The sequence below is a fragment of the Tympanuchus pallidicinctus genome, unplaced genomic scaffold (genome assembly GCF_026119805.1).
Source record: "Tympanuchus pallidicinctus isolate F22 unplaced genomic scaffold, pur_lepc_1.0 scaffold24, whole genome shotgun sequence".
NCBI lineage: Eukaryota > Metazoa > Chordata > Aves > Galliformes > Phasianidae > Tympanuchus > Tympanuchus pallidicinctus.
In genome coordinates, this window is record NW_026294741.1 from 3137793 (window position 1) to 4243149 (window position 1105357).

The window sequence follows — 1105357 nt, forward strand, 5'->3', positions numbered from 1 at the left end:
CAAATGCTGCTCAGCCAAACCCATGCCCAGCTGAACCCGCAGCCGCTCCCTTCTGCAGCCTCCCCCGATGCCGGTTGGCTCCGCAAACAGCGCTGCTGTAGCCCATCCAGCACGGAGACGTTGCACAAGCTATTGCACAAATCTCAGCTGTAAACAGTCTGCCGGGGAAAGGAATGACAAGAGCATCTGGCAATACTTGCGTGCAGGAGGCATTATGTGGGAGAAAAACAGGCTGAGCTGCATGGAGCCCTCGCACTGATACATGGAAAGGAGCTGGGTTTGCACTCACAAGGACACAAGCAGGGAAAGTGGGAACTTTCCCTATAGGAGAATCACCTGATGGAAACATGCTTGCCTTGCTCCTGTTAGCATCCCTGCACAGAGGTGAGACAAACTCTGCCACATGCCACACTGTCTGAAAGTCCAACAAAAATGAGATAAGGAGTTAATGCTACTGCAACTCGGGTAAAAGTCTTTGAACTCTCAGAGTGGGGTAATACATTGTGCCCTGGGAAGCACTGATGCAACTCACCCTCTGCAATCAGCACACCCCCAGGGGGATGCTTGCAAGATCAGGGAGGCTGTTACCTACCTCTCTTTTCCACCATGGCCGTATTCCAGTCTGCTCTTCTGCATGTAGAATTCTCACCCTCCAGCCTGAGCATTTCCATTCCACTTGGCATCAGACGTAGCAGGCAAACGTCCCTCTTCTCATCTCATCCAGGTTTGTCTTGTGCCATGCTTTTGCAGAAACTTGGTCTTAAGGCTCCTCTGTATTGGCAGGAAAGAGCAGAAGTGTGATGCCATTCTTTAGTCCTTGCCAGGGCCATCATTTAGCCAGTTATGGTCAGAAGACAAGCTGAGAGCGTTCTCTCAGCATTGCAAAATATCAGTGGAGCCTCCCTGGAGCAGCTGGGTGAGATGCATGGATTTCAGAGAAGCCTGAGGTCTGGAGCGAGATGGAAGAAACCCTGCAGGCAGCACCCAGCGCAACGCGTGGTCTGCAGCGCGCTCCTCACGCCTTGGAGCTGACAGCATCTTCTATTTTTATTCAGTCACTAAGAAACAATAAAGGAGGGAACTATTTATGGAGAAAGTAATTAACTCCAGAAGAATCAGAAGGTAAGCAGTGCTGGGGGCTGCCTAATCCGTAGGGCTTTATGTAAAGCAGCAGAAGACATTTTACTGAGAAACCGAAGCTTCAGACCCTCCCCCCCTCCCCCCTTCCTCCCTCCACTGCAGCAGCCTCCTGCTCCTTCTTCTCTCCTGGAGTCAATTATAGCAAGGCACCACGGTGACAGACTCCTACCCCGCGCTAGGCTTGGACAACATGTCTTTGTGCTGCTCCTTGCCCTGCTCACAAAGCACTCAGCGGAGCCTGGTGAAGAAGGAATTTCGTTTAGAAGATAAGCTATGCAGTATCTCGTTTCAAGAGTCCACAGAATGACACAGCTAATCAATAAATGTTTCATTAGCTCATGCAAGTGTGCTGACACAACCAAGCAAAGCTGGCAATGCTCAACTTCTGCTTAAATATCTGCCTAGTCCACGCACAGCTCCAAGTGTTGTACAGAAAGTGACAAAATCCACAGCCAGAGGCACAAGACAGGCAGACATAGAAACCCAAATAGCACTCCATCAGAAAAAGCAGCTACAGAAGATTAACAACAGGGAGAAGCTTTAAGCAACCTCCGAGAATAAATGCAGCTCAGTTCATTTATGGCATTGCTTGTTTGTGTAAGCTGTTGCTGATCTCACAGTTGCAAGAACAAGATACTTTCTAGTACAAAGCCATGGTCTGTGGGCTGCATTGTAGACATAGCTGGGGCGTGGAAAATGTGAAAGGGACACAAAGAAACAATGAAACTGATTGGCACAAAGACTGCAACAGGACTCAACAGCACCACTGGCATTTAGTTTGCTTTCAGCCGGAGAGGAGGGGGGAGCCAGCAACATACAAAAGGCTTTTCAAAAGGTGTTTGTCCAAAGCACCATTGCCAATAGTTCGTCAGACTGGGCTCCAAGTGATTCCGAGGTGTTACTAAGATATACTTCACTGATCTGCAGAAAGGAGGAGCTAAGTGTGCACCTATTAAAGAGCCAGAGTCAAGGCTGTGGCTCGAGTTGGGCAGGGAAGTGCAGGGCATCACGGGCAGTGAAAAAAGGCAGCAGCAAGCAGGGTTCAGAGCAGATGAAAGAAAAAGTCAAAGGATCACAGTTAAGAACAAACAAACAAACAAACAAAAACAGGAGAGGAAGCAGGAGTCAAAAAAGACAAGTCACAGGCCAGCCTGGCTGAATTTTAAAGCCACAACATGATGCAAGCAGCTGCAATCAGCTTTCCTTGATCTACTTCTCCTTTCAGTGCAGTTGGGCTGCACACTGCACAGTGTTGTGACATCAGGATCACAACAATGACTGCCTCTGGACCCATAGGTGACAATGGAAATACCTTGATGTTGCTGTACAAGAGTGGCAAGAGCAATGCCAGCCTCAGGACCAACAGCTCACATGAAAAACATTTCTTAAAGTAATGTATTAGCTGCAAGTTAAATTAACTAGATTTTATCCTCTCTCTCAGAAGAAGGACTGAGAAATTCAACTGCTTCCATATAAAAAGTAGTAAATGTCAGAACCCAAATACATTTTAGATCCCTAAGTTGACATTATACACTATGGAGAAAGTGAATATGTGGAAGTACAGAAGAATATGTTGCTCCTGTGTAGATGCTAAGGTTGAACAAGGAAAGCACCGCACCAAGTATCTCCTTTCCAATTCTAGCTTCCAAGAGGCTGAAAGAAAAATACTTGGTAGAAAAAAAAAGCACTTGCTGTTCAGTATGGAGAGCTGAAGACAGAGGGCAGCTTCAGGATCTTAGTGGAATGAGTTTGTGCAGAAAGACAGGCCATGAGCATTGGTCTCCCCATGAAGGCAGCAAGAGAACACAGCCCTTCTCAGCCTGTAGTCTCATCCTGTGCACCTGTAGTCTTACTGGCAGGAATGGAAGAACGAAGCTTGAATCCTGAGGGTAGAAAGAACACCAACAGAAAACTGAGTTTCTGGGACAAGCAGCCTATCTCCCAGGCATGACTTTGCTCTGTTCCTCAATTCACGTTCAGACAAATCATTAGCATTCCCTGCTGTTTTCCCAAAGCAACCGAAAACAGAACTGGGGACACCTTGTCCCAGAGCTCTCCAGACATAATGAAACACATTGCCCCATCCAGCCCCGATGCTGAGGTAAGAGAAGATTCAGTGATTGATTTAACACCACTGATCTTTGTCACAGAGAAACACAAACTCATTTTTACCATAGAAACACTTCTAGTGTCAGTATTTATTTTACCTTAATATACATTTATACAGGCCATAATAAAAAGGCTATTACACAACAGTTCAGTGAGTTATTACCTAATTTCAAGAATAATGCATGCAATTACAAAGGAGAGGTAGAAACACTGTATTAAAGACCTAAAAATACAAACATTATATAAACAAACACTTTCAAATTAACTGTTGGAATTTCATACAGATAAATAAGGTAAAAAGTACATTACTCTGTCAAAGAAAAGGAAACACATGGTTATCCGAACACTGAAAGAATATTTTGATGTGTAAGCCCTGTACAACTTTGTCAAATAGTTCAGACCACTGTGTTTAAGAGGATTAAAATGATTTTGTCCTGGAGAATGGTTTATTCAAGTATTCGAGCAGTTGAGTAACAAAAAAGTCCCAGAAATGAATTACAGGAACCATTTCCAGAGAAGCTGATCTGCCTAAATGCTTTGCAAATCACTGTCCTGATAATCTCATGGGATGCTTGAAATGATAATGCCTATAAGGCTAAATGAAGCTTCCCACCTCTCCCTCAAAATGCACACAAAGTAATCCTGATTTTTCACACACACACACAATGTAGATACTCTACATCAATTAATCAGCATCTCAAACTCCAACATTACTTTGTTTTCGTGTGGTTCCTCGCAGAACCTCCCAGTTTACAGTATTTCTTGTAATACTGCCCAAGAAACAAAACTAGAGAGTCGTTACACCCCTAGAGACTGCAGGCATTAATGCACATAATTGCATGCACAAAAGATGCAACCAAATCTATATAAAAAGCAAACAACCAGCAACTCAACATTGCTATTACTGTAAAAGTTCAGAGCAGTAGTTACTCAAGTATTAGACAAATAGGTATAAAATGGAAAGGTTCACATGAATACAAGTTTTTACAGTTTGTTTGAAAGTCTTCTAGAAGCTACATTTGAAATTCTGAAAAGAATTTTATGTACACGAAATTCAGCCAAGTCCATTGTGCCTTCTCTCTTTTATTTTTTTTTAGTATAGTTCTTCAAAAATGAATATACAGTTGATTTAGTAAATTAGTGCAAAATAAAGTGTTTTGGAAGAAGATCTTCAGATCGTATCCACATCAACTGAAAACCCACTGGGGTTTTGCACAGATGGAGCTCAGTTTCTTCCATTACCATTTTCCCCCATGTAAAAGAGCTTTCTCATCATCCCTTCATATGACAAGCTGAGCCAACACACCAGCTCAGCTACAAGCCAGCTTAGCCCCAAAAGCTTCAACCAGCTCTTGCACATGGTTAAGGTTTCCCAAATTCACTTGGCCACATCATACTGACAACTTAAAAACATTTTCACAAACGTTTGATGGAGCCTTCTGAGGGAAACATCTTTATGTACCTGATGCAGAAGGATCCACTCTCTACAGACCTCATGAGGAAAAAAAAAAAACCCTGATCATTCAAGTCAAAGCACGTGTACAAGGATCAGTTTGAAATGTGAAGACGGATTCTTTTTAATCCTGTTGCTAGGAAGAAAAAAGGAGCTGCTGGATCTGTAAGGCAGGTTTTCTACAAATGTACTTTTGGAATTTCTCCTCTTTGAATAAGCTGCTGCTTCTTTGGTAGTCACCACAGAAATGTAAGAATCACTTTCCACGTGGGGCAGAACGAGGACAACAATGAAACCGTAGTGAAAAAAGTGCATTATCACTGATGTGGTCCCTTATGCTCACACCATCTGGTCCTTGGGATATTTCTACTGCTCATATACAGCCACTGTGCTGTAGCAGAGTGCAGAAAGCCTTCGCTCAATGCTAGATTTATCTGAAAACAGAATGATAAAATAATCACAAATTCAGTGTTATTTCATAATTCCATTTCATTTTCAATAATTCAGCTTAAACTTACACTTGTGCACATTTTCTATATCTGCAGGGTCTTGCAGTATTTTAGTCAGTCCTTCCAGCAGCAAGGCTGCCTTGTGGTATCGATATGTAATATCTTCAGTTTGCTGAAACATCTCATCTAGAGCTGCCGACTGAACCTAGAACCATTCAGCAGATTGTTACATAAATTGCTTTAGGCAAATACTGAAATGACAAATTCAAAATGGATCACATTACAGTGTCATCACAGACTATTTTTAAGCCTTAAATAAAATGATCTGCTTTTATGACAGTAAGACAACAAAACCTGAGAGAACAGAGCCCACATGCAGTATTAGCAAAGGAGATTCTGCAAAGTTGTAAAAGTACTTCTTGATCTTGTGGTTATATATGTTAGAACACACTTTGAAATTGTGACAGCATATGAATACTTGTGCTTGTTCTATTACCTACATTCTCTTGTAAAGAAGACAAATCAATTGTGCAAGATCACACCATTGTCAGGGTTAAGCACAACATTTGCCAGTACTTTTTGTGTGATGCCTGTATTAAAAAAAGACTTAACTCCTTTTTTAGATGAAGTATTCTCTAAACTCACTGCATCTGCTTCATGGCAGGTAGAAAGTTTCTTGATCACACACACACACACAAATCCTTTTACATGTTTGCTACTGTTTTTGCTTTGCAGGGACAAGACAAACGTTCCTTAAACTGACTTGGTAGATTGAGGAAGCTACTCCTGTTGTTTCTGTGCTTCATTAAGCCTCATTGGATGATGATGCATCCACAGAGGGTACGCTTTAAGGGACTGCGTGGCTTTGTTTCCTAGTGTTTATGTACCAAATGTGCTGATGTAGAGGAAAGGTCCCTGAGGAACAGAATCTGCCAGGAACTTTAGCCACAGTTAAGGGAGGGCAAGAAGGAAAGTGAAAGACTAACAAAAATAACCACAAAGAGCAATCTGGAAACATGCATTCTATTTTGTGATTACGTCAGAGCAGTATGTGAGAAAAGGAAGCAATGTACTATTAATCTCAACATCCTATTATTTTGGTAAAAGGAGTCACTTACCATTTCTACAGCACAACTGTAGATGAGTTTCTCTGCAGTTACACTGTTGATTTCATCAATGAACCTTTGCTTGTCCGAAAAGAAACGATTCAGCTTTTCAGTCAGTTTCTTGCACATACCAATACAGAATTTGTATCTCTCATTGAGGCTTTTCACAACTGGAAAAAAAAAAATTGAAAGAAATTATTAAAAGAAATGCCCAAGCCAAAAGCATCGTTTGAGTTCAGCTTGTTTAAGCACTAGGCAAAGTTCATCTGTTTAAACTTATCACAACATTTATTTAGTCTGCCATTTCTATTAATGAAGAATATATCACAAACCATTTCCTTTTCAAGTTAATAACTGTCCATTTCTTAACAGTTGCAAGCTGTGTCTTTGTTTACTACCAGAATTGTGCAACTGTACATATCCCACAATGCTCTTGTATAGAAGAAAAACAAAAATGATGCAACTTAAGCTTTTTGAGTGATGTATCACTGAAGAAAATTCTCAAGCAAAGCACACGAGGTTATGCTGCACCAACCTTGCTTAACAGCAGTGGATGGGTTCAGTTTCCCCGATTTGACCTGTGCTTTGGCAAGATGCAGAGAAGATGCCAGTAACTGGGCTGCTTTCATATATAACACAAGCTGCTCTACTTGTCTGGAGGGAAATAAGAATAATTATGTATTAAAAAAACCCTTCCTCCTCGAACACATTCAAACTTCAGGCAGTCTCCATTCTTTATCTTTATCCTACACAGGACTCAGCAGCAGAAAAGGAAGACGTTGAAAATGCAACTTCACCTCTCCGTCCCCTCCACAAACCCCCTGTCACTGGTTGAGAGTACATCTGCTTTAATGTAGGCATTTTTAAAAGGAACACTTCTCTGCGTTGGCCGACTGCTTGAAGTCAATGCTGTACCACAAACAACTGGGTATATTTTTCTTGCAGTGTCATTTCCTATGCCCATGGAATTCTCACAGCTGTGAAAAGCAAACACACTTTGCAGGGTGTACATACTACATCCCTTTTTTTTTTTTCCAGGAAGAAGGCAGGAAATGGAACTGCCCTTTCCGACCACTTCAAATTTCTCCTGTCTCTCCTTGTTTTTGAGTTTGCTTTAGGGCTGACTGGCTACACTGATTTAAGGTCAAGGTTGAACACGACTTTCCTCTTTTCAGCCTTCACTTCAGTGCAGCTGTTTCAGCCTGGTCAGCAGGACCACAGAGGGCTCAGATCTTCAAATGAGATGGTACTTGTATTTCCAGATTCAGAAGTGAACTACACTGCACCACAAACCTGCAAATCCTCATCACTTCCCCCACTTTTGTGGTAGATCAGAAAACAGTTTTCTTCATTATATGCTAGCAAATGTATCCTTTGCTATATACTTCTAATGTGCTTTCAGTTGCTCAAAGTGCATTCCTACAAAATCAATAGCTCCAATGAAAATGAAGGCACAGTTTGTCCAAATGCATTTTTTGCCTATCTGACATTCACTAATTCTTCTGCTACTTTTTGATCACACACTTACCCCCACTCTTTGCTTAGTTGGCTGATCTGATCAACAACTACGCTCTCTTGGATTTGGTACAGTGACACTGCAGAAGTACACAGGTCTGGGTTTCCTCCCCGTAATGCTGTCAGATCCAGAACACACTCTGTGAATGTCAGCATCATGTTTAGATGACGCAGGGTATCTGTATGTTCTCTCTGTCAAAAGGAAACGAGACAGCAGTTTAACCATTCTAAGTCATAAGGCAAGTAAGTATACTTAGAACTCTTTTTAACCACTTGAGGTTCTTTTGGTATGTTAATTCTATGCAGAAATAACAGTCAGCAGTAGAGATTTCAGAATCAAATGAGTCCAAAACAATCAACAGATACTAATTTGTTCTTTCTTTGTTAATGATTTCAAGACACTGTAGCTTATACTTCAGAGTCTTTCAAAAAAGCCAGAGAAACTGGGACATGGAGTTCTGTGTTTCTTGAAACTCGAGCAACTAAGAAAATCACAAGTGGGATGTATTACTTGTTATTATATTATCAGCAACCCAGAAGTATGCTCAGCATTTGTGTGAGAAGCCAGAAGGAACATTTGGCTTTTATTAAACAACAGACTTGATACCTATAAGAGAACTGATCTGCAGCTTCTTTCTTATCTGCTTCACTCTACAGTTAGATCTAGAATTATATTGTACTGAAAAGTGTCTGTTGCCAAATTTTCCACTTAAACCAAACAAATTGGAGCCAACAACTCACTGTTTACTGACATCTAAAACAGACACTACATTGTTCAAAAAAAAATCAACCTGCAAAACAAAACAAATGCATCTCAGCAATATTTATTGTCTTCTCATGAGCAGTGCAGGTCTAAATACATTTTAAACTCTGTCTGTGGGAAGAATGCAGCGTATTGTCAAACATTCATATTATAAAATACGGATGTGGTAAGAACCCAAACACTTTCCAGCAAGATGTGAATGAGAAAATAGAACAGCGATCTGCCCTAAGAAATTTATAGATCAAGGAGAGCATCCTGGTGGAACACCACACCAAAGTGTGTTTTCAAAGCAACATTCCACCACTCAAAAAAAAAAATAAAAATGAAAAACAGAACACTCTTCCCACAAGTAGGATGCAACGTCATCTGTGAGGAAGCAGTTAGGAACAACGCCCAGAGGGACATTGCTTCTGTCAGCACCCACATCCAGAGACTTGGCATTAAAACAGAGGCCTCTTTGGAAGGCTGTGGTGAACAAAAGCAGTCATGCTCCTTTGGTTACCTATTAAAATACAAGAAATGCCAGGAATAACTACCAAAGAGAAATAGTCACAATTGACACAGGAGTATTTTCCAGATTTTAAAGAGGAGTATCTGAGATAAAGAAGCAGCAGCTACCAAGCACACTGAGCAGTCGTGTTTTTACCACGTCTCTGTTTTATCAGCATTTTATATTATAAAACATTAAATTGTTTTTCTATACCTCCATTAAAGTTTCCTCAGGCAATTCAGGAGCTTCAAAAGTGATAAAGCCCTCTAAGCTGGGAGGCGAAGTACCATAAGGCATGTACTTCAGACTTGGAGCTGCCTCGGCTCCCGGAGGAGAAGAACCCATATAAATACCAGGAGGCGAGCCCATATATACACGGCCACTAGTAGAGCAGAGAGACCCTCCAGAACTGTTTGATCCAACTACAAGGAAAAATAACACACACACATTCAGTCCAAGAGGTTGTTCCACCTTGCAGCTCTGGGGCTGCAGATGATAGCAAATGACAAATCAGTAGGCACCACAGATTCGCTCTTCGGAGGCTCTCTTCGTTGTTCCTTGCATCACTCTGTAGAGAATGCAAGGGCTACGCTTTATAACGTACAGAGATGATTTATAAAATGGATTCTGGAATATCAGCTGTCAAGGATTCCAAGGCAGGCAGTCCGATAGTACAAAGGTTTTCTTACAATTTATGAAAGCACACTGCTGCAAATATAGAGTCCTGCTCATCCTGAGCGGATTCCGGCCTCTACCTTGAGATCTTTGCTATTTGACAATATAGCCAACATGCTGAGATGAAGTCAGCTCACACATCTTTCATCTTGCTTCTACTATAACGTACTGCAGTGGGCAAAAATGCAGAATCAGAAGTCTTATAATTTCTCTCCACTTTTGCCATAAATGTGGTTAAAACATCCCTAGAGGGGAGCAAAACAGCGCACTCAAGATGTTACGCACTGCGGCATGGTAAACTGGTGCCTCTGGCCCTCTTTTTAGGAGACAAAAGGCAGAAGAAATTTAAGGTGCATCTCAGCTTTTGCAGAGTGCTTTTTGTTTTTTTGCCTGGCCCAGAGGACCCACTGCGCAAGGCAGTAAGCAGGTTACTGCCCCCAGGAGATGGGCAAGTCTGAACACCGTTCGACAACAGCCATCAGCAGGAGGACTTACCTGAGGTGGTTCTTGTTCTGAGGACCATATGGGTGCAGGTAGGAGGGGTGGCACTGCTTGGAGGGGACCCAACAGTAAACATGACAGCCCGAGAACTTGCCCCACTTCCCATGGAAGGAGGTGCCACTGCGATGCCATAGGCCCCTGCTGGGGCTGGAAGAGAAGATTTCCAGAAATTAGTCCCTATTACATGCAATCACATAGGTCAGCAATTATATACAGAAAACTGGAGTTCTGCAAGACAACATATGTTGATGTACCAAGACTTGTACCAGTAAGGAGTTCTGACAGCAAATAAAACAAGCTGAGTGACATCAGTCCTGTAGCAAAAGCTGCAACAGAAAAAATCTAAAGACAGGTTTGGCTGGCCTAAAGACTAGCCCTGTCAGCAGAACTTCTTACATCAAACCCAGATCTCCTGTTGGCCATCTGTGGCAAGGTATTAGCTGTTTGTGGGGAGGAAGAAGAAGGTAAAAAAGTAAAGAAAAAAGAACCAGAATTACATAAGCTGACTTTCAGATGAAAACAAGTTGGAATTAGGAAGTGAAACAGTGAAACAGCCACAAATGTACTGAAAAAACAAAACCTCTAGCCACTCCAGGAAGCAGCAGTATTTCTTATTTATCACAGAAATTGATGCTTTCTTGTCTCACTTATTTTAAAAATTGTATTAAAGAACATATCTCCTTAAGGAAAATAATAATAAAAAAAGCTTAAGTGTCTCAACCAACAACTGAAGTTGGAAGCAGAACTCTATCTGGTTGGCTGAAAAAAGCTATAGTACATATGGACCCCTTAAACACATCCATCTGTTCCTTACCTGTATCCATTGGTCGCTCTGTATTCAGGCTGTCTGTACTGCCTTGGTATAACTGGCCACCGAGGGCAGTCTTTACCTGTTGATCTGAGAGCTTCCCAGTACTAACAGATCTAGACAGAAAAAAAACACACACATTCAATAAAAATTTAGGGTAAAATGTTCCTAATTTGCAGTAGATTCTTAATATTTGTTACAGAGAAGCTTTCAACACAAGTACAAAATGACTGGAAACCTCACTGTTCATCATGGACATATTGAGACAGAGCTAACTATAGATGAACCCTTTCATCTTAAAAATGAATACTGCCAATTTTGCCATCTAGGTGTTCGAAGCAAAATCAAACAAGCTTCAGAGAGTCGGTGAGACTTGCACAGTCAGATAATCAAAACAAAAAGGAACTAGATAACAACACCAGACAACAACACAAAGTGCTTCAGGAAGTCTCTGCCACGTTTATACACAGTACAAAAAGCTTGTTGTACATACTAAGTATCAGCATCTCCTCACAGCTCATTTTTTGCATGCTCCACCCCTCCAAATGGCTGTGTGCAATGTACATTCTTCTGTCAAATTATTTACTCAGCTTTCCAGGTCATAAATACTGCAGGGCCTACCTGCCAAACGTAGCTTTACTGTGCTGCTCTCCTGCATGCTTGTCACCTCCTTGTGTTGAGTGAAAGTGTGCAAAATCCCTTGGTTCAGTGATGTCTTTAGGCTGCAAAGGAGCATCTACAGATCCCTGGCGATTTGCCAGGGCCAGCAAATTTGAGGATGCTTGTGTTTTAGGTATTTTGAAGGGAGCTGTTGCCTTAAAGAATAAAAAAAAATAATAAAAAAAAATATAGAAATATTAGAAATAAACAAGACCAACAACAAGAAACACAAGATTTGCACCTCAAGATATTCTTGGGAATGGTTTCAGACAACGTGTTACCACTTCATATTTTGCAAACAGTGCTAAACTCAACCTACCTTAGTAGGAGAACCAATGATTGTTGGTAAAGGAGTTTTGAACAGCCAGTCTGAACTCCTCGGTGATGACCCCATGTGCTTGGTGGGTGATGTTCCCAGGCTACCTGGCCTACTTGGTTGTGGAGAATGACTGTATCCATACCCAGCATAGGATGGGCACACTGGGTCTGAATGTTGCTTTCTGAGCTTCTGCTTGTTCTGGTAAATATCCGTGAGAGTAGGTGCACTTTGCAACCTAGCTCCCATCAGAAGTGACTGTGGAGACTGAGATGGTGGTATTGGAGAACCTGTAGGGATGCAAAGCAGTGAAAAAGATTTCTACGTGCAGTGCTTGGAAATGTATCAACGAAACTCAAAACACTAGAGAGCATCATTAATCTGAAAGGAGATAAGGATGCACTACTGAGATACATGTTTGATTATCAGCTCACTAAATGGCAAACAGGATGGATTTATCCTGTTGACTATACGGGCTGAGGCTACATACACTTGATGAGATGACACTCACATTCAAGCTGCCAAAGAGGCAAGATTGCAGGGTGACAGCTGTACTGGCAGCTGCACTACTTCTGGCAACCTACTCCAAGACATATAAAGTGGTTGGATTGAGCAGGAATGGCATAACCAATGCTAAAATTTCAAGCACAGCCACCAGGACTCTAAACTGAAAGGAGGTTTTCAAGTATTGGAATTGCATTCTTGTAAACAGCATGTGAATACAAAGTTGTGTGTTAATGACTTGTTTTGTTTGTAATAATTTGATCTGCAGACACAAAAGGCTGCTCCCCTCACAGTTTCTGTGAGAAAAGTAGGTATTAAAAAACAAAAACCTTAAGAAACAAGTTATTCAAATGAAACATTTTAGGATCATTACTTAGGGCAGCCATTTATTTTTAAGTTGTCAGATGTTTTTCAAAAGCTCATTATGTACAAAGAAAGTCCACACTTCAGTATGAATGCAAAGTTTCTCGTAAAGCAAATTGAAATGGAAGAGCTGTAATCTGCAAGCAGAGGACTGTAAGGAAACACTCCTATGAACATCTCACCTACCCAAAAGGTTCTCTTCCACTTTCAATATAAAAAATCCAATATTTGATTTAAATTGTATCTGCCATGTGGTATTTTTAAGTTTCAAGAAGAGGAACAGTGCAGTTTCAAACAATACTTAAGACTTCAGCCCTGTGGCCACAGCTTTCCAGATAAAATGTATACCTCTGTAGCCCCAAAGAACAAAGTGCTAAAAATCCCATTTGCCTTAAAAAGAAATGGCAAAGCTTACACTATTCTATTTGTTCCTAGGCTGTACCATGACTTAGTATGCAAAATTCTCAGCAGCTGGCCAAGGCAATTTTCCAAGATTGTTCTTCAAGCATATATTTGTGAAGTGGAGCCAATGTCCAACTTCTTGCAGTTTGCTCAGTAAAGTGCCCAGCTGCTAAGCCACATTCTGCAACCTTCTTAAGCTTATGCTCTTGGTAGTTAGACTTTGAATACAAGCCATTTCATTTTGATTGCATTCCTCTCCATTTAAACAATGTGCTTTAGAACAGACCTTCTGCCTGGAGCTCCAGCAGAGTATTCCAGTCTACTCTTCACTAAATCCCCTAAATTCTATACTCATGAAATTTCAACTCCATTGAAATCAGCCTGCTTGTCTGTCCCACAGCACTAAATTCAGCTTTATTTCAAAAAGCAGCCTTAAATTTCCCTGGTTGCTGTTCTGGTCTCATTCCCACCACTGGGTAGGCTTCTGAATTCAAACTCTCCTCTGCTACCACTGGCAGCAGCAAAGGGTAACTCAATTAGTTCAGAAGCTGCATTAAGACAGACATCTTCAGTCCCTAGAAAATCTCTGTACAGATGATCTCACTTCACCCTGAAGCAAAGTCAATTTACCCATTTAAATGCTGAAAAGCAGACATGCTGCCATTTGTGGTATTTTACAAGCAGAAATAACACTGCAGTCACTGGAAATTAAGAAACAATAAAATCAAATAGGAATAGATTGCAGGAAACAGACAGAGAAATGAAACATTAAATACTCCTAGAGCCACAAAACAGTGCTATCCCAAAAAGACGGAACAAAAGAGCTCACACAGCTTTGTTTTCCCTTCATTTTCTCCTCAGCTTTTTTATTTTTCTTTTAAAATAAAAGAGACTATTTCAAATCTGAGGCTTTACTCATTCCTAGTCTTTTGTTGAGATTGCGAGCAGCATAACAGTTATGAGGGACATTTTTAAGACATCATAAAACTTACTTAATGTCCAGATAGCTGAAATATAAACTCCAAGAAATGAAGGTTATTACCTCCAGAGAATTTTGGGAAGCATTAAAGCAGGAAAAATAACACACATTGTAGTTTAAACACTTCCCTAAAAGGTCAAAATAAAGAGTGTAGCTGGTATTCTGGACAAAGAAGAGCTTGCATCTAAGTTGTGTGTACAGTAACAAATACTCTGCCACCCCTGCTGCCGCCTCCTGGTGCACTGGAACAATTTATGACTTGCAAAGCTTACTGAAAGCTTAGCAATATTAACATCAGATTCCTGGCAATTCCCTAAGAGAGTGATGAGAACATGCCACACACCGCACACTGGTAGTTCTTCCCTTTTTTGAGTGCTGGCATGAAAACGCTGGTCTATCAAAATCAGATTCTGAGAAACGTGTTCAGACCATTCATTATAATCTCATCTATCCCATTTCATCCCTTGTTAAAGACAGGTGTTAGAGTTGCTATTCAACTTGGGTAAAAAAACAAAACAACAAACTTCTGATTGTGTAGGCAATTAAATACGGAGAAACAAGTCCTGACACAGCCAAACCCAGGCTAAGTTTCCACAGAATCTCAGTGCACAGCTTACCAAATGCCTCCCATTAGCCCACACTAATGTAATGCTGCCCCTCCTCTTTCATGAAACTGTGGAAGGTTTAATCAAAACTGTACTGGTTGTGTTATTGTCCAAAGTCTCTCACCTGAGAAGTTTCTGCTCCTGGACTCATGACCTTGAAGCTGTCCGCAACAACAGTGGCTGAGCTGCTCAGGTATAGTTCCAACTAAGTAAATAAAATCAAAATGTGAATTTATGCTTTACTCTTCACCTACTTATTTCTTCAAGGAGTGGGTGATCAAACACGGGAATGGGCTGCATAGGGAAGTGGCAGAGCCCCAACCGTGGAGATGTTTAAGAAACATGTGGATGTGATCAGGTAGGTCAGGCCGACGTTGGATTCTACTATCTTGAAAGTCTTTCCCAATCTACGTGATTCTATGATCTATTTGGGCAAATTTCAGTTGAAGTTTTAAACAGGAATTTGTTTTCTGAATTACTGCTTCAGCTAAATCCTTGCTAATTACTGAGAATGAGTAAGAATTAGAACTGGAGCTTACCTAGTGGTGAAGGAGAATATGGCCTCGAAGATCCCGTGGATAACCTGCGCCCAACACCCTGCACAGCATCAGCTGGTATTGGAGAACAGGAGCCCATCTTCATGAAGCCCATTGGGCTGGTATTGGAGCGTCTGACAACCCCAGCTCTGGAAAAAGAAAAAGGAAAAAAAAAGAGAAAGAAAAGAAAATAGTTGTTTAACACACTACAGTTACCAGTTACAGTAACCATGCAACTGTGGTTTCTTGAGATAAGATTCTGAATTCCCATAGGAGTACAATGATCAATTAAAAAAAAACAAAAACCAACAAACAACTCTGATATTTAAACAGAATTGTGAAGTTGAGGCTTATTAAACTAATAAGTCTCTCATTTTGAAAACAAGATACAATTCCCTTTGTCCACACCGAGGGTTTGGAACCTAAGGAAACCTAAGTCACAGCAGCCTGTCTGTTAACTGTAGAAATTCTAAATAGTTCTTAGTAAATGGATCCCTGCTGTTCAGACATTACATTAAATTTTACTACTGAGTGAAACACATTGACATACATGTTTGTTTTTATGGTAGGAAAAGGAAGGAATTTACAATAAAAATTACCATAATGTTTTAAGTATTAGACTTGGAATAAAGCTCAGCCACTGACAACAAATATTTTACAGAAAGGCACTTCCTCAAGTGCAGAAACAACTGCAAAATCAGATCTTGAAGACAAAAATTAAAAAAAGGAAGGAACTGTGTTTTTGTAAAGAACTCCAGAGTTCTAAGCAGTCTGTTTCTGAGTCTTTGACCTTTACCACCCCAATCCTGTTGATTGCAAGGCACAGAATAAATCCAGCACACTGGAGCTTTGTATTAAGACAAGCTAGTTAATTAGCATGCAAAAAAAATTGATTCCTTGATATTTGACAAAACAATGCACCCAACTCATCACTGCATGTGTGAAAACAGAACCTAACTTATTACTGACTTTCTAGTTCATGATGTAACACTGCATATTACACAAAGAGAAATCAAAAAGAGCAAAGCTTCATCTTTTTATTCTCTTGCATTGCATTTGAGCAAAGGAACAAGATCATCTTGTTTTACTGAAAAATGTCAACTGCCCATTCAACAATCTTGAGATTGTGAAGGACTATTATTTCTCATTAAAATGCCTCTCTATTATGGGGCTGTGTCAAAAAAAAATAAAAAGACATCAATAAGAAAGCACAGATATCTGTTAGGGTACAAATACTACCAGAACCAAGAAAAAGGAGTCTGAAAACTCACCTCGGTGATCCGTGGGGGTTTGACACGGGGCTGGCAGTAGAGGAGAGGTTCTGTTCTATACGCTGGTAATTCCGTAGCTGAGTAGGAACTGGGATAGGTGCTGTTTCGCTGCGAGGGGATACAGAAGGCTGGCAATGCCTGAAGTTGGAAGGTGCAAAGAGAGGAGATGAACAGAGGTAGGCAGATCTTTCACTGAATTGTACCATCCTCAAAATTTCAAGAAAATCTGGGAAGTGGAAAATCTGATCCCATGCTCCATGCACGCAGCATATCTTCACCTGTCCTGGTCTAGCTCTGGCACTCTGCAGAAGGCTGAGATCTGTTTGTTACTAACTGCCTCTCTTACACAGGCTGGAAGTGCTGTACACTTCGTTATGCATCACAGCAATCTACAGATCCCTTCACCTTCCTGTCAATCCGCCTGCTCTGTTTACAACGCTTCAAAATAGCGTTCTAGGAAAACCCACTGCACTAAGAACAGGAAGTTCAGCAGCAGGGCTGGAATGTGTACAAAAGCCACTAAAGCGCCGAGATATCCCATGAGACAGAGTGAACTTGCAAAAGGAAAACATGTTATGTAACCAAGCCCTGACAAAACGACCAAAACCACACACCTGAACATTAATCCACAGACGCAAACTGCAGATTAGTATTACCCAAGTTCAACTATGTGTCAGTGACCTGGCTCACCTCAGTGTACTGCCAGATAAGGGAACGAAACCACCACAGTGTAATCAGTTACCAACACTTTTAAAAGAGCTAGACAAAAAGGATTTCAAACTCAAGGACTTTTTGGAAGATAATCAGCTTGGTATCTGGCCCTTTATTGATCAACACTTCAGAGAAGAGACAGGCAAAGATTAGAGATTCTCAGAGGAGATGTGAAAAAAGTTCTACCACGAGCTCTAGAAAACAAGCAGTTACACCACTACGTGGATACAGCTGAACAGAACTGTGGATTTATGACTCCGTCACACTCCCTTTGCAACTCTGAAAACGAAATACAACTTCCTCATACACACAGTTCTCCCTTAGCAAAAGAACACAATTTGTCCTTTTATCGCCACCCAGTTCCCAGATATTGAGTTATCTGAAAGCCAGCTTTAATAGATCTGAATAAATCTGTACCAACACTTTTTTGCAGCCTCACAAGTACCACTGATTTTAAATCCTTGCTCACTGAGTGTCTCAGCATAGAGAATAAAAGTAGGAATTAACCACAGAGGAATGAACTGCCTCCACTTATCCTGCCTGGAGCCTGAGAAGCATCACAGCTTCCTCCACTTGCCATAAAGCAGCTTAATTATGGGTGCAATTCATATAGTTTCATCAGCTAATCAGAAAAATTCACTGTTTCACAGGGCATAACAACATTCTGAAAACAATGACACACTAGGAAAGAACGTTTCACAGCAAAAAATAACCAAAACCCAAAGCATCTGGTAGATATAAGATGCACACACTGCTGCCTTGAGATGACGCCCCAAGCAGTCAGTCTGCATTTATTCAACCAATAACTCAAACTGTTGTAGTACAACCACTGAAAATGTGACCAGTAGGCACCTGTTCTCTAACCACAAACCATTTAGCTCTTTACTTAGTAACATACAGAAAATAAAACTGGCATGTTTTCATAAAAGCTGTAATTCTAGAAACTGTGATGAGGAACAACTTAAAAAATTACAATGCATTTTTTTTGTAAACGGTCAATCCAGAGCAAACGGATCTTCACAACCAAACAATTCAGACTTTTTGCCCTTAAACACACAACGTAAGACCACGGCTTCATTGACAACCCCTGTCAGCAGTTTTTTCACAAACTGCAAAAAGATCAGCACAAAGTAGCAAACTTTTCTTGTGACAAGCATTTCTAAACAAATAATGCTGACTTGCGGCTCCGTAGTTCCAGTGTAAGCCAAAAATACACCCAGCATAAGAGCTTTATTCCCCATTTAGTCACTCACTCTCTATTTTGTACTGAAAACATGAAATTTATTACTTGGTCAAATGACTAATCTACATCTTCTGTTTACTGTTTACCTTTACATAAATAGCTAAAGATCAGAATCAAGTTTCCAATATAATCCATGAAAGATATTAAGCACTACTGATAAAATTCATTTTGAGCTATTAGAAACTTGGTCTGCAAGTTTCAAGTTTCAATGAGGCAGAAAAGGCCCTTGTTAATAGCCCTGCTGATTAAAAAGCTGCAATACATGTTACATGTAGCTTCTTTGGTATCTTGCAAGCCACAAATGTGAAATTCACAGTAACTGCTTTCACAGAAGCCATCTCTCTGCAAGCAATTAGAAGACACAAGACAGTCTATGCATGAGACAGAAACCATTGCAAAACGGGCTTTAAATTCCTCTTTTCTCACAACTACTTCTCGAAAAGTAAACTACGTTGAACATCTTGACTCAGTAAACAAGGAACATGTCGTGCTTCATCACACAAAAAGAATTAATTCTGTTTCTGAAGTTTCTGTCTTTAGACAGTTCAAGCTATAATCAGCCACAATAAAGCTCACTTTCCTCAAGAAAATCTTTTTGGGGTGAATCTGAACCAGAAGTCAGCTGTGGAGCCATCAGCCACTACATTGCATTAAGTATAGCCATTTCAATTCAGTTTCCTATAGTTATTCACAATAAAAACAAACTAATCAAACATACAACAAAGAACCCTTTTTTTAAAAAGGCAATACTAAGCCTCCATCACACACCTGTTAGTTGTACCAGAAGCAGTACTTCGAGAAGAGGTTGAGGATGGTTTCTGTACAGTTCCTGAGCTTCCAGAAATAGTTAATGGTGACTGCCTGTGAAAACAAGAAACGCTGTCAAACAGGCTGTTCTTCACATCAGAGAAACTACCTGCTTTGCAGCAAAGCTTTCTGGATTTAAGCTGTTGACGCATTCATATTAAATTCAACTTGCTGTATTAATCTTCAAGAAAGTTCACTCACAGCTATGTAAATCCATCAAATGCCAAAAAGCCCAGCAACATCTTCTACAGCTACAGTACCCGTTTTAGAACATGAGACTTTTTTTGGATGAAGCTCAGCACACCTACCCTCCACACATCAAGAACTCGCTCGAAGCCCGCCTGCCAGCTGCTCCCAATGGCATATCATCTACAGCAAAAAGAAGAACACACTGAAAACCCACATCATGAGGCAGAATCTTAAAAAACAAATAACTCTCCAGTATTACTGATATAAGAATAAAAATCTCTGACAAACTTCTGTAAATATATACAAGTTTTCTACAAGTTGTTTTGCATAAGAAAATGCCTCAGATGTGACCTACAAAAATGCTCTACTGCCAAAGTCCAACACTGCCCATGACTTAAAATGGCCACAATTTAAAATCTTGGCATATCTGGTCACTCAGTTGCAGATAAAAATGTCCCATATGGACATGGACAAATACCAAATAGCCTTCCTTCAAAAAGTAAACAAAAGTGAATAAATTAGATCCAATGTGAACTGAGACATATTTAGAGAAAAGAGAGACAAACAATAGCAAGACGAAGATACGTTATCAGTGATAAACGTTTTAAAATGTAAAAATAGAGAAGGTTCTTACATGAGTGGTCTGAAGAGATGTTGTGTGGGACAAGAACAAAGTCATCTGTGTCACAGGAAGAGTTCTTGCTACTGGTACTGGCAGAGTCCTTAGACACTTGAAGATAGTTTGGAGGACCCAAAGGAGGGGAAGACAAGTTTTCTTCTTGAATATGCTGCATGTCTGGAAGAGACTGAAGCAGGGAGGGAGGAGTAAGAAACCTCTGCTACAAATCTATTGATTCATAAGGTAAAATTGCTCTTTTCGGAATAAAGCCTCTGAAGTAGGAATTATCACCACCATAGGCCAAATAAACAAAAGAAGTTCACATTCTGGATCACGTTTTAAGTCTTTAGAACAACAAACAACAACAACAAAAAAAACACCCATAAAGTAAACAAGAAACAAGACAGAACCAAAACATTAACAATTTTTCTAGAAAAAGATAGTGGTTTACTTGAGAGCTATTCTGTGTCCAAGAATTTACAGAGCTAATTCTTGGCCAAACATTACAGAAAATATTTTCTAGAGATTGTTTTGTAAAAGGGGGAACTTACTGGAGGAGAAGCAAAACGGCAGGAAGGTGAGCTGCCACAGGAACTGCCAGAGACTGAGCCTGCATATGTGGGCACTGGTACGGGACAGGCTAAAAGAGGAAAACCCAAACAAAAACGTGGGTTTTGCATTCTGAAAGCCTGAATTGCAAATAAACTCATTTCCTCAATACTTTTCATCCATAAACTTTCATATGAATGTATAAACACCACGTATCCTTAAACACACATGGGTTTTAAGTTAAGTTGAAATGTGAAAGGAATGAGAGTCGTGTGTCAGCACAGCATAGTACTGAAAAAGATTCAACTCTGAGGCTCACAGTAGAATGTAAAAGCCAGACTTAAGAAAACATCTCAGGAATACGGCAGATTTTAATTCCCCTCCAGGCCCCAACATTCATTTACAAAAATAAATGAAAAACCAAAACTACTTACATTTTTTGACTGTTGAAATCTGATCTAGGAAAGGGTGGTTGAAAAATGCTTCTGTAGAACAAGAAACAACCACCATTGAGAATTCATGTACAAATGACACAATTTGTAGACTGTAATGCAGATAGTGGTAAATGGTTGCCTTCCCAGAATCAATATTTCATAGCCAGAGGATGAAAAGCTTTCAACAGATTAAAGCCTTCCATGCTACATGTTGGTACAGCATTTGGAAAGGAAATGAAATTAATTTAATAACTTCCAATAACAGCCAGCAGGACAAATCAGATACAATCACTAAAGGACATTTTGTAACTGAACGTAAGGTTCATGTACACAAGAGGAATTCCAACACTCGTAACAAATTATGTTTGCTATGTACAATATGGCACAAATTTGGTTTTGATTTGCTCTTCAAAACGAAGAACATCTTTCACATCAAACACTGAAAGTATTTTCACTTCTGCCTTTCCCAAAAAACGACGCTTATTTTTGAAATTATTTAATGCTACTCCTTCAGTGGCTGAAGATCACAACAGACCAGCAGCCATTCTCCTTCCAAATTCCCTATGGAAGAACAGAAACCTGTGCAGTTGGCTCATTTTAAAGCAGAGGTAAACACCATTTTCCTGAACAATTTCATTAGCTAACTTGTTATTGTTCTAACAATAGAAATGTTTGCTTTTGTTGTAAATGGATTCTCTGAGATGGATGAGTTAGCATAACCAGTTGACCAACAGTTCACACGGAAACTTCTAAAACATGAGACCTTAGTGAGGGAGAATTGATGGTGAGTGGAACCTAACTGCTGAACTTTGTGAGCTTTAATGTTCTAAAAGCTGAGGAAAAACAACACTGTTCATTAGACCTAAGCAAATAACAAGGGAGAAAAAGAAAGAAAGAAAAAAAACCAAACAAGCCAACACCTCAAAGAAAACCCTTTGGTCTGCACTCTCCTCCCTTCAACAACACTTTCTTCCACAAACTGGTAGGGGAGAGAGGCTAGCAGTAACACCAGAACAATGTAATGATTAACACGAGGATCAGGTGTTCTGAGCTTTTCTACAACACCTGCTGTTCTTCTTGATATCACTAAAAGATAAGCAAGATTTCCAATGCTATTTTTCACTTGAACAACAGGCAACAGGGCTCAGTTATACGCTCTCCCTTTCACTCCCCTTGCTAAGCACATTCCAGAGCAGCCCCTTTGAGGCCCTTCAAGCGACTCAGCCAAGGGAAACATGACTTTCCTCACTACCATTCTGCTTTCTGTTTTTCTTTCTTAGCACAAACGCGTTCTCATACTGCCATAACGTTACAGTGAATTTCCCAGGTTTGAAGAAACTGTGGAGATCAGCATGCCGAGAGCGCAGGTGGAATCCATCACTCAAAATCCACATTTGTGACGTATTAATTCTTCCTTCCAAATTTAAAAGCTGGCATCTGAATACTGTCAGAGTCATCCGGGATATCTTGACCAAATACTCTTGAGTTTTTTTCCTATATCTAATTTCTAACAGTATATATACTGTTATATATATACTAGTACATAACAGTAATATATAGCATTTATATCATGTTACTTAAGTTACATCTACACAAAAAACCACGCCTGATTAAAAAAGCAGCAACATCTTCATTACTCCAGAATCGGTGCTTTTAATTTCAAATTATTTGCCAAAGTTTGACATTTTTAGAGCAAAACATATCAGCAATTGGCAAGTTTAAAACGATGCAATCAGGAAAGGCTTGAAGTAGACATCCTAGATACCTTTCAAACCCTCCTTTCTCCTCAGCCTATTGAACATAGTCTTCTCACAGCCACACAAGGACCACAAGTGAACGAGACACTTTGTGCATTTCAGTACTGCAACAAAACCAAGCTTGCATGCTTAACTAAACAGCAACGTGAACCTCTGTGAGCAGAAATGAAACTGAGCACATCTCAGGGTTGTAATTCACCCAAGGATCTCAGCACCATGAGACCTAATAGTAAAGGGAAGGAGAGAGGTCTGCCTCATCTACAAAGAGCCTGAAGAGATTTGAAGTTTAGGCTCCCTCTCACCATCCCACAGATTAAATGTGAAGTATCTTGTACCTTGTTGCTAAAACAAATCTCCATATAAAACACATTGTTTTATATCAAGTTAATTTTATTCAGCTAAATGCTTAAGATTAACATTTCCTGGGATTTGGGATAAAACTGCAATTAAAAAGTTGTGCAAATTAATTTAAACAATTACCATGAAAAACATAACATATAGCATCTGTCTGATTTTGGATAAAATATTAAAAGCAGCAAAAATGACTGACACCAAAATTTAAGATATACCAGTAAACGGAAGGAAGGGAGGCCACAACTGTATTTCACTTCTCAACAACAAAGTAATAATTTATATGCTTCATTCAATACTGTCAGTCATTAACTAACAATGTTTATTTGTTGTTGTTGAGGGTTTTTGCTTGTTTCTTTTATTACAATCCTCTTTTATGGTAACACGGAAGAAAAATACACTTCATTTTTTCATGTTACAGCCTGTAGACAAAAGGTGAGGACAATTGCTTTGGTCACATGTATACAACTAACATGTCAAAACAAGAGGGCAAAAGGAAAAGTTACGTACCAAAGTCCATCCTGTCTTTTTGGTTTCTCTGAAGCAAACCCAACAGCAGGTCAGCCAAGTAAGTTGATGTTTCTCGAGGTATGCTGCATACAAAAGGAATTTAACCATGCATTAACTTTCACACATATATTAATAATGTATAATGCATTAAAAATGTCTGGAAGTGTTCTACCACGTCCCCAGATTTTCACTACATAACCTTAGTACAGGATACTCAACTCAGCAATGTAGTGAAGGTAAGACACTATGAGAGTCACTGCTGTCATACTGCTTCCTTATCAAGACAGCAACAGAATATTTGTATGCATCCCAGGCATTCTCAAAGAGGAAAAAGTGTTCAATCAACAAACATAAGCGACAGGAAAATCATGGTGACATACCTAGGAATCAAATTCCTGTTCTTTTCATAAAACATTCTCAGATCTTGAGGACTATTGGCCTGTCAAATAAAAATGCATATTAGTTATAGTTCAGTTTGGCAGAGAAAGTATCTTCTGTGCCTATGCACACATACACCAAGCACAGCACTGATTTCAGTACTGAGTGTCCTGCATTTGCCCTAGATTGAACACAAAACACAAGTACAAGCAATTTCTCCCTTTGGTATCCTCAGGCTATCTGGCCTTTCAAGCATCAGCATTCAAACATCCCTATTTAACTCTGTTTTCCTTTCATGCCTGGAAGGAAAAGCTCTGGGAATTTCCATGATACTGTAAAGAGTAAAAGAAAGAGGGAAACAGAAATAAAAGTGTTACCTGAAAAGGTGGTTTTCCAACAAGACACTGATAAATCACAGTCCCTATACTCCACAGATCTGCTTTAGCATCGTAGTGTTGAGACATAATCACTTCAGGGGCCTGGAAAGTACAGGAAGATCTCAGAAGGCAAAGCAAAAGACAAAACCACAACAATATGAATTACACAATACTTCTGTCAGAGTGGTATTAAGAGATCAGCTTTTTGTAAAGAGTAAAATATTTAATTTAAAATATTTAATAGGAAATGAAAGGATTTTAGTCTGCATCATTACTTGAAAGGTAATTATATTACACTACCTAAGATGAAAGTTACGTATCAGAAACATAAAACTAGGAACGCTGATGTTCTAAAGAAAGAAGTTAATGATCTGCATGTATGGGAACACAAAGTAAGCAGTATTTACTTGGTTGATGCAGTCCTTCTTGTAGATAAATAAGCAAGGATTTCACAAGGAATACCATCATCACCATTTCACACATAAAAAACAAGACAAGGGAAAACAAAGTGATTTTCCCGTGACCACACAATATAGGAGTGGCAGTGCAAAGACAGATATCTTAGTGCTGAAATAAATACCACCACTTAGCAAAAAACAATGGCAAGCAACTCCAAATTGTTTATTAGAAAGGAAAAAGGGGGTGGGGGAAGCATAGAGAACACCTTAAGAGAAAAGGGAACAGCACTAAAAACACTCAGTGCCTCCCTCATTTCTTTTTATTTTAACAATCATGATCTCTAAACCACAGGAAAAAGGGGAACTAGTAAAAGTATGGAATGGAAAGCTACAATACTGTCCTTAATGATTCCAAGTAACCTCAGGCATTTGCCAATCTGCCAGCAGTCAACTATTTTGTTCTGGCAGTAGAACGTTTAAGCTTCAAATTGAGAAATGCACTCACTCACCATATACATTGGGGAACCACACAGAGTTGCAGCCATCATGTTGCTATGCAGATAACGAGCAAAACCAAAGTCAGCTGTGGAAAGAAACACATTTGTCAACAAAAAGAAAGACAATTTTCAAATTTTTTGTAATCTAGAGATCATCTTTTATCGAAATCTGCTACAATTATCAGTGAGAGAGCTAAAAACAGGTACAATCCATCTTCATGGAACAGCAAAAGCTATGTTAAACACTGAAAGAATAATGTACTATCTTCCAAATAGCAAGAGAAGAAAGCAGCAGTGGCATCATTTGTAGAAATTGCTGCTCAGCCATCTCCCCAGCTGCAGAACATGCTGTCTGGCATCAGTAAGAAAGGATTAAAGTCAGTTTCTAAAGATAAATGGTTCATTAAGAGTGATGAGCATACTGTATGCTTCAGTGACATCACAGCAGGAAGAAGTTCTAGAAATTAAGCTTCAGATGCCTGAATTTTCTACATAGAGAACAGTATCTGAAGTTATTAAGCAAGAGCAGTAAAATAAACTTTGTTTCTTCTGTGGTGTTCAGAAGATGGGCTGAGTTGGAACAGACCTCAGACTTTGGTTAAAAAAAAAAGAAGCATTAAGAAGAAACATGCCAAAACCAAAGTCTTTTTATATGGACACATAACAGAGAGAGCAATGAGAGACTGAAACTCCCAAGTTCCTCATAAATTGCAGCTTGGCAGCATCTTTAAAACTAACAGCTCTCCTCAGTTACAATGCTGAACCTCCTCCTGTCACAAAATAGGTTATAAGCTACATGTCTAAAACTTTTCAAAAACTCTTGGGAAGGTCTACAACAGGAAAGCCCAGGTAGAATTGTGCTTAGAGCCTTGCAAGCAGTTTTGAAATGGACTAAAGGCTACTCAGCATTTCAAAGTTGACAAATGTGCCTAGTTAATACAGTTAGTACCAGAAACATCAGCTTTTCAGCAACAGCCTTTTTCTGCTGACCCAAAAGGACTTTATGACTCAAGATTTATTTTTTTTTTCACACTGGAAATCCACATCACAGCATTAAGCTGATCATTCTGGACTATGTCCTGATTAACATCAATTTAACATATAACACAGCCAATACAGCCTCTGTGTTTTAAGTACAAAGAGGCTCTCTGAGCAAGGAAACCACCAAATAGTGATGATTTACCTTCACACCAGAGTAAAGTGCACTTACCTATTTTGATGCGTATGCCACTGACACTTGACTTCCTACGGCTGGCATAAGACAATAAAATGTTCTGTGGTTTAAGATCCCTGTGAATGATTCCTTTACTGTGCAGGATACGCATAGCAGCTGCAATCTGCTGGAGGAACACTCGGATGGTGTCTTCACTGAGAGTTCCTTTAGCTGAAAATAACAGAAACGAGAGCAAATGACAAAAGAAGTATTTGGTCAATAAAAAAACCAAACTTCATAGTGATCAACTGTGAAAACAATTCAGACGATCAAATTATAGTGGATTTTATTCAAAATAATCCAATTTCCAGGTTTTTTCTACAAAGACTTGTGTTCTACATAACACATCCATCTCCATAGTTTCACATCAGTTACTGTAGTCTGGATTACCTGCTTTTACAGTAGTTTATTCAACCCAGCAGCATAATAGTTCTACAATATCTTAACCACTATTAAATCCTAAACTCTCTAGAAGGCAAAGAACCACAGGAGTCAGGAACATTAAAGAACCCTTCCAGTTTGCAACATTAAGTTTATCTGAAATCACATCACAGCCTGAAGCTGAAAACCCAGTTTTTCCTTCAACAAATTGTTATGGGGATGCAGAAAGCAGTCCACTCACAAATTTAATCCATGACAAAATTTGTTTTGAGGGGAAAAGCTAGGATGCACTTTTCAATGTCACTTCAGAAGGTTTTAGCTCAAGCTGCAGTATGAGAAAGCACTGGATGCAGGAGCTGGATGAGTCTTTCCAAGGATTTTAATGGGAAGTGAATTAAGCTTTTAATATACACAGTTACCATAACAATGGCTGTTCACAAAAAAGATTCCTTCAACATACTGCAGATATGAGGCAAGCAGAAGAATATTTTTGTCAGAAAAAATCTGGAGATTAACATAGCTGCTTAAAATTTTCTTTGTAATAAGGATTAGTTTGAAGGGTGAGAAAGAAAGCAGATGGAATCAAACGCAGGGACCAGTTTCAAATGTGATTCCAGAAACAGACTCGTCACATTTTTTCAGCATGTTGCTTATATGGATCTCTCTCATTTACAAATATGGGAATGTCACATTCAGTTCATAAATAGCAGCAAGAAGCATTTTTTGTTTGTGCATTATTTTACTCGCTTTCATTGCAAGTTTAATGGTGTTTATTTTAAATTATGAGTGACAAAAAGGACAAAGCAACCGCAGTTTGCAATTCTGGTTTAACACGCATGATTGGAGCTTTGCTATTCTGAAGCTCTTGTCTTCCTACCTCCATAAGAGCTAAGACCAAGCAGGCATCACAAAATGCGTTCAAGTACCTTGAAGATCAACCAGAAAGTTGTAATATACAGGAGCTGTACTTTCTTTCCAATTATGTTTCTGAGGAGAGAGGAAAAGCAGGAAGGACAGCCCCAAAATTTCTAGAAATCCACATTCTATCTTAAAAAAAATAATCTCTGAATGCAACATTCCCAGCATTGGTTCCAAACCAGTCCTACAAGCAGCTAATATGGAACTGATTAGTGCATTCAGTTAATCTAATAAAGAGGGTACTCTAAAACAAAAAAATAAATCACAGTAGGGAGAACAGGCACTGTAGAATTACAGCCATTTCATAAACAGGAAAATTTTTAAATCACAAGCAAAGAACTCAGAGAAATGTCAGTGGATCACACAAATACAGAATGTAAACACGTAATGCAAGAGCTTCCTAATAAGGTAACACAGTAAACAATTACCTTGTAAGTAATCTGCCAGATCCCCACCATTGCAGTACTGTTAAAAAAGAAAGATTTTTACTCAAAACACAAGCTCTGAAATCCTCTGTGTTAATTTCTACTTTGTAATCTTTCCTCTGCAGTTAGAAGACCCTTCCCAGCCGTTTAATTTTGTTTTCTCAACTATTTGTAATTATCAGTTTGAGGTGTAATGCTTCATCAATGCTTACAGTATCATAGAACATAAAAGAATAATTTATGGTACAAACACTGCTGATAAGCTCAGCACTGCCCAGAAAATTAATAAGCTTGTTTTCAGAATTACCTGTTATTTTGCAGCAAAGAAGGATTTTTTTTTTTCTTCCCCAAAAAAGTATTTAAAAATTAACCAGAAAGAAACACGTATACAAACACATACCTCCATTACCAAAAAGACAGAGCTGGGCATTTCCTAAAACAGAAGAAAGGCCATTTAAGAATGTGACGAGGCAGCCCTCAATGCCTGCATTAACCAAGTATAAGAGCATCATAAAGTAAAATAATCTTTCACATTTCCCTTCGATTTCATCTGCTTCGTGCTTTCCCTATCAAGGTGTCTTCTACATGAAAAGCCCCAACAAGTGAGTATACCTTTATTGTCACACATCACTGAAACCAATCCGTAACGGGGCAGTAATATTTCTGAGTATGTTTGTGATGCAGTGTGAGCAAGACAAACAGCTGCAAAAACCGCTTTTCTACAGGAGGACTTCCAGGGTTACGTCCCCTCCTTCTGGGTAAAACAAGCTCTGCCATCTGAACAGCTGAAGGTCATGCAGAAATCACAGCACAGTTGTGCCTGGCATAGAGTGATTCCCAATTGCTATTCTGTAGGATGCTCCTACCAGGATTCATGCATGCTCTGTAAAATATCTCCCTCGATGAGTCACAGGCAGAAGCATGCCCATGTCACAGACCTAAATGCTTTATGGAAAGCTGTGATTTGATATTGCAGTCCTATTGAGATTTTCCAAAGCACTGACCTCCTTTGACCCATCTGCAACCTGAATTCCCTCTCATAACTGAGGAAGAGTTACTAAAAGACAAAAGAGCTAACATCTACTGCAAATTACACACTCCACAGAACGCAGTAAGAACCTCTGTATCGAGGTCTGACTGTAGCTAGAATAATCCTTTTCTTAAACAAGCATTATTTTGTGTGAAGAGCTTTTGTCAATAATAAACATGACGGTTTCTAGTTTCTCATGTCATTTCGTTGTGCCTACAAAGCTGGAGACGTTCAGAGATCTTAGATAAAGTAAAACCATTTCTCCCCTCTTCGGAGCTAACGAGTTTAAGCAGTTTGAGATGAATCAGACATTTTAAGGTTAATTTGAGATTATAGGAGACTGCCTCATTTCTGGAAGCATTAAGTTCAGCCATTCTCATCTGCGTTGGAGAAAGCCTCTGGAGGATTTTCCCAGCTCAGAACATTCAAGCACTTTGCAGATTTGTTTACATTTTGAAATTAGCTTCAAAGAAAGCAAGTTTCTAGGAATGTTAGGCAAATCTGGTGGGAATGAAGGGTGAGCTCCAACTAATATAGAATACTAAAGCAGCAGCAGATCACATTTCATCAATTCCTTATTTTTCAATGTTTCTCTAATAGCTGTGGCCAACATGAACCATAATTTGAAATCCTATAAAAGCCTCAAAACCTAAGTGCATTTTGTCAGGAAGGTCATATTTTAGAGGGGAAAAAAAACCCAAAAGCCAACACCCACCACAAAAAACCCTACCCACCCTGTAAATTACTGAAAATACATTCATCCTATGCAGCAATTTCTTCCAAGACAGAAGCCCACAATCTTTCAGGAACTCCAAGGATTCCAAAAAGCAATCCACATCTGGAATCACAGCTTCCAAATTGTCTGCTAGCATTACTAGCATTATTTAAACCAATTCCAAATGACTTTCATCAGTTTGTCCAGCAAAGGCTGGTCTTGAGTTGAAAAAAAAAAAAGGAAGAAGCCAGGACACCTGCATGCACTGCCATCTCCAACATACTGCTACTGCTCTAAGCTTGACACATAGACATCATGAGAAGAAATTCACCGTTTGCAGATGCTTTGAAATCTCTGACACAGAGCTGATACCAAGAAAACAGAAGGCTATCACCACTCATTAACCTCCCTCCTAACTGATCACAGCTGATACTCTGAGATCCTAATTCACCAAACCAAAAATTCTGGCAAGCTGAGGACCACTTCACTTAAAGGGCAACTGTGATGTGTAAAAGAATAACACGGCTAAGAAGCATGGAAATTGTCTGCTCTCCAGTGACAAGAAGAAAGCTCAGCTATTGGATTTCCACCCAAACATAGCAATGCCATGAATCAGAAATAGATGTTCCACAGCGTCAGTGCTTCAGCTACACAACACACTGCACAAAACCAACAGCTTAAAGCAGTATGTAATGCTCAGCTCATGACAGACGTTTATTCATCTCAGAACTAAGAGAATGTGTTTTCTGGACTCTCTTGGAAACAAAGTCCCTTCAGACAAAGCTGCTCCCTTCAGAAACAAGGGGCTGATGAGCTGTCACAGCAGCCCTCACCTCCCCTTCCTCTCCAGCACTAACTCTTACCCACACATACTTTTCAATATCCCACCAATGAAGCTTTTGTTCAAAATGGCTGAAGTTGTTTATCCCTTCACAGTTGCTCCCATTTCAGATCACTGCTGCTGGCCAGCCTGACTGGGAACGTGGTCTCCATTCTCACAGGGCAATTCTGCAGATGCATTTTTCTCCTCTGAATTACTTCGCTGAAAAATAAAGCTCACACTATCATCATTCTCCAGAAGAACAATTTCTGTTGACTTGCTAAGCAAAGAAAAGTGCTCAAAAAGGAAAAGATTAGCAAACCACCACATTTCAGATGTAACATTCAGGAATAGAGCTGACCTAGCAAGCTATTTTAAACTGTTTCTTGAAACAGATAGCAAAGCTTTCAAAAATTTACATCTATATACAGATCATAAAATTACTGCAACTGGAGCTGCTCTGGCAAATACTTCTACCTAGAAAAATAATCAAGTAAAACAAATGTATGTTGTGTTGAAACAATTATGGAACATTTTTTCCTCAGCATATCTCGCTTTATTTATTTAAATTTTTCATGACAAAAAACTACTTTTGCTCCCTCTTATTCTGAATCCAGATTTTATTTCAACTTGCAAGTAAAAAGATAGAGAAGCTTAATAGGAAACAACAGGTAAGACTACTAGAAAAAAATGAAGAGGCAACATATTTGCCAAAAGTTGCTGTGTTTTAATCCCACACTTCCCACAGTTCTCTCAGGGGATGTGAAGTTCCAACCCAAATCACAGGTTCAGTGCAGTAGTTCCACTTAAAAGACATTAATTGAAAGAGAAGTCAAAACATTCATGGTTACTTGTGACAGCTGCTGCTAGAACTCCAGCACACTGGCAGAAACATACCCTCAATTGCTTTTTGGTTAGAAAGCCCTCCTCTAGAAGAAGATAAAAGTCTGCAATGAGCGTTTAGTGAGCTGCAGGAGGAGGAGCTGTGCTAGGACAGTTACTGTGGTTTCGCTCCAAGGTTGTGGATTCCATTTAATTGCAGTTTATGATCCCAGTCCCAAGGGAGCAAGAGTTCACCTGACAGCTCGTGCACTGCTGCTAGCTGATTTCCTGACATTATCTTGTGCTGTAGTAGCTTTATTTATTTATTGGTCAGGGAGACACTCCTCATTTTTTGGAGCATTAAATACAATTGGCAAAGGTTCCAATGATTTAGTGAAAATGGACTGGTCCAGATCCTTAAGATTATTTCAGTGTGTTACAGATACTCTCATGCTGCTCTGCAAGTACACTGCAGCAGCAGTTTCTAACATGTTCTGCTCCTACAACTGAACATGTTGTTGCTTCTGACTAAATGTGTAATCTCAGACTACAAAACGTGCACCTGTAGGATTCACAGTTTGCATGCTGCCAATTGTTCACATAAAAGAGCAATCAGCCACAGGAAATGCACCACAATGGCAGTGTCATTCATTTCCTAGTATGTGAAATGCTGTACCTCACTAACAAGCAAGGGAGATGGTGAAAGTAAATTGTGTTTGGTCAAAGCAAATGCTAATTGGCTATCCCTAACCTTCAGCACCCGTGCTACTGTTGTTCCTGGCCATCCAATGATCTTATTGTCAGCCTTTCACTTTGCACCACTTGCTAAGTGAAAGGTATGGAAAAGTATTTCAAAACCTTCACATTTTCTAAAGGACATATTTGGCCTTTAAGTCTGAAAACATTTGTCACCTGGCAGGGAAGAATAAACACAGAAAAATGGTTGGGATAATATTTTGTTTGTTTGTTTGTTTGTTTTCCATATGCAGTTAAGGATGGATACTGATAAATAAAAAAACTAAGAAAAAAAATAACATTGAGGCATAAGTAATGATAGTTCAGAACCAGCTCTGCTGACAGGCAATACGAGTTGTGGCACACCAAGATCAAGAAGATGCTCCAGAACATTTGAAGCAACTGCCTCAGGAACCACGCAATGATACCACCAGACCAGCTGGAGCCGCTGAGCAAACAGGAGTCCTTAACGACACCGATAAAGAGCAGGTGGAGATAGGCACCATTCCATCCACCAGCATCCCTGGTAAGAAACCTTGGGCACCTGTATGTGGGGAAAGGCTGAGCTATAGGTACCAAGGCATTGCTGGCTTGGCTCCCATTTGCTTTCACTGCCTTCAGAGACAGAAGCAGCTGCAGCTGTTTTGTCCTCTCTGCGCCAACAAACTGAGACAAGAAACAATCTCTGTTCAGACACCGTTTCCAATAACAAACTAGAAATTAGCTCTTGCTACACTACTGTTCAAATAGCAAACTTCAGACTCCATACAGTGAAGATTAATTCATTCTTCTAAAAAACTATCCCTGAGATACATCACAGGCTTTCACTCTGATGGCTGACATTCTAAAGAGTTCTGAATTAAATTATTTGCTAAAACAGGCACTGTCTGGCACCATGTGAGATTAGCTCTACTCAGCATGCACTCGGGATCATGAACTGCAAAAAAAGCCCATAAATTCATGAGCTAAATATAGCACATTCCAAATAACTTACTGACACCTTCCTGCTGCTGTATCATACTTTATCCATGGATCTCAATGCACTTCATACCGGTGAGTTAAAGGTTATTTTAGACTCTTTTTGTTTTTGAGAAACAGGGCTCCATTTCCCCAATTAATATGATCCAATGTTCTTTGTTCTTCTTCTGCAGGATGAATGATATCTCATAGGAAAAAGAACTTCATTTTAATGCCATTTTTATACCACTTCAGCAATTCTGGAGGCTTTTTCTTCAAAGAAAGAATACCAACTCTTGCCCAAAAAGATAAGTAAAAAATGTCTCAAGAGCTTCTGTCTTGCAATGCATCTACTGCATGAGCACTGCGCTTCACAAAATAAGTAATTCCACCTTTAGCAGTGAGCTGCATGTGTTTATTTTTCAAAGATCTACTACAGCAACATATCTGCCTCTCATAAGTGGAAAGCTCATACTTAAGTATCTGCACAAACACTCTCAGCCTTAGAACCACGCATCTCCAGACTGCCTCGTGCAGATCCCCAGATTTCTGCCATGGCACAAACTGCAATATGCTCTGCTTACATAAAATGCTTAACTGCAGGTCAAACCTATCAGCACTGCATGTACCCACCTTAGGGAAATCAAGGACAATTACTGTGCTGGCACCAGAACAAGAGATTTTAATGCTGACCAATACATATACAACACTAATGGTGTACTAATTCATCTGGGGGTGGCTCCAGATGAATGGTTATTTCCAGTAATGGAAATGGCTCCATACATACTAAGGAATGTATCAGAGTGGTGTTCATACCTAGGATGAAGCAACAGCAGCATAAAATGTTCACGCACTGTTGTCTGAAAGACTGTAACAGTTGCCTGAATACCTCAAGTCTCACCTTATTGTATTTTGTCCACGTTCACAACACTACGACAAACAAAAAGGGCAGCACATGCTAGGACATGAAACACTGAGGAAAATTTGTAGGTGTAACAACCCACCAGCCATGTGAATGCCTTGCACAGTGCTCGTTCTTGCTGTGTTATAAGTCAAAGTAATCATATAAGTTAATGATGTATAATATTTCACAAACCAAGCCCCGTGCAGAAAGACTTATTTGTGCAAGCGTCACACTCTCTTGACCATGTTTTGCAAAGTAATTTCTTCTGTAGAAGTAGCATCATACTGCTTTATGTTTGCCATGAATCTATTCAAAATATATCCAAGATATGAGAGTTCTTCCTTTCATTTTGCTGTAACTGTTGTTTTTATTGAAGTGCAATGGTCAGTGACAAGCAGGAACATCCCCTTCTCAACAGGCGAATACAGGGCCAAACACTCACAAGGGAGTGTCACTCTGAGGGTGTCGTTTCCTGTGGCAGAGCAGTAAAGGCATGAAAGTTGTTTCTAAAACACTTTTAGGTAAATAAACAAAAACATAGATTTGTCTTCTCTTCCCTTGTGGGTGTCGTGTATGGAAATCAAAATTAGCAAGAGCTTCTGCAGAGCTAGAAGATGTTAAATCATCAAAACAAAAGCATCTAACCAGCTACCTTCAGATTGAGCTGCAAAGCTTAATAAGCATTCTTCGCATATAAACAACCATAAATGATAAATCCAAACTTCAGCTGCTTACTCACACACCACCACTCTCAGTCAACAACTCCAGTTTCTTTGAAGATGTTCATATGTACTAAATTTAGGGTGCTGAGACACTGTTTCCATTTAGCATTACTCAGGAAGGCCTGATCTCTTCAAGAGTGCACTTTCCCCTCAGCTGTATCATTCCAAAGGCAGAGTTCTGAAGTCAAGACTCAGAAAAGAGTCCAAATGGGAAGTTCTGAAGCATAGTCTGCCACCACATGAATCCACTTCTTTGAATCACAGGTCAGCAGAAGTTAATTCATGTCCTACAGCACTGTACACAGTAAAACCTGACAATGCCAAGCATATATCCCACAAACACAGTTTTCTGCAGCTACACAAGACACTTATCTACATATAAGCTGAAAATCTTTTAGGATGCAAACATGTAAGGACAGAAAATGGTGAAGAACATGGAAGTGTCTATTTTGCATTGCTTTAACTGTGCAGTGCCCCGAGGGTGGTTCTTAATAATTTTATTCATAAATGTATTTCTGTATTTAAGATGAGAATCAAGCCCAGGAGATAAACGTATGGTTCAAATAGAACAAAGAGCTGCACACCACATCATCTCATATTTAGCTTTACTCAGCGCTCGCAAGCCTCACAATATGAGAAATGTACTTCCTGCTAATAGAATACACTGCCCTGTGCAGGCTAGAAAAGTAACTCCTTCACTTCGTCAGACAGAACCTGGGAATAAAAAGATGGTGCAAAGTCATAGAATCATAGAATCACCAAGGTTGGAAAAGACCTAAAAGATCACCCAGTCCAACCGTTCACCTATTCCCAACAGCTCCCACTAAACCATGTCCCTCAACACAACATCCAGCAGTCACCTCATTCTTATTTCACCTACTTGAAAAGATTCAAATATCTGCTTGACTTTTACACTTTGTGCCATCCATTTGAACACAATTTAAGTAACAGCAATGTATACGTGCATAGTAATGATCTCCTGCTTCCTTCAGCTTCCCCTCACCATGACAAAGGGCTGTAAAATACATCTCTTCATCTTTGAGACATCTCCACAGCAGTAGAGATGGTTTTCTACAACAGCCTCTTAAGCTATGTTGACTTCTCAGTGTCACTTACCTCATCCTTTCAGATCAGCTCCTACTAGTACACTTTCCTTCGGGTGCGTTCAGTCGCCAGCCATGAACACCTCCTTCCCAGTTAAAGTACAGAACCAAGCAAACAATGCTAATTCAGGAGAACAGCCACAGCCACTGATCCAGCTCCCTGCCCAGGCAGCTGATGCTTTTTCACTGCACGCAGGACCAGACTACACAAACAGCCCTTTGCAGAGATAAGCAGGCTCCCACTTGCCCCTGCTGCCTGGAAGCAAACCAGATTTCTCACAGCTATCCCAACGGATAAGCAGAGTCAATATAAAACAAGCATGTAATGTGCAGAATACGACAGAGCCCCCCTGCCACTGCTAGGGAACTGGATTTCCTTTTCTAAATATCAAAGTGACAACAGTCACAAGAAAATACATGACCACTTAAAAATATTTTACTATATACATGCTTTGTATTTGCATAAATAAAATTAATGAAGAAAAAAAAATCAAGACGTATTTTACCTGGACATCATAGAGAGCTACAATGTTCTCGTGCTGAAGTTCCTGTAGAAAAAAATATTTGTGTTATGGAAATAGCCTGCTCTTGTTTTAAATGTAATATGCCAGGTAATGCTCAAAGAGTTTTACATCTGATGATCAAAATCTTTAGACTGTACTCACAGCAATAGGAAGTCACACTATATATTCAAAGGTCAAATACCATTTTCTTTACCAAATTCATTTTCTCTGTGTTGTTATAGAAGTAATACAGCACTAAATCCTTCAATGACTGCTGAATTTATAGTCTAACACATTTCTTCCCTATGGGAGTAACCAACTATGTTATTTTCAAGCCAACCTCTTATTTTACAATAAATGCAATTCAAGCCCAATAACACCAAATACAACTTGCATGTGATTATTTGAAACTGCTTAAAACAAAAGTATGTCTCCTTGCTAAGCACTTGCAGCATATGAATACACCCAACACTACTATTTCTAGCATATAACATATGAACTAGAACATACATACTAGCATATAGAATAGAACGCACCTCAAGAAGCTTAGAAACAGCACAAATGTTGAAATCAGCACTGATTATTGCTGCAAAGCTATGTAAAATGAGATGTAGTGAAGTTCAGAGAATGGAAAATGACAGAAGAACACCTAAGGAGATGTTTCCATGAAACAGAATTTTACAACTAAATGATGTTCTGTTTTATTTTCCTCATTAGTGCCACACTGAACTTTTAAGTCAGTTAACTCTGAACGGGAAGGCTGCCCCAGGAATCACATTCAGTACACCGCTTTCAGTTCTCAAGGCATCTCTGATTGAAAATAAAAGATAAAGAATGATAGAAGACCTCTGCTATAACGTCTGTTACAGGGACTGTCTGGGAAAGATGTGACACTACCCATCCTGAAGGACAAACCTTTCTGTATGTGCAATAAGTGGAGCACAGATCCTGATTCTACAGCAATCTTCCCCTTGTAATAAAAACATGCCCTCAACGTGATGCCATTTCCAAAACTGAAGAACTCTTTTTCTTGGCCCCTTTAATTCTGGATTTTGTTTGAAGCAAATAAAAGATGCAAAAGGTAAAGCAGCAATTACAGTGATACCACTCCTGACCCAAAATGAACTGCATCAAAAGTCTCTTTTCCTTTTCAAGCAAAGCAGCTTTAAAAATCACTGCAATTAACATACCTTTAAGATTTTAATTTCTTTTCCAAGTAGGATTTGTGATTTTGACAAGTTCTTTTTGTTAATGCTCTTTATGGCTACTTCCCAATCAGTTTTCTGCAAGCAAACAAACAGAAAATTATTATCAGCTTTCATTTTTTACTTTATCCACTAACAAGAAGCTAGCAAAGCACTCAAGAAACAGCAAGATCATCCCTACCCTACCACCACTGATCACTCCATCACATGACACCACCAAGAACTATTTCATTCCACGGTAGTTCAGGCAGCTATTAAGATCCAGCTGCTGCCAGACTGCATTTTCATGAGTTCAAAAGCACTTATAAAAAAAAAAGATTACAATATAAATAATCACATCCCGTTTGTCCTTCAGTCCCCTCCCAATGACGAAGTTTCTTCTATTCTTTAAGGACTTCCCAGCTTCATCCTTCCTGATCTCCACAGCTGAAAACTACACAAGCACTTGGTTTTTGAGTAGAAATACTGCCTGCTTACTGCCTATAAACAGAATCATTAAGGTTGGAAAAGACCTCTAAGATCCACTCCAACTGTCAGTGCCCTGAACCATGCTGCTATGTACCACATCTACACATCTCATGACCACCCGCAGGGACAGCGAGTCCTCCACCTCTCTGGGCAGCACATTCCAGTGCCTGACCACTCTTTCTAAGAAGAAATGTTTCCTAATATCCAACCTGAACTTATTTGTAATGCTTATTTACGTGTAAGGTATAAACCATCTCTGTTAAGCTTCGAAGTTTCTCATGTTTTCTGTTCATGCTGTGCCCATAGGAGCTGCAAGCACTCTCCCAATGCTCCAAAAGGCTCCAAGTGGAGGTTTGCTTTGTGGAAGCACAGCGTTTGAGGTGCCAAGCCCAGCGTAAACTCACACAGCACCAAGAAACCACCACCTATCTATGAATACCCAGCAGGAAACCGGACCCATCTGAATTCCAGGGATCCTCAGCCCAACCCAAAGGAGACACTTTCCCATCAGATCCCTTCCTTATATAAACACGACCTCCTGACAAACAAAGGGCTCAGCCTCCCCGCAGCTGCACCTCTCTGCTCGTCCGAGGAGCGGCCCAACAGCTGAGCACACAGCCAGGCTGCCCTATCTCCTTATGAATACACATAACCGTACTCACAGAGCAGCTCGCCGCAGGCCCGGCCCCACCGCATCCCCCAGCTGCACACCGAGGCCCGGGGCTGCTTCCACAAGGTTGTGTAACCGCCCCATCGCCGTTTACCTTACGGTGGCGACCTTTGAAGACCACAGCGAAGGCTCCGTGTCCTATCAGGTCCTTCTTGCTGTACTCAAAATCCCCCACCACCTCCATCCTCCCTCGGGGGTGGGCATGAAGCCCCGGGATGGGAAGGGGAAACAAAAGGAATCGGCTTTTTCCTCCGGCAGAGGCACTACGGCCGCCTCCTCAGGGCAGCGGGCGAAGCGGTGGGAGCCCGCCCGGCTCCTGGCGGCCCCCGGACAGCGGGGCAGCTCCTCTCATCGCGCGGGGGCGGCCGCGCACCCCCGTGCCGAAGGGGCCGCTGCGGGGCGTCTCCGAGGCGAGGGGCTCCGTCTGGCATGGGGAGGGCGGAGATGAAGGGAGGGAGGCTCTCGAGGTCGCGAGGTGAGGCACGCCTGCTGTCTCAGGGCCCGCTCAGCCGCCCCGCGCCCTGCCGCCGCCCGCCCCCATCGCCCCGATCAGGGCTGCGGGTCCCCTCAGGGAGCGAGCCCGGCAGCATGCAGCGGGGCGGGGGCAGGCGCGGCTCGCGGCTCCGGGGCTGTCGCCGCCTCACCCTCGCGGAAGGGAAGCTGCCGATCGGAGTCTCTCAGGCCGCCGCCGCTCCCTCGCGGCGCCTACAGGCCCCGGCTCCGACTGCCCGCACCTCCGCGCCGCCGCGCGCCTTTTCTAGACCGCATCGCGCAGGCTCGGGCGCTCGGCTCCTTCCGCCGGCGGCAAAGAGTGCCTCACCCCGCGTAACCCGGCGGGAAGCTCTCCGCCGCCATCGCCTCACGGCTCCGGGGGATCGCACACCTCTATCCTTACACCGGCTCCTGCGGTAGCCAGGGTGGAGGCCAAACTCGAGTTCCAATCCCCTCCCCGAGCACGGAAAGGGCTTTTAATACCGCTTACGTTTTCCTTCGGCCGCTTTAGCCCCACCTGCGGCAGGACGAAGCTGAGGGGCCGGTGGGAGAGGAGCAGGGTTCTGTGAGGGAGGACGGCAGTTAGGAGCACGGCCCTGCTGCCTCGGGAAGCCACGCTGCGCCAGGCCTAACCCAGGGAGCTTAAACGGAGAGGGAAAATGCTAATAAACGTAAATGCTGTCAGGCAGAGACACTCCTCAGGTTGCTCGCTCCTTTTACAGCCGCAGGTTTTCCTCACAGCACTTTTAGCCTTGGGCCGCTTAGAGAAACACGTTCAAATATTAAAAACCACCACCAGCACACACCAGTCACACCGAACCTTTGACCTTCACCTCCATCTCCACGTAACTATGCTCCTTTGCTTCCATTCCTCTCTGCTTTCACTTCCTTTCCCTCTATGTTGTCCTCTGTGCCACCTCAGCATCCAGCTTTCACGTGTATGAGCCGTTTCAGGCCTCCCAGATATCCCCACCCGCCCCGATCCTGCTGGCACTCTGGTCTCTATGCAATGATTAACCCTCCTGGCCACATGCAGTGCCTTGGGTTTTGCTGTGGTACATTTGGCTGCACTCGGTTACAGGCACCGCACAGTGCACTTTGTGATCCTGCAGGGTCAGAGCTCAGCATTCCCATGACATAAAGTCCGTGCTCAGTGCTGCTAGATGGAAATAGTGACCGAGCAGAGTTATGCAGTTATTTCACGGAATCATAGAATGGCCTATTTTGAAAAGGACAGCAGTGATCATCTGGTTTCAACCCCCCTGCTATGTGCAGGGTTGCTGGCCACCAGACTAGGCTGCCCAGAGCCACATCCAGCCTGGCCTTGAATGCCTCCAGGGATGGGGCATCCACTTCTCTCATTATTCACTTTGCTTACTGTAACTCAAAACCAAGAACTATGGGAGTGGTGTCAAAATCTCCACAGTTAAAGACTTCTCTAGACACAACGGTCCTGGATAAAAAAAATATTGAGCAAAAGATACTTAAGTGAATATTGACAGCTTTATGAAGGACATTTAGAGCTCTAAATGTTATATAGAGGCATCAGAGGGATCATAAGACTCTATTTTTGCCATAGAGAAGTAAAGGGCTTTAACAAACCCTCAAGACCAAATCCCACTTTAATTTTCTGAAGTTCTCAGCAAGATTCCTTTGTGGCACTAACCTAACAAACAAATAAACAAAAAGTGAAGCTGACCAAGTAATTTCAGCTGCTCAGAACATCACTGTGGAAGGAATAAATGAGATGTAAAAATATTCCAAGTTAATCATAAATTAAGTTGTTGGTAGTAACACAAAACTTTCTAGCATGTATTCACAATTCCCCTTTAAAACCAGTAAAAAAAAAAACCCACAAGTCTCAATGTGTTAAATATCCTGACTCAGAAAATGATTTCCTTCAGAACTGGCTGTTCTCTGCCATTCACTGATTCTCACATTCAGTATCAGTTCTCCCAGTATCAGCACACGTCTTCACCTCAAAGTCTAACTCACGAGTTGCATTTTTTATGAAACATCACAAAAATTATAGAAAGACCCCTTTTGACCTGAGAAAGCCACTGTAGGAATTTCTAAGCCACCCACTCTGCATTACATTTCAAAAATGAGGCACATCTCCCTTTGATAGCAGCATGTCTGCCGTCCTTTTGTCCTCATAATCAGGCTGGAGCCCTGGAGCAGGTTTGTTTCAGCACAGCAAGGACAAAACAGCGAGGAGCAGCAAGGAGGTTTGACTGGAATAATAAACTACATTGGCGTAGCATTGAGATTTGAACAGGATCTGAAGGGCTGTGAGATTTGCATACAGGTCACTCATTTGAACTGGATCTTCGATTAGTCTCTGGGAGAGTTTCTAGGTGTCAACATCTCTGGTGCTATCAGACTACAGCAAACCTATTTACAAACAGCACCTTCACTTGCTTTTGCTGCTGAAAGAGGACGTGGAGCCAACTGTAATTGCTCACCTCTCCTAAAGGGAGCTTAATTACTGGAGATGCTGGGAGAGCGGCACACAATAACCCGCAGGGATCGCACTGCTCCTCCCTCCCCCATGGAATACACACAGATATTCACCATTTAGCACTAATAGGCGGCAGCAGCCCTGCAGCACTCAGAGGGATGCACTGTTCTGCTCTGACAAGCCATGCAGCAGGACAATAAATTATCCGCTGCACTCAAAAAGCATGGCCAGGCAATGGGCACCAGCACTGTGGTCAGACAGACCACAGCGATTCTTCAAAAGCACAAAGAGCTGCATGCTGAGTTTATTTCTTTAATATCGTACTGTGTGATAGCAGGAGCACAATTATACAGCCCACCAGATTGCTGCAGCTCAGCAAGGACAACCAGCTTACAGGGTCAAGGAAAAGAAAATATTAAATAACATTGCTGGACATGCATTTGCAGCTCTTCCCTGGCTGCAATACATTGATTTGACCAAATTAGCCCCTCAGATGCGGGCTGGGACTTCACAAGTGGCAAAGATCTGGGAGGGAGATAGCACCTTCCAAGTTGCTTGTCTGAATACACAAGGGAAACTGTGAGCAACTCCTGCCAGATGAAAGCACTATCCAGAAATCACTGTTCTGAGTTTCCATACCTCCTTTTACCCTTAAAAGCACTAATGATCTTTACTGTAAGCCCTTTTCTGCCACACATCAAAAACAGCCATTTCTGAGAGAGAAACACTACCTGAATGGTGCCCAGGCTGTCCCAACAAGAAGCAGAGGACTGCCTTTCCTAACATACTATAAAGATGATGCTGATTTTCTTCCTGTTCCAAAGATTATTTATTTATTTATTTTGCATCTCTCCCCAGGCAATCATTATGCACATGATGCCACATGGAAATTAAATTACTGATCTGGGACAATAATCAAGATATCAGCTGAGTCGAGGAGAACATGAACATGTAGTCGGGAGGAAACAGGAACTGAGGAGCACAACTCGCACACCAGCATTCCTGCCTGGGTAAGCAGAACACACAGCCCTGAAAACAACTTTCAGAAGGATGTTCAAGGCCCCACTTATCTAAATCTACATCCAAGAGATAGGATCCCATTGCCCATCCTACTCCACACAGCTCTAACCCAGGCAGCCTACTTCACTCCAGGTGCTTCGCTGTTTTCTTCTCTCCTTCCTTCCCTCCAGCACACCTAGGACATCAATCAAAACAGGTAAATCTTTCTCAGAGGACTGGCATGCTTCCCAGTCCTTATCACCACTGTCCTCCTGTTGGGGATTTCAAACAATATTAACGGTGGCATAAGCTGAGCTATCACAGCTTTTAAAGGAGAAAGTGTCAGAGGGCTCTGTGGGAAGAAGCACTGTGTCAGCTAGATGTGCTTGAAACTATTCTTACAGCATCAGTGAAAAATAATGTCCTTCTGGTAAGCACATGTGGGTGGTATAATTAACAAGAAACCTGGGCAAAACTGGAGCGAAGTACAGGAAATTCACTATGTGCCACTATCATATGGTGTTTGAAAGCTTCAGGTATTACAGTATGTTTTTTCTAAGTGTAACCAGGTGGATCTCTGAGCAGATACAAAGCAAAGAGCTCAAGCCTACATTCTAGATTTGTCCTTCAACAAAAAGTAATGTCTTCCCCATTAACAACACTACTAACACAAACCTGCAACTGCAATTCTAAAAATTAGCTAATTAAAGCTCTAGTCATCAAAGGAGCAAGAGTGACCAAGTGCTACTTTGTGACCTGCCAGAAAGGAGCTGCCCTGAAGGGAAAGGCAGCAGCTGTTTCCCAGCACGTAAGAGAAGTCAGTAAACTGCAGAGCAAAGCCCAGGAAATCTTGCTTTCAAACAAAACTGGGAGGAGTGTTATGGGATTGCTTGGGAATGCAGCTGGAAATGGGCCAGCACTTAGAATGCATGAAGGCTGGTACTGTATAAATGATAGAAATAGGAGCAGCTGCTTAGATAGGAAAATACTGTTTGGTCTACATGTGAATTCATCACATGGTATTATTCAAAATCTACCCACTATTAGTTTGGCTATAGCATATTTTGGTGTAAACTTGCAGGCCCTCTCTTTTTTCAAGAGTTCTCATTTTGCTTTGGAAAAGCTTTTTGCAGTACCACTGAGGAGGTGAATTTTAGTCAGGCTCTGTTTTGTGCCAAATATCATAGAATTGGACTCTGAAAGGATGGCAGGAACTAACCTAGGTCAGGAGCACGGCCAGGGGGCAAAGCAATGCCTTTGGTTTGGAGGGGAGGACAAGGGAGCAGTCAAACACAACCAAGCCTCTCCCTGCAGGCAGAAACATCTCCCCCAAGTTGGATAAATCACCACTTCTAACACAAAACACATTGTGGATCTGTGGGGCGTAGCAACCTTGTACAGCTCTTTGCAAGAGGAGGCAGAGAACAATGCTCTTTCCACAGAATGAGTAGCAGAAGGTACCACTTTCAGCAAGTCAACACAGGGGACAAAGACGGAGCTGACCTCAAAAAGAAGAGTTGTTTCCCCTATGAAACTGCATAACAGACTTCTTGGCAGTGATAGGAGCTCTGCCAGCCACAAGCATGCTCCCCTCCTTCCAAAGGGCACATTAGTCCGGATGGGGCAGAGTTGTCAGCTACAGTTTTACATCACCCTCTGCCTTAACCTTTACCTTAGCAAGTTCTGAAGGGTTTTGTTTACACAGATGGACACAACATGGCCTTCATTTCCAGTGAGAATCTGCTAGAGGAAGCATACGAGTGAAAGAACAGGTACAGAATATTGAGTTCTTCCATAAGATAGAGCCAAATGATAGAACAAAAGGAACCACAACTCATGTTTTCAGTCATACTAAAGATGCAGCATTTTGTTCCAGTCTTTTGCTGACCTGAACACTTGCAGAGATGTAAACAGTCATGACTGCAAAATCCTCTCTTAATTATCCAAAGCAATCCTGTCAGCAGGAATAAAGTTCTAAAATGCATTTTCTACAACTGGGAAACAAACTCCTGAGCCGCATAATCGCTGGGTATCAACCACAGTATGAGAGCTATGCAGAATGTTTTGGTCTTCACGCTAACTTGCTGCAATGAAATCTGACAGTATATTCTCTAATACATTCTCTACTCTCTATTAATCATATCCCAATTTTCACTGAATTGCCTTATAAAAAGGCTCACAAACAAGCTTACAAATGTATTACTGATAGTGTGAATTCCTTTCACCCATTGGGCAAATAAATACACTTGGGAAATTCCAGAGAGCCAACTCCGTGCAACATAAGTTTTGTCATTTACTGAGACAGCCCCAGCCCCACCATCAAGCTCGTATCCAGGACAAGGGCCATACAAAACTCAACATGCTGCTCCACCTTTCCCACTCCCCTCCCCTTCTTTACTTCCTCAAGTCAGAAGTGGAAGGGAAATGAGCGCCCTATTCAAAAGCACAAGCGATTCATTTTTGCATTTTCAGGAGCCATTGAGACCTGAAAACTCTATGCAGCTCTTGCAGCAGTTTGAAGCTGATGCCTGTTGCACTCAGGCCTGAATGGATGGGCAAATGAGTTAGCTGCAGTGGATGTGGAGAATCACTGTCAGATAATGCTTGGCACAGCTCACGAGTAAATGGGCCGTGTGAAAAGGCAAAACCTTACTGGAATAACGAGAAGCCCTGAGACCATGTTCTCAGCAGATCTTTGTCCCAGGCATGCAGCCGAGCACAATTCTGCACTGTAATGATGTGGTGTATTTTTCTCCTCTTCTCCCTCTCCAAAGGTCACACAAGGACAACCCTTTCTGTTCCCACTAAAAGCCTTCTTGCATGCAGGATTCTTCACATGGGAAGGAAGAGCGTGACAAGTCCCCACCCCTATGCTTTTCCTTTTCAAAGGGTGAGGCCACTACAAGGAGGCTGAAATTTCAATAAAAAGGAGGCTGAGATGGAGGCAGATGAGATTTCCTTCTTGTAATGCTCAGAGGAAAAGGATCCTGCAAAGCACAGCTCTTACTAAGAACAGAAATTAAAATTTCCTTAAATAAATATAAGGAAAGAATCCATGAGGGATAGCAGCTGACAGGAACAATGAGACATGCCCAGGTCAGCCCCTGTCGTCCATCGCCTTGCAGATCTCCCAGGCAGATCGAGTCGATGGGCAGGCCAGCTTAGGACAGGACTGGTGGCTTCGTGTCGCTGCTATCGGCGCCATCTGCAGACAGAAAGAGTTGTCAAGTCTCTGCGGCTTTGAAGAACACATGGAGTGGCTGCGAGCTCCCCTATAGAGGGACCAAAGGTTACTTACATCCGTAAACACTTATCCTTCCCTCCACTCGCTACCCTCTGTCCATCTGGGCTCCAATCTGTTGCAAAAACCTAGCGTAAAGAGAGACCCAGTTAGTCCTGCCTCCTGGAAAGAACAGCCATCCCCATTTCCAATACCACAGCTTGGCTGAACACTCACCTCATCTGCATGGCCAGGAAGATCAATGGCCAGTTTCTTTGTCTCAGCATTCCAGACCTTCAGCGTGCTGTCGCTGCTCCCACTCACCAGCAAGCGGCTGTCGGCTGACCAGGCGATCTGATACACGGCTGAGACGTGTCCTCTCAGTGATGTCAGGTACCTGAGGCAGAGGTGGCACGACCAGGCAGTCAGAGGAGCAGGCACCCACGTTTGTCTCAAACCCACTGTTGTGCTGCCTTTGTGCTTTTTCATCATAGAATCATCGTTTTCTACCTGCAGTCAAGCCCTGCCATAGGATATCTAGCACGCTCCATTCCTGCACACACACAGCAGCCAATACAGAATCCACTCAGTATGTCTTAAATCCCTCCCATATTGGTTCAGACCCTTCTAGGGGACAGGCTTTCACTTCAGTTCCTCCACCACCAGCAGGCAATGCTGCAGCCTCACTGTACAGGTGTGTCCTTCCTCTCTCAAGCTCAATAGGAACATGTCTAGGCTTAGAAAGACCACTAAATCACTGACACAAAACCAGAGATCACAGGTACAAAGATAGAACGATGGAAGGACTGCCGCTCCATAAAGCTAACCAATACTCTGTCAGGAGGTTAAAAGCTGGATTGCAGGGGCATCCAAACACCAACAGCATCACTCAGAGCTACACAAATTTCCATCATCCAGAACAAGCTGTTCCCTGGCACAGGCACTGTTTAAACTGGGTCACTCTACAGTGTGCAACGTGCACATGTCTTCAGGAGAGCAGTCAAGTGGAACATCCCACCCCAATACAGCCATGCCTGCCCCGGAGAACCATCCCTGCAGCAGACAGCATGTGCCACTTGGGTGCAGTGCTGTGGCTGGGTAAAAGCAGCACCACATACATCCAGCAAGCAAGACCGTGCAAAACATGAGGAGGCAGACAAGGGATCTATCAGAGGCAGAGAGTGATAGCAGTAGAGCAAAGAGGCAGAATATCTTTAAGATGCTGAATACACCAGGGAGCTGCTGACAGTGACAATGGGGTGCTGCTGATCTCTGCATAATCTGTGCATCACACACAGACCCAAACACCACCTCTGTAACAGAACAAAAAAAAAAAACTCACTTTCCTGTCCTGCCCTCCCAGAGCTTTATTGATTTGTCAAAGGAAGCACTGGCTATTATCCGGGTGTCTGGTGAGAAGAGGACTTGGTTAATCAATGCCTGGTGACCTGTCATTCTCTCCAGTGGCTTCTTATCTTCTGCTGGCCTCCAAAGAAACAGCGTGAAATCATCTGAACCTGAGACGAGCCTTTCTGGTCCCTGGCCCTGAGAAAGGGATGAAAGAACTCAAATTTTGTACAAGCCAGCTGTGGAATGTTTAGAAACACACCCAGTGTTGGGGTCAACAGCCAACTGTGCATGTTTACTGCTTCCACCAGCACCAGTGTTATAAACCAAGCAAGGATAAACTTTGTAATGGGACTTACCCTGACTTTATCATACCTCTGCTGTGCCTTGTCCTTCAGTTCTGCCACTGGAAAAGGAAAAGGGAGGAGGGTAAGAAGAGAGACTGGAAACTGTTGGAAGAAAAGCAACTTCAGCTTTCAGGAAAAGCAAGTTCAGCTCATGGCAGCACTAAGAAGAGACATCAGGTTTCCCCGTCATCTCCTCCACATTCCAACATAAGGCTGCACTTACAGGAGCCACTCATATCCTGTGGGTTAATGGTGGCTTCAGCAGGTTCAAAGGCACCAGTGCGAAGAACGTAATCAGTGCTAAGGGCCATGGTGTTCACCCAGTGAGCGTGGCCTTGCAAGGTGCGGCACAGGATGCCCTAGAAACAAAACCACCCCACTTAGAGAGGGAAAGGCAAGACAGACAGACAGACAACTATAAACAGGAAGAGCAGGCGAAGTTGCATCCAGCCCCCTTTGTTGGCAGCTTGTCGGGCTACCTGCCCCACTTACATCCTGGCTTCTCCACACTTTGATAGTTCTGTCCTGGGAGGAGGAGTAGAGCAAGCCGTCGCCTCCCCACTTCACACAAGTCACCGACTGCGTGTGGCCCGTGAGGATTTTGTCACACCTGCCCATCTGCGTGTCCCAGATGCGGATGCTGCCATCCTTGGAAGCACTGGCCAGGTAGCGGCACTCTGGGTTTCTGAGCAAAAAAAAGACAAAATGCATTCGCACAGTGCACGCATCTCCTCCACAAGATCCCCAGCATCAGCCCCAGAAGTCAATAAAAGACAACTTTCTCTTTTGGGTTAAGACCAGAGGGAGGCCAGGAAGTGGGCTACAGACAGCCAGATTCCGCAGGTAGAGGAACAGCAGGCAGATGCATTCTTCCAAACCAACTATTGGGCTGCACCCAGGAAGCACTGATCCAGTATAAACCCGGCTCCTGTGTCTTGAGTAATTGCTCTGTTATTACAGGAGGCAGCTTTAGTCCATTGACTTATGAGGGAACCACAAACTGGCACCCTTCCTGGGCAAGGAGACTTCCTTCAGCAGCACAGACCACCAGAAACAAAGCCATGTATAATATCCCCTATCTACACCATACTTTGTGTCTGGCAGGAGATGTGCTGGCCCGCAATCCAAGTGATGCAGAGCTGAAAAGTCCATCCTCACAGTTCAGGAAGAGCAAGCTGGACACTGCTGGAAGCTGCTGGCCAGCAGCCAGTGAGAACAGGGGAACAAATGGTCCCCAGTCCTTTGCACAGCATTTTTATCAACACCTTTTTAATGACTCGCTCCAAAACCAGCAACAGTTCCCACACCTCCTTGGGGCAGTGACTCCTATAATCACTGGCACTTTGGCCCCAGTAGGAAAGAGACACTCACTGCCTCCTGCTGCATCACAGCCTCAGGAGTGGGAGCTGCCAGAGCACCAGCTTTGTTTCTCCTTAGCTGGCTGCTGACAACAAACTGTCCCCAAAGGAGAAGCAAAACTGAACAGCACAGCACTATGCCAAGCAGTCAGGAGATGCAGTAACAAGTGACAGCACCACTGCATCGATGGCATGAGGGGCTGAGGAAGAACTCAACCCATCCTTTTGTGCAGGAACTGAGCACAGAGTACAGCCAGCTGGAGACAGGGAAGTCAAGCCCTGGCAGGGGCATCTCCTTCATCTCCATTTCCTGATCCTCCTTCATAATCAGTTTTTGCAAATCCAATTGTTTGCTGGAATTTCCTACTGGCAAATTCAATTTACAGGACTCTGCTCTAACAGGACCCTTCTCCCCTTCCTCCCCACCCTTTTTTTCCCCCTTTCATTGCTATAATTTCTTGTATTATTGGCTACAACTATCCCCCTCCACTCATCCCTCCCAGACAAAGCTTTAGCTGATTGGGATAAGGAGCTTGCACAGTTAATCAGCACCCATGACAAACAGATGAATCGGGATGCAGGACGTCAGAAAGAGAACGCTTTGCAAAAGCTTAGCTCAGGCTCCACGTCCACAGGCTTTCCTGCTTCCAGTGGACAGTTTCTGTAGCACTATGAAAACATCAAGCAGTTTCCATCAACAGGTCTCACTTTTATAGGAGGGTGAGGAAATCCGAAGCACAACTCAACAGCAAGCAGCAGCTGGGACTCCAGAGCTGGATGCATTTTTCCTGCCCCACCTTGTGAGCCACTTCTTCTGAACACACTCTCTCTGCACACCATAACAGGACAAAGGCAAACAAGAGGAATGCCCTAAAGATCAAGCTCATCTTTGCTGTAAAGTAAAGGGGAAGGAAGGAAGGCTGGGCTGGCCCCTCACTTACATGTGGAGCGGCTCCCAGCACAGACACGTGATCCATTTGGAATGGCCAGTGAGAACGCGGCCGATCTGATTGCCTGTGGCTGGGTCCCAGAGAAATATCTGCCCAAGAGAGGAAGCAAGAGGGTTGTGTCAGGCCACACGTCACGTGAATCCCAGGCATGGTTTGGGCTCCATTTAGAAACGATAGGTATCCTCAGCCTTGTGGGGGTTTACAGAGCAGAAAGGGAGGGGAGCAGGAGAGCTGGATGCCTTTGCTGATCTCAGCTGCAATCAGCTGACATCTCAAAGCATGAGACCTGGTTGCCTCCCTCTTCACTTCAGATGCTGCCGCTACAAAAATATCTGCCCCAGCCCAAAAGCAATCCAGCTCTCCAGAAAGCCAGCCTGAGCCTTACAGCCTGTGCCAGAGAGTCGGTGAATGTTTGCAGAGCATGATGAAAGCCAGAGCGGGCTAAATGCTACTTATTATCGGATTCTGTGGGTGGGACACATGCTGGTTTTCTGGTGCTTTTTTGCTCTCTCTGTAAATGCTCATCAAAAGAGCCAAGGCATTAGTCATATGCTGCAAGAAACTCGGAGAAACAACGAAAACAGAACAAGCAGCTCCCTGGGTTAGAGTAAAGCCAGAACCTGCTTGTTTCTTTGGACTCATATCACAGCGGCCTCACAGGGCAGCTGCTCAGACACGGAGCCCAGGTCAGCAGCACTCAGCAGCTCTGCAGCTGCTGTCCTCTCTCCCAGGCTGTTCAGAAGTCAGAGCAAGCCAACGTCCTGCTGCAGATTAGCAAGTTACTGACTTGCTTTTAATTGTGCCCACTTGCTCCTGCTTCCCAAGACATTTCTGGAAGCATGTCTAGCACACAAGTTTTGCCCAATAACTGGGGCAGGGCTCCCCCAGCATTCCTGTAAGAGGGAATTTGGCTGTGTCTGAACAGGAGCACTGCGAAACAAGCTGCTGCTGCCTGTCTGGGTCACACACAAAACCACACTGGCTCGTCCAAGCGATACCCCTTCTTGCTCCAGACATCTCCCTCGTGATGGAACTGTCTGCCAAGGACCACGTCTAGATCCTGGATGCTTTCCTGTACAGAGGGAAAAGTGTCTGCCACAAGACAGCAGGGCTCTCACAGCGAGACTTCTGCAAAGGCAACAGAGTGCTGCCTGGCACAGCTGAGTCACAGGCCAGTTCAAAGACACCACATGCTCCCACTGTGACGTGCCAACATGCAAAGCTTCTCCAGGACACTGGGAATCCTGCCCTGAACAACTAGACACCTGCTTGTCCCAGCTGCTAGAGAAAACAACAAGTCTTCATTGCTAATACCCTGGAGCCCACTTAATAGGTTGTATGGCTGTGGAGGGTCTCCTGGGCTGACCAATCCAGACCCTCTGCCAGGGTACTAATGGACCTACCTGGCTGTTTTTGCAGCCTGAGGCCAGCTTCTTGCCATCAGGTGACCAGGCGATGCTGAGCACCCAGTGCCTGTGACCTGGGAGAAAGAGCACAAGCAGGTTTGTGAGCAGAGAGCTGCACCCACCTGTCCCCAACATCCCAGGATGCAGCAGCCACAGCAGTGGGACGAGAGCGGGGCAAACCCTTTACGTTGCTCCTGGCCAGACCTTCTTCCTCTTTTTCCTCAACTCAGTGCAAAAGAGCTGCTCCATTCCCCAGAAGGCAGTCCCAGCCCACACAGCACAGGAGGCCTGTCCTGTTCGAGTGGGACGGGGGGGAGCTGCCCTCCCAGGACACCCTGCACCCACCTTTGGCTGTGAACTGCGGCGTCTCTGTGCTGAGGTCCCAGAAGCGGACTGTTGTATCCCCAGAGCCGCTCGCCAGGTACCTGGGACAGGAGGGACAGCAGGATCAGCACGGGGCCCCGATGGCTGCTCCATGGAGACGTGTCCCACCCACAGCCGGAGCCTCGTACTTTCCCGTGGGGCTGAAGGCGACGGAGATGACGGCCTCGGTGTGTCCCTCCAGGGAGCTGGTGCAGCGTGTCACCGCCCGCACCCTGAACACGGCCTGCGGCTGGTAGATGATGTCGAGAACCTTCTCTGTCTCCACTGCTTGCCCTGCCAAGGTCTTCTCCAGCGAAACGACGATCTCGGCATCGTGGAAGAAGAAGGCCAAAGGCACCGGCTCATCCTGGAGATGAAATTGCAGGAGAGTGGCAGGGGGCGGCTCCAGGCACCAGGAGCTAAGTTCGCCTCGGACCCGGCAGCCTCACCTGCTGCAGGAGGGCGTTGCACACCAGTTGCAGCTTATCCGGGGTGATGCTGACAGGCACGTCGAAGGGGGAGCCCAGCGGCTCGCCGGCCTCATCGCGGAACTGGATCAGGAGCCGCTCCACGTCCTCTGTAGGCTCCATGCTCTGCGGGACAGCGGATTCAGGGCCAGTACGGAGCGGCCCCGCAGTGCTCGGCCCCAGGCAGGGACGGCCCCCGGCGGGGAGATGAGCCGCTGCGGGGGAGCCTCGCGGTGGAGGCACCGGCAGAGACCCACGCAGGAGGCCGGAGGAGCCCCGCAGGAGACTCCATAGCAGTCAGGAGACCGCGGGACGCCTCAGCCCCTGCCATCCCGTACAGCCCCGCCCCACTCCAGGCTCTGCGCGCGGACGCAGCCCCTCCGACCCAGCTCCGGTCCCGTCCCTCCCCCCGCCGGGTACCGCTGCCGGCCCCGCTCACCGCGGCCATGTGCCCGTGCGACCCACGTGGGCCGGAAGCGGCCGCTCTGCGCGGGGCGGGGAGTGCGGGAGGCGCTGGGCGCGGCGCTGCTGCCCCCTCGTGGCTGGCGGTGGGAACCGCGAGTTCGGGACGGCCCGAAGCGTTCCACCGAAACGCTGTTTAGCTGGGCTGGAGAAAGACTCAACCCTGCTATGCAAACCCGTCATGAAGCGAGCAATAAATTCCGTGTTGCTCGTCTCGTCTGCAGCGCAGCTGCTGAAAGAATACGTGATCAGGGCCCAAACTTGGGGCCTGTAATCTGTAAACGTGCTCTGCTAGGAGAGCAAAGTAGCTGCTGAGGTCTGAATGTGGCCAAAGTAGGAAAAAGAAATAACGGTGGTGAACACAAAGCAAGTTGCTGTTCAGGTTTCCGCACAAGCCAGAGCCATGCACGTGCAGTTCAGCACTGCACGATGTCCATCTGCACCTTTCCCTACATGTGATCACACAGCCCAGCCTTGTGAGCAACCTCAGTTCCCGTTGCACAAATCACACCTTAAGCTAAGGAAGGAATCCTTCAGTACTTCACACTACAGCGGGTTCAGAGCTACCAGTGCTCCCTAATGCGCAGAGCAGCCAGAACTCGGCCTTCCCAGACTTGGGTTTTCTCCATCAGCTCTCCACACATCAGAGACATCAGGCATGGCAGCAGTGAGACACCCAACACAGCCCTACTCCCCCCTCCCCAATTCAGAAACTTGTTTAAGATTTATAGGCATCATCCCTAATTCGGTGTCATCCATTACAAGATTAAGAAATGCTTGCAAACGTAAAGGGCAAACATGACAACATTTTACCCCTTTTATGAACCTCCCCGACCTACATTAAAAAAAAACAACATCTAAATTCAAATCCCATCAAAACAGAAAATTGACATAAATTTCAATATTTATATATTTTAAATCAAAACACAATTAAATATAGTATGCTTTAAGTACATGAATACTTGGGCATGAGAGAAATAAGTGGTGGTACATAGTACCAAAAACCTATACACAGCCTTTTTGCCTTTTCTTTTTTATATAGACAATACAGTGTCTCTCTATACAATCAAATATTGCAACAGAATAACACTTGCTAGTCAATCAAAATATCTGGAACACTGGAGATGATTTGAGTTCTTTTGCAAAGTGATTTTTTGCACAAGTTCAAGAAAAAAGAAAGCAATCATGAGTAAAATAAGAAACCCAAAGTAGAAGTGTTGTATGCTAAAAGTGCAGCGATGTAACAGAGTTACACACAGTGCCTTTGATACTCTGTAAAAATCAATTCGCTGGGAGAAATGGAGGTGCTGCCTCAAGCTGTGGCTTTACTTAAAGGTTTTGTATGTTGCAAGTATTGACAGTGTGAGGAAAAAGGCAGTCAGAGGTCATTAAAGTTATTTTCCTTTGTAAACCAAACATCTGGAATTAGATACTATGTTGTTTGAGGACAACAAGCTATGCAGAATGGCAGTAACACATGGCAGCAATTGCTTTGTTCCTCGCTCAGGGGATGGAAAGAAAAAAAAAAGGAGCAGTCTAGCGGGTAGAATCTCCTTCAAACATGGTGTGCATCCACAGCCGAGGCTCAGAGCAGAGGGGAGCGCAAGCAGATTTAAGTCTGCTCGAGTCTGCTGTGTTAGAAGCAGGAGATGAATGTAAGTGTGCCATTGTCAGAGCTTGACAAGAAGAGTTACACCGTCCAGGCCTTGCTCCTCATCATTCTACGCTGCCTTCAAAGTTAATGCAGTTATGAAGTAAAATACATTTATCTTACAGTTGAATACTCGTCTATTTCAAGTAAGGAAAATTAAAAACTTAGAGATTTTTAGGTCATTCACTGCCAAATGAATTCACCATTTCAGGTTTGCTCCTCCAATGGCCAACGTCAGGGACACTTTCCATGGCCTCTGCAGTCACGTGTCACAAAATCACTGGCTGCAGAACTAGAAACTACAGCAAAACTCTCCCCTCCTTGTTGCGGCTTGTGTCCCCTTCCAGATATTTTGCTAGGAGTCTTTTTGAGACAGGGTCAAGTATTTGTGAAGCTGATCACAGTTTTTCAGTGACACGTTCAGCAATGATCTCTTCATCTCTAAAAACCATCATGCTAAATGCCACATACAACAGGAAAAAGTGTTTCTTCACGCTCTACAGTGGAGGTACAGGATTGCTTCTTTTTAATTCTTCCTTATAAACGAGGGAGTTATCAGCAGTTGGAGTAACAGTGCTTTGTTTTTATTGGCTGTGTTAAAGAATCCACCAAATGGGAAAGTTCACTCATTCTCAAAGCAGAAAACCAGGTTTCCTGTTCTGGTATTCTTAAAAATCATAGCTGGAAAAGGAAGAGCAGGGTTAGAGTTCATCATACCCTAAAACACACACAGCAGTCACTCAATAGAGAGACATTTCGTGCTCACTGATGTTAAAGCCAGGTATGCTTACGAGTTTGGGAAAGAAAGAAAAGCTACTCTCAGTCTTCAGCTTACAGAAACATGCTTAACTGAATCGAGAACATGTGCAGCCACTTGACATTTCCCAGTATTGTGCTGAGTGACCTTTTCATCTGGTCAGACTGGAATTATGTGATTTGCAGCCAAGCTGTTAGGTGAAATTATTGTGCAAGTCATTTAAACAGAACTGCTGCAGAAAAATCAAAAGTCACATAGTGAAGCTATGGGCCAGCGATTGGAGCCCAGTCTGTAGGCACCAACATGCATCAAACACCAACATGCAACACTAAACTGCTTGTCAACACGGCTGCAGACTCACACAGAGCCGCTGAAGACATGTTACAAAACTCCTACAGCACTGTACGCAGGCTGAAAGGAGTCCAGCACTCGGTTCTTCACACCATACAAGTCTGAACTCCTGGCAGCGTGCATTCAGAGGCACCAGGAAAGCAAGCAAGAGCTCTGCTCCTCCCACACCTTGGCTCAGGCCAGTTGGAGGCGTGCATCCTTCCACCTCTTACCTTTGTGCCCTTCTCTGCGCGCTGCTCGCAGTGTGCCTGCTGCATGACATCATTGACTATCATCTTCGCTATCCGCCAGGCCATCTCTTCTTGAGCCTGCCATGGAAAAACATCCCAAACACATGGAATTGTTAAATGAGAATACAGCATTCTCAGCATCATTCACGTTCTCAACCTCAGACACGCAGTTAACATTCACAACACGGTGACTTGTAAGCAGATCTTCCCTTGATGCAAATGGACTTGGCTTCCACACACTGCATTCAATCCAACTAATAGGAATATTTACTGCTTAATACAATTTGGTGAATTTTTTATACTTCTCCAAACCCCTCCAGAGGGGAGAAATGCAGCCTGTAACCCGTGTACAGAGATCACAGCAAAAAGCAAAAAACATGAGCGCTGCCACTCCTACTAAAGACATTGTAATAAAACCCTGTTGACTGTAAGCACATTGTTAATGTTATCAGTTAAACCATCAAGCGCTGGTGGGGGGACAAAAAGAACCCCACACCATCTCACAGGTGTGAGGTATTTGGTACACAGCCTGAGAGTTCTGACTGCTGTTATCAGAGACAGTCAGAGAAACAGCCAGGATTAAGAACCTGAACACTTCACTTCCCTAATCTGGACTGTGAAGTGTGCCACGAGGAGCAGACAGAAGAGGACACACCTCATCCGTGTTTCCTTGAACCCACTTCTTCATTGCTTGTGAAAACATGGACCCTAGTTGAGACAAAAAAAAGAGCTGTATTAGCAAGCTCTGTGGCACATCCTTATTGGAGCTACTTCCCCTACATTTCTGAATGGCCTGCGCTGCTGGTGGCAGAGAACACCAGAGAGGCATGAAAGACGGGAACAGAGGGAGCCATGGTTCTCTTGGCAGCAAGTCCAAATCATTTGTTTTTACCAGAAAGCAGAGTTGAAAAGCAGAATTAACAGCAGATCCTAAAGTGGAAGGGAAGCATGCGGTGAGCTGAGGTTCTTTTTCATTTTGAGACCAAACCTTTGAAGGTTTGATCAGCTCAGCTGCAAGAGGCTTTCAGCCCTGCCACGTTCCATGGAGAGCTCCAGCTCCACCGGGCTGCTCTACTCCCAGCTGGATGAGAGAAGCAGGACTTGGCTAGAGAACATGGCTGGAGATGAGCTTTGCCTCAGAACAGGACAATTCCCTAAGCATCTCCGTTTGGCACTAAACAGAGCTGGACAGAGTCGAGAATCATCTTGACTGAAGTAAGGAAAAGTTCTGTGGATGTTTACTGACACTGAAAGCAAACCTTTTGATTTTTTGACATCAGGCTCCGGCTCAGATTCTCTGATAAACTGCCCCAGGTCACTGACTCGTCCAAATGTCATCTTCCTGAAGAGAGAAGGAAGAATGGAACCACACAGTTTCCAAGAGAACTTCAGCACAGGGAAAGTCACCCACCAGGAAAACAGAAGAGATCAGTACTATACAGACCCGTGTCAGAAAATTTGGCATTTTACCAGTTACCACCATTTCCACCTAAAATTGACACAGGGGGAAAAAAAATCTCCCTTCCTGCATATCTGAACATAAGAGTCTATAGTTAAAATTATTCTAGAAACTTGAAGTAGGCAAATACTTCTGTGACTCAATCCTATCAGCAGGCAGTGCCAGCAAGTGCTCTACAGAATTATAAAACATTACGAAGGAGAAAACAGCTTACAGTACTTAAGGGAACAGAAGAGTGGTAAGGAATAGAAAAGCAAAGTAGCTACAGAAACAAATTTCTGCATGAGACCCACAGGGCAAAAGAGATTTATAATGACAGCTTAAACAGAAAAACAGCAGTGCAACCTACTAATGAAGCACAAGCCTTTCTCTTTTATGGAAGCAGGGAGAAATCAGAGCTCTACATTACAGCATCAAATGCATTTTATTTTCCTGTTGAAATCCAAATAGGAGCTGCTTTGCTGTATTTTGACTCCAAGAGGAGTAACAGCTGGAGGAAATCCTAATGCAAGTATTTCTGGCTGCCATTCTGGCCAGAGCAATGTTCACTACAACACTGGTGTTCAAACACACTAACTACAGAAATTTACTTTCAGACACTAAGATATACTGAGACTGCAACATTTTGTATCTTTGTGCATTCTCAGTGCAGAAGGACATGGCAAAAATGAGAAAGACATGAAACACATGCTAGGAAGAACGAGACACTGAACCTTACCCTGCATACGTTCGTTGATATAAAGATTCTGGATCCAGACTCGCAGCATCTACAATTATTGCTTCATCAAAATTTTTCAGGATTTTAACATTAGCCTTTTTGACATTGGACTAGAAACAAGAATTCTCAGCATTAGTGCCCAGTGCTAACAACTAGTAGCTTCTTAACACTTAATTACTACTTCAGAGCTTTTACACCGAGGTAAACCTCCAGACATCTCTATACAAGCACAACAGAATTAGAGAGCATCTCCACTAAGGTGAGCTCCTCATGCAGCACAACACTGTTTATAAACAGAGGATGATATTTACACAGAGCCACCAGGCACAACGTGCAGGTCAGCACACACATACAGATAGCAGGCTGCTAGCTAAGCATTATCAGCCCAACAGATCTGCGTGTGCATGGCCATTATTTGTTTGCTTCACTCATCCCTCTCACGTCCTTGGAGAGCAACTCCCCAACACTGTGCTTCCCCAGAAACAGAGAACAATATTTATCTTTTGGTCTGGAGCACTTATATGAGATTATGAAAAAAAAAAAATAAGGAAACATTCGAGCACCAGCAGGGAGAACACAAATGCACAGCAATCTACAAGCACTGAAAGCACCTCAGCTCAGAACAAACACTACAGCAGCTGCCTGGCAAGCTGCAAGCTTTCCTGCTGGTCTGTGTAAGTGCTGTTCGTTACGCAGAAACATGCAGAGCACTGGAGATTCTCCTACTCAGATAAGTAAGAATGTACAGCACAAAGCATTCCCTAAACCTTCCAAGCAAGTCAGTTGCAAGCAGTTTCTCCTCCTCTTTCTATCAGGCAGCAGGATAATTCAAGAACACAGATTTTGCTCCCATTTCACCAGGAAGGACAAAATTAGTGAAAGCAGAAGTGCTGCTTCCAGGTTGCAGGAAACACAGCATGTCAGGATTGCTGGTCTACATACCACATTAAGCCCCCTGGTAGCACTGCAGCATTCAGTAAAAGCAATTCAGCAGAAGCAGATCCTGCTTGGCTTTTCTGCTCTCAGCTGGGCCTGCACTTGCAAGCTGGCCTGGTTACAGATAAACTGGAATCTGCTCATCTTTTCCCTTGCCCACATTTGAATTACGAAAAGCTAGAATTTTTGGAACAGAGAACCCCTGGTCGAAGGGTTTCCCTGATGTTATTTGGATGGTTGCAGAATGGGATGTGCTCCACTGCCTGTGTCTTAAGTCAGGCCCACAGAGGAACATGGTTCTCAGGAAGCAGCACCCCAAAAGGTAATACCAAAAGATGCTGACCCCCAACCAGGGCACTGCACAGGGCAGACACCTTTCCTATGTCACTGAGATGTGCACTGCGTAAAGCCAACAGAAACCAAGGCACGTTCTTGTTTCTACACAGTGCTGCAAAGGGAGAAGCACACAGCTCCAGTTATGGCTGATCAACTATCAGGGTGCCCTGCCCAGCAATGCCAACATGACTGCAGCATTCACCAGAAAGGAATCAAAACAGCTCCTACCTGGGAGGCAGAGCCATCCGAGCCCCCTATGGAATCACTGTCCGGAGAGCCACCAGGCCCTTGAATACTCAGTGCAATGTTTCCTCCTGGAAATTCATCTCCTCGAACTGAATGGATAAGATCATTCAAGTATTTGTAATAAAGGTTGCTGGACAAGAAACCAGGCAAAAAAACCTGAGAGACAGAAGAAGTCCTCTTTAATCAAGGCTGTCCTGCACAATTCCCATAGGTCTCTTGTAGAACAGAAGGGACACACGAACACCTCAGCCCTAGTGTGGGTGGCACACGCGTTCCCACAAGGAATTAAGCTGGATTAGCTACTGCGTTACTTTCAGTTCTGCTGCAAAATGAAACAAATTGCTAGACAGTAACCAGAGCCCCACAACCAGGAACTGAAACTCAGACTTTTTTTTTCCCCTCGGGAAAGGCCTGAGCACCCAGCAGGCTCACAGCCATTTTGCTACAATGCTCAAAACCACACCTTGCCATCTTTTCAAGTCAGGCTGGAGAAAACATGCTAGCAAACTTCACTAATACTGCTGTATTACCTATGCAAACAGGAAGTCATTAAAACAACAGGACGAGGCAAAGATGCTAAAAGGAATGCCTGACACTGCAGAAATCTCCCCATCATCTCTACTAACTGCCAAAACCTGTCTGAAGGAGGTGTCTCACCGTCTCCATGGTGGTCCAGGCCTGCCGTAGGGGAGTAGTGAAACAGTTAGGGAGAGGCCCACCTTCCCTGCAGATGTTGGATTCAATCTCTAACCTCACAGAGTCATCAAACCCAAGAGGATGCGTGGCTTGAAGGGAGAAGTACCTGCAGCACCAGACAGGAGAAGACAACACGAAAGGGTTTGCAAAGTTTTGCCAATGCTGAATACCTGCCCCTTTTCCACCAGAGGCCTTTAACGCCACTGCAGCCACTAGATGGTGCTGGCTTCAAAACGCATGCACAGCTCCTATCAACTAAGGGCAGGGAGGAAAAAAAGTCTCCAGCTCACAAAACAGCTTTGATAAAGCCTTTCCCTGAAGGTAGGGATAGAACAAACAAAGCACAGTGTGATCATCAGTGAGCAGAGCCTGACACACAGCTCTGTAACAGAGAAACAGGAATGAAGCAGAAAATATCCATAACTGTGAAGCAGCATTTGCTCATTAAAAACTGAGTTTGTTAATGAAGGGGGGGGAGGAAAGGGGTGGAAGCAACACAAGCAAGTTCTTTCCTTCTTCAACTTTTACTTCATATTAGAATAGGTTGCCAGCAAGCTTCTGATAACAAGCCTCACAATTAGGCTTCCAGAAGCAGTTCTTATGTCCATCCTCCAGCAGCACTAAGCTGAAACCCAAAATAAAGAAGTAACACTACTGAAGTCTGGACATTTCCTTAAAAATAAAAAATCTTTTGGAACATTAAAAACAAGCTCTGTGTTGCTTTTACTATGTATGGTGAAAGCACTTATAGTCCACGAGTAATGGCTAAGAGAATCGGAAAGTTAGATTCTTCTGCACTTACACATCTGCTTTAGCAATCAAGTCCTTAGAATTCTGTTTGTTGTTTAAAGAACAAAGTCTTTACAAGGATTTTCTCCTCGTGTATGAGGAAAACTCTGGGTTTTTGTGCACACACACAGAAGCCATCTAAATAACATTACAGCAAAGCAGTGCACAGCTGCAGAGCACCGTCTGCAAATTAAAAGCTCCTCTCTCACTGTGCAACACAGAAGTATAAGGACAAAACCAGAGCTTCAGAAAGGTAATTGTTGAACTCCCTCACTTGTCATATAAAATCATGGCGTCATTCTGTGCCTCTTGCCCATCATACTGGCCTTTTTTGGCAGCAAGTTGAGACTGGAAGTTATCTGCTGCCAACCAGAACTGCAATACATTGACTGCATCTTCCTTCTCCATGTACTAGAAGGGAAAATTAAAAAACAAAGTTTCAGCAAGCAACTACAATTAACACAAACCCATCCCATCCCACTGCTTGTTTGTGCTGTATGACAGACAGACAAGAATCTGTTTTCATGCTATGCTGGTACAGGACCACACAACAATCATTCAACCTATCACTTCAGCCCAGTGCCCTCTTCAAGTATTAAAACCAGAATTTATCTACATTTAATGCTCTCCAAGTCACTGCTTCATAGGACAAGATTAAGAAGTCCACATCAGAGCTCCTACAAAGCACAGTCACACAGAAGTGGTCACTGAACTGAAGATACAAATACTTGTTCTACAATACAGCATAAAGGTTTGGATGTGAAATTGCTCTACACATGGACAAGAACAGCCCAATCCATTTCAACTACACTTAAACATAAGCCAGGGAAATGATACACCTCATCTCTCTGGTTATATTTAAGGTGTCTGTATTGCAGCTTTCAAGGAACGAGTTATTCTCTATCAAATGGAAAGGGACAAGAAATACAAGCCCAAAACCTAACACCCACCTCAGAGAAGTAGAACAGAGCTGATTCACAGAAAAGTATGTCAGCCAGATAAACAGTCCCACTGGTCAGCACCTCGATCTGGTATTTACAGAAATGATGACTTCGCAGAAACTCACTAAAGTGCCTGCAGGCAGAGCAACAATTTGTTATTAAGGGTCAACAGCATTAAATGCACTTTGTGAACCAGTTCCCTCTTGCCCCAGAAGCCTTCAGTCAGACAGAAACAGCACAGGGTACACAAACAACGTGAGAACAACACACAGAGTGCAGTAATATCACACAAACACAACTTCAGCAAGCAATCCCAAGAGCAGATTTGCAGGCAGAGATCTGAACACAGTTACAAGTGCACCATACAATGTTTTAAGTCTTGATAAGCATTTTTAATGGGACCACCTTTTGCAAAGGACAACGCACACCACTTACTCTTGTTCCATTGCATTAAACACTATGGACTGTGCTGTAACAAAGCAGTTAGGATCCACTTGTCCATCTTCCCCACAGATTTTTGCTGTAAAGAAAGAACAGCTTAGTTGTAACGCACAGTTGGTTTACTGGCTTGAAAGATGGGCAATGGCTAGTTCATGAAATACTGCACTTCAAACCTGCTGGAATCAGCTGGCCCTGACCATACAAAAAGGCCTTTCAAGAGACACTGGCACTACTTTCTGAAGATTCCAGAAATAGATCATTACGTGGAAGCTCTAAAATTAATAAGCAGAATGCAGTCTTACCAACTATGTCATTTCTCATCGCTTCTGTAACAGGTATTGGTTTAGCAGCATCTGGAGAAATATATTTGGTAAAAGTACTAACTGCATCCCGTTCTATACCTACAAGAAAGAAACACAGGATCAAACTGTATTACCAGCACATGTCTAAAAAGGAGTGAACGACAAACAAACACCTGCTCTTCAGAAAAGCGAGCATCTGACCAGCAGTGACAGCCTCCTTCCCACGAAGCTTTCAGCTCCTTACTCCACACTTTGCTATCAGCAAGCTGCTGTGGCTGTGCTGTCTCCAGCCAGGCCACAACAAAGCTAGCACAGACCTTCTAGTGAGGAGGACCGCAGCAGTGTAGCTCCAAATTCCCTACCACCAAACAGAAGAGGGCCCTTATCCTCAGCTGCTCCCCTCAGCCCCAGCAGTCACACCTCTGCTTTCTAGAGCATCACTGTTTGCTTAAGATGCTTTGGGGCTGAGGTTATGTATTCTGAAGGGATATGACAAGTAACTATGTGAGAAAGGCAAACAGTAAGAGAAAGGGATGCAACACAAGGAAACAGTTGAGCAAACAAAAGGAACCACTATGAAGAAAGGAGTGTTTCCTTTTTGACTGCAGACTTGCATAAAATGAAGGAGGACTGAGTAGATGCAGAGTAAAGAAACAGGTTACTGTGCATGTAGCTTACTATGAAAAATAAGTATTTCAAGGGCATCCTTACTTCCAGTAGCCTCTGAAGAGGTGGACTCCAAATGAGAATAATCAGTTACAAGGGAAGGAACTCTATCAAATAAATCCAAGAATAAGAACAGTACGTTCCATACAACATTCCTACAAGTCTTTTCTAATGAACACGTAGGTACTAATGCTTTTGTAACCAACTTTATGTTACACAGGATATTTACCTTCCATGGAAAGTTCATCATCAGTTCTCAGCCCCACTCTCCAAATTTCCTACAATTCTCTTAAGTCATGGAGTGGGATGAGTGAGGAAACACCAGACAGTGCAACGTTCATCTTTGTTTCTTATGGCCACACGCAGAGGATCAGAGTATGTAATGATTTTTCAGCAGCACATTTATTTTTAAACAACCAGTAAAAATACACAGCGCTTACATTGACTATCAGCTGACACAGCCACTTACTGACATACAAAATGATTTCCCTCCTCACAGCATCACACCACGCTTATTAAGACGAGATGAGCACCCAGACAGCTCATCTTGCACATTCCCCACCTTTTTCAAAACAGAGAACACGCACCACTTACTTTTCATTAGTTTTCCTGACAAGTCTTTCAGTGCAGATGAGGGACTGTTTCTATTTGATACTGTAAGCTTGGAAGATTCTTGATGGTCAGCTGGAACAGAATGTGTCCCTGTCTCGGATTTTCTTAGACAAAGGACGCTGGTATCGTCGCTCTCCTGACCTGAGAGCACGTGGTTCCGGCTGTTGCAAGTTCTGTCGTTCTTGTCTGGAGTCACTGATCTGGTCCTGAGCAGATGGACAGTGCTAGCATCCTCCAGTCTCTCCTCAAGCAACCCAGGGGGAGAAGAAGATGCAATTTCCTGCTGCTTTGAGGGCGACACCGGCTCCGCCAGCGAACTCTGCTTAACTGTGTTCAGGCTGTGTGCTCTTATACGGGACCACGTCGTGGAGTGAAAGCTCTCAGCCTCTAACCAAAACTTAACCAAGTGTTCCATCCTGCGCAGTTCCATAAACTGGATAAAATAAGGGAGGGCTACACTGTCCTGCAGAACTTGTTCAAGGGTCTTCGAAAGGCTTGATTTGGTCTCTTGGGCCTGATAATTCAGACACGATCTGCCTAAAGAAAAACAGCACAGGAATGACTCCATACTGTGCCACAGACGTTTGTATTCAATATAAAAATACAGGCAGCAAAGAGATGATTCTATCTGATGGTCCACAAGGCAAAGGCACCTCTTGTAAGAGAAACCAAACAGTCAATGAACTTACTGCCTGCTCAAAATCCTTCCAGGCTAACACAGACACCACTGAAATGGCTGAGAAATGTTTCAGTTACCTACTCTGCTTGATTGAAAACCAACAGATAAGGAGCACACCAGTAACGTGCAAAAGGAAAAAGAAAAGAAATTGCTGACAGTCCTGAAGAACAAATGAAGCCTTACCTAAGTCTCCAAAATGAGCAGCTTCCATGTGACTTGGCTGCTTCTTAAGGGCAGCTGTCCGACTGCTAGAAAAAGAGTCCATGTTGGCAGAGATGGCATTAATTGCCACATGGCTTGGTCCTGCAGCCTCCAGCAAGGCATGATTTCTAGTGCTTCTTTGAGGGGAATGTACAGGTACTGGAGCTGGAATTAAGACAGCAGTGATTAAAAGAAAAGGACCCTACCACCATTTCTATGCATTATCCAACATGAAGCACTCCCAGAATAAACCAGAGGGGCTGCAAGAGTATAGCATCCCTCAGTTCTTTTAAAACATGGCTGCCTACTTGAGCCAAAAGAGCACAAAAAATTCCCTCATACAAAACTCAAACACATTAAAAGCATCAACTAATTATTGCTTGGTGACAGAGCTGGAAAAAAGCAGCGTGGCACAGCGAGGCCAGTTTCAAAAGCTCATGGGAAGCTGCATTTCATTAGCATGTCAGGCAAGGACATCTCACACCTCTCCTGTTAAAAATAAGCGAGTCAGATGACACACTATCTCAGCACTACTTCATCGTGATGCACCTCATCAAGGTGTCAGGGAAGTTGGTGTTCTTGACTTTCATGCTGCATCACTTTATTTTTATTCCCCATTTGGTGACGTGAGATGACAGGAGCTGACGATTTCACACTTATACAGCACTGTGACAGATCACTTGAAGCAGCAGAACAGGAGGACTAAAACATCCATTACAAACACTTTAGGCGAGGTTGTTCTAAATCTAAGCATCAAAATTGCAAAGGACACAACAAATAAGCAAGGAACTTCACAAGGAATTCAGCTTAGAAAAGGAGCAGCCGCTCCTTGCAAGGTGACTGAGTTTTGTGATTACTCTGCCTTGAAGCTCACATCTGACTTAATTTCATATTTCTAGATACAGCAGATTGGCTGGGAAAGAGCGGAGCTACGAGCACTGAAGAACAGAACCAAGTAGGGTCCATTCTGTGTTTAAGGCTTAGACCACGTTTTGCTCAGTTGTAAGGAAGTCCTCCCAGCAGTAAAACAAAAGTGGCAGATGACAGTAAAGATCTGATGCTATAAATGAAATAAATATTGATCTTACTTTTAATTGCTTTCACATCTGTGGTCTTTTCTTGATCTTTGCCTTTCACTGTAAAACATGAAGGGAAACATTACTGCTATTTTGAGTGACAAAAGGCATCCACCAGAGAACGAACGTGACATTTCTAACTTCAGCAAGTATCAAAGGAAGATGCAAGCCATCACCTTGTTCAAACGGATCTTAAATCTGCACATCTCAGAACTGATGGCTTTCCAAAGCTGTTGTGCTGCTTTAATTTCCAAAGCAAATCCTTCTCATTCATAAACTAAGTCTAACGAAACACACGACATTAGGATGATGATCTGGAAAGGTGCTGCCCAAGTGATTGAAGCAAGGCTAGGTTCAAGGTTACTTCAATAAACAGCACTGATGGGAAAGGATGGGACAGATGTTTTTTAAGAGCAGTGCACCAGCAGGTGCTCTCTGAGCCACAAGTCATGCCTGGAAAGAAAAGGAGAGCAGCAGTGTGTGCAGAGCCAGGGCCAGGCCAAGTTAACACCCAGCTCATCCCTGAGCACTGATTCTGGACACCTCCCAGACAGATCTGTGAGTAGTAACTGACTCCAATCAAACATTTACATTATAAAACATGAGGAGATTTTTTAAAAAATGCTTCCAACTTCGACTGAAGTGTTTTAAATATTTTAAAGGGAACCATCAGCTCTGGTTACATAACGGGCTGCACGGCCGCACCACCACTGCCGGCCTGCATGGGGAGCGGGCAGGGCAGGATGGAGCCCTCAGGGAGGTTTAAGTCGGTGGTTTCCACATTCCCAGACACAGAAAGGTTTCAGCTGCAGCCACAAGACATGGATTCCTTTAAACTGACCTCCTACAGCCAAATCCAACCTGGACACAAGCAGTGACAACAACCAGCTTTTACATAACCCCATGCGTACTGATGTGAGGGAGAGACATCACTAAGAAATCCACATTTCACATGTCTGAAATAACACTGAGCCACAACACAGACAAGGCAACCCGCATGCGGCGTTACCAACTTCCTCTCTCTTTAAGGACACAAAGAGTTCACTCATCAAATTGAACCTTAACTTCTGACAATGATTCCCACATTTCAGCAGAGGAGTCCTCCACGTGCCCACCTTCCTCTGCTCATTCCTTCCCACCAGCCACTCGGCTCCTCCCTCATTCCCCACACACTGCTGCTAATACAAACTCCTGGGTCACACTGCCAACCTCTCTGTGCACACGCTGCTATCATTTCATTCAGAAAAAAAACCACCTGTTTTCATTTATACCCCACACTGTATCCTCTTAAAGAACAGGAGTCCAGCACAATGACAGCGGAGCTTTTGTCCAGTTTTGGCCTGCGGGTCTGCAGTTTTATCATAAGCATTTATTTGCTGCTGCTCCCCCAGCTGCAGTTTGAGCTCTTATCTAAAGTACCTTTAATGCAGATAAACAAAACAATATCAATCCACATACAACCTGGATGAAAGCTCAATCATTTCCTGCCTTTAACAGTGCCTCCCTGGGTCATTCAGCTCCTGTTGTGCTTCTGAGGCCAGAGATTCTTCCACTAAAGCACGGCGCAGACACTATCATGCACTGCAGTGCTTCTTTGGTGAGAAAGTCCTCATGGAAACCGAGGCTGTTTGATGGTTCAGCACAGGAGGGCCCTTCAGTCCCTCACATCAGCCACCCCACCCCCCCACGGCAGGCGCAGCAGAAGCAGCTTGGAGCAGTTTGCTTACGGACAACACAGACGTTTAGATCTGCAGCTCCACTTCAATACGCAGACAGCTCCAAAAGGATGACGGCACTCACAAAACCCGCAGCGGTTCACAACTGCTAAAATGACCCGAAGCGCGTTACTGCAACCCCGCGTTTCTGGAGCCCTGCTCGACCTGCATCGTGTAACACCCGCAAAACAACTCACGGGACCCTGCGGCGCCGATTCCCGTCGTCGTTACAAAGACCTCAGCACAGCTCGGTTCCTCTTTCCGCCGGAGCTTCGGCCGCAAAGCGCAGCGCCGCGTCCCCAACAGCGCCGCACGGAGCAGCGAGGCGCCAGCGGCGCTCCGCCCAGCAGCGCCGGGAATGGCGAAGCCGCACCTCGGAGAGCCCCGCGCGGCCCGACCCAACCCCGGCCGCTCCCTCAGCTCCGCGCAGTGCCCGGGCCGCGGCCAGGAGAGCGGCACTCGAGGTTGCCCGCCCGCCTGCCCCCCCGCGGCCCTCCCCTACCTTTCCGCCTGAAGAAGGACATGGTGCCGGGGAGGGGGCAAAGCGGCCGCCGGGAGGGAGAGAGGAAGGGGCGGGGGGACGCGGGCAGCGAGCCGGGCTCCCTATGAATGAGGCGCCTTCCCCCGCCCGCCGCCGCCTCTCCCTCCGCCTCTTCCTCCCGCGGAGGCGCCAGCGGCCGCCATGTTGTCAACAACCGCCCCGCTCCCTCTTCCGGCCGGCGGTGCGCGGAGCCTGTCGGGATGCGGCCGCTCCCCCCCGCCCTCGGGCGGCCGGCCAATCCGCGGCGCGGGGCGGCCATCTTAGAAGAGGGCACGGAGCGGGGCGGCCATCTTAGAAGAGGGCAACGCGCGGGGCGTCGAAGCGCGGCGCCATCTTGGGAGAGGGCGGAGCGCGGCCCGGCCGGGCGGGGAATGCAACCGGGCGACTCGGAAAGGCCGGATCACCGAGGTGCGGCCTCAGAATGCCCTCTTTGGCCGCGAGGAACGGGGCGGAGGAGCCCGCGTCCTTCATAGAAATCCCGAGTTGTCCGCCATGCGCTGAGCTGGGAAGGGCTCCGTCTGTGTTCAGCCGCACCGGCGGTTCTAACGCTGGGGGGCGCTGTGCGGTGCTGTGCTGTGGGTCACGTGGGTCCTGCGGTGCCGCCAGCCCGGCTCTCGCTAATTAACACTCATTAATTGCATAAGAGCTGTGCGGGGACCTGCGCGGCGCTGCCGGCTCTCAGGCAGGAGGCACAGCTCGGCAGCGCTCTGCAGCTTGTTCGCTTTGAATGTTATTTCTGCTAACTGGTGCTCTTTGATACGGCTCTGTGCGTGCCCAGAGGCCAGCTCGAGGAAGGTGATTTGCATAATGAGCCGAATTATTTAATTAGTGCGTAACCGGAGAGGTTGGTAATAAAGTCAAATATCCAGCAGGTGAACAATCAGAAGGAACGGGGTGAATCACAGAGGGGAGGTGAAATGAACATCTGTCAGCATTGGAACCCAGAGCTGCACCCCAGCCTGACCTCCAGCACCCCCAGGGCAACGCACAGCTGCCAGCTCTGCCCGTGCTGCAGTGCTGAGGGGCTCCAGGCCTGCGGGTCACCAGGAGGTTTTCACTGTGTTTGCTGGGGTTGAGGCAGGATGTGCTGCATTGCAGAATCACGTGCTGGCTGAGCTGCCGCTGCTGGTGAACATCCTATGGAAGCCTGATCCTTTTTTTGACACGTCTTCCTCCTATTGCCGGGCCCGTGGGTCACCACTAACACAGTTGTGTGGTGGTGGAAGTGAGCAAGCAAGCTTTCTAAACAAACAGCTTTGGTTTGGATGTTTCTGTTCAGTCAGCCCGGACCCTTCCATGCTGGGACACGCAGTCCCAGGAGGCTGCGCTGCCAGCTGTGAGGTGGCTGTTTTGCCATCAGGAAGGCAGGGCTGGAAGGGACCCGGCCAGCTGGCACCGTGCTGTTGGGAGGGTAAACTGTAGGCATCCCCCATCACACCTGATGAAGAAGACCTTTTATTTTGCAATTAACTTTCAAGCGGCGGCTCCTTTTCCAACAGACTAATCCAAAATCTGTCAAAGGCCTCGGGATAATTCAATTATCTTTTTATCAGATCCTAGATAATTGATGAAACCTCGAGCTACAAGCATGTTTGGCATGAATTACATTTACTGGACTGAAATTATCTCCCCCTTTTGGGAATGTGCAGAAAGGCTGAAGCTCCAATCCACGGTTCATCTTTCAGCCTCAGACCCTGGAGATTGGAACGGGGAACATGAGAAGCATCAGGTTATGGAGTTTGTAACAGAACATGACAGATTAATTAACGGAGTAATCAGTTGAAATATGACTTCAGGACATAGGTTGGCCAACATCAGAGCTGTTCGAGGACACCTCCCTAAATTAAACTATTCAAAGGAAAATAGAAAGGTATCATTGCTTGGTAATATTTCCCTCTCTATAGCTTGCAAACTAAACAAGCTTTTGTACATGAAAAGATTTACGTGGGATGTGCTTGTTTGGACAGAATTAATAAAGCAGAACAAGACTTTGTTGATAGCTTGGTGTCTTTGACTCACAGATAATTAATCACAGGGAACTGCCCAGCTCAATTACAGCACTCAAAAACCACATGTATAACAAACCGTGTTTTGGGCTTTTTCCAGTTCTCACAAGAGAACAGAATGAATGAGAACCGAAGGGACAGAACAGACACTCGTTTACTTACACGCATTTACGTGGTGTTGGGATTCCATCTCATACGTCGATTTCTCACTACTTTGGGAACGCTGTAACAGAAATGGATATGAATGGATTTCAAAGGAAGGCAATTATCCCACGTAGGAAACCAAAGTGATTCCATTCAAACATTGCAGTCCCTCCTCGTCTCCTGCCGCTCAGCGTGTGGCTGAGCAGGAAGGCCTGCTGCAGGTGGGGGACTGGCACAAGTGAGGGCTGGGGGGCGGCTGTCTGACACGTCAGGGGCAAAACGTGAACGTGGGAGCGCAGTGCAGAACTGTGTGAAACACAACACGGCAGTCCCAGCAGGATGGCTGCACCCAGGGCGTCTGAAAGCGCGCACAGCGTTTTTCAATGCGAGGAAAGGACACATCCCCGTGCAGCAAGACATCCCCAGAAGCAGCGCAGCGCTTGCATCCCCGATGCTCCGTCTGAGGGCTCGGCAGCGAAGCGCTGCTCGTTCCGCGCTCCTCTTCGGGGCGCTCCCAGCGCGCACCGCGAGAGGGAGCGCGGCCCTCGGCTGCTGCGTGCGGTACCGGAACGCTGCGGGCTGCCCGGTGGGCACCGAACCCACGAGCCCAGATCTGAAGGGAAAGATCTTCTTTTCCTTTTCTTCTCCCTTCCCTTCCCTTCCCTTTCCCTTTCCCTTCCCTTCCCTTTCCCTTTCCCTTTCCCTTTCCCTTCCCTTCCCTTTCCCTTTCCCTTTCCCTTTCCCTTTCCCTTCCCTTCCCTTTCCCTTTCCCTTTCCCTTTCCCTTCCCTTCCCTTTCCCTTTCCCTTTCCCTTTCCCTTTCCCTTTCCCTTTCCCTTTCCCTTTCCCTTCCCTTCCCTTCCCTTTCCCTTCCCTTCCCTTCCCTTCCCTTTCCCTTCCCTTCCCTTCCCTTCCCTTCCCACAAAAATCTGTCCTGGTACCCTCATCTCTGCTTCATCTCAGTGGGCAATAACACCCTGAAGCATGTTTGAAAATACTGGGGCAGAATAAACGATTTTATGCCGTGTTTACAAAGGGCTCTGCCCGCTTGGGGGCAGCTGGGGGCTCCTTTGGGGCGATGAGAGCAGTCAGATCTGCGGGACGCGAGCACTGATGCTCAGCGCGTACTGCGGGGCAGAACCAAACCTGCCCGATCCGTGAAGTTTCACGGTGACTGCTAAAATCAACCCGTCAGCGCTGGGAGGCGCACCGTTTGGATTCAAAGCCCCAGTTCCCGGCGATCATTCTGCGTTTCACGCGCTGTAGGGAAAGCCACACGATGCAATGGTAACGCTATCCCTGCTCCGGGACCCGGACCCGTGCTGTGGACGTCCGGAAGGCTCATCGGGTGTGCGCACCGTGCGTGCGTTCCAGAATCCCTTCACGATGCGCCCCCAGATGAGCTGTGCAGGGTCACGGAGCAGGGACCCCCCCCTCTCGCTCCCCGGGAAGGCGCAGCCCCGGAGCCGCAGCGCTTTCGGAGCTGAAAATAACGCCACAAACGGCAACTCTTTGCGGAGCCGTTCCGCACGCGGAGAGCCGCTAGCTGCGGCGACGAAACGCCGTAACCCCTCCGAACGTGCGCGCAGGTGACGGGGCGCCGCTCGCCCCGCGGGACTCCCCTCCCCACCCCGCCCGCCGCGGGTGTCGCAACCGCGCCCGGCCTCAGCCGCGCCCCGTTCGGGGGGGGAGCGACGCGCAGACGGCGCGCAGGGGGCGCGGGCAGCGCTGCCGGCCCCGCGCCCGGCCCCGGCGGCCGCTCCGCGCCGCGGCGGCTGCGCGGCCGCGCTGCGGCGCAGCCGATGCTGTCGGTGCCGGTGCCGGTGGCGGGCGCGGGGGCGGCGCGAGGCACGGGCTCCCTGCCCCGCCGGCGCACCATGTGCAGCGGCGTCGGCTGCTTCTGGGCGCTGCTCTCCGCGGGGCTCCTGGCCGCCTGCGCCGCCGCCTTCCTCTCCCCGGCCTGGCTGCTGCCGCCCGGGAGAGCCGCCGCCGGCTTCGGCTTGCTGTGGCGGTGCTCCGGCCCGCCTCGCGGCTGCCACGGCTCCGCCGGTCCCGGCGGCTTCGGAGACATCCCCTCCGGCTCCTGGCAGGTGAGCGCCTCCGCCCCGCCGCACCCCGCCGTCCTTCCTCGGGCTCCCCGGTGTTCTCCCGTCACCTCCCCGACACGCTCCCGCCCAGCCCCGGGTTCTCCAGCGTCCTTTCCGTCATCCTTTCTGCGTCCCCCCAGACTTGCCCCAGGCTCCCCGGTATCTCTCATTCCTTCTCCTCGCCGCTTTAATTTCCCACCGTCATCATCTGACCATCCTCTGTTCTGATCCAGACTCCCCAGCATCCTGTCCCCCGGACCTGCCTTAGCATCCCAGTGCTGCCACTAGCATCCCGGCATCACCTTCAGACCCTTAGCTTCCCCTGTGCATCCTTGCATCTCCCGTGCTGCTCCCAACCACCCCTCCATCCCCCGCATCCCCGTCTCCTGTCCCCAAGCACGCTCAGGATGCTCTCCGTGGTGGAGATGCTCGGCTGTGCTCGGGGCAGCGCACGGAAATCTGCCGGGCGCCTCGGTGCGGGTTGGGGGCAGTGCCGGCGCGGTGCACATCTCGGCCGCGGTCCCGGCGTATCCTGGCTGCCGCGTCCCTCATCTCCCGACCTGCCCGGCTGAGCTGCTGCACCTCGTATGGGAGGGAGTCAGGACACAACAACAGGGTTTGGTGCTTCCAGGGTTTGATGCTTCCTGCTGAGGCTCTGAGCATTGCTTGTTGCTCGAGGTTGCTAACCACAACACGCGGATCCACCAACCGGTTCTGGATGTGGGGACTGCTGCTGTTCCTCTGCCTGTCCAACCCCTTCTGGTGGGTTTGGGAGAAGGAGGCCAAGGTCCCTCCGCTTGCCCCGTTGGCTGTAGGGTCGTGTGGTGTCCCGGTGTGACAAAGAGCTGCCTGCCCCTTTCTGTGTGCTCAGGGACCATCAGCACACAAAGCTCAGCGCTGCTGATACAGGCTGTTTGCCCCTCTGCCCTTTCATCCTCTTTTCCTTTCCTTTTATTCCAGCCTTCTCACTCAGAGGTTTTTGCTGCTGCCCCAAGCAGCAAGTTTGGTTCACCCCAGTTTGCAGTGCTGTGGAAATCCCACAGCAGGGGTGAAATCCCCATGGTTGTGGCACAATGTGTGTCAGTAGCTGAATTCCTCAGCTGCTGTGAAGCTGTGCTGTTCTGCCTCCAAGGACTCCAGGTCTGCGTGCGATGCTTAAATCCTGTCACAGTCCTTAAAATTGTCATTAAAAACAAATGTTATGAATTGTGAAGAAAAGAACCGGCTGCTTACAATCCCTCCTACTTATATAAAAACATGCAAAAATGCCATTGTTTCCATAAGTTGGCCTTTGTTCAGATGTTTTTGCAAACGTCATTCAGATAAACACTTCCGAGCAATAACAAACTTTCAAGATAAGGACGGAGCTCAGCAGTGACTCATTGGAATAAGCATCAGCTCCATGCAGCCTCAGCCATCACACAGCCTCACAGCCAGGCAGTGATGGAGCACAGGGCCCCGAGCACCCCAGGTTGGGGCGAGCAATGCTGTGGTACCGAGTGGAATTTGTAGGGGATTTTGGTGATGCATCTTTGTCGCCTTTTATTAATGCCTCACAAATATCGATGAACTACAAGCAGTGCTGTCTGTTGCAGGGAAAAGTGCTCCCCCTCCAGCTTTGTGGCACGGTGAGGGTGAGAATACCTCCAGTGGTGGCTGCTTGGTGGTGTGTGGTATAACAAAACATCTCTGGCAGTTTGGCTCAGGCAGGCTGTGGCATTGGCTCCCTCGTGTGAGTGCCTGCATGTTGGTGCCCAGCAGAGCTGCGAGCTCTGGCTGTGAGATCAAGCAGGAGATTCTTCTTTGGGGAATCTGTGGCTCTCTTTTTCTTTGCTTTCAGAACTTGTGACATCCATTTCCATCCTTTTAAGCAATCCTGCGGGCAGCTCCTTTAAGTGAAAGCCAAGATCCTCATGCGGAGGAGAATCTAGGAGCTTTTGATAGCAACCACCAGCCCTTTGATGGAGTGGCAGAGCCTGGCAGGAAGGGTTTGAAGCTGCGGCTATGGGGAGTGAAGCAAGCAAAGCTGACAGTGGGTTCAGGAGCTTCCAGTGCAGAGCTGGTGGCACGCCTGGGGGGATGCTGAGAGCACACCTGGGAGCATGGCCACCTGCAGTGCATAGGGTGGCAGCAACTCACAGCTGGGATGTGATTCAGTGATGTCCATCTCTGGGCAGTGAGATTCTTTTTGTCTCCTGTGTCACACCATCCCCTGCTCAAATGTGCTGATGTGATGAAGGGGTGGGGGAGCGTTCAGCCCTGTGACTGATGGTTGATGCCAGTTGTGTGTTTGCACTTGGGGGATTATGGTAATCATGCTACAAATGATGCTTTGAATCATGTCTAGAGGTTAATTAACATGCCTTTTTTCTCTTAAGAGGGCCTTCATGTCTGCTTAGGGTTGCTGGCTTTTTTCTGCTGCCTTTTATAATTACTTTGCAGCTTTCTAACGTCTCGGGCACCTTTAATTAACCCTCTCAGCGCTCAGGCTGCGGGGCTGTTGTGCCCACTCCAACACCAGAGATGCTGTTGATGACACCGTGGCAGCTCACACAGGATGAGACCTTTCAGGGGCTGATGGAAACCAGAAGGGGGGGCCGGTGGGAGCCAGGCGAGGAGGTGGCACAGCGCAGGGACCAATGCTGATGTGCACAAACCATTGATGGAAAGGAGGATCTGTGGGAGCACTCTGAGCTGTTGGACGCTGTGAGGTTCAGGCACTGACTGCTCTCTGCAGCCCAACTGGTAGAGCCAGGGAAAACAGGCAAGCTTTGGAGCCCTGGGCTGCTTCCCCAAATCTCACTGTGTTTCTTTTTTTGTGCTGGATCTGCGCTTGCAGATGTGAGTGTAGTTTTTTTTTCTTTCAGTGGGATCATTTGGCTCATGTGCTCCTTTGTCAGTGCTGCACTTCAGAAGCCAGTGCTGCTTCCTTTCAAATTTCTATTTTTATTTTTCCACATAGTCTCCAATTATTTTCAGGCTTTGCCAAGCACATAATCTAAAATAACAGGAGCTGATCAGCCCATGATATTCAAGTTGAAAACACACTGACCATTTGTTTATGAAGCCAGCGAGTGCCCTGCTGGAACACTGTACAAAATAACCCACTTAGGATGAGGTGAAGGCTTTGCACAGCCCAGTGAGTCCTCAGGGTGGGTATTTCCTGGGTTTTCATCCATAGCAGGGTTCAAAAGATTCAGGGAAGCCCATTGAAAATGCACAGAACAACTGCTTTCCCTTCTATTAGAAGATGCTGAAAGGCTGAACGTGCCTTTACTTTCTCGTTCAGCTCAGGCACTGGATTCCTCATGTGCTCTTAGGTTATCCTCAGCTGAGAAATGGCTTCTCATGACAATGATGAGCAGCTCATCTTGGTTCACCTGCCTACAGCCCTTGGGACAAACAAACCCAGGGGGCCCAGGGCCTCACACTTAGGGAAGGGCTTCACCCGGGCACACTGGGTGTGTTTGGGCCAAACATTGCTCCTGGCCTTTGTGAGACACAGAGCAGAGTCAGGTACAGGATAGCAGTGACATGGCAGGACACCGATGGCATGGCATTCCCTCCATTGCCCTTGAGGCTGCAGTGCCTCTGCCTTTGGGCTCCTCTCCCACAAATTCGTATGGAGAAGCAGATGGGAGAGCTGGGAGACCTGCAGGGCGTTCCTGGCCCCAGAAAAAGAGCTTGGCTTTGCTGCCAGTGCTGGAAAAGAGCTTATCCCAAGGAAAGATAATGACTGAGTGAGAGTGAGAAGGTCTGATTCAGTACCCAGCAACAGTGCACCGCTTGCTGCCTAATTAAAATTTCATTAAGTTGGTTCACATCCCTTGATAGAGGTCACAGGCACACCATTGATGTGCTAATGTCTTACTTTTCCCCTTTTTTCCCCCTCTTTCACTACTATCCATCATCCTCTTAGATAAAGCAGTGCCATTAGGAGCTACTTTCCAGTGTCCCCAGATGCAATGGCACTGGAAGAGAGACAGCCACAATTCATCAGACTTATTATCTGTCTTTTACTCTCTCTAATTAAAATAACGTGCTTTTTTTTTTTTTTTTTTCCTTTTCGTTTTTCTTCAGTCAGCTTGAGCATTAAACTTTCTGGTGCTTGTGTTGAAAACTCTGGTTAATTTACAAGTGAGAAGGTTACCTGAAAGGCCAGGATCGTTTTAGCTGTAGCTGTCAGGGGTTATTGCTGAATTTTGAGTGCGAGCAGCTGAGTCAGGGTTGGTGAGCAGAATCCCGTGTTCAGACAGCTCCCATCCACCAAAGCCTTCAGTCGAAGAGAAAGAAAAGAGGAATGGAGACTCATTGCTTCCTCTGTCCCCGTGCCTCAGCACACCCCCCAGCACAGACCACTCTTAGACACCGGCCACCCCCAGCAGCATTCTGCCCCGAGCCCCGTGCGACTGCAGGGCCGGTTTAGGGAGGTTGGACCGGCTCCCACACCCCCATTGGATGACAGCAGGCACTGCCAGTGCTGCTGGGAAGGGAGCAGCATCCGCATAGGAGCGGGATGGAGACGGAATATCAAATAGGAAGGAGAAAGCTCTCAGATGGTGCTAAAAGGAAGGTAATTGCTGGGGAGGAGAAGATGAGGACGTGTGGGATCCTCTTCCTGGCTGCCACTTTAATGCCGACCAGATGGCGGATGTTTGTTTCTGTGACTCGTGTGGGGGAAATATGAACAAGCTGTGAGCCTCGATCCTCCCACCTCTGGGCACGCAGCTTCCTGCAGTGACAGATGTCTCTTCCTTGTGCCCAGGTGGACATTCGTGGTTCCCTACCAAGATCTCCTCTCACACCTTTGCCCAAAGTAAAGGCACTGCTGTTTCAGGACAGGGCAGCCTCACCTGCTTTGGTTTGGATGGAGAGTGGGGATTTCACAGCAAAACTCACAGAAACTTCTGGGAGGAGCGACAGACCTCGTGGCCACGTGGTGCTGATGGCAGTGACTCTTACAGGATGCAGGAGCATGCAGATCCCTCCGGGATGGACAGAAGGCTGCTTTGCTGCCCCATTGCTGCTGCTGCCCTGCAGAGAGACACCAGCCTGAGCATTTGCAGTGGATTCCCCCAACCTCCTTCCTTTGTTCTCCAACAGCAGTGGCGATGCCTCCTCCACCCAGCAGCACCTCAAGCCCCACAGTAGAGCTGGGCCCAGCTGCCAACATTTGCAACCACCGCCCAGCATCCTTCTTTCCTTTTCTAAGTTAGCCCCTGCCTTCCTTTCCTAATTATTATCTGTATTTACATTCTGCCCTCCTTTCAAAGATGCTTGAGCACTTCAGCACGACTGTGACCTTACCTTCAGCCTGCTGCTGCAAACTGTGGCCCCATCGGAGATGACAGCTCTCAGGATGGTCAAGCTGCAATTAATAAATAGCATTAATGAACAAACGCATGGCACGGCATATCCCAGCACACAGGGCATGATGGCAGGAGCTCTGCCCAGCTTCCCTCTCAGCAGGAAAGATCCAACGCAAAGGACAGAGCTGTTTATCTCTGTCAAGCCAAAGACTGGATCCCATTTCTCAGCACCAACACACTGGAATTTGTTCTCTCCTTTTGCCCTTTTCACTTTAAGATGCAAAGATCACGGATGCTGGTTTCACAAGATGAGCTAACTGTATTTTAAACTTTTCATTGAGGACATTAAGTGATTCTCCCTGGGTGGCTGTTGTGTGACATTTTAATTTTGTCTTTTTTGGTGAATGAAATGGCGTCCTCAGCCGCTTTATCGCTCAGTGAACGGCACAGCTACAGCACGCGTCAGATCTGTAAAATATGAAAATAACGGGTAGGGGATCGCTGTTAATCAGAATTTACTACGCTACACAACGACATATTTACAGTCCCACCAGGGGCCTATTCATTTGTTTGGGGATAAACAATTAATCTCCCTGGGAGTGGGAGCAGAACATCCGACGTGGCTTTATGTATCCCAGGGTGAGGCAGCCGCAGAGCACGAGGCTCTGCTCCTCCACGGCCAGCCCTGCGGTGGGAGCTGAGATTTCTGCTGTGACAAATGGGCTTTTCCTGCTGCTGCCTGCGCTGGCCCTGGTGCACGGTGTTTGTTTTCCCTGCTTCCCATCTATTTTTGGTTTTCAGCCTTCATGTCCTGTTTCCTGCATCCTCTCCTTTCCTCTCAAAACACAGCAGACACGGAGAGCAGAGAGGGCTGTGCAGCAGGGGGGAGAGGCATTTCAGCTGCTATGCTTTGGTACCTTTGCTCTGTGAACTCTTTCCAGCTTAGGGCTGAATTTCCTTAGGAAGCAGCTGTTGATCTGCAGCTGTGATTCCAGCACCAGGCAGGAGCACTTGGGTTCCTTTCCCAGACAAGCACCTGCAAAGGGAACAACAAAAGCAGAAGTTCTATTTCACAAGAATGTATCCGGAATTATGGGTGGTAACACCAGCACGTTGGAGAAAGAAGCTCACAGCCTGTGTTTTAGCAGCTCTAAATATCACACATCAGCAACTTGCAGCGGGGCTGCTCACAACCTGCCCTGAAACTCCCTCTGCCTTTCCCATTTGCCACCCATTTTGGGGCAGCTGCAGCGCTGCGATCACTTGAACCACACTGCAAAACCACTCTGTTCTTTTACACCCTCTGCCCCAAGGAGGTCAGCATCCCTCACCCTTCAGTGTCAGACTGCTCACCATTTACCCGTGCCTCCTGCCCTCTTGAGTTTCAACATGCTCGTTCAAAGCATGACCTTAATCCCTTTTGCAAAGGGATTGGATGGATTGGGTGATTTTTTGGCCCCTCACTGGATCCACAGGTGATCAACCTGTACAAACCCCAGTGGCGGCACCTGAACCAGACCTGGCTCCTGTTTCAGTACAGCACACACCCGCACGGACCCAATTTGTGCCTTTTCTGCCGGCACAGGAAAATACTTTGTGCCTTTGCACCTTTCTGTGCAGATCAGCAGCCACAGCAGCTCGTAGATTGCTTCCAGCAGGAGCTGCAAGTTTTTAGGGGAGCTGTGCCAACATAATTATGAACATAGATCATTAAAAACAATGCGCTTCACACAGGAGAGAAGCAGGCCTGCTTCACAAGACCCCTTTCTGCTGAAAAATTCATCGCTCTAAATAATTAATGGTCCCTGCAAAGGAGGGTGGTTTGCATGTTATTGGGTGAAGGATGAAATTCAGGCACCGGTCAGAACAGTCCTATTTTGTTGAGTCTGCATTCCTTCACAGCTCTGCTGCCCTCTGGGTGCTCCTGGGGTGAGCGCAGGGCCAGCAGCCAGCTATGGCCACATGGTCCCCAAAGCAGCACTCTGTCACTGTGGGTCTCCAAAGGCTCTGGAGAGGAGCAGGTTGCACCGCCGCTGCCTAAACACCCTCCCCATTTCTTTTAGTAGCTGTATCTTGCACTGCTGTGTCATTTCCATCACATGACAGGAATTAATTTATTGCTAGGACAGCATTTGCATTGCATTTGTGATGTAAAAATAGCTCATAAAGAACATGCTGATTTTTAATCGCTGCACAGCACTGGGGAAAGCACTGTCAGTGGGGTGATGCCTGGCAGCATCCTTACCAGAGCCTCCTTGCCTCTGTGGCATGGCACAGCCAATCTAGGCTGTGAAATAACAGGACTTGGTGTCCCAGCAGCAGTGCTAGGAGCCAGTGCTGCCAGGAGCTGAGTGCTGGAGGCACCTGCCATAGATCCTCTCACCTCAACCACACCATGCTGACACGTGTCCTTGATGCTACAGGGGCCACCTTGCTGCCAGCACCATCCTGGTGACAGAGGCAGAAATGCCACCTGCAGTGGGGGCAGAAAATGCAGCAGTTCTGTGCTGCTATCAGGCACCTGTATGCAAGGTTTTTTTTTTTGCTGCAATTTAGTGCTTTTCCTAGTTTTAGGTCCTGATGCCACTTGCACGTAACAACCAGAATATGAAATAGCAGAACTGGGCAGTGGCTGGGACAGGCTGTGGGCCATGCTGCCTCCCCTTTCCCCATCCAGAGAACGCTGCTAACCAGGCACTCCCCTGGCCATCAGCAACACCACACAGCACAAATGGGGTTGAATACCAGCCCTAAAGATCCAAGTTCTGTTGCAGAAGCAGCTAAATCAAAGTCCAGAGAATGTTTTGGTGGGGCCAGCTGCCATTAAACCTTTGCAACAATGGGTTCCCCACTAAGGAGCATCAGCTGGCAAAACACCTTCTCATCGCTGGGCTCACAGGGGCAGGCACCGTCACGAGATTTGTTTCAGCTCTCAGTGGAGGCACTGACATGCATTGCAGGCACCTAATAGCACTTCTATTAGTGACGTAGCCCTTCATGCATGTAACACATTTGCCATTATCACCATCATCTGAATGCTAATAACCACTGGGACCAGGTGATGAGTGAACCACGGGCTCACAATTCAGTGGTGAATTTGAGCAGCAGGAAGAAGGAGAACTGGGAGAAGCACCCACACAGAGCCTCCACTTCTTACTCCAAGATAGGAGAAAGGGAATTGGTGGGGAGGTGCTGTGGGGATGGCAGGGAACCCCCTTGCTGACTGTCCTGTGTGTCCTTCCAGACGAGCGCCGTGCTGTGTGCGGGAGGCTGTGCCCTGCTGGCCCTCAGCTCGCTGCTGGCCATCGTCGCCATCCTGCTGCCCAGTGGAGCCTGTGAGAGGAAAGTCTGCACTCTGGCCGGCTACATGCAGACAGCAGCAGGCAAGTGATGGGGGCTTTGCTCTTTGGGGTGGAAGGACAGGGCTTCCCCAACAGCAAGAGGTGCCTGCAAACACTAGCCAGTGCTGGGAGGGAAGCAAACCGACCTTCTCTTTACCAACTGCTTACTGCATGCGTGCTTATAAAGTCTGTTAGAAATTGCCTCTGTGTAAGAGAACCTGGGCTGCAGGTCCTGCTCACTGCCCTCTGTACAGACTCCTGTGTAGGAGTCCATGATGAGCAGCAGAGAGCAGGCTGCCACTGCACCTCCTAGGGTACTATCAGTGCCAACTGGGACGTCTGCCATCCCACTTGTGCAAATCTTCGTGGTTAAAACTCTGGACAAACTCCTTCCATAAGCCTTACACCCAAGATGGGCCATGTCCTGCACTACTCACGCCTGCTGAACTGGATGTGACCCATGCTGGGAATACAAAGCACCCACCTTATGTCTGTGCCTGAGAATAACTCCTTTCCTTGGAGAATCCTTGAGCCTGCCAGGCTTCGTTATCAGCCCCACAACATTCAAGCTGCTTTTGGAGGAAATCCTGTTAGGCGCCGTCTCTGCTGCGACTCATCCCCCAGCAGCCGATTGGGGAACAGATGGAGGGGCCTTCAGTGATGGCTGCTGGAGCTCAGCCACACTGTGGGCAAGCAGAGGCAGCTGCTCGCACCCCTCCCCATCATCCCATCACTGGTGACCAACACATCCCTTAGAGGCCACAGTGTAGGGGTTCCCATCACCTCCCCATGTCTCCTGGGTGTAGGATGGGGGAGGTCTCAGCCCCAGCCACGATACTGATCACCTGGCAGCTGGCTCAAGAGGCCCTGCAGGTGATCTCCATGTGGGACAGAGAAGGGGTCATCCTACACCACTTTTGCCCAAAGGAATTGGATCTGCAATGGGAGAGACAAGCAGGGGCAAAACAAGGGATGAGGAAGCAACCCTGAAAAGGAAGCTGACTGTGTCAGATAAATACAGATAAGGCACTCTGGGGGGGTTTGGTTGTATTGAACAGGCTGTAAATAAACTGTAGGCTCTAAGCATTATTGACAAATGAAAATTTACTGGGTACGTTCAAGCAAGCTAATGGGCTACTTTAAGCCCTGGTGGTGCCTTGCTAAGCATTTTGTATTGTGCTTTTTAATTTCGGTTCACTGCGGATTAATTCCTATTCAGAGTGAGGCAGCCCTGAGTCAACAGAATTAAGTGGTTTAATGTATTTGGATTCAGAAACGCCGTCCCCTTCTCTGCTGTAATTTTTCTCCCTGTTCCCCCCGCCTCTCTCCAGAAGGAAGCTCTTCATTAGAAATCAGCTGCAGCCCAGCAAGCAGTTGGGTGACAAGCAAGGGAAGCTCCTCCCCAAAAATCACATTATCTCAGAGCACAGCAGTTATTTGAAGATAGATGAATTTGCATGGCAGAGAAGGAAAGCAGAATAAGAGCAGTTTTCTGGCAGTACTGGCTCTGCTGGTGTAAAATCCCTGTGAGATGCCAACAGCAGTGGGACAGAGAATGGGGCCGTGTTTCTCCCAATTCCCCAGATTTTCCTTCAGCACAATAGGCCCCACAGGTGCCATCCTGTCTGCCTTTAGTTATTCCCCCTGAAATCAGAATTTTGCTCCCATTTCCTAGATGCATTGGGCCAGGAACACAGAATCTGCCACGGAGTGCCTGAGCAGAGGCACCAGCAGAGCCAAATGAGTCCCACAGAACCCTGAGCCATGCTCACATCAACCCAACTGCAGACAGCAGCACAAAGCACATCCTGAGAGCAGCCCACAGCACAGGGCAGTGGGGCTCAGGCTTCATTTTCAGTGCTTTCCTGCTAGTTTTAGAGAGCCAGCTTTGCCAGCTCCAGATGGAAGGAAGGTAGAAACTTCACGCACACAGAGCCGAGCATTAACTGCAGACACAGGCATGCCATCAAGGGTCAAAGTGAGGCTAATTGCCACCATTCACTGAACACGTGACTCCTGATGCTTGGTACACACTCCATAAAAACAAAACAAAATAGAACAACAACAAAAAAAAATCCACATCCTTGCAAATATTAAGAGGATGATCCTTAATGAAAGAGCAAACGAGGAGCAGAGCAACAGAAAGAGGAATATTTGCTCAGCTCTCATCCTTCATGCAAAGACAAAGCTGCCTATGTGAGATTAGAGACATGGCTTACTCACCAAGCATAGTGCCATCTCACTAAAATTAAATTTCTGTTGTAGCACTTCACCTCCAGCCCAAATTGCAGCATCCTTAGGAGCTGGGTAGCTACCTGGCCCCATTTATATATGAGGTCAGCAGGGTGGCTCCAACTCCCCAGCTGCAGCCCATCATTGCTAGTAGAGAGGGAGAGCAAATGAGTGCACAGCTGAAATCCTGTCCTGGTCCCTTATCAGCTAAAGCCTCTTTGCTGGCATTTTAAAAGTAGAGGTTAATTCCAGGGGGAAGTGTCTTTTAAGATGAAGTTGTAATGGAAGGACTGGGGGCTGCCAGCTTCATTCACCAGCCATGTCCTGAGGAGCTCCCAGTCTGAGAATCCACACAGTTCCCAGCAGCGTTGCCACATCAGGGTTGAAGATTAGAGCCCTGTGCCACTGCAGATTGGCTGTGGCTCTCCATTTCTATCCACACCACAAGCAGGTTTTGCTCTGATGAACACAGCCTGTTGTCAGTGCCAAAAGCTCAGGTCCTTGAGCTGCAGAGTGGTGCAAGACCCCCTCAGAAATATTCCTACATCATTGCTGGGGGAAAATCCCAAAGCACACCTCCCCAGTGCTGTGGGGAATGAGGCTGGGCCAAGTAAAACCTATGAAACAGCAAATCCATCACCTTTCTGCATTTGGGGCTTGTGGGACTAAGGAAAGGATTATGGGTCTGCTACTGGATTAAGTTCCTGGCAGTCTGCTCTGGGACCAAAGCAGATTGCATCTGCTGCTTAGGAAAAGCAACAGATCTTTGTAGATGAATGTGGGGACCAGCAGCCTCTACCCAGATCTCATTCTGCTACCCTCTGCCCTAAAAGCTTGATGAGAGCCCGACTGCTGCTGCTTGGGAACTCTTCATCCTATGCTTTCCAAGCAAAGATCTCCTGCTTTGCAGGAGAGGCTGATCTGCTGGGGGTTGGTGCCTGGCTGCACCCCCACTTGCTCACCTCTAATATTGCCTGCTGTCACGGGTTGGCCTGGTTTCCATGATGAAGAGCCAAAGGGACCCATGGATCCATGCCCCGGGAAGCAGGGGGGGAGCAAAAAAGGGAAAAGGTAGGAAGATGGGCCTCAAACAAGCTAAAGGAAAAAAAGCTTACTGAATGTAGTAGCAGAACGTGAGATAATACAATATAATACAGTAAGATTGAAATGGAAGCAAATCAAATAAAATGTGAAACAGAGAATTTCTGAAACTGAAGTCCTTACTCTAATGCTGTAGGCTGAGCAGCCAGGGAGTAGAGAGGGCAGTTCTGTGACTCCCAGCCTGTTTTATCTTTCCCTCCAAATGGAAAATGGGAACAGAAAAATGAAGTCTTCTGGGGGCTTTACTTCGTTCTTCTCTGCTGAGAACAGGTGACCAGAAATCATTAAGTTCGACAATTAATGCTGCAGTTCCTTGGATTATTGACAATCTAGGGAGCTGCAGCACGAACTCTTTAACTCCCAGCACACTACAGGATGTTATGGTGTGGAGTACTGATGTAAACCCCTGAAGCCATGACACCTGCCCAGCATGGCAGGAGGGGGCTGTAGAGCTCCACACCTCAGTGAGGGCACAGGCAGGATTGAGTACGAGCAAAGCCTTTGGGGAGAGTTTTGCTTTCACCCCACGCTGCTCTCTGCCTAATCCCACCACCATCAGCTAACTGCTCAAGACAAGCCAAACGCTGAGGGCAGATGATCCTGACCTGCCTGTGCCTTTCTAAGGCTCTTGTAGTTTCAAAGAGCCATTTCCCAGCATCGCTACGACAGAATCAGGGCAGTCATGAGACTCACAAGACAGGCAAAAGCCCCTAGTTATGCAATTCCCTTACTTAACCTCATTTAAATCCCAAGTTTTATGGCAGTGCTGAGAGCTTCTTCCTGCAAAATCTGATTGCATTTGCAGCTGAAGTCCCTCTTGCTGACGGAAGCAGAGCAGTGGCACCTTTGGGATCGATGATGCCCTGTTTTTCCCAGCTTGTGCAGAATGGCAAACAGCACCGACCTCCACATCCCTATTGATTTCTCAGATTAGTATCGATCAGCCTGGTGACATATAGGTAATGTGTAATTAGTGACTTAGATAACAATAGTACCAAGGTGGTGTATGGGTACTCCAACCTCTGCTAGCATCTCCAGGGTGGCAGCAAATAGAGAGACATGGCTGCCTGCTAATTGCTGATCTACTATTAAAACCAAAGATCCTTCGTTCCCTGCTGCCCTCAATACCACACAAAGTGTTTTTGGAGCACTGTCTGATGGGGCTACTGGGCAGTGGGAACATGCCCACTGCTTCCAGGGTGCCAGCAATGTCACAGCAGCACCTCTTTGAGGAGATATCAAGGGAGCAAGCAGCTGTCCAGGCAGGGGATGGGTTGGGACTGGGGGATCAAAGCGGCAAGCAATGCTAAAAATGCTCAGGGCTAAAAATATTCAAGAAGACAAGAGTCACCAACCACACAGACTTTCCCACCCTGCTCCCACGCAACCCAGCCCAGGCCTGACGCCTCTGGTTTCCTGATGGACATTTTGGCATCCGTGGCAGCCTGGGAGCCCCATCCTGTTGACACTGAGGGTTGTGTATCAGCAGACAGCCCTGGGATTAGGAGGAGGAACTTGGTGGTGGCAGCATAGGGGAGCAGCACCCCAGTGTCCTGGCATTGTCCAGGCAGCAGTTTCAAATCTGAACTGAGAGATCCAGCTCCTGCGTCCCAAGGACAGCTCTTCTGTTTTCCCTTGTCTTTCTCTGGAAAGAGCAGTGCTCTCATGACACTGGAAGTAATTAATGGCAGGGTTCTTGCCATTGCTCAGGTCCCCATTGCCAGTTTCACGCTCTCCACATTTCACATTTTGTCCTTGCGATAGTGACAGTAACCAAAAACACTGGACATGCTGGTTCCTTCCCTGCACAAGGCTTTTCCCCCTGCTTGCTTTAATTACATTAGTGATGTTGAAGAAATGCCTGTGGCACATTATTATTCAGCCAGCAAGCTCCTGCTGATTCCTGCCACAACTGATAAAACCTGTGGGCAGGGCCCCATGCTACTATGCTGAGCCCCAGTACTGCAATGCAGCCATGTGCTGCTTCACTCTGGTTCCGGTGTCACTCACACCTGACATAGCCCTGCTCATCTATTTTCATTCACACTGATGCAATTCTTCAGTTTACTGGTTTTTGGTGGGTTTTTTTTGCCAAGTTGCTCCAACATTCAGTTAGCTAAAAGCAGGCTATGAAGCCCAGGAACCCCCTGCACAGCAGCGCAGTTGGAACAAGTGATCCTTGAGGTCCCTTCCAACCCAAGCCATTCTGTCAGCCTAAGACTCCACCTTCTTGCTCATATTCCCACCATCATGGGCCTGAGGATGGCAGGTCCTGAAGCAAGATCAGCACTGAGCCCTGCAGCAGTGCTGGGCACTGGTGCCAAAGCATGGATGATGTAGGTTCATGAATCTGTGTTTTTAAAGATGGGGTGAAGTGCCACATTATAAACTATTGGCTTTTCTTCCATCTCCATTCCAACTGGTGCCACCCAGGAGGACAACCTTGCCAGGTCTCCAGTTCGATGAGCAATGAAAGTGGGACCACAAACATTGACTTGCCTTCGGCTTTTCACTGAAGGAAATTTGTGTCTGCTGTGAGTCCTTTCTCCACGCTCTCTTCGGTGTGTGCACTCAAGTGACAAATCATTTTGGTTTGAGAGCTGTTTCATTATTTTACTTTCAAAACTTGAAATTTTCAGAGCCAGGCCATTAAACTTAGCAGTAAAAGAGAGAGGGCCCGGCAGCTTTCCTTATGGCCAGGCTCCCTGCCACAGGGTAAGGCTGGGTTGGCCTTCCCCGGGGTGTACGCTCAATTCACACAAGGTGCTGAGCTGCTGAAGGAGAAGGGATCAGATCCTGGCTGTGCTGTACAGCAGTTGGTTCCTATCCCAGCCTTGTGAGGTAAGACAGGGCTTCATTTCCATCTGATGCCTGGACAGCTTCTTTGCTTAGATCTCAAACTCTGGTTTGGTTTTCTGCAAGGTATAGTTTTGCCATTTGGCACACAGATGCTTACACGGTGCCTCTGTCCTCCCTTAGGGCTGGGGATACAGCAGCAGCAGTGTGCATGGGCTGGTGCTGGGAGCAGCGTATTTCTCAATAGCCTCATTTAGAGAATAAACCAGCCATGTCCTTTCATTGGTTTCTTGGAGAGGAGCAATACATTTCCAGTGGCATCAGTGACAGAAGCAATATCCTTTCATTGCTATCATTGGAAAAGAGCAGTTTCATGCTGTAAGAAAGACTAGTTCACTTGTACAAGACGTATTTTCTATTCCCTTAAACCTGGGGAAATGTTTGTCATATTAATATGTGGTAGAATAGCTTCTCTTTCAATAGATCTCCTAGGGATTTGAGCTTAGACCAGTTATTGCACTTGAATGCAGTAACTGTACTTAAAGTGTATGTTTTGTTAAAAATAACAGTGCTTTGTAATAAGTGGAAACAACAAATAACCAGCCTGACTGGGGCTCCAAAAGTACCTCTGTGAGCACCGTGCCAGACATGTTTCAGGTGGGAAAATCCATGCTTCAGTTTCTGAGGGAATTTGACTTTTGCTTTTCCCCCTGACTTTGACTCACATCTGTATCTCCTGTTGCTGGGAAGATGGACACAGACCCTCAGGGCCACCCTAATATCCTTGCTGAATGAATGGAGGTCCTAGCTGAGTTTCCTGCATCTCAAAGCAATTGTGCAGAGGCCACATCATTTTTCTTGACTCATTTGCTGGACTGAACATCAAGTGTAAAACAGGAAAAAACCATTCTCATCCTCTCTGAGGCTAACAGGATGCTTGAGAACAGCACGGGCTGTTTGCAGTTTGGTTTGCTCAGGAGAAGAATGCATTAATTTTAGGGAGCCTTTGTCAACCTGGGCATCCAACTCTCCTTTTCTATCCATGTTGAAGTATTTGGCCTTTCAGTGTGGTGTTCTAAACTGATGTTAGCACCACAGAAGACAGTCTCTAGTCTTCGTGTCAGACAAATGTTTGCTGGGCTGTGGGATTCTGGCTGTAATTTAACAGGGGGGCAGAGATCAGTGTACAGAGGAACAGCGTGTAGCAATGAGAGCAGCACGTACGTGCATTTACCAGCAGCAACATGCTGCCCCAAAACGTGAAGGCTGATATCAGATTAGAGTGAAGCCCTCAAATGCTTCAAAATCTGTTTTCCTGAGATTAGATGGAACTCATGCTATCTGTAGATCTGTCTGGGAAGTCATTACCAGCCCTGGTAGCTCTTACTGTACAGCGGAGAAGTGCTGGCTAGACTTGGTGAGAAAGGTGATAAATCTGAGCTGCAGCTGCTCCGTGTCCTTTGTGTCGCAAATTGCCCAGGCAGTTGGAAATGGCCGCGTTAATGCATCAGTCAGTCCTGCTTTGAGAGGAGGCATGCACAGAGATAGGATTTCCCTAAGAAAGGAGCTGGGGAGAGCTGACAAATGGGTATGTCTAATAGCTACAGCCCTGACTGGCCTGCAGCACAGTTCTGGCTGTGTGGGTCAGACCCTTTGGTGGGACATGAGATGTTTCAGTGCTGCCTCGCTTGCTCTAGATGAACATTTGGCTGCAGCATCCTGAGCTCCGTGACCTGGGCTGCTGGGTGACTGGGCAGCCAGCTCTAAGAGCAAATGTGTGAGTGGTGGCTGTGGGCCAGGTCCAGCTTCCTTTTTGCACAGTGTGATAATGCAGGTAGGTCTGGCAGAGGTCTCCATCTGTGCTGGGCACGTAGCGCAGCTCCCAAGTGAGTGATGTTTGGAAGCATTTTGCTCTGCCTTCCAATCTGAAATGCATAAGCTGTAGGACAGCAGAAGTGTCTGTAGTGGGGGAATTACACAGAAGGCTCCAGCAAGATTACTTTTTTGTATCTTTTAAAGTCTCCTTTATTTTTTTGTGCCCCTCATGAGTTATATACTGGGCATTTTAGATGGAACAAGTCGGTAGATTTTTGCCCTGAACTAATCTCATCTGATCTTCCTAAGGCAGCATGTAAGGGATGCAAGCCTGCAACTCCCCCAGTGGCTGGGATAAGCAGGATTTTGCTCCCAGTTGGGCAGCAATCGCTGAACTGCAGAAGCTGTTATGCGCATTGACCTGGAGGGGCAAGATTGGCACCCTGTTCCACTGAGGATCATCTTCATGTTGATGGTTTAGTCTTGTTTCTTTGATTTTCACCTCCCACCCTGATAACGCCAACTGGAGAGCCAGGCTCTGGCTAGCGATTGGAAAGCAATTGGACTGGCTGTGCTGGTCAGCTCTTCTCATCCCAGCCAGAACATTTGTGATGCTCTGCAGGAAGATTGCTCCTGGACCACAGCCCTACTCCAGCAAGGCTTTGTTCGTTTGCCTAACCAGAAAGTTAAAACATAAATAAGCCTTGGGGTTTGGGAACTGCAGTTGGCCCAGGGGATGCACAGGACACAGCAGCAGGAGCTGGCCCTTACTGGTGGCTGAGGAAATGTGACATTGTGTTTCCCCACCCAGCCGTGACCTTGGCAGAGCCTGTAAAATGAACAGCCCCTGTTGCCTCCTGATAGGGGCATAAAAATATAATTACTTGAAGAGTGACTTACAATTCAGTGAAACAAGGACCTTCTCCTTTTTGATTGAATTACGCAGCAGTATTCCTAGAAGACTGGGAGCAGATGGTGAGCTCTGGCCAGGCATTTAACAGCCTGAGTTACTGCTGTGTGGAGCGGATGGAGCCGAGCATGGCTGCACTGTGCTGCTCCTGCCTTTCTGCTTGCCTTGGGCCACTGTCATGGTGCATTCCACGTGAAGAGAGAGGTTGGAGGATGGGGCAGGATGGTTTGCAGCAATGGATGGAGATGTGGAGCGAGTCTTGTAGCAGAAGGCCTCATTTTGCAGCAGTGATATACAGCTCATGTAGCAGCAAAGAGGCAAAAACTCCGTTTCTGTAAACTCAGTCAGAGTGTGAGCTGCTGTGGTCCCAGGCAGGCACATTTTGAGCAAGACAGTAAAATCAGATCAACTATCAGCAGCTTGTTGTGTTATCAGCTGTGTGTGCTGTGCATTTTATGAGGCAACTTCCTCATCCCACTGTTGAGGTTGCAGCAATCGTGCATCCCCACACAGCTGGGGCAAACCGCAGCTTTTATGAGCTCCCCAAAATCAAAGACCCTTTCTGTTTAAAGAGAAATTAACCATTCTCTCCCTTCCTTATTCTTCTTTTAAATGGCACAACAGCCAGCTGACTGCTAGGTGAGATGCAAACCTTGTTGCTGAGTTGCACCTACCTCATTGTCTTTTTTGATTATTTTTACCAAATAAGCAAATGTTCTTTTGGAGCTCTGTAGTCCTTATTGAGGAAGACTCATTTTCTGCTGCCGTGATCTCTTTGTTGCAGGTGGGTGATGTATGAAAAGGAATTGCAAATAGCTGTTTACAGCAAGCAAAGTCACGGAACAGCCCACTTTAATTTCTGCTATCTGTCGGAAACCATTGTTGGCGGTGGTCAAAATTAATTAAGCAGGAAGGAAGAGAGCTGGGAGGCACTGTGCATCCAGTTCTGACATTGAAATATTAATGGTGAGCTAATCAAGAAAGACTATGAATAGCTAATCAGCTTACAGTTTGCATTTTTAGTGATGCGGTGAACTTCTGGGCAACAAACAGCCCTTCACAGGAGCGCTGGAGCGGAGTCAGCCTGCCTGCTGCCTGATCACTCAATTTGGAAACGAACAAAGAGCTCGTGCCTTTTGCATCTCGTGCCTTTTGCATCTCGCTGCCCTGCTGCTGCTGGGTGGTGATGCCTGCATTCCTCCCTGGGTCAGGGAGTCCAGCCGCAGTGCTCCCAGCGCTGCATTCCTTCCTCCCAAGTGCCAGGGGGTTCAGCTCCTCCTGGACAGAGCTGCAGCATCTGTCCACCAACAGATCCTGTGCAAAATACCTCAGCCTTGAATGTGGGAGCTCGTCCTCTCACTCCGTGCCCTGTGTTGAATGCATGTGGGAGAAGCAGCCTGTGTTCCTGCATCTCCTGTCTGTGTGACTGCCATTTCTAAGTTGCTTCCAGGCTGGTTGGGGGATACAGAAGGTGATGATTGTGAAGAAAACAATGAAGAAATGATTCCATGACAAATTTGAGCTGACTCTGACCAAAGTCAGAACAGTAAATGTCACCCTTGTGTGCCAGGAGGCACCAAGCAGCATTTCTCCCTTCAACATCAGCATAACGAGGGCCATGGCTTTGGAGATCTGTACTGCCATGTTTCTCCAAACACTTCCCTCCTCTGTCCGCTTGGAAATTGGATTTTGTGGGCTGAGCAGTTTGTGTGCAGAAGATAGCAGCAAGACTGATAAGCAGGAACCTGTTTACACGCTCACAGCTAATGCTGCAAGGGGACTGCTGGGATTATTTTTTTAACACTCTCTCAAAAGTAATCCTTGGGGCTGAAGGTCTCATTGCTGCTTAACAGGGAGAAATCTGAACAGGGCAGTTTTAAGGGGTAACAAATACGGGATTGGCTTCATGTGAAGCAGAAGGACAAAGGCAATAAGTGAATGGCAAATGATAAGGCTTTAGAATCGAGCAGCAAGTGATAAGGAACAACATACCTACATTCCCTTGTGTGAGGCAGTATTTCACATGTTGCCAAATTAATAGGAATGACCCCAAGTGTAGAAAGGAGTCTTGGCACGTCTCTCTCACAACAGAGGGGACGTTCTGGGAAAGGAAAATAGAGAGCAGATGGTGTCAGTTAAGCACAGCATGAAGATCCCAGCGATGTCCAGGGGTGTGCTGGAGCCTGGCTCTGCCCGACCCCCTCCCACAGGACGCAGGGAATTCCCCCGCTGCAGTGGGTGGGTGCCACAATATTCAGCTGCAGCTCCTGGGGACTGGCAGCTGGGTGAGAGGATGGGATGGCTTCATCTGGAACACGCTTCTCTGTTGCTCCAATGTAGCCCAAATCTGTCAGCCTTTAGGCTTCTTGTGAAGGTCATCTGCAAGCAACGTTAATTATCTCAAGCAAAGCAGCAGGCCTGTGCCATGAACCCACGAACCAAGCTTTGCCTTGTGCTTTGGCTGCATAGCTGCACATGAGCTACAGCAAATTATGGGTGCGTGAAGGCGTACATTAAATCTGCAGATATAAACAGGTCCTACTGGCATGTACCTGAAGCACGGAGTGGGAAACACATTTTTTACAGATGATTCATTCAGTTGTCATGAAAATACTCTTCCAGCCAAAAGGTGGTATTATCTTTCCTTTCCGCTGTTTAATTTTCTTTAATCTGCCCTTGACATTTATTGAAAAGAGTGTTTTGCACACAGCAAAGCCAAAGATTCCAAGATCTGCTGTGCCAGGAAGCAGAGCTGCCGGTCCCAGCACTGCGGTGAGGCTGAGCCATCCTTGGCATGCAAATCCCCACAAGAGAACGTTGCAGCTTCTCATGTGGATCCAAGGAGTCCAAACACGATGAGCCAAACCAGCTGCTGAAAGCAAATCCAGTGGAGGCTGTGACCCTGTGAGACACCTCCCTGTGTGCTGAGTGGCCCCAAACGCCAAAACTGAAGAAGTGTAAGAGAACCCATGAAAACTTATGGGCTCATTTTGCATAGGCAGAGGTAACAAACTGACACAGGTTAATTTATAGCTCTGTTGTATGCTGATTGCAAAGCACACATTTCCAGCTAGGAGCCATTAGTAAATCACTTTCCCATCAGTTCTCTTGGCATACAAAAGAAATTTCTCTCTCCATGACATTTAAAAAAAATAATCCTAGTAAGTTATACTCTCTGTGACTTTATAGCATAAAAGAAGACTAAAATCTATAGCCTCAACCTTTAACAAATGTACAGTAATGCGCTAACAAATTTGCTTCGAACAGCTGCTATCTTGGTACCAACCGGCACGAAGGAGGGAAATAATTGGCTTGTTTTCAGATAATTACCATAATTGTTGTGACACCATTTGGATCACATCTAACTGCATTCCTGCTGCAAGTTATAATTTAATAACTGGCAGAATTTAGACTGACAGTAAAGGTAAAGTCAGCATATGGTGAGGAAATGGGCACACACCTCTCAGGTTCACTAGTGCAGGCTCTGCTGCTCTCGCTGTGATCTCACTGCTTTTCTTTAGCCCTTGACTGGCTCATGTCTTTGTTCCATTTCTGATGCTTGACCAGATGCTTGACCATCTTTTGGCCCTTTTGCACCTTTTGATTGGAGATAAATCACTTGGGTTCGGTCCTACCCAAATGACTATTTTCTTCAGGCACTGAGTATTTTTAGCTGTCCTAGTTCTGCTGGGGGCCTATCAGAGCTTTGCTCTAAAAGTGGATTAAGCCACGGTCAGGTGCTTACAGACAGCAGCCAAATGCCTTTCTCGAGGTTGAACCCAGACCCTGCAGAGCAGGACTTGCTCCCTCAGTCCCAGGAGCAGCGGCAGAGGGGCAGCAGAGCGTGCTGAGCTCAGCATGATGCGATGGATAGACCTTGCCCCCTTCGTGTCTTCTTATTCTTGCTGCTTGTGGCCAGTGTGAAGGGAACTCAGCATCTCCTGTATTTCCAGTCCTGACAGCTGCCCGGCTGGTCCCAGGAGCAGGGGGCTGCAAGGTAAGGCTGGGAGGTGGTTGAGACAACCACAGAATGGCAAGAGAAATGAGCTAGGCATTTTTTGCCAGCAGCTACAAAATAGAGCAGAGCACTGAGCTAGTGCCTTGCAGGGTTTGTATGGGTACCAGGAGCTTTCCTGCAGAACCTGCCTTGCTTTGAGTACATCCATGGCCTTGCCCACCTCTATTTCCACTTTGCAGAGCAGAGGCTAAGACACCTGAAAGCAATATTGACTGAACCCATAGAGAGGTGTCTCTGGAGCTTTTCCAGTCCCAAATGAGAGCAACTCTTCAAGTGCATTTATTTATTTTGTTTTACACCCTTTCTGCTCCTTGTGGCTCTTCAGCTTTCCCCAGGCTGAGCCCAGACAACTCTGTCATACAGCACAGAGAGAGGGGATATGCAGACCTGCAGGGTGAGCAGGGTTAATGTCCATCACCAGGGCAATGCAGCATTCCCATCTTTCCACTCGCACCAGGGCTGTGCTCTGCTATGGCCTCAGTAGAACCAGGACCTCCATCTTCCAGGTTTGTTTGTTGTTTTTTTTTGCGAGTCCCAGTGGGTGAGATGATTTTTGATGCACTAGCTGTAGGTCTGAGATGCAGCCTCAGCTCATCACACGCTGGAGAGAACTTTGGCACAGAGCAGACAAAGCGCTCATCATCTCTAATAAACCCATCTGCCAAGCTGAGGCTGTCCCAGCCTCTAGTGTCTTGGCACACGTGCAGCGCTCACACAGAGGGAAAGGAAGGTGGATGACTGAAAAGCAAATCCCTTCTCTGTTTCCCTGGCTCAGGGAGGTGCTCTCTGGGGTGGTTGTTTGGAAGGAGAAGGAGCACACACTGGACCAGATCTGTGAGATGGGGGCTTTGTGCCTGGGAGCAGCTGGCTGGTCCCACACATCCCATCTCCCAGCCCCTCACAGAAACTGCAGGGTAACTGTTTCCTCGCTGTTTTCCCTTCCCCTCTGTGATTTATTGCTGCCAGGAGGCTGTGCGTGTGGAGGTGGCATAAATCTCACCAAAAAGAGAGAAGGAAATTTGCATTCATTCCCTTTCTGGCTTATTGAATGCAGCTTTCCAGTTCACTGCTGAAATCCTGAGCAGGCTTGGGGCGGGAGGGCCAGACACTTGCTTTGGTATTAAGCATGGCTAAAGCTGGGCTTGCTGCCCTGCCAAAGGAAGCTCCCATGACCAGCAACTCCCACATTCAACAGTTATACCTACATTGATTGAAATCCACTGCTATTTTCAAAAAACAGAGGATGAACAAAGAGAACATTGGCAATTATTGTCTCTGGGATTACATTTTCACTGGAAGCCCATCAGTGTTTTCTTTAGCCAAGAACAGACTGGCTACAAGGCAAACCAAGAACTGTAAGAGAGGAAGGAGGAAGAACAGTGGACATAACATATTAATCAGCAGCAAAAGTTGGAGGCTGTCTGCACACCTCTGCTTCTGCACGGGCTGATGGCTGCAAATAGCACACTGAAGCAATGGAGGAAGTAAAGAATTAATTACAGTTCCGAGACCCAATCTCACTTCCAGCCACAGACAGCATTTATTAAGATCTCACTGAGGCAGGAAGATTGAACAAGGGACTCAGGGGACTGTGAAGGGGAAAAGAATTAATCAGTTTGTCTCAGGAGACTGGAGAAGTCAGATTAAATAAAAACTGGAAGAGAAATGAAGGGTGGAAAAAGATGTTTGGAAACCTGGACCTATTTGAAGAAGAAACTGGAGGCACAGCTGGGAGGACCCTCAGGCTCTGTTCCTCCACGATGGAAGCTGGGGAGTTTTGAGGAGAAAGGCTGAAAATTTGTCTCCAATCCTTGAATAGGTATGGAAATCTCACATTTAGGGCTCTTGCTATTTCTGCCTGGCAGAAGGAAGCCGTGTAACATGGCTTTAGTTTTCCCACTTCTGATCCTTGCTCCAGTGCAACACAAAGGTGCTGGGTCCCCCATGCCCTAACACCACTGGGACTGGGAATCATTTCCCATCCTGACTGAAGTTCCACAGTAGTGAAGTGTGGTCAGGAAGGGGAACTGAACCCGGATTTGTCCAAACCCCCACATGTACCAAACCAACACTCTATAAGGAAAATCTTTGTATCTGCCTATTGTCAGCCCACTGTTTTCCATCACGATAACATTCAATTATTTCTCTTCTAAAGCATACGACTCCTTTCCTCCTCTTTTGTGTCATGGCTTTTCTGCCTGTCCTCCTGGGAAAGGTCACTGGGCTTCGGCATGCCTGGTGTGTAATGAGCTGTGACAAACACTGCCGATGGTGACCAGTGCTGAGGTCAAAGGGTTCTACTGAGTGTTGAAATAAACGTCCCACGGAGGGACCCTGCTTCTGGTGGAGAACGGGCATCCATTGCCAAGCTCCTTCTGCTCACCTCAGTGGCAGAAACTTCACGTGAGCTAGAGGAGATGCCTTTGGCTTATTCTTCCCCCTTGAAAATCCCAAGTCTGACGTAGAGCCATAAATAAAAGCCTCTTGTGCAATTAAGCAGTGAACAGGGGAGCACGTTTCCTTAAGTTTCTGTATACAGAAAAGCATTCCTAGTTCTGTGACATATCCAGAAATATGCTCTTTTGAGAAAGTCCTTATGGAACGCTAAGTGCATTACACAGAGGATGGCTTTTTTGAACCCCAGAAGCACTGAATCAGAAGAGAGGCACCAAAGCCCTTCTTGGTTACTGGCTGCAACCAGAACACTTTCCCAATATGACTGCTATTTAGAAAGTTTCTGACTTGCATCCATTTCTTTAGCAGAAGGCTGCTGGAAGCATGGCTCTGTGCCCATTTCTCTTTAGTAAGCCTCCAAGTTACAGGAATTTACTGGTTATAGTAAAACACAGAACTTTTTAGTCTCTTTTCCTTACAACCTGCTATCTAAACAGCTGAACTGACCCTTAAAACACAAGAAAGCTTCAGAGCAGAATGTTTTATTTTTGTGTTACGGCAAAGAGAAGTCAGAAGAGGTACGTTATGCTGATTCTGTAATGGTATTTCCTAGCAAAACCACTAAATACTGTTTGGTTTGTTAGCAGGAGCTTAATATGTGAGAATCGTAAGGGGGAGGGATGTACATTGTGTTTAACCTAGACCTTCAAAACCAGAAATACCTACAAAAATCTCTCTCATCCACCTATCAGGAAACATTACGTTTTGCAGCAGTTTTACATTTGTCCAGTCTAGTTTTAAGTCTATCAGTAAGCCAAAGGACAGAGTGTTTATCACAAGGTAAGGTTATGTGGCACATATGCCATTTTAAAGCCTGTGGGACAGTAAAAACTTCATCAGGAAAAACCCCAGAAACTGCTGTGTTATGATTTTCATGAAAATCACCATAGATTGTGTTGTGTTTCTCATGTTTTGGCTGTTTCGAGCAAGAAAGATAGGGAAGAGCAGCCATCAATTAAAGAAATAAGACTGCACGAGCAGGAGCAACTTCAACAAATTGTTTAAGGTCACTGACTCATCTCACAGATGCAGAATAACGAAAGCATCCAAAAGATGTTTTGACAAGATGTGACCACATTATAGCTAATGGGTTTTGAAACCTGGCACTCGTGCACTGCGCACGCATCTTAGTGCAAATAATCTATCTGTGCCATCCGAGCTCCTTGGTGCCCAGCAGGGGCACAGCAGTGACTCTGAGCACTGCTGCTCAGCTGAGCAGCGTTAGCTCCTGCCCTTCCCAGCAGAACTGACCTCAGTTTTCAGGTGAACAAAACAGCAGGGCGCAGCTGCAGGCAAGGCTTTGAGGGGGAAGGAAAAAAAAAAGAGTTTGTTTCCCAGTGCACACGTTATTTTTCAAACAAGAATGAGAACTGAAACGGGAAAGCAGACAGTCTCCTTCAGAAAACGAATGGAAAGGATGTTCACAAAAAAGCCCAGACATTGCTTATATTTTCTTTACCATGAGATTTGAAAGCCAGGGCTGGAAGAGCCTCCCTCAGCCACCTCTGCCTCCCAGAGACGGCACAGTTCCAATCATACAGAGCCAATTGCACCCATCAGTTTTTTTTTTCTCCAGTCAATGCTTTCCAGCAGTGCCTCCCATGAACCAAGATGTCCATGACCATTAACCAGCCCAGAAAAGACAAATAAAAGTCTTCCCATAGCTTCCCAGTTGGGTTTTTCAGTCATGGTGGTGAAAAACCCAGTGCATCTCTCTTGATTCCCCCTGAGTTATTGATGGATCTCCAAATTAGATGAACAGACTCGGGCAGGCTCAGAAGTCTAGCTAGGCTCGTTACTTTAAAGAAACACTAATTGCTGCTTCTACAGTCTAAAAAAGTGCCTTTGCTCTGCAGCAGCTTCAGTTAAGCAGCGCTAATTGCTAAAGCTAATTAAATTGCTGTTGCTCCTAGAAACTGGTTCAGGGCAAGTTGCAAACATGAAGAGCAGCAGCCAAGCTGCCACAGCCTGGCTGGTGTGAGCTGTGGGGGCATGAGGAAGCTAAAGGCACTGCCCTGTGCTTGGTGCTGCCTGTGCTCTGCATCCCAGCCATAGCCACCCACTTGACAGGAAATGGCCAGAGAGATGGCAGATTTCTGGACAAGACTTGAAGACAAGAGAAGTTACAGAAGATGCAGCATTTCGCCTCAGGGAAAGAAACTTCCAATGCCTTTTTGACTGTACATCCCACATCTGTTTTTATCTCCAAAATTCCCAGCTGAAAAGTGGTACTACGCTAATTAAACCACCAGAACTTTCTGATCTCTTTCTGAAAAACAGGGTCACTGTTAGCTCGAAGCACTCGGAGGTTAGAGCAGCCCCAGCAGCCTGGTGTAATTGCTCCAAAGGGGTTACATGTTGCCAGGCTCCTTGGGAACCACTGCTTTGGGACTGGAGGCAGGAACAGCCCTGCTGCAAAAAAACAGCCCCAAAATGGCACCAAAGCACCAGTGGCCCAAAAAGGCATCCCAGGAGAGCTGCAGGAGAAGAAATTGGTCTTCAGCTTGGCTGTGCTCCTCACTGCTCTCTTCCTTGAGACAGAAGAGGAAAACAAAGAGGGCCACGCTATAGGTTATTGCTCTGGAGAGGACCTTCCAGGATCCTGCTTAGGGATCATGCAGTGAAATATCTCAAATCCAATTAACATCTGAGTTAAGGGACTAGAGTGAAATAAAGGGCAGCGAGTCTCCGAGACTCTATTTACATGATTTATTAGAGTATAGCTGTCTGCAGGAGCAGGAGACAGCCGTTATGTTTAATTTATGAGGACACAAAGGGGGAAAGGGCTCAGCTACAAAGCTGTTGGGGGTTCCTACCCCAGCAGTGCAAAAACTGCTGCTCACAGGACTAAGCTGCAGGGTCGGGTTTGGCAGATCTGTGAATGGAAAAGCACCACTCATTTCCTCTGACTGGATTCAAGGTTTGTGCAGAGGGAAGAGACAAATCTTGGAGATTGAAAAGGGAAAAAGATAGATGAATTCTCACTCTTTCAACAGAACTACCAGCAAGGGGCAATGCACACAGTGGAAGTTTTCACAGCAAGAGTGAAGGTGGTGAAACGTGAGTCCTCTCATCTGTTTCTTACTGAAACTTCCCATTTTGAGCATCTTCCAGGCCAGAAAAGCTCTGAGCTGACAGCCTTGGAACAGCTCCACCATTTGATGTTTGTGTGTTGGTAGAGAAAGCACAGAAGGATTTGCAGTGACGGATGAAATCTGCAGTCCTTCTAACACACTAGTTAAAGTGATTTTGCCTCTTGAAAGCCAAACTATAAGGTTTCTATCAAAGAGATTTTTGATACCAGGAAACTAAGGATTGTGAGAAAAATAAGGCATCCATAGTTTTCTCACATTGCAATCAGTATTCACATGAAATAGCTGCCTTCCCTGTCCTGCATAGCAATGCACCATGATCAGACCAGCTGCTGTTTAATACAATAGCAGGGAAACAGAACCACAAATAACCCAACTGCCTACAACCGGCTGTTCTCAAGAAGAGCATGGGGTTATTTTGCTTTGTTTTGTGTTGTTCTTCATTTTTACACTTCAGCACTGTTCTCAATATCTATTATGAGAGGTGCCAACGTCCTGTTGTATCACTGCTGCTAAACTGGATGCTCCAGAGCCTAATTAGGTTTATTATTTATTGCTAGAGCAGCCTTGGATTTGGCAAATCTCCTCCCAGCAAGACTGTGTTCAGTTCTAGCATATGTTGTTTGGATCCATAATATGAACTTGAAAGCTAAAAGTACTTTTTCTAATAGGTAGATATGAGCCTTCTTCCAAATCTCGACAGGAGGCAGCAGCTCTCCAAGAGGGTCTCCTTTTTCTGTTAAGCGTTTCTCTTAAGGGTTCAGTGAGAAGCAATACTGACAGAGCAAAAGGATCAGAAATCAGCCCTACAGTCACAGTTCGTAGCCTCTGCTCCCAAAACCTCTGTAGCCACTCTTTGTGCCTTATTCACGCAGTCTGATCTCTCACACAAAAAAAGGGGGCATCCCTTACTTCTTTCCAAAAACTGAGTTAGATAACTTTTTTTTTTTTAATTCTAAGTATAGTTCAAGTATAACTTGCAGAGTAAGAGCCACCCATTCCAAATGAAAAAAATCAGGTTGCTCCAGTTTTTTCCTGCCAGTTTGAGAGCCAGTGGCATTGACAGACTGCTTGTAAAGTGAACTTTAAGTGGGACCAATTTTAACAGAGTCATTTGTGCATCTTTCTACCTGAAGCGCAGTCAGACGGGCGCATCCAAGCTCTGTTGCTCCCAAGTGACTTCTAACACAGCCCAGAGGGACCTGAAACAGAACGCAAGAAGAAAACGAAGCTGTATGAGGAGCTCTTGGCAATTGCTCTTGCTGTCAGAAATGCTGTGATTTCTCATGTCCCAGTTTAGCGAGCACAAGAGAAATGGCAGAAAACGTGGTTTGAAATGAAAGGCAAGAAAAATGCTGCATAAATGCATCAGTAGTTAAGCCTTTGCCACAGAAAGCCTATGTGTTATTTTCCCAGCCATATTTCATCCAGTACCCAGGTTTAAGACAATAAGCTACTGCTCATATCATGCAAGCTCTTTTTAATAAGAGGCCCATGCCTTCCTTGATGGAGCTTTGGCATAGACCCCACTTACAGCTCCACCATCTGAAGTATTGCACCTTTTTTGCTTTTAAGAAGACAGCAGCACACAATGCTAGCCCTAAAACAGAGCAGAGCTGGGCATGGTCAGCTCTTGCAAGGGTGGTAATGTTGCAGAAGGGAGAATTCAGCCTCTCAGAACACAGGGCTGTACTTGGAATTAATCCCATATCTCCTGAGCCACAGACGGTGCTGTGCTGACCACTCCTTATTAGAAAGGGTCATTTTTCTCATTTCCTTCATTCATATTCACAGTGGCAAGGGAGATGATGCATGCAAATGTACTTAAGAGCTTTCAATGACATTCCCATGAGCACTACTGTAGTGGCTGTTGCAAACAGGTGCCAAATCCCTCCCCCCCCCCACAAAAAAGGGCACAACTTGAAATACAGAATACAGCACAGAAAGCAATTCATTCAAATTCCTCCACAGCTCCCTCCCCTTTACTGGCCCTTTCAGTGGAGTTCCTGTAGGCTTTGATGGACCCATATGGGGTGCTGCTCTCTAAGCATGGCTCCTGGGGTGCAGGGTAGCAGTGCTCCTGTCCTACATAAGGAGCTGCCCAACCAACCTATGTGAGTAATTCTGCCAAGCAAGGAAGCATTAGAAGCAAGAGGGCTCCATTGGCTCCTTTTTAAGAGCTTAATTTAGGTACGGATACCATTTTTATCATTCTGCTTTAGGACAAACTCAGTGGTTGGCACTGCTGGGTGACTTGCAGTCACGCCTCCGTACCTCTATGGCCGTGCACAGCACTGGAAACCTGTATCAGCTTCTCTCAGTGGCTTCACACCCCCAGCACTCACAGCTTGCTCCTGGGGGGCTCCAAGGGGTGCCTGCATGGCCCCTGGTTCTCATCCTTTATTAAAAACTCCCCCTCGCCCTACCAACAAACTCATTTTTAAAAACTGTGTCAGCTGCAGGGATGCAGATGGTCGCATTTGCATCAAACAACTTTTAAATTATCATTCAAATTAAATTAAATCGAAAATGCAATGAGCTGTTCCTGTAGATCTAGGCACACAAAGATGAGTTAATGAAGGTCACGTTTGTTACCAGTGAAGAGCATTTAAACTGTATCATGCCTAGCATGGTACACCACTAGGGTAAGGTGCTTTTCTAAATAAGGACAATTTGTTCTTGAAGGCCTGGTGCAGAATGGCTCCCTGCCCCCCAGAAAGGACTGGTCTTTGGGACCTTTGTGGTTAAGACAGGGAGGAGCAGTGCCTGGCTCTGGGGAGCACTGGCAAAACGTGTTGGCCAAGTGGTGCAAGGCCTGCAGCATCAGTCAAGGCAATGCAGTCCCACCTCCTGGTCTGAATGCAAAGCCAGGCATGTCTGGAAAACCCTGTAACACAGCTGAGGGGTGCATCTTCAAACGAGAGAGCTGTAATTTTGCAGCCATACAACCAGAGGCACGCAGGGCACAATTGCCTCGTTTACACTCACATTTTGCCTTGTGCTGCGTTTGTAGTCATCTGTGACAAACTGCCCTGTAAGGGCTTTTGTGACATCCGTCATCTTCACAGCTCTCTGTTGTCACAACCATGTCATACAAATTAACCATACCATTTCCATGCGCTGAGATGAAAAATGAAACCTGTTTGGCTTGTAAGTGGCAGAGTCTCCCTGCTGAGGCTTCCCCCGTTCTGCTGCTGCTGCTCTGGCACTGGTTTTGGCCTTGAAAAGACACTGTGCAAGCACAGGAACTGGGCAGCAGACCAAGTGACCCAAGTCCAGACAGCCATAACCTAATTAAGTCAATGCCAAACAGAAAATTACAGTCACTGCTCTTCCCCTCTCCTTTCCGTGACCACTGCACATCACCTACAACTGCCTCAGGCCACATCACGCATTTTTTCCTGTGAAACAAATTTTTTCTTAGTACAAGGGGAAAAAAAAAAATAGTAAAATCACATACCAAATGCTCCTTAGCAACAAAGCTCTTGTTCTCACACATTCTCTGTTCCAAACTCAGGTGTGAAGTCAGATGCTGGGAGATCAGAGAAACCCGTGAAACGGAGAGTAATAACTGGCAAGGTTTTTGGCATGGGGAGACAGTTTTTGCAAGCAAAGGCTTAAAAGCTGCAGGTCTGCATCAGTGGCAGCCTGCTCTCTCACAAGAAAAGAAAAAAAAAAAAGCTAACACCTGCCATCAAAAGGGCCTAATGTACTTGCTTTAATTAGTTGCTGAGGTTTTAGTATATCCAACACAGCTGCTTGAAAATGGCTGAGTGCATCTGAAAGCTTGGAAAGCGAATGTTAGAAAATCCACCCAGCTCAAAGGGCTGCGTTGCTGACATGTTGCGGCTGAAGCAGCCCGACCACAGCTGAATGCACTCGATAATCCCTTGCAACAAGAAGCACCAGGTTCAGTTGCTGAGCTGAGGCAACAGGATAAGTGGGTTAACCCCATCCCCTAAGTATGCTGCTGGGAGATAGTGATGTGCCTTGGCATGCTCAGTGTAAAGTATTGCTCAGATGTTTTCCTAAACGCTCGTAACAGTTGTAAATCTGAGGAAAGCCCTTTTGATCTCAGTGGGTGATGGTGGAATTTGTATCAGCACGACTGAGAACAAAATTTATACCTGAATGTTCTACTTGGAGAAAGCACCTCCAAGGGCATCCAAGAAATTGCAACAACTAGACTTAAAATCTTTTATGCAATCCATTCCTGAGATACAGATGATAGTAGGAAAACAAAACAAGACAAGCTGATTAGAAAGCAAGCCTGAAAGCTGCCTTACAAATGATAGGCTCAGTGGTGAATGGTGATTTGCTCTCTGATTTGTAAACTAATTTATTTATCAACAGTTGAAATTCAAAGATTTTGTAGAAATCACAAGGTTATAGATAAATAACCAGAAGGAAAAGATTAATGCTGCTGCCTGGATCCAACAAAGGAATTTTAGCCTTTGTCTTGTTTTTGGTCACTGCAGAACAGCTCTCCATCTAACACCAGCCACCCTCTCGGAACGGCTGCAGACTTCCAGCTTCAGTTTCTGCAATCCCTCCTCACCGGCCACAGGGGGCTGAGTCAAATGGCCCTGATCAAGGAGCTCAGGGCTCTGTAGGGTTTTGTGGTGCTGTGGTACGTGATGAGCCTATGGCACGGACACAGCTCAGTCACTAACCCCTGAAAATTCAGTGACTTCTCCAAAGGCTTTAGGTCTTGTCACTGAGTTCTTTTGCACAGCAACAAAGTGCCTTGACGCCATCAGTTCACTTTCTCCCAGGAATCTCTATGGGGAGGAAATTTTTCCTCTTTAGATGTTCCATTAGAAACTGCTGATGCAGAATCCATCAAATCCATTAAAAGTCCATTAAGTCTGTAATGCTGCTTTTTGTTTCCCTGTGCTATCTGAAGAATTTGGAAGGCCACAAGCTGCATGTTGCCTGTGGCAAATTAACCTGTGCTGGATGGATATGCCTTATGGCCACAATATCCTGTATGCAATATGAGCGTATGGCTTTAAAAGCTGAGAGAGCACAGGGCACTGTTACTGTACCTGGATTGCTAGGCCAGTGCCTTTGGGTTCTGTTACACAAAAATGATAGCAGTGCAAGACAGACAAGGATTGAAGAGCAAAATACGCTGTGCCATTGTGCATCTGAGCAGTTTTGAGTGTGAAGCATTTGCTCTTTAGTGAGTTGTGAACTGTTTGTTCTCCCATTCCCTGTTGTCAACAAAGAACACTTGATTCATAACCGTATATATAATAAAATATATTGAGCATCAATATATAATGAGCATCAATGGTACTGGATGCAAAAACTTCCTTGTACATTAGTCCAAATAAAAAATTACATAGCATTAATGTCCCAGACCATTTTATAAACTTGTATTAAAACATCAATTTCAAGAGATAAGCAAAGGATAATTTCAGCTAAAATCATGAAATAGCTATTTCTAAAATAAAACAAGGCACAGTGATCCTGTGCAACCTAGAATGACCGGGGGCTTTAGGCAGAGCAAATTTTGGTCAGGACGCAGGAACAAGCTTTGTAAAGTAGCATCAAACCAAATGAAGGGTCTAAGCCAAGGCTGTCCAAGCCAGCAACGGGCAGTGATGATATTTCAGTGAAACCTCGTGGCACCTTGCTGGGAATTGGTGGTGTTGTATAAACACACAGCAACTCGGAAACTTGCAGCAGCAGGCAGATAGACCTGCTGTGACACACAGGTCCGACGCTGAGCCGGTGAGATGCTTGTCTGAATTTACAGCCTCCTGGGAAATTTGTTTGGGTTTGGTTAACTTGACTTTTAAATGCAGGCATCTGATGGAAGGAAACTTCCTTGAATGACAAGTCTGATGTAGTTGAACAAAACCATTTTTGAAATGCGGAGCTCCAAACATGATTCAAATGCAGGTTTTCCAATGTATGTTTCATCAAGGCCAGCCATAAGCAATCCTTTTAGAACACTTCCTTTGAAGGCTGGCTGTTTATCTGGATTCAGTGAATGGAGGTTTGGTGAAAGAGGGTGTCAAACAGGTCAAGAGGCGAGACAGACACTGTGCCCTGGAAATCCAAGCCTTTATTATCTGGTCTCCCTGGGATTTCCTTTCCTACATAGAAAAATGTGTGGTAATGCCATAGCAACAACAAAGGAACAAACATAGCAGGACACGTCTCTGCTGTTTAAGGCTTAGCAGGTTGGATTTTGTAAATGACTGCATTTCCACAAGAGTTATTTTGCTGAGAGTGGTATAAACAATGAAAATGTGAACCAAAGGCACAAGAAATAAGGACAAACAGCTTTCCGTCTTCTCTTTAAGGATCTGTCTGTGAAGCAAAACAAGCCCTATAAATATTAAAGACAAGCTGAAAAATTTGTGTTTTACTTCTAAACTGATTCCTCACCCTCATCTCACATCAAACTTATGAAAGAAGCATCCTTAATGCTCATGATGAACCCCTCACCCTGCATGTGCCAGCAAAGCTGCCTGCAGCCCCATCTGTTCTCCACTGGCCAGTTCCCATAGACAAATCAACAGCCTGATTGCTATGTGAAGGGGCATTGCTTAATGGTTCAGGAGGACATCTGGAGTGCCAGTGGAGGGTCACAAAACTGGAAGCTGCCTCTATGGAAATGGAGGAAAACCTCCCATATAAAACCTCCCAGTGCATAACTTGCAGGTTGGGCAGCTACCTGGGAGCAAAGCCCCTCTCTCAGATGGTTCTATAGATGCCAGTGGGACACATGGGAATTGTAAGCTGCTTTTTTATTCCTATGGATTTGGATCTGTTATTTCACAAGAATGCATGACTCGCACTTTTGAAGCCTCTGCCAATGGTAGATCAGCATGATTAATCAAAACCAGGTTATGATCGTGACACAGGTCTGTCAGTTAGCAGCCCCAGAGGAAAATTTTTGCAGCCCTCCGCTAACCTCGAAGATCCTTGACATGAAACACGAGGCTTCTGGAGTTGTTTCATGACCGTGTTTGTAACCTTCCTTTCACAAGCCATTATTCTTCACACAGTGAGCCCAGATAACAGGGCCCAGCAGCACCTGTCACACAAGAGGTCTTGGCTTGAAACTTCCAGTTTAGCTGTCTTATTTCAAGACAGCTCTTTATCAGAGGGGACCAAAGTCATGCCAAGATAAGACATAAGACGAGTGTGTGGAAGAAGGAAAAAAATCTCTGCAATTTTCAGGAAGAATGGCAAACTGCATTTCATAGTTGCTCAGTTTTTGATGGAGTAAATTCAAGATTACATCCCAGTGCTTTCATTTGCAAACCTGCTTTACATACTTGTCACGAATTCTGCAGAACAGTACCTCTGACTTCAACCTCTGCCCACTCGCTCTGATCTGCCCCAGAACCTCAGTTAGTCATCAGATACAGTGTTGTAATAACTGCTTTGTAGTTTCTCTTGGCTCACTCCCTAAGGGAGGGCAACGAGGATCTACAATTCTCTGTTGTGCAGAGGGGACGAGTGCTTGGTGTCTTCCCTGCACCAGGCCCTTCAATCATCTTCTTTGAAGCCTAAATCTCAGTTCATTCGGGCTCTCATCGTGGAAGAATGCCAGTGTTTAATCTGTACTTACCTTGTGTCACACTGCCTCTGACTTTGCTTGAAAAAGGTTCCCTTGAAAAGGGTAGCTGAAGTTGGATGGTAGCCAGAGCCCATCAGAATGCTAATGGCAAGAGGTCCTAACATGGCTGGATAATTAATGGGAACAAATGACTGACAAACTCACAGAAAGGGTTTCCTTCGGATTCTCCTTTACAGAAAGCAACAACTGCAGTAATGGTACAGATTCTCTAACAGCTCAGTGCATGATAAAATTGTTTCATAGGCATAAAAAGAAATATCATGAGATTAAGACTTAACAGATTGAAAACATCTGGGTTTTGAAAATGGATTGGTGAGATGGCCAGCTTTTGCAGGGCTCTGTGGGGTTATTTCCCCCTTCAGAGTAATCTACTCGACTACAGAGAAAGTATTTTTCTGACCTGCCAGCAGAGACAATATTAACAGATTCTAATTCTTTAGTCAGCAGAACAATAAGGCGAATGCGTCCCGGGATTGAGTAGAAGGGAGCCTTTATGATCCTCCAGCATCCCTTTAAATTCTCCTTCTGTCACTTGTAACAAAACAGGCACTTTTTGGTATGGAAAACACATGGCACACAAAGAAAAAGGAAAAATAAGCCTGCCACCTTTAAATGCAAAGCCGCATTCAGATTTATGGGGTTATGGCTAAGAAACAGAATAACAGCAGATATCTTTTTATGGGTGATTGGGAGAAAGTAAATGCATTTCATGCTATAACACAATGGTTTGCGATCGCAAAGAGATAATAGATGGCCTTTTTTTTTTTTCATTTAAATGTCATTCTCAAATGGAATACGTGGGAGGAGCCACCGACTTGATGGTGGTAAATGATCTGATCACAGATGAATAATAATAATTGTGCATTGGCGATGATCAGTGCCAGCTTGATAGATAGCTCAGATTTGACCTGTAATATTTGGCATCAGACCTCATTTCTATGCATCCAGCTTCGTGCCTTCTATCTTTATTACCCAGTGCATTTTCTTTTCTGAGAGCAGTCTGATTGCTACTAATCTTCTAGCCTGTAACCTAATGCTCTCTCCCTAAATGAAGTCCCCATATTGTTGATAAAGAGTCATTGTGTTCGCTTATCTCCCTCCTCTCCAGAAGTGATAGCAGGAAATCTGACTTCTCAATTAACCTGTGCTGAATTAGAATCTTTATGATCCAATTGGTTACGTGATTTTTTTCTAATCTGTGCTGCCTGAAACTCGGTAAGAGTTAGGGCTTGTGTGTCTCACCAGAGCCTCTCTCTGTGTCAGACTGCTGTGGGGTACACAAATGAGAAGCCATTTTTCTGTCATTCTTACAAATTGCTTCTCCATCAGAAATTTTATAAGGAGGAATGAAGATAGCGCTGCACTGCAGGTAAAGTGACAGAAACAAGATCATCCACACCGTGAAAAAACGCTGGATGTTTTACAGATAAAGCAAACAAAGGTGAATATAGCATGGATCTACCTATGAGACAGACCCTCCACAAATGAATTAAAATGATTATTTTAAATTCATTTTTCGGGGATGAAATAGTACACCCTGATGTGCAAGAATGAAGACATTCAGACCTCAGCTTGGAGAAGGGAAGGCTCTGGGGAGACCTTGTTGCAGCCTTCCAGTACTTGAATCTTACAAGCAGGAGCAGGACTGACTTTTTACATGGTCTAATAGCGATAGGACAGGGAGGAAAAGCTTTAAACTAAAAAAGGGGAGTTCAGGTTAGGTGTTGGGAAGAAACTGTTTACTCACAGGGTGGTGAGGCACTGGCACAGCCTGCCCAGAGGTGGGTGCTCCGTCTCTGGAGGTATTTGAGATGGTTTAGATGGAGCCCTGGGCAGCCTGATCAGGTGGCTGGCAGCCCTGCTCATGGCAGGGGAGCTGGAACTGGTGCAAATGTGGGAGCTCTCCTGAGCTCTGCCCCACTGCAGCTGCATGGGCTCCCTGGTGTACAGGCATCCTTCTGCTCCCAGGACTGCCTTATCAGATGAGATCTGCTGTTGGACACCATCTTCCTGCTGTCTTTGAGTTCAAGTAGGGCTTAAGCTGGAGGCATTAGGCTTGATCTAATTCCTCGGCAAGAAGTTTAATTACAGAATGTGTAATTAGAGACTGTATTTAAGATCATCAAAATGTCTCCTACATTAAAAAGCATATCAATTTCATTAAAATATGGATACCTAAGAAAAAAAGATTTGGAGGCTAAATGGAACCTCTCATTACGGCTTCATTTCCTTGATGCTGTTTGAGTTTTGACAGGAAGGGTAACAGCAGAAGATAAATACATTTTCATTTAAGATTCCACCTGTAATCATCCACTGCAGGAAGATTCGGGCTGAATAATAACATTGCTTTGTGATGTTTTGTAGGCAGTTTTGATTGTAGGGGAAAATTCAAACTAATCTTTACGTGTAGCACACAGATCTCTCCATCAGGAGTTCATTCACCCTGAATCCCACATGGAAGATGTCCTGTAAAACCCCAGCTCAGAAGCGCTTATTTTTATAAAAATATTCCTCTGCTGAAGATTTCAGAAAATTTCAGCAAATGCTTTCTCTTCCATCCAGTATTTGCACTTCCCCTGTTAGGTTCTGTTTAAATTCACATTGTTTTAGGGCCATCTTGTAATGTTTGCGCAGTATTTCAAAGCCTCTCCCAGTAAAAAGGCATTAAGGTAATCTATGACCCTATAAATACAGGGCTTTTTTAAGAAAGTCTGTGAGTCATTTTGCTGTAATGACAGCAGGCCTCATTAAACAGCTGCATGATTGGGGACACCTGAAATGCTGGCATGCCTGCATTTTGTAACAGCCCCAAATGTCACCCCTGGGAACGCAGCAGCAACAGGGATGCGGGATTCAAATTTGACTTTGCAGAAAGGAGCAAGGAGTGGTTTGTGCACTCAGTCATCCTGCTGTGAAGTTGTCCAAAAAAAGTAGCAAGTGCAATTCAGTGGTGGTGGATTTACTGATAGCTGTGTGCTCCAGCTACTCAGCAAAATAACTCGCTAGGAAAAAAGTGGTAGGAATGTAAGAACAGGAGACAACGATGTTGAAATGGAGCTTGTTGTATATATAGTTGAGAAATCAAGCACGAGAGGATCATGTAAGAGGCTGATGGAACGCAATCGAGCACTTGTTCAATCAGGAAACGTTCAGCTCTTCAGTCGTACGGAGGCAATGCATTCGAGTCAGGGCCTCCAGGTGGGAGGTTAACTTTGTAATTTGGCACTGGGCAATCTGGACCGTGAATTTGTCTGCAATGCATGGCACAAGGGCTGAGGGCTCTGATCCTCCATGGGTCACTGAACACAGGTAAGGGTAAAATATCATTCCCGCAGCCCTTCACTAAGTGTGTGCAGAATACCAGGCTTCCAGAACGTTGAATTAAAGCTGTAAATTTCAACTGTCAAAGCCGAAAGATGTTGGACCAGGCAGCGTGTACCTTTATGACATTTTCTTATTACAAGCACTGAGATGCAATTGCTCACATGGGGCCTTAAATCAAATCGTGGGTGGAAGTTGTGACAGAAACACCCCAGCTCCCTGCCTTACCGCAGGCACCGGCAAAATATGTGCAATTAACTGCATGGCCAAGGAGTAGAAAATGGCTGTGCTTTGCTTTTGGATGGATTTCACCATCCCAAGTTTAACAAAGCACTCGTGTCTGACCAGTTGCAATATGGCCATTGATTTGTATTTTCCACAGTGCACAGCAGTCCTCGATAGCTGTTTCCCAGTCAAAGGAGTTTTCTTGGGTTTTGTTGTTAATTGCTCCGCTCTTTCCTTCTTTGTAGTCCATCAAACGTACTTCTGTCTGTAGATCTAGTAATTGTATGCTCTCGTTTTTATGCAGGGCTAATAGACCACCCAAGGCTTTGTGTAAATTAGTTAATGTTTTTTTCCTGCAAAGCTGGTGCTTTTCCTGTACGATGGTGACAGGTGCAAAATGTTCCTTGCAAAAAGCATATGGCAAATTATTGAAGAATAGCAAATACTTATGGGTTTTTGAAAGATGGGATTAAAGAAGCGTGTTCTAAATGGCATCTATGGGCACAGTGATGATTCTGTAGTTCTTCAGGAGCCAGAAATGCCTTAAAATTGCTGCTGCAAAAGCAGATACCTCAGTGGGAAAAAATGTTATAGGGAACATAGAGGGAAAATAATAATAATTTTGAAAGGTGCTTAAGCCAAAGTGGGCATGGCTGCGTTAGGCAAACAGGCTGAAAAGCAGCACAGATCAGTGTCTGTCTTGCATTAAAAAGCAAAACTGTGTGGAGCAGAGCTTGTAGGCCAGCCAAAGAAAAACAGAGGATTGTGCAGGGGAAGATAAGCTGTTAGTACTTTGTCTCTGTGGTTTCTAAAATGCCTCTGCTGTTGTTGAATGTTAATCTGCTCGTCACATTGCAAGAGAATCCCGGCTCTCTCTGTAGATATCTGGGGGCAAAACTGGCCTAACAAGGTCAGTGGCAACACTTCTGACGGCTGGGTATGGCCAGGGTTTCATTCCAACCCTTAAACTGCTTTTATTTCCTGTAAATAATCCCTGCTAGAGCTGAAAAACATTTTAAAATGAGGTTTTATTCCTGAGTGCGTGGCTACAAGGCATTAATAAATCGGTAGCCAAACTAAATAACTGCTGTTTTCCACTCAGGTTTCAGCCTTTCCATTTATTTCTGTTTTTCCACTTTCTGACGCTGTTTTGAAAACAGCTCAAAAATCCACATTTTCTGGCAGTTCTGAGATGCTCTCAGGAGGGGAACACGTGCTCCTCTCCCCGCCGAAGGATCCCTGCTGTGTGCCCAGGCAGTGCTGAAGCCACAAGCAAAGCTTTTCTTGTTGTTGTTGTTTTTTTGTTCAGCTTTGGTTCCCTCCACTTTCTGCTGATCCCACAAAATCGAAAAAGCGAGTGGAAAAAAGCTGAAAGATCCCATCCCATTTTCTCCAATTTAAAGTACTAACTGTCATCTTATGTAAAAGCCTGAGGTAAGCCTCAAAGTTGGATCTCTTACACGCCAATTTCCTTGAAGAGTTATTGGATCACATTTTCATAGGGGCTTCTTCTGCATACAAGTATTTCATTGCATCTGTTTTTCCCAGTGACTTGGAATTCATCTATCTGAGAAAGATATTTCCATGATTGAGCTTCCAAACGTTCAGATGAAAGCACAATGCATCTGCTTTTAGTTTGTTCTTGCTGTATTTGATTTGCAAATGAACACAAGAGAAATACAGAGAGGTGCACAGAGGTGGCATGGAGTTACCAGCAAATACCAGGTAGCAAACTTCTAGGTGGCAAAACCTGTGCCAGATCACAACATCAGTAAGACTGAAAGAGTGTAGAAAGGGCTGCAGTCAGCGGGCATGGAGGATTTCCTGAGTACTAAAAATCTGATGAAAAGTCCTTCAAATGTTCTGACTTGTTCCCAAGTCCCTCACACTGCAATCAGATTCTGCAGCGGGGACCTTATGTCATCCCCTGAACAGTATCTCTAAGCAAGCAGCAGTGATTTCCTACTTTGGAAGCTGGCTCTCATGCATTTATAGTTTCTGAAATGAATGTGAGGCCTCTTTATGCCTTAACGAGACAAAACCCTAAAGGAATTCGGATGGAGAACAAGTGCTGTTATGTCCCAGTGCTGTGCTGAAGCTTCTCTTCTTTGCGGGGAAAACAGTTAAATGAATGGAAACTTTTGGCCCCCGATGGCTGCAGTTTGCACTTAGGATTCATCATTTGCCCTTCCTCGATGCACATCACTCCTGGCAGAACAGATGAGTATTGCCCTGATTAATCAGTAGTCCTCAGGGAGCTGCTCTTTCTGCACATACATTATGATCATTCAGAAGCCATACTGTCCTGTGCCTCCTGCATCACATGCTTGCTTGCATATGGCAAATGCAAAATAAATTGTGCAAAATTTACTGTCTTTATTAGAAACATTTCTCTATTTCTCATTCAGTTGCAGTGTTATTTGGTATCCTGAGATGACAAACGATGTAGTTACTTTTTCTGTGCTTCCCCATAAATGTTATTAACTCAACATTTACATGCAGGAAGATGGAGATGCAGTGGAGTTATTTTTGTCATCCCTGCAGGAAGTGCCTTCCTGGGGTGTCTCTCCCTGCAGTGTTGGGTGGTTGGCAGTGTCACTGCAGATGCCTGCAGCAAAGTGGGCTCCCAGCTCTCAGTAGGGTGGCAGGGAGCTGAGCAGGAACAGCTGCCTGAGGCTAAGATCTGCTCACCAACTAGAGTTGGGAAAACCCAGCTGCATCTCAGGTGATCGTCCCAGCAGCATCTTTACTCCCCCACTGACACACTGCAACCTCCAGCACAGATTCACAGGAGGGTCTCCCAAACTCCCACTGTTCCTGGCTCAGCTAGTCCTGTCCACCTGAATCTAACACAGGACAGTTTAGGTTGGCAACATCCTTGGCAAGACAAGCATAGCTTGAGCCTAGCCCAGGCAGAAGAGCAGGATAAAGGACAGAGCCCTTGCTATATCACAAAGAATAGCTTTCACTTTGCAAGCAAATTACTGGCTGAATCACATTCGACAGACTCCATAGTAATTGCTGTATGAGAAGCACTTGGGTTTAGAAGGCACGTCTGCGTGCTTGGCTGACAATTAGATGGCTGACAATTAGATGGCTCATCCCATCCAAGGAAGCATCTCACCCTTGCATGGTACTGGGTACATAATTAAACAGCAAATGAGAAAGATCCACCTTCTAGTAGTGAAACTGCCTGATTGTGGTACTGCAAATGGCTTGTGCTACTGCAAGATAGATTATTTGCTTTAGAAAAACAGCATATATCACCCTTCTGCCAAGAACCTGATCGCTTCTGAAGAGGAGCTGTTGTACCACAGAGCGCACAGAGCATTCTTTCTTTCTCTTCCTCCACTTCCAAGCTCAGGTTTGAATGGAAAGGACTCAGGTCTGCAGGGTGGACAGGCACATTTCAGCAGGCTCTAATGGGGAAGACAGTGCAAGGCTGTCTTCTGTGTCCTGGGCTGAGACCGGTGGAGGGAAAGGGGGCAAAGGGCTGGCTAGCAGCTGGGCCTTTGCTTTGCTGTGTCTAACATGTGAGCATCACTGTTTTGTGCTGCCAACAGTTATTACTCGCTGAGACAGAGCTGGCATGGGGCTGCACAGGAAAGCAGATTAAATGCTGCCTGCATCTCCTCTGCAATCACAGAGCTCGAGTGCCCCAGCCACCCTGAGCTCTGTGGGGCACTTGGAGACAAAATGAAAGGAAATGGGAAACCACAGCTCCATTATTTCAAAGCAGATTGCACAGAAGTTCGTCTGCTGCTAGACGAAGAGCTCTGCTCCTTCCCAGCTGACCTGAGACCTCTGCTCATCTGCAATCATTTTCTGTTTCAGGAAAATGAACAGAACCAAATCTGCTGACTGAGAGAAACTTCCACAGATTTCATCTCATGGAAGTCTTTCCATTAATGTCTTTCTCACATGAAAGAGAATTTGGCTGTCAGATATCGTTCCCTGCTGGGCTGATATTGATTTCTTTTTTTAAAGATAAAAATACGTGATGCAGTGCTATTGAAAAATTAGAAAAACCAATCAACCTGGAACTCAGCATAATAGGCCATTTGATAAATGCTAACTAAAGGCTGTGTGTAAGGGATGAGGAATGAGGCTTTTTTATTACAAGCTTAAGATTGAGCTTAAAAACTGGCTTCACTTCCCTGACCTCGCAGCCTGGAGGGCACTGCATCTCTGGCACTCCACGTGTTAACAGGGTCATCTGCTCTCCCAGGAGAAACTCAGAATTCATACCTGGAGTTGCAGCAGATAAAAAAGAAGAAAGAGACTGATTTGCTGCTTCTTTGCATATAAATGTATTCAGACAGATTTCCAATGCACATGGCCCTCTGTGATCAGGATCTTAAGTAGTTTATTTATTAAGAAAGAATAGTGCTTGTTTATTTAAGAGTTTCATCTCTCTTTAAAAAACAAAGTCTAGAAAACAAATACATTTCAGTGTCAGAAGATCCATGGCAGCGCCATTCCCTGTATTAAGAAAACAAAGGTAATAATACAGATGTCCTTGAGAGCAACTGTTTCTAACAGAGATAAGATGGTGATTAATGGGAAGTTTGTTCTTGCCAGGGGTGGCTATCAAGTATGAGTAAATAAATGGGATGGTTCCATTCTTGCAGTCTACCCACCATAAATATTATTACTCTGGTAATAGGAAGATGCAATACTGCTGGCCATTCAGAGGTTCAAGATTCTGAAAGCATCCTTGCCCCTTAGGTTATTCTCTTGATGCCATCATTTACTATGATGCCACAGGAGAAATAAATGGTGTGGCAACCAATTTAATTTAGTTTTCAAACGATTTCTAGAATATGATATTATTATCTGATGGTGTCACTGCACCTTATAAACGTTGTCTGAAGATCTTAACCTTAAGAAATGGAACAGCCTTTATGAGGCTGGATTTTAAACATGATAAAGTGTTAAAAATAAATAAATACAGGTTATGTCCCCTCTGATTTTAAGAGATCTGCTTGTAGGCAGTGGTACAAGTTCTGCAGCAGCTCACCTCCTTCCTAAGCACTCGGTGGGATGCAGAGTGCTGCCAGGAGCCTCCTGCAGTCCTCCTTTGCACGTGTCTGAAGTCACTTGCAAAAGAGAGAGGATTTTCAATGCTGTCTTAAGTGGAGATAGAAAAAACCTCCCTCCACAAAGACGATCAGTCGTCCCCATGGTTTATTTATGGATTTTGCATTTCACGGTCCAAATACATGAACTAAGTTATTCTGTCAAAAAATGTAAATGGTGATCATTTGTTAGCTGCACCACTTGAGTAATTGCATCCAACTGTAATAAAGTTATTGAAGGGATTTATTAACCTGATGAAGTAACTCATTAAATCCTTCAAACACATTAATGAAGGAGGAAGCATGGGTCCTTTTGTTACGACTGAAGATGGGAAATTGTGGAACAGAGCCTACTTGATAAAGATGATCAGATATCCCAAATCAGCTTTATTTAGCTAGCCATTTTCAGGCTTTCTATCACTACTGTGGATTTTTCCATTAATTTTCTAACCTAAAGGCCCATTGACTGAAGGGAGGACAGGTCAGAGTGCAACACGCTGCCAGGCTTGTCTGAGGATCAGGCTGCTTTCAGTGAATTAGCAGCTGTGCTCTCATTTCCCACCTCCAGAGTACCTAGGGTTAAGCTACAGCTGATTCTTTTTACAACATTTTAAAGGTTAGCAAAACCACTGCTTGGGTACAAGTGGCACTTTTCCAGTTGGCAGAATTAAAAACCTTCCAAGCACACAGGTAGCGTTCAAAGTTGGAGGTGCAGCTATAACCAACTTCAGTAGGATGTATCCAACCAGACGGCTGTGTGACACCTGGGCTGTAAAAAGAGGGGAGCTCTGGAGAAGACAGCTATTCCCAGCATTACTGGTGGCACTGCTGGTTGGTGGTGAGTTGGAATCAGTAGCGTGAAATGGGGGCTGTTACTGAACTGTTCTTTATGATCAGGTGGCAGTACGTGTGTATCTGCTGAGTGATGACATCCACAGGACTACAGAGTGTCTGAGAAACAGGGAACTCTGCTTTCAACCCCCTGTCAAAGAGTTTTTGTTAGAAGATATGAAAACATGTAATTTGCGTCTCCCTGGTAATTCTTGTGTCCTGGGGAAATGGAAGCTGGTCATTGTTGCATAAATCAATTAGAAGAAGCATGTAGGATGCCTTTTTTGTTTTAAGCATGTATTTTTCATGGTCGCATCCCAGATAAAATGCTGTTCTGTCAGGGATTCTAATCACCTTTCAGCCATTTATGTAAAATGCCTGTCTCTGAAAGAGGTAATGAATGCAATATCCCTGAGGCTTGAAGACTGTTGGGATGCCAAGTGTGCCTGTAACGATGTGAGATGTGGGCATTGCTCTCAGGCATGAGCCTGACTCAGCTCTGCACAGCACATCTCAGCAGTGCAGGAGACAAGATACAGAATGTGCAAAGCTAAAATAAATTCACTGTAAAACGCCTTTAAAATAAGGTCACCTCTGATGTAAGGCTAGTATTTAACAGCTAGCAGCTTCATTAGGGATCTGTTTTCATGAGTGTCTGAGAGTCTTGGAAGGGGCGAAAAACGTGATTTAAAACAGACACGTGAGGGGAGCAGGTTGGGAAGAGAAGGGAGCAAATGTGTCATGTCAAATTGTGACATCTCAGGTGATCTACACATCACTGCCTGTCTTTTGGACCTCAGCCCCTGCTCTAAATAGCTATTTAAGAACTTGGAATTGACAGCCAGAGCAAGAGCAAAGACCTACTGTAGGCTGGGCAGAATCTCCCCTTTCCAAGTAGGCTGATTCCTCTGCAGAGACAATAATGCTGCATGGAGACATGTCAGCTCCTTCACTCAGGCTAATACTGCTCTTGCTAGGGAACATATTGCATGGTGAATTGAAGCTGCATTTGTTCTTAGCCAAAGGATCACAACAAGAAGCATTAATTAAATTTTCAGTTATCAATTTCATTCCCTATCTGTGCTGGAGAGCATGCTAGTTCTGGCAGGGATAGGTTAATTAAGAAAAGAAGCAAGGCATTTGCCACCTTTATTTCTATTAGTAGAACAGGAACCGAGCAGCTAAGCAATGTGCATTGCTTAGAAAATGTGTACCATATTATGTTTACCTAAAACAGAGCAATTGAAATCTGCATTTTTATTAGCACTTTTTAATTGTTGAATAAAATGTAACAGAGAGAAGGGAATACAGGCACACTGAAGTACAAAACATTCTGAATGTGCTGCTGTCATCTAAAGGCTCCAGCACTGATTTAATATTATTTTACTGCTCTGTTTCTATGTTTGGTGTTCTGAAAGAGATGGAGCGAGCATGACTTACATGATTTCCAATAAAATAAATAGAAAATATATACAATTATTGAAGAAATAAAATAGTGAAAAATTGTAATGGCTTCCAAACAAGAGTGCATCTGATGGCCCCCACTTCTTCAATTCCTGAGTCTTTTAAAATTTTGTTTAACTGTCTGCTATCCTGAGAAACATTTGCTCTTGTCTCCCCCTTCTACAGTCCACTAAATAGGCTGTATATCTTCTAACCTTGCAGGTGACAAAATGCACTCCTTCACTGTAGTCCACACAGCGCCAGATCATTTCAGCCTTTCTGAGTAAATGACATGCAACTCTATAACTGCATGATTAGGCCCATAGATTACCAGATTACAACCATAAATCTTCCCCATAGCTACCACTCGCTTGGCAGAAATAGTGAAGTACCATCATTTGTTCTCATGTAGAAAACATGCTGTGAAATGCAACCTCAAAGGTCACCAGGATGGCATTTCCTTTTGTGGCCCTCAATAAACTTGTAGCTAATGCAGCAATTACCAAGCCCAATTACCCCTGTGCAGCCTTCAGAGGATTTCTTTTCTGAAGTCTGGGTAGCTGGATTCCACTTTTTTCAGTTATAATGTGGGGTAGATTCAGCTGTCTGCACAATTGCTAGACATTTCTGGAACAGGCTATTTGTGCACTGAGGGCCTGGCTGAATGAGGAGGCTGTGCCACCAAAATGGGAGCAGGGTGTTTGAGCAATACTAATGAGATGTGTGCAAAAAGGTGTGCGGGCACTCATTTCAGCTTTAGTTTTATTTAAATAACCTCTTCCTTCCTATTCCACCTGGGCTGAATCCAGATAAACTGTAGTAACATTGAGCATCTTTTTCTACATGCGTGTCTCCCAGTAGTGTTGTGTATATATACATAGATAGAAACACAAGTTACTGGACCTAATGCACTACCTTGGCAGTTGTACTCACATACTCAGCATTTAATTAAACAGTCTGAGGCACTGTACAAACTGGCACATCTCCTTTGTTAGCTAAGACAGGGTTTTGACAAGCTACATAGCTTTCTTTATATCCACATTCATTTTATAGCCACTAAGTGCTAACCTGTGAGTTGTACCATTTAGGAAAAAAAAAAACACCAGAAAAGGAAGTGATACAATCTTCTGCATATCTGGCAACAGTCTGAGACTGATGCATATTCTTTACAACATGTTTGACTGAAAGGAAGCCAATGGAATAGTTCTTATAAGAGGAGAAGAGCTGAAGTGCAGTATGTTAAGGTGGTTGTATCCTTGTTACCACTTCCAGCTCTTTGTTCGGGGAAAGATAGCTGGATTTTCATCCCACGTGTATGAATGCTATTATCCCTTTTCCCAGCTCTCCATTTTGCTTTCTTTGGGGGGAATAATTGCTAGGGCTGCTTTCAAGAGTTTGAATTATGGGAACCTCACCTGCACCTGCTAGTTCCATAAAGGAGAAGGCTCTGTAATGAGGGCCCCTGTTTGTCTCACTGCCCAGAATGATTCGTTTCCATACCAGTAGGATTTTATCTGCTTCAGTTTTATCTTTGACAGGTCACCTCCCTCGCCATGTTATCTGTACTTAAATGACATTTAAAATGGTGCCTGCTGATTTTAGACATATATCAGTTCTTTATCAAATCTACTCCTCCTTGCCCTGATTCTGTTTGCACACTTAGGTGCAGCTATTATCACAGAGAACAACAGCTGTGACCTTGGATCTTATTTAGCATTGTCTTTAGGCTTCCAGTTGTTGGAAGAGACTTACATGTATCTCCTTTTCATAGGGGGGAACTTGCAAAATATCCTACATGTAGTGGCCCTTCAGGCATGCTACAAAAATACTTGCTTGGGAAGAATGCTGGAAATTATGAAGTGCAGTGTAGCCAGTGCAGTAGGAAAAGAGATGATGCTTTTGAAGATCTCTGGCTGAGTTCTGGTTAAAGGGTTTTCTCAGCACTGCTCAGATATTAGCTGTATTTCTGGCTCTGTGTTTAGGGTGTCTGTGGCTTTGAATCAGCATCTGCTTTCTCATTTAAAATCATATTAGTAAAATCAAATAAATGTAAGGAAAAGCTTAAGAGGAGCTAATAAAATGATTAGAGAACATTGTATAAGCTCAAGGAAATGTTATTCAAAGTCAATTGAGTGTGTGTAAGAAGAACTGCCAGCTTTAAGGAGAGAGAAAATGGATTATATGTGAGAGGAAACTTCTTGATGAGATGAGTGAGAAAACTGCTTTGGTAGATTAAACTTTGTCAATAAAAATGTTCCAAGAATAGATAAGACTGTAAAGTAATCTGTAATTGGTCTGGAAGAACACTTGCTGGCCTACAATTCAGCCTTAATTCTCATGATTGCCTGAGATATCCCACACTCCTGCAATTAATCCCTCATAGCCACAAGAGTCAGGAATATAATGTGCTCCTAAAATACGCAATTTAAATTTCTAAAACCAAATAATCTTCTTACAGCAGGTAACTTCAGCAAGATAATTCAAGCACAGCATATTTTACTACTGGTAACCATTACTACTATTACACATCATTTAAGCACATTAACAAACACAATAAAACAAACCCATCTCCCCTCCATCGCTCTTTTTTGGTCTCTGTAATATTTGTGGACCATCTCAAGGTTTTGATCCCAAGCTGTTTTCAGTTTAAACATAAGAATGGTAGGATGCACCTCAGTTTAGCCAAGTTTTCACGCTCCTGCCTCACAGTACAGAAAATGGTTCAGCTGTTTGTTTCCTACGCTGAAAACTCAGCAGTGCTGGGGAAAGAAGTGGGAATGGAAATAGCCATTTTCTGTGCATGGTATTTGAGATGGTTGTACATTGGTGCCCTCTGCACATACTTGAGAGAACTGCATCACTTTGGTTTGGGTTAAAACGAACAGGAAAGTACATTGTGATTGGTTTAAATACTTGAACAGTATTTCAAGAACTCAATGGAATAAATAAACCTGAGCAACGATAGAAAGTTGTAATTAATTATATTTTTAAATAGTAGCAAATGCTGCTTTCCCCTGAGTATCGGTGACCAATTATTACCGTCACCAATTTGCAACTTTTTAGAGTAAATGCTCTGTTTTCCATAAAAAGAGGAGCCCTCCTTCCTAATAATAACGCTTTCCTGATATTTAAAGCTACTCTATTTAGAAATTCAGGTATCAGCTTTTTTAAAAAGGTGGGAAACAACATTGTGTTTACCTTTGGGTCTGCAGGGGAGCAAGAGCACAGCCCAGGGGTACTGTGTGGGCTGGCAAACCTGCCAGAGGAGAACTGCCAGTTGCCATCTGACTGTAGGACACCAGTGAAGTAAAGATGAGAGAAGAAGGGGGTGAGACTGGAACTCTTTGTCAGGGCAGAAGATAAAAAAGTAGATTTTAGAAGCGACTTACGGTTGAATTGATGCACGTGGACTTGACTGTGAAGTGCCCTGCATTCAGCAGTGGCTGTGAGTTAACAGGTGAGATCACAGCTGATGGTGTCCTAGCAATAACAAATCCCACTTATCAGATACTAAAACAACAATTAAAAGTGCATGTTTTTAGCACGACCCAGGAGGTCATGGGACATGAGTGTCAACAGTCTGAGGAGCCCAACGACCAGTCAAGCCTCGTTAAAAAAAGCAATCCAACTATCCATGTTAGCAGCAAGGCCACTCCAAACTGCTTCTTACTGCAGAAAAGGCCCCAATCTGTTGTCTTGCTTTCTCATCATCGTTTGTGACAGTGAGGTTACACTACACATCACAGTAATACAAACTCACTGCTGTATTCTGACACCTTCTAAAGGGTTGTTTGTTGCTGGAAAATCGTGCAGAGGTGTAAGTGCTCGATGAGTAGCCTAAATGGAGCCCCACTGCTTCTTTGTGTGTTCTCCCAGCTAACTGCACTGCTGATGGACAGCACTATTAAGCCGTCATTAGCACCACGTCTGAAAGCTTGGCTTCTGCTGATAATAACAGGCTATTCAATATCTGGAGCCTTTGTAAGAAAGAGGGCACCTAAATGAGAATAATGAGGTCATTCTGTGACATGCCTGAGGATATGAAACCATGGGTAACTTCTTAGCCCGTTTGATATGTGAACACATTACATTCAACTGTGACAGATTATTTCTAGCATTCAAAACAAAACAACAACAAAAAAGCTTCTTCCATTAAATCAGACTATAAAACATGAGCACCAAGTGGTAATCAAAACACTGGCATGGCTGTAAAGCACAACCTTCAAAATATTAATTCTGTGTAACCCAACCAAAAAGAAAACATTCCTATGGACAGATACAAGAAGTAGAGCAAGGGGTTGAGATACGATCAGAAAAACAGCTAAGCTTAACAGCACAGTTTGAAGGGATTTCATGGTAAAAAGATTGCTTACAATTGTGCATAATGACTTGGAGCTGAACGAGATGTGTGGACCATTTTGACTTTGAGAAGATGAATCAACTGAAATAACTGAAATGTTATTTTCAGACCTGCTTCTTGCTTAGAGCATGGAGCTACAGACCACTAGGTCTGAGGACTGACTGCTTTAGTCTGTAGCTCTGTTCAGAGGTTTAACACTCAAACTTTACAATGCCAGGAGGAACATTCTAACCTTTCTGTTTATTCTCCAAGGTGACTTTTTCCATTTCTCTCCATTTCTCTCAGAGTTTTCCTGGGTGTGCAAGAATCACACAAATGACGGGCTGTGCTGCTGAGCAAAGGAAGAGTGCTGGCCCTTAGCTCTTCTTTTGGGAAAGCCCAGTAATCTTTGCTAGACAAAACATTCCTGCATGACTAGTTTAGTCTAACACATATGCAGTTAAGGTAGATCTGGATCATACAATCCAGTTTTTTGCATTTAGCTTCAGTTTCTGTATGCAGAGAAACACAGCTGCTGGGAATTGTGCTGTGCTCCACATCTCGTGCTCCCTGGCGTGCCCAAGGTGCTGCGTGTGCTGGGGAGGACCTTGCATGTAGAACTGTCAACTTCTGCACCTTAAGCCTGGAAAGAGGGGAAGGCCACAGTGTTCTTTCCTTGTGAACCTCTGAGAAGTTAGCGTTCACAAAGAGCTTAAAGGGAAAGAGCGGAGATGGGAAGGAGTGCGGGTGAACACCTTGCTCTCAGAGAGCTCCTCTGACCAGCAGGCAGTTTCTCTTTGTTCCTGAGTTACCCTGGAGGAAAACAGACGTGCAAGTTTGCTTCTGTTCCAGTTTCTCTCCTTTGAACTTCTGTTTTCTTGGTCTTATTATTTCTTGTGTTTTTTGTTTGTTTTATTTTCTTACAAGGGATTAACTGTTAACTCAGCCATTACCATCATTCTTGAGTTACTAACAATTCACCCAGGATTTGAATAAATGTGGGAATAAGGACTGCCTCGTAATATCCGATGCATAAAATAAACCTTTCTAAAAGTAGGCTATAGATTATAGATATAGCACTAGTTCAATAGCAAAAGCAAAACAAAACAAACCCCCATAAAATGAACAATATTTCTCAGTGTTCTTTCCGACAAGAGCTACATAGAGGGGCTGGGGTGACACAGCTCTTCGTATCAGCCTACCTCAGCACCTCTTGACTGGCAAGGTGGACAAAGACAGACTCTGAGCACTGTGCCTGGTGCCCTTTAGTGTATCTGCATCACCTGTGCCTTGGGCAGTCCTATTTTCAAAGCAGAAAAAATAGTTCTGCTCTTTATTAATTGCACAACATACATTTAAACAACACGCATTCATTAAAGACTAAGATCTGTGAAGCTCTATTAAAAGCTAACAGATAATCCAGACAGAGTAATTGCAGGAGGCAAGCCTGGCTTTCAAACTTCGGGAAGCAGCTTAAGTTTTCATTGTATTTTAGACATATTTCCTCATTATACCTGGATTAATCTGCTGGTGTGTTTGGCTTGAAAGAGATTTCCTCCAACTCTGTGCCTTTCTACTGAAACTTCACATTCCTACAGCATATCTTTATCCCCTGTTTTTATCCCCCGAGCTGTCAAATGAGATAATAAGGCAGCCTTCAGCCTTAATTTGTTAAAAAATCAAAAGCCAAATAAAAAGATTATGTTGCATTATATTGCATTGTATATTGAGTTCGCAGTGCTGAGCATAATGACAAAGTGTTACATTATCAGAACATCATCAGCAGAATCTGCAAAACTACATTTAATCTCTTTAACTGAATGTTGTTACTTGGCAGAACAAAGTCACTGTTTGTCTCACGCCCCAAAAATGCTATTGAGAAGAAAATAAGCAGCTCTGCAGTCTGCAAGTTTAGGAACTCTTCTCCTTTACATCTGAATCATCTCACTTTTTAAACGGCTGTATGATGTGCACCACAGCATTCCAGACATTATGTAATGAGCAGCAGTTCTCATGCAAAAAAATCCCAGCGCTAACTTGCTGCCGCGTTATGACACTACTGTTCATCAGAGATAATTATGAAAAATGTTCTGACAATCAGGAGTATTTTTAAGCTATAACTTTTCCCACTGCTTTAAATGTTACGCATTTGCCTTTCTAAAACAAAGAATTCTTTCAAAGGAATTAAAAGCTCTGTAGTAACAGTGGTTTCTTTTCTCCTCTCCAGTGTTCATTATGGCTTCTGGGCTTTTGGTTTACCCTTTTGGTTTCAACTCTGCTACTGTGAAGAGATTCTGTGAGAATTCAGACATCTACTATGCAGGAGACTGCCAGATTGGATGGGGGTATATGCTGGCAATTGTGGGGGTCATGTTGTCTGTCTTTTTACCATTCTTTGCAAAATATGCACCAAAAGAGCACATATCTCCGACTCCAATACCTACTATTTTATAGTATTTTATTACTGTGTAAGAACAGAACATTCCTGTCTACGGGCAACGGGCAGCAGTTATTATAGCACTTCCATTTAGCTGTATTGCTAAAGAGAAAAAAAGAAAAAAAAAAAAAAAAAAAAAGGAGATGGGGAGAGAAGGTCAGATTCACAAAGACCAAAAGTGCATTGATAGTCTTCCGTACACACGAGTAGCGAACGCTCTGGAATTAAACTAAGATGAATCAGCAGCCTTTGTGCTGCTCCGAACACAGCCTTAGCAAAAGTTGGTGTCAGTTTATCCTCAGAACATCTGTCTACCTCCCAGGCTGTTTCTTTTGTGTCTCAAAACCTTAAGACTTTTAAAAAGTTTCAATCCACTTTTTATATATTACTAAATGTGAAAGCTTTTATGAACCCACTAATTTTAAAACCAATAACAATATTTTGTTATAATTATTTTGGTTAATTAAAAAAAAAAAAAAAAGCCTACTAGTAGCCATGGCCTACAATTAAGCCTGATAACTAAAAGTGTATACCAGAACAATTTTCTTTTTAATCTCTATGTATTAGTAGCACCTCCATATTGTCAGTTGTCAGGACACATTCATCCTGATCTAATCCTCCAGATTTACAGTCGTGTTCACGAAGATAACAGAGAGAGATGTAACTGCTTCCAAAGGCTCATGATGATGTAACAGGTTAAGAAAGTATTTTTTTTTCCCATGTTTCTTCAATTCTTATTTTAAGTGGAATCTTGCAGAATGATTTGAACTATGACAACTGCAGATTTGCTGTTGCTGCTCTTTAAGGCAGTAAACAACAACCTGTGCTTACAAGTGTGTGCCCTGTGGCCCTTATGTGTAGTGGCAACGCAAGCCAGAATTGACCAGATTGTAGCATATCCAATCCTTTTAAGATCCTGCTGTTGTAATATGTTTAGATGGGAAGTGTTACTGCATCCTATGAAGAAGAAGAACCTGATTCCACGTCAGAAGTAGCACATGGCCGTAGTTCGTGGGCTTGTGTGTGCAATTCATCTGATCTCCTCAGTAGCATTGGATTCATTACTATCAAAGACTGAAATAAGTGCACTTGATTCCTTAAGGAAGGGAAACATTGGGTTCTAAGCTCCCCCCACTGTTCTGTGTTTCATTTAAAATAATTTGAATTCTAATATTTTATTTTCTATTATTTATTAACAGGCACGTAGATTATATTTAATTCAGAGCCGTATGTCTCAGTTTGCATTTTGGCACAACCTAAGTGATCAAGTCCATTACTCTTCATTTATCTGAGCCCAACTAATTCCAGAAGTTAGTGCTGCTTTTATGTTGTTTTTTTATGGAACGTGTACATGAAGGAACAGACAGAGACATGTTGAGGATGTATAACAAATGCAAACAGACAGAACAATCACTGTGTAATTTTAATACGTCAGAGACTCCTACAGTCTGGTTTACATTCCTCACGCTTCTGAACATCAATGGACTGTTGCATTGTTTTCCAAAATAATGATCTGCTGTTACGTTTTCATGCACTCCAAAAGCAAATTCTGCACACTAAGTTTTATCACTGACCTTTGGAAACACAGATTTCGCAGTGGAATTAAGGACACTGAGAATTAGAGAAAGAGCATTGTGTGTTTTTGCTCTCAGTGAATAAGAGATGACATCCTCCAGATACCTAACGAAGTAGCTTAAAGGAATGTCAAAATTAAGCAGAATTGATTTCCATCATTTCTGTATAGTAGCACGCTTCCCTGTAACATCCTTTAAACGAATAGCTAAAATTGACAATTTTTGTATAAAAGTCAGAAAAGTGAGGAATAACGACCAACAAGTAAAAAGGAAATGATAACCACAAAGTAGAGAGAGAGAGACAGAGATGCAGGCTTTTCTTTCCTAACCAACCTGTGCCTTTACTCTAGAACCATTAGACAAGACAGGATCAATATGGTTAAAAAGAATCAACAACTGAAACGTGTAATGTGTATAAACTGTATTATGTAGGGTTTTTTCTGTTTTGTGTAACGTTTAAGACTGTCACTTAATGTTCCACTAGAAAAGTGATTTGTTAGTGTGCAAAAAAAAAAAAAAATTGCAAGGACCTAAAATCCACAAGCAAAATTTTGTGTTTTTCTTAACATCCACACCATACCTGCTGAGCACAGCCAATCAGCTCCTGTCATTGCTTGTTAACTTTCACATGTGCAGAACTAGAACCTTCATTCAACCACAATCTGAGGACTGCAGCACTGTGTGGTGTTGAACACACACACACACACACACACACACACACACACACACACACACACACACACGCTCTCTTGCAATTCTGGCCCCACAGCTCAAACCTCCCTCATAATTTCAACGTACTGTTTTAATGGAGTTCTACAATTCACAACGCTGCTGTACCAAATCTTTTACTTCTTTAAACTCAGCCTTTTTTGTTGTGAGCGCTGTCAGGCTCTGTTTCCTTCCATGAACCCAACTACTGCCTCCATTTGGAAATTTTGTTGTTTTACCATACATTAAGGAAATGAAGCATAAGTACAGGACCCCTACAACTGGACAGGCAAAACTTTCCTTGAAACATCCATGCTCAGAACCAGCTTAGCACAGAAGACAGAGATAAGGCAAGGGATTCTTAGCACAGTTAGGAAAGCATATGCTTTAGCTCCTTAACTGACAGCTTCAGTAGGGTGTTGCTAACAATCCATATGCTAACACTGACAGATCACTTTTTAAAATAAAGACTGTCTGCGAGTTGAACTGTGTAAAGCATTTTCTTGTTAAAAGTCAAACAATTTATGGGATCAGGTTCAAGTTTTATTCTAAATATATAATTTTCTAAGTGTAACTAAAAGCTGTATTTTCCATTAATGTGTTTCTGCATTGACTAGCTGGCTCCTTTTTAGAATATTAACTGTTTTCTGTATTTGACTTGTTGGATACAATACTTCAATTATTTTAAATGTGAAATTTCCAATTGCCAACACTGTATAATAAAAAAATTTGAAAAAAAAAAAAAAATCACTGTTCACTGTTTTCTTAACATCTCTCTCTTTTTTTATTAAAAAAAAAAATTCCAACAAATTTGGTACAAGGTGTTGAAGTAAGGGGAGAAGGAAATAGAAACAACAGGAATAAGTGTGAGAGTAGATGTTTGAAGGCAAAGACACAAACATGCATGTGGACCGTCCCTCACAGGATGTTCCTATGGCAAAGGCAAGGAAGTTCTGTGCTCAAGTAATTATTTTCCAACTTCCTGCGTGTCCTTAAACAACGTTCCCACAGCTACAGGGCATGCTGCTCTTTTAAACAAGTGTCTTAATGATCCGCTGTTTTTAAAGAGGAGTACAACTAGTGGTGTAGCAAAGGGAACCACGTGAATACCTACTGTGTACAGCTGTATCCTGTGAAATCCTTCTGCAGTGCCTGTTATGTGCCTTTCTGGAAGAGCTCTTACACATGCTGTTGCTATTCAAAGGAAACTGAAGCAGGATACACCATCTTACTTTCTAGCAGAGAGCAATTTTAATGAAATCACACAAAGAACTTTGTTGATGTTTGATCACTACTGAACTTTGACCAAACACTCACCACAGTCAACATTCTGAAACAGGTACTGAAGGTATTTCTAATAGCTGAAGGTAAGAAGCAATGGCAGTGTGAATTAGTTTTGACAGTATCCTTTTTCTGAGACACCTGAACTACTGTCAAAGTCAAATTTGTGTGGCCAAGTATTACAGAAATCAGAAACATAAAATTTCACTCTCAGCAAATTGTTTGTAAAGGTCTAAACTGATTGCTTGTGGGCATAGAAACAAACAAAAACCCACCACACCAAAAGGGGAAAATAAAATGTACAGTAGGTAGCACGTATAGGCAGTGTGGCATGGAGGCGAGAAGGTAAGAGAAGGGTTTGATCCCCTTAGGGATGCTCAAAACATGTTTGAGAATTCCTCAGGCTTAGGCCATCTCTAAAAAGGAGGCACTGTTTTCATTCTCGTTAGCCACCTGTGGCTCAGCCTCATTTCTCCTCCTCGTGCCTCAATGGAAGGAAGTTTCACTATTAAGTCTTTTCTTCAGTGACTGGGAGAGATAAGAGGCCACTAATCAGCCTGGTCTGCTGTTAAGGATGCATACACTGGGGTAACAGACAAAAGGGATACGAGTGGGGCACTCCCTGCAGTTCTCACTGATCCATGGATTTTTTTGTTTGTTTTTAAATAAAACTCATTGAACAGTCCATTCCAAAAAAATAGAATTTGCCTCACTCTAGTTAAGCAGGAACAGTTCATATAAATAAGTTACGTTCATATAAACAACTTCAACATTTTAATTCAGAATTTCTCCAGTAAAATCCAATGAACTACATAACAAATGCTGTTATCGCACAGATAGCCAGAGAAAATACACTGTGAGAGTAATAGTGGAAACAAAATGCTGTCCTTAGCATTTGTTGATAACAGAGTATATTTTCAATTATTTAGTCACATTTTTCAGCATTAGTTTGAGTGAATGAATTTTATACAACCTTTACATTTAAATTTCATTCATTGTTTTTACGTAGGCTGTCATCTCAACATCTGCAATTTTAACAAATTCTTGAAAAGTGTTTTGTTCTGGAACAGTTGCTGGTCTTACAGAGACACACTTGAAAATGTTCTTTTTTGTGTCATAGTTTCCCATGCATCTGAGCACACGGCCTCTAATGAGTCTTGGAAGCTCGCGATCCTTCAGCAAAAATGCAACAAATAAAGACATTCCATCACCTTTCTAACATGGAGGCTTTCCAAATGCCTGATTGCTGCTTATTAGTGCATTTCTGGAAGTTGTATCAAACACTGAAGGAATTTACATAATTTTTTTTTTCTTTTTGCTATTATCAACAACTTACGAGCTGAACTGAACTGAAAGCCCAACCTGCATCTTCAATATTTTTGGTGAAACTGAAGTCTGAGGGTGCCCAAATAGCAGCTGCATTATTGCTCTACACCAGCCTGGGTACAATAATGTATAAACACCCAGTCTTCCTTTTACAACACTATTTTCTGTTTTCTCAGAACACCACATTATTAGCTTCCTAAAGGCACAGCATGCAGTGGTGTCTTTGTCATGTACATACATGGAATACTTACAATTTCATAAAAAACACACGGCAGGCTCTCCTTTCCATCTCTCAAAAGAAAATTCTTGGCTCCGTACGCTCCAGATGTGACTGCAGAATCAAGGGTGCCTACAGCATGTAACAAAACCAAGGCACGATGTAAACATCAGAGCTGTACTAAATATGATATCAAGACATCATGATAACATTTCCTTCACAAAAGCACAACGGTGTATCAATCAGCATCAGTTTCCTGTCACAACCTGCTGACAGCCCTGGAAGTTCCAGTATGTTATGGGCTTCTAATACTCTTCTAATAGTAAAACTGGATTTAAAATCTGCCTAACTGGAGTGACAAAATGTCATAACAGTCACTGTAAAGGGGTTATTCCCTTGTTAGCCAGAGCAGAACACAGTTCTCTAAGTTATATTGATCCTCATGTGCCAATCAACGTTAAACATTACGAATATCTTGGCTGTGTCACAATAACAGTTTGCTGAGATGTCATTACACTGTATTTTTATTCATCTTAATTTAATGGGCTTAGTCATTTCTGTTGTCTTTTACCACGCTCATTTCTCAGATAACATCAGTTAGCGTGCCAAGTGAAACCACACTAAGTTACTTTCCATGGGAAGCCCCCCACGCTTACCTAAAACTTCAAATAATATTGGAGTTTTGTAAGTGTATTGGCTCCAGTGCTTCATGCTTTCAATGACTGCAGATACGATTCGCAAAGAATTCCTTTTTTCTTTAAGCTTTAATTGAAATGAAGAAACATCCTTTTGGAGGAAGACGAAAACTTGAGTTAGAGATACGCACTCGAAGACTTGCAAAAGCACGTAGGTGTTCAGTAGTATTATATATCCCATATTTAAAGTATTTGTTCAGACTCTGCACATGACCCCCAGCCAATTTATATGATCATGATGAGGACTGGAGGCCATTAAAATATGAAAATCTCAGCTCTACATTTTTAGAAACTTAAGGGTTTGTTAAGGCAGCCGAGACTGATAGAAACATCATCTGTCCACAATTCTCTTTAAAGTTTTCTTCACTGCATCTTCCTTTTTTGACTTCATAAATTTACCTGACTTTTGGCTTCTGGAACGCAATCAAATTGCTTTTCATTCGTGCTATTTTGCTGACTATTGCAGTTCAATTTATATGGCAGACCATAATCCTGCAGATTTCCTGACGCAGTGTTAGGTTTCACTGGCCACTGTCCTTTAGTGGAACGCGTTTGGCTGGTTTCTGTTGTTTTGATGTGCTGAGATGAATTGGAGCTATCAGGTACTTTCTGCTGCTGAACAGGTTTCCAATTATTTGAACGGTTCTCAAACTTTTGAGTAGTTCCACTACCAGATATTGAACCTGTTCTGTTACTTGCAGGGGTGCACTCATTTCTGTTCCAAATTTTAGTACTGGGAGTCTTCTCTTCTGCCCTGCAGTGTGATGCAAGATAAATTCAGTACCACAGTATCCACCCTGAACACTCAAATAAGCAACCACAGCGTACAAAAGCAGTATTGTTTTAGATTTAAAAATCTGATGCCTCTTTAGATTCAAAGAACATACAATTAAATTTAGCCATTACAGGGCAACCATTACACACTTGCTTAAATCCTTCTGAATTAGGCTTAGGTACACTGGAATTGATGCCCCATTTCAGTTCTTTTTGGCTCATAAGCAGAACGTAATTATTAAGGACAGCAGTGAATACCTGGAAATTAAAAGGGTGTTCCAGAATGCTGCTAGAATATACAGTGAGATGTACTCTCACATAAGAATAACGTTGGTTAAAGATAATAAAATTAAAGTTTTTACTTACCTGTGGTCATACAAGTTTCTTCCAGCTTTGACTAAATTAGGCCTTAGTGCATTGGGTGATTTCACAGGGGAAGGAGCCATGTGATCATCTGCTCTGTTTTCAAAGATAAGTTAAAAAAATCAGTGACACAGTAGCAGCTTTACTTTCAGGCAGGCGTACAGTTCACAGTTTGTGAAGCAAATTGATAGTGCCCAAATAAGAACAGATCTAGAACAAGTGGTACAACATACATACCCATTGTCTGCTGCTTTCTGTAGCTCATCGACTTCTGGGTTTGCAGCTCCCCAGCCTGATTCCCAAAAGACAAAAGATTGAGTATGGATACAAAGTGAAAAGATTGAAAGGTACCAAGTCTGCTTAGGGCTCCTGCCCTACGTAATGTTCCACAGATAGTCCCAGCAGGAGGGAGGAACAAAAGGGGAAAAAAAGAAAGGAATGTGTTTTTTGGTATCTGTAATTATAAGTCAACTTCTAGCAAGTAGACTGCTTTTCTAGATGGTGCTTTCTTACTAGCACAGACACGTTTTTGTCACAAGAAAAACAATGATTGAATACTGCATCATTCTTTCCAAGTACAATTTGAAGAACAGAAGTTCTCTTCTCAGTTACAAGAAAGACATCTTGTAAGTGTTTCTTCTTGTAATACTGGGCTTGAATTTTGATTGAAATCAACTGAAAACAAAAGGTCAGAAATCCAAGAGACTATTTAAATGCCAATGCTACTTCATTCTGTAGCACACAAAGCTTCGACCTCCCTCCAGGCATGAAGGAAAAAAAGCTCAATTGTATTGCGCAGAAAGAAACTTCCTGGAGGACAAGTTTTAAACAATGGGCTTCTCATAAATAAATATAAAGGATGCATATAGTTCTTGATAAGGACAATATCTTGTTTAATACAAGAATAAAATTAATATTTAGTTGGATATAGAGCCATCAAAAATAGACACATCTTAATTACCCAGTGATGAGGAAGAAAAGTCATGAGTCACAGAACTGGAAGCCGGCTCGTTCTTAAGGGGATTTGAGGTGAGGGGCTGCCTGGGTCTCTTTTTCTGGTTGAAGAGAGGCACAGGCAAACAACCTAAAATTAAAATTCACACGATAACACCACACCAGCACTAGGAGCACATGCAGCCTACACTTAATGTATGTAAATAGCGATTATCTGACAATTGTTTTACTTACATTACCCATGGGAATTGTAGTTCATAAGCACGTAGCATAGCGTAGCCCAGTCACTGCCTCACAGGGCTGAGCCCTTCATCCTGCAAATTAGTCTGTGAGCTATACGTATCACTGCATTGCCAGCCCCGTGCCTCCAAAACTTTACACTGTGCCGTAATAACATAGAAATCCGTACAAGTCCACTTGGGAAATGGGCTCCAGGATATGAGCGCAACGATGAATAAGCTGTAAGTGCAAAAGAATGGATAATACCTGCTGTGCTGCGGCTTGAAGCATCAGCTGAACTCCTTTTCATGGCTGTGCTGTGCTTCAATAGCCTACGCTTTTTTGGTTCTCCTCCGTATTCACTGTATGAAAGGTAGGTAAAGGGAAAGTGAGCTAATTAACGCTGTAAACACATTCAAATTACATGCAACTTTACGGCAGTTTGTCTCAGCGCTTTGTTTAACCTGTCCATGCATCACTTCAGACAAACCTAAAACGCGTGAGGATCTGTGCTGAATTTAACGGGCTCACAGGGATCCCAAGCACTCAATTAGCAGATCGATAGCCCACAACATTCAGCATTGAAGCAAAAGTCACATGCCCTAAGATCTTGGCGGGCAATAACAACACTGAATTTGCTGCTGAATTTAAAAGCACACTCAAATGCAAGGAATCAGTTTAGCCTTTAATTCTGCGGCGCACATTAACTGCACTGTGACAACTGCAGCAGCTCCCAGCTCCTCGCTGCCACCTGATTTGTGATTGAAATGCACTGCAAGTGCTATTAAGCCTCATGGATGTTAGCAAATAACACACTTGTAAAATGAAACCTCTCACACCTGACGCCACAGCCCTTGAAGCCAATTTTTGCATGGCATAAGATCCCTTTTCTGCGTGGCTTTATTTTTCTTCCTCTTGAAAGTGAGCAGAGCACAGCCCTGAGCTAAAACATGCGAGGGAAAGTAAAACAAAAAGTAAGCAACAGGCGACACAAGGCTAAACCTGCACACCGCTTCACACGCAGCAGCACCCTCACCTACAAACCAGACCGCCTTCCCACACACTGAAGGGACAGGAGCGAGCAGCAGCCCGCCAAAAATAACGGCTCAACCCGCCCCACCCTCACTCAGGTGCGAGGTCAGAAAAGGGCGGGAAGGGCGGGACGCGCCCTGCGCTGCAGCCGCCGGTGGCCGTGAGAGGGCGCCAGTGAGCAGCGCGGGCAGGAGCTCATCGACCCCTGGGGAGCGGCTGCGGGGCTTCATGAGGTGTTACGGCAGCGTCCGATGGGCTTCCATGTTGAATTGTAGCTTGTTTATTAACAATTAATTCCTAAATCGCTAGCTTTAGAAAACTCCTTCTGAGTTTTTAGGCCAGGTCACTTGAGCAGGAAGGAGAGAATAATAAAAAACTGTGCCCTGTGTGGTGCTGCCATTAACAAGCTTTATATTTTCCACTTCTCGGCGATAAACTAAGTCAAAGCGTTCACTGCAAACAAAGCAGTTAACAAAATCAGTGCTGAATTCTTAATAAACCAAATATGTTCCTGCATAATTAAGCATTGGCTGAGCACAGGAAAACGGGAATGGTTCCCAGCGTGCAGAAAAGGGAAAACATTTCTGCATCTGTGCCACGTGCTCCCGTGATGCGCTGGCAGCCCAGGGGTTAAACGCTGTCCGCAAGTTACTTTGCTCCAAGGGTATAAAAGGAGCCTCCATCGCTTTGGTTCCAAACCTCGTGTTTGAAATGCACTGTGTCTGCCCTAGCAGAGCGCTCAGGAGACAAACTGCTTGCATGCTAAGTGAGGTAAGTGCACGGCGCTGTCTCTGCTTTGGCTTTTTGTGAGGAACGACCAGCCATCCCTGCTGGCAGTGCAGGATAGCGATAGTTTACTCTTCAAACTGCTGCGGTGTTTGAATTCAACAGAGCACGACGCGGAGCACGGGCTGCTCCTTCTGCACGTGGCACCGCTGCTGAAGGACTGGGGTCAGAGGGCGGTGCAGACTGTCTGCTGCTGTACAACGCAGCTCTGCTGCTTTCTTTAATACGTTACTTGCTGTGACTGAATAGCTGACAGCCTAAAGTACAACAGGAGCACAGCTGACTTAAGTGAATACTCCACCTGTTAACTCACTGTGAGGTTTAGCAAGTCCTGGGCATAGGTTGCAATGTAGAGAGCAGCATTTGTAGGAAAAGTGTTCCTGGCAGAATTTTGGTGGATGAAGCCTATGTCTGGCTCTGTTTTTATGCACATGGGATCTATCAGACTGGTTGTGAGGCCCTCCACAGACCCTCACCAAACACCGTCACTGGGGTATATTCTTATTGTTCAATAAATGTTCCTTATTCTCTTACAGTGTAACATTTTTATGTTAATACTGTGTGCTGGACACCAATTTGGAACTATTCTGTCATTAATGTCAGTCAAACTGTTTGCTTTTTAATCTGAACATTTCAGTCCTCACAACAGAAGTTATGGCTGCTGTTTAGCTTGAGTTTCCATTCTGAAAACCCATCGGAACGCTTTGTGAAATGGCAGAAGTCCTCAGCTAAGTTTCTTTCAGGGAAGGACACAACTTTTGTCCCACTGTGATCTGCTTTGATTTCCCTTGTTTCGTAAGGGGCTGCAGAAATGAGAAGGGTCCCTATTCAGTTGTTCCGATGTCACAGAGGTCTGTGTTAGCAGATCCCAAGGCACATCTAGAGCCAGGAACGCTAGGTAAATTGTAGCCATGCTGCACTTTAATTTCAGCTGTCGTTCCTTCCAAACACCTTTCTGACAGTCTGAAACAAAGGTCATACAAGACAGCCTGCTTTGAGGAACTCAGCTGTTCGTGTTTTTTAGATGACAGCACTTCGTGTCTCGGCATTATCAGCTGATCTCTGATCTAGAACAAAGATAGGATTCACATTTTACTGTTTTCACTCACTTTAAATCATTCTGCTCATACGTACGGTAAGGTTTTTGTGACTTAAAGTGCACACGAACAGACTTGTCACAGCGAGTTTGCGAGTTTTTTCAGACTTTCATTAGCAGAGTGTTTACCTGTCTCTCATATATTAATAGAGAACGCCTGGAGAAGTTAATTTTTGAATTGTGTAACAGTACAGAAACAGAGTGGGAGGATTACTAAATATGGGAAATGAAGGGAGGGCTCCTGGGGAGGGAGGAGAGTCGGACCAGCAACGCCCCGCCTTGCAACCGGAATCTGAAACTTAGAGAAATGTTAATTCTCCTTCATTCCTGTCTGACCTAAGCAGACATAAAGAATTTCCTATTAAAAGAAATATATATTTCTTTTTCAGAGATACGAGCTTTACTTCACTGTTGTTTTCTTTTGATTTCAGCAATTCTTAAAGCTGCTGAAAAGCATGACTTCCTGTTGTGTTGTTCCAAAACCTCCAGTGAGAAGGGTTGCTATCTTTGGAGGAACTCATGGCAATGAGTTATCAGGGATATTTTTGGTCAAGCACTGGCAAGAGAATGGAGCTGAGATTCAAAGAGCAGGAATGGAAGTGAAACCATTTCTCACCAACCCAAGAGCTGTGAAGAAGTGTACTAGATACATTGACTGTGATCTGAACCGTGTTTTTGACCCTGATAATCTTGGGTAAGAATAGTTGTACTTTCTGTTGTTTTAATTTTCTGTTTTTTAAAACTGCCAGGAACTTCCTTTCCAGACTAAAACACTGATGCAGGTTCCACTTCTGTGTTATCCAGGCAGTCACATAACTGAAATTACTGACCTTTTACCCAAAAAGAACAAATTGCGTGTGCTGTTTCGTTTTAAAACTTGCTGGTAGAACGAGCCTCAAGCCAACACATAACACCTAAACAGAGTATTTTAAATCTGTATGAGGATAGCTGTGCTTGTGTAAACCTAAGCTGCTGTTTGGAGTTGCAAAGTCGCTATTTCTCATGCCTTCTTGTGCAATTCAGCCTTGGAGCTCTTCTGAATGCAGTTATGAAATATGAAAACACAAAGCAATTTAGAAGTAGACTTCAGTATATAAAAGGTGACAAGCAAGGTGGGAAGTGTATTTAATTATGGTCATATAGGATAGAAGACAAACACTTGAAATTATAAGCTAGAAATAAAGCGTTCTATGGCAAAATGGCAAAATTCAATAATTTATCTGTCTCCTTATTTTAGCAGAAATGAAATCTATAATTGCTGTACAGTGGTAATTGAGCTTACTTTTTAATGGGATTTTCTGTTTCTCTGCTTTTGAGACATCTATGCCGGAGGTGTACGTTGTTGTGTGAAACGTTTTTTAATGACTGGTACAGCTGCAAGCTGAGAGGGTAATTAAGTATGAGAAAAGCCTTAATTGTAAAAGTGAATATTACTGAGAGAAGTAGGTGTCACATTTATTTTGTAATCACGGTTATTCTTACCCTGAATGCCTTCTCACCTGGCTTTTCATCTAACAGTTTTGTCCTTGGATATTATATGTAAGGTGGACAGACTTTAATGCAGAAGCGTTAAGACCATTCTTTCATGGCTTACTTACGTGTTCCCTCTACGGACAGGAAGCCAATGATCTCAGACCATTTCTGACATGCCAGTACAGGCTGGTCTGGTGCCTGAGACTGAAAGCATTAAAACTTCAGAGGAAGGCATTTGAGGTGGCAAAATCTTCTCTAAGGTTCAAGAGAATCAATAGACTGTAAGAAAATCTCAGCAGAACATGAGAATGTGTGTTATGAAAGAGCTTGTAAATGAGGTCCAAGGTAAAAGGGCACGAACCCGTATCAGAATACCGCTGAGCTCAGGCTTGGAGGTGGCTGAAGTTGTTGATAAATGCTGAGTTAGTTTTCTGCGCTGGGGGAAATGCTGAGATGCACGTACTAGGAGTAAATGCAAATAAATAAGAGAAGTACAAAGCCTACTGCAAAAATCAGGTTAAAAAAACGTAATGCCTTTCTGCACAAGATACATAGCTGTGAGACTGCTTCCCACTAACAATCATTTGTTTGTTCAAGCACAAACATCGCGTTTTAAGCCAGGTAATGTAATAGGCAGTGATGGAAATAAAGTGAAAGAAAAGGATGTCGATATTTTGTTGAATGTAAAGTCATGAAATGAGTTGATTGATTTGTTTGTACTAATATTAACAGACAGACAGTGGTGGAAGATATTCCATATGAAGTGAGAAGGGCTCAGGAAATCAACCATATATTTGGTCCAAAAGGTAGTGATGATGCCTATGACCTTATTTTTGACCTTCACAACACCACTGCTAACATGGGTGGTACCCTTATTCTTGAGAACTCCAGGGATGACTTTACAATTCAAATGTGTCATTATATCAAGGTAAAACTACTTTAAATGAACTATTAAAACAGATTACTGTTTGCAGTGTATGACTATATATTATGTCATTTCTTCAAATATTCTATTTTTTATTCAGCAAAACTGTTGCAAATATATAATCACCGATGCTTTTTTAAAATCAGAGGTAATTAATAACTTGATTATCACATCAGGTAATTCAGATCTCAACTCATCATAGTCTTCATGTATCAAAATGACTGTAGTAAGATTGATGGGCAGGGAACAATGCTTAGAATAACATCTGTGAAAATAAATGTAGTTTAATCTGCTTCCACACTGATCTGTCAGGAACTGGGATAAATTTGGGTCACGCATGCTAAATAGTTAGACATCAATTTTATGAAATAAGGACATGGAAAAAGTAACGGAATTAAGTAATGACAAATGTTCCCTTCATCACTATTTATAGGAACAGCAAAGTGTCTTTGAATCCTGTTTGACTCTGCTGTTCCTGGAGCTGATAAATAATGGCAGAGTGAGGTTTGCAGAAAATGAGCAATTGGAAAAGAGATCTGCAATGGGAAGCTCTGTCAAAAGAAAGAAAACAAAAAAGAGGCGGAAAAAGAAAAGGCTGAATTCCCAATCTCTGTCCACACGAGATAATCTAAACATAGCAACAACAAGAAAAAAGATCTGCCTAGAAATCTGCTTTTAAGGGATTTAGATTATAAATTCTGGAGCACCATTGAGTAGTTTCCTCTTCCTGTTAGCAATTTAGGAACAGAACTGGGTTCATTTATATTAGGAGACAGCAAAGCTCATTGGATCGTGCCTGGCAAGAGTTAATGGAAAGGAGACCAACAAACAGAGCTTTGTGCGTTTTCTAAAGATGTCCTACTTCTTTGAGCACCATGAAGTAAAGGCAACATATTGAACACATTGTGTAAATCACTTCTGCATCAGTAGTCTTTTTGTGGCGCAACATTTTGAAATATTTGCATAACAAAACCATTTTAAAACAATCTCCACAGAATGCTTTGGCTCCAGAGCGCGTTCCTGTTCTGCTGATTGAACATCCCAACTTGAAATATGCAACAACCCGATCTGTAGCAAAACATCCTGTTGGTAAATATGAAAGATAAACAGCATTTCTGATCTATCAGCAATTATCTAAAAACACGTCTGTTTGCAGATCACTTCATTACGTTTTGCCGAGTGCTCTGATCACTAATTGCTGTTTGTTTGACAATGCATTTCCAGAATCATATGTTTACGATTTTCTCATCTAAAGAGCACTGATCTGTCACTTGGCACACAAAGCATTGGATGCTAGCCAGGAAGGGGAGTAGAAAATATGTAGGAAAGGAGAAAATGACGTTGTGCATGAAAGTTGTCAACGTTTACATTTGTAGAAACAAAACCATAATCACAGGCAGGGAGAAAAAAAACCAAACATTTGCTTTTCGTGAGTTCTCTAAAACACATCGTGGAAAGAAAAGATGAGAAAAGGAGTAAGGGAAAAGAGCAAACAGAGTGACTCACATCCTGGTAGCACGCTCAAAAATGGTTATGTGGTTCTTTGAACTGATCCTTACTCATGAGCCACATTTCTGTTTGCCTTCCAAATAACAGATCTGCAGATTAAAATCTGTCTGAACGATAACACTCAGACACAGTCAGACATGTATTCGTCCTGTGCAATCTAAGCGTGATGTATTACAGCTCTCTTAATAATCTCCCTCCATCTACGAACAGGTGTGGAGGTGGGGCCTCAGCCACAAGGTGTTGTTAGAGCTGATATTTTGGACAAAATGAGGAAGATTGTCAAACACGGCCTTGATTTTGTTCACCTTTTTAACGAAGGTACAGTAAGTACTGCAGGCTCCCTGCCTCACGTCAGTGCGTTGTTTCTTCCAGAGGCAGGTTGTTCTGCAGCTCTCTGCTGCTTACCTGGTAGCACTGCGGGGATGCAGGGGTGGGCAGCTCTCCAGATCACCCAGCTGTGGCGTAAGGAGGTCACAACAATTCCTGCCATGGCTTCTGTAGGCAGCTCTGAGGATGTTACTCAAAAGCTCCATCAGGGCACTTGATTTTCAAATTGCTTCGAGAGCCAGAAATAGCAGCTCACTGTTTCTGTGGTAGTACTGAGGACACTGCACACACAAATTAAAAGTACGCCTTATATGGCTGCAGTGCATTATTTCAAATTACAGTCAAGAAATTTTGTAAGATATCAATTTTATCTGCGCGGTATCAAAGATTGACAAAAATAGGTGCTGGAAATTCTTTAGGATTACATTTGCCAGTAAGTTCTGTTTGGATGTAGAAGGAAAAGAATTCAGCTGTGTGTGCCAGAATCTGTGCTGGAATGGTAAAGATTAAACAGCACCAGCACCATCCACGTTGCACAGCAGCACCAAACACAGCTGCTGCTGCCTTACTCATCTGCAGAATAAATCTTCCTAAGTATACAGAGAAAAGCCATATCCAGCACCACCAATCTCACTGAGATCAGGTTTCAAATGCAACAAAAGGCAATACATGACAAGATCACCTTTCTACAGCTGGGATTCTAGGGAAAGAAAGATGTGCATCTGCACATTTTTATGGTGTATGAGCTGATCACCAGCATGTAAATGTTGACAGTGTACAACCTAATCATTTAAGCTATTCTACAGTGAATTAGGAATGCGTTGTGCTTTCTAACAAGCAGTTGTTCATTCTAATATTAAATTGCATTTATTCTTTCTAGGAAAAGAATTTCCACCATGTACAATTGAGGTTTATAAAATAATGGAGAAAGTAGATTATCCCAGGAATAAAAATGATGAAATTATTGCTATTATTCACCCTAAGCTGCAGGTAAATCTTATACTAGCTGCCATCTACACCATTTTTAAGTGCTCCTGTGTTGCTTCTGCCACATTATAGTATATAGTGAATAAGATATTTATAATGAGACTATTGCTAATGGGTTTACCAAATACTTCAGACCTTCCCCATAGGAAGCTCCATCACTGAGGTCATTCAGTATTTCAGGAACTGATTTGGGAATCACTGAACGTGAAATCATGTTTGAATCTAAAACTGAAGACAGCAGGATAGCTTATATTCTAAAATATATTTCTAATTCTGAATTCTGATGTGAAAGTCTGATTTCAATTAATTGTGAGCGTATGCATTTTCCTTTTAGTTCAACTTCACCAGTGAATTCTACACAAGCCTGAAAATGAGTGCCAAAATCCTGAAATTAAGTAATGAAAATTAAAAGCAATGATTTTAAAAGCTTTTGCCATAAACTACAGGGAAAATAATTATTGAGCATACATTTAGAAATCTCCTTTAGAACGTTTTTGAGGAAAAAATGAAAGTAAATGTGCTTATTTATTTTCTTTATCTAAGGATCAAGATTGGCAGCCACTGAACAATGGTGATCCTCTATTTTTGACTCTTGATGGAGAAGTAATTGCATATAAAGGGGACTGCACAGTCTATCCAACATTTATTAATGAAGCTGCGTATTATGAAAAGAAGCAAGCCTTTGTAAGCACAGTTACCGTGGAGCTCACTGCAGAACTCATCAGATCTCAGCCGTAGATCAGAACGCCTCGTAAAGCTCGCGACAGATTTTCCGTACAGGAAGTGATTTCTGCCAGTATCATCCAGTGGTGGTTCGCAGGCTTAATAAATTCAGAATCTAATTTAAAAATGTAATTTAATTAACATTTTGAGAACTTGTAATGTGAAATATATTGTAATAAGACAGCATCATAATGCTAATTATGGCTTCTGTTTACTTGTTTTAATAGACCACTATAGATACAAAGATTATTTTTATGAAGTTTGATAGTTCGTGCTGTATAAAAGGATTAAACAACGTACCACATATGCTGATGAGTAGCAATAAAGCATCTATCCAGAATCACATGGAAAGTAAAACTTTAAATGATACAAAAATGACAACATTTTAACTTGGTAAGCAGAAACATCCAGTAATCAACCATTCATAAATTAATTGTTCAGCTGAGCCATATAAAATGTGAGACAAAGGAAACCAGAAGGAAACAGAGAGGGGATGTGTATGTTATTAATGCCTGCTGCCCAGAAGTGGACGCCTTAGGGTTTGTTGTGGTTTTGTGCTTAAGAAGGATCATCTAAGAACATGATTTCCAAGGAAGAAGTACACTAAAATAAATTATGTTTAAATTGAAATTATTACAAGATTAATTCAACTGCTCCCGATTTGTCTTTTAAAGACAAAAAGGGTTGAATTTAAGAAGATTCCAGTAGTCTGAAAGATACTGAAGCCACATTCTGGGGAAAAAAAAAAAAGAAAAGTGCATATCCAGTGACTAAATTCAGAAAGCACTCAATAATTCGTTGTTTGCTGAAAGACTCATCGTCCACATAACCCACCACAAATATCTACTTTGAAGAGTACTGAGCCAAAATCTTTTCTGCTTCCTTTGTGTAACTCTATAGCAATAAAGTAAAGATACAGGACAGAAGGAGATGCTTACTGAATTACATGTTTTATTTCTTTATATTCAGATAAATATTGAATAAAAACTTGAAGATTGATCTGCTGCAGTCCTTATAGTGTTCTTGATAGAAGCCTTGAGATAAGAGATGCTTGGATGAGTGTTCTGGCAGGACTCTGTGGCAGGAAGCAGGGGATTTTCTCACAGAACGACGTTCAGATAAAATGACCCCTGCCTCCTTCCTCTGTTTTATCACATAGCTTTGTACCTGAACGTGGTTAAGGAACATTCCTTACATTTTTTTGTGCCTTCTCTGTTTATGGCTTTGCCTACAGAGCACCTCAGTACAGTACAGAGACATCTGACCCTGTTTTCAGTGACAAGTCCATCCGTAGCAATGTGGAATACAGTGCAGACCGGTTTTCTTCCTGGTTCCTGAGTAGATGTGATGAGGTATTTTTTTGGTACAAAAACTGGCACTTAAAGAGTCCAAGCAGAATGGTGTAGTCCTACAGCAATGTTCTTTGTTGGGAGTTCCAATGCAAATTTAACCAGCAGAGATGAAAGATTCCAGGAAGAAAGGAATTTTTCTTCTCATACTCACACATCCTACTAAGAAGGACAAACTCTTGACACTCATGAACGTCCTTCCTCTATAATTCCTAAGCACTGTAAGAAAAGTAACTGAAGATTTCAGTTTGATCCCATCCATCCGGGCCATGCATGGTAGCAAACACAGGACAGGGCATCTGCAGAAGATGAGTTGGTAGAGAACCGTGTTCACCATCCCTGCAAACTGCTTTGCACTGTCCTTTCTGCTGCAGAGTTCACTCAGGCTCTCTTCTGTGTTAAGAAAGTCTTTGGGGTCAGTTTGCGCACTTCAGGCTTAGCTGTAAGAATTCAATGCAATTCACATTATCATCCAAACACAGAACTGAAGTTACCTGAGCGTTTCCTAAGGAGCACCTTTAAAACAGGCACCAGAGGAACACACACACGAAGAAAACCCAGGACAAGGAAGATGCATTAATTGAAATCTGAAGGTACACAGAGCAAATTTTGTAATACATACAGAAATAAAATTGAAAACAACAACAACAAAATTTATGTTAGTAGGCCATCACAAGTAATGAAATAAGGAGTGCTACAGAAATGCGTTACACAGTCCTCAGAATAAAAACAAATAAATAAAACTAAAAGTCTGCCATTGCACTGTATTTCACTTATTTTCTTTCTGTGGGAAGAAATTCTGATTTCTAATTTTCCTGAAGTAGTTGAATGTAGAAATTAATTAAACCTGAAATATTCTAACACAGTAGTTCTTACACAACAAGATGCACAAGTGTGGAAAAGCCACGTAGCAATTGGAAAAACAAAAACACTGACTTAGAAAAAGCCTCAGAAATATTCTCCATCATGAATTATGTTTCTGCCCCATCATTTTATGGGAAGTCATTTGCATGAATAATGAATAAAAATCAGTGAAGTGCACATTACACTGCAGGCATCACACACAGGAAGACAGCTCAGGAGACCCACAGAGGCAGTTTGACACAGAGGCTTTCTGCAGCTTGCAGGATAAGCCCCCAATAACACTGACAAGCAAAACAAAAAGTTGCAAATGTTCTCAGAACGTCGCTATTTCAAAATCACAGACTTCATTTTGCAGACCTATTGAAATGCCTTTCTTTTCTCTACCACAAGAGGTTTTTTCAGTATACAAAATATCGCCCAGGAGTTAAGGATTCCAAAACAACAGACAGCAGATCAGGACCCCACAGATCTTAATTTTCCACAAAAGGAAGAAGCATCTCACGTTTGACACTTCTTCCAGCAGTCTAGAGTCACGTTCCAGCAGGCACACCAACTTGGACAGCAGCAGTTTTCAAGCTTAAAACTGAACCAGAGCAATAATCCATTTTACTGTAGCTTAGCTGCCCTGATTAAATGGGTTCCAGTCACCAGACCACAGCACTGAACGTTTGTGCTCCAGCTGGCTACAGCTGTCCAAAATAACAAAAAACCTTCCAACATCAGCCGCTGATGCTCTTAACTTTCCAAACATCTACATATCAAACACAGAACAACTAAAGAGAAGTTTCAGGCAAATCATCCATTTCTTCAAACGTATTCAAGGTGTTTTTGCTATTAGTTCTTGAATTATCTTGAACTTTGCTTGGATCTGCAAGAAAATGCATTATAAACAAAACAGGATATGGTAGAAACTGTATTTGTGAGATCGAGCTTTTGCACACCTGCTTCATGTTAAAAAACACACATTTATTTAAACAGCAAGTTGTCAGTTTGCTACCATATCTGATACTGAACGTTTTCTTACTGCCTCTCTTCTTTATAGCCGAAACAATTCTACTCCACAGTACAAACACTAATGGACTAAAGAGCAGACTTCAAAACACATCTCAGATCCTCACATGCCCCGTGTAAACTCTGACGCCTGCTGCTAGAAGGACATCTGACTCCTCTGAGTTCACTCAGGTCTCTGTGACACTTCCAATACTCTCAGCAAATGGCTGTCTTGAATTTCCTGGTTAACATTCACGAGGGGCAATTTGTCATCCAACACACATCCCAAACAAACAGGAATGTTGTAGGGCTGAAATACAGCAAGCTACACTTTTGTTAGGTAGAATCGGTCTGATTTGTTGCCACACCTTGCAATGCCATATGTAACGACTCAAGGAGTAAATCAATGTACTTTGCAATACCTTTTCCAGAACAAAATATGCTGTCTGTTAAGAAGTTATTCAGCCTTATGCCAATCAAGTGCCATAAGAGAATGTAAAATTTAGATCAAGAATAACTGCTTAGAGAAAAATAAATCAGCTACACCCACCATGTTTCAGTGCTGAGGAATAAATAATGAGAGTTGTGGCCAAACCTCTCTCCAAATGGTTTCAGACCCCTACCACGTTAGCCATGAGTTTCCCTAGCAGTAAGTGGAGCAGTTGTATATCTAGGTTATGTGCATTCACATTCTTAAAGGCAGAAAATTACACCAAAGGATTTCTAAGGAAAAGGGGTTCCATAAATAAGGTGGTGTGAAGCTGAGCAGTACCTGCTGGCCCTGGATCTTCATTAATAAACGAAACGTGTGTTTTCCACTCAGTCCATCTCACTTCATTAATCCTGTTTACATTGCACATAAATTGAGTCATTAGTGTACCTTATCTCCCAGCTACACAGTTGCACTTCCCCTTTTATTTTCTCACTCCTTGGGATTGCCACAGTTTGCCATCAGCATCTGCCCTTCTAGTACTGAAAAGCACTGCAGTGAGTGCCTTGAGCAGCATTACGTATCATATGCAGATGGGAACAGCACTCAGATCATTCTGCAGTTTCACACATTATGAGTACAGTCTCACATTACATATAAGAGTATTTTTCATTAAACAACACAACAACATTATCTTCAATATGATAATCACATCAATTAGCAGTCAATTCTAAACATAGTTTCTTTTAAGCTAACATTTGAGGTGATTATGATAAAAATGACATCCCCTGCAATAAGAGCTTGTACTTATATCTCAAAATCTGTTTTCTTATTAAAAATTGTTAACACAAAAAACCTTTTCTGTTAAAAGCAGGAAATAATCTGCCAAAATATACAAAATATTTTAAAGAGTCTTTTGAGGAGAAATAACCTTGAAGAGGCACATAGAACAGAATAGCACAGAATTCAGAGCTTACCTTAGGCAGAGCCTTGTGTCGTTTTCAGCCACTTTACACCGCTCTCCCAGTTGGAATTTTTTCCTCAAAGATTTTGGTAAGAATTTTTCAAATTCCAAAATGGTTCTGGCTCTCTATGAACAAGGAATAGTAACAGGAAAGAGGTTAACCATACTGAGAATGTTCTGACTTTGTAGCATACACGGAGTTATGGCATATCCTTCATCCACCATCCACGATCAACAGAGACAGAAACAGAAGTAAATAACATGCTGCAGATTTCTCAGTCAGACTATGAAACGCCTTCCTGGTGACACATCCAGGAGAATTCAAGTCACAAAGGTACGTAGGGACAGTCCATGAGGTTGAAAATCTGACACATAAGATTGGCTCTAGGATAGCTGTTAATTGTGAAGTTATTGGGATACTCTTACATTAAACCTACAGATTTTCATTATTTGTACATACATGCAAATAGAGATTCTCACTGTTAACACCCATCCCCTTCTATCAATGTGATAAGTGACAAAAGCTGCAGCTTGGAAGACCTGACCAATGCTTCTATACTTCATTAAGCAAGCTAACCACAAACAAACCTGGAGTTTCCAGATGTGCTCACTCTCTTTAGAAATATCTTCCACTGTTTCTCCCATTAATGCAATCAGCATGTTCAAGAGAAGAACAAAAGTCAACACAACGTAAGTTATGAGGAGCAGAAGAAACAGCACAGGATACTTGGAATTTTGCTGGATCTCCAGATCACCCAGACCTAAGGTGAGCTTAAAAAGATCCATCAGAACAGGTCCCAGACTGCTGTTGGAATGGCATTCACCACCATTTTGGCAAGTTTCAATCAATGCAGCAAGAGCTGAGAAAAAAGCACGAGACAATTTTTATCACAATAATGCTTCATGTATACATTGCATTTTAATCTAAAGAATTCAAGATGCACTGCATAATAAAGAGCTACAGCTACCCAGCAACGTACACAGCAGCAGCTGGACGACAGGAAACCAAGAGGAAGCAGAAAGAGCCCACATCCAAATGAAACTGCAAGCAATTGAGCAAGAGCCAAATTACTTATCTGTTCAGATAGTCTCTAGGCAGAGTTTAAATCTCTAAACAGGGCTTTTTAATTTCCAGAAGAAACCCCAACATGAGCTCTCATCATGATAACAGGGTTCTTAGTCATAAGAAGGCCAAAATTTTTACTCACACAGAGCATCAGTGCTTTTCTCCAGTGATATTTACCTACGCCAAATCCCAGCAAAAACACGATATAGACAACTAAAAATTTTATCACATCGTTCAGGATGACCTAAAAAGTAAATAGAATATTTATCAGGAATCAAAATTGAGAACTAGTTTTACGCTTATATATCTGCAGGGATACAGGTGTGATGCACACTGCAGCACCAGATCGTTCCCATTAAGCACAGCGATCGCAGCCTCCATGGGAAGCCCAGAGGAAACGTAGGTCTGAGGTTTTTTTCTAACCTTGTGAATGAGAGCCTGATCAGTTGTGTACTTCAAGAGAGACAGTAAGTGCACAGCACAGGTGTTACAGTATGTGATGCAATTAAATAGAACTCTTTTAGATGAAAAAGGCCGACAAACGACTCGTATATTTGATAAAATAAAATCTCGACCTTTAAGATATAAGCTAATTTCTGCTATTGAAGTTATAGGGTAGATTTTATATATTATACTTCAGCAGAATTAAAAAAATAAGAAAATTCGATATGAATTACACACGTGAGTTGCTGCACGTGCTTCATTAGGATTCTACAGATCAGCAAGCACCAGGTAAAAAAATAAAATGAAATACTTGCCTTTTGAATCATAACACTGTAAATTCCCATGGACTGGAAACCTCTGGTGAAATAGAGCATATTAGCCCATCCCAGGGCCATTGCCAAAACAAGACACACGAGGTGTTCTTTGTAGGAAAACAAGTACAAAAAGACAGAGAAGATCACAAGCATAGCTTGTATAAAACTGTTAAAAAAAACACATGTATGTAAAAGGGAAATTACTAGCACAAAACCAATAGCATCATGGAAAAATATGTCAACAACTGCTCCTTAGGCTTCAACTCTACTTTCATACTGCTTTCCATTTTCCCCTATGAACATAACCAAAATAATTTAACAATAAAGTAAGTGAGTTAAAATCTAGGTATGTTAACATATAATGGCTATCCTTATTGAAGCTTACTTTGAATAAACTCTTCTCCCCTGGACAGCAGTTCAATGATTTTGCTAACAGAGATATTTGGAATCAGTAGAGTTTCCATGAGCCTCTCTGCAAGGAGAACACAGAGAACACGCAGTGCATTCTCACAGGATGCAGACCAGACTCTGGCAGCACAAGACTGATATTAGAATGGCTGTAGAGTTCAGCTGCCTGTTTTTATTGGTGTATGATCTTATTCTAGAAAGGAGAGGAAACCCCCAGCTGTACGCTGTGTTTTCTTCCAGGAACAGTTGAAAATTAGATTTAGTTTATTAACCAGGTTTCTTAAATGTATTTGTCTATACACAGCATGGAGAGATGAAGCACGTCAAAGAGATAAAAGACAGTACTGCACTTTGTGAAAAACAGTACACATCAACTCCCAGTATTATTATCGACCAGTGAAAGCATTCCCATGTGCTAAGGAAAAGTGCATGGAAGATTACATCCATCTCTCTGAAAACTGATAATCTAAAGAAAATTGTGCATCTGCTCAAGGAATCATTCCCTGCAACCATGGATTAGATACATAGTGTATAAAATATATGCATGACAGACTTACAATGCAAAGTGGAACCACGCATCAGAAAGAATTGACTGCAGGTCTGAGGGCCTAAGCAGAAAGATGGCTACACTCTACATCATGAGATAAAGAAAAAACACAGAAATGGAAGTGAGAGAAAGCAGGGGTCAAGATCAGTCTTCCAAAATCATGCATCTGAAGTTAATCCTCTGTAGAAATCTCTCTTTGTATCTGTTTATTATTTAAAAGTCTCACCTCTTTTATGGCTAAAAATATGGCTCCTAACATAACCATCACCTGTCCTGATAACTGCAGCCATCCCACACCACGTGTCAGAGCCAGTGGATAAGGTGGAGCCTGCAAGACAAAGCCAACATGAAAGACTGAGTGCCATATCTGAAGGGTAAAAGGCAAAGGAAGTGGAAGCCTCATGCATGTAGCTCTCTGGTAACCAATTTAACTTTCTGTCTTTGTGTTATGCAGCTTTTGCAAGTAACTTCTACAGCTCTTCCTTCTAGATAAGAAATCTTGATATGCGAGAGCCTGGTCTCAGTACAGGCTGATGTTCTGATACATGTTGGGGCACTTTTTGTTTTTTATTTGCCAGCATTTTAAAAATAAACCAGAAAATACTATTGCATTTTAAAGCAGTAAAACTTGTTAGAGTTAAATGACTGCACTCACTTCATTTTCATTAGGCCTGTGGTAGGAAACTAATGTCAGAGTTACGTTGTACAGAAAATAAAAGCAACATGACATAAAAAGCATGTGGCGTGCAAATTTCTTCCATTTCATTCGCAGGAGTGAATTAAGAGGCTCCAATGTCAGCATTTCGTGGCGATTCTGTAGAAAGAAGAAAACAATCTACTAAGATTTGAAATTTCCACTTGTAGGAAAACTGAGATAATGTGTGCATTTTATGAATGGGCAACTTACACCAATATTTGTGTTGTAGACAATAATTTCCAATACTGAATTGTCTGCAGTGGTATCGAGTTCTGTCAAATCATAAAGAGAAGACTGGACGGGACCATAAGCCCAGTCTGTGAATTTTCTTGACAGGCTTCTGTTGGGTTTATCTCTTATCTCTCTGCTGAGGATGTATTTCAGAACCTAAAACATGAGCAGAATCATTGGTTACCAAGTGCATTCTTCAGGGAACTGAGAAAGTATACAAATACACTTGTCAAAACCAATACCTTTCAGTTCCCATCTCTGTTAGAGTAGTGTAATTTAATGCATTCATAACTCTGTCATTAAGTAAGTGCTGCTAGAGATCACAAACTTCTCATAAATAAATACAGTGTTCTTAATGTCTCTGGACTTTCTGTCAAAGAGAGATTTTTCTGAAGAATGAAAGCACAATTTTCCAGGTGTTCACATTTATAACTTGATCAATTACTCTCTAAATCATCACACTGTCATCTCATTACCACATACACACAGATGATCTATGAGGAACAAATGCAACAGCAGCATAACAGAGCAGTTCTGGAAAGTCTTCTAAAATGACTTGAAGATTTTGTATTGTCTAAGAGTAGTTTTGTACTAAATGCAATATTTCTGAGTTTCTGTACAACAGAAAGGTTTGAAAGGCTGTTCTTAATAGTATATATATTTTTTCCACAGAGAGAGGTTCTTAGAGGAAAACCTTGGAGGGTAGGAGAAGCATTGCTTACATTTTGAACCCTATTAGCTCAGTGGTATACTGGTATAATAGTGGTATACAGAACAGCACAGCAAGCATGGAGAACTACATCCTAGAGCACTAACGTCTGAGGACATGGTTGGTCTTGATGCTTTCTCCATACTTAAATTCTCTTAGACACTACTGAAATAATACCCACCTCTAACTTCCCAGTTTTTGCAGCTAATTGTAGTGGTGTCAAACCCTCCTTGTTCTTCACTTTTTCCAAATTTCTGTCTTTGCTTTTCAACAAAATGGTATCATACATTCTGATTACAAAGTCGTTCTGAGTTTTAAAGTCCTCTGCAACAGTAACTAATGCATGAAGGATATTGTTTCCTCTGGAATCCTGAGAAGCAATGTTGGTCCTGGTGTTGTCCATTAACAGCTCAATTATATCTGGTTGATTGGTACATGCAGCTAAAGCCAGTGCAGTTTCACCTACGAAATTGTAACATGCAACATGTGTTCATGTCTTATTACAAGCAATCAAACTGTTGTTATAGGAATGACTGTATTAATTATCTTCATATTTAAAAGCATGTATCAATATAGATTATTCTTAGTTTAGCTCTTGGTTTAGAAAAACTGAATTTGCACAAAAACATTTGGAGAAAATCTTCAGATTCAAGTTTGTGTCACTTCATTTGCCATTCAGCATTTAACAATTGTCTTACAAATATATCTGAGTGTTAATAATACACTGGACTCCAGCAAATCTCTCTATAAGAGGTACTGTGCCATTTTTCTGTCTTGTGATACAACTTTCTTAGTCTAGGTTCAGTGACAGCAATGATCCACACTTGCCTGCTTTCTATGCTGTCTTACTTGTCTGGGTATTCCTTCCTAACAGTTGCAGAAATCCCATTTCTACTTACCAAAATAAAAGCCTTCATGTTTATGTTTGGGATTAAAGAAAATACCCTGGGCGTGAGCATTGACATCAGCTCCTTTTTCTATGAGAGTTTGAGTGATTTCAAACTGTCTTCTTTCAATGGCAATATTTAGAGCTGTCTGGCCTGAAACAGCAGACACAGGTATTTAGTGTGAAATCTTACAGTGTTATGATTACTGATGGCATATTTAGCTGCATGCTTCAAAATGGGACCAGATGGCAGTACCTTTATATGCCTCTTCTGTGTATGCTGCATTGATGAACCTCTCCAAAATACCATTTTCTTCTGCAAAGGATAGTAGTATGTTCACTATCTCGTTTGTGTTGTTGTTTATGTTCAGTAGAGCTTTCATCAGACAAGTTTTCCCAGTATCTGAAGCTGTGAATTTTTTCATTAGATAATCTGAAAGAGTAAATTTTGGGATTAGATCACGTCAGGCATCATTAAGTTAATGGAAAACAGCTTGAATCTTTTATTTGGAGCAGAGCCTGAGGAATACATATGAAAAGAAATGGTTTGGTAAACAGTTACCCAGTCACTCTATGTTTGAGCTATGTGTACTTTGTGAGATGACACAGAGATGTGGTAGTGGTTAATAAGACAGCCAGTCTGCTTGCTTTCTTTCCCAGCTATCCCACCAACACAGTAACTCCAGACAAATCCTAATTCTCTTCTTTTCTTCTCTGCCTGCTCTACCGTGCCACACACATCACAGACAGCGACTATGCCACAACCAGACTGACTGTAGCAAGGACAGAGACATCAGCTTTGAGTCTTGTACTGCAGAAGCTAGCTCAGGTATGGCTGTGGGAATACAGTGCATTAGATCCCCAGGGTAACATAAATAAGAGACAAATACTCCCCAGTGTTGCATCAGAGGCAGCAAGAAAGCAGCTGATTGAATATGCTTTCATTTAGAAATAAGAAATGACATCCATTTGATTGCAAACAAATGACTTCAGATTTACACACGACTGGCTGCTGCACTGAGGTATTTCCTAGCAGAATACACATGCACTGCCAGAAGAGGTAAGAGTCTTCCTTCAGACAAGTCCACAGCTCACCTGGCACTGTCATGTTTGTGCAAACATTTGATCTCTCCTTCAGCTCTGCGAGCAGTCCTTGCAATTCTTCAATATTCCCCTCAGATACTGCCCGAAACAGGTATTTCTTCAGCTTCTTCCGGGCTCCTGTCTGCTCAGGTCCTTGTGCTATGTTTGCACTGAATGATCAAAAATAATATTGGAATTGCTGAGTCAGTTTACTTTATTTTCTACATACGAGGAAAAAGAAATACAATTACTTGCACCAGACTACAGTGACTTGCCCCGTTCCCATACAGGTGTCCCAGTATGGATCTCTCCATATATTTCTGTACATTACTTATTTGCTAGGAAAATGCTGTTGAAAAGCAAAACTTAGAGTTATTTCTGAGTTTAATTACTGAGTATTCAGAAAGGCATACACGCCTCATTTCTGGGCACAATTGGTAATACCTACCCTACTATAGCTTTCATGTGTAGAAAATGCTTTAAGAAATACTTCCCATCTCCACTCACCAACAACAGTCTGCATTAGGGCTATATTCAGTCACATCATCCTGAAGAGACTGTGGGGAATCCATGTCTTCCCCATTTGCAGACGCACTGCAGAAATGAGAAAAGCACAACTGCTAAGACAGGAAGATATTGGAAGACATTTTGGCAAAGCGCATGAAGAACCAGTCAGTGCTAGGATTGTCTGTTTCCAAAGGAGTGACAAAAAGGAAGAGATCCACAGGATTTTATTACATTTAAAAAATGCTGAGGAAAGCAGCCTGTTTTGTGTTTTTCTACATTATTTCATTTGAGATCTTGAACCTGTGGGAGTTTTTTCTTCGGTGTTTGTTTAACACTTTTTGTGCAACATCTTCAGTGTTGCACCATGAGACGTACAGTCTGCCTTCTCACATACTTAATTTGTCATCTGCCACAAAACAAGTGTTAAAGCAGTAATCTTGCATGTATTGCACACAGTGAATGTGATTGAAAGATTTACTACACAGTACACTGTAGGCAACTCAAGAACATCTTGCAGCTGACTGGAATGGAAATTTCAGCTAAAAGAAAGTAAAGCCTGGGCCCTCTATGCATATTTAGGTAATAAATTTAAAGGACTTCAGTGGCATTGGTATTTTGTAATTTCTGTATGCCACTTCTAGACATTTCTAAAAACAAATCTGACATAGGAGTTGATTGACTGTCATTTTTCTCACTTGTATTTTTGTTTTCTATGGGATTTGGATATGATGAACTCTCACAGGTTAATAACTTAGGGAGCCTGGAGTATTAGTTATTGACAAGGTGGATGTACGGACAGAATGCAAGGATTCAACACTGCTCTGCAGATATTTATTTGAAACAAAGCTAGAAGCTCAGAGTACATTCTTATTCAGCCCATCACTTCTCTGCAGAAAATCCAGGGACAAAGTGCATGTGTGTCTCGTGCAGGTTTGTTCCTGAATGAGAAGGAAAAATCTGGGTACCTTTCCTCTGATACAGCAATACAACTGTCAACAATTCCAGAAAGCTGACCAGTCACCTATTAGACACAAAGACATTTAGTAATTCTGAGCTTATTCTAGATTTGATTATTATTTCCCTAATTCATAATTCTGGCTTTCAGTACCATTCCAGTTTTTAAATATCTGGTGCATTCTACCCACTCATAATTTTTCTCTACTCATTCAGCATAAATAACTGCTTTAAATATCTCAGACTCAACATTTTCATGTTGGTTTGTTGTTAATGAAAAACAGAGCTGGGAATATTGCTAAATTAAGCTGTTGTTTTCACATCAGAAAATTGGGTGCATGGAGTTTGTCCTCATCTGTCACAAATAGCATATGCTTAGAAAGGAAAAGATAGAATTGATTTAAAATTTATTCAGTGTATTCAGTGTAAATGACAGCATTAAATAATCCAGCAACAATTGACCTCCAACAGAGTTCTGTCTTTCAAGTGATCAAAATCTATGTAAAACCATTTGAAACTTTAGCTCAAAGGAGGAAGAAGGAGTAGCTGCTGAAAATGAAATAGATATACTTGCAGTATGACTCTTGTATATGCACTGATAACTTACCATGGGCGAATATTCGAATCCATTGGTTTTGAAAACACAGGGGGAGATGTATTATTTGGAGTTGCATTGCCTTCAAAACCCTCGATCTCCAGAAAAAAATGTGAACTGTTGAACATATTGCATTGAAAAGTTATTAGCAAAAACATCAAATTCAACCACAAGATACAGAATTCACTACATGTAAGTACCTGGAACAACACTGACAATTAATATTTTCTGGCATCATACCTGTCTAATAGGATGGTGTCTACTTTTCCCTGGAAGTATCCCAGCCTCTACCATCAGTTAAGCACTTCCATGTTGGCAGGTGGGCAAAAGATCCCAAGATATTTTTAGAAAGCACAACATCAGATCCTGACATGTCTGAACATCAACACCAGCACCTAAAAGGAGCCTCACATCGGGCTTCTGTGCCCACAGCTGAACACAGCACCACCAGACACTTACAAACAGCCAGACACATATGCATAAGCACTCACACATACATGTGCTTCTTCATCTACTACATTTAGTCCCTCTTTCTCCAGCCAGTAGCTATCATTCCAAACTCATCAGCAGTGATGAACAGCGATCCAAGCGTTAATTTCACTGTGTATAACTGCTCAAACTTCATGACCTTTTAACATTTGAGACGTGTCAGCAGAGCATCCCTGAAATTACCTCGGCGTGGGGCACTTGTCAGAGTACAGGAAAAGCCTGGACAGAAGGAGGACCACTGCTATCATTTCTACCACACACGCCACACTCACAGCTGCTGTGATTCACCGTTGTTTCACTTAACTTGGATCTTAACTTGGCAGAAAGGCTATGGAGTGAAAATGCCAAGGATTCATGCTGCTTTGTGCGTTCCCCGACTATGATGTGCAGGATCTGTCCCAACAGGTAAAAGCTGTCAGAGGCTACAGTGCATTTCCAGAAAGCCAGAAGTGCTGCTCTTCAGGCTTAGCTGGCCTGCCTCAGCTGCTCACCCCAGGAGCGGCGTGCCACGGGTTGATATCTGTGACAGCACTGCATTCATGTGGAAGATTCTGGCATGCGATAGCAGTACAGCAGCTATGAAGTGGTGCCTGTTTTGGAAGCCAACACACTTAGCCTATACCAACGTGTGGGTTTTCTGGGAATACCATGGGGCAAAAACCAAAATCCACCATGCAAAGCAAGGGGACAACTGCCAGAAATACCCAGGTGCTTACGTGGCCATGGTGCACGCTGTCAGCAGCACTGCCCACAAACATAATCAGGTTCTGACAACGCTGGCAGTGCTCCTCCCATCCTGTCCCTTGGTTTTCCTGTACACGTACTGTTAGCACGCTCAGACACCGGGGCCTTCAGGAATGGGAAGTCGCACTGTCTTCAAGTACATATTGCCAATACATTTGTCAACGTGAGAAATGCTACCCATGGAGGTGCACCAGGTGCTCAGTGGCACCATATGCCAGAAGGAAACGTTCTGAACCTATAGAAGTACAGCAGCTTAGAAACATGTAATTAATAGAACACGTTAAACCACTGCATTAAAATTCATGTGATCTTCGCTCCTTATATTACAGGAATGTTGTTGGCCACACCCTGAGCTCTTGGTTGAGAGATGGCAAACCCCCAGGGTTACTGTTACTGATACCACAAAACAGAATAGGAGACAGGAGATTAAGTAATTAAGTGTAGTACTTGTCAGTATTTGTTTTAACTATAAGATCTTCCATGGAATTGCCCCTTTTTGGAGTACTGGCTGAGTTCTTCATACACCCCATGGAGCCCTTCTACAAGCAAAGTGTGATGATTTGAACACAGAGTTTCTCTTTTTGCATTTAATATTGGAAGGAGAAATTGGGCCAACCAGGCAGTGGGTTTCAAATACCTTGTGACAGCATTTCTGTAGAAAGTGATTCCTTGGATTATTAAGAAATCATAAATGTTAGAACAGCCACAATTGCCTGGGCCTTCACATGTTGCCCTAATAGCTAGTAATTAGCCAGAGTGAAAAGTTTATGAATTAAATTCATCCTCGGTCTACAGTAACATAAGTGATTTCAATAACACACAGTATCAGGGATGAATTACTGCTTTTATTACAGTATTCACATTAAATTAAAACCCTCAATCTTTGTATTAATTCCTTACCATAAAATATGAATGAAAGGGAATATTTTATGTTATAAAATAAAATAGGTAAGAAATCTCATTAATCAGAATCATGAAAAATTTAATGAACGTGGGTTTCTGTTTGTAATAAGGATATCCCAAACCTCCTGCCCTACCAGCTCTCATTCTTTAATTCCACCTCTGCCTCCCCACAACCTGCTATATTTCCTTCTGATGCTGTTTGCAATGTTCCTTTTTTCCAGGCCAGCATCTTTCCTACAAAGCCTGGTGCGTCCTGCCGCGTCATGGCTTTAAAAAGACCACTTTACCTTCTCCAGCTGAAATGCTGATCATCATCAGACCAAATTCTTGTAAGCTCATAAAGGTATATAAAGTGGATGCAGAGCAGCTTTAACAGACCAGTGCTCACATCTGATGTCTCTAGGATAGAGTGTTTTTCCTATTAGGGTGAACACATACGTCTCTCTAAACAGAATACTCTTCCACCTACAAACACCATAAGCCCTCCATTTTTTGAAAGCATCTTCTTTTATCTGGTCTATCTCATTCACATATGCAGCATGAATAAAGATATTAGTGATACTGCATTCCAAATATCTACTAGAAGAGATTAAAAGGGAGATACAACGTCCTACCTTTTCTTTGTGGGAGTGCCCTCAGTTGGTTTCTTCTCTTGCTGATTTGAAGGGGGTGCACCAGGTGGATTTGTTTTCTTGCCCATTAGTGGAACAGCTTCTTTGTTATCTTTAATCATGTTTCTGCAGTGAGTAGAATCGTGGTTACTTAACAGTTCAAGAAAGTATGGGGACCAAATTACCCACTTACAATTTATTCACAGGTAATCATACAACTCTTGATCTTCTTATCAAAGTTTCTCAATTTTCAGTTATTAGGCACACACATGTCATTTTATGTGTCAAGGCAGGAGGGTTATGCTCAAGATTGTTTAAATTCTAAGAAAGGGTCATTAAGAGTGATACCATAAATCCAGCAGAACTGTAACTTCAGGTATGTGCCTAAGTTAAACTGAAGCGAGTTCATCAATCACAAGAACAGTAGCTCTGAACAGTGTCCAGCCTGATCTCAGCTAAACAAATGATCACAGGGGTGACATCAAGGACCTTTGTGTGCTGGTGACATTTGTCAGCATTTCAGAAGGAAAAAAAGAATAAGCCATGGCTCTGCTGCATGGGAATCACCAACATTGTGCCACACAAAAAGATGTTAATGCATGTTATCTGCCTAAAAACCCTCACAACACAAATTCTGTCAGTAATAATAATAATCTTCCAATTTCTCAACATAATACTCGCAGGCATGATTTTAAATGACAACAACAACCTGAAAGCAAGAAGGTGGATTTAGGATCCACCTAAATTAGGATCCACAATTAATGTAAAATCAATTGAATGTAGAAACAGTAAGTTTTACAAGGTCATGGATCCATTCCCAAGCAGACTGGGGAAGTCCCTCCGTACCCAAGGACAAACTAAACAGATCTGAACAACATGTACTGCACTTTTTTCCCCTCCTACATCCACTTTTCTTAATGTGACAAAAGTACATACAGATTTTCTACTCTGTCTCAACATATAGAAGGCAGATTGTGAAGCAGGTCTGAAAAGACCTGACAACAGGGATGAAAAAGAGGGCAGGCATATCACAGCCTTCACTTGAATGTGTTGGGCGATGTGATACTTGACATAAATCACATCCAAGGGGACTAGAATGAGATGGAGACGGGCATCAAACAGCTTTACAAAGTAAGTGATTTTAGAGGAAGGGAGTTGTTGGAAACAGACCAATAGGTCAAAAAATATGTCAGCAAAAGGAGTTTTGATTTGAGAAAAACACAGTTGGTACATGTGTGAAAGTTAGAGGGTCACAGAGTGGTCACAGAGCCAGAAAAAGCAAAGGCTAAGGTTAAAATCTGTAAAGCACACAATGGACGCAGGGAAGAGCTTTTAATTTGTGAGCAATGCTGGAGCTGTTGCACATTTCTGCATGGGACATCCACAGGGGGAGTATGTCAAAAGCCCCACCTGCAGGCAATTGTCACTGCAGACATTTTAGCACTGTCTTGAGAGCAGGAAACATTTAGGAGAGGTGAAAGTAATCAAAGATAACACTGAACTTTCAGTCTGTGATGGAACACTGTCGAACCACCAGTGATTTAAGGGAAGAGTTTGAAGAGGAAAAAGAGGAACGGTTCACTTCTGTATATTTTTGTCATTTAATATACTGCTTTCAAAGCCACATCTAAGATCTGATGGAGACTATTTCAGACAAGATGTCAGAGTCTGCACAAGTAAAAAACTGCAGGCATAACAGTAACCTCCCACAGTGCTGAAGTAGTGTCTGCTCCTCATTTTTAATCACTATTAATTGCAAGCCCAGATGAAAATTAAGCCCAGGCTTTTGACTGTATCACTTACTGAACTCAGTTCTTATTTTAGGTACATTCATACAAATGTCATGAGAATAAATGGAGCTTTTTTAGGCTTATCAGCTTCTTCCTCCCTCTGTCTTGTTAGTTTAATGACTAACTGCTTTCATCATCACCTTCCCGTGCACTATCATTTTATGTAATCTATGACATACAGAGAAAAATATTGGAACAGTCTGGAGAATGCAAAATCATAATTATTGCAGTCCATGTAACCTGATATGGAGTGTCATCTTTAGTTGTAACTATTTTTGAGTCTCATTATCTATTTAATTGTTACTTACCTGCCATCAGAGAGGTCCCTTATTTGAAGTGGGCCGTGAGACAAAAATACTGTGTTGATTTATAGTATTAAGAATTACTTTGGAGGAGATTCTGAGGACACTGTGGATGTAGTATCTCACCTCCAGCGTGACAGGGAGAAGAGAGACGTGCCTTTGTCTGTAATGGTGAATGGGACTTCACCACTTTTACAGAGTGAAGCATTTCACACAATATCACAGACCCACCTTTCACTTATCTGAGAAAAATCATACATACTCATACCTCAGCAGATCAGTGACACCATAAACATTTATCTGGGGGACTGTCATGGGACAAAGGTCTTCTCTTCTCCCTTAGGGGCAGAGCAGAGGTGGTGACCACCGAGAGATGTTTCATTCACGGGATCCTTTGAACACCCACAGCTGATTCTTACCAACTCATAAAACAATCCTTTCCCCCAGAGGAAAGATGATAAAAATTCCATTTTACTTTTGTGCATTATTTATGGCACATATATCCAATCAGTAGAAAGTCACACTTGATAGGAAGAGTTTACTCTTCCTGTAAGATTTTCAATCTTTTGACGGGCTGTGGTGGACATCAGACACTATGGAAATGTCATTTTTTTCTTGGGGAGAAGCTACATTATTTTACTACAAAAGTTTTTCCTACCCAAAATATTAAAAGTCTCTGTGAAAAGCAATGTCTTTCAGTGAGGAAAATGCTTTAAAATTATTCTCCTGCTTATCTCCAAATTGAACAAAAAGAGGATGTTTTAGAGAGTTGAAATAAAGGCTACTCTACCATGCCAGCTATTCTGCCTCTGACAGTTACTACAGTGAGTGAATCTCTCAGTAGAAGGTAAAAATATTTTTAACTTCAGCCTGTATGCCAGTATATTTTGGATCGCCTCAGCACAGAAATCAGAAAGTGTCACAGTGCATTAAGCAGAGAAATATAAATGAAATAAGCTGTATCTTAATTTCTGAATGCCTCTAAGTCAGTGTGGCACACCTTGGGAGAAAGACAGATTAATAAATTAGAAAAATGGCAACAACCACAACAGCATTCTCCAGTTGAAAGCCAGGCTTAGTGAGGATAGTTTAGAAGATTTCATTCTCTGGAAAAGCATCACACCTACTCCAAACACCCACAGAGCTCTTACAGAACTTACCCTGTTTACAAAACCTGCATGGCAGAGTAGAGAAGGCGCCTCCGAGTTGTACGAATGAAGCTCAGATTTGGGGCCCACTGATGTTTCGACAACGTCCAACAGAAGGAATCTTCCAAATGAGTAAAACTATATTCAGGGTCAAAATGATTCTAAAAATGCACAAACCCCCTTCTTCAGTCATCAGGTTTGCTTGGCTGTTGGAAAGCACAGATAAGTACGGCACTGGAGCGCTGAAGCCTTACAGGGTTTCTTACATCTGAAATTAGGAAGCAGAGAGAAACTTGCTAGACAACAAACTCTTTACTTCACAGCTGCCAAAGTGGGATGACACACACGCAATAATTATATACTAAATTATTACTAAAGCTGAGTCGCTCACGGATGACTTAATGGTAGCAGTAGAATATCTAAAATGATCACAGCACTCTGCAGTTTACATTCTGTATTCAGAAGAAAATGGTTATGCACACACATTTAGGTTGTAAATGACATCCCTTTATGTCGTGCTTAGTTTATTATACATTATGGAACTATTGAGAGAGCACAAAGCAAAAATGAGAAAGCAATCGTGATAAGTGCTCCAGAAAGCAAATATTTTTGCTATTTCTAAGAAAAAAAATAGAAATGGGTTCAGAAAATCTGCTTTCATAGCAATAACGTGAGTGAAAACATGGCGGGTGTGTTTAGATCTTTCCCTATCTGCACGTTTTCTGATGAATGTGTACCCTCAGGGTCTGTGAGGATACAACACGCCTGTGTTTCACAGAAACAGCACTGATGTGACTTCTCACTATGGAGAATTCTCACTACAGGGAATGGTGTTTTCCAGCTCTGCTGGTTTTGAGCTGTTAAGCAGTGGTTGCTGCACACTTCTTTTTTGGGACATGCCAGAAAAGGAACCATAAGTTCTGCTCTCCCTACAGAGTCTTTCAGTTACCAGTGTTAAAGGTGCACTTAAAACCTGCATGTCCTTGCAATGAAACCTAAAAGACAAACTCAGAACTCGCCTTTCCTTCACTTGATTAATAAATGGGATTTAAGAGGAATAATGCAGGTTGGAAAAACAAAAATATTTCTCCACTGTAAAAAAAGGGAAGAAAGAGTAATGTTTGAGGAAGCTGGAAATGAAAACATAAAATACCTTCAAGATGTTCAGATTTAGAACAGGCAATCGAACCTGAACAGAATGACTCTAAAATACATCTGCAAACTGTAAGTGAACTCCACTTGTTCAAGCAGATCTCTTTAAAGAACAGGACTGCTGGGTTTTATCTTTGCATCACATCGCGGTCAGCCCTTTGGTGTGAAATACCAGGAATGTTACGTTGTTTCTGGTAATGAATCAGCTTCCACAGAACAGCACAGAGAAAAGGTTCATGCCTACACCAGTTCCATTTGGCATTAGGAGAGCGTGGTTGGATGAGCCAAGCACACATCCAGCTCTGCCTGACACAAACTGATGATGATATATTCCAACCCGATGATGATATACTCCAAACCCTGCACTGGGCAAAGCTGTTCACACCTTGTCAAATGACTGCCTAAGCTAATATGCTGCAGTCTAGAGTCAGTTGCTTTGATGGTCTCCTAGCTGCTGATCCAACCACTCAAGAACTGAATAATGGCATTTAATCTTGCCTGGAAGAACACTGGCTTTGTTCTCCACACTAACTACAAGAAACTGTTTAATTGCAGTCACTCTGAGGCTGGAGTATTGCATGTGAAAATAGGCAAAGTTAGATTAAATCTGGGTGAAGGTGCATTTAAGGACTCTTGCTTTAACTCTCCTAAAAACCACTGTAGAAAAGCAATTAAATTCCTTTGCAAAGAAGGCAGAATAAGTTCAGCAGCAAGCTGTACTTTGAACTTAGAAAGCAGCTGTATCTGAAAGTACTGGGTACTTAGCAGCACACAGGACCTATCAGTGTGGTCTATTTACAATGTTGTGGCACTTAGCCAAAAAGAAAAACAGGGACAAGCAAGAGCCAGAGCCTTGTATCAAATCTGACTATGAAAAAAGAGAAGATTGTGAGAGCTCTAACAATTCACATGCCCAAGAATTACACTTCATCTTGCCTGATACGTGTTAACAGCATCTCCCTCCATTATGAGGTCACTAAGTTGCCAGTGTGGCCTTTTCTGTGCAATTGTTTTAGAAGATTTAGATTTAGAAAACATGTGGACAGATTATTTCTGGCTAGTCTTCCTGAAAATGGGTAAAAACACCACGTGCTGCACATGGGTGTTGTGAGCCTGAACAGAGCTGCTCTGAGGGCAGACCCAAGAGTCAGGAAATAAGAAGCAGAACTACAGTAAGTCACATCTGTGCAACCATTTTCTTATAGTTTTCATCATTAATGCACTCAGCCTTTAAGTTCCCAGACCTGTTCCACTCAGATTTCTTACAAGCCATGGAGAATTTTGCATCATGGCTGTGCAGACCACTTTACAGAGCTTCACATCAGCTACCAGCTGTCTCACTTACTTAAAGAAACTCCATAAAGACACTCCATTAAAAACCAGACATGCATCTCCTATGAAAAATGACTTGAAAACATTAGCTTTGGAAGGCGTGCACAGCACCAACAAGCAGCAGATGCCCTATCTGGCATTCATTATCTTGTTTTTCTAGCAACAGCTAGACTCTAGAAACTAAACTGAACAAGATGAAGGAAGCCCCAGATGGGAGGGATTGGGGATTTGGAGATTCGCCATCTGACATCAGCAAACTGCATTTTCTGTTCTGCTGACGTGATCTGAGTCAAACCTGCATTAAGAAATTGTTCTGATTTCACATTTAATTCTGTGAATCGCAGTGCTCCACCTGGTAATCAGTGGGAGGAAAAGCCATTCTCTAAAAAACATTCGTAACATTAAGAGGCAACAGCATGGGTAATTGTAGATTGCTTATTGTCAGTATTCCATTCCCTGATGTCCTCAGAAGTTTAAGTATTACAGCGCTGTGCACAGCAACTACCAGCAGCAGCCCAGTTTCCCCGAGCACAGCATTTCATTGATTCTCTCATGATTTTATGGAAAAAATGCACCTGAATTCCCTTTGTTTCTTGGAAAAGGATTCAGCACTACCGGTCTGTTGTGGGAAGGCTCCACAAGGTATCCCACAGACTATGCTTTTAGGAGAATGTATGTGCATTTAATGCTGAAGAACCACATGAAGAGCACTTCTGTAGTGTATGCTAAAAAGGGGAAGATACTATCACTTTCCCATAGATTTTCCAGCTAACTTTTAACCAGATGAAGAGACAGAAACGAGTAATAGGAAAGACACAACAGCATGGTCACACTGCTACTCTAAACAGAACTCAGACCAACTCGAACCAACATGTAACACTTCACTGAGAACTTTCAAAGCAAAAACTTGACTTGGCTGCTCCGAACCTCAGAGTCCCAATTAGGTCAAGGTTGATCTCCAGCTATTTCAGAATGAGTTTGTACCCTCAGTCAATCTTAGTGGTGGTGCATGATTTCTGGTAACACTAAACAGCACTGGGGAATTAAGCAATATGAAAATGCCTCAAGGAATACACTGTGAACAAAGCACGCCCCACCTATATGCTACAGTTTTTTTACTCCAGTCTGTTCTGCTGCTGCTTGACTCAAGTAGCCTTCAGGGGCTCACCACCAAAGCTGACGAGGAACAGAAATGTTATAATAATTTTAGGCTGAACTGTTGTTTGGCTGTTTGATGCTTCAGTCAAAGGAGCATCAAAACTCCTCATTTAAAAGAGAGTATTTTAATTGGTTTCACTCGTCTAAGTCTGGGGAACAGTTCTTTCCCCCTCCAAAGATCTAGTTAAAGCTGTATAAAGATAATACGAAGGGGAACAAAAATTCACCCACTCTCAGGTCTTCCACTGAGAGCTAAACCTCACCTCACCTGTAGCACTTCTATCAGGTGCTCACTGACGACAACAAAGCAAAGTCCCTGCAGGCCCCTTTCACTTACTGTCAAGCTGTTCCTGGGAAATAAGTGAAGAAGAATTCAAGGAGAACATTGAACAATTGAAATAAACTTCAAAAATAAGAGAGCTAAAACATGCATGTGCCATGTTGCTGCAATCAGGATGGCACAGCATGTATTTGTATACATGAGCTGAATCTTGAATCTTCTAGTGTTTCCAAAGGGAATTCTCTAAGCAGATACACATCACACGTGCCCCATGGATAGATCATCTTTCCAGGATACATTTTCCTGTCTCAATTTCAACCACTATTCTCATTAAAATATCTTTTATTATGCAGATTTTGTCCCCTTTGTGAGTGCTTCCATTTTCTGTCATACAGACCCTAGCTAAGATAGAGATGTTCCATTTGTCATTGCAAATCAGTCTCTTGAGAACCCTCTGTCCATTTCCAGCCCTAAATTTCACTATTCTGAATCTTGCTGCTAATGAGGGACATTGGCTTTCCTGTGTCTTTCTCTACATCAATTAAACGTTCCTGACTTTCAAAAACTGAGGACACAATCCCTTTTCCCTGGGTGGTTCATTATCCACTCTCCTTTGGAATAAGAGGAATTGTCTCTGAGCTACACCTACTATACCACCTTGGAGAGAAATGACTTCCACTTGATGACATTGCTTAAAACTGCTCTTACTGGCTGAGTGAGTAGGACACACTTCTTCCCAGTTCCTGTCACTGGGAGTTGCTCTCCTTGGCTGCTCCACAGTGGGCTGACATGGCAATTCCAGGTGACATGACCTTTCATGTCAACATTCAGGTGACTAAACTGTTCAGGAAGGCTGATTAAAACAATGACAGACAAGTACAATTTTGGTTGATGATGGACTCTGAAAACCTCAGTGATTTTGTAAATATTCATGTCTCTTCATACCCTCTCATTGCCAGCATATTGAAACAGGAAGCATTACTAATAGTGATGTAGCTCTGCCACAGTATCACAAACACACCAGAAAGGCAGAAGTCTCATGAGATCATTTGGATGATTTCCCTTCCTTCCCAAAAAAATAGTGTACTCTCCACCATCTATCCTGAAGCTTTTTGTACAGTTTAACATCTGATGAAATTGGGTCCATATTTTCTCCGTGGAAACTATTCCAGAGTCAGAAGTAATCCCAGTCTGCATGGTGTGGGTGATGGGAAGCACTTCAGAGCTCTGTAACCACATCATAAGACCCAGAGTGCTCACGCTGTATATGGCAGCATTGATTAAGACATATTCCTTCCAGGCCTTAGTACATCTTTGCCTATTGCCTAGTGGAGCAAGAAAGACTCATAAGTACCTTCATTCTCACAGATGTTTGCCACAGAAGGACAGTGGCATTACCTGGCTTTTGGCAAAGAGAAATGCAATCCTGCATGATGAATGTGATTGGGGGCAGTAGAGTAGGACAGCGGTGTCAGAGGAAGAAGGGTTTTCGTGGGGCAAGTCAGCTATGGGACTGGGTAGGATCTGTGCACACAGCGTGGGGGCCCTCTGGTGGGCTGTGCAGGCTCCCATGGAGCCCACCAAAAACTGACAATGCGCTGCCTGAGAAGGGATTAACGTTGGTGTTTAATTAGGACAAGTGGGATGCGGGCTACAATGCCAGCTGCTGCAGAGGGCACAATAAGTACATAATACAGGTTATGTGGCTCCACATTTTTCAGGTAATTTATATACTTTCCTCAAATAATTCAGAAATCATTGGAATTTGAAAGATGCAGCAGCTTATGTGACTGACTAAGCATAAGTTGCATCTCAGGTATGGCAGTGCTGTAGCATACTCAGATCAACGTTTGGCTTTTACACATGTTAATCAGTCCATTTTCAATTCCCAGTAAAGTGAAGCCCAACTCACCTTAGATGAACTCACTTCTTGCTGTCTCCCATCATACGCACATTTACACTCATTATTTACACTTACTGCTAATTACAGTCACTCACAGACAGATGAGGTGAGCACATCAACTCCATTTCCTTTGTTTTTGAGCCAGCATAGAGCTGAACCTCCACCCCAAAAATAGAAATAAAGACTGATTTATTGTAAAGCCATGCTTCTTGTCAGCCAGTGGAATTGTCTAGCAGTACCAACAGCAGTGTCTGGTCCTAGCAAAGCTGTTCTTAAAGAGCAAACACTTCCTGACAAGCCACCCCTCTTTCCTGGGGGTTAGTCACAGCCCTCCACTAAGGCTTTGTGCTCCTTGTCTCTTCAGAAGCAGCGTGTCCCCTGTAGGCATTCCATCCAGTCTGCCTTAACAGAGATGCACCTTCATTTTCAAAGCACTTCTGTGCATTTAGATGGAATGAAGATGAAGGAAGAAAACTGTGGCAGAGCCATGGTTAGCTTACTCTAAATAAATGTGACACCAGGTTAGAGACCCTGCTAAGCTATATTGCCCCAGCTGTGGGAAACAAACTCTTGCCTGCAGCAGTAACTAAGTGGTGATATAGCTAGAAATTCTGATAGGTTAGTAATAACTTACTTGAGAAAAATGAAAATTTTCTTTTTTTGCTTCCAAAAGAGGGCTAAGGGTTTAAAAAAAAAAAAAAAAGCAACCAAAAGACCACCAGCATCACTCTATCCCACAAACACATGACATATACATTTTCATTATATAGATGAGTGTTTTCACTCTGCATTTCAATTTCTTTTTTATTAACAAGTCCCCTGCACTCCCTGTAATCTTGCTGGAGCAGAAAAGGACAGGAAGGCACAGACCAACCTTCTGTTTAGGTTACCCACGGAAGTGAATAAATCCTTCTGGTAGGCACTTGATATAAATCAAGGTGGAATTTAACCACTAAGAGTAGGTCTCCACACAGGCAGATAATTATGACAAATGGATCCCTCACAGAGAATACAGAAACTTCATAAATGCTTTCCAGCTACATTACGTTCCCTGTGTGCATTGAAGAATAAATTTGTTTTGGCACATAAAGGCATGGAGACAATGACCTCTGTTTTTCTGGTTGGCCCCTTTCTATATTTATTATTAATGGCTGGAGTTTCACTGCCTCAGCCTGTCTTGTTTACTTAGCTGCACTTGTTTCACATACAGACGGTCTCTTAGTATATTCAGTAAGGAGCATAAGGAAGTCTTGACTGGAACCTCTAGAAACTGCTAACAGGAGTTCAGAGATACACCTTGAGAATAGTATGACATTCAACATCCCTACTTTGAACACCTTTTGTAGTCTCCCTAATCGTGAGATTCAAAGCTTGTTTACATTTTGATTTTTGTTAAATAATTATTTCGAATTCTTTGGCAAGTTTCTGTGGCTGTATTCTGAAAAACTCTATGAAAAAAATAGCATTTGTCCTGGGTGTGTCCTGAGTGATTTGATTAACAGAAGGATCAAGAATTAACAGCCCTCTAGATGGTGCTACTATTTCAAATAAGCTGGATGCTTGCAAACTTCACTGAAGTCTATCTACAGTAGCCTATGGGAAACCAGCACTGAGAGAAGTCCTGACCTCAGTAAAAGAACGAACAATAGAAACAACATAGAGTTCATCTGGCAGTGTTAGCAGCAGAGAAAAGTCTGTCAGTAAACACAATTGTTTCTTTTTAAGAGCAGTGAATGCCTCCATTTTGCACTGCTGCAGAAAAAAAATTTAGATGTACTGATGAAAATTACCTTTCAAAGGCTGGCACAACTTTCTCTCTGAATTCCAATGTTCTCAATAATTTGCTACTCATCTATCTAGCATAGCACTTCAGAACAGATGCACTTTGAACACAGCCACAGAAACAACACACAAGCTCAAACTGAAACTTGTTGGCTTAAGGATACTTGTATATTCATTCTGTATTTGCATATTACAGGCTGTTATGTATATATATGTGTTTCAGTGATACACAGAAAGGAAAGAAGGTAATTTACCTTTTCTTGCCCATCACAGCTGCACAGGTCCAGCACTGGGTCAGATCTTTATCACAGATTTTCTCATCCTTCCTTTCTGACCAGCTACTTTCCTTTCATTGCTGTTAAAGTCAAGAACAAAAAAAACTTTGATTTCAAAATAATTACTGTTATTCATTATTATACATCTGACCTTTGAAACATACAGTCTATATAGCCACTCTCTCTTACTTTATGCAAAGTTCACCTGTTATCTAAATAAATGTCAATTTTGGGATCTCGTTAAGCCTTCAGCCTCAGTAACAGTAACTGTATATTCTGGAGTTTACTCAGACTCTGTAAGAGAAACATTTCGTTCATTTTGACTACCCAACCTTTACAATTTCACAGTGTATTTGTTCTTGTGTTATGAGAAAGGCTAACCACATCTTTAGATGATTCATTACTTACCATTCTTTCACTGTGTCCCCATTTATCTCCTTTCCAAGAAACATTCTTCACAGCAACCTACCTTTGGTCTCTTGGTAATTTTTACTGCTCTTATCCATTTCCATTATAACACAGCTAGTGGGTTTTCAAGGCTGGAAAGTCAGGAAATCAGGGCCTGTCGCTGCTCAGACAAACACTTGTTAAAAGAATCTAAAAGCAGACATAGGTGGCAAGTGATAACCTTTTCTCTATAGGCCTTTTTGTTATTTTCATATTATCAATGGAATATTCACCTTTACTGGCCACTTGCACCAATCTGCAAAACTTAGTGAAGGACCTGTAAGCTAAGGATGAGAATGTCAGCTCAGACCTCAAAAATGCATGAGAGCACTTACAAAGAGTAAAAGAAGTGAAGAATGGGAAAAAATCTGCAGCAAAAAAGAGCTCACTACCTTACTGACAGCTCTGAATTGTAGGAAATTCTCAGTGTATTTAATGTAAAGCAAAGCAAAAGAAAGCAAACCCACGCCACACTATAAGAATTGTCTAACACTTTGTAAGTCAGTCTACATGCAAATATCTAGCCAAGTAAATAAAAACCAAGCAGTAAGTACCTACTTTCTTTCAGATTTGTATTAAAAATAACCATGAAGACATGAGTTTAAACAACAAGTAGTTTATTCAGGATACTTAATGAATCCTTGCACACAGTCATTTCCTAACTTCTTTGGTCTTTTTCCATAAATCCCTCTTCTTCTGAAGGAAGTGTTTTAATTGTCCTCCTTGTAAGAACCAACCCAAACAATTAGCCTTCTTCTTAAAAACAAAAGAAAATCAGACTGACTTTGGAAGAGATTCCTTCAACGTCTCACAATCCTCTGGCTCATAATAAGGTTCCAAAATAGGTTTTAGTTTGATTTCTTCTGGAAGTTTTTGTGTTTCCTCTCTCCTGCTTCCATCTCTTAAAAGCGGAACCAAAGTTTTCCAGTTTTTCCCTGAAACTAAAAAGGAAAAAAATGGTTAATTTCTTCTCCACACAAACAGAAATATACAAGTAGTTTGAACAGGAAGCTGATGGAAGAAAGAAGCAGGAAGAAAGGGCTTAGTGGAATTTTTTCCACATTCTGTTTTCCATACTTCAGCTGGCAAGCGCAGCAGATTGTCTTAGAGTTAAACAACTCTGTGCTGGATGCTGGACTTCCAAGGAAGCTTCCTGAAGAAGCCATACTTGTGGCCTCCAAAGTAACTTTTTGGCTATGTGGTTGCCAGCATACACTGTCACAAGCCTTCAGGATTTGCACATATTATCTGCCTTATAAAATCAACAGTCAGAATGCTGAATCCATAGTGCTTTTCTTCCAGAGAATAAAACTGCTATGCGAATAATAAGCCCACAGAGTCCTCTACATTTTGTTGTTGATTGAAAAAGACATAAACTTAGCTTCTATCATTATACTTAAATGTATAAACAGACTGCCCTCTAACAAACAATCTGTACTGCTTCTATCATTAGCATCTAGGTCCCTGAAACCCTCACCTCTACCAGGCTTAATAGAGTAACTGGGATTTCGTTTGAGGTCCCCAGAGCACCCAGGATCTTCGTTGATTATGCCCAAATTAGTATTCCACGTGGACCAGTTCACTTCATCAACTCTGGGGAAAGAACAACAAAAAGAATATCTATTCTAAGCATTAAGAGAGAAACCCAGGATGAGTTTATATCACCTACTGCCAACTCTCAAGCCAAAGGTCTGACCCAGAAAATAGATCAAATTGACTACTGTAGTATGGCACTTGTTGGAGGAGAGCTCCAAGGGGACAGTTCTTCTTCCCATTATCCATTATCAAATACTTAATGCTGTTTGTCTATAAAAGATTGCTCATTTGATATACAAGCAGGTTACCTAAAGCACCATCTGTAATCATCTTGGCCATCAGGTGTGATCCCCACCAAGACTTGCTTTCCAGATCGGAACGAGCGCCTCAAACAGTTCAAGTAGCTGTTTTCAATATCCAAGATTGTGATGGCTCTCTAACAGGGAAAACAAAGCAGACCACTAAGAACCTGCTGTTCTGAATTCTGCCTTTAATTAGAAAAATAAATCTTGAACTTTTATTGTTATCACCACCTTAAAGCATGCATCAGACCCATCCATGAAACATCACCTCTGTTAGCACGACATTTAAATTCTCCACAACCTCCATCTTGGATAGCCTCACAGAACCAAGATACCTGGAGTTTCCAGATGCTCTTGCTCTCCTGTGCAATTTTGCTCACAGTTTCTCCCATCAGTGCAATAAGCATATTGAGCAGGAGGATGTACGTAAGGATGACATAGAGAACCAGAAGGATGACAAACACGGACTTGAACCTGTAGTTCTCTGTAAACTCCAGGTCTCCCATCCCAATAGTGAACTTGAAGAGTTCCAAGCAGGTATAATACAGACTGTTATAGGATGTGCGGCCTCGCTTTGTATGGCTGCATCGGGCATATTCAGAGCTATTTGTGTCCTGCCCCTCATTGTCATCTTCAATTAAAGTCACCACAGCTGTAGCAAAAGAAGAATCACATAGAAGATGAAAATATAATTTGAGAACATAAATCTATTGCAAGCAATAAAAATGAGCATGAAAGTATCAGATAAGACAAAATATTTTCATGGCACCTCGTCCCCAATGAAATTGCTCTATAAAATAGTCCCCCATAACTGTCACGTTTCAGTAAGTGTTGTCTCAGGTTTGTCTACGTAGAACAGGATGATTGTTTATCCATTCAGCTTTGTTAAGCAGTCTGAGACCCAGGCATGAAAAGCAGTCATACACATAGCTGTTATTCTGAAAAGACTTTTGTAACAAGATTGATTTGTTAGTTTTTCTTTGAAAACAAAAATTCTAATTCAACTGAAAAATACAATTTTCTGAGATTCTTAGAGATAACAAAAAAAAAAACAAACAAAAACAACTCCAAGTTTGATATTACCTGTGGAAAATCCCAAGAGGAATACTAGATAGACAAACATGAAGCGACATAAGTCTCTTAGGATCATCTGTAACATAGAAATGGAACATTTTTCTATTGCAAAACCTTGAACATAAACTGTAACAAAAGTTGGTCGAAAATATTCCTTCAGTTCCAGAAGGCAACTGCTGTGAAGTGGCTGCTCATGCATTAAACTGTTGTTCATCCTGCCAAGATGATCAACTTTAATACAGAAAACATTTTCCTCTGTTATTCAAGCAATAGTTTACACATGTGTGCAAGACACACACTTAACAAATAGTTTCGTCTTTGTGAGTATAAATCACATTAAGATAATTGCCTCTTTCTTCCCCTCTTGGACTAGCTGGCTACATCATACAGAGGTTTAGTAGCAGTTACTGCCTCCCACTTAACTGCTCTGTTTGGTAACATGCAAACTATTCTTAAGGAAATTTCCAGCTGGCAGAAAGTCCTGCTATTTCACACCAGATGAGCTCTCTAATGTTCTCAGTCAACATAGACACACCTATGTCAATCCAACTGTAGAGTTACTTCAAAGCACAACAGTAACAGAAGGTATTGACTGCTATAAAATGCATGGATGTGGAACAGGTGCTTTTTTCTATGACTTAAAAAGTCTATCTCTTTGCTCAGAAAATCAAAGTTGAGTGTGGTTGTCTGACGGGCTTTCCAACGACATCACGAAAGCACCTGGTGACTCCACTCCTAGAAACCCAGGCACTGGTGGCAGTTTCCTCTTGTGAGCACTCTGCTGGCTTCACCACCCCCTCACTGTACTGACCTTTGCAATCATGACAGAGTAAATGCCCATCTGCTGGAAGCCACGGGTGTAGTATAGCATGTTAGCCCAGCCCAGAGCCAAGGAGAAGACCATGGAAGCCACATACAGTTCCTGGCCACAGAAGTACAGCACCACAGAGCTCAGGAGGAGCAAAGAGTGAACAAAGCTGAAAGACAAGTATGTTCTGAATCCAGAGTGCTGAGACAGTCATAGGTGGTATGAACACAGGAGAAACATGAGATATACAGCATACTAAATGCACAGAAGCCTTGGCAGACCCCTCCTTTCTTTTCCATTCATTCTTTTCCTTCTCCAGTCCTACAGTTTCCTTTGCAAGCTCTTCAGTTTCCCCACATACAAACTTTCATATACTCTTGCTCTTCATTCTGACTGAAGGGAATAAAAGTCCTTGATGACATTCATTTCTATAACACATCCTATCCTTCCACAGACACATGAAATTGCCCATTTTAGCTGCACCTCCTCTAAGAAAACAAAGGGCCCAAATGAAAGTTTCCCTCTGGAATGGGAGGTTGTCTGCACAACCAGTGCACATACTGCACTGCAAGTCCAACTTGGAGATCTATTCCTAACTCAGCTGCATGATGCAGTCACTACATTTCTAAATGCTTAATCTGCTTTACCTCCACATTACTGATCCAGACACACTTGTTTAAGTGCTACAATAGCCACTGGCAAGTATTTTGTAAGGTGTCTACCAATTAGAAGTGGTTTAAGCCAAAGCAACAGATCTCACAGTCACCCGCTTCATGCTGAGATACAATCACAGACACAGGCACTTACAAAAGAACTTCACTGTAACTGTCAACTATCAGTGTCTTCAATGATGGGCGCCTCTGCACAAAATACTGTATCTGAAAGAAAGAAAGAAAAAAAACAGAATGAAGACTAACTTTGCATCCAAGGAGAGAGTAAATATCCCAAGTGAATACATCAGCTAAGCATTGGTTTCTATACCAGGGAGCTGGTACCCATCCAACATCTGGCAAGAACAGTTAAAAGAACACTGTTGCAAGGGAGACACTTTGGTAACACAACATTCCCCTTACATCTTGGGCCTCACCTCTTTTGGTGACTCCAGTCTATTCAGCTACTGGTCTGAGGATCTGTGAATCACTGTATATTCCCCATTGGTTGCCAAGAGGAAGGTGACTGACTTTGAACTAGGACAGCTAAATTTAAATGCAGGTTTGGCTACTTGCAATACTCCATTCTTACATTTTGGCCAACATAACTGTTTAGATGCTCATTGACTTCTTAGGTCTCTCTTTGCACAATAGATAAAACTGTACCTTAGACAAAGGGCTTGTTAGCAACCTGATATCTTCTGACCAGGGCAAAGAAAAAGCTTTGCAGCTCTAGATTAAAACATGGATTATCTTGGCAATGAATTCAAAAGGCAGGTTTGGTTCTCACTTGCACTTACAGCAAAAAAGAAAAGTTTCAAGTATCTTACCCCTCTGAAAAAAAAATACAGTCCTCCCAGTACGCTCAGTATCTCTCCAGTCACTCGAAAATATTCCCCAGTGCTGTGACCAAAAGTGAAGGGAGGCTGTGTAAAACAGAACACAGAGATATTCAGCAGAACTAGAGATAGGAAAGACCTGTCCTTGCCAGTAGCTGAAAACAATTACATTTCTGAGATAAGAAGCTAAATTTCTGAATGTGCTGCACCAAGGGTGCAAAGTCTTGCCTGAAAAGCAAGTGAGATCAAAGTCTCCCTCCCACCTTCAGGACAGGAAGAAAACTGACATTAGGAGCACACATGCAAATGGGAGGCTGCTCTGGGATATCACGCACTGAGAGTGACAACATACATTTTCCCCCTTCTGCACAGGTCTGTAGTAGGCAGCCGTAGTCAGGATGCTGATATGAATTGCATATACGAAGAAGTTGAAGTAAAATAAGTGCTTGACAAACCGGTCCCACTTGTCTTGCAGCAGCCTGTTAAGGGGTTCTACCAGCAGCATCTCGTGACGATTCTGAGTGGAAAGATAAAGAGGAGAACCTTGACAGGTTCCGTATGCACTGGGCTTTAAAAATAGCAAGTGATGCTCAATTTTAGCAAATGCCTCCTCTAATACAAGTTGTTGTTTTACAGAAATGACACAAAAGATGTACTGTGTAGAACACAAAGCTCTTCTCCAGCAGTCCCCAGTCTGCAAATAAACATCAAGGAAGTACATACTTACTGGTGTTTCACTACTGTAGGCAATAATTTCAAGCACTGAATTTTTCTCACATGTGTCTATGCAGGACAGGTCATAAAGAGATGAGTGGACAGGTCCATAAGCCCATTCAGTGAACTTCCTTGACAAGTGTCTGCACTCAGGATCTTTGATCTCTCGTCTGAGGATGTAAGCGAAAATCTAATTGAAAAGAACAACACAACCAGCATTTCAGTGCTGACAGTTCTAGTTCCTCAGTATCTTCATAACAGATGAATACTTTTATTTAGATTAACACAGTTTAACCATGCTGAAGTTAATTCACTGGACTGGACTGAAAGAGATTGAAGTCTGAATTAAAAAAAATTAATTTTCTCACTGTATGCTGGTGGATGGAAAACGCGGATGTAGAATAAAGTTCATTTCATTACTTTCTACTACATACAATTTGCAATTATCCATGTTTCAAACCTACCAGAGAAATACAGAGATATTTGTTATACATCTGAGTATACAGTCATGATGAATGGAGACTGTCAGATGGTGAGTTCCATCCATCAATCAAAAGTACAGGCCTCTTGTTCAGAAGATAGCAGAAACCCACTTTCTGTTTCCACCTGGGCTGTCTTATATACTGCTAGTATGTATGTAGTGCCACCTGGGCAGATGCATGCATGCACACACACTTCTCAAAGGCATTAAGCACTGTGCAGTTTTGCATGTTGGACTGCAATATTAATTTCTGTTAATAGAAAGGACTTAGCAATAAGCAGTGATAAAATCTATCCTGCGTAAATGTTCCACCTGTACTCTGCATCACATAACACAGTAAAGGACAGCTGGACACATTTGCTCACCTACCCCTATCTTCCCTGTTTTGGCTGCCAATGTTAATGGAGTCAGCCCTTTTTTGTTGGTGAGTTCTTCCAACTTCAGGATAGGATTTATTTTGGCACCAAGGATCAATATGTTATTGTACATCTTGGTAACAAACTTGGTATTATCCTTAGTGTTATCTGCAATCTCCACCAGAGTATGCAGGACCATATTGCCCATGGAGTCCTCAGCAGCAATATCAGCAGCCTGGTAGGGGTTCTCAAGGAGGAATTTCACAATGCAGAGCTGATTGGTGCAGGCAGCCAGAGACAGGGGCAGCTCTCCTATGGATAAGAAATGAGTGGTCAGAATGCCTAGTACACATGCATAAACAGAAAAGAGACCACATTATTTTCAGCTTTCACTGTGAGAAGAGGACGATTTCTCTGTTTAACTCTTGGGATTCAAACAGCTATCATATTTTCTTCAGCTTAACTGCACTAGAGAAACATGGCTGCTCACAAAAACACAAAATAAAGGGTGGTGGAAGGTTACAATCTCTCAAAAAAGAAGTGCTCAAAAAATAAAAGGATGGAGACAGCAAGCTGGCAATGAACATCATCAACTACTGTGTTTCTTTATGAACTCATATTTGGGAAGTAAATATCTGGAATAAGACATGGATCAAACCATTTATGACTTTCAAGCCTCCAGTCTCAAATAAACAGGATTATTTAACATCTTTCAGTTGGGATAATGCTAGGATAACTCATTCAATCAAGCTCATAATGTGCTTAATCCTACCAAAATAAAAACCAGGTTTCCCTTTGATTTTCCTGAAGAACTCCCCACATGCTCTTGCATGAACATCTGCTCCATTCTGGACCAAGAGTTTAACCAGGTACATGTTCCTTCTCTCAATGGCAATGTGGAGTGCAGTCTGGCCTACAGAGACAGAAAGAAATCTTCAACTTTTAACACAAACTGAGAGCAGCACAATTCATTCAGCTTCACATTAGATGGTGGAACTGAGAGATCTGTAGACTTACAAAACTGTAGAATTAAACAAAAAAAGATGGCACAAACTGCAAATGGAAGCCCCTGGAACTTGCTGTTAAATCACTCTGTCACAAAGGGTGGAATATTGCACCTGCCTAATAAGACAGATCTAGCATGAATGCACTGGTTGTTAATCACACACTGCAACTTTGGGGCACTCCCTCCTCAAGCATGACACCTCACACAGAAGACTGAGAGCCCTGCTTAGCCCTATTTCCAGTCTTATCAGCAAGAGTATTCACTATTTCAACTGTATTCTCTGTTTTCTTACCCTTGTAGTAGTTGTCAGTATATTCTGCATTCACAAACTCTTTCAGAGTTCCCGTTTTCTTTGCAATATCCAGCAGCAAGGGAATGGTATCATTTTTCCCATCATGTAGATTCAGCATGGCTTTCAGTAAGCAGGTTTTCCCAGTTTCTGGTTCTATAATGAACAAAATTACAGCTACACAGAAATGTCTAGGAACTCATCATCTACTCCCAAGCATGCAAGAATTAATGTGGTTCTTTTGAAAAGACAAGAAAATCCAGCCAAAGTTCCACAGAAAACATCAATTTTCTGCATTCTCCCATGCCTTGCAATCAATGGACTGCCTAATCAGTAGGAACTACAGGCTATCAGAGGAACTCTCTACAGCTAGTTTACATTTAACAATGCTGTTTTGTGCAGGAAGTTTTTATTCCCCCCACCCTGTTACCCGTCTCTGGAGTAGTCTTGGAAGAAGACAAGGGCATCTTTAGGTATGTGCCATTATGTGATACCTTTGAATTCATCATCTGTGAGATGCTTCAAGGTCCTGTTAAGATAGAGCAGCAGGTCATCCAGGTCCTTTGTGTTGCCTTGGGCTACAGCATCAAAGATCCTTCTGCGGTCATAAAATTTGAAAGCTTTTTCAGAGCAGCCTGTGATGGAATCTGTTGACAGGAGCCTAACAGGGTAAATTTTAGTTACTGAAACCAGGCATTTAGCAGGCTTTTTATAAACTACCACACAACTATTTTTCATCTGCTTGTGTAAAATAGCAAGTACAATGATGAGCACAGATGGATCTCCAAAATGTACAAGATTAATAACATCTGATAGCAACTGTTCTGATAAAATTAGGAGTTTGCTGCTGAAATGTTGAAAGCAAGACTTCACGTTGCATTGAAGTACAGCAGTCTAACTGCAGGTGTGGGATCCAGGCAGTACCAGGTTCTTATTCTGAGCAATGTCCATTTACTGAGCAGTTTCAAGTGTGCAAACTAAATCTTATCATTAAGATTCATGGGCTGGATTTTTAGAGATGCGAAGTGATGAGAGCTAGTATCAATTTCAAGCAAAATACTCCTTTAGGCACCAAAAATAGCAAAACTGAGAAGACAGGCACGCAAATGTGCAGACAGTAAATACTGCTCTAAGTAGCACAGCCTACGACTGCCAAAATGTACTCATTTCAACCACATTTTAAAAGGCAAACTTACTTGTGAAGTTTCCCCCTCTCCATATTGGCATGAAATTTGATGACAGAAGGTGCCATCAGGTGATCCATCTGGTAAAAGGAATCCATTGGAGCCATGTCTTTGTCACTATCCCCCATCACAAATCGTCCACGTCTTGCAAAGATATTGCTTCTGGATGGCTGCACCTTGCTGCTGAATGTACCCTGCAGGTTGTCAGGTGCTTCCAATGCAGAGTCTTCCCCATCCGTGTGTTCATCTGTCACTTCAGATTCTTCTATGTCAGAACTGCCAAATTTCTTCATCTTCTCAAGAATGGAAGACATGATGAACATGCAGCCTGCAACAAACCACACAAACACTTCAGGTCAGCATTTCAGAGTGCCACAAGTCCCTTTTTGTCTAGGATTGTGCTCCAGAAACAGCCAGGATTTAATTGATTTGTCTCATCTCAGAAATGAAACAGGACACATATTCACTATGCTTAGAGTTCAGGCAGTTTAGTAGGTTGATATCCCTATGCTGTTTTGTTTTTTTTTTTACTGTCTCCACTGCCCCATTCATTTCAGAATAAAGAAAGCAAACCAGAGTGTACCTGAGCTTGCCAGCCACCTCACTGCAAACTCAGTCACTTCTGCTTAAAATCCAATGTCTGTCAAGGCCTGAACTTCAGACCACAAATAATCTCTGCATTTATGTTCTGCTTTCTAACTGATTTGTGCCACAATATATTTTCAGGAGTACATCAAGCCTGTGATAAAAGCCTGATATCTTGTGCTGTAATCATATCTTAATGATCTTGAGCAGAGAGGGCTTCCTGTTTTTGGAAGGGTATCACTTAGTGGCTTTACCAGGGTTACAGCAGTGCTAGATGAAAACTGGGGCTTGTAGCTCTTGTGACATTGGTGTCGCCTCAAACACAAATTAGGAAATAGAAAAGTTTACCGCAGATAAAAGATGACTGTAAGACCACAGGTTTGATCTTGTCTGATTTACAACCACAAAGAGCTTGACACAAGTTAACAAATATGCCATACTAAAGGTAGAACAGGGATTTTGTCTTTCTTATCAAACTGCTTTGACCAATGAAATGTTAGTGTTCACATCACTGAATGTGAAATACTCTGGAAATCCAGTGGAGACAGGAATACATCGTACCAGAGCTACTGCATAGCTGGCTTTAAGAGGGAACTGGATAGCTTTAGAATCAAATTCTACAATTCTAGATTGCTACAAAATCTTACAGCTATGAACATAAGCATTACAAAATCTTCAAAAGGCTTTCAATTATACACCAATACCAGTCATTAACAATTATCTCTGTACATTCAGTTTGAATTCAACATAAATAAGCTTTAAGGCTGTTTCTCTTCATGAAAATCTTCTGAGGGATCATCTGCAAACCTACAACGCACAGTAAAGCTGCACTGTAACTCATGCATGGCATGAGATAATATTTACACTAAGAATCACTTACTTTTTTCCTTTCCAAGCAGGATGGGAAAGAGACTTGTCAGGCATTTGCATTTCCTACCATTTTCTATAACATACATGGAAATAAAACATCAATTTGCACATTTAGGGTAACTGGAAGCAAAACAGCAAAGTACAGATGAAACACTAAAGACTGCAATTCAAATTGCTGAGTCTTCTGGGCTCACCTTTCAAGTTTTCTGTGTTCCTGTGCCCAATCACCCTGAAAGAATAACCGTTTTTTGTTAACTGTTCTGTAAGTAAGAAGTTCTCTATAGAAAAATATTCTCCCTTGGAACATGATACCAGAAGTACAGAAGAACAAGCACAGTAAGTAAAAAGTTACAAACATACTTTTATAAAAAAAAAAAAAGGAAAAAAATATAGTAGGAATACAGACATGTATGATTCTTAATTTTAGTCTCACTTAAATCAACGTGAATCAAGCCAAAAGCATCAGGGAGATGGCTATGCAAAATGGAATCATGTAATTTACACAGAATATCTATAACATTAGAATAAGCAGAACAGCCTTAATCTTGTCTTCCTGCCAATTTACTCAAACCTGTCTCAGTTACTGCATGTGCTTCTATTTCCAATGCCCACTGTCAGTATCTCTGATAATGCAGACAAAGCTGCATTTCCTTTTCAGTTTGAATTTGGAAAAAAAAAAAAAAAACAACATTCAAATTCTATAGAAATATTCTTGAAAGAAATATACATCTCCTGGAAAAACACGTAACCCACCTAACTCTTGAAGCCCATGTGATTAAAGCTTGATCCGATAAACAAGGAAGCACTTTTTTACAATGTCTAACTGAATCACAACTTAAATAATAGAGTGCTTACAAATAACTAGCAAGCATACTACTCAAATACATGTACAGAACTTACGAATGTTGCAAAAAAATCCTGTCTTCTGCAAAATAGTCTCAGTAAACGTCCTCTGTTCTACAGGAATTTGGTGCCAGAGATTCCTCCTCCTAGGTGCCTGGGCTGCAAAGACTTCAGAGTTTGCTTCTCCACTCCATTTGTCTATGTTCCTTCTATCGTTCAATCGTTCTATGTGCAGATGATTTTAATTTTTTTTAGAATCAAGGGAAGTTCAGTAGAAGAGGGAATAGAGTAATAAAACCATTAAGAACAGTTCTGGAACCAGAAGCATCAGTAGCTTCTATTCCCAGGAGTTCAGCAAAGCTCTTTACAAGAATCACAGCAAGTTGCTGTTGTTTTTCCCCCACTAATTGCATTTAGTAATGGATATTCTTCTACAGATTTCCTCTTCGTAAATACACTCAAGCTTGCAAAAAGCCCAAACCATCAAACAGCAATTGTTCCTGCAGCTCACAGCTTCATTTCACTTCACAAAACTTTGTAAAATATGCCACAGCTTTTCTCTGAGATTATTCATCTTTCTGGGCCCTCTTGAGTGGCTGCAGCAAAGCCCCATAGAGTATTTCACATACAAGCTGATTCTGAAGAGAGTGGAGGGAGAACCCAACTGAAAGTCCTACAGACATTCTATCATTCCACATTCCTATTATGCTTTATTTAAATAACACATATGGAACAGTAAGTTTTCAAATAGTGTTGTCATCAGGAAAACAACAGCAATAGCAACAGAACAATTGAATCAAAAATGGATCTAATACCCTTAGAAATGAAGAACTGTGTCAAATATTGCTAAATGTACCACTCATATAAGATCTTTCCATCAGACCAGCCTAGAGAGTTTTTCCAGGTTAAGTCACTAGGCTGTAGCTGTCAGGCCAGAAAAAACCTCCAGTTCCAGCTCTGGAGCTATGGAGCTAGATAATTAAATTATTGAATGAAATTAGAGAGCATAAGAGATCTTTCTAGTCCTACCATCTATCCATATATAAAAGAATAACATATTTGTCTATTCAACAGCAAACTAATTACACTACTTAAAATACCCTGTGGAATCATATACAAATAAAATATAATGCCTGTGCATTAATACATAAATACAGATTACCAATAAACCAGGTTCTTGGCTGGTCATTCTGGAACTTCGCTGAGCTAAGCATCTGCTTCAGCATTATGATTAACTCCTTCATTATTTTCAGCGCAGAGCTTAGTAAGAAAACTACATGGAGGTCTCCCTTAGTCTCCAGCTTCCTGCTTTTGCTAAGTGTTCCTTCTCCCACTTCCAGCATCAACTCTTCTCAGTTTTGCCGTGTTCTCATGTGTGCACTTTGGGAGCTCTCTGGCATTTTCTGAGCATTGATGTCGCCCCATCAGCCTACTTGATTTCTGTTTCCTGTGAAGATGTTTCTTCTTTCTTACCAGCAGCCACTCCATTACTTTCTGCAATAGTTGTCAGTGACATATTCTACCTCCACAGGGACCTTCTTGTAGGTCTTTTCCAACTTTGGTGTTTCTGTGATTCTGCTCATCAGAATGTGCTAAAGCTGATCAAAAGCAGGAGTAACAAACAAGAAGGAATTTATTCCCTTTTATTGGGTGTGCATCCCACAGCTTTGGTGGCTTGGTGCCACCAAGCTTCTTAAATAAGATTGAGATCCTCCTCTGTTGTCATGCTGTATGTATACTACGAAAGACCCTGAGAATAAAAAGTCTCTAATGAAAGCATCATGTTAAGTTGCTTGTTTCTCCCAGTCCTCCCAGACACACTTCCTACCAGGAAAAGAAGCCTTGCATGAAGTATCATTTTACGGAGAAAGTTAATGGCTCTTTCCTAGTGACTCAGTCAAATTTAATGTGATGATTACTTATTTCACAAGCAGGAATTACAGAACAAGGAAATGGAGGACCCTGTGCACACACAAACAGACATTAAATGCAAGCTGTTTTTTTTCAATGTAATGAGTGAGATGGCAGGCTGAACGCAACTCCAGAGAAAGCAAGGAAGTGAAAGGAAACACTGAACAGCCGAGAACAAAAATAATAATAATTAAAAAAAGATGACGCATCTCAGGCCATTCCAAACAGTAATTTATTTTCCCTGGAACATCACCATGGCAGCCCCCACAGCAGCATCAACATCTTTCCCATAAACCACAGGGAACGGAAAAATCCTTTCCACTTCCTGCCTCAGCACCTCATTCCTGGCAAGAGCGCTGCCGCTCCCCAGAACTCTCCGCACTCCTGTCTCCAGCAGGCGCTGCACTGGCAGCATGGAACAGAGGTTTTCAATGAGGCCCCTGCACACAGCTCTGGTTACGTGGCCCAGGGAGAGCTCAGAGGCAGCAATGCTGGTCACTGAAGCCAACCGCTCAGGAGTGTGTCTCTCTCCAAATATGGTTGGGTGGACTGAGAGATGGCTGTCGTTTTGGTCCAAGGCTGCTTTGATTATCTTTGCATAGATGGCAGACTCTTGAATCTGAAATCCTGCAGATCAGAAATGTCACGTTATTATTCTGAAGAGGTTTAGTATACGTTACACGTGGAGACTTAAAATGAATATTGAGTTATTTGTTCAGAAAAATGCTGTATGCCTTCTTCCTTTGCATCAAAGGTCATTGTTTTTCCAGGATTATGAACTCAGTTCTCTCAATCCAAACTTATCTACTATCTGTCATACCAGAAAACCTTTTCTGATTGAAGAAATGGCTGTTTCTAGTAATACACCATCTGTCTCTGCCTACACTGTGCAAAGTCACAGAAAACAGCACCTCTTAAAGGCAATAATGGCAGACTTCACACACAACTCAGCCACTGAAGTTGAAATGCTGAGTTCACTTCAAGAACTCACTGAAAGAATTATTTCAGAGCTCATTTCTGCACTGTGGAACCCAGGAGATTATAAAAAATAAACAACAACAATGAAAACCAAAACACCACAATCATAAACGCCACATTTAAAGCACTTAGATGATAAATATGAGTTTAAATCTTAAAATCCATCAGACTGCTCTAAAATACGCATTAAAAGCAACAGACAAAAATCAAGGGACTCTTTTGGACTGCAGCCACACAAACTCAGAGGCTGTTCTAGAATTTATTGACCTTTCCTTTAAAAAAAACAACTTGCAAAAAACATTCTCTTCTGTTCTTAAAACAAAAGAAACCCCCAAATCTAGAGGCAGTGTGAATGTTGAGCCCAAAGATGACTGTCCAAACACATTCACTAGCTTCCAAAGGAAATTCCAGACACTGAGGAAGCATGATCAGGCCTACATCCTTGTTCCTTATACGGTATGACAAAACAGCCCTGAGCTTGCTCCGTTACCATAGCTTCCCTTTACCGTGATCAACCACAATTGTAAGTCTTAATTACCCTTAAATTAACTTACCTAGCTCTTCTGTCCACCGTGCCACCATGTTCACAAATGTTGCTAGCACATTGCCCCCATTAAGTGATGCTGCCACTGCCAAGTAGTCACCATCAAAGTAAGGAAAGTAAGTGACAGCTGAGGAAGGATCCGGTGTCTCCGGAGGCTGGAAACCCGAGGGCATTGAGATAGTCAGCTGAGCAGAGGTGCTGATATTGAGAACTAGAGAAAAAAAGAAAAAATTCAGTGTTTCCAGTCCTACTCTGAAGGAGGACAATGAGAAAACCAAGCAAGATATCAAAACGATCGTACCTGCATCAGTTCTTTCAGTCAGACAGGAATAAACGGAGCACTGAAAGTCTCCCAGAGCAATTCCCACTTTTGTTCCCTTGGGTATTCCATGCCATGCACTGATTGTCCTGCCTGCAATACTGCCAGGGTCTCCCACCTCTGGAAGCAAGTGAACAGGAAAGCCAGACTTTTTCAATCTGCAATCAGAACAATATCATTGCAGGAAAAAAATATAATTGCTGGATTTGCAGATGCTTTCATCTGTTTAAAAAGCTCAGTCCAGTTCCAGTTCAACAGGTTGAGTGAAGAAGAATAGTCTGGAAGAACAAATAGCTTTTCTTTATATACAATCTGATTACCTGAGATGATGAAGCAATACCTGTATAAAAAGTCAGACAGACAAGCAGTTCCACAGTCAAGGGACAATTATAAAAATTCAGCTTTAAATTCTTCAACTTCAACAAATTCAACAAATTCTTCAGAATTTTGAGCTGTCATGCAGTTAGTGGTTCAAAACCAAATCACAAAGAGTTAAGTCCAACAAACTCCTTATGCAAATAAACTGCAAGGCACACTATATTGCTACAGCAAAAACAGGAGGTTAGTGGGAGTTCAGCATGCCAACTGCAAGTTTCTGACACTCTTCCAAGGTATTAGGCACTAATTTACCTTCAGGAGAAGATCTTGGAATCCTGGCCTAACCTAAGCCCTGAAATACACACAGCCTTATGGCTTTGCCCTGAAAGAGCAAATCAGAAAAAATAAATAAATAAAACCAGTTTCCTGCAAGACATCCCATAGCCCCTAGAAAACTGTAACTATTATCAACAATAAATCTCAGCAGTTACAAGGGAGCTCTGTTGAAAGAAGTTGCCATTATTAACAGTATTTTATCATCACAGCCTTAGATGCAGCATTCACTTCTTCATCCTATCCCACCATCACACAACAGAAAGAGAGAACAAGTCTGATAAATCTCTCAGCTATGCTGTCTTAGGTATTTCTAAAAATACAGTGCCATAAAATACATAATTTTATATAACATAGACACAGACACCATACAGAACAAGAGAAAACCCAACAGTCCTTCAGTACAAGCCACACCACAAGTAAGATCACTCTACTTGTAACACATTCATACTTAGAGCCCAAAATGGTGTTCACTTTACCTGACACAAAGCACGAAACCCACTGATTGACCTTAGCACTTACATGTCAGTATTCCAGCTTTTGTTTCTGGAATTAAAATATCCCCAGCTGGCGGCATTCTGGACAGACATGAGTGGCTTCTTCAAGTCACACAACATGGCAACCACATAGTCATGGATAGTACCAGCTGCATCGTAAGACTTCAGAAAGTCTGGACTTTTAAACAAAACATTTTAAAAAGAAAATCAGCAAAGGGAGCTTTTAGACCTTGGAAGCAAGGTTATGTCCAGTGCTACAGGAACTTCAGATGTATGCAGTCCCATCTCCTAAAAACAAAACAGTAATCTCAGTATCTCAGTGATTAAATTGGATTTGGTGGGCTGTTATTGTTTTCTGTTAGTTCGTTTTTGCTTGTTTGCTGTTGTGCAGGTTTTTAATTGGATTTGTTTTCCAAGCTCTTACCACAGCAGCAACACTGCTGGTATTTCCTCATGGAAGATAGAGACAGTGGCACGAGCCATCCAGGTTTGAAGGAACAATACAGCAAAACATACAAGGAAGATAATAATTATTTGTACAAGAATGTCACATTCCAGAGCATTCGAGAAAAACAAGTGAATTCTTGCAGTTGCTATAAGATTCACAAACTACACAAATGAATATGTACCAAGTAGTGAAACAGAACGGGAACAAATCAAAGACTGGGCTAGTGAGTTGCACGGCTCTAAAGCAAGATCATGTCACATCCCAGGTATCTACTGAACACATGTTGACTGAAAACAACATCTAATAGATATGTCTCTATTTAGCCTCAACTTATGGATGAGGAAGACATCATCTCTGAGAAATGTAGCCTCCTGCAGATGAAACTGAAGACCAAATCCTTCTGGTGCAATGTTGTAAGTGAAAAACTGCATCCTCTGCAAAAATGCCACAATAAAGCAGAGCATCAGTAACACTTCATAAGAATCGTGGTGTCTAAAGAAGGAAGGAACTGAAATTAATTTAGGGATTGTTTCTTTAACATCTGGCAGCAACCAGCCAAATCAACTCTGTTACTGTTTTAGGCACGTTTGTACTTTCCACAGTGTGCACAACCAAAGTTAGTGTTCAAGCTATTTCAGTAGACTTTCTTTGAGCAGTAGGCTGGACTATAATTATTTTATTTCTATGTAGTCAAAATTTTTTCCTTTCATTAAAAAGATCTGCAATATTCTTAATGAGGTCAGAAAGACTTGCATGCTGAGTTGCACAGTTTATATTAAAATCTGCCATTACAAATACTCTCTGAGTACTTAATATTATGATTAGAAGCCCCTGAGCTCATAGTTGTATTAACATACTACAGGAATACTAATTGTCATATAAATTCAAGATGAGAAACCGTAAGTGAAACAGCCTAACACAGATGCCCTTTTGAGAAACAACATACCTTTTCTTTAAATACCAGTAGATGGTGGCACAGCCAAATCCTGTAGCCAAGCTGATATGTGACTGTGGCAGAGGAAGAGAAGAGAGGAAGGCAGGACTGCAGCGGCCATCTTGCCAAGTAACCAGATGACTGACTTCCTCTGGCTCAAAGATAGGGCCAGTACCTCCCTCCGTCCACTTGCAACCTGAAACATAACAGTGTTTGAGAAGTCCAGTAATTACCAGCAGTGCATTCACTGCCTGGCATTCTTTACTTCCAGATCCTCTGAGTTTGTCAAATACAATGGGGAAAAAAAAGCAGAAACAGTGAGGTCACCCCAATAGCGATTATAATCAAATTAATTAGTCACAGTTTCCGTCCTACATAACATCATAATTCCAATCATCCTCAAATAATTTTGCATTTCTGCTGAGAGGTAAGAAGCAGATATGACAGCTCTCAGATACAAGAGCTGAACTGCCACATCGTGACTGAAGAGCACAGTATTTGTATGATGGACAGTGCACAGTTTCATCCATCTTTTGAGTCAGTGCAATTGCAAACCTAGTTCTACATGTATTAGGCAATGGACTGCAAAGTACCAAAGAACCTCCCTATCCAGAGAAGGATTTAATTCAGTTTTATCAGTCTAGCACTTTTTAATTTTTCCAACAGAGATCACTACACCTTTCGTTAAGCTGTCAGATGTTTCTATGCAAAGGCATCAGTTCAATTATGGCAACTTCTCATGGCTGCACAGAGCCTTCTCAGCAACGTCTGCATTGGTCCAGTGCAGTGTGCTGCTTCCTGCTCCCCATGAGCACTCCTAAGGCAGATTACAGACACCTCAGAGCAGCAAATCAAGCAGAGGCTGAGCTCCAGCACTGGCCTCTGTAATGTCTGCTAGTAGCATGCTCCACAGCACAGCTTCAGCCTCTGCCAACTACTGCTCTCCCAGATAATGCTGGGCTACAACGTGGGGTCAGGACAGGCCACATGCTGTATTCAGTTGGCCCTGTAACCAAAGCAGCTTTTTTGGTTTTGTTGTTGGTGTGGCAGGAGGCTTTCAAGTTGTGCAGTGCCACTTCTCCTTCAGGTCACAGAAGAGACCTGGCTGCTTAACTGACCAGCAAAATATGATTTAAAAGGTTTCTTGGGTTGGATATAGGGCTTTGAAAGTATACACACAGAGTAAAAAGCAGCCATGAAAGGTGGGAAATATTACAGGAAACATGACAAGCAAATGGATGCCTTTTCTTGCTGTCTTAATTCCCTGTTCTATCAGATCTGTTTGAAACAATTTTCAAAATGCTCAGTTCTAAATGGATCCAAAGAAATATTATTAACCATAAATCTAACCCTAAAGGATGCTATTAAAAATCTAATTTGTATCCCAAAGTGCATGAATTCACTTAGTCTACTCAAACAAATGGGAGCAAACATCCTCTTTCACAAGATATAAATGAAACAAAAGTAGCATGTGGCTTTAGGAAATAAAATATTAACCAATATCACACAAAAATCTGTGCCTATCAGTCTATCACAAACCCAAGAGGTTTTGTTATACAGCCCTTGGGACAGCTGGAAAGCAAGCAACAGCTCCTTCAGTCCATCAGCCTTTGGATTTTTTTTCTTTGCAATCATTTTAGTATTTAAAGTAAAACTGCAACCAGTAATGAATAGCACTGTGTCTCCTTAAGCAATTAAAACTGGCAACTTTTGATAGCCAGTGACCAGCACTTTTGGAAAATTTCTTCTGCAATTTACAATAAATCTCTGCTTATCTCCTATTACTGATTTTCAGTTTTTCCTCTTACTGTGCTGCCAAGCAGCATTTCAAATTAGCATAGCAATATTCCCTGTTGGATAGCTACTGCTGTGCATAACCTAACATACAGACCAAGTATAGCTTGCTTTCCAAGGCACACACAGAAGCGTTAATACTGCTTCTGCAGTAGAAGTATTGAGGTACTGAACAAGTAGGTAAGTGTTGCTCTTTTTAATGCCATTCCCCTCATAAAAAAAGTAATCCATGTGGTCCAGAAGTTCTTCCAAACAGCAGCAGACCATACAGGTAGCATATGATGGACAAACAATTAACAATTCACATATAGGCAATTCCACCTTCACATTTATAACTGCACTCGCTCCACAGGGATCTCACATAAACCCTCCAAACAATCTGTGTGAACAATGTGGTTATTTATAGGCAGCAGCTGAAATGACAGTAATTAAAGCAAAATCCCCACAGAAGATGATGAACATGCAGTAGTTTCTTACAGATCACTTCAGCGCTCAGAATTTGTTTTCTGCATCATAATACTCTACACAGGAATGCCGAAAAATTAATGTTACCTTGATCTCTTTTCCAAAACACAATCCCATGCATTTGCCCTGTAATGCCAATGTGACTGACTCTTTGAAGCTGTTGCTGAGGTAGAGCAGCAAGGCATTCATTCAGGGCTCTTATTATCCTCCCGCTGTCCTGCTCCATACCCTGTAATCATGAAACATTACACTGAGCACAGAGCCATTAGGACTCACTCACTGTATTTATTAAACAAGGCTACTCTAGTCAGAAGCAAAGAACAGAATTCATTTAGCTTAATAGCACGCATTAGAATAATATTCACTACTAAATTGAAAGAAAGAATACAAAATGAACCACAAAACCCCAAAACCAATACTAGCGAATTGAGAATGAGATAACAGCATCTTACACTGAAAGCCAAATATTTCTTAATTTCTTAAGACATAATACTCAAATATACCTTTTTTTTTAATAAAAAAAAAGTCATGAAGACTCAGATTACTTTGACAGATCAGAATGGAGATTGCAAGCCAAAGTACTTAAATACAGCCTACATACACAGATGTGTGCTCTTGTATGTATATAAACTTCTAGCTGTGAAAACGTAGGTGTAGGGAAAAAGGTTGGCCTGTTTGATATCTGCTTAGAAATGAGCCCTTGGAAGCACAATGCTAGCCTAGAGAATGCTGATACTTTATGTTCATGTTTGTGATTCATGCTTTATTTGATTGACCAACACAACAGAAATAAAGCCTTTTAACAGGTGTTTATGCTTTTGGTTATTTCCATGGGGAATTTCCAGTTAGAATTCCATCTCACATTGAAGTGCAAAATACCTTCCCAGTTGGCAAGTGCTTGTTGTTTGCTGACTGGCATCAAAGACAAGGTGATGATTAACAGAACAGGTTTAGGTTGTCTTGTGACACCTGGGACTACAGCAAAAGCGGAATCAGACTTTCTGCAGGCCTGCAGAGTCTCCGTAGTGAAAACTGAGCTTGAGATACCATTTCAGATGTGTGAGAGGCTCAAGTAGAGGCAAATCATTTACCTCTATGGTGCTACTTAAGGAATGTTCTCAGCAGCTGCCTCCATTTTGAACAAAAAGAGGGAATAAGTTCTTGAAGAATTACACCGAATGTACTATTCTCATTGTAACCTGACCACTTCAGTACTTAACCAGCAGTTTGTGTCCTTCTTAAAATAGCTTTACTCGGCTTTCTTGAAGACCAAGCAAAGAACATATTAATTCTAATTTCAGATACCCAAAAAACATGCAGCAACCATCTGTCACTCCAGGCACAATAATAATAATTAAAAAAATAATAATCCAGGAAAGCCACCAGAGTCCCCATAAACCAGTAACACAACCCAGCCACTACAAGGCAGCCATCCTGGAACCACCAGCAGCACTTCCAGCCCTTACCTGCAGTCCAGCTTCCACACTGCTGGTGTAGGCCTGCGTCTCTCTGGAGCAGCTCTCTGCCACCACCTGCCCTTGCTCTGTCCCCACCAGCAGGGCAGCCTTCACGGAGGTTGTGCCCAGGTCTATGCCCAGCACGCAGACAGAATCAGGCCCACCCTCCATGGCTGCTGGCAGACGGGACTGCGTTCACCTCGCCCACCACACACCAGCCTACAAAGTTCCTGGGCACCACGCAGCGTGCTGAGCCCTCACAGCGCTGAGGGAACAGCCTGGACCCTGCCCTCAGGACTCTGGCCAAACATGTCTCACCCTCACAGCGCCGGGGTGCTACCTCCATCTTGAGCGTGACAAAACGCCCCTTTCCCCAGCCCTCCCCAGCACCCTGCGCATCATTAAGCGAAGCACCAACACACAGCCCGAGCAGCCAGCGCACCCTTCGACCAGCCGCTCTCCCCCCCGCAGCCCTGCGCCCGCTTCGCTCGGACGCGCCCAAGATGGCGCCCGGGAGCAGCCACAGCGTGACACCGCGCGGCGGAGCGTGAGGCGAGGAGGCGATAGGCAATCGCCTCACGTGAGGAGTTGAAAAGGGAAGAGCCGGGCTGCGTGGGACAGAGCTGCGGCGCTAGAAGGAGGTATGTGGGCTTTATCGGGTGCTGCTACCCAGGTATAATGCACCCTAAAGCGTGGGATGGCTCCACTTCACCGCGCCCCTAAGGGGAGGGCGGCGAGGACTACAAGTCCCAGCGTGCGCCGCGCGGCTACGGGAGGGCGGGCTGCGGGGGTGCAGTGGCTGCTGAGATTTGTAGTTCCGGGAGGGGGGGGGCGGCTGAGTGGCGGGAGCAAGGTGAGCGCTGCGTGAGGAGGGGGAGGCACCTCTAGGGCCGTCTGGCAGACGGGGACTGACAGAGTAATGCCTTTTTGGGCTGGGATGGGGCTGTTTTAGAGCTGCGAATGGGCTGGTGCCCTCCCAAAGTTTGTAGGGTCTGAACAGAGCCTTTTTTTTTTTTTTTTTCTCGTGCAGCTCATCCACCATGAGGATGAGACAGCTTTTCCCTCCTGTTCTGCTCCTCGCACTTGTGCTGCTGGGGCACGGCGGTCAGTGCTCGGCTGTCCCTGCTCGGACCCAGAGAGGTGGGTGAGGGGGCTCAGAGGCATCCCCCCAACTCACACATCAGGGGAGACCTCACCTCCCTCAGCTCTGCTTCCACACCAACCTTTGACTTTGCACGCTGTGCTGAGGCGGTGTTCTCACACACAGACCGCTATCGCAGGACACTTGCCATATACTTCAAGAGTCACGCTTGGATCTCGCTTGAACATCTGGTTACCTCGTGCACCTCAAGCAGTAATTTTAAACTAAATTTTAAACGCTATACCTACCAAGTTACTGGGATCACATCACAAGCAGTGTCAGTTTAAAGTACTGTATTGCTTCCTCTTGTGAACTTTTGCTGCAATTCAAATATTTAGATTGCTTCTTTGTGACATGTTCGATGGTTATTTAGTTTTCCTTTTAAGTTGTTTAGTCTCCTTGAAGTACTGACTTATTTTTTTTATTTATTCTAATATTACCCTGCAAATAGTAATGGACAATTTTCTTTTCCCCCCTCAGATGGAGTCACTGTACTCTCTGTCCCTGAAGTGGTTTTGTTAGAAAATGGGAGTTCAACAAATGTCACGATATCTCTGAGGTAAAATGATGAATTGAAACTTTGTTTTGTAGGTGTTTGTTTTTTTTTTTAAATGAAACTGGGAGGAAAAAGAAGGTAGAACTTCACCATAGATAGAAACTTCCCTACAGACTTAGTTAAGTGCGCATATAGAGAACCTGATCTGAGTGTGACTGGCCACTTCTAGACCATCACATCACTAAGTACTACTTTGGACCAAGATAGAGCCACAGCATCTGAAATATAGTTGGTCTCCAGCAATATCCTATACCATTTGTATGGAAAATTGAGCAGAAGATATTTCATACTGTCTACCTTGTATTAGCTGATTGAACTACCTTCCATATGTAGAGTTCCTCCACTTCTTAAATGGTGCTGAAGAGAAAGTTGCGTTTCTTAGAAGGATCACAAAATTTCACCAAAAAATTTCACCATTTCAAAGAAATGCAATGACTCCAGATTAGGGACTGAGGCACCCAGTCTCACTGTTCAGTACAATGCATTTTGTAGCTGTGTTTTTGCTATCTTGGGCCTCTCCCAGGAAAGGAGTGTTAAATACTTACACTTAAAGATTCCAAAGGGCAGAGGTGTATGTGAAGGGAATAGCCAGGTGATAGTGTAGTAAGTGTGATGAAGAGGAAAGTAGCAAAACTGGGTGCAACAGTTTGGAACTCTTATTTCTGCAAAGAAGCATGTAGCAATTTTGTTCACAGACAGCTACAGGCATTTGAACCTTATGATACAGAGTGTACTGCTGTGCAGTCAGACCTCCTGGACAAAGGCTTAGAGGAGTTCTTGGGTAAAGCTGTTCAGAACTATTTTACTTTTTTATCTTATATCACTACTGTAATTTCTGCTTATTATTACCTCAGTACTGTCTATCCTTTGTGCCTCTCATAGTCCCCAAAATCCTACCATTGAGCTTGTTATTCCCCTTCAGGTAATGGTTTTGCTATGCTATTTGTGTGGAACAGAGGCAAAATGTGGTCATGTAACTGTTCAGTGCCTGTCACTAGTTCAGATGAAAATCAGTACAGTGCTCACAGATGTAGAGTTGCTGTCCTTTTGAGTATTAAGTAGGTACTGTTATGTACAGGCTGTTTGTTATGTTCATTGCAGCTCTGAGGAATTAGCAGATACAAAGATTGTTTCAGGGCTGTGAGAGTGAACTCAGGCACCAGTCTAACTTGGCTCTTCCATCTATACAGGGCTCCATTAAATGAGACATTGGTGATAACTCTCAATATTACACATTCATCAAAACCCGGCACCATTATTGAGCTACCAGATGAAGTAAGTGATAGAATGGACTTATGACTCTAGGCAAAAGCCTGTTGCTGGTATGGTGCAACTTTCCTCATTCTTTCCTCCACTTTGCCTTGCAGATTCAGCTGCCTGCAGGTCACACTAAGGCAGGCTTTCAAGTGAAAGCAGATGATGTTGGACAAGTAACAGTTTATCTTTATACCAGTAATTCCAACTTAACTGGGTGAGAAACTGATTTTTAGTTCTGCTCACTATACTGCTTCACAGTATCCTTCACAGAATCCTCTCCCTGTAGCTAACTGGACATGGACAATACATAGTTGGGAAGATGTAGTGACTCTCCAGCAACCCTCAAGGTAGTCAGACAAATATGAGCTATGGGAACTGGAGTGGTATAATATTGATATTTTGGACTTTTACCAAGGTGACTGTGAGCACTTATGGCTTTTTAGTCTGCTCTTAATAACCTACCCCCAAAGTCTCAAAAATACATGTTCTGATCCAGGAAATGTTTGTCAATGCCTAGCAGGAAACTACACTTAGTGTGCAGAGCTTGCTCTGCAGTGCTAATGCTGTATGTCCACGTAATCATAAGGAGATGCAGGTGTTCTGCTCCCTGGTTATGGGAGCCCTCTGTTCACAGATTCTGGTCCTCTCTACCAGGAAAACAATCTAGCAAAAGGGAAGAAACTGGATTCTAGTTCCATGTTGCCCAGATGCTGCTTATCAACAGGATAGTCCTGTGTTAGTTCCTCATTTTACTTCTCCTTTTAAGACTTGCAGTAAAAGCAGAGATAACCACATTCAAAAAGCAATCAACAGGCCAGGCATGATCATGGGGCTTTGCTGGCAGAGCATGAAAAGTGAAACTGCTCTTGCATAACAGACCTTGTGCTTAGACTGTGGAAACCATAGGCACAAAATAGCCTTTTTGAAGATTTCTATGTAGAATAGAAAGAAAAAGGCTGAGGATAGGAGTAGGACGTACCCTAAATATAACAGGAAGACTAAATAAAGGGGGAAAAACTTCAAGGAAGTTATTTCTGAATCTTTGTTTTGTCTCAATGCCTGGACTCTGCTTGCTTTTCTTCTATGAGCAGAACAAGGCAGAAGTCTGTGAAATAAAGTATGAGCAGGCAAATTAACCTTTGTTTGTATTAACCTTCAGACCTAGGATTCAATTTCAAGTGATTCATAGCATCATAATGAAATATGCTGATGAGGTGATTGGATGGATCTATTTCCTTGCTTGGTCTATCTCCTTCTATCCTCAACTGTTTGAGAACTGGCGACGAAAAAGGTAAGGAAACGTAAGATGCATTTGCAGGTCCCTTAAGCACTTCTGAAAATCGTGTTCCGAGGTTCAGGGACAATCTTTGTTCTTGGGAATTATGCACGAAAAGATTGGAGGCAGGAAGAGAAGCAGAATAAAGTTTGGGCCTGAATTTATGCAGCACCAGTGAGCTTTTACAGATGTAGATCAGAAGAAATTCTGATTCTGAAGTTTGCCACCCAGTATTAACTCCTGATAGAGGAGGGCTTCCATGTTTCCTGTGATGTCACGTTGCATGTATCATCTGGCCAAGGCACTTGTGCTGACACCCTTAAAATTTACTTCCCTTGTGAGCTTCTTACTAGACAGCAATTTGTAGTGTTATCATTAGATTAGCTCCCTTTAAACAAAATGACTGCAAGTAGGAAAACTGTAGCATGAAAACTGAAGCAATCACTCTGGCAAAGACGCACTGCTGCTTCTGTGGATTTAGACTGGCATGATTTTTATCAGGCTGGCTGAGCCCATGAAGAAGTAAAGTTAGACAGCAACAAGCTTGGCAGTGAGAGCAGTTGTGAATGCCAGTGTGTGGCATACGAAAGGATACTTCACCTTACTACTCAATGAACTCAGCATCATGTCATCACAACACCTACAGCTTTGGATTTCAACAAAAAGGAAAAAAAAAATTGCCTATCTGGCTGTATGTTCTAGGGATAAGTAATCCCTTAAGTTTAATCATATTTTTCTCCTTCTCTAGTGTTGTTGGACTAAGCTTTGACTATATAGCACTAAACCTTACTGGCTTCATAGCATACAGTGTGTTTAACGTTGGACTCTTCTGGATTCCCTTAATTAAGGTAATCATTATTCTCTTTACTATTTTTCAGGAGTGGAGGTATCTACATAAGGGATTTATGACACTTAGCTAGTTTTGGTTTCTCTTGCACTTAGGAAGAATTCTTACTCAGTTACCCCAGTGGCGTGAACCCTGTGGCTATCAATGATGTTTTCTTCAGTCTTCATGCAGTAGCTCTAACACTGCTCACCATTATCCAGTGCTGTATTTATGAGGTAAGACTCAACGCTGGACTGCTTGGGTCGCTCTAGCAGAGCTCCCTCTGCTGGACTCACCCTACCAGCCTACTGAAGTCATCTATCTTCCCTCCCTTTCAGTGGCCTTTACAGTCCAGCAGCCGTATCTTTTGAGTTAGCCACTCCTGCAAGCTTTGCTACTTCAGCCTCCTGAACATTCTGAGCTTACAAGTAAACTCTTTAAAGACCCAAAATAACTAAAGCAAATAGGCAAGTTATAAAGTTTCCATGTCAATCTCTAGTCAGCACATAGATCATAGTTCTACACAGTACAAATACTCACACATTTTGATTCTTTACCTTTCAGAGTGTTCTTTGCACTAGGAAATTCCCTGCAATTGACTTCCCCCAGCTCCACCTAAAATAGCTGCAGAGGCCCGTTTATAATTCTCACCACTTCTCAGGTGACACTGATCACTAACACTCAGGTGGCCATTGTAAAAGCTCTGATCTGAACAGGTGATTTGCTTTACCTAGTAACTGTGTTTTGAGGTGCTTCCTCTGGTGATGCTAAACCTGAAGCTGTAACAGCTGTTTATCACTGTTGTGAAGAGCAATATCACTTTATACTAAAGAATGGGGAGACAATGACTTTTACAGCAGTGGCTTTAGTGGCTTTCTGCATATACAGGAACTGTTGATGTCATCAGACTAAATACAAGAGCTTGTTATGGGTGGTGGCACTGAATCATAGGTATCATAAATCTTCAAAAATACTGCAGCAACATTTTTCTTATGAACGACAGCATTCTAAATAATGCTTTTGAATATTGCACAAAAGCTGCTGCAAACCTACAGCTGCTGGCTTAGAGTTCCCTCGTGGTATGAGCCTAACTGGTACAGCAGTGGGTTTTGAACTGGAACCTTCTGTAGTACTGAGCTTGTTTTTTATCTAACAAGGTTCTGGGCACGTAGGACCAAGGGCATTCTAAGTATATCTGCATTTCTCTTTCAGCGAGCAGGTCAGAAAGTATCCAGAACTGTTGTTGGACTACTGGCACTTGCATGGATTTTTACGTTTACAACGTTGTTTCTTGCTGCAGCTGAGGAGATGACATGGCTACAGTTCTTATTCTGCTTCTCTTACATTAAGTTAGCAGTCACACTGATAAAATATTTTCCACAGGTAAGCCTGAATTTTTCTGTTTTTATGTTAGGGTAATAGTAACATAAGTCTAAAGCACACGTTCTTGAAAGTCAGACTAAACTAAACCAGCAATTGTTGTTTGTTGGCCTTTTAGTGATAAAATAATGTAAAGCTCCTACATAGTATATGTCATAAATGCACTCTTTTATTGGGATTACCTAGGGCCCAGCTACTAAAAAGCCCATATGAACAAAGATGCCTTAGTATGTGAGCTGTCTTACCAGCTAGGAACATCTTTAACTTATTTGAAGACTGGAATGAGATTTCCTCTAACACAACACTGCAGTAGACAGCAGAGTCCTGTCTGGTCTTAGTCTTGGCTGGGTGCAGAAAAAACAACAGGTGACTGGCACACCAAACTTCTTGTTACACATTCAGGCATACATGAATTTCCGTCGGAAGAGTACAGAAGGATGGAGCATTGGAAATGTATTATTAGATTTCATCGGTGGAAGCTTCAGCCTTCTGCAGATGTTTTTGCAGTCATACAACAATGGTAAGGCTGAATCTCAGCTGGTGGGGCCTCTGTAATGGGGTGGGAGAAACTTGCTACAATGCAAACAAAAACCTACAGGATTTTACCTTGGGAGACTGTGCTACTGTAGCTGTCCTTGTACAAACAATTAATGTCTCTATTCCTAGAAGATAGAAAATAATGTAGCTATTTTGAAGGAGTTATTTGCTTTGTACCAACTGTCTGTTAGTTAGTCTTAAAGTATTGAAGTAATGTAGGTAACAAATGTGAACTTCTTTACTTTGTATGGCATGGTCTTGCAGTCTTGAGATAAGATGAACTCATCAAGTTAGTCTTAACCTTTAATCTTGTGTTTGACAGATGAGTGGAAATTAGTCTTCGGAGATCCAACCAAGTTTGGCCTGGGTGTCTTCTCCATCATCTTTGATATTGTTTTTATGGTTCAGCACTACTGCCTTTATAGGAGATGGGGGTATGAACCTTGTGAATGACAGCTCTGAACATTAAAAACTGAACTTGCCTCTTCCTGGCCAAGGGATTTGAAGATGCCTACTACCAGTTATCAGAAATACTGATTATTTATTCTGATCTGTTTATATTTTAATCTGCCCTGGTATGGAATACAAGCTGCCTTGCCAAATACTCTAAAGGATATAAGGCTATCTAGCCTCCACTTGCAGATGGAAGACTCATGCCTGTGGAAGCTGCAAAGCCAGCTTTAGCTTGAGCTGGCCAAGCAACACGTGGATCTTCTCAACTAACAACAGGAAAGAAACCAAAACTGCATTTTTTCAATTATGTACCACTCCCAAAGCTCTGGCTTCCAAAAATGAGATCATATTAAACCACTTAAGATATTAATAACTAAAGGTGGTCTGTGGATTTAAGCTCTGCTGCTGCTGACTCTTTGCAGACCAAACCACAGTAGAGCACCACTCAGGTGGGCTGGCAACAGCAGCAGTGGTAACTGAAGGACTAATAAAGTTGCTAGGGGAATAATTAAAAAAAAACAAACTACAACTGTTAGAACTTTTTCTCTAGGAGGAAAAAAAAAAAAAAAAGCACTGATAATAATAAGAAACTGTATTCCTAGCTCACTTAAGCCTCTTTCAAAGGTGCTAAGACAAGTGCACTAACTTAACTCTGCTTGGTTCCACTGACATGCCTTGAATTCTAAACTGTGGATGGTAATGATTAGACTGTCAAAGGTGTTGTTTTGAAGTGGATCATGTTAATTAACAGCCCACTAATTAAAGGTATCAAACACATTTTTGTTCCTGTGCAACTTTCTAAGTATGTGTTGTGTGTTCCAGGAAGAAATTGCTACAAAAACCCAACAATGAAATCAGAACTTGCTAACCTTGACTGCATTGTAATGATGTAGTCAAAAATCTGTCATTTGAAGGCAGAAATGATGTCTCAGCTGGAAGCAGTTGAGTGATATGGCATTATTAAATGTAAGGAGAAACAACTCAGGTAATCCAGCTTTGTTTTATTGTGTGTAAAATCAAGTGAAATAGCAGTACAAATAGGAGCAGTTTTTACAGTAACAAAAATAACTCCAGCTTGAAAACCTTAAAATTTACCACTGAATTCTTAAGTTACAAAATCCAAAAGCAGTATTGGAGTAATTTAATAGATATAAAAATGGTAAATAAACATCTGCACACGTGTGCAGAAGTCTGAGATCCAGTAATAAAACATACATACATGGCACAGCAGTAATGTACTGAATAAGTTAGACTACCACCTCAAGTTCTATTTACAAGCTTACCTGAAGATTGCTTAAGGAGAGTATCAATAATGAATCAATGGAGGTGGATTAGAATCTCCAGTTTGGGGATAACTGTAAAGCTAGCTCATTAACAAACCACTAGTATGCCATGTAATTATTTGTGCAGAAATTTAAATTTGGTCAAGAGGCACTTGGACAATTTACTGGCATATTCATCTCTTCAATCAATAAGTCAGTCATTTGAACAATCTTCTAGATTGAAAGACAGACTGAAATCCACACTTCCCACTTCAACAACAGTGAAGAAACTGGAGACTATAGATACAAGCAGCTCTTTTGGTAAGTCTAGCAACAGCATTTTCTTAATTTGCTCATCCTGGTTCATATTACTTTCATTTAAACTTGATTCATTTGTTACAAATTACTTAGGAACAAGGAGAATTAAGTTTTCTTCAATACCAAAGTTGAACTGTAGTGTCTCAAAACTTTTAATACCTGCTAAGTGTACTAAATCTAACAGGTATTAATAACATACTCAGTTGTTTGGCTGAAAAGGCTGCTCTGTACAGCAAGTCTTTGCAGTAAGCCATAATGCCCCCAAAACCTTCAGCATACTCTGTCTAACCAGCACACAATGTGAGATGAGTACAGTGCTCCTTTCTACAGCAGCGTGCAACTCTTAGTCCAGGCATTTTAATTAGATAACATGGGAGGACAGGACAGCTCACTTCGAAAAGCTTAAGTACAGCAACCCCTCTTATCTTACTTGGCAGAAGCCAAATTCTTCTTGAATAGGAAACATTTGTGCTACAGAAGAATCCTGTTAGAACTGAAGCTTTTCTGAGCGCTTCCTTAGATAGTCAGGGGTTGGCCTGTCTTCCTGAAAGCCATGATTATAATAAGGTTTTCTTCCCGTGTACCTGCAGGGAAAGCTTTATAGAAGCACTCTGAGGGGACTAAACTTTAACTACTGTTAATTACACCAGAGAAAGTAAAAATAGTGTTTACCACAGTTTGGAACATGTACTTTTTCCAGACAATCCTTCCTCACTTGATATCCAGTCTGTGCATCTCCCTCCCTAACCCTTCCCCAGCTTGATCACCGATTAGGACATCATGGATTGCTGCACAGCCTTCTGCAGAGATTGTCTGGTCACCAGCAGCCGGACCACTTCTTCATTTCTTTTTGTCAGCCTCTTCCTAGCTTGGTCGTGGGTCACCATTGTCATATCCCAGCCATTCACCTAGGAAAGCAACACGAGGCTTCAGTATGCAAAGAGGCTGTTGGCTGCCTGTAGATGACCTACACCTAGCAGCTCTTCTCAAAATCCAGTCTATGGAAACAAGCTGTGGACTCATAATTAACTGCTCTGTAAGTATATCTAGTACTTAGTTCTCAGAGCACAACTGTTTTTGTAAGCCTTACAAACTGCCCTGGAAAGTGCCTAGAAGAAAGAAATCTGCCTGTAGCGTGCACATGGTACTGGATTAGCACTTGTCTTTGTGCTTACCTGCATGATCTTGTCCCCAATCTGTAGTCCTGCAATTTCTGCTGGGCCTCCTTCTGTCACCCTTGTTACATAAATACCCTGGGGAGAAAAAAAAACATTCACTTACTGTGAGTAAACTTTACAGAAAAGCCATTCTACCTAACAGTGCAAAAACACATGGTAGTATATTACAGCATTCTAGATAAAAACAGGTTTGTCCAGTGTTGAAGAACAGAAAAGTTGAGGAGAGCTAACTTAAACACGGGCTCAGTCTGCAAAAGATACCAACAAAATAACTTCAGCCAACAGTGTGAGAGGACAGAAACCAGATGCACTCCAGGAGTGCTTGCTGGCTGAATTTAACATGCTCTAACCTTGTCAGTCTTATCTTCAGAGAAAGGATTTTGAGTAGGGTCCTGATCAATGCCACCTCCGATGCTGAATCCCAGGATCAAGTTGTCACCTTGGCGAAGCTTATGTATTTCAATTCTTTGCTAAAAAGAGAAGATGACAAAATAACTGCATTGTGATTACTGACAAATCTCAAGACCTCTTCAGACTGTTCTGTGTCTGCCACAGGTACCATAAACCTCAGGTAACTCTAGGAGAGCAGGCTGTACCACAGCCTCAGCAGGAGTTATTACTCACAATACCTGCAGGTTTGATGGATGATTAACAGATCTAAAAACTGCTGGCAACACAGAACTATCACACAGCATTTGCTATCTTTTGGTCACGTGCAGTCTTGAAGTGTCAACTGGCTCTAAGCCATTCTCAGCCCTGCCCTATGACAGCAGAACAGGAAACCACCTGCAGGTAGGAGGGCACTCACACCTTTATACAGCTGTGCTCCGAGTCAGTCTTTCACCACCACCCTGAGAAACAAGGGGAAAGTAGTTTTCTAAACATGAGTCACATCTCGCTGACTGGTCATCACTCACATCTCACCAGTGCTGGTTTTTATCAGCTCCTGGCATTCCTCCTCACCCTGCCAGTCACAGTGCCGACCTATTAATAGGATGTTTTCCCTTACGAACGTTATCAGCATCTCTGTAACGCAGAGGTGGGCTCCTCGCTGCCTGTTGAATACAGGCAACTGACAAACACTGCCCACGAATATCGCGCAGCAGCCAGCTGCGATTCCCAGCTGACAGGGAAAGGCGCAGCCCCAGCTGAGACAGCGACAATCAAAGCTGCTTTGGAACTCGCAGCTGAAGGGCAGGGCGTGCCCAGAGCCACGCGGGCAGCGCTGCGCGGCCCCGCTGCTCTACCTACGGGCAGACGCGCACAGGCTTCCCTTGCACCGCTCTAATTATGGTCGCTCATAACCTGTAAAAGCGCGTCCTGCGGCTACGGAACAAAGAAACGGCATCGCGAAGCGTTACACCGCGCTCAGAGGAGCGGTTCCTCCAGCACCGGATCACGACAGCTGAATTTCCCCTTCCTCAGCAGCACAACCGGGCGGGACGAAGCCGCTCGGAGCTCTCCTCTGTCCAGATCTCGCACCGAGAGAAGGAGCGATGCGGCTCAGCTCCAGCGAGCGAACAGCGGTACGGAGCCAGCGACCGCACCCTCCTCCCACTCCTGCGCCCGGGATGGTCCAGCTCTGACCCGCTCCCTCCACCCGCACCGAATCCCGCCGCCCACCCGATCCCGGCCCGGCCCGCCTCGCCTCACCACCACGGCGGTGACAGGCTGTCCCGGCACGTACGACATGGCCCCACACACCCAGCCGCCGCTGCCGCCGCCGCCCGAACAAAAGCGCCTCCGCCGACCCCGCCCCCTGCTGCCCTCAGCCAGTCAGGCGCCGCCTCGCCCTCCGCCTCGCAGCTCCCGCCGGAAGTGAGCTCGCTTTCCCGGCGCCCCCCGCGCCAAGATGGCTGACAGTACCTTCCGGTGGGGAGGCGCGCGGTGCCGCCGCGGGGGTAAGTTGGGCCCGCAGGCGACCTCGGCTATCCCAGCCGTGCGGGCGGGGCCGGCCTGCGGTGACGGGTGCCGTGTGCTGTCCCCTGGCAGGGCGCGACGCGTAACGGTAGGGTCCGGCTGAGGGCTCTGCGGAGCAGCGTGCGGCTGTGGATGAGAGGTACGGGCCGGGGCGGGCGGTGCCGGGGGGACCCGCGGGAGGCGCCGCTTCAGCAGGCCCCGGGGAGGCGGCGGGCCGGGCACAGCGCGCGTCTGCTCTCCCCCAGCCCAGTTGGGAGCCAGGAGATCCCGGAGCCCGGCTGGGAGCCATGGCCGCGGTGGTGGCCAAGCGCGAGGGGCCGCAGTTCATCAGCGAGGCGGCCGTGCGAGGGAACGCTGCCATCCTGGACTACTGCCGGACGTCGGTGTCGGCCCTGTCGGGAGCCACGGCGGGGATCCTCGGGCTGACGGGCCTGCACGGCTTCATCTTCTACTTCCTGGCATCCGTCCTCCTCTCCGTGCTCCTGGTGCTGAAAGCCGGGCGGCGATGGAATAAGTACTTTAAATCCCGAAGGCCGCTTTTCACGGGGGGGCTCATAGGAGGGCTCTTCACCTACGTCCTGTTCTGGACTTTCCTGTACGGCATGGTTCATGTCTACTGAAACAACGGCTGTGGTAGCCACGGTGGTTTTTAATGAAGCAGGAGGACTGTTGCCAAACATCACCCACACAACTAGGCCAGCTTACCTTTTAAACTTGTTTGTTGCTTGTATCCTTCATACTGTCAGTAAATTATGTCCAAGTACAAATGAATCAGTAGTATTGTTCTAATTAAACTGAATGTGAAACCACATGGATGCCTCCCATGAACGTTTGTTTGGTAGCAGAGGATTGACTTATTGTCCTTAACTGCAGTCACAGCTGCAGGTTTTGACTACCTTAGTTCCTTGCATCCTGTGCACTGTGGGTAAGAAATACCAATTACTGCCTGTGGCTGCCTGCCCCTACATGCAAACAGAGCACTATAAAAATAAGCCACTGACACGAGGAAGTATTTCACAGTAGCATGTAATTAAATGTACGCAAAGGTTTGGTACAGAAATGTATTTGAAATGCTAGTGCAAATGTTAACTTCCACAGTTGCTGTATGTTCACACTATAAATAAATGACATTGTCACAGATATTCCTCACTGCATGTACAAAAGTCAATAAGTAATGCTCTTCCAAGTCAATCACTCTGTTGTAATACCATTGTGTCCAATGAAATACAGGCACCCAAATACACTCAGTGTCTAATTACCTGCAACTCAGTCTGTACTGAACCCCCTTGTTACAGCCACTGGCATTTTCTGCAGCTGTTACAGTTGTTGTGGTACTGTGTCTGACAGAATCTGAAAGGAACTTTTGATTGCCCCCTGAAGCAGTGAAGCCTCTTTGCTCTGGAGCTGCTTGTGCAAATGCTGTTTAATGCCTTTCAGCTGAAAGCAGCAAGCAAACTCTTGTGCAGCGACAGGGTTTTGTCACATATTCTACAACCACACCTTGTGCCATCTGGCTGTCTGGTCTTTGGGTCTGTCATCACTTCACCAGAACACTATAAAATATTACCTGTTTGTTATACAAAGATTTTACAGCATTAGGTTCTGTGTTCAAAAATATTTTACAGAAAAACTGAGTTCTGGCTCACAAAAGACAGGGTTGTACAAAAATGGGGTTTGTCAGCATTGCCTAAGTCGTGTTTCTTTTTGGGGAAGAAAAAACAGTCAAGGCTTTAACTGCCTCACTAGTATGCTTTTTCATGCCATCTGCTGCTTTTTGCACATTAATTAATATGTTTAGACTTGTACTTTTGAAATACACTCTAAACTCTTAATTGAATTGTTTTGCATAAGCATGTATCACAAAGGATACTGGCATGTGCAACCTAAATAATATATTTTACAGCAGTCTTAACAGAGCACTGCCCCAAAGTGACAAACCTTATTGCTGTACTTCAAATATAAAAAAAAAAATCAAACAAGATCCTGAGAGGAAAGCTGTTTATGTTTTATTAACTGCAATTGTTATTAACTGCAAATGAATGCTATAACTAAGGGAAATATTCTAGTGAGTTTTGGGGATGCTGAAGCCTGTGAAGACTTAAATTCAGGAAAAAGCTTTGGTTGTCTAAGAAGGACATAATTCTGTCAAGTTGAAGCATTGGCTTCAGTTGGGCACAGTCAGCTTCACGTGTTATGGTGAACTATCTGGTCTCTGAGTTGCGTCTTGGCCTGATGTCACGTGTGGGGTTTACTACATGTTTTACCATCTAGAAACTATTTAAATAGAACTAGGCCCTGATAGAAAAAGCTCTGTGTTTTTTTGTTGGCATGGTAGTTGCAGTAGGCCTGGCTAGTGTCATCTATCCATTATATGCAGGGTGCTGCATATCTGTCAAGAGTTCTGGGTCAAAGGGGAGGATTTCATTGTAAATACAGCACCAGGTGTACGTAGCTTATCCTAAACACTGGAGTGACAATAGTTTAATTCCATTTTCTAGCTAAATGTTTTGATATTTACTCACATCTGTCCAGAAGCTGGAGCAGAGGGAGAAGACTGGACTGGGTGGGGTTTGCTATTAATGACTGAATTGGAAGTTTGCCACTTCTAGCAAAGGTGAGTTTTCATTTAGACCAAAAAACCAAACCAAAACAAAAAAAATTGCTCAGAACAAACGCTTTTGAAAAATTGAAGCAGAGGTAGGTGTTGCATTCTGATTCCATCTGCGTATAACAGCAGGTGACGGCAGCTACCTGCAATGCCATCCTCCCTACAACTGTCCTAGCAAGGACACTGCAGCAGGAGGCCTTTAAACCTTATGAAAGGACTAATATTTCCAAGAGAGGAATATTCACCTACCGCCTTAGTGAGTCAGTTCCTGTCAGCTCAAGCAAATCCAAACTTGAAAAGAAAATAACATTATTTTGTAATCATTTTCTTCCTCTTAGAATAATTGCATCCCTACTTGAGCATAAATTCACACAGTGGGTTGCAGTGACTTAGTTTTCTCTTGAGAAACAACGAAGCACCTGTGGTTCTTGGAAGATACTGAAATGTTAGAACAGTGGACGTCTGTCTTCTACTTTTTCCTTCTGTTGTTGCATTTGGAAGAACCCAGCAAAGCCTGTTTGACCTGACAGAGTTTCACTTTTCAATCTCCACAGCACTACTAATATTACTAATACTCTCCCTGTCCATAAAATACTCCTCTGCACGCTGTCATCCTTTCTGTCCTCTGAAATACTGGCTATTTGGGTATAACTATAAATGGAGAATCTATGTAGCAGATGAGGTAGCTGGTTCTCCACTCAGAGCTGTGGCAGGCACTGCTGCGGACGTTCCCAGGAGAGATGAGCAGAGCACCTTGTTGCAGCAGTTGTAAAGGCTTTCCCTGGAGGAGCACCGCTCCTAGCTCTGATGGTTACAACAAAAACAGGGCAATAAGAGTAATTGGGCAGTACAGGATGATAAACCACTTTCTTCTGGACACAGTTGCTACAATTCTGCAATGCTGCATTTCGTTGCACTTCCTGACAAGAGCAGTCCTGCTGCTTTATATCTAATCTTGCAAATAAGAAAAGCGAGAGTTGGGAGCCGTGGCTGCAAGCTGGCGGAGCAGGAGACGAGTTTATTGTTGGCCACGACCCTCCTGAAAATGTCAGTGGTGTTTCACAACACTTCTCTTTTGCACTTGGAAGCAAAGCACAGCCACAGAATAATGGTGGCACGGATAGATCTATCAATAGATATAAAAACATTCATTTGGTGCCTTCTTTTTCCTCTTACAAAATCCTTTTATAAATCCATAGTGATGAACACAGGTGTTGCAAGCTCAAGATATCAGAACGTCTCAGGGAAAACAGGGTGTTCTTTAAAGGACATTTTTCCTCTGGAAATCCCAATAATGGACGGTAGATCTGATCTGGGGTAGCTCCACCTCCCAGTCCCAGTGTCATTTCACACCTGTGTAGTTTTCCTGGAACATGATTCCAGTTGACAGACCCATCATCATGTCTAGAGCCCACCGAGTTGGTCTGGGCTCTGATTCCCATTCAGAGTAGGGCTATTCAATGACTTCCTGGAACTGGACCTGAGGAAACAAGCAAAGATGACAGAAAAAGCAAGCAGGCTATTTCCATTTCAGGAGACAATGTGAGGAGGATGCTCCCAGCCAGCCTGTCCCCCCTTACCACAAAAGCCATCACAACTAAAGCTCTAGTTCTCAGTTTCATGAGGCTCTGGAGACCCTGAAGTCAGCCCAGTTCCATCTGCAGTCATTATGGACCGACAGTGCAAGGCCATTTATAGACCAACCGTGATTCTGCAACTTCCCTTTTCTCCTAGCTAATTGCAGTGATGAATTGTGGAGTGAGGGAGTAACTTGGCTAAACTCATTTGGAGGAATGTAATTTCCTGGAATTACTCTGTTTGCCACTAATGTTTATTGCATTCTACTATCTCCTATTTCTGTTAGTCATAAAGCCATTACGTTTAAACACAAAAGCCAAGGGCACTTACTTTACTTCCTCATACTTTTTGCCTCGATAAAAGTTACTCTTTTTAATCAGATAGAGCAGCACCAGGTCACAAAAGAAAGCTCCCTGCAAAACAGAAAGAATTTGTCATGGCCACTAACAAGGAACAAATCTCCCTTTGCCAATGGCCACCACTGTCCCTGCCTCCAAATACTTCCAGCCTGTACATTTGACAAGCTCTCCTCCTGGTTATCATGCTCAGCCTGCAGTTATTCATCCTTGCTTGCTCCAAGTTCTCTTTAAGGTATTTTTTTCTCCATAGCTGCTTAGATGTTATGGTCTTTGCACTGCATTTGAGGAACACTTTTTAAGCAGGGACAGTTTAGATCTGCTGTTATACAAATGCTTTAATTCCTGCCTCAATCTTCTCTTCAATGCTTGTGTTGAAATAGGCATCGCACAGCCAGAGCTTACAGGTGAGCTACTAAATGCTGGAATATCTCAGAGATAATGCATAACTGGAACTGGAAGGCAGGCATGGAGAAAAACAGTGCCTGCAGTATTTCGGGGTCATCAGGGTGCAGTACTTGAGTACATCAGACTTAACTGTGTTTGCCCTCACCATGGTAGCACTGTAATCAACAAACACAGTTCAGGGTTATTTTTTTCACTACCATGTTTCATCTTTAAAGTAGAAAAGGAAATGTTCAGATCTAATTTGTAATGAAAATTGAAGAAAAATAACTTGTAGGAGCTGCGTTTTCTTTCATGTACCATGTAATATTAGGGGTATTTAGACTACAAGGTACATTAACAGAAGCCTTCAGGACAGGACACAGACACACAACTCACTGAGCAGCCAAAGTAGTGAAAATCCTGCTGGAGAAGATAATTAAACAAATTGTCCCTTTTTATCCTCAGAGCAGCTCTTGGTCCCAATATGTTACTTTGAGAAGATACCTCAACTTACCGCTCCCATGAGAGCTAGCCCTGAACCGATATTGATGACAGTGGGAATGATGTTAAATTTCCCTGCCTAAAAGAAAAACAAATCATGAAGTATTCACTGAAAACAATCCGAGAAACAAACGTAAGGGTTTGGTATTAGAGAGGGAAGCTACTGGTGCATGTGGGTGTGTTTTGTTGGGAAGCTGCTGGTGCTTATGGGTGCGTTCTGTTAGCAAAAGGCAGGCATAACCATACAAGGATTTGCAGAGAACAGTCATCAGAGTTAAAGGTCTGTTCGTCTCAACTCCAACTGCTCATGGCTGCGTTTCTGAGCTTGCATCACCCCTGGATTAGGCTTCTTTGCTAGTGCAGACACGCTAAACAAGTCTGTGGGGCATTTTTACATTTGCTGGACTTTACATGAGACTGTTTTTAGGTATGAGAGGTGCAGACTGCTGACCTTTACCTCGTCCGCACTCCTGGTCATCTCCCTTATTATGCAGGGTGAATGACAAGCCCTCTTTCCTACAACAAACCAGACAGTCTGTTCTCATCCCAAAGCTGCTTTTTCACTGAGAAATGTCTCCCTGCTTCTTCTCCAGGCTAGCAAATATTCTGGCCTGAAATCTCACCTTGCCATTCACCATCACATCAAAACGGATTCCATACGCTTTAAAGAGTGTCCGGTACTCAATCCCCTCAGCATCCCGGTAATATTTAGCAAACCTGAAATGGAACAATACCAATTTTAACTCCATCATCTGCCCCCACACACTAGAACCCATCTGAGTTCACCCCTCTGTGCCAATGGATCTATTCCTCCTATCAAAAACAGCTTTAGCTGTGAAGTGTGGCTCCGAGTGGCAGTCAAGTCAGGCCCTTCTCAGGATGGTGTTTCTTAGCTGATGGTAACAGAAAGCCACTCAGATGGGGAAGTGTCTACCCATCCTTGTAGCAGTTACAACTTCTTTGGACATTCCTTTCTCATTACCACATGAAGTATGGAAAGAAAAGTACTGCTGCTGTAGGCAGATGAGCAGTGGGTAACACCAATTAAGAAGGGACTGCCAGAAGTCATAACTGACGTGCTTCTCCTTTCTACTTACCTGAAGTTGTACCCAGAAGAGACAGACTTTTCTGCAAACTTGTTATCCAGACGGCTAAAAGAATAGTGGGGATTACATTCAGAAGGGGCTTTATCAAGATCACAGTTCCATTCAATCTGAATTCCTATCACACCACCCTTAATGAAAGAGAGAGACAATGTGAGTTCAAGCTTAGTTCAATCAGTCTGTTTCAGCTTTGCCCAATCCTTGAGCAAGATTTCCCCAGGGACAAGAACAGATGCATTTCTGGTCAAACACTTCTGGATGGGCTAAGTTCATTTTTATAATAATAAGCACATTACTGAACACACAACCCTAGTCTGGAAGAGGCTTCTCACCCTGTTTTCATTAAGTAGCTGTAACAATTCAGGGGGTAAGCTCTAAATAACAGAAAACTACCCCTTCCAATTCTTCCAGAAAAGACACATTTTCTTGTCTCCCATTCCCCAGGGACAGGATAAATGGAACCAGCATGATTTTAAGAAACAGCATCTCCATTTTTCCCTGAGCCTGGATGGGAAGTCCTGGGCAGTCACCAGTGGCTCTCCTCAGCCACTCAGCAAGCAGTACAGCCAGCAGAAACACAAGCTCGAAGAGTACTCCTACCTCCAAAGCCATTTCCTGAAAGTCATTCCCAGCCCATCTGACGATGTTCCCCAGAAGGAAGATGGGGCAGTAGGGATGTTCCTTGCTGTAGCGGCAGGTCTTTAGGTAGGACTCATTGTTGGTGGCCAGCACATTCATCCTACATATGGGGAAGAGGGGAAGGCATCTTGTCTCCCTCTTTGCTTGCCTACACAGCCTACAACCACAAGGCTATGGAGATGAAAGATTTCTTCAGCACTCTTCAGTCTGTCTGAGCCTGTCAGAACAGCAAAGCCACACTTCTTTCTACTCTCCTTACTTCTGTCTTAATGGAGCAAGAGCTGCAGCAGCAAATGCAAACAACACTTCAAATTTGTATTTTCCCAACTTCGATCACATCTTCATTTATACAGAAGAGAAATAGCTGGGAGCAGAAGCAGCTCAGAAACCTGACTGTGCACTGGCTGTAGAACATACCCACTGCCTTAGAAGCTCTCCCCCAACTCGACTCATGCTGCAGGAGCTGTCACAGACCACATTTGGTGACAGCCTTATCTGAGTTGTTCCCTGAGATGCTCCAGCCCAAGCCAAAGGCCTCCCTCTATGCTTTAGAAGAGGAAGCACTCATTTCCCCACCCCAGCCACAGGGAGGAGAAGGATAGTGGAGCAAAACAAGGTTATTGGCTCTGTGATGGAGAAGATACAGGGACCTCTGGGCACCTGCACTTACTTGGAGAATTTAAACTTGGGGAACCGGATCGAGTTCTTGATGAAAACAGTGAAGTTTTCTGCACTGGCGAGAAGTGGTTTCCTGGAACAGAAGGGTTTGTTCCATGTTTTACATCTGTACTCTGCTCACACGTTTAACTGAAAGTGCCATTTAAGAAACAGCTCAGTACTATCCTGTGCTGCTTCCAGGAGTGAATCTGCTGCTCAGAGCACAGGGCTTCAGCAGCCACACCTCCACGACTGGACCCAGCTCCCCACACTGCCAGCAAGATGTTAGTGAGGAGCATGCAGGCGAGGGGGGACACTGCAGCTGGACACAGCCCTGGGAATGCCAGTGAGCCAAGCAGGTGAGCAGAGGGCCAGTCCTGTTGGGGGCCAAGCAGGGCTCCCTCCTGCTCTGAAACAGCCAATATTCAAGCAAGCAAACAAGCAGTAGGAACTCAGACACCACCCTGAATGACACACAAGCCAAGCAACTCAAGCTTGGAAACAGCATAGGACAGCCACGTACTTGGGCTTGGATCTTTTCTCCACTGGGCACCAGGCCAATACCTCACAAGAACCTCTGATGTTGTCCCTGTCTTTCAAACAACGGCCAGTCTTAACCCCTGTAGCACAGACAGCACAGAAAAGGTCACTCAAAGCAGCTGCTCCCTCTCCTTGTCCGCAGGGTAAATGAAAATCAGATGCTTTTCACTGCCACCCTAAGCCCTCCTCCCTGCTGTGAAAAGCCCTCTTAGCTGGAACAGCCCCTCTGTTGTTGCTGCTCTCAGCAGCCCGGGGTGCTTTGTGCCCAGCCATCAGAGAGCTGTAAACAAGGAAGTGTCTTAAAGAAAAGAAATTATTATTGCTGTCTGAAGTCAAAGCTCTCCGGGGTTATAACCCGGCCGATCTCTGAAAGAACCTGCCTCTATCAGAAGGTGTAGAGGAGGAGGGTCTCTTTCCTTACCATTACCAGCCACCACTGCTTGCCCTGCAGGGCAGTCTTCATCCTCATAACACAAGGCATCAGGAATGTTTACACTCTGCAAAGCAGAAGAGGACAGGAGTGAGAACTGTGGCAGGACACGACACACAGCAGCAGAGCTACATGCATTTCACTGAACCCTCTACAGAATGGTGATCAGTGAAAACAAGCAGCTGGAGCACTAACAGTAGGCAGTGTGCAAATAACTTGGCTACGTCACATTACCAGCAACAACATGCTTCAGCAATGAAGTCTTGCTTTAGGTCTCTGCTCAATCTAAAGAAGGATAAGCTGTGGAAGAAGCCAAGCAAGCAACATCTTCCACTACTCAACCAAAATAAGCAGAAGGCCACCACATTTCTCGTTAAGAGATAACTGTATATTTGATTTAAGCTGCAAGTTGTGGTGAGCCCTCAAATTACCCTACTCCTGGCTGCATGCTGGGTTAACGCAGCCACTAGAGGACAGCCGTGTCCTTCACAATCAACCTGTGCTGACAGCCTGGATTACCCCACCTTTCTGTGAAGGAAAATTGATCACTGCTATGTTGCCAACAACACTCCTTGGAATGCCAGCATCCTCGTCCCCCAGGCTTCAGCCCATTCTGAACCATGACTCCATGGAGGATATGTAAACAAATATTTACTTGTAATCATGTAAAAATGTAAGGCACATTCTGGAAAGCACTAAGCATTCTCACACATCCTGAAGGTAGCAAAAGCCTGAATGTTCAGCCCTTCCCACAGGGGGCCTCTTAGAATGTCTCCTTTGCCCATAACCGAACTGAATCACCTCCAGGCTGTTTTCCCATGACCTTTTCTGACCCTGACCAATCACTATTCAAGTCTCATCTCCAGCTAGGCAGACATCCAACACCTTTAGTTAAAGCCTCTATGTGATCAGTGCCTCTGGAAATTAAGAGAGATGAACCTTCCAGGTTTTAAGTAATCAGTCCAATTTTCCTAACCGATGCATACTACAGAGAAAAAGCGTTCGCCTTCTATCCTCCCCGTGTTCGCTGCTGCGTCCTCTGCCAGGTCTTACCCCCAGTTTTGTAGGGGTCTGGGAGCCAAAGGACTCAGTTCTTCCTACCTCAGGACACGTGGTTTGTCTCTGGTTTGGGGTCACAATCAAATTTGTCATGACAAAGAAGACGTTTTCACCCTAGAATAGACAAAGTAAGGCAGAAGTGTTAGAAAAACCTATTTTAAAGAACTTGTTACAAGTTCTCTGCAGAACAGTAACAATTCCTCCTCTTCTTGTGCTTTTCATGGTAGGATACAGTAAAGCTGTTTGTTTCAGTGTTTGCTTGAATTTGGATATTGCCAGTCTCACACAGCTCTGACACAGAGAGGAGCAGTGATTTCATTAGTCACAAAAAAGCAGGTGAGGGCTGAAAGCAAAGCTAATTGCAGCTCTCTCCGGTTAAGGTGTTATCATCCACTAGATTAAGTTGCTTCTGTCATACAGTTCTGTATACATGAAAAGTCTGATGAGACAACTTCCTTATGAGTGGAAGGACTTACATCTTAGTGGGTCTCTGTGGTGTAAGGCGTTTTGCTTCAGAATCTGCCTTAATTTGGTGAGCAGGACTGCTGAGCTTGGCCTCACTGCCCACTCAGCAATCACTTACCATCCTTCTCAATAAGGGACACAGTGCCTGACCAGGGATCACAGGCTCCATCCCACTGCAGAACTTTTCTCAGGCAGGGTTGGGCTGGCTGCCCCAGCTGTGCTGTTACAAGCCTGAGCTCATAGAACAAACCTCCATGACATATTTATATTTGCATTCACAGCCTATGGAAGTTCCCGTGTTTTACTGTGAGCCCAATGTCTGACATCACTATCATTACGCTGGATTCAATATTGTAGCCTGATTGCCCAGTCACATCTGAATTCATGATGCCATAGTACAAATATCCACATCAGGGGGCTCAGAAGCAAAGCTAGCTATCTTTACCTAGTGTGCCACACTACAGTGACTCCCAGTAAACCAACACATGATAAAGAGACCAGCACTTTGGTCACAGGAGAAACATCAGACAAGTTAAAATACCGATCAGCATCACCATTTCATTTTTGGGTATGCACAACTGGCCACCTGCGAAGGATCCCACGGCTCCCACACAGCTTCAGCACAAGCCTGCTGCCTGGCCTTCCTGCTGCACAGCCCACGTTGGTTGGAGATCTACAGCTGACAGTGAGCTTTGCATCAAAACTGGTGGAGATGCAGCACACAAACCCACAGATCTGAGCGAACTGCAGAATGAAGGTGAAGTCTTACATACAAATTGTTCAGTTTGCAGTCTTCAGCCCAGAACCCTGAATTAACTCTCACGTCCCTTCATGCACACGTGCCAGCTGCTAACAGGGAAGCACACAAACAAACAGCCCCTAGCAAGCACAGCTTGCCATCACAGTAGCAGGCCCATCTGCTGGCATCTTCCCCTTAAAGCATCAACTCTGCATTTCACTTTGTCTAAGCCAAAGAAGCAGCAAGGCAAGTTTAGACAGATCCATTTCAAGCAAGTCTCGTCACTCAAATTGCAACACATTTATTTCCATCGTCTCCCTCCCCTGGGCTGCCCCATGCATGCCTGCTCCAGCTCTCTAAAGGAGGTTCAGCTGAGCAGTCCCACTGAAATCCACCAGACTGCTGCTGAAGGGCTCTGTTTATCAAATATTATCCTTTGTAAGAAAGAAAGGCTCTTTATATATTTGCTGAAAAGACATAAGAGGAGGCACAACACTGCTATCTTGTAGCCCACCTATAGTTTTCTCACAGGAAGACCTGGATACATCACTGTAGCCTTTCCACCAGCAGACAGATTGGAACATGTGCTTCTACCTGAATGGCCGACACAACAGGAGCAGCATGATTCCTACCTGTGGAGGGATGACGTAGTCTGCAACATCCCACAGCCTCTCCCCCAGCTCCGAGGTGTTGGTGAATGCCACCCCTTTCAGCTTGGTGATGACAGAGCTCTGCAGGGATGTGTCCGTATCCTGGTAGCCTTTCTTGACAACAAACACCCACCTGGGAAGAGCAGAGCAGGCAGCAATGTTAGTGAGTGGAATTGGGGAACAATCTAGCCAGAGATTTACACCAAGGCCAAGGAACCTTTAAGGACAAAAAACATGTGAACGACATCAAAGCCTCTGTTACTATTGGAGGACTCCTAAATTCAGAATGAACTGATTGATACAGGCTGCGCTTACCTACAGCTCTGGAGGAAGAGTTTGGGAGAGGGACACAGGCTGCATTTGCTGGCACAGCTCCCCTTCACAGAGCTAGACTGCACTAAGGCATACAGAGAGCAAAGGCAGCCATCTCAGGAGCTGAGCAGCATTCACACACACTGCTCTCCCCCTTGTGCCAGACCTGAGCAATAACATTCTCCACTCCTATGAACTGTCCCACTTCCCTATTTTCCCAAGAACGCTGCATCTTCTCCCCAAGAAAGGCTCGAAAGCAGAGTCTTAAGTTTTCCTCAGTGAATCTGTGAGGAAAGGCAGCTATACAGAAGGAACAATCCAGAGGAGTTTGATGATTGCAGGCTGGACAGCCTCTGAACAGGGAGCCGTACACAGCCAGGCAGCACCAGGCTAATGCCAACCACTTCCATAACCAGCTGTAGGTCCCCAGCCACAGAGGAGGCACTGCAGGCACCGTGCTGCAGGCAGTGCCTAAGCTCTGCTGATGTCCATGAATGCAAACTGTCAGTTTGGCCCGGAAGTTCTCTAGACATTCACGGTCGCTGCTCTGCACTGTCCCTCTTGGATGCAGGATGTGGTCTCAGAAACATTATCTACAGAACTCCTCCGTTAGCAGCTAATACATACCAGAGCATTGAGACTGCATCACTGTCCCACTAACTGAAGCTCTGAAACAGTACACCTTTCTATAAATAAATCCAGAATGCCAAAGTAACTCTACTATATATAATCAGTGAAAGCATGAGGCAAAAGAAAAGTGAGAGGATCCCACAGCTCAGAGAGAGAGAGGGAAAAGACTTATCAGACACATTCTAGAAAGCCTCAGAAACTCAAGAAGCAAAGGCCCATCACACAGGCTGGATGACCCCCCATCTCAGCCTGCATGCAGCAAGGAGTACGGCCATGTTTGTTTTATACCAGTGACTGCCTCCAGAACCTCTTCTGAGAGGTGCTCTGCCCATCTCCATGCCAACCGTGCTCAGAAATAAATGCAAGGCAGCTGACATGCACGCTGCTGCATCCTGCACAATCCCAGTGGCTGCAGCTCACTCCAGCAGATACATCTGTCACTTTCTGCTTGGTTCCCTCTCGTTCAGACTCAAACATTTCATGCAGACGAGCTTGGTTTGTCTCATGGCTCAGCAACCTTGGCCCTGCATGCCATTGTCTCTAACGAGTCAATTGTTAAGGCTTGGCACCTTTCCTACCAAATACAGAAATAAAGGAGTAAATAATGCAGTGTAGAGCCACGGTGGCATTTGATCCATTTTTAATCATACATTAATCTGGAAGGTAGAGATGAATCCAGCAATCTCCAGCCAGTGAAAAATCAGATAAGAGTTTATTAGGTATTACAAAATCCCAGCGTTATAAATAAACACAGTTATCTGTATTAAAGTCATGCACCATAGCAAGCAATCCCTGTAATGTAAGCTGAAGTATCTTACATTAATCTTCATCACAACACAGCAAGCAAATGTAACCACGGCAGTACGTTTAATAGAGGGTGATCCTTACCCCACCAGGTAAGCCAGGATGGAGAGCTGCACCACTCGATAGAGGATCCCAACCTTCTTGTTCTTCGCAATGACGTATTTCTCTGTTTTATAATCAAAAAGCGATAGAAACAAACCCTTCCAAGACACCTGCCCCATTCTCCCAGCTCTCTCTACTGGAGCTGGAGCAGAGAGCAGTGTTTGCAGCTCAGTTATCTGCACGTGCTCTGCAGGGAAACCTGACGCACCAACCCTTCAGAGTGAAAGGCTGATCTCCTCCCTCCTGTCAGCTGCTTGCCAGCAGCAGCATTCAGGCTGGGAGCCGGCAGCTGCAGTAACACCACATCCTTGCTTTCTGCTTTCCAGACTTATCATTCTCTGCGGAAGCCCCCACCTCAGGTCAGCTCCTCTCTCTTCATTCTCTCTCCCCCAGTCACCAAACGTTTATATGAAACACATTATAGCACAAAATCGTGTTGCAGAGCCATAGTATCTCACTGCTAAGTATTACAGCCTGCACTCAGCCTTCGCATGATGGCAAAACAGCAGTTTAAATTTGTAATTACTTCAGCGTTCACATGAGTGACAAGAACTTGACCCCTTACCAGCCAAAATGCCCACCTAGCCACTCCATCATCCTGCCAAAAGAAAGCAATTTAAACTAGAAACTAAATTCTGTGTGTGGATGCAGTTAAGAGATCATTCACAGTCATCCAAATGCACAGTGAGTGCCAAGCCAAGTGGATTTAGATACAGGACATGCCACCTGGTGCAGTACCGAAGGGAGAGGAGCAGATTTAACCCCACTGAGCTGAGAGCTGTTTACTACCTGGTAGCACAGAGATGAGTCCTGGTGTAACAGAGACACCTGTGTCTGCAAGGACATGAAATAGCCATTACTGAATGGCCATTACAAGGATGGAGGACACTGTCCCCTGGCTAAGGAGAGAACAGAGTGAGCTCTGAGGTAAAAAATGAAGTAAGACAGGATCTCCCAGCAGCACAGCCAAAAGATGTGTCCTTCCACACCAGGAGAAGCTCCAGCAGCAAGCTGAGACGTGAACCAGTGTGCCCTTTGTAAAGGGATCCCATTCATGTGCACCATGCTCTTGAGATTACTCAGTACACACCTGTGATGCACACCTGAACACAGGACCAGCGAGCAGGTCACAGTCACATGCTGCATATGCAGAGCACTGCCACATTACCAAGGCTGCTTTAGCACACATTCCTCCTCCCCATATCCTCAGAAAACCTCATTTTGTCCCTTATCCCAGAGACATCCCTAGAGTTTCTAATACAAAGTGAAATAACTCTTTGTCCAGCAATTGCAAAACTGGAACAGAAATCTGCTGGGGAGCTCTTTAACCCAGCAGCTGCTGCACTCCCTGCTTCCAGCCCCACAAACAAAGGGTTTCACAGCACAGCTCTCCTCAGGGCAAACAAGTAAGAAATGCATGCTCAGCCTATCTGCCCCACTGCTGCCTGGAGCCCAAAGCCAAGTGATGAGTGGTGGTGCTGGGAGGAAGGAGCATCCTAAAGGAACCTGACCTGCTCTTCTGCTCGGAGTTCAAACACTTCTTCAGGTATCATCTGCTGGGTGACAGCTGAGCAGTGCCTCTGAGCACGGGCACAGTCCCACATAAACACCATCTGCTCGTCCTGATTCTTCAGCTGGAGCAGATATCAAATACATCCCATGTCTTTGTGACACGCGTCCTGTTCACTCATAACTGCCTCCAGCATTGCTCCTATTGCACTAAAAGCAAGCAAGTTCATAGCAAAGCACCAGTGAAAACAAGGGAGCCCATACAGCACTGTCCAGAAATCCCTCTGTCCATCCTCCTTTTCCCCAGAGTCACCTCCTTATCTGTCTGTGTGACAGCACAGGCTACGATCAGACTACAAAACTTGCTAAGAGTTAAGCAGTGTGTTGCCTCCTGGCCTGGTTTTACTCGGTGACACAGACAGTAAATTTTTTGCAATTACTTTCCAGGTCAGTTAATCTGAGAAAGGATTTACGCAGGTTAGGAAAAGAACGCTGCTTTGAGAGAGAGGTTTTCCTATTATAGCTGTGAAGATGTGAAGCTGAAGACATCAACCAGATCCAATCACAAATTGAAAAATGGATGTGAAGCTAATGGAAACAGCTTGGGTTGGCAGGGACCATAATGACCATCTACCACCAACCCCATCTGTTCTTGTGGATTGTTGGGGGGTTTTTTTGGAGCCATGAAACAGAAGCACTGCTGCAAGTGCTGTTTTTGAACACAAAGTTTCATTTTGAATCAAGCATACCTCAGAACATCCTGAATATCACTCCACACAGGCAAAATTAATGCTGACAGCAGTGCTGCTCGCATGCTTTTGCAGGTATCGTTCTCATCATCTTTTAGCTTTCATATCCTTATTTTTTTCTTGCTTGGAAAGCAAGACTACTGAAAGCAAGACTACTGGTGTGTTTCTCAGAGCCTGTGCACTTTTCAAATGTTAGAGTCTCATTTACGTGGGAGGAAGAAAATAACTTAAAATCTAACCATCACTTAAAGGCAAAAATGTAGTTTGTCCTTCTCAAGGGACTCAGGCTGTCCCTCTTCTGCAAGACATCTCCCTTCTCAAGTCCAACACTTTGAATTTCCCATGTAAACATGCAGTTCTGTTCCTTCCCCAGCAGGCCATTTAGTCAGTCTAAAAATTCTCACGGGGAAGATTTCTCCTCCCATACTGAAACTCTCTTCCTCTTTTTATTCCTGACACATTACGCCTACACATAACTACTTGTACAGCACACAGTAATTGCATTCTCGTTATTCACAGGTAGTCACAAGATGCACATCTCTTTTGTGCCCAGACCCTTCGCACATCTCTCCAGCTGTCAGTAGCTCCCTGGTGTTAATCCATCCCGGAGCTGAGCTGTGTCCAGCCATGAGCCAAATACAGGGACTGAGGAAATTAACCTCTGATCCCTGTCCTGACCTAAAGGCATTCAGAACATAACAAGGTTGCACCTGTCTCTTTCAGGCATAGTAAGATAGAAATATTTTATGTTCAGACCAGTATCCTGGTGCAATATTACCTCTAAGTCACACCCAGAAGACACTGAGCAATGGCAGACAACCTTGGCCAGTGCAATGAATCAAGTGGAATCTGATGCTGGAAGTGCCCATTTTAGGCCCTTGTTCACTTCCAATTCCAAACGATGGTCCTCCAGACACAGCTGCTCTCAGTGACCCCCACTCCACTCTTTACTGAGCTACTGAGTGCAGCAGAAAACATCATCTCCCAAAGGCAGGACAGCTGACTCACAGAATACTAAGCCATTTCTGAAGCACTGGAAATGCTCCCGCAGCAAATGCATCATGCAGATAGGTGCCAGAGCAGATACTGAAAATAGAAAGGAGACAGAGAGCACAGGACGTAAACAGATAAACTATTTTAGCAAGGAAATGAACAGTGGAAATGGCCAGGTCAGCTCTCTTCATGAGCATTTTATTTTTCTTTCTCATAGTAAACACACCTTTAGAACAACACCAAAGAAAAACAAGGGGAAGAGTTTAAGAGGTTGAGAAAGGAAGTTCTCTCAACCCACAGCACGTTCACACCTTCACACAGGAAACAAACTGCATTCAGAAAATGATAAATTTGGTTGCAAGAATAAAGAAACACATTTGCCACCTGCAAGGAAAATTGCTCTGCTCAGTTTCCCATTCCATTTCTCCATTCCAGCTCATCTATTCTGTTACAAGGGACAGAAAATTTCTCTTGTGAGGTTGTAATCCAATCAACTTCCAAATAAACCTGCCCCAACAGGCTCTCAAGCAAAGCACTTCATTGCTCATATCTGATCTTACATCAGCACGTAGCTCTAAATGAAGAATTACTTATGGTGTTTCTCTGATAAGCTTTAAGAACAGACTTCCACTTTACTGACCCCCACGAACTACCAAACCACTCACAGAGTTCAACATGCAAACCTGCCAGCTGGCCACGATGAGGGAAGGAGAACCAAACCAAGGCTCGTCAATCTTCCTGGCATGTAAGACATAAGCAGATGCTATCACTCCTGGTTAAAATAGCATTTCAAATTGTATCCTGCCCCCCCCTGCAAGGATGCAATTAAAAAGCTATCTCAGGTGCATCAGTTCTTGCCAGTCACCTTCCTATTCCTTGGCTATATTCCAGCAAAAATAGCTGAGATCTGTCAGGTGAAGCTGACCTGCAGGGAGCTAATCTCCCCACCTGGAATGGTCTGGAGACAGGCCAGGGCTGAGAGCTAAGATGGCTGGAGCAGAGAGAAGGGAAGATCAGCACCCATCCGTGGGTAGAGGACAAACGTCTATTTGTGCTTTCCTGGGTCCCAACAGCATTCGGTTGCCTCTCCCCAGGAGAACGAGGCAAAGACACAACAGCAGATCTCACCAAGTCTGCTGCCGCGGGAGCCTGGCTGGGGTATGACGTTAATGACTCCAAATGAGTCATTTGCAAATCTTCTCATTCAGGGAGATGGCATAACAGTGCCACTGCAGAGTGCATTACAGTCAGGGCGAGGCGACACACCACAGCCACACCATCAACAAGGCTTTTGTACAGAGGATTTTATTCAAAACTCAGATTGCAAATAAATTTAGAAGCAGACACAGCAAGACTTCCATGGAAGCAGTACAAAAAACCATCTGTGGTTTGGATGTTCACTAATCCCTTAAGTGCCATCCAATTACTGCAAATGCCTTTGGCATCCACTACAGCAATCGTGAAGAATTAAATGATCGAATGGCACTCATTGGAAATCACAAGTCACAGAACTCTATAATGCAATTAAGAAAAAAAAATCTAAAAAGGAAAACATCAGAACCCACTGCAAAAGTTGACCTCTTTGGGAGCCATGAGGGACAACAAAAGGGATTAAGTAATGAGGGATGCTTAATTCAGAGAAGAAACTAGAAGAAAAAAAGAGAGAGATTGGGAGTGTAAGAACGCTGGATGAAGAAGAGGTAACTTTAACTTGCAGCTCCTCATTCTTAGCACAAACTCCAACAATTAATTTCATAGAATCATAGAATGGGTTGAAAAGGACCCCAACGATCATCTGGTTCCAAACCCCTGCTGTGTGCAGGGTCCCCAACCAGCAGCCCAGACTGCCCACAGCCACATCCAGCCTGGCCTTGAATGCTCCCAGGGATGGGGCATCCACAGCCTCCTTGGGCAACCTGTTCCAGTGCATCAGCATCTTCTGAGTGAAAAACTTCCTCCTAATATCATAATTAATGACCTTTCCTAAGGGAAAGTAACCAAAGCACTCCCAGCAGCTTTTCTGTGCCATAACTTAGCCGGTGTGGTCAGGCTGCAGAGATCTCCAGATGCTTCAGAACAGCCAGGACTCCAGCAGCAGATGGGGAAGGGGGGCTGGGAAGGCTGCAGGGCTGCTGTGGGGGTGGGCAGCGAAGGGCAGCAGCTGCACGGCTGTAACGTGCCTGGGAAAGGTACAGCAAGGCACTATGGCTTCAGCCATCAGTGCGGCATTCCTACACAGGCTGGGATCTTTTGCAAGACTTTATTCTCAAAAATAGGTGCAATTAAGAACTGCAAAGCACACACACACACACATATATATATATATGTCGCAGCCTACATACTCATACATCAGTGAATGTGTGTATTCGCAAAACGGTCTTTCTTTTCTTGTTTGCAACAGCACACTGGGCAGCCTCTGCCCACCCATTTCTATTCCTATTTCCACTTCCTCCAACTCTCCGCTCCCGCAGCTCAGCGCGGATCCGCAAGGCGGGGCTCCCTGGCGGCGCTGCCCGTCCGCCCCACCCCCCGGTCCCTCCGCAATCTCGCGAGATTTTGTTTGAAACGGAGGCGGGAGGCCGAAGCTCGGCTCAGGCCCGGCCCGGCCGCGATGCCGCGGATGCTGCGCACGTACTCGCGGCGCGGCGGCTACCTCCGAGTTCTGCCGCAGCCCGACCGCTGGATTTCGCCCCCTCAGGACCGCAGACGGCTTTTCAGCTCCTCCTCAGCCGCCTCCAGCGCTCTCTCCAGCGCTCTCTCCAGCGCCCCCTCCGCCACCTCGGACGACCCCGACTTCTCGCCGCCGAGGAAGCGCCGCCAGAAGCCGTTGGGTGAGCGCCACGCCCGCTCCCGGTACCTGCGGAGCCGGCGCGGGGCGGAGAAGGAGAACCTGCCCCCGGCCGCCCTCAGCTCCCCGTCGCCCTCCCCGCCACCGCCCCGCCGCCGCCGCCGCCGCCAGGGATCGCCCTCCGCCGCCCGCCGCCCGCTGCTCTGCAGCACCCCGCACTGGGCGCCCCCCTGCGGCTCCGCTCGCCTTTCCCGCCGCGCCGCCGCGCCGCTCCCGGAGCTCAGCACCAGCGTGGAGGGCGGCTCGGTGCTGCAGTGCAGCCCGGAGCTCTTCTCGTCTCACGACGCCTCTGTCGGCGGCGCCCTCGACTCGCCGGGGGCATCGCGGGCCGGCTCGGAGCGGCCGTCGCCGCGCACGCGGAGCGGGAGGGACGACGGGGCAACGGGAGCGCCCCGAGCGGCAGCACCGAGCGAGAGCTCGGCGCCGGGGCTGCGCTCGCAAACGGCCCGCAGGGCTCTGAGGGCGTCCGTGCGGGAGCCTCTGCGCGGAGCCGCGGCAGCCGCTCCCGTCAACGGTGAACCGCAGCGCGGCGCCGCCGGCTCGGCAGGGCTCCACGGCGATGTGAAGGCCGATGAGACGACGGGGAGCCCGGGCGGACGCGGGGACGCGGCCGAGCGGCGGCTGATGCCGGTGGTGGTTTTGGAGCGAGGGGACGAGCTGCTGCGGCTGAGCGGCCGGAAGGCGGCGTCCCCGCTGGGCGGCCGAGGAGCCGCGAAGCACCGACGTAAAAGCGCCGAACTGATCGCCGGGGAGGGCGGCACCTGCAGGAAAGCCTGCATCAGCGGCTTCAGCGCCAGCCGCTGGGGGAGACAACCGCGGCTCCGTCCGCGTGGGTACAAAAATAAGTGGCAGCAGCAGGCGGGAGCCTCCTTCGGGAGAGCGCAGTTGAGACGAAGAGGAAAGAAGAAGGGTGTGCAGATGTCGGGAGGGACGCGGGACGCTGACTGCTCGTTCCTCGATAACTCCCACCGCTGGGGTAGATTTCGAGCATCTCTGTCTTTCCATAAGAAAAAGAAAGTGATCTCAGATGACAGTTCCTACGCCAGCATCCTTTGTAATCCCGTTGTGAATCCCCAGCTTTCCGGGCACCAAGCAACCCTGTCTTCTAGTAAGGCTGAGAGCTACGCCTTGTCTGCTTCCTCCATGATCCTGTTGGCTCCCATGAGTTCTTCAGCCTTAGAGATCACACTTACAGATGCAGAGAAGGTGTTTAGGGAGTGCCAGCAGGAAGAACCTATTGCTTTTGAGGATTGCATTGCCTTCGATAAGATGAAAAACTGCAAGAAAATCGGAGAAGGGGTGTTTGGAGAGGTTTTCCAGATTGACAGTGAGAGAGGATCTGTGGCCTTAAAAATAATTCCCATTGAAGGAACTGAAAGGGTGAACGGTGAAGCTCAAAAGAGCTTCGGAGAGATCTTGCCTGAAATAATAATTTCAAAGGAACTCAGTCTTCTGTCTGAAGAGTCCATGAATAGGACCGTAGGGTTCATCAGCTTGTACTCTGTGCACTGTGTTCAAGGGGCTTACCCTAAATACCTCCTGAAAGCCTGGGACACATACAACAAGGCAACAGGATCAGAAAATGATCGGCCAGACCTGTTTGGAGAAGAGCAACTCTTCATTGTTCTGGAGTTTGAATTTGGAGGCAGTGATTTGGAGAATATGAGAAAGAAACTGAGTTCTGTGGCTTCAGCAAAAAGCATTCTGCACCAGGTGACTGCTTCGCTGGCTGTGGCAGAACAGGAACTGCACTTTGAGCACAGAGACTTGCACTGGGGGAACGTGCTGGTCAAGAAAACAGATGCAAAGGAGCTTAGCTACGTGTTGAATGGGACTACGTGCACAATCCCCACAGCAGGGATCCATGTCAACATCATAGATTACACCTTGTCTAGGCTGGAGAAAGATGGGTTAACTGTCTTCTGCGACCTTTCCGCTGATGAAGAGCTGTTTCAAGGCACAGGGGACTACCAGTTTGATATCTACAGGCAAATGAAAGCGGAGAACTCCAACGGCTGGACTGACTATCATCCACACAGCAATGTCCTCTGGCTCCACTACTTGACAGATAAACTTTTGAAGGATGTAGTGTACAAGAAAAAGGAATCATCATCTGCCATGAGAAAAATAAAGCAGCAGCTCACAAAGTTTCATAAAGAAGTACTGACTTTTGGGTCTGCCAGTGAAGTTTTAGGCACCAGCAGCCTCTTCCAATGAGTAAGGGAGTGCAGGGTTTCCAAGAACTGATGCTGCCCTTCTCCTTTGCTGTCTTTAATGAATGGTCGATTAAATGTTAGCAGAATGAAGTGTTAACATCAGTTAGCAATGTGAATGGTAAACTATCAAAAATGTGAAAAAAAAAAAAACACACAAAAAGTCTTGTGCTCTAGCATGTTTCCATATGTGCTCTCTTTGAGGGGTGAGGGTGGAAAGGAAATGGATTCGACCTTGCAGAGGAGGGGGAGCAGATGCCTTCAGGCCCAGTTCATGTTCTGAATTCCACTTAGGTTATTAAAAGTTCTTTCCTCATTCTGTCGATTTTCTTACCAAGTTCTTTGCTTAAAAACAAAATCAACCAATCAAACAAACGAACCCCACGATGCTGCAGACAGGTGAGCACTGGTAGCCCAGCCACAGAAAGGGGAGGAAGGCGCTTTGAGTTTTCTAAGCGACCTTTTGTTCATTTTGGCACAGCTTGTGCTTGGCGTGAGGCCATAAAAGGTAAATTTCCTAAAGTTTCTGTAGTTGTGTTTTTAAAAACACTCTGATCTGCAATAATACGTTTTTTTTTTTCCCTCTCAGTGAGGACTGCTGTTAATGTGATCACATACTGTGTTATTTTAAAAAGCACCCGTGCTCCTGATATATGTTTGACAGCTCTGACCTTGTATGCTGACAGGATCCCAAAGCTGTGACCTGGTAGCATTAAAGTGATTTTCTCCATTTATCTAGAGGAGAAAATGCACAGCGGGTTCTTCAGCCTTCATGGCAGCTGGGTGAGACAAACTAAAGCTGAAGGTATACTTGCATCAAAACTGAATTCTTTGTTTTCAAGAAGTCCTAGGCTAACATTCCTGTACATCAAAGAAACTGGCCTGCAGAGGAAGATAAATCAGTCCAAGTGAACATTCAATGTAATTATTATTGAAAATTAGTACATCCAGTGACCCAGGTGTATGAAGGAATGGAGAGGAAAAACCTCCCCATCTTCAAGGCTCTTACTTTTGCTATCTTAAGCTACAGAAAGCAACCTGACAATCTGCACTGCTTGAAATTGTTAGGCTGGAAATCACACTCTGTGCAGTTGCTGCAGATGAGTCCGCATTTCCTTTTTAAAAAATTTGTTTAATAAAATTCTGTGTATTCATCAGCTCCATATATTTTAATAGAAGGCATGTGACAAGAAAGGAATATGAACAGTAACGCACAGAAGCTCCTGAGCAAGAGAAATGCCCTGATTCTGTTCTCGTTCCAATCATTTGGAATCAAAGTTTTGTCCATTTGGGACAAAACTGAATTATGTTGCTCATCTGTTTTCTCTGCTAAGTTGGAAGGAGGATGGCAGCACCCGGCTTTCCAGTTCAGTAAGCACAAGCTTTTAAGTATGCACTATTCTGAAATGTTGACCTTAAAGACTGCTCTATTTTTTACTGAAATCCTAGAATCATAGAATCACCAAGGTTGGAAAAGACCTAAAAGATCACCCAGTCCAACCGTTCCCCTATTCCCAATAGCTCCTACTAAACCATGTCCCTCAACACAGCATCCAGTCTTTCCTTGAACACCCCCAGGGTCGGTGACTCCACCACCTCCCTGGGCATCCATTGCAGTGCCTGACCACCCTTTCTGAGAAGTAATACTTCCTCATGTCCAGCCTGAATCTCCCCTGCCATAGCTTGAAGCCATTCCCCCTGCTCCTATCACTGATGACATGAGAGAAGAGGCCGACCCCCAGCTCCCTGCAGCCTCCCTTCAGGCAGTCATAGAGAGCAATGAGGTCTCCCCTGAGCTCCTCTTCTCCAGGCTGAACATTCCCAGCTCCTTCAGCCTCTCCTCATCAGCCCTGTGTTCCAGACCCCTCACCAGCTTTGTTGCCCTCCTTTGAACACATTCCAGGGCCTCAATATCTTTCTTGCAGTGAGGGGCCCAAAACTGGACACAGCACTCGAGGTGCAGCCTCACCAGTGCTGAATATAGGGGAACAAATAATGAAGTTTGAGCAAGGCTATAATCATAAGGGAAGGAAAGATTTTTCACGTGGATCCAAACACTTTGGAAGGTTACAAGGGACAAGTATAATTTTGTGAAACCAGTGCCTCACAAATAGAATGGGCACGGAGCAGGAATTCATAGAACCACAGAACCATAGAATGGCCCAGGTTGAAAAGGGCCAATGCTCATCTGTGCTATGTGCAGGTCACCAACCACCAGACCAGGCTGCCCAGAGCCACATCCAGCCTTTCTTGTTCAGTTCTCAGTGTGTTTTGTGGTGAAAATAGCAAAACTCAGTGATATTAACAATGTTTGCAGGCTTACTTCAGAACAGACTTTCATCTAATTGCCAAATCACTGAGGAGTTTGGCAATTCTGAGGGAAAAGAAGGCTATAGCAAAATAGTGATTACACTGCAAATACTGTTTAACTCACTGGGATCCTGTTAAAGCAAAATGTATTTGGTGCTTGGCATTCCTTCCAGAGCAAAGCTTAAAGTGCAGGAATTAAGAAACTATCTCCTGCCTTGAGGAAATGCACGTGAGTGACAGGCTGAATGTGAACAAACAGAGGCTATGGCCTAACTGCAAAGGTACAGCAGCAAGAGCAGCTACTCAAAGTCCCATTTAGACGTAGGAAAAAATGAAAATAATCATCTCTACTTACAGTTGTTTTCTTGAACACTGGGTGCCCAGCTCCACAGTTTATGGGTAAGTCTGCAGAAGTGAATGGTAGCGGTTGGCCACAGTGAATAGCAGGAGAGGATGGCTGCCAACCAAATAGGAACACTTTAATGTTGAATAAAAATAGATTGGGAAACTCAACTGCGTCTGCCCCCATAAAATGCACGAGGTGGATGCAGCCCAATAAAAGACTGGGAGTCTTAAATCAGTAGTTCAGGCTGCAGTCCTAACAAGCAGAACGCTGCCCTGCGCTGCCCTGCCTCAGCATTCATTTGGTAGCAAATGAATGGGAGCCCGAGCTGTTTGCTTTGGGAATTCTGTCCTAGCTGAACAGTTTGCTGTTCTGCAATCTTACTTCAGCCATCACCTTAAAGTGGAGATTTTTAGGACAGCTCAAGATGTGTGAGTCATCACTATGGAACCTTTGCCTCCTTGCAGTGGCCCACTGCTGCTTCCCTTCTAGTAGACAGAAAAATGAGACAGGTGACATTTCCTAATCTTATGTCATAACCGAGCGACCCAAATCATCTTGTTCTGCTGGTTGCTCCCTCCAAGGACTTTCACACATGGGACAGTGCTACAGCCCTGCTGATTATTCAGTATTACTCAGCACGTGGAGGAAAATGCTTCCTTAATATTAAAGCCCTATCTCCAAACATCAAATAACATTTTTCCGTTTCTGTTTTACATCAACACAGCTTTTAAAAACTGTTCTACTCGAGTTGCTGTTCTGTAGATCTCCAGGCATTCACAGAGGAGGTAAAAACGTGAGATTCCCAACAGCTCCCCACAAGGCGAGTGAAATGAAGAGGCTGTGAGATTTTCAGAATGCTTTGTTGCAGGTACCAGAAGTTGTCCTCAGAGCAGAGCCTCTGAGGAAGTGTAGGACTGCAGGCTGATCACAGTTCCCATTTGTTACCTTGCTGAGACACCAGTAAAGCTGGGATTATATTGAAAGTTTTGACGTAATGATGGAAAATTAGTATTCTCTCAGGATGGAATCTCAAGTGGGTGAGAGAGTGAACAACTGGTCAATGAAGAGCAAGCAAGAAGCACATATCAGTGCTTGGATCATTACAGGAAAAAAAAGTTTTAAGAAATCCTGGCAGCAAGACTAAGAAGTGCTCAGCTTTTCCATAACGTTCCACCTGAGCCATGCTGGCTTATTTACAGAAGTTCCACTTTTTGCTGGGAATGTAAAAAACCCCAGTCAGTCTGAAGGAACAGACAGCCAAAATACACCAGTATGGAGAGAGTCTCAGCATTAAACACTCTGTTTGTATTTCCATTAGATAAACTCGTTATCTAGTGGTACAAATTCTCGCTTTATCTACAGTGTGTTTTCAAATAAAAAACGCAAGGACAAAATTGAAGCTGTCCATCCTTTCCTTCCCTTGGTGAACTCCACAAGTCATTCAGCTAGCAGAGATCTGATTGAAAACAAGGCACGGTCAGGCAAGGTTTTCTTGTGTGTAAATGACTTAAATCATCAGCGCTGAACTGCAGACATTAAGACCTATGTTAATTTGTTCATCTTCATCAGCTGCTCAAAGCTTTAGAAGTTCAAAGGCAAAAGCAATGTGAGTTGAACGCTTTACATTTTTTATTAGTTCTTCTAGCACTGGGAAAGATTTTTTTTTATGTCCCTCTGATACCAAATTAAAAATAGAACCATTACACAGTGCTTGGAACACAGATTCTAAATTTGGCTTTGAACCATTTCCCCAGTAAACTAAAAAGTAGCACTCATTACCTACCAGAGCACAACTGCATCCTCCCATGATCCTGCTGTGGCATCTTGGAGACCATGCAATATCCCCACTGATGTCTCCAAGGCTGCCCCCAGTAAATCCAACTCTTGCAAAAGGAGAAATCCCTGCATATTTAGGTGTCCTTCCAAAGGAATGGAAAACACCCACCAACAAAATCCCTTTACAGCCGCTGTAATGGAGCAAATCTCACACGAAAAAATAGACTGACCTCACTGCACATTCATAGTGCTTATGGGTGAACAATAAAACCTAACCAATGTAACGTGAGGTCCAAGATACCCGCTAATTCTCAGACCAGAAGGCCGATCCTTCTGCACTGACTGCATGCAGACCCTCCCGCAGCAGCAGAGGTCAGACAGCCCTGCGCTGAAGGACTCGATAACCATTCGCAGATGGAGTCGATGCCCAGCCGGCTTCGAGACGAGCTCGTTTCTCCACTGCATTACAGAAATACGCCACCAGAGGGCGCAAGCTGTTTGAATTCGAATGGATGCCCAGACCTTTCTGCTTCCCACCATTTGCTGCAAGCCGCGAGCAAACCTTAGCAATGCACTGAAGTGGGTTTCTCTCGGTTTGTTGTTAAAGAGGGTTCAGTTGTCATTCAGAATGCTGCAATTAGTAACTTCCTGTATATTTTACACTGCATCCAGGAGCTGGGCCCTCAAAACATTTTGATTTCTGCAAGTCTCAGGAGGCAAAGTTTTGGCAGCTCCCCACGCATGCGTTTATTATAAACGCTGCAAAGGACACTGCTTGGCAAACCGAAGTCGACACCAACAAATTGCCTACATACAAGCAGAAGAGATGGTTTTATCACACTGCGATATCTGTACATCTCGTGCACAGAATGGTTTTATTTCTTCAGTTACTTCTTTTTTTATACTCTACAGCTAAGATGGGATCGCTGGCTTCACCCTGCAGTCCTCTACCATACAGGGAGAGCACATTCAGTGAGAGCACAAAGGAGGAATGTTTTATTTGTCACTACTTAGGCATGGTTGGAAAATCCCCAACATGGACTGTTTACGCTACCAGTGTTTTTACCTTTGTCTCCAGGCAATAGACGTAAACCCTTCCTTCTTCTCCTTGGATGTGATAAAACGGAGCTGCAACAAGGAGATCTGTCACCCCATCACAGTTCACACCAGATGGGCAAAGTTCAGGGCCAAAATAAGATCCAACCTGGGCTCCAGAAAAAAAAAACAAACAACCAAGCAGCTCTTTCACTGGAATTCTCTATATATAGCTTTGTAGAATTAGCTCTTTGCAACAGTAAGGCAATTTTTAGAACAAAACATCACATATCTACTTATATGTGGATCGCTTCCCTATTATTTATTACATTTCTGCCATCCTCAGGGACAGATCCTGCAGTCAGTGTAACAGTACCCAAATCGTTATTCAAAAATGTGACAGAATGAAAGGCAGAACAACGTCGCCGATGACGTCTTTTCCCATGAGCCATGAGAACATAACACAAATATAGTATGAACTCCATTTAGCTAAATGTCTTCCCAGCCTTTTTCAGATTCAATGATGTCTTCTGGTGTTCCCAAAGCATTATGGAGTAATCACTGGATAATCCACATCTAGCTAAACCAGATGCTTGGCTGCTCCCTGATTGCTACTTGTGGGGTATCTAACCAAAGAAAACATGGAGTAGTGACAGCCCATGGCCTCCAGCAGCCTGATGTGAGCAGCTGAGCTTTGGTAGTTTACCCAGCTGAGCAACTTCTCCCAGAAGATGAGGCCCCAACAGATCTCATTTAAAAAAGGCAGGAAATGTTCTCAGCCAGGGAAGTGCACACAAGAAGTCCAGGCTGCCTGGACACAGCCTGTTTCACAGCAATAGTAAAGCTAATTGATTTATTCAAACAATTGTAATGGCTTTACTCCTGCTTCAAAGCACGTACATTTGTCTGGAGGAGAAAACGTGGCTGTTATTTGAATGAATTGGGTGTGTGTGGCCACTTGACCTGAATGCCACTGCAGTATATAGTGGATGAGTAAATAGGTTCAAGAGAATGGGTGCTATGGAAGCATTTGTGAGATTTGAAGGCTGTGGGGATCAGATCTTCATCTTAAAACTACAGCTGCAGTTCAATAAACTGCTCAGAGTACACACAGAAATGTAAGTGTCATGGATACACTGAAGAGAGGGAGCAGACACTTCATATATTTCACATAATTAAAAATTTGACAGATTGAAAAGGAGTTTTCTGGAAGTTTGGTAATGCAGCTGGGATCCTTGATTCTACAGAAAACCTTATTTGCAAATAAATGAGCTCAAGTGACAAGATTTGTACAAGCCAGGCATCTTTAGAACTTAATCCTTAACCTCCTCCAAAATAAGTTCTCTGGAATCAATAAGACAGAGGTCTAAATGAATCAAGAGAGCCAGGGCATCTCAGAATGGACATCCTGTTTATCTAATGCAAGACTACTTTTTCTTCCATCCACCACTAAAGCATAAAAGCAGACACAGAGGGGGTGAATGGAAACATCTCTCTTCTGGATGTGAGCTTAGAGACAAAAAACATGGCTTTGATGTTGCTCCCTACTCAGCCCAAGCACGTAGAGTTTGACCTCAGCCATTTCAAGGGTGTTCAGCACATTTCTCAGTCAATGGTTTCCAGAAACACTTGCCCAGATACCATGGCAATGATTATCTTGTCATCAGTCAGTCTGGAGTCATGGCTTTCATTAAGGATTCTATCCCTGTGGAAGAAAAAAAAAATAAAAAGAATTGTTTTATGGGACAACCTACATCTTCAGAGCTAGAAATGTCAGTGCTGCTGAAGGGTGCTTATGTTCTTTGAGCTCTCAGCACACAAGAGACTGCTCAGCACCAACATGCAAGGCAGACGCACACATGCACGTGCACAAGGATTAATGCTTTCTAGGGATGATGGCTGTCCACAGCTGACAGCTCTGTCTTCACAAGCAGCACATAGGGCATTTTTGCAATGAAGTATTTGTTATTGCTAGAGTCAATGCTACTGGAAAGAAAATGGAGTCAAGGAGAAAAGCAAGACTCCCGGGGAGATGCAGCAGATCAGGGAATAAACACGTGCCCTGAGCAAGATTTTCATTCTGAGGCCCCCATCAGATAGACTTTACACTTTGCCTCTTAGCAACTTCTCCTTGTGGAAGCCAGAGTCAGACCTGACAGATCACCATTCACAGCCCTCTATTGGCAGAGCCTGCCACTAAGAAAAGCACTGGAAAACTAAAAGTGAGAGCTTTGAAGGTGTGAGATCAAGAGCAGCGAGGAAGCACAAGAGGCTGTATAATGCACATGAAACATAAGGAATCACTTGAGTGTTCCAGGAGCTTCTTGAGACATGTGAACTTACAGTACTTGCTGCAGTGTTTCCACAGCATCATCCGTGAGCTCTGCTGCTTCATGGTTTGGATCTTGAAGGGAGCAGTTAATCTGCTGCAGCTTTCTTGCAGGCTCAGGTCAGTTTGGGTCTGTGTTCCATACTGCACCACAGCAAACCTCATCTGGAGGAAGGAGATGGTAAAGCCAGAGCTGGTTATACGAGATGTAAGGCTGGATCCTTAAGTCCCTCAGAGTGCTGAGTTTAGTCCCAAACTTCACTGCATGTACACAGAAGGCACGAGCTGCAAACACTGTGCAGATGATCTATCTTTATCCCCGTTTCTATCACACATTTGTATGCTGGTGATGCTGTTTGGACCAACTCCAGGAACTGACTAATTTTTATTTTTTTTTTGGCTCACAACAATTTCTCTGTCTGAACGTTCTGGATTTATCTACCTGGGCAGACCTTTTGTGACCATATGGCTCAGCCTCACTTTGTCCCCACATATCAAGCTTCATTTAAATCATTTAAAGTAATGCCTTGTAAGCCTCACTCATTTTTACGTCTTCTCTCTCAAGGTGCCCTGAGAGATTCACCAGGCAGAACATCTAGGCGAACTTCTGGCATGAAGACCAGCTCCTAGCTGCTCTTCTGCTCCCCTCTTCCTTGTCTTACTAACATTTAACTCTTGCTTTACAATAAGTAGAATTATTACCAGCATCTGTGTGAGTCATTCAAACAGCAGTAATTATGTGAACTGGGGGAACCTTTGCAAAGGCGCTGTGCTGGTGTTGCTCCTAAACCCATCTTGATGAAGCTGAGGAAAGCCATTCCACACAAGCTGGCAGTGAGAAGAGTACAGGCTCTGTTTGTGTCTGCAGTGGTGAGGGCCTGGTGATGCTTCTGGAGGCAAGCGTGTGGGGCTGGGGAAAGGCCAGTGAATGCTGAGCAGAGTCACAGATAGACTGAAGATGCCATCTGGCAAATAAACATTCAGCATCCCCAGCACAGCCCTGCAAGTCTCCTGGTGAAAGTAAGAAAGCAAGCTGTGCTTCCCTTGATGAGGCCCCATGCCATCAGGTCAGTCAGAGCTTCAGCCCTGGGTTGAGGGAAAGAGTGAGGCTGGAGGTATCACCAGGCTGAAGCTGTTGGCCTCCAAGTTGGTAACAGCCTGACGATTCCATACGTTTACAAAAGCTTCCAGCAAAATTCCTTCAAAGCAAAACAAAAACAGAGCTCCAGATATGTTGGACCAAGTTCCCTGGAACATTCAGGTGTCTTTGAAGTAAGTGGCAATTCCCAAACAGCAACAAGGAGAAAAAATGATCACCATGGGGCTAATCTCCCTCATGAATATTCCTGTGCTCATATGGAATTTGGTCTGGGAACAAAAGACTCCTCAACTCTGCACCAAGTTCTGCTGCTGTCATGCTGCAAAGCCAAGGTATTTAAACTTCTGGCTCACAGGGATTTCCAACACAGATGACTCAGTTCTTAGCACTTCAGTTATTCCAATTAAGTGTGCTGTACTTAAACTGAGGGTGAAAAAGAACTGTGTTTCAGATTAACTAACTGTACCAGCAAATTATCTGTGGTGCTCACATGCACACACCCTCAGCACAGATCTGTCAGATCAGTTCCAAGAACTGGAGACCCAGCAGCTCAGGCAGCTGCACTCCTCTGCACTGAAACTCTCAGCAGCAGAACTACCAAATGCTAAAAATGCTGCCATAAGGAAGAGTGATTGAAACGATTACTGAAGCACATGAGGACAGCAGCCTCCACCCATTACTCCATCTTTATTTCTCACAAGCCAAGTTGAGAAAGGTCAAGATCTGAAAAAGCATTACAAATTCTGTGGACATCTCTGTTAAGAATGTGCGTGTTTACAAAGCTGGGACAAGCATGAAAAGAGAGGCATTAGCAGAATAAAACACCATCATCTAACATGTAAAAGTCAAATGCAAATAAGGAAAATAGCAGAGCAAAAACCCTGATATTAAATCTAAAATAATAAAGCAAATTCCAGAGAACTTTGATAGACTTCTCAATGAAATGCTAAGATTGATAACATTTCTTCCCCGGCACATTGGAAGCACAAAGCTTGCCAGAAAGTCTGTGAGGCTGATCAGGGCATGCACTGAATCCTTAACCAGTGTTCCTTTTGGACAGATAGAGTAGATACGTGCAGCACTGAGTCTTTTGAAAAGGAGAGCAGACAAACAAAAGTCCACCTCCCCTCCACTCTCAACTACTACAAACAAATAAAAAGGATAATAAACAAATAAAAGGACAGAAGGACAAACGTGGCTTTGTGTTTGTATTCCAGAGTGGGAATTCACCTAGCAGCTGCTTTTCTCCCTCTCCACCTAAACACGAATTTCTGTGAACTGCAGAAATCCACAATGCAAACGAAGGACTTTCATTCCACTTCAGCCCCAAACACCCTGAATGTCCTACACCATAATCATGTTATTGGCCTACTTTATGGGACTGATCCAAGTCTCCTGAAATTACTCTGCTTCCAGACTACGAACTTTTATTATCTAATAAAGAACTTTAAAGACTTCGGGAAAATAAATACAGAGACAAGACTCACTCACGAGGTAGAGCAGGTGCAAGAGGGACATCGGCGCTCCCAGTTTGGAGATGGAGGGCCAGAGATGCCAGGCAGAAGCAGTTCTCTTCCTGTGCTGACTTTCCAGCTCTGCACATCTCATTGCTCACAGAGATGGTGACTCCTCTGTAGATTTCCTAGCTGAGGTGTTGAGGTGTACACTAGTGGCATTTTAATAAAACTGCAGATGCAAAGAGCTACTGAAAGGCAAACTTATGTTACAAAGAAGTACACTTGGGCTTTTACTGATCCCTCATCTCTGTATCGTTGACCCTCATTTGGTGCAGAGTAGCCCACAGTTACCCCCAGACAGTTCATACTGTGTAACAAGTGCTACTTGTATGCAGGGTGTGTTTCTACCAGTGATAAGTGAGGAAAATGAGCAAATACTGAGCAATCAGAGAAATTAACTGTGTAGAAAATTATTTGGGAATGTGGGGACTGGGGAAGGGAAGAAGAACCGACAGAGATGGAGCTCTTAGCCCAGCGTTCATTTTCTGAGCACCCTCTAGCCAAGAGCACAACAGGTCACACATATACACTGCTAGCTGCCTCCCGCTCCCCTCCTCTAAGGATTCTCTGTGTTTACAACATTTGACAAACATCAGAGCCTGACCGTCCTGAAAGGCTGCAATGCTCTGTATCTCACATATCAGAACTGAAAAAGATCACATCAACACCGGAAATAAAGCACTCTCTGGGCTCAGATTGCAATGACAGCAGCCAGCGGTGAGGCAGCCACAGCCGCACACCCTTCTGATTCACTGCTGCTGGAGCAGCCAGGAAGTGGTGAAGGGGAACAGTTTTCTTTAAAAGGTTGCCTTTCTTTTTAACCCCAGAGGGATAAATTACATATATAGATGTTAAAATACAGTGAAGAAGAACAAACCTAATCACTAATCACAGGAACAGTCCAGCTGACAAATCCGCCAGCCGCCTCGCTTTGGAAATAACTCTTTGCAGCTCACGTAGACGCTATATAAAGCATCTGTTCTTTGTCTGAGCCCTTCTGCTTGTCACATTTCAAAGACTTCTTTAACCAGCTAACGAGGCAATGGAAAATATGCTCAGATGCACATGGGGTCATGAAGAGAGAAGGAATCAGCCGGGACGCAGATATATACACCTCCTTATATTGGCTTCAGCCTGAGAGCATGCTTGAAAAAAATAACAGGGAAAAGAACAGCAATAAAATGTGCTATCTGGGGAGGAAGAGAAACCCGCTTCAACCTCTACACCTTAGGAAGCATACAAACTGGGCATGAAGCTTGTTGGGAGAAAATGACGCTGATAAGCAGTGAGAAGGATTACTGTGCAGTGGGAAACATTTGAAGCCTGGTGTAGATGCCACAGAAAGCAATGACCTGGCAAAGTGTGATGGAGGAGATGCAGTTTGGGAGCTATACAGTCTGCATTTACCTCCTATTCCAGCCAGGGACCAGGCAACCTTGACCAAATACACAGGAGAGGATTTGAGCACCCACAAACCTACATGGAAGATAATGAGAGCTGCTGGTGTCTTCTCTCCATTCATGGATGGGCCTTCAGGGTCTTTTGGCTCATAGAGTGGACACAGGAGAGAAACTGCAGCTGTTCATTCACTGGGGTTGGAGAATCTTTTCTTTTTTTTTCTCAGATGAGAATATTGCCAAGCCTTCCACATAGCACACGGATGGATTTCAGATGCAGGATCAATGCAGGTGGACAAGAAAACACAAGGAGCAGAAGAGAGAGGGTACGTCACCGTTCGATAATTTCTTGTGCAAAGGACTGAAGAGTTCTGTGACAAAACATTATGTTCTCTTAAGAGTGGTTTCCAAAATTTTGTTGGGCCATCAAAGCTGTGAACCACCTTCTAAGTCCTTCCTCTGGAAGGGATAGCAGACATCTCTCAAAGCAAATCCCAGACAGCCTCCCTGTTTGCTACATGACCAAAATGCAAAGTGGCTCAGTTGGTGAAACCAAAGAGGAGCCCTGTGCATAGACTGAGGACACAAAAAGAATGGAAGGTTACTGACATTAACCTCAACAGCACTGACTCACCTCAGCTTTATAGGAGGGACCCCACTGCAGAAAAGTAACTCCACAAAAATCTCCTTTCATCCACGATCAAAAAAACCTGTGCACACCAGTTTGGGAATGGCTAAACCTTCTGACCAACTCGATGTAGTGGTTTGCTGCATCTGTCTGTCTCTGTCTGTTGTCCATCATTCTTCACTTGTGAGCTTTAGAGGGCTGGGGCTGATGTTCTGTGCAGTGACTGTGAAACACAAGGAATACCACAGTCCTGTTTCACAGTGAACACCAAATGTTTTTTTGGAAAAAATTTAATGCAGATCAAAATATTAACACTGCAAACTAAAGAATGTGATTTAAAGATAAACAGGTTCAAGAAGCAGGTTACCTTGAAAGCAAGCTGTCACAGCCCACACCTATCAAAACCACTACCAACAAGCACAATTTTTCTTTCGTTGTTTATTAAGACTCCAGGAACAGACAGCATATCTGATTCTGCCCTTCTTGAGAATCTCAAAGTGTCCCTGTTACAGCAAAGCACCATGCACAGCAATAGATTACCATGTCAGATGATCCCTTTGTGCAATATGAGCACTTTGCCAAATCTTGGGAACACTTAGGACAAAGCCATAGATGGAAAAAGCAGCTGAAGGTTTTACAAAGCAAGAAAACATCAGAAGCTGAAGTGAGAAAAGTTAGTTACAATTCAGAGACCCAAAACAGTGAGGATGCAGAGGGAATCATCCAGCACAGGAGAATAATCTGATTTGAGCAGGTTATAAAAGTAGTACTTCTGCTGCCAGTCACACAGATGTAAATAAGCAACAGGATTAAAATGGTTGTATCCAAAAGACAAGTCTTCTAGATTCACTTGCTCAAAGTAGAAACAAGAGATAGGAGATCTTGAGTTACAGTTTATCTTACTGAAAGAAAGGTATCATTTGTAGACTGCAGGTTTTTCACTAATATTTCCTTCTATGAAAGATGTATCCAAAGCAACAGGTTCAGACGTGGCTAATAAGAGGTCATGAAAAACAAGAGATAACTTGCATGGCAATGAGGTCAGCACAGTACTGGGTGAAATGTAATCAGAAATTTGATTACACCTTGGAGTCCACACTGATCACATCTTCAACTCTTTCTGAGAGAGGTTGATGTTCTGAAAATACATCCAAGAATCAGCACTTTCAATTAAGTAAACTTGCTGTATTTATAGTTTGCAGAATAGTACATTATTATTTTTAAATGTAGGCTAAAAGTGAGATAGCTCATTTTTTCCTCCTCTTCAGAGCTTAAGACATTTCCCACCCTGAGGCAGTGTGCACAATACAAAAAAGCAATGAGGTTCTCGTAGTCAGTTACAGAAAGATAAGGAGCTCACTAAGGCTGACAGGAGACGTTGACCACATGAAGCACTTGGGACCATCTATCTCTCAGAAGCACTGTGTAAAATTCTGCTGCTGCTTTCTACAGAAGCAATGCAATCTCTAAAAGACAGATGCTTCAGAAATTCACCTAGTGAAGTTACAGTTCCAGAAAACTCACATCACTTTTGTGCTCTTAAGCAAATGTGCACATTGTGCAAATGATTTCATTACTATCATATGAAATGGGAATTCTGGTGTGATCCCAGCACTGCAGGTACTGAGACAAAGACTTAGCATGGCTCACGATGACTGAAACCTGAATATTTGTCCACTCACATCTCACAACAGCAGTGTTTTACACATCATTGACAATTTTTTATGCCTCTAAAATACTCTGCATTCCAAAGCTCTTCAGTGCAGGTTGTTGTGTTGTGACAAAAAATAAGTTAACCCATTCTTAGATAGGTGAACTCCATTCTTTGCTTCTCTATGGCAAACAACATTATTTCTATGCAGCTCAGAAAGCACTGCCTTCCAAAGACTACTCCCCACTGCCCCTAAGATCTTGCTCTTGCACCTTTAAACATGGTAATAGGAAAGTGTCAGTCAGAAAAGCTTGAGGAAAAAAACAGTTCCTTCAGAGGAAAATTTATAATTAAAGTGCATGAAAACATTTAATGTCACAGGGTGAACCACAGTCATTGATGAAATGCACTTTAACACTGATAATGCCTTCGATTCTTCCAGCTGCTATAGGAAGAACTACTCCTTTGAAGATGGAAGCAAGGTTGCAAACAAGAGAACCCGCTAAAGATTTCTGGTTTGTCCCTTTAGAGGCATCATCTCAGTTGCTGATAGCTGGGGCTGCAGCAGTGACTGCTCCTCTGAAACAGCTGATCTCAGTTGTTTCTGTGGCACCTGTTTCCGTGACCTCGTCTCTATAGCAGGAGACACAAAAACAGCGGCCCTTTGTCAGCAGGAAGCTAACAAAGGGATCCAGTTTTTAGAAGATGCAGGTTTAGGGAAACCCAACATACAGCCAATTCAGTATTTCAAGTGCTGAAACCTCCCCATTCCTGCAGTTCTGGCATCTAGAAAGAGACTATGCTGAAAGAGCAGGAAGCTGTGTAATTCTGATGGAGATTCTGCCCAAGCTGAGCAAAACGTTTCTAGAGAAATTCACAGCTCTCCATACAGAGCTGCCTCCCAGGTACAATGAGGGGATCAAACAATTAGATCTAAGGCAGAATTTGGCGAAGTTATGAGTGTTAGTGCCCTGACTTATGCTTTAAAAGCTTTAATTTTAACACCTGCAGAATGAGTGGGTTTACATTTTAGCTTTTTTTATACAAAAATCAACATGCATTTGGGGTACTGATCTAAGCCAAAGGCAAGAACAGCCCTTGCTTCACTCAGCAGTGCTTCCTGCCTATTTCCAATAGAGATAAATAGGAATGGCCTCTCCTTTGTTCTCGTTATTTATTCCTGAACTCCAGTTCTTTATGTGCTCAGCTCACAAGTGATGCTGCTACTATTTAGTACTCTGAAACAATTTCTTGAGCAAACTGGCCTAAAATTTCTGTTACCAAAAGACATAACATGCAAACAGGGTGGCTGAGCAGGAAGCCAAAAGGACACAGAAGACATTTCCTCATTATTTGACTTTACCTTCCGGATTTATTTCCAAATCATTGGTGTTTCCAGGCTCTTGCTTGAGAACTCCCACTTCCTTTGCCCAACTTGTCCATTTTATTTCCTCTACTCTGGAGAAACAAAATGCAAAAGACACAGATGCATGAAGCACAGCATTTCATCCAGGTCTCACTGCCCTGTGGCCAACCCCATCCTGCTAACACAGACTTAATACTTCGATTGTAGCAACAGCACCCTACAGAGCTTTTTCTTGAGCAAAGACCTTCTGTAGTCTAAGCTCTCTGAGGTAAATTCCTATCCCTCTGCACGTGGCACGCTGGCCTATGCCACTTGTTTGTTTTAAAATACTCCAGTTCCTCCAAGGGAACATTCTTAATACAAAGGAACCTCTTAGATTCCCCTTTCTATGCACGCTTCATTGCACGTAAAACCCTGGAGCTACAGAAGTGCTGCTGGCACTTTGTTTCTCTGAGTAGAGAAAAGTTTACCTGCGCTTTGAGCCCCTCGGTGGGTGAAGAAGTACTGCCTTTTCATGTTGCACTCATACTGCATGCTCCTGAGGGAAGGGGACACCAGCCTACACCCCTACCACCACAGGCAACTCCAAGCACAGCTACTTGCAGCAGTGAAGAAAGCATTGCTGCAGACAGCCTGCCACCATCACCACATCCACAGATGTGGGATAAACAGCACACGTCTTGGTGCTCTCAAACTTTCAGCAGTGAAATCACCAGCCAGCGTGCATGTACCAGGAACATGTGGTTGAGACGCTCAGCCAAGTCAGTGTTGAAACTCCTGTGGTGGAGCAGGGTTAGCAGCTTATCATTCACAGGAATCCATCACTATGCTGGAGTTTAAGGGTAACAGCACATCTGTCTTACCTGAAGCACCACCTCTCATCTTTTTTATTGAGGCCCACTGACATCAAGCAGCCAGATCTCCTCTTTCCTCCTTGGCGCCACAGCCAGGCCTTCTCTATTTCTAGGATAGCAATAGCCCTCTGAAAGAAGAAGTTCATGTCAGGGAAAAACAGGCCATGCAGAGCCCAGTCCCTCATTTTCATTAAATCTTCCCCCCAGTCAGCAAGTACTTTGACTTGGAAAATCACTTCAGAGATCAGCCTCAAAGTGTTCCTTAGCTTAACTGTATCAGGCCAAAATTGTAATTCATTCAAGTTACTTGTGCACATGGATCTGAATAGGCTAGTAGTCAGGCAAACAGCATGAGCTTTAAATACACCTAAAAATGATGTTAGAGTTTATCCCCAGAGTGGTAAATTTATATAAATGAAAACTTTACAGTTGAGGTTCAGGACAAAGACAGCGTCATGCCTGATGTTATGAAATTCAAATAGGAATTTGGACCATGATAACTCTTGAGCAGCACTGTGTCTCACCTGCAGCTTCCAAACACTTTTGCTGTAACCAGAAATATCAGTGACAGTCTCACTCATGAGTGCAATCAGCATGTTGAGCAATAGGATGTAAGTGAGGATCACAAAAAGCAGCAGCAGAAGCATGACAAAGTATCTGAATCTGGCATGTTCGTGAAAATCCAGGTCACCCATCCCAATGGTGATCTTGAAGAGCTCCAGGGAGACACTGAGCAGCCCACCATACATAGCATGGCTCCCAGCACTCTCCATCTGAGCAACAGACTTGTTCTGAGAGAGTGAAGGAGCGTCCCCCATCAGCGTAACCAGAGCTACAAGAGAAACAGAATTTGAATCCTCCTCAGAAAGACATTACTTCTGCAGCCCAGCCTATAACACGATGCTGATTAAGTCCTTACCTGCAGCAAAGCCAAAGAGGAAGATAATATAAACCAAGAGGAAACGCAACAGATCTCTCAGGATAGTCTGAAATAAACAAGGAGGAAGTGTCATTCCTTCTCAAGCAGCTGTTCCCAGATTATTTCAATGCACATAGCTCTTTCTCTTCTATCCTCACTGGGTTTCATACAATTGGTGGTCAGACTCCTTCCCTTCTCACCTCTGCTTTGCCTTGCCTTTCTAGTCCCAATCTCTCACATGGATCTGGAAACACTCCTCAAGTGTCCAAGCACAGCTTTTCCAGGGAACTTAACACTAGCTTTGACTGCTGGTTTTGTCACTGTCTGACCAACAAGTAAATGTCAGCTGCTCTAACTTGCCAGATTCAAAGATGGCAAAGCAGTGGTTTGCCACAACTGTACAACTGCACACAACTGTACTTGAAGGAGAAATCTAATCTCCTTCTGCAATTTATTTCAAGTCCATATATCAATTCATTTTACAGTTTTCATGGTCTTGAGGGAATAAAAGTAACTGCAGGAATTCTATTAGCTTGTGACACATCAAAGTTTTTCACATAAAATGTCTCCCAAGCACTGACCTTCTGTATCATGACACTGTAAATGCCGATGCGCTGAAAGCCCCGAGTGTAATACAGCATGTTCACCCATCCCAGAAGCAGGGAGAACACCATCACTGCCACATAGTTTTCTGAACTTGCGCCATACAGGACTGCTGACAACAGCAATGAGAAAGCCTGGATGAAGCTGGAGAGAAGTAGAATGAGTGACACAGTAGTTTGCTTCAGCAAAAAGGCCCATCTGCAGTTCTGTTTTGCAGGGAAAAGTGAACATGTTTTACCAGGCTACAGAGAGCACAAAGTGACAGCTATTCAGGCACATAGTTTATATAAGCAAATCTTGTTACAACCAAATGTGCATATTGTTGCAGTTTTGTTATGAACTGGTTAATCTCACAGTATGGAAGCTCTCAACTGCTCAGTGCAACTCATGTAACCGATAGAAAACAGAAAAAGAACTGTAACTCACAATTACATGCACACATACATGCAAACACATGCATCTACACATTTGTCCTCAAAAAATATGAAGTCTCTTTCTTTTTGATCAAATTTATGACATGGTGATGATTCAAAACTTGAGCTCTTTTCCTAACATGCTCTAAACTGTGGAATAACCGAAGATCTGCCCTTTGCTGTATTCCACCACAAATCCAAAGACAGGCTTTACCCCACTAAGTCTGTTACAACAAAGGGTTATGACAAGATGCAGCAGGTAGGAGAAACAAGCAGGGAAAGGGTGGAAAGAAGAGACAGCGGCAGAGAATCAATCTTTCCTGCTCACCATCTCTCTAGTAATGTTAGGGCAACTTAGCAGCACACAGCAGAGAACCAATTTCACCCGTGCTTTCATTGCGCAAAAAACCTCAAGAGACATACATCAAGATCTCAACACAGCTGTCAGAACACATAGTCTTCAGGGACTGGCGTCTCCTCCGCAGATACAGACTCTAATTGAGAAAAATCAAGGGTAGCCATTCATCAGAGCAACAGAACATCCTACAGATCGATTCCTGCTGGCACAGCCTATCGCACGGGAGAGAGGTTCACTCCACAAACTCCTCCTTGTGCTTTCATTGTCAAGATCCAAATTTTCAGTCACTCTTCCACAGCCTTACTTGTAAAAGGAGAAGTACAAACAAAGGCTAGATAACGGCTCAGCCTTATGTCCTTCTTAATAGTATTAATAGCATTAAATGCTAGAGATGCATTTTAGTACCATAAATCACAAGTCACTCCTAATCAATTACTGTTGTGAGCCTATTCCTCCTCTTGCCCTGGAGCCTGGTCTATACCACTCCCGTCATTACAGGATCACTCTGATACTGTGTTTCACAGCAGGGTTCTCTCCTGCCATCCACTCATGCACATTCTGACCTCAGAATCAAACAGAACCAAATCTGTTGCCTCTTGTCAGCGATGGTTCTGTTTGCTTGTTTTCATTCTTACAATGAGACTAGACCAGAGAGCCACATACCTGAGCAAAAATTAGGTATACACCTCCAAGCAAAATAATGATCAGGCCAGAGACCCACAGGAAGCCTCCAGCTGTGAACTCCACTGGAAATGAAGGCTGCAAGATAAAGACAAAGAAGCAAAATACCAAATAGTGACATTGGCACTTGTGATAAACACCCCAAGGTTTTTAAAACTCAACTCCATTCATTCAGGTCTTTTTAGATAAAAGAATATTAGGCTTACCTTTACCCTTAAGGGCTGATAGTAGGCAATGGCTGTAAAGATGATCATGAATGACAAGTATGAGATAAAACTGAAGTAGAATCTCTTGGAAGCAAATGTTTCCCACTTCTGCTGAAGCAATTTGTTCAGTGGCTCCAAAACCACCATTTTGTACCGATTCTAAGAAGGAAGAAAACCACCATCAGCAACAAACATATCAAAGTATCAACAGAAACACGAATTCACCAGAGGATTATCTTTTTCAGGGTTGGAATTCAGTGGCTGCAATTAGGCTATCCCTAAGGGTTTACTCAGTTAAGACTGTCAGTATGAAAAACATTACACATCCCATGGGAAGTTAATTCTGTTTGGCTTCATGAGAAAAGCCAAGCAGCTTAGGACAACCTCAGCTTAGGACAACCTCAGCTTAGGACAACCTCAGCTTAGGACAACCTCAGCTTAGGACAACCAAAGGATCAAAACCATCTCAAGGTGGTGCAAAAACTGTTGCTGTCTTTAACTTTTAGTAAAAAGCACTCACTGGTGTGTCACTGCTGTATGCCAGAATCTCCAGCACAGAGTTTTCCTCAAAGCTGTCTAGAGAAGACAAGTCATAGAGGGAGACGTGGATAGGTCCATAGGTCCATTCGGTGAACTTGCGGGACAGGTGCCTGTACACTGGGTCTTTGATCTCTCTTTGGATGATGTGTTTGAAGATCTGAAGAGAAAAATATCAGAAAAACATGTATGCAATTAAGATACAAAGTGACCCAAGCGACCCAAATCACCTTCAAATAAACACCTTGCCTTCTGCATTACACACTGTTGTATCTGAACACCAGACTATTTGGTTCATATCAGGCAAGATACTACATCAGCCCCTGCTGTTATGCTGAGGATGTATGCTGCAGTTGTCATTGTTTCCCAGCAACCCCAGGAATTCCCTCTATTTGGCTTTACCTCCACTTTGCCTGTCTTGGCAGCAAGTTGCAAGGGATTTAATCCGTCATAATTCACAATCTCCTCCAGTTTCACTGTTGGGTCAGTCTTCACACCTGCCTTCAGGATTTCAACATATACTGTGCTCACAAACTTGGTGTTCTCCTCAGTGTCATCTGCAATCATCACCAGGGCATGGAGGACTGTGTTTCCCTGTGTATCTTGCTCCTGGAGTCTGGCTTTTTGGTGGGGGTTGTTTAGAAGATATTCTACAACCTCAAACTGGTTGGTACAGGCAGCCAAAGAGAGGGGAAGTTCACCTGAAGAGATTAAAACAGCAGTTGGGAGGGGCAGCAGGAAGTGTGAAAAGAAATCGAAAGAATTGAAAGTGAAGTCGTGAACAGAGGGACAAACCCAGCTAAGACTAGTGGCATCGAACACAGTAAGGCATTAAAACAACCCAAAGAAATGTGCTCCACACAGGCTCACCAAAATAAAAGCAAACTCCCTCGTTCTTCTTCCTGAAGAATTCACCATGAGCTCTGGCATGGACGTCAGCTCCATTCTCCACTAGAACTTTCACTATGTCCAGGCTCCTTCTCTCTATGGCAATATGGAGTGCAGTCTGGCCTAAGGAAACAGGCAAAAACCCAGAAATCAGTACCAATTTCAGAGAGAACAAGCAGAGGACTCTTTGGCAAAGCACTGTTGAAACAGTAAAGGATAACTCAGCTAGCAGAACTTATTCTTTAACAGCTAGGTAGTACTAATTTTTCACTTTCAGAAATGCTGTATAAACTTTGCTACACAGATTCTTTCATATTTGTGGATTTATTAAACACGTATTATTTCTGTTTTATAGACTAAGGACAAAGTTGCAAAAGGCTGAGGAGGAAATCAGAAATGGAAAGATGAGCAGGCTGTGACCGTAATTACACCAGAACTCTGGAAAGGCAGTGCCACATAAACACCAAATCCCCTTCTTTCTGCTGTACCTCTGTGTCTCACCTGTCTGATGGGGAGGTGCATCTGACACAACACCAGCAGAAACCTTACCTCTGTAGTAACAGTCAGAGCATGCCACGTTGACAAGCGGCCTGGGATTCTGTGTCTTCTGATCTATTTCCAGCAAAAGAGGGATTGTGTCATTCCTTCCATTTTTCAAATTCATCAGGGCTTTCATTAAGCAAGTCTTCCCAGTCTTTGCATCTAGTAGAAGAAAAAAGTATCAAGTAGGTTGTGGATATGTGCACATATCTGTATTACCTGATTCAGCACACCTAGAAATTAACTCAGTGTAGGACCAAACCCAATATTTTTAATGGCTTTTGTATTCTAAGTCTGCAGCAGAGGCAAAAGCCTTAGGAAATATGCAACTAATGGCACTTCCCTGTGCTACATTAACAAGCATTGCCTCTGCTACCCCAGTTTCTGAGCAGGAGCCCACCTGTGTATTCAGAATTGGTGAGAAATTTTGAGGTCCTCCTTAAGTACTCAAGTAAGCCATCCAGTGCCTCGGGGCTGCCCCTGGAGACTGCACTGAAGAGCCTGTCTCTGTCAAAGCGATTGGGGTCCTTTTGGCTGCAGAAGAAACGCACAGTGTTAAGAAGTCCTGGAGACTGCAAGACAAGAGCATGCAACAAGTTCTAGTCTTTGCATAAGAAAAGAGGAGAGAGGTAAAAAAAAAAAGTTTCTCAGAAAAAAAAAAAACACCAAACACTGTATTTTTGAGTCAAAGGAAAAATACAGACAGCTATTTCCCATAATGCTCTTAAGTGATTGCTGTTTCCATCAGCTGGAGATCTTCCCAGATGCAGCCTGATGTGCAGTCCTGGAACGTATCCAGAGCACAGACAAGCCCAAGAGAGCTGCAGGATCAGAATAGGTCCCACCACGTGGTATAAAGCACTACATGAGCTCATTTACATCCCTTTCTGGCAAGAACAGTTCAGATGTATAGAGCTCCATGCTAAGTTGCTCTTACACTCAACTTGGCTTATTTGGTGCTATTTGGTTCAAATATACCCCAAATAAACAGCACACACCGTACCTTCCAAGTATGGAGAGGAAGAGCTAACATGTCCCCTTCCTACCTTTATTTATACCTCTACCAGACAGCTGTAATATTTCTGCATTGCCACTTTTAGTTTCAACTTCTGTAAAGTCTGTAGGCAGGAGTCAGCACAGATCAACAATGATCCTATCCTTGTCAAATAACCAACAGTTACTCACTTGCTCACAAGTCCTGGCCGATAGTTCAGATTAATCATGACTTTAGGAGAGTAGTCACTGCTTTCCTTCTGGTAAGGTGACTCCAAGGGCCGGGGCTCTCCCTTCTTTCCATATTGTCCTGATCTTTCTTCCTTTGTACTAGATGCAGGCTTATCCTCCTGGATAGTGTCATCTGTTTCTAGCAGTCCTACCAACCTGTTCCTCTGACATGGGCCTGACTGATCATTTGTGAAGTTATCCATTTCTAGCAGAGATGGCCTTGCAGATCACCAGATGTTGCCCACTGGGAGAATAAACCTGCAATAGCATGGGAGAATTAATACAATTTGTTCGCAAACCTAGAATGTGAGCCATGTGGCACAGACATAGAGGAAACGTTTCCAGGTCCAATGCTCCTACAGTTGACTATAGGTGTCTTGAGAGAAAAGATTCAACAAAGTTCTGCACAGTCGGCCGTATTTGAATAAAGGATCAATGTCTTAAACATGGCAAACCTAGAAAAGCAGCACAAGAAGTAGAGACTGCCAGAAGTAGTACAAGAAATACAGACAACTCTTCGACAGAACATCTGAACCCCTTTTGTGAGATGATCTCACCTGTTGGCAGCAGCATGGGTTCCTTACATAAAAGGCAAAGAGAGTGGATCTTTAGGAGACTACGATCACTGTTCTTGTCTCAGTGCAGCCAATACCAGCCAGTCACTGAGTGGCCAAAAGATAAGATTAACTATAGATTAACTTTTCTGAAACAGAGCAATAAGCTGTTTCGTGTTCTCTCATGTTAAGAAAGGCACTGTTTCCATGGGGAAAACATTTGCAAAAGTTATGTTCCTCTCATGTATTGTTGCACTGCACTGGGGCAAAATACAAGAGAACTCCCTAGCCATGTGAATACAGGCTTCCAACTTCCAGCTCCATAGCACAGGCACACAAATGCTGGCTGCCACACGGACACTCATAGTCCTCAGAACCTGAACACAGCTCAGCTCTCCCAAAAGCCATGCTGGACCCAGATGTGCCGTGCACTTAACCTAAGTATTCATCACAGCACCCAGTTAGCCCACTTTAGTATTTTTTACCCTTCTGAGACATCTCTTCTTGTTTATCTGGATACATCCCAGATCCACACCCAGTGCAAGCTGCCTGCAGCCAGCACATTATGAAGAGTCGCAGTTTGTGAAGCAGCAAGGAAACATCCACAATTACCAGCCTGAACCAGAGCTTAATAACTCTGCCCTATTCACATGTACTCCCTCCAAATGGGGATTTTCTCTCCCTTGCTGGGACTAAGCCAGACTCCATAGCCTATACCAGCAAGGAGGTACATGGACACACCATAAAGATTCCGGCTTAGATTAGGATGCAAGGCAGCACAGTTAGCTCTAAGCAGAAAGCAGCCACAGAATATCTTTATGCAGCTCACAGCAAGAAGTCCAAAGGCTGGTTTCATGACAAACCATTACAATTCAGCCATTCTGTTTAGTCTGCATTTTACTGACAAACATTCCTCTGCACGCATGAGATTACACCCTACAATCCCATTTCAGCCTCGTTTTCTCCCCCAGAACACTCACTGGTACATTTGCCAATCCTTCAGAGTGCTATTTGTACATCCATAATAGTTTGCTTCTTGTTCTGTCTTCCTTTCCCCCCAGTCATTACTCAGTTGCAGTTTCCTTCTCTCCACAGCTTCAAGAAAGTTATTTAGTGACAGCTGTTTACAGACAGAATGTCTTGTTTAAAAGCAAAAGCAAAATGGTCCTTAAAAAATGCAACAAAGACGCTAAAATAAATACATCCAAGTCATGTTTTCCTAGGAAACAGGCAGCAGCCTCTGTTTGTCAGCTCAGTTTTAACTTCTCATGAACTGAGTTGTCCCTTTCTGCAACTTTACCGAGCCTTTTTGAGTAGTACAGCATAAAAAAAAAAAGCCCTGTTGTCAAAAGAGGAAGAGTACAGCACTTACCCCAAGCTGCTGCCAGCTCCAGCCAAGAACTGATCTCACAGGGAGTCCCAACTGAGCCTTCAGAAGCCAAATAGCTTCCCCGTTGAAATGATGTCAAATAACATGTGTTAATAAGCATGAAAGCAGCCCACAAATTATTTACATCCATGCATGAGAACTCTTTTCTTCCGCAGAGACCACCACACTCATCTCAGCACTCCGGTGATGGCACGACACTGGACTCCTAGTTGGTGGTGGTCCATGGAAGAATCCAACCTGTGAGAAGAAATAACTGCCTGATTATTTACTCAACTGTATAGCTTTTTGCAAAGTGAAGAAGGGCTTGCACAGGAAATGACTAGATAGATTTCTCAGTAAAAGAGAGAGCCAATGAGTGCACTGCTCTTATATGGGAAAGCTGGCTGGCTATTGCAAATTCATCATGCTTAACTCCTTCCTGCACGGGAGACATCTTGTGGCTTCCAACAGCCCATTTAGACCGCAGGGGATGATCAAACCCTGGCAATGCCAGAGCCTGTGGTTCAGCTGTGAGGTTTGTCACAAGACACTCTGCCCAAGAAAAGCATGAAATCAAGAATGCATGAAAACATCTGAAGTCGACCGTTCCTGTGGGAAGCCAGTTCTCACACAATTTCACGCACCACCATTGCGAGGCAAAGCAAACCCCAGCAGACAAACCAGCCAGAATGTTATAACAAGCAGCAGCTGCTCATCACATGGACAAGAGCCTTCACAAAGCAGCCCCGTTCCTAACTACTTATGCCACTGATTACTTAATTTACCACTGGTGCTCAGCTCTTGATGGGCTCTCCAGAAGAACCACCAAGTCTTGGAAAGGTTATTTCTGGGAGCACAGGTGGCATCCACACAACAGACTGCAGCTGACACCGTGCACATGCACTAGCACTGTTCACTTATCACTCTGAAAACAGGACCCCTGGGACACAGAAGATATCAGACTGCATGAAGTGTCTCAGTTTTTTCTCTTCTAACAAAACTGTGGGCAGAGGACACAGCACGATCATTATTCCCAGTAGCAACAGTGCAGGATGACATTCAGCACCTTCAATGGCTTTCCAAAGCACAAAGCCGCTCAAGAGTATCGTCATCCACGCTGTGAAGAGTACTGATGGTTTACAAAGCCATATATGTGATCTAGAGATCATCTAGCAAATCTCGTTAATTAACAAAATGATATATAACTCTTTTAACCAACAGCTTGACAGCTATGAATTAGTTAACAAGCGCTCCAAAAAAGTTGAGAAGGGATGCGTCACATCCTGACATATTGAACTCTGGCTATGGATTTTTTCCAAAGCTACCACAAGCTTACAGAGAACCCAAAGCAATATTCAAGTGATAGGACAGCAGGACAATGTGGGGCTCCCAAGAACATTAATTTCCTTGGGTAACAACAGGTGTAGAATCAAGCAGGATAGTTTAGCATAAACTTCCCTCCCTCAGCTTTCATGAGTCAGCCCACCATTCTAACCAGGGAATGAAATCAGCCTACAAAAGTGCATCATAACAGATTTGGTTCTGCTCATCTGGTTTTAATAGTTTACACAGAGGAAGGCAAATGTGCAGTTTGCTGGGAAAGGAATCACTGCCAGCTGGGAGGTCAATGCAGCAAAACAGAAACATGGAGCTGCTGGGAGAACACAGAAACATTGGTATGCGTGCACACATGCGCACACACTTTCATAGGGAGGATGCTATGACAAACATTTGCATTTCCATTTTGGAGAAGGGAGAAGCAAGGCAGAAGAAAATTTCAAACCGCAAAGAGAGAAATTAAACGCTAAGTGAAATTTTAAGTTCAGTCAAAGAAAGTATTTCAAAATGAGCACTGCAGCACAAGTATTGATGTACGCTGTATGAAGAAGCACAGTAATTCATGGCAGAAAAAACAGTGACTCAAACCTGATTAAAGAGAATGCAACAGGAAGCAGAAGGGGGAACAGCTTTCTGAGAAGACGTGAACGAGCGTCTCCTAAAGTATGTGTTCTCTGATCATACACAGAGTATAGATGAGCACACCAATTTTTACCAAACACTGAAAAATACTTTTATAATTAATATCATATTTTCTGTATGCTGTAAACAGAAAAACAAAGTCATTTACTTTTGTCTGTTGTTTAATTACAGCTTTGATCTGTAGCCACTGCAAGGGGCAGCAACTCAAAATTACCCTCACAAAAGAAAGAAGACTGCAAGAGTTGCATGTAGAGAGGAGCATTAAAAGATTTCCTGGAACAACGGGTGGGTGAGCATTTCATTCAGACCTCATGAAGGTCACAAGGCTAGAAGAGCAGACTGTTACTTTTAAAAGTGCTCTTTCATACTTGGGGAAATATCAAGTCTCTTTGCAACGCCAAATTTTCGTATGACTGTTACACCAAACTCAAACTGGAGGGATGAATTTCAATTTATTTTAATTACGCAGATGGAAGCCTACAGTGTTAGAGGGACCAGACGGTGCCCAATTTAAAATCCAAATATTCTTAAACATAACTACTTTTCAAAACTTGCTACTGCCCCAATAACTCAATTATTTACACGACAGTGTTTTGCTAACTACTGGTCTTGCATCGCTGCATTTAAATGCTCCCATCTATATTACTTTTCAGGCCTTTGAAGGAAGTATGCACCTCTCCTATACCTTCAGTGGAAGAATCTTTGTACTCAATGTATCCTTTTCTACAGGATTACAGCCTGAAGAAACGCTCCACTGACAATTATGCAATCGACACAACACAAAATCCGCTTCAAAGTAGCATTTCTGTGCAGCAACAGTGACACCGGGTGGTCACTCCGTGATCCTGAATTGCTGCTGCTTAACACTGAAAAACAGCACAAGCAGCTGCAAGCACACCCTTGTGAGAAACATTGCCCTCCAACCAGGGTAGCACTGCAACGCTACAGCACCCCTCCATTTCACTTCTTGTACTTCTGCTGTTCTGTGCAGTTTCTAATAAGTCAAATATAATTAACTTTCAGCATGAGCCTTACCTGGTGGGCTGGGAAAACAGCGTGTGGACACATAGGTAGTTTTGCACAATCAGCCCAGGCTGCACAGACCAGGCCTGAGCTGCTCCCCGGCCACCACTCCAGCTCGGTTTGGGCTGAATGCATTGTGGTCACTGAGTGCACACTGGTGCTGGTGCACCCATGCCTACACATCATGTTCCCAGGGTCTCTGCTCTTGCAGAGCAGGCCAGGCCCCAAACTTAGCTCTGCACCAGCTTACCAGCTGCACCTAATGGCACTTTGGAAGTCCGGGTTCTGCACTGCATTTGAACAGCACTTCAGCAACAGTTCCCATTCAGTAATTGGCTCTGGAAAAACCTACCTGCCCCTTACAGACTCATTCCTAACCCAAAGCAAACAAAAACCCCCTTGAACCCACAGCCTGCCTAATCTGATCAGTTAGCTACTGTGACTGTTACCATGCAGCACTGTTTAATTATTAAAAGAACCTGAGAAAGGACATCTCTTAATTATAATCCAGGGAAGATAAAGCAGCTGATTTCACTGTGAGCAAATAATCAGCAGAGAAAGTAAATTTATTCACTGCCATATCTCCTCTGGACTGTGAGTTACTCAGGGAATTTATACACTAAGGAAAGCAGGGAATCAAAACCTGCTGCAAATAATTCCAGTCACAGCTGTGACTAGCAGAAGTGTGTTTAAATTGCCTACAATCAGCAGGTTAAATCTTCCCCCATTTTCACACCCATATTAAGAACACACTGCCAGTGTCAGCACTGCTGTTCCAGTCATATCCAGGACATGCTCAGTAATGTAAGATGTGAATGTGGTATTTGAGCGACGCTGCACCATGCGCCACCACTAATGAACAAAGTGCACTGGCACAGCACTGTGCATAGAGCACATGGATGCTGACTCCAATTGAACACTTAAGCAGCTCTTAGTATTCAACAGATCAAGGTCTTGACAGCCATGATCCTTACAGCCTGCTTAAGTTTCCATAAAAAGGAACTTGGATGATGACATCCATCCTTTAAGGTCCATCATTATGTGCCTGAAACATGCCTGAACCATCATCCCAAACTTCACCTCGTATTTCCCAATGCCTGCTTGGATGCAGATCAGTTCCAAATGCTTTTGTGAAGGCCAGTGTTTAACCCAAAGAGACCCACAGCACCCACCCCTCTGCTATGCAGTACTGAAGGCATTTTCATTAGAGCTGATCAATTCAAGCAGGCTCCCCAAACTGCCCACTACAGCGCCTACTGCAGAGCCCTTCCCCAGATAGCAAGTGTTTGATGTAGTGAAGCCTACAAAACAGCCCGCTTCCATTTTATGAGTGGAACAGACAATGCAATTTGAAATATTAAAATACCTAACTGGCCAGCCACACACACAGCCTGCACCAAGGACAGTGGGACAGAACCTGCACCTAACTGCGAGGTAATGGAATCTCAGGCCCACCCACCTTAACACAGCCCAGCTTACAACCCACTCCTACTACCTTAGTCCTACATTAATGTTTGATAGCAGCTTTATGAAGTCCTTACTGGAACGCTGTGTATCCTTTCTGGAAATACAGAATCAATTTAAGTTCTAGAAAGAACTAGTGACAGTAGTAGTGCTTAGACCTTAATTCGTGTTGATTCACCACCAAATATCTCCACAGCCCACACAAAGATGCTTAAGCTACCACAGAAAAAAGCCAAAAGGAATGTATGTGTCACTTACATATACTGGGTTTACTAGCCCAAATTGGGACAGACAACAGAATGTAATGTGCAACAGAAAACTTTATTAGCATTTCAACATACAGATCAGCAGTTAAGTTTGCATTTAATTTAAGACATTAGAAAGACTACAGTGCAAACACAAGTGCTGTGCATCTTGCTTGACAAGACTGCTGACAACTAATAGCCACCCCTGAGGCGCAGCACCAGATGCAGGGTGGACTCCTTCTGGATGTTGTAGTCAGACAGGGTGCGCCCGTCTTCCAGCTGCTTGCCAGCGAAGATCAGCCTCTGCTGATCAGGAGGAATGCCTTCTTTGTCTTGGATCTTGGCCTTCACATTTTCAATGGTGTCACTGGGTTCAACCTCAAGGGTGATGGTCTTGCCAGTCAAGGTTTTCACAAAGATCTGCATACCTCCCCTCAGGCGCAGCACCAGATGCAGGGTGGACTCCTTCTGGATGTTGTAGTCAGACAGGGTGCGCCCATCTTCCAGCTGCTTGCCAGCAAAGATCAGCCTCTGCTGATCGGGAGGAATGCCTTCTTTGTCTTGGATCTTGGCCTTCACGTTCTCAATGGTGTCACTGGGTTCAACCTCAAGGGTGATGGTCTTGCCAGTCAGGGTCTTCACAAAGATTTGCATACCTCCCCTCAGGCGCAGCACCAAATGCAGGGTGGACTCCTTCTGGATGTTGTAGTCAGACAGGGTGCGTCCATCTTCCAACTGCTTGCCAGCAAAGATCAGCCTCTGCTGATCGGGAGGAATGCCTTCTTTGTCTTGGATCTTGGCCTTCACATTCTCAATGGTGTCACTGGGTTCAACCTCAAGGGTGATGGTCTTGCCAGTCAGGGTCTTCACAAAGATCTGCATGCCTCCCCTCAGGCGCAGCACCAGATGCAGGGTGGACTCCTTCTGGATGTTGTAGTCAGACAGGGTGCGCCCGTCTTCCAGCTGCTTGCCAGCAAAGATCAGCCTCTGCTGATCGGGAGGAATGCCTTCTTTGTCTTGGATTTTGGCCTTCACGTTTTCAATGGTATCACTGGGTTCAACCTCAAGGGTGATGGTCTTGCCAGTCAGGGTCTTCACAAAGATCTGCATGTTTACCTGAAAAACGTACAGAAATTCCAGTATTAAGTAAATTACCCATAAACCCACGCATGCTTTGTATATGAGAAAACGACTCACTAATCCATATTACATTAATGTAAACTAGGATTTCAGTAAGCTATTACTAACCCTGTAATTCCTATTCTCCAGCTCCTCGTTGGAGTAGTACCCAATGCTTTTCAAAGCCCAAGCAGTACCCACGCAGCACAGAGCCAGCCCTCCCCCCACCTTCCCCTACCTGCATGGCAACCCACCCCCACCCCCACCCCCCCGCTGCGGGCTCTCACGTTGGCAGAGCTGCCCGGCGCTGACTCAGCTCCCCGCTTCCGGACAGCACAACGCCGCATCCGCCATCTTTTCGAACATCCTCCCTTTTTCAAACAGAATCTCTCTCCTCTCCGCCCCCCCCCCCCCCCCCCCCCCCGCCCCAGTTTTTAACAACGTCGTTAGGACGGATTTACAAACTCCACAACCACCACGCCTCGGAAACGCTACTCGAAGAAGACTCACTCCAACCCTTTCTGTCTCCCTGACTGGAAAAAAAAAAAAACCAAAAACAAAACAACCCATGCCTTTCCCCTTCCGCCCCAGCACCCCCACCGCACAACTCACGTCTCCGGCCCTGAGCGCAGTCTCTCAACAAACACAACTCCCAAAGCAGCAGCTGTATTCTGCGGGGTGACGCAGCGCCGCACGTATTTATGCGCCAGCCGCGCGACAGTCCCCGCCCCTCCAGCGCTGACGTATCCATCCACCCCTCAAAGTAGTCCCTTACAAAACCCCCCTGGTAAAACAAATACTTGCCTCCCTACTTCTCCAATCCCTCTTCCAAAACCAAAGGGGGTCCCTGATGTCTTCGGCAGAGAGCTGAGACCCTTAAAAATCCCCGAATTTCGGAGGGTGCGGAGGGATCTGGAGCTGCGGTGAAACGGCTACTCCAAACGGCGGCAAGGTCGGCATTGATTGGTGTAGCAGTAAGAAAGGTGGCTGCTGATTGGCTGATAGGGAGAGGTCGTTGTAAAGAAAGCTCTGGAAGATTCGAGCGCTGCAGCGTTCTGATTGGTGCGCGGTGAGGTCAGCCCTGTTGCTAGGGCGGCCCTGTTCTGCGGGGGCAGATTTCGATGGGGAAGGGGGGGAAGGGGGGGAGAGAGCAGGAAAATGGAGGGCGCGCAGGCCCTGTGGCGATGGGCGCGTTGTGTTTACGCCGTATCTTTTTGGCAGCTATTGCTTAGGGCAGGGAGAAAGGAGCAAAAGGAACCCCGTAACCACAGCATCACGGCTCATTTGTGGGACTGGAATAGCTGGGGCCCCTCCTATTGTGTGTGGCTGTAAGGAAAAGCCAGGAAGAGCAGAAATGTGTGTTAGAAGAGCTAGAAAACGTTACACAGAAAGCTGGCGAGCGTTAGCAGCTGCTGCTGTGTCACGCTGGCTCTGCTCTCTCCTGAATCCTGAGCCGCCCTCAGCCTGCCCTGCATGGCAGCTCCTCAGTGCTGAGAGCTCTGCTGCTGAAAGGGCTGTTAGCTGCTGTCGGAACAGGAAGCCCTGAGCAGGTCACAGAGCAGCTTCCTGCTGTGAGCCAACGTGGCAGTGTGCTTGGTGTTAATTGAAGTTCATTATACCTTGCGGACTGGCTCTTATGTCGTAATCAGAGCATGCAAAATCCAAAATGGTTTTCATGCTGTTTCATTTGCTGCTCGGTGAATGCAGATGAACTTGCTGGTAAATCCTGTGCTCAGGAAGCATGGGCGCGCTGTGAATAGCAGGATTTAACACAGAGCCATGAGCTGTATTTCCCTCAGTTAAAAAGAAAAACCTCTAGTTTCATTTCTTTTAGCAAGGCCCGCGTCTGCTCAGCACTTTGTGGTTTACAGTAAAAAGGAAATAAATCTTTCCAGCAGTTGTTCAGAACGTAGGCAGGAAGGGAGGAAAAGAGTAACTGGAAAGCTCAGAGACTGTTCTGGGGCAGTCACCAACCTCTGAGATACTATTCAGCTATGCAGATTTAGGACAAAGGGCGGATTTGAGCAATATTACACGCATTTCCTTAACACTGCCAACTTTGCTCACTGTTTCCAATAGGTTCATTCTGCGTGCGCAGTGCTAAAGCAGTAGATGTTAGAGCCAAGGCAGCTAAACAAGGAGCTCTGAGAGGAAAGCCATGAGAAACTAGAAATAATATTTACAAATGTGAAAGGCCACTGCTGCTAAACTGGAGATTAACCACAAGCTAATCTAAAGACTAGCCCGAGTGTTTTGGGCTTGCATTAAGGATTTCAGCACTTCCAGAAAATGCCAGAGCCCTCCCTTTAAAAAACAAACAAACAAAATATTGGCAAAGCCCGTGACTAAACTGTTTACGAAAGCAGTTGTTTGCTTTCTAGTTAAATATATCTAAGTATTTAGTACGTATACTGCCCTTCCTCCAGTAGCTCTAGGTGAATAAGCCACTGACTGTGGACTGTGTATAAATAAATGCAAACCTGAAAATACAGAACGCCGTATCTTGTGACTGGACTGAGTGCACAGGTGGTTCCAGCCTTTGCCAGGGTGCAGAGCCTGCTGCTGGGGACACGTGTTTCTTGCCAGCAATTTCAGAAGTAGGTCATTAGGCAGCAGTACAAAGTAACCTGTTTTCAGAAGAGAAAAACTTGGGGTCAAAGAAATGTTTCCAATGAATCTGAACATTCTAGAACGCGGTGTCTGTTTTTGTGTGCACTACCATCTTAGCAACAGCATAGCATTTGCACATGAGCAATGTCAAATGAAGCAATCAGTTTATCTTTAGTTACAAAAGTTTAACTTGGGGCAGCTGGACAATCAGAGGATTCGTGTATGCACAGCAAGATCAGTACTTTTCCTTTGTCCAGATAAAAATGGGCTACTTGCCATACGGAAAAACAGTATATTGTCCTAGCTTTTAGAATTACTCACACGTATCTCAGGTTTATCTTACTGTATATGACACAGGATAATTATGTTTATCTATTTATGCTTGTGGAGATATTTTCTCCCCAAACCTGCAATGCTGCAATAAGGCCCGGTCACAAGACAAATAGAGCTGTGCCGTGTTACTGCTTGTCCTTGTACAGCCAAGCTCAAGGGTTGCAGAAATAACAAGTCACAATTCAAAGTACTGTAAGATGTTATGACATTACCAAAAAAAGACAACTCTCTGAGTTTTGTTTTGTTTTTCTAAGCCTTATGCTAAGAATAACTTAAATAAACAAAGTTTTTAATAAGCTTCAAATTCAGAAGCAGAAAACTTCGCAAAAAGAACTAGCTGGACTTGTAAAAAAAATAGGGAAATTGGGCAATACTTATTTGTCCCCGTGCCTGTTTAAAACGTTTTTTGACTTTGCAGCACACAGGAGACAAAGCTTTGTTTTAAAAGCTGTGCTTCTACCATCAACATGCTTGGGCTTGCTTGTCCTGCTCTGAATGATCCAGAGGAAGATGTGGCAATTCGCTTCCTGATGTCAGGAGACTCTTCACAGGGCATTTTACAAAGACATCAGTCTGAAATCACAGGTTTGTGCCTGCACACAATGCCAGTGAAAGCGACAATATCTGGATCTGTTCTAAAATTACATGTCTGTGTCTTTGCAGTCTGTCTCCTGCTTGCAAGTCTGCTGGAGCCGATCCAAACTGCAGTGCAGTGAAGGAGCTCTCTTTGTTCCTGTTTTCTTTGCTGTGTCTGAGCAGGATAGCAGAGAACCATCTTGAAAAACAGAAAGAAATGAGTCTAGAATGCTGTGAATAATTAACATTTTTCTATTGAACAGCAACACTGAAGACCATTCTATTCAGCCTTTGTCCGTCAGACCCTTTGTCTTCAGATCCAGCTCAGATCCCTTGATAAGGGGAATATCCAGAAAGGTCCCCCCATGATCTAAAGACTAAAATCCAAACATTGGTATTTTTCTCCCTGTACAAACTGTGAAATCTTTAACACCTCAGTGCTTTTAAGTATGGTATTAGCTATGAACTACTTCTAGTTCCCTGTTTGTTAGACAAAAAGCATCTACGGTTTCTACTTCCCTTAAACCCACAAACATGTCGCTCCTTTTAGTGCTGCTTCTGCAGTGAAAATGCCCTTACAGGCAGAATCCACACAGGCTGCAAGCCAGCTCTGCATAGCTGAGTCATTGTTATACAAGCAGAGCTGCATGGCACAGAAAAGCACCTTTGTACTTCAGCACTAAAACACATCAGCTGATGAACTTTGAATATGTGATACACCCAAAGAGAACAGTCATTTACTGGACTTTTCTTCCTCTTATCTTTCTCACCTCTTTCTGAATGTTTCTTCCTTTTCTATTGTGTTTCAGAAGGTTTAGAGGAAAACATTCTTTATCTTCTACTGCCACTAATGTTTGGTAAACGTTGGAAATAATCAGTGTGAGGACTGTTAACTCTTTAGGCACTGGGCAACATCTAACAGCCACACGTGCATGTACCCCCAATCCCATATGCAACCACTGAAATTTAGGACTTGCAATCAGAATGCCAGTAAAATTTAACATCAGCCAGAGATCTGCTGTAAAGTTCTAGCATTGTCTCTTCCCGTGAGGCCTAATTTTGAGCTTTATGAGTCCTTTGAAACAAATGAAAGAGGAGGAAGAATATTTTTGCTGTAACCTTCTGAAATGACTGCATTCTGCTTCTCAATTTTTTTCTTTCTTGCAGTTCTTTCCTTGAAACATCATAGGGGAACAGAATTTAGCTTCTCAAAATGCTTTCTACATTTAGTATATGGTGAATTAATAGTGGAGGTAAATGGAAACTGACAGATTTGCATATATGACATAGATTGCACGCTCCAGTTTTCACTCAGGAACTGCTTTAGGAGGGTGTACAGATGTTTAGTGTCTCCTAAAGCAGGCAGGTGTCTGTTTGTGAACTGATCCATGAGCAGCTCCTAAAACATGCTCTGCCTTTTAGTTTCGTGTTGTTCTTGTTTTTAGAGGACAGACCACTGTAGGCTGAAACCTGCAACTGCTGCAGGCCATGCCCCACACCTAGGGCAGATGAAGCCATGCTGCAGACTACACAGACTTGGTTTCAGCTCACGGTCTCCAGTTTCACCTGAGTGACATTTCCTCCCAAAATATAAGGTGACTAACATGAAGTTGAGTGTGACTAAAAGTCTGGGTGTGGCCCAGATCAGGCGCTCCTGAAGAACGTGCTGACGTGGGCCAGAATTTGTCACATACAGCATATTTAAAATGGTTCCATTAGAATGAATAACGAGTACAGAGGTTCAGATGGGGAATAACAGGAAACTGTAACTCAGCACCCTTTCCTATCATCAGTGAAGGGTGATGCTGAGCCACTGGATTGTTATTTGAGTCCTGCTATGTGCCAACTCAGGAGGCAGCCCACACACTGCAGATGCATGTTTTTAAAGCTGTTTTCCAGACCAGAGAGTGCTGATGGACGTTTCGTCATCGTCCAGTTGCTTTGCTATATTCCTGGATGAGACGTGACCCTCTGGTGCCTGTTCTGCTCCATACCAGACTTGTAACTCACTTGTTTACATCTCTCCCTGTTCCGCTTCCAGAGAAGAGCAAGGCATTAAGAATTGTTGCCAATACAAGTTATTGATTGTCGCTCCAACAAAATACATTTCCTCTCCAGCCATCCTGGGTATTCAGCCTTGGAGTGATTTTTTTTCTCCCCACCAAATGCAACTTAGATGCCTACAAGTTCTTCTTTACCCCACATTGAGCAGTTTCACTCCAGAAACAGCGTTGCCCTACAGATGTCTGTAGATAATCTTTTCTAGGTTATTTACCAACAGAGGAGCGCTGTCAGAGGTTGTGTTTGTTTCAAGGGCTGTGCTGTGTTGTTTGTTTTCCTTTTAACTTAAAGATTCTGGTGACAGTTTGTTTAAAAAAAAAAAAGTGCCCAGTGGGAATCAGAGGAATAAGATAAAAGCTCATTTCTCTGCAGAGCTGCCATCATGATTCACACCTCAGGAAGGACAGAGCCTCACTACGCTTCCAAACGCACATAATGATGCACTGCAGTGTTGTTGAACAGCAGCCTTGTTTTTAAAGGAGGAAGGATGCATAGCTGAGATGTCACACAACACACTCAGGTCTGCAAAGCAGTTGACAACCTTGACTACGTGAGGCACCCTGTGTTTACAATTAAAGAGAAAACCTCATGATAATGTTTGCAAATAACTGGCATTTCTACCACTGTAGGGTATGTTACAAGCCAGCTAGCACCCTGAGCTCACAACCTACAGATCTGAACTCACCATATTCACTCGGGCACTGGGGCTCAGATTCCATAAATGTGATGAATTCACATTCACCTGCTGCCCCAAACCCTCAGCTTGGCCATTCCTTGGCTGTTTTTCTCAGCAGAAAACTCGTCTTTGCGACCAAATCTCTATCAGATACAGCACAAGCTCGCTTTCCACTGGGGCAAAGCAGCTGACGGGGCGGGATTCTCCTCGCTACCATTCCCGGTTGTGCCCACAGGCGGAGCCCCCCGGCCAGCGGCGCCCCGCGGGCCGCAGCCTCCCGGGACGCCCCTATCCCGCGCCGCGACAGCGCCCCCTGGCGGCAACGGGCAGCAGGGCGGGGAGCGGCACATGGGGCGCGCTGCGGCGGGCAACGCGCGGCGCTCCCGGCGGAGCAGCGCGGCCAGCGCTTCGCCCGCGGGTAGAAACCGCCGGGAGCGAGGGAAGAAAGCGGGCGGCTCCCGGGGCGGGGAGCAGGCGCTGCCCGCCGGTACGTTCGATCTAGGGGCGCAGAGCGAGCGCTGGGCCGCCTTCCAGGAGCGGCACCGGCTGAGCTGCGAGGAGGCGGCGCGGCTGCTGCTGGACGCCTAGTGAGTACGGGACGGGTCAGATCCCATCGCTTGCACAGCAGTGAACACGGGCCCGGGGGAGGGGGTGGGTCTTCCGCACAAAGTGGCTTTTTAGGCTAATTCACAGCTCCTCGGTCACAGACGCCAATGGGGATCGCATTCCCTCCCGGGGGAGCCGAGGCTCACCTAAACCCGCACCCACCTCCTGTGCTCTTTTGGTCCACGGCACATCATCGCCGGGCTGTAATCAGTAACTGCCCGTGGGAGTGGAAATTTGGAAGGAAATGGGTTTTCTTCTGCATTTAGCTTTCGACTCGGTGTGTTCATTCTGCAGAGTTGCTATGGATGCACCGTGGGGGAGAGGGAGAAGCTCAGAGATTCCTTCATCGTAAAGTTCCCCTGCAATTAAAATGCAAAATAAAATGTTTCAGTACAGTGTGGAATGCACTTATCTCTGCTGCTTCCAGCTTTTACATGGAAGAGTATTAGAGCTGGAGCAGCTGTGGGGAAAAAATGTGGGAAAAGCCATTGCCCAGCTCCAAGAGGGCTGCATTGTGGGAACACCACTTTCTATCATTGCTGGACATGGCTAGTGCTGTAACTGAGGCCAGAATTCTGGCCTGGGCCATGGCAGAGGAGCACACATCCTGTGTTACAGGCAGAGTACACTCTACTTGAACTGCAGTTCTTTCCTTTCGCTGTTTTAATAAAATCAAAAATGCAATAGGTGCAGAAGACAAAACTCATTCTCTGCTTCACTCTGGAGCACTTTATTTAAATACATTTCAGGAGATATTTTTTAAAGGTGTACTGCAAGCACTCAAAGCAAAACTGAGTAATGGAGTAGCCTAAATGTTTCCTTGGCCAACATAAAAATCTACGCTCACATAACCTGACTGTTGCTTCTCTCTCCAGTGAGCACAGAGGCCTGGTCAAACACACGGGAGGCTGTCACTGCGGAGCCGTGCGCTTTGAGGTCTGGGCTTCAGCAGACCTGCATGTTTTTAACTGCAAGTGAGTTTTTGGTTTCCTGTTTCAGAAATGAATAAGAGCTCGTATGCTTTTCCAGTCAATGTCATAGAGAAAAGACTAATAAAACTGGAGAGCATCCTCTGCTCTGTTTCCATAAGGTATGTGCCTAATTATGTGCTGATCCAATGTGGGATCAGTGCAGGTGGTTGCAGATGATGCACTGGTGGGCAGGACTTCAGGTCCCCTCATCTGTGCTCATGCAGAAAGTGATGGGAAAGATCTAATGACTACAGGTGCTCAGTGGTCTGCTTTATGTTTCCTTCAAGTACAGTGCACTCAAAGCACATCAATTCCCTTTTAACTTGGTCGGCTCCAGTAAATGTGTTACATTTCTGACACAAGTGCAAACTACAGCAATGTCTGATTTCAAGTGTTTCCCCCACCTGCAACTAGTTTGCTTCCAGCTCACGAGTAACCTTTGAATCTCACTTTCTTGTTTGCAAGTTAATTAATGTTAGAAAAGTTGGCATAGTGATCTGAAAGATTAAATGCATTTCTCAGGCTACAGTTAGTCCCTGGTATGTCTACTGAAAGTTGCACACGTGGAAAAAAAAAAGGCATATAATGCTTGCTAGAGGTGAATGCCTTATTGCTTATCTGCATAGGATCAGTCTGTTTCATGGGTGTGCTTAGCAAACACTACTGATATGGGTCCACTTCTGTCACTTACCTCTTTGAGGCTAATGAAACATTTTAGCTTGTAGTTGAACTTCCATCATCAAGAGGTCTGAGCTGATTCTGATCTGATTCCTGTATTACAACTCATCTGCTACTTCTAGAAAGGTCTTCTCTTTCTCTTACAGTTGCAGCATTTGCACAAAGAAGCAGAACAGACACTTCATTGTCCCAGCTTCACGTTTCAAGCTGCTGAAGGTAGAGTAAGAATGCAGTAAGAACCTGGCCACAAACACTAACAGAAAGAAATTACCTAATCCATGTAATCTATTATTATTGTAAAAGATGTGAGTGGTTCCCAGTTTTCTTGCCCTAATTCTGTATCTCAAGTAGAGACAAGAAAGTGATATTTTTGAATTTTATGTCTTAGCTATATAGCTAAGTTAACAGAAAGTAATTAATACACCTATTTGTGTATCTACATTGCTTTTCATTTCTGCTTAGGGTGCTGATAATCTGACAACATACACCTTCAACACACATCGTGCCCAGCACACATTCTGCAAGACCTGTGGTGTGCAGAGCTTTTACACTCCTCGCTCCAATCCAGATGGCTATGGTAGGTAAAAAGAGTAAACCTGGCAAACTGTGGTAGCAAAATTGGATTGAGACTCCACTGGTTGCTGGCGTGAGAGCAGAGAGCAGCATGTCTTCATTTTTTTCCTAAATTACCAAACATCTAGAGCTGTAGCCTGAACCTGTGGCTCCTCCACATGAAATAGCCTTACCTGTGACTTGTGGGCTTCCACCCATGACAATTTTGTCATCTAGACTCCTCAGCCTTACAACAGCAGCTGAACTGACAGCATTTAGTGACAATCTCTGAGGTGCCCCATCTGCAGAGCGCAGAGATGCATCCATCTCCTACTCTTTAGCAGGTTTCTGTGTGCTCTCTTTCTCTTAGGGATAGCTCCCCACTGTCTGGATGATGGCACCGTGCACAGCGTTGTTACGGAGGATATCAATGGCAAAGAATGGGAGAAGGCAGTGAAGGAACATAAGACCATCAGAGACATGTCAAAACCCTGACATACCCTTCTAACAGCTGAACTTGGAGAACTGCCATGGAACTGTAGTCTGGGCATTTCTGAGTGTTGTTGTTATCTGTTTCTTAAATAAATATTTCTATTCTGCCTGTGCCATTCATTTGTGACTCTGAGTTTTAAAGCTACTTCTATTCAATAAACCACTCCACGACTGGTACTTTGGTAATTCACCCTTGGCTGGGGTAAAGTTTAATCACAATAAACAGAGCAAAGTTCTAAAAATAATGAAGTCTGGCTTACAGAAATGTCCTATATAAAGTGTCCTATATAAGATAATCTCTTGCTTAGGACAAAGAACTAGCTCATGCTGTTTCTTCTCCAATAACTTCAGTGAACTTACCATGGATTGAGAGTTAAGGGGTTTTGAAAGAGCTTACTAGGCTCAGGTTCAGTAAAGTATTTATACAGGTGATTAAACATATGCAGTAGAGGGACCCTGAAGTTATCCATGTGATTAAAAGTACTGATTTGCTTAAGCCTGGACTTGCTTATGGTTTTAAGGCTGAGTTGGCATATGCTTAGGCACTGACACATGGCCAGCAAACTGAATTCAGCAGTCATGCTCTTGTAACAGTGGACACGTGCTCGAGTACAACCAAGAACTCATCTTTTGTCTTGAGCAGGACGTGCTCACAGCAGCACATCATGATCTGGCAATGTAAGTTCTCATCTTGACTGTGCACTGCCTAGCAGCGTAGATGCAGGGAAGATGTGCCAGCAGCTACAAGCCCACGTTAATGAGTTCTAAAACCTACAGAAACATGGAGTATTGCTGACTTTGCTACACTGTAACCCACAGAATGCCAAGTCATTCTTAAAATCTCTGTGTATCCTAAGGAATTAATTGCTGAAAGCTGACATCTTCACTTACCTTTTAACACAAAGGGCGAGGATTTTTAACTCCTGCAGATATCTTTTACATAAGTGGAACAACTTTTGAAACACTGCTTGCTATTTTTGTCTCCATGTGTTCTACAAAAGACTTAGTTACAGTCTGGGTCTCTTCCAACTCATTCTTAGATCCTGTTCAGATTCTTTTAAGTTGATCTCAAGCCCCACGTTCTGAAGCAAGAAGAAATGCTTGTGTTTCATGAGGGATGCTCTGGGAAAGGGGAGCCTGCAACACAATGCATCTCAAAGCAGCAGCAGTAGCAGCAAAGATCAGTGCAATTAGAAAAAAAAAGTATACTTTCTGATGCTTTATTCATAAGTTTTGGTTTTTTAAAGTTCTGATTGAGTAAGACAGGTCTCATAGTTCTGGTTTTATCTGTGAAGATAGAACATCTTGTAAAAGTCACTCCTAATATTTGGATTTTACAGAAGTACCAAGAGATAAAGTTTCAAAGCTGTCTTCATAGCTGTGTCCAGAAGAAAAATAGTTTGTGCCATATCTTCTCTAGTGGAATACTCCTTCTTTTGACTTCTAATTAGGCTAATTCAATTTTCATATCCTATTCAAGCTTCTACAGTGAGAAAATAGAGCTGTTAAACCCCCTTCATCTCAATGTATCAGGCAACAAGATTCAGGAGAAAGTTTATATACAACCTGCTTTTTGTAGTCTGAAAGAACACAACACAAAGAGAATCCCGTCTTGAATGTCTAATAATTGGGGTTTCTTTAGAGGTTGTCCTGGCACAGACTTTTTTTTTTTTGCTCATTCTTTTACTCCCTGAGTTGTAAGCGTTGTCTTTTCCAGAAGGTGGAGTGAATTGATCACTACATAGCGTGAGAAAAGCATATAGATGCGGCGAAACCAGAGGAGCTGGCTGTGATGACACTGCATGGCTCTCTAGAAGGAAAAACAGTTGAGAAACCATTACAAAAACCTTCCTGACCTGATATGGCTGCAGTTTTCAGTGTCCTCCTATACTTTACGTCCTGGACACCGTAAAATTCAAAATTCAATGCACTATGACTACAGATGATCTCTGAGCTGTAAATCTGCTCAGCCCTGTCCCACTGTCCACACAGCACATGAAGCAAAGCAATTCATCCATTCCTATTTCACAAATCACTGAAGACTGTTCACTAGTAGTATTTATAAGCTACAGATACAGTTATGTGCAAAGCTTTCTGTGATGATGACCTGAAACTTCTGACCACAGCCTTCACAACGATGATGAGTTATTCTAACAGGTTAAGCAAATACACAGTCTCACCCTGGCTTGCTGACTCTCTTCTTCTGTGAGTATGAAGAGCACATCTCTGGGCAGGAGGCAGGAAAGGGGCACATCCAGGATGGAGATGTACTTCCGCAGGAGATTTACTGACTCAAGGACAAGCACACGGCACCCTAGACAGAAAAAGAGGATAGATATGTCAGAACAACAGATCTGTTGTAAGGTCCCCATCTCTCCAGGCTCAGCAGGTCTTTGCAGATTCCCCTATACTGTTCTTTTTGCACAAAAGGGATATGTGACCTTGTTTTTGTGGAAGTAACACATCAGCCTGGTTCAATGGCAGTGGCTGCAATTCTCTGAGTGGCAGCTCTCACAGCATTTGTCAGACTTTTGATGGAATTGTACTCTTCCTGTGCTTCGTCCTTGAAAACAGCTGTTCACAAATGTATGTAGTGCCAAAAAGCAGTGCCACAAGTAAGGTGTCACTGCAAAGGAAAGGCTACTTCCTGGTAAGCATGCTGCAGGTTGGACATACCTGATATAATGGAAATTTAAAATAGCTGTCTCTGGTTCATCAACAAAAACAAGATTTCTTTCCATTCCACTTCGTTACAGAAAAAAATACAAGATTCAGGAACAGCTGCATCAAACATTAACTCAGTGTGGCAGTTATACTTCAGAGTTCTAGAATTCATTGCTCAGAAATTCATGATGAAGGGAGTGTATAAAGATTATACTGACTAGGATTTTTTTTTTCTTCCCAATTTTGAAGAGACCTTTGAACTCAAAGGTTAATTGCTTTTTAATTTCTATTTTTTTTTTTTTTTAACTACGTCTAAATTGTCTTCACTGATGGGCTCAGAGCTACTGCTGGCCCCAGTAAGAGCTTATAGCTCTCAAAAGAGCTGCTTTGGGATTTCTCAGGGCTCAGAACCTGCTGTGATCATGCCCCACGCTTTAGATACTGTATCATAGTCCAACAGGAAAGGGCAAAGTTGCTGTGTAGACATGCAGTCAGATACGCCATTAGATTTCCAATGAGATAAAGAACAATGCTGAATTGCTACAAAGGCTGCATAATGGATCGTTTTAGTGACATGCTCACTTTTCTGCAACGAGCCTTGCTTTAATCCAGCCAAAGCCTGCAATGGCAGCCCTAACCAACTCCGAAACATTTCCTTACCTTTCCATCTCTTTCTTTCCTCTCACCTTCAAAAGAAAGGAGCAAAGCCCTCCTGCAGCTGCCAGCAGATGGCGGCCCGAGGCAGCTGCAAACGCACAGCCTGGCTGGGTCACTGCAAGCACCTACAGTGCTGGTGGCCCTGTGGTCAGAACCATGTCATTGCCGTGCCACGTTGCTGCTCCCCACTGCGGCCTCGGCAGCTCAACCTTGCAAGGTCACCGTGTGGGTCCCTGTGGAGCTGCAGCTGTGCAATGCTGTCTGGGAGGACCGACAGCAGCGCCAAGCTCCCTGCAGTGTCCCTGGGACGTGCGGGAACGCAGGCAGCTGGGTGACCGGGTGGCCTGTGTCACCTCCTGATAGCCCGGCTGCTCACGGTCCTTCCTGACACGTCACAGACTGAGCAGTTGCTGTTTAGCTGCCATAAGGCTTCAGCCTGCTGTCACGAAGGATGCTCTGCAGTGATGAGTGTGTTGCTGCTCCATGCAGAAGTGCCCTGACAGCTTTTACTTGGCACTAAAAACACTTCTTGTTTCCAAGCGGCAAATCTGTGCTCTTTTTAACTCTAGAATGCAGCAGTTCTCTTCCTCAGAACAGCAAAGCCTGCAGGTTCTGTTCCTGCTATTCCCCAAATCTCAGCAGTAAGGTCTCCAAAACAGCTGCAACCACACTCAATATTTAGTATTCATCACTTGGGCCTCCTGGGCCCCCATCGGTCAGATCAGGCAAAGCCATGGGCATTCAAGCTTCACAACATGAAGGGCACTGTAAGAGCCTTCTGTGTCAGTGATATGACAAGGATCTCCACATGCTGACAGCAAGGGCTGCTCTGCATGGGAATGTGAGATGAAGTGAAGCAGGGAAGGAATGTACAGTTCAATGAGAGATGGAAAAGGATTGAGAGAAACAGAATGCACCCTGCCAAGCAGGGTAAGAGAAGTGCTGCCATTGATGAGTCTACTCCTATGACACCAGCAGGTGAAGCTCTTCAGAGCCTGCTGTGCCTGTGACCTGGGCAGGACAGGATTAACAGTGTAATACAACCTCTCTAGGTTGGCAGAAAGGGCAAGATCAATATAGCTAGTGGATTAGACCTAGAATAGAAGCGCATAAAGCCTGTTTGGCTTGGCTTTCTACTTTCAAATTGCTTATGCAGCAAGTATGCCTAGAATGAGATTATTAGCAGATCTACGCATGCTAAGGGCTTGCACTGCTCCTGACAGACATCAGCACACCAACTCTTCTGAAAGAGTGGTGGTTAAAGCTGGACAGGGCCAGCGATTGGGGTGGATTCATACCAGCAGCTGTCTTGGCTTCTAGAAACAAGCCTACGTGCTTGTGCCTGGCCTGGACAACTTGATTACAGATTATAAAAAGCCTGCTGTCTTTATGCTGGCTAAGGGCATTAGAAAGCAAAGCAGGATATTTAGGGTGCTCATTTGCATATCAGTGAGGCAATGCAAGGCTTAGCTGGCTTTTGCATTTGCAGAGAGATTTTCTCTGGATTCCCTGATCACATGAGCTTACACGAGTTCACCCGCAAATACTTCTCTCTTACCAACAGCAGAGCAGGACATTTCCATGGCCTGAACATGCCTTTCAGCTCTATCCAGACAGCCTCAATCCCAGCATCACTCTTGTTTCATTAAGCCCCTCTGATGCACAGCCCTGCACGCCTGCCAGATCAAATTATAAATACCAGGAATTTCAATGAGACTGGAACTATATTTGGAAAGGCTTAGCGTAAGCAGCAGCATGGGAGCTCCCCGTTCCTTTAGCATTTGTAGGTCATGTCAGATGTGATGTAATCAGAGCAGCAAGGCTTTTATATAGCTTCAGGAGTTTCATGATGCTGCTAGAGAAATGGAAATGCTATCTACATGTGGGTCTGTTTCAAACCTGAACCACTTTGAGGCACAGCCCATCCAGTCTATTCAGGACCACATTATGTCTGATGTCCATGTCTAAACCAGCATGAACTGAGCACGGAGCTGATTTGGTCTAGAAAATAACTGACATCTAGCAGCAACATCTACCACTGCAGTTCCTTGTTCTTTCTCTGTCCTGCGTACAGCGCATACACAGCTCTTTGCTGTTATCTCAGAGTTCCTAGGACAGGAGTTGGCATTAATGATATTTTTCTTAGATGGCAGAATCGAAGAGACTAGAGTGAGAGCTCAGTTGTAGGGCATTTTGCCATCTTGGCCCCAGCTCTCTCCACTAGATCTTGGTCTGCAATGTGCTACTATCAGGGAATAAAACTGATTTTGCCCTTACATTTAAGCAAGATTGCAAAAATCATAGAGCAGACACCAAGTCACACCACTGATACGGGACAACCCCAAAGGACAGGAAAGGCATAAGCTCCTCAAACCAGACAGGAAAGTGACTGCAGAGGAGCCTTAGCTGGTGAAAGGCTGCAGGGAGATAAAAGAGCAAGAAAGGGTTCAGTTGTGGGTTTCATTTGCATTTCAAATAGAGGTGGGTATGGCAGATGAAGCCCTGGACAGAACATGCATGTGAAGGATTGCCTAATGTGTGCAGAGTCATGACTGTTTGTGTGACATACCTTCAGGTAACCTCCTCTCTGAAAGCAGGTACCTGTGAAAGAAGAGATACACGTAGGTAAACAATAATGAAGGTACTCAAATCTTGATGTTATAGACATGGACTCTGTATTAACCCTTTCTCTTAATACACATTTACAATAGTTGATCTTAAAAGAAAGTTAAGGAGCAGATGCCGGAAGCATATGTGAGGCTGGGGACACAGCACAAATAAGCTCCATAAATCCAAGTCACTCTCAAACTTCTGTTGCACTAAGGGAAACTGTAGGAGGCCGCCAAAGGTTATCTTTGATAGCATTTGCTCTTACAGGTCTGTCTGCTGACCAGGAACGTAGCTGACAGCTCCTGCTTGGGGACCAACTTCATTCTTTCTAACCTGTGCTGGCTTTGGGACATCCAAAAATTTGCTCCAACTTGTTGCTCAATAAGACTTTTACCTGTTCATGACTTTTACCAGGGAAATTTCTGTGACAAAAACATGTCCTTTGGAATAGAATGAGGGGACAATTTTTTTCTGCTCTGGCCCTATTCATGGTGACAGAACACCTATGCTTGCATCACCATTTGAATGCCTCCAGATTTGGCCCATCAAAAGGATGGGAGGAAGCAGGTCTCCAGCAGATGGCACTCAGAGCTGTCCCAGACCCAGGCTTGCTCTTCCATTAGAAGATATCCAAACAATGGAACATTTGCCAAAAAGAGAAAGGAAATAAAAAAAATAATAAAAAAAGGAAAGTTATTTAACCCTGTGTAATATTTAAAAAGATTGTTATCATCTTATAGTGGTGTATTAAACAAAGGACAACATGACAGTTCATGTGTAAATCAGCCAGGATAAAACATACATTATATGTAAACTGTTATGTTTCTCCAGTCACTTTCAAACTAGGATTATCTCTGGCTGTTGGTTAAGTTCAAGGAAAAGGATTAGCTACACAGGAGTAGACAAAATAGGAAGTACTGAAATATGAATAGCCAAAGCAATTCAAAGCAAAAACGAAGCCAGAATGCAGGTCATGGCAGAACTCAAACAGCAATCAGGAGACATATGCCTTAAATAGATTTTCTTGCCAATGGTCTCCTCCAGAGCCAAAGATCAACAAGCAATACCATTTTCTACTAAACAGTGGCCTTGTAATATTGGCTTAGCCCTCTTACGCCCCACTACTCAAGTCCTACTGTACAGACCAAGACTGTCAATGTTGCTCCATAAACACTACCAGCAATTTTTCAGAGGCAAGGGAAAGGTTTAAATATCTCCATTAATGTGTGCTCTGCTCTTCTGCCAGAAGTTTCTTCCCCTCCAGCTAGAATCTGGCCACCCAAAGTGGTGATTCAGCACTCAGTAAAGCTAGCAGGGTGGGAACTTATTTTAAAATAAACTTGAAGAGAGAAAGCAGCGAGGGGTGGGAAATTTGGCTACCTATCCCAAGTCCTAGTGCCTGTTCTGGGTGTGCTGCTGCTGTACTGAGACTGTCAAAGCACTAACTGACAGCAAGTTAAAGGTTGTGAAGAGCTGCTCCAAGAGTGAACTAATAATCACCATCTCTGGCCACTAGAAACAGAAACAAAGAGAGATCCAGTTCATATGGAAATGTTCCAGCAGGAGCAGGGGGCACCTTCAGCAGGGAAGGAAAGTTTAATCCAGCAGAAAATGAAGGGCTTTGTGTAAAAGCTCAGAGATGCACAAACTACATGGTTTGGTTAAGGAAAGGACTTCAACACTGCAGCTAGAGAGACTTGATACTGATCTGGAAGAACAGGCACAGAGAAACTCGGATCGTTTCCTTATCCTTTTTGTCCTGAGCCAAATAGTTCAGCTCTGTGCAGAGCTCTCAGAATGGACTCCACCCAGGTGCAGAGGAATTGCAGCCTTGCTCATTCCTATTTCTCAGGCTAGAGCTGGCAATGAACTGCGTGGTTGCAGAAAGAGAGAGAGAAGCAGAGGAAGAGAGAGAAAGCAACATGTTCATAAAAACTAGCCAATCCTCCCCCAAATCAATCTTCTTGCTCCCATCTCCACCCTGCTGAAGCTTTCTCCATGGGACGCTTCCAAGTAGGGGAGAGGTTGCAGCTGTCTGTTGTTGCCATTTCGGGAATGCTGTTTTATAGATTGGACTTGCTGTGGTTTGGGTGAAATGAAAGAGTTTGGCATAAAATCTTGACAAGTCAAACACAAACAGGCTCTTTTTTTAGCAGTGTTTTTGTGTTTTTCTTCCAAAGAGACCTTTTATAAAAATTCTTTTCTTTTAAATATAGAGCTCATTCCTATCCACCCATCAAATCCCAAAGGGCAGCTGATTTCAAGGTACTTCTCACTGCACCCCCTGCTTTTTTGTAGGTTTCAGATCCACATTTGAAACCAAGTGCAACCCTCTGCAAAGAAGAGCTCCAAAATACTATGAGACTTGTGATGGCATCCACCATTTCTGCACTGCAAGGACCAGCAGCTTTGAACGCTACTCCTGCCTGTAGCTATCACCCAGCACAAAAACTGAAGTGGCCAACAAACCCCATTCTGCAAACTGCTGAATGGAGACAGCTCCCAAATCCTTTATTCAGCCTACTTCAATGAAAGCTGTCAGCAAAGCAAGTGGGCTAGCTCTAAAGTACAGATCCCTGATATCAGCCTGTGAAGGCAAGAAGGAATAAGTCAAGATGGAGCTGGGACCTCTGCCTCAGGGAACACAGAGCTTCTCTGCTTAGAAGCAGGACTGATGCTCAGGTGGGTGGATGACAACTTTGGTAATGTTCTCTTCAGTGAGAAATTGTTCACAGAAATCGATGACTTCACTCTCCAATTAGATCCTGGTGCCAAAGGTAAAACCCTTCACTGTGCTACACTGGATGCTTTAGAGCCCTGGGGAAATGCAGTTTTCAAGAGCACGGCAAAAGAATGGATGCCTTCAAGATACGCTGGGGCTCCGTTTAGGATCCTAACCTCTAATCTGCCCAATTAATCTGATGAAGCAGATGTGAAAGAGGAAGAACAGTCAGTCTCCTAGGAATCACCAAGACATTAGAGGGATATACTTGCCAGATGTTGAATGTTTACTATCTGGAACCCCTCCTCCCTCCCTAACTGGACTTTCTGGCTGCCTTTCCATGCACCCTGAACTACACCACGTAACAACATGCAGCTTTTTAAACACTATTCAGACACTCTGTACTCACGTGGATCACAGCGGTAAAAGATGGTTCCATCATTCAGGAAAAAAAAAAAGTGGCGATTCAGAGATTTTCCAGTTGACAGAGCTTCTCTTTGGCTCTGTGCTTAGGTCCCTGCACTGGGAGAAGAATGTGCAGTGTCACTGCTCCAGTCATGCTGCTAGCAGTCTAGTGACACTGGGAAGGACATTCCTTGAGGCTGTTTCTTCAGAAAAAAATCCCTGCTGACCACCAACAATACAGTGCCCTGTGTGCAACCTTACCCTAATGGCTCTCACCAGCCCAGTGCCCTTCCACGTTCCTGAATGAGCTCAGTCAAATTAAGGAATGAGATGAAATCTAGGAGGAAATACCCAGCAAGATACCAAATTGATGTATATCAGGCATGGGGCAGTCATCTGAGGGGAAAGCACAGAAACTCAGAGGATAAAAAACAGGACATTTCTTTCTTGACCTTAAGGACAGAGTCTGGGTCCAACCACAGCTACCATTCACAAATTCTCCCATCACTTAGGACGTTTCAGACAGTTAAAACAAAATACCAGAAGTGAGCTGGGCTGTTAAAGGACAGACTGAAACATAAAATAATGCACTCTGTTATTTCTCCAATCCTCTTTATTTTGCAGGAACCCTACAACTCTGTTAGGGCCTAAAGAATCCCAACCATACACATCAACGACACAAAAAAATCCTTTTCCAAGGTGGAGCAAATAATAGTTGGTTTGGAAGAAGGATTTACTGGGAGAAAGCAAGGGAAATAAGACTGTAGTCTGCTTTGAAAACATAAATGAGATGTCACTCATTTGAACTACGTGGGCTACAGATGCTTAAAAGGAGTGAGGGATCAGAGTCCCATTCTAGCCCTGCACTGTAAAAAGATCTGCAATAAAAATGGTAGATGGGAACCCATACACTATCATCAAGCTAATTATCATAGAAACAGCTTGCTTCTTGTTCAACATGTTCTTACAGACCTGAACTTAGAAAATCAATACAAGCACAACTGTGCTTTGTAGAGATGTAATCCAGTAGGCAGCTTTTGAAATCAGTACCTACCAAATGTGGCTGGACAATGGTGATCACTGTTTAGATACACTTATTTGAAACTGGCATTTATTCAGATCTCCTCTTTGAGGAAACCCTGGTGCAATCCACCCTCACAGTGCTGTGTACCATGGCTGGCATTCATAAATGGGGCACTCAGAAGTCAAGCTGTGACAAGCAAGTGCAAAAGGCATTGGTGGCACTCAAGCTGCATCACAATCAACTCAAGAGAGATACAGCATTAAGCTCCCAAATATCATTTCTGCAGCGATATCACAGTCCCATTTACAACCTACCACTGAGCTGATGGATGTTAAGAAACATCCTGAAAGACTGAGAGGTGTTTTTCTAAATTGAACTGATGAGAATAGGCTCAGCTAATGATTCTTTGATGTAGCTTTTTATATGGCATCGTTGATATAAGTTTTATGGATGCAGTTGCTATAACAACATAATGCATGGTTAAATATAGTAGCTCCTATTTTCCACTCAGTTTGCTCTGCCCTAAGCAGACAAGGACTATTCTTTTCTGTTCTAGTTGGGATCAAATGGATTTGATTGCTCACTGAAGAAAACAAGTGTTACAGTCCTTCCTCCCCCTCACAGCGGCCATTTCTCCCCACCTTAAGCAAGCAAATAACAAAATCAACAGCCCTCGGTTTGCTGGGCAAGAAGGCTTGTATAAAAATCAAAATGCAAGATGACTCATGCAAAGCTAGAACTCCTTGATATTACATGTGATCTCAGTGCAAACACTGTCATTCCAAAGTGCAGGAAAGAGGTTCTCAGATATTCCTGTCACGTATTATTTACCATGGTTATTATTGTAGTGCTTTAGTGACTGACCAAATACTAAGAAAGGGAATTAAGTGACCCTGATGTCACTTGAGACCTGCTCATTCTTGTGAATGTGCGTACAGGGCCCAGTCTTGGCCACAGGGAAAGCTCCTACTTTGAGGATAAAGGAGAATTATGTCCAAATCCAGGCCACAGGGAAAGAAATAGAGCTATAGAAAATTGCATTCAATTCCCTCTTCTTTGCTATACTGTTGGTTTGGGGTTTTTTTTGTTTGTTTCTTTTGATGATTTTTGATTTTTTTTTTTTTCTCCAATCTGGAAAGCAGAACTGAAATACTCCCAGGGGAGATCAAAATCAAACAGCAATTTGTGTTTCTCCCCCATCCTATTTTTGGGTGTTTTTGTTTTTTTTCCCTTAGTATTTTTCCCTTGCAAAAGAAGAAACCCACTCTCAAACCTTGGCATTTCACAGATCTGAAGGCTAGGTATACAACAGCATCTGGACTCCTTGCAGGGTGTCACAAGGATATTTGGTGCAAGTGGAATTCAGAACTGTTTCTGAATAGCTTCTGCTCTTCTGAACATAACTTCTGTCTCAGATCCTAGAAAGGTTATTTACACTCTTAGCAGATAATGCTGAGCTATGATCATTTCCTGAACTGTTGTGCTTCTTGCAGCTGTTTAATAATTTGTATCTCCTGAAGCCAGGAGCTGTGGAATGGATCACATGCCCTGTCGTACCTCTGCTCTTGCAGCAAGCAACCTCTCAGTGGGCATAAGGTCAGTCTCCCAGACAGCTGAGTGTTGCTTTATCAGCCTTCTGCTTCACCCTTTCCACTTGCCATCATAGTGGAGGCAGAGTCCTGCAGACCTCATTTAAAGATGGCTAATAAATAAACGCGTTCCACATGATACCTAGAGAAGAGAGTTCATTTGTCTTTTTGCTGCCATGTAGCACACGGGCCCTGGGGCAGCAACCTCTGCTCTGCAAAGCCCTGCTAGCAGGGGGTATTGTGAGAAGCCCCACATATGTTCCTGGTGCTGCCTGCACTAGCCAGTATATAAGAACTCACCAGGGCACTGAAAATCAGGAGCGGTACGGTCACGCTCTACTTCCTCCATGACACAAACTGAAAAATAATGAGAGCAAGCAAGACACTAAAAATAAAATTAACCTTTCAGTGACCACAGCATCACTCCTGGCACACACAGATGGCTGAGTTGTCACGCTTATTTTTGCTGATTCAGGACCAGAAAAGAGATGAGACACAAACTGGTCTTTAATTAATGAGAGATGCTTATATATTCTGAAACAAGTGAGACCACCTCATCAGCTCAGGGCAATATTCTATTTGGGCTAAGGACTAATGCAAAGATCTGGGCTCAAGGGGCCTCCAGATAAAGATTACTTCTCAGGAAGTTACTCTGAGACAAGAAAAAGGTTAACAATTCCCTGTGCATATGTAGGAAACCTACAGCGCAAAGGTGGTAAAGTGATTTCTGCACAGGTACAAAGTGACGCAAAAGCAGAATCGGGATAATAGTTGATACAGCTGTTACAGCTGCTACCTTGTTTTCCCTATATTTCTTCAGGACACGGGGATATCTAACAGTCTGTCTTCTATTTCTATTTGCAAGCCCTATGGCAAACTGTCTGAGGGAACACTGAAGGTCCTGGTAGCTGGAAGCTCTCTGCAAACGCTCTGCAAATGTGTAAGCATCAGCCATCAACCTCTGTCCTTTGTTCACCCCTCAAGCAACATCCTGCTGGAAAGCATCTCACCACTTAGTCCAAACAAATGCACTGTTTACTTTAACTTCACTTCCTTTCTTTCTGTTAAGATATTTCAGAAGATCTTGGGAAAAGCCACGATCTCCTCTAACACTGAGTTCCAGCCATGAGATAGGATCCAAGATTCTCAGCATCTTCCCAGAGGAGCTCAGTAGGTCCCAGTATGGGATGTGTGGCTCTGTAGCTTTCTTCAAGCAAGTAAGAAAGGAAAACGACTATGATGTTGGAGATCCAGAGTTACTTGAATTGCACAGATGATTCAGAAAACAACTGGGTGCTAAAGATACAAGATAACTTGCAAAGAGTTCTTCTCATGCCTGGAAAAGACAGGGGCAGCTCTAAGGGAAATCACTCTAGGACACAATGAATCTGAATGAGCAGTTAAAATAAAATATGGTTAGCTGCCTTGCCAGGAAAAAATTGGGTGATTTTTGTCTAGCATCCTTCCTACATCACAACACAGAATTTAAAGAATAAAGCAGTGAACTGACTTGGGAAGATCAGTAAATAGGAACCGCTTTCATGAAAGAGCAATATCCTTTGCCCAGAGTAGTAAATTCAGATAACCAGATGGCATAGCAAACATCCTCTTGAACAATGGTGCAGGCCTCTCCCACTACCACCAGCTCATGCATCTATTCACATACTCACCTCAAACCAGAAATGCAACGATCTGTGGCACACTTCAGTGCAAGTGCATTCACTCACTGCACTAAGAGTAAGAATACGTCACTGCTCTGAGATCAAGAATGAGAAGAGCAAAAGAGGCCTCAGTGAAAGGAAGACCAGCAAAGCACCAGCAGGTGGAATAATAAAGGGTGCTGTGCGTCATTTACAACACTGTAGGCACTCCTCTAAATAGCATCACATCCCATGGCCTGGCACACAGGTATGAGCAAAGTTAATACTGCTCTTGGCTCTAGCTGGTAATTAACTGCTTACACACAAACACCACGTTCACTCTGTAACACTACAGGGAGGCATCCGACAAAGCACACAGAGCACTGTACCTTAAAGCAGTGTAGAGAGCAATGTGGTTAGCATGACCACTCACTCCTCCTGCATCAAAAGTTACCACCTGCAAAATAAAACCACAGAACAGTAAACATTTTGAAGAATAAAGAGACAATGCAATAACCAGCTCTGACATCTAAGGCAGCGCTGTCCCAGCCCATTGTCTCCAAAGAGTTGTTTTTGCGTTGCACAATGTAGCCTTTGTGCATGAACTCAAGTTACAGAAACACAACTAAACAAATAAGTGAGGACACTCTGGAACTAACCAACTATACAGTCTAATAGCTTAAACAAGGGAGAAATGATAAGTATCATGTTCCCAATGGCAGGATGCTCCTGTTACTTATTATGTAGCCAAAAGGTTACTTTCAGAGTAATCTCATGCAAACTTGTTCTTGTCCCAAGTAGTCCAGCTCTATGAATCACTCTCTCCTGAATCTGAGAACATACCAGAATGCCTGTGAACTGCAGGGTGAGACTATAAGCTTGCTGTGCTGTGATTCAGGACAGATTGCTCTAATAAGAGCAACACAATTGTGCATTACTGTCCTGATTGTAATGAGACTTCATCACACAACAGCAACAGTTGATAATCTGATATGAGAATAAACCTTTTTAAGGAATCAGCTGATTGCCTTCTTTGTACAGTCAAGTCAGGCTGTCAGCTGAATGAGAAGAGCATGTTGTTTTTTTGCTTCTCTACAGGGAGAAATGAGGACTTTTTAATGCAGAAATAACATGTGAAAGTAGCATTAACAAGTTGGCTATCCAAAGCATGGAATACCCTTGGCTCCCAGTCCTCAGAGCCACTCAATAACATACTGGGGCAAAGCATCCACCCTAAGTGCTCATTCTGCACAGTACTGTGAAGTAGGTATCAAAAGATTCCTGCTACCAATCTGGAAGACAAAGTGGCAGCACAAAGTGTAGGGCAGACAGGGTATATATGCTGGTACTGGTATGGTTTCCATATGGTGAAAGTGACAGCCCTTCAACAGCATCGTTAGGCTTCCGCACTGAAAGAGGCCAAGCAGCAGTTCTTCACAGCTCCTTTCTCCATGACCAGGAAGGAATCAAACTCCCTACATTTCAACAGATATTTGCTTCTTTGCCAGCCCGTTCTTTCTCAAGGGAAAAAAAAAATGTTACCGCCTTGCTTACTCACCACAGCTCCCTCCTCAACATCTATTTTCTAAGCAAGGCTTGAACTACTGGGTTAATGATCAAGGGAAGATCAAAAGCCACCCTGCCCATCCTGCAACTTTCTACTCCACCCTCCAACAGAAGAGGCCCTTTCACACATAGGAGATACCGTGTAAAGGACAGGAAACAGAGACAGTGAAAAATACTTCAAATCCCACAGACTCCAGGCAAACCTGCTAACAAGCCCACGCATCTAGCACAAGCCCACAGACAGACCCTCTGCTTTGCCCAGTGGCTGTAATCGTATTGCCACCAAGTAGCAGGTGGCTTCTGATCTGGCTGTTTCATTGTACATCAGCACTACTTGACAGTCTGTCTGCAGGGACTGCATGGTCTGGAATGGTGCTCAGCTCTCCCTAAGATTATCAGCTTTTTAAGTAGCTCATCTGGGAAAGATGTTACTGAATTCTGTACAGCTTGAGGAACCAGCACAGCACTCTGCACTCTACAGATAAGAAATAGTGCGCTCTGAACTCATCTCTACCTATAGTGGAGCTCTCCTGACATGACAACGTGTCCCACTCACTACAGGCAGAATAAATTCCTGAGCAGGTGATTAACAGTGAGAGTCTGATAAGGATTGCATTGGACTCTCACTTAACCTTTTAACCATACAGGGACAGAGCAAGCTTTGTCTCTTCTACCTGATAATTTATGTTTATGTAACCTGTATAAATAAAACGTCTTCAAGATTACCACCCTGCTGTAAAATGTGGTTGAAATCAGCCAATGGGCTCTAAAGCCTTTTGAAACACGCACATGCACACACACAAATTGCATTATACTTGTTTCCTTGGGAAACCAAACTATAAACTCAAGGCAAGCCAAAACACACATTTTCCTTTCTATAGCGAGCACAGGAGAACAAACTAGAAGACCAAGATAAGAGGCTACAGTGAGCAGACTAAATAAGCTAATCACTATTTTGACAAAACTGGCTCAGGCCAACTATAGGAGCATAAAGCTGGGTTAGGAAATGTTCTTGACGTGGAAATTATCTGCACAGAAACACCTTTGGAGGTTTTCCTTCTCCACATCTGTTCTGAAATAGGAGTTGCTGCTCTTCATATTGCTGTGGTTATGTAACATGTGAATCAAGTAAAGAGATTGCACGGAGTTCACTTTAAATTGATACTGTCTAATTTACTGTTAGGACAATTGCAACCTAATAGGCTGTGTCTCTTCAACTGCAGAAATCTGTAAACATAACTCCCATGGTACCTGCACACTGACCTGGTCACAGCAGCATTCACCTGATCTGCAGATAGGTCATCTTTGTCCTCAAAGATCCTTCAGGCTGACTGTGACACATTGGTGGTGCCCCCTACACAGCATGTAGCTTCTAGGTCTGGGTTCTAAAACAGAGCACTGATTCCACAGCATCACTGTGGTGCTCATGGCTTATAGCAGGCAGCAATCACATGTAAATATATTCCTCAAGCTTCAGGGATTAATTTCATTGATGAAAAAATCTGAACTTCTTTCTCACATGATGAAGATATTTTCACATGGGAGCGTTTTCTTCCTCCACATGGTGCAGTTAGCTCGCTTCCTTCAAACACATAACCTGAACCAGGCGGATGATGAAATCAAGCAAACCATCAGGGCAGGATGAAGAAACCGGAACATCTTGAAACCCTGGGTTAAAAACAGGCTTAGCCAGTCCTGGGAGCAAAAGGGTAGGATAGGAAATACACTTGATGTGGAAATTATTTGCTCAATGAAATCTTCAGGGCAAGAGGGAGTTCCCTCCCCACACCTGTTCTGAAATGGGAGCTGCTGCTGTTGGTGTTGCTGGGTTTTCTTTTGGGTGACCTTGGTATTTAGGAAATCGAGCTTTCATTAATGGAAACCAGAGCAGCAGCCAAGACAAACAGATCCAGAAATCCCATCCAGAGTGGGGAGAGCACAGAGGAAATTACTCAGTTACAAGCAGAAAACCCCTGAGAAGTCTGGAGTCCATGCTCCCTCTACATGCTGCGTGTGCTGCAGAAGCTGTGCGTCTCCCTCACTCTGTCTGGCATTGTACAGTCATTCAGAGCATACATACCTACTCAAGTACACTGCTGTAGATAGAAACATCTTTGCTTTTTAAGAAAGACCATCCCATGAAGTGCTACAGCAAGAACCTCCATTCTAATAGCATCATTTCATAGGCCCAAGGGTCTGGCTACCCAGACTGATTTGGAGCTGAGCAAAGACAATGGGACTCTTCTGCAAACAGCTGAATGGATAATGTTTCCAGCAGCCTATGGTGGAAGGCATCTTTTAATCTCTTATTGCTGAATTCTGGTCTTGGCACTGCAGCTGCCCTGCTCACAGTCTGAATGTCACCTTGTAATCCAAGCTTTGCTGTCACCAAACCTGCAGTCCTGAAGAGTAGAATTTCATAATCTGGGGCTGCCTGGGGCCCACACAATACTATGCAACTTCATTTTCTTTATATGCCAAATACTTTCTAATCAGGATCAAGACTATCCTTGGCTGCTCCCCCAGCACCACTGGCTTTTGCTTATAAATCCAGCAGGCAGGAAATAATTTCCCAAGTCTATAAATTAGTTTTGGATTTGAGCACACCAACTGTTAATTTCTGTGCCTGCTCTATTTAGCATGGAGCTTGGATGAAACATGTCCCTGTAGCTCTCAACAAGATCGAGTTACTCTTGGACTTCCAGGGCAATTGTGGAAATGAGTAACAATGCAATGGAACAAAACTATGCCTAACACGGTGCCTTGCAATCTTTCAGACCTGCTGGAATTGCAGCATGCTTCTCCACTACCAGGTGACACATGTTCTGTAAATAAAAAAATACCATTTTCTGTGATAAGATAAGGGAAAACTGGAGACATTTTTCCCACGGGGTAGTAAAGGCAATATGTCTTCCAATCACGTTAACTTCAGTGAATTAGCTGGATGTGCTTGAAACTCTGTTAACTTACATTTTGATTAAGCTCTTTTAACACGTTAAGCTAATCCTATCAGTTTCACCATTACTGAAACAGACTCAGTTTACCTTTCAAGACAAGGCTACTGTCTCAGGACAGCAGAGATGAGCACAGGCTGGCAAACACCCAGCATTTTGGAACTGCAAACTTGCTGTAAGTCGGACAAAGGCAATTTGGTGCTTGCTTTCTGTTGTTGGCAAACTAGGTCTGCTCTTTCCTGAAAGGTATTACAGCAGATATTTGAGACCATGTGATTACCTGTGACACTGAAAATAATGCAAGTTCAGGGGGCAGTTCATGACCACCGCTCCCATGAAGATGCTTCAGTGGCCACTGATGCTGCTGACATTCTGCTAGAATCATTTGTCCTCATTGCTGCTGAAGGAACTGCTAAGGGGAATGCAACAGGCCCTGCCACAGCACTCTTCATTACTACAGCTACGCCCTATAATACCAGCAGCACAGCAGGGCAAGCACTAGTGGTTGTGCATGCTTCTTGCTTCCCAATTCCCCACACTTGATTTTTCAGCTCACGCTACGCTAGTGCCAGACTCTTGCTTCTCCAGAACGAACAGCTTGAGTTTAATTTCCTCTGAGGCAAAGATCTAGCCCTCTCTAACCATCTATAGAAAGTTCTGGTGTTCTCAGAGTTTCTACTGGGATTCCGGTGCACTTGTCCCAGTGCCCAGGAGAGTCACAAAAACGCAACACAAATCCTGTTGTGTTAGGAGCTTTCAGATTAGATTAAAACCTATCTATTCACCAGATCAAAAGGCACAAAAGGACTGCACAAACACTGGATTTGTCTCTGTGTACAGCAATATATTCCATGGAAAATTAGCCACAGAATCAATACAATTGGATACATGTTGCTGTTTTTCATGCTCAGGGGGCTTTCATGCTGCAGGAGCTGCAGCTTCTTGTTTTGCACACTGCTGAAACACTTCAAAGTTTTTTTTGTGATTTTGCTGCTAATCAGTGTGTGACAATAACATGTGTGATCACAGCAACAGTCAACAGAAAAGAACAGAGCACAGTTTTCCATGTTTTCTTTTCCTATTTGATGGAAACAACTCTATTTCTAGGAACTCTGGTTTAATAACCTTCAATCCTGCCCCTACTAATCTAGCCTTCTAACATGCCTGCCAATGTCCTTCAAACCTAAGCCTAAACCAACGCCTAAATCCCAATCAGGCCCTTTTTAGCAATAAAACTTAGTAACACAGGAAAAACAATTGTTTTAAAATATAAGAAACATTTGAGGAGTTACTAAAACAAAACCTCTCCACTGTTTATTTCCCAATGAGAAGCCAAGAAAGATCTCCAGATAGGAGTGGCCTAGAACAGTAGCTCAAAAGCGCTGCCTGTGTGGTAGGAAGTTTCACATTACCAGGTTGATGTTGTTGGCTTCTACATGCTTCAGCACGAAGGAGGCAAGGAGCCGTGTGTCCCATTCAACAGAAGGATTGTCTGGAAGATCCCTAAAAATGACAAGTGCAATTAGTCACTTCAATCCTGAAAAACTTTGTAAGAACCATGCCAGAAAAGAGACTGAAATCAAGATATATTTATTTACCACTTAAAACCACTGAAACCTTACTTAGAGTCTTAGAAGTCTATATATTGGGAAGTGGAGGGGGGAAAAACAAGGCTGGAAGGGAAACAGCAGTTCCAACACCCTCTTTGTCAAGCTCTCCTTTTCTTCTGACCTCTATGGCAGACTTCCTGGCTGCTCTATTTCAAGCAGCACCTATTTTGTCCCATGATTCTTGTTCTCTGTTTGTCCCAGTCAAATTCCTCTCTCTACACATAAAGAAATAACTATCAAATATTTATTTAAAAGCTCTTTTAAAACTCATTTCCCCAAAAGGCTTTCTAATTGTAATCTACTGGTGAATTACATACAAAAAATAGCCTACTCTCATTTACAGAGGACTAAACCATTAACCTCAACCAAAGGACAACATAGTTGTAATTATATTGCGAGGATTTGATAGCAGTTCATCTGTTTTTTTTTTTAACTGCTTTGCATACTAACTCATCTGTGACAGAGTGCTCTCCCTAGGTATTTCAGATTGCAAGCTCCTACGGACAGGGACTGTGATCCAAATGCAAAATAACATCAGGAAGCCAATAGAATTATTCCATGTTTACACAACTGCCAGCTGAATTTGACCTCTCAGTAATTACGTATGAATGATGCCAAAAAAACATTGCTTGCAAAGTTAAAAAGGTTATTTGTAACAACAGCAAAACATGCAGCTGCTGAATACCAATGATGACACGTTCAACTGGTCCTTTGCTCAGACCTTCTCCATCCTCCAACAGTGTGATAATTGCTATGAGGTGGTTGAGCAGAAAAGCAGCTTCACAGCCTTTTCACAGACACACAGGTTTCAGCTCTGACTGATCCAGCTGCGTGCTGCTGGGAGCAGGGGAGCCACTTCCCAACACTCCTCATGCCTCACTGACTCCCAAGACAGAAGGGCTGCAACACCTGCAGCAAAACAGGACAGCGTCTCCCTGGCTCATTCTCAGCCCTGATCTTCATGAGAGATCTCCTGGCCACAAATCTTCCCACTGCTGTAAATAGCAGTTGCAGTAGAAGGAGGAACCTCAAGCACAAACTGAGTGTTAGCATATTAACCATCCTATTTCATAGCTCTGTTCAGCACAGGCCAAAATAATGTGCTGTTAGAAACCACAACAATAAAAAAAGGCATTTCTATAATACACATTCTAGTCATGCTCCCTGGGTTGACATTACTGACAACAGAAATTTTTGTTTGCCAGTCCCTGTTGTACAGACAGCATCTTTGCCTGATGTACAAAAGGCATTTGATTTCCATCACAGAAAAGATCCTTCAGTACATCTGCTGGCTGTCCCATCCAGTTAACAAACCTGCAAGTAATCTGCTCAAGACAAAAACTTTCCCATCTTCTGGTCGAAGATGAAGCGGCCCTGAAGGTATTACAAGTCCCACCACAATGCAGCAACCTTTATATTGAGCACATTTCTAAAGCTTCAAAATATCCCAAGAACCCAAGACCATGCACACTGAGAGGAGTCTAAGAGTGCCTCAGCTGTTTGAATGGCACCTTTGAGGTTATGTCAAGGCTTAATCTGATAATATTGGAGTGGTAAATTAGTCTAAATGGATTCTCTGCTGGCCACATAGAATGCAAATACCGTTGCCTATCTTGGACAGTGGACAAATGGAGCTGTGGAGGAAGTCTCATTGAAGTAGGAGTGCTCCAACAGCAAGAGGTCAGGAAAAAAAAAAAATAGGGCTTGGTATTTACGATGTCCAGGAGGCTCCTGGTGTCATATCTGCTGCACTGTATTGGGCTGTCTCCAAAATGCTGCCGGGTAGTGGAGCAGGTTTTAACTAGTTCAGACAGATAAAGATCCTCCTCCTTCAATGGAAATGAACTGCTGGAGGCAAGGGTTTAAAATCCCTGGAAACAAAACAATCTGAAGGCACGAGCAAATTAACTCAGTGAACACCAAAGTGATTAGATGGGAATGTTCTCCAAGAAAAAAATCTACTTCTACCCACTTACTGCTGCTCATTCACTCCCAGTAAGAAAAAAAAGCTTTTTCCCTGTATAATGTCATTCATTGAGCACCAAAGATAGAGAAGCAAAATTATAACTCTTTAATAGCTGTTATGGCCCACTGAGACATCCTTAGCTCATTCAGCAAACATGAGAAGCGACACACAAATTAAACGATGTGCCCAAAGTCACCCAGAGAAACCAGCAGTAGGACTGCCAACACATCAACCTGAATCACTTCAGGATTATTATTATTAGTGTTTGCTGAGAGTTTAATACTTTGTGCAGTCATCACGATAGTACAGACCGTGCTACAAGCATGAGATCAATGGCTTTCTGCCTGTGCTCTGGAAATAGTAACAGTCCAGCCCACGTAAGGATGAAACATGACAAAGAAAACCAAGTTCATACAGCCTGTATGTACACACGAGATGTTCTTACAGGAGGCCTCTGTGCAGTAGAAACATACAAACTTTGAAAACTGCCATGCTTCAGTACAACACATTTTTCCTAATATTCTACATCAGCGCTCAGCAAATTTGAAAGGTCCACTGACTTCCTGGACTATTCAAGTTGCACTTGTTACATTTTTTACTTTTAGGGCTTAGTATGAGAAACATTCAGCATTTCAACAGTTAATTCCACACTGCCTTTCTGGCTAAGGCTGATAATGCCCCTGAGCTCAAGGTCGAAGGGCTGAGATAAAGGACTATGAAGGAGTGAAAACTAGCACATTCCCTGGAGCAGACTGGAGCTTGTCCCAGGAAGAACCATTCCCCACACTCTCTCTCCCTGTCCTCTGCCCCAGAGAGCTCCTTGCTGCTGCTGTCAGTCACTGAAACAGACCAAGATATAAATCCTGCACTGGAGAGCCCTCCCAGGTCGCTGCTGGAGAGTGCCAGTGAGAGAGGTGAAGAGCTTTGGTCACTTGGCCTCATTTCCACCAACCTATACAGCCTGGAAGTGATCTTTATGGGCATTCCATGTGACTGACGACAAGCATAGGTGGCCAACAGGGAAAAATAGAGAGATGCACAGAAGAGGTAAAAAAATATTTTTAATGAAATGAGGTTTCTCTCCAGAAATGTTTTATCAGCTGTTTTCAGTGAAAATTGTGCTGTGCACTGTACAGGGGAATTTAAAGCTGTGCCGAGGGATCTATAGACTGAAGGGAGAGAGAAATTGAGAATTATTCTGCAGTTGCAGCCAGATAGTGCTGGTTTCTGCTGATTTCAGCAGACCCAGATACAGGAAACACTGTACCTTTGAAAACAAGGTGCATTCTACCTTTATCCATCCAAGGCAATGCCACCGTCAGTAGGGGGAACCAGACAAGACCTGGGGTTTTCTCCCTCACTTCCTTTCTTCCTCCTTGCCAAACTAGGCTGGCAGAGTGGGCGCTGGTATCTGCAGTCCCCTTCCCAAAGGTCTGCATAGGAAACACAACGCAGAGGGAGGCACAACAAATCATGTGAGCAAGTTAAAGCAACATTCAACCTTGAGCAGATCTCGCCCAGCAGCCTTACAGCTGGCTGAATGAAAGCAATGTTAAAAATCTCTGCTCGATGCCAGCTCCCCTCCAGGCCGCCTCCTCTTGCCTGCTGTGGGCTGTGGAGCAGAGCTCATCTTCTGCCTCAGCCTTGGCCATGAACACCCTGTAAATGTTGCCAGTAATGCTGTCCTTGCCAGTAGCCTGGACAATTTTGTTCGGTCATCTTTCTAGGAATCTTTAGGCTGAAGGCAGCTACGTTCCTGTCATTGGAAAGGTGTCTTTAGAAACTTAAACACCTTCACAGATCTGTACTGCCAAGTGACACCTTTCTTATATGATATACTGCTCCATCCCTGTCCAATTTTCCACTGCTTATCCTCCACAGGTCTTTAGCAACAGCCAGTGCATTTATAACATACAATCCTCTTTCAAAGTCTTCCATGGAATTCATTCTGTTCACGAACTAAGCTCTCATGACCACTCTGAAGGTGAAGTTAAATGAACAGTTAGCCTGTGTGACATCCACATGGCTTTGCAAAGACCAATTGGGCTGTGCTGGAAGGGACACTTGCAGTGACATCTGTCCCTCCCGTAAGCTGCAGAACTGGGAATCTTCAGGCCCCTGGGTGCACTGTGAAGCAGTGCCTCCCACTGTGTGGCAGCTTCCTGATGGGATCTGGCAAACGCACCTCTGCCTTGACATGAAGCCCCTGCAGGAGAAGGAAGAGTAGCAGCAGCAGGACTCCTTCTGGAAGGTGCCCAGTTGTCCATTAACACATTCTGAAAAAAAATCCTTCAAGGTACTGCCATGATTTTCCATTCCATTACACACCAATGAAGTAAAGACAAAGGAGTTTTCCGATTTCTTATTGCCTTTTCATCCTGCAGCGTGACCTTAATCAATCCAAGGCTAGGGACCAGCAAACATTTTTGCATCATTTCTTCTCCTTACCCCTCCCTCCCCAGTGAATGATCGTACATTAAGTCAGCATAATTGGAGATGGATAGTGGATTACATAGGAAACAGGTGAACTGCTGTGCAATGGGCTCCCAGCTGAGAACAGTGACCACGGTGTGTTGGAACAAAGCATGCCCTTTGTATAGACTTAACTGTACAAAATGAACATCTGGGCAATTGAAACTGGATCAAAAAGCAAAAGATCCCACAGAACAAAATGACGTGAGCGCACAATTAGTGAAAAAGCTATGTGATGACTAGAGGCAATCAGTGACCTTTATATCATAGCATCAAAGTAATTGAAAGAAATGAGTAAACAGAAATTATTTCATGCTCTATAAAGTAGAGCAGAGAATTTTTATTTTTAAGATAATGCTGCGATAAGTTAAGACATGCTAACCCCAGATCTTGAAGCAGAGCCTCTAAATCCTTCCACTAATATCTATTATCAATTCCTCCTCCTGTAATGAACAATAACAGGAGGGAAGTACTGCTATTCAGCTGCATGTACATCTTTGATTCAAATGAAAAGATCCCCCTTTGACAAAAGACCGGCATCTTAAAGCATCATGTAAAACAGAGAACAGATGCTGTGTGCTTGCTGGAATGTAACAATCCACATTTTAGGAGAACAAGGGAATAAAGCGGGATACTAACAGTTGAATACTGCAACATTTAGAAATAAAACATGCTTCAAATATTTAAAAAAAAAAAAAAAAAAAGGCAGAATGGACTTATTCCTTTTCTCTTGCACTTAACTTCTGCAATGTGTAACATTAGACCTACTTTATACACATCTCAAAGGTAAATTAAGAAAGTTTAGATGCCTAAAAGACAGGTTAAGTGCTGACCTCACTAATGTGAGGCTGAAGTCATGCACTGAGAGCAAGAACACAAAGACAGGCAGCACTCTGCTCAGTTTCCTCCCAGCCCAGGCAAGGTGTGTGTGCTCCTGCAGCAGGCTGTACCTCTGCAGATGGTATTCCAAGCATCTCTGTTACTCCCCAGCAGTCAATAGCAATTGGGTGATTGGGGAACAAACTTTCTGACTTGGCCACGATCATGTGTTCCTGCTGGAGAAATAAGAATCCTTTGGGTTTAAATTCAAAGGAATTATTAGAGAATACAGGACTGCTTCTTTGCAAGGTCTATCCAAATGTCCCTGTACTCATTTTTTTTAAATGAATTATTGATGATTTCTCAGCAGAGTTTAATGTCTATTCACAGAGATGACACAATTGCTTATCATAATTTGAAATCTGGTATTCATTTGACGTCTGTGCCTCGGTGCCTTGTTGATAAATTACAGCACAAAGCTCAGTAGGAACAAGTTCATATTCAATGCCTTTAATCAAAAACAATTGATGGTACCTTTCAAGAACAGAAATGCATAGAAACGACAGTGGCTAAAGCTAGTTTTAAGAAGTAACTTTAAAAATCTAGTTTTCAGAAGGCATCAGGCCCAGATATGTAAGGACAGGAAACAACATTCAGCTCAACTAATTGTGAATTAACCTCTGATACAGTCCCAACTTTCCTATCTCCCACTTTCCAGTTCTGTGAAAAGGAAATATTAATACATTCCATTTATTTACCTAAGTTTGAGAACCTTCTAAAAGAAGTGTTATGGCCCCAAAACATTAAAAAGGCTGCAACAAGCTCCAAAATGCTGATTTGGTGAACTGTTCCACCCATGGCGCACAGGAACACTGCAATAAGGACAATGTCTTCTGGAGCAGCTAGGACTTCCTTAGGGGCTGGTGCCAAACAGAGAATGAACTCCCAAATCAGATGTCATCACAAATTACTTTGCTTTCAGCTGCAAATACCAGTAATACTCCTTGGAACATATCCTTCCTAGCAGAAACACAGTAATACTTACAGTTTAAAATTCCCTAGACACTCCAGTGCACATAAGAAACACGAGTTATTTGGGCTAAATGCTATTCCAACAATGGAGATCCTGCTTGCCAAAGCACGTGATAACAATTTGGGTGTCTCACCTACTGCAAGGTGTCACAGTGCAACACTGCAGCTAAGGAACTTGCCTTTCACAGGGTCATGCTGCTGGAGAATGAGAGTTCTGTCTACAGCTCCTTGTCTGATCCCACACGGCAAATCACACGTGGCAAACATGCACGTAAGAGAGGATCAATGCTGTGCTGCAAACATAGGACCTGCTAGAGGAGAAACGTGACTTGGGAGCCTTGTGCGATTGTCACACTCAGTGCGTGACATTCATGTTCCAACTGTGCTGCTTGAACGTGCTCAGGAACTTTGTAGTCATCGTTACTGATTGACCAACTGCCCAAGGCATTGAGCACCAAATAGCTCAGCTTCGAACTCAGCTGCCAGAGAAAGGAGAGGCTTCTAATTCAGTTGTTTCAGTCTATGCTGAGAAGCCCCAACTTCAGCTTAAGCAGAAATCTACAGTGGGTTAGTTACAAGAATGATGAGGTGCCATAGGGTGTATCAGGAACCCCAGTAACACTGTAACAAAGAGTCAAGTTCAAGACCCCTTTCACCCTTGAACTGCATGCTATATTTTAAGCTACATTCCCAATTTTCACCTGTGTGTGAGTTGCGTCTGTCTTTGAACATCCACTGCATGCAAAAATAAGGCCATTTACAGCCCTTTTCCCCTGATAGCCGTGATGAGAGCAGGATATACTACACACAACTGTACTGAATGGGGCCCACTTACCCCACATCAGGGGCACATTTTCACCCACTCACTGCTGAGCGTGACTCCTGCACTACTTGCACTTTGCAGTACCGCAGGCTCACCAGCAGCAGCTTGCCAAGTGCTGGGCAAGAAGCCTCCCTTTCAGTTTATAGAAGCTGGACTTCTGCAGGATCCGTTGGGGGTCATTAGAGAGTTCACTGCAAACATCAGTCAGAGGCCAGACTTCGTAATCTCAGGAGAGCTGGGGCTGCCATGCTGAATTATGAGTCAGCACTTCCTCCTCTGGCCCACTGAAATGTGGTTTGGGCAGCAGACAACAGCGCAGTGTGAAACGCAGTCAATTCCACTCACGTCTTGGAGAGGCACGTAGATCATTAAAGTTCCTACCTAGTTCACAAAAACGTCCCAGAAAAACATCCCAGAAAAACAAAAAAAAGAAAACCGCCAATGTTTTTCTGAACATCCGTTGGTGAAGTGCATTTCTGGCACTTATCCCAAATGACTGACAAATAACATCTCTCAGCATTATCTGGTAAACTCATCTGTACACTTCTAATAAAAGAAACAACTTCAGACACTCAATTGTCCAGCATCCCAGAACACAACTGCCAGGCAAGGGCATACACGAAGCAGCTCTTCAGTTCTATGTCCTCCTAAGAGCAAAATGATGTGATGGAAGCACTCAGCAGAAAGATGCAGCACCCATGGACTACAGCAGCCAGTAGCCTCTGGCAATTTTGCTCCATGTTCCCAGAACCATCTGCTCTTGCCTCTATCTCCCATCTGGGAGGTGATAAACTGATCTGAAACCAAAAAGGATGGTCTCATCCCAACACCCAGCTCCTTGGACCCACTGATTTACCACCTCAGTACATCTTGTGCCCACTCTGGTACTTGTGATGATAAGAACACAGCACATTCTCCCCAGATCATCACCTCTATCATAAGAAATGAGCATTGCAAGGCCTGTATGGAATCACCAGTTAGCTCTAGAATATCTCATAGCAGTGCTCACGCCCTTGTCTTTGCCATAGTGCCTAGGAATTAATCTGGAGCCTGACAGTCTAAGATGTCCTGATTGAGAACAAAAGGCCCAGCAACCCTAAATTCAAACTTCTGTTTTACATTTGAAATATGAACCACCAGGAATACAAGGACTGTGAGGGACAGACCACAGGACTTCACTCTTCCCTTCCTCATTTCTTTTGTTTTGCAAAATGCTTTGAAAGAAGAACAGAGCAGCATGGCACAGCTTGGGACAGGGAGCATTAATCCACGCACTGAATAGCCAACTCCAACCCCCAAGAAGCTGCCTGCACAAATCCTGGCACTACTGGCTCAAAGGCAGACCCCCAGTTTCAGAATGCTGGGAAGGAGGGCTCAGTCTCCTGGCAGAGCTGCAGGAAGCAGACAGGTGGAGTGGGGATGCAGTGTGTTCTTTCTAGCCAGGATTTAACTACAGCATTGACACATATCATAATGTGCCCAGGTGGAAAGGGTACAAAGCCAAGGGAAGGAACAGAAAGTCTCCCTGCAGCAAAATCCTTCAGAGGCAAATGGCTGAAACACCCCAACACGTAGCTGCTGTTTCATCACAACGTTAATAGAGAATCCATTTGCTCTTGGAATAAGAAATACATTGTGTTGTATAGCCAAGAACTGCAGTCTCAATCCTGCCTCAGGTAAGTCAAACAGAACATTGATGTTGGCTTATGGCATGGGCTGGACTCTCTTAAACAAGGAAAGCTGAAAGTATAACTACCTTTACTGAAACTATGGGCCTTGATTTAGTCCATATAACAAGCAAAGCAGTCAGAAACCTCCAGAGAAAGCCTGCAGCCAAATCAGTCCCTCAGCCATTTCAATTAATCATCTAGCAAAACAAATGTGGAATAGTTGCTTTATGGACATTTATTGCTCATGCCAAAATTCATGTAACTGCAACTTCAGCAGAGATCTCAATGGGACGATGGCCTGATTCCAAATGCAGCTTCCCATGTCACAACGTGTCAGCTTCCCAAAACCAATCCCATCCAAAAAGAGGTTTCCTGAATCCCCAGGCTCCCACAGCAACCATCTCCTGCAACTCTCTTGACCTAAGCAGCGATAATGGAGCATTTTGTCTTGAAATCCTGGTGTAACCATGCTATATAACACTGAGGATGCTTGGAGCTGTCTAGTTAGGTGCTAATTTTGTTATAGCCATCAATTCACTTCCTTTTATAAGACAGCTTGTACCTAGAAGTTAAACATCTAATTGCGAGCTCCATCCCACAGACTTTACAGACACGCAAAGATTCTACTCATGCAAACTGCAGGCACTGTCTTGCCAGCCCCACTCATGTGCATGCCCCAATTAAATGATTACATGAGCAAGCTCTCAGCCAGTCCCTTCTCTTTCCCTGGAATCGCTGAATAGCCGCACCGCAGCCAGGCCAGAAACTATGCTTGGAACTCAATTTGCGGCAGATAAGTGGGACTCAGCAACAATGAACAAAACCAGCACAACGCGATGACCTTTATCGTTTGGGCTCCCTCTCCTCCTCGCTCGGACTCCACGCCAGCGTTACACAACAGCTTTGCTATAGCAACGGCTCCGTGACCGGCAGTAACCCCGGCCGTGCTGCACGCCGTGCAGCCGCTGAACTTTGGCCCAGTCTCGGGAGCGAGCCTCCCACCCGCCTGGCACCGCGCGCCGGCCTGTTTACGCAGCTCGCAAGTGGGAGGCTCCTGGCAGCCTCCCTGCAGCCAGCAGGATTTCTAGGACCAGGCCAGCATTGCCAAAGGCCTGAAATGATTAACTCTTGGGAGCTGGGCTTTCGCGCTCCGGCGGTGCCTGCAAAGGGCCCAGAGAAAGGAAGCTGCCCAGCGGGAGCGGTGCTTCCCCCGCAGCACTGAGCGCCGCAAAGACGCTCAGCAAGGGGTGACGGTAAGGAAACCTATAAGCTTTAAAGTAGGGAACAGTATCTTTTCTTCTTAATAAGTCACAAATGAGCAAGGATAATGAGCCGGGAACATAGTAATACCCTATTGAGCACTGCATGCCAGGAACTGCACATACCTGCATTGTACAGGGGTGCAGGAAGCTACTGGTGTGGAACTGGGATTGGGCAATGGCCGAGTCCTGGTCTCTGCTGCACGTTACCAGTAGCAGAAGGCACAGAGTTCCTCGGAGACAACAAAGCTGCGCTCTGCAAACACCTCATTAAAACAGTTGTTACAATCTCACAGCACAATACTGTAACAAAAGGCTGCAGATAACCAACCTGCAGCCACACCACCACCGTGCAAACAGCACCAACACTTCAGCACATCATTTATTTCCACACATTAACAGACACTCATTAACTAAACCCAAGTCTGGTATGGGGCAGTAAGCATGCAATAACCTCCACATTTTCTAATGAGTAACTCAAGAAAGAGCTCAGGCAGCTCTCCCTCAAGAGCCTGAGGCCACAGAGCTGAGTGGGAGCAGAGCGTGGTTGGAGCAGGAGTCCCTGCACAGCAAAGCTGCAACACCCACACTCACTCCAGGAATACATTTTATTGCCTGGGGCAAATAACAACCCATTTTTCAACAAGCTCTGCAGAAGCTCCTGTCTTCCTGCGTGCTCAGATTGCACAGAAAATCTCTTAATCACCACGTTAACAGCTGCAAATTAACCACTGCTACACCAATACCGTAGGAGCTGCTTAAAGTACCCCTGAAGCCTGCCAATGGTCAGCATGCCCACCTCTGCATCACCTACTTGTACTCTGGGCTGCAGTGATAAGACAGCCCTGGATGACTGTTTTTGTCAATATTCTTGCCTACTTTCTCTTGTGTTCTCATTACCAGGACTAGTCAAGTCCTGAAACACACCATTCTCCAGTAAAACCTGGTTATTCCCAGTAACAGATTGTATGGATTTCTCTCCTTTGCTGTGATGACCAATTCACTACAGCAAGCCTGGATTCTGTAGACACAGCACTGAAAAGCAGGAACCCCTTGGTAGTAGAACCCTCTTTAACAGCTACAGCTAAATATGAATGTTTCGTTAAAAACAGAGGAAAGAAACTTGTTAGATCCTAAACACTGCAGAACCCTGAATCTTATGCTGTGATTCTGTCTCATCATTGCAGAAAGAGGATTGTTCTCCATCCTTTACCAGTAAGGCTGGCTGAATTCTCTCATTGTTATGGATGAGATCTGCATGTATTCAACCCTCTTAGCACACACTCTGCAAACCCTTCAGCTCAGACCAAACCACTGGCTGCCAATGCTTCATCTTGCAATATTATATAATATTTTTTTCCAAGACAAATGATAAAGCAGCCTTGGCAGCCCATCATATGGCTATTTATGAGAACAAGAGAAATGCCAAGTATTTGGCTTATGAAACAGAAATAGTGGAAGAAAACATTTATAGCAATGCTACTGTTTAAGACCATAATTTATTACAGATGTGACCCTTCCTTCTAATACAAAGAACTAATCTCACTAATGTTGTGTAATGACGTGAACTAGAAAGGACTCAATGAAAAATATATCCAGCCTAAATAGTGAATTGCCTCTTCTATTTCCTGCCATTTTGTACTCCGAAATGAGCACAAGTTCTGATTTTTCAAGCATTATTTGCCAGACTTTTCAGTGCTCAGAAGACCTACAGACTGATTTACAGGAAAACGTTCATCCATCATCTGAAAACAGACTGAATACTTCTAGTACAATTCAGTTAAATATTAACTACTGAAGAAGAGAAAACGCACATAACTCAGCCAAGATTTGTCAAGCTTACAGTCACAGAAAATGTAAAGAATGTGCATGAAGGGCAGGCTATGTGATCAATTGAATGACTGCAATGCAAATAATAACTGCAGAGAATTAGACTGCAGCACTGAAATGAGAGAGCACTGAAACTACTGTGCAAGGAGTATGGCAGAGTGAGAGTTAACACATGACTTGTTAGAAGAGGGGGCATGACTTGGCATGGAACCATAGCCAAACTGCCTTCATTTCATGCTTCAGTTGGCACAGAAGGATCAGAAAACAAAATCTTCAACCCAATTCTACTGTGGTTTCCTACACTGCAGTCTAAAATAGATTTTTCTTCCTTTTAATCAAATCTGACTGAAGAAGTTACAGCAGAGAAAGATGCTCAAAGGTGTGCAGAGAAGAATTCATTTCCCACATTTCTGACAACTTGTACAATAAGGCTGAGGTTATGGATCATATAACTCACCAATCTGAAAAATACCTTTTTTCCTAATGTGTGCTGTGAGTCTGTGACAAACAAAAACATGCACACTTCCTATTAGCTTCAAGTTCTGCTTTCACCATTAAAAAAAATCTACTGTTGCATCATTGAAACAATCATGTTTTTCACACAAAGTTGTGCAAAGACTCAAACTGGCTTTTGTATCTCCTCCAAGACAACAGTAAAACTCCATGAGAAACCAGTAAATCCCATCCCACTCCTTTGACATTATTTTAGATATCTTTTGTACTATTGTATTCATTATAAAGAAAACATCTGTGTCTTCTTAACAATTTATCAGCATTACTTACCTCCTACCAGAATACTTAGTACCTGGTTTTATTCACAGTTGTTTCATATTGGAAATTCTGCATTGCTGGCACTCTTTGTTGGTCCTTTGGATTCTCTCAAACAAAATTCCCATTCGTTGACAGAACCACATTAAATTTACTTTCAGCCTAGCAATTGTTCCTTTAAGAACCTTATTCTTTTGATTAGTTTGCTCTAATCTGAAGAGCTGCTCCCACCAATTTCTACTTCAAGCTTACACTGGAACAGAAAAACTTCTTAATTTCATGTATACTGATTGAACGAAGGCCAAAGGGAATAGAACCATTTAGCTTCCACGTGAGTACAAAAGAAAGGCCTCCTTGGCAATATAATTACAGCACACAGATCTTCTAAGAGGAAATGAAGTACAGGGATTTAAAAAGATTAGACCTTACTTCCCCCCTTTCCTTTTTTATGATAGTTTGGGCTCTCCTTCATTCACTGCTTCCAGTCTAACAGCATGCAATGAGAAAACTCTTACCAAACAGGAATTGGGAGTGTTACAAAAAGACGTTTAATTGGATTGGAATGTGTCAATGAGTTTTTTTTTCACCACAGGTCCACCATTCTTATTCTGCCCACCTGCAGCTCTAGCCCCTTCCTGAAACTGATTAAAGTAGAAAGCAGTGCTTTCTGTTTCTGGCATGTTAACAAGGTTATGGGCAAGCACATACTATACTGTTCAGGATCTTTGTGTGGTCACATACAGCCTGGTTTGAAGAATCTGATCCATCTTGGTTGTTGCTGTCGAGGAGACCTAAGCAATATTTCAGCTGTTACAAGAGCTTGTTTGTACAAAGAACTGAGCTTCTGATCCATCACATCACCATCCCAACCAGCAGATAAGGCTGCAGAACAGAAAGGTGAGACATTTAATGCTACTATACCCAAACACTATCAATACTCTGCCTTGCGGCTGGCGATACCCAAGGGCAATGAGGAGCTTACTTAGCTGTACTGGTAACACTGTGATTGATCTGGGTGAGAAAAACCCTGGATCAGAGTCACTAACTCATCAAAAGCAGGAGGAGACAATTGCAACACATGGCAGAGCTAATTAAAGTAGGTTACTTCACTAAACACACTTAAAACTTCTGCATATCACGTTCATAACCTTGTCTTTGCCTTGAATGCTTATTCACCAAAGTAACTTATAAACATTTACTATGTGCCATTGATTTTACATCTTTATTGCTTACAGACTCCCTGGGGTTTTCACTGGCAGCAGACAGGTTATAAACACCTACTGTCATTATGTCACAATTCTAGGATCTCTTCCGATGGTCTGCTGGTTACAAGGCACAAGGTGAAGCACATGTTTTGCCTATTAAGTTAAAGCATGTTCAAATCTCCTAACGTTAGAAGGCCATCTTTGTCTGTACAATAATGCAGCTGTGGACATTATCCTTCTAACAATCACCCCAAATGCTCAGTGGAGATGCTTTACACATAATAAATAGAATCAATACAGGCTAGAGTTAACTGCACTGTCACGCAGCATGAATAAAGCACTCCAATGGATACTTTTGGCTACTGTTCAACGGGGATTTGATCACTGCTATTGCTATGCAAACTGCATTTTAAATGGCACATCTCATTTCTGCCTCCTGTTATTACAAATAAATCCTAAGACTACTCAAATTGAAAAAGCTGCAGGTTTCTGTTTCTTCCTTTGTCCTGTGTGACAGAGACACTCCAGAAAAAAGACAGGTACTGCTGTAGAACCATTACTCTGGGTAGGGCTATGGCAGACAGGTGCTACACAAAAACTCCTCAACACACTTTTAAAAGTTAACTTCAAATCATTTGAATTCCATTCATGCATTTTCCCAGCCCCAGAGCGCACCTCTTTCTGCATGCTGCACAATGAACTTTCATGCAGTTGACTGCTGTCCCCTTACTCGGCTTTGCAGTGTATGTACCCTTAGAGGATCTCAAAAAATTGCTGCCAAATTTCTCAACATGGTCACCTCTCCTCTGCCATTCCAAACAGACAAAGGTTGTTTCAGTTCACCGCCAAGGCACCGAAGCATGCACAGATCTCAGCTGATTGCAGAGCCCAGTAACGCCCTGAGGCAGGAGAGACTGTCAGCACAGCTGTCCTTGTGTGCTAAGGCAAACGGCCTGCTGGGCAATCTCTAAATCAAAATGGAAACACATCTTCTGAAACGCATTAAGGGCAAGGACAAGGATTGTAAATAGGCCAGGCAGGAAGAAAAAAGAAAATAAAATTTACAAGGTATTATTAGAAGTGTTTCTATTGGGTTGTTAGGAAGTACCTTGACCCTGATAACGTTTTGACAGCCTAAGTATTCTTAAGTATTTTATTTCTCTTTTTACCTGTTGCTAGCAGGAGTATATCTGAGTGACCATCTTCTGTGCCTGCCTTGCTTTAGACACACAAGACCAGAAAGAATATGTAAAAAGCTCTTAATGAAGAGAGGTGCAGAGATCTGCATGCTAATGGCACAATTAGTTCTTGCAAGACAGCTTGCTGCAGCAGCACAGGGCAGCTGGGCACCGAGCTGCTCTAACACAGCGGGGGGGGGACTCATAGGAGTGAAAGAGATGAGTAAGGAATGCTTCCATAATAATGTGCCACTGTCAAATGTTTTGCTGAACACACAGCCACTGTACCCTCCTTCTGAGATGGAGCAGACATTATGGATGTTGCTATATGGCAACGATGTGACTTGGAGAGGACAGAAGACCCAGCACCGCTGCAGCCAAAGGCAAACATTCTGTTCCATACTGGAGATTTGCTCACAGACTTGTCTCACACGCCACACTCAACAGCAGAAGCAAACTGGAGCAGTGCTGTTGCCCAGGTTTTGTCCACAACCGTCAAACATGACTATCTCCTAAATTTAAATCCTGAGGGTTAAACATTCCCAAATACATTACTGTTAATGAAGATCATTTTAAGGCCAACCTAATCTGGGCTACATTGTTTAAACATTAAGTTCTGAAGGTTTACTTCTCTAATCTCTCTCTTTTTTCTTTTTAATTAATTTTCTGGTCATCTGTGGCTTAGAAAATGATTGATTCAGTAGATATCTACTCCCACATCTGGGCTTTCTTTAAACAAAGTCACAAAAATGATGAATCTTTCCCAGCATAATACTTTATTGCTTCCCATGTCCATGCTTTTGGTATTTAATCATAGCTAGAGGATCACACACTCAAATCTCAGCATGTACAGTTTGCAGGATAAGCCAAAAATCATTTTAAGCTGAAGGCTTGCCCAGACATCTAATATCTTATCACAAAAATCTGAGATTTTCTTTTGCTCTGAGTCACCGAGCAAAAATTTACTTCACGGAACATTTGTAGGGAAAAGAAAAAAACAGCCAGTGCCAATCAATCTCCAAAAGCAGGCAAAAAGACTGGCACAGGGCATGGCAGCTCCAAGCTTGTGTCTCTCTATCGGGCTGCTCACAGGGCCAGCTGTGACACTGCAGAAGTGCCTCACAGGCAGACTCCAACAACAACGTGATAAGAGCAAAACACAGCCATGAGCCTCGGTGATGATGTACTACTTTTCACTTACAAGGAAATTCAGAAACACTGGGATTAATGCAGCAGTACACGCACAGCCAAAATTCCAACCCAACTCTGTGTGCAATGTGGGACAATTTAGATCCACACATTTCAAAGAAGTGATTTAGTTTCTTTTTCCAAGACCACTGAGCATAGAAGTAGCTAAGCATAGAATTTAAGCTTTCTTCTATTAGCAAGCGGGGAGTGCTGTATTTTTCTCCACTAGGCAAATTCTCATTCATAGTTTGCGCAGTTTTGAGTTGAGATGGAAGCTGGAGCTAAAATTATATTAGAACTTGTAGAGATAGATGGAAAACCTTACAAAAAGTTAATATTAGTCAGAGATTTTTAAAGCTAGCTGGGGCCACTGTGGTCATAATTCTCACTCAATATGCCATATAACAGCTCAACAGACCTCAGCCAACAAATCTTCTCTTCATGCAAATTCTCCTGTATCATTATTGGGTCATTTGGATACAGCATGGATACAGCTCAAGCATTTTAGATATCCCATTATTAGGCTCATCCTTTTGTCATCCTTCTGATGACTGCTCCCCCAGTGTCTTCCAAACATCAACATCTTACTTTGAGATACAGACTTTAGATCAAGATTTACAAGGCAATATTGGCAGTAGGTGGATGGTTGGACCAGGCAATCTTAGAGGACTTTTCCAACCTTAATGATTCTGCGATTCTATGCAGAACCAGAACAAGAGGCTCCCAAACAACCTGAGAAGAGGACCTACCCCTTTTACCTCTGCTCCCTCTAACTTCTGTTATTCTCTTGCTCTCATGACCTCATTCATGTTCATAGTTACAGCACTACCCTGGGAGACCATGTTTAACTGCCTATCTGCAATTATTCCCTAAGAGCTTCTCAGTGTCACTTCATATAGTCAGAGTGCCCAGGGGAAATACAGATGCACAGGTGGAGAGATCTGTTCAAGAGTGACAGTGCACAACATCCATTGAGCTAAGCTTGGCTTAAAACAAAGGAATCTTGGCTCTCATTTCCACATTCAGGTTACTGAAAACACAGCCACAAGCAAATGTGTGTATAATAATCACTTCAACTCCTTCATCTGTTTAAGTGCTTGTGGGTGCTGGTGAAGAAGAGAAAACAGCTCCAAGATGCAGCATCAGCAGATTGGACAGGTACTTCCTGCAGCCATGAAGTTCATTTTGCTGGTGAGATAAAGAACTGATATCCCTGCATCTTTCTTCAGGTTCTGCTGAGAGGGCAAAAAACAGCCATTGGTCTTTACTTTTCCACTGCTGAACTGAAGCACGTGAACTCACTCATATGGATTCAGTATTTGCCCTTGAACTGGTGCGAGCTGCACTTGGCACTCTCCTCTTAGATCAATATATAACCCAGGAGTAATCTTATCTGTTAGGAACAGGGATATTGGGGGGAGGAGCACAGCCTCTAGAGGTGAGGAGAGCAGCTCTTCTAAATGTTAATGAGTTAAGAATAGAAAGGTCAAATGCCTGCCTTATCAGAAGGCCCCGTGTGCAAACAGGCACCAAGCTACAGCCATCAAAGCACAAGCTGGGTACAAATGTCAGGAGTTGGTTATTGCAGCTGCAAGCAGCAAAAGCAGAATGGTGGAACTAGGAAACCTCCCCAGCCATATCTAGCTAATATACGTCATGGGGAAAGTCCAACTGCAAAGGCTGGCTGGAAATTGCTCAGGTATTACAACTGCTGTGGAGCCAGGCAACACTTTTAAGTGGTGTGAAGGTGCTAAAAAGGGTACTGTGAAAGGATACAGTGAGTATCAGAATGAGCCAGCGTAGAAGTGCGTATCAAAACACATCGTACATCAAACATCCTGTGCTGGCAGAGCATTACACTCTTGCAAGAGCAATCTGGTGCATCTGTTCTCTTGGAATGAGAGTATGAGACAAAAAGTCCTTCCCCACCTCCTTGTAGACACACAGAGCACTAAACATAGCAGAAGCTATCTGAGAACTCTGTACAGAGGGTCCACAAGCTTCAGCTCTGCTCTACAATTCCTCTTTAAGCATAATGCACAAAAGATTGGGGTGGAATAAGAGATGAGACAGCACAGGAAAAAGTATATCTCCCTTAAATACCAAAACATTTTTAGCCCTGTTCTAATTAATCCTCTTATTGACATCCAGGAAAGAGGCTAAAAGTTGCATCACGCTGGATGATAATCTTCTTGCAGATACAAGCAATCAGTTTGAAGCAACAACAGAATATACCAAAAAACACCTGTGTGTGTGTGTGTGTGTGTGTGTGTGTGTGTGTGTGTGTTAGTTACTCTGCTGTGAGTAATACTGTGTGAGACCTGAACCTACAGTTTACCAGTGCTTTCACCTTTACCTGCAGAGAGTTCTCACCAAAATCAACACCAAGGCAATCCCTGTTCTGAACAGATGGGCAGCAAGCAGCCATGTTTAAGAGCACTGTTCCCTCTCTCCCAGTGCAGGGGGTGACCCAGGAGATGGCTACCTGGCTTTGGAAAGCAGACACAGGATAGCTACCTGGCACTGTTCCTTCCTTACTGCAGAACAAAGAGCACCATTCTAGTCAGCCTGTTCCCAGCTGTAAACAACTATCAAAGGATAGGGTTAATTACTGGTTAAAACACTAAGCAGCAATAACAACTACAAATAATGCAAGGCTAAATATATTTTATCCTACAAAAGGGATAAACAAAGTACTCAGAAATCATATTCTAACCATTAAGTAGCTAGTTTAATTGGTATAAGATTACATTGAGAAAACAAAAAAGAAATGCACTCATATGAAGCCACTGTTCACTGAAAGACAATTTTGGTTTAGAGCTCTCATGTTTGCTCCATAGAGCAACTACTCTGCAGTTAACTGCACTAGCCTCTAACCTCAGCCATAGGAGAGAACATCATAACCTACTTAAATTTGCAGACTGCATCCTTTATGCAGCAGAGCTCCCAAATGGGCACAAATGGCTTATTTCATACACCAGCATTACTTGGCATCTGTTTATCCTGCAGTCTCCTGTAAGCATCTGTTCATTCGCTGACATAGATGCTCTGCTCTTCTGCATTACCAACCTCATTTTCAGCCCAGAAACTTCAGAGTTTATTAATTTGAAAGAGCACAAATACACAGCAGCATTTTTTATACAGATGGTATTAATGAGTGCTATTAACAATCGCTGTTTCAACCCAGAAGCTACTGTATTTTCAGCAATAGCTCCAATATGCTAACAATTTTGGGGGGAGAGAAAGCCTCTGTAGATAAAGAGGATTTTACGCTTGTTATTCACAGCAGGAACAACCAAACTTCTTTATCCTATGAGTCACATCCCAGAAGCTTCACATAACTGACAGCCTCTGAGAGCTTTCCTCTAACAGCTCATCCTTAGCAGGACAGAGATCACGCTGCACTGACTGTGCAGGAGCACACAGAAGATCAACAGCCCAGAAAGTCTCTTCCATCCGACGTTTCTTGAGCTAAGAGCTGAATTCAACTTAGTTCAATCTAGACAGGAAGGAACACGATCCAACCCTTCCAGCAACTTAGTGACATTTTCTGAGCAGCTACAACTTTGAATGGAGGAATTCTTCATCCTTGAATGAAGCTGTGGAGATTCTCCTACAACCCCTTCTGCCTTCATTACACAGAAGGCACTGTTCAAATGCTGCGTCAACGCGGATCTCTGTGGTGTGTACGTGCCTGCCAGCTGCAAGTCCTCCCCATGCCTCCCAGTCTGACGTGTGCTGTCACTTTCTTGGCTCTCAGTCACGGATGCCAGCAGTGGAAGAATACAATGGTATTACAGAAGGCCAACTTTTCTCTGTCAACCCTGTGTGACACTTGCACATTTAAAAGATGACTGCATGAGCACACTTCCTGCAGCCAGAAGTGTTTAAAGATTCAAAAGCACTGAACAACTAAAATATACAGCCTTGCACAAGACTAAAAGCATGCTCAGAAAAGACAGCATGCAATTTTCTGACCTTTAGTATTTCCATGCTATCATTATTTTGAGGTATTCTGCTCTTTGGTTTTAATCTAAGACTGGCATTTTAAATTTCACCATAATAAACTTTCTCTACAGCCTTTGCATCTTCATTATTCTGTCTATGCAAGCCACAAGGTTATTTTTCCTCCCTAAACGTTCAATCTGCAGGGAACAGTTGTGAAACTCCATTATTTCCAGGAATTGCTGGCAATCTACTGCTGCCTGTTCTCAGTAATGCCCATATTTTCCTTGTTCAGCTTTAAAAGCCAAACTTGGTTTGCAAAAATGTCTGGCCTTCTCAATGCCAGGACTGAATAAAGACTAGAACAGGACAGAATTAGATGTTTCTACTACACTGAAAAGCCATTAAATCACATTAAAGTTCATAAAACTACAAGAATATAAAACTGGAAATAGATTTTGGTCTTACTATTACTCAGAAATTTTTTGTAGACTTACAAATAGCTTTTCCAAGCTCCATCTTACCTGATCCCTATGATCAAAACAAAGTACATCTTCTAAAGTTATAAGCACTTGGATTTAGATTATTCAGTAAGGTCGATGTAATTGTAAAGAGAGGCAGCCTGAGTTCTCCAACATGCATGATGTCTGCTTCAATAAGCAGAAATAAACAACACTGACATCTATTCTCAGCCACCCAGCAAGAAAATGTACTCCAAGGTTTTCATGGTTGAGAAAGTCTTAAGATCCAAAAAAGATTTCAAATGATCCTGCATCAGACATGATCTGAAAGTTTTAATAGAAAATTCCCCATCTAAATGTTACCTATGTCATTATGATCTCTGCCACACATTGCAATTGGGTCAGAGAAAACAAGGGAATTACTCCAGATTTACTTTGGCAGATGAGGATCAGAATCTGGCTGCATTGAAGCAACAAACCAACAGCAGTAAAAACCTATAAGAGCAATCATCTGCAGATCGTCTAAAAGCAGTCAAGATCTGCGATTCTGAAGCGCTTCAGTGACAAAAGATTCCACCCTCATTGTTTTTCATCTCCCAAATATCTTGGGCTCCTTTATGTGCCTCTGAGGCTCTCCTGACAGACACAGCTCTAAAACAAACCTAACAAATTCACAATTTCTTGAGCTCCCCCCTGTAGCTAAATATCCTTGATTTCAATTTGGGAAAGCCGTAATACATGAAGCGATGTCTGAGGCCTGCTTTCTGGGAAGAGGAAATCGACCATACACGATGTCAACTGAGTTCACTCCTAAATGCAAACCACATTGGGCTGTGGAGCATGATAATAAAAACCCGCTGACCTAGTTTCCTGCAGAACAAAATCCTCTGTCTTCCCTCCTCCCATTCCAAACCTAAATCTGATCTCCATTCTTTGGAGAAAGAAATTAACCCTTCAGCTAGAAAGGAAAAGACTGATGATGAGCTTCAACACTTACACAGCATTGCACATCACTACATATAAACAAAAGTATAAATAATAAAGTATATGAACAATAACTAGGCTATCCCCACAGCTCTGTGAAAAAACAGCATTACTAAAGGGGGAAAGCGAGACATGCACAACTTAAAAGGTCTCTTCCTCCAAAGAGATTTTTAAGTGTGAAACTTCATGCTTTAACCATTGCTCGGTAACCCTTTTCTATGTATTCTCTATGCAAGCACAAAACCTTCAACTGTGACGTGGCAAAAGATTAACAGTGCAGCTGAGCTTTCTGAGAAACTGCTCCATCAAGCCACTCAAAAAAAATGTCTATTGTTCTCAAATTCTGCAGTGTCAACGTGCAAGTCATTTTCTGGTAGATGAGAGTTGATTATATTCACTCCAAGTGTTTGGCAAAAGCATTCACTTTTAATGGCTTCACTTCCTCGGTGATGCAATGTTTCATTTAAAGGGATGCCTGGGGGAACTTCAGAATGGACACAGAATGCAAAAAATAACGGGGCATGTCACAACAAACTCAGCCAAGAAAATACAGATGGGAATTGTCTTGTAAGATGCTTCAAAAGGCAGCACTGGATCATACTCCTACAAAGCAGCATCTCACTGCAGTCAGCCAGAATTGTTTGCAGAGCCTCAGACTGCTGAGACCACCTTCACCAGTTCCCAATGCAACAGTCAACTGAAGCTTTCAATCATCTGTCAAATAGGGCTTTATTTTTGGAAAGACCAGAGATAAAGAAGAATGCTTTGCTTAACTGCTAAGCAGCTTTACAAGCAGCCTTTTACAATGAGGTGGCAAAAGCACAACCTGCAAGTGAAACTGCTAACAGAGCTCTGTGCTGCAGCCAGCACTTTCATCATCATTACAAGCAAGAAGGCCACGCTGTAACTAGTTTCTTTATACATTGCTCCTCCAGGAGCAGAGATAGCTTTGCCTGCAACCAAACAGTGCATGAACCTCCAGGACCGGAAACCGCTCCATCATCATGGAGCTCCATCATCATCATGGTCCATTGGCATCTGCAAGGTGCAGCAGCTGCCTCCTGACAGGCTGTCAGTCTGTAAGGAGAAGTTCAGGAGGCTCTGTTTTGTGAAGACGACACACCTTCATTGACTAACAGACCACTGGAAAAAAAAGACTGGAAAGTGACAACTAATAGGCATCCTCTAGCAGTACCATTTCATTTATGTAGTTGCTCTCTCACTTGGTCTAACTGTAGGGAAGCTGTTAAAGAGGACAGGCTCACAGAGCACTTAGCATGGTGCACTGAACTAACGCTGTAACCTTCAGGCAGTTTGAGACTAAAACAAACAAAGAAACTGGAATAAATTGGTCTGCAGAAGTTGTCATAACTACACCTGTTTTCTGGATGCTGCATTTTCACAGGTAAATACCACAACTGTTTCTGCTCCAAATGTGGAAGAAAAAATTCAGAGTTCTCATGGAGTCATTACAAAAATGGGTCAGGGCCAGAAACGTCGTGATGGAAAAAGAGCATCTTATTCATCATCACAGATCCCCAGGGGGGTTTGAGTTGTACATGCTTATTTTATTGACAAAAACAAGTTTTAGCTTCTATTGTCTTACAGAGGAAGAGCAGCCTGAATTCAATTCTGGATCACACATCATCTGCAATTTGAGCCAAATCCTATCCACACAACTTTTATTACTGGGAGGATGTCAGAGGCAAAAGGCACAGCTGGATATTCAGATCCCAGACTGAGTTCTGCTTGTTGGCAGTTAGACAAACCAGCTTTTGATTTGTATGTAAACAGAGCCAATCTGAACTGGAAAGTCATTAAGAGGAAACATATTTTACACAACGCCCATTGTACAGTTGCTTTTCCAACTTTCCCTATCCTAATATTTTTTTTTGAAGACAACTTTGTCTTCTGTTGTCAACTGTTTCAGTGCCAATTTCTGGTCTTACTGAAGTGAATGGCCAACTCCTACTCATTCTGAGGGGACCAGAAGGTGGTACTGAGGAAAGAAGGAAACAAATCCAAGTTTCTACAACTCCAGTTCTACCATCTATGCAGAAAAACTGAGTTGATGGAGACCCAAGCACATGTTGTATTAAAACAAAGAATTTGTAAGTCTGCATAAACAGAAGTATCCTCACAAAAACCCACTGAGCTTTTACAGCACCTCCAGTCCAAACACTGCTATTCCTATGAAAAATAACATTTTGATCAAGATGTAACTAATGCTTTTTTGCAAATCCTTTTTTTCTGTTTTTATACCATCTTTAATTTAAAGAGAGCCAAAAAGGTCCAACCAAATGCCCCGAAATTTTTAGGGCAAGGGGAAATAGCATGGAACTTCCCTCACACCACGATCCTGTCTTGGAGGCCCCAGTATTGTGGACATCCTTCTTCTGCAGCCCAGCAACTCAACCCCTTGAGCCTATCAGAGGAGAGGATGCTTCCCACCCACCCCTCAAGCACTACCACACACTACTTCTCAAGTTCCCTTCCTGGCTGCCAGTGTAGGAGGTGCCTTCTGACTTCAATGGGATTTTGAAACCGAGCTGAAGAAATGAGGATTATATTGCTGGTATTCAGCACAACAGAATATCATGGCATTTAACATGGCCCAACAGCCTTCAATGCTGTGCCTTGTAATTGGAAACATTCTGTGCTTTATAAGCCTAATAAAGTTCCCAAGACTCAGATACTGGTTATTCGGTCATTCCTCTGGTGGCTGCCAGAACTAGCAAAGTTAGATGAAGGGAACAGGAGTAGAACAAGTTTTTAAACACTGTGATACCCCTGGACACACCGAAACTGCCACAGACAGCCTCAGCTCTCACAGCCCTGTTGTAATTGAGGCACTCAGCATTTTGTATTGTAGCTACAATTAAAGTACCGTTATGAGAACACAGAAAGAAACCACAGCTCGTGTGAACAAGGCAATAACCTCAATCCATTATTGTGAGCAAGTTTAAGAGTTCTCAGTAAAAAAACAAAAACAAAACAACAACAAACCAAAACACATTTTCCCTAAGTAAGTTGAGTCCAAATAGAGACTCAAAAGGTGAACTCATGCTACATTTTTTCCTGTTTGCTTCTCTTCTCTGAATAACTTAGATACTATTTGGTCTAACTGGTACTCTTTAAAGAAGAATTAACCATTTTACCTTCTGTCCTAAAAGACTCCAGTCTGCCTATAATGATCAGCAAGGCATTCACAGCAGCAGGATAAAACGAGTGACTAGCAGAGACAGTGCTGGGCATTGCAGTATGGATTATCAAAGCAGCAAACCTTCCACAGGCAAAGGGGAAATGCTTGTCATTCTCCATTAGTCCCTCAGAGCATCTATTGGCAAAGCAGACTGTATTGTTCCACTGCATAACTGGCAAAATAAATAGGCTGACACAGTTTGTCATGTTTAAAAGCCATGGTATAACTGGGTATAACTTGAAAATAGTTTTAATCTAATGACTCTGCTCTTCTGCATTGGTAGCTCACTTTGCTAGCATCAGTGAACAAAGTCCACTCAAAATAATGAAATCTTACATTTTGTACTGGAAACCAACAAACTCATGGGCACGTCCTGCATGGACACAAGTGGTCTCTTTACAGAACTGCTCCAGTCAGCATATCTGCATTATCAGGAAACAGCCAGCACAGGACACTGACCACTAGCAAATTCAGAATGGGCCATTGAAGCTTCCTTTGCATCAAGACCACAGCTGTCTTTAATGAATGTAAGGCACTTTTAAAAGCCATGAAGAAAAGAATAACAAAAAGCATTTCTGAAGGCACAAACTAGGTAAGAACAAAGAAGTGATTCCTGCTGGTTTGCCCCATTCTAGTGATTTCCCTGTCTTCAGCCCTAGTTGCTTTTTTGACTTTTGAAACATAATATGTTTGACTTGTTTTCTCACTATCAACTTAGCAGTGCTGATGGTTTTTGAGCAGAATCAAATCTCATCAGCTTGGAGCAATGGCTGGGATATTTCATATTTCATGTTTTGGGATCAGTACTGAAGTTTTCACTCTGCTAAAATAATCTTGAACATTTTAAGCATAAATCTTGACGCTTAGTATTTTGATTAGAATTCCATAAAGGACATTTTGTCCTTTATCAGCACTTCTTCCCTTCCCTCAACACTCATTCAAAGCCCTCGGGTTCTCTGGGCAGCCTCTTGCTCCTAATCAAACCCTGCTGTGACATCACTGACACGTGGGCTGCCAGGTCTGTCGACATGCAAAGGAGAATCCTTCCATGTTTTGAAAAGGACCACTGCTCATTTTCTGCAGAAGCAATCTGGGGGCCACGTCCCTGTAGCACCAAAAGGATCGTTTTCCCTTCCACCACAGACCTTTCCTCCTTATTGTACTGCAAGAAAGTTAATTATGCCACAAAGCTGAGAAAGGAGCTGATTCATGGGAGCTCCAGGGAAGCTGAAGGGTAGATTTCTTTATAGAGGAAAACATCTAACTTAGGACAAAACAGCCAAACCTAACATACTGCAATACAAGCCTTTGTTTCAGAAAGCAGCTTTCCTGGAAGGCAGACAGACATCTCAATCCCCAGAAGTATTTCCTCTTAAATTATTGCATAGAGCAACACTTACAATAGCAGACCTCTAAAAGCTGATTTCAATGTAAACCTTTTCATAAAGTGCTCCAATGACCTAAAATTAGGAGCATAAGCTGCCACGTGGTAAATGTTTTAGAAAAATGTATTGATTATAATGTCAAGCAGAGCATGTGGCCAACTATTTCATTACCTTCTCAGAAAGACAACAATTTCAAGAACGCAAGTAAATACAAGTGAAATTTGTGCATAGTCTTTACATAAACATCAAGGCAGCCATCTGACTAAGGCTCCTTGCTTTCTTGTGATGGTAAAGAGGGTTTGTATTCAAATATAGATTGATTTCATTGAAATACACTCTGAATATGCAACCAATTTTCATCTAAGATTTTCTGATCCCCCAATGTCATTCTTAATTAGAGAAAAATCCACAAAAAAAAAAAAAGACCTTTACAGTGCTTCTGGCATAAATAAGATCAAGAAAACCTGTCATCACTGCTGAAACACACAGCTCTTCCAGAAGAACTGCATGGCAGCACTGTTAATCAGCACATAGCTTCAGAATTAGCAGCATAACAGAATGTCTAAGTGCAATACCACAAGGAACGTAGGAAGACATAATGTAACCAATTACCACAATTACTCTAGCAGAATAAAAACTATTAAATACTGAGCCTAAAATACAAGAAGGAAAGAAAAAGGATCAAGGAATAAAGAAAAGCATATGTAGAATAAATGCGATTATAACAAAAATTCCAGATACATTTAGCAAGATGACACAGGTCTGCAAATGAGTGAGTCAGAAACTGGTATGAAATCACTGCCAGTCTTCCCAGGAGACTCAGAGGCCAGGATTTTGTTGCTGCACTTCTTCTGGTCCTCCATTTTCAGGCAGGCTTTCTTAATCACAGTACAAATTCTCACTGACAGCTTGCACAGAGTTCTCACGCACTCAGCACCCTGCATACAAATCCATAAAGCCATCACCAAACAACCTAAGCACAGCAAAAACCAAACTGGATCAACTGGACGTACTCCTGCACTGTCCACGTTAAGTTTTCAAATTCTAATCCAAAGGTTGTTACATATTTCATTCTCTGAAAGCTCTGAGGTGATTTTGTATCCTTCTCATTGTCCCAGTCAGACTCACCCACTATTTAAGGGTATATTTTTCCCATGACCTTACAGACTCACTTCTCTGACACGGGGCCTTGTAGAAGGAAGTTTGTCACAAGTTAAACACAAGGAAGTGCAATACAGCCTGTTTACCTTGTATGGAAAAAAACAAAAACAAATCCACACACAAAACCCAAGACCAAAACCAAATAATTTTTATATAGTAAAAAAAACTTTAAAAATGCGAGCTTTCGTGCTGCCTCATAAAGAACTCACAGCTCGCCTGCAATTCTGTACAGGCAGACGTCTTCTCTACTGTGCACGAACCAGAGCCCTTGTGAACTTAAGTGAAATAATAAGAGAAGTGTATGCAGTGCCATTTCCATGGAAACTCAGAAACAGACGTAATGTTACTTGCTGTAAGTCTCTGTACTGAGTGGAAAATTTTCTACTTTTCCCCATTTTTAGCTATTATTTTCTTTACAGTGTAAACTTGGTCCAAATGTTTTTCTGTCACATAAAAGATGCAATTAGTCCTACTTTCTGTCCACTCCAATCACAAACAAAAGACTCAGAAGCTGCAGTAAAATGCCTGATACTTATCTTTCCATTAACTCAAAACAGACATTAGAAAAAAAAAAAAAAGAATCATTTGGGCTTTGATTTTGCTCATTCTCTTCAGAAAGTGAAAATAGCTTAGAAAACATCTCCTGTTTACATGCTATATTACAGATTGGAAGGGCTTTGGCAGATGTGCCCAACATCAGTGGGAGCTTAAATAACTTTTCTGATTAGATCAATTAGATTCCAATGTTTTCCATAAAGCAGGAGGGAGAGCTTGCTGCTCAGGAGCATCTATTCACAGATTAATTACTTACAGGTAAGTATCAAAATCACTGCATTTCATGAACTTCAGCTGATTTGTGGGGGCCTCCAATCCCTATAGCTGAAATGTGGGTACAGTTCAGCACTGTATTTGTGCAGAAGATTTGAGATGCTGTTATCTGTAAATATATCAAACACCCATTGAAGAAACGATGCAGAACAGTTGTCTGGTAGAGACTGAACCAGTCCTGCCCTGGTTGTACTTGACATAGTCATTGTTCAAGGTAAGGGACTGCTTAATAAGGGCTTGGTCTTTAACACAGATTTCACCATAGACAGACTAACTGAAGGTTTCTCTCTACAGGTTCACCTGTAACTCAAATGTCACGTTGATTTTATATCTGCCTGGCCAAATGAGATTGCAGAGCACATCAATCAGCTTGTCTTTCAGATACATTCATTCTACATCTTGAAACTTCTACTCACTCACTTCTAGATTATGCAAAGAGGGGAGGAAACAGCATGACTCAGCTCTGCACTACAATGGCTGGAGCAGATCCAGACCAAGCAATCCTTTGGGCTTTCCTTTCCAAAATACAAGTCTGCAGCTTGGATAATGTAAAGCATCCAGTGCTTGCATAAGCAATGTTAATTGGTAGCATGCCAGCTACAGTCCTTAAGCATTGTACTGGTTCTTAACACAAATGCAAAATTATCTTCTGGAGAGTCAGGAAGAGAATGAAAAAAAAAAACAAAACCAAAGGATTTTGATCTTAGAGATGGCATATGGATGGCAGAACGCTGATGAGAACAGTCTTACAAACTGTATCCCCTACATATTAATTTCCATTGAAATTTAGCATGTTTCACATCAGACCATAGTGGCAAATACTTCTGTATTATGTGTAAATTAGAGAAGGGGTAGCAGAGGCATAGGAAAGCTACTGACTGGAAGGAACCTGGGAACTCTAAGTTTAAAGAAAATCAGCCCCAGTGCTTTACCTAAAGCAATGAAAACACTTCAAAAATTCAGTGTCATCTAAAAATCATTCCTCATCACCTACTACTTTGCAAACACCTGATCCACAGATGTTTTTCATAAAATATCTCCTCTAGATGAGTTACTGCTGAGCAAATAATGCACTATAAGCATGCTTAACTTGTCTGTATAAACAAGCTTTGAACTAAATTCAGCAAGAACTTCCCTTCAGGTTGGCTCCCTGAATGCACAACAAAGTTAGGTGATTTGCAGTGCAGTTAGGTCATCTGCAGTGATTATCCCACTGCAACATAACCTCTGAAATAAATGTCTCATACCTGAACTTGTTTCTCAGAACAACCTCATGCATCTGTAACTTTACAATATAATAGAAAGCACAGCAATGATAGCAAGGTAGCAAAGTCCCAGGCTGCAACAAGTGAGGAGAAGCCCAAAACCAGCAGCTGTGGCCACAGAAACAACGGGGAAAAAAAATAAAATCTGCTTACCTCAGGTAGGCAGGGATCTCCAGTAAGACACCTCACCTCCACTGCCAGCCCTTACATGAGGTCTGGGAAGGGGTGGATCCTGGCTTTACCCCTTCTGGTCACTCAGGTGAACTGCTTGCACCTGAGCTCCCCTACGTTGGCCCTGCCCTCCCACCAGGTGCTCCATCACTGCTTCAGGCCATGACTTAGCATTGCCACTACAACATCCTGTGCCTCAGAACTCTGGGCAGGGACACAGATCAGCCTTCTCAAGCAGCGCGTCCAGTAGCAGAACTCACACATTGGTCACTGATTTCATAAACGTGCATATCACTGACAATGAAAGCACCAAAGGGAAACAATCCAGTTATTTCTCTGAAATCACCCTCACCTTTCTACTGAGCAAACTGCAGTGCTACTTGCAAAAAGCAGCCCTCTGGACTGTGTGCACTGGGAGATGATTGAGCAGTATCAGGAAACTTGCATCACAGAGAAACCAAACTCAAACTCATAGTGCTTTATAGCATGAAAGACAAGCAGGCTTCTGGGCTCAGTGTAAATTGCAAAAGACAGTTCATTTAGCAAACCTATGCTTAGCAAAACTCTATGAAAAACTATGCAGCTTTTTTCCTTATTCCCCCTCAAAAAAGTTCTGGGTACCATCATGTAATTGTACTACAAAACATGAAGCTACCCCAAGTCAGTTCATGAGAAGCAAACGGAAAAGTCTCTTTCCATTCCAAAGGAAAAACAACTCCTGTGCTGTTTTCCTAACAGAGCTGAAAACTTGGAGAGAAACCTAAAGCTAAAAAAAGCAAAGAACTCAAGAGGATTCATATTCTGGACTGTGGTTTCTGTTGCCTTAGCTCAAGGGAAAATACATTCATGGGAAAAGGGCCTGCATGGAGCCAGGCTTTTTTCAACTCTGACTCTTCTAATTGGTGTGGCCTTAAAACTGTCTTCTTCATAAACAAAAATGTTCTTTATGAATTTCATGATAGCTGTTTACAATTGAAACAACTGGTTGTACTGTATTTGCTAGAAATCACTATTTATTTCAGTAAACATTAACCCCAGATGGGCAGAGATTGGGCAACTTTAGAGGCCTTGCAACATTACCTTCTGAGTTTTACTGATTCCAAGTGTCAAATCACCTTCTATTAATGCAGTTTCAAGATAATTCCAAAACAAATAAGTGTCAATTTCATCACCTACCTCCATATCTAGACACAGCTAAAGAAAACAACACATATTAAAAACAAACAAACAGAAAACCCATACAGAAATCCTGCGTGGCTTCAGTTGAAAGAAACTTACTATAATGTTGTTATGGACAGCCTTTAACACCAGAGCGCATTTTGTTTTTAGCCAGAACTAAACCAAATTATAAATATAACAGAATCTCATCCAAGCCATGTAAGCACTAGCCTATGAAAAAGGTGACTACAAGTTCATGACCTCACACATTTACATAAAATAAGATTTTAAGTGAATCAAATTAATGTTACGTTACGTTTTAAAAAGGTCTTCTACTAACGCCTATATCTGATTCTGAACTGTTCACATAATTTAATTTACAATTAATTGAAGTCTTAGAATAAAACACTTGGAAGCAATGGAAACACAGCTTTGCTAGCAGCAGCCTCCTCTGCAAAGACTGAGAAGACATTTCATCCATTTCAGACCATCCCATTAAATGCAGTCAACCGCCAGCTCACCCACAGATGAGAAACTTGTTGGCAACTAACAAACCACTCAAACATATGAACAAACAGATTCCAAGCAATTCTATTTTTCTGTCTCCCCAAAATACACCCTCAGGAATTTCTGCTGTCAGGGTGGCTTCTTCGGCTAAAGCTGGCAGGATTCTTATTTTATAAAGTGCTCTGATGGCTACCAAAATAACACAGGCACTGCACTGTTTTACAGACAGCAAGCACAACTGCTGATGTGTTTATATGGTTATCTTATCATGGAACACAGACTTCAACTATCTGCAACTATGTTATAATCACGTGGGAGAATAACTGCAATGTAATGGTACTGCCAATCCTCCAAACAGTTTTATTTTCAGCACAAACTTGCCTCTGGCAATTCAGAGATTTCTTTGTGTCTTGGATAACACTGCAAAAATTGCAACAAAGAGTGATCATGTTGCCCAAACACACTGTCCAGACCCCCTACAAGTTAGTTAGTTATCACTACTTGAAATGCTGTATTAACAGAGTTTTCTCTAAGGACAGTAATCCCCACTATATTCTTGATTTATGTTCTGAATTAATTAGATTTTTTTAGCTAATAGTTTACATAAATATCTCGTATGATCTTTTTTGACAGTCCTCAATCCAATACGTATAGAATGATAGAGTCAGCTGTCACAGAACATTGAAATGAACTTCACTTCTTGTTTAAAACCAGCATAGAAATAATACTACAAATAAAGCCTAGTTACCTGTGATCAATGACTGTTACATTGGACGCAGGAACCCCCAGCAGACAACAACTTTGTTCCAGTTCTTTCTTACGAATCTCTCCTTGATTGTAATAGTTTCCTGCAAATAACAGCAACACTGTTTAGTTTAGCATGGAGAAAAAAGACATTTACTGGTCAAATAGAAGTTTAGAAGCAGTTGCCCAAGCAGAGTGTTCCAGAATTGCTGTCTGGGAGATCTCCCATGTCTTTAGCAGAAGCATGACTTTGGCTATTACTAAAAGGAGGACAATGGACTGCTTGGACAACCGGTCTGGTTAGACATGGCACTTTCTGATGCCTTTTCCAAACAAGCTCACACCAAAATTTTTAGCCTTTTAGCAAAAGGAATTTTTTTGTTGTTGTTGTTTGGCCTTTCTGTTTTCTCATGTATTTTTTGTGAATTCCAAAGGCTAACTCTGCTTGGGGGCGGGGGAGGAAGGAGCTTTCTAAGGGTGTCTTCAAGGACAAACAGGTTACAGTTATCTGAATGCAAGTCACTAACAAAAACAACTGAGCAAGATCTTCTCATAAACACAGAAGAAACAGCCTTTCCAGTGAGGTGACTAAAACTGTTATCACTGGCAAATTTCCAGGTTGTCTCTATGAAAGAGGTTAGTGGGACCTTAGTCCACTTTAAAGAGAGGTATTCAAAACAAATCAGTAATAATTAACTTCCTCAGGAAGGGCAAAAGAACCACTCCTCCTTCACTATTAGGCATGGTACCATGAACTCCCTCCTGTGCTCTTAACAGCACAGGCCCACAGAATCAGGCTGAACAGCCAGGTCAGAGTCCTCAGAAAGAACTGCTGGGACAACACTTGGAAAACTTGTCCTGAGTTGTATTCCTTAGGTGATTATAATAGTTTATAGTACATTCTGGACCACTTCTAATGAACAGTAGGCACCACGTAACACTAAGATACTGCAACAGAACACAGTGATGAAATTAAGAGGATTTTAGGGAATGAAGAATTCTAAAAATCTGTTTTTGAGATGAAGATTTCTCAGAAGTCTGCATCACTCACAGAGGAGATTCCAGCAGAAGTTACAATTGCAAAGAACTTACAGAACCACAAAAGGCAGGAACCTACTTTAAGGGTATTTTGGAAAAGTTAAAACTTGATAGATATTTGCAGACCAACAGCTGGTAGGGAAACACTTCAAGCACCGTCTCCTTTGCAGAAATCTTTTCTTCTCATCTTGTCCTCACACTACTTTTTTTTTTTTTTCTTGGAATCAGTCATGCAAAGTCTATGCCAGTACTGCAATGGTCCCTTGCAATATGCTACCTGTGCAGGACAATATTTGCAGCCCAATTTTAACTTTGCAGCAACGAAATGATAAAATTTAGCTGTGTATTAATGTATGATTTGAGTCTGTAGTCAGCTGTCTTGAATTACACCAGATTTTTTTTATTGTTTTGGGGATGACTCATCTAAATCTAGCATTTCTCTAAAGAAATGTTGCAATCTGAGCACTCACTAGCAGCTTTGTATGATTTTCAAAGAAGTGAACAACAGCCAGAAAAAAGCAACTTCTCTTCTTGCAGACTGTGAGTGAATGATTTTATAAGACTGTGACAGTGGTTACCTGTGGGTTTGCTGAGGCACACGTCAGCTTGGCAGTCTGCAGTTGGACCACAAGTTCCAGCTTCAGAAGAGGAAATTTAACTGTGTGCCTTCCTCAGATGGACTACATGAGTACTTCATTTTAGATTGATTTCTTGCATGGGAATTAGTGATATTTGTGTTTTAATGTAATGTAAGTTATGTTGCAACATAACACAGTAACTGCAGGTGACGTTTTTCCAAGTGGTGCCATTATTCTCAAAACACCTAACTTCTACTGAACTCAAAGGAACAGATCCATTTTCCCCAGCTTGAGAAATGTGTCAGGACATTAGGAATATATAAATGCTAACAAGAAAAAACGGGCAGCTGCTGAAAGCAAAAACAGCTGAATAGCTAATGCTGCTGGAACTCATCCATTGAGCACTCACAATAGAGAGCCAGCTACTACAGAGAACAAAACGCATTTATACAGAGTTATTAATTCAAAGATTACTCAGTGTGGAGAAGGCTGGGTTTTTTCCCTCACAGTGCTGTAATTCTGATTCATTTCTTATGGCATTTTGACTGATATGTGAGAACTGCAAATACAACAGTTCCTACGTCATTATTTTGGTTCAGTCTTACAATTTGCGGAGTCTTTGATCAACTCACTTGTCATCATCAATCATACAAACAACGAGAGGATAAACCATCTGAATCACCAAGAGGCTATTAAGAGGCAGAGAGAAAGCTATTAGCTCACTGAATGCATTTTCCTATGTGTTGGTATTCCCTTACAAAGACGTGCAAGACATGCAACCGAAGACAGTCTCAACCCGATTTAATTTTTCATGGCACTGAAGCAGGACAATAAAAAAAGAGAACCTGAACAAAATAAAAAAGAAACACAACACTTCTTTGGAAAGTTCTCTACTGGCAGCAGTATTTTAATCCTGACAACTGAAATGGCAGAACTGCATGTCGGTAATCTTGTCAGAGCTGTGAAAAAGCCAAATGGGATCCACAGACTTTTGTCCCTCAGCAAAGACAACTGAAAGCTCTGCACTAAATCTTTAATGGGGAGTATGCAGGGATCATTAAAATCAATGTGCTATTAGACTTCAACAATAGCTTAATCCCTGTCTTCTCACCTAGATAGCCTGTTATGACAGAAAGGTGTGAGAACAAAGAATACAGGAGATGGCAGAGAACAAGCTGGAGATTTCAGAATTACAGCAGTCCCTTTTCCCAAATACGAGCAGCTGTCAGTGGGAGATGTACATCTTTTTAGCTTGAAATACTCCTCTGAACAAACATTAAGACATTAAGTTTTCACCACAGGCTCATGAATTCATGTACAGCAGTGTGTATGGTCTGATAAATCAGTTAACATGAGGCTGCTTCCTACATCCAAAATAACTGAACAAAGTAATGATAATGAAATGCAACACTGCAGTGTTTCATCAAGCACAACAGTACAACCTTGAATTCACAGGAAGAATAACTGATTAGGTTATGTGCATGAAAAAAAATTATCTCAAGCTTTAGTAGATAACAAGAAAAGCACAAGATAGTAGTGTAATATGCTGGGAAAATTCCTTGTGAGATTTCTCCTCTGAGAGTCTTTCATTTGATTCAGGCCCAGAAAGGCCTCAGTTTTTGGTGACTGTGCTTCAGAAACAGATGTGAATCAAATGGAGGAGAGTCCACAGGAGTGCAAAGAGAATGATCAGAAGTTTAGAAAATACAATAAGGATTGAAGGAAATCGTGTAGTTTAGTATGGAGGACACAGGAGAGGCAGACAGCTTTAAAAAAAAGTAAGAAGCTGCTATAAAGGAATATTCTGATTTCTATGTTCACAGCAGATAAAACAAACAAACAAACTCAGGTCACTCCAAATTCAGGAAAAGGTGATGTGAAGAAAAGCTAATGCAGCACTGAAGCAGACTACATAACCTCCCTGGGGGACACAAAGCACAAACTAGACATCTGTCTCTAGCAAATGAAGACACCGTTAGTGTTGCCTTTGGGCTGACTGATGGGCAGCACAGCCTCAGGTTATCTTCAGGGTTATTTTTCAATGATTAGACTGTTTTGCAACCAACATTTTTAGATGCGTTAGTGTGAATATATCATGATATCAAAACTGGATCATCCAAAGCAAGTTCTCTAAAAGACCAGAGAACTACAAAATGCAAAAACTTTAACAATGAGTGCTTTTATGCAACTTAATGACATTTCCATGCAATTTCCTAGTATCTCAGTGCTGCAGCATGAGAATTGATTGTGAAACCGTATGCGTGGTTCAAATATAGATTTTACTACAGCCAATGAAACTGCCAAAAGCAGCATTTTGGCTGAAGACCCATACATGAGGCCACTTTCAAGCGTGTGCAGAATGCCCCAACCTAGAGGTGCCCCCAAACCACAGAGTCTCAGCAGTGCTCACTGTCACTGCAGCAGAAACCCAGAGGGCTGTGAGAATCAGCACAGAGATGACATCACGCGTGGCATCGCGGTGACATCACACTGTCACACCACGATGAGGCCACACCAACCATGCACCGATACGTCGCTACAGCCCTGCCCGCTCCGCCCAAGTAGACAACCCAGCGCTGACGTCACGAACGAAAACATCACAGAGGCCTCTGCGTGACGCCACGGATGGGAAGCCTGACCTCCACGGCCAGCGGCACCTGAGGGGCCAGGTAGCCCCACCGCTCCCTGCCGCATCCCCGCTCACCTGCGGAGCAGCACAGCACCGCGAGGCGGGCGCCGGCCCTGCCCAGGCAGAGCAGCGTGGGGGCGAAGAACATCACTTCGTCATCGGGGTGCGCCGTCACCAACAGAGCGCTGACGTCATCATCCCGCGACACCGCCGCGCTGTTCACGGCGGAACGACTCCGCAGGCGGCGCGCGGCGCAGCGCAGTACCACCAACAATAACAGCAGCAGCACCGCCAGCCCCCAGCCCCACGGCCCCGCTGCCATAGCGACAGCCGCCGCGCACCGCTCCGCCGGGAAACGGGGACGGGAAACGCGAACGTTCCGCGCTCCCAGAAGTTCCCCTCTTCCGCCCTTCTATTCCCCGCCTCGGGGCGGGGTCACGCGGCCGCAGAAACGTGCACCGGTCCCGCTGCTTTGGGGCTGCTCCGGTGCACTCGGGCTGGGTGGCGGCGTGGCCCGGGAGCATCCCTATTAGCGAGAAATGGGCCCCTATGGGACCTTAAGAAGTAACAAATGGAAACAAAACTGAGCTCTTCGACGCGTACCTCTGTGTGGCTGTGAGATACACGTGGGCGAACTGAGACCTCGAGAGTGGGGCGAGGAGCATCTCCAGAGACAGGCTGTGCCGTGCGCTTGTCTGTGCGGCTGTCCTGAGCGCGGCTGCGAGAGAAAAAAAGCGTTGGGACGCGTCTCAGAGGTGAAGTCAATCGCTGGAGACGTTACCATGAAAAAGGTGACAGGGAATAAATAAGGCAACGAGATAAACGGCGGCTTGGAAGCCGTGCTGCTCGAGGCATAGAAGAGCAGTCTGTTACCCCAACCTCAGCTTAAAGAATAAAAGTGTGAGAGCAAATCAGAGGAATCGAACATCCGGAGAACAAACACCTCACAAAACGGCTCCTTCACACGGGCTTTTCTTGGATACGTTGAAGCAAGCCGTCGGCTTTGGTGGGGTTAAAGCCTTCAGCCTGGAGATAGGTTGATGTAGGCATTTAACGGAGTGGAACTCAGCTGTGGTGCTCACTGGCCAATAAAGCGCGTGTTTAATGAGGGAAACTCGCCTCTTTGCCACAGGCTGAGCACCTGCGTTGTGACTCCGGCTGGAAGCTGTGCAACATGACCGCGTTTCCTCAATGGGACGGCTTAATCTTGGCTGACGGTACGTGCCTCCCGTTACAAACCCGATAAGGGGATCTGCGATCTCAGCAGCTCACGTTTGCAGATAAAACGTGAGGATTTCAAATACCTGACGGAAAAGCCGTCGGCACCAGCGGAGCGTAACACGGCTCGACAGGGGACAGTGCTCATTTTTCTCATTCCAGAGGAAAGGGTAAAAAAAACCAACCAACCAACCAAACAAAAAACAACAAAAAACCAGAAAAACGAGGCAGTTGCGATTTAAAACCTAATATTTCATAACGAGAGGCAGAGGCGCGCCAACCGCGGGGACCCCACACGGCTGTGAAGAGCCGCGCTCCGCCCCTCAGCCGCCGCCTGGCGCTTCGGCGGCCGTTATTTACCATTTTTCACTTCAGCCCATTCGCTTTCTCGCGGCCGAGGGGCGGTGTGTACGTGAGGGGTTCCCCCGCGCTCCGTCCGTCACCGCCTCAGCGCCGCTGCGCGCCTCATGGCGGCCGCCACCCCCCCCCCCCCCCGCACAGAGCCCCTCAGTGGGGAGGGGGGAGGGAGCCGTACTCCGCCGCCGCACCGGCCAGCAGGTCCTGGAAGAAACGTAGCAAACCGCCTTTTTACTCCGGGACCCGCCCCGCTTTCTAGGGAGCCGACGCCTCCAGAGCAGCGCTACGCTGGCTGCGCGTTGGGAGGAAGGCGCGAGTCCCCGCGACCGGTAAAAAACCTCCGAGTCGCCGCGCCACCGTTTGTTTGGTAGCTGCCAGGACCTGGCGAGAGGAGGCGGAGTCCTCCGAGACGGGGGAGGGGAGGCAAAATGGCGGTGGCGGTGGCGCTGAGGCTGAGGTGAGACGCCGCGACCGCCCAACCCTGCCGGAGCCCGCGGCCGCGCCGCCCCAGCGCCGCGCTGTCGGTAAGGGCAGGGGCCTGGCGGGGCGGCGAGAAGCATGGGGGGCAGCGGGGCTTTGGATTCTCCACTGTGAGGAGGAGGAGGAGGAAGAGGAGGGGGAAGGGGAAGAGGCGGGGGCCACGGCCATCCTCCCTCCTCCTTCCTCGTCGGGCAGAGCCCCGAGGGGAGGGCGCTGGAGCCGGGGGGGTCCTGAGGGAGCGGCCGGGCGGGGGGAGGGGGGGAACAGATCGGGGGGGGGTGCCGCTGCCCGCTGTGCGTGCGTGAGGAGGGCGGGGGGGGGGGGGGGCGCGGGGCCGCGAGAGTGGCCCCTGAGTGAGGGGAACTTGGGGGAGAAGTGCAGAGCGGTGGGGCGGGGGTTGCCGTGATCCTCCTGGGGGGAAAAGCGCGATCTGAAAAAAAAAAAAAAAGAAAAAAAAAAAGAAGAAAAAAAAAAAAACACCCAGTCACAGTAATAATTAAAGAAAAAGGCCCGTTCTTCAAAAAAATCTCTTCGAAGTCAGTCTTCTGGAACGTGGGGCAGAAGTGCGTTTGTTCCTGAGGATGCTCTCCTCCTGCTGAGACTGTCAGTGGGCAGCTGCTTGTGCTGAGTTACGCCATTAGGACCCATCAGCAGCCACAGCCCCCCTCACCTCGGGGCTACCAGAGGGCACCAGGGAAATGGCCTTTTCTGGAGTAATTCTGCCTCGGTGGTAGAGGTAGAGAACGTTGTGCTCACTGGTGTCTGTGCATAACAAAATGGTCAGTGTCCAATTGGTAGCAGTTGGATAAGGTTCCAGATGGACTGTGTGCTGTTAGTGTTAGACAGGCTCAAGTATGTAAGTTGTGAGGCTGAACCGTCTTGTTGTCCAAAATGGGCTTGTTCATGCGTCAGTTATATGGTCTTCATGACCATAAATATCATTGTAACGTAATAACAATAATAATAAAGATAACACTGCGATGAGGAGGATGTTTAGCTTTGAGTTTTGTGGCAATATTCTTGTATTATCCAGTATCTTTATGTATAGTTACACAGCTGTGTGCTGCTCAAACTCAGGCGGAGAGCTTTTCATTTTAGGCTTGTTGACTTAAAGGAAAAATGGTGCTGTTGTGGGTGTTATTGTGGTGTGTAAGGAGGCCCTGGGTACAGCTGAGATGTCCAAACAAGTGGACGCACAGCATTGTGTCACTGCATGTAGGGACCGTGCAGATCTGTTGAAATTTTGCGCTGGAGTTTTACTCTGCAGGATATTGTTCGTGATTAACTGAAGAGCCTTGACATTTGGAAAGGGAGTATGTAATCTTTGAAGTGGATTTCTAACTAGCTAAAATCTAATGTCTCCTGTTGGGGGACAAAAGACCTTCATCCTCAAAAGTTCAGAGGAAACAAGCCAACCGCAGTGACCCTTTTTGCAATAGCGTGGTTAATTTTTTTCTTGACATGGCTTTTCTCTGTGATAGAATATGGACTGCTTAGGAAACAAAATTCTGTTGTGCTTTGTGTGCAGTTTGATTTGTCTGTTTGTAATACGCTGTTTGATGTTGGTCGCTGTGATGCAGGAGAGGGTGGCACTTTGGAATCTTCTTTCTAAGGGTTAAAATTCCATTTGTTAGTGTATGGAGAGGATACTGCAAGTGTTTGCTTCCACAGGCGTTAGTTCTCTCTATTCTTTTAGGTACAAACCAACTACAGCTTACAATTTGAATTAAATTACAAAGTCGGAGTATATTTATTATTCTATATTATGCTGCTGATTTACTCTAAATACATTGGAGTCCTGTAACCACTCTTTTTAGTTGCTCTTTCTGGGTGTTCCTCATTGTGAGGAGTCTATAAAAGCGTCTCAAAAACGGAGGTAAAAGCAGTGACAAACGTGAATGCTTCCTTTCAATTTCCTCCTTCTGGTGCCCTCGGGTTCTTGTTGCTGCATCCTCTAATCTACTTCATTTCTCAGTTACAGCATGAGTGAGAGATGCTTACAGGGAGGGGAAGCTGACTGCTTCAACTACTGCTAAATGTCTGAAAGTAACAGGATAATATTCTGTATCAGAGAAAAATATTTTCTTTATTTTCTCTACTATTGTATTCTTAATATTGACATTTAATTTGTTCAAAGCTCTCAGCCAAAGTTTTGCTGAAATGATTTTTTTCTTCTGTGCTTTCCTACAAAATGGTTTCAGTGAAGGTTTTCTTGTACCGTCACAAGTACTATTCAAAATTCTTGTGTGTGTGGTCACTTAAGTTTAAGATTTTAATAATTGTTTAAGTTGGAACAGATCTGTGCCTCATGCAGGTGCTGTGCAATGCAGTACAATCCTGAGAACAGGCTACTAACCAGACAGTGGTTTCATAATGCAAACAAATGTTTCCTGGATGCAGGCTCGAACTCTTCGTGTCGTTTATGTTCTTCAGTCAAATCTGAATCGGTGTTTCAGATGGCAAGCAATTAGCAACCTGCTACCTGGTCTCTGTACTGTAAATGTTTGAAGTAAAAATTCTGACCTACGTAGAATGCTGTCTGTAAATATTTACTTTGGACTACTTCTAAATTATGTAAATATCCAGGAACATGCTGAATTTATCTTCAGTTTTAGTTTCTCCTTCAATGAGTCTCCATCGAATAATGATGTTTTGTGATGCTTCCTCTCTCTTCCGTGCTAGTTCAGCCTTTATCAACTGTCTGGTAAGCGTTGTCCACAGTCTGGGCCTACCAGGGCTTCAGCTGGTGTGCACACAGAAAGCTCAAACTTACCTTGGAGCTATGTTTCCTCCCAGTATCCTGAGAGAGATTTCTGTGTCCTTGAATAGCTTCACATCTAAGCCGCTCTTGTAGTGCTGCCACTCCCTGACTGATTTGATAGGCAGTTTTGTTTCAGGCTTCAGGAGGATGTTGGTCTGTGTGGTTTTGAAGTCAATGACTTCACCTGCTTATGATTTCAAAGGCTATTGCAAAATTAAGTCGCTGTGTTGGGTTTAAAAAAAAAAAAAAAAGTAAGCCGTTCTGAAAAACCCTCCTGTTTGTATTTCTCAGCAGTAAGAAAGTCGGGCAATTAAATTTTTATGCTGATGTTATTTGGGCAGACTGTTGACCAGGACTTAGAAATTGTGTGTGTGCAAATTGGCCTTGGGTAAACCTGAAAATAAAAATGCATTCACAAAGACAGCGAGGGGAACACGACCCATAAATGAGAAAAGACGAGATAAAATTATAAAATATGCTTAAACTAATATAATGTCCCTTTAATTCTTCCTCTTATGCCATGCATGTAGTTGTGCCTTACGGTGCTTTGGGGAAAGTGCGTGTGGTTAACTCTGTCTGTAGCCCTCGTGCAGTCAGAGGCACATCTGTCCTGGCTGCGGGGCATGGGCTGTGTGTGGACATCCCTGGGCAGTGCTCTCCTGCATGAATTCACCTGCATTCACACTGTGAGGAGGATGTCCAATAAATGTGGATATGAATCATGTTTTCATATGGAAAATCCATTTGGAAATGCGTTTGCCTCTTTCTTCTCAGGAACCGATTGTTTCATCTCTGTCACTATTGGAAAGTTAAACCTAAAAAATATAGTGGATTAGAAGTTCAAGTGCTGCTCAGCAAACCAGATGAGCGTACTATTACAGTTCAGCTGGAGTCTTCACCTATTATTCTATCACTGTTTCTGCTTTTCATGTTGTTTAAAATGCTTTCTTGACAGAGAAGGGCTGTCAGGAAGGTGGAGCTCTCCCGTACACTTCACCTTTCTCAGAGTGTTACTCTCAAAAAACTTTCTTGCAGAAGCAGCCGCTTACCTCTGGCTGATATTTCTCTAGATGTTGATATTTCCCTGTGGTTTCAAAGAGACTTGTACCCATCTAGAACCTTGACTTTTTTTTTTTTTTTTTTTAACTGCCTGTTTTCTACCCTTCCCCCAAAGCAGAGGTGCTTCTACCATTTGTGATTGAAGATCCCTTCCGTTCCTTGCCATTTTCTGTGACCTAGAGGCTGTTCTGTGAGCTTCAACAAGGACTGTATTTTTATCTGTCGTATTCTCTGTGTAGTAGAACATCTCAAACTTCATTGTTCATGTCAATAAATCACAATTACATACAAATAAATCACAAACTTTGTTTCTGGAGGGCCATCTTGCTTATCCTATGGAGTATCTAAATAGACCTAGATGTTATTATATACAGTAAAAGAAAGTTACTTTAACCTTACTGTCTTTTTAGTTCAGATTGAGAATGATTTTTGTATGAGCCCAGCTGACTGAGGAGAGAGTTGAGGCCGATGCTTGTTCTGTGAACCCTTTAGATGGAAGGATTGGCTTCTCTTCCAATACATCATATTTTGGGAGCTGTGGGTTTAGTTAGTATGGATTAGTCAGGTTGTAGTTCCTCTTCCAAACCGAAGCTCTTCTGGAAAGCTGCTGCTCCTGATATGCTTTTGATGAATGGTCTGCATGAGGAGGCTGGAAATGAAAAATTGTGACCACAGATTTCTTGCATGCTAAGTGACGTAAAAAGCAGTTTTAGCTGCAGCAGACCTAACAGTGAAGGAACAAATTAATGTGCAGCAGCTGTTTTTAAGGTACCTATGCTTTCAGTCCCAGATGAAAAAGCAAAAATGGTCATCTTGCAAGAATATTTTATGCATAGTGTATGGTAGCTATGGAATTTGAGACCATCTTAGTTGTAGGTGAAATGGAGGAATTGGATGCGTTGAAGTAAACTTTGGTGATTTTTTGGCACTGACTCCTGAGTGAGGATGACCTGCTGAGGGAGGTGTGGTGGTGCTTAGCACTGCTGTGGGCGTAGAATCTCTTGAACCTCTTGCCTTCTACAAACTGTTTCACTGGAGGATGCTTGGGGTGGTTTCTGTTTCACATTACTACTTTGTGGGTTAAGTTTGAATGATGTTTCATAATCAGTTGAATTATCCTGTGACAGAGATGGGATCTTTCAGAAGGGAGTTTCAAAGCTGCAGTTATCTTAAGAGAGGGGAAAAAAAATGCTACTTGAACCAGGCAACCCTGTAGGTTTGGGTTCTGGTCTTTGGCTCATGACATTTCCTTGTGGTGTGCACTAAGTGCCCAGTTTTGCTGTCTTGGGACAACCAGGAATGAGCCTCTGGTGGTTCTGAGAAAACCAAAATATGCTTTAAATGTCTTCAGGAGAAAAGCAGACAGTTTGTATTCTAAAGACCCATTTTTGAAACCAGAACACCTAATGAGATTTGTATCCTTCTTTGGTTTAATTTGTTTCTCAACAGTACTTTTAGTGAAGGAACCGTGTGCATCCCTGACTTCGATTTTGTAAATGGAGCACTTCCTCCTTCCTTGGTGTCCCTGTGACCTTCCTTGGCAGAAAAGAGCTGGATGTGTTCCTCCAGAGCTGAGAAGTGTAATTCCTAGACATAACCCAGAAGGGAGAAGCTCTCCTCTCAGAAAGCGAGAATTGGAGAATGAATCTGATACCCTTGCATGTTAGATTTGAAGCAACTGGTGAGCAGACTGTGCACCAAAGCACTTTTCTTTAAAACATATGTGCTCAGCACCATTTTATTATTTATTTTTTGATGGGTAAGTGGGTAGCTAATTAGAAGCTTCCTAAGGTGTTAATGCAGCCTTGGTTTGTCCTGTTCTGGTCCCCCATATAATAGCAAGGTGCATAGCCTGGATCCTGGTATCACTTATTAGCAACTTTTCTTTAGGCTCATAAATGACAGAAGAGAGATTGAAATAGAATTTCCTGGAGAAGGGCGGCTTGTCAGTTGGATTTGATCGACCCCATTTGGAAGAGCACTAATTCTATTTGTATTTGTAGCCACGAACAGGGGAAACGTATTTAAAGATGAGTTATCAAAATGTGATCTTGAGATTTGGTAACATGGTTTGGTTGCAAATTGCATAAGCAATTAAATAAGCTATATTCATCTTTTGGTATGGCAACAAAAATCCTTTTGAAGTACTCTTCTATAACTTATTCAATATTTAATGTTCCAAAAGCAATTACTTAAAAGTACTTTGAGGAGTTGGAAGACTTTTAATGGAAAACCTTCTGTTAAAACTTGAAGTGTAAAATCCTGTCTTCATTTTTGCTCTACCTTGATGCAGATGGAAAAGTCATGCTCATAGAAAGTAAACGTGACATCGTGAATTGGCCGCTGTAATGCTCCTTGACTTCTGTCACTTCCTTAATTGGCTAAATTAAGGCATGCTGTGCTTCCATATCCTACAGAATGTGTCAGGCACTGTGTGGTGCAGCAGTGAGTTAATGCCTTGGGTCTTCAGCTATAGGGCAATACTATATGCTAGTAGAAATGTCAGGGTGTGAGAAAGGGTTGCATTCAGGTGTTTGGGCTTCTCTCTGCATTTTATTTCTTCTTTTTCCCCAGATATCCCCACTGCAGCATTTATGGCTCGATTCACAACATTAGGAATAAATGGAGAGAATGCTATTTAGTGTTGCTAGTAAAACGAAGCCCTACAGATGTCTTTTCTTTAAAAGTGTATTTGTAGTAGGGATGGAAATAGCAATTTTTTTACGTCAAGAATCTTATGGAAAGCGGGAGTGCAACTATGCAAGATTAGTCTCAAAAATTTATGGTACATTTGAAACATCTTTAGGGAAGAGAAAAAGCATTTGTTCATGCGGAACTGCCATGAAAATTCAACTGTCAGTTGTTTTCAATCTGAAGAAAACATTTGTTGTTTCTGTTTGCGCACTCTAACAGCGTATGCTCACCTGCTTTGTGAGAGTGTTCTGCAACATAAAACCGAATGGATGCAGGTTTTTGAAGGGTGGAAGAGGCCTCAAGCTTTGAGGATGCTTTGGGTTAAAGCCCTTCTAGCCACCACTGGAATAACCACTGCTGAAACTTTCTCTGCACTCTTCATTTTCTTGCTGCATTAAATTTGACTAGATATCCCTGTATGAATTCCATGTTATGTTGTAGACCCCCTGCCTAAGGCAGAGCTTCCTTGCTTTGCTGCAGCTTTGTTACATCAGAGCTCGCTTTATGGAGGCTGCAGATTTTGTTTTAAACAACTCGATTGAAGCTTTCTTTGGCTGTAATCTCACTCGTTGCTATCGCGCTTAGGTTGCTCAAAAACAAGATGAGGAAAATTCCCCAAAGAATGTGAAATTTAATTAGCAAATGTTGGTTAAGTACTTCAAGATGGCACAAAAATGACTGTGAATGCAGAAGTGTTAGCTTGTTTCGTATGTCTGAAGAAAAATTGAATCTACCCCAGAGAAGCAGAGTGGTCCTTCCATCCCAAGCTGCGAGCGGAGCAGCGAGGAGATGGCTGCCCTGCTCCTGCCCTCCTGACCTTCCCTCTTGTTGCCCTACACGTCTGTCTGGCCACGTGTCGAATGGTTTGAATTGGGGAACTGGCCTGCTGAAAACAGTTATGGTTTTTAACCGTGTTTTTCCACGCAAAGTACTGCTTTCCTCTGGGGCAGTGCTGCCTTTTGCCCACTTCAGATGCCACAAATCCACGAGCCAAGGCTTGGGGATGTGAGTCTGATTTCTGATTCAGTCAGTGACTGTTTCACGGTAGTCTTTGATGATGCCTTGACCTTTCAGTGACTCATTTTCCCATGTGGGCACTGAGGCTTACTATGTAGTTCTGCTTCTTTCTGAAGCATTTTGAGACCTGCAGATTTAGAGATACTGTTCAAATTAGTATGGCCTCTTAGAACCAACTCTGAAATTACACTGTGACTCTTGCTCTTGTAATATCCAGTTCTGGATTATTTGTAACTGACTCAATATTCTCTGCATAGGACAAATGTAAGTGCAAGGCAGAGTTTCAGTAAGAGCTGGGTGAATGAATGTGTTGCCATATCTTTGGATATAAACAGTGTTAAATAATTTCCTTGCCTGAAAAGCTTGAATTATCACACTTCCTGAGCGTACCCTCATAGTTCCCAAAGGTGTCACTGCTTTTTCTCAGCTAGGAATCTTTAGATTTAACAGTATATTTTTGGATTCTTTATGCTGACTTCCCTTTTATTTTCAATTTATTTTCTATTTTATATATTAATCATTTGACACTACTGAGTTTTCCCATCTTTTGGACATTCAATCTGGGAATGTCATTCCTGGGCTGGGATGCAAGAAGAATGGGCTGGGTTATGAAAGTAGAGAGCAAGAAATGTGTATTTCCTGTATTTCTTCCCCTTCTGATTGTCAGTGAGACGGACAGTTGGCCGGCGTGGATGTGGCTGTGTGGAAGCATTCATGACCTAGCTTTATCTTTGTCAGACATTTAAGGCACAAATCCAAAGTCTACAGTGGTTCATATGAATGTTTTTATGAGCAAAGCTCTGAGTTTTGCAGAAGGACGTGAGAGGAAGGTATGAAAATACTAAGTGAAAAAACATGATTTTGCTATCATTGACTGAGCAGATTTGGAATTTGATTTCCTGTATCCCAGTTTGCCAAGGATGCTAAAAATGAAGGTGAGCAGCTTTTGGCCCAGCATGGAAGAAGGAACTGGTGGAAGGTTCAGAGAGGCAGACGTACTTGATAACAGTGGGCTTTACAGGAGAATTCTGGTTGGGTTTGTGTAGACATGGTTTGTCATGAGGAAAGAGAAGATAGAGCAGAGAGGGAAGCATGGATGGGACTGTGTGCAGTCTGTACGGATGGTTATAGTTAGATGCAAAAGAAGACCATGTTTAAATATAGTTTGAATGTGGGGGAGCTGGAGAAGTTAGAGCAGGAGGCTGGCATTGCCCTCCTTGGCCAGGAGATAGGTTGGTGAGGAATAATCCATGCTCTGGACACATGTAAGCAAAAGCTGAAGAGGGAGGCAGGTGGGTGGCTGTAGGGTGGTCTGCAGAGAAATAACAGTCAAACTCATGTATGTGCAGCCACAGTTGCAGGATCAAGGTAATAAAACAGGGAGAGAGGTGCATAATGTTGGTGGTAATTCCATGGGCAAATGCCAGCAAGCTCCCAGGCCCAATATGACAGAATGTAAACATGCTCATACTAAGAGATCAGCAGATAAGGTGGGGTCTGCAGGGCATGTAAAGAGGTCAGATAAGGAGAGTACGCAGGCACACAAACGTTTTTAATGGGAATGGCAGGTGTAGAGAGGAAGGAATGTTATCCTCAAGCCTCACTTTATGTATTGTGCTACAATGTCGTTTTTGTCATGAATGAAATGAGGCCTTATGCAGGATCCCCATCCTTTGGTTCCCTCGGCACCTTTTCAGTGTCACTATGTAACCGTACATTTTCCTCTGCTCTTCCTGCCCTTGGGGGGAGTGGTGCAGCCCCGCCACTGAAAGCTTCTGCTTTTCTTTTTTCTTTCTTCACTTCCACCTCCCACTGACCTCAATTCTGAGCTGTATTGCTGTTTTTATTGCCTTCTGCTGTAGGCAGATTTTGCTTCACACTTTTTTTTTTTTTTTTTTTTTTTGAGTTGTTGCTACAGAAGTGGTCATACTTCCAGTTCCCAATTGGAAGGCCATTAGACTGCATGTTTTCATATCTCTTGATCTGCAGGCTTTATATAGTACATACGGGGCATTTTTCTGTGTTGCTGGACTGATGAAGGATGTTCACACTTGTGTGCTGTGTCCCCATCCTGCCCTTGGAGCAACACCTAGGACTTCATTGCTTTTGAATGAGTGAGTTACTCTTTTCCTCCCCCTGCCCTGGATAAAATTTACTTGTTAGGTAAGCAAAGGGATCTTGGATGTCTTTACCACCAGTGTCTGAGATTGCTCCCAGTGGCTAAGTGTATGGTTTACTAGCCATGGGCAGGTTGGGAAGACTTCAGAACTGACAATTGTAACACAAACCTACCAACCTGTACACTGAAATTCTTGTGAATGGAGAAATAGCCTTTACAGCATCATGCAAAGCGAGCCTGAATCGAGCTTTCAGCACCTGAGTTAATGATCAACCTGCTGGTTTGTCAGAGCATAGAGAAAATAAGATGTGACATGACGGAGGTGAACTAGAGAGGACCTTGAATCACACACAGTACTTGGCTGTGTTCGTGCCTTATTTTCAGGTGGCTGTTGTTCTCCTGGACCTTGTCTGCTTCTCCACATTCTTTGGATCTGCCCATGGCCAGCGTGCCAGGGAAGGGAATAGAGAGTGTTTTTTGGTGCTCTCCCAGAACACTGTGCATTTTTGGCATCCTGTGCCTCAGAGTGGACATGCTGCAAATTGAGAAGGTTTTGAAGCGAGTTGATGAGGAACCAAGCAGACTAAGATTGTTCAGCGTGGAAAAAATATGGCTAAAGGGATATGAAAGAATTCTGAAGAATCCCATGTGTGGTGGGGGGGAAAAAAACCTAGAAATTAGATGTTTGGTTTGTTCCAGTGCCAAAAGCACGGATACCAAATGAAGGTTGCAGGTCCAAAGCAAACAAAAGCTGATGGTTTCTCATGCAAGATGTCACTGAGCTGTAGAAGTGCAAAGAGTGCTTGTGCATGCCGAGAACTTGTACTGCTTCAGCAAACAGCTGGGTGAACCAATGGAAGAGAAAGCTGCTAAGGACTTGTAGACAGAAAGGCTTGAACTCCAGTGGTTTCTTTGATGGAGAGGTGGGAAAGGAAAGTAATCAGGGCAGGAGTGACAAAATACATTAGATAAACTTGAAAATCTGTTTGTATAGCTTGCTCTGTCAGATCTTTTCCTAAGCGGATTTTGTCTATTGACTGTTAATGGAAACCACAGTTCAGAAGCATAATTTTATGTTGGTGTTTGTGAAAAGTTGCAGTTGAATGCGCTTAAAAATGAAGCCATCTGGTCAGGGAACAGCATTACTTTGTTTGAAGGTCTGCATGTCTGCTGGGCTCCAGAGCAGAGGTTGCTACAGGTCTGATAGAATTCTGTATTTACTACTTCAGGCTCCAAGGATTGCCTCTTCTGGGCTGTCAGGAAGAAACAGCTTATGCTTTAAAAAAAGGAATTCTCTTTTGTAATTCACCTGCATGGAGAAGTGCTCTAAGCACTAATGGGCAGCGTTCATGTTTGGTTGCTGTCTTCTGATCTTCAGCAGATGGTTTAGGCAGATAAAGCTGTACACTGCTTTATGGACGCTTGAACTTTGTTAGTGGCCTTTTTTCCCCCCCAGTATTTTAATCTTCCTCCTATCAGTGTACATTCCACTGTTAATCTGCAGCTAATTTGCAGTAGAGGCAAATTTGTCATCGAGTGTCTACTATTGCTGGATTGTTTCAAAGCTTCATAGTATGTTCAGTTCCTACCATCCCATATGGGACACACTATGTATGCTGTGAACTGAATGAGCTTATTTTCCTCTGTGAGGGCTTTTTTCCTTTTCTGAGAACTACTTCTGTCAAGCTGCTCTTAGGTGGTAATAATACTTTATGGCTTGACTAATGCATTGTGGTTTAATGAACTGTAGGCAGCGCTGAGTCAAGCAGCCCTAAGTCTACCTGAAAGTAGGAAAGAGTTCATAGAATCCAAAAGCTGCAGTAGAAAAGAAAGTGAACTTCATGTTGAGCTAAAGAAACTTACTATATATTGTGGGTTCCATTTATGGACTATTATAACCTCTTAACACCTATTTGAGTGACCTACTTTTCTTTAAAATCCTATTAATTCAACTGGTAGCTGGTAAAATGATGTATTCTGACAGTATAATCCTCAAATCTTTGTGTAGACAATGCTGACATACCTGTTTTTGAGCCCATTTAAGACCCGTTAACATGTTTCAGACTAGAGTAACCTATTAAATAAATACATCAGGAAAAAGCTTTTACTGGTAATGGTTGTTTTGCTTAGGTGACTATGGCTGTAATGTATTGTGGGTACATCTGGTACTTCAGTGCTTATCAGTGATCTTTTTTCCTTTAGGCGGTTTCCTAGAAACATGATTGCTTGCTGGTCTTGATCTCACAGCTTTGTGAAGACTTCTTCTCTGATAATGTCAAGTTCAGGCTACCCTCCTAACCAAGGAGCATTCAGCACAGAGCAGAGTCGTTACCCTACCCACTCTGTCCAGTACACCTTCCCCAGCACCCGACACCAGCAGGTAAGGAGCCACAAAGGTTGCAGTCCTAGCAAGAAATAATTCAGGTATTTGTTGTGTCAAATGGGACTTTTTTTTTTTACTGCTGTCACATGAGTTCTTCACATCCGAAAACTGAGCAGTTGCTGATCAGTATGCCCAGATAAAGCTGACTGGGAAAATTTGTGCCCCATGTTGTTTGTAGCCTTGAAATTAAATCAAGGCTGATGGGTCCACTTTGAGTTGATTCCTCTGTAAATGAGGGTCTGACTGTGGTGTAACTTCTGGGAAGTATAATCTGTAGTAATTTGGTGCTGTGATTCCTTCTGAAGTATGAACTGGAAAGGTCGTAATTACCTGTTGATTTATGCCTTGCTGCAATACTGTAGATGAAATTGCTGAAATCCTTGCCTTCAAATTTGGCTCTTTAAAGCTTACTTTTGGCCTGTTCCCCCTCTCCTTCCTTCCAGTTCTTTTTACGCAGACTAAAATTTAAAAATGCTCCATAGAATTGTGAAGGTACCCTAAATAAAATCCTGGGCAATATTTTGGCTTGACAGCATTTCCTGCAGTATTTAACGTTTACGAATCTACTAAAAATAACAAAACACTTTTTAAAGATTTGGCCTGTCTTAAAATACCTTCTTTTTTAGTATTGAAAAATCAAAAGTAAAATAATTTTGAAGTGGCAAATGAAGTGTTTTCCCTGCTGAGGAGAACTGCTGCTTGTGTTATCTAGGCAAATAAATGTCTTCCCTGCCTCTCTCCTTTTATTTATTTATATATATTTCTTTAGAAATCTGAATTTTGTAATCTTATATCTTTATCATGGAGAATTAATGTTAAATTCCGGTTCTTATCATCGGTTTCTCCTAGCTTGAATAAATTCACTGTGGATTGTTTTCATAAACTTCTGGTTTAGCTTTGCTTCAATTCAGTAATGTTTAGTCATTGTACTAAATTTGGCCAATGCAAGTGTTGCTGAGTCCATATGCATTGATGGGAGGAATTTTCCAAGAATCTGCAAATAACTTGTCTGCAGTCACTGTGTGTTTAATATGAATGCAGGGTTCTGGGTGTAACAGATCTCTGGTGAGGATGGAGGAGTGGGGCATTGGTGAGTGCTGAATCTGTATGGGAAATTTCCTCTTAGGCCCAAGAGGACAAAAGTAAACCTGTGCATGAGGAGCGTTGGGTTGGATTGGCTCTAAGCTGATGTTGTGCTTGACAAAATCTGCGTTCATGCTGGAGAATGTGAATCTAAAGCATACCGATGTGTTTTACCCCAAACTTTTTCTGAAGCATCTGTAAAAGTGCTTCCAGCCAGTTGCATTCTGCTTGCCAGAAGTGGGGGAATGGATTTCTAAGGATCTCTGACTTGCTCATTTCTGCTGAGCGTGTGCTCTGTCATTGTGGGCTTGCTGTGGAATTATAGGTTGGGGACGACTGCCTGTTGCCTCTAGGACAGCTCAGGCTTTCCTTATTTCAATGAAATTCTCCTCCCACTACAGATAATTTGGATCTGTTTTACTCTGCTCTTGTGTTTAGAAAAGGAAATTCAAAATCTGAAGCTTCTTGGTTTTCTCCTTTATTTTCAAATAATGTGCTCATTTAAAGTGAGAACTGCCCTTTATATATTTCACTGTTTGAGCTCAAGTAAGGCTTTGGTGATCTGGTCCTGGTCTGTTTTAAATGTTTGAAGAAATGATTGCTCTATAACACCAAACGCTTTTCATCCTGTCTTTTGTGCCTTTTGTATTCGTTAACATCTGAAGTGTGTTTCCTTTAGGAATTTGCAGTTCCCGATTATCGCTCGTCTCACCTGGAAGTCAGTCAGGCAACACAACTCTTGCAGCAGCAGCAGCAACAGCAGCAGCTTCGGCGCCGGCCTTCTTTGCTTTCAGAATTTCACCCAGGCTCTGACAGGTTAGGATTCTCTTTCTGACTTACATGAAGAGGAATCTTTTATGTCTCTGCTTTCTGTGAAGTGAGTTGTAGTTTCTGAGTAGAAACGTTTTGAGTTTCACAATTTCGCCTGAGTACATACATGACTTTACTCATCAGTGCTCCATTGCTGAGCAGTTGTGGTCTCTTGCGTTTGAGTGTTGTAGGTCTGCCTGGTTTTCATCTGCTGTGTAATTCCTTAGTTCCTTTGCTTCAATTACATTTGCTTCACAGACAGGAAGTAACAATCTGCTGCACCCTCCCTACAGAAAGCTCCTAGGATACAGCTGCGTATTGCAAGCTTCTAAAGCTTTAGGCTAAAAGTATGCAAAATACCATCTTTGGATAATTTGATTTCACAAAGTCAGAGTAACAAATGCAAGAATCATTAACAGTGTGAATATTACTAGTTATATTTCCTAGATTACAGTGGGAATAAATTCTTAGGTTTGCATATTCAACAGATGGTATTTGTGTGCCTGGGTAAGAAATAAACAATGGAGCTAATTGGGTATTTGAGTTGCAGAAATTGTAGAACACCAAACTGGCACAAAAATGAGACTGAAGTATGCTGCTTTTGGCAAGAGACTTGACAGCTTCTTATCATTTGTGTTAAATACCCTTTTTGTGGGTCTGGTATAACATTCCTGGGTGTGTAAATGCATGCAAATGATCTGGGTCCAGTAGGTTAAGTGAGGACAGGTTAGTGAACAGCTACAGTGAATCATGTATTGTCATTTAGTGTCAGATTGGCAATATCCTCTCAGTAAAATAGGTTACTTTACAATCAATATTGAAGTCATTAATCTTATGTAGAGATGATGGGCTCAAGAAAAAGTTTTTGGTAGATATCAGACCAGTGTGAGATGAATTGGGTTGTAGAAAATTGGCAGGATTATGTGTGTGTTTAAGGGACAAGTTACTGTATGATCTGTGCACATCAGTTGTTCAGTGTATTAGTATGCTGATGTACAAAGTCTAAGCAGATCTTATTGGTTGTAACAACCTTCTTTCTTGGCCTTTTAGTACATGTTACTGCTAGGAGTAATCTCATACACTGTATTAATTTTAGCAGCTTATTTTGGTTATATCACAGGAATGTAGATTCGTAGAATGGTTTGGATTGGAAGGGACCTTTAAGGTCCCTGGTTCCACCTGCATTTTAATAGCATTTGACTATAGATCAAATTCCACATAAGCTCATGGTTCATTTCAAGCATTCTGTGTATGTTCAAAATGATTTGATTGCAAAAATGAAATAATGGAGCTGTTGTAGCCATCTGTGCTCTATTGAATATAGTGCTATCTTTATCTCAGGGATTTTTTATTTTTATAATTTGAATCAAAGCTTTGATTTGAACAATATCAGTGCAGCAGTGGTTTCTTTAAGCGGTTGCAATGATAGGAATGCATATAAACAGCATCTTTTAAGATTCAACTCTTTTTCAATGGATTTTAACTATTATATTTTTGAAGACTGCACTTAGAAATGTTTTTCTGCTTTACTGTTCAGAAAGAATTCTGCTAAGTTGTGTTTCCTGTACGTTTGGTAAGGATTGAGGAACAAAAAATACATTTGTTGCATAAAAATGTGTATTTTAATAGCTTATGATCTCTTCTGTGTACTAGGCCTCAGGAAAGGAGAACTGGATATGAACAGCAGTTTCATCCAGGTCCATCTCAGACAGATCATGATTCACTGGAATCTAAGCGACCACGTCTTGAACAAGTTTCTGATTCCCATTTTCAGCGTGTCAGTGCTGCTACTGTCTTGCCTTTAGTACATCCTCTGCAGGAAGGGTTGAGATCTGCAGACATTAAGAAGGTAAAGGCATTTTCTCTCATAATACTGAAGGTGAAAATTGTGTGTCATGGTAAGCTCGAGTTTCTAAGCTCCTATCATTAAAGAAAGCATTTAGCACATGGATTCAGATTTTAAAGTAGAATATTTGTCTTGCATTGCCTTTACTACTTCTTTTATCAAGTAAGTAAAGCTGTCCGGGAAGTAAAGTAAAATTAGGATAGCACATTATCTCTTAGTAACTTGCTGGGCTGCATAGCAAAGATAAGATCAAAGGGGGCTGGAGAAACCAAATTAAGACATGCAGTGTTAGTATGCGTGCATGTTACTGAATTTTTACCCAGGTACTACATGTAGAAATCTACTGTCTCAGTTTAGAAATACGTCCCTGTGTTATCTTAAGAAATGGCATTCAGGAACAATCTTTTGGTTAGACTGGCTTGAGTGAGGGATGCATTTGCTAAGTTAGCATTGCCAGCTAAGCAGTTGCAGAGCGTCATTTCTGAGGATGCAAATAAAATCAAGCTACAACAGTACTCACATATTTCAGTGTGTTCCATGTTCTGATGTTTTTTGGAAACACGTGGGGGGGGAAAAAAGTGATGAGAAAGCAAAGCCAAATGAACTGTGACCTGTCCTTTCAAAGCATCTCCACACATAACTCCAGATGTGCTCCTCTCTGATCACAGTTCTGTTCAAGTGCATCGTCATCAGTATATGTGCAGAGTATTGAGGGTTGTCTCTTAAGTGACCCCTACCTTTCAAAATAGAAGTTACTATTTATATTTATGAAGATGTATTTTTAGAAGGGAAACGTTTTGATCTTATTTTCATTTCGTGATAAAAATAATTAGCATTATGCTTCCATATTTAAAGATGGATTTTGAAATTGTAGTAACATAAATGAGCTGTCAATTGATTCTAAGATAATTAGAGCACTGATAATCTGAAATCTTAAACTTTATCTCTGCTGAAGAGCTACCTAAGCTATAAATAACTGGAAGTTCTTGTTTAATTCATGCATGCCAGTTTAGTTACTGAACACTCATTTGCATGTTATTAATATGACTGATTTTTCTCAATTCTGCCCCCCCTCTTGTCCCAATGAAAGGACCCAGGTTTTGGAGGAAAGCATGAGGGACCATCTTCTCCAATTTCTGGTCAACCGTGTGGGGAGGACCAGAATGCTTCACCTTCAAAGCTGTCAAAGGAAGAACTGATACAGAGCATGGACCGCGTGGATCGTGAGATTGCGAAGGTTGAACAGCAAATCCTTAAGCTGAAGAAAAAGCAAGTGAGCATAGCAGACACTGCTGTTTTATCTGCTAGTGCAAAATATGTGGGAAAACTGCTTCTCTTGTGTTAGTGGTGATTTTTTTGTTTTTGGTTATGTGAACCAAAGGTTAAAAAGGAAAGGTTGTGTGCACAGTTTTCTTGGAACGTTTAAATAGATTGGATGCAATGTAATTTTAAACATCTTGAAACTAAGAGAAAGCCATGTAGAAACACCAAAAGCAGATGACTTTATTTTAAACTCTTGTTAGATGTCCAATGAAACAAGGGCACTGTGACTGTAAATTCAAGAATTACAGAAAGACTGGTTAAGGGGATGGCTATCATCTCTCTTCTTCCATAGTTGTGAAAGTGGAGAATCTCTTGCACACCTTTTTAAAAAAAAATAAAAAGAGAGAAAGTAGTAATAATGACACCTAGAAGTTTTTCTGTGTTGTAGGTATATATGGGGGTAATGTTTTCTGTGGGATGACAGGTTTGGTGTAACTGTTCTCTGAAGTTGTTGTTCTTGTTTAAAGATAAATATTTGATAAAATACAGTGCTGCAGTGGCTTGAAGTGTCAAGCTGGAACAAGTCTGATTCAGTGCGGGTGAATCTTGTAAACAATTCAGTTTACTGATAGCTCAGAGTGGTCGTTACTGTCCCATGGACATTGAAACCATTTCATTCATAGTCAGTTAAAAAGAAGAATAACAGTGCAAACTGTTGATCCGATGCATATTCTATCTCTGACTAATTACTGTAAGGGTAACATGGTGCGGATGGCTGATTTTCTTTCTTTGGTTTCTTAGCAACAACTCGAAGAAGAAGCTGCTAAACCACCAGAGCCAGAGAGGCCTGTCTCCCCTCCTCCAGTGGAACAGAAGCACCGCAGTATTGTCCAAATTATTTATGATGAAAATCGGGTAAGCATGTTTTTCAATTGACTGAGTGTAGTTGTGAGTCTTAACAGGTTTACTGAGAGCCATTAATACACTCCTCTGGGGCAGTTTTTACTATTTTTATTTTATAGATTTTTGTCCTTGCCCTCTTTTTATATTATTTACTTCTTTACATGATAAACTCCTGCACAAAATCTTTGTTCTTGATGGTGAGAACCTTATTCTATCTTATAAACAGTGTACTGAAAATACATCGATGGCTGTGATCCCTAGACCTGTGTGTTGGTGTGTGTGTGTACATCTATGTATATTTTTGTTTATGTGAATGTGTATGTGTGCCCACATATATATATGTAGGTATTCACACACATACATATAGTGTGTGTATATATATATAAATGCTTCAGGAATTTGTTTTGAATTCTTTCTTCCTCACTAAATACCAATGAGTTTGGATGAAGACCTGTCACTTAGATTAGCAGAAGGAAAAAAAAAAAAACCTGCATAGGATTCTGTCCTTTCTTTTAAAACTCTGTTATACTTAAAGTTGGGATCAGTGAACAAATATGAAGAAGTATCCTACTGAATTTTGAGTTCGTTTTGCATAATGGATGAGTGAAGTACAGGAGCTCAGTGGTGTCAGCAGTGGTAGCAAAGTGCTTCCTGACCTTTTCCTTCTGGTAGTTTGAGACTGGGGAGTTGGATATCTGTTGTTTTTGAAAGTGCCAAGTGTTCCAAGCTTATGTGACTGGTAGATTTTTGTTTAATGTTTAATTACTCCATTTTATTTTGTAATTCAGAGGAATAGGTAGCTTCTCTCAGAGTAGAGTATTTTAGAAAATTTGAGATGGTAAAACACCAAACAAACAGCACAATACTAGATCATACATAGTGGTAGTGTGCCCTGGGTGTTCCTGTTCTCCCTTTCACCTAGTTTGTCTCTGAAATTTATGGTGTTTACTTAATGCAGGAGGACAGTTACTATGTTACACAGACTGATCTAACCAATGTCCAGCAATCACTTAACTACTGATGATGAAACAGTTCTGCTGTTTTAAGTCTCTTTCAAACTAATGTAATTAAAAAGCATTAAAACCATATGATCACCTTAGAAAACTTTTTTAAGGTGAGTTTTGTGATGGGTAGTTGGCAAAACTAGGATGTATTTGAAGAAGCCTAGGTGGGCTGCTATCTTCCTTTGCTAGCCTTGGTTTCTGGTGGCTTAAGAGAGTCTTGAAGTTACTGTTGCTTTCCCGTGTGTTGTATGTATCAGTGGATGGGAGGAAATCCATTTCTCTGGTGAGTGAGATGGAGTAGTGTGTCAGTGTGGTCCTGTGTTAGCTGCTTCTGTTCTTGTAGCTCTCCATGTAGTAACATCTGTAACAGGGGAGCTTGTTAAAAAGCTTGTTGCATTTATGAGTCCACTTAGCACTTGGTTTCAGCTCTTGTTATCAGGCATTACTTGTACTGTAGAATGGCATTGTCATTGAGACAATACAAATCCTATGTGTCAGTACCCACTGTATTATTTTAAATGGTCATTAAAGAAACATTAGTCCATTCAGGCACGCAGTACTTCATTGGTATCTTCTACATTGGAATAGGAGGACAGTCCCCTTGGCAGCTTTCATCTTAAAAGCATGCAGTATGGGATAATTACTTCTAATATTCAAATACAATTGGCCAAATTTTGGTTGAAGTAATAGGATAGAGTTCAGTTTTATGTTTTTTCAAACCAAACAAACCATTTTAGCAGGGTTATGCTGTAATATTGCCTGGGTATACAATTATTATGTCCAGCTGTGAGTTCCAAAGAAAATCTCAAGACTTAAATTACATGTGAAATTAGAACTTAGCAGAACTCTTTCTAATAATAACTGTTTTGTGGATTAGTTATCCTACATTTTTCTTTGCAGGCATCTGCTTTTAGGGTTAGTGCATACAACTATTAGTGGGAAAGAAGCAAATGTGAATTGGTCTGCTGGATCTTTTCGGGCAACCTTGTCTTCTGACAGAGGGCTTTGGGAAATTGTACTGGCTTGAAATGAATTTATGAAAGCCAACTGTGTTATCCAGTGCTTCCTCCTTTAGGACTGGACTTACTCTGGGGTCCTTGCCTAGCTTAAAGGAAAGAAGATCTTTGGCATGCATGTGCACTTTGGCATGATCTTTGGTATGCACATGTTGGTTAACAATTGCAGACTTTCCAGTTGAAGAATTTTTGTCCTTAATTCAGAAGTATACTCTTATTTTTCTGTACACCTTTCCACACTTTTGAGTTGAGAGAGCGCTGCAAAGTTCAGAGTAACTGCAAAATTCAGGTAGAGGCTTCTTGATTCACTGAGGCAGCACTGCAGAAGTAGGTGAAGGAAGATATAATGTGCTCAGGTGGGTATAGCAGCTGGACTGAGTGAAAGTTCAGAGACGTTAGAGACCTGAACTACAGAGGGCTTTGAGACCACACTTTAAAATAAAAAATCTTGTTTACAGAAAAAAGCAGAAGAAGCTCACAAGATTTTTGAAGGTCTTGGTCCCAAAGTTGAACTGGTAAGTGGTCTGTTTTTGTTCTGTTTACTGTGTTGCCAGTGTAGCTTTCACATCTGTAATTCTGCTGTGGTAAACATGTTGTTCTGTGTTCACATATAAAAGAACATTATAGGGTGATTTAATCTTTTGGTTTGGGAAGGGAAAGGGTGGGACTTCTTCTTGCTTTTCACTTGGTGCCTGATATTTTATATCAACTTGGAAATCCTGTGCCTGTCTATTCATCAGCCAAAAAATTTTTCTGAATATCTCAGGTATTTGATAGTGGAATTGGTAGCATAGCTACATGGGAGTGCAGATGAAATATATGTTGTTCTGTTGTCTCCCTGAAATTGCAAACCGTGCATTTTAAGAGCATATTTCAAATAAAAGTTGTCTTCAGCCTGATATTCATCTTTAATTCTCAAGAAAGCAATTAATCTTCTGGAGTCTTTATTTTAACAAGAATATGTTAATGTGTGTTTAAATACACTCGTGGTTTAGGGCTTGAGTGAACTGGATGACTGGATGATTTTAAAAGTATGACTTTTAAAATAGATTTGAATCAGAGGTCGGGGTTGAAATAGAACTGCACTGAAGTAGTGTTATATACATAATAGTTATAATGATCTAATTTAAAGTAATGAAATCTATGCTGTAAGTGTTGAGTATCTTAAACTTGTCACTTTGGGTTGCTGCATCTCAGAATGAATAATTGTGAGCAGAATATTTTAATGCAGTTAAATGTTTTCCATATACTTAAAAATTACGTGCTCTTAAAAGTACTAAGTTTATCTTTCTAATCCAAAATTGTAGCCGCTTTACAACCAACCATCAGACACAAAAGTCTACCATGAAAACATCAAAACGTGAGTGCTTCAGTATCTTCTTGTTGTGCCTTTTAAATGGTCTGGACTTAAAGATTCAAATTTTTAATTGCTGCTATTTCCAAATATACCATGTACACTTTAACATGTACATCCTTCCAGCCCATGTAACCTTCAGACTTCTACATTGTAGAACAATGCTGCAAGGAAATGGCCGTATTTATTGCAGGCAATGGCAAACAGTAGCTTTGCATGGTAGATTAAAGAGAAAAATAAGTCATAAAACTTATTTTAAGTTGGTAGCACTGGTATTTTTCAAAGCCTGAAATATCACATCTGACCTAGATGTGCCTTGTCAACTTTTCCCAAAGGTTCATGTTTCAAAGAACTGTTTCAAAAGTTACTGCTATCACAAAGTGGCAGGAGTCCTGACTTTCTCATTGATTTCATTCTGTACTTGTTTCATGTCGAGGGCTGTGAGAATAGAGTTGCTGCTTGCTATGTTGATTTGCTGGGGCAAGCAAAAATCGCCTAGCTGAAATAAGCTGGTTGTCTTCTACCAATTTTTTATGGTTTGTAGGATTGAATTGCAAATATGCATTTTTTTTTTTTCTTTTTTCCAAGGCACAAAATCTTTTCCAAACTTGCTTATTTTAGTACCTCTAGGAGAGCATCTGGCTTGAAACTGGGAGCTTCCATGTCTCTCTCAAGCCATCTACTAGATTATTTTCCCTCAGATAAAATACAGTGTAAGTTAAGTGATTGTTTTGTCAGGAATTTTCCCAGTTTTTCTACCTCTGAAATTATTCTTTGTAGCAGCCATCTGGCATCTATAATGCACGTGGAGTTGGTTGGGTAACTTTGAAGTTCTTGTATTGTATGTGGTTCACATCTCAAATTTTGTTTTCCAGAAACCAGGTGATGAGGAAAAAGCTAATACTGTTTTTTAAAAGAAGAAATCATGCAAGGAAACAACGGGTAATACTATCATTTCTTATAAAAAGAGGGTGTTGTCAGTTTTCTATCTAAATTCTTGGTGTATTTTATCCATTGTGTCATGTAAATTCAATTGGCTAGAAAAATGTCTTTAAACTAATTTTCTATCAAGTTATTTGAAAAGAAACTGTCAGTTTATAGCTGCTATTTGCTAATTATTTAACTGAAAACCATCCTAAAATGCAATCAGGAAAATACTGTGAATTTTTTTTTTGGTCTTATTTTGCTTTTTCCCCTCTTCTCCTTTCCAATCTGCTCTTGGAGTATGAATGGAAGAAAGCCAGTGAAGAATCCTGAACTGTTTTGCCTGGCCCCTCTTTCTTGTATAGTAGCTATAGGTTCTGAAAGAAAAGGAGCAGATCTGATCCTGAATTCTGACAGAATTTTTAATCAAATGTTTGCATGTTAAACACCAGTATTAACCTTGAGTACTGTTACAGCAAGTGCATGTTTTGGGTGATATCCCAAGGGTATTTCTGTTATTACGTTTAGCAAAAGTTTAAATGTAAAAAAAAAAGAAACTAAAACCCTCAGTCTATTCTGTTAAGTAAAAGCTTGGTTCCTGGAGATGTGAGATTTCTAGAAAGGGCTGCAGTTATTTAGTGTCATTGTGATGTATAAAAAAAAGAGAATTAGTATATCTTTCTCCAGTGTAAGTTCTGAGATCCATTCTATTGAAAACAGTTGTGTGTCATTTTCAAAATGGAAAGCCAGTGCTGCAGGAAGAATTCCTCTTAATTCCTTGAGCCTACCCAGTCTGGGGGTACTGATCACTTAATTTATTTCTGTTTAGTTCAACCTTTGCTTTTGGAATTTAACAGGAACAGAAAATCTGCCAACGCTACGATCAGCTGATGGAAGCATGGGAGAAAAAAGTTGACAGGATAGAAAATAATCCACGCAGGAAAGCTAAGGAGAGCAAAACAAGAGAGTACTATGAGAAACAATTTCCAGAAATCCGGAAGCAAAGAGAACAGCAAGAACGATTTCAGAGGTATAAATGTGGATTTGGAACATTCTTGTACATCATCTCTTAGAACTCAGTTTTTAGAATTATTTATAATGACGTTGTTTCTGCTTAAAGGCTATTTTATATGGTAATTCATGTTAGTGTTTCTTACTGTACAAAGTAAAACATTCTTTTGTTCTATAATTAAGTGCATTGTTCACTGTGTTTCATGGCATTGAGCACAAATTCTACTTCTCTTTACTCCTAATTCTAGAGTTGGTCAAAGAGGGGCTGGACTTTCAGCAACTATTGCTAGAAGTGAGCATGAGATTTCTGAAATCATTGATGGGCTTTCTGAGCAGGAGGTGAGGCTATTGTCTATGCTTTGCTATCTGACTGTGCAAAGGAAAAGTCTCTTTCAGAGGGTTTGTTTTGTTTTTTTATTGGAAGAGAAACATTTTGGGGTGCTGGTTTGGGAGAGTCTATGCAAGCTTTGGCTTAAAACAAATCTGAGAAATACTTTTCTTGTAAGGATTGTGTTTCCTAATTTCCTAATTTGTGTTTCCTAGACCTACTCATTGTCCATTTCAGACATGTCACAACCTATTTGTTTTCACAGCTGTGTGAGACATGTGAAAAGTCATCCATTCTAAAGCCCTGTACCGTTTCATTTCTTTGTAGTGAGACGCTCTCTTCTTTTCCTTTAGCTGACTGTGTAAATGTTACTGCCCCAATGAACAACTTTTAGAAGAATTAAGAAGGCAACAGAAAGATGTTTCCAACTATCTGTGAATGTCTGCTGTGCTGCAGCTTCTATGAGTTGTGTAAATAGAGAAATGTAAACATTAATAACTTCTTTTTTTTGCATTTTTTACTTTTTCTTTTATTCTTTACCTATAGAATAATGAAAAACAAATGCGTCAGCTCTCAGTCATTCCTCCCATGATGTTTGATGCAGAACAGAGAAGAGTGAAGTTTATTAATATGAATGGTCTGATGGAGGATCCCATGAAAGTTTATAAGGACAGACAATTCATGAATGTCTGGACGGACCACGAGAAAGAGATTTTTAAAGAAAAGTAATGGGCTTTCTTATCTCTTATTTTTGCTGCATGCTGATGACAGCTGAACACCTATCTCATGAGTTAGACTGGAGTTAAACATGAGTTAAACTGGAAAAACTGAAGTTTTTGTGAACTATTTGATAACTTAGTTGGATGAATCATAGAATAGAATCATAGAATCACAAGGTTGGAAACGACCTATAAGATCATCTAGTCCAACCGAATGAAACACTGCAAGAAGTTTTAGGCTGCTCTGTATGTCTTTCAATTGCATCCAGTTAGGCTGTACATCAGAAATTATTTTTAACGCACTTCAGTTTTTTGATAAGGTGAAAATTAGATCTCATTATGATAGTTATTAGCTTTGTTCTAAGTTTGAACGATTTGAAAACTAAACTTTTTAGACTAATTTCAGTTGTAGAAATCAAGAGTTTGCTGATGGTGCAGATTGTTTAGAAGACTGCTTTGTTTACTTGATATGTATTATGTTGTTAAACTTAAATAATTTCTGATTTGTAAAAGGTTTGTCCAACATCCCAAGAACTTTGGTCTAATTGCTTCCTACCTGGAACGAAAGGTAAGACCTTTTTGAATACATGTAGAGCCATGGGTGGGATCCCTAATTTTCTAAATGTAAGTTGTTTATTCCAGCATTATTTTATCAGCTTGGGAAAAATTGCAGTTCTGAAAAAAGTTCCTGCTTTTGTTGTGCTTGAACAGTTACACGATCAGCACAAGCAAGCATCTAACAAAAGTTAGTGGAGTGACACTATTGATAGCAGTAAAAGTAAATGACGCTTGAATTAGTTTTGATTTACTTTACTTTTGAAGCTGAGAAGCTGCTTTAGTGATGTAAATCTTTAAGTAAGGGTATCATTTGGTCTGCTATGCCACTGTGCTAACTCTAAGAAACCTTGCCTCCACAGTTCAGGTCAGTGAGATCCTACTGCTGGCTGAATTAGTCTTTAGAACTGACTTTGCAGAGATCATGTAAGAAGTAATGGAGGATTATGATTTGTTGAGACATAAGGATCTTGATTACTTAGGACTATTATTATAAATAGAGGCTTTCACAAGTTTGCAAACTGACTGGTATACATTAAACTGTGCCAACTAGGGTACCTGAGGGATATTATAAACACATGAGACTTGTATTTAGCACTGTGTAATTTTATGCATGGTTATATTTGTTACATTTGTGCATGAATTTACTTTCCTACTGATGTAACTATCAAGTCTAGTAGCTTGTAAATCTAGAGGATGAATATTTTTAATGTTGGAGGAAATTAAGTAGTTACAATGTGGGGGTTTTCTTGCAGGTATAAAAACTTTTTTTTTTTTTCCTTTTCCTTTTTAGAATGTTCCTGACTGTGTACTCTATTATTACTTGACTAAGAAAAATGAAAACTATAAAGCCCTTGTGCGAAGGAATTATGGTAAACGCAGAGGAAGAAACCAGGTATCTGACACTGATATCTCACTTGAATATTGTTTTACTGTTTCATATTTATAGCTATCTTGATATCCTATACAGAAGGTACGAAGTGGAAAAGAAAGTTCCTTTTTTGTTCGTTCTTGCCTCCCTTTAAAATTAAAATTAAGGAATCTGTCATTAAAGGGTTTTTGGTTAGTACTTAACTCTATGCAGTATCTTCTTCCTTTGCACATTTATAGGTTTTTTTTTTTTTTTTTTTTTTTTTTTTTTTTTTTTTTTTTTCAATGTCAACTCATTTTATGTGAGGACCCTGCCATAGACATGGAGGTCAAATCCATAATTATTAAATTCCATGGTGGAGCCAACAGAAATAAGGTTTCACATGTGACTTGCAGTGGAAAACATATAATCACTTTGTAATGGCAGTGCTTGTCAAAAAGCAGAAATTAGTAGTGATAGTTTCTTGGTGGTCAGGCTCAAAGTCAAACTGGAACTTAATAGCAAGAAGAAAGAGACAAATTTAATGCATGGAAATTAAAAATTCTACTGATTCTAGAATAATTCACTTGGAAGTCTTGGAAACCTTTGGAAGGGTTTCCAAGGGGAAAGAACAGCATATTATGAAGAATATATATGTTTGTTAGGCTTCTGGGTTTAATGTGGATATTAGGAAAACAAAACTGCTGAGACTTGTTTAGAAAAAGGGAGCAATGCTGTATATTCACTGTCATCGTGTTTTGATTTTCCTTTGCATCTAACAGCATTCTGAAAATAGAATAAAAGAGTAATGAGGTTAGGAAAGAAGGTCATATATGTGCATATCCTCTTATCTAATAATAAGTCCCAGTAAGTGTAATGCAACTGCAGCTGACAAATTGATCCTGTTGGCTAAAAACAGTATTCTGTGCTTCTATGGAGCTATTGCATTTAAGCCTTTTTAACATATTGTTTGATATTCTGACAGAAGAGACTGTGCCAACGAGGACTGATTTCTCTGTAGCCCCACAAATTATGGATTGATGGGAGAAAATAATTTCATTATGTAAAGGACTTGGCAGGTAGCCTGGGTAGAAGCTATGACTATGGTAGTGGTTGCAAGTAAATGAAACATGCCCTGTATTTTACCAGCACTTATATTAGACTTCTTCGATTTAATAATAAGAAAAATGTAATAAGAAAAATTTCTGTGTGACTAGTGATGGTAGAAAAAAATAAAAAAAAATCAATTAAGATTGTATGGAAAATACAAAGAAGATGAAAATAAATGAAATTTGTCCAAAATTTGCTGTAAGAACCAAATACACGTATTGCTGCTATTTTAAGTGGTTTAGTTTCAGAGTTCAGTATAAAATGAGTTTGGCATGGTGATAGTACACACATGTTAAGTGATGCCTTTGCCATACGGTGTTCTCTGTAATAAGAGGTGAGGAGACATAACTGGCTCCATCTGTATCACAGCATAACTTTAAGTTGTGAAGTATTCAGAAGATCACAACTGTGTTTAAATTTCTTTCAGCATTGCTGCATTTTAGAGTATCAAAACTGGTAGAATCAAAATTTGAACAGATTTCTCCGTCCATAAATTACTTTCCTTGAATAACGCTTACAAACAAGAAAGATTTGAATTACAGTCTTGTACAAAAGTGCATACACAGATTTGTGACCTCAGCTAAAAGGAAGATGAAGGTGCTCTTGCCTGGCTTTGTGACTTCTATGAATACCATCCATACGTAAGTTGCAGCACATATGTGAGTTGGAGCACTGGAGCTGCTGAAGTCAGTTTTTAGACTCAGGTTACTCAGTCTTTGAATTTTATCACTTGTGGATCTTATTTGCTAGATGTTGTTCCACATTAAATACAACAGCAGATCAATGGACAGCTGCTGCGTGGACTTAAGGTGTGCTCTGCAGTAAGGATACAGATAAATGTCATATAGCATACTTGGAAAGACAAAGAAATACTTTGAATGTGCCAGATGTGAACACTTTTACTGTTTCTTGAAGCTTAAACTCAGGAGTGTTACAGTTGGTGTTTAGTGACCCTGAAGTAAAGAGTCGTGTTTCTAGTTCTTAATTTTATTGATGATTGATTAGTGACATCTATGTAAACTAGTTAAAGAGGACTTGAGAGTGTTGAAGTGCCTTGCTTGCCAGGACTCTTCCTTGTGGCTGCAGACTGTAATTAATTCCCTCTGTCCCTCCCTCACCCCAGCTTTGTTTGAAGTTGATCTTTCTCCTATCTGAGTGGCAACCTGAAACTTCCTTGCTGATTGGCAAATACAAGGTGTGAAGATTTATGATGTGCTCTGAGATACGCTTATGCCAATAACAGGTGCTTCAGCTTAAGCTCTTCAGAGTTCATATATTTTTATAAAGTAGAAGGCAAGCACATAGAACGTTGCAGTGGAGATATTAATCATGGTAACAATGTTGAAATCATTGAGAACTTCAGTGAGTACGGCCTGACTCAAATTTCAGTGGAGGCTTATGCTTACAGAAGCTGACTGCTAGGTTAAGGCATATAAAGTTAAGAGATGTAAAGCTTAGTGGATTCTGATGTACATTTGTCCTTGAATAGGCTTAGAAGGATCTTGTTATAAAATGCTGCCTAAAGTGTCCCACAGTGCTCACAGAGGTGAGGAGGGTGGTGTGCCTTAAACCAAATGTGAATTATAAAACAAAGTGCAGATCTTCAACATAGTATTAAAAGGAAGCGTGGCTGTAAGATCGAAGCCTGACTGTACGTTTTTGGCTGTTTGCGAGTCCTATTCCAAGTTTTGTTTCAGGAGGGAAAAACAGCTGCCCACAGGAGGTTTGAGGGTTGTTGTTTTGCAAGTTGGGAGTTGATGGAGCGAAGAAGTCGATGTTTTTGCACTGGTTTCATTACAGATAACTCCTTAAATAGCTCATTGAAAGGAGGCTCTGAGTAAAGCTTCTCACTGACATTCAGCAGCAAAGCAGCAGCCGGGCTGCGATTCCGTGGCTGCCTGCTCAGCAGTGTCTGCAGGCTGTGCTTTGCAGCAGGTGGCCCAGCCCGGTGACCTGACTAGACAGAAATTCGCTGTGCTCCTGCGGCCGCCAATCAGCCGAGCTGACGGGATCGCCTCGTGTGACCCCGGTGAGATTAGAAGGTTGTATGTGAGATGGGCAACTCTTCTGCGGGCAGCTTAAGTGGCAGAATGACACAATTTCCTGGAATAAACATGTTGCTGGGTCAGGCAGCTGCTGCTCGGGAGCCGTGTGATGTCGGTGCTGTTGGGGGTTTTGTCCTTTTGAATCTTATCCTGAACTAAAGCCCGTCCCCTTCTCTGGATAGTAAAAGTTTTAATCAACAGATGAATGTGCAGGTACGTCGCTGACTGAGGCTTCAGCTGTTTGAAGGTTTGTGTTTAACCTGCCCTTGACCTATTGATTATGCATGTTAAAAAAATTATGATATCATATTAACCAAATGGCAAAAAGAGCAGAGGGTTTTCAGCAACTGTTTTGGGATTAGATTAAATGTAAAATACGGAGTTCTTCTTCTGAAAATGCAGATTTTAACTCCTCGTTTTCAAGGCTGCTCTATGTGGGGCAGTGGAAATAATTTACCTTAGTACGTGTCTCTGGCATCTTCTGTGAAGGAATGTTTTGGATCACGAAGTAACGCTAGTATCTTAGGTGCTACTAATTTGCAGGATAATAATGGTTAGTGTTCGGGGTTTCTGCTCCAATTCACGCTATTAAAATGTCAAAAACAAGCCCTTTTCTTGACTATTTCCAGCTTCAGCTTTGCTGATGAAACAGTGACACCTGCTGCTATGCTTTCAAGAAGGTTCTTCAGTAAAAAAAGCTTATTTTGAGGAATATTTCAGTGGGCTATCAATTATGGAATGGCTAGCTCTAAACCAGCTATCTTCTAGATCCCCGTCCTTGACTTTCTACAGATTTCCCAGTGTATGTTTGGCATTTATGTGAAAGGTAGCCCCATATAAAATTAGCCATATGTAAATACTACACCTACTTTGCTTTTTAAAGTAGATTTGCAGAGTGTAACACCCAGCAAGGAGCAGCTCTGTTCTGCACAACACAAATGTGAGTGGAAAGCCACCTCAGTGCGGTGGTTCTTTGGCATCGGGACTCTGGCGGAGGTGCTTTGTTTAACCCATTCAAGCTCTTTCAGTGTGAATTCCTGCTGATGGTTCCCTCTATGTGGCTATTTCTGAATCCCCTCTCTCTGTGTGTGCTGTAGTTTCTTATGAAAACATTTAAACTGTAATCATTTATTTAAGTTATGTTATGAAAACACATTTTCAGAGAGGAGGAAGAGAACTTTTTTTTAATACTTCCCTCTCCCCTCCTCACCTCTGGCTGGAGTTGTTCCTGCTCTAACTCGTCTGCAATCTGAAGCTGGTGATTTTCCCAGTTTTGATGTATCGTGCCTAATACAGCAGGCTTGGATTTTCTTGTGGCACCTGGAGGATCACCTTGTTTTAGATAAGGTTCAGCATGAACATCTGGACGCAGCATTAAGCTCTGAATACTCTCTGTGGTCTTGCTGGCTTTTGAGGCCCATCAGGAGAATTCACTCACTTGCCATTGTTTGCATGTGGGGATTCTGTGAATTTTGGGAGTGGGTTACATGATTTATTTTGTGACAGCCAGCTGCTGCTTGATGCTTTCATCGGGAGAGGAAGGAATATCCAGCACTGATGAATTTCTGCCTTCATGACTTGCTTGAGAAGCACAAGATGTGTTTGTCATGTGCAGGTTGAGCACTGTGGATTGCAAAAAGCAATATGAGGCTCTTTGTCATGCTTAACGAGACTTGTGGCCTATGTGGCAAAGTACAGTGCTGCTGAACTGAACAGCATTTTATCTGGCTAGCAGTCAGTGGTTTAAAAAGGATCCAAAGGGAAGTGTTCTTCATTAATGCTAGTAAATACTTACCAGCTTTACTTTCTATCTTGACCAGTTCAGGTCAGAAAAGCTGAGGTCTTCAGAGTGCTGAGAAGCAATGTACTAGAAGGACAGAATGCTAAAACTTAAGGAAGTTTCTTCAACAGCCATATTTAATATATTTTCCTTAACATATTATTTTTCTGTATGAGTGTTTCTTATTTTCTTTATGCTTTCTTAGAACATCAGGGGATATTTGGCTTGCTTAATGCTATCCTATAGCTAACAAGTGAATCTGATAGGGAACACTAAGATATTTTTTTGTGTATGTGTGACAGGTAGCAGCAAAAATAATGGCACGTATTCTCATCACACTTCTGAGACTTTTTAAAAATTAATTTTTTACTTTCTAGCAGTGGTAAAATTCCATGCAGTCATATAAAGTAACAGGCATTTCTTCCATTAATTCCTGATTTGGAATAGATTATATCTTCTGGAAAGTTTAAATCAAATTTATGTGCTTTCTGCAATTTTCCCACGTAGCAGACATCTGGATTCACTCTGAAAAGTGAGTGTCCCTTAATGCATGAACAGTATTTTGTGCTGTTCTCTGTAGAGCAATAACAGGTAATGGTAATTGTCTTTTGTCAGTACTTAAGTACTTGCAGAGCTATCATCTCAATACAGGTATAGCATTTAAAAATAATAATCTGAACTGTAATTTTCCATCTACACAACACAAATTCACTAGAAACAAGTCTAAATTCCTGACCCAGTTTTACTGTTACATTGACAGATGTGTGGTGATTATAGCTTAAAATATAATTTGCAAATGGAATAACATCAGTTTGTGGTGCTCTGAGCTTCTGTTCCTTAGTGTGTAAATTGTTGTTTAAAACATGTATGTTCTGTTTTATTTCAGCAACAAATTGCTCGTCCTTCTCAAGAGGAAAAAGTAGAAGAAAAGGTAGAAGAGGAAAAAGCAGAAAAAGCAGACAAAAAAGACGAGGAAAAGAAAGATGAGGAGGAAAAGGATGAGAAGGAGGAATCTAAGTAAGTATATGTACAGAAAATATACTTAATCTAGATTGCAGTAACTTTTATTCAGTTTTTTTTTTATAGAAAACAGATAAGGTTCAGCATGAATGAGTCCAGCAGTGACATCTTGTTCCTATTTAGTTCTTATGCATCAAACAACATAGATTAATTTGGTTTTTTTTAACTAATCAGACTGTCCATAACTAAAATCTGAATGAGTATAAATAATAACTTTATTTATATTTATCTTTAAACTATTCTCAGAGAGAATACCAAAGAAAAGGACAAAACTGAAGTTGCCACAGAGGAAACAGAGGAAAGGGAGCAGGCCACTCCTAGGGGCCGCAAAACTGCCAATAGCCAGGGTCGTCGTAAGGGCAGAATCACCAGATCAATGACAAATGAAGCTGCACAAGCAAATGCTGCTGCAGCTGCAGCCACTGAAGAACCACCACCGCCTCTTCCACCCCCACCAGAACCTTGTGAGTAGCATTGATGGGACACTTGGGGACCCATCTGTGGTCGTGCTCATCACTGACATAGGAGCGTGTTCTATACATGGAGTACGTTTTGGGATTGTTTTTAGTATTACATCTTTATTCTTAGGCCTTTATAATTTTATGACCATTTGTTACTGTTAAATTTCATAGGTGCATCTGAATGATACAGTTGTAGTCAGATGACTCTCAAAACCACATATGGTAGGAGCCAGTTAAGATTTTGCATTAACTGCTTTTTCTGTTTTTCAGAGTTATTGATGGATGCATGCAGATCCAAATGCTTTTGGCAGAGGTTGACTTATAGGCCGTAGCTCATGGAATTTATTTTAAATAAATAAGTAGACTTCGTATTTGAGTATACTGGGGAGTTTCATAATCTGAAATAGATCCCAGCAAGTTGTTTTTGTTATCATTTCTGCATTAGATGGCAAGAGATTTCTTTAAAATAGAAATGTTACTCCCTTGGCGTGTTAGAAAGGAGTATTCTAACTCTAGCTGCATTTCTGACATAATTTGTGGTGGTGCAGAAATACTGGCAATCAGAATGCTTTGTGACAGGTCAGTAATTAGCCAAGTTGGTGTGGCTTTTTTTCCTTCACTGCTGTGCTGTGGCAAACACCAGTCTTAGCTCTCCAGCTGGGTAGTTACTGGCAGCTGCTCTTACAGAATTTGTAACAACTTTTGCTGTTGCTCAAATTTTCTTCACATCCTAACAGAGAAAGTAGGCAAATGAGTTCTTTAGCTCTAAATATCAGTAATTGTGTTAAACACTTTTTCTCAGTTGACGGTTCTTTTTTTGTCAGCTGCTGGAAAATGGCAATAGTTACTTTTTTTCTTTGTTTTTACAGGATTTTCTGGAAAATCCAGAATAGCTTTTCAGAGGGTCAGATCCTCTTTGTAGCATCTTTCTTGTATTGTTAATGGAAGCTGTTGGAAAGTCCAAGTTGTATGCTGTTTGTAATGGCAGATTTTATGAAAAGGAAATGGAGGCTGTTGCCACTTCATGCCATTCAGAAACAGAATGTTGTCGAATCCAGAGAAGTAAATGAAAAAGATTTTGCCATAAATCATAGTTTCCTTCTTGTTTTTGTTTTCACTGTTCTTTTATTTTTCTGTTTCTCAAGTAGAAAATGTAATCAGTACAAGAATAGTAGATTTGATAACAGCTAATTGTTGAAAAGCCGTTTCAGTCCATTCCACAGTAGTCAATGAAATAAGGTGGAAACCACTCTATAGCATCTTGCATTGTGAGAAAAGTGCCAAACACCTTTTAAAGAAGCTACTATGTTATGTCTCCCTCCAACAACGACAAAATACTGCTGGTTTGTTTTACCTGAGTTGATTATATGCTTGGTTTATGAGGTCAAGGTTAAATTACAACTGAGAATCAGTTTGTTGTTTTTTTTATTGTCGTTGTTCAGCCACTGCAGTAATCAACATGCTGAAAACGTAGGCAATCACGTGGGCAGTAAGAGTGCAGAAAGTTCTTTTGTGATTTTAGAAGAATATAGCATGTTTGCATTACTGTAACATCTAAACTTACAGAACCCTGGTGGATAGAAAGGAAAGAATGGATCAAAAGAGGAAATGGGGCCCTGCTGGGAATGTATATTTCTGTCTTGGCTTAATGAAGACTATTTCCCACCGACAAGAGCAGCTTTCCCATGTGTCTTGAATAAGCCTTACTGTAATGGATTATGGGGTGCATGCCATAAAAGAAACTCTTGTTCTTTTTTTCTGATCAGCTATCATTTGCTCTTTCAGCTTCTTCAGAGCCTGTGGAGACATCCCGCTGGACAGAAGAAGAAATGGAAGTTGCTAAGAAGGGTAAACTTTGTAAAAATTTGATTTACTTCTGATTACTGTATTTACTGAACTATTGAATGCTTCCTTCTGAATTCTGTAAGTACTGTGATTCTGTGCAGCACTACACTAAATGAATTATTTGAAATTTGCTATGTTTTTGTGTTTACAACTTACAAAAGTTCCTTTTGTGTGAGATGCGAGACAGTCCTCTGACAGAAAAGTCAGTGTGTTTTGTAAGCTGTCTATTCATCTGACAGATAATGTTATCTCTAAATATTACCCATAAAACCAGTGTTTTCACAGAAGTATTATGTATTAGCAACAGCAGAGTTAAGTCTAAAGGCTTCATTAGCAGACATTTTGATAGACAGTTTATTTTCCATCCCCATAGTTAGTGGTCGCATAAGGATTCTCACTGTGATAATTTGTAAGGACAGCAATACTTCAGTACCTTCCTTTCCAACTGCTCATGTTGCTTGATTTATGAGGGTTTGGATCTCTGAATTACTCATTATAGCAAATATCTGTTTTCTTTATGTCTGAACAGGCCTTGTGGAACATGGCCGCAACTGGGCAGCAATTGCCAAAATGGTTGGGACAAAAAGTGAAGCTCAGTGTAAAAACTTCTACTTCAACTATAAAAGGAGACATAACCTGGACAGTCTCCTTCAACAGCACAAACAGAAGGTAAATACAGTGGACATTGCATATTTTGCAGAGAAAAATTTTGGATCTCATTCATTGCACTTCACTAAAACTGTTCTGCACTCGCCACTTGTTTCTGTTTTTGTGTTGTGGTGTAAATCTAGAGAAGGCAACTGATGCTCATTGACCTGTGATAGTAAAATGCTTTAGAATACAATAGAAAATTGTCTATTGGATGGCATGCTTAAGCTTGAAGAATTCCTAAGTGCTTTTATTTGTACGCCAGCAACTATAGATGAAGTTCAGGGCAAGGCTATGGAAAAGTTACCTTGAAATATGTCTCAGTGCACAGTAAGCACTGACCTTACAGAACAGAGCAACAGTATTAATACAAGAGCATGAGCTGAAAGTTCTGTGGCATCTGAAGTGGAAGTTGGTATCCTCTACGCTGTAGTGTCCTAGTCTTCTCTCTGCTGAAGTGAAGAGCATTGGTTTCTCTGTTTGCTGCACTAATTCCTTTTTTCCCCTAAATGTGTATGGAGACAGTGGTTTGTTCCCAAACTTACTTTTGGTCAGGAGCAGCAAAAGCTGTACAGAGCTTGAAAGAGTATGTCCCTGCAAATGAGTCTGTACTAAAGAGATTCTGTGCCTTTCATTTCAACCTGAGGTTAAGAAATGAGACTGCATCTAGAAAGAAAGAATACTTTTAAATTTTCAGTACGTATAAATGCCATGTATTTATCAGTCCTCACGAAGGCCCCGTGAAGAGCGAGATGTATCACAGTGTGAGAGTGTAGCTTCGACTGTGTCAGCTCAGGAGGATGAAGATATCGAAGCATCTAATGAAGAAGAGAATCCAGAGGACAGTGAAGGTAACTTCGTGGGAAGGGGGGGACGCCCATGTGCACTGGAAGGGAAAGGTGTTGATCAGAAAGCTGTACTCCATTTCATAATGTCGTACTCAAACAGTTGATTTTCAGCTTTTGGAACTTACTTCACTAGTTGTATGTGGAGAGGAAAAATTGTTTTTGGTACTGAGCAGTCTGAAAATTGAATCAGATTTTTGCTGGTCGATGCTCTTAGGGCAATTGTCTTGTGTTTTGCAGATGTATATTTCATCGTTATAGTAAATACTAAGCAGCAGTTGACTGAAGCTTAGTTGGATCTCATTTAATGTTGAGTCGATTCTAAAACTTTGTAATTTTCAGGTGCTGAAAATAGTTCTGATACTGAAAGTGCTCCATCTCCAACTCCAGCAGAAACTGCTAAACCAACTGAAGAAACTCCATCTGAGAGTGCTGCTCCAAAAATGACCACTGAGGCGGCAGCAGAACAGGAATCTACTGTTAAACCTGCAGCCAGCACATCTCCCTCCGTAACATCCCAAAGTGTATCAACAGCTGAAAGTCAGACCTCTGAGCCACAGGTTAAGGAGGAAATAAATACTGAAGCTGAAGAACCTATGGAGGTTGACAGTAGAAGCCATCCAGTTGAAGCTAAGCCTGTGCTTAATCTTCCAGTGCATACCAAAGTTGAACCTGTAGAGACTGAAATGAGGCTACCAGAAAATATTCAAGTAAAAATAGAGAGTGATACCAAAGAGAGAGAGGTGGAGAAGCCCAAGGAGAAGTCAGAACCTGAAGAAATGGATTATAGTTTGTCACAACAGGTTAACTCAGCAAGACAAGAATCCCATTCAGATAATGATTCGAGTGCCACGTGTAGTGCTGATGAGGAAGTTGATGGAGAGCCTGACAGACAAGGGTGAGTTTAACTATTTAGCATTCCAAAACTTCCGTATTTAAAAAGCTGATATGGTTTTACTTAGTGAGTTTTTACTTAGTTTTACTTTTTTACTTTTACTTTTAGTAAAAAAAGTTTACTTTTAGTTTACTTTTACTTAGTAAGTTTTTACTTAAAAACTGTCATCAGTAGTGACATTTTTGAGCTCTTTGCTCATCCATGCATGCTTCCTATTATTTTTGCCTGAATTCTTAGTTGGGATGCTTCACTCTTGAGCTTGGTGACATTACCTGTCTCTGCTCTCCCTTTAGTCCTGATCCATAAGTGCTCTTACGAGTTCTGCTCCTCATCCACCCCAGTGTGTTCTGTTGGTGAGATTCCTCTGTAACCATAGCGTAGCTTCAGAGCCGATGCCTCCTCTATGCCAGTGGTCTTAATATACACACTGTACCAAGGATAGCTGTTAAATGTCAAAAGTATCCAGTGTCATTGTGCTGCATGTGCTGTTTTGAAGAGTGCAGTTGATGGTGTTTCTCTCTGCCTCTTCAGACATCACAAATGTATTAGGTCTCTGGGTGGAAATTCTGTTATACACTACTGTTTATGTATAGATCTTGCACTTCCCACCTAAAGGCATTCTTTATAAAGAAGGTTGCACTCTTGTAATACTGTACATATGGAAACTGCATACATAAATATATAGTTCTGAAGATTTTGCACACTTGTTATTTCGGTGACTCTTACAACACAGAAAGATCTGTTGCTTATTCTACCTGATGTACTTTGGGACAAACAAAACATAATCTTTATTTTGTTTATTTGATGTTGTACAGCATGTTGAATCTTGGTCTTTTTGGTGATTCTTTCTCTCTCTTTTTCCAGTATCTTCAGGGAGTCAAAGCCCTCATTGTTAAACCCAGCTGGATCAATACTGGTGTCACCTACAATAAAGCAAGGGCAGATGGACCTACAACAGCTTCACCACCGAGCAGCTGTCATACCACCTATGGTATGGGGGGTGTTTTAAGTGGTGTTTGAAGGAGTATTTGTTTTCCTGATAGCTAGTTTCAATGCTAAAGCAGCTAATAGTTTTGAAACAAAGAAAGAAATACATTGTTTACTTTGTTATTGTGTTACTTTTCAAGAGTGAATTAAATGAAATAGAAACAAATATACAAGTATTGGCCTAAAAAGAGAAGTAGACCGTTTGAAGTGCTCATGCAGACTGTGCCCCTGGTGCAATGGGGCCATTGAACAAGATGGTTACTTCAGGAAATACTTAGTATTAAGTTGCCAATTGTGAGCATCTTCCCCTCTTTGTAGGTTTCTTGCAGTCCCTGTACTGTTCCTGTTGGAACTCCAGTGAGTGGTTATGCTCTCTATCAACGGCACATTAAAGCAATGCATGAGTCAGCACTGCTGGAGGAGCAACGCCAGAGGCAGGAACAGCTGGACATGGAGTATCGAAGCTCTGTGAGCCCGTGTGGCACTTCCAAAAGCCCTAATGTTGAGTGGGAAGGTAGGTTTTACATCTGTCGTGGAAGTAATTCTACTGTATGTCACATGTTCACCTCTATGCCTCGTTTAAGAAGGAAAATTTAACATACTGTTGATGAATTCCTGCTTTCTTAAGGAATTTGATTGAAGGAGCCAGTCTATTGTAACAGGTCCTGCTACAGTTACAGGGTTAGGGAGCTACCTTATAACCTCACTGAATAAGGCAAATTGGGCTCCCTTAGGGTGAGGTCCGAATTTAGTGTTCAGAAACAGCTGAGCAGATGATTGTCTTTATGCAAGAATTGTGCATATTCAGTGGAAGCCCCAGTTCTTCACTGTAAGTGTTACCTCTGAATACCCAACGTTCTTTACTGGAGGAGGAAGCAGTCCAGAAAATGCATTGTAACAGGGAAACAAAACCAGTGAGGCACCAATGTACTGAGCACTGCAAAGTTAGAGATATCCTCATTGATTCATTCATTCATTGATTTAATATCCTTGTGCGTCGTGTCTGGTGGCTCCACAATGTTAGCAACATGAACTGCTGTGTTCTTTGTGCACTATTTTATATTTAACATGTGTAAGTTTAAAAAATATGCTATGAAAATGCTTTGTCTTCATTATTTTTACCTAAAAAGAAGGAAACATACTTTTTTTTCCCCCCTGTTAAAATGGTGAGAAAGGGAGCTTTTACACTGAGAGAGTGGGTATAAGGTTGTGGTTTTTGGAAGCTGCTTCTTTAGGTGCAAAGTCACTGTTTGCTCAAAACCTTTGCTCAAGTACCATTTAGCTAAAATATTACCTCAATAAATCTTGACGTTGGCAGTACTGTGTTATAAACTGTGGGAAAGTTCTAGCATGAAGTCTGCCCACAAAAATCAGGAGTGTTACTGAAGTAGTGGGGGGATAACGTGGTTAATGCAAATGGGTTCTACAAGCCTGGACGTTTTCATCTGCAAATTAAAGAGGCTGACTTGTCAACAGATCATTACAGTAGCTACTTCCTAAGATACATTCTGCATGCAAGTTTGTCCTTCCACTCTTGTATGTAGGAGGGAGCATGTGGTCTGTGTAAAAATGATCAGGAATTTCAGCTGGACTGCAGGACCTGCTGCTGAACTGGCTTACGACAGTTAAGAGGTGTAAAGGGACCAAATACTGTTTTTTTCACAAAGTTTGAGAGTTGTTCAAAATTTTGTACAGACCTAAGAACATAATAAATTAAGTTGCACCTTTAATCTAATTTTCTAATTATTTTGGAAAGCAACCTGATACCTATGTGTAACTTAATTAAAAAAAAACTTGAAGTCTTTGCCAAGGACAGTATTCTAGAATGAATTTATGTATGTATATGTGCACGTTGATTTTGAAACAAATGCATGAGTCTGAATTATCTAAAAGATAGCAGTGCTAAATACACTCACTGTCTACTGGTTGCAGTGCTTACTTGTTGTAAGCCAGGAAACTGACACAAGAATTGGTATCCTCATGCCTCAGTATGTAGAACTTTCATTCTTTTCATTTAGGAAGAGCCCACATGCCCAACTTTGGAATTTTTCTGTTATTTCAGTGCCAAGTGATGTTTTGAAGGCAGTTGTTTCCTTTTTAGTCAGATTGCATCTTTGCATTTAAACATCTGTACCTGCTGAGTACAATCTGACCATTGTAATCGGCCCTTTGCTAAAATTCTGTTGCATGCTGGACCTTTTGACTCCAATTTCTAATCTTAGGATTCTCCTCTTTCTTTAACCCTGTTAGGAAAACCAGTGGCCTATATGCCCTACGCTGAGGTCAAGCGAGCAATAGAACAGGAAGCACAAGTGCAAACTACAGCAGCAAGGTCAGCATCACCATACAGGCTGTCTCCAAGAGAAGTCAATAAAGCCTCTCCTCAGCCCGATATGAATGCAGCTCGCTATAGTGTCCCACCAGGTAAATGCTTGTTCTGGTGCCACAGCACTGTGTGGTCTCTGAAAGATGGACTTCTTTTACTATCTGCAGTATCAAATTATTCTCTGAGTGCTTTGTGAACTAACAGAAGAAGGGGGTTGTTTGTGTATATGTATTTTTCTGCCTCCAGTGAGGTTGTGGTTTTGTTAGTCCTGGATTTTGTTTTATCAGCAAACATGTATTTTACTTAACAAATAGGATGATCTCTAAAGTGTTAGAACAGCATAGGGACAAAGTCATCAAAAGTTTTTTCAGCTCAATATGACAAATACTGTCATCTTCAGGCAGAGCTGAGAGAAGCCTAAATTACACTCTGCTCAGTTGTTCTTATTCTTTAAATAGAATGCTTTATCTAAAAACAGGAAAGCAACAAAAAAGATGAATGTATCCTGGATTGTTAGCTTTAAAAATTCATTTTTAAGAGTTTGTAATTCTAATGGGCAGCTTCTGTCATTTTTTGAACGCCACTGCAAGGTTGGGTATTATCCACTTGATTTTTAAAGTGTGATGTATATTTGGACATAGTTTCAGAGCTGGAAATACATGAGAGAGCTTTTGGGTATTGCGAGGCTGTTCTTGTTGGAAATCGTCAGATGAGCTACACAATTTGTGTTCTTGTCTCTCTACTGACTAATAGAGCTGAAACAGACTGTCATGTTTAATGTACAATTTTTCCCTAAGTTCTGCAGCCTGCTCCTCATCAAGTAATAACCAATATTCCTGAAGGAGTCCGACTTCCTACAACCAGACCTACCAGACCACCACCACCACTCATTCCATCCTCTAAAACAAGTGTGCCATCAGAAAAACCTTCTTTCATTATGGGAGGCTCAATCTCACAAGTAAGAGAATTATTCATTGAAAATTTGTGCCTTGTAACAACACTTTTTGCCCTTTCACCAACCTCCAGGATCTTGTATTCAGTAACACGTTCACAGCATTAACAGTTAAAGATACTACACGTTATCTCTAACGATCCAGGAGGTATCTTACAAAATAAAACATGCTGCAGTTGTTTGTGTTTATTACATAGTTGAGAAGGCACTGTTCAGGTGGACTGCATCTCTTCTCTGGACTCTTATAGTTCTGCACTTATTTTGCAGCAATGTTCTGTAGCATTTTAGGATCATAGTTTTAACTGTCTCCTTCAAACACAGAAGTGAATCTTTTTTCCAGAACCAACAATTAACATGATGTATTGTTTCAGGGAACACCTGGCACTTACTTAACATCTCACAGTCAAGCTTCCTATACGCAAGAAACAGCAAAGCCATCAGTGGGTTCCATATCACTTGGACTGCCAAGGCAGCAGGAGTCAGCCAAATCTGGTAAGAAAAGAGGAGCTGACATACCTTTTGGACAGACTATTTAATAACTTGTAACTAAGAGAGTGGGGGAGAGAATACCAGCAAGCAAGGAAAAAAACCTTTTATTTTTTCTTCTGAATAGCTTCCCTGCCTTACATCAAACAAGAAGAATTTTCTCCCAGAAGTCAGAATTCCCAACCTGAGGGACTCCTGGTCAGGGCACAGCATGAAGGTGTTGTTCGAGGTAATGTCAGTCATACAGTTTAAGAAAGAAATTTCTTTCTGGGGGAGCAGAGAGTTTGAGCCTAAGCTACTCAAGTCTTATTTTTAAACATTAAAGGATTAATCTGTTCCCTTGTTTCTGAGGCATGTCTACATGTGTATTAGTAAAGCTCCTCTTGTCTGCGTATCTCGTTTTAAAAAAATTAGTTTCCAGAGATGCCAGTTTCACAAGTGCAATACTTGTGAAATATAGAAATATTTCAGAGGAGAGGAAGCTAAGCAGCGTGGGTTAATAGCTTCGCATGCCATAAAAGGCTAAGTCAAAAGAGGAAATAGTTTAGCTGCCTTGCATACACGTTGTTAACAAGCTGAAAATTTCCTTGTGCTTTAGGATATGAACTAGTGGCTCTTATTACAGTTTCTGTTTCAAGTAGAGTTGCTATATTTTCTGTTGTTTGTTTTTTTATCTATACGTATCTTTATTTTAAATCAGGCACCACAACCATACAGGAGGGAAGTATAACACGAGGAACTCCAACCAATAAAGTTTCTGTTGAGACCATTCCTTCTTTGAGAGGCTCCATAACTCAGGTATTCTCTCACTGAGAAGGCTGTAGCATAACGGTGTATTTCAGTTATTGCTGTGATTGTATTTTTGCATGTCTACAAGGAGTAAATACCACAGAACAGGAACTACCTCAAAAGTTTAAATAGAATTAGATAGTCAAATCCAACCATCAATGAAGTCAGCACTGCATGGATTTCATCTCCATGTTTTCAAACTTGTCAAATAAAATCGCTGGAGCCTTTAATATATATAATGTATACGTGAGGGCTTATTAGTGTCATCCAACCTTTATCAGTAGCAACTTCTGTGGAAAAACTGCATCATGCTTGAGTTCGAGTAGTAAAATCAGTTGTAACCTGTCTTGCACAGAGGATGGATAAGCTGTTTTAAATGGTGATTTGGAATCTCTCTTAGTTACAGACAGCAATAGGAACAATTCTATTCTCAGAAGGGTAGGTTTCATTACTGTAGATAGACATACATCGTAATGGCTCCAGTAAGTATGTAGAGTATGCTACCTTTCCCCCAGGTGATACTATGGTGTAAATGTTCTAGGTCACTAAATACTTCTCTAATATTGTACTTCCAATTCTGCTTTATGTGCTTTTTTTAAAGGTGAGAATTGGTTACAAATAATTTTATTAATATGTAGGTTAAATTTCTGATAATAGGGACAGAAGCTTAAGAAATGCTGCTTGTTAAAGTGGTTGGTGTTCTAAATCTTAAAAATAGAACACTGTCCTTCATGGCTGCCTATTTTCTTGCTTAAATACACATGGTCTGAATTATATTTGATTGATTTAAATGCAGGGTACACCAGCTCTGTCCCAGTCTGGCATAGCAGCTGATGCGTTACTGAAGGGGACGATTACCCGGCTAGCTACAGAAGACAGCAGCCCAGAAAAGTGCCGAGAGGAAGCTTCAGCCAAAGGCCATGTTATTTATGAAGGCAAAAGTGGGCATATTTTATCTTATGATGGTGAGTATTTATATGTTCTACTCGATGAAAGCCAAGACTGCAGCGGATTCTGCTCAAGTCTGTACGCTTCCAAATGTGTGGATATAAACCTCAGTCACTGGGTGCCACCTGGAAGAAACACTGACCTACCTGTGTGTTTCTGTGGGTATAAAGACTAAAATGGTCCAGAAATTTTATCTGTGTTCTGATGAGTATCCTGTATATGTAGATAAAATGTAGTTAATTCAATTGCTGTGCTGCTGATTTTTATTGTGTCCTGAAAAAATTTTTGAGACAATCAAGTTTAAAATACCCTATATTAAAATAAAGGCCACAGGTTTTGTTTTTTTTTTTTTTTTTTATAAACTTCATGCTTCATTTGAAATACTGATACGCAAGCAACTGAGAAAGTACTTTGTTTAACAAACCATAAAAGATCATTAAGCTTGCATTTTAATGATTCAGTATTACATCAAAGTCATCAATAAAGTATTAATGTCCTCTGGTCTCATTAAATGTAATGCTCATGACTTCTGCATTTTCTAACCACATTTCTCTAAATGTTACCAGCTATTAAAAATGTTCGTGAAGGAACAAGGAGCCCAAGAACTGCTCATGAAATTAGTTTAAAAAGAAGTTATGATACAATGGAAGGAAATATAAAGCAAGGAATGTCAATGCGGGAGTCTCCAGTATCTGCACCACTGGAAGGTAAAAACAGCTGCTTCTGAGTTGTTTTGTGTTCTAGTCAGGTCCTTTGTACTGATGTGAGATAACCTAGAATTGTCTTATGGAGCACATTAAAAGAGGAATTATGTTTACATCTTATGCCATTAATAAATCCATATAGTAACTACTACAATAAAAGCATGCTGTAGTTATTGCTGGAGTAGAGACTTTCTATTTCTTTTGCTACTGGATGTTCCCCATAACTGCAGGTGACTCAGCTAGCACGTGTGTCATTTTCTCAGAGAAGTAATGGACTTTTCACAGTTCTAGTGAATTGTTGCAAAGCTCAAACAGCACTGAGTCATACTGGTGTTGACTGCATGGACACACAGCTCCTCAGTTCAGTATTGCTTCTCTGCTGTGGCACAGTAGCGTAACGTGTTTGCTATGACATTTTGCTTTCCTTCACTAAATAGCTCAGATTATGCCAAGCAGAAGATTTACACAGCTGCTGTATTCTGTTTCTGGGCATCCCTAGCATTATTTTGATTTAACAAACTGCAGTCGGACTAAGATTGTAAAGGTCAGCACAGGCCATTATATAACCTTTATGGTTGTCTTGTAAAACACAGAATATCAAGAAAATATTTCTTGCCTGAATTCTGGAATCTTGGTCCTAAGATGCATTTTTGTCCCACCTTTGAATAGCCCTTAAAGGGCACTTTGGTTTGTTTTCATCAGATTGAACAATGAATAAGACGTTTCTAAACCACGTGTAAAAACTCAGTGGTACCTTCAACTTGCTCATGCACTTGGTTTGTTTTCTGGAAAATAAAGGAAAGTGTTAAGCTTTTGGAACAAGAGTTAAGCTGAACTGTAAAATAACCTTCTGATTTGAAATACGTTAAAACTTGCAGTGGTGTAATAGCATTATAATACTTGAACCAAAGAACTTCGTAGGGCAAGATGGTCTTCTGACATGTTGATGCAAGGCCTGGCGTAATGAGGCAAAGCTCTGGGCACTACAGATAATATCTGTAATTATGTAAGAAGGAGGAGGGTGTTTTTGAACACTTGTTATTTAATTCTTTAAACTATGTTCATTTTAATTTCAGGTTTAATATGCCGTGCACTGCCTAGGGGTAGCCCACATGCTGAACTTAAAGAAAGAACAGTGTTGTCTGGCTCTATAATGCAAGGTAAGTTTTGCTAGTTTGGAAGGCAGGCATTAATTACATTCCCAGAAATCTGTTATTAAGAATGGTAGCTGTGTTAAGAGTAGAGCTTATTTTATTAGACACACTTTCTAGTACACCATATGTAAAACTAATATATTAAGTATTGATATATATATTTTTTGAAAATAGATTTTTTTCAGTACAAATTGTCAGTGTTTAACAATAATAATTCCCCCCAGACATGAAGATGTATGGTACTGCTTTTATTTCAGCATTTGAAATAACCCGGGATACTTTGAGTAACTTGAAAATCTGTTCACTGTGATGTTTGTGACATAGTTTTACTCTTGTAATCCATTATCATAGACTCAGCAAAGCAGAGTTCTAATAGCTAATTACTCTGCTTATGAAAAAGGAGTTGTAGTGATAATTAATACCAGTGATGTGACTTTCTTTCCATAAAAGGCACACCAAGAGCAACATCTGAAAGTTTCGAGGAAGGCTTGAAATACCCTAAACAGATTAAGAGAGAGTCACCTCCCATAAGGGCGTTCGAAGGAGCCATCACTAAAGGGAAGCCGTATGATGGAGTCACTACCATCAAAGAAATGGGCCGTTCCATCCACGAGATCCCGAGGCAGGACCTGTTAAGCCAGGAGAGTTGCAAGACTCCCGAAATCGTGCAGACAGCCAGGCCAATCATAGAAGGCTCCATATCTCAGGTAATTACAGAAGGCACTCATAGAATCTTATGGTTGCTTACACAGTCAGCAGTGAATCAGTTCCAGGTATTTGAGTAAGGACAAATGTGTAGGTGTTCTGTTTGTTTTCTTTTCCAAGAAAGCTACAGATGTATGAGGCTTAAATATCCTCTGTGTGTTAGAGAAATCTTGACACTTGACCTGCAGGGAACACACTTACTAGCAAGTATGATGTAACTGACTAGTAACAGTGGCTAAAATCCAATTATGTTCTATGCTGTGACAGCAGCAATGAACTACAAATATCAGCCATGTGATTACTTTTTAATTTTTCTTTCATTTTTTTAGCAGGAGAGAAACACTGGCAGAATAACCTCACCTGATCCTTCTTTCCTTCTCAGGGCACACCCATAAAATATGAAAGCAATTCTGGCCAGTCTGCCATCAAACACAATGTAAAATCGTTAATCACTGGACCAAGCAAGCTGCCCCGTGGAATGCCTCAGCTGGAAATGGTGCCAGAAAATGTGAAGGTGGTGGAGCGAGGAAAATACGAAGATGTGAAGACCGGGGATGCAGTTCGTTCCCGTCACACGTCAGTAGTCAGCTCTGGTCCCTCTGTTCTCAGGTCAACTCTTCATGAAACTCCTAAATCACAACTGAGCCCTGGGATTTATGATGATACCAATGCACGGAGAACACCTGTGAACTATCAGAGTCCAATGTCCAGGAGTTCACCTATGATGAATAGAGTTAGTGAGGGTATGTTATTCTGATCCACAGTAAGAGAACAACTGAGTAATTTCATTTGGAATGTGTTTTTAACTTCTTTTTTCCCGTAACCTGTTCTACTTTATTTTTACTCTAATGGTTCCTCTTGATTTGAAGGTTGGTTAGAAGGAATTAAAGAAGGCTATGAGTTGTTAATTGAAATAAGAAAATGAAAATCTGCCGTGTCATAACATGGAGGTCAAAAAGTAGTTCAATCTCCATTGGCATTGGCAGAGCATAATGTTCTGAGGGCAGAAACTACTTCTGTATTAGATGTTCCTGAAAAAGGAAGATAATGTGGCACAGTGCAAACAAATGTAGTTTTAGGACTTAAACTTTCACTAGATATTTTGTGATATAAAATACTGCCTATGATTTATTGTAATTAATTGCAGCATGTACGCATATAGCTGTATCTCCTATTGAAAATATGTATTTTGAGTTTGGATTTTTCCTGATTTTCATTAGCTGGAATATCTTCTGGAAAGTCAGCAAATCATGAAAGGAAAAACACACTTACTCCCACACAGAGAGAGAGCGTGCCAGCAAAATCTCCGGTCCCAGGGGTTGATCCTGTAGTGGCTCACAGTCCTTTTGACCCTCATCACAGAGGGGCTACTCCTGAAGTCTATAGGAGTCACCTCCCTCCTCACTTAGATCCTGCTATGCCATTTCACAGGGCTCTGGATCCTGGTAAATCTGTTTGTGTTTTGGCTTTGTTTTGGCTTTTAGAAATATTGTGTGCTTGGCACAGGAAAGATGTCTTAATAAAGCTCTTAGTGAGGGGCAGATATAATTTAGAAGGGGTTATATATACACTGCTGTGGCTTGATGTCTAGCCAGGAAACTTACTGTAATATTTCTTCTGGAAGCTTCAGACAGTATTTTAAAATAAGTATTTGTGAAATGTATTAAAAGCTTTCAGGAAAACTGTGCCAGTAAGGGTGTGGAAGATGCCACAGGATGAAAGCATAATCAGAACTCCTGTGTTCACTTGAGAGATTATCAGGTTGTCTCTGATGATATTAAGTCAGTAGGCCTCTATTTAACATAATCTGTCAGTCTGACTTTGTGGGGTGCTGTAACCTTCTTCAGGTGTTTCAGCCATTCATTTTCAAAACTATGATTTTTATGATTTTATTCATGTCTCTTCTCTAGGAGAATGTGGATTGCTTAGCTTTTTCTGTCCACATTCAGTACTTAAATTCAATAAAATACCAGTATTACAGTGCTATTTTGATTCATTGTGAGAATTGATAGCACTTCTCATTGAAACTATATAAACATCTGAAACTTTGATTCTGTATCTTGAGCACTAAATCTTCTTTTTCCTCCCTCACCCTCAGCTGCTGCTGCTTACCTGTTCCAAAGGCAGCTCTCACCCACCCCAGGCTACCCAAGTCAGTACCAGCTTTACGCAATGGAGAATACACGACAGACAATCCTAAATGACTACATTACCTCACAGCAAATGCAAGTCAATTTACGTCCTGATGTAACCAGAGGATTATCTCCCAGAGAGCAAACTCTAGCTCTGCCGTATGCAGGAGCAAGAGGTATGCCTATGGGGTTTGGTCTGGTGTTATTTAAAGCATATTTTGGATAAGCAGTGTGGCTTGGCAGAAGGGGTTGATATAAATGATCAGAGCTCTGTTCACTGTGGAGGGATTTACATTTCTTAGAGGCACAGATTTCTGTGAAGACTTTCATATGGAACATAGTTTCGAAGAGGAGTTTCACACTGAAATGAAAAGTGCAATATTAGGCTAAAATAATGAACAAATAGGTACGAATCCCTGGGGTTACATGGCATTCTCAGGAGTCAGAGATATAACAGGAAATGGCTGAGCCATGAGCTTGGTTACTGAATGTGGTAATCTGCCTGTCATTTAAATCAATTTGGGAAGTTATTCGTTGAATGGAAGATAAGAAATGTGAAGGAGTTAGTCCAGTAGGGCTGACTATCTTGGGGATGAGATACCAGCTCTTGCAGTGATTTAATTGGCTGGAAAAGAAAGGAGAAGTGTTTTTCATAGTAGAAGTTATACTGGAGTGTGTCCTGTGCATTTCGATGTTTCATTTTATTTGTTGAATGTAAGAAGTCTGGAAAAGGGTGTTATCAATGAACAGCATATTTAACGTGTGGGCCTTTGGTCTGTCCTTGAAAAGTCCTTCTTACACTTGTCATCTCCTGACAGGAATTATTGACCTGAACAATATGGCTCCCACTATCTTAGTGCCTCATCCTGGAGGAACGAGCACACCACCCATGGAGAGAATCACTTACATCCCTGGTACTCAGCTTACATTCCCCCCTAGGCCTTACAATCCTGCCTCTCTGTCACCAGGTATAAGCCGTTAAAAATTGACTGCATGTTCACTAACATCCAATGGTGTGTTAAAGGGTAGAACTTGGGTATCTAATCTGTCTAGTTTTAACTGTAGAGAAAACCCTTTAGTAAAAAGCTGTTCAACTTTCCACTGGCTGTGTGCTAAGCTTTTGCTTTCCTAAGTAAGTGGATAGACTTGACTGGAAAGAAAATGGATTTGGGAAACTTGTTGCAAGTAGGTGGCAGAATGTATCGGATAGCATCAAACTGTGCTTAAGGTCAGTATTTGTTTTTGCTACTTCTTGTCTTGTGGATGTTTCAGGACACCCTACACACCTGGCAGCTTCTGCAGCTGCAAATGCTGAAAGGGAACGGGAAAGAGAGAGGGAGAAGGAGCGGGAAAGGGAGAGGGAACGAGAACGGGAGCGGGAAAGAGAACGGGAGCGAGAAAGGGAGAGAATAACTTCAGTCCCTGCTGAGCTTTATCTTCGACCAGGTGAGTGTGCGTTGCTGCATTTGGATCAGTTGTCTTGTGGACTGGAAACAAAATGCAGCTTCTTAACAACACAATTGCTTGGTACCGTTTGGCTTTAAACTGAATGGTGATTCCTAACACTTTACAGTTCTGGTTGAAACTTCAGCAAGTACCAGGCTTCTTCACCTTTCTGTCATAATGATGAAGTACCCAGGGAAAGGTGTGAATCTCAGCCATGCTTTGCTACTTACATTCAGAACACTACTATTTAAACTCTTAATAACAAACCTCAGTTTGTTATATCTACAGTAGTGGTGACAGTTGGGAAAGAATGTGGAGGAGAAAACACTGATATGTAGTTCTGTATTGTTATAAGAGTTATTAGTACTTATTGTTTTTCCCTCTCTGCTGTATGTCCTGCAGGAACAGAGCAGCCTGGCAGACCTGGCAGTCATGGATATGTTCGGTCCCCATCCCCTTCAGTTAGAAGCCAGGAAAACATACTGCAGCAAAGGCCTAGTATTTTTCAAGGAACCAATGGGACGAGCGTAATCACACCTTTGGATCCTGCTGCTCAGCTTCGTATCATGTATGTTTCTTAAGTTGCTGTTCCAGGGATATCTTTTCTAATATTTGAGCCTATTAAAGTTTAATTTAGTCTGAGGAAGATTCTAAGCAACTAGGATGTACTGCTGTCAGATGGCTCCTGAATTTATTGCATTTTCAGTCAGTTCAGTTTAGATAGAGATGAGTGTCACTAAAGCTTTACTTTGTTTCCCTCGTGAAATGACTCTTTTTTATGTGTGACATAGTTCAGAATATTCAGTGTGATATAATTTGGAATATTCAATGTTTGCCAACAGGCAGCTCACTCCTGGAGCTCCCTCCATAACTCAAGGTTTACCTGCTTCCCGCTACAATACAGCTGCTGATGCCCTTGCTGCACTAGTAGATGCTGCAGCCTCTGCTCCTCAGATGGAAGTTGCCAAAGCAAAAGATACCAAGCACGAAGGAACCAGGATAGAAGAGAATGTGGGACGCAGATCAGCTGTGGTTACTGAGCAGCAGCAGATAGAGCAGAAAACACTGGAGGTAGAAAAGAGGGCTGTCCAGTGCCCCTATACATCTGCAAATTTTTCTGGTGGCAAATCCCAGGGACAGTCTTCAACAGTAGTCTATTCAGAGGCTGGTAAAGAAAAAGGACCTCCTCCTAAATCCAGGTACGAGGAAGAGCTGAGAACTCGAGGAAAGACCACAATTACTGCTGCTAACTTCATAGATGTGATCATCACTCGACAGATTGCTTCAGACAAGGATGCACGAGATAGGGGCTCTCAAAGTTCAGATTCTTCCAGTAGTTGTACGTATCTTAGTAACTATCTACTTCTTTACTGTCTTAGCCTTGTAGGGAGATAATAAGATGTGAAGTGATTCTGACATTTAATGATAAAATATTTGGCTTTGCACAAATCATGTGCTTGATAGGTAAATACAGTTTTTGTGTGTAGTGACTGAGGATTCTTGCAAAACTGTAGCTCATGGCTTTCTTTGGATTCCATGCTGCATCATGGAGTGCAGGGTATTAGAAGTAACCTTATCAGAAGTCAGGAGATGTAAAATAACTGAGTTTATGTTAGAATGTTCTTCTGTAGAAATTTGTTTCACTGCAGTTCTTATTAGAAAAAGAAGGCAGTATTTTGACTTCCATTGTACTGGTGTCATTTTGGTGGAAGCACTAGTGTTGCTAAAATATAGACAGCAGAAGTCTGTAATATTTACACCTTATTCCATAACCTCTGCTTGATAATCAGTATCTTCTCACCGGTATGAAGCTCCTGGAGATGCCATTGAGGTGATCAGTCCTGCAAATTCACCTATACCAACTCAAGAAAAGATACAGCCCTACCAACAAGAGACACCTAAACCAAGCCAAGCAGAGGGTAAGTTATGCAAACACGCTGGCAATTATCTTCCTAGTGTTTATCGTGAACTCAAAACATAGTTAAGATACATCAGTTTGCAACTCAAGAATCTTTAAGAGCTTTAAAACCTTAAAACTTCAGTAATACTGACCTTTATGACTGCCCTTTTGTTCAACTAGGTGACCCAAACAGGCAGTATGAAGGGACGATTCACCGTTACAGGGCACAACAGGAACCTCCTCCTTCACCCCAGCAACCTCCACCTCCTTCCTCCCAGGCTGAAGGGATGGCACACGTGCCCAGGACGCACCGACTTATCACCCTTGCTGATCACATCTGTGTAGGTTTATTTGCAGATACGAAAAGTTATATTTCAATTATGTAAACATACATTTTGGAACATTAATAAGAACTAGTAATTGTAGAATTGCTATAGGGAGCACTATGCATTAATGTGTTTGATCTTGCAGTTGTTTCATGTGCTGCAGTTTGTCTCGTGCTTGTCCCGTTCACAGACTTTTTTAATATTACTCTGTTACCAATGTCTGACCAAATTCTCTCTCTGTTTGTTTTTGGACACAATCAGCAAATTATTACACAAGACTTTGCTCGAAACCAGGCAGCTTCTCAGGCCTCTTTGCAGCCTCCCACCACTACATTCCAGAACTCTACCCCAGCTCCAGCGCCTGTTTCTACCCGAGCAAAAACATCAAATCGCTACAGCCCCGAGTCACAGTCACAACCAGTCCACCATCAGAGGCCAGGAGCCAGAGTGTCACCTGAAAATCTGCCTGACAAGTCCCGGGGAAGGTAATGCATTTATTTGGTTTAACTGCAAGTTTAGTTCTCAAATATGATAATTACAAAAGCTTGGGTGGAAATCCTTGTGTAGATCAGGATATCAGAAATAGAGGTAACCTTTGGTCTTGCCATGTTTTTGATGATTGTTTGGCTCCATAATATCACTTATAAATGTGTTCCCCTCCCTACCAATGCTTGATTTCCAGTCTTTAGAGAAGTGAAGACGTTTAATCACTTAGAATTTATGACACTGAATTCTCTATAATTATTCTGATATTTTTGTGATCAAATGTACTGACGCGTGTAATGCGTATAACTAAACAGAAATAGTTATTGAACAGTCAGAATGCAATTGTGTGTGTTAACTGCTATACTTCATGCATTAAGATTACTTATCCATCTCTGAATTCTAAATGTAGACCTGGAAAGTCTCCGGAGAGGAGTCATGTTTCCTCAGAGCCCTATGAGCCAATCTCACCCCCTCAGGTCCCCGTTGTACATGAGAAACAGGAAAATATTCTATTGCTTTCCCAAAGAGCTGAGCCTACTGAACAGAGGTATGTGTAGAACTGAGATCCTGAGGTAATCGTAAAGCAGATGAATGTTGGAAGTTTCTGCCTGTGACTGCTTTTGGAAAGAAGGTAAATGTACAGTGTTAAGAAAGTTCTTTCTTTGACACTTGCTGTTGGCAGGACTGACTCTCGCTCCCCGGGCAGTATGAGCTACCTGCCTTCATTTTTCACCAAACTTGAGAATACTTCACCCATGGTAAAATCCAAGAAGCAAGAGATATTTCGAAAGCTGAACTCATCTGGTGGAGGCGACGCTGACATGGGTAATGCAGCTCTTGCTTTTTCACTGAATTTTTCCAACTTGAGATTTGTGTGACTGCTGTCCACAGAGGTTCCAACATCAATATGTTTCAAGTAACGTGAATGAACATCAATATATACTGGAAAATTCATTTAAATGTTGTATTTCAATTGCAGCAACTGCTCAGCCAGGGACTGAAATATTCAACTTGCCAGCAGTCACTACCTCAGGTGAGTTTTTCAGAAAATAAACCTACTTATGTTTCAGAGAAGGTAAACTAATGCAATATTTTAATGTATGTGCTTTGAGGAATGCAGTAAGTGAGAAGATGAAAACTTGAGAAGTAATATCCCACATGGAAAAAAAGTTTGTCATAGGAAGGAGCAAAAATGATTGAAGATTTCAGAAAATATTTAAACTGGGGACTTAGTGTTTTATTTTTGTGTTGTCTGCAAATCTTACGGAGAGGAAGCCATGAAGTTGGTTAGCATCTAACTCAAATAGAATTCCAATACAGTGTAGTTCAACAAAACTTGACCTTAGGTATCAAATGTAGTTTAGTTGATAAACCAGGATACGTGAAATGCGTAGTTGTTTTTTGTTTGTTTGTGTTTTATTTTCCTCTGGAAAATAAATTAAAATTCCCAACTTCCTGTCACAAAAATATTAAAGATAACCCATACACTGTGATGGTAAAGCAATCAGTGAAAGAGAACTGAATAGAAATATGGGAGATAAGAACTGGTAAATCTGAGCTGAACTGCAGATTGCCTGTAAGTGATTTTGGCCAGCGGCCTCCTCTCCTCATACAATGATTCTGCCTTTCAAGTGGAGAAGGTACTGATCTCCATCAAACTGGATGGAAAAACAGGCTTTTGGAATAAAAATTGCCACAAATCATACTTCATAAGATGAATTAGCATGGATCATTAATGTGAGGAGTATTTTTCTTGTCTCTTCTCTCACAACTGATGAGTAGTTGCAGATTTTGACTTAATATGCTTTTACAATCAGCATGGTCAACTTCCTTTGCTTTGTTGTTTTTGCATTTTTTAAATGTGTAATGTACTCTATTGTGGATATTTGGTGTTTGCTGGCACACAGAATTTCCTGCCATTGTGAGCTGCTTTGGAGCAAATTGTTTTGCATTTTAAAATCTTTTTTTTCTCCTAACTTTCTGCCTCTCTCTAAAATCATCTTCCACATCCCTTTGTAATTTCTGAGATATATTTTTTGCCTCCCCTCCCACCTTTCCATGTATGTTTTTTATCTCCCAGGTGCAGTCAGTTCTAGGGGTCATTCCTTTGCAGATCCTGCCAGTAATCTGGGTCTAGAAGACATTATTAGAAAAGCATTGATGGGAAACTTTGATGACAAGAGCGAGGATCATGGAGTTGTAATGTCACAATCCATTGCAGTAGCACCTGGCAATTCCAGTGCTGTGGGATCAGCAAGCAATGAGACACGCAGGGAAGAAGCCAATCCATCACCCAATTCAGGTGAGGCAGTTCAGCTCCCACATATTTTATGATTTGAAAAAAAAAAACAAACAGAAAACATTTCTAGCAACAGTGTTATTAGTGACTGTATCAGCTGCTCTTCTAGTTGTAGTAAGTCAGCATTCCAAAAGGCATCAGCTCGTGTGTGGTGCTAAGCGATCATTTATAGGAACCCATATAGAGGCTAAAATGCAGCGTGATGCTTTTTGGAAAACGTGTCCCTTCTATTTCCAGGAGGGGGAGTCAGCAAGCAGAAGTTAATTGGGAAATCAAACAGTAGGAAGTCCAAGTCTCCGATTCCTGGACAGGGGTATCTGGGAACCGAAAGACCTTCTTCTGTCTCATCTGTGCATTCGGAAGGGGACTACCACAGACAGACTCCGGTGTGGGCCTGGGAAGATCGGCCTTCATCAACAGGTGAGACATGCAGCTTTTCTGTCAGCTTGATGCACTAGATAACCCACTGCTAATTGTGGAGCAGTCCGACGCAGACACAGAGCTCTGCTGTGTGTTCATCCAAAGATTGCAAGCGTTGTCTGAAACTGATTTTTTTCTGATAGTCGTCGCGACCAAAGCCATGCTGTCTGAATGTGAGCTCTGATAACTCCTCAGAACGGCACGTGTTTGACTTGCAGATGCTCTCTCATCCAGGTTCCACGCAGTTTCCTTACAACCCGCTGACGATGCGGATGCTCAGCAGTACGCCGCCGACCTCCATCGCGTGCGCCCCGCCGTCCATGAGCCAAGCAACCACTCACCAACAGAACAGGATCTGGGAGCGAGAGCCAGCACCACTGCTTTCAGCACAATATGAGACTCTGTCTGACAGTGATGACTGAACTATGCAGATATTTTTGTTTTGTTTTTTTTAATTTGCGGGTCAAAACAAAAGATTTTATTTTTGACTTGTGCCCAGAGAGACTTTCCAAGAGAGCGAGGGCCACACAATGAAGAATTAATGGAGAGTCTGTTAAATGCCTTCAGCACGGCTGTGTGTCGGAGGATTGTGATCAAGAAGGTTGACTTACTAAAGATAAATATGTAAAAAGTTTTTAAAAATGTGGACTATTCCTGTTCTACATCTATTTGTAAAGAAAACCATAATGTCTTTAAATCATTCTTCTGTAAATAGAGAGTACTTTTTGCAGTGTTTTTTCCCTTGCTATAGTATCTGGTGTACTTATGTTCAAATCATTGCCTAAACTTTGGGGGTCATTTTGTAATTTTTTTTTAAAGCATTTTCTCAATGTAGAGTTACTCCTCATAACCGTGGCCTCCCTCCCAGCCTCCCCTAACCACACCAAACCTCCCAGCCAGCCCAGCATCGTTGCCCGTTTAATGCTGTGCCACTTCTTGCAGGCATTGTGCTTTCATATTTTCTTCCCCAGCCACACTTTCTCAGTGGTGTTCAAGCTCTTGTGAAGATGTTGATTTATTATTTTTTTTTAAGACTGACCCCGTACTGAACTGTGTACATGAACATAGCAGCTCGCTGGAATAAGATGAGATATTTCTTTGAATTTTGAATTCTGCCACATTGTACATTTTTGGTGCAGTTGATTTCATTTAGCAACACTGCAGAAATATTATTGCATGGGTATGTTATGGTTAATTTTAAAAAGGATAAAAAAAAAAAGAGCAGCTTCTGGAGGCTGTACCTCACTGTTCTGCACACTGGGAATTTCAACTGTGCCCCCAAAGCAAACCGTAGTGTTCTGTGTTTCTGCATTGTATGCAGTTGAAATAGGCTACTAAACCTTACCGTCGTGTTTAACCACAGCAAATGGTTTTCCTGGACAGAGGCTCTGGGTGGATTGATGATAAGTCCTTCAAGAAGGAAAAACTCTACATCCCAAGTTGAAATAAAAACAGAATGCTTTTATAGAATAATTGAGCAACACGAGTCAGCTACTTGACTTCTGTTACAGCAGTTTGAAATAGGTACTGTGATTTTTACCTTCCTTCAGACTGATTCTACAATCTTGATGTAACAATAATTTTGAAGCCTGTGTTCACATCCCAGTTCCTGACTTTGTAAGAAAACTTAAAGGTGGAAGTCCTTACAAATGCCTGGCTGAACTCCTGAGGTGTGCAATACGTATCAGGGTGGATTTATTTTCATTTTTAATTGTATGTGGTACTGGGAGAGTCGTTACTCATCTATCACTGCCTGCTGTGCTCTGCTCGTAGCTCCTGTGCACACCTGGGTCTGTTGTTATGGAGTCTCCTGGCTTCCATCTTCAGGAGCATCTTAAGCTTTGCTGCACTGACTTCAGGAAAATGAACTTGAATCTCTGGGGTAGAACTGATTTTTAGATAGCACGGAGGTGGGGAGTTGGAGCCTGCCAGGCCATCCAAACTGCTTTTGCACCTCATAGACCAGTCTTTGCTTAGAAGTTACTTTCCAGCCAAAACATTTTAAACTTAACCCTGCATTTGCAATACATTTTATGGAAGGTGTAATGTAGCTGTGTAACCTGAAGCCTGTGTGCAGGTTTTCCATAAGATACAGCTTAAGGGCCCAGTTAAGAACCAGTAAAGAATTGCTATCCATAGCAAATCTACTTAAGCAAATTGCTTTATAGAGGAAAGCCTTTTTGCCATAGGTGTAGGAAAGAGAAATCAGAAGGGAACTCATTTGAAAACTTGACTGTGCATTGTAAATACAGAATTGCTTTGCTACTTTTTTTAATTTAAACACTGTATCAGAGTGGAGCAGCTGGCAGTCCCCGCTCCCCTGCTGCCTTAAAGCACTGATTTCTCCATCCTGGTTTTACACCTTTTTTGTTCCCCAGCAAAGTGCTCTCCAACAGGTACATCTGCCTGGTTTGGAGCTTTTAAATTGGAACAGAGAGTTGAGTTGCATTCTAAAGTTCAGTTGTTTTCACTTTCTTAGTATAACAAATGCAACACAGAAGAGGCACAGACAGGCAGAAGTCTTTGCTGCTAACTGTACACTACGTATAGCGTGCTCCTCACTAATCTTTGTGCTGCAACAGCAAGATACCCAAAGCAGGAAAGTTCTGAGGTGCAGTGAGTGGTGTTTGCACATAAGCTGCTGCTGCTGCTTTTGTTTGTTATCCAAGTTCTAACCTCTCCAGTGCGAAGACCTCTCCAGAGCCTAAGTTAGAGTTAAACATAATTCCAGTGATCTTCACGTATGGAATTACATCTCCTGTTTCACACAGGAAGGTGTTCATAAATCCCGTTCACAAACTGTGGTCTGCTACAAATTTTTAACTCATTTCTGGCCAGCGCTTTTGCAATGCTGTCATCTCAACCTCATGATTCTGATACGAAATCATTGAAGACTTGAAAAACCCTTGCATCGTATCTCCGGGGTTTTTTCCCCACGCAGTGTCTCTCCAGTAGGCAGCGACTTCTGGATTCAGACCAATCAATAAAGGGGATCAGTTCTCAGTTTGATTCTCCTGTGTCTCCCTCTTGATTTGCAGCATCAAGTTGTGCTCATGAGGACTGGCAAAGCATTTCCCTCAGGGGCTGCTGCAGGGTTCCCAGCTGACACTGCTGGTATCTAAAAACAAAATCTAAATAATAAAGAAAAATTGGCTCTAATGTGTTAGAGCCTCTTTGTTGGTACAAGTGTGCCTATAACATCCCTATCTCTTGTTTCCTAGCACGCTGACAGCAACGCTGTATGTGTGACTGAGAGTTCCTAGCTTCAGCAACACCTGCTCACGTGCTGCCTCTTAGCTCACGTTCACAAAGAGCTGGAGCCACTGCTAATGCTGCTGTAAGTAAATTAATAATGATGCAATTAAAACCAGGACTTACATTCTTATCTGAAGACCCTGCAGTTGAGCAGTTAAAATGATGATCAGTGACAGCTGCCTGTAGTTCTGCACGCCCAGATAAACAACAGTTTGGCAACTTCTTAATTTTGTCTTTCATAGTAGGCCTCCCTATAGGGAAAAAGTGAAAACTGCTGCTGTTTAAGCAGGCTGTTCACACTGAATCCCTATGTAAGTGATAATTGATAAGCCTGATGCTTGTCACATATCATCCTTCCCAGTAGGAAACCTCAGCATTGTAGCACCAGACTGTGTCCTGGCGCAGGAAGAACTGGCATTTAGTGTGCTCTGGCTGCTAGAGTGAGGTAGTCAGAGGCTTTTATTTCTGATAGCAGCTCTGGTTTAGTAACGTTTTTACTCTTTGGAGAAGGCAGGCTCTATCTTTGCACGCTAAATGTTCTGAAGATACACACTTGATCTTCAGGCAACCTGTCTGAAAATAACATGAGGAGGCTGCAGCTCTGTCCTGATGTGGGTACATGATGGAAAGCATTCTACTGCAGTTCATACATAGTGAACTGCAGCACTGATAGGTGCACCCTGCTGTGCTGGCTGGCATGGAAAGAGTGAGAATTCCTGTCTTAGGTTGGATCCTCCTTCCTTAGTCTGAAATTTAAGTCGGTGCTGCCTCATGGCAGGCTGTTCTGTTTTTCACAACATGGCTTTAGGACAGACATGTTTTGAAACTGAATACTGTGAAAAGTCAGGAATAGCAAATGGCTGCTCCTCTACTAACTGCAGGTATCAGTAACAGGCTGGACTTGCAGTCTGCTGGCAAACTGCACTCACTAGCACAAAGATCCTGTATATTACATTATTATACCCATAGATTACACCACAAATTCAAATACTATTAAGATTTCAGAACTTTATTTTGGGCTTAACAGTTAGGCAATAACAGCCCTTCTTATTAAGCTCTCCTTAAGTTCCCAGTTGCTGCTCCTCTGGAGAATTGTACCAAACTAGTCCCAGGCTGCCTGTATTCACCCACCATTGCTGCTGTTGGACTCTTTGGCCAAACTCACTGAGAGCCTTTTCTCCTCTTGGCCAGTTCAGCTAATTCTTCCTGGATGTGCCGGACAGAATCAGCATCTCCCTTCTGTTCTGCCTGTTTCAGAGCTGCTTTATACACTTGTTTTGCTTGCAGAAAGTCTTCTGTGAAAAGAGAAATAAAGTGGCTCTAACCAGCCACATCCCCCACATGCAGAGAGCAAGTAAAGGAGCACCTGGAACACTTCTAGAACTGGGGTGATTTGGAAAACATTCAGTATCTGCCACCACTGGGGAAGCCAGATGGCAACTATAATGACGTGTCAAGGTGCTGCTTCAGCATCAAGGAAGGTCTCTGAAACAAATCACAAACGCCTTCTGTCCTTTTTGGAACAGCTGCTGTGTACAGGACAAGGCAAACGAGGTCCCTGTGGGTGACATTCTGGTTCACCTTGGACCAGACCTTCCAGCAGCTGACTCTGGTTTGAATGCAACACAAATTGCCTACCCCAAGTCAGCAGGCCCACGAATTAAACTAAAAACAGGAATGCACAAAAGTGACAGACACTGGACATTCATTCACTTACTTTTGTGCATCAGAATTGCTGCCAGGTTATTCAGCACCATGTGCTCCTCAGGGTGTTGTGTCTCCTTTGCCAGCTCAGCTGCCCTCTTCACATGAGAGTATGCCTCATCATAGTGCCCTTGAGCATCCAGCACAGTTGCTAAGTCATTCATGAGGACCACAGTCTGCAGCAGGACAGGAAAGGAATCCTCAGAGCAAAAATTGTGTAGAACTTTGAGCCTACAGCAGCCCCCCATTCATATGTTACGCTAATAAAAGTGCTTCCCAGAGAAGCTTTTGGTAAGGAAGTACCTGTATATTAATGTGACACATGCTCCCTGTTACCAGCAGAACAGTGCTGTCTATATTCACTGCCAGCAAAGCTGCTTTTAAGGCTACTGCCCTCCCCCATTCAATCCCTCACAGCCGTTGTGCCTTTCCTTCCTTACTAGTCTGACTCCCATTCTACACATTACCTGTGGATGAGTCTCTCCCTGAACTTCACTTGATATCTGCAGAGCCTTCTCGTACATTTTTTGGGCCACTGAGAGCTGGTTAATGTCTAGCAGATAGCGAGCGTAGGAGTCCAGGCTCATCCCCAGCAAGAGACGAGTGTTGGCTTTTTCTTCAGCTGCAAATAGAGAGGAAGTGGAAGTGAACACTGCAACATGAAGCACGAGTTCACCTCCTCCTATGAGAGCTGGAAAACCAAGCAGCATGAAGACAATGGACCGGCATGAAGATGGTGCTTAGGCAAGGACAGAGGAACAGGGAAAAGATAACGAAAGAAGCCTTTGGCAGTTGAGGCACTCTCACCTGGCAAGACATCCTCAGGCAAGTCCTTTTGCTTGGCAATCTTCTCCTCTAAGGTCAGGATGCAGAACTCATAGCCAGCCAGGGCTAATTTGTGCCTGCAATGTACAGCAGCTCAGCAGTGCAAGGCTTCTTCCATCCCTAGAGGGATGGATGCGAATGCTTTCCTTATCCTATAAGACTTTACCCCTCCATTCTTGCCTTCAATGCTCCTGGATTATGGTGTGCACCCTTCTGACCCATGTGCAAAGGGACCCAAGAGGGAGGAAGGAGCCCCATTAAAAAAAAAAAAAAGCCCACAGAGGCTGCCCCCCCCAGTGCTCTCTGTTTTGTGAAAAAAAGAAACTACAAATCACCAAACACCAACTACATTCAAAAGCACGTGTTACGAGGTGGGGATTTAAGGCTAGAGCACTGTGGCCTCTATGGCTGCTTCTGCCCTAAACTGGGCGGGTTGTTACAGCAATCGCTGCTGCACGATGGTGAGCAGGCAAATCTGTCAGAACTTTCATATGATGGTATCTTATCATATCAAAGCTTCCTTAGGCACTCTGTTCTTAGAGGAACAAACCTCTGCTTGGCCACCATTACCACTGTGAAGCTGAGATTAAAGCAAAATATGCCTTTAGCAGAGAACTCACTGTTTCTGAGCAGCATAGATACTGGCCAGCTTGAGGGACATCTCAAGGATTGCATTGTCATCCTGCCAGGACACACAACGCAACTGTTACTCCTCCTGCACCTTCCCAGGAGAACCATTACTTTGCCAGAGAACAAACTTAAGTCCTTCAATGTGCCCATCCTGTTTCCAGAGCAGCTTTCCATTAAAGGACATTCCTGAAAAGCTGGCAGGCTCACAGCTACTGCTGCCAGGTACCAGTAGAGGCAGAGCATCGCACCAAACAGACCAAAGAATTGAGCACAGCACTTCATGCTCCCAGTGAAAAGCCTTCACCAAAAGAACCCACCTCCTTCATGTCTCCTGCAAGCAAGTAGCTCATCGTTGCTTTGTAGAGCTTTTCTGCCTGAAATGAGAATGTTGAAGAATCACTGGAGGGTGAGGACAACACATCCCTACAACAGAAGACTGCTAGGAGGAATCTGCCTCAAACTCTGGCATTCACATTGCCACAACTATTATCAAGAGTGGTGAGAAGTCAAAGGCCAACCAGAGTCCGGTGCGACCGCCCGCTGGTCAGGACCCCCATGGTGCCCACAAACTTATCCCAGCTGGGGCTCTGCACTGCTTTCCTAGGTTCTCCTCGGGCCGAGGATTGTGGCGTTCAATAGTAAGAAAGAATCCTTCCCTTGGATGTTGGAGCCCAACGCCCAGCTGGGAAAGCTTTGTTTTCAGCAGCACCGCGAGACCGCAGGCTGAATGTTCTGCTTTACAGATCCCAGCTCTCAGCTGTCAGCCCATCCGGCAGGAAAACCAGCGGCCGCCAGACCCACTCACGTTGTCCAGCTGTCCCTGCATGAAGGCCACGTTTGCCATCTGGAAAAGACAGACAGCGCTGGAGCTCCGCAGCGGTTCCGGGCTCCCACGGCTCGCCGCCCCGGCTGGTTACCGTGCTGTACGTGTAGATGATGGCCTTCCTGTTGTCGGCCTGCTGCGCCAGGCGCAGCGCTCGATGCAGCAGTCGATCGGCCTCATCCAGTTCGCCCTTCATGGAGCTGAGCTGCGGGCAGAGAGCGGCACGGAGCGGCGGAACCCCTTTACCCGGCCCTCCCCTGCGGGGCTCCGTGCCCACCCGGCGGGAGAAAGCTGTCACCGCACGGCCGCCATTTCCGCCGCGCTCAGAGCCTCACCTTGGCCTTCTTCAGTAGGAGGATAATGGCGTCCTCGCCGTCCTCCTCGCCGTCGTCCCTGGGAAAGAGGGAGAAAGCTGCGGGCCGGAGGTGACCGCCGCCTGGCCCGGTCCGGCCCAGCCCGCCCGCGGCCCGCCGCGCCTCACCTCCAAGGAAGGCCAGCGCAGCCCCGCCCGGCCGAGGCCACCGCCACCTGGCGAACCCCGCGCTGCCACCATTGCCGCCCCGCTCCTGCCGGGCCCTGCCGTGCCAGGCGGGCCGGGGTCGCGCGAGCCCCGCAGGGCAGCGCCAGGCCGAGCGGCACAGAGCCCGCGGCAGCGCCGCCGCCAGCATCTTCCCTGGGCGCGGGCCCTTTAAGAGCTCGCCCTCGTCACGTGACGGGAGTCCTCGCGTCACCGGAGCGGCGCGCTCCGTTGCCATGGCAACGCTGCCGCAGGTAGGCCCTGACCTCGAATGGCTCCGGCTCGGTTCCCGCTGCCGGGATCTGGCAGCTGCCGGCGCTCCCCAGAGACCCCCGGGCTCCTCGGGGCCGCCCCGGGCCTGGGTCTCTTCCTGCCCCCTCCGCCCTCCCCCCGCGGTGCGTTTATGCATGCGGCGTCCGAAAGGCCCGCCTGAAAGACCCCGCGCCTCGCGAAGCCCTTGGTGCCGAGAAGCGCCCGGAGCGCAGCTCGGGTTCGGCCGAATGCCTTTTCCTTGGCCTCGTGTCGGGCTGGGACGAAGCGCTGCCCTGACAAAATGACCTTAATGGCTTCCCACCGCCTCCTGATCTCCTCTGTCTCGCCCCCAGTCCGCTGGGCAGCGCTGTGGGATGGACGGCACCTTGCCGGCGGTGGCAGAAGAGCTTCTGAAGGAGATCAGGAAGGCTTTTCGGGAGACCTCCCACGGTACGTAAGGAGCAGCAGAGCCGTCCCTGCTGCCCGGGTGCTGGCACAGCCTCCGTAGCAGCGTCGGTGCCCTGCCCTCATCTGCGTCCTTTGCACGCAGTCACACAGCCGTGGCCCTCGCTGTTACTTGGGCTGTTCCCAGCCTTTGCGTCCCTGCCTGGAATCAACACAAAGGGCTCTGAAGTAGAGATAACGAGGAGCAGCACCCCTTTAAAAAAAATAACACCCGGTTGGATGCTTTCCAACACGGCACTTAGGGAAATTCTGCCTGCCCAGAGCTGGCAGTGCGGGTGGTTGTGTGTGAGGGATGACCGTTTCCATGCTTCTGTGGGGCTTTTTGTCATGCCTACACGTTGCTCCTTTTTGTGGACTCAAAATCAGAGTTGAAAGGGAAATCTTCCTAAACTTGATTGTGTTTCATCAGTGACCAGCAGAGGGTACAGCGTCGGCCGTCGTGTGGCAAAGAGCTTCTTTCCTATTGCTTAAAGGAAGAAGGCACAAGCCAACCTTGGTCTGTTCCAGCAGCCAGTTCAGAACTGTTCCCTTCCTTGCATTCTGGATTACTGACACAATTCTGCGGTCTGTACTGAAAGAATATTAGTCTTATTCACTAAAAAAGTCCTAAGGAAAGTGTCTATGCAAGGAGTGCTTTTAGCTGTGCTGAAACTGACCAAATAAATGATCAGGGAAGTCTGGCTGAGTGCTGCATTGGAGTACAGAAGGAACAAAGACTTCATATCAAAACAGGGTGGCCACCTCAACTGCTTTTTGTTGTACTTGTGTGGCTCTTGTCAGGTTAGAGGAGATCCAAAATGTGCATGTGACTTTTTAAAGAAGTTTATCAATCCCTCTGTAAACAAGGAAAAAGTCAGAGTTCCTTTCAAAGTCCACTTTTCCCTACAGCACCCAAAGCTGTGTGCTGGGATGTGACCGCGGGAGGAAGCTGGTCAGCCTCTTTGGAGAATAAAATCAGGAGAAAGTTGGAAAAGTCAAACCAACAGCATGAAGTCAGAGAAAATATTTTGAATTGTTGGAAGAAAGGGCTTTAAAAGTTAGGAGACCGATAGTCTTGTAGCAGAGTACTGAGATGTACACTGTGTCCTGCTGGTGATAACAGAAATAGCAGATTGGCTGATCAGTGTAAGCTGCTAGCTAAAAGAGACTGTATGGGAACTGCTGAGTCACAGCCTGAACTTCTGATGGATCACCTGAGGTGAGCCATGAGCCAGAGGAGCACAGCTGAAGGCAATTCACCTGTGCTGCAGGAAGGGGTGGAGCCTGGCTGCACCCCTCCTAGACCTATTGAAGAGCTGGCTGCCAGTGGGGAAGGGTCTCATCTGGAGATCCCTCCTTCTGGTGTTTTGTGGTGAGCCCAGCGTAAGGGTAAGCCTTCCATTTATTCTCTCATGTTGTCATAGTCTACTTTGCCTAGCTCTCTTGTTTATATTGTGATTGTAACATCTTGATATCCATTGATTATACAGACTGCTTTTCCTAAGTGTGATTTTTTTTTTTTTTTCCATCTTAACAAGAAGTTCCAATGCATGAGAATGTTATGTTTCTGTGCACTGTAATAAGAGCTATAAACTAGCAGGGCCCTCAAAGACCATGCTGGGAAAAGAACAACACACTTGAAGTTAGAATGCCACAGAGTTCTTGGCTGATGCCAAGAGAGCTTCAGGGAAAACAATGTACGTATTTTTAACCAGCTTCTTAAAGTGGCAGAGAGAGATGTGGGGTTTATTACACGTGCTTTGAAGAGGCAGTGCTGCTGTGGGTCTGGTCTCAGAGGAGGATGTGGGAAGCTCAGGGCTGGAAGGGCTGCACTCGGTGAGGCCCCTGGAGCAGATCAGGGAGAGCCTCTCTTCCCTGGGATGAAGTTTCTTGCAATGGCTCACACTAACAAAATCACCCTTTTTGTTTCAGTGCCCGATGACCTGCTGCTGGGGTGAGTATCTTTTGCTTTGCTTCTTGTCCAAGTTCTGCCAAAGGACAGCTGGTAACCTGTTGTCAGTGCAGCACTGCTCTTTTTCCCTGTGTAATGCTTCTCGTGCAGAGTTGCTGAGTGCTCTTGCCTGTAGCAGGAATGAGGATATCTCAAGGGTTTTTCCACATTTGTGAAATGTATCACAATTTCCTGCGATGATGTGCACTGATTTGGGTGGATAAAACATGCAGAAACCCGGGATGTTTAACCTGAGCTCTGAGTCCACCTTCAGATCCATCATGAGTTTTCTGTGGCAGCAGGCTGTTTCGGTGATTCATGCCACTGGAGCAATGTATCTCCTCTACGTTCCTGTCACTGTGAGCACAAGAGCTTCCTGCCATCTCCTCCTGTGTTTGAGTCATACATATGTGTGATGGAAAGGGAAAGTTGAACTTTCCATCCCTCTGTACCAGGGAATTGTTACTTTGAAGATTGCCTTGAGAGGTTTCCTCTGTAGGAATTCTTAGGTTGGCTTCAACACCCATGCACTGATTGAAGCCTGTGAATAAGTCGTACCCAGGCAGACCCAAGAACTCTGTTCCAGTCCTCGCTGATTGGTGACAGAGGTAGAGAGAAGGCACCACTACAGTCAGAAAAGCTTTTCTTTCAAATCCTATTTAACTTTGTGTTCCTGCCTGCTGTAGATTAGCCAGGGGAGGAGATCACCAGGAACTCTTCAGGGCTTACTAATTTTGGGTGTGAGGTTACTTAATATAACAGTTGTGAAAGGTCTGCCTTTGGGGAGGTGTGTGCTGAGGCCTTCTGGACCACGGTGGCTTTTGAAGCGTGGGATTACACTTGACAACTCTCAACTTTTTGCTTCCTTCTTGTCATAAGTTAAGGGAAATTCCCTCGTTAAGTTTAGTAACACTGGGGTGGTAACTCTTGGCAGCTGAATTCCCACCAGTTTTCTGTAACAGAGGGATCTGAGGTGTTCTGATTTCATTTCTGAATCTCTTCCAAATATCTAAAGAACTTCAGTTTCCTTCAGGCATTCCCCTTGCTTATTTCCTGTTAGACTGATCAAATTATATACATGAAAAAAGAATTCCCTCAAACTGAGTAACTGAAACTCATTGAACTCAGCCCCCTTCTATTCCCAAACCTAATTGCTAAGGAATGTCTTACGTTGACGTTCCCCCACCCATCGCTGCTCAGCCCTTCAAGTGGGGCCAGTCCTTGTGCCTCGACTTTGTACAAGTGAAGTTTTGCTCTTCCTGGAATCAGTCTGTCTGCTTGGCTTGTCAGCAAGGTTGACTCAGCCTCATAGGTCAGTCACGCTGCTGGGACGGCTGTGCCTCAGCTCTTTGGCACTGTTTGAAGTGTTCCTCTCCTTTCTCCTGCTCATGTTTTGTACTGTTGTTTCATGGCTGCTGATTCTCTTGTTGGTTACCTTTGCAACTAATATAGATTGCACATTTTTTTCCTCAGTGAATAAAAGGTCTGTAAGGATTATCTCAGCTGCCCCTGGGCTCTTTGGAATGCTCTCAGAGCAGCTGGATGTGCAGCTCTACAATAATTTCAGGCTCATGAGCTGTCTGGACAATAGGCTAGAGGTACAGCTGTGTGGGTTTGACATGCAGCTTATCAGATGTTCTTCTCACCTACATGGCTAACGCTGCCTCACAGTCAGAGGCTGAGGTACAAATCTCACTGCTGTGTCTCTGATGCACTTTGTCTCATTTTGGTTCAGGACAGGAACCACTGCATGTTCCATGGGGAAAAAAAAAAAATCCTAAAAATGCCTTGTAATTAAATCTGCATTGGGATTTGCAGAGATGTGTCTTCCAGGAGCAGGGCTGTCATCTGGGCTGTCTCAGAGACAGGGTTGGCAGTCAGTGGTGAAAGCCAGCAAAGCTGAGAATGGCAAATGAACGCGTTGTTTGGTGGATAGTGGAGCTGTAACTGGTGGGATTTGGGGATACAAAGGGACCCTTTGGCTATAGGCCTCTACAGGGCTAAGTCCTGTGGATTAAACTAGGTCAGGTGATCTCCTTTTGTGGCATGACCTAAACAGAGACACTTTTTCTTTCAGGCTGAAGTTCATATTTGGCCCATCTGCTGTCCCAGCTTTGGATTTGGTGGATCACCGTTCTGTCACCCGAGTCGTGTCCCCGAGTGGAAGGACTGCCTATCAGGTAAGCACTCTGTCTTTCTCCCGAGTTTCACTTTCTGATGTTTCCAGCTGACATTTTACTCAACTACTGACTAATCAGACAAACACAGAGTCAGTGTCTGCCTTACAAACCCTCAAGAGCTACTGGAGAGCAGCAGCCACGGGATGGAATGAGAACAGCATGTTGCCCTACAGTTTCCTTTACAGCTCCTGATTAGGGACGGTTTCTGATTTGTTTGTGAGCTTTAGGGTCAGAGGGAGGTTTTCCAGGATTTGCTGATTTTGCTGCATTATTTTCATCCTATCCAGCAAAGGCAGTTCTTCCTCCTGATGAACTGTACACAATGAAGTGTTATCTGCAGTCACTGCATTTCTTTCCTCGCTGCACTCCAAATCCTCAGTGTCTCTGATACCAGTGACCTCCAATAGGATCCTTGCTGCCTGGAAGGAAGCAGTGAAGGCCAAGCCTGTGGCTTTCATTCTAGTTCACTGGTTGACTGTAGTCAAGTCTGTGAATCACAGAAGCATCTTCATGAAATGGCAGTATAGACAGAAGAGCTCATCTTAGTCCTAAAGATGAAGCTCCTTGTACAGCACCGGACTGGAGGGCAGCTGGGGCTTCTCAGCTGAAGGAAAAGTCATTGGCACTTCTTTAAACCTTTGCTGGGAAACTGGGCCTGGGTAATGAAACAAATATTTCTCATGTGTTCAGAGCTTGCATTGCTTACTTTGCACATGGAATCTTCATCTCTTCTGGGAGCTTGAAGAGGACATCTGCTCCTCTAAAGAAGCATGATTCATAAACACACAGGATTCAAGAACACAGGCTTTAATCTGAGATGAGGGCTTGCCTGTGGGTTTTTGGTAAAGCCTAAGAAGCAGCTGCCTCAGTAATTGAATGCTTAAAGGTTGTTCTTTTTTTTTTACTGTTTCTCAGTTGAATATGTCACTGAGCAGAAAATGGTCACATTCTCTGTGCAGAGCTTTGTCAGGCCTCGTGGGCTAAAGTAAGAGTGTGGCAGGCAGGGATGTACAGTCATCACTTCCCCCTTTTTGTGTGGAGGACAAAGGGAACCACTTAGAGCCTCTGGTCATCTTGAGGAGCCCGAATGTATGCTCCCATACTCTTGGCTTTTCTGCATCGTGACGGAGTTATCTTAATCTCAAGAAGCTTAATACTCATTCCTGGATGGAGGAAGCCCCTTGAGATGGGGGAGATCAGAGGAGCATGGTGAGAGGGTTTTGATGTGCCACATTCTGCCCTGACAGCCTGTTCTGCTCTGGACAGGGCTGTTCTTAACGTGTGCTGCCTCAAGCAGTGTATACTGCAGCAGGAGCCTAACTGATGCGTGCTAAAAAAGAGCCAGTGAGAGAAGTGCTGTCCTCCTGCCTCTGCAGGTGGAGGTTCACTAGCAGAGGAGGAGCCCTTGGGCAGGTTGATCAGGGCTGGTCACCTGGAGCTAAAGCAAGACAGGCCTGGCCTTCAGCCTGGCACTGTGGTTATGGTGTGGGTGTCCAGCATCAGCCAGGTATGTGTCTGCATCCTCCGGGCTGATCCATGGCCTGCAGGAAATGCTCCCTGCCCACAGCTGTGCTGCTTCAGAGCAGCATTGCTCTTCACCCTGCTGATTAAGGCCACTCTGATGAGTTCATTTAGAGAAGAATTTGAAAAACTATTTTCTCTGGAGGCGTGAGGCCGGTCCTATTGCAAAATTCTTCCTCAGCACATCTGTCTGAGATGCAGAAACAGAGCAGAGCCTTCCCCAGGGCCACTAGCTGGAGCTCTGACAGGAGTGCAGGCTGGGGCTGTAGAAACTGAAGCTCTGAGTGGGACACATGGTGGCTGGGTAATGTCATTGGCCCTCAGCTCGTGTCTGTGTGTGGTGCAGATCCCAGCTGCGTGCACTTCTCCCTCTGCAGAGAAGCACGCCCAGTGCAGTGGGGGCTGGGGGACGTCTGTGACTGCCTGCACACATCCATCCCACTGCCCTGAAAGCTCTGCCCTCCTGGCTGTGCCCACATGTGGTTGAGCTGGAATGTGCCTTCACTGGCAGCTGGATCCGGGGAGCTCTGTTTGTTGTGGCCATAAGGTTGGTGCTGTTGTGAAACTCCTCCGGGTCCTCATAGCCAAATCTGAGATCTTGATACTTCACAGACTGAAATGCTATTTGTGTTCCATATCACCCAGCACATCTCGGGCACTGCTTCAGGGGAAAATGCCTCTGCTCAGACAAGCTTAAAGACTGCTTGTAGTTTGTAGTGTAGACAGCTTTTGCCCTCAGGAACTGAGATGGGAGTAGAAAAAGCCCTCATTCGAGTAAAAATTTTGTCTTTCAATGCCCAGGCATTAAAAAAAAAAAAAAAAAAAAGTAGCTCTTGCTACTTAATACGGGGATGGCACTGACTGGGTATTCAAAGGCTGTTACTTCACAGTTGGTAATCATCCTAGAAGGGCTTGTATAGTATCTGTCTACACTGCAGGCTAGAGCCAGCCCTGTGTGTTCCTGGTCAGGGATACGGCTGACCTGCTGCAGAGCAGCTGCTGCTGGCTGGTGTTGGAGCATGCTGGACGTTACGGGGTGAGCAGCAGTTGGGGCACACGTTGGCTCTGCCTAAATTGTGAAAAAGCTGTGATCTGCAGGAGTGAAGGAGCAGGGAGAGAATCTGTGCTCTCGCCCTGCTGCCAGCCGTCACTTCTGTTGCTCACATCCTGCTTTCTTCTTAAATATGTCTTTGAAAATTGATTTCCTAGAATTCTGTGGCAGCCTGCCCCATCGTGAGGATTAGAGCAGCAGGTCGTGGCACAGAATGTGGTGCTGCCTAGCAGTATAGAGAGGGCAGCACTAGCTGCCACAGGGGCAGAGCTGGCTCTCCTGCATCCCACACACAGGCAGGGACACCTCTGAGGTGGTTTTTCCTGTCTCTGCATCCAGCAGGCACCTGGAGCTGAGAGCATAGGAGGAAATCTCACAGCATCTCAGGGCGAAGGAAGTCCCTCAGCACCTGACTTGACCACAGCGGAGCAGAAACGGCACCTCTTCCTCTTGTTTTTTGGAGATTAGATTCCTGCCTTATTAGGCAGAAGCTGTATTCTTGCCTTCTAGATCAGAATGGGGGATCTCTAAGCTCAGCCCAAATCTGGCAGTCTGTGATTTCCCCCCTCCCCCTGAAGGAAAACACTTCTGAAGAAAAAGCAGCATCAGAACACTTCATCTTGAAAAACAAAAATCAAAGGAGATGATAAAGTTATTACAAGTGAAACAAACTTAGCCTGGAGTATAACCAAGGCCCAGGGTAAAGGCCAGGCTCTGTAAAAAGCCTGATTTCCCCTGAAATAATGATGTGGATCTCATGTCATGATCTGCCAGGAGTGATGAGGGATAGGAGGCAAAGGCATTTCTGTGGGAGAGCTCCAACCTGCAGACAACACCTGCAGGGCCAGGGCTGCAGTGAAATGCAGGGGATGGGGGAAGGCTCCTTTTGCAAACACAGTGTGAGGGATGATGTTCTTCTGGAGTGATGTAAGAATGTTTGATACTTCCTGGAGGAGAGCAAAACTCTGCAGAACTGCGCTTTTTCCTTCATTAATTTAATCTTTGCATTTAAGGTATGGAGGGAATATGCCTCAGCACCAGCCCTGTGGAGGAGCTGCATGTGGTAAAATGAGGCAGTGCTGTTCCCAAACCAGAGATGAAGCAGGGAGGCTTCTTCTCTGGAGACTTAGGCTCTGTTTATTCAGACAAATCTGGATTCCAGCGGCTGCAGCTGTTCTGGGAACACAACAGCAGCCTCCAGTTCCTGGAGCTGGTTAGAAAAAGCCTCAGTGCAAGTGCTTACTGCTGTTTGCCCTCAGTCCCACTGTCATCAGTGGCCCTGAATTCACCCATGTGAATTTGTGACAAAGAGTTTTGGTCATCTTTGACCATCCAGTGTCTACCAGTAAAGGGAAGAGGCTGGCTGGAGGGAAGCCAGGCAATTGGGATGGGGCTTAGTGCTTTGTGGCACTGCCCTTTTCCTCCAGACAAGACAGGATCTGAGGTCTGTTGGGAGCATGGGTGTACATACAGGAGTGTTTCTCTGCAGGGAGAGAAGTGCACAGAGGCATGGAAAGCTGAGGAGCTTCGAGCTCAGTGTGGATCTCTGCAGTGTTTGAAGCCCCTTTTGTATCGTGGTCCCTGCTTTCCTGCTGCGTGCTCTGAGTCTCTGGGGAGAGAGGACAGTAGGGCAGATACAGGCTGAGATCAGACAGATTATACTGAGCGCTCATCCTGAGTTCCTCCTACCCTCTGACTGCATTTATTTCAGGTCCTTGGGAGCTCAGGCAAACTCTACACCTGCTACAGTTCCTGCCACTTCTGCACGTGTCCTGCTTTTGGTTTCACTGTACTGCAGAAGAGCGAGAGCCTTCTGGTAAGCTGACCGCCTTAACATGGGGAGCAGGGGAGATGGCCATGCTGATCTCTCCCTGCTGAGGCTAGGAAGGCTGACCTGGGCAAACTGGGGCTGCAGGCTGTGCCAGGGCTTGGTGAGACAAGAGGGAGCCGTGTTCCTGCAAGCTGAGGACTTCATTAGGTGCATTCTGGCCTGGGTGATTTGCTGTGGCTTCCAGGTATAGCATGACATTTCTGTGTTGCTCTTGCTGTTAACTTTTCCATGCTGTTATTTGCAGTGCAAACATATACTTGCCGTCTACCTCAGCCAGGCCATGGGAGCCTGTCAGGAGCTGACTGTCTCTGAGGAGCAGCTCACAAGCATCTTACTGGCTGAGGAAGAGGATGAAGGATGAAGGACTCAGATCACGTGCACATGTGATTTCCATGTACCTCCTGGCTGCATAGCCAGCATTTTTCTTGTCTACATGGCTGTCAAATGTCCATTGCGGCTGGTAGGCTTATTCTTGTGCTCTAATCAAGTACGACTTAATTAGCAGCTTTGCGCTGATACATAATAAATGATAAGAAACCTGTGCTGACTTCAGTTTCGTTAAGCTATTCTTGGGATTTCTGAAGACGTTTGAAGCAGGTCTTGGATCTCTCAGGAACCAGTTCTGTGACTGCTGGTCCTGCTCTGAGGTTGGCCTCCTCTCCAGGTAGTGTGGATTTGTATGACACACCGTGTGAACACAACACTGCACAAAACGACTGCACACAGGCTGAGCCAGCTTGTGTAGGTGGTAGATTAAGCATTCTGTATGTAAATAACAAAGTTATGGCAAATACAAAATCTGAGCAATGTGAGGAAAACACATCCATCCTATGTACATCAGAGCGGTAAAGAGTGATAGCGGAGGGTCCACAGCTACACTCTACAGAAGGGTCCTCTGCTATTTTCACTTCACATTTTTATAGTAATGTTCAGAGCTTTTTCTGAGGAGGGGTGAGAGGGTGTCCTGTTTTTATTTTTCCTTGAAATGACTTTGGCTCAGATCCAGGAAGGCACTTTGTGTGCCTCAATGCCGTGGTGACCCAGGCCACAGTTATCAATGGCTAATAACTCGGGAGCACATTCACACAAAGGAAACAACCTGTCTGTCTATGGACTTCTGGCTCGTAAGTGGCATATGAAAGGTAGCAGTAGTGAGTGCCACTCTGCAGTGCTGTCACACGCAGGCAGTGTCCTGGGACTGGCTCTGTCTCTGCTCTGTGCTGTTAAGAGTTAGGTTCTTTTTCAGCCTGCATGAGGGGAGGGATTGAATGCTTTGTTGTAAGGATAAAGGTGGCTTGCAACCACTTTGCAACTCTGCCAGACGTGCAGGTGAAACTCTACTTGTTTCTAGCCATGATTAAAGGAAGGAACACAGCCAAAGATAATAGTGAAGGGAAGGACTAAAAGGAGAGCCAAAGCCTGCCTAAATGGCAAGAGGTGGCTACATGTGTTAGCTGGATCATGACCAAGGCAGATGCAGCAAAGCTGAATGGAGATAGTAAAAAAGAAATCCTTCAGACTAGCTTTAACTGTTCAGATTCATCTTGGAAATGCCAAGATAATGAGCCAAATGTGGGCATTGCACAGACCCCGTCAGAGCTCACTGGTGCTTCACCAAGCTTTGTGGCTGGCTTTGATGGTTCAGCTGCCTTACAGGAGCTGAATCCACCACTTCCAGCAAACTGGCCTCTGGGTGAGGTGAGCACTTGAAGTAACTGAAAGTAAATAAAAAAGGTCCTGTGTTTCCATGGCCCTCGGTGGCTTCAGAGCAGAGCAGCCATGACTGCTGGGGCATATCTGCCTTCTGCATTTCAATAACGAGAAATCAAACCTGATGCGTTCAGCTGCACAAGTTAGTATGCACTATAGAACAAAGTGACTTAAAGGCGATAAAACTGCTGTTCTAAAACTTCAGGCAGCCCTTTCCCTAAAGTTCTCTGTTTTAGTGAGTAGGGCTCTCATTCTGAGGCCAAAAATATGGCCAGGTGTGATCTGTTTGCCGTCAGCACAGTTGTGTCCCTCAGAGCCTGGAACACAGATCAGGTTTCACACCAGCAACTGGGCTAAGACTTTTTCCCATCAGAGAATACTAGCTGCATCAAACAATTGATGGAATAATTAGAGTATTACGAAAGTGCTGTCAAGTATGAACAACCCAAAAAAACCCAGACACTAAACTATAACTCCTATCAATCATTAAAAAACAATAACATTAATTAAAATAAAGATCCGAGGACTTGACATGAGCAGCACAACTGGGGAAACACCCCCAGCAGGTGGGACTTCCACAGTCAGCACCTGACCTGGCAAGGAAGCACAGCACGGTCACCAGCGCTCACGCAACCTGGTTAACAGTAGAGGGTGAACTGCACTCAGTCTCCCTGGTCAGGTTATCCCCCTAGGAGGCACCACGTAAATTACAAACATAAAAATACAGCTGCGGAACTGCATAGTGGTCACTGCTGAGCGCTCCCATCGAGCCGGCTGTATCTGTTCACATAGGCACAGGGAGGGTAGCACTGGGGACAGGCTGGGAGCGGGACGTGCGAGGTCATATGGTCACCGAGGCGGCCGGAGCGTTCGTGTTGGTGACGGTCAGGTGCTGGTTGTTGTCGGTGGCGCACTTGGGGAAGTCGTCCGTCTTGCAGAGGATCTTGGAAATGATCTTGCGGAAGGTGTAGCGGAAGTCCCTGATCCTGTAGGCGTAGATGATGGGGTTGATGACTGAGTTGGCATGTGAGAGGATGATGGCCATATACATCACCCACTCTGGCTTGGACTTGGAGAACTCCTCGTTGAAATGAGTGATGCAGTTCAAGATATGCAGGGGCAGCCAACAGAAGGCAAAAAGTCCTACGATGATGGCCAGAGACTTGGCTGCATGGACCTCCTTCTGCAGAGTGGTCCTGGAGTTGCCCATCAGCTCAATTTGATGCAGCTGCTTGCAGGCTACCATGAAGATCTTGATGTAGATTCCCAGCATGATGATGAGCGGAAGCAGCACGCAGCCGAAGAAGTTGAAGTACACCATGTAGCTCATAGTCACCACATTCTCAAAGAGACACGAGATGAAGCAGCCGTGGTGCCCTGCCCCGCTGTCAGCCCCTGTCTCGTTGGTGGAGTTGGGACAACCGCTCATGGCTTTGTTCCAGCCCATCAGCGGGGTCAGCCCGATCACAAAGGACAGGAGCCACAGCACAGCGATGAGTCCTCGCGCCCGCTTGCCGGTCACCAGGCTGTTGTACCTGCAGCATCAGAACCAGGACAGAGCCATAAAGGAGTGCTCGTGACTTCCCTGCAGTTCAAGTCATTAGCATTTTGGTGGAGGCCACAAAAGCCCCACGTGTACCCACAGGAACCTCACCTCTGTGATGGCCCCAGGGTACAAAATCTCACCTCTATGCCCACGAGGGGATCTGGGAAGCTGAGTCACATACTGTTCCTGAGAGGTGCCCAGCACTGCCTTCAGCTGGAGGTAAGGACTGAGAGTTCTGAACAAGACTTTGTCATTGTGTGATCCTAACCCACCAGGAGGGCACAAAGCACTGCAGCCAGCACCTGGCTCCCAGCACAGGCATGCTCCAGCATGCTGCTGGGCTACCTGACCTGCAGGGCTGAGCTGCTGCTGGCTCTCACTTGCACTCTGTACTGGGCAGCTAAAACCTAACCAACATCACCACATGGTCTTATAGCCTCTGTACAACGGGCAGCTTGCTTCAGTTTGGGCTGTTCTTAGGCCTGCAGCAATGCTGGCTGACTGGAGATTGCCACAGTGCAGTAGTGTGATGTCTGTCCCTGTGCTACCTCGTACAGTAACGTGGGAAGTATCCGTGTCTCTGGAAACCACGGATCCTATTAGCTTCCCAAACAGGGCGATAGCTGGCTTACACATGCCAGGCTGCAGCCCACGCAAGTCTGTTGTGGCTGGATAACAAACACCCTGGGAGACTGCTCCGAGCCAGCATCTGCTAATGATGGATTGCTCAGATTTAGAAGCCAGGGGTTGTGTCTCTATTCCGAGACTTGCATCCAGGCATGGAGCAGGGAGCCAGGAACACTGGGCTCTTCTCCCTCCTCCTGCCCTCCCATCAATGTGGACAGCTTCCCCTGGCCACCAGGGCTGCTCCTGTGTGGTTGCATAAAGCTGGATTTCTGAGCAAATGCTTTCCTCAGGTTCTCATGAGTTACAAAAAATTTCAGCCATGGCAGAGGGTCAAGCTGGTGTGGTACTGAGGGGCACAGAGCCATGTGTTGCCCTACACCTCTCCTTATGCCAAATCCTGAGTTAGGAAAGCCAAATGCTCCCCCAAGCCCAGTTGCCCAGAGCAGTGAGAATAGCAGGAAGGGCAGGCGAGTTGGGTGCAATTAGAACAGACAGCAGCATCAAAGCGCTGCTCAGTTCTCTTTCTGGGGATACAAAGAGCTCAGAGAGTGCCAGAAAGACAACATGAGAAACCCATTATTGTCCCGTCCACTGCCAGCTAGCATCCACTGGCTGACATACGTGTCCCCCCTTCCCACACCCTCCTCTCAGTGCTTGTTTACTCTGGCTCCATTACTCTGCTCCTCCTATCCTAAGAACGCTTGTTCTTATTTTCTTCCGGCCCGTGAGGCAGGGGAGGGTTGGATTCCCACAGACCCACAGCTGTGCATCTGAATCACGCTGCCGTCGCCTCCGTGCGCACGCGGCCATCCCCTGCTGGGAGCCACGGCCGCAGGCAGCAGCCCTGCACGGCTGCACACACACCAATGGAGCTCTCAGGGCAGGTCTGGGTGCCCTGCACCTTTCTCTCCTCATTATCCAGCACTGCTTCAGCTGAGAAGTTATCAGAGGGGGCAGCTGTGAGGCCCAGCCCTTTTTTTTCAAAGCCCTGTGCCTGCTTTCAGGAGCTCAACCTGCTCTGAAACTTGGTTTGATTAGAAGCAAAACCCCAGAAATCTTGGCAAGGTCAGAGCCTCGAGCCACCATAAACCAACGGCAACAGCAGCAATGGCAATGGCAACTGCAAGGCCGAGCTCATCCCCATACACACACAGCGTGAGCAGGCAGTGGGGAGCCGACGCATTTCCACAGCTCTGAACGCACCACTAAATCTCTCCTTTGCTCTTTTAGGCTTAATATTATTAGGCAAGAAACAATTAAAGTAAATTTACTCGCTGAAGTCTGCTCAATTAATGGACAACAAATATTGAATCTCCTCTATGCTTCTGCCAAAAGGCATCAAGTGCTGCTTTAATGTAAATAACAGCGGAATATTTTAAAATGATTTATTGAGATTAAATAACCCAGCAATGCATTAGTTCCCTTCACACAGGCAGGCACAGTCTCTTTCCTGGCCTAATCAGTGTCAGACTGCTAATTACTCAGCTCCCGCCTGCTGTTGCCCATTGCACACTGGAGGAGCACCAGTGCCACCTCATCACTGGTACCTGTTCTCAAATAGTTGTACTGACACCAGAGGTGTGAAAGCCACATGGAGCTATTGAGTGTTTAAATGCTCCTCTTGTGTACAGAACACACTGCTGACGTTGCAGCATTACCTTTCTAATCAGGAGGAATTCCTCTAATGACAGAGTGCAGTGGGGCTGCTGCTCCAAGCAGCCCGACAGGGACATCAGTGCCTGCTGCAAAGCAGAGCCAGGAGCATCCCAGCCCCTGTCCTGCCCTTTGGGTCCCTGGTTGGGGCCGTGCCTGCAGTGCTGTGCTGCGTCCTCCCCATCTGCCTGTGCCCAGTGCTGGCGGCAGGGACACAAGCAGCTGGGAGCCACAGAACTCATCCTATGCAGGTGCTCTGATACAAACACGTGGTGATAATTTACATGTTTCTATTTTAAGTGTGAAGAAAAACACACAGACACCTCCATTCACAAGGGTGAGGGCCTTCTGGCTGCCAAGCATTGTGTCCCTGTCATCCACTTGCAGCTGTACTTTGCATCACACTCCCTTTTTTTTTCAGCACCAGTGCTGTTGTGCTGCTTGAGATCACACACCAAACAGCACACCCTGGCAGGACATTTTAAATGAATCATAAATTGCACTTTAGAGGGAAGAAAGAAAAAAAGAAAAGGAGAAAGCAGTGCTGTCCAACCAGGAAGGAGTTGGCGGCGAGAATGAGAAATCTGATCGGCGTTACAGCATCGGCCGAGGAAGCCGGACATCTGCGCGCGTCCGCATCCAGTGGCAGACAAATCACTTCCTCCTGCATCTGTCCCTATTGTGCACATGGGAAGGCAGCAGCATCCCCCGCTCATGCTCTCGGCCTTCCTGCCGGGTATACGGGGCTGGGGGGCACAGTGAGGGCAGCCAACAGTGAGCGCTGTGCCGACTGTGTGCCCATGGGCGGCAGTTGGCATTGCAGCATCCTTGAGCCCGGCTTCAGCACCCTCCCAGCCATCTTGGGGGTGTTGCTATCAGCCCCTCCATGCCTGGGGATGAGGATTTCTCTCATTCCCAGCCCCCAGGCACACCTTGTGGTGCAGAAGGGAGATAGGAGCTGCGGCTGTGTCGGTGCAAACCCATGTATAGGGCACTGGTGCAACCCCTCCCACGCATGGGAGCCCTGTGCACGCAGATAGCGGATAAGGGCAAGGTGGTGGGTGGCAGTGAGATCACTTCTTGTGCAGCACAGCAGGCACCAGGGCCCTCAGCAGCGCAGGGTGAGGATGTGGCCATCGCTGTCCCTTGTCCCCTGCAGAATGGGGGTACAGCAGCTCCCCTGCTCCTCAGCACCTGATTGCTTTCCCAGCACCAGACGGTGCTCACAGGGCACAGCCACACCCCAGGAACACAACGCAGGATGTGGGTTATTTGTGGCTCATGGCAGGCCCGAAGTCATCAGTGGGATTACAGGGGGATAATCCGCTCTTTGGCGCGTGCAAATTCCCTGAGCCCCGCCGGCCTTCGGCAGGCTCTGGGAGCAGATGGGGACGGCACAGCTGGCAGCACTGACCCTGCATGAAGCTCCGCTGGAGCCTCACATCCCACTGCAGAGTGACTGCCATCAGGGTCAGGGCAGCACGGCCCTGAGAGACAGCACAAAAATTAACACAATATTGGGGTTTTTATAACAGATTGAGCTGACCTGAGCTGAAAGAAGCCCTGGACAATCCCAAGGCTCTGGTTCCTGGCTCAGCCCAGCTCCATGCCCCAAACCACAGCCTGGAAGCAGCTGTGTGCTCCCTGACATCCCTGCTGCCCCCACAGCTGCTACAGAAGTGCAGAGGTCCTGGGGACAATTCACATCCTGTCGGGATTTTGGTTTTTGCCAGGGAGGGAAATGACCCCTGAGGTGCAGGAAAAATGGAAAAAATTGGGACATATTTTAGGAAATCAGACTGCTCACACCTAAAAATAGCTGCTATTTCCCCCCTGCGCTGGGCACATTTCTGGCCTGCTGTGTGCTGAGGTTATAAACCAGCAGTAATAGTGCTGGTCACCAATGGGATGGGCAGGGGACTTAGAGGCACTGCAGGGCAGCACTGATGGGCATAGGGACAGCAGGACAAAGGGCAGCCAAAAGCTGTGTGTCCTGGGGAGAAAGGAGCTGGGAAGGGGCTCAGGGCTGTGGCCACACATGCAGGAATGGTGCAGGGGGCTCCTCAGGAAATAGTAAATTTGTGAAACAAACAAATAAAAAATAGAGTTTCAAGGGACAGAAAGAATTCATGACTTTGTGGCCAAATTAAGCAAATATTTTTAGCCAGACGAGGGAGGGTTCCAAAGAACTGGTATGAGATTCAACAAAACAGTTGTTTTGCTGCACTCTAGGTGGGGGCCCATCAGCTCCTTCCTATGTGCCTCCATTTCAGAAAGCAGCAGCAGAAGGGCCAAGCAGCCCAAATGCGATCCGCACAGTCGGTTGGGACCCTATGTTTCTCTGCCACCCCCAGCCACTGCTGCTTCAGTCAGACTGAAGTAATTTGCCTCTTATCCCATGGGATTTCTCGGTTCAGCCAAAGAACTGAAAAATCCATTACAAGCTTGGCTGCAACGCACGGCCCTGCCCGCAGCCCTGCCTGGCCTCTGTGGGCTGAAACATCCCTTAAATAATACTGAATTATGCGTCAGGCTCCGTCCTCAGCATCCCCACACAGGTTACCAGAGGGAATGCGGTGTGCTGAGCTCAGGCGATGCAGGCTGCAGCTGGGCACCAACCTGTGCTGCACAAACACAGCCTTTCAGCACAGTCTCTAAACCTGCTGCTGCTGAGGCACTGCCCTGTTCCCATCCTTGTAATGGGGTTTTACTGCTTTCACCCTACCCGGAGGGGCTCTGTGCTGTCAAAGCCCACTCCAAGAGCCTCAGTGCCAACAGATGGATCAGGCGCCAAAGCATTGCCCACACAGATAGAGTCCTGTGCTGGAGGCTGGGAGCTCAGCAGGCAGAGCCAGAGCTGAGCCCTGCTGCCCCCGTACAACACTCCATATCCCATGGAATTTCCACACTCTGGTGACACACAGCCACTCAGGATACATGCAATTCCATCACCCAGTCTTACTGTCTGCCTGATGACTAATTAAAATTTGCCCCACATGTGGGAGTTCTGTGCTGCAAGGTGCCAGAAGAGGGTGGGTGGGTGGGGTCCTGTAAGTCACTTTAGGATGAATTCATCAGTGGTGCAGAGGAGCTAGAGGTGAGCAGAGCCCAGGAAAGCTGCAGCTGGCGTGGTTCAGCTGAGGTCCCTGTGCTGGAGCTTCCCTGACCATACCAACACTGCTGGCAGTCCCAGTGCTCCTGGGGCTTACGGGGCTGCATCAATGTCTGTTCTGGGGGAGGGACAGTGGAGACAGGAGAGCAGGCTGGTAGACTCAGGTCAGTCATGTTACAGACTCTGGAGTTTTGGTGCACTTAGCACTTGTAAAATATATTTCGCACACTTTCCCAGTGCATTGCAATGAATTAGAAGGAAGCCAATTCCTAGCCTTGAAACCACGCTTGGATAAAAACATGAACTGCGTGTTTCTGAAAACCACACAGTGGTTTCTGACCCCCCTGCTGCTCTCCCCTCACAGCACGCTGCAGAGCTGACAGCTCCTGATATTTCCTGGTGTGCACACTCGGAAGGAACAGGCTCATGTGTGAGTACAGAAACGCACTTACAGCACCCAACACTTGCTGCAACAAACTGCACTTTCTGTTCATTACAGCTCCTCTAAAACCTGGAAAAAGCCTCGTTAGCTCTAGTCCATGTTAACGACGTGAAGCATGCACAGTGTCACAGCAGATCCTAGGGCTCCATTTCAGCCTTGCTGAAGGTATCACGACCCCGGCTGGGAGCAGCCTGCACAGCTGTTCTTATGCTTAATGACCCAGAGAAGCCCAGATACCACAGGAATGGGGGCTGTACGAATACCTCCATAGATGAGCTGGAGCTGTCCCTCACTACCGCACCGCTGTGGAGCCACTGCCAACCCACCCAAGGCAAATAACTTCCAGAAACTGAGCCCACAATTATATCTCTGAGTAAGAGATGGGACGCTGACAACCTGGTCCCAGAGCAAGTGATGGCAAATGACTGACACTTTCACTATCATCACCTTTGGGCGGCAGACCACACGGTATTGTGAGAGAGAGGAAGTTCCCACGAGTCAGGTGGGATGGGGCAGCTGCAAGGTGTGAGGACTCTTACCTCAGGGGGATCTTGATGGCCAGGTACCGGTCGATGGCCACCGCCAGCAGGCTGAAGATGGAGCTTTGGGTCAGCACCAGCACGAAGCAGGCGAAGAAGAGGCAGCTGTGAAAATCCACCTGGAAACCGATGCTGATGGTGATGGCAAAGGGGATTGCCAGCAAACCCACGGCGATATCAGCCACCGCCAGAGACACCAGGAAATAGTTGGTCGCGTTCTTCAAGGTGCTGTTGATGGCCACGGCCCAGCACACCAGGACGTTGCCAGCGATGGACAGCACGGCGATGATGAGCTCCAGCACGATGTAGGTGGTTTTCATAGTGTTCATGGCGAGAGCCCAGGGCGAGGAGCTCGAAAGGTTCACAAGCAGAAGGGACTTTCCGCCACAGGTACCGGCAGGCCACGGGGCAGCGGCTCCCGGAGCCCAATTCCCATGTCCGGCCCCACAGATGGGGCCGTGGGGGGCCGCAGGGGCGCGCCGAGCCCCGCGCCTCGGCCCCCCGCTGCCCGCAGCCCCCGTCCCCCGGGGGGCATCCGAGCTTCGCCGGCAGCGATCACCGCCCGCCCTCCACCGCGGGGCCCGGCCGCCGCGGGGCCATCGGGGCCGGTCGGGACGGGACGGATCGGGAAGGGAATGGACGGGACGGGACGGGACGGGAAGGGACGGGACGGTCCCTCCGCTCCGCCCGGGGATGCTCCGCCGCCGCCCGCTCGCCTCGCTCCCTGCGGAAACCGCCGCCGCGGCTATTTCTGCACATGGGGCGAACGGAGCGGGGCGGGGAGTGTGCGGAGCGGCCACGATTGGCCGAGGCGGGCGGGCCCGGGCCGGCACCCCCGCACCTCTCTCCGCTCCGCGCCGCGCCGCTCCGCCCGGCCGCTGCCCCCGCCCGCCCCGCAGGTGCCCCGAGCAGAAAGTTCCCCCCGGCGTTCAGCACCGCGCTTCTCCCGCACCGTATTGCTAAGCGCGTTGGGACACCGCCGTGCGATGTTGCCACACGGAGAAAAATCCCCGCGATGAGCTGGGGAAAAAAAAAAAAAAAAAAAGAGAACTATTTCATAAATCATGACAGCACTTCGTCTGCGGACGGTTATCACACAACGTAACGTTCCCTGACGTAAGAAGTGGCAAAACATAACGGTTACCAAAGCTGAGTGTTACTCACAGGGCTGGAGAGGCTGAGTGTGGGGCTACAGAGTGCGGAATGCACCAAAACCTGAGGGAATCGCCAAAGCAAAGGGGCTGCATGCAGCAGTGGGGCTGAAATACAGCACCTGTCCAATAACACCTTTCCATTGCTCTGTATGCTGTGTTTGCCATCAAAACGCAGCCAGAGCTGGGGCTGAGCAAAGAGAATTGCTGGGATCGTTACCTCCTGCCTGTTGGCTGAGCACTACTGGATGCCACAAAACTGCACTGATGTTCGACCTCAGGTCTGGCCATTGCAAACAGAAAGTAAAAGAAACTGCAGTTGCTTTTTTAAAACAAACTCTGGAAGAAAAACCTGTGGGAAGGAAAGCTTTCTGGGGATCCAAAGCTGAAGCAAAAGAAAAACACATGGGAAAAAATACTATTTAAATGCTTATTTTGTGGAGGGAATAGAGATTATCCCATGTGCTTCAGGTCCTCCCCAGCCCTGCCTGGGTCCTGAACCTGCCTGCACTGGTTTGGTTTATTTATTATTTGGGGATAAGCGGAGCTCCGCTCGTGGGGAGGCTGGTATAATCATGTAAACAAAGGTTAACAGTTGTGGAAAAGCACTTTTTACCCCAGAGCAATGGATCTATATCAGGGTTTTTACATGCTGTTTTCCTAGCTCTATACTATGTGCCAACAGAAGCCTGTTGCTGCTTTACAGCACTTCAGTGCAAGGGGAAGGGACTTCTTTGCGTGTCATTAGGGAAGAATCTGCTGTGGTGACCACGGAAGCACTTCTTACAAGCTGATCCCATGGAAGTTTTGGTTTACCAAGTCAGATGTGAACAGAGCAGCAGTCCATTGCAGACCGTGATGAATGGGCTGTTCCTGACAAGGAGGTCTGCAAGGCAGGTAGCAAAGCACTTTGAACATTGTGGATTTTGCATTATGCTGAGATTCATGGCCCTGCAATGCACAGAAACCTCTGCCAAGGCCTGGTGGTTTCTTTTGGCGTTAACTGATGCAGCTGAACTCACTCCGAACACAACTTTGCTGCAAGCGTGGCCAAAAAGAAGTGTGCTGAGCTCTGCTATACAAATGCAGTCAAACCTGCAGGCAGGAGAGCAGGATGAGCTGCTTCCCAGTCAGAGATATGCAGCTCCCAGCCCGTGCCCTCTGGCCGCATTCTTTGAGCCCTGTTTTAAGAAGAATAGCACCATAGAATCTACCACCAAACACCACTGGAGCACGCTGGCCTTGTAAAGCAACCAGCTGAGCAGGCGCTGTGAAACTCATTCCTGTGGCTGTGATGATGATGGTCCTTAGATGAAAATGTGTGCAGTGTGCGTTTGTATACAGGAGACCGTAAGCAATCCTTATGGGTTCCTTCCAATTCAGGATACTCTGTGATTCTAAGGCAGCCCACAGGCTACAGAATCTATTCAAGAGCTGGAGCACATTAAGAGCAGAGTACTGTTTGGCACAAAGATGCCACTGAGTGTCAAGTAAATCATCACCACCATTACTTTCCTGGATTTATTCAACTCCAGGGACTTGCTGCTCAGTGCTCCCATAGGAAGCGACACCAGCGGTGAGCTGCTCCTTTCAAGTGCCAGCACAACTCGAGCTCCTTTGTTCAGAGGGAAGCAGCTTTAAACACGTGCTGAGTGTGATACAGTGGGAGACAACCCCAGCAGCCTGCTGGGCTACGGCTTGGCAGAGGCTTGCAGCTCGTACGTGCCGTTCCTCTGTCGCTGTGCTCCCAGGGGAGCAGAGCCGCCATGCTGGAGGCAGCTTCCTGCGGCCGCTGTGATCTTTTGTGCAAGGCTCAAGTTGAGGGCTGCCCTGGCTGTCTCTGTTTTGACACCTTCAGGGCTCTCAGCCCTGCCACGTGGCTTAGTGAGCCCTCGGGCCTGTAGACAGCACCACACCTGCTGCCTGAGCAGTCCCTGGATGGCAGCACGCAGCCTCTTGCTCCTTGCTGAGCATGCAAGTTTGATGACCAAGGAGGCCCAGAGGTTCTTTCTCCCTCCAGCCTCCAGCACAGACCTCCAAACACACACGCACCTCCTGGGGAGAAATGTTCCTAATCTCTTTGAACTGCTTGCATTGGCCAGGGAGAATGACCAGTGACAGATCTGTGGAGATGCGGTACCTATGGACACGGTCTAGAGGGCAAAATTGGTTTTAGGCAGATGCTTGGACTAGATGGTCCTAGAGGTCGTTTTGAACCTTAATGGTTCTGTGAGGCTGTGTCTGACTGCTTGCCATCAGCCCGGGAGAACTGGCACAGCCTTCTGAATTGAGGCCCAACTGCTTCTCAAGTCTCCACTGGCACTTCTGAACTGCTCTGCAGGACAAGACACAGCTTGTCCCGATCTTGGCTCCAAGGAAGGATTCCCAAGGCATAATATAACCTGCAAACCACGCAGCTGGTGCAAAAGTCCTCTTCAAAGTGGTGCTTCCACTGGCAGTGTGAGCTGCATGCTGCCTGCACGAGCTGGGTGAAGGAAACTCCATTTCTGAGGGCAATATGGTGTGCAGCAGGTGAAGCGTCGCTCTGCCCCGAATATTCATTGCCTGCATCTCTGCACTGAGTGTTAGTGTGCCAAAGATCCAGATGAACTCTGAAGTTATGGAGGTGCATGGTGCAAGGTGAGGTTTGCCCTGTATGGCTGTGGGTGTTTTTCCTGAAGAGAAGGGAAAGTGTAAAGCATAGAGCAAATCTCCAGAGAAAACTATTTCCATGCTGGAGACCTCAGTAAGTCTGCAAAGCACTTGAGAGATGAAACAAAAAATTATGGCAAGATTGTAAACTGCAGATCAACAACCCTAGGTTTTCCAAGATCTGGGGTCACTGCCAGATAATAAACGTAAATTATTCTGGAATGTAAAACCAGTGCCTAAATTATCTGCATCCTGCAACAATGCAGGTGTGTGAGTTCTTTATAAATGGTGAGTTGTATCTTACACTTTTCATTAGAAAACAAAAGTGACCACAAAACTGAAAAATAAAAATAAACTATTAAGAGCAGAGAAGTTAAAAAGGAAGGATTTTGGCTGAGCAGAGGGCCAAGCAGTGAGGACAGCATTTTAAAGAACGTTTTAATTTATCTCTGATTTTACTTATTAAGCACCTTGTATGATGCAAAGCCAAGCACCCTTCTCAGCAGTAGTCCTAAGTGAAAGCTGCAGCTTCTCCAGAAGTGCACGAAGCCACACAGGGCTGGCAGGGTGCGGGTTGCCTCACTTGTGCTGAGGGTACAGCAACTTCCCCAGAGAAATCCGTAGGAAGTGTCGTTTTGTTTCCAGGCCAACACCAGCAGTGGAAAGCCCAGGGTGAAGCAGGACAGGCAGTGATGCCGTTTGCAATTCAAACAACTCGAGATTGCCTCATTCACAGCCAGCGCTTCCTGGGCAAAGCCTTCACAGCTTCTTGCCCCTAACAACACAACCGTGCTAAATGTCTGCTCCAGGAGTGTAACTCAGAAGTTTGCTCTCCATCAACACTTCACAGGAACAATAAGGAGAAGTGATTCTGCTCCTTGCCAAACTCTGACAGGGCACGGAAATTCGCTCTCACACCACAGATCAAAGCTGCTCGGCTTTATGCAAAAATGGGACATTTGAGTTCCAACTGAACAGACTGAGGAGACTTGAATTAATGCAACACAGCCATCCTGAATAGAGAAGCCCATTATGTTCCAAGTCCCATGAGACCTTAGAGCCATCCTTTGCCTCTAATTCCCACTCTCCTTTCACAGACAGACCCATGCAGCCTCTAATGAGTAAAAAGGTGCCTTAGTTGTGACACAGTGAAACCTGCAGGATACACACCAAAAATCAGGTCAGGCAATGTGGAGGAAGTACCACAGCCTTCCTGTCTAACTGTCTCAGCACAGCAAAGAGTGAATTTGTGCTCAAAACCCGTTTGATTCCAAGTATCTTTACCACAGCCTCTGTTGTGCTCCTCCATTACAAAAAGAATTTCTTGGGATGTGCCCAGCACGGGAGGGTCCTGCCCTTGGAGGGATGGTGACACAGTGAATGCCACCTTCCTTCAGAGTCTGGGCACCAGCACACAGAAACCTCACTTCCTTTGGATCCTGTTTGTCCACTTGCAAAAGCAAGACATAAACCTGCTGCTAAACACCTTCAGAACACAGTAACTTAATGTCCATTACGCATGACTTTTCAGACCCTCATTTAATTGCTCAGAAAGCACTGTCTTAATCCCAGGTGAAGGGGAGAACCTGGAACATGGATCAGCGTGTTATTTATTACTGGTATTATGAGTCCCTTTGCAAAGCTTCAAAATGAACTCTTCCATCCCTGAATGGCTCTCCAGGGTCTCAGCAGTACAACTACTCTCAAGGGCTAAGCTATGCACATGATATTATTGCTGTGCTATTCAGACATACTGGGTTGTGGGAACCAAACACCAGTAGCTGCATTACAAATAGGAATAGACTGTGTGCACTGCTTTCACTGTTACTGCCCTCCAGGGAAGGAAATTATAAGTAGAAATTCAAATTTCTGCAGGTTCCTTCAAAGGGGGTTGGGCAGCAGTATCCCTAAAGAGAGCCATCCCCAGGAGGTGGGTTCCATTCCCTGCAGCTCATACCAGCAATTGTCCTTTTCCAGTCACAGTGGCATTACAGCAGGTTCCTCTGTGCTGGGCTGTTTGCTACAGAGCAGGTTTGGAAAAACACCTGCTATCATTTTAATTCTCCAGTCTTGTTAGTTTCTCTTTAACCAGCTTAAACTCATGATGTGCAGGTAAGGATAAAACCTCAGTCATTGCTATGTACTCAAGAGGGGACAGAAGTTCACATTCTACATATGTGAATAATGTTTACCCACACTGGCATTTTACAGCTTTCATTTTCTTCCTGCTATGCTCAATAAAAAACACTGATTGCCCCCATAATCCTAATGCCATCTTTTCTGATTTGCTTCAGAGCCCTGCTATACACAGCTTGTGCCAGTACTATTTCAGCATCAAATAATGCAAAACTTCACCTGTGAGAATTCAGCCACCTGGTTCTGACCCTTGCAGACTCTCCATCTGGGAGACTCGCTTCTCATACCGTTAGTATTACTTCTCTGCCATCTATTATGGTCCATGACTCTCAGGCCTGTTCAGCTCCTTAGCTAATGCTCACTTGCATCTCCTGTTCAAGCATCTCTGCGTCTGTTGTAGCCTAAAAAGAGGACACACAGAGTAATTATTTTACACCCACTGGTGGCCGGGCAGCCCAAGACAACGTGGTGTGACACTTGCCTGTCTGAAAGCTGTTCACTATGTGATTCAATAAGAAACTGCTTCCTCTACATTGCACCTCACTTCTTTTTTCCTTTCTTTTGAGCAACCAGGATCTGAGATTCTGTCCATTTAGTTAGCAGAAGCCTGGGAATATTGGGCAAAATTAGCATTATTAATGACTAAGGGGAGACATGAAAGGGTTGGCTCAGAGGTGGGGGCGACTGAAAAACATAATAAGCTTTTCCCGAAACCAAGAGTTTCCTTTTCATCACATCTTGGGGAACCACAAGTGAGTTCCCATAGGTTCAAACCATGTTTGTGATTAGCACACCTGCCTCAGTTCCCAGGGAGGGTCTGTGACCATTTTGGGAATGCAAACCAAGACTCCCAGGGCTCATACTGGGCTTCAAGCTTTACTGCACCGACTGTGCTTTCTTCAGCTTCAAATATAGATCAGGTCATGGCACTATGCTTTTATCTGCCTCTGCCAGGGCTCCAGCTGGATGTGAACCTCCAAGTGCTGGAATCTATGTTTGGAGCAGGTCTGTGAGCTCTCAGAGAGGTTCATGACATGGGCACTGCGCTGATACAAACAAATAAAAACCTCTCCATCTCAGATAGATGAATGTGCACCAGGCAGGAAAGGAATTTTTCTTTCCAGTCCAATCTATGCTCTCTAAGCATTAGGAAACACCTGGCAGTGAAACCAAACTTAGCAGCAAAGCAGCCCTAAATCCTCTCATTTCGCTCATCTACAACCAGCCACAAACAATCCTGGGAAAATATTGGCCTGAACTCTCATTTCCAGTCTCTTGCTGAACCACTTGCAAACATATCAGCATGGATTACTCACAGACATTTTCCACAGAGAATCCAGCTTTTTCCAACAAATAAATCAAAGCAACTGGAGTATATTGTGAAAAGAGCTGAGGCTGCAGAGCCTGCAAACATCTCACAGCTTCCTTCAGTAACAGAAATACCAAGTCTGGCAGCAGGTACAGCACCAACTGATCCTACATAGGATCTGTTTTCTGAAAGAGAACAAGGGAATTTGAAGACATTAATACTTGCAAATAATACACAACTGAATATAATAAATTCTGATTAAAAAAAAAAGAACAATCTTACAGCCTGTAGAACTTGATGGAAAGACTATTGATTTTTGCAGGATTCTCAGTGTATAGTTACCATGGCAAAGGCAGTGGCATCAGTTTAGTCGAGATACTGAAGTCGAGTGTCTCCATTTCAACATTTATATCTTTTTATGAGTGCTTGTTTGGCTTAAGCTTTGAGACAATCTGTGATAGCATGACTTTGTGTTTTGTAGCAATTACAGTTCAAACAAGGAATATGGTGACAGATTTTAAAGAGCCAGCAAACAGACATAGTTTGTTTGATCACTTGCTCAAAAACAAAGCAAACATGATCTAAAGCAGCTGCAATAGCATGTACCTTGATAGCCATTGGTATCTCCATACTGTACAAAGAATGGGTCAACCCTGACAACAAGCTATCAAGGGATTCATATTGTTTTACAAACAGAGAATGGAACTGAGACTTTGGTAGGTGCAATTTTTGCTCACCAGTATGTGAGACAGACAAGCAGATTTCACATCCCTGAGGTGAAACATCGCAAAATCAGCCTGACCTGATTATTAATTAGTCATATTACAATACTGCATGTTGACTCCAGATTGTGGTTAGAGGTTAAATAAACTTCAAGCAAAAACAGTCATTGCCCTAAAGAATTAATGGCTGAAAAATGAGGACAGACAAAAGGATAAAATAGATTGATGATGGATTGGAACTTTAGATAGACAGACATGAACTGCTTTAATCCAAGATCATCCAACTGATGAATGCAGAGTGCTGCTCTTTGTGCATAACACATTCCTGATGATGGTGAGATCTCCAGAGGGTAAGACAAGGCTGGTTCTGAGAAGTTCTTTGCAGAAGACCAAAAAGATACAAATACCAAATCTAGTGCTTTCTAAGTGAGCTATTGCAAGATTTCTAAATAAAGTGGCAGCCTGAAAAAATTGGAAACTCTACGTTGCCATTTCACTTGGTCATGCTATGTCCAGGAGGTAAAGCTGTCTGAATCAGAGAAATCATCAAAACAACACTGCTTCCCCTGTGACATTGCCACAAGGAGGGACCAACCCTGCATTTAAAACCCATGGCTGAAACGTGATATTGAGGTGGGGAAAAGCAAAGAAGTTTGGATTATGCAAATGAGAATCTTTCTCACAAGCTTTCATCTACACAGCCAGACACAGCTACTCACTGCTGCTCCTCAGCATCACGTGTAACAGCACCAGGTGGAGTTGCTCTTTGTAAGCTGTAACTCATTTTGCCACCTTACTGGTGACTTGTTATACTTGATGCTTATTCCAGTCATGCGTCCTTGGTATTCAGTTTTTGACTGCTTCCTCCTAAATCCTCTAAGTCATTTAAGCTCTCCTCATGCAGAAACATACCGGCGTCTCCTGTGTTCCTTCCTTTCTTTTGCATTAGGATGGATTCTTACTGTGTCTTCAATACAGTCTGTTTCAGAATCTGACACTCCTTTATCCCCAGGACAATCTTCTGAAAGGCATCCAAATGCATCTACTTAAAAAATGGAAATTGATGTATTTATGAAATGAAGCTTCTGATCAAATTTTCTCTGCTACCAGTGAAGGAGAAACAATGAACCATGAGGATGTTTTAAAGCCTCTCCTGGGAGCCCTGCTTCCCAGCAGTCTGCAGATGAATCAGATTTGTACGTAGATATTTGAAACATTGCAAAAACATCAGAAACAGAGAAAGATTTATTAGAAATATTACATTTTTTTTTGCATCATACATTTCAATAATGTTAATCTTTAAATATTAGCATGTCCGAATCTGGCAATGCCTTGTATATACATTCTAATGTGCTCTTTGTATAAATTAGATCACGATGTAACATCTGTATCCAATAGAGAAAGCTAAAAGTACTTGACTGTTAGAGATGATTATGCCACATGAGAAACTCAAGTCTGGACCAATAATCAATAAAAATATTGTGTCCAGCACCACCCAATGGAACTTGGCACACGTGCAAGTTAAAAATGTTGAGACCATCAGTTGTGAAAAATGTTAACTGTAGTTAAGTTATAAACTTGTTCCTACACAGCATTTGTGGGTGAGTCTAAATGGCACTGGAGTTGATAAAAAACAACGGAGTCTAGCATAGTAGAAGTTATTGCTGGGTTTAAAAATATGTCTTAATGCTCAGTGCCCTGAGTCTTCTTAGGCAAAAGCCCTCTTCTGACAGGAAAATGCATAATCTCATCCCATACGGACTCTGCATGTCATCAGATAGACAAGGTGCAGCTTTGCAGACAGCTGGACCTGTCAGATACTTGCAGATGGAAGCCATAAGCAAAGAAAGATGAGGGAGGTGCAAACAACCTACAGCCAGATGAGCCAATGCACTCTTACTGTCATTGCCAAGGAAGTGAGAGTTAAGGCAGCGAAGCCAAAAGCTGGACTTTGAAGAGCTCTGGGTCAGGAATCAAATAGGGCAGAATCAGTCCTTCTGTCAGCATGCACCTATTTGGTTTGGACAGAAAACTCACAAATACTGGTTGCACATACAGAACAAGAAAAATCATACAGAAAGCCTGAAAAAAAAGAAAACAAAAAAAGAAAAAGAAAAGAAACCTGCCAAAACTCAAGCAGCAGAATGTGTCTCACTGAATGGAAACTGGAGAAGCTGCTTAAGTCAAAAATGAGTCTGCTTAATGTGGCTGCCTTACTGCAGCACAAGAAAAACAGTGAATCTTTGGCTCTCGGACATTCCCATGAATATCACAGTCACAGGAAGGAAAACCTGGCCAATGCAGTGAGCTCTGGGTTCTCTTCCCTCTTCATCTTCCGAGGACCATCCCAGGCTGTGCTCTTAGGAGAAACGTCACTCCAGATGGCAGTCAGTCAGGACTCTCAAGCTGAAATCCTACAGACATCCACATCCTTTGCTGTCCATACAGGCACAGGTATTAATTTTCCATCTTGTTCCCTCTCCTCACATACTGGACTTTCACTCCAGGCAGTTTCATTGCATACTTTCAGAAACAGTTCATCAGCCCTTCTAGAAAACCTTCTTAGAAAGCTGACTCTTGACTCTCTTCTCAACTCCCCTGTACCTTCCCAAATCATGATATACTCTGTACCTTCTATAAATCACCATAAATTCTGGAAGTCAGATCACTTTCTACACATTTAATTCCCTTTCCTCTAGCAGCTGTAGTGAAACAATCACACAACACAATATCCCTCCTTGAACCCCACTGAAATCCCCATCCTTAACATTTTTCTCACGTGCTCAACCAAGATCAGCTTTATGATTTCTTGGAGTCTGACAGGCTACCCCAGGACACAAATAAATGCAGTTGTGTTCTAGAGCTACTGTACATTTAAGGAGCACATGCTAAAGCAATTCCACCTGCCTGCATCAGGGAAAAAATCTATCACTCCTAAGAGGCAAAGTCAAAAAGGATTTTGGTAGCTTAAGCAAGCTGTTGCTGATACCATCCACATCACAGCACCGTGTGTTCCAATTTAGCAAGAATATTCCTATACAGTGTAGCTTATCTTAATAAGTCCTGTAACATTAATGGCAGCTGGAACTTTAATTTTTCAAATTCCAATTTGAGATGCCTTAAAAGAACTCACAGACACTACGTATTTTCTGCAGCACCTTATATGGGACAAACGTAAATTTATATTCAAACTCTTAGGCAGCCTCAAAAAGCAATAGCCTTTTCTGAAGATCTGGGTCAGATGCGGTGCAACGTTCCAAAGGAAAAAACAACCAAACACAACAATGTAGCAGCTTAAACGAACCCATAAACCCAATTGTTCATCTCAGAAAATAACTCGGAAGAGCAGCTCAATCTCCAATTGTCATCACTTCAAAATGAGATGCTTTGCAGGTTTGAAGGCTGGAAAGTAACACAGAGCAAATGGTAAAAAATGATATCTTGTTCTCTACAGACAACTCCTTGTTCCAACTCCCAAGTAAGGGAACGTGTTCTCATGAATATACCATTACTGCGTAGAATTCGAGTTTGGACCGAGCTGTTTTGGGAGGAATGAGAAAATGGGCTGCAAAGAGACAGAAACAGTGCTTTATAAAATTGAGTTAAAAACTGAAAGCCATCAGATCAAGCAGCAGAATGCTTTGTAAAGCTAGTGAGTCTTTGGGAAACAGATTAGAATAAGTGTCAAAACTGTGCTTGAAGCAAATGGAACTGACATATTAGATAACATACGTATGTAGCTTACATCTGGACAGCCACAGAGAACACATGCACTCCCAGTGATCAGAGGGTTAAGATGATCTTTCTTTTCTGGATCATGTGGAGCCCTCTGACTTCAGAATGTTTTCCAGACTCTGGGAATGAAAACAGTTTTTGTCATCTCTCCAAGTGCCTGATCCAAAGCCCACTGAGGAATATGGAATTTTCTGTGTTGACTTCACTATGCTTTGAACTACAGGCTGTTGGTGAGTTGGGATCTCTGCCAATGGATACCTCAAGGGAAAAAAGCCTGCTGCATCCAGAAGGCAAAGGAGTTGTGCAGCGTGGCTCCCTTCCTAAACAAAATCTGCTTAGCAACTATTTTTCTCTTCCATCTTACCATATGACAGGAAACTTATATTTGAGAACATTTAGAGCAATGCATCCCCTGCTCTCTAGGGATGTCAGAGTGTATGCTGAAAATTACTGCAGACTTAATTTAATCTAGAAAGCACTCTCTTGCAAGGAAGGAACTCTGCCCAAGCATTTACAATCACTTTCTCACAGTATAGCACGACACCAGAGAGTTCAAGGGCACTCCAAGCATGGGCCACTTTTTATCACACAGACACTCAAAAGATTAGAACCAGATTTTCCTGAGGGTGATGGATTAGAGTAAGTGTCAAATTGGAACTCAGAGCAAGTGCTGCTTTCCTCCTCCTGTGAAACAGGCATATTCTGTATTCTTCCAGCTTCCTTTCTGTTCAGGGCACTCACTGACCTTGGCTGCTGTCATCTATCCCCTAAATCTTGCTGCTGCTGTGAGAAAACCAAAGTTTGAAATAGCTTGTTTACTAATTAAAAAAAAAAAGAGACAAATAAACAAACACAATTAAGTACTATGGGGAAGCCAGAGGCTGAGATCAGGCACCTGCAGTACCCCAGAAAAATTATGTTTCTTCAGTGAAATCATCTATTTCCATTTCACGAGCTCTTTTCAAGTGCTAAGAGCAGCAAGCGTACACTATTAACTTTTGTAAGAGAAAAATGATCCCTAACTGCCTATGGTTAACATTCCTGAAGCATCAGGTCTGTGTCACAGGGTTAAACACACTAACTAAACAACTCTTTTCTTGCAGCATCATAATCTAAAGCGGCCAGCAGCCTGAGATCCTGTACAGCACATTCTCTAAGACCTGCTCCTAGAACAAACTAAGTAGCCCTTATTGAGTTTGATCCTTTCACCATTGGAGATGACATAAAATTTACCTTCATGGGGTGAAATAAGAGAAACAGTAAATTAAACAGCATATTTCAGACATCTTGTTGATGGTATTGCTAGCTGAAAGGCTCTTCTCTGGCACCTTAAAGATATCCAAGAAACCAAGAGGGGAACGCAGCAACATTCTGCAATTTGCAGAGTAAAACTGGAACTTCTATTGTTACCAATACATTACTGTGCCCTCTAACAGGGTAATGTAACTTCTAAACATTTAACAGTGCCCTGTGGACTACATTTCATCTCAAAGGGCATAAACTGTCTCAAGATTTATGCTTCTACATAGAATTTACTTATTTGTGCTGATTATAAAAGATCAGTGCAGAAAAGAGAAGTTGCTCTACTCAGTTCACAAAACCACGAACTACTGAGATGCCAATATACTGCTTAGAGAGTCACCACCTGGCACCTCGTAAACTAAAGCTAGTAACTTGCATCTGCAATATTCCTATGCTAACAATGCCTGTATAGACAGCTGTGAAACAAGGCTCCATCTTCTTTTAACAGTCAAGCTATAGTAATGAAATTGTTGTAATCAAGCTGTTTTTCTCTGAAATGACACCTGTTTGATCTGAAATGGAGTTCCAGCAAGTAACAGTATCTTCCAGAGTTCTCTCACGAACTGGTGGTGGAACAGAGCATGGTTTCCAAGTTACAAATGATGGTGTTGTTATCCTACTGGATAAGCTACGGCAAAAAAAAACTAGCAGACTGACTGGGTCAGATGTGTGAGAATAACTCAGGTTAAAGTTTGACACACATGCATTTGTCATGGCATCTCATAAAATACACAGAGGGAAGAAAACAAAACATATTTGGGATGAGTTAAATATATTTGGGCAAGAAGAGCATTTTTGTGAGATTTTGTATTAGAATTAATCTCCCAGCTTCCTTTGAGTACCAGCGTAGTCCACACTGATTTAAAACTTCATTTTGTGGCAGGTCGGTAGAGATTAGTTTGTGGAAAACATTGTATAGCACAAGGAATCCTCTTCAGAAACAAAACTGCAGATGAATTTGGTGTGAATATATGGACATGGTTATTTATTTGGTTTTATCCCAGATGTAATCAAAACTATGGAAGAGCTTTCTTTCAAACTAAGAGCATAGGTTGGTTGTGGAAGAGGAGCAAGGGGATTTTTAAAGTGATCGAGTGCATCTGTGGCATTCTTTGTTCTCTTCCCCACTTGTGTCCACCTCTTGCTTTGCATCTCAGGTCTCAAAGTACTTGTAAATCTGGGCGACGTACTGCATCACACTCTGCCAGTCTGGCCGGTCTGTGTACATCATCTCACTGAGTTCCTGCATAGGACATATTGTCAAAATTTAGTCAAGCACCTCCACTGGGAGCATCCCTGGGTCCTCTGAGTAGCTCTTGTTACTGAACACTACTGCTTCCATTCCAGAGCATGTTAAGGCCACATAACTGTATAAAAGCCCATGGGAACAATCTACTGGCTGACTGCAATTGTACAACTCCAGCCAAAGAACAAACTATTTAAACACTGTACATCCTGAAAAGGTCTCTTCCATCTGTAATCAAAGAGTAATTCTCTATGTAATTTCATTTTATTTAAATTACTGCTTCTTTTCATGTCCCTGGTTCTGTAATTTAGCTTATGAACCCATAATATTTCCTCCTTCTTATTAATCTTACCTTTCTTGCCATTAAATTGTTGATTTAAGCAAAGGCTTTTTAAACAGTTTAACAAGAAAATTATTCTTCTGTTTCTTAGAACTCTAAAACAAAAGGAAAGAAAACGATCTGGCAGGCAGATAAAGGGCTCTGCCCATGCAAACAGGAATCATCTCTCAAATAAGCTTCTGAGAGGAAGACATAATCAATACTCTCAATTTTAATACCAGATGACCCCCAGAAGTTACTTTAAACTGTATTAATTCAACAACACTACAGATTTGGTCTGCTGGGACTTCTCAAAACAACGCAGACTTTCAGAGATGGTGCTGCACATTCTCTAGCACACTATGAGCATTTTCAGTGCAAGTTGACTGACCAGCCACACGACAACAAAAGCTTTGGAATGATGTAGGCAGCAATTCTTCCCTTGCTAAAAGTAGATTACTCACCAAGCTGGGTTTGATGCCCACACTTTCGGCAGCTTGAAATGCTAACAGCAGATTTCTCTTCTGTAAGAATAAAACAAAGGTTCAAAAGGATTATCAGTGTATGATTCTGGAATTCTACTTTGTGTCTGGGGCAAACAATAAGTTTAAATAAGAAGGGACAAACATCTGAGTACTGAAAAACACCAGGTTTGGTATTTTCACAGGCAAAGTAGCTAGATCAGGTCCCAGGTAAAAAAAAAAAAAGCTGCAGTCTATCTGCTGAGTTCTTAAATGACATTTGCCTTTTACTGCTCCTCCCACCTTTTTATTTTGTGTGAATTAATACCAAGATCTTAGAGCACTGTGTCTCCATCAAAATGGATAATATTCCCTGTGCATTCAGCAGATTTTTTAGGATTAAGTACAACAGAACTTACTTTATCCTGGCTGTTGAGCTCTTGGTAAGGAATATGTGCAGGCAAATACGTGTGCAGCAGAGCACAGAAGGCCAGCCCATCACTCCAGCTGCTGCTGAAGTTGGTAATGTCAATATTCTGTAAGAGGAAACAAACCATTCCTTAACAGTGCCACATTGATCACTTGAACAGGGAGGCTGGACCAGGTGACCTCCAGATGTTCCTTTCAACCTCAACCATTCTGTGATTCTGTGTATTTGACCTCGTGCTGCCTTCACAGAGATACTTTAAGAGAATGTGTGATCAACAAGATTCAGTTCCTTATCGAAAGCCCTATCAGACTGGTAATAACATAACCTAGTTCTCAAGCCCTAAAGAAAGAATGTGCTTATTTGTATGAGAGAAAGGCTCCAAATTGGCAACACCAGCAGCTGAGTGGGCAGTTTTCCAGGAGCTGGGCAGATGTGCTTAATTTGCAGAGTTGTTTGCATGAAGGCATGTCTGCATTCTTATATTCTCTGTCAATGCAGCAGCTTTCATTTGCACGTCACAGAGAACTGAGCAAAAGGTAGATAAAGAACGGGAAGTTAGAGATACAGAATTTGATGTGACCTTTCTAACATTCTTGTGTGCACTGATGGAGCCATATCAGTGTGCCCAGGAATCCTCAAGGCTACGTTTTATTGCTGTAGTTCCAACAAGAAGCTAAACATACAATAGGGATAGTGGTTAGAAAAGTTCCAAATGTTCAAAGCATGGAAGGCTCCAGGACACGACAGTGCTGCACCATCTCTCACACCGTGACAGGTGCTCAGACACCCTGAAATCCCCTTTTAGCCAGATCTTCAGTGCACCGAACGCCAGCTCTCACTCTCTGCTACTTAACTTTATTTATTTAGCTGTTTTCCATCCTCTTTCAAGATTCCCCTCGGAACAGATCTTTTACTGCATTTCTCATACAAAACCTCACGCAGGAGCACTAAAACCCAGCTGGTAAGTATTTCATCATGTGCTTTTCACTTACGCCTCATTGATTAGTTGTCCAACCTGGACTTTGTCCAGTCAGGATTTCAGATTAGAAATTAATGTCTACAATAAAATATGATTAAAACTGAAAGAGTTCAGAATATTTCAGGTTAAAATACTCTGGCAGCAATAAATCTACAAACTTAATGAACTGAGCAAGCAGGTTATCATCAGCAGTCATTACTGTACTAGCCACCAGATTGCATTTTGGGCTAAGCACATCTGTCAATGGAGATAAAAGAGACATAGTAGCTGAATACCATTGCAAAAAAGAAATATTTTACTCTGAGAACTATCCTGGCATTGCCTAAGCCATAAAGTTGCAACAGGAAGTGAAGTTTCTGATGGAAAAAGCACATATTATTTATCAATCTGCAGTTAGTGGGAAAGGATTGACCTCCAAATTACCAAAGTGTTAAATTTACTGAGGCCAGTACATGTTATCAGCAAACAGCCTATCACCACGATAGGCCACAAGAGTATGACATGAGAATCTTTCCATGCCCAATAGAATGGCAAAGCAGGAGCACAGAAAGACCTGAGTGTAAGGTTTGCTGGGGCAGTGGTAGAGAACTGCTAACAGCATAAGGGTAATCCAGACAAAGCTATTTCCAGGGTAGCAGCCAGGTTTCTTGTCAGAGAAAACACTCCACTCACTTCAAAAGAAAGTTCATATGTGCAGTGGGAACAATAAAAGACTGATCTAGAAGCACACAGGGAGCTTGGTTGTCTGAAAGTACTCAGCATGATTCATTTCTGTGTATCTTAGTTACCTGACATAAGGCAAAGCAAAAAAAAAAATAATAATAAAGAAATAAAAACAAGTCCAGGCAATGTTATTTAGAGATCATATGTATTCTCTATAGCACAAGTGACATGCCAAGTCCAAAAGGCACCGAACACCTGCAAGTCATTAACATCAGCCCCCCACTCCAGGACCAGGACCTTTGCTTGCAGATAACAGAGCACTGCGAGAGCCACCTAAGGACCCACAGGGAAATCTGTGTGATCTCTTCTCACTAAAAACAATTCCTTGTTTGTCTGAGGAAAAAACAACCACCCCATCAGATTTCGCTGGATCTTTGAGTCCTCAGCAAAAAGCAACAATGACATCACACGTTCCTCATTGCAGCCTCAGTATGTTAAATACTGACCCAAGATATTCCCGCCATGCAGATCCTGTGCCTGCAGCAATGGCTCTCTGAGTCATAATTTTCTCTTTAAGACCCAGAATTATGAATTATAAACATGAATCAGCTTGAAGCTAAACTGGAACTCTGCGGAAGGAAGCCTGCAATAAATACATCCTTATCATCTCTCTTCCCACCCACCCCCAGCAAACAAGTTGCCCTCCTGCCTCTCAGAACAGCAGACCTGGAATGCACCAGAGTGGCTAATCACTGAATATCAGTCCAAAGAAAATATAAGCTTCAGTACTGAAGACAGAACTATTTAAACGTATTGAATAAGTCAAAGAGAAATGCCTGTTTTTAAGAGCAGCTCCCCCTTAATCAGTTCAGCTTTCTGGAATTCTTCCTCCCTATCAATAATCAAAGACCTGCATCACATTCACAAACCAGAAGTCTTAACATATGGTGCTTTTAAGTCATTATATTGAGACTATATATTTGCCTGGACAAAATCCTCCCTTCCATAGGCTACATATCTCAGCAAATCCTGATGCTGACTTTCCAATACAAAATCTGATCAAGGAACCTTGAAAGGCAACTCCCAAGGACCACCTCCACTCATCCATCTTCAAGCACAGCCGTGTGAAACTGCAAATCTAATTTGGATTCGTTTCACCCTAACAGGGTGATGGGGGACAAGTTAGTGGGCTTCAGCCAAAGTGGTTCTACCAAAGGAAGCACATAAACTCCAAGCCCTGAGTAGGTGAGTACTAAACATTGCCTAAGCAGTAATACAAGAAGGGCTCCCCATAGCATGACCTAATCTGAGCAAACAGAATTCTCTAGTTCATCTGAAATGCTCCAAATATATGAAACAGCTGGGGAGCTCACTGGAAATACAGGTGAATTGGAAACACGGTCAGGTCCAGTTAACATGGATGGAAGGCATGAATGCCTAAAATTGAAGACTGCCAGGATTCTTCTGTAATTACAGGATGCACCCAGATGGCTTGGACAATTGCACACAATTATTTCAAATGAGTGGCTGCAAATCTGAAGTGATTTACCTTTCACATTTAAAATGTCAATCTATTACCAGGAAACTTCTTGCATTCTCTTACAAATCTTTCACTCATAAATGGAATATACAAAATAATACCTCTTGATTAAAAAAAATAAAATCTATCGAGAGTAACTTGTGGAACAGCAATACTATTTATTGTATTATTTTGCTAGCCAAGATTGGAAGGGAAACCAAACTACCTTCTGTCCTCCAGGCTATATTAATATCCCCAGTTCAAATGGTTTGGGCAGCTGCAGTCTCAGTGAGGATTGTTTTAACCTCTTTGAAACTCAGTGTTTCCATCCTCCCCCCCCTTCTGTACTTCTAACACTTCTGTAAGACATGTCAGCAAGTCGTGCACCTTACTGCTGATTATACGTACGAAACAATGTAAGGAAGTGGCGTCAGCTCTTTAAGAGCTATCTCATTTAGTGTGTTTGAAAAAGTTTGTGACTTTTGTTTTCCTCAGGAGCACCCAGCTCTCTTACATTGGATGACTAGAATAGCCACAGGGAGAAAGGATGATTAAAAAGCAGAAAATCAACAAGCTTATCGTCATGCACTGAGCACAGATTTTTTCTTAGCTCCCAATCTCTGCAAGTCTTTCTAAAACAAGATTTCTAAGAATACAGCAGAAAGTCAGGAGTGTCTCATGTTCTTCATTACCTTTCCAGATTGGATCAAACTGGCAAGAATAGGTAACAGTGCTCTCTAAAGCTCTGCACCATCTAATAATCAGACATAAGTTGTCTTAGAGATACCATTCCGAGTAGATTGTGAAGGCATTATAAAATAATCTGTGCATTCTTCAAGCTCGGCTCTTTTTTCATGAAGTACTGAGGAGGTCTGTGACCTCTACAAGGCAGCTTCACTCTGTCGTTCTGGTTGTAGATGTGCTGCTGCTGTAACTGAAGTTGTCATAAGAATAAAAGCAAAAGTGGCACCAAATGGGAGATGCTTACAGTAATAGGTGATAACATAACTGTGTAACCACCCGCTTTCTTGGCTTGCAAAGTGAAATACAGCTGCAACTGACATGGATATCATCACTGTAATTGTAAATACAAATAACCACCTTAACGAGCCAAGCAGCATCCGTTCCTGCCTGTTGGCTGTATTGCTCCCAGCACTGCGTGGACCGGTAAACATTTCACTATGATTTGTTTTTAGGTTTCCTTTTCATTAGAATGTATTAAGATCAACTTCTTAGAAAGAAAGTAAATTCTGGTAAATCAGGAAAAAGCTTGAGACACATTGCTGGCACAGCACACATTACACACAATGCATGTGAACTTTTCCTAGCAAATAACACAAGCAGCTTTGAATACCAATTACCCTATGAAAACATTCTCATTACTAAGGTCACCTACTTCAAAGAACTCTCTGGAGGCCAGTAAAGTAACAGGATTTTGTACGTCTTCCTCATTCTGGGACTTAACTGTCTCTTTGCACCCCAGCTTTGGGAGAGGAGAGCAGAGAGAGAGAGTTAGCTGCGTCTGGAGAGGCAGAGGTGGATTACACAGCAAGGCCAGGAAGCAATTAGTTTTTCTCATTCACCTCTTCTCTGTTCTTCAGTATAAATTATATTTTTAATGCTCACCTGCTGAAAGCCAATTCTTTCCTGCTAACAAAGCTAACACTTGCATCATTTTTCTCACATCTCACATAAAGGACACCACACAGCTGCAAGCTGCAGAGACGAAACAGGCCGGGCTGTGTTCTTTCATTGCCAAGGCTGCAAGAGTGAAGATGCAGCAGCACAGCTCTGATGGCCACACAGACATTCTGGGGAGGAAAGGAGGGAGCTGGGGAGGTACGCACTGCCCTCTGAGTCCAAGGCAGCAGCTTAGCTACTTCCTGCCAGCAGCCTGGCACAGAATTGCTAACGAGCACAGTGACGGCCCCCACAGTTATTGCTAATTATCTGATGGGCAGTTGTGCCATCAGACACGTCCTGCAATTCCTGGGCAGAGGGGTAGGCTGCAAACTGTGGTAGGCTCATGAAAAAGGATGGAAACAAGTTAGGAGGAGGTCCCAGCAGCACAGAATATTGATGGAAGAAGCAACAGGGCTCAGCTCTCCCACTTAAATCCACAGCTTGGAGTTGTTCCAGCTGGTGACCAATCAGTGTTTTCACTGATTGTCACTGCAGCCAGGCAACACAAGGAAAATGTCTTGGACTTTGGGATGGATAGAATGTAAATGCTATTTTTAAAATTACCCAGCAGGACAGAAAATTACGTGTGAGAGCGCTGCACGGGCATTTATTTTATCCTTTCAATCTAAAGACTTTTATTTGCTTAAAAGATAAAGCCCCTTGTGGGGGAGCAGGGAGGAAAAAGGTAGAACTCACCTCAAATTAGTTGTCTGCATTGGTGCATTTAGGAATTGGCACCACTGCAAAGAGGGCTTGCAGATGAGTAATGAAATGGATTTCTCCCAACATGTGAAGATTTGGGTGCTACACATGTTTTCCAGACCCAGCCCTGGCTTCAGCTGGGACATAAAGAGAAACTGCATATAACCAGTCAGCTATCTGAGTGCTTTCATGTAGAAGAAGAAAAGAATTATTCTGGAAAAGAATCAGGAATATCTTGAAAATTCATACTCAATTTCCATTATTAAAAACCCTCAGTACTGCCCTGTTATCAGAACACCTTTCCAGACATGACTGAAACTCATCATTATCCACTGAGATGATAAGATGATCTGTATTTTAACAGCCTGGAAAACCAAGGCAATGTTATGCAAGACTGCCACAATCACAGAGGTGGCCCAAAACAGACTCAGGAGCAAAACTCCTATCCCCCTATTATCAATTTTCATTTAAACACGGGGTTGACCCTCCCATCTCAATGGCTTTTCCTAAGATTCCCTTCAATTTTTGCATAGATAGGAAAAGTCTCTCTGAAGTCAACATCCTCTTCACAAAACTAAAATACTTTCTGCAACAATTGAAAAAAAACTCAGGCAGAAATTTTAACCAGTTCTCAGAAATGCACCACATACCCCACTTCCTACCAAACCTCACTGCACATACGTTCCACTTGTAAATGTCAAAATGTGTTGAGCACTGTGGGCACAGTGCTGTTACAAACACGTGCGCCCTCTCATACCAGATCTGCTAGTGTGTGGTGCTTTAGAACGCCAGAGAAGAACTCTGATGCATTAATGGCACTGGTAAATACTAAGACAGATAGCTTTTGCTGTTTACCCAGCAGGCTCTAAGTAAACAGAAATCTAATCCAAAACGTGCAGTGTGCACGTGCAGGGTGTGGCAGAAGAAATAGGAATTCATAGAGGAGTTCCTCCAGGAATAGTTTGGAATTAATAGATGGCTGTCACTGAAGTCTGGAGGTGCTTTTTTCAGTCTTCTTCTTCAGGCATGGTCATGAAGGAGTTTTTTGGCTCTCCTCCCAGAACACACAGCCCTTTAATACATTTGCATGCTGTAGCAGCTGAGAAATAAGCACCTTGTCTGCTTCGTCCAGCAGCAGCATCCACCTCCCTATTGCAAATGCATTGGCCTCTGACCACCAGACCAGAGTGAACTTTACACCCTCATCAGCCTATGTGCATTTGTACATCTTTGGGTGATAGTTAAAACAAATATAAAAGCTTTGTAACTGTTTCCAAGCCACTGGTCAACCAGTCTCTTGCTACAATTACTTGACAAACAGCACACACTGGCATGGCCCTTGTTTTTCTCCCCACGCTTTTGCATCCTTGCTGCATGAAGAACATAACGCAATGCAGACACTGCAACTTTCACATGGTCTGATATACCAGCTTCATGCAGTACGGGCACTCAGAATTATACTTAATGACTTTTCGGTTATGCTTGGAAGAAATTTGCTTCCAATTTCTGTCTCTCAAGGCTAAGATAGCTGTAATAGCAGGAATACTTCAGGACAGGCCTTTTTCTTCTTTTTGAATAACTATCTGAAGCACATCTGAAAGGCACTGCTATTAATACAAACACACAAGACGAAGGCTGAAGTACTCAGACTCTTCTCCATGCCATTCTGTATTTCTAGAAGATACGAAGAACGCAGATACCCTTAGGATATTTCACCAGAGCCCTAAAACTCCCTGTGTCTTAAGAAATTGAAGCTTCAGAAAACAATTCACAACTTTCCAGACAAATATTCAAGATGCTGGGGGTACAGATTTTTGTATTTTGCTAATTCAGACCAAACAATACAATGTCAGAGAGTATTGCCCTAAAAATAGTTTCTACATGCTCCTAAGAATACTTTTTGAAACAGCACAGTGTTCTTGGAACTTACTGCAATGTTAAGTGACTCCAAATAAGGCAGGGAAACAAATAAATCATTTTCTTCTAGCTTTGCTCATAGTTGCTAGCACACTTTGTGCAGAATAATGAAAAGGAATTCCTTTTTCCAGAAGCAGCTATGAAAGTTAGGTAAATATCATGCTACTAAAGACTTTCTGCATGCCGGTGTGATTCTTCCAGAGGCATGAAATTGGGTGGCACTGCCCTATATGTGAGCAGAAGTGCATAAGTTACATAAGTTGTCATGTTACAAGGCAATGGCTTGCATGCACAGGCAGGGAAACTATGGAAGAAAAACGTCTTCAGAGGTATAGCTGCTATTTTCCCCTGTCTGTTCTAGAGCCACCTCCTGTCTGTTCTTCACCACCTCCTATTTCACATTCCCCTACTTAAGACAACCACACAGATGGCTTCATTATAAAGGATGGTAGTTCTTCAAGGAGCAGATCCTGAATGGGTCCCATTAAGCTCACTTTAATATTGCTTAAACTAATTACCACAGTGGTACTTTTAGAGAAAAGTCTCAGGTTCTCTTTTCCTCTGTGCCATAGGACGGAGGCATGGCTGCTGGAAAAAATGTGAACAGTGCTTCTAAGCAAACGATATTTATTAACATGGCAGAAGTTCCCTCCCCTCTCTAAGGAGAGTATGTGGCAGAAACAATAATCCTGAACTCTAACGATGGTGGGTTAAGTGCCTCTTATGCTCCATGTGTTCACAGCACATCTGTGGATAGCAATAGACTTAATCTAGAGAGGTTTGGACTCTTGACAAATGGTCTCCACAGAGAGCAAATAGAACCTGAGCACTCAAATAACACCACAGTCACTAATGATATCATTATGGGAGGTGATAATGCAACAAGAATGACTTTCAGCAGCTTCCAGGAGTTACAGCTCATGGGAACAGAGCCTATGAGAACAGAGGCACCCACCTCCTGCTTCACATTGTTGCTATGATTATAACTTTAAAATAAATGAAAAAAAACAACAACAAAAACACTAGACAACAGAACAAGAGCTATTTTAACACAAATGACTTACTCTCAGCAGGCTCTGTGGTTGAAAGGACTTGTAGTAATTGAGCTTCGGAACCACAAAAGCAGTACTCAAGTTGGGTCATCTCATCACCCTCATCACATTATAAACCACGATATCAGCAAATTCACAGAGTAAGGAGGAGCAGTCTGTATCTGTCCAGCCAAAGAGATGTGCCAGTGCAAAATTCTTACAGGGAACCATACTTCAGATTAAGGGGGTTTGGTTTTTTTTTTCCAAGCTGGAGTTTTTTCCCAGGGAGGTTTTGCAAAAGGCTGCTGAACCCAAAGCCAAAGCCTTATTTCACACTTTTTATTCTTCTTGCTGCTACCATTTTTTTTAGCACTTCTCCTGCATGGTTATTCAAAAATCAATGCCTAAGATGCCAGAAGGTATTCACCCAGCATTGAAATATAACAACTGAAATCATATGGTAGAACATACCATAGTGTTTGACATCTCTTTTTTTTTTTTTCTTTCAGCCATTAAGCTGAACTTCAACTTTATTTTCATTCTAGAGCTTCTTCACTTTCTAAATAATTACTCTCTCCTTAGTATTCGTATCTTTTTTAATATCAATCACTGTTTGAATAAGGATCTTAGAAATGGTAGCAGATCAGAGTCACAGATGCTTTCATGTTTTTTCTCAGTTACTGGAAACTCGTGCAATATTTTTTTTAATCTTTTTTTTCAAAAACAAATCAAACTCTCCAGGCCAACATTCATTTATGTCGCATTTCTCTCAACTCCCTCCAGTGTTCCTCTCTTGTTTTATGAGATTGCCTCCAGGGGGACAGCACACTGCAGCTAAAAGCCAAGGAATGTTCCACTGTAGTCAGTGTAAGGATATATGCCAGCAGCAGGATGTAAATTTCTATCTATAGTATAAGCCCTGTATGGATTAAAGCATTTAAAAGTGGAGCCTCGTGCATTGGTCCCTAGGTCTTATCCCCAAATACTCTCCTAGGTCACTAATCCAGCTTTCGCCCAGGAATCTGGGACACGGGTAGTAGAAGCTCATGAGCATATTGGTTATTCTAATTCATTTTACTAGTATCATTTAATGAAATCTGGTATCTCCACAATATAAACAGAAAGGAATTCCCCTCCTCCTCGCCAGCTCACATTATAATTGTCAATATTAGATGTTGGAAGGCAGTACATGGAGTCAATGGAAAAAAGAAGTTAGGCAGCTAAGCATCAAGTCTCATTTTCTCTCCTTCCACTGCGTCACCAGGATGAAAATAGCTTACATCCAAAGCGACTTGTGGTTCTGGGCTTCATGTTAGAAAGACCATGACAGAATATACAGGAACTTGCACAGATGATACCTCACAGACAAGGATATTACGCACAGAAAAGAGTCATGCATGTCATCAGGGCTCTGCTTGCTAAAGTTCATTACTTCATTCCCACCAGAGCTGCGAGTAAGGCAGGAAGGAGGATGACGTTCTTTACTCCACTCCAGGGCTTTGTACTCAAGAATGAAAAAAAACTCCCTGTGGAGCTTAATATCAGACTTATCATATGAGTGCAAGGGTCAGGGAAAAGCCAGTTCAAGAAAAGTCAGTGAATACACCACAGAGGGCACGATGGAAACAAAAGTCTGAAGAAGAATGTCCAAGAGATAATGCTTCAAGGTGAAGCAATAAGGATAGAGAGGCAAGACTCTCACCATAAATCAGTGAATTGTTTATCCTTTGGTTCATTTGATTTCAATTTCTACTCTGAAATCTTATGCTCTGAGCAATGAGGGTCCCCCACATCACGAACTGAATTTCTCGGGCTCTCCTGGCTTACAGTGTTTGTCAGCACCATCCCTGCTCTTTCTGAAAACTGCCGAAGACTCATTCTGCTGCATTAGAAATGGTAATGATGGAGGACAGCCACCGGCACAACAGGAATCTCATCAGAGCAGGAATCAAAATGGCAAAGTTTTTTTTTCCTGAAACATCATCTAAACATCCAGCAGCCACGTATAAAGCAAAGACACGCGTTGTCCTCTGACCCACGGACATACTTTCCTCCAGAGGCTGATACCAAAAGGAAAAACAAATAGACTGCCTTGCATACCTCCTGTGTGGCCTGCTATCTGATACACAGCTCCACCACTTGGGTTCAGCACAGAAAAACAAAATTCCTTTTCTACTTTGTCACAGAGGGAATACTTGTCACTCTAGTTACCAGACTGGTACCTACAGCACCAGGCCTGTGTGTTCACAAAGCCACACAATTTCTGAAAGTATTACCATTAGTCCCACCTGGGTGTAACTATACAAAGGAAACTACAGACTGCCTCCCTTACAGTGAACTCTGATGAGTTTGTTTGTTTTAGGAGAAGTGGAGGAAACTCACTATATCTGACATTTAAAACAACAAAAAAAGACAACGCCATCAGGAGAAAGTCTAACCCGAGAGATGGTTTTTCCGGCTTAATACAATTTAGGCTTGGGAAAGTTGCATTTTGCCAATCATTTTCTGAATGCTGGATGGAAATATTCCCCCAGTACGTTCTAATGAAAGACCAGGAGAATTTCAGAAGGTGAGATACAAAAGAGTATAAATTCAACAGAGCAGAGGATGCAACATCGCAGAACAGCGCTAAGGCAGCATCGCATGATTGGAGGTAATCTAACCTTGGCTTTAGTGCTTGCAAGGTGTGCCTGAAGCCAAGAGCTTTCTCTGCTGATTGTCCTTCTCTGGAGTTTGTGCAAATCAGATAGATATGCCAGTGCTAAGAAACAACTTGAACTTCTATAGATCGGTTTATTAAAGGAAAAGCTACTGTCTTTCCTTCCAATCTTCTGCCCCCTGTAGCTAATGCTTCATAAAGAGATGTTGTGAAGAAAAAAATATTATTGACTTTAAAAGTTGGACTCTGCTTTTATTAAAGACATGCTCCAGGGTGCATATCATGTGGTGATAACTGTTTTTGTCCTCTGTTCTAAGTAACAAACAATATTTTTCTTAAGGAAAAAAAAAATCTCAACATTATATCAAACCAAGACTGTCCTGCTCAGCCAGCATATAGCACAGGATGAACTGTTGTCTAAAACTGCCTTCTCCAGCTCAGTTACAAACAGAATCAAAGGTCTAACTTATCTGTGTACAAACAGGAGTCCGAGCTTAATGAGCACAGCAACAGCCATACAAGAACTGGACAAAATTAATGCCTGTTTAGCAGTGAAAAATCACTGCACAAAGAAATTACATATTCTCAAACTGTCAAAACTCGCTTTGCAGAATTCTGTTAAACTGCAGCAGGTGAGAAAGAGTGGCATCCTAAAGTGCAATTTTGTCAAGGCCACACCAGTAAATACGTAAATTTTGTGACACACAAAAATGTATTAAAAGTCATTTCAAAAACTGGTATCAAATTGAAGCTGCTGCTCATACACACTAATTCTGAACATCAGTTGTCTTTGATGCAGGAAACATTTCACCTTGCACAACTTACAACAACGTGATACCAGGGACTGCAGTGCTAAAGAAATCTGAAGGAAAAGGACAGAAACATCCAGCAGAAATAAAGGTAAAAATCAGCAGACTGAAATGCACGTATTTCTTTGAAATGATGTTGCTTACTTCCCGCAGACAAAAAAAAAAAAATATCATGAATTATTTTCTAGAGAAAAGTGAAGATGTACCTGGTAGCCCTCAGTCTTCTTTTGGCACCATTTCAACAGAGCGTTCCTCTTCGAACCGCCGTACTCCCGGGCTAGGGCTGCCAGCGGGTCCTTTCTCTCCACACTGATCCAAGGGAGCGGAAGGGAGAAGAAGACAAAATACATTTTAAGTCTCTTTTTCCTCTCCCTCCCCCAATTTATAAATAGAATCATAGAATCATAGGGATTACAAGGGCCCTTTGGAGATAATTGAGTCCAACTTCCCTGCTAAAAGCAGGTTCCCTACAGGAGGTTGAGCAGAATAGCACCCAAATGGGTCTTGAAGATCTCCACGATATGCAGGGGGTCTGATGATTCTCTAGCCAGATCTCATCTCAGGCTCTTCCTGTACATAAAGTCAATCCAGCAACTTGGATTTGAGGTAAAAATGTGGGAGGCTTCATCACAGAATGGTTGGGGTCAGAAGGGACCTTAAGCATTATCCAGTTCAAAAGCTCAATCAGGTTGTGCATGGCTCCACCAAACTTGGCCTCAAACATGTGAAAGGAAGATTGTTTGCTCTTCCCCATGCAAAACCTGTTCCCCTGTACCTAAGGACTAATCAGTGGCTTGTGTGATTCAGTGCTACTGAAATAATATCCATATGACAAAATAGGATGGCAGCACAGAACCCAAATGGAAACCAAATTGTTATAGCCTTCAGAGCAAATATCCTACTTAAAGAATCTGTAACACCAATTAGCATCCAATTGAGGTGCTGCAGAACAAACACTTGATTTAACTGAAATAACTGCAGCCTGTACTGCTGTCAAGGCCTAGAGGACTGTTAAAGGCCAACAATCAAAATCTGCATAGTCTCTACCCTACAGCTTTTACTTTTGAGAATAATGGTGGAGATCAGAGGAAAATTATTTATCTGGCTCTCCTGTAGGCCTCAAAGCTTTTAGCTTTTAACTCACTATAATGTGCAAAGCTACAGTAAGATAATGATGGTATTCTGGCATACAACTAATGGCTCCTGAAAATTTGTTATCCTCATTTTGTCATGATTGCTCATCTTACAGATAATTGTTTTTACTATAGTCTGAATTTTGAAATTTGAATCTAGTATAGTTTATACAGTCTGGTAATTCAGAGCTAGACAGACTAGCCAGCAGGCTTTCTACTGGAGACAAGAGTCTGTTAATTAAAACATCAGTCTTGGTTCCAGATAATACATCAAATCTGTGCAGTGTGCTGTTTTTCCCAGGAGACTTAGCTGGTACCTGAGTTTGCTTTGGGGTTTCAAGCTGCTGGGGGTAGAGTTAAGCATTCTGCTGCTGAAGGCCTTAGGGGGTTTGCTCAGGGATTCCAGGGAGGGGCTTTTTCGGAGGTAATGGTCCGGTTTCAGCTCTTCGTTTCTCCCCTTCAGAAGGTCTGTGGGAATTGAAAAAGAAAAAAAAAAATGCTGCCAGCTTGCAGTCTGAGGAATTTGATTAATTACTGTCCTGCCACCCAGCACACAATATGCAGTCTGTTGTTTTGATTCTAAACAAATGTACTCATTTGTTCATTAAACACACATGGGGCTAGGAAACCTTGAGCAGATTAGAGGTGATCATAACAAGGAATGGCTTTGATGACTTCAACAATACGGACTGCCTGGTTTCCTGTGATTGATACTCCTGCTGGGGGGTAGGGGCCTCAGGTGAATGAGGGGAAATACCAAAATCTACAAACTGAAATGTTCAAAAGATGATTACCAGATATCTTCACCAGAGGTCTGACCAGCCCTAGTATAACACTTGCTTTTCTCTGCCACCACAAGACATGTAACATGAAAGCCTCTTCGCTCCTGAATGCAACCAGTTCAAGGCAGCAGTAAAAGGCATTTTTTAGCACACGATGCCTGCCATCCTATGTAATATGACTTTGGGAGCTCTCAATATGTTCATAGGAAATGCAGCTGTATTATTATTATTATTTACATCTATTACGCATTTACATATATTATATATTGTTTTTATTATATGGTTATATATATAAAATCCACAAAATTAGTAGACATGGAATCCAAAGTTGATAAGTTTTTGAACAGAAGCCAAGGAGATCATAGAAATCAAATTATCTTCATGCCTCTCAATTATCAAGTAGAGTGTTGGGTAATATTGGGAAAACTGGTGTTTTCTTTTCTGCAGACAAGCTGTCAACAAGCCAGAATCTATGAGCAGCACACTATGAGTTGTTATCAAAAATTAAGTGAATGCAGATCATTTAATATTCTCTTCCTTTTCAGTTACTTCCCCATATTAATTATTAAATAATTAATGCCTAAGTGTATGAATTCCTCTTCTTATCTTTGTTTCAGCAAAGTGTACTATCACTGCATCGGTTCCTACATTTATTTTCAGCAGAAGTGTTACAGCATTTGCCAGACAAGCACGTTGTTCCAGATGGCTCTGGAACCTTTTCATACTTTAGAATATTCTGTTTAGAGAAACAGATCTACAACAAAGGGCATATCAATAAATAAAACCAAATATTATGAGGAGGAATGAAGGTTTCTCACTAGCCTGTAAGGAAGTGCACAGTTAAACTGTCATTAGCATAATTGAGCTTGGCTAATGGCATGATTCAAATAGGAAATGCTGAGCCAACCATTCAGGATGCATTCAAGCATGGTGCAAGAAAGAAAAGGATGGCTCCCAGACAGGAATAAAAGCTATTGGAAGCACATAGCTACAAAGAAAAGAAGGGAGAGATGAGGGCATATTAAGGAGCAATTTGGAAAAAGCAATGGGATAATAATCACATGAAAAATACGCAACATGATTATGGAAAAAAAAATCACATCCTGTTAGCATGATCAGTTTGCATGAACTAAAACAAACTTTGTGGTTACTGGCTTAAATTATACAGAAGTGCCTGAAGTGGTGCAGGCAATGCTATCCAGCTCTGTACTTTGTGTCTCACTTGCATGAATAATACACTTCTTCTGACTTGCTTCATGCTGCTAGAAACTCCAGGACAGAATCAGTCAAATTCTGATTCTAACTGAAAAGATCATACTCAGACCATCTCTCTCTGCAAAGTAATCTACTCTCCTCTTCAACCACAGCACATTTGGGTCAGATTAAGGACATCACAGGACGCTGCTGTAATATTAGTCAGATAGAATCAGCCAGAAGATTATTATCATGGAGACTACTTCAACTCTGAATTTCCTTGGGGATATTTTTTAATTCAGTCTTGTTTGCACAGGACTTGGATCAACTGCCTTCTAGGGTTATTTAGATTGGAACCAGAGCTATTACAACTTCATAGTGAGAAAGCATTTGCAATGAATTACTGGGGCTAAATCAAATCCAGGTACAAAGAGAAATGATAGACATAGGAAGTCATTAGGTAAGTGACCATAAATTTTAACACACAATAGTTAATCAAATATCTGTTGATTTCAATGGATTTCCATAGAACAATAGTTTATAGGTAATAACAGCAATTATCCACATCCTGACCTGGGATATGTATTATTAAGGACTCGAAATACATCACAGTTGACAGATTGCTTCACCATGGAATGAATTGATAGAGATTTTAAGAGTCTTGTGCTCTGTGTAGGATCAGAGCATATTTTCATGCAAGAGATTTTCTGGAAATCAATTGATAAATCTAAGTAAACTATCTGTTCCACTAATAACCTCTGCTCGACTACCATTTACTCATACAGAAGCTGGTAGCACAGACAAGATGTTGTTTATGTTGCCATCCCTGTAAGCTGTTTTGCTGTTCAGATCCGGTATCTTTTCATTTTTGAATGGAGGAAAGGGCATTTTACCAAAGTATCTGAAGAGTTTAAAAATGAAAGTGGGTTCCAATTTCTCCCTGTATTAGCAAACTTACTGCAGAAAATTCAATCTACCACTGAAGAAGTTGACTGATTCTTTTTTCTCTCCCTATAGTTTCAGTTTGACTACATGAATATAATTCTTCATCTGTCCTCACAGATTTGGTCATCTATTGGTACCAACTTCAATTCCAGTTCAGTAACTAAATTCAAGACTAGATAAGCAAAATAAAGAGCCCCAGAGAAAAGGGGAAACAAAAATTAGTAAAAAAGAATTTTAAGAGAACAAAAGTGTGAAACAAAAACAAGTGCATCTCTTGAGAACTCTCAAAACAAACTCTTTCAACCCCAAACATGACTGCTCCTAAAATGGTCCCATCTGTATCTGAAATGTTTGATGTATTTCAAATGAAGCTCAATTCAAAAATATTCAGGTCCCCAAAAGACAGTGTTTTGGACTTGTTCCAAACACACATATACTGAACAAAATTCAACCCTCTCCAGTTCCACAGCATGGATTAGAGAGGTGCCATGGATACTTTGGAATAAAGAGGGCAAGTTTGTGTTGGCAAACCCTAGAGCATCAGTTGTTTTTTTTTTTTTCTTTTTCTAAGGCTACAATCAAGATGGGAATGGAAACATGACAAAATCAATAAGCTCCTTAAGACAGACTCTAAAGACATATTTTCATGTTTTCTTTGACCATATGTGAAGAGGAAAAGTGGCCCAGAAGAACTAACAGTTAATGACAATGCTGGCAAAAGCAGCAATATTTGTACATTTACTGCAATTTACCTGCAAGTGGAAGGTCTGAAAGATCTGTGTGCTTGACAACACCTTTGCTGGCTGGCTTTGTGTTATTATAAACAGAATGTCTCTGTGAAATAAAAAAATGTAGAAAAGAGAATTAAAAAATACTAGCCATCATACTCATGCTGATGTTTTTCATTCTTACTACCAATAACTAAAACTTAATTTCTAGATAACTATGATTAAAGTTCAGAACTGTATTCCAAGGAGTTCACATCCGTCCACTGAGACCTCTAAACCGAAGTCAAAAGCAAACTTTGATCCTTTTTGTTAGTACTAAAGCATTTGATGTTCCACAGCAAATAAACAGATGAGTTTCCCTTTCCCATTGTCCACATACATATGTTGGCACACTGAAGCTGTGTCATTCAAACATGGCATCTATCCATTCAAGCTCTCCAGTGATTGAAAGAGTTCCTCGTACCTGCATGGGGGAAACAGCAGCTGCAGGGGCTGTCCTCACTGGAATTCCACTTAGAGGGCTCCTAGGGACCTTTTGAACTGTGATGTTTTGTCCAGTGCTACCTTTAAAGAAAAAGCATAGAAACGATTGTGTTTCAAAACCAGCCATCTTCCTCTCAGCAGAGCAGGGAACCAATGACACAGTGACATTTCACAGATAGTACGTCTGAACCAAGCACTGACAGAACATTTCCACTAAGCAGCAACACAAAAAAAAATGACAAGAAATACATATTTATCACTCAAAAAGAAGGAAAAAAACCCCACTACAGTATACAGCATACCTGAACATCCTAAATCAAATGATTTTATCAGCGACTTCACAGTGGCTGCAGATTCTGATGGTGTGGGAGATGCCCTGCTAATGCAGACTCCTTGCCAACGGTTGGCTGTATCTGCCTCTATAGATTCTACCTCTTCAGCTGTCAGCCTGCAAAGAAGAAACCAGAGCAAAGTCAGCAGCAACAGGAAACACAGGCAGAAACTGCAGGTCTTCACGTGTAAGGCAAATCTAACGATGCAAATCTTACATTGTAATACCCGAATATAAACCCACTGTTATAATGCTCACACTCATTTTTTGGAGTGTTTGGAGAGTGGAGTGGAGAGTTTTGGAGTGTTGAACAGCATCTATCATTGTTTAGAGCCTAACAAACATGAAATCGTTGCGTATTAACAATTCTTTCTGTTGTTAGCTGTATCATCCCCATTTCTCATCTTCTGCAGGATAGAGGGCTATCATGGGAACAAAGAGTTTTATGAAGTTCAGGTCACCACAGATCATCACCTGAAGACTGGCATTCAGTACAGCACTGGGGCCAATGGGCTAATGTGGTACTCGGAATATAACAAGGAAAAATCTAAACAGAAAGATGTCATGTTATGTTCTGTGTTTTTAATTGATGCAACTTCTGCTGGCGTCATTATTATCAGTTAAAATCTCATAACTGGAAAAAAATAATTAGCTGGACAGGGTTCAGATTAGAACCACAAAAGTTAAACCAGAAAACATGCTTCATAATGAAAAACACTGAAATTCAACTCTTACAACTTATCAACAAAAACATCTGCTAAACCAGTAAACCCTCAATCGCCACCTCTAACAAACATATAGGGAATAAAACTCAGAAGTGCTTCATCCTAACAGACACAGGAATACCAAAATTCAGTGGTTGTAGTGAAGATAGATGTACTCAAAATAGAAGGCCCCTATTTTAACAGTAAGGATCAGTTACTCCATTGACAGGAAATTTTAAAGTTAGGATATAGTGGTGAGCATGAAAGAAATTAATACAGAAAAGTCCACATTACATAAAAACTGCAAGCATAATTGTAAGTATAACTGATGATTCTAGTCATGCATTTTATGGGTCTGGATGAAATGGCTTAGCACTGACATTGTACTTACCTAGTAGTGCCCAGGCAGACTTCAAGTGTAATTACCTAGCTTTAGTTTAGGAAAGCTGTAATTAGACAACAAAGCCTAGTGACATAAAAAAGAGAGTCTTTATTACATGGTTTTCCCTATCTGCTAGCAGCTTAAGAAATGCACATTGATCTACAGAAGCTGAGGCATCACCATTCCCCTACTCTGCAGTAAGGTAGGCACCAAGGGCTACATGAACAGAAAACCAGAAGAGATTTCACAGGGCGCCTGGAAGACTCCAACAGGCAAGTACCCATGAGACTGAACAACTTCTGTTAGTTAAAAATAGAACTTGGAGTCTTCCTTTTTCCCTTTTGGCATCACAGCCTACAAAATGCAAAGGGCTAAAGGGTGTCAATGAATAAGAGAATAAGAGTGACTAATGCTTCTATTTTTGGCAGAGCTTAAGGAGGTGCTGTCTTTAAGTAGGCATTTCTTTGCTAATTCATTCAAGCTCCTTGTGTGCCAGAAGGGACCGCAGAGGCAGATGGCTAGAGAAAAAGCCATTTCAGTTCCATTCTCCATTTAATCCAATAAGGAGGAAAGGCAAACTGGATAAGATCCACAGAGCTCTGAGGGAGCCACTGTTTTACTGGCTAATTTTAACCTCAATCCTTCACTTTTTCCTTCATGGCTTTTTAAGATATAAATAACAAATCATCAGGTGATGGCATCTGCATCTTACTCATTGTAAGAAAACACAAAGAGAATAGATTCCAGCTTCAGGAGACTAAGTCAACCAGTGCAATCCATTTTGTTTCCAAGAATTAAAAAGGCCACTATGTAAGAGTTCTGTCTGGTTTACCAGGTGAGAACGATCAAGTACAAGGCTTGTGGAGAGCCATTATTTCAGCAGAAAAGTGGAAGCTGGACCCAGATTTCATTTAGCCAGAGAGGAACCATACTGAATGGTAGCACAAAACACTGGAAAGGAGTGATGGCTGCCAGTATTAACGACAAGTCTCAGCCAGACTAGAATCACTGAGCAGGATTTAACTCTGAGAAAGGCTCACGCTTCACAGACTAGTCTAGCCAAGAAGACTAAGTCCTGCTACTAAGAGGATGGAGTTAAGCAAAATGTCAGCATCTGCTATATGCTTACCTTGAAACAAGAATAAATGGTTTGCACAGATAAAACCTGCAAGTGCAGCTGGCTTAAGTGAAGCAGCTACAGCATGAAGCAGAGCACTTTGGCCACAAAGAAATCGAAACGTGCGGAGTCCTTTTCACAAAACCACTGCTTAGTTTCATTCACTGATGAGAGAAATAGACATCATGAGCTTTTCTCTAAAGACGAGTTACTCTGCTTGTTTTCTGGGTTTGGAATGTGTGGACAGTGGCCAGCAAGGTACAAGTCTTTCTGTGCTTTATGTATAGATTTTTTGCAAGAGCAGCCATCGTACTTTTGAAGGTTTCTGAACTGCTCTGATGATCTGCTCATTACAAGTGGCCCAGGACAGCAGAACCATGTTTTCAGAAATAATTACTCTGTAATCGAGTCTTCATTACGTTACATTGTTGTCAATCCTCCTGAACTCCAAGTGACACAAAGACGACACACAGTTGCTGATGCACAGAACAGAAGAGAAGCCGAGAGTAGGCAGCAGACAATTCCAAACACAAACATTTATTTGGCACTTCAATATATATAATTTCTTAAACATAAAAACCAACATTTAACAGCTGCCAGCACAGTAAAGAAAGGCAACACAAGTGTGCATGTATGCATACACTCCAGTAGAATGGCACATAGGTGAAGGCTGTGCCAGAATCCTGCAGAATTCTCTAGCTCAGCCTCCTCTGAGATCAGGCCCCTGCTAGGTCTTCACATCCAGGAGAAAAGGATGGAATCCCATAGCCAAAATATGTAATTCCAGTCCTGTAACAAATCCTGATGATATCCTGGTAGAGACTGTGACTTTTCAGTTTCTCATCAGCATCCAAGTAAAGCTCTCTTCAGGTGTCTCCAGTAGCAAAACAAGTTCTCCCTGATTATACACTTCACCTGAGTTAAGGGCATGAGAAAAACTCCTTCTGAGAGGATAATGATTAGAGCTTGATGTATTCGTTGCTATTCCTTCTGGATCTCTTCACCTGCAATTCTCACAGCAAGGACAAATCTCTCCTCTGTGGGACACAGCCTGTGAAAGTCGGGTCAGGACATCGTGCTCCTTGAGCATCACCCTGCTTCCTAGCACACACTGAGTCAGACATGCCACCAAGTGGTGAGTGCGCTGTCAACACAATATTAAAAGGCTGAAACCAACAAAACAGCTGATACCAATTAAATAGCATAATATTACTATTTCATTTTCCTGTTGGATTTCAGTAACTAATTTCCACGAGCAACTCACGAGCTGCAAAGGTGGGAATCGCTAGAGTTCGTGTGCATTTTTACACACAGATCCGTATGCATGTGTATTTAGACACACAGATTTATGAATATTATATGGAGAACAAATGTGTATGCACATTAAATTTTACAAATCAGACATACACGTAGTATTTTTTTTGTTGTTTAAGCTTCAAATAGAGCATGTGAACTTCTGTTCAAATGCCTATAGCCCCATCGCTCCAAAGGGGCCATCAGTTATTTCAGTCTCCCAAATCTCTGTGATTACTTCTAGTTGGTTTTAAATTAATTCAGAACTTTTTCCTGCCTCATGGAGTCTTCCGAAGAGAGAAGCATTTTGAAACAAAGAAATCAGGCTCTTGTCCAAGGGGAGAAAGTGGACCTGAGCAGATTCACACTTGGTGATACACTCGACTTTTGCAGGCAATAAAAAACTGGGGGTGCTTTTCTCCAATTGAAACTTCCCTTTTTCAGCTGCAAGTTGAAGGCATGTCCTGAAGTGTCTCACAGGCCTGGCTATGCATCCATCCAGGGCTGTGTTAGCTGGTAGAGATCAGGCACCTAAGGAGATACAGACAACAATGGGAGAAGTTAAAAGAAGCAGTACAATGCCCATTTCGAGGTACAGCTCTCTATTATACAGTTAGTCATCCCATCATCACCAAATAAAGAGGAAAGAATGATATACAGGTGCAAGACCGGTCTTACAGGAGTGCCTTAACACTCCACTAACTCTGCTTTGGGACACAATGAGCAACCATCAATAACGTAAATCTGTATTGCTCAGATAGGAAAGAAAAAAGTACTTAGAGCCCAGAAACAAGTTTCAAAGGATAAGGGTGGTTGCATACTTGGCTTTCTTTGCCTATATTCAGTTAGGGCTATTCATCCAAAACGGGTACGTGAACTTGGTCACATAATTAAAAACACACTGCCCTCAGTCCAGGTTTAGTCAGGGTCCTTCCACTGAAGGGCCCAAAGCAATCTCTGTTGGGCACCAAAAACTCTACAGAGCTAACCAACAGATCAGTTGATTAGAGCAAACAGTACTTCAAGAACCCTTGAAGCTCTAAAATCCTACTATGCTTTCTTAAAAAGAGAGCAGAATGATCTATCAAACCTCTAAAAGACAGAACAGCTGCAAAACACAGGCACAAATGAGCAGCACATCAGCACATAAAGACTGACATAAGGTTTTAATACACATAGAGTACAAGCTTATTTCCAGGAGAAAAAGCATGTAACACTGCCATGCTGCAGCATTTGAGACTTTAGGAGGAAGAACAGAAGCAAATTAGTGGGATACATCACAAGCTTCACTTCAGGCTTTCTTTTGAGGACTTGGTTAGATTTTATTATTATTATTATTATAGGAAGTGGCTCATTTAATTCCAGCTATAATTTCTCTGTCTTCTGAACGCTGCTCCCAGCCCAGCTATTTTCCCACCATGCTCTTGATTTAAGGTACCTAATATTATAGTGCCAACATAATTCTGTGAAAAAAAGGGAGGGAAAGAGTTAAAGGCACACCTATAAACTCACTCTGTTGCTAAACACTGTATTGCTAGAAAGGCTCCAAAACGCATGTGCATGAAGCCATAAGGGGCCACTCAAAATTTGGATGCACTCAGCAGCCAATGTGTTTGTTGTGATACAAACCCAATATAGTACTGGAGATGATCTCCAGTTCAATATTTGATCCTAAAATAGCTACAAAACGTGAGTTTATTTCTAAGGTGAGTTTTTTGAAAAGGTGAGACTTGCTACAGGATGACAGGATAATTTAGGCTGGAAGGGACCTCAGGAAGACACCTTTTCCAACTGCCTGTTCAAAGCAGTATCTGCTATGAGGTCAGACCAGGTTACCCAGGGCCTTATCCAGTCCGGTCTTGAAAACTTCCAAGGATGGAGACTATGTTATCTCAATTTCCATCATATCTGAGAAAAGTTACACGACTTTTGGTGGATGGTGAGCTTCTGCATATAACTGCAGAGAAATAGCATTAATTACAATGTAAAGTACCATAGGTCTGTTTGAAATGTGATAATCAATTTGCAGGTTTTAATCACTACTAATTTGGGACAAGTGAACTTCTCTCTCCTTTGTTCCACTTGTTTGATGGTGGACCAACCTCCCCCCAACATTCTTAGTCATAGAATTAGACATTTAATCTATGTTAAAGTTGCCTTTGGGAGGCTCTTACCTTCGTTCAGATGAACTCTGATGACCTCATCAGGATTTTTTCTGCAAGTTCTTTGGCTGTTCCTGAACCAAAAGTGACTTTTTGTCTGATTAGAAGAATGTAATGGTGAAATCAGTGTTGGAGGCAGGAATTCAGGCAGCCACAGGCAAACATTAAAATGGCAGGATGTTGTAGGAGAAAACTGGCTTCAAGATCAATTTATGAGTGGAGTCTACTGACCCTCAAGAGATGGATGAGGTTTTGCCAAAAAACCTTTGAGCAGCAACAACTATTTGGAAGGTACATTTTCCAACCAGAGCTCAAAAATCAGACAGGAAACTTTCACTGGGGACTCAGACATTCAGCTGAGTGCACAGCTGCTCAGAAGTAACAAATAGGAAGGACACTTCACGTAAGGTATTGTGCTACAAACTGCTTTCACCAGTGCTGAGCACGCATTTAAAATCACCACAGGCACCAGAATCCACTGCTGATCCTGAGCAGCAGCATTTGTGAATGCTCACTAACTGAAACGAGGAGAAATGTCCCAGATCTTTCCACATAAAGGAAGTTGAGGTGCTCGGTAACACAGCCACCTCAGGAATCCAAAAACAACTGTGTAGGGAAGTGTAGAACTTGCTCTTGGCAGTAGGTTTGGCAATGTCAAGGCTTTGTTTTATAGGTCAGTTTCAATGCTTTTCTGCTGATCAGCAGGTTGAGTAATGACTTATATAGACTTCATTAATTTCTCCATACACTCAGTACTGAAACTTGCCTGAGTACTCTCTGCATGGACACTGACATCCACAGTCAAGTTTGTTAAACCTAAATTAACAGATGCAAAATCTCAACGCCTGTCTGTGAAAGAGAAAATACATTATCCACTGCAGACAGCACGTCTGGCTTCAAGACCAAAGTAATACTCAAAGCAAGCTATGCAGACAACCAAGGCGATGCAGAAGACAGACATATCTTTCTGTACGTATGAGAAAAAGCAAGACAAATGCCAAAACTGACTCAAATAACAAGTCTGAATGCTTCTTCTAAAGCTACAAATATATAGTTTCCATGGTCTAATTTCAAAATCAGTATTTCCAGCTCAGGCTTCTTATGCCAAAGAACCAACAGTAGAGGCAAGTTCTCTGTACGTGTAAGAGAAACAGCCCAGTTTGCAAATCAGCAGGTCATCTTCTATCCAGTTCAAATACTAAATACATCTTCATGTGGATTAATGTCTGAATATTGATATTTTATGTACAGATGAACATTGTCCTATTCCACATGAGAAATCTGATTAAGAACAAATTAAGAAAAAAAACAGAGCTTAGAATTTAATACTGTCTGCTAATCACTTTGTCTCAATGCAGTGCACATAATAGCCTTTCCTTACTGGACACACCAATAACAGAATTGGAAGTTGAACACATTTTCTTCTCCTGAAAAAAAGGGATTTCTGTTCTATTCACCAATTCTGAACCATATACCACACAAAACCTATCTACTGTACAGCTGATGTGGAAGCTCCTGAATGGAAAACAAAGAAATGTAAGCAATGTTAATCCGGACTGTTATTCTACCTGAAAGAAAGGAGAGTGTTTTCTTGTTTCTGTGGCTATTCTAACAATGGTCTTGAACCTGGCAGCAGAGAGATTAACTGGAAAAATCTAGAGGAGCAGAGCTCATTTGGCATGTTTATGGTAAGCAGTATCACTGTGTGTGCTGTTTCTCACCATTCTCCCTGTACAAATTTTCATTCCTGTAGCTCTAGTTCTGCTTGTGCCAATGCAATAAAAAAGAAGTACAGCACTGCCTCCTTCATAAATTTTAGTTGCCCTTCTTAATATACATTTTGTTTTCCATCCTTTATTATTTAGTACTTCAATTGTAGTATGACTTTGGAATAAAACGTCATACATAAAACATCCTGCATGGAACAAAAGCCACATTGTAAGGCAGCTGTGCTGATTCCAATTTCAATTGTAAAGTCACTTGATCTTACCATGCTTTCATGGAACCTCACCATGCTGGGGTACATCTCTAAACAGCTCATATTTACTGCTCCGTGCCCAACCACAGACTACAGACATTGATTTTCAAGAGGGTCTGCTGCACGACAAAAATCACTTCTAGAATGTTAAGCCAGGCCAGATCATTCAATCACACAACAGGTTTTGACTTAAGGTCAGGAGATGTGAGGTGAGGAATCCCAGTACTTGTATTATTCATTTAATCAGCATGTACTGGACTTGCAGAACAAAGAGTTCAGCTAATCCTCACTTCAGTTTGAAAGAAGTTCTCTTCTGGATGTCCCATATGTAGCCAGTCAAGCTTTTCACAGATGGCTTAATGCAGATGTGCAGAGTTATGAAGGCAATAAAACAGTGGAATACAGTAGTGAGAATAAAGTTATGAAAGGATATTGGCAATTGTTATTACTTCATATTAGCTTATTACAACCTTCATGGCCTAGGTGACAGAACTAGATTATCAAAAAGAGAAAAGAACAGAACATCTTAGAATAAAAGACCACAAAATCTATCAGAAGAGTTAAAAACAGACAACATACACATCCAAGCCAATGAATAGTTATTGACAAAGCACTGTCTGCATGCAAGTTAGCAGTCACGGAGATCAGATCTTGGCCTTTGTAAGTCACCGACCTGTTGTTGCCCTTCACTTCATCGAGCTCCTTCTGCAGCCTGGCACTCTTCTCCTCTTCCTCCTGAAGCTTTCTCTTTACCACACGGAGCTCCTGCTGGGCTTCACACTTAATGTCATTGGCTACAACCACTGCTGTCTGTAGATCAGCTTGAAAACGTTTCCATTCTTCTGTATCCTCCTAGAAAGAATAATTACAACCACAAACTGCTGTAAAAATGCCCCTTGAGCACTTAATTATTGGCCTCTCTTTCAGTGATCAAAAGAGAACAGGATTTCAGCACAATTTCAAGATGTTGAGGTCAAACTAAATACCAGTGTCTTTACAGTTTTGACTAGATTGCCAAAGAAGTTGACAGCTGACCCTAAGCTCCCAATTCCAATTCAGAAAGTAGAATCAAGGTCCTTACTATAGCTATTGATCATTCAGAATTGTGATACTACTACAAGGATTGTTGCTGAAAGGAGCTCACTGCTACTGATGGTTCAGGAAGCAGGAACATGCTCCAAAGTAGCAGAAGTTCACTGGCAGAAAAAAATAGATTATAGTTTACTTCACTGCCAAAGAATCAGCTATAGACAAGGAACAGAGAACGAAAGGAGGTATAACTTTCTATAATTGCTGTAAAAATTGCAATGCCTGAATGAAATCCAGTATTACAATAAAAGCTCAGCCTAGCTTGTCATGGCATCTGAGCCTTACCTTCATTTGCTTAGTCAGAGCCTTCAGCTGCCTCTCTATATCTTGTTTTTGCTCTTCCAGCTTCATAGTTTTACCTAGAAACAGTTAAAAAAAAGAAAAGCCTATTTGATTTTGCCTCTGGTAACGTCACTAACAGAGATTAAACAGAAATTATGATACTCTGTCGGTGGATCAGGAATAGGATCAACAACAGATCTGTTATTCAAATATCTCCAAAGCAGTTCATTATTTTGTGATACTAAAGCAGGCTTTTGAATTAACAGAGCTGCAAGTGCAGGATCACTTGTCAGAGTGCACGGTCAGGAAGCAGTTTAATACTGGTAAGTGAAATGAGCAACTCATTCCACCAGGTGGCAGCTCCTCTTCCACACAACAGCAGCAAACTCGACTTCCCAGTTCCTACTAGCAGTTTAACCCCGAGGCTCCTCAAAAGGCCAGTAACTGCAGGTTCTGGAATGGGTGATACATCTGTCGCTAAACAGCAAGTTTGGAAAATGTCTGTAATATTTCCATAGCACTAACTGTTAAAACAGTGACTCGCACACGAACAGAAAGGATTGGTCAAAATACACACAATTCTGAAGTGAGGCTCTTGTCACACATTGGGTCACACTGCCTCCTCCTCCTACTGGTTCTGGCCACATCTGAGCCTCCAGAATTAGTTCACTTAAATCCTTTTTTCATCTCCACCTACTTTCTAAGTCACTGATGATCTGGTTGTTGTGGAGTTTGATAGCACGATGTTGTTCCACCTGGTCCTCCAACTCGAAAATTGTCTCCTTTAGGTTCTTTATATCTGCTTCATTCTCTGATGTTTTTTCCTGCAGCTTCTGGCTGGTTCTGCTCAGTTGCTCAGCCTGCCGCTCACACACCTCCTTCAGCTGACCACACTCATTCTCAGCCTAGAAATAAGGAAAGAAAACTGCTTGACTGTCCTTATTTCTTAAGGGATATAACTTGTTAGATATTTCACTACGTCACGAACTTAAGAATGGAACCTGTGTTGTGAAAACTGAGTTTGAACACTAACAAGACAGTTCCAAGAAACATACACGAGCTATGAATGTCACTGCTCTTTCCCAGACATAAAGATAACAAAAGAAGATACTAGGAAGGAAATGAAGTTTTCTATTGGGTGACTGTTATTCCAAACCACTCTCTGCAGGTAATGAACAGAAGAATGGTATTTCTGGAAAGCTCCAAATCTAATCATGTATTATATTATGAGAACGATAGAGCTGCCTTAGGGATGAGAGTAATCAGTTTGTCCATATTAACAATTCTGCTGCTTTTACCACACGCCTTTCTGATGGATTGTGAAGCACATGTGGGAGAGCTAGCTGCTACAGATAAGTATATTTTCTGGATATAGGACAGCTGGAATTACTGAAGGGGGAATATGCTGTACTTCAGTTTGTTGGCTCAGGCCCACAGATCAATGCTTCCAGCGTTGGGGAGACCCCTGAGCATGAACAACCTATGCAAAAGCAAGATGTAGGCTGCCAACTCAGCAAGCAGCACTGGCACAGGCTGACTGAAGGGCAGCCTTACAGAAGCCTGCGGTCTTGCTTGGGTGTGACAAATAGCCATTGATTCAAAACAGCTTAATTCAAGGGAAGAGCAAAAAGGAGGAAATCTGTGGTTTCAAAACCAAGCAATAAAAGTTCAGAGCAGAGTCTGAGAACTCAGCAGTTTTTCATTTATTCTTCACACACTCCAGCACTAGCAAGCACTCAAAAACACCAGGGAACTTCCTCTGCAACTCTGTTTGCTGTGGTCACCTATTTAAGCTGAAAGGACACCTGGATTTTCTAAAACACACAAACCATTGAGGTGCTTTTTGGCAATGCTCTCTTCCTCTGCAGCTAGCCAGCTCTACAGCTCTTCCCATGACCCCTTCCCCGTACAGGAAAGGCTGCACACATTGCTTATCACTCCTTCTGCAGTGATGGGACATTAATCACTGGCTGGCACCATATTAATGCTTGTTCTGTGACACTCTGCATTGCAACTCTCTTTGGAACACCCAGGATCAGACAGAAAATAGAACCAACGATTGACTTAAGCTTGCTTGGAGCAAAGCTACAAGCCACCAAATGACAAAGAGAAATCTGTTCCAAAATATATTTATTTTTTGCCATTACTTCGCCTATCTCCAAACAGAATACTTTTCAGTTTTGTAAAAATACCTTAAGTTTTACCAAAATAATCCCATCTGGAGCTTGACTGTACATCGTCACTGTACATATCAACTTCCCTGAGTATTAACTCATGCTCTTGTGTTTTTGTACTCAGTACCATCTATAATTCACTACTTTGTAGCTTGTCCTTTATCATTTATCAAGCTTTTATATTTGCTGATAACTACTTAGGTCCTCCTCTCTACCCAGACTAAAGAGTAACTTTCACTAATATTTGTTGACATAATGTCAAAGTACATTTTTATTAACCTGTTTTTTTGCTTAGATTTTGGTAAGTGTATTTCTGCTCACCAAAACTAGCATATTCTGCAGAAGATAATAGATGAAATCAATGTTGAACTTACAAGCACAGTTTTCCTAACAGTTATTCCTGGGAAAACACACACATAGCAAAAGAAATAGAAAATACTGTAATTGTCCCAGCTTCCATTCACCAGTAATGAATGCAATTGAAATAATTAGTACTGAAATCAGCTGATCAATAGCAATTCACAGACCAACAATTACTTATTTGTGGAAAGACAGATAAACAACTGTCACACTGTACAGCTGCTATGCTTTACCTTAGATAGCAGACCCTGAACATGCTTCAGTTCACTGTTTGCCTTCAGCAGATCTTGCTTAAGCTCAGTGCAAGATGCTTCCAGCTGATCCTTTTCTGCATGGGCTACTTTCAGCAGCTCTTGCACCTCAGAGTTGTCAGTAGTGCATCCCATGGCATTGATTTCTGCAGCCTTTTGTTTCTCATTCTCCAGCTGGGTTTTTAGAGATCCATTCTCAATTTTCAGACCTTCCAATGCAATTTTGCAGTCCTCCAGAGTTTTTGTCACTGTGCTGTTGCTCTGCTGTTCCGCTTCTAGAAGTTTAAGCAGCTTTTCATTTTCATCTCTCAGGCCTTTGATCACCTGCTGGGCATCTTGATGCTCCCTTTCCAAGCTTCGTAGGCTGCTGGTTAATTGTTGCTGAATGTTGAGCAATTTCTCTCTTTCAAATTGTGCTTTTTCAAGAACTTCTGCACACTTCTGTTCCAGTTCGAGGACTTTTCCCTCCTGAGCTCTGCTTTCTTCACTCTTGGATCGCTCTTGGAGGAGAGTCATTAGCTTTTCATTTTCTTGACCCAGCTGTTCTGCTCTGTCTCTGTGTTGGCGAAAAGAAGTCTCCAGGAGAGCTTTCTCTTCCACCAGCTTCTCATTTTCCGCCGTCAGTTCCTGCACCATTTGCTGCTGATCAGACAGCTCCTGTAGAGTGGCTTGTAATTCTTCTGCTGTGCTGTGGTGATTCTCCTCCATTTTTTGTATTTTCTCCGTAAGAGATGCAACAGAAAGGTCGCTAATATTGTTTGGAGAACTTCCTGTAGTGGAGCATTTGGAACCTTTGAAGTGGTTGCTGTTGGAGGATGCTGGCCTGGAAGGTATATCTGCTATATGTTCAAAATCAGACGCATCGGGTGACAAGGAAGCTTTAGTTACATCGCTGCTGGAAGAGGCGGAATTGCGCAGCGTGCCTCCATTCACTCGCTGCCTGTGCTCAACTGTTTCACCTCTCAGTACATTTTTTGATGGGCTTCCAAAGCTGGATTCTTGGGTAGTTGGGGTAGGGAGGCTGCTGTCACCGCCACTGCTTGTTGTTGTGTCTGACAGAGGAGAGTTCTCCAGATAAAGCAATTTCTCTTTCAAAACACGATTTTCTTCTCCCAGGCTAGCAAGCTCTTTTTGAAAAGTCCTGTTTTTTTCCTGCAGGGTCCGTATCAGTGGATCTATGTCAACAGGTGACAAGGTTTCTACATTTTGGTCTGAAGCACCCATCCCTTCAGGGTTAAGTGACCCTTTCTCTTTGCATTTCTTCAGTTCACAACGGAGTTTGGTTATTTCAGAATCTTTTGTCTTTGCTTCTGCCAGGAGTTCTTTAACCTGAGATTCCAAAACAGCCTTGTCACCAGTTTCACTCTCTTGCTTGGACTTGCTAGCGGGGCGCACATGTTTGGTAGGAGTCGGTGTGGCAGAAGAGGTGGGGCTGGGCTGAGTTTTCCTCGCATTGGCTTGGCCACGCAGTACAGCTCTCTCCCTTGAGACAGAGGATGATATTTCTCGGGGTGCTGGAATCCCTGTGCGCTTTGCAGTTGAAACTGTTCCTTGAAAAGAAAAAGATGAGGCAAAATGAGCGAGTTCATAAAGTAACAAATCACACGACAACAGTACTAGAGCAGTCTTGGAAAAAAACACCTGAATGTTTGAATAGGTTTAGTCATGATGAGTGTGGATTCAAGTTTCACAAAGGCTTGTACTATTTTGCATTTCCTCCCCTGCTACCTCCTGCAAAGGGAACACAATCTGCAGAAGTTCTTCCCAGTGTAATAATAGAACATGCAGATGCCGTGATACACAAACTGCAACCCCCCCAGTACCAGGATGCTAATTATTTGAAAATGAAAACATTCTTTATGCTACACTTTGTGAGAAGTTTAATCCTATTAGTTTCTGGCTGAAGTTTCAATAGTGTAGGAAAAAATATGATCCTTGATTATAAAATATATTATTTTCTGGTCACACGACTATGTTATCACACATCAAACTAATGTATCTGCATTACGCTCCATTTACGCAGGACAGAATCATGAAAAATGTTGGAAACCCTTATTCTGACTGTACTTTCATACATATGGACTCTCAAATAGAAAACTGACTCCAACAGTGGTATTGCAACAGTTTCTCAGAGCTGAACAAAAGATTTTTCACGTTATAAATCACATTCTCCATTAACATGGAAGAACAAGAGGAGCTTAGAAAATGGATGCTTTTCCTTTCTCATGTTATTTAGTATCATTATTTTAAACCTAGTAACAAAGCACTAGGTGATTACAAGGGAAAAGTTCTGAGCAGCTGATATTCTAGAAGACTTGAATAATGAATACCGTATCACAGGTACTGAATAAACAGTAACAGCCATTCTAACCTTGAAAGCATTAACAAACTGAATAAAGAAAAGAATTATGTTCAATTTTCTGTTTTCAGGACCTTCCTCAAAAGGAAAGCCTTTAAGTATAGAGCCATAAAGTTTTGGAACATGGTACAACAAAGAGATACTGACTGATGTAGCAACGTAGACAGGATGCAGAAGTCAGTTAAGCAAATAGAAGAGGCTACCAATGCAGCGTTTGCAGTAAGAACAAGTTCCAGAAGCACTCTGGGCTTAAATACTACAATCAGCTCCGTCTCCCCACGTTTGGAAGGCTCATTTTGCTGACATACATATGCAAAATTCACAGAAAATCAAAGGTCTGTTGAGACCAAAAGGGGAGCAGACCCCCTGCTGCATGGCTGCCTCCCACAGCAATACAACTCGGCCAGCCTCCCAAAACATTCTCCACACAGTGAGGAAACCTTAGCACAGTTTTGCAGTCAGTAAAGCAGGGCACTGATGGGTTAATATCATCACCACCAGTTTGCTCAGTATCTCTTTTAAGACTGCACTGGGTTTATAAAACCCACACAAACAGGAGCCCCTCCTCCTCTTTCCCAACAAACACACTCTGCAGCAGGCACAATAAACACCCAGAGACAAAGAGCAGCTGAAGAAAAGACCCCTGAACACAGTGGCTGTGCTGGGAAGAGAGCACAGAAAGGGCTCTGTGATGGCAGGGGCACGATAAAGCCTGAGACAAAGGGTCCAGTGTTTATGGGAAGAGATAGCGGGGACAGGCTGGCTGGAGAGCCAGCAGCCCACACAGCTTCCTTTAGCCATCTGCATCTGCAGGAGCCGAAGGATCCAGGCAGCACCGCGCTCCGCAGCAAGAAGTGCAACACAGGCAGAGAGAGGAGTTTGCTGCTGCAACTCAAATGGTGGCTGCTGCAGCTCCAGCCAGAGAACTCCTTCATTTGGGAGGGTCTGAAGGCTCTGGCCTCACTGCTCGTCCTGTTTCCAAACTCACGGGCTCCCAACTGCCACAGTGTGTCACCTGTAAAATGTACTCACAGTGAGCTCACCACACAGAGCTTTTAGTATTGATGCAGCTGATGCTGAAAGATGAAGGACAAGAGAGGAAATGAACAGACTGATGTGACGTGGTGCTTCCAGCAGAGAAGCATCAGCTCAGCACAGAAGTAAAGGTTCACGTGGAGATTCACAGGAATACAGCAGAGAGCATCCATCCCTGGAGCAGACATTTGTACCGGAGTCCCAAGTAGAGAAGCAGAACTCAGACAAGCTATAGCCATACTGCAGATTAAAGATGTACAGTATACATTACATATGGCCAGAAATGCTCCTCGATGGAACCCAAGGTGTGCTTTTAAAGCCTTTCATTGTATCCCACTCTTTTATTCAATCTGAAAGGTTTTCCTACTGTTATGATGCAATTTTATGACAAAGTGCCCCAAATAACTCATCTGCTTCTTGCAATGCTGATGCTTATGCCTGTCTGCATGACTGTCATCTGGTCAGCACATGACAGAGGAGTGTTATATAAGCAGTGGGTAGCATTGACTAGGCAGTGTAACACACATTGCAACAAGAAAATGCTGCTACACACTGGTACAAATTCTGCAGCACTATGAGAAAAACCCCTTTTCCCCAGAGAAACATAGGAGCTCTGGTAGCAATGCCAGCATGCTTCTAATTGCCACCTGCTTACAATTGCAACATGATCCTGAGCAATGGAAGATGTATACATAAGGATAACTATCAAGCATACTTACCAGGGATTATCTGTACTTCACCAGGCTGCCAACCAGTCCAGCCATCAAGCTTACTCAGCCTGTCCCATGCGTTTTGTAAGAGTCCATACTCTGCTGACCTGTTCCATCATAAATCATAAAGCATTTGCAATCTGTCAGGAACCACTAATTAACCTGTGTGTTTTTTCTTGATATACAAGTGTTTCTGTATTTTCCTTTCTCCATCCTCCAAAACAGCTCAATAAAGTACTAAAAAGCCAAAGAGAACATAGAAAAGAGGCACCTCTCAAGGCATAAGCTGATCAGGAAGCACCAAAACAAGCATAAGCATGGATATCAAGTCTTTTTTATGGGCAACTCCCCCCTTGAACGACCTTGAAATTGAGCAGTGTAGCAGTTATTAATGGAACTGCCAGCCCCAGTGCCCGAGGCACCACTATGCAGGCACTGTACTTAGAGCTGCACAGTCTCTCTGGTGACCATCAGCTCTACACTCTACCAGTTAAGGTCTAAAAGAGATTCCAGACAGAGCATGCTGCCAAGCTGCAGACCCTGTTTTAGAGCTGATTAATATGATTAATACTTCTTTATTTATTTTTTTGCTCGTGTTTTCATTTTGAAGTGGTTGGCATCTCATGGAACTGTGCTTCCAAGGGAGAGTTTTGAGCAGGAAATAAACAAACATACGAACAAACAACCAAGAATTCAGAATCCTGCATCTCAAGGGTGACAATCTAGAAAAAAAATCCCAAACCCTTAAATATCTTTCTGTTTGTTCAAATGCTGCTATGGTATCTCATTCGCATTTCCATCATTTATCTACCCTGCCTGCCCTGTTAGCACAACTATTCTCTTGACAAATTTGAGCACAGCTCCATACCACTGCTTTTACATCCAAACTCATACCTACCTCCATCACCTCCAGTCTACAGTACAGTTCCATGTACTTCCCTTTGCACCATGCTTAACCTCCCATTCCCCAGCGCAGCACCCAGCTTGCCAGCGGGCTCAGCTTGTGTTCCTCCACTTCTGAAGAGCTGGGAATTATCCCCAAATAATCCATGAGAGTTATTTCCTGAAAATCTGTTTTGGACAAACTGGAGTCACTTTATTGTCACATTCCTCACTTTGGTGCCCAGGAGGAGCACTGAACTCCTCCATTTTCAGGATCTGCCAGATTTACTATCCAGGCACAAGGGATTAAACTTACACAGTACTTGTAATCTTCAAAATATCTTGAAATTAACAACAATTTAATGCTCAAATCTACAGATAAAGACAATTGCGACCTCTAGATTACAAAAGAGAGATGCACAGGAATGCCTTGCCCAAGGTCATGCCACATCAGTAAGGATTAGGCCCCCGGAGCTGCTGGCTCACAGCCTGCTGTGCTGCCTTCCTGCTCACCAGGGAACACTCGCAGCCTTTCAGCTGGCGTCAGAAACAAAGTGGAACTTTAACGAGATAAAAGTTGACCCCTCATGATGATCTTTAGCCATTTTAATCCCATTTGCAGCACAACCACATTGTATTGCACAGAAGGAAGGATCAGGATTGCTCTTCAATTTTTCCACATCATGCCTCTGATCTATATGGGACCTAAGCTCCCAGCACCTGCTGCATCAGCTCCCATAACAAGGAGAGAATGGAGAGAATCATTTCCTAACCCAGAAGGTGGAACACATCAACTGCTGCTCAGAAGTCAAATTCCTGCAAGAGAGCTAACGCAGTTACAGCACCAGCACAGCAAGGAAGGGGAGGTGGCAAACATTTTACCATAGGCACAGAGGGGTCACGTGTGACATTTAGGAATGAAGATTCCATCGAGACTGTCAGTCCTCACGCTCTGTGTGCTCTAAGATATCATATCACTGCCTCTGCAGGAAAGCCTTGAACTTACATTTGTTTCAATTGATTCTTAAGTAGCACTAGTTCAAATACTTGCTTCTTCAATCCCAGTGCAGAGGAAGTATCTCAGTTGGGAACTGACTTCATCTGACCACAGAATCACCTTGCAGTAAGTTCTGATTTCTCTATTGAATCCATTTTTTTTAGAACTGGAGTCACTACAAGACTATTTTGCCTCTGGTCTTTGTGTCACTCGTGTCCCACAACCTGCCCTTTTCTTAATCCTCCCCTCTATCAACATTCTAATAACCCAAAGCTTAATGCCATGGACTTCAGTTCTTCCAAGGATAAATCAACATGGAAAGTTCCATTTGTAAGCTCTTCCCAAATTGCAATCCCGACAACTCTTAAACTAACAACAGTACAAGCATGCAGTTTCTTCTCTAGCATGTTTAAAAATCCATGTTAATAATTCATGTTTCCATAGCTTGAGTAGGAACAGAGTTCATCTATGTAATTTAAGCACGCTGATCGCTGATTCACTTCAGAAAGCACTTCAGTCATGTAAGTCTAAACCATGAAGACAGGCGCATTTTTGGGTGTGATTTTTTAGAACAATGGATACCTTATTCGAACGGCAAGGGCAGCAAAACAAGAAATAAAACTATTCACAGCACTCTGTAATGTTAGAAGTCGTAGTTCAGAAAAAGGCAGACTTGCCTGCAGACAAATCTGTACTCTCATGATCATCTGCTGCTCAACAATTGCCACGTCTCTTTCATTCTTTCTCCCACACTTGCAACAAACAAACTATTTCACTGTCTTGCATGTTTCCTTGCCATCCCTCCCATCTCAAAATGGCTTCAAAGGAATAAAGAAATAAAGGACAAAGAAGCAAGAAATTATGGGCTCAATTCGTAGCCTCTCTGCCAACAGAGAAGACTGCTCCTTTTGTTGTTCTGGAATTCTATTCCCAGGCACTATGATTTTTTAATCTATTTTCCTACACAGAGCTCACAGGTTTCTGTCTCTCAGACAGCAAAGTGCTTATTGTGAAACCTTGAGGAAAAACATCATTATATGTGCTGTGAGCGTTTAGAGCAGCTAAGTTAAGACAATACTATTAACAGCCCATGTTTGCATGGCAAATAAAAAGAGTTATTAAACATCTCCATACCATTTTACATTGCTCTATTACACGTGGTTTAGCTGAAATAGCCCTGCTCATCAGCTCTGGCTTTCATCTTATGCTCTGACTGTGACTTGCAAGGTAGATCCTGAACTCAGCATTGCTTGCACCTACCCAGGGTTTGCTAAGATACTGCTGAGGATCCACAGCAGATTGTTAACAAACAGTAATGCAACCATGTAATTATGTGTGCTCATTCTTGCCTGTGTTCTATTACAGTTTTTTAACCAAACTGGACAAATATGGGCCACAGACATACCTTAATCTCACCCAATTTATGACACAATGTAGGAAGCCAAAATATAGATGTCTAATGTCACTTTGGATTCTCTTTAGGTATTTTAAAATACCTTCACTGACCTGAAAGACTTGACAGCACCTATGGGAGATAAGTACTCTGCCAGAGAGGCACCAAGAGAGCAACTGTGATGTCTGAAGACATCCAAAATGGTGCTGGACATCAAATAGAACTGCCATAATTTCACAACAGATTCAGAAGCTGATGTTCCAAGATGGGTAATAACAGCTTTTATGTGTCATTTTCAAAATTATTTCAGTACCCAAGTACCACTTGGGTAACTTCCAGCCACAAAACGAACGATGACATAATGCAGTGCGTTAATATACAACTTCATGAGATCACTGATCCCAATTAATTGGTTAGCAACTTAAAAAAGTCAATACTGCTTTGGAACCATCGTATTCCCAGTTGATTCCCTGCTATAAGTAGTACATGTTAAAAGGAGATGAGCCACCCTTTCTGTTGCCTTTGGAAAATGTCATTCTGAGTTGACAAGATCCTGATGAACCTGGTGCTCAATATGACTTTTCCCAAAAGCAAATGAGCCGTTAAGAGCTCAAATTTGAATGGAAAGTCTAGGTGACTTTGCAATTTACTTTCACCTTCCTTTCTCCACCACTGCTTCTATCCAAGATTGATGAAAATGAAAAACCAGGACAGTGTTTTGGGTAATGACGATTATATAGCACAGAAGAATGATAGATGTACATTAAGTACACCTTAAGTACTTCCCCTGTTGTTACATAGCTTTGCTTAAATAAAATGAAAAAGTTAAAAAAAAAAAAAAACCAAACAAACAACAAACAACAAACAAAAAACAATTTCGCTGCTGTCCAGAGATCTCCCATATCCTAATTAACAGGAAACAGTTTCCACAGGAGGGAAACACTGATGCATTTCAAGGTGGAAAGGCAAAAAGCGTAACTGCTATAAAGGAGGGCAGAAATAACAGCAATCCTGTACTGGACTAAAGTCTTCCATAGAGATACTCACAGAGACAGATCCCTAAACAGTCTGCCATGTTATTTAATGTTTGTATTCCAAATCCTTTGGGCATGGTGACAGCAAGATAGTTTGATCATGAATACTGAGTGAATGCATGTGATGGAATCAACTGAAGATCAGAATCAGTTGTTAAGTGCTTCACTTAACAGTGACTGGATGCAGAAGGCCGGATTTCCAGAGAATGGTGTCAAGAGACTGATCATCACCTACTGTTATTTTCAAAATTGCTTAAGTTGTTTAGAATTTCATATTCAAGAGCAAAATGTTTAAGAACATCTGGTCCACCATCCATCTAGGTAAAGATTAAGATAAAGAGTGACACTATTGCACAGCAACAAACAATTACAGCTTCACCTGCTTGAACAAGCTGAATGGGTTAGCCTGTCAGCAGTTCTCAGTGACCACACTGCTAGACACTCCTATGGATATTCCTCAGTAACGAAAAGAAGATGTTGTTTTCCACCTCTTTCAGAGCTTCCCTGCAGAAAGGCAATGCCCTCTGCTACTCAGGCTTTATGCAACAGCAAACAAAGCAGATCTAGGCTTGGCCAGTTATGGTTCTCCTGAATGAGTCTGTTTGCAGAACATTAGTCATAGAGCCAACACCTCTGCAGGTCAGCAAATCTTTGGGAAGGTTCACCTGCACTCCACCCCACTTTAAAAGAGACAAGGGGATGGCTGCAGAATAACAAAGGTGATCTTGATAATCTAACACTAACTAGATAGAAGCATCTGTTCAAATAACACCTTCACTCTTTCATCAAATAGAGACTAAAGACTGGTTACAACACGAACTTCCTTTCCACTTTGTTGGTCTGTTCATATAGAATTCCTCTCTGAATAACCACAGCCGTAGTTAAAATCTCTTAACCCTGACAGACACCAATGTCTGTACAAAGCAGAATTTCTCTGAGCATTCCTTCAGATATTTGCTTGGATTTTCGGGAAGTTTGTTAAGTCTCAAGTGAAAACTCAAGCTTGGATATGCCTGTTTTGAAGATAATACAGTTTCGTACCTGGGCCTTCACAGTGCCACAAGCCTCTTGCACCACGACCTACACGAGGACGCCACAGTGTTTACCTTTAAAATGAAGTACACAAAACCCCACAGATTAACCAAAGTTTGTCATCTCTGCCAATCTGGGAGCAGACAAGGAGTGTAACTGCCATCTATCACTGCACTGCGTCGTATTTGAGAGTACCCAGCAACCTGGCATAACAAACAGACATCCAAAGCAAACGGTCTAGCAAATGTTGAGAGAAACTCTATATCACATGTATGCCTACTGGCATGTCCTCCTGTAAACTCAAATCTATTTAGGAACTGTTAATACCTATGGGTCCGCCAAAAACGCAGTCACCTGCTGACTATAACCCTTGTCTCCTCCTAGAAAGGATGACTAAAATGTTTTACATAGCATTATATAAAAATTAAGCTGATGGAATTTACAGAAACCCAGCTATTTTCTGAATGAGATGCCTGTACTACATCATACAGTTCCCCTGAGATAAATGACTATTAGTTATATTAAGAATACCGGGATATTCCTCTATTCTTGTTTGCAACTGAGTAGAGAATTGTCTTCAGCTCAGCAAGTTACTTCCTTACTAATGAACCCAGCAGTCTGACACTCAGACACTGCTGAATTAACAGTGGTAACATGACAGCTATACTCCCCCATTTCTGGGAAACGCAATTAAATCAGATAGAATACCAGCTTTAAGTGTTTCAAGAAACACAGGAAATTAAAACACAAACAAACCAGCTATGTAAATTGAGTTAGTAATGGTCATTGCTGACACATTGCTGTGCACACAGTGCATGTACAATGGCTATCACAGCTGTGCATTAACATCTGAGCTGTGTCTGGTGGTCAAAAAAGAACAGAGCCTCCTGGTCCAAGAAGCCAACAGGAAAGAGGAGTGAACGGAACCCTGCTCCTTCCAGACACACATCAGCGCTGTGTATCGCCTGAACCAAAGGCCCAACTGATGCATCTGCATGCACAAAGGGTAACCAAAAAGTGATCGTAAGTAGGAAGATGTTTGATATCAACATCAGAATTCAGTGTATTGAACTGCTCAGGAGGCCAGGTTGAGAGCTGGCTCAGGGAATTATACTGGCTGTGGAATTATCTACATGCTTTTCCTCCTTCACCTTTCTTTGGGAAAGACAGATCCTGATCTAATTCACCATCCTGCCCATAAACACTTGAGCTCATCCCACCGAGGGAGCAGCAAGCCACTACAGAGGAATGAAGCAGCTGAAAATGCCTTTGGTCAGTGCTGCTGCCGAGCGCTTTGTATTAGGAAACCATGACCCGAATCCTCCAGTTCAGGAATGCTGCCCCACACTTGGCCAAAAGGCCATGGCTGACTGAGCCAAAATAATTTCTCTCCTCACGAATTCTCAAACCCTGCTAATCCAGATAGAGCGGGAAGGAACGGAACAAAAATTAAGATATGAACAAAGCTTCCTCCTCCTTGTGCAAAACAGGGCAGAATTTAAAAAATAGAGGCCTTTACATTCTGAATAATACTTAATACCAACACACGTCGCACTGCTATTACAACTGCTTTTTGTTTATTAAAATACGATGACCACATAATAAACCCAGTTTTATTGCTGTTTCCAGCTTGCTGCAGTGAGGGAGTGGGGAACAGAACTGTGTTTAGTTTCCACAGCTCATCTAGAGCCTCAGCTGTGCCGAGCAGAGCAAGAAGGGAGCCAAAGAGCACTGTCCTGAAGAGCTGACACTGGGAATGGGGCTGAAATCATTAAAACTCCATCAACACAGGATGAGATGCATCAAGGAACCAGACAGAAGGACAGAGAGGAAGAAATCTCATAACATAATGAGATGGTTATCTATAAAAAGTTGCCCACTTCAAAGCAGGAAGAGCTTCAACTCCTTGGTTAAAAAAAAAAAAAAAATAAAAAGCACTTTTAATTAAAAGATCAGTCAAAGATTTTCCGCAGTCAAGCAGCCTCAAAGAAATTGTGAGTGGAGGAGGGAGAGGCCAATCTCTAACTTGATTAGCCCATTCTTCAAAGTCAACAAGGATTTGTAAAAGCAGGATTTCTCAAAAAAGATAAGGATCGTGGAAATTCATCCAGCTCCTCAAAGAGTGCTGTCCCTTCCCTTCAGATGACTGATCACCACCAACTTCTGCTCAGGAGAAGCCTGGAAAAGTATTACCAGGGTTGTGTGCCTCTCTCCTTAAAATGGACAGTAAGCCCAGCACTGATAACGCAGCTTGGGTTAAACTAAGCTATTGCCATGCACTTAAAGAGGCTGCAAACAAGCCAATGTATTTGCACGTTGCCTTAGCCTGATAAAACCAGGCACACAACCTTCTGTTATACGAGGGCTTAAACTTGTGTAAAGATTTACACAAACTGCCTCAATTTTTGGGAGCACACTTCCTACCACTGCACGACATTTGCCAGTGGAGATGGGTGTGACACCAGCATGTCGCCTCTGCCTAGTGCCAGAGTAGCAGCATCACTGCTGACATTATATATTCTTGGGAACAAGACTTAGAAAAAGCATTAAAAGTGTTTATGATCAAACAGATGCGTGTCTTCTTGTTTTCTGAGAAAACAGGATTTTGACAATTTCACCCACAGTAAAAATAACATTTTCTCTACAGGCTGCTGCTTACCAACTATTTTATCATGTCTCTGCTAGGAAAACAGCAGGGCTCTTGCACTCAGCAGGCTGGTGCAGTGCGTGCTTTCCCTGAGGAGAATACCCAACCTGCAATGACTGGCGTTCATGAAAGCTGTCTCATCCAGCTACCAGCTGCTAATTGTGACTGAACTTACTGCTGAGCTGGCTCTTTTCTGCACCATTCTGAGGAATTACCTCTGTTTTGGTTTGTGTTTTTGTCTATAAAAGTAAACATTCAGATATGCTTTTGAAGGTCTTCTCTTCCCTGTCTTGCAGAGAACTTGATTTGTGCCAACAAATTTATCATTACCCACACCCTCGTAGAAACAATCCCTACAAAAGTGATTACATGGGGCATAATTACAAAGTATTATAAGGATTTCTCCATCTTCGTTACAAATGCTGCAATTTATATTTAAATTGCAGTAATTTAAATTGCAGAAGACCTTTAGGGTGTTAAAAATACAGCAGAAAATCCTCTGAATTTGAGATGCCTGCTGCATTCTGAGGCAGAAGCTGTGCAGAAGGGCAGCATCCTTAGTGATTAAGTTTGTTCAGAAAGATTTTGCATGTTTTATTCTTGGTTTGTTTGCTTTTAAGTAGCCATTGTATTTCTAGATATTATTTTGCTTAGAAATGGAACTGATCATAGAAAGCAATCAAGTTCTTAAAGCAAGACTAATTGCCATTCATCAAATTACATGTGCAACGACTAGTTCATTGCAAATTGAAAAGTAAAGCAAATTATTCTGAATATTATCTACAGTACGTGGCAAAGAAATGCAAACTAAGTGTTAAGGATAGATTACAGTTCAGTAGGAGGAGGAGGAAAAGTCAGCCAACATAAGCACCATATGTCAAACCACTAACTGCACTCTGTCCCAACACCCCTTTCCCATACGTTAATAAATAGGACTCTACTGGAGCAACTGAGAATTTTACCAGTTTCTTCAGTGGAGTCCTACCTCCACTGATCCTCTTTGACAGCACCAGAGCAATACAGAGGAACAAAAATGAGGGAGATGTGATTCTTCTCGGAGGACATGGATGTGTGTGAAAGTTCGCTTTTACCTTTACTGTTATAACAGATCTACTATCCATAGGCTCTAAAACATCCCCAGAGCTGGGAAGAAGCAGTGTGCACAGCTCTGTCACAGGACAAGCCCCCACTGACTACCTCACCCAGTAAGATTCCTCAACTGCAGCAGAAGTTCTTTGCTTTTTTTTCCAAGAATGGTTTTAATTTTCAACAGCAAAACAATTTAACACAAAACAAAATCCATAAACCACATCCTGCTGCCTGCCGTGCCCTAGAAGTTCTTTCTGTAAGAGCTTCAGTCCAGCCCCCAGAGAAAGTACTCCCACTCAGCACATCCTCCCAGCCTACGCCAAATGTTGTAAGGCCCTTGCATTAAGCAGAACTTTACTGATCTCTTCCACAAATTTAGCATTCACTGGCCTCTCAACTTGGGATCAGGGGACCTCTGATTATCACTTAACTCTGCCTCAAACAGATATTTTCAGAGGCAGCTAGTTACTCATACTCATGACTAAATTCCTCTAAGAGGTCTGTCCAAATAGTGACATAGTCTCCTGGCTGTACTCGTTTCGCTGGCCTACAGAGCAGAACACACTACTGCTATTTGACATCTGTTTGTCAGTATTTCTGAAATGATTTAATAGTGTCACTCCAGTTGAGTCACATCACAAAGCTAATCAACAGAGCTGGCCCTAACTGGCCTTGGAAGAGAGGCTTAAGTCAAGTAGAAATTACTCTCTGGGGGAAAATAAGCTCCTTCAATGCTAGTTTAATCAGCAGTGTGTTACTACTCTGAAGAATGAAAGCATTTGTAAAACCCTCGTGCAAGAGTGACTTGTGGGAGGAAGAGGTGACTAAGGAATTAAGCTGTCCACTGGAGAGCAAACTGTGGTTTGCTGGCTCCACTGGGAACAAAAGGTCTACGGCTCGCTGCCTGGGCTCGAAGAGGACATGACTTGCTGTCGGTGTTTCCATGAAAGCTGTTATGTGATTCATTAGCTCTGCTGGCCCCTCTCGCCTTCCTCCCTTCCCCCCACACCATCATTAAACTCATCTGTTCTCTGGAGCTCTTGCTTGGCAGAAATGGTGTGCTGACATAGAACAGCTAAAATGAGTGGTTCCCATGTTTAAAAGAAAGGAAGAGAAGCAGACAAAGACTGAAGGGAGCACCCAGAGAAAGACCCAAACGTACTCCCTGGGAAGGAAAATCAGACATTGCTAGAAATAATAGTTCTACCCTTTACCTTGACAGGGTCTGATGTTTTGTGGACTGACTCCCCTACACTGAAACATAAAATGAAGCCACTCCTGGGTCAGGACAAAACAGGCACAAGAAAACAGATCAATACTGCCTTACTGTGTGCACTGACATCTGATAGCCTCATCCAAGCCTTGTAAGCATGTTTTACAAATAAGCACAGTCCCAAAAAAAGTCTAACCCTTGGATAACCCCACTCGTTACCTTGTTCCAGCTAGAGAAGTTAACATTTCCCATTCAACTGCTGCTTTCAAAGCTTTTGCATGTTTTGAATCACTTTTTCCACCTCTTCTCAAAGACATTATTAATCACCACATCACCTGCAGATGTTTAGAGGATAAACAAAACCTCACCATCACCAAGTCAACCAATGTCAAACAATCTTAGCACTCCTGTTCACAAGCACTGGCTGCCTCAATGTTTCCAAGGAAAATGATGTTTGAAAGGCTTCTCTCAATAAATGTTTCTGCACTGCATGGTGTGTATTCTTCCACACAGATCCCACAAAATGTTCCAACTATTTCACAGGTGCCCTAATGGTTCCTTCTATTTGAGGCGGCCAGTCTCAGAAGCAGAAAACTAATTCTACTGATGAACTGCAGCAATATTCACTACTGTTTTTACAACTTATTTTTGGTACTATTTCACAGGTGTTTTCCTTCTAAAAACTCAACATGCTCATTACATTCAAGTATGCAGAGCACTTGGAGATAGTTATTACTTACCCACTTTGCAAGCAGGAGAGTTTTGGCAAAGATGGTGCAAACTTTGGTCACAACACCACAATACAAAGTTCTTACAAATTATTTTTAAAACGGTTTAAAGTTTGAAGTCAGGAAAGACCTGTAGATTGAATATTGTCCCTGGTTCCTGTTGAAACACTCTTGCACTCTTAGCAACGTGTAGAGTCATCTAAATTGATACTTGACTCTTGCAATCCTGTAAACCTTTGGTTCCAATGCACCCATTAGACATCAGCAGGGGTTTACTTCAGAAAAGCATGCAATGTATCTAATGTCCACTTTCTCTGTCTTCACCTTTCTGACATTTTGTAGCTAAATTTCTTTCAGAGTCCAACATAGTAAGCTGTCCGCTTCAAACTGCTGTGCTTGGGCCCAATAATTTCCTTCCTGTTCTCAGCAGCACTGACCAGCCCACCCAGAACTTGGGGTTACCACTGCTGTGCCCATATATCTTGCATCTTGACTGTTAGCAGGCACAGTCAGCCCCCCAGAACGTTGTTTCTGCCCTGTATTATTTTATTCATAGGTTTTGAACTAAAGTTGATCTTTGTAGTACAACGGTAGCTACATCAGGCCAAAAGCTGTGCATGCCCAGGTCCTGCTTTCTGTACCCACGCTCAACAGAAAACCCACCAAAGCACTTTTACTCTCTTAAGTATCTGGAAATAAGCATTTAATCCAAGTTACAACATACATCATAACAGAGGCATTCAGAGTCAGATTTTTAAAGACTTCTGTGGTCCGATGGCATCGATAGAAGGAAGAAGAGTTTTAAAGACCTGTCTGCGGCAACCCAGCACAGTAAGCGCTGGGATGAAAGACTGAAGATGAAACATGCAGTGTCTACAAGATTTCCTGAGAAGAAAAACAAACCAGATGACACTGGATATCGCAAGGACAACAGAAGAACTGATTTCTGTAGTTAAATCTGGAACATGAACTACGACAATAAAGAGCCCTGTCTAAAAGGGACACACATACTGCTGATGTCTTTACGTTATCCTCTGACTTTCAGGGTCTGAGATCTCACACATGGAATATGTACTCACAATTCATCATCTGCTTTGGTGTTCCTGAAAGTTTTTTTTTTTTCGTAATTAAACTACATTTTGAGCACACAGTTCAATATAAAATCTGGGTTTTAGTCATGTTTATATGTTATGAACCATGAGATCAAACTAAAACAAGACTTAGTGCGGTCTACGTTTAAAAACTAAAAAGCTTTAAAAATGTATAGATGCTACAGAAATATAACCCTTCCCCCTTCAAATAAATAAATCACAGGGCAAGAGTAAACAAAGGTTGAAAGAGGTTTTCTAAACCCACGGGGAGTCTGCATTCATTTGTCATTTAAGTTAATAGTAATAAGCTGTTCAAATTCTGCCACCGGCCCTGAAAAATCATAGCCAGCCTTCCCAAACTCTGACCAGAAGTTAGCAGTGCTATCTGTGCCATTATCCATTGCCCCACAGTTTATCAGCCCTCCTCAAATGACAGTAACAGGGTTGGTTTCAGCAACACCTCCATAGCTTGCAGTGGGATGATTTCAGAGACCACGTTTGGAACAGCAGTACTTTCCAGCCCAAAGTTCAAGTTTCCCTTAGGGCAGCATTTCTTCTGGTGACTGGGTACTGGCAGCTTTTGTGTTCCTCATTAGCCTGCTGATTAATGTACTGCTAGAGAGTTCTCCACTACACCTCACTGCTGTTCTAGCACTCACTAGCTGATCTATTGTGATCGATTCTAGAGCAGCAGTGCAACACCTTCTGCACAACCCCAGAGCTCAGCTATACATGTTCACTTGTAAAACAATAGCTACACATCTAGACAAAAGCAACGAAGAAACACTGATCACTCAATAACAGCTTCAACTAAATTTTGTGAATGGAAATCCCACACAACAATAAGGCACACAGCGCCAGGAAATCCAACTGATGCTGGTTTCTGTACGTTGGAGCAGTCTGAGCCTGAACAGGAACTAGCAGCAGAAATCTGTGGGCCTACTGCTTTTCCTCATTCGGTATTAGGGCAGCAAACAAAATGAATCAAAGGGCAGTAATTCAGCATCAGGAACAAATCATTATTATCTCCAAGCTTACGGTAGAGACATCTGGCACAAAGGGAAGTAGATATACCTGACTCCTGGCTTTCTATAAAAGCTGCTACTGATTAACATGCAAAGCATTACACTTCTGAAAGACAATGGTGGGAAGACCGTCCACAAAGGCATCATTTTAAATTCTAAGGCCTGGAAAATGTCAGGCTGGAGGCCACAAACAATAGTAAAAGCTAAGACACCAAGCTGCAGATTCTAACAAATAGTATGTACATCACTAGATTAGCTTTGTAACTTTCTAGCTGCATCATGCAGACTAAACAAAATAACATCCATCAGGCACCCAGGTCCCTCCTTTGTCAGCATTCTGTTCTGACCAAAGGATTTCTTTCAGAAATTCCCCCGAGGACGATGCTTCGAGCTCAGGTATGGAATTGTAATGAATACCATTTACAGGTCACCAGGTAAACAGCCCTAATTCCACTGGCAGGCTCAAAGCTGTCAGCATTACCTATGCCAACAGCCTCTTTTTCCATCGGCAGGACGCTGCAGGTAAGCTCCCGAGAACAAAACCCCAACCCCTGCAGTTACAGCCCTGCAAGCTGCAGGCAGCAGCCCCGGCGTTGCGCAGGGCTGGGCAGGCAGCCGCCCGGCCGTACAGACCTTGGTCGTGCTCCTCCGCTCGCCCAGGCTGGTTGCCCATCTTCAGTCACCGCCAGCTCTTCCCCAGGCTCCTCTAGGACCCCATGCTCTCAGAGACAGACCTGCCTTTATCTGCTGGTAACGTCTGCGCTCCGGTCAACTTACAAAGGAAAAAAAAGTCAGCTCCTTCCTAGTTCCTGGCACCAGGAACAGAGCCTGCTGCTCATGCTGGAGCAGCTGTGGCTCTCCCTCCTACCTCATTACAATATTATGCACTGAAGGCCGGCCTGTGCAGTTAATTAGCTGCCTGACTGCTGGAATAAAAGGAGGGGAGAAAGAGAGGCAGAAAAAAAGAGAGCTCGCAGAGAAAGAAAGAGCGACTCAACGAGCAGTGGAGGCCACTCAGAGGCGGCAGCAGCGAACTGCAGGCAGCTGAGAGGCACCGATTGTGATTAAGCCCCCTAAAGCCTGAAACCAGCTCCACCACAGACAAGAAATCACCCTGGAAACTTAAGCAGGACTTCTGCGTCCCGGTGCAGCCACATCTGATGAGGAGCCGTGGCAGCAGGGGGTGACTGGCCCCAGAGCTCTGTCATACACCAGTAAATTTGATTACAAATATCTGCACACCATATCTCTAGCATCAACATTTTTTTTGACCACACCTTGTAGTGCAAGAAGAGCTGCATGTGGCAGTTCACAGACTGGCTGATGGCTGATCTGCCTTTGAAATAAATCAAGATGCTTCTCACTAATGGAGTCACGACACACATTGGAAACAAGAACCCTGAGCAGCTCCAGCAATCTGCATTCTCTGCATGGACAGTTAACACAATTACCTTCTTCAAGTCTCGGTTTCAACAAGGAGGTTATAAACAAATTAATACAGTAACACACTGAAAAGTTACTTCAGATCAAAACAGGCTGAAAATAAAACATGCAGAAATTAAGATAGCCAATTGTAATCTACTGATTCAAATTAAAAGAGATTGTTCCATAAGACAGAAAAACTCTTTATAAGACTTCAGCATAACAGGGAGTTAGTCGTCAACTGTAATTTGTCATTGTTCACTCCATGGATGAAGCTAAAAGCTTACATACATCTGTCTGGTTTGGAAGACAATAAACAAAACCCCTGTCTATTTTATGACTTGACAAGTATGAAATGCTTTAATGAATAAACAATGTAAGTTCTATAAAAAATAGCACGTTATCAATGACGCTTTTCCTAGAAGCCATCTCATGGTCTCTTGAGCTTTGGTATTCAACATGTCCATCAGTTTCCTCAGAAGAGAAGATACAAATGTCCTCCAACTGCTCTTGAAGCATCTCTGACACAAAGAGATTTTCTTGTGTTATAGATTAAAGAGCAACGCCTGCTTTTCATCAACAGAATTCAGAGGAACTGCATTAGCCAATACAGTCTCTTGGGCTGATACATTCTGACACTAACTATTCATCATTTCAACACCAGCTCTCTACTTCAGTAACACAGAAGGGGTATCAGAATCCCACTACAGTGTGAGGGTAGAGCTTGAAGTAACTACAAAATGTAACCACAGAGCCAGAGCAAACACGCTTAAGATCTGAACACTGTGCAGGTATCACTACTGGAAGAACCAATCTGCTATTTTTGACAGCGGCGTGAAACAGAAGTCAGAAATTCTACCACCACAATAGGGCGAGTCAGGCATAAGACTACAAGAGCAAACCCACAGCAAAAGGTAGAATTCAAGTTTTAAAAACAGCTAAGCCTGACAAGAGCCTATGGATATTGAGATTAGCATTCATGGAGCATGAAGCTCAAACAGAGGAAAAAAGCATCTGGCACAAGACTTCTAGAAACGTACAGTGCTATGAAATTATGACAGATTCTTGGCTAAATCCATAGGCTACTATTTATTTTCTGAATACTTTACATTTTTTGCCTTCCTCCTCAGCAATAAAGGTGAATGACTAAACCATTTCATCATTCTAAAGTAGACTAGCTGGTTTCTCCATAGGCACGAACACTGCCTGACTCATCCCTTTGCACTATTCACTTGTGGGACTGCCTAAAAAGACAATAGTCCAGACACCCTTTTCTAAGTAATAAGAATGAGAATGAGTTACTCAAGGTGTGAAGCAGACAACTTTTTCTAATAGCAAGTGAAAGGACTTATCTGCCAGGCACAGTCCTCCTTCTGTCCTGCTCTCACTGCACAGCAGATTAATTAGCATAACTTTTGAAATTTTAAATTACAATCCACGGTCAAAAGAAGGTTGCAAGTGCTGCAGAATGCTCTCAGATTTCCAGCCAGATAACTGGCACTCTCTTCAGAAGGAGAAGGTCTAGAGAAGGCACTGCTGAGCACGACCTCCAGAGAGTGGATCTGCTGGCCAAGACTGAACCGAACAATACCATTGCTGACCATCAATACCAGTGTTCACACCACTGTCCTCTGCTTATTCTATTCATGCTGAAGATTTTCTGAGCACTAAGTGCTACTTATGAACCCATTCAGCATGTAGCTGTCAACCCCTCCCTCTTACCTTATAGTATTGAAGTCTAATGCAAGCCACAGATGCTGGAAAAAAAAACACAAAAAACAACCAAACAGTGGAAAAATAATAATAAAAGGAATGCCAAGCCCTCTCCTGATATGCATACTTGTCAGACCAGGCCCGCTTCGCATTCCTTTCTTTCCCTCCCTCTCATTCTCAAAGTGCAAAGAGAATGGCATTCTGCCAAAGCATTCTGGCTGTGATACGTTTAGGCCCTGAGACTGTTAGGGATCATTTCTCTTCAAACTAGCTGAAGGAAAGCTGATAATTAACCTACAGTAGGTAGGCAACACAAAGTTGCGTTGACTTTGCTGAACAGTTTTAGCAAAAAAGACTGAAAATGAAAACAAACAGAGATCACAGATGTCTGTTTAGTGCACTGTTCTGAGACTATCCAAGCAAGCCCCCCTATCTGTTTAGGTATCCCTAGCAAACCTTTTCTGATCTTCACAGTTTGCTTATAACTGTAATGGAACTTCCCTATATGTGCCAGCTTGAGCCAATTAACTGTCAACAGTTTAATGAGTCAAGTAATTACATCTAAGATTCTGCATTTCAGTATCCCTACCACACACCAAATCCTCTTAGCTGGCTCAGCTCCCAGGGCTGTAAGCATGTGCCAACAAAGTCATTCTCAGGAATATACACGAGAGAAAAGGGTCTTCTGTGTTTCACAGGTTGTCCTAACAGAAAGCTGCACGCAAAACATTAGAATGCTTTAATACAGACCCAGTGCAGCAGAGGCAAGCTGTGCAGTGCATTAAGATGGCAGCAAAAATGAGAAGGGCACATACTGCAGACAGCGTTGTCAGCAGAAGTTAATTTCTACTTGTTTAATAATGCAAGATGACTGCAGCCAGTGTGTGAATGCCTCTCAGAGAAGTTGTTATCCATAACAGAATCAGGTAACAGAAATCCCAACAGACAGCCACTGTAATGAATTGCTCTCATTCCATTCCTGGCTATAGAAGGAGGCTCATGTAAAACATCCAGCAACAGAACAAAAGAATAATGATGCTGGTCAACCATCATACGTCAGCCCTGAACAAAAAGAAAAAAGGCTAGAATCTTCAATGGTGCTGAAATTTAGTTGAATTACTTCATTCCCAGGGAAATAATTTTGTTAAGTCAGAGATGTGAAGGTTCAGATTCATTCACATTCGCACAAACACATTACCTGCAGATGTTTGAGTGCATGTGGGTGTCAATATATACATCCAGCTACGTGTGGAGCTGTGGTGCAAATGCAGATGAGCATTTTTGTTGCTTTGTGTGCTAAATTTCTGCAGTATTTCTTGTCTCTTTGTCAAGGCGTCACTCAAATACAATCACTTGTTTTTTTTGACTCTTTTCTTTCTATATCATTTCCGAAGTAAAAACAAATCTCTTTTTCTTGATAAGAAGCATCACACAAGAGCTGTCTCTTGTACATGGAAAGGGTAGCAAAATGCAACCAGCCTTCCAGATGAAATTTTAAAGCATATTTATTATTCTTGGAAAAGCTCAGATGAGTTCAGTCATTTGGTTTCTAGTGGAGTCTCGTGGAACAGAGCACACCAGTCTCATTAGTGCCTCTCACACCTGTCTGTATCTTTCACAAAAACGAGACAGTAATGAAGCTGAATGCAAAGCACAGCAACCCTCTGCAAACCTGCAGTAGTGTTTGATGTGACAGATCACAAAAAGCAGACCCTGTCAAAAGTGGATGTACAGGGAAGGAAAAGGACCCCAAGGTCAGAACGCTGTCCTTCAAAGGTATCATTTTCCTTTGTTTCTATTTTAATTGGGGTCTATTAGCATCTTAAGAAGAATTAAACTGCCAGATTTTACAGTGATTTTTTTTTTAAAGCTTTTATTAAGAGTTATCCTAATTCAGAAAAGAGTTATCCTCATTAACTAAGCGTCATCACCATCAACAGAGAAATGCTACACACAAGCCTGTGAGGGAAATCAGGCCTTTCCCTTTTTACATGACTAAATGAAAGTGATGAGCAAACAGATTAAGTTGGACAAAAGGACAGCAAGTGCTCAGCTAGAACTAGGAAGGAATTGAAGATATACAGGCACCATATTCAGCCACTGGGACACGAGCTCTGCCAACCCCACACGAATACGGATGACAGAAAACTCAAAAGCTGAGGCCTCCCTTATGGGAGCTGTACATTGCTCAAACCAAACAAACTGTTCCATGATCTGTCTCCTTTCGTAGCTTTTACCAATTAGGCCAAAATTCTTAGTATTTTTCTTTCACTATTTAAATTGCTGGCATTATTAAAACAGGATGCTTTGTACAGCTTTGTTTCTAATGCTGGTAATGTTCCTTTTTAGGATTAGGGGGCTTTGTCCAGGTAACCTGCAGTTCGATTCCCAACACAAGAAGCTTAGGAGATCATTTTAACTCTTCATCTCTTTTGAGTTTTCCTCTCCTATATTTCTGCATTGTCACTGCCTTCAGCTACTGATGTTCATCAACTCTGAAGGCCTGCACAGAAAGCAACACTCTTTTCTTGTTCTGGCTGTAAAACATCCAAGATATCTAGAAATAATAAGTTGGACAATTATAACACTGGTATTGATGACTTCCTACATTTCTATGTAAAATTCAATAGCTCTATATATAATTTTAGACTTCGTTTAGGTTTAAAGAAATAAGCTAATGAAGCAGACAGGGAAAACAAGAACAGCTAGCTGTTCTTCACATTTCAGGGATAACCAATACTTCATACTCCAGCTGGCAGAGCTGTATACAGAAATCAATATCTCTGTGAGAAATGCTTTCAGATTACATGTGCACAGCACAGCCGAGTCACACACCCGGCTCTCTTTTCCAGTGTCCAAATTGTAAAGCACAAGACTTTTTTTTTCTGTTGTTGAACCTGACAGATAACAACTGCCGGCACTGAAATAACAGCAAGGAAGCATATGAAAGTGATTAAAGTAGAGAGCCTTGAGGGAAATGTTCAGAAAGTGTTCGAATTGAGAATGCATAGGGAGTAGGAGAACAGAAACAGGATTTGGAATGACTTCCAGGATCCACTGAGCAGGCAACTTCACCTTTCTGAACCTCGAACCCTCTATTTGCATGTCAATATTACCATGCAAAGCTCTTCACAGAAAGCAAATGGCCATGCAAGCAGCTTTGGAATTCTTCGACTGTGAAACAGCGGAGTTTAAGGCTATTTCCTTTATAAACCTTGAGGGTTCAGCATCTCAAAAACCACTAGTTTCCTATAATCCTGAAACTGAAGATGAAATAATTTTCTATATTTAACATTTTACAAGAATTTATTTACTTTACGGCTTTACAGGTTGGATAGCTTTCCAAGTGCATTCATTTCAGTAAGCATTTTCCAAGATTAGTGATCTCCCCATTTTCTTTTCCCTGTTCTGCAGTTTTTTTCCAGCTCTATTTCTTCTGAAGCATAAAAAGCAATGCAAGACCTCTGTAAATTTGGTTTTTAACATAACAGCCAATAGCTACCTCAGGACAGAACATGGACAGCCAGAGCACCGGGTAAGGAAGCAGAATCCAAGACTTTTCTCCGTGTGTCGTTTCCCATTACTTGGGGGTTTTAAGACTGCCAAGCAGAGGCAAAGCCAAACATCACAGCAGAGAACTCCCAGCCAGAATTCCTCTCCAGTTCCATTTGCTCAGCTCCACTTGGCAAGATTGGAGACATGCAATTGGCTTCATCTTCCTTTAAGCCACTTACAATTTACTGCGTTAGCTTCCAACAAGGCAGACAAGGGGAGTGTATGTCAGCAAAAGGCAAGAATGAATAACCTAAACCACACCAAGGGCAGCATACAAATAACCCTACTTAAACACACAATCTTGGTGTCAATTATTTATTATCTGCAGCATTTGGAACATGTGCTGTTGCTCAAGGTTGAGACACAAATACCAGGCAGTCACACCCCAAAAAGAAACATTTTTTTCTGCTACAAAATACTGAAATACCAAATGAGCATCACCCCAACGTACCTGGAACTAATATACATTTCCTTTCTGTAAAATAATCAAAGCACTCCCTTGAATAACAAAGGAAACCCAACATAAAAAGCACAAACAAGGCAGGGAAAAGAAATAAAGTCTGCATTTAAGAAGTGAAAGGAAAACGCAGAACTGAAGAAGGAAATCAGGGGAGCCAAAGAAAGGGGTTTCAGAACAGAATTTCAAGATTTATGCAGCTGGCTGTGTACACAAACATCTGCATTTCTCAACTACAGGAACGTTATTTCTTGGCTTAGCTCCACAGTCAGCTAGAATTTCAGAGTCATCTTGATCACAATCAGAGGTTATTTGTGATGCTATTTCAATGAAGGACAGCAGCTGAAACTTAGCATTCTTTCTACTTAATGTTCTCAGCAACATGTTCTGTCCTCTGTAACTGATTTTATTTTTTTTCCCCTCTAAGCAATGATGCATTGTATTATAATACGCTTCTGGTATTTTTTCCACAGTGCAACCATCTAGAATTACATCTTGTAACCTCGCTTACTAATATCTAGTCTTTTAGTGGCCATGATAGTGACAAATATTCTCAGAATCTAGGCAGATTTCTAAACAATCTTTTGGACTATGAAACCACTGTGAAAATTAAGACATACAACATCCACACTGCTGTGCGTAGCTCCTGTAAGACCTGAGCTTTTCTCTCTAGGCTCAAAGAAAATTTTGAGGGATAACATATTCTTAGTGTTTATCTGAAACCTTTTTATCATGTATTTAAAGCAGTCATCATCATAAATCTCAGTTCCCCTCCCCTCCATCCAGTTATTACACACAAATGCAGAAGGAGGCTCTCTATTCCAGTGCTAGTATTTTTGTATCTGACACATGTATTTCATTCTGAACTCCCTGCAGTGCTGTTTCCCTGGCTGTATTCCCAGGATCCTGTATTGCATTCTCTGTGCAGGTTCTCTACTCTCCTTGTTATTCCTCTCTCAAGCATCTTTAGCTAGCATCATGCCTCTTTATTGGCTGGAAAATCTCAAATGTCTGTGGGTACAACTAAACATTTAAAGCTGAGGATTTACACATCAATTAACTGCAGAACAAGATCTGTGTTTGGGTTGTTAAGATGCATCATTTCCATTAGGGGCTACAGGGTTGCATACATTAAAAAAAAAAAGCAACAAAAGCTTGAATGAGAATTCTCTTTCTGGTTACTTTCATTGTTCTGTTTCACAGCCAAACCCTGCAGAGGCTGTGACAAATTGCGAGGTCATGATCAAATTTAATAACATCTCACATTCCCCTGGAAATGCTACCAGGGAGCAGACAAAAGAAAGCATTTGCTGAGCTCCTAGGGGAAAACAAAGTATTTGCTCAGAAGGCCTTGGTATGCAGATGGTGTCGCTGCCTTTAGAAATGGGCTTAGATCTGAAGTCAATAGGAACAAGCTGGTGGGGATGGCACGGAGGGAGGGAACATGCCGCAATGTAGCTTAGGAGGACAACCTCCACACAAGATGGTAGCGCTGGCTCTTTGTTCCTGCAATTCTGCTGTGTCCCAGGGACAGATTGATAACTTCTCTGCTCAATCAATTAAAGGAAAAGCGATTGCTGTATACACATAGGGTGAAAATTAAGTAAGTAAAGAACAAGCTTTCAAATGGCCGCGTCCTTCTGCGAGCTGCGCATCTCCCCTGGCAGCCCGAATTACCAGAAGGCAGCCAGTGCCACCGCGTGGCCACTCAGCGCTCAATTTCTTCTTCCCCTGCGTTACTGACCAAGCAGGATACGCCAAAACACGAGCCCGTAAGGCACAAGAGGTTCCTGTTCAGTATGCTGAATATTACAGCAGGTAAGTTATAACTGTGCTACAAGGTGAAAAGAGGGAAAACTCAAACAGGTTCTCAGCAAACCAGGCGCATTTCACATCAAGTAGGCTTTGTACCAACCTGTGCTGGGCTTCAGCCGACTCTCCGCGAGCTCAGAAATTGCTCCAGTTGTAATGGTCTTCTTCAGCCTAGAAACTCCAGAAGCTGCTGTCACTCCCGGTTTTGTAAGCATATCATCGCTGCACGCCCTCTTCAGCTATAAGAAAGAGATTTTGTGAGCAACCAGAAGAATCAGAAGTTCCCATGAAGCCGTTCCAAAAGCCAGGTTCATGGGAGAAAAGGACCGTTTTCATTAAGTAACCCAGCAGAAATATTGCTAAAAATCCTACCTTATTTTCAATTTATTTTTATATTACTTGTATTGCATTCTAGATTTTTGAGAAGTGGGTTAAGGGACGATACTGTTTCAAGACCAAAGATGAAAAACAGGAACAAGTGTTTAAATTAGCAAGTAACTAAGATGATGGGAGAAAAAAGTCTACAGTAGTAGAGTACTGGGTATTGCCAGCTTCTCAGATGCTGCCCTGAACAGCAACCATTGGATTTCCTCACTGGTTTACAATTACTGAAATATTTAGGTCTCTGCATTTCGGTGCCAGCTGACACATTCCATGTCATGAAAGAAGAACTATTTGCCTGACATGCTACTTTACAGTATATTTTTAAAAATGGTATATGATATCACTATATATTATTCACATGCCTTATTGTTCAAGAGAAAGCAAGGAACTGTTGTTGCTGTGCTGCCTTTCTTGGGATGGAGATTTGCTTTTAAGTTTACTCTAAAGCAGAACACTTAAGTACCAAATCATCTCAGAACTTTTGGTCAGCTGCTTCCCCATTTCTGTACCTCTCACAGCTTATGTACTTCTGATAAAAACCTGAATGCATTTCTCTTGAAAGTAAAGCATTCTAAAAGACCAAAGCTAGAGACTCCTCAGAAGGGTATTTTCCTATCCTTCACAGTTTGTGGACACCTAAGCTGTTTTCACAAATCAAAACCAAATTCTTAGAGGTTTTTTAGTGACACAAGGGGGGTCCACAAGCCACAGGCTGAAAACCACTGCTCAGGTTGAAAAAGAATGCACATGATGATGAACATTCACCTAGTTAACAGTTTCGAAATGTAAAATCTTAAAGCAAAATAAGATCTCTCTCAACTCCAATTCTTTCTCCTTTTTCTCTCTGACTCAGTCTGTGGCTTCCTGGACCCCATGAGCATGCAAGTTTCAGAAGCTGCTGCTGATCTGCTTCCGGAAACCAAACAATGTTTCACCTTCTGCCAGAAGTTTTTTCAGCTCCCCCTTAGAAGCAGAAAGGAATAATTTGAACTTTCTGACAATTTAGAGACCTCAGCAACCTCTCTACATAACTTAGTCAATGAATCCTCCTTTACAGCAGCAACTGTTAGCTTTTCCTAACTCTCTTTTTTCAAATATACTAGAGGGATGCTCTGAAAGCAATGCCTCCTATTTTATGATGTTGGACCATGATGTTCACAGCAGATGTTGGTGGCATAGCAGTAGAGGCTGAATTTTTCCACCAGGACTGACTGAACTTTGTTGCCGTGCAACAGATGGCAGCAGAGAGGCAGTCTGACAAAACACTGACATGCAGTGCAGATGAGGCAAAGGTGCCTAATACCTCCGTGCAGAAAAAATTGCACCTGTGGCATTCATCAGTGCTTGCTGAATGATGATGGAGACCAAACAGTAGATGTGAGAACAGTGAGGCATTTCAGCAGTGATGACATGGCCAATGGATCCCCTTCACTGGAGCAGATTTTTTTATTTCTGTTTTTAAACAAATGTGGCATTCAGATTCACGTTCTTCACTGGTTCATAGCTAATGGTGGTGACTATGCTGACAAATTGGATTTTGTAGCTGAGAATTTGCTCTGTCAAGTAGTGCTGCTGTGCTCTGTACCTGCCACAGTTTCCATGGAAATAAATCGGAGGCATTACTTTTGGAGTGACCTATGTAAACTGATGATTTTGCATTTGCAGGTGTTCAACAGTGTGAAAATATTAGCTGTAATTAGGAAGAAAACCCTCTGCATTTAACATATATGCAAATTAATTTAATTTCTGGACTAGTCTCTTCAGCAGCATCCCTTAGAGGTGCAAAAAACAAGGCAGAAATGCTTGCACAGCCCTGACTGGATTTAGTACCTTGCTGAGCCGAGATTCGAAGGCGAGTGAAGTCGAGGACTTGGATGTCTTCATCCCTGATGAAGCGGTGGAAAGTGACTTTCCTCTGTCAACCCCATGGCTTCCTTGCTTTGACACTGCACTCCAAGGCCTGGCAGTACTCTTCATTTTTTCTCCCTCCCAGTAACTCAGTCTACAGACCCTAAAAAAAAAAAAAAAAAGTGTTAAAAAAGTGTCTTTTCATCTGAGAGAGCAAAGCTGAGATACTTGGCATGAGTTTAAAGAGCTGAAAAGGATTGGTCAAATTTTGTTCCTTCTTTTATAAACATAAGACCTCAGCCTATAGTGTTCTTTAATATACAGGCTGCAGCCATTCATACTTTTAACAATGACTGGAAACATGAAACAACACAGACAGAACAAGGATTTCTGTTGGGACTCTGCAAGTCAGAAACCTCTGTCAACCACAGCAGAAAACCCACGAATGCCAAAGCTCAACAAAAGAGCAACTGAGGACACGTGTGAGAAAACCTACAGCAACTGAGACAGCGTTGGCATAAAAAGAAAACTCTTCCTCACTGTTAGATCTAGAACATCTTCAACTGAAATACTACTCTTTTAAAAAAGCCACATGAGAAGCAAATTTCCTCAGTCTTACAGAGAATATTATATCTTTAACTTATCAGTCTTCTACAGAAGCAGCTGATGTTGCCACAGTGATGAAGATGTGTTTCGCAATACCAAGATCTACAAACCATGGTAAAAATAACAACTTCTTGCAAATAAAACAAAAAGCAGATCCACTATTCCTCAGAGATATGCTTATGCAAGAGAGAAATCCTGCCAGGATCAGGAAATAGATTTTTTTTTTTTTTATTATAGCTGAGTTGCCAGCAAGAAAAACTACTCTGCCTCTCTCAGTAAGCAGACTGCTGAGAATTCAGTAGCTCAACTCCTGTGGACCTAAATCCATACATTTTCAACCCTCCATTTCCCCAATCCAAACCAGGAGCAGAATAAAATAATTATATCTATATTCCTGAAGTCCCACGAGCCTGCAGGGCTGGGAGTGTGAGGGAGAGGAGATTGCCTGCTATCTCCTCCACACTTCAGTATGAGCAACATCTCTCTTCTTCAGCTTCAGTTCTAAAATAGACACAGGATGCAGTTACATATCAGTCCTGTGTTGACAGAAGCCAACTTGTTCCTATGTTAAACAGGTAATATCCAAAGATCTACAAACAGATCAAAGTCTCATCAAGGGGAAAGCACGAAGCAAGCAGTAAGTGCCTGCTGTTTATCACGCAGAAGTCCAGCTGGGCAGGTATGACCTTGGATGGCAACCCTGTGACAGAGGTGCCAAAACAATTTCCTCCTGGCTGAGTCAGTAGAAGGGCTTAGGTCACTTTTTTATCCCACAGCTTACTTTCTGCATGATTTCACATTCGCAAATAGCACTCACTGAGCACATGGAAAGCAAATCACTTAAGGGACAAGACACAGTCAGCACTTACAGCAGCTTCCGTGTGCCACCACGGTCTGTTCAAGGAGTGCTTTGCAGCACAGAGGCAAAGGGAACATCAGGTGCTGTGCTGCTGTCTGACAGACCACAGCCAGCAAGTGGCAGCTGCTGTTTATCCTCAGTGCTTCCTGCAAGGTTTGCCTGCTTTCCCTGCAGCTCTAACCTGTCAGCTGCTCAATAAAGAAATTACAACATTACTGGCTAGCATTATTACCAACTATAGATATTCCTCCATTAAAATTCTCAACACGTACACAGCATAGAGCCATCAACTGATCTCACAGAGAAGAAAGTGGTACCATTTCTGTTGATAATCATACTGATCAGTTGGCTGCTTTGTTGAAGCCTGGACAGACACGTAAACCGTATTACAATAAAAAATATTTAGCATCTCCAGACTCTGTGATCTACCTAAAGGAGCTTCAGTGCTTGCATGTTTGTAATAAACTGCTTTATAATGAGCATACATTCACTGCATTTATATGGGTGAACAAGCAATTACAGATGCAAGCTATCTTCCTGATTAATCTCCAAATTATGCAGATCTGGGTTTTTGTACAGTCAGTGGTTGCACATACCCGCTGGATTTCCTCATAATTACCTCATACTTTCCTGCCTTAAGATGCACAGATGCTTTCTTGGTGCCCAAAAGAATTTAATTCTGAGTCACCTGTGGCATTTTGAAGTTGCAGTGGAGAGAGATGCTCATGAGGACACAGTGCTGGAAGCCAAAGGAGGAGGTACCAAAAAAACAAAACAAACCTGAAGCCATATGCAGCCAGTAGCCTGCAGCAAAGCAGCTTTATCGAGTGGTGATAGCAGAGTTGAGCCATCTGGATTTAATAATAACGTACCACATCAAAGAGATGAAACTAACACAGAGAAGAGGATGTTTGGATTTGTTCAGTGTTTAGTTTTCACAAATTTATACGGGAATCAGCATTTGCAAAACGTGAAGTTGATGCTTCTGATGCCATTGACTAACCTGAACCTCTACTGCAGATAAAAAGGTTTCCATCTGTGAAGTGGAACCCCAGCATTTCCCACAAGCCTTCATTCTTCAAAGAATAAAGACAAGTTTCACACCTCTTATGCAGGCTTCGCTCTCAGGCAAGCGACACGCAGTATTAGAAGCACTGCTTCCAGAGAAGTGCCAAATAAAACTACTTCAGAAATCAAATAAAACGGTCCTGTGCTTTGATGGGAGCAGGAAATACATCCCAAGAGTTTGCATCTGCTTCTCTCTGCCTCAAAATACAATTCATTGCATTACAAGAAAGTAAACCAAGAAAAGTTTAGTATCAAGTAATGGCTCATGGACAGAGTTAGGCAGGCAGCAATGAACTGCCAAGAAAACGTTAACTTGGGTATCTCCTGTGGCTGCAGACAGTTAGCATGCATGAAACAGAACCTGTGTTTGTGCACCAGTGGGTAATGGCTCCCAGTTAGTGTACAATGCTTTGAGAGAAGCCTGCTATGTTTGAAATAAATATCAGCGTTTCCTTTCAGAAGAACCCCAGAGAGATCCTGACTTGATTTCTAGGCTCCCCACAGAGGGAAATCTGGAAAATAATAAATAAAAGTAAATAAAAAGCAAATAATAATAAAAATAAAAGTTGCTTTACACAAGAGATGCAGTGAAGCTGCTGTCACAAACGCAAGGACAAAAATCACTGCTCTTGCATCCCTCATGTCTCACACATTCAGATGAGCACACTCCTGCTCGCTCTCCCAGATGACGACTTCATAAGCAATGTCCAGATTTCTACAATTTTCATTTCTTTCTTCACATTTTCCAGGAGCTTTCCTTAGGAGCAAACAGATCCCAGCCCTGCCTCTCTCTGCTGTCAGCCAGAGCAGCTCTTGAGTGGGCTGCAATTACAGCCCAGCAGAACGCTCTGCTTGGAGCTGTGCTCTGAAAATGCACATGAACCAAAGACAAGGAGCAACCCCATGCTGAAGTAAGTGGGAACTCATGCCAAGAACGTATTGCTTAAGAGTAGCAAAAATCAATTCTGTTACCAGTAACTTCCAGAATTAGACTGAAGGTGTTTTTTAAAAAAATGTATTTTCAATAATTATTTCCTACCAAAGAACACTGGTGTCTGAGTGTCCTTCCTGTCAGAAATGGGCGCTGCAAATGAAATAACAGGAGGGCTTATAAAAATGGAAAGCTGGTCCTGATGGAGCTTTTCCTCTCAGTAATTCTCAGGATTCTCTGCAGGCATCAGTCTCTAACAGTTCAGGCCACACTGTACAGTACAGCCTAACTCACTGGTTTTTTTAAGGGGATTTGGACAATCTCAGTGTGGACTGTCTTGGAAGTTGCCAGAGGAAGCTTTAGAGTGGAAAAATGGTCCATTTTACTTACAGTGCTATTGTTTTATTAAAGATGGAAAACCTAGACGATTCTTCATCAGTCAGTCTGCATGCACTTATTAATAAAAGTTTTCAAAACCAGCCTATTCTACGTTCCCATTTTACGGCTAGAAAAACTGGATACAGAATTTATTCCAACTCCACAGGCAGTCAGCATCAGCAGAAACAGCAGCAGGTCCCTTGGATCTCAAGGCTTGGCTATCCATCAAAGGAGGAATCCACCCATCTTGATGAACAAACTTCTAGGAAACATTCTGCTGGCTGTCAAAGGCTGCTTTCCTCTGAATAACTAAATAAGATTAGTTTGAACTGAATGGCAACAGAAATTTTCTACAACCAGGAAACCCAGCAGTTCCACTGCTAAGTACACAGATCTCAGTAACGTTTGCAGAAATTAATTTCCATAAGAAAGTCCCAGAGAAGAAGGAGGACGTGCACAGAGTTCTGTACTCCTGTATTTCACATGATTTAGGTTTCAGTGCTCATCTCTGTGTGCAATGCTGCCTACTCTATAGAGCAGCCCAGCTATAAAGTAGAATCATTCAAGTTGCTTTGGCCAAACAAATGAGAAGAATAATTGTCAACATTCTTTATAACACTCACCTGTAATGAGTAATGTATGAGTTGGCAGGTTCATTGAGACCCATGAACGCCCATTTCTGAAAAATGAGGCCAAAAGGACCACCTTTGGAGAGAAGACTCTCAAAGGACAGCTGTCTGTTAGTCAGGTTGGTTGAGAGCCCCAGCCCAGTGCCATTTTCCTATAATTCATTTACTTTTATTGTATCAAGATGTCAGACTATTCCAGGACCTTCAGTACAAACTTTCATGAAAGCAAAGCAATTCTCCTGTTTGCTGTTGTTGTTTTTGGCATGCAAAATTTGCATCATGCTCATGCTGTCCTCCTAACATAACCAAACTCCATCATCAAACTATCAGCTGGAACACAGAGATGGACAGTGAGTTCCAAAAAGTGCAAAACCTTCCCTTCTGGCCTGCAGAAAGCTGTACAGCAGGACAGCCTTTTATGCTAAAGCAGAATGATTTTCTGCCTTTCACACAAATTCATTTTCAGGCTTGACAGATGCTTCCATATGAGTCATGTTTGGTTTTCGGGCTGATACCTGGAATCCATCCAGGTCAATACCAGGGAAGCCCACAGTCTGACACAGGAATTGCCAGGGTGGGGGTTGCTTTTTTGTGTTCTATCTGCAAGGAAGACCAGACAAACAATCAAAAACAATCTGTTACTCCCTTGTGGTCATCATTAGCAATTTTCCTTAGGTATCAGTTCCTTTCAGCTCTGTGTGTAATATTTCTGTCCTCAACATCCTCTTTTCATTTAGTTTCCATTAGCATCATACTTACTGAAAGCATACTATCTCAGAGCACCAATCCTCTGTTACTCGTCCAAACAGACTTGCTGGAACTTTTTCCAGTGCAAAGCTTAACTTTCCTTGCAGTTGCATTAAAAATCCCTCAAAACCACAAGTCAGATCACCCTCTTCCACCCAAAAATCAACCCAGAGGAATAGGTAATAGGTAAAGTGTGCCAGCACCTCACACTCGACACTCTTGCTGGCCATAAAAAACAGAGAATCAATTTTAAACCTGACCCCAATCACTCAGGCAGCTGATTCCTCTGGTCTATCTCAGTAGACATACTTTCCCATTGCATTTGGGGTTGCATTTTCATGTTTTGATGGTAAAGAACAAGACAACAAGACAACACCTTGAGATTTTCATGTCCAGACTGCTACAGCAGGGAAAAAATGGTTGGTTTTATGCATGCCTCAAGCAAAAATGTTTTTGTGTTTTTGTTTTTTTTTTTAATTTCAGTAGCTCAAAAAAAAAAAAAAAAAAGTGCAGTAACACAGTCAAGCAGTGAAAGAATCCAAACAGTTTTGCATGGAGTTAAAATCTTAGACTGATTTTAGATAGAAAACAAGCACAAATGGAAAAGCATGCCCAAGGTCACCAAACTCATCACTGGAAGAATACAGAACAAAGCAGCACTCCAAGAATTTGACCATCAGTAGTTCTGATACAGCTGGAGGGTCACACCTCCAACATCTCCGCTGTTATCTGAAAATTGTTTGCTTTTTGAGGCATTTTTCAAGGACAGAACAAGCAACTAACAGAACAAAATCTGTTCTTCTGCAGGATTCCTAAAAATCTCAGAAGAAAGCCTTCAATACAGCCTCAGATAAGAACGTTCTTAGTAGAGCACAGGGCTCCCTTCCTCCACAGCATGAGGAACTACAGCAGAGCCAGTTCCTCCCCCTTCCCTTCACAGCACCAGTGAGAAGCTCACAGCCTATGGACACCCCCCCTTTACCTCTCAGAGACAGTTTCTGCACCACTGGTTACTGAGGTAGGACAATCTCTGGTTGTTTGTGTTGTTTAAAGCATTTCCTGCTTATTTCTCAGCGTTCGTAATTCTCTAAAATAGATACGTAATAATCAGTGTATAAATACACCAGATGGTTATGAAGACATGTAAATAACAGCAGAAATGGTCCAAGTGATGACAGTTCCAGGTAGCCACAAAGGACGAGTTTCTGGTCAGCAACTCCACCTCCTGACCCATCCCAACATTGCTGACAGGCTCCAGGTCAGCAACCTCACAGCTCTGCTTCTCAGCACTGCTCAGAACAAAATGCTCTCTTCCCACACCAGCCATTGGTGTCACTGATGATTTTTCCAGGCACAGACAGAGCAGCACACATCCTGCTGCTCATCCCTACACACATTCTCCCTGGAGTTTGTGATTTGTGACTTTTTTTTGCTTAGTTAGATCCCATATAGAACACAGAAATTACAGTAAAACCCTCAAGTGCGTGTATGGACAGAGGAGATATTTAGCTGTATTTCTTTTCTCCTTGTTCTACATTCCTGATCATTTATAAAACAGGACCAAAAATCATACAAGAAACCCACCAAGCTAACGCTGTGCTCTGAAACAGCTGAGAACCATCTTCTGTTTGTCCATGGATATTCAATCTTCTCCGCCCCCTCCTTCCTCACGCTGATTATCTAACCAGCCACCACCACGCATCTCAGAAGAGAAGCTGTGCTACCTCCCAGTGACCTTCCATCATACAGAAAATACAGGGATAGGGAAGCAAAGGTATCAGCTGATTTGTCAGCGTTTTGCTCGCATGTCCTCCAGACAACAGCAGCAGCTACCAGCTGGATGGCACGAGACCTGAACTGATGAAGCACAACCATGTGCTGGCCTGCAGGAAGCAGTTTGCTGTGCTTCTCTGGTTGCAGTGGATGCTGTCTCATCCAAAAGGCAGGTAGGGTCTTCCACTAACTGCAGGACAGAGATATGAACTTGAATGTGGCAACTCTGAACCCATATGCACCGTGCTACTGATTATTGCACATCAGGAAAAAAAAACCATGCAGGGTAGGATGGAAACACTGAAAGAAGGGAAGTGGGCACAGGCAGCATGTTCTCCAGCTGGGAAGGCACATAAAGCATGGAAGGCCTATGCACAGGTTGCACAATAAATGACAATCTTCCCCAGAAGGGAGAAAACGATGCCATGATCCTGAATTTCCTAGCTTCTGGAATTGCAATCGCCATCACCACAGAGAATTAGGTCACTCGGGGCTTTCCCCACCACGTCCCTGCCCTGAATACAAGGGTTTAATTTATGTTCAGTATATTGCACATTGAGAACAAAATGTTTTTGAACCATTTCAAAGTAGCTACTGCCCATTAACCCAGGTTCTTTGAACTGCTGCCCCAGTGAATACAGCACAAAGAAAGTGACACATACGGTTAACACTTGTGTTTTGTCAACTCATAAGGAGAAGGAAAAGGTTTCATTTTATATAGAGCAAGAGCTATATAATTGCTAGAGAAATGAAGAATAATTATAAGTGGCTTTATGGGTAATTACCTGCAATTACGTTTTTCTGCAGCATAGGAGGATAGATAGAGGTACAAGAAAGGGAAGGAATGAGCCCATTTTTAGGATGGCAGAGATGCACAGCAGGTCACTGCACAGTACAACTAACTGGTACATAAACACAGACTGGCAAGTTTCCTGTGTGTGTGATGCACAGCTGGGTGACACCACAGCCAGTGCACTGCCTCGAGATTCCTCCTGCTTCTGCCCTCAGCTCCAAAATATTGCCACATGTTGGGATGTTTCCCTGATTCCCCTTTTCCACCCATCGCAACAGGGGGAAATAATTGAGATCTGGAAGCCATTCCTTAAGGAGATATTTATCCTCTGTCAAGGTGCTGAGAAGGCCATTTATTAAAATTAGGAAATGGGGAACTCCTGAACTTTTACGAGTGATGTTGTAAACTTCAAGCTGAAAGGCTACTTTGGGAAGACAACAGTACTAAATTCTAAACCTGAAGGAGAAGCTAGAAGACTTCTGAATTTAAAAAACAGTCATACTGAACAGGAACTGAACAGATCTAAATAACAGTATCAGGGGTTTGTGACTATGAGTTACTGGACCATTGAGGGACTAAAGGACCCACTGTGGTGTGCTGCATAACGAAATGAAATTGTTTTAAAACAGAGGAAAGTGAAGAGGTAGTACATGTGTGCACGTTAGGATGAGGTATCCCTGCGTTAGTCATCTGCCACGCTGTGAAAAAACCCAGCATATTTCTGCAAATCAGACATCCTCTCCACAGCTAAGCTTACAGGGACAGAAAGTGCTTCACAGTTTAGAAAGGGTAGAAGAGGACCAGCATCCTGGAGGTGAAACAAAGAACTAGTAGGGGACACTCATAAGAACTTAAGACAGCACACAAGAGAAGGTGGTAGAGAATCCCTGTTTTCAAACCAGTTCTACCAGTAATCCCTTACTGCTACTTATACAGAACGGTAATTAACATCTCTCTCCACAACTTTGCAAAGCTATGTTACATGCTATATAAACACTGCCATTATTACAAACATGCTTCAGCCCAGAGTATACTTTTAAGGCCACCTGTCAAAGTGGTACAGCTCAAGGGCCCTGCAAAACCCAGAGCAGCTGCATGCTTTGGTGCTACGGGATGGGACTGTCTGGCAGGCTCTGCAGTGCTGTCACTGGTCCCCTGCGGAGAAGCGAGCTGCCAAAGCTATTTGTTTAGCAGCTTGTTCCTTTCTGCCCTTTCCTCAATGGGCTGCGTGAACACGCAGTAGCAGAGGAAAGCCTGCTCATGCTCCTGCTTGGTTTAACTGCTGGAACGCAACACTCGGCTCCCAGAGAAGAAAGGAGATGCAGGCACAGAAATAGCTTCAGCCCTTCTGTCACCCAATTCTCTGAAGCCACGCAGGAGAAAACACAGTAGCCAGCTCTCCAGATTCACTTTTTGGTAGTTGTCACGACTTCTAGATCACCCCCAGCCTATTTTCTGTAACACAGAATTGTTTGCACTCTACATATTTGCGTTTCATGCAATTTAAGTTTAATTAGAGTAAATACAAAAAAAAAGTACTGCTGAGCATTACAGGCTCATTCACTCTAAGACATGCCGACATTCCTACAATCCTGATACAGATATTCCCAGCTTAGAAAGTAAAATACTTACAGTGAAAGCTTGTCCTCTTTTCTGCATTAAGAAGAAAACTGTCTCCCACTAGCTTCTGACAGCATGTGCAAGCCAGACTGAAAATACAGGGCTTGAGCGCTTCCCTGAGAGGAAAACCACATTGCAGCGAGACAGAGAGCTGCTTGAGAAATGATTCACATACGGAAGCAAGCTGGCTTCACCAGCACTTTGGCATTCAGCACACACACGCACACATATATGCACACTTGCTTACTCAGGGGAAAGAGAAATATTATATTTTCATCAAAGCAAGGCAGATTTATTCAAGAAAGCCATTTCAAAAGCACAGAGATGCTTCACGGATTAAAGCAGATCAAAGTTTTCTTTCAATATCTCACCATCCTTAAAAGCAGATCTGGACCCTGGGCAGACACATTAGCAGAAATAGCTGGAGTCAATCCTGAGTGACTTTTCTTGAGCTGACCAAGAAGTCTGGTCTCTATTTAGGGACTAGAATGAGGGGGATCAACAACCCACTTGCTTAATCTTTCTGAAGAAAATGTAGTCTCTGAAAACAGGAAGGAAAGTGTCAGAGGCTGTGACAGATCAGGCACTGAGAGCATCACTGGTCAATGTCTGGTGGGTGCCAGGCACCCACGATCAGCTGTAAGCCCCTAAGCACTCACCCAACCAGGACAGCTGACGCTGGGAGCTCAGATACCTGCAGTACCAACCTGACCCAGCCTGCTTTGCCAGTTTCTTCAGTACCTGAGGACGGACTGGGTCATCACAGGCAGAAGAATTTATCAATGCCTATTTCTATACATCTGATATTTAGAGTCTGAGATTATTCACAGCTCAGATAAGAGAGCAGTACTTTCTGTCATTCATATTAACCAAGCCATGGCAGGTGTTGCCATCTACACAAATGGCGTTTCTCCTCCTAAGGAAGCAACACCGCTTTCAGTGACACATGCATAGACAGTAAGGCAGGCTGCAAGAAGCTCTGCTCTGGCACTGGACAACCTTCAGAGCTGAATAGAAATGAAAAGTACTGACGGCATTTACATACTTCAGTTTTGCTAGAATAGTGCCACACAATTTCCCCAGGCCCAGCAAGACCAGACATACATTTGTTTATTGAGTTTTTCAGTAGCACTTACATTCATCTGATCTCTTCACTTAGACCAAAGAATTATTCAACACAAAACCTTCTGAACTGAAAAACTGCATTTCTGTTTAATGAACAAAGAGCCCAGAAACAGACAGCTAAAATGAGTTGGCTGAGGTCATAAAGAAAGCCTGCGGCCTGTCCAGGGCATTAACCATAATTACTTTCACACAGCCAGGATGAGAAAATTTCAGCAGCAATATGAATTTCTTTATTTCTTTGTTAAAAAAAAATAAATAAAAAACAAACTGCCAGGTTCTCACCCAACCAGTAAGTCTGGTCAGCAGACAAACACATGAACAGATGGCACACTGGTTGCATGCTGGTCAAACCCACCAGCTCTTCTAACAAGGGACGAAAGTTAGACTGAATCTCACTCACCAGTGCACCTTCATAACCCTGCATGTGAGGACTGCAGGTGCTTTATGGTGCAACCTGCATCACTGGTGTAGTTTCACAGGAACAAATAGGATAGCACATAACTTAAAGGAATGGGCAAAGGGCAGAACTTCCAGTGGCACAGCTCATTTGAGACTCAAGCGTACATGCTGCATGGAAAAAAAAAAAAAAGGCTCATAGGAGGAACAAATGAAAAGTATCTTTGCATTTACAGACATTTATACTATTTTTAACTGCTTTTGTGCATGCAACAACCTTAATTACAGAGACAGAGATTCCGTAAGCAAGGCTATTATGTCAATAACAACATCTTTTATAAAGCAAGTCTGTAATTCAGCTATAAGACTTGGTTTTATAACTGCAGACAGTAATGTGCCAAGAGTAATTACAAGGGAAAGTCTGCACCAGACAGCAGGTGTAAGTGGATTGAGGCCGTGGCTTTGGTCAGTATTTACTCCCCTTTCCTCCTCCTCCTCCGTAACTGATACAAACTTCTTTATTTTCTCAGTTCCACTACAGATGTCAGGAAGTTCAAGCAGCCAGCAGACATGTGCAGAATGAATCATGGGGCACCGCTTTCCATCCTGACAAAAACAACCGCTGTTCGGCTAACAAGATGCTGCTGCCGATGGAATGGGCGGATAGAAAAAGCAAAGTCCTGGAACTGCTGCCAGGAAGGCTCCACTAGCACAAGAAATACTGCCTACACTCAATGGGGGAACTCAGATTTTCTCCTGCAATGTCACTTCCCCATGTGTACACCTGCAGCACGTACCCTGTGGCACAGCTACCAGCTTTGACCTGCAACCAGAGCAAACATTTCTGCTGGAAGAAACTAGAATCATTAAAGTTGGAAGAAAGCAGATATGATTTATGGAACATGGAGTGCTACAAGAGACAGAAAAAGCAGCTTGAAAGCAGCTTCCTTTGTTGCCTATTGCCAAAATTTCAGAAGACCAGACAACAACTTGAAAATTTCCAAGGGAACAGCCACAAAGTACGTCAAAAATAGAATTAGGAAACTGCCTGATTCAAATGTAAGAGTCTGTGAGAGGAGCCAGCATCTTGCAGTATTTCTGTCATCTCCATCCAAATCACTGAAGAGTTAATAGACATCTATCCACCAAAAAAATCCAACCCACAGAACATGACAGAATGAGGAAGGAAATCTACATGGCAAAGAAATATTCACAAGCTCTCTGCAATACATACATATAAAATAAAAGCCTCATTGCTTTTTTCCACACACGTATCTAGAGAAGTTGGCGTAGGGACATCTGAAAATTGCAGAGAAAAATTCTCAGCCATAAGAGGCACAGCAGCAAACCAAAGGCAGTGTTACTACAGCTGCTCCTCTGTTCAAAATGCAGATACATCTCAGTGTGTGAAAAACGCAATGCTCAGCTCTCTTCCCTGAAAGGGGAGATAAGATTTCCAGTGTTCTTTCTCACTTAACTGTTTTATTCCAGTAATGAAATTTAAAAGACTTAGAAGAACAACACCCCTGGTCTTTATTGCTCTTCACTGTTAGTTTTCTGATGCATAGGCTCTAACACAGCATTAACAACACAGAATTACCATATTCAAGTTGCACAGCAAGTTCTTACTACCTACACAGGCAAAGTACTGCACAACCCGATTTGCTCTCTCTCCTTATTGGCCAGGACAGACTTCATGTTGGAGAAGCCAGCATTTGATCACCTTACAGGAGAGGAATCAGAACAGGCACCCATTAGAAAGATGAACAGAAAAATCACTTCTTTAAGTTTTTGCTGGTCACTGACAATGGAGAGCTGTGCAGGAAAATTATGGATCAAAGATGATGTGTGCTGGAGGCTGCCTTCGAAGCAGAAACCCCAATGGGATGGTATAGGAACGCCCCATCCCACTGCTTTGAACTTCTTGATGCATTTCAGGGAGATAGAAATAAAAGAGCCAAGGTGCCAGCTTTGTTTTGGAAGGATTTGGAAGTGCTGACAGACCCTGAATGGAACCAGAACTGCAGGGCATGCCTAGATGCAAAGTGTGCATCACAGGGAGCCCAGCAGCAGCAAGAACTAGGACAAATTAAGTGAGAAAAGTGATGAAGCACAAGGAGCTCAAACCCCAGAAGACTAACATGCCCTCTAATGAAGATCAGGATTTCAGAAGAAAAAAAAGCTATTTGCAAGATTTGGTTTTCTATACAATAATATCCTGAAGTTCCATTCTTGTTCTTACTCTGCATTTCTTATTTCTTTTTTTTTTTAGATAGTTTAAACAGCACCAGCAGCTTGGTAACCCTTACCTGTTTTAAAGACAGTGAAACAAAGGCACTTAATTTATTGACAATGCATCAAGAGCTGGTAAGGATCTACAGCACTCATTGATTTCAGCCCCAGCCAATAGGAAGTCAGCAGCTTTGCAGAAGCTGGGCCTGCTGTTACTGATAGGCACCCAGAACTGCAGCACAAAGATTTGGCTTTGGTGGCCTAATCAAATGCAGGAAAAAGGGGGAATCTAAATTAACTGATTGCTTCCAGTCAACTTGTTTGAACGACTGCACTCACTGCTGCCTGAAACTTGAAGCTCTCAAACATAGAGATTCATCTCCTCCAGCATTAATGGCTGTGATACAGCATAACTGTTAAGAAACCTGCAGGAGGGAATGCGAGGGACACCTGGGAACCCATCACTTGGGGAAGGCAAAAGGAACTACTGCTGGTAGAGAGCAAATGAGGACTGATTGGCCAAGAACAACCAAGGAACTTGGCAAAGGAAGCCGCTGTGTGGGACAGAGGGGAAGATTAGGAAGTTCAGGACAGCAAAGTTGCTCTGGTAGTGCCCAACTAGCAGTGCTAGCGTGGTGCCCAGCCAGTTTGGGAATACAGAGAAAAGAGAACATAGAAGGCAGATCATTTTTTTTCTACTACAGACTGAATAAACCTGAATAGGAATGTCTGTTCCTGTAGTGAGTACCACAATTCCATATCCTTCATTAAGATTAATTAGTTCACTTGTTGGCAGTATCAATGGAAAGGTCAAGCACAGGATTGATCAAGGAAAGCCACGCTTCTCTATTGCTGTAGGAGCTGCTGGGAAAGTCATGCTCCTAGCAAAAAGTTTGGGCTCTCACTGCCCACATAACCGACCTCAGCTCTCTCACCTGAGGACATCTAATGTGAGAAACATCAATCTTACAGCCTTCCATTACCATTAACATTCACTATCAAAGTGAAGAACTAATGTATTTCCTCTTTGATGTCGTGGGTAATCTCATTCAGAGCGTGCAAACAGCCTGAGCTGCCCCGCTGTATCTCAGGGAGCTGGAAGCCTTCTCCCAGCAAGAAACCCCTGCAGCAGTTACCATGGTAACACCAGTATGAGATACTCAAAGGCAGCTCTCCCATAATCACTTCTATTAGGGATCAAGAAGCTTTATTAAGAAAAAGCAGAAAAAGCTTGAAACCAGAGACCTGGGTCTGGTAACAGAGTAAGTGGACAGGGAGCATCCAGAGATCTGCTCTTACACCTCCTGGCTGCACACAAAGCGCTCGTTCCATTCAAACCTGAGGCAGCACTGAAGTTGGCACAAAAAGCAACTTTTAGTTATTTAAAAATTTGTTCCACCGTCACATTTCAGCAGCAATAGCTCTATGAACCCCTCCAGAAGTGCAACAGGGGGCTGTGCTGTGGCTCACTACCGCAGCAGGGCTGGGCTGTGGGACGTATTGCTGCCCATGGCACTCAGAGGGCCTTCCTTCCTGCAGGGGACATCGGTGGCACTGCAGGTCCGAGCAGCGCAGCACCACCTAACAGCAGCGGGGCAGCCCCAGTGTCACACTGCTATGTGCATGCAGGTACGTAAGAAGCTCACTTTGATGAAGAGCTCTGGGAGAACTAGAGCTATGAATGTCAAACAGTGCATTTCTTGAGGTTTGAATCTGTAGCCTTCCAGACTGGTGGAATGCAACAAAGAATCTGCAGGACCAGATCTCCAGCCACCAAGTCACTGCGAGCTGGCTAAGGCAGCTAACAATTATCACCTTGAGATTCCCTTTCTGCTGCATATTTCCATGACAACTTTCCCCAGTATCAACTTCTTCACATTGGAAAGGTCTCTCAAATGAGAGTTTGGGCTCCTATAGCAACGGCTGAAATCCCTGGGAGACGATGATGTCTGAAACTTTACACAGATCTTTTTTTAGCCCACAACACGAGTGCATTTTAGATTTCTTAGATCAAAGCAAAAGTTTGCCTAGTATTGGGGAAACTGGGAAGAAGGAAACCGGTAGCTCACTGAAGTGGGACAAAACTGAAGGAACTGTGGTCAAAAAGGATGTTCACTTTCAGATATAAAACGTTAAAGAGAAGGAAGAGAGGATCAAACAGCTCAAAAACCACACATCCTGCTCCTTTTCCCTGAGCTACAAATCAGAGCCGCAAGGAACAGGCCTGCTGATCCTAAAAGGAGATCTTCTGTAAATCTGTGTCTATATCACTGCAGTCTACCTGACCTGAAGAAAAACCAGCGAGTCAGGCTGGCTGACTTTCCCATTTTACCTCCCATATACCTGCTGCCATCTCCACAATGTGACCTGTTGTTAATACTTCAGTTGTCTGCCATCATAGTGACAGATTCTCCAGCATAGAAAGCCTTTCTTCTTTTTTAGTATTAGAAGAAAAAAATAACTGCACTATCAAACATAAAATTGGTTAAATTCATAAGCCAAGGGAAGCACAGATGTTAAAGCAACTAAATCCACTGGATTTAGGCATATTTCACAAAGCAATTTATTGCTGTAATGTCCTTTCAAAGCCAACAACTTAAAATCTCATAGGTAAAAAATCATTACATTTAGAACCTGGATGAAAGGTAGGAAAGCTGCAGCCTCAGTTCATGGATATGAGAACTACAGAGTAAGAACGTTAGGTGGTACTGCTGGAATGGAGCCCAGCACAGCCCTCTGTAGCCATGGAGAGCCTATGGGCTCCAGGAGAGGCAAGGACTGCAGAGCAGCCAGCTACCAGCACTGCAAACCTGCCGTGTTTTCTTCTGCTCGTGGTGCAATGGAAAGGTTTTCCTTCTTCCGTGAGATCAGTAAACCTGTCCTCTCTTCCTCTCTGTCTCTTGGGCTGCTGCAGTTCTGGGAAAGGAAAAGGGGCAGGCAGGTAGGTGTGAGAGTGAAAAAGAATGGATTAATCTCACTGTTTTCAGCTTCCATCTTCAGCCACTTCCTGCTTCAGAAAGGACTCAGGAACTGACAACGTGTTACAAAATAAAGTTGAGCTACAAAAACCTTTGGCTTTTGTTTTCAATCAGCACTGCCAAAAATGACAGCTGAAGCCTATTCAAGATCTTGGAGGGACACACAAAACCAGGATTTCAAGCAAAACCATTACTTCCAACGTTTGAACAATCTGCCTTTCAGAACCCTGTCTGGAGAACATTGCAATGCGGGATAACAACCGAGTCACTGCACAGGCCAAGTGAAATACAGTCGTGTAACATTCCTGCATGCTGCCCTCTGCTGAAGTGCTGAGCACAGTGGGTCCATCGCAGGCCTGAGCAAAGCCACTGTCAGCTGCACCTCATCCTGTCATCACACTGAGAGGACACACACAGAATGAAGAGGTTTCACCTGGGGCGAGGAAGAAACAACTTGAAATTTCACATGAACAACTCATCAGGGATGCCTAAGACTCTCAGATTCCCTCTCCAAGCCTTGATGTTCCATCTGACTTCCCTCATGTGACTATTTGGATAATCCCATAAGGACTTTTCAAGCACATATATTTGTTCAAAGGTGGAACAGAGAACAGCATGAAGAAGAAAAGGGTAAATACCTAAAGGGGAAATAGAAATGTTTAATTCAATATACATATTCATAAATAAACATAATTGTTTCATATAAACGCAGGTGAAAAAACTTGTGAAATATTGTTATATTCACAAGCTAACATAAACTTGTGATTTTGGGTTTGGAAACACAGAAAAGAAATTAAAAGCAGTATTCCAGCTTCACGTGTAAACTCGCAGCATCAAATGCCAGCTCCAACATATTTTCTTCCCTTTATGTCTTTGGAAAATAGGCTTTGCAGATCAGCTCAACTAGGTTAGTGTGGATCAAAGAGAAGATTGAGATCTACAGTTCAGGGCTCCCTAGGGAGCTCAACCTGCCACCAACCTCCCCTCTTGTATGAAGATCCCATTGTAGTAGATATTAACAGCACGCTTTGCAACAGTTTCTGATCTTAAAATACAAAAAGCCTTGAAGAGTAAAAGAATAGCAAGGGAAGAGCTCTGGGCAGGTCTGATGGTCCAGCCAGCAGAGGGCAGTGGAATTTAAGAGGAAAAGAGGAAAGTTGATGAAAATAACTTCGTCACTTCACTTGAAGAGGTACTCAGTCAATCCAGGTTGTTATTTGAACCTGCATATCCAGTGCAAACAAGACACAGGGCAAGAAGTTTAAGAAAATTAAAAGAAAGAAGAAATAAGAAAAAATTATTTTGGATCTGTTGGATTTTTAAGCAGTCACCTTTCAGAGCACCGCATGGCATCAAGAAGATTTCATACTTAACTCACTGCTGAAGAACACGGAGCAAATCTTTTACATCGTTTTCAATTCTTGAAGCACACGATCTGAAGCATCCTGCTGAAACTATCACAGCTATTTCTCAGCTATTTTCTTACGTACGGGTAACAAAGTTAAACCAAGCCAATGTTGAAGTCACCAAGGCTATTTCCTCCAAGTGAACCCATCTGCAGTCTGCTGGGCTGAGCAGAGCACTGCTTGTGCTCCACAGAACAGCAAAATGAGAGGGAATACACCTGTGGGTGAAGGCTTTTAACCTTGGCAGCACCTCATTCGCTGAGGGGGGCACTGAAGAAGAATTTCCCACCCCATTACCAAACAGAACAAGCACGGAAGGACTGAGGTTTCTATATGACTTGCTGTGAGCTCAGTTTGCATTCTGTGACAGAAAGGCAGACTTTCATTTGCTCTCTAAGCACCTTTGAAGTAAAGCTGCCTCTCCGTGCCTCCCTGCACCAGGGGCTGCTCGGATGGCCGCAGGAGATCCCTGGCACCTCGCACCTTCACACACCTCAGGAGAGCCCTGAGGGCCATCGGATGAAGCCTCGCCACCGCAGGGACATCCTCAGGGCTCGGCCCGGTGCAGTGCAAGAACACCACCGCAAGACCCGCAGCTCCCATGGCGAGGCTGACCTGCTGCGCCCAGAAGTCACTCAGACGGAGCGGCGGGCAGGAACGGCGCCTCAGAGCTTCCCGCCTCCCCGCACACCTGAGGCAGAGAGGCCCCGCACTGCGGCTCCTCAGCCCTCCCGCAGCCCGCGGCTGCCCCCAGCCCGCTCCCAGCCCTTCTCCATCCCACTCAAAGCCGCTCTCACCTGCTGCCGCCTCCTCTGCCGCCGCCTACCTCCGCTGCCGCCCTGGAGGATGCTCGGGCAGCCGGAGCGCTCACCTCAGCTGCACCGGCCCCAACGGCCGCCAGGGGGCGGTGGCACGCCGGGTAACGGAGCTCCCCGCCCTCATCGCGGCCAATCGCGTTTCTCGGCGCGAAGCATGCCGGGAGCTGTAGTTTCCCGCTCTGGCGCGGCCGCGGCGCACGCTGGGAGATGGAGTCGCGGCATCGCGCCGCACCGCGGGCGTCTCCCTCAGCGAAACTACGATACCCGTCGGCACCCGCGCGCCGCTCCCTCCGCGCTACGGAAGCCGCGCAGCCGGCGGCTGGAGCGGGTCGCAGCGCCGAGGACAGCGATGGCGGGCGCACCGCCGCCTTCCACGCCGGGCGGTTCGCAGCCGCCGCCGCCTCTGCAGTACAGCGCTCTGCTGCAGCACCTGGTGGGAGAGCAGCGGCGGCCCCGAGTGTGGGACCCCAACACCTTCGGGGGCATTCCCAGCCCGCCCAAGAGCAAGGAGCAGAAGATGGTGGAGAGGGCCATGGAGAGCTGCGCCTTCAAAGCGGCGTTGGCCTGCGTGGGGGGTGCGGCGGGGCTGGGAGAGCCGGGGGGTCCCGCGGTACCGGGAGGGGTTGGGGCTGAGAGAGAGGCTGCAGCCCCCTCAGTTCTCAGGGCCCGTTCTGGCCCGTGGGCCCGGGGAGGGGTCTCCTTCCTTCCCTCCCCAGTTGAAAGAAGAGTGTTCCATGCTGAGTGCCTGCAGTAAAGGAGGGTCAGCATCATTGCCCACCACAAAGAGGGACAGCCCCTCGTGCTGCCCGTAGGACCGGGGCAGCTCTGATCCTGTGAGGAGACCTCTGCTCCAATCCAGAGGTTCTTTTCATAGCCATCGTCTTTCCCAGGGTTCGTCCTCGGAGGAGCGTTTGGGATCTTCACTGCTGGCATCGACACCAATGTGGGCTTCGACCCCAAGGACCCCTATCGCACCCCAACTGCCAAGGAGGTGCTGAAGGACATGGGGCAGCGCGGCATTTCCTATGCCAAGAACTTTGCCATCGTGGGCGCCATGTTCTCCTGCACTGAGTGCGTGGTGGAATCAGTGAGTAATGACTCTCAAACATTACATAAGGTTTTATTATACACTAGTGATCACCTTTCATGAGTCCAAGCCCCCTTGCACTCTGATGAGGGATTGGCTCGTTTCCTTTTGCTTCTTGCTCATTTAAGCTTTTCAGTTCTAAAGGTTTTCAGAGCTGTTCTCTGATGGAATAAGCAGACCTGCGTGCAATAGTGAAGACCTTTCCCATTCAAGTCCTGGAATTTGGCATTACTTTTTGAAACCTGAGTTCCAAACAACTTGTTGCATTAAAAGATCAAACTGGGAGTTGCAACATGGCCATCTGAGCCTCTAAAAATTGTATGTGCAGAAAGGGATCCTTTGATGAAAGTTCTGAAATAATAGACCTGTTTTCATCTTGCCCCTACAGCAAGAAATGACCTCGTGCAGCTCGGCATTAAAGCTGTCATCCATTTTCTTAAGTAGGAAGATGAGTCTGTTATGAATGTCAGTACTGTCCTTTAATTGAAAAACACAATTAGTTCTTATGTAAAAGAAAAGTGTATCTGTTTGCACAATGAAGCAGAACAAACAGATGCTGCGCTGGTGAAGAACTAGCGTGCTCATGCTATTTCCATAGCTAATGTTTGCCCGCAGGGTGCTGATCCTCTCCCTGTGCTGAGCAGCAGGCTGCAAGGCCAGGCTGTGCTCACAGTGCCTTTAAAATCTGTGAGCTGCTTCCAGTGCACAGTGCTGCTTTCTGGGGGCTGTATGGGTTCACCTGAGAGTCTGCTGCAGCACTGCATTGCACCATGCGGATGTGTCTCACCTCTCCTGCTGACCCGCTCCTTTCCCTCCCCTGGCCGTGCGAAACCTTTTACGGTGCAGGGGGGCCATCTTGTGAGAGCAGAGGGAAAAACATCCTCATCTGAAACAGGGCTGGAAGGTCGCTTCATCTCCCTTGGTATTAGCACAGATGTCGAGCTGTTATTCCATGTTTACTTGTTGTCTCTGTTTTTTAATTCCACAGTATCGTGGAAAATCAGACTGGAGGAACAGTGTTATTAGTGGCTGCATCACGGGAGGAGCAATTGGCTTCAGAGGTTGGTGATGCCTGCTAGCAGCTACTGTGATAAGGCAGCAGTTTGGTATGGTAACAAGCAGCATTTTTAAGGCAGCACACATTGCAAATCTCTTTGTATGGGGTTGTGTAGATGTCAGCATGAGAATGTGCTTGAAGTTGGCAGAATTGCCATCTCTGTCGTTTTCCTGTCATCTTGAAAGATATGTGTGGGTAGGGAAGGCTGGTTGTACAGGACAGGGAGATCGGAGAAAAATGAACAGAAGTGACTTGAAAGCAAATCAGGAAATGGTGCTAGCTATCCACATGCTTCTGGGGTGTCATGGAGAGGGAGCCAAAAATATGTTCTGAGCAACTCGCTGAAGTTACAGGTCTTGTGTTAATAGAGCTCTACTCATATATATTGTTTCACTGGCAGGAACTCTGTTAACTTGCACAGCTTGTACAATGCTTCCCTCCTTTCTCCGGTCTCAAATCAAACAGGCAATTTTATTTAGCTGCACAAGAGCAGGAGCACTGAGATTTTCGTCCAGCAGGACCTAGTGGGGACTTCTTGGGAAGCTTTGACTGTTAACATCTGGAGAAGAGCCCCAGGCAGGAAGAGAGCTGTGCTGCTGCTCAGCAGAAATATCAAACTTCACTTACTTATCGTTAATAAAACAAAATCAAACAGACAGAAACAATTTACAGAGCATAGAAGAAATGGAAATGCTCTCAAAAGAGCTTCTAATTGAGCTTGTTAAGTTGTGTCTGTCCTGAACCTAATCCTCTTAGAGCATTCAAAGTAGCAGCTGCTTTTGCTGTCCATCCTTGCCCATCAATAAAGTCGCTTGCTTTGAATCAGAGCACCCTGCAATCGGCAGTGGCCACTGCTGGTTTCTGTCCTAGCCTGCGCAGGGAGACTTAGCAACACGGCACGCAGTCACTGTGTTAGGCTAATCCAGATGTGGGAGCTGCAGTCCCATCTGTGCCAGGTTACCCCCTTTCCCTTGGGCAGTGGCAGCATCCCCTGCTGCGAGGAATCTTTTTTTCCATGTTTTGTCTCGTTCTTTCCCACCCTTTTGCATTGCAGCTGGTATGAAGGCAGGGGTGATCGGCTGCGGTGGATTTGCTGCTTTTTCCGCAGCAATTGATTACTATCTGCGGTAACGGCAGGATCCCTCGGGAGCAAGTTTTCCTCGCGTTCCAGTGCTGCTGCTCAGATCCTGCATCACGGCAGAAGAACCATCAGGCCTACCTTTCCACTGCCTTGGAGTCCTGATCAGTGCAAGCTGGATGATGCTGGCTGCTTTTCCTGAATGACTAACAATAATCTGGCTGCGAGCCTTGGCACGCTGCTTCAGGCAGGCCTGCAGGAATGTGCAAGGATGGAGCCAGGCGCAGGGAGCAGTATCACCAGTACGGATCAGCTGACTGTCAGTTTCCAGGAAACAAGCCTGGACTCCGAGCTTTCTGGATCCTTTGGGTCTGATTTTGATTAAGTCTGTTGCTAGCATCAAGAGGCAGGAGGACAATCTTCATAAAGAAATGCAGTGGTTTATGTTATTGTGTTTGAATATGCTGCAAGTGTTTAGCAGCTCCTGGTTTGCAGCTTGCTGCTCTGTTGGGGAGAGGTAAGATCCTGTGGAGAAATAGTTTGTTCCAGGCTTTTCTTAAAATACCAACCGAAGACAAACCACCATCTGTACAACTTGTCTTATTTCAAGTACAGAACGAATGCCAGATTTCTTTACCATTTCTTAAAGGGGAAAAGCAATAAGGAATCCTGTGCCTTAGAACCATGTGGTTCCTGGCAGATGAACAAAACAGTTGAAGGGTAAAAAAGAGGTTGTTGCAGATGTATAATTCTCTGTAGCCGTTTGGCTCGCCTGATTTAACCTCGCCCTGGGAGTACAAGCAGTTTTGCTACTGCTTTATACTGCCACAGGCTCACACCCTCAGTTCCAGCAGTTTGATGGCTGGGCTTTAAAGCAGAGTTGTGAGAATAAAGACAGATAACAAGGCGTTCACTTAGCACGCTGTCTGCTTCCCATCCTCTTCCTACACCTCCTCTGAGCTCCCCAGTGTTAAACTGGGAGAAAGTGAAACATCACTTCTGCAGAACGCCGGTGCTGAAGTCAGAGCACCTGCTCAAGAGCTTGGCTGGCTGCTCCTCTTTGGATTTGCATTCTTATTAGCTGTCTTGTTTTTCTAACCAAATTCTGTTTTTGGACCTCCGGGGATAATTTTTATATTCAAAATAGTTCAGATGCTGTTTTAACCTTCTTTGAGCCACCATGCAAGGCCAAACACCCACCCTTGCAATGAAACAGCAGGATTTAAAGTGCAGTGTGAACATCTAATGGGGGTTCTCCCACCTGCTTCCCCTCTGCATTCAGGGTTTGACATCCCAGGACAGCACAGCATTTGCTTACCTGGAAGAGCAACACCAGCTGGGTATTTAGTGGTCACTTTGGAGGCGTGCTGCCTCCCATGCCTACGTGGAAAGAAGTGGGGAGACAGCTCCATGTGATCTATCAGCTGAGGTTTCCTATCGCCTGATCTCCCTCGCTGTGCCTGTTCAGTATCCTCAGGCCAGAAGCTGTGCAAGTCAGCTGAATTTGAAGCTTGAGTAATTCTGGGCTGATTAAACAAGCTGGCTCCAGACAGTCCAGGTTTTTTCCTCCAGAATGTACTGAAATGCAAGGATGTAGCCCAAACCATAAGATGTCTCCTAAAAGATTGCCTGGCACGATGCCTGTGCTTGTACCACTGGCTTGAAACACAACTAGCGAGATTTCCATGACTGAAAGAGGAGCAGTTATGGAGCCAAGGTGATCAGCTCGTGCAAGCAGCAACACCACAGGGCTCCTTTTGTGCAAATGTTGGGGCTTTGCGTTTTTATTAACAGGTTGGTTTTTTTTCCTCTTCACATGGTTTACAGCCATTTAAAGTTTATAATCTACAGAAATTGAAACAGAACACAAACAAAAATATATCCTTAACAACTTCTGAAAGTCAAATATTAATTAACAGTTCTATTCTACCTGTAGCTGCAAAAGTTCACCCCCCTGCCTTCCCCTCCTGTGGGGACAAACAAAGCCCATCACAGGGACAGCTGCCACCTGCTGTGCCGGGGCTGTGCGGAGTGGTCCCCGGCCCCCATCACACAGGGGGATTTGGCTGTACACAGCCTCCATCTGGAATGACACTATGGTGGACAGAGACTTGGACACATGTAACAAATCAGACACGCACAGGGATCCGTTGCGCAGTCACATCTAACGCTCGGCCTCCTTCCTGGGTCCTGGGCCAAGACAGACGCCTGGTTATTTTCTGCTATGCTGTTTCCCTTCTGTTTAGCTGGTAGTCAAGAGGAGCAGGGGCTGGAGTGTGAGCCCTTTAGAGGGAGACCAAAAGACCTCCTCTCCTGTAGTTGCTTTGCTGGTGGGGGGCTGGCAGGTGCTGTCTTCCCCAGGGAGGTGGGCTTGGGACATACCTGGAGCATCAGCCAGGCTCTACCTGGAACAGTCTGATAGTCAGGTGGGTAAAGGCAAGGCTGGTAGTGGGGACACGCTTGGTCACCTCTCATCCATCTCCTTTGGCACAGGAGTGCGTGTGGCCACCGCAATCGAGGAGGGGGCTTTCCCCATGATAACACAGAGTGGGCTCACAGAACAGAGGCTTTGTGTCCCAGCAAGACCAGCACCCACCTGTAAGGGCAGGTACACAGCCATTAATGCAGCTTTGTGAGAAGCACTGCTGCCTCCAGAGTGAGAGCCAACAGAGCCCACAGGGGCTTTCCTCCTCCTTTCCCTGGGCCACAGAGGGGAACAAAACCTCCCCTTCCTCACTGGGGCTTCGGCCAGCTTTGTTGTGGAACGCAGATGGAGCTGCAGTGCATTGCAGCCCAGGGATTGGTAACCCAGTGGCAGTGCTTGGCTGGAAGGGGCACGTGCAGAGCTAAGGCAGGGAAACAGAAATGGCAGGGAAATACTCTTGCTTGGCAAGAACAAGGCCTAGACCCTAGACCCTGTGAGGGGGAAATTGTGAGACCTGCAGAACACCAAAGGAGGTAACCACCATGCTGCACCCCTGCAGGTGGAGCACGGGGAGCAAGGAGACTGGCCTGAAGCACCCAGCAGGGATGTGGTGGGGAGGCAGCAGTGCTCTGCTTTGTGCTCTCATGGATGCAGAGCCAGATCCAGGCGTGGGGTCCAACGGCGCAGGCAGTGAAGCAGAGCAGAACTGGAGCCAAGCAGCAGCTGGGCACTGGTGGGTGCTGCAGGCTTTGAGCAGGGTGAGATGAGGGCTGCTGGGCAGGAGTCAGCGGGTGGGAAGGAATCCAGGAGAAAGTAAGCCAAAGGAGGAGCCTGTGTCCACAGCCCTTGTCAGTCACTACCTCATCCGTTGAACAAATATACATAAAAACAATTCTTGAACACAAGAAGGGACATAAGACACGACTACTTTACAGAGCGGCACGGTGCTGGGGCGGCACCAGGCCATCAGTACACGATTGTACAGGAGCTGCAGGCAGCACATCTCGGGTCCAGGCTGATGTCCTCAGGGGCCGTGATCTGGTCCATGGCCCTGGCAGGGAGCTGGAAGTGTTTGCAGCCGGTGCCTCCTCCCTGCGGGCTACACGTCCGTGGAGAAGTAAAGTGTGTTGCGTTTCAGCTCCGTGAAGGAGATGGGAGGATGCTGCAGGTAGTAGAGAAGGACCTGGACCTACGGTGGGCAAACAGGGGGTGTTAGGCTAAAAAGGAGAGTGCTGCCAGCATGCCCTGTTGCAGCAATCCCCAGTGAGGACAGACAGGGGAAGACCTTTAGGGGCCCCTGCACTGCCAACTCGGCTCTTACCTGGGCCATCACATCGTGGGACCAGATGTCCGATGCCAGGGTGAGGTGTCCTTTGCTCTCCCCCTCTGAAGGTCTCAGCAGTGTTGGCCCAAAGACTGTGGCCAGATTGTGGAGGGACATTTTGTTGATGGGCTCCTTTTCCGCTACCCTGTAGGATGGGGAGAGAGCACAAATGTGAGCTTCACCCCCAGAGCTTCACTCCCAGTGCAGCACAGCCATGGGGCAATGTGAGGGAACAAACACCAAGCCTTCGTCCCCACCCTTCAGCCCCAGCATTGGCTGTTCAGACCCAGGGGCAGGGCAGAGAGCTCAGCCCCCTTCATGGCCTCTGCGGGAGCCGCCAGGCCTGGCTGGGAGCCCCAAGTATGATGTGGCAGCGGTGTAGCCTGGCCTGCTTCTGATCTAGAGCCTCCGCCCTGCCCCAGCCCCTGCAGGGCATGGGGGATGCACACCGGCCCCTGGCCCCAGCTAAGCCACACTGGGGGACTGCACTGCCATGTCAGCAGGTAGCCACACTCCTCGGCTGAGCCCCAGCCAGGACAGCAGATGTAGGAACTGCCTGTGCCCAATTCTTGGGATGGAAATGGATTTTCCTTCCCCACCCCCAGCAGCAATCACTTTTTCTGTTTGCTTTTAGCCAAACCAGAGAAAAACAGTTCCTGATGTGAGTAACACGAGCTGCCAGTCCCATTCCCAAGCTCATAGCACACTGTGTCCGGGCTCTGCTGACAGCTGCGTGTCCACCATTGCTGCCCTTCCCCAGTCTCAGAAGGGCTCTCCCTTCCCCACATGGAGCCGGTGCAGGAGCTCCAGCCTCTGCCATGCTGAGATGCAAGTACAGCAGCATAAGGTGCTGCATGCAGCTTCAGGATGGCTCTGCGGAGCTGAAGACCCCTGCAGACACGTTATGGGGATTAACACAACGTGCTTTGCTCCTGGATTGATGGGAAGGGAGGCAGTGCTGTTTTCTAAGAGGGCACTGCATGGTTCCAAATTGATTCCCTGCCCTCTGCTGAGGCCACAGAGATCTCATCCCAGCAGCTGCACACAGGTTGAGGCAGCCAAGAGCTGAGGCTGAGTTGCCAAAGGCTGAGCTGCCCTCCCTGCCCCGCACCGCCAAGCTGTTGTTACCTTTTCAAGTGCTCCAGCAGGAAGAGGAAAGTGATGAGGTTGGGGTCAGGCAGTGAGCGGAGAAGGTGCATCATGCAGTTCTCCTTGGCAGCAGGATCCGAGAGGGCTGGGGGCAAGGAGAGAGAGCTCAGGACAGGGCATCCAGCCTTGCATGAGTGAGATGGTGGGGAAAAGCAGCGTGGCCAGACCCCTTCTCATCCCCGAGGCCTTACCAATGCCCTCCATAAAGGCAGGGTACAGTCTGTCAGTGAGGAGGGGCTCAGGCAGCTCCCGGAAATACAGCTTGAGCGTGCCGGCGATGGCGTTGATGTCCATGTCACTCAACATCACCAGGATGTCCTTGTTATCTGGCCACAGAGCAGAGCCACATGTGATGCTTCCTGTTTGCCAACACCTGTATCTCTTCAATGCCCAATAATGGGGCAGCACAGCTGGGTCCCCAGCCCCATGGCACTCCAAGAGACAGCATGAGTCCCTATGGATGTGACCACCCCACAGGGAGGACGTGCACCAGTGTGAGCATTAATCCAACTTCTGACCCTCCTGCTGCTGTTTGGAATGGATTGTTTGGCCACGCCAGGGCTGGGCACAGCTGAGCAGTCCCCGCCTGCTGGGCCATGGAACGCGGAACAATTTTGCAAATCCATCTGCAACCTTACCCTGACTCAGTGTCTCCCTGGGAGCCGGCCAGGCATGGAGGCAGAGCACAGCCATAACATAAGCACTACCAAAAATAGGTCAGGGGTTGCAGGGCTCCCTTCTGGGGGCTCAGACCCCATGCACCCACCCACACAATTTGCAGACCCCGAGCCTGCAGGACTGAGGGCTGGAAGGGTGCCTGATGCCTGCAGATGGACAGAGCAGTCACTCACTCGCATCAAAGACAGCCTTCAGTGCCTGGATGTCTGTGGCGACACCGGAGATCCTGTAGATGCCGACCTCCTCAATGCCTCTCTTCTCCACCTCCTCGATGCACTGGCGCACAATGTAAGGCACCTTGGAGCGCTCGCGCCTGGCTCAGAAAGGAGAGGTGTAAGCAGTAATGCTGGACTCCACCAGCCCCATGTTCCCAGATCCCACAGGGAGTGGGACAGCAGCCACCCACAGCCCCACACACACTTTGTCACAACGCTGATTTTGACCCCGAAGACTCCGGTCTGCTTTTTAGATGGGGTCCTTTTGAGGCTCATGTCTCTGCTCGTGAACTTCATGGAGAACTCCACCTTGATCTGCAGGAGATGCCCAGGTTGTCATCTCTGTATCCCACAGCCTGGAACCCAGCTGGCAGCTCCCCTTGGGGAGGAACCAACGATCCCACCCCAAGGAAGGGGGTTTGGGTCCCGCTTACCCCATTCATCTCAATCACGTCCATGTGCCAGTTCTTGGTCTGCACAGCCTGCGGGTCCAGCTGTGGGGAGAGACAGCACAGGAGGGTCCTTGAGTCCCCACCTGCTGCCACCCCCCCCAAACTGCAGGTGGTGTTGGACAAAAAGGGGACAATCCGGGGTCCCTTGGGTTGGGTGCTGAACCCATGTGGGATCAGTCCCCCCTGAGCCCCCAGCTGAACACACACCCCAGAGGCAAGAAATTTCCAAGAATCGGGACTATTTCTGGAAGCAGATTGACGGAACAGAACTAGGGCAGCATTTTCCATGCAGAAAAAAACAACATCTCCCAATAGCCAGGGCTATTTATAACCCCTGGGAATGACAGGCTCTGCTATTTCAGGCTTTCGGGCTAGCAGGGGACTCGGTGATGCCTCCCCTGGGCCGCAGCGAGGTTCTGGCGTTCCCAAGGCCCTGACACGGGTGGCAGCGAGGTGGCACAGAGGTGTCCCCAATCCCCAGTGATGCGGGACTGGGGCAGAGGTGACAGTGCTGATTCTGGACCCAAAAGAATGGAGATCAGGGATCTCATCCCTGGAGACACGACAGCAGGGGTGAAGAAGGCTGCCACCAGCTCGCCTTCCCACAGGGATGGGGACTGGGATCAGGGGGGCTGCTCCCACTTGAGGGCATGGGGCTCTGCCGCAGCAGCCAGCTCTCACTCCAATGGCCTTTTGGGGCTTTTTGGTCCCCAGCTGGTAGCATCGATCTATCCCCATCGATCCCTGTAATGCACAGGGCAGGCAGCAGGGCAGCGCCCGGCACTAATGTCCCCTCGGGGAAGGGGACGGGACGTGGACCTGGCGGGGGTCCCAGAGCCATGTGTGTGCAGCTGCCAGGCGAGGCTCATGCCACACGCGTGAGGTCACTCCTCAAGGACGTTGGAGTTTCCTCTGGCAGCTGATGGCTTGGGCGATGCTCGAGGCAAGCATCAAGATGTCCAGAGCTCCAGCCACTGAGCTGTCATTCCCCTGCCACATCTTCTGGCTGCTCATGAAGCCATTGCATGTTGTGCTGTGGGATGCTGGGGTCCCTCGTGTCCCCTCTTGCACACCAAGACAATAAGTTGCCCTGGCTCCCTGCTCAGACCCAGTACTGTGGCTGCTGGGAACAGTGAGGAGGAGGAGAAGGAGAAAAAAGGCTGCAGCTACCCTGGGCTCCCATGGGGCTCTACAGTAGGTTTGGACACAAAGATCATGAGACTTCAGCTGGACCGTGGCCAGCCCCAGCCCTGCAGCTCCACCTCCCTTATGTCCCCTCCACCACAATGCCACAACATGCCTACCACAGCCCCCTGCACAGTAGCACCACAGTTCTGGCCAGGTACCCTTGGACAGATGCAAGGGGCTTTCACCCCTTTCCCACATCTCCTGTATGGCAACGGCACAGGGGCTGGCTTGTCACTGCAGCCCCAACAGTGACAAGTGAAGCCATTCACTGCCCAGCCAGGTCAGAAGCCATGGGTCTCTGCACTCTGCAGCACGAGATTAATTGAAAACAACACACACATCTGCCCCAGCCCCATCCCATGGGTCCCCCTGGCTCTGATGGCCCTGGCAGTGCACATCTGGAAGGGCTTTAGCAGGCTCTGAACAGAGCCATAATAAAAGCCAGGTTGGACGCTGCTAGTGCTGCAGACCTTACCCTGAGCATGTCACGTTCCTGAGGCCGCCTGCCACACTACAGCCCCCTGCTTCCATCACTGCCCCACAATGGAGATGGCTCAGCTGGAGTCACCAAGCTGCCCTGCAGCTGGGGCTGGCACCTGTGGGCTCAGGACTGGCCCGTGCTCCCTAAAGCCTACCCACATCCCCACAGGGCAGTGTCTTGCCCAGCCTAGTCCCCACACATGGGATGAATGTGAGCATCTGCCCATGCAACGCTGGCAAACACCCAGCCTCAGCAACTGTCACCAACTCCTTCTCCTGCACCAAAGGGAGCTGCCTCACTCCAGCACAACCCAGTAATGTCCCCAAGCTGACAGAGAGGATGGTGCAGGTGATACACTGCAGTCCCAGATGCCAGGTGCTGTGCACAAGCTTTGTGCTGAGCTGGATGCATGCATCGCCCTGCAGCCAGGCAAATGGGTCACAGGTGTCTCTGTGGGACAAGTCCCTCCTGCCCACAAGGACAGGGCTGTGACAAGTCCATGCTGAGGCCACCACAGACACTGCATTCACTGCTGGTGGCAGGGAGACCCATGCAGTGGCCCCAGGAGCTGAGATGCTGCCGGGCACATCCCTTCTTGTGCCTCATCCATGAGGTCACTCGATGCCTCAGCCTGGGGTGAAGCCATTCTGAGCATTGCAGTGACTCACCAACGTGGCGTCACCCTGTGTCACCCTGGAAGTGAAATCCCAGCAGAGTTGCTGCAGCTGGGGCCATTCCACATCATTTTGGTATCTGAGGGCACCCAGCCTGGCCTCCAGGAGCAGCCCAGTGAGCAGAAGTTGCTCTAGATTCCCCAACCAACTCCTTGCCCACAGAGCTGGCAGTGCCAGAGCTGTGCCATTGCAGCACAGCAGCCCCCATGCTAGCCCAAAGCAAAGCACAGTCCAAAGCAGCAATTCACAGCCTCATCCAGCAGGATGCAGGACGTGCTCTCTGCACACCAGGACCCTGCACACGGACTTGCTGTAGCCGAACTCCTTAGCAGGACAGCTCATGGTGACACAGCCTCTGCTTGCCCGTCTGCCCCGCAGCAATGGGAAGCACAACCGCTCGGCTTTTGACCCAGCAACAGCCCCCGGCAGCCTCCTGCACAGCCCTGCCGCCCCTTAATCCCCGGGAGTGGCGGCTGCACAAAATCGAGGTTAATGCTGCTGCGTCACAGCCAGCCCTGCTGCCACTGAGCCCCCTGTGCTGTTGACAAACTGAACCCACACGTGCTAGGGCAGCTCCTGTCCACCAACGCTCCGAGCCAGCACAGGAAGAAAGCCCCTGGTGTCACACAGGACAGACTGAGATGGTGCTGTCCCCCCTGTACATCATCATATCCCAAAGACAGACAGCACTGATGGGGCTGCAACGCAGCTGCAACGCAGCATCAGAGCGAGGGTTAGGGTAGGGGGGCTACAAGCCAGACAGCACCTACCCCCCATGGGGGAGTGCAGCACACTGAGGTGCTGTGTTTCCTCCCGGCCACTCGTGGGGTGTTACACCCCAAGCACATCCCAACCAGCGCAGCACAAAGCAGCTCAGCATCCCCCAGGGAAGAAGGAAAAGAAGAAAACAAACACTGAGAAGGCAGCTACTTCTAAAAGCTCCCAAAGCATCCAAACAGAGCATGCAGAACCATCTCCCCAAAGCAAGCGGGTAGCGAGGCACCCCCACAGCCACAACCCCCCTCAGCCAAAAGCCACAGCATGGGAAAGCCATCCGGGTGCCCCTCACCTCCTCCCGGTCCCCCCGCACCTTCTGTCGCAGCAGCTTGCTGCGCACCCGGCCCCAGAGGCGGGCGCCAGTGGTGGGGGGCCGTTTGCCATCAGGCTCCTCTGCACCCGGCTCCAGGTGCTCCCCCCCAGGATTGGGGCCACTGTCCGGCTGCACCAACACGTCGGTCATCACCACCGCTTCGGCTCCGCGGACGCGAGAGGAGAGGTTGGAGGACCCGAGGATGGCCCGGGTGGGGGTTAGGATAGCACTGGCATTCCCGCTGCTGGGGCACGGAGCTCAGCGATGGCCGGGGACAGCCCAGCTCAGGCAGCAGCAGCAGGCTGGGCTCATCTTCAGGGTGTGAGCCAGGCTGGCGAGAAGCGGCTCGGCAGCCCCAAAGCCTCCCTCCCACTGCGAGGAAGTGACTCAAAGCAGCCCCCCCGGCGTCCCCCACGCATTAACTCCCGCCCTGCCGCCCGCCGTGCTGCTCAGGAGGGTTGCGCAGCCTTGCCTGACACGGCTGGGGACACAGCGCCGGAGCATTCCCCGCTCCCCAGCAGCCGGGCTGGGCCTGGCAAGAGGCACGGGGTTGGTGCTTTGAGGATTGCCCTGCCAAGCTCTGGGGAACAGGGATCCCTCTGCACCGCCCCATCCCTTCCTGGACCTCGTCACCTCCACTGCTGGGGGAGTGAGGAGGGAACAGAGTGGGGCAGAGAATGGAGATGGGGTGTGCTGCCCTGGAGCATCACCACTGCTCCTCATGGCACACAAGGACAGAGCACAGTGATAGTCTGGGGACTTTCACAGTCCCTTGTCCCCATGGGGCTCAGCACCAAGAAGAATCCAGCCCCTAGAGCATCTCGTGAGTCCCTGCAGACCCAGTAGAGCACCAACACCACAGATCTCCTCCTGTGGAGACTCTGCCAGCTCTGCACCAGGGGGGCTAGCCAGGGGGTGAACTGCAGGAACTGCAGGCACTGTGCCCATGACAACACAGCCTCCACTTCCAAAGCTGCATCTCTTCTCCCTGCCCCAAAATGCAGCCATACAGCCAAGAAGGGGCTGCTCCCTCCTGCTCCATGACCCCTGGCTGCCCCCCAAGGCTCTGACCCCTCCTGATGCACCCACTGCCCAGCCCCTTGCCAACCTCAGCCCAGTGCCTTCTGCTCCTCGCTGCCAGCTAGAACCAACACCATCTCAGAGACCAAATAAGAGCTATCCTAGGCAGCACCCCTGCCTTAGCAGCTCAGAGCACAGAGTAAGGATGCAACAATGCAGGTACCCGCAAACAGCAGTGCCTGTCCTGCCCATACCTGCTCCATTCCATTCCCAGTCTGTAACCGTGCTGGTTCTGTTGCAGCCAGCCCTGCCCAGAGCAATGGGGCCGGGTGATGGTTGGACACCCCTGTCCCAGTGTCAGAGACACCACTGCATCCAGCCAATTCTTCCTTAGGGCAAGCAGCCCTGAGGCCTGTTATCTCTCCCTTTCTTCCTCCAGGATTTTTACATAGCAGAGACAAGCTGTGCTGTCCCCATCTTGATCCCTGCGTCTCTCAGCGTGACTCATGTTTGTTGACACGGGCTATTTCAGAGAGTGCAGCTGGGCTGAGCCCTGCGAGGCGCTGAGCCCCTTCCCCGGCCTCTTGCACACTGCTTGACCCCACATCACCCCTGCCCTGTGCCAAGGAGGGCAACAGATGGGCAATTTTGGGTATGAATGAGCCCAGCAAAGCCCCATCTCCCATCTTGCACCCTGTCTGGTGCTGACCCCACTTGGTGCCTCCATCTCAGCAACGTTTCTGTGCTCCTTCCTCCCTCCCCAGGGACCTGCCCTCAGCTACTTTCCCATGGAGCAGACAGCCATGACGGGCACTTAGAAGCACAGGTTGAAGAGACGTCCCCAGAATGATGCTGTCCCCAGCATAGCAGGGAAGGCAGTCAGAGCAGGGCTCCTGCCACGAAACAAGGTGAGCATTCCCTGTTGTCCGGCTACTGCTCACCTGGGAGCATCTCAGGGCATTCAAGGCCTCCATCCTCCCTGCCTGGTAACCTCCAATCAGAGGCAGCTCAGCTGTTGCCTTGGAAACACCCGTTGCCATAACAGCAGCTGATGGAGGCGCAGGCGAGGCAGATGGTGGCAGAGGGGGACAGCCATGGCCGGCGGAGTGGGACGGCTGTGCTGGCGTGGGAAATGTGGGGCAGCATGCTCAGAGCCCTCCTTGGGGCAAGCAGGCACCCAGCTCACAGCCCCATCTTGTACAGAGCAGCCCCAGTCCTGCAGCTCTCTGCCACCGGGGAAGAGTTGGATGCAACCTTCAGGGCAGTCATGGGCTTTGCCATCTCCCCAGGATCCCTTTGTGCTCTGTGCCTCTGCTAAGGCTATTGCAAGCAGGGATCATCACCCAAAGGCCAGATACACACCAGCAGACCAGTCCCAAGAGGGTGAGAAGACGCCCGAATGCCCCAGCACATACCTGGATCTGCCCCTTGCCCATGATCTTGTCCACGATTTCATTGTTGTCCTTGTTGAGCTTGGTCTTGTCGTAACATTTCTCATAGCAGAGGATGCGCAGGGACTGGGAGCCTTCCAGTTCAATCTCAAACTCCTGGGGAGAGGAGACAGGATGGCTCAGAACCAGCACTCAAATCAGCTTCAAAGCCTGGGCTGGAAGGTGAGCACGGTCTTTTCCCCACATCCCACAACCTACTCTCACCTCATTCCACTGCGGCTCTGTTGTGTCCCGGAAAACCCTGGTCTTGGCTTTGCTGACAAAATAGCCGAAGGAATCCACCTCCAGTGTGCAGTACAGGTCTGGGGGAAGAGAGAAGGCTGAGCATCCAGAAATGCGTGTACTCACTGCCAAACCATGGCACACTGGGACAGAGCAGGGCCACGTGCAGGACCGAGCTCCCTCCCCAGTCCCTGCACACGAGGACAGGTGCCCACACTTACTGGCTGACTGCTTGAAGCCCTTGGCAGAGTGGACGATGACGTGCAGGAACCCATAGAGCCCAGGGGACTCATCGTCTGCAAGACAGGGGGACGCGTTAGGGCTCTGGTTTTTACCATCCAGCCCCTGGGTGACACTCCAGTGTCCCCAGTCCTCTGCAGGGCTGTCTCAGAGGTCTGGGGAAAGCCAAGCATCGACCCCTCCCCTCCCCATCAATAGCCCCACTGGGCATCCCGATGCTGGGGGGATGCTCCCACCCCAAAGCCAGCCCCATGTCACAACTGGGAGTGCTGCATCCAGGAGCCTAGCTGTGCTCCCGCAGTGCCACCTGCTGGGGACATGTCCCCATGCACAGCCAGGACCACTGCAGCAGGGACTTCACACCAGGCCAGGGACACAGCATGTCCACCCCACTGACACCACCGTGCAAAGAAGGGCCACCAGCCCGGTCGTCACTCACCATCCTTATTGCTGGTGACCGGGATGTTGTGGACAGTGCGTAGCTTGAAGCAGGACCCTGTCAGCACCTGCAGCTCCACCGAGCTCAGCACAAAGGCTTGGAGGTCTGCAAGAGGACAGCAGAGGAGCTTCAGAGGGACATGGCCAGTACTGGCCCCAGGGACTGGATGGCAGTGGCTGCAATCCCATGGGACCAACCCATCCCAGCATTCTGGAGAAAAGACGACCCATGGGGGCCTCAACAGGACAAGAATTACCTTTTTTCTGCAGTTTCTGAATGGCCTCCCTCCATTCGGACCTCTCGTAGTCAGAGGACAGCAGGAACAAGTAGCTCTGGAAGATAGAAGGCAATGCTGCAGGTCTGACTTGTCCCTCCTTGGCCAGTACAGCCCTGTCCTCTCACCTGCAGCCCTGCTTACCTTTCCGTTGCGGTTGTGGATGCGGAAGGGAATGGCTGGCGAGTTGAGGAGCAGCCAGAACTCATTCTCAAACATCTTCTTCTTGAGGCGCTCAATGGCACGGCTCTGCCCTTTGTTGGCTTTCTGCAGGCAGGGAGAGGACACAGAGGCTGAGTCGGTCAAGATTTCATCAGTGTCCCCAGAACCTCAGTGTCCCATCCCAGGATGGGGATATCCTGGCACTTCATAGGCATCCCATGCACTCCTCTCACCTCCTTCTGCACCTCACTCTTGATGGCCGAGATCTTCATTTTCATGTCCTCCAGCTCGTGGTCGGGGATGACGTGCACCTGAGGGCAGTGCTCCGACTCCTCCGGCGAGGGGAACACCAGGTCGGCCAGGGGCACGTACCATTTACAGTCGTACTGCTGGTGCTTCCTGCAGCCGAGGTGTGAGCACTGAGAGATCCACCCAGCCCTACTGGATCCCACAGGAGGCTGAAGCATCCAGCCCATCTCCCTCTAAACCCCAGTGCCCTTCTTACCCCACGGCTGTCTTCTTCAGCTTGGCGCAGAGCAGCACGTCGGTGAAGAGGAAGACGTGCCGCAGCTTCCGCGAGCCCTCTGACAGCTCCACCAAGAAGCCGTCCTTGATGAGCTGCCGGGTCTGCAGGGAGCAGGGTGGGTGTCAGAGAGGGAAAAGAGCACAGGGTGGCACACACAGACACCCCTGTCCCTCCCCATGTTTCATCCCATAGGTCCATGTCCCCTGGGTACCATTCTGTCTCCCTGAATGTCAGCAGGGTGCCAGCAAGCAGCAAGGGCCAGGGCTCAACCGCCCCCCTGCCTGTCTCACCTCCCCCTTGGGAGTGGTGACCGCTGTCCTCCGGGGATCGATGTCCTCATTGATGCTGGAAAGGAAGTTCTGTGAGATGCGGAGGGCATCCTGCAGCAGTGGGTAGTCGGGGTGGTCAGATGGAGTGTGCTTGAGGAGGTCCTGGATGGGGTGAGGATGGAGTAAGCTTGGGCTGCCCCCCACAGCGCTCCCCAGGCAGCAGCAGGACACGGCTGGTCCAGCCAGGGGACACAGCCATCACAGGTCACCTCATCCCTTCCCGCCCCAGTACTGGCATCACACTCACGTGCAGAACAAGGGTGCTCCGGGTGACACGGTCAATGGGTTTGTACAGCAGTGCTGTGGGAGACACAAGGTGTCAGTTGGTACTGCCTGGGGGAGCTCAGCTCCTCACAGCCAGAATCTTTCTCAGTTTCCCTTTTTGCTCCATGCTGGGTCCCGTGCAGCACCCACCCAATGAGATGCTCTGCAGCTCCCTTCAGCCCCAGCAGCAGGACCTTCCTTCTCATCATCCCCTTGTGGTGCTGGGTCCCAGCACCCTACAACTGGTTGCTTGCACATCCCTCTGGGCTATTTATACCCAGATTGAGGCATCTGGATTTTCCCAGTGACTTGGATCACTTCCTCAAATTGCAGAGCCCCAGTGGGGAAGCGCTGCAACCGGGAGAGGAAGAGGGAAACGTGCTGACCCCACACCGTACTGTGAGTCATGGAGAAGCTCCCAAGGAGCCTGGAGGAGGGTGCTGTCTGACAGCCCCAGGAGACAAGGGAAGGGGCCCTCTGTCTGAGAGAGGACACGGGACTGTCCCCCACGGCAGCCACTTCCCACACCTCGGAAAGCTGGAGTTCTCGCAGCACTCAGTGAGAGTCAGGAGGGAGGGGACGCTCAGCGTGTCGCCCCGCCTTGCACACAAGGAGGACGCAGCCTCCTGCTGCCATCGCTACGGGAAACACACAAAGCACCTGGGAGCCCAACGCGTCCCCAGGAGGGGCTGATCCGGCACCAACCCCCTCTCCAGCGCCGTCCCTATCACCGCGGTCCCCGGGGGCTGGATGACAGCAGGCAGAGAGGCACTGAGCCAAGAAGGGCGTCACAGCCTCAAGATGCTCACAGCATCCAGCGAGCAAAAAGAGGACCCTTCCCCATCGCAACCTCTGCTCAGAGCCCTGTTGAGCAGCTCTCTCCCCATCCCCACAACCAACACGAGCCCCAAGGGCCAGGTGAGCGCGTGGCCACGCTGCCAGAGCCAGGCGGTTCGACAGAGCCCAGAACAAAGAAGAGCCCAACTCCAGGTTGCAGAGCACAAAGCCACCACCGTCCCGCAAAGACATCAGCCTCTCAGCAGGTCAAACGCTCCCCCCACACCACAGCCCCCACCAGCCCTCACCGTAGGTGCAGTTACAGCAAAGCCGGATGATAACGAGGATTTCCATGGCAGCCCCTTGTCTGCGCAGCCATCCCTGCCTCCCCTCAGCAGCTCAGCCCAGCTGCTGCGCCACGGCATCGGCCCCCAGCACAGCTCCCAGCGCAGGAGGAGGGGGTGGGCAGGGGGTGGGGGGCTGCTGCACGCCCCCAACGTCCTCGCGAGGGGCGTCCCCCCCCTACTCAGTGCCAGCGCTGCGCATGGGAACGCAAAAGGGCTCCGCTGCCGGGAGCTGCTTGGTAATGCACCCGCAGACAAAAGGCTGCACAGCCCCCTCCCCACACCCGCCCCTCGCATGCCATACCCTCCATGGTGACGGACGTGTGGCTCTCCTTCGAGTCCTTGGGGCCTTTCACCTTCAGTTCCTAGGGAGGGAAAGGGCAGCAAAGCGGGGCTGGGGCAGGGATTTGTCAAGGTTGGGAGGCTCTGCACCAAGACTCTCCCCCAGCCCCATGGGGCCTTGTCATAAGCACGGGGTGCTACTAGCTAGGGGTGGATCCAGCCATTCTCCCAGGTTTCCCCAAAACAGTATCATACTGCTGGTCCCACTGAGGGGTCCCAAACTGGGGGGGGCAAAGCATGCAGGATTCAGAACAACACCCAGTGAGCACCGCCACCCCACACAGCAAGAGGTGGTTCTGCTTTACACATAGTACCCAAAAGTCCCCAGGGCAGGGGGAAACTCTCTATAGGGTACATGTGGTCAGCACAGCTGTGGGAACAAAGTTCCCTTCCCCACCCCATGACACACACTCCAACCCCATAGCATGACCCCAGCCCCACTCACCTCAGAGATCTTCTGGAACTGGTTATTGCTATGGCTGCACTTCTCAGCTGTTTCCAGAGCAATTTTGTAGTTATCCACAAAGGCCTTGTACACCCCGAGCTGGCTGGCCTGTGAGCAGGGGGGGAGTGGGGTCAGCCAGGTGCCCACAGTGCCCCTTGCACCCCCAGAAGCCAGGCAGGGCCATAAACCACCTCAGTCTGTCCCTCAAGCAGAAGGGGATGTGGATGACCCAGCCGAGCAAGGAGCATACCAGCTTCTGGAAGAGGTGGCCCATGGTGATGTTGCTGTCCCACTGCTGCACCTTGGGGCACAGGTTGTCATAGAACTCCTTGTGGATTTCGTAGATGTCCTGAATCTTGTAGAAAATGGTTTCAATCTGCTGCAGGGTGAGGACGGGCTGTGATGTAGTGGCTGTGGCCTTCAGAGGCTTCATGGGCTGCCGAAGGAGAAGGGAGAGCGTCTGAGAGCTGGGCCCCAAGGACTCCTCCAGCCCAACAATGGGGACAGCTCTGGGACAGCCCTGGCCCCCAGCAAGAGGGGCAGTAACTGCAGGGTCTGCTCCCTCTTCCTGCATCCTCAGACTTGCCCATCCCAGCAGCAGTGATCCTCATGTTATGCAACTGCATCTCCACTGCGAGGGCCAATGTGGCCATGGGAGGAAGCAGGGCTACAGACACTTCTGTGCTGGGCAGGCTGGCAAGGGCTGCCCAGGAAGGAGGGTTCCCACCCCCCATCCCTTCTGGTGACCCCCTTGGGGAGGGGGCCCGGCTGTGCTCACCAACAGGAGTGCCTCCAGCTGGTTGATGTAGATCTCCTCGCTGGCCAGGAAGCCGGAGAGCACCAGCTTCCGCATCTCCAGCCCTTTGCCAGCATCTCGCTCGCCCTGTGCAACACAGCAAGGAGCCCAGCTCAGCCAGCAGTCAGCATGGCTCAGAGCCCTTCATCCCCCAGCCCCAGCATCTCACGAGGACACATCCCTTCCAGCATAGAGACACCACAGCAAGGGCCGGGTACATGCCTGCAGGACAGCACGACCAGGCTGGGAAGCTGGGGCGGCACCGACTTGCTTGGCCTTGAGCCCAGCACTGTAGGCAGTGCTCCAGGGCGGCACAGTGAGGCAAAACCCTCCCAGGGCAGAGTCCACAGGCGCCCAAAGAAACCATGCCTTAAGGCTGGCTTTGTAAGCCAGCACCACCCTCTTCCCAGCTGGGTTTTCTCTGGGAAAGTGCCACCCCTGCGGTCACCACTGGCCTCTGCGTCACTGCTTGGTGGCATCAGGGCAGGCCCAGTGCCAGGGCACAGCACCCATCCATGCACACCAGAAGCTTCTGCTCTGCTCAGAAGAGATGCACCTAGCCGTGACATCAGGCACAGGCACAACCCTGAACGCTTCTCTCAGGCTTTGGACTGCCTCAAACCCACACTGTGCTCCAAATTCCCATCCCAGCACTAAAGCTCACTCTAAGGAGCTGGGCTTTGCCAGCCAGAGCAGCACCAGGCAGAGACACAGCCCTGCCTTAACCCAGCTGTTACAACCTAATTTGGAGAGCGAGAATCACAACTACCAGCTTGTTCCTCCAAGCAATTTGGGATGGCTAAGCAGGACCACGGTCCTCTCTCTCTGCCAGCCCTGGGCACCACACCAAAGGTACAGCAACAGCAGCCTCGCTCGGATGCCATAAGCAGCATGAGCAGCCCCCCCGGGATGGAAGCACAGCCAGGAAGCACACAATTCTCCTGTCTCACCCCATGTGGGCACCACTCAGTCCCGTCCCATCAGCCAGCTCAGAGCTCAGTGCTCCCTGCCCAGCAGTACCATTAAGACCAGGCTGCAGGTAGCTCTGTGGGGGGAGCACAGGGAGCCTGCTTGGTGCTGGTAGGCTCGTTGCCACCATTAGTCACGGGCTCTTCCTGCTTCCCCTGAGGCTGGGCCTTGCGTGAGAGCTGAGGAGATAAGGGGGGCACATTTGCTCCCAGAGCCCATGATGCCCCTGGGGACAGTGTCAGTGGGACCCCCATGGCCCCGAGGGGCAGAAAGTCCACACTCACACAGGGTCCAGCGGCCACCCTGTGAAGGAGACCCCAAGGAGAACAGAGATGGAGACCTCCTCCTCCACCCCCCCATGAAGCAACCATGCTAGGTGGGCTAGAAGGCAAAGGGCTGCAGCTAGAGACACCCAGACACCTCCCTGGCCAAAGTACCAGGGCTGGGAGCTTGCTCATGGCTGTGCAGTGAGTCAGTGGCACAGAGTGGTCCAGCCTCATCTCGAGCATCCCAGCTCCACCAGCACAGCAGCCCACCCCAGCAGGTACACACAAGCGCAGGCTGAGCTCTTGGCACTCAATTCCCTCCCCACCCCTGCCCTGGGAAACCTCACACCCAAGCCCCCTAGGCCCATGCCAGCAGCAGCAAGGAGCCCATTTCCATCCCCACCCCATCCAGCACTGAAGCAGGGTGTCCCATGGGTGCCCACCTTCTCACTGGCCGAGAATGGAGACCCGGGACTGGTGGGGGTTCCTGGCTCAGAGTCATCTTCATCCTCCAGGACTTTATCCAGGTACCCTATGGCTTCCTCTTCCTCCTCCATGGCCTGCTGGGCACCAGGGGGGCTGCAGGGACCCCACAAGGCTTCGGACGTGAGGACTTACGCAGCCGAGCCAGCCGGGCCTGACTCAGCCCTGGATGCCGGCCACAGCCTCTGGATGAAAGGAGCCATTATGGGATCCCCGGTGCTCCCGCCTGCCCCAGCTCAGGCCGTCGGCCCCGCTGCGGGGCTCCCCCCACACAGCAGCACAGCCACCCGCGCGTGACGGCAGCGGGGACGGCGAGGTCACCCGAGCGGAGACGGAGGAGCTGCTTGGCTCTGCCTTGGACAACGCTTTCCCCGGGTGCTCCGCCAGCAGCGTAGGGCCGCTGCCCGCCGTGCCGCTCCGCTCTGCTTTGCAGCCAGCGCTGCCGCTCCGCCCTGCGCTCTCGCTACAGGAAATGCACGTCTGGTGTGGAGGTGGGGCTGCTCACACTATGGTCAAGACAGCTCGCCAAATGTTTTTTTTGAGTTACAGCACTGGGGAAGCCAGAGATCAAGGGGGAACTCCATGGGGAGAGGTCCCCAACCCTCCATCTACACCCCCACGCCCTCCCCGGACTCGCCAGCCAGAGCAGCAAGCAACAGAGCACCATTCTGCCTGCTATCACCCATGAGTTTCCCCATGAAGGGGGAAAGCTGGACCACGGGATTCTCCAGTGACCCCTGAGGGCAGCAGAAGGGATCATGCCCCATTAGGACATCTGACCCCCCACTCTGAACCCCACAGATGAAGGCTCCTGGGCCCCTCCCTGCTCCAGAGGAAACCTCAGCAGGGAAATGGTGCTGATGTGCGGTACTTCTCAGAGCACCTGGTCTAGCAATTCCGCAGGGCCTCGCTGGCCCTGGTGAGTGAGGCAAGAAGGGACTGAAGATGCAGATATCTGGAGGAGGTAATGCAAGAGCCATTTCAGCTGTTTTCCCACTCTCCTCTGAAAAAAAAAAAAAAAAAAAAAAAAAAAAAAAAAAAAAAAAAAAAAAAAAAAAGGGGAACCAGTAGTTGCGGATGCTCAGCCCCCACAAGCTTCTCGCCTCCCTACTCCTTTCAAAACCTGAAACAAAGCACTGGTGCATGAAAAAATGGAGGAAGAACTTTCTGGAGCCCTGCCCTGCATCCACACTGCACCTCAGGCTTTTCACATTTGGTAAGAGAGCTCTTTCCCAGGACCCCAAAACACAGCAATTGGATCACCAGGGTGGGGAAAGCCATCTTCAGCACCAAACCAGCAGCACCCTGTGCTGTGGCCGCAGCCTCTGCCAGGATGCTCGTGGCTGCAGGTGGGATGGGCTGGTCCCCATGCAGCTGGGGGAGTTCTGAGATCAGTTGCTGTTTCACAAGATGAGACCCTGCCAGAAACCTGCCAAGCTGGAGATGCCACCTCCAACACCAGGTGGATATGGGATGTCAGGTTGAGCCAGGCACCCTATACCACCCAGACAATAGGCTCCAGCTTACACACATGTACCCACCTAGAGGCACTCCAAGACCACAGCTGCTGGCACCCAAAGGCACTCTCCCTAAGCCCCAGCCCAAGCAGCTGCAGATAAAGGGATCAGAGGCAGAGCTGGCGCTGAGCTCTAAAGCCCCCAATCCTGTTAGTGCTTGACCAGCACTGAGCTGAGATGGCCACTGAGGTGGCATCACTGCCTCAGAGCAGAAGGCAACACCCTCTGGACTACCCAGAGCCCCACTGCTTCCCCAGGACCACCCTGCCAGGGGATGAGACTCCTTTGCAGTGGGGTACCAGGGTGGGGGCTGACTCACTCCCATGTTGGTGAGCCAGGGGACCATGCCTGGGGACACAGCAGCTCAACAAGGGATGATGGGACCTGTGGGATCCATGTGGGACTGGACACAGAGGATGCTGCACAGCACCCGTACCCTGGGGAGGAAGCCACACCTCTGCGCTCCTCCGCCTCAACATCCGGGTTAGGGCTTTAACTCCTTCCATGACAAAAACCTCCACGTTTTCCACACTGCCTCCTCCCATGTCCCTGTCTCCACCGTCCTCCAGAAAGCAGTCGCTATGCACAGGGAGCAGAGGTAGCCAGTGCCATGCCAAGAGGACAGCAGCTCCCAGGCCCCTGAGACAGCATTGCACCCCTTGGATTATAGAGAAACCCTAATTCTGGAAAAAAACACCCTCTATTTTCAATTTCCCACTCCAAAGCTTTCCAAATTTCCCTTCTGGGAAAGGCGACGGATAAAAACCCAGCAGATCTGCGAGGATGCTCGAGAGCTCAAGGAGTTAAATCTGAGTTTCCTTTTAAAGAGAAAGGGGTGGACACGGTGTCCCACTGCAGCTGGCAGGCTGTCCCCAAGCGCCACTAGATGGAGCCTGCAGCACGGCTCTTTGTCCCCTCACAGAGGGGCAGGGGCACAGCAGTCCATCCCAACACCTTCCCAGCTGGGCTCCAGCACCCAGCCCCTGCTGTCTGGGGCAGTGTCACCAACGTGACCCATGGACACAGCACCATTCCCAGCCCTGGGGTTGGGAAGCCAAGCAGTCACATGCATCACAGCAGCACCAGAACATCATCAGGAAAGAAGGCACATCCCAGCCCCAATTTTCACAGGTCCTACTGCCAAGCTCAGTGCCCAGCCCACCTACCCCTGTGCTGAGCCCATCGGTGGGTGTGGGTGAGACGCCATCTCCGCTCTCCTGGCCCCGAGCGCTGAGCTGGGGGGACATGGTGGGCGACTCGTCGATGTAGGGCATGGTTTCCGAGCCTTCTGGCAGTGCTTTGGGCTCCTCGTTGCCCTCGGCATCGTAATCTTCTGCACCATAGTTGAAATCTGCCAGAAGAAAAGATGGCGGTGAGCATCCAGGAAGGAGATGGGCGATGTGGGGATAGGGACACCAAGCATTCCTGGTCTCCGTCTCACCCCTCAGGGGCTCACAACCCCGCTCCCAACCCTCGAGGCCACGCAGGGACAAGGACACCCGCTCCACACAGCTGCCACTGCCCACCTGCCGACCAGCAGCTCTTTTCCCTACATTTACATAATTCATGCTGCCGGGAAGCCGCAGGCCGCGTCTGTGTGGGGGCAGCTGCTCCTCCAGACAGCCCGGCCCTGCGCCAGCAGCCCTGCCCTCAGCGCCGGCGAGCAATGGAAGCAGGCTGGCATCCAATCCTCCTCATCCTCACCGCATGCCGGTGAGGGGGACACGGCCACCCCGCCTGGAAGAATGGGGACAACGGCAACCTGGGGCACACGGGAGCGATGCCAACACAGCGACTTGGGATACAGCAGAAGGACTCTGCTCACCCTCACGTTGCCATCAGGCCACGCTCCCCCCTTTCCCCCACACACACATAGAGCCATTCTGGGGAGCCTCAGCCCTCGGTGGGAGCTCAGAATGGCCAAGCAGCAGTGCGAGGCCTGGGGGCTGCAGGGAGGGCCCAGGGCGCAGCGGGGGCCGGGGTACAGCCGAACCGGTTCCCATGGCAACGGCAGCACTCGGCGGGAAGAGGCGGCTGCAGCAGCCCCGAGATGCTGACAAAGGGGAGGGGGAAGGGAGCCCGGCTGCGGCACAGGAACCCCCCAAGTACCTTGCAAAGAGGATGAGGACCTCACCCCGAGCCCTTGCGGTGTTCCCATGGCTGAGACCCCCGCTCAGAAGGGCGCTGGGCTGCATCCATCCCAAGCCAAACCCTGCACTGTTGTCGCTTCACCGCCCCACAGCCTCAACTGGGGAGTCCCCCGGCTCCCGCCAGCGTTGCTTGTCCCATTAATATTGCATTCAGCTCAATATTTAAAGTGGATAAATCTTTAAATCGAAGAGCACAGGGCCAGGAGCCGTGCAGTGCTGGCAGGGAGGGACCAGAACTGTCCTATATCCCAGAGCAGGACAGGGAATCCAGCACAGGACATCCTCATTTTGCCAGGGTAGGGCAGACCAGCCATTCTCAGATCTCTCTTTATTAGCAATTAGCTGCTAACGAGCAACCTCTAGAGGCCTGACACCACCCACCTCACACCACCCACCCTGTGGAAGCCCAAAGCCCCTCACACAGACCCTTCACTGGCTAGGGTCTAACGAGGGGAGCTGGGAGAGGGCAAAGCTTAAGGTTCCCCCTTGAAAATCTTCAACCCCATGCTCCTGTTGGCCAAGCTCTGTAGCTTCAGACTGAAGCACAACACCCCAGCCCTGAGCCCACCCCATCCCAACACCCAGAAATGGTGACATGGGTACAGCTAAGGCTATGCCAGCCTTGCCAAAGCCATCGCCTCTATACCAGGGCCACAGCAGCAGCCGGCAGCAGCAGGAGCCCACGCTGAGCCCAGCAGCAGAGCTGGGACCTGGCCACCTCCCCACCCCACTGCCAGCCTTGGGAGCAGCTCGGGTAACGAGGAACACCGTTTTAATGAGGCAGCTGGGGACCTTGCCAACTGCCTCCGGCAGTGGAGGTAGTGACAAAGGCACAGAGGCACAGAAGGGGAAGGGATCAGTCCATGGAGACGCAGGAATGGCCCCAGACCTCAAGCACCCATTGCTTGCCTCCAGCCTGAGCAGATTTCAGCCCCAGGTCTGACCTGGAGACAAGCTGTAGTGTCCAAAGAAACATGAAAGGAGAGGGACCCTTGGCAGAGTCCTGTACCCACTCAGGAGCCCAGAACACACGGAGGGGAGGGTGCCTGGGCACCCAGGGGACACCGCCAGTTCTGTGTCTCCATGTGCGCCAGGACTGCAGGACGCCAGGAGGTGTCTTTGGCAGCATCCCAACCTTTTCACAGGCTCTCTGAAGTAATCCCCCCATGTCCATAGAGCACAAGTGGCTCCATCAGTGAACTCACTATGAGGACAGATGGACACAAGTCAGGATGTGCTGCAAGCAGGGATCCAAAGGGACGTGCCATCACTCGGTGCACAGATCAGCGCCTAATGCTACCATGGGAAAGAGACCTTGCCCATGCGTAAGGGACACTGAAGGCCTATCCTCTTCACAGCCCTGCCTGCAGAGCCCAGCAAGCCCAAATCACACTGCTCCCTCCTCCTCATGCAGCTGCATTGCCCCTGCAGCCTGTTCTTGTGCCCATGCCAAACCCAGAGCTATTTTTGCTCCAGCAGCAGTGGAAACCCTCCTGCTCCACCCAAGATGTGGGGACAGAGGAATCAGAACCCACTCTACAGCCCCCTCACCCAAATCAGCCATGGCCTGGGCTCCCTCAGCTGTGCTGCAGCTCCTAGCCCCCACTACCCCAGGCTTGTGCCTGAGGGACACTGGCACCATTGGGGTCCCACAGCCACGGTGGGGTCAGAAATACGTCCCCACATGGAAAATCACATCTCAGCTCTGCCATCCAAGCTGATGCAGCTTGAAATGATGCTCAAGAATGAGCATGGCCAAGGGCGGCCACTGGCTCCTCCCAACATGGGCAGGTGACAGCACTGTCACAGCAGCAGTGTGGCATTTCCTTTGCTTTCCCAGATGGGCACATACCACATCCAAGGCTCCGCACACCTCAACGCTCACCTGCCCTATCCCATTCCCACAGTTCAACATCCTTATGGTGGGGGAGAACGTACTTTGCCATTCCCAGATTGCAAGGTTTGGGAAAATGCCACATTTTTACTGGGTTAAAATTCACCATGACAACAGGGATGCGTGAGCTGGCCTCAGACCTGCCTCCACAGGCCTCCTCGACACAAACAGCATCTCCTCCTCACCCACGCTGCATCCTCCCAGCCAGCACATCATCCCAGGATGCTCACAAGCCCAAGTGCTGAGCGCTCACTGCTCCCAAGTGCTACCATCCCTGGGCATCCTGATAGTCCCTGGTACCGTGGGCTCTGCAGGGAGGCAGCTGCAGGGAAGCTGGGTCTGGAGGACTGCACAAGCTGACACAGAGGGATGCTTTTGACTGCAAGGGTCTGCCTTGGGGGATTTGGGATGGAAAACTTTGGGGGACTCAGCCCCATGCATTGTACCCCGTGATCAACCCCAGCTCTGGGTTCTTGCCACACTGAATTGCAAATTCAAATGTGCAATTACCCCTGAACCCCATCCTGCCTCCCCACCCAAACCTGCACCACAAGAGCCACGCTCCATGCTCAGCCACTTCCTAGCTAATATCCACAGATTTCATACCCCCAAAACCACACAGCAGTGTATGCAGGTTCAGTGCTCCCCAGAAGGAATGGCAGAGACCCAAGCCCCCCCTCTCTCAGCTCTATCCCATGCTTCTGGGATGCTGATGCCTGCACTGGGTGTCTCAGGACTGGCTTATTGCCACACCAGATCCTGGCTGCCCATCCATGGGGCCAGGAAGGATTCACAGCCCCAGTGCTGCTGCAGGGGACTCCCTGCTGCCAGCCTTTAGGTTTCACTACCACAGGACTGCGTTTCCACCGCATCCTTCTGCTAAAATCACTGCTGGGGGAGAGGAGACAACCCAAAGCCACTGAGAGACAGTGACTGAAGCAGCACCCCTATCCCCAGGCCCCCATGGGCACTGTCACACTGCTCCTGCATCAGTGACCTGCACCACACCAGTAGCACTGCCACCCCTTGCAATGGACACAGGTCCCCACTTCCAACCCCGGAGTGCCCCACAGGGACACGAGGGATGCTCAGGGGTGGGGGAGCCCAGCCGCCACCGGCATCACCTGCCCCCTGCCCGCCCTCAGCTCAGCATCACCAGCGCAGCATCCATCCATCACCCAACAGATAGTGGGGGTACCCGGCCCCCCGAGCCCTCCCGCCCCCCCTCCCCCTCCCCCCGCCCCGAGCACGTACTGCTGTAGAGGGTGTCGATCCAGGACAGTCGCGGCAGGCCGCGGTGGCTCAGCGGCTCCATGCTCTGCTTTCAGCCCCGCCAGCCGGCTCTCATCTCACAACAAAGGCAGCGAGGGGGAGGCGGGGGGCTGCAGGCCCAGGCGGGGGCTGGCTGGGAGCAGGGCGATACCGCCTGCCCGGCCGCGCAGCGGTTCTTCTTCTGCCAGGGGAGCCCAGGGAAGGAGGTGCTGGCTGGCGATGGCAGTGCGTCCCGCCTCCCGCCTCTGCCTCGCCGGGGGGAGCCGAGCCCTGCGTCCCCCGCACGCAGCCACGCCAGCTCCCCGCGGTGTCTGGGGAGGCGAGGTGGGGATGGTGGCTTTATGGGCACAGGGGTGCGAGACTCCATGCAGAGCCTCAGGCAACCCCGAAGCCAATAGGGGGACACGGGAACACCCACCTCTGCCCCAACCTCAATCTCCTCCCCATGCTCCTGGGATGCCCCAGTCCCAGCCAAACCTCACCAGCTGAAGGATGCCCAGCTCCCAGACCCCTGCTGGTATCTCTCCCCAGGAGAAGTCAGCACCTAGGGAGCCTCCCCCGCTACCCCCAGAAAGGGCTGACGCAGCTTGGAATGGGCAGGCAGGGGTTAAACTGCCCTCCCCATCTGCGTATAGCCAAAGGAAATACAAAGTGCCAGAGTCATCAACCCCAATATGTCAGCACACCAGCCAAGCGTTCAGCCTGCCCTCCTCCTGCCCGCACCCGCACCACTGCCCCGGTCCTGCTGGTACGGCAGCATCCCAAGCCACTGTCCTCACCCACATCCTGCCGTGCATGGGGATGGGCTCAGCCCAGGTGATGGGGACAGCTGGGAGCTGTGCAGGAAGGACGATGCTGTGCGGGACATGTGGGGAAGGCACAACACCAGGGTGTGAGGTGCCAGGACATGGGAGGCATTGGCAATCACACCTGGAAAACTCAACGTGGGGGAATACTGCCACTGCCCGGTTACAGCTCCCAGGGATGCTACAGCCCTCAGAGGTGGTGGATGCATTTTGGGGAGCACAGTTTGGCACAGCCAAAAGGACACGGTGCCGCCCAGGCGCAGCCTTACATCCCCAGAGGGCCGCATCCAGCCTCCACGGGCTGAGTCACCACATGCTGAGTCAGTGTTGAAGGTGCTGCCATTTCCCAGCCCTCATGCTTCTGGATATCTGGGGACCCCTGCACTCCGGCACTGCTTGGTGCCACAGCTCCCCTCCCCGAGCCATTGGCACATATGGTGCCCAGGGGAGGCAGTGGGGTGACACACTGCCCCACACAATGAGTGCATCCACTGCTCTCCTATCCCCAGCAGCTCTCATCTGAATGACTGCAAGGCACAACCAGCCCTGATGCAAAGCCACTTCCGTCCTCTCAACTCCTGTGCTTGGGCAGCACTCTCTGAGCCCATGCAGCATAAGCCAGGGATGAGGATAGGGACGGAGGAGGTGGAGGAGGAGGAGGTGGCAGCAGCTGCTCGGGCTGCAGCAGGGAGCAGGCATGCATGCATAGGCACAGCAGAAACAGGCCCCCACAATGGCGAGGTACAGGGCTGAGCACACATATCCTCCACAAGAGAGGAAGATGCTGAGTGCAGGAGCAGCAGCACCACTGTGGGAGTGCAGCACCAGCATAGCCCTGCACAGAATAGGGGCAGGCAGCTCTCAGCATCTCCTGTGCAGCTGATTGTCTGTGCACAGTATGCCTACATCACTCCCCTTGTTATCAGCACGAGGGTGAGGAACTGAGGGAATCTCTCCAAAGTGCAAACACCCCACAAATAGCCAGCAGTGACAACAGCAAGTGATTCAGCCAAGATACGCTCAGGAAGGGTGCGAAGAGCACAGCCCAACTTTGCTCCATGGAGGTAGGAGCCATTTGGAGCCAGGTGGAAACATCCCGTGGATTTGGAGTGAAGAAATGCTCAGTATGCACCAAGATGCCCAAGGCGGTACCATCCCCATGCCACCACTGACAGCTTCATGCAGCAAACACATATCCTGTGGGCCAACCACCTGTGCCAGACACCTGTGCTTTATTTTGGTTACTCCACCCCATTTGCCTTTGCAAACAAACAAACACCCAAATAAAAACAAACAAACACAATCCTACTCCTGCACGTGGAGCACACCCAGCTCCCAGTAGCAGTGCCACGGAATGGACACCCAGCAGCTGGTGGCTCCCACAGTGGAAACCACACACTCCAACACACCTCAACAGCCTCTGCCCATGGCTCTGGGCACAACAGCTCGTGGAACTGGGTGCATTCTTACGACAGAGCCCAGGCCTGCTGCCCCCACGCTGCAGCCCCGTGCCCTGCTGGGTTTCTCACCACCTGCCTGGCATCTGCTGGCCGCAGCCGGGCAGCCCACGCACTGCTATTTCTGGGCTCTTGCACAAGAGGATGCTCTGACCACAGCCACGCGGCCCTGAAGTGCTGGGGATGGGCAGTGAGGGGAAAGAGAGGGGAAGAAGGAATCAGTGGAGAACACGCAGCCAAAAGCAGGACGAGAGGGGCTGGAGGAGCCCCAGCACCAACCTGGGTGGCTGCAGAGGAAAAGGAAGAGATGGTGGTCGGCAAGTCGGGAAGAAATCATCTGCCCCGAGCACAAAGGTCTCCATCTGCCAGAGCTCTGCTCCATCCCAAAGCTCGCTGCTGTGGCTCAGTGCAAGGCAGACCGGCCCAGCCCCAGGCCAGGCTCTGCTCCTGAAACACATCCAAGGGAGCCGAGAGGCGTCGCTGCTGCTCATCTACATATGCAAATCCTCCTGCTTAGCAAACACTGATAAAGAGAGGAGGGATGGAAGAGCCAAGACTATTTTAAGATGTTTTTTAGAGGCGAGGAGTGCACCCCAACACAGCACCACGTCCAGAGGCTGCTGCTCCTGTGGACATTGTCACAAGGTCTGCAAGGGGAACCCGGAGATGCTGGGGGTAAATGTACCATTTTTCCTGGACAGATGCATGTTGTAGCCCTTAGCTAACCTGGGCACCCTGTTCTGACCCAAGGGAACACATCCCCCAAAAGCAAAAAATGGGAAAATGAGTTTTCCTGCAGCTGGTGGAGGGGGAATCTCACCATCAAAGACCTCACTGCACAGAAGTGTCCTTCCAGCCAAAAAACAAGAAAAAAAAAAAAAAAAAAAAAGAAAAGAAAAACAGATTTCACGGCCCTGGTAGGACTTACAATGCAAATGTATTCAGGCCCCCTAGGGCACTTCTTTACAGTTTTCATTAATGGTGCCAACCTGCCCCAGTGTCACCTCCCCAGACCCCCCTCCCCATCCCCACACAGCTCGGTGCTTGGAAAAGCACCCCGTCCTGCACCTCCCAGCACAGTGCTGGGCCCCACAGCAGATGGGGACGGTTCAAAGGTCCCAGGCAGGGCTCGCACACACACATGCTGGGGTTTTGTTCCCTCCCAAGAAGATAAAATTAAACACTGCCACTCTGCATGTCCTTCCCAGACCAGAAGAGGAACTCGCAGTGTGCTCAAACCCAAACAAACACTCTTTCAACAGTGGAAGACACTATGAAGTTAACATTAAAAAATAAGAGGACACAGATGTCGTGGCCAGGCTCGGGGCCACCCACACACCTACAGCTTCAGCTCCTGCCTGAAGCCCCTCCTTGCTGTAAAGGGAAGGAAACGGATGTACAGAGATCTACAAAGTGACAGCAAAACATTTCAGTTTCCATCACCTCTGCTCCGCTCCGGACAAAAAGAGATGCATGGAGACAAACCTCGGACTGCATGCTGTTTTCTGTTCTCTTTTCTGCTGGGGCTCTTGGGATCTCACCCCCTCAGCTTCACTGGGGCTGTGCTCATTATTCCTGTGCCATGGGGACCCCACTGCTGCCCCTAGGACTCGGGTCACACTTCCCAAGGTCACAGCAAACGTGGGGTGATTGCATTCACGGAAGAGACCACGAGATGTGATTCCAGCTAATGGAGGGCAGGGGATTTCACTCACAGCATCCTGCTGTGCTGTATCAGACACCAAACATTCTGCCCTCATCCTGCTGGGCTGCAGTGTGTCCACAAGAAAAGTTCACGCAGCAAAGCAGCTTCACACCAAGCAGGCCTCTTCCTAAACTTCCCAGCAATGAAACCGAGCACGGAGGTGCTCTTCCTCTGATTGCAACCCAAGCACTGAGCTCAGGGCGTCCCCCCAACATGCATCCCCCCTGTGCCCTTCTCAGTCCCCAGCACAGGGACAGGTGATGGCCAGATGAAGGGAATGCCAGCCCTTTGCACACTTCCTTTCAGCCATCTGCTCGCTGACGCTCCGATGGGGTCGGTCCTGAGAGAACTGGCAAGGGCGTTATCTCCAATGCCAGCATCACATATCTGGCTGTCACATGCCCTCCTCTCGTGCAATAGCTGCAGACGGAGGCATCTTGTAGATATCCTCGCTTTAAATCAGATTAATCACAAGCTACTTAACGGAAACCACTGTGTTCCCCATGGTAATTCCCATAAAGGCGATACCCAGCGCTGCTGCATTACGTTACCGTGAGCTCAGCCGCCTACAGAAGGAGAGCCCAAAACTTCATGAAAATACTGGGGGACCCCAAACCAGACAGCAGGCACCAAATTACCAACAACATCACAGCCCAGCTGGCAAGCAGCACTGCAACCAGGAATTGGTAGCTACAGCTGAACAATAAAGAGAAGTGAGAAGAAAAGGCAAGAGCAATAAATGAGCCGCACGTAACTAAAAGGGGGATCCAGTCATCAGCCACACGCTGCTTATTGTACGCTCAGACTCTGCTGTGAAATGTCAGCACACACTGAGCCCCTTATAATGCACAACAAAGCAGTGCTGATGCCAAGGGATTGCATGGGACGTGCTGGGAAGAGCCCACCACTGTCACCATCACCATCACCCACACAGCCCCCAGCTCTGGGAGCCGATTGTTTGGGCTCAGTTTGTTTGGGGCAGGGAACAAATCAACCCCAACAGACTGAGCAAGAGCAAAACTACTGCAAGTCAGTTGCAGAGTCAGCGACGTAAGTGCCATCTCCTGGCTGTCAGGGCTGTGTCTGAATCGGGATAAAAGCACACGGGATGATGCAATAACAACTTCCAGGCCGCTGGAAGTAGGACAATGTGACAGTGCTGGCTGCTTGCGCCCTCAGTGCCACGAAGCATGCAGCAGCTTGCAAAATAATGTGTCCTCAGGATGCCTGGACACCTCACACATCTGCCTTAGAGGCTGCAGGACTTCACAGCCCTGAGCTAAGGCACCTGGAGAAAGTGGCTTTTGTGCAGCATCCGAAGGCCTGGAGGTGGCTGCTGTGCTGGTGGCACTTCCAAGAAGTGGCTGCATGGGATCGGCCCAAGGATGGGGCCTTGGCATGGGATGCCCTTGAGAGCAGGACAGCACGAGGCTGGGGGTGACGTTAACTGAGGCACGAGTGGCTCCTGGCGGTGTGGTGGGGACCTCCTGGGGAGACTTTCAGATCCGCTGCCGTGCCGTGACCACGTGCAGGGAGGGCACAGGGTGGGGGGACAGGAGCACGACGTCCTCGGATTTGGCACGTGAGGGTGGCCCGGGAGGACAGCACGAGAAACCCCCTGGCCGTGCGAACAGGGACAGCCCGGTGAGGAGCCGGCGCGGGGGCCGCGGGGCAGCACGACCCCTCTGCCGTACCGGAGGGGCCAACCCCGCTGTCGGGCACCGACCCGCAGGGCCGTTGTCCCCCGCCACCCACCTGCCGAGGAAGCGTCCTCCGCTCCGGAGCTGCCGTCGCTGCCTCCCTCCGGAGAACTGCCGCGGGGGGCGGCGGGGGGCGGGCGGCGGCGGGGCGGGGCCGGGGGGCGCGGGGGGGCGCGGGCCAGGGCCGCCTCCAGGTACAGCACCTTGAAGCGCTCCTCGGCCAGAGCCCGCTGCAGGCGCCGCAGGTGCCGGCGGCATCGCTCCAGCTCCCGCTCCATGGCCCGCACCGAGCCCAGCTCCATGCGGGGCGCCGGTTCCCCTGGGAATTCCTCCTGCCAATGTCGGGCAAAGTCCGCCCGAGCCGCCGCCGTCGCCTCCTCGCCTGCCATCCCCGGGCTTCCCCGCCGCCTTCCTCCTCCTCCTCCTCCTCCTCCTCCTCCTCCTTCCGCCCCCCACCACCGCCGCGGGCCCTGACGTCGGCTCCCGCCCGGCCCCTCCGGCCCGCCCCCGGCCGCTCCTCCTCGGCACGGCCCCGACGGGGCGGGGGCACCGCTACCACCTCCCTCCGGCACCTCCCGGCCCGACTCTCTGCAGCCGGATCTCGGCGTTCATTCCTGGAACACGGGAGGAAGCCACCCCCAGGTTAAAGAAACCTCTCTGAGGTAGAGGTGCCAGCATAACACTCTTGTACCAGCAGCCTTTCCTGCTCGAGGTGCAACCTGGGGTCTCCCAAGGAGCTCCTGACGTGTTAGGAGGATGCTGAGAGGGTCGTGTACCTGCAGCTGGTCTGAGCCCTTCCTGGTGAGGGTCCACCTTGGAGCTGCTGGCATGTGCCAGGAGGATGCTGAGTGCTGAGATGAGGCGGTGCCTGCTGCCAGCAGCATCAGAGCAGCGAACCAAGTGGCTCAAACCATCCCACGCACTGCAAGGAGCTGCTTCTCAGCCAGCAAGAAGTGAGCCTCAGTGGCACTGAGTAGTGGAAGCTGCCCTATCCCAGCGCACGTGCCAGGCTTATGGCTATCAGCATCCCCAGGTTGGTGGTGCTCTGATGATAACACCTGGCACGATGGCACTCTGATAGTGACACCTGGCTTCTTATCAGTGACAGTGACACCTGGCTTGGTGCGCAGTGCTTTGCTCCCCACGCCTCACACAGGAATGGTGTTTCCCTTTCACCAGAGGAGGGAAGTGTAGGTGACTCAGGGTGGTGATTCACAGCCTGTGTCCCTTGTTGCCACCTGGCTGTGGCCCAGCAGGAAGAAAGCACCCTATTCATTTACGTATGATCCCAGGAAGTGTCGCAACAGCCAACTCCTCCATCCCCAGAGTGGCTGCTCCTGTCCCCACGGCGGTTGCTCCCATGGGGAGGGTTTTGGGGCTCCTCTTGGCACAGCCTCCCCTTGGGGATGGTGGGGCAGAGACTCCCAAAATACCCATTTTGGGAGTTGGGGCCAGTGACAGAAGTGACACTGGAGCCCAGGTGAGGACAGTGCCCAATAATGCCCTGTTCCATTCTGGAAAGACAGCCCATCCCCAGTGCTGAGACCCTCTCAGGAGGTGGAGGGGAGAAGGAGGGGGTGTTGTGAGCGACTGATTTATGTGTGGCGACAGATAATTACAGCCCTTCCATCACCTGTCATGCAGACGGCCCAGCAGAGCTTTACATTGCATTTCTGGCTGCCCATCCCAACCCATAAATCTCCCCAATGCAAAGCGATAAATCAGGGGGGCTGAGGGAGCAGCCCCAGGCAGGTGTCCCTCCCCACCTGCCCACCAGTAATGGGCAGGTAGGTAGGAAATGTCCAGGACGAGGTGGGGACACCTGGCGGGCTGTGCTAATTACAGGCAGCAGGTGGCATCCGACGAGCTGTGATTTATGATCTGGTCCTTCCGAGAGCTGGGGCTGAGTCCCTGCAGGGCTGGGGCCAGCAAAGCTTCATGGCTATTCCTGGGGCTCTGGGTGGGATGAGGGTACGACAGGAGCCATGGGTACATCTATGTGCTCAGCCCTGTGTCGGCTCAACTTCCTGCACCAACAAAGCATCCCCATGGCATCACAGAGTAGCATTTCCTTAAGACTATGGCATGAAATCACCCCCCAGAAAATTAAATTGCTTTTTGTTCCTGAGCTGGGCCTGTAGCTTGCAGGGACTGGGGGACCAGAAGGCCACCGGGAGAACAAGAGGGTCATGGTGAGCACAGGTGGGTGCTCAGAGCTATTTGCAAGCTTCATTTCTCTTTGAAGTCCCACTGCCTCATCCTCCCCACTCCCCCAGGCCCTGGCTCCTGATTTATGGAGTTTCTGAAGCAGAGGCACCTAAATTAGCTCCCACTTCAAAGAGCCAAGAGAGGAGAAGGGCAATAGACAAATAGCCCCGCTAATTGTAGCCATTGATCAACCCCACTGCGGGATGATCAGATAAGAAGGGATGGATAAAGGGGACCATGTTCTCCCAGGGCTTGGCTTCTGCACCAGTAGCCCCAACAATTTGTCACAATGACTCTCCAGGGCCATTTTTCAAAACATTGTTACCCCGTTGTGCAGGAGGGCATTTAGCAGCTGCTCTCTAATGAAAAGGTGGGCAAAAGGGCAGGGAATGAAACTGCAAGCAGCCCGGCCCTCCTGTTGACTTCCATCCCATGGCTGGGAGACCCATGGGGAATATGGAGATTTAGGAAACAAGCTGTAGGAAACAAGGAGATCTGGGGCAAAAGGAGCCTCATCGTCTCCACCAAGAAGGGCAAATATGGGCAGACCCAGCAGTGCTCCCAGCAGCAAGAAGGCAGGAGGCAGACAGCGCTGCAGCTCCTGCCCAGTGATGTGGCACTGAGGGACGAGGGTAGTGGGCATGGTGGGGGTGGTCCGAGGCTGGACTTGGCAATCTGAGAGGTCTCTGAATGGGAGCATCCTCTGGGCAGGGCCGGCACCTGGGGGCTGGGATGGAGCCACGTGATAGCGGTGGGGTTTTTAGGGCTGGCTGCCTGACCCCAGAGCAGTGTGTGGCAGCCCTGGGGAAGGCAGGACCACAAGAGCACCTCGCCCCGTCCTGCTCACCACAGCCATGTCCCGAGCAGCTGCAGCACGGCTGGGAGAGCCTGATGGCTCAGAAGAGGAGCTGGAAGTAGGGGCAGCACCGCGAGCATGCTGCAGGCAGAAGATGTGGATTCCTAAGGGGAGGAATGCAACCGCCTGCCTGGGGGACACCGAGGAGATGAAGGTGAGGAAGAGGAGCAGGCCGGCACGCTCCAAGGCCAGGAGGATGGCAGCCAACGTGCGGGAGCGCAAGAGGATCCTGGATTACAACCAAGCCTTCAACGCCCTGCGCCTGGCCCTCAAGCACGACCTCGGAGGCAAGAGGCTCTCCAAAATCGCCACCCTCCGAAGAGCCATCCACCGCATCGCCGCTCTGTCCCTGTCCTTGCACTGCTGGCCCTGCACCCACTCTGAGTGCCGCAGGCAGGGCATGCGGGACGGCCGCCTCGTGCCCCCCAGTGCTGTGGGTTACGGCTGCTATCCTCCCGAGAGCCAACTCCAGTGCTATGAGAGCCCGCAGGAGGATCGCCCAGCAGCCAGCCCTGTGTTTTACCCCGTGGGGAGTCAGCAGAAGCACGCAAGCAACCCTCAAGCCCTCCCTCTTGCACCGCTCCCCTGGCAGCTGGGGGGGTTGCAGAGCTCTGGCTTCCAATGCTTCCCCATCCACTGAGCCACAGAGCGGGGAGGGCGAAGCGGTGCCGGGAAGGTAACAAAGAGGGGAGTGGGATGGGACTGTGTGTGAGCAGTGGGATGTGGAGCTCAGCTGAGGTGCCGTGAGCCCAGCAAAGCCTGGAAACTCAGCTGGGAAGCGTGGAGGAGGTTGCTTTGTGCTGGAGGAAGGGCCAGCTCTGCAGTTTCTTTTCTTGTGAGGTTTCTCTGCTGGAAATTGTGACCGTTATTTATTCTCTTTTGCTTGCTTTGTGAGAAAACATGACTTAAAAACCCAGCATCGGGGCAGTGGCTGTTACTGTGTGTGAGGTGGACAGATGGTGTGTGTGGATCACACTAAAGCCCCTGGCTCTGGTTCCAGCTGATGAATTAAGGGAGCAGGGGCTGGGAAAGGTTAACTCGGTTGTACTTTTAATGCTAAGCCCATTGGTGCACATATTGGTACGCAGACAGATTTGTAAGCCTGGACCAGGAGAGAAGAGAGACAGATGTCTGCCTTTGGAAAACCCGTGCTTCCTCCTGGTGACTGCAGAGTGGATCTCTGGGATGATCTGGTACCGAGCTCCTGGCTGGGACAGGGGAGGGCTCAGCCCTCAGCTCCTCTTGTGCCAACCTTCCTCCTTTAGACCCAGGGTGGGGTGGGGGAGCTGGGAAATGAGCCTGGCAGAGGAAAGCCCGTAGCAGCCAGGAGAGAGAGCTCTCTGCTCAGCAAAGGATCCTCCTCCAAGCGCTGCCGGTGTGAGACATCTTGGCTTTCATCTCCGGCAGATGTTCCCCTTTCCAGGAGGGATGCAGCCATGGCTGCTGGAGGAATCCTATGTCTCCCATCAGTATCTCCTGCTACGCGGCGTGGCTCTGCCTGTGTCCAGCGCTCATACACCGTGGTGTGAGCTCAGGAACACCGGGATCCAGAGATGTGAAAGGCAAACCAAACCCACGCCCACCCTAGCACTAATCCCTCTCCATCACAATTCTATTTTCACTTTTTACCCCACATTTTGGTGTTAAAGCAAAACGGATGGAAATAAATGTTCGGAGAGATGAGAGAACAGGAAAGACAAAACACTTGAGACCATCGAGGCTCCCTGCTTCACGGTTATAAATGCGGATCCCTTTTCTGTCCGGAGGCTGCGGGGTGTGGGGTTGCCGGTGGACAGCGGCTCTTCGGGTCCCCACGGAGTGACAGCCGGAGCGGGGCGGGCACACAGGTGGCACTCCGCGCCCGGGAATCCCCCAGCAAAGCGGGGAGGGAGAATTCGGAGACGGTGGCGAAGAGCCGCCGCTTGGTGGGCAGCCACCACCCTCCCTCCCGCCCCTCGCACCCGCTGCTGTGTCCGGGGATCCGAGCGCGGGGGGCTCCGCGGGGCGGGACGGAACCGCGCGGAGGGTGGGTGGGTGGGTGGGAGGATCCCACGGGGGGTTTCCCTCCCGCCTCGGCCCTCCGCATCCCGGCGAGCATCCCTTCCTCGGGAGGAACCGAGCCAACCCGGGGGCGGTGCGCTGCCCCGCTCCTGCCCCGCGGGCAGAGCCCCGTTGGCCCCTCCTCCGGCACGGCCTCCCGCGGGGCGCCGAGCCCCGAGCGCAGAGCGGCGGTGGCGGGGCGAGCTCCGAGCCCGCTCCGCCGGGCCATGGCGAGCGGCGACGCCGCGCCCGCGGGCTCGGGCTCCGGCTCGGGCTCGGGCACGGTGCTGCCCAGCCGCCTCCAGGAGACCGAGAAGCTGCTGGCCGCCACCGAGGGCAGGGAGGGCCTCCGGGGCTCCAAATCCTTCACGGCCGCGTTGGCCGGCGAGGCGGAGCGCAACGGGCACGGGCTCTCCTACAAGTCGGTGTCGGTCGGGCACCTGGAGGCGGCTCCGCTGTCTCCGTCCCGGCTCAGCCTGGGCAGAGCCTCCTCCACCGCCACCAGCACGGCGGCTGCCGACCAGGGCCGCCCGCGGGACTACCTGGTGCTCGCCATCTTCTCCTGCTTCTGCCCCGTTTGGCCCATCAACGTGGTGGCCCTCGTCTTCTCCATCATGGTGAGTGCGGCCCCGACGGGCGGCACCGGGCTGCGGCGCTGTCCGCGGTGCTGCGGCGGCTCGGGGCGGGGAGCGACCGGGCGGGGCTCGGAGCTCGGAGCTCGGGCTCACAGATCGGTTCTTGGGGCTCAGGGCTCGAATTTCGGGGCTCAGTGATCGGATCTCGGGGCTCGGAGCTCGGAAGGGTTGTGCTGCTGCTCCTATACCTCGACTGGGGTTCTCTGGGATGGCTCACGGAGGAATGGAGTGGGACAGCCCGGGCTGTTGGATCCGGGATTTAGGATCCGGGATTTGGGATGCGCAGTGTGGGATTTGGAAATACGGGATTTGGAATTCGGAATGTGTGGTTTGGGATTTGGGACGTGGGTTCATTTAGGATGCGGGATTTGGGATGTGGTTTGAGGCACGCCCTGCCCTGACTCCATGCCCTCTCCTCTCCCGGTGGCCATGAGCAGCCCAATTCCCAGCTGGGATGGAGCAGCGAGGCACGGACGAGGTCTCTCCCTCTCTCCGCCCCTTAGCAGCCAAACCCAACCCTGCAGCACCGGGGGGACCCGGGCGGGGGGCTCGCTTCTGCCCTTAGACACTTCAAAGGGAAGAAGGCTGCACCTGCAGCTCCCACATTTGTCCCGAAAAAGCAATTTTCTCCATTAAATATCCCCCACACCTCAGCAAACACACCGACATCAGAGCAGGAGAGAAGAAAGGCAGCCGCCTCCCACTTGTCTCAGCAGAGCCTCGCGAGCACGGCCACCCCCTTCCCCTGCTGCTGCACAGCCCCCGGCCAGCCTCCCCACCAGGCGTTTGCAACGGAGGCAAATCTCGTCTTTGAAAACGCTCAGGGAAAGCCATCCCCTGCTCTCCACCCAAAATACAGAGGCGTCATTCCCCCACAGCACAGAACCAGAGATGTGCAGCTGCCTGCAAACCTGCGTGGCACCCGGGTACCCTTCATGCTGGGGGGTGGGCAGCCTCCCTGCGGTGTGCCGACTTCCCTCTAGCTCTGCAATTGTGTTTTTTCTTTTCCTAAGTCAATGCTTTTTTTTTGCACATGAAAGCTTTGCTGGGCGATAAGCGGCAAGCAGAGAGGGAAGCAAACGAATGCTTTGTGGAGTTAGTGTCTCATAAATCATTATTTTTTTTCCAAACGCTGCACTCAGATTCCAATAGGGGCCAGGGCCAGGGAAACAAATAAGCTCCAGCCCCTGGGCCTTTCCTGCTCCTGGTGGTCGTGGGGAAATGAGCACTTGGTGGCTTTTCCACTGCTCCTGGGGTGCATCTGCTTGGAGAAGAGCCAGAGTCCCATGGGAGTGCAGAGCTCACCCAACAGCACCCAACAGCAGGAGCAGACCAAGGGGAGTGAAACACAGAGTGAGAACCCACCCCGAGTAAAACAGTGTGCCCCAAACCCACACTGCTGCTACAGAGCGGTGTGGGAGAAGTCAAACTGTGTGTTATCCATGTAAATGGTGCATTCATCCATCTCAGTCTGGTGATGATTTATACCTCCCGTGGAATGTTTTCTTCAACCAAATGCAAGCGTGGAGGATTAATGACTGATTCTGAGTAACGGGTGGCACTCAGCAGAGCACATCCAAAGCCAGTTCATAGATGGAGAGAGGCTGCAACCATTCGTCTTTCTGTCCCTGGGACTGGCACAGGGTGGCTCTCCTGATGGCACTCACCTGGCTCCATGCATTTTGCTGTGGGTCCCTTCCAGCCCCAGCTCTGTGTTGGGTTGTGTTCCCTAAAAGGTTCCCTTGACACCGAGTCCCTTAGCGCCATGCTGGCATGTTGCCCTTTGGGGCTCCTCTGCGTCTCGATTAATAAAGAAAATGGTCATGGTTTTATGGAGAATGAAAATCACAGGGTGGCTGATAGGAAGCAGCTATAATCAAACCGTTCCAATGAATAATATATGTGCAGGACCAAATGCTTGCTAAACACGCCACGCTGATGCTGATGTATTTTTCAGAATTGTTCAGGATAAACGATCACTGAACACTTCCAGAAGCTGTAGTGATAAATATGTCGAATCTGTTAGCCCATATATTTTCCTTGGAAGACAGCTAGAGCTGCAAATATGTTTCACCGCAATCTAACCCACCCCCTGCAGAAACATTACACTTGGTTACAAACATCTGAGCCTATAAAAATCCCAAATGCCGGGAGCTGTCAGCGAGCAGCTCAGGGACCCCATTTATCCCTGCATGGCTGTGTTCTCCCCTGTCCCTCTGCACCATCCCATGGGGCTTCATTTCCTCCCCTCCTGCTCTGCAATGCAAACAAGCTCTTGGCTGTGTACCGCTGATTTTGGGGGTTGTCTGCCAGGTGGGCTGTAGGGAACCAAAGGGCGTGAGGTCTTGAGCTCAACACCAGTGCAATGGTTTGGCCATGTGATGCCAGATCGCCGTTTATGGGGTGATGCAAGCTGAGGGCATTGTAGGTAATGGAGTTGCATGGAGTTGGAGCTGTGCTGGCTCTCCCAGCTGCTCGTTTTCTTTTGTTTTCAATACAAGAAAGCTCACACATGGCGCAGTGCATCTGAGATGCACATTTTTGGAAAGGAAAGTGCAATTGTTTGATACTTTTTCATCCTTGATTCTTAATTCTTCTTTGCCCATGTTGCTTCTCTCCCCTATGCCTTTTCCCCACTCCAAGCCCACCCCAAACAGCTGAGATCACTACCAACGGGCCTTACAGCTCCTTATCCTATTTTCGTCCCTCTCAAACCTTTCTCAGTTGGTTCTGCTGAAGGATCCAGCTCCAGCTCTAAGGGCTCCCTCCATCCCCTATGGACCCCAGGCCACCAGTGACTGCCTTCCCCATCCCACCCCCCAGTTAATGAATCACTTTGGGGACCCAAGTCCCAAATCCCAGTTGTTTATTTTTCCATAAAAGCTCCAGAGAGGGGTGGATGTTGCTGGTCAATGCCTCTCATCCCAGGCCAGGGACCTCTCACCCAAATGCAAACCTGAACCCATTCATCACCATCCTACCCTTGGGGGGACAGGGGACAACCAATCGGCCGAGATCCAATCCATGTCCCTCGGTGGCACAGCTGCTGAATTTTGGGGCTGCAGTCTCTCTCAGGAGCCTCTCTCTATGCTTCCCCCCAGTCGCGGAACAGCGGGCAGCAGGGGGATGTGGATGGAGCCCGGCGCCTGGGCCGCATGGCCCGCCTGCTCAGCATCGTCTCCATCGTGCTGGGGACCATCATCATCGTGCTCTACGTCTCGCTCAGCATTCGAGGTAACACCTCCTTCTCATTTCCCCTGCTCAAGCAGTGACCTCTCCTTTTTTCCCCTGTCTGTGGGGCTCTGTGGGCAGTTTATGGGACACTCCTGCCCCTAGGATGCATCATTCCCACCCAGCACGAGGCACTGAGCACTGCTATGCTGTGCTGATATGTCCACCACATGCAATATGTCCCAGAGAAGGAAATGCTTGCAGCAGGAATAGGACCAGAATTTGAGGTCCTCCTCTACTATCCCATAGAAGATCCCCCAGGCAAAAAGTATTTTGGCTATAACACAAGGACTTACCTTAGTGAGGCTGAGGTGGGTTTCTCTGATAGGATAAAAGCAAAGGGACTGAGGCCACAAGTCAGCCTGCCCAGTGGTGCCATCCCTGGGTGTGTGGGGATCTTCCCAACCACAAAGCCACCTTCTTAGAGCACCTGGGGACATGGGAATGTCACATCTCACCCACTCCATGGCCCAAACCCCAAAGGCATCAGGGGCACCTCTGCTGGAAGTTGCCCTGAAACCCTTTTTCTGTTTTCCAGTTTCCTAGAAGACGTAGCATGCAAATACCTCGAAGAGGAGGAAGACAGCGCTCCTTTTGGGGTTTTTTTTACTTTCAGCCTTGCAACAAAAACTTGTGACAGCGGAGCCCATCTGGAGGAACGTGCGTGGCTGCTCCACCGCCTTCTGGGGACAAGAGGGGATGGACACACGGCAAGGGGACGAGGGACAAGAACTGGATGTGAGCAGAGAGGAGAAGGGGAAATCCACTACCTCATTCCCCTCCAACAGGGCGGGGAGACCACGCTGGGGGATGGACAGGAGGAGGAGGAGGAGGGAGATTCCAGACCGAAGCTCGTTTGAAGGAAAACCTAAGGGTGGACCGCGGCATTTTGAGGAATCCTCCTAAGGACCTTGGCACTGTCGTTTTGGGGGGGGTTTGTTGCTTTTTAAATCATCGAATTCTGTCTCTGCAAAAACAAACAGACAACAGAAAAAAAAACACCCAAAAGCTCAAACTGCCACCAGGAGTGGAGCAGTGTTCCATGCATGAGGAGGGCGAGCTGCAGAGCGCGGCGGTGCTCGGAGATGCGGTGGGTGCTTTTGTATTTTTGATGAGGAAAACGAACAAAAAAAGACAAACAAAAAAGAGACATTGACCATTTGCATGCCTTTGGGAATGTTCTCCCTGTCTGCTCGTCCATCCACGCCCCTCCATCGCTCGCAGATGTCAGGGCTGGCGGAGCAGGGTGCTGCTGCATGGGAGCGCAGCGCTAACGGAAGGGATCACGCTTTCTCTGTGCAACCACACGTTTCCTTCTTCATGCACCCAAAGCGAGGTTAATGCCACTGGCACTGAGCACAGGCCCTGGTTAACCCACAGCGGTGGCACTGAGGAGCAGAGCCCTCCTGCCTGCTGGGTCGTGTTCGTCACACAAGAGCTGCAGCAAGATCTGGCCCTATGGCCGTGCTCATCTCCCCTCGCCTCTTTGGCTCCAACTGAGGGCTCCAGGGGACCTTTAGAGGGATGGAGGAGTTCAGAGTCGTGCTCTTGTCATTGCCCATCTTCTGCTCCTTGGACATCTCCAGCACCACTGGAGCGTGCTGGGTTCGGGTCCATGAGAATTCTTATTTTTTAACATTTTGTATTTAAAAACATGTAAAGAATGCTGACTTTTTGCTCCCCATGATCGTCCCAAGCCCCGCTGCTCCCAGCCAAGTCTTCCACGCCATGCAGCCCCATCCGACCTCTCTGTTCCCACTGTGGGCTGATGCTGGTGCTGGCATTTCATTCGGCTGTGCAGACTGAGCAAGGTTCCCGTTGCTGTACGTTTGCAGATGGCTCCTGGCTGTGCCCATTGGCTTTGCATTGGCCAAGCCTTTCTTTCAGCAAAACTTTGCTGGTGCAATTCCAAATTACAGACGTGGGAGCTGCACCCATAGCCTGCCCTGGGATGGTGGGGTGTTTTGGGGGCACCCTACCTGGAAGATCCACAAACCAAACCCAACATTTCCAAGAGCTCTGTCCATCTGGGAGCTGTTGTACACTGTGGTGCACCAAGAGGAGCCCCTGAGCATCCCTGTGCTTGCATCCTTCCCAAACTGGTGAGCATGGGGCACGTGGGAAGGCAGTGGGGAGAGCTGATGTGCCATAAATCCTCGAACCATAGGGATGTAGATGGGATTGTTCTCTTGTCACTTGTTTAGCTGCTCTTTGTTACACGGTTTCCTTTGGGTAGAGGTAATCTGAACCCAGGGGATAGGAGAGCCAAATTCCTGCACCCACTGTTATGTTTTTCTTTACATTCAAAAGGGGTGCAGGGACTCAGAGCAATAGCACGGTACAACAGCACTTTCCTGGGCTGCCTCCCCACCCGTCCCTGGGTTTATTGCAAACTGTGAGCTTCTGAAAACGGACCAAATTCAACTCCTGCGTTTGCAACTCATTCCTTGCACACTCAGGGCTGGAGAAGCTCTGTGCTTGGCCGTGTGCAGAGCCCACTGACACCTGATCCCCTGTCCCTCTTGGAGGGGGGATCCCCGAGGATGAGATGGGTCAGCATGAGGGGAAACTGCAGCACTTGAGAGCACCAAATGGAGGATGGAACGCTGCCCTGGCATTACACAAAGCCTTCCAGCTCACGGCCTGAAGTGCTTTGCCACGGCTGCAGTCCCGCGGCGAGGGCTGCGCTATTCTCATCGCACAGATGGCAAAGTTGCTCCAAGTCACGTGTGCCAGCAGCTCAGAAAAGAAAACAGTTCTTTCTCCTCAACATAAGTAGGAGGGAATGCATCCGTCCTTTGAATCTGATGCTTCCGGAGGGCTCTTTGCAAGCCAGGACCACCTCGAGGATATACAGAGCAGGACCGGAGGGGCAGCAGAGGCACCAGAAGCATCTGAGTGCAGGAGAGAGCAGCAACTTTCCAATAAAAAAAAAACCCAAAACCATAAAACACAAAGACCCCTCAACTCCTTCCTCTTTTTTCATCTCCTTTCTGGCTAGATACAACTGCGCTGCCCTGCACTCTTCCATTCATCTCTGTGCTCCTCATCCCACGCTCAGACACAGTGGAACATCTCTACAGCCAGACGAAATGTTTTCCTTCCTTGCAACCCACCTCCTGTGCTGTACCAGAAGGCTCCCTGGACCTACCAGACCCTTTCCCCACTCTCCATTGAGCTCCCGGTGCGTTCTGCAGCCCGATCCTGCACACAGGACTCTGCAGGAGCTGATCTCTGCAGCACTGTGGTTTCAGCCAGGCTCTTTGTGGGATGCAGTGACCGTAGGGCAGAAGGGATGCACAGCACTCAGTGTCCAACTGATGACTGCTGGTGGAGAGGACCACGAGGGTTTTAGCACAAAGGGAAGAAAACGACAGAAGAGCTTTCCCAGTTTGCTGCATTAGTGATGATTTCCCTTTTTCTAATCATTATTTCCCTCCTTTCCAGTTGCTGCCAATTAAACACCAACCCCACTCCTGTTCGGTCCAAGCCCAGGATGGGGCTGAGCCACCCCTATGAGCTGCTCCCGTCCCCGGTGCCCCCAGCCCCATCCCAGCACTTGGCCTCTCATCGCTGCCCAACATGAACTGATTGCAGATTGAATGCCAATTATTTTCTTTCCGCTTGCACTCTTTCATTTTGGCAAAGCTAAAATCTCCCATGCTTGGGGATAAGCCCAGGGGGTGAGGGAGGGAGGGTGGGAGGGAGGGGATCAGCCTTTTCAAAGCAAGGGGTGTCCCAGGGTACAGCCCCAATCCTCAGAGCCCAGCTGGAGGAGCGCTCAGCGATGCCATGGACACTCCAGGAATCTCCTTGCTGGTCGACGTTTCTTTTTCTGCGGGATGATATGGTGTACCTTATATACTTCCTTTGTATTTCTTGGCATGAGAAAAGAATTAAAATGTAACATGCATGGTCAAAGCCAGACTTGCTTCTTCTGTCTAAATGAGAACAATATATCAAATTCAAACTGCTCATTTAATTATTGCTCCCCATTCCAAAAGCAATGCAGCATTTTGGCTGTGGTGGCACTGCCACCAGACCTCACCTCTGCAGCTCTGCATTCCGCACAGCCAATGAGGAGGGAGCGCAGACACATTCCAAACCCAAATCCTCAAATTATTGATCAAAACCACAGATCTCCTGAATGGCAACCGCCCTGAGCAGCCTCCTCCATCTCCTCATTCCTCTCCCAAATGGTGGCTGAAGGAAGGAGCCCGACAAAGCTTTGGGCTGTCGGTAGGCAGGGGTATGACCAAAACCTCCTTTTCTTTCTCAAAAGACAAAAGCTACAGTTGTGGTTTGGGGACCCATCACCCACATGAACACTCAGGCAGCACTCAGACCAGACCAGCCTTCTCCATGCCCTTCCCCTTTATCACAACACCATCTCCCACTGGGCTCTGCACCATGCTAAGACATTTTGAACCCTGTTTCTTTGCCACGTCCAGAATTTCCCCAGTGTGAATCCTATCACCCACAGCACAGAGTGCTCCCTGTGCCAGGCGCAGTGGGCAGATGGAGCTCCAGACCTCAGAGGTGGGAGCTGATGGCCTCTGCTCTGCTGTTTTGCTAAGGGGAGGGCAGTGCCAAGTGCTTTCGCTCCTGTTTTATTAATACTCTGCTCTGATGGCTCATGTATAATAGATAGGAGAAGGAACAGCGAAAGGTTTACATCCCATTTCCTTGTGGATATGGTTCTTGCTGAGCACCAAAGGCTCTCCATTCACCTCTAATAAGTTTGTGTGATATTTGGGGGTTCGGGTGAAGGTCACAAAGTCGGTCAGCACTTCCCCAGCCGCTTCCCATGGGAGCTCCCAGTGGAACACAGGGAGACGTCGGGATTTGCTCTGGCCCCCATAACTCCACACTCAGCCCTTTCCTTCTGCTGGCTGCTGTCGAATCTCCAGGTTTCCTAAAATAGAGCTGTGGGGATTCTCCCTGAGCTGAGCACAGAGATGTGACGACCAGTAGCCCTCATTGCCTCCACTCTGCAGGGCGGTTGGAGCTACCGAAGGACTCCTTACCTTACGAAGCTGCAACAGAGGGGGGAACAGAGCCTTCCCAGCAAAACACCTCCTGCTGCCGAGCTTGTAGGGGTGGCTGGCTACAGCCTGTGGGTCCTAAGGAATTTCTCCCATTATTTGGTCTCAGGTGCCATTCCTCAGAGCCCATTTGTTATACCCGTCCCAGCTCTGAACACCCAAACCCACGCGGCAGCATCCCTCCTTCCCATTCCTCCCCCTCCTCCCACAGCAATGAAGAGCTGAAGTATTCCTGGATGAGAACAGATGAACTCATTCATCCCCCAAATGTGAGCTTTGTTTTCCCTTTTTACATTTCCAAGCCAGAACGGAGGTTGGAAAGTCTTCAAATTCCCCCAAACATGGGGAAACCCAGGAATAGCATCCCGCTGTCCCTTTGCCCTGCTTCAGGTGCACCACGGGCTGAACGCTGATTTGGGACAGGCATCGCTGGGGGCTGGCATCCCCCTCCACCCCTTGACATAAGGTTGTCATGGACTGACTCATGGCTGCACCTCAGTGATGGCTGTGGGTAAATTTAGCTCTGGTGACACACGCCTGACCCAGAGGGAACTCCTCTTATAGCACAGAGGGAAACCGCCCGCGTCCCAGTGCTGTGCCACCGGAGCACGGGGACGCACCGCCCCACCTCACACCTGCGCTGATGACACGGCCTGATGCTGCACAGTTGGAATGGAATTAATTTTCGTGCTGTCGCCGCTCAGCCCTTTTTTGGGGCTCCTCGCAGTTCCTTTTTTTCCACCTGCGCTGTTCCTGCAGAGCTCCGAGCGCAGGCGGCCGTACGAATGTGACGGCTCAGCAGCATGGCATCAACACAGCCAGCTCAGCACGGGGTTGGGGAGCAGCTCAGGTGCCTGGGCAGTGCTGGAAGGAAGTTTCCACTGCACAAACAGCAGCAAAATGGGACCTGCGGGGTCTGCAATGTGCAGCAAGAGGCCACCAGCTCCTCCCGGTGCATCTTCAGCAAGATGCAAGCTGAAGAATTCCGATTCTTTTTCCAAGAGCACTGCATGGGATGGGGGTGGGCAAGGAGGGTGAGAAACAGCACCCTAAGAGGTTGCAATCTGCCTTCCAGCACTGCTGAGCAGACACTGCACTGTGCATCAGGGGGTGAGGATTCATACAGACCTCAGCGGCAGTTGTGGAGAAGAAAACAGTGAGAGGACCACAAATGCTGCTTCAAATGGTGGAGGGACTCTGACTGCAGCCAGAGCTCTCCTCCTTTACAAGCAGCGCTACCAAAAGCGGGTTAGCAAAGCCTCAGGGTCCCATTAGGAGCAAGGAATGGCAGCAGGAAATGGAGGAGCTGAGCACACACACCACGCAGTGTGCTGGGAGCTGGATGGTTAAAAATGTATCTGGAGCTTGTGCCACTATAAATTATTGACTGTACAGGGAGCTGGAAAAAAGGATTCAACCCCATTAATAATTTACCTCCTAATCCAAACGAAGATGGAATTTTATGCACCACTTATTACCAGTGCAGCAACTGGGAAAATGAATGGCGCTTCCCGTCTGCAGGCAGAACAGTCTCTGCTCATCCAGAACGATCCCGGAGTCGGCTCTCCATGCAGGAACACCCAGAGCTGCCCTGAAGGAAGAACTGCTCACCCCCAGCAGCCTGGGGGCACACGAGGGATGCAGGGATTCATCATTGCTGCACGGCCCCCCACGCAGGGGCAGCTCCCAGCCAACAGCCGCCTTGTCTGTGGGTGCTGTTGAGATGCACTGGTCTGTGGGTTTCCACACTGCTCACACTGAGCTCCAAGTGCAGCTTCACACCTGGTGTTGTGCTGTGAGGTGGGAGCAAAGGAACCAAACCACAGAGAAGTGGATTAAAAAAAAGGAAGAGCAACACCTCCTATAGTCTGTCAGCTGCACATTGGCCCCAGTTTGGGCACGTGTTTGGGAATCCGTGTTTTAAACTATGGATAATCACAAAGCTTCACAGAGCTCACCTTGAGAGAAGCCCATTGCGGCACAAAAGCAGAGAGCAAACCTGTGTGTACATCTAGGGTCAATCCCAAACTGCAGAGATGAGCTCTGCAATGTCTGCATCTTCACTGGAGCCGTGGAGGGAGAAGTTGCCCCGGGGAAAGAACCAAGCACCCTGCTTAGAGTTCTCATTTATTATTAAATTACATATCAAAGCTCCGTAATTACATCCAGAGAATGCACAATAGGTGAAAAGTAATTACAGATACAGTAAGTTTCAAGCAGCTCTGTGAAAAGCAAAAAGAATCAGAAAGTGCAATCAGAAATGAACTTACTGAAGTCCGGACTGGGATGTTTTGTCTGAAAGGTTTTGTTGGTGACGGTGGTTTCGTCTTGAGGGAATGTTGATTTAAACCACTTTCCTCACTCTGCAGGGCGCAGAGGACAACCAAGAGCTGAGCACAGCACTGGGTTCGTGCATCCAGCACACACAGATCCCAGGATTCCTGATGTCACCCAGAAAAGGGCTCAGTTCAGTCCCGCTGTGCTCCCCTTGGCTGTGCATTGCCAAATAGGCCCGCCGTTCCGAGGGCTGCCGTAATCCAGCACTCTTAGGAGTTTCAGAATGATTTCTTCCTGTCGCCCCTCCTGTCTGCTTCACATGAAAGGTTTTTGGAAAAAAAACCCAAAAACCTAAGAAAAAGTTACGCATGGAATGATCTCAGCAAACTGCTGGATGCGGGGAGGCCCGATGGACCCAACCAAACGGGAGTTCGTCAGCTGGGAATGGCAGAGCAGTTTTGGGCACGTGGCTCCTGGAAGGGTCAGCACAGAGCTGGAACTTTCACATCACGTACAAACACTTCTGCTCTTTTATTTTCAGCGCCCTGTGAGGAACTGGTTCTTCTCACAGCAGCCTTAAGACCTTCGAAAGAGGGAACTTTCAGAACTACGTAAGGCTCTGCTTGATCAGCTCTGCTTGATCAGTGTAACGAACCCAGCAGGAGCTTACAGCACGCTGATACCCGAAGCTCATGAGCTCAGCATTGACCACAAGCACCCACTGTGCCTTCCCACAGCAGCAGAAACCCCCACGTCCTCAGTTCTGCCACAGCAATGCTCAGTGCTGAGCAAACACACAGCCAGCGCTCCAGCAAACAGAGCAGGAGGATCAGAAACAGCACAGACACGAGCGCTGGGGTCAGCCTGAGGGACCAGAAGTTACCAGCAGGACCTGGCCGAGTTCCTACATCACAACTCTGCTGGGAATTCCAGGAATAAAAGCTGTTTAACACCACATTTTCCTAAAGATTAAGAAGAACTGCATGGAAGGACCATAGCCAGCATTTCCAGTCAAGCTTTATCAGAGATAATTCAGCATATTTGTCTCGTACTGAAATAAATCAGTTCCTCTGAAGCATCTTCATAACATGAAAAAAAAAAATCAATCCTGTTGACACATTTGTTATAATTACATACTTTCCATAGCAGCTTTTTCACACAATAAGATTAAATATATGCACCAAATCATCAATTAAGTCCAGTAAAAGACGGGTTACCAGATTAAGGAAATGAATTTATTTCTGTTACTGCAGATCTGAGTGCCCTCTATAGAGCAGCCAAATCCTACAGATCCTAAGCAGGCGCACGGCTGCCAGCTGGGGTCCTGCCTGGGGTGGGATGGGGGAGATAAGGGCTGATCTCCCAGCACACAGCTTCATTAATGAACTCCCTTTATCCATCAAGGTTTTTCATAAACCCCTTTAATAAACGCTTCATATCAAACCAGGAACATTCCCAGATCAACCAAATTTATTTACATGTATTAATTCCAAATGCTTTCTAAGGCCGATCAGAAGCCCTTGCAGACCTTTTAGCACAGTCATTACCCTGCAAACAAGCCTTCCAACCCATACAAACGTTTCAGGGGCAGCAGCGTGGGCTGCACACCACACAGGCACAAACCCCATCCCCAGCCAGACACAAGAGAAGCACTACAGCACTGCGACTGCCCCACGAGGCTTTGTTCCATAGAGGACAACCTGGAGGCTACCTGACATCCGTGGCACACGTGGAACCTCTCAGGAATGCTGTCAGAGAGCTGATGGAGCTCCTAAGGCATTCCAGTGCTTCAGCTGGGATTTGCTGGGTTATCACACAACGGATGGAGAAAAAGCAGTTGAAAGAGCAGAAAGAAAAAAACCATCGTTTGTGGTTCTGCAACATCAAAGCCCTTCCTGCCACCAGTCATCAATGCAAAACACCAGGGTTTGTGTGCCTGGATGAGGAGAACTTCCCCAGATAACAGTAAATAAAACTCGGTTTGCTATTTTACATTCAACTCTTCACCAGGAGGAGGTGTGTCCAAAACTTCTGCACTCAGATGCATTTGCCCCAGGTAGAACCATCATCATTTTCACTTCCAATTGACAGTGTAGATTATATCTTACTTACAGTGTAAAAATATTAATGCTATTAGAATAACTTTATGTAAATTACAATATACACTTCTCAGTCGTTGTCTTTATAAAGACCTCTATGATGTCAGCCAAAATCCAAGTACTGACACCCAAAGGCTGCTCTTAGGTGAACTCACGTTTGGTCACTTTTCAGATGACTGAACACTACGGTAAGGAGCTGCGAGGGCACTGTGCTCCCTTTTTACAGAAGAGGACCTGTCCGTCCCTTTAAAGCCACAAGAAACCTTATCACTGTTCCTCAGAGGGCAGTTTATTCATTTTCTGTGCAAAAAGCGAATGGAGCAATCCTTGTCTTCTTTGAGGAGTTTGTGTGAAGCACAGTTTTCACAGCACAAACGATGTAGAAATAACTATTACCTCAACCATGAGTTAAAAAGAATTACAGAACGTGTATCTAGTAGTGAAGCAACCTGATGGCTTAAAGCTGCAATATTCTTCTGGTAGGACAACGGTGCCCAGAAGTGCCTGCAGGCAAAGCAGGGTTCCTGCAGTTCCCACCTGCTGGCCAGCAATGCACCTCCCAGCACCACTGGGCACAGGAGCTGCTCTACTGCTGTTGTTAAGTGGCTGTATTTACTTACCTTGCAATGAGAAAGGGGCTAAAGGAGGAAAAAATTAAAAACAAAACAAAAACAAAAATCCCACCAAATTTAACCAAAGGAAGATGTATGGCAGGGAAGGAGAAACACTGCAGCTTCAACCCCAAACCAGTGTTGCAGTCCATCATCATCAACTCTAGACATCATGCTGACGGTCCCAGGCAGGGGGAGCAGGCTGATGGAAGTCCATCTCTTCCCCCGCTCGCTTTTCCTTGGCTGGGGGGAGGGATGGTGGTGATGAGTTTAGCAGAGTCCACGGGGGAACATCCATCAATGGAAGGCAAAGAGCAGCAGCAGGATGGTGCAGATGCCAATGATGCTGCCCAAGATGAACGAATCCCGTCGTTTCCGAAGGTTGATCCTCTGGATCAGGCTGTTCACTGCTGGGAACCGGTCTTTAAGCAGGGTGAGTCAAGGTCACACCAAAAATACGGCCACTTATTGAACCAGCCCCAAATGCTGTACGTGCAAGTCAGCAATGCCACGAGGTACAGAACTACCCCCAAGCTGGAGAAAGAAGATGCAATCAGAAAACCAACAAGATGAGCAGGATTACAACTGTACTTTGCTAACGAGGCAGAGAAACTGTGATCTAATAATCAGAGGAGAGTGAATGGAACAGGTTAGAGTTCACATGTACACAGAACTCAGTAGTTGATCACCTAAATTACCAGTGCTTGGTGTCATCTCCACTATGAGGCTTTTTTACTCTTAATGAGTATGTTTAAATGGGGGTGAAATTTTGGTGATGTTTATTTAATGGAATAGTTACTGGCTAAGGGAACAAGCAAAGGCATTTGACAGAGAAGCATGCACGTTGCATGAATATGCACTAATCCCTGCACAGCACATGAAGAACTCCTCCTACTGTCAAATCATACTAATGTCAATCTATCCTAAGCTAAGAAACCAAAATCTTAACATCTGCAAGCCTGTGACAGACAGAAGGATCCTCAGGTGACGAATACTGAGCTATAAATGATACCAAACAGCAGCAGGTGCTCCGACCTTGAAAGCCAAAACCAACACACAGAGTTGGAAAGGTAACAAATGCTGTTATAGGTCTCTACGTGAAAAATGTAGACATGGGTCTATAGGCAGGGTTCAGAGTTGAATAAAACCAATTTGCTCATCACATCTGCCAGTTAGATTAAAAAAACAACCACAACCCAACAAGACACCGTAGTTATGCAGCTGTTGGCATCCCAAAGCATTTTGATCCCCGAATCAATGGCATCCTGAAAAGAAGTTACTGTGCCTCTTTCCTAAGCACTGGCAGCACAGTTTTCTTAAGGAAGGATACTAGCCAAGGTATTCATCTTGCTCTGTATTGACTTCAACATCCCTCTCTGCGAAGTCATATTTTCTTTCGTTGCCATGGCAATGCTGGAAAAAGAAAAGAGTGGATCGAGTTGCTGGTGCTAAGAATAATCCACAGTTAAAACAACAGGAAAGCGAGCAGGCAACACCTCTCTGCAGAACAATGAATGAGGTGAAGCAATGTGAATGAAGCAACATTTGGTTCCATTAATCTCTCCCTTTTACCCTTACACGATTTCTTCTTGTAGAAGCCATTAACAACTGAAGACAGCTCTTTGAACAAGGATTTGGTGCACCTCCACCCCCAGTAAGAAATGAGTTCCATTCCCAACAGCCTAAAGGTGCCCTGCCAGACTACACTGTAAACTGGGAAGCTTGCTGAATCAAACAGATCCCAGCTCCAGCTGAGCACACAAAGCTTGGGTTCTTCTGATTCGTGTCCCACAAAGTCCAACGTTGCTGTTTTCTACAAGCTGCTGTATCACTGAACTGTACCAAATGACACTGCCATGGCAGCAGTAAAAAAATCACATTTTTGACCCTCACTCCTAATTAATGTCACACTAGGAAATACAGTTTCCATACTGCTTCTTCAGTAAGACTTGGTCGACCCAGATGCGCTCGGTTCAAATATCAGAGCACAATACAAGTGAACATAAAATCAATTCCAAGTACAAAACATTCTGCAAGTTGGAGAGCAGCAACTATTTTCTCTTTAAATGATAAAGCATGTAAAAGAAGATTTTGGAGAAATACGCAGCTGACAATTTTTCTTTTTTTTGAACCTGAAGCATCTCCTCAACCCATAAAACCAAGAGCTCTACCACAGACAACAGAAGGGCCGGCTGCTACGTGCAGTCCCAGTGATGCCCCATGCAGCCACACTGAATGCAAGAGCTCTGTCTTGACAAGCACTCATTGACACATAGAGGTACATAAGAGTTTAGAGTCAGGAGCTGCAGCGCTTAAGAAGGAAGAGTTTGAGGAATGCTGCTCTCCTTGGCTGGTGTGAACTGCAAAAAGAGGAAGTAGAACAACCATAGATGTTGTGGGGTTACAACTCAGAAGATGACACTTGCTACTGACAACACGTGTGTGATTAACAATGATTGAAAGGAGCTCCTGGATAAGTTTCTAAGCATTAAATATGGAGGGAAACTGTTCTGGGAGAATGAAAGTTAACTGGAACATCGTGATAAACAGGGAAATAGGAGGGAGCTAAGGCTGCAATGCAATAGGAAAGTGAACAGATAGGAGAAAGTATCCTTTACCAAAGACAGGCATCCAAACTTACACGAGCATCTTCTGCTTGCTCACTCTCAGTGCCTGAATCATCCCACGTACCACTGCCTTCTCCACCAGGGCACTGCAGCCAACCACAACATCTGGCAAATCCAGCAGAGCTGAGCCCAACAGTGGCCCTTTCAGACCTACAGCACAAGGTCACTGCCACAGCTGAGAGACACCTGAAGGAAACAGGCTGGATCAATGAGCCCTAAGTATGTCTGCAGCACTAAGTTCATTCGGGCTCCCTTCCATTGTATCTGCCAACTCCACCTCCAGGAGACCTTCAGGCAGCATCTCTTGCCTTCCCGCTGTGTGCCAGCCAAAACTGGGAAAAAAACAAACAAACAGCCCAAAAACACAAAAGGAAAAAATCTGCATCCCTCTCTTTAGGTGGAGGATGCCTTTTCCAGCCCCCTTTCTGCAGTTTGAGATGTATTTCAAAACAAAACAGAACTCTGACACAATGGATGCTCCTGGGCATACTAAGATTGACCTTCCTGCACTTGATGGCTTTGAGTTGTTTCATGCAGTGTCTGATCAGCACAAGGTGAAACTGGAGCTGTGTGGAAGCAGCAGGGCCTCCTTGGGGTTCAGGAGGAGGTGCCCATCCATCAACCTGTGCTGCTCTTCTGTGCAAGCAGAACTGACCAAAGCAGCTCCTCTTGCTTTGTACAGGTCCAGGCATTAAGCAAAGCCTGTTTGCTGCTGCGGATCCACCAACTCACCTGCTCTGTTGACACAACTGATCTGTGTGATTACACGGAAGAGTCATTTTAGGATTCAAATTACAACTCAGACAGAAAGCACTGTTCTTCATGCACCGATCACCCAAAATATTGCCTAGTTTACCTGAGCCTTTGTACTTGTGAACCTGAGACTACTGCATTTAAGCCCCACCACAATGGTAATGCACAGCCTCTGGGAACCAGTCCTTCTGTTTCTGCACTCTCAAGCATGTAGGCATCCTCATACTCTTCATTAAACAGCTCTGCTTCCATTCCCACCCCCAGCATATGCTCGTTAACTCACTGTTATCATTTGTTTACTGACAAATGTCTTTTTTTTTTAATTAAAAAAAATGAATCCTCTTCCTGTTCACAGCACTGGTCCCGTTTGGTCACTTGACGCAGCAATCTCTCCAGATGAAGAATTACTTTTCCTTCCATTTTGAGACTTCTAGCCAACGTTTATGACACAAGATTGAATCCTTCCTTCAGGAATCCACCTGCTCCTTGGTAGATCCAATTCTCAAACTCACTCAGCAGAACGACACAGAATTCAGGCTTAAGAGTGCACTTTGCTTCCCAACAAAACACTGATCATTTCTCAGGGCATTCTTGGAGATGATGAACGTTGATCCTCCAGCTTTCCCAAGCTCCCACAGTAAGTTTGGTTCTCAATTGTTCCTGACTGCTGATTGCCAATGATAAGACATCTCTGCTAAGCCCACGTTACAAGAGCGGCAGCATTGATGAAAACTAAGAATTAATATCAGGACTGCACTGCTTAAAACATCTCCCCATGCCACAGCGCTCACTGCAGCACAAGCTTTTCTCAGCGCAGCACTGGACCGAGGCAGCAGGGATGGCTGGGTACCTTTACCCCACGTAGCAGCCATTCAGATGCAGTGTATCAGCCAACCACATCTTCCAAAAATCAGCCCCTTGTTTCACTTACTCACACAGCTCAGCCCCATCCGTATGAGTGCAGAACTAAGACAAAGCTCTGAAGGAACAAGACACGCTTTTAAAAATAAAATAACTCACGTGCTACGGGAAGTTCTGCTTCACTTTGTGCTTCATGAATCATGCTTGCTTATTGAAATGCATGACAACATCTGTGACTGAGGGAATGGACTCAGTGACTGTGCATAGAAATGCAAGCTCTGCTGCTAAATCGATAACAATTATGACTACATTGCTTGTTCTTTGTGTACACATACACACACACATACAGGCATATCCATACACACACAGCCTTTCCAACTTCACTACACATCATCGTGTCTTCTGCTGAAGGCTCAGATGAAAACCTAGGAAATGTTCCCCCAGAAATGAGTGTGACTGCACCAGATCCTGCAGGCTCCCCTGAGCAGAGCTGCGACTCAAAATCCAACTCCTACCTCCCCATCCTGTCAAGCCAGGACTTAACACTACATGATTTTCCCCTTTTATTAAATCCTAATTGTTACCCAGAGGAATGCCCCCTGTATATACACACATTTTCTACTTAGTTATTCAATCTATGGGTTTGGTCAAAGCAAAAATGCTCGAGTCCATCCTGCCAATAGACAAAGCCTGACAAGTGAGCCTGAATCAGGCACCAGAAGGAATATTACAATGAATTCCTAGCAGCTGGTCACACTGTGCATGCCAAACTGTAGCAAATTGTCAAAGTGAACCAACCTAAAAATATAAGCTGTTGGAAAACAAGAAATAAATCATTTGCTATTCTGAGAAAGCGATAATGTTTGAAAATGAAAACCTGAGAACACCAAACATATTAAGCAGAATCTATGCTTATATTTAAATATACCCAAGACAAGTGAACACAGTTCCAAAGGAACTGCAGTACAAACTATCACTTCCCACTCCTTTCTGGAAAGAAATATGCTGCAGTTAACAGCCATGTCACATAATTCATTTAAAAATCTCATTATAAGGTTCATGCTAACACAACATCTGGAATGACAGCTGCAGCACCTATGCATCCTCTTGCAGGTCTGCTTGCTCCATAGAAGAACCACACACAATGCCCCTCTTCAGTGCACTGCAAGTCAGAGCAGGAATTTCACACCTGGACACCTCCAGCTACTGGGGGTGACAAAAAAATCACCCTGGCTTCATCAGAGACAGAACTGAATCAAGGGGATCTAAATTAACAGCAGTGTGTGATGCGTGTTGTTACCCAACTCTTTCTCTACAAAAAGAAACGTAGAACATTTTTGGCAATGGCTACAAGAAGTCTGTTTACTACAGGTAACAAATGGTGCAACAAGGAGCTGAGATCCAGCCTCCTAAAATCATAGCTCACCTGCTGGCAGAAGGAAAGCTTTCTGCACCCAGCAGCAAGGAGCTCTGAGCTGAGCCAGGCAGTTGGGTCTATGGCATGAGAAGCCATCCCTGGTTGATCCACAGTCAACCGCAGGTCTGCAGCTCACCCAAATGGAACTCCAAGCCATTTCACAGCAGGCAGGTCACCTCCTGATGATGCTGTGGCTGGGACACCACTGGGCTGGCTCACAGCTCGTCAAGGAACCCAGGCTACACACAGGTAGGTGCCCTGTTTGAGCCCCAGCTTGCAAGGCAATCCACTCAGGACTTCACTTATCTTGTACTCTCATGCTCCTCAGTGACGCGTAATCAGGAGGCCAGGGGAAGAGCTCAAATAATACGAGTCATTTTGCAGGATATCAAGCTTAATAAGTCATCACTGGCTTTATAATGCTTTAGTGATGAGAATGTTTGAGCAAGGAGAGCAAGGAAGAGATCTGACAAACACCGAGTGCGCTTATGAGGTGGAAAAGTAGGGCTACAAATATGGCAATAAAGGAGAGGATGTTTAATCAGGAGAAGATGAGAACCAAAGTAAGGAGAAGACTCACAACATCCGTGCTCAGACTGGCAATATCTTCATGAGCCTGAGGAGAGACTTCATCCACGTTCTCAGACATTACAGTAGTGACCACTTCTGGTTTGTCACAGCACATTAACGTGGTGGTTTAACACATTCTTCCACCATGTTAATTATACTGAGCCCACTGAATGTACTTAAGCTAGCCAGCCTTTAATGGACACAGAGCCTCTAATTACTCCTCTTCATCACTTATGCCAGTACATGCATTATCTGAAACCATATCTTGCTTTCTTCCTTTTTTTTTTTTTTTTTTTTTAAGGCAATAATCTGAGACTTCAAACCATTAAGTCAGGCACTCTGAATTATTGGTTTTCAAAATCTCAGAGTTCAATGAAAGATTGGGAAGGGCACAGATGATAAAAATAATTTGTAATGCTACGATTCTAAGATTTCTAGATCAGTAAGAAAGGCAGCACTTAAGTATTCAAACCACACGAAAACCAAGGAATAAGTAACTATGCAGCAGCAGCAGTCACTCCAGCCCATAAGGTCCAAGGGCCTACCAATATCAGCTGCATACTGGGATGATGAACACGTCCAAGGACTACAGAAAATCATGCTGCAGGAGAGTAACCCTGAGAAAAAACAGCCCCACTACTGGAATGGCCCTCAACAACTCAACCTGAGATTCCCTTTGCTCAGCCATCCTCGTTGTTGCCATAGAGGGTATTCATCTCTGAACAGAAACCCAAATTTCCCAAATTAGGCTGAATAAAATATTCCGGTAACACCATTATGTCAATGTTGAATAGTAAAAATAAAACCCCACTTCACTGTAATACAAGTTATGAACAATACAGTTATTGTATAAAGAAAGTGACTGAGACTTCTGGGCACAGTGCAGTGCAAATACTGATTGTACAGAAAATAATGAGAATTAGTAAATTCATCCCTACCTTATTGTTTCTTCTATCAGCCGATCTGAGCTGAAAGCCAAGAAGAAAAAACAAAGTTAAAAAAAGGAACAAGCACTCAGTACTGCTGATCGTTACACCAGTGATTTCCACGGCACAATCCTTCACAAATGTACCCCAGTAAGCCTTGTTTCAGAGCACAGTTGCTGCTCACTACAACACAGATCTGGCACACATACAGTGAGAGTTCTGGAGAAGAGACACAGAGCGTCCCCTAGAGCAGCACCCACCAACTATAAGCAAGGTAGGACCTCTGAGACCCCACATCCAACCCAAAACCCCACCATGCTCACTGCCATGATCCCAGCACGTCTCCATGGCTCCTGAACACCTCCAGGGATGGAGATTCCACCAGAGCTGCTACTTCTGGCCCTTGAAACACGGAGGCAGCACACAGAGCGCTACAGATATTTTGCCCAAGCTGGAGTTGAGGACCCAACTGGGGTCAAACTCTGAGAACATTGGAACTGGAACACTTCATTCTGCTCCCAAAGCCATGCTCCAAAGAGCCAGATCAGCTGTGAGTTGATTGGTTTAATGAAGTAAAGCTGTTTTCACCCACTGTGGGGTATTTATTATCAGAGGCACAGAGAACTCAAACGACAACCCAAAGCATTTAATTGGTGCTGGAAGTCACAAGATGAATGGTTCTCAACTTACAAGGCAGTCCTCCTGACTATTGAAAAGGATGAGCTGCATGTGAATTGTGTTCTGAACGACTGATGTGCAGGAAGGGCAGACTGAGCTAACTCATACATTCTCATTAAATAAACAGCTGCAAAACACACGGGTTTGCTGAACACATCTTCCAGCATGTCATTCCTATTGCCTCTTCTGAAGGCTCTGAGAGCACCTCCAGCACTGCACAACCTCACAGTTACAAAAAATAACAGCCAGGTTTAAGGAAGCCCAAAAGCACAGTGGGGAGCAGAGAACCAAAGCCTGACCGAGGGAGGGTGAGTGGAGGGGATGCTTACAGATGTCTGACTATCAATATTCTGTTTCACACCGATCTCACAATTATCAGGTCAAATTTTAACTACTTGACAGAATCAAAAGGCAAAACACTGAAAAAGGTAACCCTGTGCATCTCACACATCCAAAACATTATGGAGCTCCTCGGAAAATCTCCATTTTATTCTTCTGCTTTCCAAGCAAAGACAACAATTCCAGTGGACATTGCCTTACGAGCATCCAAGCAAGAGATCTCTCTGGGCAACATTAATCTGCCCTGCCATATGTTTCAGTAAGCTGGGCACTTTCACCTGTCGAGACAGATGGCACTTCGACCAAGTCATTTAAAAATACTATGCAAAGGAATGCTAAAAGATGCTGAGGTCATCACCTACCGCAATAAGGGGCACAGATCCAGCAGCAGCAGTCATGAAATAATCAGGCCTCTGTGCAACTGTTATCTTCAGAAAAGACTGGGCACGCAGTTCATCATTTAAATACGTGGACAGGTGATTTTTCCTCTGGGTTAACTTAAGTAAAATAGGCTTCTGGGATAGAAGAGCTGTGTGCCCATTACACCTAGCTTTTAAAATTATTTTTCCTTCTCTTTTCTTTTTTCTTTCTTTATAGAAGCACCAATTTTACTTTGCTCTGACTGTAAGATTCAGCAATAGCCTTCGCTCCCCCAAGCTGCTCGCACCAAATCTTTTCTATTTTCACAGTCCTGAATCACCAGGCAACGTGGAGCTTTAAGGAATGCAAATGTTGCAGAGCATACTTGATACTCTAATACAACTCTGCAGGTTATGATGAAGCAAATCATACTTACACAGATATTACCATCATAGCTGTTCCTATCTCACAAATGAAACACCATGAGAACTCCCCAAAAAACAGCAATGCTTCAGTGCCATCAAGATTCCAAAGCATTGAAGAAGTTCTAAATATTATTAAGCTCTGTAAAAACTTAACTAGAAAAAGGTGAAGTGGAATTTAGTCTTCCCTGTGATAATAATTAGATATTCCAGATTTTACCAGACTCGTACCAAGCTTGATTCACTTCAACGCCAAAGAAAGAAAGAATTGTGCTGGAGGTGCATAGCTAGTACAGACAAGGATGCTAGGGAAGATAAAAACTGCTGCAGAAGCCTCTCTGACTGGGGCCAACACAAGAGCATGGTCTCAAACACACTGAGGGGATATGAGACCTGAGGAGAGAAAAAGAGAAGCACTCAAGGCCAGGCTGCTGAGCAACCTGGGCTTTAGGGAGGAATTCCTGCCTATTGCAGGGGGATTGGAACTAGATGATTCAAAGGACCCTTCCAACCCAAGCCATTCTATGATTCTATGAAAACATACAGCAGAGGTCTGTGCAAACAACAAAAAACTGACTCCTGTGTTGGTAGCGAAGAGCAGAAGTAGCACCTGCTATGAATACACAGCAGAGAGCAAAAAGAGTCCATTTGGCTACTAATACTCATCTTAAATTGCCAGTGAGAGAAGAGCCAAAAACAAAGACTTGGGTGAATGGGCATTGCTAGGGACAAACATTCCAAAAGCAGAAAGGTTCCAACACCCACACAACCAGTGGGCTCCCTTGGTTCGTTAACAGCAGCACCAAGCCGGGTGCTCAGGAGATGCAAGGCTTTCACACTTCCACTTGCAGTAGCCAAAATGAAATAACAGCCTACAACAACACAACAAATACCAGCACAAGTACGAGCATTATGTTCATGTATAGATTTGCCCCGAAGGAACAAACTGTTAACAGTGTAAATGTCACTGTGCCTTCAAGCTCTACGTATGTAAGCAATCTTATTTCTGTGGATCACTGTGTGACACTCAGCAATCATGTTCAAAAAGAAAGAGGAAGAGCTGCAACATTGGAAAGGAGAAGAAAAATCATGACAGCACATCATCATGCTGCTCTTAAGTCAATGCAAGCAGTTTGTTAGTCTAAATGAACAGAAACCACTGCTCCAGGCAGGAGGCACCAATGTAATGGTGGTGGGTTTCCTTCCAGATGCTTCACATCCACCTTGTACACGTGCAAACAGCACGTAAGAGGTTAGAGACAGCACAACAACCAACCTGCAGTCCTGTGATAAAGAACTCATTAACATCAGACTCCTAACGACATCATTAAGTAAATACCTCAACAGCGCGTTGGTTACAGCGAGAAGAGCCTTTCGGATCTGACCTAAGCTAAGCTAACAAGCTCTGCAGCTATCTGACATCTGTAATTCTGCCTGCATCAGGACTGCAAATAATAAAAAGATTTTTCTCTAAGGCTGTTTAGAAAATGATGCAAGGGATGCCATGGCTTTGGGGTGGAGCTCCATTCAGAAGCCAGAGCACGCTGTTTGTCCGGGATCTCTAAAGGGCACAGCCCACACCTCCCCTGCACTCCATGTATTTGTCTGAGAACTATCAGCAGAGTAAAATAAATGTTTCTGCAAAAAGAGGAGTTAGCCAAGAAAGCTCTTTGGCACACAGAAGGACTACTGTGAGTGCCTGATGTCTGAGAGTCCCAGGAGGGTGAGTAACAGCAATACTCCTTCCTTTAAAGCAGATCTATAAGGAAATAAGAGGCTTCTCAATAATCTGCACTATCCAGTTTACCCAAAGAACGCAGTTAAAAACTTAAAATGAAAACAGCTCCTATCATCTAAATGAAGTGCAGCAGCTGGTTGCCTATTAGTAAGCATAAAACCAAAGCCAGGATGGCACCAAGAGCCACATCACGAAGTTTCTAGAGGCTCTCTGTCCACGGTTGGGAAAGTTCCTGGATAGATTGACCCTCCTGTGTAATTGCTCCCTATTACCCATAGGAACAAAGTTAAATGAACGGAGAGGGCAGGCCTTACTGTAAGTCATTATCAGTAACCACAGCTGTCAGAACAATTCCAGTAACTTACTAATGGGCTCTATCGGCATCTCCTTGGACCCAGCATCAGCAGTAGTGCAGTTTGCACTATTTCCTCTGGTTTATGTGATACAGTGTAAATTATACCTTTAATCAAGGGGGAAAAAAAACCCTCAAAACCAAGCAGCACCTGTAAGAGCACACAGCCTTCAATGTCCACCACCAAGGTGACAGAAGAGAGGACACCAAGATAGCCTGTCAGCAGTGGTGTGTTGGGCACAACGAGGAGATCGATGCACCATGAAACCCAGTACTGTAACAAAAAAAGGCTGTGCCACTTCTCCACCTCAACCTCTTTTCAAAAGACTTTCCAGTCTTTTCCTAAGACTGGAAAAACTGTCCTACTACTCACACACCCATGATGGCAAAAAAGGAAAGCCAAGGAGAACGCCTTCCAGAGGAGCCTGGTCACACACCTTGGTATTTAATACCTCAAGTGTCTTCTTAATTTCCAGTGAAGCTAGCACAGAAACAAAGTGAGAGTTATCCCTGCGATGACAACCCAGTTTTATTTTAGTATGAAGCCTAAAATACACACTGGGTTCCTGCCTCCTAACTCTGCTGTGGTTTTGAGGTTTTTTTGGTAGGTGTAGGAAGATACACAGCCTCCATTTAGGACCTGCTCACAGCACCTGAAGTTAGAACTACTTACCTGCTTCTTATGCTTCAGGAAAGGATTCCTGCAATTGTACAGTGAACTAAATAATGCGTTTTAAACCTCAGCAGGTGGGAGGCAATGCTTGATATCCAGTAACCCCGGGTGCTGGGACACCTGCAGTGCCTTCTGCACAGCAGCAAGGATGATGAGCACCTCATTGTGAAGCAGTGGTACAGAGGTTCAAATAATAAACTCAACAATGACATTCACACAGTAATGTAATTTTCCAAGAGATATAATATCTATTCCTGAAAAAACAGAAATCATCACTGCTTAATGTATCCATACACACACATCTATGCAAACCAACATATCTTCTGGTAATCACAACAGCAGGAGGGGTCCATTTCTCTGGAAGATGTTTGCTTCATAAAACATTTCTATAGGGAATATCTGCATTAGAATGCTTTCTGGAGTGCTGTAAGCATCAGGAGTAAACTTGTCTTAATTTTAAAACCGTTTCCTTCTCATAAATGGGGATATTAACATGTTCTGTAGCTGGAAAATTATACTACATGCATCACTGTTGTGATTATACGTGAACAGAGTGCTCACTGAGGATAAACAGAGCTTTGCAATCACCAGAGGCAGCTCCTCTGAACTAAGAGCTAATTTGCTCATGTTAAATAAGCTACACAAAAGAACCTCGACAGAACTCCACCACTGTCGGATCTGTTCAAACAACACACCTACTTTTCAGAACCTACTCATGGGAGATGAGTTTCGGTACCTGTCAAAGTCCCAACTTCAATGCAGCCCTTGTGGAAGGAAAGCTGTCCTAGTTAAGAAGTGGTGTCTGAAGGAAAACGAAAAGCAGATCAGCAAACGTGGCTGACTTGTTTATTTCTGAAACGAGCAACTTGCCTCAGAAGTGCCCGTGGAGCTGTGAAGTCTGAAGGGTGGCTTTATGTCCCTGCCTCCCCACACCAAGGGCAGCTGCTGCCAGTAAGGTAAAGCCCAGAACCACAGACCAGAGCAGAGCTTCAGTCTTTAGTTTCCTTTGTTCGTGATGCACTCAGGTCATTTTCCCCAACTGCACTGTGAGGGTTTGCCATTGAGATTCTGCAGATGTCTATAAAGGCCTGGGGTGGATTTCATGGGCTTTTCCTAGGGGGCACGTGGAAATGAACACAGAACCTCTACACTTTGTACCAACCATGAGTTCTGAGGTTCTCAACGCTGCAGCCTGGTTGTGTCCTTGGTCACCTGCACAACCTGGTGTAGCTCTGTGCTGGAATCTCCAAAGGAAGCCCCCAGAGCGTGCAGGCAGCTCCCCTCCTTGCTGGAACAAACACACTGAGGCGTTACCATCTCACCACAGCCACAGGCATCAGGGAATTTATCCTCACTGCCTTTTAAATGAAATCTAACTGCAAAGAAAGCTTGCAAATAAACCTTGTGAAGCTAACACAATCTTTAGTTTAGTGGTTGTTCTGTTCGTTTTAAGCCTTAAATATAGCACAGGAAGATGAAAAGCACCACTTGATTTTACTCTAACGAAGCTCAAACTATTTTTAAAGGGAAAACCTCTTTCAAATCCTGAAATGCTAAAGGCTGATTTTCACATTCTTTTAGAAAATTATTTATAAATAGTAACAACACCCAGGAGAGCATCTTCCTTCGCTGCCTGCAGCCTTTGAACCTCCCCAAATTCTCATTAAACTACTTCAATAACTCGCTCATGCAGTCATATTACACTCCTAATAAGTGGTGAAATGCTTTTTTTTCCAGTCTTTTTTTCCCTCAGTTTTTTTCCAGAACTGCCTCCACTTATTGAGAAACGTTTATCATTAAGACACAAAAACAGATGCGCTGCGCTCAGTCCAGCTTTGTGGATCAGTGTGGTGATAGATGCATGAATCCTGTGTTCAGGCTGGGAATGCTACAGAGGAAGGTGATGCAGCTGCTGTCACACAGCCTCGTGTCATTCTGCCATGAGGTTCTGCCAGCAGGTTCACAAATGGAGCCCACTCAGCCCCACACAGGAACCAGGCTGAAGGAAGTCACTGACGTGCAACTGCATTGAGACAAATCTGCTGCAACAGGAGACAGAGCGGAATGAGAGCACAGAACTGGGTTTGGAAAATTGAGTGGAAGCTGTCGTGCTGCTCTGGGACAGCAAAAAGCTCCTTTGTTCAAATGTCTTCCTTAAAAACCAGCTTATTTGTGCTGCCTCTAGGATGGCACGTACAGCCCTACCCAAAAACTCAGCGTTAGGGAGGCTCAAAGCTGCACCAGACAAGTCAGTCTGCAGGGTAATTACAGTGAGCATCCCAATTGGCTTGCACCAGCACTTCTAATGCAATCATTGCCCAACTTTCCCTGCTCCAGAAACAAAGAAGCCAATGATATTTAACAGCTTTTGGGAAACTGGTGACACAATGGTGCTCGAGCTCTTTCAGTTAATCACAGCGTGGAAACGTTTTAACCTAGATTCCTCACTCCTGCCTTGCATTATATCTTCCACTTCAATAGACAAAGCACTGCAGCCTTCTATTACTACTGCACAGCAAGCATGCAGCCAAACTGCACCTTTTTCAGTGCTTCTAGCCAAACAGCCCAAACCAGGCTGATGGTTAGTGTGGATTTGCTTTTCATAGCAGATCTATTTGGCTTTTTCCAGAACTGCTACAAAGCAAAGAAAATCATTCATTACCAAGCTTTGCTTCAGCTAAAATCTGTATTAAAATTAAGAAAATAAAGCAACAAGAACAGAGCATTCTGCTTTGACATGAAGACAAAATAAGTTCAATTTAGAGGCGAGTGGAGCAATTAAGAAAGTTCTTACTGGGCTCAACTACAGCAGAGCTCAGCAGTTCTGAGGCACCAGGCATGGAGGCTGAGCACGGCTCCCTCCTGCTGTGCCCAGCCTCCCTGGGAAGGAGGAAGGAATTGGTGAATTAGCTGTTTCTCTTACAGTCTCTCTCTTTGCTCTGTGTGATGGAAATGCAGAGAACAGCTGGAGCAGCCGCTCCCAAGCATCTGTGCAACTCCCTGCAATGGGAGGTGAAGGTGGGGTGGAAGGGGTGGCCATGGCAGCACTCTGGGTCTGAGCCAACGCTGGAGATGCTCCAAAACCCCCCAGTGACACGAGCAGCACAACACAGAGCACAGATGGTCCACAGGGCAGAGCAGGATGTAACAAAGAACGGGAAACTACAGCCAGGTAGAATGCTGGGAGCATCTCTCACAAAATACTTTAAGGAAGATCCCTGTAATGGGCCTCAGCATCTCATTACGCTGACTGCTTGCACACAGCAGTGCTGAGCACTTGTGAACAACATCAGTAGGAAGAGGGAGAAACGGTGAAGAAGTCACTCCCTCTGTTAAGAGTTCAACTGTGCTACCAACAAAGTTTGAAGGCGGTTTCCTGGTGATTATTCTCTACAGAATGTGGCTGTTTCTGCCCCTCAAAAACACAGGAAATTTGATATAGCTTGGTAGAAAAATGAAATGCAATAGTAGCAATAGAGACATTTAATACCTCAGAGTGCTTCACATGGACGAAGTCCCTGGAGTCACTCAAGGCCAGGCTGGATGTGGCTCTGGGCAGCCTGGTCTGGTGGTTGGCAGCCCTGCACACAGCAGGGGGTTTGAAACTAGATGATTACTGTGGTCCTTTTCAATCCAAGCCATTCTATGGTTCTATGAAAGTCCCCCACGACCACTGATTTACCCCCAACATCTCCACCAGCCAGGTATGTATTATTTATAGCACAATGACACAACTGCTGCAAATCCCCCTATTCCTACTGCTCGCTTCTCCCGTTCCTCTTCTGCATGCAGAATGCAAACACCCTGCTGTGATTTGCTCACTCTCCTCCCACCGTGCCACCCACCCTCGCTGTGTTCACACAGCACAGCTCTGTGCACAGCCCCTCAGCTCACCCCATACCCCAGGGGGCTGCACACCTCCTTCCTGGCTGGGCTGAGGGCCTGCAGGGCAGAGCTCACCACAAACAGAGCCAGCTGGTGATGAAATCAGCCCGTGCCATCTGCACCAGCACAGCCACCAGCAGCGCTCCTCTTGGAAATGGGCAAATGCCTGATTTTTGAGCTAAGCAGCAAGGCAGTAATCACAGCAACCCAACAAAGGCAGGACCAAGCTCCAGCAAGAGCTGATGAGCACAGTTTCCTTCCCTATTCCCTGACAACTCAGCACTAACAGGGCAAACATTCTCACTTGCATACACACGCAGCACTGCAAATTTAATCAAACGCATTACTCCCTTCTTTGCTGACTTTGGGCACAGCTCATCAATAACTGCAGAACTTCTCAGGGCGCACATCGAGCCCACAGGACTCCATCCACTGAGGCAGCACTTTTCAGAGCAGTTTATAAACTGCTCAGCTACGTCTATTCATCAAAACTCTTGTTTCCTTTAGATGGAAAACATTACAAGAAAAAGAATGACTTGTTTACTTCCTTGCCAAAAGCATACAGACACATTTACTGCACTGCACAGTCCCAAGGAAACCAATATTGGAAAAATCAACTAGAGATGCTGTGAGATTTGATGTTTCTTTAAGCAGCTGCCTTGCCAAAAGAGCCGAGGTATGAAGTGAAAAACAGTAGCAGGACATCAGTACGCAACAAGAACTGCCTTCCTGCCTCTTTTTAATTAACAGGCGTTAAAATCTTTATTACAATTTTTATTACAGTTTCCAGCACTGTTGCTTCTCTCTCCACAGGTAGGAAAACCAACCCACAAACCATGGGTACAGAACTCAGACTGCAAGGTGAAACACTCTTTATGCCTCTCACCCCCCCAGGAACGCTGAGACAAACCCACCTCCCTGCTAAACCCAGAGCTATGGGAGGAACCAGCAGCGCAGTGCCCGTGCCAGCAGCACTGACACAGCAGCAGCACCAGCCTGGGGAAGGGAATCCAAATGGATGCCCAATGCCCACAGCTTAATGGAGAGCAGTTTGTGTGCTACACCAAGGGCCCAGAGTGCTTCTGCTGCTCTCATTCCCTTGCTGCTTAATGTACGTTGGATCCTTTTACTCATCAGACTTTTGTACTCACTGATTATTATTTTTTTTACTTCCCCTCTTATTATCTACATATGGAGAAGGCAGACTTCTCCTTCCTTCTCAGTCCTTCCAGAAAGGATGATGTTTGATATGGGGCTGAAAAGTCAAAAGGCAGATTTAGGCACAAAGCAGAGATCCAACATCTGCCCCGAGGCTCATGCAAAGAAGAGCTTTTGGCACCTCTGACCCCCACACTACTTGAGATCAGACATTAAGCAGGGTCACAACCAAGTGTGTACTCCACTACTCAACAGGAATACATCACTGCTGTGGCACTGTCACCACTCTGCAGCTCACAGTAATACCTTGCACACTGTGTGTTCCCATCTCCATTTTCAAGCTCTTTTCCCAAGTTTCACAACTTCACCAAAAATACATCTCAACTCTCACTGCTGCCCCTTCATGACAATCTACATGCAGTGCCTATTTCTACCAGTTAGCCAAGCACCATCATTCACTGCACTGCAAACACCTCAAAACACACACAGCCTTCACTCACTCCCTCTGCCAGCACGTATATCTAAGCTTACAGAGCCTCAATTCAGGAGTTCTGTGCATCTTGCAGGCTTTGATTTCCTGCCAAAGCTGCCTTCTCCTTCTACTCCAGACTTCTTCACACTCCTTTGAGTTATCTCTGCTGTGCAGAACTGCTCCATGATTAGTTTGAGCTCCGTTTCCTAAACATCCCCAACTTGTATTAAACTGTTTTCTGTTTTTCTTTCAGCCTTGATTGATACCTTCATATTATCACCTAGAAGATGGCTGAAATGTTTCTAAAATTGCTTATTTTTCACGTGTTTTTGTCCTTGAAGCACACAGAGAGCTTGGTATGTTTGAAGAGATCAAAGCAATGGACGCCTCACAGAGCTCCGGTTTCAGTGTCTGAAAACATCTTTCAGGTAATGTTTGCAGAACTTCAAGCTTTCCTCTCTTCAAAACAGAGCAGAGGATCCTCAGCTTTTCAGAAGTGGATTTTACAACTCCAGAAATATTTCATCTGTAGCTCTATCTAAACTACTTAATGAAGTATTCACTCCAAAAAAATAATTCAAAATAGAAATCCCAACACGGGGAAGGAACCCGGTTTACCTTAAGGAATCAATGTCAGATAATTTAAGCATGACGTTCCAGGTGATGTTCAACCCCAAAATATGAAGCCTCCTTTTTTTTGTGTGCGTGTGGAAACTTTACACGCTCTGATCATTCACGCCTAGTGACAGATTCAACCCAAAGAAAGGCTGAGGTCGTTCCTTCTTTTAAATGAAAGCCTGCCCTCTGGTGTGAGCCTGCAGCTTAGCATGAGTACAGCCAAGAACAGACAGAAACATCAGTGCTACTTCTTGACTATGCATCCCAGAGGTCCACAGAACACCAGCAGTGCTCTGCTACTGCTGTGCGGGGAATGCACACATAAAACCTCTCCCAAGCTCATGTGCTCTGCAGCAAGAATCAAAAGGCAGCACCTCATTTCCCTCGTCCAATGAAGTGCAGACAACTCACAGATACTGGGGAATTAGTCTCTTCCATTGCCTTCTGCACACATTTGTTAGAGGTAAGGAAAAATCACAAAGTTCTCACCCACACTTGGAATTTGGAATGTTTTACCCCCCAGAAAAATTTGCAACCTTCACCATAAGGAAATGTGCAAGTTATCCAGAAATAAAAGTAACACCTACTTCCGAAGGTGCTCGTGTTCCTTCAGGAACAGCTCTGTTCTTCTGTTATTCACGCCAGACCCACTTTTATACGATCTAAATGCAAAAAACAAACATTGAAAAACATTTTCTGCAGAGGCTTTTTGTAGACATTACTGGTTCCTGTACACGTCGTGCTGTGTTGCTCTGAGATGATCAACCAGAAAAGCTTCGGTTACGCTCAAACATTTTTTAAGTGATCTGTGCTTCACAATTTTACTTCTACAAACACGATTTCATTTTCACAGTTAAAATTAGCAAGCAAAACCATCAAATACTTCTATCAGAAGCTCATGAAGAGTTGTGAACTCAAGCAACCGCTCTCATTTTGCTCAGAGTGCAGAGGATTAACCCGAGGCAAGCACACTCCTACAGGAGGTGCTGCCTTCCCCCTCCTGGCACACTCCCACAGCACTGCTGCAATATACAATGCAACTTACTCAATATCTTTTCGTACTGATCCCAACAGATTCTCCCTTTCTCTTATTGCCAGGAAATTCGCTTTGGTTTTGTGGAATTCGTGAGTGTAATCCTGCAATAAAACAATCACTCCACAGTTAGAACCCTGAGATCAAGTTTCCAAAGCAAGACACACAAATCTTGCCATCTCTGTCAATGTTAGCCCTCAGCAAAGACCACCTTATTAAATTCACATCACATTCCAAGCACACGTGAGGCTGTTGAAACCCCGACCTCATTTAGAGAAGTTTGTTTGTAAGAATGTTTTCAGACCCTGTGCCTGCAGCACATGTGAAGGGAGATGTTTTTCAATCAATCAGATTTGTTGTTTCTTTCATACTGGGCTCTCACAGAGCCTCCTCCCAGCCAACAGAAATCTGGAGTGCATCTGAGCAAGCTGCTAATAACACTAATAACTACTCCAAAGAAATGAAACACAAGAGGAACACGTGCTTGTTACCTGCAGGATGTCTCTATGACGCTGCAATGTGTGCATCAGTGCAGCATTCAGGGATGGGACTCCTGCACTGTTTGTATATTCTGCCATTTTGTCATTTATTCCAGTAAGCTGTAGGGGAAAAACAAGCAAACCAACACAAAAACCTGAAACTGTTTATTACTGTAGGAAATGTACAGTGTATAAGGTGAAAGAGTTTCCCTTATATCAGATACACACCATCAGAAACACTTCTTTACCACCCACGCTATTACTTTCTAAACACTCATCACAGGAACCTGTACTGTGATGCTTCAAAATGCTGATTTAAAAACCAGTGGTTTGTGTATTACCTTTCCCAGAAGCTGTTCAATCTCCACAGCCATGGTCTCAAACATTCTGTCCTGGCTCGACCCATTTAAGAGAGGAGTGGTGTCAGAGCTAAGGAAAAAGAAGGCAAGTTATTAAAACATACAACAACCTTGGGGAAAACAGCACCTCCCCTTGGAAGATACACCAAAGAAATGACACCAAACAAATGATTACCTCCACAACCAGAGCAAAATCAGAACATCTTGTGTGGGATGGCAAAACTAAGTAAGATAATTAGAACAAACAGCAAGTTATATATCCCAGAGCTAAGAGAGAGAATCTGACTCGAGAGCAACATGATTATTCCTGAGTTGCTCTCAGGTTTCCAGGACAGAAATTCAGTGAAAGATTCAAAAAAAATCATTTCACCCTCCAGAAACTTTATACCCAACCCACCATGGTAGAAAACCAAGAAACACTCTTAAAACCCAAAGGAATGGGCAATGAATTTGGTAATGAAAGCAACTTTTAGTCAAAAGACAAAAAGCACACAAGGCTGTAGGATACACAGGTTTGTACATATCAAGACATAACCTGAGAAGGATAGAAAGTAAATAGTGATTTGAAAAAGAATTGAAATCAACACACATACAAGCAGTAATCACTCTGATAACCGAGATGCAATGTGGGGATCCAGGATTAGCAGGCAAAGAATGGCACTTTTTAAAGATTGCACATGGGGACAAAGAAGCTGATAGCCAGGTGCTGTGGAACTGCAGAAAGGCCTCAGATAGAGTCCTTAAGCTAGAAAGAGTTGGTGAGTTTTATCATATTAATCCTCAGTCAAATACAAATCTGCCTAAATAAACCATTTCTTCAAACAAACTCTGTTATGTATACACACAAACACATACATACAGCTCTGCCCGTCCCAGTCCCTACTACAACTTACCTTAAAGGAAACCAGAAATAACAGCCACCCCTGGGGAAGGGACTGCCACAGACTGACTGCTTCACTTCCCCACTTTGTTGGTGTCCTCCCTGGGCTGGTCACTGCAGCCCCGTGCCACAATTCCCTCATCCCTGCACAGGACCACCAGCACCACGGCCACCCACCAGCGAGGTGTGAGGCTGAGCTGCCCGAGCACAAAGCATTTACTGAAGTCCCTGAGAACTGTAATGCAGGGAGAAGTGGGAAACAATGCAGGCAGCTGTACTGTGCACTAAGGAAGCCGCGTCCTTCCCTCACACACTTCCCCCACAATTGAGTGGCAGCCTCGTTCACAGCAGGAAGGCTGGAACTCGATCTTTAAGGACCCAAGCTGTGCTGATCCCATGAATTACAAACTGAAGTTTAAATACAGCTTCTCCCATTGCCCTGTGTGCTCTCACAGGCGGAACACAAACACACACCTGTCCATCTGGCACCTGAAAGAGATATTTCCCAGAGCCCAACTCCAGCACCACAAAGTAAGCTTCTTAAGCAACTGTGCATCAACACCACAGGTGGCACTGGGGACCAGCATTAAACCACTGACACGAACCAAATGCTGCAAAGAGCAAAGTAAAACGTAAAGAAACGTGTTAGTACCTATACCTGTCGCGCCGCCCGTCCCGGCTGCTGGTGCACAGCTTGCTGAAGGAGACCAGCTTCAGGTCCAGCTCGTTCTCCAGCTGCCTCGCCTGCTTCCTGAGATCTGCACGGAAGGGGGTGCGGGGGGGAGTCACACACAGCCCCAGACCGCCCGGGGAGCCCCGCGGAGCCCTCACACAGAGGCGGCCACGAGGGACGGATGAGGAGGACGGGGGCTGCGGGCCCGCAGGCCGCGCCCCACACGGCCCGAGGCCTCCCCGCCGCGGGGCTCAGCCGGGCACCGGCGCCTCACGGCTGAACGGCCGACAAGAACACCGCACCCTCCGGCTGCGAGAGAACAGAGGAGACCCGGCGGAGGCCTCGCCCTGCCCGCCTCGTGTCCCGGGAGCGCCCCGCGCCGCCCCGGCCCCACTCGCCTTCCCAGTAGTTGCTGCTCCCCGCCGCCATCTTTGTTGTCCAACGTCAGCCGCCGCCTGCCGAGAACTCCTGCCTAGAGCGCCTCCCTCCGAGCGCGGTGCCCGACGGGACGGCCGGACCTCCCAACGTAGCGCCCCCCAGCGAACGGGAGGCGCGGAGCACCGCACGCCCCCATCCCTGCGACGTCGAGAGGGCGAAGAACGAGAGAAGGCGGGCGGACATCAAAATAGTTTTATACAGGTTATTGGTATACAGGTAAAAAACGACCCGAGGGCCCAGCGCGGGGCAGCACCGGCCCTTGCCTCCCCGGGAAGGGCGCTTCGAGCCCTCGTGGAAACGTACAGCGAAGGCACAGTGCGCGTGGGGCAGACGCTTCCAAGGACAGACGGACGGATGGACAGAAAGATGGATGGGCTCCTCGGCACGCTGAGCACCACTGCGGCACAGAGAAGTCTCACACGGCTACAAAACCATGGGCCCTATCAGCCCCGCTCACCTCCCGTGTGTCGATTCCCAAGGACTTATTGCTGGGGACAGCTCTGCCCACGCGGCGCTCCAGGAGCTGCTTAAGTCACAGTCCAGCACCAAACCCAGCATGGAGCTGGGACCCCGTGTGGGCTCTGCAGGGCAGAGGCACCGAGGGGCTCATTCACACCACAGCGATGCAGGACAGCAGTGTGGACGATCACCTCCCTGTTCCCAGAGCACTGCTCCAGCCGGATCTTACTGCGTGCTTCTTGCCCTATACCAACACCACAGATGAGGGAAGAAGGTCTGCAGCCACCCAAGGGTCACCTTCAACCTTCCAGGCAGCTGCCGAGACCTTCAGCACAGCCACAGCTCCATGGCTCTGGAGAGGCATCCACCACCCGTGGGGTTCCTTGCAAGAGAGGGACCAGCAGCCTGGGACAGGGAATTTACTGCGCTGCTCCTCCAGAGCCCTCATCACACATTTGGGTGCAAACACTCCAGCACTGCCCCATGCAGATCTCAGGAGCAGATCTCCCTGGCCTGCTGGAGGCAGATCAGCTCAGGGTACGCGGGATATCCAAGGCAGTGAGTGCTCCAGGCACTGTAGAGTTCAGTCCGTTGGGAAAAAGAAATAAACAAAAAAGAATGAGCAGCAAGGAAATAAGTGCCTAATTCTAACCCCAGACTTCTGCCCAGAAAGCACGAGAACTTCAGAAATATATGAAGGCTTTGGAAATCAAATGTCTTGGGCATCCTGCCCTTCTGGGCACCCTACATTGCCCCACAGACTCAACGCAGCTGAAAGATGCACATTGCAGCTCCTCTTTCCAATTACTTCAGTGCTCCAGAAGAGAATTTGGCTGCTTTTCCCTCCAGCACAGCCACTCAGCCCTTCCTCACACCTTGCACTCAGGCCTCCACAGCACGCTGCAGACATACAAGCAGGTGGAGCTCTTGCTACGTACTTCAGGGACACTGTAGTAGCAGAACTAAGTTAGGCCAGCAGGCTAATTTGGTGCCTAGCATCACCAGAGCTTGATGAGAGACTGTTTTCCAAGTGCTCTGATCACTAAATGGTATTAAATGCACAACAGCAAAGGGTGCAGCTGCTCTTCAAAAGTCAAGACCAAAGTCAGGCCATGGATACCCTTTCCCTCTGCTACTCCAATAATGCTCAGAACAACCTCCAGTCGTGCTATCAGACACTGCACTGCTGAAACACCAACATGTCCAAAAGCCAAGCCCACATAAATGAGATGCAACCAAGTATGATGGGGACAAAATTTTCTTCCCCAGAACCAGGAACAGCAGTTCTGCAGAGCTGACAAGCTGCTGAACTTGGTCAGAATTCGCAGAAGCTCTGACATCTGCTCCTTTCTCCAGTTCACACCAAGAATTGATGTCATCTCCCCCAGCCTTCAGGACGCCATATCACCACTTGGAACTAGCAACACATTAGAGGTGCTCCACAACCACTGCAGTGTGGCTGAGCACAGCATCTCAAGGTAGGGAAAAGCTCCAAGGGAGCAGCTGAGAAGCAAGTACAGGCTGTTTCCAAGGGCTGCTCTGCAGAACGTGGAGCTGGTGATGGATCAAGGCTTCCACCACACACAGTAAGAAAAATGAAATGAAAACAGGTAGATACCACTTCAGAGTGTCGTGACTACGACCCTACACAGGTCTTGGAACACTTCCCCACCATCTGCTCACAGTGTTGAGATGCTGGGGAAGTGTTAGGAACTCTGCTGGCCAACCTGCTTAATCACCTTTCAGTCAGCGTCATGTGAACCTCCAGACCTTGCCCTAAAAACATAAGCCATGCCCTTAACCCAAACACAGCCTCTAACACCCACTGATTTGCATGTACATAGGAACAGAGCAAACAGCAGAAGGAAGTCAGGAGCTGCCACCCAAACACAGTCCTGCAAGTTAATGTCTCAAAACTGATCCGGAGGGATCAGCCCTCCCTCCCGCTGGGGCTAGTCCATGGAAACTTCCTTTCCTCTCAGGGAGGTGTCAGTGTTTGCTGGAGTACAATGTTTCTTCTTCAGTGTCTGTTTCATCCTGGAATTCGTGGCTCAAGAGGGATTTCTTGGAGCCGGTGGACATCATGCGGATTTCATCCTCGTAATCGTCGTGGTGCTGCCGCAGGCGGTGGAAGCCATCCTTGTGTCTGTTGGACTTAATTGAGCAGACACACCAGATGATACAGGCAGTGAGGATCAGAGCTGACATACTTGCACCTGCCAGAGAGAAGACACTGAATTTAATTCTATATTCCTCACCTCAGAGGCTTCTACGTTCTCCAGTATCAATCCTCCCTCACACAATCACAGCTGCTTTCCTCACTTCTGTGCCCCAGGAGGAAGGAGCTCAGTCACAGTACAGAAGCACTACATTTTCTGGGCTAGCAGTTTAAGATAACATCAGTGAGCTCCTCTGCAGTACACTGGGAACAAACTCCAGCTTCCCCAGCAGCAGCTACAATGACAGAAACATATAAATTCCTCAGTGCTTGCCCAGTGCCAGACCATGCAAAGAGGCCTAGGGAAAATGTAAGATCTGCTAAGTCCCAGCCCTATGCACATACAGGCTCTCCCCCTTCTAGCCATCTCAAGGTCCATTCAGGACCCTTCAGATCCCTGCAACATTCTCCACTTCCTCTGTCTTTATCTGCTAGCCCAGCACCACTAGAGCCAAAGGCTTTTGGACCAGTCTGCAGGGCTAAGCATGTATTCAGAAGGGAAAACACAAGGGGAAAACTCAATGCTGCAGGCTACTCTTCCAGAATTCAGTTTAAAAAGATAAAAATAAAAAAATAAAGGTTACTGTCAGCATGAACCAGCCCAGAAAACGAGGCTCAAAGCTTTGAATGAAGCTATCACTTTACCTGCAACTGTTACAACCAGCTCCCGTGGCAGACCAAATATCTTGTTTTCCATGTCAAATACAATGAACACAGAGCTGGGTGCATCATGACGTACCAAGACCTATGGAAAGATACAAGGACTCAGTCTGTCTCAATGTTTACACATCTGGTAGGTATCTAAAGAAAAAAAAGACATCTGCTGCCCAGGGCAGAACCAGGCAGATACTAAAGATAAATGCAGTGTAGGGAAAAACTGTTGCCCAGAAATAGCAGCCATGTTCAGAAATTCTTCTCCATTACCACAAGGCAGAAGACAACTATTGTAGCCAGAAGGTAAACACAGCCAACAAGATACAGCCCAGGTAAGAGCAGTTAGGGATGGATGCCTTCGTATGAAAGCAAGGGAGAGCTCCAATAGATGTCCACATACCTGCATATGCTTCTGTTGGTACCCGTCAGCTATTGCATTGATGTTATGCAAACCAGGAGCCAACAGCACATGGAAATAGCCACCTTCTTTAGTACAAACCCTCAAACCTTCATTAAGAACAATGACAGCTTTAGAAATTGCCTTGCCACTCTTGTCTTGGACAAATCCATGGACTCCCTTGTGAACCTGAAACAAAACAAAGCATTTCAAATGCCTCATGTTCCAGTCCACGTGTAAGGCATGTTTTGAACTAAAACAGGATCTAGCCTCCCCTTAAAATATAGCATGCTCTTCAGCAACCTTAACCATCACCCCACCGTGATATTCCCCTTCTCCCTTCAGAAATAAGATTATATAATACTGCAAGGGCTGCTCAGCCCACTAGAAAGAAAGGCACCCATCCCAACACTTTCACTCCCAACAAGGATTTCTGCCCCCAGACCACTGCTCACCTCCACAAGCATGCTAAGGAGAGACCTCCTGTGTTCTGCCCACAGGCCAGGGAGCTGCCCTGCACTGGGGAAGTAGCAGCAGCTGGTATAAACAGTGATCTCAGGACAGTGACCAAATGTAACGCTGAAATCCTGAAACAAAACCACCACAGTTACAAGAGACAGCATTTAAAAGGTTTCCCAGAGTGCTGCTGAAGATGGTTGAGGTTTTGCCCAAATTTAAAGACATCTCTGCAAGGAAGGAAAGCGTTGTGATGAGATGAAGTACCTTCATACTTCCCAGGTGGCTGTGCCATTCAGAGCCACGGATCACACCCCCAGGAATATTCTCATCTGTGAGAGTAAGAACACAGCAATCAGACTGATCTGCTCCTAGCAGAACCCAGCACAAGTGGTCAGGGGTTCAAAGGATTGAACTAAACCTACCGGACTTATTTGGACATCCTGGCTGGCCTAAATGCATCGACGGATGGTTGTTTGCATATACAGATGCCAAATGCTTCAGTGTTTCTTTGTTCTCCACTACAAACAGAAAGGTGAGACATTAGGAATGCAGCTCCTATTGAGTGGGGGAAGATATTCCTATTCTAACCCCATGATAAAACAGTCACACGTGTTGCTTCAGAGGGATTTCAGACTGAAATATTGTTCCGAAAACAGAAACAGTAAACGTTCTGACTCCAAGGTGAATCCTGTCAGGGTGCTGAGCTTTGCTTTACAGACTGCCAGCAGTTCTCCAGAACCAAGGGGTTAAAGCCAAAAGGAGGCTACAGCACACCATCAGCACAAAAAAAGGACAAGCTCTTTCACCATGCAGCCACGTGACTGGCCAGAGCCTAACTGCACTGAAGACCCTGGAGGAGTCAGTCATACCTGTCTGCACTGGTTTATCATAGGGATAAGTGACAAGCAAAGATCCACCATCTAGAGCAACAGAGAGGCTGAAGTCTTGCTTCAATATCAAGTTCTCCATGGCTTTGGTTTCGGGCTGTTGTGTTCCTGAATACCTGGAGTAATTGCCTGTAAGTGAGAACAACAAATAGGAAAAGGGATTGATGACAGCTTTCTCTGCTATTTGATAGGCTTGCAGAAATGTCTCTTCTTTATGGCTGAAATTATCTGCCTGAAAATATATTTTCTAGATCTCAGCAAATTGCTTCTGAAAGATTAAGTAAAGCATCTCATCCACACTGCTCATGGGTGGAATTCACCTGCAAAGGTCAACAAATGTGAAAAATGACTGGTTTCCCAATCTATTTACTTTTGTGATGCAGAGGGTATTTCATGTGTGTTTGCTTTCTTCATTGTCCCTGAACTGACACCTAAGAAAGCACTTGGGATGATTCCAGCCAAAGGTGGCCAGAGAAAACACTTCCTCTCCAGGAAAGGTGGGCATAGCAGTGGTACAGAGCTGGATGTAACAGGCAGTTAAAAGCATGAAAAAAGGAAACTGTTTCCAAGGAGCAAGAATAGAGAATGCTTTTCAGAAACGTAGCACTGAAAGAAATCAATTAACAGGAAAAAATACTGTATGATCTCTGGACTGTTCCTAAAGAGCTCTGCTTTGTCTTCTCCTTTCTGTACAAAGGTCTGCAAATTACAGTCTCTAAGGGGAATTCAAGCTTTGGACGTTTCCCAGCAGCTGTGCTACTTCAGCTCTGAGGCAGGAGCACTGCCCTCTTCACAGGAAGACCCCACAATCAGATAAGTACCTCCAACCCTAGAGAGGCCAGCCAGCAGGAGACTTCTACTGCAGCCCGCATTTCTATGGGGCACCACACATCAGTCTGCATCAGTTAGCTTTACCTGTGAAGTCTGTGTCCAGATCTCTGCCGTGGGCATTAGTCTGGCCTATCTTGGAGGTGCAGCCCCTCTCCTGTGCTACCTCCCGTCCGTCTGGGTTCAGGGATGGCACAATCACAATCCGTGTTCGGTCAATCAGCTGAACAAAGCAGGAAGGAAACAACACATCAGTACAATTAATAGGGCTTGTTCTCTGTACATCTCCTCTGTCTCCATCTTTTCCTAGAAATAGCTCCTTCCATTGATTTCATGAGCCACAGGTTCCCACCGGGCCCCACAGATCTCCTAACATCCTCCCTGCACGCACAGGACCCACAGGCCAAAACAAGACAAGTCTCTCCTTGATGAGTGCTGTCTTCTCAGGATACAACTGGAGGGCTCCAAGACCGTCCCTCGCAGCAGAGCTCCTCACCTTTGTAACAGCAGCGTTCTTCTTGTAGTTCATGCAAAGAAATTCTGCCAGTGTCAGGAGCAGCTCGGTGCCAACAGGAGCGTTCCCATGAATCCCAGCAACAAAGCGGATCTTGGGCTCCTCAGGCTCAGACTGGTTGGGCTTGTTGGAGATTTCAAGGGACCAAATCTGACGGAACTCAACGCTCTGACCCAGGCTGCCGAGAGAGAAGAAAGCAGAGTGTGAGCTCAGGAACAGAGCTTGGCCTTGTGGAGAAACCCTGGTGTCAAGGGAATGCTGCCTCCTTCCCCAGGCAGGTTACTGAGACAAGTGGCACAGAACACACAGCCACATCACAAGCATCCAGGCAGAGATGCACAGAACACTCAATGCTCCATGCATCTCTATGTAGCCTAAAACACCACGTGTGGAAGGAATGGCTAAATGCCTCCATGCTTCCAAAGTCATTTGTTTGCTTTGGACTTTTTTTCTTCTCTTTAATCAGAGCAGGATACATCCAGAGATCAAACTAATTCATAAAGCACCCAGTTCAGAGGACAAAAGCAGGCCTATTTCCAGCAGTGCAGAACTTGTTTCTACAGTCGTGCCATTAAGTTAGCGAAGTGAATGCAAGCAAAGCAGGGAACACAATCAGGGCTGATGCAACTGGAAGGACAATAGAGGCTACAGATCAGAAGGGCAGCCTTGGCACCAGCACGGACAGCACATGAGCACACTGTGCCTGGTGACAACAAGTAACCAGGGCCCTGGGACAAAGAGGCCGGATTTGTGCCTTCTGAAGTTGACAGAGGGTAATAGCTACAGGTCACAAGGGAGAGCAGAGAACTACAAGGCAGCTCCTGCAGGAGGGCAGAGAGCTTGGCTCAGGGCATTACCTCAAACACATCTCACAATGTTAAATTAAAAGCTGAAAGGAAAGCATTGAAAAAAATGCCATTGGATTTATGATCCTCATGGGTCTCTTCTGACCCAGAATTTTCTACAATTCTAAGATTCCGAAGCCATATTTGTCCACTTGTGCAGCTTAGATGTCAGACAGGGTTTGGAAAATAGAGGGAATAGAGTGTGTCTGCAGAAACCTGGCATCTCAATGCTGGGAATATCAGTGCAAGGCACCCAGGGCAGCTAACTGCACCCCAGGTTTCAGTCAGTAAAATGAGGTCTCAGGAAAAAGCACGTGGATGTGTCTGTGGGTCCCTGCAGCCAATGCTCTGCCACCGTGCCCTTACATCTGGGGCTCCTCTGAGCTCATGCACCACAGGGTAGGACAGGAACAAGTTCCCCCCATCTCTGTATCGCATTCACAGCTCATCATTGCACTATTTCTCTGCCACAGGTCGCTGCTCATGGAGGAGCTGAGCACTGCTGCTCGGAGTTTTCACCTGGAGAGATTTGTGATGTGTGGGTAGTTCAGGTAGAGGCCTCGGAGGAACTCGGAGAGGTCCTTGTAAGGGCGGTACCGATAAGGAGAGACTTTCCCCGAGGAGGAAAGCAGGAGGTGCTCCACACCATTCTCAGCAGACAGATCCTTGATCAGAGTCTCAAACTCCTTCTCATTGGGGTCGCTGGTGTCTGGGGTATTCAGGACTGGCGCTTTCCCCTCCTCCACTTTGGCATCTGTCCGTTTAAGAGTGAAGTTGACTTGCACAGCACCTTCGCTGTCAACTGCCACCGTCTTAGTGACAGGATTGTACCTGCCCAGGGAGGAGGACAAGAAAACATCAGGGGTTGAGGCCTCACACACCGAACCATCCCCCCTCCTGCCCAGATACTCAGCACAAGACTGCTGCTGCTCTGCAGCCAAAGGAAGCAAGAGGCACAAATACAAACAGCAAAAAAAAAACCTCTTCAAAAGGGACATGGGAAAGGCAGGGCAGGGAGCAGCTCAGGACCCAGCACAGCCTTGAGCTGCTTCTGGCACAGGTATTGCAGGGTTACGTGGCAGGCAGGGAGGATGACAGGTCAGGCAGCTTTAACCCAGAGAACAACAAGGTTTTGGGAGCCGTCGAAATCATTTCTGCGGGCAGCTGCCTGTGTGAGAATTTCCCCTAAAAACACCCATTTGCTTGCCCAAACCACCTCCAAGCAAGGGAAGATCTGGACCCTACACTGTCACCAAAGGAACACGTCCCGACATCAGGGTAGCACAGCTTTGTCAGCTCTTGACTAAGAAGCCAGGAGAGCACTGTGGCAGCTGTGCAGCACCCATCCCGTGCAGCACGGCTCGCTCACCCTCGTGCAGATGCTGTGATTTTGTACGTCCCCTGCACCAAGAGGCGCCAGTAGTCTCCATCCTTGTAGGTGGTCACTGGGTGGTTGATCTCAGCGACGCTGATGGTGGCATTGAGGATGCCCCTTCCATCCGTGGCATCCAGCACGAAGCCCCAGACCCCACGGTGAACCTGGAACAGACCCGGAGAGCCCCACTCAGCACCAGCCCTCCAACACACAGCGCTGTGGGAGTGCTGACATGCAGAGCTCCCAGCGCACCTGGAGGAGCAACGCGTTCCAAAAGGGCTCAGGTGAAGCTGGAGTGGACAAAGGTCACACGAGCACAATGAATGGGCAATTGTTTGGCTCACGATGCCATGACGGCACGTACACTGTGCCCCACACCTCTGTTTGCATGCCCCAGCTGCACCGTGCTGCCAGCAGCCGTGAGTCAGATGGAAACAGCACAGAAGGGACATTCTAGTCAAGGGAAAACTGAGCTATTGGGAAATGAAATGCCCCCACCTGCATCACCTGGCTGCTGTTTCCATACGGATTTTTGGCATGTTAAGGAGGGGAGAAGAAGAAATCAATGCATGTTCAGATGGAAGGATTGCTGTGGAGCAGGCACCTGGACTCGGTAGGAAGCAGCACTCACTGCAGTGTGCAGATCAGCCTGCTTATTCCAGCACCTCTAATCCAGGCCTAAGAGGCAGCTCTCACCATCTTTTGGAGTCCAGGTGTCTCACCTGTTTCATGAACTGCAGGAGGGACCTGCGGTTCTGCTCCCAGTACTTTGGGAGCTCCTCTGCGTTTGGGTATTTCACACAGCCCAACTCAATGGTCACTTCAAAGCAGTTTGTGTTTAAGTAATTCCAGTCTTGCATCCCACCTACAAGAGGAATGTAAAAGAAGTTTTGATATGACCTCCTGAAGGAAGCAGTAACATAGCTCAAAGAAAAACGATTTTAAAAAAGTAAATCAGATACCAGAGAACGATTAAATTCTAACTACCACATGCAATTAATACAAAGTAAAAGGCTTTTAACTTGAGGCAAGATTCGAGCTTCAGGGGGTTGTCAACACTGCAGACACCCACCCTCCTCGTAAATGCCTTTCATGTCCATTATACTGCTGGTAACCAGAAACACCACACCATAAATTCCTCCCCTCCAGAATGACTTAACCTGGGTACTTTACTGAAGAGGTTACAAAAGAAATCCAAATCCCAGGAATCTGGATTGAGAGATGCAAAGCCTGTGACTGATCAGACTAAATTCTTTCAGCTGCATACGCGTTAACTTGGAAAGAAACAGTGCAAGAGACTTCAGGATGACTTCACCTGGAACATTGTACCACTGGGCCCCATTTGTGATGCCATGTGGGAAGTACTCGTTGGGGTACATATCCTTACACGGGCTTCCCTGATACATCTTTTTATTTTCCTGAAAAACAAGATGCAACATGTGAAGCTGAATCTGCTCTCTATAGCCACTGGCACTTCTGTTCTAACAGACTGGCTCCCCTACCTCCCACTCAGAGAGCTCATGATAGCATTTCCCATTTTAGAGCTTTACCTTGGAGTAGGAAAGTGCCAGCTGCTGAAACACAGCATCGTCTGGGGATTTGCTGTATATGGCCACTCCTTGTTCATCGTCATCATAGGGGTAATTAACCACCAGAGAACCTGCAGGGAAAGTGAGATTCAACTCAGACTTGCAAGCTTTTCAATGGAGTCCTCAGCCTAACAGAAGAAGCTTTTCTTTAAGAAGGTCAGGACCAAGCTCTCAAGACTTGCCTATAAACGTAGCATTAGGCACAGTGAACAGAAGAGACAACAAAAGCACAGGAAAAGATGAGACTGCATCCAATAAGGAAGGCAAACCCCAGCCACGACACGTCAAAGCTGTGCCTTAGCATTCTGGAGGGATGGGCACAGCCTGCTAATAATCACTTTCCCAGAGGAGTGAACACAAAGGAAATTTTCTAAAACACTCCTGGTGCCCCTGACCCAACTGCTGCAGCTTGTCAGCCTTCTGGAGCTTACTGCAAGGGCAGGCAGACTGTGACAGCTCTGGCTGGCTGAAACTTTCCCTAAGGAAGCTGTGTTAATGGCACTGTGGGACACAGACAGTGCTGCTGCTGGAGAACAGCCAGCTCTCTCTCACCCACACACTGTATTTCTGCAGTGCAGAATTAAACATGCTAGCACAGAGCAACACCTGCAGGTCACCACACAGCTCCAAGCCAGCAGATAAAGTGTCTAGGGAATAAGCTGCAATGCAAAGACTTCATTTAGATCATTCTAAAATGATAATTAAATTGCAGCAAATTTCATCATTCTGCCGTGCAATTTGAGGCAGGGAACCCTCAGGATTACATCGTTTTCCCCTCAATTTATAAATACTGCAAAGCCTCTGATGGCCAAGGCACTGCCACATTCATAGAAGCAGCCACTGAGCAGCTGCTGACAGGGCAGTCCATCCCAATTGCCCCATCACCTCGCAGGCAACATGCCAGCTGCTGTCCTGTGCATGTGCTCCCTCCCACAGAAACGTGGCTGTGCTCCTCTCAGCAGCCTCTTCAACTGCCTACAAGCGTGCTTGGGGGACATGGCTTTCAGAATCTGATCCACCTTCCAGAAACACAACCTCCAACCAAGCAACAGTAAGCTTGGTTTCCCCTTTTTCTACAGGCACCATCCCCCATACAGGAACCCGGCTGCTTTTGCTCCTGTTGTTTCACAGCAGTGTCCCTCACTCCATGCCATAAACACAGCAGAGATATTCCTGCATTCTCAAACCTCAGTGGTGAGAAAGGAGCCTGGTGTGGCTGACGTACCTCCGTGCAGGTTTGCTGAAAGCACGAATGGATAAGTCTTCAGCCAGCTCATGACAGCCAGAGTTTCGGGCTGCGGGGGGTCTGCCACCTGGAAGAACTGATCTGGGAAGTTCCGGTTCAGGTCGTAGTTGTTGCTGTTGTTTCTGCCAACGGTTCCTCCTCTGTCTCCTGAAAAATGAACACAAGTTCAGGTTTGAACCCTATGCAATTCCCCATTTTGCTGTGGAAGCCGTGTCCTCATACTGTTGATCAGTGGAAAACAGCAAGGAACACAACAATGCAGGCTCCCTGCACCCCGGAACGACGGGACATCCACCTTCCTCCAGCAGGAGTGCATAGAGGTGTGTGGGGGCCCAGTCAGTCCTCAGCTGGCAGAAAGACACTGAACCATGAACAATCCCAGCAGCTGCTGTCATGACCACAGAATCTCAGACCTTCTCAAACCAGCTGGACAAGTTCTGTGTTAAACACAAGAAGAGGTCTACTTCCAGAAAATTGTTCTGGACAAGCTTTGTTGGGCCAATCTGCAAAAGCCACGCAGTTTGAAGGACTTCCATGAATGTTTTTGCCAATTTCAACACCACAATAAAAGCCTATATTACCCTTGGACTAGAGCTCCGCAGACTGCCTGGCTCCCACATCACATGTTACTAAAAGCATGGACCAAAGCATAGCAAGTATGAGCTATGTAAAAGGAATGTCTTTTTTTGTTTTTAAATAAGCCTTGGGATAGCCACAAACCATAAGGGGACCCAAACAGGGGCAGCATATACAGCACTGCAGAAGCATAAGAGCTCTTTCCAACCACTTCAGGCATCAGTCAGCCACCCACTTCCTGCAGTGCTGGGTCCAACCCCTCATTCCATTGCACACACCAGTCCCTTCCCATCCCCCCTGCGCCGACAGCACTTCAGTCCCAGCAGAATGCTTCCAGACTTCCCAGAGGTATGACAAACCACAGGTCTCATTCTCAGAGCTGGAAATCCCACAGCATGGGCAGCATTACCTTCCTGGGACTTCTCATAGCCGTCTGGGTTCATGGATGGCATGATGTGGATCCGTGTGCTCTGGACCAAGTCAGTCACTTCAGGATCTGTGCCGAAGTTCTTGCAGAGGTATTCGATGAGGTTCAGCAGCAGCTCTCGCCCCACAACTTCATTCCCATGCATGTTACCAATATACTTGAACTCTGGCTCACCTGCAGACACACAGCCATGACAAAGAGGTAATTATGATTGCTATACTGAAGCTTGGAGACACCTCACCACCATGAGCACTGCACTCAGACCTTTCTCCAGGCCAGAGGGCATTTACCTAATACGTATCCTTCTGCTCTCACAACGCCAAGAGGACGAATATTAGTGCAAGGAGGGTGCTTGGTCTTTCTGACCCCAGAGTCCCACCCACTCAGGTAAATTTCCCTAGCAATGCTCTTTAACTGACCCAAGCATCATCCACTGCACCTGGTCTTTCTAAAGAGGAGGAGCTCAGCCTCTCTTCAGATGCCAGCTCTGCATTTCCTTTTCGCTCTGCCCACAGTCTCCCAAATCTAAGGGTCTACCACTCGCATTTGTGTTTGGCTAGAAAGAATCTCCCTCATTACCTGCTTCGTGGACACCAGGGTTGTCTGAGATCTCCATCACGTAGAGCTCCCGCAGCTCCACCGACTTGCCCGCGGAGTACAGCCGGGTGATGTTGGGGAACTCGTTGGCGTAGCGCCGCAGAAAGATCTCCATATCTGAGAAGTGGTGGTGGCGGAAGTCCACAGGTTGGATGGGCTGATGGAGGGAGGTTGGGCTCGGGGCTTCGGGCTGCACCACGGTGGAGGCAACGGTAGAAGCAGGAGCGGGTGTTGTCGTGAGCTGTGTGAGGTTGGGAGCTGGTGCCATCACAGTTGGTTGCAAGAAGAAATCCACTTCTGTTGCATCTCCCTCCTTCACCTCAATGTTTTCTCTGGTCAGTGGTGTGTAACTGTAAGAAAAAAAAAAAAAAAGAGCAGGCTTCAGCAAGGAGGCTCTGCAGAACAGAGGCCAAAACCTTTGCATGTTTCCCCATTCTCCTCCTCCCAGTCTGAGCACATTCAGATGTTAACAATTATGTGAGAGATTCACCAGCAAAACAAGCTGATGGGGCTCATCCCCCTGCCTCCAAATCCAACCATGCTGCTGCCCCTCGCTGTGTCAGAGGCGTCAGTTCCTGTTTATGGACTCTCCAGGCAAGAATCTGCAGGTGCAGCACAGGGCTAGCCAGCAGCAAGCAACACATTTACCCCCATATGTGAGGCAAACCCTTACTGAGATGACCTGCTGCACTTTCTCCTTTTGCCCATAAGTAAGATACAGGTTGACACAAACGAATAAAGGAAGAAGTGCTGTGCATCCAGCAGCTCCCCACCCCACAGCAGGGCAGGGGTGAACAAACACAGCTGCAGCTCTAATCCATTGCAGGACACCTTTCCTGCTGCAGCTTCCAGCCAAGCCCCTTAAACACACAACGTGCTCAGGGGGAAGAAATGAAGTAAAGTAACACGAGCAGTAGGCAGCACCATGCAGACATTACCCCATCACAACAGCGGTCACGTTGTAGGTCCCAGGCACCAGCAGCCGGTGGTAGTCGCCGTATTTGCCTGCTGTGATGTTATGGGCAATGGCAGCAACAACAATGGTTGCATTCTCCAAACCAACCTTGGTGACTGCATCCCTGACAAAACCTTTCACTCCAATGTGGACCTGAGGAAAACAACACAAGGCTCTGGCTGAAGATAGGTAACAGCAGGTCAACAGTGTCCTCACCAGCGACACCATCCCCTCCTGTTCCCACGTGCACAGAGCAGGACAGCTGCCAGGCAAAGACAAACAAGGGCCCATGATTTAGACAGTGCTTGGCCTGGGAGCAAGGACAGGAAATTCAGCATGCAGCAGCTTCTCAAAACTGATCCTACCTAGCTAATCCTCCCATTTGTCAATGTGGGCACGCAACACAATGAACAGAGCAGGGTTACAGGCCATATCAAGGGACAGAACACAGCTGCCTCCCTCCTCAAGCTAAACTGTCCCCTACTCAGGGCATATGTGGGTAGTGAGATCTGCAACTCACAGTCCTTCTGCATAACACTGTACCCCATGAGGCCTCATGGAGGAGCTCACTATCACTGAGGATGTGGGAACTGTGGCAGAACCACAGAGATGCACAGAAGCTTTGTAGTCCCCAACCTCTGCGCAACCTCTGCAGCAGCTGTGTTACCACACGCAGCCCGTGAGAGCAGCTGATGCAGTGCTCCCAGCCCAGCAAGGGCACAGGGGTTTCTCAGGTGTTGTCCCCAGGCCCCACACCAGCTCACACTACCTTCTCAATGAAAGAAAGGAGGGATTCATGATTGTTTTCCCACTCCTGCTGGAGCTCAGAGGTCAGTGGGTATTTGCAGCAGGACAGCTCCAGTGTGATCTCAAAGCAGTCGGCCCACACGTAGTTGTAATCCTGCATCCCACCTGAGAAAACAAGGCAGAGATGTGTCACGACAACAGTACACAGGATGCACTCTCCCCTCCGTCCTTCAGCCCCCTGTGGCATCTTCACCAGGATGAACCTCAGCAGAAAAGTCAGATGGGATCACTGTGAAAACCTGTCCTGGGGGAGACAGAGCTCTCCTCTCCCAGTAACAAGCACACTGGGCATTAAGCTGTGAGGCCAAAGGGACTGCCTGCTGCCCTGTCAGCTGAACTTCCAGCACTTGGCAACACCTCTGGGTTCATATCACTGGGAAGCTCTCTGCCAAATGCTACAGAGCCCAGACAGCATGGCAGGCACACAGAGCTGGAATGTTGCTGCTGCAGTCCTTCACGCGTGCTGCAAACTAGCCTCAGACTTGTAAGGCCTGCCTGTAGGAGAAGCAGTTTCATCCAAAACAAGCTTCAGGCTTGATACAAAAAAATGCCAACATCAGAGTGCCAACCTGGGGAAGTTCAACAGTTCAGTGTGAAACCAACCAGCCCATGAGCACCGGAACACAGGAGTGCATGAGAGCTGTTTCCCAGCATCAAGTTTATCTGTTCATTCTTTCCTTTCAGAGAAACCACAGGCACTGCTACATGTGAAAAAGGTCACCTTGTTCTAGCAAGCACCCTGATCCCATTTGCTGAAGTTAAGATCAACCTTCAACGTGCAGATCTGTTTCTCAAACAGGAACAAATGAATTACCAGTGAGACGTGAGGCTGCTGGCTACCGCCTCAATGGTCCAGAGCTCAGGGCTGTAAACACAATGCTCTGGACACTCATGGGAGCTTTCAATAGTAAGAAGCATGACCCCACAACACCACAAGCCTGTCAAACAGCAAGATCCCGGTAGATAAGTCTAAGAAATGCGAGCTGGATGGCTAACTAGCTGGAAAAGATGGGTAGCCATAGTGCAAAGACACAGCCTGGCACTGGCAGAGGCTGTGACAAGGCACGGCCTGGAAAGGTATCAGCACTGCTCCAAGCACAGCAGTCTTCCAGTGAGCACGGCAGCTGTGAGCACTCACTGTCCAAAACAGGGACTGCTGTCCTGAATCAAAGAGCCCCATGGCATTCTGGTGGAACAGATGGACTGACAGCACAGACCTCTGGGAAGACAGGAGGGATGGGGGCTGGATCAGAGATGTCCCAGTTCTTCCTGGTTCTCCTGGGAGCCTGCTACCAAGGGAACAGGCAGCCCTCGTAGCAAATCAAATGGCACTTCCCACTAGACAGAGAGCACTGCAGCCTGTGCGCAGGATGAGATTAAAACAGGAAAGAGGTTTTTCTGGCCCCAAAAAATGTTTGAGGACCTAAAAAAAAAAAACCAAAACAACCCACCTGTAAAGCTCAGCTCAGGAGGTTGGAGGTTCCAGGCCTGTGACTCTGGTTTTACACAGCTCCTGTTACCAGGCTCAGAGAAGCAGCCCACAGCAGGATGTAAACTCTGTGCAGAGCGGAATGATTTGCCAGCCTGGAACCATCTGTTCATAGTGGGATACTAATGCATTTGAAAACATCCATACATAAACCAGAGCCATTATGAAGCACATTTAGTGCTTCATCTGCCATTCAAGTAAATTTAGGACAGATGCTCACCCATAATAGAGCAGTAACGGACTAAATTGGAGCGTGGTACATTGATTTCGGTGAGAGTCTCTTCAAGAAATAGTCCACTGCATGCTTGAAAATTTGGATTGTGTGTACTGAACATATTTGGCTTTCTCACAGACCCACTGCAGAGCAGGACAGCTATTTTTACAGCATGTGGAATCACATATTTTTCCATATGCCATCTGCACAACCTCGCAGGGGTAGGCAGGAGATGTGCAGGTGTACAGACTGTACCACAATGGCTGGAGCTGAGCCCTCGCTTTCCAATGCAGAAGCAGCCCTGCCCAGCAGAACCTCCCCCTGCTCTGTCCCATCCCTTGAGCATCAGGGCTGCCCTTCAGGCAGCTGGCTCACACCTCTCGCAGCACAGGAGCCCTACAGGATGCTTTTGCTCCCTGCCAAGCTCCACACCAGGCAGCAGAATGCAGCACTCGAGTCATGCCCGGAGCTCCCAACACCATAAATGCACCAGATGCCAGAGAAGCCTTTTAGGCCAGCTTGGAAAGACTCAATTTTCAAACTTCACGATGGAGAAAGCTCTCTAATTCCAGCTCTCAGTGAAGCAGACATTAGGAGATGGAGAGCTGCAGCTCAGCCACAGCAGAAAAGGGCTCCTGCCTGCTCTGCAGGGAGAGCAGATGGCGCAAGGCAAGAAACGTGATTAAATACACTGCACAAGTTGCTTCCTCTGTGGACAGGGCTGATTGCCTCACAGCGTGAGACCAGCAGCAGCCCCAGAAAGGCAGAGGAATGTTTTGGTCCATTAGTCTGCAGTCATTAAAACTCAGAGGAGGTGAGGTTTCAGCCTCCAGCTCCAGCAGCTCACAATCCAGCCCAGTGCAGTGCACCCTGCAGCCTTCCAGGGCCCTGAGGAGCAGAGCAGCATCTTCACATGCACTGTGCTGCTCACTTTAGGTGTGAAAAGAGGCATCAGAGCCTCTAGCAACCAAGCCAACGCTTTTCTCAAGGAAAAAAAAAAAAAAATTACATTAAAGATTTACATTAAGGACTCGTATATAAATGACAGCCAACTGTATAACCCAGGAAGCCATGGGTGAGACCTTCCATCAGAGCTCACACTGTTCCTTGCAGTTCCATGCCCAGGAAGCAGAGGCCACAGCAGGGATCTCATAAGCAGCTGCTGCTCTCAGGGCTCCTTTCAACTGCTCCGAGTTCAGTGTCACCACAAGCTGCTCAGAAGTTGGCAAACACACACCTAACCCCCACCAAACCCCTCCCTGCCCTAATACCTGGTAGGGACCTCCAGCACCTTCACAGCACAGATTGAAAGCAGCAAGGAAAGCATCTTTTACAGAGAGGCTACAAATAAAGAAAAAGCCTCCCGAGGCAGCCCATAAAACACCCCAATCAATGTCACAATTAAGTCCATTTCTGAGTCAGGGCCTTTACCACCTGAAGGCAAACACATCCATCCCACAGACAAAAGTTCCTCACATTCATGGACTCTCCAGGACAGCTGCCTTTCTCGACTCAGACTGCACTAAGCCGCATCAGAAAACAGCCCACATTTCCAATCATTTTCTTGCTCTGAACTGGCCATTCAGTAGTTAAAAGCCCTAGAGGTTACAAGGGAAGGAAGACTAAGCACATGTACAGCACAGATAGCCCGAGCAGTGCCAGACACGCTTATCTATAGCAGCTGGAACGCAGCAGCCACGTTGAGCTGCATGGCAAGGAGCCATACTCTGCTCACGCTTGACCTTAAGAATTACTCGGATGGTTTGCACTTGCCACCTTAGCTTGATACACATAAGAGGATACTGAAAACAAAGTTAATGGGGTCTGGCACCAGCATAAGCCTAACTGGTAGCAAAGAATCCCACAGCAATTGGCTTTCCAGCACGTTTGATTTCACACAATAAAACGTGGTAGGAAAATTTCCACCTGTTGAAACATTTTGTTCTCAATTCTTTGTTTTTTCCTGGCTTAAGTTCACTTGGAGGCTGCGGCCTTTCCCAGCACAACCTGCTCTGCAGGCCACCAGCACTTGCTCTGCACCTCAGGCATGTCATATGCTTCTCACCAGAGCTCAGCCCAGCCAGGAAGCTCCCATCCTCCCTCCCCCACGCATTCCAGTTCTGCAGTTACTGGGAAAAGCCTCTCTGAGTATAGCAGCATACCACCGACTCCCCATCCACTACTGAAAATCAGCGTTAACACCCAAAACCACAAAGCCATACTGAAACTTGACACAACTCCAAAATGTGCAGGCTGCCCCCCCGTGTTATCTGTTAGCTCATCTGCACTCTTCCCTCAATGGTGGGTTGCACACCAGTGTGGGATGTGCTCCAAGGGCAGCCATCGCCCTCCTGATCAGCAGCCAGATGGAAGTTACGGTGTGGCTGAGATGGCACAGGTGCCAGCCTAGCAGCACTTCATTCTGAGCTGGTGTTGTCAGCACACTGCCTATAATCACTGCCTGCAGCCATCAGCACAGAGCCCGGGGTTGTGGCTTGTCACAGCTCAAGGGTTTGTTTCCGCAGAGGCTGAAAGTTGGAGGCCATCAGGTTATAAACCACAGTGCTGTGGTCTAGCTCACACCTTGCCATTTCCTACATGAAGAAAGCAGGCAAACCCCAGCTTCAGTAGCTTCCAACACAAAGGCAGCCCGAAAGGTTCACACCTCTGCAACAGCTGCTAGCAAACCTTCTACGGGCTGGCTGGCACTGATGGGGCATTCCCTGTCTCAGCAGGAGGATGAAGTTAACACTGTGGTGAGAAGCATTTCTTGTTCCAGGAGCAGGGAAACTGAAAGCTCAAAGCAGCCTCCCTCCAGAGCACACCCAGCCCAGTTCAGGAAGAAGCCAAAAGCCCTGGAGCTGCAGCAAAGAAACCTATTGATCTCAACAGTTGCTGATAACAACCACCACCAGAACAAGGCAGCACAGATCATCCAGGATATCCTGTTCCGTCACGAGCAGATGCACAAGATTACACAAGCCTTCCTTGTGCTGAACTTTCTGCTTTCCAGAGTGAACCTTGAGGCCAGTGAACACAGTGCTGTGCTCGGCAGGGCGGAGGAGAGGAGACAGCTGTTAGCAAACATGGCAGAGCCACATCTTGTTTGAACACCGCAGCTTATCAGAACAGTGAAATCTTCAGGAATGATCCATCCAACCGCTGCAATAAGGACTTCCTTCTCCAGCACGGTGGTGACGTAAGCAGGTCTAATAATGGATCACCCTCCTTGCTTCCCCAGAAACGTGGACATCAGGTTAAGCATATGATTCAGCTCTGAAATCCGTTTTTTGGAGAGACACCGTATGTTCAGAATTTGTTAAGCTGCAAGCTATTTGGGATCCACTATGCCTGATTTCATTGCACTCCTGCCTTCTGCATCAGCCCTAGCGCGAGGGGAAGCAGAGCAGTCCAGACACAGCAAAGCAGTGCAACTTCTTCAGACCAGTTCTGCCAGATTGGTGCTTTGTCCTCACCACAGAAGTCACCGTGCTGTCTGGTGAGCCTGTGGTTGTACAACTTCCGCAGAGGGGGTGTGGAAATGGCGTAATTCTCTCTAAGGGCACAACCAAGATTTCTCTTCCCGCTACTCAAGGACTCCTTTGCACAAGAGCACCTCACCACAAAGTGACACTTCAGTCTCAGCAGCAGCAGCAGAAGTGACACACGCAGCACAGCCCGCCGTGTGGCCAAACCACCCCACCTCAGGGAGAACAGCTGGGTTAGCTCACACCGTGCACTCACATCATTCTACACCTTCACACCTGACCACCTTGTAACCATTTACAAACCTACAACTGTAGAACCCTTAAAAAAAAAGGGTTAAAAACCCTTGCAGAATACTGGCACTGGTTTCAGATCAATGCTGCTTGGGTCTTCAGTACATTAACACAAGTTCACCTTCATGTAGCATTGTTAAAACTTGGTAACTGTTTCAAGATCTTATGATAGCCCCTTCGGCAGATGAAGCCAACTGTGTGCAGGATGACTCTCTGGCAACTTAATGAGGGCAGAAGAGCCCTCCAGTGTGCTGTGATCTGTTCCTTACAAGACCCTCCCACGCTGAGATTCACCAAGCACTAGCCAATGTGACCATGAAACCATTTCAAGCTGCTAGAACACATCCCAAGCTAAAAATATCGCTTACCTACCATCCTTCCCTTGGTGGCCATCACTACTGCTTCTCAGCAGGACCAAGAAATCATTTCTATACACCATCATGGGACCCAAAGTAGCAGCGAGTGTGGCTCAGCAGCACAGCTTACCTTCCACATCATACCACTGGGCACCATTGGTGATGCCCTCTGGGAAGGTCTCTCCCTCCTCACCAGGGCAATTTGGCTTGCCAGTCTTCATTATGGGGTGATGTGATGCATAAGCTTTTGCCAAATATTTGAACACTTCATCATCAGCTGATTTACTGTAGACTCCTGTGGGCTTATGTGTGGGCGAGTCATCATAGGGATAGCTTGCAACCACTGAGCCACCGTGCAGGTTGCCAGAGAGCAGAAACCTGGAGTTGGGAAGGAGAAGGAAAGAACTAAGAGTCACGTCAGAATGCTGCGAGTAAGAAGCCAGCAACAGCTGCCTCCACCAGAAAGAGAACTGAAGTTCAGCACATTTCTGAGCAGAGGTACCACGACCAATACCTGCATCCTTGCATCAGACAGCTCACGTGAATTGGGTTACACCTGCTATCTACTTCCTTTTGTTTGTTTTATTATTTAAGTCAAGCAGTTCTGTTTACCCGTTCCCTCCTGTACCAGCACTACGTTGGTGCAGTGAGTGCGGCAGCCCCAGCTGATGCACAAAGGATGGCATTCTTTCTATTCCAGCCTGGTTTAAATGAAAACCTCACCTCACCTTTGCAAAACCATTAAACTAACAAACAAAACAAAAAGTAATTTCCAAAATGATATTAAGAACACACAAAGGTTTCTCTTGCAGCTAAATCTGAACTGCACCAAACCAGGAGGCTCCTGGATAACCGAGCCGTCTGAGCAGGACACACCAGTCACGGTGCAGCCTGCAGGGCCTCCCCAAGCACGGCTCCCGATGGGCAGCCACACGCCGAGCGTTAACAAGGAGAGCCCTCGAACTAAACCTCGCTCCCCAAAGCTGAACGGGAGAGAGCGGAGAGCGGCCTGCGCCGCAGAGGGCAGCGCCGAAGGTCGGACGCCGGTAGGAAAGCAGCCCGGACGGCGCAGGGCCGCCCCGCACTCACTTGTTGCGCCGCATCCAGGCGATGAGGGCTCGCACCTCGGGTACCGGGCCCAGGTCGGGCTCGGATGCCTCGAATTGGTCGGGGAAGCTGCGGTTGAGGTCCCGGCCGCGGCTGTTCTCCCGGCCGCTCGCCCCGCCGCCGCCGCAGTCTCCCTCCCTGGCGCGCTCGAAGCCGTCGGGGTTGAGGCTGGGCAGCAGGTAGATGTCGGTGGCGTTCAGCAGGCGGCCGATCCGCGCGTCGCCGCCGGCCCAGCCCCGCACCAGCTCCCGGGCCAGCCGCAGCAGCAGCGGCCGCGCCAGGGGCTCGTCGCCGTGCATGTTGCCCACCAGCTTCACCTGCGGCCGCCCGGGTATGGGCGGCCCGCCGGGCTCCTCGCCTGCCCGGGGCGCTTCCTGCCCCGCCGTCAGTCGCAGCACCCACAGCGGCCGCCCCTCCACCGATTCGCCGATGCTGAAGAGCCGCGCCAGGCCCGGCGGGGCCGAGGCCGCCAGATCCCGCAGCGCCTCGCCCAGCTCGGCCGCGTGCAGGTACCGCAGCTCCTCGCCGGGCTCCGCCGCCTCCGCCTTCTTGATGTGCGTGCCGCGCGCCGGGCCCAGCAGCGCCAGCAGCGCGCAGAGCGGCAGCAGCACACGCGGCCCCCGCGCCGCGCTCGCCATGACCCCGCCGCGCGCCCCGACCCCGCCGCGCCGCGGAGCCGCCGGGCACCGGGAGGGGGCGGGCGCGCCGCTCCGGCCGCCGGCCAATGAGCGCCGGCCCGAGGGTGAAGCGGCCGGGGCGAGACGGAGAGCGGCCAACGGGAAGCGGAGGGCGGCGCTGCGTCACCGCGGGCGGGGCGAGACGGAGCGATGTGGCGCCCCCTGTTGGCCGCGCCGCTCCCGGCCTCGTGCCGAGCACCTCTCGCCGCGGGACGGAACGGCGGGGCTGCAGCGCAGTGCTACCCGAAAGGGAAAGGCGAGGCAGGGGAGCAGCAAACAAGCGTGGTCTGGGGATTGACAGCCCCGGTGCATAAGGGGCTGAGTATCGGCCCGGGGCCCCGGCTTACTGCGGGGAACCGGCCGGCCCGGAGCACTGAGGGCATCAGTGCAGTTAGATGTGAATCACAGCCGTGCTGGGTGCCATTGCAGGACAGCGTCTGAAGAGACAGACAATAATACTTGGGGGGTTCCTCTGATCAGATCTTTGCTGCTTCCCCCCCCCCCCTTTTTTTTTTTTTTCAGGCAGGTGGAATGATCAGGAATAACAAGGAGAACTTTGCAAAAAACACACTGCAGCCCATATATAAAAGAGGTCACCTCCAACACCGGGTCTCAGCAACTCCTGTTTAAATCCCCAATGCTATCTTCCACACACATCTACTTCCCAGCTCCAGTGTTTCCTGTTGGACACATGAGCTGAGTGTGACCCATAAACCTGCAACCTTTGGGGAACATCCATCCCTTGTGCAGATCTTTGCCATCTGCTGCACCACAGATCACAGCAGGCACAGCATCCAAAGGGCTCTGAGGAAAAGAAGAGCAAATCAGCTCCTCCTTCTCAGGGTTGATCCACGCTGTGTGGTCACTGGGAGGGAGATGAGCAGGGAACAGGGATTATTTATCAGAGAGGTTCCCGGGAAAGCTGAAAGACCTGGGCATTTTAAACTGAAAGGGAGAAGGAACATCAATGGGGAACTCAGCAATCTCAGAAATGGCCCCAGTTACATAGGTTACATCCTCAGTCTACAAATAAATTGCTTTGGATTTACACACAATAACTGAGCTTATTTCCCTTTTTAGCTGAAAAAGGCCCAGTTGTCTGGAATTTCAACAAACCAACTGTAAAAGCAGCATGAGGCAGAGGCCTGAGCTCTCGTCATTTCTCATCAGCTAGCACAAATAAAGCTCCCACCAGCCAGCCTGAGAGCTCTGCCTGCAGGCAGGGTGAGACTGCAGGTTAGGGACTGACCTGCACAACGCCTCCTGTTCCTCATGGGGGCTGAGCCTTTTGCCCTGCAGCATCACCCTGGTTTCCTCGGAGTGGTTCCCCATCAGGCAGGATGGGGCAGCCTGGTCTTTGCAGATTGCTCACAGAGGGAATGAGGGACGGCTCCGCAGTGGGGAACTTCAAACTGCTGATGTTGTTTGGGAGGTCTTCACAGGATCAAATCAGCACTTGATTTTCCAGCAGTGCACTTCCAAGAAGTCCCATTGGCAATGATAGTTCCTAGGCAGACAAAAATACCTTAGGTCCAGGCTGAAGGGCACCACAGCACAGCAGTGTCTTGAAAAAGAAGCAGATCGGGGAATTACACCAGGGAACTTCCCGCACTGGCCATAAGGGAGCTTCTAAATCCAGCAAGAAACAGGCACCCAACTTGGCATCAACCCCAGTCAATCTGGTTTCCCCTAGGAAGCAAAAATCCCTTGAATTTCAGCCCATCAATGGCAGTTTGTTTCTGTTCAGAAAAACAACAAAGTCATGGGGACCCTGCAGATAATCTCTGCTACCACAGCCTGCTGGGCAGGAGGCTGCCTTGGAGTTGCTCCCATTAGGTTGAAAATGGAGTTTCATGAGTACAGGATGCAAACAAAGGATTGGTATTATTCATCTGCCCGAGTGCTACTGTGTGTGAAAGTGGAAAGTTACTGAACAGGACCTTGCTGGGAAGATACAAGGACCAAACTTCAGAATCACAGAATCATTCAGGTTGAAAACGAGCTCTCAGATCCCCAAGTCCAACCCCAACCCACCCCATAATGTCAGTGAACAGCCTTCAGTGCCCATGGTTCTTGGACACCTCCAGGGATGGGGACTCCTTCACCTCCCTGGGCAGCTGTGCCACTGCAGCACACTCTGAGAACACATTTTTCCTAATTGAAGTGGAACTTAAGACAGAAACCTCACATCTATCTCCCGCAGATACCTGTACTATTCATTTAACACCAAGTTTTTTTCCCATGTGCTTTTATTTGGGACCGTATTTCACAGAGCAGGATGGGAACAACCACACCAGCGTTCCGCCTTTAGTTTTCTCAGTCAGCTTGGTGGCTGTGGGCACACCTGCAGCACTGACCACAACCCGGAGCATCAGGGATGAGGCTGGCGACAGACAGCAGTGATTTGGCAGAACCTTTGTGCACAGCCCTGAGAATTTCTGCAGTCTCTGGGTGCTCTCAATCACAGCACAGGATTCACAGGCCAGCACCTTGCTGTTCTGCAGTATAACTTAGACTTGCACTCCTGGGACACGGCTCAGTTTCTTCCACTCACTTCAAGGAGACGGAGTTGAAACGATCCTGAAAAAAATGATTGCAAGGATCTGTTTAAAGCTATGAGAGAGGCACAGCACGACGGCCCCGGCCTGCAGCCAGTAGGTGGCCCCCGCCACCCTCCAACCTTCATGCAGGGGTTGGTTCTTTTCCTTGTTCTTTTTCCCCCAGGGCTAAAACTTGCCCATCTTTCCTCTGCATTCAGTGCCAGAGAGCGTGACCTTTTATTTAAGGACGATCAAGAAATATGATGATGAGCCAAATTATATATTAAAAACAAAAAAAAAACAACGAAACTTGAGATTCTTCTGTGCCAATAGTGGAAAGTATGTGGGGTATGGGCTGAGTCTGATTGCAAAAGCAGGGCACGTCTCCAGTCGTCATACTTGGGGAAAATGGGGTTTGTGGGAGGCAGCACAGAGCAGAGGGTGCCCAAGCAGCACTCCCTGGCAGCCCTGCTCTCCTGCTCCGAGCTGGGTTTGGGTGTTCCTAAACAATGGAAGTTACAAAACATGTGGCACCACGTATTAAAAAGGGATTAGGAGAGGAGAACCACAAGGAGCAGCCTGGGGCAGAGCCTGGGGGACCAGCACAGCAGGACTGCAGCCAGTTACAGGCACTGCCAGCCAACGCAGAGAGGCAATCCCAACTCACACAGACCTGTGTGCATCCTGGGTTGCCCCGGACTGCAAGAGCAGCCCTCTGCCAGCAACAGCCCAGGGCGTTCTGAGCAGTGCTCTGCCTCTGGAGGCACCGAGGGCAGACTGGGACACACACTGCCCTGACTCTGAGCTGGAGGGTAACGCAGCCAACAGTCTCTTTCACGTTCTAAACCATTTCTTCTCAGGTTTCTAAGGCTTGCATTACACTCGAAGAGAATGGCGTTTATTAATTTATTCCCTTTGGGGCTGTTCAGAATCATACGTAAGAACAGCCTTATTTGGGGTTTGTTGGTGTACTGTTGCCATAAGGATGCGAGGAGGAGCCAGTGGATAATTCCAGCCCGTGCCCATGGAGCCCTCCCTGACACAAACAGCACACAGCAGAGCTGGCTCCTTGCAGGACAGCCACGGGGCTCCTCTGAAGGGGACCCTCCCGCTCTGACTCACTGGTGGCTGCTTTGCATTCTGGAACGAAGCTTATGTCCCTCCTAAGCATAATGAGAAGGTGGATAATGCAACCCACTCTAGATCATGGTGGTAATTAAGACACCCACAAGATAATTAAGCCCTATATAAAAATACATATGTAGAAAGTCATTGCGAAAGTAATTCCTTATCAGTTTTAAACTGTTGCCTTCCCGTATCTCTGGCCAATTAACACCTTGCTTTTCTAATCTCCCTTCTTACAGCACATCTCAAATGCCATTGCAAAACAGCGCTGCCATCGTTCAACGGCCACAAACCCAATGAACCCGAGCTCATCCTTCTGCCCATCACACACACCTGGGGCAAACCTTTTCCCCCAGCTCCCATTCAATGCTGTGCCCTGTGTCACCACCAAGCTCCCTGCTACCCAATGATCTCTTTCCCTCGCTCTTGCTTACAGACTGAAAATACCCCCCCAAACTTCGCTCTTTCATCCTTTACATCCTCACCTACTGTAAACTTCCTTCTTCACATGAAATATAATTGCAGAGCAGTGACCTGAGCTAAGCACAGTGTACCCTGAGGGTACTCAGCATTACAGGGCATGTCTCTGCTCCCTGCTCTGCCAGCATGCAGTCCAAAGTCTGAACCGGAGCACTTTCTGCAGCCTAAGAAGGACCCAGCAGCAGGACATGGGGCAGGAAGGGGCAGCTGGAGTCTCCTCAGAGGATAATTAGGGTAAGCTTCACAGAATCACAATTCTTATGGCTTGAAACAGCGTCGTGAACAGCCAGAAAGCTGAAAGGGAAGAAGTGTTATTTTTGGCAGGAGGTCTTTATGGCTGATGCAGGAACTTTCTCCTTAGTTATTCATTGTCTTGTCAAGACTCATAAAAAGCCAGCAGAGCCCAGCAAGAACTTCTCTTCAGTGTTCTGGGAGCTCAGAAATGCAGGAATTAAATGTGGCCTTGAACCCATTTTATGGATTCACTTCTTACGGAGCTACCATAAAACATTAAGAATCAGAGCTTATAAATAAGGAGAGGAAGGGCTGCACATTTCTTTTCAGAAGCCACCTCTCTGAGACTCTTCCCAAGGTAAGTCAGGGATGGGCAGAGAGTGAGAGACGATGACCTCAAGCAGCAGCAATCAAAGACAAAAATACCCCCTGGAGAACAGCAAGACATTGGCTCAATTTATGCCGTGGTGACCCCGACCCAGCGCCACCAAAGGCTCCCAACAGCTGCAGTCAATGCAGTGACCCTGCCTCTCTTTGGCAGGCACCAGCTGGGCTCCCCATGATGGCACAGAGAAGCAGACTCACAGCCTCCTGCCGAGTGCACATCCTCGTGCTTTGCTTTTTGGCACACGTAGCCACAGGTAAGTGATGGAAAAACGCAGCACTGTTTGTCCAAACTCCATCGTGCTGGCAGGTGAAACTGGCTGGGGTTGAGTTCTGCCTGAGGTGATAGGTAATGGCAGCACCCTGTCTTCGTATGCTCTGGAGATCACTCCTGCAGGACTGTCTAAGAAATGGCCTCCGATTCTGAGAGCAGCCAAGCAGGGAATGGGGAAGCTTCAGCATTTCAGTCAGCTGCACAGGAACGACGAGGCCATCGTGTTCACAGCTGCTCCATGAAGTGAGAACTGCAATGCACTTGGCCTGGGAATACCAAGGGGGAGACAAGGTGCTCTGGGCTGTTGTACTCACAGGACCACGCTGCCTTTTATTCTGAGATGCATTTTTCGGCTCATTCATTCATGACATCGGCTAAATTAGAGAGTTCCAGCTTGACAGAAAAATTTATTCCCCATATTGTTTTCCCATTTAATCCATCCTGAGGCTCTACGTTAGATTTACTGTGACTCACCAACCTTCTGGCCGCAGCAGAGGAGCTGACAAACAGCTTAATACAACGTTCAGCTCCAGCCAAAAAGCAGAACACCAAACTGTGGGCACAAAAACTCTTGGCACAGATATGCTACGACAGTGATTTGTGGCAGGAGGGTGGGCACTGCTGGCAGGGTGTTCTCTCACTGTGTGTTACATTATCAGTGCCACGACATGGTTTTCAGATGCTCTGTTATCTATCATAAGCCAGGCTTTGGAGTTCATGCAGTCAGTTATAAAACTTTCACTTTGATTTCAAGTAACCATGAAGGGAAATTTGTGATAAAGTTGCTTCCTATCTTAGAAACTGAAGTCCCACCTGAAAGAGGAGCGTTATGTTGAAGCCTAACGCTCTGATTGTTTCCTCCAAGCTCAAGGCTTAGAGAAACCACAGGCATTTGTGGGAAGGGTGCAGGGTAGGACGCCTAAATGCCCTCATTCTCCTTCTTTTGCAGGTGTAGAACTGTCTGTCAATAACTACAACGATGACTTCACCCTGATCACATCGCCCGGGTCTCTCGCCTCCCTGTCCTGCGTAGCACAGAACAGAAGCCAAGCCGAGGAGCTGCGCTGGTACCGAGGAGATGGCCAAGTGGATCTGAAAGATGAGAATAAAGTGAACATCAGCAACATCTGCATCTCTCCGGTCTCTGAGTCTGACAATGGCGTTGCCTTCACGTGCAGGCTGGTACGGGACCAGTCTGTGCAGGTCTCGGTGGTCCTGGACGTCCGCTGTGAGTGCTGCTATCAGTGTGGGACGGCTGGGTGGGCTCTGCCCCACCCCACGTGCTCAGCTGAGGGCAGGATGGTTTTGTGCCCTGGTGCACTGTATTCACCGGGAAAAAATGTGCTGAGAAGGAGATAGCTCACGTGATAAGTCACTCCCTTTCTACAGTGGTGCTTATAGCCTGTTCTAATGCCTCTTTTACAGGCAATGGGTGGGCCCTTTAAGTAAGATTTTCTGGCTACATCCCTGCCTCCACCTAGACTCTTTCTCAAGGATGCAAGTTGGGGCAGGAAAGGCACAGTAGTAAATGTCATGACTGCCCGGTTGATCCATAGGGATCACGATGGGGCACAGGACAGCATGTGTGCTCAGATGACAGAACTGTAGGGGCTGGAAGGAACCTCAGGGGATCGTCAAAGTAACTCCCCTACTAAAGCAGGTTCCCTACAAATGGTGTCGCAGTTGATGTGAACAGGGAACCTACTTACTTACAGGAATGACCTCTTTAACTGTTCTTACTCTGAACAGTTCCTCCCTCTGTGGGTGAAGATCAGACCATCAGTGTTGAAGAAGGCAAAGACGTCACTCTGTCCTGCAGTGCCAAGTCCAACCCTCAAGGCCAAACAACATGGTACAAGAACAACGCCATCCTGACAATAGAAGACCACTACCAGGTGTACCAGAACAGTGAGACCTTCCAGCTCTCTATCAAGAAAGCACAAAAGTCTGACAATGGGACCTACACTTGTGAGGTGAAATCTTCTTGCGGAGACAGCAGTAAGGATATCCACCTGATAGTTGAAGGTAACAAAGTTACTACTAAACATTAAGTTGTAACGCCAGCTCTGCATTGGCTTTTGCAATGGTAGCAACCCACTGTGAGTGGGTTTACATCATGGAAATTTCCCACATGAACTTCTGAGAGCAGCAAGGAGCTCTCTGTGCACCTGTGCCTGCCTGCACAGCACCAGAGAAGGCCCATCCTGCTTTACCTGTTATTCAAAAGCATTTGGCAAGTGTGACCTGAAGTGGACTCATCCCACTTTCTCACTTCCCATGATGACAGGGCACATCCAAGCGTGCTTTAAAGCACCTTAAGTCTCTCTTGAAGCTTCTAACCACACTGTTCTGTCAAGCTGAAGAAACAAGCTGCTTAAGGCAATGGTGCTGTGCTGTCCTCCAGAAATTATGGTGCCTCCATGGGCTACAGGGAGCTGGGCTGGGTGCCCACATCTCAGGGAGCCAGCAGACTCAGGCACCCACTGCCCATCACTCCTATGGATGTCCTGAAAGCTGGGCTATGGGTGGCACAGCTAGACACACACACCCTGGGGAATCTACTTCAGGGACCAGCGTTTCAATTCCTCCTTCCACTCACCGACACAGAAACGTGCCTCTCTCCAGCTCTGTGAGATGACTTTACTGTGTGACTGCACCAATCTAACAGTCAACCTCCTCTCCCTCTTCACAGATAAAAAAACTGTTTTCCCCACGGAGGCTGTTATCGCTGCTGCTGTGGTGGTTGCACTCACCGTGCTTTTTGGAATCGTGGCTCAGAAAGACAAAATATTTAAGGTATGCAAAGACTCAGTTTCTTAAGAAAAATGTAATGCTTCAATGTCCTTTTATTTTCCACCTTTCCTGGGCTGCTTTGTAGTGCTGTTTTCCAGTGCTAGGGAGCCATTGTGTAATATCAGCTCCTTGAGAATTACTAGCAAATAAATCAAATCTCAGGCTTTTTAAGGGGAGTGAATTACACATGTGCAAGAGCTCAGTAATAATACCTCTCTGAGCAGAAAACGCAGACAGTAACAGCATTCTCTCTTTCTTTTCAGTGCTTCAAAAAAACAAATGATACAGCCCTGTAAGTATCTGATCGCACAACCACACAGCTTCCCAGAATAAGGGCCTGAATGCAACCCCTTCTTCAAGCTCTAGCAAAACATGATAGCACCCACATGCTGCCCTGCTGCCCTGCAGCTCTGGATGGCTGCTGTCACCCCTCACAGCTGCAGGGCTGGGACGTGGGGACACAGGGCAGTGACACGCATGAAAGTGAAAGGAAAACACTCCGTGCAGGGGGAAAAACCTCACCTGTGTGTGCAGCCACAGCCATTGGGAGCTGAGTTCAATTCAGCCATTGGCTTTTTTTTTTTTTTTCTCCACTGGTAGTGAATTTCCACGTTGCTCCCTTTTGTTGCAGGTAAAGATGGCAGGGAAGCTTTGCATACCCAGAAAACCCCATTCGAAGTGGTGGCACAGCTGCACGAGATTAGGCACCTAAACACAACTCCGGACACGAGCTTTGTGACAACACAAGCATCATTTCACAGCTACTGATCGCAATCACTGCTCAGAACGCAGACACGGGGCAGGAGGCTGAGGGACCGCCGCACCTCGTCCCACAGCCCCGAGCCTGGGATGCCGCGCTGATGGCGGGCCACGCAGCCTGTCTGCCTCCCCCCCCCGACCGCCCCTCGGCTTCATTTCGGGATTGCATCTCACCGCCAATAAACGCACCGTGCCATACGTTAACTCGAGTCTGTGGTGCACACGCTGCTGTCGGGACAGCAGGGCGCTCCGTGCAGACCATCGCGATGAGCGCCAGACCGCGGCGCCGAACGTTCTGGAGAAAAGGGCGCGGCGCGGAAAGGGGGCGGAGCTTCGCGAGCTTCGGCGGGCTCGGCTCGCGCAATCCGACGCCTTTTGTCCCTCTCCGCCCGCCGTCCCCCTCCCACCGCCACCCTCAACGTCGAGCGGCTCGGGCCCCACTTCCGGCTTCCGGTGCCGGGGCTATAAGAGCCGCTTCCGGCGGGGCGCGCGCGACCCGTTGGGAGGGTTCGGCTGTTGTGCAGCGCTCCGCTTTCCGGCACCATGAATGCCCATGGTGAGGGGCGGGCGCACATGTGGGGGGGCCTCGTCCACGGGGGGTGGGCTCACCATGGCGGTGGGCCTGGGGAGGGGGAGGCTTATCTCTGGGGTGGGGTCTCTGTGATGAAAGCCCGCGAGGGGCTTTGGGCCTGGGGTCGTCTTGTATCCCGCTGCGGGGCGCTTATGCTGCCTTCCCCTTCCCCCCTCCCATTCCCTGCAGCAGGGCTCAGCACCGAGAAGGCCGCGGCCTTCATCCGGCGGCTGCGGGCCGAGCCGCAGTTCCTGCTGGCCCAGAACGTGGCGACCTGCAGCGACCCGCTGGAGGTTTGTCTGCAGCGGCAGGTGGTGCAGGAAACCATACAGGTCTTCCAACACGCCGTGCCCGCCGAGGGCAAGCCTGTCACCAACCAGAAGAATTCTGGTAAGTGGGGGCTTTGGGGCACCTGGGGTGGTTGGTTGCCTCCCTATGGGTGTAGGAATCTCTGCTGGGGGTCTCAGATCAAGAGGAGCTTTGTTTAGGGTTGGGCATGGCAGGGTGGGCTCACTGCTGGGCTCTAGGAGGGATTCTGGTGGCAGTGAGTTCTGAGAGCAGCTGCTGGAAGTTCTGTGGGTGATCTGACATGGAATCCCTGCAGCAGGGTGATATCTGCCTTCTGGTCCTCTTTCCCTTCTGTAAAGAGCAAGATGGAAGCAGTTGAGAGACCTGCATGCATGGTTCATAGGAACATAGAATCATTAAGGTTGGAAAAGACCACTAAGATCATCAAGTCCATCCAGGACTTCTGAACTCACTGGTTATTCAGTAACCTACAGTGCTGACCAGGGCACTGGTCCAAATGCTTAAGCTGGAATGCAAAATTCATGGTGTTGCTCTAAGCCCTTACATAGCTCTGAATACAAGCGTTGCAGTTTAATTCTTGTTTCTTTGACCTCAGGGAGATGTTGGATCTTTTCCTGCCTCAATGCAATGCGTCTTCCCTTCATGAAGAAGTACAACATTGAAGAGTTTGAATTCAGCCAGTCATATCTCTTTTTTTGGGACAAGGTACAGTACTGCAGGCCACAGACTGTGCTAGGAATGCTTATACAACTGAGTCTTAGTAGTGGGGCAGAATTTTTCTTAAGCTGGGCTCTCTGAACAATCCAGATAGAAAATGTGAGTACAAAGAACCACCAGAAATTTTTAAATATATATTTGAAATTAAGATTGGGCAAAGTGAGACTTGTGGCTTGAGGAGGAAGTCATCAAGATGTTAATGTTCTGAAGTAGTAAAAGTCTTTCAAGTGTTCTGAGTATTTTAATAGTTATTTATGGTAGGCCCAGCGGGAAGCCTAAGCCTGACTGTAATTTTCTGTGGAGCTCTTTCAGTCGTGCTTGCCACCTACTGATCTGGGAGCTGTTTGCTTTTTTCCTGAAGGGAAATTGAGAAAACCTAGCACTTGTTTGTGCCAGGCTTCGTTATATAACTTGTTTCACATTTCCTGTTTCCTCTGCCCTCGAGCTCTGTACTAACTCACTTGTAAATACATGGTCTGCACTAGAAATAAGCTTTTGGTTAAGACCTGGGATGGGAGAGGGAAAACAAACATGTCAGTGGATGAGCAGATAGTTTCATCTAGCTCCAAAGAACTGAATACTGAATGGGAACGAGTCCATGCGTGTATCACACAGATTTGTCCTGTCTGTTCGTTGTAGGTTGAACGTTGTTACTACTTTCTAAATGCCTTTGTGGAAACAGCTCAGAAAAAGGAACCCATAGATGGAAGGCTGGTGCAATTCCTGCTCAGTAACCCCACAAATGATGGAGGCCAGTGGGATATGTTGGTTAACATTATAGGTAAGGGAATTGGGTGCTGGGAGTCCTAAATTGTGCTCTGATTTGGGAGATGATCCAAAATTGTTTCCTTTCACTCAACGTTTGATACTATACTTGATACTACAGTGTAGGGTCTCCTAGGTCATAGAGCAGCTGGCACTGCAGAAGACTTCAAGTAGAGGTTTGCTTATACTTTTCACTGTAACCTGTCCAAAACCAGCCTGAAATGACTGAGGTAAATACGAGGAGTAACAAGTTGGCTCTGAGCATAAGGCTTATTACATCTTCTATGCTTTTATGCCTGAAAGTAAGTTGTTGTCTGTCTCAGAGCGTTCTGCTAATGGAAATTTATGAAAAATGGAATTCAATGGAAAGCACTGCAGGTGAGATGAAGTCTGGAGAATTGTGTAAGTTCTGCTGGACTTAGTCACTGATTTCCAGCTTTGCTTTCTTTAATCTTCCGATACACCATGTGAAAAAGCAGCTAACCTATTTTCTAACCATGCTTCTTTTCCAGTAACCATCACCTTTCTGTTGTTAGCACAGGGAGAAAAGGGGTATGAACTTCCATGAAGATGGGTTTTCTTGTTGTGTACTCAATCCTCAGGTGTGAGGCATGCAGGAAGAGCTTGTAGCATGCCTCAATGATTGATGTGTTCAAGATTCCTTACTCTGACAATCTGTAGTAGTTAGAAATTGAGTATGAGACCTGGAAGCTTGTTAAAAGGCATGACACTTAGTGGCTGCCTTCTTCAATCAAGGATCTTATTGTAAGCATTAGGCTTAAATCTTCTCTAGGATCTTTATTTTTGCATATTGCTGCTTCTGATAGAAGCTCAAAATCAGCAGGATAATTAGATACCCCAGTTGTCAATTCAGTAGTAAGTTTCAGTCCCCTTTTACTTCAGTCTCAACTCGAAGTTGTTGCCTTTGTGTCCATGCATGCAGTCGTCGTGCACAAGGCAAAGAAGAGACTTTGTTAGACCAGGGTGTGTCTTCAAGGCAGAAGCAAAGCTGCCCTGATTTGCAGCCTGAAGAAAGGAGATGTAAAGATTGGTGAGAGGGAAATCATATGGAATGTGGCAGTGCTGGTCTTACGAAGGTGCAATTTAGGGAGCATCATCAGCCTTAGTGCTGGTGTTTGAATTAAACTAGCAACTGCTTTAATTGGTATGATAATGCAATTGAAGGCCTCTGTAAGGTAACAAGCCAATAATGTAAGTTTAGAATCACAAAAGAAAATTGTTTCTTTGAAGCCTGGGGTGACTTTTTTCACTGTTACAAACACTTAAACAAGGCAGAGAGAACTTCTGGCTGCTGCTGTTGCATCCAGAACCTTGAGTGGAGTGATCTTTGGTACTGAGGTGTAGGAAATGGTTACTGCTGATGCTTTATCAATGTTGAGTGAAGGAGAGTGGGAAATCTTAAACTTACTTAAACTTAAACCAAATACATGGAATGATTCGTGAGTTCAGTTTTTCTGAAAGATTTTTCAGGATCTTCATTTTCATGCGAACTTTTTCTAGTGAGAAAGAGCTTCTTCAGAGCACTAATTAATCTGGGAGGGCTCAGTGTCAGATGGAATGAATCGAGCCTCTCAGTGATCCCATTCCAGCAGTGATTGCTAACCCTCAACTTAATTGCTTTCAGAAAAGTATGGTGTTGTTCCCAAGAAATACTTTCCTGAATCTCATACCACAGAGGCTACTAGAAGGATGAATGAGATCTTGAATCATAAGGTAAAAGTGGCTTTTATGTTACGATTAAAGAAGGGTGGGAATGATCCTGCTTTCAGATACTCTTTCATTTCTTTTCATTGGCTGAAGTTTTAAGTGCATCTCAGAAACTGAACTCGTTTTATTCAAAAGGCAGCCTGAACTCATAGCAGTTAACCTTGAAATATGAAGCAGGAAAATGTGTTTATGGAAGAAGATGGCCATTGTCAGGCTTCAGTAGCTTGAGAGCATCACATAACTTTAGTAGCAATTGTTCCTAATGATCAAATCTCTGAAAAGCTCCCGCTTGATTTGTGGCTGTAGCTTGAATCCTAAACTGCAGAAGTGAATTAATCAGGAGGTTGGTAGTGTAGGTGGCCAGGTAACTGTGACTAGATGAAAAAGCTTCAACTGCATTTTTATAATGGGCTTTGATTATTCCAGTTCATAAGGAATATGCTAAGAGGAAAGTGCCTTTGGAAATACATAATGCAAAATCTGCTGCAGTGAGCCCAGACGTAATGGTGGTGCTGATGTTCTTCTCTTCAACACTGCAGACCAGCTGGTCTTGAGGGAGCTCCTGTCACTGCTTCTCTGCCTTATGGATGATGACAGTAATGGAGGCATGTGCTGCTCTTACTGCAATTCTGTATGCGGTGGGGAAGTGCTCCATTATTTTTATCAGCCAAGATATTAATTATGCATTAGAATTGCAGAATTAATTTTACAGTACGGAGGCAGTCTGCTCTGTGAGTCAGAGGTGGCCATGAGTTTGAATGTTGCAGCACTAGTTATGTTACAGAACCAAGGGGAGCCAAGCCTTAAGAGAAGCTGATGGCTTAAGCTTCAGAATAATTAGAAAATACTCATTGAATTGCAGGTGCTTGTAGATTTTTTTTTTTTTCTGTGCTGTTTTCTTGTATGTAAATGAGAATCTTGATTTTAAAGACTCAATATCTAACAAGACATTCCAAAGTGGATTTCTTTTTGATTTTGAAAATGTTATGAAGGGTAAAATGGGTGCTTGTTACAACCTGGATGGTTGGAAGTCCTGAAGACTGATTTGGCAGCACCTTTCATAACCTTAAAATAAAATGACCTTCTCCTTAAACAGATGAGAGAGTACTGCTTGCGGCTGAGGAACATGGTGGCAACTGGAACAAATAAGGAAGAACTTTGTGCTGCAATGGACACCATGATAGAAGAGGTAAATACAGTGTGATAAAGGGGAGACCAGAGTGGAAGGAGGTTTCTTGGTCAAACTGATCTGTAGATATCAGGATAAGGCAAAACAAGTACCTGTATTTGCCCAGCTAGGGGTGTTTTGTATGGCAGAACACTTAGAGGTATCCATCTCTTTTCTATTTGCTTGCTACTTACTCTGTTTTTGTATTTCCAGACAAATACTATTTATGTATGGTAGACTGGAACTTAGTTCAGGAAGATGTATCCATTTCTGTGAAAAATCAAATGTCACACAATAAAAAAAATATGAATGGTGATCAAAACAATGCCCTACCAGGCTTTTCTAAATAGTAGCAAAGAGGCAGGTTGAAAATTGCATTCTGACAGTTCTGAGATGAGAATCCGACAGCACACGTGTTGTTGCAGAAATCCTCCACAAGAGAGCAGGAAAGAACAGCAACAGGCACTGCGTTGTGGTAAAGATGTGAGCTAAACTGGGCTGAACTCAGCTGTGATCTGTTGCTGGGGGGCAGCAGAGGGAGGAACCACAGCTTCTGCTTTTGTCTGTGTTAATTAACTTTAAATTGATGGGAGTCTGTAGTGCTTATGTCTGTGTGTCACCCTGGCTCTACATCTGCTCACATGAATGTGACACGTGTCATTTGTCCTTCAGTCCTTCTACTTGATTTTTAAATAGCCCACATTAATTGTAAGTGTTCAGAGCGTTGATGTATTTGACCAAAGGCGTTAAAAAACAGAAAATGAAGTCTCCATTTGTTTCTCAAACATACTGCAGTGGTTTCAATGTCTGTCCTTAGGTGTCTCAAGAAATGTACAGCAGATGATGGAGCTTCCCAGGGCTGCTGTTCATCTTCCAGGGCAGTGATGTAGAAGTAGAAAGTCTCTTCATTTGCTGAGGGCCTCTTGCCCTCTGATAAAGGATCTTGGAACTGGCAGAGGCTCATTAACAGATTATAATTTGTTTTGTAATAAGGTGATGTTTGTTTATCTGTAGTTAACACAATACTTCCTGTGGCAGTAGCAGCAGTATTGCACAACTCAAGTGGATTTACTTTAGTAAATTATAGCTGGAGTGTGCAGGTGCTCCGGTGTGTATTTTAAGAACGCTGGCATGAGAAGTGTGAGACAACAAATGTTTACATGCGTGAAGCTGGCTGTGTGTTTTTGTATGTGGCAAAGCAGAACTTGCCTTTGTGAAGCTTTATTTGCATATCAAATCTTAGCTCACTTCTGCTGGAAGGCAGCACGAGCTGAAACTGGGCAGTGGTACTGGAACGTAGGATTAAAGATTCACTCCAGAACTGTATAAACATTCTCCTTATCAAAGTAGAGCACAGCAGGCCAGAAGTTGAGATCAGCTCAGTGCCTGTGATTGACTTCTTCTTCCTTTGCAGTTTGCCTCTGTAGACTCTTCGTTATCTGCAGCGTCCTTTCCTTGCTTGCTGTTATTTGTGTGGTTGGTGTTGTGTTTTTTTAGCACGGTTCAATACATCTCTGCCTTATCTTGGTTCTCCTTGTTGCCACAGTCATACCAGTCACCTTTCAATTTAAATAAGTCTCCTGCTGGGAGAGGAAGTCCATGAGATATCGAGGGTTGTCCCCTAGAGGGTGTGGTGGAAAAAACAAGGGAGGGAGGTCGTTCCCAGGCACAGCTGCCAATGTTAATTTGAGACTTGTGCCTCCATCACTTTCCTTCCTCTGCCTCGAGCTCTCTTGCTTTTTGCTCTCCTTTTGGAAATCCCTCTTGATTTGTTTTCCTGACCTCATCTTCTCCACTTGGGGTTAACTGAGGCCATGTGGTGTATCCACAGCAAACTCTACCTTTTGTGCAGCGTGTGCAAAAATACATATTTACAGTTGTTTAGGGATTAACATTCCCTCCTTAACATATTTATTGAGAAATAAATGAGTTCCTCCAGTAGAAACATAAGCCCACACCCTTATTTCAACCCATAATTACCCTATTCACTTGTTTTCCTTAAAGTGCTTGGAGCAAGAGCAACCTTATTTGCATCTTGTACACAGCCAAATAGTGGATGCTGCTTAGCCTGAAATTTGCACATGCTTTGCCCTCAACACGAAGTGCTTAAAATATAGAAAGCCCTCTGCTTCTCTCTGGGCATTTTTTTTTTCTGTATGCATCTTCAGAACACAGAACTAAAAAGGAGCACAAAACCTGTTAAAAACTGAGATTGCATGTCGTTTCACATGAAAAACGACTTGCAGTATAAAGGCATGGAGTCAGTGTACATTTAATGCAGGTTAAAATGAAAAGGAAAAAAGCCCGAGCAGCTGGTCCAGGAAGAAGTAGCTCTGGGAAAGGCTTTTTCTCCAGTCCTGTGGAAGCTGGTGAGGGTGGAATGTGAAGACAGGCAGCCTGGGGAAGCTGGCACAAACCACAGCCATTGGATCCTAGTGCGGAAAGCACAGCTTGGATCTGATGACCCTTCTCTTATTTTAAACACTGTTGGTTCTTTGCGAGGAAAAGACTTGTGCTGATGACATGGATGAACAGAGGTGAAGGGAGCTAGTTTCAGCTGCAATAAAACATGTAAGCCTGTCTAAATATGATTGCATGTCCCCATGTTGTCTGTGGTAAGTCCTGCTGAATATACCCAGAGACAGCCATCTGCTTGCTGCCTACAAGTCAGCATGCCTTACAAGCTCTGTGAGAAAGTACTGTTTCATTGCCTGATTTAAAGGGAGGCTGACAACATGAAATCTCCACCTCGTTGTGGTAAAAGAAAGGCAGTAGAAAGCTGTCAGCTGCAGCCAGGGGATGGGGATCTCCAGTGAAGTTGCATAACCTGTCAGCTTCACCCTAAATGGTGGTGTTGTTAAATGTATTAAAGCAGATGAGAAAATTGTTCTAGGATTTTGGAAAGATACAAAAGCCCATTGCTGAAATCCAAATGAAAAAAGAGATCCATGGGGGAAAAAAAGGATTAGTATTGGAAACACTGGGATAAATTGCTTTGTGTGCGTTGGAAGATCTGGTTTCTCTCTGCATGTGGCAAATCACTTTACAACGAGTAATGCAGAGTGTTTAAGCTTTTCTAGAAACAGATCTCTCCTGCACTGGGAAGATTTCCTGACAGAGAAGCTTCAGAATAACTTATTGATATCAGAATGAGACTGGGCAGTGAGCTGGCTTTTGATTTGTCTGCTTCATTCCTAGGATAACCTGGAGTGTACGTTCAATTTGTTGGTTCCCTGTAGATTGATTCAGGTTCTTGAACTATTGCAACATCTAGTCTGCAAAACTGGATGCAAATCATTGATGTGTGTGCACTTATTGGCGTGCTTTTGAGGTGAAAGCTAAGATTTCTTCCTTCCAATTGGTTTTCTCATGGAGAAATCCTTCAGCGTTGCTGTGGTAGCAGGGGCAGAACCTACGTGTTTCTGCACATTCACAGATGTTTGTCTCTCCCTGCAGGTGTTCAGAATAGTGAGTACCTGCCTGGGCAACCCCCCAGAGACCTTCTGCTGGGAGTTCCGGGATAAGGAGAAGAACTATCACAAATTTGGTCCTCTGACACCAGTGCAGTTCTACAACGAGCACGTGAAGCCTTACTTCAACATGGAGGACAAGGTCGGTGATGTGGCATGGCTGTGGTTTGCAGAGACCTTTTCATGGCTAAACTGCTTGCAACTTATTTTCCCCTGTTGTGAGTGTGCTGTCTGCGCTTGTAATGACACCATGCAGGACAGCTTCAGCTCCCTCAATTCAGACTGCTCAGTGTTTATTTCCCATTCTCTTCTGATGTGCTCTTTGGTTAGCTGTGATATTGCACTTCAGTGCAGTAGAGGAAGTGATTGAATCAATCATAACAAGCTCTAAGGCAGCTATTAGAAAATAGGAGTAACATTTACAGCTCCTGTGCCACAGCTGGAGGCGAACTTTGTAAAACTAAAATAGAAAGAAGCAAGCTGGTATTTCAGCCAGCTGCTGCTCAGCTGATGGGGCAGACTGCTAGACTGGACAAAACCAACTGTCTGAGATCTGCCTGGATTCACTTGCCAAAGATCACACTTGAGTTGCATCTTAGTTTATTACCTCTTGCTTCTTGGCAGGTGTGTCTAGTGAATGATCCTCGACCTCAGAACCCATACTGCCAGCTGTACACCGTGGAGTACCTGGGCAACATGGCAGGAGGGAGGAAGACTCTCTATAACAACCAGCCTATTGATGTCTTGAAAAAACTGGCTGCAACGTCTATTAAGGATGGAGAGGTTTGGGTTTTCTTTTGGTGAACGACATGGTGCAACTCTTGCAATGTAAAACTCACTGGAATGTGGCCTAGATGTGACTCTTCCTTCTATTTGTAGGCTGTGTGGTTTGGCTGTGATGTTGCAAAGCACTTCTATGGCAAGCTGGGAATCAATGACTTGAATATGTAAGTAGAAAAGCAAAACAGAATGTCATTGTGGATACTTGGCTAGCACATAATGCCTTGTCTGCCTAAAAAACCCAAGTTGTACATATTTTTGGTGAAGTATACCTAAAAGAAGTGTATTTAAGTAACTCAAGCAACAGGAATGTGCTTTTTCCTACATTTAGCTAAAATCTCTATTTCTTGTAGCACATCTTTAAAGGATTTGGATATTTTTTACCCCTTTGAATAGCTTAGAATCTGGTGAGAAAAACTCCTAAAGGCATCGGTCTTTTGCATTTATCCTGACAGTGTGATTAGAAGAACTTGTTGGCCTGTCTGCTGGTTCTGTGTTATGCTGGGGAGAATCCTCCATGCATCCTTTGTAATGCAGTGTATGTGGCTTTCAAATAGATTTAACCACGAGCTGGTGTTTGGTGTCTCTGTCAAGAACATGAACAAGGCAGAACGGTTGATCTTTGGAGACTCCATGATGACCCATGCCATGGTGCTGACAGCTGTCTCGGAGAAGGTAGAGTCTGCCTCCTGAAACTATGACGTCTGCACAGATGTATTGGAGCAGATTGTTTGTGTTCTGAGCTCACTCAGTGTATAAGCTGTTCTGCTAGAGCTCTGCATGTTGGCAACACCCTGCACGCAAGGCCTAGGTTGTCTGTTTCCTTATTTGCCTTGTGTTCACAATTACAGATACTTAAGAATGGAAGAACTTTAGGTGAGTTAAGGATTTCTTTCCTTCTCTCCACAAACTCCAATTGGAGAAGAGGGAAAAGTTTGCTTCAGTTTCTGAGATACCAACCATCTTTAGCTGGTTTTAAATACAGATTTTGAGGTGCTTTGAGCAGGAAATCAAGTAGCAAGCATTTTCCACCCTATCCCACTGCATAGGTTAGTCTAATGCACCTTTTACAAGGGAGAGATGCTGGAGCAGCCAGTAGGAGGCACTTTGCAGCAGTCTTAATCTGCCATTCATTGGCATGTGACCTCTCTGGCCTACTTGTAGTTAGAGGGGGAATACAGTGTCACAGATATCTCTGGCAGAAGCACGTTGAGATGAATCCCTAGCTAAGTGCTGCCAGGAGCAGATATAGAATGTATGAAATGGGAATTTCATACTCCAGTGTAGAGTTATCTGCAGCTTTGATGCTTTCCATTATTTCCAGAAGTTGTCATTATTATTAAAGTTGCTTTGAAGAGATCTTTTCCTGTCCAACATGACCTTGGCTTGAGAAGCAGCAGCTTGCATGGAACTGTTTGCTTGAGCTCTGCAGTCTGAGGACTCGACAGACTGCTGAGTCATAGGAATCTTTCAGCAGCTTTTTCCAATCCAGTACAAATTTCTGTGTTCTGCATTCTGAGTTCCTAACACTTACTGTGCATGAATGCATCTTCAAGATACATTACTCGTGTTCAAAACCTATTTGTCTACTCGTGACTCAAGCTTGTACATCTCCAGTCACTTGCTGGCTTCCATTGGAGGTTTCAGTTTATGGTCTATATTTCCAAGTTTGTCCTTTCACATGCCTAAGTGTATAGCTGTGTAAAACATGACCTCATTTCCTTAAAAAGATGTCTGAGATCACTGTGGATGCTGCCTATTATGAAATGATCATTTAAGTGAAATTACTGTCCTTTGTTTGAAGAATAATCTACTTTTGCTTCATTTCCACTTTGAACATGCTTTCTAATATTAAACCTGAGCTTAATCTAAAGGAGCTTTGATAAATAGTTAAAATATAATGCTGCTGTGGATTTACTGCTCAGTAGAAGGCTTGGATTGAAGATTTAAAAAACAGCATTACAATTCTACAAGGTTAAACATTGATGCAGATTAAATGTCCCTTTTGGTTAAAAACAACAACCTTAATGCACACAAACATTTCTGTACCACTTTGTCCAACAGCTAGATCTGTGTGCTTGAGTTTGCTCCTAATAATGCTGTTCTGAAGAAAGCTGCAGGTGCTTTATTGCCCTCGTGCCTTCTCTGATTCCTCCTTCGAGCAAGTGATGCATTTTGTACTTCAGAAGGCCCCCAGTGCCTAAGTGGTGATAGAGAAGGCAGCTTAGATTCTTCCAGTTGGAATTTGGCTCAGTGTAACTTCACATCTCTTTACAATATTTACTTCACTTTGTGTCCTGGGCTACGTTTCCTCATACGAATACTTCAGATTTTTTTCCAGTCGTTAGCAATAAACCGTGGTCTGAAACTCACTGGTGGCTGTAGGCTTTTGGTAGCAGAGCTCTGATTTGCTGGTGCTGGATTTCGATGTGGAAGGGCTGGCTGCTGTGAGTTCTCATAGCCCTTGGCTGCTGAGTCACCATCTCCTTGTTTTGTTGCAGGATGGGCAAGAAGACTGCTTTGAAAAGTGGCGAGTGGAAAATTCCTGGGGTGAAGACCGTGGTAATAAAGGTAAAGCAATGCATAGTCACAGGAACACAAAGCCTCAACCTGATGTTTGGAAATAGGGAAGTGAACAGGGGAAAGGCTGGCTGGTTTGTTATAGTTTCTAAGCAGTGTATGGGCAACCCTTGATCACAAGAAAATTGCCAGGTATTATTCCAGTTAATAGCAAAAAGAGGAAAGTGGCTTGTAGCAGCTTGACTAATTGCATTTCTAAAGCCATGCTGAAAACATGACCTATGGCATCCTTGCACCGTTCCTCCCTGCTATGACAAGCACCAGCAACCAAAAAAATCCACCTGCGGTTCAGCTGACACCAGATTTCTGCATCAACTTGCCTTCCTTTTGATGGCTGTTTCCGCCTGCCTTGCTGTTCATTTGGAAAGAATTGGTAAGCTCTGCAGGGCTGTAGCCATCTTGGCATGGCACATGGACAGACACTGTGGGCAGAACATGAGTCACAGCTGAGCAGTGGCTTGGAAATTGCTTCTAGTTGCTCCCCTGCTCAGTATGGGCATGGCTGGAGGGGTGCTTTTCTGCTGTGTCTGGGCATAGCTCTGATCTCAGCTGCCCTTGGGTGAGCAGGTCTGACAGTGTGACAGCTTTCCTGCTTTGCTCTGCTGAGCTCTGCAGTCAGCCAGCTCGGCCTAAATGGCTGGAGCAGAGCTTGTTCTGAAACAGCAAAACAGGAAACTCGAGAGGGTTTCTTCCCCCTCTTCCTGCCCTGCTTTTTCCATCTTGTACATCCAATGCTAGCTGATGTAGGAGGTTCATGTCCTGCTTCTCCTGCTGTGTCACTGAGTCAGTCTGCCAGAGAACTTTATCTTATCTGCCTTGCAAGTTACTGGGAAACTGTGCTTGGATAAGTCCTGCACGGAGAACCAGAATCTACATCAGAAACAAAAAGGTCAAGAATGATGTTAAGCTTGGCACATCCCAGTTGAGGCCCAGTTGGGTGTGGGAGATACAAGTAAGACCTAGCTCTGCTATTGGACAAGATGATAGATTACAGTCTGTGACAAAACACCAGAGACTTTGTCATTAAATTCACAACAGAAAACAAACACTTGGTAGGAAATGAGTGTTTTTCATACAGGGTTCCCTGTGCTTTGCTGTAAGTGCAATCTAAATGCCAGAGGATCCCTGCTTTCCTTGCGTGGCACAGGGCTGGAACAACTGTGACTTGTGTTCTGGGTATCTGGGAAGCACTCAGTTGTATGCTTAGCATCTGCAGAGTGTGCAGAGCTGGATTCTTGTGGTGCTGCTAGTCCTGGAGAAAGGGAAGCCCTGGGAACAGCCTAGCAGTGCCTCTCCTAAATACTTAGTAATTACATGCCTATCTGCTGTAAAAGGGTTTCTTGGAATCCAATCCACTTTTCCTCAAGGAATGAACAGAGCTGCTGACAAACATTGGTTGTTTTGTGGGTTTTTTTTTTTTGAGGTAAAAAAAGTCACTTCCCAGTAAAATATTTCCTTTCTGTGTTTTGTTGGCACTGTGTCAGTGAGACAGGCAAACTTAATTATTCTTTTGTTCTGAAGATATAATGCAGTGTTACCAAACTTTGAACCCTGCTTGTCCCATCGGATATCTTCCTTTCAAAGCAAGGAGGAGGTCTTCAAAGGGAAACACTAAATCACATTATCACATCCACTTGATAGGGGTCCATTTGTTTGTTTTGGCACAAAAAGTGCTTTCCTGTGGTACCTCCAGCCAAAAGTCATCTTCCTTTTGCCTTCATCCCTTGTACTGACTGCTTGCTTCCGCAGGGAGACGTTTTGCAGATTTATCTGTTTGTGTGCATCTATCATCTCACGAGTTCATTATGGCAGGCTCTGTGATCTTGTACCTTAACTCCCCCGCGGGGAAGACAAAGTTCTTCAGGAACTTTGCAAGGGCTTTCTTTTCAGATGCCCAGATGCTGGGTTATGCAAGAAGTCTCAGACCATTCATCCTCGGCTGACCTCTCCCTTATCTGGCAGCCTGTTGCTTCTACAGGGCTGCATTTTAATGTTTTCCATTGGAGAATTAAGTGAAAGAAATGGGGACCAACTCCATGCAGAGCAGAGCTTCCTCCTGTAGTCAGCGTCCTGTTCTGTTGCAGCCTGCAAAGTACACATCTCCTTTTAATGAAGAAACAGATAATGGCTTCCATTGTGCCTCTGAGCACAGCCCTGCTCACAGAGCCCTCACTTATTTGCATGTTCTGAAGTTCTGTTTGACGTTTCCTTCTTGTTCAGACGCTGCGATCCTAATCAGCACTGTCAAGCTCTGAGATGCAGGATGTCAGAACAGAGTTCATTATCCTCTCAGGGTGCAATTACTTGTTGGCTCTTGGGAGTGAGAGGTTTTTGTGTGTCCCAAGAACTCATATCCTGAAGAGAGAATAATCAAAGCAGCTCCTTTTGGCAGTGCTTCCAAAATGGCTGCTACCTCGGATTACAATTGATAGGGTTTTTAATTTATGGGAATTATCTGATCTCTTGCTTTAGAAACAAGATGGTGTAGATAGATGCATTTATTGTCCATATTCTTTGGACATTTTCTTGTTTCATTTGATTGTGTGATGATACTGTATATAAGGATGTGAGAAACTTTATTACATAAAGCCTTCTCATCTGTCTTCTAAATGCTTTCTTTATCACTGCCACTCTATTTTCAGTTCACTTTGAATAGTTTTTCCAATGATAGCTTTCTGCTAAAGCCTGTGGTATTCTAAATTTGACTTTTTCCCCCTCACTTCAAAGATTGTTTACTGAAATTCTCAGTAAGAATTATGTTAAGGAAGAAAATCGAGATTTGGTTCAGCAAAACTGGTTTGGATGCCTTTGTATTTGGGGAAGGCAGCCTCCTCCTCTTACTGCAAATAAGCCAGCAATTTTTGGCCTAAGCAAGAGATGATTTGGTTATTCATCTGGGCAAATGTCTCTTTTACCAACATCTTGAAGACTTCTAAAGACAGAGTAACCAGGTAACCTTACTCTCAGTGTAAGTTTTTTGAGGCATTCCCAATGCTTATTTTAACAGATGAATTAAAACGAGTTTTTCTGGGCCTTGTTTTCCCAGCTGCTTTCTTGGAGAGTCTTCTAATGCACACGAAATACATCTGCTCAGCCTAAATGTCAATTAATTTTGTTCACTTTCTCCTGAGAGATAGAAGTGTGACCTGTCCCAAGGGGTTGTTCAGATGCGAAACTTGTGTGACTGTTTCACTGTGTTGGTGGTGGCTCTCTGTTGTAACGAGCCGTTTTCATCACCAGGTTACCTGATCATGACGGACGACTGGTTCTCTGAGTACGTGTATGAAGTTGTGGTGGACAAGAAGTACGTGCCAGAGGACGTCTTGGCAGTGATGGAGCAAGAACCCATTGTTTTGCCTGCATGGGACCCCATGGGGGCCTTAGCCAAGTGAACTCCAGAATATTTGCCTCTTAATGGTCAACCAGATTAGATGCAATAGAGAACCCAGTGGTTGGAAGCCATAGCCAAATGATAGTGTGACCAAGCCCTCAGCGTGGTCCACATTCTTGAAAAGTAAGTTAAGGATCTTTGGGAAATAGCGCTTTACTTGGCTGAATTCAAGCTCTCAGACAGGCTGCCCTGCAAAATTAAAAAGGGAGAAGGAAAAAAAAATTGCAGTGAAGTCTATTACAAGTGCTGTCAATGGTGGTTTGGTTTTATCCATTTTAAATTGGCATAGTAATAAAGTAGAACCATTTTGACCGGGGTTTTCCCTAGAAAAGATGACAGTCAAAGGCCGTTCTTTAGTGTTAACAGCTGAGTGTTGGAACAAACATGTCAAGATTCTTATAGATTAACCATCTGTGGTCTATCTTATGCCACAAAAGAATGCCCAAGGTCTTTTATACACTTTCCTTTTTAATTCTCTTAAAGGAGGAAGTTTTCAAGGGTACATATTGCTGAAACTGCAGAACCTTAGAGGTTTACCTTATTTACCCTTAGAAAACTTATCTTCCAGCAGCACTGGGGGGAAAATAACCTGAGGTTTCCAGTTTCACTTGTTTTTATTCTTCAGTTACTGAGCTTGGGTTGGATAACACATATCAAGGCCCATCATGTCTGTGTGCACAGGAGCGCTATTTTTCAGTTACATTAGCAAGAACAACCATAAATGTTCATGGCTGGAGTTAGTGTCATGCTGAACAGGAAAAAAAACCCAATTAATTGCTGCATTTTATTTGGATGTTTTCAAAAACAAGATGGTGCTATGAAGCTTTTGAATAAACAGTTTCTTAAGTGACTGGTACAGCTCTGGTTTCTTTTTTGAGCCCTGGTGAACTGGAGAAATCACAAACAAATGTGAGTGGGCCGGTATGAGGACAGGAAACGTGCTGCTGTATGTTGTCTGAAGCAGACACAGTTGTTTTTCTCACTGAACAAATAAACACTGCGTCATGTGCTATGGGCTCTCAAATAGTTTGGTGATGAGCACTGTTCTAATCCTTTGATTGAAATGCCTGGAATGGTGGACTGTCTATGTAACCTGACAGTTGTGCTGCTGTGAGTTGGGTTTAGCCATGAGCAAATAAGGGGGTAAGCAAGGTGATGGGCTGCCAGCTCCTGAGCTGCTAGATAAACGTTTGTTATGGCTATGGTACTCTGCATCTTGGTTTGACTTTGCTTTTGTTTGAACTACACAGGTAGAAAGCTATTATAGAAGTATATACATCTTATACAAGTTATACAAATGTGTGTATGTACATATATATATTAAAAATACCAAGCTAAAGCATGCCTGCATGGTGCTGCTAAACTAAATCCATGTTAGGGCTTGTCTGGGGGTCACCCAAGCTGATAAAACTTGCAGTCTGCATTTCTGGTAGTGTGCAAGAGTGCTGGCTGGATGGGAAGCAACAGTATGGAACAGAGTGGGGTTGGTTGTTACTCCCCTTGAATGATGCTGTTTAAAAGGCTGGATCCTGTAGTGTTCCTTTGAAGGTAACGAAGCTGTTCTGGAGATCACAGAATGTACCTGCAGTGCTGTGGTGCCATCATTCAATGTCCTTTCTAGCAAATTTCAGTTCATGTTATCCTGGGCTTCTGCCAGAAGGTTTTATCTTGGGACCTGTAAGGGTACAAACTAACGCTGCTCTCAGCTTGCTTTTTCTACTAGCAAGTCATCCAATAACAAAGCTACACCTTTGCAATCAGTTTCCCTGATTAGAGGGTCTCCAAATTAATGAAGAAGAGTTGGAGTAGATTGCCTGAGGATGCAGTGCCTCCCTCTGTTGGTTAGAGACCTTGGTGAGGGGTTTCAGAAGTGGATGGAATGGATCCTTCTGGCAAAGGCTGGGCAGGCTGACCCAAGGTGCCTCGTGGCTCTGTGATGTGCAGCCTCTGCCTTGTGCTGCGTTAATGGCATCATGGTGAGTAAACAGTCCTGTGCTCCATGCTGAACCCTGGTGGCTCTGAAACAAAGCCAAACCTCTTGGGAAGCTGTGTTATGTGCAATGTTTTCCTTATGAGTAACGCCTGGTGCTCTGGGGGCTTTTTCTTCCTGTGGAAAGGTCAGTATTTTGGTCTTTCAAGATCTGATTGTGACATGACACTACTTCTTCCTTACACCACCTACCTACTACTGCAGCCACCAAGGAGAGCTAATTTGTTCTGCAGAGTTTAACTGGTGAACTGCCTGTGGCAGCTCTGATGGCGGTGATAGAGCTTAACAAATTAAGACTTGTTTCCAAGCCAATTTTGCTGTTAATTTTAGTATTTAAAGATATTGTCCAGTGTGTGCTTATCTCTGGAGTCCTCACCCAGATATTTCCCAGTGCAGCTTATACAATAGTACACTTTTTTTTTCCTTTCCTTCAAATAAGCACAGAAAATCCACATGCCTAAAACACATAATAGGAAACAAAGCCAATCTGGCAGAAGCAGTTTTGCATTCATGTCTGGCTGTTTTATAAGATCTCTGTCAGGGGGAGTAAGAAGGGAAATAGGCATGTCAAAGTGAGAGCAGCGTTTCTGTCTTGAGAACTCCAAGGGCAGCTGAACAACTGGCTCCAAGGCTGCTGATCATGACTGTAGCTTAAGGCACAATGCAAGCTAAGATGGTCTGTTATGCTGCCTGGCAAAATGTTACGTTAGGGTGAGAAACAAGGAGCAATTCTTCACCTCTGTTTCTGTTCAGTTTGGTTTATATTCTTTGCGTGCTCCTAAGAAGACCTTTGGAGTTTGGTGGAACTGGGCAGCTAGCAGATAATTTCCTCCTCCCATTTCTGCCAATAAAACCGTGCAGTGGCAATTCAAAGGCAGTTCCTATGACACTTGGAAAATATTGACAGATGTTATGAAAGCCAGCAAGAGCAGTTTCAGTCAGGAGTAGGAAAATAGCACACTGCTAACTCAGAAAAGGCAGTGGCCAGGGGAGAGGCTGCTCCCCTGTACGGTGTTGGTGTGTGGGTCGTTGGCATCAGATTTCCCCTTCTGAATTCTCTCAGCACAGTTCTGATGCCAGCACAACACCCCCCAGGCTCCCCAGCTGCCAGGCCATCCCAGCATGTTCACTTAGAAATCAGCAAGGGAGGACAATCAGAATTTCTTTTATCCCAAAGCCAGAAGTAACAGCTTCTCAATGTGATCAGGCTCCTAACTGAGCAAAAGACAGCAACGCATAAATAATTGAGGATTTGTTTCGTGTTATTTGCGAATTGCTCCCGTCCTCTTATTGGCGGTGAAGCAGAGATGTGCTCACAGAGCTGGTGTTAATCTCTTGGTGCAGCTGGTACTGCTGTTGTTAGGTCACTTTGCTGATGATTCCCAGTCCTCTGCTACTACTGGTGGCTGGAATTACTGTTGCTTTACCTGGGGAGAGCCGTAGAAGAACTTGAAGTTATATCTTGTGTGAGGTCCGATTTAATGCTCTTACCCATCCTAAACCACCAGGATTTTGCAAAGATTCCCTGAAATTCAGTGCAGCACCTAAAAGAATGTCACGTGGGATAAGTATGTTTCATAATGGTGATGGGTCAGCTGAAATCTGAGGTCTGTTACTTGCATTATGCCCCAAAAGCTCCAGGCTTCTGGCAAGAAATTAAAGAACAACAAACAGACACTGCTGCAGAAGACATTAACAAAAAAAGAAGGAACCAAACGGCCAGCGTAAGTCATGAAGGGTGGTTCTGTGCTCTTAACGTGCTGTTTTTCACATTACAGCTTCGTATATCCCACAAAAAATGGTTGAGCTCTCAGTGGGTGCCACTGCTGAGAGCAGAGGAAAGCAGTTGAGCTGCCTGATGGACGTCACGCAGCGGTGCTCAAAGAGTGTGCTCTGAGTGGGAGAATGGGACGCAGAAACCTCAAAGCTCTGGCGCTAAGACTTTAGGAAGATGCAGTTTTGCAAAGAGCAGAGCCGAGGCGTGCACAGAGGTTCCCTGCAGGAGGGAAGAAGAGGCAACAGGTGAACATGCGTTGCAGTCTCCCAGCTGTGTGAGATGGAAATCTGTACGAAGAGGCACAGAGCCCTCATCCCATCCCTCCTGGCGCACAGCAACAGTCCTGTCCTACAGCGCTGTGCTGTGATCTTAAGAGGGGTTTGCTGGGTGAGATGTGGTGGTCTTTGTGTTCAGCAGGACAGGGAGGATCGTGGATGATTGCAGGTGAGGACGCTGATTTGCCCTGCAGCTCAGCAGAGCTTACCACCTCCCGAAGTGTTTGCATTGCAAGGAGCACAGCAGGGGGGAGTATGGTGCAGCAAGATGAGCTCAGTAGCACTGTGTGAGAGCAGTAAATAGCTAAGGCAACGATATTAATTGACGAAACGTTGTTAATGCACTGCCACAAGAATTAATGGAGAAGAAGGAACTGTTTCGGTAGGCGTGTTTGTAATTGCAGTACTGGAGCCGTCCTTGAGATGGTGCCAGCGACACACCGCGGCTATGGAAGGGGACCCGAACGTGGAGCGCGCTTATCACAGCCCTGTGCTTTTCATTTTTAACAGTTTCGTGTGCTGTTTTCCCCCCATATAATTGCTTGGAACAAGTCTCTCAAGCTGGCAGCCGCTTGCTGCTGTAACTGTTAACTCTTCTTCCTTGTCCCTGCTCTCCTTCTTCCCCTTTCTTTTCCACACCAAACTACAGCACTGTTTCGTTGACCTGCCATACGCGGCCCTTTAGAAACAAAATGTAAAGTTGAGAAGGGAAGAAATGCCAGTTTAGTGGGGTGGGTTTGGTGGTGGGATGAGTAGCAGCCCGTCGTGGATGCACCAGAACGCCTCTTAAAGGGTTTGTGCTTGCTGTGTTCAAACAAAACTTCTTATCTCCTCGTTAAAATGACACACATGTAGGGCAATAACATTCCTTCCGAGCTCTCTTAATGTGGTGGCAGACATCTCTGTCCTTTCTTCCTCCACCTGCAAGCAGCACCTCGGCCCCATGTGTGCTCCCTGCACCTCCTGTTCCAGCTGTCACAGCACCGCTGAGCCGCTCCCCTCGCCCTCTGCCTCCATTGGATCACGCTCCTTCCAGCAGCTCAAGTGGAGCCACCCACCTCTAGGAGGAAAACCGAGCTGCAGCCCTGGTGAAACATAAAGTTTATTTCACTAAAGTGACGCAAAAATTCTTAAAGAGCTCTTTGGCAGCAGATTATCTGCAAATCAGACCATGTGAGGGGGACTGGTGTACAAAAAGCTCCCCGAGGTGCTGCGCTGCACACAGGCTGCGTGCTGGGATCTGCAGCAGATGTGGGTGAAGGAGAGCTGAGAGGAAAGCACCGCACACCTGGCTGAAGGACAGGTAAGGGAAGGACTGGTGCTTCTGGTGTGAGATGCCTTCTGGAATCCGGGCAGGGTGTTAGGAGGTGTCTGAGCAGCCGTCCTGCAGCAGGCAGGCACAGGAGCGTCGTTAACTTGGACTTCTTGCTGCCTCTTTCAACTTTGTCTCCAAAGTCTGAAGTACTAACAGCAGCCTGTTAGTTAGCATGTATATATGTGTGTTTATTGTTTCATCTTTAACTTTGAAGGTCTATGAGTAGCTCCTGAAGCAGAGTCAAAAAAAACAAGTGACAAAGCTTTGCATAAAGCAAAGCCACGGAGTGTGGATGTGGGGTGAAAGTTTGCTTTGGCTTTTACACTGCTGATGTCTTTTCTTGCTTTTCTGCAATGTGCCCCAAATCCTGTGCAGCCACTTGCCTGCACTCAGGGCTGTGGGAAATGGGACGCCAGTCTGAAATCTGAGGTTCAGCCATCACACCAATGCATTACTAAAGCAGGATTTATAGAGCAATTGGGAAAAAAGAAAAAAAAGGCTATAAAGTGTAGCTTTATACATATTCTGTACAAAAAATACAGAAAAGCAGCAGATCTGAAGCAAAAATAAAATAAAAAAAAATTCTTTGCAAGCTGTTATTTCGGAAGAATAAAGGAAACTTTAGCAACTCCATGAAATTATGTTTTAAAAGATAAACTGTTCCAGTGTAGCAAATTATCTGACTCGATGGGACAGATTTATTGCGAGTGATGGATCTGAGGTCCGTGTGCTGTGAACGTATGCACAGTCAATCAAGTTTACTGCTGGGAGCTGTTGGCTGTCTGGGTCCGTCTGCACTGTGACACAGGAGTTGGGTGAGGAATGCAGCCTAACTGAATGCATAGCGCCTCGAGGAAGGCATGTCTTGGTGTGTTAGGAAGCCTGGGGAGGGGAGGACGGTGCAATGGGAGGACGGTGCAATGGGATTTGGGTTCTTTGGAGCATTGCTTGTGGAATTTTAAGTGTGGGCTGTGAGCTGCCGGGCGTTTTGATGGGGAGCTCTCTCATCTTCTGGTGATTCTGATGAGTGGTGGATGGAGCACGGTTTTCTTGGAGAGTACTTTTGAGTTTGGCAAGTGTTGTGGTCTGTGTTGTAATGGAACATGGGGGGTGGTGAATTTCAGACCGTTACACAAACTGGCAAATGCTGCCTCCAAACTGGAAATTTAATAAGAGCCCCAAATTATTCCCACACGTGGAAATGCACTGCGTGTTTAGTCCCTTTCCTCCTTCCCTGGAAAGAAAGATGAATCTGCTGAGTTTTAGGAACAGCACTAGAAGCCTAACAAAGTGCTCACTCTGCCCCATCCGACGCTGATGTGTTAACTCTGCTCCACAGCTGTGTTCCTGCAGCTCTGCTGGCTGTCAGTTTATGTCCTGAGCACCAGTGCAGTGCAGTGCAGCCGTCTGCAGGACAAGCATCCCATGGAGCAGGCAGCAGAGCTCCAGCAGAGGGGCTGCAGCTCTGAGAGATTCTTCACAAAGCATCCATCTGGAAGCTGGTGCCTGGTTGCTCACTTCCTTTAGGCAAAAGCATGATAACCATGACAATGTGCCTGCTGGCATTAGGTGCAGGCTGTGAGCACGCAGACGGCCTTCCAGCTGCAATGCAGAGCAGGTGACTGTGCAGAGCAGCATTACAGAGTGCTGCTCTATTTCTTTGCTGATATTTGCTCAACTCTTCCTATGAGTTGATATAAATAATTTGAGGAAGAATGCAAATGGGTTATCACTCCCTCTGTGCTTATCTGTTTCCTTGCACTACTTACAGACGCTCTTGAGCCATAAAATGCATTTTCCTCCCCTCTCTGTTCCTTAAATGACAGCTGGCAGTTTGGCAGTATTCACGCTACCGCACAGTGTCTCTCTTCTCAACAAATTCCTACAGGTAAATCCTCTCTTTCCTGCTGACTCCTTAACTTCAGGCTGAGACATGAACAAGAGTGTGACATAAGACTCACAGTCCAAGTTGATATTTCCCCAGTACTTCCATTTTCAAGCCTTTCTTTCACATCTTATCCGTATTAAACCCTCTTGGGAATAGTGGAGGTCAATGGATAGCACTGTGCCTTGGATCTTTCCATTTACATCCCTCTGCCTGTATGAGCTGCATCTTCTTTGCACGGTGCAATTTGCAGTCATGCAGCCACGTAATTCTAACAGCCTGATATACTCTGTGATGGAAGTAAAGCTTAGGTCAAGTTAACAGAAATCATCTCAGACTTGATGCTGTTTGCCAGCAGTACAAATTAATGTTTCGTCTTGGGATTCCATGTAGTTTAACTCTTTGCAGGTGTAAGTGGACGGGAGGAAGGCAGAGGTGTGGCAATAATGAGGTTTTCTTGCAGGAATGCAGCTGTAACCCAGGTTCAGGCTGTACACCACCAAGTGCTGTTTTCAAAAAGGCCTAGCAAGAGTTAGTTTTCTCCTTTAAAAATACAGAGTATTGGGAAATAATTTGGTATTAATGTGCTGGGAAGATGTGCTTTACTGCACGGCAGAGCATGACAGGGATTCCCACATTGCCACGAGAGGTCACTGCGTGCCTCAGGAACACCCAAAGCAATGCCCAGCTCTGCGCCTCCCCGCTCAGCAAGGATCCGGACCCCAGCACAGGGGTGCTGCTCTGGGATTGCTTTGGGAGAGGCAGAGGAGTTGGCTTTGGGTCTCTACCGTTTGCTTAAATCCAGCTCTGAGTGGGAGTAACTGAAAATTATCGTGGAATAATGGGTTTATGTGAGCTGCGTTGGTGGCTTGAGTCAAACTCCACGAAGCACACAGCCTCACTGCCCAGTTTAGCCCAGTGTGGCTGCAGCACATCTAAGGGTTTCTCAGGGCTGCTCCAGGCAGTGCATGCGGGATATTAGGATCAATTTCTTCTCCAAAGAGAGCTGATGCAGTGGCACAGGCTGCCCAGGAAACTGGGGGAGTCCCTGAAGGTGTTCGAGGCCCGTGGGGATGTGGCACAGAGGGCCGTGGTCAGTGGGCACAGTGGGGATGGGTCAGAATTGAGGGTCTGAGAGGTTCTTACAGCCTTCATAGTTCTGTGGTTCCGTGATTCTGGCTCTGTGCCGTTTTTCTGTTTTTTCCTTCTGCACTAATTATGTTGGTGATAAGAAGCCAGTAGGTACTTATGAAAGAGCAACCTTTGCAACAGCTCCGATAAAAAACAGGCAGTAAGCTGGTATTCCTTTCATTATTCACTACAATAGTGTGTCCTATGCAGCAGCAGAGAGGTGGGTGCATGAGGGGCAAAAGTGGGTGAAGTCCTTCCTTGTTAGCACAACTTTCCTGTCTGTTTCCCTACTAATCCTAGCACACTTCTCAACTCCAAGAACTCAGCTTTTGCCACTGCCACCACTCTGCAGCAGCGTCCATTCTCCTGCTGTTTGTTGGCGGTTCTTTTTTAAAGGGTAACGAAACCTTACAGTTCTCTTTCCACGTGCCAGCTCTGAGAACACCACGGAGATTTCCCATGGTAGATGGTGAGCTGGAATTTACTGTCGGAAAGGAATAGTTTGAATTCCAGCAGAAGCCCCTCGAAGTTCACAAGTCACGATGCATAGCTGAGGTTCAAACTACTGAAAATTCCACGAAAACATGTCAAGTGATGTGATGTTTCTTTCCTGTGGTCTGCAGAAGGAGCTTAGGGCTGGATAAGACAACAATCGTGATTGTCACAGATCCAGGAAACCAACACAACATTCAACAAACGCCCCTCAGGACGTGCCAAGAAGTATTTATGCATAGAAAGAAAACGCTTTGTGGATACAGCAAATGGTATAGAAAATCCAGCCTCACAGATAATGCAGTTAAATCAACATCCTTTACTGTTCTTGCACTTTGAGTAAGAGGTATAAAGTTCACAAGGGCTCAGGTTACTTTTCCATATTCCTTACTATTAACGTGCCATGCACAAGGGAGAGAAGGGTTGGGTCTGTCCTTCCCTAGGATTTTTCTGTTGCTACCAGTGGTGGTAGCACAGTTCCACCTACACAGGCTCTTTTGGGACACTGGGAAGGTTGTGGACTCCAAAGGCATTCAGTTTTCGTAGTCCTGCAGGTAAAGCAGACATTACTCTGACGTGTATTTTTCTGGGGTGCTCAGAAGATGTTTCAGTCTTTGTGATGATTAACTAATAGCAAAGTACTGCCATGGTAATAATCCAACATTAATGGTACGTTGTTTGCTGTAAGGTGAAAACAGCATTATCTGGGTAAGCACAGAAAGTAAGTGTGAGCAACCCAGAGGTTTCTGGAAGTAATAAAAACACCCTGGAGAAGGTCATCCTGCTTGCTCTGCAGCTCAAAAACTTTCCTTTCTGCTTGCTTGCTTGCAAAGAGGCTTAGCAAACAATCTCTGCACAAGACTGAAGGCTGGGAAAAACCTGTGTTTTAATAGCTCTGGCAGTGAGCAAATTCCAGCAATGAGCAAATAATATTCCCACCCTGCTCTGGTTTTCCAAGAGTCGAAAGTGAAATAATGCTTATTCTTCCGCAAGGGATGTTGCAATCATATTTACTGTGGGGAAAAATGCTTTGAAAAGGAAGAATGAGATGTAATGATCATCATTTACTATGTGGGGGCATCATGTAGGTGGAGTAATGCTTTGCAAGCCATAAAGCCGGGCTGATGCCCCAGGGCACTCGCAGCACAAAGGGTCTGTTTGCACGTTTCATTGACTGAGGACTTACAGCACCTGAACAAACGAGCAGAAAAAAGAACATGACCCACAGAACCACAGATTTTTTGCTGCTCTTTTTTATTCTCAAGGAACAATTAATTGCTTGCTTGCTTTCTTTATTATTATTTTTTTTAATTTTGAATTGCTTTGTTTCCCTTGGATTATTCTTCCAGCCCGTAAGAAGAGAGCAGGTAAAAATCAGGGCTGGGATTTGCTGTAGGAGCTGTGCCCACTGCCCTGCCAGGGCTGGAATCCAAACAGAGTGAGAGAAGCCTTTATTTCTCTAGAGAGTTATGCAGCATGGGGGTCAAGCTTTGTCCTGAGCAGACCTAGATGCTATTTCCTCCTGATTCTAACCAACCTAACTGAAATCTTTTTTCTTTTTCTCATGATTAGTGTTGACGAACTTCCCAAACTTTCATTTAAGCTTTCCAGATCTGCTGCTAAACGTGGCAGGGATGTGGGATTTCTGAAGAAAGACGATCGTGGAATGTAATTTGCACACCTGTTATTGCAGTATTTAATTATTTCTTCTTTCTTAATACTGCTTCCTTCCTTTCTCTGCACGCAGCCTGGAGTTTCGCTGGTTCCCTTCTGAATTATCTGCTCAGTAATTCATATTTCATGCGGTAATGGTTAACTATCTCCAAAGATATTTTAATCACAGGAACTGCCCAAATTGTAACATGAACGTTACCAGCATCGATAAGCTCTGTAACAGAGTATTCTGTAACGTGTTTCATTTCTTAGATGGTGTTCATGCCTTCAGTCTGATGGATTTAAATATGGAAGGGAAATTCTGAGAGCACTGGGAATACACTAGAAATAAAAGCGTGGGAAAATTAGCTGAAGGGGACTGAGTGCTGCTGCCTGTGTGCAACTGGGCAGGGGAAACCTTGGAGAAATGGAAAAAAAGGCAACAAGCAACGAGACTCAGCTGCTGACTTCCAAGAAAGGTACCTCAGACTGTAACGAAGGAGAAGATTGTAAAGAGAACGGACTGCTGATCAAGAACCCTAAATCTGCCCTACGGCTCATGGAGGATGGGAATAAAATCCATCCCGGGCAGGGAAATAAGGAGGAGGCAGCTCAGATCTCAAATGGCTATTCGGGAGTTCAGAGCTCCGTGCCTTGCAATGGGGTGGGAGAGGTGGAGGATGCGCAGTGCACCAACCCAGCAGCCACAGCCACCACAGCCACCACGTGTGGAGCAGAGGGCCAGCAGCAGCTGATGGAGCTGGAAGACAGAGAGACCTGGAGTAAAAAAATTGACTTTCTGCTCTCTGTCATTGGATACGCGGTGGATCTGGGAAACGTGTGGAGATTTCCTTACATATGCTATCAGAATGGAGGAGGTCAGTGGCCAGTTCTGTGTTCTGTTCCTTAACGTTCAGCTTCCTTGCTTGCTAATGGATTAGTTTAGTAGTTTGTTTTAATATCATACATGGCATAGCAATAACAGGAAATTAATTACTTTTAAAGCAGACTGGAAAACTTAAACCACGGGATAGGATAAGATATCAAAAAATGAGAACAACCAGGAGCTGAGCACTGGTTAGGTGCAGAGAAACCTGAAAGAAAAGATTTGAGCCCTGTCCCAAGGAGTATTTAAAACCAGATAAACCAACTTGTCAAAACACTCCTCAGGAAAGCTGGGACTGAGACTCACAGATGTCCCAGCCAAAATCTAAATCTCCTCAAGGAGAGACTGAATAGAAAAGACTTCTGCATCCCTGATGTGCTCAGGCATTCTAGCAAAGAAATTCATGACTGTCTCTATCTCGTCTCACCTTGTACTACAGAGGCAGTGCAATCTTTGCGAACCCCATGTAAACTTGTTGCAGAAACATGAGAAGTTTGGCCTGAGTGTCACTTCTTGTTCACACTGCTGTGCAGTTAGCTGTGAGAAATGCCATGGTAACGCAGTACGGCACACTGCTAGGGAGGGGACGTGCATTCTCCCTGGGGAACAAAAGGAATTGTCCACGGAGTGCTGAAAGTAGTGGAAGAGAAGTCCTATGAAGAGTTACAATGATCTGCTTTGTCTCTTGCAGGAGCATTCCTCATTCCTTACACAATTATGGCCATCTTCGGTGGTATTCCGCTCTTCTATATGGAATTAGCACTAGGACAGTACCACAGGAATGGCTGTATTTCAATTTGGAGAAAAATATGTCCTATATTCAAAGGTAATGAAGGGAAATGGAAAATTAGAAGGAACTTTCCAAGCGAGATCTTCTGATAATGACGTATTTTCTAAAAACAAAATAATAATATCTGAAAACAACAGAGCAAAGTAAGGCTAGGACAAAGTCAGTCTATTTCTACACACAATTCTGGCTTTACAAAGAAAGTTTTCATAAAGCTTTATGTACATCTGTACATGTGTGTGTGCTCTCATGCATAAGTGTCACACAGCTCTTAGATTAGATAGAGGCTGCTCTGAATCAAGCTTGAAACAAGTAAAAACCAAAACAAAACAAAAAAAACAACCCAAAAATAACCCATATAATTGAACAAATAAGCACAGAATTACTGAATCCTGGGCAAAATTGAGAACAGGAAAGAAGATTCCCTACAGAAATAGAAATAATGTAGTAGGGGCTATTCTATGCATTTGTTACTCTTGCTCCCAGTGTCAGAGTTCTGGCCTAAGAGTAGCAGATGGCAGTTTCCAAATTCCAAATTTTAGGAGCAGCTGAAAAAACCAATTTAAGCCTATATTGTCTATATTGTCTTGATTAAGAATGTTCCTCTGGAAACAGAACACGAGTGTTTCTGAAGCCATAAGAAATTCCAGTGCTGTAGATACATGACGGGGTACGTGTACCTCCTGCAGAGCTGCCTTCATGGTTACTAATTGTGGGTGATGTGAATAACCAATTCCTTCCTTTTTGTGGCCTGACTTACACTCACTTCATGTCATTATTTCCTAACCTACTAGGCATTGGCTTTGCCATCTGTGTCATAGACCTCTATGTAGCCTCCTATTACAACACCATCATGGCGTGGGTCTTCTACTACCTCGTGTCCTCCTTCACGACAGAGCTGCCGTGGACCAGCTGCAATAATGCATGGAACACAGGCAACTGCACTACCTACTTCAGCAAGGACAACATCAGCTGGGCCCTGCACTCCATCTCTCCTGCAGAAGAATTTTATACGTAAGTGCATGTAAGTGAGGACAGTAACGTCAGACAGAATGGTGAAACGCATAGCAAGCTTTTCTTTGGAGGAGGAGCAGAGGTGGTTAGTTATGGTACTCTTTTCTAAACTATTCAAGTAACTAAATACCTGTAGGGGAACGTAAGCTTAGGGTGTGGGGAAGGGTACTCTGTATTTTAGACTGCAGGTTCCCAATTGTCTGGCCATTATCAACTGTCAATATTTACCATTTATCAACACTGGTGTACTGTTAATATCAGGCCTGTGAGTTAAAAAGAAATCCAGAATAGAATGACTCTGAAGTCTAGTTATCAAGGCCTCAGGACTACTTGTAATGCTCAGTCCACAGTAAGGGACTGCTCAAAGCATACTGAACATATTTGTAACAAAAATATCTACACTGTGTTTTTCTTTCCTCTTTCAGCCGCCAAGTTCTACAGGTGCACAGGTCCAATGGGCTGGATGACCTGGGGGGCATTAGCTGGCAATTGACCCTCTGTTTATTGTTAATCTTCATCATTGTATACTTCAGCATCTGGAAAGGGGTCAAAACATCTGGCAAGGTGAATGCAAAAGCAAGACAAATCACTTGGTACAGTACAGCCTAGCACAAGTTCTAAAGGAGCCAATTAACACTACAGTTATCCTAGACTGTCTTCAGGGCAGAGATTGCAGCTTCACTTATTTGGGAAGCCCTTGCTGCAGAGTGACTGCTACTGTTATCCAAGTAATACGTAACAATAAGTTATGCCACAGTTCTGTGCACAAGAACAACCCACACAGAGAAAGCATGGATATTTATCTGCAATCTGCTTACAGAGCTTTTGAGAAAGTTCATATGAAGATGTTATAAAGACTAAGAGTTATCATTTGAAAGTTATCATGATTTCTTCTCATCTCTTAATTTTCTGCCCATGGCAAACGCTATCTCAATGTTCTCCCTGGCAGGTGGTGTGGGTCACAGCCACGTTCCCCTACGTCATACTTTTTATCCTGCTAGTGAGAGGGGCGACTCTGCCCGGTGCCTGGAGAGGTGTCCTCTACTACCTGAAACCTGAATGGCAGAAGCTCCTGGCCACTGAGGTAAGAACACAATGAAATAGTTGGGGCTCACGTGTAGCCTTTCAGCACGTGTACCACAGTGTGTACTTTCAACATGGAGTATGATTATATAGATGTCTTAGCATGGACGTCATGCTCTTGTTTAAGCAGTCATCCTATTCTTTCCATAACTATATAGATATTTTTAAAAGGTTAGATGGGGTTCCTGGTTCTGTTCTGCTATTTAAGTTCATCGTGAATTTAGCTTGAACAGTGAAACAAACAGCCCAGCACTGTGCAAGAAGCTACAATGATTGCTGCTACACAACAACACAGTCCTTGGCCTCTAGCTGTCACAGCGACATTTACTAAATGTACCATCCGGATTAGCTGCAGTTGTTTTGATGGTGAGGGGATCACTGCATGCTCAGGCAGACTTTCCCACACCCAATGGTGTCTATAGTTACCAGAGCTGAAATGTAAAGTCTCCATCCTGTGACACACTCTGGCAGATAAGCCCAGGGAGGGTCTCTTTAGCTGCCAACTAAAGCATGACTTGGTGATGAGTGGACATGGGCAAGTGCACCGGAGAAGCAATGGATCAGTTGGGTCTGCACACTCCACCAGGGTTTGAAAAGAAAGGAAGGATGAGGACAAGACTGAGCTAATGAAAAAAAAAAGCCAATCCATTTCACTATCTGATTCAGCTCTGAACTCTGTGGATGACAAGTAGTCCATCAAGCTGGAGGCTGCACTGAGGTCCCTGTGTAAGAAAGCCTCTAGTGGAGAGAGCGATGGAAAAACCCCAAAGCAATAAATACTACAAATATAAAGATTAAAAATTCTAATGTTTGCAAGTCTGCTGTTCCCCAGCTGATATGGAGAGTTTTGAATGAAAAGGAAATGAAAAGACACCAGTCTCTGATAAAGCAGCATCTTCAATAAGGGACCACATCTTCTGAAAAAGCAATAAAGGGCATTGATATTGTATTGGATGTATCTGAAGTGAGGACAGCAGATCACAATCTGTGTCTGCTGGACGATGACAGAGTTCTGTCTGTGGCTGATACAGGATGGCCTCACACGATGGCAGAGTATTAGAAATGAGTGGTAATGAACTCCAGGTTTCAATCAGAAGAGGATAAACAAACGAGGACTTTCACCTTCAGAAAGAGAGCTGATATTAGCACTTTAGGAACACCACTTATTAAGGCTGCAAACACTCTTCAAGTACAACAAGCTTTTTGTTACAAGTCATCACACTTGCATCTATCATGGCTGCAACAAAGCTGGATGGAGTCCCTCGAACTGCAGCTGCATCCACACTACAAAATGTGAACTGTGTGCCTAGGAATAGTCTCAGCCTAGAGGATGCACAGCCAAACACAGAGCTACTGCACAGCACACAGAGAAAGATGGGCCAAGTCCACCACCAAACCATGAGCAGAGCTCTCCATACACTGCAGAAGCTGGGGTAACCCAATTACAGGCAAATCATCTGCAGTGCTGGCAGAAGGGATACTTACAGCGTGTAAAGAAATGCAACAGCTCTTTATCCGTGGTAAATTCTTTTGATATAAATCCTAATTGCATCACCAATGAAAACCAGAACAGCAAAGACAGCCAAACTGTAGTAGATATTAACACCTTCCTCAAGAAATCTCAAGAAAAAACTCACATTCCAACATACTTTCTTAACGAAGCCTTTGTTAGACCAGGACTAGAACATAAGCACACAAATGATGCTCAACTTTGTATGGCTAAATAATACTGTGAATCTGCCAATCTCATCCCATCTGTCTCATTACCTTTTTCTCTTGATTTTTATCATTTTCCAGGTTTGGGTGGATGCAGCAGCTCAGATTTTTTTCTCCCTCGGCCCAGGTTTTGGGGTCCTGTTGGCTTATGCCAGCTACAACAAATTCCATAACAACTGCTACCAGTGAGTTCTACCTCATTTTATGTACTAAATTCAGCTTTACATAGGTGCTGTTTTTTATGAAAAGGAAATAGTGCCAGTGAAAGACACGGAATTGTCAGACCTTTATATATATAAACCAGACAGCAGCACAACAGAACAAAGAAACTGCAAGCCCAAGCATTTTCTGTTGTGCCTACCTTAAAGAGAAGTAATCTCTACCAATGACAGCAAGGAGGGCAGCATGAAAAACCTGCCACAACAAAATGGCACAGCTCCCTGACAATCAGATGAGAGTTGCTGAGAGTCAGCCAGGGTGTGACTTTAGAGCCCTAAGCTGAAAGGCAGTTTGTAATTGTTTCCTTTTAAAAAAACTGTTTATAAAATTAAAGAATGTCTTCTTTCTTTAATATTCCTAGAGCCATTCCTGTCATTTTAGAAGTCTGGTATTTCTGCAAGCACAAACCCAGCATTTAATCTCGTGCCAGACTAACGTTACAACCTGTCTGAAGCTCTTCCTTAGGAAAAACAATGAGAAGTCGCTTTGTCGTTGTTTCCTTCCCAAAATCCACTCCTTGCTCCTTCCACTGCATTCCCCAGACTGCTGCAGGAGTGCAGCTCAACCGCTGCCCCCACCTGGCAGCACGCTGCCCTCCCCAGCAGATGCTGATTCCCTGATGTGAGTTGGGTGTTCTGTTGCAGAGATGCCCTGGTTACCAGCACTGTGAACTGCCTGACCAGCTTCGTGTCCGGGTTTGTCATTTTCACTGTGCTGGGGTACATGGCTGAGATGAGGAATGAAGATGTGTCGGAGGTTGCCAAAGACATGGGTAGGCTTTTTGACTTCTAAGAGAACGTAGTTGTGTATTCTACATTGAGAGACCTAACAACTTGAATGAGTGGATAAGATTGTCAAATGTTTGGTATGTAATTCAGGGTGTGATAAAGGCACAGTGCAGCTAAAATACTATTCCATAATGCCAGCGTAGGGAAGTCATGCATGCAGCTCCATGGCACTGTTCTAACTGCACGCTGGGACGTAGTCAGGAGGAGAAGCCTGCAGGAAAATGGAACAACCTGTCCTCCCCACGGCAGCACTAACAGGTCTCTCTGCTTCTCCACTCTAACACCAGGACCCAGTCTGCTCTTCATTACCTACGCTGAAGCCATTGCAAACATGCCTGCCTCAACTTTCTTTGCCATCATATTTTTCTTGATGTTACTCACGCTGGGATTAGACAGCACGGTGAGTAGACAATACTTGAGAGAGATGGATGAATGATTTGTGTGGTGTATTCCTTAACCCCAGCCAACACCAGGAGGAGCAGAATTACAAACACAGGGCTGTCACCAAAGAGTTTAATGCAGGACTGGCATCTCCTCGTGCCTTCTGTTAGATAGAAACTCTTGCTCCATTTTTAATAATGGAGAAACAGAGTCTTAAATAAGATTAAATGATCTGTCATGGTTGCACTGTGATAAATAGTAGCAGACCTAGGAGCACAGCTGAAGCACGTGATTCATGAACTGTATGCAGTCTTATGGGCTCCATCTGTCCTGTACTGGTAAGCTTACAAATCAGTGAATGAATTCCCGTTTGATGCTCTTTCACATTAATTTTATTTAAATGGTGGAAAGTGGAGAAAGCTTCCTTCGCAGCACTGCAATACAGAGTTCTTCTAAAAATTGCCACATGAGTCTATTGTACTGAGAATCAGCTCCTTGTAGGAAGGCTCAACACAGTGATTGCACAATTAGTCCTACTGAGCCACTTCCTCTGGACGATGGGCACTTCCTACTGAAATGGGAAGACTCAATTGCTGCTTAAAGAGCTAAAAACATTCTGAAGAAAGTCTGAATTGTGCCAGCTCTACAGGAAGAGTAAAACACAGTGTTTCAATGGCTACAACTCCTCTTCGAGGTAAAACTGCCCTCTGTTCTCCATTAATTTTTGCATGCTTTTCAGTTTGCAGGATTAGAGGGAGTGATTACAGGAGTACTGGATGAATTCCCACATGTCTGGAGCAAGCGCAGGGAATTCTTTGTCCTCGGACTGATCATCATTTGCTTTTTGGGGTCGTTGGCAACCCTGACCTTTGTAAGTATTTCACCCCATCCTCACCTTTCCTCACTGGCAGTTTCCTGCATCTGACATCTTGGAGAGGGTCGTATTTTTGTTTTAAAAGAGATTCAAGAAGTCGGATTGAATCTCCAAATGTGAGCATTATCTCTCACTAAGAAATGTGTTGCAAAACGATTGTATTGCAGTTCAGCATAACTCTGCTGCAAATCCTAACTGGCACAGCCACTGCTCCAGCTGCTAAGTCAGCAAGCAGGGGTGTTTTGATGCAGTTTGTGTGCTTTGCTTCTCCCTCTCCCAACCTCCATGTTTAAAAATAAAGGATTGTTTCTTTCATTTTCCCAGTGTTAGAAACATATATGGCGTTAAAAAAAGAGTGGTCAAAAGTTATCCATGAGAAATGGCTGTAATTGACTGTTGCTGGAGCACTCTCTGCAAATTTCTGCCAAATGACCTGAATCTTCCTCCTCCGATCAGGCTGCAAAGCTCCAGCACTCCCCCATACATCGTCCCTTCACGGCTTGTGGGATTTCGTTTTCAAAGCAAGCAAAATTTTGAATTATGAGAACAAAGGGGCAAGGAAACCGCACACAGGTTTCCTGTTGTGTTTCACTCCACTTGTTCACACACAACCACCTTCTAATTGAAGCATTTACTGTAAAAGTAGACGTAGTTCCTGTCTGAGACACAAACTCTTCCTCGTTAAGCTGGTTCTAGGTATCCCAAGTGGTAAGAAAGCGAAGCAACGCCCTGTTTGTTTCCTATCTGGGAGCTATGAGTCAAGTTGGAGGAAGATGACACGGGAGGCATGCAAAAAGTCACCCTGCCACACTGCACCAGGTCCCAATTGTTCAGTGAAATCCAATGACAACAGCCATAAGGTTCAGTTTTAGCTCTTCTGCATGGCAGCCCCACTGCTGGACTACATCCACGCACAGCAACAGCAGTGCAGCCAAGGACTGCACAGCTCACAGTGCAGCAGGACTCACCCATCTGTGAACGCTCTGCTTCAGATGAAGGCAGTAATAAAAAGCAGCATCCCAGGGCTTCCACCCCTGGATCTCTGGGTCACTGACAGCACCATGTCCTTTGCAGGGAGGCGCCTATGTGGTGAAGCTGTTTGAGGAATACGCCACAGGCCCAGCTGTGCTAACAGTGGTGTTCCTGGAAGCGGTGGCAGTGGCCTGGTTCTACGGTACGTGCGTTGCTGCTGGGTCCCAATGAGCCACAGTTCCTCTGATGTCTCAGGAAAACGTTGGTTTTTCTTTCTTTTCCCCTCCCCACAAACTTGCTGTTAAGCAAATCCGTAAGAATGACTACTGATGGCTCTGAGAGAAGCAGGCTAAATCTGAAAGTAACGAGGTACTCAGAACTGTTAAGGGTTCCATGTAGCTAAGGCACAAACAGCACTCAGGCTGGGCCCTGTGCTGCCTTGCTGTGCACACATCTCTGTGCAAAGGACTCCTTCCTGCTGTCCCCACTCTCCTCATTTGTCCCCACAGGCATTACCCAGTTTTGCAATGACGTGAAAGAAATGCTGGGCTTCACCCCTGGCTGGTACTGGCGAGTGTGCTGGGTGGCAATCAGTCCCATCTTCCTGTTGGTGAGTTTTCTTCGTATCTGTTTGAGTTTTTTTCTTTTTTTCTTTTTTTTTTCTCTGTACACAAAATTACCATTGAACAATGTGGTTCCTTAGACATCTAAAAGCTTAATTACAGAATTCTCTTAGGAAGCTCTTTAGTAACAATTCTTGTTAAAACAAAAATGCTTAATTAGTGAAAAATCCAACGCAGTGCTGCAAGGTCTGGTTACTAAATCACAATTTTAAGGGCGTTGGTAGACCAGCTAGATAAACAAGCCTGGGTTTGGAGTAACTCCTTCCCTCCTCATAGGGGAAGATTACTTTGTTTTGTTGTTTTACGTTTGCCATAGAAAATAAAAGATGGTGATGAAACAGTGCCTGGGAGGAAACCCAAGATAAGTAAACACAGGGCCCCAGTATCTGCTGACTGACAGCTTCAGAGTATCCCACGTAGCATCTGCAGCAGTTAATTGCAACCATCATAAATCTATAATTTGAGATTGGAAATCCTGACTCTATGTTTGACTTAGCAGTACTATTAATAATGTTGTAACATCAAGTGTTCATTTCCTGATCCCAATGGGTTTGTGCTATCTTTGATAGTTGCCGGGAGCAGAGCAGGTCAAGATGGAGTTTATGAGCACCGAATGCAGACTGAAGACCTGCAGAGTGAATTCTAAACTCTGCTGTAACAATCAATGTGTCTCTAACAGATTTTTATTTTATTACCCACAGAAAAAGAAGGAAAAAAAGGTTATAAATGAAAGCACCAGAATGCCAGAAATGATTTTTAAACTACTGTCCTCTTTGTGAGCCTGAACCAGTAAAATAAAGCAGACAGCTCTGGTGCTGTGGTTACTAGGCAGAGCTATTTGTGTTCTCTGCAGAAGCTAAACTAAAGTAAGGAAAGCCCAGAAGGTACTATGCTATTTTGCTATGGAAATTTCAGTGGTACTCCCGCTCTTCTGATGCTAATCTGGAAAAAAACACAGTTCAGAGATCCTTCTGAGAGCAGTCACCAACATTACTCATGTGGCATTCAGCTGCAAAGCATTTCTTGTTTCACGAGAATCTCACAGTCATGAAGGGAAAGCAGAATAAAGAAAATGAATCAAATTCTGAGTAAGAGTTAATTATATGATGTTTTCCTCCTGGGAGTGCATGGGATGGGGAAGACTTAACAGCAGAACTGAAAAGCAGGCATGCTTTGCACAAACTTTGCACAGCACTCCAGTGCTGTGCCCTCATTGAAGATTAGCAACCCCAGAGTTACTCAGAAGTGCTTCATTCCAAGAATATTCCTTAGGGACCCAGACCCTTAGGGAAGTTGCTCACTGATAAAAAGGACACAAATAAAACCAGTGTAGCTGGCACACCGTAAAATGTGTGGAAGATGTAATGTTTGTCTAACCTTAAAAACCCACTCATTTGTTTTGATTGTATGTAAAAATAAAAGCCACGCTCAGATTATAGGGCAAGGCAATGCTCAGCAGATATGAATAAGTGATAAACGGTAGTGAAGCATTTCTTAATGCATCATTCAGAAAGAGTCAGAGGTAGGAAAGAAATCATACAACAGGAACAAACTGGGGATCATTAAGATGTGTCCTAGAGAAAAAAATTCCTTCTCTTCCCACATCATTTCTTAATTGCTATAGCACAGATCACTTTTCCCCCCTACTTGTTTCAGAGTGCACAACTGCAATAGTTGCAGAACCCAAATGAATGAGAAAACACAATGCTGTGTTCAAAGCTGGAATGTCAGACCATGCTTCTCAGCTTTCAGTTACTGCTTGGGTTATACCCTCAAGTTCCTGAGCAATTCTAAATTTCCTGAAGTCTTGATATCTAAAAGCTTTTCGTTTAATCTACATTAATGTCATTTGAGATTTTTTCAGGAGCAATACACATTTCATCCTTCTCAAGCCCTGCTCTGGTTTTTTGTTGTTTGGTTGTTTTTTTTTTTAAGTTTAATTCCATGCTGGCACAGGGAGTTCCCTGAAGGAACAGCGTGTGCTATCAAAACATGCTGAAACTTTTCTTGTTTCCTTTCCAGTTCGTCACTTGCAGCTTTCTGTCCAACCCTCCTGAGCTACGGCTTTTCGATTACAACTATCCCTACTGGACCACAGTAGTGGGCTACTGCATAGGAACCTCTTCCATCATCTGCATCCCAATCTACATGGTTTATCGGTTGATCATCACTCCTGGAACATTTAAGGAGGTACCCAGTAGGCTCTGCTGTGTCCGTTAGGAAGGAAGTGATTTCTATAAGTACTGTGTGTCATTTTTTCTAAGATTTGATGCCCCAGGCTGTTTGCTAACAGCTAATTGTCTTTCACCCATTTGGAGTGATTTACAAATCTCCCAGGCCTCGCTGAGGGGCTGAGATACATTCACATCCACTTACTGAATCGAGTGTTTCTTTTTATGCTCTGCTGAACTGGAAGCTTTCCCTAGAAATCACACATGCGAGCCAGTGACAGATTGGGTCCCTCGGGTGTGCTTACAAGAACAAGTTTCTTTTTCTGTCCCACACTTAATAAGGGTTCTCTGCCATAAATCCATGGCAGCCTGTGATGCCATTTTTGGTATTTCTTGTAAGTTCTTGTAAATACCAGTTCTGAGAGAATGTGTTCAACAAACTCAGAGCGCTCAAGTAAGGTCCTGAAGCATGAGTATGACAGCTGTCAACCTTGGAATTAGACTGGATCTACTACAGAGCGTTAATAAATAAGCGTGCACTTCCACAGCACCACTGTGCAAAGGTAAAATCACCCTGCAACATTTCTGCCTTGTAGCTGTAAGAAGTAGTAAGAAGTGTAACTCAAACCAGTTGTGTTTTTATTGCAACCATTTGGAAAGGGTTTTGAAACGTTATTTATTAGCTCTAAAGTGAATGAACTTCTAATACTGATCTCTTTCCAACAGCGTATTCTGAAAAGCATTACTCCAGAAACAGCCACAGAAATTCCTTTTGGAGACATCGGCATGAACGCAGTGTAAGCTAACCTGCTTTCTGGGGAGAGAGGGGAAGCACAGAAAAGAACTTTCCACCCAAGGAATTATGCTTCCAGCTGAGATAACAACGGGGTGAGTTTTCTGTGGAGGTTCTGACACTGACAACGGACATTTGGAAACATGATGCCTCCAACACATCCATCCAAGCAATTCAATGAAACCTGCCATGCACTTCTAACCAGACTGACCTGGGAACCAACTCATTCTGGAAACACGAGGATGTCTGTGTGTGTGAAGATGGCACAACAGTGGGGCTGTTGCAGAAGCCTCTCTAGGATGAGCAGCAGCGGTAGGATTAGGTTTAGAATCTCGAGTCTGTGGCAGTTCTCCTGTATCTTCCTCAGTGTAATCGTTCGTACCGGGCAATGTTGTATTTGCTTCTAAGGTTCTAATTGCTTCAACTACATTGAAAAATACAAAAATATTTCCAATAGCCATATATTACTCAAGTAACACAGGGTTTTATAAATTCTCCAACTCCTGGGTTTGTAGTGGAGTCGTCAGAGGAAGAGGCAGCAATCTCCAGCAGCACTATACGCAGCTCTGCACAAATCAGCATGCACATTTGGTAACGTTATCCTCCTCATTTCATTTGTAGATCATATGTTTCTGTTGTTTCTTGTTTAAGGCTACAAAACCATTTTTTGTAACGTGGGCTTCGTAGTCAAGCAACAAAAAGGTTCACAGGTCATCTGACAAGCACTGAAGCTGCTAGCACAGCTAAGCTACATGTTCACAAAATCCTTGTACTCGCAGACGGTGCTTTTACACCCAAGGAAACTATATACCAATAATGAATTACTTTGAGCTCAGATGTCAAAAAGTGGACTCTCACTGATCTGCTTTTCTTTGTTTATTTTTTAAATTTCAGTTCCCCAGCTAAGATTGGCTGGAGCCTGTGGCTTTCTCTATTGTTTCCTGGTACAGACCTCAAGTTTAGAGCAACCCTTTTGGCTGGCTGACAGAAGTACGTTTACACAAACCTACTGCCAAGACTTACTAGCTCCTACTCTTATGTGAATACATTTGGTTTTCACCCTGAAGAATAACAGTAGGGTTTTTTCTTTAACAAGCAGTTGAGTTCATCAGGAGATTCTGATCAGAACCGATTGCATTAGATTTTGAAGCACTGATGACATACAAACTAACTTTCATGTATGTACTAACCTTGCCATATTATATCTGTACATATGCCTCCAGCAGTTTACAGCTGCTCTATAAACTGACCATCACTGCCAAATCAGCTGGAGGACAGCAGTTTTGCTGCAGTTACATGGGAATTTAGATAAACCTGAACAGTCATAGTCTATGTGAAGACACTGCATTTTCCCTCTACCATGTAGGCTATAAAAGTCTAAGAAAAGTAGAATAGAACATAAGAGCCTCTGCTGCATTTCATGCTTTACTTACAAATTAATGACACGATCCATGCACACGTAGCAGCAGGCACTGAGAAACCTACTGAAAGTTTACATCAGTACAAAGCACCTAAGAAAGCAGGGGAGGTGATTCTATGACTGCCTTCTGAAAGCAGTCACCTCACTTCCACCACTGCTATACTGACCCGAGTTCCCTTATCTTTCGCACTCAATCCCAACAAGGAAATAACCCTAAGGAACAAGGGCTATTCTGTGCAAATTACAAACAAAGGCCTCCTGCACTATTTTTTAAGAGGGAGTCTGTTCTTGCACTGCCACCAGAAAAACAAAATAAATTTGTCTTACTGGATGCTTACTCATACAGAATAGGTTTTGAAGGTTAGCCCTGCAGGCCCTCTGAAAACTACTTCCAAAATGTCTTCGTGGTGAGGAAAAGTTCATCTAGATATGCACTACGATTTCAAATTGCCAATCAGAGAAAATTACTGATTGTTTTTAATGAACTTTCCTGCTATGAGTACATTCCTTGAAAAAAAATAAAAAAAATACACATGAAACATCAATTAAAAATGAACAACGTCTGTATTCAGTATCAAGTGTGGGAAATAAAGGAGGAAATACCGCACACCTCTGTTCTTCAGACTGCTGCCCATCTATTGTGAGGTATCTTTCTCCCTCCATGCTTGTTTTAAGCAGATCTTTCTCACGGACCAATTTTTGGCCAGTTGATGCTGTTTCCTACTAGGCTCATCAAATAAATATCTTACAGTTCCAATTTTTAGCAGTTTTTGCACATCCACTTGCGAAAGTCTCTTCAAACAGACATTCTGCTGCCTTTAATTAAGAGCAGTGACAGTACAGCAGAATTAGTTGCATTAAACATCAGCACTGTCTGCATCAAAGCTAAAGTTTCTCCTTGAGCTCTTGCAAACAAACTGAAGCTGGGACTGTTACTCCTAATGGAATAATTTGCAGAGTAATTAATAACTGCTAAAACAACTGCTTCTTTGTGTGCAATACTTCCGACATGGTCTTCCTTTGGAACAGCATTTTAAATGGCAAAAGAGGCATCTGTAGTTTGTATTGAGACACTACATACAGTGCCTCACACGCTGCCTTTCTGGGAGGTGGTAGCACAGAATTCTGATGAGCTGCCCAAGAAATGCCATGTTTTTCTAGTGGAAGCCAAAAAAGCCCCAGGTTCTCTCAGTTTGAATTTCTCAGCTGAAAAAATCCAGACAAACACACCCTGACTACAGGTGTACTGTAGGAGATGAAAGTCTCTGAAATCACCTGCAGACAGACAGAAAAAGCAATGCAGATAGCAAAGGCACAGGACAGAAAGCACTGTCAGAGATAGGCAGCCCTGAAGATCAGTGACATCACATCTCCATCCTCTTTTCACCAGGACAGTCCAGCGCAGGGTCTGTATGGGAACCGAGGGTAAGGAAGCCCTCAAGTAAACTAACAAGTTCTCCCTTCCCAAGTAGCACAAAGATAAAACCATCTGTGTTTTCATTCCAATTAAAGTGAATTAGCAATGATTCAGTTCCGGTTTGTTTTTGGATGCATATTGGCTTCAGCTTTTCTATGTCTTTTTCTTATAAAAGTTCATTTCATGCTATCTCTGATAACTTTGTTTGCCTGAAACACAATTAATTAGATACCAAATGGGCTGCACTGCAATTCCAAGTGTTAGAGGCAAGGAAATCCCTTCTCCTCAGCTCACATTCCACTTACCTGCCACACCAGTACACCCCACTCTATAAGGAACACTGAAAAAGGAGTTAATGAAATTGCTAATGGAGGAACACGTTCCTTTCAAGCAGGAATTAAACTGGAGTTTTAGCTGTACAGAATTAGGCATTCCCTCCAACTTTTACATGGATGCATCTGTATTAATTTATGCAGCTGTTTAGTTACAAGTGTTGCAAGCTGATTGTAAGTTATCAGTATGTGCCTTGTACTGTAAACTGTCATTGTAATAAATTTAATAATCATAATCCATCTGTAGATGTCTCTTGTGCCTCTCTCTTATGGGGAGTTTCACGCTGGCCTGCAATAGGTCTCTTTTCATTAGAGCAAAGATAACAGTTCCAGGATGAGCAGTCCAATTTACTACATCAGCACGGCCTCTGACAAAAAGCAGAGTATTTTGTTTGCTCTCTGAACCCCATCTACTGTGAAATGCTCCACTTTCATTCTATTCCAACAGCAGAACCAACATGACGTTTGTTTAGACAGAGTATCAAAAATCATCTACACTCGGTCTAAGAGCCTAGCTACCCGACTAAAGCAAGTATAAAGCTTGTTCCACTTCAGGTCTTTAACTGCATTTAAAGTTTGCACTGACATTTTAACTCAGATCACCAAGTTTGCTGAACAAAATATTAGAGAAAATACCAGAGCTGACTGATGATGACAGCGCACACAGAACATCTCAAGAACTCAAACTCTGTCTACACTTTGACTTTGAGATTAAGAAAATAAAGACTGTCTCTGTTCTCACTACTGAACACCTGCTGACAGGAAAGATGGTTTTGAAGAGAAACAGAAAAAGGAAACCAAACACTGTATTTCTTTTCCTATATCACAAAGAAAGGGTAGAAGATCAGAAAAAAATCCAATTGGTTCTATTCTGAGAAATATACTTTATGACGTGTCAGAAAGGAGCCCAGGAGTTTTGGCAGCATTTACCAAAACTATGCTACAAAAGTACAAATGACTCAGCTGTTCTTCCTACTACAAACTGCTGTAGTGAAGTGAATCACACCATGTGCTTTCCTAACACATTTCAAGTCTCCCAAAAAGCAGGAAATGACCAACTTATAAGATCTGTGCTATGAAAATTATATTTGTGAAAGCACCACAGAAGTTTTTAGAAGAATTACTACATCAGAAGTTTATTGGAAAATAAAATAAGTTGAAGTGATCTGGAGGAGAAAAAAAGACACCAGTCCAACATCTTCAAATACCGCACAGGAACAGGAGCAGCCACAGATGCAAAAATGAAGAGCTGCTTACCTCTGGAAGGCCTCAGGTAGGCAGGGATCTCCAACAAGATGCCTCACCTCCCCTGCCAGCCCTTACATGAGGTCTGGGAAGGGGTGGATCCTGGCTTTATCCCTTCTGGTCACTCAGGTGAATTGCTTGCACCTGAGCTCCCCTGGGTTGGCCCTGCCCTCCCACCAGGTGCTCAATTACTGGTTCAAGACATGACTTAGCATTGCCACCACACAAATAACAACAGGAAAAAAGAACATTGTGAAAAGCATTAAGAACACAACCTATGAACTGTGACTGTTGTCAGATATCCTACTTACCAAGTTATAGTGCAAAGATAACTTCTTGCTTATGGATGGACAGATGGACATACCTAAAATACTACCTCCAGAACAAGCAGACATGAATGCAATACATGAGAAAAGTCTGAAATACCTTATTTCACACACAAAAAAAAGATGACATTATTACCTATATAACAGCATTCAAAATGACCCACACGTTGGACACAGTATGTACCTTGCACTTTATTTCTGTACATCAGGTCCCTAAAACTAAACCCAAACGTATTTACAAAATCCATATGTCAATATGCATTAGCTTACAAAACACCACGTTACATACAGGGATTGTTTTCCAGGCTGTTCCGTTGCCATTTTCCCCTCTTTTACAGGTGTTTATGATTTTTGAGAGCATTGCTGGGTGCTGATAACTCTTGGTAAGGCCTGAGACTCTCAAAGCATTAAGAGCTTAGGAGTTCATTCTGATCCAACTGCAGAGGATAGGAGCTGCCTGTGGGAGCATTCTCACCTGAGCTGTTCAGTATTCCTATAACTCCCCAGAATCTTCAGATGAAAAATACTGAAGACAAAGCTGGACTGATTTAGACAAATTTAATACTTTGACTGCACAAACTGATGGAGGGTGTGCATCAAGTGATCAATGAATCCATTTCAAAAGATATGGGCTTTCTACTATAGCACATAAAATGTATTTTATGAAACCTAAAAATAAATAGGAAGCTCTTCTGTACAAACGTCCATGAAGCAGCGGATTTTCCTCTTGGTTGAGAAACCAAGAGTTTTTGTCCACTACAGTGACATTAATCTTCTTCTTTCTCAATGTAAGATTTAGCACCAACACGTGCCATCTGCCTTGCCAAGTACCGGTCCCTTGCTGACATGACAGTCTCTTCATTGCTCCGTTTGGCAAATTTGCTCATGCTCTCAGCTGGTTTTTGTGTCTGTTCTTTCTCCTCTTTCTCCCCTTCTCCATCCTTACGTTTCTGCCCAGACAAATTCCCAGAGCTGGAGCTTTTCTTCTCATCCACCTCTCTCTCTCTTCCCTTTCTCTCCTTTTCCAGATCAGTGTCATCGTTTTCTAAAGCTGCAGGACTGCTTTCCCTCCTGTCCCTGTATTTTTCATCACTACTAGCTTTCTCTCTCCTCTCCTTTGAACGATCTTCCTTCTCTCTGCATTTCTCCCCTCTTTCCTTCTCTCTGTCACTGGATCTATCTTTACCACTTCTTATTCTTTCTTTTTCTCGTTCCTTTTCCGAACACTTCTCCTCTCTCTCCTTTGCCTTCCTCCATTCTCTACCATGCCCCTCCCTCTCTTTTCTTTCCTTCTCCCTTTGTTTATCATCTTGCTCTTCCCTTCTCCTGTAATAGTCTTTACCAGTGTGATCCCCATATCTGTGTCGCTCTTCCTTTTCCTTCTGGTGATCCTTTTCATGGGTCCTACTTCTCTGATAGTCTTTTCCCCTGCATTGTTCATCACAGCCCTTTCTGCTTGGTCTGCCCTCTCCCTTCTTTGTAACATGGTTTGTCTGGTCTTTTGTGCGCAGCTCTTCCTCCGCACTGGACGAACTCGGTGACCTGGAATGCCTCTGGCTCTTGTGACGTTTAGTCTCCTCCTCGCTGCTCTCAGAGGAGGCTCTCCTTTTCTTCTTTTTCAAACTCACTTTAACAGATTTATGTCTCTTCTCATCATTACTATCACTTTCTAAGTCAGTATCAGCATCTGGATTATCTTCTTCTTTAGCAGAAGGTTTGAGCCTTTGTCTTTCATATGGGCCTTTGCTCCTTTGGCTGGATTCATCATAACAACTGTCAGATTTATCTTCCTTTATCCTACATTTTTTATGTTAAAAAAGAAGAGGAAAAAAAAACATTACACAGCCAGAAATCTCAGACTTCTCTATAGGTTGACTTCTGATCAGGACTTCAACAGGACTGTAAACAAAAGATGCAGCTGAAAAAGTCTACGGCAGCAAATCTATTTGGTGCTCAGGTTCCAGGAATCTAGCATAAACCATTTCTATGAAAGATCTGCATCTAGTTCATTGGTGAATGCAAGTTGATGGATTTATCTAAAAGAGTGAGTAAGGTTAATATCTGCAGTCTCTATCTAAGGAACAGAACAGAGATTTGCATTCTTGTTTGAGCTTTCTGGCAAGCGACACATTTTTTCCTCTGTTTTTTCCCCTATTCTTATCAGATAGTCACTCAGAGGAGAAGCAGGTTGGATGTTTCAATGATAGAGGCAGGAACATAGCTTCTGTAAGTAGATTTTTAATCCAGTAGTTCTGAAGATGTCATTCTTGCAGCTTAACAAAAATCAGTTCCTTTTAGCAGCTCATAGATTTGTACATAAAAAAGATGATCCATGAAGGACAAATTTTGGCACTAGGCAGAACAGGTTATGCTCAGTCACACTTTCCTGACTGGTAAGGAAATACATGTTCCATTACACACAAGCTCTCCTAACCAGCTACAACAATCTGTGGTAAATTCTGATGGATCAGCACACCACCTATTATTTCCAGTGTGTGGCATATCCTTATAGCAAACAACCTACAATTCCTTTATTTCACACAGCCAAGTAACTTAACTGTGAGCACATTCTTCATGTAAGGACTTTCTTTCTAACCCACTCTCAGATTCAGTACAGCTTTTATGAAAGCTGCATTTTCTTTGTGATAGCAAACACTTACTCAGTGAGATTGAGGTCTGAAGACCATCCCAAATGAATTTTAACCTGAATTAACTGTTATAAATGGTCATTTGTTGCATATAATGAACACATATCCCCTTCAACATATTCATCTACAGGACAGGATTTCACCATCTCAGCTACATAAATAACTCAGCCTCATCTCATTACTTTGCCTTGGACTGTGTATATATTAAGATCTTAAAATTCTCCATCTGAACATTCACAGTTTATTTGATTCATTTCCTTTTACCACAGCATTAGCACTGAATTTGTTTATTTTTCATGAACCTGCAAATGTGGAATGAGTATAAAGTCATTGTTCCATGTTTTTTCCAGATGTTAATACCAAAGTCATTTCTCTTTGATTTGCTTCTCTGCCCATTATGTTACCTTTCGCCTTCCTCGTGATCCAACACACGCAATTTAATGCAGATTGCAAAATATTATGCAAACCAAAGTAAATACAGGTAAGCATAACATGAACTATTACAAGCATGACAGTCTGCTGACACTTTTTAACTTGTCCTCCAAGTTTTTTTGTCTTATCATCTATACCACTGATGATCACTGGACATTTTCCAAATAACTCAATTAAGCATCTGTACCAACTAATCACCCAACCAGTGTGTTATAGCATTCCCTGTCTAATTCTTGCAGTATTTCCATAAGTCTGGAACCACATCCAAGCAGAAGCTGTTTTATATCTGAAGCCCTTCCGAACCGCATCATACCTGGCTTCACGGAAGCTGCACTTTGGCACCTCTTCTTCCCCTACCCTCTGGTTTAAGAGATGTCTGTAGAACCCACTGAGGTCCTTCTGTTTGGTCACATCCAGGTATGCTAAGGGGAAAAAAGCAAGGTTAGATTTACTGTGCTGTAAATACTCACAAGACACAAGTGGTAAAGACAGCAACAAGAATGCTATCTTCATCCCAAGAGGTTTTTAGCCTGAACTGGAATGAGCTCTGAACAAAGTGATCTGACTTCATTGTAGGCCATGCTTGAAACAGCAGACTGACACAGATGGCCTTCAGAGGTCCACTCCAACCTGAATTATCTTGCTCTAGATGCTGAAAATGCAAGGTTACACCTCAACCAATTCTACCTTGTTTGTTATTCTGCTGTGAATTCTAAGTCCTATTTCAATGACTGTTCAATAGATCCTACGTAACACGTGAAATTAGAGAGTGTGAGCATCACTGTACCCCAGGCTTACAAGTCTTCCTTCAAAAACTGACACTTTCTCAAAAATTAAAACCCCAACACACAAATGGAGGAGCTTCCCGTGTTCCTTCAGTAACCTGTACAAGGCAAAATAACAGATGGGAAGTGGGATCCAATTCAGTATCTGCCATCTGCTCCTCTTTGATATTTAAACCGTACCAAGGCTCACAGAAAGACTGGATGACAGTACTGTCTGTCAATACAAGGTCATACTTCTAGGTGGAATTCTGCTGCTTCACTGTTAGTCTCACCCTCCAGAGCTGCCTCTCTTCTTTCTCTTTCCTCCTCCTCAGCCCTCTCTTGCAGCTTCTTCTTATAGGCTGAAGTCACAAAAGCCTCTTTGTCAGCAAATTCTCCTCCCTCCATTTCACGCTCTTTCTGAATTTTTCTTTCCATTCTTTTTTCTTGTTCCTTCTTCCTAATCTCAGCTGCTTTGAGGATATTGTGGATGTATCTGGGCTAAAAGAGAAAGGAAAAAAAGGTATGATGCTGAGAGATAATTAAGGTGACTAAGAAAACACAATTTGGGACTGTTGGAGATGTTGAAGGGAGTTTCTAACAGAAACTAGTCCAACGCATTCTTACACTGACAACAATCTTATATAAACTGTAATTCCCTTTTAGGGAGATTAACAAATACAGAAAAATATGCCATATATTGTAAGCGAGGTGGGAAACTTACAGTCTGCTTCCAGAGAACCACTGGATCAAGGACTCTGAAGTATCTGACTGACTGAACTCTACCACAGTCGCACATTACTACCTTAGGTAACAGCATTTGAGCACAAAACTCGTATGCCCCATTACAGAATCCATTCAGCAAAGCTTAAAAGTTAAGCAGTTAAAGTTACTCCAAGCACAGATAAGACAGAGCTCAGACACAGAGAACACATTTTCCAGCACTGACCTTTTTTTCGTCTCTCCCTGATAATAGCCTGGCACTACTTTCTTTCTTCTTCTGCTGCATCTCATCATAGATACTGTCATATTCATATACTGTAGCATCTTCTGACAAAGCCTTCTGAATTTCCAACTTTGTCTAAATCAAGACAAAATAAAACAAAGCATGTGGGGTGGGAGCTGACACAAGAATGAAGCATGAAATTAAAGGCAGTAATTTCCCAATCTGCCACAGGCACGAAGATCCTTTGTTGCACCTCACCTGCTTCATTGCCTGCTTCTTCAATGCCTCTTTCTGAAGACTTTCACCAACGGATGGCTGCAAGAAGAAAAGATTGCAGAAACAAAATTAATCACATTGACACAGCTCACAACTATATATAAGCAGTTTCTTTCTATTAGGGAGTCTCTCACTTCAATACTATTTGTCTGCAAGCAAGAACAACTAGAAATTCATTCACAGGCACACAGTGGATCTGCCTCTTTCCTGGGCAAAGTACTGCAGCACTTCAACACACAGGTCTTGCATAAAAGTGGTGATGGATTTAAGAACACAGTTTTAACAACCAGTTTGCCTCAAAAGCCACAAACAATTCAATGTCATTTCACAAAACAAGCGGTCTCAGTTAAGAAGCACCCAGAGATCTGTGGAAACTGTTCTGTCCCAACACCATTCTCCAACCACCACCAAAAAGTCAGGAAGACGACCTGTCCCCCACAGCAGCACGGGTCAGCCTGGTGGTGTGAGGAGCTGGCACATCAGCAGCCAGACTTCTAGCCAAGGCCAGCTACAGCCAATGCTGAAACAAATTCCTAAGGCAGGATGATTGCCCTGCACATTCTCATCAACCCTAAACTTCTTTTAGTCGTTGCTAGAATAAAAGTAAAACACAGAACCCCCCCCCCCCCCAACCAAATGAACCAAACTTGGAGTTATACCCTCCTGCCAATTTATGCATCAAAATCATTTTAATGTTCTCACATATTTATACTGCAGAATACAGAAGGATGAATCTTCTCAGTGATGTTATAATTGTATTTCCAATAGTCTGTGACAGTTCAGTGCTGCTCAGAACACACTTGCACATATTGGCTCAGAGAAGCAGCAGTGCTGAGCAGGCACTCTTACTGACAGCAGAATGAGAACAGCATTCAGAGCAAGAACCAAACACCCGAAAGGATTTGGCAAGACTCTGAGTTGATCAGTATCATTGGTTCTGTACTTTTAACAGCAAGAATGCTGCTGATGGGAGCAGCACGTACTTCAAGCACTCACGTTTAGCTGCTCAGCATTAATATGCTGGAAAACAGCAGCATTAATCCTCCCTAAAAAAAAAACATATCTGCTACTAAAAACGTTTTCTCATCACCACAATTTCTATAAGCACATGAACAAACCAACCCTGAGTTTTAGTCAGTTTTGTCTTTCAATTAGTGCTGAACTGGCCCGCACATCTCTTTCCTCAACCAGTAGGCAGTGCTGTTTATTAAGTACATTCACTATAAATGAAAGGGCTTGTTTCCTTGTGTCTGCCATGAAGGTTTGGGGCAGATGGGAGTGTGATGCTCACCCAGCTCCAGCCCCTGCTCTCCAATGGTTCTGGGATGCTCACATTTGCAGCACAGGACAGTACTGAGCCCTAAGGAGTCTCTGCATGCAGACAACAGAAAGCACAGACTCCACTGAAGACAGACCAGACCCTGCAGCTGTATTTACAGAACACCAAAATATCTGGTGACCAGAAATATTGCATAGACTGTTTTCCCTGTCTGCCCACGTGAGATGAACGAGTTGATCTGCAGACACAAAGGCAGCAGTAACAGACAATCTCATTATTGCACACACGCCTGTAAGGAAGCCCACCTGCGATATGTTTGCCTCGAATGGCAGCAAGTTTACAACAAACACCTTCCCTAAAGGTTTATGGCTGACAATTTCCTGTTGTGCCCTGAGCTCTGATAGATGAGAACTTCCTGTTCTTTTGTATTGTTTTTACTTATCAACTGCCCATTTATTAAAGGCCTATAAGCTCGGCGATCTGTCTCACACTCGTACTGCACTCAAGCTATTCTTCCAAAGCACAAAGCTTGTAGTTTTAATATCTGCTGGAAGGAAAAGATACTTTAACCCTCTCCTGTAAAAGCACACATGCAAACAAACAAACTTCAAAACGAGACTCTGAAGTCTACCTGCCCTACAAGGCCAGGGCAGAAAGCTCTGATGGGAACAAAAAGACAACAAATAGAACAAAGGGCCTCAGTCTATGAGCACTCTCACTGTTCTCTCCCATTTCTTAGAGAAAAAAGAACATGAAAAATAAGTCCATATGGCAGTCAATCTCCTTGGCACACACTCCCAGCTTCCAGCAACCCATAGCAGAAGATTTCCTGCACAGGAGGATGCACCTGGGCCACTGTTGGACACCACGAGCATCCCTTTGTTTGACTCATCCATTTCTGAGCCCATTTATAGCTCTGGCCGCACCGCAGCGTCCCGTGGCGATGGGTTCCACATCTGCATCACACACTGTCTGGACAAAAACAACTTCCTTTTGTTTCCATGAAACCAGTTCATTCCATGATATGTTCTGCTGCTCATATTATGAGAAACAGCAAACCTGCTTTACTTTCTCTGGATCATTTTTGCTTTTCCATGCTTCCTCCACACTCACTTCTCCACTTTGCTCAGGGATCTCTGCCACAGCCCCTCAGTCTGTTTGCTCTTGTGCTGCATGAACCCCAGTTCTTATCACTACTCAGCTTTTTTTTTTTCCCAGACATTGCATTTTTGGGCTTTTTTGGAAAGGAACTGTAAGCAAGAACAAAAATGGGTTTACAACCCAATGCAGTTTTCTTTTCAGTTCCAGTTTCTTTATGTTTGCTCCAATGCTCCTCCTCTCTTTTGGGGGGGTCACTAAAACAAGCCAGCCCCCCACCAGCCAACACTCACAGAACATCCCCACTGCCACCACCATGTCCCCCTGCACTGAGCACCCAATGCAATCTGTGTGCATTTTGGTTTTTATCTACACTGCCATCCTGAAGCAACAGATCAGTTCTGAAGGTTGCTTGGTACGGTGCAGGTGATTCTAGTTCAATAAACAGACATTTTAATGCTGCAAAATGAGTCTCAACTTCCAGAGATACTCCCAGCTAAATGGTAAATGAAGAACAGAGCGCAGAGCAGCGCACGGGGGAAGTGACCACTGCTTCTTGAGACACAACGTGAATAAGGGGGTAATGTGAGATACAGCATGTGAACAAGGGGGTGATGTTTGTGGAGAAAATGAACAGACCACAAGCAGCAGCAAACCACAATGAAAGCTCATTTCTCACATCTCCCTTTGCTGATGCATCACCTGCTCTCCACTAAAGGCTCTCCGCAGGTTGACCACCTTCCCTCCATATCTAAAGACAGTAACAACCCCTGCTTATGAAGGCAAATAACTCAGAACCAGGGCAGCCAGGAAGAACTGCAACCACCTGCTTCAGTTGTCCCATTCAACACTGATCAAAAATATCTCAAGAAGATTTCCATCCAAGATGTTCTGCTTGCTATGAACTAACCCAAGAACATCTTCATTGCTGGCTAACGCCCACTGATGTACTTTGCCACAGTCACATTTTAAACTCCTGCAGCAAAGGTACAGGCAAAGCCTTAATAAAATACACACATAACATTAAAAAAAAAAAGGAGGCAAAAGTTTGGTATCTCACATATAATCACAGCCCAAGTCAGGTGTGCAGATTTCCCAGCACAAACTTTATTAGAGTTCAGTTAAAAATACATAATCTCCAGACGTTTGAGATGTAGTTCTGAGTGATAAGCCAGCAGACAGGAAATGAAACCCCTCCCAAATGCAGCTCCTTATCTTGAAAGCTCTGAAATTATTATTGAACTAATAAAGTAATTTTGCTTTTTTTAAAAGTGATCCTTTTTTGATAAAGGCAGTTATGAGATTATTACATTTTGCTGGGAATGTACCACACCAATGCACAGGACAACTTTTAAGAGTCTTTATAACAGGCTGGTAGTGAATGTCAGCTTTTCTGATAGAACAGATCAAGGATTTTTTACGTACAAGTTAGCTGGCAGCACCATACACTGCTACTATTACTGTTATTGTAATTGTTATCATTCATTTTACTCCGAAAATTAAAAAGAGAAAACACAGAAGTGAAAAACAAGTCACCTCCCAGCCAGGAGGGTTTCCAGCCCTACCATCTGAGGTATCATGACAACCCATCATCTGAAGCTCATTCCTGGATGTACAGAAAGACACCAAATCCCAAACTGCCACAGAAAGGAAAGTACTGCTGCCCCGGAGGGCAGTGCATCCTATCGTCCCTATTAGCTGTGCTCAGAGGAAAGCCTCTCCTTAGAGCCAAGCTGGCAGCTATGAGCTGAAGCAGAGGAACACCTCCACACGGTGCTGAGGATGCAGCTGGGTGAGGTGAGAGATGGCATGTCAGACATGTTCACATCCTCTGCACTTCCTACAAGCTGCAGTTTCACATTCGAGGCTGACTGGATATCACTGGGAAGCCCTCAGCCCTCTCCTGCACTGTACAAAGGCAGCTCCAACGCCCTCAGCAGCAGCAGATGGGATTCAGCCTCTCCCAGAGGTTGGCAATTGTTAGATTTGGGCTTATTGTCACAAAACATAAGAGCTACCAGTTCAATAAAAAAACATTTACGATGTTTGGTTATAGGAATTAGCAACTGACAAATATTATTTGATGCTTAATTAGCACTGTTCTTTGCAACTACACAATCAAAACAATGTTTTCTGGGCTTTGGGTAAAAAATAAAGTATAACACACACGTAATGACATTATGATCAAACTATCACAGACAATTTCTGATTGATACTAGCCAGTAAACTGCAGCCTCATCTCCAGAAACAGAGAAAGAAGTTGCAACCTTAGCACTTATCCATATAGAGACAAATCACCTCCACAGCTCTGAGTTCCTACCCTTTACCCATAGACTACAAAGCTACTGCCTTTAAATTCTTCAAAACTTCTGTTTAAGATCAGGGCTATCTGTAAGCACCCAAACAGCCTAAATGCTGAGCCAGTTCTTGGGTGCATCCCACAGAGCACTCCATCCTGAAGTGTAATTTTTAGAGTGCAGCCCCCTCTACTGGAACAAGCAGAAAGTTTATATTTTCATTCTAACATTTCAAAAGCAAATAAAGAGTACATAAAAGAACACTATGAATGTCATGCAGTGGAGTCATACACCTCCGAGCACCAACAAAGCTTGTGGTCACTGAAATCCTGCACACAGTGTTATCTCTTATTAGCAGAATTGAGTGCTTTGAGAGCTACGTATCATCCACATCCAAATGATTGTCTCTCAGTACCACGGCCATGAGCAGATGCGCACATTAGGGCAGTAAGCAAATCACTTACAGAACACAGTGCAAGTATCAGAAGAAAACTGTTGAACTGACCTCATCATCAGAGTCATCTGCAAACACTGAGAGCTTGTTAGAAGCCAGATTCTTCTGCTGCAATTTCTTGGGCATAATAAGCCCATACCTAGGGAAGAATGCTGAAAATCAATTTTCATGCTATGTACACATAGCAGGTTTCAAAACAGAGCTCTGCTATTTACAACTCTAGAAACAGAAGATGAGCAGCACTACAATGTATAGAGCACAGCTCAGGGCAGTGCTGATGGCAGCACAGCCTGCCAGCTTCTCCCACTGCCACCATCAGCCTTTTTCCACACAAAATTTAGGGATAAAACTACCCATCTTCCTAAATTAGGCCACAAATACTTTCTTAAATGATTTTTCTTTCTTCCTTCCTCAGGGAAAGAAGAAACAATTTTAACTCCCAAAGGACCGACCCACACCCAATGCTCTGTAGACACACTTTTGGACAGCAACGTGCACTACCAACGTACAGGTGCAGCTGGGGCAATCAGCCAGCTCACATCACATCACAAGGCAAACAATCAGCCAGGCCCTGCATTCAGCTCACGGCCCAGTTCTGAGGTGGGGCAGCCCAGTTCTGAGGTGGCGGTTGGGCCGCGCCGGGAGCACGGCGGTTTCTGTGCGAATCCTGAAGGGATTCTGCTTCGTTGGAGTTAAAAATTCCCTCAGCGCCTTCGCAGCCGCCCCCCGCCCCTTCCCACGTATAGTTTTTGTGGGTTTTTTTACTTTATAAGGAACACAGTTTTACGAGTTTTACGTTCAGGCCAACGCGGCGAAGCCGCTACCCGCCAACAAACACCGACTGGGACGACCGAGCGCTCCGGTAGCGCCATCCCCGGCCGGAGGTGGGGCGGGACCCGGCTCGTGCCCGTCCTCGGCGGCGACCCCATGGCGCCCCTCGGTTACCGCCACCCCGCCGCGGCCCGCACTCACTGCTTGCTTAGAGCCGCCATCTTGTCCCGGCAGCCGCTGGGCACAGCCGCCTGCTGCTCCGCGGCCGCAGATTCCTCCTGTCTCTGCTGCTTTCCACTTCCCTCTCTCTGGGCGCTCCCGCCGCGCCGATCTCGCTTTTTGCTCCAGAAGGGTCGCGGAGAGCGAGCGGAAAGGCACAGAGCTAGCAGATGAATTTTGTAACAGCGGAATGGCGAGTGGCGAAAATGCCGCTGCGGATAGGCAGCGATCTGCAGCGCGCGCGTCCCCGCGCCCCTCCCCCACCCGCCGGCGGGTGCTGCGGGACCGGCGTTCCCGTCCGCAGACATGGAGGCGCCGGTCTGAAAGGAGAAAGGAGGATTTAATTTCCCACAGATTTATTAAAAGAAGCCGTTCTGCCAAAAGGAGTGTTGCACAGATGCAGCCTTGCTGCAGGCTGAAGTTGGGGGCTGTATGAAAACAGCGGGGCTGTGCTGCAGCGCGCCTATAACTGCTAACAGTGCTGATTAACAGCCGTCAATTAGAGCTGCTTCTAAAATGTAACTGAAAGAGGGGGAATCCCCAGCTTCTGTGCTGCATGGCTTATGAGTGCTTCTGCCATCAAGTGTTCCCAGCCTCTCTTACTGGAACTTCAATAATAAAGCCTCAAGCAGCCTTTTTAAGGTTTAGCAGATAGATTCATACTCGCAAAAGTATTTCCTTGCAATGTTTTTACTGCTCTTAATGGCACCTAACTAACTGTCTTGACGAGTGCTGAGTTGCAATGCATAACTAATAAAAGCAAACAATTAATGAAGCAGTGTTTCATTACAGTGCTCCTTATCAGGAGCTGCGTTAGGTGAGCAGCTGGTGGTCTTAACAGGAGGCGTTGCTGTGGGCAGTGCTGCAGGATGGGGCCGCGTTGCTCCGTGTGCTCTCTGTCAGCTGGACCAGGCACAGGCAGGTGTGGACCCAGCGCTCCAGGAGCCGGGCTGCTATGGAACCCTGCGGCCAAACTGCTGCCTGAGGTGCCCCTGCAACAGAGGAGAGCTGTCACTGCAAAAGGCTAGCTTGAAACCATGCAGTCATACCTCTAAACATCTCTCTGGGAGTGGGGTGTAGGTTATGTGCTTCCATATTCCAGGACATGTCTATAGAACATAGGGGTATTGTCCAACACACAACGTGTGTGAACGCTGATGTTCATTTAGCAAGAATTCATAGCATCGCAGAACCATTTGGGTTGGAAAAGACCTCTCAAATCCCCACGTTCAACCCCAGCCCACAGTGCTCACTGACTACAGCCCTCAGTGCCACATCTCCATGGCTATGGGACGCCTCCAGGCTCAGGGACCCTTCTTCACACTGTCCCGTCCCTCAGCTGTTCCCCATCAGACTTGTGCTCCAGTCCCTTCCCTTGTCAGTTGTACTGATTTCAAACCACTGATCTCACACTGTTGTCCCACAAATAAGTTCCAATAATTTGCCAAAGTGTTTTGTGTGCCTTTCCAGTTAAGCCTAGGAGGACTGGATGCTTGAGGCCTGCTTCATTCTCTCCAGAATTAGTCTAATGTACATGGGAACACATACAAAGGAGCTATGACTGCTCACTGCTCAGCAGTAGGAAGGTCACTGTAAATGAGTATCCCCAGCTGAATTAGTAAGTCTGTCCACACTTAATTTTAACGAGCCTCTCAGTCTGTCATTAAATCGATAAGGGAGAGATGTCAACAAGAACACCACTTGCTTCTCCTGCAGAGAGACTGAAAATACTAGTAGCCTCTTGAGTACTCTGGCACCAAAAAAAGCTCATATTCATTAAATGAGGGAAAGACAGATGGAAACCTAACCTCCTGTTTATGGCCAATGAGTGTATGGAGTACCTGGCAGATGGTGTTTATGAGCAGGAGGGCTCCCACTGTGCTCCCACACCCATGATTTGTTTGGAGCTGGGTCATTGCCTAGTGCACAGCAGGTCTGATGTACACAGAACAGATTATTTGCCCAAAAAAACTCAATTGTTAGCATGTTACCTACAGGTTTACAATGAGATCACCCGTTCTGCTAGATCTCAAAGCTGATCTGCTCCCCTACCCTCAAGGCAGTGAGTTTTGATAATAAATATAACAAATTGACTTTTATTGACGAAGTCTGCAGATATTTAGGACCCCTTATCTATTGTTTAATCTATCAGGAAATCAAAATTAGTTTTGGAAGTGAGGACTTAAAGCGCTCAGCTGAATGTCACTACTGAGAGTGTTTCATGGCTGAGCTGTGCCTGATCATCTCACAGTCACTGTATGGTATTTACCATTGATACAGTTCTGCACCAGCTCTGCTTGAACGTGCACAGATGCAGCAGTGGGATCAAAGCAATACATCTCCTGAATTAAATTGTCGTCAAGTTGCTGCAATGAAGAGAACAAAGAAGGTCGGATGGTGAAAACCTTAAGAGAGAGTTGCAGAATTAAAGCTGGCTAAGGTTGGCCTGTAGGAAACTTGCAGGCAGCACTTCTAGAAATGATAAGTCAGAAAATGGGAGATTGAAAGGAAGAAATAAACGTCTCACCAGTATGCACTGATTCCAGTTCTCAGTCTTCTCTGTGCCCTCCCACTCTGGATGTAAAAGCAACAGCACAGCCTTCATTATGTTATGTACCAGAGCTGGTGGGTCTTCGTAGCTCCTGATTTCAGCAAAGCTCTCGGCATTCAGTTTCTGGATACACTCACGCAGGTCCTGCAGCATGAAGCGGTGGAAGACAATCCCTGCATGCCTCACATTCCTGTGTTCTGCCTCTGGAATCACAAGCAAACCTTTCAAGAAGTTGCTTGGAAACATTCACTGCTCAAGACTTACATTACTGGCTGAACAGCTGTGCCTCTTTGCCATTAGCTCATTTTCTCCTTAACAAAGAGCTTGATCCATTTACAACCCAAGTGTGCTATGCAACATTTCAGAAGGTTATGTGTTCTAGGAGGCAAAGCTTTCTGTAATGTGTGATGTGTTGAGACTGCTGAGTGCCTTAAGGGGATTAGACAGGTGCCATAAATGTTACAGAGCAGTCCTGAGAGCACAGAGGGCCCAGGCACACAGGTAGTTGTGACACTGATCCTTTCCATCTCAGCCGGGGCACTGAGCAGAAGATGTTAGATTCCTGAATGCAGCACATTGCTTCACGCCTTTGATTTCAGTGGAAATCCCGTGAACCAAAGCCAAAATCTAAACATGCTGCTTAAGGGTACTGTGCTCAGCCCCTGGGCTTGCTCAGGAGCAGTACCTGGACCAAAGGTCTTTGGTGTCATTTGTATTTGCACAAATACTTCCGAAGTGGTTTTACTGTGATTCCTGCTTTTACCCCTAATAATCTCTCCTGGCTCTGTGAGCACAATACCCAGGACACAGCTTGCTTTGGCTTCCTCTGAAGGCATCTTCAGCAGTTCTGAACAGGCAGCTTGGGCCATCTTCAGCATTCTCTGCAGGTCCTTATGTTCGTGGGGAGGTAATGTCTGCTGGGGTCCAATGCTGATATCAAATAACCCCAGAGCTCGTCCTGACAGGTCCCGGAGAGGCACTGCAATGTGCTGTTCTCCACAGACAGAACTGCAAACAACCTCTGAGCAGTCTGTGCACTTAAACAGGTAATCTCTGAAATGAGAGTAAAGAGAGGAGTAAGTCCACAGCTTTACCACTCCAGTCCCTCTGGGCACTTTAGCATGTTTCAGTTACAGGTCATTCGTCTCTCGCTGTTAAAACAAAGGTATTATCTTACAATTATTGTTTAATTCCTTTAACTGAAACATGAACGTGTTTAAGTCTCATTAAAGCCATATACAGAATGGAGAAAATTACATTTTGGAATACAATATTGCTGAAAATTGCAGCTGTTGAAAACCACAACAATTCAACAAAGCTAAAAGTAGGTTGTATTCTCACTTTAAAAACAACTTCTTGTTTGATATGCTTAAGACAAGTCTGTGAGGATCCTGGCAGCTGAAGGAAACAGATAATGACAGGAAATGAGACAAATATGGCCAGGAAAAAAAAAGGCAGATTACTGTAAATAGTGAAATCCATCACTATAGGCTCTGATCCTGCAAACCTTCCACAACAGATGCAGAGCTTGCTCAGCAGCTCATGCAGTAAGCATTAAGATGGAAGCTAATTTTCTGCAGGCCTAAAATCAAATAGAAAATGCACCTTGTGCTTTCATCATTCAGCATCACATAGATCCACACCTGGAGCCTCAGCAGAGAGACAAGTGTGGGCAGGCACTGCAGCAGGGCTGCGTTACAGCCGGCCTCATGCTGTGTGCATTGTGCAGGCTGGGATCTGGGACCTGGGGTGTCTGGTAACTGACTGCAAGTGCTGGAGCCCACCTGAAAAGGTTCTCTTTTCTGAGGAGGAGGACAGGAGAGGTCTGGATTTCCTTTTGTCCTGTACTGTCTGTAGCAATCATTCTGCGCAGAGCATAGTCGCACATCTGTCAGACAGGAGAGGGGTGGTTAGCTGCACGCAGGAGAGGAACAGCCATTGTGAAGCTTGGAGAGGGCAGAGTGTTTGTGTGTGTGTGTGTTAAAATTCCCACATGCATTTGAATGCCATGAGATGGTTTTAGACATCTCCCAGCAATGCCTAGTTTTATTACCAGGCATTGTTTTTATTCCCCTTCTTGCTCAGGGTGCATGAAGAATGTGCCTGGACCTTCCCTCAGCCAAACCATCTAATGCGTCCCCAGGCTCCACACCGAGGAACACCCACAGGCTAAGGAAGAGGTTTCCCTTCTTTTTCACATCGTGTTACAGTCCTCATTTCTCATGGCACGCTTCTGTCAGCATGCCTTGACACATGACCTGCCTATCGGGCAGTTAACGAGGGACAGGGCAGAGCCTGGAATGACAACAGAAAGCTTCCAACAAAAACAACGCTTATCAGAGGAAGCAGATGAATTATGGCTTCAGCAGATGTCATACAGGCATTGTGGTGACATGGGATCATTCCTTACTATTACACGCACTTTTCATCTCCTTAACTTACTTGTATGTGAAGTGACAAGCTTCCCAGGGCTCGAGTGCCTGCTGAACCACTGGGATATGATCTGCTCATAGGTGGGCTGCCTCTACAAGCTGCCTAAGTGGGAGCAGCCCTTCCTGCACTGCATTTAGGTCTTGGTTCAGATAGAAGCCTTTGGGCATTCCTTTTTTTCCATGCCTTAATTTTCACATGCACAGGGTCTCCACTGAAGGGCATCTCCCTTTGTGGAGGTCTCAAATAGCAAAGCTTTAGCAGGGGTTAACGTATGGATGGATGATGCAGGGATGGATGGATAGAAGGATGGATTGAGTAGGTGTGGGGTTTTACTCTGAAATAGAAGAATATTCTCTTGTGCCATGGAGAAAGGAGCTATGCTAGCAGCACTGTTTTACACGAGAGGATGAAAATAAGGAAGAGCACCCTCCTTTACAGAGGGAGCCTTCCCTTTCTACCTCTATAGCTTTTGATACTCAGGCAGGCACAAGTATCTCAGGCAGGCTTCAGTTTGACAACAAAAGCACTGGGAAATCACAGACAGCTAGAAATGAAGTATCTCCCCAGCCTAAGTAGGCCTGTCAGCCCCCTGTACCTTTAATCAGCATAACCTTCCTCATCAGTAATCTGCACACCTGATCATTGCCAGGCTCCACCAGGTACGTGCTGACAGCGTGGATGCTGGGCACTCTGTGATACAACCAGTCCAGAGCAGTGAGGGCCATTTGCAGAACACTTCCTAGTGAACACACATGCTGGTAGGCTTTGCTGAATGCTTGAGAAACTCCCTGTGAAAGCAGAACACTCCAAATGAGCCAGGCAGTTCTATGTGAGTTAGGAAAGGAAACAATTAGGATCATCCAACAACACGAAGCCAAGCGGTTGTAATAATCACTTTAACGGCAGCTTGCAAAGGTGAAAAGTAACTGCGAAATGTGTGTTATTAAAGCAGGCCCTGAGATTCCATGGCACCCAGGTCACAGCCAAGCACTGTGATTGCTCTCTGTGGTGATGCACAGCCAAACCCGCTGATAACGTTGGCTTGCTGCGCTCCCTGCTGCCCGCATGTTGCATCCACAGTCCGGCAGATTCCAAAGAGCAACACTGCATCACAAGGAAACCCAGCCTGCTGGTGCTTGCGATTGATCTACAGTGCAAAAAGTTTTCGTGTTGGGTTTTTGGGCCACCTTGTAGAAACGAACACCGATCTGAGATTCAGTGCTTCGGTAAATAAAGCTGCTCTCTGGGCTTTGCACAAGTAACTTAATAGTCAGGTCTGCAGGAGAAGTTTAAATAAATGACTGATCAGATGGTATCTGATCATCAATTACAAAGAAGATGTCAATCAGCACGATGCTGGTAAGGTGTTCTGCTCACACACAGTTTTATCACATACAATGAAGAGGAGCCCACTGCTTGGTTGTTTTTTTTCTGAGTTGTACCATCTTACATCTCAGAGCAAACCTGAAAAATTCAGTGTTCTTGCCCTTTTTTTTTGTAGTACAGACTCACAAACGGCCTTCTGGTGGTGCCCACCTGGTAGAAGCTGATCTCATGGGTCAGGAAGATGGTTTTCTCGTTCTGGTCTCGAAGAGTATCAAGTCCCAGAATGCCAAAGACTCTCCAGTGAGCATCCTGCAATGGCAGCACCAGGAATGAGCCTCTCCTCTGCTCGGCTGGGCGGTCCTGGTTCCAGAAGTGGATATTTCCATGGAGCTGAACTCTTGGGACATGGATGGGCTTTTCCTCTTCAACAGCTGCAAAGCTGAAAAATAAACGGGCAGGTTTGTGACGAGCTTCCATTTACCACTCACATACCAGAATCACTGGGAATAAATAAGGCACTTTTTGTCCCTAAGACAATGTAAAAGCACCAACTAATGAATGTAATGAAGAGGAATTCAGAAGGGAGCAGCTGTTACATTTCATAGATCAGAAGAAGCAGTATTGAAATGCGTTTAGCGTATGGAAATAAGACATACAGAGGCAGGAAAGCTGTTTGTACTTTAAACATTAAGGAAGGAAAGCATTGCTCTCAAAAACTATCCAAGTGGATGTAAACTGTTGTAAGGACATTAATTTCCAGTGTAGGCCCGGTGTAACGGACTTTGCTAAAGGATGAGACTTGTGAGGCCGTGAGCTAATCACCCAAGGGAAGGAGTGGAATCCCAAACAGAGCAGTTCTGAGCAGACCATGCAAAGCATTAGGGCATGTGTGTGATAATGAAGAATCCCACAGTGGTCCCTGAGGGACGTTCCTCTCCAGAGCAGCCCATCAACCTCTGTTTTCAGAGCACCTCCAGGCACTGCTGGGTACCCCTGCATTGCAAGCACTTTTCAAATAAAGGAAACTATTGGTGGCTTTTCTTACCTTACTCCTTTCATGTCTCTGTAGAGTGCCTGGTTTAGAACATACGGAGCATCATCTGTGGTGCATGCCACATAGCGCAGGAGCGTCTGTCCCCGCTCTGGTGAGAGCTGGTTTTCTTCCAAAAGGGCAATATATGCACTGATCTTCTTGTTATCCCCGTGGGCTTCTGCATCCTAGCAACCAAATGTTTCCTGTTACATTATGTACATTAGCCATTGGCCATTACGCTTATTTCATGTACTTATCACTTGTCTCATTTGTGCTGACACGCTGTTCTGGGTCACTGATTTTGTATGTCACGCACGATGTGTGTGCTGTGATGGACTGGTGAGCTCTGTTACAAGCAAAACCACTTTGGGTGCTGACTGCCAGAGAGAACGGCTTTCTTTTTCCCTGTCGTTGAAACAACCAGCTAACTACACCCAGGGCCTAAGCAGCACTGTGAATTTCATCTCCAATAGGAGATTCTTCCATCGTGGATCTCACCTGGGACTGTGCAAAACCATTGACTCTCCTGGACACCATCGCTGAGCAGGAAGCACAGGGACGGCATCCTCAGCCCCTGTAAGCTGTGAGGTGCCCTCGAAGCATCGGGGTTGGAAGTTGGTTTCACAACACTGACACAACAAACTGCCATTCCCAGGGACCAATACCTTGAGGAGGGCCTTGAGCACGGCGTCGTACACCGGGTCCATGCGTGCTCCGCTGCTCTCAGCTGCCCGCTGGATGTTGTGCAGCCACCTCCTCCTCGCCAAGCTTTGCAAGCACTCCACGTGACTTCGTTCCACTCTCGTGGTCAAAAATTCCACAATGTTATCAATAACTTCATCTTCATCCCCAGTGAGCTCAGAAGCCACCAACTCAAGGAAAGCCTGGAATGCCTTTGGGGATAGCTTCCCCACTCTGCCAAACTGAGGGTAACGTGAGCAAAAGTGGTTTTTTGCTGTTAGGAGAAACAGAAAACAAGACAGGGATAACCTATTTGAATAGTATTTTTTTGCTTTTTTTCTGTGCAAAGCACAAATTATGCCCTAGATTGGCTTTGGGGCAGCCCAGCCCATCACTCTGGGCTTCTTCCAGCTACCTCCTGAAGAAAGTTGTTATCGTGAGAGGTTCAAGATGGGTTGTACCTTTTCCACTAGATGCCTTCGTTCTCACCTCCTAAGAAAGAAACCTGCACAGCACTACTCCTTGTGCACCTCTACAGGATGCCTAAGAAATAAAGATCAATGGGAAATAGGAAAAATCAGAGGTGTTGCTCATCAGAACCGAGTTCTATGGGCACTTGAGGGACTGGTGGGACTGGGCTGCATGTAGGCACTGGTTGACAAAAAAACTGCTCACCTCTCCTATTGTAAATGTGAAGGCCAGAGTTTATGGATGATTTCACAGATCACTCCCACACCTGGATGTTCCGTTCAGCCATTGTGACTTTCCTTTGAGGCCTCCCAAAGTCACTTTTAATTATCCTCCTTTAGGTGCCTTTGATGAATTATTGAAATAACAGTTGTATTGTGCTAGCTCTTACAAATGAAGATCAAAGCAAATGAAAGCTCCATTGAAGTCGTACAGAGGGTGGGACAACAGCTGCTCTGGAATCACCTGCACTGCAGCAACAGATGTGGTGCAAAAGGAACAAATTGTGTGGGTTGGGAGGAATACATTATGGTGGAAAACGCCTCAACAGTGAAGAGCTGCTGCCTATTTTGGGCCAGATATTAGGAACAACTCCAAAAGAGCAGTGATGCAGTGTCACAGGCTGCACAGGGAGAACTGGGGCTGTTGGTGCATTTCTCAGTGCTGTGAGCTGCAGTGGCACACACTAACTGCCCTCAGTCATGCCACAGCTGCCTGCCAATGCTTTCTTAGCCTGCCCATGATCTAAAGAAGATACAGGCTTTTTTTTTTCTTTTTTTTCCATGTGATTTCTGATTTACTGACAAAAATAGGATGGAGAATTCAGCAACAGTGTAAAAGTGTTTGGATTTTGACCTCCACTTTCTCCTCCATGACAAGAGATGAAGAAATACACGTGAAGCTGATCAGCTCTTCCTCTACTGAAGCACAGCACACTGAATTGTTTCCCCATTCCATCTGTGAGGTTACACTTTTCACTGACAAGGAAAATCAGATCGTTCCACCCATTTTCATCCACGAAACTGCAATGTCTGTGAGCCCCTCCTCCAAACCAGTTTGCTCCACGATGCCTTCAGGAGGTGATGTCAGAGCTTGCTGCTTTCTGTTGCTTCTAGGTGGTCTTGATTTTGCTATAATATCTTTCTATTTGTCCCTTTAGTTTATAAGGCTTTTGTGGAGGGGACTGTGTCCCTCTGTGCTCCTGTAAGCACGTTCTGGCATGCTGCAAATGCAGAAGAGCTGTGCAGCACCATTTCCTTCTGTGGCTGTGCAGCCTAGGGGTAATTAACAGCAGGACGGTGTGCTGCCCATCCCACCAGCTGCTGGAATCAGCAAAAGAATAGAGAGATTTTGCTGCCTGCCAAAATGAGCCCTTTTCAACAGCGTGTGGTGGAGCGAGCAACACGCAGACGTGCGTGGAGATGAATAAACCTGTCCACTCCACCCAGGCACACACACAGACATGTTCTTGATTGCTAATCTGGTATTTCAGTGATGCCCACGTATGAAGCTGCTGGACAGACCTGGGTGAACCTGCTGCACTTCTGGCTGCCCCAGGCCTCTGTCAAGGACCGACATTACTGGACTAATAGTGAAGTGAGACTTGGAGTTACTGTCTCATTCATGAGAACTGAGCAAGAGTATGGATTACTGAACACCACATGAGCCCTGTATGGACTCTGTAGTAAAATATATCCATCAAAAATAGCAGGATAACACAGGCTAGACTAAAAGTATGAAGCCTGTCCTCAGGCTTTAGGGTTTTTGTTGCTTGGTTGGTTTGTTTTCACTGCTGTCTCCGGAACATACACTCCATATTACAGCCAACCATACACTCCATATTACTGCCAATACCATTTTTCAACGCATCACAGTGCTGTGACAGCTCTGGGCTACCTCTCTGATTAAGAACCACTCTCCCTGGAGAGTCCTGCAGAGGAGGGAATGGAGCTGTGCATTAACAAGCAGGTCAGGATAACAGTTCCTTTTCATTTTACACATCAGGCCTTACGTGCTTATGACTGCTTGCAAAACCAAAACATTCCAGGTGCTTGCCAACGAATTCGTTAGCACCGTCCTTGAATGCTTTAAGGCCTATTGTGTTGACATTGTATGACTCCTCTCAGAGCACAGCTGTTTCCTTACCTTTCCTCACAGCTTCTTTTTCCATTCCTTCCTTGAATGTATTCATAGCAGCCTCCACCTCTTTCATCTCCAGAAACCCAGATGCATTGATGTCCCACTTCTCAAAAAGTGCCTCCAGAAGCCGTTCCCGTCGGGTCAAACGAGAGATGAGATGTGCCTACAACAGAGAAAGAGCTCCTGTTTGGTGCTTCCTCAACAGAGATGCTTAACATCTGCACACATACGGGAGCTGCAGCAGTGGGTTGATCACACAGCCCCTATGGACCAGGGCAGAACTGTGAGCAGACAGCTCAGAGATGAACCATTAAACCCAGGAGATATTTGGAAGCACTAACTGGAGCAGACAGCTCAATGCTACCTGGCAGAATCAGAACTGCAGAGGGGCATTTCCTAGGGATAAGAGATGAGACCAACACAGGCAAGTGGGAATTTCCCAGAGCACAAACACCTCCATGGCAAGAACTAAGCAGAGCCTTGCCAGCAGGACCCAAAGGTTTGACGGTGTGTGTTTCCATGCTGTTTGCCTGGTTTTGCCCTGAAGTGTGTGGGCTCCAAGAAATGCAGATGCAGTTTCTCCTTTGGTGCCAGCCTTGGTGCAGTGTGTGGTGATAAATGGCACTGAGTGGCACTGTGTCTAAGGCTGAAATACCAGCAGTGTGCTGCGCTCCATGTGAGGACATGAGGAGCCGTCAGATCCAATATCTCACCCAAATTAGGTCAGCAGCACAGAGGGAAACCAGAGAGAATTCTGAGGAAGGCACAGCTAGAGAAAATGATGTGAACAGGCCCACGGAAATACAGGGACTTATGTATGTGTGTACATGATGCTGAGTATGAGAATGCTGCTGACAGGAGCTGTATTTTTCCAACACTTTGCAAAAGCCCCTTGTAACTTAACCACAAAGAAATGCCCACATTCTCAAATACCTGTGCACATACAGCAAAAGCAGCGTGGTGGAGGGGTGCCTCAAAGCCCTCACCAGAACACCCATAACTTCATGTGTGCATGCCAGAGCAGCAGGTCACACATCAGGCTCTTGACTGCCATGAACATGACTAAGCAGAACAGAATGTTTTGAGCTCGTCACCATCAATCTGCTGTCTCACTGGGTCCAGAACAGATAACCTCCTACAGGATGAGTGTGTTCTCTCTGCTAGAGCTCAGAGCTGAGGATGGGGAAACAACAGGGCAGAAGAAATACAGAACACAGGGCTGGAAGAGAATAGCTCTGCCAGCGCAAGATTAAAAGATGTGCCGTTGTCTCCAGGCATTGCTTAGTTTTGTTTGTGGACACGTGATCAGCAAAGCTTATAAATATTTACCTTTTCGAGTTGTTTCACTTTTTCCTCTTCGGTCTGTTTGTATTCTTCTTTGATGAACCCAACGAGCCCCTTGACGGCAGGCAGAGCGCTGCCTTCCCCGAGGAATGTCTCCATCAGCTGAACAAAGCGCGGCAGGTTGAGGCAGCTTCCATCAAAGGGGCTCCCAGCACGAGGAGCACTGCGACTCCGAATGTCTGCCACGGTGGGGTGGAGGTCTGAAAGGCAGGGAGCACCGTGTGTCACAGCAAGCTGCCTGCTGTGCTGCACCGACTGCAAAGCAGCAGCACCCCTGAGCCCTGTGCTTCCCAGCCGTGTGGCTGAGTGCAGACTGAGTCTGCGTTGATGGAAGGCCTTGATCTGTTTGCACTTTATGCATTCAGATTCTTCGATTTTTGCTCCAGTCTAGCATGGATGCTATTGTGCAATTAAAGCAAAGCACTGAATATGGGTTAACTGAATGAGAGACCCACCTTGTGAGACTAAGACTGTGCTGCTCTCCCTCCCTGCAGTCAGCTTTCAGCAGTTGGTGTTTGCATTCTTGCTCACAGCACACCCACAGACCCTGCCAGTCACCGTGTGCCCAGTGAAAGCACAGCTTTGTGGCCAAATACCTGGAAATCTGTTCTCACAGCCCCAGTCCTCTGGAATTTTCTCTCCATGGCTTCCGTGCCTGAAGCTTAGATCGAAGGTGAGAAGATCACCTGATAAAGGACAAAATACAGCCTGTAAGGACATAAGATTTATAAAAAGTCCTATGGTACAGCTTTTGTGAGAGCTGTTACGCGCACACATGTTATGTAGGTGAGGAGATCTGACATGAGCAGTACCTGGCCGTGGCTCCTCACGCTCCTGGCTGTCTGCAGCAGTAGAACCCGGTCCGTGTGAGAGGGCAGGGCCTGCAATGTTAAAAACAAATCATCTGTGAACCAGAGTGCACAGCGTGAGCTCCTGGCAATGAAACCCTGATGGAAAACATCATACAGAGCAGACAGCAAAGGCTTGGCTGGTCAGAAATCACTCACATGCATGTGCTCTTGTAGTTGATCCAATAAAAATGTGTACGTTGAAGGTTAAGGTCTGGCACAACAAAGGAGAAGCCTTTTACCTTCACCTGGCTCCTGCAGACAGTCCTCATCCTGCAGTGCTGTCCCTGAGCTTGTCTGCTGTTCAAACCAGTTGCTGTGCTGCCTTGTGAGACCCTCTTTTCTTGCAGGAGGTTCCTCCATGGCCTCTGCAGCGTCCTGTTTGCAAGCAATGACATCAGTGTCTGCCACAGCTTTGTCTTTTGACATCTTGTTCACAGCTTCAGGCGCATCTTCAGACTGTTTTGGTCCCCCGCCTGTTTGTCAGATTCAGTTTCATCTCTGCTGAGACAGTTCTGAGCAGAAGCTGCCCTGGGGAAGCTTCCTCCCTCCTGCCCCTGCAGACTCACCGTGCCTCTCACTGTGCATTCTACCTCCATCCAAATCACCAGGTTCAAAATCAGTGTTTCTCACCTCCCTTCCTCACCTCAGCACCACCTGATTCTGCTGCTTGGTTTTCTTCCTTAGGAATTCCTCCGGTCTCTGTTTCACTCACATCCATTTGTTCCATTGTTCCATCACTTCCCTGCCTGTTTTCACCTGCAGGTTCATGTGCTAAAACTTCTCTCTCAGAAATCTCTGGTGGAGACAAAACCAAACCTTCTCTGGGTTCCTCATAATCTTCCTGGTCCTCAAGGTCTCCCCACAGATCCTCCAGTCTGACCTCTTGCAGTTCAACTATCGGCCCTAATGCAGAAACAACATGGATAAGTTGGTGGCTTGCACTGGTTTTGTTCTCTAGGATTGCACAAGAAAACAAGAACTCAACTAAACCAAAATAAATGGCATTCCCTCCCACTGTAATGTCAAAGAGAGAAAATATTTTCTGCAGACATCATCTCAGAAAAGCCAAACTTAACAAAATCTTCCCCTGCAGAGAACTGCTCCTTACTGCCTCTTGCTCCATGTTTCTTTTGCAATATATTTTTGTAACTCTCCATGCAAAAAGGAAGGCTGCAATTTGCCTTGTCTTTGATCCCAGCAGTTAACTGATGTCCAATATCTTAAAATCCCTTACTTTCACATAGGTGAAAACCACTTTCTGTGGTTTTTCTTTATTCTTCTAAATTCCCAGAGAAGTTTTTGTGTAAACAGAACATTAACCTGCAATAATCCCCAGTAAGAAAGAACTTGTTCAGGAGAAGCATTGCAGAATGGCTGAGGAAGGAGAGGTTTGTGATGCTGCAGTATTTCTGAGCGTTGCATCACGGTTTGCAAAATGTCTGCCAATGATGGTGTCCAGCTCACACTGCCCATTTAGGTCCATTTCCAACCATACTTGTAAATGGATATTAACAAGACAAATTCATGCTGTGTAACTGGAACACCCCACATACACTCTTTGGGGTCGCGGAATCTCCTCCTGGCACACACAGAGCTCCTCTCATAGAACTGCTCCAGAAGGCCAAGTATTTGGGGTCTATCCAAGACACCAACCTAGACAGAGAGATGACAGTTACTGTGCTGCTTTCTTGCTCTGGTTCTCGGGACACGTGTGGACATTTGGAGCATCAAAAGGCATCACATAAGAACTGTGTATGACAGAACATTATCCATGAGCAGAACATGGAAACGTGTTTCACAGAAGTCAGTTTATTTTACAAGGACAAAAATTCCTTCTTTGGGCTTATCTGGAACTTGTAACAGAGTGCTGTGCAAGCACATCCTATGACAGCTGATGCTTTCAGGATGGGAATGGATTGCCTGAGAGCACCATGGAAGGACTGCCACTGTGCTGCATGGCACTGAGGTTTGGTTTTGTGCCCCACTGCTTCCTTTGCAGCATCATCTGTCCAACTGCCTGGGAACATCACGAGCCCCCAGATCTGACAACCACCCAAACTTCCTTCAGATATTCATGCAGAGTTGAGCACAGGGGTGGGAGAGGTGAGTGCAGAGGAAAACACAGAGTTCATTAAGTTCTTGCAGCTAAAAGGGAGTGTGTGCAGTCAGACCAAGAAAAGGCAAAGGAATGGGCCACTGCTAGCCAGGAAACTGAGTTTAAAAAGTAAAGCAAATGATTGCAAGGCCTTCACGTTACAGTGAATTCCTGTTGTCATTATTTCCGCCCTGCCACCTTTGTAATCTTCCTCCCATTAGTGAGCTACAGTAGTTAATTAGCTAACAGATTTGCTCCCATTTATTTGTGGCAGGTAGCTTTGCTTTCAAATTATTGATTTCCTTTTCACATTTTGCACTTAGAGGAGAAAGGGCAGGACTCACTGACTTGTGATTCTGTCTTGCAATTGAATGGATCAGATTGAATTCTGCATCCTTTTAGTAGGGACACATCTATTTAATAGGGAATGGCCTCACGTTGTACCAGGGGAGGTTCAGGTTGGATATTAGGGGAAATTTCTTCTCCAAAGAGTGGTGCTGCAGTGGCACAGCTGCACAGGAAGGGGGGATCCCCATCCCTGGAGGTGTCCCAGAGCTGTGGGATGTGGCACTGAGGGCTGTGATCAGTGGGCATGGTGAGGATGGACACAGGGATCTGAGAGATCTTTTCCAACCGGAACGACTCTGTGATCCTGTGATTCTATACACAAACACAAAAATATGTGGATGTTATCAGATGACTCTGTAATATTTGGATTCTACATTCAGTGTTTCCATTGTACACACTTAATTTGCTCTTCACATTTCTTCAGCTGTCACTTATCACAATCATCTGGAGGCTGCCTTGAAGCTGGCAGCGCTAATGCAAAGCTTCATTTTATAGAAGATGTAAATCAATGAATAAAGCCTTATTAAAAACAGCCCAAAGAACGATTGCTGCATCCCAACCCCTTGCACTGACTTGCTAATCAGCAGGACAGGTACAGAGCCCATATAAATAACAGCGGGCCATCTGTGTTTGTACAACTGCCCAAAGCTCAGCTTTGCTTTCAGTGCCAACTGTGGGGAACGGAGAGCATGCTGACCTCCTTTCCTCATCACCTCGATGCTGGCAGGTGATGACCTGTGGTTGTTTTCAGCTCAGCTCTCTGATCCACATTTAATTCCTTTACTGATGCAGACAAAAGCAGACTTGCCATGTAATGAGCGACAGGTCGGTGTCTGACTGCCTGACTGCTCTTCTGGAAACACGAGGTGTGTCTCCTCAGCCCCACCATGAGCTTGTTGGTGAGCAAGGTGGGGATGGGCACTTGGAAAGGTAATGAGAGGGCAGACTTTGTTGTACTTTGGGGGCGTTCAGCTGGTGACTCATCCATGTTGTGGTGCTGCCTTGGGGAGCTCCTGCCTTGCTGCACAGCTCAGGCAGTTCACACTGAGCTGCCATCCTTCCGCATGCGTGCATCCGAAATCATCATCACAAGCATGTGGGTGCCTTCTAATCTGAGTGTAATTTAAACACTGCTTTCTCAGCCCTAATTGCAGCTCCCTGATGGCCAGCCATGCTCGCCATGCAGACTGGAATAACTGCCTGCTGCCGAATGAATGGAAATCAGGAGCTGAAACAACTGCTCTGCTGTGCTTTGCAGAGTGGGTGCTACAGGTGATGGGGCACACTGAGAATGGTGCATGTCCATGGGTCAGTGTGCATCGTTTATCTCCTCTGTGGGTGGATGTGGTGATTACTGCCACAGAAGTAACAGGAAGAAAGCCACACTAAAACATGAAAGGGGAAAAAGGGAACCTTTCAGAATGCACGTTGGCGATGGGACTCAGTCTTATACATTGCTCTGCCCAGGAGAATCCATCGCTGCTCAGCTACTGATAGAGCAACAGGAAAATGAAATGTGTTCTGACTGAGTAATGGACACATTTCTTTCCTCATCCTGAAATAGTAGCTTGCTGCCGTTCTCTAAAACACAGCATTGGTGTCAAAATGTGCTCTGTGATTCTGTTCTCTTGGAGCTAATGACATTTTCAGTGTGACATCGTAGAGCACATTCGTCCATTCTGGGTAGGACAGCTGTAAGGATGATTAGAGGAGTGCTGAATGGAATATGCCATATATGTAGAGAACTGCAGAACAATGGCAACTGCTTGCTGTGCAGTGGCCAAAGTTTTTGGAGGAAGGAACCACAGCAAGGCAGCGACCCAGAGAAATACCAAAGTGGAAGCAGTGAAATCAGGTTGGGAGCTGCTTTGCTTACCTGTCCACGATCACAATGTAGGAAGAGATCAGTAAACATCTGCCTGCATGTATCACGCCTGATGGATTCTTGGAAGTCAGCAGTACACTGACTGAGATGCTTCAGGACCCCTTGGAATGCATCATCTGGAAAGTTCTCCGTGTAGGAATGGACATACTATGAAGAGAAAGCAGTAGTGTAAGCCATTGGCATCCCCCAAGCATTTTCACCATTAGTTCAGCTCTTCAGGATCGATCACTTGGAATGAAAAGTGCAGGGCTTTGTAAGCAGATCAGCCTGCCAATGTGATGCAGACTCCGTGCATGGGCACTGCACCGCTCGCTTTGCTCTTCCTTGCAGAAGCAGCACTGTTCTCCCAACAAGCCCAACGTGCTGCTGTGTGAGGTCCTGGTCCAGGGATTAGCAACCACATCAGAACCCTCCTGTGGAGCGCCAGTGCCTCAGATGGGACACCTCAGGAGGCAGCAGACACATTCTTTGAGCTTTCTGCAACATTTAGTGCTCCTGACTCCGCTCCCAACAAGGCAAGCTGAGCCACTCGTTTTTGCAGATCTGACATTCACTGAGGTCTCTAATGCCACAACTCACCACTGCCCATCCTTGCAGTGTTTAGAGGAGCGCTCTGGACACAGTAAGAAAAGGAAATAACTTCTTGCATATGAGCCTGCTGCCATCCCAGCCCTCTGACACAGGGAGTTCTGCCGACTTGAGATTTATTTTGAGCTCCAGCCTTGGAGACATTTTAACACTTTGGATTTATAGTCATGTGGTTTTTATGAGCAAAAACAGTATGGTTCTAAAAATGCGGTGTGTGTGACATAAATAATGACAGCCATCAGAGCAAACCACAGCCCCAAACCCTGAGCTGAATTACTACAGCAGGTTGCTGGGCTGCAGTGGTGGGGAAGGGAAAGAGAAGAATGTGCAGAACACACAATGTTTCTCCTTATCCTGTTTTTAGACCACGGATACTTGATGTAGGTGTCAGAGCACCCTGAGCTTGCTGAAACGCCACACAGGCATCACCAACCTGAAATATTAACATTTGTAGTATTATTCGTGTTGCACTGCATAATATCCAAATACATGGGAGCAGAGAAAGAGCAGAAGAGCAGCAGCCCACAGCCTGAAGGGCGGCTGGGGGCAAAGAATGGCTCCTGATACAGTGTGAGCTCTTCCTGCATCTCAGCACAAAAGGAACGGCACGGGGGGGCTGGAGAGGAGGTGATGGAGCTGGGGCTGTGTGCATTGACAGAGCTGCAGCCCGGAGCTCTGTGCCAGCGATCCTATGGGCAGGCAGTTGGGAAGCAGTGTGTTGTTTGGCATGGCATCCTGGTGACACACACAGAGCCCTGTGTATTAACACTGCTGTCTGACAGCCCCTCAGAACGTTGCTTAGAAGTGTCTGTCGGGCTGTGGGGGCAGGAGGAACTGCTGTGGAGCTGCAAGCTTTCCTTAGCTGATGTGTGTAGAGCACTCTGGAGGGTGAAATATTGTACATGCGATCAGTGCACATTTGTTCATTAGTAACCAAGAGATTCGGGCACTCCTCAGAAGAAAGCTCACGCCTCCTCACTGCTATCCAGTGTGAGGCTGCGCCGTCAATGCACTATCATCAATAACAGTGATGTTTTGCTTTTTGTTCCTACTGATCTCAATGGGAACCGAGCAAGCCATGTGTGCTCATGAAGAATAGCCTCACCTGTAAAGCCTGATTCGGACCCCATAAAGCCATGTGAGCATTTCCCTTGGCGTCAGAGTGCTGGAAGTTCCGCATGCTGAACTTCACATTTACAGATAAGTAAATCAAAAACTGTCCAGAGTTTCTAACAGCCTGTGACCAAAAGCTGCACTGAATTCAAGGAAGAAAAAGTAAAAAAGCCAATTCATGTTAAGTTCCTTTAAAAAGCAATGCCTTCCACACATGAAAAGGCCAAAGATGGGCATGGGGAGGGAGCAGCCCTTAGCCTGGGTGATGCAAAGGCAGGTAGTGGCTGAGGACTGGGGACAGCACTGTGCTGAAGACAAGATCTGTGGCTGTGCTGTGTTTCCTGAGGGAAGCCATGCAAACCCATCGCTTGGTTCCATCACGACTGCATGGAAGCAGGAGCACAGGATGTGTTCTGAGGACAGCAGCTGCACAGCCTGGCAGCCTGTGCCTATTGCACATCTCCCCTCTGGTCTCCTATCTTTCTCTGAGTTACAATAACAGGCAGACAGAAAATACTTGAGAGCATTTCTCTGTTGGTTCATTCGGTGCTGCACACCTTCCATCGAGGTTATGCATCCACGCTGCGCTTCCCTAACAGCAAGCAATTCTCTGGGCTCCCGTTATCCACAACAGAGCCCTTAATTAAATGCAGTTATTCTGAGGTTACATTTAAAAATATCTCACTTTGTGCTTAAAAAAGCCATCAACAAGCTATCATAAAAATGTATCTCTGTGCAAAATGCTGAATGTGTGAATCTCCGGAGAGCAAAGAAAGCACAAAAAATCACACGTGGCTGCTGGAGACTCATCTGCACAGCTTTGTGCCCTGTTTTTAATTACCATAACAGCACCCACCAGCACTGCTGCACTCCAGGCTGTCATCATTTCCATTCCAAACTTCTTCTCCCAAGTTTAATAACCCAGCTGTGAAATACAGCTCTGTCACAGGGAGAAATGGTGGGTGAAGCCCTGGCCTGGAAAGCTTTGCAATAATTTAGCTGGAACTGATTTGGTTGTTTTCAGACCGATGAAGAGTGGAGTAATGAGGTGACACTTTCAGTGGCTTTGGAAAGTTACAAACACGCTTCTGATGTTTCTCAGTGACAGCTTTTGATTTTACAACTGCCTGTTTGTCAACCTGGTTATCCTTCACACAGCCTTCAGCCATCTGTTACAGCCTGGTTAGGTTTCAGGCCAGTTCAGGGCTGAAAACATAGAGCTTCTCATCACTTGTGAGGGTTTCCTATGGCTTGTGGAGTTTCATCAGAAATAATTACACACTGGGGACTGTATTAATTACCTCAGGCTAATTGGTTATATGGGCACACCACAACTCTCGTGCAGCCATTGCAAAATGTGACTTCAGGAGGGGATCACGGTGCGTGTCCTTGCAGTGCACAAGTGGCAGTGGGACTGGGAGCTCTGCAAAGGGGTTGAGAGGGGTGTTCTGAAGAGCACTGCTGTTAGGATAACTGCCCAGCAGGGCTGAGGAAAGCAAACGGTGCCTCTGATGCTGGCCTGGATGAAAGCGTTGTGACAGCAGAGGATGGGGATGGAACACAAATTGTCCTAATTTCTTAGACCCTCATCAGTTACCAGGGGTGCTGCAGAAAACCAAAGCCCTTCACTCACTCAACTGTCCATGGGGAAACAGTACTGCCTTGTGGTGAACATCACCTTCTGATCAGACCCTTCTTTCCATTTCTTACCTCTATGAATTCATCAACGTTCACGTTTTTCCCCCAGGTGTCTGTGATCTCCAGCTTCCTCTCATAGGCTGCAAGCAAAAAATGAAGGGATGTTGGTTCAGGAGGTTTGTGCTTTGCATTGTACACACATCTGTGCATGCAGTATGCTGCATTATCTCCTCGTGTTGGACTACATGCATTTCAGGCTGTCTTACACTGCAGCTGGAAGTGACAAGGATGTGGAGGGTCTGGCTGCAGAGAGGCTATCTAAATCTGGTTCTTACTGAGAATATTTCCCTTGCTGGGAATCTGCACTCCCCTATTCAGAACAGTTTGTTTGTATTTATTCTTGACAGATGTTGGTGCAATTTCAACCATTTTAACAGCAGTTACCACCAATTATGTGAGGAAAGAAATCAGTTTTGATTGAATAGATGAAAACGCCCGAACGTTTCGGGGACATCAGTTCTGCTTCACAAGAGTGGAGTGTGAAAATCACAGTGATCTTCCCAAATAGCTCTGCAGAAAACATTTTACCAACGATGATATTCAAAACTATCTGCTGGTGGGCTGCTGAAGGAACTGGGAAGATATCAAACATCTGCACAGATTTCTCACTGAGGCCTTTGAGGCCAACACGCTATTTCTGTTGGGATCACTTTCCTGTTTTTTATCCCACAGTACATCAGGGGTAACGAGAGCATGGGATGCATTTACCTTTGTTGCTTAACTATAAAGCAAAGCTTAGTGTTCCATTACCATGTATACTGGGAGTGCAATTAAATTAAATACAGAGAAATGAAGCATCGTGTCAGTGAACATAACATGAAGTACCTCTTGTGTCTGCAGAGCCAGCACCCAGACAGAAACCTCCTTCTCAGCTCTATGTCCCAGGATCTGTTTGCACTGGAGAACTCTGCACCAGAAGCATTCAGGCTCTGTTTGGCATTCACACCATGCACTGCCCATGGAGGATGATTGCTCAGAGGAGCAGTTCATTAATTAGAAAGGGCTGAGCGGGGCGAGCTTGAGACAGAGGTTACTTCAGCAGCAAGCAGAAATACCCTCTGGAAATGCCCTGCTTCTAGCAAAGGCAGATTTGTTATCATTGATGATCATTATGGGCTATCTATGCAAAAGGCTGGCAGCAGGCTGAATGTTGCCACTTCAATATTCCTGGCTCTATCTACCCAATCATCATTATTCAGAGAGGTCAAGTGTGAGCCATAAATGGGATGGGAATTATGGAAAACCTTTCTGTGCTGATACAGAGGCCCCTGTGATGGGATTGGGAAAGACAACAGCTAGACAAGATGTGCTCCTTGGTGCAATGTGAAGCAAGTTTCATCCTTAAACCCTAAACAGTCATTAATATAAAACTAAAGACATAAAAAATTTACCTTTTCTTGCATCTATGGGAGTAGAAGCACAGACATCCAGAAAAATCTTCAATGCACTCTGAATCTAGAAATCAAAGTAACAGAGGGCTGCTTCATGCAGACAGTGGCTGGCAAATGCTGAAGTAAACCATGCTGAGTAATCAGCCGTGTGGGACAGCTGTATGGGGCAGCCACGCTCCTCACTTCAAATGGGAAGGCCCTGCTAAATGTAGGCTCTGTTTTCATTGCTGTGCATGTAAACACAGGGCAATTTCCTAGAGGGCTCGTGTGACTTGGAAGAAGGATGCTCGTTCCGAGAGATCATTAAGATGAGTTCAAATCTCATCTCTTACAAGCTCTGGTGTCAATCTGTATGAGTCATAGGGCTAGAAAGAAGATGTAATGAGGCCCAGAGGAGAGCAAGGCTGGCTGCCCTGTGCCTGCAGGTACATCTGGCTCCATCTGCAGGGAAAGCACTGCAGCCTTTCTGCGTTCTCCCAGGGTTCGGAGAGGTGTCAGACACCAACCTGCACCCTGACCCAAGGGACGTCAGGGTCTCTACCAAGCACTGCCAACCCTCCACTGCAGTCCTTCTCCAGGGCAGACTGCACCATCACCAGCTCACCCTTCCTCCCACCTGCAACAACCATAGCAGTGTGTTACCAAATATCAAGCCTGGTTACCAGTGCAACTGGTATTCTGCCACTGACATCCGCTCTCCATTCTTTGAACTGAGTTGCCAGTGCTGCTTTTCTCATCTCTTTCTGCTGGCACTTCATTCTGTCTGCCTGCTCTCTTTCCTTACGTTTGGTTTTTGCCTCAGATTTCATCCTGGCCAGCCTGTAGGACATAGGAATATGATTTAGACAATACCATCATACACCAGCTGAAAGAAGAGAGGTTAAACCACTCCTGAAGAATAAAAACAAAGGAAATATGTTAGTGAAATTCTTGTCCTTTTAATAAAAGCACATTTACGTCCAAAGCATAACTTGAGATTTGGGGCACAACTCTCTCAGTTGATGCAGTTTCAAGAGTGAGTTACTAAATCCTGTGATTTTAAAGAGAGCTCAGCTCAGTGTCAGGCAGTTCCAGCAAATAGGAGATGATGGTGGTGAGGGTGTTCTCACTGCAGAATGAAACATGTTCCCTCATGGAGACAGCCGCCTCACTCCCACACAAGGACGGCTGACTCAGACTGAAGGACTCCCATCCCCGAACAAAACACAGTCTCTGCTTTAAGGTATCCATCCATTTAGATAAGGATTTTCTCCCATCTGTTCTCCCTCATTCTTTGACTCCCAGTCAGGCTGTGGTTAAGGAGAGAAGCCCGAGGAAGGACTGGTAAGCTTCAGAAAGGAATCTGCAGTGAAATCTGCCTGTGTTGAAGGTAGTGCCAAGGCTTCAGGAGCCTCTCTGCAGCCAGAATTTCACTCTTCATCTTACTGGTGCTTATGTGAGAGATTTTGAGCCCAAACTGGCATTTCTCTGCTAACATTTTCTTCCTGCTTAGAAAGCCAATGACTCACGTCAGGCGTCTCAGTGCTACATACAATCCTCTGCACTGCTGTGGTTTGAGAATCCTATGCAAATTCCTCAATACAGCCATCACAAATATGTAAATCCTGAGCTACCAAGAATGCAAATCCCATGATACTACAACCAGCTGATATGCAAAGCCTGCGACAGCTCTGGCTGCATAAACCCCCTTGGCAGAGATTGCAGCCCTTGAGCGACGCTTCCTCTGCAGCAGTTCTGAACCTCCCACAGCTACTGAGGATCTGTCTCCAAACGTGCACAGAGTGTAACAAGATGAGGTCAAAGGCATGGCATGGGAAGCCAGCACTGCAATCTGCATCTCCAGAAAGAAAAGAAAAAAGGAAAGAAAAAAAAACTGTTGTGTGTACCACGATAAATCAGTTACAATTTATCTGTAGGCAACAAGGAATGAAGTGACTGCATGGCACTCATCACACCGCTTTAGTTGCACTCACATGGGGCGTGCTCCTATGATGTGCACTAGAAATGTAGGGAGACAGAAACTCAGAGAGCTAGAGAGAGATATTTAACATACTATTTTATTCATTACAATACTGGCAGCTTTAATTACCTTCATGTAGAGACGATGCATAAGGCATGTCAACATTTTACTTCCCTAATTCCTGACACCAAAACCCCAAAACCAATTTTCAAGCTCTATGTGCTGTTCATGCAAATAGAAGAGAGCCATTCATATAGGAGTCATTACACACAAACACAGCTATAGGTGATCTGGGAGTGAATGAGTAATTTTGACATCATTCTCAGTCACCAAAGGTTCATCTACAAACACAGTGTTCACTTCTGTATTTTTATATAAAACGAGCAATTAAAATGAGGGCATTATCAAACTGCATCACTAATGCAGTCATGTTAACTGAGTTTGGGAGAACTTTGGAAAAAAATGGTGTGAAAGAGTCCATAGACCTTTGATACTGACACTGTACCTAAAAACTGCTGTCACTAACCTAGGCTGGCTTGGAAGTAGTTTACACCCCACGTATGCAATTAAGATAGAGTCTAAAGGGGAATTATATACTTGCAAAGGGTGGCATATGGCCCTAGACAGGAAGGACTGCTGTTCTGTTCCCTGTGACATGTTCTGTTTGTTCTGCTCATGTTTATTACAGGCTGACAGTCGCCGTCTCAACGCGGCTCATTCTGCCACCCCACACCTTTTGTGGAGCACAGCCCAGCACACCAGCTGTGATCCTGTGGCCTCTCACACTTGAGGTCTCTCACCTCTCCGACGCCGTATCTGGGATCTCTCTTTTTAGCTCCTCTGTGACCACGTTCAGTCCCCTCAGGTAGGGGCTGGGTTTGGTACAGGTGCCATACTGAGGGTTATGTCTCATCAGATATTCCCCAAGAAAAGTGATGGGGTCAAATCTGGCATGCTCCGTGCCTGGGGCCAGCACGTCCTTCCTTTCTATTTCCATTAACAGTTTTTCCACCCCTGGGATTAACGTCGGTAGGAGTTTGTCCGTCAAATAGGTGCGAGCATCCAGAGACCCCTCCTCATTCCTGAACCACTCCTGGCACAGCCCATCGCAGGGCTCTCGCTCGTTTTCCTTTTCTTCTTCTGCCTTTTGTGCACGAATCGCCTTCACCTTCGCCTCCTGCAGACGCAGGGACCTCTGCTGCACCTTTTCATAGAAGCACTCTTTCCACGGCGCGTGATCGCTGAGACATGGCAGCTCAGCACAACCCTGGCTTCTCTCCGTTCCTGAGGCAGCCATACACTTATCTCCAGCTTTGGGATGCTGCAGACCTCCAGCTTGGGCCATTTCTTCTGGCTGAGCAGCCGTACACCAACGACTGAGACACAGAACAAAAGAGATATGTTACACGATGCCAAAAGATGCAGCGGTGTCCTAGCAGATGGCACAATCAGAAAACCTACAGCTTTATTAACCAACACTCTGCTCCTACGTGCCTTTTCTGTTCTCTTATGCTCCTTTGTACTCTTAAATACGACCCCTTTACTTCAAAGATTAGTGAATGATTTATAAAGATTAATTATGTATCACAACAGCCCTTGGAGACAGAGCAGCTACATAACCGTTCCTCTTTTATAGGAGAAGAAACTGAGACACAAGAGGGAAGAAATTAATTCCAGTTCACTTGGGGAGTCAGAAACCAAGGGCTGGACGTTGCTCTGAAGTCTCTCCCCATTCTAACCAGTGGATTCCCCCTTGATGGCAACTTCTGCAGCTTTTTTTCTACTGGATGTTTTGAGAAAGGGAACCCAGAGCGCAATGAGGCTCTTCACAAGCACTTCAGCTTGTGGCTGTTTTGTAAAAGGCAGATCTATACAATTGCAGACATTTTGTGCCACAGTTTCCCAACTCCATCACTTTTTTCTCAGACCATTCATGCTGCGAAATACCAGGAAGGAACTGAGCTGCTCACGGGGCACAGTTTGGAAACGACTGCTGTGTGTCTCCAAACACAACGGGCTGCATCTGCAGCGGGGCTCACATAAATGGAATGGAGCACGGTGGGGCCTCCCCACATGATTTACAGCATGAAAAACCACCAGCAAAACAAAAAAACAACCAGCCACCTCAGTGTTCAGCAACAGCAAGGGCAGGGTGACACGGACAGACAGCCAAACTGACACTGACAGACAGCCAAACTGACAGCCTTCCAAACTAAAGACGAAACCCTGCTCTGAACTTGCTGCCACAATATTCCTTTTTCACAGAGGCCTTTCAGTATCCATAAAAATACCACTGCTTTTGCTCAGTTTTGCTCTATGTATTTAAGCATTTGTAGCTGTTTTCTGAAGAGCGTTCAACCTTCCAGGAAACGCATAAATGTGATCTACAGCCCTCCTGGCACCCAAACATAATTGCTAACAGTTTGACCTCCTGGCTCATAACCACCATCTGAAGCCAAATATTGCTGGGGTAGGTAGGATGCTTTACAGCATTACATTTCTATGACTGGTTCTAGATGAGCTCGGTGGCATCTCCTGGTAATTTGTTTGCAATGCTGATTACCTGCTGGGGAGTGGCATGGATTTATGGTTGGGCTGCCTGCCTGATACACAGTGCTGGGAGAATGGCAGCTGTTTTTGCCACCAAAGGGTACCAAGTGTAGAGGGAGTGCAGATTTATAAGGGCAGCAAAGGAAACCTGTCAACCCTGTCAAATCATTCCTGGCTTAGGTGGGTTTCTCTCAATGAGCTGTGAAACCAGACTCCTCCTGCTTCAAAGCAGGGTGTTAACCAAATGTTCTGCTCACATTCCAAATCCACTGGTTTTGTCGTGCCAAAATAAACTGTTCTTGCAGCTCTTTTTTGACATCATTTACGAAACTGCTCCTCAGATTCTGCACAATGTTGTAACAGCAAACGCGCTCTGCTGTAGGGGGTGCCTCGTTCTCAGCGATGACAAATGTATTCCCTACATTGCCCTCAACTATTTGTTAGGATGATTCTGTGGGTTAGTAAATGTTTATGAAGTGCCTCCGCGTCTCTGAACAACAGAAGAAGCGAAGTGCAGCTGTTTTTTCTCAGTCCCACAGCATTGGCACAACCCCAAGAGAGGAACAGGGCACACGGGGCCACGCTGATGGCTGTAGGGCAGAGCAGACAAATCAAGCAGTGAAGGGATGGAAGAGCGCACGCACAGCATGGACTTCCAAATAAATGACAGAAGGGTGCCAGGATCAATCCCTAAAACTTGGAGCTGCTCAGTGATTACAGAGATAAACTCCTGCTTGTGGAAGGAGTTATCAGCTGATAAACTTCAACGCTGATTCACATCAGTTACATTTGCACTGAGAGTTTGGCCCATCAGACACAGAGCTCTCAAATGCTATGATGTTTCTAAGTGGAGGCTTGACAGTCCAAATAGTGTAAGAACAGTGCTCACAGAGCAGGTTTAGGAACACATGGGACATTTGAAATGTGATATAAAGTTTCCTGCAAGCCTTTGTTCAAGCTGAAGGCAAGATAAGCGTTTCATTATTTAGTAGGATGCCACTTCCCAGCTCCTTGGCTGGGAGAGAAGTGTTCCTGCTGCAAACCCTGCAGGCACAAAACGACCACCTCTCCATCTTCTGTGCAAAACCCAAACCTGCTCATAAATCAGGCGTTTATGGCTCTGCTGTTCCTCTGCGAGGGCATTCTGAGCAGTGGGATACCAGGAGGGCCAGGAAGGGCTAAAGTTTGTGCAGGTAAATATTTTGGAGATGTTTGGGTTGCAGAAGCCCTTTCAAAATCAGTCCAATCTCTGATGCTCAGCAATAGCTTTGCCTTTTGCTAAAGTGCTCCATGCACTCACCCATCACAAGGAGCCCAACACCCTCTTACCCTTTTCATATCTGATCATGAAACAAAGGCTTTCTTTTTCTCTTTTCTTTTCTGAAGCTCTACAGAACTCTTTCCCTTACCTTTCGAGCAGGTATCAAATCAGACTTTATTCTTCCTGCTTTCAGAGTGGCTTTGCAAGCGAACAGGAATTGAATAGATGCCCATCAGTTCTCAAGCATGAGAGATCTCAAGGTGAAATAGGGACTTCTCAGGCCTGCTGCAGATCCGGGCAGTGAGGTTTACTCCTCGGTGTGTTTGCAGTTGCTAAGCAATGATCCCAAGGGTTGCTACGTCTCACCCACCACTCGGAATTGCTGCAGGCTGTCTTTTGGCTTTGGCAGGCCAACTGACAACTCCTGTGCTGAACTTAGAGCCTTGCTGTGACACAGCTGAAAACAAAACAGGGCTCTGAATAGCAACAGACAGCACTGTGAGCACAAACAGTCAGAAGGAGAATCCACAGGTGCCCGGTGACAGGTTTACCTTCACATTCAAGGTCTGTTAAGTCCAGCGCTGTCAAAAGTCCCTTGCAAGGAAAACAGATGTGAGAATCTGAGAGAGACAAAGAGCAGCACGATGAACTCCCCTTTGCAGTTCACAAGTTGTTGCTATTACAATCAACTTACACATCTACTTTTTTTTTTCTATGAAAGATCAATGAAAAAAATGCTCTCTTTTCTTAAAGCTTTTTTAACCCCCAAACAAGAGCTTGCAAATGCAAACGGAAGGTGGGATCCCAAAGGCTCCGTGTGTTTCTGCAAGTGGGATCCCGTGGGTTAAGCAAACTTTTAATTGCCCCCTATTTAACTTGGCTGCTATCTGACAATGTTTTCGCTAAGCAAAGTGTATCCTTTTATTATGCCATCAAATACTTGCACTGTTGACAAAATAATGGGCTGAATATGTCATCACAGATGTTTCGCTGGAATTGCTGCTTCTATCTTTTTGTTTTGTTTTGTTTTTCTGTTTAAGATACGCATTTTGGAAGCATTCTGTTGCCTCGTGCAGCTGATGCCAAGATTGAGCAATGAAAGCCCCATCACTCAATAACAGTAAGTCACGTTGGGCAGGGAAATGCTCACAGCATGTTGAAGAAAGCAGGCAATTCCAGAAGCCCACCTACAGCCCCACATCCCTCAGAGGATGCACGGGGCTGTGAGCCCAGGCACTGAGCACCATGCTTTCAGCACAGGGCACAGCATGGCCACAGCTCCCATCCTCCTGCCTGCACAGCCCTGCTGTGCCCTGCCATGGCTCTGTTCAGTTGGAATCCATCTGCTTGGAGCAGCCTCCTTCACATCTAAATGCTGCTGCTGAAAAGCACATGCAAATTACACCTTGCTAATGGCTCAAAAAAGCATTGCCAACTGTGATTACTGCAGCTAATAACTGATACGTTTGACCTTTAGCTAACTGTAGATGGTAGCTCCATTGTGGTGGATGCATTTATAAGCTGTTCACTGTTCAGATACCTGCAAGAGCTGTATGATCACAGCACGGAATTGTATGGGTTGGAAGGGACCTCTAGAGATCATCGAATCCAACTCCCCATATCTGAATATTACACAAAAGTCTATTTTGGAAGCTGGTTTAAATAGTTATTTCTTGATAGTAATCCTCACCTATTTCTCAAAATGAGGAATGAAACAGCAGCCCCTGCACTCGGCCAAACCTGCACAGAACAGAAGATGCACGCCTTGAAGCAGAGCTATGTTGTCATATGACAGAGCAGACCTTCCCCACCCTCAGCTGTGAGTCCTGCCCCTGCTGCAAAGGACAGCAAAGGCTTTGCAGCAGCGTGGCCTGGCACATGCATGGCAAGGAATCTTCTGCTCAGCTTCCTGCACAGAACAAACCACTGAGCACTGCTGTCTGTGCTTCTCACCTTCCCAATACTGCCTGCAAAGGGCCCTGCAGGGTCATTTTTAGCTGAAAGGAAGAAGTGTTTTCCCATAGGATGATGTACTTCTGTTTCACAGGGAACAAATCAGGGAGAAAAAATAACGCGGATAACAAACATCATATGTGAGTAAGCATATATAGCAGCAAATCTAAATGATCTTTAGAGTTACTGGGAACAAAAGGGATCCCATATGCTCTGCTACATTGCTGATCCATTACATGTTTCACTTCTGCTCCTTCCTGAACTGGGTGAGAACGAAATAAAAATTATATGACTGTATTACATTAATACGGTCACAGAAGCATATTTTATGGAGATAATTCCAGGGGGAAGTAGCAACTACTGATGCGAAAGAAGTGCTGTTGAAACTAAAACTGGAATTTCTCCCAGCAGCCCACCTGGCTGTGCCTCCCCCCTCGGGAGCGCAGCTCCGCCGCAGCACCGCCCAGCCGCCAGGGGGCGCCAGGCGGCCCGGCCGAGCCTGACTGCGGGGCGCTGCGGAGCGGGACCCCCTGACGCTGTTTGGATGTATGGGGCTATTTGAACCCTGACAGCCCTTCCAAGATGCAAACGCTATGAACCAAGTGCTCAGAATGTTGGATGGGATTTAAATATACGGTCGGGTAAAGGAGAGCCTATGCTGTCCCGTGCTTAGAATGGCTCGTGCTGGCCGGGCGCAGAGCTCCCATCAGATGCAAGGCAGCTGGCGGGCTGGGAGCACGAGGCTGAGAGCCCGCGTCAAATCACAGAGCCGTTCCGGTTGGAAAGGAGCTCTCAGATCCCCACCCTACCCCACCATGCCCTCTGCCCTCAGTGCCACATCCCCACGGCTCCTCAGCGCTCCAAGGACCGAGATCCCCCACCCCAGCTCCCCATGACGCTCCATCCCAGCTTAAGGCCATCCCCTCTCGTGCTGCTGCTGGGAGCACAGCCGACCCCAGCTCGCTGCCACCTGCTCTCAGGGCACTTAGGGGCGATGTGGGCTCCCCTGGGCTTGAAAGCATCGCGCCTTTGTCTCAGACCCCAAACTGCCCGGTAATATTGCGCTCTGGGCATACTTTAATGCTTCAGATGTCACGTGTACTTATCAGACGAGCTTTTTGCTTGGACACTAAATTATAAAGAAGAATTACAAGCCGTTTTCAGTGCTCAAAGTGCACTCCGCCCCAGGCGGTGCCGGCACACGCTCCCTCACGCACGCCAGCACCGCAAGGGTTAACCGCCCCCAGAGGCGGCGCCGCGCTGACAGCTCGCGCATGCGCCGTGCCGCCTCATTGTGCCCGGCCGGCCCGGCCCCAGCGCGCCTCAGTCGGCGAGCGGCCGTCGGCGCGCGTGGAGCTGCTGCCCCCTGCGGCCGGCGCCGCGCCACCTCCGCTCCCCCCGCCCTCCTCCTCCCCGCCCGCCATGGAGTAAGGCCCCCGCCGGCCGGACGGGTGGCTCCGCCGCCGCTCCTCGATGGCTCTGGTCACGGTGCAGCGCTCGCCTACCCCCAGCGCCACCTCCAGCCCCTGCGCCTCGGTGAGTCCGCCCGCCCTGCGCCGAGGGGAGCGCGGCGCTCTGTGGTAGCCGTTGGGGGTCCGGCGCGCGGAACTGCGCATGCGCCGGGCGGATCGCGCGCCCCGACCCGCGGCCCCGCCGAGCAGCGCCGTACGAAGCGCGGGGCCAGGCGGGGCAGAGCCGGGCAGAGCCGGGGCGGCACCTCGGCGGGCCGCGGGGAGCCCTCGGGCTGCGGGGAGCGGGATTCCCTGCCCCGCCCGCGGCTCCGCAGCGCAGCCGGGTGGATTCCGCGTTCGCGGTGGGAGCGGGCAGGGCGCGCCGAGCCGATCCATCCGGCGGCACGCCGGGTGTCCGCACCGAGCGGCCCTCCGGGAACGCGCGGCTTGTGCTGTTACGGGCTTTGTAACGCTGTGGGCCGGGGCTTGAAATCCCCATCGCTCCCGTGGCTGGGGGCGGCAGGACCGCTCGGTCGGCTGCTTTGGTTTCTCTTTATCACTCCGTGTCTCCCATAAGATCTGTTTATTTAGCGATGCGTTTAATTCCTACCTGTGTTTCTTCGCCATCAATATTAATGCATTGCATTACTTCCCCTTCTGCCTGCCTTACCTCCCCAGCCCTCCTTTCCCCACGAGTTTCTCGCATATAAGAGCTCTCATGGCAGAAGTAGGTCCCTCTTGGCATCCTCCTGACTTGGATGTGCAATCCCTTCCTTTGTTAAGTATTTGATACAGGTGAGCAATTAGCTGTATTCTGTAAGGTTTTCCCACCTGGAACAGCCAGGCTCTTTTCTAACCTGGTTACCTGGCTTCTTTAGATGGGGATCACTCAGTGTGATAAGAAAACATTTCTATTCTTCGTTTGATACCCACACCAATGCTTGAGCTCTGCACAGTTCTTAGGTACATAAGCTGCTCCCTTCAGGTCTGACACATCCACAGGATGCTTCTCTCTGTGTCTCTGTGCTCTTCCCTCCATCTCTCAGCACTCAGCTGCAATCTGTACCGCTGCTTTTTGTGCCCATACAAACACAAGTGTGGGACTGTGCTCCTAATCTGGTTCTGCTTCTCATAATTTCTTCTTCTTTCTCAGTCTTTTCTCGCGGTTTGAAGTGGAAACGATGCTCCTCACGTTCTGTCCTTAACTGCTGTCAAGCATACTTTTCAACTATGCATTTCCTGTGGCAGCTTCCTCACCACGTTCTGGGGTTGGCCTGCCCTTTTAGCCCTGGAGTTGGTTGGTTCTTCATCCTTCTGTCAGCATTTTGTTCAACTTGTGTGTCGTTTCCCTTCATCTCTGAGTTGTTTCTTCATAATGGAAGCTTCCAGCATCGTTTCAGGTGTTTCATCGTTTCCTTCTGAGGCTGCCAAGGCCTGGTGAACAGGGCAGGCACCTTTTGAGTCGTCCTGAAGGCTGTGCTCCTGCAAGCCTGCCTTCTTATGGATGGTTGTCATTATGGGGCCTTGAATCTTTCAGTATTACATGAAGTTATTTCAGCCTATCTGTTGTAAACTCTTTGAGATAGCTTCAGTGTGGGCAGATAACTGCATCTCAAAGTTTCCTTTTTGAAAAGGAGTTCATCTTGCTCAGTGATTTCTGGGAGAGGTGTAAGGCTCTATCTTGCTGCCTGAGCCCCTGCTGTATCTGAAGGAAGATTGCCTGATAACTGCTGGGATTTACTGGTCAAATTGTGGGCAGGAAAAAAGAAAGTAAGCTTGTATGTATGGCTGTGTCTGGTTCAGTACCCGGGTTGCTAAGAATTTTGAGGACAGAAATGAATTCTCTTTTAAATAGTTTGAATATTTTTTCCCCCCTTTAGAGGTAAGATTCTCAGACAAGGAGAAAGGGTGAAACTGATGTCCTTAAACTGATTTCTTGCATTAAGCATGCCCTATAAACAGTTATAATTGGCTCTTATGGATTCAGGGGAATAGCTGATCTGAATCGGATGGCTTTTATTTATAGGCCTTTATCCTGTTCTCATTGCCATAGAGCATCTCAGGAGGTTTCGCTTCAGGCTGGTGTCGGAGGGCAGGGCTGCAGGAAAGTGCAGGTGCCAGGCGTTGGAGAGGGGCCTTGGGCCTTCGTTTGTGCTGCCAAGTCAGATTTGTCTTTCTCCTGTGTGTGCAGTGGTGTTTGGTCCCTTCAGAAGAAGGATGTGTGTCCAGGTGGAGAAATTGTCCTTGATAGCAGGATGTAGCAGCGGGCACAGCGGCCTCGTGAGCAAAAGCAATGGGATGAAACACTTTGCCCACAGCTGCTGCTCAGGTTTGCTGTCAGAGCTCTGCTGGAGTGAGGTGAAGAAACCCTGTCCCATCCGAGTGGGGAAAGCAGGGAAATGTGTTTTCTTTGTTTAAACAAAAACTAGCATTTTGAAAGGGAATAAGCGACTTTGCTTGGGCTGCATTGTTGTTCAAGACAGCTGTTAAACTGGCCTGTAAACAAATACTGAAGTTAATTGAGCCGCTGGTATCTCTAAGCAATGAGCTCTCTGTTCCTGTGGAACTGCACAAGTTCTACTCTGACAAACCTGGGCTGCCTCCATTGCTCACTCCATAGTGAAGCACAGACCTGGGCTGCCTCCATTGCTCACTCCATAGTGAAGCACAAACCTGGGCTGCCTCCATTGCTCACTCCATAGTGAAGCACAAACCTGGGCTGCCTCCATTGCTCACTCCATAGTGAAGCACGGACGCAGCAGCCACAGTGCCATGCCCAGGGCAGGCTGCGTGCAGGCAGTGTGGTGCAGCAGAGAGGAGCTGCTATGCACTGCATGCCTCCCAGTGCTGCGAGTGCTGCTGTCTGAGGCCCTGCAGGTTGTTGGGTTCCCCATCCAGCAGGCCAGCATCACATCTGTGCCGTCCTGTGATGCCAGCAGCTCTCAGGCTCTTTGTAGACTTCTGGTAATTATGTGTGTTGGGATATAATATATTGAAACTTGTGCTTTTAAATTATTCTTATGCATGGTTCTGCAGAACAAAAGCTGCGATTCCTTTTAAGTGCTGGCGTTCCTCGGCCTAACGCTTATCTGCTCTGAAGGGAAGAAGCTGGGCAGGCAATCTGGCCCTTGCTGCTCTCACTGCTCGCTGTCTTCCCTACCCTCAGGGACACAATATGCTGTGTTGGAAGGGAGAGACTGACCCAGAAAGAGAGGATGTTCTGCATAGATTGTTCTAAAATGCACAGTTTAAAAAATAAGTAAGTTTAAAGCAAATGAGAACATAAACCGTTTGACTTCCCCTCCTCCATCCCAGGGGAGCAGCCTGCAGGAAGCACAGCCCTGCACATGTGTCTGAGGGTCTCTGTCGTGTTTTGCTGCTGGAGCACACAGGAAATATTTTCCTGCTTATTTATGCTTCAGCTAAATATAACATTTCTCCACCTCTGGCGCTGCAATTACTATTAAACAGCGTGGCAATTGGAGTTGGGTCATTGACAAATCTTCCTCTGACACGGAAGTCCCATTTAAATTAGTTAAGATCTTGATAGCTCTGCTTGTATAATGTCATGGAGGGGACTGCAGGCTGGCTAAGGGAGCAGTGCTCTCCTTTGAAACATTTAGTAGGCCCAGCAGTGCCTTCTTTAAAGATGCTCCCATCTCTTACTCGCTATTTTTCACCAACTGATGTTTTATAGTTTTGCTAATGAGAACTTACTGACTTAAAGGACATACTGAATATAAAATGCCTTTTTCTCTCGTGCCTCCTACTAGTTTACTGTAAGGTTTCTTTGCAGAGCTGGCAGCTGCTGTGCCCTCCTCTTGCTGCTTTGTTTCCTGGGGCATTACGAGTTGTCAGCTTTGGAGTATTGCTATCATGACCAGTGAAGTGCAGCCCAAAGAAGCAGTGGTGGGCAGGTCAGCCCCCCTCTATTGCCTGCTCACTTTATTTCAGTGTTGAAATAACCCCAGGATGGTCATTCACAGGTTGAAGGAAGTTTTGTCTTGGTACCAGTTTTGCCTTTTCTTATTCCTTGGGGTGTGATGCTGCTTGTGGCATCCCAGATAGGAAAGTTGCAGCTTTCAAAATACAAAGTTAAATGGGAGCAGTGAGTGAAACGGGCACTGCACTGATCTCCTCTTGAGCTGCAGCTGCACTGAGTTCATGTGTAGGGGGAAAAAACTCATTTAAAGTGAGATGCTGTAAGGAGTTGCTGTCTGCCTGCTGCGATCCGTGCTGTCAGAGCAGCCAAGGAAGGCTGAGAGCTTGGGCTGCTGTGTGTATCTGCTGTTATTCTGAGCCACTGAAACATTTACTTAAGGGCTGTGTGAATGAAGGCTGCCATTCAAACAAGGATCTGCTGGAAGTGTCTTGGTGTGAGAGGGCACTGACCGAGGATTTCCACTTCCTTGAAATTAAATCCTGAGAGATCTGTCACTGCAACTGCTGTGTCTTGGGGAATTTCCCGAGACAGAAGATGGCCTATGGGCAGCTCAGCTCTGTGTGGCTGCTCACAGCCTGCAGCTCAGGGCTTCATCTGCAGTCACAACAAACCACGTCCTCCCAGCACCTTTGTGACTCGGCCCTGCTGAGGTAAGGCAGCTCTGTGCAGCGCAGTGCTGCCAGCTCTCGCTGTCCTTGCGAGGCCGTCGTGGGCAGCAGGCTTCAGAAATGCTCCCGTGTTTCTCGAGCTCAGTTGACTCGAAGCTTTCACTGTCTGGCCCCTGCACGTCCTTTTAGCAGTAGGTATGCACTGAGCTGCTCTTCTTCTCCGAGTGGTGCTTGCTTTATGTAAGCTGGCCTGGCAACGTGAAGGCAGCGCTCTTGTCAGCTGCCTGCACCGAGTCTCTGAGCTGTTCAGTTCAGCCTGGGAATTTAACCAGAGCCTCATTTCTGATTAGTTTGAATATCCTTCTAATTTATTAGGTAATGAGAGTAATGCACGTGTCGTTGGTGTAAAGGGATCTTGAAAGCAAAGGAAGAAATAGATATCTATTAGTAGCAGTTGGGAATTTGGACAAGAGAAACAGGATTTCTAATACATTGGCTGGAAGCTGTTCCTCTGCAGGGTTCTGCTTCAAGGGATAAAAACTGATGAAGGCTAAAACCACATTTGCCTTTCTGAGTTGGGTTGTACAAAGCCATTAGGTCCCAGAACCACCTACAAAATGCTGCACCTATTACGTGTGTAACACTGCAGTATCTGTGCCTTGTGTGTTTTATCATTTGGGCAGGCTTCATATGTGCCAATAGCTTTTTGCCCAAGTGCAATTGCTCTGGGTCTGCATCTTATCAGCATTGCTCACTGCAGGCTGATCAGAAGGCACAGAACGTTGCTGTAGGATGAGTCATGCAGTTAAGCAGCTTGTTGCTTCCATGGTGAGACGCACCCTTGTTGTGTATGCCAGCAATCATGAAACTCCTGGCAAATACCCTGTGACGTGAACTTCTTATGGCCTTGGTAAATGAAATGCCTGTGGCACTTGCTGGGATGTGTTGTTTGTGCCTGCTCGCTGCTTTTGGGTATTTTGCTCCTCCTTCTCCCACGGAACTCCTCAGCTGAGACTTCAGTGAAGAAATTACAGCATCAGTGCAGACCATTTCAGGGTGAAATTAGGAGGGACTTAAAGCCACAGCTTTCTAATGTCTTTGGTTACTTCACGAGAAGTCTAATCTGTCCTGTTTTGAAATAACTGTTTTATCACAGATCATCCTGTCCCTGTGCTGAGCTCAGGAGGCGGTTTGGATGCCTGATCTTTCCATTGCCCTGAGGGCAGCACACAGGGAGTGCATCTCTGGGAAGTGAGTGTGGGATTTGTGATGCAGGCTGCTTGTTGCACAGCTCACCTCCAGCCCACAGCCCAGTGAGGTGAGCCAGAAGCCACTCTGAGGTGAAAGTAGAATCTGTAGGGCAGAAGACCCCAAGCTAACTTCTGCATGCTGTGGATCCATCGGGTCGTACATTGTCTCTCCTCAGTAGGCTCTAACACACTTGCAGCAGTGGTTGGTGTTGATGCTGTCTCATTAGGAGACAATCTGCAAGCTGCTGCTGTTCGTTTTCTGTAAGTGGCTTTGTGTTGTTAGAGTGGGACAGCCCAGCAGGAGGTCAGGACGGGCTCCAAGCACAAGTTTACCTTCTCTCTCAAGCGCAAGAAGTAGTTGGGTGAGAGTGGCAGCAGGAGGCTTTTGTTGAGGGTTACTGCTTCCACTTCTTAGCTCTCAAGGCCTCCTTAGCAAAAATGCAAGAGCTACTGAGCTGGACACCTTTATCTTCAATTTTTAACTGAATTTCATATCTGAGAAATGGATTCTTAACGTGGAAAGCTGGTCTTCTTGCAAGGGAATGCAATTGTCCAATTACTCTGGCTGGCTGCTGCCATGTCCCTTCTGTTTTGATGTACAGAATTATCACATTTAGCATTAATGTGAGAACTTTTAAGACTCGTTCAGCTGGCTTGGTTTACCTTCAGTGGCTAACATCTGAGAAATGTGTATATTAGATCCCTTAAGAAAAAAAAAGGACAAAAAACACTCCAGGCTTTTCATCTTTATGCCTTTTAGCGTGATGATGAGAGGGAGGGCTTAGGGCTTGTGCTGTGCATGTGAAATGCTGTGCTCTCTGAAGGAGAGCTTCGGAGGTAGCCTGAATTTTCTTCCTGGCCCTTTCATGTTTCTGGAATAGAGATTGAGTCTTTTTCTTCTCTAATCCTTTTTTGTTGATTGTTTTCCTTTCTACAGCCCTTCTGGATGATATGAAATAATTTAAGGACGCAGATCTGGGCTTGCTGTTCAGTGATTTGGATTTAAACACAGCGCTTCAAAAAGTGGTATTAAAGTTACAGGACAAGAAGAATATGGCAGCTAGTTGAAGTGTGAGCCCAGAAATGACAGAGTTCTCTTTTGCCTTTTAAAATTGCAGCATGGCTGACAAAGACTGAATTCATTTCCCAAACAAGCATTTTTTCTTATGTAACATCCAGCGAGTTTTGCTGGGGGGAGTTTCCTCTGCTTTTGTTTTCAGCTGAGTTGTGCTTAGGTGGGGTAGCTAGCTTAGGACTTCAGAAAGAGAAGTGAAACCAATCAACCTGTTCTCTGCTGCTTTTTGACGTTTCTCCCTTCGTGGTGATATTTTTGGTTGGTCTCACAACAATGAAAAGACATTCAAGCCTGAACTTCAGCTTTTAAATGAATCTGCAGACGTTTGGTTCCCCTGTGGTGTGGGTTGGGTCTGGACGTAGAAATCTGTGCTCATGTTATCTCTGGCTGCTTGTCAGCTGCTGCTGCCTGCTGGCTGGGGAAGCTCCTCAGAGAGGGGGTGCAGATCAGTTGGCCTCGCTGTGCACCTGCATCTTAAACAGAAGGTCTGGGGGCAAAACAACGAGCACAGCGTGTTTTGAGACGCCTTCCCTATATTTGGGCTTTGTTATAGAAGCTGTCAGCAAGGGAGGCGTTATCAGCTAGCACTTAGAGTACGGCTGGGATGGAAGAGGAGGGCGAGCGTTTGTCCCATGCTCTGCAGATCCCCGCTCTCAACGTGTGCTGTCGGCTGTGCCAGTCTCCTGCAGCCCACACTTCTGCTCTTTGAAGTGGAATTTTTCTCTTCCACGTACACCAGCCACTGCTCCAGTCTGCAGGGAGCTCTGTGTAACTGAGAGGTGTGCGTGTGTGGGGATGATGAGATGGTTATTTCTGTCTGGCTCTCTTACAAGGAATGAAGTACAGTTTGATGTTCTCTTGAGGAGAGGGGAAAGCTTGGTGTCTGGTTAGAATTTGGCCTGAAGATGGTTTGACTTAAAATAAGCTTGAGGAAGTGTTCATGTCTTGGTTTTTAAACTTGAGATGCGGCTCATTTAAAAATAGTAAAACAAGCTGAGATTTCATTAAGTTTAAACTTAGAAGTTTGGTTTCAGGAGAGAGCGTCTGGATCCAAGGAGGGTTGGTATGAAGATAGCCCGAGGGGGAGGCAGTCTGTTGTCAGAACTTCGTGTAGTCGCTGTGAAACAGCACTTCCTGGACGTATTTGACTCTTCTTGGACTCCGCTCTGATGTGAATCCTGCTTTGCCTGCGCTGTGGGAAACACTGAAAAGCCCCAAAGCTCTCGAGGTGCATCAGCAGTGGGTGAGCAGAGGGCCTTCCTGCAGGGGAGGGGACACGGAGGGATCTTCCAGCTGTGTTCTGATGGCAGCCAGCTTTGCCAGCGTGCAGCCCTCTGCTCTGAGCACAGCTCAGGCCCTGCAGCTCAGTGCTGGAGCACCACTGCTCAGCCCTGCTCTCTGCCTCAGCCCTGGCGCTGCCCCCATCACAGCATCAGGAGGAGAAGCTGCTCCCAAGAGTCTTTAAAGCGCGATGGTGGCTCTGACTGAAATGGAATAATCGTGTTTTAAAGGGTGCTCTAAAGCTTTATAAATATTAATTTTGTTCTTTTGTTTCCTAATAAAGGGGTTTGATTCATGAAATCGCTATTTATTTATTAACCTGACAAACTAATAGCAAGCTCTCTTCTTTCAGTGTGTGCATGTGCCATATCACAATTCTGCTTGTCACCATACATAAGAACTTCATTCATCTGCTTTAAAATGTCATTGATAACAATTTGGCAGTGGCCCAGCTCGGAGCAAGTTAACTACAAAAGGCTGCATTGTAAACCTTTCTGAGAGTACATGCTACATTAAGTCTAAAATTAAAGTACAGCCTGGTCCAGGCTGCATCTAACTGCCAAATAGCTTCAAACCTCTGAAAAAGTGAGGCTCTGTGCCTGAAAATGGGATAGATTGGAATTAAGGCTGCATTCTGCTCGCTTAAACCCTCAAGGTACCGAATTTATAGACCTTGTGAAATGGGAGAGGATATCCTAGTGAACCACAAGTAGCAAAATGAGGACCTGGTTATTTCCTTTGGTCTCTTCTTTCTTTGACTGGACGCCCAGGATGAGAAGTGCAGTCTGCAAATGAGCCTCTGGGAGTGAATTGAAGTGATTTTGGAATGGTGCTTTGTGTCGTTTGTCATAACCTTCCCCGACCCCAGCTGCAGTCTGCTCACCAAACATGTTTGTTCACCTGTGGGTTCCCATGGTGTGAGCAGAATGCCCGGCATTGCTGTGTGTGTGGTGAGGCGCTGCTCGTGAGGGCTGCTGTGTCCGTGCAGCCCCGGTTAACCCAGCTAGTGTCACTGGACTAAGTGGAGCAGAGCATGAGGCTTTCAGGCATCTTCATGCCAGGTCTCCTGGGAGCAGTGTGAGCACGTTCTTAGCATCGTGCTCATCCTGTGCTCTGAGGACGGGGATGGCTCGGGCAGTGCGGTGAGGGGCTGTGAAGGGTGTATGGTCTGATAGCTGGCATGGGGACAGCGAGAGCCTTCAGGAAAGCAAAGAGGGGGGTATGATTTCATGCTTCTTCACTTCTGTGGTTTCTTTTGTTTTGTCTCTTTCTTGAGTATAGCATATGGACAGCGCCATGGGTTAGGGAGCTCTGCGTCTTCAGAGGCTTTTCCTATATAGCCTTCCACTGAAGTCAATGGGCGTGGAGGTAAGCTTTCTGACAGCACTCCCACCACTCACTCTGCACCCTGGTGCACACAACACTTGTATTTGAGCATTGTTTTTTCCCCCCAAAAAAGTCGCATGCAGTTGCACAGTGAAGACACTGCTTATTTGCGTCGTGCAGGTCTGGTTGTAGCTGTTGAAGAGTGCAAGCAGTGAATATCAGTGTGGGAGACTTCACCAGTACTGCATGAGCACTTGCCACTGCTGTCAAACATTGCCACGGCCAATTAAAATACAACTTCACTGTTGATCTGTGAGTTGAGTGAGGTTTGAGTGTAGGGCCGAATGTCACTGAGTGAAGTGTTTGTGCTCCCGATGTTCAGCACCTCTTGCTCTGCTGTGATTTATTTGTACCAGTTCTGAGTTTAGTCTGCCAATGAGTAATCACTTTATCACGAGCCACTCAGAGTCAGCGAGAGTTTCCTGTTTCCTCATCTTTCTGTTGATTTCCTTGCTGTTGAAATACAACTTTCTCCATTGAAACAAGGATGTTGCTGTACTCTTCGTCTTCCATCTAGTGGCCCAGAGGGAAGGGGAACCTCTGCAATATTCCCACAGGGATGTCGACATCTGGGTCTGGTGACTAAATTGTTATGATAAAACACAAATTCATTAGTTGATGCTGCTGAAATGCACTGACTTTTCTGTACTCCTCATAGGAGGCTTTAAAATATCCAGCTGCAGGCTGATCCTCTCCAAGCATGTGACTCTGACATCAGTCCTAGAAGTGAGGCGTTGAACTGCCTCCAAAAATGAGCTCATTGGGTGATATTCAATGCACTGATTTAACATAGAATTAGCTAATTTGATTACATGATCACCTGCACTTACTGTTTGAGTGATGTGAACTCATTCCAGTGCTGGCTGCTGTCATTTAAGTGTTAGTGCTGTAACCCCAAGGTGCTCTTGGTAGGATGCCCTGCTGCTGCTGTGCGGTGGGAGCTGGGCTGGCAGAGCCCTCCCTATGGACACTAACATGCTGTAAGACTTGCCAAGTTGCTTGGCTTTTCTTCTCCCTCTCCCAGAAAGTTATAGGGGAATAAGAGTTTGGGACTGTTAAGCAAGCCTTCTAAAACAGCTCGTAAGACTTAGGGTTGTTTTTTTTCTTATGACTCTCTTGTCTTGTTTAAATGTCTGCATAAAAACACAGCTATGTCCCTTTGCAGGAGTTTGGGCAGTGGTTTGGCTGAAATCTGCCCTACCATGCAGCCTACAGCAGCCAGTCATCACCAAAAACAAATTAAACCCTGGCACGACCATCCTGGAGGCAAGTTGCATGTGCTGAGCTTCCTCACCTCCTCCAGCTTGAGGTCAGCAGTAATTGCAGACTTCCTCTCACGACCTGCACAGAGCGTTCAGGCAGCACATGGGAATGACAGTGATCCTGGATGCACCTATCCATTGTTTGGGAGACTTCAACACATTAAGCATTTACCTGTAGTCATGATGGGAGTATGTCTTAATTGCTGGTGTCTGAGCATATCAATGCATACCTGACAACATTTATTTTTCTAAGCATGGGAATTAGATAACCAGTATGTCAGCAGAAGGGTTCCTGTGAGTTTACCCCAAAACAGTGTCATTTTTTTCTCCCCCCCCTCAGTCTTTTCTCCTTGCTATTGCATGTTGCAGGACTGCTTGCTCTGGAGATCCCTGCTGAATGAGGTCTTTATTGAGCTGGCCATAACACTGCTCTTCTCTTTCAAGAAATACTGCTGCTAGGACAGAGGAAGACACTGTATCTCACAGGGCTGTTAGACAGTGTTGCCTGACTGTGATCTGTAACCAGCTCAGGAATTGAGTTGGAAAAAACACTGAGGTTTTGCATAGGAAGCTAAAGTGAGGAGAAGCTCTTAAAGAAGTGCAGAGCAAGGGAAAAAAGCTCAGTTTGAAGAGCAAGCAGTAACAAGTGATACGGGAAGAGTGCTGCTCCTGTAAGGGTGAGTGATGCTGCAGAGCAGCCGTGGGACTGCGTGGTGCTCGCCCTGAGCTCTGCCACCCGGGGCGGTGGGATCCCTTCCTGCTGCCTGATTACAGGAAGCTGGCCCGTTTCCACAGTGAGTTCCTGAAACATCCACGGCGGGGAGGAGGTTTGGGATGACAGAACGCTTATTCACGCCCAGCATGACAGCTACAGCAGCAGCTACCTGCAGTGGCTGGACGGCCGCTGCCTGTTTCCGTCACCTCCCAGAGGTGTGCCTCAGCCCCTGAGCCCCTGTTCTGCAGCACTACGTCAGCAGCATCCTTCCCGTGCTGTCTCTGCAAAATGAAATGAATGTCAGCCTTTCCCAGCGGAACACCTGCCCTGCACGTGTCCCAGGATTGTTCAGAATGCACACAGGGCTGTGGATGTGCAGAGCTGAGCTGTACCCCGTGCTGCCCAAGGGCAGGCGAGGGGCCCAGCCTGCCTGCAGCCCAGAGAGCCCTGCCAGTGCCCGCAGGAGGGGGGTGGGGAGGGAAGCAGATGCTCCTCGGAAGTTCATACCGTGGTTAATAATGTAATTCACAGATGGTGGTGGAGGCCTTGAAGAGGCTTTCATGCAGTACTTACGAGCTGTAATAGACAGATCATCGCATAAGGGCTTGTAAATAGAGATGACTTAATCCCAAGGATGAGTCTGCAGCGATCTGTTTGATAGTGGCCCTGTGGCTCGCTGTAACCTTCTTATACAATCCAAAGCCTTTAGCATCCCTGAATGTGGAGCGCTGCCCCCAGACTGGGCCGATCTCTGATAACAATGTCAAGATAAAATGCAAATACAGATTTGAGATCTCGAATGGAAATGGTTCTTATGACACAGAAAACACATTCCTTTGTCCTGGTGCAGAAATCAATACAGACAGTGCAGGTGTGGAAGTTGCTTAACACAGTGCCTTCCTCTTGAGAAGCAGTTCTGCTTTTATTTTCCTTTATATGGTAGGCGTTGGAAGCAATGAGTAGCTGGCAGTGCACCTTGATGGATAAGGAAAGGACCATGCATTGCATGTCCTCTTGGGTTTGCTTATGTATTTACTTGTTAAGAAGAAGTTCACTCCATGCTACGTAGCAGATGAACAAGCTGCCTTTCCAGAGATCACAAAAAGTATAGCTGAACTCTCAGTGAAACGCTGCAAGCATTTGTTCTTGGGAGGCTGATTGTGGATGTCGTCAGTGAGTGCTGGCTGTGAGCTGTGTAACTGCAGGTCTGTATTAGGGGCTTCCAAGCTGATACAATTACATTAAAAAACAAAAGTTTTGGGTAACACCAGAGCTGACCTTGTTGTGCGTGTGCAGCTTGCACTTCCAAGGGATTTCCATAATAATAGCTTTGATTTTTAATTTTTCCAAGTTGAAATCATTTAGTAAATTGGCTTTTTGTGATGCTTGTCATGTGATGGTTCATGAGCCCTGAAGAATGTGCTCCTGTGACTGCAGCCGTGTGTTTGCCTGTACCAGGGCGGGCTGCGCTGTGTTCCTGCTGTGTTTGGAGCTGGGGGCTGAGGGCTGCCTCCACAATGTCTGACATTTCCAAGCAAGTTATGTCCAGCTTCCAGTCGTGCTGCTGGTGTGTGCTGCTGCGCTGCATTGCCTGCACCCTTGGATTAATCCAGTGGGTTTTTTTTGTAGCACCTTCCTCCAAGCTGCGCCTTGTTTTCAGCTCTCTCTCTTGTACTTGTTGTTTCACACTTCAGGATTTAGCTTGCTGTTCATGCTTGCATTAAAAAACCCGAAGGTTCAAACCTCGGCTTGCACTGCGTAGCCCCAGCAGTATTTGCACTTGGCTCAGGAGGTGCAGATATGTCAGCTGAGGGATCCCTTCTCATTTGGCTGGTCAGCCAAGCTCTCCTCAAGCGCATTAGAAGGATCTGCAGCTTAAGTTCATCAGAAGACTGACCTGTTCTGGTTTTAATGAGATTTATTATACGTGTACCTTTTGGATTTGACTGCTTTGGCCTTCAAAACAGCCTGTACAAATCTGCTAGTAAAAGCAGGGCTGCCGGAAAACTGACTCCTCATTCTGAACCTGCCCTCCTTCAAGATTATGGATTCCTTTAAAATTAAAATACCGTCCCTTGTGCTGCTGGCACGCAGCTTGGCTGCACGGCTTCGCCAAGTGCTGGCATTGCTGCTTCCTTTCGAGCTCCTGCACAGCTCCCTCCTAGGAAACCGCAGTGATGGAATGCTGATGCTGCAGCTCACGTTTGGGGAGGACAGAGGAAAGCTGGACGTCACAGCTGATAGATGGGTCACGGTGTGCAACTTCTGCAGGCACGGCTGCAGCCCCTACGTGTCTGGGGGAGAAGCGAGGCAGGGCTGTCCTCACTTACACACGTGGGCTGGGTGTTATTTGATCCAGACTGACATGTGTGGTACAGATGTGGTTGTGAGCACGAGATGAGAAGTTACGGTTGCTCTGCACGTATGTCGACCCGCAGGATATCAGCACCCACACGTTTTTCAGTGTGATTTATTTGTTTGAAGAAACAATGTGTGTGGTTGTTTCAGAGGAGGGGGTGGGTGTTACTGTGTTGTGGATTTGTTTTGGCCAAACTGTTTGCGTCTGGTACTCTGTGCATTGGATGGTCTTGCATTGCATGGCTCTGCTTGGTCAGAGCTGCCCCTTAGCCTTTGGTGGGGTTGGGTCTGGGGTCTGTGGCTGGGCATGTGGGGATTCCACTCATCCCACCAGGACTTGGAGGACGTTGCAGTCTCTGGAGCTGGGAAGCAAAGTGTGGTTTGTTGGGCTGTGCTCTGGGTGTTTGTATGCACAGCCCTGCAGTCTGCTGAGGTGAATGCATTGCTGGGTGTAGCGGCTTTTTTTGTTGTGTTTTTTTCTTTTTTGTTAATAAATGGATCTATTAATGGAAGCAGAGTGCATAATATAATCCTAAAATAGCTCCTCCATGAATGCAGCAACATTCCTCTTCTGACTAATCAGCCATTCAGAACGAGCATTTAAGTAGGGAGCAGAGGCTTTCCATATCTGTGGTTAGGAATGCGCTGGGCTCAGCCTTGCACACCCCCCTCCCAGCCCATACCTGCTATCTCCACAAGCACCCTGCTCACTGCCTGCCTGGGGCTGCCCATCCTGCTGCCCCAGGCTGAAGGATGATGCTGATAAACAGTCCTCAAAAGCAGACCTGTGCTTCTTTTGCTCGTGAGTGAACCAGAGCACAAATATGTTGTGAGCCCTGGCTGCAGTGCATGGCCTGGTGAGCCAGGCAGCCCATGGGCAGTGTGCTTCTGAAGGGGCTGTTTCCTTCTGCCACTCCAAGCCCAGCAATGCCCTACGGCCGTCTTATTTAGAGATGACCTCAAAGGCAAGTTGTGCTCTCCTCCCAAAGCGGGATTTTCACAGGGGCTTACACTGGTTTAAGATTGCATTACCCTAGCATAGCATAAACCTGTTTCCTGTTATCTTAAGGCAGAAAGCAGCTCAGGGATTTGGATTGATTCCTGCTGACTTCACCAATCCCTAAAGAGCACTTTGCCCCCACCTACCTGCTCCTAATTTCAGGCAATCAGATGTGTCCTTTGCTGTGTTACGTGGCAGGACAGCCTTTGGGAAGCAGCCCCAGCACACCCTGCTCCTCAGGTGGCCACTCAGGGCACTGGCCAAAGGGAAGGGAAGGTTTTAACTGGATTAACCTCAAGAAGAGAGTGTGGGGATTTAAGGATTAAGGAGCCCAAGGCAGCCAACAGTCACTGACTTCCAACCTGTGGTCAGAGAGCAGCCAGTTTCTGGGCTGGAGGTACAGCCCCCAGCCTGCAGCATGCCATGGAGGTATTAGGGGCAGTGGTCTTAGGAGCACAGTGTGCATGTAGGGCATTTTTCCAAAGGCTGGTGTATCAATTGGAAACTGTTCATAACTGATACCTTATAGGAAGAAACAGAGCACTGAGTGCTTAGGTGGGACCTTAAACCTGGCTCTCAGAAGATGTGTAGGTGCTCACAGCTCTGAGGACATCTTTCAGTAGGTTTCAGCTCTTCCAGCCTCCTGCATCCCCAGCCTTTGTTCCGAAGCTTTCTCTCATCCCATATATTTTTCTACAGATAATGTTGTGCATCCCCTGGAAGAAGATCCTGGTAGTCTGCAGGGTTGGTGGAAGATGAAGGGGGGGATCAGCACACTGGTTACTGGGGAGAGTGCATGGTTGCTCTGCTGAGGGGACAACAGATGGCACAAAGGAGCTGGGATTACGCAGCTGAGTGCTGCAGGGCCACAAATCTAACGGATCTGTTGAACTGCAGGGGTCAGGCAAGCCCAGCCTCATGCCAAGGCTGATGTCCTTCTCCTGCCTTCAGCACAGCGCGTGTGTTTGAAGCTGTTCTGGGCAGCACGTAGGGCTGTGACGTTTGGATGGGAGAATGGGCAGCTGCTTCCAGCTTCTGACACAGCCTGGCCTTTGTGGCACTGTGGTGTTTCACAGAGGTTTACATTTGAGGAGCGATGCTGCCAGCTGTGTGCCACTTACCCAGCGCTTGGTCTTTGGAGGGAGATGTGGGGCCAAGCTGCCCTGCCCGCCTGGATCAACCAGCAAAGGTGAGTGTATCCTGGCCAAAGACAAATAGCACCAGGTCGCTTTGCTGGAGTCTCATTAAGATCTGTTTTTCTCAACTTTCAGCCTCTGGAGAGACAGAAACAGGACATTGGTTCGTTAACAGATGAAGAGCGCTGGATAGCTGCAGGAATTAAGAGCTGGACAGCATTGCCTTTTTTGTTTCCCTCCCACAGCAGTTTGGACAGATACCCAAATAAACAATAACAGATTTTTGGAGGAGCTGGCTGGGAGAAATAACAAAAGTCGAGGGATGGTCATTATGCATCTCAGTTCTTCTCATGTTTGACTACTCTGGAAAGCCTCCTGTTACTCCTCAGCTTCATTTTCCTTTCTCATCTTCCCTCCACCCCCATTGCACGAGGTGCCATCATACTTGCTGCTGTAAGTGTGGTTGTGTCACCACCTCCTCCATGGTGCTCATTGCATCGAGGTGTAGGTTTGCGTTTAGCTCTATTCATTGACCCTATGGTGACCATGGGAAAAGTCACAGCTGCAGAGCTGAGCTGTGCCTGCATGAGAATGGCTGCACGTACATCACTGCTATAGGAATTGAGCTGAGAGTGTGCATCTAGGTGTAACCAAAACCCCCAACTTGCTTTTATTTGTGAAGTTGTTGCTAACAGGAAGATGGCTGATTGATTGCAAGACAAAGACCCTTCCCTTCGCTGTGCACCTCCCTTCCTTCCACCCTCCTCCTCCTCCTAAAATAGCCCTGCAGCATCAGGAGCGAAAACCAAATATCTCCTTCTTTCTCAAAGCACGCTTAACATTTGTCCATTCCAGTGAGAAACTGGGCTTTGTCTTAAACCAGAAGCTGGTGGAGCACCCATCCTTCCTAACCATTGGGGACAGCTTCACCTCTGTGATTGTCACCTCTTGTGCGTGCCTGGTGATGGGGTTCTCATCGTGGTAACCTGTGCAGTGGGCTGTCCCTGTGCCCAGCTCCAGAAGCCCTGCCCTGGGACTTACCAGCCTCTGTGTGAGTTTTTGACTTGGTCTTACCCAAACCATACCTCTGACATCAGCAACAATGCCTGGTATGCAAACTGGAGCTGTTGGGGTCAGTGAGTTTTCTCACACTCATCCCATCAGTGTAAGTGGAAATGGATACCTGTGGATTTCGGGATGTCCGGTGGACCGTTTCATTATCTTTGCCTATCTATCGTTATCTATGCCTAAAAGTAGACTGAAGGGATACCTTCAAGGCTCTGGGAAGCCCTACGTTTCACAGAGAATCCTCATGATGTCAGATGTCTGCCTGAAAGTCAGAGGAATCTGTTAGGGAGATGCCAGGTTTGTTTCTTAGTGTGTGTATCTGTCTAGATGGTGACAAGCAACATGCCACGACTTAGAGAGAAATCATCCATCACGCCGCTTTGTGTGGTGCAGCGATTTTTAATGTCAATATGAAGTGTTTGTGGCATTTTTTTTTTCCCTTGGGAGCATCTCTGGGATTAAAGCAAAAGCTGTTGTACTCCCCATCAGGCGAGCTTATTTCATTGCAGCAATTCAGTGGACAGTAATCTCCTTTTTAATCTGTGCTCGCGCTGCAGCGTGGCCGGCCATGTCGTGCTGTTCCTCATTCTCACTCTTGTACCAGTTGGAAGCTTCTTGTGTCCAAATGTTTGAGCGCTATTTCTTGTGTTTTTAGTGAGGCCCAATCTGGACGAAGTTTGTGTAAATCCCTGAGCTCCAGCAGAAAGATGGAAGCTCTGATAAGGAACTTGTTTTTTCTTTCTCCGGAGCAAGAGCACAATGTCTTTGACCTAAATATACCAATTACTGATGCAGCAAAGTGATACAGAAAACAATCTGGAAGGAATGCCAACCTCTGAATGAAAGCTTGGCTGCAGAGAGCGGCTGCGTATGTGGGGCCTCAAGCACGGAAGAAATGTGAGGAGGAAAAGGGTGTTCATTCAAAACATATCATACAAATAGTGATGGGAGAGGGAGAAACTGCTGGGAAAGCTGCTGCTCTGCCCCATCCCCGTGTCTGTGGAGAGGTAGGAGCGCTACACACAGCACCGTGCAGCTCTCCCCTCCCCTTCCCTGGCCTACTTTGCTCAGCTCAGCTGTCTAAAGCACTTTTATGTCAAACTCGAAGGCTTCCTGGCAGCAGCTGCTATTTTTAAAGCGTTTGATGGCAAATGTAAGTATTTCAAAAGGTGGCTATGAGCTTCTCCTCTGCAGCGTAGGGAACTCCATTAATTAGTTTTATCGTTTTCAATAGTGGTTAAGGTTAACCTCCAGAGACTGGGGGGGTTCTGAAGAGCACTGGTTTCTGTTCAGCCCTGAGACCCGTCCTGCGGAGGGGAGCCCTGGCTCCACTCTCCTTATATCTCCTTATATCTCCTTATAGCACCACTCTGCTTTTATCAGCTCACACAAATGGCTGCAGCCTGCAGGATGTCTGTTCTGCAGGTGCAGCTGTGGGCTCTGCCTGCCCATGGACTGTTGCTGTGGGCAGATCCCCATGTACAGCACAGCAGAGTGCTCCCACACAAAGTCAGCCTGGAAGCTGTGTTAGTTCAGCATCCCCATCCTGCCCTGGAACTCCTGCTGGTGAATTTGGGTGCATTCTCAAGCTTCCTACCCCAAAAAGGGAACCTTTTCTCGGCCCAGGTTTTCAAGTCAGTCCTTGTTTCCCTTTACCAGCCAGTGTTGTTGCTGGCACTTCAGACTTACTGCAAATGCAGCATGTGTGGGCTTTATGTGAACACAGTTTATTTAAGAGATTGATACAACTCAAGCTACTGTATGAACGTCTCTGCTGCAGAAAGATGCAATAGATAATTGGCAATCTGACTCAGACGTTTGTGTCTTGTTTTCTTCCAGCTTTGAGATCACTGACAGGAGCAGCCCTACACAGGGCATGCTGTCAAGTAGAAATCTATTGAATATTGGAAGGTGCTGAACTTGGGTTCTGTGTGATGATCCAGGCCTCTGTTCAGGTGCAGCTCTGGGCATCTCGTGGCAGTCCTGCTCAGACTTGGGTACCATGGAGTAGCTCTGTGTTACTGTGTCAGTGTCAGTGGTTGAGCTGAGCTTTGAGGAACCCACATGTGCAACGAATGCTCTTATCTCTGGTGACTGTGCTAGAAGAAAAGCTTGCTTCATACTTGGTGACACCTAAGGAGAGGTGCTGCATGGAGGAGCTTGCAGTGCAAAATGCAGCTGTAGTGCAGAGATGCACAGGGAGATCAGTGGGTGCAACAGAGAGGAATATTTGCATGCTTCAACAGCTGCCCAGCCTCTGATTTCCCAGTGCAGCTGCATGCTTCCCTGCAAAGGTTGTTTTAGGCTCAGCAGCACTTGGTGTGTGTTTGAACAACTGGATGGGACCTGGCCCAGGGACAGGCAGGCAGGGAACGAGGAGATTGCCTGTTTAATTTTAGACCTCTTTTGAGTCTGGGTCTGCAGTTGTTCACGTGATGCTGGCTTGACAGGTAAAAGACCTCTGTGATGGCACGGTCACATCTGAATCTTGGTATGGATTTGGGGGGATTCACATAAACTAGGTTTCTGTTGTCTCAGTAAGAAGCTGCCAGTTACTCTTTGCTAAGAGGTGAAAAGGCCTCAAATTGTCACAGCATTTTGTAATAGCTTTTGTGTTTCTGCTCTTGCACAAGACCTCTGTGCTGGTTAAGTAAGGATCATTTTAAAAAGCATAGTATTCACTTTGAAATTTAACAGTTTTGTGAAATGAGAATGACTTCACATCCACCTCCTGCTTCTGCCTGCCTGGAAGGAATTAGGATCTCTTGCTGCTGGTGTTTGTTGCTGCGCAGGGGGTTCTGTAAAAGTATCTCAGGCACTGGAAAGCAATGAAGTTGCCCATGCAGAAAGTGTCACCCAGGCAAAATTTAGAAAATGGAGAAGTGGGGAGAAGTTCCTCAATGTCTGAAGTGTGTACTTAGCAGCTGTCAGCTCAGTGCTGAGGCTCGTGGAGTGGAACAACCTGGCATCCTGGTCCATATTGGCAGTGCTCTCTGTATCGATGGCTGCAGCTTGTTCCCAATAGAAGCATTTCCCAGGCACTGCCTGCACAGTCAGGTATGTTGGCACAAAATCACATGCAATTATTACTTTGGAATCACTTTCAAGGCTTGCAGGACATATTTGCAGGGTGTAGTCTGTGTGAAGTGTTCCTGGTTAGAAATGCTGTGAATGTTACCCTAATAATCTTGTCTCTTGGAACAAAAGAAGCTGTTCTGATGTTCCCAGTGTTAAGCACAGGCAGACACCTCCAATCCTGTGCATTAGAGTGCAAACTGGATCTTGTTTATCACTGCATCAGTCTGCAAGGAGGAGATTGGTAGGAGCGGAGCCGCTTGCGTGACACGGAGCGACTGCCGTTGCACAGAGCAGAACAGCGCTCAGAAATGTCGCTCCTCTCCCTTGCCCTTTTGATGACAGACAGTTGGCAGCAGATCAAAGCACAAACAGGATGAATGTTTTGCATATTCTGTCCTACATGGCCCGAAAAGAGCAGAGATGGAATTTTTTTCATCTTCCACTTTAAACGGCATTTAATATGTGGCCTAGTTCTGCGCTCTGCGACGCGCTTCCCCCCGGCCCGCACTTCTGCTCTGTGGGCTGGAGGCCTGGGGCTGCCCTGAGGCTCCGGGTCGGTTCCTTTGCTGTGCTGAATGCATGGAGCCCTGGTTCTGGCTCTGGCCTGGCCCTGGTTCTGGCTCTGGCTCTGTGGTGCAGAAGGCTGCAGTGGGAGCAGACAGTGTGGGTGTCCCGGGTTGCATCTCTGAGTGCTGTCCCTGCTGCCCCAGGTTCCTCACAGTGCTTTCCCCAGGAGTGCACAGGTTCTGAGTGCTTGCTGGCGCTTGCCAGCTTTGCTTCCTTCTCTTTGGGAATCCAGAAGCAGTAAAAGCTGGAGGTGCCCGCTGCTGTGTAGCATGGGAGCCCCAGCACAGCCGCTGTGTGTCCATGTGTCCGTGTGTCCGCCGCCTGTCCCCTGTCCTGCCCTTCCCTCTAGTGGGGTGACCCGTCATTGCAGCCAAGCCGTGGGTCGCAGCCTCCACAGACGCTTCTCTTTAGGCAATCAGCCACTTCTGATGCAGACCTGCTACAGAATCACAGAATCACAAGATCGTAGGGGTTGGAAGGGACCTTCAGAGCTCATCGAGTCCAACCCCCTGCCAAAGCAGGTTAACTACAGCAGGTCACACAGGTTGGCATCCAGGCAGGTCTTGAACATCTCCAGAGAAGGAGACTCCACCACCTCCCTGGGCAGCCTGTTCCAGTGCTCCGTCACCTCACTGTAAAGAGTTAATATTAGAGAGGGCTTCACAGAGGCAGGTGGTGGTGGTTGGTCCCATCTGGCCTCCTCCACTGAGCTCCTCCATTGATTTTTTGCGATGCCATGGCAGTGATTTGTGTTTCAGAACCTTTGGTCGTTGTCGGGCTGTTGTGGCCTACTGAGCTCACCAGTTGCTGTGACCTGGATTTTTTTTTGGCGTGTGGAAATGGACGTTCATTATAATGCTAGAAATGTTTGCATAGTTTGGGTTCCTGAGCACAGTAGAGATTTCAAGCGCTCTTTCAGCTGGTGTTCCTTACTGTGGTTTTGAGAACTTGTTCTCTAGCCAATTAGATGCTCTTGAACCATTGTGATTTACTCACTTTTTTTAATGTCTTAATCTATCCCACGTGTATCCTCTTCCCCTGGTCCACCTCTCTGTGTGCCCCTGTACTCCCCACCAACTTCATCATAGTAAACTGATGGGGATTTATGCTCTGGGAGGACCTGAGGACTTCCAGCAACAACAAACACACACACAACAACAAGTGGTGCTTTCAGAGGTAGATAGCAAATTGTTCAAAGGGATTCAAACTCAGCTGGGTGAGTGCTGACATCTCAAACCTGGCTCCGCGATGGCTGCTCTGCTCCTCGGGGGGCTGCTCTTCCCCTGTGCTTCTGCCCCTTTCTGAATGCTGCCACAGCTTGCTTTGTGTTGGCCATGGAATTCATTGAGGTACTCATGTTGGGAGGAGGTGAGCTCGCCGGCTTCCTTATCAGGCTGCTGGCATGTTGAGCTGCTTCTTAGGTGTGATGAGTAGAAGGCAGTTGTGCCAGCTCTTGCTTGTTGTGGACGGTTGTTCTGCAAGTTTTAGCTTGAAGCTGTGGTTGGAAGTGGCTCCATGCGAACTCCTGCATGGTATTTCTCGTTCTGTTCTTAGAAATAGAAGAGCAGCAGGAAGCATGTGCTTTCTAGCTGCTTTCATACCCACAGATCCAGAGCATTTAAATAAGAGAAACCAGAAGTTAACTTACTGTACTCCTCCCCTGTTCAGAGCTCGATGCTTAAACATGTCAGGTTGTGTGTTCTGCAGAGGTGTCTATGCCCATAGCTTGCCCTGCTCTCCTGCACGTGCACCTTCAGCACTGCAGCACTTATGCAGATCTGCATAAGCATAATAAGTTTTCACTGATTAAAAGCAGATGCTGTACCCGATCTCTAGCCAGTGTCTGGCAATAGATGCTTAGATGTGCTGTGACATGCAATTAATAGCTGAGATCTCTCTACTGAGGTATTGCTTTGGGCTGTGATAGGACTGCCTGCTAAAGTTCAGCAGCATGCTAGAGGTTGTATGTACTCATTTTGCACTTAACACAGCCTGGTTTGTCGTGTGGATCTTCCTGCTCTGCATGCACCAGGTCCCATTGGGTGGGTTCAGTACATGCTGGTTTTGTGGACTCTTAAATTCGAATGCTGATGCTGCAATACCAATGAGTATGGTGTACATAAAAGTGATTAAAAAAAAAAAAAAAGGAGAAAAAATAGTATTTTTGCCCAGAATTAAGCTACGTGTCTGGCTCATAGCTGCTGCATGCAGTGGGGGCATTGGCAGGAAGGGAAGGAATCTGCAGTTTCACTCTGTGCTGAGTGAAGAGGCTTTGGAGGGAATGTGAAGTGACAGCTGAACAGAAAGCGAGCTCCTGGGCAGTGACAGCTCCACGCAGGAGCAGCGAGAATTTCCTTTGCTTTATGCTGTCAAGCCAGTGAAATGCAAATCTTTGGGTGCTGTATATATTAAAGCATATTAACTCTACTTTTCCTTTCTCTCCTATGTATGCAGGAGGCAGACAGTGGGGAAGAAGAATGCCGGTCCCAGCCCAGGAGGTAAGATTGTCACTTAGAGGATGCTGTTCTTTGCAAAACGTTCTGCAGTGCTTATTGTGGGGTTTGTTTTACTTGGGAATGTTATCTGCCATAACTTTCTGCCCCTTGTTAATCTCATGTCTCGTGGGTACCTGGCTGCAAAAAAACACCCGAAACAAAAGATAAAACCACAGTGCTTAACAGTGATCTGAATGGTGCCCCAGTGAAGGCAGTGCTGCATCGGGAAATGGGGAAAAAAACAGCTTACACCTTAAAATGTACAGGAGGAGCAGTTCACAAAGATGTCAGGGAGTGTATCTCCCAAAGTGCTGTTTGCAGCCAGGAGGTGGTGTTGTGCCTGTAGCAAGTTGTGAGCGTGGTACCTGCACTTCGTGTATGCAGACATCACCTTGTCTGGGGAGCATGTCCTGGTGGTGGACTCCTTGTCTTCCACTGATGGATGTTGTTTCTCAGGGTTTGGCCCGTGATCAGAATATTCTGATATTAATAAACACTTTGTTGTCTGATTTTGAAAAGCCTTAAAAGCAGTGCAGGGGTCCCTGAGCTGGCAGGAAGATCAAGGAGGAGTTTCAACAGTGATTGCCACCCCTGTGCTGTGCTTCTGCACCTCCGTGGTTGCATCCATCTTTGGGGTTTGTGAAGAGTGTTTCTAGAAGTGCAGGGTGAGCCTATGCCTCAAGAGCCCCTGCAGTGGATGTGTCAGTGTAGATGGTGACATGTATTCATGGTGGTGAGTGTAAATGGTGTTTTCATAACGCAGTCATCATCTCAACAGTAGGCCTTTTGAGTCAGGAGATTTGTCTCCTATCCTCTCAGCCACCAAAAGCGTTATTTCAGCTAAACTTAATGCTTACAGTAAGCAAAGTCAGTGTAGAACTAAGCCACTTCTCCAGCATCGAGAGCTCTTTCTTGGCTGAAAATGTTGCAGCCAAATTGTGTGCAGGGAGTAAGGTTCCGTGTGGGGGGAGAAAAGGGGAAGCAAAGGTGAAAGCTCTCCCTTCATGTGCTCTTCGGCTGTTCTCTGCTTAATGCTGTTTGTGTGGGTAGGTAACAATGGAAACTGTCATTTTCAATATTTAAAAGGTTTCAGGGCAATGTGGGCTTTGCTTTTGGGACCAGCTTAGATGGCTGTGCAAAAGGAGAAGCAGCTGTGGCTGCACATTCCCATGACTTCAGTGCAGTCCCCTGGCTGTGGGACGGTGGCTGCTCCGCACCCTCAGGCTTCTCCCCTTCGGTGATGATTTAAGAATCTGTTTCTTCATTTTACATCTTTCACGACTGTGAGGAAAGCTGGAAAACACCAGTCCCAAAGGCTCAAGCTGAACTCGGCTCAACTCAAATTTTTAACTTCACTCCCAGCCTTCCAGCAGTCACAAGATGGGCTCATGACCTCGTGTCAGCATACAGAACATATTGGGGGGGGGGAGGGACGTAATTGTTGTGGGCATTTAGCAGCAATCGTAGCTTAGGTTTGAAAGAAGTGTGTTTTTTTTCTCATATGCTGGGGGAGGAAATGACAGCCTGCTGCTGGTGATCTGAATGCTGTGCCCAGAGAGCTGCACAGAGCCGGGGTCCCTCCTGCAGACACATGGGTGCTGTTGAATGTTTGATTACAGTGGGATAAAAGTAAGAGCCAAACACGGTAAGTCATCAACCTGAGGAAGCTGCAGAGGAGGAGCAGCAGCTGTCTATAAACAGTTCAGAAAGAAGGAGTGCTTCTTTCTAATCCCCAATTTCAAGGGAGCACGGCAAGCAGCAGCTGTTAAAATCCAGACAGCGGTGAGGTGATGGACTGAGTTTGGCTTTAAAGACAAGGTGAGGTGTTGATGAAGGGCTCTGGCACTGCTTGCTGCTGACCTGGGCGAGCCCGAGGTGCAGCCTGGGGATCTGCCTGGAGCTGCCAGTGCTTCAGGTAGGAATTTTCTTTTAATTCGTAGAACTCTTCTTCCAAAGGACTCCTTCTGTCTCTTGGTAGAATTTGTTTCATCACCGCCCCAAGGTAGTGTAGCTGGCATCAAGCATGTCCAAACTCAGCCGGTTAATTGGCCACTGAGTGCAAGAGCACTGCTGTGGCTGAAAGCACGTTTGAGTTAATAAAAGTATTTGTTAAATGGGATGGTAGCATATAGGCCTGGCATTACTTGTGAAAGAGTCAAATGAAGACCCAATGTTTCTGTGCATAAGCACTATGCATAAGCACAGAAACATATTTGGTATGGAGAGGCGCTTGCAGATGGGAGCACAGCCCATGTTCCCATCCTCCTGGGGCTGTCTCTGGGGTCCTGGCACTGCTGTCAAATGGCAGATGTGCTGCTGAGGTCCAGCCCAACAGCTGCCAGTGCTGTGGCTGGCTGGGTGGGCTCTGATGTTAAGGCTTCTGCTGTTTGCCTTTGCTCGCTGCCGAGATAAGAGGCATGTATAGAGGTGAAGGGGAACATGCAGCAAAGGCTGGCAGTGTGACAGCACCAGGGAGTAGCACACAGAGCAACGACCTCAAGCATCCTCCAAAGAGGCAGAGAACTGAGTTCCTAACTTGAATTGTCCTTACAGGCATCAAGACCACCATACCTTAAACAAATTGTCCGGGTGCTGACCTATTTGCACTGTCTAAGGGCTGTGATTGCATCGACTGGAGGCTCACAGCAGGGGGAAGGAAACACGAAGACCTTGTTTGAACTTAAACCTGCTCTGCAGAGGTGTGACGAGTCTGCACTCGCCTCCATGTTGGGGTTTGTGGGCACAAAGAGAGCAGCAGCGCCCAGCTTCGCTCTGCCCATCTCCACAGCTGCCTCCTCACCTCTGCCCTGGGGCCTGTCTGAATGTTTCCAGCCCTGCTCCAGGAGAAGCTGGGCAGGTCACTGCCCTGCCAGAGCTACCACCAGTCCTGTAGATTGGGGTGGGATCCCTGAGTCCTTGGCACGAGCCCCTGACTGAGCCTGTACCTCTCACCTAATTCTTGGCTAATGATACTAAGAAGGAGCTACTGCATAAGCAGGTGTACGGAACAATCAATTTGTTACATTTATTGCCCTCATAACTGCCTTCTAGACATTTTTATTGGGCTATCTGGAAGCCGTAAACCAGCTGGCCTGCTCCTCTGCTATCTGCAGACTTGTTGCTGCTGCACTGAACTGACTAAGGTCTGCATTCATAGTCTCTGCATCATCCTGATGCTGTTAAAAGTCACCTAAAATGCCCACATACAGAGCTTCAAGCTGTGCTTACACCAGCTGGTATATCAGTTCAGCTTTGCTTGCCCTGTGCTGTGAGGATTCAGCACCTTTGTTTTGCTGATGGCTGACATCTCCAGGGCTGCGTGCTGGCAGGATGGCCCAGTGCTGGCTGCTTTGGTTGCAGCAGTGCCTGTGCTCCCAATGCTGTCTCTGAGCTGAAATGCAGCATTTGAAGCTGCCTGGTACCTGCAGCACATGGAGCATAGGCCAGTGCCAGCTGCAGGGATGAAGTCTTTGAGCTGTTATGGCCTGCACTCATTCTGTGTGTATAGGGAAAGACATGGAGCCTGTGTTCCCTCAGGCTTCCAGAGGAGAAGTCAGGTCCTGTCCTGAATTGGGTTTATTACATGCAAATGTTCTCCTGAAGAGCTCATCTACCCCAGTCCAGAGGGAGGTGCACTGTGTTAGGTTTGCAGCTCATGTGTGCTCACCTTCTGGTTTGTTGTTTTAGTCAAAGGAGTTCCTTCCAGGAGTGAGCTGGGAAGGGAAGCAAATCAGATTACCGCTATGATAACAGCTGGATGTGCCAAAACGCCTCAAGCTTTCAAGCTGGGAGTAAATACCTTTTGTTTTAGGAGTGGGAGACAGCACTTTAATACAGAAGGTCATGGTTGCTAAAAGTGTAAGAGTTGTTTTTTACTGCCTCGATAGCGCGTGGAATTGGCGCTTGGGTTTCCTTGCAGGAGGTGAGCTGCAGGGCTGCTTGCTGGATGGTTACACTGACACCCACTGCAGGCTGCTCAGTGCCTGGGGACATGTCTGGGTGCAGGGTGATGGCACATCACAGAGCTCACTCACCCCATCCAGGCGTGTGACTCTAGAGATGAGGACCGTCCCCATTTGGTGGGCAGGCTGCTGACACTGCTGTTACCCTGAGCGCATCCTGTGCTACGAGGGGCACCAAAAGCCATACGCTGGGTGTTCTGGCTCCTCTGCCTGCTTCCCTTGCTTGCTGCTGCAGCTGCCAAACTTGTTTTGTTGGTACTGGAGCTGTAGCTGGAAGTTCTGCTGGGTCTGTGAGGCGCTTGGTTAGCTCCAGACCTCCAGTAAGAGGGATCTGCGTGTGCGGGGTACGGAAGAGCTTGTGTTTATCCATGCCGGAGATTACTAAGCTCCTGTAGCACAAACCTTATCTTTAGAATGCATTTCCTGTATCCATCTTTCTGCCTTTCCTTTCAGTGACAGCCCAGTCCCAGTGGCATTTACTACAGCTGCTTGTGTAGAATGGAACACCGAGATAAAGAAGTGTTCTGTTCATCTGCCAGCTCAGCTGACCTCCAGGAAAAGTTCTGTGGGCCACACATCACAGTCCATGCAAGTCTGCATTTTCAGTGCTGGGTGTTCTACCAGCAAACTGTGAGCAAAGGTATAGGACTGGTGGTAAAATCAGGTTTATTCCTGGGGAGAGACCCATTAGCAGCCTTTCAGTTTATAAAGAGGGGCTGTAAGAAATAAGGGGACAAGACTCTTTAACAGGGTCTGATTTCAAACTTAATGAGAAAAGATTTAGATTGGATATAAGGAAAAAGGTTTTTTGTGATAAGTGCAGTGAAGCATTGGCACGAATTGCCCAGGGAGGAGGTGGTGCCCCATCCCTGCAGACAGCCAGGGTCAGGCTGGAGGGGCTCTGAGCGCTGATGGAGCTGTAGGCGTCCCTGTGCATTGCAGGGGAGTTGGATCAGATGATCCTTAAGGGTCCACTCCAACTCAAATGATTCTCTGGTTAGGTTGGCAATAACTACCTGCAGCCTTTTGTGATCGCAGTGAGTTTGGTCCAGTCCAATGACGTGGCTGTGCTTCACAGTAAGCAGTGACATGACTTGATCCTCACAGCTGGACAAGCAAATCGGTGTTAGCTGTTGCACTGCCAAGTTCCATCAAGGTAAAGATATTGTGCTATAACAGGCAGTGTGCTCAAAGCATGAAAGCCTGTGCAAAGTTTGTTGATTTATCATTGAAAGTGTGTGAACAGAGGAGAATGAGGAGCAAGGGACTAGGAGGTGGAAGGAATGAAGGAGGATCAGATCCTTTAGCTACCGAGTGGGTCTGCTAACCCAGAGCAGCTGCCCCATGCACTTGTGCTGCCGCTTCAGAGGTCGGTGAAGGAGTGGCTGGCTGGGATTCCAGACGTGTTTGTGTCTCCTGCCTAGCACAAGCCAGGTGCTGCAGGGGAGAGGAGTCAATGCTGAGGAAGACTCCTGTTGTAAGTAGAAAGGGAGATTCCAAAATAGCAGTTCTGGTTCCCAAGGGCACCTTGTCAAGGCTTGGAAGCCAAGCAGCAATCCTCAGAGTTCTCAGCCCTGTGTGGATTTCAGAACTTAAATGTATTTTGAGAATCTGGACAAGGGTTTCCAGACTCGCTGCCCTTCAACTCTTTGGTATCCTTGCATCAGAAACATTCCCTTTTAAATTCAATTTAAAAATAGGATCACTTTTGACATTTCAGAGGATTTACCTGTTTCTTTTCTATAGGTCACTCAAATAACACATCACCTATTTTACGGTCTCAGACATTTCATTTTGGCATGCTTTGTCCTTGCTGGACTTGGAGCGGTGCTGTAGTGGTTTGCAAGGGTCTGGATTAACTATTTAGAAGCATTTCAGCCAAAGCTTCTCCATGCATTGCCACGTCCAGCATCAGCCATAGGAGCAACAGCCACCCCTGCTCCCATCCCCGCTGCATTCTTTGCTTCTGCAGCTGTAAGCTGGGTGTAATTGAGACTGACCTCTCCGTGTCAGACCCTCTGCGATTTACTGATAAGTAAACTATACAACAATTGGGTGTGGATTTTGTGAGGGAAGGGTTTAATGAAGTGATAATATTGCAAAATAGGTGTTGAATTCTCACCTGAGAAGCCCGCTCATTGATCACGATGGGCAGCTGACCAAACGGTCTCTAAAAACAAGGTCTGTTCCTCCTGCGATGCTTATCGCCCTGCCTTTGCTCCTGTCTGATTCTTTGCACAAGAGCTGAAAACAGAAATACTCTTTGACAGCTTAAATAACCAAATTCAGAGCGTGGCTTCCTGTTCTGACTGGTTCTTCAGGATTAGAGCAGAGTTCTGCATGCTTTCCCTCATTTTGCCTCCCCACTCCTTTTTTTTTTTTTTAACCAGATACAGCCTCTTTTCTAATTACTTTGTTAGATTTCCTTGCTGTGTGTAACAGAGCTGCCGTGTGCTTGGTGGGTGGCATGCCTCTCACCACAGGGAAAGCTTGCTTTCTTCCCCAGTATCTCGTTCTGCCCTGCGTGCATCAGCTTGTTTATGACCACTGCTACTGCAATGGCTTCGTGTTTTCCTGATAAATGAGACCAGATAACACAGCTGTGTCTCTCTCCTGTGCTGAAAGCATCCAGCACCCTTCTCACTGCTCCTCTCCTCACAGTGGGTCTGCAGCAGGAGCCTCATGCAGGAGCTGCTGCTCAAGGGACGGGTTTCTTACCCTCAGATTTGCTGCAGTGATTTATGGCTAAGTCCTCATGGTACCATTCTTGGCCACGAAGGCACGCTGCTGGCTCACGGCTGACCTGCTCACCACCAGGACACCCAGGACCTTCCCTACAGAGCTCCTGTTCCTTAGCTCAGCTCCCAGCTGTACTGATGGGTGCAGTTATTCCTCCCCAGGTGTAGGACTCTTCACTCACATTTGCTGAACCTCGTGAGGTTCCTCTCTGCCCAGCTCTCAGCCTGCACAGGTCGCTGAATGGCAGCACAGGAGGGGCATTATACCCTCTGGCCCTCAAACAGCTGGAATCTGGCACGGTGTTCCTACAATATACCTCTTAAGACCTTCTTTCCCCATTGGCCCTGATGCCAAGCCAGCTCATTTCTCAGTGGAAGGAGGATGTGGTGGGGGAGGTTTTCTGATGCAGCTGCCTCAGAGCTTTCTTCCTAATCTGAAAATGCGGAGCCAGGTTCTGCTTTTTCTTTTCCTCCTCTGGTGCTGATAGATGTAGGCCAAAATTCCTGCACCTGATAACATCCCACTGTTCTCTTTACCCTGAACGTGACCAGTCATAGAATCACGGAATGGTTTGGGTTAGAAAGGACCTCAAAGCTCATCCACTTCCAACCCCCACTGTGGGCAGGGCTGACAACCACTAAATCAGATACCATATCAGGTTCTGGTAGCACCTTCCTTTGGTTCTTCCTCCTGTGTTGGAGGAAAAGAACATCCATTGGCTTTTGTAGAGTGCTTGCATTCATTTCAAGCAAACTTGAAGCAAACCATGCCCTGCTCACCCACTGAAATACATTTCCAGAAACGTGATGGTAATAGATGATGTTCACTGGGGCTCTTCAGAGGGAGACTGGTGCTTAGGTGAGCACTCCCCTGCCCCCACAGCAAAACACAGTTCATACAGCGGCCTGGGAAGCACTCCGACCCCAGACAGACGTATTTACATCCTGTCAGGTGGTGATGAATGGCTGTGCTCGTGCCCTATTGCAGCATGCAGTGATTTAGGCTGTTACCTGTCATCGCTGCAATTTCGTGCGCTTGGAGCTCCGTCTGTGTTTGTCCCAGCAGAGTGCACCTGCTTGCAGGGAGGAACAGCTGTCCTGTGCCCTGTGTCCTGCCTCAGCTCCATCACATCCCCACAGCCCAACCCTGCGGTGTGGGATGCAGCTCCCAAACAAACTGGGGCTGTGCCTGAGCTGTGACATTTGCAGAGTGTGCAAATGGTGCGTAAAGGAGGCTGGTAATCAGAGTGTTAACCTGACAGAGGGCAGTGTCAGCCTCAGCATTCCCACCCTTATGGCAACACGCTCCAATCAAATACCTTTTATGAGTACAGATTTCAGTGCCTGCACTTCCTTGAGCATTTCCCACTTCTGTGGTCTGGTGTTTCAAAAAGAAAAAACCGGGGTGTTTCTGCCATTCCCCGTGTGTGGAGACACAGTGCTTGGTGGTATTAATGCAGGATTAATTCATTTACACATCTGTTATCTGTGGGTTACATGTAGCTGCTCGCAGTTCTCACCAGTTCTAAGGGCTTGCCTTTCTAATGATGGTTGCAAGTAACAAATCTGACCTTTGTCTGGATTCTATCTGAATTCATTGGGTCTTACACAACTTGTGCATAAAGCTCTTAAGTTTCTCATTAGAGTAGGGCAGAAGTTTGGGGTTGTTTTTCAGGCTGTGAACGTGTGGTATGTGTCAGTTCTGCGAGTGAGGTTCTTGCCAACCTCCTGACCCTGGTGAGGGTTGAGTTACCTCCATTTCTCTCATGCTCTGATTTTTCCATTGCTTTTTGCAACTGACTTCGTTTCTGTCCAACAAAATGACTTTTTTTTTTTGGCACAGCAGTGAGCTGGCACTGCATTTTTTTTTAGCAGCTGTGAGGAAGCATTACCAGAGATGTGCTCTTGGCTGTTATGAGAGAGCTTACATTAACACAGCTAAACCTTACTTGAGTGGAACTTGCGGCATCACGCATTGTGCTGCTTCATCTGTCCCCTGTGAACCCATGAGGTGTGTTTGGGTGGGAGCTTCCCCATCAGCATCAGACCTCAAGCAGTCACCAGGACTGGGTTCTGTGTGCATCCCCTCTGTGCTGGGCTGATGTTTCTATGGGGAACGGGGCATGAGCTGACTTCAGGCTTTCTTTTCCCTCCCCCTTCCTGGGCTGAAACGGGGGAGTACTGCAAAAGGGTTCCCTTGGTGCTCCACATTCCGTGCAGCCCTGGGCCAGATTCCTGCCCTGAGGCTTTTCCCTTCTTCCCACTCTCTCAGGAGTGATGGAGCTGAGGATGGAATAGCGCCCAAAGGCAGCTGCTTCTCTTCTCATTTGACGTATTCGAGTTTCTGAATATGAAAGTTGTCGCCAAAAACGCTTTCCCTTTCTCTTGCAGGAGACAAATTGAGGTCATTTCCTACACACTGCGTGCCTTTCCCAAAACCACTCACTGCGTTGCTTCCCCCCAGCCTCCAGTTTTTTAGCCCTCCCATGCTCCCCTACCTGGAGCTAGGGGTAGGAAAACAAAGAACCAACCACCAACGGGCAGCCCCCTCTACCGCTGCTGCTCGCTCCCTCCCGCACCGAATCGCCACGTGCGTGCCGGTGGGCGTGACCAAGTGCAAAGAGGCGTGGTCGTGTCTATAAGAGGGCGTGGTCTGCTGCGAAGGGGGCGTGGTCGTGCCCATAAGGGGCGTGGCCGGGGCATTGCCGGGCCGCTCCTGCGCAGTGCGGCGGGTGGCGGAGCGGAGTGGGGCAGAGCGGAGCAGAGCAGCGGGGCGGCCGGAGCTCCTCATGCCGCGGGGCCGGGCGGCTGCCTACCTGCTGCCTGCGGGACTGGGGCTTCGCCATGATCCCCTACTTCTCCGACAACGCCGTCATCTCGCAGGGAACCATCGCTCAGCTGTGAGTACCGAACGGGACCGGTCCCGGGACGCTCGTAGCGGGAGCTCCTCCCGGCCGTACCCCGCCGTGCCGCGGTTCCCCGCCGCTCTCAGCAAACTTTTCCCAGCCGGTAGTCGCGGGGCAGCTCGCAGCCTTCCTGCCGCGCTTTGCCGGCGTTCCGGAGCTCGTTCCCCGCTGCCTAGCCGGAGGCACCTCCGGCTGCTGCCGGTCCTGCGCTCAGCCCGCAGACCTTTTGGGACAGATCCCAATCGTTTCTTCCTTTGTGGGCGATTCAAATTGCGTTTGTGGGAAGGATTAATAGGGGAGATGTCCGATGTGGGCCGTAGATAAGGCTCTGGCCACGCTCGGTGTTCCCGCACGGCTGCTGGGTGCGGGGCCGCACCGGCTGAGCTCCGCGGGGGAATCGGGGGGGAATCGGTCCCGCCGCTCCGTGGCCCCTTCTAGAGCAGCGTGGGCAGTCAGCTCCGTTCCGTGTCCCTGAGCCTTTCAGAAACGACCCCAAGTACTTGAAACCGGCCGCTTTTGGCCCCTCGTGGCGTTGCCTGTTGTATTACAGCATTCCCTGTGGTTGCTGGTAGCAAAAGTTGAACAGCGATGTGCCCGAAGCTCCACGGGGACGGGATGGGAAATAACTCCGTGTGTCCCACAGCGGGGACAGCCGGGCAGGGCACGGGGACACTGGCAGCCCGGGTTGGAAGGAGCGCCCGTCCTTTCTGGGGAGGGAGATAGGGGTTATCAGACAGCCTGTGCTGCCCTCCTGGCTAGAGAGATTAAGGGCTGTGAGAGCCACAGAGTGCTCACATGGGACCAGCGTTCTCAATCAGGGCACTGCTTGCGGCTGATGTAATGAGGAACTGCTCCTGACAGCAAGTTCCCAAAGGCTTAGATGGTATCAGGTGTCCTTATTTCTTTTTGGCCAAGACCTAAAAATCCCAAGTTTGTTGATTTGCTTTGCTGAAAACGTGTTCTTTGTGAGACGAGAACGGCAGTGGTGGCCCAAATGCAATCAGGACCTCTGGTTTCAGTGCAGTCTGTGTTTGGCTGATCAGCTCGGGCTGTCAGAGCTCAGCAGAAATTGCTCCTGTTGACACTTTTAGGCAGTGACAGAGTCAGCTGCTCGGGGGCTCGTTTGGTTTGGGTTCATGAGGGCTCCCATTGCAGTCCCAGGCACTTAAGCTTGGCAGAAGCTCCGAACTCATGGCTGCAGCTCGTTGGTGTGGGATTCAAAGCTTCTTTCAGTCTCATGAAACTCCAAAGCAGCTGATGGCGAGACAGGAGGAAAAAAGCAGAACTTCAGGCAGCGTGCACATACCAAAGGATTTTGTACAGGAGAAGCCCGGACAAGTTGCCATAGATCAGCTCTTCCTGTCTGCAATCACTTCCTTTTCCTTTCGCCAAGTTTTAGGTATCCTAGCACATTATCAGTGTCCTGAAGTGTTTTTTCCGTGGCCCTGTGATAACGCTGTTCTTCTGCCGGATCCCTGTGCTGCCCACCTTCCTCTTTATTTAGGGAGTGGGACTGGGCCCACTGAGCTGCTGTGCCACATCACTGTGTCACCATCCCTGTGAGCAGTGAGGGATGCAGGCGGGCAGCAGTAGGACCTGGCACTGCTGGGCACAGCTGTGCGTTTGGGGCTGCTTAACCATCTTCTCTCTGCCTCAGCTACAGCAGCAGTGGGAGCCCTCCCTGTGCCCACGTGTTGAAGCATCCCAGCGCTGTTTACTGCCTCATCCTCAGCACTTTTGCAGCCTGAAATGGAGCTTACTTTGTGAACTTGCTTGCTGCTTCCCATGGCTCTCCTGCTTGCTTCGTACCGCTGTTTCCTGTTCCAAAATGTTAACTGATAGTTTTTATGAGGCCTCTCTGTGCCGTGTCCCCATACCCAGGCAGTGTTAGCCCTGTCCTTCCCCTCCCTGCCCATTTCCTGTGTCTTCAAAGCCCCGTGGCCATGTCCTCTGCTCTCTGAAGCACCGTCACTGTGACACACCTTAACTCGTGCCTTTTGCTGACATCACAGGGTGTGAGGCTGCTGCATGCAGAGCTGTGTATTTATTTGTTCACTGTATGGGAAACATTACAACCTTTCTATCTACTCACTGTGTCCTGCTGCCAAAATCTCTCGACCTCTCCGCACAACCAGACTTCTCTCCTCCAAGCAGCGAGTTATTGGAAATCTTTAATCACATCTCTAAGTGCTGTACCTGTGTAAGTGTTCTACCTCTGTGTTGAGGATCAGTGCTGAGGATGCCCAGAGGGAGCAGCAGTGATCCCTGTCCTCACTCCCAGCTCTGGCTGATGCTCGTGAGTCGGGGCTCAGTGCAGTGTCAGCATCTGCATGGAGTTTTCCAGCTGTGTGTGCAGAGCAGTAGAAGCGTGCAGGCTGCCAGCATCAGGGCTGCTGGGCTGGTCCCATCCTTCTGTGAGATCAAAAGCAGCATGGAAAGAGATCTGTGATGTTCTCTGGTTATTAAAAGCAATGCAAATAAGTTGCAGTAATTGAATGGAAGCAGTGTGCTGCCTGCTGAGCTGATCATTAACTCAGCCAGGGCTGTGCTGTTCCGAAGTACTTTTCCTGTTTGCCTTTTCCTTGTACTCCCCGGAAGCTCCTGGAGTTTGTCTCACTGATGCTTCCTGGAGGGGAGGGGGGGGGGCTGGGAGAAAGACAGGGGTGGTTGTCAGCCACAAAGCAAGGCCTGAGGCAGCAGAGGAGGGTTTTCAGGGCAGTCCTGTGCCTGCCCAGCAATCCTGGTGGGAGCCCAGTGTCCAGTGAAGCCTTGCTGGCTGCCAGCTCCTATGGAGCAGTCCCTGAGGGCTGCCTCAGAGCTCTGCCTCTTCGTGCAGCTTTTGCAGATGCTCAGGACTCTGGAAATGCTTTGGATGCTTTTGAGGATTACAAGGCAGAGGGAGAAGGGTGAGATTATCAGCAGAAAAGGGCCTTTTGGGGCTGGTTCATGGGCTGCCTTGGGGTGTTTCACAGGACTGCACTCCCTCCTACCTTTGTCAGAGAGCCCCTAGCTAAACTATTGCTTAATTGTCTACAGCAACTTCATGCTGACTGTCCTGAAACATTGCTTCTGACTTGTTTGTGAGGTCAGAGGGGAGTTTAAGGTTCAGGATCCCGTCTAGATGAGCTGTGCAGGGCTGCTGTCTCCTCTGCATCACTCTGGCAAAGCATTTAAATTATCAGCTCCTATCGGCTTAAAACTCATTCAGCAAATAGTTTTTCTCCTGTGTAGTGGATATGATGTGTACAGAGCCGTTCTGCAATTGGGGTTTCCAGCCACGGTGTTTCTTAGCAGCTGTCTGAAGCCTTCTATTTCCACAGATACGTGGGCTGATGTGTTCAGAAGTCACTGCTTTGCTTTGTGTGTGCAGTGGGGAAATGACTGGAGCCTGGGAATGGTCACTGTGTGGGATTAACCCAGTGTCTGAGGCAGGGATCAGCCTTCTGGTTCATGGACATCAAGTGATAGCAGCTGGGGAAGAAGAGAAGCCCGTGTGGGTGAGTGCCCTCCCCTGGTGTTGGCTAAGGGGAATGGAGGATTCCTGCCCCTGAGAGCTTCTTGGTGCTGGCAGCTTCTCAAATCTGGGCATTTTTAGGTACAATAAGCCCACAGGCTCCTTACTCTGCATGTTCAGTTGTTTATCCCATACTTATTCAGCCCTCATCAACATCACACTCAACCCTTTGGGGTCTCCTGCTTTCATTGCAATAAGCCACGTAAGAAGTAGGTTAAATCCCCAGACTGCTGAACCATGAGTGATTCAGTCCTTTCTTTTAAACAAATGACCTTTGTCACTTGGCATTGAAGCCCTCACATCCTTCACACCACGGCCCTACTCAGATGGTGCTGCTCCAGGTGGGCTCTGTCTGCTCTCAGGAGCTCGGTGTAACTGCCTGATTGTGGGTTTGCTTTGCATGCTGTTACACCTGCAGCTTTTTAGTCCAGAAGTGTTGCGTCTGAACTTTGGGTGAAGCTCTGGTGTGGGCACAGAGATGACTGAGTTCAGTTCATGTTTGGGCTCAGCTGGCTGGGCAGGACCACGGTGCCCAGCGGGGTGCTGTGCAGCAGGCAGCAGCTCAGAGCTCCGTGCCCATCCATCCAGATGGGAGCCTCCCATGGGCAGGTGGGCCTGCAGGAGCATCTTGTGCTCAGCGGATGATAAATGACTCTGTCAAACCACAATTTAAGGGTAGACATCATTTGCACAAAGTTGCAGATATGAAAAGCTATTGTTAGTTTTACCTTTGTCCTCTAGAACTTAGTCTGCTCATGTCTTGCGTGCTTTCTGGAACTCAGTGCCCTAAGCTGATTTTCTCACTTCTCCTTTTTAAAGCTCTGTGAGTTTTGTTGGCTGCTCTGTTGTTGTCGGGTTGTTCTTGTTGTTTCTCCCTTTATTTGCTTTGAGAAAGAAGTGGAGAAATCCCAAACCCAAAGCAGAGCAGCTGCATTCCTCTGTGTGTCGCAAAGCTGGAGAGCCAGCTTGCCTAAATACAAACAATTTGTCAGCACCACTCCTGCCCTGCTGTTGTACTGTGATGGGAAAGTTGTTGAGAAGCCAACAGAGGAATATCTGTGTGCCTTGGGACGAGCAGGGTGAGCACCTGTCTGTGAGCTGAGAGTAAATAGAGTCTCTAATAAGTCTCTCTAGCTTGAAATTAAGCAAATTTCTCCTTTAGAGCCATTTTTAAAGTTCTCTAAGAGCCTTTTCCCCGAGGTCCCTTCCAACCCCATCCATTTTATCATTTTCCCTAAAGTACACTCTGTTCTTGTTGGGACTCCTCTGGTTCTGTGCCCCACAGCTGCGCTCAGCGTTCCACCAATCCTACTTCAGTGTGTGGTTTCTAACTGGGATTGAATGCTTTTAGGCAATAGGAAGGCCTGTGCTGAGGGCTGCAGAGACTTGGCTGCCAAAGTGCCTCAAGTGCTAATTCTGATGAAATCCAGCACCTGACTGCAGCGTGGATAAACACATCTGGAATCTCCGCTCTTTGGAGTTGAAGCTTTTATAAAACAAAACTTACTTTAATGGGTTTTCAGACTGAGACCTGCTTGGCAGAGCTTTGCAGGCTCCTCACCTCGAGTTAGGAGCACTGTAAGTGCACTCGAGACCGCTGCCAAGCTCACCTTTAGCTGGAAGTCGGACAGAGGTAATAGCAGCAAGGTGAAGTGGAGTCATAGATGCCAAACCGCTGCAGGGCTGCTTTTGGGGATGCTGTGTGTGGTTCCTTTCCTTTCCTGTGGGCAGATGAAGTGTGCCTGGTTCAAGCAATGCTTCCACACTGCTAAGTAATCTGCAAGTGTCTGTACAGGAACACTGCAGCATGTGTAGTTCTGCTACATGGACATCTACGTGTTCATTTTGCCTCTCGCCAGCCCTTTCAGCCTTTACTTAAGCTCTGGGATGCAGTGGTGCTGTCAGACACCCCACAGCCCGTCAGCTTCTGTTTAATGTGGCACGTGGTGAGTGATTAGTGGAAATTATTTCAGGAATAAAGGGCTCCTGGTAAGCTGATCCCCATTCAGAGAGCCGACAGAAAAGCGGGAGTCGCAGCAGTATTGCCTTCAGGAAGAACTGGCTGCATCACCGGGGGAAGAGCCGGGTTGGGAAGTGGTGCTGAGTTTGTGTTTTGAAATGCATCAGAATTAGATCTCCTGGTTTGATGTGGAGAGCTTTTGCTGATGTCTCACTGTCAGTAGAGCACCAGAGCGCTGCCCTGCACTGGCACAGCGTTGCTTCTGGAGCCGGGTACCACTGTGGGGTCGGCCTGAAGCGATGCTGTGGTACTTTGCTTTAACGAGGGTCTGGAGCTGTGTTCACTTTGCTGGTGGGGAAGGGCTGTCCTGCTTTTTTTGCCTGGTCTTTGGGATCAGGCATCCTTGTGGGGAGGATGCAGTGAGAATGAAAGCAATGAGAATGAAAGTGCTGAGTGCTGCAGAAGTTGAAATAGTGAGCAGATAACTTCCTTCTATTACATGAGTGGAATCTGACGGCCTCTGGCTGATATTTTCTTTTTAATGCTTTTGGTAAACGAGCATCTGCTTCTCTACAGCACAAAGGGAAGGCTTATATTATTCAGCATTGATTTCTTTGCGTGGAGACAGAGTGACTCTTGTTTTGGTGCTTTGTTCTGGGGCTCTGTGCTGAGGGCAGGCAGTGGGGTGGTGTGACTCCTCCATTTTGTGCCATGACCTGGGCAGCAGCGGGGCCACGAGGATGGCTTGGGGACAGGGGCTGTCGGGCAGTGTTTGGGTGCCAGGGCACTGCTCAGCTTGTTTTCTGCTCATGGGATAGCCGGTGCAGTGTGTCAGGCTGTAGGTCTCCATCTCTGAAGTGCTCAGCCTAAATATAGGGCTTGGCAGGTGTGGGGCAGCACGGTGACCTTCGTGACTTGGGTTACGGCGGTGCTCTGTGCTGCAGGTGACAGCTGTGCCTGCCAGGCCAAACGTGGCCAGGGCTGTGATGGCTCTGAGAGCCATGGGGCAGCCCTGACACAAAGAGTGGGGTTTGTGGTTTGAGCTGACACGTGCTGTGTGCCAACACTAAGCTTCCCATCACTGATTGCAGAGGCAGTCGTGTGGTTTAACGGTGATCAACAAGAACTGTGTTGATTCTGAGGGGTAAAAGACAAGCGTGTGTCACACAGAAGGTGTTCTTTCTGAAGATAACTGGTCGAAACACTGTGTTTTTCCTTTTCAATCTTGAATGCCTATGGGTGCCCAGGCTGTGCGTTGTGTGGCAAGAATGGCATGTGGGGCTCCATGTGGGAACATCCTGACATGGAGACCCAGAGCCTTTGGGGACTGTCATGTAGAGCAAATTCCTTTTGCAGCCTCGCTTCCCATCCTGGAATTTTGCTTGAAAAACAACGCACAGAATCTCGTTTCTTCTGTAAACATCAAGTGCCCGGATTTCTTCGTAAGCATCTTAATTGCATGAGCTGCCCCGTTTCTAGTTGGTGAACCCTGTGTTGCTGTAGGAAACATGACTCTGTGTGTCTCTCTGCCCTGAATTCCAGAGCGCGGTTTGCACAACGTGTTTCCCTGTTGCTTTGGGGGATGTTTTGCTCTCTTTCTGGAAGGGTGCCCCAGGGCTGCTGCGGGTCAAGCCGTGATCCCAAAGCACAAACAGAAAGCAGTTCTCGTTTTCCTGCTCAGCTGATGTCTGTATTGGAGCCAGTGGAGGGGACAGGAAGGCTCAGTGAGGGGCTGGTGTGTATGTTGGTGCAGTCAGGGTGCAGTTGGCACTGAGCATCTCTGTGACTCCGTGTATCTGTGTGATCTGTGCAGGGGTTTTACGTCAAACATCTGAGCTGGAGTGCGTTCCCACGCTGTGTTTGTTTTTCTCCTTGTGCTGTTTCTGAAGTTGCAGAAGTGCTGAGTTGCAGGAGCCCAAAAACCACTTCCCTTCCCCACTGCCTGCAGCGTTGTCACCACTGCTGACAGCACCGCAGGGCCCCTGCTGGTGAGCAGCTCCTGTTGGTGAGCAGCCCTCGTTCCACTCTGCCTTGTGCTCACTGCTGTTTTGGCTGTCAGAGAGGCCTGGACTTGTCAGTGAATGCTGCCAGCTGACCCTGTTACACAAGTGTCAGTGCAGGGCATGCTGAGGTTTCTCTTGCCATTCCCGTTTCCCGGTTGTTGTGGGGTTTGTTTTGTTTTTCTTAGTGCCTGGTACTGCTTTGCTGTACACAGCCCTGAGGGTTAGCCTGTGTGTAGAGAGACCTGGGTGCCTGCATCCTTCCCTTGGAAGCACTGCTTTGGTACCAGCACTTCCATCTGGGGATGTCCCTGATGGTGCAGGCACAGGCTGAAGCATTGCTACTGTGACTTGTAGGCTTTGCTAATAAAATGAACTGGGTGCACGCCACTGTGATTGCCAGGGCGTTTGGATGTGCCACGGCCCTATGAAAGACCTTTGTGCCCACGTGCACCTGCCTTGATGGAGCTCAGAACCTCATTGTTTGATATCCCTGGTAGGAGAATGGAGAGGTGCCCAGGCACGTGCTAGAGGTTATGGGGAAATCCAGCTGGAACTGAAGCTTTCAGCACACTTGCAGATAGAGCAACATAATGGGCAAAGCTGTAGTTAGAGTGGTCAGCCTGGGTGTGAGAAATGCAACGTGCTGTGCCATGCTGGCCCTAGGATTTTGGCCTGTTTGATTCCTGCACGCTGCTGTCTCTGCTCATGCTGAGCTCTGGAGACACGTGCTGGTGCTGCCCTGCTGCACCAATGCTGCCTGTGCTGGGTTCTCCTGCTGCATGGCTATTTCCCAGCCCTTGGCCTTAAGGAAAGGGAACAAGTAATCATTTTTGTATCAAGCAGAGAAAGGAGCTCAGAAGTTCCTGGTCTCTTCTTGGGTTGAAGAGAACAAACCCAGCTCCTTCCTCAAGGCACAGCATTGCTGGGTGCACGCTGCCAGGGACGCTCCCATCCTGTCTTATCATACTCATCAACCATCCTGTTGACTGTGGGATTGTTCCTGGCTTTCTTCAAAGCACGTATGACTATCTCATCAGTTCTGAGAAGGGCAGGAACCCTTCGCTGTGCAACAGGATGGGTTAATTGCAACATCTGCAGAGAGCCCTGCTTTTTCTGTGTGCCGCAGCATCTCCCTGAGAGCTGCTGGAAATTGTGCTCAAAATACTGACTGCTGGCGGAACTTGAGGGCTCTTGATTTTGCCACTTCCCTCTGTCCTCTTGTGACCTCATGAAGGGCAAAATCAGGGCAGCGAGTGATGCCTGAGTTTAACCGCATTACCGTCTTGCTTTTAATTTATCAGTCTTTGAGTTAAATACCATGCAATTTGTAAATAGTACTTCTGAATCTGTTCCATGTGTTCATTTTCTTCAAGCTAACTGCTGCAGGGAGATGTTTGTTCCCAGGGGGCATCAGCTGTGTCCCAACCACAAAGCTTGGGCTTAACGGAGTTGTAATTAGAGCAATGCGTGGGCTTGTCCTATTCATCACCATTTAGAAATGTGCATCTTGACTTTCAAGCGGAAAATGTAGCCATAGTTAATCCCCTCCTCCTGCTCAGGTTCCCCCTCTGCGGGCAGAACAGCACCGCGGGTTGAACCTCTCCATTGCTTTTCTCCTTTTAAAATCAAGGCAGCGTTTCTCTCGCTCACCTCTTGTCTCTTCCCTTGCAGCATCAGCGAGAGCTTCCTCACCGTGAAAGGAGCAGCACTCTTCCTGCCACGAGGGAATGGCTCATCCACCCCCAGGGTCAGCCACCGGCGCAACAAGCACGCAGGTAACTGCTGCTGCCGTGCTCTGTCCCAGCTCACCTCTCTGCTGTGTGTTCTTGCTGGAGGACATGCGTTTTGTTTTACACCAGGTGTGAATTAAAGGCAGAGCTTCCAGCCTCGAGGCTCTAAGAGAAAAGGTTTTGGTACTCTCTTGTTAATCCAACAAAGGAATGACTGTGGGGCATTGTGGAGAACTAAGAACAAACCTGCTCTCACAACCCAAAACTGTCGTGCTGTAGCTTTGATATGAGGGAGGGGCTGCAGGATTGCACTGGGAAACTTGAGGTTATGATATGAGGTGAGTAATTGCTGTCCCAGTCTGAAGCCAGCTGTGCTGATGGAAGAAAAGGAGCGTGCTCACCTCTGTGTGGTGATGAGGAAACCTCTGAGCAACGTCAGTGTGACTTCTCAGATGTGAGAGCAGGGTGAATAATGCAGAGAGGCAGGCACGGTTCCACTCCCCCCTTATCAGCTGCAGGTTTGATTTGTTGTGTTTTTACTTTTGCTTTGGCCCTGTTTGAAAAGTGCTCTGAATAATGAAACTCAAACATGTGGAGGTAGGCTGCTTTTCCTGCTGCGTGCGGTGCTTATTCACTGATGGTGTTTTGCAGCCATCAGATAGTGTGGGGTTTTTCCCTGCTATTAAACACTCATCAAGAAAACACATCGTCACTGTTGAGACCTTTGGGCTTTTGTGTATGGGGCAGAGACAGGAGGCTGAAGGCTTTCTGTGCCTAGAAGGGATCACCAAAAAGCAGTGTGGTTTATTCCTGGTGCTGCCTCAGGTCTGTGTGGTGCTGCTGCCCTGCACAGCAGCTGCAGAGCTCGGTGGAAAATAGTGTTGCTTGCCTCATCAGCACAGAGCTTTCAGGAGCCGGGTTGCCAAGAAAGCAAATCCAGTGTGTTGTAATTGCTTTCAGGAAGGTGTTTTGTGTTTGGGAGGCTGGCTTGCCTGAGGGGTGGGATTTTTCTTCTTGGACTCTTTACCCATTTGCAGGGTGAGGTGTAAGGAGGCATCAGTGCTTGTCCTTTCCTTGGCCTCCCTGCTCAATTGGTGTTCGTGGCATGGTGTTTTCTGGCACTTGGAGATCTCTTGGGGAAGTGTCTTTCAAATGAGTGCGTGCCATGTTTCTTTGTGTGCTTTTCCAACCCACAGTGAATACCAGCAGAACAAGGGATCAACGTGTCACATCTGTGCCACCAAAATTAAAGCAGTGATGTAGGGAAAGCAGCACCTCGGGGTGAGGTGGCTGCTGGCAGTGAGCTCAGTGCATAGCAAAGGAAAGCATCTCCTTTCTTGGCCTCCAGCAGGCCGTGCTCAGCTTTCATTCCTGTGTGTGTGTTGGGAACTTATCTCTGGCATTTGGAATCAGAAGGGGACGAGGGAGCAGCCATAACATGCCAGCACAAAGCTGCAGCCCGTGCATGCAGTGATGTTTCAAGTGGCCATGAGAGCCTTGCCTAGGAAGGCTGAGGGGCCTCGCAGAGCTGCCTCCCTAACTCAGCGCTGGAATCCAGCATGAAGAGCAGCTGCCTAACAGGAAATAATTAATGCTCACACTCATTTCTTTAATTGTATCACCTTCAGAAATGGAAATCGTTGGTTGCTCTGGCTGTCCCACCTGGTTTGCTGGTGGTCCCTCACTGTGCCATTGCCACACTGGCCTCGTGCTGGGGGCTGGCTTCTGCGCTCCACCAGCATTAGAGAAGGCCTGGAAAGGATGTAGGTTCCCTGCAGCTCTTGCCATCTCTGGATATTGTAAATCAGTTTTAAGATCCCATCCAAGCTGATGTTTTGCACCTAGCTTGCCAGCTTGGGGGACACAAAGACAGCTGCTCACTGCTGCACAATGTGATAGGAAGCAGCAGTCGTGCCATGAATGCCAGCAGAGCTGACAGCTCTTCACAGGACAGGATGTGATATCTTTGTGCTGATTCTGGCATGCTAAAACCTTTCCTTTGCTTTTTCTTCATCCAGCAAGCTTACAGAATGCATTGTGTGTTTGGGGTTGAAAATGCTGCAAGCTGAGCGAAGTGGGCCAGGGAGGCAATGCTTTATTTCCAGCTTTGAAGCTTCTAAAGCTTTGGGACAGCCTAGTAGTCCTGGTGGTTTTTTCTGTCTCCGGGAACATCATCTCTTAAATTGTTTCCAACTGTTGGATTAGTGGGAGCAGTAGGTGGGAATGGTGACATTTTGGGGAGGGGAAGGCTGAGATGAAGCAGCTTTGGTGTCATGCTGCTCAGTTCCTGTGAGCTCAGTGGTGCTGGGTTTGCAGGCACCTGAAATGGGGGATCGCTGCCCCCAGCCCTGCTGCACTGCTGCTGAGACCTGCTGAAGCTGTGTGCCTCTGCCCCAGGTTGCAGCTGTGCTGACATGGGGAAATCCTGTCTCTCACTGCTCCCCTCAAGGCCGTGCATCCTATAGGTGAGCTGGCCCTTCCTGTGCTGTCTCCCTGAACGAGCCCTGTGCCTTGCAGAGAACAATGTCCTCTGGCAGGATGTGCCTTTGGGTGCCTGTCACCTCTGTGTGTCACTCCTGCAGTCCCATCCCCCGCTTATAAATGCTCTTCCAGGGCACTGACTCATTCACCCTTTACTGAAACGTGTTTAAAGGAGGAAGGAAGAAGAGAGCAGTGACTGCTGTGTGCTGTGCAGCCTGCTCACAGAAGCATTGTCATCCCCCCACCATAGCGGGGAATGCTCCAGCCCTGCTCTGCACTGGCTGTGGAAGTGGCCACGATGCTCCTGTGGGCACCTCTCTTGGCTGTCAGATACCTGCTTTAGGGTCCTGTGCCACTCAGGTCCTTTTAAGAACACTTATAAATGACTCAGGTCCTTTTAAGAACACTTGTAAACCAGTGCAGGAACTGATCTATTTTTCTTCTGCTTTTCTTCTTCTTCTGCTTTTCTTGGCTTCACCAGTAGAAGAGCAATGAGCATTTTTTAGGAACAATTATGGTTGCTTGGTTTTTGGGTGGTGGCTGTTGGGTATTTTGATGGAGCTGGTGTATGAATGTAAGGCGACATGTTATGCTCTAAGGTTGGACCAAATCTCACTTCAGAGAGGAGTCCTTTGTCTAGGTGAGAGCTTTCTTCAAAGTAATTAGCAGTGTGAAGGAACTGGCAGATTCCTGCTTTGAGCCATGTAGTAAAGAAGATGCTGAGCCATGGGCTGGGGTCCGTTTCTGCCTGGTTTGTCAGCCTCTGAAAGGAACGGAGACTACTGAAGTGCTTTTTACTTCTGTTAGAAAGATAGCGAGACTTAGGAGCAGAGAGCCTGGTGAGACAGGAACAGGTGAGCACAGAGCAGGGAGCAGCTGGCTGGTGGATGGAGGTTTGTCATCTCGGGTGGGTGGAAGCAGCAGTGCTCCCTGTGCTGTGTCAGGTTTCTCAGCGGCCGTTTGCTCTGGCTGGGCAGCCAGGAGCCTGCATGTGATCTGGGGCTATTTTTGTGCATTCACTTTGCCCTCTTTCCTGCAGGGGATCTCCAGCAGCACCTGCAGGCCATGTTCATACTGCTCCGCCCAGAAGACAACATCAGACTGGTAGGCTGGCTTTTTGCTTATCTGTTCTCCTGAATATAAAAGTTAAGTTTCTCTGGACAAATACACCTGTGTAACTCATGGAGCAGCTGTGTGTGTGTTCCAGTGGTTTCATCATCAGATCTTGGGAGTCTTCACTGCAACCACAAGGAGAAAAAAGCAGCTGGTTGTAAAAGACCCACCTAATTGATTGTGCAGTGAGATAAACTGTATGCATAGCAGGCTGCCTTTGTCTGAGCCAAGTGCTGAGTAGTTTTATGCTCAGAAAGTTCTGTAGCAATTGTCAGAGAAGCTGGGTGAATTAACGTGGTGTCCTATTTAATGTCAGCAGTAGGTGTCTCTGACCAGCATGAATTCCTGTCCTTCCATGTCAGTTCAGTTGGATTCCTCACTATGCTCTATAACTGCTTGCATCTGAAGAGGCTGTGGCTTATGAGCAATGAACATTCAGGATCCCCATGTAGCTATGCAGCCATGCTGATCCCTATCGTTCTGGTTTGTTTTTTCTGGGGGGGGGAGGCTGTTGAAAATACCTTGTTACTGTTTATAACATTGATGTGCATTAAAGATCGCCAGCAGCTGGAAAAGAGGAGTGAGGAATCCTTGTGGGATATGTTGAAGTGCTCTGCAAGGTCAGGCACAGTGGCAGTGTGTCTGCATCACTCATCACTTAGTAGCTTCAAGTGCCTTTCCCTGTGTTGCATTGGTGCATCCTAGCAATGTGTGCCCAAAGCAGCGTTGCCATCCTCAGAAGTGTTATTCTGGCACCTCTGGTTTGTGGAATCCTCCTGAGCTGGGCTGATCCTATGAGGATGGCTAGAAAATAGCCAAGATTGCGACAGAATGCTTCAACTGTTAAAAACAGCTGTGGAAAAGAATTTGCTGTGAGCAGATTGAGGGACCTGCTCCCCAGCACACCTTGCTGTCTTGAAAATGCCGGTGAAAGTGATGGGAATGGATGGGGGGGTTCTCAGAGCCTTTCAGAATCCCAGCCAGGGTTAGAACCTTGGAAGCTATTGAACAAGTCATTGTTCAGCAATATCAGTGGCTACATTGTGTGATTTGGGACAAATTAGCCTTAACAGCTGAATAAGGACTTTGTGGGCTGAGACATAAACCCTTTTGTTCACAGCTACATTTGGAATGCTGAAATCTTGCGTGAGGTTAAGTTCGATAGTCTACTTGAATTTAATTGATTCTTGACGAACGAAGGGTGTGCAGAGCTGCTATGGACTGTCTCATAAAATAGTGGATACAAATGAGATTCGAAATATAAACAGTACTGAGAGAAATGCATTCTCTTCTTATGTTGGCTGCTGTCACTCCGAGGGCAGACTTCACAGCTCAGAGGGCAGCAGAGAAATCTAATCCTCTAAAAACCTGCACTTATATTTTGGAACAGCTCTTGTTTCTGTTGGAGCTGTTGGCAGAGCTTTGTAGCTTTCAGTGAGCAGAATCAGGAATGGTATGAGTGTAAATGCAGTGGGAAGCAGGAAAATGAGCTGGAAGTGTGCGAACTGATTTGAAGAGTGGGGTGCTGTGCATTTCTGTGTGTTTTATTATTAAAGAAGACTTCAGAAGACTTGAGCACGTTTTTTGGTCTTCAAATCAAATATCCCAGTGAGAAATGCATTCCTGTATGAAACACCTGTTATCTTGTAGCATAAAAAAAGAGGAAAGGTCAGTGTGAGCTGCTGTCTTGGAAGGTGCAGTTTGTGAGGGCTGATAAAACACCACATTGTAGTGCTGATGAAACAAGAATGTGGCAGAAGATAAGGTTGGCTTGTGGGTAGGTGAGCCTAAAGCTAGGAAAAACATTGCTGGTCCTGGAAGGACTACAGAGGACTTCTGGTTCAAGAAAACAAAACTGAGGAGAAAGAACCTTCTCTCTCATTGCAGCCCCTGGAGCTAGGCTGTCCTGCAGAGATTGATTGGGATTTCAGCATCTTCATTTGAAAGGTATCAGACCATTTAGTTACTTGGTGCACACCTACTGTTGGATGAGAGTAAGAGCCAGTGCTTAATGAAAAGGCTGCTCACCAATCTGTCATCTGCTGGGCATTCAAACCTTTCTTGTAACTTTGGAGCTTGACTGTTTTATTATTCCAGGAAATTTAGCAGAAAGGATTATCTGCTTTGTTAATGGTTCTTCTCTTTGTGGGGAGGGTGTGAACTGGATGTAGAGAGCCGCAACAAGCCATGCCCAGCTTGTCTTAATTGGCCTCTGAAAATTCCACCCCAGGGCTGGGAGCTGTGTGACCTTTGGCCGATGTTTGTCTTGCCCTGTTCTAAAGGGTCTTGCATTGAAACCACATTTCTAATTACTGCTAGCCAAATTGGTTTAGCACAGTGAGTTAGCTTATGTTAATCCTTGAGCAGCAGAACAGAGCTCTGTGTGGGTGCCCTGGGCACAGGGCAGTGTTGGCTGCCTGCTCCTGTTGTGGGCAAGTCTTGGTTTGGATCTTCATAGGTGTGATAACTGACCACCAGCGCCTCGGTGGCTGCTTACTGCTCCAGGTGGAAGAGCACCTTTGTGTTACTGCACGTGGTTAGTTGTACAGACAGCAGAACTCGCACCTTGAAGGCCTGACCTCTTTGACTCTCCGTGTGACTCAAGGCACAAGAAGGACAATAAGGCTGGTTTTAGCATGTCTTATCCTTAAGAGATGGAGGTGGAGCACGGTCTGACTGTACAGAGCACATCTGTCCACTGGCGTTGGCGGAGCTTGTTAGCTTTTGGTCCAAGAGAACAAGCCTAGAAAGTGCAGCTAGCACTGCCTGCTGCCTGCACTTGCTGCTGCACCTGGCACCGGGGCTGCTGCCACACGCTGTCATAAACTTTATGGTGGGATCTGCCGCGTCCCGAGGCTGAGAATGCTGACATGAGATTTGGGATGGTAGCAGTGGGGTCTTGAGGAGTTCAGGCTCTATTTGCAGAGGGTGTAGAACACAGCTTTGAGCTGAGCTGTTCTAACAAGAGGAATTCAGCAGTGGGTCCCTGGCAGCAGGCAGGTGCCAGCCCACAGCTCGGGGCATAGCTGGGACACACCACGTCCTGCTCAGCCACGTCAGCTCTCTGCAGACCCCGCTCAAAGTTCAAGAAGCAGCTTAGCAAAAAGATAAACACTGAAGCCAGACAGTGTCTTGAGGTTGGGTTAGGCTGTCCAAAGTTAAGATGCATAATTAAGACATTTCCTTTCTAGAGATGTCATAGTTTCTCTTGTTGGGACCCTGTGACTAAAATAATTACAGACAGCTCAGAACAGAGTCCAAGAAGTATTGCAAGTAAGCATAGCATGCTGTGAGTGTGGATAGCAAAGCTGGGCTCCTCAGCAGTGTGTCTGCAGGGAGATGTGCTCAGCCCACTGCGGCTCTCGCTGCCTTTTGGCTTCTAGAGGAGCAGCCTCTTATGGGCACAGCCCCATAACTCAGAAATCTTTTCCTGCCAGGTGTGCAGTGGTGAGATCTAGCAGTTCCCTCATTATAGAGGAGAAAAGCTCAGAGGGCCAGCAGGAAGCCATGCATCAGTCAGTCTAGCTGTCTGCCTGGGAAGCAGAGAGCATGTGATACAGACACGCTCTGGTTCACCAAATGTGCACGAGGGTCCCCACACTGGGGCTGCTTCTTGCTCACAGCCTTGGTGGGACACAGCAGGCTAATGGCCAGGTGTGCTGAAAGCACAGAAACATCCCACTTATTCAGGAGAGCACTGTGAGAAGGGGAATCATTTGCTTCTCCCTCTTCTGCTGACCTCCCAGCTGAGAATCAGGCTGGCTGGCCTCATGCATTACATCACTGCTTTTCTGGCTCTCGCTCAGTGTGGCAGGGTGGCTTGTGAAGGTAACAGTGTGCATCTTGCTGGCTCTGCTGCTGATGTTTCTTCTTCATTTCCCCAGGCTGTAAGACTGGAAAGCACTTACCAGAACCGCACTAGATACATGGTGGTTGTATCTACCAATGGCAGACAGGACACGGAGGAGAGCATCGTGCTGGGGATGGATTTCTCTTCTAATGACAGGTACCCACGTTGTCCGGGTGGGGAAGTCTTTGTTCACCCATGTGTTGAATAAAGTTTAGCAATCGCTGTCTGGTGTCTGTGCTTTCTGGGGACTGTTTCAGATTTTCCAGCCTGATGCCTTTCTCTAGAACCAGAGTTCCTCTTTTGCTTTTTGTAAAGAGGTAGAAAATAGGAGCAAAAGAGCTCAGGTCAGCATTTCCTCCACGCCTCAGGCTTGTGTGAGTACCCTACACTGAAGTGCCCTAAGTGGCCTTTGAAAAGTAAGGTCCCAAAGCTCTGTGTCTGCACACTGGGCACAGGGAGGACTTGCAGCAAACCAAAAAGCTGCAGTTTGAGAAGTTGGGCATCAGGGTTCAGGAGAGCAGCGTTGACTATCAGACAGCACCGTGCCAGGGTCATGGGAGCCTGGGCCTGATGGGAATGTCAGGGTTGCTGATGGCACAACTTCTCCCCAAGCATTAGCATGTCATCGGGGTTTAGTGCTTTTGCTTCCTTCATTTTAATTGCCACTGACCTCTCCAAGGGTTGGGGAATGTAAGTGGGAAGCAGCAGCTTCAGGCATAGATGGGGACACTGCTCTCTTTGAAGAGGGCACGGGGGGCATGGAGCTCTTTAAAGAAGTTAGAATAAATAATGGTCTATGTGAGGAGTTTTTAAATGTAACAAGAAAGAAGATATTCAAAACATTCTGGAAGTTTTAATACAGATGCTTTTTTTTTTTTTCTAGCTCTGACTTTAAGCACAGAAATGAATCTCACTGCTGACCCTAGCTGCTAGAAATTACTTTCGGGTTGTTAGCAGGGTCACTGGAAAACCTTTTAGAACAGTCTGGCTAAAAGGAGATTTTGCAAGCAGCTTGCTGATGGTGACAGCCATGCTTAATTTCAAGTGGTTGGATTTGGATGCTTTGCTCAAGTGATGCCTACTGAAGAGAGAGAGCAGTCCCAGGCTGTGCGTGCACATACAGCTACGGCTCAGGGATGCTCTTATGGCAGTGCAAGAATAACTTGTCCTTGCACAGGTTGCTGTGAGTGTGGAGCCCGCTATTGGCTGGGATGTACCAGCACTGCCACCTTTGATAACTGAGAGCTCACTGGCATTCAGTCTTTAATAACATAGAGAGGTGGTTTTAGCTGTCTCCTAGAGTTACTCAGGTTCTGGATGGTCACTCTGATACACCCTCCCCTAGCCCACTTGCTATTTATAATTCCATATAGACTTGTTGCTATGGGCTCTGATAAGTGGTTGCTGAACAGTATCACTAAAAATACCCCGGCCACCTTGGGAAGCCTTTTAAAAACATATCTTTCCATGAGCTCATCTCATGTTGTCAACAGAAATAGCTGCATGCTGCAGTGTCTCCTTGTGCCGGCCGTGCGTTTCTGGGGCTTTGCATCCGCTGACCCATGGAAGCCTCAGGTCTTGCCTTTTTCCCCTTCTTCTCAAGGGCTAGCAGGTCTGGTAGGCTTGGTGGAAATCTGAGGGCAGCTAGAGCAAAGCATAGGAACAGGAGACAAGTGAATCTGGCCCTTCTTGAAATGATGCCTTTGTTATGGAGCAGTCTTAGAGCTCTGCGAGGCCGAGCTTTCTGGTCAGACTGCCTGCTGTGGGTTGTGCTGGGGTTCCCCTGCCCTTGTTTTTTTTCCATCACTTAACTTCTGCTTTTTCATTGGCCTTCTGCTCAGCCTTGTAGAAAGCAGGTGACTGGAGGCAGAGAGCTCTGAGCAGCTGAGAGAGGAGTGGGCTTGCCAAGAGGTGTCTGCTCAACCACAGGGCTGGGAGAGGGTATGGGACAGGAGTCAGCAGGAGGTGGCAAACTGCAATTGCTGACCTGCCCTGCTGACAGTCACCCAGCCATTGCACTGACCCCAGTTCCTAGCAGCTGTGGCTGGGGGACAAACAAGGAAACAAAGCCGTGCATTGCAAAACCAGAAGTAGAACCAAACCTGCTGGAGCCTAGGAGGGACTAATCTGTAACGAAAGCCTTGAGCTGACCCAAGGCTGAGCCCCTCTCACCTTCTGTGCAGAGCTTGCTGCTTCTCAGTCCTGTTCTGGTGTATGTTGACCCTTAGAGCTTGCTTCAGAGAATACTTCTGTACCCTGTGTCTGGGTAATAATCCTTGCCAGGCACCTCTGCAAAGCAACACTGGCTCTGAAGCAACAGTGGGATCTTTTTTCTTTTTCTCCCAAATAAGCACAAACCTGCAACCATTGCAGTGAAAATAGGATAACAGTGCTGCAGTAAATGTCTTGACCTTTTTTTCTTTTTTTTTTTTCCCCCTACAGTAGCACTTGTACAATGGGTTTGGTGCTGCCACTGTGGAGTGACACCTTGATCCACCTGGATGGCGATGGGTGAGTGCCTTTGTACTTCTGGCAGAGGGTCTCTGTGTGCAGCACGGTCCATGGAGGAGGGTTCAAATGACTTCAGAGCTTCAGCAGATCCAGCAGGCCTTCTGCTGTTGACCTGTGCCGGGTTAGTAGACCTAAAGACCCTGAATCACAGCGTCTGTGACAGGGAGCACCAATAATTGACTTATCTGTGCATAAACACGCACTGAGACAGTGGCTCATGTGTGTGTTTAAGCTGGAGTAAAGGAGCTTTCACTGGCGAGTGGGTGTGTAGTGAAAGCTCCTTAAAGGGATCCTATTATGTGTTCCTCCACCACGCTTGCAGCAGGCAGCGTTCTGCTGAACATGAAGTAAGAATGATGTGTCTCTGCCAAGTAGACGCCTGACTGGCAGGCTCCTGTTTGTGCCAGTTACAAAAGCTGTCCAGTATAGCACTTGGAATGACTTTTCTTTCCTTGGTAGCTGCCCCAGGATCACTTTAGCTGCGCTCTGTTGTTCCCAGCTGTGGCACTGAATTTGAGTTGCCAAGGTAAACAGCACAGCACTGTCCCACTGCCTTAGCTTTGTTCCTGAAGAGCAACTGCTTAAAAAAAAAAAAAATCACCCTAGTGCTTTTAGTTTGCTATTTTGATCTGTTTTCTAGCTGAGCTCAGCAGTCTGCATAGGACCAGTCCTTCACAGCTGTAGCCTGCTGCAAACCCTGTGCTGTAACTGGAAAGCTGCTTTTGGGACACGTTTTTACTGTGCCTCTTTTCTCCACAGCGGGTTCAGTGTATCCACGGATAACAGGGTGCACATATTCAAGCCGGTGTCTGTGCAGGCGATGTGGTAAGCACTCACTGTAATCAGTCCCAGCCATCCTTTTTCCAGGGTGTTTTGGCTTCTTGGACTTTTAAGCAGCAGGTGCTGCTTTGCATTAGTGGTACCCTGAGACCTATTCTACAGCCAGCATTCCCCTTCAGAGATGGGGAAAGAGGGCTGATGCCAGAGGACAAAAGCTGCTCACACCAGGGCACAGCAGTGAGCTGCTAACAGTGCTGGAGCTGCGCCTTGGTCTCAGCTGGGGGCAGGAGGAATAGGGTCGTTTTCTTTGCAAAGCACTGCTGCTTTGGATCCCTCCAAATCGGAGTTTGTTACTGATAGGAGCACACATTTGAAGTATTTTATCTGTCATAAACCAAGAAATGCCCTCTGTACGTATTTTGGAAGTTTCCCTCTTCAGTGAGGCATAATCACTGTGATGGCGAGAAGGAAAGAGAAGCTGCCTACATTCTTCTTTCCTTTTAGGGTGGTTCATGTAAGAATGTAGTGGCCATTAAAGTATTTCTGGCTCAAGCTGCTTTGCATTGCAGAAATACATCCCCTGCCAGAGTGTCAAGCGACTGTGTCACCCCAGTGGTTTTGACCTGGATCCTTCTGATCACAGTCGAAGATTTAAAATGAGCTAAAAATAGGAGAGGGGGATTTGTTTCCCAGCAGCAGCTGAAGAAACTTGTAACATCCCTCGTGCAGAGAGGAGGGAGGGCAGGCAGGCCCTTAAACACCTCTGTGAAGTCAAGCCCTAAACCCTTGGCTGTGCAGCTTTCTGCGTGCAGTTCCCATCTGCCCTGACCCTGCACAGGAGGATCTGTCAGAGCACCCTGTATCAGGGACACTTGTGTGCACTGTACTCTGCTGCAGGCAGTTGCACCATGTTTTGGGGCCTCTGCCCTTTGAATTGTGGCCACCTTTGCTGCTACCTGGACAAGAGGAATATGCCTTGGTATGCTTCAGTGAAGTGTGCAATGATCTACACCCTGTCTAGACAGCACCAGAAGCTGCTGCACGCAGCACTGGGCTCTGTACCAACTGATGGGACACGAGTAGCATCCTGGATTTGGCAGCTGCTTTGTGCTCTGTGCCATCCTGGTAATCCTGCAAGTATTTTTCCCTTTCTAGGTCTGCTCTGCAGAGTTTACATAAGGCATGTGAGGTGGCACGAAGCAACAATTACTACCCAGGGAGCCTCTTCCTCACGTGGGTCAGTTACTATGAGAGCCACATCAACTCTGACCAGTCCTCTGTCAATGAGTGGAATGCTATGCAAGATGTGCAGTCCCACCGGCCCGACTCGCCCGCCCTCTTCACAGACGTGTGAGTTGGTTTGGCTCTGCTGAGCTGAGCTGTTTGGCTGTCAAGGAGGAGCCCTGTTTCCACAGAGTTTACTCTTAACTAGATCCTAATGAGGAGAGAGTTCCTGCTGGGGGTAATAAATGCAACCCTGGTTAGGTAAACACCAGTGCTGGAAGTTTTGCCCTCCTGGGACTGCCTTACATCTCCTCCAGCCTCTGTTTCCATTCTGTTTGTTTACCTTTGGCTTTAGGCTCTCAGATCTTTGCGTGGTAAGTCTTGTATTACTGCAGTAAGAGAAGGTGTGGTGTAATCTGGTACCCGGGCCTTCCTGTTTGCTAGTTTGTACTCTGATTTACAGGCCTGGTGCCTTCCAGAACCAACAGGTTTCTCTGGACTTTGTTCTTACGCCAGAGTGTGTCTAAGCACATGGAACAACGTGGTCCTTTTTCCTTACTCAGTTCTTTCAGCTGTGAAGTATTGAGGTATGGACCTGTGAGGCTGAAGCTCTAGAGAATGGGGACAAACAACAGTACCAGTCTCTGGAGAGCTCTGTAAGTGTGGAACAGGACCCAGTGTGCCTCCAGCTAAATGCTTGGGCATCTGCTGATGTCCAAAACAGCAGCTAAAGTAGACGTGCAGTCAGTTTGGAAAGGCAAAATTTGCAGCCTGTGTCAATACACGAAGGGTTACAACCCCTGTAATAAGTAATTGCTGATGATACTGATGGCATATAACTTTAAAGTACTCTGTGACCAGATGTGATGCCAAGCTTGAGGGCTTCATTGCCTGCTTTGTAGAAGAAATAATTTCATGAACTCCAGCTGCTTTCCCACTGTAATAGTGCTGTAGGTTGATTTGTGCTCACAGAGATCTCATTTTGTTGGAGTTCAGCGAGTGAATAATAATGCTGAGGCAGTTATTCAGCTGTGAATAGGTCTTCACACTTGATTGTTTTTTAATATACAAGGAAAACGCCTGAAAAGTTCTGGCAGGCTTTCAGATTCATACTGTCTTGCAGCTTTTCCTCTGTAAACTTTGGGTAGCCCCTTCTTTCCCCATTGGCAGCAATTGAATCGTCTCCTGGCGACACCTGGACAGCATTCTCTTATCTGAGTCCTGGAATAATGCTTGAGGTTGAGGAAACTGGCAGCTTGTCTGATTTCTATTCACAAACCACTGGTTGGCCACTTGTAAAGCAAAGTGTCTGCGGTTGCCATCCTGGCAGCTTTGCAGAGGAACAGAAAGGTGGTGGGAGATGTGACTGCTGGGCCCCTTCTGAGATGATGATGGCTGAGACAGCTCTGTACTGCTGCTCTGTTGCAACTTCCCCTGGTGTTAGCCAGGCTATTTTTGCAGCTGGTGATAAGGCCCCTGGCAGCAGAGGCTGGAGGAATGCACAGAGGCTTAGCTGCACTCTCCTCTCCATGTAAGGAGCTTTGGAGCTGTTACCTTTCCAAGAAAGGTAGGGAGAGGCTGAGATATTGCTCCAGAGAGTATAATGCAGCCTTCCCAATTTAAATTTTACCAAATACCAGAGGTTCTGTGGATGACTGCAATGGATTAGGAGCGTTCAGTTGGTCCCTCTTGTACAACTGGGAACATAAACTGGGCTTTACAGTCACTTGAATTCCCTTCAGCTGAAGATGTGTTTAGACAAAGTAGCGAGGCTGAACAGTACCAGCTCTAAAATCACCACCAATCCAGTTCCTTTCCCACCCAGTGACTGTGTTGCTCTCTTCTGATAGCCCAACGGAGCGGGAGCGCACGGAACGGCTCATTAAGACCAAGCTGAGAGAGATCATGATGCAGAAAGATCTGGAGAACATCACATCAAAAGAGGTGAGCAGTGAGGGAGCAGCAGTGCGAATTGAGAGAGTTCTTTGTGCCATGGAGAAAGGCCAAAAGAAAAAAAACAACTCACATGGTGTCTTTGTGTTCCTCCACCCCACCCAGATACGCACGGAGCTGGAGATGCAGATGGTGTGCAACCTGCGGGAGTTCAAAGAGTTCATTGACAATGAAATGATAGTGATCCTGGGGCAGATGGACAGCCCCACTCAGATATTTGATCATGTCTTTTTGGTGAGTGTGAGAGGGGCATCCAAAGAGTTACAGCTGTAAACACACCTAACCCTTCTCACGCTGCCTTGGTTGAAGCAAGGGATAGAGAGGAGCTTCAGGGGCCTTTAAAAGAGGGTTTGGCTGATCCTGAGGTCAGCATACGCTGAAGCAAGACAAGACAGCAGTGCTGTTGAACACTTCTTGGCTATGCTACCTTTTGCCAAGCTGTAGTCCCTGTCACTAGATGGTGGAAGGGAAGAAACTTTTAGTCTTAATTTCTTTTTGGGGCTGTTTCCACTGGTGTAGTTTTATGGCTTTAACTGGTTGGGGTACCCACGTGTTAAATTGTGTTTGGAAAGAGCATAACTACAGCAAAGAGGGAGGGGAGGGGAGCTGCTGGTGTGAGTTTGTGTGAGATTCAGGTGAAATTACACTTTGATAACAAGGAAAGCTCTGAGTTCATGTGATCCAGCAGGAACAGAGGGGTTTAACCAAGGATTCTGGAGATCAGTCACTTAAGGAAACACAAACGTTTCGCCTGTTAATGTTTTGCTTGCTTAGCTGCCTTTCATTGCTGCTGGGGCCTGTCTAATTACTGCACCTCCTTGTGATGAGTCAGCTCTCTGGATTTCCCAGCCCTGAAGGAACGGACACAGGTTTGGTTGGGCTGTCGGAGCCTATGAGGTTGGCTCGACTTGAAACAAAGCTGAATCCTTTTGGAGCAGCTGGTCTGTCCAAGCAGAGTCAGCCTCTCCCAGTCTGCTGAAGCTTAGACCTGGGCTGTGGCTCAGAAGGGATGGTGTGTGTGAGCGCTCACGAGGAACTGTGGTGGGGCAGAGCCAGGAAACTTAAAGTACCTACGATGTAATGTGTTTGTGTGGACTAGGTGTCCCCAAGAGAGACTTGTTAGAGGATTGCAGTGCTGGTCAAAGGCAATGCAGGCAGTTCAGTCCAAAGCAGAGCTTGGAACCTTGGCTCTGAGTACGTTTAATGGGAACAAGACCGTAATAAAGAGGCTTGCAGGCAGCACCAAGGAGGAGGGCTGTGTCTGATGTCTGGAACAGAAGTGTTTGCAAATCAGGCTCTGTGGTGAGGAGCAGTGCTGCTGGGCCAGGCAGGAGCATGTATGCAAAGCAGGGGGTTCTGAGGGGCGCAGAGATGGTTTCTGTTGAATGAAGGTAAGAGCCCTGTGGGATCCTGCTTAGGGAGTGCTAACAATAACTAAGCAGGAAGTAAGAGACCTGATGGTGTCACTGATTGTGGAGCAAGGGACGGGAGAAAAGGCTTGCAGCACTGTACTGTGTGCCTGTGGAAAAGTGGAACCTGTGGTTCTCAGGCTAGAGTTAAATTGCCCTTCCTTGGCCAGGAAGTGACAACGTGAAGCTGACTAAGGCAGTGTAGCAATAAACTTGTTGGCAGATGCTGAATAGCAAGCCATGAGCAGGGCTGTTGTGGTGTCAGTGCTGCCTGGGTCCTTCTTGCATCTGAGCTGTCCTTTTGTTAGGAGCTGTTTCTGTTTAGGGCAGGGGAGCAAAGAGCTCACACGCCATCGTTTGTGAAGGAAGCTGTTGTCTGAGCGGCCTTGATCTCAGTTGAGGTGTTTGTGTTTGGGCAGGAAGCAAGCAGCGTGCAGGCCCTGAGCATGCTGCAGGATGAGGGTAAAGCCTGATTGTGTCTTTGCTCACACGGGCTTTGAGTATGGGGAGATGTGTACATCAAGCGAGCTTATAGGGTTGCTGCCTTTGATGTATGAGATGTGTGTTTCATGTATAAAGAGCACCTGGGTGGTTTTAAACACAAGCAGGCTCTGCTCTGTGGGGCAGAGCTGTCAGCAGCCTCCAGGGAAAGGGTGGAGAGGGCTCCACTGTGCTGGGGGTTCTCAGTGGTTTGCAGGAAGTATACAGTGCTGGGTTCCTGCTTTGCAGAGCTGTTAGTTGCTTCAGAAGGGATCTGGATGATGGGTTTGCTGGATTTGAGGTCCCTGGATCCATCAGTTGTCCTTCATCTGGCTGATGTGTCCTATTGCATGTTTTCCCTGCAGGGCTCTGAATGGAACGCCTCCAATCTGGAAGATTTGCAGAACAGAGGGTAAGTAGCTTCAGGCCATCAGCTTAAAAGCAGGAGCCTGCCCTCAACACTTGTCTATGCACTAAACCTTACCTGCTGAGTAACCTGAGACTTATTAAAGGGTTTGCAGATCTGAACAAGCTCTTGCTTCCTCCAAAGTCTATGTCCCACAGACAGGCACCCTAAAGTAAAAGAATCTCATTCCCTGACCTTGACTGACATCCCCTTGGTGAACAAAGGAAGCCAGCAACCTCATAGCTACAAGCAGTAGAAAGCTGCAGTCAAATGGATGCTGTGTTGCTGGCTCTGTGCCTCTCTCTTAAGCCTTCACCATTACTGGAGCCTGGAGCTCCAGACTGCAGCAGGAAGGAAAACGTGTGAAGGAGCATTTGTTCCTTTGAGTGGGGCCCAGTAGGAAGTACCGTGCTGTTGCTCTAGGGCTTAACAATGCGGGCTGCTCTGCTTTCTGCCTTTCTTCTCCTTCAGACATAAGGTTAGAGTGTCCTCTCCCTAGGTTGAGTGGATCTGAGCACCAAGATTCTGTAATTAAACCATTACTTACAGGTTTGGCTGATTTATGCCAATCCAGTGGAAAAAAATAATCATTGCCGAGCTGAGTTTGATAGCAGACTTCTGCTCCGTGGAGAGCCAGTGTAGCAAAGTTGACTCATTAAGCCAAGGGTCTGCTGCAGTTTCCATGGTCAGGCAGGTCCCACTTGACTGCTAATGATCTCATACCAGCTAGAGAGATGGGACATCCCTCACAGTGCTCTTCTAAGTCTGGCAACCCAGCATGAGTGCAGCTCATAAACACCTTACAAGTGACCCTCAGGGCTGAGGGACCTGGGTGGAGTGGTAAAAGCCATATGCTTTCTCTCTCTTTAATCCCAGAAGACTTAGGGAAAAGAAATAAATCTTCCCAGTGGCTCATTGTCTGTTAACTCTCTCTGTATTTATTTTATATGTTAGTTGAACTACAGTAGTGTTCCTGAGCTTGTGCCTTCAATCTTCTGTGTTACTGCTCCAGCAGAAGGAAAGACTCATGAAGGAGCTTTGAGAAAGCATCCGAACACAGGCAGAATGGGCTGTGCAGGAATGTTAGCAACACTCAGAGCAGAGAGGCGATGGGCAAGCAGAGCCACCTGAGAGATGTGAGGAAGAGCTCTGAGTTATTCAGAGCTCAGTTGTCTGTTAGGCAGCATTTCCTTGCTCTCAGCCCTAATTTCCAGGGAGGTGCATTCAGGACTGCAGCTCTGAATGCTGTGCGTTTTCCAATCACGAAGGGAGGCAGAGTTGTTTCCTAGAAGCTGTGATGTGTCTCTGAACCCATTGTGTTCTGCACAGTCTGCAGTTTTACCTGCTGTGTGTTTCCATGCAGGGTGCGCTATATTTTGAATGTGACTCGAGAAATAGATAACTTCTTCCCTGGCCTTTTTGAGTACCATAACATTCGGGTGTATGATGAAGAAGCAACAGATCTTCTGGCTTACTGGAATGATACCTACAAATTCATCTCCAAGGCAAAGTAAGTCTTTTCAAATCGGACCGAGTGCATTTAGAAGATATATACGAAGCACTTACTACTTTCCCAGTGATTTTGTCAACTAGTTTTCTTACTTGCCTGCCTAGACATTCATTTTGTGGTCTCCATGAGCTGTTGTTCTTGCATCTGCTTGTAAAAGGAGCAGGTAGGACTGACAGGAGGTGATCTCTCCTGTATCAGGGAGCTAACAGTTTACCTGCTGCTCAAGAGACACAGCGGGTCTCCGGAGTGCTGGTGGGAGGAAAAGGCAGTAACAAATGGAGCAGGGTTTGTCAAAAGTAAGAAGGAAAATTGTGATATATGAGCACAAGCATAAGCTGTTCCCTGCTTTGCTAGGCTGTACTGTGAAGCCTACAGTCTGGAAACAAGTTCACGTAGTGTTATATAGAGCAAACTCTTCCCTTTTAACAAGAGAAATGCCTGCATAAGTCTCTGAGCTGTCAGTTACACCGAGTAATCTGATAGTGGATGTTGAAAGTTGTCACTTTTTACTGCTAAGATCTGTATCCCAGTTATACGAGCTGTCTCCAGTTAATTCAGCTGCCTTTTTATGGGAAAACTGGTCAGAAAGCAGAGTGGCATATGTTGCCTTTACAGTATTGTTTCCATTACAGCAGTCTGTCTTCTCTTAACTGCAGCTGGTGCTTGTGATTTCTCATAGCCTTGAAAAGCTGACTTGTTTGAGTGTGGCTCTCCTGAGCAAGTTGTAGATACATATTTTATTGAAGGCTGTTTCTTTATAAGACATCACTGTTTTCCCTTGAGTTCTGGCTTTGAAGTGTTGTCATCCTCAAGTACTTTTCTGCCCAGAATAATTTCCCCTGGGCTTGAATTGCTGGGCCTCAGTTCTACGTGTGATGTGATGGAAGTGAGGAGTCTTTTAGGCTGGAGCTGTTACCATACCCCTTCCTTTGTCCTGTCTGCCTGCTGGCCAGGGGTTGTGCTGACCAGTGGTCTGAAGACTGCTGTAAGGGTTTCTCAGCTTTGTAAATGCATGAGGACAGCAATTCCTGGAGATGACAGCACTTCAAAAGCAGTACTTAAGGGAGAACAGTGATGTGCAAAGACTGCTATAGCATAGAACCCCCTGACAGTGCAGACATCTCTGAGCAGTGTGGCTGCAGGTGTGGGCTCAAGCAGCTGTGATGGCTCGCTGAGGCTGGTGGCTGTGTGTGCTCCATCGCCTCCCAGTTTGTTCTGTGGGAGCTTCATGTGGCTGGCAGTACAGAAACCTGGCACGTGAAGGAGAAAACCCCAGGAGCCCAAGTGAAATTTTCTCAGCCTTCACTGTACTGGTGTGCAGAGGTCAGAGATAAGGGCCAGCTAGCCTTCCTCCTCCCATTCCATGGCAGGCAAACACCTCTGAATTCCTGGGAGCAGTGCTGGCTGCCCACATGTGCTGCCTGTACCAGCCTCCCCCAGGCACAGCGGGTGCTCCTTCAGCTCACAGACACTGCTTTCCCTTCAGTAAGAAAAATCTCTCAATCTGGGTGGGAGCTAGGAAGGGTTTCCAACACCAGGAGAACACCAGAATCAGCAGAGCTGATTTTGTCCAGTCACCAAACCCAACAAATACGTTGTCAGTAGTTTATGGTGGAAAAGGATCTTTGTGCTAGCAGCTCTCCTGAACTGCTTGGAATCCTCCAAGATTATGTTTGTGGACAGTGATAGCATGTTTGTGTGACAGAAGCCCTTTTTATTTGGAGAACTGCTTGTCTCCAGTGGGCTGTCAAGGCTGGAGGATGCCATATCAGTCCTCAACAGTCTTCCTAAATCTGCACAAATAAATGATGTTTGTCCACTTTGGAAGAGCCCTTGTAACTAAATCTCTTAAGAATATTAAGATCTCGTTCTTTACATTCTTCTTTCTTTGTCCCTTGCTCCAATTTGTAAATAGGATTTCCAGATGACAACCAAGAAACTCCAAACGAGTCCGTGGCACTGAAACTATTTGATAATGCTCTGGTAGAGAATTTGCTGTTTTCTTAAGCTTCTCAGAGGCCGTGTTTCTGTGTAGTGATTCTCTTTGTGTTTCACATCAGGAAAAATGGCTCCAAGTGCCTGGTGCACTGCAAGATGGGGGTGAGCCGCTCAGCCTCCACGGTCATCGCCTACGCCATGAAGGAGTACGGCTGGAACCTGGACAGGGCCTACGACTACGTGAAGGAGCGGCGCACGGTCACCAAGCCCAACCCCAGCTTTATGAGGCAGCTGGAGGAATACCAGGGGATCCTGCTGGCAAGGTGAGTGGGATGACTGGGAATCTTCAGGGTAGAGCTTCCATCCCTGTGTTATGGTTATCTGGAGAAAGGTAGTGCTTTGTTTTCATGGCTTCGGGTGCGCTGGAACAAGTTGCCCAAGGAGGCTGTGGATGCCCCATCCCTGCAGGCATTCAAAGCCAGGCTGGATGTGGCTCTGGGCAGCCTGGTCTGCTGGTTGGTGGCCCTGCATATAGCAGGGGGTTGGAACCAGATGAGCACTGTGCTCCTTTTCAACCCAGGCCATTCTGTGCCTATATACCCTGGCCCTATGAAAATGGGTGTAACAAAGAGCTTTTAGGAGCGTGTTCAGCTTCTAAGTTGGCTGTGGTTTTCTTTAGGGGATTCCTGCTACAGTCGGGACGCAGCATTCAGAGCTGTGCAGGGTCCAGCAGAGATAAATGATGTCCCTCTTTCTTGGCAGGGAGCTGGCTTTGTCTCCATCCCCTTCCAGCTCCCTGTTGAACGTGCCCCTCCTCAGCAGCTGGTCTGGTTTTATTTAGATCGCTTTGGTAGGTGTTGCTGTTAAGGGAGGGGACAGGATGTTCTGTGCATTGCAACAGTGGTGTTTGTTTGTTCCTGTGTGGAGTCCTAGGGCTGGGATGGGGTATGGGCAAGTGTCTTGTAATCCCAAACCTATCAGCTATTAGCAAAAAGACATAAATATTGCAAGAAATCTGCCTGTAAGCCGTGTTAAGCAATGTCTCCACGTGATCAGCTGGAAGGAGGTAGTGATAGTTTTGTGTTTTGCCAGGTGATTTACGTAGGACCCTGGTGTGCCTTGCAGGGCAGCAAATTTCAGCGGAGCTGCCCAAGCTGACTCTCCTGCTGCAGGAGGTGGCTGTTAACATCTTTTGGCCAAAGTAGCAATTTCATGGCTGCTTATTGCAGTTGAAAGGTGCCTGTCCTGTGCTGTTCTTCACAGCAGCTTGGGTACTCCTGTGCTCTCTCCAAGGCACCCAGGGCTCTGTCTTTCACTTCCTTCCCGTCTTGTTTTTGTCCTTTGGCCTTTCTCACTCACTTGCAGAGATCTCCCCTCCCTCTCTGTGCTCACGATTTCCCTCTCCACTTGCTTCCAGCACTCTGGTGGCTCTTTTGGGCCAAGTCTGGGTTCCTGATTTTTACACCAAGCCTCAAACTCTGATCTAGAGGTGACCTGACCACATAGCATGGCCAGGCTGCAAAATTCAGTCTTTTTGGGTAGAAGAAAAAAAAAAAAAAAGCAAAACACTTTCAAGATGGAAAAAAGCACCAACATCCTGTACAGCCTTCACAGGTTTGTAAACACCTGAGAAGAGCCCAGGTTTGCTAGCAGCTGCTGCATCACATCTTCAAGCCCTCAGCCCTGCTTTTGCTGGTAGTTGGTGGCACACTACAAAGCCACCCTGTACAAATGATTTGGTTAAGAGTGTTTGGTTTTCTTTCCTGGCTGTTTCAGTATTTTCTCAAGAGGGAAGTCTTTCTTGCTGCCAACACGTGGTGCAGCTGCCCCCCCAGTTGAGCACACCACAGCTCCTGACCTACTCTGCAAGTCCCTGTACAATGGCACAAACAGGATTACTCGTGAGGCTTTAAAAAATGCAAGAGCAGTGCATTACATCTGTGCACGTAGGACTAAAAAGCCTGCAGTAAGTGAAGCTTCACTGAAGCAAGGAACAGCCTCTATGTGCTGCTGGAATGAGCCTTCTTTATGTGCTGCTTTTCTCATCTCTAAGCTGCTTTTTCTCCCCTTCTCCATTATTTAGCATTCCCCTCTGGCTTCCAGCTGCCTTGTTTGTTGCTGTGGTATTCCAGGCCAGGTAAAAAACAAAAACAACAACGAAAAAACCCCCAACAGATTCATGCTCATGTGACTGCTCGGATTTCAGAGGGAAGGTCTGTGAGGGCAGCCATGTGCTCGCACTATCTAGTTACGGTTTTGTGTTGAGCCTATAGCAACTGGGACGTGTTTTCCAGCTGTAAAATGAAAACCCCCTGCCTGCTTTTAGTCACAACAGCAGGCGTGTTTTGCTTTGGAGCTGTCGTACTTCCTGGGATTAGTTAAGCTGTCCCCTCCCTCTGGTGTGAGCAGCAGAGAGGCCGAGCGAAAACCCCGTTCCTTTTATTAGTTATGGATAAGTTGCAGCAAAACACCATTTGGCGTCGCCTCGTGCAATTTGTGAGCCAGCAGCAGTGGTCTTCCCAGGAGCCTGGAGGAGGCTGCAGCATGGCCATGAGACACAGCCACTGGCTGGGCTCTGCTGGATGTGAGGAGAGGCAGTGAGCACCGCTGAGGTTCAGAAAACATCAGCATCTGCTCCGCAGGGTATGCAAGCAGAGACATGGGCGATCCTTGGCATCCCTTGCAGACAGGCCCAGATCTACTGCTGGCACCCAGCTGTGCTCCAGGACCCCCAGGGATGGAGCTGCACCCCGTGGCAGTGCCTGGTGCCATCTCGTCCTGACCTTCCTCTAGGAGCACCCTGTTGTGGCCCATGCCACGCATGAAGGCTGTCACTGAGATGGGGTTAAGAAGCTAAATCCATGATGGATTATTTTCCTTAGCTGTCAGGCACCCACAACTAAAATTGCTGCGTTCTAATTAGTTCAGTAGCGGCTGTTAATTAACTTAACTGCAACCAGCGGACGTGTCTGGGAGCGATGCTCACGCTGGCAGGGGACTGGAGAGGTTTGGCTGTGTCTCCTGTGGATTCCAGGGCCTTTCTGTGGTATGTGCTCTCCTCCTAGGGGCAAGTGGTGGAAGCACAGCCCTGTGGCCACGGTCACTCAGCAGAGCCCTGGCCAGGTTTTGATGTGGTTTGGTTGTGACAGGTTGCCTCCTTGGCTCTTTGTAAGCCCAGAACACGGGCTGGTTTTTTGGCAGGTGGAAGTTATGGTGGTGCAATGCTTGGACCTTTCTAAAGGGGCTTTCCAAGAGCTGCAGAACTCCTGACCTTCCTTCCTGTGGGAAGGCAGGTGGTGCCTGGGGCTAATTGCTGGCTGCAGAGAATGTCTTCTGTGTTTTCCCATCACGCTCATACATGTACCAGCACACTTCTGGTTACCACAGCCCCAGTACTGACCACTGAAGTTGCTCAGAGGAAGCCATGAGGGAAATGAGTCTTCATTCCTTGTCCACCATCCAGGATTGGGGACCCTGTCCCTTCTGGTCCCTTCTCACCTGCAGGCACGTGGGAAGACACCCTCTGGCTGAGGAATAACCAGTCTATAGCCAATCAAATTTTGTATTTGATGAGTAGACTGATAAAATACTGCTGGGGAGTGGGGTGTGTGTGTGTGTGTGTGTGTGTGTGTGGAGTGGGAGAGTGCAGTGGGATGTAGATAATGAAAAGCAGCTTGTTATTGGGACAGCTCTTCCAGCAGGTTTGACCCTGAAACACTGAGGTTAAGCTGCAGCTGTGCTCACTGTCTCCAGTATTTGCAGTTTTTCGTGTAGGCTGCATCCTCTTACAGTGAGGTGGCTCTGGTATGTGAAAGCACCACTCAGTGTTTCCTCTGCTCTTCCCGCAGCAAGCAGCGGCACAACAAGCTGTGGCGTTCACACTCTGACAGCGACCTCTCTGACCACCATGAGCCCATCTGCAAATCAGGGCTGGAACTGAACAAGAAGGAGATCACTACCTCTGCCGACCAGATCTCCGAGGCCAAGAGCAACGACAGCCAGCAGCCCGTGTCTCCCATCTACCCTGCTGAGCTGGACCGGGAGCAGCTCGCAGAGGATGCAAATGTGATTAAGGAGAGCTGTGTGAAAGAGAGGAGGATTCACCTGGAGTTCACGTGTAGAGATTTCCATGTGGAGCAGGTGGAGGACAAGCTGAACCTGAACAACATCAATGGCTGTACGGCAGGGTGCTGTGTGGATTCTGTCCCCCCTGATAACTGCCATGCTTCTGAGGCCTTAATGCAACTCCAGCACCCCTTGGAAATAACAGAATTTCCTGATTTGACTGTAGACGATCTGGAAAAAGATGCCCTTAAGCCTGATGTGAACGTGCACTTGGTTCCCATGGAGGAATTCACTTTGTGCTTAAAAGACTCTTTCCAGTCCCCAAACCAAAACGCGCCGAGCCCTCAGCAGAACGCCCAGCCTGAAGGGGCAGACCTCAGTGCAGACAGGATTGACTTCTTCAGTGCTTTGGAGAAATTTGTGGAGCTCTCTCAGGAGAGCAGGTCACGCAGCTGCTCCCACTCCAGGCCGGAGGAACAAGGTGCTGGGAGGAATGGGGCGGCCAGGCTGCCTGTGCTGGAGGTGCTGCCTGCTGCAGACGTGGGTGCAGACACCCAAAGGAACAGCTCTGGAAACTCCCCTCAGGCATCAGATGACTCTTCCACAGAAGAAGAGCAACAAAAGGTTAAAATGACTTGCTGGGGGCTTTAGGAACTGCTGTTCCAACCTGCCTGTGGGTAGCTGCCTTGCTGTGGGGTTGCTGTGGACAGGGGTCTTGCCAGTTCCAGCCTTTAGGGGAGAGATTGCTAGATGCTTGTCCTTCTCTGTGCCTTTAGAAGCTTGCTACTTTCTGTGCTCTTTGCTCAAACACCTGTTTACTGGCAGTGCAGGGCTGAGTCAACCTTGACCTGACCTGCTCTGTTGTTCTCATGAGAAACTTATTTTTGAGTTTCACATCAGGGAGAGCAGATAGGTGGGACGTGAGCCATTAGGGCAGCTGAGGCCAGCCAGCATCCTGAACCTGCACGGGTAATTTGTCTGCCTCGAGGAATGCACCGAATAACGGGACAGAGCTGGCACTACTCCCTGCTTGGAAAACACCAGCACTGAGACAGTAAATTGAGGCAGATGTAGAGCTTCTGCTGATTGAAAAAGAGAATGAGCCTGGCCAGGCCCAGGGGGATGGTCTCTGGTACGTCGTGGCTGACCTCTCCTGGAGCAGAACTCAGTAACCTCTGAATTTAGGCACCTTTCTCCTGCTGTTGCTTCCTACCCTGCAGCAGTCTCACAGGGTTTGATGGTGTCCAGGGCCATCATTTTTTTAGGAGCCTCTCTTATTTAAATTCCAGCCTGCATTGCTTGAATCGTTTCCATCTCCATGTGAGGCACTAAGGCTCATCCAAATAGAAGAGGCCGACTCTCTCCAGCAATTTGGCAGGAAGAGTTTCTGTGCTGCTGGGGGGAGCATTGCTGCCCGTTCTGCTCCAGGAAACCAGGATGGTTCGGCACTCAGCCCTTCTTCATGCTGCCCTTTCTGTTCACTCCCCTACCTGGACAGTCTCTTTGAACATTTTTAGTTCAAAACTCGGGGTTTTTGGTTAACTATTTTTCCCTCAGAACTCGTGGCAAATAGGAAATAACAGTTCTTAAATCTCAGACGAGTGGAAATCCAGCCTGGAAAATGTAGAGTGCAGGCCCAGAGATCGTTTCTATGCTAGTGATCATTCTGTGCTTGCAGTCCATCCCTGCACATGAGCACGCATGCTTTCTGCTCCTTTGGAGGAGTGCCCCCTCGTTGCCATTAAGCTGCCTTTGTGTGCTGTTTGTAATTCCTGTTTCTGCCTTGCAGGAGGTCCCTGAGCTGCCTGGCACCGGCCATCTCACACGGTCCCACTCAGAAAATGCCATTTCGGTGAAGGAAATCATCACAGAGATCGAGTCCATCAAGCAGGGAGCGGGGCCTGCTCAGCAGAAGGAGGGCTCAGCCAACCTCACCCTGACACCAAAGAGGAACACTGTGCACGACCTGCCTGTGGAGGCGATTTGGGCATCGGAAAGGGTGGATCAGGGCGAAGGACACCAGGAAAAGGAGAGAGACCCTCTGCAAGCTAAGCAAGAAACTGCTCCCTCACCGCAGCTCTCCTCCTGTAAATCAGAGCTGGAGGAGGTCGAGCAGCTCAGCGTCCTCCCTGAGCCCAAGTGGTGCCCCGGCTCCGTCCGCAGAGCCACGTTGGAGTTTGAGGAGCGCTTGAGGCAGGAGCAAGAGCACCAGCACGTGTCCCCAGCCTGCGTCCTGCTGACCCGCAAGAACTCCAGGAACGACTCTCCTGCTGCTGAGCTGCTGCCGCAGGGGAGGACGGAGGAGCTGCCCCTGGAGTTGGCTCCGGAGGGTGGTGCGGTGCAGGGCTCCGAGGAGCTGCTGTCACTGGGTGCAGAGCAGCCTGCAGGCAGGCAGCTGCCCACGCTCCTTGCGCACCCCACAGAGCCCAGCCCAGGGCAGGAGGAGCACAGGGTGGTGGTCTCGTTTGATGGCACGGAGGAGCCGGCCCTGCCTTCCCTCCTTCCCAAAAGGATCGAAATCATCGAGTTCACTCCTATGGTCAGGGCTGCCGAGAGCCCCGCTGCAGGCAATGAGCAGCCTGCAGCTCTCCCTCTGCTGGATGAAAACTTGAACCCTTCCCTGTGCTCCGAGAAGGCAGCGGCCTCTCTCAGAGCTCTGGTACACCCGCCACTGCCAGAGCACTTGGTGCAGCAGCAGCAGGCTACTTGCACCCTGCTCAGCCCCAGCGAGGAAGGCACTGCCTTGTCCTTTCCCCTCGGTGCTGCTTCCCCCTCTGCCCAGCCCTCCTGCACGCCCTCAGCCAGCCCCGACCGCCCTGCGTTGCCCTGTGTGATGCACCTGGAAGGTGTCACCGAGCAGAGCACGAGCACGGACCATGAGCCGACCACGCTGTGCGGCACTGCGGGAGCCGTGAGTCTCCCGTTCAGGGACAGCAGCCAGGCTCCATGCCAGGGTGGTGCTGGCTCCTCAACCAGCCTGCACGCCGCAAACGTGGACTTTTTGGACATCTCCTTCCTGTGCTGCAGCCTGCCCCACAGCTCCAGCAGTCACAGCGTGGGGGAGCGCAGCAGCAGCCCCGGGCTGGTCAAACAGCGAGCGAAGGAAATAGAGGCACGCATCCGGCACGCAGGGCTCACCACCCCCTCCCAGATGAAGCGCTCGGCATCCTTGGCCAAACTGGACTGCCTGGAGCTCTCCAAGGACGACTTATCCGAGAGGGAGGCGGCCTCCCGCTGCGCCAGCCCCGTCCTCCTCACCTGCGTGGCCCTGGGTGCAGGCTTTCACGGGGCCGGGTCGGAGCAGAGCTTGGAGAGCCCATGTGCGAAATGCCACCCGTTCTCCTCACCAGCCTTCCAGGATCCCCAACCCGCTCAGCATTTTGTAGAGCAGCTCAGAACAGCCGAGTGCATTGCGCAGAGCAGGCCGGTGGAGCGCCCGCTGGCTCAGTACGCCAAAGAGTGCGGCTCCAACCAGCACAGCTCGGCTCCCAGCTCCGCTCCCACGTGGACTGCCCCCCAGGAGGGACCCTCTGCGTTGGCAGCACCCCGACAGCAGCACGGTAGAACTCACCCGTTGAGGAGACTCAAAAAGAGCAATGACAGAAAGCGGACAACCAATCCCCTCTATAACACCATGTGATTCCAGCCGGGGAGCTGCGCCATGATCACACAAGGGGCAGGTGTAATATAAGGAACATGCACTTTATTGGTTAATTTTATATATATATATTGTCATCTTACCGTTCCTGGCGCATGTAGGTGTGGGTTGGTTCTTCTGTGTGTGACTCTGACTGCAGGACTGTTGGTTGATTTTTGTTTTTTATGGGTTGTGTTTGTTGTTTTTTTTTAATGAACTCGGATAACCTCAGATGTTCTTTTTGTTGTTGGTTTGTTTTAAAAGAACACCTCTCCCTGTTGGAAACGGATGCTGGCTCACTGCAGCGGGGCAGAGGTTTGCTCGAAACCAGCTCCTAGATCCTCACTTGAATCAGCCCCGTGCCTCAAAATGGTGCTGGGCATTGGGGCGAGAGCCCACGCGACTGTGAAGGCTGTGCCAAGTCCCCTTTGTTCACTTTGTGCTGCAGGCTGGAGCTGGGTGGTGCTGGCAGGTCCTTTACAGAGCTCCGTTCTGCCTGTGTGCCCCAACAGGAGCACAGGGCTGGGCTCGGGGACCCTCAGCTCTGCCCCCACCTCCTCCCCTAGCCCAGAGCCCACGACCTGGAGTGTTCTTCTAAAACAAACACCTCAGTAGGGCATGAGCCCTCCCGTTACTTGAATTCTGCTGTGGGCCTTCCACGTTCATGGCCATATCGTGTCCTCTGCCCTCTGCTGCCTCCCTGCACCCCAGAGCTGCCCCACATCCCCTCTGCATCCCAGAGGCCGTTGTAGTTGTTACACGTTTTGTTCTCACACTGAATGCAAAAGCTTTGTCCTCTGCTGCCGCTCCTGTTGTATTCAGCCTGGAGGGAGGATCTTTCCTGGAAGTTTCTGTTTTTTGCTAAATTGTATATATGGTATTTATATAGATTTTTTTGTTTGTTTGTTTCTATGTTGGTTATTATTTTGTTGTTTTTTTGGTTTTTTTTTAAGGGCAAGACTGCATTCTGTAAACTGGAAAACAACACCACTTTCCTCACCCTCAGTGCTGTCCATGGCAACTCTGCACCCAAACGCAGTGGCTTTGGCCAAATGTCTCCTCCAGCCCTGTGTTCTCTTCTGCAGCTCCTGGCCTCTCCCAGACCCACACGGTTACTCCCAGTTTCAGCCTGCTCTGCACTGCCTGGTGCCTGGCCCTGCCAGGAGCTGCAGAACGGCTCCTGCTGCTGAATGTGCAGTGCCCAGAGAGCACAGGGCAGGAGGAGCAGCAGCCCAGGCCGTGCCTGGAAAGCAGCAGCGGTGCTGCAGGCTGTGCTGAGCTCGCCTCCAGCTGCAGGGCAGCTCGTGCCACCAGAGCCATGTGGGAGGATTTGCCTCTCCTGCAGCTCCTGGGCTCCTCCTGCTGCCTTGCTGCAGCCCAAGGTCCCCGTGCGTGTCCTGCTGTAGCTGTGCAAGCTGCCCTAGCAGTGCTGCCTGCAGTTTGGAGCGCAGCCCAAGGGTCGGATCGCAGTGAGCCATGGCTTGCTGCGGGACCACGTGGCTCTCAGTGGCTCCAGCTGGCCTTGGAGCCATGTGGGCAGCACAGAAAGGCCATGTGCCCTGGGGTCAGCTGTGAAGGACAGCTTCGGCCCTCACCTCCCCAGCTTTCTCCACCTAGTTTGGTCTCAGGAGAGGTGCCCTTTTTGCAGAGCAGAAACGTGCTTCCTCTTAATGCTCCTCTCTGCAGAGCAGCAGTGCTGCAGAGCCGTGCTGTCCCCTTGTCCCCAGCCCAGCCTTGTTCCCTTCCAGCATTACAAAGGCGCTGAGGGGCTCTGAACCCGCTGGCAGAAGGGCTGCACGGTGCTGGGTGCTCAGCCAAAGCCACCGGGCTCAGAGCTCCCCCTGGGGCTGCGCTCCCCATCTCTGTGCTGCCAGCTCTCCCCTTGCCGGTGGGCTTTTGGGAGGAACGCGGTGTTTGAAGGGCATTTTGTACAAAGCAGCCGTTCCTTTGGTCTCACCAAGCCCTCCCAGAGGGCGCTCAGTTGTTTACATTGACTCCTGTACAATATCTCAGCCATTGCTCCCCCCCCGCCCCACCTCTGCCCGTACTGTAAGTGTGAGCCTTGCACAGACGGATGGCGCCCGCGTCCACCTGGTTTTTACACTGTGTTCTGTTGCACTCTGTGGTGTGTGTGTGTGTGTGTGCGTGCGTCCCATCCTTCCCAAAGTCATCCCATGTACAGACCCCCCCCTCGGCCCCATCCTGGAGGTGACTCCCAGTGAAAGGGAACCTACAAGGCACCATTGGGCCGCAGCACTGGCATAGGGCTGCGCTCCCGGCCATTTCCCACAGCACCAAGACCTGCGCTGGTGCCTTTCCACCCCTGCCCCGATGTGCAATGTCCCTGTGCTCAGCTGTGGCTGGAGATGGAGCACACGTGGTGCCCCCCCGATGTCCCTCGGTGCCTGGGATCGTCCCTTTCCCCCACCTCCTCCCCCCATATTCCTCTAAGAGACTTTATGACCGATGTGCTCCGCTGTTTTTAAATGTGAACTCGTGCACTGATGTGCAGATTCAATGTTCTTGTTACCGAATGAATAAAAGTTTTATTTTGACGACGATGTCAGCCTGCTGCCTCCTGCTCAAGGCTGGGGGGCTCTGTGTCCCCACCCGGCTGGCTGCTGTTCCCCTGCACCCCCCGGCCCAGGTGATGCACTGAGGGTGGAGGACCCCAGCCCCAAAATCCTTCTGGGACTGTGCCCAGAGCGTGCCCAGCACTGGGGGTGTTGCAGTAGGGCTGGGGGTGCCCGGCCTCCCCTGCTGCCCCTGTGCCCATCGGAAAAAGGCTCCTGAGGTCCCCTTCCCCTACGGGGATGTGCAGCGGGGCAGAGCTGTGCTGTGCTATGACGATGTTGTCCCGCAGCCCCCGGGCGGATGGGTGGTGGGTGGATGTCACTTTCCCTGCTGACCCGCTCAGCACAGCCAATGCTCTGCTCGGTGCCCTTGTAGGGGCCATCGCCTGCTGCCTTTCCAGGAACCCCCTGCCCCGGCTCCCCCCCGGCCTTACGATCCCTTTAATCCCCTTTGGGCCGGTGCAGTCCCGGCTAAATCCCAACGAACATCCCGTGGGGGCGGGCGAAAGGGGGTGGAAGGGGGTGGGCATAGGGATGCTGCGCCGCCGCCGCCCCCCGCAGCGCGTATCCCCCATCCCGGTGGGTTCGGGGCGGGCAGCGCTCGGCCGGGGGCGGGCAGGGCCCGGTAAGGGCAGGCGGGGCCGGGCCCCCCCTCCCCTCCTCCTCCCGGTGCCCGCAGCGGGGGGGCCGTGCCGGCCCGGCTCCGGGCTGGGCTCAGCTGTTCCCTGCGGCACTGCGCGCCCCGCGCAGCCCGACCGAGCGGAGCCGAGCCGAGCCGGGCCGTGCCGTGCCGTGCCGGGCGGAGCGGGGCCGGGGACGCGGGAGCGGGCGGAGCCGAGCGGGGCAGCAGCGGAGCGCAGGTGGGAGCGGGGTCGGTGATGGGGCCGGGGTGGGGGGAGCGGGGGGCGAGGGGACAAGAGAAGGGCGGTGGGAGCGGAACGGCGAGCCCCGGGCCCCCGGCCCCTCGTTCCGCCGGGCCCCTCCGGGAGATGGCTATAAATGGAAAGTGACCTCTGGTCGTTCCCGAGCGGCCGCTGCGGATTCAATTGTGGCAACGTAATGGCACGGCCGGGAGCGGGCTGTCCTGCCTGCACCGCGCCCGCTGCCCCTGCACCCCCTGCACGCTGCCTGCAGCCCCTCCGACCCCATCTGCCTGTGCACCCCTTGCACCGGTCCTGCAGCCTCTGCACCCCACCTGCACCCCACCTGCACTCCATGCACCCTCCTACACTCCACCTGCACCCCGTGCACCTGCCCCTCGCTGCACCCCACTCGTCTCGTGCCCCCTGCTGCCCCGCGCCCCCCAGGCGGCCCCCCATCCCTTCCCTGTCCACATCTGCACTCCCAGCTGCGCTCCCCTTGTGCCAGATGGGTTCTCCAGGACATCCCCACGCAGCCCCCCAGCACTGAGGGCCTTGTCCTGGTGGTGACACCATTTCGGGGACCCCCCAACTCCTGGGCAGAGCCAAAGGGGCACAAACCTGCAGGAACGGGCTGTGCTGCACCGGGCTGTGATGCCGACTGGCCCCAAAGGGCACTGTGGGGTTGTGGGGTCACCATCCCACGGCACTGCAGAGCTGCAGCACTGGGAGTGACACTGGGGTCTCCAGGAGGGTCAGTGCACACCTGGAACGGGCTGGGGTGATGGGGGTATGGGATAACCCCAATTAGACCCCCCCAGTGCTGTGCTGAGCTCCAGGCTCCTCTCCACTCTCTCTGCACATGGGGCCGTGTGGCCATGCTGCCCAAAGCTCTGATGTTCTGAGTCCCCGAGCGCTGGGGAAGTGTGACCCAGGTGGGAGACCTCAGATCACTGCTCTGGGATGGGACACGAGGGGACACACGGGGATGAGCTGTGACCCAGTGCATGGCACCTCCTAATCCCCCCCCCAGAGCTTTTTGCAGCACCGCTTTCCCGCTGTCACTACGTATGGGTCAGCTCTGGTGATGGCCACAGGGCACAGCACAGCCATGAGGATGGCATGGACCTAGGACATAACATAACCATGGGGGTGGCACGGGCATAGGGCATGGCACAGCTCTAGGGGATGGCACAGCCCTGATGCACAGCACAGCCACATCCCCACCACAAAGCAGACAGGCAGCACTGTGCTGTGGGATGCTGGTGCCCAGTAGCCACCCCAACACCCACAGCTGCCCCAGCTCCCTCTGTGGGGCGAGGACCACACCAGGTTCCATCCCGTGCCCCCATCCCATGCCATCGCCACATCCCCACACTCCTTCCAAACCTGGGTGGGGATCCCTCTCAGCACGAGATCTGTGGGTGTTGAGGTCCCTGCGCCCCACTGGGGGGCTCCACGTCCTGACCTGTGCCCCCCCAGCCATGAGCCGCCGCGTGGTGCGCCAGAGCAAGTTCCGCCACGTCTTTGGGCAGCCGGTGAAGGCCGACCAGATGTATGAGGACATCCGTGTCTCCAAGGTGACGTGGGACAGCTCCTTCTGCGCCGTCAACCCCAAATTCCTGGCCATCATTGTGGAGTCGGGTGGCGGGGGGGCCTTCATGGTCCTGCCCCTGTCCAAGGTGAGTGGAGGCGTTGGGATGGGTCCCCCATGGGTGGTACTGGGTATGGGATGTGATGAGAGGCTCTGCTCTGGGCATGGGGTGTGGTGACGGCTCTTCATCTCTTTGCCCCCATATCCCCAGCCTGTGGGGGGCTCAGGGACCCTGAGGGAGTTACTGGCACATATCCTGGGGACAACTGCAGTGACAAAGGGAACCCTCCATCCACTTTCTCCCCAGCCCCAAATCCCTGAGTGTGTGTATGTGTGTGTCTGCCCACCCCAACACAGGGACCAGGCCCCCTCTTGTGTCCCACACCACCACCATAGGGCACGCAGCAATCCGTTCCCAGGCATATTGCTGCCCTCTGCATCCCCATGGGGCTCAGTGCCTCAGTTTCCCCATGGCTCCCTCCGTGCTGTATCTGTGCTGTGGCTCAGGGGAGGGGTTCCAGGCTCATCCACCCCCCCTTGTGCTGCAGACAGGCCGTGTGGACAAGAACCACCCGCTGGTGACGGGGCACACGGCGCCCGTGCTGGACATCGACTGGTGCCCCCACAACGACAACGTCATCGCCAGCGCCTCCGAGGACACCACCGTTATGGTGAGGGGCGGGCGGTGGGGGGGGTATGGAGGGCCCCCCCCCCTCCCTTCCCGTTGCTTTGCTGCCTGCAAAGTGTCACCGACCTATTTTTAGAGGCAGTGCCATGCGTGTGTGCTGCTGGCGGCGGCCGCCGGCTCCATGATGCAGCACTTTATGCTAAATATACCCTCCCTGCGACTCAGCACCGGGGGGGCCACATGCGGCACAATGGGGCTGTGCCCCCCCTACCCCCCTCCATCCCCCCGGCACCACGTGCTCCCTGCAGCATCAGGACGTGTATCGGAGCAGCTCTGAGGTTAATTATCCCCGTGTCGTCCCCGTCCCCCCCCCAGGTGTGGCAGATCCCAGACTACGTCCCCGTGCGCAGCATCACGGAGCCGGTGGTGACGCTGGAGGGGCACTCCAAGCGCGTGGGCATCATCTGCTGGCACCCCACAGCCCGCAACGTGCTGCTGAGCGCAGGTGGGGCTCACCCCAAGTCTCGTGGGAATCAATGGTAAAACCCCAAATCCCCACTGGGGACCAATGGTAGTCCCACTCCAAGTCCCACGAAGAACTGATGGTGATCACCCCAAGTTCCGTCAGGAACCAAAGGTGGTCACCCAAATCCGCACTGAGGACCAACAGCAGTCACCCCAAATCCCCACCGGGAACCCGTAGTGGTCACCAGTGTGGTGACACTGCCCCGATGTCCCCTGCAGGCTGTGATAACCTGGTTATCCTCTGGAACGTGGGCACGGGGGAGATGCTGCTGGCTCTGGAGGATATGCACACCGACCTCATCTACAACGTGGGCTGGAACCGCAACGGCAGCCTCCTGGTCACCACCTGCAAGGACAAGAAGGTGCGAGTCATCGACCCGCGCAAGCAGACGGTGGTGGCGGTGAGTGTCCCCAGCGTGTCCCCGTCTCCACCTCCCCACCTCGCTCCCCCCCCTCCCCGCTAACGGCCGGCCCCACTAACCCCGTCCCTCTGTGTTTGCCTTTAACCCGCTAACGCCCAACGCAGGAGATAACCAAACCGCACGACGGCGCCCGGCCCATCCGCGCCATCTTCATGGCCGATGGCAAGATCTTCACCACCGGCTTCAGCAAGATGAGTGAGCGGCAGCTGGGCCTCTGGGACCTGGTATGGGGCCGCGCCGTGACCCACTGTGCCCCCCAGGACCCCGCGTGCCCCCCCCAGGACCCTCCTGCGCCCACCTCCACTGGAACCCAATAGCTGCAGCAGGGATGGATCCGCGCCCTCACACCCCATCCCTGCGCCACGCGCTGACTCTGTGCCCCCCATCCCCAGGAGAGGTTCGCTCCCCACGAGGGGCTGAGGCCCGTGCGGGCCATCTTCACGCGGGAAGGACACATCTTTACCACGGGCTTTACCAGGATGAGCCAGCGGGAGCTGGGGCTGTGGGACCCGGTAACGAGGCCGCATGGAGTGATGCTCCCGGGAACTCAGCTTCCCAAACCCAAATCCATTCTTCCCCAAAATACGACGCCGAGTTTCCCCGTGTGCTGTGCCCGTGTGCCGTGCAGTGCCTGGGTGTGAGGTTGGGGTGGGTGGGTGGGGGCACCCATAGGGCAGTGCAGGTAAGCAGGAATGGGGTGTGGGCATGCCGGGGGGGAGGCCCTGGGGGTGTCCCCATCCCTGTGGTGTGCAGTGCTGAATGGTGTGGCTGATGGAGGCGGGGGCCCGGCGCTCACCCCCAGCTGCATCCCCGTAGAAAAACTTTGAGGAGCCCATCGCACTGCAGGAGATGGACACCAGCAATGGGGTCCTACTGCCCTTCTATGACGCCGACTCCAGCATTGTGTACCTCTGTGGAAAGGTGACCCCAGGTTCCCCCCCCCCCTACTGCACCCCCCTGCCATGGGGAGAGGTCAGGGGGCTGACAGCCCTCCCCGTATCGGCAGGGGGACAGCAGCATCCGCTACTTTGAGATCACGGACGAGGCGCCCTACGTGCACTACCTGAACACTTACAGCAGCAAAGAGCCACAGCGTGGCATGGGCTTCATGCCCAAGAGGGGACTGGATGTCAGCAAGTGTGAAATTGCCAGGTTGGGGCTGGAGGGGTCTGGGGGGTTGGGGGGGTCGACAATGGGAGAGGCCATCAGCCCCCAACCACCTCTGCCCCACTCAGGTTCTTCAAGCTGCACGAGCGCAAGTGTGAGCCCATCGTCATGACGGTGCCACGCAAGGTGAGCCCTCGGGCACCTCCTGAGGACAGTGGGGTTTTAGGGACAATGGTGTTTCAAGGGGGAGAGTTGAGCGCCCCATCTCACTGTGCCCCCATGTTGCCCCCGCAGTCAGACCTCTTCCAGGACGACCTGTACCCCGACACGCCGGGCCCTGAGCCGGCCCTGGAGGCGGATGAGTGGCTGTCAGGGAAGGACGCGGAGCCCATCCTCATCTCGCTGCGGGACGGCTACGTCCCCGTCAAGAATCGGGAGCTGAAGGTGGTCAAGAAGAACATCCTGGACACCAAACCCCCCCCGGGCTCCCGCCGCAGCTCCACTTCCATTACCGACATCTCTGTGAGTGTCCCATCACCTCCCCAGGGGATGTGCCACCCTACAGGGACACCGGCCCATGTGGGGCATCGGCCCATGGGAACATTGGTGCATGGAGATGTTGGTCCATGGTGGATATTGACTGATGGAGATGCTGTCCCATGAGGGCCCTTGGGGATGTGGCACAGGGCTGTCCCCTTCTTCAGGGGCTGATGGCCACGGCGGGGTTCTGTATGCACAGCACCGACCCTTTGTGTCCTCCCACAGACCCCCGTCCTGGATGAGGTGTTGGAGGAGATCCGGGTGCTGAAGGAGACGGTGCAGGCGCAGGAGAAGCGCATCTCCGCTCTGGAGCACAAACTCTGCCAGTTCACCAATGGCACGGACTGAGGCACGGGTATGGGACTGCGCCCAGCCCAGCATTAAACCGCATCCCGCAGCGGGCAGGAGGCCACAGCCATGTTCTTTCCCCAGGAGCTGTTGGGGGGGGGGGGGGTCGGACTCTGGACCCCCCCACCCCTTTTTACTCCTAGGGTGCATCTGGTGACTTTTATACATGGGGGTCCCTCCTGGCAGCCATGGGTGCCAGGATGGGGGTGTTGGTCCCCCTCCCAGTGCTGGGGTACGGTGCCAAACCCCACCCTGACCCCACAGCCCCTCAAAGTGGGGGTTTCATACTCCCAGCACCCCCATTAATAAAGGGCTTGGGTCTCCTGTGGCCGTACCAGGGATGTGGGGCTGCTGTGGGGGAGCCCTGCCTGCACCCCCCCCCAAACCAGGCACAGAGAGGCTCCTCTCAGAGCATTTATTGGTGTTGGCCACGGTCAGAGCTGCTCAGGCTCCCCCTGGCCCTGGCCCAGACGTCGCTTGTGGGGTGCATGGATGGGGGGAGGGGGTGCCACTATGAAAAGTCCCTTTGGGGGCAACCCCGCAGTCCCCCCCCGTGTGCAAAGAAGGAACAGCCCGGGGTGAGGAGGTGGGGGCCCAGGGTTTAGCACCATTTGATGTAAGGTTTTACCAGGGGTGGGGGGCAGTGCCCGGGATGAGGGGTTGCAGCGCTGCCATGGTTGGGGGGGAGCATCCGAGCAAGGCAGGGAGGGTGCAAGCACAAGATGAGGTGGTGACACCGGGCATCCCTTTGCGGGCCCCCCCTTGGTTGCCCCCTTGGCCTGGGGCGAGGCCATAGAGCCCCACATGGGCTGAGGGGTGCAGTGGGGCTGAGCTCCCCCTGTTGGCAGGCAGAGCAGCTCCCGGGTAAGTGCACTTGGTAGCGCCTGGGCAGTGGGGCCAAGGGGGGGACAGAGCCCCATGGCTCTCATGGTGTCCCCATGACTGGGGAAGAGTGTGACCCCCCGCCTCCCTGGGGTCAGATAGGGGGGGCAGCATGCAGGATACACCCCCTGTTCCCTGCCACCCCCAGTGCCCCCCAGCACTCACCCCTGCCCCGGCTACGGGGCTGATGCAGCCCCCCTATTTGTCCTCTGCACGGGCCGTCCCCCCACGCACCCCTCTGTGCCCCATACACACGTCCCCAGGCCCCGAGTCGGTGTAGGGGGGGCTCAGTGGGGTCGGGGGGTCACTTCTCCATCAGGGAGAGCTGCAAGATGCGCTGCAGCTCCTCTTCCTCCTGCCGCGTCCGCCGCTCCGCCTCCTCCTGCTCCCGCGCCGACAGCGCCATGGCCAGGCGCAGCTGCTCCGCGTAGCTGGGAAACAGCGTGCTGGGCCCCCCGCCGCCCCCCGGCGCCGGGCTGGAGGGGGGTCTGGGGGCTGCCGTGTGCTGGGGAGTCCTGGGGAGGCACGGCCCGACCTCAGCCCGGTGCCCCAGAGGGACCCGAGGGGATGGGACCCGCTCCCACACCCCCGGACCTTACCAACCTGTCTCCCCGGCGTCCCTCGTGCGACATGGGGTGGGTGCCTGGCTTGCTGTTGGTCAGTGCTTCCCAAATGGTGACCTGGAGGAAAGGGAGGAGAGGAGGGGTCAGAGAGGGGGGTGAAATTTGGCCCCAGTGTGGCCCGTAGGGGAACGGACCAAGCATGGATGGTGGGATGGGATGCTCCTCATGGGATCCTAGTGACTGGGGGGAGGGATGAAGAGGTGGTCTGATGAGGATGAGAAGGATGAAGATGAAAAAGATGAGGGTGTTGGGTGAGAACAACATTGGATGACGTTGAGGAAGATGAAGATGTTGGATGACATTGAGGAGGACCAAGATGTTGGATGAGGATAAGGAGGATTTAGGAGGAGAAGGAGGATGCTCAGAATGATGAGAAGGATTTTGGATGAGGAACATGAGAATGAGGAGGACAAGGGTATTGGATGAGAAAAATGTTGGATGAGGGGCATGAGACTGAGGACGCTGGATGAGAAGGATAAGATAACGTTGGATGAGGCCAAGGAAGATGAGACGGCTGAGACTGTTGGATGAGAAACATGCTGGCTGAGGAGGATGAGGAGGGGGCTCTCCCCACAGCGCCCACCTGGTCGTACTCGCTGCCTGCTTCCAGCAGGCTCTGCTGGATGGCAAACTGCAGCAAATCATCCTCATCCTCCCGCAGAGCATCCTGGTGGGTGCCCACCACGCTGTACCCCCGTGGCACCTCAAAGAGCGCCGGGTCCATCTCACACGCCCGGCAGGACGCTGCAGGGAGACAGATGTGGCTGGGCAACCAACGCCCCTGTGCCCCCCACCCACCGCATGCCCTCGCCCCCCCATGTACTCAGGGAGCTGGAGCTGCTGACACTGGAGGAATCGCTGCTGGGCGAGGGGGCCTCACTGCTGGGGCTGTTGCGCAGGGAGCTGACGGGCTCATCGCACCCATTGAGGTTCCCAAAGGTGATGCGGGCATTGAGGATGTGGAAGATGGGGATTTCTGCCCGTATTAAAAACAAAAGAATAACGAAACAAAGAGCGAGGAGGGAAGCTGGCTGTGTGCCCCACCGGACTGGTAGAAGCCCCCTCCCCGTGCCGTCCCCCATACCAATCTTGACAGGGAAGCCGGGCGGGAGGCGCAGAGTGATGAAGTCACGCAGCTTGGCGAAGAGCGCGTTGCTGATGGCCATCAGGTCGATGATGGGGGCCACCTGCTCACAGAGGGACAGCGGGTGGTCCTCGCACAGCCACAGCTTCGCCTTGAACCTGCAGTGGAGGGGACAGGCGCCAGGATGGGGGCCCCGGGAGCCCCGCAATGGCAGCACGGTGTCGTTGGGGTCCCCTCTTCCCTCCCTGCTCGCCCCTCTCACTTCTGCGTCTTGGTGGTGAGCTCCATGGGCCGTCCCATGTCCCTGTTGCCCAGCTCGAAGTTGGGGTTGAAGTACTCCTCAGGGGTGATGGCGGTGGGGTTGGTGTGGCTCAGCGTCTGCGTGATCAGCGTCTGCGGGGACAGCGGTGCAGTGATGGTGGCACAGCTGTGGGGGGTGGCACAGCCATGGGGACCCCCCTAGCACACTCACCCCATTGTTGGGCCCCACGTGCTGCTCAGCGATGCCCAGGAAGGACTGCAGTGGGGTCTTACTGCCTGCAAGACGAGGTGTGAGGCCGAGCACTGCAGCCCTGTGCCCACCACCGCCCCACGCGCTACCTTTGCTCTTGCCCTTGTGCTGGTCTGAGAGGTGCTCCGTCCGCGTCCGTGTGATCAGCTCCACGTTGGACGCGCCGTAGACCTGTCCAAGCAGGGAGAATGTCAAAGGTTCCCCAAAAAACAGCTGTGCCCATTGCAGCTCAGCCCCCTGCCCCTCACCTTGGCTTCATACCCATTCACCATCTCTGTCTTCTCACTTCTCCAACCCAGAATCCCAGATTTGTTCCTGGGGGCGACACGGGATGCTGTCAGGGAGGGATGGGTTGGGATGAGATGGTTGGGATGGGTTGGGTGGGAATGGCTGGGATGATTTGGGATGAGATGATTGGAATGGAATGGAACGAGGTAGGAGGGGATGGGATTGGTTGGGTTGGGTTCGGATGCTTGGAGTGAAATGGGATGGGATTTATTGAGCTAGGTTAGAATGAGTTGGGTTGGGTTGAGATGGGATGGGATGGGTTGGGATGGGATGGGATGGTCCCACTTGGGTAGCCAGATATGTGAGCAAAGGGTTGACCAGCAATGTCCCTGCCCACCTTTCAAAGGCGATGTTCTTGGTATCAAGCTGGGTGGTGACGACGGGGGCTGTGAGCCGACCCATCACCTGCTCCTCCGTGGGCTGCACAGCAGCCAGCAGCACCTCCTGGTCGTGGCCGGCCAGGGCCAGTGTCTCTGAGTAGACCACTCGCCGGTCATGGTCAATCTCCATCACCACTGCGCTGGTGTCTGTGGGGAGGGGGTGTTCAACACAGCGATAGCTGTGATCCTCCACAGCATCCCCCAGCCCCCTCCTCACCTTGTCCCCTGAAGACAAAGCTGCGGTTGCCCCGCTGCCAGGTCATATGGTCAAAGCCCAGCAGCGTGGTGTCCACCCGCAAGTTCTGGCCGCTCTTCCACACCTTGTACGTGTCACTGGGGCAGATCTTGGACACCAGTGGCACTGGGGGAAGACGGCGATAGCCCAGCCAGGGATGGGGCCACCCTGTGCCTCCCAGTGGGCTGCAAGCACACTGGGAAGCTCCCACTCCACCCAAGCTTACCCCAGCTGGTGAACTCCCACTTCATCTCCACATAAAAGTCCTGGGCCTGCCAAGAGCAGTGGAGTGGGCAGGGGTCCAGCAGTGATGCCCCCACCCCCGAGGGCTCCCCCAGCCCCAGGTACCTTGCGCAGCTTCTCCAGCAGGATGGGGATCCCGGCCAGGCGCTTGATGGCTCTCTGGTAGTCACGGTAGCGCAGGACCAGCTGCACCAACTCGAGGTCACGGGTGCTCACGGCCTCCTGTAGCACTGCAGGTGGCACAGCACGGTGCAGCACAGTGCAGAGCGGCACGGCACGGCACAGTGGGGCACAGCACGGCGTGGTTCAATACATGGTGTGGGATGGCACAAGGTGGCGCAACACGACGTGGTGCAGCACAGCATGGGATGGCACAGCGGGACGCAGCACGGCGCGGTGCAGCACGGCACAGTGCGACTCGTGCTCCCCTTGGGGACCAGGCTGTCCACATCGGAGGCCCCGCTCACCTGTCCAGCCGCTGCGGTTCTCTTTGCCCACATCAGCTCCATGCTTCAGCAGCACCCGGGCGCACTCCAGGTGGCCCAGCGTGGTGGCCAGGTGCAGCGGGGTGCGTCCTCGGGGGTCCAGCTGCTCGATGTCGGCCTGGTGGGGGGCATTGGAGCTCAGGGGAGGGCGGGCTGTCTACGACTCCCTTCCACAGCCGCATCTCCATCCGACACAGCCGCAAGCCGGGGGAAAGCCCCCACCTCTGTGGCTCTGGGGGGAGCCGTGGCCCAGTTGCCAGGCAGCAGCTGCCGGCAGCCCCCACCGCGGCACGGCGGGGCGACGCGGGCGCACGTGTTCCCCGCGGATCAGCAGCCGGGGGCGGGCAGTGCTGCGTGAGCGGAGCGGCTGCTGTGAGCATCCCCGGCTCCGGGGAGCCGCGCTGGGGCTGTTTGTGCCAAGCCCGGGGGTTGGCAAGGGGCCAGGCACCAGGAATCCCCCCTCCTCCCCCCCACATACACGGCTCCGGATGTCCCCGAGGCAGCGATGCACCCAGCACCCCATGCAGCATTGCACCCACGGGGCAGCGACCACCTGGGATGTCCCCAGCGCTGGGTGTCCCCATGGCTGCATCCCCAGGGGTCACTGGGTACTGGGGACCCCCAGGTTCCCTTTAACAGCCCCGCAGCTCCCCAGGAGCCTGCATGCTGCTCCAACACTCTCCAGGCGACTGCTGCTTCTTAATTGCACTAATGAAAAGACTCTAATTAAAGTGATTGCCCCCCAGCTGGGGGACGGGTGCTGCAGGCTCTGTGGGGTTCCCCAGCTGCATCCCTGACCCAGTGCCGTGGGGGGGACCGGAGCCACCAATTTGGGGACACAACATCAGAGCCAACCCCACGGGACATGGCATGACCCAATTTTTGCCATCAGCTCTGAGCCCGAGGGGGGGGGGGGGGGGGGGGCACAGCTGTCTGTCCTGGGACACGTTTGGGGCGGTGGCTGTGCCGTGTGGGGCTGCAGCATGATCACCCATTGTCCCTCAGCCCCACAGGCCGTCCCCAGTGTTGGAGACTCCAGCACAGGCACAGAGTCCAGCTCCTATGGCAGCAGGGGACGCACGGCTTTGCAGTGTGGCGGTGCCATGTGCTGCTGTCCCTGCATAGCCCTGGGGGCAGTGGGGTCCCTGCGGTGTGGAATGGGGCAGGCTGCAGCACGGGACAGTGGGGCACAATGGGGCACAATGGGCTCCATCTCAGCCACATCCTCGCGCTGTCCCCACCGCCTTTTGCCCCCCCAAGGCGGAGCCAAGCGTGGCCTGGTGCCTGGCGGTGACATTCAGCATAACCCACACGTGGCCCTTTGTGGGCTGCCAGACCTATAGGCCCACACGTTCCAGAGGGGCCACATGTGGTGCTGCTGCCCCCACGGGGGTCCCCAGGCAGAGGACAGCAGCCCCCAGCATTGCCCTTTCAGCCCAGGGATGCTCTGATATGCAGAGAGCTGCACTGTGTCCCCAGATGCCCCTGGGTGGAGGTGGGGGGCTCAGACCAGGCTGCACCCCCTTCTTCCCCCAAATCCCCTCCAAACCTGGGCTCAGGCCTGCAGCACCCATATCCCCTCCCATGTACCTGGCCTGCTCACAGGGTCAGCATTGCTCTCGCTCTGACAATAGGGACACAGAGGGAGGCGAGGGGGCCAGAAGAAGATCCCCATTGAGCAGGGGGTTCACTTAGAGCACCCTCCCCCGGCCTGCAGCATCCCACACTCAGCTTTGAGCTGCACTGCAATGGGGAAAAATGACCCCAGATGACCACAGGTATAAACACAGTGGTGATGGGGCAGGGGGGCAATACCGGCAGACAGGCAGCCCCCCCCCCCCCAGATGGCCCCACAATGGAAACGGGTGTGGTGAGAGCATCCCTGCATCCCAACGGCAGCATCGTAGCACAAGGAGACCCCTGCTCACCCACCCTGGTGGGCTGCAGCACCCCAGGTGCTGGGGAGGCAGGTGGCAGTGACTGTGGCTGGGGGGGGAAGGGGGGGGAGGAAGGCATGGCCTCCTCCAGCGCCTGCGGTTTCCTGCGTCTTCAGGGTTGGGTTTTAATTACCTGAATTGCAACGCCAATGGGGAGATGGAGGCTGGGAGCGGGGGGAGCACACAGGGAGGGTGCCCCCACCCTGCAGAGAACCTCCTGGCTGCCTGGGGCTGGGAGCTGCGCTCCAGCAGAGCAGGGCCTTGAGAGCCCCTCCCCTACCTCCGAGGGTGGGCAGCTGGGGGGGCTGCGTTGGCTGCACCCCACCTCTGGGGAGGGAGAAGAGGGGGCTGGTGGAGGGGGGGGGAAGCACAGAGGCCTAGGAGGGAGCGGGGGACACGTGGGGAGGGATGTGGGGGGTTGGGAGCGGGGGGATCCGAGATGGGGGGGATCTCTGCTGCTCCGGTGGCAGCTGTCACAGTGCTGGGGGGGCACGAAGGGACCCCAACCCCCATCAGCATCACCGCGGCAGGAGGACCCCATCCTCATCCCTTTCCTCAGCCCCAGCCCCGGCCGCAGCCCAGCGTTGCATCAGCTCGAACCGAACGCCCCGCACCGCCCCGCACCGCCGCCCCACCTGCTTGGCGCTGAGCTCTCGGTCCAGTTCCCGGGCTCGGTTGTGCCAGACGAGGTAATGCAGCGGGTATCTGCCCTCCGGCCCCTTCCTGCCCGAGCAAGACGCGAGCATCCTCCGTGCATGCTGGAGCGGCGGAGCGGGGCGCGGGGCGGAGCGGGGCGCGGGGCGGGGCGGAACGGGGCGCGGAGCGGTGCGGGGCGGTGCGGGGCGGGGGGGTCGGGGGGGGTTTGTGGGAGCCGCCCGGACGGTGCTCCCCCCGCATCCCCCCCCCTCGCCGCCCGGCCTCATGGGACTTGTAGTCACCGCGCGCGGCGTCGCCCCTTCCTCCTCCTCCTCCTTTTCCTCCCCGCACCCCCCCGCCGGCTCTATGCCCCCCCCCGTGTGTGGGGCTGCACAGACACGGCTCCGTAGTGCCCGAAGGCACAACCCCAATTCTGATCCTCCCTTCCTTCCCCCCCACGCGGCTCTCCCCACCCACGGGCGCTCAGCACGCGGCGCGACCCCCGCGATGAGCCCAGGGGGGTGCCGACCCCCCCCTGGCCCAGTTTCCCTTTCCGTCCTCGTCCCTCCGCTCGTGTTTTCCGGCAGCCGCCAGAGAACAATGCGAGGTTGGGACCCACGGCTGCCCCCCCCTGGTCCCCCCCGCGCCCTTATGGTGTTCCTGCAGGGTCACCCCGTTCCTTCCCTGCCCTGAGGGAGGGCTGTGGCCGCTCCCCCCCCCAGCCCATCCCGGGTCCCGCTGCCCCGTGACGTCACGGCCATGCAGCGGTGAGGTCAGCGCCGTGCGGGTGGCAGCGTGACACGGCGGTGCTGATGGGGGTCCCCAGGGCAGGGAGTGCCCCCCGACCCCATTTACCCAAGGCCCCAGATACCCCCCTTCCCCCCCCCCCCCCTCCCAATGTGCTGCGTTCAGCCATCGTGGGGATGGGGGTGTGAGTGGCACTGGGGTCAGGATTTGAGGTGACTGGGGCCTGGGGGGGGGCACGGGGTGCGGGTGGGAGCAGGATGGGGTGCTGGGCTGGGAATGGGGCTGGGGCAGGGCCGGGGGGTGCCTGGAACCACAGCTGGGACATGGGCTGGGTCAGAACCGAGAGCAGGACATGGACCAAAGCTAAAACCAGTACCAGTGGATGCGCAGAGCGAGACCAGCCCAGAAGCAGAATCAGGATCAAATTGTGAATCGGAACCAGGCCCAGAGGATGTCCAGGATCAGGGTCACTATCTGACAAGAACCAGGGGATGTCCGGGACGAGATCAGGACCAGGACAAGGTCCAAGACTAACCCAGGACCAAGACCAGGAGCAGGGGATACCCAAAACCAGGACCAGAATTAGAAGCAGGGAACAGAACCAGGACGGGGACGAGAACAAGGAGACACACAGGATAAGGATCAGAACCGGGACCAGAACCAGAGGACGATCAGAGCCGGGATGAGAACCAGGACCAGGACGGGGAGCCGACCAGGACGAACCCCGAGCCGCCCCTCAGGGCCGCCCGGCCGCAGCTCCCCCTCCAGCAGCCGGTGCGGCGCTCAGGGCGTGCCGTGCGCCGCGCTGCGCTGCGCGGGGCGGTGCGGGGCGGCGGCGCTCGGTGCTCGCGGGGCGGAGACGGCGCTGCCCCTCCTCCGCCGGGGCCGGGCCTGAGCCGCTTCCTGCGGAGCCGCCGGGGCTGCGAGCAGCCGGCAGGGCAGGCGGCAGGGAGGGCGAAGCAGCCCCGGGCCCCGCCGCCCCCCCCCTTCCCTCCCCTCCCCCAACCCAACTCCCCCCCTTTCCCCGGCCCCGCACCGCCCCGCACCGCGCTGGCGCAGAGGCCCGGACCCGCCTCGCCGCTGAGGATGTCCCGGAAGGCGCAGCGGGCGGAGGTGTGCGCGGACTGCAGTGCCGCAGGTAAGGGCCGCGCCCGCACCGCCCCGCGGCTCCCGTTGGCGTTTCCTCCCCCCTCGCCTCCCCCCCTCCTTCCTCCACGCGGTGCCGTTCGCGGCTTCGGTTGTGCGTGTGCCCCCTCCCCCCCCCCGCATCGGCACCTGGCTGACGCCCTCTTCCCCCTTTGCTTTGGATCCCCAGTGCCCCCCTCTGCGCCCCCAGCTTGGCACCCGCGGCACCCCGGTGCCCCCCTCCTTGCGCCCCCTATTTGCCAACAAGGGTCCCGGTGACCCCCGCTCCCCCTTCGCGCCCCGTGCTGAGACCCTCAGGAGCCCCCCGGCTTCCCCTTCGCACTCTATGCTGCATCCCCTGCAGACTCCCTCTTTGCCCACGACAATCCCACGACGTGCCTTAAATAACCCCCCCGTCCCCCCCGCAGCATTCGGTGCACCCCATTACCCACCCCTCTGTAGCCCCTACTTTACCCCAAGGGTCCCTCTTGGCACCCAGCGCTGTGCCCCCCCGCTGCCCCTGTTCTGCACCCAGGAACCCTACAGCGTGCCCTAAATATGCCCCCCCCCGTGCCCCCCAGATCCCTTGTTGCACCCCTTGGTGCTCCCCATCACGCCCCCTCTGCACCCCCTACTTTACCCCCAGGATTCCCCTTTGCACCCCGCACTGGGAATCCCTTCTGCACCTCAGGAACTCTATAACATACCTTATACATTCCCCCCCCCCCTCCCCACAATGTGACCCCAAAATCCATCCCTGCGGCGCTGGGGGCGATGAATGAACGCTGAGAGCCCGGAAAGCTGCTCAGAACCCGGAGGATGGCGGCCACGTGCCGGGGGCTGCGGGGTCACCCGCCGCTATGGGGTACCCGGTGCCGTGGTTCACCCTGTGCTATGGGGTACCCGACGCTCCCCGCGGGGCGGCGCCGAGGCTCCTACCGGGGGAAATGGAAAGCGGTTTCTTCCAATCCCTTATCGCCCGGCGGCCATGGGAGGAAATGAGTTATAAAGTCCAGAGGCCGCTTCCGACGGCGCGGGGCCGGGAGCAGCCGGTGTTGGGATGCGCCGGGTAACCATCTCCGGCATCGCCCCCGCGGCGCAGGGATGATGGAGTTCCCCGTGCTCCGGGTTTTTGGGGGTATCCCCGTGCTGCTGTGCCCTCAGCCGCCCCGATCCCCGCTGAAGGAGGAGGGGGTGGCGCTGTGGGGTGCTGTATGGGGTGTTACATGGGGTGTTATATGGGGTGCACCCCGGCACGCAGCATCCTGTTCCCGGCAGCGCCCCGTGGGCCGCGGTGCGGAGGCGCAGATGCGGCGGTGCTGCTGCCAAGCGCTGCCATCTGCCCGGCTGGTGCTGCCAGGATGGGGGGTGTGTGTATGTGGGGGGGGGGGGGGGGGAACGACACCGCCGTGGGGCCGCTGCTGGCTGTGCCCCCCCAACACAGGGGGCCGGGGCTGCCCAGTGTGAGACAGCAGTGGGGTTTTGGGGAGGGTGTGGGAAGGAAACGCTGCACGGGGTGATTGGGGATGGGTTGCTGTGCAGGGAAGGCGCTGCCGCCCCTCTGCTGACCCCCTCCCCCCAGGCCGCAGCCCTTCCTCCCGTGGGGCGGCGCGGTGTTTATGTGGGCCCTACAGAAACGAGGGTGGAAGTGCAGCGCTGGGGCTGGGCAGGGGCTGGCATTGCTCTGCTACGGCAGAGGGACACTGAGGACGGTTTGGCTGTGGCACCCTGCGTGGAGAGGGGGTGACGCCCCATCTGTGCCCCGTCCCTTCCGTTTGTGCTGGGGAGCCCAGACCCATTGGGGTGCCGGCCGTGGGGAGCTGCCCCCAAAGAGCAGTGGGGCCCCCACTCATGGCTGGAGCAGGGCCGGTGCCAACGCAGTGCTCAAACGTCCCTTTGTTCTCCTGGGGACACAAAGGGCTCCAGTGCGGCCGAGCGGGGCCGGGCAGGGGGCGTGGGGCTGCTGGGGGGGGCACAGCCCCTGAGTCCATGATGGCTGAGTGGGTGGGAGGGCACCCACCTGTATGGGGACACCCACAGTGCCCGGCCCGGGGGGGCACGGCCTCAACAACTCGGGATGTACTACATGGTGCTGGCGTCGTCCTGCTGCTATCAGCCCTTCTGATGGGGGGGGCCAAATCCTGCTCCCCCCCCTCCCCCCTTGGTTGCTAAGGGAACCCTTTGGGTTTCCCCTGGCGATGGGCTGAGCCCCTCTCTGTCACCCTGGAAACCGCTACGTTGCTACGGTGATGCCGCCACCCTCCCTCCTCCCCCCCCCCCCCCAACTCCCAACCCCATTTCGGGTGATGGATGGAGGGTCCCTTCCCCCCCCCCCACTCCCCCCATAACACCCCACGCCCCCTGCAGACCCGGGCTGGGCCTCCATCAACCGCGGTGTGCTCATCTGCGACGAGTGCTGCAGCGTGCACCGCAGCCTGGGCCGCCACATCTCCATCGTCAAGCACCTGCGGCACAGCCCCTGGCCCGCCACGCTGCTGCAGGTGGGTGCACCTGGGAAGGATGTGGGGGTACGAGGGGCTGTCCCACCGCTCACCGTGCCCCCCCCCCACACACACAGATGGTGCACACCTTGGCCAGCAATGGGGCCAACTCCATCTGGGAGCACTCGCTGCTGGACCCGGCGCAGGTGCAGAGCGGGCGCAGGAAGGCGAACCCCCAGGACAAAGTGCAGTAAGCGTGGGCCGTGGGGTTGGGGCTGCGAGAGGGAGAGGGGGGGGCTGTGCTGGATGCCCCCCCCTCACCCTGTGTCTGCCAGCCCCACCAAGTCGGAGTTCATCCGCGCCAAGTACCAGATGTTGGCCTTCGTGCACAAGCTGCCGTGCCGGGACGATGACGGCGTCACCGCCAAGGACCTCAGCAAGGTGGGGGCACAGCATGGCAGGGACCCCCCCTTGGTGCCGGTGGCACAGCTGGCACTGACTGCTGCCTCTTCCCATGCAGCAATTGCACTCCAGCGTGAGGACAGGCAACCTGGAGACCTGCCTGCGCCTGCTCTCGCTGGGTGCTCAGGCCAACTTCTTCCACCCGGTGAGCTCTGGGGGAGGGGGGGCAGACAGCCGGGGGGTTGCGGCGTTGTCACTACGAGGCTGACGCTGCCTGTGCCCGCAGGAGAAGGGCACCACGCCGCTGCACGTGGCCGCCAAGGCCGGGCAGATCCTGCAGGCAGAGCTGCTGGTGGTGTACGGCGCTGACCCCGGTGCGCCCGACGTCAATGGGAGGACGCCCATCGACTACGCCAGGTGAGCGCGTTGGGGTGGCGGAGGGGTTGCGTTGGGGTGGGGGGGACGTGGCCAGCCCAGTTGGTGTCACCCCGGCTGTGCCTCGTAGGCAGGCGGCTCAGCACGAGCTGGCGGAGCGGCTGGTGGAGTGCCAGTATGAGCTGACCGACCGGCTGGCCTTCTACCTGTGCGGCAGGAAGCCGGGTGAGTGCTGTGCCTGTCGCACCGTATGGGGGGGTTAGGAGGGTTCAGGGGGGCCGCTCTCACCACCCTTTATCTCTGTGCAGACCACAAGAACGGGCACTACATCATCCCGCAGATGGCAGACAGGTGAGTGCCCCGTGCTCGCAGCCGTCTGCCGTCACTTTTCCCCCCCCCCAGTGTCCCCACTGGGCAAAAGGGGGAGACCCTGTGCCTGTGACCACCGCTGGAACATCACCTGGAGTGTGTGTGTGTGTCAGTGTGTGTCTGTGTACCGGGGGGGGCTACGTGCACGGTTTAACATCCTCCTTTATCCTGTTCTTCCCTCCACTGCTGCCTCCGGAGCGCAGGGTGCGCCCCAAGTGCATGGCACAGAGGTATTGTCTGCTCGGCACTCACACCAGGGATCGCCCCGTGCCGCCGGGATGGGCTCTGTGTGCTCAGCACAGCCCTTGGGGGGCAGCTGGGAGGGGGGGGGTTTGCTCACCCTGTGCCACCCCACGTCCTGGACCCGTGTCTGCCCAAGCCTCCGAGCCTGGGGCATGCAGGGCGCATCTGGGGAGCATCAGTGGGGGCAGAATAGGAATAACTCCAACTTTGTGTCCCCCCACCTCATGCACCCCGCAGCCTGGACCTGTCCGAGCTGGCCAAGGCGGCCAAGAAGAAGCTGCAAGCGGTGAGCACGGGGCCGGGAGGCGATGGGGTGGGGGGGCTCAGCGCTTTGCGTTCCTCCCCCCGCTCCCGGCTTGATGCTTCCCCCATCCCGACGCAGCTCAGCAACCGCCTGTTTGAGGAGCTGGCCATGGACGTGTACGACGAGGTGGATCGGCGCGAGAACGATGCGGGTGAGCGGGGCTGGGGGCGGCTGCTGGGTGTCCGTCCCCCCCCCCCCCCCGGCTGGGTGCTGGCGGCCGTCCCGGCGCGGGGAGGAGCAGAGCCCGGCACTCCCCCCGATCCGATCCGCACCGCAGGCCCCTCCTTCCTCATTCCTCGGGCCGGGGCCGAGGGCCGTTTCCTTTAGCGAGGGGCTGCGGTGCCGGATCGGGGTGTCGGGCGCTGGAGGTGGGTGCTGGGACCCCAGCTGGGGGTGGGGATGAGCCTTGTGGATACACCCCGTCCTTGGGTTTGGGTGGAGGGGGGCAGCCCTTTTCTGTGGCGGGTGGGTAGGATTGGGCGCGTTGTGCTTTACTCCTTACTCAGCTGGGGGCACCCAGAAGGGGTCTGGGGGTCAGCACTGTGCAGAGGGCCCCCCCCAGGGCAGGCTGAGGGGTTGGAGGAGATCATTCCCTTCAGCTCTCCTGGGCTCTGCTCCCAGCCCTGCACGCTGGCCCCACGCCCGCGCCTGCGTCCTGCCGGCCCCGCAGCCTGCTGGGCGGGGGATGGCACCTCCAGGACCCCAACCCATAGGGGTGGGTGCCCCCCTGAAATTCCCCCCTGCCCGCAGTGTGGCTGACGACGCAGAACCACAGCACATTGGTGACCGAGCGCAGCGCCGTCCCCTTCCTTCCCGTCAACCCTGAGTATTCGGCTACCCGCAACCAGGTGAGCCCAGTGCTCTGCTCAGACCCCTCCTCACGCTCGGACCCCCCCCCCCCTCATTGCTTTTATCTCCCCTGCCATCCCAGGGCCGGCAGAAGTTGGCCAGGTTCAACGCCCGGGAGTTTGCCACTCTGCTCATCGATATTCTGGGGGAAGCCAAGCGCCGGCAGCAGGGCAAGAGCCCGCTCAGCCCCACGGGTGAGGATGAGGGCAGCTGGGGGGAGAGTAGGGGAGGGTGGGAACACCCCACATCCCCAGCTGAGCCTCCTGGCCCTGCAGAGGCCCTCGACTATTCACTGAGGAGCCAGAGCGACCTGGACGACCAGCACGACTACGACAGCGTCGCCTCCGACGAGGACACAGACCAGGAGCTGCTGCGCAACGCGTCCCGCAACAACCGTGCACGGGTGGGCCGCAGCCCCCTCCCCAACACCCAGATCCACCCTGCAGCTCCCAGCTCCTGGTACTGAGCCCCTCTCCCTTCACAGAGCATGGACTCCTCCGACCTGTCAGACGGCCCCATCACGCTGCAGGAGTACCTGGAGGTGAAGAAAGCCCTGGCCGCCTCCGAGGCCAAAGTGCAGCAGCTAATGAAGGTGAACAACAGCCTGAGCGATGAGCTGCGCCGGCTGCAGCGTGAGGTGTGTGTGCCGGACCCCCCCCCCTTCTAGGCACCCCATTTTCCCTTGTTCCCTATTCCCTTCCCACCCCTGCTTACTGCTCTCTCCCCCGCCGCAGATCCACAAGCTGCAATCAGAGAACACGCAGATCCGGCAGCAGGCGGCCCCCCCGCACCCCACCCCAGCCCCCAGCGAGCGCCCTGAGCACGGGCACCCCCCCGGCACGGCCCCCCTGCACCGCCGTGACCGCCAGGCCTTCTCCATGTACGAGCCGGGCTCGGTGCTGAAACCCTTTGGGCAGCCAGTGGAGGAGCTGGTGACCCGGCTGCAGCCCTTTGGAGGCGGCGTGAGTATGGGGTTGGGCTTTGGGGTGGGCTACGTTGGGATGGGTTATTTTGGGGAGGGGTCTCGGGGCAGCTGCAGGTGATGCCGAGGTGGGGGTGGCGGGGCTTCACCCTTTTGTGTGTCGCAGGAGGTGGAGGACGAAGCTCTGTACTCCATGCACATCCCGGCCAGCGTGTACCGGGTAAGGGGGCCGCAGCGGGGGCGGCTCCTGCATGGCACGGGGGGGGCTGTCGGCCTCCTGAGCTCCTGGGACGTTCCCCACCCCTGCAGTGCCGGGGAACCCACAGTGGGGCCGGCGGCCGCGGGACTTCCCTGCATGCAGGGTGGTGGTGTCCCCTGTGCTCGTCCTCCCCTGCGTGCCACCGGGCTCGGCTCCGCGCCCTGCCGTGCCCCCCACTCAGCTCCCTTTTCCCCCCTTTCTTCCCCCTCCAGATGCGGAAAGGTCCATCGGTCTCCTCCATGCCCTTTCCCCCGTCCTCCCCGCTGCTCTCCTGCCCTCCCGACGGTGCCCGGCACATGGTGATGTACCGGGGGGAGTCAGAGCGGGGTGGAGGGACCTTATCTCTTATCCCTGTATGGATATGGGGCCGGGCAGGGTGTAATGCTGCAGCTCTGCCCCACAGAGCAAACTGGACCGGCACGGCAGCGGCACCGATAGCGACTATGATAATACACAGACAGGCGAGATCCTGCTGGGGTGAGTGATGGGGATGGGGACCACTGGGGGACCTGGAGCTGGCCCTGACCCGTGTATCCCCACAGTGTGGAGGGGAAGCGCTTCGTGGAGCTGAGCAAGGACGAGGACTTCCCACACGAGCTGGACCCGCTGGACGGGGAGCTGGACCCCGGGCTGCCCAGCACAGAGGACGTCATCCTGAAAACCGAGCAGGTCACCAAAAACATCCAGGAGCTGCTGCGGGCTGCGCAGGAGTCCAAGCACGACAGGTAGGGCTGTGGTGTGAGCGTGGGGCTGGGCGGCGTCGTGCCCCGCATCGCTCAGCCCTGTTTGCCCGCAGCTTCGTGCCGTGCTCAGAGAAGATCCACTCGGCAGTGACGGAGATGGCGTCGCTCTTCCCCAAGGTAGGGATGGGGGAGTGACCCCGCCGGGCTCCCATCACGCCGAGTCCATGCCCTTAATGCTGTCCCCGTGCAGAAACCGGCGCTGGAGACGGTGCGGAGCTCCCTGCGCCTGCTCAACGCCAGCGCCTACCGGCTGCAGAGCGAGTGCCGCAAAACCGTGCCGCCGGAGCCGGGCGCAGCCGTGGACTACCAGCTGCTGACACAGCAGGTCATCCAGTGCGCCTACGACATCGCCAAGGCGGCCAAGCAGCTGGTCACCATCACCACCCGCGAGAAGAAGCAGTGAGCTCCGACCCACGGCCTCTGCTCTCCGTCTCCTCCCTCCGGTTTGGGCTGAGTGCGGGCGGCTGTCGCAGCAGAGCTGGTGCTCGGCCCTGGGGAGGTGCCCCCGTACGGCAGCCCCAGCCCGCTCCTAACTTATCCTGTACATAGCGTGTGCCATCCTCCTGCGTGGCCACGTTTTCCCCCCCCCTCCCCGCGGCCGCGCTCCCCCAGGGCCGCCCGCAGCATTACACTGGACAGGGGATGCCTGGAGGCCTTCCCCATTTTCTCCCCTCCCGGGCGTCCTGCCCCGCGCCGCGCTGCCTCGTGTAAGATGTGTCCTTGTACATTTGTATCAATAAAGATGTGAGCGTTGCACGGCCCCCGGCTCCCTCCCACCGTGTCCCCAAGGGCCGGACCTGCTGGCTGTGGACCTGGCAGCCTGGGGGAGGAGGATGGTGATGGGGCAGAGGAAGGCTCAGGGTGCGACGCGCTGCTCTGCACTTGGAGCGCTGCGTGGGGACGGCTGGCTGTGCTGAGAGCAGCAGAACGTGCTGGTAATGAATGTCAGGCTGGGGGCTGGGCTTGCTGCAATCCCTGCCGGGCTGTGTCCTCCATTAGGAAACATCGCCCCGTGCTCCCCCTGCTGTGACATTGCGGGGGGTCCCTGCAAGCAGCGCTCCGTAATGCGGGGCGGGGGCTTCGGAGGGCGGATACAAAGGGGACAGGAGCACCTCCGTCCTGCCCCCGTTTCCCAATCCCCGTTGCGAGCGCTGCTGTCAAGGCAACGGAGCAAAGCTGGGCCGCCTCCCGTCGCCATGGCAGCCGGGCTGGTTGCAGGATGCTGCAGGGACCCCGCAGCAGTGCGTGGGGAGGGACCCCAGCCCCAGAAAGAGGCACGGCGGTGGGACCCCCACCCTCCAGCCCCACCAGGGACGCAGGCAGACACTCCGTGTACTAAAATTACTTTATTACAGTTGATTTTTTTTTTTTTTTTAACATTTCCTTTGCTATGATACAAAGGATACTTACAAACAAAATATTACATATGACCTTATTTTTTTTCTTTTTCTCTTCTCTTATTTTTCTGACAACTCGGTAACAGCTTTAAATGCACAATCTATACAATTAATACAGGTTATATATGAGCTATAATGTATGTTGAACCAGAAGAATACCAGAATACTGACAATATACTGTACATTAAGCCTTACCAGTTAGTGCTCGTGGCATTTCCTACAAGAAGGAAAACGCACACCTGGAGGTTCACTCATACCAGCCGCTGCTCCCGGCCACGGAGGCAGGCAGGAGTCGGGTTCCCATTTGGATCCTTGGCAGCCCACCGCCGTGGGCGAGGGCCTGGAAACCTCACACCAGTGTTCATAGCAAAACAGCAGAGATGCGTGTTGTCTACCTGCAGCACAAAGCCACCAAGGCCGGGCTCTGCTGGACCAGGAGGGAACCCCACGCGGGTGGCCGTGGGGCTGTGAGCTGCTGTGGGGTCCCGGCAGAGGAGGGGGGTGGGGGAAGCGGCCACGGCCCCGCAGCTCCAGCCGTGTCCCTACAGGTGTGCGCTTCCCTGCTCCCACCCCGCTCTCCTCGCACTGATAAGGGTTTACCTTGTTGCTGTTGTTGTTGTTGTTTTCTTTTTTGAAAGCAACCAGCAAGTGAAGCGTTTGAAGTCGACCGGCGAAAAAAAGACCTGGCATTTGCACAGCAAGCTGCAAATGGAAAATGAGCCGTTCCCCTCCTCCCCGCCCCGCTGCATCCCGGCCCAGAAAAACCCAAACGGATGGTGGAAGGAAAAAACAACAGGGGTGGAGAAGAGGAAGGGGGGAAAACGGGTTGGAAAACACCAGGTTGGAGTGAAAAGTTCATTGCTTGTGCAAAGAGAAACAAAACAAAACCCCAAACGAACTGAAAAAAAAGAAAAACAACCAACCAAACCCAGGAACATGCTGGAAATAATGGAAACGAATGGAAAGTAATATATATAAAATTAAAAATATAAATAGGATGTCTGGCTGACTGGTAGAAGAATAGGTCATTTAGGTTACAAAAAGGAATATACATTCAAGAGGCTCTGAACCCAGTGGGGGTAACTGATGTTAAACTTGTGTTAATAGTTAGGCTAGAATTCTCAAGTTTGTCTTTAAAATCTCCACAATACAAGCAAGCTATTTGTAAAAATGTACACTATACACACCTCACATAGCATCTCCTACCCTTAGCACACACCGCTACCCGCTCGCACACAAAACCAAGGGCTGCTCACGGCCAACGCTGCTGCCCGCGGCTCGGCCCAGCGACCTCCTCGGGTGCCCCAAGGGCCGTCGCCTTTCTGTTATACACACTTCACTTTGTCACGTTAATTATTTACATCAGGGCTGTCCCCCTCCCTCCCTCCCCCCCTCCCTTGCCCTCCCCCCACCCCACCCCCCCCCACGTTTCGGCTGTTTCTAGGCAGGGAACAACGCTCCCGTTCCAAGCAAGCAAGGAGAAGGGCTGCGAGGGGTCAGGAGGGAAACGGGAGGGAGGACGCAGGCGGTTCGCTCGCCAAACCCGCACACGAGGACGCTGCTCCTTCACGGATGCCCGGCCCTCGGAAGCTCCATCCCCACAGGCCAAGGGCGGCCGGGACCCGGCCCTCGAGCACAGCCTCACCCGCGCCCCAAAGCCCTCTGCCTGCAGCTTCCTGGGATGCTCGGCGCAGCTCTGGGCTCCGGGCTCACCTCTGCTGCGGGACAGCGGGGCGGGATGGGCGCCCACGCCGTGCTCCAGGATGGGGCTGTGGGACACGCGGGGCTCCCGGAGCCGCGCCGAGCAGCAGAGCCGCGTCCTTCAGCTCATCGGCAGCCGTGCTGCTCGCCCAACTCTGCTGAGCTCAGAGTTGCCATAGAAATGCGTGATCCTGGCGCTAAAAGCAGGCAATGATCTCAAATGAAATTCTTCTTTTTTTTTTTTTTTTTTTTGTCCTTTTTTTTTTTTCCTTTTCTTTTTTTTTTTTTTTTTTTTTTTTTCCTCCAGTAGGTTTAGATGAGCTCCGGGGCTTAAGACAAAAGCACTGAGAAAGGGGAAAGAAAAACGGATCGTTTCTACAAAGGCTGAAAACAAAAAGTCATCAGACGGTATTAAAACCGCAGCAAAGGAACGGAACCCGCCGAGCTCAGCCCCAGCACCGCTGCCGTCCGTCGGGCTGCCCACAGTGGCACATGGCACAGGGGGGGCATGGGGACCCCAGGCTGAGCCCCGCTCCCCCCAGCAATACAGAAGCACAATTCCTTACAGCGTCACCTCGACAATCTCAGGGATTAGATGCATGCTGCACTACGACTGGCAATTACAGTAGCTTTCTGCTAGCTGGCACAGACTGTTCTCTATAAATTTTAGTACAAAAAAACTTAAAAAATACAGAAACTAGGTCAATTTGTTAACTACATATTTACAGATAATTACAAAGTCTTTTTTTTTTCTTTTTCTTTTTTTTTTTTTTTTCCACTCACAATCATTCAACTAATTGTCAGTGAAAATTCAAACTGTGCATGTTCTGAGGTACCCGTACTCAGGGGTGGGCAGCGGGGCCGGGCTCAGTGCGCGCACTCAGGGAAAGCAAGCAGGGAGGGACGGGGCCGCGCTGGGACACAGCGCTCCGAGGGCACCGCAGAGCTGCAGCCCCACGCTCCCACAGCCAAGGGCCGCCCCCAGCCCCGAGGAGCCTGCAGGTGAAGTGCAATGGTCAGAGCCCCGCAGCTCAGTGGTTAAGGTGCTTCTTGGCCGCAAATCCGCTTTGCTAAGTCCCTCTCCGGCTGACACGGCCTTCCTCCCCACTGCGCGACGGGACCGGGGCCACCTTGCTGCAGCAGGTGACATTTGCCACAACCGCTGGCTTTTTCTTTTGGCTGCTGCCAGCTCCCCACAGCGCACATCTCTCCCAGACCCCGGCACAACGGCCTCATAAAAGTGCAAACTGACACAACCACAGCAGAGCGGCGCGGCCGCGGCGGCCCCACGCGCGCTGCCTATGGGCAAGGATGGCACAACCCGACCCAGACCTCTCCTAAAGCCCTGCCACAGACCTTCCAATGGGGAGAGAGGGAAATCGCCTCAGAACCCTCCAGCAGCACAATGAGCACCCGTGTTTGGCATGCTGCTAAGCTGGCCGGGCCTCGGGGCTGTGGGGGACACAGCTGAACGGCAGCGACCCGATGCACAAATGAACCATTTTTAACCCCATCTGCCCGATGCCTCACTAAGATGTTGGGGTCTCAGAGGACCAAGGAAGAGGTCAGCACAAGAGGGCTTCACAGCTTGAGGGCGGCCATCCGTCCAGCATGGCACCCAGGGGAGGACAAGGCCATCCTCTGCTCACGGGACTTGAGTAACAAAGCACACGTGCCTAAGCAGAATAAGGAATGCACCAAAATTGTATCGATACGCATGCGCACGTCTACGCACACGTGTGTTAAATCATCCAACATCACTTCTCTTGCCATCCTTCACAGACCTGCTCTAGCCACAAACCGCAGTGCTAGGAGCCAGTGGCAGCTTTGACTCGGGACCATCAAAGGTTGGAGGCACGGTGATGCTGCTAGGACCCAGCTGAGCCCACACAGCCACCCGCTGCTCACTGCCCCTCAGCAGCTCTGTGCTTCCCTACCACTACATCACCTCGTTTTCTTCTCCGCAGCCTTCCGACTTGCCCGTACCCTCCGGGAGCTTTCCAGCACACTGCTAGCAGCTCTCCTGCCCTCCTGCTCCCTGCAAAACGAAAGCAATGATGAGCAGGGCACTGTACCCAGCATCGTGCCCTCGTCCTCAGAGAGCCCCGCACGGCCCACGAGCAGAGTGCTACAGCACAGAACTGAAGTGCCCTGGCAGAACTGCACAGCGGGACGTGGGTGCCTGCACACCCACACACACAGAGTACAGAAATATATACAAGGGAGATACCATATATATATATATCCAGAGATGTGCGTATTGAAAGGAGTAATGGTAGACAGTGGTACAATACAATTTATTGCCTCTCAAGAAATGGCACACGAAGAGGGTGAGCGGGGCAGGGCAGCTGGCAGTGCACCCAGCCCTTCCCCTGGGGACCATAACAGCATCGTTCCAGGGCCTACGGTGGTGCACACTGTGCAGGCTGCAGCTCATGGGCAGTGCACGCTCTTCTAAAGCACGAGGGCTGCACGGGGAGCAGAACGGTGCCAGCCTGTCCCTGAGCCAGACAAGGATGGCTGCAGGGAGTGTCTGTGGGAGGCCTGCTATCAAACCACACAGATCTCTTCAACCCCTCTGAAGCCCACGGGCTGGGAGGATGGGGTGCAGGCAAAATGGAGCCGGGCCACTTCAGCTCTGCACCCCAGGAAGAAGCACGGAGCACACGATACGGATGGGAGAGGTGGCTGCTGCCTCCCTGGGAGCCTCGCACTGATTTTAATTAAAGAAAACCAAACAATTTCAGATTGGATGAAGAGGTGAAATCGCTGGCTCCTCTGCTTGCGTTTCGGTTTTGTTTCCCATTTCTGAGCTAAACTACAATCAGAAATTTGCACAGGGGAAAAGAAAACAACCACCAAGCAACAGATTTCGGGTGCCAAGCTGCTGATCGGAGAATACTGCAAGAACATCTGCCAAGCAGTCCACAGAGCAGAGTTTCCCCAGTGTTAAACACAAGAGTAAAAGATGTGACAGAACGCTTTTACTGAGGTACTGGAGCAGTTCCTACCACGTATGGTATTCCACAAGCCAAGGTCAGGGCACGGCTGCAACAGGCGCCGTCCGGAATCACCGTTCTTAAGTTTAAAAACAGAGTTTGCAAACTGATTCAGAAATTGTTTGCGTCTCTTTAGCGGGTTTCTGAGCCGTTCACGCATCTCACACACCTCCAGTGCACAACCTGAGTCCCTCTGGCCACGCTGCACAGCACTGCTTTCCCTTCGGCTCAGCTTTTTAGGGCAGCCTCCTTCCCCCAGGCACACGCAGGGACACACACATTTAGACCAGTTGATCTGAATCAGTTTTTGCAAACTATTTTAATTAAAATATTAACTTGTTGGAATAGTCCAGGTCTGCACATGATATACATGTAAAAATGGTTACTACACAATTCTTTTTGAATACAAAAAAAGCCAATACGGGATAGCCATCATTTGGATTCAGCATTCAGTCATGCTCGACGTTACACAAAGAGATGGGAATTGAGAGAATCCTGTGGAAGTAGCTCAATTTAAGCCAGAGACTCGACCAAATTCAAACCATAACAGAAGCAAAAGAAGGAACCCACGGGCACAGCCTGTCCCACTGCTGCTGGAGGAGCGGAGCTTCACGCCTCGTGTCAGCACCGTGCTCTGGACACACGCTCCACACTCACACAGTAAACGCCAATACAGTCTGGGGGGGGGGGGTTGGCCTTTCCATTCTTTCTGGTTTGTTGTTTGGTTTTTTTCCCCTCTTGTCCCTTCTTTCTAAACCAAAACCTGTTCCGCTGCGTTTCTTTTTAATCAATATTTGCAACGCAAAAGAGTGACCCCAAAACATCCGACTGCACGTGAGAACAGAGCAGAGGCAGGGACAGCACAATTCAGAGTCACCACCGTCCGCAGAGGGCGACGGCCCCTTCCTCAGGACCGCTCCTGTGAACTGCATGGACTACAGGGCTCCTGGCTAAGGGGCTGCCCAAACATCTGCTGGTGGTTTGGGCATTCCATCTCAGTGATATGCTACGTCAAGACGCTCAAAGCCCCAGTGGGATTCACTGGACGCAGGCGGAGTGCTGAGGGTTGGGAGTGGACGTTAATTTAGCTACCGAAGGAACGCCGCCCTGTTGAGAGTACTGAACAGCAGCGAGACACCGGAGTATTTACTATATAAATATGTCACGTGGACAAACACATTCGGAAAACCTTGCTTTTGAGCCCTATAAACATATTAAAGGCAAATCCTAGAGTTAGCAGCTAGTGTTTTCTTCAAGATGATTAGTGTGCAAGGAAAAACATTTACAAAGAACCCTGGCTAGTCAGTCCCCAAGACAGAAAGCTTTGCCTCGAGCCGAACCTGCACTCCTCCTAACCCCGCAGTGCTGGCTGCCCCAGCCTGCTCGGGCACTGACACAAGAGCACGGCAGCATCTCCAGTTCCCAGCACCAAGGGATGACACTATGCCACAAAGTCTCTCGCTTCATTAGACTCCCTGACCTTTTATCACTGGATTGATTTCCACGACCTCCTTTGCTTCCTTTCAGTAGTACAGCAGCTCCAACGAGCCTCTGGAAGTAGTGCCTTCTTGCATGGCGTGATATGCTGCCAAACGATCACAGCATCTCAAGGGTCTGTAAGAGTTGTAAAGTATTGCAGCAACAAAAATAATAAAAAGGAGCCTCACATGCAGCAAGATCTACAGTGGTGATGTGGGTTAGTCATCAGCTGGGAAGAGTCATTGGCTCAGCTCCTCCTGGTACACTGTGGCAACTAAACATTTCAACAGTTGGCTACACTCTACATGTAAACAGGAAATTGCAACAAGCCAAAAAGGTAATAAATTGGTGGATGTAGTGTAACAATGAAAAACCCGATCAATGGCATTTTGTGACTATGGCATCCTTCAAAACACCTCTGGCATTTGAGACTGATTGGCTGAAAATCTAACATTTCTGAATGGAGCAAAAAGGACTACGCTGGGCTCCAAGAATTATTCTGATGCTTAGCTAAGATGAGATGTCACAGTATTAGCTGTACAAGTGCATTACTTACACTCCTCTGCCCAACCTCGCCTGAGCTACCAGCAGCACAGTCAGGGAGTGCTAAAGCAGGAATACAACTTCTAACATTTCTAGCCTGCTCCCTCCAAACAGGTTTACCTACAGTGCTCTCAGGAAGCTGACCGGTGCCTTCTGAGAGAACTTCGCTTCTGACACAACACGGAGCCGGCACTTGGGTAGAAGGGCCCTGCTGAGCCCCGGCGTCTCCTGGCCTCTCTTCTGACCCTTCTTCCTCACCTACAAGTCTTTGAAAATGCCTCCTGGCAGAGGCAATACCCTAGAAATGTTTCCTCTTTAATGACAAATAAAAACGGAACAGAAGATCCAGCTGTTCCTCCCCTGGATGTTGGTTTAAAAGGCAGCTTGCCTGGTTTTTGCAGGGTGGGAGTTGGAAATTTACGGACATGGGAGGAGGTCTCTGCTCTCCCTCAGACTTCCTACGGATGGTGTGACGTGGGCAGCCTGAGGCCCTTCTGTCCTGTCAGTGTGATGACCACCAGCCAACTCTTCTGACTAATTGCATATATTTCTCAGACGCCCTCCCGAGACCCCTCCAAAAAGTAAAACAAAAACAAAACCAACAAACAAAAAAACAACCAAAAAAACAAAAAAAAAACAACCAAAAAAACAACCAACAACAAAAAACCACCCCCCCCCCCCCCAAACCCTGCAGCCAAATACTATGACATCCCAGTTAGTAAACACAAAACGTAATGCTTTACAAAATGAATACAATATTCCATGTGCACCCAGCTTCCACACGTCAGCACCGCACTGAGGAGGCTGCTGGGCTGGTGTCTGTAGGCAGTTTCTGTTGGCAGACAGCTCCAGTGGAATTGCCACCCTCAGTTATTGTTTAAGTTATGTATAAGACATGTGTGAACCATTGGATATTTGTGAAGTAACACTTGTGCTCCTGCTCATGCCCTGTTCCGTCCGTCCCCCAGAAGCTGTCCGCCTCAGAGCCTGGGGGCTGTTGCGGACCCCTATCGCGCTACCTCGAGGTACCCCCTGCATGGGCCCCGAGGGGTGACCCCATGGCTGGGGTCCACCTTGCATTGGATGGCCCCAAGCTTGCGGTGGGCCACCCATGGGATGACCCCAGTGAGGTCCTGCACCCCCAGTAGGATTGTGGGACCAGCCAGAAGCTCCCGGGTAGCTGTGGCTGAACGCCTCGGGGGAGAGATTAGAAAGAACCATATTACTAAAACCTAGCCTCATGCTTTCTGAGTCAAAGGCTTCGATCTCGCGAGCTTGACGCTCCAGCAGGCTTCGTATCCGTTCGGTACGCTCGTTCTGCAACGCCAGCATCTCCTCCTCAATCTGGGAAGAAAAAAAGAAGAGAGTCTGTAGCAACAGGGCTCCTTCATGGGCACACGGCCTCAAGTTTCTGAAGGACCCTGAACACCAAGCTAACGGCAAATCTTCTCCTCGTATTCCTGCAGGAGACAGGATCCAGCTCACACCTCCACCAACAGACCGTTCCTAATGCAAAAGGATGACCCCCGTGGAGCTGTGCATGGCAAAGCACAGTGAGCACTAGCTGGAGTGCCTCCCTTCCTGTTCCCTCATGAATACAGAGCTTTTCAGCGATGTGAATCCCAAGTTTGCAGTGATACTGACAACTTGACATAGGCAAATCTTACAAGAGTACAGCTTCCACAGAAACCTACTGGGAAGACACCTTTAGATACAGCCAAGCACAGTATCTACAAACACCTGCCAGCACTGCTTAACATGACCTGCACTGCTTGTAGCTGAATCTGCTGATGACATTTGCTCTTTTCTCCAGGAGCCAACATATTAGCCCACATTCAGTTTCCTCTCAAATGTTCACTGGTCAGATTTTCCTAGCTCTCATTTACCACCTGTTATCTATCCATTTCCTAAATTGGTCGTGTTACCCTGCTACCTTCTCCAGTGTGCATGGCTGAAGAAAGCAGGCAGCGATGTTTGCGGCGTGTGGCAGATGATCAGCTAGATGATATGCACACTGGCAACTCCAATTTTGTCCCTGCAACGCTGTTCCAAATCAGTTTCCAGCAGTACTTTGGTAGGGGCACTGGGATCAGCTCTCTGAGTGCTGGTAACATGGAGCCATGGCCCCCAACACCCCTCACACAGGGCCAGAAGCCTTTCCCATTGAAATCTTTGCAGTCAGGTAGAAAAGCAAAGAATGGCTTAGTTATCTTCTTGCTGGCACTGAAAAAGCAACATTTGGCCTCAGTGAAGAAGTCCAGAAGGGTAAAAAGCAGTAGCCAAGGCTTTCAGCACAGCTCCGTAGCATCTGCTGTCAGCGGTGACGCAGCTGAGAGGCGACGTCTCGGTCTGTGCTGAAGGCACTGGGCAGAGCGTTGTACTGGTAAGCACCTCTTGCCTTAGTCAGGGAATATGCAAAGTGATTTCATATGGAGTTTAGGAAACAATCTGCTCCCGTGTGAGTCATCTCCTGAGCCATTTCAGGCTCTCAGAAGCAGCCTTACCCACTCGCCTGTTTCTTGCCGCTAGGTGAATGGCACTGGGTCTCTGCAGAGCAGCCTGGCTAACTCTTGCTGAAAGCCATGCAGCACTCAGCAGGCCTGGAAATGGCAGAAGAGGAAGAAGCTGCCTTCTCTAATGTTAGCTCTTTAAAACGCTGCAATTTATCTAAGTGGAATCCCCTTCTCTTTCAGAACTGCAGCTCTCCAGCATGTCTGGCTGCACACAGCTCTCAGTCTTTGTGCCAGCGAAACAAATGGGACTTTGTGCAACCAAGCTGCACAGACAGGCATGCCTGACACCCTGCGTGAAAATGACATCACTTAGAAACGACCTCAGGACACAGGACGCTGAAGATGAGGTGTTGGAGGCACATGTGAAGGAAATGAGTGAATCTAAAGTCCTTTAGAGACCCTCCTGGGACAAGCTCAGTACCATTGCAATATAAACAGCACCAGGGTGTAACTTGCACAGAGCCTCAGTCACTGGCACTTAAAAATTGTGCATGGAAGGGGCTGGTTACTCCCTTCTGAGCCCAAGTCAGACGTGCATGCTCCACTGAGTTACTATGGTGATGGGCACCATCAAAAATAAAGAGCGCTGTGCTGAGAAGGAAGCAGAATCCTTCTCAGCACAGATGCACAAGATCACTTCTGGAAATATGGTTTATTGTTGAACACTGGGGACTGACTTTGCCACAGGCTGTGTATGTTTGTGCACATAAAGTCAGACATTCATCCTGTGCACATACGTGCCCTTGCTCTGGTTGCCAGACAGCTTCAGTTAGCACAGGCACACAAATACCAGGTGACACTGCTGAGCAACCTGCACCAGAGCACTAGCAGCTCCAACCTCTTACAAAGTCAGAATACCCTTCCTGTAAAGGCCATCCCTTCAAAAGGAAGATGCATCCACATTTGTACCCAGGTGTCCTCCCTTGAGCTGCTGCAATTGAGCTGTAATTCCAGCAACTGTCTCACCACTGACTGTATCAGCATCAAAACATAAGCACTGCACATATGGCTAAATAAAAGCTTCCCACCTATGGAAGCTGAAGGACCATGCAGTTTTTCACTATTCTAAGGTACACAGGGCACAAAAAAGAAAAAAAATATGCTAGACCTTGTTGCTATTGCTTCCTTTTCTCCTCTACACTGTAGCACTGCTAAGCTTCCTATCGCTATTAGTGATGCCAGTCACTATGCACAGGCTTTGATCCTCATCTGCACTGAGAGGCTTACAGAACACTGTCACTGACTGATGCAGTTTCTTGGGCTCAGCTTGCAGTACAACACCACCGACCCTGCACACGAGGAGCTCAGCTTGCTGTGGCACACTTCCTCCCCTGGAGTTCCCTTCAGTTCATACCACCAGAGGGCAATGCACACCCAGCCCAGTATACACTTTGAAGCAGGGCTGGGACAGGAGCAGAACTAGAGATGGGATATAAAAACGATTACCCCACATGTGGGTGCCACAAAGGAACCCCGTCTGCACAAATTCAGTTTCTTCAGAGATTCAGCTACTTGCAGGAGACCAAAGCACAGCGCTGCCTTCTTGGAGATGTTCCTCTGCTGACCATGAGGTGGAGCAGCTTTATTCCAACAGGGCCTCCTACCATCTGTTGGCCTCTGGGAGGATTTAAGTGCAAAGAACCTCGAGGCCACAGAGTAATTGCCATAATTTAATAATCACCAATCAGCATCGAAGCTAAGAACTGCTGTGTGAATGGTGATGGCTGGCGCCCTCAGAGCAAATCAAAAGGGGGAAAACTCACAGCAGGAAGGCTGACTGCCTACTTCCTTTCACTGACTGCTGCATTACCCTTCCTCTGGTTTGTGCGTGCACTTCTACAAACCCCTGCATCTGGAACCACATAGAAAAGCATGCTTCAACAAGAAGCATCTCAACACATGCAATAGCCAACTCAAGTTGAAATCTAGGGAGCAGCAGGCTGCCCATGCTTGTGAGTCTTAGCTACAGCCATTTGCTAAGGGCAGTGCTGCTGACAGCAGCCTTTCTACAACATGTGGCATTTCATGGGGAAACTGCAGCTTCGTCTCCACAGTGACAAAGAGCAGAGCTGCAGTAAAAAAAAATCAACCAGAAAACATAGAGTCTCAAATCACAAGTCCATCAATTTTTCATTCCCCCAGATACCTACTGCTAATACCACGCAAACTTCAAAAAAAAGCAACACCTTCCCTTTAGGTCATCATGTCTGTCCCCTGTGAGCTGAGGATGTTGACTTGCAGCTCAGAGACAGAATCATTTGCTTTCCCTTCTGCCCAGGGAGGCACAGCTCCCTCTGTCTCTGGCATGCTTCGAGCAGCTCTGCCCCAGCCAGAAAGCCAGAATCTGCTCACAGAGGACGGCTGAGCTGGCAGAAAGTCACTGAGCCATTAACCCAGAGAGGCAAATATCCAAATGACCTGTGCATTTATCTACACAGCAAGGCAAAAGCAATTTCTCCGCATTTTGATAGGTACAGTGCTGAAAGACAGTGTGCTAAGGATGCTCACATGCCCATTTTACCTTCTGCTCAAGGAGGGCCCGACGGAGGGATACCCTCTGTTCAAGATCACGCAGCTCCCGGTCATGCTGGGCTTCTGCCTGCATCTTGATTTTACTCTGATATGCATTCAGCAGCTCCAATTCTTGCTGCAGCTGCATCTTCAAAACCTGGCACTCTGCTTCCTGTGCTTCATCCAAACGCAGCTGGGAAAGGCAGACAATAGAGACGTTTCACTATGGGGTAACCACTCATGACACTCTGGGGGAGGACTGCAGGGAGAGGGAGAGAATGGGATGGGACTTTTGTTTTCTTGGCAATACAATTGGTCTCTATTGTACTTGGTTTCACCAAACAGAGAACCTATAGTGACAAAGACTGGTGACAGTGAGCCCACAGTGCTGATGCAAGTGACGCTGATGAGCAGTGGTGCCTCGGGAACCACGATCCGTACTGCAGAGAACAGCCTGCTGTAGGTGCTAACGTTCACAGCTCTCCCCTGTTTTCCTAAAGGCAAAGAAAAGGCCTCTTGCTCTGTTCAGCTGGATTAGCAAATTTCCTGTGTGCAGGAGACTTGAGTTTGCATTCCTGCCAATGCAGGACATCGGGCAAAAAAAATGACATAAATCTAAAAGCGTTTTTAACACTGAACTTTTAACTTCCCTCACATAAATTAGGCCAGCTACCCTGCTGTGTCAGTGTCAAATCTGTGCAGAGTGATAAGCAGGACACGATATGCATGAAGTGCAAAGAAAACTGCACGTTCAGTTGTACCAAGGACTCAAAGCATTGCTCACATGGTCACTCCTTGAAGAAGGGCTAACAGAACTTTCAGAGCACTTTTAGCATAACTGGAGATTTACAGTCAAACCTCTGAACTCCTCCATGACTCACTGAGCATTTTCCACCAGTGGGACATGCTTTGGTTGGTATCACTGATAAATCAAAACCTAAATGACTTAAAATAGCAAGTTGCATATTATTTAATGATGCTCTAAGAGGGACGTGCATGCTGTCAGACTTCATGCAAAAGCAGTCTTTCAGCCACGCAGATGCATCACTTTGCATCCCTTGGACAAAAGCTTCAGCTTCAACCTGCCTGACGGGAATAATACCTCTTTCCTCTGTATTTGAATGCAGATTTTAAATACAGAGGAATGGCAGTGCTGGGTACGGCGTGTGTAGCAAGGAAGCAGATAGCCTGCTGTCAGGATACAGACTGCTTAAAATGCAAACATCCCTATTTGGCTGAGGAACCCTGGGTCCCTCGGAGGCGACTCACAGCTTGTGTAGAGAGCATTTCATTAATGCTGTGATCGTACTGCTCAGCCAGGATAGCCAGCTTCCGGGTCTGCTCCTCCTTGAGCCGTTTGAGGACAGCTTTATGTTCACTCTTTGGCGTGGTCTCCAGCAGATGGTTTCTCAGTGCTTTGTACTGTCTGGTTTGGATCTTGCATGTATCCTGAAACTGCTTCTTTATCTGTAGTTCTTTTGACTGGAAAGATGGAGGGGACACAAACAAAGAAAAAAACAGCATGTTTCAAATGGGAGAAATATCCATTCAAATGGATATTTAGGATTACATTAAGGATATGAGTTCAAGAATCCACAAATGTATAATAACATCTACAGTGCAAGGAGGGAAGCAAAATATACAAGAGGCAATGACTACTGCTGCAGCTGCTTTGACACTGCCACTGTGCAAAACAATTACAATAGAGACACTTTTATAACAAAGCTCCAGCCTAAATACAGCTGTCTCCGCACAAAGAGCCTCACATTTGTCACTGGACTGGATCCAGTCCTGGCTGTTGCTTTTCAAGAAAAATTCTTGAGGGACAGGACTAATATTAATTAGCACCAAAAGCCACACTTACACGTGACTGTGCTTATATGGCACGTATACATGAATGGCACTTAATGTCATGCAAAGAAGCAGAACTGGTGCATGGGAAGGGACAGGGAAAGAGACATGCTTTTTCCACTGGGAGTTTGATGCAGATTGGATGTGTTCTCTTGATATTAAGAATCTGGTTTTCATAAAGATACTCAAAAAAGGCTGGGAAAGATTAAACACCTGAAGATATACACCACCATCAGCACTGATGTTGTGCTAGCTTATAGAACAACACAATTCCCCAGTCCCAACAGAGGCTGAGCTTTCCTTTCCTGCTTGCTGCGTCTCAGTACTGTGCAGAGATATAACTTTGTTATTGCACATGGGGCTGAGAGACATCAATCTAGGACAAAGTATCTGAACCTGACTTAGCTGTGTGACCTTGGATACATTCTTTCTGTCTTTCTTCCACCTACCCAACCTGCCTCCAGAGCAGCCTGAAAGGGATAGAACCTGCCAAATGCATTGAGGCCCTGAAAAGGAAGGAGTTCCCTTCAGGAGGACTGGCAGGGATACTTCTAACTAAACCAAAACAAATTCAGGAGTGATGAATGGTGGTGGTGAACCGACTGATAGTCCCATTCCCCATGGTAAGACAAACAAAACAAAGCACAAAAACAAACAAATCAAACCAACCACATCAGCACAGTCAGTACACAGTCTAGCCCACTCACACCGTGGTCAAATCCTAGCACTGCGCTTGGAGCAGAAACAGAGCACAGGAGCAGATTTCTGCCCCTGAATAAACTGGAGGAGCTCTGGGACCTGAAGCAGCACTGCAGGTACATGTGTACATCTCCTCCAGCCCCTGCACTGACTGCTCCTGGAGCTCACCCAGGGCTCAGCAGGGCAGGTGATAAGCACAGCACCTGCAGCTACACAGAAAGATCTGTTGGGACCAAACACAACCGGCCCAATTCAGACACCAGTTTTGTTGTATAAACCAACGAGCCAGTCTTGTCAAATGGATGCAGAAAACAGGACAGAGGCAGGCTTCATTCAAACAAAACATATGTAATGGAGAGGAAAATATCACTTCTACCCTTCCTAAAATCACAGCAAGTTATTCCCTTCCTAAAGGCCTTCAAGGTGCTCTCTCCCTTCCTCTCAAGGAAGTGTCTACAGGTGCTTACACATCCCCACCAAGGACCACAGCAAACATCAGCAAACTGTTTTGTGCTCACATTCCATGAAGTTTCACTTGGACACCACCAGGCTGTTTACAGCCTTCCAACCCAAAGGCTTCAACAACAGGAAACAGAAGGGAGGGGTAAGATTTCCAGGCAGCCTTCTGACAAGATCATTTGGACCCGGTGTTGTGAAACACCAGCAAGAGGGGGTTTTCATCACAATTAAAACGCTCAAAATAATAACAGAGCGGTTTTTACTGAAGGGCGAATTCTGTGCAACTCTACACGAGGTGCTGGATTGACAGCTCAAGCCTGAAATCCTCTGCTAATCGCAGAACAGCCATGCATGGCACAGCACAAGCTTTCCATGCTTCCTGCCAAAACGCCGCAGCCCCGTCCCAGCTGGAGAAAGGACAGGGTTGGATGCTCTGCAGAGGGCAGCTCTGCAGCCTGGAGAGAGCTGTGGTTCCGTTGGCCTTGCTGCCAGCTGGGAGCAGATACAGACGTGCTGCCCACTCCTGTTTGCACCACATCACCTTGGGGAGGCAGAACTCATTCATGCTAATCTCAGAAGGATCAACCTAATGCAGCTGGTTCGGTTTTATTCAGCTCAGAGTGCAGCACAGCTTCGCTGTGAAGTCATCTGCTATTTATACACGATATCCTTGGAGATTCTCAACAGTGATCAGATGGTCCCTTGTACTCACAAGCCAGGTTTTCACCATTTAATATTATACTAATACTAATTCTAATTCTAATCACATTCTTTTCTCGCTGAAGTTCTGTTCTCAAGCGCTGTTTTTTTTTTCTCTGCAAGAAGATAGCTTGCACCAACTGCAGGTTAAGTCAGATGTGAAAAACGAAGCAGGAAGATCTAGAACAACGAGGAATTCCCATGCTCAGTATGCCATACACTCATTTTGTTACTGGCACAGCCGAGCACTGGGCGGAGAGAAGCCTGCCTCCTCCTCAAAGGAAACGTACCAGCAGCTATGTGAAAACTTTCTACTTCATTCTTAGACACTTCAGAATAAACCACTGTGCTTCTCTGGGTGAAGCTTACAACAATAATAGTAAGAACCTCAATTACAGAGGCCCTGAAATTCTGGCCAACCACTTCAGCTTGAAGAGCTGGGCAAGAAACCTACGAGAGCACATCATGGCAAAGGTCAGCACAAGGAGCTCGCTGAGGACACTGCAGCTGGCTGGTATCCTTCACACCTACCATCCCAGCCGCAGTGTAAAGGCATTCACACAGAACCTCTTCAAACTAACGAGCCTCACAATCCCTTGGACCTGCACACACAGCAAACGAGACCGGGGCTGCAATGTGCCACCGCCAGCAGCAGCAGCAGCAGCAGCCCCCTGGTGCTGCTCGCTCCCACACCACGCAGTACCTTCAGGCTCTTGGGCTGCTGCCGCACCTCCATGACGTGCTTACGCCTCAGCTCCCGCTCCCGGCGCTTGTTGTACTCCAGCTGGTTGGTCAGCTCGGTCTGGTGCTGGAGGCGGATCAGCTCGCAGCGCATCTTCTGGATGGTGCTGAGATGGCGGAACTCCAACTCCTGCATGGACTCGTGCTGACGCAGCAGCATGGCGTGCTCCAGGTCCTTCTGGGTCTGCCTTTTGTTTAACTCCTAAAGGGCGACACAGGGGGTTACCAGACTCTTATTTTCTTGGATTCGTATTTGTAACGCGACGTTATTTTGCTCAAGAGGGCATCTGTCCCTTTCCGAGCCACCTGAGCACAGAGCCCCTACCACTTTTCAGGTGGAGGCCTCCCTGCCACCAGTCCTTTTCCTTCCTCATTCCACTTTCCTAGGTGGATTCACAGTAAGTGTTTTTTGGAAAGAAGTGATTATTGCATCTGTTGACCTTTCGGATCTGACAGTTCTCATGCAATAAGACACTCATTTGAACATTTTACTCCAAATTATTGCAAAAACACCCCAGCCCTTATTTTACTAAAAAAAATTCCTATTTGGTAACGAACTCCTAGTGAGACTGAAGTAGGATAGTAGGAACTCTGTGATACTCTACACACAGATGGCTCCAGGTCCCACCTCTGCCTGCTCTCTCACCTCTCGAACCAGGTCCTGCTCCAGGTTGTGGCGGCCCAGCAGCATCCTCCTCTTGAAGCGGCGACACTCCAGCTCCAGGTACTGCCGCTGACGCCTCAGCAGGTTGGCCTCTTCCTCTGCCTGGAAATGCTGGATGTTCTCCTTCTGCTTGGAGAGCCACTCCTGCTTCTCCTTCTTTGGAGTGCTCTGGTTTTCGTTCAGCTCCTGATAAGAGTCAGCTAATTAATGGTGGAATAGTTGCATCGAGCTCCCTGGCCTTGAACGACTGGGTGCCTAACAGACTACGCTTCAGATAAAACCATTCCACACGGTTTTCTCGTGTTAGGAACAATTTGAGCTTCTGTAAAATGCATCATATCACATATCTAAGGGAATACTGGTGACAATTCATGGCTTTTTTTTTTTACATTGACATTTTGAAGTCAGTATATTGCTTAAGGCACGTTTCATAAACGAATCTTCCTGCTCGAACTGCACTCTAGAGATGCTCAGGCAGTGACCAGGTTTGCTGCAATACACTTCAGCTAAGAGACATAATTCCTGTATACCAGCAGGTTTTGCTGAATTGTGACCTACTGCCTATCTATCTGTGTAAGACACTGCTATAAGCTCAAGCTACTACACATCTTCTGTCAGATCTTAGTTTAGTGCTAGTGGTGGCAATGGTGATGAGGAGACGGTTGGACTAGATGATCTTATAGGTCGTTTCCAACCTTGTGATTCTATGATTCTATGATCTTCCTTGGCTCTGCGGTTCTTTGGACATTTTCTCCCAGGAAAATGTCTATGTTTGGGAATATTCCCCTTTGGGAGAAGTTCCAAAGCTGCGTCACACAACTGATGGTTGAGTGCTAAACGGTTCTTTCAAAAACATTACTTCCAGTGCCTACACTTTCATCCACTCCATAAAAAGAACCACAAAGTTTGATTCCACCATTTCTCTGCATTTCACAAAGGCCATGGTTTCCACTACCATACAGTGATTACTGAACTATTAGCCTGCTTTCTCCACTAAAATTACTAATTAATCTACAGGTCATCCTTACTGCTCTGCTGTTTCTTCTGTCATTTCTGAACATTCACCACTCTTGCAGTGCATTGTACACCTCACTGTTGGTTCACATTTCTCACTATAGAGGAGTTACCTCTTTCAGCTGCTCCTTACGGAGTTTGTATTCTCTCTTCTGAGACTCCAGGAAACTGTTCAGTTCTTTTTTCTGTTGGGCCTGAATATGCTGCTGAAACTTCTTTTCTTCGTTGGCCATCACTTTAGCCTACAGCAAATCCAGAAGCAGATCAGTTTCCAAGGCCTGATCAATTATAGCTCATGTTCCATTTTAACCCCGAGACCTGGAACTCACGATACAGAGACCACAATACTCACCACGACTCTGAAAAAAGCATGAATCTCAGGAGCCTGCCCTCAAACTCTTCTCATCCCACCCCCCTTAAAGCATCAGCAGGAGTCCTTTTTCAGTGCTTCACTCTCTCAATCCTGTTGAGCTATTCTTACCTAACACAATCAACACCTTATGACCAACCAAATCCTCAGCCCTCCACCAAGAGATCTAAGATGAACAAATAAATCAATAATAATCTCCATAGGCGCCTCCACTTCATTGTCAATTATTTAAAAGCATAAAAATCCCCACATCCATAAGCAACCAGACAGCCTTTCAGCATAGCTGGCACATTTCTCTGCAGGCTCAGCTGCCTCCATAACACTCGATGGCAGTCAGTAACTGTCCAAGGCAAAAGAAAGGAGAACCCTCACAGCCTTCTTCCTGGGGTCAGTATACTAGCATTTAGTACAACACACTGTGATGAAGGACATACCTTTCCTCTAGTTACATAAACCCCTTAGTGTAAGGAAGTGATGTATTAGCCTTTCTCTAATTAGCAATTTGCTTGGCTCCTGGAAACAGACACGTAAGAGACTACAATGTCATCTGTTCATCAGTGAGGTGAAGTGGACAATTCAAAGTAATTAACAAATAAAGACTGGTCTGCTAAACTGTTATCTCCTACCTCTTTTTCCATGGCTGCTTGGTGCTTTTTAATTAGCTTTTCCATTTCTGCAGCAAAATTGTTACGCTGAGTTTCAAGATCTTTGTCCAACCTGAGGCGATGCTCGTCCATCTCTGCCTTCAGTTTATTCTCTAATGCCATCAGCTGCTTCTGGTGTTGCCTTCTCATACGTTTATAGCCAGACATCTGCTCTCGGAGTTCAGAGTCTTGTTCATGCTCCTGCATTTGCCTTGTCACCTAGAAAGATAACCACACTGGGGCAAAGGAACTTCACGCTTCTGCATCTGATTTTCAGCACTCTTCTGACCACAAAAGAAAGCTATTCAGTGATGTGGTTGTGGTTTTTGTTTTTCTTTTTGTAAAGAAGACCAGAGGTCCCAGTGGCAGCAGAGCAGACTGAAACCTGAATTTTGCAGCAGAAGATTAGCTCATATGGGCTCTAGTATTAGATAATGTCTCCTTAGCCCACTATGAGTGTGTGCATATGTATATGGAAACACACACAAATGGACACAATATACATAAGAAACTAAAGCCAGTTTGCTATTATAAACTGCTTCCTGCATTCTGCTAAGCCTACCAGCTCTGTAAACATCCACTGCACACAAATCACATCTGCCCTGGCGCTGCATTTCAGCTTTCACCAACCCACATTCTACCCTTTCAGTGGTAACACCACAGCCAACGAACGCAGCTCACGTCCTGCTGAAATCCTGGGAACTGCTGAGAGCTTCACAGAGCCCCGTTTGAAGGCATCCCTTCCTGCACAACCTCACCCAGGCGCAGAGCTGACGTACCAGCGATGCTGTGCGTATGGTAGCAAAGTGCTCTCGATTGCGATAGTGAGACTTGTGGCGGGACACTTGGGGAGGAGACTGGGGTTCTGATGCCCTCGTTCGAGGATCCGATTCCTCTCTGTAGTTTTCTTCCTCCTTATCAGCAAATATGAACGCGACAGAACAAGAATTGCAGTTACTACACATTTTCAGAAGGCATTGAAAGGAAAAGAAAGCAGATCCATTTTACGCTCGTTAGGCCGGGCAGAGGAATGTACTGCAATGGGAGCTGTGATCCAGGGTCTTTAATTTGGAGATTCTGTTGTGCAATTTTATTACTGGGAGGAAAATTACTAATTACTGCTGTAAATGAGAAAAACAAATGGAAAACAGAGAACTGAGTAAAATAGTTTACTTCAAGAAAACATAAAAGCTATCAAGTAGATTATATCAAGTCAGAGAGACAAAAACAACATCTCTGTAACCCTGAAAGACAGAGGATGATTTTCTTCACACCCACCACAGAAATACCTCAAAGCAAATTCTGAGATTTGTGGTGTATTCCACATTCTTACTTTGTCATTCGTCACGCTGCGATTAGGAGTTAGAGATGATATACTAATTAACTCCCCAAGGAAATACCTGTGCCTTTGTTGCATATCTGGGTAAAGAACAAAACATCCCAACCACACCTATCATTAACTGGGAAACGTTACTGGGCTGAGAAAATGCACGATAACCCATCTGCAGGGAGAGCAGCATGGATCCCAGTGACACACTGCACTGCATGCTGCTCCAACAGAGGTAAGGCAGCCAAAGTGACTTCACCCATGGCCACAGAGCTGCACTGCCTTTTTTGAGCATCTTTGCTCATTAACCAAATACCCAAATCATGTGCTGGGTGCTTCAGGAATGATTTCAAGCACCACTGTGGTCTTGGATTTAACAATTCAGAAACTAGATGGGGAAACCCTTGCATCTTTTTGTCCCCTGAAGCAGTACTGTGCAAGATAAGGGCACTCACTAAATAATCCTATTCACAACAGCCATTGCAAGTACTCATGATGAAGCAAGCAATTTCAAAAACAATTTCATTAGTAAAATAATTGTTATAGGATCAAAAGAAATAAACGATTTTTATAGCAACTTTCCAATGCAATTTAATGCATTTGTGACACAATATTAGGAGCTGCAAATAATGACTTAACGTAGGAAGCACTCAATTACTTTTTTTGACCACTGAACCAACCAAACCCATTCTCTTTTCACATTCTCAAAGTTATCCAGCCAAAAACCCGATGCTTACCGGCTTTAAGTGAATGACAGAACTATTTGACATCACTGTGTGGTCCCCTTCCATCATATCCAGCTCGCTCTTATCATCCGAGGCATCTGGAAGACTGTTAACACTACTGCTTTGGCTACTGGCACTGATAGACATACTAGGAATGGACTGATTACTTCCGACACTGTTCACTGTTCCTGTCCTGCCAACACCATGATCTTGTTCCTAGCAGGAAGGAATTATTAAAAAAATACAAAAAAATAAAAAATTTAAAAAAAAAAAAAAAAATCAAGAAAATCCAAATCCCTTACAGCTCTGTCAGCCGCCATTACTAGATTATAAGTTCATTCTATTCCTTTACACAGGCATCTACCTGCCATGTCATGGCAGTTCCCACCCTCCAGGCATTGTCATGAAGCATTTCTCTTGCGGGATGCTGAGGAGAGAAAGAATCACCCTTGTCAAGATTAACTGGCTGATGTCAGATTCTTTTCAACTGCAAGCCTGTTAACAAGCCGAACTCCATCACGACTCAGCCCCAGCGTGTCACCAGAAGCTGTTCTGACACCTGCATCATCTCAGTAAGTGTTCATCTGGGGACCCCGCATGTCACATAGCTCCCTTCTGTAGATGACAGAACTGGACTCTGTAATTCAGTCTCCACATGGTGACTGCAGCACGCCACCCAAAGAAAGACAAAAAATGAATTTCTGTGCATGTTTTTTTTTTTAAAGCAAGTACAAATTTCTGTCTTATGGAGGAGAAGAACATTCTCTAGGTGTACACAAAAGATTACCAAAAGCCTTGTGTACACAGTGAAAACAAGGGAAAATCTGCACAACTGGAAGTTAGCAGTTGGCACATGGGCAAACAGCACAGCGTCTTGCCAGCGCTGGGCATCTTCTGCTTGTCCTTGTGTGTGCCCTGAGGTGGGCTGCACTCCAAGCACAGACAGGAAGGCAGAGTTTATAGCCAGGTGTGTAAACAGCCTCCATTGGTTTCAGCAATACCTGAGTTCTGGTTATTTACATGACATCACCTTCCCTCGGTGCAGCATTCACATTTTTCCCTCACCTCTTCCTCCTCCTGCGCTTCAACTGCAGGGCCGTTATGCGCCTCCTGGAAGAGGAGCTTCTTCATTTTACGGTACTGCAGGTTGTCCAGTTCTCTCACTGCATCCTTTGTTCTCTGAATCAAGTCTATTAACACTGTTTCAGGCCGCTCCCGAAGAACAAACATGTGCTGCAGAACACACAGATAGGTGAGTGACCTCCCAGTGCTTAAAGGATACAACCATTATGAGCTCCAGTTGGGCTTGTTAGTTCTCTTTCCTGCACAGGAGGAGAATTCCCTCACAACTAAATGGCACTACATTTAGACTTCATGGTCCAGCCACATTTCAGAATGACTGTTTTCTGATGGGAGACAACCAAGCAAACAAAATAGGTATATCACACACTGTGAAAACAAGCTCTGTTTAAAATTAGACTTCTTCAGGTGTTGGTGTATTTCAAGACATTATCTCCAATTGCATTATCCTCCGAGGAGGATGAGCAGCAAATAATGTAAGAACACTTAAAGCCTGAGATGGTTGTTATCTTTAACCACATGGTCAATAACGTATCAGCCAGCTCTCAGCATAAAACCCCATTCCTTGTTTAGTACAGCTAGATAATCAAATATTCAGCACGCAGCTGTGAGTCATAAAACAGGCTGCAAATCTACATGCACTTTGCTGCATTTCACTGCAAAGGTAGCTACATTTTGCCAACAGGTAAAACAACTCTCCTCTATGTATGTCAGATGCAGCTTTTTCAGCCTCCAGATGAAATGTGCTGTGCAAGCACGAGTCATTTTTAACACCACCACTAGTTTCATTCTGTTCCTTTGGGGGACTGCATCACCATTTCCAACGTGTCACATTCCCTACCTGTCCCTCTAAAGTGGCACACAGCTGTTTCAGGCTATAGATGTGGAAGGAATACAATCACAAACGTTTAATTTCCAGCAGCGTTCACTTTAATTGCAGTGCGCTGCTCAAAATAAAACCGATCTGCAGAACTCTGAAATGGCAGGACTACACTCCCACACCAAACCTCTCCTGGGTAATTGCACTTTTCTTTCATAATTCACCATTTTTAAAGAGGCAAAAGTTCTCAGAACCGTTTAAGTAAAAAACATGCAAAAAGGTGATGATAAAACCTTCAAAAATAGCATCTGTGTTCAGGCAATGCAAAATTTTGGAAATGTGGCTGTTTAACAGAAACGTGGCTGGGGTCAAAAATCCCACAGTAATGCCATGAGCACTGCGAGGGGAACAAGTTAGCAAAACTCAGGATGCCAGGATAACTTCAGGAAATCCATCAAAGTCACACTTAGAAGAAAGCAGCTGGAACACCCAAGTTCTGTGTGAGCTGCATTCACTCAGGGAACACCGCAGCTTTTTGCAACTATCCATCACATGGACTGTTTCTAGTCAAAAGCAAGGAAAATGAAGTATCTGCAACATACAGGAGGAAAAATGAAGGGGAAAAAAAGCAAAGAAATAAAGCAGAAGAAAATCTGCAGATGTCAAAGGAAAGCATGGGGAAGAAAAGCTTTCTTACGTCTTCTTGCCCCAGGGGTAACCATCAGAACAGCAGATTTCTACGTGTAAAGCACACAGGTGATGGGAGAGGATAAAAAGCCTTGAGAGGTATATATAGCATAGAATAAAGAGGGGAGCAAAGAAAGGTATTTGTTAACTTATGTATGGCAGCTCTGTCAGGATTAATTATAATCACTGGAAGGATAGACCGAGCTTAAGAAACTGACACCCCTGACAAGCTGATGGTCATCCAGTGCCACTTGTTGGAGTGTTCTTTTATGCTGAGAACAGAACCAGCATAGAGAATCACCTGGGGAACTGCACCAGATGCTGCAAAGGGACAGGAAAGCTGCAACACCCCTCAGCTCAAAGGGAGCGGGGACAGCTGGCAGAGCATTGGTAAATGGAATCTACTACTGCAGGTGGGACAGAAGAATGTCACCTTGCCAGTAGGACGTGGAAAACAAAGGACAAGCAAGCCCACCTTGAGAAGCTCCTCTGATGTGGGCCTGTCTTGAGGAATCTTCTGGAGGCAAGAATCTACGAAGTTTCGGAAATAGTCAGACCTGTGGAAAGGGGAAAACATCCACCTGAGTGACCTGCCCAGCACTGAGACATTCATGCCTGGGTGCTGTTGGAGTGCTGAGGAGGAACCACACAGACCCACTGCTCCATACAACCCCCCGACGGCGCCCACAGCTTCCAGTGGGCCATTCCTGGGACCTCAGGACCACAGAACGCTTTGGCTGAAGAATGTAAAACACGGGACAACTCGAGAGCTGCGGAAGCGCCGCACGCAAACAGACACCTGCTTACTGCCGTGGGAGCAGCACCCTGTCAAATTCCATCCTGCACCAACTCTTCAAGGCCTACCGCAGCCACAGATAGTTTTTCTCTCTTCCCCCCTCCCACCCAATTCCCCACCATGGGCTTTTGCTACCTGCATTTTTCAGTAATCTGGAAAAAAAAAAATATGCATGAAATGAGCCGAATGTTTTGTCAAGGACCAGGGTGTGAAATGGCCTCACCAGAAAACCTCTGAAGTAGAAAAAGAATTCCAAAAAGTATGGCACAACGTATTATATTAGAGACACGGGACCACAGCTCAGAAAAACATAATTAGGAAGGTTTTAACCCTTCTGATAAGTTTACTGTGTTTGCTGATTCAAAGCTGAGTCGCTGGGGCTGGGAGGCACAAAACGTTGCTACTGTGATTCATTCTTTTGAAGTTTGTGCAGCAGACATCTGCCACATGCAAGCAGTGTCTTCATCTTACAGAGCAAAACTTCAACAAAACAAGATTTAGGAACTGACAGCGTGGTTTGTGATTTAAAAAAAAAAAGAAAAGAAAAAGCAAAAACAAAACACAGAAAACCACATTTTTGGCCAGCCTCTGAGCTGCAGAAGTTTACTGGCCCACGAGCTGGATTTATTACAGGATCCTACGTTCTTCCAGCAGCTCATCCTGTTTCTACTGCATTCGACAGCCTAAAATGCATATTTAGTAATTGGTCAATTTCATATGTGGGGTATACAGTGAAGCTAATCAGAACCTTCCGGCTCACATCTTCCCCATAGGAATCCAGCCATTTCAGGAACTCAGCATGACAAAGCACTCCATTTACAGCACTTCCCTCCAACATTCCTCCCTCAGCAATACTCACCATTCATTCGACTGTAGTGTAGGGGATTCATTCTGCGCTATGTGATATAAGGCACTCATTGCGTTCATGTTAAACAAAGGAGGCTTCCTTTCCGCTGTGCAAAAGAGAAAACGACTTTTATGGAGGGGGACAGGCGCGCGTTTTTCGCTCCTCTGCATTTCTTACTTTACATCCCTTCAACAAGAAAACAGCATCGGCAGAATCACGGCTGCTGAACACCAGCCCAACCCTGCAATCACACAGATATGTTGGCATGTGTCCTGTGCCACTGGTCTCTGAGCAGAAGATGAAAGCGCTTTGAAGATCAGATGCCTCGTCCTCTCAAGTTCCCAAATTACGTGATTTATCATAGTTGAGTTCTCTGACTCATTTTAATGTTCTAAAATAGGAGTACGTTAACAGGGAGATCTATCCTCAGCGTCCAGCCATTAACATTCTTGGTTTGGTGTCACCCACTCTGTTTTATTATTATTATTATTGCTATTATCTAAAAACCAAAACGCTACAGCTGCTAAAAATGCTAACCAATTTTTTATTCTATCGGGACATCACAGTAGAAGTGATGAAGAAAATCTGGTTGCAACAGCCATCAGATCACACTGAACTGACTAAGCACCGGGCAGGAAGTCAGTAGCAGGCTAACTCTTACACTATTTTGAGAGTTGCATTCTCTTTGGCTCTTCTCTCTTTCAAGCTTGTGTTACTCTTATAGACTGACACAGCATGAAAGCTTAATGAGGAAGGAGATGATCTCACTGTAACAACAAAATTGAAGCTTCATCAGAATGTTTATAGGGTAGACCTATAAAGCTCAGCCTCACTATAAACACTCCAGAGAAGCTGCTCAGGCCACGAGGACATTCCTACACCAGTGAAAATGCAACAGAAAACTTTCCTTCCTGAAAAGAGGAAAAAAAAAAAAGGGGGGGGGGGGTGGGGGAGGAGGATATTTATTATTATTATTATTCTGCTTTTTGAGCCAAATAGTAGCAGTAAGCTGTGTACCAGAGATGCTGGTTCATCGCTGTCAGAGAACAGACCAGGCCCTACAGATTCCTGACAAATAGTAAATTGAAGAGTTAGGGCTCAGATGTGGCAGCTGCCCTTCCCCAAGCTGTCTGATAACACTTGCCTTTACTCGGGATCAAACTCATTACCCATTTAACCACTTTAACTGACTGTTCTCCCTACCTTTTTTCCTCTTAAAACGAGCATCAATCTTCAAGAAACAGTGAAACTGAGCCTTCAGTGAGGGCTATTTCTACAACTAAGCAATAGCTTGAGAAAATTATTAGATGTCTCCTTTTCCTGCCTCCTTTCCACGCTTATTTCAAAGTGGCACAACTGAGACACAGCACCAACCCAGCCTGTAACACTCTATCACCCCGACCCAGCCTCACCTCCACCAAGCCAGGAGCCATGCACAGAGCCCAACGCTTCATACTGCAAGAATGCAGCGTGCAGGACGGCACCCGGGGGTGTGGTGGCCATGAGCTCAGTGCATTCCTAGAGCACTGCATCCAGCCAAACCTCCTCGGTCCACTAGGAGCAGCATTCTGTCATGACAGTCACACCCCTTGAACTTGCTTTATATTGGCAACAACAACAACAAAAATCTCTGCTCTGAAGAAAGAATCTGATTTCGTGTCTTGGAAGAAAATGAAGTTGACAGTTGGGAATGTCAGACAGCATTTTTAGCTAAACTGTGCAGTTCGCATGGATTACTGTGCTCCTGAGAGCTCCTGCTGCCCAGCCAGGCTGCTCCTGCGTTGAGGTCTTTGGAGTATGAGCAATGCAATGTGACAGGGCTGTGAGGACAGCCCCTGGGAGCAGAGCAGGAGGCAGCCCACATCCCAGCAGCTCCCAGGGAGCAGATCCCACAGGCTAAGCAGCACTGTGTGCTGGGCTGTGCTTCACTCAGTGTATTTTTGTTCCCAGAGAATATCCTGCCTTCAATTTAAATAGAATGCCACACTGACACCGTGCTCTTACACCAGTGTTCCACTTTAAGTAAAAAGTATTTTCTAGCCAAATCTATTCACAAGTGACAAAATGCATTGCATATAGCTTTGAAACTGTTTACTTAACCCGAATTTCCTACTATTGCAGGTCTCATTAACACATCCTAAAATTGCATGGAAATAACATCAATTTACACCACTGTTTTCACATCGATACGTTCAATGGTCCATTTCTAAACCTGTCCAGCAAGCAGGCTGTTTTTCAGTTCAAAAGTGATCAGGCCTTCCCACAGAACATGAACACCTTCATGATACAGTGCAGCTATTTTCTTCATCTAACTCTTGTTCTTGGGATAATGGAAACGCTGCCCCAATTCATATCAAATTGAAGACTTGGTCCTGAATTCTGTACAGCATATTTGGTTCTCTTCTCTAAAATTCAAGCCCCAAATTCCCCCCAATTCCAGACAAGGAAGCAAGCATAAGTGCTCTGCACTGTAATTCAATGGAGTAAGTTCAAGGTATTAAATAATTACATTTTATAGTTTGTTGCTTTTTTTTTTCTTCAAGGAAAATAACTTACCTAACTCAATACAGGTAATTCCAAGAGACCAAACATCTACTTTGCCGTCATACTGCCCTTCATCCATGGCTAAAATCACTTCTGGGGCCATCCTAAAATAGGAAATCAGTACTCATAAAATTCTGTGCAATAGAGCACATCAACATCAGCAGCATTGCAATGAAACAAAACGTTTCAGTGGTTTCAACCACCAAACACCAAATCATTCCCCAAGATATCAGCATGAACATGGCACACTCAGAACAAGGACCATTGGCATGTGGATAGAGCTTAGAATGCCACTTAGCTGGGCACCCAGGCTAGTGCAAGCCTCCAGGAAGGCTGCATGGTGTGTTTTGTCCAGCTCTCCATTTACACCACCATCTTGCCCTCCCACATTTCCAACAGTTTAGCTGGCTGGCTAACTCTGGTGAAATAATTATAGCATGCAGTTGTGTAAACACCACAGATTCGGTGTAAGAGATCAAAGCATAGAAGGGATCTGCAAAGGGTTTTGTTCAATGAACCTGGCCTTTCCTATGAGAGAAAAAACACTTCAGTTATTCCAACATGCGGTAAGAACACACAAATTGTTCAAGGGGGAATGATTAAAATACATTACAGATGATTAAATCCCACCCCCACCACTTAAAGTCGGGGTAAGGACAACAACAAAATATTCTTATCACTTTTTGTGCACTGCGAGTACAAGGAATCACAGTTGTTGAAGCTGGAACCTAATTACCACAGAATCTCTTCTGCAGAGTACATTCTATCACTACCACAGTCAGGGAATCACAAAGCTAGCTGCAATAAAGCCCAAATATACTAAATAGCCAGTAAATGATTCTTTCATTTCACAGCTCCAGAACTGCTTAAAACGCTTGGCTTACCAATATGGCGTCCCCACAAATGAGTTGGCAGGAGATGCTATGGAAGCAGATCCAAAGTCAGCGAGTTTCACCTGTCCTGGCTCTGTCAGCAGGATGTTTCCTGCCTTGATATCTCTGGTTAGAGAAAATGCAAATGTCAGTACGATTCCCCTCCAAAACAGAAAATCTTCTGCAGGAGAGATCACAACACAGCAAGAATTCACATGTTCAATCTGAAAAACACCCACATTTCTCCCAAAGACAAAACCTTTAATCTTTGCGCTAGTAGCTTAGCATCACTGTGGATCTTTGAACCTAGCTTGTCTCAAAAATCAACTCAAAATCTCAGCTGCATCTAATGGCACACCTAGATAAGCTTCACACAGAATCACTACAAAAAGAAAATCTCTGCTTACAAATATTAAGTTTGGGATGAATAGAAAACAATCATTGAGGTAAATTATCCACTAGTCTATGAGACAGCTAAAGTTTAACCACTTACCTATGGATCATATTGTGAGAATGCAAGTATGCTAATCCCTGGAGAGCACCATGGGTAATTGCTGCTATTTCCACTTCTTGCAATGGCTTTTTATGAACTTCAGGAAAGAATTTATTTGAAATTCAATATTAAAGAAAACAATGTAGTTTGCAGCATGCAAGTGAGAACCGTTAATAATGAAAACACAGACAAAATACTAAAACTTGATTTTACTGGGTCCAGATAGAGAAACAAATGTTCAGTTTACAAGTAGTTTCCAGCATAAAATATATTCTATAATCAGATGTATCTAAACCAGCAGCTATATTCCAACAAGAGACTGCCTTGCAACTGCCGCGTTCCTGTCTGCTCTGGGGCTACTCTCCAAATATCAATTTGGAATTCAACATTCAGTTCCCCATCAATGAAAGTTCCAGGACTTGGAATCTAGCTTATGGCAATTCCCACATGAATAACTGAACTGGAGCAACACAAGTGACTCCCAGACAGCTCAGCTTTTGGTCCTGAACTGTTGCTGGCAAGGCAAGGAGATGAACAACCTACTGGACACCCACATTTCTCCAAAACTTCACTTCAAGAAGCTTGATAGAAAAGTGACCATTTAACAAAGGAGCTGATTTTCAATCAAATAAACACGTGTGACATACCTTCTAGTAAGTCTGATGCTGATCCTAAACAATATTCCATAACAAGCTGTATGGAAAGAAATCAAAATAGTTGTTAGAAAATCTCTAATGGAGATGGCAATTATTACTGGTGCATACAGTGCAGCCTGCAGTCTGCCCCGTGTCCAGCAAGGAGGGAGAGGAGGAGGTACAGCACTTCAATCTCAACCTGACATCTTATGAATGCCCTTTAACAAATTCCATGTGTTCAGACAAACAGCTTTCACATAAGAAAAAAAGGAGGAAGACAAATACTCAAGAATATATTGTATCCACCAGAAGCACCAAATTACTGTTCCTGAAAAACAAACCTATAATAAACAATAATGAAATGGCATTTAGAGTGACCAGCAAAAATCCTAGCAGACTGTATGCTAAACTTAGCTGGAAATCAACAGAGCTCAGCTATAACAATGCAAGCATTACTTATAACATAAGCCCATCTGAGCACTGACCCTTGCACAAAGGCAGCTCTAGCTGGAATTATCACAGCCTGCTTGTGTAAGACACCAAGCACCAACGCTTCCAATGAAGGCGAGAGCATTTTCACAGCCACTTATGCACTGCATCACATATCTTATTTTACATCCACGTACCCAATGTGCTACATTGCACTTAAGCTCATCAGAGTATTAAGGGGCTACTCAGGGATTTACTTACAGTTTTGTTCCTGTCAGATCTGAAGCAAAAAAAGAAAGAAGCTAAAAAACCTCATCCTAAAAAACTGATTTATTGAAGGTGATACGGGACACTACTTATACCTTCAATTATTACCTCAACTATTTGATTCATTTAGCATACAATGCTAAGAAGACTTTGTCAATGAAAGGTGCTAAATCACACTGAGTTTGACAAGGTGCTTCCTCTGCATAACCAAATGCAGCTATTCCCACACACACATTTTTATGCAGTCTCATACAAACTAAATTTAGTTTGGGGGTCTGGATTTTTGTGGTTTAAATCAAATGTCTGAGAATCGTTAGGAGATGACAGCCAGAGATAAAACCAGCTCATTGGTTTTGTCATTTAAACAAATGCCACTACCAACAACAAAGCATCAGAAATAAACAATACACAACAGAAGAATTCAGTTAAATAGTAGAAATCCTAACAATTCAAAACATACCTTGTTTACAATTACCAGCAGGGATTCTATTCCATTAAAATACAACTGAACACTTACTTCTGGAGCACATTAAGTCAACCTGCAAAGTACTGAGCAGCTAACATTCAGTGGCATACCAAGTGCTTTGTTCAGTCACCTGCAGGTACCTAATAAGGGTGCCAGGCTCACCTTCTGGACAGTGCAATTAGATCTTCACTTTTCTTTAGAGTGAGAAAAGTGGTAGAGGTTTTTTATTTCCTCCAGTTCCTCTTTATTTTGGATACTCAACCCACTGAACTGGGCACTTCAGTGTAACAGCACAACCACCTTACTCTGCAAGTTCAAGGAAAAAACTTCCCTACACCACGTTTTTAAAAACTGCTTAATTTTGCTGAGCATCTGTAATGTCTTTGCCTGCACTTATCTGAGTCTGTGCAATGTAAGTGTTCAGGTCCCTCCTGGGAGTCAGCTGGACACAGCTTAAAGCACCCTTAACCAAGGCCAGAGAAGCACAGAGTGCAGCAATGCTTACCCATGCCGTATGCTCCCGCAAATAGCAGCCTTTGTATTCTATACTGTTAGGGTGTTTTATTCTTTGGAGGAACTTGACTTCCTTAATAATATCCTGCCATTTCTGTAGGAAAAAGGAACAGAAAGACTTCGTGAATCTGTTGGCTGATTTTTTTTAGTTAATATGTCATTTATTTGTTATAAAAGGCAGAAATCAACAGTAAGTTCCAAGTTAAAAAAACTTCCATCGACACTGTGATTCCTCAACTCACCTACAAAACAAGCTTATTGATTAACCCTTTTGAGAAGAATCTCTCATCAGTGTAACGTTTTATATCCGTAGGTACACATACTGGCAAACACCTGAGATCTGAGGAAGCTCTCAAAAGGAAGCAGTTCTCTTTCTGCTGCCCAACGAAACACAGACCTCAATCTGAAAGTGATGCGAATGAGTGCCCTTAAGCAGTGTCACCCATCTCTTCCTTAAGTCTCACAGACATCAAGACCTATCCCTACTGCTAACTACATCGTGCTAGAAGATTTGGCAGCTATGAATCAATGTTCTTGATAACACTTCTCTATTACTAGTTACAGGCAACAACTTAATCTGAGGCACCTATAGGCAAGGGAATCCAGATTTATGATAAGAGGAATGCTGACAGTGCAATTGTAAAACACAAAAGAGGCCAAAAGGTCGTTTTCTAATGTGTGCCTCAACACTTTCACTGCTCCCCTGGAGAAAATCAGCAAGTCCTTCAGCTCACTGCACACCCATCCAACCGCGGGCAAGAAAGGCAACAGCTGGGAAGTGCAATGGCAGAAGTGGAACTGCTGGGAAAGAAGCTCAGTAACACATGCAGTAGCTGAAACCATTCAGGTATGGAGATGTCAACATGGCAGTGCTGACACTGAAAATGTTTTCAAGAAAGAGTATCAGTTCTGAAGTCAACCAGAGCAGAGCTTCAAGCACAGAAGGTTCCAGCCCTGAGAAGCTCGTAGGCCCAGCAACGCTCCTCAGCTGTGTGGGTGGGAGTCACTGGTGGATGGAGGGTCCATGCATGCAATGCCTTTGGAAAAAGCACAAATCCCAAATCTTCCTCAGTAAAAGGAGGCACAAATGAAAGCAGGAGCGTGGCCGCCACACCTGAGGAACTCACTCACTAAGCTTCTCTCAGCACCAGGAGTTTCACGAGAACAATGTCTGTGTGGCTGTACTGCTACCTTTCTCATCGACCCAGTGCAAGATTGATGCTGTTGCCTCTGAGGTACTGAGCAACGGAAGCCAAATCAAGAAAGCACCTCTCTACGCTTCTCCTATACTGGGAGGAGAGGCAATGTATTAGCAAAGACCTACTCATCATCTCCTGGGTAAAAAAAAGCTCTGAGATCACACGACGAGTTTAAATAAGTTAATAAGTTAAACGAAGTTCAAAACTTACTTTTAAAATAGCACATGTTCTTATTTTAAAGAGTGATTTACCCCACCAATCATAAAATCTTACTGTGCAAACAAAGCAATCATAAAATGACATCAGAATGCCCTTAGTTCCCTTTACATAGGCGACATCGAAGCTCTAGCAAACTTCCAAAGAAAACAAAGTAAGGAAATGTAAAGCATTTTAATCCTTGTCTTGTTACTTTCTTCAAAATAAAGAAACATATGCACCAAAGACAAACAGAAGTTATTTCTGAAGCACGCACAGTTTGTTTCATTCATGTGAACAGAGTATTTATAGCTCACAGTAATTAAAACAGCAGGACAAGTGGTAAGTACAAATTATTCTTTCATCAGTACACAGTTAAACAAGCCACTGCAGTGACAAAATAGAAGAATGCACAGCAAATTTAACTATGAAGTTAGAATTACTGGAGAGACATTGCCACCTTTACCTCCTACACACAGGAACAGAAAGGAAGCAATGCCTCAGTGCCTGGCAGTGCAGATGATCAATACACAAAAGGCAGTTTTTGTTGTGAGTGAAACTCAGCAGAGTGAGGCTGCCTCTAAGACTGGGATGTAGAGAATGGAGGGAGGAAACCACCGGTGCTTCAAACAATATGTTTACAGTAAAGACATCTGCTGAAAAAATGGTGCCACGATTTGATAGATGTCAGTACCACAAATAATACCAAATCAGCTGCTGTGTCCTGTGGAGCTTTTCAAGAACCTGTATTGGCACTTTAACGTTTCAAGTATGAAATCAATTATCTCTGCTAAGCATCTCAGGAAAAAAGACACATCTGGGGTGGCCAAGAAAACACTGAGCATTGAAACCTCAGAGGCCTACTTTTCCAGATCACTCTGCAGAGACAACTTTAATCCCCAGCCCTGACAGTTTTCCCTAATTGTGCTGCTGCTCATTCACTGCTTTTGTTCTAGCTGCTGCTTCCAGGGAAGGAGGCACTCAGTCACATGACTTGGTGTAAGGAAAGATTCTCCCTGCATCTCTCACTACTGCATCCACCTCTACTATTCCTAGTAAGCCTCTGTCCATGAAGCAAAATGGTTCCTTTAAAAGGGATTTAGAATTGAATGTTTAAGGGTTAAAAAAAAAAAAAAAAAGCCTGAATACATACATGCTCTTTTCTATTTTTATATACATTTTGGGCCTTTTAAAAAATTATTGTTTCTTCACATTTATGTGGCCCCATAAATTGCACTTTGCATCTGAAGAATCCTGCTGATCTTTTCCAGGTTCTCACTGAGAACAACAAACAAATCTGTTCACACTGTATCCTCATTCACCTTCAGTTACAGGAGAGCTCTCTCTCATCACAGCCCAGGCTAATTGCAGCCATCCCACAGAATAAACATTTGCAGCAGTCTTGATATACTCAATATGTATACTCAGATATTCTCCATACCTCATTGGACTGCTTCCCACTGTATGACATCTTCTTGATGGCCACCACCTCGTTGGTGCGCACATCGCGTGCCTGCAATGTCAAAAAGTGAGGCATCAGTTCCTTCAGGTCACCACTTCCCATGAGGTGCAAAGCAAACACACTCACACACAAGGGCTGAACTCTGGAAGAAGCGCTGAGAAACCTCTCTCCATTAGAAAGCTGCTGCAGAAAGTGAGAACTGAAGCATCTTCCAAGGGGTGAGACTGCTGTACCTATCTGAAATCTGAGATAAGGTGCAACAGCTCTCTGTGCTCAGCGTCCCAGGAGTTGAACACCATCATCCCTAAACTACAAATCACAGCTTACAGCAGCAGCTCTGATTCAAGCAGAACGGATTTTCTCTAAATCAACATCTCTCCTATCCTTGGTACGCTCCAGACAAAACAGAAGCAAGGCCCAGCCCCCCTGCTCCATCCCAAACGTAAGCAGAGATGTCACAGGACGTGCAGGAGATCCCTGCTCCAGCAGCAGCTGCTTTCTTCCCAGTGCTCCCCCAAATCAGCTATCGTGTCTTAAGGGAAGAGAGATCACACAGGGATGGCAGCACGTGGCCATCCAACCCCAGGTGCTGGCTCAGACTTCCATTTGCTCAGCCCAATCATGTTGCTTACACTGCAAAATAAGCCTGTGTGGTTTTTCACACTTCATAGGCAGACGTCCTGATTTCAGGCAGTAACATTTCAAGATAAGGCAAGTTTTGTCTCAATTGGCACACAGCAGTGGCCTGTGCACCTTACAGGGAGCCTGCACCCAGCGGGGATGAGGGCCAAACAAGGCCCCACCTGCCTCTGCTAAGGACATCACTGGCACAGGGGTGGGGGGGTCTCTCAGAGCAGTGCAGTTAATTGGGATATGGAGCCAAATGATACAAATCAAAATAATGTGCATGCCTGCAGTCACTGATGACTGATGGAAAAGCTGATTTTTTAATGTATTTGTACTACCAGAGCCTATCAGAAAAGGGATTAACGAAATGCCAGCACTCTGCCTCTTGTAAAAGTGGTTTTCAGTCCTATTTTAATTCTGCCATTCATTAAAGAGATTCCCAGAGTTCCCTGCCAGTCCTTCTTTCAACCAGATACAAGCTGGAACCATCACTTCTATACTTTCCCTTCTGTTTAAGAGGACACTCCCTGCTGTCTCACTGATATTACAATACCTTTCAGTGTTCATTTTTGTTGGCTTTGGTGCCTTTCCTTAAGCAGGGGTCTGGGTTTTTTTGTTTTTGGGGTTGATTTTTTTTGAGACATAGCTATATGTACATATCTATATATATATATATCTCCTAGATCTTTGCCTCTAATGAGAAGCAATCTCTGGAACATGCAAGTCAGTGAGGAGCTGCAATAAAGCAAGGAGCAAAATACTACAGCAGAGCAGAAGGAGCAGTGCTAACAAAAGGGAGCGGGTCATTCTTCAGCTCCATCTGCAGCATTCCAGTGCAGTAGGTTTCCTGTGTCAAAGCTGTTATTACACTGCAGAACATGCAGCAGGGTTAAGGATAATACAAAATGATTCAGAGGTGCCAGACTTGCAGTTTCTAAGAAACTAAACTACGAGGTAAACCAGCAACATTCATATCAACTGCAACGAGGGGTGAGAAACTTTTTGGCCATTACAGGGCATCTCAGGACAGAAACCAAGAAGAAAGAAGAGTGGATTGGATGCCTTGGGTAACTGCAGCAGTGACAAAAGCAAGGCATGAGCAAAAGTGGAGGTATGTCACCACTTTGGTCAGATGCTGTTACTAACTATAATCCAGTATCACATTGATCAGAGAATGTTTAGCAGTGTACATTAGCAGAATCAAAATCTTGCTAAAGAAATTTGGCTTTGTTTTCTCTCTAGCTTTACAGGAGGACAAAGGACCCAAATCATACAAAGCCACAGAGTGCTGCAGATGCCACGATGGCAGCATGCTGCTGATGTTTGGGAATGCCATCAGCCTGCAGGTTATGTCCAGCTGAGTGCTGGTTGCACACATTCCTTTATAATGCACAGTATTCCTGACAAACTGCAGAAGTATTTCCACTTATAGGAAGACAGATTTTCTGTTCTCTCTTCATATTTCCACGCTTCAAGCCATGTGAGCAAGGGTAGGAAGCATGGCCACAGGTGAGTGCTGCTTCATCAGAAAGCACCTCCTCCTCCAGATCTGCTCCCAGACAGCAGCAGCTCATAGTTTTAAGCAAGGAACAAAATTAAGAAGCTTTTCCTAATTAGTTCATCTGTGCTGCATTAAATTTGCGCTGGAAGGTTCCCAACATGGTCTGCTGCAATTATTAACAATGAATAGGCATCTCATAAAATCCTGACACAAATGGCTTTCTGAAGGAAAACTGGCAGGTTTGGCCACACCTCCTGTAATTAGAAATGTGAAAAGGTTTTTTTGAGGAAAATGGTTTTTTAATGAAGGTCTTACAGTACGCACTTGGGTTAACACAGAGCAACCTGCAGACAAAGCTGCCCTGCAGTATCTGAGCTACACAAGCAGCCAGGGAGAAGCTGCTGTCCACACTCTCCTGTCAATAAGTTTTATACAGCTGAAGAATGGGATTCTTGCCTGCAGTAGGGAAGGATGTGTCAGGCCAAATGATAACAAAAGCCCCAACATCCAGGTGCCAAACACAAAGAATGGCTGTAAGGCAGCCTGTGGGGGACACACGAAGGGAGAGAGAACTCCTCTCAAGGGAGAAGAGATGATAAGGACACAATGAGACCAACAGAACTGCACTGTCAATCAGAATCGATGGAGCCAAAATACATGTTTTAATCTGCAGAAAAATCCCTACTTGCAATGTAACAGTGCACCTGAAAGCACTGGGCAAGGGCCACATCTCCAGCTCTTCCTTTCAGCTTGTATGCAAACACCTTACAGACACTGTCAGTCTGCAAACAACCTGAAACTGCACAGACATGCAGGAAAACACCTCCACTCCAAACATCACACAAACATTCACAGTAGTCGCGGCTAAAATCCACGAGGCACGAGGATACTTACAAAATAAACTGCTCCAAAGCTTCCATGGCCAATCTCTCGGAGATCTGTGAAGAGCTTTTCTGGATCTTCTTTGAAGAAGAGCTCTGCAATTTCGGGGTCCTTCAGGCTGCCCGCTCTGCTGGTTGATGGCATCCTGCTGGGCAGTGAGCCGACCGACTATCTGGGTATAAAGTGCTGCCTCAACCCTTGGTTCATCTGTATGAATGGAGCCTCTTCAGCATGGATTACTGCAAGAAAAAGATTGCAATCCTTCACTGATTATCCTCTGCTCAAAGACCCACAAACAAAGCAGCAGAAGAGCAGCTTTCACTTCTTCCCAAGCACGCAGGCCCATTACATGAAGCAGGGCAACCCATCCACTGGGATGGCAAGATCCCACTGAGACAGCAGTGGAGCATTTCAGCAGAGCACAATTCCAAACCAAAGCACAAAATGAGACGCATTTCTCCCCCTAGCACCTGCCCCATCACCTGCAGAGAGGTCAGCAGTGTGGCTCTGCCCCACACTGATACCAGCTTGTCACCAGTGAGCCCCGTTACTCCGAGTGCCTCTCCCTGAACAGCCACACACGCCACATCTCCAACCACTGGATGGACTTTCCAAAGCAGAGCTGCATGCTCATACACCATTAGGAATGCACAGGACCTTCTCTGTTCACACCGTGTGTTTGCTTTCACTACTGAAGTTGTGCCTTGGAATCCATCCGTAAAACAAGAGTACTTTCAGGTTGTGTCAAAATCCATTTCTCAACACCAGGTGAAGCCACACAGACAACACAAGCAGAACACATAGGGGTTTGTCCTATGGGAAGAACATGACTATTGGGATGTCCTCGTAGTTCCCAACAAATTGTGTCCTGCTAAAGCTGTTCTCTGTCACCAGCAAACAGCTCACCATGCTGCTCAGTGTCTTCATAAAACTCTCACCTGGTCAAGACTTGCACTTTTTCGATTGACATTTTATATTTCAAGTTTACCTTTTAGGTTTTACATCTTTATAATGGAAAAAAAAAAGACAATAAATCTAATTTCACCAATCTGCCAGAAGGTCAGCCCCCATCCATTTTTCCACCTTTTCTGGACATTACAAACTCCACCTTTCTTCCAGCCCATCAACCAATCATTGCACGTAGCAGCTCCAACAAGAATGAAAACAGCCATGTTCCCGATGCTGGTGCTCCATGCAACCACTCTTCTCCAGGCAGCTGCAGCACGTGGACCTTCCACAGCCTGCCTGCTCCCTGCTAGTTCCAGCAACTGCTGCAAGGAGAGCACAAGAGACAGCAGAGACATACCTTGGTATGGTGGTGAAGCCTGCAAGATTCCCCCATTTTCCCGCTGAAGACATGCGTGGGAGAGAGAAAGCAGAGCAGGGAGCTGAAATCCAGCATTTCTCTAGATTTCATCCAAGCAGTCAGGATGCAAGGAGATTTCTAGCGTAACCCAGAGCACTCTTTCATGACAGCCCAACCCCGGGGGCTAAGGAAAAAGCAATGTGAAATGCCAGAGGTGAAGCAAGCACAAGATCCAAGCACGGCTCACACAGCTCTGGCAGGCTGGGCTTGTGAGCGAGCACACACACACTGTGTATCAGTGCAGACTGTGCAGAGTCACCCGAGCAGCTCACAGAGCACATCTGAGTGCCAGCAGAGCGGGGCTGGGGCACAGCACTGAGGCTGCACTGCCCTCACCTTCCTTACATCACACAGTAACGAACACGGCAAGGGAAGGGAAATACTCAGCTCCAAGTGAGCCCCTACCTGCAGCCTGCTACGTTTATGAAGACTGGAAGAAAAGGTTTTTTTGTTATTTTTCCTTCTTTCTTTCAAACAAGCCAACAATATTCCACTTGATTCCAGCTCTAACAAGCACATAACACTGAAAGACAACTGTTTCACATTTACAGCCCCGAAAGAAACAATAGACAAAAAGCATCAGTCAGAAAAGGGAGAGAATGGAGCGGGGGGAAGGGAGCTGATAACCAGAGCACACTCAGTATTATTGAAGGAATGCTTCTTGGACCAACGGTAATGATGTCATGTTCCATCTTTTAAGAAGCATCAGATTCTCACAAAAAGGACATTGTTGTTCAAAAGCAACTGCTGCAATCCCAGCATGCCCTTTTGCCTACATCTGTTAGTCGGAGGGGCTAGGCTGGGATAAACCTGCTCATATGGCTCCGAGTCACACGGCCCCGCAGCAGCGCTGCAGGGATGTGGGCAGGGGACGTGTGGCACAGCTGGGACTGCTCCTGCCCCGCTGCTGTGCTCCTCCTGGCCTGGCTGGAGAGCACGTCCCCAAAATGCCACCTCCAGGCAGCGCCTCTCGGTGCAGAGCAGGAGAATAAAAGCAGGCGGTTTGAAAAACTTCAGCAGGATAGCAGCAGCTGTGCCCATCTTCTGCAATGACACCGGGGCGTTCTGGGGAAATGGAACTAGAAGCACTGTGATTAGCACATTGCTCTGAATGTACTGACAACACAGATGAGTCTTAAAGGAAAAAAACAAAGAAACCCCGCAACTAAAGTGCACCAAAAATTCAATTACAGACCAGCAAGCAGCTGGTTTTCTAAATTACGGTCAAGCTGCAGTGACATGTTTTACATTCTTCCAGCCAGGCAGCCTCTTTGCTGCAGGTTTTGGATCCTGTTCGGTCCCATTGTGCATAACATCATTAACAAACATGGCTCAGGGCTGGTGGGCTCGTGGGGCCATGGATGGGGACACGATGGTGCAATGCCCTGTGATGAGGCCATCACACTTTTTAGCTGCTCAACTCGTCTAAAACAAATCCCACTGGTTTTCCCCGTTACCACTTGTACTAAACAAAAATACTGCCTTGCATGCAACACGACAATCGGTGCTTAGATCAAGTCTCCAGTCCAGCAGGGTGCTGTAGGAGCTGAAAAAGACTCAAAATAAACCAAGGAACAACCAGAGCGCAAGACTGGACCAACTCAATCCTTGCAAACTGGTGTACTGAGTGACTGTCATTACCAGCGTAAATGGCACTGATGACAGGCCAAAACGTTTTTATCAAATTACTTTCATCTGAACAAGTGTCAATGAGCAGAAACTGCACGCACGCATCCACAGAGCTCTGTGAATAGCGAAGACGTTCCCTGTAATTACGGCAGCCCTCAATGCGCACACCTGGAACCTGTGCCATGGGCAAGCTGGGAGGTGAGGAAGGGGTAGGACCTGTTCTCTCGGAGCTCCCTGCCCGTGTCATCCCATGCCCAGCCCTGTGATTAAGATGCCCCAGGATCCCACAGAGGAGCACAAGCCTAGCCCAGGTGCCACGGTTGCTCCGTAAGTAAGCCTCACGCTTTGGAGACTTCTCTCCTCGAGGTGCAGGGAAGAGAACGCATTCGGATTGCCCTGCAGATGAGCAGCAAGGCACTCGCTGAGACCTTCACTCGTCTGCTGTGCTCCTTCTCAGCCTCACACCCAAATCCAAGCGATGCGAATGATGACAAGCAGCGCCCACCGCACCACGCGAAGCACGAGCACAGCACAGCCTTTGTAGATCCTTGGTTCAGAAGTTTGTGGAAACCAACACGTGACAATTAGCACAGAGGCTCGTGGATTATTAGCATTAAAAAGCAGCACGTGCTGCCCATACAAATGAAGTCTCAGAGAGTCAACATATTCAACATCTCTCAGCTTCTGGAAGTGGGGAAATTAGAACAGAGCTAAATATTCATCTCAGGAGCACAAAATGGAAGCCTTGCACAGATGAACGCACCGTGAAGCTGCCCACCACCCTGCCTGTCCTTGCATTTCACTAGCTACAAGAAGGCAAGCCAAAAAGACTCATCCAATGGCTCACAAGGCCAACAGGAATGCTGCCCTCCATTACAGAACTGTAAACAAACTATTATTTGCCATTTGAAATGTAAATCTTGTTTCACATTGTAGTTGTCTGCCAAATTATACACTTAATGCAGTAAAAACTTAGGAAAATTTATGTCAGTAATGCCAGACGTTTCTCCCTGCTAAAATGTACATCACACTTAAGGCCTGTGCAGGAACCCACGGCTCCATCATCTTCAGGGCTGTGTTCTCTAACAGAGAAGACAACACAGTGAATATCCAACACAGACAAACACCAGGCCTGGAAATTCCTCTTACCCAACTCAGAGCCGTGGAAGGGGAGAGCAAATGACGACCACAAAACACAAATCACCATCTAGGAACTGGTGTTTCGATATATATGAATATACACTTCAAGCATTGAATGCAGTGCAAAGAGTTGCTAAATTTCAGAGTGATTTCCTCTGCTTGCACCCTGTTCCCTTGCTCTTGCACCAAGTAGATGGGAACAAGTGTCATCATGCAACTGTCGAAAGAGGGAAGGGGGATTTTCTCCCACTTACACACAGGTCAGGCGCAGGGAGTGTATGAGGCCCTGATTAAATTATCCTCTCAACACACCATTAAAATTTTCCTGAACTGCTTCCAGCTGACACCAAAAATTTCCACCACCATCAGAAATATGGTGAGCCACAACTACTGAAAGACCTGACTGAAAGATTTTTTCTTCTGCTTACAATTATGCCCACAGCAAGAGTGAGATGGTAAGGCTGCCTAACACTGACTCAAAGATTTCTGTTCATTTTCAGTCTAGCAGTGAAGGCTTGACCTACAAGCCCAGTACTTTATATCTTTTAAAGTCACAGACAAATCACACCCCTTTTTCTTCCAGTAGATGCAGAATGGAAACCCATAAGCTTAAAAAAGACAATGTGATGATTGGCACATCCAGTGACTGAGAGAAAAATCACCCTTCACATTGCTGTGGGTATTCCTTCAAACATCTCTCAGCACAGGCTCTGGTCCACCTGGTATCAAAAGCATCACGTTCTTGGTGATTCTCACAGTGCAAAGTCCATCACATCTCCCAGCCCACAGAACAGGCTGTGATTTTGGTCACTGGATCCATGTGAAACCACACAGCACAGACTGCTTGCGCACTTGGGTAAGCCTCTCCCACCAAGCTAACTACATCCTTCTAGTTCTGCAATCTGGAGATCTTCCTAGAGTGGTAATTAGAAGGGAAAAAAACATCCCAGAAATGAAACAAGAAGAACTTGGAGATGCAGTAAGTAGCATTTTGCTCCTCCTGTGCTCTGAAAGAGGGGCAAGAGGCACTGAGAGCATCTTCCTCAGTGTCCCATTCTGCCCCTTAGCAGCACACTATGCTAAGTCATGAACTTGCCTTTCTTTTCATCATCTTAAAATTGCCCTTTTTGCTACACTTGTTCTCCACACCACGTGTCATTAAGGAAAATGGAGGTGCAGATGAATGGCATTCTTCCAAAGACAGTTAGGAAAATATTTAATATGCTGAAAAAAAAAAAAAAAAAAGGGAAGGGGGAAAGGGAAAGATGAGAGCGTCAGCCTCTGTGCCACAAAGCCCTCCTGCTGCCAAAGGCTGAGGCAGGAGAGGTCCCACAGCCCTACCAACACTTCCATCATTCGCAGTACAGCAGTACAGAGCGCTCTGTGAAGCCCTGCAGCCCCACGTGCACCCATGCAACAAAAGCACTGCTGATGGAGAAGGAGCAGAGTTCCTCCTCTGCAGCAGAAGTTTACAGCACAGAACCGTCATGAAATGCTGTTCCCTTTACATCTTTCACATTCTCTTCCATCTGTACTCGTAGAAGGAAGAGGTTATAGGGATGAGAAGAATTGGTACCTGGATGTTGTGCTGAGTCCTGATGGCTTTTTGTTCAGACAGGCTTTTCTTCCCCAACGCGATAAGCGTTTCCTCCTCCAACAAAGCAATCCTGGCATTCCAGTAAGATTCCTTCCTTGACTTGAAAAAAGGTTTTTGAGGAATGGTTCTCTCCTGGAAAAACCTCTTTGTAGATTTGTTTCTTCCCTTCTCTGCTTCACCACCTGTATTTTTTTCCTTGTGTTATACTTCCTCACAGAATAGCCTCAGGAAGACACTTTTATCTTAGAACACTGCTTGCACTTCTCTTATCCGTGCTCTTGTACACTGTGCGGCTTACTTTGATTCCCTCTCAAGATTCTGACACTAAAATGTCCATCACCAGCTCCCTGAATCACTTACCCAGCACACTCACTGAGCTGTGCTGCCTGCATGTTTACTTTCCAGGAACGTCAGCAGCCAGAGGGTCAGGCAGAGAAGTTCCCCACAGCTCAGGATCTGTGCTTCTGGGTTGGGTGTAAGCGTTTACTGGGACGATCTGCACCAACAGCAAAGCCAATGGAAGCACCAGTCATCCTGTGTTCTCCGTTCTGTTTTCTGCTCTGTATTTCTGTTTCTAAGCAGTAGTAAAGATGACCAGCTGGGCAAGCCTGTTCCTGTGCTGAAGACAGATACTCTGTAGACACTGTACCTATATTCACAACAGTTACAAACGTGACCACACCTAACACTTTCAATAATCTGAAAATATTACTTCTGTTAACTGCTAATTTTTGCAACCTCACTCACCTGAGAAACACCAAACGCACCACAGACCTTATCGCTTCAATAACACGACTGATGCAACTGAAAGAGATCTAATGCCAAAAAGCAGCCTGTTGGGTTGTTGTTTTCCTCTTTATTAAAACAAAGCATCCCATTGGATCTGAAGTTGAACCTGCAGAACAGCCCGTGTTCATTTCTCATGAATGTTCAGGAAGCGCCAACCATACCGACGTCCCCAGCGCTACCATCTCCAAATGCCTCTGCCTGTGATAGTTCTGGTATATTTATTATGAAGGTCAGCTCTAAATTTAGTAGTTCCTTAGGCTAGCAAAGCTATGAGGAAGACAACTGGAAAAAATGAAATCTTCTGCCCGCCTTCTTTAGCAATTCATTAGGTTCAGAGTGGCTGCCAACTATTTTCCTGCACTCCATGCAGCATCGCTGACCTAACGCTGCTCCGATCCGCAGTGCCTGCAGTCGCAGTGCAGGCCGTGCACAGTGCTCAGGAGAAAGGAGCTGATGGGAGCCCACTGAGCCCAGGGGCCAAATCCTGGGAAATCCCAGCTGCCCGTAACAGCTCAGATGTCTCAATGGGTCCAGAATTTCAAGCAAACATTTCTTGACTGCTAACCAATTCTGCCCTGGAATGAGAAACATAGAGAATGGAAGCAAATCAGCTGTTTTGGGCTCAGGGCAGATGACCTAAGACCCAGAAACAAGCTACTAAAGCCCACAGTACAGGTAATTACCCTCGATAAAGGAGGTAATTAAAAAGCAGCAGTATCACACCGTTTCAGAAAAGAGGCCTGAAAGGAAGGCTTTCAGATCAATAGGAAAACGAAAACCCTTCAATTGTGTAAGCATGGGGTTGGCAGTACCAAAAATGACACAGGATCCTTAAAATAGGATGTGAATGAGAACCAAAACAGGAGATGAAAGACCAAAATTAATGAGCGCTCAACACCACCCCTGCTCCTAAACTAAACCTAACACACATGAGATGAGCCTTGGGCAGGCAGCTCAATGGAAGTCAGTGCACAGTTACATGAAGATGATGTCAAATTAATGAGAGAGAATCAATTGGAAAAATAATTACAGAATTTCTCAAGAAACATCAAGGAAATCTCTGCCAGTCTGCTCCTGGCTATTGTTCTCCACTCATCCACCAGCAAAAGGAAAGCACAGTACATGGCTTAGAAGTAAGAAGTCATAAATGGCTGAGAAGACAAACTAAAATGCAAGAGAAAATGTGCAAGAGTTGAAAGCGATACATATGCAAGCAATGGGAAGTGCTGAGACTTGAAAAACAAGGGAATAGCCCATAAAACGTAAGAGCCAAAGATAGATATAACAGAGTGAAGGCATGAACCATCTAAGCTATAAAGAGCAAAACCAACCTGCGGAAATTGCTCCACAGATACCACATCCAAGAGGCACAAACTCTGCTTTTACACTGCATGTTTCCAGGAGGAAGAACATCCCAGCTGGGCTGGGTGAGGCTCTGGGGATGCCCCTGGCACCTCTCACACAGAGGTGACCCACTGCCAGGACCACGCACTGCACATCCATAGTGCTGTCCTTCAGGGCCGAGCAAACATCAGCTCATCAAAGCACACCTTGTTACGAGAAGGGCCCACCTTGTTTAACACAAGGGATATTACACGTATGTAAGCTTCTTATTTTGGTTTGTAACTCAAAGCAGGTCCAAAAAAGCAGAGCATATTTCAGCACCAGAATCATTTGAAGCCTTCTGCTGCAGCACGATTTGTTCTGCTGGGTTCTCTGCTCCCAGAAGTGGAGCTACCTTCACTGAGCCATGATTTCATCCCACGAGCACCTCCTTTCCTGCTGGAATTCCCCAAAGGGAAGGCGACTGGTCCTGTTTTACTCCAGCTCAAGCTAAGTATTTACTCTTCCTGTCCTCACATGACTGAGCAGAAAAACTTTTTAAATAGCACACAGCAAGAGGATTAGTCCAAGCACACACACAAAAAACCCAAAATAAAACAACAGCAAAGAACATCTTTCTCACCATTTTACCTAGCTGAGGAAATGCTGCTCCTTTGATTCTACAAGGCCTACACTGCTTCCCTCTACACCTTCTACTTACAACAAAGAGGTTTTCAGTCTGTGCTAAGATAAAAAGGACACTCTTAATTTTGAATGTGCTTATTTCAACTAATCCACACAACAACTCAGGCAGCAGTGGCTCAGAAGCTGAATATCTCTCAATGGGACAGTTAAGCTCACAGCACTATAGGTCCTGCTAAGTCCCATACCTGCTGTTTGAAGCAGCTATATGATAGAACCCAGGCGTCAAATGATGGCCAGCTCCCTAAGGGCTTCTTAAAGCCACCACTCTGATCACCAGGCTGCTCCAGAACCCCGTCCTGTTTGGATTAGGAGCCCATTTAAGAACTGATTAAGACTGATTTACAGTTTGTATTCATCATTTGTCAGTTCACACTTTACTCTTTTTGCTGCACCGCCTTCAAAAGTTTAAACAGTTTTCTCTTCCCTTTTTCATCCTGAGGGAGAAGCACAAGCCCAGGGCTGTGCTGTGCCTCAGTCAGTCCTACAGTCACCACGTTATCAGTGGATGCACCCAAGTTGTTCATATCCTCTCCTTCCTGACAAACCACAGCTTCGTGCAGGATCTCTGCTGTCACTGCACAGCCATGCACTTCGTTCGGTCCCATCCATGCTCCCATGACTGCAAATCCTCCGGCTCATTCCGTCCTTCTGAGCAAGCTGCCAGCTTTGTCCTGGCCAGGACAGTCCCCCCTTGTAACCTCTCCATCGCCAGGCCTGAGAAATGCTGGCATTGCACCCGGAGGCTGGGTGGGAACGCAGAGACCTCCCTCCCCTGGCACAGAGGGAGGTATGTGCTCTGTTTACCCAGAAATTTCGGGCATGTCTGCTGAAATTCCATAAAACTGAAAGATTTATTGTAGAAGCTCTGACGTCACTTTCACACAGGATCAGGCATTCTGGCAGCAAAGCAGGAGATTGAAGCTGAAGTTTGTAGCGGCCTGCTTTCCCAGTCCAGGCAATCACAGGTCCGTGTGCTAAATTACAGCTGTTCTGATTGCTGACATCTTATCTCCCATGTACTTATAGACCCATTACCATGGTAACCAAATTCCTCAGAACATACAGCGTGATTTTTGTATCTAGTGTATTAGAACAAAATTATTAAGGTTACAAAGGCAAGCAACTCCAAAATTAGAAAGTGTCAGAACTCATCCTGCCAGCTCCTTGCCAACCCATCACTGCTCACTGCCTTCCTCCCCTCTGCTGCACACCTCCAGCTCTCCATCGGCCCCAATCTCTCCTTCTTTTGGTTTCACAAGCTTGCATAAAACAAGTCAACCTGTTACAATTGGCCTACATCACTGTGATCTTATCACTAGGAGGATGATGCACGGGTGGACTGCTCGAGCGCTGGGGGTTCCTTCAGTACCACCACCTACAGGTACTGTAAAACTGAAACGTGGAATTGCTTTCAGCAGAATGCACCCAGTGAACAAACCACAGCTACCTTCACTGGTCTACTAAAACATCCAGCTCGTTGTGGACTTAGGCACCCTGCTGCTTAGCTGCCTCTGCACAGGCAGACAGGTCTGGTCACGGCGCACACAGAAGGTAAATGGGTCCATCTTTTCCCTACATTGTCCTGGATATAAGCATGGAGGAGGTAGGTGAACATTTGCACCTGAAGGAAATACTTGGAACAACACAGGAACAATGTGCACAAAGCAGGTTTTAGCGCCCAAGGTCCATTCCATGTGGGTTGCCTCTGACCAGAAGCATCTTCAAAAACGTTTCTCCTGTGCACCAATTCCTCTGCTCCCAAGCAAGAAATGCTGCACTTTCTTCTAGACTGAAGTACTCAAGTTGCTTGAATGTACCTAGTAAGCATTAAAGTATTTTAAGGCTGAAAAGGTAATTTCAGCTACAGTAAAAACACATCCATCCTAAATTTGACAGAAAGCTGCAATCAGGAACTGGCCTGTTCATTTTATAGTTTGTAAGTTCTTTGTGTGCTCACACACAAGGCTGCTTAATCCAGCTGCTCTCACTGATCATTCACAAAAGGAAATGAATGAAAAAAAATATACCAGCGACCACCTCCACCTCTACTCTTCAGCTGAGGGGAACAATAATTTGATTGCTGCAGTTGGATGAGACTATTTCCTGTGCCTTTAAAGAAGAGGTTAATTGAGATATGGTGGAGCCTGCCCTCCCTTAGGCTTTCTGAAAGCAAGGTTGTTGTCCTACCCGACTCAAGGAGCCCGGCCTTGGCTTTTGCATGAGGAGGGAGCTACTAGCAAGTGACTTTTCTGACAGTGACCTTTGAGAGATGCAGTAAAGCAATGGTGTTGTAAAGAAAAAGCCAATTAAAATAATCTTATACTCCTCCATAAGCACTCACTGCAGGCAGGGATTGAGCTGGATGCCCGCACTTTGCTGGCTGGCAGCAGCAGCTCCCATGAAGAGCCTTAGATCCAAAGGCAATCAGTGACTTCAGCAAAGCCAGACCGTGCAACCCAGAGAGACAAGCAGCCACTGCACACGGAGGCTGAAGATAATAGAAGCATTGCTGCCCAGAGCTGCAACCACGTTGTGCAGCTTGAGTGGGATTAAGATGCATGGTCTGAAGGGTTTCCTTGGGGTTGTCTGCAAATATACACCACAGTGGTCTGGTTCTGCTAGGATACAGAAGAAGTAGCGTGGCAGAGAGCAAGGACAGGCATGGAACAGTCCCACATGAGAACGGACAGATCTTGCTGAGGGATGCTGGACATTTTCAAAAAGCCACCATCTGCTGTGGTTTGGTTTTGTTGGGTTTTCGTGTTGTTGTTTTTCCTTTGCATTCATTACCTGCTTTTGTTCTGTTGGTTAAAAGTCAAATAAAGTCATATCTCTGAAATAGAGACAATACATTCTGAAGCTGATTCATTATCAGTCTGTGGTATCCAAACACTGTCAACACAGCTTGAAGAAAGCTGATCATAACTATTGCTCCCAGTCTGCAGAATGAGGAAAACAGCTTTGCATGACTAACATCAACCATGTCAATGCAATGCAGACCACACCTATGGGATCTCCTCTCACAGGTTCACAGGCATTCATTGAGTCTTACAGTGGGTCTGGAAAAATGTGCTCCTTCTCCCTTTTTCCCCAGTACTTTCTCCTACAAAGCTATTATTTAACTGGCAAAGCATCAGACCTGGACTTTCACTGAAGATATTTGCCGAGCACTTAGTAGAGTTGCAATAAACACTCTTAGCTTACAGACAAAACGTGAAGTATATGAATAAGAGGTGACCTAAGATCACAGAAGCTCACAGCAAGAACAGAAGGGTCTGACGCTGTCCCTTATGCCAAATGTTAAATGATTAAGATCTGGGTTTTTGTTCTGGGGTTTTCACTTTCTCTTTTTTTTTTTTCTTCCAAGTTCCACCCAGTGCCCAGCTTGTTACATGAAGGAATGGCACCATTTAGCTGATTTTGTGCTACAGCAGATCTCGAATGGCTAGCAGCTTCTGCCTTGAGACCAGCAGTCTGCACAAAGCCAGAGAACACGGCGGCTGAAGGCTGTCTGTGCAGCAGGAGCAGCACCAAGGCAGACGTTATCAAATTCCTTTCCTACCTCTTTGGGTCTCAGGAGACAAGCATCTTCATCACAAACAACAACAACCAAAGCCAAAAACCCTCACGTCTTTCTGACAGTTTCATCCAAGCAGTCAGCTCTAAATGGGCACAGAGAAAATGTTCCTTGCCCCTAGAGGCTGCCTGCGAAGGGCACTAGGAGGGAGTCACAGCAGAGCAATGCACACAAGTCCTGCACCACTGCAGTCTGCACTGCACTACTCCAGGGATAAACAACATTCCAATCTCCACAACCTCCCAGGCTGTCAATCTGACACCTTTTGTGAATACTAAATTCACACATACAAAGAACTTTCTTCTCCGTGGGTTCTAAAACATCTCACGTGCCATTTCCTACCGCTACCTGAACGAGTGGCACAATTTCATACCTGGCATCCTGAAGGCTCTTTTTCAGCAGTTTGGAATAATGGATTATGCCTTTTGTTTGTCAGTAGGGACAGACAAATAAGAAAGAAAACCGCAGTTAAGTTTCAAGCAGCATTTCCTTTATGAAAAGGAAGATCTATTCGCTGACTGCTCTTGTTGGCTGATAAACAAAGGGAAAGTCAGGTGTCCATTCTACAAATTCTAAGCATCCTGTATTCTGAGGAGGGAAAGTAGGACAACCCCCTGATACCCAAGAACCAACACAGAAAGCCAGGGCTGCTCCCTCATCACGCATGCAGGTCAGCCCCGCAGCCCAGCTGGACAGGGAGTTACTGAGCACTCAACACACCATGCCAGAGAACAGCATTTCCTTGTTGGATGAAGCTATAAAGAGCACCCAAGCAGCAGTCAGGTTTCTTGAAGGCAGCAGGGCAAGGAGCACCAGTTCCAGCAGTGTTGCTGCCCACGAGCTCACAGCATCCAGACATCTTGAGAACCACCAACCCATCCTCTAAGGACCCATGTTCAGAGCTCATGGCCTCCAACTACCTAAAATCACCCGTCTGCAGATCACTGTGCAAAGTCACTGTGACTGAGGGAATAGCCAGAGCTCTAGCCTGAAGAACAACAAACCTGTCAGTATCTACCTGGGCCACACCGCTGAGTGCAGCCAACCAACAACACAGAAGGCAGCTCTTACTCTGAATTCCTCAGGCCAGAACAGAACCAGCATGGTTCTATCAGCCCTGTCCTTGTGTTGGCTGCTCCCCTGGCCCTGCAGTCCTGGAGGAAAGCTGTCAGTGCCACCAACATTTACATGAACACTCAATGTAGGGGCTGCTCCGTGCACAACCAGGGCACAAGTCGCTATGCAGGGCTTATGTGGATGTCTGCAAAACAGTGGGAACAGAAAGGTTATGCTAAAAGAAAGCAGATCCCCCAGGCAATGGGGACCAAGATATTTATAAACTAGAAATACATTTGCATCTGGCACATAAGATGCATCACATCCTTTACTACCTACAGCACACACTGCAGGAGGAGAAGAAATGGAGAAAAGCAATAAGCGTGCTTCTCTCACAGCCTTTTATTCTGTTAAACTAATTCCTGCTGTAAGAAGTCAGCTTGAGAGCTCCTTTCAAAGAAAAAAGGGGGAGGGAGGGGAGGAAGAATCAGATCTACTTGTTTTCTGCATTTGGCATTCTGGTCTCATCCCCTGGTTCTGTGTTCCTGGAGGATGTCGAAGCGCAGACCTCGCAGAACGATGACATCACACGTACAAAAAAAGCAAAGCCCCCACGGGAGCAAGGAGCTCTCAGGCAGATGAGATGCAAACTTCAGCTCGCGACTGGTAGCACTCAGGTAACTCAAACTCAGCATGCCCATGGCTAAGAGAATTTTACCCTGGAAATGTGGCCCAGGAGAGCAGTTCCAAGCAGGAGAAGGTGACGATCCCAATGCTTGCCAGGCCAGCAGGATTAAAGTTAAGAGTTTACTGCTGGCTTATACAGACACCTTGAGCACCACCTCCTTTAATGCTTGTTTTATTCTTAATTAAAAGTTGCATAGGCAAGTGGCTTCTACTACAGTGGAAAAAAGCAAAGTACAGCACATTGCTGCAAAGCACATCTAAGTCACTGCAAATTTGGAACCACTGTTACTGAAAGGCTTTACAAAATTATTTGTCCCTGTGAAATAAACGTTCTACAGAACACCATGCAGAGCATGTGCAGCACTCTGCACCAGAGACAGAGGGATTTCGAGGTGTGCACGCATGCAGAAAGTCACATCTGCAGATGGAAGCCCACGCTTCCTGCAGTGAGAGTCACTCATACCTTGTCTGTATCTATTAAAGCTTGTGAGAGCGCATGTTAGAAGCACACAGACCAGCTGCCCATGTCACAAGCAGATTTATCCTTCAGGTAACACTTGAACCCAGCAGATCGACACTGCCAGCGAGCTCGGAAATAACAGACTTCAGTGAGAAATATCTTGGAAGAGAAAATCTTGGAAGAAAACCTCCAGGAAGCTTCCTGGAGATTCGAGACACCTGAGCAGATGCTGCCCCACCATTTGCCTTGCTCCTAACTACTTCTGACTTCGTTTTAAACGAAACACACATGAACAACAGCAAGGCAAAAAGAAACAGGAAAATTACAGAAGGGGAAGGTATATTAAACTGCTGGTGATCCCACATCCCTATCCCACTGATAGCCACTGAACAGCACGACGGTTACAAATCATTCCAAAGCTCTCTGCTTTGACTTTTTGGTAATTAAATACAAAATTAATGAGATTGCCATCACCACCTTGTGCACAAGCTGATCAGTATTAGAGCCTGCTCAATTCAGACAGAATATTAATAGTTTCTCCAAACAGCTGAACAAACACGGCCTTCCTATTAACTGAGGGGCAATGCTGCAATGGCAGCACCAACTAACCAGGTACTGGACTGAGATTTTGTCCAGAACAAGCTTTTTTAAGGACACCATCACACCACAGCATTCACAGCCCCCTACATCTGCCAAGTCCTATTATTACTGCTCACCTTCTACCTTGAGATATCCTGGCAAAATGGGACAAAATGCAATCATAGATTTCTGTCAAGCAGCTGAAATTTTCTGTAGGGCTTGAAAGTAAAAGGGAAGGCACTGGAATATTACTGAAATACTTCAATGTCTTGCCCCAATAATTGAAAAGAAACAAACAGCTGCCACGAAGGAAGCACCAAAAGGAGGTGGCAGCTCCGTTCATGGAAAGGACTTTACTGAGACAGCTCAAGTCCAAGACCTGTTGTATCACATGGACCCAACAAAGCGTGCTGCATCCTGCTGGGTTACCCTCGGAAACTCGTCAGGACAGACTGACAGTGACCATCAGTGTAATTCTGTTTGTGGATTTGCAGAACATACTTCAGTGGTGAGGCCCTATGTGTCACGCACTTAGCAATGCTAATCGCAGGCATGAAATCACAAAGAGAAAACCCCTAAATCAGCAGGTGCTCGGTGCCTCCAAACCAGAAAATGAGCAGACAGGCAGATCGTAACTCACACGGCAGGCTCCTCGCGCTGCTCCGCATCATCTTTGTTCCTTCAGCAGCCTCACAAACTGCTAGGTACAGCTGGCAATCACAGCATCGTTCAGGTTGGAGAAGAGCTCTCGGATCCTCAAGTCCAACCCCAACCCACCCCTCGGTGCCGCTGACCGTGCCAATAAATCCACATCTCCATGTGCCTTGAACACCTCCAGTGCTTGCTCAGCACAGCATGCCGACAGCTCACAGCTCCTCCTTCTTCCCAGTGCATCAGGTGGGAACGCTTTCTGCTCCTCGTGAACATCAGTATGTGCATTACACAGCAGCCAGACCCTTACGAAGATGGGAGATCCAGCTGTGGTAGGGGCTGCACTAACAGGACTAACAGCCTCTGCACATCTCCACAAGGATGTCCGGTTTTGCAGCGACATCCACACACAGTGCTTTCACTCAGCTGCTGCCATGGCAATGCTGGGCATTCGCTCCTTCCTCCACCTGCACTTTTGTACCTCACCTCAAGAATGTGAAAAATAAATAGGCATCCATCACCTGTTTCAAATTCTTTGAGATTTAGGGATGAAATTAAGAACTGGGAATTACTATTATCAAGCTGTCAGCTCAGAGGAAAGTATAAAAGCATCACATATTTAAGACAATCTTTCCGTATTACAGGTTACTTTAATTTCTATTTGTGTGTTAATATTTCATTTCTCACTATATTAATATTAATGATACCTATTTCTATTTAAACATAACAATATTTGCAATGCAGACAAAACGAGCTGTGATTACAACAACTTACAGTCACTACAGCTATCAGTTTTCAATAGCAGGGAGTGCAGAGGGAGGGCAGTGCCCTGGTGCTGGGCTGCCTGCACTGCCCACAGTCCCTGCGACAGGGGAAAATGCAACACCCAAAAAGCTTGGAAACACCAATTCACACGTTATGTTAGGAGACTGGGGCTGAGAAGAAGAAACACCTGCCTGTATTTGGAAAAATTTAGGGGTTTTACCAAAATGTTTTTTAAAAAAAAAAATCCACGGGTGTGTGCACCAAAACCTGAATGCCAGCTCTTTTCTAATAAATGACAAGTAATTATTTAAATGTTCTTCATGTCCTTCTAATTGCAACTCAGTGAGCACAAACCACGTTCTTTGTAAATAAACCATTCTCATGTTAGCCCAGTATCCCAAGTGCTCTGCTTGTTATTGTCAAATCGGGAACAAATCCTCTGTCCAATCTTGGCTTTGCAAACAAATTTAAAACATGTGTATTGCAACGAAAACAAAAGTAGCAGTAAGGATGAGGTCTTGCTTTTTCCACAACTGATTTTACGCAGGACAAAAAGCAAACACAAAAAAAAAGAAGTGAATTTTTCTTCAATCCAGGTCATTGTAGCATTCAGGACCCTGAGCTCCATCTTCCCAACCAGCAAGAAAGTGGAATTCTGAGCACTGGTGAGCCCAGCACTGCTCACAGGCCTTCAGCAAAGGAGCTGATCCAGCAGGAGCCTGGTGCACGCCTCAGCCAGCAGCTTGCAGCCACATCTCCTCATACCAGGAGAAGGAAACATCTCCAGCAGCCGCCATGCACGCCAGCTGAGCTCAGGCCCAGCATCCTCACAAACCTTTCCCACCTCCTGTCCGCCCCTGGGTACCCGGCACGGCTGCTGGAACGGCGATGCTCTCAGCTTCACCTGCCCGTGTGTTGCGCTCACTGGAGGAAAAACAATCTCCTGTTCTCCACCAAGGAAAGGTGCTCAGCTTTCAGATGGGCTTGCCTGCATTCTTGCTGCAAAACGGGCAGGTCCCAGCAAGAATTAACACGAGGTTCTACCACACACCTCCAGCCAGAGACCAACCTGGTTTTAAATACTTCAAAGCGTGAGTTAGAGGGGGGTTTGTGTGGAATGGGAAGAAGGAAAATGAAGCCAAACACTCAGGTAAGAGTTCAAGGTTTGCCTATGTGGCAATTAACCTATAGGGAAAAAGAAGCTTGGTGTTCTCAGTAAGGCTCTTCTCTGAAACACATCATTATTTCCTTCCCAATGCTGATATGCACTTCTAGACGCCAGGGTGGGATTCTGTCAAGGCCTGGATTACCTTCTTTAATTAAAATGGCAAACCTTCACAAAAACCTCAACCTCACAGCCTTCCTCTGCACTAAGATACACTGAGCAGCCATACAGTGGGGTCTGTACCAGTCCAGCTGATGCCAGGGAAAATCCTCTCACTGCAATGCATTCAGTCCTTGCAGGTGGTGGAACAAGATCACTACAGTGCATGGTTCTCAAGACAAGGCTCAGATAAGCTGAGAGTGACGAAAAAGCCCAAGGAGACATGGAAGGGCCATGGGTTTGAAGACAGCAGACCTGTGTGTATTTGAGATCTAAAAAAGTAGAGAGCTTACCTAGGGGTACAGGGTCAAACCATACAGAAATAGATTCCAAAGCCAGAGTTTAACTAGTTTGCTATCTAGGCCAAGAAACAGTTCTGGAACGCATTTAACACAGTTTAATTGCATCAAATCGTGCCTGGCCCAGAACTGATTTTAACAACTGTCAACTGCTTTTTGGAACAGGCAAAGCCAAAAATAAATAAATAAATAAAAGAGGATCACGGCACACAGTTTACCCTGTGAAGAACAAACAGGCAACCCAAACATTCACAGCACCGGGGAAAAGCGAGGCGTGCTCCAATCCCATGATCTGCCCTCAGATTGGGTTACAAGGAAGCGGGGACTGGGAGGAGCTGACAGCAGTGACAACCACGGCCCAGAGCTCCAGAAACATGTTGCACTGCCACTGGGACACAGCTTGAGAAATCCTAATAACCGATGGTTTCCCATGGAGAAAGTTCCTGCGCTACTTACTGTATGCTCGTGGCCTATTTGAGGAGCAGCATTAGCAAAAATAACCTCTCCTCTCATCTCCTTGGCTGAGGGAGGGAGGGAGCCAACAATGACGGGGGGAGGGATTGGGGTGAGAGCAACAATTGCATATCAAGGAGGAGGGAAACGAAAATAACCAACATGTGCAATCCCACATGCGATTTCTTCCAATAAATCCCACTGCAGCAGCTCCCTGGGAACAGGCTCCTGGGTCTGCTGCTGCCTCTGAGCAGCGGTACGTCAGGGAAGAGGAAGGATTTCTGGATGTTTGGAAAACAGGCTGAACACATGGATGGGGAACAAGCCAAAAGCTGTTACAAGAAACGTTCCCCATCCTTTCAGCATGCTTGAATTCACATATTCCCCTTTCCCATGCTCCTGGGTCCCAAGGCTTTCCTCAGGTTAGAAATTGGCCCAGAGCAGAACGAAGTGAAGCCAAAGCAGCAAGGAGAGGTGCTCGTGCAGAGGGCTCTCGCTGCTCCAAGCGCTGGTGCAGGGCGCAGAAGGGAAGAAAATGGGATTTTAGCTTAGCTGAAGAGAAAGACTGAAAACAACTCTATTTACATTTTAAAAATTCGAGTGCACTACGCATTGGCTTGCAAAGCTACAAGCAGGGATGGCTGAGACTAACATTAAATATCAAAATCTCCTTTTCAAATGTGACTCAACTTCCCGCATGCACAGCAAGAGCTTTGGAGCAAACCCACAGACCCCCCATTCTGACAGAAGGCCGTCCCACCAACTGCACGAGTGGAGGAGGGAACGTTTGACACACAGAGAACATCAGCATGGCTGCAGGCAGGGCCACCCCGGGGGTCAGCAGAAGATGACAGCGCAGAGAACTGCAGAGCGTGCCAGCTCCCAGCGCTGTGCTGCTTTCCTGCTTTCCTCGAGGTCTAAGTTTTCCCCCAAACAAAACACTTCTGCTCTTCTCCTCTCAAAGGACAATATCTAATACGGAACTCTCATGCTGTCACCCCATCCTGACCTCTAGAGAACATAAAAACTCTTTCTAGCCAAGCAATACAACAGGCAAAACTGTATCACCTGCTGCCCACTCCTATCAAGGAGCCATCATCTCGTGCTCAGTCTGCTGGGCCATCCTCACTGATCCTCATCAAGAAAAGGGAGACATCACCTCCATGCTACCAGGTAGATGCCCAACCAACTCAGCAAGCCGAGTAAAGCAGGGGGGCTTTTCTATTTAGAGAAAACGTATTGCTGCTTTGGCTGCTTCCCGCTGTGTTTACAGTGGCTACCTTGCCTTTTCTTCTGCCAAAGAAACCAGGAGGGTTTAGCAGGACGTTAAAAGCAAAATAAAAACGTCAAGAGTGACCAGTGTAATAATTTCTGACAAAGTATTACGAGTTCTCAGTGGTTTCCCTTTGGTATTGAAAAAAAAGCAAACAAAAAAACCTATAATTCCAGTGATCACCAAATATTTGTTTGAAAAAACGCTTTGAGAACCCATGTTTGGAGCACCCACTGTGCTGCCCAATGCCTACTGCGTTTCAAAGGACCTTCAGAAAGTATTTCTTCCTCCATGTTTTGTGCTGTAAATGAGCACTCAGATAAGGAGGAAGGAACACAGTGCTTAAAAGCCAACTGTGCTTTAAGCTGCTCTCCATCCTTTCCTCCTGTTTCGTGCGCTCCTTTTCCCCTCAGACACTTTGCACTTCACCTCTAATTTCATGTTCCTACATTTTGAGTTCTGCTTTTACTCTTTGTGCTGCAGCTCTGCACAGCTGAGCTCCCTCTGGAACTTCACATGAGGGGATTAGTGGTTTTCTGACCCTCCATCCAATGAATTTTTTCTAGCCTCTTCTCCATGCAGAAATCAATGTACGATGAGCATCTCCTCAGCCCATTAGAGAGCAACGAGAACAAAGAATCCCCAAACCCAGCTGCCACGTATTCTGGGAAAAGTGCCACCAACAGCCACCTATCTCCAAGCATTTCTCTAGTCAAACCATGGCTGCACAAACCCACCTCAGTGCTGGGGTTCTCCAGCACTCGCCCAGCAGCTCACGAACCTGCTGCAGCTCACCAAAACGGCACAACATCACTGGATGTTTCCTTGGGTCTGCTCTCTGCTGCTGGGGCTGAAGGGGCTCAGTGCAGGGTCAAAGAGAAGAGTCACTGCAGGGACACACGTGGGACAGAGGGCGGAGGATGGGCCTTGCAACAAAATGGACCTCTGGGGCCTCGGGAGCCCACTGAAGAGCACGGAGATCTGTTCTGCACCAAGCAGAGCGTTTTGTGGAAGGCAGAGGTTGTGTTCACAAGTGACAGCAGGCAGGACGGCCAACCAGCCCAGAAGGCATGAAGGCACCCCATCCTGCCACAATGGCTAGCCAAGGGAGGACACCAAAGTCATCCACAACCGAGCCCTGCCGCCGGGCGCAGCAGAACCGCGCAGTGCAGCTGTGCCTCTCCTCCAGAGCTGAAGTGAAACTTTCCCCTCTGACCACGTTTGAGTGAGGAAACAACAAAAAGCCCTCTGACCCCATGGCATGCTTGAACAGGAGACAGCTGATGGCCACTGTAATACAGAGGACAAGAGCCTGCATCACTGCTGACAGCAGCAACAGCCAGGGATCCTCAGGGCTCCTGGTGTGCACCTCCACACGTTATATGTGCTCTCAATGTGATCTTATTACGACCAGAAAACACCTGCATGATTACTAAGATTGTATCCTAGAGGAGTTCCTAGAGGATATTTATCACAGCTTCTTTACCACTTCCTGGTTCATGGAGACCCAGACCAGCCCTCAACCTTTCATAGGACAAAATATTCTGTTAAATAAACCACATGAGGAATATTTTGCAAATATTCTGTAGCCTCTACAGAGCAAGAAGAGAGGTACAGCCTCACAGAAGGGCGAGAGCAGCAGCACAGTGTTCCTTTGCTAGACAAGAGAATTGGAAGGCGATGTATGTGAGGCACCTGATGGAACCACGCAGGTTGCGTCCAGGTGGAACCCCACTGCTCTCAGCTACTCCAGACTCTTTCAAATGGCTCTCTGAACTCTTTGCCACGTCTATTGTTCTCTACAACACATCCTGGTTACAGGAAATCCACCAGTAGGATGCATCTGAAGATGTAATTATTAGTGTGATATTTGCTTCTCTTCTGATTCCGTTCACCATGCGCACAAACCTGGGCTGCCTCACAACACATCAAAAATACGTCACTGCAGTGACACGACCTGATGAATTACATCGGGTCAGGCAAAGATGGAAGCTGCACAAATGGGAATGTTATTTACATGGAAGTAAACGTTTAACATTCTCCAACCTCACCTACAGCAGAATCTAATGGGAGGACACGATAGATAACTTCTTCCAACAGTCGAACTTGAGGCCTAAGTCACCTTCTCTGTATATAATTGTAACTCCGGTCCCCTCCATGCAGCACTTAACATTAGCCCAGTTAAAGGCAAAATAACAATAATAGTAATAATAATAAGCAAACTATCCAAAGATCTTTTACTTTAGATATTTTTTCAATGAGATTAAATGTAATTTAAGCTGTTCTACCGCAATCATTTTCTCTTTAGCAGCACATCCTTAACACAGGAGAAGAAAAACATCCCTCAAGTTCAAGGGATACATTGAGGTTCAAGTTCATCAGTATGTCTGAGTCAACAGACAAAGGGAAGAGGGTCCTACAGACGGCAAAGGAACCAGCAGAGGCAGGCGGATGCCATGGGGAATCCAATGGGAGGGCCCAACCCGGGCTGATGAGGTCTGCCCTGAGATGCCAGCAGCAAAAAACAGACACACTACTACAGGAAGGGGCAACAGAAACAAACCGGGTCTGAAGAAACATGTATCTTAAAATCCTGCTTCCTGCAACAAAAGTTGTTATTTTGTAATCGCAGAACAGGAAGACAAGCTTTCACCAGTGTCAAAATACAGCCTGGTTTTCCACGGTATTTTCAGCATCACGGTGTGCCACCACGACCGGCATTTCTCAGGAGATCCGAGCCGTACCATTCAACATTACATGTAACACCAGGGATGGTATTTTGGGAACGTTTCATCCGAAGCACTCCAAGCCGATAACCTTTATCCAAACACACAAAACAAGAGCCGCGTCCCACGCTCCACAAATAGCCTTAACAGTAAGGAATCAATAGCAGCCAAACCTTCAGGTAACATCTCAGCAATCTGCCCTTGCCACGCGGGGCCCTCAAACCTCACCAGGCGGAGGTGAAGGACGCGATGCGTTCAACTGGTTATCACACAGCCTGCCGAAATAACGACACCGAGACAAACCGGCGGGAGTCCTACAGGCCGACGCCGTTCTGTCATTTTTTTCCCCCAGCCCCGCGGCTGACAACAACCATTTTACCGCGGCTCCCCTCGCACCGCGCCCAGCACAATGGTTCTCCTGCACCGTTCCGTATCTCCGCCGTTCACAAAGGTGAACCCGAAGGGCCCGGCGATGCTCGCGTTCTCCCCACGCGGGGTGCGGAGAGGCAGAGCCTGGACGAGATGCTTTCATCTGACACGTTAAAATGGTCGGGGAACGCTATTTGGCTAACGGGATCGGCCGATGGGGGGGGCTGGGGGTGGGGGGAGGTGGGGGAAGCGAGGGAAAAAAAAAAAAAAAGGTCTTTAAAATAGGTCACTTTCCTCCAAATCCCACAGCAGCGCCGCACAAAACGGTATTTACCCCCTAGAAGTCATTAAAAAAAAAAAAAAACAACAACCCAGCGGCGATCATCCAACAGCTCACTGCGGGAAGGCGGGGTGCGGGCAGGCCGCAGCGGGGCCGCATCGCCGCCTCCGAGCGGAGCGGCGCGGATCCCGGGCCGGCCCGCTGTCAGCGCGGAGCAGCCGGCAGCGCCATTTCTCCTCCTCCTCCCCCGCCGCCCTCCGCCGCTCGGGGCCGGGAGCGGCGCGGAGTCCTGCGGCAGTGCCGCAGAGCGCGGCGGGGGAGGGAGGCACCGGCCCCCCCCCATCCCCATCATCCCCCCCGTCCCCATCCTCCTCCTCCTCCCGCCCCTCCCCGAGGCTCTCCCCGCCGCCCCGGCCGAGCCCCCCGCGCCGTGCCCGCCTTACCCTCCGCCGCAGCCGGGCTGGGAGCGCCGCTCGGCCCCCCGCGGAGGAGGAGGAGGAGAGGAGGAGGAGCGGGGCAAAGGGGCGGCGGCCCCGCGGGGGGAGGCGCCCCCGGAGGGGCGTCGGGTCCGGCCCCCCCCGGGTGCCCGGGCGCGGCGGGCACAAAGGCGTTGTGGCACGGCTCCTAAGATGGCAGGGCAGGCCGAGCCGCCTCCGGCGCCTCCGGCACCGCCGCCGCCGCCCGCCGCCGGGCCCCGCCGCCAGGCCGCGACGCGGTGCGGGAGGGCGGGCGGAGCCGGCCGTGCTCCGAGCGCGGCGGAGCGGGGGTCCGTCGGCCGCACCGCGCCGGGATGGCCGCCGCCTGCCGCCGCCGCCTCCTCCTCCTCCTCCCCTCAGCGCCGCCCGGGCTGCTCCGCCGCCGCTCCGCTCCGCGCTGCCCGCAGCCAGCGGCCCCCGCCCGCCCCTCTCGCGAGACTTCGCCGCCCTCCTCCCTCCTTCCTTCCCTCCGCGGGAGGAGCGGCGGGAGGAGGCCGGGGCGGGGCCGGGCTGTGAGGGGGGACGGCGTGAGGGGACGGCGAGGCCTCGGGTCCCTCGTGCTGAGGTGGAGGAGCGAGGAGGAGGGGGGGGATGCGCGGAGGGCTCGTGTCCGTCGTATCGTTGTGTTGTGGGGGGGGAATGGATCACAGCTGGGTGGGAATGGGGAAACGTTTGGGTCCTGGGGGAGAAAGGAGACACGGGTGAGGAGATGAAGGGTGAGGCAGGGCTGGGATGGGGCGGTGGGTCACGCCTGCCAGCCGCGGCCCCAGGAGGTGGTGGCAGCTGTCAGCTCGCCTTGGTCGTTGTGCAACTGTTGGCCAACCCTGTGAGTCCGAGCTGCCTGAGCCTAACCGTGTCTGGTTTATGGACAGAAAGGGGGATAAAAGCCCCACGCATTGGGCACGCAGCCCCCCGAGCTGCCCTTTCCTGTTTGCCAAGTTCAAAACCCATAGGTTTTGAACCGATAGATTTTGAACCTGCTCGGTTGTGGAACCTTGGTGTCTTTGAGATTCTCTGTCTAGGAGCTCGAGATAGCAGTTGGCTTCGTGCAGGGATTAATTATCATGTCTCATAGTCATGTATTTGTTTATTTGTTTTTGCTATAGATTACAGCTGGAGGAATTCTAAACAGTCCGAGTCTCCTTGTCGTGGTGTTTAAGTGCATTGTGCTCCTGTCTGAACAGAGGAAATCGCTGAGGTCAGACTCCCTTGTGTTTATAGCTGCTTTCCCTTTCAGAACTATGGGGGCAAAGAATCATCAAAATAACCATTTTTACTGACATCCTGACAATGAATTAATAGGAACAATGGCATAAGACGCACAGCTTGCAAAAGGCGTGCTCTTAGGTGTCACTTTCACCCTTACATTCAGGGTTATGTACCAAGGAAGTGCTCTCAGGTACCCCACAAACATTTGAAGTGTCCCCAGAATGAAATAATACAATTCTGTAAACCCAGCATTAATGGTGCTGCTGCAGTCGAGCACAGCAAACTTCCTCCTGTTGTCCTACAAAGGTATTTTGTACCGTTGGGAGGCCCTGTTTACAAGGTGGTACTGGAGACCATTTATCCAACCTTCACTTTTACCTCTAAACGAGCAGATGGTTCTACTGGGATTATTGCCCCTAACCTGGGATAGGGGAAACCTGAGGAAAGCTGCAAACAGAGGGTGACTGGAACAGTTGTGGACCACATCTCCTGTGACTCAAATGTGTCACACCGTGGTCTGGTACTTTGCCTTCTCAAATCCCGTCAGGAAAAGCAAGACGAACGTGGATCGCTTCAAACATATGTTGTTGTAAGTATTGGGGAAGGCAAACTAAAGATTTATCTGATTATCTCAACCTTGAAGTTGGCAGCTATGACAGGAAACTTGGTTTTATTCATCTGCCAAAGATATTTGTAGCGTATCGTTTGACAAGTTAAAAGGCATTTTTGGAATGGCACAAAAATAAAGCCGTCCACTTCCTGAAACTGGAGTTTCTGTCTTTTAAAAAATACTATGGGTTTGGAGACGTGCTTGTGGGGAAAGGAGTGTGTAGTAGGAAACGTCACTATTTGTATTTTCAACAGTAGCATTTAATATGGATCTATTCGGCATCGTCTGTGCAGTTGTTTTCTTTTCTTGTCTTTGTTAAATTAGTGGCATCGTTTGGTTTCTGCAGCCTATGGAGCGGTGAGGAGCGATCTGCCCATGCGGCCCTAAGGTGGAATTAAGGATCGAGACCTTCTGAATCTTGGTCTTGTACTTCTGCAGCCAAGGTGTGTTTGAAGCTCACAAATTATGAGGGTGAAAGCTTGGGTCAGTGAGGTACATAGAGCTACCCTAACAGAGAGTTTGGGCTCCCTTTATTATGCACGTAAAAAAAAGATAACGGTATCTCTAAGTAAAAAGCCTTGGGGTGTAGTGGTAGCTGCTGGAAAAAACGTGGGTAATGCCTTGGTATGAACTGTCAGGTCGTTTGTTTAACACAATAGATATGGGTTTGATAAGTGCTCAGTGACCACTTCAAAAGTAAACAGTTTTGTCTGTATCCCACCAGCACAGAAGAAGTCTACAGACATCGTTAAGTAGCAGGCCTATAAAAATGGCACTGTTTGCTGTTGCCAGCTGAACTGGGCATGTCTGACAGGGCTGCCTAGGCCTGACCTATCAGGCATGCTCTTACTGCCTTGTCAGCCAATTGCAGTGGGCACCTAGGATGTTACATCAGCTTAGCTCAGTTTGCAAACTGACTGATGCAAATTTAGCTTTTGTTTTAAGGAACTAAACCAGTTTATGTATGCCTGCATCTTGGATCCGCACCGGTGTAGCCATCAGGTAGCTGTATACATTAGCACCATCTGAAGGAGGTGCTAGGACATCAGTAAATAGAAATTACAAATTGCACGGCGGTTCAGCTGACAGGCAGAACTGGTTTCAGTGCGTTGCTGCAGTGTGCTGCTGCAGACCTGGGCTGGGGGTAGACCCAGACAGCATTGCAGTGCAGACAGGACCTGTACAGAGTGTGCATCAGCACTGCATGATATTGTAGGAGAGGAAGTCGTGAACAATACCGTGTCCAGCGGAAGCTGTGGCAAGAATTTATCCAAGGCTCGTTGTAATTACTCAAGCTGGGAATTTGGCCAGTGCAGTGGGGTTGACACCCCTGCTTCTTTAGGAGCGTCATGGTTTATTTTTTTAAATGACTTTAAGTGATGGGAAGCTCGGCTGTCTGTCTCAGCAGAACAGCAATGCCTCTTGCAGTATAAACTTCTTACAACACTAAGGAGCTGCTTCAGAACTAACTGGGAGTGATGGGGCCTGGCTCAGTAATCACTGCTAAATAAATACTCTCAGTAGATAAGGCAGATAAGAGTGTGATTAGGGCAGTTTCAGCTGCTGTAATCACAGTCGTACCTTCCTTAGCCTGCAGTCCCCACACTGCTCTACTCTGACCTTTCTTAAGAGAGCAAATGTAAATTTCAGAATAAATCACGGAACCCGAACCAATGAAATTTGGTTATTAATTATAATTGCAGTTATGAATCACAGTTGTCTCTGCTTCCATTCTAGGAAATTTGCCATTGTATAAGCAGAATGTAATTTACCCAAATATACATATTTTTTTTTTACCATTTTATGAAACTCTTATGATTCTGTTACGCCCTGATTTAGAAACCAACTTTCACCTTGTTTTCTGCTTGTAAAGATAAGCAGTCGTGTCTTTTAGCACATAAATAGTTGTGCAATGCACAAGTGAGGAACTGCTTTCTTTCATTTGCTCATCAAACGTGCCATCATTCCAGTCGTAGCTCAGACCATTATCGTGGTTTACAGAGTTATACAGGAAAGACATGTTCTAGAGAAAGGCTGGTCAGAATAGATGAAATAGCCCTACAAAAGCAAATCATAACAACCTGTATCAGGCAGTGTCCTGGCAGTTTGTCATAATGACAGAAATGAAGCAATACCAACACTGTTACACAACCACGTTTGTATTATAAGAAAATAACAATACTGCACTGCACTCCTACCTTTTAACAGAGAAATAGGATTGCTCTTTGCCGTCTGCTTCTGGTTGTCCCGTGATTCAAGAGAGCAGTGGTGTCCATGAAGAAAAGGGGAAAGAGACACAGGAGGAGGAAGTAGTGACCGAGGTCCTGTGGGAAGCAGTGAGCAGAATCTCGGCCTTCTGACTGTCCCACTCTGCCCTCGGGGCAACCAGACAGAAGTGGAAGACTGGTTTGCCCTCTGACTCAACAGCTCTTCCTTCCTCAGCAGCTGGCACGCTGGGCAGTTGCAAATAAGTGCCAGTGTGCCACTTGCATCTGTGTCAGCTTCCCAAGGGGCTCTAGGTAGGCTTGTCTTCTGCTGGAGAAGGCCGGATGGAAGGATCTCTGCAATGCATTTCTTTGGGAGCGTTATTAGAACTTGGAAAGATTCTCTTTTTACCATGTTACTTTCCTCTGATTTCTTTCATAAACTGTGTAACTTGAGGACACCCAGAGATTTTTACCCTTCTCTGTGAGAGACTAACAACAAGCCTATGACATATGTGCCAAATGAACTTATTTCTGAGGTAAGTCTTGGGTGAATCCTGTAAGTTTCTCCTTGAGGGGAGCACTGCTGACCCGTGTGGCCTTGCACAGGTTTGCCTTGTGGCTCAGGATGGGATCAGGGCCATTTATCTGGGCTGAAACTAAAACTGGGAGACAGTTCTTCTGGATTTTGCAGCAGAAGAATTTGCCCAAATAAAAGCAAGTTCATTGACTTTGGCCAGATCCATGAAGTGCTGCCGCAGTAAGAAGTAAGAATTGCCTGGAGTTAAATGCACACGTTCTTTTCCCATAGGCAGCTGATGTCTGAGAAGTGCTGGCAGTGTGTGTCCTTCCACCAGGTTCAGCATGAAGCCTTGCATCTTCATCTGAGCAGCACCTCCAGTTCTGATGTCCTCGTGCTTCTCTGTCTCCAACACCTGCGTGCTGTTTAGGTGGCTGTCAGCAATTGTCCTGTTGTGATGCACCAATGCTAGCATGCACTGGAAGAATACCAGTTCATTCTTGGCCTGGAGGAATAACTGATGGAAGGAAACAGCACAGGAAGAGACTCTTGTCTTGGTTCTGGTCTGTGGATGGATGGATACAGAGAGGCCTGTGGCACTGAGGGATGAAAGGTGACTAACGGTGTGAAATTTGTCCCAAGAAACTCGTTATAATCATGCAATCTTCAGGTGGTTTTCTTTCTCCAGAAGAAGCTGCCATGTGTCACTTGGCCCTCTGGCAGTTGTCGCTCGCCCTGTCTACTGGATAGAAGTATTAAACAATTATTTCTCTGCTTAGAAAGTTTAATACAACGTTGTAGCAGTGGGGCTACAACACTCTATATATAAATTTTTTCCTTCTCTCATAGTTTTGTGTCCACCCTTACAAAGCTTTCATGAACAAGCTCTGTTGAATTTTGCTGTGGCACTTTGAGATGTTGCAGGTCTGGTGCTGCTCCACAGCTTTCTTCCCCGTAGCAGAGCCAGCAGAAGAGTTTGTTCTGTGCCTGCTGACCCTGGTCCAGGGCAGCATCCCCCAGAAGAGCAGCTTGCTGGAGGTGGTGATTTAAACCACTGAGCATGTTTCCTAGGAGGACTCTTACTTTCCTAATTAGCACGCCTGCTTTGCCAGTGAGCTGCAATGAGCTGTTCCCCCATTGACCCAGTGGATCCCGGTCTTGCATTTTACAAGTAAAACAACACATTCTATGATGTTGTAAATGTACTCTTTGGAACTGATTCTCCTCCTAATCTGTAAAACCTGTGTAATGATGGCCCTGTCCCTCAGCAGTTCTGCAATCACCTCTCTGTGACACACCGTGTTTCATTCTGGAATAAGATTTTAGACCAGAAGAAGGGTTAGGCTGCATGCAGATGAACAAATCTGTTGCTGGTCTCTCTGGCTACTGCAGCATGACTCACCCATCAGCGCCTGTCAGCGCCTGTGTGACCTCATTGGAAGCTTCAACGTCTGCTGTGTGAAGGTAGCTTGTAATCCAGAGTGGGAATCCTAAAGAGGTGGAGGGACCGTGGTGATGCACACAGCATGAGTGTTCCCCGTGGAGATCAGATGTGCCTGCACCAGAAATTACCGTGAAAATTCTTGCGTGTTTCTGATGATCTTTAAAGGCTAAGGCTGCCTTTCCCTTGCCTCTGTTAAAAAGCACCTGTAGCTTTTCAAGACAGCGATGGACATCACAACTGATAGAAAATATAGAAGTAGATGGGTCAGGGAGGAGAAGCTCCTTTATTTGCAAGGGCGAGGAGGAGCTGATGGCTCCTTTTTATTTATCACAGCTTCTACTGACGTGCTGTACTGACAGAGGAACAACAGGGCTGCTGGCGTGCAGCTGGAGGGAGACAGGTGAAAAAACAGCAGGAGGATCTATAATGAAAGGAATGGAGGAGTGAATTAACTTGTGGTACCTCGCACATGTAGCTGAGATAAGTAGTGTGCTGGTGAGACAAAAAGTGGGAGGCAGCAGTTTAGGCATCAGATGATTCTTCTTCAGCTGGTGCTTGCTGGCCGAACACAGAGCTTGTGCTCAGGGTCTCTGTCTTCTGCCATGGGCTGTTACACAGCTCCTCAGACAAGGATAGAGCTGGCATTGACTGAATGTGGTTCACACGGAGCTGCAGACCGGCTCTGTTACCTAGCAAGTCTGTTCTGTTGCCCTTTGCCTCAGGTGGATGGTAGTGTTGTTCTTGCATTCCTTACATTTCTTTCTTGTGCCTGGGAATGCTGGTTCTTCTTGGTGAATGTTCTGAGGATCCACGAGGATTTGGTTCGTGTTTTGGTGCTTCCTTAAGGAAGGTGTTGGTGGTCTTACAGTTGAGGCACGCAGGGGATTTGCGAGGAGGAACTAGGCAGCATTTTGTGTCTTTTCCTGCAGGACTCCCTGCCACCAGGAGCAGCCAGGTCCTGCAGCTGTCTGCCTGCCTGCTGTGTGATTCCAGCATGCAATAAGCTCGTGTCTCTGCCCGTTTTCTAGGACCAAGATGTGTGATACATGCAAAGCAAGGCAAGTCCTGGGAATGAGTCTTTGCAGCTCCTTGCATGGAGGCCAAGGTCTGAATGATATTTGGAGGCTGAGCTTCTTTCACTGGGTGATCTGAGGGGTGTGAAGGGCAGGAGATGGAGCGCCCATAGCAGTGCAGGCTGTGCTGCAGCCACCTGCAGGGTGTGATGCTGTAACTGGTGGGTTTTTTTGGTCGATATTTGAAGTTTCATTGCTTGATTTACATCTTGGATAATTTTTTTTAATATCTCAGAAGACTTTTCTTTCCAGTATGAAGCTCACCGGGGGCATCCAGTGACATCCCGCTCTTACCTCCGGCTCAGCCCTCACCACTGCTCTCCGTTTTCGACATGAAATGGGCAGACACCATTTGTGACTGTGCCAATATCCTGAGTCACACATTACCAGCTGGCTTTTGTGCTGCAGTTTCCTCTTCTCCCTTTACGACTGCACTCCCTAGAGGAGACCTGACCAATTGCACTTGTCAGCAGAAGGCGTTGTGTGCCGTGGCTGAATGGCACCATTGCTGGACGACCTCTGGCTGTGAGCAGTTTGTTGCTGTGTGTCTGCTGCTTCCATACCAGAGAACAGAACAGGTGAAGGCGTACTTCAAGTGCGTTTCCCATCCTGCAGTGTGGAGATGGCAATATGAAATCTTCATTAAATAATTATTGGGCAGGAGTGATGACACTAGTGGTAAAGCAGAAGATAGGCAGATAAACTGTTCAAAGGAGTGAACTACAGGCAGAACTCTTCACTGAGCTTTCTGACCCAACACGTCTTGACAGGCAGCTGCTGGACTCATCTGAGTCTGCAGCAGTCCTGACCAAATAACAATGTATTAAATGCCATTATTCTGGCTATGCCATCTCTACGTATTCACAAAAAACAAGTGGATTTCTTACTAAACTCCTCCTAATGTACACTGGTCTTTGTCCAAGACCAGATGAGTTAAAACAGCTCATCCTGCAAGGCATTGAAATCAATCAGGTCTTTGTTTAGAAGCGTTGGGGACAGTCTGTGCCATCAGTGGGTGCTGGTCCTGCACTGGAGGAGAGATGTGGGCTGTGTTATTCAGAAGCCAGGTGCTTGTTGCATCCACTGGGGGAAGGAGCAGCGCACCTTAGGAGCAGGCTGTGGGTTTGGGTGGGAGAAGTCTTGCAGAGCCTCTGGAAGAAAGTCAGGGAGGGAAAAAAGAAGACATGAGCTGGACTTGGGGCTGAGGACATCCTGGTTCCTCTCACTGCGTGGGAAGCTTGTGGTGTTAATGTGTCTGTTTGAAGAGAGCTGGGAAGGCACGTGCTCTATCTGGAGACAGCAGCAGTCCTGAGAGGAGCTTTCTGAGGAGGGACGACTGACAGCTGTTTAAAAACTCACATACATGTTTACTCACTTGCTCCTCCTTGATGTGTCTGACTCACACATCCCTGTCTGAACACACCAGTTCCCATTTTTACTTTTCTCTCCTTTTGTTAGCCTCGTCTTTCCTATTCTTCAAGCTTCCTTTTGTATGTGGGTTTCGTTCTGTTAAATCCAGTTGCTTTGGCTTCTGCTCTGCCTGGGCTTTGCACCTGCTACAGCCCCAGCAAACTTGGCAGCAACCCTTTGGCTCTGCAGAGAAAACAACTGTCTAGACCAGGACCTTCTGCCTGCTGCCCTGGACGTACCCAGGCACTTATCTGCATCCAGAACAGCGCGTTGCTGTGCGAGCGGTTCCTCTCTGCTCTCCCTTCTGCCTCTGCAGAATCACACGTGCTGGTTTCTCAGCAGGTGCTGGCTTGATGCGTATTGATCTCCTGCACAGGTCTGTTGCAAAAGATGGATAAAATCTTTGTGGACTCCTAATTGCACCTTTAGCCTCCCGGTGAGTAAGGCAAATGGGAGTGAGGGCTCCCACAGTATCAATAGCACCTTCTGCAGCCTTGGAAGCTGCGCAGGCCGGAGGAGGAGAACAACACGAGGCCCCAAAAGGGATCCCTGCGGAGTTCAGGAAGTTGTGCTGCTTGTTCCCAAAATGGTTAGAAAGAAAAATCTCGGTATAAAGATTCTTATGGCACAGAAAGGGCAGAGAGGCCTTAGTGCAAAGTCACACGCCGTTCCCATTCACAGCTAAAGCCCCGCTGCCCCAGGCAAACACAGAGCTGTCAGCGTCCTGCAGCTCACCGTGCGGAGATGTGAGCAAAATAGCTTCACGACTTCACAGCACCACTAAAAATAGCTGGCAGGTCAGCTCCTTTCTTCAAGGTAATTGTGGTATGGGAGCACTGCTGCCTTCAGTGCAGGTAGAGCTGGTAAACAAGGAGAAAAGCTGCTCCCACCGTCCTCAGGCCCTTCAATCTGTTGTGTGTGCGATTCTGGCTGCGGAGAGGAGCCTCAGCCAGGTTTGGCAGAGCCTGATTTGCAATGCTATGGGAATCAAATGTAGGTTAGGAGAGGTTTGCCTTGCCTGCAGCCGCCTGTGCTGCTGAGGGAGCTGCGCTGCAGCAGGCGGTGCTGCCAAGGATTTCCTTTGTGCTGCAGCTTTCATGTCTAGTGATTTTATGGGGCTGAAAGGGAGGGAGGAGGTGACAAAATGGTGAAAACCTGAGGCCAGGTCATTGCTGTCAGATGGGGACAGAGTCCTGCAGCAGTCAGAGGTGACTGAACACGCTGATGCTGCTACCAGGAAGCTGGAGAGAAATGTGACTGAGCGATGCAGTGCGCATGTGCCTTTGGAGAAAAGAGGCTATCTGTGAGCTCTAGCAGTGCTTTTCTCTGCCCAGCAACATCCCTGCTTCTTTCCTACGTTCTGCTTAAGCAGCTGTTCTGCATTTATGATCTGATCTTCACGCTGAGCCAACGTCGCTGTAACGACGTTGTGGATGGAGGGCAGAGATCCACAGGTTCTCTTTGAGGAAGCACCATAAACAGGGTAACAGCACCAGAGTTCTGTTCTCTCAAACTAAAGGGAGAGCAAATAAGCTGCCAATAAGAAAGAACATTTTGTGGCACGGGCAGATGTTTCTGACGGCGCTGCTGGAGCCAGCAGAACCCTTGCAGCAGTGCAGCCCAATGGTGCTGGAGGCCCCTCCAGCCTGGAGGTGTGGTGGCCATCTGCATGTCAGCAGAGCAGTCCCAGCAGTGTTCAGCACAGACAAGGTGAGGGGTGTTCACAGAGCCCCTGTCATCCACTAGCCAGCCAGAAGCAGCAGAAAAGCACACCGCAGGGCTGCTGGCAGTGGCTGCAATCTGCAGAACGCAGTGCTGTGCCTTGCATTCTCCATCCTTCTAGGTACTGAACACAGCCCTGTGCCTCTGGGGGTAACGTGGCTTCTGCTGACGTGTGAACGCTTTGCTTGGCAGCCTGGTGCAGCGCATCGCAGCTCAGATGGGTTCTCCCAGGCTGTGCGGCACAGAGCTGATACATGAAATAAAATACAGGTGCAGTTAATGCGCAGGGGGGGAGTGGGAGGCTGTGCTGGCTTTGTTTGCAGCGTTGTTTTGGGCTGTGGCCTCAATTCGTGCCCTGTGACACGTGGTGGTCTGGCTGCAGTTCTCTCTAGCTGTGTCCCTACCTCTGGTTTATAGCTTCTTAAAACAAAGCGCTGATAAAAAGGAAGTGCAAGATGGAAGCCAGCGTCCTCGAAGTGATTAATCTAAAAACAAAGGCTGCTTCCCCATCATGATAAGCTGCTTGCTATGTATGGGGCATGATCTAATAGTTCCTTAACTTCTTAGTTCACCTGTCCTGGGATGACCTCGCTCCCTCCTCAGTCTGTGCAACCATCGCCTAACAGCTGCGGTCTGCAAGGAGCAGCCTGCTGCTGATGTCAGCTGTCTCTGTTTTATGGTAGCTCTTTGCTCTCCCTGCATTATAAAAGACATTTGTGATAGGGGCAGAGGCACAAGAGAGTGAAAGCCATGCGCTGGGGCACGCAGTGGCCAAGGGACAGCTGCATCTGTTCCCTCTGCCCATTTGCAGTCTCCGATAGGGATAAGAGGTGCAAGAAACCCCGGTGTGATGAGCCTGCTAGGGGACATCGCTTTGGTGAGCGGTGTTTTATATCAAAGCCAGTTTGAATGGGGCGTTAAGAGTTGAGGCATTGCATGTGATCTTCTGATCACGCCTCACAGATACCTAAATATATTGCTTTTGTCTTGCTGACCCAGCACCTGGGCTCATCAGCACACTTCTCCTGTTCTGTAGCTGCCCTCTGTTCTCTCGCTCCAGCACTAGGTGTCCTCGAGGTGCAGCAGGACTTTGCCTTTTTTAGTATAATCCAAGGGCATGAACTCAAGGAACGTTTCCACATCAGGTTCCAGCTGATAGAAGCGAGCCCAGGGGGTGTTTATAGGTCTTCAGCCCAACTCGCTCTTCCAGCATTGTGCTGCACTGTAAAGATTTATATTCACCTGCCTAGGGAGATAAGAGAGAGCGGAGGAAAGGCGACTTGCACTGTCGGTTGGCGCTGGATGGCTGTGGGAGTTCCTGCCGGCTCGTTACCCAGACCTTTAGCACAGTCATTCTGAGCTCTGCAACCCAGCTCTGCCCGCAGCCTGCCCTGCCACAGCTGCTCCCTGGGCTGCCCTGCCCAGCTTGCAAACGGAGCTCGTCACCCTCTGCTTCTTTGCAAATGAATTGCGTAGGTCCTGGGAGGAGGAGGCAGCTCAGCGACTCGCCTGTCCCACCCCTCATAAAGTCTCCTCGCTGCTGAGGGTTTCTGAAGTCATTTGCCACGTGAACGGCGTGGGCATCAGCTGTGGTTGTTTCCCTAAATGCTCACTGCCGACAGGAGGCCATTTCCCAGGGGGAGGCGAGCTGGGGATGCGCTGGGCGGTCAGCTTGGCGCGTGGCTCCAATGCGGCTCCTAGCTGAGGCGCAGCAGCGCGCTAACACAGGCACAGCACCCAGAGCGGCTCCGGTCCGACAGCACAGCTCCCCACTGCTGTCCCTAGAGCTCCGGGCGGGCTCGGCTCCCAGCTCGCTGTGCCGACATGCCCACACCAAACCATCCCTTGCACCGGCGCTGCCTGCCCGCGTCCCGGTGCGCGGCCAACCCTCCCAAAGCAAACAGCGATTGCTGCCGTCTGCACTGACTCAGCTGCGCTGAAGGCAGCGGTCGGAGCGAAGCCGCAGCTCGGGGAAAGCTGTGGGGAAGAGCGGGTTCTGTGCCCACGGAGGGGCGGGGAACGCGCTGCGGTGGGCGATGCTGTATCAGGGCAGCCCACCCGGCAGCCGTTCGTCTCTCTGCAGTCGTAGAGCTGTGGTTGCGAGCGCTGGGGGCTTTATCCCGAGGAGCCGAGAGGAACCTGGGCTATCTTTAGGAAACAAGCACCCGCTCCGTGCCCCCTCTCAGGAAGCAGGGCCCCATTCCAGCTTTGCCGTACGAGGGGCTCGCAGATAAGGAGGGGCAGGAAACCTGCCTGGCTTTGCTTCTTTAAGCAAATATTTCCCATAGCCTCAGCACCGTGAGTCAGCACTGCCGGAGCCCAGACTTGTTTGCAGCAGCAGCGAGGCGGTGTGGGAGGTGTGGGGCACGGTGTCCTTTTGCCCAAACGCCATCGGGGATGTCAGCAGCTGAAACGGGGCTAACAGGGAGCAAAAGGCCCAATGGTAATTGCTTTGGGGTCACTGGTGGGGTAAGGAGCTTCCTAGGATGTAAGGGAAGCAGAGCTTCACAAAGGTTTGCTGTATGTATTGTACTGTCTCGGGTCACCGAGGAATGTCCCACTGTACTGGGACAAAAACAACACCTTTCCCTGCAGGTGCTCATGGGCTCATTCTGCACCGACCTCGCCAGTCTGCAAGCCCCAAAAATACAGGAACAAACCAAACGCTGTGGTTTCTATTCAAGGCCCAGGAGTGGAATAAGGAACATGAGCCGTGGGATATCCTATGTCACTGCAGGCTGATCTCTGCAGCAGGCAGAGGCTGCTCAGCCTGGAAGGGTCTCATGGCAAAGGGAGGAAACATCAGAGACGCCATGGATTATTTTAGATCTGCAACCTCAGTTCTGCAAAGGTATTTATTTTGAAAATCCTGGTTTCCATAGCAATGTAGTGCTGTTCTCTCTCGTCTCCCTTCTATTACCCCATTCTTCCCAGCCATTAGATAAATTATCAGTGAAGCCACGCTTAGCATTTTTTTTATCTGCAATGATTTTTGCTATGTCGTTCCTCAGTGAATCAGAGGCAGTTTGTCAGGGATTGCTCACATCCTTTCTTGGGGCAGCCAGGAGCTCTGCTGCAGTCTGAGCAGTGTAACGCAGAGCGCTGCTGACTGGACTTGGTGTGAAGCCCTGGGCCGCTTTCCAGCTGAGTGGGGGTCTCACATCCAGGATTCTGGTTCAGCTCCAGGTGTGCAATCCCTGTTAGTGTAGTTTGCCTTTAAGGGAGACAGCTGAAGGAGCGCTTTTGAACTGCATCCCCACCTGGGGATCCGTGCAGCTGCCCCACGAAGCAACGCTCTGTGATTCCGTCCTCACGAGGAGGGCACTGAAGGAAACTATGTGGGAGAACAAGTATGGCACTGTGCATCAGATTCCAAGATAAGGAAGTAGGGCAAAAGATGAGGTCAGAGCGAGCTTCTTACCGTGTTTTGTGTCACACAATAACCAAAGCACCTCTTGTAAACTGGAGCACAGATCCGGTAAGTTGGGGATGCAAGAAGCCCACGGTGAACCTGCTGTGCGGCGACTATTGCTTGGCCTGCAAGTCGTGGCTGTTCTCTGCTCCTCCTGATCCCCTCCCTGCCCAGGCACAGCCATGGCTGTCTCAGTCAGCTGCTCTCAGATGGGGTTATTATGGGTAAGCGCAGCCCCTCGCTCCCTTGGCTTCCAGGTGCTGAGCACCTTGCAGGAATCTCCCCTGAGCCCCAGGAGATGGACGCTGGGTTGTGCTCTGAGAGCAGTGGACAATCATCCTTCTGAAAGCTCAGCTCGTAGATGTTCATATTTACTTTCAGCTGAATGATGCCCGTCCTTTGAGAACACCAACAACGCCTCGCTCCGAATGCCTGTGAACTCTGTGCTTCATGCAGAGCACTGCGTGGCGGCTGCTTATCATTTAATTTGCTGTTTGCCCACCCTTCGTGTTCCAATAACTGGAGATAAGGTGAGCAGAGGTTCTCACACTGCTGTGCCTCCTGCAATACCTTCACTGCACTCTTTCTGGTTCACTTCCTCCCACTCATTAATTTTGCTCCCAAAAAAGGCTCCTTTCAATTCTTATTCTCGTAGTCAACCCCGATTGTTCTGGACCACATCATGAACATAAGAACTGCAATAATTACCTGCCAGGTTTGGGTTCTGCCAGGGCCAGGCATGTTTAGGTTGAAGACCATGTGTGCAAGCACGACTATTGCAGCTTCTACATGCTAGATGCATACATACCCAAGGCATCTTTACAAAGTCCCTGCTTCAAAATAAGCAGTGTGCAATGACCAAACCAATGACCAGCACCCACGTGACTGCTGTGTTGTATAACGAGATGCAAAGTCCTTGGGATTTGTGGATTGAGCTTTTCCCTTTTATCTTCCAGAGGTCAAAGTCCACCGCCAGCAGCAGCCTGTGTGCTCTGCTCCTAAAGGAGCTCCGTGGGTTTGTGCTGCTCCCTCTGTGTTCATCCCTTAAAGCAGCTCAGCCCAATATCACCTGCTGCATGTGATGTGATCCCAAGAGCTGGGTTTTGTGGAGTCACCTTTCCCACTGTTTGCACATGCAGTAACTGGGCTGCTTCTCAGTGCTGAGCCTTAAACGGGAGGTGGACACAAGAACCCCTTTCCTTTCCCTGGATGAAGAGATGTTTTCCTTTCCACGGATGAATTTCCTAATTTTAGCTTCAGCTCACCCTGAACATTCAATGCAAATCAAATTGGTGTCATAAAAAGGCCTTCGAGAGGAAATTCTTAGAAATTCTTCTTACAGATCATTGGAATAAGCTTTAAAGTTTAACTGCATCTTCACACGCCTTCAAAACTCCCCTCACCTCCACGAGAACTTCCTCCTGATTTCCATGGCAGCCGATTTATTCCTCGCTGCCCTCAGCTATGAATGGCATTCCCTGCACAGCCCCGTGCTCCAGAGCTTTGGAAAATCACCTTTGGAGTGACAGAACTGGAAATGATGGCTGTGCCCAGCTGTGTGCTCACTGTGGGATCGCTCAGCCACGGGAGTGGAGTTCCAAGGAAAATTTCCTCTTTGCTTTGCAGGACAGCTTACTGATGTGCCAAGCTCAGAGCAGCAGGGAGGAGCCTCACTGCAGGCAGAGAGGTTTGCAAGTTTCCCATAGAACACATCCCAAACTGCTGCACAATGCAGTGCTGCTTGCTGTCAGCCTGATGGGAGAACACAGCGTGCTCCAGCAGTGGGCAATGTGAGAGCAGGCGGTGAGCTGCACATCCCAAACACGCAGTGCTGGGACTCACCGTGCCCTCAGTGCATCTCTGTGCTGCGTCCCTGGCCGTGCAGCTCAGCACAGAGAGCCCTGGGCTGTGAGCTGCTGGATTTTTATGTCTGTTTTCATCTGGTTTTGCCTGCTTTGGGATGCACGCACAACCGGTGCTTCTAAGGAGAGAAACAGTTGCTTCATCTTCATGTACAGACAGCCCTCTGCCCTTTGCATTTAGATTTCTGGTGTCTCTGTGTGTGCAGATGATTTGTCCGTAATTGTTTGCTTTCTCCAGAGTCCTTTGAAGCGTCTGTCTTCAAACCAGTCCCTTATATTAAAAATAAACGCTTCCAAGCCACCAATAAAATGTGAGCTGCGATTAAAGCCTGGCTCCTTGCTTCGGGAGCCATCTCCTAAGTGATGTGAGGTCACCAAGTCAGCGCAGCAGGAAGTTTTGCCTTGTGTGGGGGGGGGTTAGGCAGGAGGATGACCCTGTGCTGCAGGGAGGTGTGGGGAGGGCTGTGTGTGATGCAGGCTGAGGGCTGAAGGGCTCTCTGGGCACTGCAGCTTTTTCTTTTTGCTTTATTGAAATAGTGAGTATTTATATGGGGGTGTTCTGTGCAAGCTCTGAGAAGGTAGGACGTGGTGTTTGAGGACAGTCTGAGCACTCTGTGTACTTTTTTGGAGGGTGTCACGACGGGCTTTAATTCGATCACCCTGTTTTCTTGCCTCTATTTGCTGCAGGAGGTAAAACCTCACTGAGCGCTGCCTGCATGGGGCTTTCCATCTGACCCAGCCAAAACGTGGGCTCACTTTCGGGTCTCTCCATCCCAAGTGTGTCCCTCCGGGGACTCCTCATCCCTACGCCCTGCCCCATTTCCTCACCCCAAATCCCACCGCCCTGTCGGGTGTCCACGAGGACGCGGAGGGCAGCATCGGGGCACGGATAAAGGTTGGGATCGCTGTGCTGAGCGCAGACGAACCGCCCCAAACCCCAGGGCTCGGTAACCCAGACGGGAACGTCCCACCGTGGGCTCAGACGGCCGCAGACGTCAGCGGGCTGCGCGGGATGGAGCCGCAAAGGGGGGCGAAGGAGGGCGGCGCTGCGCAGAGCCGGTCCTCCGGGGTCGCTCCGGAGCGGGGTCACGCCGCGATTCCGCGACGGCAGCCGTCGGGAGGCGCCCACTCGCCCACTCTCATCGCTCCCTTCCCCGCCCCGCTCCGCTCGCTGCCTTCTTCCTCGCCTTCCCCCCAAACCTCCCACGTTTCTTCGGGAATCGCCCAGAAGCGGCTCCGCTCCCATCGCACCGCTCCCCCCCCGTCCCGTCCCCCCCCGTCCCTCCTCCTCCCTCCCGCTCCCCACAGACCCTCCCCTCTCCCGGCTCTCGGCTTCCCGTTCCGCCGCGCCGTGTCGCCGCGGGGCGTGGTGCGGGGCGGAGCCGCTCTCTGATTGCAGCGCTGCTTCTCCCAGCCCTCCCCCCCATCCCCCCCTCCTCCCCCGCGCCACCCGGAGCCGCGTCCCCGCTCCGCCGCACGGCCCAGCAGCGAGAGAGCGCCCAGCCCGGCCCGGCCCCGCTCAGCCTCTCCCCTCCCCCCCTCCCCCAATGGAGGAGCAGCCCCCCCACCACCCGCACCACCACCACCACCCGCACCACCACCATCACCACCACCCGCACCACCGCCACTTCTGCTACTACCCGCAGAGCGCCTTCCTGCCGCCGCCCGACGGCCGGGCCCAGCCCAAAGCGACGCTCCGCCACCCGGAGGGACCCAAGCGGAGAACAGGTGCGGGGCGGGGGGCGGCGGGCGGCAGCTTCGCGGGGCGGCGGGGCCTTCGTCGTCGTCCTCCTCCTCCTCCTCCTCCTTCGCCGCCGCCTCCCCCGGCCCGGCTGGAAGCTTCTCCGCCGCGCTGGGGCCGCTTCCTGTCCGCCATGTTGGAGCCGGCGCGGCTGCGGGCGGCGCGGGGCACGTGGGGCTGCGGAGCGGTGCGGGGTGCGGGGCGGGGGGGGGGGCCGAGCGGAGGGTGCGGGGCGGGGGGGGGGAGAGGAGGGGGTGCGGGGCCGCGCGGCGTGGCCGCTCGTGGGGCGGCGAGAGCCGCTGCGGGGGGGGGGGGGGGGCGGGGGGAGCCGGGCCTGCGCCGCGCGGGGCTGCCCGCGGGGTTTGGACGCGCCCCCCTCCTCCCCGCCGCCCCGTCCGTTTTCACGCCTTTTTCTTGCTGCCCCCCCGCCCCCCTCCCCCAAGGCCCAGTTGTTGGTTTGGGGAGAAAACGGAGGCGGCCTCGGAAATTGGAAGTTGAAAGTGCTGACACGCCGGGCCGGCCTCGCCGCGTTCTTGCCACCATCCGCAATGGGCTCGTGGCCGCAGCTCGGCGCGGGGCGATGGCGGGGCCCCGCACGCGGCCTGGCGATGCGGCTGCACGGCTGCACGTCCCCGTCCGTCCCGTCCCGTGCGATGGAGCCCCGCTGCCGTCCCGGGGCGCCGCCGGTCCCGGTGCGCTCAGAGACAACCACGTGCAGCACGGCCCTTGCCGAGCCCTCCCAGCCATCCGGGCCGTGCCGTTCCTCCGAGGAGCCCCGCGAGGATTCCCGTATTCCTCAAACCTGGGGCGGTGACATCTGCCACGCATCCGAGGCTCCGGGTTGCGAAGATGAGAGCCGCTCGATCCAGCGGCATCGGCGATGACCGAAGCGTTCCTTCCCAAACTGGAGCGCAGCCCACGCTGCTCCTGGGCTGGCACGTGGCCCCTGAGCGCTGCTTTTCCCTGTGCTGGAGGTGCTGTGGGCCCTGCTGGTGCTGCAGGGGCAGAATCCCAGCAGCTCCCGGCTCAGAGCAGCAGTCCCTCTTTCTTGAAGCATCCTGGGAATTTCCTCTGCGTGACCTGGAAATGGTAGCTGATGAAATCGCTCTCCAGATTGCGAGCGGCTTGTAGGGCTGCGTGTTTTCCTCTCCTTGCATCCCTGCATCCTTCTTTTTTGTTTTGTTCTGCGTGTTGAACAGCGCTGCGCTGGCTTTGGGTTGTCCGTGTATCGATGATGCTCAGCTCTCCTTGTGGGGCTGCCAGCTCTGCACGTGGATGGCGATGACGTGGACTGGATAGTGATAGGACAGGGGGAATGGTTTTAAACTGAGATAGGGGAGGTTTAGGTTAGATATGAGGAGGAAGTTTTTCACCCAGAGGGTGGTGAATCACTGGAACAGGCTGCCCAAGGAGGCTGTGGATGCCCCATCCCTGCAGGCATTCAAGGCCAGGCTGGATGTGGCTCTGGGCAGCCTGGGCTGCTGGTTGGTGACCTGCACATAGCAGGGGGTTGGAACCAGATGAGCACTGTGCTCCTTTGCAACCCGGGCCATTCTATGATTCTATGGGAGAGCTGATGTTTCCCTGTTTCAGAACACCTTGAGGAAACGGGACACAGCTGTTTGCAGTCAGAAGTTGAACGCTGCACGCTCTAATCCTTGCTCTTCTGTCTCTTCTTGGTTTCTTCCAGGCTATGGAGAGCTGAATGGTAACGCAGGGGACAGAGAGGTGTCACTGAAGGCTCTGTGCTCGGAGGAGACCACCAGCCCCACGTCCAGGGTGCCCAATGGCAGCCAGCAGCTCGCAGACACGAATGTGACCCCGAAGCCACCTGCGAAGGGCAGCTCCCTGGGGAAAGCCGCGATCAAACCCAAGAACTTTGTTCAGAAAAATAGCATGGACAAAAAGAATGAGAAGCCCTACGACAGCAAACTCAGAGAAGGTCAGCCTGCAGACAAACAGGACGGGGGGTCTGTTCCCAACGGCGTGGTGAGCGGCGGCGCCGGCTACATCACCAATGGCTACGTGGGCAAAGGGGCCGACAACGATGGGAGCGGCTCCGAGAGCGGCTACACCACCCCAAAGAAACGGAAAGGCCGGCGCAACAGCGCCAAGGGCTGCGAGAGCTTGAACCTGGTGCAGGACAAAGTAATGCAACAGGAGGTCGGCACGCCGGCCCTGAAACAGGAACTGGAGAGTTTCAAGCCCGATTATAGCGAGCAAAAAGGGAACCGAATTGAAAATACGAAGCCTGTTTGGAAATACGAGGCGGGGGGCGGCGGGGCGGCGAGCCGGGGGAAGCCTGGGCTCGGTGATGTGCAGAGGAAAAATTCGGATGCCAAACCTGGGATAAGCGGCAAGAAGTTTGATGACCGGCCCAAAGGGAAGCACGCTTCGTCGGCTGCGTCTAAGGAGGACTCGTGGACCTTATTTAAACCGCCCCCGGTTTTTCCGGTGGACAATAGCAGTGCTAAAATCGTTCCCAAAATAAGTTATGCAAGCAAAGTTAAGGAAAACCTCAACAAAGCGGCTCAGACCCCATCTGCATCTTCATCGTCGTCGTCTTCATCATCTGCCGGGGAAGCTCAGCCCCCGCCGTCCAGCCGGCTGTCCCAGGTCCCCATGTCTGCTATGAAGTCCGTCACTTCTGCCAGCTTTTCCAACGGGCCCCTCCTGGCCGGGACGGATGGCACTGCGTACCCCCCGGGCGCTCAGCCCCTGCTCACCCCCGCTGCTGCTGCTGCTGCTGCTGCTGTCCCTCCCACCCCCACTGATGCGGTGCCCCCGGACGTCGCCGCAGCCCCGGCGGCTCTGGAGCAGAAGAAATCCAACCTTTTTATCTACCCTTCCAATATGCAAACCGTGCTGCTGGGCACGGCTCAAGTCGATTTCCCGTCGCAGACGAATCAGCAGAACCTGGGAGACATCTTCCAGAACCAGTGGGGTTTGTCGTTCATCAACGAGCCCAGCGCCGGCCCCGAGACCGCGGCGGGGAAATCTGCCGATGGCCAGCTGATGGAAGTGACGTTTCAGGGGGAATATCCCGCCGCCTTGGTTTCGCAGTGCGCTGACATCGTTCCCTCGGGAGCCGAGCAGCCCGCGTTCCCCAAGGCGTACGAGCTGGACAAACGGACTAACCCACCCCCAGCGCTCAGCGCCGCCCCCAAGCCTGGGACTGCTGGGGAGGGCGGCGCTGCAGCCCTGGAGTCGCATCACACCGGCGAGCTGCAAAAGGCAGACGCCGGCAGCCAAGGTGCTTTAGTGTTTCTTTCAAAAGACTATGAAGTAGAGAACCCTCTGGCCTCTCCCACGAACAATTTGTTAAGCTCCGCCAAAGAACAGGGGTACCAGAGAGGCCTAGAAAGGAAAGATAGCTGGGGTTCTTTTGACCTGAGTGCTGCTGTTAAATATCACACTAAAGGTAATGGCTTCACTCGCTACCTAAGGGCATGCTCTGTTCTCTTCTGCTGCTTTTTCCCTCTGTCAGTGCAATGCAATAACATGATATCTCTCTTGCAGCGCTTCCGATTGTTTTGGAAAGGAGCTTTTGGTTGCCCGTACCAAATGGCAGCCGCAGCTTGGGGAAGTGACTTGAAAAGCTGCTTCGTTTGTGCTAGGAGCTGCTCATTTCTCTTTTGCGATGGGCAGTTGGTTGGGTTGGGGGTCAGCCTCTGCTCTGTTCTTCCTTTTAGTCCCTATGGACCAACCAGGTCTCCCTGGGCCCCAGGAGGAGCTGTGTGGGCTCACTGCTCTGCTGCAGCTGCCCCAGCACCAAGAGGGCCTTGCGCTCACACCTCTGCCACCTCTGCGCTTTCTCCCCAGGGCTGATGGGGCTGTGAGATCGTGGCTTTAAAGGGAGGAAGATTATTCCTGTGCGTCTCTTCCTCCTCACAGTGTGATTGATTTCTTGGTTTCACTTATTTATTTTTGTAGCCCCCCAACCTCTCCCCATCCCTCACCTTTTCTCCACCCTTCTAAAAGTGTTGTAGCGACAGCACAGCAAATCTCTGTCTCTCGTCTCTTCTGCAAGCTGCAGATTGAATTTCCTCCCTTCCTTTGTAGGGCGCATCTTTCAGATGATGATATTGCTTTCATGGAGCCCCTTTGTAGTCCTCTCAGACTGCAGTGACAGAAGTACAGTGCGGATGCAGCAAACAGGGCAGAGCGAAGCCTGCAGGGTGGTTTCCTTTCTGCTTCACCTCTGGTCCCAGCCCCATAGGCTGGAGCTCTCACAGCTGCTGGCCTTGGCTTGGTGTTAGGGAGCCAAGGTTCCCTGCTCCAGTTCTCTTATTAAGTTTGCTGCTTTATCCACTTTGGTTTGTCTCTATTAGTCTTCCTGCACTTTCCTGTGCAGAAGCTGCCCTGTCTCTCCCCTTCTCGCTCGCTGCGTGAAAGACCCCACTAAAACAATGGTAACAACAGGAAAATAAAGAACACTCCCTTCCCATGTCCTCTTGAGGAGGTGTTAACTTCAAAGCTTGGCTCTGCTTATTCCTTCTGAGCACAGAGGTTAATTACATGCACTGGCAGGAGTGAATACCTAAATCACCTCTTAAAACACTGCTCTCTGCTCTCTCCTTTTCCTCTGCTCTGGCTGTTTCTGAGCAGCATTGTGTCATTAGCACAGGGCTGCTCTGGCAGCCTGAGCTCATCTTTCTCCTGCTTGGTGTCCAGGAGCTGCTGGCTTACAGAGCATGGGGTGATGAAGGTTTGAGAACACCTGCAGTGACACCAAACGTTGCATTTTGGTGTTTGCTGAGGACTGAGTTTGGTTTTTGGGAGGATCAGCAGCTTCCCTTGCCCTGTGCTGAAGGGAAATCCCCATTCTCTCTTTGTGGCCACAGCCCTGAGGGCAGAGTTGTTGTGCAGGTGCCTGGCAGTCACCACGTACCAAAGATTTGGCCCACAGTTGCTGAGGCACAGCTTGCAGGCAGTTCATTCCCACACTGTTTCCCATTCATTTAGGGCTGCTTTCCTGAGGTCCCCTCAAGTCCCTGTGCAGGAGGAGGGAGCGGCTGCACGCACTGATTTGCACAACCTGCAGTGCCCTCCTCCCTGCTCTGGGCTGTGGGTATCTGTCCTCACTTTGTTTGCTTTGGATTTCAAGAGAAGGGCGAAATCCTCCCTCTGCAGATCGATCTGTTTGGTTTCGAGCAAAGTCTCAGTGGTTTGATCTCCAAATCTGCCCTTCCTGCAGGGTTATGGACGTGTGGGGCAAGGACGGGGTGAGCAGAGCACCTGCCCTGAGCTCCATGGGCTGCCTGTGGGGAGAGGGTGGGACTGAGGGTGTGAGAGCTATGTGTGCCCAGGCTGCCCCCCCCTCAGGGGCACTGCAGACCCCCTGGCGCAGCAGCTGGCGCACACTCGTGTTCTGCTCTCGGATGCTTGTTGTGGTGCTTCCTCTGCTATCCTGCTCTGTGCTTCCCTTTTTCCACAGCCATCTGATCTGCCCACCCGGAGCACGCGCTCCTTCAGGGCTCTGCCCTCACTGGCAGCTCGTGCTGCTTACTGGTGCCGTGCCCAGCGAGGTGGATGTCAGTCAGTTCCGTGCTGCTGGAGCTGCGGGCTGGCTGGAGGCAGGGCTGTGAGCTTCTGATGGGAGCCCACAAGGAGCAGTGGGAGTGATGCTGTCGCTCATGGGCTCCGTTCCTCCCTCCCCCAGGGTAGAACTGAAGCTTTGTCCCGATGTGGCGTTGTTCAGATCCTCGTTTTGGGGCTGATGCAAACAGGTGGTTTGGTCCTGTCCTTCCAGAGAAGGCTGCCCACGGAGGGCGGGCAAACTCTGCTCCAGCTGCACGGCAGCAAAGCCAGCATAAGTGGAGGAGAGAGGAAACTGCAGCTGTTTTCCTCCTGCCTTGCCCCATGTTTCTGTCTGCCCTGCTTTGATCCTGCTCACATGAAGAAGCAGGGGAGCAGCGTGCAAAATAGAGCGAGGGGCAGCGCGGAGTGACGTGCGGCGGAATGGGGAACTGGGTCAGAAGCAGCAGCAGCGCTGTGAATTCAGCAGTTCCCATCCTCTGCATCGGGGAGGAGGGGGATGAGCCTGGGTTTCCTTCCCCCTCAGTGGGAAGGGTGAGGGCTCAGTTGGTTGCTGATGTGCTGCGGGGCAGAAGCTGATGTAATTCTTCAAGGCTCTGCTTTTTCCAGTTGGCAGATCTGCTGCCCAGCGTCAGGCTTTGTGGCATCGAATGCTGAACCTTTGCTTTGTTTCCTGTGCATCCCCAAAGTTAACGGTTGCACATTGCAGGTAGTGAGAATCCAGGCGAGGATGGTCCCTCTTGGTTATTTTTGAGCTGTTCAGTTTGGGTAAGGTTGTCAGTTTGCGTGCTGGGTTTGTGACAGTGAAGAGCTTCCACCATAGCACAGCACGGGGAGTTTTGTCTGTAGGAGCATTCTCCCTGGTGAGGGGAATGTAGATCCAAGTGCCTGTCCAAGCAAGTTATCACGCAGACTTGTTTCCCCTCCAAGGTTATGTACCAATCCAGCTATAAAGTTTATTGGCCTGGGAGGAATCTTGCTGCAGTGCTCCTGACATCAAAGCCCTCTGCAGCCCCTTTGTTCCAGGGATGGTGCCAGGGTGGCTCTGCTACCTGTAGGTGCAGGTGGGTGCTGCTGGGCTGCCTGCCCTGTGTTGGAGGTCGCCTCGTTTCACCCTGGCTCACAATAGAGCTGGCTGTTGTTGGGCAAGAGGTTGAGGCTGGTGTCTCCTTCAGGCTGCAGTTGCCAGGAAGGGAGCGTGCTGCTTTGCCAGCCGGGTGTTGTTTAGGAATGGGTCAGGCCAAGCACCTCCAGCTGCTGCCGTCCAGTCCTTGGGATGTGCAGGACATTCCCACCTCCTTCAGAAGAAGATTGAAGCCTGAAAAGGATTTGTTTCTTCCCTAGACTACGGAATTCTGATGCATTGAAGTTGGGGTCTGGTAGCACCTCGCTGTGTGTTGTTAAATAAGCAGTTCATTTTTGCGGTTCCTGATGGAGCAAAAGAGAGCAGCTCTGGCACTAAGATGCAGCAATGGGCTCTGAGTTTTTTCCCCGCTGTCCCGATGCTGGGGAGCCGGAATTTGGGTGAGCTCTGCCTCTGGGGAGAGCTGCAGAACTGGTGATATTTAGGACACGACGCACCCAACTTCGTGGTGAATGGGTTCAGGTGATCCTAGGGCTGGTTTGCCTCACAGCTGGGCAGCCCACAGCCCAGGCCGAGGGCTTTTCCTTCCCCCCCCGTGCTGTTGGCTCTCCCACTGCCTCGCTGTGCTCTTGTCCCCAGGCAGTGTTTGATCAGTGTGTGTTCTGTGCTCCCCCTGGCAGAGGGGGAGGCCGTGGGGATCCTTCCTGCAGCTCGTGCTCCTGCTAAATGCTCTTCTTCTGCAGCGTCGTCTCCTTGACTTGAGCACCGGCTGCAGTTGGTGTCTTCATCAATATTGCGGCTCGTAAATGCAGTCTGATAGCGGCTAACTGCCGTGATTTGGAATAGGTCTCTGAAGACTCATTGTGACGATTTTGTAGGGGCTGAATGCAAACGGAGCAGCTTTCTGTTGTGTCTCCATGCGAATGAGGAGAGCGTTTGCCTCCCTCGCTGTTCTGTAGGTCAACGAAGGCACGCGAGAACTTTGTGTGCAAAGAACTTGTGGGGCCGTTCCGGGTTTGTGCACCATGGAGCAACAAATCCCAGAGCATCGCACTGAGCTGTGCAGCCTGGGGTTGGGATTTGTGGCACTGCTGGTGCTGGGTTTGGTCATCTGATGCCACAGACCAGTTAGAGCTGCAGCCGTGCCCTTTGCCGCCGGGTTCTTTGAGTCCTGCTGGCTGTGTGGGGAGATGCTGCTGGGCTGAGTGCTCGGGGTGGGCTCTGCTGGTGCATAGATGTGTGCAATAACGGCCTTCTTGTTTTGTCTCTGCAGAAATGGAAGCGGTTTGGAATTTGCAGAAGCAAGGTAAGGATATGGGAGGGAATGACGGCCGCCCCATCCCCGCCTGCTGCTCGTGCCGCTGCCCAGCGGTGCGTTGAGCTGCTTGCTTCTCCTTGGCTTTATCCGTGTTGGGTCTCAGAGCCAGGACAGGCAGCGGTGCTGGGAGCCTAAAGAAAACAATTCAAACCGGTCTGCTGCGTCTGTGCTGTAATCATTCTGCATTTCTGCTGTTGGGCTCAAGAATCAGCATTAGATGCTGAACCTCCCCCTGGTTCGTCTGCAAACGGCTCGTGGGGAGGATGCAGGAGGAGGCCCTGTGCCTCAGGTCCTGGAAGGCGCTTGTCAGAAACTGAGGGCTTTTGTTTTCTTCCAGATCCCAAAAGGATAATCACCTACGACGAAGCCATGGATCACCCGGATCAATGAAGGTAGCAAGACAAGACTGCCTGTTATAACCTTTCTGCAGCATTTGTGCTGTCCGTGGGGGACAAAAGGCTTTTATGCTCCTTCTAAATCTTCAGTGCAGCAGAGGAACCGTAATTAGAATCACAGGATAATATATACAAATATATAATATAGTTATTTAAAAATGGCGACTGAAAGTAATTAGACTTCTTAAGGAATCAGAAAATTTTATTTCAACGAGTCTACACACGTGATTATTTAATCTCCGGTACCGAGTAGAATTTTTTGGGTTTTGTTTTTTTTCCCTCGTTATTTTCGTTTTCGTTCTGTTTTCTGTTCAAAGAGTGAAATGCAAGCGATGGCTGAACACAGGCTCCATTTGCAGACCCGGTTCTAAAGCTCCCGCTGTCGTCTGCGTGGCAGCAGCGACCCGCAGGAGAGGCATTTCCACTTGACGAGGTCTGTGTCTCTTGTTGTGTGACTGTAACGACACACTGACCGCAGGAATCAGGATGATCCGCCATCCTTCATCTCCCCTTCCCCTTTCTGTTGGGTTTTTTTGTTGTTTTCTCTCTTTTCCTCGTTTCGTTTTCCATTGAACGCTGAAGAAACACTCGAAATTTGCAGACTTTTCTTTTTTTCTCGTTTTGGTGTTTTTTTTTGTTTTCCCCAGCGAATTCTAAAGGCACGTTTTGCCAGGAGTAAAAGCAGCCAGCCCTGGTGTGGGGGAATTGTCTTAAAGCAGCATTCTTTTGGGGGGAGAAAACGGTCACACTGCAGTTCTGGGATGCATGGTGAAGTCACAGCGCTGACCTGGCTCCGGTCACAACGTCGGACTATTTGCAACCGAAGAGTTGTTCTGTTTTAAAAGACAACATTGAAAACTGAGTCATTGGGTTTAGGCATTTACTATGGTTAAAAAAAAAAAAATAGTAAAAGAAAAAAACCTGATAAACGCCGCTGTTCCCATTGCTTAACGCCATTGTGTCACTGGGAGCAAAAAAAAAAAAAGAGAAAAAAAAAGAAAAAAAGGAAAAAAAAAAGAAAAAAAGGAAAAAAATCTCTTGCTTTCAACCGTAGGTGCTTCATATTTGCTGTGTCTGTCTCCTAACACTAAATATGCTGGATTTTTTTTCCCATTTTCATTGATCAAACTGAAACGGAATCGAGTTCTGCTCACTGTCGCCCTTACGAAATCGGTTTGGTTTGGTTTTGTTCTCTTAAAAAAAAATTGGAAAATGACAAAAAAAGGAAAAAAAAAGGAAAAATGGGAATTTGAATCCTTCTCAATTTGTCCATAGAACGCCAACGGCTGGGCTTCCTGCTGCGGCCCTTGGAAATGGTCTTTTATATTTTAATGTAGTCTGTGTATTTCCGGGCTCTGCTTCTAATGATCTCTTAATAAAAATATATTTTATTACCAAAAAAAAAAAAAAAAAAAAAAAAAAAAAAAAAGAGGACTTAGGAATGAAAATAATTTAAAAAACAAAAAAAAAAAAAGGAAAAAGGAAGAAAAAAAAATAAAATAAAAAAATAAAAAGAAATCCAACCAGAAGGAGAGCTTTCAGGCAGTGGTGCCATGCAACCCGCTCTGTCCCATCGCTGCACGGCTGGTGCTTCCCGGGTTGGTGAAGGTGGAAAGATGGAAAAAGTGCCCTGGGTCCAAAACTGAGGGCGTCAGTGGGTTCTTCTCCAACCAGTCCGGATCCCAGGGGGCGTTTCAGGAAGCAGAGAAGCCCAAAGCTTTTGCCTGCCCTTGTGCTTAGAGCCGCTTTGGTTTCGGTTTGTTTGGAGCTATCAGTGTGTAGCATGTGGGTTTTGTTCTTAATTGTTTCTGCTCTTCTCATGAGCTTGTTCCTGGACGAAGCGCTGAGGTTCACGGTGGGACGATGGAACTGAATTCTGTACCTTTGTAAGATGGCTAGCTTTCTGCAACGCTTAGTTGTACCGGTTCGACTACGGATTGCCTACTCCATTTATGTCTCAAGTACTGTAGCGCGCCATGCCCCGGTGTGGTGCCCTACAGCAGTGCTGTCCTGTACCAGTCCAAGGTCTGAAATTTGTGGTTGGCCAGTCGCGAAAAGTTCTGTTTCACCTCTAACCTGTGTCACCTTTGCAGGTTTTGTGTGTGACTTGCGGATGTACAACATGTTTACAGGTGTGCCCTGCATCCAGTCCTCCTCTGTTCCTATTCCAATTCTGTTGAGTCTCCCAACTGCTTGCCAAAAGTGGGAATTGCTTCTGGCCCCGCTGCAAAAGGGCCGGGGCTTTCCTGAGCTTTAAAGCGTTGAACAAACTGGATAATGGGGCTGGGAGGGGTAAGGTAGAATAAATCTTTTATTATTAATATTATTATTATTATTATTATTATTTGCAAAATGAAAAGCAAAGTGTTTGCAAAGGCTGTTTGCAAAGCTTCCAGTTTGTTTCACTGGCTTTAAGGCTCTGCTGTGTATTTATTTGCCTTGTGTAGTCACTTGTCGCCTTAAGGGCTGGGTTCCATTAAAAAACACAAAACCAAGACCTGTTTTGCTCCCTGGGGCGTCGAGCCTAGAAATAAACACGTGCGTGTGGCCCCGTACCCCAGCCCCATCTGCCTTCCGGGTAGAAGCCCAGAAAGAAGCGTGGGCCCAGCGTTGGGTTGAGTTGCGTTGGGTGACGTTGAGTTGCGTTGAGTTGCGTTGGGTTACGCGGAGCTGTGTTGGGTTGGTTGGGTTCTTCTGACATCCTCTCTCTTGGCCCCGTGCTGTCAGTGGTACCGATGCACAGCCACCACTTTTCCTGCTGTATCCTCTCTCCTACCACCCCTCTGGTTGTCCGGCTGTCCTCCCAGCACCTGCTGGGCACTAGGCAGACAGGAGCTCCTCTTTGAGCTCCTACAGCTCTGGGTTGCTGATGAAGGGCCGTGGGGCAGGCAGGCATTGCCCCGACCCATGCAGGGCCGTGGGGGGAGCTCCCTCTGTGCTTTGTGTAACTCGCCCTGTCCATCTGCAGTCCTCCCTTTGTCCTCACACAATTCTTTGCTGAGCACTTATTAAAAATATCTTCAGATTTAATCTGTTTTCTGATTATTTTTGTGTAAACATTTAAAAAAAAAAAAAAAAAAGAGGAAAATAGAAAAAAATTGAGCTGTGACTAATTTTAGCCGTTTAAATAATGCTAAAGTGTTACTGATGAGTCTGTTGGTTGGTTGGTTGGATTCAGAGTATTAGTACTGTAGCATAAACCAAATACAGCCCAGTGGGGCGAGCGCTCGTGGGGCTGCGGGCGCCGGCGTCACGCGAGCGTGTGTTTATTTGTGCCATTGCTTTTGTTACACTGAGCAGAGCGAGTTTCAAACCCTTCTGTAGGTGTAGCGTTGGAGAGCGGCTCTAAGGGTGAGATGGTGACCTCCTTCTTGTAGTGGTGAGGATGCTGATTCAGGTTAGGGCTGCTTTCACTGCTCTGTTCTCCTGGTGGTGCCCCGTGTCCCTTCCCGCCTGGTTCCTTGCAGGGTTTCTCATTGATGTGAGCGGTGTGCAAGCTGTGGGTATCTGTGCCCACTGGAGCTTGGTGATCCCCCACGTCTCCAGCAGGTCCTGCAGGTGTCTGTTGAGCAAAGTCTTGGTCACGTGCCCCGAAATGGTCCCCAAACTTGGTGGCGGTGGCTCGGGCAGGGCTCACAGCTGCTCCTCCAGCAGCAGCACGAGGACCCGCAGCCCCTCCGCACTCCGTTTTCCTGCCTGTTTGCTGGGTCGGCGGCGCTGTGGTGTTGAGGTTCGGTTGGGTTGGTTGCTCTAAACCCTCCTCCGTTATCTGTGAAATCCCAAATCTTCACTTTCTGGGATCTGTGTGATGGTGTGCTCAGCTCCAGCACGTGGTTTGTTGCTCACCGTCACCTTTTGTCCCGTCAGCCCTGCTGTTTGCCTTTCCCAGCTGCTGTGAGCTTTGAAATGCAGCAGAAACCAATTCCTGCTGGATCCCAGCCGTGCTGCTCTGTGATGGCCAAGCGGGGAGCACCGGCGGGCTCAGCCAAGGCAGGAATTGCTTCCTGCTTGGGAAAAAAAGAAGTTATCCTCCTAATTAAGTCTAACGTGTGCTTTTCACCTTGAGGAGAGCATCACCTCGGCACGTAGCACCCATGGAGCTGCTTGGAGCACTGATGCTGGTAGCCGGGAGCTTTGCTGCGTGTGATTTTGCTCTCAATTTGGTGTTTTCAGCACCTTGCTGTGCAGCACTGTCCTGGAGATCTGTGTGCCCACAGCCGTTCATTTCTGTGTAGAGGCTGCTTACGAGGAAGGTGACTGAGGTCAGGAGGGGAGAGAACGAGGCTGAACCCAACGTAAAGCTGCTACAGAACTTCACGCGGAGGTGTGAGGCTGGGGAAGGAGCCCAGCAGCTTCGGCCAACGCGAGAACAAGGTTTCTGCCTTTGCACCTGCAAAACACAGCGCAGAGAAGCGAGGGGAAGGGAGCAGAAGAGCCCGATGTGCTCCGTCATCCAGAGATGCCAGAGCTTTAGGAATTTGCACAATAGGTGTCGCACACAGGGTAAGGCCATGGGACCCCCTGCTCGGGGGCTGCCGAGCTGTATCGATCTCGACTGTTAATCGGAAAGCTTCGTGTCTCCTGTCCAGAGCTCTAAAGCCATTTTGTAAGATAGCGGGATCCCTTTTCTTACAGCCTTAGTAGCGAGTTATCTTAAAAAAAAAAAAAAAAAAAAAAAAAAAAAAAAAATTTAAAAAAAAAACAGGAAAAAAAACACGAGTTAATTTCTTTTCTGTGGTATGAAACTTGTGTACTGCGAATACGTGAGCGTGGAGCAGCAGTACCAGTGCTGTTTTCTTAAGAGAAACGACAAGAAACTGCTTTCCAGACGGTCTTTCCTCAGGTGCTAAATAAGGGTTCCAAAAATGGATACTGCTTTAGGAGTTTGGGCTTTATTCTTAAAATCCGTATTTTTTTGCTTAGGTGTCGTTAAGGTATTTTAACAAGAATGTTGTTGTTGTTCTTTTTAATGTAAATAAGATGACGCGTCTTTGATTTTCGGTTGATCTCCTCGTTGTCTGTATGGAATAGTCTGATTTTCACGTTATCCTTTTGAGAAGGACCCTCCTCCCACCCCCCTCGAAGACATTTCATTCAGTGTTGCTGCGTTTGAGAGCGAGTCTCCAGCCGCTCACGGATTAATGCTGCTGCTGCTATTCGTAACCCCGAAAATCCAGACTGTGTGATGCACTTTTGTCCCCCGAGTTCCCCGACGAGAGCCGCCCCACGCAGCCCCCCACGGCCCGACCCTGGTGCTGACCCACGGGGATTTCTATGCAAACGCAAAGCAAAGGAGAGCTCTGACCTTGGCAGAACACTGTGCGTTTCTCTCTCTCTCCTTCCTCTTCTCAAGCTGCTATTGGAAGGGTTGCGCCGTCCCAGCTCCTCCTTCCTGCCTGCTGGCGATGTGGGGATGATGGCCGAGCGTTCGGAAGGTCTGAAATGGCAATGAGCTCGTGGCTCGTTGCCACTGGGAGTATTTTGTTTTCTATTTGCATACATCTTTGGAAGGAAATCGCTCATCTCTGGAAAAAAAAAAATAATAATATATGTCTATATATATGTTTTTAATGCTTTATTCCAATGTGAAGTTGACCAGAAGCAAAGCAGTGATGTTCAGACCACACGGCCTCCTGCCCCAGGGAGGGTCCATGGCGCTTCGGGCAGGGAGAGCTTGATGCTGTGGAGATCCTACAGGAGCCCTGTTGTGAGGGAAGAGTCAGGAGGGTCCGAAGGAGCGCAGGAATAACGCTGTGGGATTACAGATACCGGAATTCCCCTCCGTCGGCGCCGTCTTTTGCCCAGCGTTTGCTCTCTTGCACACCCAGCTGTGTGCACATCCCAAACGTGCCTTGTGTGTGTGCTCAGCCACGGCGGGGGGCTGCGGGGGAGGCTGTCCTCCCAAACGTGACCTGTTGGTGCGGCTTCTGAGGGGGCCGGGGCAGGAGGAAGAGGATCTGCTTTGCTGTTCCGCAGACGGAAATGAGCAGAGGTCCGAAACCAGCCCTTCTTTGGGGTCGAGGTTCTCTGATCCCCACGGCGCGGGGTTTTGCTCCCTTCCCTTCACATTGTGCTTCACGTTACTGTGGGCTTTTTTTTGCCCTTTTTTATTTTTTTTTCTTAAAGGAAAAGTAAATGCGCCGTGCGTTGCCCAAGCAGAGCTGTGGAGCGTGCAGTCAGCGACTTGGGGCGTGAAGCCGTGCAATTCCTGTTCCTTCATCTCTCTCCTCACCCTCCCATGTGCTCTCCCTCAGTCTCTCTGTACTTCTGCCACTGTCAATGTGAAAGCTTGCTTGCGTTATTTTTTAGAAATGCATTTTGCACACTCGGGTTTCGCTGAAGCTCCATGAAAAGGTTCGTTTGAAGCAGATGAATAAAGCTATGCACATGTTTTGAAAGTTTAATTTGTGTCTCATTACCAGAAGTGACTTATCTGCCCTCTTTGCATTCCCATGCTGTCGTTGCCTGCGTTATCTTCCTACCACGGAGGGCATGATGGAGGTGACAGCTCTTTGCTGACAGCGTAGCAGAAAACTGGCGCTTCTTGAGTTCAGTAGCCTGTCTCTCTTTGCTTTCTCTGTCTCTCTCTCTGTATATCTATAGAAATATATATTATTTTTTTATTTTAGAGAACCTACTTTAGTAATTGGAGGGAGAGGGGCGAGCTGGCTTGCTGGGCGTGCTCCGGGCCAACCTGTGCTCCGTGTCTCCGCACGGTGCCCTCGCGCCAGAGGAGGGCATGGAGCAGCATGGGCTGCTGGCACGTGGCAGCCCTCTGCCCTGGCACACGCAGGGTGCTGTGCCCGCAGGGAGGGCTGTGTGCGTGCAGTGGGGGGCTGAGAGCTGCTCTTGGTTTTGTTCTCGTGAGCGACGTGTGTTGGGCTGCAGGTGCCAGCTCTGCAGGCGTGTTGCTGAGCCCCGTGTGGGGAAGGCTGGAGTTGGGAGGAGGACGCCGGCACCTTTCTCCTTACATTCCCTTCGCCATGGCAGAAACCTGTACTAACTTGATGGCTTTTTTTCATACCAAACAGGGCTGCTTTTCTATCTACCATCACACGTGTACTTACACACCTTCGGCAGCTTGCACGTTTCCGAAGGGCCTCGACTTGTTTACTGGGGGGACAGATGCCCCTCTCCCCCCCCTCCCCAAATACTTCAGTGTTAGCAGCAGTGTAGAGAGCTGTGGAATGGAGCAGGGTCTGGCTCAGCCCCTCCTGCCCTGCCCGTAGCTCACATCCTTCAGTTCCCCGTGTTAAAACCAGGAGGGGCTGTGCTTTACCTGCTCGGGGGCTGAGTTACCTCTGACCCCGGAGAGGGGCAGCCCCTCCTTGTTGTCCACGTCGAAACAGTCAAGGTCGGTTTTGTTCTCTTCTCCCCTTCCCGGTCTGTTTGAATGGGTTCACACACTCGTTGTGCCCAGCTGGAACGGGATCATTTTCCCAATGGTGAGAGGGCAGCAGTAGGAGTGAGAGTGCGACCTGCTGAGCTGCGCCTGGGGCCGGTGGTGTCACGGACTGTAAGGATAGGGAACGTCCACGAGCTGTAATGGCATGATGTATCTTTACCAATGATGTCATACTTCACACTAAATGTTTTAAAAAATCATTAAAAGGAAAAAAAAAAAAAAAAAAAAAGTTACCTGAATTTTGTTTATTCTGCACCAACAGGTCTTCAAAATTTATCCAAATTTTATTATTTTATCAGGAAAAAAAAAAAGAAAAAAATCGTGTAGATGGAATACGTTAAGATGGACAATAAGTGATGTAAATCGTTGAATAAAAAATTTAAAGTGTATGGTTGTCGGCGTGTCTCTTTTTGCTGTCTGAGGGAGCATCCCCTGGCCCTGGGTCACAGAGAACACACAGTGCTTGTGGCTGTGGGGCTGCGAGTGCAGGGCATGGGGCAGGATGGCATGTGTGACCTCCACGCGCAATAGGAAACACCCATCAGGCCGCTTTATCTTTTTCTTTCAGTCACATTTATTTATTGGCAGTTTGTGGCAGCTGGTACCGTTTAGAAGTGTTGTTCCATCAAGCGGTTGCAGTACAAGAAGGGGTTGTTATTTCAGGAGGGGATTATTAGCACCAAAAGGGAGCCGGTGAGCTTTAGAAACCTTGCAAAGATGTGCTCAGAAGTGGGGCCGGGCGCCAGGCAGCTACTGCTGGATGCGCCTGATGGACTGGATCTGGGAGGTCTGGGCGTGCGAGCCCCACTCTCTCCAGTGCTTGTAGTCTCCCCCATGATGGTCGGCCTCCAGGACGTACTGGTAGCCACGGTACCCGGGGTACTGGTAGCAAACCCAGCTGCAAGAAACGGAGTTGTCAGGCAGCAGTAAGGGAATGAGAGAGGAACGGGGCCGCGTGCTGACGGCTCGTCCCCGCTGCTCAGCCCCGGCCCTGCGCCCTTCACTTACGCGCCGCAGGGGATCTTCATGGAGCCCACTTCGTTGTTGGCCCAGCCCATGGCCTGCAGCGAGGGGTAGTCGTCGCTGATCTCCCACTGGCGGCCGATGAAGTTGTCTTTCTCATAGACGGTGATCTTGGATTCCTTGTGATTCTGGGCGGGAAGAGCAGCAGGAGAAGGGGAGGTGAGTGGGGCTGAACGGTTTGGCGATGGCTTCCCCTCCCTACAGCCTGGTTTGGGGGGTTCCTGGGGCTGCTGTAGCCGATCCTGCTGAGCGTGGGGAGAGCTGGGACCACCCTCAAGACTCTATTACCTCCGCAGCCCCTGGCCTAGCAGGTTTGCCCTTCCTAACTGCACTCCCTTGTCCTAGTGGATGTTGCCTGGGTTTCCCGGCTCGGAAAACTGAAGGTTCAGGAGCTGCTACACAGTGCCGTGCTGCCCCTAGCAAAGTGCTGCTCCCTGCCCATGCCTGGCTCCGTGCTGGGGTAACAGGATGCTGCAGCACAGAAACCTTGGAGCAGCTCCTGCCCTGCCCGGGGCAATTCCTGCCCTGCAACGCACCCACACTAGGAGCTGGGCAGCCCCTGGGCACTCACAGCAGAGCAGACGGGGCGGAAGGACATGAGGCGCTCGATGTGGTAGGCATTGCTGCCGCTCCAGGCGTCCCAGCGCGGGTACTCGCCCCTCTCCAGGATGAACTGCTGCCCGCAGAAACCGGTGTGCTCATAACCAACCCAGCTGCAAAACAAAACAGAGCGAGGGCTGCCAGGGCTTCCCGCTGGGGCCACAGATGGAGGTGCAAGGAGGATTGGGGTCTGATATCTGCCCACCAGCGCAGGTGCAGTGGAGGAAAGGAAAGCCGTGTTGGACACGGGCAGAACCCCCAGAAAGGCTGTCACCGTGGCCGCCACCTGATGGATGCTCATCGTGGCAGTACAGGGACTGGGGATGGGACAGCCACAGCTCAGCTTAGCAGGGAGGCAGAGGCCGGGCTAGGGGCCAGGAGGAGGATGGCACACTGATGTACATCCCACTTGTTCCCAGGGGGCATGTGAGATGCTGGAGGGTTTGAGAACTTCTCGCCTCCTTTGAGGACCGAAGTTCAGCCCTGGTCCCATCCCTGCAGTCAGCCTCCTAGTCAGCAAGGTGAGCAGCCTGAGTGGGAACACATCAACTGGAGCAGTGAGCTGATTACTGCGTGAGCACACACGCTGTGGTAATCCCATTAGCATTACAAATCCTAAATATAGCAGTGCAAATCTATCTTGTCTGCTTCCCCAGCACCAGTGGGATGTTTGCCTCCAGGATTGCTCCTTACACACGGCAGCTCCGAGCAGCTCGGGAGATGTCCTGCCTGGTACAGGGAGGATTCCTGAGTGCAGGGAAAAGCCTGGCTCTGCTCCACACCCTAACAGTGACTGGGGCAGCTCAGCACGGGCTGCAGGCAGACTCAGGTCTGGCCTGGGGGAGCCGCATAGTGCTGGAAGAGCAAGGAGCAGGGCGCTGGGGTGAGAAATGGGGCTCTGAAGCAGCGCTTCGCAGGGTTACACGGATGAATGGGGAGCAGGCTGAGCTCACCAGCCAAGAGCTCTCTAAGCACTGATCCTCACTGTATTTTTAGGCAGCATCCATGCTGGATGCAACACAGCTGCAATCCTGGCTGCTCTCAGACTGCGGGTTTGGATGGTGCCAAAGGTATTGCTGCTGTTCTCTGGCCCTGTTTGCCCGGTGCCTGTGACACTGCCCAGAGCTGGCTGCCCTTCTCCGGCAGCGTGGGATCCCCATGCCTTTCTTCCCCCAGTTACAGTGCTGGCTCCATCTTAGTGGAGTAAACCCACCTGGCCCTGTTTGCACTTGGGCACCCTTCACCCCCCGCAAGCTCCCGAGTGAGGAAAGCATATATGCCACCAGAACCAGGTACTCACGCGCCACATTCCACCTTTAGGGAGCGGATGTTGTCGAAACCACACTCCATGATGTTTGGACAGGCCGAGGTGAACTCCATCCTCTTGCCCTGGAAGTTTTCTTGGTCGTACACAGTGATCTGGAACAGAGAAGGAGCTGCCCAGTCGGGAACAGCACAGCAGTGGTCCCAAGGGAGTTCAGCACCTCTTTGAGATGGGTTCATGCTCCATCCAGGGAGGAGTACCGAGCACTGTTCTGGGATGGGCTGGGCACATCCCTGGGCTGGTTTGCAGCCCCTGCACCTCGTGCATCCCTGCACTGCTGGCCCACACTCCCTGCTTGCTGTTGGGGAGCCGCACGCCAGCCCCGCTCTGCTCCTGCTCACCCCTAAGGTCAGTTCCTGGGGCAGCAGCACCGTCCGGAGAGAGGAGTGGAGCCCTTCTGGGACGGGCAGGTGGCAGGGCTGTGGCAGGCGGTTCTCCCGGCCTCTGCTCCGAACGCTCTAGGGCAAAGAGGATTAACGGGAAAAGGGCGAGGGGGGATTCCCTGGGGCTGTGGTTGATGCCATCCTTTCCGTGTTTCAACAGGGTTTTACCCATTTATCTGTGATTTTCCTCTCCCTCTTCATTCCCTGCATCAACTGGCCATGTTGCCGGAGCTGTCACCAGCCCTGGCACCCTCAAGGCTGCTCTCCATACCCACTGCCACCTGCATAGCTCTCATGCCTGCTGGCCTGTGCCCAGCCTGCCTTCACCCTTAGGGGGTGGTAATGACAGCGCGTGGCTTCTGGAGACAGCTGCCCAATACAGCACCTCTGGTGTTGGCAGGGCACAGCCAGGCCAGACACTGCAAAGAGGACTGCCAGGAAGAACTGGCTTTGTCCTCCTCTGTTCCCCACCTCCCACCTGAGACACAGGGCGTGCGAGGACATACCTTCCATGGGCCCATGGGGACAGGCAGAGGGTTTGTCTGAGCCATCTTTGCTGCTGGAAAGGTGTCTGGAGAAGGAAGGAAAACCAATCGATGCTGCAGAGCATTCCCTTGATCGCTCCCAATGAGACCCTCACCAGCTGAAGAAGAGCCCAAGGGGCACAGCGGGGGGCTCCCTCCTCCCACAGCCTGCCTTGTGCCCTGGGGGGTCCGCAAGACCCCCGCTCCCATCCCTGCCTTTCTTGTGCCTCCCTTGGGCACTCCTTCCTCAGGAGCATCGGGATGGCCGCGGCTCACAATCTGAGGTGCCAATAGCGTGCCATGCCACAGCTGGGTGCGGATCTGCCTCTCGCTACGGGGCTGTCCGCCACCCGCTGTGCCAATGGGGACGTGTCACCCTCTGGGCACCTCTCCTATCACCGGGCAGAGGAAGGGCTGCACCAGGCAGCAGCGGGGCGAGCAGGGCTGGGATGGGGCAGGTCAGCCCCAGGACTCACCTAGCTCAGGCGGTACAGCTGCTTCGCCCATGTCATGTCTGCCTACTTCAGCGGCTCAGCTTTTATAGGGCGCTGCTGGCCCGGAGCCGGTGCCAGCGTTTGCAGAGCCGTCAGCACAATGCTCCCACTGGCATTGTCCTGCTGATCCCCGGAGATTTCAGCAGCTCATCCCCATGGTCCGAGCTACATTCTTGGGGGAAAAAAAAAAAATAAAAGGAAAAAAAAGAAAGAAAAAAAAAAAGATCATAACAAAAATAATCAGGGACGGCTGTTTGTACAGATAATCTTGGGCGCGAATGACTCAACAGTTTGACGCTTCTGGCATTTTCCAGGGGCAATGCAGCGCGCCGTCACGGGGCTGGCCTGGCCTGGGGGCAGGTGGGAAGCAGCGTGGCACCATCTGGGGTCCCCTGCCCTGTGTGCTTGGGCAGCGAGGACAACATGGTGTGGTTGCATCCTCCAGCCCTCCTCACACCGCAGGAGGGACGTGGGGCAGTGGTGGGAGCTGCTGTGGGGCCTTCAGGTCCCCATGGCTCGCTCCCTGGGCCCACAGATGATGCCAGGCCTGTGGGGGTGCAGGGCCACCATGGGCCTCAGAGGCACCAGGCCTCACAGTAACCATGGCAACGAGGCCTACCTGGGTCTGAAGCCCCACAGTAACCATGGCAATGAGGCCTACCTAGGCCTGAAGCCCCACAGAACCATGGCAACGAGGCATACCTGGGTCTGAAGACCCATAGTAACCATAGCAACGAGGCCTACCTAGGCCCAAAGCCTCCTGGTAACCATGGCAACTAGGCCCTGCTCCCCTTCCCAGCCTGGCAGGGGTGCCATGGTGGGTGCAGGCCTGGCTGCTGGGGCATGGCTGCTGCAGGGCAGGCTGCTGGGGCTGGGAGGCAGCGTGGCAGTGAGGACTGCTGCTGCCTCAGCTCATGGCCGCCAGCACAAAGCGCCGCCCGCGTCTGACTGCCCCTTTTGTCTGCTCGGCACAAAACAAAGCGCCCTGTCAGCGCGGAATGCAGCCCAGCCTGGCGCGAGGCCTGCGGGGACACAGCAGGGCTGGGACGGTGCCCACGGGGAGCTGGAGCACCCCTGCTTCTGGGGGGCAGGATCGGGGTGGTGTGTGGCCCCCTCCATTAATGGGGTCGACGTGGTTGAGTGGTACTGTGGGGACGCATTGCTGACCACAACAAGGCGGCTGGTTTTGTTGCTGCGTGGCAGCGCATTCGCTGTGGGGGTTGTCCTGCTGCTCCCAAAGCTGTCACTGCGGGGCTGCAGACCGCAGCACGGCCCCAACACCCCACAGCCCCCAGACCTGTCCTGGGCACGGCCCCGCAGGGCTGGCAGGCTGGCTAGAAGCTGGGTGCCGCTAGAGGGAGAGCTCACCCCGAGCAGCGGCCTGCAGTCGGCGCAGGCAGGCGTACAGCGGTGTGCAGGGCTGCACCCACACGGCAAACGGCACCCAGGCAAAGCCTGCGGCGGGCAGCCGGCCCCAAACACCTCTGCCTGTTCCGCAGTCACACCCAGCAGTGCTGCTCAGAGATCCGCCACTCATCTCGCTCACATCTCGCTGACCCTCTCGGCTGAGGACAGCTGGAGAACAGCAGTGAGAGCACCTGGGGATCCGCCACCACCACGTTTCCAGGTCCGCCGGCAGTCTGGAACAACTGGTTTTTCTAGATCCCGGAGACTATAAAAAAAGCAGTGACCTATTTAGCAAAGCCCCGTGGTGCTGCGGAACAGATGCCTCCCCCCAGCCCAGCATGGGGCCGTTTCTCCCTGGAATGCTGTGCGGTGCGGGATTTGCCAATGGCTGACACAGAGCTGTGCTTAGAGAGGGCTGGTGGCATCCAGTGGGACCTTGCATGCATGTGCTGGGCTCCAGGCTGTGTTCCATGGAGCTGTGCAGCCATACGAGGCTCCCGGTGCCCCTGCAAACTGTGAGAAGCGAGCAGAGCAGCTGCAGGGTCTGACTGCTGGCCGCACTGCTCTCCCCTGTGGCTGTCTGGTGGGGGGTATGTGTCCTTGGGGGGTGGTCCCACCTCCATCACAGCCCTCACAGTGCTCAGGGTGGGCCACATGGGTTTTTTGCAGCCTTTTTGGGCTTGGGCTGTGCTTAAAGCCCTCTGACATGAATGGAAAGGCACAGCAAAGGCTAATGGCTCGCTGCTGGGGGTGCTCACCGCTGATTGCGTGCTGCCTGCAGGAACCCAGCATCCCAGGGCCTCCAGCTCCATCCTTGTGTCCACACGGGGATGGTGATCATCCCCTCACAGGGTCACAGCACGGCTCCTTGCTGCTCCCTTCCCAGGAGTGCCTCAGCAGCACACGCGGCCTCATTGCCCCAGCACCAAAGCAGCTCCCTTTGCCAGCTGCGGGGACTCCAGCACTGCGCCCTATGCTGCGCTGATGGTGTGAGCACACCGTGTGCATGCATGTGCCAAAGTGAGCGTGCAAGCATCTCACTGCGGGCATCGGGGCGTGTGTGTGCAACCCGTGCTGTGAACAGGTGTGTTCCCGCAGGGTGCCTCTGGGTGTACACAACCAGCGGGTGTCCATACAAGCGGGGCTGTGCGCACAGGGGGTGTGCGTGCACCGGGGGCACATCGCGGCCCGTGCACCCGCACCGCGCACACTAGGGGCGCGTTGCCGGTGCGCGCAGAGCCGGCTGCGGTCAGCACGGACACCCGCCCGCAGCACGCAGCCCGCAGCCCGCACCCCCCACGCCGTTCCATCCCGAGCCGCTCCGTGCCGCCCCGTCCCGCCCGTCCCGCGCCGCGCGGCGCCGTTCGGGGCCGCACCCGGAGCAGCGGGCGGCGCGCGCAGAGCCGGCAGTGCCCGCCCCGGTGCGGAGCCGCCCAGCCCCGCCCCGCCCCGCGCCGCCGCCGCCGCCGCCGCCGCCGGGGCCCGGCACCTCCGCACCGCACCGCACCGCCACCGCCGGGCCCCGCTCCGCCGCCACCGCCGGGTGAGTGCCCGCCGCACCGCTCCGCACCGCGCCGCCTCCTCCACCGGCACCGGCACCGGGGCGGGGCCGCCGCGCCTGCACCCCCCGCGCGGGCCGGGCCGCAACGCTGTGCGCGTGTGCGCGCGTCCCCGCGTGCGCGTTTCCTCCCCCCGCGCTGCGAATGCCGCTGTTGTGCTGCGGTGCCCGCGTTGCTGCGTCTCTCCCCCTCCCCGCTGGGGCTCCGCACCCCAAACCCCTCCGGGGTGCGACCCCACTGGGGGGGGCTGCTGTGTCCCCAGGGGGTGCCCCATGCGTGGGTGCTTCCCTGCGCACCTTTCTGGCCTGCCACCAACACCCTCCCCCGCCGCACCATTAGGGAATGACACTAAAGCTGTTCGCCCGTCTCTCCCCTAACCAGCAGCGGCGGGGGGGCTGCGGGGTGCCCGAGGGGCGGCTTTGGGATGAGGATGGGGCTGGCGGGGCTGTGACTGCTGCGGGGTTTGTCCTGGTGTTATTTCGCCTGGGGACCAATATATGGAGCGGGCGAGGGCTGGCAGGACGCGTGTCCAGAAATAGTGCGGTTTGCAGCCGGCGAACCCTGAGGTGCAAATCGTTTGGTCACCCAGCACCTCAGCTACACTTAGGGCAAGCACTGAAAAACGTGGGCTCACGGCATGGCCCCAGTCCCCGTGCCCACGGGGTACCTCGGTGGTGGGGGATGGACGCACCCCCTGCCCTGGGCTGAGCCAGGTGTAGTTGCTGTGCCGGCGCTGGACTTTGCTCGGTGACGAACAGCAGCTGAGTGCTGTGCTGTGGGCTGGGCCCTGCCGGGGGGCACGCTGCAGCTGGGAGCCACATAGCAAAGCAGGGCCGTGCTGCAGAGTGAGGGCACAAACCATGCGATGGCACGTGCTGCTGGTGACCCGTTGCGTGCTGTGTCCCTGAGCCTGGACCCTCCTTCCCACAGCACTGGGCAGTGGGGTTTTGTTATGCCCAGGTTGTGTGGTTGCCCTGCTTTGTTGCCAGGTGCACACACCCTGTGCTGATGCATTGGAGCTCTTGGGCACAGGGCTGCGTTTGCCATCTAGCTGTGACCCCTGTCGCTGTCTTCCTGCATGGGAAGCCCCAAAATCTCACTTCAGACAAAGGCTGGCAGCACGCTGTCCTCCTCATGCATCCCAATGGTGTCCACAAGGCAGTGTGCAGAGGTTGGAAAACCCCTAAATCTCCTTGGAGTGCGGAAATCTTGTGCTGGCATCCGGCAAGGAAGCTGGGAGCCGTGGCACGGGTCTCCATTGCTGTCCCCAAATTGAGCATGAGTGGAGCACGGGGACCCCAAAGGGCTGCCAGCCGTGGGCTCCCACCGCCGGCACCACAGGGCAGGCAGCAAACTGGTGCTGCAGGTCCCTGCGTCGGGAGCGCGTCGGGTGAGATTGCGTGGAGGGGAGTGGCCCCGAGTTCCAGGGAGTGCTTCCCTCTGTGCCGGGCACCTGTAGGGCTCATAGCGGGGGAGAGACCCTCAGGGGCCGGGGGGTCACCTCGCGTTGGGGTCAGCACTCAGGGGACGTCACAGCAAGGAGCTCGCATGCAGTGCATGGGTGAAGCTGGCGCTGGCGGCCGCCGCTCCCACCCGTGTCACAGCTCACGCACGCTGCCACCCGAACACACCCAGATAATCCCGGAGCGAGCTCGGGCCGAGGCAGGCAGAGCGCTGGGTGAGTGCATCGGGAGCGGGGTCGGGGCGCTGGGTGATTCAGGAGCAGGCGGTGACCTCGCGTGGCGATGGGTGCACGCAGCGGTGCAGCTGCTCGGCGGTGCCGGCTCATTAACCATGCAGCTCCTACCGCCCGTTCCCTCCGCTGCTGAGCATACAAAGGCCGGCAGGCAGCGTGTGCGCGGGGGAGAGGAGGGCTGAGGACAAAGAGCTGCGCGACGCCTGGGGCCCTCGCGGCACCTGCCTTCGGCTGTGCCACCCAGCGGCACCAAGCGACGGTCCCGGCAGTCCCTGCCCGCCCTGGGTGAGCCTGGGGTGCCGCGGCCCAGCCATGCTGCTTGGGGACACCGAGGGTGACCCGAGATGGGTGTCCCTCTGCCGAGACCCCAGAGCTGTCACTGTAACCCCGTGGTCCTCAGTGCAGAGGAGCTTTGCTGCACGGTCTGTTACTGCAGATGCTGGGATGGGGCTGTGGGGCTCACGGCTTTGTGCCCTGTGTCCTGCTGGGTGCGACGGGGGACACATTCCACTGCAGGGATGTGGCCCAGGGGGTGGTGATGCTTCGGTAGAGCTGAGCCACAGCTCTTCTGGCATCATATAGCACAGCATGGCACGGCACAGCATGGCACACGTGCTCGCTGGGTGCCTGTAGTCCTGCTGCTGATGCACTAACCACTGCCCTGACGCCTTCTGAGAGCTCCACCACAGGCGCTTCCAATGCAGGGAGCTTTCCTGTTGTCCTTTGTGCCGAGGTTAAGTTCCTGCGCGGTGTGGCTTCCTGCCCTGTTTATATATAGCTGTCAGCCCGTCCCTCGCTGCTTTCCCACCCGGCTGGTTGGGTTTGGGGTTGTTTACCCAGGGCCCCGATGCACGAGGGAGGTCGGTGGGTGGTGGGTGGCAGGGTGGGGACCCTGTGGTTGCCCTGGGGCTGTGCTGGGAGCCTGGGGGGAGGCTGTGGCATGGTTTTGCCATGGGTTGGGGCCCTCCCCCCGCATGGGATGCCCAAATAAAAGAGCGACTGTTCCTGGAGGTCAAACGACTTCACGGGATGTGCAGCGCTCTGCTAAAACTGGGCATTTTTCAGTGCTTCAGAGAGATGCAATTTTACAGGTTCTTGGTTGTTGGAGAGTGCTCAGTCAGGGCTGTGTGCTGGGGTCCTCTTCCCACTGTGAACGTGGTCAAATTTGGGTAAATCTTCCTCAGGTGCATGCGGTGGTGCCCTAGAGGTGCATGGGGTGATGCCGAGGCTCTGGGCTTGTTTTGGCACACTGGGTGTGGGATGGCAGCGTTAGGCAGTGGCAGGTTAGGATCAGTGTTTTCCATGCGGTGTCTGACCATGTCTGTGTGTTGTCCCACAGGCAGGCGGCCGTGCCACAAGCAGCAGCACCATGTTCAACCTGATGAAGAAAGACAAAGAGAAGGATGGGGCCAGGAAGGAGAAGAAAGAAAAGAAGGAGAAGAAGGAGCGGATGTCGGCGGCCGAGCTCAAGAGCCTGGAGGAGATGAGCATGCGGAGGGGCTTCTTCAACCTCAACCGTGCGTCCAAGCGGGACTCCAAGGCGCGCCTGGAGATCTCCAACCCCATCCCCATCAAGGTGGCCAGTGGCTCCGATCTGCACCTCACCGACATCGACTCCGACAGCAACCGGGGCAGCGTCATCCTGGACTCGGGCCACCTGAGCACGGCCAGCTCCAGCGACGACCTCAAGGTGGACGACGCCAACTTCAAGGGCTCGGTGCTGCAGCGGGCGGCCAAGTTTGGCTCCTTGGCCAAGCAGAACTCGCAGATGATCGTTAAGCGCTTCTCCTTCTCACAGAAGAGCCGCGATGAGAGCGCGTCGGAGACCTCCACCCCTTCGGAGCACTCAGCAGCCCCCTCCCCTCAGGTGGAGGTGCGCGCGCTGGAGGCTCAGCTCTCCAAGCAAGGCGCACCCCAAGGGCATCCCCGCACCCCTCCTGTGCCCTCCTCGATCTCCAGACCCCCAGAGCTGGTGAGCAAGAGGTTTCCTGCAGAGCTGCGCCTGCCCGCCCTGGTGCCCCCGCAGCCCCCGGCACCTCGGCAGCTGGAGCTGCAGAGACGCAATACCGGCGATTTTGGCTTTTCGCTGCGCCGCACCACCATGCTGGACTGTGCCCCCGATGGCCAGCTGTATCGCCGCGTCGTGCATTTTGCTGAACCCGGCGCCGGCACCAAGGATTTGGCACTGGGATTGGTGCCGGGCGATCGTTTGGTGGAGATCAACGGGAAAAACGTGGAGAACAAAACGCGGGATGAGATCGTGGAGATGATCCGGCAATCCGGTGAGACGGTGCAGCTGAAGGTGCAGCCCATCCTGGAGCTGAGCGAGCTGAGCCGCTGCTGGCTGCGGGGCGCCGAGGGGACGCGCCGTGCCGCGTGGGATGTGAGTACTGGTGTCCCCACTGCAGGTGTCTGGGTTGGCACAGGGCGTGGGAAGCAGTGGGTGCTGCGGATCTTCCCTCTGCCTCCCTCTGCAGTGCTCACCTCCCTTCCCATGGAGGAGTACGGGGAAAATCCTTTTGTTTCCCACTGGGTCTGAGGATGGGAGTGCTAGGAACCTCTCTGTGCTGTAACCCCAGGTCTCACAGGGACGGTGCTCGACAGGGAGCTGCAGAGGGTTTGCACAGCCCAGCGTGCGCAGTCGGTGCTGTATAAATAGAAACTCAATGGCTGGGTGACCCACATCTTCCCCGTGTGCTGCCAGTTCCGTTGACCTTGCTGTGAGCATTAGGCATCCTGGGATGCTGTGATCCTATGGAGCTGGACCCCACACGCAGTGGGCTGTGATGCAGAGCTGTGGGGCACCCCATGCTGCAGCACTCCAGCTTGGTGCGGGTGCACAGTTGCTGCCAGCGAGTGGGGGCTGGCAGTGTGCCGGTGGCAGTGAGAGCATGGTGCTCAGGCTGGGATGGGGGAGGAGGAAACGCTGTGCCCTTGGAGTGTGGGGTGCAGGGAGAAGCGTGGCACGCGGCCTCACGGTGGGTGCCGGCATGGCGAGCGCTTGCTGGCAGCAGTGCTCTTCCCATTTAGCAGGCACCAAGCTGAGCCTGGTGCTGCAGGGCCGATGCCTGCAGGGGGTTAAGGCATAAATCGTGGCAGAAGCAGTTCCTGGAAAGGAGCCGTCCTGCGCGCTGACCACAGATGGCTGCTTATCTGCAGGATGTGCCGCGCAGCCGGGGCGGGCTCTGGGCTGCAGCCAGCGCTGTGCTCTGGGCTCCCAGCAGTGCCCCCTGTTTCTCAGCCCTTTCCTCCAGCTCAGGGCATGGGCACCCCGTCCACACTGCTCTGCACCGGTGTGTCCTGCGTCCTCCCTGGCAGCTGCAGCACTCTGGGGTCCCTCGTCCTGCAGTGAGGACACCAAGGGACACACCACGGCTTTGCAGGTGCCACCCGCCTTGCCAGGGGTTGGGATGGGCGCAGTCAGAGTGTCCCTCTCCCACTGAGGCTGTGCAAGGTGCTGATGCACACAGGGAGGCCCAGTGCTCCCCCAGGCCCAGCTAAGCTCCCTGGAATGTTTCTGGTCCTAATTTAAATAAAAATGATCCTTTTTGAAACAGGAAATTATAGACATATTTTGGGCTGTTGCTCCAGTAGCCCCTCCCCGGCTGAAGCGGGGAAGGTGGCGGGGTTTAACCCCTCCACGGAGGGACCCAGGAGCCACCCTCATCCCACTGCCCACTCCCATGGTGGGGACCAGGAACAGGAGGCACTGGATGTGATGCCTGGGGGGGCTCTGGGCAGACCCCATTGTGCTATGGGGTGCCAGCCATGCTCTGGGTGCTGGGCAGCCACTCTGGCTCAGCTCCAGGCTCCTATTTATTTATTTACCAGTGAAATTCCTCAGGCAGGGTGCAGGCATGCGCCGTCCAGCTCTGGTGGGGCAGAAATATTCCAGAAACGCTCCCGATCTGGCCAGACCACAAACATCCATGGCCCTGCCGGCGTGCCCTCACCGGCCTTGGGCACCCGTGTCCAGAAGTGCTTCCTCCTTATTTCTTTGCGTCCTCCCTGAAAAGCTCCTCATTTACCATTTATTCTGCCTTTGCTAAGGGGACAGTGCTGTCCCCACTGCAGGGGTCCCCAGGAGACCCCAGGGAGGGGGCTGGTGCCATGCCTTGGCCGTAGGGTTGGTGCACTGTGGCTGGGCTGTGGGTCCCTATGGAGGCAGACGCAGCCCATGGGCAGCAGCACCAGCTTCCAGGCACATGTCAGAGCCCAGCCCCACTGTCGGAGGACACGGCTACGACCTCTTGGCTGGCAACAGCGTGGCGGCCGCTGAGGACAGCAGTATCACTGCTGACATGCTCTGCTGTGCCACCCCTATCTCCATCCCCGATGCATGACCCAGGAGAGGTGTGTGGAGAGGGTTTGGGGCAGCCGTGGGATGGGGGTGTTCACCCCATAAGTGGCTCCGACCTGTTGTCTCCTGCAGCAGTGGTTTTGGCTCAGGGCACATCTGATGTCCGGGGTAGACAGGAACTACCATGATACCTCCTGGCATCCCGATGCCTGGTTTTGCCGTCTCCATTGTGCATCCTGTCATGATTTGGGGCACTTTCACTGGTGCTGTGCTGCTGGGATCAGCCGCAGCAGCTCGGTTTGGCACGAGGACAACCCTCCGTGCCACCCCGCGGGGCTCAGGGCTCTCCGTCCCCAGCGTTACTCCTCGAGGCCACTCCAGTGCGGTGCCACGAGGATCCTCAACGCAGCACTGTAGGGGCGGGCAGTGGGACGGGGGCCGGACGCTTCCCGAGCAGCCTCAGGGCCCACATCACTTCCTCCAGCAGCGGGGGAGAGGCCCCGCTGCCCTCCCGTCCCCCCCCTCCGTGCGCCCTCCGCCTGCTGCGCGCGCCGCCGGGGCCCTCGCATTCCTTGGCTATTTTTAGGGTGGCCCTATCAGCCCAGCTGTCCCCGCACCGCCGCCAGCCTCACCCGCCGCCTCGCGCCGCGCTCGCCCCCTGTATCCCCGCGGTAAGGTGGGGAGCTCGGGGCGGTGGGGGGGGCGCTCCCTTAGTGGGGTGGAGGCAGCAGCAGGGGCCGCTTCTGGGACGGGACCCCGTTGTCGGGTTCACTTGGAGAGGGGGCGTGGGGGGAAAAGAGGGTTAGGGGGCCTCTGTGCCCGGAGCGCTGCGCTCAGGAGGGTGGGAGTGGGCCCAGGTGCTGAGGGTGCTGCGATCCCACATGGGTCGGGGCGCTCCTCCGTGCTTTGGGGCGGTTCTTTGCGGCGCCCCAGTGGGCAGAGCCGCGTCGGCCCCGCTGGGTGTTGAGGTGCGGTGCTGTGTGGGGGCGCTGGGACCCTTTGGGGGCTGCCCGGCTGCTGGCACGGGGTCGGGCTCAGAATAACCCCCGGCGTGCGGAGCGCGTGCGCGGGGCAGAAATATCCCTGCGCTCACCCCGGCATCTGCTTACGGCCGTGGGCTGCAGCGCTGTGTGCAGCGCTGGGGGGTGAGCGAAGCGGCTGTTTTTGCAGAATGAGTTCCCATCCCCAGGCACTCCCTATGGACAGCTCAGGGTCCCTGGGTCCCCAGCCCCGTCCTGCTCACTTCTGCCTCTTTCCCCCAGCCAGGGCCGCGGCTCCATGAGACATCGCCATGGCCTTCTCGTCCCGCTTTGCGTTCTGGGAGCAGAAGGGAAGTGTTGCTCGTGGTTGCTCGCACCCCGCGCTGCTCCCCAGCACCCATCACACCCATGGCAGTGCTCCTGGGGCCGGAACTCCCCCAGCACTGAGGCACCCCCTAACACAACCCCTAACACGTCGCCAGCACTAACTCACTCTCTAACACAACCGGGGATGTGAAGGGGCTCTGTCAGTCGCCCCACTCTCGAGCTGCAGTGCAGCCCTCCTGCTTTGGGCTCGCTGTAACCAGGCTGTGCCTTTCACCCTCCCCCCCCCTCCATCCTGCAGATTTCTGTGCTGAGGCTTTGCACCCCCCCTCCCACCAAAGTGCCACAACAAAAGGCCGTGTGCTGTCCCCACAGAGCACCTTTGGGGGCTGAAACGCTCTCCTCTCCTTTGTGACCCTCAGGTAAAGGACGAGGACAAAGCCTTAGCTGTGAAAAGACCCGGGAAGGAGGACGGGGCTGTAAGTGCTGCAGGGCGTGGGGCAGGGTGCACAGGGCTGGCTTAGGGCTCGCCCTTGGCTGGGGGACACCTCTGAGCAAATCCCCCTCCTGCAGCTGCTCCAGGGCAGTATGTGGGCTGTGGGTGCTTTTGATGGCGGACTGTGGTCCCTGCCCCACAGAGTCTGGCAGGACAGAGGTTCAGTGCTTGCTTGCTTGTTAACGCAGCAGCTGCCATAACTGTCAGAAGGGGATGTCTTGCAGGTTGTCCCGTGCACTGCAGTAAAAATAGCTGAGCACAATGAGTTTTTGCCCCATAGCTGCAGCTCAGGGGTTGACGGGGTCCTGGGTGTGGGGACAGGGAGGTCGGCATCGTGCCCTCCCTTGGAGCCGTAGGGTGGGCAGGGAGGGGGCTGACCCCTTGTCCTGGTGTGCAGTGCTCTGTCCGACCCCCACTAACCCCCTGCTGTCTTCATGGCTGCAGCCAGAGACCCCAAGCCCAAACGCTGGGAAGGATGCGGCAGCCGCAAGCCCAAAGCCCGATCCCCCGAAGAGCCCCGACCCACCAGCAGGGAGCGCAAAGAGCCCGGAGCCGGTGCTGAACGGGGCCACCAATGGGCCTGAGGGCCCCGGGGCGGGCGGCGATGGGCAGGGGGATGACGGGCAGGGGCTGTCCCGCCGCAGAGTGGTGCGGGTGGTGCGGAAGGTGGTGCGCAAAGTCCTGCCTGGCGATGATGCTGGTGAGGTGAAGCCCCCCGAGCCCGTGCCGCCCCCCAGAAAGGAGGAGATGGTCCCCCCCGCGCCACCCCCTCTGCCACCCCCGGCCAAACCATCCACTCCCGCCAAGCCGGAGCCCAGAGATGAGATCTCAGCAGGGCTCACAACTCTTATGGCCAAGGGGAAAACCAAAGAGCACCGGGCGCGGGTCCGGCCGGGGGACAGGCAGGAGAAGTCCCCTGAGCCGGCGGCAGGCGATGCAAAGCCGGCTGTGTCCCCGGGTGCCAAAGCCACACCAGAGCCTCCAGCACGGCCTTCGGGAGGGAAAGCGGAGCCGGCAAAGGCGTCCGCCCCGAAACCCACCGCCCTGGAGAGGCACAAGGTAGCGCGTGTGCATACAGCATGGGTGCCCTAACCTGTGTGGCAGAGCATGGTGTGAGCTCACCCGCATGGCGTGCAGTGGTTTTGGGGTATGCGGGGTGTGCGGTGACACGTGGGGACGTTATTTGGGGTGCACCCCGTCACACTGCCCTTATCTCCCCGTCTTGCTCATGCCGAGAAGAAGCAGCAGCCTGGTGAGAAGCGAGCGACCCCAGCAAAAACCGCCCCGGGACCCCCCCAGCAGGTGTGTGGGAGCGGGGTTTGCAGTGCCACGTGCCCTGCAGGGCTGCCCGGGGCGGTGCTGGGTGCTGTGGGTGTCCCACTGTCGGGACGGTGTTGGTCCCGGTGGGCTGTAGGGCTGAGCACGTGCTGGTGATGTCCTCTGTGCTACCAGCAAGGGCTGCAGGGTGGCTGCCTGCTGCTAATGGTGCTCTGCCTCCAGGCTGCGCCCGGCCCCACGCCCCGGCTGAGCCCATCGGAGGAGGCCCAGCGCCGGCTGGAGAGGATCTTCACTGCTTCTGTAATTCGGGTGGAGGGGTTTGATGCTCAAGCACGGCCATGTGCTGTGCAGGATGGGCTTAGGGTTAGGGGTAGGGATGGGGATGTTATCCCGTCCTCAGCGTGCGCTCGCGTGGGGCTTTCGCACCCCCACATTTGGCCACTGGCCCCACGGTGCCACACTGAGTGCTGCTGACTGCAGGCAGCAGGTTTGGCAATCGCCGCCCTGGGCGGTGCACATGGCCTTGGAGCCACTGTGCCGTGTCACCATCCCCGCGTGCACAACGTGGCTGTGCCGGCTCTGCTCTCTGCCTCTCACCCCTCTCTTCTTTCTCTCCTTCTCTCTCGCTGCTGCCAGCTGGACCCCGTCACCCCGGCCCCCAGCCAGGTACCATACCCCTGTCCTCAGCAGCTCTCTGCTCCCGCCGCCCTCCCGCTGTCTTCTGTGTGCCACTGGGCCGGCATCTGCGCCCGCGCCTCGTGCTGGAGCGTAAGGCTTCCCCCACCACAGAGGGGTCAGGAAGGCACCCTGCTTTCCTGCATGTCCCAGCATGCGGCACCATCCCCAATAGTGCACCTGCCTGCTCGGCAGCCTCGTGGTCACTGTGCCCCCCCAGCTCCGTGTGTCCTCAGCACCGTTGTGGCCAAGCGCTGGCCCCATGCCTGGGGGCTTTGGGGTGGCTGTGCTGTGCCATCAGGCTCTGTTTGCTTCCCCCATGCTCGCAGCAGGGCAGCGTGCCCCTTCTTACCCTCGCTCCCCATCTGTTGGCCCCAATAGGGACAAGCAGACGATGCTCTCTCGGCCCCCGTCGGCCCCAGCCCTGCTGCGGCTCAGGTTTGTCTTTGGGGCTCGTCCTGCTAGCAGATAGCAGCGATGTCCCCAAAGTGCCAGCCTGGCCTTTCCCACACCTATGGGATGGCCACCAGTGTGCCGTATCCTGTGTCCCTGCAGCATGCCGTGTCCCTGCAGCACGCCGTGTCCTATGGCACACCAAGTGTCCCTGCATCCCAGCATGGGGCTGCAGTTTGGGAACGGGGGTGACCGTGATGAAAGCACCCTGAAGTCAGTGTGACTTCAAGTCTGTCCCATCCATGGCAGGGATCTGGGGCTCCAATCCCACCCAGGGGATTCCTGGGGCGGCGGGGTGTCACGTGGATTTGGGCTCCCTCCAGCCCCTTTGTCCCTCTGTCCCTCAGGCCAAGACAGAGGAGCAAATCGCTGCTGAGGAGGCTTGGTATGAGACCGACAAGGTGTGGCTGGTGCACAAGGACGGCTTCTCCTTGGGTGAGTCGGGGGCTGGCTGGGGCATGGGAGGCTTTCGGGACCCCGCTGAACCCCGTGCCCCTGCAGGCAGCCAGCTGCGGCCGGAGGAGCCCAGCGCCCTGCCCGAGGGCAAGGTGAAGGTGAAGCTGGACCACGACGGAGCTGTCTTGGAGGTAGAGGAGGACGACGTGGAGAAGGTAGGGATGTGGGATGGGGGGGGCTGTGGGGCAGAGGGGACCCCAGTTCTCCATCTGACCCCCTCCTCGCTGCCAGGCGAACCCTCCGTCCTGTGAGCGCGCGGAGGACCTCGCCAGCCTCCTCTACCTCAACGAGTCCAGCGTCCTGCACACGCTGCGGCAGCGCTATGGCAGCAACCTCATCCACACCTACGCCGGCCCGGCCATGGTGGTCATCAACCCGCTGAGCTCCCCCTCCATGTACTCTGAGAAGGTGACGCTGGGTTGGGGGGAGACGGGGACACGTCACCTTGCAGAGCCGCCCCTGTTTGGGGCCGGGGTGCTGAGCGCCATCCCCGCAGGTGATGCACATGTTCAAGGGGTGCCGCCGGGAGGACGCGTCCCCGCACATCTACGCCGTGGCGCAGGCCGCCTACCGCAGCATGCTGATGGGCCGCCAGGACCAGGCGGTGGTGCTGCTGGGCGCCAGCGGCAGCGGCAAGACCACCAACTGCCAGCACCTCGTCCAGTACCTCGCCACCATCGCCGGCAGCACCGGCAAGGTCTTCTCCGGTGAGTCCCCTCGCATGCTTTGCGCTCACGGCGCGCCGCTCTCTCGCTTTCTCACGCCGCCGGCCCCGCACACCGCACCGCCCCGCTTGTCTTCCCGCAGCGGAGAAGTGGCAGGCGCTCTACACCGTCCTGGAGGCTTTTGGCAATAGCAGCACCAGCATGAACGGCAATGCCACGCGCTTCTCCCAGATCATCTCCCTGGATTTCGACCAGGCTGGGCAGGTGGCATCCGCCTCCATACAGGTGAGGGCTGCTCAGCCCCCTGGGCGCCAGAGCGGCTCCATGCCATGGGGGTTTTCTCCATGATCTCTGCAGACCCGCAGCCTCGCTGTGGTTGCAGCCACACTGTGCTCACGTCTTTGCGTCCTGATGCGCATGGGCAGTTGGAGGGCAGAGCACAGATTAGTTTGGCTCCCTTTGCTGGCTGGATTGCGCTGATACCAGGGGGTCTGCCTCTCGTGTGATAGCAGCAGCCCTTAAAACGGCAGCTCCAGTGGTAACAGGTACATGCCAAGCACGCTCGGCAGCACCAGGAGAGATGCTCGTGGCTCACTCAGAGCTTTGTATTAAGCAGTGTCTGCTGACAGGGCACGGAGACTTCTGTGCCACTATGGGGACCCAGGGCTGACAGCAAGGCCCAGGCTGGGGCTGGGGGTCTCGGTGGGAGCGTGTCCCCCAGGGATGCTTCCCAATCCTCCCCCTGTCTCCCAGACACTGCTGCTGGAGAAGCTGCGTGTTGCCCGGCGCCCGGCCAATGAGGCCACCTTCAATGTTTTCTACTACCTGCTGGCCTGCTCCGACAGCACCCTGCGGTGAGTGCGGCCCTGGTGGGGGCTCAAGAGGCTCCTACCTCCACGGGGACCAACCTGGGGGTTTTCTTCTGACAGGACAGAGCTGCACTTCAACCACCTGGCGGAGAACAACGTCTTTGGCATTGTGCCCCTCGCCAAGGTCCTGTGTGCTGTTGGTCTGGGTGGGGGCTGCAGAGGGGTGGGGGACAAGGGGAGAGATGGGCAGAGGGATTGCACTGTGTGCCAATGGCTCTTTTCTCCTTGCAGCCAGAGGAGAAACAGAAGGCCACCCAGCAGTTCAACAAGCTGCAGGCTGCCATGAAGGTGATGGGCATCTCCAGCGATGAGCAGAAAGCCTTCTGGCTGGTCCTGGGGGCCATCTACCACCTGGGGGCTGCTGGAGCCACCAAAGGTAACAAACTGCTTGGGGCCAGGATGCATTAAATAGCTGAGCTCAGGTCTGCTGGGTGTTCCAGCGCAGTCCTCTTGGCACCTGGGCTTGCCCTGACAGCTCTCCTCTCCTTCACTGAGAGCAGGAAATTTGCCTCAGGTAGGCAGGTTGCAGGTTCTGTGCAGGTTCAGCCTCTGTGGCTGCTCTTCTCCCCATCTTGTACCACCTTCCAGGTGCTGAAAGCCTCTCTTGCTGCTTTCAGGCTCACAGGAGAGTTTGGACCAAGGGATTTTGCACCTGGGGGGAGAAAGATGAGAAAGGAATTTGAGGAGAGCCCCATTTGCCCTGTGTTTTGGAGGGGTTTGAAGGACACTTCACTGTCCTCAGGGTGTTTTGAGGCACTAGAGGGCAGCAGGACCCCACTGCAGCACTGCTGCGAGGATGCAAGGGTGGTGTGGAAGCTCCCACGTGGGGCTGGGGGCATCCCCTGATCCCAGTTATGGGCAGCAGCACTACGTTCTGCTTGTGGGGAGTGCTCCAAAACCTAATCAGGAGGAGCATCCCCACATCTTGGTTTGGAGTTTGGCACGGGTTTGGGCATCCCTATGCTGCGTGCCCGCGCTGTGCCGTGCTGTTGTTTCTAACCCCTGTCTCTGTTTGCATGGTGCATGCTGCCCTTTTGCAATGCAGACGCCGACGAAGGTAATGTCCTGTTCTCCGCGTGCCTCTGCCTTCCCCATCCCCTGTGCCACCACCTTCCCTCTGTCGTGTCACCATTAACCTGCTCCCACCTCCCTTCGTCTGTGTGCCCATCCATCTGTCCTGTCACATCGTGGTGGCCGAGCAGGGCCATGTCCCCAGACCAAGGCAGCTCAGAGCCCTGCACCATCTCAGGGCTCTGTGGGTGGCAGCAATGGAGAGGGCTGTCCCCGTGTCCCCAGCGTGGCTCTGCCTTGCAGAGGAAAAAAGCTCCTTATCCTCATCTCCTCTAATTGAGCCCCAAAATGCCACCTCAGGAATGGCTTTCACATGTCACCCCTGACCCTAACCCACCATGGGGAACCCTGTGACCACTGGGTATAGCAGCAGAGCACCACACATGTGACAACCAGTGCTGAGCTTCTCTTTCTCCTCTTTAGCTGGCAGGAAGCAGTTTGCACGACACGAGTGGGCTCAGAAAGCCGCCTACCTGCTGGGCTGCAGCCTGGAGGAGCTCTCCTCCTCCATCTTCAAGCACCAGCCCAAGGGCAGCCTGCAGCGTTCCACCTCTTTCAGACAGGGCCCCGAGGAGCCGGGCATGGGTGATGGCACAGGTAGGGTGCAGGCGGCCCTGGGGGGCATATGGCCAGGGATGCTCAAAGCACAGCGGTCCCCTCCTGCAGGTCCCAAGCTGACGGCGCTGGAGTGCCTGGAGGGCATGGCTGCAGGCTTGTACTCGGAGCTCTTCACCCTGCTTATCTCCCTGCTTAATAGGTATAGAGTGGGGTTTTGAGGGATCTGGGAGTCTGGCAGCATTCATCCATCCAAACATCCACCCTGCTGTTCCCTGCAGGGCACTCAAGTCAAGCCAGCACTCGGTGTGCTCAGTGACGGTGGTGGACACCCCTGGGGCACAGAACCCCGAGGTGGTGGGGCAGAGCCGAGGGGCCACCTTTGAGGAGCTGTGCCACAACTACGCCCAGGAGCGCCTGCAGCTCCTCTTCCACCAGCGCACCTTCGCCCAGGAGCTGGAGCGTTACAAGGAGGTAGCAGGGACCCCCTGGCCACCGGGGCCCCCTCCTCTCCTTTTCTTTCTGCTCCAGCATTGTCAAGTCCCTGTGATCCCCCTTAGTTCCCAAACTGACTAACCAGAGATCACTCCAGACCGAGTCAAACCCATCAGCTCTGACACTGTCTCTTTGCACCATGGAGGTTTCCATAACGTCTCCCAAAGTGCAGGGCAGCAGGGCAGTGGGAACCCCCTCAGCCTTGATCCGATTGAACTGAGACCCGAGCATCCCTAATGCTGGTCTGCAGTCACACAGGCTTTAACCATTTCTCTGTCCGTCCTCTCCAGGAAAACATAGAGCTCGCTCTGGCTGACACAGAGCCCACTTCCTGGGGCTCTGTAGCTGCTGTAGACCAGCCCTCCCACCAGGCACTGGTAAGCCCACATTCCTCATGGCCACCATCCCAGCTGGGTCCCAGCTTTGCTGTGGCCATCTCCATCCCCCAGACCTGCTCCCGTCGCGTGGATGAGGAGCTGGAGGCATTAGTGCTAATGAGGGGAAGAAAAGGTGATATAAGATGCTTTCCTGAAGGCTTGGGAGAGTTAGGCTGCATGTGTGCAGCCGGCTGCAGGGAGGATGGTGGGGTCTCTGGTGGTTCTCAGGGTGCTCCAGTCCCCGGAGTGCATCCATCCTTTGGGTAGTCTGGTCGCCAGGGTGCTTTAATCGCTGGGATGCTCCGGTCTGTGGGGCACACCAGTTTGGGCTCCTGTCCCCAGAGTGCTTTAATCCCTGGAGTGCTCCAGTTCCCAAGGTGCACAGGTCCTTGGGGTGCTCTGCTCCCTGGGGTGCCCCATCCCCAAGGTGCTTTGATTCCTGGCTGCTTTGCTCCCTGGGGTGCACCAGTCCCAAGGGCGCTCTGGTACTGGATGGGGCTGCAGAAACCAAGTGGGGCTGATGGTGCTGATGCCACACTGGCTTTTCACTTACCTGAGTGCATTGTTTTGCTCCCCTGCAAGGTTGTTGCATTTTGCCTATTGCCTTTCTTCACTGGGTGCACGCTAAGCAGGGGTTGCCTCACATGGTGCAGAGTTGCTTTGCTGCTTGTGTTGCATGCAGCCCAGGATTCCCCTCACTCTTCCCCATCCCCTCTGGCATCCAGGTTCTGGTATAAGTGCAGTGTCACCCACAGGTCCGCTCACTGGCACGCACTGATGAGGCACGGGGGCTGCTGTGGCTGCTGGAGGAGGAGGCCCTGCAGCCAGGTGGCAGCGAGGACACCTTGCTGGAGCGGCTCTTGGCCTACTATGGCCCCCAGGAGGGGAGCAAGAAAGGTTAGGATGGGGACCGACACTGCCTGGATGTGTTGACCAAGCCACCTGTGGTCCCTGTGCCCAGCAGTGCCTTGTGTCCCTACAGGACATGACCCGCTGCTGCCCAGCGACAAACCCCGGCACTTCTTCTTGGGCCACAGCTCGGGCACCAACTGGGTGCACTACGATGCCACGGGCTGGCTCAACCACGTCAAGCACAACCCAGCCACCCAGAACGCCTCCGTGCTGCTTCAGGAGTCGCAGAAGTGAGCGGGGACCCCAGTTTGGGGGTGCGGAGCAGGGGACGGTTTGGAGGAGGTGGTTTTGGGGGTGACGATGCCTTTGTACCCCCCAGGAAGATCATCAGCAGCCTGTTTGCAGGGCGCGGCAGCTCGGCGCTGGTGCTGTCGGGCTCGGTGGCAGGGCTGGAGGGGGGCTCACAGCTGGCCCTGCGCCGGGCCACCAGCATGCGAAAAACCTTCACCACTGGGGTGGCCGCAGTCAAGAAGAAATCACTGTGCATCCAGGTCAAGCTGCAAGTGGTGAGCAGGGGACGCCGGGCTGGGGGGATCCCACCACCATGCTTTGTGCATCCTGTCACCCTGCTTTGGGTGCTCCATGGCGCGGGTGTGAGACCCCAACAGCACCTCCCTTGTCATGCTTTCCTGTCCCCATAGGATGCCCTCATCGACAGCATCAAGAAATCCAAGCTGCACTTTGTGCACTGCTTCCTACCCAAGGCGGCGGGGAGCGGTGGGGACCCCCGAGGGCTGCCGTGCCGCCGGGTGAGCGGCAGTGAGCTGGAGCTGCCGGCCGAGCACTGCGAGCCCGCGGGGCTGATGCAGCTGGATGTGCCCCTGCTGCGCGCGCAGCTCCGCGGCTCCCGCCTGCTCGATGCCCTCCGCATGTACCGACAAGGTGAGCGCCCCCCCTGCGGCTCACATCCCCCTGCGTTCTCCTCGGGTCCCCCTGGGGATCCCCTTTGGCACAAGCTTCGCTTGGAGCAGTGCTGCTGCCAGTGTCCTCCCCCCAGCTGTTGTCACACTGGGGACACACATGGCCTTACTTGGGTGTCTGCGCCGGTGCTGCCCGGCTGCTGGCAGCTCTCCCAGGCTGTGGGTGACACACGTGTCTCTGCTCTCCCCCGAGGCTGCTTTCTCCCCAGATCTTGGCCAAAATTGTTCAATGCGGCCAAGGAAAGCCTCGTTCCGTGCAAGGAACAAACAAAGGAAAAGGCACGGGGGTTTGCCTAGCCGCCCCCCAGGTGTTCTGGCTGCCCCATAGCTGCCCCGTGGCCCTGCTCTCCCCACTCCAGGCTACCCTGACCATATGGTGTTTGCTGAGTTCCGGCGGCGCTTTGACGTGCTGGCCCCACACCTCACCAAGAAGCACGGCCGCAACTACATCGTGATGGATGAGAAGCGGGTACGCAGCCTTGTGCCCCCACATCTCGCATCCCACACCCCGTGTCCCACACTCTGATGCTCCTCCTTCCCTGCAGGCAGTCGAGGAGCTCCTGGAGTCGCTGGACCTGGAGAAGAGCAGCTATCACATGGGTCTGAGCCGGGTAGGAGCCCTGCAGGGACATCCCTGCTCTCTGTGGACAGGGCAGGGCAGGCGCCTGGCACAAGGGCAGCGCTGTGCGCTCCCCCTACGCCATTCCTCGCAGAACAAAAGCCCCACACAGGGCCACCCACGCTGGGATGAGGGCCACGGAGCTGGGGACGAGGGAGAGCACCCCATTCCCGTTGGTGTGACACTGGAGGGATGCTGGCGTCTCACCGCGCTCCCCCCTTCAGGTGTTTTTCCGTGCTGGCTCACTGGCCAGGTTGGAGGAGCAGCGGGATGCGCAGACCAGCAGGAACATCACCCTGTTCCAGGCGGCGTGCAGGGGCTTCCTGGCACGGCAGCACTTCAAGAAGAGGAAGGTTCGTAGTGCTTCTCCCCTCCCCGCTCCTCTGCGCACAATTTCGCCTAAAATGGGCAGCGCAGCCTTTCTGCTGCCGCCTGGCCCAGCACCTCCCCCTCCCGCCTCCACTGAGCTGTGGGGAGTTGTGGGGCCGACTGTGGGGCCGGCTGTGGGGCTGTGGGCTTGGTGCTGCCCCACGGTGCCGGGATGGAGCAGCGGTGCCGGCTCCCACTTTATAATTAAAGGCTGCGTAAAATAGGCATCGCTGCAGCACCTCGGTGCTGGAGGCAATTGGATAGATGAGCCAGGGGCAATTAGCCTGCTTGATAATGAAGGGGAGTGTGCCGGGGTGCTGAGCACCCACACATCCCAGTCGGCCGGTGGTATCCCAGACCTGACGCCGTGCCCCGGTGCAGATCCAGGATTTGGCCATCCGCTGCGTGCAGAAGAACATCAAGAAGAACAAAGGGGTGAAGGACTGGCCCTGGTGGAAGCTCTTCACCACCGTGAGGCCCCTCATCGAGGTGCAGCTCACTGAGGAGCAGATCCGTGGCAAGGACGTGGGTATCGCCGTGCCGCGGGGATGGGGGAGGGTTGGTGATGGGCAGAGCAGTGAGGTGGGATGTGGGACCCTGTGTTGGATGCATGACCTTACAGTAGGTGAGATGCATGACCCCGTGGTAGATGTGGGACCCCGTGGTGGATGTATGACCATCCCATGGTGGATGTAGGAACCTGGAGTGGGTGGGGTGCAAAATCCTGTGGTAAATGCAGGACGCCATGGTGGATACAGGACCCCATGGTGGATGAAGGACACTATGGTGAATGGACCCCATGCTGGGTGAGATGCAGGACACCCCGTGCCCCCCAGCACCAGGCTCGAATTGCTCCCTAATTTGTGAATCAGCATGTCATTAGTATCCCAAGAGCCGGCTGTTGCAAGAGCCCAATTACAGGCGTGGAGAATGGAAATGAAACCGCGCGCCAAGAGGCGTGCACAGGGGGGAACCAGACACTGTGCCCCCACCTGGCACAGAGCCACTGCCTGGCTCAGCTTTCACCCTGACCCAGTGAGATGGTGTCTGAACTGAGGGCTGCAGGGTCCCCTCCTGCTCCCATCCCCTCTCCTCTGGAGGCTCACAGACCCCTCTCCTCTGAAGGCTGCCAGGCGTTTCGGTACCATTTATGGGGTTGGAGTCGTGCTGGGAAAGTCCCTGCCCAGCCCTCGGCAGGGGGAGCCCCCATGCTGCCCGCCCCGTGCGGGGGGAGCTGGGGGTGCTGCCAGCCCCATCCCCTCCCTCACCGCTCTGTTGCAGGAAGAGATCCAGCAGCTGAAGAGCAAACTTGAGAAAGTAGAGAAGGAGCGCAACGAGCTGCGGCTCAACAGCGACCGCCTGGAGAGCAGGGTAGGTCCCAGCCCTGCGATGGGCGCAGCGTGCTGCCGTGCCCCCCCTGCCACTGCCACATCCCTGCTGTCCCCAGATCACGGAGCTGACATCGGAGCTGACAGACGAACGCAACACGGGCGAGTCAGCCTCACAGCTGCTGGACGCCGAGACGGCCGAGAGGCTGCGTGCCGAGAAGGAGATGAAGGACCTGCAGGTATCCAACCGTGCCCCCACCCACTGCTGCCACCCCACGTCCCTGTGAGGCTCACCCTGTCCCCTCCCCAGGCCAAGTACGATGCTCTGAAGAAGCAGATGGAGTCCATGGAGATGGAGGTGATGGAGGCTCGGCTCATCCGTGCGGCAGAGCTCAACGGGGAGCTGGACGACGATGACTCAGGTAGCGTCCCACCATGGGCTCAGCGTGGGGCACGACGTGGGCTGCCCCGTGCAGCATCGCCCCACTCAGCCCCCATTTCCCCGTGCAGGCGGCGAGTGGAGGCTGAAATACGAGCGGGCGGTGCGGGAGATCGACTTCACCAAGAAGCGGCTGCAGCAGGAGCTGGAGGACAAGCTGGAGGTGGAGCAGCAGGGCAAGAGGCAGCTGGAGCGCAGGGTGAGTGCCACTCCGCACCGCCGTCCCCACCGTGCCCCCATGCCCACCCTGCAGCGCTGACCCCCTGCCTGCCCTGCCCACAGCTGGCAGACCTGCAGGCGGACGGTGAGGAGAGCCAGCGGGCGCTGCAGCAGCTGAAGAAGAAGTGCCAGCGGCTGGCGGCCGAGCTGCAGGACACCAAGCTGCACCTGGAGGGGCAGCAGGGCCGCAACCACGACCTGGAGAAGAAGCAACGCAGGTGGGGTTGCGCGGCACGGCAGCGGTGTGGTGACATCGCCCTCAGAGCCTCTCGCAGAGTGCTTTTACCATTTTAGCTGGGGTTTGGGCACCCCACCAGCTCCCACTTGGCTGAGGTGCTTCACACAGGGAGTGCTGCCTTCGCTCTGCTTTGGGTGTGAGGGATGCTCAGGGTGGGAGCACTCTTTTCCTGTGCCCGGGGACCCTCGTGCCACGCCGCGCAGCTCCGCTCTCTTCCCATCCCCTCTCCCAGCCCCAAAGTTTGCTAACGTTATTAAGCAGCGGGGATGCTTTCATCTCATTATGGTAATGATCACGCACACAAATACAGCGAGAGAATCCAATCTAATTAATTTCAATTTCCGTGGATTGGAGTCTGTGCTAATGCAGCTGTTTATTACCCGGCGCAAAGAAAAATGGGGATTAGCCGCCGGGATGCGTAAGGCAGGTCACCGAGCCGGGGCAATTTTCCAAGCCCTGGAGGCAGCGATTTCCCAGCAAACCCCTCTGATCCCATCCTGGCAGAGGCTGAACTGCAGGCACACACCCTGCAGGGATGGGACGGGGAGCTGACGCCGGAGGGAAATGCTGGAGATGGGGGTCCCTGAGCGTGCCGTGCTGTCGCGTGTAGGTTTGATGGAGAGCTGTCGCAGGCGCACGAGGAGGCGCAGAGGGAGAGGCTGCAGCGGGAGAAGCTGAGCCGTGAGAAGGACGTGCTGGTGGCTGAGGTGTTCGGCCTCAAGCAGCTGCTGGAGGTGAGCGGTTCCCCACCCAGCAGCGCTCCGCTCAGCGTGGCGCACAGCGCTGTCTCACCGCCACGTCCCCATCCCCATCCAGGACAAAGATGCAGACATCGCCGGGCTGACGCAGCGGGCGGAGGCGCTGGAGGCAGAGCTGCAGGACATCTCCTGCCAGGAATCCAAGGACGAGGCGTCTCTCGCCAAGGTGAAGAAGCAGCTGCGCGACCTGGAGGCCAAGGCGAAGGACCAGGAGGAGGAGCTGGATGAGCAGGCCGGCACCATCCAGATGCTGGAGCAGGTAGGGTGGGCGGGGAGGGTTTCTGGGCGGGGTGGTTTCGCAGGGCTCTCATTACTGGGGATGGGCCCGCGGAGGCGGCCGCCCTCACCGCGCCGTCAGGCCTGGTTTCCAGAATCCCTGGTGCCATGGCACGGCACGTTGCGGCGGGGCGGGTGGCACGGGCAGACCCGGAGCAGGGGGTTCTCAGGGTGAGCGGGGCAGCAGGCTGCGGTGTCCCCGTGCCCCCACATCCCCTGGGCTCTGATGGACCCCCCTTTTTCAGGCCAAGCTGCGCCTTGAGATGGAGATGGAGCGGCTGCGGCAGACCCACGCCAAGGAGGTGGAGAGCCGCGACGAGGAGGTAGAGGAGATCCGGCAGTCGTGCCAGAAGAAGGTAGGCCTTACCCGTGGCCCTGCTGCACTATGGGGGCCAGGATACATCCCGGGAGATGCTGGGCCGTGGTCACGCAGTGCTCGGATCCCACACGCCCGCTGCCCAGCTCCAGCAGCCCGGCAGGTCCGACCGGTCCTGGGCATTGTGCACACATTGCACAAAAGGGAGTCACCGCGTCTGGCCCGGCAGGTCATCAGCGTCCCCAGGGCACGTGGTGGCACACACAGGGTGCTGGCGCCATGGCCCCAGCCGAGCTCACCCAAGGTCACATTAAGCTGGACGTGAGCTGTGACCTGCTGTAGTGGGCGTGGTGATGATGGATCAGTGGTTGGACTTGATGATCTGTGTTCTCTTTTCAAACCATCATGATTCTACGATTTCTATAAAAGAGGGAAGATTTAGATTGGATGCTGGGAGAAACTTCTATACTCAGATATTTGTGAGGCTGCAGCACGGGCACTGCCCAGAGCTGTGGGTGCCCCATTCCTGGAGGTGCCCGAGGCCACGATGGGGCACTGGACAACCCCATGAGTAGCAATCTGCCCACAGCAGAGGGTTGGGGCTGGGTGGGCTCTGTAATCGCTTGCAATCCAGCTGCTCTGTGATTTTATGGTTCTAGATTCTATGATTTGATGGTTCTATGGTTCTACAATTCTGTGATTCTATGACGTGATGGTTCTTGCCACAGCTGAAGCAGATGGAGATGCAGCTGGAGGAGGAGTATGAGGACAAGCAGAAGGTGTTGAGAGAAAAGCGGGAGCTGGAGAGCAAACTGTCTGCAGTCAGTGATCAGGTAGGGCCCAGGGCACCCTGTGGGGGGGTTGCCGTGGCACAGAGCATGGCACGGACCCTCTGCTGCAGGCCAACCAGAGGGACTTCGAGACAGAGAAGCGCCTACGCCGCGACCTGAAGAGGACGAAAGCACTGCTGGCCGATGCACAGATCATGCTGGACCACCTGAAGAACAACGCGCCCAGCAAGAGGGAGATCGCCCAGCTCAAGAACCAGGTGCGTGGCCCCGAGAGGCTGGGGGTGTCCCATTGCCCCCTGGCTGGGTGCTGAGCTGTGCTCCTGCAGCTCGAGGAGTCCGAGTTCACCTGCGCAGCTGCTGTCAAAGCCCGCAAGTCCATGGAGGTGGAGATTGAAGACCTTCACCTGCAGATTGATGACCTCTCCAAAGCCAAGGCAGCGGTAGGGCATTTCGGGAGTTCTCCCACTCAGAGGGGGACATGCCCATGGGGAGAACCCTGCCCATGCTGTGCTCCCTTGCCTGGGGGCTCAGCTGGACAGGGTGAGGTGCGTGGTGCAGTGGTGATGTTCTTTCCCCCCAGCTGGAAGAGCAGCTGAGCCGGCTGCAGCGGGAGAAGAATGAGGTGCAGAACCGCCTGGAGGAAGATCAGGAGGACATGAATGAGTTGATGAAGAAGCACAAAGCAGCAGTGGCCCAGGTGAGGATGGACATCCACAGCCCTTAACACCACTCCCCTGCCCGCCGCGCTAACAGCCCCGCTCGTCTTGCAGGCATCCCGTGACCTGGCACAGATGAACGACCTCCAGGCACAGCTGGAGGAGGTCAGCAAGGAGAAGCAGGAGCTGCAGGAGAAGGTGAGGAGCCGAGCTGGGGTGGGAGCACCTAAAAACGTTATGGGTCCCCCAGCATCATGGGGGCCGTCCCCAGAGCGGGGCAGAGTGGGGAGGGCAGGATGCTGGTGCTGAGGCTGCCTCCCCACAGCTGCAAGGGCTGCAGAGCCAGCTGGAGTTCCTGGAGCAGTCCATGGTGGACAAGTCACTGGTGAGCAGGCAGGAGGCCAAGATCCGTGAGCTGGAGACCAGGCTGGAGTTTGAGCGGACACAAGTCAAGCGCCTGGAGGTGGGCACTGTCATCTCCCTTACAGACCCATGCTCAGTCCCCACAGCAGTGTCACAGTGCTGTGACCACCACCGTCCTGGGCCCCCCGTGCTGCACAGCGCTGCTCCCGCGGGCGCTGATAACCGTAATCCACCACCCAGCCTGGCAAAGTGCTGCTATTTCCCCGCATCGACTTAGTGAAATTATAGACTCTCCCAACCCCACTAAACGCAGCCTGCTTTATATTCTGCCTTTGCAGCTCTCTGCCGGGGGAACTGAGCAGCTTAGCTCTCCTCTTAATATTTTCCTAGCTGTTATTTCCCTCCCCGCTCTCTCTGCCGGGGCCATAAATATGCAGCGGCTGGCTCGGCGGCTGGCAGAGAATGGAAGCTATTTTTTCCCTACATTACATGCTGTAATTACTTCACACAAAGTTAAATCTATTTTTCCAATTCACCAAAGCTCCTGCAATCGTTCTACCCCTTCCCTGGCCCCAGGGGGGTGGTTTCTCATCACCCCCCCCACCTCTTTCCTATCCCCTCATGTAAATTCATGGGGCTGGGATCTTTCCTGGTGTGAGGACCACAGGGGGTGGGTGTTACTGCCAGGTGGGGGGTGAATGCATGGATGCACGTGTGAATGGATGCGTGTGTGTATGGGTGGATGGAGCACAGGGAGAACGCTTGCTGCTCCGCAGAGCCTGGCCACGCGGCTGAAGGAGAACATGGAGAAGCTGACGGAGGAGCGGGACCAGCGAGCAGCTGCCGAGAACAGGGAGAAGGAGCAGAACAAAAGGCTGCAGCGGCAGCTCCGTGATGTCAAGGAGGAGATGGGCGAGCTGGCCAAGAAGGAGGCGGAGGCCAGCCGCAAGAAGCACGAGCTGGTGAGGGCATCACTGCTGAGCCCCCACAAATTGGGATTCCTCTTCCCCACAGCCCAGGCTCACCCCACTCTCCCCGCAGGAGATGGACCTGGAGAGCCTGGAAGCTGCCAACCAGAGCCTGCAGTCAGACCTGAAGCTGGCCTTCAAGCGCATCGGGGACCTGCAGGCTGCCATCGAGGATGAGATGGAGAGCGACAGCAATGAGGACCTCATCAACAGGTGAGTGTGCCCGGAGCTGGCTCCTGCATGGGGCACGTCACCTGGGCTCACTGCTTCTCCTTGCCACTTCTGAAACACCAAGGGGGGCCTTGGTTCTGCCCAGTCCTGGCAGGATGCTGCCCATCCATCTGTCCATCCACCCGTGCACCCATTGCATCCATCCATCCATCCATCCATCCATGTATTCATCATTGCACCCATGCATCCATCCATCCTTTCACCCACCCATCCTTCCACCCATCGATGCATGCATCCATCCATTCGTGCACCCATTGATCCATCCATCCATCCATCCATCCATCCATCCATCCATCCATCCATCCATCCATCCTTGCACCCATCCATCCATTCATGCATCCATCCATCCATTCACCCTCCCACCCATCCATCCATCTTTGCACCCATGCATCCACCCATCTGTGCACTGTGCACCCACCCACCTGCCCACCCCTCCCTTCACCCGCAGCCTGGTGCAGCTTCACCTGCTGCCACATCTCCACAAATCCTGAGGACATCTGAGGGACCCCAGGATCAGGGGCAGTGTGGGGTCTCGGGGCGCTGGAAACCAGCCCAGCCCTGCAGATGGGCTCAGAGCAGCCAAACCTTTCCCCTCCCCATCTCATCAGATCTCATCCCTTTTGATTTGTTCTCCATTCATCGCCCTGCCCGACTTGGTTTCCTTCTTTTTTTCAATTTTAATTTCATTTGATTTCATTCTGTTATGTTTCTCCCCCACCCACCCCCTCCCAGTTTGCAGGACATGGTGGCAAAGTATCAGAAAAGAAAGAGTAAACTGTGAGGACCTCCTCTTTCCTTCTCCCCCATCCCCTAACCCTGCTCACCCCCCTGGGGCCGGGGCCCCTGCATGCTGCTGGCCCAGTTTCGCATGAGCTAACAGCACCCCAGAGTTTGTTTTATGGGGCTTTATTTTGGGGGGGCGGGGGGGGAGAGGAGGGAAAGGTATTTTATTGCATTTATTTTTGAAGCCCGGATATATTGCAGGGGAGGGAGACGTGTGTGATGGAGCGCAGCTCGTTGCTTTGAATGCAACAAGGATTCCTATATAGGAGCCATAACAGCCCGTCCCGCTCAGGCTGAGCGTGTGGCCGTGCAGACGGAGCGGCCCTTTAGGATGGCACTGCCCAGCCCATCCCCAGCTGCCATTTAGGATGTGGGAGCCCGGCGGGGTCAGGGGGGGACGCGGTGCTTCGATTTCTGATAGGCGCCGCCATCTCGCTAATGAGAGCAGCGCGCGGCCGGCGTGAGCAGAGATTTACAGCGGGATGCTCTCAACGTGGAGGAATGGATTTTGCAATGCAGACGGCACCTTCGCGCTAAAGGCGATCAATACGGTTACCAGCGGCCGTTATAAATTAGATGTTTTAAGGCAGATAGGGCTTTTTTTATGTCCGCCCGTAAATCAGGGGCTCTCCGTCACGGTGGGGCCGTAAATCCGTCCGTGCGCCCGCCGTGCCGGAGTCGTTTCTGTTCTGCCTGCTAAACTCCTGTTTACCCAGGGACATCAACGTAGCTCTGCCTCGCGGTAATTCTGCACTCGGTGGCAGCCTATAAAACGAACCCACTTATTTCCTCTCTGTGAGCTCGGCATCCCCCGTGTTTCTGGAGCCGTGCCCCGCGTGGTTCTCCACCTCGTGGTTGATTTCCTGGCTATAGGGCCGTGCACAGCCAGGGCTGCGCTGAGCCCGGTGGCCCCGCATCCTTCTGGGGGTGGTTTTGGGGCTGTGGGGTCGCAGAGCATGCGGTGTCCTGAGATGGAGTGGGGCAGAGGGACGGGGATGGGTGGCACGATGCCACACGTCCCTGCACCACATCCCAGGTGCTCATCGCTGCCTTTCTCCCACCAGCGACGGTGACTCGGACGTGGACTCAGAGCTGGAGGATCGCGTGGATGGAGTGAAGTCGTGGCTGTCCAAGAACAAAGGCTCCTCCAAAGCGCTCTCAGATGATGGCAGCCTGAAGGGCAGCAGCAGGTGGGTGCAGGGCTGGGTGCTGGCGGCGTGGCTACAGCTGGGCACTGCGCATGGTGTCGGGAAAGGGTGAATCTGGGGAGCAGCTCAGTCTCCACTGGGGACACGTGCCTGAGTGCTGGCACATCCACAGCTCTACACACACTTAGGGATATCCCTGCGCCCCCGGCATCCCAGCTCTGTGTGCAGCCTCCTCAAATGGGTAGCAGTGATGGACTCCATCCTTTCTCTCTGGCAGCTCTACCACATCCCTCCATCATCCTGCGTCCCTCCATCATCCCACATCCCTCCATCATCCCGCATCCCTCCATCATCCCACATCCCTCCATCATCCCACATCCCTCCATCATCCCACATCCCTCCATCATCCCACATCCCTCCATCATCCCTCATCCCTCCATCATCCTGCATCCCTCCATCATCCCACATCCCTCCATCATCCCACATCCCTCCATCATCCCACATCCCTCCATCATCCTGCATCCCTCCATCATCCTGCATCCCTCCATCATCCCACATCCCTCCATCATCCTGCATCCCTCCATCATCCCACATCCCTCCATCATCCCACATTCCTCCATCATCCTGCATCCCTCCATCATCCCACATCCCTCCATCACACCTCCATCCCCACTTCACCATCCCAGTGCTGTAGCCCTCCTGGGGACCACACGGCCCCACTCATGTCCCACAGCCATCAGGGAGAGCTCTCTCCTGATGAGCGCAGATTGCTTTCATCCAAACCCGATTTTCTGGCAGGGTTTCAGGCATCCCGGGGGGCTCTCCCGCCTTCTATCTAGCAGGGGGAAAGATCTGAGCTGTTTTCTCTTAATTGGTTTAATTTATTCAGCGGCACAGATGTAAAACATTTTGTTATTGGAGATAATTCCAGTTTTCTGAAGTCGGGAATCAAAGGCGGCGGCTGCAGGTAGCTGACAGTGAGATAAATTGAACGGAGCACTTTAAAGGCGAATCAAAGTGACGGGGTGGAACAATGCCCGCATTTGCATGGAGCAGCTTTTCGCTGACGCCGATAATTCCGCCGTGTGCCGGCGCGTTCCCCGCTCTCACTCCTTTCTCTCCCATCCCCCCCCCGGTGCGCTCCGTGCCCGCACCCAGGTCGGCTCCCACGGATGTCCCCGAGGGCGAAGAGCGCCCGGTGTCGGTGTTGAGCAGCCTGAGCTATAGGAAGCGGCCGAGCCTGAAGGACTCCATAGGCGGCCGCGGGGACGAGCAGACGCTGTTCAGCGCTCTGAGCGAACGGGCGGCCTCCCCGGAGCGCGCTGCCCGCCGGGCGCGGGGCGCAGAGCACGAGGACCGGGCGGCCGTCATCGCCCGCGCCTTCGCCGACGCCAGCGGCCGCGCTCGGCAGGGGCTGGGCAAGCGCTGGTCGCTGTCGGCTGGCGATGGGGAGAAGGGCTCCGTCGCCTCCGCGCCGGTGAGCAGAGCCTCGTCGGCCTCGTGGCGCGCGCCGGAGGATGGAGACGAAGGGGACGAGGCGTGCTCGGTGCTGAGCTTCGCCCTCTCCAGCCCCGGCAGCCTGCGGAGCCGGCGCAGCGGTGCCGACGGTCGCCCCGATTCGCGGCTTTCGCTCGCCCGCAGCCTCCTGGATGAGGCGGATGAAGCATCCCGCGGGCAGCCCCCGCTGGGCCGCAGCTTCTCCGTGCCCCCGCGACCCCGCAGCGCCGCCTCCGAGGACGGTCCCCCCGGCGACGCCCGCCCGGTGGGGCACCGCTCCTACCTCGACCCCGACCTGGAGGCTGCCATCCAGGAGGTGCTGAGCTACCGCTCTCCGCGGGCCGGGGGTCTCTCCAGCCCCGACTCCGGGGACGACGGGCGCAGCGTCCGCAGTGTGCGCAGCGTGCGCAGCGCGGCGCCGCTGGGTGCCGCCGACCGCCCCGGCAGCCTCCGCCGCTCCGCGTCCGCCCTCGAGGTGTCGCGTCCATCCCGGCGCTCCGGCCGCCGCCGCAGCAGCTCTTCCTCGGAGTCGTCCTCCTCCTCGGAGGAAGAGGAGGAGCGCAAGAGGAAGAGCGCTAAGAAGAAATCCAAGAAATCCAAAAAGAAATCCAAAAAGAAGAAGAAAAAGTCATCCTCCGAGTCGGGCTCAGATTCCTCCTCCGATTCCTCCTCCGGTTCCACCGTCTCCTACCGGAGCACCTCCAGTGTGAAGAAGGGCCCGCGGGCGGCCGGGGGGGAGGAGCCGGTGCGCCCCGACCGGGCCAGGAAGGAGGAGAAGAAGCGCAAGAAGCAGGTGGACAGCCTGATGATGAAGTACCTGTACCGGCCTGAGAGCGACTGAGGCAGGAGGTGGGAGCGGTGTGTGCCTGCAGCATGACCCGAGTGTGCCACTAACCCCTAACCGCGCCCAGGCACCGTTCCGAGCATCCGTGCTGAGGCCACACGGTGGTGGGAATGCTGCTCCGTCCTTGTGCCGTGGGGTTGGACTCTGAGAAGTGCTAATCCCGTCCTGGAGTGGCTGCATGGATCTCTGATGGAAGTTTGGGGTGGGCAGATGGGGCTGCGGCTCCGGGAGGAGCAGTGGTACTAACAGCACCCGGTGTGGGGTGCGGATGTGGGATGACATGGGTGAGTAGATGGGGTCGGATGGTTATTGGAGTGGTTACTCCAGTCCTGCACCCCATCTGTGTGGGAAGGGGGCTGCAGTCAGCTCTCTGGCATCCTGGCAGTAAGTGGTGAGTGGGTTCGGTTGCTTCCTATGGCTTCTGTAGGAGAAGGGCTGGAGGAGGAGGAAAAATCCCTTGGGAATGCTGTTGGATCACCATCCCAGCCTTGGCCGGGCTGTCACATTGCGGGGCACTGGCTCAGGGCTGGGACGCATCTCCATCCAGGACGTGCAGCCATGGCCAGTCACCCATTTGAGCCCAAACCCAATGTTTTTTGGCACTGCCACCACTCAGTGCTGCTCTGCACCCAGCAGGAGGGCCGCGGCCCCATTTCTCACAAGCAAGGAGACAACGCAGCCTCGATGCGTCAGGACAGCAGTTCAGCACCTAACCCCTTTTTCTCCCCACAGCCCCCCGAGCTGCCGGAAACCCTTCTCCTATGACCGATGGGACGAGGAGCTGGATGCCACAGAAAGCACGGAGCGCTCATCCCACAGCCCCACCAGCGATGGCGAGGCGGAGAGCCGCACCGCCGAGACCCCCGCGTAGCCCCCGCCACCCTTCCCATGGCCCCGACATGCTGGGCTCCTCGGGAACCCCCCCCCCCGGGCAGCCACTGTTTCTTTTTTGCACGGTGAAGAAAAGGGGAGGAACACACTGCCGTCCCCATCCCTCGTGCAGGGGGGGCAGCCCACCCCTCCCACCCCATCTGTCCTCGGCGGCTCCATCGGTTCCTCCTCAGTGCCTGCTGTCTCCTTATTTTATAAGTTAAAATACCCCCTGGACACCCCTCTCCATGTTCTTCATCCCCATTTAGTTGAGCCAAAGACGTCTCTGGCCAGGCCTCGGGGCCAGCCGCCCCACAGCCGCAAAGGGGACGTGGGGACGGGGTCCCCCATGGGCTGTCGCCTCCCCTATTGCCCCCCACCCCACCGGTTGTTTTGCACTACAGCTGTGCAGCCCTTCCTCCCCCATTTCCTTTCCATCCGAAAATAAAGAAACGTCATTTCTGGCTGGTGACGCCTGCTCTGCGTGCCCCGTTTTGGGGTAGGGGGGGATTGGTTTTGGAGGGTGGGTTTTTTGTGGTGTGCAGGGCTGCAGCAAGACAATGGGGCGCACGGAGCGATGAGCCCGGTGCCATCCCTGTTCCCATAGGGGGGCTCTGCTTGCTGCCAGCTGCTGGCTCCATGGGGGCTCCTCGCAGCCCCCAGCCCCCACAAAACAGGCAGTTCCCACCCCTCTCCCTGCCATCTCTAAACAAATGGGCCGAGCTCGGCGCTCGCCGCCATTAAAGCTACGCTGCGCTAATGCGCTTTCATTAAGTGGGAGCAATCTAATGATAATAAAATGGCACATTTAACATTAAAACATTTAACTTGACTCCTAAGCGAGTGTGCCTCCCCGCGCTGCTCCGGCTCCATGGCGCTGGCAAAGCGCCTTCGTGTGCTTCCAGGGAGCGGCTGCTTGGCAGAGCTGGGCTGGCACACAGTGTGGAGCGGTGGGAAAGCAGGGGAGCCATGTGTGGGGGTGGCAGGATGTGAGGATGCAGGGGATCGAGATATAAGGATGGTGCTGGGATGGGAGGATACAGATGTGAGGAAGCAGGAGGGCAGGGAACCAGGATAAAGGGATGCGGGAGTGTTGGGATGTGAGGATGGGTCGGAGCAGAGCACTGGGATGGTGGGATGTAGGGGAGCAGGGTATAAGGATGCCAGGATGCAGAACCACAGGGAACAAGGATACTGGGGATACTGGGATGTGGGGGTGCAGCTGCAGGGGTGCTGAGGTGCCAGGTGATGGAGGGAAGCAGGGCACCAGGCTGGCAGGCTTTGAGAACATTAGGATGCAAGGAGCTGGGGGCGGTGGTACTTTGGGATGCAGGGATCACTACAGGGCAGTGTGATGCTGCGTGGGCACAGCTGTGACACTGCACCTACAGAGCAGCACGGAGCACACCTGGGAAGCGGCTGATGGCGAATGGAGCCATGCAGTGGGATGGTTCCTCACCCAGGCTCAGCTCGCACAGCAGCTGCCCCACCACTGGGGCCAGTTTGAATCCATGGCCTGCAGGGAAGAGAGGGCTGGGGGTGCAGCCATGCCCAAGGTACCCCCAGGGGGGCCAGGACCTACCCGAGAAGCCGGCCCCGATGATGATATTGCTGTACTTGGGGTGCTGGTCCAGGATGAAGTCTCCATCCGGAGTGTTCTGGGGGAGCGGTGGGGTGAAGGAGCAGGGCTTGGGGCACAGCCAGGACCCACTGTGGGGGAATGGGGACCTGGGTCTCACCGTGTAGAGGCAGCTCTCCAGCACAGCCGGCTGCGGCTCCAGCCCAGGCAGGTAACTGCTGATGAAGTTGCTCAGGAGGGCGATGTGGGGATGGGGGGAGCCTGGGGGGGTCCGGTCCCGCTCCTCAGGATCAGTGGGGCTGCCGTGGTGGTAGCACACCTGAGGACAGCGCTCAGTGGGAGCAAACAGAAGGGACACCGCGGCGCCACCACCACTGTGCCACACTCACCTTGACCAGGCCGGGATACTCGAGGGCCGGCAGCCCATATATCCCATGGGGAGCGTAGGGCAGCCCCGTGGCCATGAAGCAGGGGGTGACCGCGCCGCCGCTGCCGGGCTCCTTCTCCCTCCAGTAGCACACGTCGATGCGCAGGGGCTGGGGGCTGCACGTCAGCTGTGCCCGTGGCCGTGCCACCACCTGCGGCCACCAGCCCTTACCTGCAGCGGCAGGCGGAGGCCCAGCGGTGCCACCACGGCGTTGGTCCACGCGCCGGCGGCGATGATGAGCCGGGGAGCTCGGTACAGCCCAGCAGCCGTGGTGACAGTGATCACTGCTCCGGGATCGATGCGCAGCACCTTCTCCCCATCACGCACTGTGCCCCCGCGCCGACGAAACGCGTCCTGTGTGAGCAGGAAGGGATGAAGGGATGGGGATGGAACACCTTCCGTGTCCCCCATCCCTGTCCCTGCGTCGGCACCCACCTGCACCGCCCGCAGCGCCCGGTCTGCCAGCAGCACACCTCCACTGCTGTCCCACAGGGCCGCCTCGCCGGGACGGGGACGGAGCCCAGGGAAACGCTGCGCCAGTGTCACCGCATGGAGGACGGCATCGGGCCCCAGGCTGTGCCGGCAGCCCTCCAGCTTGGGGTCACCTGGTGGGCCCAGCACCACCAGCCCTGTCCGCCTGCACCCAGCAGCCACATCAGTGGCACCCATGTCCCTTGTTCCGTGTCCCATTTCCCATGTCCTATATCCCATATCTCGTGTCTCTTGTCCCATGTCCCATCCCTCAACCCGTATCCTTAATCCCATGTTCCTTGTCCCCCATTGTCTACTTCCTGTCCCAAATCCCCTATCCCATATCCCACATCCCTTATCCCCTATCCCATATCCCCTATCCCCTATCCCCTATCCCCTATCCCACATCCCCTATCCCATTTCCCACATCCCCTATCCCTCATCCCCTATCCCCTATCACACATCCCCTATCCCACATTTCCCATGTCCCCTCTCATGCCACCCCCTTGGTTGGGGAAGCGGAGGCTCAGTGCTTGGACGATGCTGGGGTTGATGGATGACCCGTTAGCCCCAACCCCGCTGCAGGAATCGTTTACACGCTTATTTCCTTAATGGTTCTTCCCTTAAAGAGCCCCATAAATAACCGCAGCTGCCTGCCCACAGCCCCAGCCCCATTCCCAGGGAAGGGCAGTGCCCAGTGCGGGGTCCCCGTTCCCATCACCTGTAGAGCAGAATGCCTGCCTCGTCCTCCAGCTGCTGCCAGAGGCGGAAGCTGTGGGGCATCATGTGGGCATAATGCTCCTCTGGGTACGCGCTGCGTGTGATGCGGCTCTGCCCGTGTGAGCTGCCCCGTGAGTGGGGCAGGAAGAACTGTGGGGAATGGGAACGTGGGGGTGGCTGCAGCCTCCAGGTGTCCCCCAGCCCCACAAGGCTTGGGGTCCTGGCAATGGGGACAGGAGGATTTTGGATCTGGGGATGTGGAGGTCTTGGAACTGGGGACAGTGGGGTGCTGGTATTGGGGACAGTAGGGTGTTGAAAATGAGGACACCTGGACCACTGGCAATGGGGATATTGGACTGCTGGCACTGGGGACGCTAGGGTTTTGGCTTTGGGGACAGTAGAGTGTTGGTACTGGGGCACTGGTGACACTGGGATGCTGGCACTGACAATAACGAGATCAGGGTAATGGGGACATGGGGGTCCTGGCAGTGGGAACATTGGGCTGTTGGCACTGGGTACACCTGAACCCTGGCACTGGGGGCACAGGGCTCCTGGCACTAAAGGACACAGCGTCCTGGCGCTGGAACACCATGGAGTGTCAGATGCCTGGGCAGAGGGCAGCCAGGTCCCTGTCCTGCTACATCAGGGCTGGGGGCACAGCATTGGGGCCAGGGAGGTGGCAAGGTTGGGGACATCAGTACCTGCTCCAGCAGCAGTGTGTCCCTGCGACGCTGGGCCAGGTGGTACGCGGCAAAGGAGCCCTGGATGCCGGCCCCGATGACGATGGCATCATAGGAAGTGCAGCCGGGCTGTCCTGGAGCAGCCATGTCTGTCCCCATCCTGTCCTCCTGCAGCTGGGAGCGGAGCCAAGGGGGAGGGACAGGGCAGAGTCCTCCGGAGCACAGAAAAACAGTTTTTTTTTCCCTCCAGTGTAATTTACGGCCCATAAACTATTTGGCTGCCATCTCCCTTTTTTTTCTCCCTGTTGGGAGATAGCAGTGATCGACGGCCGGGTGCCCACACCGCCCCGTGGGATGGGAGATTGAGGAAGCATGTGGATTTGGGGTGGGATTTGGGGACGGGTGCTGCCGTCGGGTTTCTATGGGCACCCTGTGCAGCGCGCCCGCTAACGAGGGGAATTCATTTCGAATAGAAGGATGCGTAAGGCATTATTTACCGACTAATGGTCACGATTAGGAAGCGCTGAATGCCATTCTTTATGGAGACGTGAGGTGGGAGCCCTCGCCCGGTGCTCACTGCGCTGCGAGCGCCTGGGGCTGCACGGCCCCATTACCGCAGCGCGGCCCCATTACCGCGGTGCGCCGCCCTCGCTTTGATGCCAGGAATAAATGCTCTGATTTCCTGGGGTTTCGGCTGGCTTTTCCGCCGGCGCCCAGCCTTTGAACAGCAGTACCTGCTTCTGCTCTGCGCCGGGAAGATGAAGAATAATTAATTATCCATGAAATGTTAAATGGGAAAAATTGAGCTCTTCTCCCACGAACGGCGCGTTAATGGGATGGCGCTTCGGGAAAGCCCCGACGCAGCTCCGGGGTGGCATGGGGACATCTGAGGACACCCCTGGGGACACGTGGCAATGCCACCCCCCGCAGTGCTGATGGTCACCCCCAGGGCAGCGCAGGGACGGGCTCTGACTATCGCTGTCATGGCACGGGTGACCCCAAAAGGCAGGCACCCATTGCGTGCTTGGCTGTACGTCGGCGTTTCCCAAAGGCTGAGTGCTTCCTGCTGGGTCATCCGTGCTCAAATGACTGCGTGTCCCAACAGGAGCAGTGTGGAAATGCCCACAGGGCTGTAGGGTGCTGGGATCCTTCCACCTGCGCTCGCCCTCGTTGGCCTTCATGGCCCTACGCGCCGGTTTGCTTTGTCTCAAAACCAACGGCGCCGAAGGCGGCCCTTCGTTAGCAGTCCAGGTGCGTGCCTGGGGAAGCGTCGGGGAGATTAAAATTATTTGAATATCATAATATTAGAAACATCAGTTTGGCCTCAAAACGCACATCTCCCGAGCCCGAGCGGGGCTGCGGCGCATTAAACATTCATGCAGCTACCGGCGGATCAAAGTTTTGGGTTTAGCTCTGGAAGCTCATCGCTCCCACCCGCATTGCAGCGGGACAAGAGGGGCCACAAAGGGACCCCCCCACCCCCCGTGCCGCCACTCGGCTGCCGATCCCTGTGGAAGGGGTGTTTTTCTCCCGGATGCAGAGCACACAATCAGCTCCCCATGATGGCCCAAGGGTTGTGTTTGCCCCCTGCCCATCTCAGCACGCTGTCAGCAGGGAGAGGCGCGGCCATCTGGGCTGCCATGCAGGAGGGGGCGATGAGACAATGAGGCTGAGCTTTATTATTTTTGAACGCACGCAAAAGCTGCCCGGCAGCTCCTTGTTGGTGCCAACGCCATCTGCCTGCAGCAGGGATGAGTCCCTCTGGGCAACGATGGGGATGGGGTGCGGGATGAGATCCTGCCCATGGGGAATGAATGAGCGGGGTGCGGGAATGAGTGAGCTGCTCCTGAACCAGGTGCTCTGCTTAAGCACGATGAGCCCAGCCCTAATTGGGGCTATTAAGGGATGGGCAGCAGGGGGAAGGGGCTTTATTGAGGCTTCTACCCTGGAGATCCACAGACACTGGGGTTGTTGACATTCTGGGGAGGGATGTGGGGGTGCAGGATGTGACTGCTGTTCATAAGGAATGGATGGGATGGGGGCTGTGCCCTGAGCCAGGTTCCTTTGCTTGGTATGACGAGCCCAGCCCTAACTGGGGCTACTTAGTGACGGTGAAGGGCAGCTGGGGGGATACCTTTCAGGCTTCCACCCACGGGGGTCACTGGGATTTTGGAGAGAGCTGTATGGGTTGTGTCCCCTCCCCAGTCCTTCACCTCTCAAGATTTTCACGCGCCGCACTCGCAGCATTACGGCGCTGGGCAGGCCTGGGGGGGGGGGGGGGGAGAAGTGCAGGGAGGAGCCCCCCGTTCGCCAGCCGGCAGGATTTGCGCGCGCAGCACTCGGAGCGTTACGGCGGGCGGGGAGGAGGGGTGGGAGAGGAGGAGGGGGTGGGGGTGGGCAGGGAGGAGCCCCCCTTTCTCCCCCCCCCCGCCGCCGCCGCGCGGCCCCGGGATTGGCGGGCGCCGCACTCGGAGCGTTACGGCGCGGCCGTGCCCGCAGCGCGGAGCTGTCCGTGGTGCTGAACGCCGCCGGCCATGGGCTCCGCGCCGCCTCCCGCCCTGCTGCTGCCGCTGCTCGCCGCGCTGCTCCGCGCCCCCGCGCACGGTAAGCGAGACCCCCCCCCTTCCGACACCCACACCTCTACACCTCAACCCGGGGACCCCCCCTCCTCCTTTCGCCTTCCCCCCGCCACCCTTTCTCCGCCAAACTTTGCCAACTTGCGCTCACCCACCCGCCGTTGCCCCCCGCCTCAAAATCCCCTTTCTGCCCCCCCGCACCGGGCAGCAGTAATTCCTTCCCCCCCCCCCCTTCCCACGCCCGTTCCCCGGTGGCGCGGGGGCGCGCAGAGCTTTGCAGCCCCATTGGCGCAACGCCGCCCCCGGTGAGCTCTGCTGAGAGCTTCCCCCGCAGTGTTACCGGGATGGGGGGGGCCCTACCGGGGGCACCGCTCGACGCCTGAACCCTCAAACCCCTTCAGGCTGCACCCCACTGGGATCCACTCTCTCCATGTAGACCCCGCAGTGGGGTTGGGGGTGTTTGTGTGTAGGGCTTTGCGCTGCTTGTGCTGAAGCCTCTGATTTTGGAGTGATGTAGGGAAGGGCGAGCGTTGGCTCTTCCCAAGGAGGGCAGCCAACACCCGCATCCTCTTGACTCAACGCGGTGTGTGTTATGGGAAGCCTCGATGCCTTGTCCCCAAAAAGCAGCAGTGGTGACCCGGCTTGGAGGGCTTGGGTTTGCCATGGTCGTGCGGTGTGATGGGTGGAGAGCATGCGGAGGTCCGTCCCTGCTGGGAAGCGGGGTGATGGGATGCAGGCTGAGCCGAGCTGCAGGGAGCAGCCGTGCGGGGAGTTACATAAACTCCCCATCTGGCTGCCGAGCTGAGATGGAAAGGACGCCGTGGCCCTGTGCCCACTGCTATTCCCGGCTCACTCTTCCACCAGAGCTGATGGCAACGCCGTCTTCCTTAAAGCGTCTCCCATGCACCCCCCTCACGTGGCAAAAAGTGGGGCAGTGCTGCGGCACACCCCGCTGTGGGGCAGTAGGTCTGGTGGGGGGGGCAGTGTCCCCAAATCCCTGGGTTCCTTTGGGATGGATCTGTCCTGGGAGTAGGGCTTTGGGCAGGGCGGGATTCCCCGGAGGGAGGCTGCTGCTTGCCGTGTCAGTTTAATGATTTCTAATGAGCAATTACCTCTAGTCAGTCCCCTAATTTCTGAATATCAATAAAGTTAATTAAACTCTGCATGTGTATTTCCTAGAGTGTTAGAGGTAGGGATGCCAGAGGTGCTGAGCTCTTCCTGGGGCTGGGTTGTGCCCACCCCATGCATGGTACCAGGGCCAGGAGCTATGCAGGGGGCTCAGCCTCCATCCCAAATCCCCACCAGGTGTGGCCCCAACCCGGCACCAACTTCAGTGCAGCACCTCCTCGCTCAGTGTGGCCTTGACTCGATGATGGGGTTGTGTTGTGTTGGGGACAGGGCACTGCGATGTGGGGATGGTGCTCTTAGGTTCCTGATCCAGGCCAGGGGACTGGAGATACTCCAGAGCAATGGCAGCGTTGTCATCAGCCTTTGCCTTGTTGTGACCTGTGGCTTCTGGTGCAGCTCTGCTCCCCACTTTCTGACCTCCTGGTGCAGCTTCGTGGTGCCGCTGCAGCAAGGGAATGCAATTCCAGGGCATGGCTCCTTGCAGTCTGAGGTCTTAGGAGCAAAGGGAGATGGCATGGCTGGGGGCACAGCTCCTGGTACTGGCCCATGAGCTCCACTGCCCCATCCGCGCTCAGCAGGATGCGCTGTGCCCACTGAGACAATGTACTTGGGGAGCACCAGGTCTGCAGTTGGGGCTCTGCATTCAAGGAGGGGGCCAGGGAAACAAGCAAGCAAGCAAGCATCTGCTTTAGTAATTAACTGAGCACGTGCCCATCCCCTGCGTGCCTCAGAGGAGTTCGTCACCGCCGTGCTGCCAGGCCAGGATTATCTGGATAATGCTCTTAAGCAGGGCAGGGGTGCCCCGTGGGGCCGTCCCCACTCACTCAGAAAACTCATGGCCACAGGCCATGCCCCAGGCTGCTGGCGTTGGGATGGAATCGTTCTGGGGCTCTGCTGTGGGAACCAAGGTGTCACCAAGGGCACGGCAAGGGCAGTGGGGTTGGGTACGGAGCAGAGGGACTCCCCTGTGGTGCTGTAGGACCCCCTGGGTCGGCGTGGGGCTGCAGGGTGGGCTGGAACCCCGCACATGGACGCCCCGGGAGGCGGATGCGGTTGTGTCTCCAGTGGATCCGGCAGGAGAGGATAATTTAGCTTCCAATCAATTCTTTAAATGTGCACAATTGAAAGATTGCCTTTGAAAGCTGCCTATAACCAGGGAGGTAATGGATTCTCTCCAGTAACAGGCAGCAGCCTCCCTTCCTCCGGCTGCTGCGAGAGATGGGGCAGTGACACCATTCCATGTCACCATCACAGAGCATCCCTAGGGACACGGGGTGGCCCCACTCCCTGCTGCCATGGCCCCCAGTGGGACGTGCCACGAGGTCCCATTGGCTGGCGTTGAGGACACGTCCAGCCTGCAGCCTGCAGAAGGCAGCCCACGCGCTCGCCGTGCCGGTGGGGGTTATTACAGATATAATTTAAATGCAGTAACGAGCTGTGCTGAAGGGATCAAATATTAATCAGCCGCGAGAGCGCCGCTGTGACCCTGTGAAAATGGAGAGAGGTGTTCAAAATGCCAGATCTGCTCATGGCAGGTGGGAGCTGTGCCGGTTGGGTGGACAGTGGCTGGTCCCCACCGGGGTCCCCTGGGGGTGGCCATCGCATCAGCTCTGGGTGGATGTCCTGTTAGTGTAGGCCCTACACAAACATAGTGGTGATGGGGCTCTGGGTGGCATGTGGGGTGGGGTTTTTTGGGGGGAGGGCAAGGGTGTTTTTGGGGGTGAGGTTGCATGGGAGACCTCAGGGTGTGTTTGGTGGCCCATTGGCTCAGTGCCTGTAGGATTGGGGTTGGGCTGTGGGTTGGGGTGGGCTGAGGGTAGGCTGTCTCAGCTAAGCAGCTGAACACAGAGCCCAGCTAGCAGCGCTCGCGCTCTGCTCAACCAGATTGCAGTTCTTGTTGCTGGCAGCAGAAGGGGAGCCGGAGTGGGGGAAGGGGGGGGGAATCTGCTCCCTGAGCAAACCATCACCCATACAAAGCCCTGCTGCTATTTCTTGCAGCCCTGAGCACCCGACAGGATGGCGTCGGCCCCCCCGGGTGGCACTGGGGGCTGCTGCAGGGATCTCCGCAGCTGCGGGGCCTTTTTGGGGTGCTGGGAGCGTGGGGAAGGGGGGGCAGCACCGCTGCAAGGCTGTCTGGCTCCGGCAGCGTGCACGGCGACAGCGATCAGGTCCGAAATAGCAGCAGACATGCAATTTATCATCGCCGCTGCTCATGGAAATTGCTGTACAAATGCATTAGCTCTGCAGGGAGAGCGGGGAAGAGGGATTACACGGGGCAGGGGCGTGGGGAGTGCGGGCGGCACGGGGGCACCAAGATGTGAGGTGCACGGCTCCCCACGGCCCCCACCCCTCGGTGGCTGCAATTTGGGGTCGCTAAGGGAGGAGGGGGCTGTGCCATGCCCCGCTGCCCCCAGACTCCTCGCTCGGTGCATCCTGGCGCGTGCCGGTGGTGTGTTGGGATGTCAGCCGGCCGCAGTGCTCCGGGGAACCGACTGTGGCAACATGTGACACGTGTCAGCGGGTAAATGACTGTTCCATTCAAGGAGAATGGCAAAACATACAAGGTCAAACGCTTCCCTGCGAGTACCGCCATGAATATTAACGCCACGAGCTGCTGGGGCTGCTGGATGCATTTGGCGGCGGTGTCTCTGGGGCAGCACGTTGTGGGTCTCCTCCTGTCCCTGTCTGTCACCTCTCCAGAGATGGGATAACAGTGGTGGGCCACCAGGGTGGTGTTGCCTGCACCCACCCACCTGCTGCACATGCTCCTTTGGTACCCACCTGCGTTCTGCCTGCATTCGTCCTTGTGCCAGCCCTGCTCCCTGCCTGTCTGTGCCCCCACGCTCTCACCAAGAGTGTCCCTGTCCCCAGACCGTGTCCACATCCCCAGGGACACGGAGGCAGGCGATGGCGGTGGGAGCTGCCAGCAGCTCAGCACTTCTCTGCCCAGCCCGGTGGCGATGATCGTGCCCATCAGGATGACTGGAGACCATGGGATGATGACAGGGGACCATGGGATTGTGGCTGGGGACCACAGGGCGCTGAGCATGGCGCCGGCTGCCTGACAGCTCATTCATCGCAGCAGCCAGCCCCGGCCGCAGGGGCAAAGCAAGATTGGATTTTAAATTGGAAAACAATCCTTCCGTGGCCCCTTGCCCTTGGTCCTGGCTGCCCACAACAACTCCACCGTCTTCAGAATGGGGAAACTGAGGCACAGAACAAGACAACACCCCGGGCAGCCAGGCGGCTCGCCCCGTCGCAGCTGCTTTGCTGGGTGCTGTGTTATTGCTTTATTCGCCGTCCGCATCGATCCGCGCTCCCCAGGCGGCTGCGTGGCTGCTTATTTATTTATTTGCGACACCAGCCGCGATTGATTTCTGCTGGGGGGGCCGCAGACGGATTAGTCTCCAGCATCTCTCTGGCTCGTGGCCGCCGTTAATAGACTCCTGCAAAGCTGATGTGAAGGATTAGGACCCCGGCCCGGCCGCGGCCACGTGCCCCGCATGTCAACAGGCCCTGGAGGCACAGCACGGGGTGTAGCAGCCCCGTTTCCCCCTTCCCTGAGTGCCAGCCCCCTGGGTAGCAGGGTGCCCTGTCACCAGCCCCTTGGCCAGCTCAGGGACCCGGGAGGGACACAGCCATGGTGGAGATAAGCAGCTTAGAGACATCCGCGGAGGTGGAGGCTGTAATCTTGAGGGGCATGGGTGGTAACATCTGGGCACAAGCTGACTTGGCCCGAGAACCCCAAGTGCTCCAGGGGTCAGCAAAACCCCAAGTCCTGAGATTCTCAGGGTACCCAGAGCATCCCGTAGTACCTGGAGCATCCTGTGGTACCATGGGGGTGTGATGGACCCCAGTGTCCCCGCTCATTGCGTGTGGTGTCTGTGGTGGCTCTCATGCAGCACAGGACGAGGCCTGGAGCTCTAATCTGCCATTAAAGCCTGAAAGAGATTTTGGCGCCCTTCAGTATAAACTCATTAACTTTTATGTTCTAATAAATGGATCCTATTAGGAAATAATTCTGGTGGTGCCGGGGGGCAGGTTACCCTTTTGGAGCCGGTGTGCGTGCAGAGGGGTGACAGTGGTGGCACGGGGGACAGGATGATGGCTGCACCTGGTGGCTCCTCATACACCACTCTCCAGGGATAATGTCTCTTAATAGTCCCTTAAAAGTGGCAGTCACAGAGTAATTAATCTTTGCGGGGCCTGCCCTGCTACGGCTCGGTGTAATTACCCGGTAATTGGCAGTATCGTGTCATCAGTGCCGGTGCGCGGCACCGCATGGCGAGACGTTGGGCAAGGCGTCAGGATGCTGCGTGTCACGGGAGGAGTGGGTACACCTTAATGTGAGCTCTGGTGCAGATGTGAGTTAATTAGCCATGCTTAATTGCCCGGGCTTCTCTGGTGAGGGGTGTGCTGCGCTGAGGTGCGGTGGAGCCCCGCTGCATGCGGTCGATGCGCCTGTTTGCCGTCCATGCTCTGTCCCTGTTTACCCAGGAACGTGTCCTCAATAAAGCAATCAGCTTTATTGACAGCTCTCCACTGCAGCTCTCCTCTCCATGGCACGGCACGGCTCCTCTCCTGGCACCATGGCCAATGGGACCTAGTGACACGGCTGCCCTGGCTGGTGCAGCACCAGCCCTGTGTGCACCATCGACCCACAGGGATGTGATAATGCTCAGGGTAGCACATAGCCCCATGGTGAAATGCTGGGCCCCAGAGCCTGGAGCAGCTTTGATCTGTGATGAAGAATTGGTCCATGATGAAGCATCAGCCAGTGGTGCAGCACGGGTCCTTAGTGTTGCATCAATGCACGGTGCAGCATTGGGCCATGAAGAATTGCTACATGAGTCCGTGGTGTTGCATGCGTTTGTGATTTTGCATCAATCCATGATGAAGCGCAGCCCATGGTATAGCAGAGGTCTGTGGCACAGCACCAGGATCCCCAGTCCACTGCCAGTGCCCAGCGCAGCATCAACCCGGGGTCCAGCACTGGTCCGTGATGAAATGGTTCTTGATGGAGCATCAGTCTGTGATGCAGCACTGGATGACAATGAAGCATCGCTCTACAGTGCAACACTGATGCACAAGGGTGCAGCACTGCTCCTCATTACACCCAACTCTCTCCCTTCCCAGGCTTCAATGGGCTGGAGAGGAAGACAGGTGAGAGCGCCGAGGCTGAAGGAGACCCCACAGCCCTCCCCACACCAGCTGAGCGCGAGGCCGAGGCGCACTTTGTCAGCACAGCACCCACCCTGAAGCTGCTCAACCACCACCCGCTGCTGGAGGACCTGCTGCACGAGGCCTTCCTGAAGAAGGACTACCTGGCCCAGGCGCCCTTCCCACCTGGCCTGCCTGGCCCTGTGCTGCCTGACGATGCCTTGAGGCCGGACCCTGGACCCCCAGCCCCCCAGATCCTACCACGTGCCCCTGCTTTGCCCAGGGTTGCCTTCCCCACCGCCCCATTGACCACACCAGCTGGGCGTTCGGGGCCGTGGGGGGAGCCCTGGGGGGTCGCGCCAGGTACTGACCCTTCACAGCCCCCTACTGGGGGGTCAGGATCAAGCTCTGCAGCCCCCAGCCGGGTGCCCACCTTGGGGGTCACTGGGGTCTCCGGGGATGAGGAGGGGACCACCACTACCTCCACCATCACCACCACCACCGTCACCACGCTGCAGGGACCAGGTGAGCACGGGGAGGGAGATGGGGGTTCAGGTATATGTGGTGCTAACACGGGGGTCTCCTTGTCACCAGCACCATGCAACCGGACGCTGGCGGGTCCCGAGGGCTGGCTGGTGTCCCCAGAGCCAGCCAGTGCCCCGTATGACAGCAGCATGGACTGCACCTACACCATCTCCGTCTACCCTGGCTATGGTGTGGAGATCAAGGTGAGATGCTGGGGGGCGGGCACGAGTCCCACATGCATAGCTTTGGGTCCTTTTCCTCTCCTTGTCTTCACCTTTGTGCCATGAGCCAATGTGAGCCAGCTTACGGCATCTCTCACCCTTGGATTATGGAGAAGAGACGTGGATGCATGAATTGGATACACCACCCATCGGCCTCTGGCTGCTGTGATTGGCACCTGCTGATGAAGCAGCAATATAGGATTTAATTAACGACAGCATTCACCCAATCTGGTATCACCAATAGCTGACAGTGAGCAGAATGCATTGGCACAAAGCTGCTGCTTGCTCCGTGCTCAGCCCCAGCTCGCAGAGCAGCACTCACTGGTGCCGCCGTTCATCACCGCACAGCACTGCTTAATTAACATCATTAACAGCAAATTGCTCCGGAGCGCTGGAGCACGCGCCGGGCTGCCATGGGCCCAGCCGTGCCGCGGGGCTGTGCTGCTCTCCATGCCACGGAGAGATTTATGGCCATGCTAAGCGTGTTTGAAAGGCGCTGCCTCGCGCCGACAAGCTCCAGCGCGCTATCGACTGCGGGAAATCCTGCAGCGTGGTGACACCTCACCGTCCCCAAAGGTGCAGAACATCAGCCTGGCAGACGGGGAGACGCTGACGGTGGAGAGCGCAGGGGGCCTGGAGCCGGCGGTGTTGGCCAACGAGTCCTTCCTGCTACGGGGCCAGGTCATCCGCAGCCCTGCCAACATGCTCACCCTGCGCTTCCAGAGCCCCCGACCCACCAGCCCCGGATCCTACTGCTTCCAGTACCAAGGTACGGGGAGCTGCTGCCACCAGCTGGGATGGTCCCATCCCTTTGGGGTCCCCTGTCCCCGTGGTGTGCCCTTCCCGCATGACACCATTTTGCAGCGTAGAGATGCCAAGGTAAGTGGGCATCAACCAGCAGTGTGGATCAGCGTGAGCAATGCTTGTCTCACTGAGCATCCCCAACATCAACAACATGCAGGGGCTGGGATTTAGGGTGCGGGACCCCCTCAACGGGGTATTACAGATGGTCTGTCTGGCTCCGTGACATTTCCACTCATCCTCAGCCTACCTGTTGAGCTGCCCCTTCCCTGCACGGCCCGCCTTCGGTGACGTCTCGGTCAGCAGCCTGCACCCCGGTGGGGACGCCCGGTTCCGCTGCACCACAGGCTACCAGCTGCAGGGTGCCCACCTGCTCACCTGCCGCAATGCCACCCGGCCCTTCTGGAGCGCCCGCGAACCTCAGTGCATGGGTGAGCTCTGCGTGGGGACGTGGCCGGTGTCACCTGGGCACCCACTGACAATCCCTGTCCCGCAGCGGCGTGCGGTGGGGCCATCCGTAATGCCACCGTGGGACGTGTCATCTCCCCGGGCTTCCCTGGGAACTACAGCAACAACTTGACCTGCCACTGGCTGCTGGAAGCTCCTGCCGGACACCGCCTGCACCTCCACTTTGAGAAGGTCTCACTGGCAGAGGATGATGACAGGTTTGGGTCAACACAGCATGGGAATAGGAGAGCGGGGGCACCCTGGGACACCCTGGGACAGCTCTGCACCATATATGGGGATGGAATGTGTTAGCCGTGTTCAAGGGTGGGTGCTGTTGGCCACACTCAAGAATGGGTTCTCTTGTCTTTGCCTTGGGAGGGGGACCATTGGCCATGCCCAAGGATGGGTGCTGTTGGCCATGGCTGGGACCACTGTGTGGTTGGCAGTGCTGAAGGATGGATGCCACTGACCAGGCCTGATGGTGGGCACAGTTGGCCATGTCCAAAAGTGTCGCTTACCATAAATGAGGATGGGCACTATGGCCATGCCTTGGGATGAGTGTCATTGGCCATGCACAAGGCTCATTGCTGTTGGCCATGGCAGAATCCTGAGCCTGCTGCATCTGGGCAGGCTCATCATCCGCAATGGGAACAACGTGGAGGCACCTCCGGTCTATGACTCCTATGAGGTGGAGTACCTGCCCATCGAAGGGCTGCTCAGCACTGGACGCCACTTCTTTGTGGAGCTCACCACTGACAGCAGCGGGGCTGCTGCAGGCATGGCACTGCGCTATGAGGGTACGAGGCATGGGCACTGGGGACACCCGGCATTGCCATGTACCCTTGGCCCCCACAGACCTCAGCACTTGTGCCCACAGCCTTCGAGCAGGGGCACTGCTATGAGCCTTACGTCAAGTATGGGAACTTCACAACCAGCGACCCACGGTACCCTGTGGGCACCACGGTGGAGTTCAGCTGTCACCCTGGCTACACGCTGGAGCAAGGCTCCACCATCATCGAGTGCGTTGACCCCAGTGACCCACAGTGGAACGAGACGGAGCCGGCATGCCGCGGTGGGCACCGGAGGTGGGGGGATGTGGGTGGTGGATCTGAGGGACTGGAGCTGGGGTTGGGCACCATGGCTGGTGGAGCCAGCATGCCACGTTGCATGGGGGTAGGACCACCGTGGGATCCAGAGGCGGTGGTGGGTGCTAGATCTGGGGTGCCAAGGGGGTCGTGGGGGACACGGGATCCAGGATGCTATGGTGGGTGCCATGGTGGTGGCTCGCCATGGTGGGTGCTATGGTGTGTGCCTGCAGCGGTGTGCAGTGGGGAGCTGATGGACACGGCCGGCGTGGTGCTGTCGCCCAACTGGCCGGAGGCATACGGCAAAGGCCAGGACTGCATCTGGGGGCTGCACGTGGAGGAGGACAAGCGTGTCATGCTGGACATCCGTGTGTGAGTGAGGGTCTGTGGGACACGGGCCACCAGCGGGGGGACACCCTTTTATTCCCCACCCTTGTTCTCCACATGCTGCAGGCTGCGGCTGGGCACAGGGGACATCCTCACCTTCTATGACGGGGATGACCTGACAGCACGCATCCTGGGTCAGTACACGGGTGCCCGCGGCCGCTTCAAGCTCTTTGCCTCCAGCGCCGATGTCACCATCCAGTTCCAATCTGACCCCGGCTCCGGCGTCTTTGCCTATCGGCAGGGCTTTGTCATCCACTTCTCCGGTGAGCCCCACGGTGGGGATGGGTGCTGTCATTCCCATGGTCTGCTCACCCCCTGCTGTCCCCACAGAGGTGCCCCGCAATGACACGTGCCCTGAGCTGCCTGACATCGCCAATGGCTGGAAGACCGCCTCGCAGCCGGAGCTGCTGCATGGCACCGTCGTCACCTTCCACTGCTACCCCGGCTTCGAGCTGGCCGGTGCCGACCTGCTCATGTGCCACTGGGACCTGACGTGGAGCGGCGACCTGCCATCCTGCGAGCGGGGTGAGCAGGGTGACACATCCCACGTTCCCTCCTGCCACCCCATCCCACCCTCACTGTCACCGCCTGTCCCTACAACCCACAGTCACCACCTGCCGGGACCCCGGGGACGCCGAGCACAGCCGCAGGGTGGTCTCCAGCCCCAAATTCCCGGTGGGGTCCACCGTGCGCTTCGTCTGCGATAAGGGCTACGTGCTGGCAGGCGCCGGGCTCCTCACCTGCCACGACCGCGCGTCGGGGGGACCCAAGTGGAGCGACCGCCTGCCCAAATGCATCCGTGAGTGGGGCATCCTGAGTGCACACCTCCGTGGCTGGGAGCACCCAGTGGGTGCTGACACAATGCCATTGCCCACAGCGGAGGCATACGAGCCGTGCCACAACCCCGGCGTGCCCGCGGGCGGGCGGCAGAGCCCCGAGCGGCGGCTGTACCCGGCAGGCAGCACTCTGCGCTTCTCCTGCACTGCGGGGCGGGCGCTGCTGGGTGAGGGCAATCTGCGCTGCCTGCCCGGGCATCCCTCGCACTGGAGTGGCTCACCTCCCATCTGCAAGGCGGGTAAGCAAAACCCTCCGCCCTTCTATATGACTCCGTTTTCCCCCCTTGCTTCCCACTGATGTTGGGTTGTTTCTCCCCATCTTAGCCTCCTACGATGAGTTTTACAGCAATCGCAACCTGGATGGTAAGGGAGCTTCGGGGCACCCTTGGGTGCTGGGGTGCAACGGGCACCCAAGGTGAAGCAAGCACTGGGTGCCCTCATTGAGCCCCCATTCTCCCGCGCAGCCGTGGCCAAAGCTGTGCCCTCGGGGACAGCATTGGAGGGCACCAATGTGGCCATCGCCATCTTCCTGCCCGTGCTGGTAGTGGCCCTGCTCATCGGAGGCGTTTACCTTTACTTCTCCAAGTGAGTGTCTGCTGCTCCCCTTGGATCCCCAGCCCCACTGCAACCTGCCCAACTCCATCTCCATCACCTCCTATAGGCTGCAGGGGAAGCCAGCCCTACAGCTGCCCCTTTCTGGATCCCACCCCTATGATCACATCACCGTGGAGTCGGCTTTTGACAACCCCACCTATGAGACAGGAGTAAGCACTGGCCCCCACGTCCTACCAGCAGGGGTGTGCGCCCTGGGGACCAGGGGTAAAATGTGATGTGCACCCCAGGACTGTGGAAAGGATGGGATGTGCACCATGGGGACCATATGTGGGGTGGGATGTGCACACCAAGCATCATGCATCCAATGGGCTACGTGTGCCACGGGCTGTACAGTGGGTGGGACATTCATCCAAGAGCCTATGCATATACGGGACAGGACATACATCTCAGGGAGCATGTATGGGATGTGCATCCCTGAGGCTATCCAGGGAATAGGACATAGATCACACAGACCATGCAGAGAAGGAATGTGATTCCCAGAGGCTGCACACACATGCATGGGACCTCCATCTGATGACCGCGCATGGGATGGGTCGTTCACCTGAGGGCACGTATGGGATGGGATGTTGAACCCTGTGGCTGTCCATGGGATGTGCCCCCTGGGTCCCCAAGGATGGAGGGGGGGAGGCAAAGCACAGCACCAGTGAGTGTCCAACCCCTCGCAGTCTGTTTTCTTTGCAGGAAACGAGGGAATATGAGGTGTCCATCTAGGCGAGGGTGCAGCAGACCCCTCCCAGGATGCTCATGCCTGCCGGCCCTCGCCACCGGTGCCAGGCTCACCTCTCGCAAGGAGACTCAAGCGGGAGCCACCCCACACACACCCCAACCCGCCCGGACCCCCGTGGGGTCTCCCCCAGCCCCACTGCCCCTGATCCCTGCTCTGGGTGGGCACGGGACGCTGAACCAGCAGGGCCACATCCTGACCCTCCTCCCCGGAGCAGCAGTTCCATCCCCCCCGGCCCCAGCGATGGAGGAGTGAGCCCTGGATGGTGCAGGTGCAGTGAGGAGCCCCCGGGGCTGCAGCCTGACGATGCTGGGGACAGGGGCCAGGTCGCGGGATGGGGGGCAATGGGGTGCCCTGGAGGGGGGGGGCTAAGGAAACCTCGGGGTGCTCTCACCCTTCACCCACTCCTAGCACCCCGACGTCTCCCAGAGCCACCCCCGAAACCCCAAGCATGCCGCGTCCCCCCGCTGCCCCCCCCAGCACCTGCTCGCTTCCCCCCCCCCCCGAGGTGCGCCCCGGCCCTGCACGTCCCAGCATCCCACGAGGGCCGAATTCGGACCCCCAGCCCCACGGTGACGGGGTGGGCAGGTGGGGCACTGAGCTCGGCTGTGTCCCCACCTCCCCGCCCCCGTACCAGGTCAGGCCCGGGGCTGGGAGTTCTGTCCAAGGCCGATGTAATATACGGTCCCATTCCCCAGCCGCGCGTACCCTGTTTTGGAGAGGAGCCACTGCCCCTTCGCCCATCTTTTGGTTGTTTCATTAATTAAAAACAAAATGGTGTTTTAGAAGAAAACGTGGCACGTTGATGAGTGAGGGGTGCGGGTGATTGACACCGGGGCTCCCGGGGATTTGCGGTAGAGGTGACCCCCTGCACTCGGGGTACACCCCCTCCCTCCCCGCTTTCGGGGTGCACTGTAGCTTTAAGGGGCGACGGGGCCCGGAGCTGGCAAGTCCGCCCCGGCGCGCCAAACGCAGCGCGCCCTCTGCCGGCGCCCCATGCGCTCCGCCCCGCCGTGCGTCATGACGTCACCACGCCGCGCTCTCTCTCACCCCACCCCGGAACGTGACGGTCGCCACGCGCTCGATGCGCACGCGCGAGGGAATCGCGGGGAGAGCCGGGCGCGGGAGGCGGAGCCAAAAACGCGCGCAAGCGCGGTGCCCAGGCGCGCGCGCCGCCTGAGCCGAGAGCGGGGGAGGGGCGGCTGCGCGTGCGCAGTGTCGGGCGGGCGGCGGGGCGCGGTCTGCGCGTGCGCGGGCGGCGCGGCGGCGGCGGCGACGGAGGGGCCCTGAGAGAGAGAGAGAGGAGGAGGAGGAGAGGGGCAGAGCGCGGCGGCGCCTGAGCGGTGCGGGGCGGTGCGGGGCCGAGCGCTGTGAGGCGGCGGAGCGGGGCCGGCCCGGGCCCTCCTGTGCGCGGTATGGCAGCGGGCGCGGGGCCCCCCGCAGCCTCCCCCGGGCCCGGCGGCAGGAGGTGTTGGAGTCCCGGCCGAGCAGCGCAGCGGCCCGTGGGTTAGGCCTCAGCGCCGCCCGCCCCGCCTCTCTCCCGTCTCGAGGCCGCCCGGTGGGGCTCCGCCGCCGCCGCTCCCCGTCCCTCCGTCCGCTCCCTCGCGGTGGGGTGGGGGGGGTCTCTCGGGGCCGCTCCCCCCGGGCTGGATGAATGTGGGAGAAGATGGAGACGAAGACGATCGTCTACGACCTGGACACCTCCGGGGGGCTGATGGAGGTGAGGGGGCGGCGGGGGCGGTGGGGCTGCAAAATGGCGAGGGGACCCCCCCCTACGACACCCCACCCCCCCCACCCGGCCCCGAGCCCCGTGGCCATAGAAGGAAGTGCGGCCGCTCGCCCAATCCCCGGTGGGGGCCTCCCGGGGCGGGCTCGGCCTTATCCCGGCCCCACCGAGCCGTGCGCTATGGGGGGCGGTGGGGGTCAGAGTGCGGGCGGCCCTCAGAGTCCTCTGTGTGTGTGTGTGCGCAGCAAATCCAGGCCCTGCTGGCTCCCCCTAAGAGCGAAGATGGGGAGAAGAGGAGCAGGAGGCCCGAGAAGGAGCCCAGGAGAAGTGGCAGGGCCACAAACCACGACAGCTGCGATAGCTGCAAGGAAGGAGGGGACCTGCTGTGCTGCGATCACTGCCCCGCCGCTTTCCACCTCCAGTGCTGGTAAGGCTCTGTGCTCCCGCCCTCCTGCTCTGTGTCCCTGCGGTTGGGGCCCCCGTTAAGTGCCTGCCTTGGAACCGAACGGAGCTGTGAGCCCTGCTGTACTCCGTTCCCCCCCCCCCCCCCCCATCCCCCCTTTAAAAGTCTCCAATCCACACCTAAAACCCCATCCGGACGCCTTCATGGTGTGGACACGCTGACCCCAGGCCCTCCTTTCTTTCTGTGCCCAGAGGCCTAAAGGAGAACCCAGGCCTCGGTCTGTCTGCCGCCTTCCTCCCCGCCTGTACCCCACTTCCCCTCCTCTCTCCTCCAAACACATCCCCGTTCCTCCCCACCCCCCCGGTCCCTGCCTTAAGGGGATTCACAGTGCTGTCCCTGTGCTGGGCCCGGCCTTCCCGGCGCTTCCGTGCTGCAGCGGCTGCTGGGAATAATGGAGGTTGCTGTCTCTGTGTCTCCCTGCCTCACTGTTTACAATATGGCGACCTTCCTTTAAATTATATTTTTATTCTCAGCGCCATTTTGGCTGCATATGTGACTTCCAAACCCTCGCAGCTCTTCCTGAGTATCTCGATCGTGAAAATACCTTCCCTGCAGAAATCCGGGGCTCCGGACTTCTAAAATTGGCACGGCTTATTTCTTTCCCTCCTTTTTCCTTCCCTCCTGACTCCATAGACACGCTTATCTCATCCGTGGGGAATGACTGTTGTGAATTTCGGGGTAGCCGGGCCCTCTTGCTTGGAGTTGTGCGGCTCGGTTGATAAAAGCAGATCTTTTTGCATGCAAATCTGGAGCTGGAGGTGCGCGCGGAGGCGGTTGCGACGCCGTTCAGTGGAGGCTGCAGCAGGGAGGGCTCTGGGGCCTCACCTCGGCCCTTCCCATGCACGCAGCACAAAGCCAGCCCTCAACTTTCCACAGCGGAGTTTTCCTCCGTTCTGCACCAGGAGATGCAATGGGGGCTGCAGTGTCCGTTCTGCTCGCTCAACAGTTGACACAGGCTGAGGGTTTGTGTTAAATTAGCACAGCCAGAGTGGATAATGGAGTGGAGGAGGGAGCGGGGCGAGTCAAACAGCTGGAGCTCATGCTTACCGAGTATTCTTCCTTAGGGGAGATTTTTTAACCGCATTCCTTTCTCTCTTTCATGCTTTGGAGCTTTTTGTTTGCTACCCCGTTACAGCTGTCTCTTTATTTTTTCACCTATTTTTTTCCCCTCTCTTTGCACGCTGGTTACGCCGCGTTTCTGTGCCGATTGCAGCTCTCTGAACACTCACTGAACTGATTGCTGATACCAGGAAAGCTGAGCGTGCGCTCGCAGTTGTGCAGGGAGTGTCCCGTTAGCAGCACACAGCCAGGCCAGCCCAACAATGCTGTAGCGAGCAGCCATGACATCATCCCTCGTGCCCCGAGGAAGTGCTGCTGGTGGTTGGGCACATCCTCTGCGTTTACTAGAATGACACCGACCTTTTCTTTCTTTCCTCTGACCTTCTCCACGGGCTTTAATGTAAGGGCTTTTTTCTTACACCAGATATGCTCGCTTTTAACTCGAGTGTTTGCTCGCAGATGTTGTTGAATGCATCCCGAGCCTTCTCTTGCAGAGGCTTCACGCTTGGGTTTTCGGATGGAAGGGCTGTGACTAATGCTGCAAAGTTTAATTGATTCCGAATCCTGGCTCATCCTAGCTGTAAATGGGTCTGCTCTGCGCACGGTGGAATCTGGCTATGATTCATGACTTCATTTGGCAAGATTCTTATAGCCAGTGGGAAATGGTCATGTAAATCAGCCATCTAGAGAGGTTTGGCTGTACTCAAGTTGGTTACGTGATAATTACAAAAATTCTTGGGCTAACTAGTCACCCTTCAGGACAGAAGGTGCAGCTCTGGTTATTCCTCCTTGCTTTTATTGTTCCCTTCCTTGGGCTATCTCTGGGTGAGCACTCAGGAGCAGCAGAAGCCCCAGCCTTGGAGCAAACCAGGTTGTCTCAGAGCGATGCTTGGCTTTTATATCCATGTTTTCTTCCCCTCACCTTCCACATCTTGCATAAAGTAAACTTCCGTTCAGGATATAAACTCAGGCATAAAGGCAGCACTTGAAACTTCCTTTCTGGCTTTTTTTTGTTTTTGTTTTAATTATTGTTTTTCTTTAAAGAATAGCAGCTGTAGTGCAGTGCTTGCTTAAGTGGTTTTGAATAGCAGTTGAGCTATACTGGCTGAATTGTGTTGGCAGCTTAACTGTTCTTTTAATATTTATCGTAAGCTTTCGTGCTAGGTTGTACTTACTATCCATGAAGCACAAAAAAAAGAAAGAGGGCACTTAATTGGCCAAGGAATTGTAATCAGTCAATAAAAGGAGAGGTCAAGGTGTGGTCAGCTCAGAGACAGCCCCAGCTCAGAGCAGTTTCATTTCTGCCCACATGGAAACGATGCTCCATGGCACTGCGCTGTGTGAACCTGCCTGCTCAAAATCCCCCAAACTTCCCAAGTCTGATAGCATCACGCCTCTCTGGTGGGAAACAACAAGCTGTGTGGTTGCACAGGGGGAATGGCTGCTCTCCTAGAGGTGAAAGGGCTGTCCTGGTTCAGCTGCTGGGGTTTCAGCTCTTCTCACAACACAGAACAGCTGCTTTGGTGTAGAACTCTGGGTACTGGTGAGAGGGTGCTGCAGATACAGGGCCTGGTGGGAGGGATATGGGGAAGCTCAGAACCCCTTCAGAGTCACCACCTTTGGTTAATATCACAGACAGGTCTTCAGGTTTGAATTTCCAAAGTGCTTTTTCCTCTCCTTGAAAACAATATATGATTTTTATTTATTTATTTTTTTAGCTCCCAACTCTGGCTTTGGTTGTGCTGTTTGCCTGGAATTTGCTGCTTGGGTCATGGGGCAGTGCCTGCATTTTTGTCCTGATGTTGTCTTAACTCAGGTCCCTGTGTTCCATCTTTACATATTTGGAGAAAAAGAGAAAAAAAGCTTTATTTTCCATTACCTCTGTTATTCATCCCCATCTATATCCTCCTCCTCCCGGGTGTGTGATTGTTGAAGTTCCCCTTATTTTCTTACGCCTGTTTGCAAAGTGAGCGATGTTGCAAATTCATTACAGCGTCAGCAGAGGATTAGAAAGATCCCTGGGAGAAGAGAAGTTTAGTTAGCAAGAGGGGGAGGGGAATACCAGCCGGGTGTTGTGCTTCTTTTCGAGTCTCACGGTGTGCAGGAGCCCTCGTAGAGCTGCTCACCCAGCTGAGCATCGCTGTTCAAGTCCCTCTTATGATCGTGTGCTGCTGTGGAAGCATTGCTGGAGTGACCTGAGCTGCCCCAACCCCGCCAGCTGCTCATCACAGTGAGCAGACAGTGCCATGCAGTGGTGCTGCCCAGCTGTGGGCTTCCCTTTGCTGCATCTGTGGCAGAAATACACCGCGTCCCCACTGGGTCCTGCACGCACTTTGTGCAGCACTTGCCTCTTTATGTTTGTATTTGGAGCGTTTGGCTCTGTTTCCTCTCGGCTTTGGCAGTCTTCTCCCGAGTGCTGTTGTCGAAGAACTGGAGTAACAGAGCTGCAAAGAGCTGACGGCGGAGCTCAGCCTGAGTCTCGCATATTTTCTGTGAGTCACATCAGTTAAACTCTTCACACGTAGAATGGAAAAAAGTTGTGTTCAACTGTAGGACATTAGTAACTCTTTCTCTACCTTATTCAAGTCCTGCCTTATCTCGGCATCTGGTCTAGCTGTGATTTTGCATAAATATCCATTCTGTGTGAGGGGTGAGGAGGAAAGCATTAGCCTGGCTATTGTCTTTGCTATTCATGCCCCTCGGGTGGTGCTTTGGTCACCTCAGGCTTTCAGGTGAAGCTTTGAAAGGTTCAAAGCATCCGCAAGGAGCCGCAGGATGGCCAGAAAGCTGCCCTGCAGGCTGTCCTACCCCTAGGAAAAGTGGTGAAAGCCAACAGCTTATTGTGCATCTGTGCTTGTGGTATTTCGGTACTGCTGGGGCCACTGGAGTCGAGATCCCAAAGCAGAAGGAAGCAGTTGCTCTGGCCTGGTTTCTCTGTGCACAGGGTCACTGCGCATGTGCCTGCAGATGTGGTAACATGATCGGACTTGGCAGTTCTCTGAAGCAGAGTTGCTCCAATGAAATCTTTCGCTCTCCTTATTTTCGTCTTAAATCTCTCAGTGCAAAACCAGATAAGGTCAAGCTAAATGTGCGACCTTAAGCTGGGGGCACCAGGAAGCCACCGATAACGAGAACTTCATGAACGAATCTCAGCTTTTTTGCGACCGGCGGATGACAGTTGTAGCCTGCGTGTGCTTGTGTTAAACCGAGCGTGAGCACATCCTGCGGTGTGGGCAGCAGAGCAGCGCTCACATCGTGGGGCACAGCAAGGCGTGGGGATGCTCTCCATCTCAGCAAGAGGGATGTTCAGCTCCTTCACTTTGCTTTGTCTTCAGGCACAGCCCAGCGTTCTGTCAAACATCCGAAGGGCGCAGTGTGAGGCTGTTAGTAAGGACACTTCTCCACTGTGTTGTCCCTTGGCTTGGGAAGGTGCCACTTTTAAGTTGACCGGGACTCACGGAGCTGAGAACTCATTTTTTGGTGCTGTTGTGGAGTTGGTGTTTGAGTCGTCCTGGAAAGGCCGTGCTGGTGGCAGTGGCTCATTGGGAAGCAGTGTGCGTGGCCTCGTTAGCTGCTCCTCCTGCTATGTCAGACCTGCAGGCATGACTCACGGGAGCGTTTGAAAACATGGAAAGGTCTTCCCAGAGGAATTCCAGCTCCTCTAGGCATTTGCAAAGGAAATTCTTAATTGGATTAGATTCATAATGCTAATCTGCTAATGACTGTTTGTTATGGAGATCTTAGTGCTATCCTGTAAATATATTCACCTCAATTTAGCTCGCCTTGTGCCTTTTTATCGCATGCGAGCTCAGTGCTGTTAAGATTATACAGCTGCCTGCAGATCTTACAGCTGGGAATGGGAGAAGGACCACTGTACACGTTACACAAAGTGGTGTAATGCTCTCATCATTCTCACTGCTCTCAGTTTCTCAGAGCTGCTTTAGATGGGGTAGGAAACAGGGATCTGCAGGTGTGGACGTTAAGCTGTGTTGATTCTGCGCTGACTCAGTGGTACCTGGCAGGTTCTTGGGGGCTTTCCTGTGCTCTGGAGCCCTGTTAGTGGTCGGGTGGATAGCAAGGAATCCACTGAGAAGAAAGCAGTTACTTACAGGAAGGAGATGTATCTTCCTGAAGGCAAGTGTTGCAAACTCTGAGCCTTCAGGGAGTGCTGCCCTTTAGAATATAAATCGCATGTGAGAATGACTACCTGTTGTTTTTTTTTTAACCACTCAGGAAGTAAGCTGGGACTTCAGAAAATGCTAATGTATCTCAGAGTATAACATGGCTTTGTTCGAGGGCTGTGGAGTGCTGGATTCAACGTCTTGCCACGTCGAGTCACTGGCGAACCTTGGCATTTTACGAGGCAGTCAGAGGAGGCTTTTTCTTAGAGCAGTCAGTGCACGGAGCCTGCAGCCCCACAGCAGCTCAGTGCCTGCCCAGCTGTTGGAAGGAAGGCTGCAGTGTCTGTGTAAGCTGAGTAAAAACGGTGCAGTGCCTTCCTTTAATGAGGGAGCTGACGGGTATCAGTAGTCAGGTGGTTCCATACCCTTTTAGGGTGTGGAGTAAATGCTTCCTAGAGTGGAGAACGAAGAAGGAAAGGAATGCTGTAAATCATTCTTTCAGTCAGCGTGTCAGATCTGCAGCACAAAAAGCATCTCGGGGCAGCTGGGGGAGCACAGAGCCAAACCCAGCACTAACCTATTTCTGCTGACGTCTGCTCTGCACGACTCACTTGAAGTAAACTAGATGGAGCTGGAGATTACTGACTTTGAACCCCACGGAAAGCAGTGGCCTGAGGATGCAATTTGGCAGGCTGAAAACCCCATACTGAATTCCTGGCAAGCAGGAGTGATCGGTGTGAAACACCTGCCTACAGCCACTGAGCTGGGGCAGCCATCACGTGAGCTTCCTGGAGATGTGAGGCTAGAACAGCCACAGGAGCAGGATGTGAAGGTGATGAGGAAAGGCAGAAGGGATTTATCCCCTCTGTCAGGGCTTTTTTGGGGGCTGGGAGTGGAGGGATATTTGTGTTGCTCTACATTTCCCTTTCCTCCCCAGTGTTCTTGGGGAAGCCTAGCCCACACAGAAGTGTTGGAATCATACCTCACTTGTGTCTATGTGAAACTGAATTCGTATTTTTGCTTTTATGGTCTGTGTCTCAGCTTCCTCTGATGTGCTGCTTTCTGCTTTTCGTCTCTCTTTGCCACCTTATTGCTTCTGTCCTTTCAGCCCCTCTCCTTTGAACACACTCGGTATCGCTAGGGCTGAATGTGTTCACCTTTCAGAAACCTCTCAAACCCGTGTTTTCCTTTTTTTTTCTTTTTCTCAGTAGAGCTGTCTCTTCATTTATTGTTCTTTCGAGACAAAATTGGGTGAACTGGCTCTCACTAGTGCCGTGTTTCTCCTCAGCCCTGTTTCTTTTCCCTGTTGCTTCCCTATGTGTCATCCTGCTTTGAGAAGGTGACTTCTAATCTGTTAAGAAGATGGTGCTATAGAGATCTGAACACTTAATGATGAATGTGGCCATTGAATTCAGGCTATTGTTACCATTGTCTGCAGCACAGGCGCGAGGAGTGGTGCATGGGATGGAATGGGGATGTGCAAAATGGCTGAATTTCAGTGTGTGACCCAAATTTTCCAAAGTCAACAAGTCTTCCTATTGACTTCTGGATAGAAATACAAAGCCAGGCTCAGTGAACTTGCAGGTATGCCCCAAATTGCAGAAATTCAAAAGCAGCCAAGCTAATTTAGAAACAAAACAACAGCAAACAGAAGACAACTGGAGGGCACGTGTTCTTTCAATCCCATTTGTTTATATGGCCATATAGTTGTGTGTATGGAAATCCAATATCTTGAAAACCTCTTCTCCCTTTAATTTTTTCCTACTGTTAATGAGAGTAATAACTAATGGCTTGCCTGGGGACTGGTCTCTAGGCTGGGTTCTTCCTATGAATAGAAGCAAGCAATTACATCAGGGGATCACATGTTTACCTGCGGCTTAACTGCTTTATTGGACACTCCTGATTGTCAGGTCTGAGACAGAAAGCTGGACTTCACTGTATGTAGGAGGAAGAAAGAAGTGTGCAATGAATGTTGGGTTGTAGCATACCTGGTGACACAGAGATGTTAGCATACCTTTGTCTTTCCTTGCTTGCATCTTGCTTCTCGCTATCTGGCTGTATCGCGGTGTTTTAATCCTGCCTCTGTTCTCTGTCTGTTGCTCAGCCCTTATTTCTAACTCTGTTTGAGAGGTGTGTGCAGAGCAGAGGCACTGTTGCAGAGGATGGGATGATTGGTGTCGTGTGAAACGGCCATTTCTGTTCTCCTCCTTACTGAGCGGCAGCCAAAGTAATCACATGCTGACCTGTCCTGGATGTCCATCTCTCCCTGCTGGATGTACAAACATCTCCCTGCCTTTATATACGCGTTCAAGACTTTGACTTCAGAGTAAACAAACTGACGCTGAGTGCTGTTAAGCTTTTTTCCACTCGTTTCCTCTGGGGAGGGGAATCTGTACTACAGACGAAATGCAGCAGCTAATGCTCAGCCATTAACATGGACTGCACTGCTGGCTGTGAGTGGGTGTAACATATGCAATGCGTGAGCCTACTGGAGTCCAGAAAACTCCAAAGCCATTAGTTTGGATGTGATCAGGTCATGCTTAGAGCTCACTGAAGTGCTGAGCTCATCTGAAGTTTGGTGATCCCTGCTGTGGTGCTTGTGCTCATCAGCAGCATCGCTGCTTGTACTCTGAGCATCGGAATGTCTGTGTGAATGAGCGGACAGAGTTTGCTGTAGCACTTCACTCATCTGTGCCAAGGAGCCATCCTGGCTACTGGAACAGGGGGCAGAGCTGCTGGCGTTCCTAATAATTACCTTCAGGATAATGAAGCCTTGCTTCCATCTTCACAGAAAATAGTAAGCTCTTTGACCCAAGACTTGCAGCAGGAAGGGAAGAGTTGCAGCACAGAAGAACCTTCACCAGGCTGCAGCTGCTGCCTGCATTGTGGTTCCTGCCCTCAGCAGAGGCTCCAGGCGCCCTGTTCCAGGTGTCCTGCAGGGCTTTGGAGCAGCTGTGAGCAGAGGCGTGTAACTGGGGCTCGGTAACACTGTTTCAAAGAGCTGGATGTGTAAATGATGCAACCTTCTCTGTTTTCAATGGGTCGCTTGTAATGTGCGGACAGTGCCGTTGGTTTCCTGGTTCATTTTCGTTAGGGCTGCCGTTGAGGCCCTGCTGTAGGAAGCCAGGAAGCCTTGTTCTTTATGAAGCCGGTGGAACAGCTGTACCTCTATCCATCACCAGGATAAATAGGATCCAGCAGCAGAGCCGGATGTTTCTTCCTCTGTCTTACTGGCAGACGTAACCAGCATCCTTCCTTGTAAGCCTGTCATTGAGTCCTGGTGAGGTAATGAGAAGATTTCTGCTGAAAACGACTGAAATCAAAGAGAAGTTACTGAAGAAGGCTCCACCAGACACCAGGTCATCTGCCTGCTGCCTACCCCAGAGCTGTCAGCCTGCCTGCAGGCGAGGTGGCCACCAGGAATGCCACGTGGAAATAGCTCCTGGTTAGCTGCTAACTGCTTCCTTTGAGAGCTGAGCCCGGTTTGTGCTGAAGAAGGTGCCATTCTTTGAGCATTTGTTTACTCATTTGTGGAGGTCAGCAAAGTAAAGAGTAATTATGGGGTTTAGACTAACAACGGGCATCTGATCTATGAGAGCTGCAGAGTGTGAAATTAAAAAGCAGAGTGGCTTCGTGCTATTGTTTGCTGGATGAAAAGCTCCCGAAGTGCAGATGACTCCTGAAGATTTTTTCATTTCATCACAGCCATTTAAATGCTATTTGTGAAGCTCTGCATAATAGTGAGCCTAAAAGTTCACAAGGGCAAGCCTTGGCAACATACATCTGATCTGAATTTCAAGAGATGCCACTTAGCTTTTCCCAAAAAAAGCAATTAGCTCGGCCTTGGGCAGTTGGGTATGGCTGTAGCTGCTTTGGGATGTGTGATGATCAACATCTCCTTTAATTTCCAGAGGCTTTGCAGTTGTTCTTGCAGATGTTTGTGTGGGTACAAACTGAAAGTCGCTGTTGCTTTGGAGCTGTCTTTGTGTTAAATTCAGGAACGCGTTTATCCTCCGGGCTGTTTTGAGTCCGGTCGAACCAAACCCTGCAGGTAAAAGAGCGTTGGGCCGCTGTGACAACAACACAGGAAACTTTTTGAAAGGAGGGTTTGGCAGGATGGAGCAACGTGTGCTTCCAGGAGATGTGCTGTAACCGGAGATCACGTTGGTGCTGCACGGCTCGGGTCCTGCTGGCAGCAGGCTGCGGCGGCTGGAGGGCTGCATGCTAATGAAGGATGGGGGAAAGCAGCCCCGCGCTCCTGCCAAAGCACCGCTCCTCACCTTGGTTGTGAAGACCGAACGCCTCGCTGGGATTTCAGAAACGAGCTTCTCGTAACGCTGACGGTAAAAGCTTGAGGAATGTGGTCATAACCGGGCAGTTGAAACGGCGTTCTTCAGCGCTTCCTTGGCTTTATGTTAAGATGCAGGAAATGCTCTTTCCGTGCGGAGGGGCCGGCAGTCCGGGTGCAGCATTCATCAGTCTTTGTTAGTGCAGCGAGCCGCCTTGGTGAACAGTTCATTAACCAGGAGAAGCAGAATCGCTCTTTTAATGCACTGCCGTGGCAGTCAGGCCTTGACAGCGAGCACAAAAACTGAGGGGGTGAAGCTGGGAGCTCCAGCCTTGCCGCTGCACTGACGCTCATCTTTCCCAATCCTTTGGGAAGAAGCATTCTCTTAAACGCTGCTTTGTGAGAGCTTTATTTAAGATCACTGTGTATGCAGGATCCCGTGGCTGCTGAGCAGATAGCTCAGATTTTTAAAGAAACATCCCAACAGCTTGCACGTTTAGGAAGAAACCCCTTCTAACTCTTCTAGGCACCTCCGGAGCTTTGCTGCGGTATTAATTTGTTTCGTTATAAAATATGTAAGGTGAAGGTAACAGTTAAAACCAATGCCCTGGGGCTCTGGCAGCGTGTGTCTGGCTGGCACGGCGCTGGGACGGGGCAGGCGTGTTCCCAGCCGTCGGGGCACGCTCTGCAGCAGCTTCAGAGGCACGGATCCACCAGGAATAAACCAAAGTCTTGCGGGTTCCTGGTCCCTGGGGTGCTGGGAAGGGATGGGCCAGGAGGATCTGTGCTGACTGTAGTGCAGTCCTAAGGGCTCTGTTTTCAGCGGGATTAAACCTGAGCTGTTCCCAAGCCCACCTTGGGACTGAGGCTGCGGAGGGCACCTGGAGATCGTTGGTTCCGCTCCTCCCAGCCCCTCTCCTCACTGCTCTCAGCAGAAGATTAGTTTGCAGCAGGCATTCGAGGCTTCCTAGGAAGCAGTTGGTAGTTGGGGCTTTGGTGCTGTCGTCCAGAGCCTGATCTCTTGTTCATCCAAGCCCTCCAGGAAATGAGAAACATAAGCTGCAGGTATGTTGCTGCGTATCCGCGGAGCGCTGCCTTTCTGGAGCGTGCAGAACGTTGAGGCCTCTGCAACCCTGCTCCTCAAAATGGCTGCCAGATGTGTTGGCTCCACAGAGCTCCCATGAGCCTGACACCACAAGTGCTGAGGTTACCAGCTCCATCCTGGCGGCGTTCTTCCCTCAGGCCTCCGGCAAAGCACTGCAGGGCTGAGCGCACATCACAGTGGCTGCGGCACCTTTGTCGGAACAGCAGCGTGCAGTGTTGGGACTTTGTCTAAACAAAAGAAGCATGTTTGTTTTTTTTAGCTCGGGCTTAGGAGCCCAGGCTGAAACGCCCTGTGTGATTCCGCTGTGCTAGGGAAGCTGTGAGCTGGCTGCCTGTGCTTGCATGGCTTCTTAGCAGGGCCGGTGAGCTCCATGCCTGTGCGGCCATGCAGCAATCACCTCGTGACCCAGCTGTAGGTGTCCCTGTTCACTGCAGGGGGCTTGGACCACATGGCCTTTAAAAGTCCCTTCCAGCTCAAACAACTCAGTGATTCTCAGTCACTGCTGCTGATGTGGGGAAAGGGAGCTGCCAAGCCCTGCCGTTGGGGATGGGGGGTTGACATGCTTAGCAGGCTTTGTGTCGTATCTCCAGCATCGATAGGCAGAGCTTTTAGAAATATATCTTAAAGCTGTGCTGCGTGGTAACTAGCTGTTTATCTGACAGCGTGGATGTTTCTCTTGCAGCAGTCAGCAGTTTGCTGAAATAACAGAACTTTACAATAAAGAGGTGTTGGAAAGTACTCGAGCTTGTAGGATTTGTAAGGGAAGTGTAGCAGCTAACATATGCTGCTCTGCCTTTAAGTGAGGGGAAAAAGAATTCTCAAAATAGCCCTCCTTACTCCTACATTTAATTTGCTTTGATTTATTTCTAGAATCAAAATGAGAATGTCCTTTTGACGTAATGCTGTTTTTATAGTAAGCACAAGTCCATACGAGTAGGATGCATCTTGCATCGCAGGCGAGGCAGGCTGTATGTGGTGACACTTCTGAGAGTATTGGGCTGTCTTAAGATGGAGGGTGATTCCCACCATGAAGTTGGTGCGCCCAGGCGTGGAGTATGGAGAAGCATCAAGCTGAAGGAAGCATTAGGGTTAGGGGGAGGCGTACGTGTGGCACAGAAATAATTCCATTTCCCTTTGCTGTTCAATACTGAGACTGAACTGCCGGAGCGTTCTGCACGGTGGAGACGAAATGGATGTCGTGGAGGACAAACGTTGCTGGTGACAGAGCTGCCCTGAGTCGGGCTGCGTGGAGATGAGATGTTCCAGAAATAACTTTAAAGCATTGCTTTGTGTTTCTCTTGCAGCAACCCTCCACTCAGCGAGGAAATGCTGCCTCCAGGGGAGTGGATGTGTCACCGCTGCACCGTGCGCCGAAAGGTAAAGCCTCTTGTGACAAGTGTGCTCTGTGCCTCTCAGCTGCCTGTGATTCTGTCATCTCCTCTCCCCTTTGTATCAGCACACGTAGTGCCAGAGATGCTCTTTGTGCACAGAGTTATGAGGGGCTTTGTTTAGGAAAGGCTTCAAGAAAACCAAAGTGTGTTGATGAGACCATCCTGATATTTTTAATATTGTTACCAAGAGCCACGGAACTGAAGCACCTGACCTGTTTGTGTCAGGCTGTGCCTTTTAACCTTCCCTCTCGTTATGGAAAGGAGGGAGAACTGAGGCACAGAGGGAGGGGCTCCCATACAGGAGGAGGTGAGCTGCCTGCAGGTGCAGCAGGAGTCCTGTTAATGCAGCTTTAGCATTGGGTTGTGATTGTGGTTAATGTGTGTGGGGTTTTTTGGTTTTTTTTTTTAATAGAAATGTGACTTCACAGCAATTGCACATCAGCAGAGGGTGAAATCACAGTGAGTTGTGATTTCCTGGGCTGTTGATCAGGATGGGGAGATGACTGAGCAAGATTGTGGCTTGTCTCCTTTGCTTTGGTACTCTTTGTCCAGGAAACTGTCTTGCACAACATAAACATCTTATCTCTGTGACTACACGAGGCTGTGTGACAGAGGATTTGGGAGCTCTGCTGAACTATCTACCAGTTGTTCTCTTGAAGTGACACCCAAAACAGATCTTATGTTACTGAAGCAATTCCCTCATCACATTTCCAGGGTACTGCTCAGCTTTGCTGACAGCAAAGATGAAGGTCACAAATGTAATAATATAAATTTCAGAAGCACAGCACCAACAAAAACACCTCTCTGCATTAAAAATCTCTCCTTTTCCAGAACGTTTCATAGTGATGGAGTAGATGGGTGCTGGCAGGCACTGGGGCATGGTAATTGGCCATGCAGCTGCCCCTGCCTGCAGAATGGACCTCTCGGTGATGGCAGCATATTGTTTCCCTCTGCTGCAGTTCCCTCTGCCCACCTTGTTCGTGAGTCCTGGTGTCAGGAGATAGCAGAGTGTTTTTTATGATGTGCTTGTGTTCTCCAGCTGACCTTCTCATTCTGTAACGGGTTTGGATGCACTGCCAAGGTTAATAGACTGCATCGGCAATGAATGACCTACCATGGAGATTGTCTCAGTGTTGGCTGGCAAAGTAAACAGAGTTGTCTGATCAGGCAGGTACTTAGGGCTGGATGCTGTGAAACGTTGTCCTGGTCTGGGCTCAGGTACAGCTGTCCTGAGAGGAGAGAGGGAGATGCTCATTTTCTTCCCTACGCTTGGTGTTCCCCTCAGCTGTTTTGTCATCTGTATGTTTTTGTCATCTGCAGTCAAATTGCTTTTGCTAGGTCAGGGCTTTGGTGACTTCACGGGTGAAGTTGTAGTAAGTGGCTCAAGCTTTTTCAGATGCCGTTTGTCTTCAGTTGCTTGTTTGTCAAGTCGATGTGCTTTGTGGCCTCCGTGATAAGCCTGCCTATTCATGTCGTGCAGAAGCGAGAACAGAAGAAAGAGCTGGGGCAGGTAAATGGATTGGTGGACAAATCTGGGAAAAGGACCACCTCCCCAACCAGTGACGCAGACCTGTTGGACAGGTCTAGCAGCAGCATCAGGGCTAATGCGCATGCCAGGATCTTGGAAAGGAGAGCGAGCCGGCCTGGCACTCCCACATCCAATGCCAGCACCGAGACCCCCAACTCAGAGCAGAATGATGTCGATGAGGACATAATTGACGTGGATGATGACTCTGCCATTGCAGAAATGGACTGTGGGCAGCCCCAGCTGAAGCGACCGTTTGAGCTTCTTATTGCTGCTGCCATGGAAAGGAACCCAACGCAGTTCCAGTTGCCGAATGAATTGACCTGCACCACAGCACTTCCAGGTGAGCAACGGGCCGCCCGCTGTGTTGGCGGAGGTGTCTGCAGTTGCATCCTGCTGCCATCTTGCTGTTTTCCTTCTCTGCTCCTTGTTGATTGTGGTGAAAGCAAAAGGTGTTCTGCTCTCCTTGGTCCTCATCCAGCAGTCCTCTTCTAACTGCCTCTGGTTCCCCAGGATGTGGGGACGCTGCTGGCAGCTCTGTCAGCATTGAAATGGATTCTTTCTGCATTCAGTTGAGTCTAAATCATCAATCTGAAGAATTTCCTATTGTCCAATTACTTGATTTTTAACTCTTCGTATGATATAACCATATCAAGTAATGACTGCATTGTTTCCATGGCTCCCTATGTGTTAAGCTTGAAGTATGCCTACCTTTAGAGCCAATCTCTGTCACTTAAATCTAGATTTAGTGATGGATAAGGGCTCCTTAAGCAGCTCCTTTTAGGCTCTTCTGTTTGCTTCTTGCTGCGCTGATTATCTACCAGGAAGGAAATCTCTGCTGTGTGGGTAACCCAAAGCTTTCTTAAAATTTTCTTTCAGGTACTAGCAAGAGGAGGAGAAAGGAAGAAACCACAGGAAAGAATGTCAAGAAAGCACAACACGAGTTAGACCACAATGGTTTGGTTCCCTTGCCGGTCAAAGTCTGCTTCACATGCAACAGGTATTTAATTCTTCCAGGGAAGCTGTTTGGTGTAACTGCACCATTCATGGGAACAAAGTTCTTCCTGACAAAAAAAAAAACAAGAAGACCAACCTCTTATCTTTCCTGTTTTCCTTCACTACTTACGATCTTCTAAGCAAATAAGGGCATAATAACCTTTGCTAAATAGCAGATGCTTAACGACAAGTGCAGCCGTGGCTTCTGCAGTATTGCATAGCTGTAAAGGTTTTAAAGTGTAGCCTGAAGAGATTGAGCCATCTTGCCTTTGGTATTTTTCTACTCAGAAAAAATCTAAAGTGGTGGTGGTTTAGAAAGCAGAGGTGTTTGTTTCTGGCTCATAAAGAAAGAATGTGAAGAGGTGACCTTTAGGAAATAGAAATATACAGAGAGAGCTATAAGCCCAAGGCAAACAGGAGTATTGTGCTGCAATGGTAAATCTTAAAACTCGTTTAAAGTACTGCTGTGGGTTTTTTTATGACTGTAGGAAAAAAACCTCACAGATATATCCCTACTCAAATTGTCAGCAGGACCAAAATAGCACTTTGGGAACCCAGTCAGAATGAGTTTTCTGGAAAAAAAAATGTAATGGCTTATGTCTGAGGTTTCTTTCTGATCTTTTAAGTCTTGCTCTAAACAAAGCCACTTATAACCACTGCATAACATCAGCTTGAGAAGTTGCATACGTGAATTGACTGGTGCTTGCTGCTTCTCCTGCCAAAGGACCGAGAAGCCCTCGTGTGTTAGGACAAGTCCTTTCACCTCCAGTGGGTCTTGCAGAATGTCCATACGGTTCAAGTTACAAACCTGAAGCTTAATTTTAGATGCAAGTAACATAGCATGTGGGATTTGGTAGGGAAAGATAAGCTGATGTGGTTAGCCAAGCTTGCACGTTTGCTTTTGACTCTCTGTTCTGCATGGGAAATGAGGTGTGACTTCTCTCTTTGCAGGAGTTGCAGAGTGGCACCTCTCATTCAGTGTGATTATTGCCCGCTCCTGTTCCACATGGATTGTTTGGAGCCACCTCTTACTGCCATGCCTCTGGGTAGATGGATGTGCCCAAATCACATAGAACACGTGGTGGTAAGCAGGACTGTGATTGCAGTATGGTAACCAGATGCTGGAATGGGACCTGGCAGGTCCATTAAGGGACAAAGTACAACAATGTAAAACAGCTTCTGAGCTCTTATTGCTCCCTGTAATGCTTGTAAAGCTCCTGCTGCAAGCAGTGTGCCTCCAAAGGAAGGTGATGCTGCTCTCTGCAATAAAGTATAGAGATGGGGGATCTCCTTGTAACTGAAGCCGACAGCTCGGAGTGTGACTCACTGCCAGCTTGTCTGGTTTTCAGATTGGACTCCTTAAGATCTAGATGAGCTTCCTGAACTGTGCTACAAAGCAGCTCGGTGCTACAAATAGGGGAAGTCATTCTTTGCATGCTTAACCCAAAAAACTGTCATTCCAAGCAGGCGCTTTCATTTGTGGAAAAGCAAATGAAAAATGTTGTGCTTGAGACTAAATGCTCAGAAAACAGGGGGCTGGAACAGGGCTTGTGCCCAGAGAAACTGCTTCTGAGAGCACTGATGCTGCTTTTAGGCCTCTTGAGTGCTTTTGTCTTTGCCTCCAGCAACGCCCTTTAGCAGGAACGGTTAGAGCTGCAGGAAGTAAGTAGCGTAAAGCAGAGCCCGTGCTGTACTGCCAGTGCTGCCAGGCATTATGACAGTCTTAGGGTGCCTTAGTGCCCTGCAGATCCCTAACTACTGTGGCATCATTTGATCACCCAGCTGAACCAGAAGAACTTGACCCTGAGCAATCGGTGCCGAGTGTTTGACCGCTTCCAGGACACCATTTCTCAGCACGTTGTCAAGGTGGATTTCTTAAACCGAATCCATAAGAAACATCCTCCGAATCGCAGAGTTCTTCAGTCAGTGAAGAGAAAGGGTTTGAAGGTGAGTGTCCACAAGTTGGTGTTGGTGAAACTCCCCGTGTTAGTTTGGCAGGGGAACCAGCATGCCCCATAGGGATAGCCTTGTTGGGGCAGGAGGAGGAGGTGGGGACTGAATGAACGTGTTGGTGAGATGTCTGGAAGTCAGCAGTCTGGGAAGTTGTTTTCACTGCACATGGGGTTTAAGCAGCTCTGTTTTTCTCCAGCACCCGTGATGCTCAGCTATGAGAAGTGAACCTTTAAATGTTGCACAGGCATGGGAAGCACAACATAAAACCGACCAAGGGTGGCCCTAGAGTCAGCATCTGAGCTGCACTGTGTTCCCTGTTGAACCCCAAGGAACATCTCTACCAGAATGCCTGAGAAATAACATGTGGCTGTCTTAAATGCTACCCCCTTTTTTTTTTCTCCTTGCCTTTTCTTTGCATGACTTTCTTGTGCTGTAGCCACTGTGTTATGCTGAAGTCATGCCTGACCCGAGGGAATGAAACCTATTAATTTCAGCATAGCTGCATCAATTTAAAGTACTCGGTACTTGAAACTTCTAATGTATTGTCTGCAGGATTCCTCTGGGTCAGAAAACACCAAACACAAAGCACAGTGCTGGTTAGGCACTTAATTTAACAAGTCATTCTTGAGTAATTGTTCTCATGTGGATCTTCTTTCTCTCCCATGTAGGTTCCTGATGCTATAAAGTCCCAATACCGGCTTCCACCCCCGTTACTTGCGCCTGCAGCAATTAGAGATGGCGAGCTGATCTGTAACGGGATCCCTGAGGAACCCTTGCAGAAGCACCTTTTGAACACTGAGCACTTAGCCAGCCAGACAGAACAACAGGAGGTAAATGAAGTCAAAATGCTTAGACTCTGTCTGTAGTTGCTTTGGTACAACAATCTTTTTCCCTTTCAGTTGCCGTCAGAGCAGTTGTCAGGGAAACCAGTCTCAAAATCGTATTTCTGAAGGTGATGGCTTGTCTTCTCTCTGACACCCCTTGCCCATTAAAACTTCATTTTGGTATTCCGGGTGAAATGTAAAGCCTCCTCACCTGACACTTCAGGAAAGTGGTGAAATATTTCTCTGCTCTTAACAGTGTCATTGAGGGCTTTCTGTCTAGATGTCATTTTTATTTCCTGGCTGAGAAGACATAACTTCCAATTTGATTATGTAAGGCTGCTCTCTGACACATTTGCTTGTGTGTTAATGTCACATTACTGGGCAGCATTTTATTGCTGATAACCAAAGATTTCTGAATTGACCTCAAATGATTGTTTAAATCTTGTAGGCAATTCCTTGCTGGACTCCACGATGCAAAGGCATCGAGTCCCGATGGTTCTTGTGCACGGTGTGTGCACACTGACCTCAAGGCTTAAAACTTTGAGGAAATCTTTTGGTCGTCTTCAGCCAGGTGTAGAAGAAAAGATGCTCTGATCCTCTGCTTTGGCAGGTGACTGCCTTTAGCATGAGTTAAATCAGCATTTCTTTCCAGCGTGCTGTGGAGTAAGCTGAAGGGTTTTGTTTGGACAGAAGCCCGTGTCAGTGGAAAATGTGAATGTAACTAGCTGAAGAATTTGCACCACTTTCAATGCAGAGAAAGGGAAACATTTGGGAGCAGAGAGCTGCCTGCTGCCTTTCCCCTCCTGCGATCTCAGCTTCTCTGTGCGCTGAGCTCTGCACAGAGTTGAGCAGTGCACATGCAAAGCCTTCTCCCAGTACTTGATGAGCTCAGAGCAGGTGCTGGGTGCTGAGCAGTGGGGCGGTGGAGCTTTGGAGCACGGTGTGCCTGCAGAGCTAACGTGTGGGTTTTCTTTCCCTTTCTCCCAGTGGCTCTGTAGTGTTGTTGCGCTCCAGTGCAGCATATTGAAACATTTATCTGCTAAGCAGATGACTTCGCTTTGGGACTCTGAACAAACAGAGAAGGCTGATATTAAGCCTGTTATTGTGGCAGACGGCGCGCTCGCCAACCCTTACCAGGCAGCTGACAAGGCACCCACACCTTCCCTCTATTCCATGTCATCCTGCACCTCAGGGATTACCGCCCAGAATTCCTTGAGTTCCTCACAATCCCAGCAGACTGTGTCACAGGAAGACGTCAACTGCAGCTCCTGTCTGGATAAATCCAAGAAGGTGTCTTCTTGCGGGACTTCGAATGGGCCGACTGCCTCTGACGTTAAAGTGAACGGTCCTCATTTCTATGGCGTTTCATCCGAACCTTCAGCACAGTTGCCTGACTCCCAGAGGCTGGTTGGAGCTGGTAACACAATACCTGTTTTGTCCCATCGGCAAACGTGGCCCAGGCCCCTCACGCCCCCAGCGACTTGTGGACTTCTGAATCACACCATTGGAACCATTGTCAAAACGGAGAACGTAGGAGGACCCGTTTCTTGTGCACAAAGGGGTTCTGTGCCAGTCACAAGCATGCCTACTTCCATATCGAGCTCCTGTGCCAGCCTGGAGACCACCAGCACTTTGCAAAGGAAGAACGTGCAGACGCAGATAGGACCGCCGCTGTCAGCGGACCTGCGATCCATGGGCTCCCCTCTGACTGCCACCAGGGCTCTCACCCCTCCCCAGGCTGCAGGAGATGGGATCTCTGCTGTTGGATCCACAAACAGATTCTGTTCACCAGCACCACCTTCAGGTAAGTGCCCAGCAGCTGATCTTGGCCCCAGGGTGGGGAGGCGTGCAGCTGAGTGCTGTTTCTGGACCTGCAGGCTCTCTCTCAGAAACCTGGGACAGTCTCTCCTATCCTAGGTTCCTTCAGAGGAGCTGTGGGCTGTACCTGAGAGCAGAGTTCAATCCTCAGCATCAAGGCAGTGGGTCGGTAGCTCTGGGAAGCAGCAATAGATTCCCATCCCTTGGCTGCTGCCTCCCTGTCTGCTCCGGTGCTGCTATAAAACTGCCAGTTGATTTTTAGAGCACCACTTGGATTGCCAGACAGGCTTTTTTCCCAAGCACTTCTCACCTTTCTGATGCTCTGCTCTCTGTTCTGATGATGGCTGTGTCCCCTCATGCTAAGTCTGCAGCTGCACAGCACTGACGTGCAGGAATGTGACCTGGGACGTTGTAGTGAGTTTAGGACCTGCCACTCTGCTCACACAGATACTTACGATTTACCATTCTGTCCTGGGCTTTGCCCTAAAATCTTGCTGTTAAAGGGCACAAACCCACTCATCAATGTAAAAATATCGAGTGAAAAACATGGAGAGCTGAAGGTGTGAGGGTAGCATCTCTTAATTCCTACGTTTTTGCTAGAAGAAGCTTTCACTTTCCTTTTGCCTCCCCCCTACCAGCCCAAAGCTCAAACCATTGGATCCTTTGTGCAGGTTGGGTTTGAAGCAAGCAGCAGAGCTGCCTGTCACTGCTCTCCTTGCAGCTGTAGCTGCTCAGTGTGGGTTTGGGTGGAGTGCAATGTAGGCAGCATCTTATTGTTCTGAAAATTCCTCTTGAGTAACTTCAGAGCGTTAGCTTGTGCTTGGGAGCAGCTCCCGGAGCAGCTGCCATCCCTGCTTATTGCTGAACCAACGCAGTCGTTCTGGGGCTGCTGGTTTGTCCCCTGCTTGGAAATGCAAGGCTGGGAGGCCTTCAGGTGCTGCAGGGTGCTGTGAGTGGTGAATTCCTGTGACTGTCACATTCTGAGCAGTGAGCTGCAGCCCGGAGTTGGTAATTGTACAGAAATGAAAAGGTTGAGGCAGATGGGTTTTTAATGCGTGTTCAGACCTGGGCAAGCTGCTGAGCAAAGTGCTGCAGGTTTAGCAGGCTGCTTCAGCTCTGGGGGCTCAGTGCTTATCGGCCAGGCTCTGTAGTACAGCATCACTTCTGTCTCTCATTGCTGCTGCTTTAATTGGGGAGTGGGGGGGCCTGGCTTTCTGAAGTGCAGAATTCCTCCAGAACTGAAGGAGATGGAGGCCGAGAGCCACTGCTGTGTTCCAGGCACACGCTGACCTTCGTGCGAGGGGCAGAAAGCTCGTGGTCTTTTAATTGGGGCCCATTTCAAAGCATGGCTCTGTGCAGAATTAGTCACTCTGAGCGGCCCGAGGGCTGGGCCTGTGTCTCACGTCACGGTGACACATCTCCTCTGCACCATTCTCCCTGTAGATGGTAAGGTCAGCCCCAGCACCTTATCCATAGGAAGCGCTTTAACTCTGCCCTCGTCGCTCACGTCGAACTCTGCGGCCATGTTGGACCTCACCAGTTCCCTGAAAGCCTTTATGGATGGCGGTGAGTATTTGGTTTATCGGTCTCTGCTGGCGCTGTGCGTTGGCTTCCGGGGCGTTTTCTGTGCTGAAGGAGCTCCAGAGATAAGGCAGGGTTGCAGTCAGGTGAAGGAGGGGCAGGATATGCGTTACCTTACACGTGTCACGCATTTCCCTGCTTGTAGCCTCGCCAAGGCAGCGAGGCCAATGGAGGGCTTCTGCCTGAAGCTTTTCTGAGGAACAATCCCAGTGCTATTGCCTGGGCTGCTTTCCAGGTGGGATTCGCGTGCAGGAGCCTGCAGCCCTGCCGTGTTGTGGTGCTAGCTGTGCTCAGAGGTGTTCCCTACGTGCACAGAGCCCAGCATCTCCACGCCTTGTAGCTGAGCAGTCTCTGAGTCGCGGTGCTTTATCAGCTCTGCTCATTTCCTGGTTGATTCCTGCTTCTGTCTGTCTTCTCCTGGACTGGCGTAGTTTTTTATTTGCCTTTTGTTGCACTTGGCAAGAATTGCCCTGTCTCAGTGCAGTGACCTCAGGAGGAGGAGGTTCCTAACCAGCAGTCATCCATAGCACAGCGAGGCAGGCTGGTGCCAGGGCCTGTTTCTCAAATGGAGCCTTTCTGGCATTGCAAGTGTGATGGCCGTCTTCTCATGGGTGAATCCCAGCTGCTCAGCTCAGCCAGACCACCCCTCTGCCATCAGGAAAGGCTGTTGTGTCTGTGCTTCTTCTGCTTGCTGTTTTAACTGTTGCTGGTGCCAAAAAAACTTGGAAACAGAGGTTAGCCAGCCTGCTTTTGCTACCAGAAGGCAGATCTCCATAGGGCTTTACAACTAGAAATACTTCAAAGCTATCAGCAACAGATCTGCTTTGGAGCTTGTTAATAATCCAGTCTGAATTACCTTGTTTTGGTTAATTGACCCTGCTGTGAAAGCATGTGACTCAGGAATGAGCATGGAGCTGCTTCAGAGGTGGTTACTGCTGCAGTGCAAAGACTTTACGACTAGATAACGACGCCTCAGGAGAAGGAGCCAGCCCACTGCCAAAGGGGCAATGTCTGCCCCTACAGCCTTGTTGCTTCTGAGCTAAAACAGCAGGTTTTCAACCTAGCAGTCCTTGTTGCCCCGAATTTCTGAGCCCTGAACTTCTGCTGGCTGCCTGCTTTGCAGCTTTGCAGCCATAGCTGACTCTCTGTATGCACTGCTCACGTGAGAAGTAAGAGACCACCCTGTGTCACGTTCTCAGTACTGTGGATGTTGTTGATCCTTGCTGTTGAAGCACATGGCAGGTCTGAAAGCTGGACTGTTAAATCCACTGCAGCTCAGATGACTCCTTTCCATGAATAACTGTACTAATTGCTTTTTGTTTTAACAGAGATTGAGATAAATATGCTGGATGAGCAGCTGATCAAGTTTCTGGCCTTGCAGAGAATACATCAGCTCTTTCCTTCCAAAGCTCAGTCTCTAGCAAGCAGTGTCAGTGCCCATCAGCAATCTCCTGTGGCAAACCACATTGAAGGTAAGAGCAGCCCTAGAATAGCTGGGTTATGTTGAGCCTTACCCTTCTGGCACTTCTGCCTGTTCCTTGAAGGAGATCTTCACTCTTCCTTTGGTATCTGCTTGATGCTGCCTTTCTCTCTTTACATTTCCTTCTCTGGATATCTGCTGACCAGAGACGCTTCCAGGTCCCTCTGCTAACTTGTCATGCAGTGAGAACACCTTCAGTAATGTGTCAGTGAGCCTTCTGATTTTCTGAAGGTCTTTGGTGATGTCACGTTTTACTCATCTGAGCACGAGATGGGAAGGTTGCGTTGTTCTCCTCTCCCCATCTTTGAGATGGACAAGAGAAACATTTCAGATAAATACATTGATAATCTCCACAGGCCTGAATTCAGCTCTGGTCGTGGGTTTTGGCATTACTAAAACACCACCAGCTGCACGGGGAACGTGGCTTCCTGTTCCTCTGCATGCAGTCATTCAGTGTGATCTGCTTTCGAGCACTAAGAGCACAGCCTTGTTGTGGGAGCAGTTGTCTGCTCCCCCCTGCTGGGCCTGGGGCTGGATATCCAAGATAAGGTCTTTGGAAATCTGCTGGCATGGCTGACCTTCTTCTGAAGCTCTGTGCTTGCCTGCTTACTTGCTGCTGTAGCATCACAGCATTCTCTGAATGCTTTGTTGATCATCTTCTGAGCGCTGCTGTCAGATGCAGCGCCGGGCTGCCATCGGAGCTGCTTTGCTGTGCTGCTCCAAGCAACCAACTCCTGGAAATTCTTCAGCACTCTGCTTCCCAAAAGGCAGATTGATGCTGTCTCAACCCACAGCCCTTTCTGGACAGGATGGATGCATCCAGCTGACTATTCAGCATTACTGACAGTAGATTTCAAACCTTTTGTGAGCCCTGTTGAGTCAGCAGAGCCAGACAACTGAAAGGACTCGTGCAGAGGTGGCAAGCTGCACAATTCAACTGTGCCAAGTGCTGCACGTCCAGGGATGCCACTCAGTGTGGCCACTGTTCCTGACATAGGTGACTCTGCAAGCAGTCTCATAATCCTTGTGTTCTGCTCTTTGATTTCACACTCTTGGCATAAAACTGGCCTGCAGATGTGGTGTCAGAAGAGGCTCTGTGTGTATGAGGGGCTTATCTCCAAGAGGCAGCTGCTGAAATCCCGACAGCCCTGTGTGGCCTGCGGTTTGATATCTGTTCTGCAGAAAATGATTTTCTGCCCAGTTCACGCGGGTGTGCGATGGAATGATTTGAACCTGGCTGCCAGGAAACTGCTGCAGGGACCGACCTGAGGGTAAAGCAGTGTGCTCAGGACATCAGCCCCTGCTGGGAATGGGGTTAATCCCTGGTCGAGGCTGCTCAACCTGTGCCTTTCCTGCAGCTTCTCTACACGTGGAGCTGTGATGTTGGTGACGTTCACCAGCAGCAATTTTTGTAAGCGGTGCTTTGCCAGCAAGGCACAAGGCTGATAACCCAAAGCAGGAGAGATGAAGAAAGAAGCTAGGGGTAGAGAGCTCCTGTTCTCAGCATGGCTCTGCTGCGTGTGCTCTGCAATTGCATGGCTTCTCTGGGTACCTGGGAAGGCTTCTCCCTAACGATGAGATGCTTTATCCATACTTTATCCACAAACGTTTCTGGAGGGTTGGAAAGCTGGAGCTGAGGCGAAAGCTGCATCCCCCCTAGGATCTGTGCTCTCTGCTGGCATCAAGCAGCCCGCGGAGCTGATAACATTGTTCAAGTGCTTTCTCTTTATCTTGCAGCGCAAAGAAAGGAAGTGCAAGCCCGGGCAGTGTTCTACCCTCTGATGGGCTTGGGGGGTGCGGTCAATATGTGCTATCGAACCCTCTACATTGGGACAGGTGAGTGGCTTTTCCCCATTGTCACCTCCTAGAGGTGGAGTGGCTCTCCCTGCCCCCCCCCCGTGTGCTCCAAGGGGAGGTGAGCGCCGCTGCTGGGATTCCTCACGAACACAAACACAGAAGGCCCCCATGCAGCACAATGTTTGCTCTGGGGCTGTGCCTCTGCAGCCTGATGGGCACCAGAACGTCTCTGGGCAGGGGGAAGAATTAAAGTTTGCTTGTGGGTTTTGTTTCTCGCTGCTCGCGTCCCTTTGGCGCTCTGGAAATGGCCGGTAACACCTAAATGCTGCTCAGCCCTCCTGCCTGTGCAGCAGCCAGCTCTCCCTTCCCCCACTGAAACTTTGTTCGTGGCTTATCGCAGCGTTATTCATGCAGGCCTGGGAGCGCAGACAAAGGCAGTTGCTCCCCTGTTGTTTTGCTAATTGAAGTTTAATTCTGTCTGTTGTTCTCTGCTGCCTGGCAGTTCTTTTTTTTTCTTCCTGAAACGAACTGAGCATTTTTGTCCTCCCCATTGGCAGGAGCCGATATGGATGTGTGCCTTACAAGCTATGGTCACTGTAACTACGTGTCCGGCAAACACGCCTGCATATTCTACGATGAGGTGAGAGCCCGAGCCTTTCTTTGCTTGGCATGCATGGCAGGGGGAGCTGGAGATACAGGCAGCAGGTTGCCTTTGTGCGGTGCTCCTTTATGGGACTGCAAAGTAGGAGCCAGAGCTGTGAATGGTTTCACTCCATGAAGGCTGCGTCAGCGTTTTGTGTCGAACCCCTTTCTGAAGCACAGAGCTCTGCCAGCATGGTTGCTCTGAGCAAAGTGCTTGTGGACAAAGGCTGACCACAAGCGAGCGCTGTCACTGCTGGCATCCGGGGAAGGAAAATAGCACAGAGATGGTTTGATCCTTTTTGACCCGGCTGATATTTAACTAAAATGTTAGTGTAAACAGAGCTGCCTCTTCCTACCATCCAGAGATGAGTTTGTTCATGGCGTAAACAGACCGGTCTGCCAATGGAAGTGCTGCTGGAGACGGGCTCCTGTTTGAGCATCAACAGCAACAGGCAGGGAGGGGTTGTTTGTGATCAGTTCCTTCTTCTCCTTGCTCAGAACACGAAACATTACGAGCTGTTGAACTACAGTGAGCACGGGACAACGGTGGACAACGTTCTCTATTCGTGTGACTTCTCGGAGAAGATGGCTCCCACTCCTCCCAGCAGTATTGTTGCCAAAGTGCAGAGTGTGATAAGTGAGTGTCCGCGCAGCCCGGCCCCTGTCGTGCCCTGGGGACCCGTCGGAGGTCCTGTTCCCCTCTGCTCAGCTTCCTCTTGCCTGGCTGCTGACCTGCATGCGTTCGTGTCCCCCTGGGGACAACGGGACGCCTCTTAGGGCTGCCCTGGGACTCTGCTCCTCTTCATCTGCTGCTGAAGCGCCTCCAGGCTGCAGGGTTTGCTCCTGGAGCAGCAGCCCCAACGGGCTGAAACAGGCCGCTGCCTCGAGCTGCACCAAACCTGACGTGCTTTTTCTTTTCCAGAGCGACACAAAAGCAGGAAGCAGGAAGAGGAGCCGCATGAAGAAGCCGCCGTGATGAATTCGCAGGCACAAGGGCAGCATCGGAAACCCTGCAACTGCAAAGCCAGCAGCTCCAGCTTGATAGGGGGCAGCGGGGCCGGCTGGGAGGGGACGGCTCTGCTCCACCACGGCAGTTACATCAAGCTGGGCTGCCTGCAGTTTGTTTTCAGCATTACCGAATTTGCGACCAAACAGCCCAAGGGGGACGCTGCCTTAGTACAGGACATGGACTTGGAGGAGAAGCTTTCTCTGAAACCCCACCAGGTGCCCGTGCTGCGCTCCAACTCTGTTCCCTAGGAATTTCGAGGAAGAGAAGCTTTGGAGACCCAAGGAAAACACCCTCAGACTCTTTGCAATGCAAAAACTGTACAAAACCGAGGTGGGATTTTCTAACGTCAGCCCAGAGACTGTCCACACGCCGTTTGCATGAAATGAAGAACGTTTAACTTTTTTTAATTTTCTTTTTTTGCTCGAGTTTTAGGGGCATTTGCACATATATTTGTACTATACATTTCATTTTAAAAGGAAAACTGCAGCGAGAGCAGGACGCGTCGGAGCGAGGGGCGTCTGAGCCGAGGACTCTCTGACAGATCGCACCCACGCAGTTGTAAAATAATCAGAAACTTGTTCTATTTTGTGCCAGTGACAATAGTTTTATATTAAAAGAGAAATACAGTTTTCATACAGCAAATCTATACAATATCATTGTTTTATTTAATGTAAAGAAGCCGCTCTTCTTCCCACAGTTACGTTTCCCATCCCTCCCCGCTCTGGTTGCACTACAGTAGCTACTGTGTATTGGGCAGTGAGAAACAAATTCTTTTCCTGGTGTCCATCCTCTCTCCTTTTTTTTTTTTCTTTTTTTTTTTTAATTTCAAATAAGGAAAAGTGTTGGATTCTGTGTAAATACATCAGTGATGGCATTTTCAATGTTTTAAAGCTGTGTACAGTGCTACATGTGGTATGACGTCCCCCGACTTGTCTATTGTAGCAGCTCGTTTCGTCGTAACCCCTCTGTCTCTTTTGTTTATATGCCACCCCCTGCAGCAGGCCAGCTAGCTCCACTGTACAGAGTAATTGTAACGTTTTAGACTTTACAGAAACTTTCCTGTATTCTGTATATAAAAAAAAGAAAAATTCACATTGTTTTCTGCCTGTCTGTGTCGTTCTGTCAGCAGGATGGGGGGGGGGAGTGGGGCTTGGGGGGCTGCAGCAGAGCTCGGTGTGATTTTATTTCCCCCCCCTCCCCAGAGCTCGTGTGACCTCGAGCTCTCCCTGTCCCCATTGCGCTGCCCTTTGCCCGCTCCATTGGCTTTTCCACCCCTTCCTGCACAAAGGGCTGCGGCTCTCGGCAGCACAGCCCTCTTCCTCTTTTCCTCCTCCCCTTCCTCCCTGCGGACGGGATGGGGTGGTGGCTGCTGGCCGTGGGGCTGCTGCTCTGCCTGCTGCTTCGCTTCACCCTACGCGGCCCCGCGCCGCCGCTCGCCCTGCCCCCGCTGCACGGCCGCACCGCCATCGTCACCGGTGAGCGCGGGGCGCCGCGTGCCGCTGCCTGGCTGCCGGCTGCCGGCTCACAGCTCTCTGTTGTGCTCTCCTCCGCAGGGGGAAGCAGTGGCATCGGGGAGGCTGCGGCACGGCAGCTGGCGCGGTGCGGGGCGCGCGTGGTGCTGGCAACGCGCAGTGCGCTGCGGGGAGAAGAGGCTGCGCGGCGCATCCGTAGGGTGAGAGCTGGGGGGGGTTGGGGAGGGTAATAGGGGCACAGAGAGGGGCTCTGGGGTATCGCTGGGACACCCCCACGGGACGGTCCCAGCGTGCCCCCAGTTCACCCTTATGGCACATCCTTGGAGGACCCTAAGGCACCCACGCCTTCAGCACCCCATGGCGCAGGATGCCCATAGGTAGGATGATCCCACAGCACACCCCCTGCACCCCAAGCACCTCCAAATACCTCCACGTGCATCCCTGAAATACCCCCACAGCACATCCCTGGACACCCCAGCTGCAACATCCCTGTATCATCCCTCACCTCAGTTCACCCTTAGGCCACTTCTATGGGCTCTCCCCAGTGTTCCCCTGCAGCCCTTTGTGCACTCTTAGGACCCCATGACACATCCCTGGATGCCCCTATGGTCCATCCCCACTGCACGCTTAGGACCCCCCCTTGGCCCTCCCCTGATACGTGTGGTGCATCCCCATGGCACATCCCACTGTAACCCTCCTCCCATATTCCCAATGCATCTCTAGGACACCCAGATGGAGCCACCCCCAGCATACCCCACCTTTAGGCCACCCTATAGCCATTCCCTGCAGCCCTCTCCTCCCTCCACCCCCATTGCAGGACACGGGAAACCCCGAGGTGCTCTTCATGCCTCTGGACCTCAGCAGCCTCCACTCAGTGCGCGCCTTCGCCACCGCCTTTCTGCAGCAGGAGCCCCACCTGCACCTCCTCATCAACAACGCCGGTGAGCAGCAGAGCACTGCATTGCATGGGGAACCCCCAAACCCAGCACCCACACCACGCACTGCCCACACAGGAGTGAGCGCCGGGGGCACGACGGAGGACGGTTTCAGCCTGCCGTTCCAGGTGAACCACCTGGGCCACTTCCTGCTGACCCGACTGCTGCTGCAGCGCCTGCAGAGCAGCGCCCCGAGCCGTGTGATCATCGTCGCCTCCTCTGCACACTGTGCTGGCCGCCTGCGCATGGCTGAGCTCGGCCGCCCACCCCCCGGCCCCTTTGCTGCCTTCCAGGATTACTGTGACAGCAAGCTGGCCAACGTGCTGCACGCACGGCAGCTGGCAGCACGCCTGCAGGGGACTGGAGTCACTGCCTATGCAGTGCACCCAGGTATGGGCAGCTCAGTGCCAAGTGGTTTGCTTGTTGCATGCTTGCGTGGAGCACCCCTTCACGTGGAGTATCCCTTTGCACGGTGTTCCCTTTGCATGCAGCATCCCTCTGTGCTGTGCATCTTTTACGCCGTTCACCTTTTGCACAGCATTCCTTTGCATGATGCATCTCACTGCACGGTGCATGGAGCACCCTCTGTGCAGTACGCCCTTTCTACAGTTCACCTTCTGCACAGCATCCTTTTGCATGCCACATCCCTTTGCACGAAGCATCCCTTTGCACAGCCATCTCTTTGCACACCACAAAGCGCGTTGCTTTGCGTGCTGTGTCCCTTTGCTGATGGGTCCCCTCCCCACCGGTGCCTGCACAATGCACCCCCTCCTCTCTCCCTGCAGGTTTTGTCAACACGCAGCTGTTCCGTCACGCACCGCTGTGGTTGCAGCTGCTGTGGACTCCGCTGTCCCAGTTCTGCTTCCGCAGTGCAGCTGAAGGCGCACGCCCAGTGCTGTTCTGTGCCACGCAGGATGGCCTTGAGCCCTTCAGTGGCTGCTACTTCGCCGACTGCCGCCCTCTGCAGCCCTGGGCTCGGGGCAGGGATGATGCAGCAGCACGGGAGCTGTGGGACCGCAGCGAGAGGCTGTTGGGGCTGCAGCCCTCCTTGTGCACACCTGTGGAATAAATAAGTCCTGCAGTTGTGTTGCACTGTGTCATGCAGCTCCCCAAGCTGCCCCGGTGCAGCATGTGCCATCTTCTGCATGCCATCCCGTGCACACTTGCACATGCAGAACAGCTTGTCCAGCTTTGCAAAGAGTGCAGTTGCTGCAATGCAGCACGCTCTGCCTTGCACACACATGCACAAGCTGTGTGCACGCCCTGCCTTGTCAATGCATGCATGTGCACACAAATGCTGCAGCGTGAATGCGCTCTGCTTTGCACAGTGCAACAAATCACACTGTAGCGTGCACACTGCACCATGACTGCATTGCACACTCTGCAACAAAGCATGCCCTAATGCACACACACTGCAATGCACACACATGCACTGCACTGCACATGCCCTACCTTGCACATACACTACACACATTGCATATGTCCTGCCTTGTGCATGCACACACAGCCTTGCACGCACACAGTACATGCTTTGCAACGCCTGCACTGCACTGCAAGTGCCCTGCCTCGCACACACTGCATTGCACACGCATGCATACACTGCACACGTGCTGAACTACACACACTGCATTGCATACAGCCTCGCACATTAAGGAACACACCGCTGTGCACTGGCCACCCTCTGCATGGCACGCCCTCCCCTTGCATTGCATTGCATTGCATTGTCGTCGCACACTGCGCACGCGCCGCGTAGCGCCCCAAGATGGCGGCCGCCCCTGACCCCGCCCCTCCGCGCGGCTCCCACCTCCCCAAGATGGCGGCCGCCCTCCCAAGATGGCGGCCGGCCGTGACTCCGCCCCCACGAGCGCTGCCCACCTCCCCAAGATGGCGGCCGCCCTGGAGGCGGGGCGGCGCTGGGCGGACCGGGTGCGGGCGGGAGGCGGCGAGAGGCGGAGGAGCCGTTCCGCGGGCAGCATGGGCAACTGCCACACGGTGGGGCCCAACGAGGCGCTGGTGGTGTCAGGTACGGGCGGGCACAGCGCTGTGGGCCTCTGGCTTGAAGGGGACCCGGGGGGGTCCTGAGCTCTGGGGGTGGGGCTGCGCCAGGCCTGGGTGTGGGGGGGTCACGGTGCGGGGAGGGGACGTGTGGCACTTGGGGGGTCAGCAGGTGGGTTAGGGGGACGTGGCACTGGTGTGGCCCTGGTGTGGCACTGGTGTGGCACTGGTGCTGCCAGCTCAGCCCTGGGACAACGATGGGAATTGCCGAGGCCATGGCAGGAGCAGGGAAATGAAAGCTGTGTGCGCCTGCTGGTTCTCAGGAGATGCAGACGGCTTCCCTTGGCTCCCCGTGAGACCCCTTCCGAGGAGCGCAGCGCAGTGCTCGGGAGCCAAGGAGCCATCGTCCATCTGCACCGGGGCACCGTGCAGGCTGCAGGGTTTGCTGTAACCTCTGTTCCTTCCTGAATCTCACAGCGTGCAGCTCGCAGGATGGCCTGGCAGGAATTCGTGACATCAGCTGGTGAGCCAGGGCTGCTCCTGGATGCAGCACCGAGCTGTGGGACGAGGGCAGAACACAGCCCTGGGACGCAGACTGGGCTCAATGCCATCCCCAGACACGGCTCTGCTGCTGTTCCCTACCAGCATCGGCTCCTCAGCAGAGCAGCAGGGTGCAGCCCTGGGTTCCGGGAACTGAAGCGGTCTGTGTGCAGAACAGAGAGAGCTGACGGCATCCGGCGCTTAATTGGGTGATATTAGGTCAGATCTGGGAAAGGGAGGAGAAATGTGACAGCAGGTCGTGGCAGCAGCTGGCTCTTGGCTTGCTGTCATGCAGCTGTGATGCTTTCTGAGCTCCTTCTTTTTGCTGGTGAGACATCTCAGGCCCTCAGCACCAGGAGCAGCAGCCGTACCCTGGAAACTTGTGTGCATGCAGAGATCCACAGCCTTATTTGGGAAGCAGCCTCCAGGGCACGGCCAGCACTGTGCTGTGTCCTTCCCTCTTGAGCAACACTCGTTTCCTTCTAAGAAACTGCCCTGGGTCAGGCAATCCATGCAGAGCCCAGGAATGCTCTGGGGAGCTGCGCGAGGTGATGATGGGCTCTGCAATTTGAGTCTTACGTTGCAGGAGGAGCTGCAAAGCTTCCCACTGGGGCTTGGCGCGGGCCCTGGGGAGGCTTTGGCTCCTTGCAGGCTGCTCCTGGGCAGAGCCCTGCGTTCAGAGAAGCAATACCTGCTCACCCTGACGTCAGGCTTCCCACAAGATGCACAGATCCTCTCCAAGTGCGTAATGGTTTTCAGTTGCAGCCTGGCTGAACGCAGCCGTTGTGGCTCGGGATCAATCTGCTAATGCTGAAATCCGACACTAATATTTCTGCAGAGCCTCATCATCAGGAGGCGTCATATTTAATGGCTGCGCTCATCTTACAGCTCCTGTGAGCCAACAGGGCAAACAGTGCAGGGCCCGGCAGCAGCTGGGACATCTGGAGGTGCAGTGTGGGGCAGGTTGTGCAGAGCACAGTGCTGGTGGAGCAGCAGGGTGCTGCTTCAGCTGGAGGTCAGGGTGTGAAAGGAGAAGCAATAGGGCCCAGCTCAGCTCCCCAGTGCAGCCCCTCTGGGCTCTTTGATCTCTCTCAGAGCAAGAGAAGAGCAGGCAGCTGATTCTAGTTTTGTGTCAACATTTCCTGTCAGGCCCCAGCAGTTGGGGATGGTTAACCCTTCCCGACCTGATCTGAGCACTCACATCCTCTTATTCCTGCAAGAGGAACTGTCTGTGAGCCAGCGTACCACAAAAACACACAACAGTCACTTGTACACGTTTTGAAAGCCAGAAATACAGCCTTCTGGAGGCTCTGTGAACCCTTCCTGCTCTGCGAGAGCCCTGCAGTCCTCAGGTACTGTAAGATTGATGTGAGCCAGGCTGGAAAACCAGTGCCAGGGAACCTGACAGTGGTTCACTGTTCAGCTGAAGGGATTTATCAAGTAAGTGCCTTGTTTTGGCTTGGGTGGTGGAATCGAGAATGTGCTTATTGAATGTGCAGATGACATTGAGCTGGGAATGGATTCGAGAGCTTTGAGAGCAGGATTAGGATCAAAGGAAACTCAACAGCTAGGCCAAACGGTCTGAAAGGGGTGCGATGCTGTTCAGTGAAGAGAAATGCAGAGAGTGCTGTTTAGGGGAGAGCAACCAATGGCATGAGAACGGAACAGAAGCTCCAGGCCATCTCCTGTAGGAAAGGGAGGCTGCAATCTCCAGGTCCCTGCAGAGAGGAAAGCAGGAGAAGAGGCGGGCAGAGTCCTTTTGTTTCTGGGAGGAATTTTGGGGTAACGTCTCAGCAGCTTGCTTGTGTTTGCTTTCCTTCTCCTCTGGGTTTCTGTTTGCAAGGTGGGTTCAGCTGAAGCTGTGGTTTGCAAACTCTGTGTAGCAGCGATACTCAGAGTTGGAAATGGTTTGGGTTTGGATGACCTCCAGAAGGAGCTCACCAGCACAACCTGCACTTCCCTGTTGTTGTGACCATCAGAGGATTACACAGACCCACCTCAGAATCCCGCGTCTGATAAATCCATTTTATTAACCTTGGACGAGGCACGAGGACAAAGCCTGATTGATATTCGCAGTGGTGTCTGAGAACCAGACGCTGATTTTAGTCTAGACCCTGCTTTATTCGTGAGTTTCTTTGCGTGTGTCTTTGCCTTCTCCTCTCTGTGTTCAGCAGTGCTCCCAGCAATCGCTCTGCTTGTTTCCCAGCAACACTTCCCTGCATCTACCAAAGAGCTCAGCTTATCTACAGATCCTCAAATCTTTCATCTCATGTCATCCAAGCTAGGCAGCGTGCTTTCTCTCGGCTCTGGGAAGCCATGCTGGAACACGGCACCCCTTCATCTGAAGAGGCCAAAGTGGCTGGCAGCTGCCTGGCCATGAACCCCCCATTTGCAGCAGGTCTGACTGTGGCACGCTGCACCCGGAAAGTGTGGGGATGTTGGTGAAAGGGACGGCAGAGTGGCTGTGAGACCCTGGGGAACAGCGGGTGTATTATAGCTGAGAAATGCACCTCCTCTGCCAAATCCCATTGTGCAAGAGGGGTTATTCTTCAGCCTTGCAAGGATTTCACTTTGTGGGTTCTTTTTTCACTTGATCTCTGAGACTTGGCAAAGAGGCTGCAAGAAGTGCAATGGAAAATTAACCATCGTGCGTTAGCGGGACAGAGCTCTGCTGCAGTCCAACGTCCAGCTTGCAGGAAAGCAACCAGCTGGCATCCCACCTCTGCTTGATGGCTTTGGCTTCCCTGTTTTTCTTATGCTTTGAACGCTTCAGGGCGTACGGCAGAGTTTAGCAAACGGAGCTGCATAGCAGTGTTAGGAGGCTCTGGGAAGCAAGTGCTGGGTGTGATGCTGAGCGAGGCGTTGCCTGCAGAAGAAAAATGGAATCTGTGAGCAGAAGCACCTTCCCAACTTGTAGCAGCAGTGCTATTAGGGCACGTTTTACTCAGAAAACGATTATTAAACAATTGCCAGAGGTTCACTGGAGGCCTAATGACCACGTGGATGCTGTGAAATGAACAACTTTCCGTGCTGCCAGGAGCACCTCCCTTCCTGCCCTTGGGAAACGAGGTCCTCCAACAAATGTTACCAGGCGTTGCAGTGCTGTGAGATTGTTCTGCTTGCAACTCGCCCTGTTTGGGTGCAGGGTTTTCCCTGACACATGGGTGTGATGGCTCTTCCATCTGTGTTCTTCCCACTGTGCTGCAGGTGGCTGCTGTGGCTCCGACGTGAAGCAGTATGTGTACGGCGGCTGGGCCTGGGCCTGGTGGTGCATTACGGACACACAGAGGTAAGGAGACCCAGAGGTCACCCCCATTTTGCTCGTGGGTCTGGAGCACACACCAGGCAGAGCCGTCCCTGCAGGGCTGTCAGTGTCTGTAGGAATGCAGGGCTGGCCTGGACGTGAGAAACCATGGCTGAGCATCAGCACTCTGCCTTTGGCTGCAGCCCCTGCCTGCTGCCCAGCTCTGTTCTTCTAAAGATGTGCTCACTGCTGTCACCACGGGAGCAGGCTGTGTTCTTGTTTAAAAGCACAGGATTTCCTTTCCTTCCCTTTCCTCGGTCATGGACTTTGCTTGTTTCTGAACTAACATGCTGTGGTACTGCTGCTATGGTTCTTCTTTAGGACCTGTGGGGATGTTGCTGAGTGTGCTTCTGTCCTAACACCTCCCTCACACCCAGGCACAGGTTTCTGCCTATGTAAAAAAGTAACAGGGAAGGGATAAAGACGTGACTTTGGGGTTTTTTGCACTACATTGAAGGCCAGAGGTTGCAGCTAACCTTCCCTCCTCATGTCAACATGTCGCCACCAGCAGACAGCCAGCATGCTGCTGCCCTCCCCCTGCAGATGCTGCAGAGCCCTCAGTGCTGCTCACCTGGCTGAGCCAGCTTGCTGCTGGCAATGGGCTCACAGCTCTTAGCTCCTTTCCTGGGACCTTGCATGAAGAGTCTCAGCTAACACCCTCTGCTTTGGCCCAGGCTCTTTGGCAGTGCTGCTATTAACTTGTGAAGTTGAGCAAAGGTTGAGTCCAGGTTAGAGAGCTGCTTGCTGGGAGCGAGCTGTCATGTGCTGGAGGTCTGTGCACTGTCTGGCAAATGGGGCTTGGACAGGTTTGCCAGCACCCAAGCAAATGTTGTACTTTAAAATCTGTACCCTCAGGTCACGCCATGGGGCTAAATTCTCCTTTTGAGACTGGAGTCTTTCCCAAATACCATAAGTTGTGCCACAGTTGGAACCTGCTGCACGCACACGAGTGAGGCAGATTTCTTCCTTTGAAATTAGGACATCTTTTTTGGAGCTATGGATGAGACAGCAGTAATTGTGTTGCTGTCAGCTGCACCTCGCCAGGTAGCACCAACCTGAGGACAAAAGGAGTGCTTGGAGCTGGCAGGGCAATGGGCTCTTATCCTGCTGCAACCTTGAGGGCTGAGGGGAAAAAAAACACTGCAGGAAAAATCGCATCCCTGTGTTGAGGTCAGAAATAAAAGCAGCCAGAGAGGCAGTGCCTCCCAGGGAACCAAATGCTGTTATTCAGCCTCTCAGGACAGCACTTGGAAGCATCTTCTCTCCTCAGTGCCTTAGCAGGGATGTGTAGCCGGGTCCCTGGTGCTTTTATTTTTCTGGCCCATCTTTAATGTTGGCAGCGACAGCGAAGCCGTTACAAAAAATTATTTCCTGTGTTAAAAGTGCTGCAGCAGGAAATTCCAGCTGACTTCAGGACAGCAGTGCAGGTGGGTTACAGGGGGCAGCACCTGATGGGGGTCGGGGTGAGAGCCCGGCCTCTTTAACCTCCCTAAAAAGCGGCGCCAGATGCCGAGAGCTCCATGCAGCATGGGGGAAGCCGTGCCCAGCATTACAGAGTCCAGGGAGCAGCAGTGGGAGAAATGCAGACATGAACAGGGAAAAAGCTGAAAGCCCCGTCTGTCCTTTGCAACAAGTGTCTTACTCTCTGGTAACCGCTTTGTGTATTTGCTGTCCTACCCTTATTCCTTGCTGCTCAGACTGTCTTTGGAGGTTATGACCATCCTCTGTCGCTGTGAGAATATTGAGACGTCGGAGGGGGTCCCACTGTACGTAACAGGGGTTGCACAGGTAATAACCCACAGCTTCCTAACGTCACGTCTAACTATTTCTGCCTCTGTTCTGAGCAGCAGCAACAGCAGCAGCAGCAGGACAACATAAAAACGAATGGTTTTCTAATGGGACGGTGAACATCTCAGCACCTTCCTCTCCTACCCCTCCTCTGGCGTTTGCTCTGGGGTGCACTCTGCAGCGTGTAGGTAATGCAGACAGATGCATACTTGGCAAATTCCAAATTCGGCGTTGCTATGCTGGCTCCTGATAATGCTGCAGACGTTTGCTTCGACTGTAACCCTTCCCTTGGCAGCACGATTCGCATTGCGTGCAGAAGTGCACCTGGCTGCAGACAGGCAAGGCTGGGTTTTACACAGGGAAGGTGGGGAGCTGAGCTTTGGCTCGTTTCGAAAGGAAGTCTGCACCCACGTGGGGAAATGGCAGCTCTCTGGTTTTGAATACGAATTTCCACTGAGCCCTTCCTCCTCCACACAGAGGCAGTGCCTGTTTTGGATGCTGTCTCATTTAAAAGCACAGCACGGGGACCTCGGGTGAGCTGCAGCACTGAGGAGTGGTGTTTGCTCTTGCTGTGAGCCGTTACAGACCGCCGTCACAGCGATTACCGAACTTCCCTGAGACTGGCCAGCTAGGAAGCAGCACAGCATTTAATTGAAATTAAAGGTATGGATTAGGCTTTCAGAAGTCCTACACCAGCTGATTGAAGCTGCACATGGCACAAAATGCCTGTGCGCATCCTGGGCAGCAGGACTTTGTGTTTTCAGCTCCCAGCTTGCATGCCAGTTCAATGAAGACAGCAGCCAGGGCAGAGTTGGGCTCGCAGGGATTTGTTTGGGCACCCCACCAGTCCCAGACGTGCCCACGGTGTGCAGCCCCATGCCATCCACTCATGCTTTGGATGCCTGAGCTAATGCTGACCAACATGAGCAGGCTGCACAGACCAACACTTTGCTCTGTGTCCCAGCATGTTCCCAGCTCGGTGCAGCTGCTCCTATCTATGGGCTGTGCTGCCTGGAGCACAGCTCGTGTGTCACCATCTTGTGACCTGCAGATCTGTCCACAGCACCTTCAGCCCTTGCCAAAAGCAAGATATGCTTTTGGCTGTCTGACCTCAAAGGAGCTGGAGACGCACGACCCAAAGGCAAATAGGAAAAGTAGGGTGAGTGAGGGAGATGAGAGAGTAGGGCTGTGTGAGTGTTAAGCCAACGAGGGAAAAGGCATGGCTGCTTCTTGCAGCACCAGCATCACGGGGGTGGCGCAGGGTGGGTGCATCTGGGCTCCGTGCTGTGCTTTCAAACAGTGACAGCAGCCAGAGCTGGGGACCCAAAGCTCCTGGCCGCCTCACCAGCCCTGCTGATACACTCCTGTTAAGCGGCGTTTGGAAACCTCCTTCTTTCTGTCCAAGCTGTCCTGTCTGTCTGCAGTCACGTACAGTTCTGTGCCTGTCTCGCATTACCCGTAGGAGTGCAGCTGGTAGCCAGGGCAGGAGGTGCAGGGGAAGGCAGAGTGTGTGTTACCTGGAAACGTGCAAACATTTTACGTTTTTTGGCAGGATTTCCCTAGAGATAATGACGTTACAGCCCAGGTGTGAGGACGTAGAGACGGCGGAGGGGGTAGCTTTAACTGTCACAGGTGTGGCACAGGTACAGTAACTCCAAACCATCATTTCAGGAATGCATGTCTCTAACTGGCTTTCCCCCTTACAAGGTTGCTGTTGTCCTGGAACAGAAGCCAACTGCTCTGAGACAAATTCTGGTACAAAACCACACTGTCCTCTTTGGTTCGAGCACGGTACAGCACATCCATGTTGTAACAGGGGTTGTGACCTCTCCTCTCCCCAAAATCATTCCTCTTCTTGCAATGTCACGTTTGTCCCTGTGGCAGATGAGTTGTGTGGGTGACTTCATCTGTCTGTGATGTGCCGTGGTGGCCCTGGAGCTGTGTGACACTGCAGGGCTGAGCCATTCACATCTGAGATGGTGCCGAGAGTTGGGTTGCTTTGGATTATTAGTGTGTGGGTCTTGTTGTTCCTCGTGGTGAGTTTAAGCTTGAAGGAAGAACTTGAACTCTCAGGGCAATAAAATCTGTGTATGAAATTTCTGGCTTGAATTGAATTTTGGTTGCCTCAAGCCTTCTTCAGACACAGCCAAAACCTCACGTGCTCCAGGAGCCCCCCAGGATGAGCACTGCAGCTCTTTAACAGCTGTGCATTGGAGAGATTCCACCCAGTGCTTTTGGAGGGGCTCTTTGCTTGGCCCTTGACAGACAAGGTGCTGTAAGTGGGGCTGTGCTCAGCCAGGAGCAGCGTCTGCATCACTGCACACAGCAGAAGGGCTGGGCACACTTGTGGCTTCAGCTCTGTCTTTGCATGGTTGGAGAAATGCATGCACCCCTGCCTCCCTCACACACTTCTGTAAAGCTGTCAGCTTCTCCATCTTCTGATTGGCAACGCTCCTGCATGGGAGGGATTTCTCTTTTAAGCTCTTTTTGGCTTCATTTTGGGACATCCCCCCACTGCTCACAGCAGGACTAGGCTGGGCAGTGCATGCAGGCAGAAAGCTGCACCACCGTGCCCCAATACAGCTCCGAATCTACCTTGCCCAGGTTATTTGCTATTCCCACTGTTGTTTTTTGTTTGTTGTTGATCTGTCACACTCACCTGAGGTTTTGGCATTTCTTCGTGTGATCGGGGTAGTGTTGTGGTGTTGAACTTGTCACCTCACAGACCTAGAAATAGTTGTGTTGCTTTTACCAGCACTTAAGCCCTGGATATGGGTCTGGCGGGGGGCAGGATGAAGTCTGTAGGTCGTGAACCCACCGAGAGCACACAGTGGAGCCTCCAGAAGGGTCATATTTGGAGGTCTTTGAGCCAGGATGATGCTGGGCTTTCAGGCAGCAGCAGCCAGGGCTGGTGGACGGCACACAGAGGGCTGCCCCACCGCCGGCACTGCCCAGCCCCGCTGTCTCCATCAGAGGGTGCTGTGGGACTTTCTCAGCGCCCAGCCGTGCTGGCTGCATGCCGATATGGCCCTGCTCCCCCCCCCCCCCCCCTGCTGCTGCCAGACACACAGGCATCCTTATGTCCTGGACCACCAGGAGCTGCCACTTTAGGACTGCACTCAGGAACTGTGTGCTGCATCTCCACTACCTGACATCCGTACCCAGTGGGGGGTTTTAAGCCAGTGGGGAGCAGCTCTGAGAATTGGCACCGGATGGTGAGGAGCAGGCTGGCCAGGTGCTGGCACATGGGGGCACACAGAGCCCCCAGGTGTGCAGGCAGAACACAGTGTGCTGTGGCCATCTCGTGTCATCCCTCCTTGCAGGGAGCACCATGTGGAACCGCCGTTCCCATCAGTAGCGTGGGGATCTGGCAGCCTGGTGGTGGTGCTGCTGCTGCTGCTGCTGCTGCTCTTGGGTGTCTCTCCCACCTTGGACAGGCACAATCAGCCCCTTTGGTTTTGTCTCCTGTCTCCAGGTGAAGATAATGACCGAGAAGGAGCTCCTGGCTGTGGCCTGTGAGCAGTTCTTGGGGAAGAACGTGCAGGATGTGAAGAACGTGGTCCTTCAGACACTGGAGGGGCATCTGCGCTCCATCCTAGGTGCGGATGGGCTCACAGTCTCGCAGGCATCAGCAGCAGCTTTTTTCCCCCTGTGCTGGCTGACTCCAGCAGAACTGCTGCCACCATGGCAGGCCACGATGGGTGCTTCCTCTGCTGAATGCAGATGTGGCAGCTTAGATTGTTCCTCCCCTCCGGCAGCTCGTGCTGTGCTGCTGGGTGTTGTGATAAATGAGTTTTCGGTGCCTGCAGTAAGAGATGTCTGAGTCCCCACGGGTTGCAGGTAGCCCTGTGTGTGGCTGCACTTCTGAGATGCTGATGTGCAGAACATGGGCTGGGCAGCAAGCTGTGCCCTTGTGCCCAGAGCTGACCTCGCTGTCAGTGTGATTTGAGACAAGTAGGATGTTGCTGAGCTTAGACCCATGCTGCTACATGCTCCCTGTTTCAAATAAAGTGCTTTGCCTGCCTTTCCTCTGCAGGCACCCTGACAGTGGAACAGATCTACCAGGACAGGGACCAGTTTGCCAAGCTGGTGCGAGAGGTGGCAGCTCCAGACGTGGGTCGCATGGGTATCGAGATCCTGAGCTTTACCATCAAGGTACCATCATGGTGCACAGCCAGCCGTGCTGTGAAGCAGGGACAGAGCCTGACCCTGGCTCTCCCACTGAGGCTGATGGAAAAGCAGTGGCTGACAGCCTGCCCCAGCCCTCCAGGGGTTTCCATGACAGCCGCTGCAACGTGCCCTGCATCCAGGCAGCACTGTGCAAACAGGAGAGCTCAAACAGGAGAGCTCAAACAGGAGAGCTCAAACAGGAGAGCTCATTGCTGGCCGAGCCCCCAGGGCTGGAGGGAGGATGCTGGGAGAGTCGCCTCTCCCTGTCATGCCTGGTTCTGCTTGGCAGCAGCCTAACGTAGCTCTTCCTGAGCCTGGCCTAACCAATGATTGCTGTGAGCTCCTTCAGGAGGCAACAAGATGGAGTCACTCATTGGAAGCGGCTGTGACTTATCTCCCTTTCTCCAGGATGTCTATGATAAAGTGGATTACCTGAGCTCCCTGGGAAAGACTCAGACTGCGGCTGTCCGAAGAGATGCAGACATTGGTGTGGCAGAAGCTGAGCGGGATGCTGGCATTCGGGTGAGTGCAGGGCTGTGCTGAGCTTCCCAGAGCAGTGTTTTGCTCCAGCTGCGCACCCTTGAGCTGTGCTCTCCATTTTCTCTCTGCAGGAGGCAGAGTGCAAGAAGGAAATGCTGGATGTCAAGTTCATGGCAGATACTAAAATAGCAGATTCCAGGCGTGCCTTTGAACTGCAGAAAGCTGCCTTCACTGAGGAGGTCAACATTAAGGTGAGAGGTATCTGACAGCCTGCTGGTGTCCCCTGGTTTGCAGTGGTGTTGGTTGCTCCGAGGCTTTCCAGCTTCCTCTCTCTGCATGTTTAGAGAGCCAGGTCTGGAGAACCCAGATCTGTGTGTCACAGTGCTTGCAGCACATTCCTCTCCTACCCTGTTGCCATCACTTAAGTCAGACTAGGGGGAGATGGAGGGATGGGGAGAGTTGCCTGAGTTGAACCCAGAGCTGTTTTTGTTCAAATACTGCGAGAAGAGCACACAGAGAGGGACTGCAAGTGCAGCACTGAGGACTGGGATGTCACCCCTGGGTGGAGATTTGACCCACGTCTGCTGTCAGAGCCTGCCAAGGGTCCTTATGTCTGCACTCAGGAGTACGAGCCCCCTGTTCTCCTCTCTCCCACATGCAGACAGCTGAGGCCCAGCTGGCCTACGAGCTCCAGAGTGCCCGGGAGCAGCAGAAGATCCGCCAGGAGGAGATAGAAATCGAGGTGGTGCAACGCAAGAAGCAGATCGACGTGGAAGAGAAGGAGATCATCCGGAAGGAGAAAGAGCTGATAGCCACTGTGAAGCGGCCGGCGGAGGCCGAAGCTTACCGCATCCAGCAGATCGCCGAGGGGGAGAAGTGAGTGAGCCTGAGCTGTCAGCGGGGCACAGGGAGCTGGCTGTGTGCTGGGCTGGGAGCGCCGTGCTCTGACCCAGCTTGCAGGCTGACGGCGGAGACGTTGGCTGCTGTAGGGCTTGCTTTGCCTTTTCAGGGTAAGGCAAGTCCTCCTGGCTCAGGCGGAGGCAGAGAAGATCCGCAAGATCGGAGAAGCTGAGGCCTTTGTGATTGAGGCCATCGGGATGGCAGAGGCCGAGAGGATGAAGCTGAAGGCCGAAGCGCTCCAGAGCTACGGGGAAGCTGCCCAGCTGGCTCTGGTGCTGGATGCACTGCCTGAGGTGAGGAGGGAGCAGCTTTCCCCTGCTCTGGGCTGGAGGTGGGGAGTTCCCAGACTGGGCCAGCTCTCCTGGAGGCACAGAGAGACCCTGTGGGTCTGACCAGCAGCTCCGTGGCTGCGTGCTCATGCCAAGCTCCTTCCCTGCCTCCTCAGATTGCTGCCAAAGTGGCTGCTCCGCTCTCCAGGGTGGATGAGATCGTTGTTCTCAGCGGGGAGAGCAGCAATGTGACATCTGAGGTGAACCGCCTGCTGGCCGAGATCCCCGCCTCCGTGCGTGCCATCACCGGTGTGGACCTCACAAAGGTGAGCTGGGTACCAGCAGCAGCCAATGGCTCTTGGGTGTGCAGAACTGCCCTGAGTTGTTCAGATTTTAGGCGGCCTCTTTCCGCAGCCCTGCCCTGCTGGAGCTCCCTGCATCTTCCTGCGGCCCTAACAGTTCTCTCTTGCCCTGCTACAGATTCCCCTGATCCAGAAAGCCACTGGGACCCAGGCATGAGACCCAAAGCGTGTGAAGATCACTCCCTGTTATGCACTCCGACATCAACTGCCTTCAACACTTGGGAATTCCTTTTATATCAGAGACAATTGGAGTTTCATTTTTAAGCTCTGGTGCCTTATTTTGTAGGGCCAGAAAGATGCATGTTCAATCAGCCGCTCTTTTTTGTTACAAAGGGTGGGAGGAGATTTATTTTCTAACTAATTGTATATTGTATCCAGCCGGTGTTTGGCTCTGATCCACGGTTAGGACTGGCAGCTTGTCTGGTGTTGCTGTTCTCTGTCCTCAGGAGCTCGCAGCAGGGGCTCAGCAAGATGTGTGCAGGCACCAGGACCTGCTCTGGGCTCCCTGCCCTCCCACTGCAACCCTATGGGGCGCTGCCCAGACCCCTGCTGCTGCCCACAAGCTGGGTTTGTGGTTGGCTTTCCACATGTTTGTCTTGCCTGCAGCCTGGGCACGGCTTCCCAGAGGTGGCAGTCCTGGTTGGGTGATGCTGGGGCACTGCCGGGGCTCAGTGCCATCTTGCCTTCCCTCAGGGAATTTCCTGCTGGCCTCTTGCTCAGCCCTGAGCCGGGTCCCTCGGTGCCGCGCTGCTCCCCACCCTTAGGCTCCCTGACCTCAAGGAGCGCTGCAAGGCGGCCGAGCTGCAGAAATCCCAAAAAGCAGCGCTGTGCCAAAGCTGTTTGATCATCCCAGAGGGAGGCAGCCACCCAGGCTGCTGTCCCTGAGTGCCACCGTGCCTCTCAGCTCTGCTAGCAGAGCAAGGGCCTGAGCGGCATGGGACGGCACGGGGCACTGCGGTGGGGACACTCTCCTCCTGCAGCACTCCTGCAAACCCCCACCCACCTGGCAGCCCACGGCTTTGCTGTCCCCAGAGATGCTGTGAAAAGGCTGTCCCCTCTGTGTCCCCTGCAGTGCCACCAGGAGCGGGCACTGACCTTCGCCCTCTCTGTGTCTGTCCTGCTGCCTGTGTTTGCTGTGGCTGTGCCTAAAAACGTTTGCAAGGAGCTGGTGGGATGGGGAGGGGGGTCCCAACTTTGTGCATCCGGTGCCACAGCTCAGTGTCACCCTCTTTGCAGAGGGGTGGCTGCTGGGTGCAGAGACCCAGGCCCACTTTGCCCTGGCAGTGCCGCTGGTGCTGCAGTGTCACCTCCCTACTCCTGTACAGGAGGGGCCAGGCCTTATCAGCCCCCAGCTTGTGGCTGCCAACCCTGATCTGGTGCTTGCTGATGGGTGTGCCGGGCAAGGCTCCCTATCTCAGTGTGTGTGCATGCCTGCACCGTGTCACTGCTGTGCGATAATAAAGCCTGTCACCTCGTGCCCTGGCTCTCATCTTGTGCCTTCTGTCCCCACCCCACACCCCCAGAGTGTTTGCCCTCCTGGCAGCCCACCTTGCCTGCACTCGGGTGTCCCCCCATACCATGTCTCCATGGTCCCATCGCCCTGTCCTCAGGGCTTGCTTCCAGCCCCACACTATGTGGGGTTCAACCCTGTTCCACTTTGCTGGGTGACAGCAGCTCCGTATGTCACCCAGGGACCCCATTGCTGTGGGGGCAGTGATGCTGGCAGGGACTGAAGGCTACTTCTGTCCCCGGGTTGGTGGCACTGTGCTGTCCTCACCAGCTCTGCACCCATGGGTGTGAGAGATGGAGAAGGGCTTTCAGCAGGGTCTTCAGCAGCAGGAGAAGGGATGGTGGGCTGTGAGGATGGCACTTCCCAGTGAGAGGGCTGAGGATCTGGTGCAGGGAGCCCAGAGGTGCCCGTGCTCCATCCGTGCAGGTGCACAAGGCCAGGTTGGACACATCCTGGCAGTGCCCATGGAAGGGGTCAGACAGGACAGCCCAAAGTCTTTTCCAGCACAGGCAATGCTGTGACTCCACGTCCTGGAGCACCTCTGTCCCCAGCCCTGTGCTGGTGGCTCTGTTGGTACGTGTGCTCTCCATGTGAGTGAGGATATCCAGCAACCGGGGGGCTCTGTAGACACCTCGTGCCCCCAAGCCCCTCTGTGTCCCACCAAGTGCTGGGCAGGACAGAAGGGCCCCCCATCCTGCATGCCCCACGCAGGGTGGCTCTGCAGATAGGTGGGTGGGGATGGGTTGGTGGCTCCTTATCTACAGCTACACACAGCCCTGCAGCATTGGCGGAGAGGGGCTGCAATACCAAAGCCCCCATAGCTGCTCTGCAGTGCTGTCCTGGTAGCCGCACACTTGGCAGTGCACAGATGTGGAGCACAGCTGAGTGAGCAGCAGGGATGGGGACACTGGGAGACACTCTGACAGAGTCCCTGCTCTGGGTGCTGGCTGCTTGTGCTGCTGTCTGGGGACACTCACATCACAACAAGGTCCAAAGGGAGCAGGGAACAGCCCCCTGTCGTCCCCAAGTCCTGGTGTCCTCATGTTGCTGGGGACACACTGCTGCTGGCAGCTGTGCCACCTCCTGCCAGGTCTGGTCATGCTGCCTCTGTCACACAGAGGGGACAGCAGGGCTGGGACCCCATTGCACCCCATTGCAGGGTCTGCAGCAGCCACCCAGTGCTGCTTATCTGGGTCTCCAAGCACACAGCCCTGGTGGGGACTTATCATATCCCTGCAGGTGGCTTCCAGGAATGCCACCATGTCCCTGCCCTGCCAGCACAAATAGCACAATGGCATGGCGCTGGCTGCAGGATGTGACCCTCGGGGGGACACACAGGGCTGGGGACACGTATGGGCAGAGCCACACACAGACACACGCAGCCAGGCACTGCGGCTGTTTGGGGACACACACGGCCAGAGGCCATGAATGGCCACAGTCACACACAATGAGGTGACACAACCCTCTTGGGGACGCATGGATCCGTCCTTTGGGGTTGCATATGTGACACAGGGACACATTGGGCACCAGTTTGCCATGAGCAGCTCCCAGTCTGGGATGAAGGACTGGGGGTGATCCAGCAAGGGGGTGGCCCCCGGCCCCCGGCACCCCCCTGTCCTCGTGTCCCCCACAGGCAGAGCTTTGTGGGATGGCACAGAGCTGGAGGCTGGTGTCCTCCCTTTCACCCCCCACCCTCCCAGACACGAAGGGGTTACAGGGCCACACCAGCTGTGCTGTGCAGATTTGAGATATGCAGATGAGGCTGTGCAGGATTTATAAAGTGGGTGCAGCAGCAGCACCCCACAAAGCAGCGGGGTCACCCCGAGAGGTGGGTGCTGCCTATGGGGACGCAGTGGGGTGGTGGTGGCACTTTGGGGACGAGGTGACACTAACGATGCTCTCCTTTTGTTTAGGTGCTTCTCATCACGCTGCCTGCCGCCCTGGGCTGGATATCATCATATACTGTAAGTTCACTATAAGACACTACAGTATAGATGATGTACTCCCCTGGGCTGCACCCGGCCCTGAGAGCTGCTCCGTGGGACTGCACTGTGGGGCACAGGGGGGTTATGGGGCGCCCTGAGGAATGAATGCAGCCAAGGACACATGGCTGGCAGGGAAACCGTTACCATTACTGAGTTTAGTAATGGTAATGGTTCTGCTGACAGCCAGGCACGCAGCGTGGCATGGATTGATGCGGGCTGGTGTGGGTCAGTGTGGGGTGGTGGTGTGGGTTCAATAAAATCAGAGATGGCACAGAGACGGTGGCTCCTTCCCTTGTGTGTGGGGGGATCAACGTTGGGGTGTGGGGGAGGTACGGACTTGGACAGTTAGTGGTGCTGTGAGGGGTGTGGGGCACTAAAGGGGCACTGGGGGGGATTGCATAGGGGTCAGTGGGGAGCACTGAGGGGTGTGGGAGGCACTGGGATGGGCTGGGGAGCATTGTGGGGAACAGCGGGATGAATTGCAGAGGACATGGAGCACAGAGGGAGCACGGGGGTGGGCTGCGGGAGACACTGGGAGCACTGGGAGCTGTGTGTGCCCTGGGGGCACTGGTGGGACTATGCACACTGTGGGCACTGGGAAAGCTGGAAGAACCAGAAGCACTGGACAGGCTGGGAGCACTGGGGGCAATGAGAGCACTGAGGTGTACTGGGCACAGCGGGCACACTGGGAGCACTGGGCACACTGGGAGCACTGGGCACACTGGGAGCACTACGCTGCGCCGCCGCCTGCACTGATGGGCACAACGCGGCGCGGCCAGCAGGGGGCGCTACATCCATCACTGCGTAGGGCGGCGCCCTAACCCCGTCTCCCTCCTCTCTATGCCTCCCCCCGCCTTCTCCTCCAGTAGGAGCGGCCGCCGCTCGCGCTCCCGGCCTGCCCCGCGGCGGGACAACATGGCGGCGCCCATGACTGCGGCGGTGGCGCGGGGCCTACTCTGGGCCCTCAGGGCCGGTTCGGCCGGTCCGCCGTCACGGCGTGCAGGTGGGGCGGCTGGAGCAGGGCCGGGAACCTCGCTCCGGGGAGGCCGGGGTCTGGGGGACGTGAGGGTGGGCCGGGCCGAACCCAGAGGGTAGGGGAAGGGCCGTGCGGTAGCTGCGAGGTGGGAGGACGGGGCCGTCTCGGTTTCGGGGCGGTTTCGCAGGTTTTACACCGTTTCAGCGATCCTCCTGGAGAGCTGCGCCCGCTGCAGCGGGAGCGGTTCGGCGCTGGGCCACATCCTGGGCCTCCCCGGCGAAAGGCCAACCCCGGCCCTGGGCCGGCACCCGCCGCCCGTGGCTACCAGCAGAGGTGAGCGCAGCCTGCGCCCCCGGCCCCGCCGCGGGGTAAGAGCACCGTGTGAGCGCCTTCTCCCCCCTCAGAGAAGCAGGCCCGCATGGTGCGGGGCCGCCCTGACCAGCCCCCGGAGCCCAAAGTGCTGAGAATCGCCATCATCGGAGCACCCAACGCCGGCAAGTCCACGCTTTCCAATCAGCTCTTGGGCAGAAAGGTAAAACGGCCACAAATCACCGAGTTAGGGCTGTTTGATCACCTTTATTTTTTAACTGTAGTGGCTGTGAGATCCTTTTAATTTCTTAAAGGTTTTCCCAGTCTCGAAGAAAGTGCACACAACCCGATGCAAAGCACGCGGTGTCATCACGCATGAGGACACGCAGCTGGTGAGTTTCCAGGCTGCAGAAATGGTGTTGTGTCCCGGGAGCAGCAAAGCGCAGGATCCCCATCCCTGGAGGAGCCCGAGGCCGGGCTGCGTGGTGCCCTGGGCAGCCTGAACTGCTGGGTGACAGCCAAGCCAAGGCAGGGGTTGGAATCGGATCCTCTCTGAGGTCCCTTCCAACCCAACCATTCTATGTTTTTTTTCATTTCTATCTTATGGTGGTGTTTAATCACGCTGATATAAGTTAGTGGCAGAGCTAGAACTGCACGTGGACTTAGGAAATGTGTTTTTCCTCTTTCTAGATCATTCTGGACACGCCTGGTCTCACTTGTCCCACAAAAGCCAAAAGGTATCACTGCTGCTGTAGGGAGAGATGGGGTTCTATCACTAGAGGTTTGAGAGAACACAAAGTGATTTCCACTGTGCAGATTTGTAGAAGTGGCAGGAATGTAAATTTTTGGCCTAATTTCGATCTCTTGACTTCCTAATTGTTTATATTTCAGTGACACCCAGAGCCTGGGGAATCCCTTGAGCCCGGTTGTGTTTGACTGTGTGCGTGTGTGTGTGCAGTGAAGGATGGTATAAACCTGTAAGGCAGCTCTGTGTGAGTTGAGATGATGGAAAGTGCTGTTCCTGCACCTGCAGGGGGAAGGAAGGTTGTTGTGGTCCAGCACAAGCCTAGCATGCTCACCTGTGTTTGCCTTTCAGGCATAAACTAGAGGCAGCCATGCTGACAGACCCGTGGGACAGCATGAAACATGCAGATCTAGGTGGGCACTCAACTTCCTTTGCATCAAACCCTTTATCAGCCACAGAAACTTATAACCCTACAGCTGTAGTACCTCTATATGCTACTGGGCACTAAAGGCAGACCTGGGAGTGTGAATAAGAAGCAGGGGTAGAAGGGCATAGAAAGAACTGAACTTCTTGACTGGGGGAGGGGTTTAGAATTGCCTGATGGCAAAGGGAGGCAGCTTGGTGAACATTTGGCCTTGGATGTTGCATTTTAGCATGTGTGATATTTGTAGGACAGCAAGTGTAAACTGGGTTTGTTGTTTTATCGTTTGAAACACCATTTTTGGATTGCACGTGCACACTGCCCTGCAGAAGTGAGAGGAGGAAGAGCAGGAGGGAAGTGATTCAAACACAGGCTACGGAGAAGCTTAGAAAGAACCTTTGGGAAATGTAGGTTCATTATTTTCCCCTCGCTCTCTCCTGGCAGTTCTGGTTTTGGTGGACGTCTCAGACCACTGGACACGAAACTCTCTGAGCCTGGAGGTGCTGAAATGTCTTTCTCAGTTTCCTCAGATTCCCAGTGTCCTGGTTCTGAACAAGGTAAGCGAGGAAGTTGGTTTTCCCACTGCTGACTTTGGGGTGATTCTTCCAGCTCCTCCAGAGCCAGGGCCCAGTTGCTGGTCTTGTTCAGGATAAATTCCTGACAGCTGCCCCTCTCTTACATTAGGTGGATCTGCTAAAGAAGAAGTTCATCCTGTTGGAACTCGTAAATGAGCTCACAGAGGGAGTGGTGAATGGAAAGAAGCTGAAAGTGGGGTCTGAATTTGAACGTAATTCCAGTTCTCCTTCAAAAACTGTTCTTAAAGTGACTCAGACTCCCCCACCTGAGAACAGAGCTCAGAAGTCCCTCTGTCAGCTGGAAACAGATAAAGCCCAGAAAGGCTCCAGTTTGGATAACAGCAGCGCTGTGAAGGCTTCTGAGTCCAGTCTTGTTACAGAAGCAGAAGGGCAAAAGGCCTACAGATATGGAGATCTGAAAAACAGGAAAGGCTGGCCACATTTCCAGGATATCTTCATGCTGGCAGCTCTCAATGGAGAGGAAGTGGATACGCTGAAGGTAAATATGGTCTGAACCTGTGTTGTGCTTTGAAATTGTTGTGCACTCAGCCTGGTACCCCAGGGCTTCGCACCGAGCTGCTCCTCCTTTGAGGAACAGCAGAGCTGCTGCCCTTGGGATGGGCCCACATAGGAGGAACTGTTCTCTGTCAGTGTGTGCAGTGTGTTGTCTGAGGGGTGTGATGTGTTTTGTGCTGACAGCAGTACCTCCTGATGCAAGCCAAGCCAGGTCCGTGGGAGTTCCACAGCAGGGTCTTGACCAGCCAGTCACCTCATGAGATCTGTGATAATATCATCAGGGAGAAGATACTGGAGTACCTGCCACTGGAAGTCCCCTATGGTGTGACTCAGGTAGGAGGCATGTGCTAGCAGACTTGCCTTCCAGTTATCTGTGTTGGGAATAACAGGCTTTGTGATGAGAATCCCTCTCTGGGTTTGTGAGACCCATGAGACTTCACAAGCCGCGTGGCCTGGCTTGGGACTTGCATGTCAGCTGCCAGGCCCTTTTTGTGTTCTTAGTGGATCTACAGGTATGCAGCTGTGCCAAGGTGCTGAGCTGTTGTGTCTGAAAGAGTGGCAGTTGTAGTTGTTTGGTGCTGTGCCAAACTGCTGAGTCTGTGCTTCTGTTGCAGGTGACAGAGCTGTGGGAGGAAGGGCCAAGCGGAGAGCTCGTCATCGTGCAGAACCTTTTGGTCCCAAGAAAGTCTCATAAGGTAAGAGGAGAGAGCTGGGGAGCATGAAAGGAGATTCCCTGTATCCAGCATGTGTGTGTCCTTGCTGCATTAGACATGCTCTGCCCTGGCTCTGGGCTCTGTGTTGAGAAGAGCTTGGTTTCTGGTCGGTAACAGCTTGTACCTCACTAGTAGTTTCCCACGGCTTGGTTGTAGGACACCTGTGACTGCTGTGTTCTGTGTCCTTCTATGTCTGCACTGTTGTTTTCTTGGATGACTCCTCTCCACAGAAAGGCTGAGCGTGATGATGTTCTGTCTGGGTTTTGATACAGCTGATGTTGATTGGAAGAAGAGGTGCAGTTATCAGCAGGATCGCCCAGGAGGCCGGGCAGGACCTGATGAACGTCTTCCTCTGTGATATTCACCTGAAGCTCAAGGTGGAGGTGAAGAGTTGAACTCTTCGTGTAGGTTTTGACTGCCACTGAGCTCATGTGGAGAAACTCGTCCCGTTTTCTGCTGCAGGTATCTTAACACCTTCGTTTAATTCAGGAACAGAGGGTGATGGAATGAAGATAGCGGGCTGAAGTAGAATATATTATTCTTTAGGGGAATGGCCCAGATGGTAATAAAATCTTCAGATCTACGGTGTGGAACCTGGGGATGCACATCACGGCACCCCCAGTGCAGTTGCAGCACATTTGCAGAGTTGTCATCTTCTTCAAGGCTGTGCCTTGCATCCTTGCTGGAAAGTGTTCGTGCTTGGAAATCCAGAATGACTTGAGTCAAGAATCTGACTGAACGAGGGAAGGGTGGATATTGTGATTCTTTGAGGTGTGAGGGAACATCTCCTGCCTTTTAGCAAAGGGTTGCAGTGAAGGATTATCAGCACCCATCTATCATCTCTTCTGAAGGCTGAGTGATTCCAGCAGTGGTGAGGCAGGAGGCAGAGGCTCCCCCAGCCCACACAGTGGTCTCATTTTTGTGGTGTTCCTTGCCCTGTACTCTGTTAAAAGTTCATGGGTGTGAGCACAACAGCCTGAGGAGCCAGTATTGCCAAGGGAGGGTCTGTGCTGTACATATCTTGTTTTTGGTGTCGGGTGGGGTCCTGCCTTTGCATCTATTTGGCAGTTCAGCTGGTGAATGAAAGCTGAGGGGTTGGGTCTGAAGACTCCTCGGAGCAGCCTTGCGTAGGTGCTTGCTTTTCATACACAGACAGATGGCAGCCCTTTTCTTAGGGACTCGAATAGTTTATTGCAGGAACGTTACTACAAAGCCGTTACTCTTTGCACCAGGATGGAAAGCTAGAGAGTGGCAGAGCTGAAGGAAAGCTCGTGATTAGAAGAACAGCTCAGGTGGGGTTTGAGATCGGTCTCAGGAGGCTGTACTGCAGCACCGCATTGCATTTACAGGGGTTTCTGGGAAGGAGCTCTGTGTGCCCCTGGGCTGGAGGGAGGGGGCTGCTGGGGGCTTCTGCCTGGAACCTAAACCTGTTGAGCAAGGGTTCAGCATCCCTCTGCAAGGGGCTGCTTTACCAACCTGCACTGAGCCACCAATACCACACCAGGAACATCAGGTCACCCAAAATCCACCCGAAAAATCCTCCGAGGAACCAAGCATTGGCTTTCCTCCACCCCTTTACCACCATTCCGTGAATCCATCTCACCCACGTATTGTTTTTCTGTCCGTTGCAATAAACCCAGCACCGTGCTATTAAAACCATCGCGCAGATAAAGCGAGGCAGTTATGAGGAGCTTCCATTCGTTTCAGCGCTGTTGGCTGCGTAGGGATGGGATGGGATGGGATGGGATGGGATGGGATGGGATGCCGCCCCCCCCCCCCCTCCTTTAAGCCTCCCCCGGAGGTTTTTCCCTTCGCGCCCGCAGGGGGGCGCCGTAACAGCGGCGCTTTCTCCGCGTGCGCGGGGGGCGGGGCGGGGCCGGGCCGTTGGCGGGCAACGCGCATGCGCGGCAGCGGCTGGCGCAGCCACCACGGCGTAGAGCGAGCGGGCGGGCGGGGAGCGGCGGGGCCGGCACGGGCACAGCGGCGGCGGCGCCATGAGGCCCGGGCAGGGGCACCGAGAGTGAGTGCGGGGAGACGGGGGCGGGAGCCTAACCCGGGTTAAATCCTCGCCGTCTCGTCATCCTTTCCCTCATTGTCCTTCCCGGGGCCCCCCTGCACCCCCCCACCCCCCCTTCATCTCCCCACCGCCCGGCGCCGCCCCTGAGGCGCTGTCGCGATAGAAGGGGGGTCGTGACAGAGCGCGCGCGGGTTCTGAGGCGGTTGGGTGACGGGGTGAGGCCCGGCCGTGAGGGTGAGGCCTGGAGGCCGCGGCCTGGTTCGAGCTGAGGGCCTTCGTAGGGCCTGCTGAGGAGGGAACGGAGGTGCTGGGGGGCTTCTGAGGGGGATTTTAGGGGTGCTGGGGAGGCAGTGGGGGGTTAAGGGCTTCCTGAGGGGTTACAGAAGGTGCTGAGGGGCTCCTGAAGGGATACAGGGGGTGCTGAGGGGTTCTGAATGGCGTACAGGGGGTGCTGAGGGGCTTTTGAGGGGATCCAGGGGATTTTAGGGGTGGTGGGGGGGGTGCTGAGAGAATACAGAAGGTGCTGAGGGGTTCTTGAGAGGCTCCTGAAGGGATAAAAGGGGTGCCGGGGGCTCTGAATGGGGTGCCGAGGGGTTCCTGAGGGGGCACTGGGAGTGCTGAGGGGCTCTTAAGGGGCTCCTGAAGGCACGCAGGGGATGCTGAGAGGCTCTGGAGGGGGTGCTGAGGGAGCACAGGGGGTACTGAGGGGCTGTGAGGGTGGGAAGGCCCAGGTGCCTCTGTCTGCTGGCCCCACACAGCATGGAGAGAATCCCACACGATGCCCCCCGCCAACCCCTGCACCCCATGGGGCCGCCCTGCTGTGCTGGAGGGGCTCCTTGAGCCCTTTGTGCAGCCGCTGCCCGCCAGCCAGCAGCGGGGTTTTGCAGCAGCCATTGTTAGGGCGCTGCTGGCCGCTCTGCTTCCTGCCAGAGGATTCTATTTCTTTTTTTTTTTTTCTTCTTTTTTTTTTTTTCTTTTTATTTTAAAGCACCTTCACGGGAAACGTGCTCATGCCAAAGCACGGGGGGGCCGAGGGGGGGAGATAAAGTCAGAACGGCCTTGTGGCACGGAGAAGTGCTGGAGGCTGTCGGTGATGCAGCACGCACGGCGCACCTGTGTGGGCTGCTGGGTGCGTGTCACCCCGCTGACATTGCCTGTAATTGCTGGGAACAAGTTGGGGATAAACTGCAGATGCAGCCTGGATCCGGCACGGGCTGGTTCAGAGCGTTGCACTCGCTTTTTATGGTGTTCTTAATTATTTCTTCACCTTTTCTCGCGGCTGAAGTCATAAGAAAACACGCGTTGGAAAACTTCTTACCGTAATAGTTAATCTCTTGATGGCAAAACCACAGCTCTCTGTTTCCTTGGTAGCACCTCTCAGTACAGGAGCTCAGGTTCCCGAGTGATGTCAGTGCTGGAGCAACGCAGTGACTCTGTGATGGAATCGGTCCCACCGGGTGTTGGGCTGCACAGCGTGTGCCCCAGGAGCTTTGGTTGGCTAGCGGGCTGAGATAATCCTGCGGCTGCTCCTACGTGGGCAGCAGGGAGATAGATAGGAACCCAGAAGCTGCTTTTCCCTTTCACCGTACGTGTTTCTGAGCAGGTTTTTTCCACCCAAACTTGAAGAGCGCTTGCAGTTTCTCATCACAGATACGCGGGGAGCGGGCTGTAGTGGGAAAATCCATCAGGGATTAAATTCGGTGGGCTCTCGTTCCTTTCTCTTCTAAAAATACGACTGAAAAGCGTTCCTGTGAGTCCGGCTGACAGCATTGTGCTGCCACAGAGGACTGATCCTCGCGGGAGGCTCCTTGAATTGATGAAAGCAGAAAGGGCTGATGCTGAAAAGAGGTTTAGAAACATGAGGAGTAGTGAATTCATTTAAGTAAATGCATGAAGCTGCGGGGAAGACTTGCGATATTTCTCAACTATTTTAAGAAGCCGCGTCGAGTTCAAGTCTAACCAGCCTGATGGCCTGGAGAGCAAGGATGCATAGCAATGGAACGAGAATTAAGTAAAAATAGATAGATCTGACATAACGGATGACACGGGGGAGATGATTGCTGGAAGATGCTGCGTGTTTTCTGTGCCTTCTCACTTAGCCTGTATCTTATTTGTCGCGCGTCGCGGCTTTTGAAGTGTAAAGAAGTGGATCTCATTTTGTGCTGAGATGAAAGAAAAGGCAGGTGCTGGAACCCCTCCGAGGCTCAGTTCTGCATTGGTGCTGGCATTACAGGGTGACCTTAGCCAGCGTACCCCCTCTCATCCTCTGGGTTCTTGGAGTGAATAACTGAGTGCCCTTAGCACTGCTGCTTAATCGCACGGTGGTTTTGATCCCTTGTTTTCTGGAGTTCGGGTGTTTGCCTTGATTTAAGTCTTATTTGTGTTTGTTTCAAGTTGTCCTCGTATAGATGGCTATTTTATCTACTTTTGCTCCTGGGGACTGGTAGCAGAACTGCTCCCAAGAACTGAAGAAGCTGTGTTGTCCAGAAATGCAGACAGCTGTAAAATCACACACCAGTGCACCTGGACGTGGGATGGGAGCTTCTCCTTTTGCCCTAAGCACCACGTTTCGCGCTCTGCCTCGTCCATTCTCCATTTTCATGTCTTCTTCCCCATTTTTGACCCCAAGCCGCTCCCAGATGGGCACAGGGCAGGAGATGGGTGCTGCTGGCAGCTTCTCCCACCCCACAGCCACGGAGCAGCGTTGGTGCCTGATGGGAGCACGTTGTGTCCCTCACCACCAGCACCCTCATCTGCAGCCCCCGACCCACACTGATTTATGGAGATGGGTGATGAAGTAATGTCCATTTTGTGTTTCTCTAAAGCTCAGTAATTTCCAGGATTCGGGGATTTATGGAATTACTAAATACACCACTGAGAGCAAAGCCAAAGCCTGACTCGCTTGATTTATTGAACAGACGGCTGGAACTGTTAAATAATTGCCTTAGGAGCGTGTGGGAGCTCACTGAGAAGCTGCATTAAAAGAAAAGCAGTGCTGTGGTTGATCCAGGCCTACAGACCCTTTTCAGTCTGTGGTTGATCCAGCTTTATAGACCCCACAGACCCCTATTCAGTGCATTCTGTCTCTTCACACCCCCCTCTCGTTCTGTACTCTGTGCTAATTGTCCTCCTGTTGTGCTCAGTAACGATGTTCAGTTTGTTTATTCCCAGCGCTGGACTTGTTTACGCTGCCTTGGGAGATCAGTTCCGATTCCCAGGGGTGGTGAAGAAAACAGTGATGTTTGGTCCCAGGAATCATAATATCCCATGGATGTGTTTGGGTGGGATGAAGCCTGGGCTGGCACTGAGTACAACAGGTGCGTGTTGGGGTGAAGAGTGGGGAATGCATGGAGCAACTGAGCTGCGTGTTGCTTCCAGTCAGGTTCTGATCGTGTCTGATTTGGGAAATGTGTGAGAGCAAGCAGAGATGGGTGATGTGATGCCGTGCTGAGCATCCTGCAGGCAGTGTTCTGCAGTGCTGCCCCTCACCCTTTGGCCACCTCCCTGTCCTTAATGCACAGCACTGAGATGAGAGCCACTCTGCCTTCGCGGTGACTTCATCTCAGCCGGTAGATAGAAAGGAAAGAATTGCAGCCACAGGGCAGGGCGAGAGGAAAACGGTGTGTTTCAGAGCATTGCATAAGTGGGTGCTGAGTGCTGTGGGCTAGTTGCATTTCCTGCCCCTGTCTCCTTGGTGCATCCTGTCCTCCCCTTTTTGCTGGTCTTTTGCTCAGCTTGCAGTGTGGCAGAGCCACCAGCCTGCCCTTTTCTGTGCTGGGCTCACCTCTCCCAGCAGGCAGGGTGGGGATGGGGGTCCTTGGTGCCCAGTTTCTCATTTCACGATCCGGGGAAGTCATTTGTCTTCATTCAGCCTTTTATTCCATCGCTGTTGTTTGCAGTTTTCGGCCCCCTGAGCTGGAAGCAGCCGTGGTGCACAGGTGGGGCCTTGCCCTGCATCCCCTGCACAAACACTGCCAGAGAGCAGAGCGGGCTGCCATCGGCCTCTGCTCCCCTGTCTTGAGTTTAAACCAGGACTGCGAGGACAAAGCCTGGTGCTTGTGTGAGCAAAGAGCCCTTATTATGGGGATAAGGGCGAGCATTTCAGCCTCATTGAGGGGATGGAAATGGGGGTGTTTGCTGGCTGGCCCCTGGCCCCCACCTCCATTCTGATGCAGGAAAGCCCTCGGCTTCTGCCTGGAGCCAGTAATTCCTGCATCCTTTGACTTTAAATGGTTCGCTACTGTGCTGAGCATTTGTGAATGAATGTGGAGGAAAATCAATGCATGAGCAGGGCAGAGCAGGAAGAGGATGCAGCTCTTCCCAAGGCGTTTTCCTGGTTGTGTGTGGCCCGATCCCGGATTTTCTGTCGGTATTTAAATTTAGAAATGGATTCTTTTGGAACGAGGCACTTCCACCATACATTCCAGGAGCCTTCTGTGTAATGTAATCGGGCAGGTTGGGTGCTCTTACGTCCCTTTGCAAGACCCCATGCTGCTGTTTCTCCTCCTGCTTCCCCCAGTATTTGCTAGAAATTTGTTTCTGAAGCCTTTTGCACCTTCCTGTCCCTTGTTTCTGTTTAACGAGGTGTTATTTTTAGAGATGGTAGTCGTGAAAATAACCCTGAATGTTTCTGAAATGCAAATTCCATTTCTTTGATGGCTGCCATTAGCACTGAGTGTTTAAATGCTCTGGGAATGGAATGCGTTTTTAAAATCAGTCTGAATGATGATACAGTTAATATTTCTGATGTCTGGTTTTTCATGTTTGCCACTCATTTCCAGCACAGCTCAGCTTAATAGTTCCGGGCATCTTCTTGCTTACAGATCATCAATTAAAGAAGTTGCAGATGAAGGGCAATAAAAACTCCTCCAGCAGTGACAGGTGCTGTTCTACACTTCAACCACTTCCACTCAAGTCGAGAAGGGAACAAATTAAGGTTTTACATACTTCCACCTAGTGTGCACGGGGGAAATTGCACCTGTGCTTAAATCCCAGCAGTTCCACCTCACAGAGATCCCTGCTTATTGGGCTCTGCTCATCGGGTGGTGCCGAAGGAGCGTGCAGGGCTGAGCTCCAGGTATTGATGCCTTGCTGCCTCTGTGATGTCCATTCAATGGTGATGCACAGGTTTAAGAAAAATCACCTTTCAGTGCACGGCGTTCAGATTCTGCTTCGGTATGTTCTGCTCTATTTACTTGTCATCCCGTGCTGGAGCTTGGGCGGCGTGATTTATGACCGATTGCTGCTGAAATAAAATTAAAGTGGCTGTTCAGTTATTTAAGAGCCAATTAAGCTGGGTTTTATCCTGATGTAACGTTTCCAACAAAAGTGCATAAAACCCAGCAGGCAGGGGGAAGGAGGGCCGTTTCTGTCCTGCCTTTTGGTGACTCCCAGAGGCAGAGGGGCATTCCCTGGCAGTGTGTTGTCCCAGCTGTGGCTGCGTTGCCCCGTGGGATGGGTGCTTCTGCTGATGGTGTGCTGTAGGATCCCCGGCCCTGGGCTGCTGTGGGCTTCTGCTTTTCCTGATGTGTGACCGTTAGAATGCATCTCTTGCTGGTGAAATGCCAGTGGCAATCCCAGCTTTGCCGTGGCAGTGTAACACTGTAGATACCTCCTGTGGGTTACGGAGGCGCAGGCTGAGATTATTTCAATATTAAGGGTCTGGTTTGCTCTATTTTTTTATTAAAAATATATCAGATATTGATGCAGATATAATTTTATTTCTGCTAACCAGACAAGCCTGCACTCGTCAGCTCGCAGATTGCAGCGTCTGTCTCTGTCAGGATCACAGATAGGGAGGAAATGATTTATTCGAGCTTCCAGGGCTTAGATAAAACCCTACCTGGTCGTGTGCAGATGGTGCCCAGAGGATAATGCACAGCTCAGATATTTGTGCAGAGCACCGTGCTTTTGTACCAGCACCCCCATCTTCAGTACAGCAGTAATAGGGAGGTTTCCACTGCTATTGTACTGGCCTGTTTTATTCAGGGGATTGAATTAATTGCCAAGGGTGGAGCAGGTTGGTCCTTCAGCCACCCAAACGTGTGGAGACAGGCATCAGCCAGGTGCAGCCCTGGGTGCAGATCCCCCCCACACACAGTGCACAGCAGCCCCATCCTTCCTTCCTCTTGTAAGAGTGCTGGGTGCCCCCTGCTTGGGTGTCCCTTGGTGCTCCGTGTGGTTCTTGTGTCCCCCATCTCCAGCTGGCTGCTCCAAGGGCTGTGGAGCATTGCCTGGTTGATCCTGGAGGAAGCTTCGTGCTTTGAGGTGTCAGTTATTAGGGCGATGCTGAGCAGCAGCAAGAGAACCTTGGGTTTGGGGTGGGAGCTGGTGATGGCTGCAGGTGTTTCTGGGGGTACCTTCAGCTCCTTATGAAATGCTCCAGCAATATGTGGTAAGGCCAACTCTGGCAGTGGCACTAATTCTCAATAAATGTTTACTAAACATCGTTAATGGATTTAAAATGTTTTTAGGAATACTTATTAGCCCTTCAGACTGGCTTGGTGAAGGGAGCCTGTCTCCATGGGGGGCTGCCATTTTAATGCTTCCCAGCAGGAGGCCTATTTGGATGATGCAAATTAGGTTGGAAAAAGTAGGCTAAGCCATTAAAAGTATGAGAGATCATGAAATGTAACATTTTTAAGGTGACTCGTTCTCCTAATTATGAACATTCTTGCTACCATCCTTTCAGCGTGCCGCTTTATTTTCCTTAATTCTCACATCCTTGCCTTACTGCTGCCAACCTCAGTGCTGTTTGCTCTTGCAGCCACTCCTCAAAATGGAAGCTGTAGTCCATTTGCTGCTTTATCACCAGCAAGGTGCTTGGAAATTCCACCACGTGCAGCGTTTGGTTGTATAATTAGAAATGCAGATACAGACCTTTTTGTTGCGCCCTGCTTCACTTTATTTTTTTTTCTGTTCTGTTAACATTAATAGGAACTGAAGGTTAAACTTCTCTTATGTAAACTCTGGTTGTTTGCAGGATGCTTATTGGCAAGGTGATTAATTCTGGCAGTCAGAAAGGGGATTTGCCTGCAGGTGGGTGAAGGTGGGCACCAGTCTCTGCAAGGCTGGATCCTGGGAGAGGATGCACTGCTGTAGTCACCAGGGTGAGCTGTTAGGAGCTCTGCTGCCCAGAGCAAGGATCAGGGAAGGGAACGTCTCTGTGGGACTTGTGGCATCCCTTTCACACCTTGTTATGCTTCCAAGAGCCTCCTGCTCACACCTGACCCCAGGCACGTGCAGGATGTGTGTCTGGGTCCGTGCAGTGTGCTGCTGTGCCGTGCACTGATGCTGGAAGGTCAGAGTTTACAGCCATCCAGCCAAAGATTGTGCGTGCAGAGCTCAGGAAGGCACCAGCAGCCATTCCCACCTCACACAGCAATCAGGAGGTCTCTGAATCCCCAAGCCTGCTGCAGGGTGGGTGGGTGCCAGGCAGTGCTAACAAAGGGCCTTTGGTAGAGCAGGGATGAGCTGCTGGCAGCAGGGTGACACGGGGCTGTGGCACACGATGGGGCCCCAGTGCCCTTCCCCTACTGCTCCAGTCCTACAGCACTGCTGCAACCCATCCTCACCCTCCTCTGCATCTATTCCTGTGGGCAGCCAGAGGGGCAGTGCTCCTGGTGCCTGCCAGCTCGCGAGTTTCATTTAATCCTATTAATTTTTAATAGAAAATTAATATTAAACTAGCTTATTTCCAGCCTTTGTAGAGATTAGACTCCCAATTTGTGTTTGCTTTGGAGAAGAGCATTGAATCCTGCGGGCCCTGGGGATGTCTGGCTGAGGGCTGTCATCTCCAGCAGGCAGATAGCAGTGCCCTGTAACCGTCTCCAGCAGATGTGTTTCAGACATGCATCCCTAAACCAGGTGCTCTGCAGCAGGATGGTGGTGGATAAACTTTGGGAACTGGGGATTTCCAGCTGAAGGTATGGAACGAGTGCGTTGTGTTGGTTAGCACGGAGCTGGCCTGGCTGATGTCTGGAGGAAAAGGCTTAGGGCTGAACAGCAACTTGATGAGGACTTTGGTACATAACAATTAATGGGACTTAGGGTTTCTCTTCGTGAGGAAAGCATGTTTTCCATCGCCATGTTGTCTGGAAGGTGGTATGGCAGGGTTGCAGGAGGGACGTGGCCTCCAAAACATGAAGGAGGAAGGCCTGCTGGGCAAGCAGATGCTATCTTTCTCTTTAAGAGAGGTTCTGGAAAAGTAAACTGCATTCTTTCGCTCTTGCAGACTTTTTCAGTTGTTTTCCTTTCCTCCCAACCTCAGCCTGATATTATCTTGTAAGTAATCATTGCGTCATACTTGCTTTATTCTCTACTGGGAAGTGAAATAATTGCTGTGCACTTTTTAGGCCTGGTAACACTGAAATGCAGATGAGCAGAGCAACAACTGCAATATTGCAATGCTTGTCTGTCTTGGAGCTTCCCTGGGTCCTGCTGGGCAGGAGGAGGAGGCACGAGCAGCAGCCACAGCATCGTGGGGCCCTGGGCTCCATGGTGAAAGTAAAGCTGTGATGTGCCATGCGCTCAGGTACCTCTCATCTGTGGGAATATTCAGCCAGACTTTCCTTATGAAGTAGTATTACATGCTATTAATTATTCATTGCCAGTTTAATTCTTCTTTCTTGCATATTTAATTGCAGTAGCGTGCTGTATGTCACAGTGATTTCCCAGAAGAGCAGTTCACCAAAGGAAAGCCGTTCAGGTATATAGCCTTAAATGAAATGTGTCCGAGCTCACTGTGTTGTTTCATTTGGGAGCAGAATAGGATATTGTCAGATGTTTCTTATGGGGAAGCAATCACACAAAATCAGGATTTCGCTTAATCTTTTCAGTGCAATCCTCGGAGCTGAAATAGCTGCTTTGATTTTTGCTGGTGACGTTGGCATTGTCTCGCTTGTTTGATGAGGAGAAACGCTTAATGGGAAAGGAGGACGTGATTTTGGTTCCCTTCTCTGTGCAGGGGGGGCCGTATTGAGGACTTTGGGAGTGCCAATCGATTCCTTTCAGCAGATGAAGGAGGGGAATAAGATTTCCATCGAGTTTTTTTTCCAGCTATCGGAGCAGCGCTGCGTGATGGAGAATCACTTGGCTGTTTTTGCAGAAGATCGGGACGGGATTTGGTGCTGGGTGTGAGAAAACACTGGGGAGATGGGAACTGCAGCTGCCTTCCCCGTGTGCTCTGCATCACCATCGTGGAGCTGCCGCGTGTGGGTGAGCGCTGCGCCCTCGTGCTGGGAGGCACAGCTGTGCTCTGCTGTTGGCTGCAGGAGCCGAAACTTGTGAGAAATGTGTTTGCACCGTGTCTGAGCCGGAGGAGAGAGGGCATAGCAGAGCCTGCTATCTGTTTACTGCTCCGATAAGGAGGTGCAAGAGATTGCTGGCCTGTTTCTGAACTCTGCTTAATGAATGGTTGCTAGGCAAATTGCATCTCAATCAGTTTAATCCTCGAGATGTCATTTACAGGTCTGCTCTTTGTGAGGGCCGGGGCTGTGATCTCACACGCTGCACCGGGCCTCGAATTGCTGGCAGAGCAGCTCAGCAGAGCCCCAAAACGCTCGGCAGGGACGGGAGGGCACTGGGTCAGCCTCACATTGTAATGCTTCAGTGCTGGGTGAACAGGAAGGGAAACGTTTCTCAATGGGGACTGCGCTGCTGCCCGGACGGCAGGTATTTATATTTGGGCTGAGTTGGCTGGGAGACTGATGTGGTTTCAGGGTGTGTCTGCGGGACGTGACTCACTGTGGCTCATAAGAGGCGGTGGTTGTTACCTGATACGGGGCAGGGGGCCGGGATGGCCTCTGTGACCCCTCTGTGAACAGGGAAGGGCTTGGGACTGCTGGATCCAGCCTCCAGCTGCTGCATAGTGGACTTTCTCCCTCAGAATGAGGCGAGAACCGATGGCTTAAGTCTGCACCTCTCTGCATTGAGCTCGTGCTTTAGTCCAAAGGAGCAAGTTTCCAAACACAGTTAAGCTTTAACAATCCCTTTTTATCAGAAGATAACAATATAGAGGTTCTTATTGGTTTCCCATGACAGAGATTAATCTGACTGCGGTCAGAACATTGTTCTTTGCATAGCTACACCTTCCTTTAGTTTCAAATCTATCCTCTTTTAGTGCTGTGTGTCAAGGCACTGTAAAGGCGGACTGGAAAAGACTGGACTTGTTGAGCAGCAAAGGCATTTTGGAGCTGTTTGTTTTGCTGTGCGTTGGTATGAAATGTCCTTTGTGTGGCCCAGTTACAAAAAGTGCCAGTGAAAGCACTTGGCAGCGTTTGCCTTGTTTGAATGTGTGCAGCTTTTGTGTTGTTTGAGAATACTGTTAAAATTTTAGGAAAAGATTGCATTAAAACGTGCAGAGCATATGCAGAATATTCCCCTCTAGTCGCCAGCAAAATGCCAGCAGTGCGTGCATCTTGAGCTGGGGATGGCAAGGGGGCTGCTGAACAGAAGACTCTGTGATCAGAGTGCTTTTCATGCAAATGAAGATACATTTTTTTTTTTTACATGCTGCTGAATCAGGGCCTTGTGTAGCGAGTACAGCACAGAAGTGATAAGATCACTTTGTCATAGCTTGAAATGGTGCCCAGCGTGTCTTTCAGCCTGCTGAAACAGGCAAGGAACACTCTCGATAGGGGCACAGCAATGGCTTCTAGAACCCAGCGTGGCTGCACTCTTCCTCCTGCCCAGCTGGGACACGCCGTGCCACCCATGCACCCATGCACGTGCTCTTCCTGTTGCCTGGCTGTTGTCCTGAGAAGGACTAAAGTCTGTTGGCTTTCCTTTTGTATTTATTAGCTCATCTCATCTTCCCTTTCACGCTTAGAACCGGTTTGGTTTAATGAGGACTGTTGCTGCCAACAAGCAAATGGATCCGCGTAGTTAAATGGGGATCTAAATCCTGCCTGCAGATGGGTAGTGCTCAGCAGCCTGGTGTGACCTTGGTAGAAGTTCTCCAGCATGTTACTTTCCCTCTTTATTTATCACTCTTGCTGTGTAGCAGCTTTTCTTACGGAGGAGCATCTGAGCTATTGGAAATCCGTCCTCGCTTCTCTTCCTCTCTCCAGAGACACCGTCAGCATAACACCCGGGCTGTTCAGACTGAGGTCTGAATATTCTGCTTTGGCACAATCAGGAGGCATTCAGTAAAGGAAAGAACAAGATGGGAAGAAGCTTTGGATTTAGGGCTGAGATTTTTCGATGCTTTTCAGTCCATAATTGCGAGCAGTCTTGGTGAGAAAGGTCAAAGATTTCCTTCGCACGAGGTGCCCCAGGATGCGGGTTGAGCTCCGTCAGAACATACAGCACGAAAGGGAGAAATGTGCTCAACCACCATCAGATTTCAGGACGGGGCTCCCCGTACTTCCAGTTGTCACCTGAAGATTCTAGAAACAGTTTCTGGTCCTATTTTGCAGTCTCCAGTTCTTTTCATCAGGATCTCCTTTTTAACCCCACGTGTTCCTGGAGGTTTTCAGAGTGCAGGCATGGAACGTTTTCCCTGGTTTTCTCATGCAAATAATGGTAAGGATTATTCTGTGTTTAAAATCTGGTTTATGCTGGCTTCTGAATTTCACTCAAAATCAGCATCTGGAGAGCTTTCTGATCTCCTGTGTGCAGCTGTTGTCATCTGTTCAAATGACTTCTGCTTAATTTTTAGCAAAGGGCAAAGAGCTCCATCGTTCTGGCCCAGAGGAAATGGTTCACCTGCTACAGTCAGAAGTTTCCCCAAGCACACAGCTGACCCAGCAGGTATCTGTAATCCTTTCTATCAGGAAGCGTGGCAGCCACAGGTATCTGTTTATTCTCTGCTGCTCGGGACCTGCAGTTGTGCTTTGCAACTTCGTTCCCCTGTGCTGAGCGTGGATCTGAGCAGCTGCTCTGGGCAGGATCCCCTCTTGTCCCCAGGCAGCACAGAGCCCTCCTCTGGAGGCTCCTCACCCGCTGCTGCTTCTCACTGTCAGATGTGGGTGCAGTCACAGGCAGTACCAGGTTATGTCCCTGAGCAGCCGTTACATTCTGAGTGTGTTTCCCTTGATTTGCCAGGAGCTTTCTGCTCTGCTCTTTGCAGGAGACTCACAATGTGTGCCCTTGGCTGGGTACATGCTTCCTGTGTCTTTCTTGCTTTGAAACGGGTTCCTGTTGCTCTTTGGCAGGCCCTGAAGCAGCGATCTGTGGAAAGAGCACATTCAGAGCTAGAGTGACTTTACCTCTTTGTTTTCTCTCTTTCTTTAGGCCTGTATGGGATCAGCTGGTCCCACATTATGTGTGAAGTAGTTAAAATTTAGCCTGCATCTGTAGGATGTGATTTCTTCTCCCCCCGCCCCCAGTTGCTTTGATCAAATCAAAATACAAAAGCAGCGCTTTCATTTCTGGTTTTGTAGTTTCAAAGACAATCTCCTGACATGCTCTAGCAGTCCGGACCCGAGTCCTTTTCTTCCTTCATCCAAAGGCACACTGTGCCTTGCACCTTTCTCCATATCAGCAGTTAGGATCTGCGTTGGCTTTTATCTGAATCAAAAGACAAATGGAAGAGGGCAGGACTCTGCAGGAATGGGAAGCAGATGTACATGTGCAGTGGAAATATGTAATCCTTACATTCAGGCTACCATATGGAGTGCAGACCAATTTCTGTATTGGATATTTGTAGCCTGTGCTTCCAGAAATGTGAGTTTAGATTTCAGGCTTTGAAGGCTGGCTAATCCCCCCAGCAGTTAATACCAGCATAGCGTTCTGTGATGTCAAGCCTTTCCTTCTAAATGCTGGGTTGGCTTTTTTTCTTTCTTTCTTTTCTTTTTTTTTTTTTTTTTTTGCATATGTCAAATACACAAAGCGAGTCTCCATTTGAGAAATTAGCATTCAGACACTCTGTAAGCACTTTATTTTTGCTTGCTTTGTATGCAGCTGAACTCATGTCCAGGCTGGTAGTCGCTGAGCTTCCACTTCTCCACGTGTGTCAATGCTGTTTGGCCACAAGCTTGGTCCAGTGTCCTAAGAACACAGCTGTAACCTTCATGCTGGAGCAGCACGTCTGCAGACCCACTGCTGGGGGGGTGAGGATTGTCCTGAAAAACCTCTTCTTCAGCAAGATGAGCGTTCTGGTCATTGCCATCCTTGTCAGAATCCAAGTTGTGTCTGACAGCATGTATGGGTTTGGGATACGCGTTGCTTTTTCAGAGTTGGAGCTCTTCAGGCAAAGCTCTCTACGTTAAGGAGTCAGATTCAGCTATTCAAAGCAAGTTGATAAATTGCTTTTCATTAAGCATCGAGTGCCAAGGGGTTCAGTGTGTGTTCCGAGAGCAAAATGCATTCATTACAGCTTCTGGAGAGCATTTATCAATCACACGGTTATAAACAGTGCTAATGCAGCTAATTGAAGGTTGAAAAATTTACTTCTTGGAATTGGTTGACTGGCTTGGTTACTGTGTGGTTGGAAAAGCAGTGGCCTGGGCTTGAAGAACAGCTACAGCTGTGTATCCCTGTCCTGTCTGCAATTCATCTGCTTGCACCTCACTGTGGAAAAAAAGAAACGTGCGTGTGGGTTTTTGTTGGGGTGATGTGTTTGTGGCTGCTCAGACCACCGGGTGAGACTGCTCTGCAGTGTTTTGCTGGGCCTGCAGACAGGGATCTGTGGTTCCTGCACCGTGCAGAGCCTGTGAGCACCTTGCATAACTTGTGTTGCTCTCCCTGTCGTTGTTTGAGCAGCTGGCAGTGCCACCGGCCACTTGTGCTTGTTGGAAGAGCACGGAGCGAAGCACAGCCTTCTTTACTGCAGCACAAAAAAAAAGAACCTCTTTCTTGCAGCGAGATAAGCTTTGAGTTCCTTGGTGAGGGCAGAGTTCTGTGTCAGTACGCCCCAGCAGGAGCCGGCACCTCGCCTGGAGCGAGGAAGCAAATGCCTTCCTGGGCACAGCAGCATCTGTCTGTCTGTGCTCTGTGTTCCCCCGGCAGCTTGTCTTGTGCCTGCAGTCACAGATGAATCTCCAAGCTGCTTTGTCAGGAGCCAGCAGAACCTCTGTGTCCCACCGAGGGACTCGTGCACAGCCAGCAGACAGCACAGACCCCACGTGTTCATCCAGCAGCATCGCATCCAGCCCTGAGTGAGTCACTCCTCCTTGTCTCAGCGTGAGAGCTCTGCTCCTTGCTTTGCGTGTTCATCCTGCCTTATCTTATTTGCAAATATTTTCTCGTTTTCAAGGGAATCTATTTTTAAAACGGGAGTTCAAACACATTTTTCAGTCTCTAACACATCTGGTTTGTTGTTTGTGTGTTGTGGATAGGCAAAATATGTTCAAAGTTGGCTCTGATAAAGTATTTTTTTTTTAAATAATCAGCTTGTAATAAAGGAAAGGAGCCACTTTCCTGCTCAGGGAACTGTCATGATCTCTAACTTCTAATGATGCTTTACAAGGAAAAACTGTCATTCTCCTGTCACGTGCAGCCACAAGGATTTCTGTAAGTGATGATTAAGACTTAAGTCCTGGGCTCTTGTAGGGGAAGCGTGGAATGAGAGAAGATAACTGTGGAGGTGATCCAGAGGGAAGTATTTCGTGTGCCTTCCCCCTTTGCCCAGGCACTCAGCAAAGCTTCCTGCTCCTCTACAAAGCAGTGCAGGGCAGGAGGAGCTGTCAGGAGATGCTGCAGCTGAGTGTGCAAGGAGCACACAGCCCATGCAGCTCCTTGGTGGGGCAGCAAGCTGCAGAACGATGACCTCACCTTGCTCCCAGCCACCTGAACACATAGAGTGCAGCACACACGTGCTGGTGCTGAGGCTGCAGCTGTATGCTCTGCTCTGGGAAGGGGATCTGTGCATAGTAGGGTTTCTTTGAGGGCAGAAGGAAGCTGTGCATGAGAACGGAGAAGGGCTGTTGGTGGGAGCAGTTCCTCACTGCTGGGCATCCTTTCTCTGTCTCCTAAATGCAGATTTAAGCACTGCGAAACAGAACTCAGATACATCCCAGACTGTTTCTGCAGCCCCATTACCCACCAATATAGCACTGAAAAACCTCAGAGTTGGATGTTACCATATAAAAGGCGAAGGAAAATTAATTAAAGGTCAGAGTGCTTCAGCGTAGTGAAAATTCAGAGGAGGCAAATTCAGAGTTATTCAAATCGCTTTGAATACGGGCAGGCTGATTTTCCTATTTCTTGCTTAAGTTCCCATAGTGTAAGTAATCTCCCTGTGTCTCATAACTGACCACGAGTGTATGTGTTTCAAGCAGTGCCAGAAATGCTCCTTTGAAGCTGTGGCCAGGCACTGCAGATGTCCCAGCTTGTCTTTTCTGCATCTTTCCTGCCCTTTGGAGAGACCTGCCACACCTGGCAGGACCTCCTCCTGGCTGCCTCGTCTATCAGCTCCCTGCACATTGCAAAACAGGGAGTTAAATCTAAAAATAGGCTTAAAAAGAGGTGATAGGCTCTGAGTGAAGTAAAATAAGCCACCGATTTGGGTCATGAAAGGGAATTTATATCACTAGTTCTCTGTTCCAGCTTTCTCGAGCTAAAATTCTGCTTTGACAAATGAGAAGGAAGAGCAGCAGCAGCGAGTAAATGGGAGTGGAGGAGTGCAGTGTGGTCTGATTCCAGTTCCTCCCCGGATTTTGACCTTGTAAATGTAATGTGAGATGTCAAGGTGGTATTGAATGTTCTGCAGTTGAATTTATCTCTGTAGTATTCTTCAGTGGTAGAAACTGCTATCCATTTAGAATGGAAGGAGCGTGGCAGGGGCTGATTAAACGCCACATCCAAAATGACGTCAGGAGCCCATGGTGAGCCAGGTACATCCTCTGTCTGCTCCGTAATCATGAGACCGGTCTTGGAACATAAATCTCGTCCAAAACCCCCTTTAAGCTTCTGCAGAATGAGTTGTGAGCAATTTCTGCCCGTTCCAGGGCCTCGTGTGGCTGTAGTCACGTGTGTGAAGCGCTCCGCTCTGCTGTGGTGCAGGACGGCGTGTTAATAATTGCAATTGGAAGGAAGTCCTGAAGCGGGGAGGATGACTGCTGCTTTCTGGTCTGTTGGGCAACAGAAATGCCAAACGCAAGCAGGTGAAGCAGCAGCAGTTAGGAGAGGGGCTCGCTTCCCCGGCCACCAGCATGGCCTGGGCACGGGCAGCAGCTCCATTCCTGGCTGAGGACAGCCCTGCTGGTGGCTGTGTCACTCAGCTAACGAGCAGCGTGCGAAATCGTGCTGTGATTGGGCTGTTATACTGCTAGCAGTTTCATTTGCAGAGTGCAGGCAGGAGCAGGCTTCTTGCCAGCAGCAGCTTCATTCAGATTAGGGCTTTAGTTCAATTATGTCCAATTAACTTTTATTGCAGATAGCAGTGATAATTACTTGCAAGTCAATTTTTTGGCTGTGGTTATCCCAGGGCTAAAGTCTGAGCTTGATGGATTTTAATAACTGCAGTGACGTCGAGCTTTTCCTCTTTTTTTCTTCTTTAGGCCTCAATTAGATGAAAGGTCAGAAGCTGTGTAAAAACCCATCGTACAATTAAAGCCAACTGTTCTGCTCTCAGCAGATGTGTAACGCTGTGGTTTAAAATAATCTGTTGGGACCAACCTAAAAACAGCTCTTCAGAGCTGGGGATCGTAACCTTGAGCTGTGCTGCTTCTCCCAGGAGTGGGTCTGATGGAACTGCTGTTGCCTTTCTTCCTGCACTTCATCCTGCTCCAGTTGCTTACCTGGAAGCCTTCAGTGGCAGTCCTGGGGCACGAGGAGTGTGCTGTGTGCACTGTGCTGATCCTCCAAGGCTTCTTCATTTTCTCCTCGCCCTGTGAGCAGAGCTCAGCTCAGAGCAGAGCACGTGCATGTAAACCCTCCCCTCTCTCCCCTCCAAACCATTGGATTTTGCTGCCTGAGTTAAGTTATAAATGCAGGTCAGCCCCAAAGGCAAAACGGTTTATGAGCAAAATCATAGTTAATTAAACTGCAAGAAGCAGAAATTGATTCTGATTGAAACTGTTGCAGGGCTCTGCTAAAGGTCCAGCCGAGCACAGAGCCGGGAGGCACGGTGCTGCTGGATGCTGGGAGCGCTGCGCCGCTCCCGTTGCTCGGTCTTCCTAATTCCCCATCCCCAAATACGCTGATGCTGCTGTGATTGATTACAGAGTGCCTCTCCACACGTTATTTTGCAGTTCACCATTGCTAAAGCATTAAAAGGATCAGCTGCCAGCTGGTGTGGTTAGTTCATTGCGCTCCAGGAACCAGCGCGATTCAGTCTGGCTCTTGTGCAGCGCCGAGCGGGCGCGCATTGCGGTGAGCGTGCGGGGAGCAGCTGCTGCCAGGGGGCTTCAGCTTGGCATGAACCAATTTGTAAGCCCTCTGTATTTAGGTTACTTTGAGAGAGGAGAAGGAACGAGTCTCGTTTGGTCTCGAGCAGCCTGCTGGGGGGTAAATGAGACGCCGAGGTTCCCCTGGAGCATGAAGGTTGTCCTGGATTCACTTGTGTTTCCTGGCAAGCCGCTGCAAACACTTGTACCAAAGAAACCTTACAACCCACCTTCATTTTTTGGGGTTTCCTTGCAGCGTTTATACGTGCTGAGCCCAGGTTGTGCAGCCCACGTTCAGGGTTTGCCACCGATCCCATCAGCAGGGAGGGAATCCCACGCAGCCGCCTGGTGAGTAAGGAGGAGCAGCAGAGCGGAGCAGTCGGCCGCAAGCACTGGGCAGCATCTCCCAGCTCACAGACCCCACGGTGCTGGAAGCATGGAGCAGTTTGGAGCTTTCCTTTGGTGTGAGGAGCTGCTCCTGCCTCCCCCAGCTTGGTGAACAGGCCCTCAGTTCATCTCAGAATTTCAGCCTTGCGTGTTCAGTTTCATGGATCTGACTTTAGACTTTGCCAGCTTGCTTTCGTCTCAACCGGCCTGGTTTCCCATCTTTCACTGGCCGGGGTGGTCTGTGGGGAGTGTCTCCTTTGTGTGCTTATCCTGTAAGGCCTCTGAGAGCCTCAGGCACTCCTGTGTGTAACAACTTGGCAGTGACTCTACCTATGGGCTCTGTTTATATAGCGATAAAACTGTGTTAGTGCAGGAGACGTTTCCTACTAGCGCTGAGTTGCTTTACACCTAGGCTTTATTCTGCCTTCTGAAGGTCCCTCCTGGCATGGGATCTGGCAGAGGCAAGATGGAGCTTTGAATACCAGCCAGCAGATTCTGTGTGTTTTTCTAGAAATACCTTCAGTGCAGAAAGGCAGTGCTGTGGAGAATGGCAGTGCTGTGGTGAGGCTGCGTGTCGACCCTCTGTGGAGAGCTTCTCTGCCACCCGTGAGCCCTAAGTCACTCTGCAGGATGCTGTGGGCTGCCTGGAGCAGGAAACAGAATCACACCATCAGTTTGGAAGAGAGCTCGCAGATCCCCAGTCCCTACCCCACATTGCTCCCTGACCACAGCCTCAGTGCCACATCCCCACGGCTCTGGGACGCCTCCAGGGATGGGTCTCCCCCCTTTGGTTTGTAAGAATGCGTTTGTGGTCAGCTACAGAGACAGCAGGTTTGAAAAGATATGAATAGAGAACAAAAATTGGAGCACGGTTGTCATTATAATACGGAATTCAGCGATGGAGTGCGGTCAGCACTTCTGTGCAAATCTGAATTCCTTTTTTTAATGCTCAGCAGTGACCTAGATGGCATCAATTTGCTTATTGCAAATCAGGCTCAGAGAATGAATTCATGCTTCCACTTTACAGTGATTTATTTATTTTTTTTTTAAAGGCAGATTATTTCCCTTAAAAGCGTTACTGCCACCTCAATCCTTTCTGAACCTTTGGCATCACCTGAGATGATGCTCCATGGTGTGTGCAGGAGCAGCTCACTGGTGCAGGTGTGTTTCTCACGTGGTGACCTGTGTCTCTGCATGCAGCAGCGCTGTTACCTGGGGAGATGAGGGCAAGGAGAAGGCAGCTCATACCTCCAGCATGGCTCACTTGGAGACTTGGAGCCCACGTTGGCTTTGTGGCTGGAGCAGCAGTTTGTCCAGGGATGGTGGGAGCGTCGCTGTGTGGTGACGTCTCAGGAGTTCGGGTGCTTTGGTTTGAGGTTTGGTGCCAGATGTGCAGAGCTACGGGTGGCAGCAGCTCCCTGCTCCCCGTGGTGGCTTCCTTCCACCTGGAACAACCAGCTTCGAATCCAAGGGCAGACTTATGGGTTACCCCGTGTGCCAGACAGCAGAGAGCAAGGCAGCTGTTTGAGTTTCAGCAGAGATATTTGAGTCCTAACCCACTTCTCCTTGCTGTCCCCAGACGTGCAGGTGACGTGCATCTGTGCTTGGTCAGGTCTTCACGCAGCGATGGCTCTCTGCCTTTCTTTTCTCTGTTCCTCCTTGTATTATAACTTTGAATTGTCTCTCTGTTGTTGTTGCAGTGTGCAGAGGAGTGAATGGCCCATGTTGTGTTAGTGCCTGTCTGCCATGCTGGCCTGTCTGCCAGGACCAGGTGACCTCTCCTTTCAGCTTCTTTCTTACACGCAGATGAACACTGGACTTCAGAAATGTGAGTGACGTTTTGTCTGCAGGATGTGGTTAACTGTTAAATCTGGCTCTGGTACAGCTGTGAAACAAAACATTTAGGGTAGGGCGGAAAAACTGTTTAATGCTAGAGGCTGGGTTCAGTTCTGCCTTCAGGGCATCCATCAGCATGCGAAGTCGCTGTGGAGGTTCACGTGTGTGCAGCAAGGCTTGACAAAGGTTAATTTTAACCACAGCAGGACAAGATGCAGGCATGGTTTCTGTGAGATTCTTGCCTCTGCTGAAAACATGTTGTGCTAGAGGTGTGTCACTTAACTTGCTGCTTAGCACAACTTTTATTCCCTACTCCTTTTCGTTTCCATTCATCTAATGGCACCACTAAAAGCTGGATCAGGCTAATGCAAACCTTTTGAGGTCAGCTCTGTTCTACGTGCCTGGGCCACAGGCTGCAAATATTGGTGATCTCACCCAAATTACTAAAGTTCAAAGTTTCCTTCTTCTTTCTGATGTCTCTGGTGCTCTGAAAACATGTCTGCAGAGTACTGTGATAACTCACGTGCAATGACTTCAGCCTTTTTCTGAGAGTGGAACCTGTCTTTTTAGAAGAACTTGCATTGGGAATTCAAGTTTATTGGCTAGAGTTGCTCTAAATCTGACTCTGTCTCTTTCTCACTGAACTTGCACTGTGGTTGATCAGCTCAAATAGCAGAGAGACACACAAGGTCTGTGTTCCTGGTTTGTAGGGCTGTAACCTTGTGTTTGAAATTTGCACTGGGAGATCTCAGCGCCCTCGCTTTGCTCCTGGACTCGTTGCTCTTGAAAACCAAATAATTAACACTCCAGTTTTAGCTAAGTTCTTAATACAGTGAGGTTTGTGATGCTACTGAAAATAGGTAAGCTAATTTTGCAATTAAGGATGACATTCTCAAGGTACCAGTCCTGCCAGCAGTGAGCGGCATCGCTCACGTACACACGTGCACTCCACCAGCTCACTAATTACAGTCACACTTGTGGCAGTAGTAAAAAACCTTTCCACACTGAAGGACTTCATCAGACAGCGTGGGCTCTCCCTGCTTTCCCTTCTCCTTGCCAGTTTTGCTGAACAAACAAGGTAGGCTGCTGTGCTGAAGCTGTGCTCCATGCGTTACGTGAGGCTGCGGTGCATCGGAACGTTCAGTCCTGAGAGCAAATTGTGCAGGCCGTGTGAGGTGGCACCGTGGGGCACTTGCTAATTACACATCCTGCAAGGCAGCCTGCTCACCTGGCGCCCTTCCTGGGGGTGAGTTGCCCCCGTGCTGAAGGCAGTGCTGGGTGAAGGGCTCAGGGCACTGTGGTGAAAGGAATGGAGGACGGAGGTAGGTGGCAGGCTGGAGGTAATGCTCTTCTGTGCTGCTTTGTTCTGATTTATATGGAAACAGAACTGCTCGTGCAGACCTTGCTCAGTCCTGCTGCAGATGGGCACGGGATTCATTGGTGCAGTTCTCTGCACACTGTGTATGCATGAGTAGTCCAGCCCCTGGCCAGAGGAAGGCTGAGTTAATGAGTATTTTTAACGAGCGGTGACTTGTGACTTTTGATGGGGGTGGAATAGGGCTTTAATAATGGTGCTGTCGCTCTGCTAAAAGGCCCAGAACTCCACCTGATGACCTTTACTCAGATCTGCCGTGTTTGTATTCATAATTTCCAAGTGTCATTTCCTGGATCAAACTTTTGATTCTCACTTAAAAAATCCACATTAGCTCGATTACCTTCTTTTTTTTTTTTTCTTTCTTTCTTACTTTCATATAAGCAGCCTTTTTCACAAAGCTGCTCTGGGGACTCATACGTGCACCCATTCATTTCTGTTGAAGCTGACCATGGGACTGCAGATTTCAGTGTTTCCCTTTGAATTCTGCAGCCTCTCAGCATCCCAGGAGGAGTTCCCCTGACATTTCTCCTCTGGGGCAGAGAAGGGAGACGTGTGGTGGCAGTGGCACAAAGTTGAGGTGAAAGAGAGAGGAGCAGGCTGAGGCTGAAGGCAGGTCAGCAGCCAAACCCCATCCTCCCTCAGAGCTCTTTCTGTAAAGCCTGCAGAGGAGATGCTGCAGTTGAGAGTCGAGCAGAGCGTGGCACAGCTGTTCTTCTCTGTCCTGGTACAGATGCTCTCACTGGGGTAAGAATCCTGAAGGCACTTTGGTTCTTAATGAAAAATTAACCGTGGGCCATTTTAGAAGCTGTGGGTTTTAAAGGCTTCGTGTGAGAGGCACTTAGGAGATGCTGCACGGGTGCTGAGGTGAGGCAGAGAAACGTGTCTCCTCCTGTGACACAAATAGCAGCGTGGGGAGCCGAGGAGCCGCGTGCTGCTGGAGTGCGATCCCACAGCTCGCTGCTCTCCGGGGGTAATTGCTCGTATGCACAGCTCTACCCTGTAGTAAACACCACATCCTTAGGTTCCAACAAAAGCCTTCTGCCCTGCGTTGAGCAGAAGGAAGCCGTGCAGCTCGTCTCGTTGTTTTCTGGGTGCAACTTGTTTGTTTGCCACCCCGTCATCGCTGCGAGGGCTGATGTGGGCTTGTTGTGCTTACCGGTGTGCATGCGTTCTTTTTAGTATCAGCATTTTATTACAGTCTCCTTCAGCTGGTTTTTTGTTCACGTAGTTGCCAGGCCTTGTTCTTTGCTGGTTGGTAGGGTGTTTGTTTGAGATATTCCGGCTCTCCATCACCCCGTAATGCTTTTCTCCCTTCTCAAAACACCTTTTATCCAGCCATCAAACCTTGCCTGTGGAGCTACCAGCAGCACACAGTGCTGGCACCCTCAGAAATGCATCATTTTGGTCACATCTGGGCAGAGCAGCCGGCTTAGATCCAGGTTGGGTCTGCATGAGGGGGTGCTGTGTTTCCAAAGATCTTGTCCAAGGCATTTCAAAGGTGTTTTCCCATTTGGTTGGATACCAAACTTGATGATTAAGTTCACCTTGAGGGGTTGTGTTCACCCTGGAGAGGAAGGAATCCATCCCGAGGCCGACTTACAGGTGTGCTGTAACCCAGAGATGCAGCTGGGTCAGAGAAAAATGTGTTAGCTGCTCTGTGAAAGGTTCCCATGCAGTTCCTGCCTGATGGAAACATTGGTGCCTGAGTACAGGAATACTGAACGCATCCATTCGCCATCAGCATTCACACCTCGCGTGCTGTGTGCCTGCAGAAGTCTCACCCACCATCCGAAAGTAAAAGCTTGATGTGAGAATGGCCTCTGATTTGTGGTGTGCTGCAAGGGGTCAGCTGTGGGGAGGAGCAGAGCTTGATGAGTTTGAGGCAAGGCTAAAATTACCATGGAGCTTGTGAAGGCCTCGGCTTGTGATAAGCTCCATGCAGAGGCTCCACTCAGAACAGAGCAGCTCCCTCCAATGGACAGACAGGAGCCACCTGGCAGCAGTGGGAGATGCAGAAATGGGAGCAGGGAGGATGTTCAGGTTAATATCAAACAAAGCTTGCTTTTGATTAAGAAGAAGAGTGATGTGTGCCAGTGTTTGGGTAGCATGTGGAGAGCAGGGCCGTGCACGGCAGCGTGGGACACGCTGTGCTGGGGGTGCGAGGCAGCCTGCTTGCTGAGCTGCTCCTTGCACAAAAGGCACGTCTGTAATTATCCTTCCTCCTGCTACCTGTCCTGTTTTACCCCTGACAGCGAGTGCTCTCTGAGAAGCGCTGATCTCCCTCCTCAGGAAGCTGCAGGATTCAAGAGATCAAGTGCTCAGATCGCAGCCGTGTTCAGGGGCCTCTTGCAGGCAGTTTGCTTAGAAGCATCAGAGGTGGATGAACGAAAGGGAGCACTGCTCACCTGGAAGCACGGGGCATCGCATCGCTGTGGGTCAGGGGCTGGCTGGGGACTGGCAGTGCTCTCTGCAGGAGCAGTGGGTGGCGTGGGGATGCTGGCAAGTTCAGCAGAAAGGGTCGGGTGTTTTCGGGGTGTGAGATCTGCACAGTATCCTACCCCAGTGAAGCATTTGTGAGATGGGGAGGGAGGAAAGCAAAAGCAAAGCGGGGCTGTGGAAGCTGTGAGATGTCGTCGGAAGGTTACAGAATCACTTTGGAAGCAGCAGTCTCGTAGGGCTGTGGTTGGGATGCGGCCCAGCTCTGCTTGGAATGAGATGACATGAGAGGCACACGTGTTTCCCTGCACCTCTGAAGTTCTTTCCAAAAGCACGTGGGGCTTGTAGGCAAGGTAGGTATCTGGTTGAGCACAGCCATGAAGGCACACCTCTGTCTCCAGGAGCCTTTGCTCCCGAAGCGTGGTTTTTATCTTGTGAGGCACTCACCTGATTTTGCTGTTTGACAGCGGGATGCTGCCCTCGCAAGGTGCCACTCTGAGCATTCAGCTGAAGAAATAATGGCGAGCCATCAAGCAGTGTGTGTGCAGCTGCCTTCCATTTGCTGAACTGGGACTGACAAGGATCCTAATGGACAAAAAGGCACTCAGAGTGCTTTTGGATGGCAGCAGCTAGAAAAGAGCTTGGGCTTAAATGGAGGTTTGAGCTGAAGTGCTTTGTGCAGCTCCCACCTCAGAGTGTAATGTTTCACTCGCTGCTTTCTGGTTCCTGAATGACAGGCTGAAGATGTGGCAAACGGCTTGAGGAGGAGTGGGAGGGTGGCTTGAGATTAAGAGGACGCAGGGAGATGATGGAGCTGTGGTGCTCCTGCCCTGTTCCTGGGTTTGTCCTGCCGAAAACACCGATCAAGGCCTGGCTTTGCTCTGTTGGGCAGATTTCGCCCCATTGGGGTCGTGTTTGTCTTCGGATACCAAAGGAAATGAGGTTTCTGCTGGTCTGGGAGATGCAGCTCTCACCTCCCGGCTCCGCACAGCGTTTCTCCCCTCGCTGCGTGGCCGTCGCGCCCCGGGCTTGGTCCCGTGCTCCCCACAGTTGGGCATTGACCTCTTTCCTTTCTCCACAGGGGACACTACACAGAAAATGAGATCTGCACAGTATCCTACCCCAGCAGAATTGGATGCCTATGCTAAGAAGGTCGCCAACAACCCCCTGACTATAAAAATTTTTCCAAACAGCGTCAAGGTTCCGCAACGCAAACACATACGCCGTACTGTGAACGGACTCGACACTTCGGGCCAGAGGTACAGCCCTTACCCATCTCAGGCCACCACGAAAACCGGCCTCCTGGCCATCGTCAAGTCTCCAGCGAAAGGAATCCTCAAGGACTTTGACGGCACGCGCACACGCCTGCTGCCGGAGGCGATGATGAACCCCCCTTCCACGCCGTACGTTGCACCGAGCACTTTAACCCACCCCCAGGCGCTTGCTCGCCAGCAGGCTCTCCAGCACGCACAGACTTTGCCGCACCCCCAGGGCATCCCGCAGCCGCAGGCTTTGCAGCACCCTCAGGGTATTCCGCAGCCGCAAAGCTTAGCCCACCCTCAGGGGATTCCGCAGGCGCTGCCGCACCCTCAGAACGTGCCGCAGCCTCAGGGCTTGCAGCATCCTCAGACCGTGGCACACCAGGCGCTGCAGCCCCCCCCGAACCCTTTGCTGCAGCCGGCTTTACATGGGAGCAGAAAGATGCCGGATGCAGACGCGCCGCCGAATGTGACCGTGTCTACCTCAACCATTCCCCTCTCTATGGCTGCCACCCTGCAGCAGAACCAGCCACCGGACCTGAGCAGCATCGTGCACCAGATTAACCAGTTCTGCCAGGCCAGAGCTGGCATTAGCACTACCTCAGTGTGTGAGGGACAGATCGCAAACCCCAGCCCCATAAGTCGCAACCTGCTTATCAATGCAAGTACCAGGGTCTCTACTCACAACGTCCCTACGCCCATGCCTTCCTGTGTAGTGAACCCTGTCGATCACGCCGCCGCTGCTATCCCTTCTGCCTCCGTTAACGTGCCCATGGTGAACATCAACAGGGTGCCTCCCGCCTACCAGAACGAAATCAAGTCGGTGGCGTGGAACCAGCACCAGCTCGCTCATCTGCAGCAAATGTGTGGGGACGCCGCCGGGCCCGCCGCGCTGGCGGGGAAGCACGCTCCGAGAGAGATGGCGGCGCAGGGTTTCCCTGGCAAAGCCTCCAGCTACCCTCAAGAACTGTGCATGGGCCAGTCCTTCGGCCTGAAGCCCCCCATTGAGAAGCCCACGCCCTCCCCTCCCGTCAACGGCCTGCAGGGACCCTTGCCGTACACCAACGGGCACTACTTCCAGCCCATGTGGAATAACATTCTGCCCACCCCCAACAGCGACAGCTCTGGCTCCCAGGACCTCGCCATGCCTTTCCACGGGGGGCCGCCGGCCGGAGCAGCGCTCGACTGTGCAGCAGGACCTCATTACAGAGCTGGGGCCGGCCCGTCCAGCCAGAACAACGTGATGCAGACCGTGGATTACCTAAGTGGGGACTTCCAGCAGCCTTGCTTCAGAGATCAGAGCGTGGCCGTGCTGGGAAAAGTCCATCGGCCTCCCATGAACCGAGCACCTGAACCGAGCGATAGTCGAAATCTTCATATTCAGCACCCAGGGTATAGATAGGCTGCAGTCACTTTCACAGACAAAATTAGAGGTTTAGTCTTAATTTTAACGAAGAAGCAAGGCATTTTTAACTTGCAAACTTGCGTGATCATTATAGTAACCGTTGGAAGAAGACATACTGTATATTTAAAAGCTTTGCTTACGTGTTTTCTCTCTCTCCTTTATGCATCAAATATTTAACATGCCTTTTGTTTCCAAGAATTTCATTACACTACTCCACGCCGCCGCTGTTTCCTCACCACAGAGTCCCCGTGCTGCAGCTCCTGCTCAGTACCCGCGTGCCGGACCCATGGTGAGTTGCTGCAGGGTTTCACAGCTGCATCTGTTGGCCATCGAGGTAGCATAGCTGCTTTTCCACCTCAGTTTCCTCCAAAGAGCAGCAGGATTTGTCAGGAAGCAGGGCTTTTCAACTCGAAAGCCCCGCTTCGTTAATGCATCAAACGCTGACCGTTCTCAGCATCCAGAGCCCTGTTCCGTGGGAGAGAAGCAGGCACAGAGCGAGCTCAGGGGGGTTGGGGCTTTGAGACAGGAAGAAGCTTTTTGGCCGTTGCTGAGGCTCAGTGTGAAGTCAGCAGGACAGGACAGGCTGCCCCAGGTGCTGCCTCCCTGCCCTTCGGTCACCGGCTCTGAGCCCCTCGCCGCTCTCAGGGCCGCTTGCCCACAGGGAAGGGCTTTCCTTAGGGATCCCAGCCCTGCTCACGGCTGGGTTCAGCAGCCAGGGGAGCAGGAGGTGGTGGGACCTGGAGCCCCGTTCCCTCCATCGGGGCAGCACGTTCGCTAGGCCGCTTCTCTCCGGGGCTGAGCAGCTCTAATGCTCCTTTCCCAGGGTCTCGGTGCCTCCCCCTCCCTCCCTCCCTGCTGTGACACTAACCACAAACCTCTGCTTCCCAGCATCCCTATCCCTTCCTAGAGCCAAATCTGTTGTAAGCAGAAAACCTCTCCCTTAACTCATACTTGAACATAATGATCACCACCAAGTTTGGAAATTAAAAACAGGCGAAAAGCGAAGCGCATCAATTCTTTCTCTGTACACTGGCTGAAAAGAAAAAGAAAAAAAGAAGAAGAAAAAAAAAAGAAGAAAAAAAAGGAAACTCCTGCTCTACACTGTAAGCTGTAAGTGTAATGTTTCTGTATGAATGTCGCCCAGTAGCGTGGGTCCGAGTAGCGTTGTGTGTGGGTGAGCCTCCCTCCCAGCCCCGGGGAAATGAAGCCTTAAGAACCTCCTCCTCCATGAGCACGGTGTGGGATCCTGATGGCACTGAGAGCAAACGAACCACAGCAGGCCTTCGCCAGCTCTGAAGTGGCGTCGGAGTTGGCAGGAGGTCACAAACCCATCGATTTGTATTATTTTGTTTCCATTTCGACGTGTGGCCCTGGGCTGTAAGGAATCTTCGGGGCTCAGGGCTTGAGCAGGGTGCTTTTCCCAGCTCCTCGCACGGCCTTGGTGCACTTCTGTCCTCCCTTCAGGTCTCAGTGTGCCGCTCTCCAGCAATGGCTCGTTAGCAAGGTTCATCAACTTGCCTGCAGGTGGATCCGACCACGTGTCGGTTTGTGTCGCCTCCTGTTTCGGAAGGAAGAAAACTTGCCTGATTGTGTTATGCCAAACGATAGCAACATGAAGTCCTAATTTATTGTTCATTAATCGTATTCCTGCAGTCTTTGTGAATGGTAAATATACATCTATGAAAGAACTGAGGTGCCCAGGCTTTTCGTGCAGCGTTTCTCTGATGGCGGGAGGCCGAGGCTGCGCCCCAAATACTTTTCTACTCAATAAAACCTTGGCGTCTCCTCTCTTATCCTGCTGCAGTTTGAACCCAGGGCGGCGGTGGTGGCGGTGGCTTCCGGCAGGGGGGGTCAGAAGGGCTTCTCAGCCCCCCCAGCCCTGTGCTGGGAGCAGAACAGAAGGGGTGCAGCACCCGGAGCTGGAATCGCTCAGCATCGGGTGCAGGGGGGCGGCTTGGGGCTGAGAAAAGGTGGAGGGGATCCACGAAGGGGACTTGGAGCATCTGGAGACCCGGCAGCAGGGAACCAAGGGGGATTTGTCCCCTCACCCGTGAGGACATCGCTGCAAGAAGGGAGAGCAGAACGGCGGCTCCGAACCGCGCGTGCTGGGACCAACGCCTGCCGTCTGATTTCCCAGCCCTCCCCCGTCCGTCTCAATGCTCCTCCAGCGCCGCGAGGCCGCGTGGTAAAATCGACTGACCGTATTTCACCTTATTCATTGAAGCCGATTTCGAGGCAGTTGGGTCCAAGCCGTGAATTCCGTGGGGGTGGATGGCCGCCGTCCGGAGAGGTGCCAAATCCAAAGCCCCACCGAACGCCCGCGCCCTCGGAAGGAGGAGGAGCCGGGGAGGGCAAAACCCACCGGGCTTTGAATAAAGGCCGAGAAAAGCGCTTTTGTCTCCGTTTTGTCCTTCTGACGTCAGGGCCGAGAGGAGAAGCGGGGATGGAGGAGGTTGCAGGGAGAACCGCGCGGCGGCGGCAGAGAGACGGGCTGCGGGACGGGCTGCCGTGGGCGGCGGGGCGGGGAGGCACCGGGAGCGGACACCGATAGCGGCTGTCGGCCACCAGTAAGAGATGATAGAGGCACTGATACGGGGTGAGACCAGCTCGAAACAGCAGCTGCCACAGTGGGGCAGCATCGGGCACCAGCGTGGGCTGGCAGCGCGCACCAGGGGCAGTGGGTGCGGATCCAATCGTGGCTGACAGTGAGGCCAATGGAAGTGCTGGCGCTCGGCATCAGAACGGCGCTGGGTTCATCCCGCCGTCAGGACTCATGTCGACACGCCACCAGCGCCGTGTCACCACCCCAGTGCCACCACCATCACCCTGCCCCCCTCACCTGCTCTCTCCTGGTGCCCCGATGGTCCCCACAATAACCCTGGCACCATGCAGTGTCGCCGAGCAGTGAATTAACTGCCTCTATCTGCTGTGGGATGGGGGGCAGGGATTACAGAGAACACAGAGCCCCCCCGGACCACTCCCTGTGCAGGGGACACGAAGGAGCTCCTAATAAATACAAGAAGAGTTTATTGAAAAACAAAAAAGTCAAGGAAGGAACACTGGGGTAATAAATAACCAATGCGTGCCGGGGGGGGGGGGGGGGAGGCACCAGCTTACAAAATATGGCTCTGGGCAGCGGGGACCCCAAGGTCCCCAACAAGGCTGGTGGTGGGGAGCGAGGAAATGAGGGGCACAGCCCCCCTGCAACCCCCCTCCCCCCAGGGCACCTGAGAAGGGGCAGCGGGCTCCCAGCCCCCAGCCCCGGGGTTCAGCACCACGGACAGCACCGCGACGTCTTGCCCCCCCCCCCCCCCCCCCCCCCCCCCCAATTCCGAGGGGCTCAGGAAAGGATTTTCTGCGGGATCTCCACCGCGGCCCTGATGAAGATGGCGTTGTCCCGCACGTAGTTCCTCTTCTTGATGTCCTCGTGGGAGATGAACTTGGGGTAACCAAAACCCAAGGTGCTTTCATCCAGGGACCCCCGCGACGCCCCCGGCTTCTGGAAATTCTTCCAGTTGGGGTCGGGGTGGAAGGTCTCGGTGATGTGTTGGGGTTTGGAGAGCGACGGGTCGCTCTGGTCCAGCAGCGAGAAGGTGACGCGGTAGGAGAAGGGCCACTCCAAGAGGTTGTCGTATTCACCCGGCAGCACGCGGATGTACACAGACAGGTGGCTGTTCTCGCCGCTCCCGTTGCCGTTGAGGAACGCTGAGACCTGCAGCTTGTAGCCGTACTTATGGGTGTAGAAAGGAGGGCTGAAGAACTCGTAGTTGCTGCGGGTTTTGGCCTCCTGCAGCTTGCGGGCGTAGTCAGAGATCTTCCAGATCAGGGTCCCATCGCTGCTCACCGACAGCTCCTCCACGTCGCGCCGCAGCTCCAGGATCTCCTGCCGCTGCCGGCTCACCAGGGCGCACACCATGCCCAGGTGGGCCTTGGTGCTCTCCTCCAGGTGCCGACCCATGGCCAGCTTAGGGCACTGCGAGGACCGTGGGACTGTCAGCACGGGGAGCCCGTGGAATGGCACAGGAATGGTGGGGTGGGACACGTGAGGATGGCGATGGAGGGGATGGCAGAGGGATGCCACAGGGATAAGGGATGGCACACAGACATCCGGCTGGACAGCAGCGATGGAGGGATGCAGGACAGGAAGGAGACACCATGTGGCCAGAGGGATGGGACGGAGCAGAGAATCCGAGGCTTGGGTTGGAAGAGACCTCAAGCAATAGACTGCTCATCTGCTTGGATGCTCCAAGCAGTTGGAGCAGGGACACCACAAGCAATAGGATGCATGTCAGGGACAAGAGCTGTAAGGATGCTATGGGGCACAACAGGACACCGGGACAGGATGGAGACATCAGCACGGAGCTGGGAATACTCACCCTGTGCTTGCAGCCTGCCTCCTTGAAGGGACACAGCAGCATGGCAGTGCTGCAGCTCTCCTTCAGGTGCGTGGGCACATCCTCCCGGGCGATGTTGGGCGTCCCACACTGGTTGGGGCAGGGCACAGGGTACCGGGGACACTGGTACTGGTGGTTCTGGGGACAGAAGCTGGGTGTTACTGGGGCTGAGAGACGGCGGGGTGCCCCCCATCCCCACGGCTCCGTCTCACCTGGATGGTGTCAAAGACAAACTCCTTGGCACAGTAGGTGCAGGGCTGGGTGCGCTTGGGGCACTCGGCCAAGGTGTGCTGGGACAGCAGGCGCCGCATCATGCGTGCCCCACACTTGTTCTCACAGTACACGCTTTCCTGGGGACATGTCCCCTGGTGGCCCTGGGGATAGAAGCAGCGTCATTACAGCCAGCTCCATCCCCACGGCCAGGCTCTGCCCCTCAGGGTGCCCCCAATCCACCGTGTCCCCAGCAGCAGGATGTCCCCATCTGTGTCCCCACGGTGCCCTACAGCCCATCCACATCCTCCACAGCCACCTTAAACCCTCACCGCAGCCCCATCCAGCCCACATCCCCACACATCCCCCACAGCATCTCCATGGTCACACCGTCCCCTAGCGGCGCCCACCTCGAAGGCCTCCCCGGTGAAATCCCCAGCACAGAACTCGCACTGGACGCGGCGTTTGGGGCAGCCGTGCTGCAGGTGCTGGGGCAGATCGCGGCGACTCAGCTTGGTGCTGCAGCGGTTGGGGCAGGGGATGACGTTGAAGCCGCAGGTGCCCAGGTGGGCCTGGGGGAGGGGGGTGCACAGGGATGGTCAGGGTCAGGGTAAGAGGTGCTGTGGGGAGGTCAGGGTAAGGGGTGCTGTGGGGGGGTCAGGGTTGGGGTAAGGGGTGCTGTGGGGGGGGTCAGGGTAAGGGGTGCTGTGGGGAGGACAGGGTAAGGGGTGCTGTGGGGGGGGTCAGGGTCAGGGGTGCTCCCTGCCCGCTACCCTACCTGCAGGTGTCGGATCAGCCCGCTCCAGCGACAGCCCTCCTCGCTGTGGATGCAGCGGATGGCCAAGCTCAGCACTTGGGCTTCCAGCTCAGGGTCGGGGTAGATCTAGAGGTAGGTGGGGGGGGGGGGGAGCGAGCTGTGGGCACAGTGCCCAGGGCCAGAATCCCCCCAGCCAGCACTCCAACAAGCGCCCTTTGTCAGCAGCGGGTTTCCGTTTCCCATTGCGCAGCACAAAGAGCTGTTGATCCACAGCAGCGCCGTGCCAGGCACCAGGGCCGGGCCAGAGCCACAGTGGGGCAGGGGGACATCCCTGCTGGGCTCACCTTGGCGTAGTCCAGGGGCAGCTGATCCTCGGGGCACTTGAAGACGCCTTCGCTGCAGGAGAAAGAGAGAGGAGTCAGAGACGAGGGCTGACACATCCATGGAGCCCCCCGGTGTGCCAAATCCAGCCCTCAGGGAGCCCTAATCCTGGCGGCGGCCACTCCATCTGTCGGGGCTGGGAAATGCCCCCGCCAGACACCCCCCCCCGGGGGCAAGGCACCATCTGGAGCCCCTTCACACGCCCCGGGATGGGGCCGGTGGGGCTGCCCCATGAGCTGGGGGCCAACAGCTGGGCGCCAGATGTGCAGCACGGATGCAAGGCCCCATAGGAAGCTGCTCACCAGGAAATGGCCCCGGAGAGGTGGGGCGGAGGGGAACGTGCGTGGAGCAGGGTCCCCACCATGCTGGGAGCACCCCAGTGGGACAGAGCGATGCCCCCCAATGGGATGAGTGCCACATTTCAAAGTCATCACTGAGACACAGCTGGTGAACACCGCCCCGACGTCACCGTGACCCACAGAGGGATGGCATGGGGTGGGGAACGGGGACAAAGCTGAATGGGTGACCTGGCACAGCTGGCCGGGAGCCACTGTTGTGGCACCTTTGGGCACTGCCCATGGTGATGCACAGCCAGGACCCTGGTTCTGGTGGCTGGGGACACAAAGTCCCCCCTCCCCCTCATATCAGACCACTCCATGTGCCCTTGGCACGAATGGGGCTGCCAAGATGCAGCAGTGACCAACCCCACGGTGCCACCCGGTACACAGCACTGGATTGGCAGTGCACACAGCGACACCCCCATGGCTGCTCCCCCCTACCCCCCCCCCCCCCCCCATGCCCCACCGCTGGGGACCGAGGAGCGCTGGGGGTCCGACGCAGCCCTGCCACGTGCCCCGTTGGGGCGGGGGGCCCACGATCCCAAGCGGGCCGGGGGTCCGGGCGCAATCCCCGACGCGGCCGCCCCGTTGCTCACGCTCCACCGGGCAGGGAATGTGCTGAGGCAGCGCCGGGGGCACCGTCCTTCCCTCTGACCTTCACGTCGAGAAGGTGCCCCCCGCCCCCCCCCCAACCGCCCAATCTTCTCCCGGCTGCACACTGGGGGTCTCCCGCCGTCCGTCCCCGGATCCCCACGGCCGCGGGTGGGAGCGCGGCGCGGCTCAGCCTGGCATCGGCCCCGGGAACGCCCGGTTTCGCAGAAACCACCGTGTGTCCCCCCCCCCCCCCCGCCCCTCCCCGTGCAAAGGTCGTCGGTGCGGGGCGAGGCTGAACCGGAGGCGGCGGAACGCGGGGAAAAGGCCACTCCACGCGCGGATCCCCCCCAAACACAGCCGTAAGGTTCGGGGGTTGTGGGATGGGGGGGCCCCACCGCTTCCTTCCTGCGTGGCCCCGGCAGGAAGACGCCGGGCTCGGCCGCCTCCTCCTCCTCCTCCGAGCCCGAAAGAGGCTGTCACGCGTGGGGGGCACCCACGAATTCCCCCGTCCCCCTCCAACCCTGCAAACCCCGGCAGCACCCAAAGGGTTCCCTACGTGACGTCGGGGAGGGATGGTTTCAGCGTCGGGGGGGGGGGGGGGGGGAGGGGGTAAAGGGGCTCACCTGAGGAACTCCTGCAGGCAGGTGTCACAGAAGCGGTGTCCGCAGGTGGAGACCCGCACGGGTTCCCGCATGGGCTTCCCGCACAGCGGGCACAGCACTCTCCGCCGCGGTCGCTCCAGCAGTTTGTAGTCGTAGCCCGGCATCGCGCACCGCTCCCGGCCCCGCGACGCGCACCGCTCCGCTGCCCGGAGCCGACTCCGCCCCGGGGCGGCGACAACCGCAGCGAAACCGCCCCGAATCCCGCACGACGGGCGGGGAGAGAACGGGGGTCAGGGGCACCGCCTGGGGCTGCGGCCGGGGCTGCCCTGATGGGGGATAGGAGAGGTTGGATGGGATGGGGGAAAACGGGATGGAGGCGAGTGGAGTGGGATGGGGGTGAATGGGGAGGAGTGAGATGGGATTGTATAGGATAGAGTGGGATAGGATGGGGCAAGAGGAGATGGGGTTGGATGGGATGACCTGGGAAGGTTGTATGGATGTGTGGGATGGGGTGAAATGGAATGGGACGGAGCGGGATAGGATGAGATGGTATGGAATAGAGTGGGGCGGCGTGGGGGGAGATGAGATGGGGTCGTATAGGATGCAGTGGGATAGGAGGAGATAAGAGAGCGGCTAGGGAGAGACAGAATGGGGTGAGGCGGGGTGGGATGCAGAATAAAGGGAGATCTGTCCCAGCCCCCTCCTCGCCCTCTCGGAGCTGAGCAGCATATGGAAACGTTCGCCCCTTTTCCCCAGAGATGAGCAGCACCAGCTGACGGGCTGCCAGCATGCGTTCATCCCTCCCAGCCCCCGCACGGGCAGCAGCACGGCCACACGTGCTGGCAGATTTCCATTCACACGTGGAGGAGGAGGAGGAGGAAGAGCTCAGCCTCTCCCCCTTGTCGCTCACCCAGCAGACAGTAAAACCCCCACTGGCAGCGCAGGGCGGCCTTTGTCCCAGCTGGGTTTGCCCAGAGCCCGAGGCAGGACTCAGAACCACGCTCCATACGGGGCCGTGGGGCTCTGCTCCCCCCGCCAGGCTTTATGAGCTCCGTCTCTTTGAAGTTTTTCCTTTTCTAACCTCGCTTCAAGAGCACCTCAGCCTAATTAGCCCGGAGCTGACAAAGCCATCCGAAGGCGCTGCGGGTGCCAGCAGGACGGCACCGAGGTGTCAGACCCTGCAAACAAAGATCCCCTCATTTCCCCCTGTCCCCTCGCTCACCGTGACAGCCGGGCGTTTGGCTCGCACTCTGCTGCCACTCCACCTCCGGGCAGGGCGCTCAGCTTTGTAGAAGCAATTTGTCGCCCATCCCCGGCGGCAGGTCCGTCCCCAAACCCATCTGGGCTTCCTGCAGCAGCATCCCTGTGCCTGGGTTCGCATAAATGAGGGGATGGAAAAGCAACGCTTCTAAAGCTGAGGTGGAAAGGAGTGCTGGGAAAGCTCCCTCCCTGTTTTGGGGGGACGTTTTCCTGCAGAAGAGCATTGGGGGAGAGGCTGGATGGACAGAAGCTGCCCTTCTGCAAAGCCTCGTGGGAACGGGGCCGGGAGCAACAGAGGGGTGCCACAACCAAACGAAATCAGCTGAGGGATCAGCAGGAGGTTTGGGCTGTTTCCTGCTGACAGCAACGGCCCGAGGTCAGCGGGACGTGTAATCTTATCAGGCACGGGAACGAGCAGCCCGTGGATCCTGCCTGCACGCCGCCCTCAGCCTTTTCCCGCAGGAAAACCAGCAGACCTCTCGCTGCTGGGGCTGCACGGAGCAGGGATTCTCAGCCCGGCGCATCGCTGCTCCGTCAGCGCGAAGATCCGAGCTCTGCGCGTCGTTTCCTGCGACAAAACGAGGCTCAAGAAGGGAGAAGCCCCGATTCCGAGTTTTCACCAGGAGCGGCTGCAGGGAAACAAAGCAGCCGACGTGAGGAATGCAACCGGCCCATTCGCTGGGGCTGCTGCTGCCTGCGGCACACGGACGTGCCTCTGCTTGTCGTTTCGAGAGCTATTGTTGCTCGGGGCCGGGGGCCTCTTTGTTTCCTTTACCCTTTCGCCAGGCTCGGTCGCAGCCCGCTATTAAATTATTCAAATCATCTCGCCGGGCTCCGCAGCCGAAGCGAAATCCCCAGGGCTGCAGCCCTCGTGGCAAAGCCGCGGCCCGGCACAAAGCTGGGCTGCTTCTCCCCTTTCCCCGAGGTGAAAGGTGCCAATAGCTGAGCCGGTGCCACCTCCAGCCCCAGCAGCGCGGTGCGAAGCCGTAAAACAAGGCTTTGCTGTCAGCGCGGCGGTGGGGACGGGGGGCTCAGCCCTGCTTTGGCAGCCGTGGGGCGGCGGCACGTTGATGCCGCCCCATTGACGGGGCAAAAGGGGGCAGGGATTTGTGTCCCAGCCACCTGCCGGCCCCGGGGAGGCTGGAGCAGGAGCCTGCTGGTCTTGGGCTGTATTTGCAGTGGGGGAGCCCCCAGGAGAGGCTGAACGCAGCACAGCTAAGAGGGATCTGTTTCTGTAGGAGTTGGTGGTGCTCACAGCTCAGCACGGGGAGAAAAGATGAGAGTTCAGAGGGAATTTCACCCTGCCCTGCAGTTGTCCTGGTCCCCAGGTCGGTCTGGAAGCTGGAACACCTTCCCCTGTAAGCCGGAGCACAAGGCGAGTGCCAAGGGACTGGCAGAGCCTTTGAACACACGTCAGCTTTCTGGGATAGCAGGGTGTAACCACCTGAAAAGGCAGCTCCACCAGAAACAAAGAGGCAGGGAAAAACCCATTCACCCACCCAGCCAGGAGCCAAGGAGGGAGGCCGTGTCTGCAGCCAGGGCTGCACACGCCTTTCCTGGCCGGACAGGACCTGCTCTCTTCCCAGCCAGAGCCTGGGAGGCAGAGAGAGCAGGAGAGCTGCAGAAATTCATTACCTTCCACATGACAGAGGGATCGGTCGGCACCTACCAGAGCTTGACAAGGTTTCCCTCATTGAAGACAGGAAAGGATCACAAAAATAATTAGAGAGATTCCATCTCAGCCAGCTTATGAAAGCACTGACTTTATACACAACGGATTGGCAGCGGCACAAAGATGGATGTGAAAGGCAATGTCAGATCAGAGACAGAAGCTCATCAGAAAATGGCCCGGGGCAGATGTTAAAAAATATATATACAGTAAAGGAGGGGGGAATAAAAGCAGGAAAGGAAACGACCCTTCTGGTGATTAAAAAAAGGTAACTCCTGGCTGTGGTACAGCGATATGCCCCCTCCTGCCTGCAGAAAGGATCCCTGGTGGAAACTCATCATCTCCCTGTTGAGATCTGGGTTCAAAAACTTCAATTAGAGACAAGCACTCGCTGCGTTTTGCTGCCTCGCGCTCGCTGGGCCTGGAGCCAGGCAGCAGCAGGATTTAAGGGGCCTGAGGACAAACATCAGCTGGAGGATGCTCAGCTGGGCTCCTGGGGCTGCAGGAGGCTGTAATTGGAGAGCCCCAGGCAGCACTGGGGGAGCGGCAGTGCTGCACAAGCGAGAGGCTGCTCGCCTGGTGTTAGGCCAGCCGTGCAGGGCAGGACCCTTGCAAGAGTGATGAACAGCTCAACAAATGGGCAAAATGCTTGCAGGGGGGATGGGAAAAGACTGGTTTGTCTAATTAGAAAAGAGGTTTGCTCTTAGTCACCCAGCACAGCGCCTGGGGCTGTAACTCCAGACGCTGCTGCAAAGGCTGACAGCTCTCTCAGACAGCGAGCTGTCAGCCTGGGCTTTGTAACCAGAGAGTTTCCACGGGGAAAAACAACCTCTGTGCTCATCACAGCGGCAGAGGAGAGCCCTTCTGCACCTTCCAACAGCCCAGAGACCCACCGAACACAGGCACTTCAGGGCCACAGCAAACCTCACTGACCCCCGAGAGCTGAGAGCTCCCAGTTGTGCAGCAGAATCTGGGGAGTAGGGGCAGCCATAGGAGCCTGCAGCTGTATGGCAAGGCTGGATGCCATCCCTCTCACTGAGGTGGTGACTCTTCCACGGCAGCTGAAACACAAAAGGCAGGAACAGATGAGCAATGCAATCTCTGTCCTGTTGCCCCTGTGGCAGCATTAAAAAACAACCAAACACCACCACAGAGCACAAGCAGGAGGGATTAAAATATCTCAGGGTTTGCACCATCCTCCTCCTCTCCAGCTTCTCCCAGCTATTCCAGGCCTGTGTTTGCAGTGGAGTTGAGAAAAAGGTGCAGCAGTGGCCCCACGATAAAGAGGGCACCAGTCCAAGCCACTCACAAACAGTGCTTGGCTGCACGGGAGGAAAGCGCCGTGCAGCCCCAAAGGTGGAGCTCAGCTCCCAGTGCCAGCACTCCCTGCCAGCTCCTGGTCGGTGCTCAAAGTGGCAGTAAGACCAAACGTGTCACCAGCCACCAGCTCGTGCTCTCTCTGGAGAGGTTTCCAGGCAGACTGAGCTGCGTGGAAGCCCAATATGAGAACTTGGAGCCCTGTTTCTGCAGGCCTGCAGGTGGGAGCTCACAGCCCAGCTGCGGAGCCACTCCAGCAGCAGAAGGGGACTGCAGCCCGCAGCCTTCCTGCAAGAACAAAACACTTTTATTCCCACAACAAACACCCTGCCCCAAGACTCTGCCTTTCCCTGTCCCCTCCGTGGCAGCACACATCACGTGAGGGCTCAGCAGGGCCGACTTCACTGTGCAGGGGCAGCCAGCCGGGCCTCCTCCCCTGCAGGGCGTAATTAACCTCCTTGAAGTGGGCTGGGACTGGAATCCCACAGCCCAGTGCAGAGGCCATAATCAGACCAACAGAGGAGGAAGAAAGGCCCCCCTCCAGCAGTCTGGGCCAGGCTCCCATCTCACACCCAGGCAACGGAAGGGCAGGTCACGCCATGGGCACGTTTTAACCACGCAAGGATGCTACTTTTGGCCCGAGCAGAGAGGAACCACAAAACCAAGGCTATCTTTTCCAAACCACAACGGAGAGCCAGCAGCCAAAATGACGCCTCAAATCTCAGCTTCTATTTCAGCAGCAGCAATTAGAGAGCTGCTCTTTTTGGCAACTCGCTGGACAGTCAGCATCTCAGCTCCCCACCAGCTGCAGTCTGGCCACCCCCCATCGTCTGGCAGCGTGTGAGCCTGCCTCTCTGCTCCCCCAGGGCAGTGGAAGAGGCAGTGTCACAGCCCCGTGTAGCAGAAGGGGAATGTTGATGTGCTTCAAGTTATTTCTGCTCATCTGCAGCTCTAGATGGACTAGAATAACACATAGCTTGTGTGCCAGGGTTACTCGGTACAGCATCATCTCTGGCTGGGACCTCACAGCAGGAATCCCAGTAGCAGAGCCCCCTACTCACGCTTTACAGCCAGCAGCGTGTTCCCATGGCAGCAGGCTACAGAGGTCACCACGTATGGATGTGTCTCCTCCAGCTGCACAGGCCGTGGCGTTCCTGTCTCCTCATCCTTCCTGCCCAAACGTCCCCTGGCTCCTTTCCCCCAGGTGCACACCTCACCATCTGCAGAGGGACACAGCTTGCTGCACACACAGCTCCTGCAGCCCTCACCAGGACGCGGGAACTTCAGCCTCACCTGCTCCAATAGCCACAGTGAAGGCATCCCCACAAGCTACCACAGCAACCTTCATGGCCTGGAGCCCCACAACCAGGTGGGGCACACGACTGTTGCGGCAGGAGTTGGTGCCCAGCTGCCCGTGTTGGTTGCTCCCAAAGGTGTAACAGTGGCCAGAAGCTGATGAGAGATGAGAGAAACAACCGTATGTCACCCAAGGATGCACAGAAACCCCTTTGCTCTCTGTCATGCTGAGCATCCTGCTCCACAGTGCTCCAAAACTGGGAGCAGGGTGTACTGAGCCTCTCTCAGCTCTTTACCTACAGCAAAGGGAAGCAGGAGGAGGAGGGAGAAAATGCAGTCCCTTCTCAGGGATCTGGGCACACACCTGTGACTGCAGCTGAGTGTGCTGTGCCAATATCAGCACACACAACTGGCTCTTGGTTCAAGGGGGCTGACTGGGCACACGTGAACACGGTGGCCTCCTCTACCTGCTCCTCTGGGGAAGGTTCCTCTGCTGAGCTGATCCGATCTAAGCCCAGCTTGTTACACCTGCAAAGAAAAAAGCATGGCTCAGAACTGGCTGAATCCAACATCAAATCCTGCCTTAGCAAAGCTACACCCCCAGCAACGAGCAGGATCTCACAGAAATGTCTTCTAGAGACTCTCGCTCCTGCTTCAATGGCAGACACAGGAGGGGTCTGGGGAAGCTGCAGGCAGGCTCTGAGCTCTCACAGATCCTCATTTCCCCTACCTGTTGCTCCCACAAGCAAGAATCTGGTTCTTCACTGTGAGGACCATGGAGGAATCGATGCCGCAGATCACCCTCTGTGCCTCATGCTCTGCTGGGACTGCTACCTGCTGGGGGGAGTTATGGCACTCCAGGGTACCCAGCCCAAGCCGACCTGGCAGGAAAAACACAAAGCTGTCTCCAAGAACTCATTCTGGGACCTGCCACCACGAAAGGCAGCAAAACCAAAAGCGCAGGGACCTGATCTGCACTGAAGTGGCAGGGACCCACCGAGCCTGGCACATCTGGAGAGAATCACAGGCAAGTAGGGCCAGCAAGAAGCATGGAAACAGGTGATGGAAAGCATTAGCCCTGTTCTGCTAAGCAGGCATCTCTTACCATTATCCCCTCTGCCCCAGGCAAACACCTCCCGTTCATTGGAAACTGCCAGGACGTGAGATGCACCACAGGCCACCTGCACCATCTCGTAGCCCAGCAGGGCCTCCACAATCTTGGGCTGGCAGGGGAAGAGCAGCAGCCGTTAGCCGAGACCTCCCAGCCCGCCAGCCTGCTCCCATCCCTCCCACCCTGCCCCCCCAGCGCAGCACAGCACTGGCAGCATCCCAGTTTTCATCCAACACAAACACCAGAGAATTTTTTGTTCTGAACAGTCTTCAAAGGCTTGGGTTTGTTTTTTTTTTAAAGACTCTACGTGCACGCAGCACAAAAGATAATGCAAACATCTCTAGGGCGGAAGAAAGCAGCCAGCACCATGGTTTGGAGAGCTGAAGGGTTGGGATTTGCCCCCCTGCCCATTGGGGGAGTGCCAGGGGCGGTTAACGCACGCTCTGAGCAGGCAGGGGCTTGGTGCAGGATGCATTTGGCTCCTCTCACGCAGAGGAGCTGTGAGCCACCAGCTACACATTCGTTAGGGTGTGGAGAGACCAGGATCTCCACGCTGTGCCCAGCCCCTGCTGTGACCTGCTGTTAAATCTGACACCTCGCCACATCGAGCCTCAATCTCATTATGTTCTTCAAGTGAAAAGCGCCGTTTGCTGGGACTTGGCTGCAACTCCCAGTTGGTGTCCCCCAGCATTAAACACTGAGCTGCTCTGGACAGTGCAGGCACAAATGAGCCAGCTGACCACAGAAACAAACGGCACCAGTCCCTAGGCTTCAGCTGGCAGCCATTGGCTGCTGTCACATCCGAGGGCAGGAGAGGAAGAAGCTGGAAAGGAGCAACGGGCTCTCAGCCCCGCTGCTCCAAGCCAATCGGAAGCACACAGCTCTTCTTTAAATACTGGCTCTTTTGAAAAATAACTTTTCTCAGTGAACCCCGGCAGCTGCAGGCCAAGAGTGAAGCAGGCAGGTGTGTGATTGGAGGCAGGCTCCAAGCTGGGAGCCTGCCAACAGCAACCACAAGGCAGCTCTTGACTTCCCCCACACTCAAAGGGATCATTGTGTAGGGGGGGGGGGGGGGAGAAGAGAGAAAGAGAGAGGCAGGTTGGGCCTTTTAAAACCCGCAGTGATAGGGAGAGAAGGGGGAGGGGGGTGGGATGCCAGAGCACGCCTGGGATGCACACCCTGGAGCTGGGACGAGCTGCCTCACGTGGCGGTTAAAGCACAATCCATCCTGACTCTGGGGGAGCAGCAGGCCCAGCACCCTCACAACAAACCTGGCTGACATCCGTGAAGTTTCCGTGCCCTAAACAGCCGTTACTGCCACTGCCAAAAGTCATGATGATCCCCCTGTCTGGAAAGGCAGAAAGAAGTCGTGTTACTGGCACACATGACGCCCCGCGAGGCACACACACAGCCCACAGGGCTGGCCATGGATCCCAGGACAGGCTCTGCCTGGCCCCACTGTGACTCATAACTTGCTGGGGGCCCCCCAAGGCCTTCAACAAACTTCCAGAGAGCAGCAGCCTCGATGCACCACAACGCCTCACCAAACAAACATCAGTTGATAACAGGAAAGGCCTGTGATAACATTATGGCAGCTGTGTACGCAGGAGCTGCAAACTCCACAGTCTGTCAAGGTGCTCAATACATGGGGTGCTCAGCAAGCAGCCGTCCAGCAGAGCAGCGGCAGGAAATGCCATGCAGAGGAAGGACAAACAGACACCTATGAAGTCTGCCATCTGCATATCTGTCATTTACTGCCCTGGCCTCCAGCAGAAGGGCAAACAGGGCTCCCAAAGGACCCCTGGGAAGGCTTTGCTCTCCAAGCACAGCCTTGGGCTTGTGTACGTACTCTGCTCCCAGCCAGCTTCTGGCCCACTCTTCAAGGGCTTCAGACCCTGCCTTCCTGCAGCAGAGGCTGCAGGAGCTCACAGGCACCCATTCATGCTGCCTTCTTGCTGCAGTGCCAGTCACCATTAATCACTGCTCATGTCACACTCACAGAGTATGTGACAGAGAAAGGCTGAGTCTCCCCAACATTCCTTGCACTGCAGGCCCCACTGTGCAAGCCAGTTCTGTCTTCAAGTGACACCACTGCTAGCAGGACAAGAAACAGAAGGTGTCTGTCTATGCCTTGCCCATACCAGACTGACCTTTGTGACCCAGCTGAGCAGCATGGCATCATGCCTGCAAGCCACAGAGGTCTTCACTTCATCTCAGCCCAGTGCATCTCTCGGGTTCCTCTCTGAACAGATATCCCAGGCTGTCACACTGGGACACTTCCACAACTTCCCAAGGCAGCAGCTCACCTGTGAGGCAGGCAGTGAAGAGATCCCCGCAGGACACATGTTTGATGGTCACACCAGACTGGCCCTCCAGAAAGCGAGACACAAACTGAGGCTGCAGCTGCTCAGTGGCTCCTGGCAGAGAAGGGCCTCCTGCAGCACCCATCGGGGGAGCCTGGAGGAGAGAAACCGACCAGCTCCTGTGCCTCGGTGCAGCAAGGGCCGCGTGCGAGAACTAAGATAAACACCTTCCCACGGCTGCCTGTCCCACGTCCCCCATTACTCACCTCCCACATGATAAGCCTCCCCGATTTGGTGACCCCAGCCTTCTGTGTCCTGCCAGCAGACACCTGCACCACTTCGGTGTTCAGCATGGGCAGACGGAGCGGGGTGGTGATCCCACTGCCCCACGTGTAGATGGACGACAGGGGAGGAGGGATGCCTGTCCTGGCTGAGCCACCTCGAACACCTGTGGGTCAGACAGGAATCAGAGCGGATTGCTAACTGTCCTCCCACAGAAAGATAAAGCCACCATCCTGCTGGGTGCCAGCGCAGCTGCTGGGCTGCCAGCAGGGCCAGGCCAGCTCAGAGCACTGGTCCAAGGCTGGCATGAGACTGCTGGGGAGCTCAGTGCCAGGGCTGAGGGAACAGCCCCTTGTGTTTCATCCCAGAGCTGAGGGGAGCAGCATTACAACAACTCTAGCTAATTGTTAACCGATGCCAGCTGCACTGCCCTGCTCAGAGAGGTTCTCCCTTGGCACCCTCCTCAGCTCGTTCCCAGCCTTTACAGTAGAAACTGCAGAAACTTGATTCAAAGGGTCAAAACCTTAAAGAAGCAGCTGGAGAAAGACTGCTGTTTGGTCCCCAGATCTGAGGTCCCTGGGGGCTCCTCCAGTGCTCATGGAAGGCAATATTTCTCAACTTCTTCTCTCCAAACACCTCTCCAACTCCCTGTCATCCAACGGAGAGGGTGCTTCCAAATGGGAGTTGTGTTGAAGGCCCTGTGCCAGCACTCACCCCTGGGCCTGGCACTGCTCACTCGTCCCCCCGTCCGGCTGTGTGTCACTGTTTGCACTGGAGCCAAGGGCTTTTCAGGCCTGTCAAACCAAAATCCAGTCCTTACTGTCAGCTCGGCCCAGAGGTCCTGCAGAGCCCTGTATTGCAGAACCAGGCAGAGCTACAGCAAAGCCACAGCTGACCAACTCACAGAACTGCCTTTGGCAGGTGTTTTAAACCACCTGAGAAAGGGAAGTTGGTGTCAATTTTCTTCCCCCTGAGCTCACAACTCTCCATTTGCAGTTACTGCTGCCCACACCTGCTGCAGCCACAAGCCACAGGGCCAGGCTCAGCTTGCAGCAGCTGTACATTTGGTAACCCAGCATAGGGTCAGCACTCTATTTGGAGTTGACAGCATAGACAGTGAGCTGGTCTGACGTGTTGTGAGCCGTGGCAGTCCCTCCCAAGGGAGACAAGTGTGGCAGTATCACTTGCCTTCTCATTTTAACACTTCCTACATCGGTGTAGAGGTTCAGAAGGGGGCGAATGCAGATGGACTGGGCCATAATCTCATTCAGCTGAGGCCGCTTGGAAGGATCCAGGTTCAGCATACTAAGGATGAGCTGGCGCAGGTCAGGGCTGTATCTATCTGATATTGGGGCAAACGTCCCGCTCATGATCTTCAATACTAAGGCAGGAAGATTCTGAACAGAAAACAAAAGAGATACAATGGCTGGGAAATCAGAAGCAAGACCAAGGGGCAAAATGTCTTCAGTGCTGCCCTCTGCCTTCACACCTTCAGGCTCAGAGAGGAGTGATCCAAGCACGTATTTTCGCCTCTGAAAGAGACCACAGTTCTCTGCACTACATGTAAACTCTGTCTTGTCTTACCGCAGCTTCAAAAGCCCTCTTGAGGCTGGTAAGTTCATAGAGCACACAGCCCAAAGCCCAGATATCACTCTTCTGGTTGTAAGGCTTCCCTTCACAGAGCTCTGGGGAGATGTAGCACGGAGTTCCCACAACCTAGATGAGACAGATAAATCTACCATGAAGCCGTGAAAGGTAAAAAGGAGGAAGGAGAAAGGCTCAGTTTACAGCCCGGAGCACAACCAACCAAAGCTTAGGGGAGCTGTGTGTTTGTGTGGCTGACAGTCTCAGTAAAAACCACGATGATTTGCCTTTCTGGAGGCCTTGGTAACAAAACAGCACCGTGTCATACAGATGTAGCCTACTGAGAGTAGGCCACTTCCAACCTTGCTGCCCACAGCTGCTTTCCAGAGACTTTCATGGAGCCAAGACCAGTGTTTCCAGCCTGCTGCCATGGTGGTAAGTAGCTCCCCTGCAAAGCTGGGCCACCCACCGTGTAGGCTTTACTCTTGCTGCTCAAGATTTTGGAAATGCCAAAGTCTCCAATCTTGACAATCATGCGATGCTTGTCCAAGAGGATGTTCTGAGTCTTCAGGTCACGGTGCAGGATCTGCTTGGTGTGCACGTGGTGAAGAGCCAGGAGGATCTGCACGAAGAAGTGTAGGATGGTGTCCTCATCCAGCAAGGAGTTGCAGCGTTTATGAATAAACTCTGCCAGCGTGCCTCCTGCAAAGAACAACAAAGGGATATCAGCAAGGGTGGCTGCACAGGGCAGCACGATCTCAGCCTCAAAATAAAGGGATTTAGCTGCAGCATCTTAACAAGACAAGTGCATGGGAAAGAGCATGTCATGGTGGGACACAAAGCACGTCCTCCAGTGCTCCTGAGACTATGCAGAGAACAATGGCAGCACAGTTGGTGGGACGAAGGCACAGGGAGAAAGAAGTTGCTGTTGACATATTGTCAAAGGCAGCAGGAAAAAGGAACGCTAAAATTACAGGTCCTGGAGCCCTGTCAGGACACAAACCTTGATGGCAGAACAAGATAAGCCTGTTCTGCAGAACAGAATTCTTGCAGTCCGAGAGGCCACGTGGCACTGAGAGGCCCCTGTCAAGAAGGGTAGGTCTAAATGCAGGTCTCCTGTGAAACTTTTAACAAGCCCTCATGCAAATCTTAATCTTAAACTCCATAGCAAATCTCATCAGAAATTGCACCTTCCCACGCAGAGCTGTGGGACTGACAGCGTGGCCAAGAGCTGACAAACAAGTGAAACCTAAACCAAGGGTGGATGGTAGCAGGTGTGTCAGAAATCTTTTCATTTCTGTTAGGAGTAGGCACAAGACATAAAACCACAGAATGGCTGAGATTGGTGGGGCCCTCTGGAGATCATCAAGTCCATCCTGCTACTCAAGCAGGGCCACCTAGAAACAACAGTCCAGACGTCTTTGAGTACCTCTAGGGAAAGAGACTCCATCACCTCTCTGGGTTACCTGCGCCAATGCTCAGCCACTTGGTTCATGGCCAACTTGGTGCCCAGCAGGACCCATGGAAGCTTTTCTGCAAAACAAATATAATGGCCACATCTGCTCAAGAAAGCCTTATTTTGAATCTCTGAGGACCCAGAGCGCAACATGGAGCCAAAGCAGCCTGATCCATGAGGAAATGAATGCCCGGCATCCCCTGGGCCTGCTGAGGAGACACTGCCAGGCGTGAGGGTGCATGGGGCCCACCTGGAGCATACTCCATAGCAATCATGAGAGCCTTGTCCTCCAGGAAGTTCTCATAGTACTCGATGACGTTGGGGTGGCTGAGCAGCTTGAGGACCTGGCACTCGTTCTGCGCCGCCAGCCGCTCATCCTTGCTCATCTGCTCCACAGGGATCTGCTTCAGGATGACCAGCTTCTGGTCGGCCTTGCGCAGACACAGGTGCACGATGCTGCAGGGACAGGGCCTCAGCGGGGAGGGACGGGGCCTGGCCACCAGCCCTGGGTGACGAATAGCCCCCGTCTCTCCATGTCACTACGGTAACAGGGCCTGTTTCCATCCCAGAGTAGGGTATGATACACCCCCCCAACCCCCCCGTCACCACGGCAACAGCCAAGGCCAGGCCCCCACCCCAGGGTGCCACACAGCGGCTGACCCTCGCGTTGCCACGGCAACAAGGCCCAGGCACCCCCGTCGCCATGGTAACAGGGCCTGCGCCTCTCACTCGGGGGTGCCACAGGCCCGGCGCTGCTCCCCCCCCCATAGTAGCAAGGCCCCCCCATCCGCCAGGCCCGGTGCTCTCTGGGGCCGCCCTCACCCGAAGGCCCCTCTCCCCACCACCCGGATCCGCTCGTATTTCTCCATCGCTCCCCCTTCTAGGCCCAGGCTCCTCCCGTCTCCATGGAGACGCTTCCGGGTTCCGCTAAGGTGGCCGCGAGAGGACAAAACACTCATTCCGCGTCCGCCTCCTTCTGCCCAGTGTTTTGCAGGTCTGCGGGAGCCGCGGCCCCTCTTCAGCCCCACCTTAATGGCGAGGGGAGTTAATCTGTAACCCGCAGCCCTGCGATGAACGCAGCGAGCGAGCTGCGGGGGCCACGGCCGGAGCTAGGAGCGGGATACCACGGCTGTGTGCGGACAGCAGGGGGGGCTCACACCGGGGCTCTCGGTTCAGCGCTTTGGCTGTGAGCAGGAGCGAGGCCCAAGCCCTGGCTCCGTTCCCAGCTTCTCCCCACATTCCTGGGATGACTGGGGACAATGGGAGGCGGGTGCTGCCCTGGGGGGCCTCCCCGAGGCCGAGACCCCGCGCGGGGTCAGCCACGAACGGGAGGGAGTGGGCGCAGCGCCCTCAGCTCTGTACCCGCAGCGAAGCACGGCCGGCCAGCCCCGAGAATGGGGCAGCCGCATGCGGGGCGGCTGCTCCAGGGCGGGGGACGGGGACAGCACTGCCACCCCCGGGCCGTGCCACGGGGCCATGCTGCCACCTAGCGACACCGAGCTCTGCTCGTGGGGGGCACCCAGGGCATGCACACCGCGCCCGGGACACGAGCAGGGCCCACGCCAGCTGCACGTCGCACGCCTGCAGTCAGCATCCCAGTCTGACACGTGGTGTGGGTGTGTGCAACGCTCAGCGCATACACACAGGTGTGTAACGCCCACCACAAACCACGCAATAGCGCTCCATACGTCCACGAGCGATGCACGCATCCACAGCATGCACGCACGCTTTAAAACCCCACGTGCAATGGCCGGTTTGCACACACACTCGTGCAATGCCCACACAGACGCCGCAATCGGTTTCAGCATGCACACCTAACGCTTACACACCCTGCGTGCCACCCCTGCCTTGCACACGCGTGTGCTGCACCCACTCGCCCAGACTGCGCGCAATCCCCACGCACATGCGCAGAGCTGCCGATGGGCGTGTCCGCAGGCGAAGCCCCGCCTCTCTTTCTCGTGGCCCCGCCCCTTGGCAGCCCCGCCCCGCGCCCGGCAGCCCGCGCCGCCGCGCGCCCCGCGCCGTGCCCCGGAGCTGGGCGCGATGGGCCCGGGCTGGCGGGCGCCGTCGGCCGCCCTAGTGGGCGGCAGCGTGGCTTTGTTCGGGGCGCTGAGGCGGGCGGCTCTGGCCCTGCCCCGACCCGCAGCCGTGAGGAGCCGACCCGGGCGCGTTTGGCGTTGGAGGAATCTCCTCGTTTCCTTCGCACATTCTGTGCTCGCCGGGCTGTGGGCCCTACTCAGGTATCGGGGGTGGATGGGAGCTCGGGGGGTGATGCCGTGGGCAGCCCGCGCACGGCTCTCCCACAGCCCGGGAGTGCGAAACACCGCCCGCTTCCTCCCTGCGCCCCGTGGCAGGACTGGGGTCTTAGGGCCGAACCCCCACAGCAGCGCTCTGCCTCAGCCCGTTTCCCTCCCCGCAGCCTTTGGCAGTCCCCGGAGCTGCTCTCCGACATCCAGGATGGATACAGCGTCTCAGGGCACCTGCTGGTCTGCTTCTCCTCAGGTGAGCGCTCACTTGGTCCGGGGCCTCTGTGCCTCCACCAGCAGGAAGGATCCCCCTGGGTACAGCTCTCCCTGCTGGCACTCCAAGTCCCTTCTTCTCCCCCTTCCCACTCCCGCTCTTCTCTTACCTTGCAGGCTACTTCATCCACGACAGCCTCGACATCATCTTCAACCAGCAGTCCCGCTCGTCCTGGGAGTACCTGGTGCACCATGCCATGGTGAGTGTGGCTGTAGGGAAGGTGACGCTGCCCTGTGGGGAGGTGACATGCCACCCCAGGGCTCAGCCAGCCGGGAGCTCTGCCCATGCCTCACCCTGCCTGCCAGGTGGGTTGTGCAGGCAGCAGGCAGGACGGCTGCCAGCATCTGGAGACAGCCAGGCTGGGAGGGCAGAGCTTCCCAGCGCCGTCAGTCCTGGGGGAAGCAGCTCCTGGGACTGGCTTGGATGCTGTAAGGGTTGTAGGATCTCGCAGGGAGGCATGCAGGGCGTAGGGTGCTGACCTCGCTGTGCCCCGCTCTGCAGGCCATCTCTGCCTTCGTCTCACTCATCATCACGGGCCGCTTCCTGGTGGCGGCGATGCTTCTGCTGCTGGTGGAGGTGAGCAACATCTTTCTCACCATCCGCATGCTGCTGAAGATGAGCAACGTGCCTTCCCCGGCGCTCTACGAGGCCAACAAGTACGTCAACCTGGTGATGTACTTCGCCTTCCGCCTGGCGCCCCAGGCCTACCTCACCTGGTACTTCGTGCGCTACGTGGAGGTGCAGGGCCAGGGCGCCTTCCTGATGGCCAACCTCCTGCTGCTCGACGCCATGATCCTCATGTATTTCTCCCGCCTCCTGCGCTCTGATTTCTTCCCCTCCCTGCGTAAGGGATCCGCTGGGAGAGATGTGGATGGTGAGAAGTTCCTCATTGACTGAGTGAGGCGCACGCGCGCTGGGGACCGGGGCTCTCCGTACCTGCTCTATGTGCCTTAGGGCTCGCTCCTTGGCTGCGGGCTCTGCGTTCACCCACTCTGCTGCCTATAAGCTGTACCCTGCTGGAACCAGCCCGACAGCCTCGCCGAGCCGTGGGGATGCCACCAAAGCTGGGGGCACGGCCGATGGAGTCGCAGCCCAAGCCGGCTTCTGCGCCAGCGCGGCCAGGAGCGTCTGTGAGGGAAGGGCTGAGCCTCACCCGTGGTGGTGTTGGGTGTGCTGTGCATTAAATGGGTCTGGTTACTGCTGCCGCAGCATGCCTCAGCTGGCTCTTGTGTGGGGTAGAGTGGTGCTGGGGGGAAGGATGATGAGGTGGGAGCATGGGAAAAGACGTTATCCCAGCTCCCTGGAGAGGATGCAGTTCTGTAACTCACTTGGGTTTAGGGAGCCCCCAGGGATGCTTGGTCCCAGCGCTCCCACAGACCGTTCCCCCTCTGTTCATTTATTTTTCCAGAGATCCCTCAGTGCTTGACATCCCTCAGCCCTGGGGCTGTGCAAGGAGCAGGTGTGGGGACGTGGGGCACAGATGAGGGCAGCAGGAGTGGTGCTGAGCCCCACTGCAGTCCCCAACCCTCCTGCCTCTGGGCTGGCGGCACAGAGCCTGGCTGGGCTGCATGACTCACCCGGCAGCCACGTGAAGTGGAGCTGGCATGGGAAGACCGTGTGAGGCCACAGCTCTTCCTGGAAGATTGCTGCACACTCAGTCCCCCCGGGGTTGCCATCACCAGCACTGTGCAGCTCCAGCCCCCTACGAGCACACCTGACTGACTGCAGTGGCAGCAGCCCCTCTGGAAGCAGGGGTGCAGCTCTCTAGGGCAGCAGGGCCAAAGCTAGCCCAGGCAGTCCTGTGGAAAACCAGTGTGTTAGGAAGGCAAATCCTGCTGATGCGACAGCTCCAGGATCACCCTGGACTGGTATAAGCAGCAGGGCTTAGAGGGACTCCTGCCCAACCCCTGCTCCAAGGCAGGATCAGTGCTTACCCACACCATCCCCAGCTCACGTGGACATGGTGCTGCAGGTCGAGTGGAAGCAGGGGGGACTCAGCCCACCTCCAGATGGCTGGGAAAGCCCCACAGTGCCAGGTACACCCGGGGGGCACTGGTTTTGTCGCTGGCACAGGGGGCTGCATGCCAGGAGCAGCCCGGCAGCCAGAGGGGAGATGCAAAGTGTGGGATCACACATGGGCTGGGTGGGAATCTACTCACGTTCCAAACCAACCACTTCACTCACCCCCTCCTTTCTCAGTGCCAGAACAGAAGCAAGCAGGCCCTGAGCTGAGCTGCAGGGTCTCTTCCTGCCCCAGCAGGTCCCAGCTCTACCACTAAAACATCCCAACCACTACACCTCATCTTCCTATCTGCAGCTGAAGCACCAACTCAACCTGTAAACACTCTGCACAGTTAACTCCTACTGTTCTCCCTCCTGATCACCTTCCCCCTCTTTTCTCCCAGCACAGTGATCAGCCTATGCTCACACCACTGCAGCAGCGTAGAAGGGTCAGGGATGACCAAGCTTTCCCTATCCTCCAGCTGTACAACAGCACTGGGGCAGCTGTGGGTCAGGCTGGCTGCCAGCCCAGAGCAAGAAGCACAGGGAAGATGCACACTGAGTGCCAGCCAGATGCAGCCATCAGGCTAAGCTGAGGCAGGGTCAGGGCAGATTGCAAGTCATGCTGAAGTGAAATCCTCCCCAGCCCAGCCTCCACATGGCCACGGAGGGCTGCAGGACATACCTGCTCCTCACTCCATGATAAGGCTCTCCAAAAAGAACTCATTTTACTCAGAGGGGTAACTGCAGCTCAGCTAAAGATGAGGCACAGGGCTCAGCTAATACCTACAGAGCCCCTTATGCTGCTTGTCCCCTTTCCACAGCGCTGAGGCCACAGGCAGGAGTTTTAGGCAGGTGGCTTCCAAAAGCCAGAAGGAACATCAGACCCAGCCCCACGAAAGAGCACATCTGACCCAGGTCCCTGCAGTGCTGTGCAGCTCAGCCCACAGCAGATCTTTATCCAGTCTCCAAAGCAGCGGCAACCAGAACAGCCTCCCCTCGCCATTCACCACTACTGAGCTCAGGATTCCACCACTCCCAGAAGGCATGAAGGGAACCTGGTGTCCCACCACCCAAAAATTCAATTGCCCCAGTCAATATTTGGTCACAGCTTTCTTCCCTAAAGCCAAACTACACACTTCATGCTAAGTATTCCTACAGGCTTATCCGCGCTTCGCATCTACTTCCTCCTCACCCAGTGCTCCACATTCCTGTGCCTCTCCAAGCGCTCCAAAAAGCTGGTTGAGGAAATAAATGACTGCCAAGGCAACAGCAGCAGCTAGTCTATAAACAGCCCTGGTGAGGACAGCAAACTCAGCAAGGTCACAGGCAACACAACAGGAACTGTGTCAGAGAAAGCAGGCTGCGATTCACACGCTGCAGCGAGGGGAGCACGGATCATGCCAGAAAGAAAGAAAAAAAAGCAACTACTAAGCACTTTATTGGGTTTGCTTGAGGGCTTTGTCCAGAGAAACCTGCAGCCTAAGCTGACAGGTGATAGAAGCTGAGAACCACGCACGCATTCTGCTGCAGTTTGTACCTGCCTATTCCTGGGCACTGAGCAGCTTGTGGCACGCTCCACAAGGAAGTCTGGAGGATGCTGAGAACCAGCACCACAAACAGGTATGAATAATTACACAGCAAAACGCATTATTCTGAAATCCTACTGATGTCAACAGAGCGATTTGCAACTCAGGGGAGTGCCAGCTCACTGATGTTTACCCACAGCAGGCAGAGAACATGTCAGTGATGCAGGAGAGCCCAGCAATGAAGTGTGAGGTGTGGGACAGCACTGTGAGCCTCTGAGAGCAGCCAGCTTCTGCCAAGTGCCTCAGCAGGAGGGAGGGAGGGACACTGTTTACTGAAATGAAGCCTCAACAGTTTCCTGGGAGCTCTCCTGCATGGGCTACGTAGTCACAAAACACAAAGAGCCCCTCAGTGGTTTTACAGGGTTTATTATCCTGTCTGTACAGTCCTTGGTAGATGCAGTTTAGATGATTCCAATCTGGAAAGAAGCAAAAGATGTTAAAACAGATGTTATGGAGGCAGAAAGGCAGAGCCTCCACCATCACTGACGCAGCTGCATCTCCCCAGGATTCCTTCCTCTGGAAACAGGCTTCTTCCTACCAGACTCGCCCAGCGCCTCACACAGCTGACGTATTCATCTGCTCCGCTGTGACTCTCATGTTAATCCTTACAGCCACCTTCCCCACCTCCAACACCTACCACCACAGCCTCCTGCTTCCCACAGCCATCAAGGACCAAACCACCTGGCCATTTCCAGCAGCAGAGCCACCTGCACAGCAGCAATCCCTCACCCAGGCCCTAGCAGTGCTTGTGACAGCACGTTCTCCTTTCCGAGGAGCGCTGCCAACGTCTCTGTCTGTGAACACTATTAGAACAGACACCACTTCACCCTGAGGCAGTTTCTGCATCCTCCTCAGTATTGTAAAATTCACGCAGCCCTGTGGAGTGGAGCCCCTCCCTGGAGGAGAGCAAGAACTGCAGCTCTGTCAGTAACTCCCCTGACCTCATACAGGCAGAAGAAGGTTTTATCAGACAGCATTTGTTCTTGCTTAACCACCCTACGATCCCACTTAACTGCAAACTACTCTGCAGCAGCACTGGCGTGCGTTAAGCACAAGTGCCTCACGTGCACACCAAGAAGAAGGAGGTACAGCAAATCTGAGGCAGCAGATGGGAGCTGACAGCTTCAAATATCACTCACCTTGTTGGCCACATCCAGGGCATCGTAGTCGGGAGCCAGTCGGACGTAAGCCTTCTTCTCCCCATCAGGCCTAGAGTGGAACAGGAGGTGTCAGTACTGAGGCACACAAATCCTCCAACCTATTCCACATTCCTATTGCAACGGTGTGCATCAGTGGTTCCTTTGGAAACATCAGTTTACTCAGTGGTAAAAAAACTTCACATCATCTGCACGGAAATCCTGCAGGACTCCCAGAAGAAGCCAACTTTCCAACATAACACCATTTTAAACTCCCACTACGATGCGTTCAGTCATTAGATTTTATTTATCACAGCTTTAGCACTGAGAACACTACAGAGTTTAATTCCATACTCACACATGTCCAAATTTCCTACAGCAGTGACTGCTCTCCCCCTTACCTTATCAAGGTGTTGACCTTGGCCACATCGATATCATACAGCTTCTTGACTGCCTGTTTGATCTGGTGCTTGTTTGCCTTGACATCGACGATGAAAACAAGAGTATTGTTATCCTCTATCTTCTTCATTGCCGATTCTGTGGTCAAAGGGAACTTGATAATGGCATAATGGTCAAGCCTGCAAGAAAGATTGCCTCAGCTTAAAAAAGGACTGCAGAAGCTGTGTGTACGCATCAAGAGTTCTAAAATATCAGCTATCATCTAGAAGTATCCAGGGTACATCAGTTACCAAAAAAGCTCTAATCACAAACTCTCAGGCTTTGGTCGCTTGAAATCATCACTTGCACCCCGATGCTCCGCAGTGAAAACGCGGCTCAGCTCCAAAGGCAGCACATGGGCAAGGCCTTACCGTGGGACCCGCAGAGGGGCCGTCCCCACACACAAAGCCCTGCCAGGCCCACCACCCCCACGTACTTGTTTCTCCTCGGGGCGCTCTTCCGGGGGTATTTGGGCTGCCGCCGCAGGCGCAGGGTCTTGGGCCTCCTGAAGGTGGGCGACGTGCGGATCTTCTTCTTCTTGTGGCTGTGGACTCCTTTCAGGACGGCCTTCTTGGCCTTCAGCGCTTTGGCCTTCGCCTCCGTCTTGGGCGGCACGGCTGTGACAACACCTCAGTCAGCGCAAAGCAGGTCTGCGTGCCCAGCAGCCCCCCCGCCTGCCCCAGCGGGCCGCATCTCCTCACGAGGCACCCCGACGGGCGATCTGTGCCCAAACCGCTCCTCAGGCAGCGAGTGCCTCGTTCACAACAGCCCGGCTGAGTTCTCCCCTCTGCCCTCACGTAACCAGCCCAGGCCGGCCGCTGTGGGCCTCCCCCGTGCCCTCCACGTGCCCGCGGACCGGCGCCGCCCCGCGGCCCTCCAGCACCCCGCGATCCCCTCAGCCCGACCGCCACAGCCCCACCGCACCCCGCGGGGCCTCGTAGCCCGGCGCCCGCCCTCCTCAGAGCCCCGCCACGTCCGCCCGCCCTCACCCTCCTTCTTCGCTTTGGGCGCCATCTTGGGCAGCCAGGAGCCGAAAGGGGCTTCCCTCCCCGCGCCGCACGGGCTTATTAGCTCCAAACCTCGCGAGATTTCCCTTCCGTCTCGCCGCGGGGCTTGCCGGGAAGGGTAGTCTTGGGGGAGGGGCCTCTGTTGCGCGTGCGCACATCGCTTCCCCCCCCCCCCGGGGGCATCATGGGAATTGTAGTCCCGGTCCCCTCCCGGGTCGGGGCGGGGCGTGGACGCCGATGCCTCCGGGGCGGAGTGTGCGGCGCTGAGCACCGAGCGGAGCCGGAGGGGCGGGGGAACGGGGATCGCCCCTCGGTACCGCCGGGAGGGGACAGGGAACAGCTGGGAGGAGGGGCAGCGAAACCCCGGGGTGCGGCGGCGGAGTACGGGGACAGCTGGGACGGGGAGACGGCTGTGTGCCGGAGTGGCACCCGGGGGACGTGGGGATAAGTGGGATGGGGAGAGGTGGGGACGTGGGGATGGGCGCCTTCCGGGATGCTTTACATGGGGACAGCGGGACGTGGGCACACGGGGACAGCAGGATCTGCAGGGATGTGGGGATGGTGGGGTTTGGGGACGTGGGGATGGTGGGACCTGGGGATAGCAGGACTTAGAGACACAGGAACAGTGGGATTTGGGGACAGTGAGACATGGGACCTGGGGACATGGAGACAGCATAATTTGGGGACATGGGAACAGAGAAAATTGGGGACAGTGGGATGTGAGGACAAGGGGACAGTGGGATTTGGAGATATGGGGAACAGCGGGATTTGGGGACGTGGAGACAGCACAGTTTGGGGACATGGGGACAGTGGGACTTGGGGACACGGAGACAGCAGAACTTGGGGACGTGGTGACATCAGGATCTGGGACACAGCCACAGCACCGCTCCCCCCGTCCCACCCCATCTCTGCAGGCCTAGCGGTTCCCTCAGCCCCGCTCCATCCCGCCCATCCCATCCCTCCGGCCGTGGGGCACCATGAACGTGTTGGCCCCGGTGCGCAGGGACAGGGTGGTGGCCGATCTGCCGCAGGTGAGTGGGGAGGGGACAGCACCCGGGGGGGGAGGCCTCCCTGACCCACAGCCTCACCGGGTCCCCTTTGTTTCCCCCCCATCCCCCCAAACACACACCGCAGTGCTTTCGGAAGGAGGCCGCCCTGCACACCCGCCCCGAATTCCATTCCAGTGTGACCAGCGCCTGCCAGGAGCAGCGGACGGGCACTGTGGGGTGAGGCTGGGATGGGGAGGTCCATGGGTTTGTCCACCCTACACAAACTGGGGGGTCCCGGCAGGAAGACGCCGCGTGGCTGCGGCGCTGCAGGGCTGCGTCACGGCACAGGAATGCGGCGGGGGGGGGGGGGGAGGTTGAGGGGAGGGGCGGAGAGATGGGGGGTGTTGTGCTGCAGGGGGGTGCGGGTGGTCCCCCAAAGCGGTGCTTATCCCGGGAGCCGACTGTGTGCCCCCCCCCCTTCCTGCAATGTCTGTGCTCCCACAGCTTCAAGATCTCCAAGATCATCGTGGTGGGGGACCTGGCGGTGGGAAAGACCTGCCTCATCAACCGGTAACCCCGATGGAAGGGATGCTGGGGGGGGCTGCAGTGGGAGGACCCTCCCCCTTCCCAGGGCTGACGCTCATCCTGCTCGATCCCCCCGCCAACAGTTTTTGCAAGGACACCTTTGACAAGAACTACAAGGCGACCATCGGGGTGGACTTTGAGATGGAGCGCTTTGAGGTGCTGGGGGTGCCCTTCAGCCTGCAGCTGTGAGTAGCACTGGCGTTGTGTCATCCCCCCCTCCACACAACAAGCCCCTGCTGACCCCCCCCTACCACCCACCCAGATGGGACACGGCTGGGCAGGAGCGCTTCAAGTGCATCGCCTCCACCTACTACCGGGGAGCACAAGGTGAGACCCCCCCCAAATCCCCACCAACCGTCCCCACGTCCCCTCCGACCACCTCCGTCCCTGTAGCTCACTTCATCCCCCTCAACAGCCATCGTCATCGTCTTTGATGTCAATGATGTGGCATCCCTGGACCACACACGGTAGGTGGCACGTGGGATACAGTGGGCCTGGAGGTGGCTGTGGGGTTGGTGTCACCTCCTTTGTGCAAACGAGAGGGCAGCGCTCGGCAGCATGGCGATGTGGCCCCACAGGCAGTGGTTGGCAGACGCCTTGAAGGAGAACGATCCCTCCAACGTCATCCTCTTCCTGGTGGGCTCCAAGAAGGACCTGAGCGTGAGTGTGTCCCCCTCCCGTGGGCTCTCCCTGTGCCGTGGGGCCGTCGCCATTGCCCACCCTTCCTCCCTTGGCAGACACCGGCGCAGTACAGCCAGATGGAGAAGGATGCGCTCAAAGTGGCCCAGGAGATGCAGGCAGAGTTCTGGGCTGTGTCCTCACTCACAGGTTGGGACATGGCCAAAGCTGGAGGGGGATGGGGGTGAGGTGACCCCCCGCTGGAGCTCAGGAGTCTTTTTCTATGGGGCAGGAGAGAACGTGAAGGATTTCTTCTTCCGTGTGGCAGCACTGACCTTTGAGAGCAGTGTGTTGGCAGAGCTGGAACGCGGCAGTGCCCGGCGGATCGGCGATGCCGTGCGTGAGTATCCACAAACCCCCCCTCCATGGCTAAACCCCCACCCACCCACCTAACCCTAACCCTAACCCTAACCCTAACCCTAACCCTAACCCTAACCCTAACCCTAACCCTAACCCCTACATCCTGCAGGCATCGGCAGCACCGAGAGCGACCTGTACCTGTCAGCACCCCGCAAGAAGCCCAAATGCTGCCAGTGAGCCCCGCGGCACCCCGTATCTCCGTACCAAAGAGCAGCAGCCCCGGCGGGTGGGGGCATCCCATAGCTATGCAAACCCCCCCAGAAGGGACACCCCCAGCCTTCGTTGTAATAAAATGATTTTTTTATGCTTTTTAAGGAAGCCGTCGGGCTGGTGGGTGGGAAGGAGAGCCGTTGCGGTGCCAAGCCTCACTCCCAACCCATCTGGTGTTGGTCGAAGCGGGGCTGCAGGCGGGGGGGCACGCAGTGGGCACACTTGTAGCGCTCCCGAATCCACCGCCCTCCCTCGCTGTCTTCGATGCAGATGGCTGCGACGCCTGCAGGATGCAATGAGGGCTCAGCGTCAGCCCCTGCATCACCTATGGCTGCCCCCCCCCTCCTCACCCCCCGGTGCCCATCCTACCTGCCACGACCCCCCCTTGGCGCTCCACCAGCTGGATGGCCGCTCGCATGGTGCCCCCGGTTTCCACCCACTGATCCACCAGGAGGATGCGCATACCTGGGGGGGGGGCAGAGCTGTACCCCAGCATCCATTGTCGCCCCACTGCAGGAGTGCCCACCCCACGGGCTCAGCTCACCCGGTGTCACGGTGTCGGTGCGCACCTCCATCACCTTCTCCCGACCCGAATAGTCGGTGTAGGGCTCTGCCAACGTCTCCACGCAGAGATGCCCGGCTTTGCGGATGGCCAAGAAGCCTTTATGCAGCGTGGCAGCCACGGCGGCACCTGGGGATGGCACTGTCACCCGCCATAGGGACAAGAATCGGGGACCCCCCCAGCATCCCCCCCTTACCCAGTATGAAGCCCATGGCATCGATGCCGGCCACCAGGTCAATGGGATCTCCATGGAAGGGTTGCAGCAGGTCGGTCACGCAGTCCTTCAAGCCCTGGGAAGGTAGATATGGAGGTGCTGGGTGTCCCCACAGCACCCCTCAGTGCCACCCCCTTGGTGCCCCCCGTGTGGTCGCTGGGTACTTGCGGATGGCAGTAGAGCCGGGACGGGTCCAGCCATGCGTAGTGGGGACCTTTGGTGTTGGGGGCCATCAGTGCCAGGTACCAGCCCTTCTCCCGGGCAGCGGGGACGTGGCGCAGGTCCATGCGTAGGGTGCTGTTGGCTTCCCAAGGGGTGAATTCACACCCCATAGGGTTTAATGTCCCCTCCGATCGCCCCGTTGGTGTCCCTGCGCATGCTCCGTACCCAGTGTGGGACCGTCATGGGGAGTGTCACAGACAGCAACAGCTGAGCGGGGGCTGCCCGTAGCTCTGGGCCCCCGCCAACGCCTTGGGACAGCAGGGAGCTGGGATGGGGCCAGCAGGGAGCTGTGCCCACAGCCGTCCCGGTGTGATACCCCCAGCCCCCTGCACATCCCCACAGGGAGCTGTATGGGCATCCCACGGGTGCGGGGTTTGGAGGAGCCAGAGCGGTGCTCGGGGTGCAGCCCCACGGGCAGATTTGGGGTCCGAGCCAACACAGGGACTTCTCGAGGCCGCACACGTCCACACTCGGGCACCATCCAGCTCTGCCAAAGCGCCGCTCCACCGGACGGGCGCCGCGTCCTGATTGCAAATGGGCTCCGTCCGAGGGTTGGCAGAGGGCGGGGAGGGGAGCTGGCAGCCTTGATGCGCGGGCACCGGGACGCGGGGATGGACAGAGCTGCCGCGGGGCAGAGCCGGGCCGTGCAATGCTGCGCCGTGCCGAGCCGAGCCGTGCCGCCCCGCGGTGGGCGGGCCGTGCCGTGCCGCGCTCCGCTATAAGGCGGCCCCGCAGCTGCGGTGGCCCCGCGATGCCATGTGCGTCCTGCGCTGCCTCTTCCTCCCCCTCCTCCTCTTCCTCCTCCTCCTCCCGCTGTTGGCGGCCCCCAGCCCCGCAGTGGCCCCGTCGGGGCGGCCCCGTGCCCGCCGAGGTCTCACCTACCCCGGGACGCTGTGGTGCGGCGCCGGGAGCAACGCGGACAGCTACGAACAGCTGGGTAAGGAGCTGTGCCCAAACCCACCCCATGGTGAGACCTCCCCCCCCCAGTGCTGCTCCGCTCCCCAGCACAGGACTGGGGACCCATCTCCACCCCTATCCCCAGCTTTGTCCCTGTCCATTCATCTCTCTGCTATCCTATTCCCCACGTGCTGCTCCTCTCCCAGCCCTCTCCAGAGCGATCCCCCTACTGCTGCTGTCCAACACGCTCCATACCCAGTCCTTACTCTGCTCTCGGCCCGGTCTCCATCCTGGTGCTCATCTCAGCCTGGTCCCCAGACCGGTCCCAGCCCAACCCACTCCATCCTGATCAGCAGGGTGGTGCTGATCCAGCCCCAATCCCCATCCTGCTGCCTCCCCTCATTCATCCCAATCTGATCCCAGTGCCATTTCTGGTACAGTTCTGATCCCCATTCTTACCCAATGTGGCTTCTCCAGCCACCCATCCCCAATCCCAAACCCATTCCATCCGTGACCCCATCCCATCCCTGATCCCAACTCCATTTCATCCCTGACCCCATCCCATCCCTGATCCCTATCCCATTTCAACCCTGACTCCATCCCAGCTCCAATCCTTCTCCTTTCCATTCCTGACCCCATCCCATCCCTGATCCCAACCCCTTTTCATCCCTGACTCCATCTCAACATCATCCATCTCAACAACATCCATCTCCATCATTTCATCCCAGCTCCAATCTCAACCCCATCTCCAAATCTGACCCCATCCCAGCCCCTATCCGACTCCATCTCAGCCCCAATCCCATCCCCAATTCCATCTCAGCCCCAATCCCACTGAAGCCCAAATCCTGACCCTATCTCAACTCTGACCCCATCCCAGCCCCAATCTTGCTCCTTTCCATCCCGCCACCCTTTCCGATCCCAATCCTCCCCCAGCGCAGCCCCCATCCCCAATCCCAACACCATCCCAGCTGCACGCAGCCCCCTCCCCAGCCCTACCCTCAGCCCTCACCCCACAGGTGAGCACCGTGACACCGACCGCTGCTGCCGTGACCATGACCACTGCCAGCACGTCATCCACCCCTTCACCTCCCGCTACGGTTACCGCAACCTGCGCTGGCACACCATCAGCCACTGCGACTGCGACCGCCGGTGAGCAGCCCTGACCCCCATAGTTGAGATTGGGGGGGAATGGCAGCGGGGTTCTCCCCATCCTGACCCTCCTTTGGGTGCAGGCTGAAGGAGTGCCTGCAGCAGGTGAACGACACGGCATCGCGCGTGGTGGGACAGGCGTTCTTCAACGTCATCCAGGTGCCGTGCTTCGAGTTTGCCTACAAGGAGGAGTGCGTGCAGCCGTACCTCTACGTGTGGTGAGTGACACCCCCTGGTTTGGGATCTGCTGTTGCTGTCTCTGACCCGTGCTGTCTCGCTGTCCCCAGGTGCAGGGCGTACAACACGGTGGCCGTGGCGGTGCCCAAGGAGCCGGTGCTGTATGAGTTTGGTGGGGAGCTCATCGACAGGGCGGCGTGGCCTGGGGGGGAACCCCTGGATCCCCCAGCTGTGAAAGCGAGGAAGAGGATGAAGGAGAAGAGGAAGAAGGGGAAAAGTTTGAAGAAGAGCCCTTCTGGAATTGGGGAGCTGAGCCACGCCGCATCCATCCCCCCCACTGCCCCCAGCTCAGGGGGACAGGGCAGCAGGAAGAGGAGGAGGAAGGAGAGGAACAGAAAGAAGAGGCTGAAGAGCAACACTGAGGCAGCCTGAGCCCCACGCTCACCCTGTGGGGGCCCTGGTTGTGTTAATGAATAAAGTGGGTAATGAGCAGCCACTGCAGTGCTTGGGGGTCTGCGGGGCGAGAGCCACGGCGGGGCCAGAGAGGGGGGATATGGGGCAGTGGTGCCCATCCGACACACGGGTCTGGTCCTGGTGTATGACAGCAAGGGAGAACCCAAGGTCTGCAGAGCCGTGTGAGGAAGAGATACGTGGGCTCCAGCTGCACCTCATCGCTCACACTGGCTCTGGTTGTGGCTCTGAGGCTGGCAGTCACAGCAGTGCACAGGGCTGAGCCGTTCTCCTTCCCGCCCCATCAGGGATGCTGTGAGCACAGCACAGATGCAGGATGCACAGACAGGCCGGATGCAGGCAGTTTCCCAAAAGTAGAACTTTTTAATTGGGAAAACTAAAAACAAAGAGGGCCGGAAAGGAGCCGACAGCACTCAGTCAGCCCCCCCCCGCCCCTCCTCAGTATGGCTCCGGTAAAGAGCTGCTCCCAGTCAGAATCCTGCCATCGAATTTCATGAAATAAAAAAGAAAGAAAGAAAATAGCGGAAGGTTATAGCAGGGCTGCCCCCCACCCAGGCAGGCAGAGGCCCCATCCCACCCTTGCGAGGCTGCAGATCGCGATGTCAGCCCAGAACGGGAGCGCATGGCTCAGTGTCTGCTTTGTCCCCTGTGCTGCTGCCATTCTTCAGGAGCATTTACATGCAAAAAGCCCTTTGTTGAAGCGGGGCTGAGGTTCTTGCTCATTTCCTAGCGAAGAGGAGGCGAACTGGGAGCCCAAGGAGAAACAAAGGCTCTGCTTCCATAGAAAACCCTCACTAACAAAAGAGGAAAGGAGAAAAGTGTGCAGCAAAGAAAACTTTCCAGTTCAGAACCATCTCTCCATTGCACTGCAGCTGCTCCTGCTGGGACCGCAGCTCCGTGCTCCCAGCCCAGGGGTCTCTCGCAGGCAGTGAGAGCTGTGAGCTCAGGCAGTGCCCGCTATGTGGGTGCGACGCCTGCACGTATCTGTTTTGATCAGCTTCACACAAATCAGCTTCTCTGCAGAAGTTTCAGCCTCCAAGCACCGAAGGAAGGAGGAGCAGTGACTTTCACCGCCTTCCACGGCAAATCCCTCGCTAAGAGAGGGCAGGCACCGCAGGGCAGACAAAACCTCTCAACCAGCGTAGAAACAGTTTATTCACCCCTTCTGGTTACAGTTGGGCAGGAGGAAGTCGATATGGAGGAGGGTGCCATGCACTCTCAGCTGCTTTGGGTGCTCTCCACCATAGGAGCTCTTGCAGTGTTTCGGCCCATGTGTCTGTCCTGTGCTAAGCTGCTGCTGCCCGGGGTTTTGCTTTGCAGTCTGATTAAAAAAAAAACAAACAAAACAAAACAACAGAAAACCCCACAAAAACAAAACAAACTAAATAAATATTGTTCCAAAAGAAGCCAGAGGAGAGCAAGCCTTTGGTACAACAGCTGCGTTTCTCTCTGGCGTGAGCCCTAAGCCCCAGAGCTGCCGTGCCCTGGCTGCAGGGTGGCACAGACTTTGCAGAGCCTGCTACGTGTGAGATCACGGAGCAAACGGCAACAGAAACCCTTTGAGAACTCTGGTTCACTTGTCACAACCCCAGTGGCTTTGCTTCGCGCTCCCTGGGTGAGGAGAGGAGACGGTCGGGGCATGGGAGAGTCCAAATAGGACAGGCTCACTCCAGGCCAGCGGTGTGCAGATCCTGCTGGGTTTGCTTCCTCGTGGTCGCAGTGACAGCACTGCTGTGCGCACAGAAGGACAGATTCGCTCCACCCAAGTGGTGAGCCAGGAGCTGGGACACAGAGGCCGCTGCAGCTGTCCTTTCCTATGAAATATTTATATATATATAGTATACATATTTAGACCAGCTCTGCCAAGTCTGTTCGTTCACTCAGGTGCACATCACCACGAGTCGTTTCCCACCATCTCACGATGTATAAAACAGGAGTTACGTGGCTGAGGGAAGGGAGGCCGTGTTCAACTTGTGCTCTCCCTTCCCCTTCCTAGAGAAGGGAACGGAGGGTCGGGGTCAGGTCCAGCACGGCCTATCGGTCCATCTCATCCAGCAGCGGCGTGGCGTCCCCGGCGATGGACATGGGTGTGCTCTCAATCATGGGGCTGGGAGACGGGCGAGGAGTCAACCTCTGCTTCTGTTTCCTCCGCTCAGCCTCCTTCTCCTGGAGCCACTGCTCGGCCATCTTCCCCCAGTCGATGGCAGCGTGACTGTTGGTCCTGTAACGACACGGGCAGGAGGTGAGATGTGCCACGGGCAAGAAAAACTGGGGCAGCTTTCCCTGCCCTCCCTCCCCGCTGCCCCACGGGGGTGAACTCATGGGGTTCAGTGCTACCATGAAAGCAACCGACACAGACATGCATGCGACTCTTCCACTCACTTTGGCTGCTGCCTCTGTCTGGAACTGGACGAGGGCTGCGACTGTGCCTGGGACTGCGTGGACTGCGGTGTGGTGTTGGCCTGGAGCTGGTACTGGGGCGTTGTGATCGGCTGGCTGGGGGTGGTGTAGGAGTAACTGGGGGTCATCAGAGGGGTGGCCACTGGTTGCTGCGCTGGAGTTGTGAAGACCTGCAGGGAGCAGATATTGTTAGGAGACAGAGGAAAACTGCTGGGCTGTGAGGCAGAGATCTGGCACGCTCCCCACTGCTCTGCTTGCTGCTGCATGTCCTTGCTGCGCTCTCCTAGGCCTGCTGGAGCCCCTCATCTGAGCAAGGAGAGGTTTGCAATGATCACAGCCCAAGGAACGAGGGGCTGCAGGGCAGAATGAGAAACACCCTGCTAAGCACAGGACATTTCTGGGTCCTGTTGCTCCCCCTTGAGTCTCCAGTCATAAACCAGCCAGCCTTCCCCACTGGGTATGAGGGGAGACATTGAAACCAAGCAAAGGCGAGGACCAGAAGAAAGACAGGCGCAGGAGATACTTGGGAAAGCTTGCACAAACATCATATCTGAGTGGGCATGAAAAACAGACACATTTGCCTTGATTTTCTGCCACAGTGGGCTGCAGAAAAGACAGCTCCCTCCCAGTCCCAGCCGGCTGGCTCACTGTTTGCCCAACAGAGCACTCAGTCTCTTTGCCTCACGTTGTTCACCTCCCTTCAGATCCCCTTAATACACTGGGTTATCCACAGTCCCTGTCTACCCTCAGCTCAACACTTCTGCCAAACTCCATGAAAGCCTCCCAAGGTGGTCCAAAAGAGGATCACTCCTCCATGCAAGCCTTGTCTTGCAGCACCTCTCTGTTAGATCTCTCTGCTGGCAGGGTGTGTTTCCTGTACCCAGGCACCTCCATGCAGCTGCATTTTGCCTCAGGGTCAGCTGGGGAGCTGGCAATGCGTGCTGGTGGAGGTAGGCACCAGCATGCATGAGGAAAGGCTTCAGCACGAGCTGAAACTGTTCACCTTCATCTCACTCAATGCAAAGCCTGTGGGTGTTCAGTCAGGCTGAGGTGCTCGCCTGCCGGTGCGGCTCAGAGATTAGCACGCTGAGCTGAAAAGCCCTGCAAACTCAGCACATAACTTCACAGCTAATCTCTTTCCTCTGGCAGCTCACGCTGTCGAAAGAAGGCCACAATCACAGAAAGCTGTGTGCCCGCACCGCTGGATCCCCTCTCTCTACCCTGCCACATTCCTCAGGAGCCAGAGCGATCTGCTGTTTGCCTCAACTCCCTTCAAAGGCTTAAAAAGTGCACCTACGTGGTACGCGCTGCTGCCACCTCCACTGCCTCCGTAGCCATACTGACTGGATGCCCACTGTGCAGGGGTGGCATTTGGGTTCTGCCCTTGCCCTGTCACAGCAGCAATGGCACTGAACATCTGGGAAGTCATGTTCTGGGGTAGAGCGTTCACTGCACGGGTCAGGTCTGCAAGAAAGGCCGTTATGTTAGACAGAGAGAGCCTGGAGAAGGACCCTGTGCCCCAATTCCAAGCCAGAAAAGGCCCACACTGACCTGCCAGGTTAATGTTAGCTGGAGTAGCATTAATGGAGGCTGGAGTCCTGGTCCGACTGCTACTGCTGGGAGTAATACCTGCACAAAACATGAGACAAAAGAGATGGATTCATTTTCCCCAAAGAAAAGCCATTGGCTTAAACTAAAGATTAAAAAAAAAAAATTGGAAACATTTGTTCTGGCAAGATCCTGCCTTACCAGGGCATGGTGTGGGCAGGACTGTATGGTGGGGAAGGCTAAGGGAGAGGAAAAGGCCAAATCCAGCCTTTGCTGCATGACCCACTCAGCTGAAAGATCAACTGTCAGGTGAGCTCTTCACAGCTCCATGGAAGACAAAAAGCTGAGTACTGCTTTGAAACAGCTGAGACACTCAGATTTTGGGGTGCTCACCTGGAACAGGATCCTGATAATGATCCTTAAACCATCGGAAGAGTCCGTTCACTGTAGGGAAGACCTGGCCCCGGTAGCGGAATCCTTCTGGTGTCACTGTCACATACTCTATCCTGTGAGGAGCAGAGAATGCAAGAGAGTACAGGAGATCACAGGCTGCTTCAGAGCCACACCAGCTTCCAGCACCCTCAAACTAACAGGCCACAGTCAGAACAGGCACGGCCTACAAACTCAGGTGATGGCTGGACTGAAAATGAACAGGCAGACCTAACCAAGTTGTTCTCATCCTGCTCTCAAAGAAGAGCTCCAAAACACCTTGCCTTTCCTTGAAGGAAATCTATCAGTCACTGCTCACACTCTACCTAGTGACACCCCTTGCACAGAGCAGTACCGTTTGTGGCAGCCAGCTGGTTAGAAATGTCGGAGTCTCCTGGGTGAGATTGACTACTAGACATGGATCCTGTCAGGAGGACACACTTTGGATGAAAGGAGGCCTGACTTAGGAGGGATACTGACAGAACTAGAAGGAAAATCAGGGGTGTGGTGCTGGCAGCAGTCCAGCTGCTGGGCTTATCTCTCCTTTACCTTGGTTTGCCTCGAGGCTGATAACCCAAGAGGAATTTGCCAGGTAGATCTTTACAAGCACTAATAAAGTAGGGAATAAACGTTGGCTTCTCTTTCTTGGTCTTTATCAGCAGCTCTTCCAGCTTCTAAATCGAGAGAGAGAAAGAAAAAAAATGAGATGCTCAAGGAGAGCCTACGTCTTCAGCAACACATAGGACCTGCAGCTGCCTCCCTCCATGCTGCTGTCAAGCCCATTTTCTCCCCAGCTCTGACAAGGGCCACCAAGTGCACTGTTTCTGTGCAGGGTTCTGAATGCCTGCACCACAGTAGGGAGGACTTGCCCAGATACGTTACTAATTCAGAACACAGATCTGCAGAGCAATGTTCCTCTGCCACAATTCTGCCACCACTGGAAGGTGTCTCTCAGAGAGTAATAGAAGGGAAGGAGCTAGAGAGGAACAGAACTCAACTCCTTCTGTCTTTCTGAGAAGATACACAAATGCCACCAGGTCACAGAAAGCCAATGCTCTCCTTCCAGTGATACCTGCTGGCAGGGCTGTGGCACAGCGTTGTAGCACACCACACTCCCACTGCAGGAACCCATCCTGACTCCACTGCTTCCACACAGAGACAGAGCCCCCGAGACCTACAGCTGGGAAGTGGCTGTCAATCCCAAGGCGACAACAAGATCAGATCTCAGTCCAGCAGCTCATGTTAGACTTAGTGTTTAAAATCTTGCCCTCAGGCAAAGAAACTTCTATCACACTTCTCAATCTTCCACACAGGCTGGGACAGGCTCACCTTCTTGTCTCCACCGTTGCAATCCTGGTAGTATTTGTGATTCAACAGGTCTCTGGCAAAAGAAGCCATTGGCTGGACATAGCGAGCAACAATTTCATCCAAGTCTTCAAACTCCTTTGAACAAACACATTTAAGGAGGTATTTAGGGCGTGTGAGGAGGAACCCTGCTTGCAGTACAGAGCTATCAGTAAAATATTTTGCTCAGCAAGGCTGGATACTTTGAGTGTAAAGAGCTGAGAATTGTCTAAGAATAAGAGTGACTTCCAGCAACAGGCTGAAAGCAGCTGCGAGGACAGGAAGTTGTGCTGAGCTGCCCCTGACAAACAGCTACTTTTCCTTTCCCACCACGTCCTTCCCAAGTGAGTTCTGCTCTCACCTCTGTGTTAATCCACAGCGTAGAGCCCAGGCTGAAGGCGTTCTCCTTGCCCTCTTCTCGAACATCCACGTGCTGGTAAATGCCATCATTCACCTTCCAGGTGACAGTGAGGTGGTTCTCCCCTTTGCTGCTTGGCCGAATAATCACATCCCCTTGGTCCATGGTCTCCATCATCTTCTCAGCTTGCTTGAAGCTGATGTTGTGGAATGATGGGTGAGCAATTACTCTCTTGATGTACGCTGGGGGACAAAGGATTTGCTTTATTGCAGGTAGACATCTTACTGTGCTTCCTCTCTTGAAGCACTCTGGGAAGGCTGGTGTTACAGGGGTGGGAAAAAAAAATGACAAACTCACTTGTCCGCTGCTGCTTTCTCTTCATGTCTTCCTCCTGTTTGTGATCTGCTGCCTCAGTATCAAAGTCATAGTAGGTGTCTTTAGGCAGTTTCCACTCGTTGTTCTTATCCATCAGGTCTGAGGTCCTGCAGGTCAGATCTGCGCTGAACTTCTCGATGTCGATCTTCATAATCCTGCAGTGAACAGTCATTCCCACCTGCAGGGGAGATGCAGTGCAGTGGATCAGCAGGTAGGCTGACACGCCAGGCACCCTGCACTACAGAGCAGCCCGTGCAGGTTATGAGTTACTGCACATACTTCAGGCTGATTTTTACCACTTTTTAAGGCGACTGCTCCATACCAATGAAAATGACCCTGTTATGACTCAAACTGAAAAAGAGATTAAAGGAAATTTTTTTTTTTGCTGGCAGCTCTCCAGCATGCTTACTATCTGTGCTCTATACACACTGAAAACTGCTCCACTTGCTATGTTAGCTATGTTTAACAATGGAACAGCAGATCTGGTTCACGATGCACAGGAAAGCAGTGAAGTTTGTTCAGAAACAGACTGGAAGACACCCAAATGACTTCCCTACTTAAAAAGGAAATGGAAAATCCTACCACAAAAACTGCAATGTCTTAATCCAGTTAACCGTGCTGAAATTAACAACAGCTCTTTAAAGAGCTGCTGAGAAACTTCTGCTTACAGCATTATCCATCACCTGTACAGACTGCCAGGAGATCCCAGGAGACAGAAAAGATGTTGAAATTGAGGTTTGACACGGGATGAAAATAGGAGATTCTGCTTCTTTCAGAACCCCAGACCCTGTCCTGACCAAGGTTTGTACCTCTGATGATCCTGACAAATAAACTGCAGAAGTAAAAGCTACAGGAGTGGGAAGCAGACCCTCGCATACCTAACAGCAGCTCTGTGAACTCTTTAAAAAGTCAGGAACAAAGGACAGCTCTGCATTAGAATGCCTTCTGGTCTCCCAAACCCAGACTTTAGCCAGACTGTAATAAATCCTCATGCAGTACAACATGTTAACTGATTAACACGGTTCCCACCAGCTGCCAAGAGAGATTTGCACTGTGGGCACTAATCAGAACCTGAACATGCTGCTGATTCGAAGTCCTTCAATGAAAATAAGGTTTGAAAATCCATTTAGGGAACAGTGTTATTAACCAAACTCTGAACTGCTGTTGGCTCCATGCTCTTCCAGTTCTTGCTGGATATGTGAAAATCCACCCTTTCCATACCTTCACCCTTTCTTCAGGCCGTTTGACCACCTTATCACTTAGAAATTTTGTTGGGATGAAGCCAGCAACACCATTATCCAGACGTGTCTTCACTCCAATGGCCTGACCTGGGCAGGACCCACTGTCAAAGTGATTCCAAACCTGGAGCAAGACAAACATAAAAATCGTTCAGCATGAAAATAAAACGAAGCAGGCAGCTCACACCTAAACAAATCTAAAAGCTGGGGCAGCAAAGTGATGCACCCAGCACAGATGCACAGGAGGGCACGAGGCTTCAAAACGAAAGCTGCCCAGTAACACAGCCTTCCTACTTCAATTCTGCTCAGCTTATAGGGCTTTGCAACTGGGAAGGACAGAACATTTTTAGACCCTTAATAAAAGCCTGCAGCTAGGGCTGGTTTCTAATTAACACAGTAGGACTTTAAAGTCACCAATTACCAAAGCTGGAATTTAGCAGTGTTCAGAAGAGACCTAAAGTACAGCTACAGTAAGCAGCAGGGAGTCCAGAAAAGTTCTTAAAATTGAAAGGGTGGCAAAACAAACTTCTGTGCTCTATGTCACAGGCAGCTTTATGTATTTGCAAAGAAGCAGTCAGCTTGTCACCAAGACCATTTCACTCCTAGTCTAGTTCACCAAAATTCACAGTGCAGCCCTAAGGAACCTGTCAAATCCACATTGAAACAATTAGTCAAAACCAGAACACTTTACATTTGTCATCCAAGGTCAGGCCCAGGTTGAGGGCCTATGGCACTGCAGATGCAATTTTGGCTCTGATATCTTGTTTTCCAAGAGCCTTTGCCAACTGCATGCCTACCAAATGTTCAAGTCTGGTAGAAGACTCCCAGCAAAGGCCAGCACGAGAAGCAATCCCACCTCACTGAGCTCTGGGAAGTTATCCTGCTGACAGAAAGGACACTGCCAAAGACCAGTTTCGTCGTTCCGTATTGCCTGGTCATAGCTTTCTCCTTGTGGCCGCCTGTGTGCTATCCCAGTCACGTTGCAGATGATCATTTTACCTGCAGAGTGATGGGAGAGGAAAAGCAGAGAATGAAGAAGTGAAAGCCAAGTGCAGAGCCAGATACCTGTCTTGATCTAAGGCAGACGTACATGAAGGTGTTAAGATACTTCCCAGGTACTTGACAAGCTGCTTCGTATGTGAGTCACATCAGCATTATCCCAATGTCACCCCCACCAACCACCTCTTGTTCCACATCTACATATCTGAAGTAAACTCAGGATGACAGTAAGCTCTCTCTCTTAGTGAACAGGGACATACCAATATAAAAAGTCTCTGGAGTCTCTTTGGTCAGCATATTGAAGACCTCTTCTGTATTTGGAGAACGGTATGGGGTCCTGAGGTCCTTGTACCTGCAGCTGAGTTCAGCTCGAATGTCATACAGAGTTATGTGCTTGTCACCATAGCCCTGTGTAGGATTCAAAGGTTGAAAAGCCATGACTTGCAAGAAGGATGTGAATAGGGAACGTGCTATGAATTATGAAAGAATTCAATGAACTTATCAAACACCAACATTAAAAAAGTTTAACAGACTAATTACCATCTGCCCCCTCCCCCCATCAGCATCGACTACACAGCGCTGTCAGACACAGAATGCTTGTTAAGGCTATTTATACATTTTACAACAGTAGCAGCCAAGTGCTCAGCTCCTAAAATGGACAAAGGTCACCCATTCCAAAACCCTAAGAAACTGAGGTGGACAACACAGCTGCCCCTCTGTTTCTCAGCACCAGGAGCCACCCTCTGTACCTGTCTTTCCAGCTCTTCAGCAAAGGCATCGAGATCCAGGTCCTTCAGTCGTTCAGGGTTTTCCAAGATCTCCTCTAAAGCTCCTGCAGGATTCGCATCCTCAGCTGACTCATCATATTCTAAGGCATCTACTGCCATTTTTCTTGCCCACTCATAGGTTTCGGGATGGACCCTGGAGCCATCTAGGACTTCAATGTAGGAATCAGTACTGAAATAAAACCAAAGCCACGTTCAGATAAGGACTCAGCAAGTTCCACAGCCAACTCCTTCAGCTCAGTAACAAATTATGCTACTGACCACCGCTGCTGGCTGTGTGGGTGCTCCACCATCACTGACCCCAAAGCAAACTGCTATTTTAGACAGGACAGTTAATTTTTCATTACTCAATCAGCAGGATCTAAAGCAATATAGGACAAATTCCAGTCTGCAGCTTCTGCACTGCAGGGCTTGTTGGACTTTCCAGATGTGCTACTGCTGTTCTCCAAACACACACACCTCTTGTTCAGTTACCAGAAACATCATGCTCCACACATTTACCAGCTTCCTCTTAAACTAGTGGGAAAGTTGCTGATTTAGACCTCAGCTTTGAAACCATTGTTAGGACTGCTCAGAAACCAAAATACACATGGGTTTCCAATGCACATGCATGAGTACTATGGAAAGTTAGGGAACAACTGCTTTTAGTTCAGTTCCTCTTGACCACAAAGGGTCTTTCACACCATGGCAAGCTATATAATTAAAGTTTAAGGCTCACATTGCTGGACAGGTTTAGCTGCCCTTAGGAATCAGATTAACCACCAGCAATACCTGAATTTGGCCAGTGATCAGAGGAGCCACACAGAAACTCCTGGAAACGTGGACTCCACACTCCAAGACTGTTACAGCCTGTCACTCTCTGATAACCCCACGCTCTGCTGTCAGGCACTGAATGCAACCCAATACCCACCTATCGCCCAGCGATGCTGTGTCAATTTTGATGAAGCCTGCACAGTTGATAAACACCTTGGGTCCCATGTGACACATCGTAACCAGCTGGGTCCTGTTCTCCAGACGTGTGTTGTTTTGTTTCAAGATCTGGAACAAGAAGGAGCAGCGTAAACTTTCTGATTCAAACCCAAGGGGTTCCCAGGAAAAGCAGAGGACTTGCACTGTACAGTACAGCATTCCAATCATCCGACATAGCCATGCCTATCACAAATCATTAACTACTGCACCCTGCCTGTGTCTCAGTGTCGTATGAAAGGATGACTCCACGTGGAACAGCTCCAGCTCTCAGGAAAAGTGCTGGCTTTTTGCCTTCTGTTTTCTACAGTAGGAAGGCATCCGGATGCTCTAACAGTGTGTCAGTTCCTAGGAGCTGAGGAGCAGACTAGTACTGAGATCTGCTGAGTTGCGTGGGCCTGTGAAGGACGTAAGTCTGTGCACAGCTTCAGGGTTAGGAGCAGTGAGATAACACACATGAAAACATGTTGACAGAGCTGTCAGCTGCACCTGGCACAAACAACCCTGACTCAGCTTGTAACAGCACTGCCATCAGGCCAACCTGCACGCTATTAGGGATGCACTGTTTATGTAGGCAGTGAAAGAAGCTTCCTTACCTTTAGCAGATGAGTGCCTTTGCGTGGTCCCAGGCCACACACATACTGCAGCAAAGCCTGGCTGTGAGGGTGAGCAATTGCCCGATTGACATCCACTCCCACCTCATTCACACGGTTTATGAATTCACAGTAGAGGGCGTTCAGCAGGTCCTCCTTCACCACATGCTCCTGACAGAAGGGAGAGGTGTTAGCTTCACAAGGGGATGTGTGCAACGCTCTGCCATGAGCAAGCTGGACCAAATGCAGTAGGAATGGCTCTCTGGTGCTGTACTGCACCTCAGAGTTACTCTCTGAGAAGAACCTAAAGGCAGGGGGCAGATGAGCTAAAGGCAGGAAAAAAAAACAACAGGTGCTGTGTAGCCTGAACATGGCCCAGAACAGACAGAATTTGCACCAGTTCAACTTGGAATTCTTTTCCTTGAGAGCAAAAAAGCCCAGGCTTTTCAAGCAACTTTGTTTTCCAGAGATGGAACCCTCCTTCCAAGAGATCCCATAATGAAAGTTTACCTGCAGAGGATGGAGTTTCAGGCACAGAATATCCTCATCAGAGCTGCAGACCTGAGCAAACTCTACGAGAGGGTCCTGAATGCGACGAGCGAGGGAAACTGCTTGGCGTAACAAAGGTGGGTAATCCCGGAACTCATTCTGCAAGAGGCCACAAAATCACATTTTGTGGTATGCCAACCTAAGACACATCAGACTGGAAAAGGGAGACACTTATTGCTCGTGCAGAGAGCTGAGATCAAAGGCCTCCCAGGAAGCCTGCTTGAAATAAGAACAAAATGAGGCCATCTACTCAGCTGAAAAAGATTTTCAGACCACACCAACATCTACTTTGTGCATCTGCTAGTGTGGCTTTTCTTTGAGAAGCCTAAACAAGATGTTCTGCCTTGACTTAAGGATCAGCATGTCACCTTCTAAATGGATCATGCGAGGCAAGTATGACAGGAGGCTGGGTCAATATAATAAACAGAAGCTGAGACAGCACAAATGAGCCAAAGGCTAAGGAGTGGCTAAAGTAACAGAAGGTTCACCTCAGATTTCTTGCTGTTCATGTAGAGGATGGCCAGTTCATTATCTACCAGCTCTACTCCAATAGAGGACAGCTGCTGCCCCTGATCCAGTTCATGAACAATCCTCTTTACATCCTCCATCAGCATCTGAGCATCCCTAGGGAGAAATGACCAAAGGTATTGAAGGGAGAACGCAAAGCTGAGTCCTCAAACCACTGAAGGAGATATCACCAATCAATGGTTTATGACACATCACTGACAAAACAGATTCCTTAAAGCAAAAACAACAAAATCACAGGTCAACTAGAAATAGAACAGCAGAGAGCAAGTCTCCTAGAACAGGTCAGGTCAGTTTGGAGAGAAAATCATCCACAGCGAGGATTCACGATAGACCTTGCATCACCACAGTGTTATAGCCACCACCCTTCTCTGCTGGAAGTAGCATTAACAAGCCTAGCTGTTGGTAGACAGCTCTTTGCTTCCAGAAGAAAGTAGGTAATTTTCTGGTTTACTTAAAGCTGCGTTCCATGTTAGCTTTCCACCTGAGGCAGGAGAGACCCAGTATGCTAAGAATCCAGTAAGGATGCCCAATGCTATTTACTACCTGCTCAAAACCTGGGGAGAGGTGCCATCAGTCCTACCCTTCTCCCACTAACTGTCCAAGCACTGCAATATAGAGAAGAATAAGGAAAACACTGCAGAGAGACTTGGAAGTGGAAGGAAGACAACAATCTGTTATCTGACCTGTTCTCGCCTGCAATTGTGACCACGTGAGGCTTCTTGTTCAAAAGGAATTTTTTCAAGGTTTCAATATCCTGTGCCTAGAAAGAGAAGTGAGACAGGTCAGGGTAGATAAGCTACAGGGCTTCTGTACTGAATCAGCTACCAGTTTTTGCTTCCTATTTCACAGGGAAAATCTTCCCACTCTGCTATCTTAAACTGGAATCTAGTTGGAAGCAACCTCTCCTCTCTAGAATGACTGCAGTGTGGAAAAAAGGCAAGATTCTTGCACACAAGAGTGACAAAGCCTATATTGACTTCAGACTGACTATTCCTAGCAGCCCACAGTACATCACTCGGTACCAAGAGCAACCTGTGGGTGTTGGTCTCAAGATAATAGCTGCGTTGAGGCTCACCTTCTTTTCCCTCTCTTCCTCACGCCAAGCATTCCTTCTCTTCGTGAAATGTGGCAGTCGGAGGAAGTCTGTAACCTCACCCTCTCCATTAACGAGGGCACAAAACACAGGGTGGTCCCTGAAACACAGAGATCACTCACACATGGAGGACTGCTAAAGCCGAACATGTATCTTGAGCCAATTCCATTCCTCTTACCTGGCTGAGGAAAATGCAATGCCTAGCACCCGAATTCCTTTCCCTTGGTTTTCATCCATGAAATCATCATCTTCCTCCACTTGTTGATCAGGACGGTATGAAGCTACTTTCAGCCAGTTGTACAGCTTGCGGCTGCAAGCCTAGCAAGAAGGGAGGAAAGAGAGGAGTGAGAGAATCCAGTGCAGGAGCTTTGGCACAGCCCTACTCCAGAGTGAAGGTCAGGGACTGCTCAAGGCAGAACGACAGTATATTCTGTCAGAATCATGACTAGGTCTCTAGAATCACAAAGTCCATCTTCTCTCCCTCTGAAGCATCTGCTTTTTCTCTTTAATGTTACAAGAGAACCTGACTCAGATCACATCACCATCCATCTTTCCCACGTGCCTTTATATGGGCTGCCAGCAGCTGTCTTCAGCATGCTGCAGGACTGTTAGCATCTATAAACTTAGCTCTGTCTCACACGCATCTGTACCCCATCTCACCTTGAGGACATACTCCTTGGCCTCCACCAGCAGCTTGTTCTTCAGCTCTTTAGCCATCTGCACATAGAGGAACTGGTTGAGGGATCGCTCAATGGCCATGGTACGCTGCCGATTCCATTCCTGCACCTGGTGGCTGAACTCATCCCGATAATAGAACTGTTTGATTTCCTCAAAGTATGTCTGGTCACTACCATAACTAAAAAAAAAAAACAAAAGAAAAAACCAAGAGGAGGAGAAACATATAATCATGACATCCAGGAACAGTTTGGGTTCAGAAGAGCTTCGACAGCACACCAGCACTGGTTGGATAAGCTCTGCCAAGCCATGACCACTGAGAACTCACCCCTCCACTCCTTTCATGTCTATGCTGATGTCTATAGTCAGCAGTGCCTCCTCCTCTGCCAGGCTCATTTTCAGGAACTGGTCGTCTCGCAGCTCCTTCACAGGCTTGTTCTTCAAGTATTTGAAGGAATAGGCATAGTGGGCTTCATCAATATCCTGGGACAGAGAAAAGGCTATCAGCATGCATACAGGCATCCACAAAGACAGGCCCTACTGTACACTGTAGTAGACAATGTTTTTTATTCAATACTCCCTCACTCCTGTCCACGCCTGCCAGTTTCCATTTCCTCCCCCAGCAGGACACAGTGAAATTCATTCCCAGTCCCCCAAAAAAACAAAGACTGTTCTAACAACTGAAGGCAGCATTTCAACAGCAGGAATCAGGTCTGATGAAATGCTGAGACTGAAAATGCAGCTTGCTGCTGAGCTTGCCTCTGCAACAGCCCAGCTCACATGCTGCTTCACTCCGAGTTGCCACTGACATGGGAGAAGTTTTTAGACACAAAACAAGCATTTGTACATTATATAGATCCCTCCCCAAGCTGACTCACAGAGTCAGAGCTCCTTTCCTTACCTTCTTCCCCTTTTTGGTTGGTGAAATGTTGATTTTAGCTCTTTCTTGGAAAGTCTGTCTCAGAACCTGCCTGACCAAAGGCTCCCTGGCTATCTGCAATGCTACCATGTACCGTGCTCCTTCCAGAACAGCTTCTGGGCTTGGGAATTGACTAAAAGCAAAAAAAGAAAAAAGGCAACACAGTCTTGGGATGTGAGAACACAACCAGATCCTTTCCCCTGCCCCCTACAAGACCTCGGTGAGGATCCCCACACACTGACCTACACACGTAGTCCTTGGCCAGCTCCAGGGGCTCTGCAGGGAACTGCTCTGTCTCGTGACGTTGGTAACTGTCTCGGAGATTCTCTCCAAACTGCTCAGGTGTCAGACCAAACTTTTTAGCCAGGCCATCTAAGGGAAAAGAATTCAAAAATAAAATCACACAAATGATGAGAGGGGTATTGTAGCTTACTTGGAGCTCAACTATCAGCCCTCCTCCTACAGGTAAGCCACACAACCTGGAAGTGCAGGCTAGGCCACAGCACACGCACTGCAAGCTCAGAGTGACAGAGCAGAGCTCTTACCCAGCCCAGCTGTTTGACAGATGGTGTACATATCCCGACGGGAAGCCTGCTTCAGCTCAGGCCCTTTCTGCTCATCATCTTCTGCATCCTCCCCTTCACCTATGGGAAGCACATGTTTAGCAAGGCATCCAGTCACATCCAGTCACCTGCAGTACATCAGCAGCACATTCAAGGGGACAAACACAAATTACATTGTGCACCACTGTTCCTGAATCACATGAGAACATGAAAACTCAGAGCAGCCTTAAAGTCATTTATAATACCCTGGTCATGAAGGAGGATACTCAGTTCCTTGGAAAAACAACAATCCTGTATGGCAAATCCTAAACATTTTTAGAGATGCCTGGAAGACCTGGCACTAAGCTAAGACAGAAGAGAGCAGCAGATCTATGCACACACCCAGGCTTTTCAACAAACTTTCTTACTACTATTTTGAACCAGGATTTTGAACCAGCCCAGGTCTATGAAACTTCTTAAGCTTAAATACAAACCTTCTTCCTCTTCACCATCTTCTCGGATACGCTTTTGCTTCTTTCGAGCAGCCTTTGCAGCATTCTGCATCTTGGGGATGTCTCGCCCATAGTACAGCAGGAAGTGATTATACACATCTTTCAGCTCATCCATGGACTGCACATCCTTCAGCCTAGAATGTGCAAAGCCAGCACGTTACACCCTGCTTTCAGCTGAGCTGTGTTTAGAGTGCTCAAGGAACCTGCTCCGGTACAGGTCAGGCAAATGGAGCACTTGGGTCCTCTTGTGAAAGAGTTTTAAACATTTCTTATTACTGGTTTTGTAGTGAGTTTAAAGGCCATATCTGCTCTCTGGCTTGCAGTGCAATATGCACCTTAAGTTACATCGGAATGAATACAGAAAAAGTCACGACACCATACCTCTCCATATCAGTAGTATCAAGAGCCCTTATTCCATCAGCCAAAGGCTTGTCTGGGTCAGCAGAGATCTGCTCATACTGGTAGGCCTGCATCTTCTCAAACAGACGTGTCAGGTTTTGCTTGCGGATCTTCAGCTGGGTCCACTAACACCAAAACAGAAATTTCCACTGAAATGCAATGTAGCTGCGTGCTACATCTGCCTTCTCTCTTCCCAGCAAGGAGCTCCTGAAGAGGCACTCTCAGGATCCCAGATCGTCATGTAAAAATAATTATCAACATCTTCACCCCCAGCCATGCTCAGCTGTGATAAATCTGTGGCAGGTTTTGTCTCACATCACGTTAACAGAAAAAGATTTGAATTACCTAATAGCAGAAAAGGAATGGGTACTCCTTACACTATACAAAGTCACTATACAAAAGTATCAGTCTAGGTAGGAAAATAAAGTAAATACCAGTGGGATAATAAGCACTGAAAACACTCCTCACCTTCTCATCCCACTGCCACACACTCCAGAGGTCATTGATGTGCAGCTCTGGTTCCACGTACTCCTTTCTGTAGAAGGCGATGAATGGCACCTAGGTCAGAAATGAGACTCATCAACACCAAGTGAAAGGAGACCAAATCCAGAGATTGCTGCTGTTCATTTAGGAGAACAAACTGATGGGGCAGCAGTGTGGGAGATGTGCTGAATCATGACACAGCTCCTCCGACTGTTCCAATAAGTAATACATCACATACCCCAAAGAGATTCTGTGAAATCGAGCAACGCCTCTCATATAAAGATAAACATCTTATGGAACAAATAAGGCTTAAGAGACTCTGGAATTTCTCCATCTAATTTATCAGATTGACCACGGCAACAGCAGCCTCATCAAACAGATGTTAAAAGCTCTGCTGTCACAGCTCACATGAGATGAGCCACACTTTCCAGGGAAGCACCATCTTCCATAGGTGAGGCAGTCAGGTAGGCCATCACAGACTCATCTCCTTTGTTACACTAAATGCCTCCAGCAGCCCCTCTACCATCCCATCTGTACAATGAGATCGCGTTTCAAAAACGAAGCTGAGTTACAAAGTACCTCAAAATGTTGATTTCTCATAAAATTCAGGGCTTCTTTAATCTTCTGGATGGTGCTGGGTCCCTTGCGGCTGAAGCTGCTGCTGGCTTGTCCACGATCAAGGTAGTCAGAACTTTCCTAAAAGGATAAACAGCACATTAAGATGATTGCACTCCTGAGCATCCCCCTAAAAGCACAGCCCAGGCTAAGGGTGGGAAACGGAGACCCTTTTATTAGCAGGGGATGCAGGCTTAGCTTCACACTGCAATTGCAGACCACAGAAAAGCCTGATTGGCTTTAAGAAGTAGCAGCATCTGGCTACTGTAACTAATGGCTAAAAGCAGATGGCAGCTAATATCAGTTTATCCCTAAGCACACAGTGGCTCAGAGATCTATCTTTCTTGTCAATAATTCTTGCAACCTCTCTGTTCTTTTTTTTGTTTTGTTTTGGTTTTTTTTATACTGTTCTGTGGATGTGAAAATGAATCATAGAATCACCAAGGTTGGAAAAGACCTAAAAGATCACCCAGTCCAACCGTTCCCCTATTCCCAATAGCTCCCACTAAACCACGTCCCTCAACACAGCATCCAGCCTTTCCTTGAACACCCCCAGGCTCGGTGACTCCACCACCTCCCTGGGCAATGTGAAGATGTGTGTGACCCATAAAAACACAGGAAGAAAATGACATTGGGCACCACATTTTTTTGAGTAGACTCTTACAACAGTGCCTCTAGGTTGGAAATCTGCAGCACCTTCAAGTCACCAGTTCTCTTAGGACAGAGGTCCCAGGCACAGTTCCTTTACCTGCAAGGAAATGGTGGGTGTTGCAAATGCATTCCTGTAAATCCAGTCAGCTTCTTCCTCCAGCTCATCATCTTCAGCACTTTTTACAGGGATGGATCTCAACTGTGAAAAGGCAACAGGAATAACAGCACATAAACCAGCTCCAAATCCTCTCTGAGAGTCTAGATCCAATCACTGATGACAAAATGTCTGAACAGAAGATTTTACTGTATTTTACTCTCTTTCACTGTATGCACTGGCATGGAATAAAGGTCCTTTCAAAAGCCAGCAGCTTCAACATCACCTTTCACAAAGGTGAGTAGCAGGTCTCTGTGCACAGAGGTACCAACATGTTTTAAAAGGAGGCCAAAGAGCAGTGACTCTTTGGGGAAATCTGAATATGGGGTGAAATTATGACAAAAATGTCATACCAGAATGATTCCTAGCAGCACAAAAGGACTTTGCTCTTACAAGTCCCAATCACCTGAATTAAAGCAGGTTGTAGAAACACCTTGCATGGAGCAGTTGCATTGACTAGCATAGCTGTAGGTCAGAAAACCCCAGAAAGCTTTCTCTGGTGCTGCAGTTTCACTCTTGCTAGGCAAAGGTACGACTCATGGGATTGCTAACAGCATCCAGCACAAAGGGCATCTCAGAAGAGCACAAACCCTGCACCCAGCAGTGCAACACTGGCACCCAGTGGCCAAAGAGAAACTATGACCAGTGCTAAAACCCCTTTGGATTTCCAGAGTCACAACAATTCAGCTTCATTGTCACGTTTGCCCACTGAGTTTCAGTTACATTTAAGAGGTGGGATCAGAGATGCTGAAATCCACCCAGAAGCCAGGTGAGAAAGTCAGCCTGCAGGCCCCAGGCCTGCTGTGTTTGTTCGGAGCTGACATGCTTTGTCTGCACACTGAAACCCTTCTCCTCCCTCACCTGGAATCTCTCAGGCATGTCTGTCATTCGGATCTCATTGTCTTGATCTGTTAGGTGACTGCTCTCCAGCTCACTGGGCTCATACATCTCAAAGATGCTTCGCCGACTGACACGTTTCTTGGCAGTCTTCTTGGGTCGGACACGGGTTTCTCCTTCAGCTTCTTCATCCTCATATTCATATTCTTCCTCCATCTCCTCATCATACTCATTGTACTTCTCAAACTCATCGTAGTCAAAGTCCACACCAAAGATTTCCTGGGCTTCCTGCAAAGCACTGGAATGCAAAAATTATTCTTCAGCCCCATTATGCAGTTCAAAAAAAATACTGTTCTGGTCAAAACACCTATGGTCTAAGCTTTATTTTTGCACCAACGTTAAAAATTGTGGATAGATGCACAACTGTTTGAGCTTTAAAAGCAAATATTTCTCTTAAGGGACTACTATTGATATTCTTATAAAAAAAAAACAATCCAGGGAAAAGGAAGAAGGCAGGCATTTACGAAGCCACAGACTTAAAGCCCCATCTTTACATTTAACAGATTCCTCTAGGGAACAAGACCAGCAATTTCCAACCACAAGCAGAATCACACTGAAGTTGCAAAAAATCAAGTAAGCTGAGCACTGGTTTCGAGGCTCTAGGCCAACTTGCAATCAATACTTACGCATCAGTGTATCCTGGGAGCTTCTTCCTCCATTTTGGCTTCTTCAGAGGTTGTCCATCATCATCCACAATGAAGTCATCAATGTCTGGACACAGAGAACCATTTTAGCAAGTCAGGACACTCACATCTTAAGCCAGTAAATAACAAACTTCAGCTCAGCCAGTGCAGTTGGTGCAATTGCACCACAGACTTAAGTGGCTGCTGGCCTGCACAGCTACCCACAGCATCTCCTGCACCAACCTCAGGTATTCCAGAAGCCTGAACCACAATAACCAGCTAGATCTAACTTTTAAAAACAGGAAAAGCCACCTGGCAGCTATCAGTGGCTCAATTTTTACATCTCTTTCAGCACAGTGTTAGCAAAGATGTTGGGCTACTGCCCAACAGCAGAATTAGGGCAGGTGTGCAATGTGCTACCAGGTGCTAAACAGAACCTCCACTAACATCTTTTGAAGCATTTTCCCTTTGAAGGAAGTTTAAACACTGAACACAGTAGCGTATGCAAAATGCTTCTGTTCATCTAAACTGTTCAGTCCAAACTAAATCTGCTCACTTTTGATTCTAAAGATTGTACTGATCAGACCAACAAAAGCTACAGGTTTTGGTTAACTTTAGGGAAAACCATACTTTGTTCCAGTGCTTTTATCCTATTACAAGCTTCAGACCATCCATACTCACCAGATTCATCTTCTTCCTCCTCCTCTTCCTCTTCTGGTGGTGCAACAGGAGCTTCAACAGCTTCCCCTCCCTCCTCGCCTTCGCCATCCTGAAAGATTTCTTCAGCAATGGCTTCCTTCTCATGTTCTTCCTTACCATAGTCCTCCTCTTCATCATCCTCATCATCAGACATTTTCCGCACACGCCTGAATTTTTGCTGCAAGCAAAAAAGCTTGTCAGTGCCCCTAAGTCCTGGCACAGACACACCAGCTTTCTGTTCTCTGCTGGGTTAGAACTGTGCTTCCTCTGCTTTCCAGGTGATTACTGGAAAGAGCAGGAGGGACAAAGACCTGCTCAGCTCCAAGAGAGCCATACTGCTCATTTGGCACAGCATGCCACACAACACAGCTGCCTGCTGAAAACGATGCAGGAAGTGTAATGCATGCTCTAGGTGCCAGGGAGAGATTGTGCTTCTTTCAAGCACTCAGCTCTTCCTTTTCAAGGGGCCAGGAGAAGGCAGGAAGTACCACAGCAGGCAGGAGCCAAGCATCTCTGCTAAGATGCATCACACCATTAGCAGCAGCATGGAAACACAACTCACCCTTTTGACTTTTACACCCAAGTTCTCTTCAATGAGGTCAAAATCATCGTCCTCCAGGCGGTCATCAAAAGCTAACAGAGGAAAGCAATCACAAGTTAAATTCTCCCTTTACTCACTTCAGAATGGACAAACCAGGAGAGGGTACAGCTTACCCAGGCTACGCAGACCCCCATGGCAGAGGGAGAGTTACACTGTGGCCTGCTATAAACAATCACCCCAAAACTTACTGCGCTTTCTCTTTTTATGGCCAACATCATCCTCAGAGTCCCCAGAGTCACTGGCTTCTTCCTCCTCTTCCTCTTCCTCATCATCATCGTCGTTAATGAATCCTTTCAGGTTCCCTTGCTCATCTTGATCGTCAAGATTCTCCTCCTCCTCTTCCTCATCTGGGGTGGAGAGCAACAAGCATTTGACATTTACGCAGTGTTTATCTGCCCAGTCACCTTCTCAGCTTTATACAAACATCTTCCTTCACACTACCCACGCATGGAGTCTTAACCAAACACTTTTACTGACACAGAACCCAGTCAGCTGCTCATGCCGAAGCCCCATTTCTTGAGAGCATTGTCTCATGCACTCTCTGCAGATGGAACAGGTGGAGTGGTCACACCAGAAGAATTCCTATTCTTTTACTGTTTACTATCAGACTGTGTGCCTGAAAGTCCCGTGGGGGTGAAGGAGTCTATTTTCCATTACCAAATATAAAACCCATCTAAGAATTGTGAGGAAAGGAAGCACTTAAACAGCTGAGAATATTGACTACAGATGGTCACACTATCACTGCACAGTTACTGCTCCATCTGCAGTGACACGATGCAAAACAGAGCAGTGAAGCACACAGATGGTTCAGCAAAGCCAGAGCAGACAGATACACTCACCATCCTCATCTTCTTCTACAAATTTCTTGGTTACTCTGGGAACAACCTCTCCATCCTGGTTGTACTCCTCCTCTGACTCCTCTGCTTCACTTTCTACAAAGTCAGACATGGCTGCGGCGTCTCACGCAGGAACTGGGGACAGAGAACACATCCATCACAGCAGCTGAGGGATGGGAACACAAGCACTTCCCCCTGCTGGGTTTTGGAAAGAAGACAGCTAAGGCAAGGTTTCAAATCATCTGTCCAGGCTCTGAATTACCCAGAGCCCCCCTTGTCTGCACATCCCTGTCACCAGAGATTAGGCAAGTGAAGGCAGCAGCCAGAGGCTGCCGGCGCCTGTCAGGCTGTGTCTCAGTGAGCAGAACACGACTGTCACGACAGCACTCACTGCACAGCTGAGCTCCAGCTGAAGCAGCACACAGAGCCAAAGCCCTTCATCCCATCCATACCCTCACGCCTGGCCAGGACAGCAGCCCTACGCCAGCCCCAACGCAGCGCTGTGTCAGAGATCCACACATCTGGTGCACAAACACAGCAACTTCAAAAAAAACCCAGGGATTTGCCCCTCAGATCAATTAAAAAAAAAAATGCAGATCTTGGAGAATCTTTTATGTCTTAAAACATGAATAGCTCCAGAGGAATGCATTGGCCCTATCTCACTAAAGGAAGCCCACAACAAAGACAAGGGAAAGAACTCAGTTGCAAGCAGATAGCAGCTCATATTCCTTGGCTCAGGGCCCCGTGGCTGCGGCCAACACCTATTTATGATGCTCCAGACAGGGAGAAGCCACAGCAAGCCAAGGCTGCTGCTCTGCACCAGACAGGACATCACCGCCCTGGCACAGCACGCAGGTACAGCGTGCTCCCTGCCCTCAGGAGGGCACTGCAGATGTCACACACTCCAGCATCCCCCTTCATAATAACGCTCCAGAAGGCAGCACATCGATCACTGAAGGCAGCACAAATGCCAGGTAAATGCTTTCTGCATTTCAAAGCAAATGCCACTGATGAACCGTGTAACTGCGTGCACTGGAGAACAGGAGTTGCTTTGTTTTGCCAGCTTCAGCAGGAGCATGATGTCAGTTCCACACTTCCTCACCTATTCTTCTGTACTCACCAGGGTGTATGAACACAAACATCACTGCACACCAAGCTGCTTTTTCTACACTGTTTCCACTTGTACAGCAAGGAAAAAAAAAACCTTCATCACAGTGCTACGTGCAATTTGATCACTCTCTGCTAGCAAAACATTTCACTTGCAGTTCCAACTTTCCTCCTCAGCACTTGTTCTACCATTTCCTGGTCATTTCAGCTCACGTCAGATGAAATTTGTTCGGACGCAGGGAACAGCTATGACTTTGGAAGCCCATCTCACGTAATGATCCAGCTGAGCAGGTTCCACACAAGCCAGCCACCCACGACACAGGGAGCTTTCAGCTCTGCTGAATTCCACCCCAGGACAGAGGAGATGTCATTTAGCACAGCAAATGGAAGCGAGGGCAGCTATTACCATGGAGATGCTGAATCAGATACGTACTAACGATGCCTCTTCCACCCTCCCTTTGAGAGAGGCATTCATCTGAAATAACACAGAAGACAGGCAGAGACCTCTTCCCACACGGGTGAAGATATGGACTTCGGACCGGTGCTGCTGTTCAGAGAGCCGTTTGTCTGGCTCTAGGGATCCATTCTCACCGAGGATTTCCAGGCTACTCTGCCTGTATCAGGCACTGGATCCACCCTCAGAGCATCCCAGCAGCATCCCCGTTCCTGTAACAACCCCAGGAGAGAGTGGGAGATCGCTGTGGCACGGGAGCGAACGCTAAATTACACGAGAACACTAAAAATGCAGGGAAACAGCACCCAGACTTGCATGTTTACCTCTGCAAGAGCAGACAGACTTCTGTGAGTAACTAGCTTTACCCCAGGACACCTCACAGCCAACAGACACTGATCAAGATGGACCAGGGTCAAGGGCAGCACAGTGATGGCAGCAGGAGCAGACACAGAGGTGTCCTGAGCAATGCTGGGCCTGTGTGCTTACCTGACCTCTGCTTCAGAGGAGGGGTTCCTGCACTTTGCTCGGCTCAAGGGCACAGTGGCAAATTTCCAGAGTCTATAAGCTGCTTTTAACTGGAGGACACAGAGCAGATAGCTGTCTGCTGTCAATACAGTGACCAGAGATCATGTCAGCAGGGCCAGGCACTGCAGGTACCGCTCTGCTTTGCTAAGGCAGACGGAGCTGAGCATGCTGCAAACCAGATGTTCAAGCACCTGCAAAGCCTTGGCCGCACAGCCAGTTATCTGCTGGCTGCTCAGGACTGCAATCAGAAGACTGCAGTGCTGGAGACAGGCACGGTTCCGTACACAAAACACAAGCATTAAGTTCAGAAATGGAAACACACAGCCAGCACCTGCAAAATATCAGAACAGATGACAAAGAGTGCTCCTGTGCCTCGCCATGGCAGCACTGAGCCAAGGCAGGGACAGGACTGGCATCAGGAATGGCCCACAGAAGCCTCCCAGCCATAGCAGATGTAGGATGAGGGAAATAGGAAGCATCTCAGCTGTAATTGCAGAACCACAGAGCAGTCTCTCGTGGTGAGACGTGTTTGTTATTCAGCAGACCCAGCTGGACCCTGTTTGTGGACCCAGGAGCAGTCCCATGATATCAGTGTCAAGGCAGAAAACAAGAAAAACTTGCTAACCTAGGCTCAGGCCAGAACTGCATGCACATTTCACAACACAAGCAACAACTGACTGCTCCCCATCCTTCATGGGAGCAACTACATCAAGCTCCCGAGCCACACCAATGCTATTTTGGGATGGTTTTATGGACAGGGATCATTTTAATCTCTGCCATTTCACGGTTCAACTCACAGATCACCGAGGATCTTTTTGCTAAACACCTTTGCCAAATTCACCACTGAACAGTTTGGTCCTGTTCTCATGTCTGCACTTCAAAGACAAAATGGGTGGACTGGAGAGGATTCAGAAAGCTCCGTGAGAATATGAAAGCTTGAAAACTGGACTCAAAATTAAAATGTAGTGCCTAAAGAAGCCCAATCCATTCATTCTGTCATTGAGGTGTTCGTGACATTAATCCTAGCACAGCAAGAGTACTCCACAGAGCAGGAGACTGCAACAATCTGCTCATTAGGAAAAAGCCAAACCAACTGCAAAGGTGACAAACACACCAATCACAGAATCATAGGGGTTGGAAGGGACCTCTAGATATCATCGAGACCAACCCCCGAACACCTATATTAAATAAAAATGCCATATTTGAGCCCAAATGCGTGGATTTAACACCCATCACTGAGCAATGACCTCCAGCCTGTGTCTCACTGCAAAACGCAGATGATTGTATCACCATCTTTAATTTGAAACATGTAAAGCCCACGAGAGCATCCCTGCGGAGCGCTGAGGCACTCACACCACAACCAAGCACTCTCACAGGCTCCTCATCAGCTGCAGGCTTCTGCTAAGAGCCACTCCTTGCTGCAAGCACAGACTTCTGCTGAGCCTGCCAGCCCTGCTACAGCACCAGTGATATGTAATGTATTTAGGTTTCTCAGCTGTTTTATAAACTGTGGAGGTCCGAAGCTAAACCAGATGTTCTCCCCCTCGATGGTCGGTGTGCAATGGAGCAAAACGAGGCATTGCAGTGCGGCGTTCGGCAACTGGAGATGAGCAATGCTGTGACAGAGGAAGGTCAGGAGAGGCACTGCAGCTCAGGCAGTTCCAGTACCTGCTTTGTGAGTCTTATTGCTCCTTGCCAGTCCCACCTCCCTGGTGCTATTGTGCTTCAGAACATCCTGTGGCAATGTGTGCCACGGTCTAATGGTACGTTGTGTGAAAAAGCACTTCCGCCTGTTTATTTTAGACCTGCTGCGTCATAATTTCCTCTAAGAAATAGAAAACTGACGTACCCTGCTTGCTTTCTCTGACCTCTCCACGACTTCACACACTTGTCTCGCATTTCCCACCTGCCTGTGTCCCCCTGGGGTGAGGAAACATGGGCTGAGCTCCCCCCTGCATGATGGGTGAACCAGAGATGCCTGCAGCACCCAGCACACAGGCTGCCAATGCAGCAGCATGACAAAGTTTCCAGCTTTGCTCTCTGCACCTTTTAAGCAATTCCAAAACACCCATTTTAGACGCTGGTGTGGCACTGAAGCATTGTTTCAGGAGAAAGCCACTGCTGACACGTTCCCAGCTCCTTCTTCAGCACTGAGAACCGATGCAGAGTCAATCGCTGCAGTATTTGGAGCCTTCATTAAACCCACTGCCACCATGTGAGCGCCCAGCAGCACCTGGGCTCTCTCTGCATCCTCCCACAGCCGTGTTTATCCACCCTAAATAATTCAGTGTCAAAATTCAGCGCTTCCTTTCCTTCTCCATAACACCACATCCAGAAAGAGGAACAGATGACTGCGAACCTCCACAATAACCACTCCCCACTGGCAGCACCACGCTCCCCTGACCCTTCACGTGTCACTTTTTCACTGATTACTGATCCCATGGAGGGCTGCTACCCCACAGCCTTTTTTTTTTTTTTTGGGGGGGGGGAGGGAGGGAAAGTGAAGCAGGGCTGTGTCAGACGTTGATAACCAAACACAGCACTTCATCAGCACAGGACCTGCTGCTGAAGGCCTGGAGCGAGCAGGAACCAAAGAAGAGCACAATAAACCTCTAAGAAATTGAGATCTTCTTCCCCCCCCAGCCGGCAAGGCAGCACGGCGATGCTTTCCTCCGCTCCCCTCCCGCAATCTCCACGTTTCAGCACAGCCCCACGAGAAGGCCCTGCCACACCTCGCTGCCCCCGTGGGTCGGTGAGGGTCCTCCCCACTCCACAGCCAGCCCACAGCCACGGCCAGCCCTCAGCCGGAGCCCTGCAGCGCTGGGGCGGCTCTGCCTTCACTTCACAACCGAGGACGAGGCGTGGAGGCCCGACCGCACCCCCCCCCACCCGCTGTTCCCCCCGCCCCACGGCGGCTTCCCAGCCGCAGGCAGGCCCCAGAGGAGGTTTCGGAGCCCGGCAACCTGCTGGCCGGAGCCCCCCGCGCCGCTCCCGGCTCACTCCTGCCGTTCAACCCGGCGCGGCCTTACCCGGGGCGCTGAGGGAAAATGGAGGCCTCGGCGGCAGCGGTGGAAGCGAACGAGGAGGGTGGGGGGAGGAGGAGAAGGAGGGGGGGGTGGAGCAGACGAGCTGCGATCTCCGGGCGGGCAGAGCGGCGCCACTTCCGCTTCCGGTGGCGGCCGTCGCGGGGATGCGGCGGGGCCCGGTGCCGGTGGTGGCCTTCGTGCTGGCGCTGGGCGCGGCGGCTCGGGGTGGCGGTTCCGGGCCTGTAACGTGCGGTTCGGTGGTGAAGCTGCTCAACGTGCGGCACAACGTTCGGCTGCATTCGCACGATGTGCGCTACGGCTCCGGTAATGGCTTTCGTTCCTCCCCCTCTCGGTATAGCGGGGTCTCGTTGCTGATCCTGAGCCTAATCGCCGTTCTTGTCTCCCGCAGGCAGCGGGCAGCAGTCGGTGACCGGCGTGTCGGCGGCGGATGATGGGAACAGCTACTGGAGGGTGCGAGGCCGCACGGCCGCTGTGTGTGAGCGGGGCCAGCCGGTGCGCTGCGGGCAGGCCATCCGCCTCACGCACCTGGGCACCGGCCGCAACCTGCACAGCCACAACTTCGTCTCCCCGCTCTCTGGCAACCAGGTACCGGCACGGCCCTGCGCCCTGGGAGCAGCCCTCGTGTGCCATACCCCAAATGGGCACATCGTGTATCCAGGGTCTGCAGGCTCGGCCTGTTCTCTGGTCCCTGCCAGATCTCCCAGGACATATTGATACCCTGCTCGGTGCTCCGGTCCCTGCCGGGTCCCTCTTGTTGCTATTGGGTCCCTACTGGGTCTTCCACAGTCCCTGCCAGGCCCATACTGGGTCACTCAGGCTCTGTGGTGTCTCACTTGTTGCCATCTGCTCTCTCAAGTCCCTACCAGCCCCATCTAGTCCCCCAGCCAACTCCCATTTGTCACCTCAAGACCTCAGACCTACAAGGTTCTCCCAGGCCAAAACAGGTCCCTGTCAGCCCCATCTTGTCCCCCAGCTGTTTTTCCCAGTCCTCATTCCCATCCTATCCCTGTCTTGGCCTCTAGGGCCAGCCACACATTCTACCTCCCCCATGTCATATCATCCCCCACGCAAGGTCAACATCCTGTGGCACCTTTGGGACACCTGCATAGCTCTGTGTTAACGAGATTGCTAACGAATCAGCACTCAAAACTTGCAGCCTGTAAATTTGAGCACCCCCAGAGAGCTGTCCCTTCCCTGTCCCTCTGACACAAAGGTGATACAAAAACCCGAACCCTGAAACTGAGTTGTTTTGTTGTTTTTTTTCCTCCAGGAGGTGAGCGCCTTTGGGGAGGATGGCGAGGGCGACTACCTGGACGACTGGACAGTGCTGTGCAGTGGGACCTACTGGGCACGGGACAGCGAAGTTCGCTTCCAGCACACCTCCACCGACGTCTTCCTCTCGGTGACAGGCGAGCAGTATGGGCGGCCCATCAACGGGCAGAGGGAGGTGCACGGCATGGCCACCTCCAGCCAGAATAACTACTGGAAGGTGATGGAAGGCATCTTCATGCAGCCCGGAGAGGTCTTCAAAGCGGAGCAGCACCACGTTGAGTTGTGACAGACGGACTGATGCGTTTGGGGCTGCTTGGTGCGGGGGTGGCCCCTGTCCACATGCGGTTGTGACGCGCGCTGGGATTTGGAGCCCAACATCCTGAATCCAACACAAAGCTGATGGTGGTGTTCTGAATTTGACACTTTGTGTTTGGGATCCAATGCAAAGCAGATCCCAGAATGCTGAATCAACATAAAGCTGATCCCAAATCCAGCACAAAGCTGATCCCAAAATCCTGAATCCAGTACACAGCTCATCCTGACACCCCAAATCCAACATCCCGAATACAACATAAAGCTGATCCCAGAATTCCAAATCCAACACCAAAGCTGATGATTCCAGTGTCCTAAACTAAATTTGACACTAAGCAGATTCCATCTTCCCACATCCAGCACAAGGTCAACCCCAAATCCCAGCTCAGACAAGTAGCAGAGCTCAGTGCCCCAAATCCAACAGGAGTCAGATCACAGAACCTCAGATCCAAGCACCCAAAATCCGATGCAAAGCAGATCCCAGCACCCCAAATCCAACACAGAGCAGATCCCAGCATCCCAAATCAGATCCCAAAGTCCCATTTGGACACAGATCCGAGAACCCCCAAATAAATCACATCCCAAAGACCAGCCGGGACTCACAGCAGCTCCTTGCTCCCCAGAGCAGCACCCACACTCGCCAGCTGTAATCTGTTTATCTCCTTCTCCCCTGACCCGGTTCGGGGTTCCCTCCTCGGGGATCTGAGCCCCCTTTCCTCCACCCGGCCTCTCTGGATGGCGATGCGCTTTCCCACCGCGGCGCAGAGAGATGTTATGCCACTCCGAGCCGCTAGGGGGCGCTACCGCCGAAACTCCGGGCCGGCCCCGCCCCTCCGCTCCCAACCGTCACTCCGGGCCCGGCAGGCGGCTCTGCCCCCGCTGAGCGGACGGCGGCGGCCGGGCCCTGGGGGCCACCATGCTGCTGCCGCCGGGCCTGCCGCTGCCGCTACCAGCCGTTCTGCTCGGCCTCGGGCTCGTCTTGCTGCTCGCCGGGCTGCTGGCGCGGTCAGGGCCTGGGGGCGGGTCGCTGGGGCCGGGGGAGGGGCAAGGGAAGGGGTGTTGGGGGGCTGTAGAGGCGGCTATGGGTCTGGGTGTGGGGGAGTCAGGGGGTGTAAGTGGGGGTGTGGGGTGCAGAGGGGTCTGTAGTTGGGGATGTGGGGTGTAGAGGGGACTGTAGGTGTGGGTATGTTGCATAGAGGGGTCTGTAGGTGCGGGCGTTGGGTGTAGAGGTCTGGATGTGGGGTGTAGGGGGGTCCAAAGGGTCTCTAAAGGCCCTTAGGGATGGCTGGGGAAGCGCCAGGGTACTGGGGGAGAGGTGTCAGGCTGAAGGAGGTTGGGGTGGAGGCTGACAGGGCATTAGGAGCTTATAGGAGTCAAGGGATCTCGCAGGGATGGTCGTAGGGTGATGGGGAAGTCAGAATGGATCTCCAACGATATGGGGGGTGTTTGGGCTTTAGGGAGCCCCTGTAGTTCAGGGATGCTGTAGAGCTTGGAGGGAAATGTCAAAGGTGGAGGGTGTTGTGTGAAGGGGATACAGCCAGGTATGGGGGTTTTGTGGTGCTTCTCTCCAGATCTGGGGGGGATCTTGTGGGCTGGATGTCGGGAGAAAGGGGGATTTGGAGCACAGGGCTTGGGGTGGAGGCTGAGGGACCCACAGGCATGAGGGTCTCTGGGACAGTGCAGGTGGTAGGAAGGGAGAAGATGTGTGGCTCAGGACAGCAGAGGTAGACTCTGTCCCTTTGCATATACCCACAGGTGGCTGGCATGCCGCCTGGCCATCACCTGGTGCCGGCAGAAGCTGCAGGCAGAGCTGAAGATTGGCTCCTTCGGCTTCTTCTGGGCACAGAACATCAGCCTCAAGTTCCAGCAGGAGCAGCAGACCGTGGTGGGTACCTGTGGAGGAGTCACAGCTGGGTGAAGGTGGGATGGACGCAGTCCTTTTCAGGCTGGCAGCGAGTCTCTGCAGCCAAGCTGCTGTCACACAGCCCCAGGCCTGCAGCCCTTTCTCCCTTGGCTGAATGCAGGGGTTTGTGAGAGCTCCCCACATCATGTTGGGCAACGGGAGTGTAATGAAAGCAATGGGGTGAGCTAATTTTTCACTCACCTGCTTTTATGTTCTTGCAGGAAATTGACAACATCTGGATCTCCAGTAAACTGAGCCGTGAGCTCCCGTATGTACCCATGCCCCAGCTCCTTCTCTGCTCTCCTGAGGGGGGTCTGTCTCACCTCTGGTCCTGCTGACTGCCTCTGCACCTTTCTGTGCTGCCCATTTCCCACCGCCTACTCTGCAGGAGTGAATCATTCTCCTTTGGGTGTCTCATGGAGGCACCCCTGGGGCTGGATGTGTGGGCCCTTGTAAAGGTTGCTTGTGCTGGTTCTCCTGCAGACGCTACTTTGAGCTGTGTTTTGGTGAAGTGCGAATCCGCACAGATCTGCTGAAGAGCCATGGGCTCCAGCCATCCTTCCCTGAGGCTCCCAAAGAAGCTGATGATGGCAAGAACAAAGCAGACCTGGCCCTTAAATCATCCTTGCTGCGGCTCCTTAGCCAGGTGAGCTCTGGCTCCATGAGAGGGTGTTGCAGGCTGTGCTGCTGTTGCATAGCTCTCACCATACTGCCTTCCACCAGCTCTTTTCCATCCACATGGACTCCATCAACATCATGGTTCTACATGTGGCCACCTCAGAATCTCTGTGGCACATCCAGGCCAGCAAGACACGTCTTCTCCTCAATGGTGATGGGAAGAGGTAATGCTGTGTTCATGCCCTTTATCCCACCAAAAAAAGGAGGGAAGGGGCTTGGTTTTGCAGAGCCTTCAGCCTCAGTCTTCTCTCTGCTCTCCCCAGCCTGAAGTGTGAGGTGAACCTGACGAAGGTCAGCAGCAAAGTGTTGCGGAGCAGCCAGCAGGTGAGTACTGGGGAAGGGAGAAATTCAGTGGGCCTGGGCACCAGTGTTGAGGCTGGATGATGCTGAATGTCCTGCAAGGCTCTCAGCTCCATGCTGCCCCCAGTGCATTATCTGCAGCCTCCATCAGCAAGGAGCTGGGTGACTCCTGGTGTATTCCTTGCCCATGTCCCTACACAGGATGACACATGCCTGGCAGAGCTGGCCCTGGCACTCTCCATCTCACTGGAGATCAGCAGCAAGCAGCAACTGGTGGGCGTCACGCTGGGTGTCCGGACCCTGCAGGCAGAGCTGCACGAGGGGCTTTTCTGCAGCCCTCTGTTGCACCGTGTGACAGCCAGAGCCCCTCAGCCTAGCCCAGGTCAGGGACAGGAACAGGGCTGGCAGTCCCCTCACTTCCACTACAGCCAGAGGGATTTGGCTGTGCTATCACTGCTTACCAGTGCAGGGAGTGGGAGTCTGGGCGAGAGCCTTTCTGTGACTTTGTGTTTCCTGCTCCAGACTCAGCAGAGTCCCTGAAATCCCCGTCCCTGCTGAGCAGGGACACACTGCAGCTCATCCCCAGGAGGATGGAGGTGAAGCTGGAGAGCACCAGCGTGGTGCTGTCTATGAACAGCCAGAAGAGGTAAGGAGATGGTTGTTCTAGCCACGATCAGTGCAGGGTCCTGGGAATAGCTGTGCCACTTTCTGCTTGTCCTTTGCTCTGCCTAACTGCAGAGAGAAAATCCCAGGGGGAAGGACTGAGAGCAGTCTGGGGCTGTGGGCTCTTGGGGAAGAAAGTAGGCAGGGAATCTGGTTCTCCAGCACGATAGCGTGAGGGGATATTCTGCTGGTGTAATGCTGGGGTAGTGTTGGGCTGGGCTGCAGCTGCAGTCTGGGCTGTGCTTTGTCCATGACAGCATGCTAGTCAGCTGGGATAGGAGATGTAGGAGATTGAGATCGTGATGGTGCAGCTCTTTCCTGGCAGTGACCCTCTGCTTCTCCTAGGCACCTCACCTGGAGCCTGAAGCTGCTGCAGTTTCTATATCAGCGTGAAGAGGAGCAGATCCCACTGCGCAACTTCACACCCACCTCAGATCTGGACCAAATGAGTGTAGACCTCCATCTGGAGGGCAAGTAGCCAGGAGAGAACCTATGGTGTGAGGCTGCTGCCACTTCTGTCCAGCACCCCTCACTTTTGCTCCTCTCCCTCCCCAGATGGCCTTCTCCTGTCCCAGAGCCGCCAGCGCATTGTGTGCCTCAACTCCCTGAAGACCAGCGTGCAGGTGAGCAGATGCTGGACGTGCTCCTGTCCCCTGGAGGGGCTGATTTGACTCCAGGCATGAGCTTGCTGCCACCCTGTGCTCTCCCTGCCCTAGGTCACAGCCATTGACCTCTCAGCTGCTGTGCTACTCAACACCTGCATCATCCACTACCGCCACCAAGAGTTTTCGCACTGGCTGGGCCTGTTGACACAGGAACACAGGCAGCATTCGGCCCCTGTCCCCAGCCAAGGGCACAAGGGAAGGTAAACTCAGCTTCAGCTGCTGGTTTTGCAGCTTGTTCCCTCTTAGCTGCTGCTTTCTGGCAGGGTGCCTGGGCATACAGCGCCTTCTCTGCCCTGCACACAGCCTATGGGTCAGGGAGGCTGATGTGGAGGGTGAACCCTACAGGGAGGGTGTCCCTTGGAGCCTGTTCCTTGGCACACAGGACCCCTGTAATGTCTCATCCCTTCTTGTCCTCTATAGGAACTATCCCCAAATCATAGCACCCGTCATACTGAGTGCCTCGCTGTCCAATGTCAATGTGTCGGTGCAACTGGGGGATACTCCACCCTTTGCTTTGGGCTTCAACTCCATCTCTGCAGGTAAGGGTTGGCTCCAGGGCTTCAACTCCATCTCTGCAGGTAAGGGTTGGCTCCAGGGTGCTTGCTGAGCTCTTCTTGTGGGGTTGGTGGAGAAGTACTGGAGATGATCATCATCCTGAGCCTATGGCATGGGAATGGGGAAAACTTTACTGTGTCTGAGTTGTCTGTTTGGGGGCTGCCAAGCAGGCAGCAGCAAGCCCTGCCTGTACTCACCTTCTGTGCTTGCAGACTACCAGCACCTGCGTCCCCAGAGTGTGCACCAGCGAATCGTGCTGGTTGTGGACCACCTTTGCTGGCGTGTGGGCAATGACTCACACATCCAGCGTGCCCCCCACCCCCCCAACATGCACGTGTGGGGAGAAGCCCTCATCCTTGACTCCTTCAACCTGCAGGTGAGTGGCGAGCTGAGGGGTAGCTTTGAGGGGGGAGGATGCTGCCTATCCACAGCTCCAGACAAGACACATAGTGGCATGGGGGCATCCTACATATGGACAGTGATCAGCCTGTTTGTCCTGCAGGGCAGCTACAACCAGCCCTTGGGCATGTCCAGTGCCCAGTCAGACACACTCTTTTTGGACTGCACCATACGGGGGCTACAAGTGGAGTCATCAGACACCTGCACCGAGTGCCTGGCCAGGGTCCTGTCCCTATTCTGCCCACAGCCCAGTGGAGCTGAGCTTGCTGAGCAACCATCTTCTGTCCAGAGTGAGCCCTGGATACTGCTCTGGAAGGTAGATCTGAAGGTGGAGGATGTAAATCTTTTCACACTCTCAGCAGTGGTGGGTAAGTGCAGTTGTGGCATCCAGAGCAATTCTAGATTACTGTCCTGGAACAGCCTCACTGTTACAGCGTGGCATGCTGTTCCTCTAGGTGCCCTGGAGCTGCGGCTGGACACGTTGACTGTCCTGGGGAGTGCTGAGAGCTGCACAGTCAGTGCCCAGGGCATGGTGCTGGCCTTGGTGAAGAGCATTACGGAGAAGATGCAGCCGTGCTGCAAAGCTCCCGCCATCCCCAACCCTGTAGCCAACCTCTCCATGCTCTCCATCACCTACCATAGCAGCATCCGCTCTCTAGAGGTAGATGTGGGCCTTGAGCCTCTGTTTTATCCTATACTGGCATGTATGGGGCAGCGAGAGGGCTGGCCAGCCTTGAAAGACGATGGAGAGCAGGACACGGCAGTGATTTGTTGCTTGCTCTCTCCCCTCTGTAGGTGCAGTGCGGTGAGGGGCTGGCAGTGCTGTGGAGCCCACCTGACCACATGCACCTGTACCATCACACTCTGGCCACCCTGCAGTGCCTCGAAGCCTTGAGGAGTGCCCTCAGCCACGGGACACCTCCCTCCCTATCCCCAGAGAGCCCAGCGTCCCCCATGGTCAGCCCTCCTGAGACATTAGAACTCCTCCAGGCAGACGGGGCTCCTCCCAAAAGACTCCTGTCTCTGTCGCTGGAGCTGAGCTCTGCCAAGGTCACCGCCTTTGTTTCTGAGGCCAACTACATCAGCCTGGCTGCCGAACGGACCTCTGTGAGCTGGCACGGCGGTGCTCTGCACGGCTACTGCCCTGAGCTGGCAGCCGGCTTCGATGGACACAGCATCTTCAGCTTCAAGGAGGTGGAGGTGAAGCTGCTGCCGGAACTGGAGGAGGTCATCTTGCACCGTTGCGCCTTCCCCACCCTGCACACACTCCGCAACCGCGGCTGGGCTTTCTCCTTCGCCAGCGTGACCATTGAGTTCCCCTACCAGTACGACTTCTCCCGCACGCTGGACGCTGCCGTGGGTGTGCAGAAATGGTTGAAGGGTTTGCACCGGCGTGGGCGCCCTGCCGGCACGGCTCTGCCTCCCGACCTCCTGCTCAAAGTGACGCATTTCTCCTGCGTCTTCCTGGACGATGTCTTCGAGGTCAAGTTACGGGACAATTACGAGCTGATGAAGGATGAGAGCAAAGAAAGTGCCAAGCGTTTGCAGCTGCTGGATGCCAAAGTGGCTGCGCTGCGCAAACAGCACGGCGAGCTGCTGCCTGCCCGCAAGATCGAGGAGCTCTATGCCTCGCTGGAGAAGAAGAACATTGAGATCTACATCCAGCGCTCGCGGCGTCTCTACGCCAACACACCCATGCGGAGGGCTCTCCTCACCTGGACCTTGGCCCACCTGGAGCTGGTGGCCATGGCTGACGAGTCTTTCCACGGCACGGAGCGCGTCGTGGAGCAGATGAGGGACATCGACAGCGTCAGCCCGTTCCCCCCCGAGGGGCTGGAGATGGTCACCCAGTGGTGCCGCATGATGAAAGGCAGCGTCAGCAGCTTCTTCGGTGAGTGATCTTGCGTGTCCTTAGAGGACACTTAGATGACAGGACAAGGGGAAACGGCCGGAAACTGCAGCATAGGAAGTTCCACACAAATGTGCGCAAGAACTTCTTTGCAGTGAGGTGACGGAGCACTGGAACAGGCTGCCCAGGGAGGTGGTGGAGTCTCCTTCTCTGGAGATGTTCAAGACCTGCCTGGATGCCAACCTGTGTGACCTGCTGTAGGGAACCTGCTTTGGCAGGGGGGTTGGACTCGATGAGCTCTGGAGGTCCCTTCCAACCCCTACAATTCTGTGATTCTGTGACAGCACAGTGTCTGCACGGTCCTGGGCTTTTAGGATGGACCTACTGGCTCTGCGTGGTGTGCAGCCAAAGAATAGAAAATGTTTTTCGAAGATGCGAGGGAATGGAAATGCAGAAAAGGCACAGTGGTGTGGTGGCTGATGCTGTGGCCTAGACTGAGGGGATCAGAGCCTTTGTCCTTTGTCCTTTGCTGCCTCATCCACCAGCCCTTGCTCTGTCCCGCAGTGCGGATCCGTGACTACCCACGCTACCTCTTTGAGATCCGGAACTGGCAGCTCTCAGGGCGGCTGATCGGAGCTGAGCAGTGTGGCCAGGCCTGCTCCCGGCGCCGCCAGGTCCTGAAGCTGGGGCTGCCCTGGGGAGATGCGATGGTGGAGAGGAACATGCCTCCCCTAAAGTTCTACCACGACTTCCACTGTAAGAAGCAGAGGGGCCAGGGGGGCTCTGCTGGGGTGGGGACAGGCAAAGGGCTGAGCCGATCCCTGTGTCCCCAGCTGAGATCTCCCAGTTCACCATTGTGTGGGGGCCCTGCTGGGACCCAGCCTGGACCCTGATCAGCCAGTGTGTGGATCTGCTCACTAAGCCCACAGAAGACCCCAGTGCCCCGTTGCCTTGGTGGGACAAGAGCCGCCTTCTTTTCCACGGGGACTGGCACATGGACATCGAGCAGGCCAACCTGCACCAGCTGGCCACTGAGGTGAGTGCTGCTGGGGTTGGGAGCAGATGTATTGGGGGGGGGGCATCTCACACCTTCATCTTCCCACGCTTTGTCTGCAGGACCCCTACAACACCACGGAGAACATGCACTGGGAGTGGAGTCACCTCTCCTTCCATTGGAAGCCTGGACAGTTTGTCTTCAAGGGCAGCCTAGACATCAATGTCCGGACAGCTTCCAAGTGAGTGTGGGCCCTGTAGTGTGGGGGCTACGAATGGTGCCAGAGGGGTAACTGGGGACCTCTTTCCGCTTTCAGATATGATGACTGCTGCTTCCTGCACCTGCCCGACCTGTGCATGACGCTGGACATGCAGTGGCTGTGCCACGGGAACCCCCACGACCACCACGGTGTGGTGCTGCGCTCCCCTGAGTTCCTGCCTGAGGTGCCAGTGGGGCAGCAGTACGACTCCTACCGTGCCTTCCGCTCTGAGAACCTCAACCTCTCCATCCAGATGGACCTGACACGGCCCAGTGAGGGTGGGTGACAGCACCCTAGGGATCCCTCCAGGGCAGAGGGGATGGTTTTACTGATCCTTATCAATCCTTCATTGGATGCTCTTGCGTCCTTGCCTCGTGGCACTGGCTGATGGTGGGTGTATTCTCAGAGCACTCCCAGCCCCGGATCCTGCTCTACAGCAGCACGCTCCGCTGGATGCAGAATTTCTGGGCTACGTGGACCAGTGTGACGCGCCCCATCTGCCGTGGGAAGCTCTTCAACAACATGAAGCCCAGTAAGAAGAAGTTGGGGCAGCATTACAAGCAGCTGTCTTACACTGCGCTCTTCCCCCAGCTGCAGGCAAGTCTTGGGGATTGGTTGCTGGTGGTATCTCCCTCTCTGTCCAGCTCTCAGTACCTGCTGTCTGCTCCCTTACAGGTACATTACTGGGCCTCCTTTGCCCAGCAGCGGGGGATCCAGGTGGAGTGCTGCCAGGGGCACATCTTCACTCGTGGCACGCAGCGGCTGATCCCACAAGGTGAGTTGGGGCCCTGCTGGCAGTGCCTCTGGGCAGGGTGGGGACCTGGCTGATGCCTTTCGCTGTTCTCCAGCCGGCACGGTGATGCGACGCCTCATTTCTGAGTGGAGCATCACACAGATGGTGAGCGATCTGAGCCAGGTCACTGTGCACCTCATGGCCTCCACCTGCGACGAGAATGCTGACCACCGTCTGGATACCCTGGTGAAGAAAACTCACCTGTTGAGCCTGTCTTCCCTCACGTACCAACGGCACAGCAACCGCACAGCTGAGGAGGTACTGCTGGATAAACTGAGCTGTGCTGGCCTGGTGGCATCCCCCTGGAATAAGGGGATCTTCATCTTTGGGCACAGTCCGGGAGGGCAGAGGCCGGTTGTGGCTTTACTGTGCTGAGGCTCTGACCTTTGTGCCCAGGAGCTGCCCCTGCGGGATGGGGACGATGGTTTCCATACACACCAGCTGCACCTGGTGGACCTGCGAGCATCCTGGACCACCACAAACCGGGACATTGCCTTTGGTCTGTATGATGGCTACAAGAAAGCGGCTGTGCTCAAGCGCAATCTGTCCACGGAGGCTCTGAAGGGGTTGAAGATTGACACACAGCTGCAGGCCAAGAAGCTGAAGCGAGGCCCCCTCTCTGCTCACTCTGTCCCTGCCAAAGTGACTGCTCCCATCACCAGCGGCCGTCCTGAGAGAGCTTCCTCTGGAGGTGTGTGTGGCTGTACGAGCCTGGCAGCACGTGCTAGCCTAGAGCTTCTCCAGCCTTCATATCCTCAACCTTGCACTGATTTTTTTACTCTTTTCTCCTTCCCTAGGAGCCTACATGTTGCAGAAGCTCATTGAGGAGACAGATAAGTTTGTGGTCTTCACAGAGGAGGAATCAGGAGCTAGTGAGCAGCTGTGTGGCATCGCTGCCTGCCAGACTGATGACATCTACAACCGCAACTGCCTCATTGAGTTGGTCAACTGCCAGGTACCAACCCCTGGCCAGCCTCTGCTCCCCTGGCCTTGTGGTCAGAGGGGCCATGGCTGGTCTTGATGCCCTAGGGTCTCTTTTTTAATTCCACAGATGGTGCTGCGTGGTGCGGAGACAGAGGGCTGTGTGATTGTGTCTGCTGCAAAGGCTCAACTGCTGCAGTGCCAGCACCACCCTGCCTGGTATGGGGACACACTGAAGCAGAAGACATCTTGGACGTGCTTGCTGGATGGCATGCAGTACTTTGCCACAACAGAAAGCAGCCCCACAGAGAGGGAGCATGGGCAGCTCTGGCTGGAGGTGAGGGACTGGGGTTGCACATGGTGGATGAGCTGCAAGAAGGACAGCCACCAATGCATCTTTGCCTTCCTAGGTGAAGAATATTGAGGAGCATCGGCAACGGAGCCTGGACTCAGTGCAGGAGCTGATGGAGAGTGGGCAGGCAGTGGGTGGCATGGTCAGCACCACCACAGGTACGGCTTGGGGAGCTGGGCACCACGCTACCCAACTCTGCTTGCATGTGACCCTGAGGTTGGCAAAGCTGAGATGGCTCCAAGAGCAGAGCCAGCTCCAAACCCTGTGCTTGAGAGGTCTCTGGTGTGGCCTTCTGACTTCGGTTCCCCTTCCTGCCTGTCCCCAGACTGGAACCAGCCCTCAGAAGCCCAGCAGACCCAGCAGGTGCAGAGGATCATCTCTCGCTGCAGCTGCAGGATGTACTATATCAGCTACAGCCATGACATTGACCCTGAGCTGGCCACACAGATAAAGCCCCCCGAGACTCCTGCTAACCAGGAGAAGGAGGATCTGCTAAAGAAGCAGGAGGGTGGGTACATGCACACCGTGTGTCTCAGCAGAGCTTTGGGCTGACCCACTAGTGTCTACTGAGCCCAGGGGTGATCCATCTTGTACCTGCTGAGATCAGAAGGGCCCCACGTGTCCTTCTTGTGTCCCTATAGGAGCTGTGGACACATTCACACTCATCCACCACGACCTGGAGATCTCCACAAACCCTGCACAGTATGCAATGATCCTTGACATAGTTAACAACCTGCTGCTGCACGTGGAGCCCAAACGCAAGGTACTCAGAGAGCTGCAAGTCCCCTTGTCACGTGCCTGCATCCAGGGCGCCCCTTCACTTCCCCTATCCTTGTGGCTAGGAGCACAGTGAGAAGAAGCAGCGGGTGCGCTTCCAGTTGGAAATCTCCAGCAACCCTGAGGAGCAGCGCAGCAGTATCCTACACCTGCAGGAAGCTGTGAGGCAGCACGTGGCACAGATTCGGCAGCTGGAGAAGCAGATGTACTCCAACGTGAAGGTGAGCCCATGTTCAGGGTAGGACTTGGAATCCCTGCCTTGGGATGGAGGGTGCTGAGGGCTGTCTGTCTTCCAGTCCCTGCAGGATGACAGCAAAAACGAGAGCCTGCTCGACCTCAACCACAAGCTACAGCAGCAGCTGAGCCAGGAGAAAGCTGACCTGCAGCTGGAGAGCGAGGAGCTGAACATCCTGATCAGGTATGGGCCATCGCTGGCTTCCACAGTGCTGTTCTCTCTCTAGGGCTCCCCTGTCCCAGCATTTCCCTATCTGCTGCAGGTGCTTCAAGGACTTCCAGCTGCAGCGAGCCAACAAGATGGAGCTGCGAAAGCAGCCGGAAGACGTGAGCGTGGCACGGCGGACTGAGTTCTACTTTGCCCAGGCACGCTGGCGCCTGACGGAGGAGGATGGGCAGCTGGGCATAGCTGAGCTGGAGCTGCAGCGCTTCCTCTACAGCAAGGTACTGAGCTGGCTGGTGGCTCTGCAGCCCCTGTGTGTGGGCCTGGAGGTGTGGGGTTAATGATTCCGTGTGCGCAGGTCAACAAGTCTGATGACACTGCTGAGCATCTGCTGGAGCTGGGCTGGGTCACGATGAACAACCTCCTGCCCAACGCCGTGTACAAGGCAAGGGGAGCAGCTCTGCTTGCTTGGGGACCTTTTGGTGACCTGGCCCTGTGGCTCTCCTCACTCCAGTCACCCACTTTCCTCCCTGCAGGTGGTGCTGCGTCCCCAGAGCTCCTGCCAGTCCGGCCGCCAGCTGGCACTGAGGATCTTCAGCAAAGTCCGGCCGCCTGTGGGAGGCATCTCCATCAAGGAGCACTTTGAGGTGCTGGGGCTGTGCTGGGAGGTGCAGGGCATGGGCAGAGTTCACCCAGCTCTGACACATCTCTCTCCCTGCAGGTGAACGTGGTCCCACTCACCATCCAGCTCACCCACCAGTTCTTCCATAGGATGATGGGTTTCTTCTTCCCCGGACGCAACGTGGAGGAGGAGGAGGTGGGGGATGAGGAAGACAAGTCCAAACTGGTGACAACGGGTGAGTGGGGTGGGAGAGGTGTGGCAGTGTTTGAATCACCCTCCTGCCACCTGAGTGACTTCTCTGAGCAGCTCTGGCTGCGTGTCTGGATGGTTTTGGGGAGCTGCTGGTGGGATATATTGAAGAACAGGAACCTGTTCTTGGGTGGGGAGGGGGCTACTGGGGACAGCAACAAAGCCAGAGGGAATCTGGGTCATGTCTGATCCCCAGCTGGACCCCAACCACTGCCTCCTTCTGCCCTCCCAAGGGATACCTGTGGTGAAGCCACGGCAGCTGATTGGGGCTGATGACTCGCTGGGCCCAGGGAAGGGGGTCGCTCAGGGACTGAATCGCACCTCAGGGGTCAGGAGATCATTCCGAAAAGCACCCGAGGTACGTGCTGCCCTGTGGGGGGACTAGGGAGAGCCCTGCTGTGGTTGCAGTGTCTTGGCCTCGCTTCTTTTTTATCCCCTGCTCCCTCCCACCATGTTCACGTACATCCTTCACATCCCTACGCTGCACCTTGCTATGATTCCTGCAACATACCCAGTGCCACAGCAGCTCCCGCTGCTCCCCGGTGAAGCAATGCTGTGGCCCAGTGCCCGGCTGTCCCCTCCCCACTGCTTCCTGGCTCTGTCCCCTGTCCTCACCTTCTGCTCGCATCTCTGTCCCCAGCATCCCGTGGATGACATCGACAAGATGAAGGAGCGCGCGGCCATGAACAACTCCTTCATCTACATCAAGATCCCGCAGGTGCCACTGTGTGTCAGCTACAAGGTGAGTGGCCATGTGGGAGCAGGGGGGGCAGCGTGCCACTCTGCCTCACCGCCCTTTCCCCTGCTCAGGGCGAGAAGAACAGCGTGGACTGGGGTGACCTGAACCTGGTGCTGCCTTGCCTGGAGTACCACAACAATACCTGGACGTGGCTGGACTTTGCCATGGCGGTGAAGAGGGACAGCCGCAAAGCCTTGGTGGCACAGGTACATGGGGACGGCGCTGTCCCCCTTCCCACTATGGGGGCAAAGCCTCTATGGGGACAGGCTTGCCCCAGCGTGAAGCCAAGGGCGCTGTGTGCAGCCCCATGGTGCTGAGCCCTCGCTCCTGGTGCAGGTGATCAAAGAGAAGCTGCGCCTGAAGCCTGCAGCGGGTGCAGAGACACGGGGGAAGCTGGAGAACAAATCAGATGGGACCATCCAGCAGCAGGAGGAGGACGAGAAGGCACGTCTGCTCATCGGGCTGAGCGTGGGCGAGAAGAACCCCAGCAAGAAGTCCATCTTTGGCAGGCGCAAATGATGGCAGCACCCGGCAGGCCGGGAAGGGACTGGGGTCCCCTGTGCTCCTCATAGCAAAGGGGCAGCCCTATAGCAGTGAGGGGACCACGCTGCTGATGCCCGAGGCGGGGGGCAACCCCATTGCTGTGGGGCCTGGAAGCAGCCGTGCTGTGGGGCTGCTTTGTGGAGTGCAGCCCCCCCTGTGCCAAAGGTCCTGTAGGTCCTTGCTGCGTGGCTGCTGGCCCCAGGGCCTGGTGAAGCAGCAGGATCGCTCCAGGCTGGGAGAAAGGGGAACAGGAGAGAGTTTAAATAAGAGTTTTTAATTTGGAACAGCCTCGGTCCCAGGGGTTGTCATTCACCCTCCCGGCTTGCGTCGCACTGCTCTCAGCACAGCAGCACCTCGGCCGTGTAGGTTCACCCCCTGCACATCCCACGGGGTTCTCCTGCCCCATTTAAGGGCTCCCCCCTCATTCAGCTCTGCATGACCCCCGCTGCCTGGAGCTCTATGGGGGCTGGGGGTGGGGCTGCACTGACCCTTTCACCCTCTTAACTTGGCAGTTGCCCCGAAGGAAGGAAGGAAGGGGGGGCAGGGAGGGGAAGGAGGAGGATAGATGGGAGCACCCCCAGCTCCTACCGGGGGCTGGGATGGGGGAGGCTCGGAGTCCGTGCCTGCCGCCCGGCGCGGATGGGGGGTGGGTACCGCACGGAGCCCCGGTGCCGGGGGGGTCGGGGCGGGGCGGGGCGGGGCGAGGTTATGTAAGGCGGCGATTAACGGGGCCGGGCCGGGCGGCGGCGCGATGGGAGCAGCCAGCAGCGGGTCCGGCCCGGGGCCCCCCCAGGTGCGTGAGGTGGCCCCGACGGCGTCCCCGCGTCCCCCTATCCGATGTCTGACCCCGACCCGCTGACGGCGGCCCCCCCGGTTCCGTAGGGCCGAGCCGTGGGGTCGTGGGTGCGGGCGCTGCTCCGCCGGAGCGGGTCGGTCCAGGGGCCGGTGCCGGTACCGGGACTCGCTGTGGCCGCCGAGGAGCCGCCGTTCCCGGGGTGGCCGCTGCCGCAGCTCGTCTCGCTCTTCCTGCCGGAGTTCCCCGTTCGCCCCTCCGCCCGGCAGCAGCAGCTCAAGGTGCCGTCCGGGGACAGATGCAGCGCACCGGGGAATCCTTCTGCTTCACCGGGGACTCCGCGCGTCCCGCGTGCCTCCCGACGGGTCCCCTCGCGCCCTGTGCCCGCCCTGTTGATGTCCTACCGGGATTTCCGAGCGTCCTGTTCGGGTCCCCGTGCGGTCGGTGCCTTTCAGCGAGGTTTCTGCGCTCCCTACGAGGTCCCCGTGCATCCTTACAGCAGTCCGCGACCGTCTCACCGAATCCCTTTCTCCTCCCGTCTGGCTCCCCCCTGTGCGTTCCCTCTGCGCCCCGTGTGCCCCACACTGCGATGCCCCCATCCCTCGTGTCCCCATCCTCTACGTCCCCCCTTGTGCCCTATTGTGTACCTCAAGGACTTTATTTCCACCCCCCCCTGCCCTGTGCCACTCACCCACCCAGGGGGGGTGTACTCCTCATCATTCCATAGCGTGTACAGCTCCTGTCCCCCCCCTCCTCCCAGATCCTGGGCTTGGTGGCCAAAGGCTCCTTCGGTACCATCCTAAAAGTGTTGGACTGCGGGCGAGAGAAGGTCTGCGCCGTGAAGGTGGGTGCTGCCCCATGGCCTGGGGCTTTCATGCTGTCCCAGGGACCCCCCCCACCCCCCCATCCTGACAGTCCCTCTTCCAGGTCGTGCCCAAAGTGGAGGTGCTGCGCCGTGACACCCTTAAGCAGTGCAAGGAAGAAGTCAGCATCCAGGTTAGGGGAGAGAAGGGGGAGTTGGGGGGGGCACAGGGAGGGATCCCCCCCTCCCAGGTGCCGCTCACCCTCTCCGCTTTGTATCCCCAGAGACAGGTCAGGCACCCGTTTGTCCACGGCCTTGGGGACAGCTGGCAGGGCCAGCGCCACCTCTTCATCAGTGAGTGACCATCTGCCCGCAGGCTCCCCCCAGCCCCCCCCTGCTCTGCCTGTGCACGTGTTCCCACTGCCTGCACACGTGTTTTCCCCCCCCTTGCACGTTCTGCACGCTGCCCGCGGGGACTCAGCATCAGGCTGCTGCCTCCCAACCCTCACCCACTGCAGGGACAGCAATGGGACGATGGGGAAAAAGGCCACCATTGTTACAGCTCTGGTGGCTCTGTGCCACCGCTGGGCCCATAGGGTTTGTGCAGATCTGTGAGCCCCAAGGGTCGTGTCACCTTGGTGCCCGTGTAGCCACAGTGCTTGTGCCACCTTTGTGACCATGTGCTTGCAGTGCAAGCGGGCACGTCCTTGTGTCACCTTCATGCCCACATGGCCACAGCACTTGTGCCTCCTTCATGACCGTGTGGTCACAGTACATGCACCTCTTTTGAGCCCATGTGTCCACACTGTTGTGCCCCCTCCATGCCCATGTAGCCACAGTTCTCATGCTACTTTCACGGCCGCGTGCCTGTGATGTTTGCATCGCCCATACATTTGCAGTGCTTGTGCTGTCTTTGTGCCCATGTGGCCACATGGTCTGTGTATCCCTGTGCCTGTATCACCTTGGGCACAGTGCTTGCAAGCTCCCTGTGCTCACATAGCTCTGATGCCCAGAAGATCCCAGTCCGTGTGCCACCTCCCCACCCCTACAGCCCCACCTTGGTGCCTGCGTGGCTCCAGGTAAGGGTGCTGTGACCCATCCTGGCAGTGTGCACCTACTGCAGCACTGGGGACCTGCACGCACTGTGGCGTGCAGCTGGGCGCTTCACCGAGGCCACCGTCCGCCTGTTTGCTGCCGAGCTGGTCCTGGTGCTGGGTGAGTGGGGGCTCAGCCCCCTCTGAGGGTGGCAATCGGCACGGTGTAAGGAGGGGACGCCCAGTCTCTGACAGCTCCATCTTGTCCCCAGTGTACCTCCACGACCTGGGCATCGTGCACAGAGATGTGAAGGTGAGTGATAGCGGGGAGGGGGGACAAAAAGGCATTGTGGATCTCTGCAGCCCCTCGCATGGAGGCCCACCCCAGAGCTTGTTTTATTTCAGATGGAAAACATCCTCCTGGATGAGAGAGGTGAGGGCCTGGTGGCATTGGTGCGGGGACATCCTGTGCATGGGAACGTCCCATCCATAGGGTCACCCCCTCCATGGGCCCCTCCTCTTGCACTGTTTTGCCCCCCAGGGCATCTCAAACTCGCTGACTTTGGCCTCTCCAGACACCTGCGCTGCGGTGAGCGGGCACACACCATCTGTGGCACTCTGCAGTACATGGGTAAGGGGACAGCTTAGGGGGGGATGAAGGCAGAAGGATGGAGGCTCACTACCCAACCCACTCACCTCCTCATCCCTGCAGCCCCAGAGGTGCTGAGCGGGGGTCCCTACAGCCACGCAGCTGACTGGTGGTCCCTGGGTGTGCTGCTCTTCGCCTTGGCCAGTGGGGAGGTGAGAACTGCGGGGTGATGATGGCCTTAGGGTACCGCATGGAGCCCCTAAGCCTGCTCCTTGCCCCCCCCCAGTTTCCAGTGCCGCCAGCGAGGGACCACGTGGCCATGCTGGAGCGTGTCAAAGAGAGCAGCTACGCGACCCCCCCTGCGCTCAGCCCTGCGCTGAGCCGACTGCTGGCTGAGGTAACCCCAACCCTTGGGCTGAGTGTCCCCAGCGCTGTCCCCCTCGTGGCTCACCGTCCTCCCTCTGTTGCCAGCTGTTGTGCCACAACCCCCTTCGCCGCCTGCGTTACCTCCACCACTTCCAGGGCCACCCTTTTTTCCGGGGGCTGCCTTTCGACGCCGAGCTTCTGCAAAAGGATCCGGTGGCCTTGGCTGTGGCTCCACGCCCCAGCGAGCAGCCTCTGCCCGACCCTGACACGTTTGACGACTTCGACTGCGACCTCACCGCCGCCCCCCCGAACCGGCCGTGGCCTGGTTGAGCCTCCGCTGGAGGGACCCCGGAACCACGGAGGGACCCCCGCACCACTCAGGGACACCCCCCTTCCCTCTGTACCTCTTCCTACGGGAGCAATAAACCCAGACCCGACGGTAATGCTGTGGGTGTCTCCTGCAGGGCTGCGCACCGAGGGCAGGGGCTGGGGGGGCAACGTACAAAGCTGAGCTCCCCGCTCCGCGCTGCGCAGCACGCCCGCAATTCCCGCGCGGGTGGGCGTGGTCACTGAGAAACCACGCCCACGTGGCACGTAACCACGCCCACAAATGACGTAGCCCCGCCCCCATCGCGGGACCAATCAGAGCCACGCGTTGTTTTCAAATGGGCGGCGGGGAGCGGCTCGGCGGATGCGCGGCCATGCGGGGAGCGCGCGTCAAATCCGTGAGTGCGGGGAACGAGGGGGGGGGGGGTGGCTTCGGGGGTCCCGGTCCCGGTCCTGCAGCCGCTTTTTACCCGACCGAGTGTCCGGTATGACAGTAGAGACGGCTCCGCTGGGTGGCTGGGGGTCCCGGTAGCGGTTCTAGGGGCGGTTGGAGGGTTGGATGCAGCGCCGTTCGGTCCGTGCTGGGGGGGGTGCGGTGGTTCCGGTGCTGACCCCCCGGTGCCCGTTCCCCAGGCACAACGGCGGCCCCTGCAGGAGCTGCGGCTGCAGCAGGGAGCGGAGCGTACCAACATCACCCCGCTGCTCCGCCGCTTGCGGCTCAAGGTCGGTGCGGTGGCGGGGTGGAGATGGAAGGGAGCGTACAGGAGCTGGGGGTACCTGGGGGGAGTTCAGGGTATGGGCGAGTAGACTGGGGAGTTTAGGGAGGGGAATGGGATACGGGTGTGGGGATGAGCTGGAGGGCAGCTGTGGAGTTTACAGGGTATGGGGCACTGGAGGAAATGGGTGGGGGTATGGAGGTACAGGGGTAGGGCGAGGGGCTGCCCTGATTCCTCTCCCCTCCGTTCTCTAGGACCACGATGGCAGCACTCCTGTGCCCCGCACCCGGTGCCCCCCTGGTCGTGTTGCCCCTGGGCTCCCCCGCACTGCTGTCCCATGCTCCCCCTGCCGCATTGACTTCAGCCCCCAGAAGATCCCCCTGGAGCCCTTAGGCAGTGCCACCCCAGACCCCGTCAGCATTTCGGAACCCTCTGGCCATGCCACCCTTGTTAAAGATGCCCCAGAGCCCCCAGATGATGTCACCTCAGTGCCTGACACCCTGGTGCCCTCAGATGATGCTCCCCAAGAATCCAGCCCCCCAGAGACCCCCAGCAGGGCCCCCCAAGAGCCCCATGGCAGTGCCCCAGTGCCCTTCTTCCCATTCTCTCCCAGCCTCCTCCCCCCACTGCCTCCCTCTCCAGACCACCCCAGCAGCACTTCCTTGGAGCTGCGTACTCCTGACCCTGCTGGCAGCAGCTCCGTGGGGCCCTGCACTCTGGACACCCCTGGCAGCCCCTCCCCGGGCCCCCCAGGCACCTCTACCCCACAGGATACTCCATTCCGTAGGTGGCGAGCGCCACCCCCTGATCTCTCCTGCAGCCCCGTGGCTTCCCAACCTTTGGCTGAGAATGGGGATGCGGGTACTCCTCCACATCACAGTACCTTGGGGATGGCTGGATCCCCAAGCCCTGCCCCACCAGAGCAGTGCTCCCCCCAGATTGAGGCAGTGGGGTCAGAGCCTGTAGACTCAGCAGTGGCAGCCACCCCAGTGTCTTTGTCTGAGCCATCCCTGGGGGCTGTGTCCTGGATAATGCCACTGGTGTGGCTGGAGAGGACCCTCCCTGCCTCGTCCCTGCTGGAGTCCCTGCGGCACAGCCTCCCCCTGTCTGTGTCGTGGCGGGATGCTGGCACCAATGTCACCCCAGTGCCTACTACAGCTGTCAGTACTGGTGTCACCCCAGTGCCCACTGTGTCTATGGGTACCACCGTAACCCCAGTGTCCACTGTACCTGTGGGGAGCAGCGTCACCCCAGTGCCAACCATGGCTGCAGGCACCACCGTCACCCCAGTGCCCACTGGATCCATTGGCACCAATGTCACCCCGGTATCCACTGGATCCATTGCCACCAATGTCACCCCAGTGCCCACTGGATCCATTGGCACCAGTGTCACCCCAGTGCCCACCATGGCTGTGGGCACCAGTGTCACCCCAGTGCTCACTGTATCTATGGGCACCACCATGACCCCGGAGGAGAGGAGTGCTGGCACATCCATACCTGCTGGTGCCAAGGACAGCGCTGCTGAGACCGACTCTCTGCTCTGGCAGTACGTGTCCCTGCTGGGTATGGGGATGGGCTCCCAGGCCGTGTCCCATTCCCAACCACCAGGGCTCCTTTTGTCCACAGCTGTCCCCGGGAGCAGCTGCGTTCGCTGCCACGAGCAGAGCTGGAGGGACGGCTGGAGAGCACCCTGATCATCATTGAGGCCCTCTCACTGCAGCTGCGTGACTGGCAGGACTGCCAGCGCCCACTCCCTGCAGTGGGGCCAGCGGGGCAGAGGGATGCACACACTCAGACTGATGTCACTCGGCCCCAGGGGGTGAGTGAGTGTCCCCTCCTGCAGGGCTGCATCCCACCGCGTGCAGGAAGGGCTTGGGATCAGCATGGTGCTTGGCATGGGGTTGGAGTGCTGGTGTAGAAGTGCTGTTGGGGCACACATCCTGCCCTGCCTTTAGGAGGAGGGGATTTACCACGACCTCTACGTGGAGCTGCGGAGGAAGGCGCAGGCTGTGCAGCGGCAGCGTGGAGCAGAGCAGGAGTTGGCACAGCAGCTGGTGCGGGCAGCAGAGGCAATGGTGCGTTGGGGTGTACGGGATTTGGGCACTGCCACCCCCAGTGCCATCGGTGCCCTCATCGTCCCTTCCTCAGGATGCATGGACTGGGCAGCGCCGTGCGCTGTGGGATGTTGCAGACACCGCTCTGCAGGGCATGAAGAAAGACCACGCAGCACTGGAGCAGGAGGTGAGTGCAGGGGCACGGAGGTGGCTCTGGGGATGTGGGTGAAGGAGGTGGCAGATGGCAGCTGGAGGAGGGCTGCCGTCCCTTTGCAGCGGCTGCAGGTGCGTGCCATGGTGTCCCGGTGCGAGGCGGTGCTGCGCGCTGTGCCCGGAAAGCTGCAGAGCTGCCTGCAGGAGCGGGATGCTGCACAGCAACACGCGGATGAAGCCCTTCGTGCTAAGCAGGAGGTAACGTGTCCCACGTGGGGACGCTGCTATCCCCACCCAGGGATGGGGGGTGATGTGCCCTGAGCTGTGCCACCCCTTTTTTGCAGAGCGATGGTTTCCTGGAGGCGTTCCGTTCCCACGCTGCTGCCCAGATTGGTGCCCGCACGCAGAGCCTGGAGCTGCAGCAGGAGCTGAGCACGCTGCTGGCAGCTGCTGTCCAACAGCAGGTATGCTGTGTCCTCCACACCCGGCGGGGTTCGTAGCCCTGGCTTAGGGCTGTGCTCCAAGCGACCCCCGTGGCAACGCTCCCTGCTTTCCTCTCCTCTAGGTGTCCCTGGCTGCAGAGGCTCAGCCCTTCCGGGAATTCATAGACGTGACCTTTGCCAACCTCCAGGAGGAGCGAGGAGCGCTGGATGGAGAGGTGAGGGCTGTCCCGACATGGTGCCACCCATTTCACCAGCACTCAGCTCACCCTGGGGCTGTCCTGTCCCTTTGTAGAGGGAGCAGGTGCGTGCCCTGGTGTCTCGCTGCATGACTGCGCTGCGGGACGTCCCCACCAAGCTGCACAGCTGCCTGCAGGAGCGGGATGCTGCGCTGCAACGGGTGGAGGAAGCCCTCCAAGCCAAGAAGGAGGTAATGGGGCCACCGAGTGCACAGATCAGCAATTCCAGATACAGAAGGGGATTTGTGGGGGCTGTCCTATGGAGGACATGGGGAACGGAGCACACGAGTGCTCTCTGATGTGTGGGATCCTCTGGGTTAACCCCGCATCTATATAGGTGTCCCAGCAGCTGGAGGAAACCCTGGAGGCTCTGCAGGATGCGGTGGCCCAGGGGGAGCAGCTGGCAGTCACCAACTCACGCCTCAGCACAGGTAGTGGGGAGGGGGAAGGGCACAATAGGGGGGTGGCAGTGGAGAGTGTGGGGTGTCTCTGTGCTCACAGCTCTTCACCTACAGACCTGAGCACGGTGATGAAGCAGCTGGCCAGCCTGCAGCAGGAGCAGGACGCGCTGCAGCAGGACTACGAGGAGCAGAAGGAGATGATGAGCCGGTGGGTCTGCACCCCTGGCACCTCGCCCTGCCCCATCAAAGCCCCTCTCAACACCCCCAGCCCACCCCTTGGGGTGACCCCCTTTCCCCCCACGGCTTATCCCCATCCATCCCTTGGCGTCAGGCTGACCAAGGAGCGGGATGTTCTGCAGCGGGAGCGCCAGGAGCTGCAGGAAGCAGCAGAGTGCCGGGAGGTAAGAGCCAGGGCGCACGGCACGTGGCACGGTGTCACATGTCCCCACTGGTAGGTGGCAGCCGGCCAGCAGAGCCAGCAGCCCACGGCGCTGACAGCCCGCACGTAGGGCTGCACGCACAGTGTTGCCCAGGATAATTCCCCCAGCTGTGTGTGCCGTGCGTGTCCCATGCTTTTGGGGGGCTTGGCTGGCTGCCCTTGGTTGAATAGGACCGTGCAGGAGGTGCTCATGGCTGTGTTTATTGTTCCCCCCAACTCCTACCTTATCCTGCAGTTTCTGGACCAGGAGAACCGCATGTCCCGCAGGCAGCTGATGGAGGTGGAAGCCAAGCTGCAATCCACGCTGGCTGAGCTGCAGGAGTGCAGCCTGCAGCACGAGGAGCTGCTAGAAGCCCACCAGGGCCTGCAGTATGACTTTGTGCTTCCTCCTGCTACCCGAGCCCTTGGGGTTGGGCAAACAGTCCCATTGCGTGCATGGGGGGAGGGAGGCACAGCTTTAGGCAAAGCAGCTCCGGCTGAGGGCAGTAATTCAGGTTGGGGAACTCAGTAGTGCCGGTTTTGCACCCTTTGGGGCATGGGTGGAGGTGGTCGTGGTGGGAGCGTGGGGTCGTTGAGGTTGGAGAAAGCCTTAAAGCAAATCAAGTCCCGCCCCAACCTGTCCTGCCTCCGGGTTGGGATGAGTTGCTCACATTGTTTCCCCCCCTGCAGGGAGGAACGAGCAGCCTTGCAAAAGGAGCTGGAGAGCACCAAGGCGGAGCTGCAGGACTTGCAGCTCAAGAGGGACAGGGTGTCCTGGTGCTCAGCAGGCATTGCTGAGAGCAAGGCGAGGCTGCAGAAGCTGGCTGACTGCCTGCGAGCCGCCCTGCCTCAGCAGGTGGGACCCTCTTATGGGGGCAAGAGGGCACACGTGCCATCAGAGCACCCCCAGCACCACATCCCCTCCTTCCCATAGGATGATGATGATGAGGTCCCATCGAGGAGCAAGACCTGGACTCCAGGCTGGAGGACCCCCCGTGGGCCCTGGACCCCCCACAGCAGTGCTTGGACCCCCGTGTGCCGCACACCTGCCCATCACACACCGCACCGTGCCAGGGGGTCCTTTGTAGGCAGTGTTTTGAAGGCGGTGTCAGGAAGAGGTGAGGCTCTGGGGGTCCCCAGGTTGTGGGGCTGGTCTTGGACCCCCTAGGGGGGGCATCTCTTCCTGGACTCTCCTCCGTGCACTCTGCCCTTCTGCAGATGGTGATGAAGGCACTGGATGTGAGAGCCTATCTGCCAGGGATAGGGCTGTATCCACACCGAAGCCCCCAGGTATCACACTGTCCCTGCCCCTCACATCCTCAGCGTGTCCCCCCACCACCCTGCTGAGCAGCCCCCCGCCCGCAGAGCCCGAGGATGGTCTGATGGAGCAGGCAGCTGAGCTGCGGGCCGTGGTGTCTGACCTCTCTGTGCTGAGCTCCCGCATGCAAGAGTTGGAGCAGAGCGAGTTCAGGGCGCTGCAGGCAGAGATGTGAGTCCGGGGGGGGGGCTGCAGTGGGGAGGTTTGGGTCTGGGGTGGGGGGGGGCTTACATGGAATTTGGTAATGGGGGCATGGGCACTTCCCTTTGCCCTGCTGCTGCTCCAAAGTGAGCTGGTGGGCACGGGTTGACCTTCCCAACTGGGGACAGCCATATGAGGGGTTTTGATGCACTGTGATCTTCCACCTGTTCAGCCCCATTGTGTCCCCTCTCCCTCCCCCCATCCAGCTGTGACCTGCAGCTTCAGCTGGAGAAGGTGACAACTGAGAGCCAGGAGCGGATGGACACTCAGGCTGCCAGCATTGCCAAGCTGAACAAGGCACTGCAGGGCAAGCTGCAGGTGAGGCCTCCCCCCACCCCAGAACTGGGCCAGGGCAGAGCTGAACTGGGTTGGGCTGGGATCTGGGACAGCAGGATCTGGGTGACCTCAAATGTGAGGGTGCCATTGGGGTGTGGGGGGGGGCATAGCTTGACCCCGCTCCCTGACCCTGCAGAACGAGAAGGAGCTGCAGGACGTTGTGAAACAGCAGGAAGCGAAGATGCTGCAACTCATTGACAAGAGTGAGGAGGTGATGGTACGTGCAGGGCTGCAGCGGGGTGGTAACCCACACCTTGGGTGGGGGGACAGCAATGGGACCCCCCTCACTGCCCCACTGCCTCCCTTTGCAGAGGCTGCAGGAGGAGGTGACCCAGCTGAAGCGCTCGCTGCAGCGTGCAGAGACTGAGGCCAAGGTGCTGTGGGAGGAGATGAGAGGACAGGAGGCCAAGGGGGTCTCAGCCCACGTGCAGGAGCGCGTCCTGCTGCGGCAGGAGGTGGGTATGGAGGTCAGGGTTGTGGGGCCGGGTCCTCCTGCAGCCCCTTGGTGCAGGTAGGAGTGCAGAGCGCCCATCCTTGCTCCGCTTGCAGGTGGATAAGCTGCGCTTGCTGCTGCTGGAGAAGGAAGACGAGAATGTGGTGGTGTCAGGGAATTACCTGGAGCAGGTATGGGGTAGGGGGGAGACACTCCGCTGCTCCCTCTTCCCAGGGCTGTGTCCTTATGGCCTCACCCCATTGCAGGTGCGAGGGTTGGAGCTGAGGCTCAGCCATGCACAAAAGATGCTGCGGAACCACGAGGAGCTGCGGGAGACAGTGAAGGAGGTGAGGTGATCCCAGCATCTTTGCTCCCGTCCCTCTGGGAGCTGCAGCAGTACCTCCAATCTCCTAACCCTGCTCCTGTTTCCCAGGTCCTGCTGTCCCTCCCCGAGGTGCCCCCAGAGCTCGGCGCCCTCCTGCAGCACCTGGGGTTGAAGCCAAACAGCGAGAAAGCTCCAGCTCTGCTGTAACCCACAAGCGTGAAACGTTGCCATTCTTAACACCATCGTTATTTATTGAATAAAGTTTGTTGACATTCACCCTGTCCCCTGCCTGGGGACACCCCATGCCCCCCCCCCCCTCCCATGGATGTGCTTCCCCCCTGGTGCTGCTCTCAATAAGGCTCCGTGTTCCCAAAGCTCCCACCCCATCTGACCCAGCTTCCCTCCCCAGGGCCCCCGCTCCTCCTCCTGGCCTAGATTTACCCCCCCTTCCCCCCCCCGCTGCTTTGGGGCATACGGGGAGGGGATGGGAAGCTGCATCCTGCCCCCCCCCCCCCCCCCCGCGACCTGTTGCATGGGGATGTGTTACTCCCTGGGGGGGGGGGGGGGAAATCCCATAGGTCTCCTTTTTCCCTACATAGAGCATCTCCCACAGGATCTGCCGTTCCCAACTCCAAAGATGCTCCCTGTGCCCTCCCCCCTCGCAGCCCAAAATAGCAGCACTCCAACAAGTGTGGCGCTCTGATTTTTCACGTCCTGCAGGCACTTGGGGTCACCTTCCTTTGCCCTCATTGACCCACGCCGGTATTTACTGCCTGTGTGGGTGGCACTGCTGCCGCTGTGACCCCGCTGCTGTGGGAGTGGATGTGACCCATGGATCCATGGGGTGGGGTGTGCACAGCTTTGGGATGATGATGATGATGATGGGGGGGGTTGAGGGGGGAGCATGTGCTGCCTGCCCTGGATTAGGGCCACACCAGTGCTGAGCCCTCCTTTTACGGATTCAGCAGCACTCAGTCCTGGCAGCCATCCCCTGGGGCGAGTGGGGACGCTGCTATTGTCCCTGTGCCGGTTTGGGGCGGCTCTGCTGGGACCTGAGGGGTGGGGGCTGTTCTCTGTGTGGGGCTCCCATACTGTGCTGAGTCTCTGTGGGGCTGGGGAGTACGGGGGTCCTTGCATGAGGATGTGGGGGTCCCTAGGAGCCGCAAGGGGTGGTGTGGGGGCTCCCATCCCATGGGGTGAGTGGCACAAGGGGTCCCTGTGCTGGGGGGGGTCACAGCAGGATCCCTAATAGTGGTAGAGAGTGGCCTAGGTGTGCCCCACAATGGCAAGGGGGGGGGTGTCTTTGGGTGTCCCATCCGTGGTATGAATGGCAGAAGGGGGTCTTTGCCTTGGGGGGAGGGGTCCCTTATAGCAGCAGGGTGTGACAGTGAGGCCCTGTCCCGCGGGTGACATTGCTTTGTCACTTCCCCGAACACTTGAGGAAGTGACACGGCGGTGGCACTGCTGCCTCCCCATCCCGGTGGGAAGGGGGATCCCCGACGGCAAAGCGGGGCGGCACAGGGGGGTCCTCAGTCGTAACCGATCGCTTCGGGGACCCCGAGAGCAACACGTGGGAGGGGGACACACGCTTTGGGGGGGGTTAGGAAGCGCCACCGCTGCGGTGGCGGCGAGGCGGGGCTGCGCGGGGGGGGGGGGGAAGGGGGCTGGTCCTACCGGGTGCCGCCCGCCGGGCCCGCCCCATCGGTCACGTAGCTCTGCGGCATCGCAGCCCCATTTACCGCGGGGCCGGAGCTCTCAGCCCGCAGTTCCGTACCCGTCGTCACCGGTCCCGCACGGTAAGTGGGGAGCCGGGAACGGGGAACCGGGATCTGGGTCCGGGGTGGATTACGGGGCGCTGCCGGGAGGGACCGACGGAAGGAGCGGCCGCCCGGACGGCTGCTGTGTGCGGTGCGATCGGTACCGCGGGGCTCCCGGGATGGGGAGAGGAATTCGGGCAGAGGGGTTCGCGGGTATGGGGGGGCTGCAGGGGGCGCGGGGCACCTCCTGAGCCGGTACGATGCATGTACTGCCCGGAGGGGACCGGCCTGGGGGCAGCGCGTTGCCGTTCCCACGTTGTCCTCATCCCGGAGCATCCCCGACTTTGGGGTCTCCCACTTTCGAGATCTCCTCACCTCTGGGGTATCCGTATCACGACGCATCCCCATCCCATCCCCGGCACCCAGCAGTCTTCCCACGCCCCAAACCCCCCAGGGGTACCCCTCTGCCTTCTTACCCCCATCCCCACTTATTCCCATGCCCCGTACCCCCTTGCCCCGCTCCGAGCCCCCCCCCCCCCAATCCGTTCTCCCTCAAGATGGCTGGGCTGGGGGCGGGCGAGCAGGCAGCAAAATGGCTGGGAGCTCTCCGGCATCCTCCATGAGGCGCTGCCCCGCTCGGGACTTATGCAACGTGACCCTATGGGGGGCCACGTGCCCTGGGCTGGGGATTGGGGAGGGGGCGAAGGGGGATTCCGGGGGTCCCAATCCCTGTAGGGTGCGGGCTCGTGGTGCGCACGGGGGGGGTGGGGGGGGGGGTTGGCGGTGGCGGTGCGTGACTCAGCCCTCGTCCGCCGGCAGGCAGCACCATGACGCACCAATACCCCGCGCTCACAGCCGAGCAGAAGAAGGAGCTGTCGGACATCGCGCTGCGCATCGTGGCCCCGGGAAAGGGCATTTTGGCCGCCGATGAATCCGTGGGTCAGTGAGGGGTTGAGAGCCGGAGGGGTGATGGGGGAGAAAGGGGGGGGGATCCGTCCTGTAGTGCTTCCCCTGTGGGTGACGGTGCTGGGTGCCCGCAGGGAGCATGGCCAAGCGCCTCAACCAGATTGGGGTGGAGAACACGGAGGAGAACCGCCGGCTGTACCGTCAGATCCTGTTCAGTGCCGACAGCAGGGTGAAGAAGTGCATCGGGGGGGTCATTTTCTTTCACGAGACCATGTACCAGAAGGCTGACGATGGCACTCCCTTCGTCCAGATGATCAAAGATAAGGGCATCGTTGTGGGCATCAAGGTGGGGGCAGAATCTGGTGGTTTATTGGGTGCCTGGGGACGGTCGTGGGGGATCGATGTTCACCCTCCATTCATCCATCCATAGGTGGACAAAGGTGTCGTTCCGCTGGCCGGGACAGATGGGGAGACCACCACGCAGGGTAGGCGAAGCAAATGTGGGGTGAGGGGTGGGAGATTTGGGGCCGTGGGGCTGACGTGCTGCTCGGCAGGTCTGGATGGGCTGTCGGAGCGCTGTGCCCAGTACAAGAAGGATGGGGCTGACTTTGCCAAGTGGCGCTGCGTGCTGAAAATCAGTGATAATACTCCCTCTGCCCTGGCCATCATGGAGAACGCCAACGTCTTGGCCCGCTATGCCAGCATCTGCCAGCAGGTACGAATCTGCAGCTGGGCACCCTGTGGAGTGGATACTGACCCATGGGATGGGTATTGACTCACAGATGTTGCCCCATAGTGATGGGCACTGATGAATGTTGCTCTGTAGGGATAGATATCAACCTGTGGGTTGGGCGTTGGCCTTGGGATGAGTATCACCATAAGGGGCCAGGCATTGACCCGTGGGGCTGGGCATCAACACATAGGCTGGGTAATATCTCGTGGGGATGGGTATCTGCTCCTGGGACCAAACATTGCCCCGTGGAATGGACATCTTTGTTTGGGCCAGTCATCACTTGTGGGTCTAGGCATCACACCACAAGCATGAACGTTGCCTGTGGGGCCAAGAATTGACACTCCCAGAATGGGCATCACCCCCAGGTCTAGGCTTTGCCTTATGTTGCTACGGGACAAAAAATGTGCTTGCGATGCCATCTGCCTGGTGTTTGCAGAACGGTATTGTGCCCATCGTGGAGCCTGAGATCCTGCCTGATGGTGACCACGACCTCAAACGGTGCCAGTATGTGACAGAGAAGGTGAGCAGTGGGGCAGGCAGGGGGATGGGGATGTGCTGTGCCATCCCATGCCATGAAACTCCATGCTGTCTGTTCCCAGGTGCTGGCGGCAGTCTACAAGGCGCTGAGCGACCACCACGTCTACCTGGAGGGGACCCTGCTGAAGCCCAACATGGTGACACCTGGGCATTCCTGCCCCACCAAGTACAGCCCCGAGGAGATCGCCATGGCTACTGTCACTGCTCTGCGCCGCACCGTGCCCCCAGCCGTGCCAGGTACTGCCCTCAGGACATGGTGGAAACCGCAGGAAGGCGATGCCGTGCGGTCAGCTTGGTGCCATAATGCTGCTCTCTGCAGGTGTCACCTTCCTGTCTGGGGGCCAGAGTGAGGAGGAAGCCTCCATCAACCTCAATGCCATCAACACATGCCCTCTGGTGCGGCCGTGGGCCCTCACTTTCTCCTATGGGCGGGCACTGCAGGCATCAGCGCTCAGCGCCTGGCGTGGGCAGAGGGACAACGCCAATGCTGCCACCGAGGAGTTCGTCAAGCGTGCAGAGGTGATGGGGGATGGCCCCTGTGGGATGGGGTGCCAGTGTTTGTGCTCTATGGGGGTGCGAGGGCCAAGAATGAAGTCCTTATGGGTGGTGGGAACAGCAAGAATCAAGTCTGTGTAGACAGCGAGGGCACCAAGAAGGAAGGGTGGTGGGAACACCTGTCCCTGTGAGCAGTGGGAGCACCATGAATGAATTCCCCGTGGATGGTGGGAACATCAAGTCCAAAGTCCCTACAGGCGATGGAGAAGACACGTCCTTGTGGGTGACAGTGGAGACTGAGGGCTGCGTTTCTGCAGAAGGATCAGGACACCAAGGGCCGTATCCCTGTGGTTGGTGGAATGCTGATGTCTTTGGGGTGGGGGACACCTGGAGGTGGTGGAGGGCACTGAGGACCATGCCTATGGGGTGCCGGGGCTGTGCCCCATGGCCTGGTGCTTTCTCTTCCCACAGGTGAACGGTCTGGCAGCGCTGGGCAAGTATGAGGGCAGCGGGGACGACTCGGGGGCCGCCGGGCAGTCCCTCTACGTGGCCAACCACGCATACTGAGCCTCCAGTGGGCCCTGCTGGCCCCCGCCCCGGACCCCCCTGCCACTGCTCACACCACCCCGCTTCCACCCCAGCCACCCAGGGGAGGGGAAGGTGGCCCCAAAAGGATGAGGGGGAGGCCTGGGTCCCCCCAGAGGGAAAAGGGGGCTCTGGCCAGGCCAGGGTGGGGAGGGCCCGGCCGTGTGGAGGGCAGGAGGGGAGGCCTGGGGGTGCCCCTGCCCCAGCCGTAGCTTCGCAGTCCCGGTCAACGTCGCCCTCGGGACGCTCATGTCGTGTTCTCGTGTGCACCCCGTGTACCAAAATAGCCTAACAGCGAATAATAAACGGTAGAGACAGCGCTGCTGTGCCTGGCTTCTTGCTCCCACACACGCGATGAGCTGCGCCCGGCCTCAGCCCGCCGTGGGGCTGCTTGGGGGTGGGGGAGGAGCTCTGCTTCCTCGTTCCTTCGTTACGCAAACTCGTGGGCACCGCCTGACCCTCTGCGGCACCCGTAGAGACCGAGTCCCGCCCGCAGTGCTCTGATTGGCTACGCCGCCAGCATAGTTGAGCCACCTCTCCTGTAGATCTACTCCTATTGGCCGCGCCTTGCGCCGGGAGTTTTTAAATGGCTGAGCTGGACATAAGCCCCGCCCTCTCAATGGGACGAGAAGAGAAGATGGCGGCGGCGGCGGCAGCGGCTGATGAAGCAGGTACCGGCGGCTTCGCGCCTCGGGCCGGGTTCGCCGCGGCCGGGCCGGGGCAGAGCGAGGTCCGGAGCCTCACCCGGGTGTCCCCGCAGAGCGCTCCCGGGGCCGCCGCGCCGCGCTGTCCTTCGCCGCCATCGCCGTGCTGCTGGGGCTGCCGCTGTGGTGGAAGACGACGGAGACGTATCGCGCCGCGCTGCCCTACGGAGACATCGCGGCTCTGGGCCGGCTGCCGGTGAGCGGCGGGGGCTGCGGGCGGGTGGGCGGGCCGGAGATGCGCCGTGACACACGCCGTGACACGCCGTGCTCTTACAGTTCCAGGTGGCCGTGAGCGTCTCGGTGGTTTTCCTGCCGGGCTCGGTGCCCGCGGATCTGCCCCGGCGGCTGCCGTACGGGGACGTGTGGGAGGAGCGGGTGCCCGTGAGCTGTAAGAGCCCCGCGGTCTGCCCCGCCAGCCCTCCGCGTTGCGCCTGGGAGGCACTGAGGGCTGCGTTCGGGTTTTCATCCCGGGTTTGTCTTTTCCCTCGCTGGCAGCACGATCCGATGTCACGTCCCGCATCGAGACGGCCTATCGCGGCGCAGCGGCGCGGGAGGAGGCGGCGCTGGGAGCAGCCACGGTGCGAGGTATGGGGGTGAGGGGTCACAGCAGGCACCGCCGTGGCTCTGTGTGTTTTTCCCTCCTGGAAGGGCTGCACGCGGGCACTTTGCAGCCCGACTTTAGCCCTAGACGAGCAGCTCTGCTTTCCGTGGCTGGCTTAGCCCAAAGCTTGGCTTTGCTGCCTGTGGGATGGGGAGCTGATTGAAAATCCTAGCTCTGCTGATGGATCTGTCTTCCTCAGAGGCTGATGCTGCTCTGCATGCACTGCAGGACTCTTCACCAGGCTCTCTGACTGTGTATGTGGTTCCTGAAACCTCCTCTCTCCTGCCTCAGGTAGGGAGGCAACCTGCAGTGCCATCCTCTGTGGAATGTTATGGCTATGGGGCAGGCTGTCCTGGAGGAAACCCACAGTTCTTATGTTCCCTGTTCTACC

At 48.6% G+C, this 1105357-nt stretch overlaps 63 protein-coding genes, 5 long non-coding RNA genes and 2 other non-coding genes across 161 annotated transcripts in view; 36 read left to right on the forward strand and 34 right to left on the reverse strand.

The window, feature by feature from the left end:
* Positions 1–3305: 3305 nt before the first annotated feature.
* On the reverse strand, positions 3306–39782 carry ULK2 (unc-51 like autophagy activating kinase 2). 3 transcript variants are annotated; one of them, XM_052689246.1, is made up of 28 exons: positions 39151–39782; positions 37904–37996; positions 36717–36758; positions 28803–28835; positions 28406–28442; positions 26676–26849; positions 25478–25551; positions 24571–24672; positions 24196–24254; positions 23816–23898; positions 21198–21248; positions 20766–20854; positions 20230–20401; positions 19715–19775; positions 19368–19460; positions 16646–16783; positions 15378–15523; positions 14963–15043; positions 11989–12275; positions 11631–11824; positions 11016–11125; positions 10196–10348; positions 9239–9447; positions 7786–7964; positions 6793–6911; positions 6270–6427; positions 5221–5356; positions 3306–5136 (listed from the first exon to the last, which is right to left on the reverse strand). In XM_052689246.1, exons 1-28 carry the CDS (start codon positions 39238–39240, stop codon positions 5069–5071), a joined length of 3231 nt encoding a protein of 1076 aa, XP_052545206.1. In that variant the 5' UTR covers positions 39241–39782; the 3' UTR covers positions 3306–5068. The 3 variants fall into 3 exon arrangements, with proteins under 3 accessions (XP_052545206.1, XP_052545207.1, XP_052545208.1); XM_052689247.1 differs by lacking the exons at positions 36717–36758; positions 37904–37996; positions 39151–39782 and adding an exon at positions 36224–36431; XM_052689248.1 differs by lacking the exons at positions 28406–28442; positions 28803–28835; positions 36717–36758; positions 37904–37996; positions 39151–39782 and adding an exon at positions 27937–28052.
* A 6165-nt stretch (positions 39783–45947) lies between these two features.
* Positions 45948–52981, reverse strand: NLE1 (notchless homolog 1). 2 transcript variants are annotated; one of them, XM_052689254.1, is made up of 13 exons: positions 52906–52981; positions 52449–52592; positions 52149–52366; positions 51982–52061; positions 51634–51710; positions 50222–50319; positions 48415–48607; positions 48146–48281; positions 47935–47981; positions 47571–47773; positions 46466–46625; positions 46307–46377; positions 45948–46213 (listed from the first exon to the last, which is right to left on the reverse strand). In XM_052689254.1, exons 1-13 carry the CDS (start codon positions 52912–52914, stop codon positions 46201–46203), a joined length of 1449 nt encoding a protein of 482 aa, XP_052545214.1. In that variant the 5' UTR covers positions 52915–52981; the 3' UTR covers positions 45948–46200. The 2 variants fall into 2 exon arrangements, with proteins under 2 accessions (XP_052545214.1, XP_052545215.1); XM_052689255.1 differs by lacking the exons at positions 50222–50319; positions 51634–51710; positions 51982–52061; ... (1 more) ...; positions 52449–52592; positions 52906–52981 and adding an exon at positions 49989–50109.
* An 833-nt stretch (positions 52982–53814) lies between these two features.
* AKAP10 (A-kinase anchoring protein 10) lies at positions 53815–68449 on the reverse strand. 2 transcript variants are annotated; one of them, XM_052689250.1, is made up of 15 exons: positions 68233–68448; positions 66028–66075; positions 64922–65104; positions 64042–64596; positions 62782–62880; positions 62474–62558; positions 62048–62171; positions 61372–61508; positions 60270–60414; positions 59595–59768; positions 58095–58204; positions 57177–57259; positions 56573–56625; positions 55900–55995; positions 53815–55260 (listed from the first exon to the last, which is right to left on the reverse strand). In XM_052689250.1, the coding sequence occupies exons 1-15, from the start codon at positions 68252–68254 to the stop codon at positions 55255–55257; spliced, it is 1920 nt and encodes a 639-aa protein (XP_052545210.1). In that variant the 5' UTR covers positions 68255–68448; the 3' UTR covers positions 53815–55254. The 2 variants fall into 2 exon arrangements, with proteins under 2 accessions (XP_052545210.1, XP_052545209.1); XM_052689249.1 differs by lacking the exon at positions 53815–55260 and having other exon boundaries at positions 55267–55995; positions 68233–68449.
* Positions 68450–72222: 3773 nt separating this feature from the next.
* LHFPL7 (LHFPL tetraspan subfamily member 7) lies at positions 72223–125358 on the forward strand. Its single transcript, XM_052689194.1, has 3 exons — positions 72223–72510; positions 81061–81199; positions 124643–125358. The coding sequence occupies exons 1-3, from the start codon at positions 72223–72225 to the stop codon at positions 124867–124869; spliced, it is 654 nt and encodes a 217-aa protein (XP_052545154.1). The 3' UTR covers positions 124870–125358.
* Positions 73802–83448, reverse strand: LOC128083679 (uncharacterized). Its single transcript, XR_008208148.1, has 5 exons — positions 83381–83448; positions 78734–78852; positions 77815–77875; positions 77361–77541; positions 73802–76780 (listed from the first exon to the last, which is right to left on the reverse strand). It is a non-coding gene; the product is annotated as an uncharacterized LOC128083679 (long non-coding RNA).
* A 1746-nt stretch (positions 125359–127104) lies between the features above and the next one.
* SPATA22 (spermatogenesis associated 22) lies at positions 127105–133322 on the reverse strand. Of its 2 annotated transcripts, none has more exons than XM_052689191.1 (8): positions 133231–133322; positions 132752–132874; positions 132028–132082; positions 131794–131886; positions 131053–131407; positions 130615–130744; positions 129993–130090; positions 127105–128943 (listed from the first exon to the last, which is right to left on the reverse strand). In XM_052689191.1, exons 1-8 carry the CDS (start codon positions 133271–133273, stop codon positions 128902–128904), a joined length of 939 nt encoding a protein of 312 aa, XP_052545151.1. In that variant the 5' UTR covers positions 133274–133322; the 3' UTR covers positions 127105–128901. The 2 variants fall into 2 exon arrangements, with proteins under 2 accessions (XP_052545151.1, XP_052545150.1); XM_052689190.1 differs by having other exon boundaries at positions 127105–129588.
* Positions 133323–134656: 1334 nt separating this feature from the next.
* Positions 134657–142820, forward strand: ASPA (aspartoacylase). 2 transcript variants are annotated; one of them, XM_052689192.1, is made up of 7 exons: positions 134657–134766; positions 136309–136571; positions 138083–138278; positions 139271–139364; positions 139995–140102; positions 140992–141101; positions 141642–142820. In XM_052689192.1, exons 1-7 carry the CDS (start codon positions 134707–134709, stop codon positions 141834–141836), a joined length of 1026 nt encoding a protein of 341 aa, XP_052545152.1. In that variant the 5' UTR covers positions 134657–134706; the 3' UTR covers positions 141837–142820. The 2 variants fall into 2 exon arrangements, with proteins under 2 accessions (XP_052545152.1, XP_052545153.1); XM_052689193.1 differs by having other exon boundaries at positions 134670–134766; positions 136267–136571.
* Positions 142756–169665, reverse strand: TRPV3 (transient receptor potential cation channel subfamily V member 3). Of its 3 annotated transcripts, none has more exons than XM_052689182.1 (19): positions 168708–169665; positions 160859–161114; positions 157610–157732; positions 154872–154976; positions 153311–153397; positions 152816–152973; positions 151977–152153; positions 151734–151874; positions 151016–151296; positions 150105–150281; positions 149853–150011; positions 149424–149525; positions 149208–149281; positions 148243–148408; positions 147662–147728; positions 147007–147278; positions 146432–146544; positions 145797–145867; positions 142756–143610 (listed from the first exon to the last, which is right to left on the reverse strand). In XM_052689182.1, the coding sequence occupies exons 3-19, from the start codon at positions 157726–157728 to the stop codon at positions 143552–143554; spliced, it is 2328 nt and encodes a 775-aa protein (XP_052545142.1). In that variant the 5' UTR covers positions 157729–157732; positions 160859–161114; positions 168708–169665; the 3' UTR covers positions 142756–143551. The 3 variants fall into 3 exon arrangements, with proteins under 3 accessions (XP_052545142.1, XP_052545141.1, XP_052545143.1); XM_052689181.1 differs by having other exon boundaries at positions 142756–144902; XM_052689183.1 differs by lacking the exons at positions 160859–161114; positions 168708–169665 and adding an exon at positions 155100–155254 and having other exon boundaries at positions 142756–144902; positions 157610–157720.
* A 110-nt stretch (positions 169666–169775) lies between these two features.
* TRPV1 (transient receptor potential cation channel subfamily V member 1) lies at positions 169776–182718 on the reverse strand. Of its 2 annotated transcripts, XM_052689180.1 has the most exons (15): positions 178427–182718; positions 177725–177891; positions 177234–177386; positions 176708–176848; positions 175949–176247; positions 175112–175288; positions 174737–174901; positions 174376–174471; positions 173703–173773; positions 172899–173064; positions 172097–172163; positions 171349–171665; positions 171020–171147; positions 170653–170768; positions 169776–170116 (listed from the first exon to the last, which is right to left on the reverse strand). In XM_052689180.1, the coding sequence occupies exons 1-15, from the start codon at positions 178735–178737 to the stop codon at positions 169950–169952; spliced, it is 2541 nt and encodes an 846-aa protein (XP_052545140.1). In that variant the 5' UTR covers positions 178738–182718; the 3' UTR covers positions 169776–169949. The 2 variants fall into 2 exon arrangements, with proteins under 2 accessions (XP_052545140.1, XP_052545139.1); XM_052689179.1 differs by having other exon boundaries at positions 174737–175288.
* Positions 182719–182833: 115 nt separating this feature from the next.
* SHPK (sedoheptulokinase) lies at positions 182834–191010 on the reverse strand. 2 transcript variants are annotated; one of them, XM_052689184.1, is made up of 7 exons: positions 190720–191007; positions 189341–189482; positions 187007–187190; positions 185638–185790; positions 184447–184622; positions 184156–184356; positions 182834–183250 (listed from the first exon to the last, which is right to left on the reverse strand). In XM_052689184.1, exons 1-7 carry the CDS (start codon positions 190879–190881, stop codon positions 182856–182858), a joined length of 1413 nt encoding a protein of 470 aa, XP_052545144.1. In that variant the 5' UTR covers positions 190882–191007; the 3' UTR covers positions 182834–182855. The 2 variants fall into 2 exon arrangements, with proteins under 2 accessions (XP_052545144.1, XP_052545145.1); XM_052689185.1 differs by lacking the exon at positions 185638–185790 and having other exon boundaries at positions 190720–191010.
* A 209-nt stretch (positions 191011–191219) lies between these two features.
* On the forward strand, positions 191220–198659 carry CTNS (cystinosin, lysosomal cystine transporter). Of its 2 annotated transcripts, none has more exons than XM_052689188.1 (11): positions 191220–191351; positions 191741–191850; positions 192332–192410; positions 193598–193682; positions 193775–193878; positions 194824–194955; positions 195689–195788; positions 195883–196002; positions 196979–197149; positions 197549–197666; positions 198006–198659. In XM_052689188.1, the coding sequence occupies exons 2-11, from the start codon at positions 191751–191753 to the stop codon at positions 198134–198136; spliced, it is 1140 nt and encodes a 379-aa protein (XP_052545148.1). In that variant the 5' UTR covers positions 191220–191351; positions 191741–191750; the 3' UTR covers positions 198137–198659. The 2 variants fall into 2 exon arrangements, with proteins under 2 accessions (XP_052545148.1, XP_052545149.1); XM_052689189.1 differs by lacking the exon at positions 191220–191351 and adding an exon at positions 191510–191563.
* Positions 198660–199117: 458 nt separating this feature from the next.
* Positions 199118–202685, reverse strand: TAX1BP3 (Tax1 binding protein 3). The gene is made up of 4 exons (XM_052689195.1): positions 202548–202685; positions 201245–201364; positions 200892–200969; positions 199118–200624 (listed from the first exon to the last, which is right to left on the reverse strand). Exons 1-4 carry the CDS (start codon positions 202584–202586, stop codon positions 200487–200489), a joined length of 375 nt encoding a protein of 124 aa, XP_052545155.1. The 5' UTR covers positions 202587–202685; the 3' UTR covers positions 199118–200486.
* A 31-nt stretch (positions 202686–202716) lies between these two features.
* On the forward strand, positions 202717–203625 carry EMC6 (ER membrane protein complex subunit 6). The gene is made up of 3 exons (XM_052689196.1): positions 202717–202795; positions 202887–202953; positions 203060–203625. Exon 3 carries the CDS (start codon positions 203102–203104, stop codon positions 203432–203434), a length of 333 nt encoding a protein of 110 aa, XP_052545156.1. The 5' UTR covers positions 202717–202795; positions 202887–202953; positions 203060–203101; the 3' UTR covers positions 203435–203625.
* A 199-nt stretch (positions 203626–203824) lies between these two features.
* Positions 203825–216638, reverse strand: P2RX5 (purinergic receptor P2X 5). 2 transcript variants are annotated; one of them, XM_052689186.1, is made up of 12 exons: positions 216357–216638; positions 214509–214659; positions 212667–212786; positions 211605–211680; positions 211167–211263; positions 210657–210737; positions 209948–210086; positions 209342–209478; positions 208868–208961; positions 208258–208323; positions 207331–207413; positions 203825–206902 (listed from the first exon to the last, which is right to left on the reverse strand). In XM_052689186.1, exons 1-12 carry the CDS (start codon positions 216491–216493, stop codon positions 206827–206829), a joined length of 1257 nt encoding a protein of 418 aa, XP_052545146.1. In that variant the 5' UTR covers positions 216494–216638; the 3' UTR covers positions 203825–206826. The 2 variants fall into 2 exon arrangements, with proteins under 2 accessions (XP_052545146.1, XP_052545147.1); XM_052689187.1 differs by having other exon boundaries at positions 212715–212786; positions 216357–216635.
* Positions 216639–222160: 5522 nt separating this feature from the next.
* HASPIN (histone H3 associated protein kinase) lies at positions 222161–226092 on the forward strand. The gene has a single exon (XM_052689027.1). The coding sequence runs from the start codon at positions 222237–222239 to the stop codon at positions 224688–224690; it is 2454 nt and encodes an 817-aa protein (XP_052544987.1). The 5' UTR covers positions 222161–222236; the 3' UTR covers positions 224691–226092.
* Positions 226093–237546: 11454 nt separating this feature from the next.
* On the reverse strand, positions 237547–252517 carry LOC128083590 (transient receptor potential cation channel subfamily V member 2-like). Of its 4 annotated transcripts, none has more exons than XM_052689029.1 (17): positions 252302–252517; positions 249290–249544; positions 247325–247621; positions 246540–246673; positions 246149–246301; positions 245582–245722; positions 245114–245412; positions 244695–244871; positions 244175–244333; positions 243951–244046; positions 243353–243423; positions 242495–242660; positions 241914–241980; positions 241519–241826; positions 241004–241122; positions 240138–240232; positions 237547–239407 (listed from the first exon to the last, which is right to left on the reverse strand). In XM_052689029.1, exons 3-17 carry the CDS (start codon positions 247564–247566, stop codon positions 239277–239279), a joined length of 2358 nt encoding a protein of 785 aa, XP_052544989.1. In that variant the 5' UTR covers positions 247567–247621; positions 249290–249544; positions 252302–252517; the 3' UTR covers positions 237547–239276. The 4 variants fall into 4 exon arrangements, with proteins under 4 accessions (XP_052544989.1, XP_052544990.1, XP_052544988.1 ...); XM_052689030.1 differs by lacking the exon at positions 252302–252517 and adding an exon at positions 248898–249056; XM_052689028.1 differs by lacking the exon at positions 252302–252517 and having other exon boundaries at positions 249290–249652.
* Positions 252518–254055: 1538 nt separating this feature from the next.
* UBB (ubiquitin B) lies at positions 254056–255948 on the reverse strand. 8 transcript variants are annotated; one of them, XM_052689041.1, is made up of 3 exons: positions 255730–255857; positions 255061–255114; positions 254056–254604 (listed from the first exon to the last, which is right to left on the reverse strand). In XM_052689041.1, the coding sequence occupies exons 2-3, from the start codon at positions 255106–255108 to the stop codon at positions 254191–254193; spliced, it is 462 nt and encodes a 153-aa protein (XP_052545001.1). In that variant the 5' UTR covers positions 255109–255114; positions 255730–255857; the 3' UTR covers positions 254056–254190. The 8 variants fall into 8 exon arrangements, with proteins under 8 accessions (XP_052545001.1, XP_052545000.1, XP_052544999.1 ...); XM_052689040.1 differs by lacking the exon at positions 255730–255857 and adding an exon at positions 255405–255479; XM_052689039.1 differs by lacking the exon at positions 255730–255857 and adding an exon at positions 255405–255479 and having other exon boundaries at positions 254056–254376; positions 254833–255114.
* Positions 255949–261705: 5757 nt separating this feature from the next.
* On the forward strand, positions 261706–264792 carry CENPV (centromere protein V). Its single transcript, XM_052689047.1, has 5 exons — positions 261706–261960; positions 262855–262953; positions 263775–263844; positions 264091–264205; positions 264551–264792. The coding sequence occupies exons 1-5, from the start codon at positions 261722–261724 to the stop codon at positions 264673–264675; spliced, it is 648 nt and encodes a 215-aa protein (XP_052545007.1). The 5' UTR covers positions 261706–261721; the 3' UTR covers positions 264676–264792.
* A 1086-nt stretch (positions 264793–265878) lies between these two features.
* On the reverse strand, positions 265879–322044 carry PIGL (phosphatidylinositol glycan anchor biosynthesis class L). Of its 2 annotated transcripts, XM_052689046.1 has the most exons (8): positions 321958–322044; positions 320983–321097; positions 316139–316238; positions 283916–284006; positions 278373–278440; positions 270563–270594; positions 266853–266986; positions 265879–266482 (listed from the first exon to the last, which is right to left on the reverse strand). In XM_052689046.1, the coding sequence occupies exons 1-8, from the start codon at positions 321958–321960 to the stop codon at positions 266348–266350; spliced, it is 678 nt and encodes a 225-aa protein (XP_052545006.1). In that variant the 5' UTR covers positions 321961–322044; the 3' UTR covers positions 265879–266347. The 2 variants fall into 2 exon arrangements, with proteins under 2 accessions (XP_052545006.1, XP_052545005.1); XM_052689045.1 differs by lacking the exons at positions 320983–321097; positions 321958–322044 and adding an exon at positions 320455–320780.
* NCOR1 (nuclear receptor corepressor 1) lies at positions 321092–378319 on the forward strand. Of its 7 annotated transcripts, none has more exons than XM_052689009.1 (47): positions 321092–321596; positions 334287–334464; positions 336230–336366; positions 338014–338209; positions 339297–339479; positions 340271–340384; positions 342851–342907; positions 343700–343752; positions 344622–344688; positions 345528–345700; positions 345930–346020; positions 346556–346734; positions 347242–347296; positions 348077–348178; positions 353955–354085; positions 354335–354552; positions 356335–356397; positions 356924–357063; positions 357767–357893; positions 358230–358785; positions 359647–359773; positions 360088–360283; positions 362020–362193; positions 362893–363053; positions 363419–363539; positions 363661–363762; positions 364234–364331; positions 365119–365287; positions 365837–365977; positions 367051–367134; positions 367579–367835; positions 368216–368576; positions 369054–369278; positions 369932–370141; positions 370784–370933; positions 371238–371411; positions 371814–371979; positions 372254–372750; positions 373202–373330; positions 373492–373652; positions 373899–374122; positions 374533–374670; positions 374806–374948; positions 375103–375156; positions 376204–376425; positions 376660–376842; positions 377077–378319. In XM_052689009.1, exons 2-47 carry the CDS (start codon positions 334357–334359, stop codon positions 377262–377264), a joined length of 7605 nt encoding a protein of 2534 aa, XP_052544969.1. In that variant the 5' UTR covers positions 321092–321596; positions 334287–334356; the 3' UTR covers positions 377265–378319. The 7 variants fall into 7 exon arrangements, with proteins under 7 accessions (XP_052544969.1, XP_052544968.1, XP_052544972.1 ...); XM_052689008.1 differs by lacking the exon at positions 321092–321596 and adding an exon at positions 322348–322478; XM_052689012.1 differs by lacking the exon at positions 321092–321596 and adding an exon at positions 322348–322478 and having other exon boundaries at positions 376237–376425.
* Positions 378320–381085: 2766 nt separating this feature from the next.
* Positions 381086–385209, reverse strand: TTC19 (tetratricopeptide repeat domain 19). Its single transcript, XM_052689032.1, has 10 exons — positions 384561–385209; positions 384415–384491; positions 384174–384284; positions 384062–384100; positions 383574–383630; positions 383247–383308; positions 382609–382703; positions 382269–382423; positions 381815–381977; positions 381086–381392 (listed from the first exon to the last, which is right to left on the reverse strand). The coding sequence occupies exons 1-10, from the start codon at positions 385003–385005 to the stop codon at positions 381259–381261; spliced, it is 1338 nt and encodes a 445-aa protein (XP_052544992.1). The 5' UTR covers positions 385006–385209; the 3' UTR covers positions 381086–381258.
* Positions 384740–394373, forward strand: ZSWIM7 (zinc finger SWIM-type containing 7). Of its 2 annotated transcripts, XM_052689048.1 has the most exons (6): positions 384740–384850; positions 385202–385298; positions 387225–387246; positions 389321–389423; positions 393707–393811; positions 394071–394373. In XM_052689048.1, the coding sequence occupies exons 1-6, from the start codon at positions 384833–384835 to the stop codon at positions 394185–394187; spliced, it is 462 nt and encodes a 153-aa protein (XP_052545008.1). In that variant the 5' UTR covers positions 384740–384832; the 3' UTR covers positions 394188–394373. The 2 variants fall into 2 exon arrangements, with proteins under 2 accessions (XP_052545008.1, XP_052545009.1); XM_052689049.1 differs by lacking the exons at positions 384740–384850; positions 385202–385298 and adding an exon at positions 386698–386989.
* A 186-nt stretch (positions 394374–394559) lies between these two features.
* On the reverse strand, positions 394560–404179 carry ADORA2B (adenosine A2b receptor). Its single transcript, XM_052689043.1, has 2 exons — positions 403456–404179; positions 394560–397071 (listed from the first exon to the last, which is right to left on the reverse strand). The coding sequence occupies exons 1-2, from the start codon at positions 403782–403784 to the stop codon at positions 396378–396380; spliced, it is 1023 nt and encodes a 340-aa protein (XP_052545003.1). The 5' UTR covers positions 403785–404179; the 3' UTR covers positions 394560–396377.
* An 8473-nt stretch (positions 404180–412652) lies between these two features.
* On the reverse strand, positions 412653–495150 carry SPECC1 (sperm antigen with calponin homology and coiled-coil domains 1). 6 transcript variants are annotated; one of them, XM_052689017.1, is made up of 15 exons: positions 495033–495150; positions 476677–476857; positions 474566–474701; positions 448251–449818; positions 446181–446388; positions 445487–445560; positions 444786–444964; positions 436448–436593; positions 436126–436226; positions 435687–435768; positions 432331–432481; positions 431087–431189; positions 418908–419024; positions 418492–418551; positions 412653–417705 (listed from the first exon to the last, which is right to left on the reverse strand). In XM_052689017.1, exons 2-15 carry the CDS (start codon positions 476821–476823, stop codon positions 417616–417618), a joined length of 3162 nt encoding a protein of 1053 aa, XP_052544977.1. In that variant the 5' UTR covers positions 476824–476857; positions 495033–495150; the 3' UTR covers positions 412653–417615. The 6 variants fall into 6 exon arrangements, with proteins under 6 accessions (XP_052544977.1, XP_052544976.1, XP_052544979.1 ...); XM_052689016.1 differs by lacking the exon at positions 495033–495150 and adding an exon at positions 486111–486238; XM_052689019.1 differs by lacking the exons at positions 474566–474701; positions 476677–476857; positions 495033–495150 and adding exons at positions 466137–466275; positions 466372–466479.
* TIMM22 (translocase of inner mitochondrial membrane 22) lies at positions 495067–500154 on the forward strand. Its single transcript, XM_052689042.1, has 4 exons — positions 495067–495628; positions 495944–496140; positions 497129–497201; positions 498252–500154. The coding sequence occupies exons 1-4, from the start codon at positions 495082–495084 to the stop codon at positions 498326–498328; spliced, it is 894 nt and encodes a 297-aa protein (XP_052545002.1). The 5' UTR covers positions 495067–495081; the 3' UTR covers positions 498329–500154.
* Positions 500044–529915, reverse strand: ABR (ABR activator of RhoGEF and GTPase). 4 transcript variants are annotated; one of them, XM_052689022.1, is made up of 23 exons: positions 529857–529915; positions 519984–520168; positions 515565–515669; positions 515037–515222; positions 514787–514894; positions 514304–514364; positions 512862–512914; positions 512576–512716; positions 512265–512386; positions 511993–512158; positions 511742–511864; positions 511580–511655; positions 511324–511428; positions 510866–510940; positions 510627–510724; positions 510387–510518; positions 504501–504560; positions 504272–504381; positions 504025–504164; positions 503365–503499; positions 503153–503258; positions 502022–502169; positions 500044–501889 (listed from the first exon to the last, which is right to left on the reverse strand). In XM_052689022.1, exons 2-23 carry the CDS (start codon positions 520089–520091, stop codon positions 501800–501802), a joined length of 2448 nt encoding a protein of 815 aa, XP_052544982.1. In that variant the 5' UTR covers positions 520092–520168; positions 529857–529915; the 3' UTR covers positions 500044–501799. The 4 variants fall into 4 exon arrangements, with proteins under 4 accessions (XP_052544982.1, XP_052544983.1, XP_052544984.1 ...); XM_052689023.1 differs by lacking the exon at positions 529857–529915 and adding an exon at positions 524116–524293; XM_052689024.1 differs by lacking the exons at positions 519984–520168; positions 529857–529915 and adding an exon at positions 517261–517741.
* Positions 529916–532832: 2917 nt separating this feature from the next.
* BHLHA9 (basic helix-loop-helix family member a9) lies at positions 532833–533505 on the forward strand. The gene has a single exon (XM_052688599.1). The coding sequence runs from the start codon at positions 532864–532866 to the stop codon at positions 533503–533505; it is 642 nt and encodes a 213-aa protein (XP_052544559.1). The 5' UTR covers positions 532833–532863.
* Positions 533506–535088: 1583 nt separating this feature from the next.
* TRARG1 (trafficking regulator of GLUT4 (SLC2A4) 1) lies at positions 535089–539579 on the forward strand. Its single transcript, XM_052688601.1, has 3 exons — positions 535089–535522; positions 538642–538774; positions 539310–539579. Exons 1-3 carry the CDS (start codon positions 535133–535135, stop codon positions 539315–539317), a joined length of 531 nt encoding a protein of 176 aa, XP_052544561.1. The 5' UTR covers positions 535089–535132; the 3' UTR covers positions 539318–539579.
* A 6351-nt stretch (positions 539580–545930) lies between these two features.
* GOSR1 (golgi SNAP receptor complex member 1) lies at positions 545931–570593 on the reverse strand. 3 transcript variants are annotated; one of them, XM_052688597.1, is made up of 9 exons: positions 570475–570593; positions 570062–570161; positions 568506–568593; positions 568177–568284; positions 567698–567789; positions 567240–567314; positions 555970–555999; positions 550134–550216; positions 545931–549225 (listed from the first exon to the last, which is right to left on the reverse strand). In XM_052688597.1, exons 1-9 carry the CDS (start codon positions 570503–570505, stop codon positions 549101–549103), a joined length of 732 nt encoding a protein of 243 aa, XP_052544557.1. In that variant the 5' UTR covers positions 570506–570593; the 3' UTR covers positions 545931–549100. The 3 variants fall into 3 exon arrangements, with proteins under 3 accessions (XP_052544557.1, XP_052544556.1, XP_052544558.1); XM_052688596.1 differs by having other exon boundaries at positions 570056–570161; XM_052688598.1 differs by lacking the exon at positions 555970–555999 and having other exon boundaries at positions 570056–570161.
* Positions 570594–570692: 99 nt separating this feature from the next.
* On the reverse strand, positions 570693–592960 carry CPD (carboxypeptidase D). The gene is made up of 21 exons (XM_052688595.1): positions 592275–592960; positions 591316–591563; positions 585310–585452; positions 584524–584693; positions 583568–583935; positions 582971–583162; positions 581965–582132; positions 580701–580810; positions 580466–580568; positions 579873–580015; positions 579145–579314; positions 578295–578606; positions 576913–577108; positions 576504–576639; positions 575571–575717; positions 575124–575219; positions 574966–575030; positions 574698–574829; positions 574246–574431; positions 573837–573936; positions 570693–573189 (listed from the first exon to the last, which is right to left on the reverse strand). The coding sequence occupies exons 1-21, from the start codon at positions 592928–592930 to the stop codon at positions 572963–572965; spliced, it is 4068 nt and encodes a 1355-aa protein (XP_052544555.1). The 5' UTR covers positions 592931–592960; the 3' UTR covers positions 570693–572962.
* Positions 592961–593845: 885 nt separating this feature from the next.
* Positions 593846–601914, reverse strand: LOC128083401 (uncharacterized). 3 transcript variants are annotated; one of them, XR_008208062.1, is made up of 4 exons: positions 601748–601914; positions 601322–601489; positions 595459–595549; positions 593846–594476 (listed from the first exon to the last, which is right to left on the reverse strand). It is a non-coding gene; the product is annotated as an uncharacterized LOC128083401 (long non-coding RNA). The 3 variants fall into 3 exon arrangements; XR_008208061.1 differs by lacking the exon at positions 593846–594476 and having other exon boundaries at positions 595212–595549; XR_008208060.1 differs by lacking the exons at positions 593846–594476; positions 595459–595549 and adding an exon at positions 600627–601064.
* TMIGD1 (transmembrane and immunoglobulin domain containing 1) lies at positions 597261–601762 on the forward strand. Of its 4 annotated transcripts, none has more exons than XM_052688582.1 (7): positions 597261–597348; positions 597890–597989; positions 598956–599234; positions 599756–600031; positions 600699–600802; positions 601063–601091; positions 601431–601762. In XM_052688582.1, exons 2-7 carry the CDS (start codon positions 597908–597910, stop codon positions 601432–601434), a joined length of 774 nt encoding a protein of 257 aa, XP_052544542.1. In that variant the 5' UTR covers positions 597261–597348; positions 597890–597907; the 3' UTR covers positions 601435–601762. The 4 variants fall into 4 exon arrangements, with proteins under 4 accessions (XP_052544542.1, XP_052544541.1, XP_052544540.1 ...); XM_052688581.1 differs by lacking the exon at positions 597261–597348 and adding an exon at positions 597570–597706; XM_052688580.1 differs by lacking the exon at positions 597261–597348 and having other exon boundaries at positions 597713–597989.
* Positions 601915–602000: 86 nt separating the features above from the next.
* On the forward strand, positions 602001–617887 carry BLMH (bleomycin hydrolase). Of its 2 annotated transcripts, none has more exons than XM_052688578.1 (12): positions 602001–602114; positions 602319–602519; positions 603034–603143; positions 603795–603936; positions 605566–605654; positions 606745–606837; positions 610273–610428; positions 610911–611069; positions 611166–611233; positions 611624–611741; positions 613568–613637; positions 616887–617887. In XM_052688578.1, the coding sequence occupies exons 1-12, from the start codon at positions 602102–602104 to the stop codon at positions 617036–617038; spliced, it is 1371 nt and encodes a 456-aa protein (XP_052544538.1). In that variant the 5' UTR covers positions 602001–602101; the 3' UTR covers positions 617039–617887. The 2 variants fall into 2 exon arrangements, with proteins under 2 accessions (XP_052544538.1, XP_052544539.1); XM_052688579.1 differs by having other exon boundaries at positions 602014–602114; positions 602322–602519.
* A 2956-nt stretch (positions 617888–620843) lies between these two features.
* On the forward strand, positions 620844–641821 carry SLC6A4 (solute carrier family 6 member 4). Of its 2 annotated transcripts, XM_052688574.1 has the most exons (15): positions 620844–621248; positions 622011–622382; positions 627829–628433; positions 629133–629267; positions 630023–630242; positions 630668–630806; positions 631192–631326; positions 633123–633226; positions 633905–634032; positions 634336–634448; positions 635169–635300; positions 636378–636477; positions 636785–636885; positions 638921–639088; positions 639796–641821. In XM_052688574.1, the coding sequence occupies exons 3-15, from the start codon at positions 627983–627985 to the stop codon at positions 639868–639870; spliced, it is 2001 nt and encodes a 666-aa protein (XP_052544534.1). In that variant the 5' UTR covers positions 620844–621248; positions 622011–622382; positions 627829–627982; the 3' UTR covers positions 639871–641821. The 2 variants fall into 2 exon arrangements, with proteins under 2 accessions (XP_052544534.1, XP_052544535.1); XM_052688575.1 differs by lacking the exon at positions 622011–622382.
* Positions 641822–644774: 2953 nt separating this feature from the next.
* On the reverse strand, positions 644775–656008 carry NSRP1 (nuclear speckle splicing regulatory protein 1). Its single transcript, XM_052688577.1, has 7 exons — positions 655769–656008; positions 654848–654935; positions 649651–649707; positions 649396–649527; positions 648740–648947; positions 647996–648104; positions 644775–646399 (listed from the first exon to the last, which is right to left on the reverse strand). The coding sequence occupies exons 1-7, from the start codon at positions 655786–655788 to the stop codon at positions 645370–645372; spliced, it is 1644 nt and encodes a 547-aa protein (XP_052544537.1). The 5' UTR covers positions 655789–656008; the 3' UTR covers positions 644775–645369.
* Positions 656009–656108: 100 nt separating this feature from the next.
* EFCAB5 (EF-hand calcium binding domain 5) lies at positions 656109–681080 on the reverse strand (the record flags this gene model as incomplete). Its single annotated transcript, XM_052689256.1, has 19 exons — positions 656109–656778; positions 658056–658152; positions 658314–658540; positions 659137–659390; positions 660122–660225; positions 661406–661558; positions 662307–662535; positions 663142–663314; positions 663795–664084; positions 666424–666580; positions 667747–667961; positions 668852–668987; positions 669256–669515; positions 670166–670265; positions 672932–673087; positions 676352–676419; positions 677731–677794; positions 678393–678549; positions 680491–681080. Coding segments are annotated over 19 exons (3588 nt in total), but the record flags the coding sequence as incomplete, so codon positions are not given.
* Positions 681081–686792: 5712 nt separating this feature from the next.
* Positions 686793–758858, forward strand: SSH2 (slingshot protein phosphatase 2). Of its 3 annotated transcripts, XM_052688634.1 has the most exons (16): positions 686796–686990; positions 696344–696430; positions 710087–710130; positions 728882–728985; positions 732461–732525; positions 736419–736540; positions 738827–738895; positions 739655–739720; positions 740831–741025; positions 742750–742843; positions 742958–743086; positions 745107–745153; positions 746511–746657; positions 748718–748918; positions 752444–753284; positions 754450–758858. In XM_052688634.1, exons 2-16 carry the CDS (start codon positions 696419–696421, stop codon positions 756298–756300), a joined length of 3987 nt encoding a protein of 1328 aa, XP_052544594.1. In that variant the 5' UTR covers positions 686796–686990; positions 696344–696418; the 3' UTR covers positions 756301–758858. The 3 variants fall into 3 exon arrangements, with proteins under 3 accessions (XP_052544592.1, XP_052544594.1, XP_052544593.1); XM_052688632.1 differs by lacking the exon at positions 696344–696430 and having other exon boundaries at positions 686793–686990; XM_052688633.1 differs by lacking the exons at positions 686796–686990; positions 696344–696430; positions 710087–710130 and adding an exon at positions 719540–719727.
* Positions 758859–759590: 732 nt separating this feature from the next.
* CORO6 (coronin 6) lies at positions 759591–764948 on the forward strand. Of its 4 annotated transcripts, XM_052688956.1 has the most exons (12): positions 759591–759730; positions 761213–761412; positions 761873–761995; positions 762328–762457; positions 762697–762878; positions 763004–763123; positions 763292–763411; positions 763716–763820; positions 763906–764051; positions 764135–764192; positions 764301–764528; positions 764772–764948. In XM_052688956.1, the coding sequence occupies exons 2-12, from the start codon at positions 761215–761217 to the stop codon at positions 764892–764894; spliced, it is 1533 nt and encodes a 510-aa protein (XP_052544916.1). In that variant the 5' UTR covers positions 759591–759730; positions 761213–761214; the 3' UTR covers positions 764895–764948. The 4 variants fall into 4 exon arrangements, with proteins under 4 accessions (XP_052544916.1, XP_052544918.1, XP_052544917.1 ...); XM_052688958.1 differs by lacking the exon at positions 763292–763411; XM_052688957.1 differs by lacking the exon at positions 763004–763123.
* A 347-nt stretch (positions 764949–765295) lies between these two features.
* ANKRD13B (ankyrin repeat domain 13B) lies at positions 765296–772361 on the reverse strand. Of its 3 annotated transcripts, none has more exons than XM_052688954.1 (15): positions 772198–772361; positions 769608–769743; positions 769246–769370; positions 769124–769169; positions 768880–769023; positions 768620–768809; positions 768243–768309; positions 768084–768165; positions 767956–768020; positions 767746–767876; positions 767484–767641; positions 767223–767375; positions 766983–767143; positions 766380–766456; positions 765296–766291 (listed from the first exon to the last, which is right to left on the reverse strand). In XM_052688954.1, exons 1-15 carry the CDS (start codon positions 772306–772308, stop codon positions 766081–766083), a joined length of 1857 nt encoding a protein of 618 aa, XP_052544914.1. In that variant the 5' UTR covers positions 772309–772361; the 3' UTR covers positions 765296–766080. The 3 variants fall into 3 exon arrangements, with proteins under 3 accessions (XP_052544914.1, XP_052544913.1, XP_052544912.1); XM_052688953.1 differs by having other exon boundaries at positions 766376–766456; XM_052688952.1 differs by having other exon boundaries at positions 766376–766456; positions 767956–768165.
* A 1583-nt stretch (positions 772362–773944) lies between these two features.
* Positions 773945–783292, forward strand: GIT1 (GIT ArfGAP 1). 4 transcript variants are annotated; one of them, XM_052688585.1, is made up of 22 exons: positions 773945–774083; positions 776438–776571; positions 776649–776761; positions 776847–776952; positions 777032–777118; positions 777200–777330; positions 777419–777513; positions 777597–777639; positions 777861–777887; positions 778138–778186; positions 778283–778355; positions 778955–779052; positions 779136–779247; positions 779329–779456; positions 779538–779690; positions 779788–780015; positions 780142–780195; positions 780447–780533; positions 780638–780711; positions 780777–780959; positions 781031–781094; positions 781168–783292. In XM_052688585.1, exons 1-22 carry the CDS (start codon positions 774032–774034, stop codon positions 781378–781380), a joined length of 2304 nt encoding a protein of 767 aa, XP_052544545.1. In that variant the 5' UTR covers positions 773945–774031; the 3' UTR covers positions 781381–783292. The 4 variants fall into 4 exon arrangements, with proteins under 4 accessions (XP_052544545.1, XP_052544548.1, XP_052544549.1 ...); XM_052688588.1 differs by lacking the exon at positions 780142–780195; XM_052688586.1 differs by lacking the exon at positions 777861–777887 and having other exon boundaries at positions 773946–774083.
* Positions 783293–784301: 1009 nt separating this feature from the next.
* TAOK1 (TAO kinase 1) lies at positions 784302–843307 on the reverse strand. Its single transcript, XM_052688584.1, has 20 exons — positions 843120–843307; positions 819641–819867; positions 816598–816669; positions 813755–813856; positions 812100–812145; positions 811453–811549; positions 810972–811085; positions 810100–810191; positions 807556–807649; positions 806376–806457; positions 804379–804546; positions 803326–803529; positions 802041–802175; positions 801244–801480; positions 800361–800489; positions 799216–799419; positions 798532–798771; positions 795390–795602; positions 794131–794313; positions 784302–790440 (listed from the first exon to the last, which is right to left on the reverse strand). The coding sequence occupies exons 2-20, from the start codon at positions 819770–819772 to the stop codon at positions 789979–789981; spliced, it is 3006 nt and encodes a 1001-aa protein (XP_052544544.1). The 5' UTR covers positions 819773–819867; positions 843120–843307; the 3' UTR covers positions 784302–789978.
* Positions 843308–843553: 246 nt separating this feature from the next.
* LOC128083497 (uncharacterized) lies at positions 843554–858928 on the forward strand. Of its 4 annotated transcripts, none has more exons than XR_008208089.1 (6): positions 843554–843717; positions 844259–844350; positions 845296–847714; positions 847987–849159; positions 855940–856195; positions 857138–858928. It is a non-coding gene; the product is annotated as an uncharacterized LOC128083497 (long non-coding RNA). The 4 variants fall into 4 exon arrangements; XR_008208087.1 differs by having other exon boundaries at positions 843586–843717; positions 845318–847714; XR_008208088.1 differs by having other exon boundaries at positions 843586–843717; positions 845318–847714; positions 857713–858928.
* A 1222-nt stretch (positions 858929–860150) lies between these two features.
* NUFIP2 (nuclear FMR1 interacting protein 2) lies at positions 860151–876488 on the forward strand. The gene is made up of 4 exons (XM_052688748.1): positions 860151–860346; positions 862050–863780; positions 868255–868287; positions 868637–876488. Exons 1-4 carry the CDS (start codon positions 860166–860168, stop codon positions 868687–868689), a joined length of 1998 nt encoding a protein of 665 aa, XP_052544708.1. The 5' UTR covers positions 860151–860165; the 3' UTR covers positions 868690–876488.
* A 167-nt stretch (positions 876489–876655) lies between these two features.
* On the reverse strand, positions 876656–883075 carry CRYBA1 (crystallin beta A1). 3 transcript variants are annotated; one of them, XM_052689105.1, is made up of 7 exons: positions 880430–883075; positions 879936–880000; positions 879388–879504; positions 879023–879141; positions 877694–877835; positions 877108–877250; positions 876656–876997 (listed from the first exon to the last, which is right to left on the reverse strand). In XM_052689105.1, exons 1-7 carry the CDS (start codon positions 880458–880460, stop codon positions 876850–876852), a joined length of 765 nt encoding a protein of 254 aa, XP_052545065.1. In that variant the 5' UTR covers positions 880461–883075; the 3' UTR covers positions 876656–876849. The 3 variants fall into 3 exon arrangements, with proteins under 3 accessions (XP_052545065.1, XP_052545064.1, XP_052545063.1); XM_052689104.1 differs by lacking the exon at positions 879388–879504 and having other exon boundaries at positions 880430–880619; positions 882046–883071; XM_052689103.1 differs by lacking the exon at positions 879388–879504 and having other exon boundaries at positions 880430–880619; positions 881816–883071.
* Positions 883076–883318: 243 nt separating this feature from the next.
* MYO18A (myosin XVIIIA) lies at positions 883319–913120 on the forward strand. 13 transcript variants are annotated; one of them, XM_052688649.1, is made up of 48 exons: positions 889954–890080; positions 890672–890745; positions 891142–891192; positions 891654–892268; positions 892449–892511; positions 892710–892787; positions 893124–893153; positions 893963–894050; positions 894117–894226; positions 894303–894479; positions 894568–894778; positions 894879–895021; positions 895490–895590; positions 895666–895729; positions 895837–895981; positions 896651–896662; positions 897100–897273; positions 897343–897433; positions 897513–897705; positions 898017–898103; positions 898859–899000; positions 899086–899245; positions 899335–899521; positions 899657–899897; positions 900295–900404; positions 900481–900546; positions 900779–900907; positions 901305–901448; positions 902205–902294; positions 902371–902490; positions 902562–902673; positions 902762–902889; positions 902973–903127; positions 903758–903881; positions 903964–904164; positions 904427–904537; positions 905226–905330; positions 905399–905545; positions 905615–905728; positions 905869–905985; positions 906059–906142; positions 906270–906407; positions 907084–907269; positions 907349–907488; positions 908239–908283; positions 909354–909479; positions 910596–911783; positions 912511–912628. In XM_052688649.1, the coding sequence occupies exons 2-47, from the start codon at positions 890701–890703 to the stop codon at positions 911773–911775; spliced, it is 7080 nt and encodes a 2359-aa protein (XP_052544609.1). In that variant the 5' UTR covers positions 889954–890080; positions 890672–890700; the 3' UTR covers positions 911776–911783; positions 912511–912628. The 13 variants fall into 13 exon arrangements, with proteins under 13 accessions (XP_052544601.1, XP_052544611.1, XP_052544604.1 ...); XM_052688650.1 differs by lacking the exon at positions 891654–892268; XM_052688641.1 differs by lacking the exons at positions 889954–890080; positions 890672–890745; positions 891142–891192; ... (1 more) ...; positions 892449–892511; positions 892710–892787 and adding exons at positions 883319–883397; positions 886449–887492.
* A 314-nt stretch (positions 913121–913434) lies between these two features.
* Positions 913435–916711, reverse strand: PIPOX (pipecolic acid and sarcosine oxidase). 2 transcript variants are annotated; one of them, XM_052688658.1, is made up of 8 exons: positions 916547–916711; positions 915847–915995; positions 915090–915228; positions 914826–915008; positions 914617–914763; positions 914388–914546; positions 914231–914306; positions 913435–914164 (listed from the first exon to the last, which is right to left on the reverse strand). In XM_052688658.1, exons 1-8 carry the CDS (start codon positions 916682–916684, stop codon positions 914034–914036), a joined length of 1122 nt encoding a protein of 373 aa, XP_052544618.1. In that variant the 5' UTR covers positions 916685–916711; the 3' UTR covers positions 913435–914033. The 2 variants fall into 2 exon arrangements, with proteins under 2 accessions (XP_052544618.1, XP_052544615.1); XM_052688655.1 differs by having other exon boundaries at positions 915090–915291.
* A 2238-nt stretch (positions 916712–918949) lies between these two features.
* On the forward strand, positions 918950–931823 carry SEZ6 (seizure related 6 homolog). 3 transcript variants are annotated; one of them, XM_052689099.1, is made up of 17 exons: positions 918950–919129; positions 925366–925914; positions 925984–926117; positions 926712–926904; positions 927182–927367; positions 927433–927601; positions 928014–928180; positions 928261–928455; positions 928702–928840; positions 928922–929118; positions 929186–929380; positions 929463–929654; positions 929733–929930; positions 930016–930054; positions 930156–930276; positions 930353–930455; positions 930972–931823. In XM_052689099.1, the coding sequence occupies exons 1-17, from the start codon at positions 919060–919062 to the stop codon at positions 931002–931004; spliced, it is 2880 nt and encodes a 959-aa protein (XP_052545059.1). In that variant the 5' UTR covers positions 918950–919059; the 3' UTR covers positions 931005–931823. The 3 variants fall into 3 exon arrangements, with proteins under 3 accessions (XP_052545059.1, XP_052545060.1, XP_052545058.1); XM_052689100.1 differs by having other exon boundaries at positions 930988–931823; XM_052689098.1 differs by lacking the exon at positions 930972–931823 and having other exon boundaries at positions 930353–930521.
* Positions 931824–932362: 539 nt separating this feature from the next.
* PHF12 (PHD finger protein 12) lies at positions 932363–959900 on the forward strand. The gene is made up of 15 exons (XM_052688590.1): positions 932363–932750; positions 933002–933183; positions 945097–945169; positions 946664–947051; positions 947588–947708; positions 948656–948788; positions 949487–949651; positions 950326–950487; positions 951469–952285; positions 953743–953865; positions 955209–955352; positions 957098–957196; positions 957715–957797; positions 958298–958436; positions 958722–959900. Exons 1-15 carry the CDS (start codon positions 932685–932687, stop codon positions 959054–959056), a joined length of 3030 nt encoding a protein of 1009 aa, XP_052544550.1. The 5' UTR covers positions 932363–932684; the 3' UTR covers positions 959057–959900.
* Positions 959901–960092: 192 nt separating this feature from the next.
* Positions 960093–962841, forward strand: DHRS13 (dehydrogenase/reductase 13). Its single transcript, XM_052688594.1, has 5 exons — positions 960093–960283; positions 960362–960480; positions 961098–961221; positions 961294–961605; positions 962001–962841. Exons 1-5 carry the CDS (start codon positions 960163–960165, stop codon positions 962282–962284), a joined length of 960 nt encoding a protein of 319 aa, XP_052544554.1. The 5' UTR covers positions 960093–960162; the 3' UTR covers positions 962285–962841.
* Positions 962842–963112: 271 nt separating this feature from the next.
* FLOT2 (flotillin 2) lies at positions 963113–976500 on the forward strand. Of its 3 annotated transcripts, none has more exons than XM_052688592.1 (11): positions 963113–963238; positions 966958–967039; positions 968752–968842; positions 972318–972441; positions 972879–972997; positions 973421–973534; positions 973624–973743; positions 974154–974368; positions 974502–974685; positions 974838–974987; positions 975142–976500. In XM_052688592.1, exons 1-11 carry the CDS (start codon positions 963190–963192, stop codon positions 975178–975180), a joined length of 1287 nt encoding a protein of 428 aa, XP_052544552.1. In that variant the 5' UTR covers positions 963113–963189; the 3' UTR covers positions 975181–976500. The 3 variants fall into 3 exon arrangements, with proteins under 3 accessions (XP_052544552.1, XP_052544551.1, XP_052544553.1); XM_052688591.1 differs by lacking the exon at positions 968752–968842 and adding an exon at positions 970395–970485; XM_052688593.1 differs by lacking the exons at positions 963113–963238; positions 966958–967039 and adding an exon at positions 970395–970485 and having other exon boundaries at positions 968757–968842.
* A 2892-nt stretch (positions 976501–979392) lies between these two features.
* On the forward strand, positions 979393–984454 carry ERAL1 (Era like 12S mitochondrial rRNA chaperone 1). 3 transcript variants are annotated; one of them, XM_052688717.1, is made up of 11 exons: positions 979393–979521; positions 979699–979827; positions 979899–980026; positions 980118–980195; positions 980494–980540; positions 980900–980961; positions 981414–981526; positions 981654–982043; positions 982244–982393; positions 982675–982755; positions 983046–984454. In XM_052688717.1, exons 1-11 carry the CDS (start codon positions 979434–979436, stop codon positions 983166–983168), a joined length of 1389 nt encoding a protein of 462 aa, XP_052544677.1. In that variant the 5' UTR covers positions 979393–979433; the 3' UTR covers positions 983169–984454. The 3 variants fall into 3 exon arrangements, with proteins under 3 accessions (XP_052544677.1, XP_052544678.1, XP_052544679.1); XM_052688718.1 differs by having other exon boundaries at positions 982247–982393; XM_052688719.1 differs by having other exon boundaries at positions 983004–983101.
* On the forward strand, positions 983220–1013149 carry FAM222B (family with sequence similarity 222 member B). 5 transcript variants are annotated; one of them, XM_052688715.1, is made up of 3 exons: positions 983220–983235; positions 1004148–1004275; positions 1009176–1013149. In XM_052688715.1, the coding sequence occupies exons 2-3, from the start codon at positions 1004194–1004196 to the stop codon at positions 1010753–1010755; spliced, it is 1662 nt and encodes a 553-aa protein (XP_052544675.1). In that variant the 5' UTR covers positions 983220–983235; positions 1004148–1004193; the 3' UTR covers positions 1010756–1013149. The 5 variants fall into 5 exon arrangements, with proteins under 5 accessions (XP_052544675.1, XP_052544676.1, XP_052544672.1 ...); XM_052688712.1 differs by lacking the exon at positions 983220–983235 and adding an exon at positions 984687–984793; XM_052688713.1 differs by lacking the exon at positions 983220–983235 and adding an exon at positions 993483–993497.
* Positions 1013150–1013768: 619 nt separating this feature from the next.
* TRAF4 (TNF receptor associated factor 4) lies at positions 1013769–1018427 on the reverse strand. The gene is made up of 7 exons (XM_052689270.1): positions 1018056–1018427; positions 1016464–1016515; positions 1016141–1016245; positions 1015773–1015934; positions 1015365–1015526; positions 1015135–1015290; positions 1013769–1014731 (listed from the first exon to the last, which is right to left on the reverse strand). Exons 1-7 carry the CDS (start codon positions 1018196–1018198, stop codon positions 1014099–1014101), a joined length of 1413 nt encoding a protein of 470 aa, XP_052545230.1. The 5' UTR covers positions 1018199–1018427; the 3' UTR covers positions 1013769–1014098.
* Positions 1018428–1018693: 266 nt separating this feature from the next.
* On the forward strand, positions 1018694–1087989 carry BLTP2 (bridge-like lipid transfer protein family member 2). Of its 2 annotated transcripts, XM_052689266.1 has the most exons (39): positions 1074877–1075050; positions 1075801–1075930; positions 1076170–1076216; positions 1076432–1076594; positions 1076672–1076790; positions 1076890–1076950; positions 1077128–1077308; positions 1077449–1077572; positions 1077935–1078059; positions 1078145–1078212; positions 1078306–1078454; positions 1078675–1078793; positions 1079022–1079185; positions 1079312–1079576; positions 1079664–1079869; positions 1080004–1081099; positions 1081622–1081813; positions 1081891–1082093; positions 1082174–1082292; positions 1082368–1082588; positions 1082717–1082907; positions 1082986–1083085; positions 1083159–1083361; positions 1083500–1083794; positions 1083901–1084058; positions 1084155–1084361; positions 1084435–1084534; positions 1084702–1084884; positions 1085018–1085139; positions 1085219–1085374; positions 1085450–1085571; positions 1085651–1085831; positions 1085909–1085995; positions 1086087–1086197; positions 1086272–1086407; positions 1086655–1086779; positions 1087062–1087163; positions 1087232–1087366; positions 1087497–1087989. In XM_052689266.1, exons 1-39 carry the CDS (start codon positions 1074962–1074964, stop codon positions 1087677–1087679), a joined length of 6738 nt encoding a protein of 2245 aa, XP_052545226.1. In that variant the 5' UTR covers positions 1074877–1074961; the 3' UTR covers positions 1087680–1087989. The 2 variants fall into 2 exon arrangements, with proteins under 2 accessions (XP_052545225.1, XP_052545226.1); XM_052689265.1 differs by lacking the exons at positions 1074877–1075050; positions 1075801–1075930; positions 1086655–1086779; ... (1 more) ...; positions 1087232–1087366; positions 1087497–1087989 and adding an exon at positions 1018694–1018956 and having other exon boundaries at positions 1076169–1076216; positions 1085909–1086197; positions 1086272–1086393.
* On the forward strand, positions 1018967–1020117 carry LOC128083741 (uncharacterized). The gene is made up of 2 exons (XR_008208168.1): positions 1018967–1019670; positions 1019744–1020117. It is a non-coding gene; the product is annotated as an uncharacterized LOC128083741 (long non-coding RNA).
* NEK8 (NIMA related kinase 8) lies at positions 1021031–1031209 on the reverse strand. Of its 2 annotated transcripts, none has more exons than XM_052689268.1 (15): positions 1031135–1031209; positions 1030563–1030768; positions 1029326–1029558; positions 1028857–1028988; positions 1028461–1028669; positions 1027987–1028066; positions 1027257–1027438; positions 1026994–1027144; positions 1025959–1026035; positions 1024682–1024799; positions 1024307–1024457; positions 1023941–1024104; positions 1023574–1023732; positions 1023342–1023500; positions 1021031–1022024 (listed from the first exon to the last, which is right to left on the reverse strand). In XM_052689268.1, the coding sequence occupies exons 1-15, from the start codon at positions 1031179–1031181 to the stop codon at positions 1021996–1021998; spliced, it is 2097 nt and encodes a 698-aa protein (XP_052545228.1). In that variant the 5' UTR covers positions 1031182–1031209; the 3' UTR covers positions 1021031–1021995. The 2 variants fall into 2 exon arrangements, with proteins under 2 accessions (XP_052545228.1, XP_052545229.1); XM_052689269.1 differs by having other exon boundaries at positions 1031155–1031194.
* TLCD1 (TLC domain containing 1) lies at positions 1032323–1034040 on the forward strand. Its single transcript, XM_052689277.1, has 4 exons — positions 1032323–1032552; positions 1032732–1032814; positions 1032949–1033031; positions 1033334–1034040. Exons 1-4 carry the CDS (start codon positions 1032356–1032358, stop codon positions 1033727–1033729), a joined length of 759 nt encoding a protein of 252 aa, XP_052545237.1. The 5' UTR covers positions 1032323–1032355; the 3' UTR covers positions 1033730–1034040.
* On the reverse strand, positions 1036773–1039107 carry RPL23A (ribosomal protein L23a). Of its 2 annotated transcripts, XM_052689280.1 has the most exons (5): positions 1038986–1039107; positions 1038433–1038613; positions 1037960–1038136; positions 1037562–1037631; positions 1036773–1036838 (listed from the first exon to the last, which is right to left on the reverse strand). In XM_052689280.1, exons 1-5 carry the CDS (start codon positions 1039008–1039010, stop codon positions 1036824–1036826), a joined length of 468 nt encoding a protein of 155 aa, XP_052545240.1. In that variant the 5' UTR covers positions 1039011–1039107; the 3' UTR covers positions 1036773–1036823. The 2 variants fall into 2 exon arrangements, with proteins under 2 accessions (XP_052545240.1, XP_052545241.1); XM_052689281.1 differs by having other exon boundaries at positions 1036773–1037631.
* Positions 1037707–1037773, reverse strand: LOC128083765 (small nucleolar RNA SNORD42). The gene has a single exon (XR_008208183.1). It is a non-coding gene; the product is annotated as a small nucleolar RNA SNORD42 (small nucleolar RNA).
* LOC128083766 (small nucleolar RNA Z17) lies at positions 1038234–1038306 on the reverse strand. Its single transcript, XR_008208184.1, has one exon. It is a non-coding gene; the product is annotated as a small nucleolar RNA Z17 (small nucleolar RNA).
* Positions 1039211–1041929, forward strand: RAB34 (RAB34, member RAS oncogene family). Of its 3 annotated transcripts, none has more exons than XM_052689273.1 (11): positions 1039211–1039316; positions 1039918–1040034; positions 1040138–1040229; positions 1040497–1040562; positions 1040661–1040762; positions 1040840–1040904; positions 1040993–1041044; positions 1041156–1041237; positions 1041315–1041405; positions 1041488–1041595; positions 1041725–1041929. In XM_052689273.1, exons 2-11 carry the CDS (start codon positions 1039981–1039983, stop codon positions 1041790–1041792), a joined length of 780 nt encoding a protein of 259 aa, XP_052545233.1. In that variant the 5' UTR covers positions 1039211–1039316; positions 1039918–1039980; the 3' UTR covers positions 1041793–1041929. The 3 variants fall into 3 exon arrangements, with proteins under 3 accessions (XP_052545233.1, XP_052545232.1, XP_052545234.1); XM_052689272.1 differs by having other exon boundaries at positions 1039249–1039371; XM_052689274.1 differs by lacking the exon at positions 1039211–1039316 and having other exon boundaries at positions 1039619–1040034.
* On the reverse strand, positions 1041898–1043237 carry LOC128083738 (adenine phosphoribosyltransferase-like). The gene is made up of 5 exons (XM_052689279.1): positions 1042766–1043237; positions 1042584–1042677; positions 1042370–1042516; positions 1042195–1042290; positions 1041898–1042108 (listed from the first exon to the last, which is right to left on the reverse strand). Exons 1-5 carry the CDS (start codon positions 1042931–1042933, stop codon positions 1041981–1041983), a joined length of 633 nt encoding a protein of 210 aa, XP_052545239.1. The 5' UTR covers positions 1042934–1043237; the 3' UTR covers positions 1041898–1041980.
* PROCA1 (protein interacting with cyclin A1) lies at positions 1043471–1045513 on the forward strand. Its single transcript, XM_052689275.1, has 4 exons — positions 1043471–1043760; positions 1044737–1044869; positions 1044953–1045087; positions 1045157–1045513. The coding sequence occupies exons 1-4, from the start codon at positions 1043580–1043582 to the stop codon at positions 1045476–1045478; spliced, it is 771 nt and encodes a 256-aa protein (XP_052545235.1). The 5' UTR covers positions 1043471–1043579; the 3' UTR covers positions 1045479–1045513.
* SUPT6H (SPT6 homolog, histone chaperone and transcription elongation factor) lies at positions 1045861–1072560 on the reverse strand. Its single transcript, XM_052689267.1, has 37 exons — positions 1072444–1072560; positions 1067332–1067463; positions 1066681–1066839; positions 1066454–1066524; positions 1065874–1066069; positions 1065196–1065280; positions 1064534–1064807; positions 1063616–1063717; positions 1062832–1062948; positions 1062238–1062327; positions 1061752–1061894; positions 1061353–1061504; positions 1060862–1060960; positions 1060559–1060688; positions 1060299–1060449; positions 1059726–1059880; positions 1059383–1059578; positions 1058901–1059040; positions 1058705–1058822; positions 1058313–1058389; positions 1057590–1057725; positions 1057063–1057200; positions 1056556–1056723; positions 1055904–1056031; positions 1054958–1055165; positions 1054469–1054616; positions 1054066–1054208; positions 1053193–1053333; positions 1051954–1052149; positions 1051600–1051838; positions 1051224–1051337; positions 1050444–1050568; positions 1049859–1049971; positions 1049469–1049546; positions 1049215–1049381; positions 1047900–1048087; positions 1045861–1047738 (listed from the first exon to the last, which is right to left on the reverse strand). Exons 2-37 carry the CDS (start codon positions 1067438–1067440, stop codon positions 1047552–1047554), a joined length of 5181 nt encoding a protein of 1726 aa, XP_052545227.1. The 5' UTR covers positions 1067441–1067463; positions 1072444–1072560; the 3' UTR covers positions 1045861–1047551.
* SDF2 (stromal cell derived factor 2) lies at positions 1072571–1074636 on the forward strand. The gene is made up of 3 exons (XM_052689278.1): positions 1072571–1072764; positions 1072850–1073046; positions 1073732–1074636. Exons 1-3 carry the CDS (start codon positions 1072605–1072607, stop codon positions 1074017–1074019), a joined length of 645 nt encoding a protein of 214 aa, XP_052545238.1. The 5' UTR covers positions 1072571–1072604; the 3' UTR covers positions 1074020–1074636.
* Positions 1087990–1088425: 436 nt separating the features above from the next.
* RSKR (ribosomal protein S6 kinase related) lies at positions 1088426–1091698 on the forward strand. Its single transcript, XM_052689056.1, has 12 exons — positions 1088426–1088496; positions 1088586–1088777; positions 1089257–1089340; positions 1089424–1089492; positions 1089583–1089652; positions 1090406–1090513; positions 1090605–1090645; positions 1090738–1090765; positions 1090874–1090963; positions 1091045–1091133; positions 1091208–1091318; positions 1091393–1091698. The coding sequence occupies exons 1-12, from the start codon at positions 1088455–1088457 to the stop codon at positions 1091615–1091617; spliced, it is 1149 nt and encodes a 382-aa protein (XP_052545016.1). The 5' UTR covers positions 1088426–1088454; the 3' UTR covers positions 1091618–1091698.
* LOC128083604 (uncharacterized) lies at positions 1090834–1091796 on the reverse strand. The gene is made up of 4 exons (XR_008208127.1): positions 1091692–1091796; positions 1091373–1091485; positions 1091029–1091140; positions 1090834–1090950 (listed from the first exon to the last, which is right to left on the reverse strand). It is a non-coding gene; the product is annotated as an uncharacterized LOC128083604 (long non-coding RNA).
* On the forward strand, positions 1091796–1098924 carry SPAG5 (sperm associated antigen 5). Of its 2 annotated transcripts, XM_052689053.1 has the most exons (24): positions 1091796–1092012; positions 1092248–1092337; positions 1092585–1093876; positions 1093957–1094149; positions 1094286–1094405; positions 1094479–1094571; positions 1094661–1094795; positions 1094882–1095001; positions 1095103–1095195; positions 1095273–1095407; positions 1095554–1095647; positions 1095732–1095825; positions 1095949–1096018; positions 1096292–1096425; positions 1096726–1096891; positions 1096970–1097153; positions 1097254–1097325; positions 1097401–1097524; positions 1097761–1097872; positions 1098027–1098107; positions 1098202–1098345; positions 1098440–1098514; positions 1098590–1098670; positions 1098757–1098924. In XM_052689053.1, exons 1-24 carry the CDS (start codon positions 1091953–1091955, stop codon positions 1098853–1098855), a joined length of 3861 nt encoding a protein of 1286 aa, XP_052545013.1. In that variant the 5' UTR covers positions 1091796–1091952; the 3' UTR covers positions 1098856–1098924. The 2 variants fall into 2 exon arrangements, with proteins under 2 accessions (XP_052545013.1, XP_052545014.1); XM_052689054.1 differs by lacking the exon at positions 1094661–1094795.
* A 1382-nt stretch (positions 1098925–1100306) lies between these two features.
* ALDOC (aldolase, fructose-bisphosphate C) lies at positions 1100307–1103980 on the forward strand. The gene is made up of 9 exons (XM_052688826.1): positions 1100307–1100444; positions 1101225–1101344; positions 1101446–1101657; positions 1101742–1101796; positions 1101866–1102026; positions 1102481–1102564; positions 1102644–1102818; positions 1102901–1103100; positions 1103548–1103980. Exons 2-9 carry the CDS (start codon positions 1101233–1101235, stop codon positions 1103641–1103643), a joined length of 1095 nt encoding a protein of 364 aa, XP_052544786.1. The 5' UTR covers positions 1100307–1100444; positions 1101225–1101232; the 3' UTR covers positions 1103644–1103980.
* A 252-nt stretch (positions 1103981–1104232) lies between these two features.
* The window catches only part of PIGS (phosphatidylinositol glycan anchor biosynthesis class S), a 4133-nt gene continuing 3008 nt past the window's right edge, over positions 1104233–1105357 (forward strand). The window contains exons 1-5 of the mRNA XM_052688824.1: positions 1104233–1104332; positions 1104422–1104561; positions 1104642–1104753; positions 1104861–1104950; positions 1105166–1105257. Coding sequence (XP_052544784.1) covers positions 1104248–1104332; positions 1104422–1104561; positions 1104642–1104753; positions 1104861–1104950; positions 1105166–1105257 — 519 coding nt within the window. The 5' untranslated portion in view covers positions 1104233–1104247. The remainder of the gene's footprint in view (positions 1104333–1104421; positions 1104562–1104641; positions 1104754–1104860; positions 1104951–1105165; positions 1105258–1105357) is intronic.

Excerpts from the sequence above, each read along its gene's own strand:
- ULK2 (XM_052689246.1), bottom strand. The coding sequence starts at position 39,240 with ATGGAGGTGGTGGGGGATTTTGAGTACAGCAAGAAGGACCTGATAGGA. Across the intron at positions 19,776-20,229 it reads CATCTCTTCAGACCACTCAT|ATGATATGCCATTGGGAGCA; the intron begins GTAAGAACCTTC and ends TTTTTGCTGTAG. Across the intron at positions 9,448-10,195 it reads CAGAACAAGAACCACCTCAG|TTGGATCAAACAGTTCTGGA; the intron begins GTAAGTCCTCCT and ends TTTTCCTTGTAG.
- NLE1 (XM_052689254.1), bottom strand. Across the intron at positions 52,062-52,148 it reads GCCTTCAGCCCCACGGGAAA|GTACCTGGCGAGCGGCTCTG; the intron begins GTACGAGGCTCC and ends CTCCTGTCCCAG. Across the intron at positions 50,320-51,633 it reads CAGGCTGCAAAAACAGCCAG|ATATTTCTCTGGGACCCAGC; the intron begins GTAGGTCCATTA and ends TCTCTTGGGCAG.
- AKAP10 (XM_052689249.1), bottom strand. The coding sequence starts at position 68,254 with ATGTCCTTCTTCAGGCGGAAAG. Across the intron at positions 62,172-62,473 it reads TTTAATGCAATGGAACAAGA|GCACTTTAGTGAGTTTCTGC; the intron begins GTAAGTGGTGTG and ends CTCTGCCTGCAG. Across the intron at positions 61,509-62,047 it reads CTCTGTTCTACTTCTCTGAG|TACATGGAGAAGGAAGATGC; the intron begins GTGGGTGTTAGG and ends TTTCCCTTCTAG.
- LHFPL7 (XM_052689194.1), top strand. The coding sequence starts at position 72,223 with ATGCTGTCGGTGCCGGTGCCGGTGGCGGGCGCGGGGGCGGCGCGAGGC. Across the intron at positions 72,511-81,060 it reads TCCCCTCCGGCTCCTGGCAG|ACGAGCGCCGTGCTGTGTGC; the intron begins GTGAGCGCCTCC and ends GTGTCCTTCCAG. Across the intron at positions 81,200-124,642 it reads CTACATGCAGACAGCAGCAG|TGTTCATTATGGCTTCTGGG; the intron begins GCAAGTGATGGG and ends TCTCCTCTCCAG.
- SPATA22 (XM_052689190.1), bottom strand. The coding sequence starts at position 133,273 with ATGAAAAGGAGTTCAGCTGATGCTTCAAGCCGCAGCACAGCAG. Across the intron at positions 132,083-132,751 it reads CTTTTCTTCCTCATCACTGG|GCTGGGGAGCTGCAAACCCA; the intron begins GTAATTAAGATG and ends TTTGGGAATCAG. Across the intron at positions 131,408-131,793 it reads AGAAACTTGTATGACCACAG|GGCAGAAGAGAAGACTCCCA; the intron begins GTAAGTAAAAAC and ends ATCACACTGCAG.
- ASPA (XM_052689192.1), top strand. The coding sequence starts at position 134,707 with ATGCACTGTGTCTGCCCTAGCAGAGCGCTCAGGAGACAAACTGCTTGC. Across the intron at positions 136,572-138,082 it reads TTTGACCCTGATAATCTTGG|ACAGACAGTGGTGGAAGATA; the intron begins GTAAGAATAGTT and ends TAATATTAACAG. Across the intron at positions 139,365-139,994 it reads TGTAGCAAAACATCCTGTTG|GTGTGGAGGTGGGGCCTCAG; the intron begins GTAAATATGAAA and ends ATCTACGAACAG.
- TRPV3 (XM_052689181.1), bottom strand. The coding sequence starts at position 157,728 with ATGATTAAAGATAACAAAGAAGCTGTTCCACTAATGGGCAAGAAAACA. Across the intron at positions 151,297-151,733 it reads ACATGAAGGCTTTTATTTTG|GTGAAACTGCACTGGCTTTA; the intron begins GTAAGTAGAAAT and ends ACAATTTCGTAG. Across the intron at positions 148,409-149,207 it reads GCGTGGTTCCACTTTGCATT|TTTTATACAAGCTATGCTTG; the intron begins GTAAGTCTGTCA and ends TTTTTTTAACAG.
- TRPV1 (XM_052689179.1), bottom strand. The coding sequence starts at position 178,737 with ATGTTCATCATGTCTTCCATTCTTGAGAAGATGAAGAAATTTGGCAGT. Across the intron at positions 177,892-178,426 it reads GAGAGGGGGAAACTTCACAA|GCTCCTGTCAACAGATTCCA; the intron begins GTAAGTTTGCCT and ends TTACCCTGTTAG. Across the intron at positions 170,117-170,652 it reads CTCTATTAAGCCTGGTAGAG|TTTCAGGGAAAAACTGGAAA; the intron begins GTGAGGGTTTCA and ends TTTCCTTTTTAG.
- SHPK (XM_052689184.1), bottom strand. The coding sequence starts at position 190,881 with ATGGAGGGTGGGCCTGATTCTGTCTGCGTGCTGGGCATAGACCTGGGC. Across the intron at positions 189,483-190,719 it reads GTGTGGAAGCTGGACTGCAG|GGTATGGAGCAGGACAGCGG; the intron begins GTAAGGGCTGGA and ends TCATGATTACAG. Across the intron at positions 184,623-185,637 it reads AAAAGCTGGAATACTGACAT|ATTGAAAAAGTCTGGCTTTC; the intron begins GTAAGTGCTAAG and ends TTCTGATTGCAG.
- CTNS (XM_052689188.1), top strand. The coding sequence starts at position 191,751 with ATGAGGATGAGACAGCTTTTCCCTCCTGTTCTGCTCCTCGCACTTGTG. Across the intron at positions 193,879-194,823 it reads AGTAATTCCAACTTAACTGG|ACCTAGGATTCAATTTCAAG; the intron begins GTGAGAAACTGA and ends ATTAACCTTCAG. Across the intron at positions 195,789-195,882 it reads TCTGGATTCCCTTAATTAAG|GAAGAATTCTTACTCAGTTA; the intron begins GTAATCATTATT and ends TCTTGCACTTAG.
- TAX1BP3 (XM_052689195.1), bottom strand. The coding sequence starts at position 202,586 with ATGTCGTACGTGCCGGGACAGCCTGTCACCGCCGTGGTG. Across the intron at positions 201,365-202,547 it reads AGCCTGTCACCGCCGTGGTG|CAAAGAATTGAAATACATAA; the intron begins GTGAGGCGAGGC and ends TTCTCTTTTTAG. Across the intron at positions 200,970-201,244 it reads CTGAAGATAAGACTGACAAG|GGTATTTATGTAACAAGGGT; the intron begins GTTAGAGCATGT and ends TTTTCTCCCCAG.
- EMC6 (XM_052689196.1), top strand. The coding sequence starts at position 203,102 with ATGGCCGCGGTGGTGGCCAAGCGCGAGGGGCCGCAGTTCATCAGCGAG.
- P2RX5 (XM_052689186.1), bottom strand. The coding sequence starts at position 216,493 with ATGGGGCAGGTGTCTTGGAAGGGTTTGTTTCTATCGCTTTTTGATTAT. Across the intron at positions 214,660-216,356 it reads ATCCTGGCTTACCTGGTGGG|GTGGGTGTTTGTTGTCAAGA; the intron begins GTAAGGATCACC and ends TGCTCTTCCCAG. Across the intron at positions 206,903-207,330 it reads AAAAAGTATGAGGAAGTAAA|GTCCAGTTCCAGGAAGTCAT; the intron begins GTAAGTGCCCTT and ends TTGTTTCCTCAG.
- HASPIN (XM_052689027.1), top strand. The coding sequence starts at position 222,237 with ATGCCGCGGATGCTGCGCACGTACTCGCGGCGCGGCGGCTACCTCCGA.
- LOC128083590 (XM_052689029.1), bottom strand. The coding sequence starts at position 247,566 with ATGGATAACTTCACAAATGATCAGTCAGGCCCATGTCAGAGGAACAGG. Across the intron at positions 246,674-247,324 it reads CGGCCAGGACTTGTGAGCAA|CCAAAAGGACCCCAATCGCT; the intron begins GTGAGTAACTGT and ends TTTCTTCTGCAG. Across the intron at positions 246,302-246,539 it reads CACCAATTCTGAATACACAG|ATGCAAAGACTGGGAAGACT; the intron begins GTGGGCTCCTGC and ends TTCTTCTACTAG.
- UBB (XM_052689033.1), bottom strand. The coding sequence starts at position 255,464 with ATGCGGCGTTGTGCTGTCCGGAAGCGGGGAGCTGAGTCAGCGCCGGGC. Across the intron at positions 255,115-255,404 it reads CGCCGGGCAGCTCTGCCAAC|GTAAACATGCAGATCTTTGT; the intron begins GTGAGAGCCCGC and ends TACGTTTTTCAG.
- CENPV (XM_052689047.1), top strand. The coding sequence starts at position 261,722 with ATGGGGCGCGCTGCGGCGGGCAACGCGCGGCGCTCCCGGCGGAGCAGC. Across the intron at positions 262,954-263,774 it reads CTGCATGTTTTTAACTGCAA|TTGCAGCATTTGCACAAAGA; the intron begins GTGAGTTTTTGG and ends TTTCTCTTACAG. Across the intron at positions 263,845-264,090 it reads CACGTTTCAAGCTGCTGAAG|GGTGCTGATAATCTGACAAC; the intron begins GTAGAGTAAGAA and ends ATTTCTGCTTAG.
- PIGL (XM_052689045.1), bottom strand. The coding sequence starts at position 320,701 with ATGGCAGCGGGGCCGTGGGGCTGGGGGCTGGCGGTGCTGCTGCTGTTA. Across the intron at positions 284,007-316,138 it reads GTAACAGTCATTGATCACAG|GGATCTTCCAGACAATCCTT; the intron begins GTAACTAGGCTT and ends TGTCATTTTTAG. Across the intron at positions 270,595-278,372 it reads GCTCTCTACACTGCTTTAAG|GTACCTGCTTTCAGAGAGGA; the intron begins GTACAGTGCTCT and ends CTTCTTTCACAG.
- NCOR1 (XM_052689009.1), top strand. The coding sequence starts at position 334,357 with ATGTCAAGTTCAGGCTACCCTCCTAACCAAGGAGCATTCAGCACAGAG. Across the intron at positions 373,331-373,491 it reads TAAACCAAGCCAAGCAGAGG|GTGACCCAAACAGGCAGTAT; the intron begins GTAAGTTATGCA and ends TTGTTCAACTAG. Across the intron at positions 374,949-375,102 it reads TGGAGGCGACGCTGACATGG|CAACTGCTCAGCCAGGGACT; the intron begins GTAATGCAGCTC and ends TTTCAATTGCAG.
- ZSWIM7 (XM_052689048.1), top strand. Across the intron at positions 387,247-389,320 it reads CCCGATGACCTGCTGCTGGG|GCTGAAGTTCATATTTGGCC; the intron begins GTGAGTATCTTT and ends TTTTTCTTTCAG. Across the intron at positions 389,424-393,706 it reads GTGGAAGGACTGCCTATCAG|GTCCTTGGGAGCTCAGGCAA; the intron begins GTAAGCACTCTG and ends CATTTATTTCAG.
- TTC19 (XM_052689032.1), bottom strand. The coding sequence starts at position 385,005 with ATGCATAAACGCACCGCGGGGGGAGGGCGGAGGGGGCAGGAAGAGACC. Across the intron at positions 384,101-384,173 it reads TCATCTACACGTACAGCACG|ATGGCAAACGTGGCCTTCAT; the intron begins GTAACCAGCCGG and ends TGTCTTTTCCAG. Across the intron at positions 383,309-383,573 it reads TTGCAGGAGACATGAAGGAG|GATGACAATGCAATCCTTGA; the intron begins GTGGGTTCTTTT and ends GTGTCCTGGCAG.
- ADORA2B (XM_052689043.1), bottom strand. The coding sequence starts at position 403,784 with ATGAACACTATGAAAACCACCTACATCGTGCTGGAGCTCATCATCGCC. Across the intron at positions 397,072-403,455 it reads GCCATCAAGATCCCCCTGAG|GTACAACAGCCTGGTGACCG; the intron begins GTAAGAGTCCTC and ends CTGATGCTGCAG.
- SPECC1 (XM_052689017.1), bottom strand. The coding sequence starts at position 476,823 with ATGAAGAGTACTGCCAGGCCTTGGAGTGCAGTGTCAAAGCAAGGAAGC. Across the intron at positions 435,769-436,125 it reads CTGCTGTTTCCCCCATGCAG|AGACATTCTGTTTATAATAA; the intron begins GTACGAGGAACT and ends TTTATTTCACAG. Across the intron at positions 432,482-435,686 it reads TTCAGACCTTCCACTTGCAG|ACCTTCTGAAGGGGAGAAAC; the intron begins GTAAATTGCAGT and ends CAATTCCCACAG.
- TIMM22 (XM_052689042.1), top strand. The coding sequence starts at position 495,082 with ATGCTCGGGCAGCCGGAGCGCTCACCTCAGCTGCACCGGCCCCAACGG. Across the intron at positions 496,141-497,128 it reads CTGAGTGCGTGGTGGAATCA|TATCGTGGAAAATCAGACTG; the intron begins GTGAGTAATGAC and ends TTAATTCCACAG. Across the intron at positions 497,202-498,251 it reads AGGAGCAATTGGCTTCAGAG|CTGGTATGAAGGCAGGGGTG; the intron begins GTTGGTGATGCC and ends TTTGCATTGCAG.
- ABR (XM_052689023.1), bottom strand. The coding sequence starts at position 524,176 with ATGGAGCCGCTGAGCCACCGCGGCCTGCCGCGACTGTCCTGGATCGAC. Across the intron at positions 520,169-524,115 it reads GATCGACACCCTCTACAGCA|ATTTCAACTATGGTGCAGAA; the intron begins GTACGTGCTCGG and ends TTCTTCTGGCAG. Across the intron at positions 504,561-510,386 it reads TGGGCAAGGGGCAGATCCAG|CTGGACCCGCAGGCTGTGCA; the intron begins GTATGTGCTGGG and ends CTCTCCCCACAG.
- BHLHA9 (XM_052688599.1), top strand. The coding sequence starts at position 532,864 with ATGTCCCGAGCAGCTGCAGCACGGCTGGGAGAGCCTGATGGCTCAGAA.
- TRARG1 (XM_052688601.1), top strand. The coding sequence starts at position 535,133 with ATGGCGAGCGGCGACGCCGCGCCCGCGGGCTCGGGCTCCGGCTCGGGC. Across the intron at positions 535,523-538,641 it reads CCCTCGTCTTCTCCATCATG|TCGCGGAACAGCGGGCAGCA; the intron begins GTGAGTGCGGCC and ends GCTTCCCCCCAG.
- GOSR1 (XM_052688596.1), bottom strand. The coding sequence starts at position 570,505 with ATGGCGGCGGGGAGCAGCAACTACTGGGAAG. Across the intron at positions 568,594-570,055 it reads GGGCGGCGCGACAGGTATAG|CTCTGACACCACTCCTCTCT; the intron begins GTACTAACACGT and ends CTTTTTCCTTAG. Across the intron at positions 568,285-568,505 it reads TTGAACAGCTTCTGGGAAAG|CTTACTGGAATAAATGACAA; the intron begins GTAATACACAAA and ends TTTCCCCTACAG.
- CPD (XM_052688595.1), bottom strand. The coding sequence starts at position 592,930 with ATGGCGAGCGCGGCGCGGGGGCCGCGTGTGCTGCTGCCGCTCTGCGCG. Across the intron at positions 575,718-576,503 it reads TCTGGACACAGACTTCACAG|GCAATTACTCCAGGTATTCA; the intron begins GTAAAGCTAACT and ends TCTCACTTACAG. Across the intron at positions 575,220-575,570 it reads TGATAAACCAGTGCAGACAG|TGGAGAACAAAGAAACACTG; the intron begins GTATGACTGACT and ends TTCTGTTTGTAG.
- TMIGD1 (XM_052688582.1), top strand. The coding sequence starts at position 597,908 with ATGATGGCACAGAGAAGCAGACTCACAGCCTCCTGCCGAGTGCACATC. Across the intron at positions 597,990-598,955 it reads TTTGGCACACGTAGCCACAG|GTGTAGAACTGTCTGTCAAT; the intron begins GTAAGTGATGGA and ends CTTCTTTTGCAG. Across the intron at positions 600,803-601,062 it reads AGAAAGACAAAATATTTAAG|TGCTTCAAAAAAACAAATGA; the intron begins GTATGCAAAGAC and ends CTTTCTTTTCAG.
- BLMH (XM_052688578.1), top strand. Across the intron at positions 606,838-610,272 it reads TGGACACCATGATAGAAGAG|GTGTTCAGAATAGTGAGTAC; the intron begins GTAAATACAGTG and ends CTCTCCCTGCAG. Across the intron at positions 613,638-616,886 it reads TGAAGACCGTGGTAATAAAG|GTTACCTGATCATGACGGAC; the intron begins GTAAAGCAATGC and ends TTTCATCACCAG.
- SLC6A4 (XM_052688574.1), top strand. The coding sequence starts at position 627,983 with ATGGAAAAAAAGGCAACAAGCAACGAGACTCAGCTGCTGACTTCCAAG. Across the intron at positions 630,807-631,191 it reads GGGTCAAAACATCTGGCAAG|GTGGTGTGGGTCACAGCCAC; the intron begins GTGAATGCAAAA and ends TCTCCCTGGCAG. Across the intron at positions 633,227-633,904 it reads TTCCATAACAACTGCTACCA|AGATGCCCTGGTTACCAGCA; the intron begins GTGAGTTCTACC and ends GTTCTGTTGCAG.
- NSRP1 (XM_052688577.1), bottom strand. The coding sequence starts at position 655,788 with ATGGCGGCTCTAAGCAAGCA. Across the intron at positions 654,936-655,768 it reads ATGGCGGCTCTAAGCAAGCA|GTATGGGCTTATTATGCCCA; the intron begins GTGAGTGCGGGC and ends ATTCTTCCCTAG. Across the intron at positions 649,708-654,847 it reads CAGATGACTCTGATGATGAG|CCATCCGTTGGTGAAAGTCT; the intron begins GTCAGTTCAACA and ends TTCTTCTTGCAG.
- SSH2 (XM_052688632.1), top strand. The coding sequence starts at position 686,928 with ATGGCTCTGGTCACGGTGCAGCGCTCGCCTACCCCCAGCGCCACCTCC. Across the intron at positions 736,541-738,826 it reads GATTTCTCTTCTAATGACAG|TAGCACTTGTACAATGGGTT; the intron begins GTACCCACGTTG and ends TTCCCCCTACAG. Across the intron at positions 743,087-745,106 it reads TATTTGATCATGTCTTTTTG|GGCTCTGAATGGAACGCCTC; the intron begins GTGAGTGTGAGA and ends TTTTCCCTGCAG.
- CORO6 (XM_052688956.1), top strand. The coding sequence starts at position 761,215 with ATGAGCCGCCGCGTGGTGCGCCAGAGCAAGTTCCGCCACGTCTTTGGG. Across the intron at positions 762,458-762,696 it reads CAACGTGCTGCTGAGCGCAG|GCTGTGATAACCTGGTTATC; the intron begins GTGGGGCTCACC and ends TGTCCCCTGCAG. Across the intron at positions 763,124-763,291 it reads AGCTGGGCCTCTGGGACCTG|GAGAGGTTCGCTCCCCACGA; the intron begins GTATGGGGCCGC and ends CCCCATCCCCAG.
- ANKRD13B (XM_052688952.1), bottom strand. The coding sequence starts at position 772,308 with ATGCTCGCGTCTTGCTCGGGCAGGAAGGGGCCGGAGGGCAGATACCCG. Across the intron at positions 768,166-768,242 it reads TGAATGGGTATGAAGCCAAG|GTCTACGGCGCGTCCAACGT; the intron begins GTGAGGGGCAGG and ends CTGCTTGGACAG. Across the intron at positions 767,642-767,745 it reads CTCACCACCAAGACGCAGAA|GTTCAAGGCGAAGCTGTGGC; the intron begins GTGAGAGGGGCG and ends CCTCCACTGCAG.
- GIT1 (XM_052688585.1), top strand. The coding sequence starts at position 774,032 with ATGTCCCGGAAGGCGCAGCGGGCGGAGGTGTGCGCGGACTGCAGTGCC. Across the intron at positions 776,572-776,648 it reads GGCCCGCCACGCTGCTGCAG|ATGGTGCACACCTTGGCCAG; the intron begins GTGGGTGCACCT and ends CCACACACACAG. Across the intron at positions 779,053-779,135 it reads ATTCGGCTACCCGCAACCAG|GGCCGGCAGAAGTTGGCCAG; the intron begins GTGAGCCCAGTG and ends CTGCCATCCCAG.
- TAOK1 (XM_052688584.1), bottom strand. The coding sequence starts at position 819,772 with ATGCCATCAACCAGCAGAGCGGGCAGCCTGAAGGACCCCGAAATTGCA. Across the intron at positions 806,458-807,555 it reads ACACTACAGTCGAATGAATG|GTCTGACTATTTCCGAAACT; the intron begins GTGAGTATTGCT and ends CCCTTTCCACAG. Across the intron at positions 802,176-803,325 it reads CTGTCATTCACTTAAAGCCG|GAGGAAGAAAACTACAGAGA; the intron begins GTAAGCATCGGG and ends TTTGCTGATAAG.
- NUFIP2 (XM_052688748.1), top strand. The coding sequence starts at position 860,166 with ATGGAGGAGCAGCCCCCCCACCACCCGCACCACCACCACCACCCGCAC. Across the intron at positions 863,781-868,254 it reads TGTTAAATATCACACTAAAG|AAATGGAAGCGGTTTGGAAT; the intron begins GTAATGGCTTCA and ends TTGTCTCTGCAG. Across the intron at positions 868,288-868,636 it reads TTGGAATTTGCAGAAGCAAG|ATCCCAAAAGGATAATCACC; the intron begins GTAAGGATATGG and ends GTTTTCTTCCAG.
- CRYBA1 (XM_052689105.1), bottom strand. The coding sequence starts at position 880,460 with ATGGGCGAAGCAGCTGTACCGCCTGAGCTAG. Across the intron at positions 879,505-879,935 it reads TCCCCATGGGCCCATGGAAG|AGCGTTCGGAGCAGAGGCCG; the intron begins GTATGTCCTCGC and ends TCTTTGCCCTAG. Across the intron at positions 879,142-879,387 it reads CCCAGGAACTGACCTTAGGG|ATCACTGTGTACGACCAAGA; the intron begins GTGAGCAGGAGC and ends TCTCTGTTCCAG.
- MYO18A (XM_052688641.1), top strand. The coding sequence starts at position 886,479 with ATGTTCAACCTGATGAAGAAAGACAAAGAGAAGGATGGGGCCAGGAAG. Across the intron at positions 894,779-894,878 it reads CACCGGCAAGGTCTTCTCCG|CGGAGAAGTGGCAGGCGCTC; the intron begins GTGAGTCCCCTC and ends GTCTTCCCGCAG. Across the intron at positions 902,491-902,561 it reads AGGAGATGAAGGACCTGCAG|GCCAAGTACGATGCTCTGAA; the intron begins GTATCCAACCGT and ends TCCCCTCCCCAG.
- PIPOX (XM_052688655.1), bottom strand. The coding sequence starts at position 916,684 with ATGGGGACAGACATGGCTGCTCCAGGACAGCCCGGCTGCACTTCCTAT. Across the intron at positions 915,996-916,546 it reads ACACACTGCTGCTGGAGCAG|TTCTTCCTGCCCCACTCACG; the intron begins GTACTGATGTCC and ends CATTCCCCACAG. Across the intron at positions 914,547-914,616 it reads AGTATCCCGGCCTGGTCAAG|GTGTGCTACCACCACGGCAG; the intron begins GTGAGTGTGGCA and ends CGCTGTCCTCAG.
- SEZ6 (XM_052689098.1), top strand. The coding sequence starts at position 919,060 with ATGGGCTCCGCGCCGCCTCCCGCCCTGCTGCTGCCGCTGCTCGCCGCG. Across the intron at positions 926,118-926,711 it reads GCTATGGTGTGGAGATCAAG|GTGCAGAACATCAGCCTGGC; the intron begins GTGAGATGCTGG and ends CCGTCCCCAAAG. Across the intron at positions 928,456-928,701 it reads GACGGAGCCGGCATGCCGCG|CGGTGTGCAGTGGGGAGCTG; the intron begins GTGGGCACCGGA and ends GTGTGCCTGCAG.
- PHF12 (XM_052688590.1), top strand. The coding sequence starts at position 932,685 with ATGTGGGAGAAGATGGAGACGAAGACGATCGTCTACGACCTGGACACC. Across the intron at positions 947,709-948,655 it reads GTCTGCTTCACATGCAACAG|GAGTTGCAGAGTGGCACCTC; the intron begins GTATTTAATTCT and ends CTCTCTTTGCAG. Across the intron at positions 948,789-949,486 it reads ATCACATAGAACACGTGGTG|CTGAACCAGAAGAACTTGAC; the intron begins GTAAGCAGGACT and ends TTGATCACCCAG.
- DHRS13 (XM_052688594.1), top strand. The coding sequence starts at position 960,163 with ATGGGGTGGTGGCTGCTGGCCGTGGGGCTGCTGCTCTGCCTGCTGCTT. Across the intron at positions 961,222-961,293 it reads CCTCCTCATCAACAACGCCG|GAGTGAGCGCCGGGGGCACG; the intron begins GTGAGCAGCAGA and ends CTGCCCACACAG. Across the intron at positions 961,606-962,000 it reads TGCCTATGCAGTGCACCCAG|GTTTTGTCAACACGCAGCTG; the intron begins GTATGGGCAGCT and ends CTCTCCCTGCAG.
- FLOT2 (XM_052688592.1), top strand. The coding sequence starts at position 963,190 with ATGGGCAACTGCCACACGGTGGGGCCCAACGAGGCGCTGGTGGTGTCA. Across the intron at positions 968,843-972,317 it reads ACGTAACAGGGGTTGCACAG|GTGAAGATAATGACCGAGAA; the intron begins GTAATAACCCAC and ends TCCTGTCTCCAG. Across the intron at positions 974,686-974,837 it reads TGCTGGATGCACTGCCTGAG|ATTGCTGCCAAAGTGGCTGC; the intron begins GTGAGGAGGGAG and ends CTGCCTCCTCAG.
- ERAL1 (XM_052688717.1), top strand. The coding sequence starts at position 979,434 with ATGGCGGCGCCCATGACTGCGGCGGTGGCGCGGGGCCTACTCTGGGCC. Across the intron at positions 979,828-979,898 it reads GCCCGTGGCTACCAGCAGAG|AGAAGCAGGCCCGCATGGTG; the intron begins GTGAGCGCAGCC and ends CTCCCCCCTCAG. Across the intron at positions 981,527-981,653 it reads GTGTCCTGGTTCTGAACAAG|GTGGATCTGCTAAAGAAGAA; the intron begins GTAAGCGAGGAA and ends CTCTTACATTAG.
- FAM222B (XM_052688715.1), top strand. The coding sequence starts at position 1,004,194 with ATGCTGGCCTGTCTGCCAGGACCAGGTGACCTCTCCTTTCAGCTTCTT. Across the intron at positions 1,004,276-1,009,175 it reads GAACACTGGACTTCAGAAAT|GGGACACTACACAGAAAATG; the intron begins GTGAGTGACGTT and ends CTTTCTCCACAG.
- TRAF4 (XM_052689270.1), bottom strand. The coding sequence starts at position 1,018,198 with ATGCCGGGCTACGACTACAAACTGCTGGAGCGACCGCGGCGGAGAGTG. Across the intron at positions 1,016,246-1,016,463 it reads TGCCCCTGGACTACGCCAAG|ATCTACCCCGACCCTGAGCT; the intron begins GTGAGCCCAGCA and ends ACCTACCTCTAG. Across the intron at positions 1,015,935-1,016,140 it reads GGCTGATCCGACACCTGCAG|GCCCACCTGGGCACCTGCGG; the intron begins GTAGGGTAGCGG and ends CCCCTCCCCCAG.
- NEK8 (XM_052689268.1), bottom strand. The coding sequence starts at position 1,031,181 with ATGGAGAAATACGAGCGGATCCGGGTGGTGGGGAGAGGGGCCTTCGG. Across the intron at positions 1,026,036-1,026,993 it reads CTTCACTGCCTGCCTCACAG|ACAGGGGGATCATCATGACT; the intron begins GTGAGCTGCTGC and ends CTGCCTTTCCAG. Across the intron at positions 1,024,800-1,025,958 it reads ACTTCACGGATGTCAGCCAG|CCCAAGATTGTGGAGGCCCT; the intron begins GTTTGTTGTGAG and ends TTCCCCTGCCAG.
- TLCD1 (XM_052689277.1), top strand. The coding sequence starts at position 1,032,356 with ATGGGCCCGGGCTGGCGGGCGCCGTCGGCCGCCCTAGTGGGCGGCAGC. Across the intron at positions 1,032,553-1,032,731 it reads GGGCTGTGGGCCCTACTCAG|CCTTTGGCAGTCCCCGGAGC; the intron begins GTATCGGGGGTG and ends CCCTCCCCGCAG. Across the intron at positions 1,032,815-1,032,948 it reads GCTGGTCTGCTTCTCCTCAG|GCTACTTCATCCACGACAGC; the intron begins GTGAGCGCTCAC and ends CTTACCTTGCAG.
- RPL23A (XM_052689280.1), bottom strand. The coding sequence starts at position 1,039,010 with ATGGCGCCCAAAGCGAAGAAGGAGG. Across the intron at positions 1,038,137-1,038,432 it reads AGCGCCCCGAGGAGAAACAA|GCTTGACCATTATGCCATTA; the intron begins GTACGTGGGGGT and ends TCTTTCTTGCAG. Across the intron at positions 1,037,632-1,037,959 it reads AAGGTCAACACCTTGATAAG|GCCTGATGGGGAGAAGAAGG; the intron begins GTAAGGGGGAGA and ends GTTCCACTCTAG.
- RAB34 (XM_052689273.1), top strand. The coding sequence starts at position 1,039,981 with ATGAACGTGTTGGCCCCGGTGCGCAGGGACAGGGTGGTGGCCGATCTG. Across the intron at positions 1,040,763-1,040,839 it reads GTGCCCTTCAGCCTGCAGCT|ATGGGACACGGCTGGGCAGG; the intron begins GTGAGTAGCACT and ends CCACCCACCCAG. Across the intron at positions 1,041,238-1,041,314 it reads GCTCCAAGAAGGACCTGAGC|ACACCGGCGCAGTACAGCCA; the intron begins GTGAGTGTGTCC and ends CTCCCTTGGCAG.
- LOC128083738 (XM_052689279.1), bottom strand. The coding sequence starts at position 1,042,933 with ATGGGGTGTGAATTCACCCCTTGGGAAGCCAACAGCACCCTACGCATG. Across the intron at positions 1,042,678-1,042,765 it reads GGCTCTACTGCCATCCGCAA|GGCTTGAAGGACTGCGTGAC; the intron begins GTACCCAGCGAC and ends CTACCTTCCCAG. Across the intron at positions 1,042,517-1,042,583 it reads TGCCATGGGCTTCATACTGG|GTGCCGCCGTGGCTGCCACG; the intron begins GTAAGGGGGGGA and ends TGCCATCCCCAG.
- PROCA1 (XM_052689275.1), top strand. The coding sequence starts at position 1,043,580 with ATGTGCGTCCTGCGCTGCCTCTTCCTCCCCCTCCTCCTCTTCCTCCTC. Across the intron at positions 1,043,761-1,044,736 it reads GGACAGCTACGAACAGCTGG|GTGAGCACCGTGACACCGAC; the intron begins GTAAGGAGCTGT and ends CTCACCCCACAG. Across the intron at positions 1,044,870-1,044,952 it reads CACTGCGACTGCGACCGCCG|GCTGAAGGAGTGCCTGCAGC; the intron begins GTGAGCAGCCCT and ends CTTTGGGTGCAG.
- SUPT6H (XM_052689267.1), bottom strand. The coding sequence starts at position 1,067,440 with ATGTCTGACTTTGTAGAAAGTGAAGCAGAGGAGTCAGAGGAGGAGTAC. Across the intron at positions 1,061,895-1,062,237 it reads TGTGGCAGTGGGATGAGAAG|TGGACCCAGCTGAAGATCCG; the intron begins GTGAGGAGTGTT and ends TTTTGGTGTTAG. Across the intron at positions 1,060,450-1,060,558 it reads GCCAAGGACTACGTGTGTAG|TCAATTCCCAAGCCCAGAAG; the intron begins GTCAGTGTGTGG and ends TTTTGCTTTTAG.
- SDF2 (XM_052689278.1), top strand. The coding sequence starts at position 1,072,605 with ATGCGGCGGGGCCCGGTGCCGGTGGTGGCCTTCGTGCTGGCGCTGGGC. Across the intron at positions 1,072,765-1,072,849 it reads CGATGTGCGCTACGGCTCCG|GCAGCGGGCAGCAGTCGGTG; the intron begins GTAATGGCTTTC and ends TGTCTCCCGCAG. Across the intron at positions 1,073,047-1,073,731 it reads CCCCGCTCTCTGGCAACCAG|GAGGTGAGCGCCTTTGGGGA; the intron begins GTACCGGCACGG and ends TTTTTCCTCCAG.
- BLTP2 (XM_052689266.1), top strand. The coding sequence starts at position 1,074,962 with ATGCTGCTGCCGCCGGGCCTGCCGCTGCCGCTACCAGCCGTTCTGCTC. Across the intron at positions 1,076,951-1,077,127 it reads TGTTGCGGAGCAGCCAGCAG|GATGACACATGCCTGGCAGA; the intron begins GTGAGTACTGGG and ends GTCCCTACACAG. Across the intron at positions 1,085,140-1,085,218 it reads ACGTGGAGCCCAAACGCAAG|GAGCACAGTGAGAAGAAGCA; the intron begins GTACTCAGAGAG and ends CCTTGTGGCTAG.
- RSKR (XM_052689056.1), top strand. The coding sequence starts at position 1,088,455 with ATGGGAGCAGCCAGCAGCGGGTCCGGCCCGGGGCCCCCCCAG. Across the intron at positions 1,088,497-1,088,585 it reads CCGGCCCGGGGCCCCCCCAG|GGCCGAGCCGTGGGGTCGTG; the intron begins GTGCGTGAGGTG and ends CCGGTTCCGTAG. Across the intron at positions 1,090,766-1,090,873 it reads CATCCTCCTGGATGAGAGAG|GGCATCTCAAACTCGCTGAC; the intron begins GTGAGGGCCTGG and ends TTTGCCCCCCAG.
- SPAG5 (XM_052689053.1), top strand. The coding sequence starts at position 1,091,953 with ATGGGCGGCGGGGAGCGGCTCGGCGGATGCGCGGCCATGCGGGGAGCG. Across the intron at positions 1,097,326-1,097,400 it reads ATCCACACCGAAGCCCCCAG|AGCCCGAGGATGGTCTGATG; the intron begins GTATCACACTGT and ends CCCCGCCCGCAG. Across the intron at positions 1,098,515-1,098,589 it reads CAGGGAATTACCTGGAGCAG|GTGCGAGGGTTGGAGCTGAG; the intron begins GTATGGGGTAGG and ends ACCCCATTGCAG.
- ALDOC (XM_052688826.1), top strand. The coding sequence starts at position 1,101,233 with ATGACGCACCAATACCCCGCGCTCACAGCCGAGCAGAAGAAGGAGCTG. Across the intron at positions 1,101,658-1,101,741 it reads GCATCGTTGTGGGCATCAAG|GTGGACAAAGGTGTCGTTCC; the intron begins GTGGGGGCAGAA and ends ATCCATCCATAG. Across the intron at positions 1,102,565-1,102,643 it reads GCCAGTATGTGACAGAGAAG|GTGCTGGCGGCAGTCTACAA; the intron begins GTGAGCAGTGGG and ends GTCTGTTCCCAG.